This window comes from Lissotriton vulgaris, chromosome 2_1 (assembly GCF_964263255.1).
Source record: "Lissotriton vulgaris chromosome 2_1, aLisVul1.2, whole genome shotgun sequence".
In the NCBI taxonomy this organism is placed as follows: Eukaryota; Metazoa; Chordata; class Amphibia; order Caudata; family Salamandridae; genus Lissotriton; species Lissotriton vulgaris.
The window spans coordinates 1,974,261,858-1,975,292,435 of NC_141687.1; the positions used below are offsets into that span (position 1 = coordinate 1,974,261,858).

The following is a 1,030,578-nucleotide window of genomic DNA, read 5'->3' on the forward strand; positions in this document are numbered from 1 at the left end:
ATTGGAAATTGAATCCTTCTTCCTGCCTCGCTACACTCCAGCTGCCTGAACGTCCACTCGAAGCCGCCAATGCATTGAGCGCTCTCGGAGACCGTCAGTGCTAATGAGCGGCGTGTCCCCCGGGGAGCAGAGCTGAGGTAAGGAGCCTGCACATCCGCACCGCCCCCTTTTGTAGTTTAAAACGGCCCGTCAGTGAACTCTCAGAACCGTGCCCCTCGGTCCAATTCTTTAGTGACAGGGCACTCATCTGGTAACTTACTTTAGACTTTAGTCTCATTCTTTTCACAGACACTTACTTACTTTGCTGTTTGCGGAATACGTAGTACACGCTCTTAACGGCGACGAATGGTTGTTTACTTGCTGCTCCATGGCAGTTACTCCCGCGGGGCAAGGCTCGTGAGTGACGGTTTTCCATTATTGCCAAGATACCGAGTCCTCGCAGCAACCGGCGCGTGGCTGACGCTGCTCTGTGCTCTCTTCTCTCGAAGGAATAGTCCACGTGCTGACAGTGGCAGCCCTTTGACTGCAGCTAGTAAAGAAGCACTGTCTGACGGACGTACCGACGACGCTGCTTGCGGAGTGCAGCGCAAAAATTACCTATTTTCGCATTCAGTAAAACCGAATGCATTTGATGCAACCCCCCTGGATACGCCATGTTAAATGGAGTTAGCATTGAAAACCAAACCTCCTCCGCCTCTAACCAAGTGTTAAATCATTGCAGTGAAGAAGAAAAAACACAAACAAAAAACAATATTTTACAAGATGAAATAACTATCTCACGTCTGTGCAATAGGGTGACCAACTGTCATGGGTGCAAATTCAGGACAGTGAGTGTAAAAATTCAGGACACAAATTCAGGACAGGGGGTCAAAATTCAGGACAAATCTTCGGGACAAAAGATAGGTTTTACAGACATTAAAGGAGGTCGCGCAATGGTATATAAGTAATCCCATTTATATCCAAACATATTAATTCATTTGCAAACCTATCCATTGTGTATCCTTCCAGCCATCATTTCACTCATCCATCCCTCCATACACATTTTCCCTCATCCATCCATCCACCTTTTCACCCTATCCATCCATCCACTCTTCCATCCATTTACCCTTCCATCCATTTACTCTTTCACCCATCCAGCTATCTTTCACTTACTCATCCATCCAATCACTCATCTTTTCACCCATTCACCTTTTCAGTCATCCACCCATCCTCCCTTCCTCTCTCCATTGACTCTTTAGCTTAGCCATCCTTCCTTCCATCCATCCATCCATCCACCCATCCTTCTACTCATCCACTCATGAATCCATCCATTGACCCTATCACTCATCCATCGTTTCACTCATCCATCGACCCATTCACTCACCGATCATCCACCCTTTCACTCATCCACCGGCGTAGCTAGGGGGGGGCGGAGGGGGCGGTCCGCCCCAGGCGGCACTCTTTTAGGGGCGGCTACCGCGCAGCACTGGTGGTCCGTCCGTTAGAGGGCACAGCAAGGAAGGCCTCCTGCACGCGACCTGAGACCCAGGCTGCCCAGGGCAGCGAGGTCAGGCCTGCCTGGCGCCAAGCGTCGCGGTATAGCTGCCCTCCGCAGCCCCTCTAGGGGCAGGTTCAGGCGGCGGCAGGCAAACGAGATCGACGCCTGGGTGAATGCAAAGAGCACTGTTTGCCATCCCAGTGCAAATATGCACTTTATGTGTGTAATTTATGTCTTAAAAGCCGTTTGCGGTCCAGCAGCAGGTCGTGCATATCTTTTTTCAGGAAGCATTACTACTTCCTCGACTCCGCTGATAGTCATACGACGTAGATGCCTCCTACTGCTTTTTTTTAGCATCCACCCTTGAGAATACCGGAGAGATCATCGAAGCCCCTCCAAGAGGTGGGTGTGACGTGGGCCCTGGCTTTCGTTGATGTGACGTGGAAGCGTTCATTAGCATCCAGCCCTGCATGGGTGTCCATATTTAATATGCCTATCAGTATGACGTACTACAGCCGGCTCCTCCACAGCCGCGGACACCACCAGAGTCTTCCTAAGTGGATGCACGTATGTACGATCGTTCTGCGCAGAAGATACAGTCCATTCATTTAACTCATCACAAAAATCTTAAATGGTGCGCTGAAATGCGTTAATTAATTACCCTCAGCATCCGTGAGTGAAGATTGGTCATATCAGATTGTAACATATACAGGCGGGAAGCTTTATGGAATGTGACCCAAAAGACAGAGTTGTCAGGCCTCATGTGTGCAGTTGAGGTAACCTAACTCTTTTTTTTCCTTTGATAGCTTTTGTTTATTTCTCTGCATTTATGAATATTTTGGTATTAAATTCACTTTGCCAGTGTGTTCTTAGTTTTCCTGAGAGCATGGGGGCCTCATGGGTACTTTAGCCTTTGATAGCTGTTGTTTATTCCTCTGCATTTAAGTTTATTTTGGTATTCTATTCATTTTGACAGTGTTTTTTGTTTTCATATTCAAATACTTGTATGTGTTTTTGTACTTATGTTTGGTCATTTCACACTGTAGGGTGGGATAGATCACGGGGGGCAGAGCTCACAGATGCAAATAGTATAATGAAATATGCAAGTCATTTTTAATAATTTGAGTGGTGGATATGTTAGTCAATTATTTGGATTAAGAAGGATACCTAAGGGGTAGAAGAGGTAAAAAGGTTTGCATTTATATTGCGCTTGCTACCCCTGTTGAGGTGTTAATGTGCTTTTTTGGTGAGTAGCATGCTACTCCGGAACCCATAAAGGATTAGTGGTGAACTAGTATAGTGAAATTGGAAATTTATTTGAGTAGTGGACATGTTAGTCTGTTATTTGGATTGAAAAAGGATAGTGGAGGGAGAAGGGAAGTATTTTGAATGTATTTTTGTTTTGTTGTTTTGTTGTTGCTTACTTCATTACAAGTGGTTATTCCCCAGTAATTAGGGCCAACGTCCAGATCTTGCTGCTTACTGCACCTAAATGCCATCTTCCGGGTTTCCCCTGATAGATATCAGTAGGTTTGTCCTGAAAGCATTTATGAAAGGAACATGGGTTTCATTCCAAAACTCAAAAGTCCAATAAGTGTGGTTCCAGGAGCTACCGCACATAGCAGAATTTAATGCAAACTTGTAAGGAAGGCAAAGACAAACTTATCTTGGGAAATTTTTCAGACAGCATAACATTGACATTTCTCGAAACTTTAGCAGCATAAACAGGATTTCAAAAATTCTAACTTCATGTAGGGCTGATATGTGGTATGCACTCTTTTTGTGTTGTAATTGTTCACGCAGCTCTCTGATGGATGTCACAGGCAGTTTTAGGCAGTCCCCAGATAGATCATGCAGTGTGTGTGTTTTCCTTTGTACTGCCGGTCACCGGTGTATTTAACTGTGTAGTCTTAGACTGTGTCATTTATGTGCATATAACTTGCATGATAGAGGTAACTATTAGCAGCGATACAACGCGTCTCTCTGACCTTTTTCAAGTGCTCGCCGTCTTTTTTCCCCAGCAAGGGGGGCGGCAATCTGAGGGATAGCCCCGGGCGCCACAAGCTCTAGCTACGCCTCTGCACTCATCCATCCATCCTTTTGCCCATTATTCATCTATTCACCTTTTCAAACATCCATTCAACAATCCATCCATCCAGTCATCCGTCCATCCCTTCAATTACTCACTCGCCAACCTTTTTCATATTAATTATGAGCTGAGCCTTTGTCTGCAGAGTTCCAGGCAGAAGAGACACATCAAAAATGTCACCCTTGCTGTAGATCCTAAAGCAAGGGGTGGGGTGGCGGAGGGTTCACTATGCCCTTGCACATAGGCAATCTGAAAAAGTGGAAGTCATGCATGATGCACAGTGCCAGGATGTGAGGTGACTGTGACATGGTGTTGTTCTCAGGGCTTTAAGCGGGATGAAAAAGGGGGCGGGGGGGCCTCTCTCAAAAAGAGGTTTTCGATGTAATTAAGGTCGGAGCTTAAAACACCTAAGCTAAAAATCTGTTTTTAGCATAGTGTGCCACCGGACTGGTATTTTGCCTCTTCTGTCATTGTATCCAGATAAATAACAAGTAACGTTACACCTATAACAAGCCAGACGAATTGCTTTGTCAGTGGTTGTTAGATGCTTAAAATAAAAATGCAGCAACCATGGCTATCTTGAATATAATATTGAAACTGCACGTTTCTAAAATGATGAGCCTGAAAGAACTCTAGCCCAGGCCCCTTCTTTTCAACTTGTTTCACCAGCTTCTTTGAATCAACTGGATTCTGTAGCAGCATTTGCGTGTTTGCACATTTCTTCCAAAATGTGCTGCCCTAGACCGATGCAGGATGAGGCCCACCCCATGCAGTGACACTCTTAACGGCCCATTGTCATTCTGTATGTGGCAATCATCAGCCCCATACAGAATGACAATGGGAGAGGTAGGGCTGCTCTTGTGCTCGAGGATGAGTGCAAAGCGGCCCCATCAGAGGGCAGAGGCTTCTCACAGGGGAGCAGTGCTGCTTCTCCCTGTGATGGCCAAAATTACGGACAAAAGGCGTCTGTAAAAAGGATCCTCACGGACAGGGGACGTGAGGTCCAATTTACGGACTGTCCGTGAAATTTACGGACGGTTGGTCACCCTACTGTGCAATGATTACCACTAACGTTATTGAACAGTCAAAAGGCCAAAAAACATTTAAGGTCAGATTTACTAAGAATTTACACCGAGTTTGTATCACAAAAATGATGCAACCCAGCACCAATGGTTGATTTGGGCTTCTACTTTCCAGGGCCAAGCTTTATTTGGTGTGGAAATGAGCCCTAAACAGCCCAGTCAAGTGCCACATAACAGGCGTTAGACTAATGCAATTCAGTGTGTTAGTTTGCATCATCACACTGAAATGCAAAGTCAAGCATTTCTGCTAGCGCCTCCTCAGCTAAAGTAAAGCAAAGTAGCACTATTGCTGCCTTGCATTGATGTGTATCAATATGGAGTCCCATGGGTGTCACATGGGAATTTTCATGCAAACACCCATGGGACACAAAGCCCTAGCTCCTAAAAATGTTAGGCAGGGCTTGTGCCAAAAACCATCTTTTCAAGGTAAGAGTTAAAGAGGGGAAATGTCTTCGAGAAGTTAGGTGGGATGTTGACGCCATAGGAGAACGTGTCGCGACTTTAGAGGAGCATGATCTGGCTAGAGAGGACGACTTGCACCAACTTCAGAAAGAGATGATTCGGCTAAAAAAACACAATTTAGATCTCCAGGCACATGCGGAAGACTTGGAGAACCGCTCCAGACGCAATAACAATACAGATATGGGTGGTTCCGTGGAGGGAAGAGGGGGATGACCTTTGTGCTTACATTAGTGCCCTGTTCCAGCAGATCCTCGGAGATGAAGAAAGTCAGGAGATCCAAATAGACCGGGTTCATCGGGTGGGACTGCCATGAGGTGCTAAGGCTCCCCCTCCAGACATACGTGTCTGCGTGCATGACTTCCAACTCAAGGAGCGGATCCTCCGCAAAGCCAGAGACCTTCTTCCGGTGCAATTCCGAGGTCATTACCCGGCTCTCTACCAGGACTTGGCTGCTTCCACACTCGTCAAACGTAGAGAGTTTAAGCCTATTACTAGTCATCTCCGAGAACAGGGCATCCCTTACTCTTGGGGTTATCCATTCCGCCTCATCTTCAAATTCAACTGCAAACTCCTGCAGATCCACACCCTAGAAGACGCCTATACTATCCTGGGTCTGGAGCGGCCCCCTGCTCTGCCTGAGAATGTGCACCCTCTTCCCCGACAACGCCGTTGCTCATCAGAGTTGTGTCCCTAAGGAGATAGGTCTATATACGTGGTTGAGGCTAGACCTTATTTAAATATAAAATATACAAAGAAGTTTTACAAGCTTCTCTTTTCACTTGCGTGTGTGCGGAGGAATTACCGAGTTTACGGGCAAACAAAGCATTAACAAGGTATGCTTTCACTTGCGCCCCGTTTTAATGTTTCATACATGAGGGACCCTTTCCAGCTAGGTATTTATTCACACAACTTTGTAAACGTTTCTTGCAGGAAACTGGTTGATGGGTACACTTTCCCCGATATTTAGCCGCTAGACGGCAAACTGAAGGTCAGTGCTTTTCCATTACTTATCATGACGCCGCAGATCCTAGACAGGCTGCGACACGTTAGATTTACACATACTCTGACTTTTTTTGATCAGATTGCCCAAAACACTACGATTGAATCCCTCGGTGCCCCAGAACTGACCAGCACACCACCACCTCCCTACAGAAGAGCCTGGTATGTACAGATTCCTTACTTTTAATGAGCAATACACGTGACTAAGAAGATTAGAGGCTATCACAAGTTCAAGACATTAAATCGCTTTTCTCCTTTGCATCTTAACAGATACAAAGATTAAAAGCCCTGATGAGAGACCAGGGACATTCGTCCTGGCCTTGAAATACGTCAGCAGTTTTTTTGGTGGAATACAATTGTATTAGTAAAGACAACTAGGACTCATGAGTACAGTGAATATTGAATTACTGTCATTTATTTGACAATATTCCCCATGCACTAGATTTTTCTCATTCATTGATTGTTTATGTTATGTATGTAGTTATGTTTTTGGTGTAATGTATTTATTTCTTTGTATGATGTTTGATGTTGGCACAATTGTTCAAATATTGTTTAATTTTCTATGTACAAAAGTGTAAAATATTTCAATGTACAGTGTTTTTTTTTTCTGTTGTTTAAAGCATGAGTAGTTTTTGATGAAGTACAAAATAATTGGCAATAAATAAAGTTGCCAGGTTTGGTTTAATAAATATTTTTCCATCCCTTGAAAGGCTTTCGCTTGAAGTAAGTGTGGTTTAGGCATCTTTGTATATTTTATATTTAAATAAAGTTGCTCATCAGAGTGGCAGCGAGCGGGAGATCCCCGCCTAGCTCCAAACCGAATACGCTGCTATAAAGCTCGAGAGAGAGGCAGCCCTTTCGTCGGTATCACAGGTAACCAACAACACTGAAGTTCCTTGATTCACACAGATTTGGCATCCTTTTGGGTTCAGTTAATGGCGCTTGAGGGAGGGAACAGTCCGAAAGTGAACAGTAACACCGCTTTCTGACAACAGGGAGATTGCTTTGTATACTATGGTTCGGACTGGGAGTGTGCCTCGCCCCCTTGAACATCTGACCATTGAGACAAACTATTGTCATACTTTTCGATTTCTTGTTTTTGCTATTTTGCTTTGCTGTTTTTTCCCACTAATGGGTTGGGGTTTTTGGGGATTATTTTGGGGGCTCCGCATCAGTTCATGGGCAAGAATGGCGCCTACCTGGATTACATGCGATGACCTTCTCTATTCATGCCCCTATGGAGATTGGGCCAGCATGCAGCCTTTCTCCCCCTGTCGATCGTAATGGGTGAGGATTTAAAAATTGTGAGCTTGAATGTACGGACATTACATATCTGGGCATCCGGCTGACCTCGTCCATCACTAGGACAGTCGCCCTCAATTACGCACTGTTGATGGAACAAACCATCAAGGCACTATCCGCCTGGGCACGTCTTAAACATGACTGTACTTCCATGTATCCTATACCTATTTCAGATGCTCTCTGCGAGCCCACCGCCAGGCGTCCTTTGGAAGTTACAAGGGCTCCTTAATAAGTTCTTGTGGGATAATAAAAAACTGCATCTCGCGTCAGTGCCGGTCACCTCCTCAAAGGAGAAGGGAGGGCTTGGCTTCCTGCTTGTGGGTGCTTATCACCAAGCGTCCTGTCTCCGCTACATCATCGAATGGAATAGGCCTCTGTCCAGCAAACACTGGAACTTTATGGATCAGACGGTGGCCGGACGTAACATAGGGGGCGAGCTGTGGCTTCCACGCAAACGCAGAGCATGGGGTTTATATTCTTCTCCAGTTACCTCCCTGACCCTCAAGGCGTGGGACCAACTAGCGCGTCAGAAAGGGTGGACCTCGTTTCCCTCTCTATGTCCCATATTGTAGATAACCCCGACTTTCAATCAGGTTGCGCGTCCCTGGCGTTTCATTGGTGGAGGGAGGGGGGTTACAAAAGGGTAGGCTCCCTTTTTGATCTTAACGGTCTGATTCCCTTTCCTCAGCTGCGTTTCACTACTCGCAGGTCACCCATTGGGTCACACGATCTGAGAACTTTGCTTGAATGTCCAGCCCTATGACAACCTTTGAAAAATGTCTGATACGTCAAAAAGATGATCGTAAACTCATATCTGAACTCTATTCTATGATCACTACACACCCTAAGAAACATCGCACAAAGGCACAAGTTTGATGGGAGACTGAGTTGGGGAGGCCCCTAACACATAAGGAATGGGAACACATGTTTTACCGTACGCACCATACTGCTTCCAGTACAGGGGGTGCACAGTTGGCGTATAAAGTGGACCATTACTGGTATTACACCCAAGAGCTCATTAAGTCTAGGACAAATCCAAGTCAGACCTCTGCTGGCAGGGGTGTGGCCTCACAGGTACCCTAGTGCACTTGCTGTGGCACTGTCCGAAACTTTTTTTTTCTGTTGTTTTACAGTTTTAAAAGTGGTATCTTAGCCACTGTGCTAAGAGCTTTAAATGAGGTTTGAATTACCTCGAGCATGTGGATGTTTGTCTGCTGAGGGGTTTACCAGGGATTTTAACCTCTTTGGTTATCCCTAACCCAGGAGACCCCGATAGCAGCTCCTACCAGGTGGCCATTTTTGTATGCTGAATGAGTCCTCTTCAGATGCATATATATTTGTCCTGCATTGGCATGCAGATTATTATATCAGCATATTGATTAACACATGATTAGCAATATCATGGAGCATGAAAGTATCTCCCACCATCTGATGGATAGAACCCTCACACATAACAATTTTAACACCACAAGACAATCTCAAAAGCATGTGGTCCATTGCTGTTTATGTGTGGAGTTTTCTAATTCCCTCAATCCTCATATACTTGAATCCCTTCACCGTATCAAAATGGCAAATCACACACACACCAATAACCCTAATAGCACTCAATATAGTGCCTAAAAATACACTACCAATATTGCTAAGCCACCTACCTATAGCAGAAAATCCCTTTACAACCGCTTCCCAAGCATCTGTTGCTTTCAACTCTTTCAACTCTGTTGCCACTCCTGTGATATTTTTCACATACCCTCTAAATCTCCTTACTCTTTTAAGGGATAAAAACACAGCATTGCTGCTCCTCACTTTTTCACTACTAAAATGCCTAAAGAAAGCTGGTTCTGTAAAACCATAGCCCAAATTGCTATTAGCTTAGTGTCAATAGTTAGCAAAACTCCAGCTGTGCTCGTTGACAGTTTGTTGATTAACGTGGAAAGCTTTCTAATCTTTAAAACATTTACAACCACACATATAGAAGTAATCATTACACCAAAACTGCCTCACATTATTTGTAAAGCACTACTACGCTTAGTTCTACCAGGGAAACCAACCGCTTGATCCAGATTGTTCACGGGATAAACCTTAGGGAAAACTAAAGCTTAGTACCAGGTACCTGCCCAATTAGCAGGTAACCTGAACTAAGCATGCTGTCCACCCACCTAATAAACTCCAGGAATAAAGGGATTCATCCCTGTGAGTACTTGATTTGTATCACCCAGAATCTCAAACTTGTGAGCACACTGACTCACTCCCATAAATTGAACAGTCAGAACCTTATATTCTCTTCTATAGACACTAAACTTGTCTTGATGTTGCCAAAACAAATTCAGTTTAGGATAAACACTCATTGCCATATACTTCCTCCACTCCTTCCAAAGCCCCTTTATTATATACATCCCTTCCATGGTTCTATGACGAATTACAGCTCTCCTATCCCCAACTTATCAAAGCATTTCTTCTATATAGGACTCATTGCACATGTCAAGTTGTGTTTGTGAGTTTGCGCAGTGTCAAGCTTAGCTGGTGACTTAAAGAAAACCCAAACTATCTTCATCTCTTTCGCATTTGCATGGGTATTGAAGTGATTCTACATGGGCACCTCTGACAGGACAAATACATCATTTGAGAAGTAATACTCAAAGTGACCCAGTTGATACAGAAGACCAAGGAGAATATTACAGGTGATTTCACATGGAATGGGAATGTGATGGCACCTTATGCCTCCAACACAGATGTGGGCAAATCGGTACACACGTCCTTAGCATCCATAATATTGATATATTTATAAAGCAGTTTATAAAACACACATTGGAAGAAAAATTTCCTTCCGAAGCATTCTTGTGCCAAATTTGCAAGTCAAAACTATTTCTATCTTCTGCGGAGGAAGCCATGGTAGTGGGCTTGCGCTTGACCTAATAGGACCAGTATCGACAGGGGAACTTAAATCTATTAATAAAGCAGTCATGAAAATAATAACAACAATCAACACTATAGCCACAACTACTCTTCATTGGTTCAATAAAAGCATAACCCTTCTTTATCTACCGTCCTTAAAGGAAAAACAGCTGGAAGCAAAAATTATTACTACTTGTTGCCTCAATTTGCGCAAATATGTAAAACTGTTTCCGTTGTCAAACAGTACAGTTGTGTTGATGAGTCATCCCTAACCCTGCTCCGTTCTCATAATCAATGACAACCCTACTCTTCTTCAGGAACCTAAGCCCTAGGAAATCTTCAGATGTAAGAAAAAGATCAGTTCGTAGATACTGTAAAGAATAGAGGTAGTCCAAATAAATTAAAAATAGAATTTATTTAGTGCAGGAATAAATGACCCACTGGTCACGAAGAAAGCTTTCAATGAATGCCACAACTGTTTCTCTTAGAACCAATACTACACGTCACATTCTGAATATAGCATCTATATGACATGACAAAATCTAACTTCTATAACAGAAATAAAGGTAAGACTCTAGTACCACATGTATCCTTTTACAAAACAAAAAACAAAAATAAAACTAAATATCTAAAATGTAATCCTCAAATTTCTTCGGAATTTTAGAAACCCTTTTTTGTAACGCAGTATTTCTCTGAATAGACAATCCACTCAGCTCCTCTTCATTGGAAGCCGAAACATTGGATTCTATTACAGGACCGGAGGCGAGGATTATGCTTCTCTTTCTTATATTTGCCACTCACAGCAGCCAATGAAAAACGTTTTGTATGCAAATAAAAACTACATTTCCCATGATGCTTGTACATACATCACATCCTGTATAGCCCCATAAGAGCTTCTGCATCCTGTGTCTCCTCCTCTTTCTTTGCTGCTCACGCAGACAGTTAAGTGCTCACAGCATTATGATATGATTAATGTCTTGGTTGACTGACGGATTTTCTTTGAGGTTACTGCCAGTAGTTTTGCGCTCATTGCATGCTGTATTAAATGCCTTGCGTTTAGATCGCTTGATGTTGAAATGCTTTGCGCTTATATCGCGCTATGTTTCATGCTTGTGGCGTGATTGTGGTTTATGGGAGCTGGTAGCGCACGTGTTACGTGCAGCCGTGTATCTTAACGAACGGCGCTCCCTAAGTTCAAGACTGTTTGCAGCGCGCTGGATATATCACAGTATCTAGGTTGTCCTCAATTTACAAAGGGTCCTAGGAGTATGTTTGGTGATTTACGCTGCATTTCCATGCTTTCTTGTGTTAGCGCTCGCGGGCGCCATGGGTTGTTTTTACCGCCTAGGAGGGCGGAGCGGCTCCCGCTGGGAGCAGCGTACTCCGTGGACGCTTTTGTTTGTGACCGGTTCGGTCTCCCTGGCCAGGCGTTTGTTCCCCAATGGCCTGCGGGCATTGCTGCGTTCTTGCGGGGGCTGTGTGCGGCGCCCGGGTGTGGCGCCTCCCCCTGCAGCGGAGTCTGTCGCCTTATCTGTCGGTCCACCTTACCGCTCAATCTCCGCAGAGCTTCATGGCTCGCTTCGATAAAGCAGGCGCGCGTCGCCTCCTTGCCACGTCCTGGGACTGTGGGTACGGTGATGTATCCTCTACGCGGGTGGCCCCTCTTTTTCAGGCGCTCTGTACTCCCGCTGATGAGCACATGCCGCTCCTTCCCGGCCGGGGTCTTCAGATTTCATCAGCTTCGTGTGGATCGGTCTACACGTGGCCTCGGGGCAAGGCTGCCGCCTTTGATCTCCATGGTGCAGGGTTCGATCCCAGGTGCCCCGAGTCGTGTCCATTTATCATTAATGTTGTAATTTGTGTTTTCTCACGATTTAAGTTTACTATTCTCCTGGGACATGTTTTACTGTTTATACTGGATGGCAGTATGCGCTTGGCAACTTTCAGATGGCTCCTGCGGGAGTGGTGAGGTCGCTCTGCTTATGCCGGCGAGATTAATCCTCATGAGAGGCCTAGACAGCCGCAAACTGAATCAGACGCTCCTTCTGGAGCTGGAATTCGGCGCTAGAGTGCGCCATGATGAATTGGGTGAATGTGTTTGTGTCTTGATTTGTTGCTCCTTGATTACATTCCAACAATGCTGTTTTACAGAGTGCGCCATGAGGAATTGGGTGTATGTGTTTGTGTCTTGATTTGTTGCTCCTTGAGTACATTCCAACGATGCTGTTTTGCGTAAGTTTCCGGTCACTTCCATAGGGTTGTTTGAATTATTGCGCGGTCACGCGCTTTCTCCGCCAAAGGCTTCCCTAGTAGCTGAGTGCGGTTATGGAGTCATAACGCTCCGGTGTGCGTAACCCATTTGGGCACAATTTGGGCTTACTTTGGGCACATTGGCCTACGCACGTCGCAGTCGTCCCTTGTTTGTTTTGTTTGAGGTCTCAGTGCCTCCTGCTTACCTGGGCAGATTCCTGGTAGCCGCCAGGCTTTAACAATAGGCTGGCCCTCGGAGTGCGCACACGCTCCTGGTATTTTACAAAGACTCCCGACGCCCTCTGGGCTGGTATAATGACTACAGCTTTGCTGAGGAGCCGATGCATTATTCATTTCTCTGTTTTAGTGTGCACAGGGTTGGCTCCCCCTCGACTCCTCCATTGCACTGTGCCTTGCACTTTCATATGTATAGAATACAGATGTCCCTTGAGGATGAGGTTGGAAAATATGTATGTATATATCTATATTGCTATATTGGAGGATGACAACTACTGATAGGAGCGCAAGAGCCTCCTGAACTGATTATGTTGACACCCAGGTTCTTCCCGTTCTTGTGTGGTCAACAGGGCCTCATGTATGACGTTACCTAACTCGGGGTGACAGGGCTTGATTGACGCCCATTTTGTTCTGCTACCACAAATCCTTCAGCATGCGTTCGTTTTTGTCTATTTACTTATTATTTTTTACGTTGTTAGTTATTGTCTTTATTTCGTTTCCTCCTTTTTCCTAGTCGTCTCAGAAAGGGATTCCCAAATTTCACAGGCTGCAAATCAATGTCGTAGCCAGCCACGCTCGGTGATAGGCGTCGGTATGACGCCTTTGCGCCGGATCGCCCGAGAGGTGCAAAGCCTTCGTAAGGTTGGGCACCAGGACACCAGAGGCCTCTATGGGACAGATTTATTATCGTTGAGTGTATAAAGGGTAGCGTTCAGGAGAGGGTCTGGTTCTCTCCTTCCCTACAAGGGCAGTTGTTCCGATGGTAGTACCAATGGTTGATGCGAGGGATAGGCTTCCCTCCTCAGTTCCCCATTAACGTCCGAGTACCGTGTTGTTTTATCTCTCAGGTTAATTGGATACATAGAGGCATGGTTGTTTTATCTCAATCCTATGCGACTCAGTGGTTTATCCCCACTTTACGATGCGAGGATGACTTTCCGATGGTATTAGTACGAGAGTTTCCCTTGGGTGGATGCCTCGGTGGTGGTGTGTTGGGCACCGTCACTCAAACAGTTTTTCCGAACCCTCCAGTTATTCGGGCTCTTTGTCGTGCACGCCTCTGGAGGCTTACTGTTCAGCATGCACAATATCTCGACTGCGAGTACGATCAGCGGATATGGGCATATAGGTCATCTTCATAGTGGGCTAATTCCAGAACTCAGGCATTCTGCCGACGATTTCACATTTAGATTGTTGTGGTATACCTCCTTAGCCTACATGGCAGTAAAGGTTTGTTCCATCTGGTTTCCTGGTTTTTCGGACGACTGGTCACATCGTTCGTGCAGGGCGGACTCCATTTTGGATTCCCAATGCCCCCTGGGTCGGCAGAGGACGGCTCGTTCTCCTGCCTTTTCTTGCAATTTTTTACATTGTCTACTGTAGTGACACTCAGGTAAATCTAGGCAGATGCCTTATGGTTCACCAGAGAGCTACGGCCCGCAGATTCATCGTTGCCGTTTATTAGGCGCGGGTCCGGGTTGACACATGGCAATGTGGTAGGAACTTTTTTCCTGGGTGTATGTATGCCGACTTTGCTTTATTGCGACCAAGTTTCTGGTATCTACAATACTTTCTTGGTTCTCAAACGCGTTCTTTTCGTATTTCTGGGACCTTTCATTCCCTACAGAGGTTTCGGCGATAGAGGGTCGCTTGTGGATATGTACGCCATTTGGCGGCTTTGTGAGGACTGATTTCTTCTGGTGAATTAGTTACCAAATAATGTACGGGGACTTTAGTCCTTATAACGTCCATTTGGCCGTTTTCCTGCGGCTCTTCTCGGTTCAGGGCAGGTTGCTGAACTTGCGTCGGGTTTTTCTTTCGAATTCTTTTGGTGGCATAAGTTTCCAAACGGGACATTAAATATTGTCAGGCTGTGCTACAAAGCATCCCACCTTCGGGGGTTCATATGGCGAGGCAAGCCCGCGTTTTACAGGTATACTATGTACTATAAGAAATTGCCCTGTCAGCAAGGTCTGAACTGCATGTGGTCAGGGCCTTGTCACACGACTTTGCACTTTATGGGTGTTTCTTCACATGCCTCATGGCTTACAACGATGATTCTCGGAATTATCATCTGATTTTTTCGACTATATGTTCATATGATTGTTGATGATTATTATCATTTTCTATGTGAGTACGAGGCTATTACAGCCGATGGTTGAGGGCCTTTGGCCGGAATGGGTGTTTGAACCAATGGTGATACGCAGTTTGCTCAAGTACAATATTTATCATTCTTGTTTGGATAATTCCCATTGTTGTGCAAGTTTTACCTTTTCTGATGAAGTTTCTCAGACTCTATTTAAAAAGTATATTATGTACCGGTGGGAAATTTAAGACTGTAGTTGTGTTGCTAAGCGTTGAACTAGCATAATCCGAAGCCTCCGGTCCTGTAATAGAATCAAAAATTAGCTAGCATTCGCGCCAAGAATTTTCGATTCTATTAAGGACACGGAGGCGAGGATTATCCCACCCGGTTTATTACAGTGGTAATAATTACCCACCCGCATGTACTTGATATTCTGTATCAGCAGAAGTTACGGGTTTTTCCTGTCTCATTCCTTTCAGCTTCCAGTAAAGAAGAAGGAGCAGGTGTTCTTCTGGCTTAAAGACGTGATCCTTCCAGTTGACGATGGTTCGCCATGTGAAGGATGTTAATTGAGACTCATATCCCGTGGAAAGGACTGGATTTAGTAATGTTTGTTCTCCATGTTGAAGGATGTTCATTGAGACTCATATTCCGTACAATGGACTGGATTTATTTATGTGTGGACTGTATATGTTCGAGCAAAGAAAGAGGAGGAGACACAGGATGCAGCAGCTCTTATGGGGCTATACAGGATGTGATGTATGTACAAGCATCATGGGAAATGTAGTTTTTATTTGCATACAAAACGTTTTTCATTGGCTGCTGTGAGTGGCAAATATAAGAAAGAGAAGCATAATCCTCGCCTCCGTGTCCTTAATAGAATCGAAAATTCTTGGCGCGAATGCTAGCTAATTTTTGATTCCTCATGACACAAATCATGTGTGACCAAATCATCAGAGTTATGTTCATCAGAGTTATGTTCTTTTGCTTGACCCAAATCATTCCAAATATAACACCATCTTCATCTTTAGCAAAAAATGTTCTTGCCCTGGTTTGAGAACCACAACAGAACTTTTGCTCCACCAACCCCTCTCATTAAGGAACACAGCAGATTCAGTCACTTTTTCTACTCTAAAAGGATTGGTAAATTTAGATAAACCTTTACGACTCATGGTGGGTTTAATGATACGCACCCATTCGCCAACTTTGATGGCTTTATCTTTAGATTTATGAGAAACATCATGATATGTTTTTCCTGAATTACGTGATTCAAGAATATTTTCCCTTGCTTCCTTAATAACACTTCTCATATTTACATCTACAATTTTTTTTAATTCAGGTCTCAAAACAGATTTTGCTTGTCTGCCTCTCATAAGTAAATATGGAGAAACACCCGTAGAAGTATTTGGAGTTATATGATAGCTCCACAGTTTTTCTTTCAAAAATTCAAATACATCTAAATTGCTTTCCAAAGCTGCTTGGATTCCCTCCTTGATAAATCTATTGGCCCTTTCTACTTGACCATTGGCCCTTGGACAATATAAAGGAGTGGTTTCTGATTGAATACCACATTTCTCCAAAAATGTTTTCATTTTGTACGAAACAAATTGCACACCATTGTCTGATAAAATGAGACTAGGTGCACCTTCTATCCTGGAAATGTTGTCCAAAAACTCAATAACCACATCAGTCACAGGATGTTCAATAAAAGTGTAGTAAATCCATTTAGAAAAATTGTCAATGACAACAATAGAAAATCTCTTTTCCCTACCTAAACACTCATAGGGACCTGAAAACTCAATGGAAATTTTTTCCCAAGGTTTTACAGCACCTTCCCGAAGAGATAAAGGTTGAGTCGAAACTTTCCAATGTTTGTCAGCTTTCACACAAACAGAGCAGTTGTCAACCATTCTTTCAATACCAGCATCCATACCTGACCACCAATAATGAATTTTAAGAATTTTCTTAGTACCTGAAATCCCTGGATGACCAGAATGAGCTAACTTAATAAGTTTGTTTCTCAAACCCTCAGGAGGTACAAATACATTTTGACGCAGAAGAATACCATCTTCAATACTAAGCTCATCAGCAAGTTGAGCAAAACTTTTCAAGTGATCCTCTAAATTTTTAATGGGAGGCCATCCTTTCACAACAAACTGCTTAACCCTATTAAGAAATAAATCCTTATCCATAGCTTCAATCCATTCTTTCTCTGAAACAACAGACTTAAAAGAGTCAACAGCATCAACCAAAGCTACAACACATTCATATTGATCAATGATGTCATTATTACACTCCTCAAAAGGTGGAAGTCTTGATAAACAGTCAGCAGTGAAATTTTTTCCACCAGGAATATGTTGCATTTCAAAATTGTATTCTAGTAATCTGGCAATTAACCTTTCAAGCAACCACACCCAGACTATTCTTATAGCCCATCACTAAGCGTCTAAACTGGCGCTGTTTGCCGCCACAGGTAAAACTGGTCCACTGGGAACTCAGTCCGTCCAAATTGTCGGCAAAAAAAACTTTGAAAATGTCAAGTGTGGTTTTAAAACGTTTCCGCACGAGACTATCAACTAAAGCAGAGCCGTGCGTATTCTGTACTGCACAGGTATGGCAATGCGAGTTCAAATGCCGGTAATCCCATACCAAACGATATGAGCTGTCCGGGTTGGTCACAGTAAAAAGAGGCTTATTCATTGGTGACACACAAGTTTCAATCACTCCTTGATATTCCAATTGTTCAAGGATTTCCGCGACGGAAGCCTTAGCTTCCCGTCGGATGGGATATTGAGGTTGAGGCTGTGGCACAGACCGTAAAGGAGTCTCGTGGTGTGGAGAAAATGTATCCCAACCACATTGTGCCTTTCTGCCCTCTGCATCACCACATCATCACTCAGCGCTACCCCAGCATCACTCAGCACCACCACATTATCACTCAGTACCACCATATTATCACTCAGCACCACCACAGCACCACTCAGCACCACCACAGCATCACTCAGCACCACCACAGCATCACTCAGCACCACCACAGCACCACTCAGCACCACTACAGCACCACTCAGTGCCACCACAGCATCACTCAGCACCACCACAGCATCACTCAGCACCACCAGATTATCACTCAGCACCACCATAGCACCACTCAGCACCACCACAGCATCACTCAGCGCCACCACAGCATCACTCAGCGCCACCACATTATCACTCAGCACAACCACAGCACCACTCAGCACCACCACAGCATCACTCAGCACCACCACAGCATCACTCAGCACCACCACAGCATCACTCAGCACCACCACAGCACCACTCAGCGCCACCACAGCATCACTCAGCACCATCACAGCACCACTCAGCACCACCACATTATCACACAGCACCACCACAGCACCACTCAGCACCACCACAGCATAATTCAGCACCACCACAGCTTAATTCAGCACCACCACAGCACCACTCAGCACCACCCCAGCATCACTCAGCACCATTCCAGTATCACTCAGCACCACCACAGCATCACTCAGCATCACCACAGCACCACTCAGCACCACCCCAGCATCACTCAGCACCATCCCAGTATCAGCATCACTCAGCACCACCCCAGCATCAATCTGAGCAACCATTCAACAACAACTGGTTCAAATATGTTCTCTCAATGTTTCAAGCTTTATAACAAATGTCACAAAAAGATGGTAATATTTCACTTCTATTCTTGGATTTTCATCACAATAAAATACACTGAACATAATCTTCACAAAAGTTATTTACAAAAGTTTAAGATATTGCCATTATAAATTAAAATCACTTTTATTTAAGTATTAATTATTTAAAAAAATTAAAAGCCATTGTAATTTGTAATATCAATACATCTAAGTCACGTAAATACAAAACATGTTGCATTACAATTGCTATAGGTGTCACATTTACGAAAGTTATAACTATTGGCATTATAAATGACAAAGCTATTAATTTAGCTATTTTCAAAACCAACACATAAATTTAAAAAAATGTCATTTACAAGACCAATAGCTCAAACTTTCCTAATGCGAGACCTTTTGCATTACAAATGCTTGTTTTTATATCTGTCAGTGCTTCCTGTTGAGGTTTAATTTTCGTGACAGGCGTCTCATTGCCTACTTGTAACTATTCTCTGACCCTGCTTCAAGGGTCAGAGCAGGGTCAGAGAATAGTTGCAAGTAGGCAACGAGGCGCCAGGAAGCACTTACAGGCTTACAGCAGCAGGTGCCCAAGTTGAAGTTAATTTCTTTGTAACCCTTTTGTAAAAGGTTACAAAAAATTTGCTTTAACTTTTGCACCTGCCGCTGTAACCCTGTAAGTGCTTGGCTGAAAATTCGTCCCGCTGATTCGCGGATTTTACCGCGATTTCGTGAGATTCGCGGATCGCGAAATCGCGGAAAATCCGCAAATTCCGCGAGCTGAACAAATTTTCAGCCCATGCTTACTGAGAAGTTTGACCAGCTGGAAGCGGTATTTCCTAACACGACTCCGGTGAAAAACACAGGATTCTGACTATTAGCATGCCTACGGACTTGACCCCAGAAATTGGTGACTGAGTCTTGAAGTAAGATCTTTGCAGCAGTTTATGTGAGGTGCTTCGGCACGCCGTCCATGACTGTCCTTCCGACGGTCATTAAACGTGTTCAGGATGAGCACGGACCTGAGGCTGCGGTTGAATTGGGTATGCGCCTGTGCGGCTCCTTTGACGTAGTTTCCGATCTCATTTGAAATAATGAATTAAAGTCACACAAAAGTGCCTAAAACGTACTAAAGTTTATATTATACCAGTGTTGAAAATGCTTCTCCAAAACATAAAGTCTCAAATGTGAAAAAATAAAGACGCACAGAATGCTCCAAAATCAATTAAGTGTGCACATCACTGAAACTGCGCTGTACTTCTGAAAAGATGAAACTGAATGCTCATAAATCAATTAAGTGTGCGCATCACTGAAGCTGCGCTGTACTTCTGAAATAATTATTGACTTTCGAAATTTCAATAAATAATCAATTAAGCGTGCGCATCACTGATTATGCGCTAGGGGCGTGGCTTGACCGCCGACGGGAATGGCGGCGTGAACTCAGAGCTCCGCGCCTGATCCCCTTATTATCCTGATATCAGTGCGGCGAACCGCGTGAAAAGGGTCGACGACACATAGGAGGGAACCGGGACCGCAGTGGCGCTGTCTGGCGCAAACAAAACACCCCGTAAACTGCTGGGCGAAAGAATGAGAACGGAGAGACCTTTGGCCGACACAGAGGCAAAATGGAGCCCATGAGCTGATCGGACTCCAGAGGGCGGCGACCCGTACGAGTAAGTGGGGCTCTGGCAAGACTCGGCAGGGGAGAGCGCGCACGCCGCACGGTGCAGGAGTGCGAGCGGTGCAGAGAGGCGAGAGAGTGGAGTGACCCACCCGAACCCGACTCAGGTGGCGGGAGAGCGAAAAAGCGGTTAGCGACGAGGGGAGAGGCGAGGGGAGAGGAGAGGAGGCCTGCGAGGAGCCCGAGGACGGAGCCCTGTGGTGGGCGGAGGAGACGGAGCAGCATTGCTGAATGGGAGACGGAGCCTGAGAACAGCAAGCCGCTCAGCGGTAGGATTATCGCCTAACACGAGTGCAGAAGACGGTGGGGTGTACCAGCACTGCACGGAGGCCGCTAGCACTGGGCGGGGAGGACCGCCAGCCAGGAGGCCATTGATATCCCACGGCAAGGGGCAGAAGGACACGCGAACTAGGCCTCGGCATAAACTACTCGCACTGCGACCAGTGAACTGGGGAACTGGAGCACCGCTCGCTGATGATCCCCTTTTGGTAGAAGGACACCCGAGACCTAAGTTGGAGGGGGCATATCGGCGAGTGCTGTGTGCAGTTTTGTGACACCCCCAGGCGCCAGTGGAGTGCTGTAAACGCGAGAAAGGGGCCCCAGAATAACCGGAAGGGCGAGTTAGAGACCAGGTCAGGAAGGAGGGAGATTGGAGGCACTGGAGGACCTCAGATACGCTGGCCTTGAGGAGTCTCTTGTCCCCCAGGCGGCTTCCCTGCGCAGAGAGTAGACCCGCTGATGAGGACAGTGGAGTGAGCAGCTGGAGGAACGGCCTGTCGCAAATCAGCAACGGCAACCACTCCATGTCGAGGATGTGGTGTAAATCCAGCCGAAACAGGCCATGTAGCTCCTGGAATGGACAAAGGACCTAACCTCGGTGCCGTCAAGGAGCGGGGTAGGGTGCCATGAAACCAAACTCGGTGCTGCCAAGCATCAATCGAAACCTCCTTTGTCCTATACGGAGCATATTCTTGTGGCACAGCAGTGGGAGTGTACGTGTCGAACACAGTAGTATTAACACTCACAGCCGGGAAGGTCACCCAAGAGTAAAAAATCTTGTACGGGTAAGCCACCTGTGCACTCACCACCATAATCATGGCCATGCAATCCACGGGGAAATGATAATTCTGCAAGTGATTACGCACCGCAATGCGACTATGTTGCTGAATGTCCACTGCGGCCATAGTGTCACAGTAAAGAGAAAGGTACAACAAAAAGTACGTAGCACAACTGGGTAGTAATTCAAGGAAACCGTTTAGTAAGAATCAAGCTTGAAAGGACTTATATTAATATAGGTAGGTTTGTCCGACACCACTGTTTTCCGGAAACAACAGTGAAGGGTGTTAAGGAATGATATAAGTACTACTCGAGTGTCATGTAATAAGACCACCAATGGTTGGGCGCCATGTCGCCGGGATTTCTGCCCCTATACAGAACTGTGCATAGAGACTTAGAACCTCAGTGAATTAGGTTGTGCCAAAACTCACCTTAGTATCCAAAATCCCCTACCAGACTAGCAATCAGTGTCTCATTGGTACTTACACAACCCCAATGATTTAGACAACCCAGAACATGGACTTAGAACACCTCAGGAAACGTGGAACACATGAACACTCTTTCGTTATACTAATATATCAATCCAGAACGAGGAGTCAATGAGGACACGTGCAAGTTTGAAATGTTTATTTCTAATGCAGCGTTATCAAACACAGTATCTTAGCTAATACAAGCAGATCATAACATAAAGATCAAGGTTATAATCATAGTTACTATTCCATAAAATACAAAGGGTGAAAGCTTTTTAAAGTGCTAAAGGAAGCAGGTCTAAATAGAACCTCAGTTTACCCTCCCTAGCTAGTATATTATATTATATCTACAGAAGGTCTCTTTGGGTTTAAAAGGGCGGGCCCATACCTTTATGTTCAGTGGAAATTGATCACATCATCTCCTACACCAACACTCTGTATATGGATATTCATCAAGTGTGTCTCTTGTCTTGTGCAGTGCAATATCATTCGCGCCTAAAACCAAAGTTGGCCACAGCTGCAACATTATTATGTCTACTCTGTGCGCTGATCAATCCAAACAATAAACGCTGTGTTGAGATAACCTTGAAGGCCTCGGAACTCACTGTACAGACATAGCTTACCAAGCAAGACTGATATTATAAGCAAACATGTTATTCTCGTGTAAAGCAAAATACCTAACTAGGTGAAAAGCATTAATAACAAAATGTGTTGTGTGCAGAGGCAGCAGGAAAGGAAAAATGGCGTTTAAAACTCTAACTAACACATGCCAACTTAACACAGTGCAAAGGTGAAACCAATACATAAGACAAGCCATTCAAGTCTATGCACTGTATTTATAAGGGATTGCATTTCTCTGGCAGCATACTGTAAGTCAAAACAAAGTGCATATACAATTACAATTCAAACTGTTTACAAACTCCATTACTACTGTAAAGTATTTATTGCTTACCTGTGCCAGGCTTGCTTGGTTCTAGAAAATAAAATAACTAAAGGAATATTTTTTATACAAAACCAGTTGGTCGGAAGTTCAGTCTGAGTGTGTGAATTCATTTGCTGACTGAGTGTGTACAAAAAATGCTCAACACTGTACTCTGATACTGCCTTACTGGTCGACCATTCAACCACAAATAGAGAGTGAGGTGCTATCTAACTTTACCTCTGCCTACCTTTGGGGTTCCACTAGACTCTGTTCACACTATACCTCACTTTGGCATAGTATATACAGAGCCAGCCTCCTACAACGCCCATCTCTAGCTCTTAGCTGTGTCAGTGTCTGTGCTCCTAATTCAAACCTCGAGCCCATAAAATCCTTAACCGGACCTCAGAACGGACATTTTGGGACGTGACCCTGTATGGGTTTTCATGGCCTTGTAAATATGGCCCCCTTTCACGCATTACTCTACGTGAAAGGAGCGTTCCATGAGTGTTCCTGTGGCTGTTCCCATGCAGAATCCATGGAACCTGACGCATTCCCAGATTTACAATATTTCGTAAACCAGCAGGAAGGCTTTCTGTGCTACTGTGCGCCAAAATATTGTAAATGAGGCTCTAGTATTCTAGAGGGGCCCCTTCTGTCTTCAGATGGAAGTGGAATGCTGGCAAGGGAGCCAAATACATGGATTGTATCAGGGAAAAGGAAATTCTAAGCATAGGAAAAAAAGGAGAGAGAAAGGGGTACGCAAAGCAAGGGAGAGACAGAAATGCAACGAAGAAAAAAATAAGGAGGTGATTAAAAAGAAAAAAGCAGAGGAAGAAAAAATATGGGAATGATGGGAAAGGGAAAAGGAAAGAAGGATGTCCTTGAGCTTTTCAAGGGTAGGTCAAGCTCAGCAGATTAAAAGCCTTACTTTTTCTTGATTATTCAGAACCCCCTGGAACTTACTTCACTTTTAGAGAGAGAGTTCTTTATGAGATTGTGCTATAAAATAAAACATTTGGACATTCATTAAAAAATAATAATCTTAGGAGGAGATCAAAACCTCAGCCCAAACGCTCACCTCGTGGACAATTCCAGGTAATTATTGTGGCCCCATTTGGCTCATTTCAAGGCATGTTTACTAGCCCCTAGCACCAATTTAACGGGACTTATTTTAAAGCTCTGGTGGTTCTGCTTGCTGGCCCATATTTACATATACATTCATACAACATTTATTAGCAAATTTCTTAAAATACTAAAACACGTAAGACAGTTGCGCTCAACACGGTACACAGGCAATGAAAATAATAAACAATACAATGTGTAGTCATAAAAGTGGCTGTGGGAAGGGTTTATACATAGATAGGGAGTTCAGATCAAAACTATAGTGCAGGGGTGCCAATGTTGGCGCACAGCTGCTGCTTGTGCACCGGTGCAAGGGAGAGCACAATGATACACAATGTCCTTCAGATGTATTTTATTAACAATTCTTTATTAATTTATTTCTGTTGTTTATCACTTACGAGTCGTAGGGCACCCTTGCTAAAACGGAACATTTTCTCTTTGCCAGAATCTCACCTGCTTGTCTGGGGACACACGCTGCCGCTTGGGATACCCTGCTGGTCTCCTCCGCCGCCGCTGCACGTTACCATCGGTGCACCGCCGCAGAGAGGGGAGACCACAACCCCCAGCGTTCCCTGCGGGCGACCACGCCCACCACTCGTTTTGGCGCCAGGAGGCGCATTTAAACATTGACAGGGCTACAGAGGAGCGGGCACCCTTGCTAAAACTGAACATTTTCTCTTTGCCAGAATCTCACCTGCTTGTCTGGGGACACATGCTGCCGCTTGGGATACCCTGCTGGTCTCCTCCACCGCCGCTGCACGTTACCATCGGTGCACGGCTGCCGAGAGGGGAGACCACAACCCCCAGCGATCCCTGCGGGCGACCACGCCCACCACTCGTTTTGGCGCCAGGAGGCGCATTTAAACATTGACAGGGTTCCCGCGTCGCGGGACGCGTGCTGGACCGCGCCGGGCTAAGCCCGGGCAAAGGGCGGGCCCTCTGAGGCCCTCAGAGGACGAAGAGGTCGGGTCAGGTGTACCCCCATAACAACTTCTTTTCTTCATCAAGTAGGGCTTTTTGACTTTGTTTTTGCTTACCATTTTTGTATTGGTACTATATCAGAAGGCTACTAGCCTTGTACAATACTGTGCCGTGTCTATTGGGCCCCTGTAACATTCGTCCCAACTAATAATATCTATCATAGTATGTCTACCAGATGTAGTAGAAGCAAGACAGCTGCGGGAGGGGCATCTGTGATTGGACCAATAGATGATTTCATAACAAGGATCAACGATGCAATTGAACTCAGCATCTCACTCCTTGAGCGTAGGGTCTCGCGTGATCTAGAAATTGCCAAACGTTCTTCTCTTGGGAGCATTAAATCAGCAAGAACTCCAGTCAGCTCCAAAAACTTACAGACAAGTTGTACTCGTGAAACCCGAGCTGACCTTCACACCCTACCCAATGAGATTAACCTATCGGCATCCAATCCCCTAATTGACTCTGATTTGAGGAGCGAACTAGAAAGGACACCAGACCTAAATATAGATTCCACACCAGAATTAATAGTGGAAAACAATGAGACAAATTTAAGAGTCAGGCAAGAGGGTGCTATTCGAAAGCAAACAAAACAAACGATCCAATCTGTTCCCTCTGCCGCTAGAAAACGTAATGCACCAAAAGGACAACACAGGAAAGGCATAACCAAGCATCTAAATGCTAATGGAATACATCCACCTATAGAGACACTAAGTGAAGACACTCAGGGGATCCCCCATGTGCACATGGACAAGCCTGATGCAACCACAGCAAACGACCAATTAGTTGAAAGATTTGGCGACCTTTTAAGCATCTTTATGTCGCCAATCGAATCTAGGCTTGCCCGCATTGAAAAACAGCTAGAAGAACTAATTCAAATCGGGTCTTTTTAAACATGCACCTTTTTCCTAATGATAAGAGACTTTTGAAAACGCTATACAGTCAGTTGAAAGTGAATTAAGTTTTACAACTGACTAAGCAAGATTGATGAGATAACTTACTCACCTGGAAGGCTTATTCCTTTAAATAAGCTTCCATGTACTACTTACAAATTTGGAGTAGTCACCCTTTCATACTCTTATTTCCCCTATTGAAATGAATTTGGGTAATCAAATGACAGGTCACTAAATAGTGACTTATTGTGCTGGAACTAAATGGACTGTAAATGAAAAATGTGTGCCTAATATGAAACGTTTTTTATAAATATGCATTAATGTTGTGCTTTATATTACAGTTTTTTGCGCACCTGGAAATACTAGGTTGCAGCAACCGTACTTCACGGTAATTCTTTTATATGCTTATTTTTCACATATATCCACTGGTTGGACGTGCCTTAGCGAGCACGGACCACCAGGGATTTTTTACGTCACTGGTCCTGAAGAAAGCTGCATGAATATAAAGAGACAGCTGAAACATGTCGACCTACCATTGAAGGGATATAAGTGGTCAATAATATTACCACCCCTAATATCCCACACAGTGTTTTTAACAATATTGGTTGACCGCTGAATAAAATAGATTTTGGGTACAACTAATATTTTTTAATTCACCTTCACTTGCACTCATTCACATACACCAAGTCCAATTCACAACAACCTGCTCCACTGTAAATCAGGCGTCGAAGCACACTGGAGGGACATTCGGTTCCTCCAGTGGGAAGCCCGTGATGAAGCATGTCACCACTAGGGTGAGTGAGGGTTCTTCTTAACAATTCATTTTTTGTTTCTGGTGTATGTGTTTTCACGTTTTTCCTTTTGTCTGGTTCCAATATCGGTTTATCACTAGGAGGTGGAAGAATTTCTTGTCCTATGGGTTGTCTGACTCTATTTATATGTCTACGGGTCCAATAAGTCACTCCTTAGTTATTTTTTGTGTTTTTTTTGTTTTTTTGTGTTTTTTTTGTAGAAGAACTAACAGCCCATAATTAAAAAGCTCTTAGTGCTGCTCCAAAAACCAATCCAGGCTTGAAGACAAGTACTAGTAAACCTATACCCTCTCAACCGAAGGTTATCTTAGTTCCAGACATTGTGGCAAAACCAAAACCCACCATCCCTATAAGTAAAGAAACTGTCACAAATAAATCTGTACCAACTAGTAGTTCTACTCCTAGCACTGATATGAACACTCATATCACAAACACGCAGACAGGGAAGACACACATAACATCCCAAAGTGGAAGAAAGACACCTAATCAAACTAGTGACACGATGCCAACTTTTCAAAGGCCCCGGATGCCTCATGAACAGCCTTATAACTCAAGGCAGATTCCTCCACGCATTACTCTGCCACCTGAGTGCGAGGCCTACGTGTTGGTTTTGGTTAATGTCCCAAAACTTAGGTAGGATCAAGATGAAACCTCCTCCTCATTGAAAAATAAGACCTTACACTGGTTGATAGCCAACTGCAATTTCCCAATGGAATGCTCAGGAGAAATTATTCATACCCAGAGAGTAGGATGGATAGGTCCTTTGAAGAAAAAGTTTGAGGGGGACTGTATAACTGTTAATTTTAAGAACCCGCAATGGGCCGAAAAAACATTGGCTAGGGCCCCACCCCCTCTACTTGAGAATTCAATACCACCCTTCTCCCTCTGCGCTATTTTTATAGACATCTGATCACAACCCAATCCGACTACTCCTTTCCATGGTCAATATCTGGCATCTGAAAGTAACTCCCCTTTCTTTCACCAGAACCCTAAATTCACCTACCCGAATGGTCCAGCACAATGGCATCAAGGCCAAATTCACTCACATTCGTTAACTCATCCTTACTTGTCCTCAATCCCGCACTATGAGCACAGAGATATTCGATGGCGTCAAGTTGCTGCGGCATCAGCCAATTCTTATAGTATTCCGACCCATAATAGATTTAGTGCACTGTCTGGTTTGGACTTTAATGACTGACTGCATCATGTCCAGTCCAATGGGGCAAATGTACATACAACAAATACGGGAGAACCACTAATTTGTCACACCTCACACACACTGGAGAAAGACATAACACTTATTCCTGGTAAACATACTTCTACAGTTTTCTTGCAAAGTTGGACGGGTGATCTGGCTATTCCATCACCAGTCCCTCCCAATCCTAGGACAACGGATAACTCAATGAAGACAGCAATTCCTCCTAGTCCTAATTTACCTAGTTCTCAAGTACATTTTACGTTTTGGAACATTGCCGGCCTGTTTGCTAAACAGACAAACCCTAACTTCCTGAATCAGGTTAATCTGAGTAACATCATCTGCCTCCAGGAAACTTGGGCTATTGATCCAATACACATAATGGGATATAAGACTTTTTCTTCTGCAGCCAAAAAATCATCTTCTGGGAGATGTAGTGGTGGTTTAGTCACCTATATTGCAAAAACTCTACATAGTGAGGACATCCTCCCCCTAAAATTGGAAGAGAACTATCAGTTAATTGTCCTAAAGAGTACTAAACAAAAGATATATGCAATAGTTAATTTTTACAATAATCTGAATATAGTTGACCTGATCAACCTTCTTTCAGAGATTTCCCTAGCCCTTCAAGATCTACGAGCACAGTACATCAAGAAGTCATGTACAGTACACTCGATTGAAGGTGAAAAAATGAATGAGATTGTGACAGAATTGGAACTGGGTTTCGCCAATGAGTTAAAGACCTCCCCAGTAGCCTTTTCGCCAACATTCAATGGCAGGGGTTTAATGAGCCTGATAGACTATGTACTGATTTCATCCTGTAAAGGCCCAAACATCGAACTATTTGAAGTCATTAAAAATCCATTGAGCGACCACTTTCCAAATACTATCGCTTTACGCGAATCAAAATCTCAAAAAAACCCCGATATAATGAATATCTTAGACCAGCAAGAGCTCGAAATAGGATCCTTGAATGGTTACACATTAAAATGGGGAAATATTGATAAAGTAGCTGCAACCGCAAAAATAGTTAGGCAAAGTCAGACAGACATAATAAACTGTCTCGACTATAGGACAAAACCTAGAGAAGTTCTGAATAGCTTTAACATCATTTCTCAAAGCATAAAGAAAGAACTCACTAGATCACACAAACAAAAAAGTCAGGCGAAAAAAGGCTGGTTTAGTCCGGCTTGCACAAAAGCATATTCGAAATTAAAGGAAGCCCTAAGTACGGGAAAGAGAGATAGAGGGGAGGTTATCAGATTAAGAAAAGAATATGCCTTAGCTTTAAAAACTAGAAAACAAGAGCTAAAAGCGGACCTATGGGAGCGTCTTAGTAGAAGTTCAGAATTAAAAGACATCGCAACTTTCTGGCAAGTAATTAGATCTCCTTTTTTAACAGACAGAGATGATCTACCAACCATTGATGTTGCAATTAGCGATCGTGAATGGGTGAATTATTTCTCTGAAGTTTTTAGTGATGGGAATATACGGGGTATGGACTACATAGATCCCCTGACCCAAGTCACCTACCCAATAACATTGCAGTTTTCACATGACGAGGTACAAAAAGCACTAAAATCCTCGAAATTAGGCAAAGCCCCAGGCCCAGATGGGGTCCCAGTGGACATTTTTAAACACGAAGTAGATCTTTGGTCCCCGTTACTGACAAACGTCCTCAACGCCACTATAGAAGAGGGCTTAATAGAATCTTGGAAAACGTCGATACTGGTCCCTATATTCAAAAAAGGGGACCGAAAAAGCCCATCTTGTTATAGACCTATCTCGCTCCTGGATTCGCTCGGGAAGATGGCAGGTTGGATTCTTCTCGACCGACTCCAGGAGTGGACAACTAGTCAGAACATCATCTCGGCAATACAATACGGGTTCCGAGAGGGGCTAGGTACAGTAGATCAAGCGCTAAACCTGTCTTTACTGGCAGGAAAATACGTGGAGGCCAAGGGGACTGCGCTGCATATGGTGTACGTTGATTTATCTGCAGCGTTCGACTGTGTAGTACATTCGAGGCTGTGGAAAATCATTTTAACAATGGGTGTCGACCCCCCGATTGTAGATTTCCTTCGGGAACTATACATTGGAACAACAGGAAGAGTGAGATTTGGGACTAAAGGACAACTCACGGATAGTTTTAGGGTGGAAAAAGGGGATCAGACAGGGATGTGTGCTGGCCCCCTTTCTATTCACCCTGTATACAAATGGGCTAGAGGCCGCAATGCTACAAGGAAGTAAAGATCTCCCCTCAATTGGTCGTCGGCAGATACCAGCCCTGTCATATGCAGACAACGCGGTTATCCTAGCAAGAACTCCTGTTGAGCTGCAGCGAGCACTAGATAGATACTGTGCCTTCATGTCGAGTCTAAACCTGACCCTGAATGTAAAAAAAACATACACTATGCATGCGGGGAACAAAACTGCAAAGGCTAGAAGCTTGTTTGTAAAAGGAGAGGTACTGGACAGAACTGCAACATACCCATATTTGGGAATTGTAATTGATGAAAAATGTAAGTGGAAGGCAGTGAAACTGGCCTTCCTAAGAGCAACTACAACACTAAAATCATTTGCACAAAGACTGGGCCAGAGACCACCATTGGAACTACTAAAAATATACAATGCCAAATGTGTTAGTACTGCCACGTATGGGGCTGGGATATGGGGTCTTGTGAATGTGGATGAATTGCAAAAAATAGAAAACTCTTTTGTGAGATACTTACTTGGTGTACCGAAGAGTTCTTCCACATATGCCTGTCATTTAGAGTTGGGCATAGACTACATATCTGACACCATAAAACCCAACCAGTAATGCTGTGGCGCCGAATTTGGGTAACTGAACAATGTCATCTAACAAGATTAATTATACAAGACATTCTGACACTTGATCATTGTAGAAAGATAAAATGGTTAACATACGTTAAAGCTTTATTAACAGACTTAGGGTATGAAAATTGTTTTGCAGAACCGCTAATGCTAACTGAGATCTCTAAGGCGGATTTAAAAAAAGCATGCCTGGCACATTTAGGTCAGGTACGCCTGCTAAGAGAGATAGAGAAACCGTCTGTTCAACAGGGCTTATTAGCTCAGACTGTGTTTTCCATTGAACATTATTTGATGTACAGATTAACTCAATATGAAAAATTGTTGCTGACACGTTTTAGACTTAATATGTTTCACTTAATGGTCTCTTTTCCCACTCAAAACGATTGGTCATCAAAATCAATCCCATGCCCTTGTGATTCTGTTTCGATACAATCGACCATACACACAACTCTATTCTGTAACTTTTATACAATACCACGAAGGTGCTGGTTATTGCCCATATTGAAAAACTGGGGCTTGCGCCAATGCCGTCCAACATATCTGGCGCTTCAGTACCTCGAAGATGAAAAAATAGCAAAAGCGATGGTGCGGCGTTTTTTAAAATTCTGTATCCGTCATCGTTCAAATCTTTGATAAAGATGAATCTTCCTGTTTGTTAAATCAAGGACTGATGAAGATACTGTAAAAACTGCATGTTATGGTCATTATTTTATGAATTGAGATTTTTATATAAACTGTTTTTACTGTATAGTAATAACTATATTTTAAACTCTAACTAATTTTTAAATCGTGAAAAGTGTATAAAATGTATTTCATGAACTTTTATGGTATTTCTACAACTATGAAAAACCGAATAAAGTTGGTTTTGATTTGATTTGAGTCGTAGGCTACATCTGAAGGATATTTTGTATCACAATGACGATGCTTTGTATGGAATGATTGTTTGTGAGAATTTTGCTGAACTTCTGCCTAACACGAGATACCTTTGGTCAATTTTAGGGTGCTGGACAGACTAAGACCATCGTACCATTGTGTTCAAGGCATTATGTGTTTGGTGTAACATTTCAAGCATGATTATAATAAAACCCAGGGATTAATAGCTATATATAAATACATTTATAGGATACCACTAGCGTTCCAAAAGATCCTGACACAGAGAAGAACAGGGAAAAACAAAGGAGCCTCGTGGAATGATACATCCTGCCTTTCGTGTTATCATAAGAGTTGCTTGTGGGATGTCTAGGTGAATATGTTCCTTATCTCTAAAGATGGGTCTCCAGCATCGATTTTATTTATAGGTCCACATTTTACTTAAATATTCATCTACATCAAACTAGCTAACCAATGTTAAAACACATGGACCATATTATGCTGTTTCGTGGATTCTTTAGTACAGACTGTTGAGCTAATTCGTCCATATTCTCTGAACTGCGGTGATCTCACTTTCCAGCACTGTCCTGCTCGATAGTGAGCACTTATAAACATTTAACACAAGAATAGACCAATTGGAAAAAAATCTGGCCATGGAGGGTTGTATGTGAATCTTCAAAACATCCCTGGACAATGGCCCTCATATGTAAGTATTTAGTTCACCTTTAGCATTGGAATGTTTACAGTTGTACAGGCTATCTGAAATAAGCATTTGCAATGCAATCGGTCTCGCCTTTGGGACCTTATATGTATTTAGCTATGCAGCACATTAGCCTCGGTGCTGATTCATCTACTGTTCTTTAACATGGAGGGAAAGTCAGCACCAAACTGCATGACATGCCAGGTATGGGAACACATAGAGAGAAATATAGCCTTTCAGCAGGAAATGGTATAGTCCAAAGCTCTGTTTTTTATAACATATAATCAGGGCCTTCGGTGGCCATATCACTGAAAATACAAGTTTAAAAAAAATATTATTGTCTAAGGATGCTCATAAAAGACAATTTCTATGGACTGAAATCTAGAGAATGCTAAAGTGATTCTGGTATTTTACTGACCTTTGCTGGTCGTTTTCTATTAAGAAAGTTAAATAGAAGCAGTTGCCAGAAAAGCAATTCTGATATTTTACTGACTTGTACTGGTTTTTTTCTACCAAGACAGTTAAATAGAGGCAGTTGAACAAGCAGAAAGCAATTCTGGTATTTTACTGACCTCTAGCAAGCCCATTATCGCAGTTTTAGCGGCAGTTTCTTGCCGCTAAAACTGCGATAATTTTAACGAGGTCCTTGCTAATATGCCCCTGTGTTCTGTAAGTGCATTATTTTCCAAATATTGGTTGTACTACTAAATATCAACACCCAGAATATTGTATTACAAGAATATCGAGGACTGAGTATCGAAAGGTAAATACATATAGGGAAGTAAAATTTACTATTCCTAACTCAACTACATACCTTGAATATATATATATATATATATATATATATATATATATATATATATATATATATATATATATATATATATATATATATATATATATTGTATAGGTACATAAAGTAAGGTATAGAAAATCTATACTTGATATTATGGATTCAATATTCTCTACCACTGATTTTTTTGTAAACCAACTTTATTCTTATTTTCCCTCATTTGAGGTATCACACTTCCTTCATACGTGATGGTCAGGCATACATTGCTTAATATGCATTCAGCAGTCTTGTATCTAATTCGCAGTCCTCCCAGCACCGAACTAATCCTCAACGCCCGCTTCTTCATGAGTGTTGTCCGTTCAGTGTAAATGTCTATGCCGTTCCACCCTTCAATTCTATCCTGGACGTCAAGTCCATCTTGCACTAGGCTTGTTCATAGTCATATTCTTCCTCACACCTTATAAAGCAACTAACAAAAAATGACAACGCCCCCATCCCTCCTGCCCCCATAGGTCCACCTCCCTCCCCCATCAGACATGTCGCTCCCCTCCCTTATCCCCTATGTCACACAGCATGCACTCCTGCCGTCCAATTCGAAGCATTTTGTCAGTGATCAAGGTTCCAACTAGGGGGTTGCTCTCAGAACAATCACCTCGCCTATCATCCGTCCCACCCACAGTACAGAGGTAATGTTCCAGTGCAGGAGGAGAAGTTCCCCTTTTCAGAAGGTCAGTCATCGTCGTCAGTCGGATTCTTGAGCAGGTCCACCATCGCTACCCAGGCCCTAGCCGCTTCCAGCAATTTGTCGTTATTGGTTCTCTGAGCCATTTGTAATCGGAAGATCCCCTCACAATCCGCCCACTTTATACATTCCCTCAGCCATCACGCTATATTAGGTATAGTTACCGCTTTCTAGTGGCTAGTAATCTCTCTTTTAGCTAGGACTGATCTTAAGTCTATGAATTTACTGGTTAGCTTATTACCGGCAATGTGGGGAAACCAGTGTAGCATACAAACACCTGGGGTCAGCTGTATATCCCTATCCGTTACCTCTTTCAACCTGGTCACGACCTCCCCCCAAAACCTGTATAACAGTGGACATTCCCAGAGCATGTGAAGAAATGCGGCATTTTCCAGTTTGCACCTCGGACAGGCTGTATGGGATCCAAAAAACTCATTAATTTTGAGAGGAGTTAGGTACGCTCGATGGAACACGTAAAATTGTATTAGTTGAAATCTCGCGTTCCGGGAACATTTACATGCCCGTTCAAGAAACATCTCCCCGGCTTTTCTTCTATAGGTGTCCCCAGATGCGCTTCCCATTTAATGCGCAGCCCCTTTAAAGGAGTTCTGGACCCCTGCATAATTCTCTTATATAGACAGGGGACCGCCTTGACCTTCCCCGCTGAAGTGACCACGTACTGACTGGAGAGAAAGGTCTGTGGCTCCTCTACCCCTTTCTTCCAGTGTTTACGGATGGCTGCCGTCAATGCCGCATGCAAGAGAAAGTCTTGTCTGGGTATTTCGTATCTTTCCATGAGATCTTGAAAGGGTATGAGGATACCATCTTCGTAGAGGTCCCTGATATTGGAGATCCCCAGGTCTTCCCAGCCTCGCAACCTTTGCCAATCCCCTCCATGTGGTAACACCTCACAGAGCCATAATGGGATCTCAGGTGCGTAAGAGGGCCCCACCTTAGTTCTCCCATTGGCACGATTCCAACATTGACGCACCACCCACAAATCCCTCGGCACCTCTCTTTCACGTAACGGCAGCTGGAGGAGAGTCCGAGCAAGCTGGCAAAGGCCCAGGTCCATATCCCGCTGGTTTTCTCTGCCCTCAGCTTCCCCGCCATCCACCTCACGTACCATTGAAATTGAGCCGCGTGATAATATGCTTCAAAATCAGGAGCTGCTAACCCTCCCTCCTGCCTAGGGCGCATCATAGTATTCAGCGCCACTCTACACCTCCCTGAGCCCCACAAAAAACCTGTAGCCATGGAATTTAGATGGGCAAAGTATTTTCCAGGGACCCAAAGCGGCAGCGCTCCAAAATAGTAAAGTAGGCGAGCAGGGTTACCATCTTTAGTAACACCACTCTCCCTGCTACTGACAAAGGCAGGGTACCCCCGAAATCAAAATTACTCCTGGTAGTTCTCAATGCACGTACCACGCTGCCATCGAATAAGTCAGAAGGCTCATGATGAATTCTGACTCCTAAATAAGGCAAGAAGCTGCTTTCCCATCTCATATCCAGTCCAGCTGGCGGGTCAGCTCTACCCCATGTACTGGGAAAAGGCACGTCTTGTTCCAGTTAACTTTGAGCCCCGCCATTCGCCCCAGTCTAGCCAGCAATTCTTGGGCGCCCTGCAACTCCTCACCAGCATTGGCGAGGAACATTAAAAGGTTGTCTGTATATAAAGCAATGTAGTGTGTCTGACCCATCCCGTCTAATCCCCTGTAACACCGCCCCGACCGGGCATTAACAGCCAATGGTTCTATGGCCAGGGAGAACAGGAGGGGAGACAGTGGGCATCCCTGTCTCGTCCCCTTGCCCCCATTGCAGGCTTCAGAAATCATGCCCCCCGTTTGAACCCTGGCTGTCGAGCGGCTATACAGAATCTTCGTCCAGGCCACAAACCCCTCTCACAAGCCAAACGCCCTCAAGACCCTTAACAGATATGGCCATTGAAGACTATTGAAGGCCTTTTCAATGTCAATCGATAGTACGCACGCCTCTTCCCCCTCATCCCCCGAGCCATGTATCAGTTGGCACAGCCTTCGTATATTAATGGCCATGTTTCGAGAAGGAATAAACCCAGCCTGGTCCTCGTGCACAAGTGTTGCCATGTGAGCCATCAGCCTACTGTCCAGAACATTACTCAAGATCTTATAATTGAGGTTAAGCATCGCGAGAGGGCGATAGGCTGTGTGAACCCACGCTGGCTTGTCCGGCTTAATGAGGGGTACAATCACTGCTTCCCTTGTTGAGCTAGGTAGGTAGCCATCTTGCTTTAATCTATTGTATAGTGTTAACAGCGGAGGGGCCAACAGGTCCACATTCGTGACATAGAACTCAGCCGGTAACCCATCAGTGCCCGGGGTTTTGTTCTTGGCCATGCGCTTTATGGCTCCCCTGATCTCTCCCAACTCCACTGGCCGACCCAAACACTCTGCATCCTCCGCCTCAATCTGTGGGAGTTTAATGTCTAGAAACCCCCCTCCTCCAGAATTCCCGGATCTAGCCTACTTTGATCTAGTGTAGTGTAGTATTCCAGAAATTGTGTGTAGATAGCCTGTTGTCCATAGTATACTGCGCCATCCTCACCGCGCAGTTCTACAATCGGTGTCCCTCTGCACGCTGCGTTGGCCAGCCAAGCTAATAGTGCCCCAGATTAATCCCTCTCAGCGTGTGCCCTTGCCGCATATGCCCTGTGGTCGTGACACCTAAGTCGCTCCACTTGTGCCGCTATCTCTTCTCTAGCCACCAGAAGTTCCTCTTGCTTATCCGCCCGTCCTGGTCTTTCATTTTCCATATCCCTGAGCCTTTGTTCCACCTCTGTACATCACTCAGTAAGGTTTTACGTACTCCTACTGCTTCCCCAGTACAACGTCCTCTTATCACGACTTTAAATGCGTCCCACTCATTATGTAGACTAGTGGACGTGTTGGTGTTGTGCTGAAAGTAGTCCTCAATAGCATTACCTATGGTGGTTCTGAAGACCTGGTCTTCCAGTGTTTCCGGGCGGAGACGCCAGCTAGGGATAGTGGACCGAACTTGAACCCAGTTCAAGGACACCAGTAACGGGTTGTGATCAGACGTCGGCTTTGCTAAGTACTCACTCATCGTGACCTTCATATGCACATCAGGGCAGCAAAGGATAGCATCCAACCGGACGTGCAACTCATGCATAGCTGAAAAATAAGTAGTCCTGGTCTCCCGGGTGACAGGCCCGCCAAGTGTCAGTCATTCCCCAGTGTCTTTACCAGTCCCGTCGGGCTTCAGCAATCCTATGAGTGGGAGCGTCAGGGAGCGGAGGATGAGAGCGGTCCAGGTCTATGTCAGTAAGGCAATTGAAATCTCCCCCCAGGAGTATTGGGCCCATCAGTACCAGTGCCAATTTCTGCGATAACTGCGTCAAGAAAGCAGGTTGTTCAATATTAGGAGCATAGGTGCTTCCTAATGTAACATCCCGGTCATCAAGCCGCCCTGCTACTACCGTGAATCGGCCTTCGGTGTCAATAATCTGCCTAACACATTAAAATGGCACCCCCGCTCGCACCCACACCAAGGTCCCTTTTGCATAGGCCGAATATGTGGTGTGAAATACCTGCCCTCTCCAACGAAGCTGTAGCACTGCCCCTTCTGTCTTCGTCAAGTGGGTTTCTTCAGCAATCACCTCAGTGCAGCACTGTTGGACCTGTACACCGCTAGTCACAAATGCGGGCTGCATCACCCCAACGTGGACGATGTCCCGCTCACCGCCATTTTGAGTCCAGCCAGTCACCGCCGGCTGGACAGGAATCAAGTACTCCGGTAAAGTGTTTCCACTCCCAGACAATAACGCATTCAGGCAGTGACAGTCCCGGGGTACTCACTGTCTGCAGCCGCTGATCTCTCCGTCTGGTGTCAGCACTGCTGTGCGGGCCGCAATTTTGAGTCACAGTCAGGCAGCTCTCCTAGTGGTCAAATCCTGAGGCCCCAGTCGCAGCTCCAAGGGCGCCCACCAATGATGGGCCGGCCCCTCAGGCGAGTCAGGTACTGAACCCAGACCGACAGAAGTTGGGCGTAATGAAAGTCTCAGGGCCACCCGGTTCACTCTGCTACTCAGTGCCCTCCATTACCTCCAGCACAGCTCTTCTCTCCGATCCTGGGACACCACGTTGGAAGTAGCTTGCAGCCTCCTCCTCAGTTCACGATGCACTGGTCAACGTAGGCTCCGCCGCTGGGCCGCCACTGACCACCACGACAGCGGGGGAGGGGGTGGGGGTAAAACGGCCCGCTGCACCGCAGATGCACCTAGCCTGTCAAAGGCCCTCACGGCTCGCAGCAACTTCCTAAACAAGCCGCAGTCGCCAACTTGGATCACCACAGTCGGCCTCGTCCTCGGGCCGCGAAATCAGCCCTATCTGCACTCTCTGCCCCGCTTCTGGCATCAAGGGAACTCCCAGCAGGGCACCAAGCAGAACCACAAAGTATGGGCGGTTAGGGGCCCCCCCAGTGTGAGCTCCCCTTCCTTCTACATCGCGTCAAGCCATGCCCCTATTCTGTACCATTGATATTCAGGTTGCGATATTCAGAGTGCATGCATGTTCTATGTGAAGGAATATATGGGTTTCTTACATATTAAAGCACACGCAATTAACTTTCTGCAATCCAACATTAAATCCTGTCAACTAGATGGGATTTAATGTAGAGGGGAGTACATTTGTAAGGGAGGCTGGCTCGCAGCTTTGTGTATTTTCTAAACTGTTCAAGCTTTGTGAAATGCAAAGCTTATGAGGTTCTTTTCTTTGGAAAAAAATAGGCTGGCCTCATCTCCGAGCCCTCCCTTTTTCACCTCTTACCTCAGGTAATGTATGTCCAGCCTCCACTCTCAATATTTTTTGCTGGTGGATGTCCTAACTATTCTGTATCAGGAAATTATGACACATGGAAGGCCTGAAAAGATGAACCTTACCTCATGTAAAAGTAGGAAACTTTATTTGCTTCATAAAGTGTGGAGTTTCCTAATTCCACCCACATTTGTAATTGAGTTTTTGATTTAACTTAGCACTAATTTGAAATACCTTTACAGAGAGCTTGGAACATATCCATTAAGAATATTTTGGGAAATTATTTGTGCATTTTAAATATTTTAGAGCTGCAACAATGGTGAAAGAATTTAGATGTCAGTTTACAAGGGATGTTGGGAAGGCCTCACAATGATTTTTTTAAAAACTTTATTTAGTAGTTTAGTATAGCAATTTGAAAATAGTCATGTGTGGTAGCTGTCATTGAAATACAATTATGGTAGATGATATGGAGAGTCATACGATAGAGCAATAATGAACAAATGTAACAACAAATAGAGTATACACATTAGCAGAGCCAGATAAAAATACAAACTCGAGGACCTCACCCGCCATCTACAAAGCAATCTGTACCCCGCCAGAGCAAGATCGATGGATAGCCCCACCCTGCCATCTAGAATCAAACAACACATTACAACACAGAGCCAGAAACCATTTGTGGTAAGATGACATATAGGAATGAATTCAGCCAGAAAGATTGCAGTTAAATTACCCAACCCTGTAGGGACAAAGCCCCATTCCAGCTGGGAGTCAGTGGCCCGTCCAGATGTTTCCACATAGGACCTGTAAGGACCCCAGATATCCTTTGGGCGGGAAGAGCCAGGTAACGTGTTTCAATATATTTTTCTATTGACATTATAATAGGCCAGACTGTTCAACCAGTCTTGCAAAGTGGGTGCTGACCTACGGCCCCAGTGAATAGCAATTTCCCTCTTGGCAAGCAGTAGGCTGAGAGATGTAAACCTCCGGATTTTTTTAGGGAAATTAACTACATACCCCAGTAGGGCCACTTCAGGTGTGGGGATGAGGGACAGTTCGGTCATGTCGCCCAGTGTAGTAAGGACCCCCCTCCCAGTATGACTGTAGTTTTGGGCAAGTCCAAGTGAGGTGAGAGAAGTCTGCATGTGGAGCATTGCATTTACAGCAATTATGAGGTCTGGAAGGGTCCAACCTGTGGACCTTGTCGGGAGTAATGTACATTCTGCGAAGGAACTTGAAGTGTAGCAGCTTATGCCTGCTGTTGAGGGAAACTTCCTTAGTCACCTTGCAACATCTAGCCCATTGGTCGTCAGTGATGGAACGACCGAGGTCTTCTTCCCAAAGCCTGTGGACCTTATCATCGTTAATTGGGGTCAACGCCGTGCATGCCTTGTATAATTTAGAAGCCCTCACAATGAATTTCACTATAAGGTTGGGCCAGAGATGAATCATTCAATTACATTTGATCAAAAGCACCAGTTAGAACTGCATGGAATTGAAGCAGACTCCGACATTGGAATATACCCCACATAGTTACAGGCAGGTTGTTCAAAAGGTGTTGTACAAAAGGAGACCTTTGTTAGACATCAACCGGCAAGACAGGACATTGTATATCGGGCGCAGTCGTCCCTATTTGAGGTGGACTCTGCCGACCTCCTCAGAGACATCAAACTCCCAGTCTTCTCATAGGACGACCGGAGTTATTTGAACAGCGACATAACTAATGACGAGATCGCACAGGCAATCAGGGCTTTCAAACTGGGTAAAGCGATGGGGCCTAATGGATTTCCCATTGAGCTCTATAAATTGCGTCCAGACAAGCTTGCCCCGCATCTGCGGGCTATGTTCGAGGAGAGTAGGAGAGTGGGGGAGCTACCACCTGACCAGCGGCTGGCCTCGATAGTGGTCATCCCCAAGTAAGTAAAACCTAGAGATAGATGCGCCTCTTATCGACCCATCTCTCTGATCAATGCAGAACCAAAACTCCTCACCAAACTTCCATCCGCCCACCTGTTGCGAGTGATTGGTGCCCTAGTACACCTGGATCAATCAGGCTTTATGCCCCACCGCAACACTGCTCTAAATCTGAGACAAGTGCATGGGGTGATAGAGCGGGACGACACTGTCCAAGAGGATGCTGTAATCTTGTCTTTGGATGCCTCCATGGCATTTGATACTATTAAATGGTACTACCACTTTGCAGTACTTTTCAAATTGGGGTTTGGGCCACAGTTTATATCATGGGTCAGTCTCCTCTATTCCGCTCCTCTTGCGCAGGTGATAGTCAACAATAAACGGCCCGAATCCTTTACTCTGAGTCGAGGTACTAGGCAGGCGTGCCTGTTGTCGCCCCTGCTCTTTGGCCTGTCCTTAAAGCGTCTGGATGCCTGGATCTGGTGTGATCTGTCCACACGTGGACTGCATTGGTCAGTGGAGTGGGAGGACCGCCTCTCGCTCTACGCAAACGACATTCTCCTTTACTTGGCCTCCCCCAAGAAGTCCCTCCGATGTGTTTTAGACATCTTCATATTCGGTCGATTTTCAGGCTAATCTATCAATTGGAATAAATCACTCCTTTACATCCTGTCTGGTGGGACTCCGTCTCTCCCCAGGCATTGTCCGATACAGGTGGTGTCCGACAGTTTCCGATACTTGGGGATTTTTGTCACTGCCGACCCCGGGCTCCGCTATGAGAGAAATCTGCTCCCACCCATACAGTGCCTGCATCGTGATGTTGCCAACTGGAGGGCGTTCCCTCTCTCGCTGCTCGGTCGAGCCGCTATCTTTAAGATGATGTCCTTTCCCTGCTTTCTCTATGCCCTACAAAACTATCCCGTCCCAGTTCCAGTGCGATATTTTAAAAAGATCAAAGACCTACAGAGGCAGTTGCTATGGGATGGGAGACCAAGAATAGCATTTCACAAACTAACCCTCAATTGGTATGACAGCATTAGCCTCCCAACATAAATAAATATTACTGGGCAGCTCACCTTGCTGCCATCAACCATGGTACTTACCGGACGCCTTGGATAGATGGCTGCTGCCAGTTGGGACGCACAACAGAGCCCTCTATGCTAATCCCAAGAAACTTCCCTTGACTGGGCCAACCTCCCACTCAGTCCAAGTATGGCACGCAGTCATCAAAAGTTTAGGGTGGGACCTTAAACTGACGATTGCGAACCCCTAGTGGGATTCGTATCAACTGGGTAGTCTACACTCCTCCAAAGGTTTTGATTAGTGAGACATCATTGGTATCTCTTGGGTGGGCGACCTCTGGGTGAAGGGTGACATGCTCAGTTTTGGCCAGTTGCAACAACAGTCCGAGCTCGCAGACTCGGAGTTCTTTTGCTACCTACAGATCTGTCATGCACTGACCACTGCCATTAACAGAGACTCTCCCCTCCCCAACTCCTCCCCCCTAGAGGACAGGCTACCTCTGCAGAAAGCTATCTCATTAACCTACAAAAAGCTTGTCAAGAACACACCAGATCCCCTGGTTAAATTATACGGGTCGTGGGAGAGGGTTGGCCTCTTACTAGACGACGAGGGGTGGAGAGAGGAGGTGGCCTACCCCAGGGAGGTTGCGATCTCTGCACGTCTCCATCTGGTACAATTGAAAATTCTCCACAGGACTTACATCTCTGGACCACAGCTGGTCCGCATGGGAAGTGGGGAAAACATGGACTGCAGACGACAGTGTGGACAGATTGCCACCTTTATGCACATTCTTTGGGAATGTGAACAAATTCAGAGACATTGGAGGGGAATACATATGGTCATGAGTGAGGTCCTTCATAAGACCATCCGCCCAGAGGCTAAGAGATGTTTACTCAATGTGTGGGAGCCCACTGACTTGGTGGGGGCGAAAAGGTTGTGGGTCACACTGGGTGCCGCCGTTCCTATGCTGAGCATAGTTGAGACATTACTAAACTATGGGGAGGGCTAGCAGCCTCTACTATTGCCGCGTGGAAGCGAAAGCTTGATTGGTGCATGTTTAGGGAGAAAACTGTTCATGTGGCAAGAGGGTGTTCCCAAAAATGGTCCCGAGTGTGGACCAAGTGGAACTCATACAGGGGAGATATTTGTGTCACACCTACTGCCCCCCTGACAGTGAATCTTTGTCTTCTTGAGTACTCGACCAGATTTACGTGCTGTTTCCCTTAATTGCTGTGTATCCCAAATGAAATGTCATAATTTATTATGCCATATTTTCCATTACATGTGATTTTCCGATTGGAAGGAATGATAAAGGATAGATGACTGTGTGAGCCCGGATGGGTCCATTTGATGGCTGTGGCCTAGTTGAGGACACTAGTTCTATCTTCAGTTAAAGGAGAGTAGATGGACAGGCAGCAGCACAGCCTCCAGGGTGCTGAGTGGTGGTTTCATGCTTTGCATCTAAAATCCTGCTCTGTGATAGATAGCATCCTTCTTTGATGCTACCTACATGGTACCTTCCATTCGGATGTGACAGAGTTCTCCACATCTAGATTTGTGGACAGTCTTCTCTCTTTGACATGCAATAGACTCCTTGCATAATCTTTATGGTGGTATCCTCTATGTGGCTAGCATTGCTTGTAAAAGCATACACGTTTCTGAGTGGTGAATATACAAAGCATGGAAGCCTGCAGTGTGTACTAGAAATCGAATATATTTACTTTCAGAGCGATTGTTTGACATTGCTACAAGTGCAGATAAAAGTTAAGCTTCATGTTGTGAAACTGAAAAGAGGCTGCCTTACATTTCAATCTGCACTAGAATGTCAAATCACCTCCTTAATAGAACTTTGACTTCTCAGCAAGTAGGCTGTACTTTCTAGCAACTATACAAGCAAATGTAGACATTGCTGATATGCAATACAAGAGAATGTGTCAGTACTTTACTCTCATCAAGAGTATAAAGAAACAAATGACAAGGGGTGAGAGGTCAATTGTAATACAAATGCTCTCAGCCTCACTTGCCCTGATTATGGTTTCCACAGTTTGGTTCAAAGAGATGAATACTCAGAATGTTGATCCTGGCAAGATTATCTATATATGACACTATATCTTAAAGATACCTAGTCTGTTATAGTAGCCCTTTGTGACCTGGCAAGCTATATTGGGTCGTTTCAGATTCCCAATGCTGCTAGTTAGGGTATTAGAAATCCTCTAAAGCAAGCACATTAACATAAAAAACTATCTGGTTCCTGCAAACAAAATAAAGATCTCAAGAGCAGATACATTATTTCATTAGGCTGCATTTAAGTTCAAGCAAGTGTAGGCTGGAACATTGTCAGTCAGATGGAAGTCATACCTGACTTCTGATGACGCTGCCCTAGCACAATAGACTAATCAAAGCGCTATGCCATTTTGCAACCTGGAGTTTCCTCCTGATTCAACATTGCTTTTGAATGACTTTTACGTAGTGACAACTACTTATGTACCAAGAATTGGAAAGGTCCTGATGTTGCTGTCTCAACAACACTATGTCTCAATGTCCTCTACTGTAGTGCAATCTTTTCACACAATAAATTCTTGTTTGACACAGCATTTGTGAAAGCTGGGAAATAGTTCAGCCAATGCCCATTGAATTCTTAGCCTCTAAGTTAATACTGTGAACTAGTGGTGGTACGAGCATTCACATCAGCTTTTCACACACAATCCTGTGGCATCCCTCTGGGAACCAATAAATCTACATCTGATTCCTTAAACATACAGTTTTGGATTGCAATTGTCTTAATCAAGCTCTATACTTTGAATCTTGTTGTAATTTGCTTACTATATGGTCATACTGTAATTTGTGTGTGGGAGGGCATTGTAGTTATTTATTGTTCTGTAAGTTAGAATTCTAACCCTCACTTGAACGGTTAAGGGGTCTTATCCGCTCACCCTTCCGCATCACAACCCTATCATCAATTTCTTCATACCATCATGTTTACACTAGGTAGTGCGCCCATTCTTTCTGAAGACTTAAAAACCCCACCTGTTGTGTATGGATTCGACTTATACTTGGTGCACCCCCAGTCATCATTCACAAAATACAGTTCATCCAAAATGCAACTGCAAGACTTTTTCTCCACCTTCACCCAAGAGAACACATGACTTCAGTCTTCCTATCAATCAACTTGCTACTTATAGCAAGTAGGGAAATACTCAATGCCCTTTGCATTATCGACAGAGCCTTCAAGGAGAAAGACCGCTATACCTACAAGCTACATTCAAGCAATACAAACAAAACAAGACACTGTTCTTCAGGATTGCCCCACCTATCATCATACCACCTTATAAGAAATCCATCACAGGCACTGCTTTTTCAGTACTATATACCAAGCTCTGGAACCTACTACCAGCCAGAATCCAGAAGCATCCAAGAATGTGATTAGACATACAGCAGTTAACAGGTTCCCACGTTTCTCATTTCTTATTGATATATAATTATTGTCTTTTGCCTAAGGAGCCTGACTCGATTTCTTCTACCTCAGCGCCCCGTCTTATCCCTGGACTATCCCCCAACTCCCTTAGTTGACTAGCTTCTATATTTCATTCAAGCACCCCAAATCTTTTCCCATTTGTGTGGGCAGCCTCTACTCTGGTATATTGTCTGTTCTGCCCGCTGGAATCAATCCAGGACATTTTTCCAATCTCCGATCCTTGGAACCTCCCCCGCTCCGCATGCTTGGGCAATATTCCTCTTTGCCACTGTACCTGCCAAGTTAAGCCATATTTTAGTGTATTTGAGCCAGACAATTTCCCCCATCACTCCTAGGATAGGCCACCTCGCGTCGACCGGGACTTGTACCCCCACCACTGTCGCCATCACTTGGGCTATACTACTCCAATATAGTAGAATCTTGGGACAGGACCATAGGTTATGGAAAAACGTACCCGTCTCGACGCACTCTCAAGCACACTTCTCTGAGCAACTGCAGCCCATGCGATACTGCACTGTCCTTGGGGCATATGATCTAAGCAGTACCCGGAGCTGGCTCAGCCTAAACCGCACCCTTATAGCAATTTCCCTAGGGTTCTGTATGGCATCCGCCGAATATCATCCTCCAAAAGTCCCACATCCGTTTCCCATGCCGCCCTTAGGGAGCCCATACAGTGTGGCGAGTTGATCATTAGCTTCCTATATGTTAAGAAGATAGCTTTATCTATTTTTGGGTCGAGTAAAAGTCTGTCTTCCAATGGAGTGTATTCCGGGAGTGGTTCCCCTCCAACACATGATATTTGAGGGCATGTCGCAATTGTAGGTGCCTGAGGTATCCCCCGTCCCCATCTGGTACTTTGTCTGGAGAATAGCAAAATCAATAATTTTTCCACCTCTCCAAACGTCTTTCAGTAGTTCTCTCACTCTGAGTCCCCATTTGTGAAAGCCTCGCAGATGTCCAACTTCACCTAACAAGTCTTCCTTCCACAGTGGGGTCTGCTCTGTAAGTCTGGCATCCCACTCATTCTGTTGCTTTCTTCCAGACATTCACTACTGTCTGTGTGTGCGTTGGGAGCGACTTGTTGCATTTTCTGCTATATAGTTCAGTCCGATAGCTGCCTGTGCTCATTGCTAGACAGTCAACCCGGTACACAGGTTCCTTGGTCAGAGAATATACCCAGCCATTAATGTTTATAAGGTGTGATCCCCAGTAACAGATAGTCACGTTCAATTCAATTCAATTCAATAGAGACTTTATTTCGGTTATATTTCAAACCATAAAAGTACACATATAAAATACATTGAACAATTCATATTTAAAATCACAATTACAAAAGTACATATTATGCGTATTTCATTAATGAGTAAGTGGGCGAAATCAACAATAAAGTGCTATTATTCAACATTAAAGTGCTATTATTCAACAATAAAGTGCTATTATTACTGGATTTACAGCATGATACAAGGTCTTTACATAGATAAACTCATCGTCCTTCAGAGGTTTTGCTTCACAGATCCAGGCACTTTCTCAGTTTGACAGTTAATTTTAAAAATTCTAGGACTTGAAGGAAGCTGTCACTGTGCAAAAGCTGTAAGTACATGAGTGCTGGTCTTATTTGATTAAAATGTTTTTTTTTTAAAAGAGCAACAAGGTAACGTATGCGTGGATATTCATAAAACCTACATAAAAATATAAAATGCAGTATTTCCTGTGGAGACTTCCCGTCGCAGCCACAGGGAGCAGCAGTTTTATTAAAAATATCAGACTTGGGTCTTATTAAAAGATGAAGAAAGATATTAAACCTGAACCTTGTCAGCAGAAATTTCTCATGAGAAGTGAAAGTGCATGTTAAATATAATTCCATGGTGTCACAAGTTTTTAACATAACATATTTCCTAATATTAGGTTTCATGAGTTCCTCCCCTTCTCTTTGGGCCCTCCTGTTCATATGAAAAGCCCGCTTAATTGCTGCCACATCTCCCTTTACAATCCCACAGGGGTTTTCAAACAGATTCAAGCATCCAAGCCTCAGAAAACAAGATTTCAGGTATTTTAGCCAGGGCACGCACATTGAATTGTCCTGAGACACATGGTCTTTCACAATCAGATGGGTTAGCGGAATGTCTTGATTTAGCCACAATTTTACCCAGCATGTCAGTGGTCTCAGCGCAAATATATCAGATAGGTACTGAGTCCCCAATTCTTCATGTACTGCTAAGTTCGACGTTTTAAATTTTTTTTTCAGTAACCTGTAGCTGTTCACCACTTACATAGCCCCATAGCTCACTGCCTTATACTGCGGTCGCTATCGATTTGGCGTTATACAGTTTCATCATTGCAGCATTTGGCTTCTTCCCCAATTTTGTAGCAAAATTAAAAATAGAGGCATTTACCCGTGTCATTTCCCCTTTCTTTCTTGCTACATGAGGGCCCCAGCTGAGCTTTGTGTCAAATAAGACACCAAGATATGAAAATGTTTGAGTAATGGGGATCAGGGCATCATCAAGTTTAAAAATAAAATTATTTTTCGGTTGTTGGCCAACATGCATTATATAAGATTTAGAAATGTTGACCAATAGGTCTCTATTTGTCATAAAGATATTAAAAGCATTCAGAAGTACCTGGAGACCCTTTTCCGTTCTAGAGATTAAAACTGCATCATCTATGTATAAAAGTACAGGAATACCCCGCCTTCCAACTCTAGGGCAGTCTGATTTTACCTCTTGAAGTGCAGCATCTAAGTCATTAATATAAAAATTAAAAAGAAATGTCACCATGATGCAACCTTGACACACTCCCTTTTTAATGTTAAAATTACCAGTGGTTTCCCCATTTGTTGAGTACCTAACATTGCACTGTGTTTTTGTGCAAGTCCACCAGAAAATCCACGATTCCTGTGTCCACACCTTTCTCCCGCATGGTCTGCCACAGCCTTCCCCTGTTAACACAGTTGAAGGCCGATGACAGATCCATGAAGGCAAGGTGGACGGCTCCCTTCTGCACAACAGTATATTTACTCAATATAAGGAAGAGGTTGAGGCACTGGGTTATGGTGGAACGACCACTACAGAAGCCATATTGGGAGATGGACATGATGTTATTGTCAGACGTCCATCTTGATATGCGCTGCAGTAAGATCCTCCCCATAATTTTAACCATGGAGTCTATCAATGAGATTGGACGATAACAGAGGGGGCTGCCCTTGTCACCTTTCTTAAATACAGGGACAATTTTTGATAAACCCCAGGACAAGGACAGCCCACTATAGCAGCTGCATTAAATACAGCAACCAAAATGGGTGCCCCAAATTCTGGGTCTGATTTATAAAGATCCGGTGGAATTCCATCTGGTCCAGGGGCCTTCCTTGCTGTAAGTCCATCTATGGCATCCATTACCTCACTTGTATCAAATTTAAGTGTGCCTCCCCTTACATAAGGTAAAACATTGTCTATTACAGGGTCCGCTGAGTGATACAATTTTTTTAAATGAAGTTCCCACTCCTCCTTAGTTATGCAACAATCTAATCCATCACCCGGGTCGTCTACCAGGAACGGTCTTTTAACTAAGGCACAAAATTTAGTACTACAGTTTAAGGTGGAGGGGTCAAGTATTTCATCCCAAGCCTCTTTTCTTAAAAACTCCTTGCGGGATGCAATAACAGACTTGTATTCTTTCCTACACAGTTTTGCCCCCTCCTGATTTCTCGGGGTGACTGACAGAGCTAACCTGAGATTACGTGCAGCTTTAGTACAATCGTGGTTAAACCATCTAGGGCCCCCTTTCGCCACATTCTTTGCGGGGGCCGTCATGAGTTCTGACACCTTCTCCGACAAGTTTTGATAGGCAATGAGGACCTGCCTGGGATCTCCCCCCTCATGGGTACATTTCTTAATATCCTCAGTACATTTATCCACAATATTTTTTATAAAGAAGATCAGGGGTAACCATTGACCATTTGAGTCGCCGCCTCCCATCTGTTGTGCACAGCCTCCCTGAGCTACAGTTCTGATTTCCCTTCTTAGCCCAAGGTCCCTTCAGACGAATTATTAGAGGGTTATGGTCACTGAATTCACTCTGCACAATACTGAACGAATCCAGAAAAGTCTGCATCGTCAGTGAGACTAACATATGATCAATAAAAGTGCCCCTGCCATGCCCTTTGAAAGTAGGAATATCAAAACATTTTGATGGGTCCCTGAGTGTCATAGCCAGTGAGAGGTCAAAGTTGTTCATTAAATCATTACAAAGTTCCCCATCCACTGTATGTTCTATGTGAATACCTCCCATGCGCTCACAACACAAGTCTGTTAGGCATTTTTTCAGTGGATCACCGCAAGGATGCACATTAAAATCTCCCATGATCAAAAGATTATGACCAAAATCCTTCATGGAAGTAGAAATAAAAGAGTTCAATAACAATATTTGATTAGAGCCTGCACTATCATTGGTGGCATTATAAAAATTCACCAGACCAGCCCGACAGTTTTTTCCATTTAAGACTAAGCCCATCACTCCGGAATACTGTGATTCAATTCTATGCTAGTCACATTCCTAATTGGAAACAACCCAACCAGCAAACTACTTTCGATAGGCAGGTAAGGTAAGGAGGGCTAACCTATGGTTCACCAAGGTATTATATAGTTATGTAATTTCATATATAACATTTTTGTCTCACACTAATACTGATACCATAATACTCAGCGGTCGGCAGCCAACTTTAACTTACACCTCTGAATTCCACTTAGGACATATGTGCTACAATGGTTGTACTTCACCATTACTGTGCAACCAATAAACCAGCCATCACTAAACTAACCGCTATGGAGTAACTAAAAAAGATCTGTCACACTACGGGTCAATCAGAGGACTTTAATTTAGTCCACAACTGCAGTTTCCAAATATCTACACACTATGGCCGCTTCTTTGCATCTCACAATGACACTCAGACATGGGATGATAGTAACAATGCACATCCCAGCAGATCTCGCCTCTTCTTTCCCCTCCAACAATGGCAGCTCAGGCCCACTATATCCACACATTTCTGATTATACAATGTAGTTAAGTAACCAGCTAAGCAAACTACAATCATATGAAATAACATCAAGGGATATGCCAGCATACTGAAAAACCCTAAATTGGACATTTGTGTATCTTACACCACATAATTCGCCTCTATGGTATGCGCAGCATTCATAACATGCATGATAACTGCACCTTTGTGGTCATCATGCACAACATAGAAACATTTCCTACATAGGATCAAAAAACAAAGACAACACCCTTCCAACCACACAACACTCTACATGATGTAGCATGCTGCCCATGTACATAAGCACCTCAGTGCCACACACTGGAGTAGTAAGAGCTATACAAATGCTGCATTACAATACAATACAATATTTATCATTTGTGCTTCACAAAGATTTTTTTTGTTCCTATTAAAATATTGTATTTCCATCACACTTCAGAATTATAAAACAAAGTGTGATTCATTTGTGCTTTCACAACTTCTGATATAGGTTGAAATTTCTGTATAGTTCATTTACGGGTATTTACATGTTTTTGTGTATGAAACTGGCATCCTACAATCTTTCTTTTCCCACTTCCTGTAAATAGGGCTACTGGAATTATGTGATTCTGCTGTGTGGTCCCCATAATTATGAATTTGGTGCACAATCCATGATATGCTGCATAATCTTCAGGTTTTAACAAAAAATGTATCTAGCTCAAACAGATCAAAAGTTACTAAAATGCTGCAACATGTGCTGTTGCGCAGTAGGAAGTCCTTTGCAAATGCTGACTGGTCATCCTTCTGTTAGCTGCTGGCTGAGCCTATCCACCCTCACATTAAAGAATCCCACCAGATGGTTCACGATCAGGGAGATGTGCTGACACTCCAGCCAACTACAGAGGCAGAGAGCATCTTGGCATAAGATCCCACTCCACCCTGCTTGTTGAAGTACCACATGGCAGTCGTGTTGTCCCTGCGAAGCAGTGACTGCCTCCTCTTATGGATGACAGGAAGGCCTTCAGTGCCAGATGGATGGTCCACAACTCCAACAGATTGATATGGAGCCGGGTTTCCACCAGAGGCTAGAACTCTCTGATCTCTACCTCCCCCAAGTGACCTCCAAAACCCAGCCGTGATTTATCAGCCACCATCAGAAATTCTTGATGGGGAAGGGAAAGGGGTCTGATGCTGGTCCAATTGTGGTCGAGCAGCCACCACTGCCAATCATTGTGCACTCACATCCAAAATCTGGAGAGGGACTCAGAGGTTGCCTTCCTGCTGCACCCAAGAGGGGTTCTGATTCCACAGGTCTCCTTAACAGCCTTAATCTGCTGTGGCATTGCCGATGGCCTGGGGAACTCAGGGCGCATTGGGTCAACTTCAGAATCTGCTCCTCAATGAAAGATCGGGAGCAAGATCGATTGGCACCTTTACACTCTTGTGGCTTCTCTTTTGATAGCGAGTGGTAGGACGGGTTGAATCCCACTTCACTTTCTTATGCCTCCGCCCTCCGCTTGGACTTACCGGAAGACTTCAATTGCAAAGAGGACTTGTCGTGTGAGTGGCCTCTGGAGCGGGAGTGCATGAGTGCCCTCGACTTGGAGTAAGAGTGTGACTTTTGCAAGAATGTGATTTCTTCTTGTGTTAAGCAACATATCGCTTTGCTATCCCGGATCTCCTTCAGGTGCATGAGGGCATTCAAATTGAACCCATGTATTCTTAGCGCCGGAATGCCAAATTGAGAATTAATATGTTTTACAAAATACTATGATATAACATGCCATACCAGATCATTATTGTAGAACAAAATCAAGGAAGTGGCCATAGACTCTAGAAAGAAAAGTCACACAGTTGCTAGAGGTCACCAAACAACTGGAAGACAAAGTGGAAGACACAGAAAGCATGTTGAGACACAACCACATAAGTAGTAGTGGGTCGTAGAAGGGGCGGAGGGACTCAACCCTAAGCAACTAATTATCACATGGTTACAATACTGGGTTCCAGCAGAAGATATTTCCCAATGTTTTATGGATCCCTTGTGCTGGAACATCCTCGCGGGGCTCCACCCAGACCTCCTCAACTACAGAGACTCAGACACCATCATCAGGGTGGCCAGGCAGATAGTGACAATTTACCAGGAATCAAAATCATGATGTTCCCTGGCTACACCCTACAAGTTAAGCATCAACGTAAGTCGTATGCAGAGGCAAACAAAAATTTCACGGCCTACAGCTGAAATATACTGTGTTATTCCCTGCGAACCCCAGAGTGATCCACCAGGGAAAAGAATATTTTTCTCGGCACACCAGATATGCCCTGAGAATAGGAGTGACGACTCCAGAGCCCGAAGAGTGGACGGGATGAACCCACACTACAGTCAGCCCACTGGGAGTAGCAGTGATCGGGAAGAACAATAGCCCAGATGTAAGCAGGCCCAACAGGCTGCTCCAGAGAAGCAAAGTGTGTCTGCGGTGGAGGAGGAGTCGACAGATGAGTCAGACCCCTGGCTCACTGGTGACCGGTGACACCTAATAGTGTGAGGTGGATGTGGTAAGGGTTTATTGGGGAGCAAGTAACTATTTGTAGAAGAGAACAACATTTTAATCTGGGCTTTTGTTTTCAAACTTTCCTCACATGGAGTACAACTGGCTTAATTGATAAGATTAAATGTGGGGTAGTGATTCGATACACCAAACACATCTCCCCAAATGCCTTTCATGTACAAGGAACCCACTTATAGGGCACCAACTTCCAGTTCTTGGATAGATACTGTTACTCTAGAGCAGAGGTCTTCAAACTTTTGGATGCCGAGACCGCTCTGTCAACATTTTCAGGCGTAAGGACCCCCTCCTGACAAAAATTTCTAAACCTGTAGGCAGGGCTACTGGAATTATGAGGCAGATGAGGACCAAATTACATGACAGGCTTGACTAAATTGTGTAACACCATGGAAAGATTTCACCCCATCAGTACCAGTTTATAACCAAAATACAGCAATTAACATCAGAAAGATTTTGAAGGGCCTTCCACTCCGCAGGAATATGTGCTGCCACATGAAAAGCTCACCTGGCCCTGGCCGGGAGCAACAGGGCTCCCTTAAAACACTGGCGGTCTTGTGCGGAGTTAAGCAGTTTACCCATGCTGCTTTCCTCTCACGCCGTCCCTTCCATCCCTCTCTCCTCTATTCTCCCAACCCGGATCCCTCTCTCACTTTGGAGGCCATTTTCTCTCACCCCTTTTTACAACTTCTGAACTCTCCCCATTCGACCTCTCACATAACCTTTAATCACCTCTTGCCATTCTGTCTTTTTACTGCCCTCATCTCGAACAGTCTCTCACATTTATGTCATGGCCTCTCAAGTCCCGTCACTTCCGGTGCCCCTCAGCACTTCTCATTCACCTCAAGTCTCTCAATTCAAATTTTCGTCTATTTGTATCTTACACCTCTCTAGTCTCCCATTCATCTTTCACATCTCCCCTTTGTTCTTCCACACCTTCTTGAACCATCATCCCTCTCCTCTGTTACCTCAGCACCAGTGCCTAATTTGAGCAGGTGGTTTCCGGTGCTCCGCACTGGCACCTAATTGTGCACACTGGCACTATGACAGTCTTCCACATGGTGGCTCTGTCTGTGTAATTTTGAGATGAGCAGAACAGCTGTTTATTAATTTAATATACATTAAAAACAATAAACTCCTGACACCCATGCAATTCGTATAGCTTTGGGGGCTTGAAATAGTCTGAATAGTCGCACTTGTACAAGTGTTATGGTTGTTAGCTGCACAGGTATTGTCATTGGCTGCGCAGGCAAGGCAATGGGTGGGTGGTTAAAGTTGCAGTGGCCTACTGGTGAGGGCCCTGGCACATTTTATTACAAATTAATCACTGCTCAGCACCCACCCCAGTACTCCCTCTCTTCCCCCATCACTGCTGTCCCTCACTCATGTCGCATCAAATTATTTTTTTAGATCACAGATCATATCTCAGCTATCTTCTCTCACAGTTTAACCGTAGCCCTCACCTTTCGCTCACACATACTTCTTGCATGTCTGCACTTCCGTTCAGCACTTCACAATTCTCCTCATCCCTGACCTCTTCAATTGGAAAGGGGCGACCACTCGGTCCCCCCGAACGTATGGTTGGGTGCCCCGATCCCCCCCCGGGAAACCATTTTGGGCGGGGGGCGTGGCTCGGCTGGTATGCCCGAAGCGGCGTAGCCGGGGCGCGCCTTTTCCCGCCCAAGAGGGGTTGTCCTAGACACCTACACCGAAGACCACGCCCAGTAGGCGTACCGGAGGAGGGTACACGCCCTCCCGCAGAAGAATAAAAGAGCGGGAATCCGAAGAAGCGTCCTCTTGTTCCTGTACTCTGAAGGCTGCACCCACTCGTTGCTCGTGAGCCCTCGACGGAACAAGCAGCAATTTTGAGAACTTGTAATCTTGTTGTTTCTCTTTCAGTTATTTGGAGTTCGAAGAGTCCAGGACCTCGTTGATCGACTAAGAGCAGAATACTCGAAACCATGGCTGGCAAGAAAGCGGGAAAGGGTTCCGAGACGGATAAGGTCTTACGCCTATTGTCGAACCGGATGGCTTGCATGGACCGAAAACTCGGACAAGTCCAATCGATCGATAGAGGTTTGGCGGAGGTCAAAAAACAGCTGGCTGCACTGAGCAACCCGGGTCATCCTAAGAAGGTAATAGGCCCGGCCTTGCTGGGAGTCGTCCCCGAGGGTAGAGGGAAACGGGTCAAGAAGAGGGCGGTTTTGGGGGAGGTCCCGGTTCCGGAGGTACCCCCAGTCGCCCCCCTCATGCCGGCAGACAACCCGGTACCAAACCCAGATATAGGTCAGCCGATCCCGGTTGTGATTACTCCCGCTAATGATGAGGAAATGCCTCCCGAATTGTCCATCCAGTTGGCAGCATGGCTCAAGAAAAAGGCAGGGGGCGCAGTGGCCCCTGGAGACCCGGCCGAAGAGGCCAGAATACTAATCGAGCAATTGCGGCAGTCGAGAGATGTCGCAAAGGCGAATGTTCCTCTTGTTCCCCCACAGGTGGCACCGGTAGGACCTGCAGTTGGTCACGAGAAGACGGCGGGAACAACGGCCGAACCGGGTAAGCTCGCATTGCCAATGGCGGGGGAGGGTTCAATACCCTCGAGGCGGGAGAAGGTGGCACAGCACATCCCTATGACCACGAAAGAGTTAATATGGGGAGACAAATATGTTAACATGTTTTCATTATTAACTGACCATCGCGAGATGGAATATGCTAAAACCCAGAAGGATTTGTGGCACCCGAGCGTCTGGCGCGCCAAGATGGCGGAATTTAGGGTGGATGAGACAGTAACGAACTGGGTTAAGGCCTTTTCTATATTTACTGCAGTTATGGGGGAACGTAAACCCGAAGTGATGACTGAGTTGACTTGCTATCAAAATCGTATTATGGATTTTTATTCAATGTATGAGGGGGAGGAATGGAAAGGTTATGACATGAAATTCCAGAAAGCGAAAGAATATGATGCTACTTTGACTTGGGATTGCCTGGACTCGGTGTCATGGCACAAGCAGCTCCTGCCAGGGGCGGCAGGTACGTCCTCGCCAGGCGGGAGCGGGTCAGGGGTCGTCCGCCAAAAGCCCGCGGTGCCCTTTCGAGCGGGCGCAGGTGGGGATTACCAGCCTAAGACCGGCGGGAATGGCGGCAAGCGTGGGGTCTGTTGGGGCTTCAATCGAGGCAACTGTAACAGACCGCAGGGAACATGTAGGTTCAAGCATGTGTGTGCGGGCTGTGGGAATTCCTCACACCCAGAAAGTTCATGTAGATCTAAAAATAGCGGGACGGGAGGAAAAGGAGGGTCTAAGCAGGAGTGAGGTAGAACGTTGTGACCGATTGCCTACACCCGTTGATCTCATGGCTATGACTCCTTGGTTGAACAAATACCCTGATCATGTATCCGCTGGGGTGTTGAGGAAGGGATTCTTACATGGCTTCCACATCCCGGCGGGGGATTTTCGGGGGGACTCCTTTTGTAGAAACCAGTTATCGGTACAGCACAACCCAAGCGTGGCAGAGAAGAAAATAGCAAAAGAAGTCAGCTTAGGGCGAGAGGCAGGGCCTTTTCATCGCCCGCCGGTGGCGGAGTTCATCTGTTCCCCATTGGGGGTTGTCCCGAAGAAAGACCCAGGGGAGTTTAGACTTATTCATAACCTATCTGCTCCAAGGGGTTCCTCGGTGAACGAGGCTATTGACCCAGAAGTTTGTTCAGTGCGGTACACATCGTTCGATGATGCCGTGGCCATGTTAAATCGCCTGGGCCCCGGGGCGCTGATGGCGAAATCAGATATCGAATCGGCGTTCCGGTTGCTCCCGGTACACCCACAGGATCAGCGCTTGCTAGGTTTTGCATTTCAAGGGAGTTATTACATGGATAAATGCATGCCTATGGGTTGCTCCATTTCTTGTGCCTATTTTGAAATGTTCAGCTGTTTTTTAGAGTGGGCATTCACCGAGGCCACAGGGCATAAGCATGTTATGCACTATCTTGATAACTTCCTGTTCTTGGGAGTAGCCGGCGATACGAACTGTGCGCAGGCGCTGCACGACTTCTGCATCCTCATGAGGGAGTTTGGAGTCCCATTGGCACCAGGTAAGACGGTTGGACCATCTACTTCACTGGAGTTTCTGGGAATTGAGCTCGATTCTGTGGAGGGATGTTTCCGTTTACCGATGGAAAAGGTGGCCAAATTTAGGGCTTCCTTGACGCAATGCCTGGGCAAGGAGAAAGTGACCCTGCACCAGTTACAACAAACAGTGGGTCAGCTTAACTTTGCTTTGAGGGTGATACCCTTTGCTTTGAGGGTGATACCCTCAAAGCAAAGTTAAGCCCCTTCTCACGCTCTATTGCACAAGCTATGGTTGGTCTCAAAGAGGGGCGCCACCGTACGAGACTATCGGCAGAGGTTCGCCAGGATATGCGCATTTGGTTGGCATTTCTGGCGGACTTCAACGGTCGAGTCGTGTGGAACAAGCCGCCAGCGTCCTCAGACGAACTAGGTCTGTGGACTGACTCAGCGGGGAGCATGGGATTTGGCGTCATCTTAGGTAATCGATGGTCGGCGCAAACATTGCCGACGTGGTGGCACTCCAGCGGTCTCACAGGTAACATTGGGTTCTTGGAGTTATTCCCCATTTGGGTTGCTCTGATGGCATGGCCTGACGACTTCAGTGGTGTTTTGGTCTGATAATATGACTGTTGTCGAATGCATTAACCAACAGGCAGCACGCTGCAAATGGATCTTGAGATTGTTGAAAGAAGTTGTGCTGCTTTGCATGAGACTGAATGTACAGTTCAGGGCGAAACATGTGCCAGGCGCACTGAATCATGCAGCTGATGCACTCTCTCGTTCACATATGCAGGCGTTCAGGGGTTATCTACCTACAGCGGACCTAGTGGCGGCACCATTCCCCGAAGCACTATGGCGAATCGGTGCCCCGGATTACAAGACCTTGTGGCAGCAAGCTTAGCCCCCAGGACAAGGAAGGCATACGAAGGAGCGTTTCGTTCCTATTGCACATTTTTGGGTCCCACAGGGAGTCAGAGCTGGGGTCAGGAGGAATCCTTCCTGGGGTTCCTGGTAGCGCTGCACAGAGAAGGCCGATCAGCGGCAACGGCCAGTAGGCATAGGGCGGCCATTTCATTCATGGCGCAGGTGCATGGCATAAAAGACCCAACGGGTTCCTTTTTGGTTAAGAAGGCCCTTCGCGGCTGGCAGCGCCTCGAGGGTCGCAGGCAAGATGCGAGGCACCCGATTGGCTTACACAGGTTGTCTCTACTTGTAGCGAAACTAGACGAGACGTGCTCCTCCCATTTCGAAGCAGTTCTGTTCCGGGCAGCTTTCGCATTAGCATTCCATGGGGCTATGCGGGTGAGCGAACTGGTCGCAAGAAATAAGAAAGACGTTGAGGGAGGCTTGTGCAGGGATCACATCCAAATTAGGGGTGATTCGATGGTGGTCTCGATAGCCAGGTCCAAGACCGACCAGGGGGCTATGGGAAATAGTGTTGTTGTGCAGCGCGCGTGAGGGTCCCCCACGTGCCCGATAAAGTGTATAGAGGAATACTTGGCACTAAGGGCGGCTACATGGGGGGGGTTTGCTAAGGCACAAGGATGGCACCCCACTGACGAGGTTTCAGTTCCAGAGGGTGCTAGCACTGACAATCGCTGCAGCTGGCATGGACCCGTGCGATTTTGGGACCCACTCCGTTAGGATAGGGGCTGCTACTGAGGCTACAGCCAGGGGTCAGAGTGCGGAGGAAGTGAAGCAGTTGGGACGATGGTCCTTGAATTGTTTCAAAAGGTATGTGCGATTGCACATGTTGTAAAGATCAATTGACATGCACTCACGCTTCTTGTCTTTTGTTTGAATTACAGTTTCGCGAGCCTGTCACGCGGGGCGGAATTTGCAGTCGACCCAGCACCAGGAGACCAGCGGTCAAGGATCACCGTCTGGAGTGAGAGTGTATGGATCGTGGGCCACTCATATGTGAGGCGCGCCGGGGACGTATTCAAAGCAGGTGACGTGAATCACGCAGCTGGGGAATACGGGTACAGAGTGGCCTTCCATGGGAAGGGCGGGCTCTGTTTTGACCGATTCGAATCATTTTTTGAGGGTCTCTTAGGGCGGCAAAGGTCACCGCCATCTGTAGTCATAGTACACCTGGGGGGGCAATGACTTGGTGACACGGGGTAGACGAGTGTTGTTGGAACAAATTTTGTCTGCTGTTAGCTGGTTGGCTAAAAGAATCCCGGGGTGCACAATTGCCTGGTCCCACATGATTCCCAGGAAGGTATGGCGGGGGGGCCTTTCGGTGTCAGCACTGAACCATTCGGTGAAAAGGGTTAACAATAAAATTGGTAAATAGTTTCGCTCTTCGCAGTTGCATAGCATTCCTCACGGGTGTATTCGGGGTGATCTCATGTATCTGAATGATGGGGTTCACCTGTCCAGGGAGGGGAATGATTTACTCATAGGAGACTTCATAGCATGGCTAAGGGGTTTGAGGAAGCATGACCTTTAGGAGGAGTAGGGGGGGCCGGATAGTCGGTCAACTATCCGGCCTGAGGCGGTAAGGTCATGATCGGTGAGCAGTAATTTCAAGGTCCCTAGAGGGGGGCGCCACCCAGAATGGATGGGAGCGCCCGGGGGGAGGCGGCCATTGGCCCCTCCCACGGGGAGGCGGCACCCACTAAGGATGGGTCGCCTAGGGGGAGACGGCCATAGGCCCCTCCCAGGGGGGAGGCGGCTAGATGCCCCTCCAACTAATTTCCCGGGGGCCGGATATCTGCGACGGCGGATAGAGAGTGTGGGGATGGGGGGGAGTCCACGCTGTCCTTCCTACAGATACCTCACACGGGAACTCGGACGACCTTTAAGATGGCGTCGAGTCGAAAGGGGGCCCCCACCACGACAAGGGAAGTTACAGTTGGCAACGAGGGTAGAGTCCTCTGCGCATGCGCCACTCACACCGTGAGGGCGAGAGTTTTGGTAGTAGGGATCTGACACCGGTTAAGACCTTGCCGTTGGCCCTTAATGCTAGGATGTACAATTTTAATTTAGAATGGATGCATTTGCAGGATGTTAGACTCGGCTAGGAAACCTTTGTATTAGAGATCTGTTAAGGTTAGCCAAAGAACATGTCTTCATCGAAATGTAATAAAAGTAAAATTGTACATAATTATGAAACTTTTATTTAATGTTTTAAATTTAGTTTCATATTTTAATAAATACGGCCGGGAGGGTGACTCCCTCCCGCCTTCCAAAAGTTCAAACCTGTGTCCGACTTCTACCATCCTTGGGGATTGTGTTGGGAGGGGGTGGCGGGCATCCCAGCCATATGGAAAGGGGCGACCACTCGGTCCCCCCGAACGTATGGTTGGGCGCCCCGATCCCCCGGGAAACCATTTTGGGCGGGGGGCGTGGCTCGGCTGGTATGCCCGAAGCTGCGTAGCCGGGGCGCGCCTTTTCCCGCCCAAGAGGGGTTGTCCTAGACACCTACACCGAAGACCACACCCAGTAGGCGTACCAGAGGAGGGTACACGCCCTCCCGCAGAAGAATAAATAGAGCGGGAATCCGAAGAAGCGTCCTCTTGTTCCTGTGCTCTGAAGGCTGCACCCACTCGTTGCTCGTGAGCCCTCGACGGAACAAGCAGCAATTTTGACCCACCCACCAGCCCCTTATGGCAATGTTTGTTTTAAATAAAGTTTTGCTGAGATAGGCCTTTTTTCCTTTGTAGAAAAGTAAAGGAATGTTAAGATAAGGATGTGACTTCTGCCTGTAGGATAATGTTTTTCTTGGTAGGAGTGAGCAGTCGATGACACATCGAGGCGATGTCAGAATTTTTTCCTTCCTTAGTAGGTAAACAACTGTCGTATTTATTTTGGTTGGGTGGTAAGGTCATGATCGGTGAGCAGTAATTTCAAGGTCCCTAGAGGGGGGCGCCACCCAGAATTGGCCCCTCCCACGGGGAGGCGGCACCCACTAAAAATGGGCCGCCTAGGGGGAGACGGCCAAAGCCCCTCCCAGGGGGGAGGCGGCTAGATGCCCCTCCTACTAATTTCCCGGGGGCCGGATATCCACGACGGCGGATAGAGAGTGTGGGGATGGGGGGGGAGTCCACGCTGTCCTTCCTACAGATACCTCACACGGGAACTCGGACGACCTTTAAGATGGCGTCGAGTCGAAAGGGGGCCCCCACCACGACAAGGGAAATCGCAGTTGGCAACGAGGGTAGAGTCCTCTGCGCATGCGCCACTCACTCCGTGAGGGCGAGAGTTTTGGTAGTAGGGATCTGACACCGGTTAAGACCTTGCCGTTGGACCTTAATGCTAGGATGTACAATTTTAATTTAGAATGGATGCATTTGCAGGATGTTAGACTCGGCTAGGAAACCTTTGTATTAGAGATCTGTTAAGGTTAGCCAAAGAACATGTCTTCATCGAAATGTAATAAAAGTAAAATTGTACATAATTATGAAACTTTTATTTAATGTTTTAAATTTTGTTTAATATTTTAATAAATACGGCCGGGAGGGTGACTCCCTCCCGCCTTCCAAAAGTTCAAACCTGTGTCCGACTTCTACCATCCTTGGGGATTGTGTTGGGAGGGGGTGGCGGGCATCCCGGCCATACAAATTCTCTCTCTCCCTTGCTGTCCTCTCTCATACTCTTATCTCTCCTCACTGAGCATACGGGTCGGACCTGCATGCTCCTCTCGCCCTGTGCCTTCTCTGCTTATTGTTCCCTAATTCAGGAAGGTATGGCTTGACTGTCTCGCTGTTTTGGTGCAGGCCGCGCAGTTATGGAACTTGCACCCTCCTTAACTTCGCTCCACCAAGAATCTATTATCTTTTAGGAAGATATAAAAACCTGGCTCTATGCTCTGTAGGTTACCCCATTCGACTGGTTCTTCTTTTCTTTCTGTGTGTTTCTCATTTGCCTTCAGGCAGCAGTTGGTAGTAGCCCTAGGACACCTTTTGGTAACAGTAGCACACTACAAATGTAAATAATAATAATAATAATAGGCAGAAGCAGGGGAGCCACTAGACCTGAACTTCAGGGGTGGAGGCGAACACTCCCAGCCAGCCCTAGTACTGGTCGCACACAGTGCAACAGTCTTTTTAGGTCCCCCCGTTTCCTCCTTCTTTATAAATTCCCTCAATACCACTCACCATCAATGCACCTCATCTCTCTATAGCACCTTTCTGTCAAACATTAATTTTTTTTATAGCGATACTCATAGTTTACTCACACTCAGTTCTGTGATGTACATGTTCTTTGTAGCAGGCATATTAACCATCTGCACTGTGTGGGGGACAAGTGTGCCCCTGTGAGTGCACGGTGAGTGATGCAACAGTGTGAGAGTAGGGAAAGAGGAGTGACTCTAGGGTGAGTGAGGTGACCAGATGAATCTGGGTGCGGATGTAAGTGCATAGTGGGACAAATTAATGTATGGTTAGTGATGGGCTTGTTTGAGTGAGTTGCAGATTGAGCAGTAATGGGGACAGGTGAGTGAAGTGTCACATGAGTGCGTAGTGTGCTTGTGTGACTGCAGGGTGAGGTATAGGGTGAACAGCGCAAGTGCATTGTCAGTGCAGAGAGATCACTGTGAGTGCAGGGTGAGCGGGTGAATGGTATGAGTACATGGTGATCAGTGTGAGTGCATTGTGGTCACTGTGAGTGCAGGATGAGCGTGAAAGTGAAGAGCGAGAATGAAGGGTGAGTTGTCTGAATGCAGGGTGCATTACCAGACACCTGAAGTAACTCAGCATGATATTGACAGCGGCGTAGGGTTTCAGTTATAAGTTAAACTATTGCTATCATGGCATTAATCAGGGATCGAGGGTGGAGGAAATAAATAATATGCTGATCCTGCAACAAACTTCCAGTGCTATGGTTAGGTTTGCCAGCTCATTATTTTGATGGTCCAGACAGTACAAAAATAAACAGTCACCTAAAGCTGTGTTTTCAGCACTTATCTGTGCATACTTAAAACAGCAAATATAAATAGAAAGCACTTTTAATTGTGTTCTAAGGCTGCCTCAATGATCCATGACTGATAATTAAAGAGAATAAAGACAGACAATTCACATAACGAATGCTTACATACTTTTTTATTTATAACACTATTTAGTGTCAAGAGCAGGCTCTTTAAACAACACACGGCAGGCATTTCTCTTTTGGCAACCCTACTTTATATTCCTTTTCATGAAATGCATTCTCACACTACAGCAGTACATGTAAAATACAAGTGTAAGGAATAGGCAGAGAGGGGGCCAGGGGGAACAGGAACCAGAAAAAAACACTAAGCCTCAGTAGCCAGTTTACAAAGGCATGTAAATGTGCAAATGGTCTTTAAAGACCTGTGAAAAACACGGGCGTGCAGGAGATAAGACTCCAGACACTGCCCAGCCGAGCCCACAGCAGCTCGAGTTGCACTGCAGCAGCCCGGGCTGAGACACACGACGGGGCAGGAGGGGGGCTGAAGCCCTTGTAGTCCTATGGGCCTGAGCAGAAGTGTGACTGGGAATGCGTGACCTCCTTTGTATCACTCCACGGCCCACCTGGGGGTAGTGCGCCACAGTTTGAAGACCCCTGCTCTAGAGTCTTTTACTCTGGGCTCATATCCTCCTCCAGCGGGGTACCAATACTTCTTTTGGGTTAAAAACCACACACAATGAAAGCCAGGTGCTATATTTAGTGCCTGGGAAGCTAAAAGGACGAAACTGGACGTTAGCACTAACAGACAACATACAATTGCTGACCACAAATCTCACCACATCCCGTCGGACAAACTCTTTATTGACAGAGACTTCAATGTAGTTAAGAGCCAACAGCTAGAAACCAAGGGCCAGATGTACAACCATGACAATTTCTGACTCGCAAATTGCGCTCGATTGCGAGTCGCAAAATACCATGTACAAAAGTGTCTGAGACACTGTTTGCGATTCCTAATGGGGTTGCAAATTGCATGCCTCATCAATATTCATGAGGCACTCGCAATTTGGAACCCCGTTGGGAATGGCTGGCCCTCCCAGGGATGGTGGTCTGCTGGGCTCAGAAGACCTCAATTTCTGGGACTGCTTTTAAATAAAGCAATTTTTTTTAATGCATCCTGATTTCTTTAAAGGAAAACCGAATGGATTTTTTTAGAAAAATTAAACATTTTTGTTTCATTTTTTAAGGGCAGGTAGTGGTCCTTGGGACCACTGCCTGCCCCTAAAAAATATTTTCCCCTGCATTTTCAAAGGGGAAGGGGTGCCCTGGGGACCCATTCCCTTTTGCAAGTGCATTAGCACCCTCTAGAAGAGGGTGGTAAACTGTAAGTGTTTTGCTACCGCAATTGCGGTTGCAAAACATTCTAACATGGCATATGGGGTCGCGATTAGGAAGGGAACGCCCCTTTCTAATAGCAAGTCACAAAACACTATTTTGCGACTCGCAAATGATTTGCGACTCGCAAAATAGTGTTAGTACATGGCCGGCAGGATTTTTGCATGTGCAACCAGGTCGCAAACCCTTTTGGGCATGCAAAAATGGGTCGTACATCTGGCCCCTGGTATCTTAGGAACACCACAACACCACAAAGTTGACTGCATTGTTCTAACTGCTTGGGAATAACCATTGTGTGGCGTGCCTTGCGCCCAAAAACATAAACACGTCTTTTTCTGTAGCACACACAACTCTCTCTCTAAAATCAACCACAACTTTATGCCCACTGCCAACATTAAGGATATAGCTGGGTCTGGGATACTCCCTCGAGGAATATCTGCTCACCCACCTGTGATTCTCCATCTGAACCACCAGAGCTACCAAAACAGAAGTAACTGGCACCTTAGTGCATGGTGGCTTGTAGAAAATGACTTCACTGATTCAAGGCTAATTCATTGACTACATTTGTATTAATGTAGGTTCTGTCGTATCAGCCTAGGCTCTCTTTGAAGGGTTTAAACAGTTGTTTTAGGTAGAGCCTTGTTTCATGTCAAGTGGGAGGTTAACATAGAGGTGCTTGAGGCTAAGGTGCTTGAGCTGGCGAAACAGACCCAGTCCATCACAGAAGCAAAATTGATTAGGCAGTTTGGGATCACCCAATCACAGCTGAGACACTTGGCCTTTATACAGCCTGACACCTCTGGATAGCCACTCAGAGCTGTATATATGACAAGGGAGATAAGTCATGGAAGATGCTGTACAAGTTGGTCACTCAAAAAATGTCAACCAGAATAGTTCCCAACCTTTGAATCACACACAGATATACAGTCTCGAAAGGGTACCGAAGAACAAGTTGCGTACCTTCGGTAACGCCTTACCTGGCTGAAACTATATCTATAAAGTAGACGCTAAGAGATATTCGGTCCTCAGCGTTCTGTGGTACATATTTACAAGAATTCATTTACTTTGCAGTGGTAAGTTTGTTTCCACGTTAAATGGTGCAAATGTACCAACAATGGTAACCTCTTGACCAATCATTGTTCGGTCTTCTTTTTTATCGACAGCAGTGAAAATTGCCATAAGAATTCGTCATTTATCTAAAGTGCAACTATAAATAAACGGATTCAACAATTGGTAAGAATCATACAGGTTTAAGACTAATAGAATTAAGTCTAGCCCTCATGTAATGCCAACTAAATGCTTTCATCTATCCCCTTTACCAGTGTTAAAATCCCTACGACTCGCTGGTACAATCTAACTGCAGAATTGTGTGTTTGAATCAGCAAATAGCGTATATACTTAAACTAATTTAGGTAAGCAAAAGAGGCTCTACATACCTAATCACTAAATAAAGAGGATATGTATAGATTCGCCTAATATATCCTGAATATCATTATTTTAATCACCACAGATTAAAAACTTGCTGTAAATACAAAGCGACTGCACCTACCTGATAATTAATAAATATATCTTCATTTCATCTAAGGGAAGAAGGGATTGATTAGCCTTTCCTATGTCCCCCTTCTTGTCAGTTATGTTCATAAGAAGTCAAGAAAGCCTTCAGTGGTCTGTCATTGATAATGAGTACAGATAGTCCCCTTTGTGAACATAATTGAGAACGGGGACCTATTCCATGTCCTGTTCTGTCCAACGACTATGACACTGCTCAAATATAAATTATTTAGGTTGTACCTTGTGCAGTTAGAATTATTAACTGCATAAGTAGGGAAGAAATGTTTTGGTAAGCACAGCCTCGGGCTAAGCCCCTAGTATAAATATTGATACATTGATGATAGGAGTGTTAATACTCCTCTGTGTGTTTTTAACTCAATTTGTGTATATTTTTCAGATTTTAAATGTGGCTCCTGAGGAAGGCGTTCTTGTCCAAACGCCGAAACGCGCGTCGATGACTATTTCTGCCACTCTTTTATGAAATTCTGTACAATTGTGTTACAAAAATAATCTCTTTATATTGAATTTATTGGTTTTTTTAATTTGTTGTAATGTTTTTGTATTTTTTCGAAATTTCTAATGTTTTTACTCTACATGTGTATATTTACAAATAAATTCAATTTTGTATTTTTTAATTGGGGTCTGTGCTTCCTACATGTTGTTTCTCCCTGGCTTTACTATTTACTTGTTAGCTGTTATTACATTGTGAAACTATATCTAGCCACAGATTCTTTACCTTTAGAATTTCTCAGGCATCAGACTGGATCTGGAAGATTTTTTGTGAGCAGAACCATTGTGCACGATAAATTGCGTCAATCAACTCCACGTTATTGGTGGCGTCCGTGCAAGAAATGATGTTGCAGTATCTACATAGGTGCCACCCAGGTGCGCTGACGTCAGTTACTTATCACAACTTTGCACACCAGAAGCACAGAGCCAGGAAGAACACTGACCATTGGTGTGTCAAAACTAGGGCCCTGATAGGGGTCATCCTTTTCCCTACAAATCTATTTGCAGAGCGGGGAGGATGGGTGGGTTGGTAAATTTTTTGTGGCTAGATATAGTCGCGATCAGATAAGCCATTAACAAAGGTAAATAACTTGTTCATCTGATAGAGACTTCTAGCCGCAGATTCCTTACCTTTTGAATAGATACCCAAGCAATACTACCCCCGGAGGAGGGTCTGCAAACTAATTTTAAACAAGAAAATCCTGCAGAACCGAATGGGAAAGTGCCCATCCCTGTAAGCCTGACTGTCAATATTGTATTGCTTAGTGAATCTGTACAGGAAAGCCCACATTGCTGCATGGCAGATATCTATGACCAGAACTCCGTGTGCTAATGCAGTGGTGGCCACTTTAGATCTGGTGGAATGAGTCCGCAAACTTTCAGGAGACTGTTTCTTGGCTAGTGCATAGCAGATTTTGATGCAGAGCAGCCCATCTGGAGATGGTCCGTTTCTGCACTGCCCATCCTTTCTTTGTATAGCGAATGAAGAGTTGGCCATCCACCAGAAACGGTCGTGTGTGGTCAGTGTGGAATGACAACGCTCTCTTTGGGTCTAGACGGTGGAGTCACTCTTCTTCTTCAGACGGATGAGGTGGAGCGTAAAAGGTAGGCAAGGTGATAGATTGACCTACATGACAAGGGGAGACCACTTTTGGTAGAAACGAGGCCTAGGAGGTAAGGTTGCTTAGAAGAGCAGGACGCAGCTCACTTACTCTGCGGGCAAATGTAATTGCCACAGGAAGGCTTTTTTCAAGGTGAGAAGCCAGGGGGAGGGGGGGAAAGAGAGGGTGTAAAGTGTCAAAGGGGGCAAACATAAAAAAATTCAAAACCAAATTAAGGTCCCACTGAGGCATAATGAATGATGAAGGAGGGAAGAGATGAGTAAGACTTTTGAGGACCCGATGTACAATAGGGGACTTAAACAAAGATGGTTGATCAAACAACTGCAAAAAGGTGGAAATGGCAGATAGATAGCCCTTCATAGTGCCCAGAGCGGAGCCCTGCTGGGCAAGAGATAGAACGAAAAGCAGAACTTCAGGAAGAAGGGCAGAATGGAGATCAACTGATTCTGCACACAATGCCACAATTTCTTTCCTACCGCAGGTGTACACCATCGTAGTTCAAGGAAACCTAGCTGCCAAGATGACATTACAGACTTCGGGAAGAAGGTGAAAAGCTGTTATCTGTTGTGGCTCAATTTCCACTGAAGTGGCAGAGAGTGGACAAGTTCGAGTGGGGAACCCTCCCCTGCTGCTGCGACAGAAAATCTTCCTGAAGTGGCAGCCTGATTGGAGAATCAATGGCCATGCTAGGTAGCTCTCTGTGCATAGTCCAGAGCTACAAGGATAACATAAGCCCAGTAGTTCTTGATCTTGTTGAGAACTCTGGGTAGTAGTGGTATGGGCGGAAAGGCGTACAGGAGACGTGCCATCCACTCAAGACAAAAAGCATCTCTGAGCGAGTGCCGCCTTGGAAACACCGGCGCACAAAACTACTGTCATTGCGTATTCTTGGCGGAGGTAGACAGATCTGACCAAGGCTCTCTGAAAGAGACCCTGCACCACCTCTAAGTGGAGATGCCATTCGTGATCTGCTAGGCATCTTTGGCTGAGTTCGTCCTCTCAGGCGTTCATACAACACGCTTGGTGTTGACCCATCAGGGATATGCTCTGCTATTCCAGCCTTGTCCAGAGATGCAGAGCCTCTTAACAAAGGGTTCATGACTCAATCCTGCCTCATTTGTTGCAGTACCATATGGCGATGGTGTTGTCTGTGAACACTAGTACCAGCCATACCCTGATGAAGGGCAGACAAGCTATCAATGCCAGTTGAATGGCACGGATATCCAGCAGTTTGATTTGGAGTCTGGATTCTGCTGGAGACCAGAGTCCTCTGATCTCCACCTCTCCTAGATGGCCGCTCCATCCCAGTCCCAGAAGTGACACATCTGTCACAACTGTGAGATCAGATTGAGGGAGATACAGGGATCTGCCTCTAACCCAATCGCAGTTCGTTAGCCACCACTCCAGATCGTTCGCAGTTCCCTCATATATCTGTCCCAGGTCACTGGAACTTCTGGTCCCACTGCAGAGCCCGGACATGCAATCTGGCATGTGTCACTAGCAGGATGCAGGAAGCCATGAGGCCCAGCAGCCTTAGAGTCAGTCTCACTGAAGCCCAGGATAGAGGCTGAAATATCTGTATCATAGCCTGAATATCCTGAACTCGCTGCTCAGGAAGATCAGTCCAAAACTGCAGTGTCCAGAACAGCTACAATCTAAGGGAGAACCTGAGAGGGAGTCAGGTGTGACTTTGGCATGTTGGTAGTGAACCCCAGTGAGTGCAGAAAGTTCACTGTAGTTTGGAGGTGGGAGATGACAGCCTGGGGCAAGTCAGCCTTTAGCAGCCAGTCATCAAGGTAGGGAAAGATTGTCACCCATGACCTTCGCAGATGAGCTGCAACCACCGCCATCATCTTGGTGAACACCCGAGGCGCTCTGGTAAGGCCAAAAGGCAGCACAGTGAACTGAAAGTGCTTGTGGCTTCCGTAAACCTCAGATAGCACCGGTGGGCAGGCAGGACGGGAATATATAAATAAGCGTCCTGCAAGTCCAGCGCTACCATCTAGTCTGCTGTGTCCAGGGTAGAGAAGACCTGAGCTAACATGAGCATTTTGAATTTCTACTTTTTGAGGAAGGGTTTGAGAGTTTGGCGATAGAGGATAGGGTGAAGGACCTTGTCCTTTTTTGGAACCAGAAAGTAGTGGATTTACAACCACAGTTTACTTCTGTCACCAAAACCCTCTCTATGGCTCCTTTGGCCAAGAGAGCCACTACCTCCTCGCGGAGAAGGAATCCTTCATCAGCTGATCATGAGATGGTGGCATGGTGAGGGTTAGCCTTGAAGAGGAGGGAGTAGCCCACTCAGACAATCTGCAAAACCACCTGTCCGATGTTATGGACTGCCAGTGGGGCAGGTGATGGCGAATGCTGCCACCAACTGGGTGCCCATAGTGGTGAAGGGGAAGACTAGGAGGGTATGGAAGCCGTTGCAGTAAGAGGAGTGGCAGACTGACCAGACTGCTGGCCACCTCACCCATGAGTTCTGTGAGTACCGCGCCCTCAGCTATGCAGAGGTATGTGAGCCTGCGAAGCGCGGTGGCTGGGTAAGAATTGGTGTGACTGGAAGCCCCTTCTGTAGCCATGAAAGAAGCGCAAGACAGATTGAGGTGGATATGGGGCAGCAGAGAGGCTTAGACAATTGACCTTAGCACGAGTATCCTCAAAGTGCTTGAGCGCCAAATCTGCCTTGTCTCCGAAGAGACAGGTGCCATCAAAGGGCATGTACATAAGAGCAGCTTGGACATGCCCTGCAAAGCCAGTCGTCCTCAGGCAGGTGTGGCGCTTAAGGTCACTGTCGTGGAAACTGCTCTGACTAGCAAGTCGGTCGTTTTAGTGCCAGAGAACAGGGTTTTTGTATTCAGGAAGAAGTGGCGCTCAGCCTATTGACGTCAGTGTGTGTATGATTAGAACAAATTAGTATGGTGCTAACTGGGAAGGAGAAACCCTAATAACCCCTTGATTTGTGCAGGGGGACCCTACAACATGACATATAATAACAATCCAGTGCGCACACACAGTTATTAGAACAGGCAATGCAAATGTAAATAGGAAGCCATTGGTGCAAAATCGAACCTGTGTTGACGTCCTGGTGGCTTGATTGATGTGGAGCCACCAGGACATCAACACTGCGCATCATTGAAGTGGAATAGGTAGACACAACACTCGTGTCTTTCCTAGATTGGCGCTTTTCAAACTGCGATATTTCCTTATTAGGATCATTAATACATGGGAGGATTGTGTCCCATGTTGTGATTGTACTGGCGTGATCTTACTTAGTGGCATCGCTTTTGAAGACCTCTTTGGTTTTCCAGATACTTAAGTCAACAGAGTAACGTGGTTGTAGGCTTGGAATTATCACCAACTTCACATTTACGCCATCTGTGGCCTTACCTGACAGCCACCTGAATTTTAGTGTTTCACTACTTGCTGTTTTGATTGACTTGTGCCCTACCAGGTTGGAATTATCACCGGTTCAGAGACTACACTGAGTTTGGAACTCTCCATTCAGCCCAGAAGAGTCAGAGACCACTGTATCTCTGACAAAACACTTGTTGGTTTGCTGCTTTGTGTAACAACCAATTAAAAGAAACCAAGATATCTACATTGGATTTTGCACCAATTGCTTCCTATTTACATTTGCATTGCTTGTTCTAATAACTGTACGTGTGCACGGGACTGTTATTATATAGCAAGTCGGTTGTGGCGAGTCCGCATTGAATAGTGAAGTTTGCGGCATCTCTCCAGTTGGTGACAGCTTGTGAGACTACAGTCCGGGCTTCCTCCGGGACCTGTAGCAGCACTTGCGCAACTGTATCCCACAAAGTGTGGGATTAACTGCTGAAAAGGCATGCAGTGTTCACAGACCGCAATGCCAGAGTGGCGGAAGAAAGCATCTTCTTCCCAAATGAGTCCAGCCTCTTGGATTGCCTATCTGGGGGAGCGGTAGGGAAAGCTCCTTTGCAGGTGGAGGCTTGGTCCGCCAAGTTTGGGTCCCCAGGTGCAGGGCGAAGGCAGCGGGCATTCATCCTATTCACAAGAGCCCCTGTGCAGGTTTGGGCCAAGTACCCAACAGGACGTCAGTGAGAGCGTTGTTGAATGGAAGTAAGGGTTCAGACGTGTAGACTCCAGGTTGCAGCACCTCCGTCAAGAGGTTAGTCTTGACGGCCACTGTGGGTAGCTGAAGGTCAAGGCCCTCATCTTCCCTTTGCACCACCACCGTGTAGGAAGCTTCCTCCTCTGAAGCTACGTTAGGGGGAGAAAGTAGACCAGCATCTTTAGATGTATCCAGGCCGCTAGGCGCACTCAGGTCCTCATACTGGTGCACACTCTTCCTCATAGGACTGATATTCAGAAGGATCCAATGACCCCTCCTAGTCTTCCCTGCTCGAGACCTAGCCGATGAAAATAAGGCTAAGACTCCGAACTAGGAGGCAAAGCTCCTGTCGGAAAAGCCGGGAGCATAGGTATTGGGACCGGAGCCAGGGATGGTCAAGATGGCACAACCGGTGTCGGTCCGGATCCAAGAATGGATCTCTGGGGCCCAACTGGAGCCAGGGCTTAAGCTGCGCAGCATGTCGACAGGGTCAGACTGCCCAAATATTAGGTGCATGGCCTCATAGAACTCTGTGAGTTGGGCGGTGGTCGCTCCTGCCTTCATAAATTCAGGGAGGTGAGGATTCGGACCAGGTGCAGGTTCCAGGGAAAGAGGCCTAGAATGGCAAAGCTCCCTCATCTCATTGGCTGACAGACGAGGAGAAGTCAAAGATTGCTTTGACTTCTTGCTCTTCTTTGTGTGCCTCCTGTCTGAGTGTCCTGAGAACTTTTAACAGAACAAGGAGGACTTTGGGCTCTGCCAACGATCCCGGGACCAACCCCTTGACTGAGATCTTGACTTCCGTAGACTCACATGGCGGGCCGCTAGCCACTTCATGGACCGCTCCCTCAAATTCTTTGGGGCCATGGAGTGGTTATCAGAGCATGACCTTGGTGTTGTGGGTGTGCGAGAGACACAAACGACAAATGACTGACATCGGTTGGTGACAGTCGCCGCAGGGCTTACAACCCAACTTGCACGAAGACATCCTCGACACACCAGGAGGTAAACCTAAAAAATAGTCTATATAACTAAAAAACACTCCCCTTCCATTTTACCTCTGAATCTCGGAACCTGAAGGACCCTTCTAATAGGAATGGTGCATTCTTTAAAAAATTTTTTTATATATATATATATTTATTTGAGCAAGTTCGAAAAATATACAACATACAATTTATAGGTAGAAAAGGTATAAATACTTAAAAGTTATACATTGTATCCTTCATTACATTACAAAGTCACATTGCATACTTAGTCATAATTTAAGTCTTGGTTAATCAGGTAGATAGAGTATGGCGGAGTAAGATTGTAGCATACATACAGATAAATAACGAATTCACATATCAAGTTATTTTGGCAGCTTACAGATTTCTTTTGTATTCATACCAGGCTGAGACAGGAGCCCATATCTGAGCCCCAAGAAGTCTAGATTTTTTTCCCCTGGTTTTATAGATGGAAGTCTCCTGTTGATATATTCCCAAAAATCTGCTTAACTAACATTTGAAAAGTAGGAGCATCTGCCTCTTTCCAACGAGCTGTTAAGATAATTCGAAGTACCGCTGTACCCAGAAATACGGATGTTGCTTCCTCCTTACTGTATCCAAGAGTGTCATCATAGCCCAGAACATGGTGTCGACGATGCTCCTAATCATGCCCAAAGATTTCTGCCCAAAATTCAGAGATCTTTCTTTTAATTACTTCTAATTTAGAGCAGTCGGCCAGCATATGTATAAGATTAGCTGGGTCAAGAGCACATCTTGGACGTTGATCGTTTGGCCTTTTACCCCAGGTAAACAGTTTTGCTGGGGTATTATAAAGATCATATATTGTTTTATAAATTTGGGCCTTTAGGTTAGAGGCTAAAAACAGTTTAGAGGATAACATCAAGGACATGTCAACATCAGTATTTGGGTTATCTAATTTTATAGCCCAACACCTTTCAACCCGTTCTAAATCGTCAGGATGGTTATTCATCAGAAGTTCATAAATATTTCCTATCCTGGTGGACCGCTTAGTTATTAATTCTAAAAAAGGGATGTCTTTTAAATCTATTTTAGGTACAAGTTGTCTAATGATCGTACAAACTTGTATATATTTCAAATAGTCAGTAAGGGGCTTCATGAATTTTTCCCGTAGTTCTTCAAAGGATGGTATAATATCTTGTCCAAGGAAATCACCTACTTTCACGATCCCCAAGCTCTCCCATTTCCTAGAAATACTGTCGTTTAGTTGAATCGGTAAAATTGAGCTGTGCCAGAGAGGAGTGTGTTTAGTATACTTTGGTATTTTCAGATGTTTGCTAGTGTGTTTCCAGATTTTCCATGCATCAATAATGGTCTTAAATTTAGTCTTTTTAAAATACGAGGGTTCAACTTGCCTTAAAAGCAGTCCTATGGCTTTGTCCCCTAATAGCAGTTCATATATTGAAGGTATAGTATGGCCTGGTAAAGTGCTTGCAGTTGAATTAGTATCAAAAAGAGGGGCCATTTGTTGAAGGAGAGTTGCCCATAAATAGAATGTCAAATTAGGTATAGCTAGCCCTCCTCTTTGCTGTGGTAATGTTCGTTTTGGCAAGGCCCTCCTGATTTTACCATAATTCCACATGAATTTCGACATGCAGGAATCAAGGATATTAATAATACCATCCTCAACCAAGAATGGAATTGCTCAGAAAAAGTACAATATTTTCAGAAAAATGTTCATTTTGAGATAGTTGCCTCTGCCAATAATTGACAGGTGAAGATTGTTAACTCTGTTAAGATCATTTTTTGATTTTCTTAATGAATGGATTGTAATTAAGTTGATTGATTTCATTTACTTTAGGGGAGATGGATACACATAGATATACCGCGTTATTAACTCTATATGTACTTTCAAAGATTGTATTTTCGGTACATATGACCATTGTCTTGTCTCTATTCAGGGAATAGCCTGAATAGGAGCCAAAGGATCGGGAAATTAATTCAATCTCCTGGATAGCCTCTGTGGGGTTAGGTGCTAATACCGCCACGTCATCGGCATAAGCCAGTATTTTGGTATAGAAGCTGCCAACTTTCACAGGCTCAATTACAGGGGAAGTAAGCAGTTTTAGAATAAGTGGGTTGATATAGAGAGCGAATAAGATAGGGGAGCACGGGCATCCCTGCCTTGTGCCCCTCTGGATGTTAATGACCTCCGATTCGCTGCCCCCAACGGTAAGCTTAGTCTTCGGGTCAACATATAATGCTTTGATGGATTTTACAAAAGCCGGTCCGAAATTATTCAATTCCAGCACTTCCCATAGGAACCACCAAGAGACCCGATCAAAGGCCTTCTCGCCGTCCAGCAGGATCATCGACATCCGGCCCCCTGATACTCCCATGATGTCAAAAAGGGAGATGGATCTACGGGTTGTGGTCTTTGGTACCCTTACCGGGGATGAAGCCATGCTGCCACGGGTAGACCAGCTGTTCGATAACCCTGCTTGAGCCGGTTGGCAAGGATTTTGGCATAAAGCTTCGAATCGAAATTAATAAGTGAGATGGGTCGATATGAGGAAGGTAGCTCAGAAGGCTTACCTTTTTTAGGAAAAATTGCTATATTTGTATATTTCCATGATTCAGGTGGAATACCAGGCCATTGCACGTCGAGAAATAAATCTAGTAAATAAGGTATAATCTGCTTTCCAAGTACTTTATAAAGATCAAGAGGGATTTTATCCGGACCTGCGGCCTTTCCAGTAGCAAGTTCTAACAATGCTAATTCGAGCTCAGTAGTTGAAATCTCTTTATCCAGGTCGTCCCTAGTCAAATCATCGATAGTCTTACCTAAATTTGTCTCCGAAAGCCAGTTATTTAAAAAATCTTTTGTATCGGATAATGATAATTGATCTTCATTTTGATATAGCTTCTGATAGTAGCTTTGGAAAGCCCCTGCAATGCCTACTGAGGACGTGTGTTTGTGCCCCTCTTATTCAATAGATTGTACAGCATTATGTGTTTGTTTCCGGCGTGTTCGGAGAGCAAGATGTTTACCCACATTTTCCCCATTTTCATATACTTTTTTCCGATTTGCCTGAAAAATCTCAGCTGCTCTTTGGGTCAGACCACTATTAATTTCTGCTTTCAGAACTAAAATCTTACATAGAGTATTCTGACAATCGACTCCAAGGTAGATCTGGATAGCATGTTGTTGCTCTAGGTTTATTAGTTCTGAGTTTAGTTGTTCGTTCAATTTATCCTGATCTTTTTTCCGTTTGGCCACAAAGGCGATAGTCTTCCCCCCTTCGGGCGGCCTTGAAACAGTCCCAGACCAGTAGCCTTGGGGCACTATACTGATTGCAGTCAAAGAATTCTTGTGTCCAGAGCTTTATGTATGTTATATATTCTTTATTCACTAGGAGCTTACGATCGAATGACCATTGAGAATATGGCCTATTGTAGTTGGAGATATCAAGGGTGATTATAAGGGCATTATGGTCTGATATAGATTTAGGGGATTTAATCATTACAGAGTTTAGGGCAATATCAGTTGTTGACATTATATAGTCGATCCGGACGTACTTGTTATGTGGATAGGAGAAGTATGTATAGCCAGGATCTTTATTATTTTTCAGGGCCCAGATGTCAATTAAATTATGACTGTCCTTAAGTTGCCTTACAGCCCTATAAACTTTGGGTTTGCGTCCGTTATATGCCGGATGTATTTGCCGACTCTGTGTGCACCCTAATGTTATATTGAAGTCTCCACAGATAACCAATGGTCTTGTCCAAGAGGCTAACTCAAGTTCTAGGTCATAAAATATCTGTGGGTCATCCAGGTTCGAACCGTAAACCGAACATATAGTGGTGCCAAGGTTAAGCTGTATTATAACCCACCTACCGTGGGGATCCGCTAGTTTTCTAATAGGTTTACCAAGGAAAATTTTTGCTAAAATAGCAACACCTCATGTCTTAGATGTTTGTGTTGTTAAATCGAGAATGTTATACCCAGATATTCTTAACAGTTCTTTATCCCCCACTGGGATATGGGTCTCCTGTAGGCAGAGGACGTCATATGAGCCTTGACGTATTATTTGATGGAATTGTGCCCTCTTCCCCCTATCATTAAGACCCGCCACATTCCAACAACAAAGTTTTAATTTCCCCATGATAAACATTGAATACTCAAACCGATCATAGTACTACATAGCGATAAATTATTGAATAGGTATGCACACGTTTTTAATTTTTCACTTTGCCTTACAATTAGTTGAACCTCCTTTACTACTTTATCTGTTAATCCATTAAATATCTTAGTTGTATATTTTATCTTGCTCTTTTTATATTTTTGCCAGCCCACCCCCTCCCTCCCTAGTGAGGACTTCCCCCCCACATACCCCACCCCCCTTACACCCCAAAAAAAAAGAGCAATAAGACTCTGAGAGAGTCTGTGGTGATGGACTAGTGCTACCTGACACGCATGGTGCATTCTTGTGGTAAATCTGAGGGACCCTTACGATTATATCTACTTTGCCCCCCTCTGGTTCGCGCAGACTTTCTTCCTGGGTATGGGCAATGTCGGACTAATCATAACATCCCTCTCCTGTTTTGTTGCATATATAAAAACCCACAGTTGATGGACAAAATGCAGAACAACGTCATACATTCACCCCAGTACAGAGATCTGGGCCTACATCCATCGTTTTTTGCACTCCACACCACCCCAGTTCAGACATGGCCATATGCAAATCAGTCTGACCCTGTGCCTCATGGGAACAGTCCAGCCCGAACTGCCAAGCCATGTCTTCCTTGGACCGGAAACAAGCTTCCGAGGACCGGTTTCTGGCATTCCAGCCGTCTTCAGCCCGGCTTGCTTGAATCCAGTGGTGTGGAGTGCATGGGACTCAAGTCTGGGCATACCCATCCCACTCGGGGTGACAAATGCTAAAACCACAGTTGATGGACAGAATGCAGAACAATGTCATACATTCACCCCAGTACAGAGATCTGGACCTAAATCCATCGTTTTTTTTGCACTCCACACCACCCCAGTTCAGACATGGCCATATGCAAATCAGTCTGACCCTGTGCCTCATGGGAACAGTCCAGCCCGAACTGCCAAGCCATGCCTTTCCTGGACTGGAAACAAGCTTCCGAGGACCGGTTTCTGGCATTCCAGCCGTCTTCAGCCTGGCTTGCTTGAATCCAGTGGTGTGGAGAGCATGGGACTCATGTCTGAGCAACGTTAGGCCCAGATCTCTGTACTGGGGTGAATGTATGACATTGTTCTACATTCTGTCCATCAACTGTGGTTTTTGCATTTGTCACCCCGAGTGGGATGGGTATGCTCAGACGTCAGTCCCATGCACTCCACACCACTGACTTCGGGACGCCACTCGGATTGGGACTGCGGATTACGAGTACCCTACTACAGGTGCTCTGTGGTTATTGCCACGAACACTGAGCTACACTGCGGACTGGTGGCGGTTACGTCTATACAACCCCTCCACCTTGGAGATCAACATTGCGGGAATCGAAGGGACTTTCCTGATTGAAACCACTAGAATTTCTGTGGAAGAAAGATTCAACTTTAAACATCACTTGATCGTGACCTTGACTCTAGTCTTTGCGCACTTCGAATATGACCTTAAGATACCAGTTGGAATAACGTAAGATCGCCCTGTGTGGGCATCATCTTCACAAGTCTAAAGGTTATGTGATTCTGACCCGCAATTGGTCGTCGCCACTGATCCTTACCTCTTTGATTAAAATTGATGTCAGCTCAAACTACATTAACTCGCCCTGATGAAGTTCCTAAAAGGCAAATGGAACGGAACGCGTTGGCTGTGCCTATGTCTGATGAATACTATTGAATAAAGAAGAAGATACTTTAATACATTATTTCTACTGACTCTAATTGTGTGCACCTTCCGTTTCTTCTTTGTATATCAGAAAGAAAAGAACTGACATCAGCACGCCTGGGTGGCACCTATATAGGTAGCCTGATGTCATTTCCGGTGCGGACGACAAACGTGGAGCTAATCGAACACCCACCGGCGCGCAGGGGGTACTGCTCATGAAAAATCTTCTGGAAACAGTCTGGCACCTGGGAAAATTCAAAAGGTAAGAAATCGGCAGCTAGAAATCTCTATCAGATTTCCTTTGCAGACTACTACAAATCACTAACAGCTAGATTCATCAAAGACCCGTTTTGCGAGTCTTTAATAGCGATTCATAAGGAATCGCTATTAAGGACTTGCAAAACGGGATTCATGTAGGAATTGCAAAAAATATTGCGATTCCTACATTTTCCTTATTTGCGATTAGCCTAAAGGCCCATAGGAATGAATGGGGAGTATTCCTTATTTGCGATTAGCAATTAGCTAATCGCAAATAAGATATCGATTTCAAGGGTGCCAGGGGTGTCCAAAGGACACCCTGTAGCACCCCTGAAATGCAAATTTACACAGGTGTTGCGCACACATATGTCCAAAGGACATGTGTGTGTGTAACATGCAACAGAGAAAAATGCACTAAAGTGCTTTTTTCTAATTTTTCGCTATTTACCACGAAGTCAGACTTCGTGGTAAATAGCGACCAAATTTGCGAATTCGCAATTTCAAATTGGTTAATGAATTGCATTTAAGGAATCGCTAATAGAGATTCCTTAAATCCAATTCCTCGCAAATATGCGATTTCGCAAATAGAGATTTTTGCATTTGGGATGATGAATCCCAAATGCAAAAATTGCACTCGCAAAGGGCCAGATTCTCAGAATCTGGCCCTTTGGGAGCGCAATTTAGCTTGATGAATCGGGCTGTATATGGTTTGTTCTCTCCAATGGAGGTCAAACGGCTCCTAATCGCAGACCTCCCAGTTAAGTCGCTCAGTTCACCCGACCAAGAGGAATTAGACCTACACATCATTATAGAGAAAATTTCTGAGACGAGGCAAGAAAAGCTAGCTACCAAAGTCCACCCACCAAAATGTTTCTTTTTATTTTTTATTTTTTGTCCTCATATATGCCACCAGTAGATATTAGCTCTAAATGGGCGTACTCCAGGCCACTGACACAAACCAACCTTTACTGCCTTTAAGTTTGTGGATAGCCGATTGAGATTGCCCAGAGGTAAGGTCGTTTCCAGTCCTACTCCCTCTCGCGATGTTACTTGCCACATAGGGAGGACAGGACCACTTAACCTCTGGCATAATCATTGGACTTTTGTTGTTATTTCTCACACCATGTTTTTAAGGCAGACCAAAGCTTTACAGACTTTACTCCTCCACACATCATATCTAGTCTACTCCCCGCCATGATATTTCTGAGACAGTCCACAAATTTTGGAGGGTGTTCCGATTTCCACTCTTTACAGATCTCCCTCCTGGCGATGACAACCACATAGAAGATAAACTGTGATATACAACTGTTTATATCATAATCAGATGGAAAACCAAAGAAAACTAGTCTGGGAGTGCATATAATTGGTGATAACAGTACCTCTTCCAGGAATCCACACACCTGTCTCCAGTAGCTACCTATTTCAGGGCATCGGACGAACATATGACCATCATCTGCTGCTGGAAGCTTACATCTTGGACATGAGTACTGTACTGTTGAAATTTTTGAAAGTTTCGCCGGAGTCCAATAAGCCCTATATGCTGTAAACAGGTGGTTTCTTCTCAAGTTCGATGGTTTAATAATTTTTTGAGAAAGTATGAAAGAATCTGTCCAGACTTTTAGTATATCACCTGAAATCTGTACTGTAGAAGTATCCCATAACTTGATTATTTCAGCCTCTAGGTTATCTTTGCTTCCCACTAAAATTCTATACCACTCAGCTACCTCGCCCTTCCATCCCTTCTCCCTACTTATTGATTCAAACGGAGGACTCTCTTCTTCTGTATTCCAGTTCTGACTTCCCCACACAGCAGACAGCTGGTAAAACTTAAATCTTGAGATAGTACCTTCCGTTAAGCTTGATAGGGTTTCCCAACTTAATAGTGTCGAGCCATTACGAACGTCCCCCCATTTCATAAGGCCAGCTTTCCTCAACGGGAGAGCTAGTTGATCCATTAAGCATTCCGGAGTGCCGGGGGAATCCCAAATTGGGGCTTGAGAGGGGTAATAAGGGATGCCTAAGATTTTTCGTATCAATTGCCAGTTGTCTAGGGCTGTCCGTAGGAGCTTTAAACACATTTTTTTAAAAAACTTCTGGTCTCCAAACTTGAAAAGAAAGAAGTCTGAACTATATGAAAGGTCTAGTAGCATAGCCTGAAAGAGTCTGCCATGTGAGGTAGAGTCCAACTTATTAGCTAAGAGTCTGAAGTTTTTAAACTGAAAGGCATAGCAATAAAGAAGTAGATCCGGGAGTGCCAACCCACCAAGTTTTAGTCCCCTTCTCAACTTCTTCCAGGCTATTCTGGGAGACTTAGTAGCCCAAATAAAAGAACCAATCCTCCCTTGCAGATTAGAAATATATATTTTTTTAAAGATCAAAGGAATAGAATTAAATAAAAAGGTGACCTTTGGCAAGATTATCATTTTGACTAGGTTCACCCTACCATAGATGTTTAAAGGTAGAGTGTTCCATCTAGTCAAGAGCTTTCTAACTTCCTTTACAACTATTAACCAACTGGTTTTAGGAGTTTCTTCCAAATTGTGGGTGAGATGGATCCCCAAATATCTAATTTTAGATTTTGCTTCTGGGATAGGGACAGGATTATTCCAGCTCATTATGTCCGTTTTGTCTCTGTTGATGCTGTACCCCGATATTGTACCAAAATCTTCGGCCAATTGAAATAGTCTTAGTATTGCCTCCTCTGGATTAGACGTATAAAGGAGGAGGTCGTCGGCATAAAGAGCTGTCTTAAGCACTAGGTCTCCTATTATGAATGGTTTAATTTCTGGGTCCTGTCTCAGGGAACAAACAAAAGGCTCAATATAGATATCAAATAAGAGGGGAGATAGGGGACACCCCTGCCTTGTTCCTCTGGAGATATTCAGCCATTCAGACAGACTGCCGTTAACCAACATTTTTGCCCTAAGACCCCTATACAAAGTTTCAATTCCTTTAATAAAAATCTCTGGAAAACCGAATTTTGTCATTGACTTCCATAAGAAGAGCCAGTTTACTTGATCAAACGCCTTAGCAGCGTCTATCGCTACGATAGTAAGCGGTGCCTTTTTAGGTCTCGGCATCGAGACCTATTGTTATGGAGTTCGCTCTGAAGGGACCTAGAGCTGTGAACACGCCGACCAGGGTCCGTGAACGCGCACACACACAGGCAGGCATGGCCGTGCACACACAGACACACACAGAAACAGACACACGCACACACGCACACACACACCCCATCCCTCTCTGCCCACTCCCTCTCTGCCGCCCCCCCTCTACCCACACTCACCGGGCTCTATCCCTCCGCAGTTGGTCAGTCATGGCAGCAGGCAGACTCGTGTCTTCTCCGGCGATCCTTCAGCTGATGTGCACGCCCACGCTGCGTCACGTGCGCGCCCACCACGCTGTTTTCACGTTTGTTGATCCTCAGCTTGTTATATACTTTGGCTATGGACAATTAGACCACCGTTTTGCTCCGTCAATCATGTTTTCTTGGGCTGCGGTGTCTACAAGGCAAGGGGGCAGTGCACTGCACATGGATTTATCCTCGTCACGCCAATCGGTATTGTTTAATTTTATTTCTTTCGATCAGCATGTTTTTTTGTAATCTCTGGGAGAGCCGACGCTGGGACTTGAACCCCATTCCACAGTGTCAAAGTCTGGACACTGTGCAGAGTGAGTGTGCAGAGTGCAGAGTAGTGAGTGCAGAGTAGTGAGTGTGCAGAGTAGTGAGTGTGCAGAGTAGTGAGTGTGTAGAGTAGTGAGTGTGTAGAGTAGTGAGTGCAGAGTAGTGAGTGCAGAGTGCAGAGTGAGTGTGCAGAGTGCAGATTAGTGAGTGCAGAGTAGTGAGTGTGCAGAGTAGTGAGTGTGCAGAGTAGTGAGTGTGTAGAGTAGTGAGTGTGTAGAGTAGTGAGTGCAGGGTAGTGAGTGCAGAGTAGTGAGTGCAGAGTAGTGAGTGCAGAGTAGTGAGTGCAGAGTAGTGAGTGCAGAGTAGTGAGTGCAGAGTGCAGAGTAGTGAGTGCAGAGTAGTGAGTGCAGAGTAGTGAGTGCAGAGTAGTGAGTGCAGAGTGCATGCAGAGTAGTGAGTGCAGAGTAGTGAGTGCAGAGTAGTGAGTGCAGAGTAGTGAGTGCAGAGTAGTGAGTGCAGAGTGCAGAGTAGTGAGTGCAGAGTGCAGAGTAGTGAGTGCAGAGTGGAGAGTAGTGAGTGCAGAGTGGAGAGTAGTGAGTGCAGAGTGCAGAGTAGCGAGTGCAGAGTAGCGAGTGCAGAGTAGTGAGTGCAGAGTAGTGAGTGCAGAGTAGTGAGTGCAGAGTGCAGAGTAGTGAGTGCAGAGTAGTGAATGCAGAGTGCAGAGTAGTGAGTGCAGAGTAGTGAGTGCAGAGTGCAGAGTAGTGAGTGCAGAGTGCAGAATAGTGAGTGCAGAATAGTGAGTGCAGAATAGTGAGTGCCTAGTAGTGAGTGCCTAGTAGTGAGTGCCTAGTAGTGAGTGCAGAGTAGTGAGTGCAGAGTAGTGAGTGCAGAGTAGTGAGTGCAGGGTGCAGAGTAGTGAGTGCAGGGTGCAGAGTAGTGAGTGCAGAGTGCAGAGTAGTGAGTGCAGAGTGCAGAGTAGTGAGTGCAGAGTAGTGAGTGCAGAGTAGGTAGTGAGTGCAGAGTAGTGAGTGCAGAGTAGTGAGTGCAGAGTAGTGAGTGCAGAGTAGTGAGTGCAGAGTGCAGAGTAGTGAGTGCAGAGTGCAGAGTAGTGAGTGCAGAGTAGTGAGTGCAGAGTGCAGAGTAGTGAGTGCAGAGTGCAGAATAGTGAGTGCAGAATAGTGAGTGCAGAATAGTGAGTGCCTAGTAGTGAGTGCCTAGTAGTGAGTGCCTAGTAGTGAGTGCAGAGTAGTGAGTGCAGAGTAGTGAGTGCAGAGTAGTGAGTGCAGAGTGCAGAGTAGTGAGTGCAGGGTGCAGAGTAGTGAGTGCAGAGTGCAGAGTAGTGAGTGCAGAGTGCAGAGTAGTGAGTGCAGAGTAGTGAGTGCAGAGTAGGTAGTGAGTGCAGAGTAGTGAGTGCAGAGTAGTGAGTGCAGAGTGCAGAGTAGTGAGTGCAGAGTAGTGAGTGCAGAGTGCAGAGTAGTGAGTGCAGGGTGCAGAGTAGTGAGTGCAAAGTGCAGAGTAGTGAGTGCAGAGTGCAGAGTAGTGAGTGCAGAGTGCAGAGTAGTGAGTGCAGAGTGCAGAGTAGTGAGTGCAGAGTAGTGAGTGCAGAGTAGTGAGTGCAGAGTGCAGAGTAGTGAGTGCAGAGTAGTGAGTGCAGAGTGCAGAGTAGTGAGTGCAGAGTAGAGAGTGCAGAGGAGAGAGTGCAGAGTGCAGAGTAGTGAGTGCAGAGTAGTGAGTGCAGAGTGCAGAGTAGTGAGTGCAGAGTGCAGAGTAGTGAGTGCAGAGTGCAGAGTAGTGAGTGCAGAGTGCAGAGTAGTGAGTGCAGAGTAGTGAGTGCAGAGTAGTGAGTGCAGAGTAGTGAGTGCAGAGTGCAAATTTGGGCCCACAGGAAAAACAAGAACAAAGGGTTTTTGAGGGTGGCTTGCTTTTGGAGTATTACTAGTAGGGAAATGGATGCTTATCTACAGAAATGGATGCAGAGTAGTGAGTGCAGAGTGCAGAGTGCAGAGTAGTGAGTGCAGAGTGCAGAGTAGTGAGTGCAGAGTGCAGAGTAGTGAGTGCAGAGTAGTGAGTGCAGAGTAGTGAGTGCAGAGTGCAGAGTAGTGAGTGCAGAGTGCAGAGTAGTGAGTGCAGAGTGCAAAGTAGTGAGTGCAGAGTGCAAAGTAGTGAGTGCAGAGTAGTGAGTGCAGAGTAGTGAGTGCAGAGTAGTGAGTGCAGAGTAGTGAGTGCAGAGTGCATGCAGAGTAGTGAGTGCAGAGTAGTGAGTGCAGAGTAGTGAGTGCAGAGTAGTGAGTGCAGAGTGCAGAGTAGTGAGTGCAGAGTGCAGAGTAGTGAGTGCAGAGTGGAGAGTAGTGAGTGCAGAGTGGAGAGTAGTGAGTGCAGAGTGCAGAGTAGCGAGTGCAGAGTAGTGAGTGCAGAGTAGTGAGTGCAGAGTAGTGAGTGCAGAGTAGTGAGTGCAGAGTAGTGAATGCAGAGTGCAGAGTAGTGAGTGCAGAGTAGTGAGTGCAGAGTAGTGAGTGCAGAGTGCAGAATAGTGAGTGCAGAATAGTGAGTGCAGAATAGTGAGTGCCTAGTAGTGAGTGCCTAGTAGTGAGTGCCTAGTAGTGAGTGCCTAGTAGTGAGTGCAGAGTAGTGAGTGCAGAGTAGTGAGTGCAGAGTAGTGAGTGCAGAGTAGTGAGTGCAGGGTGCAGAGTAGTGAGTGCAGGGTGCAGAGTAGTGAGTGCAGAGTGCAGAGTAGTGAGTGCAGAGTGCAGAGTAGTGAGTGCAGAGTAGTGAGTGTGCAGAGTAGTGAGTGTGCAGAGTAGTGAGTGTGTAGAGTAGTGAGTGTGTAGAGTAGTGAGTGCAGAGTAGTGAGTGCAGAGTGCAGAGTGAGTGTGCAGAGTGCAGATTAGTGAGTGCAGAGTAGTGAGTGTGCAGAGTAGTGAGTGTGCAGAGTAGTGAGTGTGTAGAGTAGTGAGTGTGTAGGGTAGTGAGTGCAGAGTAGTGAGTGCAGAGTAGTGAGTGCAGAGTAGTGAGTGCAGAGTAGTGAGTGCAGAGTGCAGAGTAGTGAGTGCAGAGTAGTGAGTGCAGAGTAGTGAGTGCAGAGTAGTGAGTGCAGAGTGCATGCAGAGTAGTGAGTGCAGAGTAGTGAGTGCAGAGTAGTGAGTGCAGAGTAGTGAGTGCAGAGTGCAGAGTAGTGAGTGCAGAGTGCAGAGTAGTGAGTGCAGAGTGGAGAGTAGTGAGTGCAGAGTGGAGAGTAGTGAGTGCAGAGTGCAGAGTAGCGAGTGCAGAGTAGCGAGTGCAGAGTAGTGAGTGCAGAGTAGTGAGTGCAGAGTGCAGAGTAGTGAGTGCAGAGTAGTGAATGCAGAGTGCAGAGTAGTGAGTGCAGAGTAGTGAGTGCAGAGTGCAGAGTAGTGAGTGCAGAGTGCAGAATAGTGAGTGCAGAATAGTGAGTGCAGAATAGTGAGTGCCTAGTAGTGAGTGCCTAGTAGTGAGTGCCTAGTAGTGAGTGCAGAGTAGTGAGTGCAGAGTAGTGAGTGCAGAGTAGTGAGTGCAGGGTGCAGAGTAGTGAGTGCAGGGTGCAGAGTAGTGAGTGCAGAGTGCAGAGTAGTGAGTGCAGAGTGCAGAGTAGTGAGTGCAGAGTAGTGAGTGCAGAGTAGGTAGTGAGTGCAGAGTAGTGAGTGCAGAGTAGTGAGTGCAGAGTAGTGAGTGCAGAGTAGTGAGTGCAGAGTGCAGAGTAGTGAGTGCAGAGTGCAGAGTAGTGAGTGCAGAGTGCAGAGTAGTGAGTGCAGAGTGCAGAGTGCAGAGTAGTGAGTGCAGAGTGCAGAATAGTGAGTGCAGAATAGTGAGTGCAGAATAGTGAGTGCCTAGTAGTGAGTGCCTAGTAGTGAGTGCCTAGTAGTGAGTGCAGAGTAGTGAGTGCAGAGTAGTGAGTGCAGAGTAGTGAGTGCAGAGTAGTGAGTGCAGAGTGCAGAGTAGTGAGTGCAGGGTGCAGAGTAGTGAGTGCAGAGTGCAGAGTAGTGAGTGCAGAGTGCAGAGTAGTGAGTGCAGAGTAGTGAGTGCAGAGTAGGTAGTGAGTGCAGAGTAGTGAGTGCAGAGTAGTGAGTGCAGAGTGCAGAGTAGTGAGTGCAGAGTAGTGAGTGCAGAGTGCAGAGTAGTGAGTGCAGGGTGCAGAGTAGTGAGTGCAAAGTGCAGAGTAGTGAGTGCAGAGTGCAGAGTAGTGAGTGCAGAGTGCAGAGTAGTGAGTGCAGAGTGCAGAGTAGTGAGTGCAGAGTAGTGAGTGCAGAGTAGTGAGTGCAGAGTAGTGAGTGCAGAGTGCAGAGTAGTGAGTGCAGAGTAGTGAGTGCAGAGTGCAGAGTAGTGAGTGCAGAGTAGAGAGTGCAGAGGAGAGAGTGCAGAGTGCAGAGTAGTGAGTGCAGAGTAGTGAGTGCAGAGTGCAGAGTAGTGAGTGCAGAGTGCAGAGTAGTGAGTGCAGAGTGCAGAGTAGTGAGTGCAGAGTGCAGAGTAGTGAGTGCAGAGTAGTGAGTGCAGAGTAGTGAGTGCAGAGTAGTGAGTGCAGAGTAGTGAGTGCAGAGTGCAAATTTGGGCCCACAGGAAAAACAAGAACAAAGGGTTTTTGAGGGTGGCTTCCTTTTGGAGTATTACTAGTAGGGAAATGGATGCTTATCTACAGAAATGGATGCAGAGTAGTGAGTGCAGAGTGCAGAGTGCAGAGTAGTGAGTGCAGAGTGCAGAGTAGTGAGTGCAGAGTGCAGAGTAGTGAGTGCAGAGTAGTGAGTGCAGAGTAGTGAGTGCAGAGTGCAGAGTAGTGAGTGCAGAGTGCAGAGTAGTGAGTGCAGAGTGCAAAGTAGTGAGTGCAGAGTGCAAAGTAGTGAGTGCAGAGTAGTGAGTGCAGAGTAGTGAGTGCAGAGTAGTGAGTGCAGAGTAGTGAGTGCAGAGTGCATGCAGAGTAGTGAGTGCAGAGTAGTGAGTGCAGAGTAGTGAGTGCAGAGTAGTGAGTGCAGAGTGCAGAGTAGTGAGTGCAGAGTGCAGAGTAGTGAGTGCAGAGTGGAGAGTAGTGAGTGCAGAGTGGAGAGTAGTGAGTGCAGAGTGCAGAGTAGCGAGTGCAGAGTAGTGAGTGCAGAGTAGTGAGTGCAGAGTAGTGAGTGCAGAGTAGTGAGTGCAGAGTAGTGAATGCAGAGTGCAGAGTAGTGAGTGCAGAGTAGTGAGTGCAGAGTGCAGAGTAGTGAGTGCAGAGTGCAGAATAGTGAGTGCAGAATAGTGAGTGCAGAATAGTGAGTGCCTAGTAGTGAGTGCCTAGTAGTGAGTGCCTAGTAGTGAGTGCCTAGTAGTGAGTGCAGAGTAGTGAGTGAGAGTAGTGAGTGCAGAGTAGTGAGTGCAGGGTGCAGAGTAGTGAGTGCAGGGTGCAGAGTAGTGAGTGCAGAGTGCAGAGTAGTGAGTGCAGAGTGCAGAGTAGTGAGTGCAGAGTAGTGAGTGCAGAGTAGGTAGTGAGTGCAGAGTAGTGAGTGCAGAGTAGTGAGTGCAGAGTAGTGAGTGCAGAGTAGTGAGTGCAGAGTAGTGAATGCAGAGTAGTGAGTGCAGAGTGCAGAGTAGTGAGTGCAGAGTGCAGAGTAGTGAGTGCAGAGTAGTGAGTGCAGAGTGCAGAGTAGTGAGTGCAGAGTGCAGAATAGTGAGTGCAGAATAGTGAGTGCAGAATAGTGAGTGCCTAGTAGTGAGTGCCTAGTAGTGAGTGCCTAGTAGTGAGTGCCTAGTAGTGAGTGCCTAGTAGTGAGTGCAGAGTAGTGAGTGCAGAGTAGTGAGTGCAGAGTAGTGAGTGCAGAGTAGTGAGTGCAGAGTAGTGAGTGCAGAGTGCAGAGTAGTGAGTGCAGAGTGCAGAGTAGTGAGTGCAGAGTGCAGAGTAGTGAGTGCAGAGTAGTGAGTGCAGAGTAGGTAGTGAGTGCAGAGTAGTGAGTGCAGAGTAGTGAGTGCAGAGTGCAGAGTAGTGAGTGCAGGGTGCAGAGTAGTGAGTGCAGAGTGCAGAGTAGTGAGTGCAGAGTGCAGAGTAGTGAGTGCAGAGTGCAGAGTAGTGAGTGCAGAGTGCAGAGTAGTGAGTGCAGAGTAGTGAGTGCAGAGTAGTGAGTGCAGAGTAGTGAGTGCAGAGTAGTGAGTGCAGAGTGCAGAGTAGTGAGTGCAGAGTAGAGAGTGCAGAGTGCAGAGTAGTGAGTGCAGAGTAGAGAGTGCAGAGGAGAGAGTGCAGAGTGCAGAGTAGTGAGTGCAGAGTAGTGAGTGCAGAGTGCAGAGTAGTGAGTGCAGAGTGCAGAGTAGTGAGTGCAGAGTGCAGAGTAGTGAGTGCAGAGTGCAGAGTAGTGAGTGCAGAGTAGTGAGTGCAGAGTAGGTAGTGAGTGCAGAGTAGTGAGTGCAGAGTAGTGAGTGCAGAGTGCAGAGTAGTGAGTGCAGGGTGCAGAGTAGTGAGTGCAAAGTGCAGAGTAGTGAGTGCAGAGTGCAGAGTAGTGAGTGCAGAGTGCAGAGTAGTGAGTGCAGAGTGCAGAGTAGTGAGTGCAGAGTAGTGAGTGCAGAGTAGTGAGTGCAGAGTGCAGAGTAGTGAGTGCAGAGTAGAGAGTGCAGAGTGCAGAGTAGTGAGTGCAGAGTAGAGAGTGCAGAGGAGAGAGTGCAGAGTGCAGAGTAGTGAGTGCAGAGTAGTGAGTGCAGAGTGCAGAGTAGTGAGTGCAGAGTGCAGAGTAGTGAGTGCAGAGTGCAGAGTAGTGAGTGCAGAGTGCAGAGTAGTGAGTGCAGAGTAGTGAGTGCAGAGTGCAGAGTAGTGAGTGCAGAGTGCAGAGTAGTGAGTGCAGAGTGCAGAGTAGTGAGTGCAGAGTAGTGAGTGCAGAGTAGTGAGTGCAGAGTGCAGAGTAGTGAGTGCAGAGTGCAGAGTAGTGAGTGCAGAGTGCAGAGTAGTGAGTGCAGAGTAGTGAGTGCAGAGTAGTGAGTGCAGAGTAGTGAGTGCAGAGTGCAAAGTAGTGAGTGCAGAGTGCAAATTTGGGCCCACAGGAAAAACAAGAACAAAGGGTTTTTGAGGGTGGCTTGCTTTTGGAGTATTACTAGTAGGGAAATGGATGTTTATCTACAGAAATGGATGCAGAGTAGTGAGTGCAGAGTGCAGAGTAGTGAGTGCAGAGTGCAGAGTAGTGAGTGCAGAGTAGTGAGTGCAGAGTAGTGAGTGCAGAGTAGTGAGTGCAGAGTGCAGAGTAGTGAGTGCAGAGTGCAAAGTAGTGAGTGCAGAGTGCAAAGTAGTGAGTGCAGAGTAGTGAGTGCAGAGTAGTGAGTGCAGAGTAGTGAGTGCAGAGTAGTGAGTGCAGAGTAGTGAGTGCAAAGTAGTGAGTGCAGAGTAGTGAGTGCAAAGTAGTGAGTGCAAAGTAGTGAGTGCAGAGTAGTGAGTGCAGAGTGCAGAGTGCAGAGTAGTGAGTGCAGAGTAGTGAGTGCAGAGTAGTGAGTGCAGAGTGCAGAGTAGTGAGTGCAGAGTAGTGAGTGCAGAGTAGTGAGTGCAGAGAGTGCAGAGTAGTGAGTGCAGAGTGCAAAGTAGTGAGTGCAAAGTAGTGAGTGCAGAGTAGTGAGTGCAGAGTAGTGAGTGCAGATTAGTGAGTGCAGAGTGCAGATTAGTGAGTGCAGAGTGCAGAGTAGTGAGTGCAGAGTGCAGAGTAGTGAGTGCAGAGTGCAAAGTAGTGAGTGCAGAGAGTGCAGAGTAGTGAGTGCAGAGTAGTGAGTGCAGAGTAGTGAGTGCAGAGTAGTGAGTGCAGAGAGTGCAGAGTAGTGAGTGCAGGGTGCAGAGTAGTGAGTGCAGAGTGCAGAGTAGTGAGTGCAGAGTGCAGAGTAGTGAGTGCAGAGTAGTGAGTGCAGAGTAGTGAGTGCAGAGTAGTGAGTGCAGAGTAGTGAGTGCAGAGTAGTGAGTGCAGAGTGCAGAGTAGTGAGTGCAGAGTGCAAAGTAGTGATTGCAGAGTGCAAAGTAGTGAGTGCAGAGTGCAAAGTAGTGAGTGCAGAGTGCAAAGTAGTGAGTGCAGAGTGCAGAGTAGTGAGTGCAGAGTGCAGAGTAGTGAGTGCAGAGTAGTGAGTGCAGAGTAGTGAGTGCAGAGTAGTGAGTGCAGAGTGCAGAGTAGTGAGTGCAGAGTGCAGAGTAGTGAGTGCAGAGTGCAGAATAGTGAGTGCAGAGTGCAGAGTAGTGAGTGCAGAGTAGTGAGTGCAGAGTAGTGAGTGCAGAGTAGTGAGTGCAGAGTGCAGAGTAGTGAGTGCAGAGTGCAAAGTAGTGAGTGCAGAGTGCAGAGTAGTGAGTGCAGAGTAGTGAGTGCAGAGTAGTGAGTGCAGAGTAGTGAGTGCAGAGTAGTGAGTGCAGAGAGTGCAGAGTAGTGAGTGCAGAGTGCAAAGTAGTGAGTGCAAAGTAGTGAGTGCAGAGTAGTGAGTGCAGAGTAGTGAGTGCAGAGTAGTGAGTGCAGAGTAGTGAGTGCAGAGTAGTGAGTGCAGAGTGCAGAGTAGTGAGTGCAGAGTGCAGAGTAGTGAGTGCAGAGTGCAGAGTAGTGAGTGCAGAGTGCAGAGTAGTGAGTGCAGAGTGCAGAGTAGTGAGTGCAGAGTGCAGAGTAGTGAGTGCAGAGTGCAGAGTAGTGAGTGCAGAGTAGTGAGTGCAGAGTAGTGAGTGCAGAGTAGTGAGTGCAGAGTAGTGAGTGCAGAGTAGTGAGTGCAGAGTGCAGAGTAGTGAGTGCAGAGTGCAAAGTAGTGAGTGCAGAGTGCAGAGTAGTGAGTGCAGAGTAGTGAGTGCAGAGAGTGCAGAGTAGTGAGTGCAGAGTGCAAAGTAGTGAGTGCAAAGTAGTGAGTGCAGAGTAGTGAGTGCAGAGTAGTGAGTGCAGAGTAGTGAGTGCAGAGTGCAGAGTAGTGAGTGCAGAGTGCAGAGTAGTGAGTGCAGAGTGCAGAGTAGTGAGTGCAGAGAGTGCAGAGTAGTGAGTGCAGAGTAGTGAGTGCAGAGTAGTGAGTGCAGAGTAGTGAGTGCAGAGTGTGCAGAGTAGTGAGTGCAGGGTGCAGAGTAGTGAGTGCAGGGTGCAGAGTAGTGAGTGCAGAGTGCAGAGTAGTGAGTGCAGAGTGCAGAGTAGTGAGTGCAGAGTAGTGAGTGCAGAGTAGTGAGTGCAGAGTAGTGAGTGCAGAGTGCAGAGTAGTGAGTGCAGAGTGCAAAGTAGTGAGTGCAGAGTGCAAAGTAGTGAGTGCAGAGTGCAAAGTAGTGAGTGCAGAGTGCAGAGTAGTGAGTGCAGAGTGCAGAGTAGTGAGTGCAGAGTGCAGAGTAGTGAGTGCAGAGTAGTGAGTGCAGAGTAGTGAGTGCAGAGTGCAGAGTAGTGAGTGCAGAGTGCAGAGTAGTGAGTGCAGAGTGCAGAGTAGTGAGTGCAGAGTGCAGAATAGTGAGTGCAGAGTAGTGAGTGCAGAGTAGTGAGTGCAGAGTAGTGAGTGCAGAGTAGTGAGTGCAGAGTGCAGAGTAGTGAGTGCAGAGTGCAAAGTAGTGAGTGCAGAGTGCAAAGTAGTGAGTGCAGAGTAGTGAGTGCAGAGTAGTGAGTGCAGAGTAGTGAGTGCAGAGTAGTGAGTGCAGAGTAGTGAGTGCAAAGTAGTGAGTGCAGAGTGCAGAGTAGTGAGTGCAGAATAGTGAGTGCAGAGTGCAGAGTAGTAAGTGCAGAGTAGTGAGTGCAGAGTAGTGAGTGCAGAGTAGTGAGTGCAGAGTGCAGAGTAGTGAGTGCAGAGTAGTGAGTGCAGAGTGCAGAGTAGTGAGTGCAGAGTGCATAGTAGTGAGTGCAGAGTAGTGAGTGCAGAGTAGTGAGTGCAGAGTAGTGAGTGCAGAGTGCAGAGTAGTGAGTGCAGAGTGCAGAGTAGTGAGTGCAGAGTGCAGAGTAGTGAGTGCAGAGTAGTGAGTGCAGAGTAGTGAGTGCAGAGTAGTGAGTGCAGAGTAGTGAGTGCAGAGTGCAGAGTAGTGAGTGCAGAGTGCAGAGTAGTGAGTGCAGAGTGCAGAGTAGTGAGTGCAGAGTGCAGAGTAGTGAGTGCAGAGTAGTGAGTGCAGAGTAGCGAGTGCAAAGTAGTGAGTGCAAAGTGAAGAGTAGTGAGTAGTGAGTGCAGAGTAGTGAGTGCAAAGTAGTGAGTGCAAAGTGAAGAGTAGTGAGTAGTGAGTGCAGAGTAGTGAGTGCAAAGTAGTGAGTGCAAAGTGAAGAGTAGTGAGTAGTGAGTGCAGAGTAGTGAGTGCAAAGTAGTGAGTGCAAAGTGAAGAGTAGTGAGTAGTGAGTGAAGAGTAGTGAGTGCAAAGTAGTGAGTGCAGAGTAGTGAGTGCAAAGTAGTGAGTGCAGAGTGCAGAGTAGTGAGTGCAGAGTGCAGAGTAGTGAGTGCAGAATGCAGAGTTGTGAGCGCAGAGTTGTGAGCGCAGAGTTGTGAGCGCAGAGTTGTGAGCGCAGAATGCAGAGTTGCGAGCGCAGAGTTGTGAGCGCAGAATGCAGAGTTGCGAGCGCAGAGTTGTGAGCTCAGAATGCAGAGTTGCGAGCGCAGAGTTGTGAGCTCAGAATGCAGAGTTGCGAGCGCAGAGTTGTGAGCGCAGAATGCAGAGTTGCGAGCGCAGAGTTGTGAGCGCAGAATGCAGAGTTGTGAGTGCAGAGGAGTGAGCGCAGAGTTGTGAGCGCAGAGTTGTGAGCGCAGAGTTGTGAGCGCAGAGTTGTGAGCGCAGAGTTGTGAGCGCAGAGTTGTGAGCTCAGAATGCAGAGTTGCGAGCGCAGAGTTGTGAGCTCAGAATGCAGAGTTGCGAGCGCAGAGTTGTGAGCACAGAATGCAGAGTTGCGAGCGCAGAGTTGTGAGCGCAGAATGCAGAGTTGCGAGCGCAGAGGAGTGAGCGCAGAATGCAGAGTTGTGAGCGCAGAGTTGTGAGCGCAGAGTTGTGAGCTCAGAATGCAGAGTTGCGAGCGCAGAGTTGTGAGCTCAGAATGCAGAGTTGCGAGCGCAGAGTTGTGAGCGCAGAATGCAGAGTTGCGAGCGCAGAGGAGTGAGCGCAGAATGCAGAGTTGTGAGCGCAGAGGAGTGAGCTCAGAGTTGTGAGCGCAGAGTTGTGAGCGCAGAGTTGTGAGCGCAGAGTTGTGAGCGCAGAGTTGTGAGCGCAGAATGCAGAGTTGCGAGCGCAGAGTTGTGAGCGCAGAATGCAGAGTTGCGAGCGCAGAGTTGTGAGCGCAGAATGCAGAGTTGCGAGCGCAGAGCGCAGAGTTGTGAGCGCAGAATGCAGAGTTGCGAGCGCAGAATGCAGAGTTGCGAGCGCAGAGTTGTGAGCGCAGAATGCAGAGTTGCGAGCGCAGAGGAGTCAGCGCAGAATGCAGAGTTGTGAGCGCAGAGGAGTGAGCGCAGAGTTGTGAGCGCAGAGTTGTGAGCGCAGAGTTGTGAGCGCAGAGTTGTGAGCGCAGAATGCAGAGTTGCGAGCGCAGAGTTGTGAGCGCAGAATGCAGAGTTGCGTGCGCAGAGTTGTGAGCGCAGAATGCAGAGTTGCGAGCGCAGAGTTGTGAGCGCAGAATGCAGAGTTGTGAGCGCAGAGGAGTGAGCGCAGAATGCAGAGTTGTGAGCGCAGAGGAGTGAGCGCAGAATGCAGAGTGAGTGTGCAGAGCAGTAAGTGCAGGTGCAGAGCGGTGTGTGCTGTTGAGTGCAGAGCGCTGTGTGCTGTTGAGTGCAGAGCGCTGTGTATTGGCAATGTAAATGACAATGTCATTTCTTTATGATTTAAAGAAAAAAAAAGAAATGTCATGAGCAATGCCAATAGCTCTTCCTTTAATGATGCCGAGACCATTGCATTGTAAATGCTTGTTTTCAATTGCAGTGTCTATCGCTCCGATGACTTGAAATGTCAGCTCATTCAATTGGCGGCCTGGTATAAACCCCCTCTGGTCTGGGTGGATAATAGACTTGATTATTTTAGCTAGCCTGGATGCCAAAATACCAGAGTACATTTTGAATCCAAATTTAGAAGCGAAATCGGTCGATATGACTCTATATTTTTCGGGTCTTTATTTGGTTTAACTATCAGAGAGATTGTGGCATCTGACCAGGAGGATGGGATTTGCTCTCCCTGAATAAATATTTTATTAAAGAGTCTCTGTAGTGGGACTAAAATTTCTTCCTAATATCTTTATAAACCTCTGTCGGGAGTCCGTCAGGGCCAGAGGCCTTATTTCTAGCCATCTTTTTCAGGTGTGACCTAACCTCTCCCTCTGTAATCTCAGTGACTAAAAAAGCTTTGTCTGAGTCACTCAACTGTGGCAGCTCTCTCGAAGCCCACCAATTAACCAGTTCTTCCACCCCCGATTATTCTTCTCCTGATATAGTTCTTCATAAAAGGTTCTAGCCTCTCTTTTGATCTCTATGTCTTCTGTTAAAGGCAATCCAGTGTCACACTGTGTTAAAGAATTTATTTTATTTCTGCTCCTCTCTGTCCTAGCCTTCCAGGCTAACAGGGAACCACATTTCTCACCATATTCGAAATTACGAAGCTTACTCACTTCCCACTTATCTTTGATTATTTTTTCGGCTCTAGCTCTGAAGTCTGTTTGTAATTCTAATATTTCCTTTTCAAGACCCGGAATGCTGGCTCTATCTTTAGAAGCAGCGAGTTGAAGTTGCTGTTCCTTTATTTTGATTAAGTTGAGCTCTTGAGTATCTCTTTCTTTTTTAAGCTTCCTATTTAAAATCATGTGAGAGCCATAAATTCCTCTTAGGTAAGGCTTAAATGTGTCCCATATGATTTGATCTGAAGCTGTGTTCTCATTAAACATAAAGAATTCCAATAGACTTTTCTTAATTTGTTTCTAATCTCGTCGTTTAACAGGATGGTCCTATCAAGTGTCCACCTATATTCTGAGGGACTGTTTTTAAAAGTTATTTTTAACTCGACCACGGAGTGATCTGACAGACCAACCGGGATGTAAGAAATTGAAGCAATATTAGCTTAAAGAGATTGATCTAACAAGAAAAGTCTATTCTTGAGAACTGGCTATATTTTTTGCTATAAAAGGAATACTCTCTAAGATTGCCGTGTTTGACTCTCCATGCATCTTGTAGTGTATAATCTTTCATGATATTTTTTAAGGCTAGATGGGATTTTTTGGGGGGATTATATTTAGCTTTAGAGGTGCGGTCCAGTTGTGGGTCCAGTAAGAGGTTAAAGTCGCCTCCTAATATGACTGGAACTGTATGTTGTAGCATATATTTTTCTAGCTTATGGAGGAAACAAGCATTATCTTCATTAGGACCATAATATACCCCGCACAAAAGTTTAGTGCCGCCAATTGAAACAACTGCAGCCAGCCATCTTCCTGACTGATCTGTACCCCAGTCATGAATCCTAATCCCTTTATTAGCACGCACTACCATAGTTACCCCTCTGGTAACACCAGTTTGTTTAGAGCAAAAAAATTCCTGAACCCAGTTATATCTTACAAATATTTTTCTACACTCTCCGCTTCCAGATGAGTTTCCTGCAAAAGATATATAGAAGCTTCAGAGTTTTTCAGGAACTCACAAACATTTTGTTGTTTCTTCCGGCTCCCCAAGCCATTCAAGTTCAATGATGAAGGAGGAGGAACATGGCGGCGGCAGGCTACCGGCTGCTGCGAGGCTCCGCACCCGAAAACACCCTGAAACGATGAATTCGACTGGTCTTTTCATTCTACAACTTAAGGATGATGGTGTCTAAATAAACGGTGAGGACAGATGGTTACCTTTTAACAATAGTATCATATGCGCTATTGAATTTTCTCCCGTTTTGTTGTCTTGGAGGTTGGAGCCACGGAGGTGAACACGAGGGCGCTAGGACCCTAGGACCCTGCGGGAATGCATGAGAGTCGATACGCGACAGAGGCAGAGACAGGGCGGCTGTGTCGAATCTCGAGCGGCGAGATCAGCGAGTTGCAGAAGCAGGTCCGCGGTGGCAGTCGGCCTGCGGCGGGAAAAACGGCAATAGAGGGCTCCGAGTAAGCTGTGGAAATCTGTGGTCACGTTCAAGGGAGGCGCTCCTTTTTTGAGCAAGAGCTTCAATATGCCGGGAGACTTGCACAGCGCTTAATAGCGGTAAGGTGGCATTTGGAGGGGAGGACTGCATGGAGGCAGACAAACATAAAACAATTTGTCAAAGCGATTGTGACAGTACAATCAGAGATATTAAGGCTGGCGGTGACATAGAGGGGGCTGCTTCAGCTGATTATTCTATAAAGCAGGACATTTCAGTAAAAGAAAAGTCGGGAGAAGTAAGGAGCAGATATCAGCTAAGGTCAAAACAAGACCTGAGGAAACAAGGGGTTTGGAATTCCACTGATACTGTTGAGAAAGGGGGTCCGACACCCATCTCTCCCTATAAACAAAATAGGAAGGGTGGGGCCAGAAGGGGTAGGTCAGCTAAGGTGATAAAACAAATACAAGCGCCTAGAGGAACTCCTTCGCTTAAAAGTTACTTTAAAATCATGGAGCAGGCAGTGAACTCCAAGGAGGACGTTACAAAAAAGGCAGAGGTTAATACAGGCTCTAAAGTAGCCGAAGTAGCCGAAGCAGATGAAGATACCAGGTCTGATAAAGCACCCACTCCCTCACTTCATTCTATACTACCCTTGAGCAACAAGTACGCTGTATTAGATTTAACTCCCAGCGAGGAGGGATCAGAAGTAGTAGCACAGATCAGCCCAAGGCAGAATTTGGACTCAGGTGCAGAAGCTTCATTGAATGTAGTACAAACCCTCCCTCCTCCACCAGTAAAACCTGTAACTTCAAACTCTGTTGTAATTTCCCCCCCTTTGACCACACTAAACGGTAATACCAAATTTCAATCTCTGCACTGTCAGAGACTTCCAAAGGAAACTCTTAAGATATAGAAGCCATCAAAGCACAGAATCGGACTCTAACAATGGATCTGGAAAGGTTGGAAACGCAGAGTCGGCGCAATAATCTTAGGATCCTCAAAATTCCTGAAGGAGTAGAAGTGGAGGATATAAAGGGGTTTGTGTGTAGACTACTTCGTGAAGATATTTTAAAGGATCGACCGGACATTGACTTGGAAGCTGAGATTCAGCGAGTGCACAGAGATCCATTCAGGTTGCACCCTGATCGCAAAGCACCTAGGAAGATTTTGCTGTACTTCCAAACATACAGCGTTAAAGAGTTGATCCTTAGCAGATGTTTGGCACGCACCTCTCTGCATTTTGGTGCCAACCCCTGCCAAATAAGATCGGATATAGGGGGCAAAACCGCTCAAAGGCAATGGGAGCTTGTCTCTAGGATGCCAGATTTACGTTCAATGGGGGCTCAGGTACAAATGAAGTTCCCAGCTTTGCTCAAAATAATGTGGAACAATAAGATGTATACTTGTCATTTCCCAGAAGAAGTTGATGATTTACTAGTTAAAATGAGAGAGTAGTTAACTTTTCACCAATTCTTCGCGGAATTGTGTCTCTAGAGATAAATAAAATAAAAATAAAAATAAAAAAATAGGATATAAAAAAAAAGGGGGGGAGCTCCACCTTATCGAGAAATACCTACTAGAAAAAGAAAAAAAAAAAGGAAAGAGGGAATTATATAAGGAATAGTAACTAATAACTGATAAAGATAAAGAGGGAATCTTCAGGAAAAAAAAAAAAAAAAAACATAGGAGAAAAGACCAATGTTTAGTTACACGTAGCGGGTGTGTTGAGGGTGTAGGGCCTCTTAAAGGCGTATCCACGCCAAACAGGAGGGTTGGGTTCCTCGGGGGTGGGTGGGGAGGGTTCACAGGGAGGAAAGGAAAAAACAGATAAAAATGTCCTCATTCGCCATAAATCATTATCTTTTTAAGCTTGAATGTAACCACAGGCCACCATCGGTTACAGGTTTAGGGGTAGTTACATCACCAAAATGTGTCTTGAAGGGCCCCACTGAGGAAGAGTCAGATTACCTTCCTTTGGACGATCAAATGGCAAAAAACGCAAAGGAAGGTTATAGAGCTTCTCTTGGAGAGATATTGACAGCTGTCTGGGAGAAGAAGGCTGCATTAGAACATAAGATAGACACTATAGCGTTGGACATTACAATGCTAAGAGCATATATCAGAAAAGTCTCAGAGAGAGCTGGGTTGGTGAAACAGATGACAACTTGTCATGTAAAAATAAGTTGCACAACTGAAGGAGCTCTCAGTGAAGGCTGAAGACGTGAAGTGATGTTCTTCAAAAACAATACTCATTTGGTGGTAATTCCGGAAAAGGCAGCTGGACTGTCCTTTCAACTTCACCTGGAGATGTTTCATCTGAACATGCTTCAAACCAAGTAGCTCTCCAAGATGTTTTCTGTCAAGAGGGCACATAGGGTGCCAATGCCACATTATGAACCAGGAAACAGACACTGCATTTTAAACTACAGAGACAGGTGAGATGTTACAGGTGCAACTGCTTTGAGACCCTACATTCTTTGAGAACATGCACAATACTAGTCATTCCCACAAATGGTGAGGCCAGAATATCTAACTTTTGACACCATTAAAAAGAAATTTGAGAAAAGAAATTCAGGGGCATATGTACATGCCCCTATCACCACCAGAATGTCACATTTATCGACATTACAGTGGCGATAGGGGCTTTGCCTTATTCACAAGGCAGCGTTAAGCCACTTTATGTGGCTTTACGCCACCTTGTGAATAAGGCACCCTTTCACACTCTACTTGGCCTAAAAGAGGTTGACAATGAGTGTTGCGGTGGGCATTCGGCCGCAACACTCATTGAATTTGACGTTGCCCCATATTTACAAGGGAGGCGTAAATATTGGGCAGTACCAAAATTAAGACCAAGGAAAACCTTGGGGTTGATTATGATGTTGGTGGGACCGACAACGATATGCCGTCGGTGCAGGTCCCACTGACATCTCTGACCACGGTCAGACTGCCGCATTAGAAGCAGGTGGGTTCGACTGTGTTGGCCTAGGGACTGACTGACAGCATCCGATGGGAGGAGGAGCCCTTCAGATGGGCGGTCTGATCGTATTTCTCACAATGGAGGCGGTGCCTTCTCAGGCGCCACCATGGGGATTACGATCCACCTTTCTTTCCGCCAACCATTTTACGTTGGTGATTTTTGTAGACCCATGGCGCAAGAGTGAGGGGTACAGTGGAGGATAGTTCCTGTCTATATGACGAATTACAAACTGCAGACTAGACCAAGTGTTAGGGCAAGTTAAGAGAGGTATAGAGAGACGAGCTTCCATGAGTGTAACGTAATGTGAATGGTATGGGTGACCAAGTTAACTAGGAATTGGTGTTTAATATGCTTCACAGGCACATAATAGATTTGGTATTTCCCCAGGAGAAAAATTACACAATTGGCCATATTGTAAATAGGGAAAAATACAAAACATGTGTATGTATGATTTACAACCAGAAGTGTAGCCATGCTGCAAAAAAGCAAAATCATCTACTGTGGAAAATATCTGGGTAGACCGACAGGGGGGGGGATCTATGACATGACAACGCGTTATTTTACAACGCAGACCGTTACAACGCAGTTTTTACAACGCAGGTACCATTACAATGCATGCCATTACAACGCATGTCATTACATAGCAGATACTATTACAACGCATGCCATTACATCGTAAGTATAGGTAAGTATATCTTTTTTAAAAAAATGTAATAAAGTTAATTAAATTAATTTAAAATAATAAATATGATTTGAAAATTTTAAATACATTAATTATTTTAATTTAATTATAGTAATTTAATTAATATTAAAATTTTAATTAATTTAATATATTCAATATAATATAATTATTGAAATATAATATAATTAAATATAATAAATTTATAAATAGAAAATAATATAATGTAATTTATTACAATAAAAATAATTTAAATAAAATTAAAATAATACTTAATATAATTTAATTTAATATAATTAAAGAAATTTAATTAATTTAAAAATTGAAAATAATATTATTTAATTATAATAAATAAAATAAATAAAAAAAGTAATTAATTTAATTTAATTAAAGTAATGTAATTCAATTAATTTATTAATTGTAAATATTGTAATTAATGTAATTAAATTTAATTAAATTAATTAAATTAATTTAATTTATTTTAAGTCGTAATACCCCTGTACCCCAAACCTAATAATACCCCTGTACCCCAAAAACCAAACCCAGCCCTAAAACATAAAAATACCCCTAAACCCCCAAAACCAAACCCAGCCTTAAAACCTAAAAATACCCCTATACCCCAAAAACCAAACCTAGCCCTAAAACCTAAAAATACCCCTGTACCCCAAAAACCACCCCCAGCCCTAAAACCTAAAATACCCCTGTACCCCAAAAACCAACCCCAGCCCTAAAACCTAAAAATACCCCTGTACCCCAAAAACCAAACCCAGCCCTAAAACCTAAAAATACCCCTGTACCCCAAAAACCAAACCTAGCCCTAAAACCTAAAAATACCCCTGTACCCCAAAAACCAAACCCAGCCTTAAAACCTAAAAATACCCCTGTACCCAAAAACCAAACCAAGCCCTAAAACCTAAAAATACCCCTGTACCCCAAAAACCAAACCTAGCCCTAAAACCTAAAAATACCCCTGTACCCCAAAAACCAAACCCAGCCCTAAAACCTAAAAATACCCCTTTACCCCAAAAACCAAACCCAGCCCTAAAACCTAAAAATACCCCTGTACCCCAAAAACCAAACCCAGCCCTAAAACCTAAAAATACCCCAAAATTACTTAAATTAATATATTAATATTTTATTTTATTTTTAATATTAATTACATTAATAAAATAATGTAAAATAAAATTAAATAAAAATAATATACTTACCTATACTTACGATGTAATGGCATGCGTTGTAATAGTATCTGCTATGTAATGACATGCGTTGTAATGGCATGCATTGTAATGGTATTTGCATTGTAAAAGTTGCGATGTAACGGTGCAATACAACAGGGGGGTATTGCAGTAACAAATGGACCTGGGATGGAGAACAGATGAATCTATTTGGTGTGTTTGGCTACAAAATAGTACTCTGGAACAATAAAGTTCCAGACTGTTGCACTTGTACCAAAGTGTGTAGTAATCAGAGGCAATATGAATTTTGCATAATGAAAAGACCTGTATTAATTACCGGGCAGGGCTTTGATATGCCCTGATCCAATTCAACTGCATAGCTATGTAAACATCATGGGTCTAATAGAAATGTGAAGGGTGAAGCAATGCCGGGCTAAACTCTGTGGGGGCCGCTAGGCAGTCGAAATTTCGGGCCCCCCTGGCAAAATATCTCCTAATACATTTTTTATTTTACCAACCAAAAATTTTAATAAACCAATTTTATTACACAAAATTATACATAAACAATTATTAATGTAATTAAATATTTTATTTTAATAAACCAACAAAAGTTTAAATATTCACTTTCCTCAATTTGTTTGTGGTGAAACCTTTCAGGTTATCTTGGAAGCCTACCTTTTGCAAGACGTCATATTCAGGGGCCATAATGGCAAGTGAGTTCAGTCGTTCTTGTGTCATTGAAGATCGATGACAACTTTTCAGTAGTTTTAACTTCAAAAAGGTTGGTTCACCAGTTGCTGGCAGAAGATTAGGTTTTAAGAGTTAAACTGTTATGTGAATCTGATGCAGTGTGACTGGTTTATGTACTTTAAGTTGTTAATGAGTACATTACATTAATACAGTATTTTCTTTATAGAGTCTTTAATGTATAGTTTACGTTTCTTTGAGTTGATACGTTTTTTCTATTTATTTGAAACAATTTAAGAAAGCTTGGTTGCAATTTTCTGTTGAGATCAAATTAATATTATTTTGATCCTTTGCCGCGGGCTTATAAAAGGAGTGTGGCTCTAAGCCGGTGCCTACTTTGCCTATTTGGTCAATTTGATCGTGGCGGGAGGGGTAGAGGGGTAGAGTACCCAATGGAGGACCAGTATTTGTATTATTCTGCATCACACTTTACACTGTTTAGTATAGATTATTTCCTAGTGTCCCAGATTATTATTAAAAAACCTTTATTCATCGTTTTTTAATAAAAAAACAGACCTCAACAATAAAAACCAATAGCTCCTGTTTCATGTCATACTACATTAAAATCATGGTTCAGGGGCATTAAATCATTTTCATTCCTGAAATCAGACGAAAAACTATTTTACAATTGTTGCATGGTCACGACGTTCGCCTAGGGTGTCTGCCTATCTATGCACTTCTCAATTCCTTTAGTCTACAGGAAGGGGGAGTTGGCGGTCCTCCAAGGCCATCTCCCATGTCCTGCAGTTTCTGTTTCCCCCAACCCAATCCCCTCCCGAGGACCTCACAGGCTGAGGTCCTAGGGTCTGGTGCATGGGTGTCCGCAGAAATGTTTCCAGGGGGGGCACATTTTTAACTTAATCACCATCCTCGGACATGATTGAGCACAAGTATTAAACACATTAAAAAAATCTAATAAGACAATGAGCTTAAATAAACAAAAAAAACAGGGGGAAGAGAAAAATCTTGTGAGGCGCCACAGCAGACGAATTGGCAACTATAATGAAACAGGGAAAAACTAAAAATGGCTGGAAAAAAAGACAAAAATTCTAAATCAGGTTGTAGTGGTTCTAAAGAGATCCACATCAGCAAACTTTTCAATAATGGTACAGTCGACGATTGTCTGAAATCTACCTCTCCCCTGCCTCGTACCCGATCTTGGATGTGATGCCTGTTACATTTAACACTCAGCATTCCCTCTCCATGACACTCAAGTTATCCAAATGGTTCCGCTTCTCTTATATCTACCTCTCCTATCCAAGCACTGCCTTTCACCTTTCATCTTTCTCTCCAGCATTAACTTTATTCACTGATTCTGCCCCCTTCATGTCCACCTCTCCCCTCCATGCCAACTCTTCCTGTTTTATCTCTCTCTCACCTCTTATCTCCATTTGCTGTTTCAGCCCCTGCAGCTTCCGCTTCCTCCTACATGCGCTGCTATTCACCACTCTTCCCCCCGGCCTCTTACCTTGCTTCACCTCTTGTGCCAGGGCGCAATACAGGCCTCTGCAGCACAGATGGGCCCACAACACTTCAGAGGGCCCACAATCCATCAGGGGCTTTCCATTCAGCCCAGGGCCAATGAAAATCTGTGAGATGTGGGAGACTCAGGGGCCCATTATCACATTCTGCCGAGAGGGACCCCATCATTTTGAGTTACACAATTGCTCTTATGTAAGTTACATCATTTTCTCCTCTTCCACCATCTCACTCTCCCCAAGCCGGTTACATTTTTTTCTTTTGCATATAATTGGTTTTGCCAAACCAACATTCTTCCCTTCTTTCATTGATTCTGCCATTACATACACATCAATCCTTCCCCATCTCCCTTTCCTTAAGCGTCTTGTTCTATATAGCTGTTTTGCCCCTTATGTTCAGCTCTCTGCTGTACTCTGTAATCTCCCCAGCTCTTACCTTCTTTTGTTTGTCTAACCCCTTTTAGATGTGCATCCCCCTCAAAACTTCTATTAAAACCTAAAAAGAACACCAAACCTCTTTAGATGTACCCAGGAACAAAGGGAATTAAGATTTCAGGAGTAATCAAACATGATGCCGGGGAGTAGTGCTACCTTTTCAGATGTGCAAAACAAGGAATGGTGTGTGGTTTGATGGGTTAAATAGCTAGGGTGTATCTCAAACGGGTCTCTGCACTCACCTCAGGGTGGTAAGGATGGATGTGGGGTCAGCCCTCCTTCCCTCCTACCAACTCAATGTTGTCATCTCTACTATTCTTTTACAGACCCAATTGTTCAACTTTGTTTCATGTAAATTACATGAAAATAAAAAACAGTAAGCGATTATACTCGACTGCAGTTTCTATTTATGTTTCACTCGTTTCATGTTACGTTTGGATGCACATGCTTGCTTGTAAAATAAAATTTTTAAAATAATAATAACCACCTCTCTCTTTGTTTTCTGCTCTTCAGCCCCTTTCCCTTCTTTGCAAGTGAGCAGAGACCTTTGGTACAAAAACATGAAATGGAAGGTGCACACAATTAGAGTCCAAAAGAAAGTGATGTATTAAATATCTTCTTCTTTATTAAACAGTATTCATCTGATATAGGCACAGCCAACGCGTTTCGTTCCATTTGCCATTACGGAACTTCGTCAGGGCGAATCAGTTCAATTTGAAGCTGTCAACCTTATCGGACAGAACCTTGTGGATCAAAGAAGTAGATGACACTCGTTGGTCACAGTCACATGACATGACTTAGGAAATTTTCTATTGTCCTTGCGATCTTATTCTCCGGGAAAGGCGTATTGTGAAGGTATCGAAGACACCAGTCTGCAGTGTAGCACGGTGTCCGTGGCAATAACCACCGAGCACCTGTAGTCGGGTGGTCGGATTCGGTAGTCTTGTTTTCTGCGGCGTCCCGAGGTGACCTCGGGACGCCGCAGAAAACAAGACTACCGAATCCGACCACAAGGACAATAGAAAATTTCCCCTGGGAGCTAATAGACTTCCCGGTGGGCATGAGTACAACTTTAAAATATCATCGGATTGAGAACCTGACATCTGCTATACTCGGAAAACAATTGAACATAACCTCGGGATACCAACTGGGTTGACTCACTTGCACCTAGTGTGAACATCGCCTCATAAGATATGAAGGTCATGTGACTGTGACCAACGAGTGTCATCTACTTCTTTGATCCACAAGGTTCTGTCCGATAAGGTTGACAGCTTCAAATTGAACTGATTCGCCCTGACGAAGTTCCGTAATGGCAAATGGAACGAAACGCGTTGGCTGTGCCTATATCAGATGAATACTGTTTAATAAAGAAGAAGATATTTAATACATCACTTTCTTTTGGACTCTAATTGTGTGCACCTTCCATTTCATGTTTTTGTATCTCTGATTTATACACCTATTGGTAGCAGGTGTAGGAAGAAGTTTGCACCATCCATAATTTAGAACAATATGATCCGAAGTGCTTGACCTGGTCTGCTGCCTTGGTCTTTTAGAGACCTTTGGTATGTGAGGTCACTCTGTTTAGGTCGAGCCTAGAGCAGGGCATGCGCTGCTGCTCGACTTTTTTTAGTAAAAGGCTTTTCAAAGTGCTACCCACAAGCTTTTCCTGGCCTAAACCTTGCGTGCATGTGCGCGTGAACGCGCGCAGGCGCCATCTGCCTTTCTTATCTCATTAAGCCTTGTTCCAATGGCTCCTCTGCTCGCACTCCCCCTCCCTTCTCCCCTTCCCTCCTCGTCAGCTTTATTCAGCTCCTCTGCTTGCACTACTCCTGTCCTTCTCCGCCCCACCCTTCTCGTCACCTCTGCTTGCACTACCTCCTCTCTAACCCCTCCTTTCTCACCAGGCCCTTCCCGTCAGATTTTTAGATCTTGCATACAGTTCTCTCATACATCGGTCCTCATGGAACTGCTGACTTTTTTGTGCTCAAACCTTCCCAGCTATATGGTAGGAAGTGTTCCTCGCTTATAGCTCTTTACAGCACTGATGTACTTCTTTGTCTGAATAATCTCAGACGTAAAGTGGAACACCGTTCCGTTCCTTGCCCAAAAGTTAACTCCATTTAAGTTTCTGGAGCTGGGACTCTGCCTCGGATTCCCACTTGTCATTTTTCTTCCATACCTGCCCTTCCCTTCTCCACTTCCTATTTCCGTTTTTCTCCTCTCCCTCCCCATTGGCCTCGCAAGCTCACCTTTACTTACAAAATTCCCACATTCCTTTCATTCCACCTCTTTTCCCGACCTGCCTAGCTTTAATTTCCAGTAGATATTGCTCTAAAAACTGAGGAGCCTGCTAGGGGTCACTCACTCCACCTCCAGCCAGTGGTTCACGTCCTCCCTGGGCTCGTTTTCTCTCTGTGTCAGCCTGGGTCGCTCCCTCCCTCCAGTCTCCTTCCCCGTTGTCCCGCCGTGCTCCCCCCCCCCCCCTTTCTGAATTAAGGGAAATTCAAGGCATGAGCAAGGCACACGCACAAGTCTGTGATGACAAGCGAGTGTGAAACTTTGGTGGAGATTAATTTAAAAACTGAACGGAGATTGGGTGGGGGGAGGGGTGGGTTTATTTACTGAACTGACGTGAAACCGAGGTCGGTTATGGGCGACTTGCTGTATGTCATTGACAGCGCCACGGCCGCCTTGATTGTTGAACAAAACAGGTGGGAGCCGTAGGAATCATGTCACCTCAAACTGTCCGCCACGGTTTGACCTGAAGGTGAAAAGATGACATATGCCACACAGAGGAGTCGTTCGCGATTTGTATTGTCAGACTAAAAAGGAGCGTAAACACGCAACGATTTCTCCTTCTCCTAAGCAGCCGGTGCTTCCTGAAGTTTCTGCATACTAGTCTTGGCAAGGTGAACAGGCAACATGGACAGATTCCGCTCTGCAGGAATGCGCCATACTTACTTGTTAAAATGTGATTTTCTTTTAATACACATCAGGCCTAAGCAGTAGTTCTTTGTATAGGGGTCTGTAAAAACTGCTGACCGACCTGGTGCTGCTAGACGATCCTCATGCTCTGCCTTGCACCCTTCTCCCCTCTGCCTTGTACCCTTCATGCCCTCCCCCTTGCACCCTTCTCCACCTCCGCCTTGCACCCTTTTCTACCATGCACCGTTCTCCCTTCTGCCTTGCACCCTTCTCCCGTCTACCTTGCACCATTCTCCCCTCTGCCTAGCACCCTTCTCCCCTCTGCCTTGCACCCTTCTCCCCTCTCCCTTGCAACATTCTCCCCTCTGCCTTGCTCCCTTCTCCCCTCTGCCTTGCTCCCTTCTCCCCTCTGCCTTGCTCCCTTCTCCCCTCTGCCTTGCACCCTTCTCCCCTCTGCCTTGCACCCTTCTCCCCTCTGCCATGCACCCTTCTCCTCCCTGCCTTGCACCCTTCTCCTCTCTGCCCTGCACCCTTCTCCCCCTCCCCCTTGCACCCTTCTCCCCTCTGCCTTGCACCATTCTCCCCTCTGCCTTGCACCCATCTCCCCTCTGCCTTGCACCCATCTCCCCTCTGCCTTGCACCCATCTCCCCTCTGCCTTGCACCCTTCTCCCCTCTGCCTTGAACCCTTCTCCCCCTCCGCCTTGCACCCTTCTCTACCTTGCACATTTCTCCCCACTGCCTTGCACCCTTCTCACCCTCTGCCTTGCACCCTTCTTGCCCCCCCTTGCACTCTTCTCAACTCTGCCTTACACCCTTCTTGCCCTCCCCCTTGCACCCCTCTCCCCCTTTCACCCTTCGCCCCCTCCCCCTTGCACCCTTCTCCACCTTGCACCTTTTTCCCTCTGCCTTGCACCCTTTTCCCCTCTGCCTTGCACCCTTCTCCCCTCTGCCTTCCACCCTTCTCCCCTCTGCCTTGCACCCTTCTCCCCTCACCTTGCACCCTTCTCCCCTCTGCCTTGCACCCTTCTACCCATCCCCCATGCACCCTTCTCCCCCTCTGACTTGCAACCTTCTCTACCTTGCACCCTTCTCCGCTCCGCTTTGCATCCTTCTCGCCCTCTGCCTTGCACCCTTCTCCCCCTCTGCCTTACACCCTTCTCCCCCTCTGCCTTACACCCTTCTCCCCCTCCGCCTTGCACCCTTCTCCACCTTGAACCCATATCCCCCTTTGCCTTGCACCTTCCTTCCCCTCCCCCTTGCACCCTTCTCCCCTCTGCCTTGCACCATTCTTTCCCTCCCCGTTGCTCCCTTCTCACCCTCCCCCTTGTACCCTTCTACACCTACGCCTTGCACCCTTTTCTACCTTGCACCATTCTCCCCTCTACCTTGCACCCATCTCCCCTCTGCCTTGCACCCTTCTCCCCTCTGCCTTGAACCCTTCTCCCCCTCCGCCTTGCACCCTTCTCTACCTTACACCCTTCTCCCCTCTGCCTTGCACCCTTCTCGCCCTCCCTCTTGCACCCTTCTCTACCTTACACCCTTCTCCCCTCTGCCTTACACCCTTCTTGCCCTCCCCCTTGCACCCCTCTCCCCCTCCCACTTGCACCCTTCTCCACCTCCGCCTTGCACCCTTCTCCACCTTGAACCCATATCCCCCTTTGCCTTGCACCCTCCTCCCCTTCCCCCTTGCACCCTTCTCCACTCTGCCTTGCACCCTTCTTGCCCTCCCCTTGCACCCTTCTCACCCTCCCCCTTGCACCCTTCTCCCCTACCCCTTGTACCCTTCTCCACCTACGCCTTTCACCCTTTTCTATCTTGCACCATTCACCCCTCTACCTTGCACCATTCTCCCCTCTGCCTTGCACCCATCTCCCCTCTGCCTTGCACCCTTCTCCCCTCTGCCTTGAACCCTTCTCCCCCTCCGCCTTGAACCCTTCTCTACCTTGCACCCTTCTCCCCACTGCCTTGCACCCTTCTCACCCTCTGCCTTGCACCCTTCTTGCCCCCCCTTGCACTCTTCTCCCCTCTGCCTTACACCCTTCTTGCCCTCCCCCTTGCACCCCTCACCCCCTTTCACCCTTCGCCCCCTCCCCCTTGCACCCTTCTCCACCTCCGCCTTGCACCCTTCTCCACCTCCACCTTGCACCTTTTTTCCTCTACCTTGCACCCTTCTCCCCTCTGCCTTCCACCCTTCTCCCCTCTGCCTTGCACCCTTCTCCCCTCTGCCTTGCACCCTTCTACCCATCCCCCATGCACCCTTCTCCCCCTCTGACTTGTAACCTTCTCTACCTTGCACCCTTCTCCGCTCCGCCTTGCATCCTTCTCGCCCTCTGCCTTGCACCCTTCTCCCCCTCTGCCTTACACCCTTCTCCCCCTCTGCCTTACACCCTTCTCCCGCTCCGCCTTGCACCCTTCGCCACCTTGAACCCATATCCCCCTTTGCCTTGCACCTTTCTCCCCCTCCCCATTGCACCCTTCTCCACCTTACACCCTTCTCCCCTCTGCCTTGCACCCTTCTCGCCCTCCCTCTTGCACCTTTCTCTACCTAACAGCCTTCTCTCCTCTGCCTTACAAACTTCTTGCCCTCCCCCTTGCACCCCTCTCCCCCTCCCCTTGCACCCTTCGCCCCCTCCCCCTTGCACCCTTCTCCACCTCCACTTGCACCTTTTTCCCTCTGCCTTGCACCCTATTCCCCTCTGCCTTGCACCCTTCTCCCCCTCTGCCTTACACCCTTCTCCCCCTTCGCCTTGCACCCTTCTCCACCTTGAATCCATATCCCCCTTTGCCTTGCACCCTCCTCCCCCTCCCCCTTGCACCCTGCTCCCCTCTGCCTTGCACCCTTCTTTCCCTCCCCGTTGCACCCTTCTCACCCTCCCCCTGGCACCCTTCTCTCCTACCCCTTGTACCCTTCTCCACCTACGCCTTGCACCCTTTTCTACCTTGCACCATTCTCCCCTCTACCTTGCACCATTCTCCCCTCTGCCTTGCACCCATCTCCCCTCTGCCTTGCATCATTTTCTACCTTGTACCATTCTCCCCTCTGCCTTGCACCCTTCTCCCGTCTGCCTTCCACCCTTCTCCCGTCTACCTTGCACCATTCTACCCTCTGCCTTGCACCCTTCTCCCCTCTGCCTTGCACCCTTCTCCCCTCTGCCTTGCACCCTTCTCCCCTCTGCCTTGCTCCGTTCTCCCCTCTGCCTTGCTCCCTTCTCCCCACTGCCTTGCTCCCTTCTCCTCTCTGCCTTGCACCCTTCTCCCCTCTGCCTTGCACCCTTCTCCTCCCTGCCTTGCACCCTTCTCCTCCCTGCCTTGCACCCTTCTCCTCTCTGCCTTGCACCCTTCTCCCCCTCCCACCCTTCTCCCCTTCCACCTAGCACCCTTCTCCCCCTTGGCCTCGCACCCTTCTCCCCCTCTGCCTCGCACTCTTCTCCCTCTCTGCCTTGCACCCTTCTACCCCTCCGTCTTGCACCCTTCTCCCCCTCCGCCTTGCACCCTTCTCCCCCTCTGCCTTACACCCTTCTCCCCTCCACCATGCACCCTTCTCCACCATGAACCCATATCCCCCTTTGCCTTGCACCCTCCTCCCCCTACCCCTTGCACCCTTCTCCCCTCTGCCTTGCACCCTTCTTGCCCTCCCTGTCCCCTACCCCTTGTACCCTTCTCCACCTACGCCTTGCACCCTTTTCTACCTTGCACCATTCTCCCCTCTACCTTGCACCATTCTCCCCTCTGCCTTGCACCCTTCTCCCCTCTGCCTTGTACCCTTCTCCCCTCTGCCTTGAACCCACCTCACCCTCCGCCTTGCACCCTTCTCTACCTTGCACCCTTCTCCCCTCTGCCTTGCATCCTTCTCGCCCTCTGCCTTGCACCCTTCTCGCCCTCTGCCATGCACCCTTCTCGTCCTCTGCCTTGCACCCTTCTTGCCCTCCCCCTTGCACTCATATCCCCTCTGCCTTACACCCTTCTTGCCCTCCCCTTGCACCCCTCTCCCCCTCCCCCTTGCACCATTCGCCCCCTCCCCCTTGCACCTTTCTCCACCTCCGCCTTGCACCCTTCCCCACCTCCGCCTTGTACCCTTTTCCCCTCTGCCTTGCACCCTTTTCCCCTCTGCCTTGCACCCTTCTCCCCTCTGCCTTGCACCCGTCCCCTCTCTGCCTTGCACCCTTCTACCCATCCCCCATGCACCCTTCTCCCCCTCTGACTTGCACCCTTCTCTACCATGCACCCTTCTCCCCTCCGCCTTGCATCCTTCTTGCCCTCTGCCTTGCACCCTTCTCGGCCTTCCCCTTGCACCCTTCACGGCCCCCCCCGGCACTCTTCACCCCCTCCACCTTGTACCCTTCTCTGCCTCCGCCTTGCACCCATTTCTACCTTGCACCCTTCTCCCCTCTGCCTTGTACCCTTCATGCCCTCCCCCTTGCACCCTTCTCCACCTCCGCCTTGCACCCTTTTCTACCATGCACCGTTCTCCCTTCTGCCTTGCACCCTTCTCCCGTCTACCTTGCACCATTCTCCCCTCTGCCTAGCACCCTTCTCCCCTCTGCCTTGCACCCTTCTCCCCTCTGCCTTGCACCATTCTCCCCTCTGCCTTGCTCCCTTCTCCCCTCTGCCTTGCTCCCTTCTCCCCTCTGCCTTGCTCCCTTCTCCCCTCTGCCTTGCACCCTTCTCCCCTCTGCCATGCACCCTTCTCCTCCCTGCCTTGCACCCTTCTCCTCTCTGCCCTGCACCCTTTTCCCCCTCCCCCTTGCACCCTTCTCCCCTCTGCCTTGCACCATTCTCCCCTCTGCCTTGCACCCATCTCCCCTCTGCCTTGCACCCATCTCCCCTCTGCCTTGCACCCATCTCCCCTCTGCCTTGCACCCTTCTCCCCTCTGCCTTGAACCCTTCTCCCCCTCCGCCTTGCACCCTTCTCTACCTTGCACATTTCTCCCCACTGCCTTGCACCCTTCTCACCCTCTGCCTTGCACCCTTCTTGCCCCCCCTTGCACTCTTCTCAACTCTGCCTTACACCCTTCTTGCCCTCCCCCTTGCACCCCTCTCCCCCTTTCACCCTTCGCCCCCTCCCCCTTGCACCCTTCTCCACCTTGCACCTTTTTCCCTCTGCCTTGCACCCTTTTCCCCTCTGCCTTGCACCCTTCTCCCCTCTGCCTTCCACCCTTCTCCCCTCTGCCTTGCACCCTTCTCCCCTCTGCCTTGCACCCTTCTCCCCTCTGCCTTGCACCCTTCTACCCATCCCCCATGCACCCTTCTCCCCCTCTGACTTGCAACCTTCTCTACCTTGCACCCTTCTCCGCTCCGCTTTGCATCCTTCTCGCCCTCTGCCTTGCACCCTTCTCCCCCTCTGCCTTACACCCTTCTCCCCCTCTGCCTTACACCCTTCTCCCCCTCCGCCTTGCACCCTTCTCCACCTTGAACCCATATCCCCCTTTGCCTTGCACCTTCCTTCCCCTCCCCCTTGCACCCTTCTCCCCTCTGCCTTGCACCATTCTTTCCCTCCCCGTTGCTCCCTTCTCACCCTCCCCCTTGTACCCTTCTACACCTACGCCTTGCACCCTTTTCTACCTTGCACCATTCTCCCCTCTACCTTGCACCCATCTCCCCTCTGCCTTGCACCCTTCTCCCCTCTGCCTTGAACCCTTCTCCCCCTCCGCCTTGCACCCTTCTCTACCTTACACCCTTCTCCCCTCTGCCTTGCACCCTTCTCGCCCTCCCTCTTGCACCCTTCTCTACCTTACACCCTTCTCCCCTCTGCCTTACACCCTTCTTGCCCTCCCCCTTGCACCCCTCTCCCCCTCCCACTTGCACCCTTCTCCACCTCCGCCTTGCACCCTTCTCCACCTTGAACCCATATCCCCCTTTGCCTTGCACCCTCCTCCCCTTCCCCCTTGCACCCTTCTCCACTCTGCCTTGCACCCTTCTTGCCCTCCCCTTGCACCCTTCTCACCCTCCCCCTTGCACCCTTCTCCCCTACCCCTTGTACCCTTCTCCACCTACGCCTTTCACCCTTTTCTATCTTGCACCATTCACCCCTCTACCTTGCACCATTCTCCCCTCTGCCTTGCACCCATCTCCCCTCTGCCTTGCACCCTTCTCCCCTCTGCCTTGAACCCTTCACCCCCTCCGCCTTGAACCCTTCTCTACCTTGCACCCTTCTCCCCACTGCCTTGCACCCTTCTCACCCTCTGCCTTGCACCCTTCTTGCCCCCCCTTGCACTCTTCTCCCCTCTGCCTTACACCCTTCTTGCCCTCCCCCTTGCACCCCTCACCCCCTTTCACCCTTCGCCCCCTCCCCCTTGCACCCTTCTCCACCTCCGCCTTGCACCCTTCTCCACCTCCACCTTGCACCTTTTTCCCTCTACCTTGCACCCTTCTCCCCTCTGCCTTCCACCCTTCTCCCCTCTGCCTTGCACCCTTCTCCCCTCTGCCTTGCACCCTTCTACCCATCCCCCATGCACCCTTCTCCCCCTCTGACTTGTAACCTTCTCTACCTTGCACCCTTCTCCGCTCCGCCTTGCATCCTTCTCGCCCTCTGCCTTGCACCCTTCTCCCCCTCTGCCTTACACCCTTCTCCCCCTCTGCCTTACACCCTTCTCCCGCTCCGCCTTGCACCCTTCGCCACCTTGAACCCATATCCCCCTTTGCCTTGCACCTTTCTCCCCCTCCCCATTGCACCCTTCTCTACCTTACACCCTTCTCCCCTCTGCCTTGCACCCTTCTCGCCCTCCCTCTTGCACCTTTCTCTACCTAACAGCCTTCTCCCCTCTGCCTTACAAACTTCTTGCCCTCCCCCTTGCACCCCTCTCCCCCTCCCCTTGCACCCTTCTCCCCCTCCCCCTTGCACCCTTCTCCACCTCCACTTGCACCTTTTTCCCTCCGCCTTGCACCCTATTCCCCTCTGCCTTGCACCCTTCTCCCCCTTCGCCTTGCACCCTTCTCCACCTTGAATCCATATCCCCCTTTGCCTTGCACCCTCCTCCCCCTCCCCCTTGCACCCTGCTCCCCTCTGCCTTGCACCCTTCTTTCCCTCCCCGTTGCACCCTTCTCACCCTCCCCCTGGCACCCATCTCTCCTACCCCTTGTACCCTTCTCCACCTACGCCTTGCACCCTTTTCTACCTTGCACCATTCTCCCCTCTACCTTGCACCATTCTCCCCTCTGCCTTGCACCCATCTCCCCTCTGCCTTGCATCATTTTCTACCTTGTACCATTCTCCCCTCTGCCTTGCACCCTTCTCCCGTCTGCCTTCCACCCTTCTCCCGTCTACCTTGCACCATTCTACCCTCTGCCTTGCACCCTTCTCCCCTCTGCCTTGCACCCTTCTCCCCTCTGCCTTGCACCCTTCTCCCCTCTGCCTTGCTCCGTTCTCCCCTCTGCCTTGCTCCCTTCTCCCCACTGCCTTGCTCCCTTCTCCCCTCTGCCTTGCACCCTTCTCCCCTCTGCCTTGCACCCTTCTCCTCCCTGCCTTGCACCCTTCTCCTCCCTGCCTTGCACCCTTCTTGTTAGACGGACCGGGAGGGTCGGCCGAGGATAAGGGGAGAGGTCTCCGGGGAGAGCCGTCTCCAGCGATCGTACAGACAAGTAACTTCCCCCCCACAGACGGACACCACACAAGGGTAAAGTTCAACGAGACTTTATAGGCAATTCTTTAAGGTTACGATGGAATGGTACAAGGAGGTCTGGACTCAGGGGTCCCCTCGGTTCTGGTCTCTGGCTTGGGAAAAGGGTAGCGGGACAGTCTTGTTACCAAAAGATGAAACTAGCTCTCAATCCTCGAGCTCGGCGTTCTAGATGATCGGGCCGCGGCGGAGCCAGCAGGTCCCGAGATGGACGAAGGAAACGACGGTCCGCGGCGGAGCCAGCAGGTCCCGATGAAGATGGTGAATGCAAACGGTCCGCGGCCACGCCAGCAGGTCCCGACGACGATGAAGGATATGAAGGTTACGAAGGTTGCGGCAGCGCCAGCAGGCAAGACGATGGTGCACGAGACAGAGCTATGGCAGCGCCAGTAGTCCGTCAAGGATGAGTTCTTCTCTGCGTCTCTCGACTCCAAGATACAACTGCCTTCCTGCTCTGGAGCTGCCCCAGTTATAGGGCTGGTGCCCTTTGATGTCCGGACCCTCGCACTTGGAGGTCGGGAGGTCCGGGATGAGGGAGTCCAGACACCCAGCAGGGGGGTGGAGCCAGCGCCTGGGGAGGCGATGGGCGAGCGGCACCTGGCGGGGGAGAGCCATCGACACCTCTTTCCCCCAGTGACTTGCCAAGTAGCCCGCTCACCTCCTGGGTGGATGGTGGTGCCGGGATGCCTGAGACCTGGCCAGGCCCAGGGTTGAGGTCGATCTGGGGCCAGGCGGCCTCGTGGTGGAGTGTCCAAGATGGCGCCCAGGATGGGCGCGCAGGCCGGCAGTGGATCAGGCCCACGAGGTCGACATGTTCGAGGATAGGGGTCCCGGAGGGGACGGAGGACGTGTAATGGTGGTGTGTGGTACCTGCGTGACCGGGCTCGGGCCTGGTCGGGCCGGGGGAGAGTGGCCCTTCATGTGGCCTGTCCAACATGCGTCCCCCCCAGCTGAAGGCGGGGAGAGTTACCCATCCTCTTGGGGACTCTCCTCGTCGAGGCGGAAGAACCGGGACAGGCCATCCGCGTTGGCGTGATCTGGCCCAGGCCGATGTTCAACTGTGAAGTCCATCCCTTGGAGGGAGATGGACCAACGTAGTAACTTCGGGTTTTCTCCCCGCATCTGCATCAGCCACTGCAGGGGTCGGTGGTCGGTCTGCACCCGAAAGTGTGTGCCAAAGAGGTAGGGCCGGAGTTTCTTGAGGGCCCATACCACGGCGAAGGCCTCCCTCTCAATGGTGCTCCAGCGTTGTTCTCGTGGTAGGAGTCGCCTGCTGATGAAGGCCACTGGCTGATCAAGGCCTTCGGTGTTCACTTGAGACAGGACTGCCCCGATGCCATGGTCGGAGGCATCCGTCTGGACGACGAACTCCCGGCTGTAGTCGGGGGCCTGGAGCACAGGGGCGGAACACATGGCGGCTTTCAATTGTTCGAATGCTGTTTGACACTCTGGGGTCCAGTTGACTGCCTTGGGTTGATTTTTTGACGTGAGTTCCGTGAGGGGACCCACTATAGTACCATAGTCTTTCACGAACCTTCGGTAGTAGCCCGTGAGGCCCAGGAAGGCTCGTACCTCGGTCTGGGTGATGGGGGTTGCCAGGACTGGATGGCGGCAATTTTGAGCTGCAGAGGGGCCACCAGGCCGCTTCCCACCTGGTGTCCGAGGTAGGTTACAGACCCTTGACCAATTTGACATTTGCTGGCCTTGATCGTGAGGCCAGCTCGCTGAAGGGCTTGTAGCACGGCTCGGAGGTGGTGGAGGTGCTCGGTCCAGTGGTGGCTGTATACAGCGATGTCATCTAGGTAGGCGGCGCTGAACCCTTCGAGCCCCGCCAGGACTTGATTGACGAGCCGCTGAAAGGTTGCTGGGGCATTCTTCATGCCAAAGGGCATGACCTTGAAATGGTAATGGCCATCGGGGGTGGAAAAGGCAGAACGTTCTTGGGCCCGGGGTGTGAGGCCGATTTGCCAGTAGCCCGCCGTCAGGTCGAAAATACTGAGGTAGCGGGCAGCTCCCATGCGGTCGATTAGTTCATCTGCCCGGGGGATGGGATGTGCGTCTGTTCTGGTGACCGCATTTAAGCCCCGGTAGTCGACGCAGAACCGGAGTTCCGGCGTGGTGCCAGGGGCGGCTGCTTTGGGGACCAGTACTACAGGACTGGCCCAGGGGCTATCTGAGGGCTCGATGACCCCGAGCGTGAGCATTCTTGCTACCTCTTCCTGGATGCAGGCCCGTACCCGATCTGGCACGCGGTAGGCCCGGTGGCGGATAGGGGGGCTGTCCCCTGTGTCCACATCGTGCACACACCAGGAAGTGACACCTGGGGCGAGGGAGAACAGGCTGGCGAACTGTGACAGGAGGACTCAACACTCCTGGTGTTGCTCTCGGGTGAGGGCCTCCGAGAGTCGGACCCCATCCACGGAGCCGTCTTTCTCCTGAGTCCGTAGGAGGTCAGGGAGGGGCTCGGAGTCCTCTTCAGCCCCATTGTCTGTGGCCATCAGGAGGCTGAGTTCTGAACGCACAAAGTGGGGTTTCAGTCTGTTAGCGTGGAGGACCCGGAGGGGGTTCCGGGGAGATTCCATGTCGATGAGATAGGTGGCAGGGCCCTTGCGCTCGACTACTTTGAAGGGCCCTGTCCACTTGTCTTGCAGGGCGCAGGGTTCGGTGGGGGACATCACCCATACCTGTTGCCCAGGTTCAAATTCGATGGAGGAGGCATTCCGGTCATACCACTTTTTCATGTCCTCTTGACTGGCCTCTAGGTTGGCTTTTGCCAGCTCTCTGAACCGCCGGGTCTGGTTGCGGAGGGTTAGGAGGTATCGGAAAACATCTGGTGGGTTCTTTAGAGGGGGCATCTCCCAGCCTTCCTTGACTAGGCTGAGCGGCCCCCGCACTGGGTGACCATATAGTAGTTCAAACGGGCTGAAGCCCAGGGACTTCTGGGGAACCTCTCGATAGGCGAAGAGGAGGCACGGCAGCAGCACGTCCCACTGGCGACGGAGGGGCTCTTCCAACCCCCCGATCATCCCTTTGAGTGTGCGGTTGAACCGCTCAACGAGTCCGTTTCCTTGAGGGTGATAGGGGGTCGTGAATCGGTAGGTAACCCCGCACTGTTGCCAGAGGGACTTCATATATTTAGAGATAAAGTTCGTGCCTCTGTCGCTGACGACTTCTCGGGGGAAGCCCACACGGGAGAAGATCCCCAACAGAGCCCGGCCGACTACCGGGGCTGTCACAGTTCGCAGGGGAACAGCCTCGGGGTAGCGGGTGGCGTGGTCCACTAGCACCAGGATGAATCGATGGCCTTGTTTGGTGCGCGGGTCCAGGGGTCCCACGATGTCTATCCCGACCCTCTCGAACGGGGTGGTGACCACGGGAAAAGGTTGCAGGGGGGCTTTTAGTTTGCGGCCGCTCTTTCCACTGGCTTGGCACGTGGGGCAAGATCGGCAATGCTGGTGTACATCGTTCCTCATTTTGGGCCAGAAGAAGTGGGTCACCAGACGACTATAGGTTTTATCTTGACCCAGGTGTCCCGCCAGGGGGACATCGTGGGCCAGGTTTAGCAGAAAGTCTCTAAAACGGAGGGGCACCACCAGCACTCGGCTAGCCCCCAGCTCCGCGATTCTTTGCTCACTGTACAGCAGTTCATTGTCCCAGTAGACCCAGTGCGTTCCGGAGGTATCCCCTGCACTTTGGGCGAGCGCTTGTTGGCGGAGTCCCTCGAGGGAGGGACAGGTCTTCTGTTCTTGGCGAAATTGTTCTTGCGTGGGCCCCCCCTCTTGAGGCCACTGGTCGATGTTAGCGAGGTCTGGAGGTTGAGCTGGTTCTGGGGGGACGTCACGGTCGGTGGTTTCGGCTGGGGCGACCGGAGGCGGTGGCGCCGGCCATTCGGGTTCCGCTGGGCGGGGGTTGGCACGGGCGGCCATGGACCGGGTGGTGACGCACGCCCAGTCCGGGACGCCTAACATCCCCAGGTGTTCTCTTCGTTCTACGGCTGCCCACGGAGAGCTTTCAAGGTCATTCCCCAGGAGGCAGTCTACGGGGGCATCGTCTCGGACCGTTACCTTTAACATGCCGGAGACCCCTCCCCATTCGAAGGGGACGCAGGCCATCCGACACAGACTTTCCGAGTTATCGGCTGAACGTACAGGGCAGAGAATGTTCGGTAGATATTGTTCTGGGGTCACCAGGTGACAGCGGACGGCTGTTACACTGGCCCCAGTGTCACGAAGGGCTTCGGCCCGGCGTCCATTGATGCTCACCCATTGGCTGTACTTCTGGGTGTTAGCGGGTAGGGGGACCCGCGGAACCATGTCTCTCCCCCCTAAGCAGGCTAGAGCCATGGCGGCTGGCTCCCATTCTTGGTGTTCCTGTTCATATTCCTCCTGTTCCTCTGAGATCTGTTCCTCCCCCAGAGCAGCAGCGGCTACTTGGCGGGGTCTTGGGCTCTGGTACTGGGGGCAGTTTGGGTCGTTTGCATAGTGTCCGATTCGTTGGCATCGATGGCACGTAACATTGGCTCGATATCCCGGTCGCGCCGGGGTGCTGCCCCGGTTGGCCGGGGGGGTGGTGCTGGTAGCGGGGGCGACCGGAACGTTGTCTCTTCCGCGTCCTTGGCCTCCTCCTCCTCCTCGGGGACGGTGTTGACCACTGTTGTTCCGGTTTTGTTCGTAGGACCCATTTCGACCCACTCTGGTGATTTCCCACCGGTCAGCTTCGGCTGCGAGCTGCCGGGGATCCGTTAACTTGCTGTCGAGGAGGTGCTGGCGGAGTTCAATGAAGCAATTGTTCGACAGATGCTCCCAGACCATAAGATTGAACAGTTGTTCGTAGGTTGTGACCTTGCTTCCTTTGATCCAGCCTTCGAAGGCTCGGCTAAAGTAGTTTACATAGTCCACCCAAGTTGTACCCGGGATGCGGGTGCAGTCTCGGAACCTCTGACGGTACATCTCGGGTGTGAGGCCATAGCGGGTGAGGAGTGCAGCTTTCATATGGTCATAGGAGGTCATCTGGTGGTCCGGGAGTTGCAGCAGGGCGTCGCGGCCCTCATTGAGGAATCTCCCCCATAGACCGGCTCCCCAATCGCTTCTATCGATCCGGTGTGCAGTCATAGCGATTTCATAGGCCTTAAACCATTGCTGGATGTCGTCCTCTCGGAAGTACTCTCGGACGACATCCTTGGGGATGTGTACCTTTTTCTCTGTTGCCCCTGGGGTGTGGGGTTGCTCGGACACCCCTACTTCTTTATTCTGCTTGCGTAGGTCGATCTCCGCTAGTTTCCGCTCATGCTCATATGCCAGTTTCTTTTCCTCGAGCTCCCTTTGTCTCTGTTTCTCCTCTCTTTCTTCTCGGAGACGCAGGTGCTCTAAGTTGATTTTTTGTTCGGCCAATTTAAGTTCAATGTCCATTTTGAGCCGGGCCATTTCCAGCTCGTGTAGTCGGGTTTTCTCTCGTTCCTGGATCTCGTCTTGCGAGAGACCCGTTCTTCGCTCCTCAGGGGCCGTGGTGGTTTTTGCTGCGATGCTTTGATCCGAGGTTCCGGCAGCCCCGGTTTCTGCCCAAGATTCTAGGGCCTGCTTAAAATCGTCTTTGGTACTTAGTCCGGTGGTAGCGATACCTAGTTCGATGCAGAACTGTTTTAGTTCACGATGGCTGTACTCGTCCAATTTCTCCATCTGGAATTTCTCCGTTGATCCGCTTTCTTTAGTTGACATCGTGATTCGCCGTGGGGTGAGCTACTCTCTGTACGGTTATGCGGTGATTCGGATCGCGCCGCTGGCCACCAATGTTAGACGGACCGGGAGGGTCGGCCGAGGATAAGGGGAGAGGTCTCCGGGGAGAGCCGTCTCCAGCGATCGTACAGACAAGTAACTTCCCCCCCACAGACGGACACCACACAAGGGTAAAGTTCAACGAGACTTTATAGGCAATTCTTTAAGGTTACGATGGAATGGTACAAGGAGGTCTGGACTCAGGGGTCCCCTCGGTTCTGGTCTCTGGCTTGGGAAAAGGGTAGCGGGACAGTCTTGTTACCAAAAGATGAAACTAGCTCTCAATCCTCGAGCTCGGCGTTCTAGATGATCGGGCCGCGGCGGAGCCAGCAGGTCCCGAGATGGACGAAGGAAACGACGGTCCGCGGCGGAGCCAGCAGGTCCCGATGAAGATGGTGAATGCAAACGGTCCGCGGCCACGCCAGCAGGTCCCGACGACGATGAAGGATATGAAGGTTACGAAGGTTGCGGCAGCGCCAGCAGGCAAGACGATGGTGCACGAGACAGAGCTATGGCAGCGCCAGTAGTCCGTCAAGGATGAGTTCTTCTCTGCGTCTCTCGACTCCAAGATACAACTGCCTTCCTGCTCTGGAGCTGCCCCAGTTATAGGGCTGGTGCCCTTTGATGTCCGGACCCTCGCACTTGGAGGTCGGGAGGTCCGGGATGAGGGAGTCCAGACACCCAGCAGGGGGGTGGAGCCAGCGCCCGGGGAGGCGATGGGCGAGCGGCACCTGGCGGGGGAGAGCCATCGACACCTCTTTCCCCCAGTGACTTGCCAAGTAGCCCGCTCACCTCCTGGGTGGATGGTGGTGCCGGGATGCCTGAGACCTGGCCAGGCCCAGGGTTGAGGTCGATCTGGGGCCAGGCGGCCTCGTGGTGGAGTGTCCAAGATGGCGCCCAGGATGGGCGCGCAGGCCGGCAGTGGATCAGGCCCACGAGGTCGACATGTTCGAGGATAGGGGTCCCGGAGGGGACGGAGGACGTGTAATGGTGGTGTGTGGTACCTGCGTGACCGGGCTCGGGCCTGGTCGGGCCGGGGGAGAGTGGCCCTTCATGTGGCCTGTCCAACACTTCTCCTCTCTGCCTTGCACCCTTCTCCCCCTCCCACCCTTCTCCCCTTCCACCTAGCACCCTTCTCCCCCTTGGCCTCGCACCCTTCTCCCCCTCTGCCTCGCACTCTTCTCCCTCTCTGCCTTGCACCCTTCTACCCCTCCGTCTTGCACCCTTCTCCCCCTCCGCCTTGCACCCTTCTCCCCCTCTGCCTTACACCCTTCTCCCCTCCACCATGCACCCTTCTCCACCTTGAACCCATATCCCCCTTTGCCTTGCACCCTCCTCCCCCTACCCCTTGCACCCTTCTCCCCTCTGCCTTGCACCCTTCTTGCCCTCCCTGTCCCCTACCCCTTGTACCCTTCTCCACCTACGCCTTGCACCCTTTTCTACCTTGCACCATTCTCCCCTCTACCTTGCACCATTCTCCCCTCTGCCTTGCACCCTTCTCCCCTCTGCCTTGCACCCTTCTCCCCTCTGCCTTGAACCCACCTCACCCTCCGCCTTGCACCCTTCTCTACCTTGCACCCTTCTCCCCTCTGCCTTGCATCCTTCTCGCCCTCTGCCTTGCACCCTTCTCGCCCTCTGCCATGCACCCTTCTCGTCCTCTGCCTTGCACCCTTCTTGCCCTCCCCCTTGCACTCATATCCCCTCTGCCTTACACCCTTCTTGCCCTCCCCTTGCACCCCTCTCCCCCTCCCCCTTGCACCATTCGCCCCCTCCCCCTTGCACCCTTCTCCACCTCCGCCTTGCACCCTTCCCCACCTCCGCCTTGTACCCTTTTCCCCTCTGCCTTGCACCCTTTTCCCCTCTGCCTTGCACCCTTCTCCCCTCTGCCTTGCACCCGTCCCCTCTCTGCCTTGCACCCTTCTACCCATCCCCCATGCACCCTTCTCCCCCTCTGACTTGCACCCTTCTCTACCATGCACCCTTCTCCCCTCCGCCTTGCATCCTTCTTGCCCTCTGCCTTGCACCCTTCTCGGCCTTCCCCTTGCACCCTTCACGGCCCCCCCCGGCACTCTTCACCCCCTCCACCTTGTACCCTTCTCTGCCTCCGCCTTGCACCCATTTCTACCTTGCACCATTCTCCCCTCTGCCTTGCACCCTTCTACCCTCTGCCTTGCACCCTTCTCCCCTCTGCCTTGCACCCGTCCCCTCTCTGCCTTGCACCCTTCTACCCATCCCCCATGCACCCTTCTCCCCCTCTGACTTGCACCCTTCTCTACCTTGCACCCTTCTCCCCTCCGCCTTGCATCCTTCTTGCCCTCTGCCTTGCACCCTTCTTGCCCTCTGCCTTGCACTCTTCTCGGCCTTCCCCTTGCACCCTTCACGGCCCCCCCGGCTCTCTTCACCCCCTCCACCTTGTACCCTTCTCTGCCTCCGCCTTGCACCCATTTCTACCTTGCACCATTCTCCCCTCTGCCTTGCACCCTTCTACCCTCTGCCTTGCACTCTTCTCCCCTACGCCTTGCATCCAAGCATTGTCATAGCCAATAGGTCTCGCCTTTGGGACCTTATAAGTGTTTAGCCATGCAACAGTTGATGTTGTTGCACCAAAGATATTGTGCTGCATAACTTAATACTAACTAAATACTAAAATGCTACAGCCTTTGTGCAGTGATGACCCTCACAGCAGTGCAGTATCCAGCCTTGAGTTCCCACAAAAAGAGACACACATAGGTGTGAGAAGTCTGCACTGAAGTGTGAACAAGGAGGGCAAAATCTTGGCCTCACCTGAAGGGCTCCTCTCTGCAGCTCCACCCCTCTTACCACCAATCATCTACTAAAGGGCAGTGCTTCAGGAAGTCTAATCAGCAGCCATCTGCTAACAAAGTGTTTACTGAACTTGTAAAGGGAGTCCTTTTACCATCCCCACACTCGCACCAGGAATTTGCATTGCCTGCCCTCCAGCCAATGGCAGGTATTATACTTTCGGTCTGGGAAGCTGCCTCAACTTCCATCGGGTGCAGGTACAAGCCAGAGACATTCAAATGGATCCCAACCCGCTCTGCTTTACAATTAATACTGGGAGCCACACCTGAAGATGAACACCAGTAGATATTAATTCCATCATTTTCGCGATCTCTTTTTCAATCTGTACATCATTTCACATGTATATTATCACGCTGCTATGATCTTTGGTATACCGCTTCCTCCGAAAGCAGCCTCAAGCTTATGATATTTCTCAACATATGCGTCCAGTTAATATTTTTCACTTTAACCTTGATCTGACAAATTGAACTGGCTAGATCAGTAGTTTAGCAGTAGCATAGCAGCAGGCAGATTGATTTTACCAAATTCTAGTGCCTATCAAAATACCTACTAAAGCACAATCTTCACAAGTAAATAATGTTGTTTCTTTCTACATTCTTGCATCCTCCAACTACATGCTGTCACAAGTTTTCTCTACATTTCTTGAATCAGACATTAAAACTGTCCTTAATTAAAACTTCTGTTTGTCGCCTCTCCTATTTTCTTCTCTCTTTCAAATATCCCTGTATTCCCTTCCATCCTCTGCATGCCTCCTGTGTCTGAGTACAACTTAACCTGACACATGCATGTTTGCCTATTCTCTTTTATTGTATTTCTGCAAACTGACCACATCTCATTTACAAGATCACTATCGCTCCTTCTTCTAATACCTAATCTTCTCCAACTCATCTATTCATCCCACCTACCATGTGTGCGAGTTCACACACCCCTACCAATGATTGCAACTAACCATTTACTATTAATTTATTCCACCATTGAATGTTTTTCATGAACACATAAGACTAATTCCAATAAGTAAGAGTAACCAATCACACTGGACTAGCCATTAACCTTGGGTTTCAGACCAGTGTGCTGCCCAGCATAAAGCGCTTCAATGCCTTGTCAGGGGTAGTAAGCGCTATATAAATGCAATTACAATTACAAAACGGTCCAGTCTACTGTAAGGTTCATGGACCAGGGGTGCAGCACGAGAATACCTTACTACCTGGATTCCTTTCAAATATCCACACAATTAAGGTTTGTTATAGTCATTATAGGCGCAGTCATATTAGGAGTTGTTCTCTGTTTTTGGGGAGGTGGGGGTCTTAGGAACGACTGTCTTTTTACAAAAGTGTTGAGCACTCGATCATTCCAGGTGACATAAATTGTGGCTGACATCCTGTCTTGCCAACTGTCATCTAGAAATATCCTGCCTTCCCCCTGGGGGACATCTCCTCACCATCTGCCCGAGTCCCTTCCTCATGACTGCCCTTGTCCAGAATCGTATTTCACTCATAGACTGTGATATCACTGAGCCAGCTAAACTTTTGACATCCCACTTTCCTTCCCCGGGTTAGCACTTCCTTCTATAGTTATGTGTCTTAACTCCCCCTTAGAGAATATAGTGTACAGTGGTATTGTTAACTTTCTAGCTTCTTAGATCTATAGTACAGGGCTCACATCCAGTTCTCCGGCACCTGTGGGCAGTGAACCACCATCCTACCTTCCAACTAGGGGAAGAGAGAAGTGTCTTCCCGGGCTTTCCTATTATCAACGTAAATAAAAACCAAGTGTTACAATAACGCATTAATAATACAAAACACGAGAACCAATCACAGATACTTTGGGTGGGGCGATCTGGTGGGTCCTACAGTTCAATTAAACACACGGAAGATACCAGAAGTCTGTATTCGTTGGGACCTATGTAGTATCCCAATGTGGATGATGAGACCAACAAGGTTAATCCAAAAGAAAAATATAAGTTTGGAAAAGGCCAGGAGAGAGGATACAGAATATAGAAATAGAGAATGTACCCATCAGCCCACTCATTAGTGGAACTTCGTCATCTGGGTTTTTTGTTTGTAAAAAGGTGTCCAATTTGCCCTTCCTCAGGGCAAACCTGAGGCTAGCAGAACTTGGACCCAATGGTTGAGCCTTCAACCGAGCAGGATGACAGAGTATAGGCTAGAGGGGCAAAGTTGCAGTGCTCAAAATTTGTGAATAAAGAAAAGGAAAGAAACAAAATCCAAGTGGTTAAAAATACCTATCTTGATGTCATAAGAAAACTTTATTAGGTCTGTCCATCAAGGTGGTATGGTTAAAAGCAGAGTGAAAAAATAGCATGCAAGGAATTGCTATTCACCATGAGTGTTATTTGGTCAACATGTTTCAGCCTTTATAGGCTTTCGTCAGGACCTATGATACACTACTGCAACACTTACTTATTGTGCTGTGATTGAAAATCTACAAACCATATCCAATTCTCAATGAAAATTGGTGTATCTTCTCCTGTATGTGTATTAAGGAAACAAAAAAAGAAAAGGTTAAAGTGTCCTTGACAATTTTCATGCACCTTACTTGGTTAGTTATAGCATAATATTATCACATTCAACTCACCCTATTTGATGGGAGGAAAAACCTCACCTCACCTGGCGACTGCTCAGGATAAAGGAGGCCACGCACTACAAAAATAGAGCACCAGTTTCAGTTCATCTTAAAATTCATCTTTAAGTTCAGACTTGTCAGTCCAAGAAGTATTTAGACAGTGATACAAAGAAGGCAGTCCAAAGGGCCATGGATAAAGATGACACTCTAGAATGGGGGGTAGAGTTAACCCATCCTATGGTAATCATCAGCTCCGTTTACTAGGGGTTGGTAAAAGCAGCAAATTAAATGCATGCTGGAAGCTATGAGTATTACCATCTCAGAAGAGTACAAATCTCATATTGTTAAGTTGTTATTAGTAAGTCTTTTGCTAGTTGAAACAGAAGATCAATTGAGAAGGATGGTTATATCTCTGAAAACTAGGGGCAAGAGAAATGCTGCCTTACAATTTTCTCTAGAACGTGAGAAATAGTGTTTCTAAAAGCAGCCTGCCCACACATCATACAGCCCACAGCGCGCTCTTACCTCTCCGTCGTTGCCTCGGTTTCAGAACTGAGCCGAGGGGGAGGTAGAGACGCTGTGTCGTACTAGGGATTTTGTGTAGAAGCTGCGGACCTCAGAGAGAGCTGTGGAAAGCTACTCTGTGATTGGCTCTTTCCCTTCTGTGAAAGTCACCCAATCATTGCGAGACTGTAGAATTCACCAAGGACGACCACAACTCAGGGTGGTGAATTGAAAAGAACCGTTTATTTCAAGGTACAAACTTCCGTGACCTCAGCCACAGCCTCTCGAACTGCTGTCACCTCAGAGTGTCCCCGGCGCTCGCCTTGGAACGCTGGTCGCGGTGACATTCTAAGTGATGTCACCGCGAGCAGCACCATCACACGCAGAGCCGCCGGGGGAGGCAGAAGAGGGAGATACCACACATCCCCCTTCCCTGCAGAAATAGAAAACATTAGATAGAACATGAGCAGGAAACAGTAATAGGGAAAAACTTACATTAGGCAGACTGGCAATGGTTACATCATTACATATTGGTCGAAATGCCTGGGAGGTCTGATCACTCTCCTGTTGGGCCTGTGGCCAGGGTGAGGGACACCCGACGGCCTCCTGATGGCGAAACCGCTATCCAGCCTTGGACCACTCTCCCCCCCCCCTTGCACCTTCAGGGACTTCTACCGGAGGGTGGTACTTTACAACTCTCCCTAGGTTCCATATTTTCCCTTCTTGGGTTTTGACTGCATTCTTGAAAAGTTTTATGATTTTAGTGGGATTGCTGTACTCCGACCAGCTTGCCTTCCCTGTGGGAGCTTTGATTTTGATATTGTCACCTACTTTGAAACCAACCTCCCGTGTGGCCTTGCGTTGGTCGTAACCTTCTTTCCTCACCCTCATGGCTTGTTCATGTTTCCTCAGACTGTCCTTCTCTTTGGTTCGGTCCGACCACCCCTTGTGCCATTCCATCCACCCCGGGGTAAGCTTAGTGTTGCGCGGAGCAATTCGAACGGGGTGACGCCCGTCGTCTGATGCGGCGTGAACCTGTAGGCTTCCAGACGCCTCCACACTTCTTCTTTCCAACTTATGCTACTGGCTTTGGCCAGCTGGATGCTCTCCTTGATGGTTTTGTTAAAGCGTTCGACCATGCCATTGTTTTCTGGGTGGTACAATGCGCATCGCTTGTGTCTGATGCCTCTTTCTTCTAAGAAGTCCTCCATCTCTTTTGAGCATAGTTGCACTCCGTTGTCAGTGAGGATGTTGCTGGGGAGCCCCTCACGGACAAATACCTCCTGCAAGAATCCGATGACGGTCTTCGTCGTGACTTCACTGATGAGTTTTATCTCCGGCCACCGAGAATACAGATCCACAAGCACCAAGATGTAAGGTGTCCGCAGTTCCCCAGACATCGGGCCCACGATGTCTAAAGCCAACTCGTCCCATGGTCCTGAAGGGGGAGGCCTACACACCATGGGTGGTGTCTGTTGCTTCAGGACCTTGTCGCTATTGCAGCACGGGATGCACTCCCTGATTCTCCTTTCAGTGACCAGGTCCATGTTCGGCCACCAGTAGCTCTCCCTGAGTCTTTGCTTGGTTTTGGTGATACCTAAGTGCCCTTCGTGAGCTATCTCGACCAGGTTGTCTCTCACAGTAGCTGGTGGCACGAGCCTTGTTCCCCTGAACAGGCATCCGTCAACAATGGTTAACTCGTCCTTTACGGCCTGGAAGGGCCGCAGGTCTTCATCACGTTTGTCACCGTGCTTCCATCCATCCCTCACTCTTCTGCAGACTTCCTCCATAATCTTGTCCTCTTCCTGTGCCTTTCTCCACGTTTCTTCACCCAACGCCTTCTGGATGGTGCAGACATTCTCAACCATGAATCCTTCTTCATCTTCATCTGTTCTTTCTCGCATTTCACTTGCTTCTACACCACTGACGAGTCTGGACAGGCAGTCAGCTGCGAGGTTTTGTGTTCCTGGGACATACTCGACATTGAATGTGTACTCCTGGAGACTGACCACCCAACGCCTTATCCTAATGGAGATGGCATCCAAACCCTTCTTGCTGAACACTTCTACCAGCGGTTTGTGGTCGGTTCGGAGGGTGAACTGCGTACCCCACAGGAAGTCTCTGAATTTACCTACTGCCCAGGATACCGCCAATGCCTCTTTTTCGATGACTGAGTAGTTGTTCTCAGATTTTTGGAGTGACCTTGAGGCGACGGCTACGGTTTCTTCTCCTTCCACGCCTTTCTGGGTGAGGACAGCTCCCAATCCTTTTGCGCTTGCATCGGTGGTGAGGATCGTTGCCCGGCCGGGCAGGTAAGACTTCAAACTAGGGGCTTCTGCAAGAGCTCTCCTTACATCCTCGAACTCGCTCTGGCATTCCTGGCTCCATTTGAATTCGCTTTCTTTTTTTAGCAATAGCCTGATGGCGTAAGTCCTGCCTGCCAAGTTTCTAATGAACTTTCCATAGAACTCCAACATCCCCATGAATGATTTGATCTCGTCTTTGCTTTTGGGGGGTGACAGATTCACAATGGTGTTTTGCAGTTCGGCCTTGGGACGTATGCCTTCTGTTGTTATCTTGTGACCCAGGAAATCCAACTCAGCACAGCTAAAAACACATTTGTTCTTCTTTACGGTAAGACCTTGGGACAAAAACCTCCTCAGCACACATCTCAGTCTCTCATCATGCTCAACTTGGTTCTTAGCGAAAACCAGCACGTCATCCTGGTAACACATGACGCCAGGGATGCCTTTCAGGATGTTGCCCATGATTCTTTGGAATACGGCAGCCGCCGAGACTAGGCCGAAAGGCATCCTTTTGAACTTGTAAGCGCCCATGGGTGTCACAAACGCAGTGAGTTCCTGAGACTCCTCGTGAAGTTTTATCTGGAAATAGGCCGAGGTGAGATCGAGGGTGGAAAACACCTTGGCACCCTCTAGCATGCTCATCATTTGGGCGATGTTCGGCAAGGGGTATCGGTCAACGACGACCTCTTTATTGAGTGCCCTCAAATCAATGCAGAGCCGGACTGACCCATCCTTCTTCTTCACTGCCACGATGGGCGCCAACCATTCGGTCGCTTCCACGGGTTCGATGACTCCAGCCTTGCACAGTTTCTCCAGTTCGGTTCTGACCTCCTCCTGAATGGCTATGGGGAGTCTTCTGACTTTTGCTACAACGGGCTTGGCGTCTGCCTTCAATTTTATTTTGTGACAGTAGTTCTTCAAACACCCAAGCCCTTCCCTGAACACCTCTTCAAATTCTTTAGTGATGTCAGACTCACATTCTTGTATCTCCTGTATCAACATCTGGGGATTGCTGTTGGGATTGAGATACACTCCCAAACCCTTCTGAGCATGCCACCCCAAAATGTTGTCTCCTACGGTGGACACATATACTTTAGACACAGTAGACCTGTTTCTGTACTCAATTTTACTCAGAAAGTATCCTTTCATGGAGATGGGGCGCCCCGCATACCCTCCTGGCCTCAGGTCTAACCTCTTCAGAATTATCTTTCCTTTGGACACACGTGAGAACTCCTTGGCATTGATAATTGTTATTCTAGAACAGGAGTCAAACAATGCATCTAGGTCAACCTCCCCTACTCTTATGGTGTCTTTAGGACTATCGACTTGGTCTTCATCAACCTGTGCTGTAACTTCTGTACACAAGGGGTTTCTGGGACCAGGCGCCTTCAACTCTTGTACTTGCACAACAAACTCGTCGCACACCACATTCGTTCTGTCTCTACTCTGTCTACTGGCCCCCTGCCCACTCTTGCAATATTGCTTGAAATGGCCTTTCTGACCACACTTGTTACATGTGAACCTGAGGGCGGGACACTCCTTGTCGTTGGCTAGGTGCCCTTGTTTTCCACACCTGTAGCAGGTACCTTTGTATGACCCTCCCGGCCTGCTTTCCTTCTGCTCCTTGCCCACAGCCTTCTGACCCTTAACTACAGACACAGTCTCGCATTCGGACACCACCTCACTGACATTGACCTTGTCATCGTTCTTCTTCTCCCCTGCATCTTGCTTAATCTCCTTGACGCACTGTAACATGTGCTCTACCTGCTTGGCTATGATGAGAACTTCTCTCAACGGCGGGTCATCTTTAAGCCATAGCTCCTCACGCACTCGCTCCATCCTGCAGGTCAAGACAAACTGGTCCCTAATTCTCTCCTCGCTTGCTCCCCCAAACTTGCACGTTGCAGCTAACTTCCTCAACTCAGACACAAAATCTTCTATAGACTCAATCAATCAATCAATCAATCAAAGACATTTATAGAGCGCACTACCTACCCATAGGGTCTCAAGGCGCTTGGGTGGGGGTGGGGGGCGCTACTGCTCGAACAGCCAGGTCTTGAGCTTCTTCCTGAAGGAGAGGTGGTCTTGGGTCAGGCGTAGGTCGGCCGGGAGGGAGTTCCAGGTCTTGGCGGCCAGGTAGGAGAAGGACCTTCCTCCTGTCGTGGCTCTGCGGATGCGTGGGACGGCGGCGAGGGCGTGGCTGGCAGATCGGAGGTGGCGTTTGGGAGCGTAGAAGTTGATGCGGTTGTTGAGGTAGCTCGGGCCTTGATCGTGGAGAGCTTTGTGAGCGTGGGTAAGGAGGCGGAAGGTGATTCTCTTGTTGACCGGGAGCCAGTGCAGGTCTCTTAGGTGTCCGGAGATGTGGCTGTGTCGTGGGACGTCGAGGATGAGTCTGGCTGAGGCGTTCTGGATGCGCTGGAGTCTTTTCTGGATCTTGGCGGTGGTTCCGGCGTAGAGTGCGTTGCCGTAGTCCAGTCGGCTGGTGACGAGGGCCTGGGTGACGGTCTTCCTGGTCTCCGTGGGGATCCACCAGAAGATCTTCCGAAGCATGCGCAAGATGTTGAAGCACGACGAGGAGACGGCGTTGACTTGCCTGGTCATGGAGAGGGAGGAGTCCAGGATGAAGCCCAGGTTGCGTGCGTGGTTCGTCGGTTTGGGTGCGGTGCCCAGGGCTGGGGGCCACCAGGAGTCGTCCCAGGCGGAGGGCGAGGAGCCCAGGATGAGAACCTCCGTCTTATCTGAGTTCAGCTTCAGGCGGCTCGTCGTCATCCACTCGGCTACCTCTTTCATCCCTTCGTGCAGGTTGGCTCTGGCGGCGGCGGGGTCGTTGGTCAGGGAGAGGATCAGCTGGGTGTCGTCGGCGTAGGAGATTATGTTGAGGTTGTGTTGGCGTGCGATGGCCGCGAGGGGGCTCATGTAGACGTTGAAGAGAGTAGGGCTCAGCGAGGAACCTTGAGGGACGCCGCAGATTACTTCGGTGGCCTCTGACTTGTACGGTGGTAGGCGGACTCTCTGTGTTCTTCCGTCGATGAAGGAGACGATCCATTCCAGTGCCTTCTCCTGGATTCCGACGTTGCTGAGGCGCTGCACTAGGGTGCGGTGGCAGACCGTGTCGAAAGCCGCGGAGAGGTCTAGGAGGATGAGGGCCGCTGTTTCTCCGTTGTCCATCAGGGCTTGGATGTCGTCGGTGGCGGCGATGAGGGCGGTCTCGGTGCTGTGGTTGGCACGGAATCCGGACTGCGATGGGTCAAGGGATCCATTCGTCTCGAGGAAGGCGGACAGCTGTTTGTTGACGGTCTTCTCGATGACTTTGGCTGGGAACGGGAGTAGAGAGATGGGGCGGTAATCCTTGAGTTCGGTGGGGTCTGCTGTAGGTTTCTTGAATAGAGCGCTGAGTTCGGCGTGCTTCCAGCTCTCGGGGAAGGTGGCGGTGTCGAATGAGGAGTTGATGATGTCCCGCAGGTGGGGTGCGATGACAGCGTCGGCTTTGTTGAAGACGTGGTGAGGGCAGGGGTCGGTCGGAGATCCGGAGTGGACGGAGTTCATCATGTGGACAGTGTCTTCGGTGTTGACCGGGGTCCAGGCGCGGAGGGTGGAGGTGGGTGGCGTTGCTGCGGTCGTGGCGTGCGTCGGTTGGGTGCTGAAGCTGTTGTGTATGTCCGCGATCTCCCCCTCCTTTTGTGCCCTCTTACCAAAATGGTACCTCTCCATAATAGTGCTGGTCTTGGGGAGGTAGTGCAAATCTAACTTCTTTAGACTAACTTCAAATTCATTCAGACCCCTTGCCTCCTGTGCCCCTAAATCCGGGAGATGGTCTAGGACTTCCTCTCCCTCTGCGCCCAAGTAATAGGCCAGCAACGCAACCTTCCTTTCTAGACCTAAGTTGGGCCCACACACAGTAGCGTAATTTAGGAACACTTTTTTCCATTTTTTCCACAGGATGGTGGGATCACCTGGGTTGGTTAAGAAGAAGGGTGGAGGGGTCACACTTTGCATGCTTAATACACAATAAACAGAGGGAAACTTTTATTCTTTAAACATGCACCTACCCTCCGAGTAACTAGCTGCGTTCAGTGAGAACCTGAAATCTGAGCCAAATAAACGTGACTACAGAAAGGAGTGAACTACCAGTGAGAACCTTTATACAGGAGAGGAAATGCCTAACCAACCCTGCGCAGCTTTTACTTCCTAACACATACACACAGAAAGATAAAATCTGCCCCTCGAAAATTCAATACTTTGATATCAATGTTTTGAGACAGTGATGCTTTCTTAGTGCAGTCTGTCAGGACAGTACTCCAATCAACATAGTCTCATTGCTGTGCTCTCAATAGTGCCACCACCTGATGTTTTTCCACTTTCCACGCTGCGCTGCCAGTTGCCCCACAGTCATACAGGCATGAGGCTAGGATTATTCTGACATAGAAACGCTGTCCTGCTGCGCTTGTAAGCTCCTTTCTCCTTCCACGTCGCACTCCCAGAGGCCTCTGGGTGTTCCACACACGTTCTTTGCAGCAGCCTAAACGCCTTCCACTTCCTCGCAGCGCTGGCAAATTCACGTCAAACAACAGCCCAAAACGCTTTGCTTCAGGAGAGCACTTCAGCTCCTCTACTTCTCACTCCTTGCGCTGCCCTGTGTGAACTTCCCTTATCTGGACGCCAATTGCCACACACCCTTATCGCAGGGGCTCTGAGCAGGGAGGATACATCAAGGGAGGCCAGGCTTTACTCGCCGCTGTGGCGACAACACGCAACGCTGCCCTGTTGTTGATAAGAGGAGCGCGCGGTGAAAGTCTCAAATGCAGGGCTGGGAACTAAGCGCCTGGCTCTCGCTTAGAGTCACAGCTCCGGTGGCGCTATAATTGGCCGCTGGCAGGGGCCGACAAGAACCGGAAGGTTTCCTCACCTTGTTAGCTGTCAATGTCAAGGTTCGCCACACACAACGTGGGCGGAAGGTCTGGGGTCAGCGCGCTGGGACACAAACAGCAGTACCTCACCTCCAGGGTGTCAGTTAGGAGGAGACTTTGCACGTTCGTCCCCAGGCACCTACGATTCCTCTGCCTTCCTTCAAGTCGACGACGCGTCCCCTTGTTGAGCTGCTCCTTACATCTGTCAGCCCTTAGCGTTGCAGTCAGTTACAAGGTGACTCGTCTACTTCTCAGTCGGCCGGCTGTGTTTACTCGAGTCAGCTGCTGCCGTTCCGATTTTCTTCCGGCGGCCGTATTCTTCTGGGCGTGTTGAGGTCACAGGCTTTAACCCTCGTCGCCAGTGTAGAATTCACCAAGGACGACCAGAACTCAGGGTGGTGAATTGAAAAGAACCGTTTATTTCAAGGTACAAACTTCCGTGACCTCAGCCACAGCCTCTCGAACTGCTGTCGCCTCAGAGTGTCCCCGGCGCTCGCCTTGGAACGCTGGTCGCGGTGACATTCTAAGTGATGTCACCGCGAGCAGCACCATCACACGCAGAGCCGCCGGGGGAGGCAGAAGAGGGAGATACCACAGAGACGTTCTCGCTTATATGAAGCTTCGCTCAAAACCGGAAGTTGTAGTTACTCCGCAAGCTCGCGGGCGGCTTTAGAGGCCTCTGTTTATGGTACCGGAGAAGCTGATAGGTTGGTCAAAAACCGGAAACGGAAATGAAACCACCGTGTATGTTTACCATTATATTTCGAGCCTCACAGACAGTGAGAAGTTTTACGCGTGCTTTAATCAGGCACGAGATGCAAGGTTACTCCGTACACAGCTGATACTTTACTTATTTGAAAGGGAGTCCTTGTGTGTTAAACTCTCGGGACTACTATATTAGCGTGATTTGTCACATCCTTAAAGACAACACACCTAAGTTTCTTTAAAGGCCAGAGGTGGTATTATGTTATATGAAATGAAGCAAGGTATTCACAAATATTGATAGATTAGCAGTGTCCTATTTATAAAACCATGACATACTGCATAGATAACCATGTTGGAAAAGCACAATGTCCGCACTGTGAGGTAGAGACATTACATAATTCACAGGCCAGCATGTCTCCTGGCAAGCCAGAGGTCTACCTGGAAATAGACAGATGGTGAACCCAGCAAAATACATATGTCAGGGGACCATCCTAGAGACAGCACAACTAAGTTTCTTTGAAAGCATGAGGTGGTGTTGTGTTCTCTAAAACAAAGCTAGGTGATCACAAATATTAATAGGCTAGCAGTGTCTTTTCTATAAAACCATGACGTAACGCTTAGACAGTCATGTGGGAAAAGCATAATGTCCGCACTGTGAGGTAGAGACATTGCATGATTCATAGTCCAGCATGTTACCTGGCAAGAGAAAAAACCTCCATAGAGATGGACAGATGGTAAACCCAGCAATATACATATGTCAGGGGGCCACCCAATCCGATTTGAAGATGATCTCTAGGCCTATGGTCGTGTGTGCTAGTCAGATAGTATATACTGGTCAGATAGTCCAACATCTTGGATATCGGGAAGGATTTATAACTGCAACCACGGGATGTCGTCATTAAGTCCTTCTATGTCACTTTTCAGTTTGAACACCCACCTCTGTTCTTTTCTTAGTAGGAACAGTGAGATATCAGTGACATGTACAGGTATATATGGTTGTTCCAAGACTAACCATTCTAAATCATCTGCATGATGTTTCTCAGTGAGAAAATGAGAAGTGAGCCGGGTCGCTTGCTTATTGCGCCTGATGGTGCTCTTATGCTCTTGTATGCGTAGTTTGATTTTTCTCGTTGTCATTCCTATATATCTCAAGCCACATGGGCAGGTGATCAGATAAATGACTTTCTCACTGTTGCAGTTCGTATGGCGTTTTAGCAGCCAAGGTCGGGTAGTACCTATGTCAACTGATAGGATCTTTTTTGTTTGTGGGCACACCAAGCAATTCCCGCACGGGTGATGTCCTTGTACAGGAGGGAGATTCCATAAAGTGTATGTGGAATCTGCCATGATGTGTCGAGGTCTGGTGTGGACCAACTCGTCCCTCAAATTTGTACCTCTCTTGAACGAAAACAGTGGCAAAGGGATGTTCTCACCAGAGCTGTTAAGAATTTTCCATTTCTGTCTAATTATTTTCTGGATCTTAGAAGAGGAGGTGTTGAAGGTAGTAACGCACACCATTCTGTTAAGAGGTGGTTTTTCAACTGGAGGTTCCAAAAGTTCCTCACGATGGTTGTTCGCAGCTCGTTTTAAAGATTTGCTGACTAAAAAGCCAGGGTAACGGCGAGTTTTTAATTTGGTTGAAAGATCTTTTGCTTGAGAATGAAAATCTGAAGTCTCCGAGCAATTCCTCCGGACCCTCAGGAACTGACCAAATGGGAGGTTCTCTCGAAGGGAACGTGGGTGGTGGCTGTCAAATCTCAACAAAGAATTGCGTGCCATGGGTTTGCGGTATAGGGAACTGGCTAGGTGACCTTCTTGAGGGAAGATTAAGAGGTCAAGGAATGGAAGTTCAGTTCTACTATACTCTAAGGTAAACTTTAGATAGGGATTTTGGCTGTTCAACCAGCTCTGAAAAGACAGTAGAGATTGTTCATCTCCGCGCCATACCACTTTCTTAATATATGGTTTGAGTGGCCACCCGCCCTCATCCATAATTGTGCAACTTTGTATGTTATACTGTGCTTTTGATTTAACGCTTGTGCCCCTTTGCTCATAAAGAGTACTGGGGATTATTTTAGAAATAAACACATATTCACATATTCACATAATGTCCTTTCATTTGATATTACAGGATTGTATGTGGTAAAACAGCTCTCTTAACACGACCTCTTAAGTTAAGCCTTTAGGCTGCTTAGTCCATGCTACCCCTAGGATAGCTTGTCCAATAAGGTTGATTTACAACCAGACACCATAAGGGATTGTTTGGACTGATACAAGGTGGTTCTAGAATTGGAAACATCATATATAAGGCCAACTTCTCACAAGGACCAAGTGATAAACAAAAATAAAATTTTGTGAAAAAGAACTGGAGTACCTGATAGAAGGAGTGAGCAGGGACCACGACCAACTGTTTGGGAAGCTGTCCCGGAAGGTGCCGGAGGCTACCAAGAGGGGCATCTGGGTGCGCATCAAGGCCAAGATGAACGCGGTGGGAGTCGTGCACCGGTCCATCGATGACTTAAAGAAGAGGTGGTACGACCTCAGAGGCCGTGCCAAGGAGAGGATAGCAGAGAGACTGGGGGAGACAAGGTCCACGGGAGGGGGACACCCCACAGTCCCTAAAAACACACCCATGGAGGACCTAGTGGAGGACACCAATCACCCTGAAGCCTGCGTGGGCGTCGCTCAACTGGATACCTCTCGCGCCATACACCAATCTCAAGGTAAGAGCCATGCTACTGCGACCCCATACCCTAACAATGCCATGCCCCCAGTGCAATCCATATTTGAAACCACAGTATTCCAGTCCCTGTTCCTCACAAACGCCCAAATGCATTGTGGAACCTGTAGTGTGTAAATGTGCCCTGATAGCCACACACAGCCAGATTAGTCAAGTAACACAGAACCCTAAAGCCAGTCGCACATGTTACTTACCTTCGGTAACGATATATCTGTAAGAAACAGTAGTTAGTAGTAGATTCCTTACCTTAGAATATCCCCAGGCATCAGACTGGATCCGGAAAATTTTCGGGATGACGTCGTCGGAGTACTTAGACGTCGCCCTCGCGCGCTGACGTCAGTTCTTATACACAGCTTTTCCGCGCCAGAAATGCAGAGCCATTATAAAAACTAACACTGGTGCCATGAAACTAGGGCCCTGAAAGGGGATGACCTTAACCCCTTCGATGCTCATGACGAGCTGAGCTCGTCAGGACCACACCCACTAACATTATGGCCCAGCACAGCAGAGAAATATGTGCAGCATCCAGGTGGTTTACCCTAGATATCGGTTCCCAGAACGGGGAGGATGTGTGGGGAGGTGAGGAATCTAATACCTACTACTGTTTCTTACAGATATATCGTTACTGAAGGTAACTTGTGCATCTGAAAGAAACAGGTTAGTATTAGATTCCTTACCTTAGAATAGATACCCCAGCAATACCAACCCCGGTGGTGGGTCTGCGAACCAATAATCACACCAGAAAGCCCTGGAGAACGGAACGGCCAAAAAAGCCATCTCTCCAGACTTTGCTGTCCAGGCAGTAGTGTCATGCGAACGTGTGCAGCGAGGCCCATGTAGCTGCCGGACATATGTCCTCCAAGGGGACTCCCCGACTCAGGGCAGTACTAGCCGCTGTGGCCCGAGTGGAATGGGCACGCAGCCACACAGGAGGCTCCTTTTTAGCCAGAGAATAACAAGCCTTGATGCACAAGACGACCCATCGAGAAATGGTTTGTTTGTGCACCGCCCGACCTTTCTTAGCGCCCACGTAATCAACAAAGAGCTGGTCATCCACCCGGAACTGGCGTGTGCGATCCAGATAGTATGAGAGCGCACGTTTTGGGTCCAGACGGTGGAGCCTCTCTTCCTCTTTCGAGGGATGCAGAGGCGGAAAGAAGGTGGGCAAGGTGATGGACTGCCCGATGTGGAAGGCTGTGACTACCTTGGGCAGGAAAGAGGGTCGCGTCCGCAACACAACTTTGTCCGGATGGACAGAAAAAAAAGGGGGTTGTGAAGACAGGGCCTGGAGCTCACTCACCCTCCTGGCAGAGTTGATGGCAACCAGGAATGCAGTCTTAAGGGTAAGAAGACGAAAAGGACAGTTATGAAGTGGCTCGAAGGAAGCGCACATCAGATAAGTCAGAACAAGGTTCAAGTCCCACTGAGGGCTCACGAAAGGAACAGGGGGGAACATATGAGTGATGCCCTTCAAGAACCTATTTACAACCGGGGACTCTAACAAAGAGGACTGATCAGGAAGCCTTAAGAAGGCGGAAATGGCAGAGAGGTAGCCCTTGATAGTGCCCAGAGCAGAGCCCTGCTGGGCAAGAGGAAGAAGAAAGAGGAGAACCTCAGAAAGAGGGGCAGAGAGTGTATCCACAGCCTTTGCTGTGCACCATGCCCCAAATTTGTTCCACTGGCAGGGGTATACCGATTTTGTGCAGGGACGCCTGGCTGCTAGAATAACATCACAGACTTCAGGAGGCAAGTCAAATGGCCTCAACTGTCGCCGCTCAATCTCCACGCATGGAGGTGGAGACTGGACAGGTTCGGGTGGAGGACCGTCTCCTGCTGCTGCGACAGAAGGTCCTCCTGAAGAGGCAGACGAATCGGGGGATAGACTGACATGCTGAGTAGCTCGGGATACCAGTATCTTCGTGCGCAGTCCGGAGCCACAAGGATGACTTGGGCCCGGTCGTGCCTGATCTTCTTCAGCACTCTGGGCAGAAGTGGTATAGGTGGAAAGGCGTACAACAGATCGCAACTCGACTCGCGACGAAAAGCGTCTCAGAGCGAGTGCCACCTTGGAAATTCCAATGTGCAGAACTGATGCCATTGCGCGTTCTCTTCTGTGGCGAATAGATCTAACCAAGGCTCTCCCCACTGCTGAAAGAGACCTTGCGCCACGTCCTAGTTCAGACACCATTCGTGATCCATCATGCACCGACGGCTGAGTTTGTCCGCCCTGGCGTTCAGGGAACCTGCCAGGTGTTGAACCACAAGGGTCATGCCCTGATGTTCCAGCCACTGCCAGAGGTGCAGAGCCTCCTGGCATAGGGTCCACGACCCCAACCCGCCCTGTTTGCTGGAGTACCACATGGCAGTGGTGTTGTCCATGAACCCCTGCACTACATTCCCCAGACAGAGGGGAGGAATGCCTTCAGTGCAATTCGGATCGCCCGCAGCTCCAGAAGGTTGATGTGGAGCTGGGACTCAGCCGGAGACCAGAGGCCTCTGATCTCCGCCTCTCCCATGTGGCCTCCCCCCAGCCCTTGAGGGATGCGTCCGTCACAACTACGTGCTCCGGTTGGGGTAGGGAGGGGTAGGGAGAGGGATCTGCTGCTGACCCAATCGCGGTCCGCGAGCCACCACTGCAACTGTCTTGCAGTGCCCTCCGAGATCAAGACATGGCCGGACAAGTTGCCCTGATGCTGGGCCCACTGAAACTTCAGGTCCCACTGCAGAGCCCGCATTCGCCACCTGGCGTGATGCACCAAAAGGATGCAGGAGGCCATCAACCCCAGAAGCCGCAGCATCAACCTGACCGAGACTCGGGATAACGGCTGAAAGATCGGAATCAGAGCCTGAATATCCCGAACCAGCTGTTTGGGAGGATAAACCCGAAAATGAGCCGAGTCTAGAACCGCTCCGATAAGGAGGAGCTTCTGAGAGGGTCAAAAGGTGCGACTTTGGCACATTGATGGAGAACCCCAGCAGGTGCAGGAGGTTGGCCGTAGTCTGGAGGTGGTTGACAACTGCCTGGGGCGAGCCCGCCTTCAACAACCAGTCGTCGAGGTAGGGGACGACTGAAACCCCTAACCTGCGCAGATGAGCTGCGACCACCGCCATCACTTTCGTGAACACCCATGGGCGCTGGTAAGGCCAAAGGGGAGCACGGTAAACTGAAAGTGCTTGTGGCCTACCGTGAACCGCAGGTAGCGCCGGTGTGCCGGCAGGACAGGGATGCGAAAATAAGCGTCCTGCAAGTCCAAAGCTACCATCCAGTCTCCTAGGTCCAAGGCAGCTAAGACCTGAGCCAGTGTCAGCATCTTGAACTTCTCCTTCCGGAGGAAGCCGTTGGCGTTCCGCAGGTCCAAGATAGGGCGTAGGCCCCCCTTGCCCTTCTTGGGAACCAGAAAGTAGTGGGAGTAACAACCACACCCTACTTCTGGCCCAGGAACGCGCTCGATGGCCCCCTTGCCCAAGAGGGCCGTAACTTCCTCTTGCAGAAGTTGCAAGTGATCCACCGACACGCGGTGGTACAGCAGTGGCATGGCTGGAGGGGTCGCCTCGAAGGGGAGGGAGTAGCCCCTACGGACGATTTGCAGCACCCACATGTCCAATGTGATGGTGCGCCAGTGGAGGAGGTGATGGCGAAACCTGCCCCCACTGGCGTCAAATGGGCGGGGGTAGACGTGGACTGGCCGCGCCGTTGTCCCCTGTTACCTCCGCGATGGTAACCACTTCTGCCGCTGCGCTGAATGTTAGTCTGTGGCCAATGGCTGGCAGGACGTGTGGGGGCGCCCCTTCCGTGGCCACGAAAAGACCGCTGGGCAGAAGATTGCTAGCGCGGGGCTGACAGGCCCAAGGACTTGGCCTTAGCCCTGGAGTCCTTAAAGCGTTCCAGCGCACTATTTGCCTTGCCACCGAAGAGGTGGCTGCCATTGAACGGCATGTCCATAAGAGTGTTCTGGAGAACGGCCGAGAAGTTGGTGAACCACCACAGATGTGGAAATCGCTCTTCCCAGCGAGTCCATGGTATCCAGTCCACATCGTATTGAATACCGCGCTGCGTCTCTTCCCTCCGCGAGGGCTTGAGCGAGCTTCACCCGGGCTCCCTCCGGGCACTTAGGCAGTTCTTCCGCTACGGTATCCCACAGAGAGTGGGTGTAACGGCCCAAGAGGCACGCGGTATTGACCGACCGCAATCCCAAACTAAGGGAGGAGAACATCTTGCCGAATTGTTCATACCTCTTGGATTCCCGATCTGGTGGTGCAGTCGGGAATGCGGATTGTGAAGTAGCGGCTGTGATAACCAGGCTCTCGGGTGGGGTGGGTGGACAAGAAACTAGGGTCGCCCGGAGCAGGGCGGTGGCGCCTAGCGACGTTCCTATATACAGGTGGACCTGTAGCGGGCCTGGACCAGTTGCCCAACCGGACATCCGTGAGAGCCTCATTAAACAGCAGTAGAGGCTCTGGGGAGCTTACCTGCCGTTTAAGGACCTCTGTGAGGATGTTAGACCTCACCTTTGCAACGGGGAGCTCAAGAGCCAAGGCCTTGGCCACCCTCGTCAGCACCACACTATAAGCAGCCCCCTCCTCCATAGCCACGGTAGGAGGGGAGAAAAACCAGTGTCTGGGGAGGTATCCAGGCCACTGGTTTCCCCTAGTTCCTGTGTCCAGTCCTGAAATGACTGGCACTCACGTGCCAGAGGGTCCTCAGACACCCCCCCAGTCTCCCTCGTCGTCCATGTCCTGAAATTCAGGGGTAAAGGATGGACCCAGATCATCTAAGAATTCCTCTTCGGACGGCGCCGAATGCCGTGTCGAGCGACGCCGCTCCGATGCTGGATCCGGACCGAGGGGTGGACCAGGGACCGTGTCGTGCGGGGACGACGCCGGGGATGACACCCTAGGGGCCGACGCCGGCGGGGTCATAAGGTCGACCAGCGGCGACCCGGAACCGGATCCAGCGGGACCTTGCGGCGCCGGGACCGAAGTCGCCGACGGTGCCGGGGCCGAAGCACCCGACGGCGGCGGGGCCGAAGCACCTGGGCCGCTTGGGCTCCCAGTCGGGCCGCTTGGCCCGAAGGCGCTGCGGAACCCGACTGAGGAGAGCGCGATCTCATGGCTCTGAGGAAGGCTTCGATCTCCTCCGGCGTCGCATTATGCCCAGGGACCGGCGGGTATGGAGCAGGCCGCGACGTCTGCGGCTCCGGCGGAGCCGCGTGGGCGGTGTCACCTGAACCACCGGCCGCATCGCACGAGCGTCGAGGGGGAGTCAGAAGAGCGATTTCGCCTCTTCGACTTCTTGTGCCTCTCACCTGAAGACTTGGAGCCCGACGAGTGGTGTCGACTCGCTGAGCTGTGATGACTCCGGCCCCGCGACCTCCTTCCGGACCTGGACCTGGACCTCGAACGGCGCGGGGCCGACTGCCGGAGCTCGAGGCGTTTACGGGACCGCTCACGCCTAGCCTTCGAAGTCAAGGCCCGACAGTCGGGGCACGACTTGTCATCATGGTTAGGCCCCAGGCAATGTAGGCACCGGCGATGGGGGTCGGTAACCGACATCAGTCGGTTGCAGTCGGCACAGGGCTTGAACCCGGGCATCCCTACCGGCACTGATGGAGTCGTATGACTCAAAACGGATCCAAAAAGGATCGAAAAATCTTAGTCAAAAAGTGACTAAAGGGTACCACTTTCTCCGGACCTGCTCTTGCTGGCGCAGGAAAGAGAAGAACTGATGTCAACGCACGAGGGCGGCGTCTAAGTACTCAGACAACGTCATCCCGGCGCCAACGACGCCGATGACTGACGCGGAGCCGCAGACGACGCCTACCGACGCGCAGGGGTACTGCTACGCAAAATTTTCCGGATCCAGTCTGACGCCTAGGGATATTCTAAGGTAAGGAATCTAATACTAACCTGTTTCTTTCAGATAGGGAATGCAGACATCAAGCAATAGCGAGCCTGCATGCATGTTGCTACACCCCAGGTGCCTGAATCATATCATTAATCATGCACTCATCCACATCGCAGGTGCTGCGGATGCTGACACGTCTGACAGTGAGATACTCCACATTGTGGAGACACCTGAAGAGACGGAGTGGGAGAGCCAGCCTGCACCTGCACCTGCAAAAAGACCCAAGGCCACGCCTGCAGCTACAGGTGGAGCACAACCTCATCTCTCGGCGCGTATGGCAGTAGAGCAGACCCCACCCCCACCCCCACCCAGGAGGCAGACACAACGCACACCAAGTGTGCGGGCCCACGCCAGCAGCAGGTTAAGGCAGCAGCGCTCCGTGCCCACCACAGCAGACATGGAGCAACAAGCACACAATGTGGGCCTGGGCATTGAGGCTCAGATGCTTGCTGTGCCCCGTAAACAGGCGCAGCACATGGCAGCAATGCAGCTATATAAAACAGCACACAACATTAGTTTCCTCACAGAGAGAGTGCAGGAACTGACCACTGCGGTGAAGGAGAGCAACCAGATGATGGTAGCGCAGTAGGATATCACCCGCAGACGCCACAGGCAGCGGCTCACACAGCTGTCAGCCTAAGTTCAAGTTCAAGTTCGGTCATTTGTATAGCGCACTACTCACCCGGAGGGTCTCAAGGCGCTAGGGAAGGGTTCGTTATTTGTCGAATAGCCAGGTTTTAAGTTCCTTTCTGAAGGAGATGTGGTTCTGAGTAAGGCGGATGTGGGTGGGGAGTGAGTTCCAGGTCTTGGCAGCCAGGAAGGAGAAGGATCTGCCCCCCATGGTGGACTTCCGGATGCGCGGGACTGCGGCGAGGGCATGATTGGACGATCTTAGTTGGCGGGTGGGTTTGTAGAAGGACAGTTGAGTGTTGAGGCATTCGGGTCCTAGATTGTAGAGGGCCTTGTGTGCGTGGGTGAGAAGGCGGAAAGTAATTCTTTTGTTGACGGGAAGCCAGTGGAGGTCTTTCAAATGTCCGGTGATGTGATCTTGGCGAGGGATGTCTAATATGAGTCTCGCTGACGCGTTTTGGATGCGCTGGAGCTTTTTCTGTAATTTGGCTGGAATTCCGGCGTATAGTGTGTTGCCATAATCCAGTCGACTCGTGACCAGTGCGTGGGTGACAGATCTTTTTGAGAATGCGAAGTACGTTGAAGCAGGAGGACGAGACTGCGTTGACTTGTCTGGACATCGAGAGAGAGGAGTCTAGGATGAAGCCAAGATTACGTGCATGGTCTGTGGGTGTGGGTGCTGTGCCCAGAGCGGAAGGCCACCAAGAGTCGTCCCAAGCTGAGGGGGAAGATCCTAGGATGAGTACCTCTGTTTTGTCTGAGTTGAGTTTTAGGCGGCTAAGTTTCATCCATTCGGCTACTTCTTTCATGCCTTCATGAAGATTGGTTTTGGCGGTGTTGGGGTCTTTGGTGAGGGAAAGGATTAACTGGGTGTCGTCGGCGTAGGAGATGATGTTGAGGTTGTGTTGGCGCGCGATGGAGGCGAGAGGACTCATGTAGACGTTGAAGAGGGTGGGACTGAGTGATGATCCTTGAGGTACGCCGCAGATGACTTCGGTGGCCTCTGAGCAGAATGGGGGAAGTCAGACTCTTTGCGTTCTCCCAGCGAGGAATGAGATGATCCAGTCCAAGGCTTTTCCTTGTATGCCGATGTTGTTGAGGCGATGTATAAGGGTGCTGTGGCAGACTGTGTCGAAAGCGGCGGATAGGTCGAGTAGGATGAGGGCCACTGTTGCTCCGTTGTCCAGGAGTGTTCGGATGTCGTCGGTCGCTGCAATGAGGGCGGTTTCGGTGCTGTGTTTGGCTCGAAACCCGGATTGAGTTGGATCAAGGGAGTTGTTTGATTCGAGGAAGGTGGCGAGCTGGCTGTTGACGGCTTTCTTGATGACTTTGGCCGGGAATGGGAGGAGGGATATGGGTCGGTAGTTTTTAAGTTCAGAGGGGTCTGCTGTGGGTTTCTTCAGAAGGGAGCTGAGTTCGGCGTGTTTCAAGCTTTCTGGAAAGGTGGCAGAGTTGAATGAGCAGTTGATGACATCACGGAGATGGGGTGCGTTATGGAGTCGGCTTTGTTGAAGATGTGGTGTGGGCAGGGGTCGGTAGGCGAGCCAGAGTGGATTGAGTTCATAAGGCGAGTGGTGTCTACAGTGGTGATTGGGTTCCAGGCGCTGAGGTTGTTAGTTGTCGGAGTAGGATCTGAGGGGGGTGGGGAGGGTTGATCGCTGGGAGTATTTTCGAAGCGGTTGTGGATGTCGGCAATTTTGTTGTAGAAGAAGGAGGATAACGCATCGCAGAGGTCTTGGGAGGGGGTGATGTCGTTAGATGCTGCGGTGGGGTTGGTGAATTCTTTGACGATGTTGAAGAGTTCCTTGCTGTTGTGAGTGTTGTTGAAACGATCCTTGAATGCTGATTTCTTGGTGGATCGAATCAGTTGGTGGTGTTTGCGGGTGGCTGTCTTGAGGGAGGCCATGTTGTCGGAGGTTGGGTTTTTTCTCCATATCTTCTCCAGGGTGCGGCATAGCTTCTTGGATTTTTTAAGTTCATCATTGAACCAGGGGGCCTTTTTGCTGGCTGATTTCATCTGGTGCTTTTTCAGGGGTGCTAATTCGTCAGCACTGTGGGTAATCCATTGCCTGAGATTGGTGGCCGCTTGGTTTGGGTCCATTGAGAGGGTGGGAGGGTTTTGGTTGAGTGATGAGAGGAGTTGGTCGGAGGTGATTTTGTTCCAGTTTCTCCGAGGAATAGGTTGTGGACGGTTGTGGGTCAGGGTGGTTTTGTAGCTGAAGTGAACACAGCTGTGATCCGTCCAGTGGAGAGCTGTGGTGCGATCGAAGGAGATGTGCTTGCTGGAGGTGAAGATAGGGTCGAGCGTGTTGTGGTAAATAAAATTACCGGGACTATTTTTCTATAAATTAAATGACATTAAGGATAGCTCAATAAAATGAGGCAGAGTCCGTGATATCCGAGTCATACGGGCTTTAATTAAGTGGCTCGAGACACTGGACATCAGGTTCCATCACCACTAAGGTTCAGGAAGGGATATTCAACATTTTATTAACATCACACATTATATATAGTAAAACAGTATAATTGAAATGAATACAGTAGGCGTAACAAGTGAAAAAGAGAGTGATAAGAACACATGGGCGTAAAAGAGGGCGTGTACAGGGGCGTACACGGAGGTGTGTGCTGGAAACGTCACAGAAGTGTCATAGGTGGGTGGATGCATAGAGAGATTCTGCAGGGTCAGCAGAAACCTTTAACATGGGTGCGTGCGCAACTGAGCATGACGTGGTATTGACGTGTAACTGGGGAGAGCTGGGGGCTTGACTTTTAGCACTAGTAGAGGAGTCTTGGTGTCTGGGATGTCAGAACGACCTGCACCTATAGCATATCTGGTATCTTATGTTTGGAGGATGTGTTGTCTGAAGTAAAAGGTCTCTCGCGCAGAGGCCTTTCAATACTGAATGCTAGTGGGTGCATACGTGTCTTGGTGCAATGCGCGGGGGCCATGGGCCTACCATGGTAACGGGTTCGGTAAATCACTTGCAAGGAGACAGGAAGACCGGGCCCTTTGCTCTACAGGCAGGAATATGTTTACCTATTTCACTAGACTGGAATGTGTTTTTGCGGAGGCTGAGCAGATAACTGTAGGCAAAATACCGTCTTGGCAGGCAGGCCAGGCCGAGCCGGGCACCGCTCGCTGGGCAGGAAGTAAGGTAGAGGTCAGGGATGCATACCTAAACTGTAGCTTTCAGAGACAGAAGAGGCTCGGAGCCTCAATTAAGGGCCTGGCTCGACTGAGCCAGAAAAACGTGGAAAACGTGTGCTTCGCGTTATTTAAAAGTGCACCATGTAAATGCATTGGAAACGTGGGCCCTAATGCGGAATTGGTACTTTATACATGAAGGGCTCACTAACTGACATGCTAACATTAGACGGAAATGCATTTGCATTATCATGGCGGACACGGGAAGGGAATTACATGACATACATGGGACACGGGTACATGGATAGGGTGCGAGTGGGGGTCACGCTGACTACCTAAAAATTTCTATTACCTCAGTGTGTCCGGCTGTGTGGGTGGGGGTGTCAACGAGTTGTTTGAGTCAGAGGTTGGCCAGGTTGTCCAGAAGGGTGGTGGTGTTGCTGTCGTGTTTGTTTTCCAGGTGGTAATTGAGGTCTCCTAAAAGAATGTAGTTCTCGGAGGCGAGGGCATGTGGGCTGACGAAATCCGTGATGTCATCGCTGAATCGAGTGCGGGTACCTGGAGGCCTGTAGATGAGGGTGCCTCTAAGTGTGGTCCTGGGGTCGGTGTGGATCTGGAAGTGGAGATGTTCGGCGGTTGCAAGATTATCGTCGGAGCTGGTCGTGATTTTGATGGTGTTCCTATGGATGATGGCGATGCCTCCTCCTGTTTGATTGATGCGGTCTTTTCGGATAATCTTGTAAGCGTCCGGTATGGCTATGGCGATGTCGGGTGCGGAAAAGGTGTTCATCCATGTTTCTGTGAGGAAAGCGATGTCCGGTGACGCAGTGTCGAGTAGGTCCCAGAGTTCAGTAGCGTGTCTATGGACCGAGCGGGTGTTAAGCAAGATGCACTTCCGGTGGTTAGTGTCGGATCTGTGTGTGGAGGAAGTGGGTTTGGTGAGGGTCCTGAAGCAGTTGAACTTGCAGGAGAGGCAGGCGAATGGGCCGTGAGTACGTCCTGGAGTAGCTTCGCAGCATAAAGGTGTACGTCCGGGGTTGAGGGCGAGGAGAGTAGCGGCATCATATGTGAATCTGGAGGGTTGGGAGCGGCAGGGACCAGGGGGTCTGGCGCCGGGCGCGGTCCAGGCGCGGACGGGCGTAGACGGGATTACCTTTGGCGCACTTTCGGCGCGACCGCTGCGCGTGAACGCTGCGCGCATTTGCATCTGTCATATGTGGATAGTGGAAGGGGAGGGGCGAGGGAGGGTCAGCTGGGAAGGCGGGAGCGGGGTGGAGTCTTGGGCAGGGCGACACAACAACAATATCAACAACAAAATGGCTGGCAGCGCGAAACGGAGCAAGCAGCCAAAGTAATGCAAAATGTGCAGAAAACACAAAATGAAATGGCAGTCAAGGCAACACAGCGACGGCACAATGATACAAGCAGCTAATTAGCAGGCGAGGTGGTTCAGCGCTATATGGCACAGAAATTAAAACGATCCTGCTATGTGAGTAAAATGAATAAACAGCGATGTATTCAACTAAAGCGGTCCTACAATGCGAGTTAAATACATAAATAGTAGCGATGTATTCAATTAAAGCGGTCCTGCAATGCGAGTTAAATACATAAATAGCAGCGATGTATTCAAGCAGCTGAGGAGTGCAACATACCAGGCTGTGAGGGGAGGCAGGTCGGGGAGCAGCGTGGAGGAGCGACCGCGTCTGTGGTAAACAGGACGGTCACAGCGCGATCTTCACAACGCGGGCCTGATAGTATTAGTGGGAGGGAGGGTCAGCTGGGAAGGCGGGAGCGGGGTGGAGACTCGGGCAGGGCGACACAACAACAATATCAACAACAAAATGGCCGGCAGCGCGAAACGGAGCAATCAGCCAAAGTAATGCAAAATGTGCAGAAAACACAAAATGAAATGGCAGTCAAGGCAACACAGCGACGGCACAATGATACAAGCAGCTAATTAGCAGGCGAGGTGGTTCAACGCTATATGGCACAGAAATTAAAACGATCCTGCTATGTGAGTAAAATAAATAAATAACAGCGATGTATTCAATTAAAGCGGTCCTGCAATGCGAGTTAAATACATAAATAGCAGCGATGTGCTCAATTAAAGCGGTCCTGCAATGAGAGTTAAATTAATAAATAGCAGCAATGTATTCAATTGAAGCGGTCCTGCAATGCGAGTTAAATACATAAATAGCAGCGATGTATTCAATTAAAGCGGTCCTGCAATGCGAGTTAAATACATAAATAGCAGCGATGTGTTCAATTAAAGCGGTCCTGCAATGAGAGTTAAATTAATAAATAGCAGCGATGAGTTCAAGCAGCTGAGGAGTGCAACAATACCAGGCTGTGTGGGGAGGCAGGTCGGGGAGCAGCGTGGAGGAGCGACCGTGTCTGTGGTAAACAGGACAGTCACAGCGCGATCTTCACAACGCGGGCCTGATAGTATTAGTGGGAGGGAGGGTCAGCTGGGAAGGCGGGAGCGGGGTGGAGACTCGGGCAGGGCGACACAACAACAATATCAACAAAAAAATGGCCGGCAGCGCTAAACGGAGCAAGCAGCCAAAGTAATGCAAAATGTGCAGAAAACACAAAATGAAATGGCAGTCAAGCAACACAGCGACGGCACAATGATACAAGCAGCTAATTAGCAGGCGAGGTGGTTCAGCGCTATATGGCTGATTGGGAACGCCACTTCCCAGCTCTCGCGCAGATCATTGGCCATGCAAATCCAGATGGTCCAATGCTGGTCTGACATTGCAAGGGCCCTGGAGCAGGTCACCAACGCTGTGGAGCACCAACAGGCGGCAGGCCACAGCAATGCCAGGGGGGGGGATGATGCCAGTGAAGGGACATCTAGCCTCAGTAGCCTGTCTGTGCCAGTGCAAACAGAAAGGCGGCGCAGTGCCCGGGCCAACACTGCATCCCGACATGACCTGCCTAACGTGGAGGGTGAGAGGCGACAGGGTGCGTCCGGCAGGAGGCGCTAGTAACTTAACATTTCCAGCAGTGCAGTGGAGAGGTAACCATGGACGCCAGCTCAGGTGAAATGAGCTTGGATTTCTGAAAACAGTACCCCAATTTATTGCTGATGAAAGCACATCGAGACCTTGTGAATTAGGCAAGAGCTTTATTTTTTAAAACAAATCTTCCTCATGTCAATCATTGTGGCTTGCATGAGTGCAGTGTTGTGTAAGGGGTATGGATGCACTAGAAATAGTTCTGTGTGCTGTGCGCGCGGCGCCTGTGACCTTCAGCAGGATTCTCCCCGTGTGCATGATGCACATGTGCAGGTGGCAGGTCACCCCCCTCCGACTCACTACCAGACACCTCAACAGGTATCCTCCGCTTGGTGGCAATATTGTGCAGCATGGCGCACATGGCAACGATGCAGCAGCAGATCTCGGGCCGGTATTTGAGGGCCCCACCAGTCTTGTGGAGGATGCGGAATCTGCTCTTTAACATGCCAAATGTTCACTCTATCACATTTCTGTTGTGTATATGCACACCATTGTACCTCCGTTCCTGTGGTGTTGCTGGGTTGAGGTATGGGGTGAAGAGGTATTCATGGAGGGCGTAGGCGCCGTCACCTGAAGGGAGGAGCGGAGGGTCTGTGCCTGTTATGCGCGGCAACATGGTCTTAACATTCTGTTTGTGGGCATGTGTACTTACCTAGGAGATGTCCCTCACCAAATTTACCCCTGACCAAGCGGGTGTGTATGCCGCTGTGCCTGAAGATAAATGAATTATGCGTGCTCCCTGGGTATTGTGCCACAATGTCTGTGATGATGGTTTTCGAATTGCAGACCACCTGAATGTTGAGGGAGTGATATGACTTGCGGTTCCGGTACATGCATTCGGTCTCTGCGGGTGGACAGATGTGTATGCAGTCAATGCAGCCAATTACATGGGGGAAATGGGCCGTTTGATAGAAGTCCTATTTGGTTTGCATTAAGTGCTGTTGGGTTGTTGGGAAGGTGATGTGGTGATGGATCTGGCTCAGCATAGTGTCCAGGAAGCTCTGTAGGCAGTGTGAAAGTGTACTCTGGGATACACCCCCTGCAAATGCGACTATCCCCTGGAAGCTTCCGGAGGCCAGGAGGTGCAGGCAGCACAGGACCTGGACATGGGTGGGCATGACATTGGTCCTCCGTGTTGGGTGCTGCATCAAGAGCTCTAGGTCTCTGATGAGCTTCAGGATTATAGCCCCATTGAGCCTGTATTTGGAGAAGATCTCATCTTCAGTGTGGCCCAGTAGTGTAATCCGCAGCCGGAAGATTCATTCATGGATCCTGCGTCTGTTCTGTGCTGTAGCCTCAGCCGCCTTGCCACGATGTAGAGACCTGCCATTGTGACTTTCCTCATGCTCCTCATGCGTCTCCTTAAGTGTGTTTGATTTAGCCAACACCTGTTTGTGATTTCAGATTTATTTTATTTTTTTGCCACTTTGACTTCATGGTTACCACCTGGTTTGGCTTCTCCTTAAATTGCGACTCGTAAATAGCAAAACATTGTGTTTTCGCTATTTGCGAGTTTTGATGCATGCGGGTAGCGATTTGTTTGCGAATTCGGAATGAAATTCGCAGATTATGTGGCGATTTGGTATTAAGTAATCGCAGTGGGGGTTTCTATGGGTTTAGAGATTCTTTGTTTTGCGATTTCGCAAAATATTGCTTTTCCACTTCATGCATTGCCGAAGGTGATTTCGCTATCGCAAATGCTGTTTCGCAGCTATTGCAATCGCAATTTCGCTTGATGCATCTATGCCAAAGTTTCATATAATCAATCAACGTTCAGTCTAATTTACTTAATATCTTGCTCACGATTCTAGTCCACTTACATTTTACATTTGTGTATCTCAGTCTCTTTGGATTCCCCTCAACCTGATGTGAATGTCTGACCTGGATGTGAATGTCAGATGTCATATTAAGGTCTGTACAGAAGTTGAAGAGCTTGACAAAATAAATGCTACTATTTGTAGCAAATATGGGTGAAACAAATTGCTGCTGTTCTTACACCCCTGACATTGGACCCACAGCTATGAGATTCATGACCAAAGTGTGAGGGGTCCCAGCCATATACACTGGAGAATATATCCCTACAGCCCTTATGGCTGCTGCCTGTACATGCAATCAGTGAAAACCAGGTAGCACAATAAAAACATTAATCATCGTGGAAGCAATTTGGTTGACTTTCTAAATAAAATACTGTAACACCCACTGATTAGGGTGTGTTGGAACATCGTATGAATAATGCATTATCGATTGTCCACAATTGTTTTTCATATAGTGTGCTTGTTGCTAAATGTTTTCTACAACGAATACTGATTATTATTATACAGCAAAGGAGAATTTCAAACACCTTTACTCTTTTCAGAATATTATCACATTACTGAAATCTTGTCTTATCAACATCTCTACACTGCCACCCTTTGAATAATAAAATTAAATTAGAAATTCAGAATTAAGAGCTAATATTTCTCCACTAAAACACATGTTAAGTACAGTCGATTCATTACATAGATATTTTGAATATGCTCAAAATCAGACTGGATTTGCCAAATACATCTAGTAAATGATGGGCATATCTCAGGCTATTTGACTGCATGCTTTTATTGAACTTGTTTTCTGTTCCCTTATGCTCCCTCCCACTTCAAATACATTAGTCAGAAACAATTAATGCAATATCTGATAAAGTTACGGCTAGTCTGTTTTTTCCGTTGACATAGCGGTTTACTCTTCTGGTTAGTTACACTTAACCCAACCAACAAATATATTTTGGTCTCTTCAGTCTTTGCAGCCTTTTCCCTTACTGTCTTTTATACTCTTCGTGCGACTGATACATTTCCATTTGTGCGCCACATATCAGATTTAATATAATGTAACACAATACAGATAAAGAGTTTTAGAAAAATATAGAGTTTTAAACTTTAATGTAACATCTGGCCAGATGATTAAAACATCTATGTTCAGAATTGAAGCAACTGGTATGCATTTAAAAATGAGTCCGTCAGAGAAAATCACTTTCAAAATTTTCTTTATTTTTTATTTTTATATTTTTTTTTACAAAATGTTCAGATACAAATTATTTGAAACCAGTGTATGACTTACCACTCCCTTCGGCAGTGTTTTTCCCAACAAACGTATTATTCTAGGTGGACAGTGTTGTAGCACGCAATAAGAGTGGCCATCATATTTAATAAATCCACTCTGAGCTGACAATTGGTTAAAATGATAATCGGCCAAAGACTGGCGTAGCCCAGAATGATAATTACATGGGGAACAGGTAGACTGACAATCATTAACAACTGTCAACAAAGGGCTGTGTTTACTGCCGACAAGATCTCCACTGATCCTGCCCTATTACATTATGATTTTGATTGAGTAGGATGATAGCATTCAGTCCTTAGAAAGGAATACAATCATATACAGATAAGTGACAAACGTGGAGTACAGGAAAAATCTGTAAATGTTCATAGAACCTGTATTACTTCTCCCGCTACAGTTATCTACCTTATTTACAGCTCAGCCTCCTGTTATGGAGTCAAATCCACAATATGGGGGCGGGAAGGAACGGTGGGTACTGTAATAAAGGGATGCAGTTCCAGCACCTATGGGAATATAGTTTATCTGTTGGGAGACATGTTGTGAAGTCCCCTACCTTTTCTTGATAGAACTTAGTTTTGCACTATTCAATAATCCACCTCTAGCCAGGACCAAATGCACTGTGACACACTCCGTGAACAAGAGTTCACTCATTTATAGAGCACCCCCTGCCTCTATGGTGAAGCTGAAAAGTAGAGTCCAAATTTGTGGTCAAGAAACAGCACTGAGCATGATGCAGTACAATAACATCATTAACAACATTTGACAACCGTTTTACTGCTCTGGTATCTTATGGATCAATTGCGAAATAAATCACAACTGTAAGATATACACACTATATTAAAAATGCACCAAAAAGTGACCAGGAATTTATCAGGGGCAAAATAGAGCAATTATGGTTTCCCTAAAGTGCGACTCTCTCAACTTGTGTGAAGGTCCTCGTGGAATTTGACCATCCTGTGACTCCGTGGAATTCTATGCAAGCAATGATGAAGTGCGTTTGTGCATCGTGTGCACAAACTATACAAAAAAGCATCATAGGATCCACTGGTACCAAACGGTATACAGCTTGTATTAGTGAAACCAAACAATGAGTCAAGAAACATCCTCATGTATGGAAACAGTGAAACATTCGATACATCAGCATTGCAATACCATCCTACCACTGAATTTCTCAGTCTGGATGCATGAGGTGATATTCTGGATAAGAAATGCACAGATACAGTCATCAATGGTGAATGTTCATGAATGAGCTCCATTGGCTTCAGGTATAAATTTGATTAGTAGTCAATGTGTATCCTATCAGAAATCACAGTAGATGTATGTGTATGTTGTGAACAATAACACTGTATTTCCTAAGCTGTCCTAATGTCAATACTGCAAAAGAAATGGGGCTACAACATCAAAGGGAATTTTGGCAGGAGAAGGGAGTGCCTTGCATTGCGAATATACTTAACTACTGTTGTCATAAAAATCAACCACACAATTGTACAAAAAAGATACGATTTGAAATATAAAACTGCACTTTTTGTCCTATTGTTACACTAAACAGTCCAGTTTGAATCGAAGAAGACGGTATCTGTAGAAATAGTACACAACTTCGGGTACTGTAGTTGCTGATGGACCACCATGTTTAGAGGAGCACACCAACAGAGGTAAGGATGACAAGAAACACATGCAAAATCAAAATGGTATGGATGAGAGTTTGTACAAGTGGGGATTAGCCCACCAACAACACTGATTTGTAAGGGTTTCACAGCATTTCACACCCCAATGACGCAAATTTCTCTAAGATCTTGAAAGACAAACTAATCGAATTAGCATGGTCAATATAGGAGCCATGTAGTGCAAGCATTGACCTGCGCACTGCTGGTAATATCGTAATTACTGCAACTCTCCTGAATTTCACTAACTAAGACTCGTTGCAGGATTTGTAGCTGCATACATTGAAATGGCAGAGGGTTGATGACAAGATAACATGAAAACATTGCAGCCACAGCTTCCAGCTCCTGATCCATTTTTATGAAATTCCGATCTCTTCATCTGAAAGAATTAACTAAAATCCTTCCCATAAAGTCGACCTTTGCATATCCCCAATGGGGTGATGATAGAAGCAGTCTTCAGTAAGAACGAGCAAGTCAAATCGGAAATCTGTTTGATAGTGATTCAATTCAAATAGGATATAAAATAAATAAATAAACATATTCATGAACCAACACAGTATATAAATTAATTTGCAGAGCTCCGTTCAAAGTTGTTAAAAATCAGAGTTTGGAAGAGATCTCCCAGAGTTAAGTTAGAGGCCACTTCTTCATTGTTCTTTCTCTGAAAGCACTGCTTGCTGTTTGCTAAGAGTTCATAGGAGTTAAAACACATGAGCTCACTGAGGAATCCTCACACATTCAATGCTTCAGAGTGAGATCAGTCCCTTTGGTTTTTAGCAAAATTAGCCAAAACGGATGCGAAAGGTGGAAATCTCCATTGGCTCCAAGTACAGAATGGGTATGCTGCCGTTAGACAATGGTGCCAGCGGGTACATCAGAGTCAGGGAGGTGGGCTGCATCGAAACCACATCTAGGGACTGGAACAGACTTGCGATGTTAAGCTGTGCAAAAAAAGAATAAAAAACTCAAATACGTATGTCAAAAGAAAAGTCTACAGATTAATGTTTCAAGAAAAAAAACATTTCAACTCCTCAGACCACTTTAGTACTTGGAAACTAAAACCATGAATCAATTAAAGTGGAAGCATCATATGCTGCAATATTTTTTTTAACCATTTTTCTGGTAATGTTCCTCTGGCAAGTAGTTTTTTAAAATGGCACCACATTGCGCTCACCAATTGGTATTTGTTAGACGGACCGGGAGGGTCGGCCGAGGATAAGGGGAGAGGTCTCCGGGGAGAGCCGTCTCCAGCGATCGTACAGACAAGTAACTTCCCCCCCACAGACGGACACCACACCAGGATAAGGTTCAACGATACTTTATAAGCAATTCTTTAAGTACGGTAAAATGATACAAGGAGGTCTGGACTCAGGGGTCCCCTCGATTCTGGTCTCTGGATTGGGAAAAGGGTAGCGGGACAGTCTTGTTACCAATAGATGAAAATAGCTCTCAATCCTCGAGCTCGGCGTTCTAGATGATCGGGCCGCGGCGGAGCCAGCAGGTCCCGAGATGGATGAAGGAAGCGACGGTCCGCGGCGGAGCCAGCAGGTCCCGATGAAGATGGTAGTTACAAACGGTCCGCGGCCACGCCAGCAGGTCCCGACGACGATGAAGGTTACGAAGGTTGCGGCAGCGCCAGCAGGCAGGACGATGGTTCGCAAGGCAGGGCTACGGCAGCGCCAGTAGTCCGTCAAGGATGAGTTCTTCACTGCGTCTCTCGACTCCAGGATACAACTGCCTTCCTGCTCTGGAGCAGCCCCAGTTATAGGGCTGGTGCCCTTTGATGTCCGGACCCTCGCACTTGGAGGTCGGGGGGTCCGGGATGAAGGAGTCCAGACACCCAGCAGGGGGGTGGAGCCAGCGCCCGGGGAGGTTGTGGGCGAGCGGCACCTGGCGGGGGAGAGCCATCGACACCTCTTTCTCCCATTGACCTGCCAAGTAGTCCGCTCACCTCCTGGGTGGATGGTGGTGCCGGGATGTCTGAGGCCTGGCCAGGCCCAGGGTTGGGGTCGATCGGGGGCCACGCGGCCTCGTGGCGGAGTGTCCAAGATGGCGCCCAGGCTGGGCGCGCGGGCCAGTAGTGGATCGGGCCCACGAGGTCGATATGTTCAGAGGCAAGGGTCCCGGAGGGGACGGAAAACGTGAAGTGGTGGTGTGTGACACTTGAGGGACCGGGCTCGGGCCTGGTCGGGCAGAGGGGGAGCGGCCCTTCACGTGGCCTGTCCAACATGCGTCCCCCCCAGCTGAAGGCGGGGAGAGTCACCCATCCTCTTGGGGACTCTCCTCGTCGAGGCGGAAAAAACGGGACAGGCCATCCGCGTTGGCGTGATCTGGCCCAGGCCGGTGTTCAACAGTGAAGTCCATCCCTTGTAGGGAGATGGACCAACGTAGTAGTTTTGGGTTCTCCCCCCGCATCTGCATCAGCCACTGCAGGGGTCGATGGTCGGTCTGCACCCGGAAGTGTGTGCCAAAGAGGTAGGGCCGGAGCTTTTTGAGGGCCCATACCACGGCGAAGGCCTCTCTATCGATGGTGCTCCAGCGTTGTTCTCGATGTAGGAGTCGCCTGCTGATGAAGGCCACTGGCTGATCAAGGCCTTCGGTGTTCAATTGAGACAGGACCGCCCCAATGCCGTGGTCGGAGGCATCCGTCTGGACGACGAATTCCCGGCTGTAGTCGGGGGCCTGGAGCACAGGGGCGGAGCACATGGCGGCCTTCAGTTGTTCGAAGGCTGTTTGACAATCTGGGGTCCAGTTGACCTTCTTGGGTTGATTTTTGGACGTGAGCTCTGTGAGGGGCCCCACTATGGTACCATAGTCTTTCACGAACCGTCTGTAATAGCCCGTGAGTCCCAGAAAGGCGCGTACCTCGGTCTGGGTGATGGGGGGCTGCCAGGACTGGATGGCGGCAATCTTGAGCTGCAGAGGGGCCACCAGGCCGCTTCCCACCTGGTGTCCGAGGTAGGTTACGGACCCCTGACCAATTTGGCATTTGCTGGCCTTGATCGTGAGGCCAGCTCGCTGAAGGGCCTGTAGCACCGCTCGGAGGTGGTGGAGGTGGTCGGACCAATGGTGGCTGTACACAGCGATGTCGTCTAGGTAGGCGGCGCTGAATCCTTCGAGCCCGGCCAAGACCTGATTGACGAGCCGCTGAAATGTTGCTGGGGCATTCTTCATGCCGAAGGGCATGACCTTGAAATGATAATGGCCATCAGGAGTGGAAAATGCAGATCGCTCTTGGGCCCGGGGTGTGAGGCCGATCTGCCAGTAGCCCGCCGTCAGGTCGAAAATACTGAGGTAGCGGGCAGCTCCCATGCGGTCAATTAGCTCGTCTGCGCGGGGGATGGGGTGTGCGTCCGTTCTGGTGACCGCATTCAAGCCCCGGTAGTCGACGCAGAACCGGAGTTCCGGTGTGGTGCCGGGAGTGGCTGCTTTGGGGACCAGTACTACTGGGCTGGCCCAGGGGCTGTCTGAGGGCTCAATGACCCCGAGTGTGAGCATTTTGCTTACTTCTTCCTGGATGCAGGCCCGTACCCGATCTGGTACGCGGTAGGCCCGGTGGCGGATAGGGGGGCTGTCCCCCGTGTCCACGTCGTGCACACACCAGGAAGTGACACCTGGGGTGAGGGAAAACAGGCCGGCGAACTGCAACAGAAGGTCTCGACATTCTCGGCGTTGTTCCAGGGTGAGGGCCTCCGAGAGTCGGACCCCATCCACGGAGCCATCTTTCTCCCGAGTCCGTAGGAGGTCAGGGAGGGGTTCGGAGTCTTCTTCGGCTCCATTGTCTGTGGCCATCAGGAGGCTGAGTTCTGAACGCACAAAGTGGGGTTTCAGCCTATTAGCGTGGAGGACTCGGAGGGGGTTCCGTGAAGATTCCATGTCGATGAGATAGGTGACAGGACCCTTGCGCTCGACTACTTTGAAGGGCCCCGTCCACTTGTCTTGCAGGGCGCAGGGTTCGGTGGGGGACATCACCCATACCTGTTGTCCAGGTTCAAATTCGATGGAGGAGGCATTTTGGTCATACCACTTTTTCATGTCCTCTTGACTGGCCTCCAAGTTTGCTTTGGCCAGCTCTCTGAACCGGCGGGTCTGGTTGCGGAGGGTTAGGAGGTATTTGAAGACATCTGGAGGGTTCTTTAGAGGGGGCATTTCCCAGCCTTCCTTGACTAGACTGAGAGGCCCCCGTACGGGATGTCCATACAACAGTTCAAACGGGCTGAAGCCGAGGGACTTCTGGGGGACCTCTCGATATGCGAAGAGGAGGCACGGCAGCAGCACATCCCACTGGCGACGGAGGGGCTCTTCCAACCCCCCAATCATCCCTTTGAGCGTGCGGTTGAACCGCTCAACGAGTCCGTTTCCTTGAGGGTGATAGGGGGTCGTGAATCGGTAGGTGACCCCACACTGTTGCCAGAGGGACTTCATATATTTGGAAATAAAGTTCGTGCCTCTGTCGCTGACGACTTCTCGGGGGAAGCCCACACGGGAGAAGATCCCCATCAGGGCCCGGCCGACTACCGGGGCTGTCACAGTTCGCAGGGGAACAGCCTCGGGGTAGCGGGTGGCGTGGTCCACCAGTACCAGGATGAACCGATGTCCTTGTTTTGTACGGGGGTCCAGGGGCCCCACAATGTCTATCCCGACCCTCTCGAACGGGGTGGTGACCACGGGAAATGGTTGCAGGGGGGCTTTTAGTTTGCGGCCGCTCTTTCCACTGGCTTGGCACGTGGGGCAAGATCGGCAATGCTGGAGTACATCATTCCTCATTTTGGGCCAGAAGAAGTGGGTCACTAGGCGGCTGTAGGTTTTATCCTGACCCAGGTGTCCAGCCAGGGGGACATCGTGGGCCAGGTTTAGCAAGAAGTCTCTAAAACGGAGGGGCACCACTAGCACTCGGCTGGCCCCCAGCTCCGCGATCCTTTGTTCACTGTATAGCAGATCATTGTCCCAGTAGATCCAATGCGTTCCGGAGGTATCCCCTGCGCTCTGGGCGAGGGCTTGTTGGCGGAGTCCCTCGAGGGAGGGACAGGTCTTTTGCTCTTGGCGAAACTGCTCCTGTGTGGGCCCCCCCTCTTGATGCCACTGGTCGAGGCCAGCGAGGTCCGGAGGTTGAGCTGGTTCTGGGGGGACGGCACGGTCGGTGTCTTCGACTGGGGCGACCGGGGGAGGAGGCGCCGGCCATTCGGGTTCCTCTGGTCGGGGATTGGCACGGGCGGCCATGGACCGGGTGGTGACGCACGCCCAGTCCGGGATGCCTAACATCCCCAGGTGTTCTCTTCGTTCTACGGCTGCCCACGGAGAGCTTTCAAGGTCATTTCCCAGGAGGCAGTCTACGGGGGCATCATCTCGGACCGTCACTTTCAACATGCCGGAGACCCCTCCCCATTCGAAAGGGACGCAGGCCATCCGACACAGACTTTCCGAGTTATCGGCTGAACGGACAGGGCAGAGGATGTTTGGTATGAACTGTTCTGGGGTCACCAGGTGACAGCGGACAGCTGTTACACTGGCCCCGGTGTCACGGAGGGCTTCGGCCTGGCGTCCATTGATGCTCACCCATTGGCTGTACTTCCGGGTGTTAGCGGGTAGGGGGACCCGCGGGACCATGTCTTTCCCCCCTAAGCATGCTAAAGCCATGGCGGCTGGCTCCCATTCTTGATGCTCTTGCTCATATTCTTCCTGCTCCTCGGAGATCTGTTCTTCCCCCAGGGCAGCAGCGGCCACTTGGCGGGGTCTTGGGCTCTGGTACTGTGGGCAATTTGGGTCGTTTGCATAGTGGCCGACTCGTTGGCATCGGTGACACGTGACATTGGCTCTGTATCCCGGTCGCGCCGGGGTGCTGCCCCGGTTGGCCGGGGGGGTGGTGCTGGTAGCGGGGGCGACCGGGGCGTTGTCTCTTCCTCGCCCTTGGCCCCCTCCTCCTCCTCGGGGACGGTGCTGACCGTTGTTGTTCCGGTTCTGTTCATAGGGTCCATTTCGGCCCACTCTGGTGATTTCCCACCGGTCAGCCTCGGCTGCGAGCTGCCGTGGATCAGTCAATTTGCTGTCGAGGAGGTGCTGCCGGAGCTCAATGAAGCAATTGTTTGATAGATGCTCCCACACCATGAGATTGAAGAGTTGTTCGTAAGTTGTGACATTGCTTCCTTTGATCCAGCCCTCGAAGGCTCGGCTAAAATAGTTCACGTAGTCCACCCAAGTTGTACCCGGGATGCGGGTGCAGTCTCGGAACCTCTGACGGTACATCTCGGGTGTGAGCCCATAGCGGGTGAGGAGGGCAGCTTTCATGTGGTCATAGGAGGTCATCTGATGGTCCGGGAGCTGTAGCAGGGCATCGCGGCCCTCATTGAGGAATCTCCCCCATAGACCGGCTCCCCAGTCGCTTCGATCGATCCGGTGGGCGGTCATAGCGATTTCGTAGGCCTTGAACCATTGCTGGATGTCGTCCTCTCGGAAGTATTCTCGAACGACATCCTTGGGGATGTGTACCTTTTTCTCTGTTGCCCCTGGGTTGCGGGGTTGCTCGGGCACCCCTAATTCTTTGTTCTGCTTGCGTAAGTCTATCTCAGCTAATTTGCGCTCGTGTTCATATGCCAGTCTCTTTTCCTCGAGCTCCCTTTGTCTCTGTTTTTCCTCTCTTTCTTCTCGGAGACGCAGGTGCTCTAAGCTCAGTTTTTGTTCGGCCAACTTAAGTTCAACATCCATTTTGAGCCGGGCCATTTCTAGTTCATGTAGTCGTGTTCTTTCTCGTTCCTGGATCTCGTCTTGCGAGAGACCCGTTCTTCGCTCCTCGGGGGCCGTGGTGTTTTTTTCTACTGCTGCGATGTTTTGGTCGATGGTTCCAACGGCCCCGGTTTCTGCCCAGGACTCTAGGGCATGCTTGAAATCGTCTTTGGTACTTAGACCGGTGGTAGCGATACCTAGTTCGATGCAGAATTGTTTTAGTTCACGATGGCTGTACTCGTCCAATTTCTCCATCTGAAATTTCTCGGTGGATCCACTTTCTTTGGTTGTCATCGTGATTTCGTCGTGGGGTGAGCTACTCTCTGTACGATTATGCGGTGATTCGGATCGCGCCGCTGGCCACCAATGTTAGACGGACCGGGAGGGTCGGCCGAGGATAAGGGGAGAGGTCTCCGGGGAGAGCCGTCTCCAGCGATCGTACAGACAAGTAACTTCCCCCCCACAGACGGACACCACACCAGGATAAGGTTCAACGATACTTTATAAGCAATTCTTTAAGTACGGTAAAATGATACAAGGAGGTCTGGACTCAGGGGTCCCCTCGATTCTGGTCTCTGGATTGGGAAAAGGGTAGCGGGACAGTCTTGTTACCAATAGATGAAAATAGCTCTCAATCCTCGAGCTCGGCGTTCTAGATGATCGGGCCGCGGCGGAGCCAGCAGGTCCCGAGATGGATGAAGGAAGCGACGGTCCGCGGCGGAGCCAGCAGGTCCCGATGAAGATGGTAGTTACAAACGGTCCGCGGCCGTGCCAGCAGGTCCCGACGACGATGAAGGTTACGAAGGTTGCGGCAGCGCCAGCAGGCAGGACGATGGTTCGCAAGGCAGGGCTACGGCAGCGCCAGTAGTCCGTCAAGGATGAGTTCTTCACTGCGTCTCTCGACTCCAGGATACAACTGCCTTCCTGCTCTGGAGCTGCCCCAGTTATAGGGCTGGTGCCCTTTGATGTCCGGACCCTCGCACTTGGAGGTCGGGGGGTCCGGGATGAAGGAGTCCAGACACCCAGCAGGGGGGTGGAGCCAGCGCCCGGGGAGGTTGTGGGCGAGCGGCACCTGGCGGGGGAGAGCCATCGACACCTCTTTCTCCCATTGACCTGCCAAGTAGTCCGCTCACCTCCTGGGTGGATGGTGGTGCCGGGATGTCTGAGGCCTGGCCAGGCCCAGGGTTGGGGTCGATCGGGGGCCACGCGGCCTCGTGGCGGAGTGTCCAAGATGGCGCCCAGGCTGGGCGCGCGGGCCAGTAGTGGATCGGGCCCACGAGGTCGATATGTTCAGAGGCAAGGGTCCCGGAGGGGACGGAAAACGTGAAGTGGTGGTGTGTGACACTTGAGGGACCGGGCTCGGGCCTGGTCGGGCAGAGGGGGAGCGGCCCTTCACGTGGCCTGTCCAACAGTATTCGTTCAAATATGAAAGGAAAATATATTTGTTAATTATTATACAAATGTGCAGAGTGTAGGGTGTGGGAGAGAAAGACCATGCAGGTAGTGAAAAGAAGGAAATAGGAATAGCCTTTATATCTTCCCATTGTTTTAGTTCTCATGCTTCAGATTTTTGGGGTCCCCAATGGTGTCTTAGAAATTAACACATGCATTTTATGTTTCATACTGATGAAGAAGGGAAGCAACTGGGGAAGGTAATACTGCCCAGTAAAAATGTACTTTATATATTAAATGTTATGCAGAACAATAATTACAAGTACCCTTTTGAAGAGTGATGTTGCAGGGACATGATTCGCAAGCTTTCTTATTCGAATGTGTCAAGCATGATGCAGGCAAAATAATATTGATATTGGAAATCTAGTACAGCAACTTAAATGATCACACAGACATGAGGTACCATAGTGTTACGATTACCTGCCCTTGGCTTGTGGTGCAGTTAAAACCTAAATTCTTGGCTTCGAGACCACAGTCAAATCCTTTCCGGTGTAAAATCAGTGCAGTCTCTGATGATGGTAGCCTGTCTTCCTAATAAATGGGAGAGAAAGGGATTTGTTAAGAGGAAAGTAGATACAAGCACTATTTAGCCAAGCTCATCAGTAGACCCCACTTCAAGTTTTGACTTTGAAAACTAATGTTGTGTTCGATTAAAGTTTTACAGTGATGTTGTTTGTGTGTTTAGTTTTAGTTTACTGGAGCGTAACATCGTACATATAATATGAAGCCAACGGAAAAGCAGATTCTCTCAAAAATGGTAGGCTCATACATACATTCCATTTAAATATAAACTGAGTAAGTGGAATAACAAGGTACTAAGCTTAGTTATTTATTTTTTGAAATGTTTTTATTGGCATTTTCATATTACAAAATACAGATTGTGTTAAGATACAAGTAATTTGACTTCATTTCGTGCATAATACATCATTGGATATTGCGATATTCGCATTACGTAGACATCTATAATGTCTTTACTCAGGTCTTACGCTGAACAAATCTTACGCAGAACTGGGATAAGGTTCATTGGAATCCAGGGTACATATATCGGATGGGGTGTCAGGGTTGGTGCGCATCACGCTGGTTGGTATGTCTGAGTGCTGCTAGGGGGAGGGGGAGTTAGTTGATCCAGCCCTTATGTCTTGTCTTTGAGTCCTGTGAGGTTCGTGGTGATAATGTTATGTTATGTTAGTTGCATTTATAGAGTGCACGGTTTCCCTGGGGTGTCCAGGCGCTAGCACTGATTGCTGGGGGGAAAAGACTGTATGCTACTGCGAAAAGAGCCAGGTCTTGAACTCCCTCCTAAAGGAGAGGAGATTCGGGGCACTCCTCAGATGAAAGGGAAGCTCGTTCCAGGCTCTGGAGGCACAGTTAATAAAACTCCTCTCTCCCAAGTTGACTCTTTTAAATGGGGGGACTTGAACATATTCAGCTCCAGTGAAGCGTAGCGTTCTTCCTGGGACATACCATAGGAATTTACGCCTCAGAAAGTCAGGTCCTGCTCTATTGATGGCCTTAAACACTGTACAAAGGGCCTTGAAGCAAACTCTGTTTCACCGGGAGCCAGTGAAGTTGCCTTAGCTCCTTTTTCACAGAAACAAATTTAGGAGTTCCTGAAAGCACTCTTGCCGCTGCATTTTGGGCTAGTTGTAGCTGATTAATGTGCGTTTTTGAGCGTTGAGATAAAGGCCATTGCAGTAATCCAAACGCGACATTATAAGAGCCGTAATCATAGTCTTGAGGCTGTTTTCAGACAGGAAGAACTTAATCTTCCTCATAATCCTTAAGACTAGAAAGCAGGCTGAGGACACCCTGCTTATTTGGTCACTCATGATGAGCTTATTTTCCAGCAGTACCCTGAGGTTTTTTGCTTTCCTCGTGGGGAGGGGGGAGGAATACACCAAGATCTTCTGGCCACCAGTCCGGTGTCCACACGTGGATTATTGATTATTGGCAAACATTATGACCTCGGTCTTGGTGGAGTTCAGTTTTAGGCAATTAGATGCCACCCAGTGTGAGATGGCCCCCATACAATCATGGAAACATGCCTCAGTTTCTGTTTCCCTCTCTTCCATCAATGATAGTACTATTTGGGTATCATCAGCGTATGAGGTGAGTTGGAAACCAAATTATCTGATGACACCAGCCAGGGGTGCCACGTAAATATTGAAAAGAGTTGGGCTTAGACACGAGCCCTGTGACACCCCGCAGGGAAGGGAGGAGGGTTTGGAGCTGTTACCATCCAGATCCACAGTTTGTGACCTGCTGGTTAAAAAAAGACTGCAACAGTTTCCAAGCTAGCCCTTTTACTCCTATATCTGATAGACGGTCTATCAACACTTTGTGGTGGACCGTGCCGAATGTCGTTGACAGGTCCAACAAAATCAGCACGGCATTGCCACCTCCATCCAAGGCCTCTCTAATTTCCTCTGTTGATTTGAGTAATGCGGATTCCGTGTTCTGTTCTGCTCTAAACCGTATTGTGAAGGATCAAGAGAGTTGTTAAGCTGCAGAAACACGCTCAGTTGGATATTCATGGCTTTTTCCAGAATTTTAGCCGGGAAAGGGAGCCGTGAGATGGTCCTGTAACTGTAAGGATCTTTTGCATCCAGGGTCTGTTTTTTCAATAGTCGGAGAACAGAGACCTTTTTCCAGGATTTGGGAAAAATGCCAGACCCCAGAATAGCATTCAGCAGGGGTGTGAGTGCTGTTCCAATAATTTCAGGAATTTGCTTTAAAATCCGTACTGGACAGGGATCTGTGGGGGCTCCAGACCGAATAGAGTTCAGGAGTTTAATTGTTTCTGGGGTTTCAAGGGATTTAAATTGTGCAAACACCAAAGGAGGGCAGGGGCAGTCGAGACTATGCACCTTAGGGTGATCATGTGCCCTGTTGTCTATTTGTGAGAACGAGAAAAAAAATATTTCAACTTTTTTTTGGAAGAAATCTGCTAAATCGTCACAGAGTTCAGAGTTGTTCTGACTCTTAGAGACATTAGGGGTGGACAGTTTTCTAAGGGTTTAAAAAAGTTCCTTCGAGTTTGATTTGGCCAGTGCTTTTTGTGTGTTGAAGTATTTTTTTGGGGCTTCTGACGAGTTGTTTAAAGATGATAATACTAAGCTTGTACTTTTCCTTGTCTGGCTCTGTGTACTTTTTTCGCCATTCCCGTTCCAATTGCTTACAGGCCAATTTTTGGGCGCGGAGTTCCTCAGAGTACCAGGATGCTGAAGGTTGAGCTCGTTTGGGGATCCACTTTTTTTCCGGCGCTAGAAAGTTGCAAGTTTTACCTAACCATTGAGTGTAAGCTAATGTGGCCTCATCCACTCCCAAGGAGAGAGGGCGCATTGAGTGCTTCAGGGTTTCTCCAAATTTCTCAATATCCACACTTCCCCAGACCCTGAATACAATCTCCTGGGTTAGCTTGGAATAGGCCTGATGTCCCCTGTGTCTACTTAGTTCAAATTGTATGGCATAGTGATCGGACTAGGGGAGAGGGACAACTGAGGTGTAAACCAGATCATTATTGTTAGAAAAGATTCCGTCCAAGGTGTGGCCTTTTTCATGGGTAGGGGCTGTCACCAGTTGCTTGAAATCCCCTCCGCAATAATTTGCTCCAAGCGAGCAGTATCTGGGTCATGAGGGGCCTCTAGATAGAAGTTAAAATCTCCCTGAGTCGTATAGGAGTCTTGGCAAAGCCCTTCCTCCAGTAAGGAGCCAACTGAGTCCAAAAATCCGTTCTTAGGGTCAGAGGACGGTAGAGCAATATACCTTTGAGAGTTCTATAATGCACCGAATGAAAGCTGAAGGCTAAGGCCTCGCAGGAAGAGTTGGAGGCAGTGTGAAACCTGGGTTTTAATGAGTCATGATCAAAAAATTTCTAACCCACCCCCCCCTTTTATGTGGCTTATCAAGAATGTAACAGTTAAAACCAGATGGTGAGGCTTTCACAAGATCAGGTCCTGAGGCACTATCGGTCCAGGACTCCGTAACAAAAGCCAATTTTGTATCTAGTTCCTCCAATAGGAGCGCGCCTTCTGCGCGGTGTTTAATTAATGATCTGGCATTAAAAAGAATACATTTTAAAGGTCCTGCTTCAACTATATTAGCTTTTGTAGCTGATCTGCCAACTGGGCCTATGGCTGGTAGGTCTAGGACATGGGGTAGATAAAGGCTACAGTTAGGGCAAGTGCTTACCATATATTTAGCATCAGCCTTTATCAAGATAGGAGTGCATCTACGTGTCCCACTGCTGGGATTCAGCCTGCATAGCTCATCTTTGGAATAGCTCAATCTGTCTGTGGTAAAAGGGCCAGAGGGACTGGCCCTGAGCCCGGATCGAGCGCGACAGGCTTGCCTTAGGCGCCCATCCGCTGCGCGTCCGTGTCAGCATGTGGCCTAAATAGCGTCTCGTCCGACCACTAGACCGCTAACCCTAAAGATGGCGGGCCGCCGGCTCGGTCCTCTTCCCTCCCCTTCTTTCCCCTGTGCAAATTAGCAAATTTTAGCAGCAGTCAAGTGCAGGCAAGTAAACACCGTAATAATAAAAAGCGTTTCTAAAATAAGTTTTAAAATTGTGCAAAGTCAGCGGTTGCAGCAAGTATTAGTAGCAGGCAGGAGAGCAAGTTTATAGCAGCAGGCAGGTGAGCACAGGTAAAATACGTAAAAAAAATAATTTAAAAGCACTAATCTTAACAATAGCAGGTCATCTCCTGGTGAGCATTGTACACAGCTCTGCCCAGGCAACCAGCGCTGCGCTGCGCGTCCGCATGTGGCCTAAATAGCCTCTTGTACGACCACTAGACCGCTAACCCTAAAGATCAGGTACAATGCTCGCAGGTCATCTCCTGGTGAGCATTGTACACATAATAATGAGCAACGTTACGTATTTGCTACAAGAGGAGAGTTGGAGTGTGTGCTTTCGGCCGGGGCTTGTGAGTGTGGGTGCACTGGGGTATGTGGGGAACCAACAGGGTTATCGCGTGTTGGTGTCTGTTTGAATTGGTGTAGTAATAAGGTCCATTCCATAGAGATGGGGTGCTTACGTATCTCCTTCACCTCCTCCTCCCTTAATGTGTCTTCCTCCGCCGTCACCCATTTGTGTACTGCTCCCACCCATGCCGCAATCGAGGGACCTGTGGGGGATCACCAGTGCAGAGCTATACTTATTTTAGCCAGCAAAATTGCCAGTGAGATAAAGCGGAGTGAGACTGTGTTGCTTCTGTTTCCAGAAGATACCTAATGCACAGGCTTCCCAGGTGTTCAGGTGTGAAAGCCCCGTGAGATCTCTGAGTGTGCTGTGAACATTGTTCCAATACGGCTGTAGTGTGGGGCAACTCCAGAACGTGTGGTAGAAATCTGCTTCCTGTGATCGGCATCTGGGGCGGAGGAACTGGGTGTCTGGGTAGAATCTTTGAAGGCGTGCTGGCGTTTGATATGCCCTGTGTAGGATATAGAATTGTATATTTTTAAAACATGCATTTCTGGACACCTTCTTGGGGTATTCGAGGGCCATCTCCTACTCTTTTTCGTGTATTTGGCGCCCTAGTTCCTCCTCCCAAGTGGCTCGCAGGGCCTCCAGGGGACTGTTTGGGAGCTCCCAAATGGATTTATAGAGCAATGTGGTCAGGAGTCGCTCCACTCCCATGTGTATGATCGTGTGGATGACTGGGTGAGTTGTTGGCTCTCCCGTCAATAGGTCATGGTGTGATTGATAGCTTTCTATGAGTTGCCGGTGAAGTAGAAACTGGCCAGTGGGAGTTCATAGTCATCCATAAGCTGGTGGTATTGTCTAAGCTGACTGTCCTCAAACAGAGACTCTATTTTGGTTAGGCCGTGGTCTGTCCATGTGTGAAGCATGTTAGTTGTGTAAAATTTCTCTTGTTTGGCCAGCCGACTAGAGGCAGCAGGGGGGAGTACGGAGGTGTCCCTGCCGACATACGGTATATCTGTTGCATGCATTTGCGCGCCATCGCTACTTGTATGGGGTATGTAAGCCTCGGTTTAGTGGCAGGTAGTAGTAGTAGGCGGCGGAGTTCTGGGATGGGTACCTGGCCGGTCGCTGTGTATGTCTCACCTATATGTCTGCCTGCCATCCAGTAGGACAGCCACTGTAATTGTGCTGCCGGGAAGTACGATTCGAAGGACGGCGCGCCTAGTTCTCCCTGTGTGGTGGGTAGTTGTAGTTTAGCTAGTGCTATCTACGTCTACTTGTTCCCCATATGAGCGAGCTGAGGAGCGAGTCTAAGTCCCAAAAGAAAGCTCTGGGTGGGATTACCGGCAGATTCGAGAAGTGGTACAGTAGGCGCAGGACTATTATCATTTTGGCCGATCAGGGCTAGCCGTAGGTTATTCCAGAATCCGACCACTGATCTGATTCCGGCAGTGCTCGGCGGTGGTTACCTTCAAATATGTCGGCCGGGGTGTGGTAGAGCGGGATCCTGAGGTATCGGGGGCCTCAATACTCCAGGTCACTTTCTGGTCACCCAGCCATACATCACGAGGGGGGAGGTTCGGGTGTAGTGGGTAAACTGTGGATTTGTCCCAGTTTACTCTGAGCCCGGAGGCTTCTGCGAATTCAGACAGTGTTGTCCAAATGGGTGTTAGGTCTGCAGTAATGTCCTGTATATATATATATATATATATATATATATATATATATATATATATATATATATAGTCGTCGGCGTACATGGAGACACTTGGGGCCCGATGTAGGTGGCAAATACCGGTCGGAAACGGCCAAAATCGGCCGTTTCCGACCGGTATTTGGCACTTTGAGATGTAGGGGGCCAGTATTTACCTATTCGGTATATTTACCGAATCTGTAAATTTACAGAATCTGTAAAATACCGAATCGGTATTTTTACCGATTCGGTATCTTCCAGATGTAGGTGGGACTCTTCTGAGTCCCACAGGCCTTTCAGATTCGGTATTTTAACACCCAATCCAATTGGGTGTTAAAATACCGAATCCAGGTGTGCATGCACACCCATGCCATGTGACAGACAGACATGCCCTTAGGGCATGTCTGTGTGCCACATGGCACACAAGCCAGTATTGGGGGTGCTAGAGGGTGTCAAAGTGACACCCCCTGCACCCTTGCAGAAATCGGTAATTACCGAATCGGTAAATACCGATTCGGTAATGCCCATTGATTCCTATGGGCTTTAATGCCCATAGGAATCAATGGGCATTACCGATTCGGTATTTACCGAATCGGTAAATACCGATTCCTTCCGATTCGGTAATTTTTAAAATAAAATTACCTACATCTGCCCTTCTCTTTTTTACCACTTCTTAAATACCAATTCGGTATGAATCGGTATTTAAGAAGTGGTATAAAAGATTTACCTACATTGGGCCCTAAGTGTGGTATCCGCTATGGGAATGACCCAGTGTACCCCCTCCCACCGCAGCCGTATAACTACGGGTTCTACAGCGAGGGCAAAGAGTAGAGGCGAAAGCGGGCAGCCCTGTCTCGTGCCTCTCTGCACCTCGAATTCTGGTGATATGTATCGCCCCATGTGAATGCAAGAGGTTAGTTTGGTGTACAGGAGTTGTGTGTATGCTAAGAGGATGGGACCGAATCCTGCTTGTTTTAGGACCAACAACAGGTATTGCCCTGTGAGGGTATCGAAGGCCTTCTTGAGGTCTAGGATGGGACAGGCTGCTCTGGGGAACGTGGCACCCACTTGATCTTGGATATGGAAGAAGCGGCATATATTTTGGGGCATGTTTCGGCCCGGAACGAAACCACATTGAAACCACATTGATCTGGGTGAACCAGGGGTCGTAGGATTTGTTTATACCTGTCCGCTAATAACTTCCCTAGTATCTTACAGTCGGCGGACAGAAGCGTGATGGGATAGTAGGAGGCTGTTGGACAGGCCACATGAAGGGCTGCTCTCCCCCGGCCCAAACCGGCCCGAGCCCGGTCACACAGGTACCACACACCACCCTTGCACGTCCTCCGTCCCCTCAGGGACCCCTGCCTTCGAACATATCGACCTCGTGGGCCCGCTCCACTGCTGGCCCGCGCGCCCATCCTGGGCGCCATCTTGGACACTCCACCACGAGGCCGCCTGGCCCCCGATCGACCTCAACCCTGGGCCTGGCCAGGCCTCAGACATCCCGGCACCACCATCCACCCAGGAGGTGAGCGGGCTACTTGGCAAGTCAATGGGAGAAAGAGGTGTCGATGGCTCTCCCCGCCAAGTGCCGCTCGCCCATCGCCTCCCCGGGCGCTGGCCCCACCCCCCTGCTGGGTGTCTGGACTCCCCCATCCCGGACCTCCCGACCTCCAAGTGCGAGGGTCCGGACATCAAAGAACACCAGCCCTATAACTGGGGCAGCTCCAGAGCAGGAAGGCAGTTGTATCTTGGAGTCGAGAGACGTAAAGAAGAACTCATCCTTGACGGACTACTGGCGCTGCCGTAGCTCTGCCTTGTGCACCATCGCCCTGCCTGCTGGGGCTGCCGCAACCTTCGTAACCTTCGTAATCCTTCATCGTCGTCGGGACCTGCTGGCGTGGCCGCGGACCGTTTGCAACCATCATCTTCATCGGGACCTGCTGGCTCCGCCGCGGACCGTCGCTTCCTTCGTCCATCTCGGGACCTGCTGGCTCCGCCGCGGCCCGATCATCTAGAACGCCGAGCTCGAGGATTGAGAGCTATTTCCATCTTTTGGTAACCAAGACTGTCCCGCTACCCTTTCCCCAAACCAGAGACCAGAATCGAGGGGACCCCTGAGTCCAGACCTCCTTGTACCATTTTATCGTACTTTAAGAATCGCCTATAAAATCTCGTTGAACCTTGCCCTTGTGTGGTGTCCGTCTGTGGGGGGGAAGTTACTTGTCTGTACGGTCACTGGAGTCGGCTCTCCCTGGAGACCGCTCCCCTTATCCTCGGCCGACCCTCCCGGTCCGTCCAACATTGGTGGCCAGCGGCGCGATCCGAATCACCGCATAATCGTACAGACAGTAGCTCACCCCACGACGAAATCAAGATGACAACTAAAGAAAGCGGATCCACCGAGAAATTCCAGATGGAGAAATTGGACGAGTACAACCATCGTGAACTAAAACAATTCTGCATCGAACTAGGTATCGCTACCACCGGACTAAGTACCAAAGACGATTTCAAGCATGCCCTAGAGTCTTGGGCAGAGACCGGGGTCGCCGGAACCCCCGATCGAAGCATCGCAGCAAAAACCACCATGGCTCCTGAAGAGCAAAGAACGGGTCTCTCGCAAGACGAGATCCAGGAACGAGAAAAAACCCGACTACACGAGCTAGAAATGGCTCGGCTCAAAATGGACGTTGAACTTAAGTTGGCCGAACAGAAAATAAATTTAGAGCACCTGCGTCTCCGAGAAGAAAGAGAGGAGAAACAGAGACAAAGGGAGCTCGAGGAAAAGAAACTGGCATATGAACACGAGCGACGACTAGCTGAGATTGATTTACGCAAGCAGAATAAAGAAATAGGGGTGCTCGAGCAACCCCACACCCCAGGGACAACGGAGAAAAAGGTACACATCCCCAAGGATGTCGTTCGAGAATACTTCCGAGAGGACGACATCCAGCAATGGTTTAAAGCCTACGAAATCGCTATGACTGCACACCGGATCGATAGAAACGACTGGGGAGCCGGCCTATGGGGGAGATTCCTCAATGAGGGCCGCGACACCCTGCTACAGCTCCCGGACCACCAGATGACCTCCTATGACCATATGAAAGCTGCCCTCCTCACCCGCTATGGCCTCACACCCGAAATGTACCGTCAGAGGTTCCGAGACTGCACCCGCATCCCGGGTACAACTTGGGTGGACTATGTAACCTACTTTAGCCGAGCCTTCGAGGGCTGGATCAAAGGAAGCAAGGTTACAACCTACGAACAACTGTTCAATCTCATGGTATGGGAGCACCTATCGAACAATTGTTTTATTGAACTCCGCCAGCACCTCCTCGACAGCAAGTTAACCGATCCCCGGCAGCTCGCAGCCGAAGCTGACCGATGGGAAATCACCAGAGTGGGCCGGAATGGGTCCTACGAACAGAACCGGAACAACAATGGTCAGCACCGTCCCCGAGGAGGAGGAGGAGGCCAAGGACGCGGAAGAGACAACGCTCCGGTCGCCCCCGCGGTCAGCACCACCCCCCCGGCCAACCGGGGCAGCGCCCCGGCGCGACCGGGATACCGAGCCAATGTTACGTGCCATCGATGCCAACGAGTCGGCCACTATGCCAACGATCCAAATTGCCCACAGTACCAGAGCCCAAGACCCCGCCAGGTGGCTGCTGCTGCCCTGGGGGAAGAACAGATCTCCGAGGAGCAAGAAGAATATGAGCAAGAGCATCAGGAATGGGAGCCAGCCGCCATGGCTCTAGCCTGCTTAGGGGGGAAAGACATGGTCCCGCGGGTCCCCCTACCCGCTAACACCCAGAAGTACAGCCAATGGGTGAGCATCAATGGACGCCGGGCTGAAGCCCTTCGTGACACTGGGGCCAGTGTAACAGCCGTCCGCTGTCACCTGGTGACCCCGGAACAGTATCTACCGAACATTCTCTGCCCTGTACGTTCAGCCGATAACTCGGAAAGTCTGTGTCGGATGGCCTGCGTCCCTTTCGAATGGGGGGGGGTCTCCGGCATGTTGAAAGTCACGGTCCGAGACGATGCCCCCGTAGACTGCCTCCTGGGGAATGACCTTGAAAGCTCCCCGTGGGCCGCCGTAGAACGAAGAGAACACCTGGGGATGTTAGGCGTCCCGGGCTGGGCGTGCGTCACCACCCGGTCCATGGCCGCCCGTGCCAGCCCCCGCCCAGAGGAACCCGAATGGCCGGCGCCACCGCCTCCGGTCGCCCCAGCCGAAACCACCGACCGTGACGTCCCCCCAGAACAAGCTCAACCTCCAGACCTCACTAACCTCGACCAGTGGCCTCAAGAGGGGGGGCCCACGCAAGAACAATTTCGCCAAGAACAGAAGACCTGTCCCTCCCTCGAGGGACTCCGCCAGCAAGCGCTCGCCCAAGGCGCAGGGGATACCTCCGGCACTCACTGGGTCTACTGGGACAATGACCTGCTGTACAGTGAGCAAAGAATCGCGGAGCTGGGGGCCAGCCGAGTACTGGTGGTGCCGCTCCGTTTTAGAGACTTTCTGCTAAACCTGGCCCACGATGTCCCCCTGGCGGGACACCTGGGTCAAGATAAAACCTACAGTCGTCTGGTGACCCACTTCTTCTGGCCCAAAATGAGGAACGATGTACACCAGCATTGCCGATCTTGCCCCACGTGCCAAGCCAGTGGAAAGAGCGGCCGCAAACTAAAAGCCCCCATGCAACCTTTTCCCGTGGTCACCACCCCGTTCGAGAGGGTCGGGATAGACATCGTGGGGCCCCTGGACCCGCGCACAAAACAAGGTCATCGGTTCATCCTGGTGCTAGTGGACCACGCCACCCGCTACCCCGAGGCTGTTCCCCTGCGAACTGTGACAGCCCCGGTAGTCGGCCGGGCTCTAATGGGGATCTTCTCCCGTGTGGGCTTCCCCCGAGAAGTCGTCAGCGACAGAGGCACGAACTTTATTTCTAAATATATGAAGTCCCTCTGGCAACAGTGCGGGGTTACCTATCGATTCACGACCCCCTATCACCCTCAAGGAAACGGACTCGTTGAGCGGTTCAACCGCACGCTCAAAGGGATGATCGGGGGGTTGGAAGAACCCCTCCGTCGCCAGTGGGATGTACTGCTGCCGTGCCTCCTCTTCGCATATCGAGAGGTTCCCCAGAAGTCCCTGGGCTTCAGCCCGTTTGAACTGCTATATGGACATCCAGTGCGGGGGCCGCTCAGCCTAGTCAAAGAGGGCTGGGAGATGCCCCCTCTAAAGAACCCACCAGATGTTTTCCGGTACCTCCTAACACTCCGCAACCAGACCCGGCGGTTCAGAGAACTGGCAAAAGCCAACCTAGAGGCCAGTCAAGAGGACATGAAAAAGTGGTATGACCGGAATGCCTCCTCCATCGAATTTGAACCTGGGCAACAGGTATGGGTGATGTCCCCCACCGAACCCTGCGCCCTGCAAGACAAGTGGACGGGGCCCTTCAAAGTAGTCGAGCGCAAGGGTTCTGCCACCTATCATCGACATGGAATCTTCCCGGAACCCCCTCCGGGTCCTCCACGCTAACAGACTGAAACCCCACTTTGTGCGCTCCGAACTCGGCCTCCTGATGGCCACCGACAATGGGGTTGAAGAAGACTCCGAGCCCCTCCCTGACCTCCTACGGACTCAGGAGAAAGACGGCTCCGTGGATGGGGTCCGACTCTCGGAGGCCCTCACCCGAGAGCAACACCAGGAGTGTCGAGTCCTCCTGTCACAGTTCGCCAACCTGTTCTCCCTCACCCCAGGGGTCACTTCCTGGTGTGTGCACGATGTGGACACGGGGGACAGCCCCCCTATCCGCCACCGGGCCTACCGCGTGCCAGATCGGGTACGGGCCTGCATCCGGGAAGAGGTAGCCAAAATGCTCACACTCGGGGTCATCGAGCCCTCAGACAGCCCCTGGGCCAGTCCTGTAGTACTGGTCCCCAAAGCGGCCGCCCCTGGCACCCCACCGGAACTCCGGTTCTGCGTCGACTACCGGGGCTTGAATGCGGTCACCAGAACAGACGCACATCCCATCCCCCGGGCGGATGAACTAATCGACCGCATGGGAGCTGCCCGCTACCTCAGCATTTTCGACCTGACGGCGGGCTACTGGCAAATCGGACTCACACCCCGGGCCCAAGAACGTTCTGCCTTTTCCACCCCCGATGGGCATTACCATTTCAAGGTCATGCCCTTCGGCATGAAAAATGCCCCAGCAACATTTCAGCGGCTCGTCAATCAGGTCCTGGCGGGGCTCGAAGGGTTCAGTGCCGCCTACCTAGACGACATCGCTGTATACAGCCACCATTGGTCCGAGCACCTCCACCACCTCCGAGCAGTGCTACAAGCCCTTCAGCGAGCTGGCCTCACGATCAAGGCCAGCAAATGTCAAATTGGGCAAGGATCTGTGACCTACCTCGGACACCAGGTGGGAAGCGGCCGGGTGGCCCCTCTGCAGCTCAAAATTGCCGCCATCCAGTCCTGGCAGCCACCCATCACCCAGACCGAGGTACGAGCCTTCCTGGGCCTCACGGGCTATTACCGAAGGTTCGTGAAAGACTATGGTACTATCGTGGGGCCCCTCACAGAACTCACGTCAAAAAATCAACCCAAAAAAGTCAACTGGACCCCGGAGTGCCAAACAGCATTCGAACAATTGAAAGCCGCCATGTGTTCCGCCCCAGTGCTCCAGGCCCCCGACTACAACCGGGAGTTCGTCGTCCAGACGGATGCCTCCGACCATGGCATTGGGGCAGTCCTGTCTCAAGTGAACACCGAAGGCCTTGATCAGCCAGTGGCCTTCATCAGCAGGCGCCTCCTACCACGGGAACAACGATGGAGCACCATAGAGAGGGAGGCCTTCGCTGTGGTATGGGCCCTCAAGAAGCTCCGGCCCTACCTCTTTGGCACACACTTTCGGGTGCAGACCGATCACCGACCCCTGCAGTGGCTGATGCAGATGCGGGGGGAAAACCCGAAGTTACTACGTTGGTCCATCTCCCTACAAGGGATGGACTTCACAGTTGAACACCGGCCTGGGCCGGATCACGCCAACGCAGATGGCCTGTCCCGGTTCTTCCGCCTCGACGAGGAGAGTCCCCAAGAGGATGGGTAACTCTCCCCGCCTTCAGCTGGGGGGGACGCATGTTGGACAGGCCACATGAAGGGCTGCTCTCCCCCGGCCCAAACCGGCCCGAGCCCGGTCACACAGGTACCACACACCACCCTTGCACGTCCTCCGTCCCCTCAGGGACCCCTGCCTTCGAACATATCGACCTCGTGGGCCCGCTCCACTGCTGGCCCGCGCGCCCATCCTGGGCGCCATCTTGGACACTCCACCACGAGGCCGCCTGGCCCCCGATCGACCTCAACCCTGGGCCTGGCCAGGCCTCAGACATCCCGGCACCACCATCCACCCAGGAGGTGAGCGGGCTACTTGGCAAGTCAATGGGAGAAAGAGGTGTCGATGGCTCTCCCCGCCAAGTGCCGCTCGCCCATCGCCTCCCCGGGCGCTGGCCCCACCCCCCTGCTGGGTGTCTGGACTCCCCCATCCCGGACCTCCCGACCTCCAAGTGGGAGGGTCCGGACATCAAAGAACACCAGCCCTATAACTGGGGCAGCTCCAGAGCAGGAAGGCAGTTGTATCTTGGAGTCGAGAGACGTAAAGAAGAACTCATCCTTGACGGACTACTGGCGCTGCCGTAGCTCTGCCTTGTGCACCATCGCCCTGCCTGCTGGGGCTGCCGCAACCTTCGTAACCTTCGTAATCCTTCATCGTCGTCGGGACCTGCTGGCGTGGCCGCGGACCGTTTGCAACCATCATCTTCATCGGGACCTGCTGGCTCCGCCGCGGACCGTCGCTTCCTTCGTCCATCTCGGGACCTGCTGGCTCCGCCGCGGCCCGATCATCTAGAACGCCGAGCTCGAGGATTGAGAGCTATTTCCATCTTTTGGTAACCAAGACTGTCCCGCTACCCTTTCCCCAAACCAGAGACCAGAATCGAGGGGACCCCTGAGTCCAAACCTCCTTGTACCATTTTATCGTACTTTAAGAATCGCCTATAAAATCTCGTTGAACCTTGCCCTTGTGTGGTGTCCGTCTGTGGGGGGGAAGTTACTTGTCTGTACGGTCACTGGAGTCGGCTCTCCCTGGAGACCGCTCCCCTTATCCTCGGCCGACCCTCCCGGTCCGTCCAACAGAGGCCATCAGTTGTGGGTCGCGATTTGGTTTCAGGAAGGTTACAATAACTGATTCCCGGAGGGATCTTGGTAGTTCTCTTTTCTCTAGTGCTGTCGCGAACATCGTCACCAGGCGGGGGACGAACAGGGGGGAGAAGGTTGTGTAGTATTCCAGGGGGATGCCATCTAGCCCCGGAGCTTTGTTGCGAGCCAGTGCATGTAGTGCGTGGGTGACATCGGCGGAGTGTATCTTTGCATCTAGTGCAGTTCTCTCTGCCTTCGTGATTTTGGGGATCGTCAACGGGTCAAGAAAATGGTCAAGTATTTCCTGCCCTATCGGTGTTGGGCTACGGTAAACCTGAGAGTGGATTAGTGGAACGCCAAGAGGATTTCCGCCTGGGACAACACCAAATGTCCGAAGGGGTCTAGCACTTCAGTAATGGGTTTCACATCTGTGTCTTGTTTGGCTAGCCATGCCTATAAGGTACCCGTTTTATCCCGCTCCTTATGCATCCGGGTTGCATACGCCCTGAAGTTGCTCCGATGGAGGCCGGTGCTGGCGGCTAGGTACTTTGTCTTTGCTTTTGCTACTTGTACCACTGCCTCCTCAGATGCGTCGTCTCATTTAGTTAGGGCGGCTAGCTGTGCTTCGGCTTTGGTTAGTGCTTGCTCCAGTGTCCGTTTTAATGCTACTATTTGTTTAATACATTCTCCCCGGGTTACTACTTTGAATGTGTCCCATTCTACTAACGGAGATGTCGCCGTACCTGCGTTGTGTGTGAAGTATTCCGGTATGCTTTGCCCCTGTTCGTGTTTAAAGACTTGGTCCGTCAGGCAGTCCCGTGACAGTAGCCAAGTGGGAACTGGAGGGGGGGGGACGGTCTCCAGTTTAACTGCAGGATGTGGGCGTCGTGGTCAGAAATAACCCGGCGGAGGTAGTCCGTGTGTTGAATTATGGTTATCAGCGGCGCTGAGCACAAAAATCTATCTAACCGGACCCACAGGTTATGTAGTATGAAGTGGAATGAGTACAGTAGAGTCTGTGGATGATGCATTCTCCATGCATCTGTGAGTGCCCATTGTCTGACCCAGGCCTTAAACCGTTCTGTTGGTTTGTAGGCTGGAAAGTGTGTGGGTGGGGGGTGGGACCGATCTATGGGAAGGTTTAGTGTGCAATTATAATGTCCCCCTAATATCAATGGTATGGAAGTGAATTGGGCCAAAACACCTGTGAGGCAGTTCCAGAACCTGCCTTGCATATATACTGCCCAAAAGTACTGATTGCCCATCTAAGAGACCTTCCAGTAGGGCATACCTCCCCTCCTTGTCTACCACTCTTCTCAGTTCCTGGAATGGGGCCCCTATCCGAACCAAAATCAGCGCCCAGTGTGCGTATGCAGAGTATGACGTGGCACATAGAGTTCTGCGCCATTTGGCCTGCAATTTTCCTATTTGCGATGTGGTCAGATGCGTCTCTAGCAAGAGCGCGATCTGTGCGTTCTGGTATTTTGTATATGAATATACAGCGTAACGTTTGCTCGGTGTATGGAGGCACCTAGTGTTCAGCGTTAAGATACTGATGTCTGTGTTCTGCATTGTGGAGAAGTGTGGCTCAATGGTTAGAGCAGCAGACCCTGATGCAGAGGTCTGGCCCGGACCAGGGTTCAATTCCCGCCTCAGGCGGGTCTTGGGCTAAATTTCCCCGGACCTGACAATTCTCGCCTCGGTGCCTATTCTAATCATGGGTCCCACACTGCAACTCTGGGCAATAGCTTGCTTAATCTCCACAACGGCCCCAACAGTGCCAGGATGCTTGGCCTCACCTTGGGGGGCCCAGGAGTGGGCACTTCACATGTTAAGGCCAGGAGGAGTTCCAGAGCGGTATGTGTACAGCGCCGTGATACCCCTTGGGGTGATTGTGCGCTATATAAGCACTACAACATTGTCAGCCATTTAATGTTGTCCGTACGTGCTAATGTGGCGAGTATCAGCTTGAGCATTGTGCCAGACGATTCCTTAACAGCGTGATAAACGTGTGTGAAATGCGATGTCGCCCATTCGCGTGATGCGGTTACCCTAATATGTGAAGGTCCATAACGGGAAGGGACTGGGGCAATGAACTGTAAACTGGAGTTGGTAAACAGTCCCAATATCAAGGACCTATCGTCGGTGACTATACGTCCAAAGCTACTCTCATAGAAGAGGAGAGTGTAACAATATGATGTGGGGGTTGCAGTGCGTGTATGCGAGGCTGTTCGCCGACCGGGCATTTGCAGGATCATTGGTCGTCGACTGAATTGTTCTTGATCATACCTGCGCAGCGTGCGCTTAAAGGGTGAGTCTTGGTTGCACAGGCTGTTGAGGGGCTACCAGTCAGGTCACCTTATGCAGAGAGGGTTTCAGTTTGTCCGTCCAACATGGCATCAGCCGTCTGGAGGGTAACCAAGGGGGGTGTAATTGAGTCCGCTACAGAAAGCGTCCGTCACTGTTATCTTCTCCTTCTGAAGAAAAGAGGTGTGGGGCTCGATCTGTGTCGTCTGAGGGTGGAGAGGTCTGTAGTTCCGTCACTGCTCTAGAACCTTTCGTCGCTCCTTCATGATTTGCTCCAGGTCTGGAGATTCCTGGGTATGGGTCTCAGTCACCCTGTCTTTACCGCTGCCTTGCTGCTTCGAGTTACGTCTTCTGGTGCGTGGTGACTTGAACCTTGGGCCGCGTGTGGTCTCTGCCCTAGGTTGTTGTGCACAGTGCTGAACCGCCCATTCGTGTGCCTCTTCGGCGTTTGCAAATAAGATGGAGGAACCGTTATAAATACCTTCGAGGCGGGCAGGGAAGAGCAGGGAATATAGTATGTTGTTCGCCTGCAGTCGTCGTTTCACTTCCAGGAAGGATGATCTTTGTTGCTGCACCGCCCGTGCGTAATCAGGGAATATCATTACCTGTTTATTTTCTACCTGCAAGGGACCAGATTGTCTAGCGGCACAAAGCACCATGTTGCGGTCTCGGAACTGCAGGGATTTCGCCAGCATTGGTCTTGAGCGGTTCCTGGTGGGGGGGCGGGGGGGTTGGGAGCTTGCGGGCTGGGACCCTGTGAGCACGTTCTATGGAGAAGAATGCTGTCCGATGAACCGTGGGAGTGAAAGATTTCACTCATGCTTCCATGTGTTCTACCGGGTTCGCGCCTTCGATTCCTTCTGGAAGTCCCAGCACGCAGATATTACAGCGTCTCTAGCGCCCTTCCAAATCATCCACATGCTCTTCCATGGTGGTCAGGCGGCTCAGGACTGTTTGGAGTGTCGTCTGGTGTGCCTTGACAGAGGGTTGCAGGTCATGTTGGCACTTATTTAGGCTTTAGTCTGCTACAGCTTTTTGCCCATGTCTGGGTATTTGGCATGTTCTCAGGCTCAGTCTCTGGCACAGTCGTATGCTGCGAGGTTCTCAGCATCCCCATTGTGTTGTCTGGGAGAGTCCCTCACACAGTGATCGTTGCTGGTGGCTGTGGAGTATGTGTCAGAGTCCCCGCTTATTGGGTGCCCCGATGTCGGTTGTGGTGGTTTCGCTGGTCACAAGGGGCGTGCTGGGCAAGGAAATAAGGATGCACCGGCTCAGTGGGAGGGGCGGGGGGGGGGGGAGAAGCCCCGTTCCGATTGCCCATGCGGCTGGCCCACTTCCTTGTGGTTTTGTAAGATTTCGGGTGTTGCTCACTGTGCGCGTTGCCCTGGGAAGAATTTCAGGCAAGGATCGTAAGTGTTCCAGCAGCCAAGTCAAGCTCCTCACCAGGGATAAAGGGTACAGACTGATTCAGGTGTTTAAATTGGTACAAGCAGCAGTAGTGGGGGGTCGCTCTTACATCGCACTTTGACCTGGGGGGTCCGCCGCTCACCTCTTCTTTGTCGTCGCAGTGTGCTCACGGAGGGCTTAGAGTCTTGTCTTCAGTCTCGTCGTTCGCTGCGACCCTCGGATGCCATTTAGAGGTCAGGCGGCACCGGCAGAGTGCATTTCCTCGGTTTGCGACTGGGCCGGGCTTGGGAACTGTCCACCCACCCCATAATCGCTGATTGCAAGGCTGGCACCCCCGGCACCACTCGGTTGCACTCCGAGCCTGGGCCGTCTTCTGGATCAGGTCCGCAGCGGTAAAAATGGCAGGCTGCCTCTGGTCTCCGCCATCGCCGGCGTCCATGGAAATGGAAATGGATGTGAATTTGTAGAGCGCGAATTGCTGCCCGGGGGCGTCCAAGCGCTAGAAAATAACAAAGGCGATCTCGTGGGGTGGCTAGCTGGGAATTAGTAGGGAAGGTTGAAAAGAAATGTTTTTAACTGCTTGCGGAATGAAGAGAGGTTGGGGTTGGCTCTAAGATGCAAGGGAATAGCATTCCAGGTCTTTGATGCATTGTAGGCGAACGTCCTGCCGCCAGACCTGGTCTTTTTTACTCTTGGGGGCATAGCCATGAAGGTCTGGCTAGAGCGGAGGTTTCTACTGGGTAGGTAATGGGTGACTAAGTCACGGGTAATCATGGGACCTGTATCCCAGAAGGCCTGATGGGCAATGCACATGGCCTTGAAGAGGATTCTCTGGCGTACTGGCAGCCAATGAAGGCTGACCAGACCGGCCCTCACTGATTGTCTGCGAGGAAGCTCGAGCAGTGAGCGGGCCGCACAGTTCTGCACTGTCTGGAGTCTGCGTAAGGTGTAGTCTGGAGCGCTGAGGTATAACACGTTGTTAAAGTCAAGGCGAGACTGTATCAGACCCTGTATGGCTACCTGCTTGGCTTCCATGGGTAGGAGAGGCAGGATTTTCTTTAGCATCCTAAGGAGGCCAAAGCAGGTAGCAGAAAGTTTTGTAGCTTGAGTATTAAATGAGAGGGATCTGTCCAGCCATACCCCAAGGCTCTTGATGTTGTCCTTTGGTGCTGGAGGGGGCCTAGACAGGGGGGCCATAAATAGTTGAAGTGGGGGTCGGAGGGGCCCAGGAGCATCAGCTCCGTTTTGTCCCCATTCAGTTTGAGGGATGATGAGGACATCCAACTCTTTACTTCTTTTAGGCACTCTCTAAGTCCGCCTGACGCAGGCGTGTTGGCTTCCTGCGTCAGTGAGACCACCAGCTGCATGTCGTCCGCATAAGAAATAATCTTAATCCCAAATGGGCGGACGACGTCAGCCAGTGGACTCATATAGATGTTGAAAAGTGCGGGGCTTAAAGAGGAGCCCTGAGGGACTCCGCACCTTAATGGTCTACTGGTGGACACGGACTCACCGTCGAAAACTCGAAAGGATCTGTCCTCCAGGAAGGATTTGAACCAGAGCCAGGCTTTGTCCTTGATTCCGGCGCTAGACAGACGGTACAGCAAGGTGTCGTGGCTGACCGTGTCAAATGCTGCGCTGAGATCAAGGAGGATCACTGCCACCGATCCTCCTTGATCCAGGATTTTTCTGGATTCCTCAATGACCATAAGGAGGGCTGCCTCGGTCCCGTGTTTGGGTCTGAAGCCCGTCTGGGTGGGGTCTAACAATTGGTAGTCTTCTAGGAAATTTACCAGTTGGAGATTAATGTATCTTTCCAGAATTTTACTCACCCACGGGAGAAGGGAGATGGGCCGGTAGTTGCTGAGATCTAACGGGTCCAGATTAGGCTTTTTTAACAAAGAACGGACCATGGCCCGTTTTCAGACTGGAGGGACAGTGCCGGAAATGATAGATGCGTTCAAGACATCCCTGATAGTTGGCAGTGTGATCTGGGATGCTGACATTATGATGTCCGGCGGAGCTGGATCATCAGGGGAACCGGATTTTACTTTCCGAGCTATGGATTCCAGAGTTGCAAGATCCAGGAGAGGGAAGTGAGCCAGAGTAGGTTGAGACTGAAGGGAGGGAGTTGCTATGACTTTATTGGTCCATCTTCTGTCCCCTTTCACAGTCTTGGGACGGATGTCAGCTATACACGATGTCAAGTTGTCTTTTCACCGCTTCCGCCCCCACCCACCTGGCCGTCTGTCTTGCGGCTCACGCCTCTGGTATGCACCCCTTGGCTCAACCCGATCGCATAGGGGCTAATGTTCAGTGCAGACAGGTGCCATCTTGCCGCTGGGAGTCGTGGTTCCTAAAATTGCGATTTTCGTAGAGAATCTGCCCAATTGCTGGGTTACTGGTTCCCGGCTTGATGTTTCTTATAGTCCAACATCAGGGTGTTGGCTCAGCGCCCAGATTCGACGTAGGGAAGTGGGCAATATGCTAGCCCTATCGCGGAGCCTCAGAAGGACATATCTGCCATCGCAGCCTGCTTGGACAGAATATGGAAATTTTGAATTTGTTCTTCGTCACTGGCACCAGGTTTCATACATGAAGTCAAAACAAATGGGAAACAAGCATTGGCATAGCCAATAGGTCTCGCCTTTGGGACCTTATCAGTGTTTAGTCATGCAATAGTTGATGTTGTTGCACCAAGTAGATTGTGCTGGATAACTACACACTTACAAGGTCCCAAAGGTGAGACAAATAAAACGTTATTTTTGAAAGCTGTGCGCACTGTTTTCATAGCATCGAGCAGCCGGTGGTAAACAAAGCACAAGTTACTACTTGTGTAACGATATATCTGTAAGAGACATTAGTTAGTGATAGATTCCTTACCTTAGAATATCCCCAGGCGTCAGACTGAATCCGGAAATTTTTGCGTAGCAGTACCCTTGCGCGTCGGTAGGCGTCGTCTGCGGCTCCGTGTCCGTCGTGGGCGCCATGATGACGTCGTCGGAGTACTTAGACGCCGCCTCCGCGTGCTGACGTCAGTTCTTAGACACAGCTTTTCCGCGCCAAAAACGCAGAGCCATGTCAAAAACCGACACTGGTGCCATTGAAACTAGGGCCCTGAAATGGGATGACCGTAACCCTAGATATCGGTTCGCAAAACGGGGAGGATGGGTGGGTCAGTAAGGAATCTATCACTAACTAATGTCTCTTACAGATATATCGTTACACAAGTAGTAACTTGTGCATCTGAAAGAGACACGTTAGTGATAGATTCCTTACCTTAGAATAGATACCCCAGCAATACCAACCCCGGTGGTGGGTCTGCAAACCAATAATCACACCAGAAAGTCCTGGAGGACGGAACGGCCAAAGAAGCCATCCCTCCGGCCTTGGCTGTCCAGGCAGTAGTGTCTTGCGAACGTGTGCAGCGAGGCCCACGTAGCTGCCTGACAAATGTCCTGCAAGGGGACTCCTCGGCCCAGGGCAGTAGTAGTCGCCGTGGCCCGAGTGGAATGGGCCCTCAGCCCAACAGGAGGTTCCTTTTTAGCCAAAGAGTAGCACGCTTGGATGCACAACACGATTCACCGAGAGATGGTCCGTTTGTGCACCGCCCGTCCTTTCTTAGCGCCCACGTAACCAACAAAGAGTTTGTCATCCACCGGAACTGGCGTGTGCGATCCAGATAGTATGAGAGCGCGCATTTTGGGTCCAGACGGTGGAGCCTCTCTTCCTCTTTCGAGGGATGCGGAGGGGGAAAGAAGGTGGGCAAGGTGATGGACTGCCCGATGTGGAAGGCTGTGATTACCTTAAGCAGGAAAGAGGGTTTTGTCCGCAACACAACCTTGTCCGGATGGACAGAAAGGAAAGGAGGTTTAGAGGATAGAGCCTGGAGCTCACTCACTCTCCTGGCAGAGGTGATGGCAACCAGGAAAGCAGTCTTCAGAGTAAGAAGGCGGATAGGACCGTTGTGAAGTGGCTCAAAGGGAGCGCACATCAGAAAAGTAAGAACCAGGTTCAAGTCCCACTGAGGCATCACGAAGGGAACAGGTGGAAACGTGTGTGTGATGCCTTTCAGAAAACGATTTACAAAAGGGGACTTGAACAAAGATGGTTGATCAGGCAGCCTTAGGAAGGCTGAAAGGGCAGAAAGGTAGCCCTTGATGGTGCCCAGAGCAGAGCCCTGCTGGGCAAGAGAAAGAAGGTAGAGAAGAACCTCAGAAAGAGGGTCATAGAGAGGATCCACAGCCTTTGCTGTGCACCATGCCACAAATCTGTTCCACCTGCAGGCGTATACCGAATTTGTGGAGGGACGCCTGGCTGCCAGAATGATATTACAGACTTCAGGAGGCAAGTCAAATGGCCTCAACTGTCGCCGCTCAATCTACAAGCATGGAGGTGGAGACTGGACAGGTTCGGGTGGAGGACCGTCCCCTGTTGCTGCGACAGAAGGTCCTCCTGAAGAGGCAGACGAACCGGGGGATCGACTGACATACTGAGTAGCTCGGGATACCAGTACCTTTGTGCCCAGTCCGGAGCCACAAGGATGACTTGGGCCCGGTCGCGTTTGATCTTCTTCAACACTCTGGGCAGAAGTGGTATAGTCGGAAAGGCGTACAACAGACCGCAACACCACTCGCGATGAAAACCGTCCCCGAGCGAGTGCCGCCTTGGAAATTCCAACGTGCAAAACTGATGACATTGCGCGCTCCCTTCTGTGGCGAATAGATCTAACCAAGGCTCTCCCCACTGCTGAAAGAGGCCTTGCGCCATGTCCGAGTTCAGACGCCATTCGTGATCCATCATGCACCGACGGCTTAGTTCGTCCGCCCTGGCGTTCAGAGAACCTGCCAGGTGTTGAACCACCAGGGTCACGCCCTGATGTTCCACTGCCAGAGGCGCAGAGCCTCCTGGCATAGGGTCCACGCCCCCACCCCACCCGGTTTGTTGCAGTACCACATGGCGGTGGTGTTGTTCGTGAACACTTGCAATACACTCCCTCGGACAGAGGAGAGGAATGCCTTCAGTGCAAGACGAATAGCCCGCAGCTCCAGAGGGTTGATATGGAGCCGGGACTCCGCCGGAGACCAGAGACCTCTGATCTCCGCCTCTCCCATGTGGCCTCCCCAGCCCTGGAGGGACGCGTCCGTCACAACTACGTGCTCCGGTTGGGGAATGGAGAGGGATCTGCCGCTGACCCAATCGCGGTCCGTGAGCCACCACTGCAGCTGTCTCGCAGTGCCCTCTGAGATCAGGACATGGTAGGACCTGTTGCCCTGATGTTGGGCCCACTGGAACTTCAGGTCCCACTGCAGAGCCCGCATCCACCAATGGGCGTGATGCACCAGAAGGATGCAGGAAGCCATCAGCCCCAGAAGCCGCAGCGTCAACCTGACCGAGACTCGGGATAAAAAGGCTGAAAGATCGGAATCAGAGCCTGAATATCCCGAACCCGCTGCTCGGGGGGATAAACCCGAAACTGCGCCGAGTAGAGAACTGCTCCGATGAAGAGGAGCTTTTGAGAAGGACACAGGTGTGACTTCGGCACGTTGATGGAGAACCCCAGCAGGTGCAGGAGATCCGCCGTCGTCTGGAGGTGGCTGACGACTGTCTGGGGCGAGCCCGCCTTCAACAACCAGTCGTCAAGGTAGGGGAAGACTGAAAACCCTAACCTGCGCAGATGAGCTGCGACCACCGCCATCACTTTCGTGAACACCCGTGGGGCGCTTGTAAGGCCGAAGGGGAGCACGGTAAACTGAAAGTGCTCGTGGCCTACCGTGAACCGCAGGTAGTGCCGGTGGGCCGGCAGGACTGGGATGTGGAAATAAGCATCCTGCAAGTCTAACGCTACCATCCAGTCTCCTGGGTCCAGGGCAGCTAAGACCTGAGCCAGTGTCAGCATTTTGAACTTCTACTTCCGGAGGAAGCCGTTGACGTTCCGTAGGTCCAAGATAGGGCGTAGGCCCCATTTGCCCTTCTTGGGTACCAGAAAGTAGTGGGAGTAGCAACCACACCCTACTTCTGTCCCAGGAACTCGCTCGATGGCCCCCTTGGCCAAGAGGGCCGTAACTTCCTCTCGGAGAAGTGCCAAGTGATCCCCCGACACGCGGTGGTACTGCGGTGGCATGGCTGGAGGGGTCGTCTCGAAGGGGAGGGAGTAGCCTCTTCGGACGATTTGCAGCACCCACCTGTCCGATGTGACAGCGCGCCAGTGGGAGTGGTGATGGCGAACCCTGCCCCCCACTGGCGTCTCATGGGCCTAGGAGGGTTTTGAGGCGGATGCTGCGGGGGAAGGTGTGGACTGACCTTGCCGTTGTCCCCCACCGCCTCCACGGCGATTTCCACGGCCGCCACCGCGTTGTATGTTAGTCTGCGGTGCGTGGCTGGCAGCACATGTGGGGGTGCCCTTTCCTTGGCCACGATTGGCCACGAAAGGAGCGAAAGGCACCCGTTTGCTGGCGCGGTGCCGAGAGGCCCAAGGACTTGGCCGTAGCCCTGGAGTCCTTAAAGCTCTCAAGCGCATGGTCTGCCTTGTCGTCAAAAAGGTGACGGCCATCAAACGGCATGTCCATGAGAGTATTCTGGACATCCGTTGAAAAGTTGGCGGACCTCAACCAGGCGTGGCGACGAATCGCCACCGTCGTTGTCATCGCTCTGCCCAGTGTGTCGCTGGTATCCAGCCCACACCGGATGGAGAAACGTGCCGCATCTCGACCCTCCGCAAGGGCTTGGGCAAGTTTAGCCTTGACCTCCGCCGGGCATTGCGGCAGCACGTCCGCGACCGTGTCCCACAGGGAGGGGGTGTAATGGCCCAAGAGGCATGCGGTGTTGGAAGACCGCAGTCCCAAACTAAGGGAGGGGAATATTTTCTTTCCATAATTCTCATACCTCTTGGATTCCCGATCAGGCGGAGCCGACGGGAATGCGGTCTGGGAATTAGAGGACTGGATGACCAGGCTCTCGAGGGTGGGGTGGGGTTGACAGGAAACAAGCGTTGCCCGGGGCCGGGCGGTGGCGTCTGGCCACGTTCCTATCTACAGGCTGGCCTGTAGCGGGCCTGGACCAAATGCCCAAAAGAACGTCTGTCAAGGCCTCATTAAACGGCAGCAGAGGCTCTGTTGAGCTTGACTGCGGTTTAAGGACCTCAGTGAGGAGGTTAGTCCTCACAGCTGCGATGGGGAGCTCAAGGCCCAAGGCCTTGACTGCCCGCGTCAACACCACACTGAAGGTTGCCACCTCCTCCGTAGCCACGGTAGGGTGGGAGACAAAACCAGTGACCGGCAAAGTGTCCAGACCACTGGCATCCCCAAGTCCACCTGTCCAGTCCTCCTGGGACTGACACTCACATGTCAGAGGGTCACCTCCCAATACTCCTCTTCACCCATCTCCTGATAATCCGGGTTGTCAAAGGACGGGGCCGGATCATTGAAGTAAAACTCCCCAACGCCGGAACCTGGTCGAGGGAGGTATTGGGGACGGCGCCGCCCGAGGACGACACCAGAGGTGACACCTGTGGAACCGGCGACGATCCGGATCCAGAAGCGGATCCAGTGGGGCCCTGCGGCGCCAGGCCCGAAGGCACTGGCGGCGTCGGGCCGAAGCACCCGACTTGCTAGAGCCCCCAGACGCAGAACCCGTCTGAGGAGAGAGGGACCTCATGGCCATGAGGAAACGCTTGATCTCCTCCGGCGTCGCTTGCTGCCCAGGGACTGGAGGGTATGGGGCAGGTTGTGATGCCCGCGACTCTGACGGAGCTGCGTGGGCGGTGTCACCCAAACCCCCGGCCGCATCGCGCGAGCGTCGGGGGGAGTCGGAAGAGCAATGACGCTATGATGGCTCCGCCCCCGCGACCTCCGTCCAGACCGGGACCTCTCACGGCGCGGGCCGACTGCCGGAGCTCGAGCCGCTTGTGGGACCGCTCCAGCTCCCGCCTAGCCTTCGAGGTTAAGGCCCGACAGACGGGGCAGGTCTTGTCGTCATGATCGACGCCGAGACAGTGGAGGCACCGACGGTGAGGGTCAGTGACCGACATAGGTCAGTCGCAGTCCCCACAAGGCTTAAAACCTGGCATCCCTATCAGCACCGATCTGAGTCGAAGACTCGAGAAATGATCAAAAAGATCTCAAAAAAGTTAGTCAAAAAGTGACTAAGGTACCACTTTTTCCGGATCTGCACTACTGGCGCGGAAAAAAGAAGAACTGACGTCAGCACGCGGAGGCGGCGTCTAAGTACTCCGACGACGTCATCACGGCGCCCACAACGCCGACGACGGACGCGGAGCCGCAGACGACGCCTACCGACGCGCAAGGGTACTGCTACGCAAACATTTCCGGATCCAGTCTGACGCCTGGGGATATTCTAAGGTAAGGAATCTATCAATAACGTGCCTCTTTCAGATCCTAAGATTTTCTAACTAAAGGTAAAGCAGAAATACCATTTCTGACAATAACTTACACTTCACTGCAGGACTCAAGTTTTCTCGTGGCCTGACGTGGCCTCTTTAATTATTCACCCCGGTCCTCGCGTGCACAAAGGGCAGCTTCTACAATATCTAGGTCCCAGGAATCTGTGGCACTGAAGCCAGAGAATGGCTGGGTGTTTATACTGTGACTAGGTAACTATGCCTTGGGCAAAGCTACACGCTTCACAGGGCAGAAAAAAAGCAGATTTAGGAAAATATTTGTTCTAGCTCATGAACAGCACTCAGTTAGATACACTGACACTGCACGAGCAGTGGATTTAACTGGAATTGAGCAATTTTAACTTTCAAGGTAAGGAGATAGATATGACCTAACAGTCAGAGCTAACTACCTTTGACCTGGGAACAGTAGTGTTGTATCAACAACTTGTGGGTGTGTGGCCAATGGTCGTGCTGTGGTAGCCTCACCTGTGCCTGCAGATTAGCGGTGGTCACTGTGGGTGCGTGGCCAATGGTCGTGCTGTGGAAGCCTCACCTGCTGGGTGCGTGGCCAATGGTTGTGCTATGGTAGCCTCAGTTCTGCGGGCAAACGGTGGTGGCCTCTGCTGCAGCACAGGCATTCTTATATCTTTGGGTCTGGAATAGTCTGAATTGTCACACTTGGAGGCGTGTGGTGGCTACTAGTTGTGTTGGTACTGTCATTGGCAGCGCTGGCAGGGGCAGTGGGTGGTGCAAGCTGCAGTGGGGTTCTGACAAGAGCCCTGGCATATTTCTTTTTATCTTAACAAATTAAGCACTGCAGTCCCCGTGCAAGTAGCTTCATGTTGAACCTTCCCCGTCCGCGGCCTGGCACCCAGCACCAAATACGACCTCCAGGCCAGGCTGCAGCTGGTGTTGGCATCTGCTGCCCCCTGCTCCACAGACCCACCTGTGTGACTCGAACACCCAGGTCAAGTTTGGAAAATAAATATTAGGTGAGGCTACCACAGCACGACCATTGGTCACGCACCCACAGGGACCACAGCTGATCTGCAGGCACAGGTGAGGCTACCACAGCACGACCATTGGCCACGCACCAAATAGGTGAGGCTACCACAGCACGACCATTGGCCACGCACCAAGCAGGTAAGGCTACCACAGCATGACCAGCGGCGATGCACCCGCAGGGGCCACCACTGATCTGCAAGCACTGGTGAGGCTACCACAGCGTGACCAGGGTCTACGCACCCTCAGGGGCCACCGCTGATCTCCCGGCAGACAGAGCACCTGGCCCAGCCCAGAGGGGCGTGTATCTACGGCGTGGACCCAGGCATAGCCTTCTGAGGCCGAGCAGTGCCAGACACCCACACTCAGAGCTGTGACCACCGACAGCGAAGAGGCCACATGTGTCAAAGAAAGACACCACCTGGAAGTACACACATGCATTCCTCCACACGGCTGGTTGGTGGCCGCTGAGGGAGGTTTGTAGCCATCGCCCCAAGGGTGATGTGTGGCCGCCAACAGGGCTCCGAAATTCAGGAAATGGTTCCGCAGAGGCAATTTCTCAGATTCTCTTTGGTTATCTCCTCAGCTCTTCATCCTAAGACACATCACATGTTGTGGTGCGGGTACTTCGGTGTTACATGGTCAAACTTCCGCATTGCATGTCTCTGGCCTCGACGTACTGCCACTCCCAGAACACCGGCACAGCCAACTGCTGGCACTGGAAATAAACTGCAGCCAATAGTAGGGATGCAAATATCTGAGCTGGCAAAGCACTTCATGCAGAGCTGCCAGGGTTCATGGTCCTGGCTACTGAGGCGGACAAGGCGTGTCCTTTGGTAACAGGAGAAGGGCCATTAGATAAGAAAGCTCAGGGACAAATTAAGCACCACAAAGTCCAGCCACGTGGCCACAGGCAGCAGCCCAAACATGCACACGTGATTTAGAGGCGAATCCTGCCATGGTAGGGCGAGCTGGATGGCAGGAAGCAGAGACTACGCGTCGGCAATGGCAGTGAGCGGGCAAATGATGGGCCACTGGTGTGACCTGAGGGGCAGGAGGCATTCATCTGGAGTGGACCATGGGTAGGGCTTCAAGTGGCCCGGGTCCCTTCGGGCCTCAGGCCCGCTATTAATTAAAAACAAATATTGAAACAAGTTTGTATCAGGCCCTATATTCATGTCTGTAAGTTTCGGAAAAAATACCCAAGAATTTCGTAATAGTGAATGTAAAAACATTAGGGTGACCCAGGTCAGCAGCTTAGCTTCTGTTTATATTTCATGCTTTGCTCTATCTTGCATTCCCCGTGATTGTTGGCTTTTTCGTTGTGTTTCTGTGAGTGTGATGTTCAGTACACACCCCTGCACAGGGCATACTTTGAACTGGGTCCCGTCCAGATGTTTCTGTCGGCCTCGATTGAGAGCTCTGGAGTCGAGGCTTAAGGCAATGTGACTCTCACATCACCTGCCACTGGGTCAGAAAGGTTTTCAAATAACGTGCCCATCCAAACCCTGGCCTCTCTGCAGAGTGCTCAGAGCAGTTCTCATGTATTCCAGTTACAATTGTGATTCTGTGCAAAATATTGACAAAGCAAAGAATTAGAAAATGCAGAGCTTGTAGGGGCGTGGGTGCCTTGTGTGTCTAGGGGTGGTGAGCGAAAGGAGACACTGACAAGAGGGTGCTGAAGAGGGGAGTGATGAGGCCAACACGGGGCAGATGTGGAGAGAAAATGGCGGACATGTCTAACAAAGTGACTATGACGTGAGTGATTGAGACTACACCTTCCACGGGCTCAGTGCAGTTTATTAAGTCTCATCATTTCAGAAATAAAACAGTCTCAATATTATTTAAAACAAATATTGTCATTTCTCTTAAACTGCTAACAAGCATTGGCAAAGCTGGCTGCAATAACAGATAGAGCAGGGGGCACCGAACCACTGGTCAGGTGGCACACCAGGAAATCCCAGACACTTGGCTAGATTAAAGCCACGCCCTAATCACTTAGGCCACACCCCCATTTTAGAGACCCCCACTTTTTTCATCTTGCTTGGTCATGTCTGGTGAGGGGAGCCGGGCAGTGTCTCTTGAGCTGGAAGTTGACAGCAAGTGGCGCAAATGATGGATCAGAGGGAGTGACCTGGAGGGGCGGGTGCCCCCCATAAGGAGGGGGTCCCGGCATGAGTGGCTAAATGCCCTCACCTCAGGAGAACCGCTGGGGTCACAGTTCAATCCCAGCCTGATAAACGCTTCCAGCCTTTATTGAATAGCGCTTCGAGGTTCTCAATTTATTATTCTGCTGGCCGCTTCCTGAAAAAGCATTTTGTCAATTTCCCATTCAGGCCGTTATAGTCTGAGGAGGGCTGCCCCCAGCTCCCCCATCCAGAAGAGGCCGTTATCACATCTGCCGCATCCCCGCGCCGAGTGTCTTCAAAAGAATAATTTAATCTGCTCATGCAAACATCTCCGGTGCAGATTGGCTATTCAACAATGCAAAAATAAGAGCGCGCCTTGCTCCCTCGGAATCTTCCTAACTTGCTGCTTTTCCCAACAATCATGTGATTTACTTTTGAAAAAAACATATTTCCATAAATGGAAGATAACTAATTTGCGCCAGGAAACGTTCAAATAAAAGGCAGGCGGGTCTATGGTGATGAGTGGGGCGCATGCAGATGAGATGTGTTTCACCTGCTTTCAACCGTTTTGGAACGCTGGCCAAGCGAGCGGTCATGCTGTACAATGATGAGCGGCTATCCTGCAGCAATGAAAACACAGACAAAGCCAGTAGCTAAATCTACAACAATCTCCAATGTGAGACAGTCTCTCTGATGAACAAAGTCTAATCTTCCCCGAGCCTCACCCCGCCCGCACTTGTAAGCCGAATAAGCAAATGCGTTTTTTCTCAATTAAAAAACTCACATACATGTACAAACAAGCGCGCGTGCCTCGCACTAAAGGAAAAAAAAAAAGACGAAGAGAGGAGGAGGCAGCAGGGGGAGGGGAGAGAGGAGGGGGGCTGCACCTGTTTCCCTTGCAGGAGCGATCAAAACAATCTGTTTGTAATTAACAGATGGTTTAAAAGCTCGCTCCCGCAAGGGAATCGCCAAACGTGCACGCATTGCCATTGAAAGCAATACAATACGTGCACGTTTTTGGCAGCAAAATGGAATTGATGAATAAAGGTCTTTATCCTATGCAACGCATGCATGCTGCATAGGCGAGACCTAAAAAGATATCAGATATATCAAAAACTCAGGTGGGAAGGGGGTTGGACGAAAGGAACATGTGGGAGTTCTGTTATCCATCAGAAAGCATGTTACAGAAGATGAGAAATATTTTATTGTGAATATTTGCTTCTGCAGATTCCTTAATTAAACCCCCTTAAACTTCAAAAGTGCAGGGTCAAGACACGTTCACTCATCAAGAAGGAAGGGCAACTCTTCCAAAATAAGAATGTTATCTTTTCTTTGGACGTAATGAAATAATGCTCAGAAAGCGGATAGGCAGATGACCAAATAACTACATTACATATGTTCTGATTCGAAACATCGTGTGAAAGAGCAGAGGTAGCTGCAGGACATCTTGTAGAACGGGCCATGCAGCTCCCAGGTGGTGGAATGCTGTCCAAATCTTACCTTTAAGAAGTCGGATGTTCATTGTGGTGGATGTGAATCCACTACAAGCAATAAGTACACTAACATATCAGGGTAATTAAAGATTTAAGGTAGAAAGCTCCAAGAAAAAAGTAAAACGTCAATGAATAGTCACAGTCGCCTGGGACCTTGGTAACATTTCAGGCTGACTGCGATGGAGAACAGGTTGGATACACCACGCAGGTTCTCCTAGTTGAAATCCTCCAGTGGGGCAAGATGGCAGGCAGTATTTGCCAAAGTTCACTTAAAGCCATTTAGCCATTGGCCAAAGTCCAGCTGAAACTGTGGGTTTTGGTGGAAAAAGATAGGAGCATAAGAAATTAAAATTTTGCAGCCACCGAAGTCCTTGTGTCCGGTATATACTTTTCGTGAGATGCACTTAAGGGCAAGGACTCACTGCATCAGAGGCTACCACAGGGACCATGCTTCTGGCCAGCTGGGCCCGTCAGGAATAGGCATCTTGCAGCTTTTTGTGTCCCTATAGACACACAGGAGGTTAGCCAACTGACCCTTATAGTCCACTTCTTTATCCAAGATACTAGTGGGAACAGGTCTTCACACAAGTCTCAAACACCAGATACAGTCCCACTCCGTTCTACTGCATGTCCGGAGAGTGTTCTTATGTACTGTGAGTGAGGTGCCACGTTTGTAGGCTTTACTGGCCAGTGGGTGGGGGACTTCTGAACACTCCCTAACCAATTCGGAAAAAGTTCTTAAGTGCAATTCTTACCACGTTTGCAGCACATCCTGTTTGCCTTAATACAAACTATCCCTCAGTTAACTATTCTAAGTTAAATCCAAGATGCCTTTATGCCCTTCAAGGTGGCTTATGAGCTGACCAGAGGTGTGTTTAGGGAAATGAGCAGGCCTCTCCTACTCAGCTACTTCGAACTGGTTCTGGAACCAGCTCACCCTCCCACTGGGTTTAAGCTCAACTGAATATAGAGAACCCAGGGGACAAAAGGCCTCTCTTCCTCCGGTTTACCTTCACACTTAACTATGAATGAGCAGGCTTCATCCTGGTACCCAATAGAATGCCTGAATCCTGCCCAGATGTCCTTCCTGAGTTGATAAGTATCACCTTCCCCACTTCCTGGTCTTCCTGCCAAAAGGCCTATGACCTTATTTTTGCTCTGGGAACAGTTTCATATGTAATTAAGAAGCAGCACAGATAGGCAAGCTGCTGGTAGGCTAATGCTAATTAGCCAAATGAACATTCAGACAATCAAAGTTTAACTTTTTAAAAGTCACTTTTCTTGAATATTCATTAAAGATCCAACTTCATCACTGAATTCGATAGTAATGAACATTGAAAATTGTGTTTGGATTATTCTGGTAGCTTGCCCCAAACCAGAGATAGCAGAGATGTTTTTTTCAAAGGACAGTAACAGCCCTTTACAGTGAAAATAGCTTTTCACTAAAGGACCAAAGGTCCTGACGAAAAGGAGAATGGAACACTGTTGCCTTCTTCTGAAAGCACCCAGATCGCCCAGGCAGCAGTGGTTAACAGAGCTTCTCCTTCTCTCGGAAGCCCAGGGCATTTGTCTGCTACCGACATCAACCCTGTTGACCAGGAACCAAGGTCAGATGTGTCAACCGAAGCCAGCATCTCTTCGATTGCATGCGTGGCTCCTAAATGCTTTGAATTTAAGGATTTGACCATTGCGCAAGAATGTAAAGACATTATCACCAGAACTCGTGCAGACAGCACCAACAAGACGTACAGACGAAAATGAAACGGTTCTGCCTTTAGTGTCTGCACAGCAAAGTACATCTGTACCTCTTTGCTCTAGAACAAATCCTACCGTACTCACTGTCTTTGGCTAAATCTGGGCTGGTATACTCTCCAATTAAGGGTCATCTTGCTGCTATCTTTAAATATAGACGCTCCCCAAAACGTCCATCTCTCTGCTCTATCAGAGTTGTACAACAATTCATGAAAGGCCTTTTTCGTACTAATCCACCTGCTCAAGCCCCACCCCCTGAGTCGCACTTAAATGTAGCCCTATCTCAATTGATGATGCAACTCTTTGAGCTCATCCATAGGGCCGGACATCAAGTACCTGATGTGGAAAGTAGCTCTCTTGCTCCCACTAACATCAACTAGCAGGGTTAGCAAAATACAAGCTTTCACCATAAAACATCCTTTCCTTCGTTTTACAGATAAAATGGGTATCTTCAGGTTGAATCCCAAATTGATCCTAAAGGTTCCTTCGCAGTTCCACTTAAACAAACCTGTCATTCTTAGGACTTTCTTCCCAGATCCTTCTACGCCTGCGGAACATACACTACACACTCTAGACATCAAGAGGGGTCTTAAATTATACCTGCAAAAGACTAAGTCTATCTGCAAGGCAATTGTTTGTAGCTTTTGGACAAGGCTGTCAGGGCACTGTGGTTTCTAAAGCTACCATTGCAAAATGGATAGCAGCCACAATTCAGTTTTACCATGATAAGGCAGGCAACACTTTGTCAAGGACAGTGAAAGCACACTCCACAGGAGTAGTCTCTACAGCAGCTGCCATGTTGGCTGGGGTTCCACTGGAAAAAAATCTGCAAAGCTGCGACGTGGAAAACGAAGCATACGTTCACGCAGCACTACTGCCCAGAGTCGTCACAGCGTGCTAATGCAGCCGTGGGACAGTCAGTACTCTTTAATTAGAGGATTTCTTTTCTGTTGTCAGTATTTATCTGCATTTTAAAATATATCTTTATTGGTTATAAAAGTCGATGTACTTGTTTAAGCTGATAATAGAGATGTTTATTTAACATATCAACGCCTTTATATGCATTTATTTTTACACCAACACTTTCACAAGACAATCCTTTTGTGAATATATATATTGAAATATTATTGGCACTACCCGCCATCCACTAAGGGTCTTTACTTATTTTACATTACTGCTTGCTATTCTGATTCAAACTTGATAAGAAATAAGTTACTTACCCGTAACTGCAGTTATCCAGTATTGAAATTTTTCTTAGATTCACATGCAACCCACCCTTCTCCCCTGAGAGGCTTCCCTTATACTCCAGTATTACTAGCCACACTTTTGCTGGAAAACCGGAGGGATTCAGCTCTCTTGGGAAGGTTCTAGAGGGTGGTGGTTACTGATTAGTTGTATTTAAGTTTGCTCCTTTTTTTAGAAAAGGAGTTAGATAGGCTATTAAATGCATTGTTGCCTCCAGGACAGCCTACGGAAGTTCTTTAATTACTGCTTTATTTATATTACTGTGGGACTCCCATTTCGACGAGGAATAATTAAAGCATGTGAATCTATGAAAGATACCACAATACTGCATAACTGATTGTACTACCATGAGTGTCCCAAGTACAAAAATGACAGCAGTCCTGCCATTGTAGACAGCAGAAGCAGTGCAAACTGCTCCAACTTCACATTCCCCCCCCCACCATGTGTGGCACAGTCAAAGCACTATTTTTAGGGCTCGCACTGCGACGCAATCGAGAAGCAATTGTCGCTGTGGAGCCCTATAGTAATCAGTTTGGCTTTCAAGGACTAACAAGACTTGGGACAAGAGACTGGCAGGCGCACGCAGCCTGCCGGAATCGGATCAGGTCGCGCGCGCAAACACGTGCTCCGATTCCGGCAGGCTGTTCACAACACATGCACACGCAGGCAGGCACACACAACACACACACACACACAGACAGACGCACAACACACACACACACACAGATGCACGCGCACACAGACAGACGCACGCGCACACACACAGACGCACACACGTACACATTTGCCCCCCCCCCCCCTCCCCCCCCCCCCCAATCACCGGGCTCTCTTCACCCGGGCCCCCTCCTGGGACCCGGGACTTCAGATGCCGCACTCCGCTTTGGCGCCAGGGCTCGGAGCGCACATGCGCGGGTAGCACCCACCCTCTCACTTTCAGCCTGGGCTACTTTCGGTTTCGCTGGCTGTCTTCTGTGTTGCTGTTTGGAAATCCACGCACCCGCATCATACGCAGGAATCCGCAGCAGTCCGTGAAATTTAGCCCTTCAGATGATGACACAACCCCCCCAACCAGAGAGGAGGAAAACAGAGACGGTCCCGTTCAAGGCCTGGTTGCCCGCTGAATCGTAGCGGTGAGGCTAGGGGGAAATACTGCTGCTCCGAAACTACTGCTGCGGCGGACAAAGGAAAGTGCTGTGGTAGAGACGGCTAGAACCTCCCCCCACCGAGATGACATCCCAGTGAGGTGGCGCCCGACCAGCACAGGCCACGACATAGCTGGCATGGTGTGGCCATCAGATGAGTGGGTTGAGGAGGGGTGGCGTCCAGCTGAAGACCTTAGGCCGTGGGCAGAGGCAAATGCACCCGGCGGCCCACAGCGCCACCCCGCACAGGGAAAGCGTCTGTAGACACCTGAGAGCCGTATGCAAGTCATCAGTGAGCGCTTGTTTTATGTGTGTTTGGGGGGTGCATGTGTGGGTGTATTATGTTATGTTATGTTATGTTATTGTTATTTGTTGTGCGCACAGCTACTCCAGCTAAGGAGCGTCCTGGCGCATTGACAAGGAAAGACATAACACAACAGGAACTAACAGAAGACTAGAGGGGGCAACTAAAACAGAAAGGTTTTTATGGCTTTCCGGAAAGCCGTGAGGTCCTCCAGCAGGCGAATTTCAACCGGAAGAGAGTTCCAAGTTGTTGCAGCTTTAACGCTGAAGGAACGTCCCCCCACACGGCAAAGCCTGTATCTGGGAACTACAGCAAAGGTCTAGCCTTGGGAACGGAGGGTGCGTGTAGGGACATAGAAAGAAAGAAAGCTGGACATAATTTCAGGGCCTATACCTCTCAAAATCTTAAAGGTCAGACAGAGGACCTTGAAGAGGATACGCTTCCTCACTGGAAGCCAGTGTAAGGAGCGAAGGACACTTGACACCGAGCAAAATCTGGGCAGGCCGACAATCGCTCTGGCCGCAGCATTTTGTACCCGTTGCAGGCGGGTAAGCTCAGCCTGATTGGCCCCGACCAGGAGAGAGCTAGCGTAATACAGGCGAGAGATGACAGTGGCCTGGATTACCAGCTTACACACATCTACATATGAGTGGTTAAGTTAATATATGAAAGGTTAAGTACATTAAAAATGTAAATTGTATGACCTTTATATATACTTAGCTGCGAAGTAAAAGCTCATGAAAAGTTTTGTCTCCCATTGTAATTGCAGGAAAACTCACCAGCTATGTATAGACTGTAGATGTATTGCCTGTGATGTAAAGTTAGGCACCGGAGAACCATTCTACTTTAAAAAGGGGCGGGCTTCATACCGGCTGCACCCGGCCACGTGACCAAATCGACAGCTCATTGGCTCGGCGTGAACTCGCAACATACATTCTAAAACTCGAACAGCTGTGCTTCCTGTTCACGATCAAGTCAAACAAAAACACTAATCCCAATGGTAAACTAGGGACCCACTCATATTGGAAAGCTCCGTGCGGCGTGCCCACCCTAAAACATCAGCAGCTCCAAGGCGCTCTGGTCTGTGCAAAAAAAAACTAAAACCAAGTACCTCAAGCCCTTTACTATACATATATGTTACCTATGTCTGTTTTCACCAGATCGAGCATGGGGTAGTCATACTGCCTTAGACGGGAGTTTCCTTACAGTAAGGCTGGTCTTTCGTCCATCTAATTCCCATTTGAGACTCAGACTGCATCACAGATGTGTGCAGACAAAGCTCTGAGTGCCAGTCCGCTGTTTATGACTCCTTTGGCAGGGAGAGATTCCTTACAGGTTTGTACAACAATGGCCTCCGCTCGATAAAACCAATCATTATGTTTAATTGCTTGACTTAGCTATAGCCCTCAGGGGCCAAAGCAATTCCGCAGACCAGGTCTTACACCCAGTGCTTTAAATGGGAAAAAATAAGTGCAGGTACTCTTAAATTGATTGATTGATAGCAAGTGGGTGGGGCTAGGGGCGGGACTAAAGACAAGACATATAAGAGACTTCTAGTATGTGGCCGAATATTTATATATTCTTCAATGCGCACTCACATAAACATCAATGCTCACACAAGCATTCCAAGAATGTCCTTTAAAATACCCGCCTAGTGCCTTGATTCTCTCCCTCTTTCACTCACTTTTCTCTCTCACACACACACAAACATGCGCACACAAGCAGGCAAACACCCAGACAGAAACAGACACTCACACAAAAGACTCAGTTGGGATAAAGGCCATTTTACACTCTTATCTCTTTCTTAATTGCTGCAGTCAGCGGGAAGCCTGGATTCGAGTGTGTGCACAAATGCACACCATGGTGTGAATGTGATTGACAGCGCAGGGCCTGTATGGACCCTGCTCTGTCAAACACAGCTTGGGGTTGAACACCGGACATTATGCAGATGAGCCCTGTAACTGCGTCAGCCCCGTGCCTGAGGTGCATCATAAGAGGTGTGTGAATAATAACTGCCGGCAGCCCCGTGCTGAGGTGCATTTTCAGAGCTGTGTGAATAATAACTGCGTCAGCCCCGTGCTCAGGTGCATCATCAGAGCTGTGTGAATAATAACAGCTGTGAGCCCGTGTCTGAGGTGCATCGTCAGAGCTGTGTGAATAATAACTGCGTCAGCCCCGTGCGAGAGGTGCATCATCAGAGCTGTGTGAATAATAACAGCTGTGAGCAACAGCATACTCTTGCACCCACTCTCACTGCTCACCAATTCAAAGTTTGCTAAATAAATTTATGCAACACATTGTCATACACAATGCCAATAACTCAAACTTTTAATGCTGCGAGACCTATTGCATTGTAAATGCTTGTTAATTTAAGACAGTCACCCCAAAGGTAGGCCTCATGAGCCTAGGAGGCAGGGTCCATTATATTAAAGGTGAGAACATACAAGTGCTAGCCTATAGATCCCTATAGTAGTCTCTTTCCATTAAGCGCCACTATAAAATGGGCTGGCAACCAGGCACCCCTGAGGTTGCCAGCTCCATTATGGTCCCACTGTAAATAGTCATGCTTGGTATCAAACAACTTGTCTCATCAAACCTGTCATATTTCACATGCTGGATTTGATGGGACATGCACCCAGGTGGCTACCTTAGAGGTTGCCCACCTGGTTGCCCTAGCCCTCCCTGTATCCTGGCTGACAGCTTGCGGCAGATGCCGCCAAGACCAGAATCTGACTCCCTGCCAGGAGGCGTAAACACTCTCAGGAGTCAGAAACAAAGGACTGGCTGAAAGGAGGTGACACTTCCCTTCCTGACAGGATGGCTAGTGTTGTGGCACATCAAGACAGTGAGCATCAAAGCTTACACTGCCTCCGTTATGCATTCAGGCTGCCTCCCAAAGGAGGAAATAGTCATATCCCTGCCCCCAGGCACATTTGCTCATGGGCAGGCGGGAAAATCATGGAGTCAGAAGGTGAAGATTAGAAGATTAGCCACACTCCTAGGGTGGGCTACCTGGCCTGTACTGCTAAGGAAGGTTTCTGCCATTTTTTTTCAAAGTGGTAGAATACAGGGTTCTAGGTAACACAGGTGGCACCCCACCGCCCAACCTCCCCCCTTGGTGTAATCACCTCAGGGGCGGATTAGCTGCTGGGGCTAGTAGCCCGCCGGCTACTTGCACCCGCAGTGCCTAATTCTAGGATTTAAGGGGCACCTCTGGCACCAGAACTTCCGATCTTATTTGACTTGCAACCAAGGACAAAGAAGAGACCTAAGGGTGCAACTTAGGACCTGCACAAAATCAATGCGCAGTACTCTGCTCCTGCGACAACCACCCTGCAACTGCCTGATTGTGAATCATCCAGGACCAAAGACCGGTTCTTATTACTTTAATCTGGACAAAGTGACCTTGTGTAACTAGTGGAACTTAGAGGTCAAATAATTAAAACCACTCCCACCCAACACATTTGATAATGTTGAATGGATTAACCTCTCAGACTAGGAGTGAAACAAGCCCCCTCCTTACATTCATATGCACAAAGGGGGCAGAGGAATGCTGAAGAGCATCATTTTAGGGGAGGAAGGAACCTGACTGTCCTTTGGTGGCTTTAGAATGAAATACTCAACTGAGATTAAAATTAGGGGTAGGTTTCTATCTCCTCTAGCATCCTCAGGCACACCGATGAGGACCTAGAACTGGAGGGAGGCATGCGAGGGGATGCAGTGTACAGGTGAGATGCTGCACTGGACATACTGTGCAGTTCTGAAACAGATGGTGATTATGTGCATTGGGATGGGTGACAGGTGCAGGTGACAGCAGGGGGAGAGTCATGTACAAACAGAGAGATCAACAGGAAAAGTGTGGGGATGAGACGTGGCTTAAGGGCTACAGCTGCCGCTTTTAGAACCGGGGAACTGGGTTGGATTCCGGTGTCGGTTCAACATCCTGTGATTCTGGGCAAGTCACTTAACGTTCTTATACCTAAAACAAAATGAACGTGACCATGTATAATGTAAGTGTTGTTCTTGTAAAGTGCTCCAATTCCGTTCGAGTTCTGGCTATATAGAACACTGTGAAAAACAAGTTAACATCCCGTGAAAACGGACTAAAACACAGAATAAGTATAACGTACTGGCAGCATATAGCTGGGAAAAACAGTTCAATTATTTGCCTTCAGAACTATACATGCAAAAAAGACACACTGCATATGTGATATTGGTACTTAGAAGATGGGATGTCTAAAAGCATCTACCATAAGTGCTTGTGCTACTGATCATCTTTTGTTGGCGGCTCAAACAGCAACAAATGAATTTTCACAGGCTGGAATTCAAATTTTTTTTTCATTAGCGATCAGATGTTGAAACGCCGGTTCTCATTGAACCCACCCGAATGTTACTTAGAAGTTGCCTTCGTAAGCGTGGGGAATAATCCGCTCCAGCTCTAGGATAACGATAAAATACAACTATAATCAATTTTAGGAACGCGCCTACCCCTCAACTCCTAATCATCTGCTTCACCCATGTTGACAATGATTATGCACGCTGCACACTGTGTTTCATTGCGGCAGATGACTCCTCCGGCCAAACTGGAGTAAATGTGTTCTCTGGCTCTTTGTGTGTCCTTGTCGCAGTGAATTGTTGTGGATACTTTAAGGCAGCTGCAAATGCTTACCTGGGCTGGAGCTGCAAGGGTCCAGGATTAAGAAGAGAGCCCCAAAACCATTCAAATTTACTGGAGGGAGAACTAGCTTTGGTGGGAGGTGACTCTGAAGGATCAGACTCTGGAGTCAGGGCTTCACCCGGTGTGGGGCAGGAAAGTGCTGGTTCACTTTCCTGGTCTGTGTTTTTTTAGAGGTTTGCAGGTGTGATTTGTACGGGTGTTTAGGTTTTGTTGCCGGCGGGTCCAGGTAGCGTCCGGCAACAAAACCTAGAGACCGGGGGAGGGGGGGAGAGGTGCCGAGCAGATTCCCTGCTGCTGCTCTGGAACAAATGAGGCTGGGGAGGAGCGCAGAAGGGGAGACCGATGTTAGTGAGTGAGAGAGTAAAGTTGCAGCTATTCTCTTGTCTCTACCTCCTTCATGTTCAGTGTCAAAAGGGTGTGGGAGGGTTCTCAGCATCGGCTCTCCACGTGTATTTATTGTTAATAAAAATGAACATAAATGCTGTGGGGGAGGGGCATTGAAGCGAGGCGCGTGTGACGGCAAGGATATAAACGAAAAGGGAGTCGGAGAAGGGAGGGGGTAGGGGAGGGCATTCAGGCGCGCGATCAAAGAAGCCAAATGCCAGCTGTGCACGTCACACGTGCTCTTGTGCGCATGATAGCAAGCTGGTGACCGCTTTGGTAGCACTTTTAAAAGTGCGATCAAAGAAGCCAAATGCCAGCGGTGCATGTCACGCACGCTCTTGTGTGCGTGATAGCAAGCTCGTGGTCGTTTTGGTAGCACTTTTAAAAGCAGCTACTAAATGTCTCTGTCAGACCAGCGTATGCGCTGGATCAGGCAGAGACCTAAAAAGGAACCCCTTTGTGGGGCAAAGTCAATTCAAAACTCCCTTGGACTAGTGGCACTAGTCCTCTGCAAGTGAAGCATTCTCCCGGAACTAAAGAATCACTTGCCATTGGACTCAACGAAGGATCACCCAAAAGTAAATGACCCAGTGCACTGTGGGAAACATAGTTCTGACCTACAGCAAGTTTCAGGTGGCTACTGTTTTCCTCCAAACACCTCACTCTTCACTCGCACGTTAGCACGGTAGTTTCTTCTTGTTTTTTTGCGTTGCGTATTATTCGCAAGATTTCACGTTTTTTCTCTCTCTCAGCCCTTAAACTTATTGTCATGGCGATGGTTCTCTCTCGCCTTGACTATGGTAACGCATTGTACAATGGCATTCCCAGTTACGCCCTCCGCAGGCTCCAGCTAGTGCAGAACCAAGCTGCCCTCTTGGTTCTTAGTTTACCCAGATCCCAGCACATTACCCCGTCTCTTTGTTCCTTACATTGGCTCCCTATAAAAGAAAGAGCCCTGTTCAAGCTTGGTTGCCTGACTTTCCAGGCCCTTGCCGAGACAGCTCCAGTCTTTATCAAATCTAACATTCACCGTTATAGTCCTAGTAGGCAATTACGCTCTTCTTCCCTATCTCTTTTAGTGGTACCCCGATTTAAGAAAAGCAGGACAGGAGGCTGTAAGTTTTCTGTTCTTGCCCCGTCCTTTTGGAACTCCCTACACCTCCCCATTTGAACATCTGCATCTTACATGGAGTTTCGTGGGAGACTGAAAACTTTTCTGTTCTCACAGGCCTTCTCACCTTAATCCAACTCTGCCCCTGCTCTTGAAGTTGAATTGACCCCACAGCGCCATGAAACCGCCAGGTAAACATGCGCTATACAAATATTTTTAAATTCAAATTCAAATTCAAACACCACAACGTTGAAATAACTCCAAGTTCAGCTTGCAGGTGCCAAGGCTTGTTGGTGGCCAGTCCGGCTACCACTACCTTTGTTAGACGGTGTGCCTCGAGGGAATCACACAGCATCTTCAACTTGTTAAATCAGTGGCCCAGTTGTCGACTTTCTACATTCATTTTCTCACTAGCACCATCTGAGCGGTAAAACTAGCCCCCCTGTGGTTCCTGCTTCAGCACCAGGGCGAGCCAGGACAACTCTGCACCTCTGAGCCAGGTAAAATTCCACTGACTGTTGTGGCCTTGTCCTGGGACCCGCATAACCTTAACCCCCAGTGGGTTCCACACAACTCGACCTACAAGTGACTGATTGCCAGTAGTGCGTTTTCCTCCCCATTGACTGCAATGTTAAAGTTTTGCAGTAGTGAATTCACTGATTTATGGATTTATTCTTTCTTCTGAAATCCAAAACCCTTGTTATATTCATCCAATTGTATTCGTTTAGGTGTCTACATTTATATAAAAATCTGCTTTATTTTTATAAATTGGTGTCAGATTATTTTTCGAGTTGTGTCAATTACATATCGTATATGTTAGTACTCCGAAATGCTTAACACATGTTCCTCTACTAAAGCCTGAGTGCTCTGTGCCACTCTACCAGGACCGAGTGAATCCAAAGGGCCTATTTTGGGGTATTGTGAGAGTATTGCATAGTGAAGCCTAACCAGTCTCACTGCACAATACTCCACTCCTACATTGGTGTTACAGTGGTGGGATCCTGAACTTGTGTTTTGTGATACCACTTGGTCATAAGTGATTTTTGCATAAGAAATCAATTATTGACATTAGACCCAAAACATTTTTTTTTCGATTTCTTTGATAAATGTTTAATTGGAATTTTTTGGGACCTGTGTAGACCCCCATTCCAAAGTAAAGTAAAAGACTTAGAACGTTTTAAAAAGTTCCCAACTTTCAAGTAAAAGGTTAGGCACAATGAAGGCTGACAAGAATCTCGAACTGTCTGTCATTCCAGTTCTGAAGATCAATGATCTAAGAGTTTTGTGCAAAGCTAGAGGCATTAGCAATCAATCACACATTTGTAAAGTGCTCACTGTCACTCCTGGGCGTATCTGCTCGCTGTGCCTTTGTCGAAGAGCCATGTCTTGAGTCTCTTTCTGAAGTCTGCCAGCGAGTGAGCTGTATGGAGCTGAAGGGACGGTTGTTCAAAGTCTTGGTACTGATGTAGGAGAAGAGGATTGCAGGTGTCTGAAGGATAAGTGAAAGCTCAGTTGATGGAGACAGGTCCTAGGTTGTGGAGGGCTTTGTAGGTGTGAGTGAGGATCTTGAACGGGCCTCTCTTCTGGATGGGAAACCAGTGAAGGTCTCAAAGGTTGGGGGTGGGATGTGGGGTTGTTTGGGGAGGTCCAAGATGAGTCTGGCTGCTGTCTTCTATATGATAGTGGGAGGGATGAGAGAGGGCAGTGGTATTGCGAGATGAGAGTGGGTAGTGGGAGTGTGAGAGAGAGATGAGGGGAAGTGGGTATGTAGGTGAGAGATGGCAGTGTCTAAGTGGGACAAACAGACTAAGTTTCCTTAGTGCCACTCATACAATGCAGCGGAGAGGGTATACATGCTGAAAAGGTAGTGGATTACTGGCTTTTGAACAAGTACATAAAAATGCCTGTTTAAGAATATAATTAAAAGACAAATTAATGTTTACATAAAAGCACATTGCCAAAACATTAGGCCATTTCATTTAAAAAATACACATTTGTTTCTTGTTTTACCCCTGTTTAAAACAGCAGCAGATAGGTAACAGTTTACTGTACTGCGCAGGTTAAAAGTAAGGATTGCTAATTAATCACAAGCATAGGCAATGCCAATAAGTCTCACCAAAAGGAGATCTACTGGCTTTGTCAATGGGATGGGGTTGGTGCACGAAGATCACCTGAGTCATGGTTGGCAGTAGTGTACTCTCAGTGGAGGCAGTGAAGAACTCAAGATGAAGAAGGAAGGGCAGCCGGAAACAGAGCAGGGCTTTGAGGGAAACAGACATGAAAGGTTTCCGAGGAAGGCATGCAATGAAGGTCGCCACGGGTGCAGCGAGGTTGGCAGCGGAACCCCGGACTCCTGTGTAGCCTTCATAGTCGGGCAGGGCACAGAGGAGAGCATGTAATGAAGGTTGCAACGAAGGACGTCCGTGCAGCAAGGATGACAGCGGAACCTCGAACTGCGGTGCAGCCTTCCTAGTTGGGCAGTATGCTGAGGTCTGTGAGTGGCTCGTTTGCCTCAGACAGAGAGGAGAAGCTGCAGTCAGGGCAGAGGGAGGAGACACCAAAAGTGCCAGACATGTTAAAAGACAAACTTAGTGCGAGATACTGGCACTACAAGAGGGTCTTGTAAGCGGAGTGGAGGAAAGGTGTTCAACGAGGGATAGCCACAGTAAAACAGTAGATTTTGTGGAGGACACATGGCAGTAAGCAGCAGCATCGATGTCCGCAGAGTTACAAACCTGTTTTAAGCAGTCTTTACTGTTTAGTTCAACATGTGTTTGAAATTGAAAGCGTCCACAACACCACCGAACAAAGGGAAGTTTATAATCAGACTATGTGATGTTAGACTCCCATGCCAGTGTTCGCCATTTGAGTGATGTCATGCCCCACCTCGCCGTGCACAAGGGCAGTGGTAGCAGTCTGGGCAGTTCATTTTATAACAGCTGGTGGGTTACTTAAATGCATTGTAAGAGCAAAAGTAAAACTAGAGATTTAATTATACAGCATTTTGTATAAGGACCGAAAGCCAGTCTCTGAAAACAAGTTATTCGTTGTGGGACAGCTTCCTCGTGAGGTACTGTGACAGGGTTTTTTCCTTTTTTACTACCCTATTACGCATACATGATCTGGCACACTGCGTGTTGTTGTAACATCGCTGCGGACATTTCCGGAGCTGTTGTGTTTTGTCAGATGTGAATATCTGACTACAAAAGTAGTAGAGCACAACGCCTAAAGTATAAAAAGTATTAAAAAAACATATAACAAGCATTGGCTGCACGGCCGTGAAAGCGAACGTTATCGCAGGGACGAGTTCTGTGGTGGGGAGGGGCAGAGGGAGGTGCTCGGGAGAGCGCTGTAAGGCTTTATGAGCCATGACTGAGGAATGACAGATGGCGGCTGCACGCGTGTAACCGCAAGCTTGAGGCCAGGAAAAGCCTCTGGTAGCACTTTAAAAACCCACTAACTAAATGTCTTGCAGAGTTGCGCATGCGCTGGCTCAGGCGAGACCCAGAAAAGGAGTTCTCAAAAGGCCCCCAAAGTTCTTTACAGGAGGGTGGGCCCAGACACTTTTCACAGTCCAAAGGTAGGGGTTATCAGGGTAAGAATGAGGACTCTACAAAAGCTTCTGGGATATGCCATGACTGTCATCAGCCTGGACATAAAAGAGAAGATACAGCATGTTCCAAAAAGATCCCAGTAGTGGACAGTCCAAAGAATTGGCTAGCACAGGAGTGGGGGGAGGAGGGGAGTTGAAAGTGTGCTCTGGAGAAGCCAGAGGTTACACAGAGGCTACTTTAGTTTTCCCAGGTGGGGTGGATATTGAAGCTCTGACTATCTTACCTCCAGGCATGGAGAGGTAGAGACAAAGGTCACAGATCAATGGGACTGAAGTAGAGGATCTGACAGGATATAGGTGTCAGTGTCACTATGGTGGCAGCTAGATTAGTTTCCCCAGACCAAATGATACCTGGTGTTGTCAGCATTGGTTACCTGGTGTTAGTCACCAGGTAACTAATGCTGACAATGAGACTAAGCTCCATTCAATGGCCTTCGTTAGTTTAGAATGGGGAGGAGTTACTGGCCCAAAGAAGGTGGCGTGTCCCCTGCCATCCCAGTAGAGTGCCTGTTGGGAAATGACCTGTAAATTTCTGCTTGGACAAAAGTGGAAAAAAAGGCTTATGCAGACATGCTCGGTCTGCCTTATGACACCAACAGCACAGGCAGCACAACAGGGAGTCGTGGCAGTTTGGCTCCTAAAATAATAGCACAAACTTCCCAGCAGAAGACAAAAGGGCAGGAAGTCTGTTAAGTCAGCTTCAAAGAGGTCACATGACCAGAGGTCATAAGTGCAGAGGGACCCTCGAGACAGGACCTTTGCCAAGGGCAGAAATCATGCCCAACTCTTGAAGACCTTAGGCAGCAACTTACAAGGCAAGACGAGGGAGATGTCGAAGGTACGCAGAGGGTCTACTGGAAGATGGGCTGTTGTACACTGAGGGCAGGGACCCTAAACCAGGTGCAGTCAGGAGAGTGGTGGTCCTCCAAGAGCACAGAGAGTTCATTCTGACCTTTGCACATGGTCCCTAGCTGGACATCTGGGACAAACCAAAACCTGGGACATGTTGGTTGCCCATTATTATTGGCCCCAGATGTCTGAAAAAGTGAAGGAGTTGTGTCCCTCCTGATTAAACGATCAGGCCAGTGGCAGGACAGGGCAACAGTCACAGGATTCCTTTAATTTAACTTCCAGTGGTTGGGACTCAGTTTGAGAGGATAGGGAGTGACACTGGCGGCCCCCTTGACTCTCAAACTGACTGCTGGGAGCAGATATATTCTAGTAGTAGTGGACCATGCTACTAGGTACTCAAAGGCAATTCCTTGCAGGACTGTCACTGTCCCTGTAGTGGCAAAAACCCTACTTGGTGTTCTTATCAGAGTGAGGTTTCTTAAAGAAGTGGTATCTGATAGAGGGACCAATTGCATGTCTGCATTCCTAAAAGCAATGAATGTAGTGTGAGCTTTAGGCTTACACATTCACTACCCCCTACTACTCCCAGTCAAATTGTTTAGTTGAGAGATTCAACAGTACCATGAAGGGCAGGCACGATAATGGGACTGCCTGAAAAACTCAGAAGGAGATGGGTTTATCCTGTAACGTTGCCTCTTGTTTGCATACTTAAAGGTGCCACCGAAGAAATAAGTTACTTACCAGTACACTGTGGTTCTTCAGCATTAATATCTTTCAAAGATTTACATGATTGAATCTTCCCTGATGTCATGGTGGGAATGCCAAGGTAACAGTAATAAAAGCAGTGCTAATACATAAGTATTAGGAGTCACATTGAGGACAATAGACATTGTTAGCCAACTCACATTGTTTTAATGCAACTAAACTTCAACCAATTAGAGTAGACACTCCGAAGCACTCATCCCCTGCAGAGCCACCATACCTCAGATTTCGAGTTGGAGTGTAAATTAAGGAAAGAAGAGGTATAAAAGTGGTGTGCCTTAATGGGGAGGAGTGAGGGCTGTCTGTGAAACTCTGAAATATATTAATACTGGAGAACCAGTGTACATGTTAGTAACCTGTTTCACCTCCAGTATTGTATCTTTCATAGATGTATATGCTTGAATCAGACTAGTAAGCAGTGCTAAGGTAAACAAGCACTGGCATTGCCAATAGGTCTTGCCTTTGGGACCTTACTCGTGTTAGCCATGCAGCAGATTAGTACACACTCAAACCTTTCGCAAGGGAAATGCGGTTTTTAATAGCACCTAACCCAGCCTATTATATGTTTTTTCTAAATTGACATCCCAGTTCCGATTGGTATGGTATCGAATGTCCGGCCACTATCCATCTATTTGATGGATGATACGGACAAGTTTAATAATAAAAGCCCATTAAATGCAACTCAGTTAAGTTGAGCACGACAGACTCCAGGGTATATAGCACATTCATCAATGTTTCTTTGAAGAATACAAATTCACACAATTGGCTTTCTGTGACTTAGATATTGTTGTCGGAACTCATGTGATACTCAATGAGCTATTTTTCTCAGACTTAACACACTTGTTAAAAAAAACACAGCTAATTAACCCACTGTTAATTATATTTTTAAGATGTGTGATGTGCTGCAAGTACATCTGTGTTTTGAACGGTAGAAAGGGTCCAACGTATTGCATAACGAACACTGCTCGATGGGCTATCTACCCAGTTGAAGTCAGATCTGAGTGAAATGTGTAATTGCGTGTAACATGAGATATGTGTGGTGTGCAGAAAATGTCTCTTTTTGACAATGAACAGATAGTTTCCTTCTGTGAAGAGCTATGCTCCACAACAAAGACATTTTGTGAGGTCTGATCACAATATACTAACTCACACATTCACTACTACGGTTTTACTTTTGTATTTTTACCCTTTAATAAACAATGCTTGTGGGTGACACTGGGGTTCATACTTGTGACTCTGTCCGGGCAAAAGACCACCTTTTTCAGGGTACCTAACAGGCAACACACTGCATGCTATGGAAGCAACCCTTCCCGCAAGGGCGGGAGAATATGCCAAAAATGGCAGGCAGCGGGCGGCTGCTCCTGTTTTATAATCTCTTTAGTGGCAGGGGAGCGGGGGCTGTGTGATAACACTGGAGAAGAGAGGTGTACCTGTATTAATAGTCAGGGTGTGTTTGGAGCGAATGACAGGACCCCTTTCAGTACCATACATGACGTAGGCATGCACACACTGTCTGGTTCCCATGGAGACGCCCTGAAGCTCAAGCTGCTACTTCCATTGAGCCAAGGCGGGAGAAAACGGAGACAAAAAACAGAAAAAGCCAATTGCTTTGTAGAGAGGATGTGGCATAACAGAGATGCCGACTTTGGACATGGGGAACTGGGTTCAAATCTTGGCGCCGCATCTTCTCGTGCCTACAAAAAACAAGTGTTTATTTTTGGCATGGTGTATTTTACATCAAATTAACCTAAAAATAATGTAAGCACATATTGTTTTTAGCTCCTTTATCAAATCCCTGTGCCAACCAAAAGTCCCCGACTAGGCTCAAATCCGCACAGACAGTTTCAGGCTGTGATACTCAGACGGGAGAAGGGGTCATCACGCACAGTGTGAGGCGGAAGCAAGCGATGGCCAACAAAAACAATCACTTAGTGAAATCGCCTTGGCTGAAACAAGCACCCAAATTGATAGCAATGGACAAATAGAAAGCCAGCATTTCGGAATGGCACAGAAAGAACCAATGGCAATACATGGGCATGCTTACAGCCCATAGATTAAATACAGCATTTCTTGCAGACAGCGCAAGCTCTGCCTAAGCTCGACCTAAAAATAGCTGTGGGTAAGGCAAACCATCCCACTATGAAAGAAAAAACATACGCCAAGATTAACCTCACTAGTATGAATGCAACATATGAAAACTTAACAAGCATTACATGACATAATCACAATATATTTATGCGAAAAAACATCATGAACATACTATATATAAACATAACAGAAAAGTTGTGTACCTTACTAAAACAGGCGACGTAACACCGCCTGCCGAACTGCGACATCCGCTTTTTAAAGGAATCCAGATGATAATGTTTTGTGAAGGTGTGGGCATGAGCCCACGTCACCGCCCTGCAGATGTCTGGCAACAATCCGCCTGCAAACAGGGCTGAAGTAGCAGCATCTTTTCTATTAGAATGTTCGGTTGCTTTTTCAGTCAATGATCTTTCTGCTTTCAAATTAAAAAAATGTGATAAAGCAGGCCCCTTTCCCGGAGGATCAAACAACATCAGGAATTGATTAGATTTCCTGAATATTTTGGTTATATCTAGGTAGAACTTGAGAAAGCTTCTGACATCTAGAGAGTGTAAGGACCTCTCTGCTGTGGATGACGGTTAACTGACGAATGTTGGTAACACAATAGGTGCATTTAGATGAAACGAAGTTGACACTTTCGGAATGAACTTAAAGTTAGTTCATAATATCACCATCAATGAATGAATCTCACTTATCCTCCTGGCAGAAGTAAGTGTTAACAGGAAAACCATTTCCATAAAACATATTTCATGTCTGCTTTATGAATTGGTTTGAAATGACTTATCGTGATCTGAGACAAGAGACAAGACTCTGTTGAGCTGTTGCACCACAGGGAGAGACTTCACAGGAGGGTGAACTCTAAAAAAGGCCTCTCATGAACTCATTAGCTTGTTGGACTACAACGAGAGCTCCCCGTTCGCCTCTGAAATCTGGAAAAAGCAGCCAGATGGACCTTTTTCGAGGAGTGTGCAAATACTGATTCCGCTAGATGCAGCTGATAAGGGAGTATCCGCTTAAAGAAAATTAATATAGATTACACAGCATGAATGAAAACCTTTTCAATTTTCTAGCATATGTTTTACTTATGGTTTCAGCACAAGAGAGCTGTCGAGTTGACTTGCAATCTTCTAGCAAGTTTAGCGTCCCAAACTCATTGGCGTGAGGAGCCAGGCTGATAAGCTGAGCGAAAGTATCAGTGGATAGACTACCTGAACCTTGTACATGGAGAGAACATCCTCTGTCGGCTGGAATTAAATATATGGACACTCTGATACTAAAAGAATCTCTGTGAACCAGTACTGCCTTGGCCACACTAGAGCTATCAGAATGAGGAGGCACGGTTCCTGCTTAATTTTGCGGTTACATTCAAAGACAGTTTGGTAGCAACGGGATACAAGATGACATCATTCTCAACATTGACTTGTATGTAGGGACAGATGTGAACTTTCTTCTAGAGAGAAAAGCTGTTTTTGTCTAGAGGCGGTGGATTCTCTCTGCCGTTGGAAAAGCCTTGGAAATGGTTGTATCAAGAATTGCCCATAGAAAGACTGCCAACCTGGATGGAGTTAGGGGTGATTTTTTCTCTGTTCAGCTTGGGGTCTAGAGTCCTGAATAGCCTCGAACAGGCCCAAGTAGATTATATTGCCAAGGAAAATGTGGGAACCTTTATGAGCCAGTTGTCCAGGTATGGAAAAACTTGGTACCCGCTTCTCCTCAAGAAGGCCTTCACTGGGGTCATGCATTTCGTGGAGACCCTGTGAGCCGAGCGTAGCCCAAAAGGAAGCATTTTGAATTGGTAATGTCACTCTGCCACCTCCAACAGTACAAATTTGTGCTACTTTACGTGTATGGCGATATGAAAGTAAACATCTAGAAGATCCACTGATGTAATGTAATCCTTTGTATTAAAGATGTGTAGAATATCTTGTAAGGATAGCATTCGGAAAGGTTGTTTCTTGATGTATTTGTTTAGAGTCTCAAATCCACCACCTATCTCAATTTTCCTCGATTTCGTTTTGATGAGGAAGAAGCTGGGGTAGAATCCTGTGTTGCATTAAAACAAAAGAACCCCATCTCTTGGTGAGAAGCAAACGAATCTCCTGCTTCAGCAGAGGCAGATGACGATGACATTTTCTGCGAGGTGGAAAATTAGGAGTCAAACACACATTTGACGGAAAAGATTTCCAAATTAGTGTTGAGGCGGGACTGAAGTGACCGGCGCTTGAGAACGAACCATCATTGGAGCGTGGAGGTGTCCTGTGATTGTCCTCCAGTCAGAGGATGTCCTCATGAGGGTGGTCGACTGTACGATGACGCTGCTGCTGTTCTGTATGGCTGTTGAGATAAATATTGCGACCCGTACCCTTTTGAGAATATGGTTGGTACCTATTCTGTTGGTAAGGTGCTCTGGACATAAACTGCTGTGTACTTCAGCCTCTGCAAAAAGGTTAGATACGTCACTGCTGCAATTTGCCCTGAGATTGTGCAGTGTCCGTGCCTGATTTTAAGGATTACAAGGTGTCATTCAGATGCTTACCAAAAAGATCTTCACCATCAATTCGCATGTCAAGAATCTTTGCCTGTAATTCTGGGTGAAACAAAGTGGTCTTTAGCCAACTTCGGCGAAGTAGGACAGTGGCCCCCGCCGTGTGACAGAACGCTATGGAGGAGTTATCCATGGCAACATCAATAATTTCTGAGAACGTTTCTCACCCTCGAGAAGACTCTTCCTTTTTTTAGCCTCTCAGAGATCTATCAATATTGCTCACAAATCAGAATATATCAGATGGTCATATCTTCTCAATATGTACAGATCATTGGGTGCTCTAATAGATGTTGCCACCATAGAAGAGAAGCGTCTGCCCATATTGTCCAATTGTCTACCTTCCTTAACTGGAGCTGCAGAAAGAGGAGTGGAGAGGTTCTTAGAGCATCGTTGGGCTGCCTGTATAATGACGGAGTCAGGGCGAGGCTGACCGATGAGGCATGTGGTGTGTTGTCTGGCACTTTATACTTCTTGTCCAATTTAGGGACAACAGCTGCCACTGAAGCTGGGGTCTTCATGAGCTTCAACCCCTCCTGCCATATACAACACTAATGAAATGGATCATACAAAACGTTGAGCCGCATCCTTGAAGTCATAAAAGAAGCACTCAGTTTGTTTGACTGGGAGAGGTAAGTAGAAGATGGTAAAGACAAAGCAGATAATGCACCATATAATCATCCCATTCTGGGTGATCACCTGCTGACCCAGAAGGAATCTCACCTTCTTCTGGTTGTTGATCCCCATTACTATCCACAAACTTATTTCATATTGTAATGGGAGCTATTGTTCTTCCTTCCTTATTCCTTCCTTATTCTGTATACAGACCACACCCCTACAGTGGGCTACCTGGTCTGAAACATTTCTGCCATTTTTAAAAGTGGCAGAATAGACGGTACTGGGTAGACAAGGTGGCACACGCTCTGGATGTGGTCCCCTCATGGGCGAATTAGCCGCTGGGATTAGTAGTCCATTGCCTACTTGCACCCACATACCTAACACCCCATAATCTAGGAATTAAGGGGCACCCCCGGCACCTGTACCTCAGATCTGGTTTGACTTCCAACCAAGGTCAAAAAAGTTACCAGAGTCTGCGACTTCAGGACCTGCACAAAACAAAGGCATGAAATTCCGCACCCGATTAAACTACCCTGCAACTGCACTGCTGTCACTCGTTTGAGACCAAACATCGGTTTCCCCACACAGAGGGATGCCTTTGAGAGCCAAAGGCAACTCTAGAACTCCCTTGGACTAGTGGAACTAGTCCCCTGCAGTCCGCAGGTGAAACACGCTCCTGGAACCAAAGAATCAATGGTCATCGGGCCCGCCAAGGGATTGCCCAAAAGTAAATGGTCCAGTGAATTTTATGAAACATAGACCTGACCTCCAGCAAGTTTCCGGTGGATGTTTTCCCCCCCAGACTCCAGGACGTCGAAATGACTCCAAGCTCAGCTTGCCACTGCCAAGGCTTGCTGGTGGCCATTCCGGCTAAGGCTAGCTTTGTTCGACGCTGTGCCTTGAGGGAATCCCACTGTGTCTTCAATTCGACCCCACAGTGGCCCCATTGTCGACGTTTTGCATCCATTTCCTCACACGCACCATCTGGGTGGTAAAACCAACTCCCCCACATCTCCTGCTTCCTTACCAGGAACAGCCAGAACAACTCTGCAACCGGGCCCTATGAGGAAGGTAAAATTCCACTGAGTGTTGTGGCCTGGTCTTGGGGCCCACATCACCATAACCCCCAGTGGCTTCCACACAACATGGCCTGCAATTGACCGATTGCCACTAGTACTTTTTTTCCATTAACCACAATGTTAAAGTTTTGCAGTAGGGAATTGCATCGATTTATTTTTCCTTCTAAAATCCATAACTTTTGTTATAATTGTCCGATTGCCTTTTTGGTGTTTACATGTGTATAACACTCTGCTTTATTTTTATACATTGGTGTTGGAGTTCTTTCAAGTCATGTCAATTATTTATTGTTCATGTTAGTGCTCTCAAATATGTTCCTCTTGTAAAGCTTGAATGCTCTGTGGAACTCTACCAGAATTGAGCTAGGGTTTTATTAGTGTGAATCCAAAAGACCTATTTTAGGTTACTGGGAGAGTATTGCATAGTGAAGCCTAACCAGCAAAACTGCATAATACTCCACTTTCCAATGCAAAGATTATACAAATGATGTTGTGGGGCAACAAAGAATGGAAAAGGAAAGGTAAAGGTAACGGGGAAGAGGGAGAGTAGTTGGAGATATTCTCTTCAGCTTGAGGTCATGGTGGTCAACTTCTTGATACAAATCTGCATCTCCATGTGCGATAAAAATCATAGTAGCTTTACTGTGCTGATCACAATGTATTTGGCTACTGAGTTCACTTCTATTTCCCCCAAATACTTGGGAAGAGCATCTCAATCTTTAGGGATAAATGTCATAGCAGCTTTGACTTTGCTGATCACAGCAGTTTCAATAGTGGTCTCTGCTGTCTAGGAATGAGCAAACACTGCAAGAAACATTTCCAGCTTTGATGCTGAGAGGACAACCTGGAGACTGTGAAGGGTTTGGAGAGTGAGAGGGTACTTGCTGTGACTGTGCTCTATTGTTTAGGCAGACAGACCAGCACTGGGGATAGAGAGGGGAAACCAGTAGTTAAACTGGGTTTTCAGGGGCGTGTAATCCCCTTGGTAGCCATACCTCTGGGCTGGTGAACTCTGCACGACGAGAGAGGGGTTCTGCCATCTTGAATGGAGGATTCTGGGATAGCCAGATGGCACATTTTACAGTAAGCGGTCATCAGGAGGGAGGCAACATAGTAGCCCATTGGCTATTGAAATGGTCCTACCCTGAGGGCATTTTCTGGGCATAGAAAAAGGAACCACTGGCACTCAGATATTGTTGGACTGGAAAAGAAAACTGAAGAAGGACTGCCCTACTGCAATATGGAGCCGGCAAAGACAAGCTGCACTAATGAAGGCTGCACCCGCTGAATCTGGTGTCTAGCAAAGGAGAAGGGACTGTGCCTGCTGTGTCCTCCTTGTGGAGAAGTCATTCCCTGAGCCCAGTCAAAGCAGGTGACCTCAAGGGTCAGTTGCTGACCTCCTGTTAGTAGCACAGGGCCATAACAGCTGAAGAAGCCTGCTGGGTCGAGTTGTTATCCCAGGTTTCAGAATCACCACTGTGCAGAACCAGGACTGGAACATAAAAAGTTGACCCCGTGTTTGCTGGACTATGGTGAGCAGTCAGAGTGCAGCTTGGTCGCCCAGAAGGCAATGTTCCAACAAAAGAAGGGAAAAGAAGGGAACTGCTGTACAGGGTGACTAATAGCCCAGTTGCAATTGGACTTCTGCCAAGCTTGAGAGAACTTCCAGGGACAATGACTCCTGTGGCCAGGATCGCCTCACCAAGCCCTTGGACTAAAAAGTAGTCAGAGGGAGAACCCAGTCGACCGCAGCATCACTCCATAGAAGTCATGGAAGGAGCCCCAGACGCTGTAAGTGGACAGAACACTGCCTTTCTTTCCGAGGTAATGGTTTTTAAGGACCTCGCTGTTCCCCCTGACTGGCTCCCTGCCAGAGTTGGTCGCCAAAAAAAAATCGCTAAGTGACCATAATCCAACTGCCCAAATTTTTTCTTCAAAAAGTGTCAAATTTGGTTAATTTGCCAATGCTTGTTCACTATTACGTAAAAGTGCTTATTTACTCTACCTTAAAAAATCTGTATCTCCGGAAACCTCTGGGAAATATTTTTCATTTTGGCGTCTAAAAATAGATAAAATTCTGCCTTATTTTTATAAATTGTGGTCTGATTTTTATTTTTAAACAAATTTTATTTGTCTAGTTTTACATATATTTCAGGGCTCTTCACTCCAGATATCTCTGCACACATCAAACATACATTGATAATGACTTTGACTTTTATAGATATTAGCGAACCACATTATAACAAATCCCCCCCAACTACCCCCCTCCCCAGATTGCGCCCATGCCACATAAACGTGTACATCACGTAACATCACACCCGGGGATCCTGTTTCCTCCCAGCCGTCCCACCCCCGCCACCGCCACCACCACCCAAGAAAGTGCATGTGAATTAGTCAGGCAAGGGTGCCTCTATGTCCTGTGGCAGGTCCAATTCTAGATCCCGGTAGTCTGCCCACCGCTTCCATATCTAGAAGTGTTTGCGGGGGCACCCCCTGGCAAGGAAAACGGGTTGTTCTAGCCCCATACAAAAATCTAGCCCATTTTTCCATGCAGCCACCGATAGGGCCCTAGGTGCCTCCCAGACCCTGGCGATATCTCTTTTTGCTAATGTGAGGCCCAGTAGTAAGAGGTGGCGTTTGTAAATTTAAATTGTTGTCTTATTTTTACTGTCACAGTTATTTCTTCTTTAATTGCTTTAGTACTATTTAAATACTTTACACTTGTTCCTTTGTGTAAGCCTGATGGCTCAGAGCCATCAGCTGCCCAAGGTTAGGATAGAGGATTAACAAACAAAACCTACTGGTCCCAAGGGGGTTGGTAAGTGTATTACACAGCGAGGTTGCACAACCACCACCTATAATACACCCCATTACCCCACAGTCACTAGAAACCAACTTATCTGTTTTTCCAACATCTTTATCTTCCCTGGACTACAGTCAGCCATATCTTCAGCTCCACTCACTGTGAGTTATTTCTGAGGGAGTTTATATATTCTTAACATCTGGCCCGGACGACATTTCAAACTGCCAGTTAAAGAGAAGAGATCGCTCTTCAACACCTGGTTAGCCTGTGGTCAGAGAACGGATGACCCACACAGTGCATTTATTGGCTTTATCCATCACAAAGGCTTTGTTGAGGGTCTTCCCATATCTATAATAGAGCCAAGGCTGGAGATGTATGGTTATTTCTCGAGGTGACATGTGTAAATTGCAATTATTTCATAAAATGGTGTATATAAATTGCTGTAAATCCACAATGTGATTTTTTAGAACTGTTGTTATTTTACATGGTGGTCTTTATGAATTGTATCTATTGAACAATATGGTGTGTAGGAATTACAGTTACTACCAAAGGTGATGTGTACGAATTGTTGTTCCAGAAGGTGGTCTTTATAACTGTAGATGAATTGTAGGTATTTTAGAGGACAGTTTATTTCAATTACCCGTATTACAAATAATTCACAGGACGGTGTGTCTTAAGATTTGCAATTTAACCATGTTCATGTTAATCTTACCTCAGCTTGAAGAGTCCTCATGCTGAGAATGTGGAAATCGCATGGAAGGAGGGTGGAGAGGGGGAGGAAAGCTTTCAGAGCCGGGGCACTCTCTTTTTCATTGGTTACAGGCATCACCATTGCCTCATGGTTCAGGTGCATGGAGGTCATATGACTGAGCAGAGAGGGATGACTGACCGAGCGTTTATTCTCAACCTAGAACACAGCCAAAAACACAACGTCAGAGCAACAAGCCATGTGCGGCAGGTCTACAGTTGCATTATTTTGTACAGAGGATTAGTAAAACATAGCATGCTTCCAGATAGCCACATAATAAAAGTGGCTCACCATAGACAACTACTAGGTACGCTATTATACAACTACACCTTTTAATCACCACTAAAAGGAGCTAAAACTAGCCAGAGCACAATGGAAGCATTACCTCTTCGTTGCTCTTCTTGCTGATGGAAAAGACCAGTCCCCTAAATGCAGAGACTAGTTTGGAAAGAAAACTAGATGGCTGGTGATGCTGGGATTACAGAGCAGGTAATGATAAGAGTTGGGAAATGGGTTGACAAAATTGAGTTAAACAGATGTCGCCAGAGGAATGGAGGGGGATGGAAAACGCACATGTAATGATGGAATGTGAGGGATGGTAGAAGGATGAAAAAAGTAATGATTATGAGATGAAAATGGAAAAACAGCCAAAGCAAAATCACATAAACACACCATGATCTACTCCCATCAAGAAGCACAATACCATATTATAGAGGTTAAGACTCAGCCGGTGTCTTGCACGAACAATGATACTTTTTAATGATCTAGGTAGAACATTTTGCAAATACACGTTGTTAGAAGGTATACAATATGCCAGAGCCAATACACTTACACAGGATGAGAATGAACTAAAAGAATCACAATGGAAGATATAAATGATATGGGCTTGAGTTTTCAATTAAAGTGCTTGAATCTATTTTTTTTTCGTTTTATTACATTTTTAATTGAGCCGAGCTTTCAGAAAAGACATTCCATGTTAGCACAATTACATCAATCAATAAAAAAGAAAAGAAAATGGGGGCCCTAAACACCCAATAAAAACTCATTAACATGTCCCATTTCACAGCTTATTAAGCACATTTCAAGAAGTTTTTAAAACCTTGACATAGAATCTTAAACGAAACAGAATTACTCTCATCGTGCCTCCATTCAACATTCAACAAGATATTTCCAAATCCGAGAGAATTTTTTTAGTTGCCCCCACTCGCTTAGTATCAGTTTCTTCGAATTTTTTTGTACGAATCATTTTGTTTAACCATTTCTCAAACACAGCTTTTTCTTGCTATTTCAATGTTGGTTGCTCGTTCTTTAATGAAGTGCTTGAATCTATGAAGATGAAGAAAAAGTTACTTACCTGTGCTACAGTGTTGCACCATTGGCTTCTTTTCACAGATCTCCGCATTTTCTTCTTCGAACTCTCAATACGGTATTCAGTGTTAACATAGCAGTATTTCAATATAGCAATTGACATTGAAAACACATTGATAAACATTTATAGACTACAGTTAAAACATTCACCTTATTATATGACTAGAAGTCCAACCAACTAGAGGTGGTCATGGTTTCAACCTTCCTAAGATGCCCTAACTACCACAATTTCATACTTTGTTGGAGCAGGCCCAGTATATACTCAGGAGGCGATTTACTCCTGGATTGACCTAGAGGCTGCTGGCTGCATAAAGTATGTCAAGATTGACCCTCCATCCCAATATGATCCATTTGTGTATACTCTAGAATTCTTGACTTACATTGAACACTTTATGCTGTTTCAGGGAAACACATGTATGAATGTCAATTCTGTTTCTATAGCACAAACCTAGCTAAAAAGCAGTGGAGCACTGTATATGGCTGAAGATAAGCATAAAGTCAACAGGTAAGAGAGGATGATGTTGGAGCTTGGTTAAGGATGGGACGAGTAATGTAGTGGTTTTAAAGAGGTGAGCCTTCAACTCCTTCACAAATTGAAGCAGAGTTGGGGTGGTCCTGATATGTACAGGGATGTTTTTTACACTTCTTAATCTGTAGTCTGGTGGTTTGCTGGCATATGGGTGTTATTGTTATTGTTATTGTTATTTTAATTTTATACCGCGCCTAATCACCTGCAGGCCTCTAAGCGCCCGGAAAGATGGAATAGGACAATAACACAACAGGTCAGAACAAAAGATCGCATTGGATTAAGCCATGCTCAGGCTTCTCCTGAACAGTAGCGTTTTCAGGCTCTTTCGAAATTTTAAGGGGTTTCCTTCCTCACGTAGCCCTCCAGGCAAGTTGTTCCACAGCTGGGGAACCAATACCGAGAAGGCTCTGCCTCCCTTCGTCACTAGCCTGTACCGAGAGCAAGTCAACAACTGCAGGTCCGAGGACCGAAGTGATCTCGTCGGGCAGTACAGTTGTAGGCGCTCCTTGATATAGGCCGGAGCCTTACCGTAGATGACCTTATGGGCTATACACAGACTCTTGAATTCCACTCTCTCTTTTATTGGAAGCCAATGTAGGTTTTGTAGTAGAGGAGTGGCTCTAGACCTCCTAGGGAGTCTAAAAATCAGTCGGGCAGCATCATTCATTAGAATCTGAAGCCTATTAGTAAGGGTTTTCGGTAGGCCAAGATAGAGGGCATTCCCATAGTCAATTCTGGAAATGATAGTGGCAGTTACTATTGAGCGCATCATGGGCTCTGAAAGGATAGGGGATAACTTCCGCAGTTGCCGGATGATATTAGTACAGCTGCCTACCACCGACGCGATCTGAGGCGCCATCGATAGGTCAGCGTCCAACCGAATCCCCAAGCTTTTTACAGCCAGGCTTGGTTTTGGGGCCGGGCCCAACTCCATGGGCCAGTAGAGGTCACTCCAAGGTGAGAGGGTGGATGGTATAACCAAGATCTCAGTTTTGTCAGGATTGACTTTTAAAAGGTTATCTGTCATCCATCGTACCGTGAACCTCAGGATGTTCTGGGATTGGAGTTGTGCGGCCGAGGTGTCATTTATACTTAGCAGCATGGGTGTGCCAAGAATGACAAGAAATGGCGAGCTTGTCAGCACCATAAGCATGGGTCCTCTTTGTCATAGCTTTATAAATGACACAGCTAGATTTGACGATGGTATGGGCCAGCAAGGGGAGACAATGTAGTACAAAGGGTACGCTTGGGTCCACTTACAATGCCAGGACAGACCTGGCCAGTTGTTGCTATATGCAAACTGAACCCAAACAGAATCAAATACAGTTCTGGTTAGCAAGAAAGACCAATCAGTTAGAAGGGAGCAGCCTATCAGTAAGGAGCAAATCCTGCGAAGTGCCGGACCTTGGATGCCGGCTTCGGGCACAGTTGAATGAGGATTGGGTAGGAGATGGCGTAGAAGTTTGCGGAGAGATCCAGTATGATGAGGGCTGCAGTGTCATCCAGATATCGTCCATGGTGGTGATAGGGCAGTCTCTGTAATGTGATGGGGCCTGAATCTGGAATTGGTCGTGTCCAGGAAGTGGTTGTCCGTGATGTGGGTGGCTAGGCGCTTATCATCTTTTTGATTACCTTTGTCTAGAGGGTAGAAAGGAGATGGGCCAGTAATTGACTAGCTTCTCCAGGTCTGCTGATTGTTTCTTGGGGGCAGAGGGGAAGGGGGACTGTGGGTTGTTTCCAGGTGCTTGGGTAGGTGGCTGTGATGATTTATTCAGTCAAGATTAAGGTGAAGGCTGCATTGAAGGGGTCCAGTCCTTTGATGAGGACGTAGTAAGGGCAGGGGTCCGAGATTGCTTCGGAGCGTATATGGCTGTTGTGGTTTCTTGAATGGTGATGTTGGGCACGGGATCAGGTTGGCCTTCTGGGTGCTGGTAGAGATGGGCACGAGTACTGGGAAGTTGGAAGGGTCTGGTTAGATCTTGCAGTTTTTGTAGATGCTAGTGATCATGTTGCTGAAGAATAGGGACAGCTAGCTGCAGAGATCCTGAGAGGGGAACTATTGGAGGAGCTTGGGACTGGAGAGCTAAAGTCTTTCACTAAGGCAAAGATTTCCTTGGTTTTGTTGGTGCTGCTTTTAATGCGGTTGGTGAGCACAAGGCGATGGGGGCTCTGATTTGCTGATTGTCTGAGGAAAAATTTATAAGTGATCTTATCGGTGTTGTTTTGTAACAGAGGCAGCCAACAAAGAAACTTGTGTGAGTGGGAAAGCTGAGGTTATTATAGTAATATAGGCAGCTGAGGTGGAAGTTGTTACTGTCCCAGCAGTCAGGGTTGTAGAACGCATGATAGTAACTGCCCCTAAAGGAGATGTCACTACATATGCAGGCATAGAAGTTTCAGTCTTTGTCAATGGTGGTTCTCAGAAATTGGGTTTTGGATTGGTAAAGGTATGCACCTAACCCAGGCAGAACCCACCACTTTAGTGAGGCCAAGTAAGTTACACATCAAAGATAACCTGTGCTCAACCCCGGTAGCTTGGCACAGAGCAGGCAGGCTTATCCACAGAGGCATTGTTTAAAGCGTTTGCACAACACACTCACACCAGTGATACAATAGAGCCACCACAAAATAGACTCCACACATGATTGTATACATATAGTATATTGTACAAAACGTTAGGAATATTAAAAACTGTGCAGATTATGCAAATCCTGAATTAGTACGCATTACCCTGATAAGGCAAGATCTTCCATGACATACCTTATGGTATCAGGGCATGAAAATACAACATACGAACACATGGATCATAACTGCTGGGCATATTATGCCAATGTTGACAATGCATGTGCAGAAATTACTAAGAGGTTACTCACTATCCTAATAATGCAGCATCAAGAACAATATGGATTATTTCACCTGTGAATGAAATGCAGTAGTTACATCCCTCGATCATCATCACAGTTGGCAATACAGGCAAGGATCGCAAAAGATTTCCTATCCGAACCGATGGTGCAGCACATCTGCACTCTTATTAGGAACAATATGGTAGTTAGGGATCTCATAATAAGAATTGTATTCTACAGCGAAACTAAGGCACAGGAAATTCTGCGCACATAATCATTGTTATACGGTAATGCAGGCCCTACACAAGGAACTTCCCAGAGGCTTCCTCCGTATACTAATATGGAAAACTGATGCCCCTACTTCCGGGACTATGGCAATTTAAAAAGAGGCAAGATCAAAAACTGCCCCCAACATTGAGTAGGGAAATGCTGGAGAAGGAGCGGAGCTGCCGGCGAACATACGGTAGAGCTCCAGGATTGCCGAACTAATCAAAGTATTTAGGAAACATCTCCCACTTTGCGGAGGCGAGCCAGTGTCCTCAAGGTAGGAGTGCTGGTTCCCTGCATGCGCTTGGGACAAGAGCAGAATCAGTCTGCACACGTCGCTGATGCCGGTTGGGGATTGCTCGCAGGAAGGCAGGAGCGATACTCCTCCCACCCTCGGCTATCCTAGGCACGCTACTGTATTGCTCACGGTGACGAACAGTGGGTCTCCCTGCAGCTTTAGCGCAGCACCTCCGACACTCAGCTCTCGGGAATGCCGATGTCGGAAAAGAGCGCTTTCCTCCGTTCACAATACTGAGTTTCAAGAAGCACTTGGTTGGCAACAAAGAGCGTCGTCGGTTGTTTGTTTGGCAAGGGTCCTCTCACGGCATGAAGAGTGAATACTTGATTGAAGGCGCGGTGATGCAAGTCGGACTGCGTGACCAGGGAGGCACTCCCTTTCTCGGTGTCCAGGGAGGCACTCCCTTTCTCGGATACCAGTACCACCCAATGTAGCATGGGCCAATTCGCAGCACGCTGGCCCCCCGGCACTCGGGCAGCGCTGGCGTTTTTAGGTCTTGCCTGAGCCAGCGCATGCGCCGCAAGACATTTAGTGTGTGGGCTTTAAAAGTCCAACAAAAGCTTTTTGGCAGCTCTATGCCAGCCTGCTTTCACTTTTGCCATCACGCGCGCGCACCACTCGCGCCCTTTTTTTTCTCATGCGCTGCTCTGCGAGACATTTAGTGTGTGAGCCTTAAAAGTCCTACCACAGCTTTTTGGCTGGCATAGAGCGTGTGGTAACGCGCACATTGACGAGCAGAGGCGCCAACTGGCTTTCCTCTCTCGTCATGGTTTGCGCACATTGCACGCTCTATGCCAGCCTGCTTTCACTTTTGCCATCGCCCGTGCATGCACTACTGGCGTCCTTTTTTTCCTGTTAGCTGGCGCCCACAACTCCCAGGCGTCACTTTTTATCGCAGCACAGCCAATGCTTGTTGTGTTTTGTCTTTCGGTCATGACGACGTTGGTGCTTTCAGATCGCTTATGGCAGTTCCGTAAAATAGATATTTGGCTAGTTAGATGCCCTCTCCAGAAAGCTGCGCCTTTCTAAGGTGTACTTTAAGCGGACATATAGCAGGTGTTTCGTTTTCTGTGACATTCTGTTGCATTAGGTTTAAATAATATCATACGGCGCCTTCCGCTGCTCACGACCTGTTGGTGGTGATGTTACTTTATTGTTCATTCAGCGGTGGCTGATAGCTGCTTGCGGCCTCTGGATGCCGTGTGGAAGGCGCCACAGAACAGGTTCATCGTGTTCAACAGGTTTATGGCTTGCCTACCACACAGCATTGGGACCAGCACGTTGGAGGCGATCTGTTGAAATTGCGTGCCTGCTAAGGACAGGAGAAGACGTAAACCTTATTTTGGAGTTGGGTGGCGGAGATAGACTTTTTGCTGAAGCCTTCCTTCTAATCGGTGAATCGTACTCCATTCCTCCATTTTAAATCCTTGGATCAAGTTACCGTACTTCGCTAGCTTGTAGGTGCAGAATGAACGGTGAATAGCTCACTGAGCACTCCAGGAATAGGGCCTTTGTTCCACCAGCAGAAATGGGGGAAAATACCAACCCACCTGGCCTTCATTCAGGAAGACGATAAAACATAGCTCAGCAACCAGCAGACTCTAACATGATCTTGGACTCTCAAACAAACACCACTGACAAATCTGTCAGGATGTAGATAGATCTACTGAATCCAGTCCACAAGCCGCACCAAACGGCCACCTTTGCCTTATAGCAGCAAGGACTCCCAGAGGATTCTTCCAGAGACCTCTGAGCTACCTGATTCTCCACACCGAGACGATTGAAAGGAACAACATGACGTACTCTTTGTCCCATCTCGCGAGGCTCTGGCTCATTAGCACGCCTGCTGACAGCAACAGGTTCAACATTACTGTGTGACAGAATCTCAAGCAACCCCTCAGACATATAACATACTCCAAGCACACCTTCCTGCCAAACATCCGGGTCCCCTGCCGGCAGCGGTGCGCTGCACAAATGTTGGATAGCTGTCGCAGCCGCTTGGAATTCAGTTGTCATGAAGTATTTCTTTTACATAATAATCTCGCAAGGACTGTTAGCAAAGAATAATACTTACCTAATTGTGTGCACACACTCAAACTACCTGATCTTTTTAATGGCTCTCAGTGGTACTTCGGGCATTATCCCTGGAGGATGAAAGGCGGAGTCAGCCTGCTGAGATTTGAGTTTTTGACTCTTGATGATCTTGTCACATGCACTCAGGTCGAACAGTGGCGCTACGAGGCAGACGTGGCTGACAACACTTGCTAGATACTGGCATTGAAAATGCCTGCAATTTGGTGTGGGTGGGTGGGCCAACATGGAGAGGCCAAGGTATGCCCAGGTGCTGCCCTTGTGCCCCTTTTAACACCTGATCTTCGCCGAGCACTTTGCTTTTATCGTGGGGTTCAAACCAGTAGTCGAAGTGAGCGGGATCGGCAGGGCACGGCGTGCCACTACTTCTTTTATTAAAACGATTCCGTTCCCCTACTTTTTCTTTTCAAAATTGTGTCCCCAGGATGGCAGAATTAGCAAAGGCATTTAGATAAGGCTTGGCTTGCTTTCGTGGATGTTCGGGGACGGGCGGTACGAGCAGAGAAGGAAAAGGACTCTGCCCAGACTCTGCACAGACAATGTCTACTTCTGCTCTGCGCTGCGCTGCCAGCTGCTCTCCTCCTCCCTTTTTCTTCCTCCTATTCCGTCTCTTTCTGTCTAGCTCCACACTTACTGAAAACCATGACTTGAAGAAATGGTTCACAACCTCTTTCCTTCTTTCATTTATTTGCTTCCCTGTGAAATGGATCCCAAAAAGCAAAAAACACTTGCTAGCCCTTTTTCTGACATTTTTCTATTCCAAAGTGCAGCCTTGGGACAGTGAGAAATAAAAGGTTTAAAATATGAAAAATAAATACATAACAAAATAAAGCAAGACAGAGTGCTTGCAAAGTGACCAGATTGATTTTATTCATACCTAAACACATTAGCGCCACTTTACAGAGTTTGTAGTGAAGAGCCACTTTTGTTTTCCTGTCTCACTTTGAACAGCATTGTTTTCCTCGGGTGGGGAAGTATACCAATCCTGAAAGTACTGCAATACCTGGTTGATGGGTGGATTGGAAAAAAAAATGTGTACCATGGCTCTGTGTTTATGGATGTTGTCTTTTTATACCATACTGCTTACGTTTTGTAAGGATATAGGCAATGGAAATTGAAAGGGTCCTTTCTGAGCCCTGTAGTCATGTCCTTAACTTTTCAGGTAAAAGCACTCACTGATTTCTAATTAATGAGTGAGAAATCGTTAAGGTGACCACATTGTTTCTGCTTAGATTTCACATGCTTTACTTAATTTTGAATCCCCTATGAGTGTTCGCTTTTTCCGGGATGTTGTTACTTTTATTTAGGCAGCATATTACTCTTGTCTAGAGCATAATTTGAATTGAGCCACTTCCAGGTGTTTATAGTGGGCACAATTTAGTTGTAGCTGAAGGCAGTGCGAGTTTCTTTTCAGTGGGGCAGTACGGTGTTCAGTGGGGGAGAGGATGTGGCGCTTTGATCAGAGCTGCCAAATTTGAAACTGACTAACCGGGTTCAAGCCTTCATGACCAGTCCACCAGACCACTCTACTGAGGGAGCATATTCCCATGCTAGACCTTAAAAGGCCCCACTAGACTTTAGAAGCCTTGGTATCTTAGCACCAGCAGGTGAACCCTAGCAGTGGCAGGTATGTATTAACCTAGAAGGACTGTCCATCACAATCAATACTGACGTTCATCTCCAGTCTTGCGGGCAGGCCTACGAAGCAGCACACCCTAAAGCAACAGTGATCCAGTCACTGTGACTCTTTCACTGAGGTCACAGGAACCGTGAGCAGATTAGAGTGGTGCAAACGGTGTGACCGCACCGGGCACCTATTTCGGGTGGGGGCATAGTGCTTGCAAGTATACATCCATACTGGCACTGGAGAGCAGGCGAATGGCCAGCAAGCGGCACAGTAGCTGGCAGTCACGGCACTCCAAGTCCAGGCAAGGCCTGATGACCACCCACTCAGATATCTGTAGCAAGGAAAGCCTGGAGGTCATAAATGCTAAACACCTGAAACAAGCATTTACAATGCAATAGTTCTCGCATTTGTGAGAGTTTATGCTATAGGCATTGTAAATGACAATGCCTTTTATTTATTTGTTTGAAAAATCAACACATTAATAAAAGGCATTGTAATCTACAATGCCAATAGCTCAAACTCTAGTAAATGCAAGACCTATTGCTTGGCAAATGCTTTTTTTTTAGTAGTAGTATATCTTTATTCGATTTATACATAGAAAAATCATACAGCACATCAATATACAATGAAATGTCCCACTCATCTAGTTTTCAGAGTAGAATTGTACTATAAGACACAAGATAATTAAATCATGTTACTTGGTCACAGTTCAGGTTTTTCTTTTTTTTAAAACTTTATTGAAATTTAACATAGGCATGTTAATGCATACAGTTCAGCAGTGTCATCAATGTATTACAGAGGATTTAAGATACATTCACAGGTACAATAGCAGCTTGGCAATATTGTGATTGCCTCGGAGATTCACAGCAAATTACAGATCTTATATGAAAGCTGAGGAAGTTATACAGAGGCAAGTAGAATCATAACAGTAATCATATATATGGAATTCCATGAGTCCCCAACCTAGGTGTCTGTCACCTGTGTAGGTGTGCGCACCGGGCTACACATGTGAGCGTGGTTATCAGAGGTATTGTCTGCTAAACCATGTAAATAAGTAACCATTGGCTCCCAAATATCATGTGGCCTGCTAGCGCCCGGCATAATATTCCAAAATTCTGTTAGTTGTGTCTGGCAGTATGCCGTATCAGTAGGCCAAAGTGTGAGCATCAGTGCTGGTCTTCACCCCCGAGCATTGCCGCTCTGCGTCTGGCCAAGACCAGTAGCATTGCCACAGGGCACCTGCAGGCATCGGGCACCTCCTTGACATAGCCAAGTAGGCAGAGAATGGGTATGGTGTAAGGGCAGTTGATACAATAGCCCCAATGAACAAGTTACTTACCTTCGGTAACAATATATCTGTAGGAAACATAGGTTAGTTATAGATTCTGTGGCAGGACCGGAGGCTCAGATTATGCTTTTCTTTCTCCGCCATTTATTAAAACACAAAACGCACAGCAGCCAAGAAAAGCTCTTATTGGAACATCATCATCGGTTTCAATAAAAGGAAGAAAAAACATCAAATAAAATCAACATAGTGCAAATGTCCCAAACTTTAACTTCAAGTCCCAGCACTCCAACTTGTAAGGGTCCGAGGGTAGTCCTTTCACAGTGTCCATTATCCTTATATAAGCAGTCCCCTCTCTCCGTTCTTCCTCTTTCTTCGCTGCTCCCGCAGCCAGTTAAGTGTTTTCTCTTTGCTCTTGGGTTATTGTGGTGTTTACCTCACTTTTGTTTTTTTTTCTTGATTGCTCTTTCGGGATCTGTGTAAGCGTTGTGGCTGTTTTTCTCCACAGAGTCCCGAATACGTCCCGGGGGCGGGTTTTCCGCACCTTTCGCGACCTTTTTCCCATTGTGGTTCCGCGGCGTGTATCAGCCGCTGGAGGGCACTGCAGCGTCTCGTTGGTCTTCGCGCGGTTTTCTCTTCAGAGGAGCCACGCTGAGGAATCCAACGGACGCGGAGCCTTGCCCTCGTGCCCCCTCAGTGACGCTCGGTGAAGCCGGGTCTGTAGCCCCATTTCAGTGATTCTGTCACTCTTACGCCCTGTTGAGGGTCTGTATTGCGGTTTTACCGCGTTGCTGCCTGGTGGTGCCGGTGTGAGCACTCCTTAGCCCCTGGTGTAGTAGCGCGCTGTGGAGGGCAGACCTGGTGCCTTGTGGTGGGTCGGCGCGCTTTGTGGGTTCCAAGTTCGCCCTAATTGCGATCAGTTTTTGCCGCCCAAAAGCTGTACGGTCCTCCGGGCTGTTGGAATACCTTTGTACCCCCCTAGTGTCTGGGGCTGTATTGTGGAGACCGTTGGGAGTCTCTGAGTCTGGTGGTGGTCGCCTATCTGGGTAGCTCTCATTATGGAGGATGAATACTATGAGGAGCCCCATTCCTACCTGAATGACGAGGAGTTCTATCAGGCGGTTGATAGTTCTATCTATAGGTGTGTGACTGAGGTAGATGGCCCTATGGAAGACCGCCTTTCGGCTCGTATTGTCGAGGAGTGCGCCAAGTTGGCACGCGCTGATCTTCCAGGTCCTTCGGGGGAGGGTCCTCCAGCACCGAAGAAGCCTTGCAAAGAAGGGCCGTCGGAGCGTGCCCATGGGGTGGACAAGGGCGCCTTTGAGCGTCTTCGGGACGCTTTCTTGGCAAAGGCGACCGCGCCCCCCACGGAGCAGCCCGCCGCCCCGGTCCCGGTGGCGCCTTCGGAGGTTGCACCTTCTTCCACGGATAGGGATTCCCCAGATACCGACGACGACGACGAGTCGGAGCGTTCCTGGCGTCCTTCGAGCTCGGTCGCGGAGTTGCCTCGGGATAGCTCTGGCATGCTGGACCCGGATGAAATTATTCATCCGCGGTCAGCGGCTTGGGCCCCGGGCGACAAAGTGGCCAAGTTCGTGGCGAGCAGGCCTCGCAAACCTCTGGAGAGAGAGGCCAGAGGGTGTCTGAGGGGGGAATGCCCTAGACCATCGTTGGAGGGCAAGGTAGCCATGACTCCTGACCTGGATGCCAAGATGGCGACATTTCTGGCCAAGTTCATGAAGGACCCGCGCAAGGGCATTGACCGTTCTTGGCGGTCCTGCCAGGATAAGTTGTTAGACGCGGTGGGTCCAATGACGAAAATCTTTGATATGGCGGAGGAAGCGAAGGTCACGGGTGCGTCCATTGACCCTGAGGTGCTGTCTAATTGGGCACAACGGGTGATCATTTTCCTGGGCAACGCCAACTGCGCCCTTTCCACAGAGCGCCGTCGGTCCTTTCTAATCAAGTTGGACCCGAAACTTGGAGATCTGGCCTCTTCGGAGGCGGGGGCTGTGGCCCAAGGGGGGTCTCTTTGGCGAGCCTTTCATTTAGGAATTGGGAAAATTCGTCTCTACCTTTACCTCGCTGGACAAAGCCCAATCCAGCATCAAGCGTGTTTTCCATCAGCGTTTTTCCTCCGGGGCTGGTCGCAGCAGGGGCCGTGCGACCGGCCGTGCAGGGCAAAGTGCCGGCAACAGAAGGCAAGGCTCCGGACGAGGGCAGTATAATACCTCTGCCAACTATACAAACTTCTACCCCACCAGAGGACAACGTTTTGGAGGTCGCGGATTCAAGAAAGGAGCAGGAAACAACTCCAATTCCGGTGAGTGTACTTCCTGCAGACCAAGTTTGTGTTGGCGGCCGTTTAGCGGCCTTCTGGGGGGAGTGGGCACGCCTCACCGCGGACGCGTGGGTGTTACAAACCGTCCGCGGTTTCCATATAGAATTCTACGACCAGCCCTTTCAGGTGAGTGCCCCTTCTCCGATGGTGTTCTCGGAGGCCGATGCGTTGTTGATAGACGAGGAGGTCGCGGACTTGCTCCGCAAGGGGGCCGTTCGTCGTTCAACTCGGCATCCCTCAGGGTTCATCAGCAATCTATTTCTTGTGGACAAGCCAGGCGGCGGACGTCGCCCAGTCATCAACCTCAAGGAGTTCAATGGGTGGCTGGTGTATCGCCACTTCAAGATGGAGGGCATCCATCTGTTGCGCGACATTCTTCTGTCGCAGGACTGGTTGGTGCGGTTGGATTTGAAGGACACTTATCTGGTGGTTCCCATTCATCCCCCGCACCGTCGTTTCCTGCAGTTTCTCTGGAAGGGTCAGGTGTTCGAGTTCATGGCCCTTCCTTTCGGTCTGTCTTCCGCTCCGTGGTGCTTCACGAAAGTCCTGCACCCGGTGATAGAATTCTTGCGCGGTCAGGGCGTCCGGCTCATCGTCTACTTGGACGACATTTTGCTGCTGGACCAATGTCCTCTGAAGCTGCGCGAGCACCTGCAGATGGCGGTGTCGCTTTTACAAAGCTTGGGGGTTTGTCATAAATGAGTCCAAGTCTGTTCTGGTTCCCTCTCAACGGATAGAGTTCCTGGGTTTCGTCATAGACTCTGTCGAGTCCGTCCTCAGTCTTCCGGCCCGCAAGTTGTCGAAGATCCGTCATGTGTTGCGGCAGACTGTGGGGAGGTCCCACACCTCGCTGAGGCAGATTGCCAGAGTAGTGGGCCTCTTGTCCTCTTCCATCCAGGCAATTTTTCCAGGGCCGCTGCATTACAGAGCCCTTCAGCGCCTCAAAGCCTTTCATTTGCGCAGAGGTTTGTCTTACGATCAGTTGGTTCCTCTCTCGGAGGAGGTGAAGGAGGAGATGACGTGGTGGCTTTCTCACATGGAAGCCTGGAATGGTCGGGCGATCTTTGGGTCGGTCCCGGATTTAGTGATCGAGTCCGATGCCAGCAGGGCCGGTTGGGGCGCTCGCTGCGGAGAATTTTCCACAGGCGGCGCCTGGTCGCCGGAGGAGCAGAAGTTGCATATCAACTGTCTGGAGCTCTTGGCAGGGTCCTTTGCGGTTCGGTGCTGGACCAAGGACACAGTGCAGTCGTGTGTCCTTTTGAAGATGGACAACGTCTCAGCCGTTCGGTATGTGAACCATCTGGGAGGTTCATGGTCCTGTGCGCTAGCGAATCTAGCGAAGGAGTTTTGGGCCTATTGCCTGGACAATCATGTGTCGGTGCAGGCAGAGTACCTGCCGGGCCAGTCCAATCAGGTAGCGGACTGGCATTCCAGGTATCTACGAGATTTTAGTCAATGGAAGCTGGATGTATCGGTTTTTCGATGGCTGAACGACCTCTGGGGTCCTTTTTCGATCGACCTCTTTGCCTAACGGTTGGATCATCAACTTCCGAGGTTCTTCAGCTGGAGGCCGGATCCGGTGGCGGAAGCCACGGACGCGTTTCTTCAGGACTGGAGTCGGGAGTCGCCTTATGCGTTCCCTCCCTTCTCCATGGTAACGAGAACGGCGGCTCAGCTGCGCCGGCAGAAAGGGGAGCTGGTCCTAGTGACTCCATTCTGGAGGTCGCAAGTGTGGTTTCCAGTTCTACTGGAACTTTCCTGGGATTTTCCAATCCTACTCCCCCAGTTTCCTCACCTGCTTTTCAGTCCAGATCAGGAGCCTCATCACCTCCTCGTGCAGGGTTCTGTCCACCTCATGGTATGGAGGCTTTCAGGGGACGCTGGTCGCTCCCAGGCCTTTCGCGACCGGCTGAAGGACTCTTGTCCAAAGCCTGGGCTCCCAGTACGTCGAAACGCTACAAGTCCGCTTGGGCTAAGTGGGTACGTTGGTGTCTTCGACATGACCTGGATCCCTTGGTCGCAGGAGTCGTTCCCATCCTGAACTTCCTAACGGAATTGGCTACGGCGGGTTTGGCGTATCGCACTATCAATGCCATGCGTTCAGCGATTTCTGCTGCGCTCCTGCCGGTGAACGGTTCCCCAGTGGGAGACCCTCCTTTTGTGTGCAGGCTCTTGCGAGGTGTCCGGTTGGCCTTGCCGCTGGAACCTCGTTACTCCGTCCTCTGGGACGTAAATGTGGTTTTGAATTTGTTTCTCTCCTGACAGGCCAATAGATATTTGTCTTTGAAGGAGCTTTCGGCCAAATTGGCCATGCTGTTATGCTTGGTGTCGTGTCGCAGAGTGTCAGATGTTCGAGCTCTGGATGTGTCTGCACGGGTGTTTTCGCCTGAGGGCGTCACCTTTACGGTTGGCCGCCGTACAAAGTCTGGCTCCAGAACCATTACATATCCTGCTTTTGTGGATGTCCCAAAATTATGTGTTGTGAACTGTTTGAAACCGTATGAGGACATGACTTGGGATCTTCGCCTTCCGGGTGAACGTCAGTTGTTGATTGCCTTGCGAAAGCCACACCATGCAGTCTCTTCCCCCACAATTGCCAGGTGGGTGCGCTGGGTCATGCAGGAAGCAGGCATCGATACTAAACGTTTTGGGGCACATTCTGCCAGAGGGGCCATGGCCTCCAAGGCGTTTGCAGTAGGTGCACGTTTGGAGGACTTGATGCGTGCAGCGGATTGGTCTTCAGAGTCCACTTTTAAGAAGTTTTACTTCAAACCAGTGGTGGACATTGCCCGGTTGGTGGTGAGTAAGCTTTAAACTAGCATAATCTGAGCCTCCGGTCCTGCCATAGAATCGAAATTTGCCTAGCTAGTGTGACGGTAAGTTTCAATTCTATTAAGGACACGGAGGCGAGGATTATCCCACCCAGATCGTCCGCGTGTGACGTCCCGCCCGTATGCCAGTAAGTACGTAGGTTTCCAGTTGATGCTGTTCATTTCATGCCTGCTGATGTCCGTGTTGTATTGCTGACATGCATCTGGTTGTACAACTCTCACGCAGTTGTGTTTTGTCACTAGGTAATGATGGTGCCAAGCAGGACCAGTAAAGATGTTGCGTAATTCGCGAAGAAAGAGGAAGAAAGAAGAGAGGGGACTGCTTATATAAGGATAATGGACACTGTGAAAGGACTACCCTCGGATCCTTACAAGTTGGAGTGCTGGGACTTGAAGTTAAAGTCTGGGACATTTGCACTATGTTGATTTTATTTGATGTTTTTTCTTCCTTTTATTGAAAGCGATGATGATGTTGCAATAAGAGCTTTTCTTGGCTGCTGTGCGTTTTGTGTTTTAATAAATGGCGGAGAAAGAAAAGCATAATCCTCGCCTCCGTGTCCTTAATAGAATTGAAACTTATCGTCACACTAGCTAGGCAAATTTCGATTCCTTACCTTAGAATCACCCCCAGGCGTCAGACTGTATCTGGAAACATTTTCATCAGCAGTACCCCTGTGCGTTGAAAGGTGGAGTTGATCGGCTCCACGTTCGTCGTTGGCGTCGTGGTCTTCGGGATGACGTTGCAGTAGCTACTTAGATGCAGCCCTCGCGTGCGGACGTCATTTCTGCACACTACTTTCCACGCCAGAAGCACAGAGCCATGCAAGATACCGACCACTGGTGCACAAAACTAGGGCCCTGAAAGAAGTCCTTAATGCTAGAAGTGGGTTCGCAGAACGGAGAGGATGGGTGGGCCGGTAAGGAATCTATAACTAACCTATGTTTCTAACAGATATATTGTCACCGAAGGTAAGTAACTTGTTCATATGAAAGAAACCAAGGCTCTCCCCACTGTTGAAAGAGACCTTGCACCACCTCCTAGTGAAGACGCCATTCAAAATCCATCATGGACCTGCGGCTGAGCTTGTACGCCCTGGCGTACAGTGAACCTGCCAGGTGTTGAACCACCAGGAATATGCCCTGATGTTCCAGCCATGTCCAGAGACATAGAGTCCACAACCGCACCCTGCCTTGTTTGTTGCAGTACCACATGTGGGTGGTGTTGTCCGTGAACACCTGCACTACTCTTCCCCGGACAGAGGGAAGGAATGCTTTTTGTGCAAGACAGATCACCCAAAGCTCCATAAGGTTGATGTTGAGCTTGGACTCCGCCGGAGACCAGAGACCTCAAATCTCTGCCTCTCCCATGTGGCTGCACAAGGGATGCGTCTGTCACCACTGTGTGTGCTGGTTGGGGAAGAGAGAGGGATCTGCCGTTGACCCAATCCTGGTTCGTGAGCCACCACTCCAATTGTCGTGCAGTGCCCTCCGAGATCTAGACGCAATCGGACAGATTTCCCTGATGCTGCGCCCACTGGAACTTCAGGTCCCACTGCATAGCCCGCATATGCCACCTGGCATGATCGATCAGCAGGATGCAGGAGGCCATGAGGCCCATAAGCCTAAGGGTCATCCTGACTGAAACCCGGAAAAGAGGCTGAAAGATTTGAAACATAGCCTGAATATCCCAGACTCGCTGTTTGGGAAACTGCGTTGTGTCCAGACCTGCTCTGATGAACTGGTGCTTTTGAGAGGAGGTCAGGTGTGACTTCCGTCATGTTGATGGAGAACCCCAAAGAGTCTGGAGGTGGGAGATGACTGCCTGGGGCGAGCCCGCCTTTAACAACCAGTTGTCGAGATCGGGGAAGACTGGAACCCCTGATCTGCGCAGATGAGCTGCAACCACCGCCATCACTTTCGTGAACACCCAAGGGGCGCTGGTAAGGCCAAAGGGGAGCACGGTAAACTGAAAGTGCTCATGGCCTACCTTGAACCGCAGGTATCGCCGGTAGGACGGGGGTGTGAAAATAAGCGTCCTGCAAGTCCAAAACTACCATCTAGTCACCAGGGTCGAGGCAGACAAGATCTGAGCCAGGGTCAACATATTGAACTCCTCTTTCCGGAGGAAGCGGTTGACATCCCTGAGATCCAAGATAGGACTCAGACCCTTGTCCTTCTTAGGCACCAGAAAGTAGTAGGAATAGCAACAACGACCTACTTCTGGAGCAGGAACGCCCTCGATGGCTCCCTTGGCCAAGAGCGCCGTACTTTCCTGTTGGAGAAGGGCAATGTGATCCTCCGACATGCCATGGTACTGGGATGGCATGGCTGGAGGGATAGTCTTGAAGGGGGGGAGTAGCCCCTTTGGACTACCTGCAAAACCCACCTGTTCGACGTGACAGTGCACCAGTGGAGGAGGTGATGGCAGATCCTGCCACCCACTGGCATTTGATGGGCCTGAAAGGTCGGACTAGGAGGGTTTGGAGGCTGCTGCCGAGGGGTGGTGGTGGACTGGCCCACCTGCTGGCCCCTAGAATCACGTCGGTGGTTCCCATGTCCCCGGCCGAGCTGAGGTTGAACAGCTTGCGCTGGCCTGTATCTCTGAAAGGAACGTGTTGATGCACCCCTTCCGTGGTTACGAAAGGGGCGAAAGGCAGACCGTGCAGGGTGCATGGTGGAGAGTCCCAAGGACTTGGCAGTAGCCTGAGAGAAGCACTGTAGCGCACTGTCTACCTTGTCCCCGAACAGGCGACGGCCATCAAAGGGGATGTCCATCAAAGTGTTCTGGACATCCCCAGAAAAGCCAGTCGTTCTCAAACAGGCATGACGGCGAAGCGCCACCGACGATGAAATGGTCCTACCCAGTGACTCAGCAGTGTCCAGTCCACAGCAGATGGTAAACTTTGCTGCGTCTCTCCCCTCTGCAATAACACAGAAGAGTACGGCCCGGGCCTCCTCTGGACACTGAGGCTGAGTGGGAATAACGGCCCAACAGGCAAGCAGTGTTTACCAACCGCAGCCCTAAGCTGGAGGAAGAAAACCACTTCTTCCCAAGCTGATCCAGCTTCTTAAATTCCCTGTCCGGTGGTGCATTAGGGAATGCGCTTGGGGACATTGAAGCTTGGACCACCAAGCTCTCGGGGAGGGGATGTTGGGAGAGGAAAGTGGGTTCGCCCGGGGCCAGGTGGTGGTGTCGGGCAACCATCCTATCCACAGGAGCCCCTGCAACAGGTGCCCAAAAGGATGTCTGTGAGGGCTTCATTAAACTGCAGCAGGGGCTCTGAAGAGGTGCCGGCAGAAGCACCTCTGTCCGGATGTTAGTCCTGACTGCCACAGTAGGTGGCTCGAGGTTTCTGCTTTTGGCATTGGCGGTTGTTCAACTGTGGGATTAGATATAAATTGAGGTGGTTCAATTGCCTTAGATCATTATTTTATTGTTATACTTAACATAGAGTGTTTAGTGGGACTGTTTTGCTAGCTATTTGTTGGTATACTTGCACCTTATTGACTCTGTTTTTCTTTCTTACTTTCCTATTTCTTTTAATTGATATTTGGGCCACTGTGAGTATTACTTGGGTTGCACACTACTTTGAGAAACAAACTAAACCATTATGGAAGGCTTACAGACCTTCGGTTTCTTCGATGAGGAATTTTCCTCACTAATGGGTCAGGTCATGGGTAATGGAGGTCCTAACCAGACACATCAACTGGATAACAGTAAATGGCAGAATTTATTAAATATGAAGAAAAAGCACAAACGCATAGAATCGCATGCATTCTATATGTTTGAATACCTCAAAGTGGGGGTTATCCCGTCAGGTTTGAGAGTTCGCAATGCTCCAGCCCTGTTTGTTGAAATCAGAAAGTTCCTGGAGCGGTGGTCCTTGATTTCGAACCACTGCTCCAGGGACTGGATGATGTTGATAATTGAAACTGCGAAGGAAATTATGACAGCTTTGATGCAGGAAATGCTTGAGTTGGAGGATAAACTTAAGACATCTGAGGCAGTAGAAGAGGCAAAGACCAGATTAGAAAAAACTCAAACAGAAATGAAAGACTTTGAGACTTATCTGACTAACAAAAAAACTGAAAAACTAAGAAAAGATATTAAATGGTTCACTAAAGAAAATGCCTACCCCTACCTTAATGCCAACTATTATCAGGATGGAGGACAGAATAGTTATGCACCAAATTATTAACAACTATCATCATAGAAGGTTTACTAATTTCTCAGACACTGGATCCTCGGAGTCGGTGGGCGATAACTATCAAGACCCTGGGAATGGACAATACAACTCTAGACCCTTTAGAGGTAGACCAACACAACGGCCCTTCCATGGATGGGGTTTTTTACCACGGGGCCAATACAGGGGAAGGAATGTCCGTTGACAACAAGACCGAGGGGGGCAACATCAGATGGGCCCTCAACCTCAACAATATGTAAAGACTCGCAACCAACAATATTGGTGGTAGATACCTTTTCTACGCCTGTCAAGCATAATAGGGAGGAGGCTTTGCCCATTTTTAACCTATCAACCACGACTCTTAACTCAGAAGATACATCCATGTTGAGTCGTGGTCTGTCGTTTGTGCCATGTACCCAATTGAATAAATTTAACTTACATGAAGATTTATTCGCATTTTTCAGGAAAGTCAGGCTTAACTTTTTTTACGGATCGACCACCTCTAGAGGACAATGATAATTTGTCACACTGCAAACCCCCATCCACGTTCTCACCTACGTTGGATATGGTAGGACTTGAAGTCAAAATTTTCGAGCAAAATGTGCTGCAAGATGTTGCTCGTATTACTAAAAATCCATATAAACCACAATTTAATTTGTCAAAAACAGAAAACATGGCTCTGGAAAGAATTAGGAACGACACCAACCTAGTAATTAAACCTTGTGACAAGGGTGGGGGCATTGCTATTTTTAATAAGAACCAATATGACCAGAAGATGCTGGAAATGTAATCCGTTACAGAACACTATAGACCAGCACAATCTAGAGAAATTACTAGACTAAATGGACAGATCCAAGAGATGACCCAGGCTGCCCTGTTGGAAGGCTATATTTGCGAGGATGAATATGAATTTTTGAATAAAACTTGTCCTATCACCTCTGCTTTATATGGCCTTCCCAAAACACATAAATGTGAGACAAATCCTCCCATGCGGCCAATCATATCCATGATTGGTTCCTGTACCGAGCCCCTCTCCAAATATGTAGGTTCCTTCCTATGCCCGTTGACACACAAGTATACATCCTTCATACGTGACACAGGAGATATTATCAACAAGATAGAGGGGATCTCCTTTAATCCTGAGACTGACACCTTGGTAACGCTTGACAATGAGGCATTATACACCAATATTCCTCAATGTCTGGCGTTCCACTCGGTTGCAGCTCTCTTAGAGAGGTTTCCAGACAACAGACCGGACACATTTATTTTACAGTGTCTTGAGGTTGTCCTTTTGAACAACTTCTTCGAATTTAATGGCTCCCTCTATAAACAAATAAAAGGTACATTGATGGGGGCATCTTGTGCCCCTAGTGTGGCTAATACATTCATGGGGGAGTGGGAACTACAGAACTTTTACAATGAAGCGGCCCCATTTTTTTAAAATGTGTCTCTATGGAGACGCTTTATTGATGATATTTTTTTTATTTGGAGAGGGCCGACTGAGATGTTACATGAATTCATTCTTTGGCTTAATGCCAGCAATCCCAACCTTAAGTTTACAGCTAACTGGGATCACTCGAGGGTGGAAATTTTGTACATCACCATTGATGGTACAAGTGGCCATCTGAAAGTGAGCCTATATAGAAAGCCTACAGCAAAAAACACCATTCTACAATTTGGAAGTTACCACCCGAATTGCCAAAGAGAGTCAATCCCCTTTGGGGAATTTTCACGCATTCGGCGTAATTGTACAGATATGGCATCTTTTCATGAACATGGAGACGCCCTAAAAGAAAGATTACTCAGTAGAGCCTATCCACATCGGCTCATACGCCATGCTTACAAGAGAGCAAAATATTACAATTGGGAGGCGTTACTACAAGGCTCTAAACGTGCACCTCAAAATCTAATCACTTGTGTGATTAATCATTCAACTTTTAATTTTAAAATTAAGAATGTGATTAACAAAAATTGGAGGATACTCAATACAGATGAAGATATGCACCCCATACCAACCCCTTTGGTGGCCTATTGTAGAAATAAGAACCTCAGGGACCTGTTGGGTCACACACGGAATATCAAGAGACCGTATTCTGGCACTCAAAGGTCTGTCACTGGTTTACCTATCATTCTGGGCAACCATAGATGTGGCTCGTGTCACGCTTGTGAGGCAGCTTTAGGTTCAGATACAGTTAACTATAACAATATGGAAATCAAAGTACAACATCTTACGAACTGCAGAAGTAGTAACATTGTCTACATTCTTTTTTGCCCTTGTGGTCTTGCGTATGTGGGGAAACAGGCCGCGAATTCTGTTTGCGTTTCAGTGAACATAAATAAGCAATCAGAACCAAGAGAATAGCGACCCCCTTAGTACAACATTTTTTAGAATTTAACCACAACGAAACAGATTTGAAATGGTCTATATTAGAAAAAGTACAATTCAGGATGGGTAAATCAAATGAGATAACAAGCAGGAAACGGGAGACCTTTTGGGTGTTCCATCTGAATTGTGTCCGTAAAGGTTTAAATGAGGAGATTGCCTGGTATGTGACCAAATGACTACTCCCTCTAATGTGTTTCTCTGTACTTATCTGTAAAAGGGATCTTGTAACTATTGTCAGATATGCTTGCATGTAGGTTAGATGTAGGTACCTCACTAGGTATCATGATAGGGCGATGATACCTAGTGAGGATGTACTATATAGAAATAGGATTATATCTTATCACGCCATGAAAAAGATATTTAACTATAGAAATGTCATTCTGGAATATGAGATGTCTACTTTCTGGATGCCTATTATATGAATCCGAGGTTTCTTGGTGACATATTTAATATTGTTGGGAACAATTATTTCCATTACTGCTCAGTTTGTTCAATAGAACTATTGTGATAACTATTGTTGAATAGCCAGATGCGATCGAGGTAGAACATAATAATTTTTTCCTAAATTGGGGGTATTAGGAAGAAATCCTTATATTGTAATCACGGCTTTTTTATGGTTACATCAATATCTGTTGAATTTATGGTAATCGAGGAGTAAACTTTCTAGCTTCCTCCTTCCTTCCGGCTACAGTATTTGGTTTAAATGTATCCCGTTTGAATAATACCCACATGCACGATTGACCATTCTGTCATGGCGCTGACGGGGAACTCAGTTCACGAGTTCTAGTTATGTGAGAACATCTTGTTTCCCACGTGACCCAAGTACTTCCTCTTTGTCCGCATTCGTGCAGGATTTATCGTTCAAAGATAGCAGCGAAGCGAGTCCTGTTTTTATTTCTACCTCTGAAACGGGCTGAATAGGTAGTGCTGCAAAACATCGCGTGAACTGCAGTCACGGAAGGGTTATTTGGGATTTAACAAACACAGTTACCGTGGATGATAACTTCGCTACGTGTCTTGAGGGCGGCCGACACGATGGACCCGAATATCATTGAATAAGGTGAGGAAATGTTGGGCTAGTGGCTGAGGGCTACTCTTTGAGTAAGGCCGGCATCGGTGTAAGAGAGTTAGCATGTTACACTGTAGAAACACCGGTATTTGTAGCAAGGGGTAACACGCATTGACCCTCTCACTGGCTACGGGGTTTTAGACCTATACAGGGCCAGTTAACAGATTAGCATTCTGTCGAGTAATTACTCACAAACACTCTGTTTAGTGATAGATCCGCTTAGCGGTTGGTCCTTAAATCGGAATAGAAATATGGGAAATGTATATTTAATCCCGTTCATATTTTAGTGCATTGTCCGACCAGTGTTCAGACACAAAAAAGCGGAGAGGGACTGGCTTTAGGGTGCAACCCCTTCTGACATATAGAGGACCAAATACTGATCGGCTGTTATTACCATACTAGACTCTAATGACAAGACCTGCTTTGGGTGACTCCTTTTTAAAGGGAAGTTTTTTTAATGTGGATGCGAAAGATTAGATCAATCCTTATAAGTATAGGGCCCCTTACTTTGTTTGCACGGAGTTATATAATGAGAGCTACATAGTTTGTTCCTCTATTATATTTTACTTTTTGACAGGCTGGGATCCTGTTCTATAAAGGCGTCCATTATATCTTATGTAAAAGAAAAAGACAGGAATATATAAGTAGAAGACGATCGGAGGTACCTGCTCTAACAAAAAAGTGAGTATAATTATCTGAGGTAACAAAATCCTTTATTGATATTGTAGATCAAGGAGTGTTCATCATGGTAATCAGGGGCTCCGTGCTTATTCCTTATAGCTTCATGGGAAGTACGCCTCAGTCCAAAACATCTAAGGATATTACCTCTCAGCGAGAAGAGAAGCTCATCCTATAATCAGCCGGTAAGATGCCCCCTCTCCCTATAGGTTGCTTTAGTTATGTTAATCATATGAGATCTAGCATTTTAGTCAATTACTGTATTTCTCATTTTAGATACCCTATAAAGGGTTCTCTTGGCTATCAGACTCGATCCTGCTTCATATATTGTTACAGCTTGAAAAGAAAGAATCATGTATAACGAAAGTTCTTCTCCTTGTAGCATGTAAGTTTAAAAAAAACTAAAATTACAGGGAGATGACAAAATGATTTAGGAGTTGCTAAGTGTAGGCAGACAGTGGGGTCCTAATAGGTTTTTCTCAGGTGATGGTGATGGTGTTTCGCATTCCTGATTTTCCAAAAAAAACCTCAATCATGCAATGTTTTCTCTTAATCATGTAAGGTTTTCTCTTCTTCTCTTTTTCTTTTGGCCTATCAATCTCTTCTCTTTACTTTGTTTCTGTAGTTGACTATAAGATATGTGCCGTGACACACTCAAGGGGGTTCTAGGAAATTTATGAGATACATCAATCCTCCTTGTGGTATACAACTATGTAAATATAGCAAGTGATGTAAGGAATATGCTACTTACCAGTATGCATATGTTGTTGGCATAGAGGGCTGCAGAGTGGTACATTATGAATAGATCGCCATCTGGTGTTGGGCTCGGATGATTGCACTTGTTTTTCTGTTGGAGAAGTCTTTTGTAGTCACGAGGCTGGTGACTCCTCCCTTGGGTGATAGTGCGCATGGGCATCGGCTCCATCCTTAGATTGTTTTGCCATAGTAGGGTTAGATGGGGTAGTATGATAGAATACAGAACGAGTTGCCCATGTAAGTGTATCTAAATAAGATAATGTTGGAACAGACACAGGTTTCTGGGGAGGTAGGGAGGGCATGTACCACTCTGCAGCCCTCTAAGCCAAGAACAGATGCATACTGGCAAGTAGCATATTCAGTTAGAGGCATATGGGCTGCAGATGGTACATTATGAATAGATTACACAGCAGTTACCTCCCTAGCGGTGGTCACCAGTGTCTCTTGCAACAGTTTGAAATAAAGCTTTTAATACAGCCTGGCCCACATTTGCTTGCTTAGTGTTTCGTGAAGGTATGCGGTGTAGACCAAGTTGCTGCTTTGCATATGTCATCCAGGGGAATGTTCCCTAAGAATGCCATAGATGCCCCTAGTTTGCGTGTAGAATGAGCTCTAGGGGGAACAGTTAGTGTTCTTTTTGCCTTTATGTAACATATCTGTATACATTTTACAATCCACCTGGCAATACCTGCTTTAGAGATAGGGTTGCCTTTATGTGTTAGGGAAAACGCTACAAATAGTTGTTTGGTTTTTCAGAAAGTTTGTGTTCTTTCTATGTAATATAATATTGCCCTTTTGACATCTAGTGTATGTAGGGCCCTCTCTGCTACGTCTGTGGCTTTGGAAAAAAGACTGGTAGTTCCACTGGCTGATTGATGTGGAATGCTGAAATTACTTTAGGCAAGAACTTTGGGTTTGTTCTAAGAACCACTTTATTCTGGTGTAACTGTAGAAATGGTTCTTGTATTGTTAATGCCTGTAACTCACTCACTCTCCTGAAGGAGGTAATGGCTATAAGGAAGGCCACCTTCCATGTAAGAAATTGTTTTTCACACCTATGCATAGGTTCAAAAGGTGGCCCCATTAGTCTGGTGAGTAGGAGTCTTGGTGGAATAACTCTTTTGAGGCCTTCCATGAAAGCCTTAATTGCGGGTACCCTAAACAGGGATAGATGTAGCCTGTTTTGCAGGTATGCTGCTATAGCTGCAAGATGTACTCTAATGGAGGTGTAAGCAAGGTTACATTGCTGTAAGTGTAGTAAGTAGCAAATAATATGTTGTGTAGATGCGTTCAGAGGGTTGATGTTGTTACTGTTACAGTATACAGCAAATCTTTTCCACTTTGCTGCATAGAAGGCTCTGGTGGTGGGACGTTTTGCTTGCTTAATAATTTCCATACAGTTTGGAGGTAAATTTAAGTATCCAAATTCTAAGACTTCAGGAGCCAGATCGCAAGGTTCAGTTGTTTGGGATCTGGGTGCATTATTTCTCCATGGTTCTGTGTAAGGTGCATGGGTGAGATTCTTAGTTTTTGGTGTGGCACCTGTGAGAGTTGTAGGAGCCTGGTGAACCACGGCTGCCGTGCCCACGTGGGTGCTACCAGTATCATGGCCAATGAATGGTGTTGCAGTTTTCGAACCACTAATGGAATTAGTGGGAGAGGGGGAAAAGCGTATGCAAATTTGTTGGACCTATTTATCCATAATGCATTGCCGTGCGACAGGTGGTGTGGGTACCTGGATGCGAAGCTTTGGCATTTTGCGTTCTGATGAGTGGCAAAGAGATCTATCTCCAGTTGTCCCCATCTTTGGAAGAATGACTGCTGTATTTGGTTGTGCAGTTTCCATTCGTGTATTTGTTCTGACTCTCTGCTTAAGATGTCTGCTATCTGATTTTTAACTCCTGGAAGGTGTTCGGCTAACAGACCGGATGTTTTGAGGAATGGCCCATCTCCAAAATTCCTGCGCTACTTTGGATAGTTGGAGAGAGTGTGTCCCCCCTGTTTTTGAATATAATACATCGCTGTCATGTTGTCTGTTCTGACCAGGACTGCTTTGTTGAGAATATGCATTTGAAAAGCTTTTAATGCTAGAAACACTGCTAGTAGTTCTAGATGGTTTATGTGCAGTTGTTTGTGCTGTACACTCCATCTCCCTTGTACTGTGTATCTCTCCATCTGAGCTCCCCATCCAGTGAGCGATGCATCCGCTGTTAATTCCACTTGTGGAATTGGTTCTAGGAACGACCGCCCTTTGGAAATGTTTGTTGTATTCCACCACTTCAGAGAGCGATGCGTGCGGTCGTCTACCAACACCAGATCTGTAATCTGACCTTGAGCCCGATTCCACTGTGTTGCTAGACATTCTTGAAGCGGACGCATTTGTATTCTGGCATATGGGATTAACAGTATGCAAGAGGACATTATCCCTAATAACTGCATGAACCCTCGAGCTGTTAATGAGTGTTGCAGTTGAAATCTTTGAATTAGGGTGAGCATTGTCTGAATCCGGACTGTATTGGGGTATACTATGGCTTTTTCTGTATTTATAGTAGCCCCTAGATATTGTTGAACCTTGTTTGGTTGCAGGTGGAATTTTGTGTAGTTCACCAGAAACCCTGGCTGGTGCAGCAGTTGAATTGTCTTTTGTGTGTTTTGAAGACATTCCTCTTGTGACATGGCCTTTATTAGCCAGTCGCCCAAGTAAGGGAAGACATGTATTTGCTGTCGTCTTAGGTGTGCTGCAACCACTGCTAGGAATTTTGTGAACACCCTTGGTGCTGTTGTGACTCCAAACGGAAGGACCGTGAACTGATAATGTCGTCCTTCTATTACAAACCCGAGGTATTTTCTGTGAGCTTTGTGAATTGGGATATGAAAGTAGGCGTCTTTTAGATCCAGTGTAGAAAGAAAGTCCCCTTTCTTCAGTAAAGGAAGTACCTTTTGGAGCGTGATCATGTGGAAATGTTCCGAATTTATGTATGCATTGAGAGGTCTGCGGTCTAGTATAGGCCTTAGAGATCCGTCTTTTTTGGGAATTAGAAAGTATAGAGAGTATACTCCTGTTCCTTGTTGATGTTGTGGAACCTCCTCTATCGCCTGCTTTTGTAGCAGTGATAGTACTTCCTGTTTTAATAATGTCAGATGATCTTGACTCATTGGACGCTGTCTGGGGGGATGTTTGGTGGGGTAGCAGTGAGTTCTAGGCAATAACCATGTTGGATAATTTGTCTCACCCACCTGTCTGATGTGATGTTTTCCCAGACAGGTAGGAACTGTGATAGGCGTCCCCCGACCGGTGTTGCATGGTCTGGGGGGAACTGTATGAAGTCACTGTTTTGGGGTAGGAGAGTTGCGGTTGTTGTGTTTCCGCGACCTCTACCCTTGTTGTTGTTACCTCTGTAACTGCCTCTAGAATTACCTTTAGGTGATGTTGGTGTAAAAGAGGTTGATTGCTGGCTTGTGCCTGTATTCTTTGATCCACCTCTGTAGGTGGACCTACGAAAGTAACCTCTCTGAGATGGCTGTTGCAATGCTCCCATTGACTTAGCCGTCTCTGTGTCCTTTTTCATTTTCTCTAACGCCTCATCTGTGCTTGAGCCGAAGAGGGTTTTCCCATCAAAAGGCTGGTTCAATAAAGAAGTTTGTACCTCCTGTTTGAACCCTGAGTCCCTGAGCCATGCATGTCTTCTTAACATGATACTGGTGTTTATAGATTGTGCCGCAGTGTCTGCTGCATCTAAAGCACACTTAATGGAAGTGTTGGTTATTATCTTCCCTTCTTGTATCAGCTGATCTGCCCTTTGTTGATGTTCCTTAGGGAGATGTGTAATGAGTTTCTCTAACTCATCATAATGAGCTCTATCATAGCATGCAAGTAGCGCTTGAGTATTTGCTATGCGCCAGCTGTTTGCTGCTTGGGATGCTACTCTCTTGCCAGAGGCAAATATTAACTTGGACTCCTTGTCAGGAGGAGGAGCTTCTCCTGATAGTGAGTTTGCTCTCTTACGAGCATTTGACACTACTAACGAGTCCAGAGGTATTTGGCACTTAATAAATACTGGGTCTTTTGGGGCAGCCTTATACTTTTTGTCAATTCTTGGGTTTAACACCCTAGCCCTTACAGGATCTTTAAATATGTCTGATATGTGAGTGAGGAGACCCTTAAACATTGGTAGGGTCCTTGAAGATTTCTGTGCAGCAGGTAGTGTTTCTAAAAGGAAATCTTCTATCTTAGGTTCCGCATGTATATCTACCTTGTGGTATTTGCTGCCCTATTAATCAATTGTGAAAAACCCGAATTATCATCAGGGGGAGAGGGCCATTATCATTATCTGGCACTGCATCATAATGTTCCCATGGGTCGTGTCTTCTGCGATAGTATTGTTATCATCCCCAGGAAGGTCCCCATCCCCTGTGTCACTTTCTACATCTGTTTGAGGTGTAGATGGGCGTGGTGTAAAAGGTCGAGGGATAGCTGGCAGAGTATGAGGAAGAGGAGAAGAGGGTGTGTCCATAGGCTGTGGAGAAAGGGGAGGAGTTGTATTTGTCCCCATTGTTCTCTTCTTAGGAGGAGGAGCTTTCTCCTCCAACGGTTGAGTCTTCCTCTTTTTAGGTGATTTTGTCCCCACCTTGCCAGTTTGTGGATCAATGAAGAAAATGTCTTTTGTTTTGGATCTGTCTCTTGCTCCTGTGTCGGTACCGAAGCCTTTAGGTCCAATAGGTGCTTTTGCTTCTGTGTCTCGGTGTTATGTGTTTTCGGCACCGAGAATTTGCTAGAGTTCGATTTTTTCGGTATCGAGGGAGTCTTCGACGTCAAAGCATGTTTCAGTTTCGACATGGAATGTTTCGACTTCAAGCTCTCTTTGGTATGGAGCTTCGGTGTCGATGTCGACCATTTATCGGATCCGACATGGTGGGAGACCGAGTGTTTCGGTTTCGTTGCCGAGCCAGAAGGCGGGGCGTCGGAAACTTTTTTCGGTTGTCTGACCGGGCTCGAAGGCGGGGTCGACACCAATCGGGGTCAGTTTTTTGGCAAAGGGACGTCGTCACTCACGGTTTGATGAACGTCGACTTCTTCGACATCAGACTCGTCCGCTTCTGACCCTGACCGGTCCTCATCTTCTTCCTCCTCTGAGTGTTCGACCTCGAACAGTTCTGGGATTGCATCTGACTCCATCCTCGACATCTCGTGTCTTCGGGCTCAACGGTTTCTAATCGTTGACTTGGAGGATAAAGCCGCGCAGGCTTCATAATCCCTGGATTAGTGGTCAGGTGACAAACAGAGGTTGTACACCTCGTGTAGGTCCTTGTGTGGGAATTTAGCACCACACGTTGGACATTTCTTGAATGGAGTCCTATCCATGGACTCCGGGCTGGACTACGTCGAAATAGGCCTCCCGTCCCGTCGACGTAGAGTTGGAAATCTTCGGTGTTGATGTCGAAGCGCATCGAAATGGGAATGAACTCGTGCTCGATAAACAATACCGTCGAATTGGAAAAGGAATACGCGCCGAAATATAACTTTTTCTCGAAGTCAATCCGGAGCGCTTCGAACCTCATCCGAACCCGATGGCGGAAAAAAACAATCTAAGGATGGAGCCGATGCCCATGTGCACTATCACCCAAGGGAGGAGTCACCAGCCTCGTGACTACAAAAGACTTCTCCAACAGAAAAACAAGTGCAATCATCCGATCCCAACACCAGATGGCGATCTATTCATAATGTACCATCTGCAGCCCATATGCCTCGATCATATACATGTTCTTCAGTCACACAAGAAGGTCTATGTTGGGTAGATAAAGTTGGATGTACTTAGTTCTTTTCGCTTTTTAATAAGTACATCTTTGGCGACATATATTTTATATATTTATAGGTCCCCTGGGAAGTGAATGGTCTTATCTGGAAAGTTCCTGAGGAAGGTGGCATTTGCCACCGAAACGCGCGTCGACCTAGTGCGGAATGTCATGCTTGGCATTTGAGATTTATCTATTGGCAGAGATTTTCTTTGTCATTTAGATCACGTCCGTGTACAGATTTTGTTTGAGTGAATTTAGTGAGAGTGAGGTTGTAATAGTATGATTGTTGTGAGTGTTGTGTATCCAGGGGTATATATTCTTTGTGGATTGTCATTTTTCTAAAATATTGTGTTTCTTATATTGTATATATTGTATTGGATCAATTGCACTTTTCTGATGGAGATTTTTCTATGAGGTATTCACATATAGAAATTATAAAATAATGTGAAAAAGAAATGTAAAGCAATACTTTTTTGGTATATGCAAAAGATAAAATGAGTTGTTTATAAAAAAGAATGATAAATTAAAAAAAATAAATTTATAAAAAGAAATATTCTTGTGAAATAGTACGAACTGCTTGTGGTTGTCACTAATGTACTTTAAAAATGGATTATAAAGAAATGGAAGCATGTCATTATTGAATTACTTCGGCCAATGAGGGAAAACCTATATTTCTGGGCTCGAGGTTTGGGGCCTCGGCCGCCCTACGTAACACCACTATGTAAGACTCTCCCTCCTCCGTGGCCACGGTAGGAGGAGGCAACATGCCAAGGTCTGGTGAGGTGACCAGACCACTGGCATCGCCCAGTTCCTCTCTCCAGTACTGGTAGTACTCCAAATGGTCAGTTAAAGGGTCACAAGACCCCTCCCCTCCCAGTCTGTCTCACCCACCTTTGGCTGCCAAACTGGCTGAAAATGTCCAGGGTTGAATACCGTCACAAAAGAACCCATCTGCGCCGGATCCGGTGTCAGCCGACGCAGGTCCTGCTCCATATCCACATTGGGGTGGAAGCCAGGGTCGACGCCGCTGGAGGTCCAGGCGGCGTTGGCTGTGGACGTGGTGCCAGTGGAAACAGATCAGGTGGAGGTGTAATAAGGACGACTGGCACCGATCCGGATCCAGGTCTGGATCCAAGGGGGCCCTGCGGTGTAGAGGCCGGAGCCTCTGGCATCGAAGGCCTATGGGCCCCAGCCGAGTCCGCCGGGCCTGAAGGCACGCCGGCAGAGTCGGGCTGCCCAAAGATGGCATGCATCGCTTTGTAAAATTGACGAAGCTGGTCAGGGTGGAGTCGACCCTGAAGGCTCCGCACACGGATTAACAGGAGGGGCACCACCAGCACCCTTTGTCGCATCGGCCGACAGAAAGTCGAAGAGCAACAATGTTTATTCAACTTACCTGTACCTGCTGCGCTAAGACTTAGACTAGGAGTGATGATTGCTCCGCATCAGTCCCTCGACCTCTCACGCGACCGGGACCTCAAACGACCCGGAGCAGACTGCCAGGCGTCGAGTAGCTTTCGGGACCACTACCGCAAAGACTTTGGGGCCATGGTTCGGCAGTTGGAGCACGACTTGGGGTCATGGTGGCGCTCCAGGCAGTAGAGGCACATGCAGTGCGAATCCGTAACTGACATAAGTCAGGTACAGGAACCGCAGGCCTTGAAACCGGGCATCCCTTGTGCACCAGGAGTCTATGTTAGACTCAAAAACGAAGTCGCAAAAATTTCAGTCATAAAAGTGACTGGGGGTACCGCTCTCTCTGGATCTGCGTTTACTGGCGCGGAAAAAGAAAGACCGGACGTCATTGCACGAGGGCGGCGTGCAAGTAGCTACCACGTCGTCATCCCGCCGATCACGACTCCAACGATGAACGTGGAGCCGACCGACGCTACCTTTTGACGCGCAGGGGTACTGCTGCCGAAAAAGTTTCCGGATCCAGTCTGACCCCTGGGGTTAATTCTAAGTTAAGGAATCTACAATTAACTGTTTCTTTCAAATGGTCGCGCACACTTCTTGCCAGTAGGATGCCATTGTGGGGCAGGACCACGCTAAATGTATAAAAGATCCATCAGGCGAGACATAGCGCGAGTCTGTAATGAAGGGCTGCGCTGTAGTTAGAGCAGAGAGGCAGATCTTGCTCCGGCCATGTCTTTGATTATCCTGAGTCCCTGGGTGAACAGAGACAACTGACAAGTCCCTAGAATCCCATTGGAGGTAGTCCTTAGTTACTTGCTTGCAGGCAGAGGTGAGCAAGCAGCAGTTATTGGGAACAGTCAGGCCCACCAAAGTGGCAATCCTCCTAGCTCAGTAGCCTTTACTCCAGCAGAGCTTCTTGCAGGTTCAGTAGTGTACTACTAAAGTGGGGTCGGAGCCCCTGTACTTTTACTCCTAAAGTCTTTGCTCTGGGAGAACTTCAAACAACTTGTAGAAGTGCACAAAATCCCCATGCCCTATCTATGGGAGGGGGAAGCAGAGACAGCATTGTGAAAGGCAGGCACAGCCTTATTCAGGTGCAAGTGACAACTCCTCCCACCACTCTAAATTCTGACCAGGCCTATTCGAGCCAACTATGAGTGACCCAGGAAAGGCAGAACACACCTCAATCTCCTTGTGCCTGTATAATGCACAGCCCCTGCTCCTGTCAGTCAAAACCAGATGTTGAATACCCAACCAGGCAGGGCACAAAGAGTAATAAACATACAGAAACGCCCACTTCTAAAGTGGCATTTCTAAAATAGTAATAAATAAATCCGCTTTCAGCAAAAAGCAGGATTTATTGCTACTAATAAAAACATGCCAAACATGGCCACACCACCCCTTTCATATTAGAAATTACCACTGAAACCCATATTGGGCAACCCTCAATGCAGTCTCAAAGCAGTGAGAATCCAAATAGGTTGTTTGTCACTACCAGGACAAGCCACACAATAAAGGCACATCCTACTTTTTACCTACACAGCACTCTACCCATGGGGCTACCTAGAGCTTACCTTAGGGGTGATCTATATGCAGTAAAAGGGGCGTTTCAGATATGGCAAACACTTTAAATGACTTTAAATGACATGTCACTGCTGCAGTAAACTGCACACAGGCCCTGCTATGGCAGATGCCTGAAACAGGTTTGAAAAGCTACTTCTGTGGGGGTGCAATAAGCGCTGCAGGCCCACTAGTAGCATTTCATTTACAGACCCTGGGTATAAGGGATACCACTGTGCAAGGGACTTACAGGTAAATTAAGTATGCCAAACAGGTATAAACCAATCATATCAAGTTTACAAGAGAGAGCACAGGAGATGTACCACTGATCAGCAGTGGTAAAGTGCCCAGTGACATAAAACCAATCAAAACAAGTCAGACAAAATACAGGTAGAAGGCAAAAAGTTCTGAAATAACACTGCGAAAAGAGCAAGGTCCAACGGTGGTGTTTTTGTCAATGACTGGTATTCAAAGCATTTAACGGCGCCTTTGTCAACTCTGGTATTTTGAACATCGACTGAGTCTTTGTTGATTGAAGAGCTTTCGACAAGGATGATTTTGTCAACAGTGGAATCGTCTGCGATGGTGCAGCAAGTGACAATGGGTGCTTTGCTGGATCTTGCCTATTTCAGGAGCAAACTTACTCGTTGATAGTGAGGTATTTGTCAATAGTGGTATCTTGTCAACTGTGTCATCATCAACAGTTTCGTTGGTGATGGACAGTATGCCAAACTCGTGAATGATGAGACACCATTTTTTGTTCTTTTTTTTTAACTTTCTCTTCGATGGTGAACCTCCTGACTACGTAGGTGAGACATCAACGTGACCAGAAGTCTGTCCTTTTAAGATAGACACAGAAGGTCTCTTGGTGGGAGTTACACAGAGCTCAGAGAGTAGCTTAGTCTTTTGGTGTAGGTCATTCTAATTTGGACTTTGAAGTTTTAAAACACTTTTCTCACAAGATGCATCTTGATGACTCAGCTTTTTGAAGCTGCAGAATCCTACCCTCAATGTCCTTTAGGGTGTTGATGCTAAAATTAATATTGAGTGAGGGTCGTTAGTGTATAATGTCTGGGCCACACACACCTCTTGAGGCCCGAAACTAATCCTTGAATATGTGGAATCAACCATGGTCCCAGCCTGAAAATGCACAAAATGCACCACAGATACCTAGGACATTTTGGACTGAACCCTTCCTGCTCACTGGCATGAAGAGTGTGCGTCAAACGATCAGCAACAGAGTAGCTGAGTTAGAGCTCAGAGGACTCCCTGTTGCCCAATACCAAGCAGTAGAAAATCTGACAGATGGAGCTCCGGAGTAGGTTTGGATCTCCTATCCCCTTCCCCTCATTGGCTGGACTTCGGGGCATATAATGAGAGAGTGTGGCTAAATGTGGCCTACGAGTGGTTAGAAAAGTTTTTTTCAATGTTAACTGCTGTACAGAAAATATGAGTGTGTGAAATTTGTACAACTTGTTCCGCAAAATTCCATAAAATGTGGGCAAAATTACACAAAATGCTAATTTGTCATTTAATGCAATATTTTAGCATGAAATGTGTCATTGTGTCAATTTTTGATGTGAGGGCACATTGCATGGCAAAAAACAAAGTGTAAAAAAAAGAAAGCACAGCTAATAACAGCTGCTCACGTTTCGTTGTTCCCATGCGTTCAATGTAAATTCTTAACACAAATGGTGCATTTGCGTTAAATTTTTTACCACAAATATACATAAAATTCCCAGAATTACACAAATTATGCCAGCGTAATATACATTTCATACTGACCTAACTGAAATACCCCCATGTCAACAATGACTATTGAGGGTTCCCAACCTGACATCCAGGGATAAAACTGAAAATATATGGATTCATACTTCTTTCAAATTAAAACCCATTACGAGGTGGAGATTAAAAATCCAAAATTAAGCAAAGGTTATTTATAAAGTGCCCCAGTAGATCCAAATCCCACTAGCTTGACATTTCACTTAGACCACCTTGAGCAAATATTGCTGCACCAAATTATGCCAAGATTCATCATAAAAATAAATGCAAACTGACTGTTCAAACCATGCACATTCAGACATCCAGTACACATTACTTCACTTCATTCCTGAAGGAGAATTGACCATATGTGAAACAAATTTTACAAGCAGAATCATGCTGTGATAACCAAACACAGAAGGTATTTTAGGGTTATCGTTCATAAGGCTGACTGCGCTCAACGAAGGACGTGTTAGTTTAAGTTGTGGAATGGATTACCTTATTGATTCTATAACTTGCCAGGTATTTGGGGAAACATGCTCTGACTGCTGTTTCAGTAAAGACCTTTCAGAGACGTCAGTGGCAAACACTCTAGAAGAACTTTCTAGCTCATACTTATTTTGTCCTTACCGCTAGTAATTCATCTGAGAAATGATAACGTTTATAGAAACTCCCCTGGCCTATACTGTGCTGTTGGTGGTCGAATTTGGCCATTCCTACTCAGGAGAATATTGGTATACTTTCTTGTGTGTTAATTTTGTATGAGAGGTAGCATTTTTACCATCCTACAAGCATTATGCATGCCTGTTTGCTTTTCTGTCCTGGAAGCACAACTGCTATACTTTCAGGATTATTACATAGGCTCCTTAATCACGTCACTGTAGAAGCACCCTAGTATTCCTTTCTGTTGCATTTACTTATGAATGTCATAGTCCATTATTGATACTGGTTAGTAGTGCAGGTAAACTGGTAAATGAATGTGCCAAGATCTGGTAGCTCTTTGCCCGACTTGCGTACATTCTCCAGTTCTACCTTAGTCAATGATATAGTGCACAGTGAACATCACACTGTTAAATATGACATATCAAATATAACTTTGTTTTGACTCCATAAGCATGTGTTACTTACTTTTGTATGGTTTCTTTTAACAGGTATTATCTAATCTCAGAACACTTCCTGTAACGTATGTAAGACGAGCTAAAATTGCTGCCTAAAATAAGAGAAAATATTCTGGCACTTCTGAGTTAGAACTTGTCTTCCTAACAACAATGCACTGAATTGAGCAACAAATGAAAGCTTTTTCATAATAACCAAACAACTTAATTTCATAGTAACCTAACAAGGGACTTGCACTAGACTGCTTGCTTTTTTTCTAGGTAAAGTCACATTACTTGAGTGTAGACTGCTTTTACTATTGCGATTTGCTTTGCATTTACATCAATTACTATGTTAAGTACCTATTTTAATATGCCTACTTACATTTGTAACTGTACTCCGTTTCTCCAGAAGGATACGGAACCTGCTGCAGGCTCGTTTATTGTCCTTTAGCCCTTGACCAAGACCACGATTATCATCCTGCATTAGCCGACGATCAAGTATGACTTCAAGTTGACCTAAGAAAAGTTAAGACTGAATTAACTGGAGACTGTTTTTGCAATATTGTGTTTGTATTCCATGAAATAAGCCAATCCTACCGCATTAGTTAGGCAATATGCTAGATAAGATAGAAAGACAGTAAAAATGATAGCAGTACTTCTACTTTCTTACCGCTACTCAGACTTGACACACCCAGGGCCTGAGCTGTAAGGAGTGTCAGTCTTGACTGTTCATCCTGGATGTACGCCATAGCCGGCATGGGATAGAAATTAGCCTGGAGAGGTAACTTTTTTAAATATTTCCGAGCCTGAACCTACAAACAGAAACAATGAATACATTTAGGAACTTGCTGGAAAAGTGTTATTATCAATGGTGATTGCTTTAGCTACTGTTGGATGCCTGGTAATGGAATGACCAAAGGAGACCATGAGATCATGGTGAGTGAAGAGTGGACATAGCATCCACAAGAACAGCAAAATACTTTTATTTAAAAAAAATAAGAGCCTCTCGATATCGGGTGCATCACACATTAGTGGGTAAGACCATAAGAATACAAGTTAAACAAGAGCCACTTCTAGCTATTGTAAGGATCACATGTAGTTTTGTGCTTTCTTGGGCCTACAATTCCACATAGGAGCTGCGATTACCCAGCTGCACTAGAGCTCCTTTTACCACTCGCTGTGAATACACAACTGGCAACACTTGCATTTGATAACAGATTTATACAAACAAATGTAAAACATATTTAAACTACTGTCGGACACCCACAAGTACACCTTGCATGCTGTATATAAGGCACCTAAGGCTAGTGAACCTGGATCGCAACTGGTTTCCTTAAATTTCATGCTATGTAGATAAGGAGAGGTGTGTAGCTGGCTGACCCTGGGGGAGGGGAGGGATAGAGTTTTTCGTTTATAAATTTGAATATGTTTCAGATACTGTTCTTTCGGATCCCACTGTATCAGGAGAGGTACATTAAATGGCATCTGATATTCACTGATCCTTTATAAATAGAACTGTATAGAAATGTTCTTGATCTATATGTTGGGACGGATTGTTGGTATAGATGTGATAATTATGACCGTTGCATATTGTGATGGTTTTTGGAAGAACATGCAACAAAAAAAAAAAAAGAGCTGGTGAACCTGGAAGATATGAGCGGGCAAGATGACCAAGAAAGTGGGGAGGTGCCCGGAAAGAGATCAAGTGCCTGTGGAATCAGTTATTTCATAAAGTCAAGGATAGCCGGATTAACTGTGCAAGAGTAGCCCCTAACGTATGGAAAGAGAAAGGAGGAGGTGGGAGAGGGAAAGGAAGCGGCGGAAGGAGAAGAGTGCAACAAAACAAATGTAAGGCAAGGGAGAAGACATAGGAGAGAAGAGGAGCGAAACAGAAAAAGGAAGGGGCAAGGAGAAGTCACACTAAGAGAGATGGGGTGGGGAAGGGTGTGGTGTGTATAATGAAAAGCCTCCAGTTGGCCTGTTGTCCAATTTCAGTGGCAGTGCTACGCATTCTGAAGCAGCTGGCCATTATGTACACTATCCTGTGTGCATCTGTCCAAGCCTGCTCATCATTCTCACAGTCCGCATCTGTCCAAGCCTGCTCATCACTCTCACAGTTCGCAGGCACTCAGCAATATGCCGGGTGCCCTGGCACACAATATGCCCAAACACAGTGGGGCCCTGAGAACGGCCCTCTCAATGGAGACCCAAGTGGGTTGCTCTGTGTGAGCAACTAAAAAGAGTACAAGTTGTGAGTGGTGATGTGCAAGGTAGTAGAGATGCATATTAAGTAATAGCAGTCCCCTTCACTCTGGTATCTGCATAAAATAATGCTGGTTTAACTCATGGTCTCCTGTCAGCCCAAATTAAGAGTTTGGTGCGTTTGTTGAGTGCACAAAGGGTATTTTTGGGTATACTAAAAGGTAACATGCCAAAAACATAGTTTAACCTTGGGCCGTCACCATTTTCAGCATCTGTACCTGGCCCCACAAAGATATGTGAAGTTCGGACCATCTTAGGAAGACTGTGGCAGTTTTAGTAATAAGGAGATACAGGTTGTTTGATACCATGTTGACAGGTCCTCTATTAACCATGGTGCCTAAGTACCTGAGTTTGGAAGCTTTCCAAGTGAACTCGTAGTCAGTAGGGACATAATGTTTCAGACAATTTATTAGCTAACATGAGTACACTGAAAACGAATCAGTGATGGAGATCAGTGAGGGGACTAAGACATTCAGGTCTCTAAGAGTAATCAGTATATCCTCTGCATATAGCAGAATCATAACCAGCCCTGCCTTTGTGGCAATGCCCGTAATACATTGCTCTTGCTGTATAGCCTCTGCCAGTGACTCCAGGGTAATGAGAAACAGGAGAGGTGAAAACATCCATCTCAAAAATTAAGGACATGTCGCTTCCACAGTCTGTTTGGGTGATAGGATTTGAATACAGCCATTTCACCTTAGCCAGAAAGTCTGAGCCTATCTCCACCCGTTACATGATATGGAGTCCCCCAGTCTACTTGCCAATGGACCTTGATTGGAAAGTATAGTTCCCAGTGGAAATGAGTGAAGTCTTGTACTGCATCTGAGTTTCTCCCAACTACTAAAGTAATCCCAAACAGCTCTGCTTTGCCAAGCCTGTAGAGGCAATGCTCAAACAGAGTAGCCTGATTATTCCATAGAAATTCAATAGTATTGGTGGGATTGGAAAATCAGTGCAAATAATGAATACACATAAGACGATGTCAATGTACTGTCATCAATAACCCAAATCTAGTTTTTGATTCTTACTTTGGAATGGCAGCTAGATTTCCAAACAAATACTGCATTACTTCAGCCCATTAAACCTCACTATAATCACAAGGTTTCCTACAAGGAGGTTATTTGCCCCTTCCCCATGAACATGCAAATTATCACAATTGGTAAAGTGGGATTTTCTTCTTTGGGGAGTCATAGTAAAATAACATTGATCCTTTCGATATAGGCAGATCAAATATTTTACATTGCGTGAAAGAAAGACAGAAAAGCAGGTAAGGATGGAAAAAATACTTGTAATGTATTCCTAGCTCTTCACTATTGGTATTCACTTTGAATTCAAGAAAGTTACAACATCTCCAGGCTTGAGCAACATCCTACAACACAGTTTCCACGTTTTTCCCATTGTTTTCCATTTAAAATCAAATAAACTGAAAACATGGACAAAAGAAGGCATCTTTACTGTTTCCTTCTTTTGGACATTTTATCTGTTTATTTGATTTGAAATGGAAAACTTACTTATTAAACTATAAATTTCAGCGAGAATCAATGAAAATGAAGACACCCTGACTGCATAATGATGAAGTAAGGTAGGTTTGTTCCTGCGACCACCACATCCAAAGCTCTTCATCACAAACTCGGCTCCAAATACACTTAAAACTAAAGGTCGCAATAATTCTATGATACAGAACAAGGAAGTAAGGCTCCACAGTCTTAAAGGTGCAGAAAATAGCGTGTGAACAGCGCACACAGTAGTACCCAACAAACCTAAATCCGGAACATAACTATTTGAGAAAAGCAAAGCAGTTATACAATTACACAGTAAAAACATGAATATAAAGTGGAAAAGAAAACAACAAAAAAAGATATGACACAAATAAAAAGAAATCCCTTTATAGCAATGAACAACCCAATTTGAGGACTTTTACTAGATTGGAGAATTTTGTAATGAATAATATTAATTTCTGTTTCATGCAGTTTTCAAAAATCCACTTTGAATGAAAAGGAATATCATACCCGGAAATAATTCGGTAGAACAAAGAAATGGTTTACTATTCACCTTGGGGACAAGTGGAAGGAAATATCTGATCATACTGAAACAACATACTACTTTTCGTCTGTGCTACTTTAATCCCAATTCGAAAGAGAAACTCCCGGCATAGCCCCGATGTTCAACGTAACTGCACAGGTGCTGAGGTCGGAGGAGTAAATTCCCCATATCACCTCCGCTTTTCAAATGTTGATTCCAACAAACCCCTAAAATAGGATTGTGACATCAATAGTGTTCAAGTGTTCAAATCTATAGCAACTCAATGGTCAGTCATTGAGAATGCTAGTGTAGCCCCTTTCAAACACAGTAACTTGACAATGGTACAACAATAACATATCACTAAATTTGTTAGAATTATTGCTACGCATTTTCAGAAGAGAGTTTATTTAAATAAAGAAAACAAGGGTGCTTTGAATGCAATATAAAATAAATGAATCTCAAACCGAAGAGGAGCTGCGCTTCCTAGGTCCCAAAAAGAGTTTTGGCTCTGTCCCTTCAACTCTAAAACTGCCCATTTTGTTTTAGCTGATTTCTTCTCTTCCATCCCTCCGCTATCCTTCTCAATCCAAATAACTGATTAATATCAACCAGTCAAATTACTTTCATATTTCACTTTACTAATTCACCACTAATCCTCTACTCGCCAAGAAAGTGCTTCAACACCCCGGGGTAACAAGCGCTAGATAAATGCAAGCCTTTTTCCCCTCTTCTATCCCCCGCTATCCTTCTATAAATAACTGATTAATATACACCACTCAAATTACTTTCACAATTCACTATACTAATTCACCACTAATTCTTATGTGTTCCGGAGTAACGTGCTACTCGGCAAGAAAGTGCTGCAACACCCCATTAGGGGTAACAAGCGCTATATAAATGCTAACTTTTTTCCCTCTTCTATCCCTCCGCTATCCTCTCAATCCAAATAAATGACTAACCTATCCACCACTCAAATTACTTTAATATTTCACTATACTAACACTAATCCTTTATGGGGGGTCCGGAGTAGCGTGCTACTCACTGAAAAAGCGCTTTGACGCCTCGTCAGGGGTTGTAAGCGCAATATAAATGCAATTACAATAAAATAACATAACATACAATTAAAAAAAAATTTTCTTTCTCGTTTTGGGTGCCTTGTTTTATATTGCTGTGTACACCCATCACCAGAGTAGTCTCGCTCCAGCCAACTGGTTCACTGGGTTTTGCAAATTATTTTAATTTTGTTGTGCTCCCTCCTTTAATGTTCTGTTACCCTATTATGTTAATTACTACCTTAGCACTGCCATTTTGTTATCCTCTTTTTCCTGGGCTCATGTCTCCTAGGGTCTTTCTGTGCTCTCAATCGTGAAGATGGGCTGCTCTTGGTTCTCCGTCGTTGACGTCTCTGAGGTACACAATGGATAGGCAGGTGTCGTTGCAAAGAGGGGGAGTAGGCTCTGCACCCTCTGTTCTAAACTAGGTGATTTTGGACAGGCTTTTTCAATTCAGTTGTTTTCACTTTAAAAAGGATCATTTATTTTTCTTTTATTTGCCATTCATCATCACATTCTCATATATGGTACCCTATTTCCGGAGTTGCTCGGTTCTGTGGTGTCAGTTATTTGACAGGTCAAGTTTATACCTAATTTAAATTTCCTTGGGCTCCTCTTCTTCTGTTAAACTATTTTATCAACCAAGATATTACATGCCCGGTTTATATTGCTATCCTCTTTTTTCAGCCACTCCCGCTCTCGTGCAGGTCTGTGCTCTTGGGGGTGGTTGAGGTGGGCTGGCATTGGTTTTCTCTCCTGCCAATTAAAATGTGCTTCAGTTACAAATGTAAATCCATAACGGTGGCGTGACAAAGGTGCTCTTTTTCATTTTCTATTTACCTGTTCTTTAAAGTAATTCATTATTTGGCAGTGGTAGTTAGTTATTCTCTTTTTTTTCTTAACCGGCTCCCTCCCGTTGGTCTTTTTTTCACTCCTCAAAGAGGAAGGGAGCCAGCTCTGGGCTCTCTTCTGAGCCACAACCACAAATGATGTGCCTCTGTGACAAAAGAGATGGGAAGAGTATTTCCCCGCTGCACTAAAGGCCAACCCACTTCCTTGGGCTGCTCCATTTATCTTCTGTTAGCTTGTTATTTTACTTACTTAAGTAATTACTTTGCAGTTTTAGTTTTTAATCGTTTTTAGGTTTCGCCTGGCGTTAGCTGCGCAGGCGAAAACTTTTGGGAAGCAGTTCCGGCGATTTTTTCGCTCTCCGCCCCTTTGTGAACGTCATTGCGGCGGTGGGCGGTGGTTTATTATTTTTAAAAAAAATGTTTTTTTTGGGTCATTCCTCCAGGCCGACCGCCGCCGGAAGAAGTCCTGGTGAGTGCTCCCCTCCCCTCCCGCTGTCCGTGTGCCCGTTCCCGCCCCCCCTCTCGCTGTCCGTGTGCCCGTTCCCGCCCCCTCCCCGCCTCCCGCTGCCCGTGTGCCCGTTCCCGCTCCTCCCCCGCCTCCCGCCCAATGCCAGAAGGAAATGCAGCAGCCTGGTCGAACTAGAGACTGACACGAGAGGCGCCCAGAGACATGAGTGTGGGCAAAAGTGAGTTTGCAAACTAGGAGGCAGGCGCGCAGCTTCATGTTTGAGTTAGTTTACATACCGAAAAAAGGGGTTTACAGGACGAAGGCACGGGGCCAGAAGTTAGAACAGGGTGCGAGCCGGCCGTAGAAACGGAGACCTGACCCGGTGCTCCCAGGGAGGGGGTGAGTTGCGTGTGAAGCTGCGGAAGATTGTACTACTGTAGTCCGAGTGGTCGGGCCAGAAGTTAGAACAGGGTGCGAGCCGGCCGCAGAAACGGAGACCTGACCCGGTGCTCCCGGGGAGGGGAATGAGTTGCGTGTGAAGCTGCGGAAGATTGTACTACTGTAGTCAGAGTGGTTGATGTTGGGTTTTTGAATGAAACTGTGCTGTGGGGAGCTGCGGGAGGAGGCGCGATATGACATTCACAGATTCGAATTAGGGAAGCTGCAAAAATACTTGCTTGGCGTGAGAATTGCATAGAAGGTGGATCTGAAATACTGTTTGACGAATTCATGTGTAGCACTTGAAGGAGGGGAGGTGCATTGCTGCAAACTGGAGGATATTAGGTGTGGAGGTGCACATGAGGATGTGGAGAAACTGAAGAATGAGTGATCAATGGATCCGGAAGAAGGCGTGAGGTACATACGTACCTACATTCTATGGCTAAAGGATGCGGGATGTAACTGTGTGTGTGTGCTTGCTTCTGGGTTTATTTATATATGTATGCACTGCCGGCTCCTCCCCCCCTCTTCCCTGGCCGAGACAGAGAAGGCTTCCTCCAGTCCCAGCAGTGTCAGTGTCACCCTCCGGGATTGCCCGCCCGCCCCGCTCTCACCGGTCGCCGATGCCTCTAGGCTCTCTGTGCCACACTCTGTGCACCGGTTCCAGTGCGAGCGTTAGGCCGCCATTTTGTGAGCTCTCGCCCTCGCCGTAAACTGGAGCGTCCTATTCTTCAGCCACGGGGGCGAGGTGATGGTGGCCGCTACCCCAAGCCCCTGGCTGAGCTGCCGGGGAGGACGCCTATCTTCTGGCCCGGGGTGGTGCAGGGCCCGCCCTGGAGGGACGCCAGACTCACCTGCTCCCACCATGAGTATCTTCAGCTATGCAACACCTGGAGCCTGGGTACAGTGTGTGTCTGCGTGATGTGACTGTCTGTGTGTGTTTGCTTCTGTGTTTATTTATATCTGTATGCACCAGTGACCCTTTGTGGACCGGCAGCATTGTGTGTGTGTGTGTGTGGTATAGTTATGCGTTGTGTGTGTTTTTTTAGGTTTGTGAGACGGTTCATTTTTCTCTGTGTGTGATGTATATGTGAGTGCCGGTGCCCTCCTGCCTGGGAGGGTGTGCATGTATGTGGCCTTTGTGGTGCCTCTGTGTGTTGTATTCATGTGCCTGGTGATGTTTCTTTGTATGTTCATGTGTGGGGTGTGTTTCCGTCTGTGTCGGCATGAGTGCCTCTGTATGATGTGTCTGGTGTGCCTTTGTGAATATATTTCCACGTATGTGTGTGGGGAATCTAGGTTGCAAACCCTGCCTTGTTAGGAGTGATTCAAGAAATATGTTCAAAAAGAGAGCATGAGTGTGGGAGATAGACGATTGGGTGAGACTGGCTCAAATGTTAAATTTGGCCTTAGCAGGTTCAATTGGGAAGACCATGAGGACAAGTCTGTGTGTGGTTAGGGGGTGCACTCCGAGGAGGTGCAGATTGAAAGTGACGGGGGTGGAGGGGCCGAGTATACACCTGTGCAGCGTCGGACTGGGACATAAACTAAACGGTGCCACAAAATAAAAGTCACTGCCATTATTGGATTAGATGGATACAATTTGGCACATGTTTGCAAACTGGATCAGTTGTTAACTTGTTAAAATTTACCGAAAAAGAATTCTACAATGTATAGGATGTTTGAGCTTGTAGCGAGCAACGTTTTTTTCATTATTAGGGAAATCAACAGTAAAAAACAGCAGACCACAAAGGAGGCCCTCAAACAGCCCAAAAACCGGTCCACGCACAGACCCGCCCATCGGGCAGTGCCCGTTTGCACTACTGGCCACCCAGGGTCTGCATGACGAGCGAAGAAGGAAGGCTCAACAAGGGGTGCATAGGGGCGAGGTGTACACCGGGTAGGCGAAGAGAGGGCACGGCCAGTGTGAAGGGGCGACTGTGGCGTGGGCAGAGGTGGGCGTGTGGTGAGGGGCAGTGGGTGTCCGGGGCATAGATGCTAGCGCACCGGCTGACCTGGACTGAGGGAAGCAACGGGTGAGCTCTAGGAGTTGGTGGGGGCCTCGAATGACCCATTCGTAAATAAGGAGAGTTCCCAGGGTAAGGGTGTGTGTGTGTCTCTGTGGCTTTGTGTGTCTGGCTCTGTGTGTGTGTGTGTGGCTCTGTGTGTGTGGCTCTGTGTGTGGGTGTGGTGCAAATGCAATAGGTCTCGTATTTGCGAAAGATTAAGCTATTGGGATTGTAAATGACAATGCCATTTATTTATCTGTTTTCAAAACCAACACATAAATAAACAATTTGTCATTTACAATGCCAATAGCTCTAACTTTTCCGAAGGCGAGACCGTTGCATTATAAATGCTTGTTGCTAGTGCTATTCCCTCCTATATGTCTTTATTCCCTCTCGAAATTGGAGGTGGGGTGGCTTTGGGTGTCCTCCTCTGCCACAGCCTCCCCCAATTTGCCTTTGTTACAAAATGTATGGGCAGGTGAGACCGTGCTAGCAAAATGCCCAAGTCAAGCCTATGTGCGCCCATTCAGGCTCAAATGTGTCCTTTCACGCATCCAGACTGGCCAGAGATATTTGGAAGCAACATATTATCGTTAATAAAAATAGAATACAAGACCTTCAGCCACTTGTCGAAGCCATGTTAACATCAAAAACTCTCACATGGCTTTCATTTTTGAGCTGCATTAGGTAAATTACACATTCTAAGATTCCTCCCAGGCCACAGATGTCCTGGGTGCACTCTGGATTTATTACTGTGCAGTCCGACTATATATAGAGGGGCAGTCTAGAGAACTTGATGAACCCAATCTTATGGATGTCTGGATTATTTCAGAAACTTGGGTCACTGTGTTCTATTTGTACCATGAAGGAAGGTGTGCCCACCGGATATAAAAGGCCATAGAAAAACAGGCATTCGTTTGTAGAACAGGCAACTATGCTAACTGCAGTTGGTTTATAGAACTGCTATTCTCTATGTATCATGAAGCGATGTTATGTTATGTTATAAAATGTATGCATGGCTGCCCCAGCCAAGGGGCATCCCGAGCTATGCACAGACAGAAGATAGGTGACCGGGCCGAAGAACGCCACAACCAATTATTTAGAGAACAACTTAGTTTTTATGGCCTTGCGGAAGGCAGCATGATTTTGAATGCTTCTGATGTTCACCGGAAGGGAGTTCCAGTGTTTGGGGGCTAAAGTTCGGAAAGAGCGACCTCCGGCTGTGGCTCTCTTAACCTGCGAATGACAGCCAGATGTTGGCAGAAAGAGCACCGGAGACGAGTGGGCGTATAAGGCATAAGAAGGTCTGCAAGGACTTCAGGGTTTTGAGCATAAAGGATATAGTGGGCAATGCACAGTGCTTTAAAAAGAACAAGCTTCTCCACTGGGAGCCAATGAAGTCTATTAACCACTTCGATGCTTGTGACAAGGTCAACTCGTCATGGGTGTTACCTGCGCTGTGCGTTTGACGAGTTGACCTTGTCACATAACAAGGGATTTTTAAAATTGCAGCACAGCACGGGAATTGCTGTAGCAATGATGCGGTTAATGAACTCCGAGGTGTGACAGGTCCTGGAGAGCCCAAACAGTAGTCGGACGGCTGCATTCTGTATTCTTTGGAGGCGCTGTGTCTCTGCTCTGTTAACTCCAAGAACAGAGCACTAGCGTAATCCAGCCTAGATAGTATGGTGGCCTGGATGATAACCTGCTGAGTGTTAGCTTCAAAGAAGGCCAACAAAGGTTTAAGACCACGAAGGAGCCAAAGCAGACTTTAGCCACTGCTTTGGTTTGGGGCTAGAAGGAGAGCGCTGAGTCCATCCAGACGCCCAGATTTTTTACTGTCTGTTTAGGTGCAGGTGAGGAGCCAAAGGCGGAAGGCCACCATTGCTCATTCCACAGATGAGTGTTTTTCCCCACCAGCAGGATTTCCAATTTGGTGGCGTTTAGTTGGAGGCAGTTCGATTTCATCCAGTCCGTGACTGCTGTGAAGTCCTCTTTGAACTTAGAGGCATCCTGTGCGGGGTTGTCGGATAGGGCAATCACTAACTGTGTGTCGTCCGCATAGGAGACCACAGTCAATCCTCTATCCTTTGCCACAGCTGCCAAAGGTCGAATGTAGATGTTAAAAAGGGTCGCGCTCAGGGCAGAGCGATGTATGTTATGTTAGCAGGAATTTCTAAAGCGCATGGTCACCAGGAGGTTTCATGGCGCTGATCTTGGGCAGTGTCAGGACGGAGGCAGATTACGTGTGGGCTTGCTCTAATAGCCAGGTCTTAAGCGCCTTTCTGAACCCCAGCAAGTTGTCACACATCCCGATTGCTAATGGTAGGGAGTTCTAGAATTTAGGGGCAAGATAGGAGAACCTAGACCATGGCATTTGAGCTTAAAGGCAGGGGTAGTCAGTAGCTGGAGATGGGCTGACAGCAGATTGCGGAGTGGAGCATGCCTTACTATCAAGCAGCTGATGAATTTGAAGCTCCTGCCGTGCAGGGCCTTAAAAGTTACACACCCCGTCTTGAAAGCTACACGTTGGGCAATAGGTAGCCAGTGAAGTTTGGATAGCAAGGGTCTGGCAGATTGCCATCTAGGTGGTTTGTGGATTAATCTTGCAGCCTGGTTCTGTACCATTTGGAGGCATTTGAGTAAGAATAGTGGTAGGCCAAGGTAGATAGAGTTAGAGAAGTCGACACGAGAATGTACCAGGGCTATCACAACCTGATTGAGGACTGAGTGGGTCAGCAGGTGGACAATCTTCCTGATTTTGCGTTGTTGGTGAAAACAGGTCGAGACCACTGCCCCTACTTGTTCTCTGAGCGAGAGATCAGCATTTTTAATGACCCCAAGGCTTTTCACATAGGGGGAGGGAGTTGAAGGGGGTCCTAATTACACTGGCCAGTAGTGTGGGCCCCAGGAGATCTCGCTCTTCCCTGGCAAGAATAGTTCGGTCTAGCCTGGGTTGAGTTTAAGATGGTTAAGGTCCATCCAGCGCTGGAGGTGCAGCGTAGAGGCTTGAAATTCATGGACAGAGTCTGGAGAGTCGTCCAAGGTGAAGAAGAGCTGAAGATCGTCAGCATAGTTGAAGGTTACCTTCCTGTTTTTTTAAGGAGGGGATCAAGGGCAGAAGGTAGAGATTAAACAAAAGTGGAGATAGGGATGAGCCCTGTGGGACCCCGCAGGTGGTGGCGATCTTAGGGGCAGTAAAAGGGGCAAGTCGTACTGCTTGTGTTCGACCATCTAGAAAGGACTTGATCCAATTGTAGGCGGAACCCCGTATCCCAGCCTGCTCGACATGGTCCATTAGAATTTAATGGTCAACTGTGTAGAATGCGGCCGACAGGTCCAAGAGCACCAAGGTCTGAGAGGCGCCCTTATCTGCGTTTGCTCTCAAGGTGTCTAGTACCGCAAGAATTACTGACTCAGTAGAATGAGCAGGCCGAAAGCCAGCTTGGTGCGGCTCTAGGTGTTCTGACTGTTCGATAAAATTAGATAGACACCTAGCAACATGATCCTCTAGGATCTTGGCCAGGAAGGGGAGGAGAGAAATGGGCTGGTAATTAGAAAGATTCAAGGGGTCAACCCCCGTATTCTTTAATAGAGGGACAACTATTGTGTTCTTAAAGGCATTAGTGACCTTACCCTGCCTAAGAGACTCATTTAGGAAGGGTAGCACGCTATGTGGTAGGACGGAGAAGGCGCCCCTCAGGATGTGAGGGGCGGGCAACAATCGTTGTGGGAGCCAGAATTGACGCGGGTCAGTAAGTCTGATGGAGTCTGAGGGCATGTGACAGGGAAATGATCCATGGTAGATGTGTTATATATATATATATATTTTTAAAATATATTTATTCATTTTATCAAAATAGACAGAACAAAGCACAGCACATTACATAGGCACGTAACTAAGAATTACAGTTCATAACAACCAGAAAAATAACAAAGGGAAAAAAAACAATCATGTCATAAAAATTCATAACAACCAAAAATAGCACGAAAAAAAACCCAATCATATCATAACAATTACATTCCATCTTATCCTTCCTGTGCGCGGGTTTCCCTTTATGCCTACTCCCACTTTATATAAATAACAAAAGAGAGTGCCAGTACTGATAAGCTTAACTTAGAGGTGAGAGTAATCCTCCACAGACAGAAAATCAAATTCTAGAAAGGGAATGCTTCTTAATCGCAATTTTATTACATAAGAAAATTCAACAATGTTTTATAAAAGTCATTTTTACATTTGAGGGAAAAGAATTTTTAGGAAAAAGTCAAAACTGAGAACGGACACATACAAGTACAATCACCTGGGATGAACCACCATTCAAAACTGCAATCATATCACATTCACCACACATTCAACACATACAGACTTAGCTCAAAGATACCATATATACATTATATACAGGGGAAAAAAATATATGTACAGCTGGAACTGCCTTCATTAAACAAAACCATTCACAATTGATTAGAAGATAGTACAATACCAAAGAATTTTCCAATTTCAAACAGTCTTTGCAAAATGAATGAAAATAGGTAATGTACAACAAATGGCAAAGAGTCTATACAGGGACGTGGCTCTTAAATCAAAATGGCAGACCAGCAAAGAGATGGGCCTACGCGTTTTGAATCCCCTTTAGTTCTTTGGAGATTCTCATCAGGGCCTCAGGCAGCTGAACAGAAGAAAGGAAAAACATATTTCTTTTTTAGAAAAGCAACAAAGAAGTGGCCAAATAAAACAACAGGTTAACACATTTGTAATTAGCTGATGTAGAAGCTACAGGAAGATCTCCTATCATAATCTATAAACTCAGTGACAACCCAGCCAGGACAACCTATTAGGTGGACCAGAAAGTTGGAATTGCAAAAGAATGGAGTTTTGGACTCAGTGTATAAACTATTATTATTATTTCTGAATTTGTAAAGCGCCTGGTTACACTGTCAGTGTGTCCCCGCGCTGTCAGAAGAGTCAGTTGCTCCGTCAGTAAGAGCCAGACGGGCTAATCTTTAGGAAAGAGGAATGTTTTGAGTTTCCTGCGGAAAATGAGCTCCGATGTTTCCACTCTTAAGCTCAGGGGGAGAGAGTTCCATTTATGTGCCGCCATAGTACGAAAGGATCTACCTCCCATTCTGGCTTTCTTGTGTCTGGGGACAGCGAGAAGGCCTGCTCCTAGTGAGCGGAGTTGACGGGCGGGCGTATAGGGGCAGAGCAGGTTCCGAAGGAAGGCCGGGCCCTTGCCATGTACGATCCTGTGACCAATACATAGGACCTTGAAGTCGATCCTTTCATTGATCGGAAGCCAATGCAATGTTTGTAGGGATTTTTTTGAGGAGGCTCTTCTGGGCAGCCGGAGGACCAGGCGAGCGGCAGCATTCTGGATTGTCTGCAGTCGCCGCCGACTCGTGGCGTTGGCGCCTAGATACAGGGCATTGCCGTAGTCCAATCTTGACGTGACAAGAGCGTGGACCAGGGTCTTCCTTGAGGATTCTGGGAGCAGGTCGATGGTTTTGCGGAGTTTCCGTAAAATCGAAAAGCACGTACCAGCTACCCGTCTGGTGTGGTAGTCGTAGTCTAGCTTTGAGTCCACCCAAACTCCAAGATTCTTGACCTTATCACTGGGGGTAGGGAGGGGCCCCAAGGTCTGCGGCCACCAGGCAGATGACCAAACTGGGGGGGGTTTCCCTACAATCAGCACCTCAGTCTTGTCGCCGTTAAGACGGAGGCAGTTCTTCGCCATCCATCCCGCCATCTCCTGGAGGCATGCTGAAAAGTTCGCAGCAGCTTGTTCAGCAGGTTGGGTAAGGGCGACCACCAGCTGGGTGTCGTCCGCGTATGTCACTACTTCCACCCCATAGCGTTCCGCAGTAGTGGCCACGGGGGTGACATATAAATTGAAAAGTGTTGGACTGAGGCTTGATCCCTGCGGCACTCCTTGACCAAGGTCAAAGGCGTCTGATCGAGCTCCTCCTTGCTGCACCGAGAAGCTACGGTTGGTAAGAAAAGATTCCAGCCATAACCAGGCCATGCCTATCACTCCTCCTTTCTTCAGACACTGTAGCAACGTATGATGTGCCACAGTGTCGAAAGCTGCGCTGAGGTCCAAGAGCACTAGTGCCGCCACATGCCCGGCGTCCACGTGCTTCCTCAGTGCCTCAGTCGAAAAAAGGAGGGCTGATTCTGTGGAATGGCGAGCCCGGACGCCCGATTGATTAGTATGCAGGAGGCCTCTGGACTCTATGTGTGCTGAGAGTTGTTGGTTAACCAGCTTTTCCGCCAGTTTAGAGAAGAAGGGTAGAAGCGAAATGGGGCGAAGGTTGCTTAGTTGGGACGCACTGATGTGGGGTTTTTTCTTGAGAGGTAATACGACTGCCTGTTTCCACCCGTGAGGGACCTTGCCAGTGTTGAAAGAGGTAGACAATATATGGCCAACATAAGGTGCCAGAAGACTCATGGCACTGGCCAGGAATTTGGCAGGGGCAGGATCGTGAGGGGAACCTGATTTAATTCCTTTAGCCGTGGCTATCAGGAGGTCCTCCGTCGGAACCTGGAATACTGTGAGGCAGTCTTCGATCTTTGCCTCCCAAGTCGCTTCTTCCTGAGGAGGAAGAAGGTTGGAGCCAGTTCTGGCATCATCAGGGAAACTGGTGTAAATGTCGCGTACTTTTTTATAAAAAAATTCCGCAATGGCGTTGCAAGATTGTGCTGAGGTGTCGGCCTGCTCTGAAGAGGGGGGAGGTGTAGTGATCTCTTTATAGATCCTAAAGAGTTCCTTGGATGAGCAGTCAGCGCTATCTATGCGATCAGCGTAGAAGGTCGCTTTGGTTTTCCTGATTTGGAGGTGGTATTCTTTTAAACTAGCTTTGTACACCTCTCTTGCCTCTGGTGAGTAGTTCCTTCTCCAGACGCGTTCGAGCCTCTTACAGGCTGCCTTGGTTTCTCTAAGAGCTGTGCTGAACCAAGGTGCAGTTTTAGTTTGTCGCTCCGGGCCCTTATTGGCCCAGGGGGCAGTGATGTCCAGGGCTTTAGTGATGTTTCCGTCTAAGGCCGTGCAAGCCCTGTCAACATCTACTCCTAGGTCTATGGGGGAGCCGTTCGATAAGAAGTAATGTCCAAAAGAGTCTACATCAGTGGACTGCTGGAGATGTGGACTCTAAGCTACAGCCGCACTGCTTGGCTAGAAAAACTGATGGCCAGTTCAAAAAAGAACTTACCACTAACGTTGTTGCAATGGAATCTCCGTGGTAATCCGGGCAGGGAGGGTGTGGTGAACAAAGGGGGGATAAATCTGTGAACAGATGGCGGTACTCCCATTAGTCAAAAACGGAGATTAGACATTGACAGTATAAAATAGGGTTTTACGCCCTATTGGGTTCTCTTACCACTCCAAGAAGAAGAATGTGTCCGAGCGGAACAAGAACTAGATGGGTTACGTCAATAATGGAGCAAGCACGGGGGCCGGATGCTTTTCAGCGTCGTGTATTATGTATTGCAGGTTCCAGGTCCTGTTATAAAAAGAGACACGGAGGTTAGAGGACAATAATGCGGAGGGATTTTTGTACAGGAAGACTGGAAGGGAAAGTGGGTGGCATCACCTGTCTGACGCGGAGTAGAAACCTGTCTCAGTCAGGCATCTCGGTGATAGTGGCAGAGTCAGCACAAGTCGGTGCAAGTCGCGTGAGCTGTGTGAACAAAAGCACACAGCAAGAACTAATTACGGAGGGAAATGAATGGCAGCATGATTAATTAGCTGTAATCAGCTTTGCCAACGCAAGTACGGGGCACGGGGGGCCAATACCAGTCTCTTACCGAATAAAGGGTTTTCTCCAGACACTCCAAACGATCGGCGTCCCCGCGTGCACTAATCCCTCGCGCATGCGTGTTGTCTACCGCGCGGGATTAGCATTTTATAGGAATTTCTGACTGTGTCATGTGGGGATGGGCGAATGGGAGGATCTCTACGTGCAAGTAGCGCAGTAGCGCCTCTATGCAGCGGAGTCTGCAGCCTTTCTCCAGTGTGATGCAGGCATGTGGGGGTTGTTTATAAAAACGGGGGTTATATAAACTGGGACCCCTAGGTGATGCAGGCATATGGGGCTTTTTTTATATATAAGCCGGGATGTGTTGGTTGCGCAGCAGCGCCCCAAATCAGCAGAGACTGTAGCATTTCTCCGGTGTGATATAGGCATGTAAGGGTTATTTTTTTTAAAAATATATATAAACTAAGACCCCTAGGTGAAGCAGGCATATATAAACTGGGACCCCTGTGTTGGAACGGGAACTGGAACTGATGACAACGTCACAGAAATTTATAATGTGAAAATTTCTGAGAGTTCATTCAAACCTGTTACTGCCGTGCATAGAGGCGCTACTGCGCTACTTGCACGTAGAGATCCTCCCATTCGCCCATCCCCACATGACACAGTCAGAAATTCCTATAAAATGCTAATCCCGCGCGGTAGGCAACACGCATGCGCGAGGGATGGAGAAAACCCTTTATTCGGTAAGAGACTGGTATTTGCCCCCCGTGCCCCGTACTTGCGTACGCGACTTGCACCGACTTGTGCTGACTCTGCCACTATCACCGAGATGCCTGACTGAGACAGGTTTCTACTCCGCGTCAGACAGGTGATGCCACCCACTTTCCCTTCCAGTCTTCCTGTACAAAAATCCCTCCGCATTATTGTCCTCTAACCTCCGTGTCTCTTGTTATAACAGGACCTGGAGCCTGCAATACATAATACACGACGCTGAAAAGCATCCGGCCCCCGTGCTTGCTCCATTATTGACGTAACCCATCTAGTTCTTGTTCCGCTCGGACACATTCTTCTTCTTGGAGTGGTAAGAGAACCCAATAGGGCGTAAAACCCTATTTTATACTGTCAATGTCTAATCTCCGTTTTTGACTAATGGGAGTACCGCCATCTGTTCACAGATTTATCCCCCCTTTGTTCACCACACCCTCCCTGCCCGGATTACCACGGAGATTCCATTGCAACAACGTTAGTGGTAAGTTCTTTTTTGAACTGGCCATCAGTTTTTCTAGCCAACCAGTGTGGCTGTAGCTTAGAGTCCACATCTCCAGCAGTCCACTGATGTAGTTTATACACTGAGTCCAAAACTCCATTCTTTTGCAATTCCAACTTTCTGGTCCACCTAATAGGTTGTCCTGGCTGGGTTGTCACTGAGTTTAGAGATTATGATAGGAGATCTTCCTGTAGCTTCTACATCAGCTAATTACAAATGTGTTAACCTGTTGTTTTATTTGCCACTTCTTTGTTGCTTTTCTAAAAAAGAAATATGTTTTTCCTTTCTTCTGTTCAGCTGCCTGAGACCCTGATGAGAATCTCCAAAGAACTAAAGGGGATTCGAAACGCGTAGGCCCATCTCTTCGCTGGTCTGCCATTTTGATTTAAGAGCCACGTCCCTGTATAGACTCTTTGCCATTTGTTGTACATTACCTATTTTCATTCATTTTGCAAAGACTGTTTGAAATTGGAAAATTCTTTGGTATTGTGCTATCTTCTAATCAATTGTGAATGGTTTTGTTTAATGAAGGCAGTTCCAGTTGTACATATATTTTTTTCCCCTGTAGATAATGTATATATGGTATCTTTGAGCTAAGTCTGTATGTGTTGAATGTGTGGCGAATGTGATATGATTGCAGTTTTGAATGGTGGTTCATCCCAGGTGATTGTACTTGTATGTGTCCGTTCTCAGTTTTGACTTTTTCCTAAAAATTCTTTTCCCTCAAATGTAAAAATGACTTCTATAAAACATTGTTGAATTTTCTTATATAATAAAATTGCGATTAAGAAGCATTCCCTTTCTAGAATTTGATTTTCTGTCTGTGGAGGATTACTCTCACCTCTAAGTTAAGCTTATCAGTACTGGCACTCTCTTTTGTTATTTATGTTATAGGCTCAGCCTTGCTGATTAGAGCCAACCCTATTCTGTTCTTACGTACTCCCACTTTAGGTATATGGCTAATTAATTATTAGAAAAGAGGAAAACGGAAGGAGCAAACAAAGAAATAGCCAAAATGAAAAAAAAAAAGGGGGGGGGGAGCCATACTAACGCCTCTCCCCCCCTCCACCCCCCCCATCAGCCCTTCTTTCCACGCCTTGATTGGCTCCCAGATCCTCCTCCCAAGTTCCCTCTTTGTCCTGCCTCGTCTTGCATATATTCCTTTTTCCAAGTTATAGACAGCAAGGAGCATGGCCAACCATTGCTGCATTGTTGGGGGAGTTTTATCAAGCCACATCCTTGCTATTGCCAATCTAAAAACAGCCATGGCCACAAATAGAAATTCGCCATCGATATCATTTGAAATTGTGCTGACTCCTAACATAATCAGGGGAGGGGAAGAGTAGTTACCACCCCTAGCGAGTTAGTTAGAAATCCTTCAACCGCTTTGATAAGCATTTGGAGCTGAGGACAGGTGGAGAAAATATGAATGCTGTCCGCCTCCAGAGCATCACATCTTGGGCATGTTATCCCAGAGGTTCCCCCCACTGTGCTATTTTTGCCGGGGTAAAGTATAAAGAGAACAAATTCTTATAGTGCAGTGATTGGAGTGGGGCCGAACAGAGTATCGTACGCCCCAGGTCAAGTGAATCCTGGAAGAGCCCTGGATCGGTCTCCAGCTTATTAGCCCATTTGTCTCCATGTTTCCCCATATCATCTACTTTATATGCTGCCAGGTCAGCATACAGCCTACGAATCGAACATTCACCTCCCCTTTCAAGTGCCTCCATTTTATTGTTACTAGCAAACTAGCATCTCCCCCTTTCTTATTACCCAGATAACTACGCACCTGGAGATACTTAAAAAAAAACTCCTCCTATCTAAGTGATACCTAGCCTCCAACTCTGCGAATTGCTGCACCCCCACCTCTGATCCCAGCAAATCCCCTATTTTCTGTATCCCTGCACTATCCCATTCAGCCATGATAGTATCAGCGAAAATCGCTGGGGGCATAGATCTATTTTTATAGAGCCAGGTATATCTGTTAAATCTACCTAAGCCAAATTTCCTTGTGAATGCGGACCAAATCCGATATGCCGCTCGAATAGTCTTAAACCTTGTCCTTGGGGGCGTGGCCAAGATGGCAGGCTGAGAGGACGCACCATCCGTGAGCTCCCGTAATCCTGGGCCCTTGAACCGCTGAAATTCGCTGATCTCCCCCCAATTGCACGGGGATCAGCGCCAGAAGCGAGGGGCACACGGCGGAGCGGCTCGGAGCACCGAGTGACCCAGTGGTTGTGGCGGCGGGGGCCCCGGAGTGAGCCCGGGAGGAGCGCCGTTCAAGCGCTGAGGAAGCCGGAGCCGCGAACGCCGTGGCCGTGAAGGGGCAAATTTGGAGGCACACAGACCATCTGGGGGTGACAAGCGAATCCTGCCCGCCCCCCCACTGAGACCCGGAGAGGCGTACAACGCTCCTGAGTTTCAGGGCTGCTTCTGCCGCATGGGGTTCCGTGTGGAGTCGCCGCGCAGAGCCGGAGGCCAGGCCTATCAGTCGACCTGAAGCTGTGTGACTTCCCCCGCTCCCCCGGAGACCAGCACAGGAGAGAGGAGGGTGAGTGGACGGCCGCCTCGGGGTGGCTCCGCACACCGCAGTCTGGGCCGGTGACAGCAGCGGCCGGGTGCACAGAGGCTGAGGTGACGGGTCGGCGTGGGATCGCCACGCAAGCCCGGGGATACAACCGGAAATAGGCCTCTGATTGTGCGTACTCCCAACGGCCTGCAGACGCTCGGCGCCGGGGGTGGGGGAACCATTAATGACCCTCCGGCGCTGCGAGGAAGCTGGTGGACTACCATAGCAGGCACCAGAAAGAGCGAGACTTGCGGGGGCCCGAGGAAGGGCCGCAACATTGCGGCGGCAGAGCCACACGACCTGGGATACCCCCCGCTCCTTGGCCAGGGGGGTCGTGGTTCCGCAGCGGTCCCGGCTCATTGACGAGAGCCTAGCATCCCGGTGGGGGCGAGGCAGTTGGATCAGCGGAAGGAGCCACACCGCCAAGCTCAGGAGTCGCGTGGCGAGCCGCCAACACCTCGGACACTCCGGTGTGCTGTCGTGGCGAGCCCTGACCGCCGGGGTCACGCTGTCCTGACTCTTGACACACTATTGTGGTGGTGGGCGCAGGGGATTGATCTCGACCGACCCCTCGGACTGAGGCTCTAGGTGTGTCCCGGGGGCCGGCACGCAGAGACAGAGCTAGCTGCGACACCCGCTGGTGTGGGATGGGACCAAGTCCTGCGGGGAGCTTCGCCAGTCGGTCAGTGGAAACCTTGACATGGTGCCGGGTCGCACAGTTCCCGCCCGAAAGCCACGCCATTGGGTGCGCCTCTCCACACCTATGATGTCCGGTAACAGAGGGAGCAAGAAGGGAGACCGTACGTTGCCCGAGATGCTGAGCAGGGGTACCCCAAGACAAGACAGACAGCAGCAGACGCCGGGCCCCTCAAGTGGCTCCCGGGGGGGCAGAAGGAGGGGAACCCCCGGTGACCAGATCCTTCCTTGAATCGCTATTTAGTTCCCTCAGGGAGGATTTTCAAACGCTAAAGCAAGAGGTGGCCGGAGAGGTTCGAGAGGTGTGGAGAGAAGTAGACTCCCTTGGCGAACGAGTGGCTACTGTGGAGGACGCCGGCCACTCTCGTGACGAAGAGATAGCGCAGTTACAACAAGAGGTGTTGAGACTACAGGACCAGCAAATTGATCTCCAAGCGCACAATGAGGATCTCGAGAATAGGTCTCGGCGCAATAACATCCGGGTCCTGGGGATTCCATCTAAAGAAGAGGGCAGTGATGTCGCTGGATACCTGAGGGACTTGTTCAGGGAGATACTGGGCGAATCGGAAGACTTCCTTATAAGAATTGACAGAGCGCACAGGGTTGGCCTGCCGTGCCGGGCCTCGACGCCGCCCCCTGATATCTTGGCCTTCCTACCAGACTTTCCATTGAAGGAACGGATTCTTCGTGAGGCACGGAAGCAAGAATCCCTACGCTTCAGGGGGCATCAGGTGCCCCTTTTTCAGGACTTGTCAGCAAGCACGTTGCAAAAGCGCAAAGCATTTAAAATAGCTACGGATTTTTTTGAGGGAACACGACACGCAGTACTCCTGGGGCCATCCCTTCAGACTCATCTTTCGGTGGAACGGGACTCTGCACCAACGCCGGTCCCTGCAGGACACCTGTGGAGTGCTGGGGATCACTGCGTCGGACGAGGATGCACCTACACCCCGCTGCCGACGGAGCACTAGAGACGGTTGGCAGATGCTCCAGGGGCGGCGATCCCCTTCTACGCCCATACGACCAGACTCACCCACCATCAGAGCGGAGATGGACAATGCGGTGCAAGAGGTGACCAGAGAAACAGCGTCTGGTGATGTGGCCTTTACGGCCTGAGTGCACTCCGGGGGGAGATCAACATGGCTTCTTCTCTAATGCAGGTTCGAGGGTTCCGGGGAGGGGGGGAGGGGAGCGGTGCGGGGGAGTGTTGTGGCTGGACATCCACTTGAATAACTTTCCAGGGACCTGTCCACTTGGGACTGGACTTGGACAATGGGGTTTTTTGAACAGTTGACCGAGGGGGTGGGAATGGAGGGGGGGGAAGTTGGGGAAGTTTTGGTTTGGGAGGGGGTGATGGGAGGCGGGTTGTTTGCAAGTGGGGAAAGTTGGGGGGGGAGAGTTGGGGGGAGTTGGGAAGGGGGGGAGGGTCGTCCAGTGCACTGTGTGGTTACTAGATATTTTGACGATATTTACACATCTTAGTTTGCCCGGACAGGGAAGCTGCGCGAACACCTACATTTTCTTCTTTGCCTTGCTGCCTATGGTTACGTTCTGGGCGCTCATACACTCCGCTGTATCCAAGCGGGGACTTCACGCCTTTCTTCACATCTTTTTCTATGCCTCCTGACACTTTTAAGGTTGTGACCCTGAATGTCAGGGGTTTGAATAACCCTGTCAAACGGCGGGCAGTGCTTTCTCTCCTGGAGAATACTCGCGCGGACATATGTTTCCTCCAGGAGACGCACCTGCTGCCACAAGACACACATAGACTGCGTTCCCATAAATTCCCATCCCGTCACAATTCTTCTCTTCCTGCACCACTACGACAGCGGGGGTAGCGATACTGGTGGCCAGACACTTTAAGGGGGAAATCCTCCACAAGCTTACTGAACAGAAAGGCAGACTGTTGGCATACCGGTTTAGGATTGGGGGTCTAACTTTTACGATCGGGTCCATGTATAGCCCTAATGAACGGCAGGAACGCTTCCTGCAATTGGCGGTTGAGGATATTACTGCCTCGCAAGATGGGCATATTATTCTCGGGGGAGATTTTAACATGGTTTTCGATTCGGCTACGGACAGGTCGGCGCAGCGCTTCCCGCAGGTCGGGGAGTTCTCCGCCAGCTGTAAGGCAAGGTTAGAGGAAATAGACCTCCTTGATCTTTGGCGACAAATGCACCCTACGGACAGAGATTATTCATATTATTCCCACGCACATAAGACGTATGCAAGGCTTGACCACCTTTTGGTCACGTCTCCGGTGCAAGCGCTGGTCTCAGGGTCAGATATGGGAGTGTTGTCTCTATCGGATCACGCCCCGGTCGATGCTACGTTGTGTCTGCCTCCGGCAGCTCATCCCCCCAGAACATGGCGCCTCCGCGACACATTGAGGACGCGATCCGGGAATATCTGATCCACAACGACAACTCTGACACTGCTCGGGCCACACAGTGGGCGGCCTTGAAAGCAGTCCTCCGAGGGGAATTTTTGGCAATCTCATCAGCTGAAAATAAAGAGCGACAGGCCAAAAGGGAAGAACACACCGATAGAGTCCGCAAGTTAGAACAGATACACCGCAGGACAAGGGCCCCCAGAATTTGGCGGCAGCTCAAGGAAGCGAGAAAGCTTCTGGCGGCCCTGGACTTGGACCGAGCGGAGTACGCTGCACTCCGGCTGCACCATACCTTCTACACAGGGGGGGAACCGTTGTGGCAAGTTGCTGGCCAACAGGCTTCGGGTGACGCGTCAGAGTCAGCTGGTGAAGGAGATCTCTGGCCCTGCGGGGACGGTAGAGGCGGAAGATGCTCACATTGCAACCGTATTCCGTGGGTTTTACGCGGATCTCTACACTAGTGAGCCTCCGGATGAGACGGCCATGGCCTCTTATCTGGACTCGGTCACCTTGCCCTCTCTGGATCCCCTGCAGGCGGAGCACTTAAATCGGGATATCAGGATAGAGGAGGTGATTTTTGCCATCGCCAGGCTTAAACATGGCAAAGCGCCAGGCCCGGATGGATACACCACGCTCTTTTACAAAACGTTTTGCACCTCGCTGTCCCCTATCCTTACTCGTCTTTTCAACTCGTTTGCCGAACCGGGGGCCATTCCGCCTGATCTTTTACGGGCCTCCATTACGGTTATCCCCAAACCAGGGAAGGACCCGAAGCACTGCGGATCTTACAGACCGATATCTCTCCTGAATGTAGATTTAAAATTATACACAGGGATCCTAGCCGCCCGATTAGGCCCTCTCTTGCACGGTCTTATTGATCCTGATGAGGCTGGTTTTGTCCCGGGGAGGCAGACGGTTGACAACACGAAACGGATCGTCCACTTGCTGGAAAAGGCCTCCCGGATTCCGGGGGAAAGAATGATGCTGGCGGTGGACGCGGAGAAAGCGTTCGACCGGGTGCATTGGCCTTACCTGGAGCGAGTTCTGGTGAAGGCGGGCATAGGTGATAAGTCCCGCTCCATGGTCCTTAACTGCTACAAACGGCCGTCTGCTGTGGTTCGTGTGAACGGGTATAACTGTAGGGACTTTAACATCGAAAGAGGCACTAGGCAGGGATGCCTGCTCTCGCCTTTGCTCTTCGCGCATTATATGGAGCCGTTCGCCCAGCGGATCCGCGACAATCCGGCGGTGACGGGGGTGCGGATGGGAGGTTTCACACACGCTATAAGCCTCTATGCTGACGATGTCATCTTATTGCTTGACGAGCCCCAGACGGCCCTGACGGCCTGCATCGAGGAGCTGGCCTCCTTTGGCGCGGTCGCAGGGTTTAAAATGAACATGGGAAAGTCAGTGGCTCTAGATATTTCCCTTGAGCCGGCTACCAGGACCCACCTACAGAACCGATTCCCCATGCTTTGGTCATCAGAGGCGGTACCCTATCTGGGGATTCAGATAGCCCCTACTTTACCGGCCATGGTAACGGCCAACTACACGGTCCTGGGTACGAAAATCAGGGAGGAACTGGGCCGCTGGAGCCGTGGCACTTTCTCCTGGTAGGGCAGGATAGCCCGCATCAAAATGACGGTCCTTCCTCAGGTGCTTTACTTGTTCCGGGCCCTACCGCTCCAACCGCCGGTCGGATGGATCCCGCAACTACAGACGGACGTCTCGCGCTTTGTCTGGCAGGGGAAAAAGCCTAGAATGCGCAGAGCCCTCTCACTGTTGGCCCCTGAAGCGGGAGGTTTGGGAATACCTGATTTCAGTAAATATTTCCAGGCAGCGCAGTTGCGTTATCTAGTGGAATGGAGTAGGTGGGAGTCTGATAAACACTGGCTCTTCCAGGATCAGGCGGTGGCGGGCAGACCCTTGCAGGAAAACCCATTTCTGCGCCGGATTCACCGGCCCAAAAATTTGTACTCCTCCTTGGTCACGAGAGTGCCCCTGCGGGTCTGGGATGCCACTAGCATTACGCACGGCCTCACCTCCTTCCCATCGCCGCTCACACCATTGGTGGACAACCCAGACTTTACCCCGGGAATGGAAAAAGGGGCATTTACACACTGGAGGCAGGCGGGGTGTAGAGCCTTGTGTCACATGTATGGCCCAGAGGGGGTTGTTCCCTTCCCGCAGTTTAGCCAGGAGTTTTCACTCCCTGAGACCGAGAGGCACCGCTATATGCAGGCTCGCCACTGGGCTCTTCAACCACAGGTGAGAGAGACGGCCGACAGGCACTTTCTACCATACGATTGATGGCTATTGTCGCGCACGTCGGACGCGAAATTGATCTCGGATCTCTATAGGTTACTACAACCGCCTTCAACAGACCTCTATAACCCGGGGAGAGAACGGTGGGAGCGGGAGCTGGGATGGACTCTGAGCCCTAAGGAATGGGAACACATATCCTATAGAGCAAGGCATTCAGCATACCACATGGGTCTTACTGACACACTGACTAAGGTTTCCACCTATTGGTACTACACACCGGAGCGGGTTCACGAATTTGACCGCAGCAAGGAGGACACATGTTGGCGAGGGTGCGGGCACCGGGGTACACTTCTACACATTCTATGGGATTACCCACATCTGGAAACCTATTGGAAGGAAGTTGATTCTCATTTTGGCATTGAACTACCACGCTTCCCCGCATACACCTTGCTGGGGCTCCCAAACGGACTGATGTACACCCCCTCAAATCCCGTAGGGGAAGGCAGATAGCCATTGCACTGGGTTCAGCAGTCCAAAACATCCTGATACATTGGCGCACTACCACGATACCCTCTATCACGGGCTGGCTCCATAGATTGTGGCACGTGTTGGGCATGGAGAAATTGTCGCTCACGATGGCGGGGGATGTAGCGCAATTTACTGAACTTTGGCAACCATTTCATTCCTTATTGCTCATAGAATTTAGGGAACTTACCTGTCCCAAATACCTCCGCCTCATGCGGCTTACGAGCCCAGCAGCACCAGCTCCGTGAATTGAAGGGAGACTCACTTCCCCTGTGGGAGGTGGCTTTGGTATACACTTTGGATAGGGTCTGTGCACTGGACGAAGGGTGGGGGGGAAGGGGGCCCGGGACAGGGGAGTTGGGAAGTTGGGGTTCTGGGGGGGGGTGTTTACAATGGAAAAAGTCATCTCATACTGGGACATGCATGCTAAGTGCTGCTGTGATGGACTTACACACACGAACTGCACCTGATAGTTTTTCGCCAGGGATGAGCTCTGCCCACCCTCACAATACGCTCCATGATGGTGTATGTTTGTCCTTGGATGTTGTGCTGAATAAAATACTTTAAACCTAAACCCTGTCCTTTTAAAATAAGCATAGTCTGTACAGCGTAAGAAGCAATTTCCCGTTGCTGAGCCCAGAATCGCTGCATAGACTTCAGTGGATGCTGCTGTTATTCTAGGGTCCGCCCCCTCCCTCCCCCCCTCCCACCAAGCCCTGCATAAACTGTAAAGCTGCTGCCCAGTAGTAGAGTCTGAAATCAAGTGCCCCCCAGCCACCCGCTGTCTTGGTAAAGTCATGAACCTATACGCCCTCCTGGTTTTCCCGTGCGCCCATATAAACCTATTCAAAAGTGCCTCTAATTTACTAAACCAGATACCCTCAAAAACAAGTGGGATTGCCCTGAAGAAATATAGAAACTTTGGCAGAATCAGCATTTTAATAACCTTTGTGCACCCTACCAGAGAGAGATGCAGATTGTTCATTCTCCCCAAATCCGAGCTCACCTTAGCCATAAGAGGTACTATCTTTTTCTCCACAACTGTATAGAGATCCGCAGAGATCTCAACTCCTAAATAAACTGCAGAGCTAACAACCCTATTATCGCAGCACCCCACAAAAGTGTTCTTAACAATTTGAGTCTTACTGCTGTTTAATTTAAACCCTGAGACTTTGCCAAATGATCATGCCTCTTCCTCTATATGTTGGATTGCTAGTACAGGGTTGGGAGTAACTATTGCCACATCATCGGCATATGCCAGAACTTTGAACTGCCTATCATTTAACTCTACCGGTGGTATACTGGGATTCCCTTCCAGCTTGCGCAGCAAGGGGTCCATATATAGTGCAAAAAGCAGAGGTGAGGATGGGCATCCCTGTCTAGTCCCTCTCTTTATATGTATTGGTGCCGAAAAACCTTTGTCAACTCTAATTCGAGCAGTCGGTTCCCTATATAGAGCTTGAACAGCTTGTATATAGCCCTCTCCTAGCCCATACCACCTCATCACTTCCCACAGATAATCCCAGGAGACCCGATCAAAAGCCTTCTCTGCATCTAAAAATAGGGCGGCCATAGGGTCCCCTGGGACCTCGGTGGCATCAAAAAGGGTGATGACTTGTCTAATATGCTGGGTTGTACCTTTCCCTGGTATAAACCCGTGTTGGGCTGTGCTGACCAAGCCCTCAATTATTCTGGCCAGCCTCTTTGCTAACACCTTAGAATAAAGCTTTGCATCCAAATTCATCAGGGTAATAGGTCTTTAGGACCCCGGCATTTTTTAAGATTTGCCTTTTTTTAGAATAACGACAACCTCCGCTCCCCCCCATGATTGGGTTATTGATTGCCCATCCTGTGCCTGCTTGAACGTATTTAATAAATCTGCCGCCAGCTCCTTCAGAAATGTTTTGTAAAATTCCACGGGTATCTGGTCTGGGCCTGCCGCTTTAGCTACCGGAAGGTCCCCCAATGCTGATTTCACTTCTTCCAGCGTAATCGGGGCCTCCAGCGTCAGTTGATCAGCCTCCAGGAGATCTGGTGCTAGATTATGCTGTAGATACTCCTTGATCTCCCTCTCGCCGCCTCCCCTAATTTTGCCATAAAGTTCGGCATAAAACTCTCTGAACACCTCCCTCACCCCCTCTGCCCCCTCTGCCACTATGCCTCGACCATCAAGAATACCCTTAATCTCACCTGCTGCAGCTTGCTGCCTAGTCCGAACTGCAAATATGTGCCCAACCTCCTCGCTGAATTCAAAGGATTGTTCCTTTTTAGCCAAATATTGTGCCGCTGCCTTACCTGCAATACCCTCTACTGCATCAGATTTAAGCGCTGCAATTTTTAGTAAATGTTGATCTATAGCCATCCCTTGCTGGATGAATCCCCCCAGAGTCTCCTCCTCCCTTACTAACTTCCTTACCAGCTCTTCCACTCTACTCCTCTCAGATTTCTGCTTGTGTATTGAGTAACTAAGTGTTTCTCCTCTAACCCCTGCCTTGAATGCGTCCCAAGCGTTTCCTACTGATGTGCTCCCCCTATTAATAATCCCAAAATTTCTAATCCACTTATTCATACAATTAGTGTACCCTTCATCTGCAAGCAGTGTTTTTTCAAACGTCCAAATGGATTGTTTAGCGCCTCCCACCACTAAGTTAACTGCTAAAATCAGAGGATTATAATCAGACATAAGGCGAGGCAGTTTTTCAATTTGGGATTTAACCACCAAGGAATTAAATATTAGAAAATAGTCTAGTCTGACCAGAATCTTATGTGGCGCTGAGAAAAAAGTACTCCCATCTTTTTGTGGATTCAATTTGGGCCATAAATCTACTAACACATTGTGTTGTGCCATGTCTGATACAAGTCAAGTCAAGTCAGAGAATTTGATACTGCTCGATGCACTCTTTTCTTTCTGCCCGTATATACTCCCCCCTTTTGAATCTCAGAATATATATCCGGGTCATCTTCTGTGGAACCATACACTGACACCAGAGTAAATTTTTCTCCCCTGAATATTGATTCTACAATGACCCAGCTCCCCCAAATATCCTCAGCCTTTCTAGTAACTACGCAATCTTTATCTTTGGCCAAAATGGCTACCCCCCCTTGTTTTGGATCCTTGCTTAGTGTGAGCTAGCAATGTGAATCCCAACTGTCCAAGAAGAAACCCCTTCCCTCCCTCAACATGCGTCTCTTGCAAACATACAAAATCCAGCTTCTTTGTTCTGAGTAGTGCAGCAATCCTAAGTCTTTTCTGCGCATCATTTAGCCCACAAACATTAATTGTGGCAATGCAACATGTCATTAAAAAACATCAAATGGTTGTTCTCCTAATTCCACCGGATAATCATAAGAAGAGAAACTCTGTGAACTGTGCTGTATGTACATGTGCATGTGCTGTGCGTGTCCTGCTCGCCCACCCCACACCCCTTGCTTCCCCAACTCCCCCCTCCCTTGGTCCTCCCTCCCCCCCTACAGGCAACTAGGTCAGGCATGACCTATGTATGGCCGCTTGGAGTGCAGCTGCCGCGTCCCACTCCCACCCTGTTCTGTAACTATCATCCTAAGAAAGTGAACCCCTTCCTACCACCCCCTGTGTCTCTGAGGATACCCATACTGCCAGAGCGCCCCCTCAGTGGGGTCCTTCCCTGTACCCCAGTACTTCAATCATGTACTCCTTTGCTTTTATCTCTGAGTAAAACATTTGTATCTGTCCCTTGGTAATCACTTGTAGTTTAGCTGGGTACAGCAAGTATGCTTCTGACCCAAACGCCTGTATCGGGTCTATGAGCCGCCTCAACCTCCATCTACGCTCCACAGTAACATGACAAAAGTCAGGCCTTGCAAAAAATGAAACATTGTCGAAAGAGCGCTTCGCCTCTGGCTTTGCCTTCTCTAAAATCAGTTGTCTTAACAAGAAATTGCCAATGTATACGAGGATTGCTCTAGGTTTTTCATTCTTAGAACCAGCTCCCCCTCTCTTGACTATGAAAGGGAATTGATGCGCCCTCTGAACTTCTATGTCCCATTGCCATGAGGATAACTCTGGAAAAGCGCCCCTCAGCAAGTTCACCAGAAAGAGTCTAGCATCCTCCCCTTCAAGCCCTTCCGCAACCCCCAAAAGTCTGACATTGTTGCGCCTCTGAAGATTTTCGTAATCCTCCAGTTTCCACTGCACGTCCTCTGTAACTTTCTGCTGTTCTTGTTTAAACGTGTGGAAACTATTAAAGTCATCCTCCAGTTTGCCAGTTCTTTCTTCCACCTGCGTTACCCTCTCAGCGACCTCCTCACACATTTTGTTCATCTTCCTCACTGTGTTCTGAATTTTCCTCGTGCCTTGTTCTGCCCTTCGACTTTCCACCCTAGCTTCATTCTGCGTAGATTTAAGGGTGTTAAATAGTAACTCTAAGGAGACCGGTTGCGGTGATTCCTGAGCTATCGCCTGGGCACCTGGCGGAAGTAAGGCCTCCCCTGGACCCTGGTATGTCTGCGAGGTAGCTGAATAGTCCCAAAGTAAATTCTTTTAGGGGTCTATGGGGCTGCCCTGTGGGTATGACCTCCTCCTGGTTCTCCTTTTTTTCTGGGTGCTTTTCGGGGCACTGGAGCTGCTCTCTGTATCAATGTCAGTGCCAGTGGACTTCCCTGTACCTGCATCATCCGACTCCCAGGATTCTAAGCCCTCCTCTACAGAAAAAAATCGATCCGGCGAGATGCCTCCTCAGGCTGCCCTCCCGTGCTGACCTGGCACCTCTTGTAGTAAGGCGTCCAATGTCTGGTTACTCCCCCAGGTGCCCAGGTTTTTTTCCCCCTCTTCTATAGGCATCTCACCTCGTGGGTCGCCTTCCCTTATGCCACAACTCTGATATTTCCCATTCACAATGTTGCCATTTTCCACTGCAGCCTGGTCAGGGGCGGCTGTACTCACAGTTCCCTGTGTCTACCTCTGCTCCTTCGAGGTGGACTCCACTGCCGAGGTCCCTGCTAAGGCCCTTGCTGCTACCTCCGCTCCGACTGCTGGAGTGAGCTCCTTCGTTAGCTCTCGATCTGGTTGCTTAGCAACCAGCGTGCTGGCGTCCTCGTGAACGTGCTCTTCTGCCGGGAGCTTCCCGCTGCTCTGATCATCGGTGTCCGTCTCTGCTACATTCTCCGCGGTAAGCACCCCAGTCCTGATCCCGAAGCTTTCTTCCACTGTTGGCTGCCTGTAAGTACCTTCCTTTGATTTCAGTTTAATCAGCATGTGGCGGGAGAGAGCGCTATCTCGTGGTGCCCCCGGGGTCGGGGCTAAAGCACTTCCAGTGCGATCTTCCGTTACTTTTTTCCCCAGAGTTCTTTTAGATGAGTTGGTTAAGTTAGTCTTCAAAGCACCGGTCCCGCTTTTTCCGCCATCTTTCCCTTGTCCTTTCCGCTGACATCCTTTAGAGCGGGTAAATCCTTCTGCTCCGATCCCTTGATCGTGCAAGGCGGCATCTTTGCAGCGAGCCTATGAGCCAGCGTGAGGATACCTGAGACTTTCTTTTGCACCCGCGCTAGTATCCTATCAATATACCAGCCGGTATATCGACTCCAAAGATGGCTGGTTTGACCAGTGCTTAGCGGATCCTTGATATATAGTCCAGGGCTTTGCACGTAGAACCATTTGGTGGGGTCCCTTTCCGTCTATTTCAGCATCAGACAGGAGGTGGAGCGGGATGAGACTACACACTACCACCCGTCAGCGGCCATCTTGCCCCAACCAGTCCATTGCTGAAACAGACTCTGATGAATCTGCTTCCATGGTAGATGTGTTAGTTGTCAGGTTGTATCCCTATTTCTCCTAGCTGCTAAGTTAATGCTGTCTTAGTCATCGACCCACCTAAAACACGCGTTTCTCTTCTTTAGCATTTATTTGGAATGACACCTTTTTATGGGTGATTTTAATGCATATATTGACAATCCTCATTCTGACTGTAATACCACTAGGACTATTAATCCTAGCAATCTTCATCTTCCTGTATGGATCATAGAGCCAAGTCCCAATCAGGGCATTACCATTGCTCTCACTTTTAATCTGCTTAATTCACTTGAGAACTTAGTATTTCACCACTGGTCTGCACTCAACATTTTTCATACATACAAATTCCCAACCTGTACATGTAAGGCTATGGCTGACATGCACAGAGTAAACTAGTTGGGACTGGTGGTCGCATAGCTCCACAGCAGTCAGTAGATAAACCAAAGACTACTCTATTTTGAGCAGAGGGCATACCCTAGAACTGGATGATGTAGATCTAGTTTAAACTAAGGCAATCCCCAGGTCCCCTTATGAATACTCCTGCTCTGGTTTTTACCAATGCTGGCTGCTTTGAAAACACAAACCAGGAAAGCTGAACAAGCCTGGGGTAAAACATATTCTTTAGAAAATTGTGTGCTTTGCTGACATACTTTAAAAACTTGCAAAACCGCTCCAAAAATAGCCAGTTTTCTCCAGTGGTCTGGAGATAACTGGTCCATCTTTCCTCAATTGATCTTTTCTCGCTTTAATCTTCTAATTGTTACTCAGTTAAGACATTACCTGACCACCTTAAACCAGGCTCTTCACTTGGGGCCAGATGTACGTAGCTTTTGTTTGGTTGCAAAAGTCCAATTTGCAGAATCTGACTGTGACAGCAAAAATACTTTTCTGTATGTACAAACCACAAATTGTGATTCTGTAACATGTTACTGTATTGTAATTCAGGTTTGCAACCAAAGTCAGAATTGGTATTTGAAAGCGGCATGTTTAGGGGCCCATTCCAAATACTGATTTGCATTAGTTTAAATTAATGTTTTGGGACCAAATTCCGGTCACAAAACATTAATCTTTCACAACATACTTTAAGGAGGTGGTAAGCCATTTGCAAACAGGAAGAGGTTCCCTTGCTGACAAAAACAAAACACAAAAACTGCCTACTCTTAAAATATGAAATTTGCAGTTTTCATTTTTGTATAAACGCATCCGTTTTTTTTATCAAGGAGAATTGGTTGCATTTAAAAAAAAATATTATTCAAAAGCAGTCACAGACAATGTGGTCTGCTAACCTCAGCAGGTCACTATCCCTCTCATAACTGATTCCTAGTGGGTCGCAAGTTGAGACATACCTCATTAATATTCATGAGGTAGGTCAATTTGAGACCCACTACGAATCAGCAATTTGCGAACCGACCAATTAGTACATGGGTCCGGCTCCGGGTCCACATCAGGATGGAGGCCGGGGTCGATGCCCGCCGGGGGTCCGACCGGCATCGAATGCGGTAGCGTTGCCGGAGGAAGCGGCGCTGGTGGAGGTATAATAAGGTCAACCGTCGATGATCCGGATCCAGGCCTGGATCCAAGGGGGGCCTCCTCACTGTCCAACTAGTCAGTCAGAGGGCCACCTGACTGACCAGTCACCTGATCCCTCCCGGTCCTCCTCATCCTCTGGGTGCCAATCTGGCCTAAAAAGAACCCCAGGAGTGAACAGGGGCACAAAAACCCTTCTTGGCGCCAGATCCGGCGTTGGGTCCACATCAGGATGGAGGCCAGGGTCAACGCCGGCTGGCATCAAATGCAGTAGCAGTGTCTGAGGAAGAGGCGCTGGGGGAGGCGTAATAAGGTCAACCGGCGCCGATCCGGATGTAGGCCTGGATCCTGCGCCGCGGGCGGAGAAGGCCTAGGCCCCCGCAACCGAGTCTACGGGGCCGAAGGCGTGCCGGCGTGTTCTGGCTGCCCGAAGATGACGTGCACCGCCTCGTAAAACTAACGAAGCTGGGCAGGAGTCGCTCCATGTCCCAGAAATGGAGGGAAACTCAGAGTCGACTCTTGAGGCTCCGCACCCGGAGATGTGGGAGGGGCCCCGCCCGCATTCCACCTCGCGTCAGCCGAATGACAGAAAGAAGTTGAAGAGCGACGATACTTCTTCAACTTTTTTTGTGCTTTGACTTACCTGACCCAGAATGCAAAGACTTAGAAGAATGGTGCTGGCTCCGCGACCAGTTCCTCGACCTCCCTCGTGGGCTGGAATGGCACAGAGCCGACTGCCGATGCTCAAGAAGCTTTTGATTCAGAAAAGGGGGTGGTGATGAACAGAGTGTCTGAATTAAGCAGACCACTCTTACCCAGTCCAAAGATCAGGGCTTGATCCATCACCGTTTTTAGCTCACTGCACCATCCCAGCTCAGAACTTGGCTATATGCAAATTAGTCTGACCCTGGCCCAGTGCATCATGGGAATAGGGCAGACCAAACTACCAAGCCAGTTCTTATACTGGGAAGGAAACAAGCTACCCGTGACCGGTTTATGGCATTTCAGCCGTCTTCGGCCCGGCTTGCTTGAATCCTGATGGTGCAATGAGCTAGGGACTCACATCTGAGTATACCCTTCCACGCTTATGGTGGACAAAAATGATTCAGAAAAGGGGGTGGTGATGAACAGAGTGTCTGAATTAAGCAGACCACTCTTACCCAGTCGAAAGATCAGGGCTTGATCCATCCCCGTTTTTTAGCTCACTGCACCATCCCAGCTCAGAACTTGGCTATATGCAAATTAGTCTGACCCTGGCCCAGTGCATCATGGGAACAGGGCAGACCAAACTACCAAGCCAATTCTTATACTGGGAAGGAAACAAGCTACCGGGGACCGGTTTCTGGCATTTCAGCCGCCTTCGGCCCGGCTTGCTTGAATCCTGATGGTGCAATGAGCTAGGGACTCACATCTGAGTATACCCTTCCACGCTTATGGTGGACAAAAATGATTCAGAAAAGGGGGTGGTGATGAACAGAGTGTCTGAATTAGGCAGACCACTCTTACCCAGTCCAAAGATCAGGGCTTGATCCATCACCGTTTTTTAGCTCACTGCACCATCCCAGCTCAGAACTTGGCTATATGCAAATTAGTCTGACCCTGGCCCAGTGCATCATGGGAACAGGGCAGACCAAACTACCAAGCCAATTCTTATACTGGGAAGGAAACAAGCTAACGGGGACCGGTTTCTGGCATTTCAGCCGTCTTCACCCCGGCTTGCTTGAATCCTGATGGTGCAATGAGCTAGGGACTAACATCTGAGTATACCCTTCCACGCTTATGGTGGACAAAAATGATTCAGAAAAGGGGGTGGAGATGGACAGAGTGCGCAGAGGTACTTACCTGTGCCCTTTTTCCATACCTATTTAATGCTTGATATTAGCTCATGTTCAGGCTCATCTACATCTGCGGTCTCCAATTTTTTATTGTATGAAGATGACATCCAGATTCTCCTCTTAATAGATGGGGCAGAGGGTCTGGAAACCTCTGCTAAAACATGCTTGAGGACATTCAAAAGTGGATGGGTGCACACTGGCTCAGACTTTAAAGCCAGTAAAGTATGGTCGTGAACAAAAACCATACCTTTGGTCTCGAGATTGCACACCAACATTGGCCCCTAATCTGCCCAGTTCACAATCTGGGCTTAGTTTTTGGAGATTATCTTCAGTTGCCTTTGAAAATCAGCTGGGTTACCACTCTTCCATAATAAAATCTTGACAAAATTCTATCTTGTCGCACCAAAGAAGGAAAAACACTGTAGTTGCTGCAATCACTGGATCTCAGCTGAATTTTGAACACCCTTAATGGGTGCTGCCAAAGGCCTCCTTAAATGCATACAGGTAATCTAGAGTCCAGGTGCTGAGTTAGTATCCAGTTCTAAATCCTGTGAAGTTTCGCAATTACATAGGCAAATGTGACAACATGAGAATCTCAGTAATCCAAACTGGACAGAATGATTGCTCTGACCAGGGAAATATGACTCGTGTTGGCAAGTAACAAGCGATGTTTCTGGCCAATCAATGTAGATATTAACAGTCTTCACAACATCTGTTATGTTACTTGTGAAACAGATAACTGTCAAATACAGGCGCCTATATTTTTACTTATACACGTGTCAGTTAGCATTTTAGAGCCCACTATTGACATTTCTTCCAGCTTTATGCATAGTACATCTGTTCTCCAAAATCAACAAGTAAATACACAAGCAGGGCCAAAAATGCACTTCCTCGTGCCCCTCTCACCTACCCCAGTAGTTGGATTTCAAGACTAAGCTGCTGGAATTCAGATGCAGTCCTCTGATTACACCAACATGTTTACATTAACATGTACACACTATACCAAAGGGAGCGCACCATGCTGTACTATTGTCTTCCTGCTGGGATTTTGATGGAAGCAATGGAGAAGCTCTATTGCCAGCAGTGATGGACATAAAAACTCAAGCGCTGTGTGGAAGAAAGGTAATTTCCTGTGAGACGGATGAACCTGGATCCTAGGGAGCAGATTTTCCAGTGTCAGCCCTGCTGGCTCTCCATCCTGAATATGGTGTGTGTGAGCTGAATTGGGGCCAATACGTGAAGTAAACCTGATGCAGCCTTTGCAGCGGCAAGGTGAGAAGGAAGAGAGAAGGCCTTCCAGAACAGAGCAGCTACACTCTGTGACCTGGCCCCAGAGGGGACTGGCCACAGAGTAATGGTGGAGCATGAAAAAGCAGTCGGTAACGAGACAGGAAATTCCAGATTTTTTCAACCTCATATATAGCAACTGTCGGATGTAGTGGTAGAAGACATGAAGAGATATGAGAAGTGAGCTGTTTAAGGGATAGAAAGGCAATGGGGGCACTATAGATGATAATGAATAAGCCCGACTTGCAGATATCAAAAAGATATGACTCCCTGAGGTGACATTGTTATTGCCATCAGACTAAAACTTCCATCACATTGTTTTCCAAAGGAAAATCTCCTAGGAGGCAACGGAGCCTTCATTAGATGTGAAGCTCTTCGAGAGTTACAATTTCAATCAATCAATCAGCGATTTGTTAAAGCGCGACTATTAACCCACAAGGGTCTCAAGGCGCTAGTGGTAGGGGGAGAGGTGCAGCTTCCATTCCATCAAGGAGGGGGTCTGCCTGAGGTTTCTTGTGAAGATGGGGAGCGATTTTGTCTGTCTGAGGTGGAGTGGAAGGGCGCTCCATGCTTTGGTCGCGAGGAAGGAGAAGAAGCAGCCTCCCGATCTGGTCTTTCTGGTGTGGGGGTAGGAGAGCTGGGCTGATTTAGGGTCTTTTGGGGTGCGTGGAATTTAAGTCAGCTGTTCAGGTATGCTGTTCCGGTGCCGTGAAGGGCCTTGTGTGCATGGGTGAGTATCTTGAAAGTGATTCTCGCCTCAATGGGGAGCCAGTGGAGTGTGCGCAGGTGCTGGGAGATGTGGCAGTGTTTTGGCAGGGTTAGTACTAGCCTTGCGGAGGCGTTCCTGATGTTCTGTAGCCTGCGGGTGAGGTGAATGACGGTCTTTCGGTGTTCGAGGGGGATCCATTTGAAGGTCTTATGAAAGAGGCGGAGGGTGGGGTAGCAGGAAGACGAGGCAGAGTTGATTTGGAGGTCCATTTTGAGCTTAAAGTCCAGGATGATTCCCAGGTTGCCTGCGTGGTCCGTGGGGGTTGGCGGGTTTCAGAGGGAGGGGGGCCACCAGGTGTTGCTCCAGGCGTCGGGGTTTAAACCCATGATGACTACTTCTATTTTGTTGGTGTTTAGTTGTAGGCAGCTGTTTTTCATCCATTTGATGACGGCTTCCATGCCTTTCTCTTAATTTGTGTCTGGCGGTGTTGGACTCGTTGGATAGGGAGAGGATGAGTTGGGTGTCGTCTGCGTATAACACGATGTTGAGTCCGTAGGTTCTGACGATGGGGGCGAGTAGAGCCAGGTAGACATTAAAGAGAGTCGGGCTGAGGGAGGAGCCCTGGGGGACTCGGTAGGTGTAGGGTCCGAGTGGAAAGGGGGGAGTCTGACCCGATTCGTCCTGCCACAGAGGAAGAAGCGGATCCAGTCGAGGGCCTTGTTCTGGATTCCTGCGTCATAGAGTCTGAGTATTAGGGTGCTGTGGGAGACTGTGTTGAATACTGCTGAGAGATCGAGGAGGATGAGGGCTAGGGTTTCTCCTTTGTCCAGTAGGGTGCAGACGATGTCTGTTGCGGCGAGGAGGGCGGTTTGCATGCTGTGGTTTTTTCTGAAGCCATACTGAGGAGGAGTCGAGTATGTTGTGTTCTTCAATGAATGTGGCGAGTTGGCTGTTGATGGCTTTCTCGATGACTTTCGCTGGATAAGGGAGCAGGGAGATGGGTCTGTAGTTTTTGAGATCGGTGGGGTCCGCCAAGGGTTTCCTTAGAGGAGAGGGTTGACCTCAGCATGTTTCCAGTCGTCGGGGAATGAGGTGGTCGCCAGGGAGGGGTTGAAGGTGTGGCGGAGCATGGGTGCAATGGTGTTGGCGGCTCTGTTGAAGATGTGATAGGGGCAGGGGTCCATGGGGGCCACTCAGTGGATTGACTTCATGGTCTTCAGTGTGTCTTCAGTGGTGAGGGCTGTCCAGTTGTCAATCGCTGATTTCCGGGCATCGGGGGTGGTTGGTGAGGGTTCAGTGTGTTGGTTGTCTCCGTCGAAGCTGTCATAGATGCTCTTGATTTTGTGGTGGAAAAAGGTGGTCAGTTTGTCGCAGAGGTCTTGTGAGGGAGGGATGTCGGTAGACTTACTGGTGGGTTTCGCAAAATTTTTTCAAGTGAGTTAGCACGCTGACAGGTGAGCCTTTGAGAGGGAGGAATATTCCTTATTAAACAACATTTTCATGGAAAGAGTAGACAGGCTAAGAAGGAGTTTATTGGAACTTTGTAGTCACCAGGATTCAGAATGTTACAAGCACTGCAGTTGTAAGTGTGATTGTGTACGCATATCACTCACTCGATTGACAAGAGAAGCAGCACTGGTATTTATGTGTGGGACATATCATTATCCCAGTTTACCTTCCAGCCTGTACCCTCCACAGTTTAGTTATAACAATAAGCTTTTCCTTGTTACTTTCATTATAGATGCTGACACCAATCCGTTGGTCTGTACCTTCGTCCTGTGGAAACACACCCACAAGTAAGAACTCATGACAAATAAGTACTTGTGAATGGACATGGAACAACTGGAGCACATACAATTTGCATCTCAAGGGCTCCCTATCTCAACAGCTCTTCTCTGTAGTGTAGTGACTTTCAAACATAGATTTCTACCTCTGCCAAAGAGAAGATCTAATGACTGTCTGAATGTATACAGTATTTCAATAGCGCAAACCTAGCCGAAAGGCAGCAGAGCACTACACATGGTCAAAAGCAAGTTTAAGCTAGATATAAATAGAAGAGGAAGCTGAGTAGTGGATAGTTAATGCATTGTAATCTAGTGTTTAAAAAGGTGAGCCTTCAGCTCTTTCCTAAACTGGAGCAGCTTTGGGACAGTTCTGTTAGGATCTGCAATATGAGGTGGCCTGGCTGTGGGTATGCTGAGAACCATCGGAGATGGAGAGCCTGTCTGAAGGATAAGTAGGAATGCTGTTTGTGATGTGTGGCAACTTCACCTTCTAACTTTAGTCAGGCTGTTTTTAAACTGCGCCAATTGAATTTTTCCTGATCTTTACACCTTCGCACTTGCACTGACCTGCTACATTGTCCCTGGTCCGTCATGGCGTGTGCCGATTGTACGGAGGGACACACAGGCAGCCAAACCACTTCCGCCTGCTCGACCAGAAGTTCAGTCAGCTCTCTAGCCACACGCCATTAGCCTCTACCTATTTTAATCGGGGCACGGCGCGGACGCACGCGGCGTGCGCGCAAAAGGCAAGTCCGTCTGTGCCCATCCACGCCTGATCGCTGCAAGCTGCCACAAGTCTTGTATTTTCTTTTCTTCTTGGGTTTAAAACTCTCAATATTTCAACTTCTGTCTGGGTATTTATAAATACCAGCAACTAAAATGGTAAGGCTAATGTACTCTAGTATAGAATTAAGGGGCCTAAATAAACCACACCTCAGACTACCTGAAACAATAAAGCTGAGAATAAATAGAATCCCAGGTATATTTTGCTCATCAGGACCCTCTTTAATAAATGGGGCGCAAACAACTCAAAATGCAAATTTTTGTAAAACCCCTAATGCATTAAGTGCTATCTATTTTAATGCACGCTCCATTCCGAAGCATTCAATGATGATATGGAGCCTTATTGACATGGAGTCTCCTGATATCTGTTTTGTCACAGAGACCTGGCTACACGACCATGCTTGTACTGACGTACAGAATGCCTTTCCACCATAATATAATGTAACCAGAGTGGACAGGAAAGAGACAAGAGGAGGAGGGTTACTTATAGCCGCCACCCACGGTCCAACAATCACCCCCCTAGAAACAATTAGCACTAGCCTCCTGAAATTATGTATTTTTAGGATTGAAGGTCTAGTTGGCGGCACATGGAGGGGAGCTTTAATATATCGACCCCCGACCCCAAAAAACGATTTCCTAGACATATTGCTAGAGATAATCGCCCCAAAAATATTGACATCTGATTCCTTCTTCCTAATTGGGGATTTTAATTATCAGGGTGAAGCTCTGTTGAAGCCGGATATGGATCAATTGATCACCAATATGAATATGCTTGGATTATCACAACTGATAACAGGTCCCACACATGATGCAGGCCATACGCTCGATCTCCTTTTTTCATTTCAAATTAGTTTGATATGAATGTTGCATCCCCATCCCGCTATTATGGTCTGATCATTATTTCATAAAGTTCATCGTTCCTGTCAAGAAGATGAAAGATGATCCTAAAAGGGAACCTCTGTGGCGAAGATCTAGGCGCAAAATTACTCCATCTTTATTCTCTAAACATTTCAGTCTGTCACAGTCTAGCCAGAAGGGAAACATAAATCTTGCGACAGCTGCCTTTGAAGAGGCCATTACGGTGGCATTAGATAAAATAGCCCCCTTCTCTAAAGTAAAAGTTAAACCGAGGATCCCTCCCTGGTTCACGGAACAGCTAAAGATTGTAAAGCTTTTATGTAGAGGTACGGAACGAAAATGGAGAAAGAGCAAAGAAAAGGCCAACCACAAAATATACAAAAAAATCCACCTCGGTTACATGGAGAACATTAAGCGGGCCAAGAAACTTTCTTCTAAATCGAATAGTCAAGGCAGAAAACTCCTGTAGGGAGCTTTATAGAATTTTAAAATAATTCACCTCCCTTTCCACTCAACCACAAACCCCTAACTCTCAAGACTAGACCAATTCCCTATCGAAGTTTTTCGAAGATACAATTTCTATCATTCACTGTTCTTTTCCGCCTCAAAATGTAAATGATGACCTCCTGAAAGATGTGTCTAACTCACTTTTTGACCTCCCGTACATCCTGTAAAAATTTGGAAGTTGTAGCATTGAGTCAGTTGTAGCAGCTATGCAGAAAATAAAATCTGGTTCTTCCACCAATTCTGTGCCTCCTAAATTCTTTCCAAAGATTGCACCGGTAGTAATGGAAATTCTAACAAGCCTATTTAATAAACCGCTATCGGAAGCAGAATTTCCAATTGTATGGAAAGCGGCAAGGGTTGGGCCCATCATGAAAAAACATACAGCCGATCCTAAACGTTGTCTACACTATAGGCCTATCTCTTTGCTTCTGGTGTTTGGGAAAATTATGGAGTCATTAGTAAACAAACAACTTGTCTCCCACTTAGAAAATCATGGGCTACTGGATCCCTCACAGTCCGGTTTCAGGGCGGGCCATAGTACTGAGACAGCATTGGTGGAAGTAATTGACAATATTAGATTGTCTCTGGATAAGGGCAAGCCAATAATTCAGGTTCTGTTGGACCTATCCGCGGCCTTTGACACCATCTCCCACAGTATTCTATTACATCTGCTCTGGGAGATTGGTGTCAGGGGGCACGCTTTAAAATGGTTCCAGAGCTATCTAACCGACCGTGTTACAATGCTCCAGGTCGGAAATTCTGTGTCAAGCAGCAGGCCGGTTAAGATGGGAGTGCCACAGGGCTCCATTTTGAGTCAGACTCTTTTTAACTTGTACTTGACCCCTTTGGCCGGATTGATAAGATCATATGGCTTTGATGTTGTGTCATACGCAGATCTTGGTCACCCTGGGCCCAGATGCATCAGAAACTAAACAGGGTTTTTAAAACTGTATGTCTCACATCGCCAGGTGGAAGAGTTCAAATCATCTCCAACTTAATGAAGGTAAGTCTGAGATCATGCTCTTTGGCAAAGCTGCTGAGCATTGGTCTCATGACTGGTGGAGGTTGAACCTTGGCTCATGCCCCATACCCAAATCAACGGTGCGAAACTTAGGCTTCTATATGGACAGCCAGCTGTCTTTGAAAAATCAGATTAGCCATATAGTTGGCTCATGTTTCGGAGTGATGCGCCAACGTCGGAAGGTTTTCAAATGGCTCCCTATGGAGGCCAGGAAACCACTAGTCCAGGGCCTGATAATAAACCGCCTGGATTATGGAAAGACCTTGTTGTCATCGATAAATGAATGCCATCTAACTAAACTCCAAATCATGCAGAATACAGAGGCGAGATTGATTCAGAACCTTCCGCCTAGATCCTCGTCTGCACCCTGCCTGAGATCTTTACACTGGCTCCCTGTCAGACAGAGAGTACAATTTAAGACCCTGTGCCTGACGCATAAGGAAAATGCTACTTACCAGTATGCATCTGTTCTTGGCATGCAGAGCTGCAGAGTTACACACTGTGCATAGATCGCCACCTAGTGTTGGGCCCGGATGTCTGCAGTTTGTTGTAGTCCTGAAAAGTTATTTGGAAGTCACGAGATAGGTGACTCGAGTAGCATTTTCCGTTCGAGGCATATGAGCTGCAGAGAACACACTGTGCATAGATTGTAAGCACTACCCACTCCTAACGGCGACCCCCCTTATCTGTTGCAGTAGTTTGAAATAATGTTTTGATAACAAACAGCCTGTCCCACATTAGCTTGTTGTTTGGTTTGCATATCTACACAATAGTGTTTTGTGAATGTGTGCGGTGTAGAGCGTGTAGCTGCTCTGCAGATGTCATCTAGGGGAATGTTCCCTAAAAATGCCATTGAAGCACCTATTTTCCTTGTAGAATGGGCTTTAGGAGGAACAGATAACGTACCTTTAGCTTTGTGGTAACAAATCTGTATGCATTTGACAATCAATCTAGCTATCCCAGATTTTGAAATGGGATTACCATTGTGTGGTGGTGAGAAAGATATAAAAAGTTGTTTTGTCTTACGAAAGGGTGTGTTTTCTCGATGTAGTATAGCAATGCTCTTTTGACATCTAGGGTATGAAGAGCTCTTTCTGCTACTGTTTGTGGCTGCGAGAAGAAAACGGGCAGTTCCACAGATTGATTGAGGTGGAAGGGAGAAATTACTTTGGGTAGGAATTTTGGATTAGTACGTAGAACAACCTTATTATGATGTATTTGCAAAAAGGGTTCTTGAATGGTTAGTGCTGTAGTTCACTAACTCTTCGCAGAGAAGTAATAGCTACTAAGAACGCAACCTTCCATGTTAAAAATTGTAGTTCACATTTATGTAATGGTTGGAAGGGAATTCCCAGTAGCTGTGTAAGAACAATGTTTAGATTCCACACAGGTGAAGGTGGCACTCTGGGAGGAATTATCCTTTTGAGACCTTCCACAAAGGCCTTAATATCAGGCACTCTGAACAGAGATAGATGCGGTCTGTTTTGCAGATATGCTACTATTGCAGCAAGATGCCGTCTAATAGACGTGTAGGCTAAGTTACATCTTTGGAGGTGCAGTAAGTATCCTATGATGTGTTGAACAGACACATCTAAAGGATTAATATTATTGTTTTGACAATATATTACGAATCATTTCCACTTGGCTGCATAACATACTCTAGTGGTTGGGCGTCTAGCTTCTTTTATGACATTCATGCAGTCTGGAGGATGGTTCAGATATCCAAATTCTAAGACCTCAGGAGCCAAATCGCTAGGTTGAGCTGAGCTGGGTCCTGGTGCCTGATCTCTCCATGGTTCTGTGTTAAAAGGTGTGGAGACAGGTATAATTTTTGGTGCGGTACCACAGACAGATGTAGCAGTGTTGTGTACCACGGCTGTCTGGCCCACGTTGGAGCAACTAGGATGAGGGTTAGAGAATGCTCCTGTCGTTTGCGCACTACTAGTGGCATGAGTTTTAGAGGTGGAAAAGCGTATGCAAATCTGTTTGACCAGTTCATCCATATCGCATTGCCTTTGGACAGTGGGTGTGGATATCTGGCGAGGAAGCTTGGGCATTTGGCGTTTTCGTGAGTGGCAAAGAGGTCTATCTGAGGTTGTCCCCACATCTGAAAGAATGGTCAAAGAACTTGCCTATGAAGTTCCCACTCGTGGGTCTGTTGTGTCTGAGGACTTAACACATCTGCTATGGTGTTTTGTACTCCTGGAACATGTTGGCTAGAAGGAATATGTTTTGAGGTATAGCCCAGCTCCATAGGTCCTGAGCTAGTCAGGAAAGTTGCAGGGAGTGTGTTCCGCCCTGTTTCTGAATGTTGTATATGGCTGTCATGTTGTCTGTGCGGACTAAAACAGCTTTGTTTGATACTTGTTTTTGGAAAGCTTTCAGTGCTAGGAATATAGCTAGTAACTCCAGGTGATTGATATTGAGTAACTTTCGTTGTGGTGACCACCTGCCTTGAATGGTGAGTTGCAGCAGGTGGGCTCCCCAGCCGGAGAGCGATGCATCCGCTGTCAAGACTATTTGGGGAACTGGCTCTAGGAACGGTCGCCCTTTGGAAAGGTTTTTGGTGTTCCACAACTGCAGAGAGCGATGAGTCAGACCGTCTACCAACAGTAGGTCTGTTAATTGACCTTGAACCTGGTTCCATTGACGTGATAGGCACTCTTGTAGAGGACGCATTTGAAGTCTTGCATAGGGTGCTATGAAAATGCAAGAGGCCATCATCCCTATGAGTTGCATGAACACTCGTGCTGAAAGGGAGTGTTGTGGCTGAAACTTTGTGAGAAGAGTTTGCATGCTGGCTATCCTTATTGGAGTGGATAAGCTAGCGCTGTTGAGGTGTTTATTGTAGCACCAAGGTACTGTTGTACTTTGGATGGTTGCAGATGAGACTTGGTGTGGTTGATTGTGAACCCCAAGCTGTGGAGCAGTTAGATTGTGGCGTAAGTGTGTTCCACACACTGGTTGTTTGAGCTGGCTTTTATGAGCCAGTCGTCGAGGTACGGGAAGACATTTATGTGCTGTCTTCGTAAATGTGCTGCCACTACTGCTAGGCACTTGGTGAATACTCTTGGTGCTGTTGTGACTCCGAATGGGAGTACTTTGAATTGATAGTGCTGCCTGTCTATTACAAATCTGAGATACTTCCTGTGAGCCTTGTGAAAGGGAATGTGGAAGTATGGGTCCTTGAGATCTAGAGTTGCAAGGAGGTTGTTTGGTAACAGGAGAGGAAGGACTTGTGCGAGTGTGACCATGTGAAAATGGTCTGACTGTATGTATATGTTTAGCGGTCTGAGGTCCAGAATAGGCCTTAGAGAGCCGTCCTTTTTAAGGATAAAAAAATATAGGGAGTAAACCCCTTTCTTTTGTTGGTGGAGAGGAACTGATTCTATTGCACTTTTTTCTAGCAGAGACATTACTTCTTGCTTTAACAGTGACATTGGACGCTGTTTGGGTGGTATGTTTGGGGTAGGGGTAGATGTTAGTTCTAGACAGTAACCTTACTTAATAATTTGTCACACCCACCAATCTGATGTGATGTTGATCCAGGCAGGAAGGAATTGCTGCAGTCTTCCCCCCACAGGAGTGTAATGTTGGGGGGAAGGGGAGGAAAGTCATTGGGTAGGGGTGGAGGCAGAGCGGGAGTTGTTGGTTTTGCCTCTGCCTTTGTTGTTGTTACCCCTGTAACCCACTCTCTGGTAACCCTTAGTGTATGTGAATTGGCTAGAGGTTTTGTAGGAAGTGGAGGGGCTTTCAGAGGAGTAGCCTCTTGTGTTGCCTCTGTATGATGAGCGACGAAAAGAATGTCTGAGAGCTTGCAGCTGCAAGGCTCCCATAGATTTTGCTGTGTCGGTGTCTTTTTTAAATTTTTTCTGAAGACACATCAACATTAGGGCCAAATAAATGTGTCTCATCAAATGGCTGATTGAGGATGGAATTTTGTACCTCAGGTTTAAAACCTGAAATACATAGCCAGGCATGTCACCGCAAAAGGGTACTGGTATTGTTTGCCCTTGAGGCAGTATCTGCAGCATCTAGGGCACAACAAATGGAAGTATTAGTAATATTTTTACCTACCTGTATGAATTCATTGGCCCTATTTTTATATTTGTCTGGTAGATGCTGCATTATGGACTCCAGTTCTTCATAATGTGCCCTGTCATATCATGCCAACAATGCTTGGGTATTGGCAATGAACAAATGTTAGCTGCCTGTGATGCTGTTTGTTTACCGGAGGCGTCAAGGAGTTTAGATTCTTTATCTGGTGGTGAAGCCTCACCTGATGTTTATGAATTAGCACGTTTACGTGCATTAGACACTACTAAAGAATCTAGTGGTGCTGGACCTTTAATGTAAATAGGGTTTGTAGGGGCAGCTTTATATTTTTTCTCAATGCAAGGGTTGAGGACCCGAGCCCTGACAGAATCTTTAAAAACCTCTGTTGCGTGCTTAATGACGCCTTTAGGCATTAGCAAAATGGCAGTAGACATTTGAGTGTTATTAAAAGTGTCTAAAAAGAAATCTTCCTCCACAGCATCAGTGAGCATGTCAACCACATGGTACTGGGCAACTCTTTGGACTAGTAGGTTAAAACCTATATTGTCCTCTGGTGGGGAAGGTCTGGAAGGATATACATGGTCTTGTGGGAGGTAAGGTACATCAGGGGTGTTATAATAATCCCAAGGATTAGGTGACTGAGGGGGACTATTGGTCCCTGCTGGGTCATGTGCACCCCCACCGGTGTCATCAGAGTCTGTTTCCACATCATCGTCTGGATTAGTGGATGGTGTAGGCGAATGATGTGGTGGAGGAGGTGTAGGAGGAGGAACATTATGGGGAGGTGGTGGAGAAGAGACCCTTAATGGAGAGGTTGAAATGTCTCTCTTCTTTGAAGGAGGAGGAGGAGGAGGTGCTGGCATTTCTAGTGGTCTCTTCTTGGAGCTAAGAGCTAGTTGGCCAGTCTTAGGATCCTTTACAAGAGGTTTTTGATGAGGATCTGGTGTAAAAAGTTCTTCTGTATAGGGCAGATTCTTTGACGTTGAAGTTTTCGGTTCCGGAGGTTTTTTCGGCACCGAGTCGGTAGCTTGTCTAGGTCTTTTGGTTTAGAAGTGTGACCTTTTGAAATGTATTTTACCGGAACATGTTTTTTCGGTTTCTTTTTAAAAAAATTTTTTGTCCTCATATATGCCACCAGAATTCGTATGCTCTAGATGGGTCTCGCTGTTGCCTCTTATACTGATATTTTCGAGTCCGCCCTGGAGACAGTATCATAGCAAACAGGGATGTCCCAGAGGTAGGTTGTTGTCCTTATCCTACTCCCCCTACCCTATGTTGGGAGCCCTAAACCAGGGGGAGGACAGGGCCGACACAACCTCTGGCATAATCATCGGACCATTTACTTGTTTAACCAGACCACCAGTTTAGACCAGACATTCTCAGTATTCTCATTACGTCCAACCATGTCCATCTTGCATACTTCCATTATATATTTTAAACATACTGCAAATCTGGGGGGAACTGTTGACTTCCACTCCATGCAAATTTGTCTCCTAGTAATGACTACTACATAGAAAATAAACTGAGTATCAAAACTATTAATGTTATAGTCTTTCAATAAACCAAAGAAAACAAATCTAGGTGAACATATAATAGTTGTTGACAATACCTCGCCTAAAAAAATCAATTATCGCTCTCCAGTAATCCTGAATTGCTGGACAGTCCAAAAAAATATGGATATCGTCAGTTGCACTGTGGTTACATCGGGGACAGTAATAATTATTTTGTGTTATCTTGTGCAATTTGGCCGGGGTCCAATATACTCTATAAGCTGTGAATAGATGGTTACGTCTTAAATTGGCTGGTTTAATTAACCTCTGGGAAAGGGAAAAGGAATCGGACCATATTTTGCTAACTTCTTCGGGAAGTTCAGCTATACTATTTTCCCATAATTTTATCACCTCCAAGTATAGTTTGTTCTCCTCTTCCTTGATTATCGACTTATACCAAAACGATACTTCTTTTATCCATTTCCCCCCTCTACAAACTGCATCAAGAATAGCTGGGTCTTTTTCCCGCTGCAGATTCTGACTTGACCACCAAGCTGATAATTGATAATATTTGAACCTAGTCAGGTGTCCGTTTGTGAGTTGTGTTAAAGAGTTCCAATCCATAAGGCCTGAATCTACCCATAGATCTCCCCACTTTTGTAGTCCAGCTATTTTCAAGGGTTGTGAAAGCTGATCTTGGAGACATAGGGGCGTACCCGGGGAATCCCAGATTGGAGTGTGTGTATGGTAGTAAGGAATATTAAACACCTTCCGGATAAACCTCCAGTTTTTAAGTGCAGTCTGGAGTATCTCAAGACGAATTTTTAAAAATAAAATTCTGGTCTCCGAACTTGAATAAAAAGTAATCATGGTCATAAGGTAAATCATTTAATAAAGCCTGAAACAAGCGGCCCTGTGATGATTGAACCTAGTCAGGTGTCTGTTTGTGAGTTGTGTTAAAGAGTTTCAATCCATAAGGCCTGAATCTACCCATAGATCTCCCCACTTTTGTAGTCCAGCTATTTTCAAGGGTTGTGAAAGCTGATCTTGGAGACATAGGGGCGTACCCGGGGAATCCCAGATTGGAGTGTGTGTATGGTAGTAAGGAATATTAAACACCTTCCGGATAAACCCCCAGTTTTTAAGTGCAGTCTGAAGTATCTTAAGACGAATTTTTTAAAAAAAATTCTGGTCTCCGAACTTGAATAAAAAGTAATCATGGTCATAAGGTAAATCATTTAATAAAGCTTGAAACAAGCGGCCCTGTGATGATGCGTCTAACGTATTCGCAAGTAGCCTAAAGTTTTTAAAATGAAATGCATGACAGTATGATAGTAGGTCTGGAAGGGCTAAACCTCCAATTTTTAAACCCCTTCTCAATTTTTTCCATGCTATTCTAGATGACTTACATGCCCATATGAATGATCCAATCTTACCCTGTAAAATATTGATATCTTTTGAAGAAAATGATAAAGGGATGCAGTTATTAAAATAACTATTCTTCCCAAATTTACTTTTTTATATAAGGTTAACACGGCCATAAATATTTAGAGGCAGGTTCCCCCATCTTGTTAGAGTTTTATTTATGTCTTTGACCACAGTCTGCCAACTAAATGATGATATGTTCTTTAGCGCTTGAGTTAAATAAATTCCCAAGTATCGCATTTTATGTTTTACACCCTGTATGTGTATGTTATTATTCCAGCCCATAATCTCCGTTTTCTCCTTATTAATCTGATAGCCCGACAATTTTCCGAATTCTTCCGATAGAGAAAATAGCCTGGGTATTGCCACTGAGTGATTAGAGGTATACAAGAGGAGGTCATCTGCATACAAAGCAGTTTTTAATGACATATTACCAATCTTAAAAGGTTGAATTATATTGTCATCTCTAATTCCGCAAACAAAAGGCTCCATGTAAACATCAAATAAAAGAGGGGATAAAGGGCAACCCTGTCTAGTACCTCGGGATATGTCAAACCAATCAGATAGTATTCCGTTAACTAAAACTTTTGCCTTTGGGTTGTAATATGATGATTTAACCGCCTTAATGAAAGTTAGGGGGAACCCAAATGCCGACATTGTAGCCCATAAATACTTCCAGTTGACCTGATCAAAGGCCTTAGCCGCATCTATCGCAACCAAGGCCAACGGGAGGTTTTTATCGTTGGCATAATCTATGGTCCCTATTACTTGGAATGTTAATTCGTTTAGCTGTCTCCCTGGAATAAAACCTCTTTGATCAGGGTGGATTATAGATTTTATAATCTTCGATAGTCTGGTAGCTAAAATTCCGGAATAGATCTTCATATCCGTATTTAACAGTGAAATTGGTCTGTACGACTCTATTCTCTTTGGATCTTTATTAAGTTTTACTATGAGCGTTATAGTAGCTTCTGCCCAAGAAGGGGGAACAGAGTAACCATGAATTAGTAAGAGGTTAAAAAGTGCCCTGAGTGTAGGTAATAGCTGATCTTTATTGTCCATATAAATCTCTACGGGCAACCCATCTGAACCTGCAGCTTTTCCCCGTTTCATTCTCTTCAATTGGTTTAGTATTTCCCCTTCTGTAATCTCACTTTCCAGGTATATCTTATCCAGTTCAGACATTTGAAGTAAATTTTTAGATAACAACCAAGTTTCTAAGTCATCCCCCTAGGGGTCTTTATCTTCCGTGTAGAGGCTTCTCATAAAGGACCTCGCTTCCTCTCTAATCTCTGCATCGGTCTCTATCAAGTCTCCTGTCTGCCTTTGTAATAGGGTTTTAATATTGTTCCTCGTTCTCTCTTCTCTAGATTTCCAAGCTAAGAGGGCTCCACATTTTTCTCCGTATTCAAATTTTTTTAATCTACTGGTCTCCCACTTTTCTTTAAGAATTTTCTCATCCGAGATTTTAAGCTGAAATTGTAATTCAGTGAGTTCCTTCTCTATCAAATGAACTCTACTGGAGTTAGTTAAGATTGCGTTTTGTAGCTCAAGATCCTTTCTTATTATTGCCGCCAGGTCTTCCCTTCTTTTTGCTTTCATACTCCTTCTCTTATAAGTCATTAAAGAGCCTAAGACTCCTCTCAGAAAGGCCTTATATGCCTCCCAAACTACCTGGGGGTAGAGGTACCTGAATTTATTGTGAAAAATTCTACAGTTTTATCTTTAACTTCTATTTTTACTTGATTATCTAATAAGAGTGATCTCTCCAGGGTCCATCTTGTTTTTAAAGGAGTTAAGTTCAATACAATTACCATTTCCAGAACTGCATGATCTGACATCCCTGTCGGTGTAAAGGAAAGGTAATTGATGTCTGTGAGAAAGTGCTGATCAACTAAAAAGTGGTCAATCCTAGAATAATTCTTATATTTCTTGCTGTAATAAGTAAACCCTAGTGAGGTTCTATATTTTTTTTCTCCATACATCTAAGAGACTGAAGTCCTTCATTATAGCATCTAGGGTAGCGAGTGATTTCGAGGGGGCGTGATATTTAGCTTTAGAGGTTCTATCTAGCTTTTGGTCAAAGACCAGATTAAAGTCGCCTCCCAAGATTACTGGGCCGGTTGACCCTAATAAGGCTATCTCTAGCTTAGATAGTGGGCCCGGGTTATCATCATTCGGACCATAGTACGCTGCCAGTGTGTACGGGATGTTTTGAATATATATTACTGCTACCAACCATCTTCCTGATTGATCTGTCTCGTATTTTTTCAGACTTATCCCTCTATTCGCTCGGATTATGATGGAGACTCCCCTTGTAGTACCAGATTGCCTGGAACAAATTATTTCCTGGACCCACCTTAAATTCTTAAAGAGAGAACTGCAGATATCTGGCTCTAAATGGGTTTCTTGTAACATTATAAGATGTGCATCTGAATTTTTTAAGAATTCACAAATTCTATTCTGTTTCGTTTTTTCCCCCAGGCCATTAATATTCCATGACAGGACTTTAAGCTTATATGGATTACTCATAAGCCTACTATCTTCTCGTACCCATCCATAGCTATGTACAAAATATGTTCATCTATATATGAGGATTTTTTTTTTTTTTATCTTTTTCCCTTTGCTCCCTCCACCCCGTGAACACCCTCCCCCCTGAGGAACCCCCCCGACATACCAGACGATGGCTTTTCACTCGCTATAACATACATTTACTTTTCACTCGCTATAACATATTTGATTTAGTCAGGGGACTCACCTAGGTGCTCCGAAAGGCGAAGCCATCGTCTGTTTTTTCGGTTTCTGGTGTTTCTTTGGTTCCGAAGCGTGTGAATCGGGGCCTTTAGGTGGTTTTTTACTCGCCTCCGAGTGAGGTTTAGGCATGGATGAGCCGCTGACAGTCTTCGGTGCCGTGTGCTTATGTGTCGGAGCAGCGATCGGCGTGGTTGAGGAAGATGGCTTCTTCTTTGGTGTGGTATCGGATCGGCACCGGGAATAGGCTGGCTCGAGCCAGAGCCGCCTGAAGGCTTAATAGGCTTCTTTTTACGGGCCCGAAGACAGGGCGTGGGAAGCAGTCTCTCGGTGTGCACCTGGGCCCGAAGGTGAAGGTGTGACCGAAGCCTTTTTTGAGTGTGTTGAGGAAGGGTTGTGGTCGATGGTCTTACTTACAATCTGTTGAGCTGGAGTGATGTTCTCGACGTCTGAGTCTTTGGCATCAGAGGAGCTGGAACTTTCTTAGGCGTGCTTGTGCTCTGGCACGTCAACGCCCTTTCCAAAGATATTGTCGGGGATCGAAGCCGACGAGCGAGTCATTGTTCTTCCAGCTCGTCGGTCCCGAATCGTCTTCTTGGAGCGGAAAGAGGCACAAGCGGTACAGTCTTTGGCCTTGTGCTCCGATGAGAGGCAAAGGTTGCACACCTCATGTAGATCGGTGTGGGGAAACTTCGACCCACATTGAGGACACTTCTTGAATGGCGTCCTTTCCATGAGCCAGAAGATGAGGCCTAGGTAGTCCCGAAGGCCTTTGTCGAAGACCGGAATCGAAGACTTCGAAGTGGTGAAGAATCGCGGTGATGTGGAGCTTGTTCGAAACAATACCGTCGAACTGGGTGAGGATTGCGCGCCGAAGGAAATTCGGTTCCAAACCGGAGCGCAGGAAACACATCCAAACCCGATGGCGGAAAAAAGCAATCTAAAGATGGAGCCAATGCCCACGCGCAATGTGGTCCAAAGGAGGAGTCACCTATCTCGTGACTTCCAAAGAACTTTTCAGGACAAGAACAAACTGCAAACATCCGGGCCCAACACTAGGTGGCGATCTATGCACAGTGTGTAATCTGCAGCTATTATGCCTCGAACAAACATGTGCGGGAAAGGCCCCAGTTATTGGTCCAAAAAACTACGATGGTACCAGCCGGTTAGATTGCTTAGATCAAGTAACGAGTCCCTTCTTACGCCACCTTAGAATATGGAAGGCAAGATATGGAGGAAGGTCTTTTTCCAATCTTGCCCCTGCACTCTGGAACAAACTCCCTCTTCACCTACGCACCATCTCAGATCACAACTGTTTTCGAAAGAAATTGAAATCTTGGCTATTTGATAAATAAGCAAGTATCTTATCGGAGCCGTCTGCAGGCGCCATGAGACTTCCAAGTGATATGTGCGCCATACACATGTCCCTGATTTGATTTGATATTTGATTTGTAAAAGATGCAGCTGGTTTTGACAATGGTGTGGGCTATCAAAGGGAACCATTGGAGTTCCATCAGGGTGGGTGTGATGTGATAATATTACTTTGAGACCTAGATGAGACGTGCTGCGGGGTGTATGATGCCCATAAAAGGTACAAGTTGGAGTCTGGGAAGCCATAGAGTAGGGCATTACCAACATCCAGACAGTACAATGGATGAAAAGATGTTCTGAAGTCGCCTTCTGGAAGAAACAGTTTGCCTTTCTTTAGAAGTGAGAGCTGGTACCAGGCAGTCTTTGTTTTTTGATAATGTGTTCCTTGGGGGAGAGGTTGGTGTCCAGGGTGAATCCAAGTAATTTGGTTGGAGCTGAGGTTCGAAGCAAGGAAGGTTCATGCCATTGAGCCAGGTATGTACTGTACCTCGTTTGTTGTTCTTGGCAAATAACTAATTCTGTCTTGGTTGGGTTAGGTTTCAGGTAGGCACTAGGCATCCAGGTCTTGATGTACAACTAGTGTTTGAGGCGTTTGGTGTTTGAAGAAGGGGAGACTTTCAAGTAAGAGGTATGTCTTATCTGCATGTTGGTGAATCTTGATGCTGTTATCAGAGAGTAGAGCACCAAGTAGCTCCATATTAAGGTTAAAGATGGCAGGAGACAGTATGGAACCGTAGGGGATTTCAATTAGAGGTACTCAAAAACCCAATGAAGAAGGATGTCCCTTTTTAATTTTCCCAAGACTCATGCCTTCAGGCTGTGGTGGTTACCACATATTGAAGCCCAGAGCCCTTCCTGCTCCTTCATTTACCCAATGGGCCTAAATAGGTTGAATCATGTTGAACCAATGAACCTCTTTAAACAAATTTGTTAAATCTGAAGCTTTGCTTATGAAAAAAAAAAATCAATTTGTCTGTTTTTTCCCAGGGAGACCTTTACAAAAAGCTTGGGTAAACATGGTCATACAATGAGCAAAATATTGCTTTGTTTAAATTTTTGCATATTTTAAGCCAACGCACCGAAGGAATAAATATTGGACATAGGAGAATATTAAAGTGTCTTTGCCACTCGTTTCCATGAGAAACACAGATCTCTAAAGAAAATGTGCACTCACCCAAAGACCTTACCTGAAAGCCATTGAGGTCTGTGAAGAAAGTGTCTCCGCTCTTTATGTCTGTGGTTAGACGCATTGCAAATTCCTTATTCACATGATCTCGGATATCAATCAGAGAAGAAATGTCCAAAGAAAGGCCCTCTAGTCCTGTGACGAAAGAGGCAAATACATTTCTAAGATTAACACAAATAAACAGAAATTAAGTAGTATTCCGCAGTATTTTTCCCTAGAACAATTTAAAGGTATCAAATAATATTAAATTGAGGGAAGCAAATGCATTCTAGGTTTTAATTTTGTATTTGGCCCGCCATATTTTGTGAGCGCAAGAGAGCTAAGCATTTTTTGTTCTACCCACACCCTGTGAAGCCAACATCTTTTTACCTCATACCAAAGGGAAAATGTTACTTACCCTGTAAGCATCTATTTGTAGCGTGCGGTGCTGTAGATTCACATGCTGTGCATGCTCCCACCATCTAGTGTTGGGCTGGGATGGTTGTAACTTGCTTTTGTTTTTAGGAGTTGGAATAACAAGACCCGTTGTGACTCCTCTCACAGTCCACAATCAATACGGACATAGGTTCCGCCTCAGATTGTTTTCCGCTGAGGGAGTGAGTAGCAGAAGTACAGTGAAGTGTCAAAGGCAAGTATAATATGCACTGCTGTACAATGTAAAAGTTACATATCTGTGATTACTGCCTTGCCTCGGAGAAGACACTAGAAGCATGTGAATCTACAGCACTACATGCTACAAACAGATGCTTAAAGGATAAATACAATTTTCTGTTCACAGAATGTTTGATGATTATATATATATATATATATATATATATATATATATATATATATATAAATAAAGTGAACAAATTTGGTGTTGACTTTGGTCAACTTTGCAGATGTCGACTATTTGGGTGTTACCCAGGAAAGCCACTGTGGCACTCTTTTTGTGTGTGGTGTGTGTGTTGGGGGGCAGGTAGAGCGTGCGCATTAACTTGGTGCAGGATGTTTGCATGTACTGAAACATTCATCTCACAATGCCTGCTTTAGAGATGGGCAATATTTGCAGGGATTAACATAGTGCACAAAAAGTTGGTTTGTTTTACAAAAGCACTTGGTCCTGTCAATATAATACATGAGTGCCCTTTCAACATTTAAAGTGAGACAGTCTTTTTCTGAAGCAGAGTCTGGCTGCGGGTAGACAAGTTGTAACTCAATGGTCTGATTAATGTGGATAGGTGAGGCTACTTTGGGGAGAAATTTGAGATTGTTCTTAAAGATCACCCTGTCCTTATGGACATGGATGAAAGGTTCGAGAATTGTGAGAGTTTGGGGCTCACTAATGTGCCTAAGCAAACTTTTTGTTGCTATCAGGAAAGCTACCTTCTCTGCTAGAAACTGCTAGTTAAGGAGGTGAAGGGGTTCAAAGACAGGACCCATGAGCCATGTGAGGAGTACACTGTAATGTAATGTAATGTATGTGGTCTTGTAAAGCGCACTGCTGCCCTGAGGCGTCGTGGCGCTGTAGACCGCTGGGGAACCCGTCCTGGCTATCCCTGTGAGATGGTCCCTACTGGGTATCTCCAAGGTGAAACCAGGCATCCCCGGCGAATGTGGGGGGCCGTTGTAGAGATGAGGCAAGCTAATGCCCAGAGTTGCCGAGTGTGATCCCTGGTTAGAGTAGGCACCGAGGCGAGAATTATCGAGTCCGCTGACCCTGGTCCACGACCCTGCCGCGTCGGGAATTGAACCCTGGTCCCGGGCCGTTCTCTGCTTCCGGGTCTGCCGCCTCTAACCAGTGAGCCACACCACTCCACACTGAGGTTCTACAAAGGGGATGGAGGTATTTGAGGGAGGATACTCTCTTATGACCCTCCGTGAAGGCCTTTACAGGGATTTTGAAGAGGGAGAAATATTCCCTACTTTGTATATATGCTGCATCTGCACCAAATCTAGGTGTAAAGACAGGTATATTAGACCTGTCTTTTTGCAATTATGAAAGGTAGTAAATAATGTATTGTACTGAGACATGTAAGGTGTTTATCTCCTCAGAGATGCAATAGTGGATAAATCTCTTCCACATGGCCGCGTAGACTGTGTGTGTGGTGGTTTCCACACCTCACGCAGCATAAGTATACAATCCTCAGGGACGCTGAGATAACCAAAATGAACAACCTCTCGCTAGGTTGATCAGCCTGGGGTCTAAGTTGACCCTGAAGCTGAGCAAAAAGGTAGGCGTGAGTCGCAACTTCATCCAGAAGCACTGAGTGCCAGGCTGCCTAGCCAGGTTGGGGGGTCACTAGTATGAGGGTCAAAGACACCTGTGTCAGCATCCCCAGCACATATGGGATGAGTGGGAGAGGATGAAAAGCATAGGCAATTATTCCTGATTAATTTATCCATAGTGCATTCCCCATGGACTGTGGGTACCTGGAGGCCAAATGTGGGCATTTTGCTTTTGCAAGGGTGGCAAACAGGTGGATGGTCAGGGTGGCCCAATGATGGATGTATCTGTGCAGGACTTTGGGGTTCAAGTCCCACTCATGGACTTTTTGAGTCCTTCTGAGCAGGTCTGCAAAGGAGCTGTCAAGCCCTGGAAACTGCTATGCTAGGAAGTGTGTCGGAGGCTGGCTCTATATATACTATACCAAAGTAGGATATAGTGTGCACAGAGTCCAGTGGATCCCCAGAGGCTGAAGTAGATAATACTAATGCTCTCCTTTGTGGTATTGTGGGTGCGCAGTTAGGCTTATCGGAGGGCAGAGCTAAGCATTTGTGTACACACACAGGCAAGAAATGATTACACACACACTCAACGACTAAATCCGAGACTAATGGTTTATAAAAATATTACTTTTTGTAGGTTTATTTCTTAGAACCAAAGATACTTTGTTGCAGTAAAATACGTATTGCAATATCACAGTTTTTCAATGTAAAAAGTGGACACTGCATTTTTCAATCAGTATAATGTTATCCTGAGGGAGGAAACACAATCAGCAATATGCAAGTAGGTGAACGATTTACAATATTGAGCTTTTGGATGAAGAATCAATACCAGGCAAGGTTCAGGTAAGTGACCTCACTGTACCACCACTGGGTGCAGAGGTCAAACTCTGGTTTGGGTGCCAATATTATCAAATGGAGAAAGGAAGCAATCAAAGTGATGCTACTTGCAGACAAGTAGCACGGTTTTGTAACCCAGTCTCCAGGTTTAAAGGCAAGCACAGCAGGGACCGCAAGGCAGAACCTAACTTACACCCTCTATAGCACAGGGGCGGACGGTTGCAGAGTGCCAACACAATGTCGTGTGCCCAGGGCAAGCCAATTGGGAATCTCAAACTTGGAAAAAGTCTGCAGGCTCAGGCCAGGGTACTGGAAGAAAGAATCCTATAGCTGCACAGGTAAGTTGGAATGTGCTGGAGCGTCAAGACACCTTTGGTTGATCTGCCCAGGGACTTCAGTGCAGAGGTGTCGGAAAACAGCTTACCTGTTGTGCTGAGGCTGCAGGCATTGACGTGGAGTCAGGCAGAGTTCAACCCACAGTGGAGTCTTGCTCTGAGTCACTGGGGAACCTTTGCTGGACAGGTGGGCCACTTGAACTCGCCCTGTGGGCGGCAGATGCAGAGGTGGTCGGTTTTGCGATTCCGCAGGCAGAGAGCTTTGCCTTTTAAGTTGATTTTATTCTGGACAGGTCTGCTGTCCACAGGAGATTAGGAGGCTTTTTTAGAGGCAGGCAGTCCTCCCACGGTTCTGGAGGTCACTGGACTGCTGGATTAATCGATCTTTTTTAGCAGGGTCTTTGAGGGCTGCAGACAGGCCAGTAGGGCTGAGGCCAAAACATTTAATGTCTGTAGTCTTTGCTGCTGAACAGCTCTTCTTTGTCCTTTTCTTTGTAGGTTGTCAGTAATTTGAAGAACAGGGTTCAAGGGTGACCCTAAATTTTAGTTTTTGTGGCGTTTCATGGACCAGAATGTAGTAGACAATGGGCTATTTACCTTTAAGGTGACTACACCGTTTGTATGTACACTCCCTTTGGGGAGGGGGCATACGCCTAACCCTACTAGCTAGAATCCTTCAAAACAATATGGAAGATTCTCAGAGGAGGGGATTACTTTAGCTCAGGTGGTCCTGACAGAGGGAACTGCAAATGCTACTTACCAGTATGCATCTGTTCTTGGCATGTAGGGCTGCTGACATTCATATCTGTGCATAGATCGCCGCCTATTGTTGTCCTGGAAGAGTCTTCGAAGTATCACGAGATAGGTGGCTCCTCCCCTGGACTACAGTGCGCATGGGCATCGCCTCCATCCCCAGATTGTTTTTAGCCATTGGCAGAGAAGGAGTGAACTATGTGAGTGATGACCATGCTATGAGCATATATATGTATATGAATACTGCAGCTGCTACAGGCGCCGGGGAGGAGGGCGGGCGATATGAATGTCAGCAGCCCTACATGCCAAGAACAGATGCATACTGGTAAGTAGCATTTGCAGTTCGAGGCATGTGGGCTGCTGAATTCCTATCTGTGCATAGAATACATAGCAGTCCTCCTCTTATTGGCGGCCGCCCGTGCCAGCTGCAGCAGTTTGAAAAAGTGTTCTGAGAACAGCCTGACCAACAGCTGCCTGCTGTTTAGAGTGCACGTCTACACAGTAATGTTTAGTGAAAGTGTGTGTGGTAGACCATGTGGCTGCTCTACAAATATCCTCTAAGGGAATGTTCCCAAGGAAAGCCATAGAGGCCCCCAACTTCCTGGTGGAGTGGGCTCTTGGTGGAATAGTGAGAGTGCGTTTAGCCTTAGCGTAACAGATCTGAATACATTTCACGATCCACCTAGCGATACCAGCTTTGGAAATAGCATTACCCTTGTGGTGTGAGGCAAATGCAACGAAAAGTTGCTTGGTCTTTCGAAAATCCTTTGTCCTGTCAATGTAGTACATTAAGGCTCTTTTAACATCAAGGGTGTGGAGCATCCGCTCCGCCAGCGACTCAGGGTTTTGAAAAAACACTGGCAACTCAATTGTCTGGTTTATGTGGAATTGAGATACAACCTTGGGTAGAAATTTAGGGTTAGTGCGGAGCACCACCCTGTTAGCATGTACTTGGAAAAATGGTTCTTGGATGGTGAGTGCCTGCAACTCACTAACCCTCCGTAGCGATGTAATTGCTACTAAGAAAGCCACCTTCCAAGTTAGAAACTGAAGCTCACAGGAGTGCAGTGGCTCAAAAGGAGGACCCATCAGCCTTGTAAGAACCACATTGAGGTTCCATTCAGGTGCTGGTGGTGTCCGTGGTGGAATGACCCTTTTGAGTCCTTCCAGTAATGCCTTGATAGCAGGGACCTTGAAAAGTGAAAGGTGTTGCCTATTCAGGAGGTATGCGGCCATCGCAGACAGGTGAATACGGATGGAAGAATACGCCAAATTGCATTGGTACAGATGGAACAGGTAACAAATGATGTTCTGAATGGAAGCATCCAGCGGGTCAATGTCGTGGTTTACACAGTAAACGACAAACCACTTCCATTTAGCCGCATAACATGCTCTAGTAGTGGGCTTCCTTGCCTCCCGAATGATGTCCATGCAATCGGGGGGAAGATTGAGGTAGCCAAACTCTAAGACCTCAGGAGCCAGATCGCCAGGTTGAGCTGTTGCGGATCTGGGTGCTGAATGTCGCCATGGCTCTGCGTCAGAAGGCTGGGTGTGAGGTGAAGCCTTTGATGCGGTACCAGGGAAATTCCAGAAACGTGGTGTACCATGGTTGGCGAGCCCACGTTGGAGCAACCAGGATGAGAGTCATCGAGTGCTGCCTGAGCTTGCGTGCCACCAGCGGTATCAGAGGCGCTGGGGGAAAAGCGTACGCAAATCTGCCTGACCAGTTCATCCATATCGCATTGCCCTGCGATTGCGGGTGTGGGAACCTGGCGGCGAAGCTTTGGCATTTTGCGTTCTCCCTTGTGGCGAACAGGTCTATCTCTGGATGACCCCACCTTTGGAAGTACGGTTGGAGTACTGATGGATGTAACTCCCACTCGTGCATTTGGTGGCTGTGCCTGCTGAGCAGGTCCGCCATCTGATTGTCTTTGCCTGGGAAATGTTCTGCCATCAGGAAAATGTTCCTCTGAATGGCCCACTTCCACATGCTCTGAGCCAGATGAGACAGCTACGGAGAGTGTGTGCCCCCCTGTTTCTGAATGTAGTACATGGCCGTCATGTTGTCCGTCCGGATCAACACGACCTTGTTGCACAGATGTACTTTGAATGCCTTTAAGGCCATGAAGATCGCCATCAGTTCCAAGACGTTGATGTGCATCTTCCTTTGCTGTAGTGTCCATAGTCCCTGCACAGTGTAGTGGAGTACATGCGCTCCCCATCCCAGGAGAGAAGCGTCCGTCGTCAGGATAATCTGTGGCACAGGCTCCTGGAACGGTCGGCCCTTGCAAAGGTTTTGTGGATTCCATCAATGCAGAGAGTTGTACGCCCGACCGCTCACCAACACTAGGTCTGTTAGTTGCCCGTGAGCCTGAGTCCACTGACGTGCTAGGCACTCCTGAAGCGGACGCATATGTAACCTCGCGTGCGGGACAATGGAGATGCAGGAGGCCATCATGCCTATCAACTGCATGAACACTTTCGCTGGAAGCGAGTGCTGAGGTCTGAATCGTTGGATCAGCGTCTGAATACTGGCGACCCTCACTGAATTTGGCTGCGCAGTGGCTGCCAGAGTGTTTATTGTCGCGCCCAGATACTGCCGTATGTGGGCGGGCTGGAGATGGGATTTTGGGTAATTCAGTGAGAATCCCAGATCGTGCAGGAGATGAATGGTGCGGGACACGTGGTCGGCGCACTGTTGTTCCGACTGTGCTTGAATGAGCCAGTCGTCCAGATAGGGGTAGACGTGGATGTTTTGACGTCTTAGATGTGCCGCCACAGTCGCCAGGCACTTTGTAAAGACCCTGGGCGCTGTGGTGACCCCGAAAGGCAGAACCCTGAACTGGTAGTGCTGGTCTTGAATTGTGAACCTGAGGTACTTCCTGTGTGAAGGATGCAGGGGAATGTGAAAGTATGCATCCTTGAGATCCAGAGTAGCCAGGAAGTCCCCCTGCCGAAGCAGAGGGAGAACCTGCTGCAACGTAAGCATATGGAAGTGTTCTGACAGAATGTACCAGTTGAGGGGCCTGAGGTCCAGGATGGGCCTGAGGGATCCGTCCTTTTTGGGGATTAGAAAGTACAGAGAGTAAACTCCTGTTCCCCTTTCTTGCAGTGGCACGAGCTCTATTGCCCCTTTTTGCAGCATGACTGTGACCTCCTGCTGCAACAATTGCAAGTGCTCGCCGGACATAGGACGGTTTTTTGGAGGTATGTTTGGCGGAGTGGAAGTAAGTTCCAGACAGTAACCGTACTGGATAGGAGATTTGACCCACCTGTCCGTGGTGATGGATTTCCACGCGGGCAGGAACTGCTGAAGTCTCCCCCCGACCGGTGTTGTGTGGTCGGGGGGCAGTGACAAGGCATCATTGTTTGTTGGTGGTGGAGGACCTGGAGCTGTTGTTTCCACGTCCCCTGCCTTTGACGTTGTTGCCCCTGTAACCACCTCTACCCTTGTTGGTGTATGAGGTCTGGGTATTGCTTTTGTAGTATTGCGTGGATTGCGATGCCTGACCTCTTGAGGTGCCTCTGTTATTGGAGCGGCGAAAGGAACCACCCCGAAACTGTTGGGACTGGAGAGCCCCCATAGACTTGGCAGTGTCCGTGTCTTTTTTCATTTTCTCAAGGGTTGCATCCACTTCAGGGCCAAACAGGTGGTCTGGATTAACTGTTTGATTTAAGATGGTTGTCTGAACGTCTGGTTTGAACCCTGATATCCTAAGCCAGGCATGCCTACGCAGTAACACGCTAGTGTTTATAGCCCTGGAGGCGGTATCAGCCACGTCCAGTGCACACTTAATGGAAGCATTAGTGATTTGCTTCCCCTCCTGAATTAACATTTCTGCTGCCTCCTTGTACTGATCAGGTAAGTGCTGTAGAAGTGTTTCTAGGGTGTCATAATGTGCCCTATTGTAGCGTGCGAGTAGGGCCTGCGTGTTTGAAATGCGCCAAATATTAGCTGCCTGCGCAGCAATACGCTTTCCTGAGGCTTCAAAGATTTTTGATTCTTTGTCTGGGGGAGGAGCATCACCCGTGGTCTGCGAGTTCGCCCGCTTGCGTGCGTTGGATACAACCAAAGAATCCAGTGGCAAGTGTCCCTTGATGTACGTTGGATCAGTGGGCGCTGCCTTGTATTTTTTGTCAATCCGAGGATTGATGACTCGCGCCCGAGTGGGCTCCCTGAAGACCTCCGGCGCGTGCTTTAGCACTCCCTTGAGCATGGGCAATGTCTTGACTGACTTTTCAGCCACAGTGTCAAACAGAAAGTCGACATCCACTGGATCCGCATGGAGGTCGACATCATGATTGGCCGCAGCCCTCTCAATTAGGGCGTTGAAGGCTGCAGAGTCCTCTGTTGGAGAAGTTTTTGCAGCAAAGAGCTGCGGCTCAGGGCCTGACTGAGGGTCTTCAGGGTCGCCTCCAGCAGACCATGGCTCATTGACCTCCTCTGGATCCGAGTACGCTGGATAATTGTACTCATCCTCTTCATCCATATCACCTTCCCCAGCGTTGGAATGAGTTGGTGAGAGTCCCAGATTCCGTGGGGATGCAGGCTCGATAGGGACAGAAGTACCCGCAGAGTCCAACTTCTTTTTGAGTGGAATACGATAATGTTCCAACACTGGTTCCGGGGTAATTTTCCTCTTCAGGAGAGAGAGTTTGCCCGTGTTGGCGTCGATGACAACCTCTCGACGCTCCTCGTCCGGGAGTGGCTGGAGCAGAGGCTTCGGCACTACCAAGGACGCTTTAGGCGTCGACAGCATCTTCGATGGCGCCCCGAGCCCGTGCTTTGGAGCGAAAGCCTTCGGTGTCGTCTTCGGCGGCAGCGTGTAACGAATTGGCGTCTGCGCCTTTGTCGGTTTCTGTGGAGGCTTCGGCACCACATCCTTCGGTCCGGGAGCCAAGGTGTCCTTCCGAATACGTTGAAGGGACTCTGTGACCTTTTTGGTCAAGGACGGTGAGGGCTGGACCGGCTCAAGCGATTCCCCCGAGTCCGGAGTCGGGTTGGCGATCAAAGGCACGGTCTTCGGAGCCGACACATCTCCACCCTTGGCCTTGTCGACCGGGATCGGCGCAGCCAGAGTTTCGGGGTCGTCTTGACGAGTCTTCGAGGCTCTCTTCGGGTCGTCGACCTTCTTCGGCGCCGACGCGGCCGCGTCGGTTGTGTTCGCCTTCGGCTTCGACACCGGGGTCTTCGGGTCGGCCATCTTAGCACGGCTCTTGATGTCGGCGGCCATTTTGGACGTCTTAGGCGCTGAGGCCTTTGGAGCCTTTAGTTTCACCAGTGCGAGTTTCACTTTCGGTTTCGACACCGTTGGTGTGGACCCTGATGGTTTCACTTTCGGTTTCTGTACCGGGAGTGGCGCATCACAAATGTCCGTGGCCGGGCCCGTAGGCGGGGCCGTGGGACGAGTAGTAAGGTCTTGGGGGACACCCCCGCGCCGCACGGCCACCAGCTGCTGCGTGTGCCCCAGTGCCTGCCTTCTGCCTCAGCGCCGGCCTCGCTGCCGCCTTGAGCGCTCCCCTTTGGTTTTCGCCGGTTTTTTGACCGAAATTTGTGCTTGTTTTCTTTGTATGCCGTATGATCGTTTGTTAACTGTTTTGCCTCCGTTTTGACCTGCATTGTTGCCTGTATTTTTGTACCGTTTCTTCTTCGTGTTTTTGCCCTCCATTTGTGCATTTGTGCTTGTCTCCTTCCTGTTTGCCCGCCTACCTCGCCGCCCCCCGCTCTCCCTCCACGATCCCGCTTCCCGCCACCGCCATTAGCCCTGCCCCTTTTCTCTTCTGTTCCCTCCCCGCTCCCGCCTCCCAGCTGCTCCGCCCACCCGCGCACTTGGCCTTTAAATGGCGACCGTGCGACGCAGGTGAGTGTGACCCACTTGTGGGACACCCCCGCGCCGCACGGCCACCAGCTGCTGCGTGTGCCCCAGTGCCTGCCTTCTGCCTCAGCGCCGGCCTCGCTGCCGCCTTGAGCGCTCCCCTTTGGTTTTCGCCATTTTTTTGACCGAAATTTGTGCTTGTTTTCTTTGTATGCCGTATGATCGTTTGTTAACTGTTTTGCCTCCGTTTTGACCTGCATTGTTGCCTGTATTTTTGTACCGTTTCTTCTTCGTGTTTTTTCCCTCCATTTGTGCATTTGTGCTTGTCTCCTTCCTGTTTGCCCGCCTACCTCGCCGCCCCCGCTCTCCCTCCCCGCTCCCGCTTCCCGCCACCGCCATTAGCCCCGCCCCTTTTCTCTTCTGTTCCCTCCCCGCTCCCGCCTCCCAGCTGCTCCGCCCACCCGCGCACTTCGCCTTTAAATGACGACCGTGCGAACGCGCAGCGGGCGCGCCGATTGTGCGCCGAAGGCGCGCCAAAGGTAAGCCCGTATGCGCCCGTCCGCGACCGGACCGCGTCCAGCGCCAGGACCCCTGGCCCCCGAAGACCCCGACCGACCCGCCTGACTTACTCCGCCGCCACCCTCACCGCACTCAACACCGGCCGACTCCCAGAATGCCACCATGCCACTCCACGACGTACCCACGGACCTTTCAGCTGCCACGCCTGCAAGTTCTCCTGCATCCGGACCAGCCTCGCACCAGCACCCGCCAAGTCGAACACCAGCAGCACCCACCTCAAGTGCATCCTGCTCAACACCCGCTCCGTCCACAGACACGCCATCGAACTCTGGAACCTTCTAGACGCCACAGCCCCTGACGTTGCCTTCCTCACGGAGACCTGGATGAACGCCTCTTCAGCTCCCGACATCGCCATCGCTATCCCAGAGGGCTACAAGATCGTCCGGAGGGACCGAAACGCCAACCAGATGGGAGGAGGCATCGCCATCATCCACAGGAACACCATCCGTCTCACGACCAGCACCGACAACACCCTGACCAGCGCCGAACACCTGCATTTCCAGATCCACACCAACCCGAACACCACCCTCAGAGGCACCCTGATCTACCGACCCCCTGGACCACGCACACAATTCAGTGAGGACATCGCCGACTTAGTCAGCCCGCACGCCCTCCCCTCCGCTGACTACATCCTCCTGGGAGACCTCAACTTCCATCTAGAGAACAACAACGACCGCAACACCAGCACCCTGCTCGACAACCTCGCCAATCTTGGACTCAAGCAACTGGTGTCCACCCCCACCCACCTCGCCGGACACACACTCGACGCAGTCTTCTCTTCCAGCACAGACATCGACTTCAGCCACGCCACAGAGCTTCATTGGACGGACCACAGCTGCGTCCACTTCACCTTCAAGAGAACGATGACCCACCAACACCAGCAACAGGCCGCCCACAGAAGCTGGAACAAGATCACAGCAGACCAGCTCGCCACCTCCCTGAGCCAGCACCCTCCTGCCAGCTCAGCGAACCCCAGCCAGGCCGCCGACAACCTCACGAAGTGGATCAGCAACTGCGCGGACGAACTCGCCCCACTGAGGACCCCGCCTAGCAGACCCCGGCAGCAAGAAGGCTCCATGGTTCACCGACGAACTCAAGAGCTCCAAGAAGAACTGCCGAGCCCTCGAGAAAGTCTGGAGAAAGGAACCAACACCGGACAACAGGACCTCCTTCAAACTTGCCACCCGGAAACACCACCAGCTGATCCGCGCCGCCAAGAAAACAGCATTCAAGGACCGGTTGGACAACAACGCACACAACTGCAAGGAACTCTTCAACATCGTGAAAGAGCTTTCCAACCCCAGCGCAGGAAACAACGACATCACCCCATCGCAAGACCTCTGCAACTCCCTCGCTTCATACTTCCACAACAAGATCGCGGACATACACAACAGCTTCTACAACCAACCAACGCACACCATGACCGAACAACCACCCCCCACCACCACCACCCTCCACGCCTGGACCCCGATCAGCACCGAAGACACCATCCGCACGATGAACTCCATCCACTCCGGATCACCGACCGACCCCTGCCCTCACCACGTCTTCAACAAGGCCGACGCGGTCATCGCACCCCACCTGCGAGACATCATCAACACATCCTTCAACACCACCATCTTCCCTGAGAGCTGGAAACACGCCGAACTCAGCGCTCTACTCAAGAAACCAACAGCGGACCCCACCGACCTCAAGAACTACCGCCCCATCTCGCTCCTCCCGTTTCCAGCAAAAGTCATCGAGAAGACCGTCAACAAGCAGATGGCCGCCTTCCTCGAGTCGAACGGATCCCTCGACCCCTCACAGTCCGGCTTCCGAGCCAATCACAGCACCGAGACCGCCCTCATCGCCGCCACCGATGACATCCGAGCCCTGATGGACAATGGAGAAACAGCGGCCCTCATCCTCCTAGACCTCTCCGCGGCATTCGACACGGTCTGCCACCGCACCCTAGTACGGCGCCTCAGCAACATCGGAATCCAGGACAAGGCGCTGGAATGGATCATCTCCTTCCTCGACGGAAGAACACAGAGAGTCCGCCTACCACCGTACAAGTCAGAGGCCTCCGAAGTCATCTGCGGCGTCCCTCAAGGATCATCTCTGAGCCCCACCCTCTTCAACGTCTACATGAGCCCCCTCGCGGCCATCGTACGCAAACACAACCTCAGCATAATCTCCTACGCCGACGACACCCAGCTGATCCTCTCCCTGACCAACGACCCCACCGCCGCCAGAGCCAACCTGCACGAAGGGATGAAAGAGGTAGCCGAGTGGATGACGACCAGCCGCCTGAAACTGAACTCGGACAAGACAGAGGTCCTCATCCTGGGCCCCTCACCCTCCGCCTGGGACGACTCCTGGTGGCCTCCCGCCCTGGGCACCGCACCCAAACCGACAGACCATGCACGCAACCTGGGCTTCATCCTGGACTCCTCCCTCTCCATGACCAGGCAAGTCAACAACGTCTCCTCGGCGTGCTTCAACATCCTACGCATGCTACGGAAGATCTTCTGGTGGATCCCCACCGAGACCAGGAAGACCGTCACCCAGGCCCTCGTCACCAGCCGACTGGACTAAGGCAACGCCCTCTACGCCGGTACCACCGCCAAGCTCCAGAAGAGACTCCAGCGGATCCAGAACGCCTCAGCCAGACTCATCCTCGACATCCCACGAACCAGCCACATCTCCGGACATCTGAGAGACCTTCACTGGCTCCCCGTCAACAAAAGAATCACCTTCCGCCTCCTCACCCACGCACACAAAGCTTTACACGACCAAGGCCCGAGCTACCTCAACAGCCGAGTCAACTTCTACGCTCCCAAACGCCACCTCCGATCAGCCAACCACGCCCTCGCCGCCGTCCCCCGCATCCGAAGAGCGACTACAGGAGGAAGGTCCTTCTCCTACCTGGCCGCCAAGACCTGGAACTCCCTCCCTCCCGACCTGCGCCTGACCCAAGACCACCTCTCCTTCAGGAAGAAGCTGAAGACCTGGCTGTTCGAGCAGTAGCGCCCACCCCCCCCCCCCCCCCCCCCCCAGCTGCCTTGAGATCTTACGGGTATGTAGCGCGCTTTATAAGTGTCATTGATTGATTGATTGATTGGGTAAGGCCCGAAGGCGATCCCTCGACCTGGGCCGTATAATGGGGATTGACCCCTGAGTCAGTCTGAGGATGCTCCTCCTCCGAGCTATCCTCCACGGTGGCAATGGCCCCGTCGTCGTCCCCTACCTCACCGACGACTTCTTCAAATTCCTCGTCCCCCGCGTCGTAGTTGTCATCCTCCGACGCCGGGCTGGAGTCCGAAACTTGTAAGACGGTGTCGTCATCAACGTCTTCCTCAAAGATGTTGTCCGGCGGGGGTGCCGATAACTGGGCCTGGAGCCTAGCGGCTCTACGAAGCTTGAGAGTTTTCTTGCACCGGAACTTGGAGCAGGCCATACACCTGGCCTCATCGTGGTCCGGCGACAAACATTTGTTGCACACGGGGTGCACGTCGAGGTGTGAATATTTTGAGGTGCACACCGGGCACCTCTTAAACGGAGTTCGTTCCATGATGAGTAGTCTGGAGCGTCGTGTAGGCCCGTCCGCGCCGACAGCACGCGGAAGGGCAGCAAGTGTTCGGAGCCGATGAATAAACCAACCCGAACGAATGACAATACCGACGCAAATCCTAAAGACCTTTTGGTCTCAAGTTAGAAAAGTTAAACAACTATCGATTCCGACAGAGGGAACCGAAACACATCCGAACCCAATGGCGGAAAAAAACAATCTGGGGATGGAGGCGATGCCCATGCGCACTGTAGTCCAGGGGAGGAGCCACCTATCTCGTGATACTTCGAAGACTCTTCCAGGACAACACTAGGTGGCGATCTATGCACAGATATGAATTCAGCAGCCCACATGCCTCGAACACATCTCTTCTGCTTACTAATTTTTCCACCAACCTTTTCATGAAAATTGGGGCTAGGTCACGGGTGCGGGCATCCCCACTATCTGGAGAGGCCCTGGTCAACATAACAAACGACGGGAAGCCTTTTGAGGCTCACCACCTTTCAATGCTGTTCCTGCTTGTAAAGCACCTCCACCCAGAACAGGCTTTGTTTCTGACCCACGAGAGCAAGAGGCTCCCACCTCAGGGGGTCAGAAACATGTCTAGAGGTAGCAGGCTGGTGCAGATCAGTCAGGCACACATTAGTAGGTTGGTAGGTTTTCAGGGGGCTTCTGAGATGCCCTCTGAGTGCACTTCTTAGTATATCAAACACCAAACCAAACATCTTGGAATCCAGTGAAGCCATCATGGAGCTGTGGAACACATAACGACAAGCGCCCAGCCCATGTACTCAGTATAGTTTCACTGTGCACTTATGTCTAAGAACAGACTTGGACACTATAGTGGCACAGCTCTTCATGCAGTTATGCACTCACATGAGGTATATTGCAAGCTGCCTTAGGGCTGACTAACCTATGCTCTTGCAGTGCTGGCAGGTTTGGTACACAGGGATGTGTGCCAGGTCGCCTCTTCACTTTTTTCTTCACCAAACCATGCAGACTGCAGTGGCAGTATGTCTGTGTTTAGTGAGGGGTCTCTTAGCATGGCACAATACATGCTGCAGCCCTTAGAGACCCACTCTGGTGACAAGGCCCTTGGTACCACTGGTACCTTTTACAAGAGACTTCTATTTGAGCCAATTGTGGAAACAATGGTACAGTTCTGGAGAAATAATACTGGTACTGGGAACCTGATTAGCAAGGACCCAGTACTCTACAGTTAAAGTTGCATCACAAGCCAGGCAAAATGTGGGGGGTGCTGCAAGAGAAACCCACTGTCCTACAAGTGGAACTAGTCCCAGACTGCCAAATGCCAACTCTCCTGAACAAGTGCACACTGATGTGGGATGTGACTCCCCCTGCTTCTGAATATAATACACGGTGTTAGGTTGTCTGTTTTATGAGAACTGTTTTCCCACCAGGTTAGCTTGAAGAAATCTTTAAGCGCTAGAGGGAGCATGAGAAGTTCCAGGCAGCTCCTGTGGCAGCCCTGTTATTGAGGGGCTAGGTGCCTTGGACAGTCATGTACTTGACATGCACTCCCAGCCAGACTAAGGTGTAAGTGGTAATGGTCACCTGCAGAAGGGTTTTGAGGAAAGACCTGCCAAACAAAAAGTTATTGCTGTTTCACTAATGCAGGTAGTGGTGAGTATGCAGCTTTACCAACAGTAGATCCTCCCAGTGACCATGTGCCTGTGACCATTGCCTCACAAGGCCCTCCTGAAGCAGGTGCATTTGCAGTCTGACCTGCTGCACTATAGTAATACATAAAGCCATCATCCCCAACAGTTAGTTTCATTACAGTCCTTACCTTTCGAGGATGTCCTGTCTTAAAAAAAGAAGAAGCAACTATTGGAATTCCACATCCTTTGCTTATTAAGGTATGCTTTTCTCTGTGACAGTGTTTAAAATAGAGCCTTGGAAAGGCTGGACTTGCAGGAGTTGGAGGTGGGGCTTTTTGGTTAACCCTGGAATGTGGAGTAGGGACATCGCCATCGGAATGTGTGCTATGCATTGTTACCTGCTGCAGCTCGATTAGCCAGTCGTCTAAATGCAGAAATAACGTTTCTGTGCAGATGTGTGGTCACCACCACTTGGCACTTTGTAGGGCCATGTCCCATTGGTAGAGCAGTGGGATGATGTCCTGCAGGGTGGTCATGTCGAGGTGCTCAAACAGATGTAATGGTTCAGCGGCCTGTGGTCTTGGATCAGCCAGAGGGAACTCTCCTTTTGTTGGAATCAGAAAGAAGAGGGAGTACCCTCCTTTAACATGTTGTTGTGGAGGCACCAGCTCTATGGCACTCTTCACAAGGAGTGCCTGATCTACTTGTTCCAAGATTCCAGGGAGGATGTAGGGTGGTGTGCTGCGGAACTTGAGGCAGTAACCCTGCATTACTCTTACAAGCACCCACTAATTGGAGGTGATCTCTTCTGAACAAGAGAGGTAATTCTCCTCGAAAGTGATAGATGGTATTGAGGGCGAAGGGGATACAAGTCATTGTATGGAGGTAGAGGCACTCCTGTTGGAGCCAACTTTAATTTTCCCATGGTTGATGCTTCTCTATCCGCTTTTGCTGTAACCCTTGTCTGTTTGAGAATCCTGAAAGGACTGCTGATAGCGCGGATAGCCTTGGCTTGACTGGGTGCGGTGGGCTTAGCTCCTACTCTGGACTGCCATTTTAGAAAGGTGGCTTTCGAAGTAGGGACTTTCGGGTGGTGGCTTGAAGAGAACTCATGGACCTGGCTACCTCAATACCTTCTTCAATTCTTTCTAACATCTCAACCACCTGTGGGCCGAAGAGATTCACCCTATCAAATGGAAGATTGAGAAGATGCTGCATTACTTCTGGCTTGAAACTGAAATGCAGAGTCATACATGACGCAGTAAAAGGATACTTGTGTTGAAGCCTAGAGAAGTGGCTAGAACACAGAGGATATTCACATTCTAAATGACCTTCCCTTTGGCCATGAGCTCTTGTGCTTTTTTCGGCGAGTTTCTGGATTGTATATCAACCGCTCCTCCATTTCTTACCAGTAACATCTATCAAAACAGGATAGAGGACCCAGGAGTTGGTGATGAGCCAATGGGTAGCAGCCATATGGTTACCAACAGCTTCAATGTGATTGCTGTCCTTGTCTGCCGGGGAGGCAGAGGGGAAATCAGTTTTAGCTTGTGCTGAGACTCACTTCAGAGCTGTATGCACAAAGAGTGAGTCTTATGGGACCGGGCCATGGATGCAATGCGAGTCAGTAGGCGAGGTCTTGAATTTTTTGTCTGCATTTGGAGTGATGACATGTTGCTTATGGTGAGGCTTGCTTCAGTGCTCTATAGACAAAAAAAGGAAGTCGGGGGACCTGGCCATGGATGCAGAGCAGATCAGCGGGTAAGGCCTTTAACTTTTTTGTCGATCCTTGAAATGAAGATGGAGCCTTTACAAGTCTTTAACCCCTTCTACGCTGATGACGAGCTGGGCTCGTCATGGCGTAGCCCGCTCGCACGCTGATGACGAGCCCAGCTCGTCACGTAACATGCGGTTTTAAAAAACTCAGCGTACGAGCGGAATTCCGCCCGCACGCATGCGGTTAAGGTTGCCTGGGGCAGTATTCAATATGCCCGTTATCATGGATAAAAAAAGCACCGTCCTTTCAGTTTTAGTCATCCTCATTTTGAAGGACATGCATTCCAAGTTGTGCTATTAGGTAGTCCTCTGAATACTCAGGCAGGCAGTAGTGTCAGCAGGCTGAGAAGGTTTGGCAGGGTAGGACTAAATGTCTTGTTTGTCTGTAGGGTCCACTGCATCGTCTCTCCAATGGTCCTTTGCCTCCCTGGATGCTACAGGCTCATCATAAGTGGCTCGTAGGGTCTGCCTTGGTCTAAATATGTATGGCCTAACCTTTCTGGGACTCAATAGAAGGTAATGGAAGAGGTGGTGGAGGAGGAGAGGACCTTGAAGTAGAAGGTTGGAGCAGTTGGTTTATCTCCCTCTCCATATGCTTTTTGAGGAGTGGAGGCCTGGGTGACTCAAAAGCTATCCTCTCTTCAAGCATGAACCTGCGCTTCTTAGAAATGTATGCGAGTGTATATAGAGGCTTGCCTGGAGGTCCACTGCTTTGCACCTTTGGCAGCTTCAGAAGGGTGGTGCCAAAATTTGTCATTGAAGGCGCTTTTAGCACAGGCATGGGATCTGCTTATGGCATCGACCTCAGCTTTGAAGGAGGATGCCATCCAGTATGGCTTGACACACTTGAGTAGAGGCTTGGTGAGTGCTGAAAGCTACTCGAGGGGTTGACTAGAAGCCAGAGCCGGATCTGAAGGTCTCTTGGCTTGATATCAGACTCCCTCTGAAGTGGTGCTGTGCCTCAGTCTGGGCGCGCTTTTCGGATCGAAGTTTTGTTACCTGGCCCTTGAGCACAGTTGGTGGACCTACAGACCAAAGCGTAGTCTTGGTCTGTGGCCAGAAGCTTTTGAATCCAGAGGCTCAACTTTGTTGTGCTCTCTCCTGGTGATGGATTAAACCCAGATCAGTTGACTGGGATTGAGTGTATGATTTGCTCAAACGCTCCGTCCATCATCCCCTTTTGTATTGCTTTGTTCGCCCTAAGTTGGCAGGGTATGCTCAAACGTGAGTCCCTTGCTCACTTTGCCACTGGATTCAAGATAGCCTGGCTGATGAGGATTATGAATCCGAAACCGGTCCCAGGATGCTTGCTTCCGGGCCAGGGAAGACATGGCTTGGCAGTTCGGGCTGGACTGTTCCCATGAGGCACAGGGTCAGACTGATTTGCATATGGCCATGTCTGAACTGTATGGCAGAGTGAGCTAAAGAATGGTGATGGATTAAACCCATATCAGTTGACTGGGGGTGAGTGTTTTATTTGCTCAAACGCTCCGTCCATCATCCCCTTTTTTATCGCTCAGTTCCAAAGGGTGGCCATCCAGTTTCGAGTACTACATATCTTCCATCTGGATCTATACAGGTTTCGTATCCATATTGCGGCTCCTCTAACATTAGCCAAAACAACAGTGGCGTTGATTTGCACCCTCCATTTATGTGGTACCTTTTGGCCTTCCACTGCACTTAAATGGGCCTCTTGCAAGGATATGTGCACGCCTCGACGCTGTACCTGTGCTGTACCATGATATTGTTTCATCTGTGATGCCAGCCCTTTGACGTTCCAATGGTGTTCCACTGCTGCGACTGCGCTGCATTAGCGCTGGGTTATTTTAAGCTGACCTCGTTTTTTATTTGTGTTACTGTTTGTTTTATTTACCCCTGGTTTTAGACTTGCTGCTTCTAGCTAGCGCCCCGCTCCCCTCACCGCATTTAAAAAGTGCACCTCGGTGCCTCAAATCACCACCACTTTGGTGGGTCCGGGTTCCTGGGTTCCTTTCTGGGCGCCATCTTGGCTTGGGGATTGTTGTTCGGCGACGGCAGCCATTTTGGACCGGTCGCGCGCGCCAAGGGCTCATTGGAGAGCCTATTTAAGGCGGTTCTTCGTGAGGTAGCATTCCTCACCATCTACCACTCTGCTGCGACTGCGCTGCATTAGCGCTGGGTTATTTTAAGCTGACCTCGTTTTTTATTTGTGTTACTGTTTGTTTTATTTACCCCTGGTTTTAGACTTGCTGCTTCTAGCTAGCGCCCCGCTCCCCTCACCGGATTTAAAAAGTGCACCTCGGTGCCTCAAATCACCACCACTTTGGTGGGTCCGGGTTCCTGGGTTCCTTTCTGGGCGCCATCTTGGCTTGGGGATTGTTGTTCGGCGACGGCAGCCATTTTGGACCGGTCGCGCGCGCCAAGGGCTCATTGGAGAGCCTATTTAAAGTCGCTCCCCACGCGCAGCGGGACGCGCAGGTGGACGCCTTTCGCTTAGCCTGAGTCGTGCCGGAGTCCTGCCCGTCTGCGCCCGTCAGCGTCCCGGAGGCGGCAGGGCGGCGTAGGACTGTGGGCCAGGCGTGGGCGAAGATGATCCACTATACTTCGGCGATGCTCCGCGCCTTGCGCACTATCTCTTGTCAGTGCCGCTCAGTTTTCCCTGGACGATACAAGGGTAAACGACGCTGTCCGGCCTGCGGCTGGTCGCCTACGTGGTCGCTATGTAGCGCCCCTAGGGCCACCGAGGTGCCTGTGAAGCATCTCTGTCTGCTGCTTAATACAAGGTCAGTAGGAAGACATGCGCTGCACATCTACGATCTATTGGTCAGGGATAATCCTCTTTGTCTACTCCTGACCGAAACCTGGTTGGGAGAGGCGTCCAATCCGGATATTTTTTCTGCAATCCCACCTACTTATAACATCTTTCGCCAAGACAGAGCGAAGGGCAGGGGAGGCGGTGTCGCGGTGGTGGTTAGGAAAGACATCTCTTGTTCGGTTCTTCCCGTGAACCCCATTGGGGGCTCTGAATCCCTTGCTTTCACGCTAAGACTGTCTCCAGGCCAAGCGCTCAAGGGTCTGTTGGTTTACAGGCCTCCTGGCCCGGTGGGCACCTTTTGGGATGACCTACAGACAGCCATCTCGGAGCTGGCGTTGTCTGCACAGCACTGTTTGCTGGCAGGCGACTTCAATTTTCATCTTGATGTCACGGACGATCTGGATGGGGCAAGACTGCTGGATATTACATCTCCGCTCGGCCTGACACCGTTTGTGTCGGGGCCTACACATGAGAAAGGGCATACCCTTGATCAAGTGTTTTCCTCTGTCCCCATTGTCGACATTGAAACATGGCCTGTGCTCTGGTCTGATCATAGGCTGATCGGGTTCTATGTGTTAGAGAATGGGCGGTTCGACACCTGCGCCCCCATGGTACCCAGATTGGCCTCGAGAGCGTTGCATAGTGTGACGCCTGCTATGCTTGAGCAGGCGCTCACGGAACATCCCTGCTCTCTCTCGGGGGATCCGGAAAGAGACACGGAGGCCCTGCAGCTATGGCTGACAGAGATTAGATGACCTTGCCCCCAAGGTAACCCCCCCGGTCCTCGGCGAAACGGCAATCTGCGCCTTGGTTTACAGAGGCGCTACATGTGGCTCGTAGCCAATGTAAGGTCGCTGAGCGGGCCTGGCGCCATCAATATGATGGGGAGGCCAAACTCGCTTATAGGGCGGCGGTGAAGGCCTATCATCGTGATGTTCTTGGTGCCAAGCGGGAATACCTTGCCAGGAGGATCGAGGCATCGGCAAACTCTTGTAAGGAGATCTTCACGATTGTGAAGGAGTTCACGTCTCCTACGTCCTATTCATCTCCGCCGGTATTACCTGATGTGTGGGCGCGTGATCTTGCCACTTTTTTTACTGACAAGATTAAGGCTATTCAGGCCTCCTTCTCGGAAAGCACGGAGGAGGGTTGCTGTGATCTCGGGGTAGGACCTGGGACATCGGCCATGCCTATGGCTATCCTGGAGGACTTTCCACCTGTCTCCAGTGACATGTCCCGGACCTTGTTGGCCAGTCTTAAATCTGGCTCCCCACTGGACCCCTGCCCCGCCAAATTCTTGGCTGGAATGGCGGCAGTGGTGAATCCCCTGGTCAACCCGATCCTCAATGCTTCCTTGAGTGCGGGGAGTGTCCCATGTGCCTGGAAAAGGGCAATGGTGATCCCCCTCCTGAAAAAGCCTGGTCTTGATGCCGAGGCCCTGGCCAATTACAGGCCAATCTCTCTTCTCCCGGCTTTGGCCAAGATCACCGAAAAACATGTTCATGGCGTCTTGTCGAACTTCCTGGAGGCTAACAATCTGCTCCATCCATCCCAATCCGGTTTCCGTCCGAACTTCAGCACGGAAACAGCGTTGGTGGAGGTCTCTGAGATCATCAGGGAGACCTTGGATGGGGGTGGCAAGGCCATGCTAGTCATGTTGGACCTGTCGGCGGCCTTCGACACCGTTCCCCATAAGGCGCTGCTTGCCAGGCTCTATGACATCGGCCTAAGGGGGACGGTGCTCAGATGGTTTACATCTTTCCTGGAGGGCCGCCGCCAGACGGTCTGGGTTTCCCAGAGCTCCGCCGAGATGCCGCCATTGGGTGTTGGGGTTCCACAGGGCTCGGTCTTGAGCCCGACATTATTTAACATCTTTATGTCCCCTCTGGCGGCCGAGGTGGAGGCTTACGGAGCCCAGATCGTGTCCTATGCCGATGACACACAACTCCTCTTCACATGTGAAAAAGATCAGACATTTGACGGAGAGAGAATCCGGGACTGCCTGGACAGGGTCTTCAGCTGGTTTCAGCAAAACTGTCTGAAGGCCAACTCCAGCAAGTCGGAGGTTTTGTTTTTCGGCTGTGCCTTCGATCCCGAGTGGCGGCAGTGGTGGCCGGCCGCCATGTGTCCTCCGGCACAATCATCCTTGGTTGCCAAGAACTTGGGTGTTAAGCTTGACAATAAACTCTCTCTGAAAACGCACATCCTTGGCCTGTCCGGCACCTGTTTCGGCATCCTCAGAATGCTCCGCAAGTTTCTACCCCTTCTGTCTGAGGAGCACAGACGGATTACGGTGCAGGCGCTCATCGGATCCAGGCTAGACTACGCTAACGCCCTTTTCTTAGGCCTCCCGGATTATTTGGTTCAGCGTCTGCAGGTGGCACAGAACTCGGCAGCCCGCGCAATCTTTGGTCTGCATAGACGAGCACGGGCTTCGGTGTTGCTGCAGACGCTCCACTGGCTTCCTATCCGGAAGCGGATTGTCTTTAAATCCTTGACGCTGGTGCACAAGGCTCTGTTTGGCTCAGGCGAAGGATACCTGAAGAAAAGAATAACTTTCTATCGCCCAGCTCGTTCATTGTGTTCAGAATCCCTGTTCACTCCGGTGGTCCCACGCGTGAGGAAGGCCCGTATTGGGGGGCGTTCTTTTAGCCTTAAGGCCTCCCAGCTGTGGAATGCGCTTCCATTGGCACTCCGCAGCACTCCCAACCTGCTTCAATTCAGGAAGAATTTGAAGACTTGGCTTTTTAATCATTCTGTTTAGGAGGGTTTTCTTTCCGTCTTTTTTTTCTCTGGGGTTCTGTCTTATTTGTTATGTTGATTTGACACTGTAAGTTGCCTGTGGAAAGCGCCGGGACACTCTTTTAGAGTAGCTGTGCGCTATAAAAATGCACTGTAACATAACATAACATAACATATAGATATTTGCCTTTCTACTGCGTTACTTGCTGATGAGACATTTTGTGTCGTGGGTTAAGATTTTAGCGCTCTGAGTATTACTTAGAGTGGTGTGGAGGGCAGTTGGATAGGAGTACTCAGTAATGTGGGTACACAAGTGCTTGAGTGGGAATCCAAACTTGAATAGTTTCCCAGTCACAAACTCCAGGTCAGACGCCAATGGGCGAGCCAACCAATCAACCTTGCACCCCAGAGCCGGTATGCTCCATAAACTGCAAACACGAAGTGTCAAACTAATAACGTGGCTTACGCCCAGAAGAGGGTGGCCATGCAATCTCATCTTCTGACGCAGTGATGGCTGCTCATGTAGCCCAATTTATATTGTTGGGGTTAGTGAAAACAAAGGGGAGGGTAATACAGAGGCAGCCCCAAAGGCCATCTTATCTGCTCCAGTCGGCAGCTATCATGCTGGGCTCCCTAGTAGATTTTCGATGTGCTCCTATCAGCTGGTAACTCTTTCAGTCAGGTCTTTCAGGGCTTGGGCATAATCCTTAGCTTGTGGGTTCAAAACTTTAATGAATTCCTCTATGGCCCGTGTTCATGTCCGCAATTTGCGCTGATCGTCACACATCAGCTTTAAGTCTATATCCAGTGAATCTATTTTTGTTTCTATTACAGTGTATGTGTTCTCTATAGGGGCTAGTATGCAGTCCATCTTATCTGACCAGATTCTTAACTAAGTTTCCTACTGCGAGGGTCAGGCAGTCGAGGAGAGGAGTACCGGGGAAGAATCAATGTCTGACATGGGTGGCAAGATCCGGACTTGGATGGTTTGATTTAAGAGGAGGTTTCGGTCTGCCCATCTTCTCCCTCCTGGTGTGGATATGTGGTTGCTAGACTCCGGAGAGAAGGTCCAGTGACTCCAACCCAGGCTTTTTGGCAACCCTTATAGCGGGAAACTTGCGTTCCCCGGTGGGTTGGCACAAGCCGCTTGGGTTGGCACAGAACGGCCATTGTTTTGCAGTAATTTTTCGCTCTCTTCAGCTAATAGGAGGTTGTATGACGATCCATCGTAATTAATCGCATCGCGGTAATTTACATCGCCGTCACTACATCGCAATTGCAATCACATCGGCCATTTTAGCATCGCACGATGTTGCAACGCAAATGCGGCCATGCAATAGGATCGCGTGTCACATCGGCGACCTTACATCGCGCGACATGACAACGCGATGGTTTAGGCCGCACATTCAAATTCATTATAGGCAATGGGTTGATTCAGGGGGTGGGGGGTAAGCCCTGCTGCTAAGAGCTAATACTGTCCTATTACAATGATAGCAGTCCTACTGAGAAGTGATAACACTGCCCCGCTGAAAGTGTGAAAATCGTGCTGCTAAGAGCGGATACAAAGTGCTAGGACTATCCCACTGAAAGTGTGACAATCCTGCTGCTAAGAGCTAATACTGTCCTATCACAATGATAGCAGTTCTACTGAGAAGTACTGGCACTGTCCCACTGAAAACATGGAAGCCCTGCTGCTAAGAGACTGTCCCATTTCTATGATCGCAGTCTTCCCGAGAAGTGCCAGCACTGCCCCACTGAAACCATGGCTGCTCTGCAAAGACATCACATGGTGTTATGGATCCCTTCCATGTATAGGAGTGTCACTGCTGAGAAATGTGCCCTTATAGAGAGTCAAGTGCTGTGCTGCCCACACTGCCCCATTAAATATACGACACAACAGTGCAGGAACGGTCTGGATCAAAGGACAGAGTCTTGGTGATTAAAATCGACATTTCCCAAGTAAAGTGCTGGCATTGGTGTGTTGTGTTCCAGCAAAGTGTGGGTGCGGTCACATTACCAGTGCAGAGGACTTCCTGCGAAGCAGTGACACTGCCCCAAACACAGCATAGCAGTCCTGCTGGGATCACGTGGTGCTCGCCTGTGAAAGGCATATGAACCATCCCTGCTGAGATCACTAGTACTGTCCCAATGAAAAAATAGCAGGTCTGCTGGAAAGGGGGTGGGGGAGGGCTACTGACAAATTAAACAGACAGAAAGGATGAGTAATGTGTTTCTGCTGTCCCGTTAGATGTATAGCACTCGCGCAGAGGGGCACAGCAGCCCTTCGGAGAGGTACAGACATTGACCCCACAAATGTAAAGAAGACCTTCTGAAAGGTGCTGTGACTCATACAAAGGACTCCTGTCCTGCTTCGAAGCGCTAGTTCTGTCCCTGCTGCGACCTGCCAACACTGTGGTAATATAGGCACATCTGTCTCACCTAGGCTGGCAGCCCTGAGTCAGAGCCTCTGACCCATCAAGAGACGGATCTGCAGGGGCAGCGCCTGACTGCACCTGCCCTGCTTCGATGCGCTAGTTCTGTTCCTGCTGCGACCTACCACTGCTGTGGTAGTATATGCACATCTGTCTCACGTAGGCTGGCAGCTCTGTCCCATCAAGAGACGGGTCTACAGGGGCAGCGCCTGACTGCACCTGCCCTTCGAAGCGGTAGTGATGATAACTCTCCTGCTGCGACCTACCACTGCTGTGGTAGTATATGCACATCTGTCTCACGTAGGCTGGCAGCTCTGTCCCATCAAGAGACGGGTCTGCAGGGGCAGCGCCTGACTGCACCTGCCCTGCTTCGAAGCGCTAGTGATCATAACTCTCGTGTTTAATAATGCAATTGCAGCTGTGTCCCATCAAGAGACGGATCTGCAGGGGCAGCGCCTGAATGCACCTGCCCTGCTTCGAAGCGCTAGTTCTGTTCCTGCTGCGACCTACCACTGCTGTGGTAATACATGCACATCTGTCTCACGTAGGCTGGCAGCTCTGCCCCATCAAGAGACGGGTCTGCAGGGGCAGCGCCTGACTGCACCTGCCCTTCGAAGCGGTAGTGATGATAACTCTCGTGTTTAATAATGCAATTTAGCTTAGCTTCAATTTACTGAAATGAACTTAATTGCCACATGTTGTTGCAGTTACACATTGCAATATCAGATCAGCTTGCCATTCCGATAAAATAAACTGCGATGTAAAGTTTCTTAAATAAACAAATTCTGCTCGCATATGCGCTCCTTAAAGATCACAATTCCCGATTCACGATGTATCCCGATTCACGATGTAATTGTTAACGATGTATAAGGAAATGCGATGCACTTGCATGCGTCCTGATGACATGCGATGTGATGTCGTCTACGATGTAACAGCCGCGATGCATTGTCAGCGCGATGCGATATATCCGTTGTAAGCGGTGCTTCCCCTAATAGGAGCAGTTTGGGGTCTTTCATGCAGAGCCTCCTAATGCTCCTCAGACTCGCTGGCCAGCCACCTACAGGTAGTGAGTACCTCAAAAATGCCGGCCGTTCAGCAGGTTTCACCCAGCAAGGCGGAATGGGTTATTCTATTCAGTTTAAGTGCCCAGCCTGCACAGGCCCAGCTAAGGGCGAGGAAGTAGCCCAGTCCAAACACTTTCAAGGCCTTACTGCCCCTGGAGCCATCTCTGTTATGGGCTCTAGGCCAGCACTCTAGGCCAGCACACTGTCGCTCTTGGTCTGTCCAGGCCTGCTGTAGTGTCCTCTGCTTACTGGTCCTCCCAGTCCATCTTGTTGCAGCTCCTTGTGTCTGTGTGCCGCTGTTGGGGCGGCTGTCCTGCTCAGTGGAACCTGCAGCCACCAAGTGATTAGACTGTTTGTGGGTGCTGCCCAGGGACACCGCCGTACAAGCGCAGGCTGAAGCATGGGTTCTGTTGCATGCCTCGAGGAGGTTATTGGTTTCTTCACAGGCTCCTCCAGTTGAGAAGAGGGAGGAGGGTTGAGAGCTGGTTTCGGCCATCTGCAAGATTACACGTTGGATTACTCTGGATTTTCAGGACTGGTTGCGGGATCGATTCTGCGTCCACCAACTTTGGAGGATGGTCACGCCCCCTCTTCTTCCTCAATATTGAGAGGATCTTGTTTCACAAAGATGTAAGGGGTCTTAGGTGAGAGTTGTTGCTGCATCGTACGATGCGCCCAGCATCTCTCTCTCTCTATGGTATTGGTGTGTCTAGTTGCACTGAAAGACTAGGCAGAAGTCACAGGAGGCAACGTCGTGGTCAGGGGGAGAACAAAACGTGCATACACCATGCCGGTCTTTATGTGTACGACACAATCAAATAGTCTTGGCTATTTAGAAAATACACCTTCACATTCTGGCACTCGTAGGTTCACTTCTCCTTTTAAAGAATTATTGAAAAATTGCAGAAATACCAAGTGCTATTTTGGCCTAGGTAGGAAGCCAGGACTGGGCCACATTATCATACATGAGATGGGGTCATTTGAAAGCTATGCTGACCTGTATGAAGACAAGAGGCAGCTAAACAAACCAGACGTTGAGAATGACGACAGGCAGTCAAATGTATGCTTCTGTAACAAAAACAAATAAATATCCGATTGACAGGCTTAGTTACAGCCTAACTGGTAAGGGCAGTAATTGGGTGCCATTGTTTCATGTGAATGAAAGAGAAATGCCTACAAAAATAAATTACTTTTTAAACTCTAGAGGTAGAATTGATTCCTACTGCTCAAATGGTTCGTTTCTGACAAGCTAAAGCGGAGGATAAAGAGAATGATTGGTGAAACAGGTTTATCTTATTGACTGCATAAGACAGGTTTCTTATATCATGTAAAAATGTGACCCCTACCTTTAAGAGAACAAATGAAAAAATACTGAAGACGCTTGTTGTTTACACATGATAGAAAGCTGGATATAGAATACAATTGATTTGAATTCTGATTTTTTTTTCTTCAACAGAACAGTATTCATACAAAATAATGTGAAAATATAAGATTGTATGATGGGGACATATTTTGTTGTGAACCTCTGTTTCAGCCATCTATTATCATCTCATTTTTATCAATCCTGACACACCATCTTGTGTTTACCAGTGCCAACAAACTGGAGTAGAGTGTCTTCATCAGAAAAGAGTGTCTTATTTTCATTCTAGTGGAGTGTGGTTTCGATCTCCAAAGCACTACATAGCTCTGCAGGGTGTATGTGCAATGCAAGTTTTTGCACAGATCTGTTTAACATCATTGATACTGTTTACATTACGCACAACTTTGAAGTTCTCTGACTTTTTCTTGTCAAATACCACTCACCTTTTCTATTGTGCTGTTACAAAATGGATGCCAAAATCCCTATTAAGTAACAACCCAATTGCACAAGGATTCTTTTGTTCGGCTTTTCCGCTTGCAACTAAGTAGTTAACAAAAGCAACTACTGATCTTTATTTGGCAGGTGCATACTGTACTTATTAAATGGAAGTCATCTACCTACTACAGCCAAGGGAACCAATGAAGGTTACTCGAAAGATCTTAATGTGGGAGGTTGGATGTACCATGTTACAACGCATACTATTACACCTACCTACCGTTACAACGCGACCATTACAACGCATACCATTACAACGCATAGCGCTTTGAGGTGCTGGATAGTGGTAAGTATAATTTACTATTCTAACTCCAGTCCCCGTGGACCCTAGGGAAGGTGTTGGATAGTAAATTATACTTATTCCCTATCCTAGAGCGCCCCCCAGCGCAATGCGTTGTAATGGTATGCGTTGTAAAAGTCGCGTTGTAATGGTAGTGCGGAGTAAAAGATGCGTTGTAACGGGTGTATACCGGGAGGTTGGGAAACGAATTACTGCTATCAGAAGGTGCAAACCAAAGTAAGTGAAACTATGGCAAAGAGTTTCACATCGACTACCAATCAAGGCACTGCCTCAAGCACACAACCCACCTGTCCCATCACACCTTAAGCCTGTCTCTTCAGGTCTACAGCAATGTCTCTAAAGTTTAAGCACAAATCAGCCACTCAGGGGGAATCAGTCGCCCCTTCTTACCAGCATCAAAACTACAGATAATGAGATGTGTGTAGCGCCTGAAGGCTTTTGAAAATATTCTTGTGCTATGTGAGCCGGCTTAACAGTTCTCATGAATTATACCTTATTGAGTTTTGTGTCCAAAAATCCTTTAAGATGGCAATGATCACACCACTATTAAAAACAATCCAACCATGAGGGAATCCAGCCTTAACAAACTATTGGCACCCTTAGACCTGCATTAGATCCAGGGTATCATCTATTCTGGCTCAGTGTAGCACATAAACACTTCTAATGGACATTATTCACAACTTTGTTAACTTGGCTGATGCAGGAGACCTGGGTGTGCCGGATCTAACTCTGACACAGTGGATTATCATTTGTATATCTACTGTCTCACCGAAATTGCCTGGGTAAAAGGTTCCTTGATGTCTGGTTCATATCATTCTTCTCTGAAGGTTCAAATGTGGGGGAGGAAGGCGCGGGGGGGAGGGAGGAGGCAGTGGAGGGCTTTTTGTATCCACTAATAAATCCCTTGTGTGCGCAGACCCAATTTTGGTCTCTTCATGGCTTGTTTAATCATGTATCAGTTAAATGCATGCTAGTCTCAGATTGTGATCAGGGAGGATCTGTCAACAACACAATAACAAAGAGGGGTGCTTGCCAGATCGATCACCATAGAGACATGGACCAAGGGACAGATGACTGCAGATGAATAACACAAAAGAAGGCACTGTGTTCTTCAGGATTCATGAAATAAACGCCCCCCAGGAGGATACGAAAGGTTGATGTACTGGAGCCTAGAATTGATGTACTGGCGCCTAGACTACGGCAAGTATATCTAGAAGCCATGGAGACGGGTGAATTACCGCCAACATTACGTGAAGCCACCATTATCACCCTCCTGAAGCCTCAAAAGGATCCAACCAAGACGGATTCCTACCGCCCTCTCTCCCTTATCAACCTAGACGCAAAGATATATGCAAAACTAATAGCGAACAGGTTACAACCCATGCTACCGCAAATTGCACTAACGGACCAGTCGGGTTTTATACCAGGCCGCTCCACTGCCCATAACCTGCGCACCATCTTTGGGATACTCCATTATTTGGCACACCATGTACAGGCCGTGGCAGGCCTACTCGACGCCACTAAAGCGTTTGACTCTTTGGAGTGGAAGTTCCTCTTTACTTTGTTTTCTCGCATGGGATTCAGCCCTCTCCTCATTAAGCAAATTTAAGTCCTCTACACAGACCCGTCCGCCAGAGTCTGGGTGAATGGCCAGATGTCTCCACCCTCCCCCACAACAAGAGGTACACGACAGGGGTGCCCGCTCTCTACCCTTCTGTTTGCCATCGCCACTGAGCCGCTAGCGGCGAGGCTTCGACAACATCATGCAGACAAAAGTATAGTCTTCACCACTAGGGCTATTCTCGATGTATGCAGATGATATCACCATCTACCTGACCAGTCCCCGTGAAAATTTTGTTAACCTTATGCGGGAATTCATTAGATATGGCGGGCTGACAGGAGTTCAAATAAACTGGGCCAAATCGACTAAGTTGCCATTTACCGACGAAACCACGCCATTTGCCTCGGAATTCCTGATACAATGGGTGGACAGTGAGGTGCGCTGTTTGGGCATTCATATCAGCAGGACGATGCAGGAACTCTGGACGGCTAATTATGGCAGGGTTATGGACTGGCTGGAAATCAAGATAGCGAGATGGAGAGGTCTACCCCTATCCTTGACGGGACGCATAGCCATAGTCAAAATGGTAATCCTCCCCAAATTCCTTTATTTGTTTGTGAACATCCCCATGCCGCTAAATCAGTATTTTTTCAAGCGCCTACGCACCTCTATTTTGGATCTGGTTTGGGCTGGCAAGCAACCTCGTGTTTCTTGGAAGGTTCTGACCCTGCCTTTTACGCAGGGTGGCCTAGGCGCTCCGGACTTTGAGCTCTACGCATATAGTTCTCAGGCCCAATTTTTGCATTTTTGCCCACACCCCACTCCCTTTCAGCCCCATATGGCAATTGAAATTGACAGGATTGTGCCCCTTCCACTCAATACAGCCATGTACCAGTCCTACAAACGCCCTAGAAACGAAATTGACACAGTTGAAAGCGTTCGCTGGGCTTGGGGAAATATCGCCAAAAGAGCACATCAGGAGGTACTGTATGCCCCATCCATGCCGTTGAGCGGCAATCCATTGATTACCCCACTACTGGACAAGGCTGTATCGCTAAGGGCAAATACACACAAGTTGCACAAAGACAGTGACCTTTATCCAGCTGGAGAATTTTTAACAATACAAGACATGTGCAACTTACAAACCCCCCACTGCCTCGGACATGTTACTTTATTATCAGCTGAGAGCTGCATGCAAAGCCACATACCAGATCTTCCCATGTGAGCCCCCCATGGTACATGCACTGGAAAACATTCTGTCTAACCCCTCGCCTCGCAAGCACATCACACGCATCTACAGCACAACACAGAGGGAATCCCCAATTATCCGCACTACTTCCCGGGAGGCATGGGAGGCAGAGGCAGAACTAACTATCACAGAGGAGCAATGGCTGTATTGCTGTACCCAGCTTGAATACCTGTCACCCAACTACCGGCTAAGGCTTATACATTTTAATTATCTACACCACTTATATCATACTCCGACACAAATACACCGTATGGGTCTCAGGGAGGATACGGGATGCTGGTGCTGCGGTGCGCCAGAAGCCACATTTACACATATGGCCTGGCTTTGCCCTTCTGTGGCACGTTATTGGCAGAATGACTTTCTACACATTAGGAATATCATAGGGACACCGCTGGAGGGCTCGATCATGCTTGCCATGTTGGGATATGTATGAGATGTCCCTGTGGCGAGCTGCAGACTTACTGCAATGCTGCTGCTGATGGCCAAGAGGCAGGTGGCCATTCACTGGAGAAAGTAAAGACCACCGAAGGTGGCGGATTGGATAAAGGCAGTCACATACCAACTGGAAACGTTCTGGGAACAGATGCCGAATAGATCCAGACCGGCTGACATTTGGGCCCCATTTACAGAATGGTTACACTTGGGGGGGTGTCGATCATCAATCCGAATAGAGACAGAAGATGGTCAGAGACTGGTAAATTCCTACGTCAGAGCGGTCACACTGAGATAGAATAGGCACCCAATGATGGTCCCTTCGGGCCAAAGGAAGGCATTTCCGCACATTAGATGGTGACATGTCTGCACTCTGAGAAGACAAGGCGGGCGGGATTAGTGGGTTATTATTAGGTTTTAAGTTCACATTTGTATAACTTTACTCTGACGCAATGTTGATATGCCGTAAATTGTGCTGTTTAAACACTACAGATTGCTTAAAAGTGTTATGATATCTGCACCTGGGGAGGATATAGAACTGTAAACATAGAATACTTGTTGAATGATGGCCACCGGCCCCCGGGTTGTAGGCACAAGGCAGTGTTCATCTTGAATTGACAATAAAACTTTAAAAAAAAAAAAGGAGGATACGAAAGAGAGCTACTGACTGGTTTATTCCAAATCATTGTTTCTGCCAAGAAGGTTGAGAGACAGAATACTTTTTTTTGATGAAACATTGCCCATTGTATCTCAAGTGGAATTTGTTGTTTCATCTGTTTCCACAAAAAAAAAATTTAACTGATTATTACTTTGGTGATGGAACAGTCATTATATGAGTTCATATTACCTGCCGCCTAAACAAAGGCAATGTCATGTAACTTGGCATCGCTAAAAGTACATCCATAAGCTGCAAATAATGCATATCAGCTGGCATACAGTTTTTAAAAAGTGTGACTGCTATTTTAGAAACTTGTAATACACTGCATTGGCTTCCTGAAAAGCTGGAGTGAAGTACAAATGTCTGCACAGTGCAGACAAATGATAGCTCCAATGTACTTTCAACTAACAGTTAAGTCATTCGTTTTCCTCAGGTACTTAAAGTTCAGTGAAGGGAAGAAAACAAGTTACTTACCTGTAACTTCAGTTATCCAGTATTGGTATCTTTCATAGATTCACATGCCTGAATCATTCCCCGTCGTAGAGGCGGGAGTCCCACGGTAAATAAAAAAGCAGTGCCAAAAGCACTTTGCAGTAGTAGGCCCTAGAAAAAAGGCCTGAGGCCTATATTATAGTAGCCTATCTACCTCATTATGCTAAAAGACCCAAAGTCTTTGCTCCAACCAATCAGCTCACAGCACCCTCTAGAACCTTCCCTGCAGAGCCAGCTCTCCTCAGATTTTCGTAGCACAAGTGGGAACAAGTATCCCAAACTTAGAGAACTGACTCTCCGGGGAGGAGGGTGGGTTGCATGTGAATCTATGAAAGATACCAATACTGGATAACTGAAGTTACAGGTAAGTAACTTGTTTTCTTATCCAGTATTGGGGTATCTTTCATAGATTCACATGCCTGAATCAGAATAGCAAGCAGTAAGCCAGGCAAAGTCGGTTGCGGATGGTGGGAGACTTATTGCAGTGCACCCCCATGAATGTATCGTCAACAACCAACAAACGCTTAGAGATTGAACCATTACTACATCATGTTCAAGTTCAACATTGACATTACGCATTTTCTTTCTGGAAAGAAATCTTAGGCATCATACAACAAAAACACAACATGTTAAATGCTTTCATATATATATATAAATACAATCTAATAAATGCATATACTTTATATGAAATAAGTGAACATCAGTACCTGAACATACTCCTTATGGAAACAGGTGACGTAAAACAGCTTGACCTACTGCCGCATCATCCTGATTTGCTGATTGTAGGCAGTAGTGTCTTGTAAACGTGTGGACATTCTTCCATGTCGCAGCACGGCAAATGTTCTCAAGCGTCACTCCTGCAAATAAAGCCGCAGACGCTGCTACAGCTCTTGTGGAGTGAGATCGAACAGACCTTGTCAATGGTCGATTAGCCTTGACGTGGCAGAATTGAATCGCGGATGCGATCCATCTTGAAATTGTGGCTTTAGTGACCGCTTTCCCCAAAGTATTTTGACCATAAGCCACAAACAGTTGATCTGATCTTCTCAAAGTCTTGGTTCTCTGAAGATAGAATTTTAAGCATCGCTTGATGTCTAAAGAATGTAATGTCTTTTCAGCCGGGGTTGACGGGTTTGGAAAGAAAACTTTCAGCTTGACAGGTTCATTTAAATGAAACTGGGAAGGCACTTTCGGTATGAATGTTGGATTTGTTCGTAAAGTGACATAGTCCTGGGAGAAATGCAAAAAGGGCTCCTTTATAGTGAAAGCTTGAACTTCTCCCACTCTTCTTGCGGAAGTCAGCGCCAATAATAAAGCAACCTTCCATGTTAAGAACTTTAGGTCGGCTCTATGGATAGGCTCGAACGGATGTTTCATCAGTTGTGATAGAACCGTGTTGAGCTCCCATTCCGGTGGTGAGGGCTTGACTGGTGGATAAGCCCGGAACAGACCTCTCATAAATTGCTTGATTAGCGATGAAGAGCAGAGTGACTGAGAATTGGTCCTCTTTCTGTACCTGGATAAGGCCGCTAAGTGGACCTTTATTGATGAAAAAGAAAGGCCAGATTGCGCTAAGTGTAACAAATAGGGCAATATCTTTTCTGCCGGTGCCTCTATAGGGTGCAAAGCACTAGAGATGCACTGTGAGAAGTTGGCCCGATATGCAGCGTTCGCTATTCTAGCGACCGCTATGTATCGTTCCAAACGACCCTTATGGTGATTGGTTGTAAGTCAACCTATAGACCAGCTATCCTAGTAGCGTGGATACGAGCAGTCTAAGGCTAAAGACTCGAGAGGGCGTGTTAAGCCAGCTGTTATACCACATATACCCCTTGAACACCCAGTGAAAGGACACCACACAAGTGTTATGAAAATAAACAGTATATTTATTAAGAATCACAACAGCCCTGTACTCTTTATGAGGACAGGGTACTAAGCACAAACCAAATCTCTTAGGAAAATACTTCAAGTGCACAATTAAAAAATAAGTGCCCGAGGGCACGGAAAGTTTAGTGGTCTCGGGCGGACCCGATAAGGCAAGTCGGAAGCGAGGGACTCGGGACCCTAGAGTAAAGAGGCTATGCAGGCACCGAAATGCCGAGTTACCTAGCCACGAGGGCTGCGGCTGCACAAGTCTTACAGGCGTCGGGGTCTTCGCTGACGAGCCAGGAGCCGGAAGAAAAAGGAGTTGCTGGCCGGCGACCAGTGATGAATAGTTTGTAGAGATCCAAGCCTGGATCAGAGATTGATGATACCTGAAAGCAGAGGGGACCAAGTTCGTACTACTAGCCAGTAGTCAGAGGGTACCAGGAAGGAACCGGTTGGCCGTCACCTCGACCAGGTGAGTGGGCGACGCTAGGCTCTGCAGTCTCACGGACCAGGAGGCGTTGTCGGCGACCACGGTGGAGGTGCGAGCTGTCCCACGAAGGATGATGCTGTCGGCGTCGCTGGGCCCAGGATGGGGCAACAAGCCTTGGCAGATCTCAGGGCCACGCGGTGGGCCTAAGATGGCGTCTTGAGTGGACCAGGAGGGTCCGGGGTGCTCCTCTCGGAAAAGGGAGCAAGGGCCGGTCTGGGGCAACCAGACCAGCAGTGTTGGTTGTCGGATGTCGTCAAGGAAGGGCACAAGCCAGCGGCTAGTGACCAGACGACGTGCTGAGCAGCGAGCAGAAGGGCCCCACGCAGATCGTGGAGATGCGGGGAGACTGCACTTCGGTGCTGGAGCGGCTCAGGGTCGGGGCTTCTCGGACCCCAGAGCACTCACCAGAGAATTACTTCGATGGTCGTGCTGGTTAAGAAAGCGTGCAGGTTTTGATGATGGCCGGTCCCTCGAGGTCTCGTCGCACCCACAGATCACAGCTGAGCTGATGACGTGGGTAGAGGTCAGAGGTGCCAGGGAAGCCGGTTCTCGTCGAGCTGGGCCGTCGGATCCTTGAGGAAGGACTTGCAGCAAACCGCAGAGTTCTTAGATGGTGCCCGCTGATGCAGGGTGACTACTCCTTAGTCACAAGGGAGAAATCTTGAGAAGAGTCTCGAAGTCCTTTCGTAGAAAGTATTCTTGATTCAAAGATGATCTAATTTGGAAGGGTCCCCGCTCCGGCCTTTATTCTAAAGAAAGGGGTGGGTACATGACTAGGTCCTGCCCTAAGGGTGGGACCAGGAAGGGGGGTAGTTACACCCCTCTCCCCTGCCGGGCTTTCCCCAGGCCAGGGCTGGAGCCCCTAGAACTGGTTCTGACCGGCAGATGCGTAGTGAGCACCGGGGTGCCACTCCGCAGTCACCTTCTCGCAAAAGCCCTACCTACCCAGAATACACAAACCCTGTCTGGGACGGTGCGAACACCGCCCTTGACAGGAAACCCTTTGTCCAAGCGCTCCTCGCTGGAAGGACTCCCAGCAGCAGGAGGTCAGACTCGTGTCTGTGGTGGCAGCATCCATTTTGTGGAGCTGAGGCTTTAGTTAACTTTAACCGGGGTTCACAGTTACGTACATGTGGTGTCCCTCTAGAAGGGCGGAATGCTAACCTCGTCGCCAGAATTGGTGAGAGGGCAGCATCCCGATTCGTATGACACCTTACTCGACATGCCTTGATAACGCGACACCGAAGTTACCGATATGGTACGCGTTATCATGGAACAGCCATTGGGTCTTGGTTCCGCAAGCTGCAACCGGGCTCGGCTCGGGCCAGAACACAGTTCACACGAGCCCACGCACTCTCCCTTCAGGATTGTCAAGGCCTGCCATAGGAGTGACTGATAGGAACTCGGGTGTCCATTGTATGGTTAGATATAGGGCTACTATATCTAAAGCAAAGGGTGATTACACGACTTCGCCCCAGCTGTCATGCAGCCAGTTGTGTCAAATTTAGGAGGCCAGCCAGGGGTGGCATAATACATGCTGCAGCCCCTGGCGGCCCTGGGTACACCTATGCCCTGAGTTATAGGGTCTGATAAGGTGGCCCAGTACCAATTGGTAAATGCACCTAGGGTACATCTCGTAATTTAGAAAGAGAACAGCCAGGCTGTGGGTCTGATTAGCAGGCCCACAGCCAGAGAAAGTCGTAAACCAGTGAAACAAAAGCAAAAAATCTGGGTGATCATAGGATTGCAGACCCTACTCTCCTACATGACCCCCCCCAAACGTCGGAACAATAAGCTAACCTTGACCAGGTGAGTCTTCTTGTTCTAAGTGGAAATATCTGGAGAGCCCATCGGCATTGCCATGATCAGTACCAGGTCTATGTTCCACTGTAAAGTCCATCCCCTGTAGGGAAATGGACCACCTAAGCAGTTTGGGGTTTTCACCCTTCATCTGATTTAGCCACAAGAGGGGCTTATGGTCGGTCTGAATCTTGAAGTGAGTGCCAAACAAGTATGGCCTCAGCTTCTTCAGGGCCCAAACCACAGCAAAGGCCTCCCTCTCAATAGCTGACCAATTCTTCTCTCTAGGGGTCAGCCTCCTGCTTATAAAAGCAATGGGCTGGTCTTGACCATCAAAATTCAGTTGAGAAAGAACAGCTCCCACACCCAACTCAGAAGCATCTGTTTGGACAATGAATGGTTTGGAGTAGTCCGGACTCTTGAGGATAGGCGCCGTGCACATGGCCTGCTTTAGGTCATCGAATGCTTTTTGACAGCTCGCTGTCCACTGAACCTTTTTTGGCATTTTCTTGCTTGTCAGTTCGTTTAATGGTGTCACGATGGAACCATAGTTCCTGACAAACTTCCGGTAGTATCCAGTCAGGCCCAAGAAAGCTCGAACCTGAGTCTGGGTGGTTGGAGGAGCCCAGTCCCTGATTGACTGTATTTTGCTCTCCAGTGGCTGAACCTGGCCTCCACCTACAAGGTGGCCCAGGTATACAACCTGTGTCTGCCCTATCTGGCACTTGGTGGCCTTGATAGTGAGGCCTGCTGCTTGCAGAGCCTCTAACACTTTCCGCAGGTGGACCAGGTGATCCTCCCAGGTGGAGCTAAAGACAGCAATATCGTCAAGATACGCCGCACAGAAGTCATCCAGCCCAGTAAGGACTTGATTCACCAACCTTTGGAAGGTGGCAGGTGCATTTTTCAGACCAAAGGGCATCACCACGAACTGATAATGCCCACCAGGGGTTGAAAATGCGGTTTTAGGCTTGGCGTCCTCAGCTAACCTGATTTGCCAATACCCAGCTGTCAGGTCAAACGTACTTAAGTAGTTGGCTGAAGCCAATCTATCGATAAGCTCGTCTGCCCTTGGTATTGGGTGGGCGTCAGTCTTAGTGACTGCATTGAGACCCCTGTAGTCTACGCAGAACCTCATCTCTTTCTTACCGCCCTGGGTGTGAGGTTTCGGCACTAGAACTACGGGACTAGCCCAAGGGCTATCCGAGGGTTCAATGACTCCCAGCTCCAACATTTTCTGCACTTCACTCTTGATGCAGTCTCTAACGTGATCAGGCTGCCGGTAGATTTTACTCTTGACGGGCAGGCTGTCACCAGTGTTAACCTCATGGGTGCACCAATTGGTCTGACTGGGTGTTAGAGAGAACATATGTCTGAACGACTGAAGAACCTGTTTACAGTCGTTCTGTTGATGTTCGGAGAGGCTGCCACAAAAGACAACACCATCTACCGATCCATCGTCAGGATTCTGAGTGAGCAGGTCGGGGAGAGGGTCACTCTCCTCCTCCTGCCCCTCATCTAGGGCCATGAGCAAACTCATGTCCTTCCTGTCGACATATGCCTTGAGCCTGTTGACATGAAGCACCCTGTGGGGGCTCCGGGGAGTTCCCAGGTCGACCAGGTAGGTGACCTCTCCCTTCTTCTCCAGGATGGTGTAGGGCCCGGACCATTTGTCCTTGAGTGCTGCTGAGGCCACTGGCTCCAACACCCACACCTTCTGTCCGGGCTGGTAAACAGTCAAGACAGCCTTTTGGTCATGCCAAGCTTTTTGGAGTTCTTGGCTGGCCTTAAGGTTTTCAGATGCCTTCTCCATGTATTCAGCCATCCGCGAGCGGAGGCCAAGCACATAGTCCACTATGTTGGCTGCAGGCTTTTTGAGAGGTCTCTCCCATCCTTCCTTCACCAAACACAGGGGTCCTCTTACAGGATGTCCGTACAAAAGTTCAAAAGGGCTGTAGCCAACCCCCTTCTGTGGGACTTCTCTGTAGGCGAACAAGAGGCAGGGGATCAGGACGTCCCATCTACGCCGAAGCTTTTCCGGTAGTCCATGAATCATCCCTTTCAGGGTCCTGTTGAATCTCTCAACAAGCCCATTGCATTGTGGGTGATAGGGTGTAGTGAACTTGTAGTTGACACCACATTCCTTCCACATAGCAGTTAAGTAGCTCGACATAAAGTTTGCACCTCTGTCGGAGACGACCTCCTTAGGGAAGCCCACTCTGGAGAATACTCCAACTAGGGCTCTTGCCACAACAGGTGCTGTAGTGGTCCTAAGGGGAATAGCTTCAGGATACCTGGTGGCATGATCCACTACCACCAGTATAAACTTGTGCCCTGATGCTGTTGGTGGTTCCATGGGACCGACGATGTCGATCCCCACCCGTTCAAAGGGCACCCCCACCACAGGCATTGGTATAAGGGGGGCCTTTGTCGTGCCACCTGACTTACCACTGGCTTGGCAAGTGACACAGGAGCGGCAAAACTCCTTGGTATCTTCGTTCATATGAGGCCAGTGAAAGTGTGAGACAAGCCTGTCCCACGTCTTCGTCTGGCCTAAGTGACCTGCTAAGGGAATCTCGTGGGCCAAGGTAAGAAGGAAACCACGCTGAGACAAGGGTACAACCAGCCTCCTGGTCATGCCAGGCTTGGGGTCTCTTGACTCAGTGTACAGGAGTCCATCTTCCCAGTATACCTTGTGGGTACCTGTGGCGTTCCCAGCAGCCTGCTGTCTGAGGGGTTCAAGAGAAGGGCAGTCTAACTGGTCCTTCCCCAGGTCTTCCCTTGAGGGTCCCCCTGAACCCAATAATTCAACTTGATCAAGTTCGAACTCTCTAGGCTCAGTTTCCCTCAATTCCTGTAGGTCAGCCTCCTCTGAGACTTGATCCACGACCTGGGGCAAGGGGGAAGGCGCAGCCTTAACCCTACCGCTCTTTTTCTTGGGAGGTGTCTGGTCCGTTGTTCCAGGATCCAGCACCTGTTCAGTGGGGCATTTTCTGACCTGTGACCTGGTCACAGCGAACACATGTGCTGGCAAGCCTAACATTTCCATGTGAGTCCGGTGCTCCACTTCTGACCATTGTGATGACTCCAAATCATTGCCCAACAAACAATCCACTGGGAGGTCTGAACTAACTACAACCTTCTTTTGGCCAGTTACCCCTCCCCAGGAGAAAGCTACAATTGCCATTCTGTGATTGGTAGTGACATTGCTTGCATTGGTCACCAGGAATTCCGTACCTGGCATGATTTGTCCAGGGTCCACAAAGTTAGGTGTCACCATGGTGACACTGGCACAAGTGTCCCTATAGGCCTGAGCCATTTTTCCATTTATGAAAGGCGTCTGTCTGTATTTGCCCAAAGTATTGGGACTTGCGTCAGGGGACACGTCCACGTCCCCTGTACTGACAAGGACAGCCTGAGTGAGTGTGCCAACTAAGTTGTCACGCCCCTCAGAACCCAGGGTTAACCCTACTAAACCCTTGGGAGGCGCACTACCACTGCTGGCTGTACTAGGGGGCACAGGTGCCTTAGGGGCTGCAGTGGCAGGAGTCTGTCCTCCTCCTTTCTTGGTGCACTCACTAAACCAGTGAGATTTACTTTTGCAGTACTGGCACCATCTTTTGGATTGGCCTTCTTTCTTCTTTTGGGGAGCCTGACCCCCACCCTCTTTGGGTTGTTGGGGACCTGTCGAAGACTTCTGGTCATTTTGTTCCCCCTTAGAATCTTTACCCTTCTGGTCTGCTTTCTTCTGACCACCTTGATTCTGGCCCTGGTTCTGTTTAACTCTCGTTCGAACCCATCTGTCTGCCTTCTTTCCCAATTCTTGGGGAGAGGTCAGATCCGAGTCGACAAGATGCTGATGCAACAACTGGTTCTGACAATTGTTTAAAATTTGTTCTCTCATCATCAAATTATACAATCCCTTGTAATCAGTAACCTTACTGCCCAGCAACCAGCCCTCAAAAGCCTTAGTGGCACAATCGACAAAGTCAGACCAATCTTGAGACTGCGTTTTCTGGGTATCCCTGAACAGCACCCTGTACTGCTCAGTGGTTAGGCCGAACCCTTCAACGAGTGTATTTTTCAAGACTTGGTAATCGTTAGCATCCTCCACCCTTGTGGTGAGGAGCTTGTCTCTTCCTTTTCCCTCAAAGGAGAGCCACAAGATAGCTGCCCACTGACTCTGGGGAACCCCCTGCACAGTGCAGGCCCTCTCCAAAGCAGTAATCCATTTGTGGATGTCGTCCCCTTGTTTAAAGGGGGGCACTATCTTACCAAGGTGTTTCGTATCAAAACTCCTTTCCCTATTGCTAGGTACATTGCTGCCACCAGTGGGGACTACCCCACTCAACTGTTGCTCTCTAGCAAAGGCGAGCTTTTCTTTGGCCAGGGCAAGTTCTTCCCTTTCGATCCTCAGATTAGCTGCCCTTTCTTTAGCTTCGTACACTCTCCTCTGAGGGGACGTCATCCCTCTTTGAGAAGAGTTGTGAGAGCCATTGGTTTGAAGGGATCTGCCAGAGTCTCTCGACAGAGATCGGGCTCGTCCATTCCCAATGTTAAGCTGACCTGACAGTAGCGCTGGGGGTCCCCCAGTACCACTATCATGTTTGCTTAAGTTGGACCGGGTTAGTCTGACGACTTCTGCCTGTCCCTTATCTGCCTCATCCCCAGAGGGATCCTCATCCTCATCATCCTCCACATCTTCGTTCTCAGTTGCGAGGTGGATGAGGTCAGGATCGTCTCTGGTTCCCTCGAGGGGAGGCATGTCTCTTTCTGGATTAGAAGAGCTGGGAAGGGTCTCAGCTTTTCTGGCATCATAAGTCTCCAAGAGACCAATCAGAAAGGACGTGGTGGGGTTAGACCCCTGCTTGATCTTCCTGGAGTGACACACTTGTCTTAACTCCTTGAAGCTCAGCACAGTATATCTCGAAGGGATGACCTGTGGAGGGTCAACTGACACAAGGGGAGACTCAGAGTTTCCTCCTTTGTCCGACATACTGTTTCTAGTGTGGTGTAAGTGATGCACCTACCTACACTATGTGTTTACCTACTATTCCCTTGCTAAGAGTTGCAGCCAAGGTGTGCTAAGCCTTGAGGAGCTACAACAGCTGGTTCAGTAGAACTCAGAGTATTCTAAGCTTTAGTTATATGTACTAACAGTACTTATGTGATCTTTCAACAAGATATTCTTAGGATACGTGTGGTAAAACAACAGCAAGCTCAAATCCCAACCGCTGCTCACCAATGTGAGAAGTTGGCCCGATATGCAGCGTTCGCTATTCTAGCGACCGCTATGTATCGTTCCAAACGACCCTTATGGTGATTGGTTGTAAGTCAACCTATAGACCAGCTATCCTAGTAGCGTGGATACGAGCAGTCTAAGGCTAAAGACTCGAGAGGGCGTGTTAAGCCAGCTGTTATACCACATATACCCCTTGAACACCCAGTGAAAGGACACCACACAAGTGTTATGAAAATAAACAGTATATTTATTAAGAATCACAACAGCCCTGTACTCTTTATGAGGACAGGGTACTAAGCACAAACCAAATCTCTTAGGAAAATACTTCAAGTGCACAATTAAAAAACAAGTGCCCGAGGGCACGGAAAGTTTAGTGGTCTCGGGCGGACCCGATAAGGCAAGTCGGAAGCGAGGGACTCGGGACCCTAGAGTAAAGAGGCTATGCAGGCACCGAAATGCCGAGTTACCTAGCCACGAGGGCTGCGGCTGCACAAGTCTTACAGGCGTCGGGGTCTTCGCTGACGAGCCAGGAGCCGGAAGAAAAAGGAGTTGCTGGCCGGCGACCAGTGATGAATAGTTCGTAGAGATCCAAGCCTGGATCAGAGATTGATGATACCTGAAAGCAGAGGGGACCAAGTTCGTACTACTAGCCAGTAGTCAGAGGGTACCAGGAAGGAACCGGTTGGCCGTCACCTCGACCAGGTGAGTGGGCGACGCTAGGCTCTGCAGTCTCACGGACCAGGAGGCGTTGTCGGCGACCACGGTGGAGGTGCGAGCTGTCCCACGAAGGATGATGCTGTCGGCGTCGCTGGGCCCAGAATGGGGCAACAAGCCTTGGCAGATCTCAGGGCCACGCGGTGGGCCTAAGATGGCGTCTTGAGTGGACCAGGAGGGTCCGGGGTGCTCCTCTCGGAAAAGGGAGCAAGGGCCGGTCTGGGGCAACCAGACCAGCAGTGTTGGTTGTCGGATGTCGTCAAGGAAGGGCACAAGCCAGCGGCTAGTGACCAGCCGACGTGCTGAGCAGCGAGCAGAAGGGCCCCACGCAGATCGTGGAGATGCGGGGAGACTGCACTTCGGTGCTGGAGCGGCTCAGGGTCTGGGCTTCTCGGACCCCAGAGCACTCACCAGAGAATTACTTCGATGGTCGTGCTGGTTAAGAAAGCGTGCAGGTTTTGATGATGGCCGGTCCCTCGAGGTCTCGTCGCACCCACAGATCACAGCTGAGCTGATGACGTGGGTAGAGGTCAGAGGTGCCAGGGAAGCCGGTTCTCGTCGAGCTGGGCCGTCGGATCCTTGAGGAAGGACTTGCAGCAAACCGCAGAGTTCTTAGATGGTGCCCGCTGATGCAGGGTGACTACTCCTTAGTCACAAGGGAGAAATCTTGAGAAGAGTCTCGAAGTCCTTTCGTAGAAAGTATTCTTGATTCAAAGATGATCTAATTTGGAAGGGTCCCCGCTCCGGCCTTTATTCTAAAGAAAGGGGTGGGTACATGACTAGGTCCTGCCCTAAGGGTGGGACCAGGAAGGGGGGTAGTTACACCCCTCTCCCCTGCCGGGCTTTCCCCAGGCCAGGGCTGGCGCCCCTGGAACTGGTTCTGACCGGCAGATGCGTAGTGAGCACCGGGGTGCCACTCCGCAGTCACCTTCTCGCAAAAGCCCTACCTACCCAGAATACACAAACCCTGTCTGGGACGGTGCGAACACCGCCCTTGACAGGAAACCCTTTGTCCAAGCGCTCCTCGCTGGAAGGACTCCCAGCAGCAGGAGGTCAGACTCGTGTCTGTGGTGGCAGCATCCATTTTGTGGAGCTGAGGCTTTAGTTAACTTTAACCGGGGTTCACAGTTACGTACATGTCGTGTCCCTCTAGAAGGGCGGAATGCTAACCTCGTCGCCAGAATTGGTGAGAGGGCAGCATCCCGATTCGTATGACACCTTACTCGACATGCCTTGATAACGCGACACCGAAGTTACCGATATGGTACGCGTTATCATGGAACAGCCATTGGGTCTTGGTTCCGCAAGCTGCAACCGGGCTCGGCTCGGGCCACAACACAGTTCACACGAGCCCACGCACTCTGCCTTCAGGATTGTCAAGGCCTGCCATAGGAGTGACTGATAGGAACTCGGGTGTCCATTGTATGGTTAGATATAGGGCTACTATATCTAAAGCAAAGGGTGATTACACGACTTCGACCCAGCTGTCATGCAGCCAGTTGTGTCAAATTTAGGAGGCCAGCCAGGGGTGGCATAATACATGCTGCAGCCCCTGGCGGCCCTGGGTACACCTATGCCCTGAGTTATAGGGTCTGATAAGGTGGCCCAGTACCAATTGGTAAATGCACCTAGGGTACATCTCGTAATTTAGAAAGAGAACAGCCAGGCTGTGGGTCTGATTAGCAGGCCCACAGCCAGAGAAAGTCGTAAACCAGTGAAACAAAAGCAAAAAATCTGGGTGATCATAGGATTGCAGACCCTACTCTCCTACATGCACCATGCGCAAAAACGCTTCCACTTGAGACGATAAGTCTTTAATGTACTCTGGGCTCTTGCCTTCTCTAGAATGTCCCGGCATTCCTGAGGAATTTGAAGATGCTCAAATTCTAAGAAGTTAGGAGCCATGCGTGCAATTTCAGTGATTGAGGATCTGGGTGAAGTACTTGACCCTCGTTGCGTGATAGTAGCTTCGGAACTACCCGCAGCTTGATCGGTGGCTCCTGAGAAAGTAGCATGAGTTCCTGAAACCAATACTGGCGAGGCCACTTGGGAGCAATGAGGAGAAGGCGACAACTCTCCACTTTCATTTTGCGCACCACTCGTGGAATCAGAGGGATCGGAGGAAAAGCGTATGCATATGTCCCTGACCATCGCATCGAAAGGGCATTCCCCCTTGACCCCTGTTGAGGATATCTGCTGGCGTAGTACTGGCATTTCTTGTTCTGTTGGGTCGCAAATAGGTCCAACCTGGGTTTGCCCCATCTCTGAAACACATAGTTCAACTGGCCGTTGTCCAGTTCCCACTCGTGGCACTCTGACAAAGTTCTGCTCAGTTTGTCTGCCAAGGTGTTGTAGAGGCCTCTGACATGCTCCACTTTGAGGGTTATGTTGTGAACTGTTAACCATTTCCATAGCTCTTGGGCTTGTTTGGATAGTGTTGCCGATCTCGTTCCTCCCTGCTTGTTGATATAAAACATGCTTGTGGTGTTGTCCGTTCTGACTAAGACCGAGGATCCCACTATCCTGGGGAGGAACGCTTGAAGAGACAGACAAATGGCTTTCAGCTCTAGGCTGTTGATGTGGCATCTCTTGTCTTGCTGAGACCATCTTCCCTGCACTTGCAGTTCCTGGAGGTGACCACCCCAACCCTCCATGGACGCATCCGTTGTAAGAATAAAATCCGGAGGATTCTGCAAGAATGAAAGCCCCTGCTCCAGATTGCTGATCTGAGACCACCATTGGAGTGCGTGCACCATCCTGTTGGTGACTGTGATGGTGTCCTCGAATGAACCTGTCGCTTGATGCCATTGACAGTTTAGCTCCTCTTGCAGTGGTCGCATCTTTAGACGCACCAATGGAATGAGGTTGATAGCTGAAGAACACATCCCCAGAAGTGATGCATATAGGCGAACTGAAAGTGACTTTCTTCTTGCCAGTTTTCTGGCTAACGCCTGCAGACGGAGTTGTCTCTCTCGAGACAAGGATGCCTTGCATTCCACCGTGTCCAGGCAAGCTCCTAGGAACAACAGGCTTTGTTCCGGATGCATCTGAGACTTGGTTTTGTTGATTGTGAGGCCTAGCGATGCGAAGAGATTGCAGCATGCCGTAATGTCGGCTCTCACTTTGGCTTCTGATGGACCTTTGACTAGCCAGTCGTCCAAATACGGGAAGACCTGCACTTTTGCTGCCCGAAGAGCTGCTGCCACAGGGGCCAGGCACTTCGTGAAAATCCTTGGGGCCGACTTGAGGCCGAATGGGAGAACTTTGAATTGATAATGGGCGCCTGCCACAGTGAAACGGAGGTACTTCCGATGGTTTGGGTGGATTGGGATGTGGAAGTATGCGTCTTCCATGTCCAAGGAGGCCATGTAATCTCCCTCGTTGAGGCAACTGAGAATGTCCGAGAGGGTGACCATTCGAAATCCCTGCTTCTTGAGATATTTGTTCAGATTGCGCAGGTCTAGGATCGGTCGCCATTCCCCTGTTTTCTTTTTTATGAGGAAAAAACGGGAATAGAAACCTGTCCCTCTCTGATGGATTGGAACCTTCTCTACTGCGTTCTTGAGTAGCATAGCTTGAACCTCCTTGAACAATAAGTGAAGACGAGGGGGAGGGGGGGCCCTGGGCGGAGTTGGTGGAGGTTTGGTGATGAACTCTAGGGTGTGACCATGTTGGATCAAGTCTAACACCCACCGATCCGATGTTATATTCTGCCATTGTTGTTGAAAAGCAGATATTTTCACGCCCACGGGAAGGTAAGGGGTTGGAGGTGGCGCCCAATTGCTCTCACTGTTTCTTGTGACTGTCTCGTCCTTGGTTGTTTGCGCGCCTTCTTCCTCCTTGACGAGAGAAACCAGCCGATCCAGATTGTCTGTAAGAAGACTGGTAGTTTTGACGGTATTGTGGTTGATACTGTCTGCCTTGTTGGTAATAACTTCCTCTGGAAGAATAACCTCGTCCTCTAGCTCCTCTGAACGAACCTCTTTAATATTGTAAGGATCCTAGCGACTTTGCGGTATCCGTGTCAGTTTTAATCATCTGGAGAGCCTCATCGACATGTTTTCCAAAGAGAGACTCTCCGTCATAAGCCATGTCCAGTATTTTCAACTGAACCTCCGGACGAAACGTAGTGGCTTTTAACCACCCTTGACGTCTCAGGACAGCTGCCCCAGCCAACTGCCTGAAGTTCGTATTCGCCATATCTAGAGCGCAGTCGATGGATTCTTCCGCTGCCCGCTCTCCTTCCATTAAAACTTTCCTGGCTTCTTGCCTTGAGTCCTCTGGCAATAGCTCTATGAATCTCCGACCACATTTGGCGATCGTAGCGTCCAATAATCGCCATTGAATTTGCTATCCTGATGGATGCTGCAGCCATAGTGGAAAACTTCTTCCCAATAAGGTCTAATCGTCGCCCCTCTTTATCTGGTGGAGTAGAAATAGGGGTAGCTGGGTTCTTTGACCTTTGCTGCGCCGCTTGAGAGATTACCGAATCCGGGCGTGGATGGCCAATAAGACACGCCGGACTAGAAAGCGGAGCACGATATTTCTTTTCTATTCTGGGTAACACAGCAGGCACAGATGCAGGGTTTTTCATTATCTTTATGCCTTCCTTCCAAATAAAATCAATCATGGGAATGGCTCTAGATATCTTCCTTGTTTCCTCTTTAAAGTCATGGAGAAAACACTCCGTTTGCTCCACTGTAACCGGGAGCTTAAACCTGGTTGATGCCCTCTGCATCAGGTTGTGAAAACCACCTACATCTTCAGGCGGTGAATCTGAAGGTTGTGGAGTCGGAGGGGACGGCATGGGTATAACATATTCATCCCATGGGTCCGATGAAGGAATGTTAGGCAACTCTCCATCTTCTACCTCCTCTTCTGATGATGAATCCAGAGTTTGTGGAGGCAAGACCGGTTGCGGAGTTTCCACAATTGGAGAAACCGGTGGCTGTTGCCGAGGAGGAGCTACCATGTTAGACGGACCGGGAGGGTCGGCCGAGATTACGGGGAGAGGTCTCCAGGGAGAGCCGTCTCCAACGACTGTACAGATAAGTAACTTCCCCCCCCACAGACGGACACCACACAAGATTGAAGGTTAACGAGACTTTATAGGCAATTCTTAGGTTACGTTGATATGATACAAGGAGGTCTGGACTCAGGGGTCCCCTCGGTTCTGATCTCTGGTTGAGGAAAAAGGGGTAGCGGGACAGTCTTAGTTGCCAATGAGTTAAATAGCTCTCAATCCTCGAGCTCGGTGTGTTTGCTGATCGGGCCGTGGAGGAGCCAAGCCGGTCCCGAGATGGACGAAGGATGATCGACGGGCCGTGGAGAAGCCAAGCAGGTCCCGGGATGGATGACGGATGGTCGACGGGCCGTGGAGAAGCCAAGCAGGTCCCGATGCAGATGACGGTTACAACGGTCCGCGGCCTCGCCAGCAGATCCGGACGACGATGAAGGATGAAGGTTACGACGGCTGTGGCAGCGCCAACAGGCAGGACGATGGTGCACAGGACAGAGCTACGGCAGCGCCAGTAGTCCGTCCAGGGTGAGTTCCTCTTTACGTCTCTCGACTCCAAGATACAACTGCCTTCCTGCTCTGGAGCTGCCCCAGTTATAGGGCTGGCGGGCTTTGATGTCCGGACCCTCGCACTTGGAGGTCGGGAGGTCCGGGATGAGGGAGTCCAGACACCCAGCGGGGGGGTGGAGCCAGCGCCCGGGGAGGCGATGGGCGAGCGGCACTGGCCGGGGGAGAGCCATCGACACCTCTTTCTCCCATTGACCTGCCAAGTAGCTCGCTCACCTCCTGGGTGGAGGGTGGTGCCGGAATGTCTGAGGCCGGGCTAGGCCCAGGGTTGAGGTCGATCGGGGGCCAGGCGGCCTCGTGATGAAGTGTCCAAGATGGCGGCCCAGGCTGAGCGCATGGGTCGGCAGTGGATCGGGCCCATGAGGTGATCATGTTCGAGGGCAGGTGTCCCTGAGGGGACGTAGGACGTACAATGGTGGTGTGTGGTGCTTGTATGACTGGGCTCGGGCCTGGTCGAGCCGGGGGAGAGCGGCCCGTCATGTGGCCTGTCCAACATGCGTCCCCCCCAGCTGAAGGCGGGGAGAGTTACCCATCCTCTTGGGGACTCTCTTCGTCGAGGCGGAAAAACCGGGACAGGCCATCCGCGTTGGCGTGGTCGGACCCAGGCCGGTGTTCAACCGTGAAGTCCATACCTTGCAAGGAGATGGACCAGCGTAGCAGTTTTGGGTTTTCCCCCCGCATATGTATCAACCACTGCAGGGGTCGGTGGTCAGTCTGTACCCGAAAGTGGGTGCCAAAAAGGTAGGGCCGGAGCTTCTTGAGGGCCCATACCACAGCGAAGGCTTCCCTTTCTATGGTGCTCCAGCGTTGTTCCCGGGGTAGGAGTCTCCGGCTGATGAAGGCCACCGGTTGATCAAGGCCTTCGGTGTTCACTTGGGACAGGACTGCCCCAATGCCCTGGTCGGAGGCGTCCGTCTGGACGATGAACTCCCGGCTGTAGTCTGGGGCCTGGAGCACAGGAGCGGAACACATGGCGGCCCTTAACTGTTCGAATGCCGCTTGACACTCTGGGGTCCAATTCACTTTCTTGGGCTGATTTTTTTATGTGAGTTCGGTGAGAGGCCCCACGATGGTACCATAGTCTTTCACGAACCTTCGGTAGTAGCCCGTGAGGCCCAGGAAGGCTCGCACCTCAGTTTGAGTGATAGGGGGTTGCCAGTTCTGGATGGCGGCAATCTTCAGCTGTAGAGGGGCCACTAGGCCGCTTCCCACCTGGTGTCCGAGGTAGGTCACCGACCCTTGTCCAATTTGACATTTGCTGGCCTTGATCGTGAGGCCAGCTCGCTGAAGGGCTTGTAGTACTGCTTGGAGGTGGTGGAGGTGCTCGGTCCAATGGTGGCTGTACACAGCGATGTCGTCCAGGTAGGCGGCGCTGAACTCTTCGAGCCCCGCCAGGACCTGGTTGACGAGCCGTTGGAAAGTCGCTGGGGCATTTTTCATGCCGAAGGGCATGACCTTAAAATGATAGTGGCCATCGGGGGTGGAGAAGGCAGAACGTTCTTGTGCTCGGGATGTGAGGCCGATCTGCCAATAACCTGCCGTCAGGTCGAAGATGCTGAGGTAGCGGGCAGCGCCCATTCGGTCGACCAGTTCATCTGCCCGGGGGATGGGGTGTGCGTCCGTTCTGGTGACGTCATTCAGGCCCCGGTAGTCGACACAGAACCGGAGTTCTGGTGTGGTTCCGGGGGCGGCCGCTTTGGGGACCAGTACGACCGGGCTGGCCCATGGACTGTCTGAGGGCTCGATGACCCCGAGCGTGAGCATCTTAGCTACTTCCGCCTGGATGCAGGCCCGTACCCGATCAGGTACGCGGTAGGCCCGGTGGCGGATAGGAGGGTTGTCTCCGGTGTCCACATCGTGCACACACCAGGAAGTGACACCTGGGGTGAGGGAGAACAGACTGGCAAATCGTGATAGGAGGGCTTGGCACTCGTGGCGTTGTTCTCTGGTGAGGGACTCCGAGAGTCGGACCCCATCCACGGAGCCGTCTTGCTCCTGGGTCCGCAAGAGGTCAGGGAGAGGTTCGGAGTCGTCTTCAACCCCATTGTCTGTGGCCATCAAGAGACTGAGTTCTGTTCGCGCAAAGTGGGGTTTCAGTCTGTTGGTGTGGAGGACTCGGAGCGGATTCCGGGCGGACTCCATATCGATCAGATAGGTGGCAGGACCCTTGCGCTCGATTACCTTGAAGGGTCCCGTCCATTTGTCTTGGAGAGCGCACGGTTCTGTGGGGGACATTACCCAGACCTGTTGCCCCGGCTCGAATTCAATAGATGAGGCGTTCTGGTCATACCATTTCTTCATGTCCTCTTGACTTGTCTCTAGGTTGGCTTTTGCTAGGTCTCTGAACCTTCGGGACTGGTTGCGGAGGGTGAGGAGGTACCGGAAGACATCGGGCGGACTCTTGGCCGGAGGCATCTCCCAGCCTTCTTTGATCAGGCTGAGTGGCCCCCGTACTGGGTGCCCATAGAGCAGCTCGAATGGGCTGAAGCCTAGGGACTTCTGTGGGACCTCCCGGTAGGCGAAGAGGAGGCACGGCAGCAGCACATCCCACTGGCGACGGAGGGGCTCTTCCAATCCCCCGATCATCCCTTTTAGCGTGCGATTGAACCGCTCAACAAGTCCGTTTCCTTGGGGGTGATAGGGGGTCGTGAAGCGGTAGGTGACCCCACACTGTTGCCAGAGGGACTTCATATATTTGGAAATAAAGTTTGTGCCTCTGTCACTGACGACTTCTCGGGGGAACCCCACACGGGAGAAGATCCCCATCAGGGCCCGGCCGACCACTGGGGCTGTCACGGTCCGGAGAGGAATAGCCTCAGGGTAGCGGGTGGCGTGGTCCACTAGTACCAGGATGAAGCGATGGCCTTGTCTTGTACGTGGGTCTAGGGGTCCCACAATGTCTATTCCGACCCTCTCAAATGGGGTCGTGACTACTGGAAAGGGTTGCAGGGGGGCCTTTAATTTGCGGCCGCTCTTCCCACTGGCTTGGCACGTGGGGCAAGATCGGCAATGCTGGTGCACATCGTTTCTCATTTTTGGCCAGAAGAAGTGGGTCACTAGGCGGCTGTAGGTTTTATCTTGTCCCAGGTGCCCTGCCAGGGGGACATCGTGGGCCAGATTTAGCAGGAAGTCTCTAAAGCGGAGGGGCACCACTAGTACTCGGTTGGCCCCTAGCTCGGCGATTCGTTGCTCGCTGTACAATAGGTCATTGTCCCAGTAGACCCAATGAGTTCCGGAGGTATCCCCTGCGCTTTGGGCGAGCGCTTGTTGTCGGAGTCCCTCAAGGGAGGGACAAGTCTCCTGCTCCTGACGAAATTGTTCTTGTGTGGGTCCCCCTTCTTGAGCCCACTGGTCAAGATTAGCAAGGTCGGAAGGTTGGGCAAGTTCGAGGGGGATACCATGGTCGGGGGTCTCGGCGGGGGCGACCGGGGGCGGTGGCGCCGGCCATTCTGGTTCTTCGGGGTGAGTGTTGGCACGGGCGGCCATGGACCGGGTGGTGACGCACGCCCAGTCTGGGACGCCCAACATCCCCAAGTGTTCTTTTCGCTCCACGGCTGCCCACGGGGAGCTTTCCAGGTCATTTCCGAGGAGGCAGTCCACGGGGGCGTCGTCTCGGACCGTTACCTTCAGCATGCCGGAGACCCCTCCCCACTCAAAGGGGACGCAGGCCATCCGACACAGACTCTCTGAGTTGTCGGCGGATCGTACAGGGCAGAGAATGTTCGGTAGATATTGTTCTGGGGTCACCAGATGACAGCGGACGGCTGTCACACTGGCCCCGGTGTCTCGAAGGGCTTCGGCCCGTTGTCCATTGATGCTCACCCATTGGCTGTACTTCTGGGTGTTAGCGGGTAGGGGGACCCGCGGGACCATGTCTCTTCCCCCTAAGCACGCGAGAGTCATGGCTGCTGGCTCCCACTCTTGATACTCTTGCTCGTCTGTTTCTTGTTCCTCGGAGATCTGTTCTTCCCCTAGTGCCGCGGCGGCCACCTGGCGGGGTCTTGGACTCTGATACTGCGGGCAGCTTGGGTCGTTTGCATAGTGGCCGACTCGTTGGCATCGGTGACATGTAACATTGGCTCTGTATCCCGGTCGCGCCGGGGTGCTGCCCCGGTTGGCCGGGGGGGTGGTGCTGGTAGTGGGGGCGGCCGGAGTGTTGTCTCTTCCTCGTCCTTGGCCCCCTCCTCCTCCTCTGGGTCGGGGGTGACCATTGTTGTTCCTGTTCTGCTCGTAGGACCCATTCCGGCCCACTCTGGTGATCTCCCACCGGTCAGCTTCGGCTGCGAGCTGCCGGGGATCGGTTAACTTGCTGTCGAGGAGGTGTTGGCGTAGTTCAATGAAGCAATTGTTGGACAGATGCTCCCATACCATCAGATTGAACAGCTGCTCGTAGGTCGTGACGTTGTTCCCTCTGATCCAGCCTTCGAAGGCTCTGCTAAAGTACGTTACATAGTCCACCCAAGTTGTACCTGGAATGCGTGTGCAGTCTCGGAACCGCTGACGGTACATCTCGGGCGTGAGGCCATAGCGGGTGAGGAGGGCCGCTTTCATATGGTCGTAGGAGGTCATCTGGTGGTCTGGGAGCTGTAACAGAGTATCGCGGCCCTCATTAAGGAATTTGCCCCATAGGCCGGCTCCCCAGTCGGCTCTATCGATCCGGTGCGCAGTCATCGCGATTTCATAGGCCTTAAACCATTGCTGGATGTCGTCTTCTCGAAAATATTCTCGGACCACATCCTTGGGGATGTGCACTTTTTTCTCCGTGGTCCCTGGGGTGGACGGTCGGTCAGGCACCCCTAACTCTTTATTCTGTTTGCGCAGGTTGATCTCGGCTAGGTTCCGCTCGTGCTCGTACGTTAGTCTTTTTTCCTCGAGCTCCCTTTGCCTCTGTTTCTCCTCTCTTTCTTCTCGGAGGCGAAGGTGCTCTAAGTTTATTTTTTGCTCGGCCAATTTGAGTTCTATGTCCATCTTGAGTCGGGCCATTTCGAGTTCGTGTAGTCGGGCTTTTTCTCTTTCTTGGATCTCGTCTTGCGAGAGACTGGTTCTTTGCCCCTCAGGGCCCGTGCTGGTATTTTTCGCGGTGCTTTGCTCAGGGGCTTCGACATCCCCGGTCTCTGCCCAAGATTCTAGGGCATGCTTGAAATCGTCCTTGGTACTTAGTCCGGTGGTAGCGATACCTAGTTCGATGCAGAACTGCTTTAGTTCACGATGGCTGTATTCCTCGAGTTTTTCCATTTGGAACTTCTCAGTTGATCCGCTCTCTTTAGTTGACATTGTTGTTCGTTGTGGGGTGAGCTACTCTCTGTACGTTATGCGGTGATTCGGATCGCGCCGCTGGCCACCAATGTTAGACGGACCGGGAGGGTCGGCCGAGATTACGGGGAGAGGTCTCCAGGGAGAGCCGTCTCCAACGACTGTACAGATAAGTAACTTCCCCCCCCACAGACGGACACCACACAAGATTGAAGGTTAACGAGACTTTATAGGCAATTCTTAGGTTACGTTGATATGATACAAGGAGGTCTGGACTCAGGGGTCCCCTCGGTTCTGATCTCTGGTTGAGGAAAAAGGGGTAGCGGGACAGTCTTAGTTGCCAATGAGTTAAATAGCTCTCAATCCTCGAGCTCGGTGTGTTTGCTGATCGGGCCGTGGAGGAGCCAAGCCGGTCCCGAGATGGACGAAGGATGATCGACGGGCCGTGGAGAAGCCAAGCAGGTCCCGGGATGGATGACGGATGGTCGACGGGCCGTGGAGAAGCCAAGCAGGTCCCGATGCAGATGACGGTTACAACGGTCCGCGGCCTCGCCAGCAGATCCGGACGACGATGAAGGATGAAGGTTACGACGGCTGTGGCAGCGCCAACAGGCAGGACGATGGTGCACAGGACAGAGCTACGGCAGCGCCAGTAGTCCGTCCAGGGTGAGTTCCTCTTTACGTCTCTCGACTCCAAGATACAACTGCCTTCCTGCTCTGGAGCTGCCCCAGTTATAGGGCTGGCGGGCTTTGATGTCCGGACCCTCGCACTTGGAGGTCGGGAGGTCCGGGATGAGGGAGTCCAGACACCCAGCGGGGGGGTGGAGCCAGCGCCCGGGGAGGCGATGGGCGAGCGGCACTGGCCGGGGGAGAGCCATCGACACCTCTTTCTCCCATTGACCTGCCAAGTAGCTCGCTCACCTCCTGGGTGGAGGGTGGTGCCGGAATGTCTGAGGCCGGGCTAGGCCCAGGGTTGAGGTCGATCGGGGGCCAGGCGGCCTCGTGATGAAGTGTCCAAGATGGCGGCCCAGGCTGAGCGCATGGGTCGGCAGTGGATCGGGCCCATGAGGTGATCATGTTCGAGGGCAGGTGTCCCTGAGGGGACGTAGGACGTACAATGGTGGTGTGTGGTGCTTGTATGACTGGGCTCGGGCCTGGTCGAGCCGGGGGAGAGCGGCCCGTCATGTGGCCTGTCCAACATACCGTTTCAGATTGAGGTACTTGCGGAGGAAAACGCTGTTTGTAATCCGCCAGCATAGCCTGTAAATCCTGTATCAAATTAGGCGGCAACTGAGTGACTTCCGGGACTCTAGGCCTTCTCTGATGATCCAATGAATGAGGCACTATGATATCCCCTTGGTAATAGTGCTCAGCGTATGAATCCTCCTCATCATCATCTTGGCACTTGATGACAAGCTCGGATGGATGACGTGCCACACCAAAAGCACCCTCATCATCATCATCTTCATAGTCATCTTCTTCATCATCCGCATAGGTTTCCAGAAGATGAGAAGGCATAAGTGGAGATATGTATGAACCTTGTTGCCTCTTAAAAGACACTAGTTGAAAGATTTTTGTCGCTATTGGCGTACAAAAGGCCTGATTCCCAGTGGCAGGTCTTAATAAAGCTGGTTCCATCGACCTTGATGACCCCGGAGACCAAGGCGCATCCACTTGTTGAAAAGATGTCGTCGTCGACGGATTTATCGTCGACGAGATCGACGACGAGGGCATCGTCGACGATAGACTTGCCGTCGACGGGGCTGTCGTCGACGGGCTTGACGTCGACGGGACAATCGTCGATGGACTCGTCGTCGATGGAGCCACCGTCGACGGGACGGTTGTCGACGGGGTAACCAATGACGGGCTCGTCGTCGAAGGGATAGACGTCAATGCTTTCTTCGTCGACGAGGCAGTCATCAACGGCGGCGTCGCCGACTTCGTCGACGGGCTCTTCTTAGATGACGAGTTTTTTGATGATGACGGCGTCTTCGTCGACGAGTCGTCCACGAGAGTTCTTTTTGTCACGATACTAATTTTAGTAGACACAATAGGTGTAGTGATAGACGTAGTGGATATCATATCCATAGAAGAAGAGGTTGAAGTGGAGACAGTGGTAACTGGAGAGGAGACAGTAGAAGTCTTACTCACTGTTTTCTTTGCCGGATCGTTGGTGGCTGAGGCTCCAGAGACAGAATGTTTGGATCTCTGTGAAGAGCCTGAAGTAGAGTGGGAGGTCTTAACCTGCTTTCTCCCCTCACTTATCTTATCCTCTTGAGACCTCGCCCTCTTGCTAGAGGTAGAGGCTCTGTCATCATCATCCTTGGAAGAGGATTTAAGCCACAAAAGGACTCTGGCCTCCCTATCCCTTAAGGTCTTGGCAGGGAAGGTAACACAGATCTTACAGGTTTTTGCCTCATGCTTGGGATACAGGCAATAAATGCAGTCCTTGTGTAAGTCATCCACATGGACCCTCTTCTTCTCGCATGTTCTGCAGGGTCTGAACAAGGCCTTCTTGTCAGACATCTTGAAGCTCTTGAAGAAAAAACTGAGTCAAGACTCAGGGAGACTCCCTTCCACACGACGTGCGGTGAAAATCTGAGGAGAGCTGGCTCTGCAGGGAAGGTTCTAGAGGGTGCTGTGAGCTGATTGGTTGGAGCAAAGACTTTGGGTCTTTTAGCATAATGAGGTAGATAGGCTACTATAATATAGGCCTCAGGCCTTTTTTCTAGGGCCTACTACTGCAAAGTGCTTTTGGCACTGCTTTTTTATTTACCGTGGGACTCCCGCCTCGACGACGGGGAATGATTCAGGCATGTGAATCTATGAAAGATACCCCAATACTGGATAAGGGAACTCATACGGCTAGTTTCCTTTAGTAGAAAGTACCAGGTTGGACTGTCAACTGAAACAACAGATACTGCACTAAGACGTTGATGAGAACCTGTCCTCCATACAAGGAATGAACTAGGACTAGCATGACAGGGCCTAATGAGGACAGGAATCATAATGTGTGACATAAGTATAGTTTCAATTCAGCTTTCATTTCTGAAACACTAGCCACAGAACTTTAACCAAGAGAATTTTGGGTAAATATCAAACAATTTTCATAACCAGTGTATGTATATGTAGTTTCTTGGTTTTAGTGCTGTTCATGTCATCCACTGCTCCTCCAGTGGAACACTGTGGAGATGATGTAATATGGAATATTAGTCTCTGGATACCACAGTTGGGGAAGGGTTAAGCGCCTTGCTGGCTGCTCCTGTACTACTACTGTATTACTGATCTTGTAACCAACTTGAATAAATCTTCTTAAACCATATCTACCAGCGTAGACCAGATTACTACAATTTTATGGTGACGAGGATAGGATTTGAACCCACGCGTGTTTACATTTCAAGACCTTCAATTTCAAGTCTGGAGTACCTACTCTCAACCTCAAGCATCTTCTGAAACAACAGCTGGGTTTATTCAACTACTGGCACATATCAGCCCCACCAGTGACCTCCCACCGGTTGCCCTCAACGCAAAAGTGCCAGTACCAGTCTCTACGCAGCTCAAGTCTCTGCCTGCTGTTCCCACAGCATCTCAAAAGGTCTGTTCTTACTGTCCCTACAGAGTCTGTTTTAAGCTACAACTCATGGCTTTTCTGTAGCTGCATTTACTCTAACTGGATTTCATCTGGCTACTACAACAATCCACTTCAAGGATTCTGTGCATACTGAGTCTTCCAGTAAAGTAAGCCTTTTCTTTCACTTAATTGACGCTTGAGTACTGCCTGCATTGAAACAAAGTTTCCCTACATCGAGCTGCGCACAGTGAGCCTGCAAGTGCTGTAAGCCACTTCAGTTTTTATTACGCTGTTGCTTACAACCTGTTCCTGTGTTCTCATTTGGGACGTGCCTGCACTGTGTGTTAGTATGCTCCTGGTACCCACACTTCGAGACACGTACTGTCCTCAAAGGTTTTCTCCCTACATAGTGGCTCTTACACACAGCGTCTTGCACTGAGACTCACTTGATTCTCCTCTAACATATTCTCATGGACTTAACTATCGCTATCATGAGATCCAGCGTGAGTCCCCTCTGGCTGTGGTTGGGAGTTTAGCTACAAGTGTGAGGTGGTGCTTGTGGCTCTTACGAACAAATGCGGGCAATGTCATGTAAAACAAGTTTTTTTCTTTAGTTTTGGTCTACCCTAAGACCTGATGCCTGCGCACTTTTCCAACCGCCGTTTTGAATTTAAAAAGAATGAAATTTGCACGCGCTCATCTATCTCAGTCCTGGAGTCGGAGTCTTCCTGTGACACACTCTTCTCCTCTGCTAGGGGAGGTCTTTGTGAGTTTGGAGCATGGTCATGCTGTGTGCCACCCGGCATGGCATGACCCAACGTTCCGCCATTTTTATATTGGCAAGGTTTGCTGTTTTGCCAACCACGCTCATTTAGAATCAACGTCCGTACACAGGTCTATGAGGTACTTCAAGTTAAGAGGAGAAGACACTGTGGGTATTGTTCAATTTATTTTTTTTGCTGCAAAAACGGTTCCAGTTGTCTGTGTTTAGTTTCTATGAGGCATTCTGTGTGTGTTTATTTGTTCAAAACGGAAAAGTTCACCTTTGTTTAATGCAGCGTTAGTATGTTTTACCAATTATCCCTGTATTCGGATGGATCATCTTTCAGAGGCCATGATGCTGTTTCGGGACACTGGTGGTGAGGAGAGCACCCATGAGGCACAGTGTCAGACTGATTTGCATATGGCCATGTCTGAACTGGGGTGGCGGAGTGAGCTAAAGAACGGTGATGGATTAAACCCAGATCAGTTGACTGGGGGTGAGTGTTTGTATTGTCAACGCTCCGTCCATCACCCCCTTTAGTTTTTCTTTGTTCGCCCCAAGTTGGCAGAGTATGCTCAGACGAGAGTCCCTTGCCTACTTTGCCACTGGATTCAAGCAAGCCCGGCTGAAGACGGCAGGAATGCCAGAAACCGGTCATGGGAAGCTTGATTCCGGTCCAGTGAAAACATGGCTTGGCAGTTCGGGCTGGACTGTTTCCCATGAGGCACAGGGTCAGACTGATTTGCATATGGCCATGTCTGAACTGGGGTGGCGGAGTGAGCTAAAGAACGGTGATGGATTAAACCCAGATCAGTTGACTGGGGGTGAGTGTTTGTATTGTCAAAGCTCCGTCCATCACCCCCCTTTAGTTTTTCACTGGTGGTGAGTGGCATTATTTACACTCATGGACATAAAAAATACATGTTCAGTATTAATATGCCAATTTTGAAGGTCTAATTTATTACAGTTTACAGTGATTGATTCCATTTACAGTTTACACTGTTTCAACCTCCTGTTTTGTGGTTAACTCTACGTTTTCTAAAACTGCTCAGTGACTTTCAATAGTGTGACAAGTCAAGATATAGAACCTCTTAGGTTGTTTTTTTTCCCATTTCAAGTGAGTAGTGTTTATCTCTTTTTAGCAAGAGTTTTAGTCCTTTCACACAGTGCACAAACTGTACCTCAACATGAGGTGTCTCACAGGGGTTTTAGACCCGTCATTACCGTGCACATTGTCCTCACCTTCACACGAGGTGTCTTGCGAGGGTTTTAGTCCTATTACTTTTGTGCACAACACCGACCTCTCCAAGAGGTATGTTTCTTTAATTACAGTGCACACCTTCATCTTATGGCTCACATGTTGCTAGGATTTTTGTTCCGCATTAACAGTGCACATTGTCTCTTAACCTCTCCGCGAGGTGTGTTGACCTCCCAGTGAGGTGTGTTTGTTGGGTCTTCCCATCATCCTGTGCATAACATATCACCTCCAGTCGAGGTGCGTCCTTACATGGACAGGTCACTACATGCTTTATACCTTCACTACAGTGCACATTCTTACCTTACTTAAGGTGTCTAGTGTGGGTTGTTTGTTTTATTCTACAGTGCACAATAATTTGATTTTTTTGCTGTTGCCTCTGCACATTCATATTGTTACCCACATGGATGTATAGTTTTGGTTCTTGTCCATTAACTATAGTGCATTGGTTCACGTTAGACTGGGCGTTTGTGTCTCAACTCTGTTTTCCTTGTTATGGTCTACACTGTAGCCCAGTACTTTTCTATTTTGTTTTTAACTCAAATGTTTGAATAATAATGGAGAAGAATGAGTTTTATAATGTATTTCTCTTCTTCTCTGTCATCTTTTATTCTCCTGTTGTGGATTGCTCTCTCGCATACTTACCAGGCCAGTTGGTGTACAGAGAGTACTCATTGATGGTTTTGCTTCTTTATTTCTTTTTCTCATTTATAGAAAAGAGGACGGGAAACAGGTTCTGTTTATCTGTTTCTTTAAGATTTTTGGTTGTTTTCTTTCTCTCTACCATTGCTTTGCTACTCTCTAGTACTGTCCTCTGTATTTCGTTCTTCTAGTTTCTACATCTGATTCTATATTTCTCTTTTCTGTTTTCCTTCAGGAAGAAAGGAGGATATGTAGTATCTTGGTTTTAGGGCTGTTCATGTCATCCACTGCTCCTCCAGTGGAACACTACGAAGATGATGTAATATGGAATGTTAGTCTCTGGATACCACAGTTGGAGAAGGGCTGAGCGCCCTGCTGGCTGCTCCTGGTGGGGCTCTACTACTACTGTATTACTGATCTTGTAACTAACTTGAATAAATCTTCTTAAACCATATCTACCTGCGTGGATCAGATTACTAAAGTATCTGTGGGTGTTTGCATAGCACAAACCAAGCGCAGAAGCAACAGACCGCTGAACAAAAGGGTGAAACCCACAGGTGCACTACTTGGAAATTACTGTGAGATAGGATAAAGGAGGTTTGCTTTTGTGAGGTCTTATAATAAAATGACCAGAACCATTCCCTTTATCAATTATACTTGGAAATACAGCATGCTTAGGTATTTCAAAGAAAATAAAGGAGTAAAAGCATTCTATGACAAATAGAAAAGCCTAAGATGCTCATTTTCATCATGGTTGCTTAGTATGAGAGGAAAAAGTCTGAATTGGTTAAATTTGAAAGTTGGATAAAGAAGTTTGATAAAGGAGAAAAAAGATGCAACATGAGGTGTGAGCTGAATGGAAAAGGATGACGGTAGACGGTATTCCAATACTTAATAGCACTCTAAATGTACTCTTACCTGCCACATTGTACAGTCGCATCACTTGCTGCACATGTTGATAATAGCAAGCCACTTCCGAGAAAAAGGGACCCTCCGTCACTCGCACCACAGGGGGGTCTTTTGGGGAGTATAACTAAAAGTAAACAGAAACACAGCACTTGAAGCACACATGAAGAGATTCAGATTGTCTGAATGCTTTCCTAAGAATAACAATTTATTCATGGAAGAGATCACAGACAAATGGCACTTTGGAAAAAAACACTAAACAGGCACATCTCTACTTTGAAGACCTGTTGTGTATGCACACACACTTTCTATACACAAGTACACTACACACACATATGTATGTATATATATATATGTATATATATATATATATATATATTTAAACAGACTCCTGGCAGTACACTAGCTCGTAAATCAGCAAGACACCAGAGCCGGGGCCCAAATGTTCGTTCAGTGCAGATATTTTATTGGCACACGGAAAACCCAACGCGTTTCAAAGCTTTCGCTTCTTGCTCACGTGAGTGTCTTGCTGATTTACGAGCTAGTGTACTGCCAGGAGTCTGTTTAAATACTTTGGGAGGTGGCGATCCCGCCGGGAGCCTGCTGAGGCGAGAGGCGAGAGCAACGCTAATCGAGTGTGTGTTCATATATATATATATATGTATATATATATATATATATATATATATATATATATATATATATATATATACATACATACACATATACACTGAAAAAACGAAGGTTAAAGGTTAAGTGATGTTATAGTTAGGTGAAAATGTCAGTGACAACGTGCCATTTTCAACAAAAAAAAACAAAATCACTCAAATTCACACCAGATCCCTAAGGTACCTATAACTCACTCCTCCGCCATGCACAGTTTTGTCATCATTGATGCTGCAGCACTATCTGTAGGGTAGAATTGAGCATTGCTCGTATGCTAATATAGCAAAGTGGAAGCTGATATAAGGGGAAACAAATATCCGTTTTTGACATGGAGCCAATATATGGCAAAACTCTTGGCAATTTTGCTCATAAGTTTCCGAAAACGTGATCAAATTAATAAAACCTGATATATGGCATTAATGTTTATCAAGAGCAATGGCAGTGGGTTTTTTCCAGTATAGATGGGAGAACTCGCATGAGCCAATATATGGCTAAATAATGAAGTTTCTCAACATCGAGCGGGCAATGGCAAAACGAATGGGGCCAAAAGGAACTTTTCCTGTTAACAATTGTAAATAATAAGCATGATAAACGATGATATTTTACATGTTTCCAGAACAGAAAATGCTTTTATCATGAAATGAATGTACATGCATTTTTACTATTCAAATATGGCGGGTCCTTTTGAAGGAATGAAATGTCCGTCTTTGATTACAATGCCCCGGAAATCATGTGATTTGTTTTGAACGTTGAATTGTTTGTATAAAAAAATGCCGTAGTCATGGCATGCTTGTGAAACATATGATGAAGGCGCTTGCCGAAACACGTCATGTTTTGCTAACGGAATAAAAACAGATGGAATAAACCCCCCGAGAGTGACTATTTTTTCTATTATCAACAGAAAATGAGAAATAATTGATTTCGCGGTTTCACCTCCGCGAAAAAGGCACCTGTTCGAGAGTGTGCCAAGTAGATGCGTGGTGGTGGTGGTGGAAGTGTGCGTGTGAAGATGGTGTGGGATGTGAAGATGGTGTGGGAATGAGGTAGTCATCCCATTCTCGATGTTGATCCCCGAGTTTCCCCTCTCCCTCGTCATCATCTGTAGTCGCTGGATCTTGTTGAGGAACTGATGTTGGTGATTTCTGTAGAGGCTCCAACTGTAAATCTTGAACCCTCTTGGGGGTAGATGAGATAGATCGTGGGCAATGGCCCAATGTAGACTGTTCGAAAGGCGCAGATGCTGGTGGAAATCTCTTCCTATAGCCCGCCAACATGAATTGCAGGTCTGTTAACAGCGATGATGGCATGCAGACTACCTCCTCCTGATAGTCACAATGGTATTCCTGCTGAGGAATATAATACTGATACTCTCCATACTCTTTGTCAAGATCATCTCCCTGGCACTTAATGTACAATTGTGATGGGCTATTCACGTAACGAAAAGGACCATCATCCTCATCACCTTCCTCATAATCTTGCTCTTCCAACAGATGAGATGGCAACAGAAGTGTAACCTTTCTGGGTGAGGTAACTTCTGGTGTAATCTGCCTCATTCTAGGTTTTTCTCTCCTTTACGGTGTTTTTTACTTTGTTAACGGTACTGCTGACACAACCACCGTTGGTGACGTGGATAATCGGAAGCAATTCAGAAACCGCAATCTACGGTGTCATTGCCGTAGATGTGATGGTTACCGTCATCGGTGCCGTTGTTTTCGCTGTTGTCGACCTCTTCGTAGTCGCCGACAGCATTGATGTAGTCGTCGACAGCATAATCAATGGCGAAGAACCCAAAGATTCCACTGACGATGAAGCCATCTGCACTAGTGTTGATGATGGTGCGGTATTTGCCTTCTTCTTAGAAGTTGAAGACAGGTGATTAGCCAGAAACTGGTCCCAAGATGCTTGTTTCCGATCCAGGGAAGACATGGCTTGGCAGTTCAGGCTGGACTGTTCCCATGGGGCACAGGGTCAGACTGATTTGCCTATGGCCATGTCTGAACTGGGGTGGCGGAGTGAGCTAAAGAATGATGATGGATTAAACCCAGATCAGTTGACTGGGGGTGAGTGCTTGCAATGTTCAACACTACGTCCATCATCCCCTTTGGTTTTGCTTTATGCAACAAGTAAATCACACTAAAAATGAAGCACATTAACTCCTCAGAGACTCCTGTTAAAATCACAAAGCACACAGAATCAACCAGTCATATATAGACACTCCGTTCTCTTACCCAAAAGTAACTAAAGGACGGGTCATTCAATCTGTAAAGGAAACAACACAATGTATAAAGTTATGAACATGTGGTTCCCAGTATGGAATACACTCGAAAATCGCCTCGCAGAGCAAAGCACTTACTTAGACTTCATACAGGACCGCCCGACACCTCCTTTGATGTGGCCAAGCTGCCTCCATGCCGAGACAATTAAAACTAGTGTATCAACAGGATTATGTCAGCAGGGTGGTAAATATAAATATAATTCCCAATATATAAAAAACGATGTCCATAAATGTTCTTATAAACTTAATGGCCATTCTGGCTTAATATAACCTCCGTCACGGACCATCCGAATAAAGGTCCAAATTGTGACTGTCTTTTATGTCTATGCTGTATACATCTTAAAACAGGGTGCGTATTCATTACTAATGAGATTTCACCTAGAAAAGGATTACAAAAAAAAGTTATCAACAACTGCCTTATCGCAAACTAAATAAGGACTATTCCAAGGAAAGCCAAGGTGCAACTAGAGTCACCAATGTATACAAAAGAATTAGAAAGAATTTAAAAGCAGGTCCAGACCTTGTTAGAGCCTCATGGTTCTCCATAACGTCACACCCAACCAGGTAATGACGCCTCTACGTGATCACAATAAGTATCCCAAATAGAAGGGGAATTTCCCTGAACAACTGTCATTACAAATTACTGTAATATGTCAACCAAAAGTAGATGTATAAAAACATCAATCAAGTGCTGCATCTTAATGCAGAAGAGAAGTTTAAATACACACATAATCCAGCATACCATGCTAGAATATTCCTTTGTAATGTGGCCAATGTATGCTCCTGGTTGCCAACATCCACCTCCAACTCTGAATCTGCACCGACAACCTAGCGGTGGCCTTCAGTGGTGAATAGGAATAAGCTGACGAAGCTTCCATTAGATGGTAAAAAGGCCAGATTTGCTGTCTTTGATGCGAATATCAATATACCAGAGCTATGGTAAACAATGTGGAAGTCAATCGATGCCAATGGACTCGCTGTTGAGGGTTCGTGGTACACGTAGGAACCTTGTTGATGGAATTATCAATGTGTTGTCATAAACAGGCTCTTCTTAGCCACCAATGGAATGGCCTTTTGCGGAATGCTTAATTTTTTCTCTTTTGAAGAAGAGGCTGTTGAGAATCACTGCTTGTTTATCGTCCATGGCATGGTCCTCTTTCACAACAATTTAGGCAGGAGTACTGGCAGGAGGTTTTCAGAAGCGGATTTTAACACCTTGTTATACTTTCCCTTTTTTCCCCGTGATGTTACAGATGAAGGCTTAGTTTTGTCTTTCAATGAGGCAGATACAGGTGCTTCAGTAGTGAACTTCAGTTGAGGGACTGCCACATGCTTCCGTTTCTGCACCACCGTGGGAGGTGAGATGCTGTAAGGACCACATTTTATGGAATCATTTTCAGATGAGGAGGCCTCACCTTCAAAAGGGGTAAAAGTCTTTTAATCAAGATAAGGCCAGCATATTCTCCCTGTTATGTAGAGTTTTAAAAGGGAAAATCCTGCAGATGTCACAATAACATGGTCTGTTGGACAGATAAACACAATTAATGCATTGAGCAGATAATCTCAAGTTTTCTTTTTGTCCACAGTCTGAGCTCAATTTAAAGAAAGAATTTGTTTTCCCTGCTGAAGTAGTGGTGGCTGAAGTCCAAGAAAGACTAAGTAGAATGCCATGTGGTCACATTTAGACCTTGGCAGGAACACAACCATTTTACATGGCCACGTTTGACATCTTTTCTTGAACGTTTGTCACACTTTTACTTGCATGCTTGTACGGAAAATGTTTCATGAAATGACTTTGCTTACATTTACCCATCTTCATGGGCACATTATAAGAGCCTTGAACATTCTGTACCAAAGCTAAAAGGATGTTGTTTATTATTGTTCGGTCTGCAGCAGCTTTGTCAGGGTAGAATCAATAATTGGCAGCCTTACTTGAACTTTGGCATAGTAACATGGGTGATGTTTATTACATAAACAACATCACGCTCTTGTTTAGTTAGAGGAGCATTTCACTGGCACTGTGAGGTCACCCCATGCCAAACTTCCAGCCCAGCTGATTCCCGTTTACGTTCTGCGAAGGATGATGCCCAGCTCTCCACCAAGATGGGCTCCCTGATGACACTCACCGACAGGTAACAGGGGAACTAGATAGCCCAAAGATTGCGCTTGGTAGGAGTACAAACTATAACAGTAGTTATATGCAAGCATATATTCTCTGTAACAGCTAAATGGTTGAATTGTTTATCTTCTTCACCATTCTTGTATTGCTGATCACACTATCCTGTTTCCTTCTATTGATCACTAAAGCACACTTTTTTAACCCAAGATTCATAATGCTAAAGTAAATATTAAAACGTCATGTTGTATATTTTTTGTGTATCTCTTTGGGCGTGCATGAGTCACTACATGAAATGGTTCTAGATATGTTTCAACGATTTCCTTGGGGAGTCAGGATTGCCATGTTCTGAGGGTGCACACTCCATTTTTACCTTGTCAGGTTAAGGGTACAGATTGTGCACTGTGAGCTAGCATGACTAAGACCAACATATCCTAATGGTATGCAGAGAATTAGTCTTGCACAGTTTTGAAATGTATGTTTTACAGAGAAAGTATAAGCCGTACAACAAGAAGTCCAAAGTCACTAAAAGTTAAGTTTAAGTTAGTAAAGACCAGAGCCCTTTCCAAGGGCGCCCTCACACACAAAATGCTATAGAAATAAGAGCTATGGTGGCCTCTGGTGGAAGTTAAAGTTCAGCACTTCCACCTCACTGGCTGAAGTTTGGGTTGTTTCAAATGAGAGGGCAGTACTACTTAACAAACAGTGTTATTGAGACTATGGCAATTTTAACACTAATTATAGCTATTTGAAAACTACCAGGGATTCCAACCCTATGATGAGGAATTATAAAAAAATGTGAAAGTATGAAAGATCCAATGCTGAAGAACTATTTTTATTGCTCAACATTTATTTTTACTGGCATGAGACAATCACGCACACTTTCACATTCACACAAAAGCACATATTAATATGCTAGTCTGCCAATTAAATTACAAAATGATGAAACCACCAATAAATAAATGATTTTAGTTATTTAAAGGGTTCTGGTTTGCTTGTTGTACTAAATATAGGACCCAAAAGAAAATGTTTTGATAAGTTAAAAATTATTGATCTATTATATATTACAAATTAAGAGGTGAACTAATTGAAAAGAGTATCTTGAAAAGTAGGGTGATCAACATGAAGTGATACTATATGTGAAAGCCCAATTGCTCTCTGATAAACCAACCGATTAGAAAAAATAACCTGCTTACCTTGGCATCACCATCAGGTAAGAACAAGTAAGCCCCACTTTTGTCCTTAGATGTCCGGGTTCCATATATCAGAAACTCCATTTTGACTTTCTGCTCCTGTTCTTCGCCCACTCTTTTGATACTCTGCAAAACACAAAACACTTTGTGACTTAAACAATCTCACTTAAAAGGCATGCAGAAGAACCTCTCAAAGCAAGCTAAGACCAAAGGCTTATAAGGACCATGACAAGGTGGAAACAAATAATATCCGCTCCTCTTTAGTTAAAAATAATTATTTGTGTAATTCCTGGTTAGGAGGCTATTTAAGGTACTGTGCTTTTAGCACACAGCATGTCAAAACACCAGGGTGCCTTGGTACATGTAACACCCAACATAGTTGGGCCAGAACCTTTCTTTAATCAAAGGAGCATCTACCTGAATTCCATAGGAAACTGATTCAGCTGTGGAAGTAAATGAGTTTACACATTTGTCCTGTAGCCAGGGGAACATTCCTCTTCTCATCTCTCTTCTTTAGTAGATGCAGTTTATTTTATGGGCCTGTGAAAAGGATGACTGTCCCATGATGTAGCATGCGATTTGACACAACACAATGCGGTTTAAATTGTGATTACAAATGCGGCAATACAGACCAGTACGTTTCTGAATATGTGATGGCAGAACTTACAACAACAAAGGTAATTTTCTGTTGCTTTACACTTTATAGGTAGATTTAAGGAAGACGTGTCTGAAAACAATACTTCATAGATTAGGAATTCATTCAGCTAAGTTAGCATTATGGGTTTGCAAGGACTAACTTTTTAAGTGTTTGATTAGATTAATTAAAACATCCATTTAATTAGTTGTTCAACTCTTAATAAAAAATTGTGAATTGATAATTTAATTAGTTAACATGTTGCGTTTTATGGATTTTGTTTCTGAATAAATAATTTAAAATTTAACTGGAGTTTATATAGGGCATTTAATTTAAAATTAACTCGGGTATGTGGAGCAGAAAAGAAAAGTTTATTTTTTCCAGAAAGCGCAGCTCAAGTTTGAGGCTCTGTACACTGGATAGAAAGTTGCACCCGAGGTCTGGTTGAAACTAGGTTACAATTATTAGTGTGTGATGAAAAAGTGTGTTATATGGACATTTGATTGGGATATTTTTCTCGAACTGGAATGGGGGCAAAGGAGCCAGTCATATGTTACCATCCTATCTACTTAACAACAATGGAAAATGTGCCTTCCAACATTCTGCAGAATGGCTATTCATCAACCGAAAAGGGAAATGATACACTCACACTCACTCACAAACAGTTTCCTATCCCACACTTGTGTTTGATAGTCATGCCTATTGTTCTAAAAATGAATATTTGTGAAGTAGAAGCATTCCGTACTTCTCCCTATAAAACTAAAAAACTCAATCTGTGCACTTTTGTCCTGTTCTGTCACTCCACCACCCACCAAAAACAAACGAGTTGCTAAAAAGAGGACCACATCTCATGCGCTCCTGATCACACCAAAGATATTTTAACATTGTAAAAGAACCTCAAGCAGCCAATCAAAACATGATCAAATGAAAACTAACGTTGGTAGTGCAGAAAGAGTGAGAAGAATACATTTAAATGCACAAGGCACTGAATCTTTGTAGAGCCAGCAGGTCTCAGTGCATGCTGGTCAGTCTCTTGGATTTCCCTGCTGTGTGGCAGTCTCTGGGTCCGCTTTCCCCCCAATAAGTCGAACAATCTAACTAGGAGTCATCTACCAATATCAGAATGCCTTTTTCAAATTTGAATGAAAACTAAAATATCCCCCCGCCAGCTACGACAAACAATACCCTCTATAAACAACTTCTTTTGGACGGTGAATGGCAAACATTTCTACTACACAAAGATTCGACATAAGTACATCCCTTAGCTCACCTTAGTGTTTGTGCACATAACCCACACCTTAGTTAACGGGGGTCAAATTAAAATATTCAACATTACACATACCTATGCTGTCATCTTTATAGTTCATAGTGCTGTCAGATCAATACACCGGAAGGCTTCCCTAAATTCAACTACTTAGCAAATACTACAGCAAAATGTCCAAGCATCAAAATGAGTCACTGGAATACCCACATGTGAATCTTATCATCAGCTGTTAAATCCCACGCTATTATCAACAGAATTTGGTCATGCATGCAAGATGTTCAAGAGGTAGAAGTTTCTTACCTTCATGAGCCCTGTGATGCCGGAAAACCACACCTGGAAATACTGGTTCTCAAGCATTATGTCGTCTGTGTTTGACTCAAACACTTTGACAGGAAATGCCTCATGCTTTTTGACCGTCAGATCTCTCCCATGAAGATAGACTCGCACAGTGGATTTGAGAGTTGTGTGACTGTCGAATGATTTGTACAGCTGGAAGATGCTCAGCCCGAGTGCAGGTAGGCGGGCTGTAAAGGACACCTGAGGATAGACAGTGGACTTTTAACGGTGAATGGCAATAATAATATTTTATAAACCAAACCATTTAGTCATTTTTGATTTTCAAACATATATGGATACAAATCATTTCCCTTTTGATGAGTTTTTGTTAACAATTACCTACAACCATTGGCCAGCAAGGAAAAGTTGGCAAGGTAGGCAATTCCCTTGGTTTATTAGACTTTATGCATTTATAAAAAATAGTAACTACTATTCCCTCCGCCCCTCTATTCCTTATACCCAAGATACCACTCACAGTTGACAATCCTAGTTTGTCAGCTAGTGAACCCCCACATATTATTTGAGTACTGTAGATCATAGGAGTAATCATACAATTTTGCACTGCCTGCCCACCTTAGTTGGCCTCCTTGCTAGATCATCCTGGTCCATATCTTTTAATCTGCTCTAGTGGTTGTTAGTTTGAGCACTTTCAAGTGCTTGGAGCAAGTTAGTTCTCAGAAAGGAAAATTAAAAACGGCTCCAAATGTTCCCAAAACTGGCCTGGGTTTGTTGTATCATGGTAATCTTTTCCATTATCAAGACGTCCCACAGCAAATAAGGCCAAGAGCAGTGTTCAAGGTTTGTGTTTTTACCCCAAAGGCAACAGTAGCACATTTTGCGACACCGAGGGCCAAGGCATATGTTTACCTCTGCAGTAACAGAAGAGTTTGTGAGGGAGACCAAGAGTCATACAGGCCAAGAATCAAGGGTTGTGTGTCCAAAATGTTCTCCAAGTCATCTAGGACTCCTTTACAGTATTTGGTCACCTTAGACACGGTAGAACAGAGCGCCTGTGACTCCATAGTTTCTTCACCATAGTTCTGATTTGTTGAGGTCCTATGTGTGCACTATTTCTGGGGTGTAGTATCAGTAGGAAATAATTTGAGGAGCTCTTCACGTGTGTGAAGTGTGTTGACAAGTTCTTTGGCATATGGGGAAACTGAGCTACTGGTGTCAATTATGCTCAGGGCAACTTCAGCAGCTGTCTTTCGCTCTTTTTGTAGAAGCGGAGTCACCCCTCCCCACTGCAGACCTCAGGAGCTTATCTTCGAGTGTGTGTTCTTTCCTGTTTTTTGACATTGCCATATGTAACCTCAATATTTTGCTACTCCGGTTCCCTTCCTTGGTTTTGTGAACCGCCAAAGTGCAAGAGCCACCTGGGCACAAACTTAACTGCTTCCGTTGTCCCTTTGGCAATAAACTGGAATCAGAGGTCAACGACTTGGCTCACCCCCGCTATGCCACCAGCATAGGGGTATCAGGACCCACGAGAGGCCTAATGCAATTGTTCAAATGCTTCAGGCAGTGGGAGACGGCAAAGGCCCTGTCAGCATCAGGAGGAGCCTAGGCCTCCTACCACTGCTGTGCACCAGTCCTCCACCTACACGCACTGGGAGGGTCAAAGGGCTTCTCGGCTTGGGTCCCCCAGCAGGAGTGAAGAAGGGCCAGGTCCAACCCTGATGGCAATCAATACACTAATAAGCAAGGACCCCACCCCAACCACATTATTTTGCTTGAAACTGATTGGAGGCCCTGTCTATGACTGGAATAGTGTTCCCCAACCATCTTCTTTTAGCTATTCCTGGAAGCTGTTCATGCCAACATCTTTTTTCCCTGATGCAAACTAATGATGCGAGGGTCAGTGGCTCTAAGAGCAGTCTCCCTCCTCTGCTTGCAACACCACTCACACACTACAGTTTGTCACTCAAGTTACTGCACACTCTAAGTAGTTGCTCCAAATCACCTTCCCGCTTCCATCCATTTTGATGCAATTCACAACTTTCCATAATATGCTATTATTATCAAAGGACATCTACCATTTTTTTGGATCAGTCACACAGGGCAATAGCATTTTGCAGCCTCACAAACACATGCTCTGAACACTCTCCTTCACTTGGCTAGGGTTCCACTTTTACCCAACATCAAAACAGCCTAGACAAGCAATCCATCTGTAAATTCTTCCAGTTTTCATGTAACCTTGCTGCAAGCCGAACTCTTCACAGAACCTGTTACATGTTGTGGATTGGATCAACAGAACTTAATAATAATGGAATTGTGTCTTCTTATATCATCAGTAAATACTGGTTTGGCTAGCTCACAGTACCGCATTTAAACTCTGAAACCTCGAGAGTTGTAGATGTTGTCAGCAACCTCGAACATGACCACTTTTATTCCCATTGAATTTGTGGAAACAGAGCTAACCCTTTCATTTGTCACTTTTGCATGCCCAAGGTTTCACAAAAAGAAGAGCCAATAATACATTTTCAAACGTTTATTGAAAATATCTAATCCTTGTAAGTAAAACATGAACTGAGATTATTAGACAGATGAGCATTATTAGTGGTAAAAAATAAAAATAGTTCAACCTTGTCGATTATTCCTAATACAACTCCTATCTATCACTAATGCCCCTACACTAGCGTGAGCATGGTGGGAGTATCCTTCTGCCGGACCCACTTGGAAAGATCTAAACCCATACCTTGGTGTAATGTATCAGGAAGCCGGCCTCAGTGTATTACTCCATCATTAGTGTGCAAGCCTACTTACATCTGCCTGCACAGCTGTCTTCTTTCTTAGAACAAATATTGGGGACTGCAGAGCTGCATCTCATTCACAGGTCTCTGCAGCTTCCATGATAAATCTGGTGTGAAGTGCCTCTCCTCGAATCCAAAACAGACACTTTTTAAATACTAAAACACTTATCTTATTCTGTCAGAGACACAGAAAAACATCTTTACTTAGTCTGGATTAAAGAGTCGTCTCCTATGAGAACAATATAAAGTAAGGACATCACCTTCTAGTATGTGCCCCTGAAACTAACAGTACAGACTATAGAACAACAATAAAAACCATAATAAATGGGTGCGTGGCATTTTATTGTGTTAGTTAAAAACATATTCAAACTAACATCTTGGAAAGATGCTACTATAAAAAGAAAAACTAAAATGAAAACAAAATGCAATCCCTATAATAACCCTATAAAATCCCTTTGAACTTTTCATATATATGCTTTTGTTGATCTTTAAATATTTTTAAATACTAGTTCTGTAGCTGATATTACTATTGATTTGCGCAGTAATCACTTGAGGGGGTTGTTTTTAAACTTAGGCTTTCGGTGTGCACCTGATTGCTGCAGCTTCATTGTAACCAACTGAGCGGAGGGAACTGCTGCCTTACTTCCGCTGACTACTCTGGTGGAGTTGGTCAGCAGTTTAGTGCTGAGTTCTCTCTTTCAAGAACGCCTATACATGAATATGGGGACATGGGCATGCAGCAGACACGCGCAGCCGGTTTGCCATTGATGCATTGCAGGCAAGCTCAACAGTGCCTTGTGCCAAAACCCCTGGCAGTTTTTCCCCAGGTGAGACCACTAGTAGCACTTACTCGAAAGAGCAGCTTTAAGTTGGAGCAGTAATGTTATGCCATGCCCTTACGCTACAGAGTTCAATTAACTCTATCATACGTATAACTGTAGGTGCACCTCATGTGGTTTTAAGGTCACTCCATTGGTTTCACCTTTTCACATTGCTACCACCCAGTCTAGTAAACTTGAAGAAACTCCACCTGGAAAATCCTGCCTAAAGAGTTTTCTGATTAATGCTCGTTCACTTATTAAAAATAAAGTTAAGATTGAGGAATTCATTGTAACTCATGACCCTGATTGGGTATTAATCATGGAAACATGACCTAATGAGTTGTCCAGTCCCAACCTGGTGGACGCTATCCCACCTGGCTTTACCATCCTTATGCAAACTAGGATGGGTTGAGTGGGAGGGGGCTGGCTATCATTTGTAAATCCACCTGCACCTGTCTCATTAAGCCAGTGCAGAACTTGACTTTGTGAAGCATTACGGTTCTTTATTAAGATCAACTCCATTTGTTAGCTTACTGGGATTCGGGATTATAGGCACCCTGGACCTAGGTCCTACTTTGTATCAGAGGCCCTGATTTAGATCTTAGAGGATGGGTTACCTCGTCACATGGGTGATGGATATCCTGTCCGCCAAAACAGAAATCCCAAAGGATATAATGGGATTTATATTTCGGCAAACGGGATATCCATCACCATTTTGACGGAGTAACCGTCCGCCAAGATCTAAATCAGGACCAGAGTTTTTACATCTTGTAGAACCTCATTTAGGTAAGCATAGTATTACCTTTATGGGAGAGTTTAACTTTCATTTGGAGGATGAGAGGTGTAGAGATTTACTGGAGTTTAGAGATGTGATGTTAAGTTGTGGATTTTCACAATTGGTCAATGACCCCACAGATAGGGCAAGCCAAACATTGTATGGTATTTTTTCCAAAGACGCTACTCTTAGGATTCTTACAGCGCTGCCAATAATCTGGTGTGCCCATTACGTTGTCTTTTTCATGCTGGATGGACTTCAACACCAAAGGAATTCTAAATGCCTTTGTAATAAAATCTCTAAAAGGAATTGGAAGGGACTTTCGGAAGATACTCTATCTCAGGCCCTGAAGGAATGTTGTTGGACAAACCATGACGATGAAGATTTAGTGGCAGCTGAATTTTCATCCTGGCTTTCTCAAATGTCAAATTACCCCCATGAAGGAGAAGTACACTCGCATAAAGTTGCCAACTTCCCATGGATTTCTGAGACGCTCAGATTGTTAAGACAGGCTCGTCAGCATCAAGAAAGGACATGGTAAACATGTTATGATCTGCAGGGGAAAGACCAATATTGGACCTTCATGAAAGAATACAAAGCAGCCATTCAAGAATAGAAAGCTTGCTTCTGCACTAACTCACTTTAGTCAGCCAAGTCCGCAAGGGAGCTCTTTAAACTGATCAATTTGCTCTCTGTGCTTACTATACCCACCAGTATATAAGGTACTCAAGAATTCTAGTCTTGCAAGCTTTTTCCAAACCAAACTTTTGAATATATATAGGGAACTTGACTCCCTTAATGCATGCGCCTGTATATCTACTCGCAGGTGAAAAGTAGCTTATTAGAGTCTACAGAATCTGGTGACAACCAGATAATGGGCCTTTCTAGTTTCTCTTGCTTGACTCATGAGCAAGTGAAGCTTTATCTTCTTAGTACAAAGTCAGGCTCTCCCCCTGACCATGCCCCCCTAGGGTTCTACAGCTGGTACCTAAGACAGTTGCTCTTCATCTTGCAACTACCATTAATAAAGTAATTAGCTCTAGAATTTACCCTCAACTGTGGAAAAGAGATGCTGTTAAGTCTCTTCTATAAAAAAAAAAACGAACTTAGATACACTAAACCTGAAAAACTATAGGCGCATCTCACTACTGCCTACTCAGTCAAACGTTTGGAGAAGCACCTCAACTTACAATTGGTGGCATATTTGGAGGCACATGAATTGTTAGATTACTCTCAATTTGGGTTTCTGAACCAAATATGGGACATAAACTACTTTGGTTTCAGCTGTTGATAATATCAGTTCTGTTGTTGAAGCACGGCAGGCTGCGGCATTGATTCTCTTGGATCCATCCTCAGCTTTCGATGCCATTTCTCCTGCCCTGCTTGCTAATTGGCTGCGGAATCGGGGACTTTCATGATCAGCATTAGATCTTTTAACACCCTTTCCGAAGGATAGGTCACAGGCTGTTGTTATGAATCAATTTAGTTCTGATCCACTGCCATGAGTAATGCCTCAGGGTGCCTCCCTGTGCCTGACTCTTTTTATACTCTCAGTCTCCCTACAGGATCTATCCTATGCCAATGTCACTCAAATAATCATGTTCATCACTAAGGATATGGAGGCCATTGCTGCCAATTTTAAGAAATGTATGCAGACAGCAGCTATCTGGATGGATAGCAACTATTGTAGACTGAATGGGGACCAGGTTGATTTTTGGTAACCAACCCTTCCATTTAGAATATTTCCTAGTGGTCAGACATACTAGAGGCATTTCCCATTTCGGCATACGCCGCCAAAAATCTCGGCGGTACTAGCGGATAATAAGCGCTCATTTGACCCTCAGGTCAATCGTACTGTATCCACTTGTTTTTGGATTATTAGGACTTTGAGGAAGGTGCCCCCTTTTATCCCTCTGAACGCACACAAACAGGTAGTTCTTGTCTTGATTTCTTCTAGGCTAGACTAGAAGAAATGAAAGACTGAAATGTACTTTATTTAGGGATCAATCAATCAATAATAGTTAAGCTCCAGCTGGTACGGAATATTGCAGCAAGATTGATACTAGAAATACCTAAACATCAATCAGTCTCGACAGAGGACTCCGAATTGCATTGGCTAGCGGTGCACAAACGAATTACCTTTAAGGCTTTATGCATTGTTCATAAGGCGGTGCAAAATACCGATTCAGATGACTGACAACGATGTTCTAGAGATATATCCCCTTTAGACAGCTTTGGTCTGCACCTTACAATCTTGTAGTTGTTCCTAAATTCAGGGAGACTAGGGGGAGGTAGAGCTTTTTTTGTGTCACCTGCAAAATTGTGGAAGTCTCTCCCATGTGCTATCAGTGATTTGCAGGAACACAATAGCTTTCGGAAAGCGTTGAAGACCTTTTAATTAACCGCTAGCAAATCTCCTATCAAATAAATGTTTTTTTTATTTCTGTCTTTTCCTTCGGAGCTCTCATTCTTTTAGCATATTGACATCTTGTGATAGATGTGCGCTCTTATGAATGTCAATTCACTTACACATTTATGTCATTTAACCTCCCCTGTGGTCGGAAAGATAGAACTATCTAAAAAATAGCAATAGCACCAAGTTTGTATAAAAAGCCTTGCATTTCATATAAACACTTTAGTAACATAAGCAGACTCAAAGCAAGAGGGAACCCACACATATCAAATCGAAAGAAGCCTGAACAAAATATTCAAGTAACGAAGATAGTCATAAACAGCCCATCCAGCAGATTCCGAAGGTAACAGTCCCATGGTGCAGCATCAGAAGAGTGCCCAGAAGCCAGGATACCTAAAGTCGAAGGAATCTGGTGAAGGCAACTTATAGTGGGGATCTTGCAGAAAAGGAAGAAGCCTCATTTGACAATATAGATGATGTGACTGCCAATGACGCACAAGCAGGTTTAAATCAGGAGACGACGACAATTCCGTAACAAGGCATACATCGAGTTCACACTTGAATGAGCACCATAGACATCGAAATAAAGACTGCAGTCCCTGAAAACCATGCCGGCCAGAAGGACAGAGACCTGTGTTAATTCAGTTCTAAGAGCAGGGATTGTCCAAAATTCTGTATCATGCATTCACAACAGATAAGGACATTGGTTAGTTCCACTTCAAGATAGTCTTGTTGTGGGACATCTATCTTGGAGCAACAAAAACAGAACCAATACACCTACAAGGAGCAATAATAAAATTGGAATGCCTCCAAAAACACTTCAAAACAAGGAGTGGAGAAAGGACGGAAATTACTCCAAGTACAGTCCGAAACGCAGAAACCAGTCCAGATCCAATTACACAAAAAAGTGTGCCACTACAGCAGTCTTAGATGCATTAAAAATACAGTGTACAAGCTCACCGAAATGCTGGGGCAATTGAAGTTGCAAAAGAGACTGCACCACTGTCAAGGAATGTGGTACTTGGAGATCAAAAGTTTCTCGGGCAGATGTAAGAGCCACATCTTTTTGAAACCGCAAGGCATTCAGTCTACTTAACCTTTCAAAGCATATTTTATCTACAAGGACCTTGGCCATGTTAGACCTGGCATCTTTTGACAGGTTTCCCCTTTCTTTTTTCTTTCTGACCTCCTGGTTTTGACTCTTTGCTGGACCATAGCCTGTTCTTGCCTGGACTCCGCTAGGCGGACTGCGGATTGGTGTGCTTTGCTGCACGGAGCAGTTTCTTTCCACGACTTGCCGGACCCGCTTCGCGGGTCCCGCTTCGAGTGTTAGACTGAGGAGGCTGTTTGCTTGTACCTGTTGGGAGGAGCGTGGGTGAGGCGTTGGGACCAGCGGGGCTGCAAGCTGTTGGGCAGGGACTCCAGCGACCAGGAGCCCCTGCGCGCCCAACCTGCTACACCTGGGCTGCTCACTCCGCTGGCCACGCCCCCCCCTGCCTATCAGCCAACGAACAAGCAGCATTAGTGTATTTGGACCCCCAGCGTCGTCGCTACGCGGGAGCGCGCCGGGAGAAGTGTGAGGTTTAACGGTTACCCTGTTAACCTCACACATGTTTTCAGGCAGTCTGAAAACCCCGGCCGGTCATCAGGGAAGGCAACAAGAACATGCTCCCATTACAATAGCCCCTCAACAGTCTGCAAATAGTGTAGCAAACTCAGTCCCTCCACAAGCCGCTAATGCGGCGGCTTCGCAACAATTGCAAAGGCCTAAACCTGCACCGACTAAGTCTCTTAACCCCAACATGCCGATTCCTCCTTCAGGCCCTGCCCTACCGGCACAGTCAGTAGATAGAACCACACCATCTCCTTTAATGAACCCTCCCTCAAGACCACGAAGGCCTATCCTACCCCCAGAGACTAATGATTTCACCGTAGTCATGGCGGGTGTCCCCCCACTCGAGAAAGGTGAAATTGAGGATTTCTGTGCCCTGAAAAGTAGGGTAATTAAGTGGCTGAACATAAATAGACCCCTCCCGACACACTTCAATAATGAAATCATAATGGTAAGAAGGGTGCCATGGGTGGGGAGAACACACAAATCTATTATAGGGGACTGCATATTGGTAAGTTTCAGGGACTCAGGTACGGTGGCTTATATATGCCAAGGGAAGAATAGATCCAGGGAATCCACCATCCAAACCCTTCGTGTGTCTTTCTTTTTTCCCATTACTCCAGTCCCATTGCAGCCGCCCCAAATAAATGAAAACTGGGAGAGGGTTGGCAGGAGGGTGAGACGCCAGACCTTTAACCCCAGGCCACTATTTGGCCGCCCTGAACCACCCTTTCACACCTACAACCGATTTAATTGCCTGAATGGCCTTGAGGGGGTGGATTGACAAACAGATAACGTCCCCCAGGGCTGCATGGAAAAGGGTGCCTGGGCAGAGGTGTTGGAGGACCAAAGTCATCAGGCTCAGCAATCCTTACCGAGCAGTGTGGGGAATCCTCTGGTAGTTGAGCCGGAGGCTATAACCATAGAATGCACAAGAGGGGGACATGGGCAGGCAGCGCAAGGGTCAACACAGCAGATGCCAACAAGGCCCCAGGGGGGTTTAGAACAGAGGGGAGGGGGAGAGGGAGTGAGACTCATTTCCTGGAATGTAGCAGGCAAATTTAATAATAAGGAATGGGTTGATTTTATCAAAAGATTTCATGTCATATGCCTACAGGAGACATGGGCCATGGTGAATAACTATCACCTACAAGGGTACAAGTGCTTTTTTGTTCCCGCCAGAAAACCCAGATCTGGAAGAGCAATGGGCAGTTTGTCCATCTACGTAGATTTGGACCTCCCAGGCACCTGGTCTTCCCCAGGATCCTCAATAGACTGTCCGAGTGGACCGAAGAGAATAACACCTTCTCGGACACTCAATATGGTTTTAGGACAGGGAGGTCCACTAGTGACCAATGCCTGAACCTTTATATGCTGACTGCCAAATATACACTGGCCAGTGACGAAGCCATTTATATGGGATTCATGGACCTGGCAGCAGCTTTCGATCACGTCAATAGAGAAAAGCTGTGGGATATGATGTCAAGCATGGGGATTGAGAGTGGTCTAATTACAATATTAAGGGAATTGCACAGTGACACCACGGCCAGGTTCGATTTAATAGGGAGGGAGGACTGTCTGACTCTTTCCCATGTAAGAGCGGAGTCAGACAAGGTTGCATTCTTGCCCCTTTTTTGTTCTCCCTTTATATTAATAACCTGGAGCAGTTTCTTTTGGGTTTAAAGGCAGACACTCCAAGGCTCGGACCGCGTCATATTCCTGTCCTGCTTTATGCAGATGACGCGGTCTTGCTAGCACGCACACCCCAAAGTTTACAAATCCTGATAGACGGGTTTGTGAGGTTCATGAGTACCCTGGATTTATCAGTCAACTTGGGTAAATCGTATGTGCTTCTGGCTGGCAAAAAACCTTCCTCTAAATTCATTTATACAATAGGCACTCATATTTTAGAGGAAGTTAAAACGTTCTCCTACCTCGGTGTAACCTTTGACGGTGCTCTGCAGTTTAACTCCCTGGTGGCGGAACGATGTAGCAAAATGATTGCCTCTAATGGGGCAATAGCTGGTTATGGCAGGAGGGTGGGTAGATGGAGTCCAGAACAGGTGATGAATCTGTATGGCTCCGTATCATGCTCCAAAGTAATTTATGGGGCAGAAGTATGGGGCTTTGTGAACACTAGTAAGATTCAACAAGAAGAAAACAAATATTTGAAATCTATCCTGAGGGCACCACCTAGTACCGCTGGAATCATAGCTCATAGGGAGCTGGGGAGGCCGTACTTGGATGACCTGTTAAAACTCAGGCCAATTGTGGCCTGGCTACAAATATGGGCTAACCCAGACGCGCATCTAAGCAGAGAAATCTTACTGGACTGCTTGGATAGGACTCATTGGATGCGCATCCCCTGGCTGAAATATGTAAGAAATACCCTTGAAGACCTAGGCTTTGGATACCTCTTCACGAACCCCACAACTGTTTCAGCCCAGCACAAGAAACAAGTAGGGGAAATTTTCCTAGAGCGGAAAACCCAATATAGAGCTGAGGCTGAAGGAGCTAAAAAGACTGTGAGGGCTTACAATCTAGTGAAGAGTGTGGAGGGTATGGAGCCCTATCTGTTTCTTACAAAAACAACAAGTGATGGACTGAATGTGGATCAATGTCACACACTCCCCCAGTCAAAAGATCTGGGCCCAAATCCATCGTTTTTTTGCACTCCACACCACCCTGGGTTAGACAATGGCGATATGCAAATCAGCTCTGACCCTGTTGCCCCATGGGAACAGTCCAGTCCGAACTACAAAAGCCATGTCCTTCCCAGAACGGAATCAAGCATCCGAGGACCGGACCGGTTTCGAGGTAACACCTCTCATCAGCCCGGCTAGCTTGACTCCAGTGGTGTGGAGTGCCTGGGACCCACGTCTGGGCATCCCCAGCGCACTTAGGGCGGCAATTGCAAAAACAAAAAGTGATGGACTGAATGTGGATCAATGTCACACACTCCCCCAGTCAAAAGATCTGGGCCCAAATCCATCGTTTTTTTGCACTCCACACCACCCTGGGTTAGACAATGGCGATATGCAAATCAGCTCTGACCCTGTTGCCCCATGGGAACAGTCCAGTCCGAACTACAAAAGCCATGTCCTTCCCAGAACGGAATCAAGCATCCGAGGACCGGACCGGTTTCGAGGTAACACCTCTCATCAGCCCGGCTAGCTTGACTCCAGTGGTGTGGAGTGCCTGGGACCCACGTCTGGGCATCCCCAGCGCACTTAGGGCAGCAATTGCAAAAACAACAAGTGATGGACTGAATGTGGATCAATGTCACACACTCCCCCAGTCAAAAGATCTGGGCCCAAATCCATCGTTTTTTTGCACTCCACACCACCCTGGGTTAGACAATGGCGATATGCAAATCAGCTCTGACCCTGTTGCCCCATGGGAACAGTCCAGTCCGAACTACAAAAGCCATGTCCTTCCCAGAACGGAATCAAGCATCCGAGGACCGGACCGGTTTCGAGGTAACACCTCTCATCAGCCCGGCTAGCTTGACTCCAGTGGTGTGGAGTGCCTGGGACCCACGTCTGGGCATCCCCAGCGCACTTAGGGCGGCAATTGCAAAAACAACAAGTGATGGACTGAATGTGGATCAATGTCACACACTCCCCCAGTCAAAAGATCTGGGCCCAAATCCATCGTTTTTTTGCACTCCACACCACCCTGGGTTAGACAATGGCGATATGCAAATCAGCTCTGACCCTGTTGCCCCATGGGAACAGTCCAGTCCGAACTACAAAAGCCATGTCCTTCCCAGAACGGAATCAAGCATCCGCGGACCGTACCGGTTTCGAGGTAACACCTCTCATCAGCCCGGCTAGCTTGACTCCAGTGGTGTGGAGTGCCTGGGACCCACGTCTGGGCATCCCCAGCGCACTTAGGGCGGCAATTGCAAAAACAACAAGTGATGGACTGAATGTGGATCAATGTCACACACTCCCCCAGTCAAAAGATCTGGGCCCAAATCCATCGTTTTTTTGCACTCCACACCACCCTGGGTTAGACAATGGCGATATGCAAATCAGCTCTGACCCTGTGCCCCATGGGAACAGTCCAGTCCGAACTACAAAAGCCATGTCCTTCCCAGAACGGAATCAAGCATCCGAGGACCGGACCGGTTTCGAGGTAACACCTCTCATCAGCCCGGCTAGCTTGACTCCAGTGGTGTGGAGTGCCTGGGACCCACGTCTGGGCATCCCCAGCGCACTTAGGGCGGCAATTGCAAAAACAACAAGTGATGGACTGAATGTGGATCAATGTCACACACTCCCCCAGTCAAAAGATCTGGGCCCAAATCCATCGTTTTTTTGCACTCCACACCACCCTGGGTTAGACAATGGCGATATGCAAATCAGCTCTGACCCTGTTGCCCCATGGGAACAGTCCAGTCCGAACTACAAAAGCCATGTTACCTCGAAACCGGTCCGGTCCTCGGATGCTTGATTCCGTTCTGGGAAGGACATGGCTTTTGTAGTTCGGACTGGACTGTTCCCATGGGGCACAGGGTCAGAGCTGATTTGCATATCGCCATTGTCTAACCCAGGGTGGTGTGGAGTGCAAAAAAACGATGGATTAGGACCCAGATCTTTTGACTGGGTTGAATGTGTGACATTGATCCTCATTCGGTCCATCACCTGTTGTTTTTGCAAACTCGCTATAAGTGTACTGGGGATGCCCAGACGTGGGTCCCAGGCACTCCACACCACTGGAGTCAAGCTAGCCGGGCTGATGAGAGGTGTTACCTCGAAACCGGTCCGGTCCTCGGATGCTTGATTCCGTTCTGGGAAGGACATGGCTTTTGTAGTTCGGACTGGACTGTTCCCATGGGGCACAGGGTCAGAGCTGATTTGCATATCGCCATTGTCTAACCCAGGGTGGTGTGGAGTGCAAAAAAACGATGGATTAGGACCCAGATCTTTTGACTGGGTTGAATGTGTGACATTGATCCTCATTCGGTCCATCACCTGTTGTTTTTGCAAACTCGCTATAAGTGTACTGGGGATGCCCAGACGTGGGTCCCAGGCACTCCACACCACTGGAGTCAAGCTAGCCGGGCTGATGAGAGGTGTTACCTCGAAACCGGTCCGGTCCTCGGATGCTTGATTCCGTTCTGGGAAGGACATGGCTTTTGTAGTTCGGACTGGACTGTTCCCATGGGGCACAGGGTCAGAGCTGATTTGCATATCGCCATTGTCTAACCCAGGGTGGTGTGGAGTGCAAAAAAACGATGGATTAGGACCCAGATCTTTTGACTGGGTTGAATGTGTGACATTGATCCTCATTCGGTCCATCACCTGTTGTTTTTGCAAACTCGCTATAAGTGTACTGGGGATGCCCAGACGTGGGTCCCAGGCACTCCACACCACTGGAGTCAAGCTAGCTGGGCTGATGAGAGGTGTTACCTCGAAACCGGTCCGGTCCTCGGATGCTTGATTCCGTTCTGGGAAGGACATGGCTTTTGTAGTTCGGACTGGACTGTTCCCATGGGGCACAGGGTCAGAGCTGATTTGCATATCGCCATTGTCTAACCCAGGGTGGTGTGGAGTGCAAAAAAACGATGGATTAGGACCCAGATCTTTTGACTGGGTTGAATGTGTGATATTGATCCTCATTCGGTCCATCACCTGTTGTTTTTGCAAACTCGCTATAAGTGTACTGGGGATGCCCAGACGTGGGTCCCAGGCACTCCACACCACTGGAGTCAAGCTAGCCGGGCTGATGAGAGGTGTTACCTCGAAACCGGTCCGGTCCTCGGATGCTTGATTCCGTTCTGGGAAGGACATGGCTTTTGTAGTTCGGACTGGACTGTTCCCATGGGGCACAGGGTCAGAGCTGATTTGCATATCACCATTGTCTAACCCAGGGTGGTGTGGAGTGCAAAAAAACGATGGATTAGGACCCAGATCTTTTGACTGGGTTGAATGTGTGACATTGATCCTCATTCGGTCCATCACCTGTTGTTTTTGCAAACTCGCTATAAGTGTACTGGGGATGCCCAGACGTGGGTCCCAGGCACTCCACACCACTGGAGTCAAGCTAGCCGGGCTGATGAGAGGTGTTACCTCGAAACCGGTCCGGTCCTCGGATGCTTGATTCCGTTCTGGGAAGGACATGGCTTTTGTAGTTCGGACTGGACTGTTCCCATGGGGCACAGGGTCAGAGCTGATTTGCATATCGCCATTGTCTAACCCAGGGTGGTGTGGAGTGCAAAAAAACGATGGATTAGGACCCAGATCTTTTGACTGGGTTGAATGTGTGACATTGATCCTCATTCGGTCCATCACCTGTTGTTTTTGCAAACTCGCTATAAGTGTACTGGGGATGCCCAGACGTGGGTCCCAGGCACTCCACACCACTGGAGTCAAGCTAGCCGGGCTGATGAGAGGTGTTACCTCGAAACCGGTCCGGTCCTCGGATGCTTGATTCCGTTCTGGGAAGGACATGGCTTTTGTAGTTCGGACTGGACTGTTCCCATGGGGCACAGGGTCAGAGCTGATTTGCATATCGCCATTGTCTAACCCAGGGTGGTGTGGAGTGCAAAAAAACGATGGATTAGGACCCAGATCTTTTGACTGGGTTGAATGTGTGACATTGATCCTCATTCGGTCCATCACCTGTTGTTTTTGCAAACTCGCTATAAGTGTACTGGGGATGCCCAGACGTGGGTCCCAGGCACTCCACACCACTGGAGTCAAGCTAGCCGGGCTGATGAGAGGTGTTACCTCGAAACCGGTCCGGTCCTCGGATGCTTGATTCCGTTCTGGGAAGGACATGGCTTTTGTAGTTCGGACTGGACTGTTCCCATGGGGCACAGGGTCAGAGCTGATTTGCATATCGCCATTGTCTAACCCAGGGTGGTGTGGAGTGCAAAAAAACGATGGATTAGGACCCAGATCTTTTGACTGGGTTGAATGTGTGACATTGATCCTCATTCGGTCCATCACCTGTTGTTTTTGCAAACTCGCTATAAGTGTACTGGGGATGCCCAGACGTGGGTCCCAGGCACTCCACACCACTGGAGTCAAGCTAGCCGGGCTGATGAGAGGTGTTACCTCGAAACCGGTCCGGTCCTCGGATGCTTGATTCCGTTCTGGGAAGGACATGGCTTTTGTAGTTCGGACTGGACTGTTCCCATGGGGCACAGGGTCAGAGCTGATTTGCATATCGCCATTGTCTAACCCAGGGTGGTGTGGAGTGCAAAAAAACGATGGATTAGGACCCAGATCTTTTGACTGGGTTGAATGTGTGACATTGATCCTCATTCGGTCCATCACCTGTTGTTTTTGCAAACTCGCTATAAGTGTACTGGGGATGCCCAGACGTGGGTCCCAGGCACTCCACACCACTGGAGTCAAGCTAGCCGGGCTGATGAGAGGTGTTACCTCGAAACCGGTCCGGTCCTCGGATGCTTGATTCCGTTCTGGGAAGGACATGGCTTTTGTAGTTCGGACTGGACTGTTCCCATGGGGCACAGGGTCAGAGCTGATTTGCATATCGCCATTGTCTAACCCAGGGTGGTGTGGAGTGCAAAAAAACGATGGATTAGGACCCAGATCTTTTGACTGGGTTGAATGTGTGACATTGATCCTCATTCGGTCCATCACCTGTTGTTTTTGCAAACTCGCTATAAGTGTACTGGGGATGCCCAGACGTGGGTCCCAGGCACTCCACACCACTGGAGTCAAGCTAGCCGGGCTGATGAGAGGTGTTACCTCGAAACCGGTCCGGTCCTCGGATGCTTGATTCCGTTCTGGGAAGGACATGGCTTTTGTAGTTCGGACTGGACTGTTCCCATGGGGCACAGGGTCAGAGCTGATTTGCATATCGCCATTGTCTAACCCAGGGTGGTGTGGAGTGCAAAAAAACGATGGATTAGGACCCAGATCTTTTGACTGGGTTGAATGTGTGACATTGATCCTCATTCGGTCCATCACCTGTTGTTTTTGCAAACTCGCTATAAGTGTACTGGGGATGCCCAGACGTGGGTCCCAGGCACTCCACACCACTGGAGTCAAGCTAGCCGGGCTGATGAGAGGTGTTACCTCGAAACCGGTCCGGTCCTCGGATGCTTGATTCCGTTCTGGGAAGGACATGGCTTTTGTAGTTCGGACTGGACTGTTCCCATGGGGCACAGGGTCAGAGCTGATTTGCATATCGCCATTGTCTAACCCAGGGTGGTGTGGAGTGCAAAAAAACGATGGATTAGGACCCAGATCTTTTGACTGGGTTGAATGTGTGACATTGATCCTCATTCGGTCCATCACCTGTTGTTTTTGCAAACTCGCTATAAGTGTACTGGGGATGCCCAGACGTGGGTCCCAGGCACTCCACACCACTGGAGTCAAGCTAGCCGGGCTGATGAGAGGTGTTACCTCGAAACCGGTCTGGTCCTCGGATGCTTGATTCCGTTCTGGGAATAACATGGCTTTTGTAGTTCGGACTGGACTGTTCCCATGGGGCACAGGGTCAGAGCTGATTTGCATATCGCCATTGTCTAACCCAGGGTGGTGTGGAGTGCAAAAAAACGATGGATTAGGACCCAGATCTTTTGACTGGGTTGAATGTGTGACATTGATCCTCATTCGGTCCATCACCTGTTGTTTTTGCAAACTCGCTATAAGTGTACTGGGGATGCCCAGACGTGGGTCCCAGGCACTCCACACCACTGGAGTCAAGCTAGCCGGGATGATGAGAGGTGTTACCTCGAAACCGGTCCGGTCCTCGGATGCTTGATTCCGTTCTGGGAAGGACATGGCTTTTGTAGTTCGGACTGGACTGTTCCCATGGGGCACAGGGTCAGAGCTGATTTGCATATCGCCATTGTCTAACCCAGGGTGGTGTGGAGTGCAAAAAAACGATGGATTAGGACCCAGATCTTTTGACTGGGTTGAATGTGTGACATTGATCCTCATTCGGTCCAACACCTGTTGTTTTTGCAAACTCGCTATAAGTGTACTGGGGATGCCCAGACGTGGGTCCCAGGCACTCCACACCACTGGAGTCAAGCTAGCCGGGCTGATGAGAGGTGTTACCTCGAAACCGGTCCGGTCCTCGGATGCTTGATTCCGTTCTGGGAAGGACATGGCTTTTGTAGTTCGGACTGGACTGTTCCCATGGGGCACAGGGTCAGAGCTGATTTGCATATCGCCATTGTCTAACCCAGGGTGGTGTGGAGTGCAAAAAAACGATGGATTAGGACCCAGATCTTTTGACTGGGTTGAATGTGTGACATTGATCCTCATTCGGTCCATCACCTGTTGTTTTTGCAAACTCGCTATAAGTGTACTGGGGATGCCCAGACGTGGGTCCCAGGCACTCCACACCACTGGAGTCAAGCTAGCCGGGCTGATGAGAGGTGTTACCTCGAAACCGGTCCGGTCCTCGGATGCTTGATTCCGTTCTGGGAAGGACATGGCTTTTGTAGTTCGGACTGGACTGTTCCCATGGGGCACAGGGTCAGAGCTGATTTGCATATCGCCATTGTCTAACCCAGGGTGGTGTGGAGTGCAAAAAAACTATGGATTAGGACCCAGATCTTTTGACTGGGTTGAATGTGTGACATTGATCCTCATTCGGTCCATCACCTGTTGTTTTTGCAAACTCGCTATAAGTGTACTGGGGATGCCCAGACGTGGGTCCCAGGCACTCCACACCACTGGAGTCAAGCTAGCCGGGCTGATGAGAGGTGTTACCTCGAAACCGGTCCGGTCCTCGGATGCTTGATTCCGTTCTGGGAAGGACATGGCTTTTGTAGTTCGGACTGGACTGTTCCCATGGGGCACAGGGTCAGAGCTGATTTGCATATCGCCATTGTCTAACCCAGGGTGGTGTGGAGTGCAAAAAACGATGGATTAGGACCCAGATCTTTTGACTGGGTTGAATGTGTGACATTGATCCTCATTCGGTCCATCACCTGTTGTTTTTGCAAACTCGCTATCTGTTTCTTATGCATAATGCACAGGATAGATTTCTTATGTGCAGTTTTAGACTGAACCTACTTCCTTTTTTGTTGGCCTCCCCAGCAGGTTTTACCACGTCACTTGAGCAGAAGGGACCCTGCGGCTGCGACAATAGGTCTCCGCAGGACTCCCTTCATTTTGTTTTGCTTTGTCCCTACTTCTCTATGCCCAGGCGGAGATTTCTTGTAAAAATTCTTAAAAAAGCCCAATTGGTACACGCCAGGGATGCATTAGCCTTTCTGCAAAAAGCCTCGGATCCGCTAACCTTGTGTTGTGTTATGAATTTCATCAAGGTTGCGGTCAGATTACGGACAACGAGGGGAGAGGAATGAAAGACTGTGGATTTTCTATTTTAAAATTAATGGCTTAGGATATTGTCATTTATATTTGTATTGGCACAAGGATCTTGTTTAAATGTTTAATGACTTTTTATCTATGTATATATACATGTGCTTTTATGGTGTTTTTTAATCACCGAATAAAGATTCTTGAATTGAATTGACTCTGTTTTTGCTGGTTTAGTGTATCTACACACTTTCTCACTGCTGTTCAGTGTTAAAGTGTGAGTGCTTCTGTTGTAAATTGTATGATGGATTGGTGGTTCCATGATTGGCATATCGCATTTACTAGTAAGTCCCTAGTAAAGTGCACTGAAAGTGCCTGGGCCTATAAATCAAATACTGCTAGTTGGCCTGCAGCACAGATTATGCCACACTGTAAAGGGTTCTTACACATGCCACTGCAGTGTCTGCGCGCAGTTTCTAACTGCTATGTCGTCCTGGCAAGTGCATCCACTTGCCAGGGCCAAATCCTCCCTTTTCTTACATGTAAGTCAACCCTAAGGTAGGTCTATGGTATCCCTGTCGGTACGGTGCTGTACGAGATACTTACCTTCGGTAACGATGTATCTGTTAGAGACGATTCTAGCTTCAGATTCCGTAACGTAGAAATATTCCCAGGCGTGAGACTGGATCCGGAACTGCCCAGCATCCCTGCACGCCGGGGGGAGGCTCTTGGGGGCAGGGGTGGGGACGTGTGCTGAATCACGCGACTCCGCCCTGACGTTGTCCGCATACGTGACGTCAACGGGGTCACATAAGCTTCACCCCGGCGCGCCTAAGTCAGTTTTCTTTGGAGAACTTTTCCGCGACACAACGCGGAGCCATCGGAAAAAACTGACAGTATTGGAACGGTATAGGAACAGTGTGCGAAAGAGCAGGTACATAAAAAAGGAATGGGGAGGAACAACACCATAAGGGGCAGTGCCAGACACTGCAGCACCTAAGGGCAGGGAAAAGAATAAGAACAGAGCACCTTCCTGAACAGCAACCCTGCCAGTACAGAAATGGTCCCCCCTAGAGACAAAGAACATATGAAAAAATATCCCGACAACATGTAGCAGGACTACAACCCCAATCAATAACAACGGAGGGGAACCAGTCCGGGGCAAACAGAGAACGATAAACCACAGAACAGCCCCAGTGCAGAATGTGACATCCCTATAGGAACAAGGGCAGAGGCCCGGCCAAAGATCCCAACTCAGAGGGCAGCAGAGAAGCATAGGGGCCAGAACCCCTAGCACTGAAAGGGGGAGAGGTGGGGAGGGGGAGTTGAAGGTAGCCCCAACCTGGAGCAACCAGAGCAGAAGGGCACAGAAGCACCTATAAACCTAGCCCCCAATGACCAAAGGGAGGAATCAGCACAAATAACAGGACAACATTCTGCCAAAAAAGAGCGAAAGAAGGCACTCACAGAAGCCATAGCCACCCACAGGGAGGCGAGTGCAGAAGACCAGGCCAAATGCCCTCGCAGAATGGGGAGGAAGAGCAGGTCGTGAAGGAATCTGCGGCTAGAATCGTCTCTACCAGATACATTGTTACCGAAGGTAAGTAACTCTTACATCTTATAGTGACTACTAGCCGCAGATTCCTTAACGTAGAATAGATACCCTAGCCATACCCAAGGGGGAGGAGAGTCTGCGAGAGGACCCCACCAGCCTGGACATAATAGAGAATCCCACAAGGGACGAGGCCAACGGACAGGGAAAGAACCATGTCCCCCCAGGCAAGGGGAACCCCTGCATCCAGAAGACCCACAACCTCAGAGGGGATGTTGGAAGACAAGAAGCAGCAGGAGAAACGAGGGCAAGGCAAAAGGAGGCCAAAGCGCCAGACACCCATGCAGGGTATTAAGAATTTCCACCAGGAGCCCTAAGGCCCAAGCAAGGAAGAGGAGCACATAGGAAGAAGAACAGCCTAGAGACTCCAAGGAAAAGAGGTAGAGTGAAGGCAAGCCCCCCTCCATCCCCTCCCCCCCAACCGGGAACACCCAGTGAAAAGGGCAGCCGGAAGGCAATGGACAAGACAGAATGGTGCCTTCGGCAATAAGGCAGGGAGGGGCAGATGGGGAGCCCGTGGTCGCCCAGGGGAAACCGCCCAACACCCCGCAGGGACAGACAGCGCCCGAGGAGGAACAAGAAACTTAAAAAAACTGCAGAACCACCGCAACCCCAGGGATGAGAGGGAGAACTGAAGACAAGACCCACTGGAAGAGGACCGAACATAACATGGCCTTAAGCAACGGACAAATCCTGAAAATTGTCCTGCCAAGTGCCAGGAGGCACAGATATGCAGAACAACAGAAGGGCTGCACCACAGGCACAGCCCGCTACAGACACACTTATTGACGTGTCTCTACCATAGGTATTAAAAATAACGCCAAAGCCCTCCTAACTTCCTTCCTCCCAACCGTTCCCAATCAGTAACGCTAGGCGACTTCACATCCCCCCCTCTCCAACTTCCCTTGCGGTGTTCCTCAGGGATCCTCGCTGAGTCCGACCTTATTTAACATATATGTGTCCAACTTGGTGAGGGTCATCAAGTCTCATTAATTTACAAAGGGCAAAAATAGTGTATATAATATCCAAATATTCGTAGGGTTCTCTAGTCCATGCTCTAAGGGTGAGATACAACCCTTGCCGACAGTTGTAGCTATAGACAAACTAAGTTTGTCTATTTCAACAATTACAAAATTCTCCACCTGAGCAATACTAGGGAAATGTATAAGAATCAATCTACCAAACAATACTCTTCAATTCAATAACAGTAGATAACAGTGCAAGTATTTTCCAATAAGTCTTCTTTATTTCTTCATATTCTTTCAGTCACTCAGTACTATTCTTCCATATTTTCATAATATATTGTTCATAGCCTTTGCCTTACTTTAGATATAGTTATTAGCAGTGAATGTAATGCCCTAAAGATATTAACATCACATAATGAAATAGTAATTAAAAGAGCAGATAAAGGGGGGAACATAGTGATCTTGGATAAAAAATACTATGAAAATGAAATATTAGAACAACTGGGGAATGAGAACTTTTATAGGAAACTTCCTAATAACCCGATATTCAGGATCACTAATGTGATCAATGATCAACTTAAACTCTGGAACTCTACAGGATTGTTAAATGAGGATGAATACAAATATCTAACAGTGGATAGACCTAATTGTCTATGTCTATACTGCCTATTTAAAATTCATAAAAATGCCACTAGACCACCAGGTAGACCAATAGTGTCGGGGTGGGAGGACCAACTGAAAACATTTCCGAATTTGTAGATACATACCTCCAACCATATGTAGCTAATCTGCCCTCTACAATACAAGATACCAAACATATTTTAAATATCATCAAAGATATATCTTGGGAAGAAACCATGATTATGGTTACAATAGACGTTGTTGCCCTATATACCAATATTCCTCATGAATTGGATTTAGAGGCCTTGCAATACTATTTATATAAGAGACCGGTGGAATTACTGGATCACTCTAACATGCTGATAGATATGGTTAGGATTATTCTAGAACACAATGTCTTTATGTTTAAAACAGATTGGTATCAACAAATATGTGGTTCGGCAATGGGCTCCAGATTTGCACCGTCCTTTGCTTGTCTCTTCATGGGATGGTTTGAGGCGGTGCATATCTGGGGCCGACCAGGGGCAGAAAGGCAGGAATACATAATGTATTATGGATGATACATTGATGATTGTCTCCTGATATGGACAGGAGGAGTAGAGAAATTGAGAGAATTCTTTGACTTTTTAAACAACAATACTCATAACATAAAATTTACTATGAATTACAGTGCGAAATCTCTGTTTTTTCTAGATGTGGAATTATTTGTAGAAGGGGACAGACTGAAGAGTAAAATGCACAGAAAGGAAACCTCATGTAATTCATTGTTACATGCTGAAAGTGCCCACCCGAAAACTCAAACAAATGCCATTCCTTATGGCGAGTTTTATAGAGCACGGAGAAACTGTTCAAATGAGACCGACTTTGCGGATGCAATAAAAGACATGGAGAAGATTTCTGACTAGAGGTTATGACCAGAAAGTCCTTTTAAAAGCTAAAAATCGAGCTAAGAAGTTTAAGAGGTTAGACACATTAAAACCGCAAAATAAGGAATCTAATAAAGTTGTACCTGTGAAACTAGTAACGGGATACCATCCGTGGTCACACAAAATATATGGCATCCTTAAACGACACTGGCATCTACTAACATCTAATGTGCAACTACAGAGATTTATTCCGAAATACCCAAGAATAGCCTACAGGAAAGGTAAAACATTGGGGAATATTACTAGCCCTAGTACTCCTTAGGGACAATAAAGCTAGACAGACTTGGTTACACACACATAACATGGGTTCATTTAAGTGACATAACTGCAGTATGTGTAGAATGGCAATCAAGGAGAAAAAAGATTATGCATATAATGGATCAATAACATATAATATAAGACAGCATATTGATTGTACAAATAAATATGTAGTCTATATAATAGTGTGTAAATGCCAAAAGATTTACGTAGGTAGCACAATTTGAAGCATGAAAGATCGGATTGCAGAACATTATTGAGCTTTTAAAAATATGGATCAGCGATACCCTATAGGATTACATGCAGCAAACTGCCCTATTAAAAGTTTTTCATTTCATGGATTAGAGAGCATTCCCCAGAGTGTGAGAGGGGGTAATAGAGAACTTAAAGTAAAACAAGCGGAAGTGCGTTGGATTATTAGATTACGGGCAGTAGAGCAGGGGATAAATATCGATGATGAAATGCAGTACTTTCTTGGATGAAAAATGTAAATTTTTTAAAATTGCTGAGACTGATATAATATGGAGACATGTGCTTGATCCATTTAATCTGCAGTATAGCCACTTGTCAAGATATTGTATTGTTATTCTTTCAGAATTATGAATATCTCAAATTGATGACCGGTTGTAACTATAAGGACATGGGATGATATATACATGTTTAGAGAATACAGTGACTGTTAAGATTTATTTGTGTTAGAATGTTTAGTTAGGATTTTGATTTATGTAAATATGGAGATTTTAAATAAAGGTTTAGAATGCAACTAGTAATCACTAGAGGCAATTCCCAATATAAATGTGTCTGATTATCTACTAGGCTATTCTGAATTTTAGTGATATTAACAGGAATATATAATGGAGCACCCCTATTAGATCAATTAAGATTAGCACCCCTATTAGATCAATTAAGATTAGTACACTAAAATCTTGGCAGTTATAAATTAGAAAATGGGTACTAGCGTATTAGAATTTATAGTACTGATTATTACGATTATCTTCGCTAATACCTTTTAGCCTAGGTAAGATGAAGATATATGTTTCTTAAGCTAGTATATAAGATTAATAAAAATAATGTATCTTAACTTTATAATATAAAAGGCAAGCGCTATCTAGAAGAATATAGGTTCTAAAAAGATTGATTATTGCAACTAACACGTCAAGATACCTCTATTTTACTATCGTTAGACATAGTGTTAAGAAGGCGCCCGTGATTTCCAATATTTTTAGCCTAGTGACCTAAACCACAGATAGGATTGCGAATATGCAAATAGATCGAATTAGGAATACGCATACAAAATATACGTTAATGGAAATTCGGAAAGTAGTTATCACTTTATTCCCTTTACTTTTAAGTCAGTAACCTCTAATTAATATACAAAAAAGAATCAGAGCAAATACGAGCCTAGTCCTACCTTGCTGTTGTAGCATAGTCTCGTATAAATAGCCCTCTCCAAGATGGCAACGATGCTAGACGCCGTTACCGAAAAGACTTCCACATGCCGAGATTATAAACCTTTTACCAGGTGAGAATTTAACGTCGAACTTCTAAAATAAGGCTTGATAAGATGCAAGAGTAGTTTCTTAATATTAATTTGACTCTTGTTCTTTAGATATAAGGAAAAGCCGCTACCTTTTAAATTTTGTATTGGAAATCTGTTCATAGCGGAGGTATATTTTTTTGCTTTTACGATTGTTTGCATAGATAGAAGCTACTTATTTAAAGAGTCTTATGTATTTTCTACAAGTATATAAAGGAGGAGTCGTTTTTTAATCAATTTCGTCCTTTAGATATAGTTATAGGTTACTATCTGAAAGAAGTGGTAGTGCCCGTTTTGAGGGCCATCATGATTAGAGGAGGTACCTTTAATTTCCGGGTTTATAATTGAAGACTCAAATTTGATCGTACTAATATTAGGACAAATGTTCAGTTCAATATATATCAGAAACAGGAAGAACCTCGAGTATACTACCATATAGATTCACCCTATTAACTATAACCTCAACGATGACGTAAGGAAGCGCTCATGTAGATGGCTACTACTTAAAGCTGTGTTACACTAGACGAGTTACTGGCAACTTTGTAGCTTAAAGATAGTACCATCAACTATGAAGCTACCTGAATAATAACAATTTTCTATTTTTAATATTATTCTTATGATGCACTCATGTAATAAGCGACTATTTAGAGATGTGGTACTCACGATGATTTACTGGCACTCATGCAGTTTAAAGATGGCCATTATTCTTATGATGCACTCATGTAATAAGCGACTATTTAGAGATGTGGTACTCACGATGATTTACTGGCAATCATGTAGTTTAAAGATGGCCATATTAACTTTTAAGCCACCTGTAGGACAACTATTTTCATTACTCAATATATATTCTTATATGAGTTTTTACTTGTCATTATAGGACGCGATCGTTGGTTGTATATTTGCACTACCGTTCGGATACAAACTGACATTGGAAGGACAGAAGTTTGGATGAATTAGGTATTGAATTTCATCTTTGAGTGAAAATTATTAAATATGGTCATTGTTGGAATACGAACTAAAAGAGATGGATAGTTATAATTTTACCGTAATAGTATACTGTTATCTAGCAATAGAACATTGTCCCAAAAGTATAAAAGGAGTGAGTAATTAATGAATTTTTATCAGGTAATATATAAAAAATCTTACAACTAAATTGAACTTATATATTTCCTTAGGATTCAAAGTATTTTATCACCTTTTGGTTTCGCCAATCTACAGATCATAGATATAAGCCGGTAAGTCTAGCATTAATTCAAGTATGGTACAAATAGATGCCTAGTAATCAGACAGAGACATTTAGTATCTGTTTTTCAACTTTTCTCTGGCACAACAAACTGGTGTTCTTAAAAATAAATATACAACTGTGTACTTTTTACTCGAACTGGTCTTAGATCTTCCTGAATAGATAAGAAGAAATACTGTACAAGCTTCAATTTTAGTAAATCTGAGCCAAAAGAAATGTACAAACTTCAATTTTGGTAATTTTTGAGCTAATTGAAATGTTAGATGTTTTTGTTGGTACTATTTGGATAATTGGGATTTCACTGAGTTTAGTGATTGTCCTCTATCACCTGCTATACATATCCGTTAACATCGTTCAGGATATGTAATAACTGTTTCATAATATAAAGAGCTTTATAGTAATCAAAGGTATGTTTAATTTGTTTTTAGCCCTGACGAAGTCCTTATGCTGTAAAGCAGGACGAAACACGTGTTGGCAAGGCAAAGGCTATGAACAATATATTATGAAAATATGGAAGAATAGTACTGAGTGACTGAAAGAATATGAAGAAATAAAGAAGACTTATTGGAAAATACTTGCACTGTTATCTACTGTTATTGAATTGAAGAGTATTGTTTGGTGGATTGTTTCTTATACATTTCCCTAGTTTTGCTCAGGTGGAGAATTTTGTAATCATCAAGTCTCATGGCATGCATCTGACTACATACGCCGACGACACACAAGTAATAGAGACCCACAATAATGGAGAAAAAGTTGCGGCAAATTTCCAAACTGGAATGCTCACAATAAGCACATGGATGGCATACAATTGCCTCAAACTAAACTCTGAAAAAACAGAGGTGATGATCTTTGGCAACTTCTCTCCCAGCTGGTCTCCATCCTGGTGGCCAGCAGAGTTGGGCCCAACCCCGTCCCCCGTAACAAAAGTCAGAGAGGTATCATCTATGACGATAAATTATCATTTTTTCAACACGCCAACAACGTTGTCTCCTCTACATTTTACACCATCAAAATGGTAAAGAAACTCCTGCCCTACTTTCCTTCAAATGCCGGGAGAATTCTCATGAGCACACTAGTCATGTCCAGGGTAGACTATTGTAATGCCATTTTCCTCAATGCCCAGGAAAGAGTCCTAAACAAACGGCAAATGGTCCAAAACGCAGCCTCAAGGATCCTGACCAACACTCCCATATTCAAACCTACATCAAATCTAATACGTCAGCTCCACTGAATGCCCATCAGAAGCCGAACAAAGTTCAAGACCCTGTGTATCGCCTATAAGGCAGTAAACAACACAGGACCTGAATTCCTAAACAAAGCCCCTATAAGCCTACCATACCCCTACGCTCATCAGCAGCAAACCTGATAAATGTCCCAGAACAAAAAAATCTTCCTGGGGCGACAAACACGTCAGAATACAGACACTTCCAGCTCAGGCAGTTAGAGCAGTGATGGAGACAACCGAACCAGATATAGGGGAAGAGGATGGGCAAGGGGCTACATGCGCCCTTACCATCAAGGTCCCAGACTGGAGATGGATGGCCTCCCATGTATCCTCCAATGGGCCCCCCTCAATTCTTTGCCAATGATTACCCGCCTTTTTTAGAGAGAGGCCAGGGGAGAGGGAGAGGCAGTTGGAGAACTCAGAGGGTGCAGTGGGAGGATATGAACCAGAGAGTAACTCGTAGTTTGGCCTGGGGAGGTGAAGCGAGCACCAGCAGGAAACACACTTAGTAATGAACCTGAGTAGTAAGATACTGACATCCACTCAAGAGAGGGTGTTGTCCAAAGGCTTAGGCTTTGTCCCCACAAACCAACTTGACTTTTTTAAACTAAAATGTGAATTGGATGGTTTCTTTCGGAGTGTACGTTTAAAAGGTTTTTTTGAAGGTAAAGAAAAGACTGAGAAAGAAGATGATACAGGATTTAGGAACAAGTCCACATTTGTTCCGTCCTTGGGACAGTTGCCTCCAGAAGTACAAGTGTTTGAACAGTCCATCCTTAGGGAGGTAGATCTCCTAGCATCACAAAAGACTGAGAAACCGTTTTTCAACTTGTCTAAAGAAGAGACTAAAGCTCTTGAGGAATTAAGAGAAGACATGTCGATGATTATAAAACCTGCCGACAAAGGCGGTGCCATTGTGATTTTAGATCAGAGCACTTATAATGAGGAATGTTTGCGCCTATTGGGGGAGAGAAGGAATTATGAAATTCTCGATTCTGACCCTACAGAGGAACTAAGGACACAGATTGCGTCATTGGTGGAAGAAGCTATAACCAATGATTGGATCAGTCAAAAAGAGGCTCTATTTCTGTGTAATCAACATCAGATAGTCCCTTACTTTTATATACTTCCCAAAGTGCACAGTAAAGTATTTCTGGGTAAAAACTCGACCTTACTACCAGTCATGGGCCACTATTCATGTGGCTTTTGTAGGGCGTGTCCTCTTTCCATCAATGGCAAAAATGTAGACATTGGTTTGAGCCGTCGTTGTGAATTGAGGAGACATACCACATTCAATACAGAAAAGGTCATCTATTTACTTAAATGTCCGGTGGAAAAAGCTATAACCAATGATTGGATCAGTCAAAAAGAGGCTCTATTTCTGTGTAATCAACATCAGATAGTCCCTTACTTTTATATACTTCCCAAAGTGCACAGAAAAGTATTTCTGGGTAAAAACTCGACCTTACTACCAGTCATGGGCCACTATTCATGTGGCTTTTGTAGGGCGTGTCCTCTTTCCATCAATGGCAAAAATGTAGACATTGGTTTGAGCCGTCGTTGTGAATTGAGGAGACATACCACATTCAATACAGAAAAGGTCATCTATTTACTTAAATGTCCGGTGGAAAAAGCTATAACCAATGATTGGATCAGTCAAAAAGAGACTCTATTTCTGTGTAATCAACATCAGATAGTCCCTTACTTTTATATACTTCCCAAAGTGCACAGAAAAGTATTTCTGGGTAAAAACTCGACCTTACTACCAGTCATGGGCCACTATTCATGTGGCTTTTGTAGGGCGTGTCCTCTTTCCATCAATGGCAAAAATGTAGACATTGGTTTGAGCCGTCCTTGTGAATTGAGGAGACATACCACATGCAATACAGAAAAGGTCATCTATTTACTTAAATGTCCGTCCAACATGCAATATGTTGGTATGACAACTCGGAAAGTTAAGACCCGCATTCTCAAACATATGAGCACAATACGTTGCGGGAAAACGAACACCAAGATGACGTCACATTTTCAAGAATGCAGACACTGTGAACTGGACCTAAGATGGACAGTATTGGACAAACCCTTCATCCCACCGGACATTAATAATGTGGCTGACTTCCTTCTAATACGGGAACAACGTTGGATTGAGAGGTTGAAGAGCAGTCTGCATGGTTTAAATGACTGTATTCCCTGGTTCCAACTACATGGCATACAGGAAGATAATGTGGCCTAGGAAATCGGATTAGGCGAATATGTGTATTTGCCTTTAGCCTTTACTCATTAAAAGATGGAGTGTTAGGGCCCGGTGACGTTTGGTACTACTAAACCCTCTGATCCCCTATACAATTCCCCAGTGACATAAAAAAAGTACTTGGTTATCACTGTTTTGCAGAAGTTCACTATCTAAGCATATTTAGGGCTTTGGAATCAACACTATCGATATGCACCTGAATTGTGTTGGTTTCTCCTTGAAATTTGTCCACAGTGTGTAAGAGTATCGACAATATTGAAAATATAATTTGGACGTTACATACTGATGAAGTTTGTTTCCCGGATGGGGACGTGAACAATGTGTTAAGTTTTAATGAGAGATCGTGAATCTGTGCATGAAAGGCTGTATCGGTTCACATTATGGAAGAACTCCCGATAATAAGGAAACACTGGATTTCTTTATTATTATTTCTAGTAACAAAATAAAATCGGACGATTTTTGGTACAGTAGGGAGAAAATATAAGCAGATTCTGTACCCGTGGAGAATGGCTCGGAAGAATGAGTGGAGCCTTCCAATATGGCGGGGGTTTACGAGGTCGTACACAGTTCATATTTTTAGTCCTGTCTCTGTTTCTAAAACTCCAACTGAGAGCGTGTTTGTTGCCATGTGACCGGAACTAAACGAGATTGAGTACACTACATAATGGCGGTCCTGGCATGTAACCGGCATCGTCGGAGGACTGAAGTGAGGGCAGGGTTCCTGGTGACTCTTGTGACTAGTAAGTTTGGAGGGCTGTTGCGAGGAGATATAGCTATCTGTAGCACAATAGTATATACAAGTGAACGCTTGACCTCTACTTAGATGGTTGCATTATTTTCGCTCCTGTGCGCTTTTTCCGCCCCATGTGTAACTACTTGGTTTGGGACTGAAAAGGGATTATTGGCTGAAGCTCTAGAGGTGGAGAGTCATGGATGGCAAAAAAACGCCTTTTTTACGTTTTGGCCAGAATTACCATAGAGATGGGAAAATAAATGCACAGACTGTTTAACCATAAGACGGTCAGATTATACATGTTCTGTGAGCTGAGGAGTAGAACCACTTACATTGAGAAACATACATAATGGAGGGTGCTCTGGGGGATCAAAAGAATTAAGAACAATTACACAATGAGCGGACATGTTTTTATTCCTACAGTGTGACGGTGAGAGCACAGTCCCACTAAGTCCCGGGTTCAGAGAAATTCTTATGAACTCGTGTGAGTATATAACAAACACATTATGAATATATGAGAATTATGATATTTACAAGAAAGTAATGTTGTGTAATAATGATAAATAAGATTTGGGCTTAGTTTTGAGAGTGTGGCGTTCCTGATTCTGTTGGACAAATGGCCCTATCACTTTATGTACTAGTGGGTGGTTTTTAATTGAGAGTTTGGCTGTTGTTTCTTTTTGGATTAAAATAGTAGGTGAAAGATGTATGTCTTAAACTTTAGAGAAGGAATATATTGAGAGAGGGGTATTGGAACCAGAAAGGTTCTATCTGATTTCATAACATTGTTTCCTCTCTTTTTCTTTATCTCTCTTCTCCTTTACATCTTGTAGGAAGCTGTTCCCTCTCAGAATTTCTGGAGAGTACCAGATGAATGGGATAGTACCCACAGACCATACAGATAAAGGTAAAAACACCCAATTTGGGTGAGGACCTTTGATTAGGGACCAACACCCTAATGAAAGCCAGCGCAACCCGTGTGGGGGCATAATATTGGCAGAAACATGTTGGTATTTGCAGTGGGGCTATAGGGACGGTCACTTTCCCTGTATACCCCAATACATATTTTTAATCCTACCAGGAGTCCATAGACAGAATAAAAGAATTTGGGGCAGATGTATCAAGATTCCATTTAGCGAATCCTAAATAGCGATTTTTTGCGAATCGCTATTTAGAATTCGCTAAATGGAATGTATGTACAAATTAGCTATTTTTTAGCGATTCCTTAATATTCCATATTTGCGAATTCGCATTTTGCGAATTCGCAAATAAGGAATAATTTCCAATGCATTCCTAGGTATGATTGTGAAGTAATTCTCAAATTGCGAATTCGCAATTTGCTAATCGCAATTTGAGAATTATTTCAAGGGTGCAGGGGTGTCTCAAAGACACCCTGCTGCACCCCTGAAATGTACATGTGTGTGGATATGGCGCACATACATGCCCTATGGGCATGTGTTTGCGTCACATGCCACCTTAACAAATGACAATTTGTGCTTTTTTAAAAGAATTCGCAAATTACCATCAACAACAAGTTGGTGGTAATTTGCGATTTCTTAACCAAAATTCGCAAATTGAAATTGCTACATACATATCATTTAAGGAATCGCAAATATTGCGATTCCTTAACTGCTATGGCAAAATAACAAATCGCAATTTTTTGCGATTCCTTAAATTGCGATTTTTTAATACATTCCAAAACATGCTAAAATGCCTTTTGCGAGTCGCAAAGGCCGAAATTCTGCGAATTTCGGCATTTGTGAGTCGCAAAAGGCATGATACATCTGCCCCTTTATGTTGACCCTTAGGTTGTTTTAAGTCAAAGTACTGCACAGTTTGGTCCCGTTATAGAGGGGATTAGACATCCCTTCTTTCATTTCAGTTGTTTCACGTTGTTTACGTGTTGTGTGTGCACTACCACGTTTTTTCTTTCTTTCTCTACCCTCACCACTGTTCATCAAAAAAAGACTGCGCTCCATCCAGAGTGTTGGTCTGCACCTGGATGTATTATGCGGCCCAATGATGAAGCATGATACTGCAAAGTGTGTGAGGGCAGTATTAAGACGTTTGTTGTCTTCCCTTGTTCTGTCCCAGGTTCAAGTAGATATGATGTTTACTGTTCCTATGTGGATTACTATATGATCTATAGTTCCAGCCTGTCTTTGATACTGTATAGATAGGACCACGTTTTTTAGTACTTCTCTGTTGAGTGAGTTAATATTGATAGTGAGGGAGCCAGGGAAGGCTCAGTCCCTTGTCTGTTCCGGTGTGGTTTTCAGCGAAAGAAGATTCACAGTCACTACCGCCAGATTATGGAACACACTTCCCCTTCACATCAAAAACGCCCCCGCTCTCCTTGCCTTCCGTAAACAACTAAAAACTTGGTTATTCAACCTATAACTGACCAGCTCCGACTCTGTCCTATCCTCTCCCGTCCACAGAACCGAGACACCCAAGGGTATTTGGGCGCTTTATACATTGCATAAATAAATAAAACAGTACGAACGGTGCAGCAGGACAAGTCCGACACCAGCCGAACACAGATGCCAGGAGTGCAAAGAGGGCCCCGGATACACCCAAAGGAGAAGTCCGCACACACAGCCCTAACAACAAAAGAAGCAGAGCTATGGCACAAGGACGCAAACAGCAGGCTAGGCCAGGCTAGCAACGCAGCAACCCTGGAAAAGGACAGCTCGGGCGCAACCTCAGCCACTCCAAAAACCCTCAGCAAGAGGAACGAGAGCAGAGGCCTGAAGGCGACCACACCTCCCCAGCATATAACAAAGCTATATAATAGCTACCAGAACCCCACATAGGGCGTGTTACGTCCCAATACATGGGAACCCTCTTAGGAAAATCTTTCCGCAGCAGAGGAAAAACAGAAAAGACCTGCGGAGAACCCGCAGACGGCTTGCCAATCAGCCAAGAAGAACAACAGAAGGCCTAATCTCAGGGCCAACATGGCTTAGCAAAGCCAAAATCACAATCCAAAAAGGAGGGCCCGACCAGCAGCCAACAGCACCACAGTCCTAAACAAAGGACTTGGATGCACAGTAATCACACAGAACACACACACAAGGGCGACCCGCTCCAACAGAAGAACACCTCCCAAAATCCAATTCAACTCGCAGGTCACTGAGGGGGAGAAGGAGAAGGAGGAGTAGGAGGAGGAGGAGGAAGAGGAGGAAGAGGAGGACGAAGCCCCGCCAAGAACCTCTGAATGGCCGAGTCCGCAGGGGCGTGGAACAAAAGTGCACCATCAAAAGGAAGATCCACCAGCCATTCCCAAACGTTCTCTGGGAAACACACTGTCCCGAAGCCAGGCATGGCGACGAAGTGCAACCGAAGAAGCCATGGCACGACCAAGCACCTCCGAGATGTCCAAAGCGGAGAGAAGAATAAACGCCCCAGCTCCCGGCCATCCAACACGTGGTGCCACAGATCAACACAGGCACCCTCCTGAGAAGCGGCAGTCATAAGGGACCCCCCCCCGAGTCCCACAAGGCAGAAGTGGCCCTAGTCAAAACGCACAGAGTGTTAAGGGGCCTCAGAGTCGCACTATTAGAGACAAACATATTGCGCCCCCAGGAGTCAAGCCAGCGGGCCTCCCGCGACGGAGGAGGCAACAACGGTGGCAGAGAGGGTAAGGCATTCTACAAAAGGGGACTCCTGGTAGAAGGGTGGAGGGAAAGACACACAGGATCATGCGACGCCGGATGGTGGCAGTGCAAAAGGTATCGGGCGTCCCCAAATCCCCAGAAGAGAAGAATGGAGCGAACCCTCGAAAGGATGCAGCAGCTCCCGACCACCAGAACCCTGATGGAGTACCTCCAGAAGATGATCTGTGGGGAAATGGGCAGCTGAATCACCAATGCACAAGATCCCCACAGCTATGGAAACTGCGTGAGCAAAAGCAGCACCCACCTCTGTAAAGCCCCGCGGTGGAGAAAGCAGCTCATCAGTTGGGGACGGCTGCAAGCTAAGGCTTCCATCCCCCAAGCCAACCGGAGAAAGGAAGTGCCAGGTCCGGACAGGAAGAAGAGGGACCGAGGAGTGGGGGACCTGCGGCGGCTCCGGCGAAGACTGCAGCTGCGGTGACGGTGATGAGCCATCCTTAGATGACGCCGGGGAAAAAGCCACGATGCTGCGGCGGTCCGTCTCCGGCGAGGACGAAACCAGCAAACGCCGGACCTCTGGAGAAGAGGAGGCGTCCGAGGACAAATCAACGACCTAAGGCGGCCTGGTGCCATGGAGTCCGCAATCTGAGGCAGGACATCATCGTCCGGGGGAGACGCCGGAACGACCTCCGCCACAGCGCATGGCACAGGAGACTGGGGCTGGGCTGGAGCTGGGGCGGCGAGGGAACGGTGCCGGAAAGGCGCCGACCCGACCTCCGACGAGGCAGCTGCCTGCGTGGAGGGGTGAGAGGGACCTGGGGAGGGGCGAGGGGTCCCCCGCCAGACGCGGCCCATGACATGACGAGATGGGCCCTCCGCCAACTCCTGTGGCGACGCCAGGGCCAGCAGCCCCCGGCGACCAAGCGGCGTCACCTCGGACGAGGCCACCGCCTGTCCCGAGGGCCGAGTGGGACTCGGGGATGCGACCCAAGCCTCGGCAACCTCCCACGACACCACAGGGACTCCCACAGGAGTTTGCAGCGAAGCAGAAGCGCCGTGGTCCAAAGTGTACCCTGTGGCCGGAGCCACAGGGGACGCTGCGGAGGGCCCCGCACACGGCAAGGGATCTGCAGACGTCCCTGGAGGGGGAAGGAGGAGGGGAAGAAGCCAGCGAGGCCTACATAACTGCAGCATATGTCTCCATCTGGGCTCTAGACGCCCCCACACCGGGAAACGGCGGATAGGGGGAAGACACTCGGGCCGCACCACCCGCAGAGAGCCCACACCCCCAACAGGCCGTGAACCAGCCCTCGGGGACAAACTGCAACACTTACTGACAGGTGAGTGACGCTCCTGCTGCCTGGTGGAAGGCCGATGTCGAAGACTGAGGTGGCAACTCCTGAAACCCTCTGCAGGGGGCGGACGTGGTGACGAGGCTGACCTGGAAATGGGGGCGGAAAGAAGTTTCATCTGGCGCTCCCGCCGGGACTTTGGTTTCATCTGCTGGCACGACTCACAATCAGTAGAGTTGTGGTGTTCCCCCAAACACCAAATGCAGATGGGGTGAGGGTCAGTCGCCGACATGTGGCGCGCACAAGACGAGCATGTCTTAAAGCCCGAAGGCATTCGCACACTGTTCTCACACACACGCAACCAGCGTTAAAGGCTAAAAGGCCCAAAACAGGCCAGAGCATGGGTCAGATCCGCGTTGCACGCGGAAAAGGAAAACACTGACGTAGGCGCGATGCAGTGGGGCTTATGTGGCCTCGATGACGTCACTTATGCGACAACGTCAGGTCTCAGAAAATACTCAGTCAAAAAGTGACTAAGATCTGCTCTTGCTGGCGCGGAAAAAGAAAGAATTGATGTCAGCGCGCGCGGGCGTGTCTAAGTAGCTCCAGCGACGTCACCTCGGCGCCAACGACGCACGCAGAGCCGCACGAAGACGCCTACAGAGGCGCAGGGGTACTGCTGACGAAAACATTCCGGATCCAGTCTGACACCTGGGGGTAATTCTAAGATAAGGAATCTATCACTACATGTTTCTTTCAGATCTGTTACGTCTCTGTTTTTTCTTGCTGAAGGAAGGTCTTGGTAACGCTCTCAAGCCTTGGACATACTTGAAGCTGAAGGATACAGATTATGTCTTATCTCATTGAAATAAGAATGTATGGTGTGCTTATGTGTAATCTTCGTTGGCACAATATTGTGGGAGTGTGTGTTTATCTACGGCGCAATATTGTGTGAGTGTGTAATTATCTTTGGCGCCATATGGTGTGAGTGCAGTTCTGATTTATTCTAATCATTCTAAAAACCCTCTTTTATCGTAACCCAATACAGAAGTTTATGCATGATATATGTCATTGATTATTTGTGTTCTTATTGATGTCTTTTACTACTGCTGTAGGAGCTGGTCTTCATACTCATTCCTAGCTTTGGGACAGATGTCCCAGATTGTTCTGTGACCCAGAGTTTGCTGGTCCGGTGAGGACTGGCCCTTATCGAAGGAATGCGCTTATTTCCCGGGCTCTAGACGCAACTGCAGATGGCCACTGTGGGAGCGCAGGGAGCACGGGGCTGGGTACAGGAATTCGGTGGGAGGCAGGGTGCTTGCTGGAAATTTCCATGAGCAGAGAGCCTCTCATATTATCAAAGAGCAGTGGAGCAGAGTTGTCAGTTGATTTTGGAGAGTTGGAGAGATCAGATGGTTTCTGGAACGGTTGGAATTACATCATCAGTTTGTCAGTTAATTAATTGGTCTCCGGAATGGAAGAATGTTAAACAGCCAGACTTGGGAGCAGTTTGAAGTTATTTGCTCTATCCAGAGGTTGGAAGTCAGCAGTAGTGGCTGTCAGGATGTCATCTTGAACTGGTGAAGATGAAGAGATTGGAGAAGGTTTGAGTGGCCTGAAGGTTCAGCAGATTTGATGAGGCATAGCGGTGCAGACATGTACCAGTGAATGCAGAGCAGAGTCCTGGAAGAAGCGAAGCAAGAGAGAGAGAGAGAGAGAGAGAGAGAGGGACCAGCTCAGCTGCTGAGGCCAGAATGCATAAGATCATGGTGAGGTGTTCTTAGATCATTTGCATTATATAATCATTCACTCCTTTTTGCTTTCTAGGTTATGTTTAGGTTGACCCTTGCACTAATAATCCTGCATTCTATATATAGATAAACTGTTATTGCTATAATGTCTTCTTTGTCTTGTCATTTTATCATCATCTAATAAAAAGACCCCAATGATTAGAGATTACCATTGCATATTGTTTCTTTGGACAGGATTATCCTTTCTTTTTAGCCAGGTGCTGACGTATAGAAGGATGGGCGATTCCCTTCTTGCAGGTAACTGATGACGGAAGGAAATGTTTGTTTTGGATAGGAAATAACTTACAATGGGTTTAATTAGCACTAATGGTTTCTGTTTGGGAAGGTCAGGCCCCTATTTCATGTGTTAGGGAAATTGGCTTTCATCAGATACCCAAATGGTAGATGTCCAAGAGATCACCAATAGTGATTGGCGTTTATGAGATCACCAATAGTGATTGGTGTTAATGAGATCACCAATAGTGATTGGTGTTAATGAGATCACCAATAGTGATTAGTGTTAATGAGATCACCAATAGTGATTGGTGTTCATGAGATCACCAATAGTGATTGGTGTTAATGAGATCACCAATAGTGATTGGTGTTAGTGAGATCACCAATAGTGATTGGTGTTAATGAGATCCCCAATAGTGATTGGTGTTCGTGAGATCACCAATAGTGATTCGTGTTAATGAGATCATCCGTGGTCGGGTGTTATGAATCCAGTTCTATGAGGTAATTATAGGATATAGTGTGAAATTCCCTAGACTTTAGTGGTATCTTTTTTTGTCTATTGTCATTTTCCCCATTCTCAGGTAGGTATTCTAGGTATTGTGCTCTATAGGGTCTGAGGAGGGTGGTCGTACGTGGCGGCTGGGTGTGCTATAATTGATAAGCTGAAAACTTGGTCTGAAAATCTGGTCGCTACATTTGGCGTCACAAACAGTTTCGGGCGGAGAAGTTGCGAAGGGTGGAGTGTAAGGAGATTGTATTACTTCTTGGCCCCTGACTCACAGGATTGAAGGGTGGAAGTGTGTAAGGAAACCAATTACATCTTGGTGTTGTGATAGTTGTAAAGTTGAAAAGGTGGACTGTATTTTAGTTACTTGTGTTGTAAACATCTTGGTCTTGTGACAGTTGTAAAAAGTGTTTTGTATAAAGAGGCTTGTACATAGCTTGCTGCATTGCTTGTGCTCTATTGAGTGTGAAATGTATTCTGTATAAAGAGGCTTGTGAATAGCTTGTTATATTAGGTAGGAAGGGGCTGGATCTCTTTCAAGTGTTTGGTGAAAATGCATTCAAAATGCGCTCAATTATTATGTGAAATGTGGGAGGTAAATGCTTGGTATTCCCATGAGTTTACAGACTCGGGAGAAAAGCGTTTTCAAGCTAACAGATAGAGAGATAACATCTTGGACAGAGGGAGCAGTGTTCATTTTAATATGATGCTTAATATGCATCTACAATTGTGTGAGGATATACCTTTGAAAACAGGATTACATGTGTGTGATTCAGAGGTCAGAAATGTTACAAATAAACCAGTTAGACTGCAAGGTACACAGGTGGTTAAATAAGCATTCAGTGGAGGAGCTTCAATTAAGCATTCAGTGGAGGAGCTTCAATTGGCACGGAATGTGCAGAGAAATAAATCCAACCCAACAGTGCATGATAAACTGTGCTTTATAAATAAAATAAATAAATAAAATAAATAAATAAAATAAAATAAATAAATAAAAATAAAATCATAAATCATACGTTCTTATATAGCGCCTTTCACCGTAAGGTCTCAAGGCGCTTGCTTTGGGAACCCGTCCTGGCCTTTCCCTGCAAGATTACCCCTACTGGGCATCCCCAAGGTGAAGACCAGGCATCCCATTGCGGTGGGGCCGTAGTGGAGATTAAGCAAGCTATTGCCCAGAGTTGCAGAGTGTGAACCCACGATTCGAGTAGGCACCGAGGCGAGAATTATCGAGTCCGTGGACATTTTGAGCTCAAGGCCCTGCCGCGTGGGGGATTGAACCCTGGTCCCGGTCCGGGTCTGACCTCTGCATCAGGGACTGCCTCCTCTAACCGGTGAGCCACACTTCTCCACAAGGAAAGGAACATTTACCCATGTGACTTTAAAAGTGTACAGCAGTGGGCTGTGTATGACTGGTCCCAAGATTCAAAAATATTCTGTGATTTTACCCAGAAGCAAGCAGCCCCTTTTTGCTTAAATTCGAATGCTAGCTGTTTATGGGAAATTGCATTAGTCATAAATTGGCCCACTTAGACAGGGAAAGTTGTCTGCGCAGAACAAAACAGAACTGAACAGAAACAGATTTGGTAACTTTAATGACAAGAATAAAATGTTTGCGCAAATGTGAAAATTCCTGGTTCATATCTATAATTGAATACTGTGAAAGTAAAATGTATATCTTTTTCCCTTTTTAAATTAATGCTGTCTCAAATATCATTACAAGAAGTATCATGTGATTTTTCATGTGGCTAAATGTTTTTGCCTTTCAGCTATCAACAGTTCTAGAGTGTTTAGCTTGCTTTAAATTAGTCGTTCATAAAGCTGTAGAAATGTTTTGTCTTTTAGCCGTTAATAATGTTAGAGTGCTTAGCCTGCTTTAAATTCGTTTTTCATAAGGCTGTAGACAAATTATAGTTTTGAATTTGCTTAAACTAGTTAGACATAACTGTGGAGTGTTTAAACATGAAATGCAGGGTTTGGCTGGAGTTGAAAAGAGGTTAGGTCTGTTTCTTGTCTAAGACGACAAAATATAAAAGTTGCACGGGGTTTCATTTAAGAAGGAAAAACTTCACAGCAGTGAACAGCTAGAAGCGAACTTGTCTTTTAACCTTGAAAAGATAGCACAGCCTGGCTCAGAGGATTTTGTGAAGGCAGGGCCCCAGAGCCAGTACAGGAGCAGAGCCATCGCTGTTTGCTATGTTTGGCGAGCACCCAATTATTTCCGCAGAAAATCTGTGTAAGGGAGGGGTAATTCCACTCCTCCGGTTAGAAAGCTTCCTTCAATTGGAAGCATATGGAGGCTTGCAAAGGTGCCCCCTCCCTATGACGAGGTAGGCAGGGCAGATAGAAATTGGCAGGCGCTTCGCTCTTGGAATGTGAGTTCTTCGAAGGGAGGGGTTGCAAGGCAGAGAGAAGTCTGTCTGTTTGTTGAAACTGAGCCAGCCCTGGGACGCGGACATTTCTGTAAGGGAGGGTCTGCTAGCTAGGAGTGAGAAAGGAGTGAAGCTGGCTACCCCAGCCCTTCTGGCTGTGCAAGAAAAAATTAGATTTTGCCCAAATAAAATTAGAGAACATAATGTAGGTAGGATTTCTAAACTATTCCCTGGATTTAGAAGAGAGCTTTGCAAACTAAAAGACTTCTAGAGAGGTGATGGAAAAATGTGTGCCTTTGAATTAAAGTTTTTTGCAAGATGAGTGATACTTGTTTATCGTTTCAGGTCGCTGGGACGTGGTGACGAGGTACGAGTGTCGCCCACTGTGTGTATGGCCCCACCCCCTCCCCCCTTAACCCCCCTCCAATCCTGGAGTCAGACCAGACGGCGGAAGGTGGTGTCCTATGGCTGATGGCGGACGGGAGATGATGATCTATGGATGACCAGATCCTATGGGATTCTTCCTTGTTAAGGAGATACAGATGAAGATGGATGTTTGGAGGGTCGTGACCCTCACAGATGAACTGCCCTTTCCAAGTGGAGAGGGAATCCACAGACTGTGCTCCTTTACGTTTTCACACAGGAAAATGAGTTTATGGACATGGACTTCAACTGGATAAGAGAAGTGTCATATAGCTAATTCTTTTCTATATACTGTGTTAAGTTAGCATGAGCCTATTAAATGTTTAAACGCCATTTTTCCTTTTTGCTTCATTTTGCACACAACACATAATTGTTGTTTTAGCTTTCAACCCAGAAGAGCTTTGTGATTTACTTGATAAATAATATGTTATTGCTCTGATATCAGTTTTGCTCGGTACACTGTCTGTACAGTGAGTGCTGAAGGCTCCAAGGATAACTCTACACAGTATTGCTGTGAGGTCTGATCTTCGCACGTCCATAGACATAACACACATGCTGCTGCCAAACTCTGGCTCTAGGCGGGTTTTATATTGTTGTGCTGAACAAACACATAACACACTTGATGGTGCTTCGCATGCAGAGAGCTGGTGGAAGATGATGTGATCCTCTGCCACTGAGATTTTGAGGTATGGGCCCGCCCTGCTAAAACTCAAATGAGACCTTCATAGATATAAAATACTATGCTAAATAGGGAGGGTGAGAAATAGGTATTGTTAATTCCTATTCATAACAGCATCTTAGTATGCTGTCACCATTCGCCTTTTATGGACTAGTGACTATGCTGATAACTTTGTTGCTTATAATATGTTTGCTTGTATTATATAAGATACTGCGTTTGAGAAACCTGCATTAGTAAATAAATATTTCAAATACGCACTTGTCCTCATTTACTCCACGTTCTGGTTTGAAATGATTATATAGCGAAAGAGTGTTCATGTGTTCCACGATTCCTGAGGTAATATAAGTTCATGTTCTGGTTTGTCTAAGTATTGGGAGTTTGTTATGACCAATGAGACACTGTAGCTAGCTCGGTAAGGGGATTTTGGGTACTGAGGTGAGTTTTGAGCCATCCTAATTCACCGAGGTTCCAGGTCTCTATGCACAGTTCTGTGAGAGAACGGAATTCCCGCTACATGGCGCCCATACGTTGTTGGCCTTATATCATGACACTCGAGTAGTATATCATTCAATCCTTAACCCCTTCACTGCCGTTTCCGGAAAACGGTGGTGTCGATAAAACCTACCTATTTTTGAAATAGGTCTTTTCAAGCTTGATTCTTACTAAAACGGTTTCCTTGAATTACTACCCAGTTGTGCTACAAAGTTTCCTTTGTTTTTCAACATTCCTGTGCTGTCATGGCCCAAGCCGTGGACATACCGCAGCATAGTTGCATTGCGGTGCGAGATCATTTGCGGAATTACAATGTACCTTTGGAAGGCTTGGCTGTGATAATGGTGGTGAGTGCGGATGCTGCTTACCCTTACGAACTGTTTTATTCATGGGTGACATTTCCGGAGGTGGACGCTAATACTCGTGTGTTCCACACATACACTTCCACGGCTGTATCTAATGAGTATACACCGTACAGGGCACAGGAAGATCCTATTGACGTTTTGCAGCATCAAGTTTGGTTTGGTGGCGCCCTACCCCATTCTTTGAACGCTCCAAGGTTAGGTCCTTTGTTCATTCCAGGCGCTAGTTGGCCTGTTTTGCCTGGATTTACTCCTCATCCTTTACACGGCAATTGTAACGTGGCTGAACTTCGACGACTACATGTAGCCGCAATTGCTGTGATTAGAGCCTTAGTGCATTACATGGGCCGTAATCTTCCGGGTGGAGCCCCGGGAGGTGCGGCGCTTCCGGCCGGACAGGGTGGTTTGAAACTCAGTCCCGTCATGGTCAATGCCGTAATGGGCAAGAAGCCCCAGGATAAGGATGATTTTCCTTTCTGGCTTGCCGAGAAATTTGACCAGCTGGAAGCTGTATTTCCTAATACGTCTCCTGGTGAAAAACACCGGATTCTTACGCTTAGTTTGCTGAAAGATTTGGCCCCTGAGCTCGTTGACTGTGAGACCTGGGGTAAGACTTTTGCAGCGGTCTATGCAAGGTGCTACGGCACCCCATCTATGTTAGTGCTGTCTACGGTCCTTAAACGTGTTCAAGATGATCACGGACCGGAGTCTGCGGTTGAGTTGGGCATGGCCTGTGTGGCACCTTTGATGTGGTTTGCGATCTCATCCTTGCTAATTTCAAGGGGATGCAGTGAACTTTCAGGTTGCTAACACGTTGGCGGCGCTTCCCGATGCCGAGAAACCCCGACAGTTAGCGAAAATTATATAGCAATAGTAAGGGACTTAAGCCTTTTTCTGTTAAGGAGAAAAAGCAGCCCCAACGACAAGCTTCGAAAACGGAAGTTCAGCCCAGTCCAAAAAACAAACTTGGCCTAAAAAAAAGAAACAGGGTAAGCAACAGCAACAACAACAAACACAGGTTTCTCGTCCTGCGTCTCCGTTGCCTGCGCAGTCGGAACGTGTTTATGACTTGCGCGATCGCGCAATGATTAAATCTCCTGATCGATTTCAGGCTTCTGACCAACGCTCTCCTCGGTCCTTTCAGGACTCATCGGCTCCGAATACCGGTGGTGGAGGGTGGCCAGCAAGGACGTGACCAGCCCCGCCCGAAAAACGGTGCAGAAAGGCAGGAAGGCTCGACGCCTAAGAGACCGCAGTTTGCCAAGAAGAAAGTCGCAGCCTTAACAGCGCATCGATATGCCACAGATAGTGAGAATGCGATTCGGAATCTGACGTGGGCTCTGACCTTGCTGGACAGCGCGGCGGAGATTACCATAGTGAGAGAGGCCCTGCGTCCACTACTGAAGGTGACAGCGACTGATACTTATGTTGTGATTGAAACAGCTGATACAAGAGTTGCTCCCCCTGATAGACTTTTTGAAATTGTCCTGTTAATAGAGGGTGACATACAACGAACCATAAAAGGGGTATTTTGGGAAAATCTTTCATCTACATATGACATTTTGCTTTCGGAGGCTGACTGGCCCCCACCTTTTGTTCTCGCAGCTCCGCGAGGGGAGGAGGTAATCCTCCCCAGTTTCGCGAACACAGTCTCGAAAGAGGATGCGCTGCATTTTGCAGAAGAGTGGGCTCTGGCTCTAGCGCCGGCTGTGTACCGCAATCAATGTGGTTGGGATAAATTGTCCCCATGCCACGAGATTCCTTTACCGTCTCAGCCACAACCTCAACCTCAATATCCTATACGGCGTGAAGCTAAAGCTTCCATCGCGGCTATCCTTGAACAATTGGAATATCAAGGTGTAATTGAAACATATGTGTCACCGATGAATAACCCTCTTTTTACTGTAAACAAGCCAGACGGTTCATATCGTTTGGTATTGGATTACCGGCATTTAAACTCGCATTGCCGTAACTGTGCAGTACAGAATACTCACGGCTCTGCCCTAGTGAATAGTCTTATGCTTAAGCGGTTTAAAACCACGCTTGACATTTCCAATGGTTTTTATGCCCATCGATTGGATGGTCTAAGTTCCCAATGGACCTCCTTTACTTGCGGCGGTGTCCAAAAACAATTTCGGCGTTTGCCTATGGGCTATAAGAATAGTCCTGGGATTTTTACTGCCCGCATAGTCTCTCTTTTGGAGAGAATCGACCCGGATGCTTGTCCGTATGTGGATGACATATATCTCACAGACGACAAACTTTGGGAGCATCTGTGTCTAGTCAGCAGGATTATTTGTACCATTGCAAACTTGGGTTACAAATTCAACTTTGCAAAATCGCACATTGCAGAGTACATAGTGTTGTTTCTAGGCTACGAGCTCAACAATGAGGGAAAGGGATTGGCTCCTCACTTCCTGGAGAAATGCGCACAACTGCGCGCTCCGATAACACTGAAAAAATTACAATCTTTACTGGGCTTCTTGAATTTCGGGAGAACATACATTCCGGAATATGCCCAGCGTATCAAGCCTTTGTATGCTTTGATACAACCATCTTTTTCCAAATCTTGCTGGCTGCCTGAGCATTCAGCTATTCTGCAGTCATTGCAGGCTGATCTGCTCGCTTCTAAATTCTTACTGACTCGTGATAACCAGACCAACCTGGTGATAAGAATGATCCCTGGGATGGTGGGTTTCACGTACCTGACTTTTAATGAAGGAGACACAGTACCTATTGCTTACAAGTCATACTTGTACACTTCGGCTGAGTTGCGCTTTTCCACTGTGCAGAAGGTTTTGACGGCTGTACAGATGGCAATTCTTAAAGAACGTGCCCTGTCACAGGGAAAGCGCATGTTGGTTGTTACCCCGTGTTCTGCCTTGGAGGCGGTCACGAAAGCCAGTGTACCGAATTCGAAAGCTTTGCACCCACGGTGGATTCCATGGGCTGCTTCCTTGACATCCCAAGATGTCACGTTTATTTTTGACGCCTCATTATGGTCGCAGGAGTACTTACAGTATGAATTAGTTCATCCGGCTCCTTTAGCAATGCGACCCTTGGAGGATTTCCATTGCATCATTTACACTGATGGTTCGGCGCAGGTTGCGCATGGCTTTAAACATGCCTACGTTTCCGCATGCGCCATTGTGGTCGGAGTTCAAGTCCAGTGTCGTGCACACGCAGACACTAGGGGACTGCACTGCACAATTAGCAGAGCTTTGTGCGCTGATGCTTGCATTGGAGTACGGTGATCCTAGTGTGACAACACTTATCGTAAGTGATTCTTACTACTGTGTCCAGTCTTACAATGAAAACTTGTTCTTTTGGATTCAGAATGACTTTCGTGATTCCAAGGGTAGCACAATAAAACATAAAATGATCTGGGTCCGAGTGGCTGAGCTTGAAGAGCAGTTGCCACTTGTGTTTGTGATTCATACTCTCGGCCATCAGCGTGTTGGAGTTCACGCTGTCGGTAACTCGCTTGCTGATGAAGCGGCGAAATCTGCAGTATCAAAATATTTAGTTGCAGCAGTTACACGGTCCAAAAGTAAAATAGATGCTGACATCTTGGCGGCTGTAGCTGCCACTGAGAAGGGAGGTAATATCCTGCCGGGTTCCCTTCGAAGTACACATACCACTCAAGTCCCGATAAGGTTCCTTATGTGAAAATTCCTGATGTTGGGGAACGGTTGATTCCCAACTCGGATCGCAGGGCTACTTTGATTACAGCGGCGCATGAAGGTGTGGCGTCTGCGCATGCGGGCTTCTCGGCCACTGTAACTCAGCTACAACAAAGGTTCTGGTGGCGGGGACTGTACAAACAGACGTGCGAATATGTCCTTCAATGTGACATTTGCTGCAGATTAAGCCTTCGACTGCTGCGCGTCCGCCTCAGACTCAGTTGTACATATCAAATAAACCACTGGGTTGTGTTTATTTAGATCACTGCGGTCCTTTTTCTTCTGATACTGCGTATAAGTACATCTTAGTAGCAGTTGATTCATGCACACGCTTTGTGTGGGTATGGCCCCATCGCAGCGCTGATTCACGGACTGTCATAAGAGATTTGCGTGTCTTTGTAGGGATTTTTGCCTGTGGTACCTTCCATTCGGATCAGGGTCCGGCTTTCGCCTCTAAGGCGTATAAGGATGCTATGATTTTGTTGGGGGTCAAAGTCAAGTTTTCGTCTCCATACAGACCTGAGGGTAATAGTGTAGTGGAGCGAATGAACCGTGACTTAAAGCAATCTTTGACAGCACGAGTTATAGGCACTGGCAGAAACTGGATGGCCCCTCTCAATGGCGTGCAGCGTGCTCTAAATAATCTCCCTAGAAGGTCTCTGGGTGGGCGGACCCCGTACGAAATGATCTTTGGTATCAAGAAGTATGTCCCTAACCTCGACGGTCTAGACTGCGTGGCCCATGCCACGGCCTTTGACGTGGATGAACATTGCAGTGTTTTACAGCATCTACAAAAGACCAGAGACAGTCTTGCAAAGGAACATTTGCCCTCCACATCGGATGATGCGTTGCAGATCCCGGTAGTTGGCTGGCTACCCAAAGTTGGAGAACTGGTTCGAGAGAAGATCGATAACAAGAAAGAGTTTGGTCCTTCCTATCGAGCACCGGTTCCCGTTCTTGGAGTGGAGGGCACAAGAACAGTCATTTTACCACCACTTCCAGGTCTTAAGGAAAACAGGTTTATTTCAATTGACAATGTCAAGATACACAGGGTGGCCTATTCTTCGTAGCATGACACCAGCAGTTTCCGGTCCTTCGATTGTGAGAAATTCTGTTTTGGCCACTACTTCTAATGCTGAGCCAGAAGTGGCCCTCAAGATGCCTGCTGTTTCCAATCCTTTACTAAATATTTTCCCCATTAATAACATGGATGACCTAGATTACGCCTATCCTGCTGATTTATCGATGCCTGATTTATAAACACGTTTGGTCACAGAATCCAGGTTCTCCTTTGACTGTTTCAGTGACTTCGAATAAACCCTCGTGTTGTGCGATTTATGCCTCTTTATTTAAAAAACATGTTTTGATTACCCCCTGGACATATATTTGGCCGGTACTTTTTTCAATTTACCTTTTTATGTCAATTGGTTTTGTGTTTTATTTTTTCCGTCTCGTCGATGGACACTATGTCGAGGAGAGAACATGCATTCGACATCTTAATGGAACTTTGGCCCCCTTTTCCTCATCACATTCAGCACACGGACTGAAAAGAGACTTGAATTTTGTTAACATCACTGCTTGGCCGGTTCTTGATGGGATTGTGTGGGATGCAGTTAAATTTCAAATCCATGGCCCTACTGAAGTAGGTAATGTCCCTAATGTACTCAGAGTGAACATGGGGGATGTGGTGAAACAAAACATACGTTCTGATGATTGGGATATTCAGGCCGTAGAATCATTATTCTCTGATTTGAAATATTATGCTGCCTTTGATGCTGAAGATTTATATCTAGAATCTGCTAATTATAGTGATTTATTTTGCTTTCAACATTTTAGTAACCATTTTCTGCATAAAACGAGTTCCAGAAGGGGTACTGTAAATTACACACAGTGATAACATTGCCCAGCACCATTACAAGGCAGCTCCAGTACATTTTTGAAGAAGTACACTTATTTTACCGACTTCAATCAATCAAGTCCTGAGTCCTTTTATTTTAAGATGACACAGAAGTCCATGTCCAAGGTTAGACTTACCGATACTAAATTGTTGTATTTAAAGTCCTTTTTAGACAAATTTGCTGTAGAGGGCTACGAGCTATGGAAGGAAACCATTGACCTTAAATCGGTTTGGGGTTCTAAAAGTTGGCAGGTACAAGGCACTGAGGCTTTGCACCGTGCATGTCTCATCCCAAATCATATGTTGTTTTTAAATTCTACTATTTCCCAGACAACATGCTTTGGATTGGCTACTTCAAAAAAGTTGAATACCCCTACTATTCCTGATTTGGAAGAATATTCCGGTTGGAATAATTTCACACAGTTTTCCATTCTAGATCTGCAAACATTATTGCATAATTCATCCTTTAATGTATCCAGTTTGGATCCGAAGGGTTGGCTGATGTGGCACAGAAGCTCTGATTCTTGCCAACGTCGCTTTCTGGGTTTAACTGAAGGTTTTACGCAAGTCAGGCCTGATCCCCGTTTTGATACGGATCATACTGTCACCACTTACTCCGTAGGCAAATTATGTCAGAATTGGCTACAACATTCTACATTAACTGCAGTTAAACTACATCTATCCCAGTTAACTGACAATGTCGATTTAAATGAATTCATAAAGGGCCTGGCTAGTGGTAGATCTAAACGGTGGATTTATGCTGTTTACAATGAAATCTGGAAACTTTCGCGAATTGAGGCTGCTAAGCGCCTGAGGGCTATTGATCAAGCTAATTTGGAAAAGGTGCTTGCAATTGTCGATAACAGTATTAACATGCTTTCTTCCCGCATCTACACGTTGAATAATATTGTATCTTCTGTGGTTGATATTGTAAATGATGAAGTGTCTGTGTTATACCATGGTCAAAATCAATTGCGTTCTGTAATGCAATTTGCGTGGACCCTGCAGACACTTAAGGCAGGTAGAGTGCCCTGGAATTACATGGACGTGCCCTAATTTGACTGACAAACAGCGCATGCTTTCAATGCATGACGCATCCTTTTCCATGTTACATATTGAGAGGTTGGAATCTTTACCGTTCTCTGTAGCTGAGGCCACTGCAGCAACGTGGCTTATCCACGGATTAATCACATTACCATTTGCCTTGTACAAGTTTACTAATTGTATGAGATATATTGCGATAGGGAGATATGAACCATTAGGTAGCTCATTCCTCCATGAGGCGTGGTCTCTTCCATTCACATATAGGTGCCTGAAAGACGAGAAAGAAGTGAATCTTAATGGGGAAGAATGCACAGAGTCCCCTGACCATTCGTTGATATGCAGGCACATCCAGTTACATGGTTCTTGTAATCAGGAACGGCCTAATTTAGCCTGTGTTTTGAAAGGAACTCAATTTCCCACAATCGTTCCCACATTCACATTACTGGCAAATGGTAGTTATTTACTGTTGAATAACGAAGAGTGTTGTGGTTTAATTAAAGGTATCGCTTATGTGGTAACTGTATCAGAACGTGTTGTCTGATGCAAAAACGTTCTGTATCCCCCTACGCATGGGAATTCAGATGTTTCCATCTGGCCGCGCATCCCAACCTTGAAAGCAGAGTTAAATGGTGTGAGTAGAATAAGAGCCCTTTTGTCTCAAAAAGAGGTGGCCCTGAGTTCGGCCCGAGAAACATTCGTCCTTCACATAGCTAACACGCGCACAGAGGTGCAGGCGCTTTTAAATACTGATCTGCCGTTACATTTTAGCGAGCTGGTTCATCAAATCTTTAATGGCTCCTCCACTTCTGGCCTGGCTCACTTTTTAAAATTAGTTAGCAGTGGTCTCGTGACTTCATTCGAGAAAATATTAGGAGTCATCCCTGCCTTCTTTCATTCTATATTTTCAAGTCTGTTTGGTGGCTTTCCTGTTTTACTGGCATTGGCTGCAGGCCAATATTAAACATGGATGCCCATCCTGCGTTAGAAGCCGCAGAGCCCCTCCTACAGCTGTTTCGCAACCGGATGCTTGATTACTATGGCACCCTGCCGCTTGCGACTTTAAGCACGACATTTGGATTATCGTTTCGATTTTCCTATTTCACATGTATCCAGCCTGTGTTTCATTGCCTGAGCTGCGATTTCGAATGGGCCCTTGATTTGTGTCTCTGCTTGACGGTGTCTCCTGTCGATTTTAATCATCTGATGAGCCCCGTAGTTGCTCACGAGTTGGTTTGTTCTGGCGAAAGGATTATGGCCTTAGCAGCGATGCATGGACTAATGGGTCATTGGGACATACTCGCAGCGGCGCATGAGTTCTTGGCACAGAGCTTTCTTGAAAACCCACCGAGTTGTCCTCTGATGATGCTAGAGGATCCAGTGCTGGAGGAGCACGTATGTTCTTTTCCACTACTTAATTGGATGGCTGAACTGTTTTCGGATGATGACAGTGATTTCATGTTGGAGGCTGTTGCTGCATATTTTGCATATTCGGTCCTATCCTGAGATGCCTTGGAGACTTTTATTATTTAGGCACGTACCTGTTGGTATTTTTGATGGTGCCTTTTTCTTACAAACATTTCTTTTTTATACGCCCCAGGCCTGTTGACTACAACTAAAGGGGCCTAGTGTTGAAAAGTTTAGACCATTTCATTTGGCCACTGTAGGCTATCATATCTGCTTTTGGAAATTTGCTTAGCTGATTATTTTTAGCTCATTATTATTGAACTCTGCCTTCATGTTATGCTCCTGTTCTGGTCTTACCTTGCCTTGATTTTTGACCGTGCTCGGATCATTGGGGGGGTGTCATATAGCTAATTCTTTTCTATATACTGTGTTAAGTTAGCATGAGCTTATTAAATGTTTAAACGCCATTTTTCCTTTTTGCTTTATTTTGCACACGACACATAAGTGTTGTTTTAGCTTTCAACCCAGAAGAGCTTCGTGATTCACTTGAGAAATAATAGGTTATTGCTCCGATATCAGTTTTGCTCGGTACACTGTCTGCACAGTGAGTGCTGAAGGCTCCAAGGATAACTTGACACACAGTTGTTGTGAGGTCTGATCTTTGCACCTCCATAGACATAACACACATGCTGCTGCCAAACTCTGGCTCTAGGCCGGTTTTATATTGTTGTGCTGAACACACACATAACACACTTGATGGTGCTTCGCATGCAGAGAGCTGGTGGAAGATGATGTGATCCTCTGCCACTGAGATTTTGAGGTATGGGCCCGCCCTGCTGAAACCCAAATGAGACCTTCATAGATATAAAATACTATGCTAAATAGGGAGGGTGAGAAATAGGTATTGTTAATTCCTATTCATAACAGCATCTTAGTATGCTGTCACAATTCGCCTTTTATGCACTAGTGACTATGCTGATAACTTTGTTGCTTATAATATGTTTGCTTGTATTATATAAGATACTGCGTTTTAGAACCCTGCATTAGTAAATAAATATTTCAAATATGCACGTGTCCTCATTTACTCCACGTTCTGGTTTGAAATGATTATATAGCGAAAGAGTGTTCATGTGTTCCACGATTCCTGAGGTAATACAAGTTCATGTTCTGGTTTGTCTAAGCATTGGGAGTTTGTTATGACCAATGAGACACTGTAGCTAGCTCGGTAAGGGGATTTTGGATAATGAGGTGAGGTTTGAGCCATCCTAATTCACCGAGGTTCCAGGTCTCTATGCACAGTTCTGTGAGAGAATGGAATTCCCGCTACAGAAGGCTTGGTTTTGTTTTATTTTTTCTCCTTGTTCACAGAAGAGAACTTTCTTTTTAATAGAGACATTTGGTTCGCAACTAAAGTAAAATCTTTTTAGGCTACAGACTAAACTTTAGACTCTACAGTTGGCTGCCTTGGCAGTTCACTTATTAGTTTCATCATTAGAGGTTCAGTGCTACAAATATCCGGATTTTCTTTTTTTTTTTTTTTTAGCTTTAAGTGATAGTCTTTACTTGCTTTATAGTGTCCATGATATCACTTGCCATATTCCCTGATCATGCAGTGAAGATCTAAAAGGAACCATCAATCAATTGGTTATGATAATGTTTGCTATGTAGCCATTTTATCACACAGGTGGTCTGCAATGTAATTTGGCCTTATTGTCATGGTTTTTTAGTTTTTCCTGCATTCTTATGTCTTTCACTTTTCCATGTTTTGTTTTCAATTGGATATTTCAATGACATTATGCTGATTATTTTGTTTTGATGCCACTCTTGCAGTTTCCAGATACAGGCCCCCAATGATATTTTTCTTTTCCAGTCCTGTTATTTGGATGAATGATCTGCTATAATTCCAATTTTGCAGTTAAAAGATGCAGTGCCTCATTAATAGTTGAACCTTTGGTTCAATGATTTTCTTTTTTGATATATGTGAATGACAATGCTCGAGGGAGATGGGGTACAATGTAGTGATTTGATGCCCCATGATGACTATCAATTACCATCATGATGTCCTGATGCTATGTTATCCTAGCATTGATATATATTGGCTTTGCATTTATCTATTCCTCATCTGTTCTATGCCTTTATTGTTTCTTTGGTAGGACAGTCTTGCCAAAGAATAGAAGCTATGGGATGTTGAGGCGCAATGTTGTGAGTGATGGTGCACACATGTGCTCCATAGTAGATATTGAGGGATTCGGTGCATACTGTTCTTTAGGTTAGGTGAATTATGACTGCTGCCTATTGCCTTTGGCGTGGTCTACTATCACTCTGTTTTCTGAGTCTGAGTCTTTTAGTTTAGCTGCTTCAGTTGTAGGGATTTCTGGACTGACAATTTATAGTGTTGGGACTCTCACTACATTGGTTTATCTTCTAGATAGATATGTTCACCACACCTAGAGAGTTTTCTCTGATTTCTTGCTTGATATGCATAGTGCTACACCAGCTATTTTGTAGAAATGGGGTTGTTCTTATTTTCCTACTATTACACTGTTGCTTTGGTCAATGGACCCTTGATAAGGACAGTGGGATTAGCTCCTCGGGTGGTTACCTGATGCTTTGATTTGTCTTGGGTGGTGTATCTCTTAGCTATGTTGTTGTTTTTTTATGTATATTTGGTCTTTTGGATATGTTCTGTCCCTGTTATATCATTTTGAGTCCATTCAGTCCCATATTGATCAGTTGCATGAGTTGACCTGGGTAGTCAAGCGTAATTTGGATCAAGGGTGGTTTAATTGGCTTTTTGGGTGGTTGCCTGATTTACATTTCCCCCGCCCAATTCTGGGTGCTGTCCTTTAGATGTTTTGTTTTTGGTTGTTGTTTGTTGTTATGTTTGGGTTTTTTTTCACTTCTGCCCACAAGTTGTGTTGAGGTTTGTTAGTTGTGATTGTGTAACTTTTTCCTACCTTCGATGTTAGTGGACATGGTCAAGGGTGGAATGAAGCGACAGGGTATTTTGTACCATTTGGACTGGTGGTGACCATTGTCCACCACCATCTCAGTATATGATGATTGGTCCTTCATTTCTGACTTTATTCTACCTATTTGCAGGGTTTGCCTATTGGCTTTGACATGATTCTATATTTCTACCTATTTGCAGAGTTTGCCTATTGGCTTTGACATGATTCTATGTTTCTACCTATTTGCAGGGTTTGCCTATTGGCTTTGGAATGATTCTATGTCTCTTTTGCCTCTTTTCGTGCCTAGAGGCCTAAACTAGAGAGCAGCCATCTTTTCTTCCTGCCTCAGTTGTCTGAGACACTTGTAGGGTAGGGGTAATGTTTAGTTTTAGCTTGTTATTCACTAGTTGGAAACCGGTGAGGCCCGGCCCTTATCGAAGGAATCTGCTTATTTCCCGGGCTCTAGACGCAACTGCAGATGGCCACTGTGGGAGCGCGGGGCTTAGTACAGGAATTCGGTCGGAGGCAGGGTGCATGCTGGAAATTTCCATGAGCAGAGAGCCTCCCATATTATCAAAGATCAGTGGAGCAGAGTTGTCAGTTGGTTTTGGAGAGTTGGAGAAGTCAGTTGGTTTTGGAGAGTTGGAGAGATCAGATGGTTTCTGGAACGGTTGGAATTACATCATCAGTTTGTCAGTTAATTAAATGGTCTCCAGAATGGAAGAATGTTAAACAGCCAGACTTGGGAGCAGTTTGAAGTTATTTGCTCTGTCCAGAGGTTGGAAGTCAGCAGTAGTGGCTGTCAGGATGTCATCTTGAACTGGTGCAGATGAAGAGATTGGAGAGGGTTTGAGTGGCCTGAAGGTGCAGCAGATTTGATGAGGCATAGCGGTGCAGACGTGTACCAGTGATTGCAGAGCAGAGACCTGGAAGAAGCGAAGCAAGAGAGAGAGAGAGGGACCAGCTCAGCTGCTGAGGCCAGAATGCATAAGATCATGATGAGGTGTTCTTAGATAATTTGCATCATATAATCATTCACTCCTTTTTGCTTTCTAGGTTATGTTTAGGTTCCCTCTTGCACTAATAATCCTTCATTCTATATATAGATATACTGTTATTGCTATAATGTCTTCTTTGTCTTGTCATTTTATCATCATCTAATAAAGAGACCCCAATGATTAGAGATTAGAGAATACCATTGCAATCAAACTGTTTTGTGAATATGTTACCATATTAAGACTCTACCCAGTATGTGTGTTTTGTCATATTTGTTGTATGTCCAGTAATGCTCTAAGAGGGATCCCCCTCACACATGTGAAGCACCTTAGCGAGTGCTACACATTTTTCAAAATTACACAATCACTTAAAATTAAGTAATTTGCACCTACACACTTTGGTCCTAAGAAAAGCCAGTTTTAATCATAAAGGCCTGGCTAAAACATTTAGACCACACTTGGATGTAGGAAACCATAAGTAACACTCCTATAACATCCAACAGCCTTTTTTAAGGCTAACAGTGACCCAGTTATTGAAATATAATTTACCCTCGGGTACTGGGATCCCTGTATAGCTTTTAAATTTTCACCTTCACATCACTACACTGCACACTCAGAAACATACCTGCTCCGCTGTATTCAGGCGCGAAGCACACCCGGGACACACTCGGCGTCACTGGGTGGGCCCGATGATGAAGAATGCCATCAACCAGGTTGGTGGGTCAGGGCTTCATGAACAAACAAAAGGGTTTGTACCCTGTCTTACAGTCTTGAGTCTATGTAAATTCACAAATAGACTAGTCCTTTTTTATCTCACATATAAAACCCCGGGGATACGGACTAGCTACCTAGTCCTCTCTCTCTCTTTTGATAGTGATATAATTCATTAAAAAAACATGCTAAATTAGCCATAGAGGCATTACAAACTCTATGAAGAGTAATCTCTCGGCAAAAAACTAGTGACCCAAGGAAGACCCAAAATCGCCAAGACTAACTAAGAAGCCTCTTTGTTCTCTTGTATGCACCTGTTCTGAAAAGAGGGGAACCAGGCTTTGTGCCAAAAATTGTGCACCCATCCGCTCATATGTGCCTACGACATGATGTGAAATTAAATGTGGAAATCAGAAGAGAAACACCACCATAAGTAAGCCAAACCGCAGATGGAGTTGTAGCCTTTTCTAAATTTTCGATATTAGGCATGGCGTAAGTGGCTTCCTTTTAAGCCATTATTTTCTGCATGCATGTTGAAGTATAAGGCATAAACCACTCAGTTGCATTTAAATAATTTCATGGCACTTTATTGGATTTCAGACCGCAAAGTCCAACTTAATTGCAAAATCAATCTCAATTGACTCTGGCTATATTCAAGTATAGACATGTCATTTAATATGATATCAAATGCAGAAGAAAAAACATTATTTCATAAAAAAATACAAGCTGACAATGTGGTCATCCCACTATCGACAACAGCCACAGCTTTTTCCAAATTCTCTCTATCAATTTGTCTCACACGTTCAGCAGCTTTTTGTTGACAAATTTACCAGATTACATTATAACTGGGATTATAAAACCAAGAGCAGGGAGCTCTTGGACCCAAAAGAAAATCCTGCAAATCCATATTATCTGAAAGGAGGGATAAGTGGTTTTTAACTGCTGATAATTTTGAATGTTCTAACCACTGCTGTCACAGTTTACCAACATCATTCGTAGCGATAACCCCAAAGTGTAGTGACTAAGCATACCAGGGTTAAGGCCTTGTTTGTCATAAATACTTTGGATGATTCCAAAAACTATCATTACAACCACTATTCAACTGGCCATAATATCGATTCTTCTGAAACAGAAATTAAAGAACTGTACGTGCCATTCTGCACCATTTCATTAATCGCTTTCTGTGAAATTCACAAACTGTTGCCAGTTATGAAACTGTGCCCCAGAGGGAATTCTGGGAGTAATACAATGTTTAACAATGCAAAACCCAAAACATGTAGCCTGTTGTACGGTCTTGTTTAAAAAGATAATTTGCAGAGAGGTCAGACATGCTCTTAATAATATTTGTGTTCCTTGTGAGGACATAAGAACCAATAAAACAATCACAAAACAATAAATATTCAAAAATATTCAAAACACTGGTATACATAGAAAAAAGTTTTATCTTTTGAAATTTATCAAGGGTACTACACAGTTATACAAGCAATGTAACAAGAGGAAAATAAAAACAATTGTATAATCCTTCAATGTCACTATTGTAAACACTTCTTCTCATTGTACATTATTTTTCAGAAGAGAGTGTGAGTGTCGACGTTTCGGTCTCTACTAGTACTAATCAGACTGCAGACTGCCGAATTTTTGCTGCGATTCAAAACTTAACAGAATAAACTCCTTCAATTGAGAAGTAGCTGGGGACTGGAAATTTAATTACACTGTCCAAAAAGCACCAGAGTTTATTTACCTGTGTCTTTTGACGATTATTCACTTTAAACAAAAGTTACAGAATGACGATCGATTTGACATATATGTATCAATTGTATTATATAATTCTTGAATCTTTGGAAACACCATTCAGGGGTCAACTGTTAAATTTATGATAGTCCTGAAGATGGTCTCGTGAACAAATGCATAGAGACCAAAACGTCGACACTCACACTCTCTTCTGGAAAATAATGTACAATGAGAAGAAGTGTTTACAATAGTGACATTGAAGGATTGTACAATTATATTTATTTTCCTCTTGTTACATTGTTTGTATAACTGTGTAGTCCCCTTGATAAATTTCAAAAGATAAAACTTTTTTCTATATATACCCATGTTTTGAATATTTTTTGAATATTTATTGTTTTGTGATTGGTTCATTGGTTCTTATGTCCTCACAAGGAACAAACATATTTCTTAGATAAAAGACATTTGAATAATATCTCTCTGGCGAGTTTATCAATAATTCTTGCAGTTAAAAATATATATCAAAAGCAATATAACAGAGTATTCTAAATAAATCCCTTGAAGGCGCTTTTTACACGTTCATTTGATTTGCCCAAGCCCTCAAGGGTAGATTGGGTTTCCCATTATATTCAAATGCTCTAAATAAAGCATCAGTGCCCTAGACCTGGCAATCACATGTTTCCTAACAGACTTCAGCTCAGTATTAACTATCCAAAACTCATAACCCTGTAGTGAGTCATGAAATGAATGAATATGAATAAATTAACTTTGTTTGCTTGAGCATGCTTTTCATTGGTGGGGAAGGCTTAAGCTGCTAAAAAAATAAAACTGGGTCTTTACTAACATGACTGGCAAAATAAGGAAACTTTTTCAAATATGTATTCGGACTACGCACAGGTGGTGTCAAGCAGTGTCCCCACTGTGTATAATTTGACACAGCAATGGATTACTAGTTCTCGGTAAAAAGTGATGGGCGTAATAATGATAACAATACATTTCACCACAATTTGCAGAATTCAAATACAAAACCTCATTTTCAAATACGGTGTATGATTGTAATTGATAGCATAGCATATTAGCAACAGTCACAACATCCCATTTGTCTGAAATGGAACCTGGGGTAATGTCGTCCATACCCACTTTAAGTACATAAGGAATCTGAAATGTTTCTGTGGGACCAAAAATATCAAAGGGATCTTTATCCCATATAATACCATCATGGATAGGAGATGCAGTAATTTTCACAAGGGACAAGTCTCTCCGGACTTTATGTGATGAAATATGGGCAGTGAGTACCCCAGCCACCAGTTCCAGAGCAGTACTATCAGAGAGGTAGTGTCCATTCAACAATAGAAGAAAGACCAAAACAAATCCAATCCAAAGGACAAGAAGAAATAGTGAAAGAAAAATCCAAAATAGGATCAAGGGGGAATCAGGTATGTCTGTTTCAACCAAAGTAATAGTCCATATACACCACACAAGAAAAATCATCAAGTTTGTAAAAATAATCAAGTTTGCAAAAATAACCAGTCTGAAAAAAACAGGGACTTCGTTATGAGAAGGAGAGCAGGTAGACACCACCAAAGGCCGTTGATAATTCAGCAGAAGTAGAAAACATCAGAAACACATCCTGTGTTTTTATTATCAACGTGTATGATCGAAAGTTCAGCATCTGAAGACCCTTGCCGGGGAGTAGCACGATTAGGACGACTCATTGCCATGTAGTGATTTCCTAGGGAGAGGTGACAAGGAACTACCCAGATACCGTTGTGGCCTACTATGGAGAACCGGCCACATGGTGTAACTTGATCAAATCTAAGCTTGTCGTTTTTGTTTAGAACTAGGAGTTCTTCTGTTATACTATCGAATTTCCCTCTAGATGATAGGGGGTAGAATAATGCAGAGCAACACCTACAGCACCCATAGTGTCCCGGCATGCCTTAGAGGCGAAAGCTGGACCCTGGTCCAAGTGGAATGCTGCGGCTGCATATGTACCAATAAAGACTTGCAAATCTTTAATAACAGTTAGAGCGTCAGCTGATTGCTGTAGCCCCACCAATAGAAATCAAGCACAAGAATCAACAGCCACTAAGATATATTTGTAAGCGCCATCCTTAGGGAGTGGTCTGCAATGATCTAAATAGACACAATATAATGGCTTATTGGAAACTAAAGGTTGTGTCTGCTGAGGGCATGCAATGGTGGAAACTTTTATTTGTTGACAAATGTCACTGCAAATTACACATTTTCTTGTCTGTTGATAAAGACCTTGTCACCAGTATTGCTTCTGTAACAAAGAAACAGTAGTCGACACACATGGTCAGACACCAAACTCTCATGGGCTGCGATTATTAATTCTAACCTGCGGTCCTGGTTGGGTAGCACTCGATCACCCACCTCAGGAATAAAGGTAAAACAGAACATTTTGAGGGCTCAATAGATAGGAGTCCCTAGCTGAATAGCCTTTAGGTAAAGGGTCACCACTAGCCAAGGCAGTGACCACAGCCATAATGCCATCATCTATTCTCATATGTGAACGAGTAATCACGGACACAAATACAATCTGAAAAGCCGCCCGGCAACTTCATCAGCCAATGAATTCCCTCCAATGTGTATACCAACACGTTAATGACTCAATGTGTGGATCACATGAGTCAGTGTCAATGGCAAAGCATCTTTCAGAGCCGCCACTTTCTCCCAATGAAGCTTATGCTTAATAGTAGTGTGGTGGGGTATACAGCAAGGAGATTTTTAAGTTTACCAGAGAAATAGGGCGCACACCTGTATGTCCGCAAAGTGGAGAGTACTGTGAAATAGCTAGTATAGGCAAAAGGGCAAGCGGTAATCTCACACAACCGCTCAAGGTTGGACCAAGGAGATCCACACAAATAACAATAAAACAGCAATGCCCCTGCACTATACAAAGTTAGAACATTTTAGTAATGTTATTGTAAGGATATCATCAGTTTGTATACATCCATGGCAAACGGCACCGGGAACCTCAAGAGGGAGCATAGCACGAATAAGGTGTACCCGCCTTCAAGTAAGCAGAGCGTCACTTTGTACTTTACAAGATACCTTTCGACTCCTCCCGGTTACAACGCACATCACTATTGAGCAAGATCCTTCAACTACGCAGACAGCGTGTTCATGGATCTTTGTTTCACCCAGAAACTAAACAAACCGAAGCAGCGCCCTAAAAACGGACATATCCAGCACGATTGTCACATGTTCTTGACGAGGCCCTGAAGATTCGCAGTGCGTTCCCTGCGATGAAACACGTGTTGGCAAAACTAAAGGAACAATAAACAGACACTTAACACCAAGAACAGAACGTCTTTTTTGAACTTTTATACCTCAACTTGGATGATTGATTCTCTTAAAGTCACTCCGAAAGTGTGGATGTATACAAACTGATGATATCCTTACAATAACATTACTAAAATGTTCTAACTTTGTATAGTGCAGGGGCATTGCTGTTTTATTGTTATGCTTAATAGTACTTCCTTTAGAATCTCTGAATCCATTCAAACGCCATTGAGGTAAATTATTGTTAAAGGCCTTATGCGGTAAAAGAAATCACATGCTATAAGTGTAGGGAATTCTGAATCCGTGTTCTGCAAAGCCGGAACCAAAGCTTTCAGTTCAGCCAGCTGAGTTGTACAGTCTCGCAAAGTTTCTGTATATGTTCCTTGTGCCTGGAAAACTCCATCCTTCATGACACCCTTAACTTCAGTATACAATAAAGATGGACGTAGGGGGCCCTTTTCCACTCTAGCAGGAGTGGGAGGTCCAGCATAAATGGAGGCCTCAGTGAAAGTTTTCAAAAGTCGAGTTATACTGTTCCTGGAGGAATGGCATAGCTCGACTTTTGAAAACCCTTACCTGCAGCACACGGATCTGAGCACTTGTACTTTATACCGACCGCCGGCTGGGCGGATCTACCAGTATAGATTACAAAAGCATATTCATCTAGATGCAAAATTTCACTAGACCTGGGGCATTCATGTTCATTATTCCTGTGCTCTCAAATTAGGGTCAAAAATACATTCTACATCAGCAGCTGTCAAGAAAGAGGCCGACTGGATCCATCTCTGATGAAAGGCTTTCGCATTGGGAACGCTGGCCTTGGTGACAGCCACTAGAGCCGGGACAGGAGATACCACAATTATAAGTCTCCCCTGTGGACGTTCCTTTAATACAGTCACTTGAACTACAGACAAAATGTTTTGTTTTGACGCAAAACACATTTCCGCATTGGAACAGAAATGCGATTTATAACAATCCTGCACTGTTTCTCCTTCATTAAATAAAACATATGTGCATCCACTGGAACCTGCAATTATGCATCTCACCAAATTACTAGAGTTAAAACATGTATGTAAATGTTTAGACCCAAGCATGTCTGCTTGTATATTCCAGAGAATACAAAAATGTTCAGCAGTCCAATTTTTATCAGAAAATTCAGGACAAATTAAATCATAAACTGTCTTACCCGTTGTGCATAATCTGGTATGCACGTTCTACCAATATTCATAAATCCCCAAAACAATCAAAGCTTTTCTAAGCTAATTGGTGGTTGCAATTGAGCCTGTTCCTCTAAGAAATATGGTGCCAAACTGTTGCTTTCATTTGATAATTCCTATACTAAAAATAGGACATGGGGAAAGGCAACTTTAGAATTCTGAAAATAAATTGATAGCCATGTTCAGTACATCCCAGGTTAATAAGATCCATCCTGGCCAAATGCACGTGTAAATCCTTGTTCGTGACGTAAATGTCATCAATGTAAGACAATGCTTCAGAGTCAATTTCTTGTAAAATTTACAACACACAGGCACCAAACAGACCTAAACTGTTCACGAAATAGGAGCAGCGTAGTATTAACCCTCAGCTCTCACCAGGGAGGGAATTTCTTCTTTTATTTGTCCTGAAGAAAGTCCTGGACCAATATTTGGCCATATATTGGGCTGAAACATGTCGGCACTAGGGTCAAAGGACCATTAGTATTCAATTACCCCTTTATATGCTTTTATATTCAATATCCCAGACATTTCCAAGAATAAAGGGATACCGAGAATTGTCTGAGGATTTTTAATCTTTAAGACCCCCTGGCCACATCTCGTAAGAGCTCCCTGAAAGCTGGTCGAGCCCACCCTGACCTTTAGGAGCCTGGGTGACCCGATGATGAAGCAGGACACCACTATGGTGTGTGAGGGTAATATAAACAAAAGGAATCTTTTCCTTTCCCACAACCTAGTGGGTAATAACTAGGATGCTTCATTATTAAACTTCCCATTCCTAACCAGGAAAGGGGTACCTTTTATGATTTAGTGTCTACCACTGAAGGACGTACTCCCATCAGAGATTTCCTCTCTGCCCTTACGACACAGGAGAAGTTTATCTCCTCTTGTTGTCATAGTGCTTCCGCAGTTATGTGAAGTGTCCTACAGGCAAAAGCAAGCTGTCTTCTCCCTTGCTTACTTGGGCTAAAACAAATAATAGGCCATGCACACTCGCTTCCACTGTCAATATCAAATAGTTTCAGCAAGTTGGCATTGGAACGTCCTATTTTATTTCTTGAAAACCTTTGTCTTAACAGCCCATTCCCTTACATGAATTCCTTCCCTTTCCTCAACATCTTCTTCAATGATTAAGCTTTCTTGCACAGTTTTCTGAAAACTTACAGTAGTTCTCTACGGGACGCATGAAGGATCTTAAAGGTCCTTAATTGTTGAAGCAGGCCCCAATCAATCAAACCAAGTAACTCTCACACCCCTTTTGAGACTGTATGGCCCAAATATTTTCTTTTCCTCAGAGTTAGGACCACTTATTTCAAGACCAAGGGCACCTTAGCCAGAACTTGGTTAAGTTCTTCTGTTTCTCCAAACACCCAGATCGTTCTAGAAGGAAGAAAAAACTTCTTTGGTCCTTAATTTTTTTGCAAATCCTTCTTTGAAAAACAAATGCAGCTGAGACCAAGCCAAAAGGCGACTGAGAAAAATGAAAACTATCCATCGCATTAATAAATGCCGAAAGTCTCTTTGATTTGTTATTGTGTAGAGTTAAGGTCTAATTAGGTGAAAAGCTTCACACCATTGAGTAATAATACCATTTTAGTGATATTTTGCAAAGCGAAGTGGTCCATAAAATCCACCTCCGACAATCTTAGTTAATCGCATAGCCCGTTTTAATTTTATGTATGTTAGTCACTTACCTGTAACAACTTTTAAATTCAATTTTGGAAGAAGATATTTCAAAATTGAACATTTTTACTCCCACTTTTACTTTGACCTAATATACGTTTCCTCACATCATTCACTTCACTATGGCTCTTTGTGTCCAAATAAACTATCTCTTTCAAGCATTTATCCAATTCCTACATTATTTTCGTTACTGGTATAGCCTGCTGTAGGTTAGGGCTCTTGCAGCCCAGAGTGTGTTCTACATTTGTTCGTTGTTGCACTTTATGCCAGCGGAACTTTGATTAACGTTTTCTGTCATATCACCCAAATCACACTTAACAACCAGCTTCCTTAACATAGAAACAAACCAGTCTATGTTCTAATATCCACTTCTGGTTGGGTATAAATTATACGTCTTTGCAATGCCAGGTTCACAGATTCCCCAAACTGTTTATTTTGTTTTGCTTCCATGTATTGGCCTTTGCGTAAACATCCATTGGGAAATTTCCAAACCTGTGCTGTCCTTCCTTATCCAAAGCATTCACCTTTTCCTATTGGTGTGGAGGTGTAAACCAACTAAAGTCACTAAGCAGTTCTCCAAAATGTCCATACGTTATCTCATTTAATTGGTATTGGTCATGGATTTATTGAAAATATGGTGGAGCTAGACCGGCTTATATTGCAGAATTACTGTTGACCACTTCGAAAATGACAGTTCATAAATTGTCTCCAGTATGTTGCCATTAGTATTTCCATATATTACTTTGTGGCACTTAAATTGGAATGGCTAAGTTGAAGTGCAAAAATAACAATTGATGGACAGAATGCAGAACAATGTCATACATTCACCCCAGTACAGAGATCTGGGCCTAAATCCATCATTTGTTTGTACTTCACACCACCCCAGTTCAGACATGACCATATGCAAATCAGCCTTGACTCTGTGCCTTATGGGAACAGTCCAGCCCGAACTGCCAAGCCATGTCTTTCCTGGACCGGAATCAAGCATCCTAGGACCGGTTTCTGGCTATCAGCCGTCTTCAGCCAGGATAGCTTGACTCCAGTGGTGTCGAGAGCATGGGACTCAAGTCTGAGCATACCCATCCCACTCGGGGTGACAAATGCAAAAACAACAATTGATGGACAGAATGCAGAACAATGTACAGAGATCTGGGCCTAAATCCATCGTTTTTTTGTATTAAGTCGAAGTGAACAAAAATCTTTATGTTGATTCCTGCTGGAGAGATCACTTGCTCAGAATATGTTCACATTTCACTTTGTTAGTCTGTCTAAGGCTCGCCAGAATAGAATGGAGAGGTTGAGTCAAGCTCTCTTACACACACAGAGGGCCGTACTGCACTGACAATGAAGAAAACTGCATCGCCGCAGGAGCATGCACACGCTATCCAATAAATTATCATAGCAGTTTCAATGTAGCCCAGAAATTCCAACTCACTGGACTAACAGGTGTGAATCCTCTCTGTTAACAGGTGGTTCTGACTAGCATGTTCTGCTGGTAACTAAAATACTGTGCCAATGGAAAATTAGTCGTCACTTCTGGCACAAAATGATGCAGCTAATGTTTCAAAGGTTTATTAATGCTTCCCACCATGCAGATACTGTGTGCTTGATGGCAGGCAACCATGTCAGTTGCTTCGAAATGTCGAGTTCATTACTAGGCATACCGCAGCCAGATGATTCTTCTGTCTGCTTGAGCTGTCAGACAACTTCAGGTTCCATGATGTCCCCCACTCGGACATTCCATTACCTCACAACATACACATCGACCCTAAAACAAAGTAGCCATAACACAATCCAGTCATGGACAGATAGTGGACAGAAATGGTAGCTAATACAACAAGGAGAGAGCCCAAAGTCTGGATGCGAGTTGTGACTGAATCCCACAAGTCCCAAACATTGGACTCACCAAGGTAAGGAAAAATGTTACTTACCTATAACTGTAGTTCCCCAATATTGGCATCTTTCATAAATTCACATGCTTGAATCATTCTCAGTTGTCGAAGTGGGAGTCACAGGGTACAACTAGAAAGCAGTACAATGTTATTAGAATTCTATTCACATCATTTAAAAGAACTAAACGTCCTCCATTCACGCTGCAGCACCCTCATAACCACTGCCCTTAGAGCTTACCATTCCTCAGATTTACCAGCACAAGTGTGAATAATAAAGGTGATTGAATGAGTGAGCCATGAAGGGGAGGAGGGGAGGTCACATGTGAATCTATGAAAGTTGTTAATACTGGAGAACTACAGTTGCAGGTAAGCAACATGTTTTCCTTTTCCAGTGTTGGAACTTTCGTCCATACACATACTTGAATCAGAGTAGTAACCAGTAAAACTAGAGACATACAATTGCTTGTTACTGCGGATAATGGGCGAAGAATAGTAAAATGAGGCTAACCATGTTGAAAAAGATGCCTTAACAGCTTGCTCAACCACAGCATCATATTGGACTTTAGAGTCCCAGTACTAATCCTGAGTAAATGTGTATCTATTCGTACACGCTGCTGCTTTACAAATGCACTAATACACACCAGCAAACAAGGCTGTAGATCTGGAAACACATCTGGTACAAAACTACCCTTTAGGGGTCTTTCTGCTTTAATATAGCAGATTACTACGGCTGCAAATATCCATTGTGCTATACTTAGTTTTGCCAGAACAAAATCCTTAGGAGGAGTGGCATATGAAACTAGCAGTTGATCGGCCTTTCTGAACTTTCTGGTCCTAAGAATATACAATTTAAGGTATCTTTTAACATCAAGAGTATGCATTATTTTTTCGCGACTTCTTAAAGGTTTTGAAAAAATAAATCTTTAAGATAACTGGTTCCTTTGAATGTAAAACAAATAGATCCTCTCTGAACTGCACATATGGTTCTTTGATGGTGAATGCTTTTATTTCGTAAACTCTTCTAGGCGCAGTTAGTGCCATTAGTAATGACAGTTTCCAGGACAGATACTTCAGATTGGCTTTGTATATGGGCTCAAACACCCTCTTCATTAATTGTGAGAGAAATGTATTCAGTTGCCGACGCGCTAAAGGATGTTTCAAAGGAGGGTAAGTCATAAAGAGCTCTTTTAAGAATTCTTTGACAAGTCTATTTGACTATAGAGATGTTTTTTGTTAAGATCTAAAATGAGACCAAGACTAAACGATGTGTGCGAAAGGCCTGCTTATGACAGATGTAAAATGTAAGGCAATATTTGCTCTGGCTACAGAGAAATTGGATGAGTAATTATCTAAGCATCATGAAAAGAAACATTTCAATTTGAACTTGTACGTTTTATTAGTTATCTTTGCTCTAGTGTTAGCTAAGATTTGTTTACAATCTCCTGGGAGGCATAAATAGGAAAATGTATTGTGTTCTTGAGCCAAGTCTCAATGTTTAAGAATTTCAGATCCTGTTGACGTATTTGGCTGCTATGTAGGGGAAGAAGGTTGCGGATAGGTGTGATGTTGCTCTCATTACTTGTTATGTATCTTTAAGTTGTTGGAACTTCCTTCTCCTTGTATTCTAATCTCATGTGAGATTCTAGGATTGGAAGGTACCAGGAGTGAGTTTAAGTTTGATCCTGTGGCTGAGGTTTTAATTAAAGCCTTCTCTTCATCTAAACCTGTTCCTGATTTATTGATTCATTTAAGTAGAAGACACTACATTCTTTGGCGACGATCGGGTGAACCCTGAAATACACCTCAACACAGGAAGAGAAAAACGACTTTCCTGCTCCTCCAGATTTAAAAAGGAAAGGAAGCGAAGTCTTCCCAGCGGCGGTATATCTAGAAACATGCGGTGAGGAGTTTGGTGGGTGGAGATATAACTAAAAATATTAATATTTAGACATCGGACTTTATTAACGTTTCTCTCGCGCTGTCTAACTCATGCGCGTTGATGATTTGAAAAGTAAACAATTGACACGCGCTTGCAGCTGACTCGCGGTAATTGACTCTCGCGGAGTCTGATTCATGCGCCTTGATTCGAAGAGAAAAGAAAAGTAAACAATTGCCATGCGCTAGCAGCTGACTCGCGCTGAGTTCTTCACACACCCTTGAAAGAAAGCAGACGCGTGAACTGTCACGTGAGCATATTGAAGAAGAACGCTTGGGATAATTATTTGTTCTACTTCAGAATTAAGATACTTCGCTCTAAAATGGAATGAAAACATTTAACATTGTTCTGTTTCAGAATAAAAAGAAAACAATCCTGCGCTCTGAAATAGAATAAAAACGAAGGAATTAAGGTCTGCTGTTTTGTCATAAAGCTTTTCTCTAGTTCATTATTTCAACACTAGCAAGAATAAATTCTATTATTTGTAAGCGTATAAGCAAGATTACCAGTCTACAAAGAGAAGGATTTTGAGGTCAGCAAAAAAAAAAAAAAGAATAATAATAATTAAATTAAAAGAAAAGAATATTAAAAAAAAGGAGATAAAATGCAGAATGTTACACAACCCGCTTTCTTTTTAAATACCCCAGGAGAACCAAATATAAAATGGAAGAAGTGGAAGAAAATTTTTGCAAACTTGCAAACTATGTGGAACTAATCTAAGTGCAGAAAGGAAGCTTGCTCTTCTTCTTCATTGCTTAGGGGGGGAAGGCCAAGACGTCTTAGAACATCTTCCTGATTTATCTGCTGGAGAACAACGTAATTTGAATGAGTATGAAATTGCTATTGCACAACTTGATAAACATTATCTCCCGAGAGTCAGTACCATTATGGAACGTTATCATTTTGGACTAAGGGAACAGAAAAAGGATGAGACAGTGGAGGAATATGTTTCTTCATTGAGGAAATTAGCATCTTCATGCAATTTTGGTCTGACTCTGGATGAACGAATAAGAGATCAATTCGTACTTAGGTGTGCACATGATGAGATAAGGAAAGAACTCTGGTTAAAAGATGAACCACCTCTTGAGGAAGTTTTGGGAATAGCAAAACAAGTAGAACATATGACAAAGTGTGTTGGAGAGTTAAGAAAAGAAAAAGAAAAAGGATCTCTTAATGAAAAAAAGGAAGAAACAAAGATTGAAGAAGTTGTTTGTCAAGTGATGAAAAATGAAAAAAATGATAAACAAAACTTTGATAAGGAGAATACAGGATCTAATTTTACAAGTCAGAATTCATTTACTAGTGTAAATGGCAAATTTGCCTGTTTTAGATGTGGACAGATAGGTCATCTAGCAAATTCACCAATGTGTCCAGCTTTGAGAATTACATGCAACTCTTGTGGAAAAAAGGGTCACTATGCTAAATTTTGTAGAACAAGAATATTTAAGCCTGACATGAGTAAAAAAAGATGGAGTCAGTCACAGCCACAAGTTAGAACCATTACGTTTGAAATAAATTGTGAAGTGACTGATCATCCTACACATTTGGTAAAAGTGGAAAATGTGATGATTAATTTTAAATTTGATTCGTGCTCTCGCGTTACATTGATTGATGAAGAGTTGTTTAAAACACACTTTGTTGGGAAAGTAAAACTGATGAGATCTGATTTAAGACCACTTGGATATGGTGATAAACCAATTAAGATGCTTGGTTGTTTTATGGCTGAGATTGAACTTGGGAATAGAATAATTGTAGGAAAGATCTATGTTGCAAAGAAAGGTGATACTTTATTGGGTTGGGTACATCAGGGGCAACTAGGTGTGACTTTAAATCCAAATGCAAATCCCCAAGTTCAAATTCAACAGGTGAATATGAATGAAATAAAAGAGAATGAAATAGACTTGGGTAGAGATTTAGCAAGTAAATTTCCCAATGTGTTCAAGGAAGGTTTGGGTTGCTTGAAAGGTAATAAACATCATATTAGATTAAAGGAGAATGCTGTACCGGTTGTAGCAAAAGTAAGAAGGATACCTTTAATGGAGCAGGAAAAAGTGAAGGATGAAATAGACAAGTTATTGAAGAATGGTGTGATTGAGCAGGTAGAGTCTACTGAATGGTTGGCACCTGTAGTTGTTGTTAAGAAACCAACTGGTGAGATTAGGCTTTGTATTGATCTCAGATCATTAAATAAAGAGGTGGTAGTTGACAAGTTTCCTCTACCAAAAATTGATGAAATGGTGAGTACATTGGAGGGAGCAAGGTTTTTCACCACTCTGGATCTTGCTTCAGCGTACCATCAGGTTGTGTTAGATGAATCCTCTCAAGACCTAACGGCATTTATCACTCCCATGGGTACATATAGATATAAGAGAATGCCTTTTGGTCTTGTGTCTGCAGCTTCTGTATTTCAAAGGATAATGGCAAAAATTCTGAAAGGGTTATCTGGAGTGAGGTGTTATCAAGATGATTTACTGATTTATGGGAACAGTGTTCAAGAACATTATATGCGTATGTGTGCAGTTTTGAAACGTTTGGAAGATGCAGGCATGACACTTAAGAAAAGTAAGTGTAAGTTTGGAGTAAAAGAAGTAAATTACTTGGGTCATAGAATAACTGGCCAAGGGATTTTTCCGAATAAAGAACTTGTAGATACCATTAACAAGGTAAAGGAACCAGCGAATAAGGAGGAATTAATTTCCTTTCTTGGCATGGTGGAGTTTTATGGCAAATTTATTTGTAATTTTGCAGATAAAACTCAATCTTTGAGAAGGTTGACGTCAAGAAGTGTTGAGTATAAGTGGACAGATGAGTGTAAAAAGGAATTTGACGGTATTAAGAGTGAGTTGAATAAAGCACCCTCTCTTCAAGCATTTGTGCCAGGTTTACCTACAATTTTATTTACAGATGCGAGTGAAAAAGGACTTGGTGCTGTTCTGGTTCAGAGGAGGAATGGCAAGGATTTTTAATTTGTTGTTCTTCAAGGTGTTTAAGGGGTTTCGAATTCAATTATTCTGTAATAGAAAAAGAATCTCTTGCAATATATTGGGCATTGAGAAAATTGAAAAATTTAATTTGGGGCACGAAGGTACTAATTTATTCAGATCATAAACCTTTGAAAGAGATTTTTGATAAAAAAGGCCTGGATGCTATTTCCTCGAGAATCAGGAGATGGATTGTCTCTTTACAGGAATTTAACTTTGTTGTTGATTATATTCCGGGAATTTCAAACAAATCAGCAGATTGTTTGTCAAGAATGGTGAGTAAGGAAAATTTTGACGAAGAAGATGGTTTTGGTGTGTCTGAGGATTCCTTAAGTGTTTGTGAGATAACAGAAGGAGCTGTTGAAGAGAAAGAATGGAGAGAAGAGTTGGAAAAAGATGATGAAATTAAAAAAGTTATGCTTTCTCTAAGTAATAACTCTCGCTTAGACAAACCTTGGGTGTTAGTTTCTGATGAGCTATCAATGAATTCTGGATTTTTAACTCGTGGAACAAAGCTAGTTCCACCTTTGGGCATTAGAAAGAAGTTATTGTCTCATGCACATTCAGGACATCTTGGTATTGTCAAAACTAAAGAGATTTTACGCATGCAGTTTTGGTGGCCGGGAATGGATCTAGAGATTGAGAGACTGGTGAGAGATTGTCCTGAGTGCTGTGCTAGTGATAAAATATTGAAGACGAAACAGATGCCTATGGTGAAGAGACTTCTACCAAAACATCCTTGGGACGAATTGGCAATAGACATAGTTGGTCCTTTATCAGGTGTTAGTGATACGCCTTATCTTTTGGTATTAATGGATTTGTATTCTAGGTGGATTGAGGTATGTGCTGTTAGGGAGATTACTTCGGAGGAGGTAATCAAGTTTCTTGATGCAATTTTTAAGAAGGAGAGTTTTCCAAATAGTCTTCTTTCAGATAATGGCCCTCAATTTTGTTCAAGGCAATTTGAGGAGTATTTGAGTAAGTGTGGAATATTACATAAGAGATGTTCATTATATCATCCTGAAATGAATGGTGCAGTTGAGAGAGTCAATAAAACATTGAAAGAGGCTACACAGCTAGCTAGATCATCAGGATTAAATTGGAAAATTATTCTACAAGAAAGAATTAATGCCTACCGTTTTGCACCTCATTCAACAAATGGGAGATCACCTTTTGAATTCCTTAAAGGGAGGGCTCCCAACACTTGGTTGTGTCCTGGGTGGATGAATCTCAACAAAGGTTTAGTGGATAATGGAATTGGCGAGTGGCGTTGGAAGGAAGAAAGAAAACTAGATGAAAGAAAGCAGTATTTTGATAAGAGAAAGTGTGTGGTTGCTCAGAAGATCTTTGTGGGTGATTTTGTTCGGATAAAACCTCCTGTTGGTTGCAGAACCTGGTCAAAGTATACCAATGTGAGAGCTGTGGTGAAAGTTTTTAAGAATGCAATTAAAACAGAGGATGGAAGAATATGGAATAAGAGTAGAGTAGTTGTAATTAAGTCAAAATTTCCTTCTCAGGAAGTTTCGGGGGGAAGAGTAGGGTTTCATCATCCAGTTTTCAATGGTGTTAATTTATCTTCTTCTTCCCTTAGGAGTCAAAGAGTACGTAGGCCTCCTATTTATTTGAGGGATTATTCTCTATAAGTCTTTTCTTGATTTTCTGTTTATCTGCGAAATTATTCATTAATTGTTCTTTTCTCTATCTGTACTTTTCTTATAATTCATTGCTCAATATCTTTTCTTTAAGAAGGGAGATGTGTGATGTTGCTCTCATTACTTGTTATGTATCTTTAAGTTGTTGGAACTTCCTTCTCCTTGTATTCTAATCTCATGTGAGATTCTAGGATTGGAAGGTTCCAGGAGTGAGTTTATGTTTGATCCTGTGGCTGAGGTTTTAATTAAAGCCTTCTCTTCATCTAAACCTGTTCCTGATTTATTGATTCATTTAAGTAGAAGACACTACAATAGGCTTCAGTTGTATACGTTGTTTCTCTGATAGAATTAGCTCAGTGAACCAAAACTGTCTTGGCCATCTTGGAGCTACTAGTTTGATCTTGCATGGTTCACGCTTCATTTCGCTTAGGACTTTCAAATAAATGGGTATTAAGGAGAAAGAAGAAAGTAAAGATTCCTGACCATGCTATTGAAAATCGATTTCTCCATGACTCTGCATGTTGATGACAACTTGCATAGAATTGGCTTTTACGATTCTCTATTGTTGCAAATAGATCGAGCATCGGCTTCCCTCACCGAGTGAAAATGCTGTTGAGAACATTTGGTTCAGATCCCAATCTTGGAAGTCCTTTGTCATTCTGATCACAGTGTCCGTCCAGAAATTGTGTGAGTCACAGACATGTTCTGCTTTTATGTTGATATGATGTTTTAACAACCATTCACAAATCCTCTGAGCTTTCAGTGACAATAGGCGAGATCTTGTGCCTCCTAGTTTGTGTATATAATGCATAGTATTGTCTGTGGATACCAGGACTGACAAGCCTCCTATCCTTGGAAAAAAAGCGTGGAGGCTCAGAGTTACAGCTCTTTATTCTAGGAGGTTTAGGTGGAGTCTACAGTCCTGGGTAGCTCATTTTCCACTGACCTCCAAGTCCTACAAATGAGGTTCCCAAACATCTAGAGAAGCATCCGTTATCAGAACTGCGGTATTTGCGATGGGAATGTTAGACCTGATGAAAGAATTAGTTCTTGAATACACCATGGAAGAACAGCTTTCCTTCTCATATTGTTATAAATTATAAATTATATAATCGAAGGAACCTTCAGTGTGTAACCTTTGTTTGTCTTTTGCATAGGTGCAAAAAGAAAGCAAATAAATACAGGATGACATTATCCCCAACATGTGATTTGAATAGGCGTACTGAAGCTGACTGTCTATTAAGCAACCTGCTTGCTGGATGTAAAAGTTCAAAGAGCCTTTCCCATGTCAGATAAGCTTTGACTGCCATTGTGCCTAAAATGACACTTAGAAATGTTGAATGGTCAGAGGGAAGAATTGTGCTCATTGACTGCCTGAAAAGTTGTACACAAGCTATGGTTGATATCTTGGCTGTCCAACAGGAAGTGGCCTTTCCCAGCCAATCATTGAGGTAAGGGAAGACCTGGGGACTTTTCTACCTTAAAAAAGCTGCCACTGGTCTGCTCAGGGACGGCTTTACTTCAAGGACACTGTGCTTTTTGCCAGTGTGCTTAGTTTGTGGCCCTTGTTTCCTCTGAAGCTTGTTTGGAATAGGCTGCTGACAATGGAGGTCTCTATAGGTACTGTGGGTATTTTTAGGGTAAGCTTGTTGATGGTACTGATAAGGCTGGTGTCAATAGGATTGAAACCTTCCTCTAAAAGAGAAGCTCCCGCTGTCTCTCTCTCCCCTGGAATGGGCTGACAGCTCTGCTGCAAAAAGCCAAGACCATTGATGACATAGTGTCAGCATTAATCGACTGGAGTGCATCATCAAATTGTTTACCAAAGAGAGCCTGACGGTCAGATAGCATGTCCAAGATTTTACTTAGGATTTCGGGCCTGAAGGATGTGGATTTTAGCCATCCCAGTCTCCGGAGCACAGTTGCCCCAGCCAATTGTCAAAAACTTGTGGATGCTATGTTCAAATCACAGTCAATTATCCCTGATGCTGCTCACACTCCTTTCTAAAGAATATTCTTTGCCTCCAATTTCTTGTCTTCTATTAGTCAGGTATAGTGGTGCATGTTGTGAACAGGTTCCTGGAGTGACGCAGGGCAGCTTACATCACCACTGAGTATGCCTTAGGATGTCCTATCAGATAAGCAGGTGAGTCATCAGGGACCTTATATTACTTGTCCAGCAGAAAGATGACAGCTGAACTGTTTCTCGAATTATCCTGACTGATACCCTCATGCCAACTAAAATCAATTATTGGTATAACTTTGACAGACTTTCTGGCAGGTTCCTTGAAATCATACAGAAAGTAGTCTGTTGTCTGACTGGAATAGGTAAGTTGAATCTCTTTGTAGCCCTTTCCAAGAGCCTGTGGAACCTAACATTATCATCTGCTGGTGAATTAGCTGGATGTGGAGCAGCTGGTCAAAAGACAGAGGCCAGATAGCAATCCCATTCCATTATTATCAGGAACTTCACCTTCTTCTCTGTCATCCTCAGATGAAGTATGTTTGCCGACCAGTGACAAAACAGCTTTTGAGTGTGGTGTTTGTGACTTTGGGCTTGAAAATTATGGAGGGTTATGAGTACAAGGAGTTGGAGGTCAAACAGTCCGAGACAGCAGATGCTTAGAAGGTTCTGTTGGTGATGCAGGTTTTATACGCTCTGCGAATCTTCAGTAGTAACATGCCAATATAAATCTTAAGTTCTTTTACCAGAGCTCTTGGAACCTGCATCATTTCCTATCAGTATTGAACTTCCTGTTCATACTCTTCAAAGTACAGACTAGTGGGGCCTGACTTTGCGAGCTTCTCGGCTGAGTAGAAAAATATTTGCACTAAACATATTCATCATCCTGATCTTGGAATTTGATATGGAGGTCCATTGGACTATAGGCCAGGTCAAAAGGACCGTCATCATCTGAGTCCTGATCATTCAGTAAGTGGCTTGGAGAAAAAGGTGACAACTTACTAGGTGATGTGTGCTTAGGCATGAAGCGAATTGCATGCCTTTTTTCAGATATTAGGGTAATTTCTTCTCATCGACAGTGCTGTTGGCAGGTTCTTTATTGGCAATGTGATCGTTGTTGGAAAAGTTGACAGGAGGGCTGACGATGGTGAAGTGAACATTGTCGAAGTACTTGCTGTGACGATATTGTCGTCGACGCTGCGATCACAACTGCTATCGCCATTGATATGAGCAATGTTGTTTTCATTCATTCAAAGAACTTTATTTCGGTTTGTTTTAACCATCAAAGCACATAAAAATACATAAGCAATTTTAAAACAATTCATTGGTAATTATATGTGCTAAAATGCATCGTCTAAAATTCAGAGGGGAGAAGACAATAAGTTAAGACTATAAAACTTTAAATTATTTTCAAAAGTAAAAAAAATTATGATAGCGTTTGATAATTTTCGAGTCTCTACAAATGTATACATGTGTGCCATCCTTAAGTAAGCAGTTTCCTTCTAATAGTCCACATAGAACACAAAAACTTGGTTACAGCAAACACTATCGCTGGATTTGTATCAGACTTCAAAATCCTGAAGAAGGCTAGATCATTCCTGATGCCCAGGTTATTGCACAGCTGTATTATCCACTTTCTCTGTATGAGTGAGTAGGCTGGACAAAAGAGGGTGACATGGAAAATTGTTTTGTCTTCTGTTGTACAGCCAGGGCATAGGTGTATAGGACCCCCCGTCCACCTATCAGTCATAGAATAGAGGGGCAGTGTTCCAAATCTAAACTGTAAGTACAGCTTCTTCGCTAGAGTAGGTTGGATTACGTCTATTACTTGTTCAAAGCTGTAGAGTGACTTATGATTCAGGAAGACGCCAGTCAGGCTCGTAGGTGTGACTGAGCAGAATGTCTTCCTGAGATTAAAGTCCTTTATAGTGTTGGACAGTATTTTCTTAGAAATAGCTGAACAGGACTCCTCAGGCTTTGAGCATAAGTTTTCGTGTCCGATCAAAGCGAAGGACTGCCTTACAAAACGCAGCCATGAATTTCTACCTGCTCCTGGGGAAGCCAGCACCACCTTTAATTCCTCCTTGTAGCTTTCCAGCTCAGGGGTGCTCCACAGCCTCCTCCAATATAGTAGTGGGCGTGAGGCAATGGCATCAGCGATAGGGCTAATATTCAAATCCAGCCTGAGTGGAACAAGTGGGGTATTTCTGGGCAAAGTTAAGATTTGCCTAGTAAAATTATTTTCTGTAGTGGTTAACTCGGTAGAAGGGACGTGCCCCCAAAGATCCGCCCCATAAAGGGAAGATGACCTTGCTTGAACTTTAAACATTTCGAGTGGGGCACTAACAATTTTATAAGCACCATTTTTTGGGACTTTTAAGATCCCCCCAGTTGTCTGAATTAATTTTAAGTTAGCCTTGGTCATTTGTGCGCCCCAGCCCATTATATCGTTTAGGGTTAAGCCTAAATAGTCAAAGGCTGGGACTCTTTCTAGTGGTCTACCTTCCATCATAGAATGGGGACAATTAGTGGTATTGGCGTTAAATACCACATACTTAGTCTTATCAATGTTGACTACCAGGTTTCTTTGGTTACAAAATTTAGTGAACGGATTTAAAACCCTCTGCATACCCATGGGGGATTTTGAAAGCAGCAAGGTATCGTCTACAAACATTAATGCGGGAAATCTCTGAGAGGCCAATTTCGGGGAATCAATATCCTTAATGGATAGTAGATCTTCTATAAGCCCGTTGAGAAAGAGGGAAAAGAGGGTTGGGGCAAGCACACAGCCCTGCTTGACCCCCTTCTCAACCGGAAAGGGCCCAGTTAGTTGACCGTACTTTCCAAAACGTACTCTGGCAAAAGTGCCATCGTGGAGGAGTTTAAATTTGTAGCATAGGTATGGTGGTACCCTCATGGATAGTAGAAAAGACCAAAGTTGGTTTCGAGCCACCAAATCGAATGCTGACTGTAAGTCCACGAACGTTAAGTATAAGCTTCCCCGGTCCCGAACAACGTGCTTCCAGTAAAGGACCTGGAGCCGAAATAGTTGGTCAGTTGTGGACGTTTTGGCCCTGAACCCTGCCTGGAGGGGGGTCAAAATTTTGTTATCATTGACCCAGTCCAGTAAGCGTTGTAAGAGTAGCCTTGCATAGATTTTTTGACTTACATCGATAAGGCTAATCGGCCTATACTTTGATGATTCGAGCGGAGAGCCCTTCTTGTAAATGGGTATTATCTCCACCCCCAACCAAGTGCCTGGGAGAGGGAGGCCCTGCAAGATTGCATTGTATAGTAGTAATAGATAAGGGGCCCAAACTACTGGTTCCTCTTTAAAGAGGTTGCCTGGAATCCTATCTAACCCAGGCACTTTGTTGGGTTGCACTGCGGTATGGACCTCATCCAAAGTAAAAGGCGGTGTAGACCAATTGGGATCCATGACCAGCAGGGTTGAAGGGGCTGCACTTTTTAAAATTGGGGGGATGAAGTAGAGCTCTTTAAAATACAGAGACCAGGAAGGACTCTTCGGGAATATTTGGATCAATCGAGGTCCTGCCTTCTGGTTTCCCGGTATGGACGAGATTCCAAAAGGTCCGTGTATCTTTAGCTTCGAGTGCAGATCTGATGGCGAGCCATCGTTCTTCTTCCCACTCTGTTTTTGCGTTAAAAATCATTAGCTTGTATGCGCGCCTGGCTTCAGACACTGCGACCGGCGTACCTTGTTTCAGTGCCCTAAGCAGTGCGTGCCTCAAGTCTCTACAACCCTTATTAAACCAGGGGTGTCTGGTAGCCTGAATCTTGGGTTTAATGGGCACTATTTTATAAAAGGAGTTCGCCAATAGTGCGATAAGTTCCTCGTGTAATTCTGACAGGAGCCTTTGCGCACGGTTTCCAGATGGGAGAGCCATAATAGAATTTGCCCTTTCTAGCAGAGGTATTAAGCTCAGATACAATTTGCCCATATCTTCATTAGACTTCTTCATGTTAGCCCATCGGATTCTCCTCCCACCTTGGTTTATTATAAGGTCGCTGTTTTCATAGGTTTCATTACCCTCGGTGATCAGATTGAAATTCATCTCAATTGACAGGGGGTTGTGGTCACTTTCCGTTCGGCTAAGATTATGGAAGTTGAGGATCTTAGACGAAAGGGGCGTGCTAATCCTAAAATAATCAATTACAGAAGTGCGCCCCATTCCACTATAGGTTGAATGCCCTGGGCTATGCCCGTGGAATCGCCCGTTACATGCTCTTATAGAAAAGGAATAGGTGATGGAAGTTAAGGAATATGCTACTTACCAGTATGCATCTGTTCTTGGCATGTAGGGCTGCGGACATTCATATCTGTGCATAGATCGCCGCCTACTGTTGGGTCCGGATGATTGCACATTGTTGTCCTGGAAGAGTCTTCGAAGTATCACGAGATAGGTGGCTCCTCCCCTGGACTACAGTGCGCATGGGCATCCTCTCCATCCTCAGATTGTTTTTCGCCATTGTGGCAGAGATGGAGTATGATACAGTAAGTGATGTCCATGCTTGAGATTAATTCTGAGTGCTACAGCTGCGACAGGCAGCGGGGAGGAGGGCGGGCGATATGAATGTCAGCAGCCCTACATGCCAAGAACAGATGCATACTGGTAAGTAGCATATTCCGTTCGAGGCATGTGGGCTGCTGAATTCATATCTGTGCATAGAATAAATTGCAGTATCTCCCCCATAGCGGTGGTTGCCCGTGCCAGCTGCAGCAGTCTGAAAAAGAGTCCTGAGCGCCTGTCCTACAGTAGCTTGCTGTTTGGAGTGTACATCCACGCAGTAGTGTTTGGTAAATGTATGTATGGTGGACCATGTGGCTGCTCTACATATATCCTCTAGAGGAATGTTACCTAGGAAAGCCATGGATGCCCCTAACTTGCGTGTGAAATGCGCTCTTGGGGGAACTGTTAATGTGCGTTTAGCTTTTTGATAACAGATCTGTATGCACTTAACAATCCATCTGGCTATACCTGATTTGGAAATGGGGTTGCATTTGAGCTGTGGAGAAAAGGCAACAAACAGCTGCTTAGTCTTTCTGAAATCCTTTGTCCTGTGTATGTAATACAGGAGAGCTCTTTTAACATCTAGTGTGTGCAGAGCTCGGTCTGCCACTGAATCTGGATTTGGGAAGAATACTGTCAGTTCTATCGTTTGGTTAATGTGGAACTGTGATACCACCTTAGGCATAGATTTAGGGTTGGTACTTAGTACTACCCTATTAGCATAAATCTGTATGAAAGGCTCGTGAATAGTTAGGGCTTGAAGCTCACTAACTCTTCTTAGCGATGTGATCGCTATTAGAAAGGCCACTTTCCATGTCAGAAATTGTATCTCACAAGAGTGTAGAGGTTCAAAAGGTGGTCTCCCATCAGTCTGGTCAGAACTACGTTCAGATTCCAGACAGGTGAAGGCGGGTGTCTGGGAGGAATCACTCGTTTGAGTCCCTCCATAAAAGCCTTAATGGCTGGCACTCTGAAAAGGGAAAGGTGCTGCCTGTTCTGAAGATAAGCTGACATTGCAGCTAAATGTATCCTTATGGAACTATATGCCAGATTGATGCATCCAGCGGATTTATGTCATTATTGGTACAATAAATGACAAATCGCTTCCATTTTGCCGCATAGCATGCCCTGGTTGAAGGTTTTCTTGCCTCCTTGATAATATTCATACAGTAAGGGGGCAGGTTCAGGTAGCCAAACTCTGTGACCTCAGGAGCCATATTGCAAGGCTCAACTGTTGCGGATCTGGGTGCTGAATGTCTCCATGGCTCTGAGTGAGGAGACTGGGCGTGAGTCGCAGTCGTTGATGAGGCACCACGGAAAGTTCTAGGAACATGGTGTACCATGCCTGCCTTGCCCATGTTGGAGCAACTAGGATGAGTGTCATTGAGTGCTGTCGCAGTTTGCGTGCCACTATCGGTATTAGCGGTGCCGGAGGAAAAGCGTACGCAAATCTGCCTGACCAGTTCATCCATATCGCAGTGCCCTCAGACTGCGGGTGTGGGAACCTGGCGGCGAAGGTTTGGCATTTTGCGTTTTCCTTTGTGGCGAACAGGTCTATCTCTGGATGACCCCACTGCTGGAAACACGGGTGTAGCACTGAGGGATGTATTTCCCACTCGTGCATGTGATGGCTGTGCCTGCTGAGCAGATCCGCCATCTGGTTGTCCTTGCCTGGGAGGTGTTCCGCCATGAGGAACATGTTTCTTTGAATGGCCCACTTCCACATGCTCGGAGCTAGGTGTGACAACTGTGGAGAGTGTGTCCCTCCCTGCTTTTGGATGTTGTACATGGCAGTCATGTTGTCCGTCCGGATCAGCACTACTTTGTTGCACAAATGCACTTTGAACGCCTTCATTGCCATGAAGATTGCCATCAGTTCCAGCAGGTTGATGTGCATCTTCTTTTGCTGCGTCGTCCATAGTCCCTGCACTGTGTAATGGAGGACATGCGCTCTCCAGCCCTGGATAGATGCGTCTGTCGTCAGCACTATTTGTGGTACAGGCTCCTGGAACGGTCGTCCCCTGCAAAGGTTTTGTGTGTTCCACCAATGCAGAGAGTTGTATGCACGACCGGTCACCAACACTAGGTCTTTTAACTGTCCTTGAGCCTGGTTCCACTATCGTGCTAAGCACTCCTGAAGCGGACGCATGTGTAGTCTCGCGTGAGGGACTATAAAGATGCAAGAGGCCATCATACCTATCAGCTGCATAAACACTTGCGCTGGGAGCGAGTGCTGGGGTTTGAATCTTTGAATCAGCAATTGCATGCTGTTGATTTTCGCTGAGTTTGGCTTTGCTTTTGCTGCCAGAGTGTCCAATGTTGCTCCTAGGTACTGTTGGACATGTGCGGGTTGAAGATGAGACTTTGGATAATTCAGTGAACAAGCATTTGCAATGCAATAGGTCTCGCATTAGGAAAGTTTGAGCTATTGGTATTGTAAATGACACATTTTTTATTTATGTGTTGGTTTTGAAAATAGCGAAATTAATAGCTTTGTCATTTACAATGCCAATAGTTATAACTTTCGCAAATGTGACACCTATAGCATTTGTAATGCAATATATGTTGTAGTTACGTGACTTGCATGTATAGGTATTACAAACAATGGCTTTTATTTTTTAAAATAATTAATACTTAAGTAAAAGTTAATGTTATTATCAGGACAAAGGTGAAGTGGGGGGCTAGACTTCCTAGAGTGTAAGGTAAAAATGAGGTAACAGTGTTTGAGGACGTATGAAAGTGAATAAAAAGCGAGAGAGAATGCAAGAGAACACGAGCTTACTAAGAGAAGTTAATCATGATGGGTTAATCAAGGATTGGGGGGCTTGTAAGCTCCATTCAGAGGAGAACCGGTTAGAGGCAAAATAATGTACCTGTAACGAGCAAGAAAAAACCGGGCTGAAAAACATTGGAACAACAATGCGTAGTGAGATAAAAGCAGAAGCTATTGATGTCTCACTTACTGGTGCCCAAAGGAATAAATCATCCCCGTGCAGTACGTAATTACTAAATAGCCGCCTAAGTTGCTCTGCTACATACGTTCTAGAAATACATAAAAACAAGGACCCAACATGTGTAATACTAAACAGTCTACTGATTACCAAAAATATAGCGGGTGGACAATGCAACTGCTCGGTTGTCGAGATAGAAATATCTGTGGGCGGTGAAATGACATTGGATTCAAAACATCCTGAGTCTCCCAAAATTCTGTGTCCGTGCCGGGGCAGAGAGCCGTTTGCGTGATTTGTCGGCCGGTTAATTGCAGTGAGAGCAGCGGCGCGTGTACGTAGTCTCACGGTGGATGCGAGAACTAGCAGTGAAGGAAGTCTGCTCGGCCTGACTGCTGCATCCCTATGGAAGGGAATGTGCATGGATAAGATACATTTAAACTTACCAGATGATTCTATGTCATGAGACACAACAACATGCTCCGGAACCGGCTTTCATTTTCCAAATGATAGTTTTCAAGTGTCAATGGGTTGGAAACATACTGAAACTACCGCTCCCAGAATACATGCAGCTAAGTTCCAAATGCCTTGGAGTCATCTGGTAACCTTAAATGTCTCCATACACCTACAGGTACATATACAAGTGACCCACACGGCTCCTTCTACAGTACACCATGAGGTCTCAATAACTTCCACAGTTCCATGAGTACACACCCCAGTTAGCCTTCAAGGACCCTCTCAGCTCACTGTACTGAGGCATTCAGGTTCGTAGCCCCCTCATCCCATTATTACAACCCCCGGACTCCCTACCCACTTCCCCTCCACCCTTACCTCGTGCTTGTTCACAGCGGCTTCCAGCTCGCGACCCACGGGCTGACAGAAAGAACTCTACGCAGCCTCGGACATGCCCTCCAGAAACTGATAGGGTATCAGGCAAGCTTCCGGCTTTACCATTGGAGCATTGTGCTGCCTTTCAACTTCATTGCGATGGCTCCCTTCGGCTGATGCAACTGCGGGAAAAGAACGACTACACGTGACATTAGCCACCCATGCCTGAATGCGCGCTTCCACCCATTGGCTGATGATAAATTGAAGACGCCCATTGCTAGCGTGGTTGCGTTCTCTGTCATGTGTATATTGAAGGTTTCAGTTTCTTTATATTGTTGCTTAGCTGTACGCACATGCGTGGTCGTTGGCCTTGCTAAAAAGACTCGTAAATTGAGACTTAAATGTGCTGCATTTTGGTGTTGGGGCTATAAATGAGAGCCAGAGACGAGAACAAATATGAAACAAGGGGTGCGTTGGGGACGCGGTGTCCGCTTCCACTCGGTTTCGGCGCATGGCTGTTGGGTGCCATTTGAATTATGCAACCCAGGCCAGGCGATGTGGCGGAGATACGGGGAGTCACGACAAAAGAGCCAGGTGAGTGGGGGGTGGCTGCGTGCATGTGTGTGTGCGCGCGTGTGTGTGTGTATATATATATATATATATATATATATATATATATATATATATATGCAGTGTGTGTCTGTGTGCGCATGCGTGAGTGAGGCTGTGAATCTGAGGCATGGGATCTGCACGGCGCCGTGCGCGCCCTCGAGGGCAAATCTCTGAGACAGCAGAGGCTTGTGCATGTACGCTGTCTCATATTCCCCCGAACACGCCGACAAAAGGTCCTTCGCTACGCTCGACCTAAAAACCTAGACTGTGTAGGAGGTGAATTGTGCGGGACATGGGGCTGGCACATTGCTGGGCTGACTTTGCTTGGATAAGCCAGTCGTCTAGATAAGGATAGACGTGAATGTTTTGTCTCCGAAGGTGCGCAGCTACTGTCGCCAAGCCCTTGGTAAACACTCTGGGGGCTGTTGTGACCCCGAAAGGCAGGACCTTCAACTGGTAATGCTGGTCTTGTATGGTGAACCTGAGATATTTCCTGTGTCCTGGGTGTATTGGAATGTGGAAATATGCGTCCTTCAGGTCTAGTGTTGCTAGGAAATCTCCCAGACTGAGCAATGGTAGAATGTGTTGCAAAGTGAGCATGTGAAAATTTTCTGACAAGATGTATTGGTTCAGGGGTCTGAGGTCTAGTATGGGCCTGAGAGACCCGTCCTTTTTTGGGATTAAGAAGTACAGCGAGTACACCCTTGTACCCTGTTGTTCTAAAGGAACTAGTTCTATGGCCCCTTTTTGCAGCATGCAGATGACCTCTTGCTGCAATAATTGCGTGTGCTCTGCGGACATAGGACGGTGCCTTGGGGGTATGTTGGGTGGAGTGGAGGTCAGTTCTAGATGATAGCCGTATTGGATAAGTTGTCTCACCCACCTGTCTGTGGTAATACCTTCCCAGACTGGCAGGAACTATTGAAGTCTTCCCCCGACCGGTGTTACATGGTCTAGGGGCAGTGACAAGACGTCACTGTTTAGTGTTGGTGGAGGATCTGGCGTTATTATTTCCACCTCCTCTGCCTTTGGTGCTGTTGCCATGGTATCCACCCCTATTGTTCTTGTTATAGGTGGTCTGTGTGCCTCCTTTGTTGTATTGGTCTTGCTGTGATACCGGACCTCTAGAGGTTCCTCTGTTACTGGGGCGACAAAAGGAACCTCCCCTGAACTGTTGTGACTGGATGGCTCCCATGGATTTGGCTGTCTCAGTGTCTTTCTTTATTTTTTCTAAGATTGTGTCCACATCAGGACCAAATAAATAATCAGGGTTAACAGGCTGATTTAGTAATGTGGTTTGAATCTCAAGCTTGAATCCAGAGCTGCGTAACCAGGCATGCCTTCTGAGCATCACACTTATATTGATGGCCCTAGCTGCTGTGTCTGCTGCATCTAGCGCACATTTAATGGATGCATTTGATATCAGTTTCCCCTCCTGTATCAGCATTTCTGCTATTTCCTTATAAACATCAGGTAAGTGTTGCAGTAGCTGCTCTAATGTGTCGTAATGAGCCCTATCATATCTGGATAATAGGGCCTGTGTATTTGAAATTCTCCAAATATTTGCTGCTTGAGCCGCTACTCATTTTCCAGAAGCTTCCAATATTTTGGATTCTTTGTCCGGAGGTGGAGCATCACCACTTGTCTGAGAGTTTGCTCTTTTGCGAGCATTTGACACTATTAAGGAGTCCAATGGCAGCTGGCCCTTGATATACGTAGGGTCTACAGGCGCAGGCCGGTATTTCCTGTCAATTCTTGGGTTCACAACCCTTGCCCTTGTGGTTTCTTTGAAAATGTCACCAGCGTGTTTAAGGACACCCTTCAGCATAGGCTATGTCTTTAATGATTTTTCTGAAGTTGAGAAAGTGTCAAACAAAAAGTCTTCCTCTATTGTGTCAGCATGCATTTCTACATCGTGATTATTTGCTGCCCTTTCAATTAACGCATTAAACGCAGCTGTATCTTCAGTTGGCGAGGTTTTGACCGTATAGGATTGAGTGTCAGGCGTGGTGTGTGGCTCACCCGGGTCAACAGGGTCAGTCCAGGGTTGAGACTCCTCTTGATCTGTGTCAATAGGATAATTAAATTCCTCCTCATTGTAGCCTTCCCCTACATCCTCATTAGTACATGTGGGTGAATAGGTATAGTCCTGTCCATAGGACTCCACAGGCTCAAAAAGAACAGGTGAGGTGGAAGAGTCCCTTTTCTTTTTGAGTGGGATTTTATATGACTCTATAGGATTTTCTGGAACGATCTTTCTTTTATAAATAGTGAGTCTGCCAGAATCCGAGTCGATGAACAGTTTCGACTGGTTATTATAGGAGGGTGCTTGGAACACAATGCCCTCTTCTATGGGCTGAGTCCTTTTAACTACTGACACCTTTTTGGCCGTTTCGATGCTTTGTTGTGTCTCGAACGCCTTAGGTCGTGCGATCGGGGGCAGTCCGAATTTAATCAGTGGCGTAAGCATTGGAGACGGACTGACCTTTTTGAGGGTGGCGCCGTATTCGATCCGACCGACTTAGTATTATCACCAGTTTGTTTCTGGCCAAGCATCGACTCAAGCTCTTGGTGCGCAGCAGGCACGCTTTTTTGCTTTGACTTGACGTGCTCTTTCGAAGCGATCTTGGTCTTTGACTCGAAGGCCTTGACTACCAGTGGTTTGGAGGCTGGAAGCTTCGGATCGAGAGTTTTGTGAGACTTGAGTCCCTTGTTAGTGTCGCCATCTTTTGACGTCGACGTCGATGGCGTCAGTCCGACGTGCTTGACCTTAGTCACAGGCTTCGGCGCCCCGATCTTCGGGCCGACACCCCTTTGTGACCCCGAAGGGTCGATGACACTCCTCACTTTGATTGGATCCGATGAATCCGAAGTCGTCGATCCGAGGACTGTCTTTAGCAATTTTAGTTTCGATTTTGATTCTGTCTGTTTCGGTTTCGATTTCACCATCGACTGTGGTTGATCAACCGATGGCTCTTTAGAAGTATTCTTAGCCGGGCCTTGACGCGGGGCTATAGAATGTTGTTGAAGATCTTGGCTAAGGCCTTCCAGTGATGCCTCGACCTGAGCCTTTGAAAGTACAGTGTCATCATCCACCCCCGCAACTGCGGTTGGGCCTTGCTCATCGCTCGAGTCGTCATCGACGGCTCCGATGGCCTGTGCGTCGTCCCCTACTTCGACGACGTCTTCATCATTGACGTAGTGTTTTTCTTCGTCTTCATCATAGCTAGAGTTCTGCTCCGAAGCAGGATCCGATTGTTGTTCAGGATCCTCCTCAGACGCCCTTGTCGTCTTCTGCCTCAAAGATGTTCTCCGGGTCGGGCGCTGTTTTCTGCGCCGACTGTCTCGCGGAGCGTCGAAGCCGAAGTGTCTTCTTTGACCTGAACCGAGAACAGGCCATGCAGCTGGCCTCGTCGTGGTCCGGAGATAGGCATTTATTGTACACCGGGTGCACATCGATGTGAGGGTATTTAGAGTTGCAAACGGGGCTTCGTTTGAACGGGCTCCGTTCCATCGTCGATCGTTGATGGTGCCTTTGGTGTCGAAAAAGGCAAACGGCCTTCGACGTCCAGCTAGAAGAACTGGAACAAGAACGCGGCACCGAACGAAAAGACAATACCGACGCCCTGAAGGCCTTTTGGCCTTGTAAAACAGTTTTTATATCGATTCCGAACTTGAGCTAAGAAAGTATATCTGAATCCAATGGCGGAAAAAAACAATCTGAGGATGGAGAGGATGCCCATGCGCACTGTAGTCCAGGGGAGGAGCCACCTATCTCGTGATACTTCGAAGACTCTTCCAGGACAACAATGTGCAATCATCCGGACCCAACACTAGGCGGCAATCTATGCACAGATATGAATTCAGCAGCCCACATGCCTCGAACCTGGAGTACCAGGGCTGACCATTGTTTTACTGGATATATGTTCGGGTAAGGGATTGACCATATTTCACCCTCTTCTGTTGAGATCCGAGTTACTCCAGTGAGTGGTTCATAGTGGCCATTGAAGTCACCACCGATCATCAACGCGACATCTCCCGGAAGGGAGTGAAGAAGAGTGGTCAAAGAGTCTAAAGTCTGGGAGGTGCCTCCCGGTCCTGCTGGCCTCGAGTAGATATTAATGAGTGCCAGTTTAGGTGTTTTGAGAAGTAACAGTAGAATACATATCAGATCGGGTCCCTTCGTAGCTGGTTCCATATAAGTGACCTAACCCAGTCTATGTATGGGATTAAGAGCCCATGTTTCCTGGAATAAACATATCCCGTGAAGGTCTACAAAGGCACACCAATCAGGAATATCTAGATTGGCGGCAAGACCTGCTACGTTCCAGGATAAAATTTTTAGGGTTGTATTTTGATTCGATTTTTAAGATGGCGGGTTGCCACAGTTAACCAGGCTATTCGAGCCACCAGGTACCTTCATAGATCCATGTTGTGCTGGAGCGGATTGTAAGAGCGGACTTTGGGCAGATGGTGCAGTGGTAGGTACAGTAGTATAGGCTATTGAAGGAGTTACCACTGTTCCTCTCAACGAAGCTTCCCTATCAAAGGGGAATACTTCGCTGGATGAAGACAGATCAATAAAGCCTTCTACTCCCTTCTGCCCTGCTCTCCCATGAACTAATGGAGTTAGCTGGCTAATGGCTTGGCCTGACCTCCTTTCTAAGTCCACCCCATTTCCTAAGACTATACTATTCTGGACTGGGCTTTGGGACACATACCGTCAGTCACAGTCCCCCAGTCTTGACAGGGCATCGAATCTATTGAACAACATGATGTTCCCCAGAGGGCATGGGTTCAGCGCTTCTCCCAATAGGAATGTTTCTCTTGGAATAGAATGCTGGGGTCCATAAAAATAGGACAGGGGCAGTGTGAGAATTCCGGGCAACAAATCGTTTTGGGGCCAGTTGCAGATAAATTCAACACACCTCCAGTCTCTAAAATTGATTATAACACAGTCCCCCACCATAGATTTATTCACTCTCCTGGCAAACAAAATTTCTGCTCGTATATGTGTTGGCAGTGCTCGCTTCTCATTGAGCCAGAAGGTGCGCTTATTTTTAATATCTGTGTATGTCTCCCTTTTCCCCTGGGCCAATGGGGGGACCCCTGCCAAAACTACCAAATAGGGCGCTGATTCAGGTGGAAGGTTAATAGTAGGCAGGGTAACAACACTATGAACTTGGGACGTCACAGGAAATTTTTGTTTTATAGCTGCAGGTCTACTAGCGGCTGCTTGGTGTGGTCTATCCCTTAGAGCTGTGTTTTCACCCCCTGGCAAATTAGAAATCTGAGTAATGTCAGTAGACAAGGTGGGGGCTATTAGAATAGAGGCAGTGCAACTGTTTAATACTACAACATCGTTGGAATCAGCTGACGTTTGTCCTGTGGTTTTTGTCTGCCTACAAGTTGGATCACAATTCCTCGTTCCCACCTGCTTTTGGACTGATGCGAGTGAAAGTTCGAGACAAACCAGTCTATTCTTGATTGAGTCCAGTCGGGCGGAAATTGGGTTACATAGTTTTTTTAACGGTGCTTTCCAGTTTTTTCCAAAACGAAGGGCCCAGGTCAGGTTGTACATCTCCCCCCACGGTAGAATTATGCCTGCTATGTCCCTCTGTAGGATTTAGTGTTAGATGTGCAGGACTGAGAGGAGGGTCTAGCAGCTAAATCTTCATTGGGCACAAACGTTTTGCCAGTTTTAGCTTTTTTCCCCCCTGCGAGTGTTTGTGCCCCAGTTTGCTTTCTTTTGGCTGTTACTCCCGCATCCCGCTGGGATGTTTTTGCGTGTGAGGCCGAGTGGGTTTTGATATTAGGAGAAGGGATTCTTTTTACAGCATTGTGAGCGTCCGTCCCATTGGGGGAGTTCAAACTTGTTTCGAGGGTGACAGCTGGCTGTAACAGGGGGCTTCTCTCCACAACTCCCGAGTGAGGCAGTGTGTCCTGGGACTCAACCAGATGATAGATTGGTGATCTGACCCTCGCTAGGCTTCCCATGAAGATCTTTTATCAAATGGGGTTTCCAAGGAGAGTCTCTGCTCAGTGAGTTCGATATCCTTGGCCAGTGCTGATGTTACCCTGACCAAAAAATTGTCCAGGGTACCCATTAGTGACCCTCCGGTAGACTTCCTAACATTCAATTCCTTCGGGTAGTGCGGTTGACATGTTTACTACATGAAACCTGTCTCTTATAATCCTCTGTGACAGGATTAATGCACAGACAAACAGTAGAGGATTACATGAACCTTTTTACGCTGTAGCTGATGTAAGGGGGGGTGTCCCATCCCGTCCTTGACCGGTCTTGAACGGGCTTAAACGGGCCCGCCCTTGGCCCGGCGCGTCCCGCGAATGTTGTTTTTATCGATGGGACTTTCATCATCGATTTATCTGTCAAGGGCTTTTCTGTTGTCAATGGTTCAGTTGATAGTGCTGACCACACTCTCAGAACCCCATTCAGAGGGACACGGGGCCAACGGGGGTTACTGAGCCCAAATATGGGGGTAGAAGCCTTGTACTCCCAACGTCCCAAGGCTCAACCCACTATGGATCCTGAGCAACTGGGCAAAGTGCCCCTTCAGCACTTAACTCTTAGAGCTACGCCTCAAGCGCCCAGGGACACCGGGGGAGATCTTGTGGCCTTTTAAGAACTAATGGGAGTCTGACCCTTCCCTCCCTGTCGTACTAGGCACACTCTTGGTTTGGAAAAGGGTCCCAGGATGCCTGACTCCAACATGGCCAACAATGGTGACTTCTTCCCCTTTGCTGAACTTTTAGTTACTCAACCTTTCCAGGACTGTGCCTCACCTCAAGAGAACTTCTAGAATTCTTTCGGATCATGGCGCCCGCCCCTGCACTACTCCGACAATCCCGGAGTACACATGACCTCTTTCCTGACCTCGGAGTCCGAGCATTATGTCTTACGCCCGGTGGAGCTGCTCTGTTCAGCTAATGAGGAGATTGGACTTGGTTCACCCTTTGACCGTTACCTGCCCAGCCGGACCTTGGGCACAGTTTCTCTCCTTCTCCCTGTCTCGCTCACCCTCCCCCTCATCGTATTTCAGCCGTTCTGCTGTTGCCTGGTCTCCTTTCTATTCACCTGTCTGAGTGATACCCATTGGAGCTTCCTTGAGAGCTATAGGGGAGACTGTCCTGGATGACCTCCCTGACCGTCGGTCTTTCGGCTGACTTACCTCTGTCTCTTATACCGTCTTCCCCCTCATCCTCTCCCTTCTCACTCCCCCTCTCCCCATTCCCTCTCTACTGGTCTCTCCTTATCTCCAGCTGTTTTACCCGCACTAGCAGGATTTTAGTGATGGAGTCTCTCAGCAAGCCCCCTTCGAAGACTCTGAAGCTGCAGTGTCTGTCTCCGGTAAGTCTTACACAAATGGCCTAGGAGGACTCTGGCCGGTTGTCCTCTAGTTCTTTCACACGCCGACCTCCAGTGCCTGGTGCTCGGGGGTTCTTGATGGTTATCTGATGCAGGGTTATTTCTACGGTTCCTCCAGCAGATGGAGGGAGTACGACAATTCTGGTACTGGTCGTCAATAGCTTTCAGGCCTGCTAGGATCACCATAGCGGACTCTCTCTTCCATTGCTGATCCCAAACAGACCATGCTTCTTGCTTGGTCCCAGTGGCCCCCTCTGGCATACGGGGTCATCATACTTTCTCTGCGCACACGCTCCGGCCCTCCTGATACAGCTGCAATCTTCACAGTAGCCCCACCTGGCATACAGGGTCACCAACTTGTGAATGGGCAATGCCATGTTCAGTGCAGCAAAGGTCAAACCTCACTTTATGGTGGCCCTCATCTGGCACACGGGTGACGTCGACTTCTACATGCACTTGGGCAATAACCGGATAATTGAAGCAGCCAACTCCTTATACCTCGCTTCAAGAATCCAATTGCCAGGATCCCTCCAATAAATATCGCTCCATCCAACGCTCTCCTCTTCCTCACAGAGCACAAGGGTCTTGGCAAGCAGGCAGGAGCTGCTGCTGCTTCAGACACCAGGGCAGGTGGTCTTGGATTCCCTGGGTGATATCCCCTCATCCAGCTTGGAGACTAGTAGGCCTTGGCCCTGATCCCTGGTCAGAGGCTTAAGTCTTGCAGAGCTTCTCCTCCTCACACAGTCTTGATTGGCTGCTTGACAGCTGACAATATTTAGGGCCTCAAGCTCTCCTTCTTATAGTCCATTTTCAGACACCAAATGTGATTAGGAGTCTGAGACTTTGAAGTTAATGTTGGGGGTCTGCTTCCATTTGAAGTACCCTTTTCTCTATTCTCTCTTACTACAGAGAACAGTCTGTCACAGCAGGAGTGGCTTCAAAGTAGATAGCCCCACAACGCAGCCCATGGGAGTGACCAGAGGTTCACACTTCAATGTTAGCCACAATGATCTGAGTATCAAAATGTTACCCATGCCCTCAGCCCTACTCTCTATAATTCTCTGCTTAGCTCCATCTCCTTCCTAAGATGTGCCCACTCCCCTTCCCAGTGACTATCTTAAATTAAAGAGCACCAATTGAAGTGTACTGGAGAGCCCGGCTCTCCCTTGTTCCAGTGTGTCCCACCCAGCTAACAGGAATACAGCAATAGAGAAATATGTCTGGGGGACAGAGGATTCCTCTCCCTCCTCTCCAAATTTTCTCTATTCAGCCCGGGGTCTTCCAAAAAGGAGCCCAGAGTATTCGATGTACACATACATGTACACTATATGTTATGCATATAGTATACACGCACTGCACAGCACTACATCCTTCGAGTATTTTATCATTCACAGACACATATACACGTAGAGAATGCACATAGCATGCACGTACTGCCCAGTACTGCATTATCCCTGTGTTGTACCATTCAAAGATACGCATACACCCAGTGCATGCATATAAATGGCATACACACCTCACTGCACTACACCCCAAACTGTAGGCCATGGGTGAGTAAAGCACACAGCAGCGCAACTTTAAATGAATGAGCCTGTGGACTACACTCCAGTGACACAGGTAAAGAGGCCCATTTCACTTCTACTGATCTATACACAGTATGCTGCCTCCACCATGCTTCTGCTGCTTAACTTTTGGTAAAGGAGGTAGCCTTTCATCACTACGACGGTAGAGCTTTAGACCCCGCACCTGGTATGAAAAGCCCGCAATCTGTGTGAGACAAGCCTATGTCACGGAGCATACCCATGGTCTGTTCGCCAATGACAACAAAAAAAAGCATTAAAGATCCAGACATCAGTACAAGTGGGGTATTTAGGGCAGGGGTTGCACACACATTACCATGTGAGGGGCTTTTCCATCCCAACAGACTGTTTACTAAATTTGAGGGATACCTTATCTGAGGGAGTTGAAGGTACACAGCTTAGCTTACTCTTAGAAGAAATATAATTTTTTATGCGCTTTTAAGAGAGCTCCGATGACTGACATTACTCATCAGACAGCCTGTGATTGATCATTTTTTATACCTTCTTGGGAGGCCTTGTTCCTTCCGATGTCTGGGTAGACGACCTTCTGATCTGTCCCTGTTGAAAGGTTTTCTGGTAGATTCTGAGTTACTCTTACTGTCAACTCCAGAAACTCAGGTTTCCTTGGCTTTTAGTTCTTGAATCCAAATCAATAATCTACCTTCTCTGTCTTTTAAAGTTTCTGATGCAAAGGTGCAACAGATTTTGCAGTCCTTTGCCTTGTGAGAAGGGTGTAGGCAGTAGATGAAGTCTTTGTAAGGGTCTTTAGAATGGCACAGTATCTTTACAAAGGTGCTACAAGGCCTGAAGAGCCATTTTTTAGAAATTTCTGGCATGGAGGGCAGTCAGATTTGAGCCCGTTAGGGCTGAAGAATTGTTATAAAGAATATTGAGAAAAGTTGAAAAACAGCACTTCTTCTGAAGCAGGCTAAGCAGACCTCATGGACATTCCCATCACATGACTTGCCATTGAACACCTAAGGTACTTTAGGGTATAAAGGGAGTGGTCATCAGGTGCTGCTGCACGATTGGCTGAAGTTTAGTTCTTTTTAAATCACGTGAATAGGATACTAAATAGGATGTTTTTAGCCCACAAAGGCCGTGTAGAACAATGTATTGTTTTCTATCTGTACCATGGGACTTCCACCTCGACAACTGAGAATGATTCAAGCATGTGACCCCCATGAAAGATCCAATTCTGGAGAAACTGGTTTCTGAGAGGAATCTCTGGTTCACCGTGGTAGTTCGATATATGTGCAAAAACTAGTAGGAGAAGCATAGGGCAGGAAGGCATATATAGAGCATGAGGGGGTGGGGACATGAAAGGCTTAAAAGCCTGGAGGATTGTGAGCCACAGAAGGCCAAACGTGTAAGAGAAGCACAGGAATGCACTAGCAGCAAGGAAGGTATAAGCAATACGGGTGCAAAGGCATGGATGGTACGAATAGAAGACACCACATAAATATGTGAAAACATACTTGGGACACATAAGTTACTACGGTCTGCAACAACAGAACCTCAGGGTACACCCAATGTATACCCTTCACCGACAGTTGAGGCCAAGCAGGGAAACATTCTAGAACTTTGTATGTTGTGAACCTGTATGATGACCAACTAGCATCATCTCTGGCTCCGGGGAAATCACACCTCCCAATTTACATTCACAGAAGGCACAGGTTTTTCTTCCACAGCCAAGGCTTTGTGGTAGAATGTTGTTAACAGTAATCCCGACTGATTCCAGGGCCATTTGAATGGTCACTCTAGCCCTAACCAGTGAGCCACTGACTATAGGTGTGCGTATTATGGGCACTCGAGTCAACCAAAAAATCTTGATTGCAAGTAGCCCTTTCCAAGATTCAATCCCTTGAAACATGGTACCCCTAAGATGATGTCTTTGTGAGTGCGAAGTGTGCCTTCAGTAACTGATGCCCAGTTGTTTGGTCTCAATACTGGACCTGCCAATGCCAAACACAGGTATCTGCCCACCACGAGACCCACAATAATCTTGGTAATCGGACAGCAAGACCCTATCAGTACTGGCCTTTGGCCCTCTAAATAATCTCTATTCAATTCAGGTCCACAGGTTTTTGTTCGTACTGTTTTTAGGATGATTTTCCACATACACTCAAACCCACTGAGTGTCGAAGCTTGCACCAGAGCTACAAGGGAGCTAAGATAAAGGGGTAACTCATCAAGGGAAATTTAAAACAATACCCTTTAATATTTACATGTTCACAGGGCACATACTATTTGAAATTGCATTATAAAAGCTGTCAATGTGTTTGGGATCAGATCGTGCCCCAAACAGTTCTGGGGCACATTGGTTACTGTGTACCTCTTTATCTTACTTGTCAATCTAACTAGAGTTGAATAGTGCCTGAGGAACACAAAATAATGCAGAAAAGGAGCCCAGAGTGGTACTATGCATGTCATGTGCAGTGAGAAGCTGCTGAAGGGCATGTGGGTAGAAAAGGCACGTTGCTATGGGCATGGAGGAATGCAACAAGAAAGCAGAAGACCAAGAAGTGTGGCACAGACTGGGAGGCCAAGGCAGCACAGGCAGTGAAGACACAGGTGGGTAACATGATTGTGAACAGAGACAATTCGAGAGGAAGAGGAAGTAACTACAGGGCAGCACTGTGGAGTAGCTTGGGTGGAATGGTGGTCTAGGTGGCGGTGGCACAAGCAGGAGCACTGTGGGGCACAACCAGCTGTTGCATTGTGGAATACGGTAGAGATGGTCGGGAGAGGTAGATGGGGGCTGCCAAGGTGCTCAGTTCTGGAAATCTCATCTGGAGCGCTGCATTCTCCTAGTATGCTTTTTTAACATTAAGCATGCAGGGAGCCAACTCTAGGATGATAAATACATTGGGATGTAAATTTAATGGCTTCTCACCAACTTTTTAAACATGGTTTTGGAAATGTGTTTTACAATCGAGCCTTTACTATTTTGGAGGTGTTCATGGCGGAATCTCTTATGTCTTTCCCTTAATGCTCACCCCAGTATTACACACAGACCACCTCTCCTGCTTCTACAGCCCCTTTAAATGAAGGAGGATTCATTATTCGTCCAAATTGTGCCATGCATCATCATGAAATGAGGGGTACTGCATTGCTCACCTGGTAAATGTCCGGCACCATGTCGGTGGCAGAGTTCCACTGGGCACTAAGCTGGACAGCTAGGGGCTGGCCCTCTTCAGAAATAACTCGCACTCTAGGTGTATTAACTAGGAATGAAACCACGCAGAGACGTGTCTGCTCCACAGGATTGAAAACCACCACATACCTGAAACAGAAAAATAGCAGTACAAAATGAAAACCGTCCGTTCTGAACTGGCCATGCCTATTCACACTGTGAACCAGGTACAAAGGCTACCTTTATTATTTTATCTCAGGCCAAGGAAATAAGAAATACTTCTCTGGGAAATTTACAACTTATAAGTATTATAACCCCATCAAAATAACATTTGCCTAATCAAATTAATTTACTTTGGGACAAAAGATAAATATACTAAAGTTACATTTAGTGTCTCAGTTACGCCCAAGTTCATAGGCTAAATCTTATTATCGACCTTTTTTGTACCATGGCACCATCAGCAGGACTGGAGGCTGCCTCAATGCTGTCAATCCTTTCCTACACCTGGTACTATGCACATATATGCCTGTACTCGCCTATTTGCTATACAAAACGTAAGTTTATTAGTGTGCTTATGCTAGTTGATGACTGACAGATCACAGAGGGTTCTGGTAACATAGAGCCTATAGAAAAAGTCACACTAAAAGTAAATGTATTCTACTCCTATGTCCTGCCTGTGTTCAATTCCTAAACGTGGTCTTACACTGCAATAGCATAGTAGAAAACGAGGAGGGTTAAAAGCATAATTGAGCAGCCAACAACGTAATCGAATAGGTTTTTAGAACATCTTAGTTGAATTGTGCCTTGCCTCACGATGAAGTATCAAGGGTGGAGTGCTTGCATACTGCATGTGGAGTTGCCCTGCACATTTCTATGACCGTAAAATTACTGGAAGAGGCACCTACATCTCCTTAGCCATGGCGAAAAATCCACTGACATTAGAAAATCAATCTGTGGCAATGGGACATGAAGAATATAATGAGTCTCATAATAGCATTTTGAAGCAGCTGTTTGTATCTATGCCACTGCTTGAAATGCAGAGTTTATCAGTGGAAGGCACATCCCTGAGTCTGTCCAGATAGAAACAAAAGGCACACACACTATCAATGTGTAATACATTCTGAGCCAAAGAAGAGAGTGGACATTTTTGGGAGATAAAGGTCTCAAACATTTTATTCAACACCTTCATGAGTAACAAGCATTGGAAATGCAACCGGTCTAGGATTAGTTTGAGTTAGAGCTATTGGCATTGTAAATGGCAATGCCTTGTCCCTGTGTTATAGAATAAATGTATGTGGTGTGTAGTGGAATTATGTGGGTTGTATTGCATTCGTTGTGGTATTGTGTGGTGTGTAGTGGATTTGTGCAGTGGAGTTATGTGGTATGGTGTGCTGTGGAAATATGTGGTTAGTAATAATGTGGTATTATCTGGAGTGGAATTGTGTGCTATGGAGTGTAAATATGTGGAATGTTATGCAGTATAGGTTAAATATGTGGTGTACTGTTGAATTTTGTGGCGTGCTGTGTGAATTGTATATATGTGGTGTGTAGTGTAATTGTTTAGATGAGTTTATTTAGGTGGTTTGATGCTGAATTATGTGATGTGTCTTGGAAATGCGTGGATTTGAATTTGGGGCGTGGATCTGTGTGGATAGCTTTGCATTTTTGGTGAAAATAAACATATAGGTAGAAGCTTTGCTTTAGATCTGTGTCAATGGGTGTTTATAAAATGAAAAACTGATGTAAATAAGTGGAGACCTTGTGGGGCTTCTTGTTATTGTTTTTATGGGCAGGACAGAGTAGCGATAGAGGCAAAAGGTGTCACCTACCAGAGGAGAGAAGGTGGTTTAATGCGAAATGCCTAATGAAACCTAATTTCAACTTTCATCCCTCGTCTACACAAGATTTAAAGGTCTGTATCGGATGACACAATAGAGTTGCTTCCTTACACATCCTGTCACTGTACTTGGGAAGCTCTGTCCCAACTGTGCCAGTGTATCTTTTCAGAGATTATGCTTCAAAATACTGCCCAGGACCCTGCACAAAACCAAGAACGCATATATGTTTCTATTTATTAATTCTACTACACATATCAGGAGCTGTCGCAGTAGAGGGAGGCCTGTGTGCAGAGGCTGCAGTCAACAATGGAGGGTCCACAAGGTGTTGAACCACAATGGACTTGGGCTCTGGAGGGCTGGAGTACCTTGATGGTACCATTGGTCCACTTCAACTCGGGAATGGAGCGTTGAGTGCAGTGGTGGCTTCAGGCGTCCGGGTTTGGCAGTTCCAGAGTCCTTAGGGTCCTTTCTATAGAGTTTCTGCAGGATGCAGGGAACAGTTCCGCTGGTCAGCGAGAGGTCTTGGTTCTTTAGTAATGGCAGATAGTTCTCCCAGTTCTTGGAGTCCCAACAGTTGCAGGACGAGACGTCTTTGGTGCAGTTTCGACCGGGAACAACAGACAGGTCGACAGGGCTGGGGCTAAGTCACTTGATCTCTTCAGTCTTCTACTTTTGCGGCTCTTCAGTGTCCTTCTTCTTCGTAGGTCATCAGGATCTGTTTCTCTGGTATAAGGGGCACCCTTAAATACTGGATTTAAGGGCTTTAGGTGAGTGTAGTTTAGTAAGCAATGGGCTACTGACCCTTGGGGTTACTGCGTCCTCCTATAAGACCACTTCCTGTTGGAAGTGAGCATAACCCTGTCCCAGAATGTCTAAATATGCCATCACAAAGATGGCTACTTCTGAAAAATCGTGTCCACATCAGTTTAGCCAATCTTAGGGGTAGCACGCCTACCTGACTGGCTAATTTTGCAGCTTATCAAGGTGCCAAAGCGGCTCTGGACAAGTGGGTCAGCTTTATCTCCTGTCAGGGGAGCCAGAGTCATATTTCAAAGGTGACAGCACTTTGAAGCTCGCCGGCCTAGTAAGGCTAATCAGCAAGTCATCCTGTAGGAGGGGGTGTTACACCCTCTTACCAGACAGGCTTTTGTTCTGGGCCTCCTGTGAGCAGTGGCTCTCACTATAGGAGGTCCGAACAGTGTCTTGGGTGGCAGGCCGGCAGAAACCAGCCAAGGAGCACTCCTGAGGCTGGTAGGTTTTCGGGGGACACCTCTAAGGTGTCCTCTGGGCGCATGTATTGACAAATCTATCATTGGAATAAGGGTGGGATTACCAATATGAGATGTTTGATACCAAACATCCCTGTCTTCAGTGAAGCCATCATGTAGCTGTGGAACCTGTTTTCACCAGTGTCCAGCACAGGTTTTAAAATGGCTTCCCTGGTCACATGTACTGGAAGTAGTAGGACTGACCAGCACTGGGGCCATAGGGCGGTCAGGCCTGCTGTAGAAGTGACTTTCAAATATTACATGCAGTGTTAGGGGACATGGCACACAGGTATGTGTGACATGTTGTGTTTTCACTTTTGTCTGCATTAAGACCCGCAGCCTGCAATAGCAGCCTTGCATGTGCTTGGTGAGGGGTCCCGTGCGGAGGCAAAATCCATGCTACTGCCCTTAAGGACCCTCGTTAGTTCATCAGGCCATGTGAAAGAGATCTGGCACTGAGGACCTGGTTAGCAGGAAGCCAGTGCACTTCCAGTCGAAATCACATCAGTTAACATCAGTTACCAGGCAAAAAGTGGGGGTTGACCATGTCAAAAAGGGCTACTTTCCATCATCCAGTATAGCTGCCTGTATGTAAAAGCTGGCCTGTCCCAATATCAGTGAAAGAAGAAGAATGGTTTGTTGGAATCACAAACTTTTACAGACAATTAATAGAGGATTTATCAGCAAGCATTCAGGCTATCATAAGACCAAACCATAAAGGGGTACAATTACATTTTGAACAGGCCTTTTAGAGATTATAGACAGAGTTCCATTTTGAGACACCCTTACCTCATATTGACATTTGTAGACAAAACAGTTGCCTCTTCATTTGTCAAGGAAGCAGCCGTGTCTAAGAGAAATGTGCAAACTCAAGAACTACATTCTGTGGACTATTTCTCCAGGAGACTCTTAGAAATAAAGAGAAACTATACTATGTATGCTAGACAACCGTTGGCTAAACAGAAGGTTTTTTCCCACTGGAGGCATTACCTGGAGGAGCACATTACAAAATTACAGTATGGGCTGATAACAAGAACCTAATTTACCTTTCATCCATGAAATGTGTAAATAAGAGGCATCAATGATGGATATTATTGTTGTCTAGATTTAACTACTTAACCACCTATTGACCTGGCAATTAAATGGCAATGCAGTTGCTTTCTCACGTCAGACCAAAGACATAGAAGTTCCAGTTTTGTCACAAAACCTCTTCTCAGCTATGAACAATAAGTAATGAAGTTGTGCCATGACTCTCCTGCAGCAGGACACCCAAAGTTACAGAAAAGTCAAGAGATTATGAGTAGCAACACTTAAAGCAATCAGTTCACCTACATGCGCAGCAGTGTTCAGTATTTTCACAAAGCTAAGCCTCATATAGCCTACCAATGGAACTACTACAAGCATTACTTACTCCTACACAGTACTGAAATATGAGAACTATGATTTTTATAGTAGATGTACCACTCACAAATGGGTATACCTACTAAGCAGACACACGGGTATACCCACTAAGATGTTAAATTTCATTGTACTCAGTGAGGTACCAATAGCACTAGATTAGTAGGATCTTTTGTGCCTTTCTGCTCTTTTCATGGAATACTAGATTGCACAAAAGAGTTTTTTTTGCACATACCCATTTCCTGGGTAGACTTTGCCACTTGTATTTAAGCCTCTTTCAGCATGAAGCAGACACCTGACAATGTGTTGCGTAGAGGCTGAGGTTTTCTCCTTCACTAGAGTTCACACTCATTACCCATCCTTACAACTTTGTTATTTCCTCCCTCCTTCTCTTAGTTTAAGTTTCCCTTTTGGGAAACCGCCATTGCGATGGGTAAGCCGTTCATTCTCTGTCTGCCTGTTACAATTGGCGTACTTTATTCATTATACTCTGTAGTTGTTTGGTAGCAGTCTCCAGACTGCATCACATGAGACAAATTCTCCTAGAGGGCGATTCAGGTCTTCATTATTTCCTAACCTTTACCTGTTTTCCCCCAGGTTACTCTGTTGGGTCTATCCAGTTTAACCAAATACCAGGAAGCTCTCAAAACTCAACATTCCTTCACCAAACCTGCTTTGGCAGTGCAGAGGAAAAAATGGCCATAGGACCTGGCGAGCAGTAAGGCCTTAAGCCCAATCCGAAATGAAGTACTAAATCCTGAATTTGGTTCTATTAATCCTTACAAAAAAGGCCAATTCCTGTTGAACATAGCCAGTCTTGAAGTCTTGTAGACCCTTGCAAGATTGTGTACCCATTATGAACATTCAGTGGGATTCGCAGACCTGACACCGGGTCTGCAAACTGCTTGGGATGCCCAACACGGATCCAAGATCTCTGATGGTTTGTGGACATTGTGTCTCATGCTGTGACACCACAAACCCAACTCTTGAGGTCCACTTACTCACAGCAAAATGTGCAATTTTTAATTATTTTGACATTGCAACATTGCATGCTGTTGGGCCCCCTATATCTAAACCAGAGGGTTAAGGTATGCTCCCCCTATCCTCATATGATTCCTTAAATATTGCTTTTCAGGAGGTGTTGACTCAGTCCGCGCACTCGGGAGGATGGTCGAAAGCTGTCAACTGTAGTTGTGGCCAGTCAATCAAACAGCCTAGGGTCCAATATTAGGCTTTGGATTAGTGGACTGAAACTGAAAAGCTCCTTTATCCAATCAGATTTCAGTATATTTTTTGAAACCTTGATTCATGGATGGTCCAGAAACTCAGGTTCGCGGATAATCCACTGACTAACTGTCCAGGTATTTCTAACATGATTGACACCGTGGCTCAATTGGAGGTTTACCAAAATCACTTTTCTAATGTATAGTTCTCCAAAACAACTAAGTGGATTTACACAAATCCAAACAAAGGCACATTCTTAATTAAAGGTCTAGTTTCATGCCAGGTTGGTGCAATTCCATTCAGCTGTTTTTTCTATATCTGCGTGCAAAGAATACTATGGGAGTTAAAATGAAAATGTCACCTTTTAGACCCCTCTCCCCTTTTTGTGTCCCTTGCAGAAAGAACTTTATTTTTAATGTTTTGTGCAGATTTGCAAAACAGTGCTAAAGTTATCAATAACATAAAAAAACTGTTTTTCAATGGAAAGTCAAACCTAAAGATAACTACAGAGGAACTATTGTCCTATAGATATAAAAATTGCTCCAGGATCCCTTGCGTGATCAGGGAACTTCAATGTTTGTAATTAATAATGACGATCTCTGGAGGAGAACTGGTGACTCCCAGGGTAGACTTCCTGGCAGATACAAGAATTGGGACCTGGAGTTCTGGCCTTGTGGCACACAGTGAAGGGGCCAGAGCAGGGAACACTAATAGAAGAGAAATAAATAAAATAAAATAAACACTGGTGCAGGGCAACCTAGCGAGGAAGAAAATAAGTTTCTTACCTGTAACTACAGCCATGCAGTTTGGGTATCTTTCATAGATTCAAATGCCTGAATCATTCCCCTTAGTCGAGATGGAAGTCCCACGGTAATACAAAGTAGTTTTTAGGTCTCGCACTGCAAAGCGAGTCTATTGTCGGCGGTTCTGCTTACAAGGACTAAAAGAGGAGACAAGAGACTGGCACGCGCCACCTGACGGAATCGGATCAGGTTGCGCGCACGCTCACCATCTCCTGTCTCCATTTTAGCTCCATGTAATCAGATACACACGCACGCACACACAGAGACACACACACGCACACACATACACGCACACATAGAGACACCCGCCCCCCCTCCGCCGCCGCACGCGCGCACACACACACGTACAGAGACACCCCCCTCCTCCCTACAACTAATCCCCATTCACCTCATCGGCGCCATCGAACTTCTTCAGCCTCCGCGGGGCTCTCCCCCGGGCATGGGAGCCCCGCGTCTCCACTGCTTCTATGGCCAGGCACTCCGTGGGCGCGAGCTTCAGAAAACGGAAGTCCCGCCCCACGACCGGTTTCGGTTTCAGGAATGCACGCGCACGTCTTGTTTTTATTTTTAATGGCACCGTCTTCTCCGCAGTTCAGGCACAGTGCCCGCTTCTGCTGGTCTGCTGGACAGGGGTGAAGGCTTTCGCTATGCTGCCCTCGTTCTATCCCTACTACCACCGGGAATGCCGAGATGAGACCCGGCTCACCTCTTCGATCTGTGGCACAGGCGGGGGTGGAAGCTCTGGTCTCGCTGCCCCATGTCCACGTGTCAATCGTCCTTTGCAGCCCGCCTTCGAAAAAAGGTGCAAAAGTGAAGCCCGCTGCTCCTGCAGCCCTCACTGATGCCGCTCCTTGTCCCGCTGATCCTCACGGAGGGTCGGATTCCGGCTGCCATCCTCCACCTGAAGTCGGGTAGGTCACCACAGCATTCTTTGCCTCAGGTCCAGGGAGGGGGTGCTGGGGGTGTGGTGCCGGTAGCCTTAGCAGCGGGAAATTAAAAATGATTTGCGGGTTCGCGACCCCCTGTATTCTGGGGCAGAGTCCGGCTTTAGGACCGTGGGATTCGAGCCCGTCCTGTTGCAGCCCCCCCGGAGTTCAGCAGCTCAAAATGGTGGAACCACAAATCCCATTTCTACAGCGCTGGCCGGACAACCCATCGCCGCCTTGGCAGCAGTGGTTGGATTTTGGTTGAAGAACTATAAACTAACATCAATTTGGTCCCTATTTAAATAATGCACAGTTTTGTCTCTGGAAACATATGAGGGGGTGCGTATGCTTTTGCCACTGTGGTACGTCTTCTGTGTCTCACTGTTTCTTGGGCCAGTTTGTGTCACTGTCCTATTGTTAATGTTAATGCCTCTTTCTCTATGCCCCCAGCATTGGTGCTCTCTGCCAGCACAAATGACAGTTTATAACAATACGTGTTATGTAAATAGCGCCTAACACCTCAAGCGAAGTAAATCCATTACTCAGAACGATGTACCGACCTGTGGAGACGGAAAGGACGAGTTGCCATTTCCAGCATTAAATCTCTTAGACTGCAGGTATCACCAAATACCAGCACCAACGAGGGGGTAACCCACGAGCTTTTACGTGTCTTCCCTGTATTGCTCGCCTTTTGCACACATGGTGTCACTCAGTACCACTATGGGGTTTGCACGCCCTGCTTTTGTGCTGCACTGTGGAGAGAGCCAATCTGACAAATCTTCAGGGCAATTCAAGTATGCCTGTGACTTGGGGGGGCGCTAGAGGGCGCCGAGCAAGATGGCCACACATATGTGAGGCTCTGCTGCGACCGTTAAAAATCTGCATTAAAATCCTGCATATCCCAGCTTTCCAATGCCCTGGCTCGGTGGCAAATAATAGCGAAGGAGACTGAGCACAAGGAAAGGCGCTTTCCCTGAACCGGGAGGACTGTGTGAGCCGCTTTCTGTGGGGCGGTGTTTGGCGCCGGAGCGGAGGACGGACTGAAGCGGCCCTGATATCGGCACCCGGCGGAAGCTTGCAGGCCTGGCGACTTCTACCCTGCTCGTCGTTCCTCCTAGCGGTGAGGGGCGGCCCGTGCTGCAGGCGGCGAGGACATCGGGAGCGAGCGGAGACAGCCTGTGGAGTGGGGCGGGGAACTACGTGAGCCCGGGGCTGCGGAGCCGGCGTCGGGCCGCACTGGGCCGCGCCGCGCGAGCTGTGGCTGGAGGGGACGGGAGGGGACAGGTACACAGTGCCGTGCAGGGGCTGGGCACGGCTTGCCGCTAGCTACGGCAGTCATTGGAGAAAGTGGCCTGGTGCTGGTTCTGCCCTCTGAGAGGTTGACGCTGACGGTCTACACGTGGAACGGACCACGTAGGTGACGGGCGGTGGTCTGGTGGTGTACTGCTCCCACGCGCCTTGGGCACTGCTGGTGACTGCGCCGAGAAGGACATCGACGGCGCTTGACCCACAGACTGCGGAGCCTGGGCTGGGCTGCGGAATCACAGAGAGCCATGGGCAGGCCGGAAAGAAACCAGCCGAAAATTACATTTGAAATGAGGAAAACTGCACCATCTTCCTCGCAAGGGCCTACAGACTCGGACCCGGCTGGAGCGGTTGGGGGCACCCCAAATCTAGAAGCCACACTGGTAGCAATGCAAAAGACGCTACAGTCCATTGAAGGCACCATGGAGGTGGTTAACCACAGGTTGGACCACATGGCGTCGCAATTCGACCGTCAAAATGAACGAATGGGCGAAGTGGAGCAGAGGGTGTCCGCCACGGAAGATGGATTGACCACAGTGACGACCAAGGCATTCAACATGGAGAGAGTCTTGTCGGTGATACAGGCGAAGAATGAGGAATTGGAAGGGAGGTCGAGGCGCAATAATATACGCGTCACGGGCCTACCGGAATCCACGAATGTAGGTCGAATGGAGGACTTCATGGAGCGTCTGCTGGTGGACATCTTTGGTTCCGACCAACTGTCAAGAGTCTTCATCGTGGAGCGGGCTCATCGATCTCTGGCGAAACGGCCGGTGCCTGGGGCGCAGCCGCGTCCTATCATCGCCCGCATTCTCAACTATCGCAACAGGGATGTCATATTGCGTCTTGCGAGGGAGAAGGGCACTATTGAATATCAGGGGAACAAACTTGAATTTTATCCTGATTTCACCGTGGCAGTGCAAACGGCGCGCAAGGAATTCACGGCGGTGAAGCAGCTGCTTCGCGCCGAAAACATACCGTACGCCATGTTGTATCCAGCGCGTCTTTGTATTGGCCTCCCGGCGGACAACAAGATCTTCGCCTCCCCTAAAGCGGCCATGGATTACGCGAAGAAACAAAAAAAATGCAAGAGAGACTCGAATGTGCGACAGGATGAAGAGGAGGTCCTGCAAGATGAGGTGGCTTAGGGACTTCATTTCTGGCTGCTATCCAATTAGACATATCCGAGCGCTGTGGAGTGGGCTACCGCCCGGATTCAAACTGATGTCCTCGCCGATTACGATCCTTCCCTTGCAATATGTGGAGCAACATTTGATTTATGGCACTGACCACCTGCGGGAACTGGATTTTACTGTGTAACTATTGCTCGAACGTTGATTTTCCTGCAGGGGTATTTCCCAGTCCTTGGATCCTGCGGGCTATGAGTATCTCTGAGGGCCTACACGGTAATGATCGAGGCGCGGACATGCGCCATTGCCATAAACTGTTTGACCATGATATACTCTATGTACAATGGGAGGTATCTTGAGGCGCAACAGGATTGTTGATGAATCTGAGGTTATATATTGAGTGCCTTTTCTTGCTCTGATTCTTATTGCTGGGAAGCCGGGGCTGGGGGAGTTGGGATACTCTATTAATCTGCACGGTCTGCACTCTCGTTGGTTTTCTGGCGGGAGTTGTGTGCCACTGCGCCCCCTCGTATGGGAGAACCCCACACTCTTTCATGTGCACTGTTGGGATTGTTGGGGGGGGGATGGGGGACAGCTTTGGCAGGTTGGGGATGCTGAAGTGGGAGGCGGGGGGACGGAGAGTTTCTAGAGTTCTGGGGAAGGGTTGTCGGGGTTCCTGATCTATGGTGGGAGGAGTGGGAGGTTTGTACGGAGGTTGCAGCACTGCTGGTTGATGCACTGTTTGGATTACGAGATGCTACTACATAACATTTGGTCACTACTATGTTGTATGAAATGTACCCTTGGCAGCCCTTTGGGATGGTACTTTGGTTTTTGGGACATATTTCAACATTGGATGCATGGATAGGGGAGGTAAACTTACTTGTGTTACTTGGAATGTCAGAGGGTTGAATCGCCCACAAAAAACTAGACAAATGCTGGCGTTCCTGAACAGGCATGGAGCTCAAGTGGTGTTTCTTCAGGAAACGCATCTTAGGGGAAGGGCGGCAGACATTGTGGGTGAGCAATGGGCGGGTGTTAGACTAGCAACCACTTATTCCTCCTATGCACGAGGTGTGATGATCGTGATCAAAAAAAATGTGTAGTTTGTCATTCAGCACCAAGAGATTGATGAGGATGGTCGGTATATTATAGCACATGGTAATCTATGCGGCACTACCTTTAAAAGGGGGCTTAGTGATTGCGCGCTGAAATTTCCTTTCACCCTCTGAGGCGGAAGCCGGAGGTTCTATTGCACTTTCCTTTACCTGCTTTGCCAGCAGACTTACGCTCAAGGTAAAAAAGCATTTTTGAATTGTTCTACTAGTGACTTGTGTTATTATCCTGCGCTTGATTTTAATAAGCGTTTGAACTAGGATTCGACTTCTCCTACCTCCCTCTACCGCCTGGGCCGCTCTCAGCTGAGTGTTGACGCTGAGAGTAGGTCCCGGGGAGGCGAGGGTGTGACAGCGGCCATCTTGGGTGTGGGTCCGCCCTCACGCGCTCTAGCTGCCTTTAAAAGGGGGCTTAGTGATTGCGCGCTGAAATTTCCTTTCACTCTCTGAGGCGGAAGCCGGAGGTTCTATCGCACTTTCCTTTACCTGCTTTGCCAGCAGACTTACGCTCGAGGTAAAAAAGCATTTTAGAATTGTTCTACTAGTGACTTGTGTTATTATCCTGCGCTTGATTTTAATAAGCGTTTGAACTAGGATTCAACTTCTCCTACCTCCCTCTACCGCCTGGGCCGCTCTCAGCTGAGTGTTGACGCTGAGAGTCGGCCCAGGGAGGAGAGGGTGTGACAGCGGCCATCTGGGTGTGGGTCCGCCCTCACGCGCTCTAGCTGCCTATAATAAGGGACGGGCTCCTCCGCGTAGCGGACGCGTTTGCGGACGCGCCGGATGCCCGCCGGAGTCACGCCAGAGTCCAGCCCGTCTGCGCCCGTCCGCGCTGAGGACGGGCTGCAGGTCGGGCTGGACCCAGCTTCTACTCCTTCCCCTCCTGTTAAGATAAAAGGACTATACTCCAGGTCTGAAATCCTTGCATTAAGACCTACATCCCAGCCCTGCCCTCACCCCTATTCTCCTGAAGGGATCTTGCACTCTCACAGATGCTGGGCCTGTTCGGCCTTCTTTGTATTTTCCAGTACTGTCGCTGTAAGTTCACATCTCCCGCCTACACAGCCTGATTCGCCCCGGAGATCTGGCTTCCTAATTAATGCTCGTTCGCTTATTAAGCATAATGTCGCTTTTCACGATTTTGTTGATAACAGAAAGCCGGACTGGGTGTTCATTACGGAGACCTGGGCTTCAGATACTTCAGGACACGATCTGCTCATGGCCATTCCTGACGGCTACTCTCTTTATAGGCAGGATAGACCCTTGCGCAGAGGAGGAGGCATCGCCATTCTTCTTAAATCTTCCTTTCTCTGTGTGATTAAACCATTATCGATTCCTCCAGATCGCTTCGAATCACTTTACTTCTGTATCACTCTTTCTCCATCGGTCTCCTTTACTGGGATTCTGGTTTATAGACCCCCAGGTTCTAGGGCCAGTTTCCCTTCAGAACTATTGACTATCCTGGAACCCTACTTCGGAAAAGCGGCCTTCACCATCTTGGGTGATTTTCATTTTCACCTAGATGAGATCAACTCAAAGGACACAATCTCACTAGTCGAATCGCTAGGAGCATGTGACCTCGCCCAGATTGTAAATAGCCCCACCCACAAGGCTGGGCATATACTGGACGGGGTATTTTCTAACGATGACAGGCTTTCTACTGGCCCCCCGTTACCACAGGTCTGGACAGATCACTTCGCCGTCCCATTGGAACTGTCTGTTCCTGTCCCCTGTTCTGCTAACTTGACAACCTCCCCATTCACCCTTAGGAGAAACTTTAGGAATATCTCGGATGAAGTTCTCGTCCCTCTGGTTTCCACCCCTGAATCTTTAGCTTCTAAAGACGCAGCTGAGGCAGCCCAAGTTCTGACGGACTCCATTTCTAATGCAGTGGAACAACTTGCCCCCTCATCTCTGCGCTATGTAGCTCGCCGAAAGCCTACGGCACCTTGGTTTTCCGATCAGCTTAGACTTCTGAGACAAGGATGTAGGAGCAGTGAGAGAAATTGGAGGAAATCTTGTGACTCTAATGATCGAGAGGCTCACAAGTCTGCGCTACGGGCATATAAACGGAGAGTGGTAATAGAGAAGCAGGAATACTTCTCCAATCTTACCAGCTCTCTCTCCTCTTCTAGGGAGCTCTTTAAAATTGCCGACACCCTATGCTCCCTGCAACTCCCTGACCCCGTAGTTAGCTCGCAAGAACTGTGCAATAACATCTCTGACTTTTTTCATAATAAAATTCTCGACACACATGTCTCTCTGGAAGCCCATTGCCTTGCTCTTGATCAAAGCATCCCACCTCTCATATCCAGTCTCGATTCTTTAGGCAAAGATCCCTCCCGCCTATTCATGGAATTTCCATCTTTATCCCTGGAACGACTGAATCTACTTCTCGACAGGACCAAATCGGCCTCCCCCCTTGATCCTCTACCTCTGAAAAAACTGAAAGAGTGTAGAAATAGCCTTCTTCCCCCTATGCTTGAGGTTATGAACAAGGCTATTACCCAGGGTTCTTTCCCCCCTGTGTGGAAGAAGGCAATTGTGAAACCTCTTCTTAAGAAACCCTCCCTCGATCCGGCCCTTTTGAAAAACTTTAGGTCGATCTCCCTTCTTCCAGCTCCTGCTAAGATGCTTGAGGCGCATCTGAATTTTCATCTGTCCTCCTTCCTCGATTCATCTGAATACCTTGATAACACGCAACATGGTTTCAGAAAACACCACAGCACAGTGTCCGCTCTCACTTGTGTGGTCCAGATACCAGATATGAAATTGTATTACTTATGTGCTCAGGCGCACTTTGCCACCTACTGGCTTTCAGCCCCTCCGTATACCCCACACGTGGCGCTTGAAGCCAGTGCAGTTCTGCCGAATCCGCTAAGGGCCATGATAGTTAATACTCATTCGGTGTTCGAGAAGAAAGAGGTGGATACGGTACGAACCACCGCCAATGCTTGGCGGGAGCTGGGTAGGCGGGCGTATAAGTTGCCGTTGTATGCCCCAGATATGCCACTGCTGTATCACTCGGAGATCTCGGTGTCAGGTGAAATTGGGGGTCTGCAGGTCCTACAGGGTGCCGGACTCCATACCATGGGGAATCTTTACCCCGGGGCCTCATTCCTCTCCTTACAGGCCATGATGGACAGATCCACCAACGCAGTTATGTCCACCTTTGTCTATGTCAGGCTCAGGGCTGCAATACATTCCTTGTATCCTACTTACCCAGGGGAACCACCGGCACTCGGTGCCCTGCAATTGCTCTATACTACTACGAATAGGGCCAAGTTACTCTCTAGACTATACCGCGCTGCACAGGAGGACGAGGGGGGAGGCGCAGTGCTGGCTAAGGCCAGATGGGAAAAGTGCCTTCCAGAGCCACTGTCTGACGAAGAGTGGAATGTATGTTGCTCTATGACTGGGGGGTATGCGGCGAATGGTAACTTTCGTCTCCTTCATTACAAATTTGTGCATCAGTGGTACTATACCCCCGTGCAACTGCTCCGTTACGGTCTCCGCGCCACTGCACAATGCGTTCGTTGTGGTGAGGATGATGCTGACTTTGTGCACCTAGCCTGGGGATGTGCAAGAGTGTATGCCTTTTGGGGGGCCGTGACTGCTGCACTAACTGCCATGACGTTGACTGAGGTTGTGTTGGATATACGCTTGTGTTTGCTGGGAATAGCCTCTGGACTGCCGGCGAATGTGTGACGTTTGATTATATTGGAGTTACAGCTTGCTAAACGGAGGGTGGCTATGGCATGGGGGGGCAGAAGGGCGCCCGACGTGCAACTGTGGTTGAAGGATATGGCATATTGCAGGGATCAACTGACCTGTTACTATGAGGACTTGCCAACGGCATCACGACCAGCGGACATATGGACCCCATACACAATGTATATGTTATCCCTGGCTGATGATAACAGCACTGGTAATGAGAGTGGGGGACCGTCGGCGGGTGGGGGAGGGTCTATGTGATTTCCGGTATATGCAACCTTACTGTGATAGACTCTGATATATATTACCTGAACCCTTGCATGCGGAAGGCCCTTCAGAGCATGTCTGTTACACTGGGTCAGCAATCCCTTTGACAACCAATAGTTACTGACACGTGCAGGGTCTCACAGCCAAGGGCTACGCAACATGTTTGTATGTTATTATGCTTTTCGGCAAGTTGAATGTTGCTTCACAACTCTGAGATCTTACTGTGACCAGGAACCGGGACAGTTTGGGTGGGGGGTTGGGGGAGGGCTTTGTTGGGTGTTACTCAAAAAATCATAAAATGAGACCATCTCTGATATATGCATTATGGCGACAGGACATGATTTATGTCTGACAGGTTCGTGATTGATGGCCTTTACGTTGTATCAAATGGTATTACCACATGTCGTGAGATGAGTGCTCTGCACTATTTGATACTGTACAGTTTGCAGCCGGCCCTGACATCGGGTTGTAGGCACACTGCTGTGTATATGTTTTACTTGCAATAAAGGTCTCGCAAAAAAAAAAAAAGTATGCCTGTGACTTCATTGTGCAGCTTTGTGGGCTTGTTTATTTTGTTGCAGTTTTATATTGCCTTAACTCGACCCGAAGGTATTCGAGCGCCTTACATGAGTACCAGTTTCATTACACAAGGACACATTTGTTGTAGGAACGGGAGATTTAGTGATTTGGCCAGAATCACAGGATGTTGACAACGCCGAGACTCGAACCATATTACTTAGTTCCAAATTCCGCAGCTCTGGTTGATACGCCACATACTCTCCCTTTATTGGCCTCATGTGGATTCCATCAGTAGTTAATATAAATCGATGCGTGGTCAAACATAGGGTCTCACAGACTACAAGGCAGATGAACCCGTTTTTCCAGACAAATGTCTTGCCTCAGTGTACCCATGTGTGATATCCTGTCTTTCTCAGCAGATCCAAATGTGATCTCTTCCTCTTTTACATTCAAAGAGCCTAGGCTTGTGCTTTATTAGGCAAAGGGTCAATGCCACGTTCTTGCAAAGTACGCGCTCTTTCCACTTACTTGATATGCATGGTGTCCCTTTGTAGTGCAAATGTTTGAACGTCTGCGTGTGTATATCTGCCTGCATCATGGCAATTGCATCCGTGAAAAGCATTTGCCAGAATGCTCTTCAATCTCTTCCACTTTTTGGTATTTGAGCTGTCTCTTAAGTGCTTCTGCGTTACGTACTGTTTTATAGGTGCCTGGAAAACAAGACTCCTCCTTTGAATGTGTGTCACAGATGCTTGCCTGTCTTGTCCTGTTTCTTGTGTGTGAAGAGACAAAACAGGGCCTCACATTTTGGAACGGGAGATTTAGTGATTTGGCCAGAATCACAGGACGTTGACACAACGCCGAGACTCGAACGATATTACTTAGTTCCAAATTCCGCAGCTCTGGTTGATACGCCACATACTCTCCCTTTATTGGCCCCATGTGGATTCCATCAGTAGTTAATGTAAATCGATCCATGGTCAAACATAGGGCCTCACAGACTACAAGGCAGATGAACCAGTTTTTCCAGACAAATGTCTCGCCTCAGTGTACCCGTGTGTGATATCCTGTCTTTCTCAGCAGATCCAAATGTGACCCCTCCCTCTTTTGCATTCAAATAGCCTACGCTTGTGCTTTATTAGGCAAAGGGTCAATGCCACGTTTTTGCAAAGTACGCGCTCTTTCCACTTACTTGATATGCATGATGTCCCTTTGTAGTGCAAATGTTTGAACGTCTGCGTGTGTATATCTGCCTGCATCATGGCAATTGCATCTGTGAAAAGCATTTGCCAAAATGCTCTTCAATCTCTTCCACTTTATGGGGTTTGAGCTGTCTCTTAAGTGCTTCTGCGCTACGTACTGTTTTATAGGTGCCTGGAAAACACGACTCCTCCTTTGAATGTGTGTCACAGATGCTTGCCTGTCTTGTCCTGTTTCTTGTGTGTGAAGAGACAAAACAGGGCCTCACATTTTGGAACGGGAGATTTAGTGATTTGGCTAGAATCACAGGACGTTGACAACGCCGAGACTCGAACCATATTACTTAGTTCCAAATTCCGCAACTCTGGTTGATACGCCACATACTCTCCCTTTATTGGCCCCATGTGGATTCCAAGAGAGAAAACAGGGCCTCACATGATTGATGGCCCCACAAGCTGCAGAAGGAAATGATTCACCACAAGCCTGTAACTGAAGAATTTGCAACAGCTGATTAGAAGCCACTTGCGAAGGATATTCCGTTTCACCTGCATATATTTCGAATACTACTCTCTGCAGGGTGGGAATGTGTTTTATGGAGCACGAGAAAAGTACACTAGTGTAGAGCTTTGAAAGTGTCAATTTAAGACGACCTGTATATTGTACGCCCCAGGTCTGATACTGATCTTACTGTAAAACAAACAGCATCGACGAAGGACAAGCGAAAACAGCAAGAAGCAAGTTACCAGTTAACTGGAAGGTAAGGGAAACAAGCATTTGCAATGCAATAGGTCTCGCATTTACGTGAGTTTGAGCTATTGACGTTGCAAATAACAACGCCTTTTATTTTTGTTTTCGTTTTTAAAACGTAAATAAAAGGCATTGTCATTTACAATGCCAATAGTTTAAACTTGTGTAAATGCGAGACCTATTGCATTGCAAATGCTTGTTAAATAATGCCACAGGTTATAATGGCCCTGAGCTGTGTGATATATAGCCTATCCATGTCCTTTTTAAAAAAGGACCACATATTTAAGGCAGCCAATCAGCTGCCAGCACCCTCTAGAACTCTCCTTAGCAGAGGCAGTTTCCCTCAGATGATCCCAGCACAAGTGAGAAGTGGGTATGTTATTGAATAACAAGGAAATAGCCTTCAAGGGGAGGAGGGTGGGTGCATGTAACTCTATGAAAGATACCAATACTGGATAACAAGCTACAGTTAAGTAACTTTTTTTTCTTATCCAGTATTGGGGTATCTTTCATAGATTTACATGCCTGCATCAGAGTAGCAAGAAGTCACATCCAATTTTATCTTGTCTGTTGTGGATGGTGGGTGACTTCTAACACGTAGTGAAACCCAAACATTCGAGGTAACGCTTAAGTTACTACTTGTGAAACGATATATCTGTAAGAGACATTAGTTAGTGATAGATTCCTTACCTTAGAATATCCCGAGGCGTCGGTAGGTGGAGTTGCGCGGCTCCGCATCCTTAGACGGCGTCGTAGGCGCCTCAATGACGTCACAGAGACTACTTAGGCGCCACCCTTGCGGGTGACGTCAGTTCTGTACACGACTTTCCGCGCCAGGAACTTAGAGCCATGCAAGAAACTGACCACTGGTGCCATGAAACTAGAGACCTGACAGGGATGACCTTAACCCTAGAAATCAGTTCGCAGAACGGGGGAGGTTGGGTGGGGCGGTAAGGAATCTATCACTAACTAAAGTCTCTTACAGATAGATCGTTACACGGGTAGTAACTTGTGCATCTGAAAGAGACACGTTAGTGATAGATTCCTTACCTTAGAATAGATACCCCAGCAATACCAACCCCGGTGGTGGGTCTGCGAACAAGATTACACCAGAAAGTCAAGGAGAACAGAACGGCCAAAGAAGCCATCTCTCCAGACTTGACTGTCAAGGCAATAATGCTTGGTAAAAGTGTGCAGCAAGGCCAACGTAGCTCCCTGACAAATGTCCTGCAAGGGAATGCCGTGTCCCAATGCAGTAGTGGCTGCGGTTGCCCTGGTAGAGTGGGCACGCAGCCCCAAAGGAGGCTCCTTCTTAGCCAACGAGTAGCATGCTTTGATGCACAGAACGACTCACCGAGAGATGGTTCGTTTTTGCACGGCCCAACCTTTTTTGGCACCCACGTAGCTAACAAAGAGCTGGTCATCCACCCAGAACTGTTGTGTGCGCTTCAGATAGAACAAGAGCACACATTCTGGGTCCAAATGGTGGAGCCTCTCTTCCTCCTTTGAAGGAGGTGGAAAGAAAGTAGGCAATGTGATGGTCTGCCCAACGTGGAAGGGTGTGACAACCTTTGGCAAGAAAGAAGGACGGGTCCTTAAAACCACCGTTTCCGGATGAACAGAAAGGAAAGGAGGTTTAGAAGAAAGAGCCTGGAGCTCACTCACTCTTCTGGCAGAGGTGATAGCTACCAGGAAACCCGTCTTTAGAGTGAGAAGACATAAGGGACCGTTATGAAGAGGCTCAAAGGGAGCGCATATCAAATAGGTCAAGACAAGATTTAAGTCCCATTGAGGCATTATGAAACGCACGGGAGGAAACGTGTGTGTAATGCCCTTGAGGAAGCGATTAACAACCGGGGACTTAAAAAGAGAAGGTTGATCTGGAAGCCATAGAGAGGCGGAGATGGCCGAACGATAACCTTTGATAGCAGAACCCTGCTGTGCCAAAGAGAGAAGGAACAGAAGTACCTCAGAAAGAGGGGCTGAAAAGGGATCCACAGCCTTTGCTGTGCACCACGCCACAAATGTGTTCCACCTGCAGGAGTATACCGTCTTAGTGGAGGGACTCCTGGCTGCCAGAATGACATCACAGACCTCGGGAGGAAGGTCGAAAGCTGTCAACTGTCGCCGCTCAATCTACACGCATGGAGGTGAAGGCTGGACAGGTTCGGGTGGAGGACTGTCCTCTGCGACAGAAGATCCTCCCAAAGAGGCAGTCGGATCGGAGGATCAATCGCCATGCTGAGTAGCTCGGGATACCAGAATCTTCGTGCCCAATCCGGAGCCACAAGAATGACTTCGGCCCGGTCGCGCCAAATCTTCTTCAGCACTCTAGGCAGAAGTGGCAGTGGCGGAAAGGCGTACAACAGACCGCAGCTCCACTCGCGACGAAAAGCGTCGCCGATCGAGTGCCACCTTGGAAATTCCAACACGCAAACTAATGACATTGCGCGTTCTCTTCGGTGGTGAATAGATCTAACCAAGGCTCTCCCCACTGCAGAAAGAGACCTTGCGCCACGTCCGAGTTCAGACGCCATTCGTGATCCATCATGCACCGGCAGCTGAGTTTGTCCGCCCTGGCGTTCAGAGAACCTGCCAGGTGTTAAACCGCCAAGGTAATGCCTTGATGTTCCAGGAATGTCTAGAGGCGCAGAGCCTCCAGACATAGGATTCGTGAGCCACCACTGCAATTGTCGTGCAGTGCCCTCCGAGATCTGGACATGATCGGACAGGTTGCCCTAATGCTGTGCCCACTGGAACTTCAGGTCCCACTGTAGAGCCCGTATATGCCATCTGGCATGTTGCACTAGAAGGATGCAGGAGGCCATGAGGCCCAGGAGCCGGAGGGTCATTCTGACTGAAACCCGGGATAGAGGCTGAAAGATCAGAATCATAGCCTGAATATCCTGAACTCGCTGCTCTGGAGGATAAACCCAAAACTGCATCGAATACAGAACCTCTACGATGAAGGGGAGCTTCTGAGAGGGGCTCAGGTGCGACTTCGGCACGCTGATGGAGAACCCCAGCAAATGCAGGAGGTCGGCCGTAGTCTGGAGGTAGGAGACGGCTGCATGGGGCGAGCCCGCCTTCAACAACCAGTCGTCGAGACAGGGGTAGACTGGAACCCCTGATCTGCACAGATGAGCTGCGACCACCGCCATCACTTTCGTGAAACTCCCGAGGGGTACTGGTAAGGCCGAAGGGGAGCACGGCAAACTGAAAGTGCTCTTGGCCTACCGTGAACCGCAGGTAACGCCGGTGGGCCGGCAGGGGAGGAAGATGAAAATATGTGTCCTAAAAGTCCAACGCTACCATCCAGTCTCCAGGGTCGAGGGCAGCCCAAGACCTGAGCCAGCGTCAACATCTTGAACTTCTCCTTCCGGAGGAAGCGATTGACGTTCCTGAGGTCCATGATGGGGCGCAAGCCCCCTTTCTCCTTCTTGGGGACCAGAGAGTAGAGGGAATAACAACCATGTCCTACTTCTGGCCAAGGTACACGCACGATGGCCCCCTTGGTCAAGAGGGCTGTGACTTCCTGTTAGAGAAGCGCAAAGTGATCCCGACATGTGGTGGAACTGAGGTGGCATGGCTGTGGGGGGGGGGGGAGGGGGGAGCAGACTCGAAGGGGAGGGAGTAGCCCCTTAGGACTATTTGCAGCACCCATCTGTCTGAAGTGACAGAACGCCAGTGGGGGAGGTGATGGCGAATCCTGCCGCCCACCGTTGTGGGGTGCACCCCAAAGTTCGGACTAAGAAGGCTTGGAGGCAGATGCTGTGAGGGTGTACTGACCCACACGCTGGCCCCCAGTCCCGCCGCGGCGGGAACCACGTCCACGGCCTCGCTGAGGTTGGTTCTGCGCAGGCTTTTGGCTGAACTAACATTTTGGGGCGCCCCTACCGTGGCTACGAAAGGAGTGAAAAGCAGACGTGGCCGGGCGCCTGGTGGAAAGACCCAAAGACTTGGCCGTACCCCGGGAGCCCTTGAAACGCTCCAGTACACTATCTGCCTTATCGCCAAACAGGCGGGTACCATCAAAAGGCATGTCTTTAAGGGAACTCTGAACATCCCCTGAAAACCCCATGGACCGTAAGCAGACATGGCGACGGAGGGCCACTGTGGTGGAAATTGTCCTACCCAGTGAGTACACGGTGTCCAGTCCACACCAGATGGAGAACTTTGCTGCATGTTTCCCTTCAGCCACAGCTTGGTAAAGCATTGCCCGAACTTCCTCCGGACACTGAGGCAGCATCTGCGCAACTGTGTCCCACACAACGTGAGAGAAACAGCACTAAGAGGCATGCCATGTTCACTGACAGCAGCCGTAAGCTGGCAGGGGGAAACTGTTTCTTGCCAAACTGTTCCAGATTCTTAGATTCCTTATCCAGCAGGGTGGTAGGGAATGCGCTTTGGGAGGTGGAGGCTTGGATGACCAGGCTCTCCAGAGTTGGGTGGGTCGTTAAAAAGGCAAGGTCACCCGGGGCCGGGCGTTGACGCCTGGCCACGTTCTTATCCACGGGGACCCCGGTGGCTGGCCTCAACCAGGTGCCCATCAACACATCAGTTAACGCCTCATTGAACAGTAGCAGAGGCTCCATAGAGCTTGCTGCCGGCTGAAGGAATTCAGTGAGGAGGTTAGTTTTCAGAGTTACCATAGGCAGGTCGAGGTCAAGGGCCTCAGCTGCTCTATGGAGCACTACAGTGTATGTATGTAGCGCTCTCTTCCATGGACACAGCAGGAGGAGAAAGGAAACCAGGCCCAGAGGAGAGGTCAAGGCCACCTGCATCCTCTGACTCTTCCGCCCACTCCTGTTCTGACTCGCACTGCCATGCAAGAGGGTCTTCAGACTCCTCCCAGTCATCCCCCTCCTCCACTGCCCGAGGCACAGGCTGCAGGGGAGGGACAGGGGAATTAAAATGGTCCAATGGCACCGGGAACGGTGCCGACCCGGCTCCATAACCCAGTTAGGGTCGCAACCTGGAGCAAATTGTCCGGAAACCCGGGAAAGGGTGGAGGTGGAACAAACGGAACCCATTGCGGTGCGGGGAATGGAGTCGCAGGAGGTGCCGGGGCCTGAGCCGCCAGCGGAGGACCCTGCGGCGCCAGAGCCGGCAGCAAGTGCAAGCCCCCAGGTGGGACCGCGGAACTGAAGGCGCACCAGCAGGAGCCCGAGACCTGAAGAGACAGTCCATGGCCGCAAGAAAATCTTGCAACTGGGCCGGAGTCACCGACGGACCCGGATAAGGTGGGTATGCCACGGGACTCACTGGCTCCAATGGAGCCGTGGGGGAGGTACCCTCCGCCCCCCGTCCGCGTCCGGAGACCGAGGGGGGGACGTCGGAGAGCGTAAGTGCTTCTTCGCATTCTTCTTATGACGTCTCTTACCAGACTCCGAGTGTGAAGACATGGACCCCGAGGAGCGCTGATGATGGCTCCGCGGTCGGTCCCTCGAGCGACCCCTAGACCTCGAACGGCGCAGAGATGACTGCCGGGCCTCCAGCAGCTTACGGAACCCCTCCCGCAACGCCTTTGGAACCATGGAAAGTCAGTTGGAACATGACCGGTAGTCATGGTCGCACTCCAGACAGTAGAGACAGACGCCATGGGGGTCAGCCACCACCATCGTACGGCGACAGGCCCCGCAGGATTTAAACCAGGCATCCCTACGTGGCACCAGGAGTCAAAGACTCAAAAACAAACTGAGACAAAAGTCTCTACAAGCATTTGCAATGCAATAGGTCTAGCATTTAGGAGAGTTTGAGCTATTGACAATGCAAATCACAATGCTTTTTATTTTTAAAACATAAATAAAAGGCATTGTCATTTATAATGCCAATAGCTTAAACTTGCATAAATGCGAGACCTATTGCATTGCAAATGCTTGTTCATGTGGGCGTTAGGTGCAGTCTAATATTACATACCTGTTAACAATATTTAATAAGCAATAATGAATACCATAAAATCAATGTACAGAAAGAGAACACAAGTAATCAGCTATCAATAGAGACCGCCCTATCCCATGGAATACTTCTTTGTTTAAGGGGTTCTCTTCCTGCTCCCAGAAAATGTCCTCTGTGAAACATTAGACGGACACCGCATCCAACCTGATGGGGGGGGGGAGGGGTGGGCGATCAAGATCCAGCTCTCATGGAGGTTAGAGAAGGAGCTACCTGCCCGTCAATCAAACAACGAATGGGAGGAGTTTTACCAGCTGCACCCACAGAGTTAGCGTCAGCTCATCGCAATACGTATTCAGATTGGTGTGTGACTGCTTTAAATCGACGCATGCCAGGCAACGCGTTCACTCAATCCCCATGAAGCATTTTGCAATAGTGCTTTGGAAAAATGCATCCAATAGTTATTCCAACCCTGCTGTCCTAAACTGAAAGAAGGGTGATACAAATGAGGGTTAAGGAGGTAAATAGGAGATGAAGGGAAAATAGATGAAATTATAGTTGATATGAGAAGACGAAAAAAAAAATAAAGGCCACGCTCAGCCCCACTGTGTTTCCCGATGAGGTTTCTGTTTTTCTGCCGCCAGACTCTCACCCTGCACTCGCACCAGCTTTGTCCTTTCCCTCGCTCACTATCGCCGTCTCCCCTTCGCTCCACCATTAGCTCTGTCCTGTCTTCAATACTGTATTAGCTCCGCCCCTTAATCACTTTCGGACGTACTGTCCATTACACTCCAGCACTAGCACGGTCTCTCCATCCAGGAATACCTCTGCCCTTTCTTCACTCTAGCACAAAGCTCTCTCCCTTCCCTCATGCCCTAGCTGAGTCCCTCCAGCGCTCTGTCCTTTCACTCCTGCTGTAGCTCTGTCCCTTTACCCCAGGGCTACCTCTGTCTCCTCTTCACTCCTGCAGTGTTGTTGTCCCTTCGTCACTCCAGCACAAAATATCTGTTCCTTCATCTGTCTCTTTACTCCAGTAATACGTCTGTCCCTTCGCTCCTGCACTCCTACATTCGCTTGAACACTAGATCAGCTCTTCCTTCGCTACCGCACACTGACCTTGGCCTGCTGTGATCTTCCATCCTTGTCTCCTGTGGGTGTCTGCGGGGGTTCTCCTCAACCCACCTCTGTCCATGGTTTACACATCGCATGCCCGGAGCAGATGCTCGCTCATGAGATGAGTTGGGACATTTGCTGTGTCTCAGAGGTGTGGACTGAGCCCATACCATGTTGGCTTGCACGTGATCACTTGTGGACAAGGAGAGAGACAGACCCCTTGCTTCACAATCTTTCGTATGACTCAGACATCCTGACCAGTGGTGGAGCTCACCTGGTCGGCGGCCACATTGGTGGGCGTTGCTCAGAAGGGTCAGAGGTCAAGAACTAAGGAATCCAACACATAGCCTCCTCATCATGTGAGTTAGTGCGCTTTGGTGTTAGGTCATATGTAAAACGAAGGCATTGTTAGCGTATGCCCCCTGACACGTTCTAAATCCCAGCTCGGTTCGGGTTTCCCGATTCTGCTAAGATTTTGTAGGCATTTTATAAATCAGAAAAAATACGCACGCCACGTTTAAGGAACTAGTTTTAGGGAGCTTCCTTGTACATAAAACCAAACATGTCGTGAAGCAGACTCACAAAAAAAAAAAGTTTTAGAACTTCGCTCATGTAAGTTCCCACCCACGATTTGGGTTAAACTTCTGATTTGTCAGAAATCCACACTGCTTCCAAAAGCGCACCTGGGTGGCTCTGGAAGTCACATGTTCCGACCGCCACCATACATGCACCCCCTGCAGGTGTGTCCATGTAACTGAAGCCCCACAGGGAACCCTCTCATGCAGCGGTTTTTGTTCCTGCCTCTTTATGACAGGTCTGTGACAGGGCCCGTCATGGCGGCTTTTCACCCGAGCCCCTCTTTAGTGCGCCTTTCACCGTGGCGGACAATGCTCTGGGAGCTGTTAATCCGGGCCCAGGATGTTGGAGGACAAGGGAGCAATGCGACGTATAGACTCGTAACATGAAACCCGGGGTCTGACCCGAGAAAATACAGAGAATTATATTTCTTTCCTGACTTGCAGAAAAGTGGGGATCTTTCAAGCGGGAAAAAATGAAAACAAGTAAAATAAGCAGCTTCTCTGTGGTGCAGCCCGTGGGTTAAGAGCCACCCGGCCTCTACCGCGTCACTTCGCGTTGCCAACCTTCTCGGTTCTGTGCATTGCCTCTGGTTCGCTGCTGTCCCGTGGCCACGCACGCGTAGTCTCATCTTCCCGGATTCCTGTGCACGCTCTTAGCAGCAGTGGCGGTCTCTGTGAGTGCGACAGACTCCCTCCCGCCCCTGGAAAGAGGCTGCCCGAGGAAATTACCTGCCGAGAGGGGCTGCCAAGTGACACCCGGGCAGCGCCAAGGTCTTTGCTCCTTCCACAGCCCGAGTGAGTGGGCGGCAAGTAGCTGAAGCCTTGAGCACAGGTTTGGGTCTGTAGGGTGGATCCTTTCTGGTGTCAGACCCGGTAGTAATTAAAACGAGTAAAATGCGGGCCGTGGAGCCGAGGGGGGAAGGAAAGTGAAAGTAACGGCATGAGGCTTGCAAGGGAGACAGGCGATGGGCACAGCACATGACTGATCCGATCCGACCTGCAGTCTGCGCGTGCCCATCTCCTGTCTCCTTTGCAAACCCTTGAAAGCATAGTCGCCGACTGTAGGTCTCGCTGGCGATAGCGCTTCGCACTGCGTCGCCAGGTGCGATACCTAAAAAGTGACTAGGGTACATGCTCTAACCAGATCTACGCTTGCTGGGGCGGAAAAAGAACTGTCATCAGCAAGCATGGGTGGCGCCTAAGTAGTCTCTGTGATGTCATCTCGGCACCTACAACGCCGGCGACAGACACGGAGCTGCACAACGCCACCTACCAACGCACAGGGGTACTGCTGATGAAAAACTTTCCAGGTCCAGTCTGACGCCTGGGGATATTCTAAGGTAAGGAATCTATCAATGTCTCTCTTTCCGATATGAAAGACACTTGAGGACTATACTAGTGCCTAGTGTTGTAAATATTAATGCACAGAATATACTCTTAAAAGGGTAAATTATCACATATATTAGCATTTCCATATACAAAGCATTAGTAAGAGGCAAGGAAAAACAGCGTAGCTTATAGTACATCTTACCTAGTTATGTTTTATATCTTCCAATACATGTCTGTATTTGAAATCACCATATGAACAAAAGACTCTTTCCAAGGGTTAGAAAGAGACTTACCTTAATGGAAGAGATGGCGAAACACTGCCTGGCCAACTGCTGCATCTGCATCCTGTGCGGATTCCAGGCAGTAGTGCTGCATCAAGGTATGAGTGGTCCTCCAGGTTGCAGCACAACAGGACTTTTCCAGAGTCACTCCAGGGGGCCACTGACGTAGCAACAGCTCCGGTGGAGTGAACTTTCGCTGTCCTTTTCAATGGTTTGTTAGATTTCACATGGCAGAATTGTATTGCAGCAGATATCCATCTTGCGATACTGGCTTTTGTTACTGCAGTCTCTTCTCTGCCTTGGCCATAGGCAACTAATAGCTGATCAGTTTTTCGAATGTCCTTCGTTCCCCGAAGGTAGAACTGAAGGCAAGGCTTGACATCCAGCGTATGCACCGTTTGCTCTGGACCATAGAATCACCAGCACTTTGAGGTGGAATGGTGACAGCACCTTGGGAATGAATGTGGGATTAGTCCTTTAAATATGAAGAAAAGTTGTTTAATGGTAACACTTGGATCTCGCTTACCCTTCTAGCTGAGGTGTCAGCTGAGGTGACAGCCAGCAGAGGAGCGACTTTCCATGTGAAGAATTTAATCTCAGCTGTATGAATGGATTCGAATGGTCTTTTCATGAGTTTTGCAAGGACCATGTTGAGGGTCTATTCCGACGGTGGTGGAGGAAAGGTACAGAACAGTCCTTTCATAAATTGTTTAATCAGGCTTCAGGCATAAAGAGAAGTGTCACTAGAAGCTCTTCTATAGCGTAAGATGGAAGCCAGATGCACCTTAACTGAGGCGAAATCCAAACCAGATTTAGCCAGAAAGGAGATATGGTCAAATCTGTTGCAGGGATACTTGAAATGGATGTAGGCACCAAAAAAACAACCTTTTCCATTTCAGTTGGTACATCTTGTTGGTGCTTTCTGCTCTAGATTTAGAGAGGATGTCTCTACACTCCTGCAAAATGCTCATGTCTCTAAGTTCCAAGAATTCAGGAGCCAAGCATGCAAGTGCAGAGACTCTGGATTTGGATGGTGCACTTGACCATTGTACCTGGTCAGGAGAAGATGAAGTAGCTGCTGACATATGGGTCTGGCCTCTAAAAGATGAAGACAGTGGCGTCAACTGAATCCTGACCACCGATGATGGGATGCCGGTCGTCTACGGCATTGTTGTAATCCATGTTACCTTCAACAGTGTTGTTGTCGACGGTGTCGTCGTCAACGGTATCACTGTTGGCGATGTTGTTAACGGTATTGCTATCGACTGTGTGGTCGACGGTGTTAGCGTTGATGACAGTAAGGATGTTGATGGTATGGTCGTCAATGGTATCTTCGTCGCCTTCGCTAACAAAGCCTTCGTCAATGGCACAGATGGGGTAGACGTAGACGATAATGGAGGCAACGATGCTCTCGTCAACAGGATGGGCCCGGAGATGGCCACTGTTGTCATCGTCCCTGCCGTCACGGGGCCAAAGACGTAACAGTGTAACTTGTGGTCATCGAAGGTCTAATGACTGTCGTCAACTGTGACGTCGTCGATGGCATTTGTTTGGTTCTGAATTTCCCAGGATCTGATGAGGAGGTTCTATGGTGCTTCTATTCTTTTCTCACTGGAGTAGAGGAGACTGTAGATGAAGGTTCAGAGGAGACTTTAGTATGTTTCTCCTGTTTTGAGCTCCTGCTCTCTGGGGAGGGTTTGAGGTGTTTCCTGCCGTCTCCAGACACTTTCTCCTCAGATCTGGCTCGCTTGTGAGGCCTGAATGAACCATCAGTGTCTTCTTCAAAGATTTTCGATGCTTAGTGACTGTAGCCATAAAAGCAGCCTCCCCTCTCTATCTCTTAGTGTTTTTTGAAGAGAAAGTGTGACTAATTTTGCACTGCTTTGTGAGGATCATCGACATGGACCCTCTTCTTGCCACAGGTCATGCAGGCATGGAAGCGTCCTTTCTTATCAGACATGATGAAAAAATAAAATTGGGAAAAATCCTAGAAGTTAGAAGAAGAAAACTGAGTAGAACTCAGGGAAACGGCCTTCACAAACTACGTGTGTTGAAAATCTGAGGGAAACTGCCTCTGCTAAGGATAGTTCTAGAGGGTGCTGACAGCTGATTGCTGAATTAATGTTAGATCCTTTTTTTTTGAAGGACAGGGATAGGCTATGTATGACATGGCTTAGTGCCATAAAAGCCTATGGCATTATTTAAATACTGCTTGATTATGTTACCGTGGGACTCCCATCCAGACGACAGGAAATAATTCAGGCATGTGAATCTATGAAAGATAACCCAATACTGGACACCCAGAACTGTTTGTGGCAGTGTAGAAAGCACCAAAGCCAAATCTCTTACCCTTATCTTAGTAGTGAAGGATTCCAGTTAGGGACCTAACAAACAATTTTGGAATGACAGCAAGTTGGCAAACACATTCTCTTGCTCTGTTTAAATAATTACTTTTGGATCAGCATGAGCTGGGTGTGTGCATTTGGAATAGCCTGAAAGGCACGACATGAACCGACCTTTTAATAAAACTGTACAGCTAGCCTGTATAAATAAGAAGCAGTGACGGTGGACCACAGCCACTGATAGAGCGCTAAAGCATTTCTGCGTCACACAGAGGAGGAAACCCCCAAAGCACCCTTGTCGCTGTCGAGGATCGGATTAGGCAATAAATAGGACATGGTTCAAATACTCATATTTGAAAAAGTTCTTCTGAGACGTGTCATTTACCAACTAGACTGTCAGCAGGATGGGTGAGCAAAGTAAGATCAGTTGGTTAGGGCACATTGCACCTTAGGTGCTTTTTTGAATGGAACCTGCATAACATTGAAACATTGACATAGCTTTTTGTTAAAGTGCTCTACAATATGGGTCCTTGCTCATTGACCTGGAAGCCTTCCCTCTTATTTTCCTCTTTCACTGCACTTGAGTGGGATTCAACCGCTGTGATGGGAAGGCAATAACATGATGAGCCTCTTCTGGCAGTGACTATCTGAAGAGTGTCGACTGGATAAAGCTATGTCGATTCCTAGGTGTATCCCTCCACTGAGTCACTGGAGTAGTTGAGCCATGCTCTCCTGAATTGTACTCTGGCAGAGAAGATGGGCCAATCCCTTGCTTTCATGTACAAGTAACAGTCGTGGAAAAGAGCAGCCTCGTACCTATTGTAGAGCCTGGAGATCCTACTGCCAAAGTCTGATGAAGGGTGTCCACTGCTAAGTAGCTAAAGTCTGTTTGCTCACAAAATCTTTGCCTCAACTCAACAGTGCAACAGAATATCTGAAGCAGACTCCTCATCTTCAGGGTGGTGGGAGTTGATTAAAATAATTAGAACTGAAGCAATTTTCTCATTTAATATTTTTCCTTGGATTCCTGCTTCCAGGTAAAGTAAACTAATGCGGTTCTTCAAGGTTTTCGCTTCTTTATCTTACCATTGGTATGCTTCAGTTGTAGTGCCTAGAGTTCCCTCCTCTGTCTGCACACTGTGGAAAGCAGCACCCCACGTTCAACATTTCCTCCTCTCCCGGTTGACACCTGGAATCTTCTTGTCAAGGTACCTGGTAGGCCCTGCACACCTGTGATGCAAGCTGAGAAGCCCTGATTGCTCAGCTCCAGCCTTTATGTGGATTGCAGAAGCTAGGAGGGCTGTGATCTTAAAATGAGAACCCTGCTTTTGCTGCTGCAACGCTTAACTATTGTGATTCGTGCAACATGGGTGGCACAAACTGTGCAGGCACTGAGTGAATGATCTGCAGAACAGAAGCTGGATCTGTGCTCCCATCCTCGGGAGAACTACAGTCATCTTCAATCTTAGCCTTCAAAATCCTCATAACTCTCCATCTGCTCGTCACACTTCCAAAAACATGTTCTAATTGTGCAAAATACAAACATGATACAAATGATATCAATAATTCTAGTCCCCATCTTATTATTTCCTGAATTTGTAATTGGGTAATGATCCAGAGGTTAGATAGCTTGCTGTGATGATGGGCTCCACTTCGGGAAAGTTGATTTCATCCATATATTCACCAGCTCATACCCACATATCCATTCATGGACATAAAAATCCACTTCTTCTGCCTTCAATTAATTCAAATTCAAATTCAAACATCCACAGAACAATCTATCCAACTCCTCCATATAACCACTTACCTACTCATCCATCCACACCCTCATCAACCTATTCACTTATCACACATACACATCTTTCTCCACATACACACATACAACCCATACACACCTACCTACCCAACTACTATCATTAGAGTCACAAACTATGTGTACTACACCATTCACACAGCCACAGAATCGTCCATCAATAAATAAGTGTACACAACATTTCAGCCATCCTCAATACTTCTCCTTTCCACCAACCTGGACAACCATCAATTCCTGCACTCTCGTAACCATGTACTGACTCCCCTACTCTGGAAATAAAAGTAGCAAGTTCTTCAGTCCTAATAAAAAAATGGATGCATAGGTAACCCACTGGTAAGTTAGTAATTGTTTTAAAATAAAGCTATGGATTGTAAACCTATAAACACCCCTATTAAATTCATATTATTTTGGGCAAAAATATAGTTCCATCCTGAAGGGATGATCTACTGTCAGGGATTACATTTATGTACATGCCTCTGGTCCTGCAATATACCGCCAAACTCAGAAATAGCTTTAGAAGTCTCACAAGATGGAAAGGTATCTTTACCTGGGAGAAGAGTCTAGCTTAATCACTGTTCTTTCTGGCAAGGAGTCCTGATTTAATCTTGTGTAATCCTGTTAAAAATATAAAAAAAGCTATGCTCAGAATTGGTCAATATAAAAATGTAAAAATTCAGTCACTGCAATCTGTGCTTGGATATACCAAAGACCAGAGATGAGGTAATTCATAAAGGTTCCAACCACTTACAAATTACGACAAAAGGTGATTTTGACATCATCATATTTGACTTGTTTTCCCCCTTTAAAGGAATGGAAAAAAAGGTTACTCACTCTGTATTTATCTGTTCATAGCTGTAGTGCGGTCACTTTGTCTATACCCTTGGAGCAGTGGTGACACCGACAGGGTGTATCTTGAATTGATAGCGATGGCCACTACCATGAAGCGGATATAGCGCCGGTGGGCGGGATGGATGGGGACGTGGGCGTCCTAAAGGTCTAATGCTGCCATGTAATTGCCTTGTGTACGCAAAGGGATGACAACCGGTAGTGTTAACAGATGGAAATGTGCAGAGACTGAGGTCCATGATGGGCCTGACGAAGCTGGCATTCTTGGGGATGAGGAAGTAATGAGACTACACCCCCTGGCCCCACTGGTCAGGGGGTACTGGCTCTATGGCCCCTTTTTGGAGGAGCGTCTGTACCTTTTCCTGCCGAAGGTTGAGATGGTCACTGTTGAGGGTGTGACTGGGGTGAGATGTGGGGGGCAGGTGTGAGAAGTTCTAGGCAGTACCCATGGTGAACCACCACTAAAATGTCTGTTGTGATTTCCTGCCTTTGGGGAAGGAAATCGTGCAGTTTCCCCTCAACAGGTATTGTTTGACCGGGGCAAGGAGGAAGAGAGATGAGGAGTCAATGTTCTGCGGTGGAGGCCCCTTGACTGGAACCTTCCCTGCCCCTGCCCCTGCTCCTGTTATTGTTGGTGTATTCTAGTGCCGCCTGATGATGGTATGGCTGCTGCTGCTTTTGGTATGATGGGGTAGGGGCTGTAGAAGCAGTTTTGCTGGGAAAATGCTTGTATTTTTCCTACCCATGATGTTACTACCTTGGCTTCAACGGGCTTCTTAAAGGTATGGGGGAAACAGGAGATATGACATGTGTATGGTCGCTCTTTATGGACTTCAATATTACAAAGGGATTTATTTATTATAATACAATGAATTAGGCATTGGGTTTAAAGGTTATGTTTGAGCAGTTAATATGCGACATGATAAATGTATCCGGCCTGGTGGCCATTGTGTACTTATAGGCAGTAAAATGTGTTATGAAAAGAAAAGTAGTGCTTCATTGTGCCCCATGAGAGAAGTGAATAGATCCCTCTGGTGAGTGTGGAGGCTGTGGGGGGAGAAGGTGGAGGTGATGAAGGAAGTGGATCATAGACAAGATTGCTGGTGTCCCAATCCTTGTTGTTTTTAGGTATGGGAGTTGGAGGAGGTTCAAAATCCAATTGTTCCACAAAAGTTAGTTTCCTCTTCCCAGGCAAAGACTTTAAAAGTGTTGTTGGAGAGAGCTTTGTTGAGAGTTTTTCCATTTAGAGATGGTTAGTCATTTTTGCCTTGCTACCAACTCTTCCTCTTGCATTGAATCTTTGAAGCCAGCGCTGATGGAATCCTTAGTGCAGATGGTAGCTATGGTGCCGATGGCAACCTCAGAGTTGACAGTGGTCCCAGGCCTGAGGTTGGCCTTGATGCCAGCATTAAAGGTGTTTTCAACTCTACAGGTCTTTGAGGTTTATGGCAGATGTTGGGGCTTGCTGGAAGAGGATGGTTGATGCCCAGAGTCCGGAACAATGTCTGCTCCGAAGCCTTTGATTGGTGTCAACCAGAGCCCAAAGGCAGCGGAGGACCTGAAGGCTGTGTGGTGGTCAGAGGCCTAGATGCCAGACCCCATCAGGAGTGGTGCTCGGCCTCGGTCTAAAGCTTACTCAAAGGCCTGGTGTGTGTGTGTGTGTCCCCAATACGCAGAACCCTGGCAGATGTCTTCGTTCAAAGGCTGGAGATTGTCAAGGTGAGGGGAGTATCTGGTTCTTCTTCCTCCTGGTCTGAGTCGGAGGAAAAAACACACCTGTGGGTTGGGCGATGGCTGATGGGGCATTATACCCGAAGGTATGCAGAACATGTGCATCTACAACACATACAATGAACATACTATTTCTTCATCTCTTCACGGCTTACCATCTTCTTTAGTCTTCACCCCAAAAACATTTTCCTTGCAGCTCACTTCTTATCAATGTACCACCCTCCCACTACATTCCCTCTGTCCCATACATGTTTTACTATACAAAGAATGTAAAAAGTTTTCTTATGGTATTTCATATATTTCCGTCCCATTCGGTTCATTGCTGATCATAAAATGCACAGACACCCTTTGGGGGAAAAGTACTGCTATATAAAAAAAAGTATACAAAATAATAAAAAAGCAAGTAATAAGAGTGACTCATCTGCAAGTACTAGTTTAACATTTCAAAGAGAAAATATTTGAAAAGGTGTAAAATAAAAGCGGTAGTACCAGACAACTGACTAATTAAACCAGCAATCCCAGAATTAATGCCTAGACAAAATATAAACATTGGTTTTTTTGAAAAGAAGGGCTGCACTTAAAATCCTAATCTTAATTTGGTAGCAGTAATGCCTTTGAAGATGTACACCAGTAGTTTGTTTCTCGGCTGCCCAAAAGCAGAAAAAATAAACTTTGTTAGGCTAGTATCCTTGAAATTATGTTTCAATAAACAACATTGGTGCATTGCACGTGTAAGGGGCTACTAATGTTGATGGGGGTTTCAATACAGGTTGCATGATAAAAGCTAATTCAAAAGTCAAGGCATTACCAGGCCAATAAGAACAGGGGTAAAGTACAGCTGCCCAGGTGTCAGGCTCATAATTATGAACATGTCACAGGACAGCTCTGTTACATGTCTCTTTTGGGCAAGGCAGAGAGTGCCAAATACTCCACTGCCATTGGGAAAAACTGAGGGATACTAAATAATTCCTGTGCTATTGAAACCACATCAAGGAGAAGTAAATGTTATTTGTAATCCAAAAATCTTCACTGAAGTCCAAAAAGTAGAATAATGCTGTCTGCATGCAGGGATACTGTAACACTTAATTTCCAAAAATAAACAGCACATGTACTTATACGGGGAGAAAAGCTGTTATGTTCCAAATGAATGTATAATTTCCAGTCTGTAGAAACGAGTTTTTTTAAATTATTTCGGTCTTATAAGCATGATACCTGAAAAAAGGAATACCTGAAACTCTCCAAAAGGCTGTTTATGACTTAACCCACAAACCTTGAAGGCACCGGGGATCTTTGTGTCTGTGTGGGGGTCCTCCCTGAGGCCAATAATTATTTATTTACATTTTCCTTTCCTGGGGCGGCCCATTGGCCCCTAAGAGGGGGTGTGAGCCTCCCCCCACAGGAAAGGGAAACAAAGGTGGCTATTTCTTTTGTACCGTACTGCCATGGGTGCCCCCACCCATGGCAGTACGGTCAGCCAACTTCAGCCACTGATTAGTTGTTGCGTCATTCACATTTTACTTCCACCCAGCGCACCATACATCACGGGGCAATGGGTAAGCCCATTGGAGCTACTGATCAGTTATTAAAGCCATTCATGTTGTGCTCTGGCCATAGTTTTTAGAAGGCCACTGCGGGAGGGCAGACACATTGCCCTCTGCTGTGGTGGGTGGAAGCAAAATGTGCATGGCTGAATAACTGTTCAGTGGCTGAAATGGATTCGACCTTGCCCCATGATATATGCCATGTAGGATAGATTTACCACATGAACAGCACAATAACTGATAAATGCCTAAATTTTGCTCACCCATTTCCCGATGCTATATACTGCACCGAGAGGAAGAAAATAGTGAATAACACATTGCCCTATTCTGTGGTGGGCGGATGCAGAGGAGCACATGATGCAAATAGCTAACTTCATTGTGAGTCACCCGCGTTGTGCTCTTTCACACAGAGCAAGTCTCACAAAGTTGTTTCTCTTGGCGTCGGTGTCAAATTTGCCATAATGTGCTTTTGTCTTATTAGGTGTGTTGCAACTGGAACTATTTATTTTCTTTCTTTTTATCTTAGCTTTTTGGAGACGTTCTTGGCAGGATAATTGTAGAAGTTCTTTGGGTCAGGTAAGTTCTAGTTTTGAGACTATTGTTATGATCCCACTTCAATACACTATCAGAGCATTACATTACATTCTTTCATCTCATGGTACACAGACAATCCCCTTCATATCCCACTCCTACCCTACACAATCTATTCGTATTACGAGTACCTCTGCGTTTTACGTAGACCAGAAAGTTTTCGTTAGAAAGCAGAGATGGCGACTAGTTGCATCAGTGCTTTGAGGGTTTAACTCAAATAACGGAAGAGAGCTCTGAGGCTGGGTCGGATACTCAGGCAGCACCAGAGCGAGATGATCAGGGAGCAGAATTTGGGAGTGATTTTGCAGTTGGGGTTCCTTCCAAATAGGACTCTCTTCCATTAAATCAAAGGAATATGGTCATGATAGTCGTGATGTCCCGTCACAAGCACAAACTGTGCAGCAGGAAGCTAATGACAGGGTAGACCAATGCAGAGTGCAGACAAGTACTGCGCCAAGCTTGTTTGGCAGACTCCTAATTTAGTTAAGCCAGTAAATCCCCCATTCACTGGAGATGCTGGATGTAAGGTCAATATATGTTTTTGCCTATTGACTACTTCCATCTTTTTCTAGATGCAGACTTCTTCGATTAAATTGTGTACCAAGCAAATTTGCGTGCTGAACAGTTTGAGGGAGCTTGGATTGCACTTAAGGACAGTATGTGTCACAAGCGTTAGGCCGAGCGGGGAAGCATATTTATAAAGACAAAGCAGAAAATTCTAGGTAGTAGAAATTTTGTGGATTACCACAAATTCTGGAAGTGTCAGTCAGAAATGTGAGTACCGTGATTCTAATCATTAAGGGAAAGTTTGAAATTTGAATGGCATTGTGGATAAGGGAATGGGATCAATCCACGTTACACCACCCTACACACCTCCATTTTAAAAACAGGAGTCTATCGATGACTGAAGTCAAAATTTATAGCTGCTGGTTTTGGCAAAGTATAATAGAATCAAAAAAGTTAATACTGATAACAGTGCCAGATTACTGAACAGGCGCCTTAGTGGTAGTTAGCCACATCAAGCCACCTTCCTTTTGATGGTCCATTCACACGTCGTTCATGCACGCCACAGAAAGCCATTAACACACAACAATCACATCAACAAACCACCAGCATTGAAGGGCCCTTCACATTCATACCCTAACCGGACTGAAACCCCAGTCCCACTACCACTCAACTAATCATCAGCCAACTGATTATACAAACACACCTCTAGCAAACCAATACACACGTTCTGCCAGCCAACGGCCACAATTCTGCCAGCCAACTGCCACATATTTGGCCAGCCAACTGCCACATATTTGGCCAGCCAACAGGCACACATTCGGCCAGCCAACAGGCACACATTCGGCCAGCCAACAGGCACACATTCGGCCAGCCAACAGGCACACATTCGGCCAGCCAACAGGCACACATTCGGCCAGCCAACAGGCACACATTCAGCCAGCCGCTACACTTCCGGTCAGCCAACCGCCACACATTCGGTCAGCAAACCGTCACACATTTCACCAGCCACAAGCACAAAGTCCACCAGCTAACAGCCACACAATCACCACTACATACCGCTAGCCACTATTGGGTAATGGGCCTTGACCATAGTTTCCCTTCGCCCATGAAAATCTGCCTTCTACATACATGAGATACCAATGAAAACAACCCTAGGCTAAGGTTGGACTATCTGTTTAGATCTATCTCACCCAGAGTCCAAATACAGCGAGGGTGCATCATGCATCTTTAGTAATCCCTCATTGAGGAAGCCTGATTAGGCTCAGAAAAGCATTTCTTTCATGTGCCTTCAGGGCACTAACTGCACTAAATCCAACTCTTTCCAGTGTGTAGCAGTACGTTGTAGATGGCTGAGGATGCACCTGGGGCTCATTACTCAGAAAGTGTGAACAAATGTTCCTGTGAGAATTGGGCTACATCTACTGGGACAGGCTGTACGAAGTTGCCCAAAGAACTCTTCTAGAAAGTTTACAGGTGGTGGTCAGGGTACTCAATCAAAACATGATGCATGTCTTGTCCACCTTTATGTACAGAACATTGACTGGAATGATCCAATAATACAGCAAACAGAATATCAACCATTTTCTGAAAGAGGATAAAGGTGGCAATAACATGTGACTTGCGGTTGGTACAGTGATCTGTATGTTACTCCTACCATGACCATCTACCTTCTAACCTATACGAGACCTCGAAGAAAGCAAACCTAGGCTAAGCTTTGACTTCCTGTTCATGTCTTTCCCACCAGGAGACCTAATGATGCAAGGGTGCCATGTGCACCTTTACTAACTCCTCCCTGTGGCCGAATGCTTATATTTAGAAAGGCTGGTCTTTCATGCGCTTTCAGCACACTCACAGCATTAAATTCAATTTCTTCCTGTGTGTGGAAATTAGTGGAAGTTTCGGAGAGTGCAGGTGGGCCCATTCCTTGAACAGTGTCAGCGAATATACCTTTGAAAATGGGGCGGAACATTCTAGGCAGACTCAACTAAAGTGCTTATACGGCATTTCTGGAAAGGATAAGGGTCTTAAGATTTGGTGGACGGGGTACTCAGTCAAAACATGTGCTGTCCACTGATATGTGCATTGCACTGACTGAAATGCATTTGTAATATGGTGGACAGAACTTCCACTGTTTTTTTGGATGGAGGATGAAGATGGCAATCAGTCAATAGCAAAACTAATGTGTGCCTCTTTACTAGAGTCAGCAAAGACACAATGGCTCAAATCTAATTTAAAAACAAAAATCTTGGATTAGTGTCCTTCTTCCAAAATTAGGTGGAAGGATTTAAAAACCTAAACATCTACTTTGTAATGGCCCATCGTATCCATGAACAGTCATTTGTGGTAGATAGTAACTCACAGTCTATGTGCACCACTTCAGGCAGTTTCCCAGAACTTCACTTTTGTGTGGCCCAAAGTGAACCAAACTGGAAACCAGTCTGAAATGGGCACTGAGGATAGTAATTTCTACTCTCCTGCCTCTTTCTTTGCTGAGCACAAACTCTGCATCAGCGATAATGGCGACTGTTTTGCTATGCTGCAGGAATGCAGTCTGCAGTGTGCTGATCCTGCAGCCTTGCAGCGTCCTCTACAACGGACTAAGTAGTAGCTACTGCTTCTACAGCAGCATGGCTTTCAATAACAGCCAACAGAAAGTCAAGGAAAGACATCAGTCTTTCTGAAGACAGAATACACATTGATGTTGCCAGCTGAATCAGGTAAGTAGCTAACTTCCTGTACCATGTACAAGTTTTATTACGTGCATTGTCATTTATATCCTCTCCATCCATGTACTGATTTTAATCCACGTGGGCTTGTGGCCTTCTGCCAACTGTCCGTCCCCAAACTGAAATGGGAGAAGTGCTCTCATTGTGAAGGGTAATGAGCTCAGAGACGTCCAATATGCCTGAGAATTTGACAACAGGCAGTTCATTCTAATGCATTGATCTGGCCTTTTTGGAGCTACCTAAAAAAAGCTCCTGCTGGACTCTTGAAGTGCTTTCTAATCGTACCCTGTGGTGGCTCGCATAGGGCATACTGCGGGGCGGCGAGGCGGGGTGGGGGAGAGGCAGGAAACTCGGACCTTTGACGGAATGGAGGGAAGTTATAATTACTTTCCTCCGTACCGTCGTATGACAGAGTTTACTACCTCCCACCCTCCCCTGCCCCTGCCCCGCCCTGCCATACAGCCCGCAGCACGCCCTATGTGAGACACCACTGATCGTACTGCAAGCCGCAGTGCCAGCTTTGGACATTTAACTAAACAGCTGGACTCCTGTCTAGAAGTTATCTTCACAAAGATTTGGCCAAGCTCCATGTTATCACTAACTTCTATGGAGGGCAAACCTGTAGGATTTATTGTGATGTCCTTCACTTTATATACTCTCTAGATGTACGCATAACCAGTAGAGCGGTTGCACAACATCTATATCTTGATGCTGTAACAGGCTCTTTCATTTGGTACGTTCATTCTGAACAGCAGTCGCCCCTTGTACAAGATCAAGGACGTGTTGTCTGCTATATTCTTTCCAGTAATATTAATCTCTGGAAACTCGGCAGACAAATGTTCCACTAACGGTCAAATGTTGAACAACAATTTTGAACAATGGTCTGATTGGTCCTGGGACAATGCAGCAAAATTGTCATTGAAATAGAGCATATGCTGCAAAATCAAAAATCCGTCTCTGCTTGTTACCAATTCCAAACTGGGTGTTGCCCGAAATATATAAGTAGACCAGTAGGAATGTGCGGTTTGTTTATGAACTATTCCCATGTTAGGCCCAGAAATAAACAACAGAAATAGGAGTCTACATGTGCCCTTGAGTGAGGCAGTATTTGGGCCCACACTCGGTAGCCACCCAGGGAAACCTACCAAACCCAGAAATTTCTAAAATCTAGACATCCAGGGTAATTATGGTGGTGTACTTTGAGTGGGTCCTATAATGTTTTCCTACCCACAATGACTTGCAATATTCCAATCTACATTAAAATTGAGCATTTTACTTGCAACTATGTGGGGGAACAATAAACATCTGTTATTCAATGTCAAGATGCCCCAAAGGGTGAAACTCCACTTTAAAAATACAAATCCTATTTTAGTATATGGCATGGTATTTGGTTCCTGTGGAAACCGAGCTTGTCAACATCTTCATTTTATTCCAGACATGGCTTGATCAGGAATGGCATACATAACAGTTCATATGTTCAAATCAACTATCTAGGAGGGCCACACACTGGTTAATAGTTTATCAGTGATCTAGGCAACTAGTCTGGTGGATTTAGCTCTCGGTTCCAACAGAACATAGCCATTCGGACACTGAGACATTAATGTGGTCCTGAATTTCCATCTGGGTAGGCTATCGAATAAATATGTGTCTAGAAAATAACTTTTGGCAAAACTGGTCTTTGGTGTTTTGCTGCAGGGTATTGGATATGAGGGTCTTAGACCTCTCTGAAAGGATAATCACCCCAGATAGCGTTTCTTTCACAATCCACAGAAGGACAAAGGCCAACTCTAGAATGATCTCTTCAAATTTCCCTATTTTTTAAAATTATTCGTTGTCAAATCTATTCTGGCTTAAGAGGGCATGACTAAGGAACTATGCAATACAAGAATTGGCCAGTTGATAATTTCCACTAAGAAACTGTTCAAGGTGGACTGAATGATAGGCCCATTAGATCATGAAGGAGGTGGGGAACGACATCTAAGTCTTTGGAAAGGGGCTAAGGCCTCCAAAGCATTTTAACTTGGTAACCACATAGAAGATAAATTAAGAACAACAAACTGGTCATTAGAGTCTTAATTCATGTCAGTCCAAGCAAGGGATTGTCCCCCTAGCAGTAAGTCAGCTTGATTGTCACCCTAACAGTAAGTCAGCTTAAAACATACATTATACTCGCTCTGGTCCTGGGAGCAATAATACTACTTACCCAGTATGCATCTGTTCTTGGCATGTAGGGCTGTAGAATCATATGCTTTGCATAGATCGCCATCTAGTATTTGGTCCGGATGTTTGCACTTTGTTCTTCTTCAAAGGAGGCTTTCCAGTCACGAGGTAGGTGACTCCTCCTTTCGGTGACAGTGCCTAGGGGCATCAATTCCATTGTTAGATTGTTTTCCAACAGAGGGTGATAATAGAGTTAGTAAGAGTAGTACAAAGGAGATGTCCATTGATGCATGTATCCAAGTAAGATGTTACTGCAACAGGTATAGGTATCTGGGGAGGCGGACAGGCACATAAGATTCTACAGCTCTACATGCCAAGAACAGTTACAGACTGGGTAAGTAGCATTTTCCATTCAAGGCATATGAGCTGTAGATCATATGCTATGCATAGACTACATAGCAGTAATCTCCCAAAGCAGTGGCTAACCTGTAGATGTTGCAGTGGTCTGAAATAGTGCACGTAAGACTGCTTGCCCTACTCTTACTTGCTGTGCTGCAAACACATCAATAGAATAGTGTTTTGTGAATGTGTGAGGTGTAGACCATGTTGCAACTTTACATATATCATCTATGGGTATATTTCCCAAGAAAGCCATAGAAGCCCCCAGTTTGCGTGTGGAGTGTTAATGTCCGTTTAGCCTTTGCATAGCATATTTGAATGCATTTGACTATCCACCTTGCACTGATTTTGATATGGGGTTGCCTTTGTTTGGGGCAGCAAAAACTGATTTATGTTACGGAAAGGTTTTGTCCTTTCAATGTAATAGAGCAATGCTCTTTTTACATCCAATGTGTGTAGTGCACGTTCTGCCATTGAATCTGGTAGAGGGAAGAACACGGGTTAACTCAACAGATTGACTGAAAAGCACAAATGACTTTAGGAAGGAATTTAGGATTAGTGCTAAAAAACACTTTATTTTGGTGCATTTGTAAAAAGGGTTCTTTTATAGTCAATGCCTGACGTTCACAACTTTTCTGAGTGATGTGATGGCAACTAAGAAAGCAACTTTCCATGTGAGAACTTGCAGCTCACATCTGTGTAATGGTTCAAAGGGTAGCCCCATTAGTCTGGTGAGAACAATGTTGAGATTCCACTCTGGAGCAGGTGGGCGTCTCGGTGGAATAACTCTTTTGAGTCCCTCCATAAACGCTTTAATGACAGGTACTCTAAAAAGAGATAGATGCCGTCTATTTTGGAGGTATGCAGCTATAGCAGCTACATGTAAACGTATGGACGTGTATGCTAAATTGGCATGTTGTAAATGTAACAAATAGCATATAACGCTTTGGACAGAAGCATCAAGCGGGTTGATGTTGTTGTTATTACAGTAAATCACAAACAGCTTCCACTTTGCTGCATAGCATACTCTAGTGGTAGGACGTCTAGCTTCTTTGATAATATTCATGCAGTCTGGCGGTAGATTAAGATAGCCATACTCTAGGACATCAGGTGCCAGATTGCCAGATTGAGTTGACTGTGGTTTGGGTGTCTTATGTCTCCATGGCTCTGTGTGAGGAGACTGGGTGTAAGATGTAGTTTTTGATGAGGAACTACTGAGAGTTCCAATAGGGTTGTGAACCATGGTTGAAGTGCCCATGTGGGAGCAACTAGGATGAGTGTCAGGTACTCTGGTTTGAGTTTCTGAACCACTCATGGAATGAGAAGGAGAGGCGGAAAAGCATAAGCAAATATCCCTGACCAGATCATGCATATTGCAGTGCCTTTGGACAATGGGTGTGGATACCTGGATGCGAAGTTTGGGCATTTTTCGTTTAGGTGAGTGACAAACAGGTCTGTGTCTGGGGAAGTTCCACGTATTGAAAGAATGGTAGGAGAACTTGAGGGTGTAGTTCCCATTCTTGGATTTGCTGTGTCTGAAGACTTAGCAGCTCTGCAATCTGGTTCTTTACTCCAGGGAGGTGGTCTGCAAGGAGATACATTTTGTGATGAATGGTCCATCTCCAGATGTCCTGGGCTAGGTGGGACAGTTGGAGGGAGTGGTCCCGTCCTGTTTTTGAATGTAGTATATGGCTGTCAAGTTGTCTGTACGAATTAGCACAGTCTTGTGTACTAGCTGAGCTTGAAAAGCTTTCAAAGCCAGAAAAATTGCTAACAGTTCTAGAGGATTTATATCAAGCTTCACAACCCTTGAATTGTGTGACATTGGAGATGCGCTCCCTAACCTGTCAGTAATGCGACTGCTGTCAATGCTATCTGTGGAACCGGGTCACTGAAGGGCAGCCCTTTCAAAAGGTTTTGTGTGCTCCACCACGGCAGAGAGTGATGGGTGCAGACGTCTACCAACACTAGATCTGATAATTGACATTGAGCCTGGTACCACTGACGTGCTAAGCATTCCTGTAGGCGGCGCATCTGAAGTCTTGCATACAAACTATGAAAATGCAAGACGCCATCATTCCCAGTAACTGCATGAACAGTCAAGCTGGTAAGGAGTGTTGAGGCTGGAACTGAGGCATCAGGTTTTGAATGTTCCTGACTCTGGCGGGGGCTGGGTATGCTGGGACTTTTCATGTGTCTACAGTAGCTCCTAGATAGTCTTGATAGTTGGAGATGGGATTTGGTCTGATTTACTGTGAATCCTAGTTGCACAGTTTTTTGTGTGTGGTGTAGACAGCTGTTGTGCGAGCTGTCCTTTATGAGCCAGTCGTCTAAGTATGGGAACAAATTCCTTTCTGTGTTATTTAAATGCTTAGTGACCTACTGGTCCTCTATTTGGTATGTTAACCTGCTAGCTAAACAAACCAATTGTAATGGTACTTATTATTACACCACACTAGAAATAGTTTTCATTCTCTCCACATTTTATTTTCCATTGTTAAAAACATACATATAAAATTCATAACCGGATACTTCATATCCTCGATATACATTGGAGCATTCCCTAATCTAATACAAAATAAATCCTATTCTTATTCTTGCTCAAAAACATAAACACAGAATTAAAAAACAAAGATATTTGGCATATATTATTAAAACATCATAGAATATGTTACAACAATTAGTCCTTATGTCGACGCGTTTCGGTGCGTTGAGATCTTTACAGCACCTTCCTCAGGACAGACTTAGGTTTGAAGTGTTGTGTTTCTTTTTTTATTGCTTGTATTATGAATATTCCCTCTTCTTATCTTTGGGGGTTGTCCAACTTCTACGTCACACTTTTGTTAATATTTAAAAACAGGAGAATAACTGATTTCGTGTCTAGCTTCTTAGATGCGTCTTTCAGTTTACGCACGGTCATATGATTACTGGGCGCCCTCTGTCTTCTGGCACTTGTTTTTACCGAACGGGAGAGAGGAGGTGTTGACGGCTTGGAGGGGCATTTCAAAGGTACTGGGATAAAAACAAGTGCCAGAAGACAGAGGGCGCCCAGTAATCAAACCTTAAATGATGACCTGCTAAAACGACATACACAGGGATCTAAGGAATCTACCCACCAGATGATACCGATGAGATCATATGACCGTGCGCAAACTGAAAGACGCATCTAAGAAGCTAGACACGAAATCAGTTATTCTCCTGTTTTTAAATATTAACAAAAGTGTGACGTAGAAGTTGGACAACCCCCAAAGATAAGAAGAGGGAATATTCATAATACAAGCAATAAAAAAAAGAAACACAACACTTCAAACCTAAGTCTGTCCTGAGGAAGGTACTGTAAAGATCTCAACGCACCGAAACGCGTCGACATAAGGACTAATTGTTGTAACATATTCTATGATGTTTTAATAATATATGCCAAATATCTTTGGTTTTTAATTCTGTGTTTATGTTTTTGAGCAAGAATAAGAATAGGATTTATTTTGTATTAGATTAGGGAATGCTCCAATGTATATCGAGGATATGAAGTATCCGGTTATGAATTTTATATGTATGTTTTTAACAATGGAAAATAAAATGTGGAGAGAATGAAAACTATTTCTAGTGTGGTGTAATAATAAGTACCATTACAATTGGTTTGTTTAGCTAGCAGGTTAACATACCAAATAGAGGACCAGTAGGTCACTAAGCATTTAAATAACACAGAAAGGAATTTGTTTTTTGTGATTGTCTAGATACCCAGTCCTTTCTGGTTTCTTGGGAAACTCTCTTCTTTGAAGAGAGTCTAAGTATGGGAAGACATAAACATGTCGTCTTTTCAAATGGGCTGCGACTACTGCCAAGCATTATGTGAAAACCCTGGGAGCGGTTGTTACTCCGAATGGAAGGATTTTGAATTGATAATGTTGGCCTGCTACCACAAACCTGAGGTATTTGCGGGTAGCAGTGTGTATTGGAATATGAAAGTAAGCCTCTTTTAAATCTAGAGTTGATAGAAAGTCTCCTTGCTGAAGGAGAGGAAGCACTTTTTGGAATGTTACCATATGAAAATGGTCTGACTGTATGCATAGGTTTAGTTCTCTGAGGTCCAATATAGGCCTCAGAGAGATGTCCTTTTTGGGAATTAGGAAGTATAGGGAGTACACTCCTGTTCCTTTGTATTGTAAAGGGACTGGCTCTATTGCACCCTTTTGCAACAAAGAAAGAACCTCTTGATTTAAACTGGTGAGATGTTCTTGTGACAAGAGGTGTGAATTTGGAGGAATATCCGGGGGAGTGCTTGTAAGTTCCAGGCAATAACCAGATTGGATAATTTGTAGAACCCATTTATCTGATGTAATCGTATTCCAAATGGTAGAAATTGTGAGAGGCGTCCCCTGACAGCGTTGGAATGATCGGGGGTATGGTAAATAAGTTACTGCTTGTTGTTTGCTTGGGAGTTGCGTGTTGAATTACCTCGGCCTCTTCCCTTGCCGGTGTTTATTCTATACCCTCCTCTAAAATAACCTCTTAAAGAGGGCGATTGATTATTGCCCTTGTAAGAGGAGGAGGGAGTCTCTGTAGATACATTTTTGGAGCCACCCTATAGAAGGAGCGACGAAAGGAACCCCTGTTAGGTGATTGTTGGGCCCCCAAGAACTTAGCAACTTCAGTATCTTTTTTCGATTTTTTCCAGTGATACATCGACAGCTGGGCCACATAGATGTTCTTTATCAAAAGGTTGATTAAGATTAGAGGCTTGCACTTCAGGCTTTAACTCTGAAATCCTTAGCTTAGCATGTCTACGGAGTAGTTCACTAGTGTTTATTGACCGAGCTGCTGTATCTTCCTGATCTAACAAACACCCGATAGTGGTATTAGTTATTAATTTACCTTCTAGAATGAGGTCACTGGCTATAGCCTTATGTTCATCAGGTAGATATTCAATGATCTTTTCCAGTTCGACACAATTAGCTCTATCATACTTTGCCAACAATACTAGGGCATTGGCAATGTGCCAATTATTAGCTGCTTGTGAGGCTATCCTTTTTCCAAAAGCATCTAATAATTTAGACTCATTATCAGGAGGAGGGGGTGTCCCCTGTTTGAGAGTTCGCTCTCTTACGAGCATTGGAAAAGACTAAAGAGTCTATGGGTAACTGGCCTTTGATATACACAGGATCATTAGGTGCAGCTTTGTATTTTTTTCTCTACCCTGGGAGTGCTGATTTAAGCTCTTCCAGGGTCTAAAGATATCCTCAGTGTGTCTGAGCATTGCCTTTAACATTAGCAATGCTTGTGTAGCCCTTTGAGATGAACTCAGTGTCTCTAACAAAAAATCCCTGTGTAAACATTGTAAATGTAAATGTAAATGTAAACTGATACTTGTATAGCGCACTACTCACCCGCAAGGGTCTCAAGGTGCTTGTACGAATACCGCTGTGGAGCCCATCCTGGCTTTCCCTGTGAGGCGTCCAGTCCTGGGCACCCCCAAGGTGGAGGCCAGGCATCCTTAGCATTGTGGGGGCCGTTGTGCAGATTAAGCAAGCTATTGCCCAGAGTTGCAGAGTGGGACTCCATGACTGGAATAGGCACTGAGGCGAGAATTATCGGGTCCGTGGAATTTTTGAGCTCAAGACCCGCCGAGGTGGGAATTGAACCCTGGTCCCGGGCTAGACCTCTGCATCAGGGTCTGCCGCTCTAATCATTGAGCCACACTTCTCCAAACATTACTTATGAAGCTCTACTCCATGATATTGCGTGGCCCCATTAAGGAGCTCAATCTACCCAATGGTGTCCTCTGGGGGCGAAGGTCTTGATGGATATAGGTCAGGGTAATTATTTGGTTGAGGGGCATTATAATGATCCCATGGATCACGATCCTGTGGTGCATCTTGTGGTGCATACTCGTCCATGTCCCCATCGTCATACATGGTGTCTTGTGGGTCAGGTGATGGTGGTGTAGGGGAATATGTAGGTGTAATCAGTAAATTTGGATCAGTGAGTGAAGAAGGTGGGATATATGGTAGAGGGGGGTTAGTGTCCACATTTCTCTTCTTCAGATGCATGTGGTAGTCTTCTGCTAGGCCCATTTTCTGTTTCTTTGGAAGTTTGGTATGAATACGTCCAATTTCTGGGTTAGTAATGATCTCCTTCTGTTTCGGATCCTACAGTGGATTATCGGTCCAAGGCTCTTTAGTTGCAGTGCTTTCTTTTGATGTCGGTTTTGGCGTCAACAATTTCAGCTCCAAGAGTTTCAGTCCAAAGGTTTCGACTCTGAAGGTTTCGGCTCCGAAGGTTTAGGTTTATGCAACAGTCGTACGAAAATAAGAAGGTGTTTTGCCTTCGACGCCAAAGGTTTTGGGTCGGCACCGGCATGGGTAGAGCCCGAGCCGGAAGGCTGTTTATGTTTCAGCGCTGAGCCCGAAGGCAGGGCGCTCAAAACCATTTCTCAGTGTCAACCTTGGCCTGAAGGCAGAGGAGGAACCGAAGCCTTTTATAAAGGAGATGGTAGGGGAAGGAAGTCTCTTTACTCACGATCTGTTGTCCTGGTATGAGGTCTTTGGCATCAGAGTCGGCTTCGGACACGGAGTTGTGTTGTTCTTCAATTTCAGCTTCCTGCACTTGCATTTCTTCTTGTTTGGACTCGTCTTTGAGGAAGTCTGGCGCTGAGCCGCTTTGTTGGTACATTTTGTGACATGGAGCCCGACGATCACGGAGGCTCATTGTGTTCTGGGGATAGGCAAATGTTGCACACCTAGTGCAAGTCGGTGCGCGGAAACTTAGAGCGACACCCGGGGCTTAACTTGAACGGAGTCTGTTCCATCAGCTGGTACTGATCCGGGCGTGGGTAGGCCCAACGGCTTTCCATGAATGTTCCGATCAAAGGTTTTAGAGCGTAAACGACACGTGGAGAATGGGAACACAATCAATAACAATACTGTCGAGGGTAGTGGATTGCTGTACGAAGGGGGTCCAAAGAAACGGTGCCGAAACAGAGCGCATAAAATCACATCTGAACCCGATGGCGGAAAAAACAATCTAACAATAGAGTTGATGCCCATATGCACTATCACCGAAAGGAGGAGTCACCTACCTCGTGACTGGAAAGAATTCTTCGAAGAAAAACAAAGTGCAAACATCCGGACCCAACACTAGATGGCGATCTATGCAAAGCATATGATCTACAGCTCATATGCCTCGAACACCATATTTCCTAGTTACTGTCAAGAGGTGTTCTTCTCTTGAATGAAACATGTGGAGGATCCGGATATTCTGACTAGACACAATGTTTGTGTTTTGGCTCAATTTAGTTCCAAATGTTTTACTGTTTAGTGTCTGATGCTTTGCACCGGGCTGCAGGAAAAATAAACAAAGAGAGTAATACACAATCCTCACCTGTGCGTCCTTATCAGAATTAAACTTTCCTTTATAAAACCTAGTAAAATTGAAAATGGTGAGCAAAGATTAAAAGAGAAGTTGGAAAACTTCAAACATGCTAAGACATCAAATGGAGTGTACAAAATCATATACTAGAATTTATATGCTGTAAGTTGTTTGGAAAAGCTTCATAAACACAATATTAAAACAAGAAAAATAAATTGGAGCAACAAAAAAGTCAACTTGAAGAAAAAGACTAAAATATGCAACATCCTGGAAATACTGAGAGATCCTCTCAGTATTAGCTGTATGTTGGACTTGGCCCTTTTTGCAGGGTCATCCCCGAACTTATTGCCTTCCTCCTGTATTTTGTTTCACCTGTTTTTGTTGGTTTTAGGACTCTAGCACCGATCAGCAGTGGTCAAGTGCCCAAAGTGCATATGGTCTCCCTACTGTAAATTGATGTATGGATTAGTCACTCCATAATTGGCTGGTTTGGTTTACTTGTCAGACCCTAGTACAGAGCACTGAGTGTGCCCAGGGCTTGTAAATCAAATGCTGCTAGTGGGCTTGCAGCACTGGTTGTGCCACCCACAGAAGAAGCCTGTAAAGTGTGTCTCAGGTCTGTCATTGCAGAGCCTGTGTACTGCCATGTAGAATGGGCACATGCCCCCACTTGCAAGTCCCTAAACCTTCCCTTTTCTTCATATCAGGCACCTTAATCGTAGGCCCAAGGGCAGGGTGCATTGTAAGTGTAAGGTAGGACAAGCCCTGATGTGTGTGGCATGTTACAGCCATTTTTGTTTTTCACTATTGCAAGGCTACCTATTCCCCATAGGCCAGAATGGGAAGTTAGATTATTACATCTTATAAACCTAACAGATTCAGGGAACTAGGTAGAAATTTGAGTTTAGTGTGCCTGAATTCAGAATGATAAAATACATCTTTTAGTGAAGTTGGTTTTAACATTCTGCGTTTGAAAATACCACTTTTAGAAAGTAGGTATTTTCTTGTCCTACTATCCAAGCCTGCCTCTGCTAGGTTTTGTATTCCTTATCTGGAGTTTGAGTGACAGGGGCTGGGGGATTCCAGGAGACAGGGTGAGTCAGCCCAGTGCTGAATAGAGAGATCTGCATCTAGATGGGAGGGAGGAGTTGCACCTGGGACCTGAATAGGGCTGTGCCGTCCCTCAACAATGCTGGCTCCACCTCCTGTGGTGCGTCTGATGTCTCTGCCCTACACTGTGAAAGGAAAGGAGTCATGTAAACAGAGTGCTCCAGGACTGACCAAGATGGGTTTGGACTAGGCAAAGGCCTCTCTGCCTTCAGAAAACAAAGAAAAACTGTGTATAACAGATGGGACCCAAACCCCAGAATTTTAGATCACTTTTGGACAACAAGAAGAAACCTTTGCTGGAGCTGAAGTGCTGCTTGGGGATTGGCCTGCAGTGGTTGCCTGACTGCCAAAGAAAGGAGAGAGAAACTTTGTGTGTACTTTCAACAACTTGAGAAACGAGCTTGCCTCCTGCTGAAGTCTCAGGGACAACAGACTTCACCCACCAGCTCCCCAAGAGTGTTTTTGAAGTGCCTGCAGTTGTGCTGGACTTTTTTGAGGAACTGCGCATTGCAAGGAGCTGGAAGCGCGACTCACGAGCAAGAAGCGGGAGCTGAACTGCCGCTGCACAACACGAGAGCGCCTCACATCGCCGGAGAAGAGGATCGACGTCGCAGCAGATGCCGCCGCAGAGAAGAACCGACGCATCGCTGTCCCCTACGCAGCAGTAGGGAACCGACGCATCACCGTTCTTGCGTGTAAGGAACCAACGCATCACCTGCCCTGCAACACTTTCGTTGTATTGCATTACACATTTTCAGGTAGATTGACTAAAAGCGTCGCATTTGAACATCTAAAGAGAACTAAGCTAATTCTACCATTTTAAGTACAGTATTATGGATTTTTGTCGTTTGTGGCCTTGTGTTAAATCTATATAAAAGATACTTATTTTAAATATAAAACTTGTGTAGTGTCCATCTGTAGTGTTGTCACTGAGTTACTGTATGTGTTCACAAATGCTTTACACACTGCCTCTGAGATAAGCCTGTCTGCTAGTGCCAAGCTACCAAGGGGGCGAGCAGGGGTTATTTTAGGAGTGTACCCCCTTACACTGACAAGACGCAAGCGTCCCTATTTATCACAGGTACCTACCTATGCCAACTAGAGACTCCCAAATCTAACACTGTAAAAAAAGAAATGAGCCTGTGATGCATCTGTGAGCACAAGGCATGCCAGGAGGCTGCTGGCTGCGTAAAGTAACAGCACAATTTTTAAACTTTCCGTACTTTTAGCTGATCAGACTATATTTCCTTTCATGTATTTTTTCGAGCTAAAAATTTGGGATCTCCCTTTTTAAGGCACATCTGAGATTTCATTTTGAAATGTTCTCATAATACAGAATCTGTTATTAGTAAACCTTTGATAAAAAATATGTAATATATGTAAGCAGAATGTTACCTGGTTTAACAGTAATTAATTGTAGTTATCACAGCAGAGTTTTGATTTTCAACAAAGATGGTATGAATGGAGATACTGGTGGACACAGTAGACAAAATAAGATACAACCCACAAAACAAAGTCATTGGAAGATATTACTGCTCTCAATGGAGGATTCTGTAAATGTTTATGTACTTTTGGCAACCAGTAAATGTTTGGTGGTGGTGAGTGTACATTTCCCTGTTCTTTTTCCAATTGTTTCATTATTTTTTGCAAACTCTACAAGTTCTTGAATTAGTTTTGTTCAATTTATGTGGTGGCTCCCTCTAACATTCTAGTACAACATTTTGATTCTGTTGGAAGTATTCTTCTGTTCACTGTGTATACTATTCTTCAGTTATTATTTTTCTTCATTTTAATGATCAATCTAGGATAGACTCAATTGCTGAATCTTATCACATGATGGTCTATTTTTACTGCTCCTTTGTGTGATTTAATTGACTTCTTTCCTAAGTCTTTGAGTACCAGGAATTAAAAAACTCTGATGCATGTTTTTTCAATTGGATACTTCATTAACTTTTAGTTTGAATGGAAGCTTCAACTCTCTACATTAATCAGTTTGGCTTCTTGGTCTAAAAACGAAATATTCCATGATTTCATACAAACATATTTTAGTCTCAAAGAGATGGATATTAGTTTGGGGAATAAAAGATCATCCTTATTGTAGCACTTTCAAGTGGATGTTGGTACTAGCGTTAATCAAAGATTAACCGTTTGATGGCACCCTCAAACTTAATTGACTGTCTAGTGAGGCAAATGCTCTCTAGTCCCTGGGTAAGGTGGTGGAAAAAAATCATTCTTTGGGAGGCGAGTCAAGTTTAAGGAGGCTATAGCACACCCTGATGCTGAAATCCAGTTAATCTCAAAATGTAATTGATCAAATCTCTCGGAATATTTTCAGGCAATCAAACTACGGGGTGTTTGTGAACACTGAGAACTTGCAGCCAATTAAAATGTATTTTTTGCTTTTAAAATGGTTGCCAACATTAATGAACTTCTGACGGATGTATACATAATGGAGCATGGGCAATGGCTACTTACATGTTTGCCAACAGATTTGTAATATGCACCAAACTTATATGGGTTACAAATGGCAGTTTGCAAAACAAGTCTGTAAAATTTAGTGCACTTAGCGTTTTTTCATTTTTTTGTGCAGCAATTTTTTACTGGGACTCTTTTGAAATCTAAATAACACCTTGTTAGCGAGACATCTGAGAATTCTGCTCTCACATAAGAAATAATCAGTAGAACTGGCAGACTCCAAATCTGAATTCTATGTCATAACTTGAGGCGAGGATTATGCCTTCTTTCTCCACTTTATTGCATAGCAGCGAAGACAACCACCAAAAACTACACTTCCCATGAAACACAGGGAAGAGGAATCAAACAAAAAACTACATGGCAACAGCCAATCACAAGTCCCAAATACAATGTACAATAGGGGCCAAGGAAGCCCAACATAGTCCATCTACTGTGTTCTCGCCTCCTCTTTCTTCTCTGCTACGCAGCAAGATAAGTACTCTTCAGTTTCCTGAACTGTCTGGTGCTCTGATTTTGTGCATTTGCGATTAGCGTGGTTTCCTTGATGATATTTACACTGCTAGCATTGTTTCCTTGGTGATATTTATATTGCTGCTTGGAATGTTTTGCTGTTGTCAGCTCTATTTTACACCTTAAACTGCTTATATTGGTTGCCTGTTGTCATCGCTACTCTATTTGGGTTGCTTTTGTGGGCTTCTTGGCGGTGACCGCTCCGGTGTTTGTTTCGCGGGTTGGGCCCGTTACGCCCAGTAAAGCTTTAGTTTTTCTCTGTGACCCTCAGTGTCTGTGTTTGCTCCTCCCGCGGCAGGGGCTGCGCTGCGGGGAGGCAAGCCGCTGGTACGGTCGTGGCTGTACCTACACGGCTGTGTTGCTGGTTGGCGCCCGTCCTCCCGCCGCCAGAGGGTGCGGGAGCTTTGGCGAGAGTTGCGCGACGTTGAGACTCTCTTCAGGGAGTTTCAAACGTCGCGCCTCTGTCTAAACAGCAGGCCCCTGGTCTGAGGTTGTACGCCAGGAGGTTGTAAAGCGGCGAGGAAGAAATATTTACAAAACGCCTCGCTGCTCTCTGGTTTTCTAAGCTCTCCCTAGCACCCAGTCAGTTTTGACGAGAGAGAGAGACAGTATTCCACTGCGGTGGGTAAACGCCTCGTGATAAGAGGTCTTGTATTAATTAGCGCTGCAGCTAGGGACTCCACCCAGACCAGTTCACCCTTCTCCAAGGGGGTAATTCTGAAATTTCTGTACGAGCATTTAGTTCCTCGGGCATGCACCCGGTAATTGGTGGTTTTTACCGCTTTTAAAACGTTCAGGTTGCCAACCAACCTATTGAGGCCTCGGTGTTGGGCCCTGCGGCAGTTACCTCTCTATAATTTAGAGCCTCCTGGTATGGAGTATTACGAGGATTGCAATGAAGAGGAGGAAGTGGACCAGGCCATGTCCCCGTTAGAGGATAGGCTTTCCTGGCAAATTCAGCAGGCTTTTGCCCAACTGTCCAAAAACTGCCCCCCCCTAACCCAGGTCACTTCCATTAGTACAGCTCAGGATGCAATGGGTTCCCCGCCACCTAAAAGGTCCTGTGAGGCAGGGGTGGACATTGACGCTTTTGACCGCCTTAGACAGGCTTTCATCACCAGTCGTCCTGTGCCCCTTCCTTGGGTACCTGGCCCCAGTACCTCCTGCCCCGGCCCCGGTACCGGTACCGGTACCAGATCCAGCACCTACCATGGCAGTTCCAGTCCCTCAGGCCCTCCCTGGTACCTCCCAGGATCCCCCGAATACCTCGGACATGTTGGATTCAAATGCCATTGTGCACCCGAGATCCTCTGAGTGGTCACCAGGCGATAAGGTCGCGGCCTATGTGGCCACCCATATCCATCATCCACTAGAAAAAAAGGCACATAATTGTCTAAGGCCGGAATGTCCTCGCCCCTTCCTGGATGGTAAGGTAGCTCTTACGCCCGAGATAGATCCCCGTTTGGGTACTTTCCTCCAGAAGTTTATAGAGGACCCCAAGAAGGGCATAGATAGACCCTGGAGGGCCTGCCAGGATAAATTCCTGGACGCCCTGGTCCCGATTACGAAAATTCTCGACATGGTGGAGGAGGCTAAGGAGTCAGGGTCCATCATTTCTCCAGAGACCTTGTCCGGCTGGGCTCAACGAGTGATCATATTTATGGGCAACGCTAACTGTGCCCTCGCCACAGAACGCCGCCGGTCCCTTCTTATCAAAATCGATCCGAAGCTCGGGGACCTGGCAGATTCTGAGGCAGGCCGAGTCTCACAGGGTGGACTGTTTGGAGAGCCCTTTGTTAAGGAGCTGGGCAAATTTGTGAACTGCTTCACTTCTCTGGGCCAGGATCAGTCGACCATCAAGAAGGTGTTTCCTGTGTTTTTTGCGGGGCCGGCCGAGGAAGGGGCCGCTCGGCCGGTCGTCAGCAACGCCAGACCAATCAGAAGGGCTCCGGACAATACCAGGATCAGTCCAGATTTGGCAACTTTTACCTCACCTGAGGAAAAAGGGGTAAAGGCAGAGGGTACCGTGGAGGGACCACAACTTCTTGCCCAGGTGAGAGTTCTCCCTTCTTCCCTCAAGAAATAGGAGGGCGGTTGGCAGGGTGTTTTCAGGCGTGGTTAACTGTTACTCGAGATGCTTGGGTCCTGCAGACAGTCAGGGGTTTTCATATAGAATTCGAAGGGACCCTGGTGCAGAGGTTTCCCCTGCGGCCCATTAAATTTTCAGCACAGGATACCATCCTAGTGGACGAAGAGGTTGGTTCTCTTCTCAAGAAGGGCGCTATCACCCTTACTTCCCGACATCCCGAAGGGTTTTTGAGCAACATCTTTTTGGTCGACAAGACAGACGGTGGCAAGAGGCCGGTGATAAACCTAAGCGAGTTCAATCAATGGCTGGTTTACCACCATTTCAAGATGGAGGGGATCCACCTCCTCTGAGATGTACTTTGTCCTCTCGACTGGATTTTTTCGTCTGGACCTCAAGGACGCGTACTTGGAGGTGCCGATTTTTCCTCCCCACCGCAGATTCGTACAATTCCTGTGGAACGGCGGTACCTACAAGATCACCTCTCGTCCCTTCGGCCTTTCTTCGGCCCTTTGGTGTTTCACCAAGGTGCTCAGGTCAGCAGTGGAGTGTCTGCGGGGCAGGGGTGGCAAGATGATCTTTATCTAGATGACCTTCTCTTGATGGGGTCTTACACCCAGCGTCTCTTGCATTACCTTCCGATGGTGGAATCACTTCTCCAGGATCTGGAGTTTGTAATCAATGATAAGAAATCGCTGTTACAGCCTGTTCAGGTCATTACATTCTTGGTATTCGTGATAGACTCCACCGAATCCACACTCATCCTTCTGGGCAGGAAAGTAACCAAGATTCGGCACGAGCTGCGACAGGTTCTGGCAAAGCCGCTCATTTCCCTTCGGCAGCTGGCTCGGGTGGTAGGCCTTTTGTCCGCCTCCATCCAAGCCCTCTTCCCGGGCCCCTCCATTACAGAACCTTGCAACGTCTGAAAGGTTTTTTCCTACGGAAAGGGTATCCGTATTCTCACAAGGTTCCCTAGTCCGACGAGGCCCGGTCCGAGATCCAGTGGTGGTTGGACCACATGGAGGCCTGGAACGGAAGGGCAATTTTTGGTTCCGCTCCAGATATGGTCATAGAATCGGACGCCAGTAGGCTCGGCAGGGGTGCCAGGTGCAGAGACCTTTCTACGGGAGGGTTGTGGTATCCCGAAGAACAGAGTTACACATAAACTGTTTGGAACTTCTGGTGGGGTCATTCACAGTATGTTGCTGGACGAAAGATTCAGTGCAGTTATTTGTAGTCCTGAAAATGGACAATGTCTCAGCGGTCCGTTATGTCAATCACCTGAGGGGGGACCAGTTCGAAGGCCTATTTCGGACTTGGGGCAAGTTTTTGGCAGTATTGCCTTGATCATCAGGTGTCTGCAACGCCGGAATACCTTCCGGGCCCGGACAATCTGGAAGCCGATTTCCATTCCCGCCATTTCAAAGATTCCAGTCTTTGGCGCCTGGATCCTTCAGTTTTTGCGAGGTTGAACGCCCTTTGGGGTTCTTTTTCAGTGCACCTGTTTGCATCCAGACTGAATTACCAGGTTCCCCAGTTTTTCAGTTGGCGTCCAGACCCCCTAGTGGCGGCAACGGATGCGTTCCTCCAGGATTGGAGCCTAGAGCTGAGCTACGCGTTCCCACCGTTTGCGATGATAACAAGGGTGTCTGCCCAGGTCCGTTGACAGTTGGCAGATTTGATCATCGTCACTCCCCTGTGGAGGTCTCAAGTATGGTTTCCAGTTCTTCTGGAACTTTCTTGGCATTTTCCAATCCTACTCCCCCATTTTCAGAACCTTCTCTCAGCTCCAGACGGGTCTCTGCATCCTCTAGTGTCCACAAATTCTCTGAGACTTATGGCTTGGCGGATTTCAGGTGTAGATGGGAAGCCCCTGGCCTTTCGCGAGAGGCTGAGAGCTTTATCTCTAAGGCGTGGGCAGACAGCACTTTCAAAAGATACCGGTCTGCATGGGGCAGAAGGACACGTTGGTGTGTGCAACGGGGTTTTGATCCCTTGGTCGCGGATATGGTCCATGTTGTGAACTTCTTGTCCCAGTTGGCCTCGGAGGGTTTGGCTTTTTTTTTAAATATCTTTATTAATCCGCATTATCTTTCACAGTAGTACATCAATTTAAATCACAAGGAATTTACTTGTCCCGTAACGTGTAATACATTAAAGGATAAATGAGAAAAATAAAGGAATGCAGTTTTCCAAATATACAAAACAATATAAACTCTTACAGTAACCCTAAGCCCCCCACCCACAACTGTCCCTCGCACTCAGTTCTGCTATATCCGTTCACTCTATACATGCCTCGGCTACATACATTTAGTACGTAATCATCTCATTTTTCGCCACTCATTCGGAGGGTTTGGCTTATAGGTCTATCAATACCTTTAGATCGGCCATTTTTTCGGGCCATGTCCCGGTTGAGGGATCTCCAGTGGGTGAACACCCTTTGACCTGCATTCTGTTGCGCGGCATTCAATTGTCTTTGCCGCCGGAACCCTGTTGTTCTGCTCCTGGAGGAGATCCCTCCCCGTAACACAGTAAGTAAGATGAGTTTTATGAGTTTTATCTATGTATTATATCTGTGCATGCTGTATGCTTTCAGTTCTGTTGGTAAAGAATGTTTTCTCTCTACCATTTTCTTGTCCCCAGGCTCGGATTCTCACAAGCAAGATTCCTGAAGAGTAAGGGGAAGTTTGGCTACGCGCTCAGAAAGAGGAGGAGCGAACACAGTAGATCGACTATGTTGGGCTTCCTTGGCCCCTATTGGACATTGTATTTGGGACTTGTGATTGGCTGTTGCTATGTAGTTTTTTGTTTTACTCCTCTTCCCTGTGTATTTTGGTGGTTGTCTTCACTGCTATGCAATAAAGTGGAGAAAGAAGGCATAATCCTTGCCTCCGAGTCCTTAATAGAATTGAAACTTTCCGTTACGTTAGCTAGGAAATTTTTCATTGAAAACATTATTTTTCCAAGGAAAGGTGTAAACATGTTTTTTTCCTATGGAGTGTTGTGTCATTTAATTACAAAGAGGATAATGTCTTCCCAGTAATATAGGTATCCATGTAGAAATAATAATATATGTATAGCATTGTGAGACTGAATGCTGTCTAACAAACCTATAATCACTTGGAGAGTTGATGAGTTTATTACAATAGGTTTTTCCAGAGTGGAAAAACAGCATGTTTCTCAACACTGTTAAAAAAGGATTGTTTCTAATCTACAAGAAAACAGTAAGGTCAGAAGGATGTTTTGTTTAATTGAGAAACTTAGAAAGAGCCATAGACAACAATTTCCTTTACAGACCTACAGAATATATCATCACTTGTGACCGCCCTACACAATCTTCCAACTGAGCCCTGACATGCAACGTGATTCTTAAAGCACTTTGATCACTAAACATTCAACTTAGGGACACAAAAAGTTAATTTTGGAAGGTAAGCGCTCAGTCTTGATTCCAAAAATTAAGAATGGCAGAATTGTACCCCCACAACCTCAAATTTGGGGGCATCAACAGACTCCTTCATCAGTCACAAATTTACTCCTGATAAGGACAGTAGTAAGAACAATATGGGAATGGGGATGAACAAGTTCAAATTTGATGAAAATTTGGATGGAATGGATCCCATCCTGAACCAAAATGTTGGTTCCTGGCGAAAAAAGTAAATGTGCAAATGCATATTTGTCTCCGATTTCCAGGTGAAGAATATCCCACCTGGTTCACCTTAGGCAGGTGTACATTTTACATATGTGCATCTCCAGAAACATAGGAATGTTGCAGATTTCCACTGCACTGCAGGGAATCTTAGTGTATATGTGCAAACTCTGAAATTAGCTCAAAACTTAAGAGTAATCCTTCGAAAGCAAATTTCTGGCTTTGTCTCATATGGCTTTGAGAATCATACACAATCAGAACACAGAATGAAAGACAAATACTCAATCTCAAAGCAAATGGTCCATGGGCCTACAATGGGTTGGATAAACAGCTTTCCAAGCTAGACAACATCACAACACCTAAAGAAAACTTTAGCCATCTCAAAGTATAAAAACCACCAACAGATATTTAATCGGCCTTCAAAAAGAGTAAATTTGACCTGGTCTGCTTCAATCTACAAAAAATGAACACTTTTTATATTTACTGAAAAGGAACAGGAAGCAAGAAAAAGGAAAAGTAGCAAGTTTTTATTACCGTGGTAAGAAATGGAACAGATAAATCATAGTGGTACGTCTCCTTATCGCTGAGAACGAGGTAGTGTGCTGCATTAATAATAACTCGCTTTAGATTCATCAGAGAATGGAGTAACCTGCGGATTGAAAGAAAAGATGAAAGTAGTTACAGAATGAAGGAGATGGAGAATTGTTAAGAGACAGATGGAATGAAAAGTCACAAGGAGAGGAAGATGGGAGTAGGGGCAAAGACAAACAGCTACAAATCTACATTTATAGGGACTCAATTGCATCTTGTCCATGGTCTCTGTCTTTCAATCTGCTGGTACTGTGCAATGTAGTTGCTGGAGTAGAAACTTTGTACTAACATAACAGCTTTAAGACAAACCATGCACATACATTCTGATGGACCTCATACTCAACTATTTCTCTAGCTCCAAGGTTGCCAGGGTAGTATATAGGATAAGACAGATTTCCACAGAGTAGGAGTAATAGACCTAAAAACAACTTTATTTCACTCCAGGTATTTTCTCCTGTTTTCTTGTAGGCTTACTCCACGTCGAGGTGAGGCGAAAAGAGAAGGAGACGAAAAGAAGCATAAGCAGCCACTGAATTAACCAAACGCATCTCTTAAGGTAATTTGGCTATATTTTAGTTCACCTCATGCAAGAACACTCAGAGCATACTGCTTGCAGAATGGGTGTGAAGGAAGCACTTGTTGTCACCCAGAATATCTCTTGGACAGGAATATGCCTGGTAGAATGTCATAGATATATTTTGGCTCTAATGGAATGTGTTCAGACATTCAAAGACAACATATGAACATAATAACAATGAAGATGCAGAAGGCAATCCATTTTGTGATTGTGTCTTTGATATATTATTCCTGCTTCTGTATCACCTTACCTAACAAAAAGATGGGTAGCAGAATGGTTCTGTTCAAATACTATAAAAGACAATATCTGACATCAAGATGTGAAATTCTTCCTTAGCAGATGGAGTGCGAGGGTATGGGTAGAAGATTGGGTGATAAATGCCCCAGATTATTTTAATTTCTGCCTGCACAGCTTGCTAGCTTTTAAACTGAGACGGCACGGGATAGAGGAGGTGCTTGTAGAATCCTACCTTGAAAGATTGAAAAGCCATGGCCAATTAGGAAGACTGACATTTGGGAGATACGGTCTAGATGGAATTTGATGATTTAGCCAGGGCTGCTCCTGCATCATTTTACAGTGACAAATAGTCCACTGAGAGGTTAAAGAGACTCTTCTAGTCAAACAGCAAGCCAAACACCATGTCTCGAGCCTCTACTTATAATTTTAAAGATTTCAATTATACTTGCTACTGTCAAGTGGAACTGGTATTCATAGGCTGCGCGTCACTGTCTTTTGACACAAATCTATAAACTGTAGCCGGACACATCAGTGTTAACCTGTCCCTATGAGACCAGAAGTTAAAGTTGTTTGGCTGGTTTGAGCCTCTGTAGGTAGAGAGCTACTATCTTCTGAGTGTGAATTATTACCACCACTGAGCTGACAAATCTCAGAACCAATGAAGCAAGCTCTATATTGGAGTAAAGAGATTTGAAAATAGCTCCATCAGGTAGTGGAGTCTTCCACAATTCTGGCACCTGCCTCCAGATCTGTTGCTACATGTGGATTACCAGTTTGCCACAAGAGCATAAATGTAAATGGAGAGAACTTTGAGTGCTTTTGCCAGCACTGGAAAGTTGGATTTTAGCCCTGTGACTGATCGTCAACAGTCTTATCAGTGCAACCACAGCTTCTTGAGAGGAGGTGGATTACTGTAAGGGTCAACAAACTGCCAGGTTGGAAGGCTTGTTAAAGAGACAGGACTGCAAAGTGATACTGGAATTGACACCAAGACTAGGGTAGAATTTGCTATGACAGGTAGGTCTGGTACAACAGTGTAGGGTATCCCTATTTTCTTTGGTCTTGAGCGGCACCCTCAGATTAGCACTTCCTGTAGGAATCAATAGCACTGTTGGGACAACATGAAGTGGAAACAAAAGCTTTCCCTAAGCTTGAGAACAGGCTAAATCCCTGACCTCAGTGTGGCACTAAATATGCTCAGAAAGCAATCCGACATACAAATAGATGACAACTTGGTTATCCCACTCCAGGACTGAGCCAGAATCAGGGACTACATTTGAAAATAACAGTACTAAAGTGTGTGTTTCCCCCTGAGTTCCTGCACTGACTTCAAGAGATGGAACACCAGGAGGCGGCAAGGATTTCACAGGAAGCAGAGGTGGCCACAAGAGTGTGAAGACACTCATTTTCTTGCAGGAGACCGAGTGTCTCAATCAACACCATGTAAAGCTATTTTGGTGTTCACTGATGTTCTTGGATTATCCCTGGCTTCAACCAAGCATTACTGAGGATAGAGGACATTGCCAGCGTGATTAGTGTGGAATAAGGAACAAACAAAGGAACCAGTGCCAGAAGCATTAGTCCCTGCAGTCAATGCAGATGTCAGGAGACTAACCATATTTGCTGGGACAGAAACTCATGCTAAAATGACTTGACGGGGGGGCCAAGAATAATGTGGATGCGTATCAAAATGTGGACTTCAGAATGGTACTTAAGGCACACAGGAAAGAACATGTCAACCTAGGGAAGATATTAAGCTGGCTAAGTCAACTTTTGTTCTCTGACTGGGTGTGGTCAAAGTGTTTGGGTAATCACTTCGGAGTCTTAGGGACTATCAATGTAGTTGGGTAGAGGAAATTGCTTGCTTCCTAGATTGGTACTAGTAAATTTCTGTCCCGAGGTATCAGTGAGAATCAAGAGACCCACTGTTGCTTCAAGAGTCTAGAGATGCAGAAATTAAAATGGGATTACAAACGTGCGAGACTAAGTGAATGGGTGTGAAATAGGTGTAACCGTATGGCAGAACCAATTAAGATAAAATGTTGTTCTCATCCAGGGACTACTCATCAATCGACATAATCTATGAATAATCCCCACCCATGTGCGGGATCCCGTAGCATATAAAAAATACATATATACCTATATATGTACATATGGGAAAACATATACATGCAGCCTAGAATGTTTTCAACATGGCAAAAATGCTGAAATTACATAGGTTTGCATTGCAAGAACAATACCCTCCTAACCCATAAAGAAAAGAGGAAGAAGTGAGAAATTGTCATACAACAATGCTTCATTGCCTTAAGGAAAGCTTGTAATTGCAGGCAGTTGCCTGTAGACTGCATAGCAGACAAATGAAACAAAGAAAAAAACGGACACCTTGCCTTTAAGGCTTTCAAGGGTTAGGGTACTGTGCCTTTAAGACCTGCAGGAGACCCCCTGCTCCCATGATGCACCACAGGTGACAGTTAAGTCAGTTCTTTTGTCTGGCTCCTTCAGTGAGGATCCTGGAGTTTGAGCTCTTCAGTTTTTTGACTGAAAGTGATTTATTTGATATTCTCTCAGAAAATTCGACAGATTCTGACTCCTAGAGGCATATTCTACTGGCTTTTTGTTTTTTTCCAATTTTTTCCACCTAGAATGCCTGATTTATTTCGGAAATGTCCTTCTGGAGGCAAAAAAATGGCACTGTCGGACCCACACTGTGTGTATTGTGTGTCTTCCAACTTCACACAACCCTGACCAGTGTTATCACTGCCAAAAGTTTTCCAAAAGGACTCTCCACGACAGAGAACGCATCAAGCTTCATGCCCAGCTGGAGAAGGACAGAAGCCATCATGAAGACTTCAGAGCGCCTCCTTCAAGTAAGCAACACCGAAAACGACGTCGTTCCACCTCCCCGAGTCCAGGAAGAAGAAGGTGATGGAATGTTCGCCGTCGAAATCGAGATCACCATCAAAGAGGCCAAGGCACACTTTAGCGTCGAGGGAGAAGTCATCGTCTCGACGTCGAGACACTCCGCCGCATGCCAGTAAATCGGTGTTGAGGCACAGTACTTAGGGCTCGAAGGCTGTGGGTCCAGAGAGAACTGAGAAAGCCCGGCCGACGTTGAGGCTTCCATCGACGTCGAGGCACTCTCCCCCATCTTCGAGGGGGGTGGCGTCGAGAGACACAACGGCAAAGACCATGCCGCGAGTGGACATATCAACGTCAAGAGCGTTGTCGAGGTCCCATCATTCGACGTTGAGTAGATCGACGCCAGCACGACGTAATGGGAGGTCAAGGTCCCCCCAGCGCAGTCGACAGACTGCGTCAAGGTCCCCACATTGCTGTAGGTGATCGACGTCGAGACCAACGTCGATGACAAGACGGCGTTCCCACAGCAGATCGCCGTGCACATCGACGCCGAAGGTGACGCAGACCTCATCGACGTTGAGAGAAAAAATTGCAGGGGCCACTGAGGAGGCCCAGCGCAGGTCAACGTCGAGATCTCGATCGACGTCAAGAGCGCAGTCATCATCTCCATGGCTGCATATTGTGCAGATTTCTTCAGAGAGATCTCCTAGAGCTGGCGGGAAGAGGGCCTACGGTCAGTCGCCTCGATGGCTGCAGGGTGTCGGAACAGGTGACCGCAGAAGTCCGGGCTCGGACTACTCTCGGACATACTCACCTTCCAGAACCTCTCCTGATAGAAGTGCTCCTGCAAAGCCTTCCAAATCCCCCCCCCCACAGTACAAGGTCACCATCCTCACACCGATCACGGTAAAGGGGTCATCACAGCTCGCACCAGAACGTCCACACAAGAGGAGAGGCAGAAGATCATCCACCTGGTCTTCTTCCACATGGTCTTCCATTCTGGACTATTCGCCCACCTTTTCATTGACTCCACCATCAAGGGTTACTCCCATCAATGACATCGGGACTTTCTCGGACGTACTGGGTAGAAGAGCAAATAAGCTGAATATCACCTTGCATACTCCTGTGATCCCTACATCAATTATTTTTGAGACATTCCACCATCGTACAGCCCCCAGACCGTTGCTGCAGTATAAGGCTCGATCCGAAGATCCGTTGTTTCTTAGGTCTGATCCCCCAGCTGACTCCGTCATTGTGGTGGCTGCCATGAAAGAACACTCCACATCATCGTCAGCTTCATTTCCTCCAGGAAAGGACAGTAAGCAAATGGACTCTTATGGCAGGGAAATGTGCAATACTTCTGCATCATCTATGAAGATTGCAAGTGCCTCAGCCCTTCTCGGGCGATATGGCAGATCTCTTTGGGACTCCATGGCAAGGTTCACCGACAAGCTCCCCAAAGAAGATCGGCAGGACTTCCATGAGATCCTGCAGGACGGTGGTCTAGTAGCCACCCAAGTCATCAGCGGACGACTCCGATCTGTTCGGGCTCAAATCCGCCCCCGGGTGTTCTCCAAGTGCATGGCGGTGGGGGCTGCCTTCCTCCGCAGGCGGAAAATCTTTGTCTATCCCTACCTAGACGACTGGTTCCTAAAAAGTTCCACACCTGCACTACTCCAGAGCCATCTCTCGTACTGTCCCAATCTGCTGTACTCCCTGGGGTTGCAAGTCAACTACAAGAAGTCAGTCCTCAACCCCACACAACAGATACATTATCTGGGCCCTTCCCTGGACTCCGCAAGTGCAAGCGGGTGTCTTTTCAATGCTGATCAAGTACTGCACTTTTCTCAGCTCTACACATCCTACAGCAAGGCAGGTGGCATCACTGCTGGGATCGATGGCCTCATGCATGTACATTGTGCCCAATGCAAGACTTCACATGCGGCCTCTGCAACACTCCCTCGAAGATCAATGGACACAGAGGTCAGGCTGTTGGGAAGATCATGTCTCTCTCCCTCAGGCTGCCAGAGACTCCATCAAATGGTGGATGAAGCGCTCACACCTTCTACAAGGGGTCCCTTTTCATCAGGTTCCTCCGATCCAGACAGTGGTTACAGATGCCTCCCTGCAGGGTTGGGGAGCTCACATGGACCAGCTTCAGGTACAAGGTCTCTGGTCCGAGACAGACAGTAGTTATCACCTTAACTTCTTGCAATGAAGGGCAGTCCATCTTGCTCTCTAGTATTTGTACCCGTCCCTACAGTCCAGCTCCATTCAGATTCAGACAGACAACACAACAACAATGTACTATCTGAACAAGCAGGGAGGCACCAGGTCACGGGTCCTGTCTCTGGAGGCCCAGACCATATGCAAGTGGCTTCTGGCGAGGAGTCTCACGATCGTAGCCGTTCATCTTCCAGTAACCTTGAACGTGGCGGGAGATGTTCTCAGTAGAGACTTCGTAGAAGCGCACGACTCAACCACTAAGTCGCTCAGGACACCTTTCGGCAATGGGGAGTACCAGACATCGAACTGTTCGCAGACGCAGCAAATACAAAATGCCCCGTCTTCACGTCCAGATTTCCTCAGCAAGGATCATGGGGGAATGCACTTCTGATCAGCTGGTCGCAGACATTGCTGTATACTTTTCTGCCACTCCCTCTGATCGAGGCGGTTTTCTGCCACTCCCTCTGATCGAGGCGGTCATACAGAAGTTTTACAGGACCAACACCAGAATGATCCTGATAGCACCAGAGTGGCCGCGCCAGTGGTGGTATCTGGATATCCTGCAGCTGTCAGAAGCTCCACATCAGAAGCTGCCCTGCCGCCCGGACTTGCTGACCAAGAACGAGGGGAGATTATTTCATCCCAACCTCCCATCTCTGCGATTGACTGCATGGCTCTTGAAGTCATCCAGGACGGACACCTAGACCTCTCTGCCGACTGTATGCACATTCTCAGGGAAGCAAAGAGATTCTCCATCAGAAAGTCTTATGCTCTCAAGTGGAAGATATTTTACCTGTGGTGTATGGACAACGCTTTTGATCCGACCAAGGGTCAAGAGCAAGTGATCCTGCCCTACCTGCTATACTTGGCAAAGTCAGGCCTGAAATACCCCTCCATCAGGGTCCACCTGGCTGCCATTACAGCTTACAGAAAGTCTCCTACCCAGACTTCATTCTTCCAAATGCCAGTGGTCACGGGCTTTCTAGAGGGACTCCACCAGTGAGATCCCCTTCTCCACCTTGGGAACTTAACATTGTCCTTACTAAACTGATGGCTGCTCCTTTCGAGCCTATTCACAAGGCGTCTTTGCAGCATTTGACCTGGAAGGCAGCGTTTTTAGACACCATCACTTCCGCTCGCAGGGTGAGTGAGATTCAGGCGCTGTGTTGCAAGGAACCGTACACTATGTCATGCCAATATAGTGCTGCAGCGTACACATCCGAGCTTCCTTTCTAAGGTGGTCTCGGATTTTCACATCAATCAAGTGATTACTCTGCCCACTTTCTTTCCTCAACCATCCACTCCCCTGGAGAGATCATTGCACTCTTTAGATCTCCGGAGAGTATTGAAGTTTTACCTGGCCAAAACTCTTACGCTTAGGAAATCTGACCGGCTCTTTATCAACTACGGTTCCACGAACACAGGTCTAGCTGCATCTAAAAGATCTATTTCTCGATGTATCGTCTCTTGTATAGCTCTATCATACCAGTTAGCTAAAAAGACCTTACAAGGCAGACCTAAAGCACACTTTACCAGAGGGAAAGCTTCTACCACAGCTCTCCTTCGCAACGTTCCTATGTCTGAAATCTGCAAGGCAGCTACATGGCGATCAGTGCATACCTTTACACGCCATTACTGTCTAGATTCTGATGCTCAAGCCGATGCCCAGGTTGGGCAGGCTTCTTTAAAGAAATTTGTTTGCATGATTGCAATTTGAATATGATGTGTTTTCATGCTCTGTATACTCTATTGCTTGTCCGCGAGACTTTGGGTATGGGCTTGCTACTCTATTCATAGATTAGGACTAGTGATGAGAAGGAATAGTTACTTACCTGTAATCCTAGTTCTCATCCAGGGATATACTCATTAAAGTCATAAGCGACCCTCCCTCCTCCCCGTACAAGCAATATTGAAGTTGCTTTTGTTAATTGCATGTCTACTCAGGTGTCTGTACATAGTACACCATCAAAAAGAACTGACCTAACTGTCACCTGTGGTGCATCATGGGAGAAGGGGGTCTCCTGCAGGTCTTAAAGGCAGGGTACCCTAACCCTTGAAAGCCTTAAGAGCAAGGTGTACGTTTTTTCTTTCTGTCATTGCTCTGCTACGCAGCCTACAGGCAACTGCCTGCAATTACAAGCTTTCCTTAAGGCAATAAAGCATTGTTGTATGACAATTCATCACTGCTTCCTCTTTTCCTTATGGGTTAGGAGGGTATTGTTCTTGCAATGCAAACCTATGTCATTTCGGCATTTTTGCCATGTTGGAAACATTCTAGGCTGCATGTATATGTTTTCACATATGTACATATATAGATATAGATGTATTTTCTATATGCTCCGGGATCCCGCACATGGGTGGGGATTATTCATAGATTATGACTTTGATGAGTATACCCCTGGATGAGAACTAGGATTACAGGTAAGTAACTAATCCTTATTGACCATGGTAGGTGTCAATACCTCATGCATGTATTACTGTATCTCTTGTACATTGACAAATTAGCATCAGCGACTATCCAATTGTCTTTTTCACCCTTCCTCGCCCTTTCCCTCACTTCCATTCTTTTTCAAAGTCTTCCCCTGCCATTTTTCCCATTTACCCCCCATCTCAACTCGCCACCTCTTAACCCACAGCTGACATATCAAAAGCATGTTAGGTGAGAAAGAAATATTTAGACAGGTAGCTTGAATCGAGGAACAGCAGACTGGAAGATACACAACAGTCATGACAGTGCAGATCCATCTGTGACCATTTTCTTGTTTTTTTCTTATCAAACATACATTGGTTGTTCTACAATTTAACACTCAAGCCTTTGTTTACCAAAATTGCATTACTTATCTTTTACACCTTTGCTTACAGGTTATTTTGAGCATTTTATATTCAATAACTTATACTTTTCACTATTTGTTTGCTTACAGTACAGCGACTGGATGAGAAGAATGAAAGTGTTACTTTCCTGTAAATGTGGTTCTGCAGCAATGTTACCTTTCATTGCTTCACATGCTTGAATTATTTCCCGATGTCAACCGGGGAGCCCTCGGTAGTCAATGCTGTATTTCAATTCAGCAATTGGCATGGAAAACAAATAGATGAACATTCATATAATACAGTTAGCTTATCTGACTCATATGACATTAGGTCCAGCCAATCAGGTGGGGGAGCTCAGGGTTCCAACCATACTGAGAGGCTCTAGCTGCCAGATTTGCATACATTGTGATCAAGTGTGCAGTAGCCTCAAATGGGGAGGAGGATCGTTGCCAGTGAACCTTTGAAAGATACCAATGCTGAAGAGTTTTAGTTACAGGTAAGTTTAGTTTTCTTCTGCAGCACTAGATCTTTCAAAGATTCACATGCTTGTATTAAGATTACGAAAGCAGCATCTCATTTGTAACACAGGAGGAAAGGAGGCTAACCTTAACAAAAAAAGTCTGCACAGGACCGCCTGACCTACTGCTGTTATGACTGGACATCTAGACAATAATGCCTGGCAAAGGAGAGGGTTCGAAGTCCAAGTTGCCGTTCTTCAATTGTCCTGTAAAAGGACTTCAGCAAAGAGTGCAGCTATTGCCACAATGTCCCTAGTCAAATGTGCTCCGACCTTGTATACTAAAAGAAGGTGGGCTTGGACATGGTGGTATGAGATGCATGACATACTCCATCAAGATATGCCCTGTTTTGACTAAGGGAAGCTTTCATTTGTATTACCATATGAAACAACTGGGCAGTGTTTCAGAAGTCTTTTGCCAATGAAGATTTTTAAATTTCTCTAGTGAATTTCAACATCTGTAGGGTGCTCAGGACTTGTTGCAGTACTACAACCACTTTTTGCCCGGAAGGTGCAATTTTGACTGAAGGGTACTGGATTCCTGATAACCAGTCCCCAGTACCAGTGTTACTTCCCTAAAAAATTTCTATTGCTTACCCCAATGAGGAAAACATTTAGGACCCTCTATAAGCCCCTAGTAAATGGTAACCTTGATACCCTGGGCTTGAGGTATTAAAGAGGGTCCCTAAGGGCAGCAGCACTAATTGTGCCACCCTAAGGGACTCCTCACCAAGCATATGCACGGCTGCCATTGCAGGCTGCGTATCTTGGTGCAGACAAAAGTGAAAACACATCACAACATCCCTGTGTGCCAGGTCCCCTAAAATAGCATGCAATGTGTGTAAGTCCCCCCTACAGCAGGCCTGACAGCCCTAAGGTAGGAAGCTGAATATTACATGCGCGTCAGTCCTATTACTGGCAGTGCAAGTGCTCAGGGAAGCCATTTTAAAACACCTGCTGGACACTGGGATGTTTGGTGTTTTGTGATAGGTAATTTTAATGTCTCCTCAATACGTTTTGGGCCCTTGCTTGTGGTGGGTACTTGACCCACCCACACGAGTGAGGTACCATTTTTATCGGGAGACCCGACGGGACTCTGGGTGGTAGGAAATTTATGGATCCATGCAGACGCCTGAACTTTACCACACAGAAGATTTTTTCAGCTACCTTTGAGGTTTGAAGGGGATTCGATAGGAAAACATTGGGGGGCCCACACAAGTCATACCTCGCTGTACTCCCCCGGGTGTCTAGTTTTCCAGAAATGTGTGGGTTTGTTAGGTTTCCCAAGATGGACGCCAAGCCCAGGGCCAAAAATCCAGGTGACCCTCTATCAAAACATTGTGATAGGTAATTCTGATGTCTCCTCAATACATTTTGGGCCCTTCCAGTCGAGGGTACTTGACCCACCCACGAGAATGAAGTACCATTTTTATCGGGAGACCTGGGGTAACGCTGGGTGGTAGGAAATTTGGGGATCCACGCATATTCGGGAACTATCCATCAGAGAAATGTGAGGATTTTATTTTTACAAAGTTTGAGGTTTGCAAAGGATTCTGGCTAACAGAACCTGGTGAGAGACAGACAAGTTATCCCATCCTGGATTACCTGGGTGTATAGTTTTTAAAAATGTATAGGTTGTCTAGGTTTCGCTAGGTGCTGGCAGAGCTAGGGTTCAAAATCTACAGCTAGAAACTTTGCCAAAAAAGGGTGCGTTTTTACTGTGAAAATGTGGTGCGTCCATGTTGCGTTTTGGGCCGTTTTTTGTCCCGGGCACTAGGCCTACACACACAAGTGAGGTACCATTTTCCTAGGAAGACTTTGGGGAATGCGCAGTGGGGGAATTCTGTGGATCCAAGCAGATCTGGGAACTTTCCATCACAGAAATGTGAGTAAAATATGTTTTTAGTAAACTAAGTTTGAGGTTTGCAAGGGATTCTGGGTTACAGAACCTGGTGAGAGGCACACAAATCACCCCATCCTGGATTTCCATTGGCGTCTAGTTTTAAAAAATGCACAAGTTTGCTAGGTTTCCCTATGTCCCGGCTGCGCTAGGGTCCAAAATCCACAGGTAGACACATTGCTAAATACAAGTCTGTGCTTAGTGGGCTTTCTTCCACCTGGGGGAGGGTGGGGTGCAGGGGGGGGGGGGAATTGGGGGTGGGGTGGAATTGAAGGAAGGGGTTCCCGGGTATGCCCTGAAAGGGGGCAAAAAGACTGTGGCTATTTGCTTGCGGGTGGGGGCATTGGGGTGAGGCCCCACGCATAGGAAAAGCCAGCGTAAACGCCGGCGCCAAGTGGGCGCTCTGAAATCCCCTGGATGGGGGGGCAGATCAGGGGATACTGCCCCCATCTGCCTCCAGGGGGAGGGGTTGGGGGGGGAGAACATAAAGTCTTTTGCCTTCTTTGGGGGGTAGGGTGCAGGCATTGGGATACCCGTTCTAGGCAGCCCCCACCCCTGGCCTATAAAATAAGCATTGGAATAGCCAATAGGTCTCGCCTTTGGGAACATATAAGTGGTTAGCCATGCAGCACGGTGGAAGGCACGTTGCAAAGGTTGACTGGTCCCATTTCTGTTGCTTTTTGCTGTAGTTAGGTGTTAAACTAATGAGATATAAACGTTGTCCACAGTACTAAACTGAATTAAAATGACAAAATGAAGGAGCAATACTATTCCTCATACTTTGCCTTTTCTCACTTCATAATTTAGTCAGCTTTACCACATAATTTGGTACTCCCCTGCCACATAATCACAGTACCCGGTCTTTAACTTGTTAGCTAAAACATTTTATGGGAGTGCTGATGCAAAATTCACCATTTTATAATCATATGTCAATAATCGGTGGGGGGTGTACATCCAAAATCCATGTACAGCATCAGGCTTTATTTGCGCTGTATAAAAGTATTAAATATTTAATGAGTAATCCTTCAGAACCCTGTAAGCCAATATATGCAGAAATTGAGCTAGAAGCAACAAAATGAACACCATTGTTTTAAACAAAATGTTCTTTTAGTCACTATCACTTTCAAACGTTATCAACTACCAGAGACTGCAATGGTACTGGACTTCTTCACCTACCCTTGAAAGTACAGTTTCGCCTCCAGTCAAAAAGGCTGCATCCCAAACTGAGGGAAAATAAACCCGAGGTGCTGGACAATGTGTGGGGGTGCAACTAACCCTGCTTCCACCACTTTCACCGAATCTTAGTTTTCAGCAACAGTACTAAGCATGCCGGGACATGAAGGCTTCAAATGTATATTGGGAATAATACTAGGGGAGGACAAAACATGCGTAAATCTGTGTGGCGGAATAACGCACAATTACCAAAAAACACTGCGAGATTGCGCAGAATTACTCGAGAAGAGTAGTTCTGGATTTAGTGCTATTTTCCTAGGACAACAATGCCCCTCACATCCAAAATGTACGGAAGAATGCATTTTTCACTTAGAAATAGCGGTAAATGCAATAGACCATGAACAGCAATGGTCACTAGCGCTCGCTAAATGTGCAATTGCAGTAGGATTTTCCCCCAACTTAATACCAGCATTTAGAGCTTGTTTCTTAGTGCAAAATACATCCTTGCATCTAAAATAGACACGAGGATGCATTTTGCCCTAAGGAAATAGCACTACATGCAACAGAACACAAACATCAGTCGTTAAATGTGCTGTTCGGTTAGATTTTTTTGCTCCAAATTACTATTAATTATGGGAGTGGACATAGTTGAGTTACTATCTGTAATAGTGTGCCAAAGAGTAGCGCAGAACTACTGAATTTACTCTGATTACTCTGGGGTCATTACAATTACTCTCAGGCCTAGGTAATAGAAGCCTACCACAGCATGTTCAGTACTGTTGGCTACAACATCCCGTCTGGCTAAAATTCATAAAAGTCATCCTCATGAAATCAGGTTTGCTGACAGCTGAGCGGACATCACGCAGAAGGGACATGATTTCTTTTCCCGGCTAAGCCCATTACGATCTAACATAGTAGGGAAGCTTGCTTCATGAAAGATTTTGAGTTGATGAATGGCTCAGCCTATTTTGAGAGGCAAATGCTTTAAAGGAATCCTTGGATGGAGTTTTCCTTATCGTGATGTATCAACAGTAAGAAGAGGTGGCCCAAAGCAAGTAAACTATGTCACATGGCGGAAAGTGAGATGACATTAAAGCAGCACATTAACACTGCCAAATCATGGCATAGTATAGTGTCTACGTCCTGTCGGCGTTTTCCTATACTAAGCATTATATACAAATAGTCAATGTTAATATTCTTTCTGCATTCCGACAATGAGGAAATAACACAATTAGCAAAAACATTAGGGTAATCTTCATTTCCTTAAACTAAAGAGAGGAATCAAACACATATGTCTGTCTGAGTGCAATAACTAAGTGATAAAAAATAGCATAGTGCACGTGTTGCTGACAGAATGTGTTCCTGCTTTAAGCACAGAATACAAAAAGAGCATAGCTTATGTTTGAAATGACTCCTTCAACTAAACACATAATTGCAGATAATGCAGTATGTGAAGCCATTTATACAGGATACTAATAGTGTACATAACAAATCAAACAAAATATTACCATCTATGTGTTGTGCTTTGTCAATGCTGCATTGCCACTCACACATTCCCAAATATATATGCAGAACTTCTCACCTCAACACCAACTTTAGCAGCAGACAGTGCTTGGATATGTTTGCAGCTAACCTTTGTGCCAGGAGACGAGGTACAGTTTCGTTGTGTTGCATCAGATGAAAATAGTCCCCGTTTCACCTCATATTAAGGTGGTGCTCCCTACAAATGCTTCTTCATCGAAGCTTCTCCTGCACTTTTTCCCGCACTAAGATAAAATGGAGCGAGCGCAAGGACTCACACCACCTACCATAACTGCAGAGCGCGTGCTGTGTGGAGTGGGGGATAGAACAACACCTGGGGAAGCCAAGGGTAGGAGCACACTGAGTTTTCCCCCACTCATCTTCTCTCTGGAGGCCTCTTCTGGCATTGATGCAGAAGGTGTTGAGGGGCAGCGGCGTGGTTGTGGTCCAGATTGGCAGCGTGAGGCTGAGGCATGCTGGGGATTGCCAATGACGGGTCCAATTTGTTCAACCAGCGTCCGACCAGCTTTGAAGACAGCTCGTTTTTGAGTAATGTGGCGCATAACTCTGATAAACATCTGTTCTCAATTCCAGACCTCACCGTACGATTATAGAGCACGCGCAGCATCGAGGGGTTTCACTCGCAGTCATTTGTTTTTTTGTTTATTTTTACGTGATAATGATGAGGGTAATTATCTGTGCGCAGTGCAGAATTATCTGTTTCAAGAGTGGATCTCCGCAGACATCGCTTTCACAACAAGACCGACGGACAACTTACTAGACGAGCAAGCGAGTGCCACAGCGAGCGATCTGTTTTCAATTATCGCTCCCCTGTCGGAGAACGATAATAGAAAACAAATGTGGCCTGTGCGGGTAACCACCACCAATAGTCCATGGGCGGAGCAAAAGCGGGACATGCACCTGCCTTTGTCTAATTGCGTGCTGTCTTTCTTAGAAAGACGTAAGCAAAGCCCATTAGCCTAGGAAAAAAACAAAAGCACACGCACAAGTGTGTGGTGAGCTTTCTAAAGCCCATTACTAAAAGTCAAGCAAGCAGCGCATGCGCTGCTCTCGGATCCACCTAAAAATAATCCCTGGCGTCTAGGGTGCCTTATACCCTCCCCCCCGGGGTGTGGGGCGGGCGGATTGGGGGCTACAGCCCCATCGCCGCCGGGGAGCGTGGGTGCAGGGGGGGCAGAAAGACTGTCTGTGCCAAAAATGTATGGGAGGAGCAAAGGCCCTTGCCCAAGGGGTCGCTCCTCCTTCCTGGTGCTAGAGGGTGGATCCCTGCTAGGGGATCGCCCTCCTGGGGTGATCCCCAAGCAGGGATCCACTAGGGAAGGGTACCATTGGAAAGGGGAGTTTCACCCCTTTCCAAAGATACCTCTCCCATGTGTTTCTGTGCTTGGGGGCTGAGATAGCCCCACAATCACTGAAACTGTGAAACTGACACTAAATTTCAGTTTAGTTTTTGTTGCAATGACAATAGTGCCCCATGCGTGTGATCGTCATTGCAAGGAAAATCTAAAATAGGCCTCAGGAGGTTGGGGAAGCTCTTTCCCACCTCCTGAGGCAAGAAAAAGGGAAATTCCTCTGCTGCCTGCAGCAGAGGGGTTTTCGGAGTCTGTACTCATGATGGAATGGTTCCATCATGAGCACAGGAACACTGGTACTCATGATGGAACCATTCCGTCATGAGCACCCAAAGGGTTAATGTCACGGTGGTTGCCGGCTAGCAGGGAATTCAGTCCAAATTTCTCATATCTTTCTAATCACTTTGGCCAATTAGAGATACTGCCCAGGGCCAAATCCCTAACCACCTGAGCTTCCTCAAAAGTGATTAATCTGTCCTCAAGATACACGCCCAATCAATCAATCAATCAATCAATCAAAATATTTATAAAGCGCACTACATACCTGCTAGGGTTTCAAGGCGCTGAGGGGGAGGGAAAGGGGGGTGCTACTACTAGTCGAAGAGCCAGGTCTTGAGGAGTCTTCTGAAGGTGAGGAGGTCTACGACAGTAGGTTGGTGGGGAGAGTGTTCTAGGTCTTGGCGGTAGGAGAAGGATCTGCCACCGGACGTCTTTCGTTGGATATGGGGGACGACGGCGAGGGCGAGGCTTGCAGAGCAGTCGGGTTGGGGTGTAGAAGCGGAGTCTGCTGTTCAGGTAGGCAGGTCCGGTGTTGTGGAGAGCCTTGTTTGTGTGGGTGAGGAGCTTGAAAGCTCCCCCAGTGTTCGACATCCTCCCTCTCTCCACCTTGTCATAGTTAGATCATGGCTGACTTGTTACAAAATGGTTGTAGCCAAGAGATCTGTCATGATTTGCTGAACACAGGCTTCTCAATACTCTGAATTGCTGTCTCCCATATTCCTTGTTTTCTTGATTAAACATCCACACAATAATCCTTTGTGAAAGTGTGTGGATTTATCCAAGTTGCAGCTTTGCAAATGTCATCAAGAGGGATATTTTCCAAAAATGCCATGGTTGCTCCTTTTTCTTGCTGAATGACCTCTTGGAACATTTGTTAGTGTCCTTTAGCTTTTGCATAACAGATTTGGATGCATTTACCAATCTAACTTGCTATACCTGCTTTGGATATAGCATTTCCTTTAGTTGGATTTTAAAAAAGAGCAATGAGTTTGGTTTTTCAGACGGGATTAGTACGTAGTACATAAGAGCCCTTTTAACACCTTGGCTGCTATGGCTTTTCTCCTCCTGTGCTGGAAAGCTTTGATCCCCATTGTTCATGACGAGCTCAGCTCGTCATAAGCACAGCTCCAGTGTGCCTCATGACGAGCTGAGCTCGTCATGAGCATCAAAGGGGTTAACATCTAGTGTATTTAATGCACGTTCTGCAACACTTTCTGGTTTTGGAAAGAAAACTGAGGACTCCAAGGTTTGGTTTAAATGAAAAGGAGAAATCAGCTTTGGGGAAAATGTTGGGTTAGTGCTTGCACGTACTTTGACTGAGAACATTTACAAGTAAGGCTCTTCGATTGTGAGTGCATGTATTTCGCTGACCCTTCGCAAGGATGTTATTGCTACAAGGAAAGCCACTTTCCATGTTAAGAATTGTAGTTGGCAAATATGCAGTGGATCAAATCGTGGCCCCATAAGTCGTGTTAAGACAATGTTCAAATTCCACACTGGTATTGGAGGTGTACGTAGTGGAATGACTATTGTTTCCGGTTTTGCAAATATGATGCAATAACCCCTAAATGTAGGTGTTTTGAGGTTTATGCTAACTGTGACTTTTGTAAGTGTAACAAGTAACAAATTAGTTGTTGTTCCGTTGGGGAACATGGGCTTATGTATTGTACAGTAATGCACAAAACGTTTCCATGCTGCTGCATAGCACTCCTTTGTGGTAGGTCTTCCGGTCTCCCCCTCGAACCTGCTCCTGTGAAATACCGGTGTGTCCTGCAGCCGGCAACCTCAAAAACCCGAAGACCTGCCTGTCAGTGTCTCCTGCTCTTCCCCCTACTCTTCATATTGTGGGTCAAGTGAAAGTGGAGGAGGTGGTGAATTTGATGGTGTAATAATCAAATTAGGATTAGGAGGAGAGGGAGGTGGAATGTAAGGGAGAGAAGGGTTAGTACCCATGTCCTTTTTCCCAAGGGTCAGTGCCTTGTGTTATATCCTGCTCTTGGTTCCCATCCTCATCCCCATACTCTTCATACTGTGGGTCAAGTGAAAGTGGAGGAGGTGGTGAATTTGATGGTGCAATAATCAAATTAGGATTAGAAGGGGGAGAGGGAGGTGGAATGGAAGGGAGTGAAGGGTTAGTACCCATGTCCTTTTGTGTAGGAGAGTCCTCTGAGATATCAATCTTGCATTCTTTTGGAAGAGTGGCATGAAAAGAACCTGTTACAGGGTTAAGACAAGTTTTTTCTGTTTCGGATCCAAATGTGGTTCATCAGACCGAGGCTCTTTGGACGAAGTGTCCTTTTCTTTATGTGTCGATTTCGGCGTCAAAGGTTCCGGTTCTGAACCTTTGGGCGTCGAATGTTTGGGACTTGAGTCTTTGTGCTTGGTAGTTTCGGCTACGAGCATTTCGGTGCTGAAGATTTCGGCTCTGATCTTTTGGGTGTGGGAGGTTTCGACTCTGAGCCTTTAGGGGGGGAGAATTTCGGCCCGGTGTCAAAGGTGCAGCCTTTGGTCCCGGTGGTGTGGTGACCGGTAGATGCTTTGACTTCTGTTTAGGTACCGAAGGTGTTGATTCGGCACCAGAATGGGGCTGGCTTGAGGCCGAGCCAGAAGGCTTCTGTTTATGTTCCTTAGCTGGGCTGGAGGGCTGGGCATATGAAACTCCTGTCGGTGCTGACCAGAGCCCGAAGGCGAAAGGGGTACCGGAGCCTTTGTCTTATGTTAACTGGGCACAGGGGAATCTGTACTCACCATTGACCCGGAGTGAAGTGCTGTTCTTCTTCCATGTCGGAATCTGTTTCGGACACGGAGACCTGTTCTTCTTCCTCGGCTCCTTCAGCTGAATGTTGGATATCGGAATCTTCTCTGAAGATGTCCGGTACGGAGTCGGTATGATATTGCATCTCGTGGCATCGAGCCCGATCAGGAATTGTCTTTTTCGATCGGAAAAATTGACACGCGTCACAGTCTTTTTCTTTGTGTTCGAGGATAAGCAGAGGTTGCAGACCTCATGCAAGTCGGAGCGTAGAAACTTAGCACGACACCCGGGACATAGTTTAAATGGAGTCCGTTCCATCGACTTCTAGCACGATCTGCACGGGTGGGCCCAACTGCCTGTCTCAAGTTTCTTGATCGAAGGTTTTCTCAGTTGAAACGGTGCGCGTCGAATGGGGAACCACAAATCGATGACAATACCATTGAGGGTAGTGGATTGCGCGTCGAAGGAGTTTGAAAACGATACCGAACCGGAGTGCAGCAATACACAGATGAACCCGATGGCGGAAAAAAACAATCTAAGGATGGAGTAGATGCCCATGCGCACTATCACTGAAAGGAGGAGTCACCCACCTCGTGACTGGAAAGACTTCTTCGAAGAAAAAGAAAGTGCAAACATCCAGACCCAACACTAGATGGTGGACTATGCTAAAGCATATGATCTACAGCTCATATGCCTCAAACAGAGTATTATCAAAGGAAAAAAGGTGGTCCTTGGATGGATACTTCTAACTGCAGATCCCTAACCTTGTGAACAGATACCAAACAGTACCCTCCCAGGTGGTGGGTTTGTGGAATGACTTAAACAAAGAAAGTCTTGCAAGACAAACAGGCAAAGTGGACCTCCTGCCGTACTTGACTATCAAGATAGTAGTGCTTCATGAATGTTTGCACTGATGCTCATGAAGTGGCCTGACAGATGCCCAAGACAGATCAACTTTGCGCCAATGCCACGGAGGCAGCTTTGGCATTGGTGGAGTGAGTCCTTAAGCCCTCTGTAGGCTGCTTCTAAGCCAGTGCATAACAGGTCTACATGCAGAGGACTATTCATCTACAGATCATTCTTTTCTGCACTGCTTTGCCCCTGCAAACTCCATCAATAGCAGATCGTTCATTCGGTTGTTTTTGGAATGATCAACACAGACACCTAAGGCTCTCTTGTGATCCAAGCAATATATATTCTCTTTCTTCTTGGATGGATGAGGAGGAGCAAAGACTGTAAGAAGGGCGATAAACTACCTGATGTCAAGACCTTTGGTAGGAAGTATTCCATCAATAACAATCTTAAATATCTGGATCCCATCCTCTCCCATCAAGCATGGCTCTCCTACCGAGAGGGGGGGAAATCACTCTAAACCGTTCTAGATGGCAGGGTGGGAAACAGCAATCCAAAACCAGTCAGTCAGTCATTTAGATTAACACTAAACCAGACAATCTTACAGAAATTATACAAGAATTAAAGGTTCGGGGTATTTCATTGACTTTAATGTTTATTTAACCTCAAAGCTCGTCAGCTGCATAGCAATGGTGCAGCTGAAAGTAACTATCTAAGCGTCATCCGCTTTTCTTAAAGAGGTCAGCCTTCAGTTAAAGTCATGTTCGAATACACTCCACATTCAGACTAAATGTGGGAAAAGATCTGTACAGCATAACCGCACAACCTGTTAATGGCCTTTTCTGTACAACTATAGTGATACACTGTACTTTGTGAAGCTATCTTTTAAGTGATGCAGAGAGTACAGGTTAATTAGTGAAACAGAGATATACCTGGGATTGCTTTTTAGATCAAGGCTAAAAGCCAAGCAAAACCTCTAATCTATTGATTTGAAAGGTGTTAATTTCTCCATTAAACCACATCACCCAAACATTAACTTACAATCACTTATGGTAAACGCGAAGGCCACCAATTAAAGTGAGCGTACCTAGTTTTTGTGTCTAGTATGTCTCGAGACGCTATGTTGAAATCCCTCTTTGAATAGTGCAGAGTGGATACGCGAAGGGTAAATCATAGGCAGTACCACTGGAATAATGGGATTCTATTGCCATGCCTTTTTCCTCACATAATGCATCTCTTGCATAATTAGTCAGTTTCAACAAAGAAGACCTGGTTGTAGCTCAAGCAGATCAAAAAGAAAAGACAAAAACACATGTGGTGATGCACCATGGCAAACACTTTGCCAGGGGTACCTGGTCCGTTTTCAGTTGATTGCTGCGGGTGTTAAACTGGTATTTATACAATGAAATTGTGGCCGAATTAGAATGAAGGTATCTTAAATTGACAACATAGTGAACCAATACTGTCGCAGAGTGTCTCATAAGTAGTCTTTTCTTGTAGTGTAATTCAGACAACCCGGCAACATACCTTGGGCTTATATTGCCACATAATTTCAGTGGTCCTCAGTGGAAAGTTGTATGTAATTTCTTGCATACCACGCATGCGCTTTAAGGGCATGTCCAAGGAAGAGGTTTAGAATGTTTCATGCTGAGGCAGTACTTCGGATGCCTTAATTTTATGCACACCATCCCAGAGAGCTGACACACAGCATGTCAACACCTTGCTACCTGTAATAGCAGGAAACTACTGTGTTATCAGCAAAAGAGCTTTACGAAATGTGGGGTGGCATTGTCCTGAGTGCCAAGCCTTTATTGCCTATGCCAAAGTCACCGTTTACAGAAGGGACAGGAAATGGTGGAGAACAAAGTGGCAAGTGTAAGATTAATTCAGACGTCCAGGACAAGCGCAGCTCAGTGAAAGAACAAACAGTCACATAGAATTCTCAAAATACAACATTCCAGGCCAGTGGCGCGAGGACCGCACCAAAGAACATAAAAACCAATAACATGACTGCCATCCAATAGACACAACATAACAAGAAGATCAAAACCGGTAAGGTAAGCCCCACAATTCCCTTTAATCACAGAGAGACAATTAGGAATGCAAATGGATATATAGCTAAACCATTCACATCAAAAACAATTAACCCGTTTTCTTCTACATTAAAACCACTGTAAACTGAGTGGCACGCCGACTCATGTTGACTGACCAAGGCTACTGGAAATATGAGAGTTGAAGGCTGCTTTCCAAATAATTATGGTTTTACCACATAATCCATCATCTTCTAGGTTTTATTCTAACTCAACCTAATTAATATTTTCTTTAAATGATGCTTCCAGTGTTGCTGCGCAGTGTTACATTTCAGTTGCTCGTTGCTGTATTTAGACATTAGCCCTCTTGGACTAATGCTAATGAAGTGAAACATTTGCCCTGGAAGTGTTAACATTGTGAAAAATCAAAAAATAGTCAAGGTATAAAAACACAAAATGTGCAGCATACATTTCGCTGTTCTCACTGCATAATACTGCCTTCCCCTACAATAGAATTCCATTGATTCTGTGCATTATCTACGACCAACTGCACCAGTTACAACTGGCTCTACAAAGTAACTCTGGGCTCCATGAGTTGCATGTAGACTGTTCAGAAAAGGGGTGGTGATGAACAGAGTGTCTGAATTAAGCAGACCACTCTTACCCAGTCCAAAGATCAGGGCTTGATCCATCACCGTTATTTATCTCACTGCCCCATCCCAGCTCAGAACCTGGCTATATGCAAATTAGTCTGTCCCTGGCCCAGTGCATCATGGGAACAGGGCAGAGCAAACTACCAAGCCAATTCTTCACCAGAAAGGAGACAAGCTACCGGGGACCGGTTTCTGGCATTTCAGCCTCTTCGGCCCGGCTTGCTTGAATCCTGATGGAGCAGTGAGAAAGGGACTCATGTCTGAGTATACCCTGCCACACCTATAGTGGCCAAAAACGATTCAGAAAAGGGGTGGTGATGAACAGAGTGTCTGAATTAAGCATACCACTCTTACCCAGTCCAAAGATCAGGGCTTGATCCATCACCGTTATTTATCTCACTGCCCCATCCCAGCTCAGAACCTGGCTATATGCAAATTAGTCTGTCCCTGGCCCAGTGCATCATGGGAACAGGGCAGACCAAACTACCAAGCCAATTCTTCACCAGAAAGGAGACAAGCTACCGGGGACCGGTTTCTGGCATTTCAGCCTCTTCGGCCCGGCTTGCTTGAATCCTGATGGAGCAGTGAGAAAGGGACTCATGTCTGAGTATACCCTGCCACACCTATAGTGGCCAAAAACGATTCAGAAAAGGGGTGGTGATGAACAGAGTGTCTGAATTAAGAAGACCACTCTTACCCAGTCCAAAGATCAGGGCTTGATCCATCACCGTTATTTATCTCACTGCCCCATCCCAGCTCAGAACCTGGCTATATGCAAATTAGTCTGTCCCTGGCCCAGTGCATCATGGGAACAGGGCAGACCAAACTACCAAGCCAATTCTTCACCAGAAAGGAGACAAGCTACCGGGGACCGGTTTCTGGCATTTCAGCCTCTTCGGCCCGGCTTGCTTGAATCCTGATGGAGCAGTGAGAAAGGGACTCATGTCTGAGTATACCCTGCCACACCGGGCCGAAGACGGCTGTAATGCCAGAAACCGGTCCCCGGGAGCTTGTTTCCTTCCCAGTGTAAGAATTGGCTTTTGTAGTTTGGTTTGCCCTGTTCCCATAATGCACTGGGACAGGAACAGACTAATTTGCATACAGCCGGGTTCTGAAACTGGGATGGTGCAGTGAGCTAAAAAACGGTGTTGGATCTAGCCCTGATCTCTTGACTGGGTGAGAGCTTTCTGCTTAATTCAGAGACTCTGTCCCTCACCACCCCTTGTTGTAAATATTTTTGTCCACCCTAAGCGTGGAAGGGTATTCTCAGATGTGAGACCCTTGCTCATTGCACCATCAGGATTCAAGCAAACCGGGCCGAAGACGGCTGCAATGCCAGAAACCGGTCCCCGGGAGCTTGTTTCCTTCCCAGTGTAAGAATTGGCTTTTGTAGTTTGGTTTGCCCTGTTCCCATCATGCACTGGGACAGGAACAGACTAATTTGCATACAGCCGGGTTCTGAAACTGGGATGGTGCAGTGAGCTAAAAAACGGTGTTGGATCTAGCCCTGATCTCTTGACTGGGTGAGAGCTTTCTGCTTAATTCAGAGACTCTGTCCCTCACCACCCCTTGTTGTAAATATTTTTGTCCACCCTAAGCGTGGAAGGGTATTCTCAGATGTGAGACCCTTGCTCATTGCACCATCAGGATTCAAGCAAACCGGGCCGAAGACGGCTGTAATGCCAGAAACCGGTCCCCAGGAGCTTGTTTCCTTCCCAGTGTAAGAATTGGCTTGTGTAGTTTGGTTTGCCCTGTTCCCATCATGCACTGGGACAGGAACAGACTAATTTGCATACAGCCGGGTTCTGAAACTGGGATGGTGCAGTGAGCTAAAAAACGGTGTTGGATCTAGCCCTGATCTCTTGACTGGGTGAGAGCTTTCTGCTTAATTCAGAGACTCTGTCCCTCACCACCCCTTGTTGTAAATATGCATGTAGACTGTTAGCACAGCCCTTTAATGCCTTCTCCGGGGTAGTGTTATGTAAATCTACAACTGAAAACCATAACTGAAAGGATCAAGGTGAATGGGCAGCAAATGCGAGGCTGTACATTTATGAGGCATAGGTCAGACATGTGGAAACCTGGCTGGACACAATGTCAACTGACAGATCCAATAGCAGCCCTTCTGGGGGAAAGAAAGGAATGCTCACACCTCGTTCAGACATCTTCCACCAGTCCATCGCCCCTGTTTGGTATTCTCAAATAAGAAAGCCTGCCATACATACAGGGAACCTAAACAGGGATGCCAAAGGAGTATTATTGAAGGAGGTTCTATTCGCAGCAATGTTCCATGTGGCAAGTGTACCCACTGTAAGAATGTCTTGAAATCAGACAGAATAGAGCTTAATGGCATTTCTCATTGGATGAACGACCATGTGAATTGTAGAACATCAAATATAGTATATCTGTTAATTTGTCCTTGTCAAAAGGGATATACAGGAGAAACAGGTCGTGAAATGCGCCTACGCCTGACTGAACACAGATGGGCTCTAAAAAACGGAAAAAGAATGCACCACTTGTGGAACATTGGATTTCCGCAAACCATAGAGAGGATGAGCTGAAATGGTTCATTTTAGAAAAAATAAAAACCTCAATGAGGGGTGGGAACATGGAGAAAAAACGTAAACAATGTGAATAATTCTTTATGTCTAAATTTAGAACATATACCCATGGTTTGAACAGCAGGGAGGATTGGGAAATGATGATTAGATGAAAGATTAGGCTAAGAACAACTGCAATGGATTACTATATTGATTATAAAAAATGTGTTTGTGTATTTGTTAAAGTGTACAACGAATAAGAATAATGCTTTCATCATGTAACAACATATTTATAATAATGATTATGACCATGTATAAGGCAAATGAATATACCGTATATTAGAAGTATGTTCTAAGTCATAATAATGCTTTGGAAAAATTGCGTTTATATATCAAGAAATGTACTAGAATTCTGAAGACATTGAATGTATAAATGTATAAAGATTATATAGACTGAACTAGACTAAATGTAATCAACTAGTGTGGAGATTTATACATTTGATCTAATCGTTAAAGATGGCCAACTCTTATGCGGTTTATGAGATAGTATTGCAGCTATAGTGATTGTTAAAATACTAAGATGGCCGAAATGTGTGAAGATATGGTAAATTAACAGTAGCTATGATTATATTGCTGAAAATCACCTTACCGCTAAAGAAATATTAGTAGTACTGTCATCGGATGAGATTTATGTATAAACTTTGGAGAAATATGAACAATGAATGTATTCTTGAAAATGATCCGTTTCCTGTTTCATAACAGTATAACAATCGTAGTAAAGATTATAGTTACATAATAAGTGTGGCCGTAAATTGTAACTAAATGAATTATTAAATAGGACCTTCAACTAGAAGAATAATATAGTCAACATTGCCACATATATAAATAATTTAAACATCAGTATTGATAAAAACTACAAATATGGCCGCTAGTTTCAAGAAAACGGGCCGTGGCTGTATATAATAAAATGTTGTCGATAAATAAATGAAGACTATATTTGGGCGAATGTTCAGCGCCTTTTATATACTTGGGAAAAAGAGTTAAATATACAAAATGTGAGTTCTATGCGCCTATCGAATACGCGATTAGGACAATACTGTGAGGGTCTCCGATTAGCGTAACAGGAACTACAAAGATGGCACGAGTTTTGACCATTAGAGAAATCTACAATGTAAACATCGCAAGACTAATGCAGGACACTTAACGGTGTTTAAATGAGAAGTATATACCCCATAAAAAACTACAAACATGGCGGATATATCATAATTAAATGAATTAGGGTACTAATTGAAGCCCATTATACAATTAACGAACGGTAACATGAGTATAAATAGGGGCGCCCGAAACAGCGTATTTACATTTTCACAAACGACATCCCCACGGACCTAAAGAAGACTGATCTTGCCCTTTACGCAGATGATGTTGCAGTCATCTCTCAATTCTTCAGCGACAAAGAAGTGGCTAAGAACCTGGAGACATCGCTCTGCAGACTCTCCGAATGGTACAGCGACTGGCAGATCACCTTGAACACAGGCAAAACTACTGCAACATTATTTACCAGGAAGCAGAACAGGAAACACCCACAGATCCTCCTCAATGGGGACGAGGTCAAATGGGAAAACAGCAGCTCCTACCTGGGGGTGACTCTGGACTCTAAACTCAGCTGGAGAAACCACATAGAGAAGACCTGCCAGAAAGCAGCATCCAAACTGGCTGCATTATACCCACTCCTGAAGACTAAGTCGATGCCCATGCAGAGCAAGGTACGAGTAATCACTGCAATAATTCGACCAACTATGACATACGCTTCACCAGTTTGGAGTGGCTGCCGCCCACATCTTCGGAAGGACCTACAAAAACTACAGAGTTACGGATTGCAGCAGGTGCTCCCATGTTCACACGAACAGTAGACCTCCACAAAGACCTAGGCATCGAGATGCTGGACGACCATCTCCTCAAACTCAACAGGACGTTCTACAATGGACTGGATCAAAAAGAAAACCCACTGATCAGGAAACTTGCAGATATCTCTACAAACCCATTTGACCGCTACCCGCGTCCCATTGAAGCGCTAACCCTGCGAACCTGAAACAACAATGCAGCATCCAAAAACTCACTACTGTCTGAAGGCAAACGCCGGCAGATACGCAAAACTCACCGCTGCCCTGATGGCATAATAGCCTCGGCAAGCACCTAAAACCCGCTTACTGCCCGATGGCATTATAGCCGCGGCAGGCATCCAAACCTCAACACTAACAGAAGGTTCCAGACGGACAAAGACGAGACTCTCTGAGGAAACATGCTGACAATTCTGCAAACACTACTGACCGCTACCCGCGGCCCATCACTGAGCTGACCATGTGATACAACCTCAACTGTGACAAAGCGTCACACACCAATAAGACAACCTAAACAGCTACTACAAAATTCCAAACGAATATGAAGTAATGAGGTTATTGCCTCGGTATCCAAAAACTCACCACTGTCAGAAGGTATCTGACAGGAGAAGACAAGAATCAGCGGTAGCGTATTTACACTGCGGCAGCCGGCTGAGAAGATCGGGACCCTGGTGTTTCACTAGATTATAGGTAAGGGACTTCTCGGGAAGGTCTATTGAAGTAGCGAAAATGCTGAGCAGAGGCAGTAAGTTAGAATACAACCGAGAAGTAGATTATCTTGAGGTTGTAGAGATGAATAGGTTAAATGTTACAACAACCTGTTACCATGTCCTAGTTTGTTTTCTAAATATGGGTTTAAAAATCAGGACAAAAGAAAACTTTATCATCTTGCCTCCGTTATGCCTAAATTAAAATTGACATCTGAGGGATAGAGACAGGGAGGTGGCTCCGCTTATATTTATATTTTAAAAAAAAGGAAATCAATAGGGTTGTGGAAAGAAGTACAGACTTTTGGACCCATGGAACATATAGCTGTGGTTACAATTTAAGAACTATCTATGGATCTAGAGACAGATCAGAGACCTAGATACAACTTAATAGTTTTCCAATGTGAGTAGTCTAATCAAGCTCACAATTGCTTATATTTGAGATAAACTATATCTAGAACACCAGAAATATGTAGGCGCTCTTAATTAAATGTTTTTTTTTATTATTATAGGCACGCATACCTAATGAAATAAAAAGGGTGATATACGAAGGCTAACTGTTTAAATAGCCTTAACGTAATGGAAACACTGAGGAACAAAAGGAAAAAGAAAAAAACCTAAACTGATGATTTAATGACGTTTTTTTTCCGATCAAGTAAGCTCTTGTTTGAAGCAATTCAAAATTAAGGCTCTCCGTTATATATACAGTGAACATTTAAATGAAACCTTGCTCCTGTTACTTTGTGTTATCCCCCAGACATAGAGGAAGTCTCGATTAAGGAGCATAAAATCAGACGTATTTAATAGATTGAAGGCTCGACCTCAGAAGAGTGGAAAGACTAAATAAACACTCAATGTAAGATTTTGTTATGAGTATCAACCTGGATCAGTATAGCCCCCTAAATTTAGAAATCAGTAGATATAATGGATACTAATTGTGTGTATTTATTTCTAGAAAGAAGACGATGTTTTAAATCTGTTCTGTCCTGAAGAAGGTGTTTTATACAAAGACACCAAAACGCGTCGACATAAGGACTTTTTATTGTTGTATTAACTGTAATTTGTGTATAATGAATGTATTGTGTTTATTGACCAGTGCCGGCTGTCCAGTTATCTGATTTCCTGTGGGAGGGGTAGGTGCAGAGAAGCCTGCCTGCAGCGACCTTTGAGGACCTCCTCACTCGCTGCTGGCCCCACCTGGACAGCTCGTGAGGCTTCCATGAGGAAACAGCAAGGTTCCCAGGAAGTCCCTTGCGTGGAACCATTACTGAACGACACTTTCACAGGTCGTATACTGGTGTCCTCCTAATTTAGAGGATCCGAGCAATTTTATGAGCACATAGGTCCTGATGAATCGCCCTTAGGGCGTGAAACATGTCGACCGTTTTTTTCACTATAAGGGTTGAATAAGGGTTGGTCTCATTGTTTACCACCCCTTAATACCCCTGTAACTTTTAATCAAAGCAGTGAGCCTGACTATTAAAATAATCACCAACAGGACTCTACTGATTTTTTTTAACTTCACCACCATGCTCACGATTGCACTCCCTTAGGCCCCTCACACACACACACCCGCTGGCCCAGAATAGAAGATCTCCGCCAAAGTGCAGCTCCCTTCGCTGCCCGACGGGCATTGCACCGCCAGCCTGCCGAAGGAGCAGGATACCGATGATGACGCTGGACGGTCATCGGCTGGGACTACAGTTGTGGTCCTGCCGGTAGCCTGTGTGAGGTATCCTTACATTCTGGAAAAAGGGTCTACATCATGCACTCTAGACCCTCACACCACCCCTTGTCTAATTGAGTGAGAGAGATTACTGGCTGAGCTAAGGTTTCTAGCTCTCCTTGGGGAACTCTGTACACCGATTGTTGCTTATTGACCAATATAAACAAAAGATTACACTAGTACAAACAGCATTGGCAACTAATGCGTTTAACTGACTCTTAAAAAAAGAGGACTTTTTATCATTATGTTTTTATAAAATAAAAATCAAGAATAGTACATATATCTACGTGTGGCTACATTATATAAATGGTCTTTTATTAACAGGGATGGTTATTGAATTATGTTATTTGAATATATTGAACTGAGTACACAGAAAGGAAACTTTTTTTGTCTAGTGCTTGCATTACCCGGTCCTTTCTGGGTGTTTTGGGAAACTCTCTCTTTTTTGAGACTAAAATAGGACAAGTCTCCCAGCCTTCTTGTGAAGCATTCAGTGCCTATTACCGTTGCCACAAATCTTTTGATGGATCCTTGGCCCTAAAGAGCCCGAACTTTCATTTTTAGGATAGACAAGTGCTCCTCTAGAAGTCGCGGAGGTGTGGGTGGCAAATGAGGAGTGCTGGAACGGAAAGGTAGGATAAATCCATCCCGAACATTTTGAAGTAACCATCTGGCTGATTTGATGATATGCCACCTGTAGAGGCAATAACTTATTCAGCCTCCAACAGGAGGACAATGTGCCACCAAGAACAAACTAAAGGGGTTTGAGAGGGTCTGCAGGGAGAGTGGGAAGACAAAGTAATGCATGGCCAAGAGGGCCTTGATGCTGTTGGCCAGATCCCCAACCTCTACCTCCAAAGGATTAGGAGGTCTGTTGTTGTGAAGGCATGTCTTGGGTTTGCCTCTGCTGGATGGCCCTTTAGAAGCCTGTGTAAGGATGGTACTGTAGGAGAAACTGGTGCACATACACTGAAAGGGGCCCCACTGTGGCACTACTTTCAATGAAGTGCTTTAGGGCTGAACTAGATTTCCCCCCATAGAGACGGATGCCATCAAATGGTAAATCCATCAGTGATACCTGGACATCAGAGGAAAAAGCCTGTAGATCTCATCTAGATGTGGTGAAACATCACCACGCTGGTAACAACTGCCATACACAAAACAATAATTGGTATCCAGCCCCGATTTGATGACACTTTGCAGCATCTTGCCTGTGCCCCGTTGTTTGTGGGGCACAACCTCCACCACACGCTTCTGTAGGAAGATGCTGACTTCTTTTTGAAGTGTATGGATGGTTATGGCGAAATGGTCGGAGGAGGTCTGGTGAATCAGAGCATAACCTGTTATGTTCCAGAGTTAGACTCATGTAGCAAGACAGCTTTATACTTACATTGTCCCAGACAAAAAAGTTTTCAGCTGTGACCTTTTGCTCACATGTTTATGCACGACAATGATGGATTAGTTTCTCGGAAACAACTTTGTTTGTTTATAAATCCATCTTCGCACAACATTGTTACAATGCCCTGAACATCATGTTCTAGGCCTTTCTACTCACTAGGGACAAAAGTTGTCCTATTTCATCCACGGGGCAACAGCACTATCCACATATCCATAACATCACTGATCTAACTCTTACATCGCGAAGGCTGCTTTTGTTATTATAAATAATAGGCATCCCAATAGATTGGTAGAGGTGGCACTTCTGCTGACACCGAAGGTCCCTGCCTGCTGAGAAATCACCACGCATCAGTCTGACACTCCATGAGGGGTGTCCAACTCAGGACCAATACGGGGTCCTTCACTCCCTCCCATTAGGTAATGGGGTTGGATCGTCCCTATGGGATTCTTGGCTCCACACCTACACACTCCCTAGATACACTCAGAGTAGGGTTTGCATCATATGAGTACGGTAGATTACCATATTGCACATATACCTGCATATATTCATTGCTTCTGCACCATGGTAGAAATGTATCTACTGGTTACTCTTGGTGCTTGTAATCTCCTTTACTGGCTTCTGTCTCCTAATCATTGCAGCACACATTTTATGCAAGAATAACGTTGCTTCAATAAATATTATTGAAAACATCCCATTGTGTATTCTCTGTATATTTCTCTGAAAACAAGTGAGTACGAGTGACTGAGTGAAAATGTTCTGTACTGTTTCCACGATTCCTGAGAAATCAGGGTTGTCCTGTTCAGTGGTTGCCAGAAACTGTTCACTCCTTTGTAAATTAGGGGAGTGTGCAGTGGCACTGTGACCTAGCTGGTGTATAGGGCAACATATCCTGCGTAGGTGTCCGGAATAAGTCTTGACACCAAGACCTCAGTTTATGTTGTCCAAACAATATGCAGATCCTACAGATTAGTAAGAACTACACAACATGGTGCCCAACGTTGGTTAGGCACCTATTTAATGGTCAAATTGGAGTAGTTCAGTCATGCTTTCTCAGAGACCCCTAGTCACATGTTCACCAGCGACGTACGTGGTGGGAAGGGAAACATATCAGACTCAACTGAGTGGGTATATCCTATGTATTGGCTGTAGGTTTAACAAGCTTGAAGGATTAAAAAATATTCCCGGATTGTACAAACCAAATACTGATAAATTCATTTTCTTGAACAAAACGTTCATTTTCCAACAATGACCAAACAAGCCGACGGCAGTGGAGTACAAGAAGATGCTCTAAATATTTCAGAAAATTGCAGACAGGCAGTTACTGTGAAACTAGTACAACATGGCCTTCCGGCAACGTGTGGTGAAGTTACCATCTTGGTTGAGGCACATGCAGCATTCAGTACAGAGGTATTCTACTCTTGGATCACATTACAAGCTGCAGATGCACGCACCGAATTGTTTCATTCTTACATTGAAGATGTTATACCAGAAGAATACTTTCCATACGTGGACATAGAAGTCCTGTTAACTTACCAAGAGCACATAAATTGGTTTAAAGGCGTCCTCCCCCACACCATAGAAAACATGAGACTTGGTCCGCTCAGTAAATAAGGAGCGACCGCAGTCTTAGCTTTGTATACACCACATCCCGAAATCCACAGGTTAGGAGCAGCAGCAATGCGGCACTATGTGAAGATCTAGTAAACATTTACAGAAATCTTACACAATATATTATGCAAACACTTATAGTTCAATCTGTGAGGGCTGCTCATGCTGCACAACATCAATTGGCTACCACAGGTATCAGCCCTCAAATGCTGAATGCCGTAATGGGAAGAATTCCCACCAATCAGGAACAAGTACCATTTTGGATAGCACAAAAAATAGCACAGCTTGAAGCATTTTTTTCCCATACGGGCCCACGGGAAAAACATAGAAATGTATTTAACTAGTTGCTTGCCGATGGGAATGGCTTCCCCGATAGAAAATTGTGCCACTTGGGCTACAGTCTTTGCTGCCGTTTACACCCGTACTCAAGGTACCCCTTCAGTAGAAGGTAATACCAGATGTTGAGAAACAAATACAGAATGAATATGGGTCAGAACCTGCCCTGGACGAAGGGATGAAACTATTAGGCAATTCTGCCCAGGTTTCTGTTAAGCAACATAAAAGGGGAGGCAGCCGCGATGGCTATACGCCAACGCCTAAGGGAACTCTCTCCTAAACAACAGGAGAGAGAGTTACCTAAGATTATTACAGAACGCACGCTTCCCTGGGAAGGGAAAATCTATGACAAGTGGTTAAGGGTAATTCTGAAAAGGATGACTAAGCAAGCACCCGATTCTTCTAAATAGAAATGGGAGAATAAACATAAAAATAATAAGCAAAATAAACAATCAATGAGTGGGTATCCTCAATAGGAGCACACTAAAAAGAAATATAATTTCCGAAACCGTTATAACATTAGAAAGCCTGACAGATATCAGGATAATGATACAAGTTCCTGTCCTTCCTTTCAGGATCAATCTGAAAAACGCTCAGAGAGGAGGACAGTCGGAGCAAAGATCAGAAACTAAGCCGAAAAAGGATACACTTCACACTTTGGACTACATCATCAAAGAAGAAGATAAAAAGAAACCAACGAAACCTCAATTTAAGAATAAAAAAGTAGCAGGGATTAGGAGCAGAGATGCCTGGATTACTGAGGACACTGCTTCTGAACGGGGAATGGGCAGTGATGATGCTGGACAGCCCAGCAGAGGTCACAATAGCTCGCCAGAACATGGAGTTTCTGGAAGTAAAAACGCTGAGTGAGTATATCAAGGTGGAAACACCTGATACAACAGTGAGTGTTTCACATTGTTTATACACATTAACTCTTCAGATAGAAGGGGACATACAAAGGGAAGTGAAGGGCTTCTTTTGGGTGGACCCGACACAAGGTAATAACATTCTTTTGGCTGAAAAAGATTGGCCACCTGAGATTGTAATAGACTGCCCAATGGGGGAGGAAGTAATTTTACCTGGCTTGTCCGACTGCGTAGCAGAAACAGTTAATAATGGATACGCACTCTAGTAGGCGTCTGCTCTAGAGCCTGCTCTATACCACAATCATATTGGGTGAGATGATGAGTCCCCTCATCACGAGATCCCATTAAAAACTATCCCTCTGCTGCAGACACAATACTCAATTAAATATGAAACAAAGAAACAAGTCAGAGAGATCTTAGATCAACTTGAGTACCAGGGTGGTATAGAGACTTACAACTTGTCTATGACTAATCCTTTGCTCTCCATAATAAAAATTACAAGTCATATTATTTAGTCTTAGATTACAGACATTTGAATGTATTTACACGCACATTTGCAGTACAGAATGCACACAGTGCTGCACTGATGAATAATATCGTACGGTAGAAATACAAAACAAGACAAGAGATCTCAGAGGGGGCATGGCCAACGACATGGCCGGCTGAGACGTGCTCCTCTGTAGCTCCAGGCGAGCTGCGCATGAGCCGACGTCCAACGACTGCCCTAAAGCCCCGATTTGGCGTCCGAAATTGAAGCCCATCATAGCCGGGAAGTGGTGCAACATGGCGCCGAAGTCGGCACGCGCCCGGACACTCGGTTTAAGATGGCGGCGAGGCCCTGAGCTGAGGAGGTAAGCCCAGAGTGGAGAGGGCTACCGCGCAGTGGAAGAAGGAGGCGGCCGGACTCACTGACCGGAGCCCAGCGCCCAGCAGTACGCATTTCGGGGCGCGGATGGGTAGGGCCTCGGCAACAGAACAAGCGCATCCGCCGAAGCAAGGTGCTTCGGAGACAAGGAGACCCGCAGCGCACGCCGGAGTCCGGCCCTGGGAAGGAGCAGAGGACGCTTCAGGGCCCCGGAGACTGGCAAGAGGGGCGCGACGCAGCAGAGCCTGCCCGCACCAAAAAGGCCCACAGCACCCGGCACTACCTGGCCCGGGACGGCGGAGCGGACAGTCGGGGCCTCCTTAAGAAGCCCCGGGGGCACAGAGCAGAGAGAGGGGCCAGAGACGGCGAGGCCCGGCCTTGGAGCCTGCGAGAGGGGGATAGCGCGGCGGAGTAAAGCGGCCTGTGCCCCGGCCCCTGCCTGATAGAAACACAATGCCGGAGACGAGGGGGGGGGCCCCATTGATGGTGACGGAGGGCCTGCGCGCCGGAACCTGGAGCAGGATGGCGAGACACGATACACCATGGACTCGGTCTTCTGCCGCGCTGGGTGAGGGGCCCGAGAAGTCTGGAAGGAAGCAGGCCGGAGATAAGGGAGGTCAGTCGGCGGAGGCCTGGACGAGCAATAAATAGCCGGGAACCTAGGGACTGTGAACCGAGAGGCTCTCCCTGCCATCTACTACCTCACCCACTCGCCGGCTCCCAGCTCATGCGGAGGAGACTGTGCATACCTGGCGGGGTGGGACTGCAGCCAGAGCCGGACAGGTGACCGGAACGCTTTCCCCCGGCCAAGCGGTGACATCGGGTGGAGCACAGACCGGCAGTGAGGCCCACACTGGGGGAGAAAAGGGGTCAAGTCCACGTGGAGTCTGACCCGAAGAGTGAGCGGGTGAACCCTACTCCCCTCCCCCCCCCCCTCCCCCCACCCAGAGAAGAGGAGGAGAAGTGCAAGTGGGGGGGCCAGCATCGCGTGTGGGCTCTCGGGGACGTCCGAAATGGGGAAAAAAGAAACGACCACCAGGACTCCTAGGCAGGGGACCTTGGACCGATACACCACGACCCAGCCCCAGGCGGAGGCAGTATCCTCCGGCCCACAATCGGACACCGAGCTCCTGATGGGGGCGATCCAAGCATCCAGGGCAGATATACAAGAGTCCCATGAAGCATTGTAGGTTAAGATCGGAGAGGTGGGCTCAGAAGTCACACTACTAAGGCAGGACTTCCGTAATTTGACGGAGAGGGTGACCACAGCGGAGACAAGACTAGGCGAGGCTGAGGACTCCCTCACTATCCTTCGGAAAGACATGGCGGAACTCCAGGCCTCTCATCGCCAACTACTATGGAAGGTGGACAACGCGGAAAATAGGGCCTGCCGCAACAACCTACGCTTTGTGGGCTTTCAAGAAGGTATCGAAGGGGCTGACATGGTGACCCGCCTGCACACCTGGCTGCAGAAGACCTTCCCGAAGACACAGTTCTCCAATTGCTTTGTGATCGAACGCGCACACAGGGCGCTGTTGGTAAAGCCGCCGGAGGGAGCGAGGCCGAGGCCGGTCATTGCACGCTTCCAAAACTTTGCAGATCGGGATCTGATTCTGCGGGAAGCCAGAAAGCTGAGGGAGATCCGACTAGAGAACACACACATAATGATATTCCCAGACTATAGCCAGGAGGTGCAAAAACAAAGTCACTCCTTTGACCTGGTGAAAGCAAAATTGAGAGACTTGCGTATCCAGTATATGTTGCTCTTCCCGGCGAAACTGAAAGTGATCTACAAGGAAAGGACACACTTTTTTGCTCACCCGAAGGATGCATGGCAATGGCTGGAGGAACGTCCTCCGGAGAGCAGAGGCTGAGAGGAGTGGGGCGGTAGACCGAAGACCCAGAGACAGAAGAGACCAAGAGGTAGAGGAAGAATGCAGACAACGCCATATCCCACCCATACCGCGTCTGGACGACGGAGGAGGAACTCGGCATCACCCGGAGGGAGTGCCACGGCGGGATCTAGGTTCCGCTGCTTGGAGAGAAATGCCCGCTCTGAAGGAGAGGAGGGATCTAGGTTCCGCTGCTTGGAGAGAAATGCCCGCTCTGAAGGAGAGGAGGACACCAGGGGGCGCTCCTCCGGAGAGTAAGAGGAGGAGGCGCAGTCTATGCATCCCCCCTAGTAGCAGCAATCCGAGAGATGGAGCAAGATGCGTCTGGACTGGCGGAGGACCCGCGAAATGATAACCAGGACTCACACTCTTGAACGGAGGCTGATAAGGAAGAAGAGATTCCAGCTCATCGCCGGGGAGCACGTAAGTTGATTCACCCCCTTTACCTATTGTTTTACGCATTATTATTCTGACTTTGTAGGTTGATCTGGTGGGACTGTTCTACATGCCCACTATATAGACTGCAAGTGTAGGTTGGAGGGGGGGGGAACTGTGGGTGGGCGAAAGACCTTCTCAGCTGACAGTCCTATATTCTGTTTCTGTGGAAGATGGGACTGAAGGGGGAGGGAGGTGTGGAGGGGTGTGAGGGGGGAATTGTTCTTGTTCTCATTTTGTGGAAGTTGACGGGCTGAGTCAGGAGGGGGTTGGGAGAAAGGTGGTGGGGGCAGGGAGGGGCAGTGAGCGAGACATGTCAGAAAGGTCACACACGCCGGCGTCCAGGACGCTCCACTATCAATGCGCTTGAGCACCACATACCGAGAGTTATGGCAGGATGTCGGGTAGACACAGGCACTGCAGGATCTGGAGGGGCTCTCGATACTAACATGGAACGTGAATGGTCTAGGCAGTAAGATCAAACTGGGTCTAGTGAACGCATATGTCAAAAGGGCGGGCCCCAACATTATCCTGTTACAAGAAACACACCTCCAGGGCAACAATTGTGGTTTTCTGGCTAGAGGGCAATACAAAGTTCTAGCACACGCGGGCTTTACTAAAGGCTCGAGAGGGGTGGCAATACTGATCAGGAAGAACCAACCATTCTGGGTGGCGCGGGTTTGGACAGACCCACAGGGGACATACGTGGGGGTGAGGGGCAAATGGAAGAGAAAGGAGTATACGATTGTGTCGGCCTATGCCCCTCCCAAACTGCAGGCAGCTATACTGAAAGGGGTCACTGAGGACCTCTTTAATTCATCCGATACTATACAGGTGCTGGGGTGGGGGGGGGAGGATTTCAATGATGCGGTGATCCCGACGCTAGACAGAACAGGAGACAGGACCAGGGACCAGACCCCGAACTTCCTCTCTAACATGATCAATACTCTAGGGCTAACGGATGTATGGAGATGGTTACACCCAGAGGACAAGGCCTATTCCTTTTTCTCGAGCGCCCATAGGGTCTACTCTAGACTAGATTATATTTTCCTTGCCAGACACGCCATAACGAAAGATGATTCAGCTGAGTACAAAGCCAGGGGGATCTCGGATCACTCCCCGCTCTTGGTGAAGGTGGGGAGAAGGAAGGAACAAAGGGGGGGGGTCTTGGAGACTGTCAGCCTGGGACTTGCAAAACCCGGCCGTACTGAAGGGTCTCCGGGCTGATGTAAAAGTCTACATAGCCGAGAACAAGGGTTCGGTCTCGTCCAAAGTGGTCTTCTGGGAGGCCTTTAAGGTGGTCAAGAGAGACAGGGCGCAGAATAGGCTGGTGGAAGAGACCCGGAAGGTCCAGAGAGAACTCGAGACACTGGAAGCCCGAATATTGGAACTAGAAAGGGAATATCAGGGTAGTAAAGACACGGGGACCCTTCGTAAACTGACGGATACTCAATGTCAGTATAGAGACCTGGTAACGGGGAAGACAAAACGCAGGCGTTGGCGACGCTGCATCGCTTGTAAGATGTTGGGGACAAATTGGGAAAACTGCTGGTATGGTTGAGTAGAAAGGAGAGAGATGCCCGATGGCTAGAACGGGTTCGAGACACCCAAGGGAACCTAATGGGGTCAGATGTTCAGATTGCAGAGGCTTTTGCTACACATTATCAATTATTTTATGAGGCACGAGACCTAGGAACGCAGGAAGATGCCCTGAAATATATGGAGCACTTAGAGCACCCAGTGCTGGCCGCCACGGACTTCGACGACCTAGAGGCTCCCATCACGCTGGATGAAGTTAAGAAGGATCTAGCTAAACTGCGTACGGGGAAGTCCCTGGGCCCGAATGGGTTCCCGGCAGAGTTTTTTAAGCGAATGGCAGACCTTTTGGCTCACCACCTACTGGGACTTTTTGAGGGGTGGTACAGACAGGGGAACTTCCTCCAGATCTCCGCATGGCCACGATAATCCCGATATATAAGGAAGGTAAACCTTCGGATGACTGCTCGTCCTATCGCCCTATCTCCCTTTTGAATATTGAAGTGAAATTATTGGCGACTGTGCTTGCGCTCTGATTACGGAGGGTAATCTGGATCAAACCGGGTTCCTCCTGGGTAGGGCCACTAGATTTAATCTCCGACTGACCCACAACTGGCTACAGGAGGTAGGCAAGAGACAGGATCCTCACTGGTTCTTTTCGCTAGACTCTGAAAAGGCGTTCGATGCGGTCCACTGGCTCTTTTTGTAGGGAGTCCTGGTGCGGCTAGGCTTTGGTCCAAAATTCCGGCAGTGGGTACAACTGCTATATACAGACCCTAGAGCCAAGGTTAAGGTGAACGGGATTATATCCTGGGACTTTCCAGTGAGGCGGGGAACCAGGCAGGGATGCCCCCTGTCCCCCTTGCTTTTCACGCTGACGATCGAGGTGCTTGTGGCAGCAGTCCGGCAAGATACGCATGTTAGACCCGGCCTCGTGGCGTGGTCCTCCCTGACCCGTAGCAACACCCTTCCGAGCTTACCCTGAGTCCCCCAGCCTAACCGACCCTTCCCTCCATGTTACCCATGGCCATTCCCGGACTACCCCGTCCAGGCCTCTATCTTCCCGGCCCGTAGGCCCTGTGCGCCCACTTCCCGGCACCTAAGATGGCCGCCGAACCAGCGCGGCCTAGGCCAAGAGGCACCACCCTGGCTGGAGAACCGAGCACCCCCCTTGAGTGAGAGAGGAAGAAGCAGTATCGTTCACACCTCCAATCTCTCCTCGAGAAGTGGGTTTCGATCGCCTCTCCGGCCACCCGGAGGGCTGGCCACACGCCTGCTGTGTGTCTGGGACTCCTCCCGAACCTGACATGAATGGATCAAAGAGCCGAGTGGCAGGAAACCCCAACAAGCGGCTCCCAGGAGCTAAGACCCCTGCAGACCAGAACTCCTGAGATCAAAGGGGAACAGCCCTATAACTGGGGATGCTCCGGGACTATCGAGAGATTCGATTCTGGAACAACGAGAGCCCTGCTGACGTGGTCGCGGCTCGATTGGCAGAGAAGGACTTCTGCTGGAAACCACCTGAGCCCTGCTGAGTGACTCGCGGCTCTCCTACAACCTTGGAACACCTGAGCCCTGCTGAGTGACTCGCGGCTCCCCTGCAACTTTGGAACACCTGAGCCCTGCTGAGTGACTCGCGGCTCCCCTGAAGATCGTAAGACCTCCGACATTCTTCTTGAAGCCCTGCTGAGTGACTCGCGGCTCCCTGATCCTCCTGGTCCGGCTGGACCCTGAAAGATCGCCCTTATCCCCCGGCTCGAAGATTGAGAGCTGTGCGTCGGATATGCAACAATATTGACACTGATCCTATAAGACTGTCCCGCTACCCCTACCCTGACCGAGACTCTTTGAGCTCTTGCTCTGCTTGTATTACTTGCGTCCTCTGATCATAAAGATCCCTTAAATCACGAGATAAAGGAACGTTCACAAGAAGCTAAGGTGTGGTGTCTCTTTGTCGTGTGGTGCATGTGTGGTGTGTACGATCCTAGATTCGAGACTCTCCCCCTGAGAAGTCTCCCGCCAGCGCTCGTCTTCGTACCTAGGGACGTGGGTCCCAGGGTGGTCAGGTACACTCCCTGCCCTCCCTTGAGGTCGCCTTCTAACATTGGTGGCAAGCGACGGGATACGAGCCGCAATTTAGAGATCGTACAGTACACGACTAACGCGCTACCGAGCAAAGACAACAGAAGAAACCACCATGAGTATCATTGAAGCTGACGCAAGTACGGCATTCCGTGTAGAACAACTGGAGGACTACACACACAAAGAACTAAAAGAATTCTGCAAAGAACTGGGAATCGCTACCACTGGCCTAAACACAAAAGAAGACATACAGAAAGCATTAAAAGCCTGGGTGGAGTCCAGAGCATCCCGCACAGAAGGAGCGGCGGCGCAGCCAGACAGACCTAGACTCCCCCAAACAGAAAGCGGCAGCAGCCCGGTACGAAGCACTGTACCAGACGGGGATCTATCCCCAGAAGCGCTCGCAGATCGAGAAAGAAGTCGCCACCCTGAGCTCGAGATGGCAAAACTAAAAATCGAAGGCAAAATAAAACTAGCAGAAAAGAAACTTGCGATCGAGCAAATGAAGGTACAAGGAGAACTCCAGCGGGAGCATGAAGGAAGGAGACTTCAGCTGAAACACGAGCGAAGCTTGAAGGAGCTCTAACTCAAGGCGAGGAACGACAAGAACCGGCCCCTGGGGAACCGAGTGACCGCCTCCCCGGCCGAGCCGAAGGTCCCCAAGGATGTGGTCAAAAAATATTACAAAAATTACGACATTCAGCAATGGTTCAAGGCCTACGAAGTTGCCATGACCTCCCACGAGTCCCACAGAAAGATTGTGGGGTCGATTCCTAAGCGAGGGGAGAGACACCCTGCTCGATCTACCGTCCTTCCTGCAGACGTCCTACAGCCACATGAAGGAGGCCCCCCTGACGAGATACGGCCTCACCCCAGAAATGTACCGTCAGCGGTTCCGGGACTGCAAAAAGATTCCTGGCACCACCTGGGTAGAGTATGTGAACTTTTTTAGCAGAGCCTTCGACGGGTGGGTCAAGGGCAGCAAGTGACCACCATGGAAGAATTAACTGACCTCATGTTGTGGGAACATCTGTCCACGAACTGTTTTGTGGAACTACGCCAGCATCTGCTCCACTATTTCTATTTCTATTTAGGGGGTTTTGTAAAGCGCTTGGTGACGCACAACGGCGTGTCCCCGCGCTAAGGAGCAACTCTTACTGGAACCTATAGAGGCGGCATACCTTACTGGGCAAATAGTGCAGTTTTAAGTTTGGCTCTGAAAATTGATTCAGATGGCTCTAATCTCAGTGCCATGGGAAGTTTGTTCCATCTTGAGGCTGCGAGGTACCTAAAAGATCTTCCGCCCATTCGAGCTCTAGACACCTTGGGAACGACCAGGAGTCCAGAGCCAGAGGATCTCAACGAGCGGGACGGCTCATAAGTAGTCAGAAGTCCCTGCAGTGGAAGAGGGGATCTCCCATTGATGATCCGATGGCACGTACATAGAGCTTTAAATTCTACCCTGCTTCTGACCGGAAGCCAATGCAGAGATCGGAGGGCCGCGGCCGATGCAGCTCTTCTGGGTAGTTTAAGCACTAAGCGGGCAGCGGCATTCTGTAGGACCTGTAGGCGGTTGAAGTTCTTCTCCAAAGTCCCTAAATAGAGAAGATTGCCATAGTCCATCTTTGATGTGACTAGTGCATGCACCAGGGTTTGACGGGCTTTCACGGGTAAAAATTTCAAAGTCTTCCTGAGGCTTTTAAGGGTCCCAAAACATGATCCAACCACCTGATTGATCTGGGGGCCAAAGGTGAGATCAGTGTCAAACCAGATGCCCAGATTCTTTGCTTTCTGGCACGGAGAGGGTGTTGGACCTAGGCAGGATGGCCACCATGCCGACGTCCACGCTGATTGGCAGCCCCCCACGACCAGCACCTCAGTCTTGCCTCCGTTGAGCTTGAGGCAGTTGGCGGACATCCAGGCAGCTAGATCTTGCATGCAAGCTCTGAAGATGTCCGCCGAGAGACTGGGTGCACGCGACAGGGAGATCACCAACTGCGTGTCGTCGGCATAAGACACCAAGCGGAGGCCGTGACTCTCTACTAAGGTGGCGATAGGAGCGACATAAAGATTGAAAAGTGTTGGACTCAGGGACGAGCCCTGCGGCACCCCCTGGTCCAAAGAAATTCGCTCAGAGTAGTGGTCGCCCTGCCTCACTTGGAAGCCTCGGCCAGTGAGAAATGAATAAATCCATTTCAACGCTGCTCCTCTCACCCCTCCTTTGTTCAGACACTGTAGCAAGATGGAATGTGCTACAGTGTTGAATGCAGCGCTGAGATCTAATAGGATTAGAGCCATGGTTTGTCCCTCGTCTGCACCCTGTCTGAGGGATTCGGTGGCCCTAAGAAGGGCAGATTCCGTAGAATGACGGGGCCGAAACCCGAATTGGGTAGGGTGAAGAATGTTGCCTTCCTCCACATGCTTCATAAGCTGTTTGTTTACCACCTTCTCCGCTACCTTAGAAAAATAAGGCAGCAGAGAGATGGGGCGTAGGTTGTCTAGCTTCTCGAAGCTAATGTTGGGCTTCTTGCGGAGGGGAAGCACCACAGCCTGTTTCCAGTCCTCAGGTATAGAGCTCGATCGGAAAGAGACATCCAGCACGTGCCTGATATAGGGTTCAAGGGTCTCCAGACTGTCACTCAACCTTTTTGGGGATGCAGGGTCCCGGGGGGAACCGGATTTAACAGATCTGCAGATTTTAACTAACTCTGCCTGTGAGGGGGTGGTGAAGTTGAGAAGCAGATGTAGATCGTCTTCCATCTCTGCTAGGTCTGCAGGCTCTTCCGCTGCAGGAGGGATTTCGGGAAAAGCAGAATAAATTTTGGACACTTTATCTCCGAAGTAGCTAGCAATGCGGTTGCAAGCTGCTACTGAGTAATCATCCTCTTGAGTGGAGGTTTTAGGAGTGGTCAAGGATTTATATATGCTGAACAGTTCCCTGGCAGAGTTCTCTGCCCCCTGAATTCTGTCTGCATAATATGTGGCTTTCTCTATCCGGATTTTATTATGATAGGTGCGCCTCTTAATGAGATAGGCCTCTTTCGACCGATCGTCGTAAGCCACTCTCCATTGTCTCTCTGCTCGTTTGCATTCCCTTTTGGCGCAGCGCAACGCATCGCTAAACCAGGGAGCAGTTCTATGTCTGTGGACATCTTTTGTTGGCCGGCCTAATGGGGCTGTGCAGTCCAGAGCAGCAGTGATGCGGTCATTAAGTAATTTGCTGGCCGTTGCCACATCATTGCCTCCTGGGGGCCCACCCTCGATGAGAGCTTTGTTGAACTCTGGCAAGGAAAAACATGCCCACCTGCGACGGGGGTAATTGAGAGGGGCAGGAGCAGTTACTTTATGCTTAGGCAGGTGTATAACAAATGGGACATAAAAGTGATCTGTCCAGGGTAGGGGTTCTGGGGAGGCCACCAGGACATCCTCCCAATTGGCAAATATAGGATCTAACAGATGCCCACGGTTATGTGTTGGGAGATGCCCCTTGAGCTCTAGCTGTAGGGTGTGAAGTTCTTCCCGGAACTCCATCGCTCCTTTGTCTTGCGGATCTTCCAGATGTGTGTTTAAGTCACCCAGCAGCAGAAACTTGTCTCTTCTTATTGCTGTTTCAGTGACACACTCTAGAAGGTTGCCTTTAAATCTAGCCATGGGTCCAGGTTGGCGATAGACAAGCAGACCTTTTATAGTCATGCTTCCGTCAATTGTTATGGTGAAAGAGCCCGCCTCACAGTTTGCCAAACTAATTGGCTCTAGTTTGCAAGCCCAATGTCGTTTAAAGGCGATCGCAATTCCGCCTCCTCTGCCTATCGGTCTGTCCAGGCGCACCATCTGATAATCCTCTGGTAAGGCCTGTACGATATCTGGCTCGGAGTTGGTGTCGAGCCAGGTTTCTGTGATGAACAGCAGATCAGGGTGTTTATCGATGAGGAGATCATAAACATCATGTTTATGACAGCTCAGCGATCTGACATTGATGAGGCCACAAGACAGTAAAAGGTTGCAACTCTTGTTGTCTACTGTCGCTGTGCTGAAGCGGAATTGGCAGTGCCGACACCCTTCGTTCTCCCCTACTCTAACACTATGGAGCCCAGAGGTGCAAATATTTGTAGCACAGCGTAGTAGTATGCTCCTGCTCCAGGTGAGTCTGCCGGCCGGGCCAGGGGTTGAGGCCCTGGGCCGTGTCCGGTCGCGGACGGGCGCAGACGGGCTTGGCTTAGGCGCGGCTTCGGCGCGCATCCGGCGCGCCCGCTGCGCCAGCCCGCTGCGCCGTCTGGCCGGGATGCACATTATATGGTGTGTGAGGAGGGTGGGAGGGCGGCGCGAGTAGAGCGCACCCCCAGCCCTACCTAAGATGGCGCCCGCCGCCGCCAACCGCAATATACAAAAGACGGCTGGGCGAGGCAGGGATAGGAAAATTCAGCGTGAGAGAGAGGTGTCAGTGTGCCTGTAAAATTCCCCAATTAAAACTTGAATTTAGAACCCCCAAGTGCAATTTGTAAAAACGCGGTATTATCAGCTTAAAAAACACACTTTAGACAGTTAAATATGCCAGCAATTGATTCCAGATGAAAGCGCTCGCAGCCCTAGTGCCTCTCGCTAGGGAGAGCTCAAAAACGGGCAGCGAGGAAGTCCAGTAGCAGCTCTAAATAGCCTGGGAGGGCGGGAGGGTGGCGCGAGTAGAGCGCACCCCCAGCCCTACCTAAGATGGCGCCCGCCGCCGCCAACCGCAATATACAAAAGACGGCTGGGCGAGGCAGGGATAGGAAAATTCAGCGTGAGAGAGAGGTGTCAGTGTGCCTGTAAAATTCCCCAATTAAAACTTGAATTTAGAACCCCCAAGTGCAATTTGTAAAAACGCGGTATTATCAGCTTAAAAAACACACTTTAGACAGTTAAATATGCCAGCAATTGATTCCAGATGAAAGCGCTCGCAGCCCTAGTGCCTCTCGCTAGGGAGAGCTCAAAAACGGGCAGCGAGGAAGTCCAGTAGCAGCTCTAAATAGCCTGGGAGGGCGGGAGGGCGGCGCGAGTAGAGCGCACCCCCAGCCCTACCTAAGATGGCGCCCGCCGCCGCCAACCGCAATATACAAAAGACGGCAGGGCGAGGCAGGGATAGGAAAATTCAGCGTGAGAGAGAGGTGTCAGTGTGCCTGTAAAATTCCCCAATTAAAACTTGAATTTAGAACCCCCAAGTGCAATTTGTAAAAACGCGGTATTATCAGCTTAAAAAACACACTTTAGACAGTTAAATATGCCAGCAATTGATTCCAGATGAAAGCGCTCGCAGCCCTAGTGCCTCTCGCTAGGGAGAGCTCAAAAACGGGCACGCAGACCCGAAGAAACTGGCCGTCGAGGCGGATCGCTGGGTGAACACCCGGGTCTCCCGGGGCCCCATAGGGGATTATCCCCGCACCAATCAAGGGCCACCCCGCCAGAGAGGAGGGGGAAACCAAGGAGGACCCAGGGATGCCCAGTCTGGTCCCCAGCGTAGCCCCCCGGGAAATGCACAGACTAGTTTCCCCGCACCTCCACCCGCCACTGCCGGTCCCCCGGGTAGGCCGCACCGAGTGACCATCACTTGTTTTAGATGTCAGAAGGCCGGTCACTACGCCAGTGATCCCCTGTGCCCCATGGCCCCACGTATCCCTACCACCACTCCCCCGGCTAGGCAGATAGCGAATGTAGTTCTAGGGGAAGAGTTTGAGGACACCGAGGAATGGGAACCTGCTGCCATGGCCCTAGTATCCCTGGGAGATAGAGAGATGGTCCCCGGGAACACCCTGCCCCCCAACACCAAGAAGTACCGCCAGACAGTGATAGTGAACGGCCACCGAGTGGAGGCCCTCCGTGACACCGTAGCCAGCATCACCGGTGTCCTTAGCCATTTAGTGCGAGAAGACCAGATCCTCCCAATGTCCTGTGCCCTGTGATTTCAGCAGATAACTGAGAGCTTGTGTAAGGTAGCCCTGATACCATTTGAATGGGAAGGAGTAGCAGGCAAATTAAAAGTAGCGGTACGGACCTCCCAACCTGTGGACGGCCTCCTGGGGAACGACCTGGAAAGTTCTCCATGGAAGCAGGTCGAGTGCCGAACCCACCTCGGGATGATGTGTCTTCCCGAGTGGGTGTGCGCCACCACCCGATCTATGGCAGCCCGACTGGCCCCCGACAGAGAAATCGAGGACGACAACGCCAGCCTTCCCCCTGTGGATGGCGACCGGGCCGATCCAGCATAGGCCTCCGACCTCTCCCCACGAGGAGAGGATGTCGCTAACTACGAAGCCATACACCCAGACCCGGCACAGATCACTGAGCTGGGTGATCTGCCCGAATTGGTGCAGTGGCGCCAATAGGGGGGCCCCTCCCGAGAGGAGTTCTGCCGGGAACAAGCTACCTGTCCGTCCCTGATCGGGCCCCGGCAACAGGCCGAAGCCCAGGCGGCAGGCTGGCTGTACTGGGAAAATGACCTCCTGTACAGCGAACAAAAGTCAGCGGAGCTAGGGTCAGCTCGGGTGCTGGTGGTACCCCTACGCTTCCGCAACTTCCTCTTGGGCTTGGCCCAAGATGTACCCCTCGCAGACCACTTGGGCCAAGACAAGACGTATAGCCGCCTGGTCACGCACTTCTATTGGCCCAAGATGAAAACGAACGTAGAAGCCCACTGCAAGTCCTGTCCCACGTGCCAGGCTAGTGGAAAAAGCGGAGGGAAGCGCAAGGCTCCCCTCCAACCATTCCCCGTCGTCAGTACCCCCTTTGAGCGGGTCGGAATTGACATTGTGGGGCCGCTGGACCCCAAGACATCTCAAGGTCATCGTTTCATCCTCGTGCTAATGGACCATGCCACTCGATACCCAGAAGTCATCCCCCTACGCACCGTCACGGCCCCCATGGTGGGCCGGGCGCTGATGGGAATCTTTTCCCATGTAGGATTTCCCCGAGAGGTCGTGAGCGACCGCGGGACGAACTTTATCTCCCGGTACATGACCTCCCTTTGGCAGCAATGTGGAGTGTCCTATTGGTTAACCACTCCGTACCACCATCAAGGAAATGGCCTAGTAGAGTGGTTCAACCGCACTCTAAAGGGGATGATCATGGGCCTAGAGGAGCCCCTCCGGCATAAGTGGGACGTCCTGCTCCCCTGCCTCTTGTTCGCCTACCGGGAAGTCCCCCAGAAATCCTTGGGGTTCAGCCTGATCGAATTACTGTACGGACACCCTGTCCGGGGGGCCCCTCAGCCTGGTCCGAGAGGGTTGGGAGACGGCACCCCGCGACCTTCCTCAGGAGGTGTTCCTGTACATTTTGACCCTCCGAAATCAGACTAGGAAGTTCCGAGAACTGGCAGAGGCCAACCTGGAGGCGAGCCAGGAAGAAATGAAGCGCTGGTACAACCAGAATGCCACTCTGGTCGAGTTCCAGCCGAGCCAGCAGGTATGGGTCATGGCCCCAGTAAAACCTTGCGCCCTTCAAGATAAGTGGACGGGACCCTTCAAGGGGATTGAGCGGAAAAGCCAAGTCACATACTTGGTGGACGTCCAGTCCCCCCGGAACCCCCTGCGGGTCCTGCACGTGACCCGCCTCAAGCCTCACTTCGTGCAGACGGAGTTGAGCCTGCTACTGGCCACAGATGACGGGGCGGAAGAGGAAACGGAGCCTCTCCCTGACCTCCTGAGCACCAAAGAGAAGGATGGCTCTGTGGAAGGAGTGAACCTCTCTTCCTCCCTCACTCCCCAGCAATGCGAAGACTACCGCCAGCTCTTGGGGCAGTTCTCAGACCTGTTCTCTCTCGTCCCCAAGGTCACCGACTGGTGTGTCCACGACGTGGACACCGGAGACAGCCCGCCGGTGCGATACAGAGCCTACTGAGTCCCCGATCGAGTCCGGTCCTACATCCAGGCCGAAGATGTTGTCCTTGGGGGTGGTCGAACCCTCAGACATCCCCTGGGCCAGCCCAGTGGTGCTGGTCCCGAAAGCTGCGGCCCCTGGTGTCGCCCCTGAACTGAGGTCCTGCGTGGACTACTGGGGGCTCAATGCAGTCACCCGAGCCGACGCTCACCCCATTCCCCGCGCAGATGAGCTTATTGACCGCCTCGGGTCGGCTCATTTCCTCAGCACCTTTGATTTGACCTGCGGATACTGGCAAATTGCGCTCACAGAGGGAGCCAAGGAGCGGTCCGCCTTCTCCACCCCGGACGGACATTATCCCTTTCGCGTGATGCCCTTCGGGATGAAAAATGCCCCGGCCACTTTTCAGAGACTGGTAAACAAAGTCCTGGCCAGGCTGGAAGAGTTCAGTGCCGCATATCTGGAGGATATCGCGGTTTTCAGTTCAGAATGGAGCGAGCACCTCCGGCACCTCCGGGGAGTGTTAATGGCCCTGCGCCAGGCAGGCCTCACAGTGAAAGCCAGCAAGTGCCAGATCGGGCAAGGATCGGTGGTCTACCTGGGGCACCAGGTCGGAAGTGGGCATGTCGCCCCTCTGCAGCCTAAAATCGACGCCATCCAAGCCTGGGAACCACCCACCACCCAAACAGAGGTCCGAGCCTTTCTAGGCCTCACCGGCTACTACCGGAGGTACATCCGAGGGTACGGCAGCCTCGTAGGTCTCCTCACAGAGCTAACGTCCAAAAAGCAGCCCCAGAAAGTGCAGTGGACTCCTGCCTGCCAAGAGGCGTTCGACGCCCTCAAGAGACCCATGTGTACTGCACCCGTGCTACGAGCCCCTGACTACTCAAAAGAGTTTGTGGTACAGACGGATGCTTCGGAACACGGCATTGGGGTCGTACTATCCCAACTGAATGAGGAAGGTCTAGACCAGCCCGTAGCCTTCATTAGCCGGAGGCTGCTCCCCAGAGAACAGAGGTGGAGCACCATCGAACGAGAAGCGTTCGCCGTAGTCTGGGCCCTCAAAAAGCTACGGCCCTACTTGTTTGGAACCCATTTCCGCGTCCAGACGGATCATCGACCATTGCGGTGGTTGATGCAGATGCGGGGTGAGAACCCCAAACTGCTGCGATGGTTGATCTCCCTCCAGGGGATGGATTTCACGGTAGAGCACCACCCTGGTACCGACCACGCCAACGCTGACGGCCTCTCCAGATTCTTCCGCCTCAGCGAGGAGAACCCCCAAGAGGATGGGTAGTTCTCCCCGACTTTCAGCTGGGAGGGACGCATGTTAGACCCGGCCTCGTGGCGTGGCCCTCCCTGACCCGTAGCAACACCCTTCCAAGCTTACCCCACAACAAAACCCTGAGTCCCCCAGCCTAACCGACCCTTCCCTCCATGCTACCCATGACCATTCCCGGACTTCCCCGTCCAGGCCTCTATCTTCCCGGCCCGTAGTACCTGTGCGCCCACTTCCCGGCACCTAAGATGGCCGCCGAACCAGCGCGGCCTAGGCCAAGAGGCGCCACCCTGGCTGGAGAACCGAGCACCCCCCTTGAGTGAGAGAGGAAGAAGCAGTATCGTTCACACCTCCGATCTCTCCTCGAGAAGTGGGTTTCGATCGCCCCTCCAGCCACCCGGAGGGCTGGCTCCACGCCTACTGTGTGTCTGGGACTCCTCCCGAACCTGACATGAATGGATCAAAGAGCCGAGTGGCAGGAAACCCCAACAAGCGGCTCCCAGGTGCTAAGACCCCTGCAGACCAGAACTCCGGAGATCAAAGGGGAACAGCCCTATAACTGGGGATGCTCCGGGACTATCGTGAGATTCGATTCTGGAACAACGAGAGCCCTGCTGACGTGGTCGCGGCTCGATTGGCAGAGAAGGACTTCTGCTGGAAACCACCTGAGCCCTGCTGAGTGACTCGCGGCTCCCCTGCAACTTTGGAACACCTGAGCCCTGCTGAGTGACTCGCGGCTCCCCTGAAGATCGTAAGACCTCCAACATTCTTCTTGAAGCCCTGCTGAGTGACTCGCGGCTCCCTGATCCTCCTGGTCCGGCTGGACCCTGAAAGATCGCCCGTATCCCCCGGCTCGAGGATTGAGAGCTGTGCGTCGGATACGCAACAATATTGACACCGATCCTATAAGACTGTCCCGCTACCCCTACCCTGACCGAGACTCTTTGAGCTCTTGCTCTGCTTGTATTACTTGCTTCCTCTGATCATAAAGATCCCTTAAATCACGAGATAAAGAAAGGTTCTCAAGAAGCTACGGTGTGGTGTCTTTGTCGTGTGGTGTGTACGATCCTAGATTCGAGACTCTCCCCCTGAGAAGTCTCCCGTCAGCGCTCGTCTTCGTACCTAGGGAGATGGGTCCCAGGGTGGTCAGGTACACTCCCTGCCCTCCCCTGAGGTCGCCTTCTAACAACGGACATTAGAGGTTTTCAGCTAGGGCCACTAGATACCACGGAGGAAAAAATATCCCTCTACGCGGATGATGTCCTCCTATACATAACGCACCCAGAAACGACGATACCGGTGCTCTTCTCAGAGCAGGAAAGATACGGAGCCCACGCAGGATACAGGATCAACTGGCATAAGTCAGTTCTATACGATCCCCGGGGTCAGGAACAATGGACGAACCTCCCAGAAAGGTTACAGACGACTGCTGAGGGCTTTACCTACCTTGGAGTGTATGTGACGATCGACAGGGGTCGCTCTTACGACAAGAATATCAGACGGATAGTGCTTAATTTTATAGAAGACTCGAACAGATGGCGGCTCCTACCTCTCACACTCTTAGGTCGTGCGGCCATGTTTAAAATGATGACGCTGCCCAAGCTCCTATATGCATTCCAAAACGAATATTACCCTCTTCCCCAAAGGGTGTTCACGGAAACAAATGCGGAATTGCGCATTTTTCTTTGGCTAGGCAAGTAAACTCGAGTAGCACTGATGACCCTGCAGAGACACCAATACAGTGGAGGGATCTCACTTCCCAACATCAAGGCCTATTATTGGGCAGAACACCTGGTGGCCATCAACGACTGGTTCCACGCCCCGGCCACGCACCCCACGTATGCACTAGAGAGGTACTCAATGGGCACCCGCCCTTACAATGACTATTTATATGGGGGCAAAGGGAGGGGGAGACTGCTGCCTGCCACTAGACTTACATTGATGATTTGGAACCGAGCAACTAAGACCACAGGCTGGGAGAAGAGACCCACCAGACAAACACCCCTGTCACACTGTACCTGGCTGCAGGAACTGAATAAATTGAAGTGGTTCAAGAGGTGGGTTGACATAGGGATCTCAACGCTAGGAGAAGTGACTGCAAAGGGGGAACTGAAGTCATTCCTAGCTTTGAGGGCAGACTTCGGCCTGCTCCACACACAATACTTTAAATATGCACAACTGAGACATGCTTGGCGGGCGGAGGAGATCCTGGAGGGCACACTCCCTGAATATGCACCTGTGGAGGGCCGCCTTCTACAAGGACAAATACTGGAGAGGGCGGTATCGCTAACACATAAGACTCTTATGAATAACATGCCCGATGACCTGGGCACCCTTAGAAGTAAGTGGGAGAGGGATGTAGGCGAAATGGGCACGGTAGACTGGGATACTGTGCTCATGCATCCATGGGAAGTAGCTATTAAATCCCGGTTGAGGCTCATTCAATTCAATGTCCTCCATAGGACCTATTTTGATAGGGTGCGCCTACACAAAATGGGAAAGGCAGGCGATACGAACTGTCTAAGATGCGGACGAGAGGGGGGACTTCTACCACACAATATGGTCCTGTCCGATGATCCAGGTCTACTGGGTGGAGATTCTGAGAGAACTGGGAGAGGTGTGGAAACTTCCCTGCCAATACACCCTAAACTAGTCCTGCTGGGTATGACCAACTATGTGGATCTCGCACACCCGCAACTGATCTTCCTGGTCCTGGCGGTAGCCAAGAGGGACGTGGCAAGGAAATGGGGGGTGGGCATGACACCACAGATGGAGGAGTGGCGGAGAGGTCTGGATCTCTATATGGCAGCCGAAAGGGTCACGTATAAGGCACGGGGTTACCCCAAGAAATTTGGCAGAGTCTGGAGCAAATGGAGGAAATACCATGGCCTTGATGGGGGACTGTGAGATTGGACACTGGGGAAAGGCGTGTCCACAGACAATAGTGCACCGAAAGGCAACCTAATATGGCACTACTGACTTGGGCCCAGACAGCGCTAGTGAAATGGTCTGCAATGAATAACAATATACTGATTTTAATGGTGAGGCTAGGTGGGTGGGGGGGATGGAGGGCGGGGTGTGTTAACCTATGATGACATGACTGTATTGTTGTTACATGATAAAATGCAAAGAAAAATATATAAAAAAAAAAAAAAGGCTGGACATCTCAAATGTTTTTTCTGCCAGAACATAGCTCCTTGAAGTAGATATTTGACCGCATTTTTAGCACTAAGGTCTCAGGGTCAATTTTGTCATTTACCTCAAGGGTATAAGAATAGCCTGGGCTGTATTCAGCCAGAGTAACAGAGTTACTTCAAAGTATTGATGAGGAGGCAGTGTCCTATGAAGATGATATTTATCTGTCGGACAATGAATTAATGGAACACCTGGCAAGAGTAAATAACATAATAGTGGGGTTTGCTTACCTGGGCTACAAATTCAATAAAAAAAATCTAAAATAGTCCACCTCAGTGTCCTGTTTCTGGGATATGAATTATCAAGTGAAGGCAAAAGCCTGGCGACCCATTTTTTAGAAAAATTTGCATTGCTCCAACCTCCAACAACTCTGAAGGGACTACAATCCATTTTGGGATTTTTACATTTTGGCAGAACTAACATTCTGAATTATGCAGAAAGGGTAAAAACATTCTACGACTTAATTAGACCCGACTTTCAGTGCAACACTGGACATATGAAAATACTGATATTTTACTTTAAGTACAAGCTGACATGGTAGCTTCCAGACATGTATACACACGTGTCAACACAACTAACCCAGTGATCCGAAAAGTCACTGAACCAACTGGGTATACCTACATCAATTTCAATGAAGGAGATACCTATAGCATACAAATCACATTTGTACATGAACAATAAAATGCCCAGTCTTATAATGAATAGCTTTACTATTGAGGCCAAAATGGGTTTAGAGATTCGAAGTGTTGTACATTCAAGTACGAGATGCCTTGGGAACAAGTGGCAAAGACGAAAGAAGGCGTACTGCGTTTATTAAATTGTTTTTCATTTTAATTGCTAAACTGAAATATTGCGATGTTAACACTGACTAACCTGTTTCCTGCCATATTTAGAGGGAATAATTGAAGCATGGGAATCTATGGAGGATACAATGATGCAAAAGGTATGTTTTTGTTTATTAATTCCACTTTTTAGCTATGCCTAATTAACCCACTACTGAAATATCCATGAACTATTTACCTATATGTTCATTTACAACTTTAATGCATTACTGTGACCACCTGAGGAACAACAATTAGACTATTGACTGTGCTACAAAGACATTCACAGATTCTTCAGATACAGTCAGTTTCTGTGAAAATAGATGACACTTTTTTGTGTCACACCCAACTTAGACCATAGTTTGCTTTTATCCACTTTATTCCTCAGTGATAAAGTAGAATTTAAAGGCCCTCTGTGTTTCCTGAGCTACTAAAAAGGTAAGATAGCAGGTTTCTGAAGTTTCTAACCGACTCTGGGACTATTAAATCGGGTACAAAGGTTGAAGCTCTTTAAAACTATATGGAACATGTTTAAATAATCTAGGGCTTCAGATTCACTTGACCGTAGTCTAATTTTATAGAGTGAAATGTTTTCCTTCATTCTTTCTGCCCGAGACATGCAAGGCAGACAGACATCTTGTGGTAAGTGCATACCTCGTTTGGAGTATATTGAGGGAATCTTGAATGAGTGGTATTATTGAAGGGTGCACACTCCAGGCAGATATATTCTACATAAAAAGTAGATATAGTAGTCAGGTAAACATTTAAGCTCTGCTGATGGAAGAGTTGTAGTTTCAAATTAGCTCTTTAATGAGTATAGTTTCTGTACATACCTCACCCCGTAATCGACTACTACTGCTTCCTTAGCAGTGCCAGTAATGGCATCATGGTGCTGGAACAGACCAAGGTTGCGACGTGCATCAGTTAACAATGAATAATCAGACAGCGGATATTTGCTTTCCATGCCAGCATGTCGAGCATGATTGATAGCCAAGCTGTACAGGATCTCTGCTCCCCTATGACAAACATAAAAAAATACAATAAATCTTTATGTTACATTGCACTGTCCAATCCACTGAGAGTGATCACATACTAGAGCAAGTTCACCGGCGCTATGCATTGATTAATATTTACAATGAGTACCCTATCTTTTACTGCCACTACTGTAGTCTTGAAGTAAGGGAAGGCAGCGTGTGTGAAACAGATGCTTATACAATTACAATTTTTAGTAGCTCAATTTGATATGCAGGCTCAGTATGAAATATTTGGGGCACTCATGCAAGATTAGATTTACAATTCCTCATTCAGAATTTCTTGGATTTGTTAAGCCAACCGGCACTCTTCCAGATACGAGTTTATCACTGTTTAGCCACAATACTTCATCTCAATGTATTTAATGTTTCCATTGCATAAAATACAGTATGTTATAAAAGCAGGTGTTTGGCATTTCTAGTGACTGCACGACGAGTGTTTGGTCATCATATTTCTTTAAGGTTTTTGTTTATTTGAAGCTTCCTCTTGCCTATCTTCCAATAGAAATGGAATGTGTTTCATCATTGTGCAAGCAGCGTTTCTCTTACAAAGCGTCAGGGGAAGTGTAATCTGAGCCTACTACCTTCAATCACCGTCTCTGCGGCGTACAAACAATGATCAGGGTTGCGAAACTCCGATAATGGGCCAATACACGCGAATCTAAAGTAGTCCCACGTATTGAGGAAGGTCTTCAGCAATTTTTCTTACGGTTGCAGAGAAGGCAGATGTTTTGTCCTGACCATTTATCGAGTTAACAGTCATACTGAAGGAAACTTTGTTTACCATAATTAAGAATACAGCCCCTGAGGAAGGAACCTGCGTTCCGAAATGCATTGGGCCAGAGATTAAATATGGTTCAGTAGTTATGATGCAATGATTGTAGAAGAATTTAAGTTTCAATGGGAGAATGTGTATTAGTAAAAATAATATGGACAATTATTGCAAGTAATGAAATAGCATATGAATGTTATGCATATGAAAAATATGCATGTGAAAAAGCTAAAAAATTATGTTATGAAACAAAAAGTAAATATCAGTATACTACAAACTGATACTATTGTATAACGAGTATAATTTGAAAATAATCAATATTTGAAATATTGTGAACGTTGTGTTCATTAGGTACAGAGCACACTAGAGCAGGTTGATCCTGTTCAGGGTTTGAATAGGTACACACATGTGGAGCCAACACATGTTTATAGTGTAGCACCCTTGTCTAAATAGGTTTAATATACAGTAAGCGTGAAGTTAAAAAAGAGTGCGCCTCTCACCCCATTGTGGGTATACTTGTTAAATGCTGGTGGAAGCTGCACATTCTGATTACCAATAGCTTTTTTTGCGGGTGATCATTAGCTGCAAACGGTGCGTACAGCATTCAGTATGGCTTTTGTTAAGAGGGCAGTGTTCTTTGATCATTTACATACTTTAAACAGTCTCCAGGCTTATCGGAAAATTATTAAATTTGTAATGGATTCAAATAAATGTGATTTAACTAGACAACTGCACATTCTGTGAATTAAATATAAATTCAGCGGATTAAAATAGGCCAAATAACATCCTCCTACCTGAGGTGCGATTCCAGCACTCTGTCCAGACTCTTGTAGAAAGGTCTGGAAGTGAAGTAGCCAGTCCAGTAGTGATCCTCACGGTCAGCATAGGAGAAGAAATCTCCACTAACTACAGGGAAGTCAGGTGGTCTTGAGCCTGGTGTGATCCCCATCTTCTTGTAGATTGTATCAAAGTAATCAGAAAGTGTACCAAATTGGGCCTTTGTGAAATACATGAAATGTTAGCTTTTGAACCAAAGGGGATGGTAGAGCAATGTTAAACACATACTACAAACACATTTACAATTACAAGAGACATGCTTCCAGTTGTTGCCCCCGTTATACTAGTAATATTTATTTTCAATTACTTGTACTATAATGATTATGTAACAAAAAGGCCAGCACCTTCTCAATCTGACAACCATTGCATTGTTTACCCCAAATAGGTCAGGTAGATTACATTGTCCTTTTGAAACATTCTAAAATATTACAAAGGGCAATTTTTTATCGTAACAATGGATGTGATTCCATTTACCACTGTAATCCCTACTTTAAAATCATTACAATTAGTCAATGACTTATGTTAAAAGCAAATGCAAGTGAAGCTGTAACAATACTCATGTACATCTAAAGCACCAGGCATGAATGTTAAATAGCAAAGGCAATACTCATTTCTTCATTAAGAAATAGCACGTTATAGATCCAATGTTTTCTACGTTGGCAAAGATAAGTAAACACAAATGTACAAAAAAACATAGACAGTCTGTGTTTTCAAAAGTCATCCAATCTAAAAAATTCCTATTTTTTTAAGGGTTTTAATGCCTTGCACGGATTCAAAAGATTCCTTAGAAAAAGGTCCAGTAAAAAAGCATCCATTCCATTTCAACTGTGCTAACCCAAAAAAGGCACATTCGTATTGCATCCATTTTTAAAGCTTGCATTCTAAAATGTCTTTTCGCTTTAAGTAAAATACATTCCCCGAGACCCCTCCCACACCTAATCCTCAATAATTCCACGCCAAGCACTAGAGCTATAACCCACCCATTCTATGGGTAATTATCTGCCTAGAGCTTCACTGGAAATAGAGGTGAAGGCATGGTACATTCCTGAAAGAGAAGAAGGAATATGTTACTTACCACTATGCATCTATTCTTGGCATGTAGGGCTGCTGACATTCATATCTGTGCATAGATCGCCACACTGTTGTGTCCGGATGATTGCACCTTGTTGTCCTGGAAGAGTCTTCGAAGTATCACGAGATAGGTGACTCCTCCCCTGGACTACAGTGCGCATGGGCATCTTCTTCATTCTCAGATTGTTTTTCGCCATTGTGGCAGAGATGGAGTACAGCAAAATAAGAGATGGCCATACAAAAGATAATATTGAAAGATAGAATACTGCAGCTGCAACAGGCACCGGGGTGGAGGGTGGGTGATATGAATGTCAGCAGCCCTCCATGCCAAGAACAGATGCATACTGGTAAGTAGCATATTCCGTTCGAGGCATGTGGGCTGCTGAATTCATATCTGTGCATAGACTGTAGCGGTGGTCATCTGTACCAGCTGCAGCAGTCTGAAAGAGGGTTTTAAGGACAGCCTGGCCTACAGCAGCTTGCTGCTTTGATTGCATGTCTACACAATAGTGTTTAGTGAAAGTGTGTACGGTAGACCATGTTGCTGCCCTACATATGTCTTCAAGGGGAATATTCCCTAAGAAAGCCATGGATGCCCCCATTTTGCGCGTAGAGTGGGAACTGGGGGAACTGTTAGAGTGTGTTTAGCTTTTTGATAGCATATCTGAATGCATTTAACTATCCATCTGGCTATTCCTGATTTTGAGATGGGATTACCTTTATGTTGTGGTGAAAAAGCAACAAACAGTTGCTTTGTTTTTCGAAATGATTTAGTCCTGTCAACGTAATATAGCAGAGCTCTCCTTACATCTAGTGTGTGTAGGGCCCTTTCTGCTACTGACTGTGGGTTGTGGAAGAAAATTGGCAATTCTATTGATTGATTGATAAGGAAAGTGGAGATGACTTTTGGCATAAACTTAGGGTTTGTCCTAAGTACTACCCTATTTGGATGTACTTGCAGGAAGGGTTCTTGAATTGTTAGCGCTTGAAGCTCACTTACTCGCCTGAGGGAGGTAATGGCAATCAAGAATGCCACCTTTCATGTTAGAAATCCATGTTAGAAATTACAATTCACATGAGTGGAGTGGTTCGAAGGGAGGACCCATAAGTCTGGTAAGTAACAAATTTAAGTTCCAGACTGGTGAAGGTGGGTGTTTTGGAGGGATTATCCTTTTAAGATCCTCAATAAAAGCCTTTATTGGTGGTACCCTAAATAGGGAAAGGTGTTGCCTATTTTGGAGATATGCTGCAATAGCAGCAAGATGTAGCTTTAGATGAAGAGTATGCTAAATTGCATCTTTGAAGATGCAAGAGGTAACAGATGATGTTTTGGATGGAAGCATCCAATGGATTGATTTGGTTATTATTGCAATAGATTACAAATCTTTTCCATTTAGCTGCATAGCATGCTCTAGTAGTTGGCCTTCTTGCCTCCTTGATAATGTGCATGCAATCAGGAGGTAAGTTAACCACTTGGCTGCTAGGCGTTTCCCCCCCCCCCCTGTGCTGGAAATTGCCATTTTAGTGGCACCATGACGAGCTCAGCTCGTCATCAGCACACGACACCCGTGGGTGATGACGAGCTGAGCTAGTCATCAGCATCAAAGGGGTTAAGGTATCCGAACTCTAAGACCTCAGGAGCGAGATCGCTAGGTTCATCTGATTGGGATCTGGATGTTGGATTTCTCCATGGTTCAGAGTTAAAAGATGGGGCGAGAGGCGCAGTTTTTGATGGGGAACTACTGTGAGTTCCAGGAGCGTTGTGTACCATGGCTGTCTTGCCCATGTGGGAGTAAATCTGCCTGACCAGTTCATCCATATCGCATTGCTCTGTGACAATGGATGTGGGAACCTGGCGGCAAAGTACTGGCATTTTGAGTTTTCGTTTGTGGCAAACAGATCTATTTCTTGGTGCCCCCATTTCTGGAATAATGGTTGGAGAACTTGGGGGTGAATCTCCCATTCGTGTAGTTGTTGGCTGTGTCTGCTTAACAGATCCGCTACTTGGTTGTCTTTCCCTGGCAGGTGTTCTGCTAGGAGAAAAATGTTTCTTGGAATTGTCCACCTCCATATGCTCTGTGCTAAGTGGGACAGCTGTGGAGAGTGTGTCCCTTCTTGTTTCTGGATGTAGTACATGGCTGTCATGTTGTCCGTCCGGATCAACACGGCCTTGTTGTACAAGTATTTTTGGAATTCTTTTAGTGCCAGAAATATTGCTAGAAACTCTAAGTGGTTGATATGCAGTTTCTTTTGTTTTACTGTCCAAAGCCCTTGGACTGTGTATTGGAGTAAGTGGGCTCCCCAGCCTGTATGTGATGGTCTGCTGTTAGTACTAGTTGTGGAACGGCTCTTGGAACAGTCGCCCCTTGGAAAGGTTTTGTGGGTTCCACCACTGCAGAGAGTTGTAAGCGCGACTGTCTACCAACACTAGGTCCTTCAGTTGTCCTTGAGCTTGGTTCCACTGCCGTGCTAGGCATTCTTGCAGTGGACACATTTGAAGTCAGGCATGAGGGACAATGAATATGCAGGAGGCCTTCATGCCTATGAGATGCATGAACACTCGAGCTGGCAAAGAGTCTTGTGGCTGAAATTTTTGAATGAGAGTTTGCATGTTGGCTATCCTGGCTGAATTTGGGTATACCTTTGCTACTGAGGTGTCTACTGTAGCTCCCAGATATTGCTGTTTGTGGGAGGGTTGTAGATGCGATTTTGGGTAGTTTATGGAAAACCCCAGGCTCTGTAGCAGCTGGAGTGTCTGAGATGTATGGCGTGCACACTGCGTGTAAAAGTTTGCTTTTATGAGCCAATCGTCCAGGTATGGAAACACGTGGAAGTGTTGCCTTCTGAGGTGGGAAGCTACCACTGCTAGACATTTTGGGAATACTCTCGGGGCTGTGGTTACCCCGAAGTGGAGAACCTTGAACTGAAAATGTTGACCTTCTATTGTGAACCTGAGGTATTTCCTGTGAGCTGGATGTATAGGTATGTGAAAATATGCGTCCTTGAGGTCTAATGTTGCTAGGTAGTCGCCTTGCTGGAGTAACGGGAGTACTTAGTGTAGAGTGACCATGTGGAAGTGCTCCAAGAGTATGTATTGGTTTAGCGGTCTAAGGTCCAATATTGGTCTGCGGGACCCGTCCTTTTTGCGGATAAGGAAGTATAGCTAGTATACTCCTGTCCCTTGGTGTTGAATAGGGACTGGCTCTATGGCCCCCTTTTCTAGCATGGATTTCACCTCTTGTTGTAACAGAGTGATGTGTTCCTTGGACATAGAACGGTGTTTGGGTTGTATGTTGGGTGGAGTAGAAGTGAGTTCCAGGCAATAACCATACTGGATAATTTGTCTCACCCACCTGTCTGTGGTAATTGCGTTCCAGACTGGTAGGAATTGTTTGACTCTGTCTCCGACTGGTGTTAGATGGTCTGGAGGGAGTGTGATGAAGTCACTGTTTGGTGGCAGTGGAGGCTCTGGTGTTATTGCCGCCACGTCCTCTGCCCTAGTTATTATTTCCCCTATAACCTCCCCTGTTAGAGCCTTTGTTAAAGGAACTTTGGGTGTTGCTTTTATATGTAGAGGAAGTTTGTGAAGTGTTGCCTCGTGCGGTGCCTCTGTAGGAGGAGCGACGAAAGGAGCCTCTGTGTTGTTGAAACTGCAGTGCGCCCATAGATTTCGCAGTATCGGTATCTTTTTTCATTGTATCCAAAATGGGGTCTACTGCAGGGCCAAACAGGAAGTCTTGATTAACTGGTTGGTTGAGGATGGTGGATTGCACCTCATTCTTAAAACCAGAGATGCGTAGCCACGCTTGTCTGCGCAGTAAGACGCTGGTATTAATGGATCTGGCTGCTGTGTCGGCTGTGTCAAGCGCACATTTAATGGAGGCATTGGTAATAACTTGCCTTCTTGAATGAGGTCATTAGCTTGAGCCTTGTAAGGTTCTGGCAGGTGTTGAATTAAACCCTCAAGCTGGTCATAGTGTGCTCTATCGTAGCGAGCTAGTAGAGCCTGTGTGTTTGCGATTCTGCATGAATTAGAGGCCTGTGAGGCTACTCTCTTGCCTGAGGCTTCCAATAATTTAGACTCCTTATCAGGAGGTGGAGCATCTCCTGTAGTTTGCTCTTTTACGAGCGTTTGCTACTACCAGTGAGTCTAGAGGCAACTGACCTTTAATATAGGCAGGGTCTGTAGGGGCCGCTTTATATTTTTTTCAATCCTGGGATTGAGTACACGTGCTCTGGCTGGATCTTTAAATATATCAGGTGCGTGTTTTAGTACCCCTTTTAGCATAGGAAGTGTCCTGACATTTTTCTCAGAGGTAGGAAATGTGTCGAATAGAAAATCTTCTTCTACTGGGTCAGTGTGCATGTCGACCTTGTGGTATTTTGCTGCCCTATCTAGCAGCTGGTTAAAGACAATGGTGTCGTCGGTAGGCGACGGCTTTGTCGGGTATGGGGAGGCATCAGGGATGGGCTGTGTGCCATATGGATCATTCTGATCCTCCCATGTGTCATCTTGTGGATGTGGATCCTCTGGTTGATTAAAGTCATCTTGAGGATCTTTCCCCATGTTATCCTCATCATTATAGTCAGAATGTATAGGAGAGTAGGGCACAAAAGGTATATTGGGATAGAAAGGAGGAGTAAAGGGCCTAGAGGGAGAAGTCCCGAAGTCCTTTTTCTTTGGAGGAACAGGGGAAGGAGTGTCTGTGTCCAGTGGTCTCTTCTTTCGATAATAAACTGTAACCTTGCCAGTCTCAGGGTTTATATACAGTTTAGATTGTTCCTCTGATTCCGGATCGGGATGGAAGAGTTCTTCCTCCACAGTCCGTGGCTTTGGCGCCGATATTTTTGGCTTACTGACGTGTTTTAGACTTTTTGGCTCGAGGGCCTTCGGTTGTGAAGTCTTTTTCGGCTCGACCGTTGCTTTGGGGTCGGTAACCTTTTTTGGTCCTACGATTTTTGTTGGTTTAGCCGTCTTTTGCGGCTTGTTGTCTGTCTTTGGGTCGGCTCCCTGTTTGGGATCGACTGGAGCTTTTGGATCGAAACACTTTTTATGCTCGACAGCTTTCTTAGGCTCAATGTCTTTTGTCGACTCGATGACTTTTTACGGATCGACAGGTTTTGTAGTGTGATCCTGTTTTTGTGGTTCTCCACTCTTTTTAGGATCAACGGCCTTCTTTGGGTCGTGTGTTCCCTTTGGATCGACGACCTGCTTTGGTTCGAGGCTTTTCTTCGGCTCGACGGCCTTCAGCTCGATAACCTTTTTGGGTTGAGCGACCTTTTTTGGTTCGACCACCTTCTTCGGGTCAGTGACTTTTGGCTCGACACCTTTCTTCGGTTCGACGACCTTTGGCTCTACGGCCTTCTTCGGTTCGACGACCTGACCTTTGGTTCGACGACCCTCTTGGGTTTGACGACCTTCTTGGGGAGAACGTTACTTGGCCCTGGGCTATCGGAAGGCTTTGTTTTTGGCTTCGGAGCCGAGCCAGAAGGCGGGGCTTCTGAAGGAGCTTGTCGATCTCAGCTAAGGCCTTTTGGCGATGCTTCCACCATAGCCTTCAGTTTCGGGACAAGCGGCGTTGGGGGATGTGTACTCACGATTTGCCCAAGTGGGATCTCGTCATCGGAGTCCGACTGGTCCTCGACGGTGACGATCTCTAGATCCGAGTCCGCTGCCTCTGGTAGGTCGTGTTCATCATCGAAGATGTTCTCCGGTTCTGGTGCTGGTTGCTGCATCTCTTGCCTAGCGGCCCGTCGAATCCGGATGGTTTTCTTCTAACGGAATTGGGCACAAGCTGGGCAATTTCCTTCGTTGTGCTCTGGTGACAAGCACTTGTTGCATACTGTATGTTTGTCAGAATGCGGGAATTTGGAGTGGCATTGTGGGCACCTTTTGAACGGACTGCTTTCCATCGACAGCAGTCCCACGTGGCATCGAAAGGCCCTACGGCCCGCGTCGACGGCCGGATCAAGATGGAAAGTTTGGTCGAGTCAAGAAGTACCGAGCGAGAACAATACCGTTGAATTTGAAGGCCTTTTGGCCTTTTAAAGAAGTTTAGTTTCGGTTCCCAAGTTAGAGTAGAGGAATAACATCCGAACCCAATGGTGGAAAAAAACAATCTGAGGATGGAGAAGATGCCCATGCGCACTGTAGTCCAGGGGAGGAGTCACCTATCTCGTGATACTTGAAGACTCTTCCAGGACAACAAGGTGCAATCATCCGGACCCAACACTAGGCGGCGATCTATGCACACATATGAATTCAGCAGCCCACATGCCTTGAACATTCATTTAAAAAAAAAATCTAAGTGAGAAAGGAGGGAACAATAAGTCTGGTTTAGGGAACAAAATGAATTCCCTTAAAAGTTATCACATTTCTAGTACCCGGCAATGCTTCCCAGACTTTTTAGAACCACGATTCAATTTTTAGAACAACACAGATTTTAATGAGTGGGGGACTAATACATCCTCAGTAGACCACCCCCCTACTCTTCACACTGCAATACCACTCCATACCAATACGCCTATTCTGTATGTAAAAAATCTCTCTCTCTCTCTCTCTCTCTCTCTCTCTCTCTCTCTCTCGGAAACCTGCCAAGATAAGCATCATATTTTTGGAGTGTACTATATTTTACGGACATTCTTCAGAATATGGAAGTAGACACATTAATTTGTCTTTGCAGTCATTACTTTGTTTTACGCAATTAGCACAAGTAACATGCTGCTGTCTCACTCAGCAGTATAAACAATATTTAGTAACCATTACCTGAACATGCAGCTCCGGGTGAGAGTTCATGTAGTCAAAGAGTCTCTGATAGTTTAAAAACTGGGCATCCCATTCCTGAGCTTTATCATAACGGAAATCATCACCCAGTGGCACTAGCACAACCTTACTGCGGTACAACTTTGACTTCTTGCGGTACTGATCCAACAAAATGTTTGCCCTATAACAAATGGAAAATAAATTGGAGAGCAGTCAAAAGACACAGTTTTGGGACACAAAAACAACGTCAGAGGGGCTTGTTAAGGAGCACAACATTTCAATAGATAAACTTTCAAAATTAGACACAGAAGATAAAACAAGTGACAGTGGGCTACCTAATCGGCTTTGAAACATGGGGGTTTGACACAGGTACCATTAAAACACGTTTGGGAATTCAAATTTTAAACGACCACCACTAGCTCTTTCTGCACCTACAATGATGGGTCGCTTCACGAGCAAGTTAAGTGCTCCAAGGAACAAACTGCTTCAAAGCACATCTATTGCTTTAATGCAATCAAGTTTCCTTCGTTCAACAAATGCCATGGAGACTCATCATTAATAGAAGCTTCTTTATTTTGGATGAGTTTATTTACCATATATAGTATGTTGTTTCAAAACCAAAGGAAGACCAAAGAAACAGTATGCAACTTAAAAGTTAAACTTCCTTCCGTCTCCAAGAGCTTTTCTGTCAGTTAATGAATCAACCAACTGCTCCAAACTGCCTTTGGCTGGCGGTACTATGCAAAAAAAAAAAGGAACCTAGTACTAGCTGGAATCCAGCTAACCTATAGACTCAGCTGCGTTGATTTGGTTTACCTTCCACTTGTCACAAAAAAAAAAGTGGTTGGTACGGCTAACAGCCTTCAAAAATAAATGTCTACTACCTTCTTGCCACAGTAAAACAGAGCAAATAGGTAACTAGTCTGCTCCTCTTTTTATTGTTTGTTTAAATCTGTTTTTATTAATTTTTAAAAAGATAACATGTATCACACAAAGTTGACCATACAGTGAACCATTTGTCTACATTAAAGATACATTACAGTTGATTGGCTGCTTATGTCAGATATACATTTGATGATGTGGTAGGCACAGCTACGAGCTGAATCTCGGCAGATTGTGCATGTTCCGCAAGAATAACAGCCATCATACATTCGACGCAGTTCCATTTACGTTTTCTGCAGAGTCTTTGCAGATCATACAGTTCGGGCAAGTGTACAGATGTTATAAACAGAAGAAAACAACCAACAAAAGTTCAAAACTAGCAACAGCAGCATGCATCGATTTTCAGGTGTGTATTTTGTACCCTGCCTCTCCCCCCCTTCTGTCCCCCCCGATCTCATCCTCTCGGGTCTACCTCCCCGTCCACCCCCGTGTCGTAGCGCACCTTAGTTGTTAGATGGTATGCACACTCCTACTTGTCATTGCTGCTACTTGCTATCAGGTTACTCCACTCCCCCTATCAGGGGTCTCCTCCACTCCCCTGTTGTCCCTCTGGGTCGTCCCCCTCGATGTGTATCAGGGCATGAAGTAGTCCCTCCCATTGCATTGCTATAGATGTCTTCCGTAGCCCCAACGTTTTCCTCCGGCAGGATGGCAATTCCTTCTGCTTTGGCCCACGCTAAAAGTGAGTACCTCCATGCCCGTATGTGTGGTGGGTCTCGTGCCTTCCATTTCTTGGTTAGGAGCCGCTTGGCTACCGCCAAACCTAGGTCTAGGAAGCGAGAGGAGATGTTTGTGGTCGGAGACCTGCAGAACTGGTGTAATAATGCAAATGCTACTTACCAGTATGCATCTGTTCTTGGCATGTAGGGCTGCTGACATTCATATCTGTGCATAGATCGCCGCCTAGTGTTGGGTCCGGATGATTGCACATTGTTGTCCTGGAAGAGTCTTCGAAGTATCAAGAGATAGGTGGCTCCTCCCCTGGACTACAGTGCGCATGGGCATCGCCTCCATCCCCAGATTGTTTTTAGCCATTGGCAGAGATGGAGTGAAGTATGTGAGTGATGACCATGCTGTGAGCATATACATATATGAAGGCTGCAGCTGCTACAGGCGCCGGGGAGGAGGGTGGGCGATATGAATGTCAGCAGCCCTACATGCCAAGAACAGATGCATACTGGTAAGTAGCATTTGCAGTTCGAGGCATGTGGGCTGCTGAATTCATATCTGTGCATAGAATACATAGCAGTCCCTCCATTAGCGGCGGCCGCCCGTGCCAGCTGCAGCAGTCTGAAAAAGCGTTTTGAGAACAGCCTGACCAACAGCTGCCTGCTGTTTGGAGTGCACGTCTACACAGTAATGTTTAGTGAAAGTATGTGTGGTAGACCATGTGGCTGCCCTACAAATATCTTCTAAGGGAATGTTACCTAGGAAAGCCATAGAGGCCCCCAACTTCCTGGTGGAGTGGGCTCTTGGTGGGATAGTGAGAGTGTGTTTAGCTTTAGCGTAACAGATTTGAATGCATTTCACGATCCACCTAGCGATCCCAGCTTTGGAGATAGCGTTTCCCTTGTGGTGTGAGGCAAAAGCAACGAAAAGCTGCTTGGTTTTGCGAAAATCTTTTGTCCTGTCCACGTAGTACATCAAGGCTCTTTTAACGTCAAGGGTGTGGAGCATTCGCTCCGCCAGCGTCTCTGGGTTTTGGAAAAACACCGGCAACTCAATTGTCTGGTTCATATGGAATTGAGATACAACCTTGGGTAAGAATTTAGGGTTATTGCGGAGAACGACCCTGTTAGCATGGACTTGGAAGAAAGGTTCTTGGATGGTGAGCGCCTGCAACTCGCTAACCCTCCGTAGCGATGTAATTGCTACTAAGAAAGCAACCTTCCAAGTCAGAAACTGAAGCTCACAAGAGTGCAGTGGCTCAAAGGGAGGAACCATCAGCCTTGTAAGAACCACATTGAGGTTCCATTCTGGAGCTGGTGGGGTCCTTGGTGGAATGACTCTTGAGTCCTTCCAGAAAAGCCTTGATAGCAGGGACCTTAAAAAGGGACAGGTGTTGCCTATTCTGGAGGTATGCTGCTATAGCAGACAGGTGAATGCGGATGGAAGAGTACGCCAAATTGCATTGATACAGGTGGAAAAAGTAACAAATGATGTTTTGAATGGAAGCATCTAGCGGGTCAATATGGTGGTTAACACAGTAAATGACAAACCTCTTCCATTTAGCCGCATAACACGCTCTAGTAGTGGGCTTTCTAGCCTCCCGAATGATGTCCATGCAATCGGGGGGAAGATTGAGGTAGCCAAACTCTAGGACTTCAGGAGCCAGATCGCCAGGTTGAGCTGTTGCGGATCAGGGTGCTAAATGTCGCCATGGCTCTGCGTCAGAAGGCTGGGAGTGAGATGAAGCCTTTGATGCGGTACCACGGACAGTTCCAGAAACGTGGTGTACCATGGTTGGCGAGCCCACGTTGGAGCAACCAGGATGAGAGTCATCGAGTGCTGCCTGAGCTTGCGTGCCACCAGCGGTATCAGAGGTGCTGGGGGAAAAGCGTATGCAAATCTGCCTGACCAGTTCATCCACATCGCATTGCCCTGTGATTGCGGGTGTGGGAACCTGGCGGCGAAGCTTCGGCATTTTGCGTTCTCCTTTGTGGCGAACAGGTCTATCTCTGGATGACCCCCCTTTTGGAAGTACGGTTGCAGTACTGATGGATGTATCTCCCACTCGTGCATCTGATGGCTGTGCCTGCTGAGCAGGTCCGCCATCTGGTTGTCCTTGCCCGGGAGATGCTCTGCCATGAGGAAGATGTTCCTCTGAATGGCCCACTTCCACATGCTCTGAGCCAGATGAGACAGCTGCGGAGAGTGTGTGCCCCCCTGTTTCGGAATGTAGTACATGGCTGTCATGTTGTCCGTCCGGATCAACACGACCTTGTTGCACAGATGTACTTTGAACGCCTTCAAGGCCATGAAGATTGCCATCAGTTCCAACACATTGATGTGCATCTTCCTTTGCTGTGGTGTCCAGAGTCCCTGCACTGTGTAGTGGAGTACATGCGCTCCCCATCCCTGGAGAGAGGCGTCCGTTGTCAGGATAATCTGTGGCACAGGCTCCTGGAACGGTCGGCCCTTGCAAAGGTTTTGTGGATTCCACCAATGCAGAGAGTTGTACGCCCGACCGCTCACCAACACTAGGTCTGTTAGTTGCCCATGAGCCTGAGTCCACTGACGTGCTAGGCACTCCTGAAGCGGACGCATATGTAGTCTCGCGTGCGGGACAATGGAGATGCAGGAGGCCATCATGCCTATCAACTGCATGAACACTTTCGCTGGAAGCGAGTGCTGGGGCCTGAATCGTTGGATCAGCGTTTGGATACTGGCGATTCTCACTGAATTTGGCTGCGCAGTGGCCGCCAGAGTGTTTATTGTCGCGCCCAGATACTGCCGTACATGGGCGGGCTGGAGATGGGATTTTGGGTAGTTCAGAGAGAATCCCAGATCGTGCAGGAGATGAATGGTGCGGGACACGTGTTCGGAGCACTGCTGTTCTGTTTTTGCCTGAATGAGCCAGTCGTCCAGATAAGGATATACGTGGACGTTTTGGCGTCGTAGATGCGCCGCCACAGTTGCCAGGCACTTTGTAAATACCCTTGGCGCCGTGGTGACCCCGAACGGCAGAACCCTGAACTGGTCTTGAATCGTAAATCTGAGATACTTCCTGTGGGAAGGATGCAGGGGGATATGAAAATATGCATCTTTTAGATCCAGCGTAGCCAGGAAGTCCCCCTGTTGAAGCAGAGGGAGTACCTGCTGTAACGTGAGCATATGGAAGTGCTCCGAGAGAATGTACCAGTTGAGGGGCCTGAGGTCCAGGATGGGCCTGAGGGATCCGTCCTTTTTGGGGATTAGAAAATACAGGGAGTAAACCCCTGTTCCCCTTTCTTGCAATGGAACGAGCTCTATTGCCCCTTTTTGCAGCATGACTTGAACTTCCTGCTGCAACAAGTGCAAGTGCTCGCCGGACATAGGACGGCTCCTCGGGGGTATGTTTGGTGGAGTGGAAGTAAGTTCGACAGTAACCGTACTGGATAAGAGACTTGACCCACCTGTCCGTGGTGATGGATTTCCACGCGGGCAGGAACTGCTGGAGTCTCCCCCCGGCCGGTGCTGTATGGTCGGGGGGCAGTGACAAGACGTCACTGCTTGTTGGCGGTGGTGGACCTGGAGCTGTTGTTTCCACGTCCCCTGCCCTTGACGTTGTTGCCTCTGTAGCCACCTCTACCTTTGTTGGTGTATGAGGTTTGGGTGTTACTTTTATAATACTGTGTGGACTGCGATGCCTGACCCCTTGAGGTGCCTCTGGAATTGGAGCGGCAAAAGGAACCACTCCGAAACTGCTGAGACTGGAGGGCCCCCATAGACTTGGCAGTGTCTGTATCTTTTTTCATTTTTTCCAGTGTCGCATCCACCTCTGGGCCGAACAGGTGGTCAGGATTAACTGTTTGGTTCAGGATTGTTGTTTGTATATCCGGTTTGAACCCTGATATCCTAAGCCAAGCATGCCTTCTAAGCAACACGCTAGTGTTGATGGCCCTGGAGGCTGTATCAGCCACGTCCAGCGCACATTTGATGGAAGCGTTTGTGATGAGCTTTCCCTCCTGAATTAACATTTCTCCTGCCTCCTTGTACTGGTCAGGCAAGTGTTGCAGTAGTGATTCCAAGGTGTCATAATGAGCCCTATCGTAGCGTGCAAGTAGGGCCTGTGTGTTTGAGATTCGCCAAATATTAGCTGCCTGTGCAGCAATCCGTTTCCCTGAGGCCTCAAATATTTTAGACTCTTTGTCTGGGGGAGGAGCGTCACCGGTGATCTGAGAGTTCGCCCTCTTCCGAGCGTTGGATACAACCAACGAGTCCAGTGGCAAGTGTCCCTTGATGTATGTTGGATCCGAGGGCGCTGCCTTATATTTCTTATCAATGCGAGGGTTAATGGCACGCGCCCGGGTGGGCTCTTTGAAGACCTCCGTTGCGTGCTTCAGCACTCCCTTGAGCATTGGCAGTGTCTTGACTGACTTTTCAGCCACTGAGAAGGTGTCAAACAAAAAGTCCACATCCACAGGGTCTGAGTGCAGCTCGACATCATGGTTAGCTGCAGCTCTCTCAATCAAAGCGTTGAAGGCTGCCGAGTCCTCCGTCGGTGAAGTTTTGGCCGCAAAAAGCTGCGGTTCCTGGCCCGACTGCGGGTCCTCTGGGTCGCCTCCGGCAGACCAAGGTTCATGCTCCTCCTCCGGATCCGAGTACGCCGGATAGTTGTACTCGACGTCCTCATCGTCAGCATCCCCTGCATTGGAACGCGTTGGCGAGTGTTCTAAGGCTCGTGGAGACATAGGCTCTATCGGGGCCGAAGTCCCCTCAGAGTCCCTCTTATTCTTGAGAGGAATCCGAAAATGTTCTAACACCGGCTCCGTGGTGATTTTCCTTTTGAGGAGAGACAGTTTCCCAGTATTGGCGTCGATGATGACCTCCCGACGCTCTTCATCTGCAAGTGGCTGGAGCCGAGGCTTCGACACCACTAACGCCGCTTTGGGCGTTGATACCTCCTTTGAGGGCCCGCCTGCCCCATGCGTCGGAGCGAAAGCCTTCGGCGTCGACTTCGGCGGCAGGGTAAAGCGGATAGGCGTTTGCGCCTTCGCGGGCTTAGGTGTGTGCTTCGGCGCCACATCTCCTGGTTCGGGAACCACAGTGTCCTTCCGAAGCCGCTGCAGGGATTCTGCGACCTTCTTGGTTAAGGCTGGAGAGGGCTTGACTGGCTCGAGCGATCTTCCTGAGTCGGGAGTCGGCTCGGCGAAAGGCACCTTCTTCGGAGCCGACACCTCACGTTCTTTATCCCCGAGGGCCGGCGCCGGCGGAGTCTGGGCCGCGGCGTCGCCCTGGCGCTTCTTCGGAGCCGTCTTCGAGTCATCGACCACGACCATCCTCGGCGCCGACGCAGCCGCGTCGGTCGACTTCGCCTTCGGCGTCGACCCTGAGGGCTTTGGGTCGGCCATTTTGGCGTGGCTCTTCAAGTCGGCCATTTTGAATTGTTTGGAAGTTGACGCCTCCAGAGCCTTCTGCACCAGCGCAACTTTCACTTTCGGTTTCGAAACCGGGGGAGTGGATCCCGATGGCTTCACTTTCGTTTTTGTTAACGGGAGTGGCGCCTCAGAAATGTCCGTGACCGGGCCCGGAGGCGGGGCTGTTGGACTAGTAACGAGGTCTTGGGTAAGGCCCGAAGGCGATCCCTCGACCTGGGCCGCATGAAGGGGGTTGACCCCTGAGTCTGTTTGGGGATGCTCTTCCTCCGAGCTATCCCCCACGGTGGCAATGGCCCTATCGTCGTCCCCTACCTCGTCGCCGGCTTCGTCAAAGTCCTCATCACCCGCGTCGTAGGCATCCCCCTCGGACGCGGGACTAGAGTCCGAAACCTGTATGGCGTGGTCGTCTTCAACAAATTCCTCGAAGATGTTGTCTGGTGGGGGCGCCGGGGTAGCCGATAACTGGGCCTGGAGTCTAGCGGCCCGACGAATCTTGAGAGTTTTCTTACACCGGAACTTCGAACATGCCATACATCTGGCTTCGTCATGGTCCGGTGACAAACATTTGTTGCACACAGGGTGCACATCGAGGTGTGAATACTTGGAGGTGCACACCGGGCACCTCTTGAACGGAGTTCGTTCCATAGCTGGAGCATAGAGTAGGCCCGTCCGCGCCGAGAGCACGCGGATGGGTAGCAAGAGTTCGGAGCTGAGAGACAGACAAGACACCCGAACGTAACGATACCGACGCTCAGCCTAAAGACCTTTTGGTCTCGAGTAGAAAAGTTTAACAACTATCGATTCCGACAGAGGGAACCGAAACACATCCGAACCCAATGGCGGAAAAAAACAATCTGGGGATGGAGGCGATGCCCATGCGCACTGTAGTCCAGGGGAGGAGCCACCTATCTCGTGATACTTCGAAGACTCTTCCAGGACAACAATGTGCAATCATCCGGACCCAACACTAGGCGGCGATCTATGCACAGATATGAATTCAGCAGCCCACATGCCTCGAACATATACAGGCCATTCAAAGGGTATGTCTCGGCCTGTACAGGTGTGTAGTGCTGCGCCTACAGCTTGCCAATAGGTGTGTAGCTTGTGACAGCTCCATAGTATGTGTACCATTCTAACCCCCTCCTCCGTGCACCAAGGGCATAACACATCTTTGAGGTGAAAGTATCTGTTTATCTTTTCGAGTGTGAGGTATTCTCTGTGGACTATAAATAGCTGTATGTGTCGAAATCTCAAGTTCCTAGGAATTCGCATTGGAATTTTTAGTATCCTTTCCCATTCCCTGTCCTCTAACGGCCGTTCCAGGCGCAGCGGGCGGCGCAGCGGGCGGCGCAGCGGGTCTAGAGTTATCGCTGCGTGTGATCGAAGGGATGCTGCAAACTAGCGGATCAACTATCTACCACGTCCCATAACATGGAGGTACTGGATGGTAAGGTGCATGGCTTGGTTCCTCTTGCATTTCTCCCCATCTAGAGGACAATGTCGCGATGAGTGAACAGTGCCTTAGAAATTGTCCCGGCGGCAGCTTCACCTCGTCGACCAGGGACTCATATGGTAAGAGAATGCCGTCTCGGTACAGGTCTCCCAATGTCTTTATGTCAGCTTCGTGCCAGTCCGTAAGTTCAAGAGGTGTAAGCACCACAGGCTCGCTGGGGGAGCCCACTAGCGGTATGGCCGGCGCATAGGGGACCAGTGTTTTGGTGAGATGCAGGCGGCGACGGTAGCACCTATAAGCCACCGCCAGGAGGTGAAGGGTACGCACTGAGGCTTTAGAGGCTGGGTGGAAAAGTTTGGGCATATAGTCTAGAGAGAGGGGAGCGGAGGTTGTGGTGTCTTCACGACCTCTGGCAGCTAGCCAGCGGGCTATCCACTGCAGCTGTGTAGCCAAATAGTAGTGCTCGAAACATGGCACAGTTTGTCCCCCTTGATCGGTAGGCAAGTATAGCTCTGCTAGCGCCAACCTGTGACTCGCATTGTCCAGAGGAAGTCCCGGAGCAGCTTAGTGAGTGTGGCGAAGAAGGCCGCTGGGATATAGAGGGGCAGATTAGCAAAGTACAACAGGAGTCGAGGAAGGATTACCATCTTGGATAGTGCCACCCTGTAAGTGACTTTCTCCAAAAGTTCACTTTGATTTGATGGCTGTTCCAGGTTACTGTCAAAGAGGTCTGCTGGTTATATATGGTATAGCTGGATGCCGAGATAGCGGAAAGTGTCCGCATTCCACTGCACCCTCGTGCCCTCTAAAATATAGCCCGGATCCTGCGTGTCTCACCCAAATGGGTAGAGGCAGGACTTGTTGGCATTCACTCGGAGGCCGAGAGAGCAGCGAAGTCACGCAGTGTGTGCTCTAGTTGGTCGGGTAGGTTTCCCACATCTCTCACAAATACTAGGAGGTCGTCCGCGTATAGCGACACCTGATGTGTTGCATCTCCTAGAGGTATGTCATCATCTAGCGTCGCACGCATAGCTGCAGCCCGGGGTTCAATTGCTAATGCGAACAGGAGAGGCGGTAGCGGGCACCCCTGTCTAGTACCCCTGCGTATAGGAATGGCGTCAGAGATGTATGGTCCCAACCGCACTCTAACTGTAGGGTTTTTGTATAGTAGGTCGACCATCTAGAGGAAACCTCAACCTAGGTCGTACCGTAGAAGCACTGCTGCCATGTAGCTCCACTCCTAGCAGTCGAAGGCCTTCTCAAGGTCGAGCACCAGGCATCCCACCCTAGACCATTCCTTCACCCCGTCCGCGGCCACTCTAAAGAATCTCCGTAGAGTCAACGATGTGCTACGCTTGGGCACAAATACATTCTGGTCAGTGTGGACCAGTTCAGGGACAACCAGCGCCAACCGCTCCGCTAGCACTTTGGCGAGTATTTTATAATCCACATTTAAGAGTGCCAGTGGTCTATAGGACCCTAAGCTTTCAGGTCTGGGTCTGGTTTTAACAGAGACACCAGGCAGGCCTTTGCATCGACATGGGTAATGTGTGTTCTCCAGGGTCGTGTAGTATAGGGCATGCAGATGCTGCGTTAGAGGCTCTCGGTAGGACTTGTAATATTCAGCGTTTTCCTGGAGGCCATCGACCCTATTTCTTCGCCTATTAGCTCTAGATTGAATGCCTCTTTAAGCGCTCCTGAGGCTGTGGGTAATTGAACAGGTTCTAGGAACCTCTCTAGGTCAGGGCTGGAGCAGCGTAGTTTGGATTGGTACAACAGTGAGTAGTGATCCCACATTACTTTATGCATTTCCCTCGGTGTGTACACTAGAGTTCCCTCTGGTGTGCGTATGGCCCCAATTGGAGTATGTCTACCTTCAAGTCAGTAGCCAGGCTAGTAGGCGACCTGCCCTATCCGCTTTGGCATGGGTGCGGGCTGTGTGAGCAGTGTAGATGTGGCACATTAGCTTTTCTATGAGTTCCACATGTTGTGTCCTAAGGCCTTCTAGCTGGCCGGGCTGTCTACCCCCACCTTCTCCCTCCAACTCATACTGTAGAAGCTGTGATTCGAGGCGGTTGAGCGACAAAGACAGTTGCTTGCATATGTTCCATGTGGCACAGATTGGGTGCGTGTACTAGTGGTGTTGTGGTATGGCCACCGGCTTAGTTCCAGTGTGCGCGATGCACCATCTATCTAGTCATCAAAGGTATCTTATAGGACCAATAGGGTGTTGGCTCAGTTGTTTGGGTCGAGTGTGAGCTTGCCCTCCAATATTATGTGTGCTGCGGTTAATGGCAGATGTATTGTTACCACATCAATACAGTGTGGAGTGCGTGTTGTATTTAACCTAGTGGACCCAGTTCCTCACATTCCAGCTAGCAACATCAAAGATGTCAACAAACATAGTTCTACTTGCATGAGCTGCTTATGCCATCGCCTACCACGTCAGTCACTCTTCATATGATACCATCAGCAGTTTGTGAGGTAATCGTTGACAAGTTGAAACTCTTCGAATATCTCAGTTGACGGAGACGAGGATCCACTGGCTACCAGCGCTTCCTGCGCGTAGAAGACCAGTCTTTCTGTGGGTTGAGTAGTTACGAGAGTCGTGACCGCTGTCAGCGCGGCTTGTCTTTCCTTCGTTTTCTCCGGACTCTGTGCCGCAGCCATCGGTTTTGCGTTCCTTGGGGGTCCTCGCTTTCGACGCCTCCTGTGTTGTCTGCTCGTGAGTTGTCTCCTTCTGGGGCTGAAGGCAGCACGCCTGTCCACAACCCCGACTCTTCCAGCCAGTCCCACGCGTCTTCCGGGGACTCAAAGAAGCAAGTCCCTTCTTTCGTGACCACTCTCAATCCGGCTGGGAACAACAACAAATATGGTAACTCCAGAGATCTGAGTTAGCGTTTCAACGCCTTATAGTTGCTCCTGCGTCTCTGCACTAAGGCAGTGTAATCTGGGAAGAGCATAACCTGATTGCTGCTCACTTTGAGGCCAGTCATCTTGCACGTTTCATGAAGTACAGCGTCTCTGTACCTGTAGTTTAGCAATTTGAAAATGAACGGTCGAGGCCTGGCTCCTGGCTGAGGAATCTGTGCCGGCATGCGGTGGGCTAAATCGACCACAAATTGCATTGACAGTGTTCCTTGGGGTAAGAGATCGTGCAGCCACTTTTCCGAGAATTGTTCCAGGTTTCTCCCTTCTTCTGGCAGACCCACTACGCGAACTTTGTTGCGGCGGGAGCGTCCTTCTGCATCTTCTGCTCTGTCTTCGAGTTCGTGAACGCGGTCTATCATATCTTGCAGTGCAGCTGCGTGGCTTCGCGTTATAGGCTGGAGTTCACTCAGGTGTTTGGTCTTGTGCAGCGACTTTGTCAGCCAACTTGCTGTGATGTGCGTGGAGTAAGGTGAAGTCCGAGGTGACTTTGTCTATCCGGGTCTCTAGGGATGTCCTTGTGTGATTCAGCGTGGTCCCGATCTTTTCCACTGCTGCAAGTACTGAGTCCATTTAGGCCTCAAGGGTTGTGGTCGTTGTCTCTATCCCACCTCCTGCATTCATACTGGCGGCGTCCAAACAGGTCATGCGTAGAGGCTCCTGCTGGAGTTTGGCTCTCAACCGTCCCATTACCAGCTGCTGCGCCATGGGCATTCGTGGTTAGTTGCCAGATAAGTCAGCACGTTGTCAATCGGCACAGCCACTAGGCGGCAAGGTCTAAGCTATGCGCTCCGCCGGCGGCCACCGGTGTGAGTACCGCCTCCACAGGTCATAGCGGTCCACGTGCGCAGAAGGGGGGAAGACTGCAGCGCTCACGTCTACACAGTGTTCCCACCCCTTATCTGTCCGGCCGTGCAGGGTTGGATCAGCTCTCAGAGTCAGGTTGAAGGGGTTGCGAGAGTCCCTGCAGCTATCTCACCCATCCACTCTTGTTCTCTTAGGCTATTCAGCTATGCCTCCTCAGGCACTGCCGACGTGATGGTCGCAGCCTGCTCACAGGTATACAGCGCAGCTCCTCCTGCAGTGTTGCTGGGTCGCATTGATGAAGTACGGTGGGACGCTTCAACCTGGGCCTGCTCCAGCCACTACCACGAATCGCCGACACCCACATGGTGACCTAGATCCAGCTTCACCTTGCAGTGGTCTTCGTGGTTCCTCCGCCTCGCAGCTACACACCCCTCGTCACAGCTGGGTCACTCCAGGAGTCGCAGTGCGCTGGGGACCGCGTCATTCAGGCTCGGCGGAGCGCCCAGTGTGTATATAGTATCCATAATGTTGTAGGGCCTGCCTGCCTCTTCCTTCAGCGTGGGCAACCCTGCCTTACAGGTTGACAGCTCCACGCGGCTCCAGTTTACGGGCCCCAAGGCAGCACCACCGTCACAATTAGCATTCCGGGAGACAGGGGGTTGGAGCCAGGAGAGTTGATTAGGCGCTGCTGTGTCCCCAGTGGTAATCTTCGTGCAGTGTTAGTGCCTTGGTCATGTGGGTCCTGCAAGTGCCATATTGTCTCGCCAGCATCAGCCTAGTTCTCTTCAGGTCGGCCGCAGTGAGTACCGCCCGCACATCTACTATCGCCTCCTCACCGGTATTTCATGTGCTTCCTTCTCAGGTGAGACCAGGTCCAGTTACCCGTTCACTACGGGCCTCTCCAGCTCCCCCGTGGCAATCTAGGCCCAGGCTCCCCAGATTCACCACTCCTCCTCTGGCCGCACTACTGCAATGGTGGCTGTATATCAAAAGTTCCCAATGGGGTCAGTGGTGATGTCTGTCCCGGTCCTTCGTGTTCCTGCACACCTCAGGGGCCCAGCTCAGTCACCTTTCGTGCCGCTTACCCCTTCTCATATGGCTGTTCCTTGATCAGGCGCTTTCACCGTGCAGCCCCCAGTTCCCGGGTTCTTATAGGAGTCCGCACGGCGCTGTCTGTCGATGTAAGGTCTACTCCGCTGACCACAGTCATGTTACTCGGCGCCTCGTGGGGTCTTGTACGGTTTCTGGGCCGCCCTCTCGTTGCTCACCGCAGATCTTTGGTGGATTCCCACCACTCAGCCACTGACACCACGTAGCCCACAGCACATGGGCCCCTATGTGGCGTGTCTGCGGCGTTTGTTGTCTCAGACTGCAGGGGGGTGTGGGCGGAGGCGCACGGCAGTCACTGCCGCATCTGTGTGCTTGGGCACTCCGGCACGGGGGGCTTGCCACAATTCTTTTCCGCTGTCACCCCTCTTCATTTGCCTCATACTTTTGTCTGCCACAGCTCGTCAGCGATCGCAGCACGGCTCCGGTCCTCCGATTTTGCGAGAACGCTTCCACCTACCAATCACTCCATTTTCCGATACGCTGTGATTACAGGGCAGACTCTCCACCGCTGGCGGCCATCTTCTTGCACAAAATATCTGCGCACGGCCGCACGGTTAGCAGGGCAGCGCGCTTGTCTCCTGCACCGACGCGCTTCCGGTGGGTCAAACCGCTTGGTTCAAGGCTTCTCAGATGCAGCGCGCCTTCCGACGCCTGGTCCTGGTCATCAGTGTCTTAGATGGCACTCACAGGATAATTATAACGGATAAGAGGGGATTGATGGACGGAGCATTAGAGGTTTGCGTCCACCATATTCGCTGGCTAGTCACGGCCCCCAGTCTGCTCCTCTTTTTATAACGCCTTTTAGTTATACACTGCAGCAACTCATGAATGACTTCTCGTTTAATGGGGTAGGCACCACACAGATCATCCCTTCTGTGACAGTTATATGCCAAAGATCATCATGGCTCCAACTGCATGGGGCTAGTACTTAATCATAGTTTTTAAATTCCCTAATATTAATAACAACACATCTTGAACCAGTCATGCTGCAGTTGAACATTAAAGAGGAATTTTCACAAGCTGCCCATTTAAATGACTGTAGTTTTTCCTAATAGAGGTACTGTTAGCACAGGAGGAAGGAGTTGCTTTGTTGCAACTTTGGATCTTCATTCTAGGTAGGTTTCACACACATTGAATCATTCACCACCATAATGCTGGAAATCCTCTGAATATTATATACACATTGTTTTTAAAAACAGTAACCAATCCACATCATTCATGTTGTTTAAGTTTCTGGCACTTAAGATCAGCTTACGGAAACCAATACACATTTACCCAAAAAGAATAAAGGGTTGGTAGAATGAAATATGAACTATTCTAATGCTGCAAACCTCTAGTTACGCTACATCGGCACCTCCAGATTGGTATGTTCCATCATTAATTCCCATGCTTTCGAACAAAAATAAATCAGTGTTCATCTAGGAAAGTGGGGTGAAGAGGGAGGCTGCAATGAAAATTTGTCAACACAGACTGTCCTCTCTTGCCTCTCAGCTAGGCACATGCAAAGGTGCGCAGAATAGTTGCTTTGCATTCGTTTTTGTTTTTTATTGATGGATGCCCCAGAGGCCAAAAATATTTAAATGGGGACACTAAATCCTTAAATACGGTCAAAATCAAATCTCTTTGTATAAAATAGCAGCTAAGCTTGTTTTGTTAGGAGGCAATTTGACTAAACTTTTTTAACTCTAAGTTTTAACACAGAGTCTCCTGCAGCATGGAGACATTCAATATACTTACCGCCCCTACTTATAAAAGCCTTGGCATAGCCAGATGAAATCCTTAGTTTTCCTCCTATTTCTCTGATGCCTTATCTGGCAAAAATGTTAGAGAGGCTGATTAACCTACAACTATCTGAGCTCTTGACAAAATATAAGCTGCTGGATCCTTCCCAATCTGGATCCAGGGCAGCACATAGCACAGAAACCAATGTTTTTGCTGCCACAGATTCCATCAGGCTTATGTTGAAAGAGGGCAGACCTGTTGCCCGAAACCTTTAAGCTCTATCTGTGGTGTGTCATATAATCTCTCTTGACACTATGATTAAAAAAGTGCATGAGATAGGCTTCTCTTTGAAGGACGCCCGATAGCTTCAGTCTTTTCCCATGTACACACATAACGTAGTCAGTTTTCTTCATTCATTTCCAACTCCGTTGCTGTTATCTGTGGTGTCCCGAGGGAGCATCTCTTAGTCCAACACTATTTAACATGATTCCCCTAGCTGGAATTGTCAGAGAACGTAGTTTCAAATCTATTGAATGGTGATGACAACCAACCAATCTCTATTGCATACAACACAGAAACAACTTGACAAAAATTTGTATAATGTTTAAACAATGTGGCCAATTAGATGAGGAAAAGCTGTCAAGTTAAATGGGTATAAGACCAAGATTATCCTTTTTGGTAAAGCCAATTCTATCTGGTCTAACAACTGGTGACCAAACAATCTAGGATCTGCTCCTAGGCTGAAAAAAGTTGTTCGGAATGTAGGCATCATTACTGATGTCTGCAGGATTTTCAATCTCCCGCAAAGAACAGCATCAAGCGCCACTTTAAAGTTGCTTCATTGGCTACTTGTGCATTAGCGTGCTATTTTCAAATTGTAATGGCACGTACATAAGCCCTCCACCTTTCGAGTTCTGCATATTTTCAGAGTTATTTGGAATTTTACAGATCCTAGGGCTCTGAGATTTGCCAAGCAGGCTCTTCTGCATACTTGGTGCAGTCACCCTACTAAAACTGGAGGCCGCCCCTTCTCTCTCCTGATGTCCCAGCACTGGAATGCACTTCCTCAGAATATCAGACTAACATCCAGTTTCTCTTAAATCCAAGAAGCTCTTAAAAATGTGGATGTTCTAACTTCTTGGTAAGAGTCCTTATTCTGTGTTCCCACTGTGACTTGCTCGGTCCTCTGCATAAGGATACACCTTTCGGGATGAGTTGGACATGTTACAAGGCCAATTAAGATACCATAAGGTGGGCAATGCACTTTGTCGTGCCACAGTAGGATTTTGGAGGGAACCTGGCACAGTAATTGTTGTACTTGATGTGCAAATGTAACCTTTCATCCTGAAGAAGGATATTTATTATCAACTAGCTTTAACTAGTAGGATGCAGAACACTGTGCAAAAAATGAGAACAAACTTGATTTAAGAATAGAGGAGCTGAGAAAGTATGTTGTATTCTTGAGCCAAACACAGGATCTGTGTAATGCTAGCCCAAACTGGCTTGGTGAAGATTGAAGAGTATGGAGACCGACTGAGGTAAAAGATTTGGTTGTGTAAAAACAGGGCTGTAGCAACCAATACTTGGATTTCGTCAGGAAACAGTATATTAAAAGCCACCTCAGCTGGCTTGAGCAATGCTTTAACTACAGCAAAATAAACGTTTATCTGTTCATCCACTGGCTTTAGCTTATGCTTTTCCTTCCCCATCTGGTAGTTTTTTGTTAGCATAGCAGGAGTCAATGTCACTAGAAATTCCAATGTGCTTCTTTTTTTAAAATAGATGTTATTGGACATTTAGCACTTTGGTATTACGATTGAGCAATCCAACGTGATTTGTGTGCCTCAATTTCTAGGCTCACCCAAAGGGACAGCCGTATTGGATTGGAGAAAAGTGGATATTCTGTAAACCGCTGTCCTCCTGAGGAGCCTTAAGGGAGAGTTAACTGTCCAGAAACCTCTGAATGGGCCAACAGGTGTTATCCCTTAACAGTGCACAATCATATCTCTGGGCATTCTTCAGGACTGAACAGCCCTTCTCGGAACTATGTTTCCAAAGGAATTCCTACTAAATAAATAGATAGAATTGCCAGGACCTATTTGTAATCTTCGTATTTGAAATTCTACTATGGAGCCTCGCAAAAAGAGAAAACAGGAACATAAATGCAAACCTGGACTATGTCAATGCATCAGATATCTCTAAACTGGTAGTTCCATTCACCACCTAACTCCATACCACACATGAAGCAACAACACTGCAAACTGTGGTACTCGGAGCTTTGTGACACTCACGTAACTACCTGTGCCCTAATAATACACATAACAGGATGACACAGCGCCGGGCCGAACACATGCAATATGATACACACTCTGCATGGGAAAAGTATTGCTAAGAATATAAGGTTTTTTTTAAGATATCAGCAGTATTGGATAAGTATTAAGATGCCTCTAAATCATTGTTTAGAAGTTGGGTGGTCACAGTCATGACACTCCTTTGAACCGGTTGAGGAGCTTTAATACACCCTATAGTTGCCCCCTGCTTTTTTTTTTAATGCAACCATAAAAAATATGTTGAGGCAGAGATGGGTGGCCATTAGGTAAGTTGATTTGTGGTCAGTGATATTATACAGCAGCCCAAAAAAAAGGTGCAGATAATGGAGGAAAACCCTTTCTATGCATCCGCTTTTACAGATCTGTTACAAGTACCTAAATATTTCAGATTGAGTTGGACAACCACTGTACAGCAGCACTTCCCATTTGTCTGGGTCTGATGTACAGACTATTGTGTAATTAAAAGTATAGTCGGTAATCTTTAAAATGAACTCAGTCAAATACCTCAATATTTAGAGTACATGTTTCACTTATTTTTGTTGGACCTACGGAAGTCTCTGCAATTAAAGGTATCCAGTCTCCATTTTGCCTAGCAGAATCAACAAAATATGGAAATGTTTCTATGAAGGCCGCTTCCATGATGGTCATCGTTGTGTCGTGCTCAGCATGGGGCAAAGGCTAGAATGCACAGCTGGGGCATCAATGTATGCCACCTTGGGTGGTGTTTACAAACTCGTTCTAGTCTTTTAAAAGGGGATTTTAGAAGGGGGTCTTAATTAAAATATGGAAAATTTGTGTTATAAACAAAATTATGGCATTCAGTATGATCTATGAGTATGGTGAGTTAGGCACACCCTTATTTTCCTCAAAATATTTTTCAAGTCTGGCTGTAATAATACGCTCTTCACACACTTAACTAATTAGTGTAAATTGTGGTGTACTGGTCAGAAATGAGGCTGCCTACCCCAGTATTAAGAATGAATGTAGCAAGTGTACAATGTCAATTGTTGCCTGCTGGCCGCACAGCAACTGAATACAACCAACTGCCTTGAACAAATTCTACTTCATGCTATTTGCAATAACACAATATTTAGAATCTATTACAAATTCCTTTATTAATTGAACGCTTTCAAGTATGAAAAATATCTGCAATTTGTTCAAGGCAGTTGGACGTATACAAATGCTGTGCGGCCAGGCAACAAGTGACATTGTACACTTACTACATACATTTTTCAGTATGATCTTCCAGATTTAATATTTCATGCGTAATTATTTATGGACAAGGGAGTGATTTATTGTAGTCCTGTGTTAAACTGATTTTGTATTAGATTTTCGGTGGTAGTATTAAGTTATCCTTCTGGGAAGGAAGCTGGCCCTTGCCAACCTCACACAATGTTTTAGTTGGTTTAGCACAGGCACAACCTGTTTGAAAATAATTTGTAACAGTTGTGCACTGTGGGTGGTGAATTTTAACAGGCCTTGGTATCTGCCATAAAGAAAGTCATTTTATCTTTTCGTTCAGTTCACTCTTGTCGGTACCCAGATAGTAAATCCAAAGCTGTTCCCTATATAGTAATCTTTGGTTTATGTTCAAAGGGTGTGTGGAATTTGCGCTTTACTTTTTTAGCCGACAGACTTTTTGTCGCCTACGCTGTAGCGCTGAATTAAAGCTGCACTTAGAGGTGACAAAATCCTCATGGGAAGGGGAACAGGGGCACAGAAAAACAACAGCAATCACCGTTGGGCAAACACCGGTGTCACGAGTGTGTTGACGTTTACCCCCGGGTAAGATGTCTGCAAATTTGTACAAAGTATCATTGTAATTTATATTTTCTATGACAGTCCAGTTCTTCTGGTGCATGACGATATTCTTTAAAGAATGCCACCGATAGGGTTATCCGTGTTGCTAATCCTATATTAGATTTATGTTCCAATATTCTACTTTATATTTTCCTGATTGTCATTCCCACGTATCAGTCTTCAAAGGCATTTCAATGGTTGGGCATCTTTGCCACTATTACAAATGGTTAACATTAATTGTCCCATGGTGTTTTCAAGCCTAAATTCAGGATTATGGTTGGTTCGGTCTTCTTACACATGCTGCAAATTCCCACAAGGAAAACAGCCAACTGCTTTAGGAAGTCCACATAGTTTTTTGCTGGTAGTTCACAAAAGACTTTCCTAGGCACATATGTACCACCCTGTCTTTTATGCTTTGTGCTCTCGTAAATGCAGACAGAGGTTATTGTAGTTTTCAGCAAAACAAGCTATGGGTGGTTTTTGAGGTAACTTTTTCCAAGGTTGAATACGTGGTTATGCAAGTCAGGTGGTCATTTGGGGTTCTCACATCATTCCAAAAGGCGCTCTCTTATTTTTTCTATAATTTTAGCCTTCTTTTATACTGCTGAGCTAACCTCAATTCAAACTTTATGTTTCTCCTCTTCTCCACTTGATCATCATATGATACAAGATCTAAACAGTTCCTAAGGATCCTTAGGTACTGACCTACTGAGATATTTTCCCTTACTGCCAGTGGATAGCGACTCAAAACATAGAAAAGAATAACAGTTAGTTGGTTTCATGAAAACCATTGTTGTACGTTTCCCATCCATTGATAGTTTGTACTTGCTGACAGCACTAATGAACCTCCTTCCAATTAGCCATTCCAAAAATGAGTCTGCCTCGATGTCATGCCCATCCAATATAAATAAGTATGTCACCTATGTGACTTTTCCATTCTTTGATTTGATATGGGAAATTACTGGACTTCTGATAAATGGTGGTATGTTCAAAATGATGTACATATAGATGCGCTAGACAGGAGCGCAGGCAGAGCCCATGCAAATTCATCCTATTTGTAAATAATAATCAAGTCTCAAAGTGTAAAAAAAGAAAATGTGAAGACTAGTATAGTGCGTTCTATGATGCACTACCTTGGGTTTGTAATAAGGTAGGGTTGTGTAGTGGGTCAAAAAGACTTGGTGATAGAGGGATTGAGTCTACTCATATCATCAGTAAATGTTGGTTTGGCTAGCCCACAGTACCATGTCTAAACTCTTAAACCTCCACAGTTGTAGATGTTGTTGGTAACATCGAACATGACCACTCTGATTCCCAAGGAAGTTGTGGAAACAAATCTAACCCTTTCATTCGTCACTTTAGCATGACCAGCCCGACGCTGCTCAACGTCTACATGGCCGCCCTCGCACAAGTGGCCCGCCAACACGACCTCAACATCATCTCCTACGCCGATGACACCCAGCTCACCCTCTCCCTCATCAAGGACCCGCACACCGCCAAAACCAACCTCCACGAGGGAATGAAGGCCGTCGCTGACTGGATGAGGAACAGCCATCTGAAGCTAAACTCAGACAAGACGGAGGTACTCATCCTCGGATCCACCCGCTCAGCCTGGGACAACTGCTGGTGGCCGACCACACTGGGAACAGCACCAACACCCACCGACCATGCACACAACCTATGATTCATCCTCGACTCCTCCCTCTCCATGTCTAAACAGGTCAACCCCGTCTCCTCCTCCTGCTACAACACCCTCCGCATGCTCTGCAGGATCTACAAGTGGACCCGAACGAAACAAGAAAAACGGTGACACAGGCCCTCGTCAGCAGCAGACTGGACTACAGCAACGCACTCTACGCAGGAATCCCAGCCAAACACATACGACAACGACAACGCATCCAAAACGCCTCCGCCCGACTGATCATCAACGTCCCCCGCCGCAGCCACATCACCCCCCACCTGAGAGACCTACACTGGCTCCCCGTCGACAAGAGGATCGCCTTCAAGCTCCTCATCCATGCACACAAAGCACTCCACAACGCCAGACCAGCCTACCTGAACAGCAGACTCAGCTTCTACACTCCCACCCGCCAGCTCCGCTCCGCCAGCCTCACCCTCGCTGTTGTCCCCTGCATCCAACGAACAACCTCCGGCGGCAGATCCTTCTCCTACCTCGCCACCAAGACCTGGAACACCTTCCCTGCCCATGTACGGCAGACCCAAGACCTACTCGCCTTCAGAAGACTCCTCAAGACCTGGCTCTTCGAGCAGTAGCGGCACCCCCCTCCCCTCAGCGCCTTGAGACCCTCACGGGTAAGTAGCGCGCTTTACAAGTACTCTGATTGATTGACCAAAGTTTTCACAAAGAAAAGAAACAATAATGCATTTACACATTTTATTGAAAAAATCTAATCCTTGTAAATAAAACAAGAACTGAGATTATTAAACATTTAAGATACATTGTTATTATAAGCATTATCAGAATGGTGAAAAACACAAACAATTCAACCATGTTAATTGTTCCTAATGTTACTCCTATCGATCAATAATACTCCTGCTCCAACGAGGGCATGATGGAACAATCCAAATGAACAGATCCCTTGATAAAGCAGTATTCTCGAAAAGTGGGTGGTTAAGTGGCGCAATTTTACATTTGATTGAATAAAATCATTCTCAAGATTGACAGAGTAGCCAAACTGCCACCTAGTTGTGGGGGGTGCTTCTATCCGAGATAGGGACAAGTGAGTCTTCCTCTGTGGCCCTGACTGAAATTGAAACATAACTGAGGAATGGTTGTGAGAATGTTTCTCCCACCCTTCAGTCAATGTACACCCGCAATTCTTAGGAGAGCAGTGTTTACAATGTGACAGCAGTATTGGGGAGCTTCTAATACTGTGATGGAAGGTTTAGATACAAGCGCATGTTCGAATTTTGATACAGTTGTGCATTCACTTTGCCCAGTAAACCCAATTTAAACTTAAAACCCAGAAAATACGCCTATGGTAAGTCTAAATCACATTAGAAGGGCAAAAGATTTCACAAAACTGGCACAAACACTAACTTATGAAAGAAGTTAATTTTGGCAGTTGGTCCCTAAATCTAACAGCAGGCCTGACGGTGCAGAACCCCCACCCCTCTGCCAAGGCGTTCCTGAGTCAAGAGCATTTAGGCTGAAAAACTACATATATAGTCTAAAGGTGAAGTTGCAGTGTGCCAGGAAGTGGCTTTTGATGATCAGTGCATGGCCTTACTGGCGATAGTACACAGACAGTCTATTTGGTTTCCATCTTCCTCAGGCCCTCAGTTTATAGGGGTTTCTTGGGTTTGCCTATACCTTAGCCCTCTGCCACTGTCATATCTAGTGATACTAGAATCTAACTACACAGAATCTGCAGGCATAGAGCCCCCATCTCAGAGCATATAGTGAGTCGCAAAGCTTCCACAGAGCAGAGAAGATCATCTCTCCATTCCCTAACTGGTGGTCTTCAAAACAATTGCCAGTGAATGGGGCTTGGAATCAGCACTATGACTAAGATCAACTCAGGATCTATAGCATCCCAAAGACTATTCCTGCTCCACCAAGTGTAAAGAGTTGGAGGCAATCAGTTAGGCCCTCATAATCTTTAACCAAATTCCTGGGTGGTTCACTCTCTTTATCAGCAGGCTGTAGGCCCTCAAAGGATCTTCCGGTAGACTCTTGTCCACTTCAGTTTTATCTTCTGTTAGTCCGATCATTTCAAAGCTTACATTTGAATGTGCAGATGTTGAGTAGGCAGGGTTGCAACAGCTGAAGTGGCTTTCTCTGGACAAGCTCCAGGCATTCTCAAAATTAGAGTTATAATAGCTGCTGTTCTTGCTTTAGGGCTGCTTGTAAAATGAGAGATGTGGTTCCTTGGAATTGAGAGGCTTCAATGGATCTAAAGTTCCTTAAAAACGTTTTCCACTTATTTTCCAACCAACTGCACACTGGATTTCCACTTGGGTTTGGGTGTTTCCACACCCTGTGTTCAGTGGGCATTTATCAGGGGGTTTCAAGAGCCCTGAAGTGCCCTGTACTTCACAGATTAGCTGGGGAATAGGCTGCTTAGGGGATTCTCAATGAACGAACTAGTGTTGCCATCCCTCTGTCCTCTTCCAAATTCCGTCTAATCTGCAATGTTTTCAGTCTCCTAGAACCTTTATTAAATTCCTAACTTTGAAGGTTTTCTTCTTATTTGTATTACATTATCATCCGACTTGGGGGCCTTCATGTTCAGGTATTTTCTGCCACTACCTGCTGGGGGGGAGGGCGTAGTGATGTCACCTCTCCCCAGCTCCTATTCATAGGAAGAGTCACTCTGAGACCTTCTGGATGTACCTAGAGCAGTAGATATAGATTGTCTTGTCAAGCAAAATCTAGGCAGTGTAATAGTTTGTGTGTAAACATTTCATTCTTTTGCAATTGGAAGGAAGAGGCTACCTTAACTTTTAAAAGGAGAATTAGGACTATCTCCCTTGCTGTGTTATCCTTATGGGCTGTGCAAGGGGAATCTAAAAGAGGATTTTCTTGGACTGACACCAAAGGTTCATGTAGCTCAGCTATATGTCACTTCTAAGTAGGTGTTCACTTTCAACTGAATCCTAAATTATTGGAGACATAACATCTCTGCTATATAGGATATGGGTTTCCACCTCCTTCATCCCAGTACGATTTTCTCAAGAGATTTATTGTCGTTTCTGCTTTAAACTGGATGTTTTGTAGTGGTTTTAGGGTACCTTTGATTTCTTGATTGTGTGCCTCAGGATCATATGGAAACAAGGGTGTTTGGGTAGATACTCATTTTTATAAGGATTTAAGCAAAGAAACGGAAATAATGTCCAGATTTCTTAGCGGTATGGTCTTTACTCCAAGTATCCCTTCCTTATCCCACTACTTGAGTTCGCCCTCCCTCTCTGGGTTGCCATCTGCTTCAATTATGAGGACGCTTCATCAAGTAAGAGTTAGGGGACAGCATCCAGACTTACAGAACTTCACTTAGAGGAAAGAGGAATTTGCCAAGGAGGCAGTTTTGTTTGGTTTAGCTAGGATCGCAAAGTAAATATGAATGGACCTTATTTGGGATGAGGAGAGATCCAGGGTAATGAACATTACTGGCAAAAAATAATGTAATTAGAAATTATCTCCCACAATCGGAATTTACTAAGAAGAAAAATAAATGCAGACATTCAAATATTCAAAGAAAAAGTCTGAAGCCAAAATAAATATAACTAAACATTATTATCAATAACATTAATAAGCATATTAAGGATAGTAATATAGGTTTTGTGTAGCCACACCAGGACACTTACTAGGAAATAATGTTATACCTTCTCATGCAGAGATGTACCTAATGGTGTACAAGAAGAAAGAAAAATAGCTTCACACTGGAAGAGGATAACTTGTGGGTTAGACTGATCAATTTACTTTAAATGAAAAAAAGAAAAGAAATGTGAATATTTATGTTAACTGTGCAATCTAATATTGAAAAGAGAGGTGGAGTGTTAAGTAGTAAGGCGTTTAAACAACAGCACATTACTAACCTTTCAGCCACGTTCGCTTCAGTAATGGCTCTAGGTGGCACCTTCCAAGGACAGTTTATCCTGCCACCAGGGAGGCGCCTAAAGTCAAATTGACAGCAGATCTTGGGGTCAGGTCCACAAGTATGGGGCACATCATAACTGTAAAAGGGCATCATATGGCAGAAGATGTCTGTGCTCTTGTGAGGATCTAGGAAGGAAAACACAATACAATTATTAGTGATGATATCTCTTTTTACTTTATAGTGGTTTACAATCTGGTACACTATAAGCAGAAAAGCCACATATAAGCTTGAACATATCCAAGTAGGAACTCAATAATGGGGGAGAGACTACCCTCAAAAAGTAACAGCACTGCTGCTTACTATGAAAATTATTTTCTTACAACATGGTTTTATCGTCTTTAGTGCATGGATTTTATTAGATCTATCAGCCGGGATTGATACTTTTGACCAAGCGTTGTATTGCAGTGCCTTGAGGCAGCAGGGTCACTGGCTTAGCAATGGCTTGGTTTAACCTTTAGCCTCTGGTCAGACTTAATCAATGCATCTTTCTAGCTTCACTGATCTAGATCTACCTCTGGACTGTGAGCACCCCACAGCAAAGCATTCTTACAGAATGTATTTAATCTTTACTTTTACTCTTGGCCAAGCTCATCCATTCTAGATTGGTCATCTCCCATACGTAAGTGGATAACGCTCGAGGGTGATCCCTTGTCAGGTCCTAATTTTCAGCAGTGTATGAGGGACATCTGTGTGTGGATGGACAGCAACTGACTAAAGCTGAATGAAGAAAATCCAAAAGGAGGTGATGGAAGTGGTAAGTGGCAGAATAGGTCTCTGGCAGGATTCCTACTAGCCCATATAGATGGAATCTCCAGCTGTGCCGGTCAGGTTAATTCGAAGCTTAGGTATTCAAATTGACTCCAGTCTATCTCTATATGGATTTCTGTCTTGGTATTCTAATGTTCTCATCATATGAATATATTCAGAGGAAAATTATTGTTTTGGCAAAAGCTTGCCATTTCTGCCACCACTGGCTCACAGATGAATTACTCAAACACTCTATATCTGGATTTGCCTGGTGACATGTTTCCAGGTTATTCAAAATGAGGCCATGCTCACAATTTTCTGAAATCCTGGCTTCCAATAAAGGAAAGCACAGTTTAAAAAACCTATGCTGTCCACAGAGTATTACATATTCTCTGTTCTTGCTGCCAAACAATTTAAGAGGAACCTCATCCTTCGTTTTCACAGACCTTGAAGACTTTTCTATTTAGTACAATCTTTCAGCCACCCGGTCTAGTTGTCGGTGTCATACACATTCTATCCTGTAATGAGTGGCTTCCCAGCGCCAAACGGCCACAGATGAATAAGCAATTTAAAAAGTTCCTAATTTAACACAGTTCTATTTTACGAAACTCTTTGGGGTGAATATTTTTATTAAGTTTTACACACAAATCAAGCAGCAACTCGTCAGAGGAGTGGGATTCTTGGCAATCGTACACACAGCAAAATAATTTATAGGCCTAGTGAGCAAACAGAGATGCAATAATAGTTCAGCTGCCAGAAAGATCAGGCCCAGCTAAGATAAACAGGAAATCACATAAGCAAATAGTGTGCCCACAATCAATAAGCAATACTCACCCGTTGCACAAACTACAACAGTGCACTGTAACATACACCTAAAGGGCGAATGGAAGGCAAAACAGGGAAGCAGTAAGAGTCACTCCGCCCCCCAGAGCCATCTGCTCCGAGGGAGCAACATCAACATCCGAATCCGAAGATCCAATTCTCAAAATTTGCCCAGATGAAAGCACTCGGCCGTCATGGCCCACCAGCGGACACACCAGCAATATGGCATACCAGGCAGGCAGGCAGGACTGGCACCTTTCGCATTCACCTAGCCTATTCCCAACGGATTGTCTACCACTTACAATCTGACCAATGCGTCAATTCCAGTGCCCAGCAATAAACATCTGGATCTCGGGGTAGGAGGGGGGGGGTGGGTGGCACAGGGGGGTGACTTCAAACTCATGGTCAACTGCCAGCGGGCAGGGATTAAATCCAGATCCAGAAATTTGTCAGCGACCTTCCTAGCCGTTGAGCGGGGATAAAGACCCACCATTATATTCTAATAAACTTCAACCCATTTTAGCATCAGACACCTCCATTTGATAGAGTGGCAGAAATAGATATTTTACACAATTGTGTGCAGTAGTGTGGCTCACTGGTTAGAGGCGGCAGACCCGAGAGCAGAGGACGGCCCGGGACCAGGGTTCGATTCCCGACGCGGCAGGTTTCTGGACCAGGGTCAGCGGACTCGATAATTCTCTCGCCTCGGTGCCCACTCTGATCAGCGATCACACTCGGCAACTCTGGGCATAAGCTTGCCTCATCTGCACTAACGGCCCCACCAGACCGCCGGGGATGCCTGGTCTCACCCTGGAGATACCCATTAAGGGACCATCTCTCAGGGAAGCCAGGAAGGGTTTCGCAGCGGTCGAAGCGCGGAGATACTCCTCCGGGAGTCTATCCTAGCGCTATATAAACCCACAATTAATTAATTAATTAATTAGTTTTATAAACATGCACTAGCTATGGTTACACCCACCCACTTTAGCAAACTAAATGTGAAGGCACTACATTCTTCCAGTGCTTTACTGAAGACTGCACAAAAAGATGCCAATAATATACCCCCCTGCCATCTTTATAATGGTTTCCTATACTGAAGAATCCTTAGGCTAAAAATGCTAATACCGTTCTTAAATATTAAACAGATGTATTCCCGGAGACTTGTACAATGTGAATTTATTTCTTAAGATGTTGAATGCTTCTGGAAAAGGAATTTACTCAGAATAGATATTTAATCGAGATATTATACCTCTTGATTTTCCACTCATATGCATCTCAGTTTCCTCTCAAGGCAAGAAGGACTTATTACTTTTGACATCCCTCCAAAATACTAGGAGGTTTCAAAAGATCAAGAACAAAATCATATTATTTCTCTACTAAACTGTTTGGTCTGCTAGGTAATTATAACAACACGAAACATTAATATTTACTTATGTATTTTAGATCATTACATAAGTACGAGAATGAATGTTTTGCACAAGTACATGTGAACTACTGGGAAACATTAGCAATACACTGCTATAAAGGATTTCATTATTCTGTGGTGTACCCTTGTAAAAAAACAAACAAAAAAGCTAATTACTATCCACAGGGAACCCTCATCCTTTGCCTCCCCCTTCCCCCCACAGATATCCTTCTCTTTTTTCGTCGCCCCCAGTCACCATCACCCAATCCAATTCTAGTCACTGTCCATGCTGGCAACGATCTCCCTGTAAGCCTTAGTTAAAGTTGCCATTGCATCTCTTTACATGTGTGTGACTTAATTTTCTGTTCAACACTACAAATCACAGGAATGACCATTCATTAAGTATTCTCTTAACTCAAAATATCTGTCTGCAGTCCGGTGAACCCATCAAACGCCATGGACAGACAATACAAAGGCATTCCTTTCTTAATTCGGGAGCAGACAATCCCATTAATCAAACCTCTCTATGATATATCTTGATCTTTTACTGGGGCATTTTAAAAATCATCTTTTATCTGTTATAAAAGTACTCATCCCAAGCAAAAACACAAGTCAAATCAATTAAGCCATGTAATAACACACGTTAGCATCTCTTTTGCTCTTAGCCTCCGAATCACTAAAAATTGCTGCAGATGAAGGTAAGACAGCAGCCTTGACCCTGCTGGACCTTAGTGCTGCCTCTGATACAGTCTACCATGACCTTTTCCTTAAACGACTGTGGGGCTTTGAAGTTAGGGGTACCCTGGATCGGATCACAGATTTTCTCCAAGACCAGTCCTTTCAAGTCTTCCAATGGCCTTTCACATCAGAGATCCAATCCCTGTTGCAAGGGGTTCCACAGGGCTCAGCACCAAGTCCAACTTCGTTTAATGCATACATGCGCCCACTAGCAGATGTAACTAATCATGAGGTGAAGCTAGTAACCTATGCCAATGATACTCAGCTGATTATTACTAAGGAACAGAAAGAAGCAGAGACCGCTCCTAAGCTCAGAGCACGTCTAGTAGATCTGGCCAACTGGATGAAATGAAGTTGTTTGCACTTAAATGCAGGAAAAACAACATTTTGGTAGTAGGTAAACAAACTTCTATCTGGTCCCATGCTTGGTGGCTGTAGTAATCACTCCAAGCTGGTTGATATATTTCAGGAGTCTTTATTGTAGATCAATAGTACATCAGTAATACAGCCCCACCAGGAGCAGCCAGCAAGGCGATCATCGCTTCTCCAACTGTGGTTTCCAGAGACCAACATTCCATATATCATCTCCACAGTGTTCCACTGGTGGAGCAGTGGATGACATTAACCGCACTATAACAAAGATACTAAATATCCTCCTTTCCTCCAGAAGAAAAACAGAACAGAGAAATATAGAATCAGATGTAGAAACCCGAAGAACAAAATAGAGGGGAAAGTACAGGGGAAAAACAGGGCAGAGGTAGAGAGAAAGGAAACGAACAAGAAACTTGAAGAAATAGATAAACATAACCTGCTTCCCATCCTCCTTTCTATAAATGAGAAAAGAAAAGAAAGAATAGAAAGCGAAACCATCAATGACTACCGTCTGCACACCCACTGGCCAGGTAAGAATGCAAAAAGGCAGCCCAAATGAAGGGGAAACAAGATGACAGAGAAGAAGAAAAATACAAAGGATTACTCACACTTCTCTATCATGAAAAGAAGACTAAAAAATAAAGAACAGCACTGGGCTATAGTGTTGACAACGAAACAAAGCGTAAAATTAAGAGTGAAAACAAACGCCCAGTGTAACGTAAACCATGCACTATGGTAATGGGACTGGAACCCAAACCATACACCTAGTGAGGGTAACAATACGCTAGTGCAATGGCAGCTTCATATGGAGGTGAAACATTGTGCACTATTACAATCAGAAAACAACCCCACTGTAAAACGTAAACGTGCACTAAGTAAAGAGGATTAAAAAAAAGTGTGGAATGTACACACTGTGGTTTCCAGAGACCAACATTCCATATTAAATCAGAGACCAACATTCCATATTAAATCATCTCTACAGTGTTTCACTGGTGGAGCAGTGGATGACATGAACAGCACTATAACCAAGATACTACAGTGGCCTCCTGAATTAAGACTGACTCTGGTCCATAAGCCTAAGATGAAAAAAACTAGGGGTGTGGTTTGATACTACACTGTATTTTGATGAATAAATCTCAGCCCTGGCCGGCACTTGCTTTGGCATGTTGAAGACTCTGCATGCAATCCTAGATTTGCTACCACAGACAGCAAAATTAAAACATCATTCAGGCGGTGATTGTTTCCAGCTTTGATTATTGCAATGTTCTATATCTTGAAGCTACAAAAGACTGAATGAGAATGTTGTAGAGAGTACAGAACACCGCAGCCCGTATGTTACTTAACATCCTGAGATGCTTCACTTTAGGGGCAGCTCTTGTAGAACCACACTGGCTCCCTGTACAGGACAGAGTGACTTTCAAAGCCCTATGCTTCTGCCATAGAATTTTAAATGAGAAGGCCCTAGCTACCTATTTCCTTTGATTACACCTTATAGGCCTATTAGAGGTCTTCGTTCTTCAGGTACTATAAGGCTTATCATCCTAAAAATGCAAAGAGCATGGTTGGTAGGAATATTTATTTTTGTATGTGTGAGCAGACTGACCTGGACAGAGGTAAACAAATAGGTGTTACCCTAGCATTGATGATCGCCAAAAGGAATACAGCACGATTATGGCAGGCAGTCTCCGAAGAAGGATATGGACTGGTGCATGGTGGCGAAGAAAGTGGTCTATACTAACTTGGGATGACCCAAAACTAGGAGAAGATGTGGAATAAATGGAACAAATTAAGAGGTAACCCATGTATTGTCCCCAATGCCACAGAGGAGGTGGGAGGAAGCAACTGAAAACATGGATTGAGGGGGAGAAAAAGATGTGGCATCTTGCGGGTAAAATAAGATTGTTAAGAATCCTAAAAATGTGACTAGGAGAGGTGAAACTATATTATTCTGTAACCATGGTGATGATGAATGTCTTGTTTTCAAAATAAAAAGAATAACTAAAATAAAAATCTTGTTTTTTTAGGATATCCCTGACCATTTAACGGTGTTGCAGCTGGTGGAGTTTTTTTGCTTACTGACGAGGAGGAAGAATTCTTAGCGCGGGGACACTCCGTTGGAGTAACCAGGCGCTTTATAAACTTCGAATCTAATATAAACTAATAGAGGAAACACTTGACAAAGGCAAAGAAATGGCTACAAATTTGAATGTACTTTGCTTAAATTCTTGAAGGATACCAAATTAGCTTGGAGTGGTCACGTTGCTCTCTGTAAAATGATAATAAAAAAAACAATAAAGACTTGAAAAGGGCTCTAACATCTCTAAAGACATCTTAGGCTAATTAACACACTAACATCTGAATTTGGGAAAATTACACAAATCAATAGGAAACTTCACTCTGAGATCGTGACCATCCACAATCAATGTCAACCAGTCCTGTTGATTCATCTTTGACTTATAATTAAATGTATACTTAATATGCCAGATGCTATTCTCACATGACATTTGCCTAGCTATAGTGAGGAAATCACTATGACCAGCTCTTTGTTCAGAACTCTGATTAAGGTTCCCTTGATTTTAGGAGCAGTTGTCAATACCCTGGAAGTTGGAAGTACTTGTTTGTTCCATGAAAAATACCTACCTCAGATGGATCGCTATTCCTATCGGCTATCTATGAATTTCTCAATTGACATTTATGTCAAAACTGGTGGAAAAAATTATTATCAGGCAGCTCCAGGACGCTGCTGAGGCATACACTGATTGGGGCAGTGTCAGTATATTGGCTCTACTGAACAAACTTACTGCTGTGACATAGTTGAACATTAGCTTCTCCTTACCAGGTTTCAAACTGTTGAGAGCAAAGGCTTAGCTTTAAAATAACTTGAATTTCATATATATAATATAAGCCTCGTCTTTTAATAACCCTCTCTCGAATGTCCATACCCAATCCAGGCCTCTAGTGGCTGCAGTGTTTAATGTAAGAATCAGAGGATTATGATGGTAGATTATCCGTGGAAGTCTTTCAATTTTAAGTGTCAATAGCAACGAGCTCGAGGCGAAGAAGTAATCCAATCTCGCACATACTTTGTGTGGGGCCGAGTAAAAAGTAAACCCATGATCACTAGACTTTAATTTCCCCCATACATCTAAAATAGCATTATTCCTGGCGAGATTACATATTGCACGACAGACTCTTTTTTTCCTACCCTGATATCCACCGCTAAGACCTCCGCCGCCTGCCCCGTTAATATTAAAATCTCCGGCCAATATGATAGTAGGGGACCAGGTGGCTAGCTCCAAATCCAAGAAATCAAAAATATCCGGGTCATGTTCTGTCGAACCATATATACTACCTAGGGTAATCCACTCTTTATCAATTTTGCATTCTATAAGCACTCATCTACCCCATTGATACTCAAGCTTTCTCCTTACTTTGATATCCCTCCGTTTAGACAAAATTGCAACTCCTCTGTTTCTAGCCCCCTGTTTTGAGTATGCAAGTACTTGATATCTCAGCTGGTCTAGCAAGTATCCCCTTGCTGCCTCTATATGGGTCTCCTGTAGGCACACTAGATCCACATTCAGAGATCTTAAGAATGTAGCCACCCGCTGCCTCTTACTACGGTCATTCAGCCCACAGACATTTATCGTAATAATTTGAGTACACATTAATGCACATCCGGTAATTGTCCCAACCAATCTTCCATGACGATCGTAGTAACAATTGCCAACTGATGATTATATACCGTATGAATTAATCATCTACTAGACTTAAACTGCAGGGTTCTGGCATTGTCGCTTTTTAAACATATATTTGATCCCCTTTTCTGCTTTGATGGAGTCCTGTATCTAAACATTTTTATGTATGTTGATGGCACTCAGATCCTGCTAGATGCATCTAGATTACAGCAAGTGACTTGACTTATCTTCACAATGCTCAGACAAAAAAGTTTATACAAATTGTTGTTGCTTTAAATAGGCAGGATCAAGGAACCCCTGGCGTGATCTAAATTCACAAAGAATTCACATGAATTACAAAACCCTAGAACGTGTAGGCAATTCAAATGGATTGGGCCAAATAGATTTTCTTAGCTTCAAGCTTTCTTTTGCCTGTAACTTTCACGCTCATGGGTCCTAATTTCGGCAACGTCATCAATCAAGGAAGAAAATTGTAGAGGTAAGTCATTGTAAGGCTTTGTGCTTTTTCTTGGACCACACTATTTCTATTCGTGAGAAACCTGCTGGATCATCTGACATTCAGTAAGATTTGAAGATTTAAATATTGCATTGGATAGCTAGTTTTTTTTAAATTACTCTTGTGTTAGTCAATCTGTGATTCAGAAAAGCAACCAGGAATTAATGAATTCAAAAGAAAGTCAAACAACCAACACATGTCTAAAGGGACAATTAAATTAGCTATGTGATACAACTGTTAAATTCTTGGAATAAAAATCAATAAATACTATATTGAGTATGTCCACGGTTGTTGTGTAATTTAAACATAAATAATAATAATTATGTGTTGTGTATGGATGATTGACTTTAGCATTTGAGGTGATACGTATAACAAAATGTATCTATGAATGCAACTGATAAATTGCCTGTCAATGTGAAAATCATTTGCCTTTTTGAAATATTTGACTGATAATATGAGAAGTAAAAAGCAATTTGAAAAGCTCGGGTGTGAAATTTATACCTGCGTGAGTCCCCACCAAATATAACATTTATTGTTATACTGGAATTCCATCTAAATATTACTGTTGTTCATTAAGGAAATTGATACCCCAATGTGTTAGAGCAACATCAGGGCCACTGGTATTTTTATACTCTGAAAGTCCACTTTAAGTCTCATCAATGCAATGGTCTGGTGTAAACCTTCAACACAATTACAATGGGCTAGTGTCCCTTACCCCACGACTGCCTCCACATGAACTCCAGGGTCTTCGTAGCTGCAAAGTGCTTCTTGATAGAGTAATGAATTCTCTGTATAATCATGTTGGTTAAGTTGGAGCGCTTGAGCAGGTAGGGCATAGTGGAGCTGTGCCCAAAGGGATCTACAGCCCAACCTGACCGTGGAGTGACACCTGAGGAGAACATGAACAAATACTTTAAGCTCACAAATATTTACTGTTTGTCTAATGTCATGGATGCTCAAAAAATAATAAACAGATACATCAAAGACTTAGGAGATAAATTCTCATGCAGTTTGAAGTTTGTCTCAGTTGGGTCCCAATGTTAACTCTGTGACTCTGACGGAGTCCCCACCTGCCAAATTAACAGATTTCTGCTGGCTCAGCGGACATTTGTGGCACGATCAGGAACCGCAGTTTTGACTATTCCTGTCGATGCATTGCAATTTGATAGACGGCTAGACGGCTTCGTCCACATGACAGAGCCATACTTTAGACTTTTTATTTTTATTGGGATTTTCTTTTTGAAGAGAAAATAAACAAAAAATAAATGTCCCCCTCGCCATGTGAGTTTACTCCTTACAAACACAGGTTGTTCCTGGTGGTGACAGGCAATGAAAATCAGCTGCATGTTTGCTAATCAAAAATAGGCGGGTGTACATACAGCCAAACCTCCCTTGGCCCTTACTTCGTCGGGCCGCCGTAAGGGTTTTACCATAGCAGAGACGGAGTAGACTCCGCCATCGTCAAACTATGGTCTGCCCAAATTTAAATTGGTTGGGCAGGCCATTCCCTCTCGGCAAAGATATAAATCAGGCCTAAAGTCAAAAAGAGGAAACAGATTAATTGCACTAAATTCTAGGGTAAAAAAAGGCCCAAAAAGAAAATAAATTGGCAATCAGACTGTACCATTTAGGATGAGATAGGAGGGGGTACATGGCACTGTAGGGGGGGAGGAAGTAGTAAGTCGAAGTTGCATCTGTGGCACTAGCCAGAGATGGCATGAGCACCAATCCCTTCTATGGAGAAGCAAAGACAGGGAATATGGCTAGAGAAGGGCCTTGTTATCCTTAAGGTTATTATTTATTCACTCAAAACACTACAAAAACTGATAACAGATTTGCAGGGATTAATTAGATCCTGCAATGATGTGTGTGCCTGCAAAGGCACAGTTCAGAATTTTAGTTCTTAAATCAACAATTATATATATTTAGTAATATCAAAAAATTAAGAGAAAAAATATTCCTGAAAGCAGTATCTTATCAAGAACTTGATTGTACTTAATCGGTATGTTATATGACATACGTAGGGCAGTTTTGGATCTTCCATTCCATATGAAGACATTTTATTTAATAATTGTTCTATCAGTGCAGCAATCAGCTAGGATTCTCTATTTAGTAATGCAATGTATGGACACAAACTCTTGAACTTGCTTAATTTTACCTCCATATAAAATAAGTGTATTTTGTGAATTGGTAGGAACATGCTAAATAGCAAATTGCCAAAGTAGTCTCAGAAGCAGTTTCTTAAGGAAATTAATCTTGAAGTCTTTTTGCTCAATTTAACTTGCAACAATTTTTGGCGCTTTTGGAAAAGCAACACTTTTTGCCATCTCCTCCTTGGTATGGATGCCGCTATTGCTGCCTATACGGCCAATCTGGCATATGCACCTAATGGCACCCTAATCTTGTCTTTTTCTACAAGAGTGCATGTGTTTTTTTTCTGGACCTCATCAAAAAGTTGTGACTGCTTCCTATGACATGGTTAGTATTTAGTGCAACCCACACAGCAATGCAAAAAAGCATAAGAAAAATGTAGAAAAATGATGAATGTTACTGGAGAATATTTGGGGTGTTGTAAACCTTTTTACATTAGCACAAGGAATGAATTTGCTTACTGAGCTCCACTTCTGATTGCAAATAACTTTGTTGTTCTAACATGGACTATGCACATAACTGTCACACAGCACCAAATGCCCATATTCATTTTGAAAAGCGAGGCCTTAAAATAGAACATTGAGCTCCATACAAAAACAGGAGAAGCGGCTCTTTTAATATTGTGCATGAAATCTACTTGTATTTTATAATAAAGCAGATCAATTGTGTCTGAATGTGCACATTTCGACTTTATTTTTAACCGAACATCATAAAGGAATATTATAAAATTCTTTATTATAGCTTGTTTCAAGCAGATCATTTCATTACAACGGTACTTGACAAATTGTGTTTTTAAATTACATCACTACCACACCGAACGAACTAGAACTATTAATCCACATTTGTAATTGTTAAATCCTGAAAACCACCTCAGGAAATATTTCAGGGTTGCTTGAGAACTGTGCAAAGCTAGAGGCTATCTAATGATGGTGCGCCAGCATACGATAGCCCCATATTAACAAGCATTTGCAATGCAATAGGTATCGCATTACTGAAAGTTTGACCTGTTGGTACAAATGCTTGCTTTTATCGGCACAAGGAGACTAAGTGATTTGCCCAGAATCACAGGATGCTTAAACCTCCCACCAGACCCGAACCTGGTTCTCCAGCTTCAGTCTTGTAGGGAACCGAAATATGTTGATTTGGGCTACTTATAGAGTTGCCATTTGGTAGCAGCCTCGTTCACTCTGTAGCAAGGCAGAGGTCAGACAGACAATGGCTGGCAAAATACTGTAAATACGAAAAAGAATTGTGTTCCAAGCAGGCGAGCCGTGCTATTGCAAAGCCTGGGTTGAAGCACCACCCTGCGATTCATTGGCAAATTGCAACATCAGTTCAACTTGACTCGTGTACATGTCAATTTTAGTTACAAATCGCTTTATACCACTTCGAAGCACGAGCCGGGGAAGGCAAAGCCGATGGGGGCCCAGGACAAAAGTCACCTAGATAGCAGCAGCTACCCACCCCATGAAGACTGTTATATTTATTAGGTAATTATCCCAAGGCATAAGACAGACAAAGGTTAGCGGAAGGTTTCACAAAAACTTTTCCCATCCCTTACAAAAGAACTAAGGGTGCTGGGAAAGCCGGAATATGAAGTCAATAAGAGACAACCCAAGGGCGGCAAGACAGAAGGTGGAAAAAGAAGTTCAGCTGGGGAGGGTAGCTGGTCGTTCGCTTCCCCAAGCTGGGGGATCTCCTCTGGGTTTGGTGCCTAAAAAGGAGGCAGACAAGTTCAGGTCAATACATCATCTGTTGCACCCCCACAGGGACTACATCAACGACTGGCTGGAGCAAGGGAGTTGCTCAGTAGCATACATATCTGTGGATGACGCAGTACACCTAATAAGCCAAGCAGGGAGGGGGGCCCTGTTGGCAAAAACAGACATAGAATCTGCCTTCCGCCTTTTGTCAGTACACCCAGATGGCTACCACTTGTTAGGTTTTCAGCTTGACGGCCAATAATACTATGGCAAATACCTGCCAATGGGTTGCTCCATATCCAGTGCACACCTCGAGGCCTTTAGCAGACTCTTGGAGCGGGAGCTGGGAACACGTGCCCCAGAGGGGGGACCGGTCCACTACTTGGATGACTTCCTTTTCATTGGCGGAGCAGGCACAGGGGAATGCACAAATCCCCTTCACAGTTTCATAGACCTGTCTCGGGAGATGGAAGTGCGGCTAGCTCAGGACAAGACAGAGGGAAATTGTGCTTCCTAGGGATAGAGCTGGACTCGGTGGCCGGGACATGCAAACTGTGACCCGAGAATGTGGCGGGGCTAAAGCAGATCATTGGCAGGTTGGGGCAACAGAAAAAGGCGAGGCTAGTCAAAGTGCAAAAGCTGCTGGGGAAATTGAATTTCGCCACAAGAGTAGTCCCCGTGGGGTGCGCCTTCGGCAGACGCGTAGCTTGGATGACTAGGGGCAAGACACAGAAACCAATTTCCTGACCAATTTTGACGGCACCCTCATGTGACGTGAGCCATGGGTGTAGGCTAACCAACCTGAGCTTTACAGGGACTCGGCCAGAGGTTGCGGCATCGGGCCATCCCAGGTAAAACATGGACGGCAGGGGCTTGGACGGCAAGCTGGCAAAAGGCAGGGGTCACCGCCAACATCTCCCTACTGGAGTTATTCTCCATTGTGGTAGCACTTCACATTTGGTCCCAACGGCTGGCCAACAGACAGATAATTCTATGGACTGACAACCATGCAGTAGTGCAGGCAATCAACACATGAACAGCAAAATGTCCGGCAGTGGTCAATCTGCTGTGGAAATTAGTTGACTTTGAGTCAAAAGTAAACATTGCGCTTAGGGCACGACACATCCCAGGGATAGACAACTTAATTGCGTATGCAATTTCTCATTTTCAGTGGGGCAGTTTCCGAGAGCTCGCCCCGGACGGGGACTGAGGGATGACCCCAGAGCCGAAGGAGGCATGGGTGGGCAACGGTTAAAGATGATGCTGGACAACGCACTGGCCCCTAAGACAGAGCACCGATACCATAAGTGCTGGGTGACGTTTGCCAACATAACAGGGGTCACGGGGCAAGCTGGCAGGGCAAGAAGAGGTCTTAAGATTCTTGGCATGGGGATTCTTGACTGGAAAAACGAAATCCTGGGCCCAGGCCCACCTTAACACCGCAGCATACTACACAAAGATGGCAGCGGGTCGGATCCGACAAAGTCTTTCCGATGTAGAACGGCATTGAGAGGATGGGGCAGATTGCAACAAACAAAGAGGGGTAGTAGGCAGCCCATTCACTTTGGAATACTACAGCAAATGATAGGGTCACTGGAGGAAGTATGCACAGCAGAACTGGAGGCCACATTCTTTAGGGCAGCGTTTCGCTGGCGTTCTTTGGGGCATACAGGCTCAGCGAGTTGGTGGCCCCCACTATAGACAACCCAGGAGTAGCCTGCATATGCAGAGCCTACGTAGAACTAAGGGAGGGACACATAAATATCCTCCTACGGCGTTCGTAAACAGACCAGGCAGGCAGAGGAAAGTGGACCAGGATAAATTGCATCAACGACAAGTCATGCTGTCCAATGTGCTTAGTTCAAAGATACATGCAATGAGGGAAACACAAACAGGAGCCGCTGCTAACGCAGGGAAACGTGTCATAGTTGAGCCAGTTCCAATTCATAGCAGTGATGAAGAAGGCGCTAGATCAGGTAGGAATCCCGGCTAGGGCGTTCTGGTCCCACTCTTTTCAAATTGGGGCAGCCACCACATCTGCAGGGCTAGGTTTGGCCCTATCCCCTTGACCAGATCAAGAGGATAGGGCGATGGGCATCCGGCGCGTTTAAACGTTACATACACCCAACGAAGTACTGAGTCCTGTTTCTCCCCCTCTCCCACCATTTAGGTCCGGCCAAGCGGCGCAAGAAGGTCTGGATCATGGGTACTCACAAACTTTCTCTCGGGCCGAATTTACAGTGTAGTTTGTGGCCGAGGGCCGCACTGGTGGAGGCGGGGTCAGTGGGAGAGGGGCTAGAGAAAAAAGAACTGTGACCATGAGGTTGAACACAGGCCACTGCAGCGGACGCCTTCGTCCACTGAGCCACCAGACCCAGCATACACACACCTCTCTCTCTCTCCCTCTGTCTGTTTCCCTCTGTCTCCCCCTCCTCCCTCTGTCTGCCTCCCTCTGTCTGTCTCCATCCCTTCCTCTGTCTCTCTCCCTCCCTCTGTGTGTCTCTCTCCCTCCCTCTGGGTGTCTCTCTCCCTCCCTCTGGGTGTCTCTCTCCCTCCCTCTGGGTGTCTCTCTCCCTCCCTCTGGGTGTCTCTCTCCCTCCCTCTGGGTGTCTCTCTCCCTCCCTCTGTGTCTCTCTCCCTCCCTCTGTGTGTGTCTCCCTCCCTCTGTGTGTGTCTCCCTCCCTCTGTGTGTGTCTCCCTCCCTCTGTGTGTGTCTCCCTCCCTCTGTGTGTGTCTCCCTCCCTCTGTGTGTCTCCCTCCCTCTGTCTCTCCCTCCCTCTGTCGCCTGTCTCTCTCTCTTTCTCTCCCTCTCCCTGTCTCCCTCTCTCTGTCACTGCCTGTCTGTCTGTCTCTGTCTCTACCTCTCTTTGTCTCTATCTCTGTCTGTCTCTGCTTCTATCTATCTCTGTCCGTGTCTGTCTCAATCTGTCCCTGCCTCTATCTCTGTCTCTCTCTCCCTCTGTCTCCCTCTCTGTCTCTCTCTCTCTCTCTCTCTCTCTCATTGTCTCTATCGCTGTCTGTCTCTACCTCTATCTGTCTCTGCCTCCATCTGTCCCTGTCTCTGACCCTATCTAGCTCTGTCTGTCCCTGTCTGTATCTGTCCCTGTCTGTATCTGTCCCTGTCTGTATCTGTCCCTGTCTGTATCTGTCTCTGCCTCTATCTGTCTCTGTCTCTATATGTCTTTATCTGTCTTGATCTGTCTCACCTCACCCGGCTCTCACTCCCTGCTGCCCTCCCACCTCACCGGGCTTTCACTCCCTGCTGCCCTCCCACCTCACCCGGGCTCTCACTCCCTGCTACTTCATTGGGCAGAGTCCACAGAAGTGAGGCTATGGTCGTGTAATTCATTCTAGGTAAAGTAGTACAGAGTGATGAGCAACACTGTTAGGTCTGAGAATTGGGAACAGCTGAAGTGAGCAGGAGGGGACACTAATTGTATGTGTGCACACATGGTGTACGTGTGCACACATGATGGAAAGCGTCGGGTGGTGGTGTGCAGTGTCCATCTTTCCATGTTGGACCTGTGCAGAGGGTAGTGTTCATGTGCAGGCTACCGCTCTGTATGCACAAGTGCAGGGCGGTATACAAAGTCAGGATGATGGTTTGTTGAATGTATTACAACCTGGGTGTACATGGTTCTAACTGCCGAGCATAGACAGCTGTGATATTGTTGGGGTGACTAGTGTTTAGTGTGCAATGAGTCTGGAAATCAGTATGACATATCAGGTATGCACACAGAGTGCAAGCCCCCACCTACTTCGCAGAACCAGTTGCAGGTGCCTCTCGTTAGAATTTTATTATGCACATATACACACTGTGTGCGAAATTCTTAAAGTTTGCAGGGAGTGACTGGGTGATACATGCTAATGGAGTTGGTGTCCCTCATGCAGGAGGTTAGTGTGTACCATGGCATGTCATATTGCACATGCGGCGCGCAGCCCCTCACCTAGCTCGTAGGACCTGTCGCAGGGGTGCAGAGGGCGGCTGAGGTTGTGCATGCCACTGGTGATAGTGCTCAGTTTGCAGGAGGTTAGTGTGCAGGAAGCCACGTGTGCACACGCCGCACGCAGCCCCTTATTCAGCTCGCATGACTTGTTGCAGAGTGTGCAGTGGGCGGCTGGGGTGGTGCATGCCGCTGGTGTAAGTGCCACGTGTGCAGGAGGCAGTGTGGTGCCCACAGCACGTGCTGCCCCTGCTCTGGATCATGGGTCACTCCTACATAACAACGGTGGGCGGCGGCCAGACGCGAGTTCAGCAGAATCAGGCTTCGGGACACTGAAGTAATTTGGCTGGGGCGATCGGGATGTAATGGGACCAACTGCTCCCTGCAGTGTCTGAAGCTATGGGGCAAGGTGGCAGACCGGATGTGGTGGTGGTCCACCTTGGAGGAAACGACCTGGCAGCAATAGGAAGGAGGGGCCTCCTGGAAAAAACACAAGGAGGCCTCTCAACCATGGTAAGACAGGTGCGCCCAGCGAAGTGATTTTTTCAGAAATAATAGTTCACAGAGCATGGAGAGGGGCCTTGGATCTGGGGGCGGTGGAGAAGTCCAGACATAAACTGAATATCACCACAGCAAAAATATGTAGGGTCAACGGCTGAGGTTTAGTAAGACAGTAACCTCATCAATCTGAGATTCCCTGGTTATCACCTGGAGGACGGGGTGCACCTGACGGGGTGGGGATGGATATGTTCCTGCTAAACATCGTGGGGGTGCTAGAGCAAATGGGTTTCTCATAAAGAAGGAAGGAGAGAAGGGGAACTCCCTGCGATCGTGAAACCGTAGGTAGTGCAGCGGAAAAAACCCAGGAAAGATAAACAAAAGAGAGAAACATTATTAGAGATAGATGGAAGGCTCAAACAGTGTCGCCTCACGGCAGGGACACTGAGGGAGCGAAATGTGGCAGAATAGATTAAATGCTCACACAGTGTCCTTGGGATGCCACACAGCAGGGGGCCTGATGAGCAAGCGAACAGTCAACAAGGGGTCCAGGGCAAGCAATATGGCACTTGCAGCCCGGGCAGGTCCTGACAGGCACCCATCAAATTCGGTAGCAAGTTGAAGCCTGGAACTGCAGACACAGTGGCACACAGCCACAGACAGAGTAGATGTGATGCTCCCACAGGGCCCTAGGGATACCTCATGGCAGGGGTACTGAGGGAGCGAAATGTGGCAGAATAGATCAAAATGCTCACAGTGGGTCCTTGGGATGCCACACAGCAGGGGGCCTGAAATCCAGGTGACGGGCCAACAAGGGGTGCAGGGCAAGCGGAACGGCACTTAAAACCCAGGCAGGTCCTGACAGGCACCCCCCAAATTTGGTTGTAAGTTGAAGCCTAGAACCGCAGATACAGAGGCCCGGACGACCCCCCCCCCCCCAATAGACTGAGCTCGAATAACAACAAGAAATGTACAAAGATAATTGCAAAGACAATAAAACTATGCGATAATGCAAATGCTACTTACCAGTATGCATCTGTTCTTGGCATGTAGGGCTGCTGACATTCATATCTGTGCATAGTCCGCCACCTAGTGTTGGGTCCGGATGATTGCACATTGTTGTCCTGGAAGAGTCTTCGAAGTATCACGAGATAGGTGGCTCCTCCCCTGGACTACAGTGCGCATGGGCATCGCCTCCATCCCCAGATTGTTTTTAGCCATTGGCAGAGATGGAGTGAAGAAAGTGAGTGATGACCATGCTATGAGCATATGTGTATATGAATAAATACTGCAGCTGCTACAGGCGCCGGGGAGGAGGGTGGGCGATATGAATGTCAGCAGCCCTACATGCCAAGAACAGATGCATACTGGTAAGTAGCATTTGCAGTTCGAGGCATGTGGGCTGCTGAATTCATATCTGTGCATAGAATACATAGCAGTCCCTCCATTAACGGCGGCCGCCCGTGCCAGCTGCAGCAGTTTGAAAAAGCGTTTTTAGAACAGCCTGACCAACAGCTGCCTGCTGTTTGGAATGCACGTCTACACAGTAGTGCTTAGTGAAGGTATGTGTGGTAGACCATGTGGCTGCTCTACAGATGTCTTCTAAGGGAATGTTACCTAGGAAGGCCATAGAGGCCCCCAACTTCCTAGTGGAGTGGGCCCTTGGTGGGATAGTGAGAGTGCGCTTAGCTTTAGCATAACAGATCTGAATGCACTTTACTATCCATCTAGCAATCCCCGCTTTGGAGATTGCATTTCCCTTGTGTTGTGTGGCAAAAGCAACAAAGAGTTGTTTGGTTTTGTGGAAATCTTTTGTCCTGTCCACATAGTACATCAAGGCCCTTTTCACATCAAGAGTGTGGAGCATACGCTCCGCCAGCGTCTCTGGGTTTTGGAAAAACACCGGCAATTCAATTGTTTGGTTCATGTGGAACTGTGAGACTACTTTGGGTAAGAATTTAGGGTTAGTGCGGAGCACCACCCTGTTAGCATGTACCTGGAAGAAAGGTTCTTGGATGGTGAGCGCCTGCAGCTCGCTTACCCTCCGTAGCGATGTAATTGCTACTAAGAACGCAACCTTCCAAGTCAAAAACTGGAGCTCACAAGAGTGCAGTGGCTCAAAGGGAGGACCCATCAGCCTTGTAAGAACCACATTGAGGTTCCATTCTGGAGCTGGTGGAGTCCTTGGTGGAATGACCCTTTTGAGTCCTTCCAGAAAGGCCTTGATAGCAGGGACCTTAAAGAGTGACAGGTGCTGCCTATTCTGGAGGTATGCTGCCATAGCAGACAGGTGAATGCGGATGGAAGAGTACGCTAGATTACATCGATACAGGTGAAAGAGGTAACATATGATGTTCTGAATGGAAGCATCTAGCGGGTCAATGCTGTGGTCCACACAGTAGATGACAAACCTCTTCCATTTAGCCGCATAACAAGCTCTAGTAGTGGGCTTCCTTGCCTCCCGAATGATGTCCATGCAATCGGGAGGAAGATTGAGGTAGCCAAACTCTAGGACTTCAGGAGCCAGATCGCCAGGTTGAGCTGTTGCGGATCTGGGTGCTGAATGTCGCCATGGCTCTGCGTCAGAAGGCTGGGAGTGAGATGAAGCCTTTGATGCGGTACCACGGAGAGTTCCAGAAACGTGGTGTACCATGGTTGGCGAGCCCACGTTGGAGCAACCAGGATGAGCGTCATCGAGTGTTGCCTGAGCTTGCGTGCCACCAGCGGTATCAGAGGTGCTGGGGGAAAAGCGTACGCAAATCTGCCTGACCAGTTCATCCACATCGCATTGCCCTGTGATTGGGGGTGTGGGAATCTGGCGGCGAAGCTTTGGCATTTTGCGTTCTCCTTTGTGGCGAACAGGTCTATCTCTGGATGACCCCACCTTTGGAAGTACGGTTGGAGTACTGATGGATGTATCTCCCACTCGTGCATCTGATGGCTGGGCCTGCTGAGCAGATCCGCCATTTGATTGTCCTTGCCCGGGAGATGCTCTGCCATGAGGAAGATGTTCCTCTGAATGGCCCACTTCCACATGCTCTGAGCCAGATGAGACAGCTGTGGAGAGTGTGTACCTCCCTGCTTCTGGATGTAGTACATGGCCGTCATGTTGTCCGTCCGGATCAACACGACCTTGTTGCACAGATGTACTTTGAACGCCTTTAAGGCCATGAAGATTGCCATCAGTTCCAACACATTGATGTGCATCTTCCTTTGCTGAAGTGTCCATAGTCCCTGCACAGTGTAGTGGAGTACATGCGCTCCCCATCCCTGGAGAGAGGCGTCCGTCGTCAGGATGATCTGTGGGACAGGCTCTTGGAATGGTCGGCCCTTGCAAAGGTTTTGTGGATTCCACCAATGCAGAGAGTTGTACGCCCGACCGCTCACCAACACTAGGTCTGTCAGTTGCCCATGAGCCTGAGTCCACTGACGTGCTAGGCACTCCTGAAGCGGACGCATATGTAGTCTCGCGTGCGGGACAATGGAGATGCAGGAGGCCATCATGCCTATCAACTGCATGAACACCTTCGCTGGAAGCGAGTGTTGGGGTCTGAATCGTTGGATCAGCGCCTGGATACTGGCGATTCTCACTGAACTCGGCTGCGCAGTGGCTGCCAGAGTGTTGATTGTCGCGCCCAGATACTGTCGCACGTGGGCGGGCTGGAGATGGGACTTTGGGTAGTTCAGAGAGAATCCCAGATCGTGCAGGAGGTGAATGGTGCGTGACACGTGGTCTACGCACTGCTGTTCCGACTTTGCCTGAATAAGCCAGTCGTCTAGGTATGGAAAGACATGGACGTGCTGGCGACGGAGATGCGCCGCCACAGTCGCTAGGCACTTTGTAAATACTCTCGGTGCCGTGGTGACCCCGAACGGCAGGACTCTGAACTGGTAATGCTGGTCTAAGATCTTGAATCTGAGATACTTTCTGTGGGAAGGATGCAGGGGAATATGAAAATAGGCATCCTTCAGATCCAGCGTGGCTAGGAAGTCCCCCTGTTGAAGCAGGGGAAGCACCTGCTGCAATGTGAGCATATGGAAGTGCTCCGAGTTGATGTACCAGTTCAGGGGCCTGAGGTCCAGGATCGGCCTGAGTGATCCGTCCTTTTTGGGGATCAGAAAATACAGGGAGTAAACCCCCGTTCCCCGTTCTTGCAATGGAACGAGCTCTATTGCCCCTTTTTGCAGCATGACCAGAACTTCTTGCTGCAACAAGGTCAAGTGCTCGTCGGACATAGCACGGCTTCTTGGCGGTATGTCCGGTGGAATGGACGTAAGTTCTAGACAGTACCCGTACTGGATAAGAGACCTCACCCACCTGTCCGTGGTGATGGATCTCCACGCCGGCAGGAACTGCTGGAGTCTCCCCCCGACAGGTGTCGTGTGATCGGGGGGAAGTGACAAGACGTCACTGCTTGTTGGTGGTGGTGGACCTGGATGCATTGTTTCCACGTCCCCTGCCTTTGATATTGTTGCCTCTGTAGCCACCCCTGCCCTTGTTGTTGTTATACGAGGACTGGGTGTTACCCTTGTAGTATTGTGTGGATTGGGATGCCTGTCCCCTCGAGGTGCCTCTTGAATTGGAGCGGCGAAAGGAACTACCCCGAAACTGCTGACTTTGCAAAGCCCCCATAGATTTGGCAGTTTCAGTATCATTTTTCATCTTTTCTAGGGAGGCATCCACCTCAGGGCCGAACAGATGGTCAGGATTCACTGTTTGCCCCAATATTGTGGTTTGTATGTCGGGTTTGAACCCCGAAATTCGAAGCCAGGCATGACGTCTAAGTAACACACTTGTATTGATAGCCCTGGAGGCAGTGTCTGCCACATCTAGGGCACATTTGATGGATGCATTTGTAATGAGTTTACCCTCCTGAATGAGCATCTCCCCCGCCTCCTTATATTGGTCAGGCAAGTGTTGTAGGATGGCCTCTAATGTGTCATAATGGGCCCTATCATAACGTGCAAGCAGGGCTTGAGTGTTAGAGATCCTCCAGATGTTCGCTGCCTGTGCAGCAATGCGTTTGCCTGATGCCTCAAAGATCTTGGACTCTTTGTCCGGGGGAGGAGCGTCACCAGTAGTCTGCGAATTCGCCCTCTTTCGAGCGTTGGAAACCACCAGGGAGTCCAATGGCAAGTGTCCCTTAATATACGTGGGATCCGTGGGCGCCGCTTTATATTTCCTGTCGATGCGAGGATTGACCACCCGCGCCCGGGTGGGCTCCTTGAATACCTCCTGTGCATGCTTCAGCACCCCTTTAAGCATCGGTAGTGTTTTGACTTGTTTTTCGGCTACCGAGAAGGTGTCGACTAAGAAGTCCGCATCCACGGGGTCTGAGTGCAGTTCGACGTCATGGTTCGCCGCAGCTCTCTCTATCAATGCATTGAATGCCGCCGAGTCCTCTGTCGGGGACGTCTTTGCGGCGAAAAGTTGAGTGTCCTGCCCCGACTGCGGGTCGTCTGTGTCGCCTCCTGCTGTCCAGGGCACCTGCTCCTCTTCCGGATCCGAGTACGCAGGATAGTTGTACTCTGCCTCTTCCTCGTCCACATCAGGCACGGGGGAACGGGCCGGCGAGTGTTCCAGGGCTTGTGGAGACAAAGGTTCCATCAGAGCCGAAGAGTCCGCAGAGTACCTTTTGTTCTTGAGTGGAATCCTAAAAGGTTCCAAGGCCGGCTCCGACGTAATCTTTCGTTTGAGGAGCGACAATTTTCCGGTGTTGGCGTCGATGATCACCTCACGACGTTCCTCCACCGCAAGCGGCTGGAGCCGAAGCTTCGACACCACCAAGGCAGCCTTCGGCGTCAATACTTCCTGAGAGTGTCCGCTCTGCTTAGGCGCGAAGGCCTTCGGCGCCGACTTGGGAGGAAGGGTAAAACGAATGGGCGTTTGTTCCTTGGCAGGCTTCGGCGTGGGCCTAGGCACTACAGTGTCCTGGCTGGGAACCACAGTAGACTGTTGGATCCGCCTTAAGGATTCTCCCACCTTCTTTGTAAGGGATGCCGAGGGCTGAACCGTCTCGAGCGACTCCTCGTCTCCGAGAGCCCGGTCGACGGTAGGCCTCTTCTTCGGTGCCGACGCCCCATGGCCTGGCGCACCGTCGGCGTGACGCTTCTTCGAAGCCGTCTTCGGGTCCGCGACCCCTTTCGGTGCCGACGCAGCCGCGTCGGATGCCTTCACCTTCGGCGCCGACCCAGAGGGCTTCGGGTCGGCCATCTTGGCGCGGCTCTTCTGGTCGGCCATTTTGGCGTGGCTCTTCAAGTCGGCCATTTTGGGTTTCGTGGAAGTTGACGCCTCCAGAACCTTCTTCACCAACGCCACTTTCGGTTTCGGTTTCGCATCCGAGGGTGCGAGACCAGTTGGCTTCACTTTCTGTTTCTTCTTAGAAATGTCCGTGACCGGGCCCGGAGGCGGGGACGTAGGACTCATAGTTAGATCTTGGGTAAGGCCCGAAGGCGATCCCTCGACCTGGGCCGTATGATGGGGAGTAACCCCAGAGTCTGTTTGGGGATGCTCTTCCTCCGAGCTATCACCCATCGTGGCACAAGCCAGATCGTCGTCCCCTACCTCGTCGGAGGCTTCGTCGCAGGCCTCCTCATCCGCGTCGTAGGTCTCTTCCTCGGACGCGGGGCCAGGGTCCGACCCTTGTACGTCGTCTTCTCCCTCGACCGATTCCTGGAAGATGTCATCGGGTGGGGGTGCCGAAGCCGACAATTGAGCCTGGAGCCGATTAGCCCGGCGAATCTTTAAAGTCTTCTTACTTCTAAATTTCGAACACGCCATGCAGGTGTCTTCACGGTGATCCGGTGACAAGCATGTATTGCACACGGGGTGCACGTCGAGGTGCGAATATTTAGAATGACACAGCGGACACTTCTTGAATGGAGTCCGCTCCATAGTAAAGGGTGTAGTGTAGGCCCGTCCGCGTCGAAAGCACGTGGAAGGGCAGTAAGAGATAGGAGCTGAGAGTCAGTAAGAAACCCGAACGCAACTATACCGACGCCCAGCCTAAAGACCTTTTGGTCTGAAGTAAAAAGTAGAACAACTATCGGTTCCGACAGAGGGAACCGAAACACATCCGAACCCAATGGCGGAAAAAAACAATCTGGGGATGGAGGCGATGCCCATGCGCACTGTAGTCCAGGGGAGGAGCCACCTATCTCGTGATACTTCGAAGACTCTTCCAGGACAACAATGTGCAATCATCCGGACCCAACACTAGGTGGCGGACTATGCACAGATATGAATTCAGCAGCCCACATGCCTCGAACCATGGATGTTTATGAATGACCATCAAAATTGCGAAATGTACAACCATGTTATGTTTGAATAAACTGTTATCTTTTAAGGCATCAAAGCATGTTGTCAGTGGTATAATTTAAAGGGTAAAATGGATGCAGTTAAAGTTGAGGGAGGGGGGAGGATTACTCGTCTCCTGGGTGGGGTTGAAGCCCGGGTCGGGGAAGACGAAGCCGGAACCGATGGGGGCCTGGGACAAGCAGAACCTGGAGGTGGAAAGCCCTGTCCCCCTGTTGCAAAGCCCATGAAAAAGGGGCAACCAGGATTGGTCGCCCCAGGGTAGGCCACCGCACCCCCAATCCGGGGACGAGCTGGTGATAGGGGGGGGGTTTAAATAATGGCACAGTGCCCGGATTATTCACATAAACCACCCCCCCTGAAGAACGAACCCACCCACACCGAAAGGACATGGGAGTCACAGCCACGAGGGTAGAGGTGGAGTGGAAGAAACCCAGAAAAGATATATAAAAGAGAGAACAATTACTAGAGATAGATGGAAGGCTCACACAGTGTACTAGGGGTGCCTCACGACTGGGGCACTTAGTGATCTAAGGACGGCACACAGCCACAGACAGAGTATATGTGATGCTCCCACAGGGTCCTTGGGATGCCTCACGGCAGAAATACTGAGGGAGCGAAATGTCAGGACGCTGCCTCAAGCAAAATAGATGAAATTCTTACACAGGGACCTTGGGATGCCACGATGCAGGGGACCTGAGGAGCAGGCAAGGGGCCAACAGGGGTCCAGGGTAAGCGGAACGCCCGGGCAGGTCCTGACGGACACCCACCAAATTCGGTAGCAAGTTGAAGACTGAAACTGCAGACACAGAGGCCCTGACGATAGGGGCCCCCGCAAATAGACAGGAATGCACAAAGATAATTGCAAAGACAATGAAAGAATGTGATAACATGGATGTTTATGAATGACCATTCAAATTGCGAAATGTACAACCATGTTATGTTTGAATAAACTGCGACCTTTTAAGGCCCCAAAGCACGTTGTCGGTGTAATTTAAAGGGTAAAATGGATGCAGTTAAAGTTGAGGGAGGGGAGGAGGATTCGTCTCCTAGGAGAGGTTTGCCATTTCTAAGCTTTGTGTATCCAACCTGTTAACCGACCTGGAAAGTATTTATTGGTTTTGCCAGTGTTAAAGAAATAACAGAAATTAATTCATTTCATTCTGAGTATTGGGAACTTTTTCAATTGCTCTTTAGTAGAGTCGTTCTTCCAGCATAAATGCTTGAAGTGTAGACGTTTGGTCATCTTCTGTGGTATAGAACGTTTAGAAGAACAGAATCTGATTTTGAAACCAGATTTGACAATACTCAGCACCGAACTGTTACTTGTTATTTTCTGTGATGAGTGAAAATGATTGGTAACATTACTTCGCACCGGAGTAGTGACCAAAATTGCTTCACTCACAGTTGCAGTAGCTTGTTGAGAACCCAGTTTCTTTTGAAAATTCTTTTTAAAACATCGTATTGAATGTTGCTGTTCTCATCGCTATAATTTAACCTTTCCCATAATCTTTTAACTGGACATTTTCAGGATTTTCTTTTCCAATTCCACTGATTTGAGGGTCTCTGACTCATTTCTCATTCACTGGAGCTCATCATCTGCATGTAGGTCAAACAAAGATTCTCCAGTAAAATACATGGGCAATTTGTTTTTTATTAAGCTTGAGAACACAGAGTGGCACATCTAAGCCAAGAACCGTGCCCGACCAACACATTCTGACAAATATCTCTTGCTGTCAAATCTGCTGACTCCTTGTACACACTGAAAGCATGATCAGAAGTAATCATGCCAATATGAAGAATCAGGTTCTCGAACTCTGTTCTGTCTACGGCAAAGGAGTTGAAATGCTTTTTTGCTGCAGACACCGCTGTGTAATAAGGTGCCGGATTTTCTCTCAGAAAGAGAGGGTCCTATTCTGGAGCTCTACACTTTTTTTCTTATTTGCAGTCGACAGGTGTAATAGAAGAATGCCTCAGGAAAATGTGTGCAGTTGGTTCGATTAGACCTAGAACCAGTGCCATGCTTCTTACTTGAACCATTGGAAGTAATGCTTCGGAGATCACAGATGTTTCAGTGGCAGGAGTCACAGTCTCTATGTTCTGCTTCCGAGCTGCTTTGATTGCAGTCTTCTTAAAAGCTCCCACATCATCCACTGGGGAGATTCTAAGAGGTGGAGAGACCAGAGACCCGACAAACAGGCGAAATCTGTATCAGAAGAAGATGAAGAACTTCTTCTTGGGGGGCTTATGGATATGTGTCCGGATAGTCTTGGAAAAATTTGTGAAGAATAACACTTCAGGCGATATAGAGGGGGAAAAAAGTAATTCCTATAACAAAGATTTACAGGAATGTAAAGAAGACATTAAATGATGTTGAGTGAAGCCAAAACACCCACAAACAAATCACAGATTTCCAGCCAAAAAACATGTAAAAAGGTAACAGTGTCCAGGGATTCTTCTCTGCAAAGCCTGAAAAACGAACTCCCTCGTATGTACTGCATAATGGGAAGGCTCTATGGCTCAGGAATTCTTAAATGTGCAACGTCTTAATCTGGGCAGGCTTGTGGCTGCATGTTTACTAATTTTGGGTTTTAAAAAAGTTAGTAGTTCAGTAGTGTTTTCACCCAAAGATAAAATAAAAGGGAGAGGTAGGACAAGCTTTTGTCTCATACAGGGATTCTCTTTATCCTGGTATTCTTTTTCTAACAGTAATCAGGGATCAAGATTATGTGATAATCTTATGGATATCAATGAGAATCCCATGGAAGAGAACCTTAGAGTTCTGCGTGCCAATGTATGATTTTAAAAATGTACAGGGAATGGCATGGTTATCCCGGCCAGTTACAATGTAGAAGGATGGGCTGGTTGAGTTTAGCATATAAAAACAGCGGAAAGCAAGATAGCTAAGGATAGCCTTTGATTCCATTTTCACAAAGAAGTGTTTGCAAATGTAAAGTGAGACAAGATGAAGGTTAGATGTGTGTTTCTGATGTGCAGACTGATGTCAGGGTATTAACTTCCTTGGGTGGCTAGAAAGGCGATGTTTATGGGGGAGTGCCCTTTAAACGTCGAACCACCTTAATCAACATGTTATTTTGGGTTACTTACCTATATTCTTTTCTAGCCACTGATGCCCTTCTATCATCTGATCAATGATGGCGAAATAATGTGTATTGGCTTCATCAGGCATTACCCATCCACCAGTTGCCATCTCAAGCTGGCCATTCGCCACTAACCTTCAAATTAAGAAATAATTAATTAAATATTACCATTGAAATGATCAAATAAATAGCAAAAATGTGAAATTAAAGTACAATATTTATGTTGAAACAGATATAGAAATGCTACGCCATCATTACTGAACACTGTTCGGACAACTAGAGATGTAAAACACCTCTTCACTCTGCTACAATAAGTACTTGAAACCAAACTGCCAATGTCTGATACTTCTGTTCACTCCATTACATATGGCAATAAACAATGTTTTAGCTTAATGAATCCTGGCTATAAAGTAATGTGCGAGGGAGAAAGAAAAAACAAACGGTGTACCCCCATCATTACAACAAGAGTCATTACCACGCAGACACAATAATTCAATGGGAGGCAGTACAACACAGGTAAGCTTTCCTACATTAACAGTTTTCCTACATTAAGCATCACTTACCATGGGACATTATAAAGCAGGAAAGTACTGGTAGGCAGGGATATGTATATATGTGTCAAGCAATCAATCTGAGAACCAATTTAGGATGCATCATATGTGCACACGGTAGTGTCAGTATGTGGTATTCAGTTGATTTTAAACATGCTTATAGGGTTATTTGTTTATGCCCATAAACATGTGACACTTTATGAACCAAGGCAACGCATCTGGGTAAACAGGATGCTCTTTGATGATGTGAAAGTGAGTTCTCAAAATAAAGGTGGTTCAGAGGAGTAGGTCCACTCGGGCTCAACTGTGATTTGCAAGACAATAGGCTGAATGTGTCCCAAAGTGAAAATTGCATTATAAATAACGCTATGAAAATTATTTTGGCATCAGTTTCATTGTGTTGCAGAATATAAGATATCAAGATGACAATAAATTCAACATTTAAAAAAATGGTTGACGCCTGAAATTCCAAAGTGAATTAGGAATCACCATGACAACTGCTCAGATATAAGACTGATTTCTGGAGTCTTTCTTAGGTATCCATGGATCAGTCACTATTTAAATGTTTTCCAACATTAGGGGTAACCTTCTACCCCTGACCACTGGCACTGCGAGTTGCTTTTTGCAGCATATTTTCATTACTGTCTTCATTACTGAATCACTTTCTTAACCATCTTTTGTTCACTCCATTTTATCATCACTCTTATATTCAAAAACATTCCACTCCGCATGAAAGAAAGTCCGATGTTTGTGACTGCGTAGCTTAGCAAAAAAAAAAAGAAATTAAAAAAAAGCAGCAGGCACCTTCACCATTCAGTTAGCCCATCACCCAAGAAGACAAGTTCCTACTCAACATGCGCAGGTCCATGTATTGGAATGCATGATGGGTACTGAGGCATGGGTGGGGCCCCGGAAGATGAGCTGTTGCAAATAACTTTGACAGTCGGTGTCCAGATCTCAAGTCTGTGTTATTTAGGACAAAGTAAATGGAAATCCATTCCGATTGCAACATTATGCACATTCCGGTGCTGCATAGTAAGTGACATATCAGTCAAAAGGAAGAGTTTGTGGAAAATGTGAGAATGTGTGCGGTGTGGCCGGCTGCGCACTCTGCAGTGACTGCACTGGCCGAATGAACCACAGCCACACACACGAGTCTCACAGGGGCACTTCACCCCATTACCATCTGCATTATTGATGCCATGGATTGCAGCACCATGTGAAAGGGAAGACTATGGGTACCCTGCTGTAATATCATAAATAATTCCCTGCATGAGGGCAGTCCTTGTTGGAGTGGACCAAGAGTGGGGCACATTCATTAGTCATGGAATATTCATCAAAGCTGAATGTGAATGCAGGAGAAAAACGTTATGTTTCATTTATTTCATTCATTACTTCACAAAGGCCATGGGGATCTTTGCACAGAGCCCGTCTGGCCCCACTTGTAAGAAGATGAAGTGCTCCTGATAAGAGTCACAGAGAGGGAACGTGTTTTGCTGGATGAATGATCGGGTCATTGGGGCGCTGGGGTGTAATGGCTCATGCCTGGCAGATAGAACGGATGGGCTCTGTTTCTTCCACATGTATCATTGATTCAAGGCTCAATACAAGTTGGTATTGTGCACAGATATAATGCACGGAGTTGTGCATTATCAGCCTCAAACTTCACGATGACTGAATGAATGAATGACTGGATTCTTGTATTGCGCAAACTATGCCCAGTGGGCGTCAAGGCGCCTAAAACAAATACAGAAGCTTACATCCTACTAAGTCCTATTCTATCATAAGTAGGCCTTCTTAAAGAAGTAGGTTTTTAGAGCCTTTTTAAAAGACTCGATGGAGGGGAGAATTTTTATTTCCGTGGGGATGGAGTTCCACAGCCGCGGAGCAACCACGGAGAAGGCTCTGGCTCCCCATCTGGCAAGTTTAACACGGGGGACCACCAGTTGACAGAGTCCCGCAGAGCGAAGGCTTCTTGTGGGGACGTAACGAAGAAGGGAACCAATAGCACTGGCAGGACCATCCATCAATGCTCTGTGAGTCAGGCAGAGAATTTTGAAGGCGATTCTGTGCTGCACCGGAAGCCAATGAAGCTCCTTCCTGGCTAAAGTGGCAGAAGAGGCTTTAGGGAGATCCAGAACAAAACGCGCTGCAGCGTTCTGAAGAATCTGCAGACGGTGTATCAGACCCTTGTTGGTTTCCATGTACAGGGAGTTGCAATAATCCAGCCTCGAACCTACCAGGGCGACTGCAACCTGTTTACGCGCCTGGGGGGAGAGGTACCCACGGATTTTATTGAGTACCCGGATCACACCACAGCAAGTGGCCACGGTCCTGTTGACTTGCAGGGACATAGAGAGCGAGGTATCAAATATCACCCCAAGATTTCTGGCAGATAGGGAGGGAGTGGGGCAGATGCCAAGAGAAGAAGGCCACCACTCACTCGACCATAGATTTGGGTTCTTCCCAAAGATCAACACCTCAGTTTTTTCGCCATTTAGTTTAAGGGAGTTTATAGTCATCCAGTCTGCCACACACTGCATGCATACCCTGGACTCAGTTAATGTGCTGACTAGCGGGCACCCCTCTCGCCCACCCTTCGTACACAGGAACACCAACCCAGTGCAGGTGAGTAAACATGGATCCAGCATGCAAATATCGATGTCAAGTCACCCATAACAAAAAGGGGTCTACCATGCAAGGCATGATTGTGGGGCACTCTATCACTAACACGTGAACGCAATATCCTGTTTTCATTGAAAGAAATCTAGAGCAACTGGACCACATTGCATGTCAAGACAACTTTTAGACTGACAATCAAGTGCTGAGCAGATAAACTCCAACTTGAGTAGCAGACCTCTTGCAATGACCTGCGGTGATGGTTGGCAGTGGTGTGTGCCATTTTTGTTCACTGGGTATCATTTGAAGGAGGAGCTACGTTCCATTTTGCTCGCTTGGCCTTGACCACTAAGATGAGGCAATTCTAAAGTGGTCTATACCAATATTTCAGATGGCGTCTAACAATGGCCATGACGTCAACTGACCTAAGCCCTGCCGCTGGAGCACCCTCCTGGTGCAGTAGCACATGCTCACTGGCCATACCTATTGTTGGTCATCTGTACCAACCCCCACTCCCACCGAACCATATCTCATCTCCTCATGACCTCTTGGTAGAGGCAACCACCACAAAAGGTACAGTTTGGGGCAATCCTCAACCAAAAGGTGCCATTTTTTATTGACTGCCTGAATAGATTTCAGTGAGGGTTCTATACAGAAGTTGAACACAGTAGAGTGGCATGGAGTGCAGTGGTGCTGAGTAGATTAGAGTGGCGGAGAGTGCAGTCTTGCAAAGCAGAAATTCTTAGAAAGCAGTGGTGTAGAGTGCACTGCCGCAGACTGCAGTGGTGGAGAGTAGAGTGTTGCAGAGTAGATTGTTGAGAGAGCAGTGGCATACATGGCAGTGGTGCAAAGCAGAATACAGTGGAGTAGAGTGCAGTGACAAGCACAATGTATAGCAGTGGCATAGACTAGAGTGTTGCAGAGTAGAGTGTAGTGGTGCACAGTATCTGGCAAAGAGTGCACTGGTTTTGAGTAAAGTGTTGTAGAGTACATTGGTTAGAGTGCAGTGGTCTAGAGTAGATTGGCATAAAGCACAGTGTCATACAGTGCCACAGTATAGAGTGGAGTGGTATAGAGTGCAGCGGCATAGAGTAGATTGTTTCAGAGCAGAGTGGAGTGGTGCAGGGTAGAGTGGAGTGGCAAAGGGGAATGGCAAAGAGTAGTGGTGCATAGTGTAGTGAACTAAACTGGAGTGGTGTAGAGAGTAGTGGCGTAGAGTGCAGTGGTGCACAGTAGATTAGAATGGCATAAAGTGGCGTAGAGTAGGGTGGTGCACAGTACAGTGGCAAATATTGTAGTGTTGCAGAGTAGAGTGTCAGAGTGCAATGGCACAGAGTAGATTGGTGCAGAGAAAAGAGGCATAAAGTGGAGTGGCGCAGAGTGGAGTGGTGCAGAGTGAAGTGGTGCAGAGCGGAGAGGAGCAGAGCGGAGAGGCGCAGAGTGGAGTGGGGTGGCTTAGACTTGAGTGCTGTAGAGTGCAGTGGCATGGAGTACAGTGGTGTGTAGTAGATTAGAGTGGTGCAGTGATATCGAGTGCAGTGGGAGAGTGCAGTGGCGGAGAGTGATGTATTGCAGAGCAGAGTATCGTAGAGTGCAGTGGTGAAGAGGGCAGTGGCTGAGAGCATAGAGTGCAGTGGCGTAGAGTGCAATGGCACAGAGTAGAGTGCTATAGAGTGCAGTGGTACAGAGTGCAGTGGTACAGAGTAGATTAGAGAGGCATAGAGTGCAGTGGTGTAGAGTGGAGTGGCTTAGAGTAGAGTGCCATAGAGTGCAGGGGTACAGAGTAGATTAGAGAGGCATAGAGTGGATTGGCATAGAGTGGAGTGGCTCAGAATGGAATGGTGCAAGGTAAAGTTCAGTGGCGCAGAGTGGAATGATGCAGAGTAGAGTGGTGTAGAGTGTAGTTACGTAGAGAGCATTGGCAAAGCGAGGCGAACAGAAGATTGGTGCAGAGTAAACTGCAGTGGCATAGAGTACAGTGGCTTAGAGTACAGTGGCAGAAGGTGCAAAATAGGCTGTCGTAGAGAGTAGTGGTGTATAGCAGAGTAGTGAGGAGTGCAGTGGAGTAGATTGGTTCAGAGTAAAGAGCAGTGGCGTAGAATACAGTGGTGCAGAGCAGAACAAAGTGCCATAGAGTGTAGTGACACAGAGTACAATAGTGTAGAGTGCAGTGGCATAAATTGTTGTAGAGTATAGTGGTGTAGAGTGCAGTGGTGCAGAGCTGTGCTTCATTTGCAAAAAATAAGTGCCAGGGGCCGTCGTCAAGAGGCCACTACATATTGCTCCATCTAGTGACTCTGCCAGCACTGCCAATGGCAGACTCAACAGAACTATTAACCATCACACTACTACAAGTGTGACTATTCAGACTATTTCAGGCCCCTAAGGCTGTTAGAATGGCTTGGGCCGAAGGTATTAATCATTTTTAATATGATTATTTGAATAATAAACTGTTGTGCTCGTCTCTAAATTAGACTGACAGTGCCACCATGCTGCAGACTGTCATAAGTGCCGGTGTTGACAAAAGTGCTGGTGACAAGCACTGGAAACCACCGGCTCACATTAAGCAGTGGTGCAGAGTATTTTGGGGCAGAGTGCATTGTTTTTTAGTAAAGTGGTGTAGAGTGCACTGGCATACAGTGCTTTGGCATAGAGTGTGGTGGTTGCAGTCAATGATGGACACCTTATACCAAGGTCATAATTATGCCAAAGACTGGTACTATTATGCCAGAGATAACCACCACTAAGTCTGGGAGTGCTGCCAATATACCATGGGAGGAGGCCCTACTGCCAATAATGGCCACATTTTATTAAGCAAGTAGCTATGTGTGCTTGTGCTTTGTATATTGAACATGGCTCCAACTACAGCTGAAACTGACCAATGTAGATTTAATGTAGTAATTCATTCATCCAGCCACTCCACAATATGCCATGGGTGGCCAGTGGATTCCAAGAACATTATAATGACATGGCTGATTTCCATTACCAACATGCAATAATACTAACCACGCCCTTATTTACAGCCCTTCCTTTGCAGCGAATCAGATCCTAAAGAAAGGTACGTTTAGGATACGTGTACAAAGATACTATTTGAATGTCTATACATTGCGTGTTTGTGGCACATATGGTTTGGATGTTGCTTGCAGAGTTCTTCAGGGGGAAGGCTTTTTGGGTAAAATAGACTGATGAGTACTTTGTTTCAATCACTGTACAACAGTTAAGGTACCATGACCTCCGCAGAGCAGCAGAGAGGAATGACAACCCCCGTAAGGATTGAGGAACGCTGGTAACAACTGCACCCATATGCGTTTTCACTATTTGTATGCTCTTCCAGGTGACCATACCTTCCTGGGAGTAAACCACCTAGTTATTCCTGCCGAAAGGTGTACACATAGCCATTAACCTACAGTTACAAACACTTTGCAGAGTAGGTTTAAGTTGCATAAGAAAGGGGTAGTCCTGAAGAAAGACAGCAGATTGACGCAGGAACCACTGAACCATGTTGATTATTATGAACTAGCTGAGAGGATAGATAGTAACACATATCCGGTTCTGTAGACACAATCGCAATGGACCGCACACCGCTAGCCCCTCCTCCGGATCGCCCCTAGGGACTCTGATACATAGGGTTCTTGAGTGGCTCAACAAGTACCTACTTGCACCCACTGGGATGAACCACTCAAGAACTCCATCTACCAGAGTCCCGAGGGGCGATCCGGAGGAGGGGCTAGCAGTGTGCGGTCCATTGCGAATGTTTCTACAAATTGGCTCCCTTGAGCTTTGAGCTGACGAGCTCCTGGACGACACACCTGCGTGCCGGTTCGGGCATCGAGGCCTTTGACGGTTGCTTGGCGGCCTTCTCTTCCACCCCTAACTATTTTCTCTACTGATGAGGGAAGTTATCCCGAAACCCGAGCCATGTCTCGGGCTATATCCAAAAACCCGGGACATGTATCGGGTCTGGAGATCATCAGTTCAACAAGTACCTACTTGCACCCACTGGGATGAACCACTCAAGAACTCCATCTACCAGAGTCCCGAGGGGCGATCCGGAGGAAGGGCTAGCGGTAGGCGGTCCATTGCGATTGTTTCTACAAATTGGGTCTCTTAAGCTTTAGCTGACGAGCTCCTAGACGACGCACCTGCGTGCCGGTTCGGGCATCGAGGCCTTTGACGGTTGCTTGGCGGCCTTCTCTTCCACCCATAACTATTTTCTCTACTGATGAGGGAAGTTATCCCGAAACCCGAGCCATGTCTCGGGCGATATCTAAAAACCCGGGACATGTATCGGGTCTAGAGATCATCAGTTCGACAAGTACCTACTTGCACCCACTGGGGTGTACCACTCAGGAACTCCATGTACCAGAGTCCCGAAGGGCGATCCGGAGGAGGGGCTAGCGGTGTGCGGTCAATTGCGATTGTTTCTACAAATTGGCTCCCTTGAGCTTTGAGCTGACAAGCTCCTAGACGACACACCTGCGTGCCGGTTCGGGCATCGAGGCCTTTGACGGTTGCTTGGCGGCCTTCTCTTCCACCCCTAACTATTTTCTCTACTGATGAGGGAAGATATCCAAAAACCCGGGACATGTATCGGGTCTAGAGATCATTAGTTCAACCAGTACCTACTTGCACCCACTGGGGTGAACCACTCAAGAACTCCATGTACCAGAGCCCCCAGGGGCGATCCGGAGGAGGGGCTAGCGGTGTGCGGTCCATTGCGATTGTTTCTACATATCCTGTTCTGATCTTGTGGGAAGTGGAAGTAAGAATACATTTGAGATCTAAACGTATAATTTGAGATCTAGGATGGATAATTTTAGTCCCTATACTGCGGAGGAAGAGACGATCATGTACCCTAGTGCAGACGATGTGAATTTCCCGTCTTCCATACAGAGACAGATAATCCTTCAATTGGTCACACTAGAAGTTTTTTTTTTTTAAATAACCTTCGGACGCACAGAGCTTCTCCCACGCTTTGAGATTCTATATATGTTTTTAACTAGGTGGTAGTCATCATGCACAACACAATAATGCCATTCTGTGAAACTGAAAGCAAACAGCATTACGGGCCTACTGCATTTAGTTTGAGCAGTGTTGGAGGGCATAGGTCAGCTCCCCCAAGCACCGATATTGGGGAAGAAGTACCATTTGAAAGGGCACTATGTCCCCATTCTAACAGTATGTCCTTCTAGCGGATTTGCACAGGAGGATGATATTCAAGCAGGGACACACTGGACACCTGGGGTTAGGGTGTGTGTGAGACTTGGAGGAGCACCATGGGTAAGTGTCAGGGCCGGACTAAGAACCAAAACCGGCCCGGCAAAGTGCTCGGCCCTGTAACAAAAACGGCCCCCAGGGGCCCAAAACCAGCCCCTACCCTTGCGGCGCACCGGGGGACTGCCCGGTGCTCGCAACGGCCAGTCCGGGCCTGGTAAGTGTTCCTCCCCGCAAAAAGAATTGAGTTTCTACTCTCCCACCCTCGGGAGGGTGGTTGAGGATTTAATCCCGAACTGTCACACCAGAACAGGGAACATTTTGGGTTTAAAAAGATTAGGGTAGATGGCCCATGTTGTCAACGGCCCATGTCCCCACTGTAACCAGCCCAACAGTCTCTACCCCCCACTGGTGAGCCGACTTGAGGGGTTATCACCAATCTGCCCTCCCTGTGGGAGAGGGGAAGGGGATAAAGCCCAACAGGTTCTTTTTTTTAATATGCAAAGGAATGGATGGGATTGGTCAAACCAAACAAACCTCGGTATTGAGCCCCTAAACGGCCAACAGTCCTTCTGTCCCAATGGGTGACAGGGCAGAAAGCCCATAGACCCAAGGAATATTAAAAAAAAAATATATATATATATATATATATATATATATATATATATATATATATATTCACTGAAAAAAACATAGGTTTCACACTCGTTACAGCTAGGAATTAGCATTTAAAAAACCTTTAAAATTCAATGAAAAAAACATAGGTTTCACACCAGTTATAGTTAGCTGAACAGTTTACTCATACAAAACCATTGAAATTTCCACGTTATAGTTAGTTGGACTCACTATAACACGCGCGCCCGCAATCCACTGCTGATGATGTCACATATTACATCATTCATGACATGGTCAGTGACATCACTGATGACCTCACTGATGACATCTCAAATGACATCACTGATTACATCATCAAGTGAATGTGTGTTCCTGTAAAGTTAAAATGTGTCTAACATATTGAAGAATGAGTGTATGTAGGAGTGTCTGGATGAAGGATTTAGTAGGTGCGTGACTGACTGTATGAGTGAGTGATTAAATGTGTCTTACTGAATGCATTGGTTAGTGACTAAACTGTCTGAATGTGTGCATCAGTATGTCTGTTGTTGTGTAAGCTGCTGCATGTGTTGATCAGTAGCTATATGAGCAGCTATATGGGTTATTGATTGGTTGTCTAAGTATTTGAATGTGAGGGTGAGTGTGTGGGTGGCTGTGAGGTGTGTGACTCTGTGCATAGATGCGTGACAAGTTGATTCACTAGGTATATGGGTTCAAGAGTGCATATAGAAACAGCTTTATGGGCGGTTGACTGTGTGCATGGGTGTGTTGCTGAGTGAATGGATATCTCAGTGCTACATGTCCATGTAAGTACATATATAAAACACAGTGCATGTGAGAGTTGGCATATATAAATGACTAAACATCAGAGCCTGTGATTGCGTAAGTGACTGTATGGATCAATGTGTACTTGTATTAGTGATTGTAAAAGAGAGTAAGTATGTGTTAGTATATGTTTGAATAAGTAAGGTTTAGTGTGTATAAGTTTGTAGTTGAGGAAATGGGAGTGTGATTGATTCTTTGCATAACTGACTAGGTGTTTGAGTAATTTTGTGGATGAGTGTCAGCATGTAAGTGTCTGTATAGGTGTATGAGTGGATATGATAGTGTTGTATTGATGAGTGTCTGTATGTATGAGTGATTGTTTGGGTGAATGAGTGGATGTGTGTGTAGACCTAGGAATCAGTGAGTGCGTATGTAGTTACTGGTATTGATGTGTCAATGATTACAGGAATAGTAGTGATGTCATTTGAGATGTCATCAGTGATGTCACTGACCATGTCATGAATGATGTAATATGTGACATCATCAGCAATGGATTGCGGGCGCGCGAGTTAGAGTGAGTCCAACTTACTATAGCGTGGCTAACTATAACTGGTGTGAAACCTATAGTTTTTTCAGTGAATTTCAAAGGTTTTTTTAAATGCTAATTCCTAGCTATAACGAGTGTGAAACCTATGTTTTTTTCAGTGAATTTCAAAGGTTTTTTTAAATGCTAATTCCTAGCTATAACGAGTGTGAAGCCTATGGTTTTTTCAGTGAATTTCAAAGGTTTTTTAATAGTCAGACTGTTCAGGTTGATTCTTTCATGTCGAGCATTGGAGAACCATCGCTGCCGTTCCCAGCCCTAAATTTGTTCTTTTTTTTGCTCCTGTTGAGCAGTTTCCCATTCCCTGTTTTTGTTTTTGTTCTAAAAAAAGGAAAAAATAAGAAAAAAAAGTTCTTTTCAGAACTACCTCCAATTCTCATTAAAGAGCTATGTTCTTAAAAAAATTAAAAAGAGTAAGTGAAGTGGAGTGCATTGATAAAGGAGAGGAAAATGAGTAAGAAAGCACAGAAAGGGACGAGAGGAGAAGGGGAGTGAAGTAGGAGGACTGAAAGAAGGTGAGTGTGGGAAGCAGAGTGAGGAGAAGGAGAGTGAACACGGGGAATGTGGATATGCGAAGAAAATGTAGTAAAGGAACGGGGGTGTGGAAGGGTAAGAAAATAGCAGTGATGTTTTGGAAAGAGTGGAGATACAGACTGGATAAAGACAAGTAAGTGTGAGACCAGATAAGTAAGGGAGTGAAGAAACAGAGAAAATGAAAGAAAAAATAAGAGTAGAAGACTGAAGGCCTCATTTTTGCACCTGCCTCACAGCAGGCGTAACACTGACGCAGGTCCTTTAACATGGCCTGGCCCGATGTGAAAGGATGCATTGCTGGAGTTGTGTCACTTTTGTAACACACTCCAGCAATGCATCACTTTTGCGCTTACAGATACGTCTGAAATACTGACGTATCTGTAAGTACTGGCGACATAATGCGTCATAAATTAAATATGACGCATGAGTAGAAGACTGAAGGCCTCATTTATGAGGCCATGCGTCACTTATACGCCACCAGTACGTCACTGTTTGTGACGCACCTGTGCTGTAAAAAAATGCTCCTTGTTCAGTCATATTTACAAAGTGACGCATCTAGGTAGATGCGTCACTTTGTAAACCCCTGCGCCACATTATACCTACGTCAGGTGTAAGGTATGCAAAAGGGGCGTATTGACGCAAGAAAGGGTCATAGAGGTGACGAAGTGAAATCTATGAGATTTCACTGCGTCACTTTTAGGACGCCGTTGTGTCAAAATCGGATGTATGACGTTATATCGCAAACTTTTACAACGCACACCGTTACAACGCAATTTTTACAACGCAGATTCATTTACAATGAATGCCTTTACAACGCATGACATTACATAGCAGATGCTATTACAACGCATGCCATTACAACGTAAGTATATTATTATTTTTTTAAATGTAATTAATTAAAATTTAATTAATTTAATAAAGTAAATTATTTTAAAATAATTAATTTGTACATATACATATATATATATATATATATATATATATATATATATATATATATTTAAAAAAATTGTTTAGGTATTTAAAAATAAAAATCTAACTCCAAGGGAGTGTAATAGTAGGGTAAGTGCTGGATAGTGTAGGGTAAAAAATTACTTTAAGTTTATTTTTAAAAGAACTATTATTAATAAAGAACTATTATTTATAAATAATAACATTATTAAAATTAATTTTTTTTAATTAATTTAAATTATTTATTTAAAAACTGAACCCTAAAAATACCTGTTCCCCAAAACCCTAAAAATACGCCTGTACCCCAAATCCAAACCCAACCCTGAACCCTAATACCCCTGTACCCCAAAACCCAAACCCAGCCCTGAACCCTAAAAATACCCCTGTACCCCAAAACCCAAACCCAGCCTGAACACTAAAAATACCCCTGTACCCCAAAACCCAAACCCAACCCTGAACCCTAAAAATACCCCTGTACCCCAAAACCCAAACCCAGCCCTGCACCCTTAAAATACCCCTGTACCCCAAATCCCAAACCCAGCCCTGAACCCTAAAAATACCCCTGTACCCCAAAACCCAAACCCAACCCTGAACCCTAAAAATACCCCTGTACCCCAAAACCCAAACCCAACCCCAACCCTGAACCCTAAAAATACCCCTGTACCCCAAAACCCAAACCCAGCCCTGAACCCTAAAAATACCCCTGTACCCCAAAACCCAAACCCAGCCCGGAACCCTAAAAATATCCCTGTTCCCCAAAACCCAAACCCAGCCCTGAACCCTAAAAATACCCCTGTACCCCAAAACCCAAACCCAGCCCTGAACCCTAAAAATACCCCTGTACCCCAAAACCCAAACCTGAACCCTAAAAATGCCCCTGTACCCCAAAACCCAAACCTAGCCTTGAACCCTAAAAACACGCCAGTACCCCATAGCCCAAACTATATATATATAAAATTACTTTAATTATTTATTTAAATTATTTTTAATATTTTTGTAATAAAACAAAGGTTAAATAAAATGATATACTTACCTATACTTACGTTGTAATGGCATGCGCTGTAATAGCATCTGATATGTAATGTCATGCGTTGTAAAGGCATTCGCTGTAAAGGATCCTGCGTTGTAATGGTGTGCATTGAAACAGTATGCGTTGTAAAAGTTGCGTTGTAACGGTTGCTCACCGTCAAAATCTTGCACCTGTCTCACAGCAGGCGTAAGACTGATGCAGGCCCTTTCACATGGGACTTGCCCCATGCGAAAGGATGCATTGCTGGAGTTGTGTCACTTTTGTGACACACTCCAGCAATGCATCACTTTTGCGCTTACAGATACGTCTGAAATACTGACGTATCTGTAAGTACTTGCGACATAATGCGTCATATATTAAATAGGACGCATGAGTAGAAGACTGAAAGCCTTATTTATGAGGCCATACGTCACATTCACGCCACCGGTGCGTCACTTTTTGTGACGCACCGGTGTTGTAAAAAATGCACCTTATTGAATCATATTTACAAAGTGACGCATCTAGGTAGATGCGTCACTTTCTAAATCCCTGCGCCACATTATACCTACGTCAGGTGTAATGTATACAAAAGGGGTGTATTGACGCAAGAAAGGGTCGTAGAGGTGACGCAGTGAAATCTGAGAGATATCACTACGTCACTTTTATGACGCTGTTGCGTCCAAATCTTGCGCCTGCTTAACAGCAGCCGTAAGACTGACGCAGGCCCTTACACATAGGACTGGCCCCATGTGAAAGGATGCATTCCTGGAGTTGCATCATTTTTGTGACACACTCCAGCAATGCATCACTTTCCTCTAAACACTCAACATTATTTTTTTACACTGTTTTTCCCCGTGGTGCTCTCCGGGTGCGCGTACCGGAGAGCGTACTGGGAGCGCCGCCAGCACTTACCCCGCGAATAAAAAAAAAAACATTTTTAGCCCTTCAAGGTCCTTCTAGGCGCCCCTCAGAAAACCTAGGGGGTCAGGGGGTGTCTACTCTGCCCCCTTTTAATTATATCCCCCTTTCTTTTTTCACCTCTTGTGTCTCGATTCTACCGAGACACAAGATGGCGGACTCTCCGGACTGTTTAGAATGTTGACAGACACACGACAGCCAATCAGCTTTCCGCTCGCGCACTCCCGTAGCGCGCCGGGTGCACTCCCCGGTACGCGCACCGGTGAGCGCCCGCAGCTCGCCTATAGATATATATGTGTTTTAGAAGTTCATTTTCGTAAAAACCACTGAAGCAATTTTCACCAAACATAGCAAAGGCACATCTGCTAAACCAGTCCCTACAATTTTGCCAAGTTTGGCGTAATTCCGTTCAGCGGTTCGGGCTGTAGACTTGTCAGACCGTCCTATGGAAATTAACATGGAGAAAACATGTTTTGGGACCCTCCTTTTTTCTCAGCCCCCACTTCACGAATCCCCCCCGAAACTTTCAGGGAAGGAGCAGAGCGGCCCCATCCATCCGTACAGTCATCCATCCACTCTTTAACCATCCATCTATTCACTCATCCATCCAGCCATTCGTTCATTCATTCACTTACTCATCCATCCACCCAGTCACTTATCCTTCCACCCATTCACCCTTTCAGTCATTCATCCTCCCTTTCTCTCTCCATCCCCCTTTCACTTATCCATCCATCCATCCATCATCCACCCATCCATCCATCCATCCATCCATCTACTCATCAATCTACTCATCCATTCATTTATTCCATCCATTGATCCTATTACTCATGAATGAATGAATAGAGGTCTTGTAATGCATTGACTTAGCCCAAAGGGCATCAAGGCGCAGGAGACAGACAGATAGAGTCTCAGAAACAGACAAACAGTCTCAGAAAAGCAGAAAAACATCAAATCAGTAGGCCTGGGAAAAGAGCCAGGTCTTTCAAAGTTAGTGGAAAATCCCCCGTGAGGGTTGCCTGGATAGTTCAGGGGGGAGAGAATTCCAAAGTTTGGGGGCCAAGGTGGAAAAGGCTCTCCCCCCCACTTCGCTCTTTTAAATCTGGTGACAGAGAGCAGATTTCTAGACGCCGAGCGGAGAGTTCTACTAGGAATGTAGGGGCTAATAAGGGACCTAATACCTTCAGAACCTGATCCAAAAACTGCCCTATGGGCCATGCAGATAAGCTTGAAAGAGATCCTGGCCTGTATTGGTAGCCAGTGGAGATCTTTCCTGGCCTGAGTTGCAGATGCAAGCCTAGGAAGGTTCAAGACCATCCTGGCTGCGGCGTTTTGGACCATCTGGAGGCGATGGAGAGACTTCTTATTAATGCCGCCATAGAGCGCATTACAGTAGTCAAGCCTGGAGGAGACTAGGGCAACTGTTGACTGTTTGCGGGCATCAGGCGACAGATATGGGGCAATCTTTTTCAGCGTCCGGATGATGGCACAGCAGGTGGACACTGTTCTGTTGACCTGGAGGTCAAAAGAGAGTGCCGGATCTATACACCCAAATTCCTTGCCGAGTGGGTCGGTGGGGACAATCCCCCAAGGAGGAGGGCCACCAATCCCCAGACCACATATCTTGACTTTCTCCAAAAATCAAGACCTCTGTCTTTTCTCCATTTAGTTTTAGATAGTTCCGTACCATCCATTGCATGACTGCCTCCATGCAAGCTCGGAACTTGAGGGCAGAATCTTTTGTTGACTGAGTAGTGGAGACAATAATCTGGGTATCGTCGGCGTATGACAATACCTGGTAGCCAAAAGATCGTACCACTTTGGCAAGTGGGGTTACATAGATGTTAAATAAAATCGGGCTCAGGGCAGAGCTCTGCGGAACCCCACATTGCACAGACTGAGAGGGGGACATAAAGTTACCCAACTTTACTTTCTGCTTGCTCTGATGGAGGAAGGAGGATAGAAGATTAAGGGCACTGCCTCCCACCCCTATCCCCTTCAGCCTGTCAACCAGGATTGAAGGGGACAGGGTATCGAAGGCTGCCGTAAGATAGAGCAGCACCAACAGCGTGGTCTGTCCTCTGTCGACCTCAGATCGGATGTTATTGACCACAACTGTGAGGGCAGACTCGGTACTGTGGGCAGCACAAAACCCATGTTGGGAGATATCCAACAGGTTCGCACTCTCCAAGTAGGAGGTCAGATGGCGATTAAGATGGGCCTCAAGTATCTTGGCCGGGGCTGGAAGCAATAATGTGGGCCGGACGTTTTTCCAGACTTCAGGATAGAAAGAGGCCTTTTTCATGAAGAGGCTTGACCACTGCAGTTTTCCAAGATACGGGGAAAATCCCCTCGGAGATAGCATATTCATGACCTCTAGAAGAGGAGGAAGGACAGCCTCTCTACAAACCTTCAAAATTTTTAGAGGACAAGGGTCCAGGGGCGAGCATGACTTAGTGGCATCTAGAAGGCGATTTAGTTCTTCCAGGTTCAAAGAAGGAAAGCTTGTAAAACCGGGACTGGAACCAAATTTGGAAGCCTCATCTTCGGCGGGAGAAGGGGAGGAAGGCAAGGATGCGCAATTAGTGTCAGTTCCAAATTAAGGATTGTAAGGGAGTTGTAGATATCCGCAATTTTAGAGTGAAAAAAGCTTGCGATGTTATCGCAGAGCTCCTGTGTCTCAACAACAGAGTTAGCAGCTTCCGGTGTCGACAGAGTGTCGATATTTTTAAAGAGCTCTCTCGATGATTTTAGCAAGGCAGTGATGTTGCTAAAATAGTTCTTTTTTTCGTATTCCCTCAGTGCCAATTTGTGTTGAGTTTTCCCAGGGGAGTCGGGACGTGCATACCAGGATCTTTCTTTTTGTCTGCACTTCTGCCGCAAAACCCTTAGACGGTCCGAGTACCAAGGCGACGAGGGACTCTTCCTGGCTGAGTAATGTTTTATAGGTGGCGCTAGGGTGTCCATCGCGTTAGATAAGGCGTTGGACAAACCAATTGCAGCGTCATTGGGGTCTAACAAGGAGAGGGAGCTGACGGCCGTCATAAATGGGGCGAGGGAAATGTTAGAGACCTCTGTTAATGTTAATCAGCATTTATTGAGCGTTCGTACGCCCGGAGGCTTCATGGCGCTGTAGGAAGGAACAAGGCGCGACAGTCAATTAGTGGAGATGAAGCAGCTCAGTGATGTGCCTGAGAGAAGAGCCAGGTCTTCAGGGAATGTCTAAAGCTGAGGATATTATCACTCAGTTTTAGGTGAAGGGGAAGAGAGTTCCAGAAGGCAGCTGCAAGGTGGTCAAAGCAGCTGCCTCCGAGACGCTTCCTCTTAAACGGAGGAACAGTCAGAAGGGATTTGTGGGTGGACCGGAGGTTGCGGGAAGGGCTGTATCTTTTAAATAAGTCTCTAATGAATAGGGGGCCAATATCATGTAAAGACTTGAATAGGATGCACCCGGCTTTGAAGGCCACGCGTTGCTCAACCGGCAGCCAGTGTAGCTGTTTCAGGCCAAGTCTGACTGATTGCCTCCTAGGGATGTTCAAAAGAAGTCTGGCTGCCTGGTTCTGAACCAGCTGGAGGCGTTTAAGCTCTCCAGTTTGGAGCCCAAGGTAGAGACTGTTGGAAAAGTCCAATCTGGACAGGACCAGGGAGATGACTATCTGAGTGAGGGCAGCTAAGGAGAAGAAACAGGCAATTTTTTAAATTTTCTTCAACTGAAAAAAGCTGGAAGACACAACAGCTCCAACCTGTTTTTTTAGGGAGAGATCCTCGCTGATAAAGATGCCTAGGCTCTTGACCGAGGATGACTTAGATGGGGGAGCGCCCATGCAGGAGGGCCAGAAGCTGGGATTCCAACTGAGTGTACTCTGTCCAGGCAAGACCAGTTCGGTCTTGCCTGGGTTAAGTTTTAAATGATTGCAGCTCATCCAACTCAGAATGTGGGACATGGTCCTCTCTATTCTTTCTTCTGGTTTCCCATACATTCTTATTCACTTGATTGGGGGCAGAGGAAGTAATGTTGAGATGGAGAGGTACTGCACGATGGTCCGACCAGGATAGAGGAATCAAAGTTCCCGTCACCAGTCTGGTGTCATTCGAGAAAATGCCATAGAGCGTGTGCCCAGCAAGATGTGTAGGGCCTTCAACCAATTGGCTCAGCCCACAGGCAGCCAAGCCCTCCACCAAAGACATTGTGTCTCTGCCATCTACCACCTCCCGATGGAAGTTAAAATCGCCAAGAAAGGTTAGGTTCGGCCTATTAATGAAGGGCTCTAACAATTTAAGTATTTCATGTGAGAAAGTGGCCCTGGGGCCAGGGGGCCTATAGCAAAGAATGCCTGAAAAGGAGGCTGTGGGGACAAGCTGTATGGAAAAATATAATGAATCAAAATTATCTTGGGGGGACGAGAGGGGGTCAGTGCGACATATAAAGCAGTCTCTACATAAGATTCCCAGCCCTCCACCCCTGTGCCCGATTCGGTCCATTCTAATCAGGTCATAACCATCCGGAATGGCATCAACCAATTCTGGACCAGAGGAATCCGAACTCCAAGTCTCAGTTATGAAGACCCAGGGGGGCTTCCTCTGTGATACAAAATCGTTGAATGCTACATTGTTTTTGACCAGTGACCTGGCATTAATAAGAAAGCCTGCCTCCTTGACAGGGTTATCTGAGACCTTAGCTACCTCCAGACTAGCCCGGTACTTTCTAGGATGTCGCGTGCGAGCTGGTCTGGGTGCATTACAACCACAGTTGTTGAATGATATATCATCAGGAGTAAGAGTATGATGGCATGGCCTAGGAGGAGGTCTAAGAGCTAGCAAGAAGGAGAGTGTAAAGAACTCACGCTCAGCAGAAAGAGGGCAGCGAGGCCCCACCAGCCTGGCCTGTGGCGCGTTCTCAGCGGACGGGCGCAGACGGGCTGGACTCAGGCGCGACTCCGGCGCAGATACGGCGCATCCGCTGATCACGTGCGCTACGCGGAGACATGCCCGTCCCCTTTTATACTGTAAACTAGACTGCGCAATGCGCTTCCTCCCACCCAAGATGGCCGCTACGAAAATTAGCCCGCCCGGGACCGAAGGACTCAGCGCCTGACTCGGCTGAGACTGGCCCAGAGTGCGGGGAAATGCGGGGGAATGGGATTACAATTAAAAATGCTTATTATTCAAGCGAAAGTGCAAGGTGAGTAAAAACACAACACAGCAACCTCCCGGCTTCCGCCTCAGGAGGGAAATACACTCATCCATCCATCCGTTCCTCATCCATCCACCCTTTCACTTCTTCACTCATCTATTCATCCTTTTGTCCATCTACCCCTTTCACTCATCCATCCATACATTCACCATTTCACTTATCAACTCAATCCATCCATCCATCCTTTCACTCATCTATCCACCCATTGACTCGCCCATCATCTAAGCTTTCACTCATCCATCCATCCTTTCATACACCCATCCACCCTTTTACCCATCCATCTACCCATACATCCACCCATTTACCTTTTCCCTCATCCATACTTCCACTCATCCATCCATCCTTTCTTTTACCTATCCATTCACCCTTTCATTCATCCATTCAGTCATCCATTCAGCCATTCACACATTCCTTCACTTATTTACTCACCCACCTTTTCACATTATGAGCTGAGCCTTTGTCTACAGAGTTGCAGACAGAAGAGGCCCATGAAGAACTTCACCCTCGCTGTAGTTCCTAAAGCAAGAGGTGGGGGAAAGTGCACTATGCCCCTGCACATAGGCAGTCTGAAAACGTAGAAGTCATGAGTCACACATGATGCACAGTGCCAGGATGCGAGGTGACTGTGACATGGTGTTGTTTTCCAGGGCTTGAAGTGGTGTAAAAAAAACTGGGGGGTCTCTTCAAAGGGGTTGTTCGATGTAATTAAGGGCGTAGTTTAAAACACCCAGGCTAAAAATCAGCGCTAGCGTAGTGTTCCGCCCGACTGGTATTATGTTGTTTCTGTCATTGCATCCAGATATATAATACAGCAAGTATCATTACACCAACACAAACCAGGACTATTGGCTTTGTCAATGGTTGTTAGTTGCTTAAAATAAAAAAAAAGCAGCAACCATGGCTTTGTTGGATATATTTTGAAAATACTTCAGTTAAAAAATGATGAGACAGTGAAAGAACGATAACCCGTTCTTTTTAACTTATTATACAGGCTTCTTTATATAAACTGTTTTCTTAGGTTGCTAAAGTTGTAGCATTAGCGTTTTGCCTTTTATTTTACAGAACGCCCTGCTGTACACCGAGTCATGAGGAGGCCGCCACATGATTTACCAGCCCAGACTGCCCCATTGACATTCTGTATGTGGCAATCATCAGCCCCATACAGAATGACAATGGGCGGGGAGGGGCTGCTCTTTTGCTCAAGGAGGTGCGCGAGGCGCCCCATCAGGAAGGTGAGGCCTCTCACAGGGGAGCAGTGCTGCTCCCTGTGATGGCCAAAATTACGGACAAAAGGAGTCCGTAAAAGGTTTCCTCACGGACAATGGACGTGAGGTCCAAATTACGGACTGTCCGTGAAATTTACGGACGGTTGGTCACCCTAGTTGGCAGCCATCTTGGGACCAATATACATGATAGCACCTCATTAAAAAGCATTGCAGTTAATAGAAGGTTTTAGGACTTTAGTTACATTATAAATCATTTGTTGATGGTACCATACTCATTTTAGGAATTGTGGTGTGTTCTAAGGTGATTTTACCATGTGAAAAAGCCTTCTGCTGGGATATCATGAATCATGTTTGAAAGAAAACTATTATCTCCTGGATTTCCCACAGTGGTTTGGAAGGGGATCTAGAAGCTAAACTGAAAGCATATTTTCTGTAAATTCACATTATCTTTCTCAGTCATGTGAGAATGAAGTCTGACATTCTCATTAAAAATGTACATCCAACAAGGACAGAGACTGTCAGTTGATTCCTTTGTGTTCTCCTGCAGCTTCCCAGAGTGTTCTAAAGAACAACTAGAGCGCTAACATTCCTACTTATTACAAAGGAATGGCACACCTGAAGCCATCTTGATTGGAATAAAGTGGTAACTCTTAAAAACATTTAATTTAAAAAGGAACAAAATGAAGGGGTATATTTTGCCATAGAAAGTATGATTAGTGCTGCAGAAAGAAAAATTAGGGCACATTGAGTGACTTCTCAAATCCTCTACTATTTCATAAAAAAATTCTGACATGCAGTCTCCCAAGATGGCCACCAGAGACAAAAGAGCCCAAATGTAGCCCAAAGATCACCCAGATGTAGCCCACTTATAGCCCAATGACAGAATGTCCCAGAGTATTCTAAAGAACAACTAGAGCGCTAACAGTCTTACTTAGGACAAAGGTATGGCACACCAGAAGCCATCTTGATTGGAATGAAGTGGTAAGCCTGAAAACATTTAATTTGAAACAGAATAAAATGAGGGGGTTCATTTTGCCATAGAAAGTATGATTAGTGCTTCAGAAAGAAACATTAGGGCACATTTTGAGTGACTTCTCAAATCCTCTTCTATTTCATAAAAAAATTCTGACATGCAGACTGAAACACGCACTTTCAATACCAGCAGCAGACTTCCCTGGTGAGAAGTAGCTTTACTACAGTGATCTTATAAGCAACTAGCGTGCTAACATTCTGAATTTATGGCAAATGTGTGTCACATCTGAATGCCTTCTTGATGGAATCAAAGTAGAAAATTGAAAGTATTTACTACTGAGGAGACTATAGTAAATGAGGAAATTAGGAAGCTTCATAACAAATAAGTCTCCCAAGATGGCCACCAGAGACGAAAGAGCCCTTAATGTAGCACAAATATCCCCCAGATGTAGCCCAAGTATAGCCCAATGACAGAATGTCCCAGAGTGTTCTAAAGAACAACTAGAGCGCTCACAGTCTTACTTATGACAAAAGTATGGCACACCTGAAGTCATCTTGATTGGAATAAAGTGGTAACACTTAAAACATTTAATTTGCAAAGGAAAAAAATGAGGGGGTTCATTTTGCCATAGAAATTATGATTAGTGTTGAAGAAAGAAAAATTAGGGCACATTTTGACTTCTCAAATCTTCTTTTATTTCATTAAAGAAAATCTGACATGCAGACTGAAATATGCACTTTGAATACCAGCAGCAGACTTCCCTGGTGAGCAGTAGCTTTACAACAGAGATCTAATGAGCAACTAGGGTACTAACATTCAGAATTTATGGCAAATGTGTGATACATCTGAATGCCTTCTTGATGGAACCAAAGTAAACAAGCATTGAAAATGCAATAGATCTCGCCCTCGTTTAAGTTAAAGCTATTCTGTTTGTAATGAGGTGGCTTTTTAGCTTTGCTTTTATTAGTGTTTTTCAAACTTTCAGGTAAATACCATGCATATGTATGCATATATGTATATGTATGCATGCATTTATATAGATATGCAGATTATATATGTATGTATATATGTATATATATATACACACATACCTATATATAAATGCATATGCATACATATATGTGTGTGTGTAGAGAGAGTTAGAGGTGTAAAGGTAGAGAGGTAGAGGTAGAGAGAGAGAGAAGTAGAGAGGTAGAGAGTAGAGAGTGAGTAATAGAGAGTAGAGAGTGAGTAGTAGAGAGTAGTAGAGAGCAGTAGAGAGAGTAGTAGAGAGCAGTAGAGAGAGTAGCAGAGAGTGAGTAGTAGAGTAGCAGAGAGTGAGTAGTAGAGTAGCAGAGAGTGAGTAGTAGAGTAGCAGAGTGAGTAGTAGAGAGTAGTAGAGAGTGAGTAGAAGAGAGAGAGAATAGTAGAGTAGTAGAGAGTGAGTAGTAGAGTGAGTAGTAGAGAGTGAGTAGTAGAGAGTGAGTAGTAGAGTGAGAAGCAGAGTAAGTAGTAGAGAGTAGAGAGTGAGTAGTAGAGAGTAGTAGATAGTGAGTAGTAGCGAGTGAGTAGTAGAGAGAGAGTAGTACAGTAGTAGAGAATGAGTAGTAGAGAGTAGTGGATAATATTCCAAAGTTTGGCACAGCACCACTTGCACAACAAGTCCAATCAAATCATATCACTTAGACTCCTTATTGAAGCGCTGAATCTTGGTGTATATTCAAATGCCTTTATTTTCCTTAAGTTTATGTACCACAGCCAGCCGACGCGTTTCGTTCTGTACAACCGAACTTCTTCAGGGCGTTCTTATTTCCTTTAAGTTATGTCGTATCCTGTATCATATAACTAGATATTTCTTTCAAATGTTAGATGAGTCGTAAGTACATTCTTATTCAAAGTGACTAGGTATCAATTTTACCCACACAATTCGGGTAGACTTGAGTAATTTATAGCATCCTCAAAGTCAGTCTTTCAAAAATTCCAAAGTATAGGACATGATAATCCATCCAAATGTTTCTCAAGAAAAGTCATTTTCAATCGTTCGGAATATCGGCTTTTGGTCAGATATGACCCACGGACACGGTTTATGACTTTTCTTGAGAAACATTTGGATTTGAATTATGTCCTATACTTTGGAATTTTTGAAAGACTGACTTTGAGGATGCTATAAATGACTCAAGTCCATGGATGCTGCTGGGAACGCCCCCAGCAACACCCATTGCACGCCCCTTTAACGCAGGACACTGCGTTAAAGGGACTGATATTTATCAGGCAGGATTACGCCACAAAAAGTGGCTTAGTCCCGCCTGATAAATATCACTCTTCCGCGCCACCGGAACGTCACAAAAAGTGACGTTCCGGAGGCGCAAGGGGCTCGTAAATAAGGCCCCATAGGTTTCACAGTTGTTATAGTTAGGAATTAGCATTTAAAAAACCTTTGAAATTCACTGAAAAAAACATAGGTTTCACACCAGTTACAGTTAGCTGGACATTTTACTCATACAAAACCATTGAAATTCCTCGTTATAGTTAGTTGTACTAACTATAACTCGCGCACCCGCAATCCACTGCTGATGATGTCACATATTACATCATTCATGACATGGTCAGTGACATCACTGATGACATCCAGTGAATGTGGTTTGCTTTGCTATTAAAATATGTATTATAAATACACTACTTTGCATTGAAGAATGAGTGGATATAAAAATATAAATGTGTGGATGGTGGATTTAGTAACAGTGTCATTGATTGTTTCCTTGACTAATTTGTAGAGTCTCACTATATATAATGTATAGTTACTAAACTGTGTGAAAGTCTTTATTGCTTTGTCTTAAATGCTATGTTAAAGACTATATTTGTTATTGGTTTCTTAACTGAGTATTTGTATGGGTAAATGAATGTCTATCTGGTTTGGTGGGGGGTGTGTGATTGCCAAACAATGTGTGAATAGTTCATTCAGTAGGTATATGAGGTTAAGACTACATGTTATAACACTTGTTTCAGTGAGTGTATATGTTTATGTGTGTGGTGGTGATGAAATATTTCTCTCAATGGTACATCTCCATTAAACTTGAAAATAAAAAGGCAGTGTATGTGATAGTTATATCTAATTAAGTGTGCCTAAGACTTAGTGATTGTATGAGTCACTATATGGATAACTGTATACTTGTAATAGTGATTTTATAACACACTAAGTGTGAGTTACTATCTATATAAATAGATGAAGTGGTGTTTGTATAAGTGTGTAGGTGAGTAAATGTAAGTATATTCAATTGTTTACATAAGTCAGAAGGATGTCTTTATATGTGAATACAATGTGTGCTGGTGTGCAATGTTGAAATAGGCGTATACGTATATTTGATAGTGTTCTGTTGATTATTCACTGCATATAACACTGAATCTATAGGTAAGTAATTAGATGTGTGTATAGTTCTATGAATAACTGAGTGGGTGTTTAGAAATTTCTATTGGTGGTCAATGGTTTCAAATATGGCACTTTCTATTTTACAGTGAGTGATGAAAGATTATACTAGTGTGTGATGAGGTGTATTTGATTGTCACATGGATGATGTCATCAGTGATGTCATCAGTGAAGTCATCAGTGATGTCACTGACCATGTCATGAATAATGTAATATGTGACATCAGCAGTGGATTGCGGGTGCACGAGTTATAGTTAGTACAACTAACTATAACGAGGAATTTCAGTGAAAATATATATATATATATATATATATATATATATATATATATATATATATATATATATATATATATATATATACATACATATATATACATATATATATACACATACATACATATATACATACTCAAAACCAATGCTGACCTCTTTAGAAATCAGCGAGACACATGCTCCGGGCTCACATGAAGGGTTTATTTGTCAAACATGAAGTCGCTTCCTGAAGTCAGTGAAACACCTTGGCAGACGCGTTTCTGGCCTCACTGGCCGTCATCAGTGCCAGTCCCACACGAAAACAAAATTACAAGGGCTCCAGAGACCACTCCATTATCAGCAGTCCCTTGGCTCCTCCTCCTCCAGGTGAATGTAATAACAGCGTTGCACCTCCCAGGAGCACTGCCTGATGGAACCTGCAGTACACGAGGTCCCGTATACCACAGTATGGGACAACAGACTCACTTTCGTGCCCCCAATTGCTTGGGGCTTCCTGCACTCCACCGCAGGGGTCCTGGGCATCTTATTCCGGCCATTACCTTCACATGAGCCCTTGTCAGGCAGCGCAATGCCGTCCCCTCTCTCCCCTTCGCGCAAATACACATCAGCTGGTTAGTACCTCTGCTAGGGGGGGCGCCGCGGTGTGCTTCTCACACTACACCACAGTTTTGCTGATCACACTGAGCTCCATAACGAGAGGGCGTGCCCCTTGCCGGTATCAGCAGAGACCCGGCTTACACATACAAAACCAATGCTGACCTGTTTAGAAATCAGCAAGACACATGCTCCGGGCTCACATGAAGGGTTTATTTGGCAAACATGCAGTCGCTTCCTGAAGTCAGTGAAACACCTTGGCAGACGCGTTTCTGGCCACACTGGCCGTCATCAGTGCCAGTCCCACACGAAAACAAAATTGCAAGGGCTCCAGAGACCACTCCATTATCAGCAGTCCCTTGGCTCCTCCTCCTCCTCCTCCTCCTCCTCCTCCTCCTCGGCAACAGACGGTCCAGGGTCCAATTAGGCTCCCACACCTCCAATTTCTACGAAAATGATAAAGGTGTCCCACAGGGATCTATTCTGAGCCCGACCCTTTTTAACGTTTATGTTTCCCCCTTGGCGAAGATCATCAGAGAACATGGTTTTGGAACCATATCCTATGCTGACGATACCCAAATCCTCGCAACTATTAACCAAAACCCTGATAACGGCGTGGTTCTGCCGTAAAGCTACGCACCTCCTGCAAAGAGCGCCATGCCTGCCCGAAGAGAACTGCAGGTGGAGTCACGGTAACGTACAAAGGGCAGTGCGGTAAACGCCAAAGACTGACTTTGGTAATGGACCACAGTGAGCTTTGAAAATGGGCTCACAGTGGCACAATGGACCTTTTGTGTTTAACTTGGATTCATAAAAACATTGCCTTGCAGCCTGGAAATCATTAGAGACTACAAAGACCAGGAGTCTTAGCAGCCATTGGGGGCGTGTTAAAAACGGAGAAATCAAGGGTGAATGGTTTCCATTAGCTGCAAGGATAAAGACTCACGGCGCACCTGTGATAAAGCTCGAAGATCGAGCGAAACATGTTAGGACTGCCGGAAAGAAGAGAGCATTCACAATAAAAATACAAAGGCTCCGCTGTTGGTGTGCGGCTTACTTTCTTTCGTTGAGGAAGATGTTGGGTGATATGTAACGGCGTGGTTCTGCCGTAAAGCTACGCACCTCCTGCAAAGAGCGCCATGCCTGCCCGAAGAGAACTGCAGGTGGAGTCACGGTAACGTACAAAGGGCAGTGCGGTGAGCGCCAAAGACTGACTTTGGTAATGGACCACAGTGAGCTTTGAAAATGGGCTCAGTGGCACAATGGACCTTTTGTGTTCAAGTTGGATTCATAAAAACATTGCCTTGCAGCCTGGAAATCATTAGAGACTACAAAGACCAGGAGTCTTAGCAGCCATTGGGGGCGTGCTAAAAACGGAGAAATCAAGGGTGAATGGTTTCCATCAGCTGCAAGGATAAAGACTCACGGCGCACCTGTGATAAAGCTCGAAGGTCGAGCGAAACATGTTAGGACTGCCGGAAAGAAGAGAGCATTCACAATAAAAATACAAAGGCTCCGCTGTTGGTGTGCGGCTTACTTTCTTTCGTTGAGGAAGATGTTGGGTGATATGTAACGGCGTGGTTCTGCCGTAAAGCTACGCACCTCCTGCAAAGAGAGCCATGCCTGCCCGAAGAGAACTGCAGGTGGAGTCACGGTAACGTACAAAGGGCAGTGCGGTGAACGCCAAAGACTGACTTTGGTAATGGACCACAGTGAGCTTTGAAAATGGGCTCACAGTGGCACAATGGACCTTTTGTGTTCAAGTTGGATTCATAAAAACATTGCCTTGCAGCCTGGAAATCATTAGAGACTACAAAGACCAGGAGTCTTAGCAGCCATTGGGGGCGTGTTAAAAACGGAGAAATCAAGGGTGAATGGTTTCCATCAGCTGCAAGGATAAAGACTCACGGCGCACCTGTGATAAAGCTCGAAGGTCGAGCGAAACATGTTAGGACTGCCGGAAAGAAGAGAGCATTCACAATAAAAATACAAAGGCTCCGCTGTTGGTGTGCGGCTTACTTTCTTTCGTTGAGGAAGATGTTGGGTGATATATATATATACATATATATATATATATATATATATATACACATATATATACACATACATATATACATACTCAAAACCAATGCTGACCTCTTTAGAAATCAGCGAGACACATGCTCCGGGCTCACATGAAGGGTTTATTTGTCAAACATGCAGTCGCTTCCTGAAGTCAGTGAAACACCTTGGCAGACGCGTTTCTGGCCACACTGGCCGTCATCAGTGCCAGTCCCACACAAAAACAAAATTACAAGGGCTCCAGAGACCACTCCATTATCAGCAGTCCCTTGGCTCCTCCTCCTCCAGGTGAATGTAATAACAGCGTTGCACCTCCCAGGAGCACTTCCTGATGGAACCTGCAGTCCACGAGGTCCCGTATACCACAGTATGGGACAACTGACTCACTTTCGTGCCCCCAATTGCTTGGGGCTTCCTGCACTCCACCGCAGGGGTCCTGGGCATCTTATTCCGGCCATTACCTTCACATGAGCCCTTGTCAGGCAGCGCAATGCCGTCTCCTCTCTCCCCTTCGCGCAAATACACATCAGCTGGTTAGTACCTCTGCTAGGGGGGGCGCCGCGGTGTGCTTCTCACACTCCACCACAGTTTTGCTGATCACACGGAGCTCCATAACGAGAGGGCGTGCCCCTTGCCGGTATCAGCAGAGACCCGGCTTACACGTACAAAACCAATGCTGACCTGTTTAGAAATCAGCGAGACACATGCTCCGGGCTCACATGAAGGGTTTATTTGGCAAACATGCAGTCGCTTCCTGAAGTCAGTGAAACACCTTGGCAGACGCGTTTCTGGCCACACTGGCCGTCATCAGTGCCAGTCCCACACGAAAACAAAATTGCAAGGGCTCCAGAGACCACTCCATTATCAGCAGTCCCTTGGCTCCTCCTCCTCCTCCTCCTCCTCGGCAACAGACGGTCCAGGGTCCAATTAGGCTCCCACACCTCAAATTTCTACGAAAATGATAAAGGTGTCCCACAGGGATCTATTCTGAGCCCGACCCTTTTTAACGTTTATGTTTCCCCCTTGGCGAAGATCATCAGAGAACATGGTTTTGGAACCATATCCTATGCTGACGATACCCAAATCCTCGTAACTATTAACCAAAACCCTGATAACGGCGTGGTTCTGCCGTAAAGCTACGCACCTCCTGCAAAGAGCGCCATGCCTGCCCGAAGAGAACTGCAGGTGGAGTCACGGTAACGTACAAAGGGCAGTGCGGTGAACGCCAAAGACTGACTTTGGTAATGGACCACAGTGAGCTTTGAAAATGGGCTCACAGTGGCACAATGGACCTTTTGTGTTCAAGTTGGATTCATAAAAACATTGCCTTGCAGCCTGGAAATCATTAGAGACTACAAAGACCAGGAGTCTTAGCAGCCATTGGGGGCGTGTTAAAAACGGAGAAACCAAGGGTGAATGGTTTCCATCAGCTGCAAGGATAAAGACTCACGGCGCACCTGTGATAAAGCTCGAAGGTCGAGCGAAACATGTTAGGACTGCCGGAAAGAAGAGAGCAATCACAATAAAAATACAAAGGCTCCGCTGTTGGTGTGCGGCTTACTTTCTTTTGTTGAGGAAGATGTTGGGTGATATATATATATATACATATATATATATACATACATATACATATATATACACATACATACATATATACATACTCAAAACCAATGCTGACCTCTTTAGAAATCAGCAAGACACATGCTCCGGGCTCACATGAAGGGTTTATTTGTCAAACATGCAGTCGCTTCCTGAAGTCAGTGAAACACCTTGGCAGACGCGTTTCTGGCCACACTGGCCGTCATCAGTGCCAGTCCCACACGAAAAAAAAATTACAAGGGCTCCAGAGACCACTCCATTATCAGCAGTCCCTTGGCTCCTCCTCCTCCTCCTCCTCCTCCTCCTCCTCCTCCTCCTCGGCAACAGACGGTCCAGGGTCCAATTAGGCTCCCACACCTCCAATTTCTACGAAAATGATAAAGGTGTCCCACAGGGATCTATTCTGAGCCCGACCCTTTTTAACGTTTATGTTTCCCCCTTGGCGAAGATCATCAGAGAACATGGTTTTGGAACCATATCTTATGCTGACGATACCCAAATCCTCGTAACTATTAACCAAAACCCTGATAACGGCGTGGTTCTGCCGTAAAGCTACGCACCTCCTGCAAAGAGCGCCATGCCTGCCCGTAGAGAACTGCAGGTGGAGTCACGGTAACGTACAAAGGGCAGTGCGCTAAACGCCGAAGACTGACTTTGGTAATGGACCACAGTGAGCTTTGAAAATGGGCTCACAGTGGCACAATGGACCTTTTGTGTTCAAGTTGGATTCATAAAAACATTGCCTTGCAGCCTGGAAATCATTAGAGACTACAAAGACCAGGAGTCTTAGCAGCCATTGGGGGCGTGTTAAAAACGGAGAAATCAAGGGTGAATGGTTTCCATCAGCTGCAAGGATAAAGACTCACGGCGCACCTGTGATAAAGCTCGAAGGTCGAGCGAAACATGTTAGGACTGCCGGAAAGAAGAGAGCATTCACAATAAAAATACAAAGGCTCCGCTGTTGGTGTGCGGCTTACTTTCTTTCGTTGAGGAAGATGTTGGGTGATATGTAACGGCGTGGTTCTGCCGTAAAGCTACGCACCTCCTGCAAAGAGCGCCATGCCTGCCCGAAGAGAACTGCAGGTGGAGTCACGGTAACGTACAAAGGGCAGTGCGGTGAGCGCCAAAGACTGACTTTGGTAATGGACCACAGTGAGCTTTGAAAATGGGCTCACAGTGGCACAATGGACCTTTTGTGTTCAAGTTGGATTCATAAAAACATTGCCTTGCAGCCTGGAAATCATTAGAGACTACAAAGACCAGGAGTCTTAGCAGCCATTGGGGGCGTGCTAAAAACGGAGAAATCAAGGGTGAATGGTTTCCATCAGCTGCAAGGATAAAGACTCACGGCGCACCTGTGATAAAGCTCGAAGGTCGAGCGAAACATGTTAGGACTGCCGGAAAGAAGAGAGCATTCACAATAAAAATGCAAAGGCTCCGCTGTTGGTGTGCGGCTTACTTTCTTTCGTTGAGGAAGATGTTGGGTGATATGTAACGGCGTGGTTCTGCCGTAAAGCTACGCACCTCCTGCAAAGAGAGCCATGCCTGCCCGAAGAGAACTGCAGGTGGAGTCACGGTAACGTACAAAGGGCAGTGCGGTGAACGCCAAAGACTGACTTTGGTAATGGACCACAGTGAGCTTTGAAAATGGGCTCACAGTGGCACAATGGACCTTTTGTGTTCAAGTTGGATTCATAAAAACATTGCCTTGCAGCCTGGAAATCATTAGAGACTACAAAGACCAGGAGTCTTAGCAGCCATTGGGGGCGTGTTAAAAACGGAGAAATCAAGGGTGAATGGTTTCCATCAGCTGCAAGGATAAAGACTCACGGCGCACCTATGATAAAGCTCAAAGGTCGAGCGAAACATGTTAGGACTGCCGGAAAGAAGAGAGCATTCACAATAAAAATACAAAGGCTCCGCTGTTGGTGTGCGGCTTACTTTCTTTCGTTGAGGAAGATGTTGGGTGATATATATATATATACATATATATATATATATATATATATACACACATATATATACACATACATACATATATACATACTCAAAACCAATGCTGACCTCTTTAGAAATCAGCGAGACACATGCTCCGGGCTCACATGAAGGGTTTATTTGTCAAACATGCAGTCGCTTCCTGAAGTCAGTGAAACACCTTGGCAGACGCGTTTCTGGCCACACTGGCCGTCATCAGTGCCAGTCCCACACAAAAACAAAATTACAAGGGCTCCAGAGACCACTCCATTATCAGCAGTCCCTTGGCTCCTCCTCCTCCAGGTGAATGTAATAACAGCGTTGCACCTCCCAGGAGCACTTCCTGATGGAACCTGCAGTCCACGAGGTCCCGTATACCACAGTATGGGACAACTGACTCACTTTCGTGCCCCCAATTGCTTGGGGCTTCCTGCACTCCACCGCAGGGGTCCTGGGCATCTTATTCCGGCCATTACCTTCACATGAGCCCTTGTCAGGCAGCGCAATGCCGTCTCCTCTCTCCCCTTCGCGCAAATACACATCAGCTGGTTAGTACCTCTGCTAGGGGGGGCGCCGCGGTGTGCTTCTCACACTCCACCACAGTTTTGCTGATCACACGGAGCTCCATAACGAGAGGGCGTGCCCCTTGCCGGTATCAGCAGAGACCCGGCTTACACATACAAAACCAATGCTGACCTGTTTAGAAATCAGCGAGACACATGCTCCGGGCTCACATGAAGGGTTTATTTGGCAAACATGCAGTCGCTTCCTGAAGTCAGTGAAACACCTTGGCAGACGCGTTTCTGGCCACACTGGCCGTCATCAGTGCCAGTCCCACACGAAAACAAAATTGCAAGGGCTCCAGAGACCACTCCATTATCAGCAGTCCCTTGGCTCCTCCTCCTCCTCCTCCTCCTCCTCCTCCTCCTCCTCGGCAACAGACGGTCCAGGGTCCAATTAGGCTCCCACACCTCCAATTTCTATGAAAATGATAAAGGTGTCCCACAGGGATCTATTCTGAGCCCGACCCTTTTTAACGTTTATGTTTCCCCCTTGGCGAAGATCATCAGAGAACATGGTTTTGGAACCATATCCTATGCTGACGATACCCAAATCCTCGTAACTATTAACCAAAACCCTGATGACATAAAAAGTAGGTTCAGAAACTGTATGATCAGTATACCGGAATGGATGACCAGAAACTATCTCATGATGAACGCGGGAAAGACTGAAGTCATGCTATTCGACAAAGCTGACCAAATCTGGTCATCAGACTGGTGGCCAGACTCCCTCGGTCCCTGCCCAGCCCCCAATCCCTTTGTCAGGAATCTTGGAGTAATACTGGACGACAAGTTGATCATGTCTGAACATATCAGGAAAACAGTAGGAAATAGCTATGGCCAGATGCGAAGTCTGAGGAAGATCTTTAAATGGATCCCACTCTCAGCGCGCATGCCCCTGGTCCAGGACTGATTGTAAATAGGATGGATTATGGAAATGCCCTTTTTTCAGCCATCAACCTAACACTACTGAATCGACTGCAGGTCCTCCAAAACACTGCTGCTAGGCTAGTACTAGATCTACCCCCGCGTACCCCTTCAGCAGCCAGCCTCAGGACTCTGCACTGGCTCCCCATACATACACGCATAAAGTTCAAACTTTGCTGCCTGGTCCATAAGGCCGTAAATGGCCATGGACCTGTTTATCTCGAACAGAAGCTCAAGGCCCATGTCCCAAGCAGGACGCTACGCTATTCCAGCAAAGCCCTTCTCTCCGTTCCCAGAGTCCGAACAGTTAGAAACGGAGACAGAGCTTTCAGTAAAACTGCCCCAGAAGCATGGAACTCCCTCCCTATTCAGTTGAGGTTAGAGCCCGATCACATGAAATTTCGAAAACAACTAAAAACCTGGCTCTTCTAGCCAGCTGAGCCTTCCTAACTCCTGGATCAGTTGGTCATAAGGATTCTGCTACCTGCCAGCGCTCTAAGACCTTCGGGTGATTTATGCGCGATATAAATGAAATAAAATGGAAATGGAAGGTGAGTGTAATAACAGCGTTGCACCTCCCAGGAGCACTGCCTGATGGAACTTGCAGTCCACGAGGTCCCGTACACCACAGTATGGGACAACAGACTCACTTTCGTGCCAATTGCTTGGCGCTTCCTGCACTCCACCGCAGGGGTCCTGGGCATCTTATTCCGGCCATTACCTTCACATGAGCCCTTGTCAGGCAGCGCAATGCCGCCTCCTCTCTCCCCTTCGCGCAAATACACAACAGCTGGTTAGTACCTCTGCTAGGGGGGGGCGCCACGGTGTGCTTCTCACACTCCACCACAGTTTTGCTGATCGCAAGGAGCTCCAGAACGAGAGGGCATATATATATATATATCAATATATATATATACACATTGCAATATCTTGCACATACCCCACGTAGTTTTCTACTGGTTGATGATGTTCACCGAATAATGAAATCAGGAATTTATTCCGTAATAATTGTATAGAATTTTAGACTCCTTATTTTAATAGTCAATTTCTATTTTTATATTGCATTCTGTACATATATGATGCCTGTTTTTATCAATTGACATTAGATATATATTTATATATGTGCTTTTGATATTATATGGGTCATATGTATATATATATTTTTCTAATGGTTATATTTATATATTTATTTATATTCATTTTGAAACATTTCAAAGGTGACAATATGATACTATGAAAACATCAACTTGAATTATGACTATAAACCATGGATATAGTTTGTGCATTCTATGCTGTAGCGAGTTATCTTACTGCATTCAGGCGGTAATTATGCAAAATACATATGCTAAATTGTTGGATGAGGCCTTGCAAACTACAAGTCCCAGCATGCATACCTGACCAGTATTTCCTTTCTGTTTATTTTGTCACATGGAGAGGGTGAAAGCATCACATTTTGAAAAAATGGTATAAAAACCAAAAGTGGACTATATGTTTGTACATTGAGAAAGAAAACTACGGTTTTCGAAACGCGTCTGACATAGAATTGAAAAATAAAAGACCTGCATTCCACGTTCTTCAGGTGTCTGTGGTTCATCCTTTGGCAGGGCGCCGGCTGGGTCGTGCAGAGAGGATTGAAGGCTTCCATATATATATATATATATATATATATATATATATATGTATACATATATATATATATATATAAAATTATATGAGTTTAGACAGGACCATTCGGGCATCAAGCCCACCCCTCTCCCTAGGGCATAGAGCATCCCCATGACAAGGGAAATGAAGTTTGGATTCGTTTTAACATGGGGTCCAGCAGAGAAGGGTCTAAATCCTAATTTTGTCTTACTTGCTGTGGTGAATGTTTGCACTATTTGGGCATGTGGTCAACATGCAACAAGGAAATCCTAAGAGCAGTGACGCCTCCTCCTTGTGAGCGGAGGAGCGTTGCCCCACAAGCTCTAGGGCGGAAAAATAAAATGGTAATGACATTTATTTATTACCATTCTTTTTCCAGCAACCTTTCCCGAAATACGTGTCAGGATGTTGTTGGGTCATTGCTGCAGAGTGGCAGCAGTAGGGAGCTGTGCGCTAAAGTTTGAAATGCACATGTATCTTTTGCCAGCGTCTTGCGACGGCCAGCCAAACCTGCGCATTTTAAGCTTCTCTAACCTACACTTCTTAGACTGCTGGGTTAGAAAAAGCTCAGGCATCAGTGCTCTAGTGAGACTACTCCCTTTAATCCTGGAACTTCTTTCTTGTTGTGAGAGCAGCGCCATGATTGGATAGTTCAGTTTCCTCGGTCCTGAGCTTCGGAAGACAACGAGGTAGGACGATGTCGTGCTGCAAGGCAAGAAGGCATGTCTATATCATTTTGTGTCCGCACGACCACTCTCGGTAAATGCCAGCTGCCACTGCCTGACAGTTCAGGGAATTTCTGAAAGCTAGAGACCAAGAGGAATCCAGTGTGGTGTGACCTGCATGGATCGCAGAGTGTTTTCTGGACCATCAATACAGTATTTACCCAAACATACTGACCTGACGAGAAAACGGATAATTGCCATTACTTTCACTGAACAAATTAAGTATCCCCCACTAAATGCCCATGTAACAGTTCCATATCTCAGGAAAGTCCGCCATACACCACAATGAGACATTCTTTGCCTACATGGGATGCCTACCTGCTGCTGGGGAAGACCACGAAATGCAAAGAATAAACAAAAATAAACAATTGTTTCAGGGATTATCACCAGATGGTAAAGATGCCCAGTTGGCATCTTATGGGCATTCCTGGCATCTGTCGCCAAAATGTATCAGAAAGGGTTGGCCACCAAATGCCAGAGATTCAGATCATGTCTAGGATAGTCGCCATATGCCAGGGATGACGTTAGATTAATACGTATTAATCTAGTTATCCAGATTTAGTATATTTTATACATTCACATTTTTTTATTGTTCCCAGATGTCAGGCTGGTATCCCCAGTGACTTTAAATAGCAGTAAACAGCGTTAAAGTAGCCATAGGCCTCAAGGAGTAGTACATCTACCTCGTTTGCAACTACCCAAACATCAGCCAATGAGGGGAAATGGTGTTCTCTCCCACTCCCCTTAAGAGGAACTAAAATTTCATCTGACAAGTTGGAGTAGTACGTATGGGAGAAGTGAGCCCCTGACCTGAGAGGAATGAGGGTAATGTATATATATGAAAGATATTAATGCTGGAGAACTGGAGTTACAGTAAGTAACTAATTCTCCAGCATTGTATCTTATATATATATATATATTCCTGTGCTTGAAACAGTACTGCAGTCAGTGCATGAATAAATCAAGCATGTGGCTCACCTTTATTGAAACAGGTAGCCTAAAACTACCTGTTGCACTGCAGTCGGCCTCTGCAGGCAATAGTGCTTGTTGAGTATGTGCCTGCTCTTATACATGACTGCATGACAAATATCTTGAAAAGGTACTCCAGCATAAAGTGTAGCTGTGGTCATTATACTTCTGGTGGAATCATCCTCACTCTACCCAGGAGTGGACGATTCACCTAGTAGTGGCAGAGGTGATGCAGGCTGAGAGTTAAAGTTCTATGCCCTGCTTGAACAGTGGGCGGCCAGCGAGTGCAAAAGAATTTTCTGCTAACAGTGTTTGATTAGGCAAAAAGGAACAAAGGATAACAGGTTAATTCAAATAAAAGTTGTTAGGGACTTCAGGCAAGAACTTCATAGGATGACTGTGTTGTAAATGAATCTAGGACCCTAGTGTAATTTTCCCGATTCATGCCCTTATATAGGTATAAATTACCCGATCCTTATATAGGCATAGAAATCATTACCATACTTGGACTCAGCGATTACAGGCCTAATACAGCATGGCTACTTCCACTAAGTTCCAAGAATCAACAACTATTTCTTAGAAAAACCAGCCTTCAGCAGCTAGGGACTTCCCCTCGCCTGAATACTAATTTATCTAGAAATGCATGGAGCTTTCAAAGAACTGAGTCTATGAGTGACGTTATTAAGTCCAATCATACGTCAAACTCGGCACCTTCAAAGTATAAATATGCCTACATTTGCCCAGACAAACACACAGTGGTTTGGAGCAGATCGACTAACTACTTGCCTGACGTCCTGCAGCAGAAAGTGCCGAAGGAAGCAGACCCTCCAGCTGACGCACTGAGAGACGCTGTCTTTTCTCCTGCCGGGAAATCCAGCTGCAGTGTTTCCAGGCTACCCTTGCGGGTTGCTGGAAAATAGAGTCCTGAGAAAGAGATACTAGACCTCCTTCATTCTAAACCAAGGTACAGAGCTGATTAGACCCTTCGAGAATTCTTGGATAGATTCTTGGCAAAATATACAAAACTTAAGCTACACCTCACTTACTTCTTCCCTTGTACTAGACTTAGGTTAGGTACACCGGGGTAGGCGTATTTTAGAAGCACTAGTTGAGTACTTTTAGTTATTATTTTATCACTGTATGTATTTTATATATTTTAGGTATTTTATGGCTTAGAAACCATATCATGCTTTTACAGTACTACTTTATAATACTTATCGTATTATTTACCTTGTACTTTATAACCAGTATTACCATTGTAGCAGTACATTTCTTATGCTTGAGAAAGAAGACTGTTCAATAAATACTTTTTATTGAAAACGCCCGTCTCTCTATTTTCTCCACACCTCTGGTGAAACGAAGCATGCATGATTGACTGAGTAAAATAGTTATCTATTGTTTCCGCGACTCTAGAGATTGATTTCTTATTCTTGGGAAACAAAAGTTGTCATGTTTATGCGGTTGTTAGAAACTAATCCCTTCTTGTTTATTCGAGAAAGTTTCTAGTGACCTCTGAGCTAGCTGGCACTCACAATTACGTTTAATATATACAATAGAGACCTAGTCGACCTCAGTCCTACGTCTAATCTATAGTATATGTTATTCTAATGAGCAGAGCCTATTGGGAATATAGGAACTACACTACATGGTGCCCAATGTGTGGTAAGGCGATAATTTAACATTAGATACTAGAGTAAGTCAGTCGTGCTTTTCACACAGACCCCTTTTTCCCGTAAAATACTCCAATAGACGTCTGGAGTGGGTAAAATGATAATATCCGCCAAAACTGAGTAGGACGAAAAATCCTATGTATTAGTTTTTGATTTGTTCAACATTGAAGGATACAGTGATCCAAAATATTGTGCACCTAACCTTTGTTTCCTTGAAACTTGTTCTGCAAACTTTTCAGTCAGCAAAATAATGAATAGTGACTAAGAATTAGCTGCAGCAGCAGCACAAGCAGTTTTAGATGACAAATCTCCAACAGAATGACCCGGATGTTATAAGCATCCCGGTAAATGTAAGGAAAACTATAACTTACAAACTCATAAATAATGGAGTATCATCGAGAGGTGGTAAAGTAATCTTTGTTATAGAGGCACATGAATATCGGCAAACAGAGGTATTCTATTCATGGATTCTGTTTCCTACAGCAAATCCGGTAACACACGAGTTCCACTACTCCAAAGTAGAGGAACCTCCAGCGGAATACGTTCCTTTCGAGGACGTTGAAATTCCATTAACTTACCAAGAGCATCAGCTCTAGTTTAAAGGCGCCCTACAACATCAAAATCACATTACCATGCTCGGTCCACTAGGTAGACAAGGAGCTACATGGCCGGTACTAGCCAGCTATACACCACATCCTAACATAGAAAATATGACAGGTCGAGAACTATTAGCTCAGCTGAAACAGTTAAATAAAATACATAGACAATTGTTTCAATATGTCATGCAGACCTTAACAGTCCAACCTACTGTAAGGATTCCACAGCTAACCCCTCACCAGGGGAACACAAACAAAATCACACCACAGACTATACAATCAGTCATTGGTAAATTGCCTGCCAAAAGGGAACACATTCAGTTTTGGTTAGCACAAAAAATTACTCAGAGAGAGGCAGTATTTCCTGATAGTACACCTCATGAGAAACACAGAATTCTGACAATCTGTTTACCAATGGGGATAGCACCACATGTGGAGGACTGTGACACTTGGGGCACAGTCTTTGCTTCAATCTACACAAAAACACATGGTGTTCCGTCTATGGCAGTAATACCAGACGTTCTGAGACAGATTAAAAATGAATACGGGGCAGAACCTGCTTTAAATCTTGGTATGAAGTTACTAAAAGATTTCAAACAGGTCTCGGCTATACTATTAGCAAACATTAAAGGTGAAGCAGCATCAGTGGCAATCCACCAAAAACTAAAAGAAACAGATTTAACAGACCAACCTTATGAGCTTGCAAGAGTTATTGAAAAATCATATGAAGAACTAGGTAGAGATAGTTTGGGTGGGAAACCGGTAAAACCCCAACTAACTGAAAATCCTGATAGGAAGATCTCCCCAACAGGGAGGTAGGTCTCCCCAACGGGAGCCCTCTGAAAAGAGGTATAACCTTAGGAATAGGGATACTTTGAGAAAACCTGATAGATATCAACATACTGATACACGTTCCTCTCGTACCTTTCAGACTTTCTCGCAGAAATCCGAAAGAAGAGGACAAGCAGAACAGAAAGAGGAACGCGGGAAGTCAAAAGAAGAACAGCACGTTCCAAAAAATAAGAAAACTTAATTCACCAAGAAGAAGGTAGCAAGCGTAAAGTCAAGATCAGACATGACGAGGATCTTGAGGACACAACTCAAAAACGGGTAGTGGGCTCAGACAATGCTAGACAGCGCAGCAGAAGTCACCATAGCTCGCAAGATCCTGATGGATCATCTGGAGACAGTGGACTTGAATAAATGCATTCAAGTTGAAACTGCCAACACCAAGGTTAGTGTACCCCACAAGTTATATGAAGTAACACTCAGGATGGAGGGGGGGCATACCTAGAAAAATAAAAGCACTCTTTTGGGAGAAGCTTTCTAAGGGTTATGACATTCTTCTAGCTGAACAAGATTGGCCACCTGAATTTATCAGGGAGTGCCCACATGGTGAAGAGATAATTATGCCAGCCTTCTCAAATCATATTCCTATTCATAATAAATACACCTATGCCAGAAAATGGGCTGTGGCCCAGGCTCCAGCACTATATAAAAATCATGTGGGATGGGATGAGGACTCTCCTCACCATAAAATCCAGTTAAAAAAATCAACCTACTGAACAGAGGCAGTATCCAGTAAAACCGGAAGCTAAAAAACGGGTCAGGAAGATTTTAAATCAACTTGTATATCAAGAGGTGATTGAAACATGCACCTCGTCAATGAACAATCCTTTGTTTCCTGTCTCCAAACCAGACAATTCATATTGTCTAGTTTTGGATTAAAGACATTTAAACTCCTGTGGCAAAACATTTGCAGTACAAAATGCACACAGTGCAACATTGATGAATAACATAGGGCACAAAAAACATAAAATGACATTAGACATTTCAAATGGTTTCTTCTGTCACAACATTGCACCAGAAAGCAGACATCTGACCGCTTTCTCAAACATGGGGACACAGCTACAATTTTGCCGTCTCCCCCAGGAAATCAAGAATAGTCTAGGGTTATTTTCAGGCAGAGTAACAGAGTTACTACAAATGTACGATGAAGAGGCATTATCATATGTCGATGACATCTATCTTACAGACGATGATTTGGACGTGCACTTGAAAAGAGTGAACATCATAATACTTGGGTTTGCTTCGGAAGGGTACAAATTCAATTTTAAGAAATCACGAATTGCCCACCACAGGGTCCTATTCTTGGGATACGAACTTTCAAGTAAAGGCAAAAGCCTGGCAGCAAACTTTCTAGAGAAATGTGCACTGCTCCAGCCTCCAAAGACGCTGAAAAACTTAGTCAATTCTAGGTTTCCTGAATTTTGGAAGAACTTCTGTTCTAAACTACGGAGAAAGGATTAAACCTCTCTACGAACTTATCAAACCTGATTTCAAACCAACTAATTGGACTCAAATACATACAGAAATTTTGCGTTTAGTGCAAACAGACATGTTAGCAACACAGTTAGAGACACGCGACAATGTGCGCAACCTTGTGATCCAAATCATCCCAGGAACATGCGGATTCACATACCTAACATTTAATCAAAGGTGAAAGGGTACCAATAGCTTACAAATCACACTTGTACACACAAGCTGAAGTAAAATTTACTTCTACAGAAAAAATTCTGACAGCGGTTTAAACTGCAGTAGCAAAGGAGAGAACCCTAGCACAGGGTAAACGCATAATGATCGTTGCACCTGTACCTGCTTTAGAAGCAGTGACGAAAGCGAGCATTCCGAATGCTAAAGCTTTACATCGAGATGGATACAATGGGTTAACTCTCTTGCTGCAACAGACTGAATACGCCTTTGACCCCTATTTGAAGACACAAGAATTCCTAAAATATGAACACGAATGTCCTCTGCCAACAGAGATTCTGCCTCTGGAACATTACGGATGTATAATCTATACAGACGGATCAGCACAACCCGCAATTGGGGGTAAACAAGCCTATAGTGCTGCGTGCGCGATTGTTAAAGGTCGCTGGCGCGAAGGTAAATTCAGACCTATGGTCACAAAAACTCAATCACTCAGAGACTGTACAGCTCAGCAAGCTGAACTACAGGCTTTCAAGATGGCGCTTGAAAATACCGATCGCAAATTCCCCACACTCATAGTGTGAGATTCGTATAGCTGCGTCAGGAATTACAATGAATGTCTGCAGACATGGGTACAAAATAGTTTCAAAAATAGAAAAGGTGGCACAATCAAGCATAAAATGCTTTGGGAACAAGTAGTTCTTTTACAGAAAGAACTACAAAAGACTCACGTGATCCATACACTGAGTCATCAGCGTGATGGCGTTCACGTTGCAGGGAATTCATTGGCTGACAAGGCAGCTGAAGGCAGCTGTGCAAACGGCTTCCGTAGCTACAATCAATCGTCCTAAAACAACCATAGATGGCGAAACAGTGCGCCTCAATGAGAGGCAACTGTGCAGCATTACCGCTAAATTATCCACTCGGAAACACATACATAATTGATGAAAACTCCTTTCCTTTTTCTCGAATCCCTGGAGTGGGGGTCAGAGCAATTCCAAACAGGAACCGGAGAGCTGCTTTGGTACACGAAGCACATATAGGAAAGGGTCTGACACATCAAGGGATCTTAAAATCTCTACTAGAATTAGAAGAGATGTACTGGTGGCCAGGAATGAGGGTTCAAGTCTACGAATTTGGAATTAATTGCGATGTCTGTTACAGAGATCACAGCTTTGAAGACCACCAGATACCTGACTACAGAGTAGCTAGCCCAGTTCAGATTGTCAGGCCCTACATTGCGGCACCTACCTACATGTCACGAAAAACTACAATTCCCATGATCCTCATGGGTGGGACGTATTTCACTAGCAGACGCGCTGTCCTCTAGGCGCGTAATTTCCGTGCTTCCGGGTTGCTGGTTGGTGGCATCGGGAATCCTGCAAGGTGAGGAGTCTGGGGATTTCTGCTTCGGGTATTTTCCCTGACGAATTCCACCGACCGGTAAGACTTGGCGGAACACGGAGGTAGATTCAACGTCGTGTTACCGTTCTGCTTATTGGCTTTCTATATTCCGGGGATCAGGACTCTTCATATTGCCCTATCCTTGCGCCAAGTAAAAAGACAGGGACTGTGTTCACCGGAGCGAGGGTGGTGGTCTCAACCACATGCTGACGGTTGTCTGAAGTAACTTGGAACTGTTGTTTACCGGAGCGAGAGTGGTGGTCTCAACCATACGCTGCTGGTTCCTTGGATAATATTTGGAAATGTATCACCAGAGCGAAAGTGGTGGTCTCAACCACACGCTGCCGGTTCTTTGATTTAAGACAGGAACTGTCTCAACCACACGCTACCGGTATTTACATTAGGTTGTGCTTGCAGAGTCCTTGAGCGAAGCGGAACAAAGGGGTGGTCGCAACCTTGTGTTACCGTTTTATGGATTATAATTTGCTTCTGCATGGATAATGGTGGAGTGAATCCGGGGTGGTATACACCTCTCAACTTGCCTACTTTATTGCTGTCTCCTACATTTCTTTTAGGGAAGTAACTGTACTCCTTTATTTACATGAAGCAAGTGCCTTATTGTGTAGAGACTTCTATGAGTCTAGTGGTAGGTGGTATTTTAACAGTCAGTAGATACCATCTTTACATAACCAGTTTATGCATTTAAGATACTCATGTGATGTTTTCTGCTTTATAGGGATTGGATATATGTTTCTTATGTTGGTTTGAAAACAGACAAGGGGTCTTTCCAAAGAGTACAGGTATATAGAACTAGCGAGAATTCATGAGAGTAGATATGGTTGTGAACCCTGTTATATTGTTTGCTGTTTTCTTTGTCGTTTCATTTCCTTTTCCCAGCTGTCCCTTTCCCTACCTTTTTCCCTCGCCTGATAGCTCGAACACCTTGTATAAACTTGTCAGGGTGTTGGTGACGTCAGGAGGTAGACCATTATCTTTGGCATTCGGATCCTTCGGAGCGAGCCCTGACACAGATACCATTGTTAGACAGCATTAGACTATCTACACGCAGACGTCACCATGGACGAATGCGGTCCCATAACTACTAGGACAAGACTTATTTGGATTTGGCCCCAGCGCTCGGCTGACGCCAGAACTGTCATAAAAGATTTGCAAGTCTTTATCGGCACATACGCAATCGGCACGCTACATTCTGACCAGGGTCCCGCGTTTAGCTCTCGGGCTTACAAGGAGGCCATGGTCAGCTTGGGCGTTGCATTGCAGTATTCTAGTCCCTTCCAACCGGAGGGTAATGCGGTAGTGGAAGGATAAAACCGTGACATAAAGCAATCTATAACATATAAGGTATTAGGTTCAGGTGACGGGTGGGTCAAACATCTAATAAGTGTCCAACGTAGTCTTAACAATCTGCCAAGAAATTCTCTGGGTGGAATCACTCCATATGAATTACTATTTGGTACTAGAATGATAATCGAAGACCTCGATTGTCAAACTTCAGTGGTGGAACAAAAACCCTTTGATGTCAAAGATAGTTTGGCTGTTTTACAGGACTAAAATGAAACAAGAAGAAGTCTGAGTAACACGATACAGAAGCCAACGACCACTGAAGAAAAACCACCTGTCCCAGCTAGACCTATCTGGATTCCAAAGATTGGGGCTCTAGTCAGGGAAAAGATCGCGATAAAGAAGGAATTTGGGCCTTCTTACAGAAAAGCGGTGCCTGTCTTAGCAATCCAAGGAACAAGATCAGTAGTACTTGCTGGTAAAAGGGAGAACAGAGTTGTGTCTATCGACATGGTCAAACCACAACATGTGGCCAATAATAAGTAGTAGGCCCAGTGGACTCCTAAGATGTAGCAGAAGACCAAATCTTGCTACTATCCAAGAGGTTCAAACTGAAAGACTTATCACCTTTGATAAACCTGCAGTAAGAAAAGAAGGACTATGTAACAAAGCCATGCAACTCGTGCCTCTTGAGACTCATATAACAGTTCGCCAAGAAACACCTGTCTACAATGATGTAGCCTCTGACTATACCAATATAACAAAGGAAGAAGCAACTCCAAAGAATAATAACAATCCTGATGCAATTCCAACAATTGACAGAACTGCTTCTGGCTATTTTATCAACTTTGATACATTTTCTGAGGATCCCAGTGAACCTGAAGATACGCCAGCAAATAAAACTCTCAAAGAAAAAATAACAGAACTCTTTCATCAACTTGAAAAAACCTATCTGGTTTCACCATGGATTGAATTTTGGATTGTGTTAGGTGTACTTTTCCTCCTGCTCTGGCTCATTCTGGTTTTAAGCTTATGAAAAATGATAGATGGAAAATACAGTACAATTGACACAGCAAGTCAGAAAATCAACTTGGTCCTGAGACCTCACAAATCACCCCATCGTGAAAAAAGAGACCTCCTTTATCAGTGAACATCACAGCCGTTCCAATACCTGGTGGTATAGCTTGGGACAGAACTGATTATAACATCTATGGCCCGGTGGAGCTGCTGAAGATCCCACACCAGTTCAAGGTTTCTTTGAGTGACTTTGCATCACCCAGCACATTTTCTGATGATTAGGACTTTGAGACTATTAATAATATGATGTGAGATTTAGAAATGTCTGCAAAATTTACAGAACATGAGTACTTAAAAGGTTCAGACTATGAACAAATGAATTGTTTTAATCACTATGGTCACCATTATTTGTATAAATCTGCAAGCCCTAGGAATGTTTTAACTTATAATCAATGGGAACATTGTCCAACGCCGCCAAAAGGCAGCCCAAAAACATTTTATGAAAAGTTTCCGTACTTCTCAGGATTTAATGTTACAAATCCAGAAACGTTTTATTTAAAAAATATGAATAAGCCCGTAGTAAGCTACTGGTTTTGGGGTCTATGAGGGGGACTAACTGTGCTATGAGTGATTGCGTTATCAAATTGGAACTGCGTATTATTGCTGCTTGTTTTATGATTTCATTGTATTTCTTTCTGATTGCTCCATGCCAATGTTACAGCCATTCAGGAACCCTTTCTGTGTCTATTATTCTTGATTGTGATTACTTAGTGAATTGACTGCCCTGATTTTCTTCAATAAAAACAACCACAAAAAAATAATGTGAATAAGAAAGGAATGAAAACAATGTTGACCAATACTAAACAAATGTATGCTCTTAACTTTTATGCTCAGCTGTCTACATTAGGTTTTGACTTTTGGAAAAACAACATCGAGGCAAAAACTGTCTGGGGCACAAAAGACTGCCAGGTGCAAGGTTTAGAAGCCCTGTTCAGAGCCTGCATTATACCAGAGCAAATAATGTTTTTAAATGACACTGTTCAACAAATTTCTTGTCTTGGCCTGTGTGAGAAGTTGGCCTGATATGCAGTGCTCACTATTCTAGTGATCACTATGTATCAGTCCAAACGGCCCTTATTGATGATTGGTTGTAAGTCAACCTTATAGACCAGCTATCCTAGTAGCATGGACAAGGGCAGTCTTTAGGCTAAACTCTAGAGGGCGTGTTAAGCCAGCTGTTATACCATCACATATACCCCTTGAACACCAAGTGAAAGGACACCACACAAGTTGTTATGAAAATAAAAGGATATTTATTTATAACACAACAACCCTGGACTCTTTATGAGGACAGGGTGCTAAGCACAATACAAAACTCTTAAAGAAATACTGAAAGTCGCACAATTTACACAAATGCCCGAGGGGCACGAAAAACCATATATACTACAAAAGTGGAATGCGAATTACTAGCAGGTAAGTAACTATTCTCAGAGGCTTTAGAACCGCTGGGCCTACAATGCTGAACCCTTAGATTAGAAGCAGGAGGCCTAGGGACGTCGTGTGCAGAGTGGAAACTTTCACGTGCAATGCGGGACAAAGTCTATGGAGGCTAGTAAATGCAAAGTTAGTGTTCTCGGGCGAACCCGACTAGGTAGGTCAAAAACAAAAGTGGATCTAGACACTTAGAGAGTGGTTCTACGCTGGAGCACCGTGGTACTCGGTTTACCTAGCCCAGGGGCTGCGGCTGCATAGGTTTCAAGTGTCGTCGGGAATCCTCGTTGACGAACCAGGAGCCTGAAGTGGAAGTTGCTGGCAGGCGACCAGTGAAGATGTTCCGGGCTGATCCAAGGATGGATCAGTGAAGAAGGATACCTGTAAGCAGAGGGGACGAGTTCTGAATCACTAGCCAGTGATTAGGTGGGCACCAGGATGGCACCGGTCGAGGTCACTCAGCCAGGTGAAGAGGTGACACTGGATTCTGCTGCTGCACGGACCAGGGCGCTGATGTCGACCAGGCTGGAGGTCTGCGAGCTGTCCCACGTCGGATGTCTGCTGCTGGCGATGCTGGATCCGTTGAAGGAGGCAACAAGCCTTCGCTAAGGCAAGCCCACGTGGCGACACAAAATGGCGTCAGGAGTGGACCAGGAGGGTCAGAGGAAGTTCCCTTTCAAGAGGAAACAAGGGCCAGTCTAGAGGAGCTACACCAGCGGTGAAACAAACGTAGGACGTCGTCTGGAGGGTCACTAGCCAACGGGCAAGTGACCGGACAAGGTGGCAAGCAACGCAGAAGCAAAAGGGCCCCACGCAGATCTGGTGGATGCTGGGGGGGCTGGACTTCGGTGCTCGTGCTGCTAGGGGTTGGGGCTTCTCTTACCCCAGTGCACCCACTCGAGGGTCCCTCGGCGGTCGTGCTGGATCAGTGTCGTGCTGGTTCTGATGATAGCCGGGTCCTCTGGTCTCGTCTCACCCACGGTTCTCAGCTATGCTGTAGAGGCAGGTTGAGGTCAGAGAGGGCAGGGAGTCCGGGTCTCGTCGTGCTGGTCGGTCTGGTTCCGGAGGAAGGACGTGCAGCAAACCGCAAGATACTTAGTTGGTGCCTGCTGATGCAGGGTGGCTACTCCTTAGTCACAAGGGAGAAATCTTGAGAAGAAGTCGAGAGTTACTTTCGTCTTAAGTAGTTTCAGGATTCAAAGATGATCTAATCTGAAAGGGTCCCCGCTCCTACCTTTATTCTAAAGAAAGCGGCTGGTACGCGACAAGGTCCTGCCCATGGGTGGGACCAGGAAGGGGGGTGGTTACACCCCTCTCCCTTTGTCCGGACTTTCCCCAGCTCAGGGGCTGGTGTGCCCCTGGAACTGGTTCAAGCCGGCATATGCACAGTGAGCACCGGGGTGCCACTTGCAGTCACCTTCCTTTGAGCCCTGCCTACCTGGGATACACAAAACCCTGTCTGGGATGGTGCTAGCACCGCCCCTGACAGGAAACCCTTTGTCCAAGCTCCCCTCGCTGGAAGGACTCCCAGCTGCAGGAGGTCAGACTTGTGTCTGTGGTGGCAGCATCCATTTTGTGATGCTGAGGCTCTAGTTAACTTTAACCGGGGTTCACAGTTACACACATGTCGTGTCCCTCTAGAAGGGTGGAATGCTAACCCCGTCGCCAGAATTGGCGAGGGGTTAGTATTCCAATTCGTATGACACCTTACTCGACATGTTTTGATAAAGCGATACCAGAGTTGGCAAATAACCGCGAGGATTATAATGCACTTAAGAGTATATGGTATGCGTTATCATGGAACAGCTATTAGGACTTGGTTCCGCAAGCTGCAAACGGGCTCAGCTCATGCCAGAGCACCATCTCACATAATTCCAAGAACTCTGCCTTCAGGATTGTTAAGGCTTGCCATAGGAGTGACTGATAGGAATACATGTGTCCATTTTAGGGTTAGATATAGGAATACTATATCTAAAGCAAAGGGTGATTACACCACCTTGCCCCAGCTGTCGTGCAGCCAGTTGTGTCAGATTTAGATGGCCAGCCAGGGGTGGCATACTACATGCTGCAGCCCCTGGGTACACATATGCCCTGGGTACAGGGACTGATAAGGTGGCCCAGTACCAATTGGTATATGCACCCAAGGTACACGTGTCAATTTAGTGAGAGAACAGCTAGGCTGTGGGTCTGATTAGCAGGCCCACAGCCAGGTAAGTCGTAAACCAGTGAAGCAAAAACCAAAAATCTGGGGTGATCATAGGATTGCAGACCCTACTCTCCTACATCCTGGTTAAGAGAAAAGATTTAAATAAACCGTCTATACCTAAACCCACATCTGAGAATAACGATACAACAGAAAAAGAGGTAGAAGTACCATATATTTTAAAACACAACAGAACCAATCCTGATAGGAAACAAGCACTGGCGTTGCCATTAGGTCTTGCAGTAGGAAAGTTGGAGCTATTACAATTGCAAATAACAATGCCTTTTATTTTTGTTTTCATTTTAAAAACATAAAGGGCTTTGTCATTTACAAAACCAATAGCTCCAACTTTCCTACTGCGAGACCTATTGTGCACTGCACAGTGTGGGTGAAAGTGGCACTGCGTGGGTGTGAGTGGCTTTGAGTGAGTGGCGTTGCGTGGGTGAGTGGCGTTGGATGTGTGAGTGTTGTTGCGTGGGTGAGTGGCGTTGCGTGGGTGAGTGGCGTTGCGTGGGTGAGTGGCGTTGCGTGGGTGAGTGGCATTAAGTGGGTGAGTGGCGTTACGTGGGTGAGTGTGGCGTTGCGTGGGTGAGTGTGGCATTGCGTGTGTGATAGTGGGCTTGCGTGGGTGTGAGTGGCGTTGTGTGTCTGAAAGTGGTGCTGTGTGGGTAAAAGTGGCACTGCGTGGGTGTGAGTGGCGTTGCGTGTGTGAGTGGCGTTGCGTGTGTGAGTGGCGTTGCGTGTGTGAGTGAGTGGCGTTGCGTGTGTGAGTGAGTGGCGTTGCGTGTGTGTGCGTGGCGTTGCGTGTGTGTGCGAGTGGCGTTGCGTGTGTGAGTGGTGTTGCGTGTGTGAGTGGCGTTGCGTGTGTGAGTGGCGTTGCGTGTGTGAGTGGCGTTGCGTGTGTGAGTGGCGTTGCGTGTGTGAGTGGCGTTGCGTGTGTGAGTGGCGTTGCGTGTGTGAGTGGCGTTGCGTGTGTGAGTGGCGTTGCGTGTGAGTGGCGTTGCGTGTGAGTGGCGTTGCGTGTGAGTGGCGTTGCGTGTGAGTGGCGTTGCGTGTGGGTGGCGTTGCGTGTGGGTGGCGTTGCGTGAGTGAGTTGCATTGCGTGTGTGAGTGGTGTTGCGTGTGTGTGGTGTTGCGTGTGTGTGCATCAGCTAAGCCAACCAAATGTAAATATTCTGCGTGCAGTGGAGCGCGAAGGGCAGCACGAAGAGCAGCACGAGTCTCTAATGTAAAATAAATACGCTGTGAGTAGTGAAGCGTGAAGGAGCCCTCGAGCCTTCAAACTGAAAGGGAAAAGGCACGAGGATCAAAAATCGACGAATATCTCAGGCTGGAAACACATTATATGAAATGCTGCTGCTGCAAGTTAAATATAAAAAGTGTTTAGGGAGTCACGGCTGCGACGAATATCTCAGGCTGGAAACACATTATATGAAATGCTGCTGCTGCTAATTAAATATAAATAAAAAGTGTTTAGGGAGTCACGGCTGCCGAGAGTAACAAGGCAGTGCTGGGAGGGGGGCTGCGCACCAACTGAAGTGCTCTGGTTGCACGGCCTGCGGCCGTGTGAAGTGATAAGCCTTTGAAGTATGTCACGGCGCCTGAGGGGAGAGCAGAGAGAAGAGAAGGCGACATGCTGTGACGGAGGTGTGAGAGGTCTGGCAGGGAACAGATGGCCTGGCCGTGAAGCAGGGGGGCGGGGCAGCGCTGGGGAAGCCTGTGGGAGGGTGATTGATGCATTTGATGTGGGGAGGGAGGAGAGCCTTTTGCGAGCCTTGTACTGGAGAAATGCTGCCTGGTGCACCTTTTATTACTACATGTAGAATGTTTCAGGGGCTTATTTCGATCTTGTCCTCATGCTATTACTAGGTGTTTAGTGTACAACTCCACCGGCGAGGGAGTGCTTTCTTTGCAGTGCATTGCTATTAGTAGGAGCATCACATTTTTGGCAAGAAACTCTTCGGCTTCTTATCCTTTTACACCCAACACACAGCCTATTTGAAGTAGAGTCTAAAAAAGCATTTTAAATGTACTAAAGATTTATCAAGTCCCACTCTTAAAAAACATCTTTTTGTTGTGTATAAAATAGAAGACAAAAGATCCAGCACTATTTAATTTAAAAATGAGATCTGACTAGCAATACAGTGGGCATAGATTTCTTCATCAAACTCGAAGTAGATATTATGTTTATTTTCCTGTCCTAGCATTTAATTGTTAAAAAGGGCTCTATGAGATGAGGTAGTTGTCAGAATTATTATGGCGTCAACAAAACCTTTCGGTATGGTTTTTAATGTGTTTCATGATCTCTAAATATTTCACTAATGCGATATTGTTACATTGTTGTTGGTAGTAAGGTATTGTTACGTTCCTCACTCGTGTTCATGCTAGTATACATTTCAGAGCCACTAAAGAAAATAATTTTCTCAGTGATGCATTCGAAATTTGGACATCTTCGTTTTTATTAGTTCATTGGTTTGCTGTCCGTTTTTAGTTATGTAAGGCTTCGTTTTGCCCGTGCTGTTGCATTAAATGCTCACAAAACCTTCAATTATTTTCAGTTAGCGCCATTGTGATATTTCTAGGTCTTTCAGGAGACTGCAGTCTTTGGGGAGGCGTGAAGCCTTTGCTGCCGTGAAAGATATTTTATTTTTCAGCCCTTTGTGCTGGAGAAATGCTGCCGATGCGCGTGTCTGGCAGGGAACAGATGGCCTGGCCGTGAAGCAGGGGGCGGGGCAGCGCTGGGGAAGCCTGTGGGAGGGTGATTGCAGTTTTTTTTTTAGTTATGTAAGGCTTCGTTTTGCCCGTGCTGTTGCATTAAATGCTCACAAAACCTTCAATTATTTTCAGTTAGCGCCATTGTGATATAGCCTGTGGGAGGGTGATTGCAGTTTTTTTAGTTATGTAAGGCTTCGTTTTGCCCGTGCTGTTGGGGGGCAGCGCTGGGGAAGCCTGTGGGAGGGTGATTGACATAGAAAGTCATGTATAGTGACAGAGAGAGCGAGACACGGACAGTAAGACAAGGACAGGCATAGATAGGTATGTAAGCATAGACGGGGATAGGTGAGGTGATGGGAAAAGGCAAAAGGAGGAGTGCTGCTACGGGCTGGGGAGGGGGAGGAGAAATGAAAGGAAAGGCTGTGTTTGCGGGGAGAGAGAGGGGAGGTGTGGTGTGGGAGGAGTGCTGCTACGGCAAGGCTATGTTTGCGGGGAGAGAGGGGAGGTGCTGGTGTGGGAGGTGCTGGTGTGGGAGTAGTGCTGCTACGGCAAGGCTGTGTTTGCGGGGAGAGAGAGGGGAGGTGCTGGTGTGGGAGGAGTGCTGCTAGGGGAGGAAAAGCCCTGGCCGTGAATGCGCGTGCATGTTTGCTCACGTGATTCACGTGAACTGCAAGAAAACCGCGGGGCTGAAAGCCCTTGGTTTGAAGAGGATTTTACCGACTTGAATTCTCGCTCTGCTCAATGCGCAAGCGCATTGATAGGTCGCGAGACCTAAAAATGGTTAATCTGGCCAACAGACACTAATAACTGTCATGATAGATTCTATGTCAGGACTGGAGGCTTCAGATTATGCTTTTCACATTCTTCGCTGTTTATTACATAAAGCACACAGCAGCCAAAAATGCAATAACACAAGCCCTACCTCAGAACAAAGGATACAGGCTAGAAACAGTAGTGACAAATTTGTTTATAAACAACAAGTCCCATGACAACCATTAGGATAGTCCGTAGCATAGTCCTTTCTTAGTGTTCATAGTCCCTAGATAAGACGTCCCTCCTATGACCACTTCCTCTTTCTTCGCTGCTTCGCAGCCAGTTAAGTGGTTTCTTTATTCTCTCCTCACTGTGCTTGTACATTGTGGGGTTGTTGTGGACTTATTTGGGGCAGTTTTGTTAATGTAATTGAAGATTGTACTGTGCTCTGTATTTTTCCTTTTCAGAGCCCCGTATTGCCGTGGGAGCACTCATTGCTCTTACGCGGTGATTTCCCTGGTTGTTTGCGGTCTCCTCCGGCCGCTAGGGGAGCCAGAGCATCTCGTTCTCCTCGGCGCGGTTTTCTCTTCAGGGAGACAGCGCGGAGGGGAAAGTTCCGGCGCTGTGCTTCCCCACTGCCTCACCTTCTACGCTTGGAGCTCCCGAGTCGGTATTTGCCCCATTACTTGATAAAAACGCCCGTGTGGGGTCCGTACACCGGTTCTGACCGCATTTCCGCCTGCGGGCATATCTTTTCGGCACCTTTGTTTTTCCTGTAAATTGTACTTCCATTGCTAGCGCGCAGAGAGGCAGCTCCGGCCTGGTCTGTGGAGGGCCTGCGCGCTAAGGGTTGGGTGCCCCCTACATTCCGGTGCTACCGGGCCACAATCTTAGCAGCTTTGACCTGCTCCCAAATAGGTGCACAGGCTACTGCCTGCCCTCCTGCTCTTCTGTGTTGCCCCCTCCTTCCCTGTCAGGGGTGCAGTGACTGTGGGCATACATCTTAATAATGTTGAACCAGGAGGAATATTACGAAAAGCAGGAGTCACAGGGGTATCTAACTGATGACAAGTTTTATAGTGCAGTAGATAGTTCAATTTACCACTGCGTGCAAGAGATTGTAGGGCCTATGGAGGAGCGACTCTCTGCACGCATTACCCAGGAGTGCGAGAGGGTGACCCAAGCACATTTGGGGATCTCTAGTACTATGCCAGCGCAAGGAGGGAGTGAACCCCCGTCCCCTAAGAAAGCTTGCAAGGAAGGGTTGTCTAATGTGGCGCAGGGTGTGGACAGGGACGCCTTTGAGCGTTTGCGTGACGCAGTCCTGGTCAAGGCGACTGAACCCACCCCTGCGCCTCCACTAGCGCAGGGCCCCTCAGGGCCCACGGGGACGATCCCCTCGTCCTCGGGCGGGGCTTCCCTGGTAGACACTGATGATGAGGACGGGTCGGTGCGTTCTTGGCGGCCTTCGGGCTCTGCCGCCAAGCTACTCCCAAGATAGTTCGGGTATGCTGGACTGGATGAAATCATGCAGCCTCCTGGACCCCTGGGGAGAAGGTGGCGAAGTTCGTCGCAGGTCGCCTCCGCAAGCCCCTCGAGAAGGAAGCAAGAAGCTGTCTGCGCGGGGAATGCCCTAGGCCTACGTTGGAGGGCAAAGTGGCCCTGACTCCCGAACTAGACCCTAAAATGGCCACTTTTTTGGCGAAGTTAGTTAAAGCAGGGGCAGTGGCCCAGGGTGGCCTTTTGGGCGACCCTTTTATCAAAGAATTAGGGAAGTATGTCTCGACCTTTACGTCCCTGGATAGGGCACAAACGAGCATTAAGAAGGTTTTCCAACAGCGTTTCTCCAGGGGGGCGGTCGCGGTGGGGGCCGCGTGACCGGCCGTGGTGGTCAGCAAGCGACCAACAGAAACCAGGGCTCCGGACGAGGCCAGTACAACGCCTCGGCAAATTATAACACCTTCTATCCTACCAGAGGCCAGCGCTTCAGAGGTCGTGGCAGCTTCAAGAACTCCGCCGGCAACAACTCAAACGGTGAGTGGCATATCGGCGGACCAGGTCCGCGTTGGGGGGCGTTTAGCCTTGTTTCCAGAGGCCTGGGCCGCGATCACGTCGGACGCATGGGTCTTACAGACAGTCCGACCAGCCCCGTCAGGACAGGCCGCCGCACCCTATTGCTTTCTCTCAAGCAGATGCTCGTCTAGTCGACCAAGAGGTCTCCGACTTACTTCGCAAGGGCGACATTTGTCGATCGGCACAGCACCCTGCGGGGTGTCTGAGCAATCTTTTTTTGGTGGACAAGGCGGATGGGGGGGGAAGCGTCCGGTAATCAACCTCAAAGAATTCAACGGTTGGTTGGTTTACCGGCACTTCAAGATGGACGGAATCCATCTTTTACGGGACGTGCTGCTTCTGAACGACTGGATGGTCCGGTTGGACCTCAAGGATGCGTACTTGGTGGTGCCTATTCACCCTCCTGATCGCCGTTTATTACAATTCAGATGGGGGGACCAGGTTTTCGAGTTTACCGCCCTTCCATTCGGGCTTTCTTCAGCACCGTGGTGTTTCACCAAATTGCTACATCCGGCCGTGGAGCTCTTGCGGGGTCAAGAGGTGCGAATGATCTTCTATTTAGACGACATTCTGTTGATGGCTCAGTGCCCCGAGAGGTTGAACCCTCAGCTGCAGCTCTAGGGGCTTGGGTTCGTGGTCAACAGCGAGAAGTCGATTCTCACCCCTTCTCAGTCAGTAGTCTTCCTCGACTTTACCGTGGATTCATTGAAGTGCTCCCTGAGCCTTCCGTACAGGAAACTGGGGAAAATTCGCCACACTTTGCGCCAGACGATCGAGATCACACACGTCTCTGCGCCAGATTGCGCGGGTGGTAGGACTGTTGTCTTCCTCCATCCAGGCGATCTTCCCGGGGTCCCTTCATTACCGGGCCCTTCAGCGTCTCAAAGCGCACCTCCTCCGTCGAGGTCTGACATACGATAAGGTGGTCCCTCTGTCGGCCGAGGTGAAGGAGGAAATGGCATGGTGGCTCACCCACATGGAGGCCTGGAACGGCCGAGCGATTTTTGGGCCAGTCCCGGACTTGGTTATAGAGTCCGACGCCAGCAGGGCAGGTTGGGGCGCCCGCTGTGGCAATTTTTCCACATGCGGCGCCTGGTCGTCCGAGTAACAGGGTCTGCATATCAACTGCTTAGAACTGCTGGCGGGGTCCTTCGCAGTCCGCTGTTGGACCAAGGACACTGTTCGCTCATGCGTCCTGCTCCGGATGGACAACATCTCTGCGGTTCGTTACGTGAACCATTTGGGCGGACCTCGTTCCAAAGCCCTAGCGGATCTGGCAAAGGAGTTTTGAGACTACTGCCTGGCACATCGGGTGTCGGTAACCGCGGAATACCTGCCGGGTCAGGACAATGAAGTGATGGACTGGCACTCCTGACACTTGCGGGACTCCAGTCAGTGGAAGCTGGACCCGCAGGTTTTCAGATGGCTGGGCACCCTTTGGGGCCCGTTCTCGGTGGACCTCTTTGCGTCCCGCCTGGACCATCAGCTCCCACGTTTCTTCAGCTGGAGGCCGGACCAGCTGGCGGAGGCCAAGGATGCCTTTCTGCAAGACTGGAGTCAGGAGAGGTCGTACGCTTTTCCCCCCATTTTCAATGGTGGTGAGGGCGGCGGCCCACCTTCGCCGCCAGCAGGCGGATGTGGTCATGGTGACTCCCTGGTGGAGATCTCAAGTCTGGTTTCCGGTTCTTCTGGAACTTTCTTGGGATTCTCCAATCCTACTCCCCTGGTTTCCACGTCTTCTTCTCAACGCGGACGGGGATCCACATCATCTGATCACGCAGAGCTCTCTCCGCCTCATGACATGGAGGCTTTCGGGCGACGCTGGTCGCTCCCTGGCCTTTCGAGACCAGCTGAGAGTTTCCTCTCAAAGGCCTGGGCCGATAGTACGACCAAGCGATGTTGCTCCGCCTGGAATACATGGTCCCGTTGGTGTTTTCGACGGGGCCTGGATCCCGTGGTCACAGGCGTCGTTCCGGTGTTAAATTTCTTATCGGAATCAGCTTTGGCTGGCCTCGCCTACCAGACTATCAACGTGATGCGTTCAGCGATTTCGGCCGGCCACCAACCGGTGGCGAGCGTGCCTTTTGTCTGTCGGCTTTTATGGGGAATTAGCCTCTCTTTGCCACCGGAACTGCGTTACTCTGTTCTTTGGGATGTCAATCTAGTCCTGAATCTTTTCTTGTCATGGCCGCAAAACAGGTACCTATCTTTGAAAGAGCTTTCAGCGAAGTTGGCAATGCTTTTGTGCCTGGTAATTTATAGACAGGTGTCGAACGTCCGTGCGTTGGATGTCTCGGCGAGGGTCTTCTCCCTGGAGGGAGTTATCTTCACGTTAGGCCGACGCACTAAATGTGCCTCGAGGACAATCTCCTATCCGTATTTTGCGGACGCCACTAAGTTGTGTGTGGTTCAATGTTTAAAGGCCTATGAGGACTTGACTCTGGAGCTTCGCCCACCGGGCGAACGACAGTTGCTTATTGCGCTGCGGAAGCCGCACAAGGCTATCTCATCTCCCACCATTGCAAGATGGGTACGGTGGATCATGCAGGAAGCTGGTATTGATACCAAACAGTTCGGTGCCCACTCGGCGAGAGGGGCCATGGCTTTAAAAGCGTTCTCATTGGGAGCCAGGTTAGAGGACTTGATGCGTGCTGCAGATTGGTCCTCAGATTCCACCTTCAAGCGGTTTCATTTTAAGCCGGTGGTGGATATTGCACATTTGGTGATGAGTAAGCTTTAAACTAGCATAATCTGAAGCCTCTGGTCCTGACATAGAATCGAAATTTGCCTAGCAGTTTGTACCCATAAGTTTCAATTCCATTAATGACACGGAGGCGAGGACTATCCCTCCATGGTCACCTGTGGAGACGAACCCGCCCGTACTGCAGTAAGTACTCAGGTTTTCCAGTTTCTGTGGCTAAAGATTTTACACTGTGGAACTGGTGTTATTTGCATGCTCAAGAAGTGGTTGGCCGATCGCCGCTGATGCTGTCGTGTTTTTCTCCTAGGAAACTATGGCGTCAAACAGGACCAGTGACCTCATGGCGTGACTCGCGCGAAGAAAGAGGACGTGGTCATAGGAGGGACGTCTTACCTAGGGACTATGGACACTAAGAAAGGACTATGTTATGGACTATCCTAATGGTTGTCATGGGACTTGTAGTTTATGAACAAATTTGTCATTACTGTTTATAGCCCGTATCCTTTGTTCTGAGGTAGGGCTTGTGTTATTGCTTTTTTGGCTGCTGTGTGCTTTATGTAACAAACAGCGAAGAATGGGAAAAGCATAATCCTCGCCTCCGTGTCCTTAAAAGAATTGAAACTTACCGTTACAAACTGCTAGGCAAATTTCGATTCCTGAACAAAACACAGGGATTCAAAATGAACAGGCCAGATCAAAGATATTTCCAGAGACTACATCAAGGGACAGTAACAACATACAGTGTAGGAAAACTATGCCTTGAGTGGCTACAGACATCCACACTTCCAGAAATCAAACAACGCACAAGTTACTACTTGTGTAACGATATATCTGTAAGAGACATTAGTTAGTGATAGATTCCTTACCTTAGAATATCCCCAGGCGTCAGACTGGATCCGGAAACTTTTGCGTAGCAATACCCCTGCGCGTCGGTAGGCGTCGTCTGTGGCTCCGCGTCCGTCGTCGGCGTCGTTAGCGCCGGAATGACGTCGTCGGAGTACTTAGACGCCGCCCATGCGCGCTGAAGTCAGTTCTGAAACACAGCTTTTCCGCGCCAGATTCGCAGAGCCATGATAGAACCAACACTGGTGCCATGAAACTAGGGCCCTAAAAGGGGATGACCTGAACCCTAGATATCGGTTCGCAGAACGGGGAGGATGGGTGGGTCGGTAAGGAATCTATCACTAACTAATGTCTCTTACAGATATATCGTTACACAAGTAGTAACTTGTGCATCTGAAAGATACACGTTAGTGATAGATTCCTTACCTTAGAATAGATACCCCAGCAATACCAACCCCGGTGGTGGGTCTGCGAACCAATATCACACCAGAAAGTCCTGGAGGACGGAACGGCCAAAGTAGCCATCCCTCCGGACTTGACAGTCCAGGCAGTAGTGTCTTGCGAACGTGTGCAGCGAGGCCCACGTAGCTGCCTGACAAATGCCCTGTAAGGGGACTCCTCGGCCCAAGGCAGATGTTGTTGCCGTGGCTCGAGTGGAATGAGCCCGCAATCCAGCAGGGGACTCCTTTTTGGCCATGGAGTAACATGCCTGAATACACAAGATGATCCACCGCGAAATGGTCCTCTTGTGTACCGCCTTTCCCTTCATCACGCCCACGTAACCAACAAAGAGTTGGTCATCCATCCAGAACTGGCGTGTGCGATTTAGGAAATAGGAGAGCGCACGTTTTGGGTCCAGACGGTGGAGCCTCTCTTCCTCTTTCGAGGGATGCAGAGGCGGAAAGAAGGTGGGCAAGGTAATGGACTGCCCGATGTGGAAGGCTGTGACAACCTTGGGCAGAAAGGAAGGTCGTGTATGCAACACCACCTTGCCGGATGAACAGATAAGAAAGGTGGAGTATTAGAAAGAGCCTGGAGCTCACTCACTCTCCTGGCAGAGGTGATGGCAACCAGGAAAGCAGTCTTCAGGGTAAGAAGACGGAGAGGACAGTTATGGAGCGGCTCAAAGGGAGCACACATTAGATAAGTGAGTACAAGATTCAAGTCCCACTGGGGCATCACGAAGGGAACAGGAGGGAACATATATGTGATGCCCTTCAGAAATCTATTTACAATGGGGGACTTGAATAAGGAAGGCTGATCAGGTAGCCGTAAGAAGGCGGAAAGAGCAGAGAGGTACCCCTTAAGAGTGCCCAGAGCAGAGCCCTGCTGGGCAAGGGAAAGAAGGAACAGTAGAACTTCAGAAAGGGGTGCAGAGAGAGGGTCCACAGCCTTTGCTGTGCACCATGCCACAAATCTGTTCCACCTGCAGGCGCATACCGACTTTGTGGAGGGACACCTGGCTGCCAGAATGATATTACAGACTTCGGGAGGCAAGTCAATTGGCCTCAACTGCCGCCGCTCAATCTCCAAGCTTGTAGGTGGAGACTGGACAGGTTCGGGTGTAGGACCGTCCCCTGCTGCTGCGACAGAAGGTCCTCCCGAAGAGGCAGACGAATCGGGGGAACGACTGACATACTGAGTAGCTCGAGATACCAGTATCTTCGTGCCCAGTCCGGAGCCACAAGGATAACCTGGGCCCGGTCGCGCCTGATCTTCTTCAGCACTCTGGGCAGAAGTGGTATAGGCGGAAAGGCATACAATAGACCGCAACTCCACGTGCGACCAAAAGCGCCTCCGAGCGAGTGCCGCCTTGGAAATTCCAACACGCAGAACTGATGACATTGCACGTTCTCTTCTGTGGCGAATAGATCTAACCAAGGCTCTCCCCATTGCTGAAAGAGGCCTTGCGCCACATCCTAGTTCAGACGCCATTCGTGATCTATCATGCACCGACGGCTGAGTTTGTCCGCCCTGGCATTCAGAGAGCCTGCCAGGTGTTGAACCACCAGGGTCACGCCCTGATGTTCCAGCCACTGCCAGAGGCGCAGAGCCTCCTGGCAAAGGGTCCACGACCCCACCCCGCCTTGTTTGTTGCAGTACCACATGGTGGTGGTGTTGTCCGTGAACACCTGCACTACACACCCCCGGACAGAGGGGAGGAACGCCTTCAGTGCTAGACGAATCGCCCGCAGCTCCAAAAGGTTGATATGGAGCCGGGACTTCGCCGGAGACCAGAGGCCTCTGATCTCCTCCTCTCGCATGTGGCCTCCCCCGCCCTGGAGGGACGCGTCCGTCACAACCACGTGCTCCGGGTGGGGTAAGGAGAGGGATCTGCCACTGACCCAGTCGCAGTCCGTGAGCCACCACTGCAGTGGTCTCGCAGTGCCCTCCGAGATCAAGACATGATCGGACAGGTTGCCCAGATACTGGGCCCACTGGAACTTCAGGTCCCACTGCAGACCCCGCATCCGCCACCTGGCGTGATGCACCAGAAGGATGCAGGAGGCCATCAGCCCCAGAAGCCGCAGCGTCAACCTGACCGAGACTCGGGATAACGGCTGAAAGATGGGAATCAGAGCCTGTATATCCCGAACTTGCTGTTCGGGAGGGTAAACCCGAAACTGCGCCGAGTCGAGAACCACTCCGATGAAGAGGAGCTTCTGAGAGGGACACAGGTGCGACTTCGGCACATTGATGGAGAACCCCAGCAAATGCAGGAGGTCGGCCGTAGTCTGGAGGTGGCTGACGACTGTCTGGGGCGAGCCCGCCTTCAACAACCAGTCGTCTAGGTAGGGGAAGACTGACACCCCTAACCTGCGCAGATGAGCTGCGACCACCGCCATCACCTTCGTGAACACCCGTGGGGCGCTGGTAAGGCCGAAGGGGAGCACGGTAAACTGAAAGTCCTCTTGGCCTACCGTGAACCGCAGGTAACGCCGGTGGGCCGGCAAGACGGGGATGTGGAAATAAGCGTCCTGCAAGTCCAACGCTACCAGCCAGTCTTCCGGGTCCAGGGCAGCCAGGACCTGAGCCAAAGTCAGCATCTTGAACTTCTCCTTCCGGAGGAAGCCGTTGACGTTCCGCAGGTCCAAGATAGGGCGTAGGCCCCCTTTGCCCTTCTTGGGTACCAGAAAGTAGTGGGAGTAACATCCACACCCTACTTCTGGCCCAGGAACGCGCTCGATGGCCCCCTTGGCCAAGAGGGCCGTGACTTCCTCTTGCAGAAGTTGCAAGTGATCCCCCGACACGCGGTGGCATGGATGGAGGGGTCGCCTCGAAGGGGAGGGAGTAGCCCCAGCGCCAGTGGGAGAGGTGATGGCGAACCCTGCCTCCCACAGGCGTCACATGGGCCTGAAAACTAGGACTAGGAAGGTTTTGAGGCGGGTGCTGTGGAGGGAGGTGTGGACTGGCCTTGCCGTTGTCCCCGACCGCCGCCACAGCGGTTTCCACGGCCGCCACCGCGCTGTTGAACATTTTGCGGCGCATGGCTGGCAGCATGTGTGGGGGGCGCCCCTTCCGTGGCCACGAAAGGAGCGAAAGGCACCCGTTTGGTGGGGCCGAGAGGCCCATGGACTTGGCCGTAGCTCTGGAGTCCTTAAAACGTTCCAGCGCATGGTCTGCCTTGTTGCCGAAGAGGCAACGGCATGTCCAGAAGTGTGGCCTGGACATCGGCGGAAAAGTTGGCGGACCTCAACCAGGCGTGGCGGCGAACCGCCACCGTCGTTGCCATCGCCCTGCCCAGTGAGTCCCTTGTATCCAACCCACACCGGATGGAATAACGCGCTGCATCTCGTCCCTCCGCAAGGGTTTAGGCGAGTTTAGCCCGGACCTCCTCCGGACATTGTGGCAGCACGTCCGCAACCACCTCCCACAGAGTGTGGGTGTAGCGGCCCAAGAGACAGGCGGTATTAACAGACCACAGCCCTAAGCTTACAGACGAGAACCCCTTCTTCCAGAACTGTTCGTATCTCTTGGATTCCCTGTCGGGCGGGGCCGACGGGAATGCGGTCTGGGAATTGGAGGCCTGGATGACCAGGCTCTCGGGGGTGGGGTGGGTGAACAAAAAGCATGGGTCGCCCGGGGCCGGGCGATAGCGTCTGGCCACGTTCCTTACCACAGGAGGGCCTGTGGCGGGCTTGGACCAAGTGCCCACAAGAACGTCACACAAGCCTCATTGAACGGCAGCAGAGGCTCGCTGGAGCTTGACTGCAGTTTGAGGACCTCAGTGAGGAGGTTAGCCCTCACGGCCGTGACGGAGAGCTCAAGGTTTAAGGCCTTGGCTGCCTTCGCCAACACTACACTATATCTAAACCCCTCCTCCGAAGCCACAGTCGGAGGGGAGACAAATCCAGTGTCTGGCGATGTGTCAATACCACTGGCCTCCCCAAGCTCATATGTCCAGTCCTGTTGAGACTGGCACTCCTGTGCCAGAGGGTCCTCAGACCCCTCCCAATCTTCCTCGTCACCCGTCTCCTGTAAAACAGGATGAGTAGACAGGGCCTCCTCATGGGGACAAAAATAACCAAGGTCGACGGAATCGGCGCCAGAGTCGGACCGCAGGAAACATTGGGGACGGTGTCCACAGTGGGCGCCGGGGTCGACACCCGTGGGGCCGGCGCCGGTGAGGTTGTGAGGTCAACCGGCGACGACCCGGATCCGGAACCGGATCCAGTGAGGTCCTGCGGCGCCGAGACCGAAGTCGCCGGCGGCGCCGGGGCCAAAGCACCCGACGGCGTCGGGCCGAAGCACCCGACCCGCTAGGTCCTCCAGTCGGGACTGTTGGGCCCGGAGGCGCCCCGGGACCCGACTGGGGAGGGAGGGACCTCATGGCCATGAGGTATCGCTCGATCTCCTCCGGCGTCGCGCCGTGCCCAGGGACCCGAAGGTGTGGAGCAGGCGGCGACGCTTGCGACTCCGGCAGAGCCGCTTGGGCGGTGTCGCCCGAGCCCCCGGCCGCATCGTGCGAGCGTCGGGGTGGGTGGGAGGAACGATGACGTCGCTCTGACATCTCATGCCTCTTACCTGAGGACTTGGATCCAGACGACCGGTGTCCACTCCCGGAGCTGCGATGACTCCGACCCCGCGACCTGTCCCTCGACCTCCCGTGGGACCGGGACCTGAAGCGGCGCGGGGCCGACTGCCGGAGCTAGAGCCGCTTGCGGGACCGCTCCCGCCTAGCCTTCGACGTCAGGGCCTGGCAGTCGGAGCAGGTGCGGTCGTCGTGATCGAGGCCTAAGCACTTCAGGCACCGGCGACGGGGGTCCGTAACCGACAGTCGGTCGCACTTCGATCAGGGTTTGAACCCGGGCATCCCTACCGGCACCGATAGAGTCGAAGACTCGAAGAAAGAAATGATCAAAAAAAGATCAAAAGTTTAGTCAAAAAATAACTAGGGGTAGAGCTTCTCCGGATCTGCGCTAGCTGGCGTGGAAAAAAAAAAAGAACTGACGTCAGCGCGCATGGGCGGAGTCTGAGTACTCCGACTACGTCATTCCAGCGCTAACGACGCCGACGACGGACGCGGAGCCGCAGACGACACCTACCGACGCGTAGGGGTATTGCTACTCAAAAGTTTCCCGATCCAGTCTGATGCCTGGGGATATTCTAAGGTTAGGAATCTATCACCAACGTGCCTCTTTCAAGATACTTATCTTTACTTAAAGAAAGCAATGATTTGCAAGATTTCTTAATGGGGCTTTGCAAACCACGGCAAAAACGTTTCATATACGTCGGTATATATACGCTGCGTACAACGATGCTTGGAAAATAACGCAAATGGAAACTGCAGAAAGAATACGAGAAATTGATCGTATTCATTTAGAGAAAGCTCTCTCTGTAGTGGACAATGGGTTAACGACTCCGTCCTCCAGAATATATTCTTTGTACAGCATTGTATCCTCTGCAATTGACATAATAGAGCAGGACTTGCTAATGTTACAACATGGCCAGTCTCAATTACGTTCTATAATGCAGTTAGGTTGGACATTGCAAAATCTTCGTTCAGGCTATGTGCCCTGGCGTCTAATAGTCACAACGTCATTGTTTGCTGTATTTAACCTTACAGATAAACAAATCTCTTTGGAACAAAGAGGAGCAGACTATATGGTGCTGAGCCTTGAAAGATTACCATTGACAGTTTCTGAGAAGCCTGTCATTGAATGGATAATACATGGCACCATTACGATACCAGTGACGATTTTCCAATTTCGGTATTGTCTACAGCATATACCAGCGGGCCTGTATGAAAGGTTGGGTAAAGAATACATTAAGTCTACCTGGACTTTTCCTTACACACACAAATGTTGGAATAAAGGAAAGGAAGTAATCCTTAGTGGTAAAAATTGTAAGAATTCACTAAGTGGTACACTTTTGTGCCAAGGTATTAATTTACACGGAGCCAGCAAAGGATCTGCAAATAACCTCTCTTGCCACCTGCACAGTGATGGAACCAATTTTCAGGCAGCTATCCAATGGCAGCTACGTTATGCTCATCCAGGGTCACTTGTTGTATGCAAGTATTGTATCCAAAGAGCAAGATAGACAGTGGGACGGTATTATGGCCTTCACTGAATATCTCTTCTATACGAATTGATACTTTAAGCAGAATGAAAGTCATTCTTTTGCAAAAGACTGTGCCACTGACCTCGTCTAAAGAAACGTATGATCTGCAAGTTGCAAGGACTTCTGCAGAGATACATGCATTATTATCAACAAACTGCCCAGTACATTTCGCAGAAATGTTAAGTCAAATCTTAAACATGTCTGATACCAGTGGCATCGCACATGTATTTAAGACGATTTTTTCGGGACTGTTAACACCATTTGAAGCAGTCCTCTGCATTTTTCCAAATTTCGTGCAAACGGTGTTCGGCGGCCTGCCTCTCATCATGGGACTCGTAGCAGGAATTCTATTTTTATTCCTTCGGCTCCGATATGGCAAGTCTGGTCACCAGCGATACCCAGAATACCATGGAACAATGCCTCCTTGCCATGAGGTACCGTGAGAGGATTACACAGATTCTTGGCTTGGCTCGTTTAAGAGATCTGAACACAACTGGTTTCTATCGTTCAGACCAATCTGGCAAGATTGCATCTTACCTGTTCTACGATGCCTGCTTTGCGGAGAGGAATGCGTGTTGGACATTTGTCTTACACTTCCATCAGTCCTGCCATCGGATGTCGACAACTTGCTATGTCTGGTAACGACTCATGCATCGTGTTGTCCCCAACGGCTACCAATCCTGATGACAGCATTCATTGAGATCTCACCAGTAAGTCTAACTGAGGGTGAGATACGAGGATCAACAGGCACACGGGTACCATCTGATATGAACATTGCTAAAGCGGCACTTGGCGCTGACGGCAATAATTCTCATCTGTGCACATTTAATCTACTTGATGAAATAATTCCACTTTCACCAACTGTGTTAGATGATTTCTTTGCCAGCCTAGATGATCTAATATTTTCTCCTGACACCGAGAATAACTCTTGATTCATGCACACAGCGTTCCCTGAACTCTGAAATTCGGCCTTCCCGTTTTTAAAACAAAGACTTCTAACTTTGGAACTCTATTTTTCTCAAACGATTGCATTTTTTTTTCTCTCCCAAAAACATTGAACTTTTTGGCACAGACTAATCTGCTTAAAGTAGAACTATTCTTAGAGAACAAGAAATTCTTTTTGAACACTTCCTAGAGGAAATATTTGGCCTTGTCCTCAATACTATAAACATTGATAGGTAATGTTATGAAATGGTCTCAACCTTTTTTTCTGTATTTAAGAGCCATTTTTCATAAATATAATTACATGGTACATTCAGTTTGCATTTCGGATATGATACTTTATGCTTAGAATGACAACATTTTCCTAAAATTCGTACAGTAGAAATGCTCAAATTTTTATGTACAACCATTTCAAGTGCATTTCATGTATTTTGGGGTGGGATTGTAAACACATGCCTTAGATATGTTCAGTGCTTTTACATTTTTTTTAAAATCTTTTTATTGAAAGAAGCAGCTCCTTAACATGGCACATCAGCTAGCAGTGGAAATTTATTGACAAGCATTGACACAATCAACCATAGTCCTACTAAGAAAATCAATCCTGCCAGCCACGGCCATCCCTCCCACCCAGGGTCGTCCCAGTGCTTTTACATTTAGTTATTGAACTTAAGATCGTGGAGTGGGTGTTGTAAATGAATCTAGGACCCTAGTGTAATTTTCCCCGATTCATGCCCTTATATAGGTATAAATTACCCGATCCTTATATAGGCATAGAAATCATTACCATACTTGGACTGAGCTTATACAGCCCAAATACGGCATGGCTACTTCCACTAAGTTCCAAGAATCAACAACGATTTCTTAGAAAAACCCGGCTCCAGCAGCTAGGGACTTCCCCTCACCTGAATACTAATTTATCTAGGAAATCATGGAGTTTTCAAAGAACTGAGTCTTTGAGTGACGTTATTAAGTCCAATCATACGTCAAACTCGGCACCTTCAAAGTATAAATATGCCTACATTTGCCCAGACAAAGACACGGTGGTTTGGAACAGATCGACTAACTACTTGCCCGACGCCCTGCAGCAGCAAGTGCCGAAAGAAGCCGAACCTCCAGCTGACACACTGAGAGACGCTGTCTTTTCTCCTGCCGAGAAATCCAGCTCAAGTGTTTCCAGGCTACCCTTGCGGGTTGCTGGGAAATCGAGTCCTGAGAAAGAGATACAAGACATCCTTCGTTCTAAACCAAGGTATGAAGCTGATAAGACCCTTCGAGAATTCTTGGATAGATTCTTGGCAAAGAATACAAAACTTAAGCCCCACTTACTTCTTCCCTTGTACTAGACTTAGGTTAGGTACAGAGGGGTAGGCGTATTTTAGAAGCACCAGTTGAGTACTTTTAGTTATTATTTTATCACTGTATGTATTTTATGTATTTTATGGCTTAGAAACCATATCATGCTTTTATAGTACTACTTTATAATACTTATCGTATTATATACCTTGTACTTTATAACCAGTATTACGATTGTAGCAGTACATTTCTTATGCTTGAGAAAGAAGACTGTTCAATAAATACTTTTTATTGAAAACGCCCCTCTCTCTATTTTCCCAGCACCTCTGGTGAAACGAAGCATGCACGATTGACTGAGTAAAATAGTTATCTATTGTTTCCGCGACTCTAGTGATTGATTTCTTATTCTTGGGAAAAAAAGCTGTCATGTTTATGCAGTTTTAAGAAACTAATCCCTTCTTGTTTATACTAGAAAGTTTCTAGTGACCTCTGAGCTAGCTGGCACTCACAATTAAGTTTAATATATACGATAGAGACCTAGTCGACCTCAGTCCTAAGTCTAATCTATAGTATATGTTATTCTAATGCGCAGAGCCTATTGGGAATATAGGAACTACACTACAACTGTGTTTGGTTAACAAAAAAAGGCTCTCTTATGGTAAATGCTTCTAACTCCCTTCCCCTCCTTACTCATGTGAAAGCAAGCAAGTATTATCTTCAAGATAAATTTCAAATGTGCTCTATGAGTCAGTTTGAAACAAGGCAGCATGATTTGACTCAGTACAGTGTTCAACTCTGGACTGGGAAGCACCATAAAAAGCCCTAAAGACACCTTTAATGACTTTTTTAGGATTATTTATGGGGAAAGTGTACTTTTCTAAGACTTGAGATACATGCAAGATGGACTTCAATTGAGGAGCATTCAAGGCCAGGTCCAGCCCTGGATGTGGCCACAAAGACAAGGGCTGAATTAAATCCCCTGTCTTTGCACCATGTGCAGAAAAGATTCCATTTGGTGCTGTAGGTTTTTGTAGTTGCTGGTGTGCATGACTGTGGCAGAATGTCCCTGCAGTCTGCTGGAATGTCCAAATGGCAGATTTCTAAATATTCAGGTACCAGTCTGTCTGGCTTAGAGAGTGGAGGTTGCAGTGGGGTTTCTCTCCATTGTGTCTTGAGGAGCCCGGGGTGAATATTCACCAGGATTGCTTGATATCGACACTGCCTCAGGAGATTACTGTATCAGTACTGAAAAGGGTATACTGGGGCAATGAGGCCCATTGAACAGTAATCCACCTTTGCCTGCATTTGCTCACTGCAGATAGGGGAAATGGAGGAAAGACAAGTACAAAGGGTTTAGACCATGTCATCCAAAAGGCGCTGCCCTTGGCCTCTTGTTGCCACAACTGGCGTCTGTTGGGGTTTGTTAAGTTGCAAGGTAACTAACAAGTCTATTGTAGGCCTGCCTCATTTGTGGGCGATATAATCCACTTGGTCCTGTTCGAGCTCCCATTTGTGGGAGTCTGCAAAAGCATGGTCGAGTGCACCTCCTTGACATCCAGATAGATGTTCAAATAAAATGTCCACTTTGCTGGAGATGGCCAAGTCTCACAGAATCTGCACCTCTTGTAATAGAGAATGGGCCTTCGGTCATCTTTGTTTTGGGTTGCAATACTACTGCAAGGGTGTATTTTTAGTTATAATGAGCACGGTTCACTCTACTAACATCTGCAACAACGACTGTAGACCCAGCCTTACGGCCTATTGCTCCACGATGTTGATGTTGGCGTGGATGCTTTCTTCACCTCTGACCAGAGACCTCAGGTTGACAATTTCTGCATGTGGGCTCATCAGTCTTCCATTGACAATTCAATTATCATTAATATCCTTTCCATCAAAGGTTGAAATGGAACAGCCTCTCTTAGGTTTGATTGAAACCTCCACCGCTGTAATGGCTGTTTGAGCCTTCTTGTAACCGGACCTCTGCATAGCACATGACCCAGTTCATATTTTCCCTTAATGGCCCATTTCCTCCAGTATGGGTCTCATCCAGGATCCGCCAAAGGATATCTGATCGATTCTGGGTGACATCAGGCACAAGAGTGACTTGTATAATCTAACAGAGTCCATTTGATTGGAGCAAAATGTTTGCCATTGCTTACAGTGCTTATAGTTTGACCATTCATTCTATTGAAGGAAGAGCTTTACCTATCCATGTGTCAAGGATTGCTTCTAAGAACCAGAGTCTTGACTCCGGGTCTCCAAAGGATTTTTCAATATTCAGCGCCAGACCTACCCCGAGGAACAAACTGACAAAGGCCACTGTAGACGTTCTTGACTCATCCTTTGATAGAGCTTTAAGAGCAAGTTATCCAAATATAAATATAACTGGTGCCCTTGTCTTCTCAGGAATACAGTTAACGTGCCAGGCAATTTGCAAAAATATCTGATGTAGATTTGAGACCCAAGGAGATCTCTTTGAATTTGTAGTGTTGCCCCACCACTGAAGAGTGGACTTATTTCCGGTGGTCCTGCTGTATGGGGATGTGAAAATATGCATCATGAAGATCCACACAGGTTAAGAATTCTCCTTCCTGCCTGCCTGAGGTTACCATTCGAAGGGACTACTTTGACAGAAACGTTTTCAGCTCACTGAGGTCTAGGATTGCCCTCTATTGTGACAGATACTCCTGTTGCAATTCCGGCAAGTTTTGATAATGTTTCCTGGGTGAATAAGCTGAAGGTGTCTGTATAAACGTGAGGGTAGGTCCCAAATGTATTGTGTAAAGCCCCCAGTGGTGCATTGCTGTGGACTCACAATGGGGGCAAAAACGAAGATTCCACCCCAACTGGATGGGCAACATGGAAGAGTTAGGCTTACTTCTGATTGCCCTGGGTGTGAGGCTGGGATGCTTTATCTTCGACTCCTATTGGCTGAATAACCCTGATCATATCCTGCTTGCTTGTATATATTTAAACAAGACCGCCCTTAACCTCCGTACTGGGTGAAAGCCCCTACTGTATATTTGAGCTTCTGAAGCCACAAAAGTAGTTTATCCAGGGCATGTTTACTGCAAGGTCCCCAGGGAATGGGCCATGCCGGTCAGTTTTTATATTTTGTACAACACTGTTCACATATTTCCTAAAAAATGTTTGCCTATCAAAGGGCCTTTCCAAATCTTGAATTGAACTTCTGTGCCCGAAGGCTGAGAGCGAAGCCCTCTTAGTCTTCTGAACAGCACAGCACCGGCCAGTTGACGGAAGACGGTGTTTGACATGTGCTTACATGCGTCTAGACGGCGACTGAAGCATTGGCTCTTTCCTTAGCTATGGCCGTGCCATGGCTTCCTCTTTAACTTCTGGATTTCAACTTATCCCTATATATTTTTTGTAATATCTTTAATTCGTTTTTTGCAAGAAGAACAAACATCATATTTGATAGCTGAACAAAAAGGTCTAATGTTCACCCCATCTCCTTAAGCGTAGGTGGAACAGGTAGGGATGGAGAAGGGGTATCCAACACTAAAGAACATGGTGGCATCACTGATACACATGGCGGTAGTGGTGGCATGGGTGGTCCAGGTGATGCTCTAGCTGGAGGCGGTTATCGTAAGCTGTAGAGGCAACACTTTGGAAAAGTGTGCATCATTTGAAAGCAACAGACACTTAAGTAACCTGAGGTTTTTTATAGTAGCATCGAGAATCATAAGATAGCATCTGACTTCAAGGAGGATATTCGTCTGCGGGTTAGGAAGGATGGTATTCATATTTTTTATATTTCTCCTACTCATAAGCTTTCGCTTGAAATTTTAACATGTAGCACACATCCATTTGCGCCGGGCTATACATTGCATCAGAAATATGAACATGATTGTGGATGTCTGCCTCAATCTCGGAACCTAAGTAGGCAAGTGAGCAGTCACTTTCAGTGAAGAATGCATTAAGGCACTGGAAGTGGAATTTCCGCCGCCTTTGACAGGTAAGTTGATGAGGTTGGTATTGCTACTGAGGATGAAAAAGGCTCTGCTGCTGACAGGGTTGTCGTTGTTGACAAAGGCTTGATGGTTATCTGTGGTGCAGTCGTCAAGGAGTATCTGGTGTCTGATGGTGCAGTCACTGATGTGCACAGATGCTTCTCCCTGCAGTTTTTGTTACACAAATTCCTCCCCGGTTGGTTTTCTGATGGTACGTACATATTAACCAATGTCACGGACAACCGTATCACCTCTTTTTATTCTTTTTATTCTGTGAGAACTCCCAGTACATATCATTTGTTTAAAGCGGGATCCCTCGCCCCAGAGATATTAACACACACTGGGCACTGACGAATATAAACAGTCAGTGAATTGGCAATCATGACTCAAGACGTTTGTTGCACAGTGGGCACTACAACCAACAGGGTATAAACATTGAGACAGTTCTAGCCCATTTCAAGATGGCCGCGCCACGTGGTGGGCGGAGTTGCGTCTCCCTCCGGCTACTTCCTGTTCGGCGCACAGATCTAGCGCGAGGACCGTCGGAGGGACTCGGCAACAGTAAGAGTTCGATGGAGTTTGAATGTGTGTGTGACCGAGGGACTTTGTCCACGTTCTGAGTGGCATGCATGGACATTGACAACTCGTCCTAGCAAAAATAGGGACTAAGACACTACCGCGAGCCATGTGATTGTTTTATCTAAATGCCTATCGAAACAAAACAGCTGTGCATTTTAATCGGGGGTTTCAGTTAACAACACAGTCCCTGCCGTATATGCTTCAAGATAGATCTCTGAACTCTGTAGAATCATGCTTGAGTTACCCAGATGGCAGGTTTTCGAGCCATTCACTAACTAGCGCAGTGTGTTGCAATGCTATGGAGTGGGGATAGCATAGTTTTCACTAACAACCTCCTACCAGTCTTTCATTTGCTATTTAGTACGTGATGCTCCAATTCATGCTCTGTCTGTTTTATACACGTATAGGTGGCTGTGACAATTTCCAGCCATTTTTGGGACACGTGAAAATTTGGCACGGTGTCTTACAGAGCGGTGCCGGTACACGCGGACTTAGCACCCTCAAGGTAAATATGCCTTAACTGTGTGCCGATATGTGCTGCATCGGGTATGCCCCCATTTGGAGGGGCATGAACGGCGGTTTTAGCGTTTTTGTTTTATTCTTTCACACAGGTCCAGATTCTTCTGAAAAGACTTAGAATAGATAACCCCTCTTATGCCCTGATGAAATCGCTGAAACTTGGAGCGATGAAACATGTCGGCTTGAGGATATAAATCATTATGGTATACAAGTAACCATTTTTAACTGGTGAGGCTTGCCGCAACAGAATAAAAAACGAAAAGCAAGCAAAGTCCTGCTACACATAATCTTTTTGTGGTTGGTTAGGGGTCTGTTTGTTTGTTTATGTACACAACATTTTGGTGTCATTGTTTATACGTTTGTCACTATTTGTGTCTTCACCACTATTCTCACGTTTGCACGATTACTTTATCTAGTGCACTTTTGTCTTTTCATATAGAGAGCGTGGCCAATGATGAGAAGTGGGTATATCGGCAATTGCTAACCGGGAACCCCCTCGGGTTGTTCTACCGTGAGGTTCTCTCTATTTTTCACACCTTTTCTTGGGTGAATTGTATATGGTCCTGTGTGATTTTATATTAAATTAGTACGCATCTTGACCTAAGGATTAATGTTATTAGACACATCCTGGGAAGTGATACTGATAATCAGTCCCTGTCTCTTGGTCATGTATATGGATGCGGTTGCATATAGGTGAGGCCTCAATTGTTTAAATACTGTATGAGTGGGGGGCTGCCTTACCTATTACCTTCCCCCTCTACCCCTTGAGATTGTTGCTATTAGAAAGGAGCCACAAGAGGTGCTTTAGAGCTGTAATAATGTGCCACTTCTGTTCTGAACAGCAAAGGTGTTTCAATGCCATGCTGATGGTGGATTGCATGTTGTAACAATAACAATAACAATAAAAGCAAACCTGTGCCTGAGGTTAACATAGAATTGTCACTATTGGACACATCACATAATTGCTGGTTAGGGAATGCACAAGTGTGTTGTATGTCCCAATCAGACATGTGCAGTGGGCTGCAGCAGAGCACGACAACTAAATCTGATGGGCGGAGCAAAAAAGCAAGCACTGTATTGCATTGTACAAAACTGAGATCATGATATAGCAACTCAATGCAATGAAGCACACCAGGCAAACCTACACCATGCACTTGTGCAACTAAAAGAGTTTCATAGCTATACATATAGAAGCATGTCCTTTTGCAAGACCACAGTGCACAACAGTACTTTACAACACATGTAACACAGCATACAAGTCGCAACAATAAATATATATTTCAGTATTTAGTACCACCAACACAACTGAATACACTTAATTCACTGACAAAGCATTCTCATGAAACGAACACAGTCCTAAACGCTTTTAAAGATGGCAACATATTGCTCTCTAACAGCAAGATGTAACTATTCAAAATACCTAAATGGTGAAAACGAATAGAGAATAAGCACCATTAAGAGGGTATTAGTTTACTCAAAATTAACACACTAATCATAACACCCTTCCATATTCCCTTTCTGAACACTTACTCCGAAAAGACTCATCAATAGGATGATACGGTTAACTGGCATCTCTTTCCCTCCAAGATTAAAAAAACAACTTCAACTTCTCACTACACTTGGACATGAACACAACTCACAAGCTCACTCAATGCACTGGATGGACTCACATGGCACAGACTCAACTACTAAGAAACTACTTTCATGTTGGCTAACAACTATACTGAAGCAGATAGCTACCAGGCACGTACCTTATACTACTAAGAAACTACTTTCATGTTGGCTAACAACTATACTGAAGCAGATAGCTACCAGGCACGTACCTTATACAATACACTACCACTAAGCTACACTGCGGAACACACTCCCCAACACACAACTCTTTCACAACCTACGTTTCCAAATCAGAAACCAGTAGTATAAAATCCAGAACAATATGTAAATGCATGTTACAGTACACAGTGCAAAGAGACAATACGAATGACAGATGTGCACTAGAGAAATAGCATGTAACTGTAGCAAAGCAAAACTCCAGGATGGATATCTGTGCAGTAAAGAAACCCTATGCGTCTCTGTTTAATTCGTACATTATCCTGTTGCTATAAGTCTGGACGTTTGCTCCAAATTAACTTGACATCAAGGATAATCTATCCGAGCCAAACATATGAACACGGAACCTAAAATATAAGGATGTTGTGCAGGTTTCATCCAGAGCTAGCATCTTACACATTCATTACATGCTCCAATGAACAGATCTTGAGGAAACAACAAAGTAGAATTGACACACTAAACTAGTCACGAAATAGACAACAAACTATTGAGGCTTTGCAACTAACTATGGCAAAAAATGAACAGCCTACACAGAAGGCAAAATACACTGGTAAATGAGTCATGAGTGCAAGGGACCCTCGGGGGTTACATTTTGCAGGTATTCACCAGAGAAGGTGCTTATATTCCTGTGGAATATAAGGACAAACACAGACAACACATGTAGTTAATGGGTTGGTAATGCAGCAGTTCGGACAAAAGAAAAGAAATGATTAAATACCTGCGTACTGCAGCCCTCTTCTGGGAGTTAATGTTATCCCACCACTTGGAGAAAAAAGAGATCTCTGACCATATGAACTTCCGCCGTGGATCCTCTTGTAGTTTTACCACCATGTTGTTTAAAATATGCTGGGTCTGGTCATAGTAATATTTATCAAATGTCTTTATCCAGCCTAAAATGCAGAACCAAATTAAAAGTTGAATCTCTCACACCAACTACTCACTCCAGAAGAATGCATGTGAATAAAAAAAACTCAACTGTAGAACAGAAATTGGAGGGCATAGAGATTGGTGGGCAAACATATTACAAACTATTACTTACTTATGTGGAGAAGGAAAGGCTATATTATGCCAAGATATCGCTTAACATGAAATTTGACTGGATGAGTCATGATTAACAGGTTTATCAATTCTCTTCTTTTCAATTCAAATGTATTGTTATTACTTTTTGGTAAAGACAATTATCTAGCTTGGATTATGTCCAAAAAGAAAATGGTGGCCGCATAATAATTGAGGAAATTCTTATTTTTACCATGGTGTCTAACATGGGCCATCAGTGGAAGTCCCATTTAGTAGAAAGATACAGTAATTCCTAGCTATTTTGTAGCTAACATAACATTATCTAAAGCCAAAAATACTTAACACAACCATATGCAAGACCTTATTTCCACTTACCCAGAGCTCCCACAAACCTGGGTAATAGGTAGGTATCTACTAAAGCTAATCCTCTGCCTCAGTGGGTCTTCCTCCAACACTGATTAAGAAACTCGAGGCTGGGGTACGTATCAGATATTTTCATCTGTACTGCTTCGCTGTTTGCTTCACAAATACCCTTCAGATTGCATAGAAGACTAGACTGGATGACATTTTACAGTTCTACTCGTTAAGTTCTTGTTCTGTGTTCTTGGTCTCTACTTTTAGGATTCATTTCCTCTCCCTCAGGTCTGTTATTCCAAAGAGAATTGCCGATCTACCTGTGGATCTCCTTTCACTCTGCCTATATGGGACGATCCTCTGCATTCAACCTCACAACTTTATGGTCCAACATTGCAACAAAATAAGTCTGATGATCTCCCTCAATTCTATAGGTACTAGGACGCTAATTTTTCTTTCTCGAAGATCTATAATTACACTTGATCAAATTGCTAAGGGCTTGCTGTGTACACTTTTGACAGCAGGGGATCAGATTTCACAAAAAACAACTGTTCTTTATCTTTTTTTCTTAACCAGGTGAGAACTTATTTTTAAATATTCCAATGGCATTGAGCAAACAGTGTGACACTGGGCATTTGAGGTGGCATGAGAATAGGCAGAATATAGAGCGTGTCTGGTATTTATGGTTTGCCTAAAATTTCAAAGGGAGGTGCGCATGCAGCCCAGAGGGGCCATCCTCCCAGGAGACTGCAGCCTGAATCTTGCCTGTTGTACCCTGTTTCCCAACTGGTCTTCTTCCTACTTTTGCTGTGCCTGGGCGGAGTACTAAGATTACAGGCACCAGGAGACACTGCACAAGGGTCCAAGGTGTGTGCAAACCAGTGCCGATAGGTGAAGACTAGCTACACCCTGCAGCACGGGACATCCCTGGGCCAAGAACAGGCACATCTGCAACTGGACGAGTGCCCTCCAGGTAATCTGGCCCCATAAACAAGTATCATGGGCAAGAGAAAAGCTCAAGTGGCCCTGCTATCATGTTGCTCCCACCTACAACTAGTATTGACAAAATTTAGCATGGGGCTGTGGGGATTATCTCCACAGATATCACCTTAACTGAGAGGAGACTGTTGGGTGCACGCCTCCCTCTGAACCTTGACGGCACCCCACCAATACCGCTACACTAGCTGATCCCCATAGACCGATTGATAGCCAAGTACAAACCAACAGTTTATCTTACGCGTCCTAACGCTGCATGGGTGTTCCCTAAGAGATGTCTGCGGTCCACCAGAGTTGCTTAACGGTCTAGACGTCACCCCTCTTTCAAAACAACTTCCAGTTCGGTCAGCCCTCCACAGCATTCCCTGTATTGGAGCATGCCAGCTCGTACCTGGAGAGGGCTACGCAGAATCCATCATGGGCAAAGGATTTAATGGAGTATTGTCTTAGGAAAATTAAAGATATTGTGAGATCGGACCTTTCTCCATATATTGGCACGCTGGGCAGCTATTGGAGAGGAGATCGAGAACATCAAGCAACTGAAGAGTCATGCACTCCTAACTTCTAACTAAGCCCATAATGGCGTCCATGACAATATTTCTAATACTCTGACCAGACTGGCCCTAGATGGATCAGCTGCCACCCATCATGTGATTCAGCCAGCCCAGTACATCAATATTCCCAAATTCCCTGGTGGTCAGACTGAAGAAGTCTGTCCCTAAAAGAGAGGGGGCTACATTGAATCACAAGGGTGAAAGGGCGGGGAAACCCTCGTCCTAGACAAAGGACTAAAAGAGTGGAGAAGTGTGGCTCAATGGTTAGAGCGGCAAACCCTGATGTAGAGGTCTGGCCCGAGACCAGGGTTCTATTCCCGCCTCGGCGGGTCTTGGGCTCAATTTCCTTGGACCTGATAATTCTCGCTCGGTGCCTAATCTAATCATGGGTCCCACGCTGCAACTCTGGGCAATAGCTTACTTAATCTCCACAACTGTCCAACAGCGCTAGGATACCTGGCTTTCACCCTGGGGGTGCCAAGGAGTGGGCAAATCACAGGGAGAGGCCAGCGGTATGCTTACAGCGCCTTGATGCCACGTCTGGGGTGATACGTGCGCTATACAATTACATTATAAATCCTTCCAGAAACACCCTGTGATAGACCTCCCACCTGCATCTTGCCCTTATGTGGCAATCTTAACAGGTGTGCCCCTGGTTGCATGTGGACCAAAGGGAGGGACAAGAAGACCTTACTAACAAATACCTGAATTTGCTAAACCAGCATTGGAATTTCCCTCCTTCCATGGCTATTGACATTTTACTAATACGCAGTGTGGTGCTGGATGGGGCCATGCCTGGTGGACTCACATGGTGATTGCATCGTTAATAATTTCAGGACACAGTCAATAGTGCCAATGTCGAATATTCAGCCTCCCTAAGGTCCTTAGAAGAGAATCCTTGATCCATTTGTTACAGCTAGGGGATTTCTATAAACCCAATCACGTTATAGTGTCTTCCCATTGCACATAAAAGTCTCACACTCAGCAAGCCATCCAGGTGGTTTTAATGATCGCGCTAGCCATACAGGCGCATTCAGAATTCATATTTCAAATCGATTGGATGCTTTGGGGGAGGGGGTGACAACAAAGGGGCGACTGATTCAGTACCAACAGGGTTGCACCCATAATGGTAACAGGACACAGGATCAGAGGGGCTCTTACTAAAATGGTAGGAAGTTAGGTCCATAGGGGCATTGCTGACACAGTGCAGGAGCTGCAAGTGTCCCTCATGACCTCACGCTGCTGTAGCCAGGGTCCCTTTTTTTGAGTCACAGACCATTGCTGAGGAAAACGAGCCTCTGGGGATGGTACAAAATAGTCCATTAAGGAATCACAAGGCCCAGGAAGCATTGGGAACAATGGGAACAGACTAGAAGTGTGTTCTTTGTGCATGAAATCATAACTACTGTAATGCCTACAGTCCAGGGGCCACAGGCATTTGTGCATCCACTGTAAGCATAGCCCAAGTATCCTCTTCTGCAGATAGGGATAAATTACCCTTATAGGAAGCTATCTCATTTTGGTAAAGTATATACAGAGCCATAGTGTGCACAGAGTCCAGTGAAACTCCAAAGGTAGGCAGAGGTCAATGTACATAGCCCCTTACTCTTTACTTGTGGTAGTGTGGGCAAGCAGTAAGGCTTTACCAGAGGGTAATGTTAAGCATTTGTTGAACACACTCAGGAAACAGATGATATCACACACTCAAAGACTGAACTCAGACCAATTTGTTTGTATCAAAACTATTATTAAGTAATTTTATTTTTTACAACCAAACCAAACCTAGTGCAGGTAAGTGAAATAGCACTTTGCAAAATCTTATGCAATGATTTACGGTTGAATGCAGGTTCAAATGCAATTGGTTGAATTACAGGCAAGTCAATATTTCGAAATTACTTTTCAGTTACTTTACAGATTACTAAGTACGTTACTTTTTGAATTACTTTTCAGATTAATTTTGCTAATCAGTGTGATAAGCCTAGATATCACACTGAGACAAAAGGTAAGCAATTACATTGTAGTACATATACAGGTTTTAGGTTTCGCCTAGCAGTGCGCATGCGCTGCTCTGCGAGACATTGTAAGGGCTTCAAAAAGCTCACCACACACACGCTCGTGTGTGTGACTTCTTGCTTGCGGTTACCCGCACAGCGCCATATGTTTTGAATTATCGTGCCCAGACACGGGCGCAATAATTCAAAACACATGGCTCGCTGTGGCCTGCGCGCACGCGCACCACTCTCGTGCTTTTTTATTTTAATTAGCTGACACGACCATACTTGTTTTGTGCTTCGTGTACTCGTGGTGCCTTTTAGGGGTTGTTGTGTTGGCTTCGCCTCGTCATTTCCAGTTTCCATTCTGCAGCGCCCAAGCTGCTTATCTTGCGGGGGACGTGCCAGGGATGATATGTCGTTTTCTGGTTGGTTTGTCGTTTGCTGCAGATGGTGCTGCTAGCTCTGTCTGGGAAGGGAATTTCCAACTCTGTGTATTCCCGACTCGACGAATCGTTCAGGGGCGGTGCTCACGGCTGCTGGTTTTAGAACAGATACGGTGTAGGTGTAACCTGCTTTACCTGTTAAAAAAGTGTGTGCGCACGCTCATCCACACTTGATGCTACAACCATACGCCGCGGTACTCAGTGGTTGAAATAGAATCCTAGAGGTGTAGGTACTTACGGCCCGAGGGTACCTGTAGTCTATGAAAAGTGCCAGTATTTCCCATTGACAGTGTTGAACCCCCGCTGAGATGTGCAGGTATGGCAGGGAAGGGCGAGTAGTCCGTGCTTGCCCTCTTAAAGCACCGACATGGTACAGATATTTATGTGGAGTAGCTGAGTTTAAACGTTTATACGGTGCTTGTCTGGAATAATATGTTCGCATAGGCTCCCACACATTATTAGCAACTTGTGTTATGCGTGGAAAACTACTCTACCCTATCCCATTGTTCTTGAATCTACCAGAAAGGGCTGGGTTTATGGGCAACATTTTTTAAAAGGCTATATTGATTAGTGGTGGAATGTGAAAGAAGGGCACCTTAAAATACAGGAGCTCAGGATAAGCACTTTGCAAACAAGCATTGGTAATGCATCGGTTAAGTCTGTGTTATGAATAAGAAACCTTGGAATTCAGTGACAGCTTATTAACCATTTGAATACTTAACTTCTCTACAACATAGCTGAAAAACATTGGCAAAGCAGATAGATCGACCTAAACACTTATAAGGTCCCAATGGCGAGACCTGTTGTTTATGCCAATGCTTGTTCAATGTTCCATACAAACCAACTCCACACTTTATTTTCAAGGAAAAAGCATTCAATGTATTCCTATGAAGAAAAATTAAGTTAACGGTTTGCAGGTAAGTACTTATTTGTGGGAATTGGCATTCTGGGTTTAGAACCAGGGTTCCCCCAGGGTCGAGGATGCACTCTCAAAGCACCCTCAGCGGGACCAGGGAGGTGGGTGCAGAGTGCTGAGGCCCAAGGTTATCCAGGGGGAGTGGCGGAGGGGGAGGTAGGGGGGTGGGAGGTAGGGGGACTCCGGCTGGTGGCTGTTCACAAGCAGGCCACAAGATTTTGGGAGCAAAGCTCCTGATGTTAGACTCAGGGAAAAGGGGGATCAGAGTTAACACACAAGGTGCACTCTCAGGGGCAGCACAGGGGCGGCTCGGTGCAGGGTACTGTTATGGCGTCAGCCAGTTTTGGATTTTGACTGCAGGCTCTGCCCAGAAAGACTTCAAGGAGGAACCAAGAGCTGGGCAGATACGTTTGATGGCTTGGGGACATAGGTGCACCTCGGTTTCTGATCTCCAGGTTGCAGTGCTGCTGGATGCAGGGGTGTCTTTTGAGGTCAGATTTCACCTTACCGGGCCACTCGGGGTTGGGGGAGCTTCCATGCAGAGGCTGCAGGCGAAGTCTGGGAGTCCTGGAGAGGTCAACCCACATTGGACTCTGGAGCGCTCGGGACCTCTCTGGGACCAGTGGGCCATCCGGATTTGGGCCATAGGCTTCAGGTGCAGTGGTGGTTCCAGGCATCGGGTTTCTTTGTCCACAGCAGGCTCAGAGTCTGTCTTGGGAGTTTCTTTTGAACAGAGCTGCTGTTCACAGGAGATCCGGTCTTTGTTGAAGGCAGTCAGTCCTCCCAGGAGTTCTGGAGGTAGCTGGCTTGTGGACAAGTCGACTTTTGGCACAGAATCCCTGGATACTGCAGATAGGCCGGTACGGCTGTGGCCAAGTCAGTTCTTCTCTGCAGTCTCCTATGCTGGGAGTCTTATTTCGTCCTTCTTCTTCGTAGTTTACAGGAATCTGTCTTCTTGGTTGAGGGCTGCCGCCTAAATACTGTATTCGAGATCAGTAGCCAATGGGTTACTGACCCACGTCTCCTTCATCCACACCACCGAACCCCACTGGACCGAAGACAGATGCGTCCACTTCACCTCAGGAAACCCACCACACACCATCGCACCCAACAGATGCCACGCCGCTGCTGGGGCAAGCTCAATACCATAGAGCCACCCAATATTCCCACAGGGACTGGGTATATTCAGTAACAAAGTACAAATGTCCCTAAAGGAATTATTTTTACTATCTTGTAGTTTTGAAAATTACGTCACAATCGTGAACATCACTAAACAAGTAGGAGAAGGTACTTGAAATTAAACCAAATACCCCGATGTATCAAAACATTATATATTTATTTGTATTTTTATAAAACGTTTTTCAATTCCATACACAATCTTTGGCAACCATCACAAAGCTGATAATTTGGATTCTCATTAACAGCAATGCTAAAATACTTTTTGCTTAAATAATGTATAATTAGATCACCATTACAGATGACAATTCATCAGACTATTTCATCTAGTACATCAACTCATAAATCAGATGAATGCGCAAAACGGTGCTAGGTGTCGACGTTTCGGTCCCTCGTTGGTCTAGACGATCCGTAGGACCATCCTCAGGACGATGTATGTAATTGATGATATGCACAAATCTCTTGATACGGGTCAATGCTGCCTACTCATCCTCCTGAACCTATCGGCAGCCGACGACACCGGTGACCACAAACTACTCATTAAGGCACTTCAAGAAAGGGTTGAAGCGGAAGAGGTGGTATTATAATGGTTCACATCTTTTCTACAGAACCGCACCCAAAGAATAAAAATCCCAAACTTCACATCAGACTTACTCCCCATTAGCAGGGGTGTCCTCCAAGGATCAGTACTCTAGCCACAACTCTTCAACATCTATATGGAACCCCTTACCACCATACTAAAAAACAACAACATTCCCTTCCACCTCAATACAGACGATACCCAGATCTATCTGGAAACCTCCTCCATGGAAGACATTCAGAGACTGAACGACATTCTAAGTGAAGTCCAATACTGGTTAACACGCAACCACTTGAAACTTAACTAAGACAATGCGGAATTTCGCCTCATCTCCAATAAGGAGAAGAAACCCCAATTCACAGAATGGCTAAAAGCTATTGATGCTTTCAACTACTACCCCACCTTAGCCGAATCTGTAAAATCTCTGGGAATCACTCTGGACCCTAAATTAGACATGAGCCAACACATCAAGTACACAGCAAAGAGCACCTTCCTAAACCTTAAACTACTCAATAAAAATAAAACCCCTCATCCCTCCGAATGACCTCAAACTAGCCACTCAATCCCAGATGCTGTCCAGACTGAACTACGGGAATGCAACCCTCACAGGATCAGCAAAATCTCACCGTGCTCCGCTCAGAACAACTCTGAACACAGCAGCCAGAATGGTCAGCGGAGTAAAGAAATATGAAGATATCTTGCCAGCACTCAGAGAGCTCGAATGGCTCCCAAAAGAAATGTGTACCAACTTCAGAACTGCCAGCCTCATGCACAAAGCGCTGCACACATTGAAACCCGCATACCTGGCCTCCAAACTCCAGAAGGCCGGTCAGTCAAGAAGCCTAAGGAGTACTAACACTCTACTCCTTATCCCTCCGAAAACTCGCAAACAAAAAAATAGCATCTCACTCCTTTGCAGGAAATGCGCCCAGAATCCGGAACTCCATACCAGTCCATATCAGGGCCAACCCCTCTTACTTAATTTTCAACAGGCAGCTCAAAGACCTTCTACTCAATCGACTTCTCCTGAATGGATAGTTACAGTCCAATCGCCGGAGCCTGCCCACAACTGCACACAGACACTTTGACATTAAGCCCTCTACATCACTCGCCTCTTGCCTACCTTCTCTATCCCCCCTCCCTGATCCAATCTCGTCACGAGTCGTTGTGCTTTTGCGACGACCCTACATGAAGCGACACGAGACACTGTACAGACTACTGTGATAACGCATCTTACGAATGACATTGTGCTCTCTATGACAAGAATATGCGATGCGGCATGAGTCACTGTACATATTACTGTGTTAATGTATCATACGATTGATAAGGCTGTAAAGCGCTCTGATACCTTCAGGTCTGGCTAGCGCTATATAACTCTTAATTAACTAAATGAATAAAGAAATGAATAAAATAGAGCCAGTGTACTGTTCTAGATAAGCACATTTTAGCACAGTAGCAGGCAGCTGACATCCGTGCAGGTAACAGCAGTGGGATTCCGAGGGAAAATTAATTATTTATTTAATTTTTCCTTTGCATCGTCCCTTGGAATCCCCCCTTACAATCCCCCACCACTGTTACCGGCACAACCTCGCTGAAAGCAGTAACCAAAGGCAAGGGTAGACACTTAGGGGGTTTGGTAATCTGGGTAAGCACTGTTCTCCCTTACAAGGTCCAAGAAATACAGTATCCTCCCCGGATATCTTGTGTGTTACGCTAATCTTCCCTTCCTTCTCAGCATACATCTATAATGTCTACATAAAGTCAGGAAGAAACTACAGTGAGTCTCCAACCATTGAGCTACTAAATTGGCACTGGAAGTTCATAGGAGGAGACTTTAACTGCCAAATCGAACCCCTGGAAAATAGAGCAGTAGCACTCACCCAGGATGAAGACTGTCTGGTCTTTTCCTAAATTGGCAATTTCACAGATTCAAAGATGGTCCCTACAGGCTGTATAAATAATGTCCTAACAATGAATCAAGGCTTACGAGCCGGGAATGGTAGGATAAGGAAGGGAAGGGTAGCACACATTTTGGTTGGCCACCGCATTTACAGGTACCACATTTGAGGTGCTTTTTTGTGGTCTATCACGGTCAATTAACCAGAGCACCACCAGTAGGGTAGCTGGAACTGTTCTTTTAGGTCCTGATGAATTGCAGCTAAATCATCCTGACACATAGGCAAGAAACATGTCGACCACATAAAGTTGAGCGCGAGATCCTGACGCATTATATCAGGAGTGCGCCACATTTTTAGCCAGGTTGGAAGCCATATTCATTAAAATTATTCTGTTTGGATTTCCATTTTCTGTTTAAACCTTTGCACGGTCCATTGACCCTCACTTAGCACATTTACACCTTTAGGTCCCTCAAACCCAGGGCACCAAACAGCAAGGAATAAAAGATCTCCGCCAAAGAGCCCATCAGAGGGAGCCCGCCAGGTATTGCATCGCCGATCTGATGAGTAGCAAGCCCTATGATGAAGCATGACACCCAGCTGGCTGGGTGTGTGAGGGCCCTAATTCCGTAAGGAGGGATCCCCCTTTTCCTCCACCATTAAGGGATAGTATCCCCTTCTTGGCAGACCTTGCGCCCCCTGTCCTGTTAGGAACTGCATACCTTCTTCTGTTTTGACTTTGATTGGGCATGTATTCTGGTCCTAGACAAAGCCCTTTGTCCCCCATTTGGTTTAATAAGCACACATTTAACCGCATCTCTGGCACCAGTCTTTCATTTACATATTGGTGGGCAAAAGAGCCTCGCCTTTTGTAATGGACATGGCAGTATTAACCACGAATGATAGTTACCATAACGCTCTGGTCCTTGACATAGAGCTCCCTGAAGGCAGTGAGAGGGTAACTGTTGATGATCCTTTAATCGCAGGTTGCAAATCTCGATCAACATGCATAGAGTGATTTGGTCCACCTTGGAAAATCCACAAGAACTAATTGGAGAAGCTTACAATTTAGTCGCCTGCAGTATTGTGGAGCTCCTCACACTTGAGGACACAGAACAGGGGCCCATTTACATAGAGTTAGTATCATCAATAATAAACTCTACGTAAGATTAAATAAATGTTTTTATGTGGCAACCAGGAGGACATTCAGGAGGATGACCCGCCAGTCCTGGTGTATTAAAGCTTGTTAAGTGGCAAGGTCTTCTCATGTCTGCTGTCCACCAAAAAGATAGCAGGGCAATAACAAGTCAGACGCGAGGCATATAAGAAATCCATGAAAACTGCTAAACAAGAGTGGGAAAAGGGAAAGTAGGAAGACCTGTTGGACGCAGAAACCAGCGTGCCTTTTGGAATTTGGTCTCATCAGGTAACAAGGAGGGATTTTGTCCGATCGAGAATAATGTCCCAGCGGCAGACTGGGTTGCCCACTTCTCCAGTCTCTATGCTGCAAAGGGAGCTGGCAGTATTACCCCAATCAGTCAGGAGGTTAGCAATTCAGCTGAGGGAGTTTAAGGAAGCAACACTCGAAAGAACTTACCAATTTCGCTTACAGTAGAACGTACCAACTTTCCTAACAGAAGTTAGATCTGCAAGCACTAATATAGTCCCAAAAAAGCCCCTGGGCTCGACATAATTCAGGGGGACCTGAATCTGGTAGAGATTGAGATTTGGAGCACTTATTTCGAATCATTATTCAATTATATTATGTTCTTTAAGTCTTTAAATTTCAACATATTTGTGGGACAATGGTGGCCCTGGGAGGTTGCCAACTTTACGTTGTATTCGTTGACCTGTGATCAGTGTTTGACCAGGTGCCCAGGCCAATGTTATGACCATCATATTATAGTTACGTAGTCACAACTATGCCCAAGTCTGTTGTGGACAATTGGGTGAGTTCAAGTTCAAAAGACCTTTATTCGAATTTGATAAAATTCATAAAAGTACCGAACACAGCAAAAACACGCATATACATATAATACAAAACAATTATATAAATAACATTCCATAATAACAAAGTAGTTCATACAGTGATTGAGCAGTAAATTTAATTATCTTATAAAGTTTTTACAGTAGTATCATTATGACTGATTCTGATTTCAGGGACTTTCCATTGTCTTGCGTGCACGTATGGCTAGTCTTAAAAAAGTGCTGGTGCAAAAGGTCAGTTCATCAGTGTCCAAGGTAAGCAGCAACATATAGGATTCCTGAAGTGTGAGAGGTCTAAGTTTTCTAAAATATGGGGTTAAAAGCCATTTGATATATCTCACATAAAATTTGCAGAAAAACAGAAAGTGCAAATCATCTTGAGTGCTTATATCATCGCAAGGGCAGGGGGTAAGATCTGTACAATGTCGGTACCCCAAAGGAAAAGACAGCAAAAATTTCACAGTTCCTGCCCTTAGACGAAATAATAAAGATCGCTCCCAGTTTGACATGGGAAGTGAGAGGTAGGGCGGCATAATTTGCATACAGAGACCATTTCCTATGTATTTCTTAACCCTTGATTTCTGAGATTCTCTTCCAAACCGTTCATTGCGATAAAGTGCATAAAGTGCCTTTTGGACCTCGAATTTATTGGGTGAGTTGACAGAACCATTCTCTGTTAGCAGAGAGGTAAGACAGGGAGGGTCCTAATACCAACTCTTTCCACACTACATGGTAACAATTTAATATCCGTCTTGACTCAACGTGAAGGAGATGCTATTAGTGTGACTAACATTAAGGCTCTTGCTTAAATGTTTGCGGATTAGATTTTATTACTATCAAAATCACCTATGGGGATACCGGTGTTATTACACCGCTTTGAGAACTTTAGTACCTTGAGGGGCCTAGAAATAAATGTGACTAAAACCAAAGACATGGTCTTAAATCCCTGCCATTCCACCAGACCTAACCCCAAGCTTCTGAGCGTCCCCTGGAACATGTACACACCTTTGACTATCTTGGGCTGCCCTTACAGAACAGCTAGACTGGTAGTGCCACTTTGATAAGTGAAGGCTTAAATTGACGCACAAAAGAAATGGGGCTCTGACAAGAACTTTGTACAGATTACATTTCTATCCAATCTATCCAGCGATCCAAATCTATAAACAGCAGACTTTAGGAGCAGCTCTCGATGGTGTGGAGCTATGGGGTCATTAGGGTATGGCCAAACTGCTAGCTGTGAAGAACTGCTTTTTACGTCTTCTGACGGGTCAACCAACCAGCACACTGGCCAATCTCTAAGGAGGTGGGAGTCAGACCAAGAATCCTGGCGCTAGCTCCAGGATGCTCTGTTTGAGCGATTGTGCGCTTTACAAGTACAGCTTTCATTAATCAATTAATTAATTCATACAAACAATAATGTACAATTACGTGAATTGGCACAGCTACATTTTCAGTCACCTCTGAAATATTAGGGGTTTGTAAATGTAATGATTTGGCACACTGCAAGAAACATAAATAAATGCTGGCTATGGCAGGTGGTTTAGACCTTTTTAACAAACAGGAACATGTCTACAGAAATGTGGAACTCTCAAACTATTACTTTCGCATGCTTCAGAGGCCCCTTCTCTATTTCTTTCTCCTTGCCATCTGATGTTGTACAGTACAGCAACATTTGCTCTCCATTGGTCATTTGGTAACCTTGCATTAGCTTGCAGTAACACACAAATGGCTCTAATAATATTGACAAGAACCTGTTTGAAGAGTCTGGACAAGATTTCCTAACAGTTTGCACTGGGCTTATGTTGCAAAAGTGATGCAAATCCAGCACAAAGTGGTGGGATTTATTTGCCAAAGCAAACCGAACTTTGTTTTGAAAAGTTGACTAGGTAGCTTTATGCCCTACTTGCATCAAGGGGACTGATCATACCTGGGACATGGGCATTGTCATGCAACCCCCAGGGGTTTTGAGGCAAATCACATTTTACTAACATTGGTAAAAGGGCATTTGCAGGAAATAATGATGTCTCTTTGTGGCAGGCATAACAGTAAAGCATGTGTGTTGCACTGTACAGTTTAACACACATACGTTTCAAAATGCTTTATTCGGTTTGTATAGGTACAACCATATAGCAACATTCATGAATACAATTGAAGTCACTTTTATAAAGAATGATGAAACTTGCTAAAACAATTACATTAATGCAGCCAATCAAGATAAAATCTGAAAGAGAAAATAATCACTAAATATTGCGTCAGTTTAAACATTTGGTGTAAGGCATGCCAAGTGGAATAATACTAAACAAGAGGCCTATACAGGGCGAAAAGTGCAGTAATGTATGCAAAATAAGCAAAGATTGAACATAGCATTTAGCAGCAATTTAGCAAATTAATGCAAAACATATCACATTAATATACCATAGGATAATCACTTGTATATAGCAGCCGTTTTAAACGTTTGATACAGCATGCAAATAGATGGTACTAAACAAGAGACCTATACTAGGCCTAAAGTGCAATAATATGTGTAAAGTATGCAAAAAGGGGACGTTTGTATTTAGCAGCAATTTTTAAAGTGTAGTGCAAAACTTGCTAAGTGAGGTAGTACCAGTCGGAAAGAGGCCTAGACTGAGCATAAAGTGCAGTAGTGTGTGCAAAATATGCAAGGGTAACTAAAGTGCAATGTCTACAACATCTCTTACGTATTTTAGCAGCAATTGTATACAAATCGAAGAAAGGCCTGAACTGGGCATAAAGTGCAATAGTATGTGCAAAAATATGCAAGGATAACTAAAGTGCATTGTCTATAAAGTCTGTTACATATTTATCAGCAATTATATACGAGAAGTTTAAAAAGGTATAAGTCCAGAGGGGTACAGAGCCAAAGGAACAATCGATACGGGGTCTAAAATCATGGTAATAACCAAAGTTCACGTATAAGAGAAATGCAAAAGGTTTGACAGTAGCTCACAATTGATCAATAGGTGTCTTTTCCAACGGAAATCATATGATAATTGATTTCCTGTGCCTGATACATTTAAGAACATAGGTGGCTACACGGTAACATATATTAGGGGACGACAGGTCAAACAATAGTTGCATTGCAGCTCTTATATCACACGTACTGTATTCTAAAAATAGTTGTTTTAGATAAAACTTTCTAAAACCAGTATAAAAGTTGCAAAATAGTAAAAAGTGGCAGATACTCTGTTTCGATTTCCCATCGCATGGGCACGGGCAAGACCCCGGCTTCTTTATAGTAGGGAAGGCCACCAAGTGGTGGACTATACCCAGCCTCAGGAGTGCCAAAACGAAACGATGGGAGTTAATACTGACGAATGTAAGGTATGATGGGAATCCTGTATTTAAATTGTATTCCAGGTACAGTTTAAAAGTACTTTGTGTAGCATACCCCTTCATTCTAATCCCTTCAGCATGATCCATGTAGGTGGTTTTAAGGTCACGCTTCGTTAAAACTGATTCTGTTGGGGTATCTTTAAAAATATCCTGACCAAAAAGGGAATTATACCAGTGAAAAATGTGTTTTAGCCAGGGGATTTTTAAGTGCTGGTCCAATTTAATACAGTCTAAAATTAATTCCTGGGTAAACTTGGTTTCATCTTTGGCCCAGATGGATCGCCAGAGGGAGAGGGGACGTAGTGCAATCAAATCTGTGGCATGGTGTATGCCCAACTCCCTATGGATAATTTCGTTGGAGGCTGAAGCAGGAAGACATAATAAGCGTTTAAGGTACTTATTTTCTTCCTGCTGGATGGAGAGGGCGATCTGCGAATTATATCCCCATATCCCTGCTCCGTAGAGGGCAGAGGACATGCACCTGGAGTTATAGATGGAAATCATCTCCCTTATTCTACGCCCCCCTAGTTTGGAAGCGAATCTGAAGATGCAGTTTGTATTTCTGATCATCTTCATGCCTATACAAGATTGCTCGTTTGCCCATCTCCCGTCCCCTGAGAAAGTAATGCCTAAGTAACAAAAATGTTGCACAGACTCAAGTTTATCCCCATCAAGGAAGAATGACTTACTTTTCTTTAGTTTCTTCCCGCAGGTCATAGTCATAGTCTTACCCTTATTAATTTTGAGCATTCTGCCTTTAATAAAAACATTAAATTTGTCAATTAACTTTTGGAGCCCATTCGCGGTCCTGGAAATCAGGACCGCGTCGTCCGCGTATAAGAGGACGGGTGTTTGCCATTTATCATAGGGGCATCAGCATAGGACTCTTGCAGGGACTGATCGACCTGGTTTATAAAAAGGGAGAACAGCAAGGGTGCGAGAACGCACCCTTGCCTAATCCCTCTACCTATTTTAAAAAAGGGGGTGCACTCTCCATTTGGTCCAAATCTAACTTTGCTTGATAAGCTACTGTACATTCTGGCCAACAAATGAATGATTTCGGGGGGTGCGCCCATAGCAAGTAATGTTGGCCAGAGCAGTGTGTGTTCCACTAGATCGAACGCAGAGCTTAGATCGGCAAAACACATGAACAAATGCCCTTCCTTTGCTCTTGTGTACTTGCCGATGATAAGCTCAAGGTTCACACACTGCTCCATGGTTCCTATGCCCCTGCGGAACCCGTACTGAATGGGTGATAGGACATTATTGTCCTCAACCCAGGACTCTAATCTTCCCAGAAGCACGCGACTCAGTATTTTTAGTGACGAGTCCAAAAGAGAAATTGGGCGATAATTACGTGCTTCAGCCCTTGAACCTTTTTTGAAAAGTGGCACCAAAATGGATTGACCCCATGAGGTAGGTAGTTCATTCTCAATAGCAGCATTGAAATAGCGTGTTAAAATAGGCGCCCATAGGTCAATCTTGGATTTTAAAAAGTCCACAGGGACCCCATCTGGGCCCGGGGCTTTCCCCCCCTTGCTTTTCTCTATAGCATCCTGCACCTCATTTAAAGATACTGTAAACAATAATTTCTCCCATTTAAAATTAATTGGCGTTCCAGTTAAAACATTAGGATCTGAGGCCAAAGTACAATTGAAGGAACAATCAGAGTTAAAAATCCCAGTGAAGTGTATAATCCAGTCTTGACAGCTGACATGCGAAGTAAGTTCGGGGATGTTCTCATTCTTTAAGAACGGACTGTTTACAGTGTCCCAGAAGAGTTTGTGGTCTTTTGTTTCCGCCGCCTGATCTAATTTAACCCATGCCTCGTCCTGTAGTTCTTTCTTCCGAGCGGCTAGTGCGATTTTGTAGTTGTAACGCTCTTCCCTTATCTTACAGGGGTCTCTCGGTTTTGTATCTAGCGAGGTTTTTAGCCTTTTTAGTGACTGGGCACAGTTATCATCAAACCACGCTGTCTTAACTTTTCTTGGCTCCCGTGATTTGCGTGTCAGTGATTTCTCAACAGTTTGTGTGATAATTAGAAATTTAGACAGCAAGGTTTCTGGGCATGGTGTTGGGGATAAACAGTACTCCACTTCTCCGTAGCAATTAATAATTACATTGGTGACAATTTTGGTAGGGTCAACTTTTGTCCATTTCACCCTCATCCCATTTGGCCTTCCTACGGAGATGTCCTGAATAGGTTGGCCGTAAGAGTTCCTTTTTGACGCCCAGCCCAGTAATTCGACAGATACACTGTTGTGGTCACTGACCGTTTGTTCAATTACCCACACATTTATATACGTTGCAGAGCTGGAAACGATAATATGGTCTATAAATGATTGGCTGTTCCTTCCATGGAATGTCGGGCATCTAACATTGTTAGCATTCGTATTGCATTCAAGAAGTTCCAGATCATATTTGGCCAGTAGGTTATTCAAGGCACTTCCTAGGATGTTGTGTGGGAAGTGATTGAAAACGCTGGTAGTTTCCCTTCCAGAGTATTCCTCCCTGTGGCCACAAGCCCCCTTAAGTGCATAAGAGCACGTTTTGATATTAAAATCTCCGGCCCACAAGATTACAGCTGGTTTAGAGGAGCTTGATAACATTGCATCAATAGCCTGCTCGATGTCAGAGATGAACAGCCCCTGGCTGTGGCTGGCGATGTTATTGTAAAAGTTCACGATTATTAAATCTTTAGGTCCATTATGGGCCATGCGCAAAACGGATGCGTAATCTCCCAAGACTACATGGTTACTGACCCAAAACTCAGTCAATGTTGTAGATAGCAGGGTCACTAACCCCCCCTTGGCGCGGCCAGCCTGCGAAGCCACAGCCAGCACGCTGAAGGAGGAATATCCCTCGACATGTACTTCAGCTCTGTCCCACGTTTCTTGAAGGCATATGATGTCATAGCCTTGCTTAAGAAAGTCATCCCATACGGGTGTGTTTACCTTGGAAGCTAGGCCCGCTACATTCCACGTGATAACCCTCAGTGAACTTTCCCTGGATACATGGGGTGGAATAATTTCTGTTGTGGCTGTCGATGACATTTGATCGCCTGGGTGGTTTACAACAGTACAGGTGCTGTTAACTATCGTTGACATGTTGTTAGGGCTGATTGTAGGGTTCTCTATGGAGGGTTCATTTGCAGGAGGGATTTCAGGCGGGCAGGTGCGGGTGGTGTTGACTATCGTGGTTGAATTATTTAGATTTAGAGCAGAAGTGTCTATATGGATTTCACTTTCTCCAGTAGATGTATCCGGGAGTCAATCATTTTCATCAAGAGAGTTGAACATCTGGAATCTGTTTGATGTTGGAACAGCGAATTGTCCAAAGATGTTACTTCCAGACCCGGTTGTATTGTGGTAATTAAGATAGTTGGGGTTAGGCATTCTGTACAATTCCATAGGTGGTTGTGGAACATGCTGATTATTAAATACATGAGTGGTCGGAGGGTACAAAGGATGGGAAGGATACCCGGCTAATTGTACAGGTGCCTGCTGTGCAGATGGATAAGGTGTATTAGTTGCTCTAGGATGTTTGAAATTCTGCACGGGAGTCTTAAACCCCACCAGGTTTCTATAAAAATAATCCAAAGGAAACAGGGTTGTATTGTATTCATTGTCAGAGGGGATGGGTGCGTTCAAGATGGAGTCTCGTGCCCATTCAGTGGTTTTGTAATTTATGATTACGCAGTCCCCGTTTATTTCCTTTTTACTTGGACCCACCCATCCTACCCTTTGAGTTGAAATAATCTGGCCTGCACCACTTAAGGGGAAGCCACAATTATGGACCAGCCAGTGTAAAATTTTATTTTTAAGAGTTTCACTGTTTTCAAATTGGGAGGGTTTGAGTTTTGGTACGTTAGCAAGGATTGCTACCAGAGGCCTGCTTTCTGGTGGGAGATTGATCACGGCGGGGATGATATTGTTATAGTAGCTACGCGCCGGTGGGTTCCTGCTTGCTGGGGTATAGTCCTTGGGCACCTCCCCGGTTGCTCTGTGAGAGGTGGAAGGAGATGGGCCGTTATGGGCGTTACTTTGTAAAGTTACGGTTTTACCGGTAGGTGCTGGTGGATTCGTATTACTCACTGGTGGAGCCTGCGGTTTAGGTGCAGTATGGGCAGATGTTTTAGCCTTATTCCTAGTTTTTTTTTTTTTTTATCAATCAGCCTTATTCCTAGTTGATACATTTGGGATGGGTAGGGTGGTTTGTGTAGTTTGTGGGCCTAGGTGTTCAAGGATGTCTAATTTGGCTAGGCCCAATTTTTCCAGGTTTTCCACCTTTTTACCTATTTGCTCAAGTTTGTCGTTTAGGGGAGCAATAAGGTGCTTCATAGCATCCGTGATTTGGACCAGTATAGACTCCATATTAACTACAGGTCCTGTATTAGGCACCAATTGTGCAATTCCATTAGATTGTTCTATGGGGGTGTTGGTAAGATGGTCTTCTTTCTTTTGCCCTTTGGTTTCGTACATCCCCTAAAAGGAGCCTGTGGTTTCCTAATGTGAGTGCGTCTGGTTCTGCGATGGGCGGTGCCCTGGTTGGTTGTACTACTGTCGCTGCTATTGTTGGCTAGATCTATTGTATGCATAGTATCTGCGTTGTCGCAGGTAATCAATGATGCACTAGGCGCAGCACTAGGGCCCGGTTCCTCGGGTGGTGAAGCATCGATCTGTAAGTTAGGAGTTAGGGATAGGCGACTGTCCCTATCTTGGAGTATTGTGGGAGATGTGGGAAGGTCTTCTGTGGGTGGAGGCACAGTTCCAGGGAGACCTGTGTAAGATTGCATCAGAATGGAATCGTTTGATAATGCTGTCATGTTGATATTATATACAGTGCTATCAACAGGTTGTGGTGTGCGGTGAATTAGACAGGCACTAGGTGGTAGAGACAATCGTCTCTCAGTGTTTTCGATGGCATTTGCTACCACTACAATTGTCTGTTGAAGCATGCGATCAATAGCAGTTAACGTTGGTAACGGTGTCTTGGTTTGGGCAGTGGTCCTTGCAACGGAGCGTGTGTTAATAGGCGTTTTTTTAACCATGTTCTTGGTGGTGGGTTTAGATGCAGTTGGAGCCATTAGCAATGTATATTAATCACAAAACGTAGTACCTTGATGGTCACTGCGAAATTGGCCAGGGGGTAGAGCCCAGCCCAGTCTCCTCAGGCCTCTGAGGGCCACAGAGGGCCCGCCCTTTGCCCGGGCTTAGCCCCGGGCACGGCCCCGCGCGCGGTCCCGCGATGCGGTGAAAACCGGCCCCTTAAGCGGCGCCTCCGGGCGCCAAGCCTCTACGCGACTCCCGCTCGCGTCGCGGAGGCTGCTGGGACTTGAAGTCTCTACTCCCCCTGCTCGGCTGCAGGCCCGATGGTGAAGGGCTGCAGCGGGGGGAGGAGACAACAGGCAGCTGGCGCGATGGAGGAGGCACTGGGTCCCCGTGCTGTTTGGCTGGGAGGTCTCCTGGGTCCCTGGACGTTGCGAGGCAAGCTGGTGGAAGGTCCGTCGAGCAGGTAGGCTCGCTCACTGAAACGCTGTGGCCGACACCCGCTCCTCTGTAAAACCGGCCCCTTAAGCGGCGCCTCCGGGCGCCAAGCCTCTACGCGACTCCCGCTCGCGTCGCGGAGGCTGCTGGGACTTGAAGTCTCTACTCCCCCTGCTCGGCTGCAGGCCCGATGGTGAAGGGCTGCAGCGGGGGGAGGAGACAACAGGCAGCTGGCGCGATGGAGGAGGCACTGGGTCCCCGTGCTGTTTGGCTGGGAGGTCTCCTGGGTCCCTGGACGTTGCGAGGCAAGCTGGTGGAAGGTCCGTCGAGCAGGTAGGCTCGCTCACTGAAACGCTGTGGCCGACACACATACAAAGTGAGAAAAGTATTAAAGAATAGTTTTTGGACTAGAAGGGTGCCATTCCAGTGCAAATCCCGTGCATGACAGACTGCACATACACTCACACACTTTGATAATACTGCTTGGGTGAATGGATTGGCAAATGTCAGCATAAGGGTGCCAGGGATGGGGCAGAGAACAGAAGCATGACATCTTAGTAGATATGATGTTGTTTTTCTGTAACCCTTGACGCAATGCAGCACAGTAACTTTCGTTGCTGCGCTGCTTTCCGCTATAACTTAGTAAATCTGTCCCTGTGTCTTAACCCAAGCAGCAAAGGGTGGTTCTGCTAGTCAAAAACCAGCTCCTACATTTTAAATATCAGTGTTAGTTCATAATAGATTAGTCTCCGCAGTGTAGGGATAACCAGGTTTCGAAATGGGATTTCCCTTAAAAGGGTAGGGATTCACTGAATATAATAATACGACAATGAGAACTGTGCAACTGTCATTTAAAGTTGAAACTGGCTGATCCTTTATAAAGCATTTTAACACGTATTTTTATTGGGGATATGGACTGGAAATGAAAAAGCCCACAATGAATACAACCCAGTGTTTTGTTTCCTCCACGCATACCGAGCTTTAGTAAAACTTATTTTTCTCCCTGAAAAGGTTCCTTTAAGCAAAATTAACAAGCTCAAAGTTACAATGATGTGTGTAATACAATCACACATATGTGTTTATTTTACAGTGTAGGGCTGTCCTCTTTCCTGGAGCCCTTAATTCTAAAATAAATTAATGGAAGCAGCAGTTGCTTTGGCTTCAAAAGATATTCTGGGACTCCTGAAGTGCCATAATAATAATAATAATAATAATAAAACATTTATTGAGCGCATGGCTGCACAACTGTGTATCCCCGCTCTAAATGCTGAAAACTCTCATCCGAAGGTTATGTCGGAGGGAACAGGGGCCGGAGTTATTGAGGAAAAAGGTGGGTTTTTAAATTCGCTCTGAAAAGAGTTTCAGAGGGTTCCATTCTTAAATGAATTGGAAGAGCGTTCCAGAGTTTCGCTCCTAGATAACAAAAGGATCGGCCACCGATTTTTGCTTTTTGAACGCGGGGCAGTTTGAAGAGGGACATTCCTGAAGACCTCAAATGGCGAATAGGACGATGAATGGTCATGAGGCTTTTTAGATATGAGGGGCCTTTGTTGTGGGCTATCCTGTGGACATGGCAGAGACTCTTGAATTTTATTCTTTCCCTTACGGGAAGCCAGTGCAGCTTGGACAGTGCTGTCTTGGCCGAGGTTCTTTTCGAAAGGCCTAGTACCAATCGGGCGGCTGCATTCTGTACACATTGCAGCTGGTGTAGGAGTTTTTGGTTAATGCCTAGCAGAAGGGCATTCCCGTAGTCCAGATGAGGTGTGACAAGAGCATGAACGATGGTTTTCCTGGCTGTAATCGGTATTAGGTCGATGATTTTCCTAAGAATTCTTAGTGTGCCGATGCATTTGCCAATGATCTTGTGGACTTGGGATTTACCTGAAAGGTCAGAGTCGATCATGATCCCGAGGTTTTTGACTTTCTCGACCGGTTGAGGGCATTCACCAAGCAATGTGGGCCACCATGCTTGGGACCAAAGGGAGGTTTTATTACCTATGACTAACACCTCAGTTTTGTCACCATTCAGCCGGAGGCAGTTACTGTCCATCCATCCGGCGACCGCAGTCATGCACTCCGAGAAATTAGAAGCATTCTTATCAGTATCCGGGGTAAGCTTAAACATGAGCTGCGTATCATCGGCATAGCTCACTATGCCCACACCAAAATTCTCTATGATTTGAGCCAGGGGTTCCATATAGATGTTGAACAAAGTAGGGCTCAGACTAGAGCCCTGTGGAACCCCATAGCTCACGATCCGAGAGGATGATTTGAAAGGCGGGCAATGGAGCTGGAAGGTTCTGTTGGTGAGGAATGATTTAATCCACTCCAGCGCGTCATCTTTTACTCCAATGTCAGAAAGCCGGGACAACAGCGTGGCATGTAGCACCGTATCGAAAGCGGCGCTTAAGTCTAGCATGACCAACGCTGCGGTTTCACCCTCGTCCGCCATCTTGCGGATAAATTCACACAACTTAAAACAAAAGGAAGCTTTCATGCCTAACATGCCTTTGTCAACTTGTGGCTGTCGTTGGCAAATTATACCTTTTGTAGTCTTAGTCCTAGGCGCTCATTCACTCCCAGAGATAGTCTGGGCGATAAAAGAAGCAAGGCTGTACTTGCACACAGCCTAGAGGGAATATAGCAGTCCTGACTGAGAGTTAACAATTGGGCTGAAAAAGAGGTTGGGATGCTGGAATGCAAACACCTATTGCTGGCTGGTATAGGCTTTGCCTGTGACCATATGGAGTACGACACTAGCAAGGGCTTGACCATAAATGGTTCAAGGCAATACTTGGTGTAGGGAAAAAGGTGGATGCCTCTGCACCTTAAATTAGAAACTACCACTGCTGCACACTTTATGAAGACCCCTGGATCGGTGGTATCCCCAAATGGGAACACTTTGAAGTTGTAATGATGAACACTTACAGCAGAGTGGAGATAGCGCAGGTGGCGGGACTGGTAGGAATGTGAAAGTAGACATTCTTCAGATCTAACAGTGACATGAAATCGCCTTCTTAGAGAAGAGGTATTATATCCTGCAGGGTTGTCTTGTTGTGACAGGATGTTTTGGTTGAGGGGGCCCCATGTCCAAGATTGGCTTGAGAGAGCAGTCCTTCCTGGGAATGAGTTAGTATAGAGAGTAGACGTCCTTATCCCAGTGGTGATGGGGCACTCTTTCTATAGCCCCTTTGTGGAGAAGTGCCTGGACACCTTCATCTAGAAGGCTCCGCTGAGGGGCTGTGTGAGTATCTGTGGCAAACCACCGCAAGTAACCACTGATCCAATATGATTATTTTTTTTTCCAGTGGTAGAGGAAATGCTGCAGTCTCCCCCGACAGGTAAAGTGTTACCCCAAGAGGGGAGGGGATTATCGAGGGGAGGGGATTAGCAGAGGGAATGAAGCAGGCCAAGTCAGTGCTTAGTGGTGGAGTGGGAATCAGAGTTAACTGTACTTACTACCTTGGGTGTAACCTTCAGTTGACAACCATTAGTCCTGGAAGTTGGTGAAGCCTCATCTTCTGCCCTCCCTTCTTCCTCAGCATTTGAGAAGCTGGAGGAGAATGCCTCTGGGGTAGGTGGCAGGTGCTGCAGAATACTGGAAGGACGGTGGCTTCACCTTCCTTGGTGCCAAAGGGTCTTGTTCAACGAAGATGTCAAGCATGTCAGCGATGACTGTGATGGATTTCACGGTGCACCCAACGCCTCTCCCTCTGTTACAGTAGGGTTTTTTCAACAGGAAGACAAGGCTAGCTACACATGAGGCGTTGTCATTGTCCACGGAAGGGCAGAGGCTACAAGCCTACTAATGGTCCGACCACGGGTACTTGGAACCTTGGGCAGTACCAGCAGGGCATCAATTCCATTACCCTGTGAGGATCTGCATTCTCTAGTGCTGAAGGTTGATGGAAAAGGGCCCATGGCCCCTGGCATTCAGGGATTCGATATTTAGGCATTGGTCTCAAAAGGGTGATGGCAAAGGAAAGGCAGAGACAAAGGGTTTTCAAACTCTGGATGTTGAGGATTTACCGCGTGAACCCTAGAAAAGCTTGGGAGAAAATGTCAAGTCTTGCAGTTCTGTCAGTAATATTGAAACCCGATGGCAGAAAACAAAAATCGAACATGTAGTCGGTGTCCATGCGCATTGCCCACTAAGGGTGAAGCAACAGTGTATCCAGTGACTCAAAGCCTTCTCTGAACAAAAACAACTTGCAAACGTCCGGGCTGACCACTATATGGAAAGAGTGAGCATAGCATGCAAATCTATATCAACAGCTACTACAAACGTGTTTTTGTAGTAATTGATCAAGGCATGTGCTACACAAATACTCAAAGTAACATAAATAAGAAATATTCCTACATTTTTGCCACATGTTTTATTTGATGCCATCTATGATTCGATATTTTAAGTGTTTGTTTCATACAATAATAGAAGGGCAAGACAGATCTAATTTTGACCTGAAGTAATGTTGGACTAGGACTTCACATTTTTTAGATTAGTGCATGTTTCACTTACCAGGGTCATTGTGTGAATGAGGAACCACAAACACCTGCAGAGGTTCAGTGTCCCACTCATTGGGGTCATAAGTAATGTCAAATCCTTGCTTCCACACACCACCATCGACATTGTCAAACGGCACCTCCGAGTATACATCCAGCATCTGTGAGATAAGAAACATGCAAGAAGAAAGTAGGATTTCGGGTGAGAGATCAAGCCTCGCAAATAAATAAGGTCAGTGTGAGGAACACTAAAACTGGAGGCGAAAAGAGATTGAAAGCTGGCATATTGTCTCCAGCCCCTTCACATCGCTTTACGCTCAGAGATGGCAGCTTCAGGAGTTCAGAACGTTTGCGTCAAATAGTGATAAGGAGAACAGATGTACACTGGAGAAATCGGACTTTGGCAATAGGTGGAAACTTCTGCCGACTGATGGGTGGGCTATAGATATTTGACAGGAGACATTAATTGCAGAAGCGGCACTGGCGAGTGGTGGAGAAAGCGTCAGAGGCCTGACACGAATAGGTGGAATCCTTATGCACATCAGGACCCACCCCGCTGATATGTGGCTCCATACACCAAATTACTATTACAGCTGACTTAATGAAGAAAAAGGCCACACGTAGATGATGTGGTGTGTGTAAGCGTCTGGCACCAGTGGGTCTCCCTGTGACCCAATGGTGTTTATAATGTTTTGATGTTTATGATCAACGGTTAGGAAGAGAGGCCCAAAGACACATTCACCATTAACTTAAAAAAATGCTTTTCATCAACAATTGATTATTTTGGCTTGCGTGGAACCACAGAAATTCTAAGGTATTAACAAGCCCTTTTAGATATCCATTAGTTTCTAAACAAATAAATAAAAAAGGTTGAAATCAGCAGAAAGTAAGCTTACATGCACACACTTCTTTTAAGAAACCTTTTTTTCTTTCACTATAGAGCAGTTATGTTTTAAAAGTAGGCTTTGGCTTCAGGTTCACCCAGACTTTAGTCTTTAAGACCTCTGGACGCACCTCTTTCCACTAAAACAGTAGTGAACATTTCAGATTAAACGTGAGTCTCATTATACCGCCCTTTGAAATCAAGGTATCCGACCTTAAAGAGTTAGAACATGTTCAGGATTCTTCTAAATTGAAATATTTGCCGATTAGAGAATGTCTGTGAAATAATGGCAGCTTCGAGAATGGTGTATCTGATAAAAACATTACATACATTGAGGAAAATTAAATTTTAGGTCATGTTATGTTCCCTAGCGCGTACCCCACCGACTCCATGTACCAGCTTAAAGTGCATGTAACTTCCCTCCTGTGCCAGCTATGAAGATGCAAATACATTTGCGTCCAACGTTAACTTGTCCTCTTTCAGATCCACCCTGAATGGATTATGTAGTCCGTTCCTAAGTATGCTATGCCACCGTCTTTTTGTAGTACACTTTACGTGTTTTCCTGCTCCAGCAGAGTAGGCCCTGAATTTCTGCCATCGAACCTCTTTTGTGGCTCCTGACTCTGGCAGCCTCTGCCCAGGCTACCTCTGTACCCGTGAACTCTGACTTACTTTCAGCGCGGCCCCTCGCGCTCAGCTCAGCCTGCTTTCTGCCAAGACTGACTATAACCTTCGAGTTATCTGTTCCGCTCCCCGAGAATACATTCCTGCCTACTAGATCCTGTAAACATCCTCCCCAGCTGCAGAGCCAAAGGGCCGACCTGTCTCAATGCAAGTAATTCATAGCCTCTGTTACCATGCTTCCATGGAAGGCCCCGTGCCCCCACGCTTCTCATGTAGACACTTAGGCGCTCATACACGCATCCACAGTTAGCATAGAATAGTTTCTGCCCTAGAGACCTTTCCGTCCAGATAGTATAGTTCCTAAACATCAGATATCAGATATGATAGAAGTACAAGTTGATCTGACATGCCAGACTTCTGTCTCTTTCCGTCAGTGTAAATGTCAAGTCCCCTGCACCCCGTCAATCACACGTCATGCAGCTGCGCGCGCATCCAAGTTTCCAAATTCTGCTGACATCGCAACAATTCTGTTAGCACCACCCCTTGGTGCCACCCACTTGCGTCACCTATCAGTGACGTTTCTAGCACACACCTCTGGTTCACACCTAGTTCACGCCTCTTGATTACGTATTAGTATCACGTGTATACTGTTATCTTGTCTTCTCTCAGCTGTTACGCCTCTTGCATTATTCTTTATGATATGAATTAAGTATATAAGCTATGTATTGTTAATAAACGGGAGCGCTCTATCCCTTCTGACACCCCTGTGGTGGTCAGAACATGATATCCTGATCAGACCATTCCTTTATGAGGAATAAAACCCTTAGAAACTCTAACACCACGGACTCTGTCTTTTTTCATTCTGATTGAGTTATTATTGATTAAGTACTTACCTGCATAGAAATTAAGAGAGTAAATTAATTATTTACGTCATTTTGGCGCCCGAATAGGGACCCCTCCCCCACCTCACGCGCCGGTTGGTGCGTTGCAGGCTATGTCCCCTGCCATCAGTTAGAAGGAACCTACGCGTACTGGCAGGATTTCCTGCATCTCCCTCTGACTCAGGGAGGTGACGAAGACTGCGATCAGTGCCCAGACGAGGCGGTGAGGAGTGCGGAGGATCCCGACCAGAGCCTAGCCGAAAGAAGCAAGGTCCGAGGTGTCAAGAGGCCCACCAGGTTTCCGAAGTTTTCCGAAGTTTTCCGAAATTTTCCGAAGTTCTCCGAAGTTTTCCGAAGTACCGAGTCGAGTCCAGTCGAAGTTTTCCGAGGCCTTCTGTTTCCGTGCTTCCCGGTGAGTACCATTGCTGGGTCGTATCTAGACGGGTTTGGGTACGCAAGTCCGGTCTGCACTGTTTTTAGGCAGTGTATCTGTACTGTTTAGCAGTATATCTAGTATTCCGAATTTCTGCACTGTTACACCAGTGTATCTGTACTGTTGAGCAGTACATCCAGTATAGGGGGGTAGTCATCTATGTTTAAATGTCTTCTTATGTGATTGATGTTGTGGTATGAATGTGACTGTTTAAACGTGTATTATTGTGTTTCTCGTATAACCTAGTTGTCAAGAGTATTAAGGAATAAGGATTGAGCATTCAGTAATAAGTAAGCAAAATGCCGTTTTTTTAACAAGTTAAAGCAGATAGGAACTAGGAAAGGGATACTGGAGGAAGAAATTCCTATTCCCCCTAGGGACACTCCAGGTAATTTTATGTGCCAGAAGCATGGCATAGACGCCATATTATATCTCGATTTATGGGCCGATTACACCAAACACCTAGACGAAAGACACAGATGGCCTGTCACCGGAACATGGGATGCCGAGTGCATCATGAGGGTAGAAGAAGCATTATGGAAAAAGAAAGCTAGACAATCTCAGAAGGACGCCATAGAATTTTGGCGTAAGGAATCACGTAAGCGTGCTGACAAAGCACTCCGTAGAGAAGACAGACTTAAAGAATCAGAGAAAGACCAAGAAAACGAATTAGTTACTGAAGGGATCCGAGTAAAGACAGAACAAATAGACCGTGCCCGAAATAACCTTGTAAACGGTATGTATCTTGCAGCAGATGGCACATCTGAAGCCCTATCAGAAATACCAAAAAACTTACCGACACCATTAGTTCCGACTAAAGTAAGGCATAAAACTACTAAAGACATATTCCTAAATTCATATTTAGAGGATGTAGTACCAGCTTACACCAATCTGCCTGTTCGTGCCCTGCCTACTGACAGGGATGGGGGTGGCATTACGCCCCCAGATCATGTTCCGCCGGTACCGCGACAGACCTCCCCTGTTCCGCCAGCTCCGCCACTTCCCGCACTCAAGACTGACCTACCGAAACAAGTCCTCCCTGATCTTACTAAACGACAAATTCAAGTTCAGATACAGACTCCGCGGAGAGATAATGCCCAAGCATCCGCCTCAGGAGGTGCGACTGCGGGTCCTCAGACCCCGCCACCGACACACAGATTGCATTTAAGGGACACGCAGAATCCTTTCCAGTCTCCCCACTCGACGCGTCTTGACGCATTCAAAGAAAAGATGTCAGTTTGCAGATATGATCCAGTACCCGGAAGAAACGATCTAATGATATTAGCATCCCTACGGTTAAGATCTGCCACTGATAGCTTGCTATGCTATGTAGGAATGAAGGAACGTCTCGACAGACTATATGAGTTTATACAGACAGGGAAAGACCCTGACAGTGTCAAAGATGCCATGCATAAACAGAAAGTTGACATTCAAGCACAGATATTACGATTTTTCATAAATTGTGTAATAAGAGAACGAGACAGGCCCGAGACAGATCAAAGTGAATTAGACGCATTAAACAAGTGGGGTCAAAATATAGCCGATGGAAAACATGATAAGGGGACTTGCATAGCCAGTATGTCCCAGAAAATTAGAAAGGCAGTATTAATTGCACACCAGGAAGGGAATGATAAAGCTTCCTCCGAGGAGGAAGAAGAACATGAAGCACCAGGAAGGTCTACAGATACTATAGCGTATGTAGGTAAGGGAAACTACCTTAGGAAAGGTATTCGTCCGGAAAGCAAGAGAGTTTTTCTCTCTGCTTTAACAAACCCGAATTCTTCTGAACATCAGTTCCAGGAAACTGATAAAAGGCTTCGAGACCGAGTGGGGTACCATGTACTCAATTCTATGGATGAACAGGAACTAGCCCGGTCAGCCGAGTTATGGGCCGAAAACCCAGACATATATAATGATGATACGTTAGTGCAGACATTCTTGAACCTTTCCCCAGAAGAGCAGAAAATAGCGGGTGTATACATGATTCAGCACCTCCTCATCAAGTTCAGAAACAACCATTCTGATCCAGGTCCCTTACACGAAACATTAGAAGCACTACTCATGGATAGATGGAGAGGTTTCAGTACCAAGTTAATACAAATAATTCTAGAACAACGACGTAAGTATAACACCTTCATAAGCTCTGAATATGTTCCCCCGCCGCCTCCAGAGAGGAAAACGTATTACATGCAATGCGGTAGTGGCATTGAAAGTCAGAATCCCTTACGAGAAGTACACCCAGTTATGGGTACGGATAACGTCCTGAAACGTGTGTATGTTCACACACCACTGACTAAGTTAGAACTGTTAGAAATGAAGAAATTAGTTCCGTGTCATGATAAAGACCCTGCAGGTTTTCACAGAGAGCTCAAAGACATGTTACTGATGGGAGATTACACGTATGATGATATTATGAAAATGTTAAAAGTACTGTTGCCCACGGGCATTTACGAGAAATTAAAGGAAAAAGATTGGGAGGTGGGAGAGTCTAAGATAGCATGGGCAGAAATAGAAGACGAAGAAAGTAAACGGATCCCAGGGTTAGGCCTTGGGGATAGGACTAAAGCATTACCAGGTTTGATAGTACAGGTTTTGCCAAGATTATTGACAACTAGAAAGGAAGATTGGGACGCAATCTCGTCCTGTAAACAAAAACAAGATGAAGATACTAGTGACTTCTATTCCAGATTCGAGAAATGTTTCATTATAAATAGTGGCCTACAACCTAGTAGCGAGTCATATCCACACCTTTTTGTATCAAAATTAGTAGAGAATTCCCTACCGTTAGTTAAAAATAGAGTGTACAAAGTTGAAAGTACTTGGCAGGCAAATACGCCATCACAGATGTTACAAATGTTACAATATCACCAGAACAGAATTAGGGAAGAACAAGATCAGGAACAGAAACGTATGAAAGACACGAAAATGAAAATGTTAGTAGCTCAGACGGTCCCAGCCGACGGCCAGAGAAAAGGTGGGGCCCAGACAAGTCACAATACAGCTCCCGTTAAAGGGACATGTAATTATTGTAAACAGCCAGGTCATTACGTACATGAATGCCCAGTCCTGAAACATAACATCTCAACAGGTAAAACTAAAGAAAGACCGCATCCGCCTAGACAAGATCAGATCCAGCAACAGACTTCACAAAATGTACAGCCAATACAGAATACACAGCATATGCATGCTCCACCTCACACAGCACAGACAGTAGCAGTACCACAGCCACAGCCCATTGCCGCGACTCAGCAAGTCTCACAACAGATGTACCAGTATGCCCAATCTGCATATCCAGATTACCCCCGATACACATGAAACAGCCTAGGGAGGGAAGGTGGTTTGCCTCTTATTGAAATTCCTGTAGATCAAGAAGGTCCTTATGTACATAGTCACGTATTGGGAAAAGACAGAAAGTTTTTAATTGACACAGGGGCAAGTCGCACTACAATCAGTCACAATGAAGTCCCAGGGGCACCCCTCTCAGGCTCACAGAATGTATCCCTTGGTTTTTCAGGACAGCCTATTGTAAATGAAGTATCGGAACCAGTACCATTAGCTGTGGGTCCATTATCCCGAGTTACAGATTTGTTACTTACGAAATCATGTCCAGAAAATCTGTTAGGAATTAAAACACTGAAGGCTCTAGGAGCTATAATATGCTGTTCCCCGGAGGGAGTCAGACTCTTTCTACGGGATTTCAAGGGTCATTATGTTTTACGTGATTTTGATGTCAGATTGAAAAATGTACCAGATCACTTATGGGCAAAAGGCCCAGCTGATGTAGGTTGTATGCATATCACTCCATATCGTGTTACACTCAAGACAGGAGTTGTCCTACCCAGAATCAGACAATACAAGTTACCACCCGATGCTGTAGTGGCTTTACTGAAAATCATTGAAGAGCTTATTGCCCAGGGGGTGGTCGTCGAGACCGACTCCAATATCTGTAATTCACCCATCATTCCAATTCTTAAACGTACAGACCGCAATGCACCGCCAGTATATCGGCTGGTGATTGATCTTCGAGAACTGAACAAGTGCATCGTACCACAGTACCCTGTGGTTCCCGATATCTCCTCCCTATTGACTGCTATTGATTCAGAAGCAACGTTCTTTACTGTAATTGACCTCAAGAACGCTTTCTTCAGTGTACCTATTGATCCGGAGAGCCAATATCTCTTCGGATTCAGTTTAAATGGACGAAGTTTCAAATTTTCCCGCGCACCTCAAGGATTCACAGAAAGCCCCAGCATCTATAGTCAAGCACTGAAAAGACAACTAGATTGTATTCAATTGCCAGTTAATACCGCTTTACTGCAATACGTCGATGATCTACTGATCACCGCACGAAGTGAGCCCGAATGTGAACAAGCATCATTGACAGTTTTACATTTCCTGGCCGACAAGGGACACAAGGTGTCTCCTTCGAAGCTACAATTCTGTGTTCAGCAAGTTGTGTACTTGGGTCACTTGCTGTCCAAAGTGGGGAGACAGCTCACTCCCGATCGCATTCAGTTAATTGTAAATATGCCGCGACCCCAGACACAAAAGGAAGTGCGGGCCTCTATAGGCCTCACCTCATACTGCAGACAATGGATTCCTCAATATGCATTTCTAGCTAAACCACTCATCCAGTTAACGACACAGGAGGCAGCAACTTCGCCTGCCCTCCCTTGGACTCAGGAACATACACAAGCCTTTGAGGAATTAAAGAAAGCTTTATGCCAAGCACCAGTTTTGGCGACACCATGTTACAGCAAACCGTTTACACTTTTTGTTACAGAACGTGACGGTACAGCATTGTCTGTCCTCACTCAAGATCAAGCAGGTTCACATAAGCCTTGCGCTTATTTTTCAAGTACATTGGATTCAGTAGCTCAGGCACTCCCTGCGTGCTTAAAGTCAGTAGCAGCAACAGCGTTAGCAATCAGACAAAGCGATTCAATTGTTCTAGGTCATCAGTTAACAGTACAAGTCCCACATTCTGTAGAGGTTCTTTTAAACAGAACCCAAACTCAACACTTGACTATAGCACGACTGACAGGTTACGAATTGACACTATTCCAGCCACACATAGAAATCAGACGCTGCAGTATCCTGAACCCAGCAACACTGTTACCTACAGATATGACAGATCCAGTTCCGCATGATTGCATAGAGATCATTAATGCAGTAACGAAGCCCCGACGAGACTTAACAGATGTCCCATTGACAAATCCAGACCTGACACTTTATGTGGATGGTTCATGTATGAGAACAAGTACAGGAGAGTTAGTGGCCGCGTATGCAGTGACCACTGAAACTGAAGTTAAAGAAACACATCGTATTGATACACGGTCTGCTCAAGCGGCAGAGCTCATCGCTCTGACCCGAGCCTGTATTCTAGCCAAGAACAGAAATGTCAACATATACACAGATTCCCGTTATGCGTTCGGAGTCGTACACGACTTCGGCATGCTGTGGCAAGAACGAGGTTTTCTGACCTCTCATGGTACCAAAATCCAACATGGTCCTCTTATTCAAGCACTGTTAGAAGCAATACATCTGCCTTCAGCCATATCCGTCATGAAGTGTAAAGCACATACTAAAGTCACAGATTCTGTTTCCCAGGGTAACGACCTGGCAGATCAGACAGCAAAACATACAGCACTGACCGACACTCAGATAACTGATACGACAATGACAACAGATCCGACAAACTGTATGACAGTCAGGGATCCCACACTAGATGTTATCGACATTCAGACACATGCTACTGCAGAAGAAATAAAGAAATGGATCGAACTAGGAGGGATCCAGACAGATCAAGGTTGGATGACGAAGGGAAAATCCACATGGTTTCTCCCTGACTCTATGGTTCAAGTCATGATAAATACAGCACATAGCCCAGCACACCTAGGAGAGAAAGCGATGTTAGACAGTTTACGAAATCTCTGGAACAATAAACACTTACGAGCAGCCGCAAAACAGAAAGTGCGTACTTGCATGATCTGTTGTCAGTTCAATCCAGGTAAAAGCGTCCCTGTAGAGCAAGGTGGATTTCATCCTCCCGATCACCCTTTTGAAGTCCTCCAGATGGATTATATCCAGATGGACCGTTGTCGAGGATTTAAATATGTTCTCGTAGTTGTCTGTGCTCTGTCCCGCTGGACCGAAGCATACCCAGTCCCAGATTACACTGCTCCGACCACTGCCAAGCAGCTGGTTCGTGAATTTTTCCCACGATACGGCCTGCCTCGTGTCGTGTACTCAGATAATGGTCAGCCATTCTCATCTGCCTTAATGAAAGAAGTTTCTTTATTACTGGGATACCAGTGGAAGTTCCATTGTGTCCGACATCCAGAAGCCGCAGGCCTTGTTGAAAGGCATAACCAGACACTAAAGATCCGCCTTGCCAAAATATGTCAGGAGAAAGGGGTCGACTGGATAGTCGCCCTGCCAGTGGCACTATTCTACATGAGAATGGTCGCCCATTCGAGATCAGGGCTATCCCCGTACGAGGTGGTCTTTGGCAGACCACCGAATATGTGGGGGACGCCCATTCCAAAAAAGATTACTGATGTTGATTCTAACATGTTGACAGATTACCTTGCCTCCTTGATGTCTGCACTCCAATCATGTCGTTCACAGGTTGCCGCAGCTTTCCCCGACAACACTGATGTAAAGCCACACGACGTCCGTCCTGGTGATACGGTACTCGTCCGAAATTTCGACAGGAAAAGTCCGCTGGAGCCCCGCTGGAAGTCCCCGAAGACCGTACTTCTAACAACAAGGACCGCAGTGAAACTGGAAGGAAGAAAGGGGTGGGTCCACACCAGTCATATAAAAAAATTTTCTGGACTGAAACCGGAGCAAGACTCGTCCACCCCCACCAAAGACTGTCAAACAAAAAGACTTTACGGAATCTGAACGAGAAAAAACTCCTCAAGAAAATTATCGCATGAAATTACGATCTAGCAAGTCAGACAGTTTAATTGTTTAAGTCCTCCCCTAGGTGAATCGGTTAAATAGTTTCTGACATGTATCCCCTAGATCGAGATAGAGAGAGAGAGAGAGAGGCAAAGAAACGTACATATTGTAAATCACTTCGTAGTCACTGCATAGTGACACTATTAATCATGTTTATTCTTAGTATTCTAATTATTGTTGTCAGCATCCTATTGCCTATCTATTACCCTATTTTCAAGCGTGAACAATCTGCTTACAATGTATCTGCTGAACACACTTTTAGTGAGTTACCTCCACACGAGCTTTCCTATAGACTTGCGCTGCGCAACAACACATTCATTAGTATGTTACATCATTCTCATCAAACTAACAATGCTACAAATTGCTGGATATGTGGCCGACTCCCTCCCTACCAGAATTACAAGGGAGCCCTGCCCCTCTTTCCATATCCGTTCACTCACAATGGCTCCTGCGGAGCATGGTTTAAAATAATTAATTCTTTAGATCCCGACATTGCTGTTTTCAATGGGGGCTGGGTTTGGGGAAATCTGAACTTGGTCCTGCTCGACGTCTGTTACCCAGATAAGGAGGGACTCCCCACCAGAATAGGAACTGATCTAGAAAATGAAGTATATGGATTAGGTAATTATACAATTAGCCTTATGATTCTCACTGTTGAGTCCGAAGCTGCACCAGTTCTACCCATTATGTCAGTATTGCCAGTCACTGGTGAATTATGCATCAAAAAGAAAGGGTCAGCACACTTAGGTCATAGTAAATGCACTACTGTGGTCGAATTCAGTGATCATGGAAAGTCGTCTTTTAAAGCTATTAGTCACTCTTACTTTGTTTGTGGTCATACCGCATACATACGTCTACCTCCAGATTGGGATGGTACCTGTTACATTGCATTCCTTCTGCCACCTGTTTTTCTAGCTCCTCCTGATTACCATAGAAATACCAATCTAGTAAAGAATAGACCCAGAAGAGACATCCCACTTGTCGACTACACAGAAACGGCATGGGAACAGTACACCGACTTTAATAAAGGATTCTTTTTCTTTTTAGGACCTGTCCAGAATAGTAAATTAATACGCAGATTAACTAGAACACTTGAAGCAGTAGTGAATGAAACTGCCTCCGCCTTAGGTAACTTAACAGAAGAGCAGTCCGCCATGCGGGTTGTTGTCCTTCAGAACCGTCTTGTTATTGACGTCATCTTGGCAGATAGAGGTGGAGCCTGTAAGGTCATCGGGTCAAGTTGCTGTGTTTTCATACCACAAAACGTACCATCTGTATATCAAGCTATCACCCGTCTTCATAAAATTGCAAATCAGATACATCAGAATCCAGGCACCTGGACTTGGTCCGGTTGGTTCTGGACAACGTTAACAGCTTGGGGATGGAAGATCCTATCGTTCCTAGGCATTGGCCTAGTCCTAGTATTCAGTTGCTGCCTGTGCCTGCAGTGTGGGCCAGCGATTTGTGGACTGTGTGCCACGTCATGTATTGAACACTCCAGTTTTCTCTCAAAACATAATCGAAAGAAAGAAGAACAAATGATGTTACAAGAACAAACTGATCGATTCATGAGGATCGATATTTCATGAAGGGTCCGTAGGGAACAAGGAGGGAATGAGGAAAATTAAATTTTAGGTCATGTTATGTTCCCTAGCGCGTACCCCACCGACTCCATGTACCAGCTTAAAGTGCATGTAACTTCCCTCCTGTGCCAGCTATGAAGATGCAAATACATTTGCGTCCAACGTTAACTTGTCCTCTTTCAGATCCACCCTGAATGGATTATGTAGTCCGTTCCTAAGTATGCTATGCCACCGTCTTTTTGTAGTACACTTTACGTGTTTTCCTGCTCCAGCAGAGTAGGCCCTGAATTTCTGCCATCGAACCTCTTTTGTGGCTCCTGACTCTGGCAGCCTCTGCCCAGGCTACCTCTGTACCCGTGAACTCTGACTTACTTTCAGCGCGGCCCCTCGCGCTCAGCTCAGCCTGCTTTCTGCCAAGACTGACTATAACCTTCGAGTTATCTGTTCCGCTCCCCGAGAATACATTCCTGCCTACTAGATCCTGTAAACATCCTCCCCAGCTGCAGAGCCAAAGGGCCGACCTGTCTCAATGCAAGTAATTCATAGCCTCTGTTACCATGCTTCCATGGAAGGCCCCGTGCCCCCACGCTTCTCATGTAGACACTTAGGCGCTCATACACGCATCCACAGTTAGCATAGAATAGTTTCTGCCCTAGAGACCTTTCCGTCCAGATAGTATAGTTCCTAAACATCAGATATCAGATATGATAGAAGTACAAGTTGATCTGACATGCCAGACTTCTGTCTCTTTCCGTCAGTGTAAATGTCAAGTCCCCTGCACCCCGTCAATCACACGTCATGCAGCTGCGCGCGCATCCAAGTTTCCAAATTCTGCTGACATCGCAACAATTCTGTTAGCACCACCCCTTGGTGCCACCCACTTGCGTCACCTATCAGTGACGTTTCTAGCACACACCTCTGGTTCACACCTAGTTCACGCCTCTTGATTACGTATTAGTATCACGTGTATACTGTTATCTTGTCTTCTCTCAGCTGTTACGCCTCTTGCATTATTCTTTATGATATGAATTAAGTATATAAGCTATGTATTGTTAATAAACGGGAGCGCTCTATCCCTTCTGACACCCCTGTGGTGGTCAGAACATGATATCCTGATCAGACCATTCCTTTATGAGGAATAAAACCCTTAGAAACTCTAACACCACGGACTCTGTCTTTTTTCATTCTGATTGAGTTATTATTGATTAAGTACTTACCTGCATAGAAATTAAGAGAGTAAATTAATTATTTACGTCAACATGGCTAACCAAGACATGATAATAAAAATGAATTATTTTTGCTATCAGATCACAAATTAGCATTTCAAGTTTTGACTTTCTTGCTGTAAGCAAAAGACTTTTCCCAGTCCATGAACTTAAAATAGGAAGAAAATATGGTCGAAACCGTCACCTATTTCATTGCATAAATATAACACTTCAATAGCATGAAGAAATCCTTACAAAATATTGCATACTACATTACACCCATTGTAAAGAGTGTTTAGTAACCTCAAAATCACTTAAAAAATATTGCTGATTTCTGAAGGAGATGGTGGATTATATGGAGTATCATGCAAATTCACAGGACTACTTAAAGAACTACACCCACTAAACAAGTGAATTTCTGTAGCCTTGTTAACAATAGTCTATAGGAGAGCAGTGATGCAAGGTCCTCACTGGAAAGGCCACAAGGCGTGATGCAAATTTTTAAATGTGGAATAAAAATGACAGGCGGAAAGGGGTTGGAGGATATCACACATATGTAAATATCTGCGGGACATTAACAGCTAAAGGAAGCAAGTCGGTTTCAATAGAGGAAAAAGTAGGAGGGTGTTCGTAGAAAGAGAAACATAGGCCTCAAATATTGAGAAGGGTAGCAAAAATCAGTAACTAAAATCTAAAAGTTCTATGACATACAAGGCAAAAATTGTACATTGAGCACTACAGTATTGCATCAGAGAGGAAGGTAGTAAAGGAGAGACAGCAAGTCCTTTTCTCCACTCAGTTGTTTACAGGTGCACTCATATGCTTCTTTGGAGAGACTACTTTGCAGTTCTGAGCTATACCAAAGATCTTCAATATTAGAGTGCCCTAAAACACCCAAAACAAAATAATTTGGTTTGCCAAGGAAAGGTCCTAAAGTCATGTTGATTTTAAGTGCTGGGTGTCTGTCTTTGCTAATGGTAACCTTTATTTTAACTCTTACAAAATGAGCCAGCATCACATGAGTGCCTGCCTGCGACACCTTTTACCCGTATTACATAAGGATTACCAATACCAGGCTTGAGTAACTTTAATTTTAATATTACCTGCACATCTGCCTTAACTCCTTTGTCTCCTACTGCAAACTGACAGTCTTGTGGGGATATGGAAAGGAAACTGGGTCTTGTATCCAGAGGCATAACCCAGGAGCCATTGGGAATGTGGTATGGAAGCACTGCTGGTTGGCCATCGGCATTGGCAGTCAGCTCAAGTACAGAGTCCTTTATGTGGCTGATGATCTCATGGTTTTCTTCCAGAAGCTGCTCCAGCTGCTCAATCCGGTTCTGCAACACTGAAATCTGGCTCTGCAAAGAATTGGTAGATAAATAAAATCCCCAGAAAAAAATCTGAAATCTAACAAGGAAAACAAAGTTAGGACAAATTACTTGGAAAAATTAGGTTTTCATTTCTGTAGTAGACCTTTATATTGTTTGGAAGCTTCCCATATGCAGCGAGTACTAGATGTGCTCTACTCTTCACGCTCCGTCCACATTCTTTCTTAGGAGCAGCTATCACTATCTGGCACTGTTTGGGTCAAGGGGGGGTGGCCTATTCTGCTGCAATCCGGGCTCTGGTTTGTTGGGGCCTAGCACCCACCTAGCCAATCCCTCTGAACAAGATCAAGCCCCGCCTCTTTGGCAGTGACTGGCCAGCGTCCTCCTCTAGCAGTGTGGAGTCCAACAAGATGCTTCTTCCAAGGGCAAGCGTGACCCATCAGTCAGAGAAATACTTACCAGCTCCACATCGGCACCGACTAAGGACTTGGCGGGCAGCTCCCAAACAACCACACATTCCAACTTAGCAGGGTCCCAAGATGAAGATCATGCCCAAGTGACTCTGGACACTTCGATGCTCAGATGAACACCTCATGTTGGCGCCGCAGGGACTTTCTACTCCAATCTCCCTCAACAGTCGCAGCCATACAAAACACAGTTACTGTATCTTCAGTCAAGGTCAAGTTACAATAGCTTCACTCTGGGAAGCTCTGAAATTAGTGGTACGAGGGGAATTCATTGCTATCCCCGCTTCAGAAAATCACTTCTAAAAGGAGAAACAAAGGGCCCTTGAGTTAAGAGTATTGGAACTTAAGGCAATACACAAAAGCACTGGTGCTCCACAGATCAGAAAAGAACTGGAACAAACACACTTACTCCTTAAAAGTCTAGATTTAGAAGCTAAGATCTATTCCGAGACTGTTCGGGTGATCTGCCCCACCGCGGCCACAGAGGTTCGTTCGACCCACAGATTGCTGATGCCTTTCAACATTTCTATTAACGTCTCTGTACAATTTCTGCTGGGACTCCAGATGATCCTTCGGATTATCTCGTAGCCTGTCCCCCCACCCCTCTCCCTTCTTAGGCAGCTGCAACCCTAGACAAGCCCATACGAATTGAAGAGGTGGTACAGGCCATCTCTGGCCTTAAACTTCTGAAATCCCCAGTGCCCCATGGCTTCCGTTCTAAATTTCATAAAATCTTTTTTCATAAATTGGCCCCACTCCTTACACGTCTTTGTCATTCTTTTGCCTATACAGGTTCCCTTACTGACTCATAGCTCGAAGTTTCCATCTCAGTCATTCGCAAGCCAGGTAAAGACCCAGCCCTCTGTGGGTCTTATGAACTCATTTCACTATTAAACATCAATGCTAAACTCTTTACTAGCATATCGACTCAACCCTTACATGCCAGGCCTGATTTCCCCCGATCAGGCTGGTTTTATACCTACAGCCAACACGGGGATTACACTAGATGCATTTTCAATCTACTTGATAAGGTGTCAAGGACTAAAAGGGAGGCTCTTCATCTATCTATTGACATGGAGAAGGCGTTCGGCAAAGTACATTGGCGTTAGCTTTTCAAGACTTTGGCTTTGGGGGTCTATTTCGCTGATGGGTCAAAAGCATCTACAGCTCACCTAGGGCAGGGGGTGTGTGTCATTGGGCCCTTATCCTCGCCATTACCTGTGTGCCATATACATGGAATTCCTCGCCTAACACATACAGTCTCGTACTGACATCACAGGTGTACGGTTTGGTGGTGCCAGCATCTCATCAGCCTGCAGGGAACAGCATCTCATCAAACGGTATGCAGACAATGCAATCCTGGCTATCTCTGGCCCACTCACTTCTATTCCTGCCCTGGTTACAGAACTCCAGAACTTTGGATCATTCTCTGGCTTTAAGGTCAATATGCAAAAGTCACAAATCCTGACTTGATCTGTCCTTCACATTTGTTACAGGCCCACTTTCCAGTCGAATGGGCCACTGATTTTATTACCTATCTAGGAATTGAGCTGGCCCACTTTATCCATCAAACTATCATGATCAATTAGGATTCTCTGGCTAAGCAAATTAGAACGGATATCCACAAATGGGAACACCTAGGCCTCTTGGTTCAGTAGACTTGCAGCCATAAAAAAGGACCGTTATTACCACGCATTCTCTATCTCTTCCAGGCATTACCTTTTACCCCACCTAAGCAAGCTCTCAATTCACTTCAGTTAGCTATCAATGCATTTGTCTGGGGAGGGAAGAAAGCCTGTCTCCAAAAAACCCGGTTACATCAGCCCACACAAGAAGGCGGTCTTGCGGGGCCTTCTTTACTGCAGTATTATCAAGCCTCACAGTTACGCTTTCTAGTAGAAAGGATCAGCCCGCTTACTGAGAAGCAGTAGTGCTTCATGGATCAGTCAGTGGCGGGCTCCCATATTTGGAAAGAACTATGAATTCTCCAAAGACATTGGGCATGGGGATTATACTACTCTCCTGTCACTAGCTCCATCCTTCGTGTGTGGAAGGTAGTGCCACTTAGAGCGCAACTGACAACCTTCCATTCCCCAAAGACACCTATTTTTCCCAACCTTGAATTCACCACAGGACACCAAGATGACCGATTCCATCCCCGGATTAACCGAGGCTGTAAACAAGTTGGCTGCTTCCCTCAAGAAATAATATGCTTTAACCAAGTGAAATTACATTACGGCGTATCCAATACCTTCAGGTTCGCCATTGGGTGCTGCAACTCTCAATTCGGCCCCATGCATTAAGGTGCTTGACCTCTTTCAGAAAAGGTTAATAACTAAGAATAATGATAGGCCGCCCATCACTGAGCGGTAGATCATCCTTAGTGGAGAGGAAGCTCACCCTCTCTCGGCAGGGCACAGGAGGTGGGAAGACGAGATTGTCTAATCCTTTTCAGAAAAAGGCTTGCCAGACTTTTACTATAAAGCCTGACAAACTGTACACAATATGACCAGTACGGAAACAGCATTTAAGATTGCGCCATATTGGTATAGGACTAGAGCACGACTTGCTTCCTGGAACCGTGAAATCCTCTAAAGAATACTGGAGAGGCTGTGCAGCAGTGAGCTTCATCTTTTATGGCATTGCCCTAAATTCAACCGCTTCTGGGATCAGGTGTTGATGATGTTGGCAAGGCATTTGACACCTCCATACCTAGATTTCCTGCCTACACAATTCTAGGTATCCCTAATGGCCAGACATTCCCTCTCCATTCCAGTCGGGGGAACACATTCCATGAAGGAATGAAGGCAGTCGCCGACTGGATGAAGATCAGTCGTCTGAAGCTGAACTCGGACAAGACGGAGGTTCTCATCCTCGGCTCCAACCCTTCAGCCTGGGACGACTCCTGGTGGTCGACGGCACTGGGGGCAGCCCCGACACCCACCGACCACGCACGCAACCTGGGAATCATCCTCGGCTCAACGCTCTCAATGACCAAGCAAGTCAACGCCGTCTCCACCTCCTGCTTCAACACCCTCCGCATGATCTATAGATGGATCCCGACAGATACAAGAAAGACAGTCACCCAGGCCCTCGTCAGCAGCAGACTCGACTACGGAAACGCCCTCTACGCGGGAGACCCGACCAAGCTCATCAAACTACTACAACGCATCCAAAACACCTCGGCACGACTGATCCTCGACGTACCATGCCACGGCCACATCACCCCCCACCTGAGAAACCTGCACTGGCTCCCCGTCAACAAGAGGATATCCTTCAAGCTCCTCACCCACGCACACAAGGCACTCCACAATACCGACCCAGCCTACCTCAACAGACGGCTCTCCTTCTACATCCCCAACCGCCAGCTACACTCTGCCGACCTCTCACTCGCAACCGTCCCGCGCATCTGAAGAACAACCACCGGTGGGAGATCCTTCTCCCACCTCGCCGCAAAGACATGGAACACCCTCCCACTGAGCCTATGACAGACCCTCAACCTGCTGACCTTCAGGAGGATACTCAAGACCTGGCTGTTCGATCAGTAGCCCCCCTCACCCCAGCGCCTTGAGACCCTCTCAGGTATGTAGTGCGCTTTACAAATGATTGATTGATTCACATGGCACCAGCTCTCGGAGCGGCACATCAGGTGATCCTGGCTCATGCGGCACTGATAGGAGACCCCTGCATACATATGACTTGGCTCCATAAACTCTGGTTTACACTTGAGATGGAGAAGATCTCACTAACAGTTGATCAAAGATTGGAAGAATGGGCTCCCTTCATCCGTCTATTATCTACGGAGTTTAACAAATTGACTTGTCCCTTCTATCTGAAGCTACTTCGGTTGCTATGGACCACAGCCTCTTCTTCAATTGTTATCTAACCCTCTCTCATGTCCAGGGTTATAGCTTCTTTTACCCAGTGACATTAGCTCCAAAGACTTCTTACCTTCGATAACTTATCAATACTTCATGAATTATTGGGAGGTGTGGAGGGTGTTTGTTTTGTCTGCTTATTCTGTTTTTTCTATCTCTCGCTTTTTCACTGCCAGCCCCAGGGCTGTAGGCAAAAGTCTATATATACTCTTGTAACTCATTTCCACATGCTGCAGGCCCACAGGGTTGTAGGCGCTTAGCTGTGTTTTTTTTTATTATTGCTTTAATAAAAAAATAACTGATCTATAAAACTCCTATTATAACCTTCAGAGCTTTGATTTGCTTTCTTGTAACACAATCAACAAATTCTCATCCATTCTTATATTTAATCCAAGTCCTTCAAATTCTTGGAGGCCAAGCTCCTAAAGACTCTTCGATTCCAATGTGCCTGACGGGGCAGATGCTCCTTTGGCTACCTGTCCGAGAGTTACTGAAACACCTCACCTTGGATCTCCATCACTCTCCATCTGCACGCTTAAAAAGCGGGAAACATGGTTCTTTAAAACCAATTATTTTCTTGGCCACAACATATGTTATAGCACTAGGACGCCCTTCGCAGGCATAGCTGGTGCGCTTTTTAAAACTTATTTTATTCAATGCTGCCAGCTGGCACTTGCACAATGGAAGCCGTTTCTGACAGATGGCTTCTGTTTTACAAAGGTTTATTAACTGCCACAGACGTCTGTAAACAGTCATTGCTTTGAGACCACAATTGCGGTCACAAAGCATTGTTTTCCATCACAAAACCTACCAAATCGTACTGCACATACATTGTGAGGGTGGACACCCTTTGGTACATTGGGCCTTAAATGTCTTCCCTGCTGTAGACAAGAAAGAAAGTGACAAAAGTCTGATGACGAATTTTAAGAGATCAATTTACCCTAGTAGCCAAACAGTTGTCCAGGTAGGATATTACATATCATTGGCAACACATTGGCAACACATGTTCCATCGCCGCATAAAAATAATCCACATATACAATCTATGGTCCCCTTACCCTAGGGAAGTTTCCTCCAGTTTGTCGCCGAGCAGGATCATGCTGTACTCGATCTAGCATCAGGTACAAGGAGAAAACAGCCACACAGAAGATGGCGGCTCCACACACAGTCACCTGCTTCTTCAGTTTCATCCCTGGGAATCGGAAGAACCGACCTGCAACATAAGTGAGGAACGGATTTCAAATTTGAACAGTGAGGAAATTCAATAAATTTCAGTGTACAATGAATGGTTCGTTTTTACCAGTCCATCATATTGTCGTTAAATTGGGTGTAACCAAAATGGTGCTTTCATGGATACATTTTACCAAGCCAAAGTGATTGTATCCTAGAGAGAGCTCCCAGCACGCGGTCTACGCATGGGTTACACAAGCATCGCAGTATATCTGTTTTAGCATCTATTTTAAAGGATTAGCCAGACAACAGAGCAATCCTATACGGGTCTGGAGCGAATGTGTTCCTGTCTTCAACTATAAGGCAGCTAAGTATTAGATTAAACTACACAGGAACTCTGCCCTAGCCCAAGAACGCACAGTTTTTTTTTTAACATATTATGTGTGTCATTTCACCATTATCTCCATATTTATTTTTTTCGCCTCCACTTCTAATGCTTGTTCAAAAGAAGCAGACAGTTTCAGTAGAAACAAATACCTATGGAGAGTTACAAGTGAAATAACTTTTCTGTGGTACGTCAAAAACTACCTTTGTGCTACCACAGACGAACCCAGGCCCACAGAACATGTGACAAAGGGTTCATTCAGCTGGAGGGTCTCAGATGGCTTGTTAAAGTGTACAAAGCAGGCAGTGCTCAGAGTCCAATGCTATAAGGAACACACATACACTTGCCCTTTTGGAATTCCCAAGTTAAAATACACAATTGTAACATTCTTTAGATAATGTGTTTGTATTGACAATACTAGAGTGCAAGCAAGCAAGTAGGAACAGGAGCATGCATACATTAGACTAAGTATGGATGAAAAGATGTAGACTACGGGAAACCGACAAATGGCAAAGGAAGAGGAAGAAAGAAGGACCTTTCCTGTCCTAAGCTTCAAGACCGCTTATCCACTGCACAGCTTTATCACGAGATAGGAATTTCGATTTTAAACTGGGTGCTGCGTGCACAGTCCAGTGTTTGTGTTCGAGGAAAACTTTACATTCTAAACAGAACTTTCAGGCAGTGGGACTTTAGCTCTCAGATTTCAAGCACACTTACTCCTAAGGTGGTTTTGGGTTTCAGTGTTCCTTTCGGGATGCTATTCCTGGACGTGGTGATTGCTTAAAGCACTATTACATATCCTACTGCATTTTAAAATGTATGCTCCAACTCAATGTAGCTGTATTGTTAACAAACATTTACTACAAAGTGTATATCAATAATATCCACGTATAATTCAGTTAAAATCGTTTGTATTGCCTTTACTTCTATAAGGGTTAAAGGTAATGCAACTATAAGCATTTTAATAATAACAATTGAAACTTTGAGCAACCGCCTTATGTTACCTAAATGTTTGAAAGACAGTTGGAAGAGAACTCTCAGGAAATGTTATGGGCTGTAGGATGTATGGAAATAAAGTGCAATTCCATTTCTAACCAGGTTGTCCCAAGGAATGAAACATATATCCACATGCTTAACAGTTTGTAGAAAAGAAAAACGTACATTAACAACAGTTAGAATATAAAAAAGTACTAGAGGCAGTTGCCACCTTCACGAACAAGAAGAGTTGATTTTTCCACCACTGAGACCATTATCGTAGTTTCAGGTTCTCCTATTATTGGACACACTCCAGATAAAATCTGTGTCCCAAAGAGAAAAACAAAATCATGTTTAAATTATTATTACATTGGAAAATCAAGTTTCTTAATGTGCGTCTATGACTTATCGTTATTTCGTCAATGCCTGGTGTGGTCAATATCATTTGCCTCCTCAGCAGACCCTCAACGGACATGCAGAGGGAATACTATTTGTGCCAATCTGTCGTGTCCCAGTTAACGTAATCCAATGCTAAGACCTTCTAGGACAGAAAGGATATTTTTAGCCCTTGCATCAAGTGCCAAGAACTATTAGGCACTAGGCTTGGAGACGAGAACAGCTGCATTAGATTGCATTGCAAAAACGAACAGATTGACAGGCTCCCTCTACAGTTAATGCCAGTGGATAATCATACATTAGGAAACGCAAGGCAAATATTTAATTCAACTTAACAATGAGTACAAATACCGAGTCGTGGAAGTATTGAGTAGTGCATCTTGCAGCAAGGACTTCTCATTTCTCCATCCGCCATAATACATATAGAGACGTCAAACAGAAGGCGATTACTGCAGAGAAGCCGAAGGGCACCTTTTTTGTGTCACACAGATCAACAGTCACAAAAAGACTGGGTTTTCCATTCCCTTGCCATCAAGATCAGCCTCATTTTATTTTCACGTAAATTAATGCTCCAATCGCAGGGGGATGCATCAGTATACTCTGCTGTAAAAGCAAACAATCTGAGCATCAATAAATCTTTACTGAAAACCCCAAAGTAGACGGCTGGACAGTGCTCCAAACTGAATGTCGTTAGAGCTGGAAGCAATCATGGAGAACTATCACCGTTTTATATTTTTTAATAATAAAGCTCAGACACTCTATCCAAAAGGAGAGATATCCATCTGGCTGGTACTTTAGCACGACATAAACCACGTGCAAGCCTTAATCTACAAAGGTAAAACTATCAAAGGAATATAATTATAAAAAAGAAAGAACATAAATATTCTTTCTTTACGTTCCAACCCACGAAATAATCTAAATGGCAGTGTTCGGAGCTAAACTCCTAAAGACACTAATTGCCATGGTTGGCTGAGAGCTCAGAAGTTGAAATGCACCTTGACACTCACACAGATGCTTTCTCCACTACCTTCGACTTCTTAAACAATGTAAGGGACATGCAATCTTCAGGACGACCCCATAGGTTAAACATTCTGAATCAGGGCCACAGCCAAATGACACTTCCTAGAGATCGCTATCCAACTCCCAATAGCTGACATATTAAGTCTTATTGCACAAACACACTTATATACTTTTTAACTCGATGAATGTACGAGTTAGATAGTACCTTTTTATATTTTATCCCTCTTTCTTAACCACAAATGTATTTGTCCACCAGTTTGCTCACCTGGAATGCAAGAATCAAGGTTAGGCTGAGGCATTCAAAAACAAGCAATGGCATAGCCAATAGGTCTCGCTTTTGGGACCTTATGTGTTTATCCTGAAGTTTTGGCTATGTTGTAGAGCATTGTGGCTGATATGCATTATGTTTAAAAGTTATAATAAAAAGTGTTAAGCATAACTAAGACGACATCATATATAACTCAAGAACCCAATTAAAAAAATATTTTAATATAAAAATGTCTTATTTTTTTGTACGTATGTGGCACAGCTGTATTATGTGGAGTGTATTTGTTGTATTGAATAGAATGTAATTATGACGTGTATTTTTGTTGTACTAAGTAGTATTACATTACGTGTATTTATTTTGCATTGATTAGAGTGTAATTATGTGGTGTGTAATTATGTGGTACCGAGCGGTATTTTGTGGCGTGTATTTATGTTGCATTGAGTAGAGTTTAATTACGTGGCGTGTAATTATGTGGTACTGTGTTGTGTTATGTGGAGTGTATTTATATTGTATTCAGTAGAGTGTAATTATGTGGGCCAGCAGAGATAAGTCAAGTGTGATCGCGAGTGAGCTCCCGCCATAACCAAACAGTGAAAAAAGTAGCCCCCTGTGGCATCTCCCTCTTCTGCCTCCCCCGGCGGCTCTGCGTGTGATGGTGCTGCTCGCGGTGACATCACTTAGAATGTCACCGCGACCAGCGTTCCAAGGCGAGCGCCGGGGACACTCTGAGGCGTGAGCATTTCGAGAGGCTGTGGCTGAGGTCGCAGGTGTTTGTACTTGATTTAATAAACGCTTCTGTTCATCACATGACGGCTCCGACTGTCATTTGAAGGCGTTACTACACTGGCGACGAGGATTAACCTTTCTGCGACCTCAACACGCTGGTGAGAAACAGCTGACTCGAGTCAAGCAGCCGGCTGACTGGAAGAGTTTCGAGTTGCTGTGTAAACTAAGACGACAGCGCAGAGAGCTCACCGAGTAAGAGACAGCCCAGGGAAGAAGGAGAGGCAAGGAAGGAACAGTGCCTGGAAAAGTACATGTAGGAGCGACTACGGGTCGGTGTTTACTCTTCATCTCACAACCACCTCTCCGAAGTAAGGTAACGCGTGTCTGTCACCCTTGCGCGCATATTAGGATCTTCCCGAATGCTCCGTGTGGCGAGAAAATCTTAGCGGCGGACTTAAGAGTATGTGAGACGTCCCATGATATCCGAGCCTGGCTAGCTAATGAATATAGCGCCACCTGGGTCGTGAAGGAAGGCGGGAGCGAGGCGCACGATTTCCACATCCACCTCAGGATTTGTTTGGTGGTTAGCCTCCAGCTGTCATTTCTCTTTGAGGAACTGTACCTTAACGTATGAACCTACTGCCAAGTATAGCGGAGAGGAGGTTTTGTTGGTTGCTTAAGCATAGGAGAGGCAAGCATTTCACCTGGAGAGGGCACGCTCAGCGCAACGCAACGTGCGAAGGGACCTGGTGCATAGGTAGCTGCCTAGTGAGTTTGAGTCATCATCGGCGAGGTTAGAGGCTCCAGCAACACAGACTGGCGAGAGACCTGTGTGCTACTACCCCGCCGTCTGGGAAGTCTCTACTGTTTTGGGAAGCCTACGCAGCGAGGCGAGCGTACGTGTGGCAGCTTCTCTGTCAACTCAGACAGCGTGTGTAATCCAGCACGGCAGGCGAGGCGAATAATTACCACACGAGATTGACGCACTGCATGCTGTTTGACAGAGAGTTTAATAGGCTTCATCAAGAACTGTTGGTGGTTTCAGCGCTGGGCAGTGGGTGTATATGAAGAAGTTTATTGCCACCTTTTGAATCCCACTTTTGGAACTGTGCTGGCAGTAAGAGTAATAACCTCGTGTCTTCACACCCTGAACAAGTAGTGACTTGTTTATTTTTCTTTCAACAGCAAGTCACGTGCTGAGTACTCTCAGTCCAATGGTGCAAGGGCCGTGCAAGAGAATATATACTAATTGTGTTTATGTACTGCTGTTTTGATATCTTCACTGCCAGTTCAATGTCCCTTTCACCAATTCATGTGAACGAAGACTCACGGGTACCTCTGTAGCCTGTTTAGTAGCCAATTGTACGTTCAGTATCCTTTGATTCAGAGGGTTGCATTGCCATAGTAAGAATAGTGGCCCTTAGCAGTGTTTCCAGGCATACTTTCTTGGTACAGGCTAATAGTGTTCTTCAAAACTCTTTAAGTCTTACAGGGGGTTTGTGCAGGCTTCCAGGTTGTAAGCTCATACTGAGACCGTTGTGGATTGAAACATGCAAAGTGTAACCCCTCCACCTTTTTTCTTAACCAACCCAGGTGACCCCACCATCCTATGGAAAAAATGGAAGAAAGTGTTTTTAAATTACGCTACTGTGTGTGGGCCTAACCTAGGGTTAGAAAGGAAAGTTGCTTTGTTGGCTTATTACCTAGGCGCAGAAGGGGAGGAAGTTCTAGACCATCTCCCGGACTTAGAGGCACAGGAGGCAAGAGGTCTGAATGAGTTTGAAGTTAGCCTAAAGAAGTTAGATTTACACTACCTCCCTAAGACAAGCACAATCATGGAGAGGTACCACTTTGGGAAGAGAGCACAGAAGGAAGGAGAGTCTATAGAAGATTTTGTGTCTGAGTTGAGGAAATTAGCCGCCACGTGCAAGTTTGGTGGAGCGAGTGAGGAGAGAATTAGGGACCAGTTTGTCCTGACTTGCAGGATGGAGCGGGTGCGTGAAGAGCTATGGCTTAAGGATGACCCGCCGTTGAGAGAGGTCCTCATCATAGCCAAGTAGGTAGAGCACATGTTGCAGTGCGTCAAGGAGATTAAGCAAGATGTAGGGGAGAAGAAGAACGATGACAAGACTAATGTCAGTGAGGTGGTGTCCGAATGCGAGACTGTGTCTGTAGTCAAAGGTCAGAAGGTAGTGGGCAGAGAACAGAAGGAAGGCAGGCCAGGAGGATCATTCAAAGGTACCTGCTACAGGTGTGGCAAGCAAGGGCACCTAGCCAACGACAAGGACAAGGAGTGTCCCGCCCTCAGATTCACATGTAACAAGTGTGGTAAGAAAGGCCATTTCAAGCAATATTGCAAGAGCGGGCAGGGGGCCGGTAGACAGAGTAGAGACAGAACGAATGTGGTGTGCGATGAGATTGTTGTGCAAGTACAAGAGTTGAAGGCGCCTGGTCCCAGAAACCCCACCTGTGCGGAAATTACAGCACAAGTTGATGAAGATCAAGTCATTAGTCCTAAAGACACCATAAGAGTAGGGGAGGTTGACCTAGAAGCATTGTTTGACTCCTGTTCTAGAATAACAATTATCAATGCCAAGGAGTTCTCACGGGTGTCTAAGGGAAAGATAATCTTGAAGAGGTTAGACCTAAGGCCAGGAGGGTATGCAGGGCGCCCCATCTCCATGAAAGGTTACTTTCTGAGTAAAATTGAGTACAGGAATAGGACTACTGTGTCTAAAGTATATGTATCCACTGTAGGAGACAACATTTTGGGGTGGCGAGCTCAGAAGGGTTTGGGTGTGTATCTCAATCCCAACAGCAATCCCCAGATTTTGATACAGGAGATACGAGAATGTAAGACTGACATCACTAAAGGTTTGAAGAGGTGTTTAGGGAAGGGCTTGGATGCTTGAAGAACTACTGTCACAAAATAAAATTGAAGGTGAACGCCAAGCCCGTTGTGGCAAAGGTTAGAAGACTCCCCATAGCCATTCAGGAGGAGGTCAGATCCGAATTGGAGAAACTGTGTAAGGCTGGAGTCATCGAACCGGTGGAAGCGACTGAATGGTTGGCGCCCATTGTGGCAGCCAAGAAGAAGGATGGGTCAGTCCGGCTCTGCATTGATTTGAGGGCACTCAATAAGGAGGTCGTTGTTGACCGATATCCCTTGCCGAACATCACCCAAATGATGAGCATGCTAGAGGGTGCCAAGGTGTTTTCCACCCTCGATCTCACCTCGGCCTATTTCCAGATAAAACTCCACGAAGAGTCTCAGGAACTCACTGCTTTTGTGACACCCATGGGCGCTTACAAGTTTAAAAGGATGCCTTTCGGTTTGGTCTCGGCGGCTGCCGTGTTCCAAAGAGTCATGGGCAACATCCTGAAAGGCATCCCAGGCGTCATGTGTTACCAGGATGACGCGCTTGTTTTCGCAAGGAACCAAGTTGAGCATGATGAGAGACTAAGATGTGTGTTGAGGAGGTTTTTGTCCCAAGGCCTTACCGTAAAGAAGAACAAATGTGTATTTAGCTGTGCTGAGTTGGATTTCCTGGGTCACAAGATAACGATGGAAGGCATACGTCCCAAGGCCGAACTGCAGAACACCATTGTGAATCTGTCACCCCCCATAAGCAAAGACGAGATCAAATCATTCATGGGGATGTTGGAGTTCTATGGAAAGTTCATAAGGAACTTGGCAGGCAGGACTTACGCCATCAGGCTACTGCTAAAAAAGGAAAACGAATTCAAATGGAGACAGGAATGCCAGAGTGAGTTCGAGGATGTAAAGAGAGCACTTGCAGAAGCCCCCAGTTTGAAGTCATACCTGCCCAACCGGGCAACGATCCTCACCACTGATGCAAGTGCAAAAGGGTTGGGAGCTGTCCTCACCCAGAAAGGCGTGGAAGGAGAAGAAACCGTAGCCTTTGCCTCAAGGTCGCTCCAGAAGTCGGAGAACAACTACTCAGTCATCGAAAAAGAGGCATTGGCGGTATCATGGGCTGTAGGAAAATTCAGAGACTTCCTGTGGGGTACGCAGTTCACCCTCCGAACCGACCACAAACCGTTGGTAGAAGTGTTCAGCAAAAAAGGTTTGGATGCCATCTCCAGCAGGATAAGGCGTTGGGTGGTCAGTCTCCAGGAGTACACATTCAACGTTGAGTACGTCCCGGGAACGCAAAACCTTGCAGCTGACTGCCTATCCAGACTCGTCAGTGGCGTAGAAGCAAGAGAAAAGCAAGAAAAAATGGATGAAGAAGAAGAGGGATACATGGTTGAGAATGTCTACACCATCCAGAAGGCGTTGGGTGAAGAAACGTGGAGAAAGGCACAGGAAGAGGACAAGATAATGGAGGAAATTTGCAGAAGAGTGAGGGATGGATGGAAGCACGGCGACAAACGAGATGAAGACCTACGGCCTTTCCAGGCTGTCAAGGATGAGTTAACCATCGTTGACGGATTCCTGTTCAGGGGAACAAGGCTCGTGCCACCAGCAACTGTGAGAGACAACCTGGTCGAGATAGCTCACGAAGGGCACTTGGGTATCACCAAGACCAAGCAAAGACTCAGGGAGAGCTATTGGTGGCCGAACATGGACCTGGTCACCGAAAGGAGAATCAGGGAGTGCATCCCGTGCAGCAATAGCGACAAGGTCCTGAAGCAACAGACACCACCCATGGTGTGTAGGCCGCCCCCGTCAGGACCATGGGACGAGTTGGCTTTAGACATCGTGGGCCCAATGTCTGGGGAACTGCGGACGCCTTACATCTTGGTGCTCGTGGATTTGTATTCTCGGTGGCCAGAGATAAAACTCGTCAGTGAAGTCACGACAAAGACTGTCATCGGATTCTTACAGGAGGTGTTTATCCGAGAGGGGCTCCCCAGCAACATCCTCACTGACAATGGAGTGCAACTATGCTCGAAAGAGATGGAAGACTTCCTAGAAGAAAGCGGCATCAGACACAAGCGATGCGCATTATACCACCCAGAGACCAATGGCATGGTCGAACGCTTTAACAAAACCCTCAAGGAGAGCATCCAGCTGGCCAAAGCCAGTGGCATAAGTTGGAAAGAAGAGGTGTGGAGGCGTTTGGAAGCATACAGGTTTACGCCGCATCAGACAACGGGCGTCACCCCGTTCGAATTGCTCCGCGCAAGGACACCCAACACTAAGCTTACCCTGGGGTGGATGGAATGGCACAAGGGGTGGACAGTCCGAACCAAAGAAAAGGATAGTCTGAGGAAACATGAACAAGCCATGAAGGTGAGGAAAGAAGGTTACGACCAACGCAAGGCCACACAGGAAGTTGAGTTCCAAGTAGGTGACAACATCAAAATCAAAGCTCCCACAGGGAAGGCAAGGTGGTCAGAGTACAGCAGTCCCACAAAAATCACAAGACTTTTCAAGAATGCAGTCAAAACTCAAGAAGGGAAAATATGGAACCTAGGGAGAGTTGTAAAGTACCACCCTCCAGTAGAAGTCCCAGAAAGTGCAAGGGAGGGGGAGAGTGGTCCTAGGCTGGATAGTGGTTTCACCATCAGGAGGTCGTCAGATGACTCTCACCCAGGCCACAGGCCCAACAGGAGAGTGACCAGACCCCCCCAGGCACTTTGACCAATATGTAATGATGTAACCATTGTCATTCCGCCTAATGTAAGTTTTCCCTATTTCTGCTTTCTGCACATTATTTTATCTAATGTTTTATGTCTGCAGGGAAGGGGGATGTGTGGTATCTCCCTCTTCTGCCTCCCCCGGCGGCTCTGCGTGTGATGGTGCTGCTCGCGGTGACATCACTTAGAATGTCACCGCGACCAGCGTTCCAAGGCGAGCGCCGGGGACACTCTGAGGCGTGAGCATTTCGAGAGGCTGTGGCTGAGGTCGCAGGTGTTTGTACTTGATTTAATAAACGCTCCTGTTCATCACATGACGGCTCCGACTGTCATTTGAAGGCGTTACTACACCTCCCTATTGTCGCATCCTGCCGCCGGGAGGGGCTTTGCCAATTGTTGAGGAGGAGACCTCACGCAGTATGCTAATGAGGACAGCATGAACCCAGCAAACAAACTCCCTTCAAACCAGAAATCTCTGATGAAGTCACCACAACAACCTGCTAATGGGTGCCTCCTGCTATGCCTGCGACTACTCAGAGCTCAACGTACACAGCAGGTCAACACTATATATTTTAGTCAAGAGTATTTTGTTCCCACTGTTGCCCTCGAATCACCAAGTTGGTGGGGGATTGTAGGAAATTCTGTAAATTAAAAGCAAAGAGTGCACTTTACCGGCCCTTCACCACAAATTCCGTACATATCAACAAAAGATTTAATTTCTTAATACTGTGCAAGATGTAGGGAAAGCAGGCAATGCATAAAATCAGTATAATAAAAAATTCTCTGCAACTAAAGGCTTAAAAAGTATCTAGTGCCACTCCCTTTGGCCATTCACTGTAATAACGGAGTCAGGTGTGGAGCTACCAACTGGTAGCACAAAAAGAAAACTGAAAGCACTTGAGGTGCCATCTGTTGAGGTCCATCCTGTACATTAAGACATGTGGGTGGGTGATTCATGAGACTTTTACAGACAAGTACAAAGAGAAATAGAGAAAGATTGAGAAAAGCTGAAAAATACAAAAAAGGCCATCTTGCATCTTTCCTGGGACCATGTGTGTGACGTGGGCGTGCAATTACGGCAACTTCTTAAACACATTGCTCTGGCGCAGCTAGTAGGCGCAGTGGTGCCAAACACTTTTAAACAGGATTGTGGCAAATCAAAATAATGAAAATAGTGTTCAAATAAAAAATGTGATCATTATTTTTTAACACTCACTCCATGATATTGCACGTTCACTGTGCGGTGTAATACACTCCACTTTGTTATAAAAAACGCAGAGCTTTATTGAATTTTAAACGTTGTGTGTGCTTACAAAACTCCCCTGAGCCTTTGTTTTTATTTAAATATTATTAATAGGGTGTATGCTAAGTAAGAACCAGCATGCATTTTATATGTAATTAGTTTCACTACGGTCTAGGCGAAAAAAAATCCCAGAGCATTTTTTTATTTTAAATTATTTTCAACATGGTGAATAGTTAAATAGAAACTTTGAACATTATTTTGTACTTCATTATTTTTGAGATCTTTCACCTCTCATATACAAGCACCCGGTTGTGTGCCAGTAGGAAAGTTTGCCCTATTTTCACTACTCTTAGGAAACAAACATCTGTTATCACCTGGAGCTGTACCTTATCTGCATGTTCTCAAAACAAAGTAGAAATGTGGGTCGCTTTAGCACTAAGTATGCCCTGAAAGTCAAAATGAACACACCAGTCCATACATCTTGAATCGTTGCAGTCAGTTATCCGGAGGCTGTTTATCTAATGCTCGCAGGGACCTCTGCTGCGTCTCCACAGTGTAAATCATTATAACATCGAACTGTAGAAAAGGTGAGCGAGGTGGCACAGTCTTTTAGATGACTTACTAGCTGGTTCTTCAGACGGACCAACAAAAGTAAATATTTACGATAATGCAAAGCATGCTTTCTACTTTTTGGTGTATGTTTTTGTTCGTTTAACTATATTGTCAGTTTTTTTTATACCAGCGCAAACTTTTTTCTTAAAGAAAACGGAGAAGCAATTGAACCCGTTCACACCACCATAGACTTCTTGTGATAGTAAAGTTGTGGAGAAAGACAATTTCCGTGGTATTTTTCTGTCCCAGCTGCAAAGTTACTGGTAATCTTTACTGGTAATCTTTAGCAGGAGCGTAAAGCCACAAATACGGTTTTATTAGCGAGCCTGCTCTTGTCTGTGATCTGCTCCACTGGCACGGCTTAGATTGAAGTGGAGTTATTAATGAGGTAGTCAACTGATAAGTGCGAAAGAGAAGGTCAGCTGCATCTGTCGCTGCAAACTGTGTAAATGAGGTAACAGTTTCTATCTGGCTACTTTTACACTGGAAACAGTTTTTAAATTGTTTGTAAAATAAAGAAGGATGTGTGTGCAAAAAATTAGAGAACGAATTAGAAAGGAATGAAGGGACGTCAAAGATACAAGATTGTTCAAAAGCGTAGTGCTGAAGCCTCATCATTTCTCTGTCAGGGATGCCACCGGCCTGGCATTTTACGCACATTCATAAAGTTTAAATTAATGTGGATCATTTCCACTACAGCGCCCAGAGTTTTCCACTTGAAGTAGCGCCCTCTGGCTAATCTGCCCTTGGAGGATACATTTCAGATGTTATAACTTGCACGACAATCAGAACACATTCTATGTCAGTCCACGGAGGCTCAGATTATGCTTCTCTTCACTTTACTGACAAATACAGCAGCCAATAAAAACTTTAAACTTGCATGACCCCGGAAGGACAACCCCCTCCAACAGTCTGCACCAATCACTGCCAAGTCCAAAATACAATTGTCCATGTTTAACCATACGACCTCCTCTTTCTTTGCTGCTGCAGCAGCGAGTTAAGGGCCCTTTACGTTACTACTTTGTTGTGGTTATTTGATATAATGGCGGTGGTTATTAACGGTGCGTGAGGGTGTCTTTGGACTTAATTGGTTATTGTTCCCTTTGTATTGTTTATGCCCCGCGCATTTATTTGGTGTAGCCTTTGCTGGCGCGAGTCGTCGGGGCGCATGACTGAGCGGTAGGGGGCTGTGGAGCAGGAGGAGACAGACGCGAGTCTCTCGCGCTCAGGAGGCATTCAAGTTCAGCCCCCCACACGCGACGCGCATGCGCGAGGAGCCGACTTTCACTTTTGCATTACCGGCTCCTCGCACATCGCGCGTCTTTGACTGCATAAATCCTGGTCTCAGTGAACGCTTACCGGAGCGTGTCCGGATCAGAGCCAGGCTCTAGGGGAGTTTTTGCATGCATATAGGGGTCTCCTTCCACCTTGATATGGCCTCGCAGAGTGTTAGACATTAGGAGTTGCAGTGTGTGTGTGTGTGTGTGTGTGTGTGTGTGTGTGTGTGTGTGTGTGTGTGTGTGTGTGTGCGCTAGAGGTACCCCTGGGCGGCTCCCCCCTGTAGAAGTTCCTCCACACCTCCCTGCTTTAGAGCTATGGCGTACTACGCCGAGGAGGACAACCAATGGGTAGAATACAACGAATATGAAGAGTATGAGCCACAAGAGGAACAGTTGGAGGAAAATTTGGTGGAGGTCCTGGATACCCATGTTCAAGGGTCGGTTAATAAAGCACTGATCAAGGCTCTCAAGCCTTTTACTAAACCCCTTCAGAAATATGGCAAGAGAAAGTTTAAGTCAGCCCGTAAGGGTGATACCTCTACTCACTCCTCGGCCCAGGTGTTGGCACAGATGGCCAGGAATGTCATGAAGGATCATGGCTCAATGGCGAACGATACGTCTGGGGATTCTTCCCCGACCCCCCTGACACCTCTGATTCAGAGGTGGAATCGGTGACTTCCAGAAAGAAATCTAAGAAGGTGAAACACACCGCTTACAAAGCAGATGATGAAAGTCAAGTACCAAAGAACCTTCTCTTTGATCCGAATAGTATTGTGCATCCTAGGTCCACAGAATGGGTGCCGTGTCCGGAAGTGGCGCATTATGTAGGTAACAACCTGCAATATGGTTTCGAAAGTGGAGTGAAAGCCACACTGAGGTCTGAATGACCCAGACCATTCTTGACAGGAAAGGTAGCGGATACGCCGGACTTGGATCCCACAATGGCGGCATTTATGAGGAAGTTTGCAAAGGATCCTAAAAAGGGGCTGGATAGAGCATGGCGGGCTTGTCAGGACAAAATGTTGGATGTCGCTGGACCCCTCACGAAGATTCTAGATGCCGCAGTTAAGGCGAAGGATAAAAATGTACCACTGGATGTGTCAGACGTCCTGGAATGGGCACAACGTGCCATGTGCTTCTTGGGGAATGCGAATGTGGCCCTGTCTACGGAGCGGAGACGCTCTTTTCTTATGAGAATAGATTACCAACTAGCGGAAATGGCTCCTTCCGAACCAGGTTCCCTGGCTAATGGTATGGGGACAAATTTGTAAAGGAAATGGGCAAGTACGTTGCCACCTTCTCCGCGCTGGACAAGGCGCAATCAAACATCAAGAGAGTGTTCCACACTGGTGTTTTTGATAGGGCCGGACGCCCATGAGGTAGAGGGTCCGGCCGAGGTTATGCACAGACCTCGCATGGAGCAGATCAACTAGGCAGAGGCAACCAGCGCTCCAATTTCTACCCCTCCCGCAATAGAGGAGGTCAAGGCAAAGGGCAGAGAGGAACCTATCGTGGACAGCAGAATAATTCAGGAGACAACTCCTATTCAGGTACGACTTCTATGTCAGTCAGAACATATGGTGGGAGGCAGACTGTCTCTTTTTCTCCACAGGTGGCGAGTGCTCACAAACGACCCTTGGGTGCAGGGATTTCACATAGAGTTCTATGACTCCCCAGTGCAGCGGCAGGTGCCAAATCCCCTTCATTTTTCCCAAACAGAGCGGAGTTTCATCGACGCAGAGATATGCTCCTTGCTCCAGAAGGGAGCGATTGTGGAATCCACCCCACACGATCTAGGCTTCATAAGCACCGTCTTTGTGGTCCCCAAAAAAGACCAAGGGTATCGTCTGGTGTTGAACCTCAGAGAATTCAATGGCTGGGTTGTGTATCGGCACTTCAAAATGGAAGGCATACACCTCCTGCACGACATCCTCCTGGAACAGGATTGGATGGTACGTCTGAACTTAAAAGACGCCTACCCGGCAGTGTCCATTTATCCCCCACATCGACGGTTCCTACAATTTCAGTGGCGCAACCGGTGGTTCGAGTTTTCCGCCATGCCCTTTGGGCTGCCATCCGCCCCATGGTGTTTCACCAAGTTGATGAAACCCATTGTACAGAGGTTGAGAGAAAGGGGCGTACGCCTCATTATTTACCTCAATGACGTACTGATTTTAGGACAGTCGCCGGAGATGGTGTCACTCCATCTGTCATGGACGATCCAACTCCTTCAGGACTTGGGCTTCTTCCTGAATTTACAGAAGTCCATCTTGAGACCTGCTCAAGTGATGGAGTTCCTGGGGTTCCAGGTCTACACAGTGAAAGCTCAGTTGCTCTTGCCTCTCAAGAAGAGAGAGTGGCGATCAGGAAGGAATTGAGGAGAGCGCTTGTCTCTCCGACAATCTCCTTGAGGACTTTGGCACGCCTGGTAGGGCTGCTAGCCTTTTCTTTCAGGCGCTTTTTCCGGGCCCTTTACATTACAGGGCCCTGCAACGGTTGAAGGCGTTGCACTTGCGCAAGGGTCTGACTTATGCCCAGCAGGTTTCCCTTTCGGCAGAGGCTCGTACGGAGATGAACTGGTGGTTAGAGCATATGGATGCTTGGAATGGCAGAGCCATTTTCGCAGCCACCCCGGAGGTGGTGATAGAGTCGGATGCCAGCCGCTGGGGCTGGGGAGCCCGTTGCGGCTCGGTGGAGACGGGGCGTCGTTGGTCCCGCGAAGAGCTGAGTCTCCACATCAATTGCCTGGAACTCCTGGCGGGTTCTTTTGCGATTCGCACTCTGTCTCCTCAGAAAGTTTCATGCTGTATTCTCCTACGCATGGACAACGTGTCCGCAGTACGGTATATAAATCGCCTAGGAGGCACCAGGTCTCGTCTCCTGGCGGAGATAGCCAAGGATTTTTGGCATTATTGCCTGGCCCATCAAATTTCAGTGATGGCGGAGCATATACCGGGGTCTGCCAACGTGACAGCGGATTGGAACTCTCGGTATTTGAGGGATGCCAGCGATTGGAGGTTGCATCCCAGGATTTTCGGGGCATTGGACCACAAATGGGGCCCGTGTGTGATGGATCTGTTTGCCTCTCGGCTCAACAGGCAGTTGCCCCAGTTTTACAGCTGGCGTCCGGATCCCTTGGCGATCAGCTCAGACGCCTTTCTTCAGTCATGGACGACGGGCATTCTATATGCGTTTCCTCCATTTATCATGATCCCGAGGGTTCTGGCTCAAGTTCGGAGGCAGAAGGCGGAGATGGTCTTGATCTCCCCATGTTGGAAAGCACAAGCGTGGTTCCCGGTCGCAATGAGTCTCACCTGTGCATCGCCGGTGCGGATCTCATCGTTTACGGACCTTCTTACGGACCCGGTGGGTCTTCGCCACCCGTTGGTCCTTCAGGATCAGTTGTCCCGCATGGCATGGAGACTTTCCGGCGCTGTTGGCAAGTGCCGGGAGTTTCACAGGACACTCTTTTTCTTATCAGAGGCATGGGCACCTTCCACCCACAAGCGTTATGAGTCAGCTTGGAGACGATGGGTTGGTTGATGTAACGAACGGCAGGGAGATCCGATGGGATCCGATATCACTGTGATAGTGAATTTCTTGTCTGAATTGGCTGGGTCAGGAATGGCTTAAGGATCGGTGAATAATTTCCGGTCAGCTATTTCGGCGGGACATCCGCATGTTGAGGGCAAACCTGTTGGGGAACACCCCCTGGTGTGTAAGGTAGTCAGGGGTATCCGTTTAGTGAATCCCCCTCAACCCAAGTATACTGAGCTTTGGGACGTTTCAGTGGTCTTGTGTTTTTTAGCGGCTTGGCCGGCTAATGAGGGTCTGTCTCGGAAACAGCTCTCAGCAAAACTTACGATTTTGCTCTGTTTAATCTCATGCAGGCGAGTGTCGGATATTCGAGCCTTTGATTTGTCAGGTAGAGTATTCACTCCCACGGGAGTTTCTTTTACGATCTCTAAGCGTACAAAAACACATACAAAATGCATTGCTTATCCTGCATTTCCTGATCACAGTAAATTATGTGTAGTTAAATGTCTGAAAGTATATGAGGATTGTACTAGAGAATTTAGGACTGATTTTGGTCAATTGTTGATTTCATTGCAGAGACCTTTCCGCCCGGTCGCCAGTGCGACTCTGGCCAGGTGGGTTACCTGGTTATTGAGTCTGGCCGGTATTGATACCTCTAAATTTGGGGCTCATTCTGTGAGGGGGGCTATGGCCTCAAAATCTTTTGGTGCCGGTTCCCGGCTTCAGGATATCATGACTGCGGCAGATTGGTCATCTGACTCCACCTTTAAGACGTTTTATCATAAATCTATTGTGGATGTGGCCTCGGTGGTGGTGGAGAAACTTTAAACTAGCATAATCTGAGCCTCCGTGGACTGACATAGAATGAAAAAATTGTCTAGCAGACGCGACAAAGAATTTTCAATTCTATTAAGGACATGGAGGCGAGGATTATCCCACCCAGGCTTGCAGAACTGTATTTTCTTGCATTATTATATGATTATGTAAAGTATTGTACCCACCCGAATGATTGTTATGGCTTGACTGTATTTCCAAGTTTGGGAATGGCCATTACGACATATATTCTTGTTTCAGGTGATCAGCACAAGCAGACTTGAGATGAACAGCCTATGATCTGGGACTATGTGCAGTTGTGCCGGACGTGACTTCCTCGGCGATGGATGCGATAGTTGCCACGTTGGCCTCCGGTCTTGTTGGACTGATGGTGTATTCGCAAAGAAAGAGGAGGTCGTATGGTTAAACATGGACAATTATATGTTGGACTTGGCAGTGATTGGTGCAGACTGTTGGAGGGGGTTGTCCTTCCGGGGTCATGCCAGTTTAAAGTTTTTATTGGCTAATGTATTTGTCAGTAAAGTGAAGAGAAGCATAATCATCGCCTCTGTGTCCTTAATAGAATTGAAAATTCTTTGTCGCGTCTGCTAGACAATTTTTCATCCTTGTCGCGGCTAATTTTGGTTTATGGCTTTGTGCCCAGGGAGTATTGGAACAGAAGACTTCCTGAAGCATCATAATGCGATATCCCTCAGTTCAATGCCCGGATGGGGACTGCTGGAGTGCACACAAGGACCACCTGGAGGACACAGTTCACGACAAGGGCTACTCTTATTAAACAGCTCCAGCCGGATGTGCGTGCACTGGGCTTTCATTCCTGACTGGCGCCATCAGGCATGCTGCGGGCGTAAACGGGCCAACAACCCCCGTGGCTCAGTTTGTAAGGCTGTGTTGTAGGTCTTGTTTATTTCAGTATGGTCAGAGTTACTCACTTGTCATTGGCCTCCCCCAGTGACGTGTAATTGGAATGCTGTGAGCTATTTAGGTGACGTAGCCGGTGCAGCTGACGGGGAGAGACATCTGTTCGGCTCTGCGCAGCCACTCTCTCTTTCTGTCCCCACAAGCTCGTATTAATAAAAGTAGATTTAATTCAGGAAAGGTTTCTCTTGTAACTTATTATAATTTGACAAAACAGGCTGGTATGGCGGTGCTGCCCCAGACACAGCTGCTGAGCTGCAGGTACCACACGGCAATGAGAAGTGTCTGCTTTGCGATAGCGCAAGAAGCCCGACGCCGAGCGTTCTGACAAGGAAATCGTGGACTCCTTGTAGGAGAACCCGGGAGGATAGTTTACTTTAACTTTATTTAGGTCTCATGAATGTTTATAACAGATCGTTCCAACACACTGAACGAAACAAGTACAAGCTCGCGCTGCAGCCGTGAGAGTAAACTATGAATCTCGCGCCTCTTGGGGGAAAAAAAAACATTGGCCGCACGGCAGCAAAGCCACGCGGCCGTGACGAGATCTGTAATAAACAAGCATTTGCAATGCAATAGGTCTCGCATCAGGAAAGTTTGAGCTATTGGTATTGTAAAAGACAAATTTTTTATTTATATGTTGGTTTTGAAAATAGTGAAATTAATAGCTTTCTCATTTACAATGCCAATAGTTTTAACTTTCAAAAATGTGACACCTATAGCATTTGTAATGCAATATGTGTTGTATTTACGTGACTTAGATGTATTGATATTACAAATAACAATGGCTTTTATTTGTTTTAATAATTAATACTTAAATAAAAGTTGTTGTAATTTATAATGGCAATAGTTTACACTTTTGTGAAGATTATATTCAATGTATTTTATTGTGACGAAAATCCAAGAACAGAAGTGAAATATTAACACCTTTTTGTGACATTTGTAATAAAGTTTGAAACATTGAGAGAACATATTTGAACCAGTTGTTGTTGAATGGTTGCACAGATTGATGCTGTGACGTTCAGTGATGCTGTGGCGTTCAGTGATGCTGTGGTAACGCATAGTGCTGTGGTGATGCCGAGGGATGTTGTGGTGCCCCCGAGTCACGCTAAGGCGATAGATAGAGTGAGGGCGATAGAGTTAGATAGATAGATAGATAGATAGATAGATAGATAGATAGATAGATAGATAGATAGATAGATAGATGCTTAGTGACAGGTCAAAAAGTGTACTAGCGATCTCTGTGTTTTTGTAAAGCGCTCAAACGCCGTTGGGTAATGTCCGCGCTATATACAAACAAGCTCTCAGCATTGCGTGGCGGGGGAGCGGATTCCTTTGAAGTCTGATGGGGGGGTGCGGGGGGGAGCGGATTCCTTTGAAGTGTGATGGCGAGGCTGAGACAAATGGTGTGCGATGTGGCTGGCGATGTGCACGCGCCTGGCACGTATTGGGCACTGTTTAAGTCCAACAAGCATATAACAAACAACATTGATGACAACTGTTTTAAAATATATGTAGAGCAGGAAAACAACAGATTGAATAACCATGCCTGAGGTAAAAGAGGTTTCAACATACAAGCACTCCTGTAGGAGACAACAGAATAGGACTCCGGCTAGGGCCCCGCTACTTCAGTGCAAACTGCATTCTGGTCAGTGTAGTCTTACCCATCAAATTATATACAATGCAGACTCACTGGTGTTGTACTCGTGCAGCTCATCAACTAGCACGATGAGCTCCTTGATGGCCACTGCACGTTGTTTGTGCCAACCAGCCCACCACCTGCTTCCAGCATGGCTGCAGGGCGTTGGAGGGGGGTAGGGAGGCGGGCACCGTGACCGCGGTGGTTGCAGTGGCAGTCATTTCAACCAAGGAGAAAAAACTGCAAATTTGACATCAAATCAGCAGTCTGCACATAAAAGAAGCGCTGCCGCTGCTCAACAAAAGGCTTTGCTATTTTGAAGAAAGTCTGCGGAAGTCATTTACCCCAGAAGGGCCTCGGTTTCCATTTCAGATGAAAAGCTTCCACTTTTTTTGGAAAGCTTAAATTTTCATTACCAAACTAGTGGCCATTCAGGCGCTGCGCCCTACAGATAAATACACTGTCTTTAGTTGTGAATTTCAGGGTGCAGTGGTGTCTCCTTTCTCCGAACACTTTTCCAAACCACTTTGAACCGAGAGCCCGACCGGTGCCCGGGTGGAACCCTAAAATAAATGTGTGCGTCGCTGAATAGGTTTACCTGCCAGAGGTTGAGTTGTGTGCATGCATGATTGCGCATTTGCTGGTGGATGTGCTTGTGTTTGTTTCAGCATGCTTGCTTGTATACTGGTGTGCACCTTTTGTGTTTGAGCGTGTGTTTTGTGTATGTGTGGTAGTGTGTGCATGTGTAAGTGTTGGCTTCTACTATGTTGAGCACGTGGCAGTCAGTGGGGGCGTTTTTGCCTGTTTCTGACTTTTAAAGTTATTTGCATGGCAGCCCGTGAGGGGCACCATGCTGATTTTAAAAAACATAAATAATGGACAAATAGCGTTAGTCTCGCTACAGGAGGACAGAATAATACAGAACATACAAAACAAGCATCTGTGGGAATACGCAGCCTGTAATGTATGGAGTCTGCTACATTCACATCACAAGCTCACCAGAAGCCCCTCCATTGAATGACAAAGGACACAGAACATACAAAACAAGCATCTGTAGGAATAAGCAGCCTGTAATGTACAGGTATGGTAATGCAGATTATGCCGGGATCTATACTATTCATTTCAGCTATCAGCCCTTCAAAGCCCACATGCATGTCCACGCATGTTCAGAACGAGTCCAGGACGTATCTAGACCATGCTCGTGGCTGATGGAGAGATCTGAAGCGAGTTCAGACTTCGCTTTGGTTTCACACACATTTCAAGCCCCATGGGCAAGGTTTGGTCAATGAACACACAACTGCACTGAGCCAACAGAAGGGAGGCACTCCTGATGGCAGAAAAGATCCGAAGTATTAAGGGCATTCCAAGACTATCCGGAGGGCGCCAGTGCACAGCTGAAAAGCCTGCACCTGAGGGGGCAAGAAGAGGCCCGCGCCCTTCGAGGGACGGAGGGGAATGTGCACGAGATACCAGAACAGCAGTAAGCCTACACAGATCAAGCCGGAATGACCTGCAAGCAAGGCTGCGACCCTTACACGACTTGGCCCAGGGCTCCGTTTCTTCCAGGTAAAGGCACCGCCATGAAGCCGTGCCCGGCTCGAGCGCTGGCACTACCTGGCAGCAAAGAGCAGCATTCCTGGTGGTAGAGAGGTTGCGCAGCCGGTGATGTACACAGGGTCGGGGAGAGAGAAAACAAGCAGCGGCATGCGCCCCTCTCCCATTAACCCGCTTACCCCTCGTCCTGCTGGTTTTTGCTGGCGTTTATGTTTGATCCCTCTGCCAATTAATCGACGGCGGCCCCGCCAGAAGGGGCGGCGGTGTTATTTGCATAACTGACCATTTCTGTCATGGTGGCCGAGGTGGGAAGGAGCCACGGGCCCCGGTCAATCGCGAATGGGGTAAAAGCAGAAGGAGCTGCGGTGTCCACGCGTCTGAGATGGGTAAATGCGTTGGTCGGGTCCTGTAGGGGGAAGGTGGGTAGCAGGGGGGGGGGAAGTCTCGGTGAGCTCGTGTGTGTGTGTGTGTGTGTGTATGTGTGCAGCGGCGGGGGGGTCTCTGTATGTGTGCGTGTGTGGGTCTCTGTGTGTGCGCTCGTGTCACAGGCGGAGGTGTGGCTGTGTGTGTTGGAGCTTCCCAGGACACAGGAGATGTGGCACACGCGTGCGCGGCCCGCTCCGATCCGATTCTTGAAGATGCGTGTGGCCATCTCTTGTCTCCTGGGAAGCTGAGCCGGTGACTATAGGTCTCTGGCGAGACAGCGCTTTCGCGCTGTAATCGCCACGAGACCTAAAAAAAACGCACACCTCGCGTGGCAGCAGGGGCAGGGGGCATGCGAGATTCCCTTTCGGGAGCGTGACCATATGGCCCCATCATATGACGCGCGCGCTCCCGAAAGGAAATCGCCAAGATGTGCAAGTGCGTGCAACGTGTGCAATTCTTTACTGAAAAAGCTCTGCCCATGGCATTAGGTCCCCTCCTATGCAACAAATGCGCATTACGTAGGACGAGACCTAAAAAGGCTATAAGGACAAGCAATTCAGATGAGAATTGCACTTTCAAAACTACAACACCACAGTGATTTTGTGGAGGAGAGAAAATATGTGACCCAGAAGCTAAAATACAGAGTTACTGTGGAGGAGAGAAAATATGTGACCCAGAAGCTAAAATACAGAGTGTGGATTCTGGAGACAGGAAATAAAATCTTGCTCTCCCAATGTGACCATTTTACATGATTACATGCAAGCTATGCGACCTCCTTTTGTTTCAGTTTCTATCTCAGACAACTGGGAAGGATATAGACAAACCTCACACAGCAATTAATTGCGATTTTTTTTTTCTTTAACTGAAAATTCATGTATGTAAGAAGAAAAAATGCATTGATTGCTTCACAATACACAATTACAATTTATTTAAAAGGTGAGCAATAAGGCAGCACCAACATACCCAGGATAAACTAAGAAATTTAGCTTTTGTGGTCCGGTGGCTGATAAAACGTAAGGAGTAGTTTCTGTCCTGTAACTCCAGTTCTGTAGTAGGGGTATCTCTGTTATAGTCATAATCTAGTGAATAGTCCCGCCCATGTGCGTGGACCCCGGAGCAATCAAAAATAATCTCTTAAAGTGTCGAAAAAATGCAGAACTGCACAGACACTTAAGAGAGAATTTAAAGACAGGTAATGCAGCCTATAACCAGGCTACACTGTCCAGTACTTCAACTAGAAATTCCACCAAAAATCCACAAACAGCAAAGCCTGTCCAGATTTCCCTTGCCTTAGCAGCAAAAACCCTCTGGAATGATAGAGAGGAAGACATGAACAGACAAGCCCCATAGGCTGCCATTATGTGGCTCAAAACAGGATACTGTGCCTTTAAGAGAACTTTCCAGAACTTCACAGTATCCCAGAATGCACTGCAGGTCCCTTTTACATTCAGTTCTTTTTTGAAGGCGTAACACGCCAGACCTGTAGCATTTCTTACAGAGATACCCCTACTACAGAACTGGAGTTACAGGACAGAAACTACTCCTTCTGTAGTAGGGGATCTCTGTGTATAGTCATAATCTAGTGAATAGAATGGCAAGCCCATCCCCACACCAAAGCGGCGGTGGAGAAAAGAAATCAACACCACTATTGTGCAAACAAATTCCGCAGCGAAGCATGTCCAACCTGAGCATCTGCCCTGGCATCAGAGTCCAGACAGTAATGCTTAGCAAAGGTATGAACAGACTTCCAAGTGGCGGCCTTGCATATTTCTGCAATAGGAACATTACGGAGCAAAGCCGCCGTGGAAGCTTTGCCCCTGGTGGAATGAGCCTTAGGTTTACCTCCTAAGGTCTTATTAGCTTTTTTTTTTTTTTTTTTTTTGGTGTTCAACCGTTTAGTACAAGCTTTCACATTGCACACAGCTATATCACCTACAACCCGGGGGCCGGAAGCAGTCAAGGAATGGCAACAAGTGAGCGTGAGATGTGAGGACACAGCCATGGATCCGACAACCCGGGGGTCCGGTGGCGTTCAGTAGTGGCATACCAAGCATATAGTGCACAAATCGTAAGGCAAAGTGAGCCCATCTGGACGGTTGAACCTTTTTTGTCAAGAATGAATGCAGGACACATGTCTATCGGATGTGTACATTTTCCCAAAAAGAAATACCAAATAAACAATAAGTGAACAATTGCAACATAACATAATGATTCAGAAGGTGTCACATTAGTCATCGTCCGTAATGGTATCAGCTATCAATCCTATATCCGAGATATGGCTAGTAAAGAAATGAGGCCCATTGTCCAGGGTCGATGCCAACCGTGGCCACTCAGGGCCGCACATCCATTCAGCATTGCAAACACGCACGCATGCGGGGCATTCCGTGGTAACAGGTCGCCCATCTAGAAAAGAAAGGTAGGAAGAAGAAGGGGGAGGGGGGAGAGGGGCGGACATACCCTGTACACGTCATCCAAAGTCCAGTCGAGGCCACATCCCCAAGGTCTTATTAGCTTTCTGGTAACACAGTTGTATTGTTTTATAGTATTGTGCTCGCAGATTAGAAGCTCTAAAGACCTGTTTATTCAATAAAAGGGCCAGGTCTAAATATACATCAGGATCACCCAATTTGAAAGCCCAATTAGATTCCGTTTTCTCAATGTCATCCTGAATTCTTTCCACTAAGCAGTTATAAACAATCTTAATCTTCTTACAACCTCTTGTTAATATCTGCATCAGGGGAAAGTCAATTGTTGACGACACTCTAGGTCTTAAAGCCGCAATAGTGCGAGATATTTGACCATATAGGAGTCAATGGCTCCTAGAGATACCAAATCTTTCTTGCAATATCTCAAACCCCAATATCTTATTATCCTCCAAGATATCTCCCAAGGTGTTAATTCCCAAACTTTTCCAAACCTGGAAGTTTCTGTCTGTTCTCAATTGGGGAAAAATGTTGGAGTTAGACAAAAGTAAGTAAGGGTTTACTTTAGGGATATTAAAAAATCTCAACATCGATTTCCAAACTAGCCAAGCAGCGGATAGAGTCTTTAAACGTGCTTTTTTGTAAAATCGTCGTTCAGACTCACAAAGCAAAAGACTGGGTGCCTTATCACCCAGTAACATTCTAAAAATCGGTGGCAGGTCCTGTCCATCTTGAGCCTCGAACCTGTTGTCGAATTCCGGCTGAACCAGAATAGATATTTGGATCAAAAAGACAAGTCCAATGATGTAATCTTAGGTTCGGAAGGCCCAGCCCTCCTTTTTCCTAGCAAGGGACATAAGATTAGTAGATCGTCTTATCCTGCCATATTGCCATACAAATCTTATAAAGGTGGATTCTATATTTTTTATAATTTTTTCCTCTATTATGAGTGGGATGGAGCGAAACAGATACAGCACTTTAGGGAACATTAACATTTTTAGGGCGTTCACCCTTCCTATTAAGGAAAGATGCAGCACATCTATTCTCTTGAGTTCTTTTTCTATATCTTTTATAAGAGGGAGGTAGTTCTCCTGAACTATTTTCTCCACCGAGGCATTGATCTTGACCCCTAAATACGTGGCAGAATCCACAAAGCGGTAATCGGATTTACCAATATTCTTAGAACAGATGATCTGTGTTTTGGTTTCATTTAGTAAATAGCCCGATTTTGTGCCAAAGATTTTAGTCATCTGTCCCAAGATAGGTAGAGCCTGTTGTGGATTGGTAGTAATCACAGCAAGATCATCGGCATAGGCCAGAATTTTATTAGAGTAGCCATTGCAAATCACCGGGGCTATCTCTGTGCTAGCCAATATCTTCTGAATGAGGGGGTCAATGTCATGGGCAAAAAGAATCGTGGAGCATGGACAGCCCTGGCGTGTCCCTCTCTTGATGTTAATTACCCCAGATTTTTTGCCCATGACCGTTACCCTTGCTACAGGGTCGACGTACATTGCCCTGAGAGCTCCAATAATTTTGGGGCCGAAACCTCTCCCAGCCAAAACTTCCCAGAGATAGCTCCAGGCGACGCGGTCAAATGCCTTTTCTGCGTCGAACAGGATCCCGCCCCCCCCCCCCCCCCCCCGCAGCAGCCTGGGCGTCAAACAATGCTATTGCCCTATTTATACGGTCCGTAGTGCCACGGCCAGGGACAAACCCATGCTGCCACGGAGAAACGAGTCCGCCAATGACCCTGCTCAATCTCTTAGCCAAAATTTTTGAGTACAGTTTAGTATCTGAGTTTATTAAGGATATAGGGCGATATGAACCTGGTTTTTCCTTCGGTTTCCCTTTCTTATGGAAAATTATAATATTAGTTTCGTTCCATGACTTTGGAACCACCCCCGAATATAAAACCCCATTAAAGAGTGGTAGAATTTCTGCTTCGATAGCCGTATAAACTTCAAGGGGAATCCCATCTGGGCCTGAGGCCTTACCCGAGGCTAATTCCCACAGAGCTTCTTTAACCTCTTTAAATGATATATCTTGTTCTAGTCTTCTTTAGTTAAATCATCCAGTCGGGGTCCCTCATCGGTTCATTCCTCCCCAGTTTTATTCCCTGGAATTTCATAATCATATAGCTTTTGATAAAAGCTCTCAAAAACTCTGGTTATTTCTTTGATTTCTGTATAGTCTATCCCATTTTCTTCGATACGAGTAATTACGTTCTTAGCCTTTACTTGCCTTAGCCGAAGGGCAGGGCTCTCCCTGCTTGCTCCCCGGTTTCATATCTCATTGCCCTAGCGGTTTGATATTCCCCTATAGCTTTGTGCGTTACCTCCTTTTGGAGTGCTGCTTTAACTGCTAAAAGTCTGTTTAGACTTTCTTCACTCTCCCCTCCCATGGCTATATCCCTTATGTGCTGTTCTTCCACTGTACAGAGTTTCACCAATAAGGCATCCACCTGTTCTCGGTCTTCCCTTCTAAGCCTTGCTGAGCAGCTAATGGTCTCTCCCCTCAGGGCCGCCTTAAATGTTTCCCAAACCATGTTCCGGGATGTGCTGTATCTGTTTGCTGCAAAGAAATCAGTAGTCCATTTTTTAAGATGATCCGTAAATCTTTTATCAGTAAGTAATTTCTTCTCAAAGGACCAAGGATTCCTCTTCCTTTCCAAACCTCCAGAATCATAAGATAATATTAGAGGATTGTGATCTGAAACTAATCTGGGGAGTTTTGTAATTCGAACCTTTAATAGGGCAGATGAAGAAATAAAGAAATAATCCAATTTAGTAAATCTCTGTGCAGGATTAGAAAAATATGTATAACCATTATTAAGAGGTAGTTTGCTTCCCCAAACGTCAAGCAAGCCATGAGAGCACATAAGGGATTGTATAGATCGAAACACCTTTGGTTTCCGCCCAGTATACGATTTTGAATTACCCAAGTCGGCCGAGATATTGAAATCCCCTGTTACTATTAAAGGGACTGGCCACCCAACTAATTCTACTTCAAGGAAGTCAAATATTTCGGGATCATCCTGGTTTGACCCATAGATCACACAAAGTGTAAAGCCCAGTTCAAGTTCAACTATTGCCCAAGGCTTTCTTTGCCTTTCCCAATGATGTTCGGATTAGAATTGCGACTCCGCGAATAGTACAAGTCTGGGTCGAGCAGGCAACGAATTCAAAGCCACTTAAAAGAAGTAGGTGCCGTTTTACCCATGGAAGATGCGTCTCCTGTATACATAGGATATCAATCCTCTCATGCTTCACTAGATAGGCCAATCTCTGCCTTTTCTTCCAGTCATTCAGACCCCCCACTTTAACAGTACAGATTTTAATGTTTGTCATTGTTTTGAGCTAAAATACCATAAAATTGAATCTTTGTTAGCTTGTTTTTCATCATACTGTTACCTTGTCCTATACTGTACCCCCTCCCTTTTTTCCCATTTTGCCCCACACCCCACCCGCCTCCCTCCCCCACCCATCCACCCAGTACAACCCCTCCCCACTTGAACCACCTCAACCCCTCCCCCTGCTCCCTACTCTGAGAGGCGCTCAGACCTAGTCTGTGCGTATGATGGAACGCGGTGGCAGCTGTGAGGATCACAATATCCTTCAGGAAAAGAAAAACCTATTCAAAAGATGAGCCCAAAAAACGAAAACAGGAAAGCCCCACATAACTCAAAAAGTGTGTAGATCAGACAATGACCCCGGACTATCCTGCCACTCCTCAATTTTATCTACCCTCCCTCAACCCTCTGACTTGCCCTGTAAATTCAATCTAGCAACCCAAAGAGTCTAAATATTCTTTAGCCTTAATTTCTGAGGAGAAGAAGAAAGTTTTTCCGCTGTTAATCACTTTTAGTTAGGCCGGGTTTATCAGGAAGGCCTGTAAGTTTTTGTCCTGGAAGGGTTTTATCATTTCTCTTAACCGCCAGCGTCTCTCCACAGTAATATGGCAATAGTCCAGCCTGACAAAAAATGAGACCCCTTCGCTACTCCGTTTGGCGTTTGGCCTTGCCAGATCCGATATGGCTTGTCTCAAAATGAAATTTCCAAAGAAGATCAACACCGCTCTTGGCTTGTCCCCCTCCTTGGTATTTCTTCTCAATTTAAAGGGGGTGCGATGGACTCTTTGCACCTCATTTGACCAATTCCATCCATTCAACTCAGGAAATGCTTGACTAAAGAGTTTAATTATGTACCCCCTAATGTCGGACCATTCAGCCCCTTCCGGAATTCCAAGGAGTCTAAGATTATTCCTACGCTGCATATTTTCCATTGCCTCGAGCTTCCAATGAATGTCAGCCATTTGCGCACTTTGCAAATTGACTTTGGATACAGCCTCTGCAACTTCAGACTCCGTCGAGACAATCCGGTCTTCTAAATTTGCAACTCTGTCACCAGTATTTGAGCAAGCCTTAGACAATTTCCTAACTACAACCTGCATCTTTTTCATGGCTACATGGGCTTTTTGATTGTCTTTCCGGGTTTCTTCTCTGTGGGCAATCATTTCTTGATGTATAGTCTCTAAGAGTGACATCTGAGCAGATTCCAACCCGGGGCTACCCTGCAGAGGCATATCCGAAGAATGATCCCAGCTTAGCTCTTGCTGGTTAGCATGTGAACCCTTGCTCACTGTTCCAGACATTTTTAAAGCAGTAGATGGTTGTTCAAGCTCAGGGCCACTCTCAGAATTACTCTCCGAGTCTAAATAGGAAGAGTCTAGTTCAGCATCCTCATCGTTAGACCATTCAACATTGTCAGAGGCCGTAAAAAAAGCCTCGCTAGGGGCACTTTCCTTCCCATCACTAGTCCCAGCACCAATAGCCATCATGTCATCACTCAATAGATCTTCTTCGCCCAAGGTTTCCAGACTAATAGTCTTCAAAGCAGCTCCCAAACTAACATCGAGTGTAGCCTTTACAGAGACCTGGGGGTCGCTTGCTTGTGGTTTCTCTGAGATATACTCAATATGCCCAACAATATGTTTGAATTGTGACTCAGGGGCACCTCCTCTGTATTTAATATCAGGCTGATAGTTCCGGAGCCCCCACAATTCGCAGCTGCGTCTTCCCCTATTTGATAATTAATTCCCAGTAATGTGGTGGCTTCTGTTTCGACTGTTAGTCTGCTGCTGCTGCTGCTGCGCTTGCTTTTTCTTGGAACGCTCCACTGGCGGTGTCTGACCCCCGGTACACTCGGCTCTGTCTTTCTCGAGCTGTGGCTGTTGCTTCTTTCTCACCGTCGTGGATTTTAACGCCGGATTAACTTTGGGTGCCATTTCTTTTCGGACCTTGCGCCGCTTCCAGACCATGCAGCTGGTTCTATTTCATTCCCCAAACTGCTCTCCAAACAATTGTCGCCTCCAGCCAGCCTCCGTACTGAATCCCGGACTGAGCCTCCAGGCAGCCTCTGAGCTCTTCGGCCTCGCGGGCTTCCGACCTCTGCTCCGCCTTCCAGCCGTGTCAGAACAGATCCACCGGGATTGCAAGAAGGCGAGAACTTATGCGAGATCCCGTAACAGCTGTGCAGCCGACCCGCGGCAGGAAAACGCCGTTTGCATTATTTCGGGGTCGCCAATTAAACGTGATAAGTAAGTTTTGTTTTCCGATTTCCGATTTCCATTTGCAGTTTTAGGGAGTTTTAGGGTATTAGCGGCATTGGCAGAGCTCTAATAGGGCAGCAAGTCCCGGTCCAGTGTCGTGTCTGATACTACTGGGCTCCAAACGCCGACATCCTCACAGCGCGTCCGCTTCAGCCGCTACTAAGCGGCCGCCATCTTCCTCCCGTTCTAGGGCAGTTGTACCAATTATATGCAAACACAAGTCAGCTATTTATCCAAAACTATGAAACTGACAAATGGCTGATAGTTTCCTATAGAAAAGATAGAAATCATAAAGACAACAGTAGATCAAGCAGTGGTCAGTCTCTAAGCACAGATCACATGTCTATCTGCGTTCAACTTTGAAAGCACTACAAATATCTGTATGAAGTGTATTGAAATCAAGTAATTAGCCCCTCTATTTTGAAAAGATATTCAAAATAGAGGGGCTAATTACTAGATTAGTCTGGTTGGATCATGACCTCTCCTCGAAGGGACATATATTGAGGTGGACAAAATCTGCAATTTTCCATTTTAATAGACTAAACATATTAAGATAGGCAAGCCTTGAAGAATGACATTTCGGTGACAACGCTGCCGAACTTGGACTACTCAGGGTACTATATAGACTATCCAGATTACACAATGGCATGTTTGCAAAAGGTGCAAAACCGTTATGACCATTCTCAAGCAGGAACCAAGATATCATATTAACCCTCAACTGACAGGTCTGTCCTGGATCCCTAAGTCACCAAATTTAAAGTTATAGGAGATAACTCCTGGCTCACATGGTAGTACATCATAAAAGGGACTAGATATTGATTAGACTGCTTACCGTGGGGTAAAAGCAGAAGTACTCTTGAATCAGAGTGCTTCTTATATATCATTGTAACCGCAGAAGCAGAAGGTGGGAGGAAGTTGACATTCATTCAGTGTAAGAGGGACCACACTAAGAAACGTGGTGCTATATAATGTTGAAGATCTCAATTAGCAACCTAAGTCTAGGAAAACTCGGAAACCCATCTTTTCAAATCACACCACCAGGTGACTATTGAGTGAAACTGGTCTTCTGATGAGACTGTCCGGATTAAATCCAAGCACTGCAAGGTAACCCTTGAATAAAGATTGTACGGCAGTATAAAATACCTCATCTAATGACATATGACCAGTTTCAAGTGTCCACTGAAAGATATTGCAGCACTCTATATCATGAGTGAGTCTTTAAATTATAGCTTGTTTGATACACTGAGCAAAAGTGTTCTACTACAACTCACTGAAGAAATATCTGATAAAGGTCTCAGTGTACCTTGCGCGTATAGTTTATGCGCTCCAGTCGGGTGGTGGGCTCAAGGGAGACTATTGTGTCCACTCCTTGCGTCTTCTGTGTGTGTGCGCTGCTCACATCCACCCGGATGGATGTGAGCAGCGCACACACACAGATAAACTATACGCGCAAGGTACACTGAGACTTTTCTCAAAAGGAAACAGGTTAATTCCCTATTTTCTTACCACTTTTTTTGAGAGTCATGTCATGGACGCTCGAAGTCCTTCTCCCATATTTGCGGCAGTTGGGTGAGCGGCTCATCCGTTAGTTCTCAATAGGAAGCACTGAATACTATGTAATGATTTTTCTAAGTAACCTAGTGGACCACACAGAAAACAACAATTCCACCACCATGACAGCAAGGTGTTGGAAGCTAGGGGAACTGTACTAAACCCTGCCTGAAGGTCACAGACTAGCCACTCAGCACTCTGGAGTCAAGAGTTATCAGACTCAGTTGCCACCTGATTTGCAGACAAATGCAAATATTTTAATCTTCAGACCGGAATATACATCCAGAGGAAATCGTGACCTCCTGAATAGAAGCAATATCTTACTGCTGTTATCATCCATTCCCAACCTAGCCAGTCTAAGCTCAATCGATCGCTAGTCAATAGAGTTCATCCGCTCTGAAACCCCCTCTGGGGCGAAGGCACCAAGACATCCTGGAGGTCACCCACAATCGCCCAGAAAGTTCTCGAATAAAGCCTCGTCTTTAAGAACTGTGGGATAAATAATATCCCCTATCGAGCACTAGAGCTTTCGCCAGCCCAGAGCAAAAGATCAGCAGGATCGAACAACCCCAACTGCTAATTTCTTAAAGAAGACATGGGGCACTCACCAAGGAAGATGAGGGTCCCACCATATATACACAGGCGTCTTCAAAGGTATATCGACTCACATTACTCGGACAAATAATCTTAAGTGGCTCTCCAGAACAATAAATAGTCAACCTCGCAGCCAATAACAGGACATGGAAAAAGCTGCAGCTGCTAAGAACTGTGTTCATGGAACTTTAACGGCTCCGGCAGCAAAATTCCAGAACAGGACTTTTCCCATTACATTAAATCCTTCGATATCATTCTGATGCAGGAAACCTGGCTGGCAGAACCACATCATCTGCAGGAATGCAAGTGTTTCTTTACGCCGGTAGTTAAGGGGGCAAAACATGGCCAAGTACACGGCGACATGACAACTTACGTATCGTTAGCCTGCACAGCCTCAGCATACCCATTACACTCTGCCTCATCGGATATCAACGAAGTCAAAATCGTCACCTGTCTCCAAAACAGGCAACTGATATAATAATCATCAATGCCTACATCCAACTAAAAAAGCTATGCTAAAGCTGTGCGACAGCTGGTAGAACACCACGTGGTATATATAAGCGAGGGAGAAACTGCGAACATTGTCCTCACAGGGGATCTGAACCTGCATCTGCTGGGCTCCTCATGGGACGAATCTGTTACAGCCCAATCTTCCCTCTGGGATTTACCTGCGCAAGACGGAAGCTCTCATGGCCGTATGACCAGACTAGGCCTATGCCTCTTGGACGATCTAGAGCACCTCAATCTAAGGGCTCTCAATGGCAGGTTCCAGGAAGATAACCCATAGGTGGCTCCTTTTATTCCTCTTTTATAAGCACAAACACAGACTATACCTTTGTCACCCTTTCAATGTTTCAACAGGTTGTCTAATTACGCCTAAGAAAGGAAGGCCCATGGTCCTCAAGAAATATCTCCACTAACAACTGCGCCTGTATTTAGCCATTCAACGTAGCTACCCGATTCCATCTTCACAGTTGATTATAAGAAGATTAAATGGTCGATTAGGATGGCGGGCGGACTCTGTCCGTCCGCCATCCTGTCTGGGGCAAGGACCGTCCGCCACAAGGGCGGAGCTTCCGTGCCCCGAATTAGGATGCATCCGCCACAGTGGCGGGTGGGGAAACATCCTTTACAACGTAACTTTTACCACGTAGTTCTTTTACATCGCAACTTTTACAACGCAAACCATTACAACGCATTGCGCTGGGGGGCGCTCTAGGATAGGGAATAGATTTAATTTATTATCCAGCACCTTCCCTACTATCCATGGGGACTGGAGTTGGAATAGTAAATTAAACTATTCACTATCCAGCACCCCTCAACACTATGCGTTGTAAAGGCATGCGTTGTAAAAGTTGCGATGTAAAAGCATGCGATGTAAAAGCATGCGTTGTGATGTCATACATCCTGGCAGGTGCATCCCGCATTTTTAACATTGCGGCGGACGGTGCTTGAAGCACCGCCCGCCGCAATGCTAAAAATGCATGTTGTTCGTTTCCAAGCACAACATGACAGGCACCACGCGGTGCCTCCATGTTGTACTTGGAAACGCAAGGGGGTACCATAGGTACCCCCCATGTGCACCTCCCTCCCCCCGTTCACCCTGGGGGCCCGCAACTGACCCCCAAAGCAAAGACTGTATGCCCCATAGCCCATCCTAATATGGGTGGCGGTGTCTGATAGACACCGCCACCATATTAGAGCTTTTCCGCCACGGTCGCAAGCCGATCAGGGCGGAAAAGCGACGGGGGCTGCTTCTGTCCGCCGCGGTCCCCCCGCCATTGTAATATGGCGGGGGAAATTGGTTGCGGACGGGCACAGATGGCGGACGGATCGCCAACGCCTGCATGGCGGTGGCGATCCATCCGCTATCCTAATCGACTCCTAAGTTTGCAATATCAACGATAGGGTATCTGTCAGAGTCAACAACGATGCTTCTACAAGCACAAATAGGTACAACAAAGTATGCAATAGGAAGGTGGGAGTGATTCACTAGCATTTTGGAGGAAACATTTGTTGTGCCACTCAAAGCAAAAACCCCAACGAGGTGGGGAGCATCCCATAATCCAATGGATCAAACTAAAGCAAGTCAAAAGAACCGTACACAACACCCTAAGGTTCCTTTGACACAAAATGTGGGTAAAGTTGTTAGCAGATTTTAAACACAATGATAGTACCCAAATCTGGGGGACAATCAATAAGTTAACATGTCCATCACATGAGGGAGTTACGCCTCACATATCAAAAGACACCTGGGCAGTGTATCTAGGGGACCATTTTAACCATCATCGTGCTGCACACGCCACAGGCAAGGAAACCAGTAAGCTACCAATGGACTCCCTTTCTAACATCTCTTTAAAGAAAGGCAGTCCTACAGCCCCTTCCCCTAAACCGTCAACTGCACCACAGCACTCCTATAGGTCACCCCAAACAAACTCAATTAGATAGCAAATCAGAAAGGGCAGGAAAGAAGGGGCCGAGGGACCAAACGGCATCCCCAGGAATTCTAGGCAGAAGCATTAGAACTATTCTTCTCTAAAATCAGACTTTGTGGCACAATCCCAGCCTCTTGGAGAGGCTCGATACTCTCTCCAATATATAAAAGCGGGTATAAGACCTTGGCAAAAAACTATTGTTTAGTTGTTCTTATTGACATGGAGCCAAAATACTTTGCAAGGACACCGCTAGAGGAACTCTTGTCCTGGGCAACTGAGAATACAATAATACCACTCAATCAAACTGGTTTCTAAAAATCTCCGCACAACAACTAGCATCTTGGCCATGTCACTTCTCATTGACATGGCAAAAGCCTCAAAACAATCTCTTCACTTCTGCTTAATTGATTTCAGGGCAACTTTCAACCATGTGGATTGGTGCAGGCCCTGGAGTAAGCTGGCAAGCTAAACTTCTGCCAAAATTAACATACGGCAGCTGGCTCCAGAGACATAGGGGTGTTAAAATACTGGACTACGCCCTAATCAAAGCGTACAGAATTATCTTCAGCCTGCCAAAGCACACCTCGCCAGAACTGGTCAGGCTAGAGTTTGGACTGCAAAAGCAGTCCTTGGCCAGGCAAGGAAGTGTCATAATCTGCTGGGGCAAAATCTGAAAGGCTGCTCCCGTCCCTCTGAACCACTGTTTATGGGAACAGCTACAACAGGCACTTCGCCTGCCAGAACCTATCAAGAATCCCTGATCAAGATCAGGCTGACCGAGCTATGGGAAGCTTCTATCAGCCACACTACCTTTTAAAAAAATAATCTGTATGGATTCAACAAAGCTCCTCTTGCTAGTGGAAGATAAGGCTGTGTTCTCAAGCAGAGCCCATGATTGGCCGTCATTGAATAGTTACAATGCACGTGCTCCCCAAAAATACTTTACCCTGGGATACTCCAGAACCACCAGGGAGCAATTCTTGATACACCATTTGCGGCTATTGCCGTGTGCATCACACCTTCCCCACTGGCAGAGGGAGGCCACAACAACAGCCTGCAGCCTGTCTGGCACAGACACAGAAGACCTGCCACATTTCTTATGAACCTGTAAAGAGCTGTTGGAGGAAAGGAGACACTTGATTATGGCTCACTTCAACCAAAGAGATCCGCACGAGACAGGCTGTGTTGGCCTGCTTCGCGCCTGAGGATCCACAGCTGAACTGTCGATTAGTAACATTTCTTGCACTGGTGAGCAAGAAAATTCCAAAAGACGACATCAAGGTACTCTACGATTCTTCCCGAACCTCAAGAGATGGCTGGCAAAAACTACATCTGCTACGGGCTTGTTTATCACGGCTAAACCATGCCTTGTGGTCGGAAATTGCCACCCATGCACCTGACTCTAAGCATTGCCGTACTCTGCATACTGCGCTTCTTCACTGGGAACTAGTGTCTGGCCATCCCTGACATTTTCTCCACGCTAGGATCACAGGCAAGAGCCCTGCATGTGACTAATCCACGCCTTGAGGTCTGAACCCGTCATCCTTACACCTGACACTTTCTGCATGGCAGCACTCCTGCACTGAGAACCAGACTTGTCCATCCTGACACTTCCCTACCGTTGAATCACAGACAACGGCTGTGCACTTGGCACTTTTAGTTCTCATGCACTTTACAGTTGGCACTTTCTGAATTTGGTCAAGTCTGGTTGTTCAGAGACTTAGCACTTTAAAAAAAAAACAATAGACATTCTAAGCACTTCCAAGTGGCACTCGATCTTGCATTTGGTCTAGAGAAAGGAGCTTGGTTGTTAATTGTCAATGCTGCTGTTTGAACCTTACCCAGGCAATTACAAATCTGTATGACGATTAATTCTTTTTAGCCAGTTCTTGCCCTTAAGGATCTACTTTAATCTATGCACGTGAGTATTACATTTTATTGCATGTCTTTATGGTTTTATTGACTGTTTTACTATATTGTAATGGCTTTCAGTAACTATGCAAATAAAATAAACTTAAAACTTGAAACTAGTGAACCGCACTGGTGACTATGGTGTATGGAGAAGCGGGCGGCTACTGAAATGAAATAGGGTACAATAGAGAGACAACCCTAACTCCACCATTGAAATGCACCGAGTACAAGGAGTGCCTGCATTAATTCCCTACTGAAATGTGGGTCCTAACATTGATCATTACCAATGAAGCAGAAAATTAATGAACAACTGATAGTTAAAATAAAGGCGAGGAAATTCTGAAAAGGCAGTCAAAATGTTAGGGTTATGGTATGCATGAAAGGTAGCTGTGACCAGTACACACAGTTACAGCAGGATATTACAGCAATTACCCCAGTAAGGGTCCCCTCGTCTGTTCCTGAAGTGCTCGGACCTCCTGGATCTCTCCACTTTGCTAACAGAGATGAAGCCGTCCCAAAGACTGAAGTGTTCTGCTGCTCCCTTGTCACTTCACAGGGCAGAAAAGATTCCAATGGTGTCCAAATGATTTTTCTTTAAAAAAAAAAATTTTTTTAAAAAGTATAAAATACGTTTCAAATTTGAAAGTAGGTCTTTCTATTAAGATGCAGAGTTAACACATAAATTACACAAATAAACAATCATTGGCATAGCCAATAGGTCTCGCATTTGGGACCTTATAAGTGTGTAGCCCTGCAACAGTTGGTGTTGTTGCACCAAGGATATTCTGCTGCATAACTAAATACTTATAGGGTCCAAAAAGCGAGACCTATTGGCTATGCCAATGCTTGTTTGTTTTTTGTTGCTGTTTTGTTTAAGTTGCAAGATCTACAATAGCTGGACATGGTTTTTGTTAACAGTTCTTTGCATCAAACAAACTTGTTTTCATTGCTCTGAATGTAGTTTCCATTCTGGTTGCAGGAAGCAGTCATTCCTGTCAGTGTGAGGCTGCCTAGCTGTGCGCATGCGCCGAACTTTGCAAATGATGAAAAAGCCTGGTGCAAGTGCAATTTACAAGTGTGGAGTGAGTGAGCCCCAGGCAGCCTGACTCACTCACAGAGGAATTCATGCACTGCACCTGCATACTCAGCATGGTTTAAGGAAACTCGACCGACTCCCTCCCAGGCATCAAACACATATTTACCAAGAAACTCTGAGAAGAGCCTGCCTGCTGCACTGACGGCTGGTGGCGTGTGTGCCTGGTGAAAGCGTGCACTGACGGCTGGTGGTGTGTGTGCCGGGGATAGCGTGCACGGACGGCTGGTGGTGTGTGTGCCCGGGGAAAGCGTGCACGGACGGCTGGTGGTGTGTGTGCCCGGTAAAAGCGTGCACTGACGGCTGGTGGTGTGTGTGCCCGGTGAAAGCGTGCACTGACGGCTGGTGGAGTGTGTGCCTGGTGGAAGCGTGCATTGACGGCTAGTGATGTGTGTACCTGGTGGAAGCGTGCACTGACGGCTGGTGGTGTGTGTGCCTGGTGGAAGCATGCACTTAAGGCTGGTGGTGTGTGTGCCTGGTGAAAGCGTGCACGGACGGCTGTTGTGGTGTGTGCCCGGTGAAAGCGTGCACCGACGGCTGGTGGTGTGTATGTACCTGGTGAAAGTGTGCACTGACGGCTGGTGGTGTGTGCCTGGTGGAAGCATGCACCGACGGCTGGTAGTGTGTAACGGCTGGTTGGGTGTGTGCCTGGTGAAAATGTGCACTGACGGATGGTGGTGTGTGTGCCTGGTGGAAGCGTGCACTGACGGCTGGTGGTGTGTGTGCCCGGTGAAAGTGTGCACTGACAGCTGGTGGTGTGTGTGTCCGGTGTAAGCATGCACTGACAGCTGCTGGTGTGTGCCCGGTAAAAGCGTGCACTGACGTCTGGTGGTGTGAGTGCCTGGTGCAAGCGTGCAGTGACGGCTGGTGGTGTGTGTGCCCGGTGGAAGCGTGCACTGACGTCTGGTGGTGTGTGTGCCTGGTGGAAGCGTGCATTGATGGCTGCTGGTGTGTGTGCCTGGTGGAAGCGTTCACCGACGGCTGGTAGTGTCTGACGGCTGGTAGTGTGTGTGCCAGGTGGAAGAGTGCACTGACGGCTGGTGGTGTGTGTGCCCGGTGAAAGCGTGCACTGACGGCTGGTGGTGTGTGTGTCCGGTAAAAGCATGCACTGACAGCTGCTGGTGTGTGTGCCAGGTGGAAGCGTGCACCGACGGCCGGTAGTGTCTGACGGCGGGTAGTGTGTGTGCCTGGTAAAAGTGTGAACTGACGGCTGGTGGTGTGTGTGCCTGGTGGAAGCGTGCACTGACGGCTGTTTGTGTGTGTGCCTGGTGGAAGCGTGCACTGACAGCTGGTAGTGTGTGTGCCTGGTGGAAGCGTGCACTGACGGCTGGTGGTGTGTGTGTGCTTGATGGAAGCGTGCACTGATGGCTGGTGGTGTGTGTGCCTGGTGGAAGCGTGCACCGACGGCTGGTGGTGTGTGTACCTGGTGGAAGCTTGCACTGACGGCTGGTGGTGTGTGTGCCTGGTGGAAGCGTGCACTGACGGCTGGTGGTGTGTGTGCCTGGTGGAAGCATGCACTGACGGCTGGTGGTGTGTGTGCCTGGTGGAAGCGTGCACTGACGGCTGGTGGTGTGTGTACCTGGTAGAAGCATGCACTGACGGCTGGTGGTGTGTGTGCCTGGTGGAAGCGTGCACTGACTGCTGGTAGTGTGTGTTCCTAGTGGAAGCTTGCACTGACGGCTGGTGGTGTGTGTGCCTGGTGGAAGCGTGCACTGACGGCTGGTGGTGTGTGTACCTGGTGGAAGCGTGCACTGACGGCTGGTGGTGCGTGTGCCTGGTGGAAGCGTGCACTGACGGCTGGTAGTGTGTGTTCCTAGTGGAAGCTTGCACTGACGGCTGGTGGTGTGTGTACCTGGTGGAAGCGTGCACTGACGGCTGGTGGTGTGTGTGCCTGGTGGAAGCAGGAGCATTCACAGTGATAGAAGACACAAATGAAACTGACGAAGAGGGAGGGTGAGAAGGGGGGGGGGAGTGATAGCAGAGGAGCAGTATTCACAGCAAGAAGACACAAATGAAGCTGACCAGGAGGGAGGGAGAAAAGGGAGGGGGTAGTGCAAGCAAAGGAGCCCGATTACAGCAATAAAAAAACACAGATGGCAGCTGTGCACGAGCTAGTGAAGCTGTAGCTGGAGGGTCCCGGAGACCAACCCAACAGGATACAGATGGTCAGGCGGAGAAGAAGAAAATGAGCTCCGGGAATCAGAAACACCACAGAAGCCAGGTGCCCCTGCACCCGCAGCCACAGGACCACTGGAGGAGCCCCCGGGACAACAAGGCCTGAGCCTGTGAAGGAAGAGAGAACAGGCACTGGCAGGACAAGGGAACATGGCAGAGCAAAGGCTGAAAACGAGCCCCGACGAACACCAAGTCCCGAGAGGCGACCAGAGAAGACACATCCTAGGTCACCATCAAACCCGATCCCCTGAAGAACCACCAAGGTCCTCAAGAAAACAGGCCGAGCATAAAAGACACTCCGGCCGCATGGAACACGAGGTCAAGCAGAGAAGGACGAAGGAAAACCCCTGCCGCATGAAGAAGAGCCACAAGAGGCGCCAGGATCTGCAGGAAGACCCAGGGCGAGGGCCTGAGGCCGGAGGGACGGATGCAAAACAGGAAACACAGAACAAGCATTTACAATGCAATGGTTTTGCCTTTGTTAAAGTTAGAGCTATTGGCATTGCTCTTGACACTCTGAAGCTCCACTCTGCACTCTGAAGCTCCACTCTGAAGCTCCACTCTGAAGCTCCACTCTGAAGCTGCACTCTGAAGCTGCACTCTGAAGCTGCACTCTGAAGCTGCACTCTGAAGCTGCACTCTGAAGCTGCACTCTGAAGCTGCACTCTGAAGCTGCACTCTGAAGCTGCACTCTGAATCTCCACTCTGCACTCTGAATCTCCACTCTGCACTCTGAATCTCCACTCTGCACTCTAAAGCTCCACTCTGAATCTCCACTCTGCACTCTAAAGCTCCACTCTGAATCTCCACTCTGCACTCTAAAGCTCCACTCTGAATCTCCACTCTGCACTCTAAAGCTCCACTCTGAATCTCCACTCTGCACTCTGAAGCTCCACTCTGAATCTCCACTCTGCACTCTGAAGCTCCACTCTGCACTCTGAAGCTCCACTCTGCACTCTGAATCTCCACTCTGCACTCTGAATCTCCACTCTGCACTCTGAATCTCCACTCTGCACTCTGAATCTCCACTCTGCACTCTGAATCTCCACTCTGCACTCTGAATCTCCACTCTGCACTCTGAAGCTCCACTCTGAATCTCCACTCTGCACTCTGAATCTCCACTCTGCACTCTGAATCTCCACTCTGCACTCTGAAGCTCCACTCTGCACTCTGAAGCTCCACTCTGCACTCTGAAGCTCCACTCTGCACTCTGAAGCTCCACTCTGCACTCTGAAGCTCCACTCTGCACTCTGAAGCTCCACTCTGCACTCTGAAGCTCCACTCTGCACTCTGAAGCTCCACTCTGCACTCTGAATCTCAACTCTGAAGCTCCACTCTCCACTCTGAAGCTCCACTCTCCACTCTGAAGCTCCACTCTGAAGCTCCACTCTGAAGCTCCACTCTGCACTCTGAATCTCAACTCTGAAGCTCCACTCTCCACTCTGAAGCTCCACTCTGAAGCTCCACTCTGCACTCTGAAGCTCCACTCTGAAGCTCCACTCTGAAGCTCCACTCTGAAGCTCCACTCTGAAGCTCCACTCTGAAGCTCCACTCTGAAGCTCCACTCTGAAGCTCCACTCTGAAGCTCCACTCTGAAGCTCCACTCTGAAGCTCCACTCTGAAGCTCCACTCTGAAGCTCCACTCTGAAGCTCCACTTTGAAGCTCCACTTTGAAGCTCCACTCTGAATCTGCACTCTGAAGCTCCACTCTGCACTCTGAAGCTGCACTCTGAATCTGAACTCTGAAGCTCCACTCTGAATCTGCACTCTGCACTCTGAATCTGCACTCTGCACTCTGAATCTCCACTCTGCACTCTGAATCTCCACTCTGCACTCTGAATCTCCACTCTGCACTCTGAATCTCCACTCTGCACTCTGAATCTCCACTCTGCACTCTGAAGCTCCACTCTGCACTCTGAAGCTCCACTCTGCACTCTGAAGCTCCACTCTGCACTCTGAAGCTCCACTCTGAAGCTCCACTCTGCACTCTGAAGCTCCACTCTGCACTCTGAAGCTCCACTCTGCACTCTGAAGCTCCACTCTGCACTCTGAAGCTCCACTCTGCACTCTGAAGCTCCACTCTGCACTCTGAATCTCAACTCTGAAGCTCCACTCTCCACTCTGAAGCTCCACTCTGCACTCTGAATCTCAACTCTGAAGCTCCACTCTCCACTCTGAAGCTCCACTCTCCACTCTGAAGCTCCACTCTCCACTCTGAAGCTCAACTCTGAAGCTCCACTCTCCACTCTGAAGCTCCACTCTGAAGCTCCACTCTGAAGCTCCACTCTGAAGCTCCACTCTGAAGCTCCACTCTGAAGCTCCACTCTGCACTCTGAAGCTCCACTCTGCACTCTGAAGCTCCACTCTGAAGCTCCGCTCTGCACTCTGAAGCTCCACTCTGCACTCTGAAGCTCCACTCTGAAGCTCCACTCTGCACTCTGAAGCTCCACTCTGAAGCTCCACTCTGCACTCTGAAGCTCCACTCTGCACTCTGAAGCTCCACTCTGCACTCTGAAGCTCCACTCTGCACTCTGAATCTCAACTCTGAAGCTCCACTCTCCACTCTGAAGCTCCACTCTGCACTCTGAATCTCAACTCTGAAGCTCCACTCTCCACTCTGAAGCTCCACTCTGAATCTCAACTCTGAAGCTCCACTCTCCACTCTGAAGCTCCACTCTGAAGCTCCACTCTGAAGCTCCACTCTGAAGCTCTACTCTGCACTCTGAAGCTCCACTCTGAAGCTCCGCTCTGAAGCTCCGCTCTGAAGCTCCGCTCTGAAGCTCCGCTCTGAAGCTCCGCTCTGAAGCTCCGCTCTGAAGCTCCGCTCTGCACTCTGAAGCTCCGCTCTGAAGCTCCGCTCTGCACTCTGAAGCTCCGCTCTGAAGCTCCACTCTAAAGCTCCACTCTAAAGCTCCACTCTAAAGCTCCACTCTAAAGCTCCACTCTAAAGCTCCACTCTAAAGCTCCACTCTAAAGCTCCACTCTGCACTCTAAAGCTCCACTCTAAAGCTCCACTCTGCACTCTAAAGCTCCACTCTGCACTCTGAAGCTCCACTCTGAAGCTCCACTCTGAAGCTCCACTCTGAAGCTCCACTCTGAAGCTCCACTCTGAAGCTCCACTCTGAAGCTCCACTCTGAAGCTCCACTCTGAAGCTCCACTCTGAAGCTCCACTCTGAAGCTCCACTCTGAAGCTCCACTCTGAAGCTCCACTCTGAAGCTCCACTCTGAAGCTCCACTCTGAAGCTCCACTCTGAAGCTCCACTCTGAAGCTCCACTCTGAAGCTCCACTCTGAAGCTCCACTCTGAAGCTCCACTCTGAAGCTCCACTCTGAAGCTCCACTCTGAAGCTCTACTCTGAAGCTCCACTTTGAAGCTCCACTTTGAAGCTCCACTCTGCACTCTGAAGCTCCACTCTGAATCTGAACTCTGAAGCTCCACTCTGAATCTGCACTCTGAAGCTCCACTCTGCACTCTGAAGCTGCACTCTGAATCTGCACTCTGAAGCTCCACTCTGCACTCTGAAGCTGCACTCTGAATCTGAACTCTGAAGCTCCACTCTGAATCTCCACTCTGCACTCTGAATCTCCACTCTGCACTCTGAAGCTCCACTCTGCACTCTGAAGCTCCACTCTGCACTCTGAAGCTCCACTCTGCACTCTGAAGCTCCACTCTGCACTCTGAAGCTCCACTCTGCACTCTGAAGCTCCACTCTGAACTCTGAAGCTCCACTCTGAATCTCCACTCTGCACTCTGAAGCTCCACTCTGAATCTCCACTCTGCACTCTGAAGCTCCACTCTGAATCTCCACTCTGCACTCTGAATCTCCACTCTGCACTCTGAAGCTCCACTCTGAATCTCCACTCTGCACTCTGAATCTCCACTCTGCACTCTGAAGCTCCACTCTGCACTCTGAAGCTCCACTCTGCACTCTGAAGCTCCACTCTGCACTCTGAAGCTCCACTCTGAATCTCCACTCTGCACTCTGAATCTCCACTCTGCACTCTGAAGCTCCACTCTGCACTCTGAAGCTCCACTCTGAATCTCCACTCTGCACTCTGAATCTCCACTCTGCACTCTGAAGCTCCACTCTGAATCTCCACTCTGCACTCTGAAGCTCCACTCTGAATCTCCACTCTGCACTCTGAATCTCCACTCTGCACTCTGAAGCTCCACTCTGAATCTCCACTCTGCACTCTGAATCTCCACTCTGCACTCTGAAGCTCCACTCTGCACTCTGAAGCTCCACTCTGCACTCTGAAGCTCCACTCTGCACTCTGAAGCTCCACTCTGAATCTCCACTCTGCACTCTGAATCTCCACTCTGCACTCTGAAGCTCCACTCTGCACTCTGAAGCTCCACTCTGCACTCTGAAGCTCCACTCTGCACTCTGAAGCTCCACTCTGCACTCTGAATCTCAACTCTGAAGCTCCACTCTGAAGCTCCACTCTGAAGCTCCACTCTGAAGCTCCACTCTGAAGCTCCACTCTGAAGCTCCACTCTGAAGCTCCACTCTGCACTCTGAAGCTCCACTCTGAAGCTCCACTCTGAAGCTCCACTCTGAAGCTCCACTCTGAAGCTCCACTCTGAAGCTCCACTCTGAAGCTCCACTCTGCACTCTGAAGCTCCACTCTGAAGCTCCACTCTGCACTCTGAAGCTCCACTCTGCACTCTGAAGCTCCACTCTGCACTCTGAATCTCAACTCTGAAGCTCCACTCTCCACTCTGAATCTCCACTCTGAAGCTCCACTCTCCACTCTGAAGCTCCACTCTGAAGCTCCACTCTGAAGCTCCACTCTGAAGCTCCACTCTGAAGCTCCACTCTGAAGCTCCACTCTGAAGCTCCACTCTGAAGCTCCACTCTGAAGCTCCACTCTGAAGCTCCACTCTGAAGCTCTACTCTGAAGCTCTACTCTGAAGCTCCGCTCTGAAGCTCCGCTCTGAAGCTCCGCTCTGCACTCTGAAGCTCCACTCTGAAGCTCCGCTCTGAAGCTCCGCTCTGCACTCTGAAGCTCCACTCTGAAGCTCCACTCTGAAGCTCCACTCTGCACTCTGAAGCTCCACTCTGAAGCTCCACTCTGCACTCTGAAGCTCCACTCTGAAGCTCCACTCTGCACTCTGAAGCTCCACTCTGAAGCTCCACTCTGCACTCTGAAGCTCCACTCTGAAGCTCCACTCTGCACTCTGAAGCTCCACTCTGCACTCTGAAGCTCCACTCTGCACTCTGAAGCTCCACTCTGAAGCTCCACTCTCCACTCTGAAGCTCCACTCTCCACTCTGAATCTCAACTCTGAAGCTCCACTCTCCACTCTGAAGCTCCACTCTGAAGCTCCACTCTGAAGCTCTACTCTGCACTCTGAAGCTCCACTCTGAAGCTCCACTCTGCACTCTGAAGCTCCACTCTGAAGCTCCACTCTGAAGCTCCACTCTGAAGCTCCACTCTGAAGCTCCACTCTGAAGCTCCACTCTGAAGCTCCACTCTGAAGCTCCACTCTGAAGCTCCACTCTGAAGCTCCACTCTGAAGCTCCACTCTGCACTCTGGAATCTGGAATCTGAATCTCCTTTCTGCACTCTGAATCTCCACTCTGCACTCTGCACACGCAATTTTGGGTGGGCGACAGGTAAAACACCAAGGCTGTCTAACCTTGATTCCACCTCATATCTCTTTCATGAACCACCATACATGTCCTGCCCATTTATTTCACTCATGCATGGGTTTTTTTAATCCCTGCTTTCTCCCTTTGTCAGCGTTTTACCGTCATTTTCTTTATCAGTCTTCACCCCGTTTCTCTCTCTTATTTTGGATGGAGGCTGGTGTTAAAACAATAATAAGTGCGGGTTTTCAAATACGAGCGCTGGTGGACCCCTGCAACCAGCTCAGCTGCTCAAAGTAAGCACGGTATAATCTTCATGCCTCCTACTTTCCCTGCAGCCAACCATCTCCTCGGATGACGGGCTGCCGGCGATACCTCCCTGCAGCTTGGTTTGACCTTCATGCCCTTTCCCGGCGGTTGCCCTCAATCCTGGACCAGATTCGGGGGCGTTCCCGAGAAGAGGCTTTCGGCTGACGTGGCCAAAAGCCAAAGAATCTCGGGAACGCCCCCGTGTCTCCTCCGGCATTGACGGACAGGCCCCTCGTCCAATGGCTAGGCTCCATTTATGGAGCCAGCCAATGAATGACGAGGGCCGACCCAAACCCACACTACAGTTCTCATTAGGTTTTTGCCTCCGCAAAAAGATGCGCAGAGCGCATCTTTTCGCGAGGCAAAACCTAAAAAAGCAGCAACTGGGAAGCGGAGATAGACCTCCCCGTGACCCACGGCTCATCAAAAGACGCCAGGCAGAACCAGCGAAGGACGGCTTAAAGGGCCAAAACTCGGAAGGGAACGGGCCGAACCCAGGAGCAGACCCAGAGGAGAGCTAGGACGGGCTGAAGCCGCCAGACACCCCAGCTCCAGAACAGAATGGAGTGGGCCCCAGACCAGAGCACCCCGACAGGAACTCAGCAGAAGAATTACATGGCAAGCAAACAGGACACCCTCTCCAGCAGAGCCATCTCCGGGGACAGGAGACAGGAACCGGAGTCAGCAGAACCCCGATTCCGGAGGAACCTGCACAAAGACAACCCCGTATCCATAACTTACAGTACCCAGCCATCAGAAACGTCCCGCCGCCACCGAGGAAGAAAATGCCGAAGATGATCACCCATCGTCAGGGAACTATCCAGACCGAAGTGAAAGGGACCCAGCTGGGCAGGGCCCCCAGGCATGGAGGCAGTGAGCCAGGGTGAAAAACTGGCCAAAACCGCTCCCACCGGAAAGACGCAGGGGACACTCACATCGGGGAAGACTGAGAGGCCCCAGTGCAAGGACCCTAGAAAGGCAGGGCACCCCAGAAAGGCAGGGCACCCCAGAAAGGCAGGGCACCCCACACAAGAAAAGGCATGCAGAGGCACCAAGGCAGCCAGAAAGAAAGAGGACACCCAGCCACCCCGAACAGCCGCCGCCAAATCCATGAAACACTGCACCAAGGAGGGCGCAAAGAAGAAGCAGAGAACAGGCCAGTCCCCAGCGCCTCGGCAGCAGCCAAGCAGGACAGCAGATCCACCAAGCAGCATGGCCAGGACAGAGTCCAACAAGACAACAGGAGGAAAGGGGCGACCCCTACAATAAGCAAAGCTGCTGGAGGTAGCGAAGGACCCGCAGCACTGTAGTGAAATCCCACTGATGCAAAAGAGGGCGCAGATACACCTGAAACTATTCAGGACCAACACATCGCAGAAGAAATGCGTAGGGCTGAGGGAAAGAGACCACACACTGCAGGATCTGCAGTGTGACATAGTAACTGGAAGCTTACTACATAGAGGGATTCTAGAATAGTAGTGGCAGGCAGTTGGAGTGGATCTACTGTTGCGAAGAGATGTACCAGCTTTCTCCCGAATAAAGGCTTTACAACACAACTTTATGGTGTTATCTACCTTCATTACAATTGGTGACGATTGATAGTGAGAATATGGAGCGAGCAGAGTAAAGCTTTCAAGAGTTACAAAATCCTTGAGCAATTTGGGAGACCCAACTGATCTCATGCTTATCTTGGGTCTGTCAAAAGGCAATACAGTGCATTTATCACCAGATTTGTCATTTGCAATAGTGCGAAAGGTTGAAATACCAGAGGTTTTGGGTAAGGTGGAGACGTTATCAGAACGCTCAGTGCCAGCCCTTTGAAACAAAGCAACTCATCTCACGTTCCAAATTTGCATATTGTCTACCTTCAACCAGTTGTGGCCAACCTGAATGACCATAAAGGTACTACAAAATTTAGAAAGGCCAGCTTTAAAACCACCTGGTTCTACTTTCACTAGGTCACCAACCTTGAAGAAAACTGAGCTGGAAGGTACTACAGTATCTTTGGGATTACCAAAATTCTCCAAAAGGTCACAGTTTCGAGGAGGGCACCCTACCCCTCATCATCTCAAAAGGAGTCTTACCGGTGGATGCATTGGGTGTGGTGTGATACTCGCCAGAGCATGTCTTTAACTGCACTCTGCACATTCTGCCCAGGTCTGAAGGATAACTCCATGGTTTCCTTAACTAACCTGTTTATCCTCTCAACCTGGATGTTACTTTGTGGGTTGTACAAGGAAGTGTGAATGTGTTTAACACCAACGTGACTTAAAAAGGACTGTATGTCAGAAGAAGTGAATTGCTTGCCATGGTCGGTAACAAGTTTAAGAGGGACACCCTCCCTTCTAAAAATGTCTTCCAACATGGCAATGGGGGATCTGAAGCTAATGTTGCTCATACAAATTACCTCAAACCAACGTGACTTGGCATCAACCAAGACCGCTGCAAAGCGTTGATTTTCAGAAAGAAATGAGAATGGACCAATGAAATCCAGGCTGAGCTTTTCCCAAACAGAATCGGCTTCAACCATGTGAAAAGGGAAATCCTTGGCAACTCCTCCCCCCAATGTCAACCTTTTCTCAGTGTTTTTGCAAGGAAGGCATTTCTCAACCCAGTCTTTGACATCAGAGTCCATTTTGGGCAACCAAAAAGGTTATTTTACCCTCTTTGAAGTAAATGTTAGGCCCATATGACCCTCATGTGCCAAGGTAATGAGTCGGGCCTCAACGTGACAGGGGGAATGAATTGCTTACCTCTAAGAATGATGCCATCAGAATTTTACAATAAGGTCTGACATTGTAAGGATAAACATTTTCCCTCAATACACTTGGTTAATCATTTTGTGAAGAGTAAGGAGTTCTACGTCCTTGGCAGAAGCATCCAGCCACTCCCATTTAGAAATGGCACTATGTGCCGCAGACTGAATTTCTTAAATGCTTGCAACTACCTTCTCTGTAGTAACCTCACCATCATGACACATTTTATCTGGCAGTCTCGATAGACAATCTGCAACCTTGTTTTTCCAACCAGATACATACTCAGTCGAAAAATCACACTTGTGTAACTTAACAGCCAACCTGGCAAGGCGGGCAGAGCAATTGTCATAAACACAAGGTGCAAACACTTTTAAAAGAGGTTTATGATCGGTCCTCAAAATGACCCTGGATCCTCAAATGAAAGAGCGAAAGTGGGAAGTGGCCCAAAATGCCGCCAACACTTCCCACTCAATTACAGAATACTTTCTCTCGGTCGAAGAGAGGGATCAGGAAGGAAAGGCTACAGTATTTTCTTCCCGATCCCTCTCTTCCACTGGAGACTTCATCACGTCATCATGTAGCGTGATCTTGCTTAGCAGCCATCTTTGATTTTTTCTTTGGGTTATTTGTCTCCTAGCAACCCACCGATTGTCGGATTTTCATCGCGGACATCCAAGAAGTTGAGTTTTCTACAAACTAAAGTTATTTTAAGGACTTCAGCAGAAATTTTGAGAAAGCTTCCGATATCTCCATACAACACGATATTTGATTATTTTTACAGATTTCCGCGGTGATATGCACACCACATATCTTATTTACTACTCTCCACTTCCATTATAAATATTGTTGCGCACGGTGATGTGCACACCTAGTGCATATTTACTTTAACTTTTAACTATACCAAATATTTACTTTGGTTTCATGCTGTATTAAGTGTTAATTTTACTTGCTAAATAGTCACCTGGGTCCTGAAGAATCGCTAGTTAACCTTACAGTAGCGAGAAACATGTTGACCAGACTATAATAAATTCTAGATGATAGCTGGAAACATTACTTTCCATCACTCTCCTCTAGAAAATCGCTTTTAACTAAAGCAGTGGCCCTTCTGAATAAACAATTCCCGGTACCACTAGCTTTATTTTAACTCACTACCCCACGTCTACCCTTTAGTTCTGGCCCCATACCCGCACTTCATCCATACGGCTGTTGGAAAAAGATCTCCGCCAAAGAGCCCCTCTATGAGGTGTTGCCCGTTGGGTATTGCACCGCCGACCCAACGAGGAGCAGGCCCAAATGATGAAGCATGACACCTGAAAGGGTGTGCGAGCGCATTAAATCCAACAAAATGGATTCCCAGGGTTACCTTTCCGTCACCCTGCCTTAATCATCCGCATCACAGACTGTACCATTCCCTCCTCCTTCTCTAGGAACAGCACGGCAATCTTTGTGAAGACGTATCCTTTGGGCACGTCGTGACTGGACCTTCTACTCTCTTAAAGTAGTAATAGCCCAATACTCCTCCTCTTTGATACCAAAAGAATTTAAAAAGAAGTGTAAATTTGGGATGAAATGTGTTTCCTACCTAGGACATGAAGTGGGTGGTGATGGCATTTCTCCAAAAAACAAAACTAATTGCAGCTATCAGCAATGCACCTATACCCAAAACAAAGGGTGATGTAAGATCCTTTCTTGGCTTAGCTGAATTTTATTCAAAGTATGTACAAAATGTTGCCATCAAAACTTACAACCTTAGACAACTTCTTAAAATTAGACAAGAATTGCACTGGGACACAGAACTTCAAAAAGACTTTGATCAAATAAGACATGATTTAGTCTCAGCTTTCCAATTACAAGCTTTCAACAACCTTTCCCACAGCAGCATCACTACTGATGCTAGTGACAAGGGACTTGGCGCAGTCCTGTCTCAAGTTAATGAAGGTGATGTAGAAGTAACAATTGCCTTTGTATCTCGTTCTTTATCTCCTGCTGAGGAGAAATTCTTTGTAATAGAGAAGGAGATGCTGGCTACTGTTTGAGCCATGGAGAAATTCTGAAAGTTTATTTGGGGTACAAGATTTACTCTACAAACTGATCACAAGCCCTTACTCAAAATATTGACACTAGAAGGCATACTGAAGGCTACACCCAGACTGGCTAGGATGAGTTTCAAGCTATTAGAGTTCACTTACGATGTTGAATACTTACCTGGAAAAATGAACCCAGTAGCTCATTATCTGAGCAGATCCCCATTACCGCTACAAGATAATGTATGTGCTCACTGGGATGATTTTAATGTAGGCATTGTTCATGACTTTGTTGATGATTTTACAAATGCCATTTCCAAAAAAGAATGGGATACTGAATATGCGCAGGATAAAACCTTGAGTGATGCTGCTAAATACGTTGTAAATGGTTGGCCTAACAAACGTGATTTACAGAGTGGCATTGGAGCAATGTGCAAAATCAAAGAGGAATTATCCATTGACAATGGTAACTACTTATGCAGGGGCGAAAGAGTCATTGTGCCATTGAAATTACTCTCCAGGATCTTAGCAATCAACTATGAAGGCCATCTAGGGATTGTAAAACTTAAAAACAAAATAAAGATTTTCTACTATTGGCCAGGGATTGATAGGGACATTGAAAGTTATATCAGGCAGTGTTCCATTTGCAAAAACTCTGACAAAGTCCAACACATTTAGACCTTCTCTTGACACTAGACATATCCCGGACCATCCCTGGGAAGACCTAAGTATAGATTGGCTAGGTCCTAATGAGGGCGATATAGGTAATATGAAGCATATCCTTGTCATCATCGATAACTACTCGAAGTGGCCTGAAATTGAAATTACTGACAAACATGATTCCAAAGAAGTCCCAGCCTCCTCAACTGGGAGGGCCGGGAACATCAAGGAAAAAATCCCACTGTCCCTGCCCAGCAGGGAAGAGGAAAACCATGCCAACCAGCACAGAAGCTCAAGCGACCCACTTCGCCAACTCGGAGCCATATGCATCGCCAGAGGAAGGCAAAGGACCCTCAATATCGCAGGACCCAAACAGGAACCAGCCGCCCACAGGAGCCGCTGGACGAGGAAGGGACATCCCAGAAGGCACTGGCCTGATCCCCGAGCACCAGACAGAGAAGCCTCAATCAAGCCGGGGCCAGCAACATCTGCAGGCAGGAGTGGCAGTCAACTCCCCCCCCCCTCCCACCCCCCCCCCCCCCCGCCCCATCCCCCACCCCACGGAGCCCATGCGACCAGGGCACCCCAAGGGGACCGGAGACCGAGCAGCAGAGGAGGAGGACACCAGAATGTCCCCAACCTCATGCGACCTAGTGGCAGAAAACCACGCAGGGTAAGAGAACCGTAGGAAAGGGAAAACCAACAAAAAATAGGTACAAACCCGTCCTACTAGGGAAGATTGCAACATGGGAAGAGGCAGCCACGGCAGCCCGACATGGAAACAGCCACAGCAGGACTACCCAACACCGCCGCAGATTCGTGATTGTTATTTGTGAAACAGTATCTGTAATTCTCAACCAGTGCACAGCGCTCCGATGCCCTCAAGTCCTGGTTTGTTCGTTCATGAGTTGAGTAGTATAACAAATATGTGTAGAGATTGCACATTTTGGGGTGCAAACCTGAACTGGAGGCACATTGTGCTGCTGGAGACGCACACTGATCAGGTAGGTAGGTACCTGTAAGTCAGGAAGGTTACAGAGTATGTTTGCCGCAGAGAAAATAGTGCCACCGAGTATGCCTTGTAATGACGTACTCATGTTATAATGCCACTTTTAAAAAATTGGACCAAAGTGTGCACCAGCGTGTTCAGCACAGGATACCCTCCCGGGTGATAGTGCGCTCTACCAATCTGCATAACATAACTCATGTGAATTATGTGCGTGAGATGAAGGAAGATGGTGCTGAATAGGATGTATAGTAGTTGGTTACATCAAGTGCAGGCCGATTTATTGGTGTGCATTGGCTGGAGACAGGTAGTGTTACTGTGAATGTCCGATCAGATATCTTTAAAATTGGAAGGTTGATGCATGTATGTTGACATGGACACAAACTCCTGTTAGGTGTGCTCAAGGGCTTAAAGTAAAGTGCGCTGCTGGAGTTATTTGGTAATCACGTAACATAGGAGATGGTAGCTCACATGTTGTGTGCAGACGCCCACAGTAGTGATAGTCCACTGTAAAGCAAGATTCTGAACTGAAGGCAAAGGGCGATATTGCAGTATTAAGGTGCATGGAGCTCTCAGGGGAGCATGGTTTTGGAAACCCGTATGAAACGGGCAATGCTGTGTATGCCTGGTTGTAGAGTACCTCGGGGAGTGGAGTCTCATGGTACATTTCCTGGGGAGAATACAGAGCAAAGACGTGCCTCTTCAACAAGTGTTTCTGGCTTGGAGACAGCTAGTAAACTTGTTTGGTGGTGACGGTTGTCAGGGGCGGCCTGGGACATTACCCCCTGGTTGTAGATTATGACTGTTTGTTTGATCCAGAATGTATCTATGCTGAAAAAAGGCAAATTACATTGGGCTCTTTGAAGAAGAGGATTTTGCGGTGCTGCCGGGCTCGCATTATGGGCCATATGTAAGTAGCTTAATACCGGTCGGTAACAGCCGAAAATCGGTAAATTTGCCATTACCGACCGGTATTTAGCTTTTTCTAACGTAGGTAGCTGTATTTAAGGATTCGGTAATTTAAGGAATCGGTAAATTACCGAATCCTTAAATCCTATGTAGGGAGCACTCAAGTGAGTGCATTTTTGATTTAAGGATTCGTTATTTACCACCAACTACAAGTTGGTGGTAAATATCGAAAACCTTTAAAAAAGCAGTTTTGTGATTTTTTTAAAGTGCCATGTGGCAGACATACATGCTCTTAGGGCATGTATGTGTGCCACATGTGCACACAAGCATGTTTCAGGGGTGCAACAGGGTGTCACTGTGACACCCTGCCACCCTTGAATATGTTCCCCCTATTACCGATTCGGTATTTACCGAATCGGTAATAGTGAATGGCTTCCCATTCATTCCTATGGGTCTTCAGGCCCATAGGAATGAATGGGAATTACCGAATCGGTAAATACCGAATATTACTGAGTCGGTAAAATGTACCGAATTTTTACCTACATACTATTTGCCATTTCTTCAATACCGAATCGGTAAAATTCGCTATTTAAGAATCGGTAAATAGAGATTACCTACAATGGCCCTATCAGCCTGATTCATCAACAACCCGTTTTGCGAGTCTATAATAGCGATTCATAAGGAATCGCTATTACAGGCTCGCAAAACGGGATTCATGTAGGAATCGCAAAAAAATATGCGATTCCTACATATTCCTTATTTGCGATTAGCAAATTGCTAATCACAAATAAGGAATAACTCCCCATTCATTCCTATGGGCCAAAAGGCCCATAGGAATGAATGGGGAGTATTCCTTATTTGCGATTAGCAATTTGCTAATCGCAAATAAGATAGCGATTTAAATGGTGCCAGGGGTGTCCAAAGGTCACCCTGTAGCACCCCTTAAATGCAAATTGAAACAGGTGTTGCGCACACACATGTCCAAAGGACATGTGTGTGTGCGCAACATGCAACTTAGAAAAATGCTTTTAAAAGCATTTTTCTAAGTTTTCGCTATTTACCACGAGGTTTGACCTTGCGGTAAATAGCGGGCTGCAATTGCGAATTCGCTATTTAAAATTGGATGATGAATAGCATTTAAGGAATCTCAAATAGAGATTCCTTAAATGTAATTCCACGCAAAATAGCGAAATCGCTATTACCGATTTTTGCATTTGGGATGATGAATCCCAAATGCAAAAATCACACTCGCAAAGGGCCAGATTCTCAGAATCTGGCCCTTATCGAGCGCAAATCAGCGTGATGAATCAGGCTGTATATCTCTTAAATAGATCATTAAATAAGGGTTGTGAAATAATGGCAAATGGTAATCTTACAATATATCTGGATGTCAGCTATCCCAAAGCTAAAGTTAGCAATTCATACAGCTCTTTTACACTGAGTAGAGCCCATCCTCCAATGATTCATTTTAGAGCTTCAAATAACAGATGGTAGGCTACAGATGCTTGCTAAAGCGGTATGTAACCTAGGTACAACCAAATCACTACGTGCCCACTGGTTCATGATGGAAAGTGTTGAATCCTGCAAATGAATTGAATAGAATGCTCGTGTCACTAAAGACGCAATGAGGCAGCCCTGTACCTTTATTTAACTCTCGATATTTAAGTAGCTGAACACTAGATTCGTGTTACTGAAAACGAAAGCTACCCTTGGCAAGGCCCAGCATCGGCTGGCAGCTCACTCTGTTTCCTCCCGATACCGTAGTGTTCTGTCTGGACAAATGCTGCAGACACTGTACAGTGTGTTGGTTAGGTGAACACGTATTACGGATAATGTACGGTGTGCCTGTGAGGTAGACACGTTTTGTAAACGCGTCTATCTGGAGATTGGGTTCTATAGGGCTCGTAGGTCATTGTGCTACTCCCGGGCATGAACACAATCTAGGTATAGCTGATAAGCGGTCCCTTTTCATATGTGACACCTTCAGCAGTCCTGATACTCTCCGAGACTCGTTCCTTCTCCTTTAACACCGTAGGAATGCACTAAACATCTCCGTATGAATGTGCTGTTGTGTAAAAAGCTGGGTCCTGCTAGCTGACGGTGTCACATGTAAGAAGGGCTACTATTTTGGCAGCTAAGACGGCAAAACCCGTTGTAACGCCTCTCTCTGTAACTGAGGCAGGGATGCTGAAGGAGATGTAAAGAGCGATTAACATTTTACGGGGTTCTCCTGATCCTGGACGTACTTTGTCTCACTAAAGGGTGTGTTTGCGAGCTGGAAACAGAGGGTGATACTGGGAAGGGACGTCCAGCTGTTTCACGATCACCTACCTCCTGGGGTGCTGGCAGATCGAGCCCTGTCGCTCTATGCCTGGCTCGAAGACACGTCCGTATAGAATATGCATGTGTGCACAAGGTGACCATCTCTCAGCTACTTACAACGCCCATCCGCAAAATAAACCTAAGTCCGTTGCCGGCTACTGATCTTATAAAATCAGACACTGAACAATGTTAGTACTTCCGGGTCACATGACAGCCAATAGCAGGGCTAAACATAATCTGGAATGGTCTGGAAGTATTAGGGTCTCGTACAGTGTAAGGTGACCTAAGATTGGAGCATTAGCGGTCCCTAGCCAATCCCACTTCGCTGCTAAGAAATACGAAGTGCTCATTGGTCGTGGAATCTGCACATGTCTCTGGCGTGTACAAACACTGTACCAGCTGTCATCTGCTTGTTGACGACACCGGCGGGTTAGATTTACGAGTGACAGAGTACGGTGGCGTATCTTGGGAGGGGTTTAAGGGTGAGGTGTTCGGGGTGTGACCCCCACCCCAATAAATGCTTTGTTTGCTTCGTAGTTGAGTCTGGGGGGCCGAGACGGGTCTCCGTGTGTGGATTGCTCATCCGTAGCAAATAAAAAAGATAAACAAGCTTCTGCAATGCAGTAGGTCTCGTATTTACGCGAGTTGGAGCTACTGGCATTGAAACCAGAACATAAATAAGAGGCTTAATCATGTTTTGGTTTCTAAAACATAAATAAAAGGCATTGCTTAATTGTCAATGCCAATAGCTTACTTAAACTCTTGCAAATGCGAGCTCTGTTGCATTACAAATGCTTGTTTTAAAGTGGGTGGTGTGGGGGGTGGGTGCAAAAGGTAGGAGAAGGAGCACAGACGGTGAGGGTGTGGGGAAGCGAAAATAATGGCATGGTGGGGGAAGGGGCAGGGAGGGCATAGGGAAGCAAACGATAGAGCAATGTGACGGACAGGGAGAGAAAAACAAATGAACCAGAGCAATGTTAAGTTGAGGGTGAAAACACACCCTTTACAGGTATTCTGAGCTGAGGAGCAAAGTGCAGTGAACTGCCACTTTGAAACTGGAGAACTGCTCAGTAAAGCGCTCCAACACTGTTGTGATTGCCTTGTGTCCCTTCCAGGACACCGTACTACTGTTGCCTACGTCACCAGCTGTCACCTCTGGAATGTTGACAGATGACAGCTGGTGGCAGGCTTTGAAGGTTGTACGCTCTGCTTCTCGGAGCGCGTGTTGCTGCATATTACAATAAAGGATCTTTGATACACTGTAGTGTGCTCGTGCTGTTGATTCTTGCTTACTGTGCACATGCTCATGATTCTATCTTGTGGGCTCATGCACAGGCATGTGCACAGAATGTATTTGTATTGTATTTGTATTCCTTTGAATGTGGAGTCGCTCTCTGTAGCCAGGAGTCCGTTGTACTTGGTCAGTTGCTACTTGGACTCCTGGCTGATGAGACGCTCCTCCTGTGTTTGGAAACCTGATTATTAAACCAGCTTTGGATTACATCCTTTCTTGGATTTATTGATCTCTACATATTGGCGACGATCGGGATTTGTTTCCATCACCGTTTCACCCACGCAAAGGATTTTTTGACGAATTTGCGTCAAAATCTGAACTCAGCTAACGATCTCTAATCGACCTGTTTCTTGCATCCTGCTTCAATTACAGGCGGATCTTTGGTTTATTGTCCTTTGGACTGTTTGGGCCACATTGATTTTTCAGAGGAGGAGCGGATTTTAGTTTATTTCTTGGACATTTGCCTGAGACAAGTGTTGACGTTTTACTGAGACGCTTAACATTTTTCGGAGGCTTGGATTTTCGTTTGGAACTTCCTTTGGTCAGCGGATTTGCCGTGGGGCTTAAATGTAAACTTGCCTCGGTTTACGTTTCAAATTACGCGCTTACCGGTTGTCTGGAACTCCGGCATCGCGTCCTGGAACTCGCTTGCTGCCTTCGTCTGGAACGCTGAAAACGCGTGGAATCCGGGAGCCACGTCTTCGACGCTGCGCCCTGACGTCACGTCGCACGCTGGACGCTGCGCAAGGCCGCCATCTTGGTAAAGTCTGAGGGTTCGCACTCGTCGATCGACTCGCCTCTCGTGCAGTGCAATCGGCAGACAGTTTAAGCGGCAAGTAAGGAAAGCGGCAAGCTGTTCAAGCGAAGGGCACAGACAGGTCAAGGGACAGACAGCTGATACGTCGGACTGCGTCTACCAGTCTGAACAACATTTCAAGCTTGATCGCTACGTGTGTACCGGCGATACACACGCCTTGACATCACTTATAATTGTAACAGTAACTATAATTGGTGCTTTTGGTGTAATTTGTTTTTTTAGGTTTTATTGTTTTCCCTTATGTTATAAGTTTTACTCATCTTCTCATTTGTTTAATATTTGTACCATGGCTTCTGTTAGGGAGGTCACTCAACCCCCTCCTTTCCTCGAAAAACCTGGAAAACCTGTGTTATTATGGTCAGAGTGGTTTGGCCTGTTTGAGAATCACATTTTAGCAATTGATGCTTCTGACTATTCTCCCCCTAGGAAATTTGCTCTTCTTTTTGGCAGCCTTGGGTTGGCTGCACAACGCATTTTTAAGAGCCTTGTTCCCATTCCTCCTCCAGCTACTGCTGGTTCAGGTGATAATGAATGGAATATCTATATAGAGGCTATTGCCAGATTAAAGAAGCAATTTGAGGAATCTCCTAATATCATGCTGGAGAGACACAATTTCTATAAAAGAAAGCAAAAGGAGGATGAAAAAATTGACGAATATATTTCAGCATTGAGGGTGTTAGCTATCACCTGTGATTTTGGTCCTTTGCTGGACAATTATATTCGTGACCAGTTTGTATTCAATTGTTCTTCTACCAAGGTGAAGGAAAGAATTCTTAGCTGTAAGAATCCTTCACTGTCTGAAGTTATTGATCTTAGCCTTAGTATTGAAAGATCTGTAACTTCTACTAAAGCCATGGCTCTAGATACTGTCACTAAGGTTAACTTCATTTCAGAGGATATGTCTGACGATGGCCTATATGCCATTTCTAGTAATGAATCTAAAGAAAAGTGGCAGAATAAATCTAGTGGTAATGCAAATAAACAAAATTTTTGTTTTAGGTGCGGGTCTAAATTCCACATTGGGAATTTCAAAGGGTGTCCCGCCACAAACAAACGGTGTGTTGGGTGTAAAAGAATGGGGCATTTCCAAAAGGTGTGCAGATTCCAAAAGAAACCTGTCAAAGTGAACTATGTAGATATGGATGAATGTAATGACACCTTTGATAATCTAATGTTAATGGTGGAATGTGATGATTCTGAACCTATTAAAGGACCTTTGTGTGAAGCCATAATTGACAACATCAAATTACAGGTAATGGCTGATTCTGGAGCTCCCATTACTATACTCAGGGACTCCACATTTTTTGATAAATGGGGACAGGAGGTGAAATTAAGTCAGTCTGATGTTAATTCAAAAGCTTTCGGTGAGAAAGATATTGACATGTTGGGCTTTTTCTTAACGAGTGTGGAGGTCCTGGGTAGGTCCATTATCACTAAAGTCTACGTGGCTGTTAAAGGAAAGGATATCGTAGGTTGGAAAGACCTCGCTAAAATGGGTTTATACCTTGTTCCAGGGGATGAAAACCCAATTAAAGTACGTGACTTTCCTATCTGTTTTATTGAGGATGCAAAAATTAACAGAGCTGATTTGCTTAGTGAATTTAAGAATGTATTTAGTAATAAGATTGGCTTGGTGACTGGCGCAGAACACAAGATTAGACTCATTCCGGGGGCATCCCCTGTTTTCCACAAGGTTCGTCCCGTTCCCCTTAGTGTCAGGGCGGAGCTTAAAAAGATGCTTGAGGATCTGGTTAAAGACAAAATCATAGAACCTTCTGATTCCTCTCAATGGGTTGCGCCCATCGTCGTAGCACGTAAGAAAAATAATGAGATTAGGCTATGTGCGGACCTCAGGGGTCTCAATAAAAACATTAAAATTGACTGCCATCCTCTTCCAAAAATCCAAGAGCTGTTGGCAAATCTAGGCGGGGCTAGATGGTTTTCATTGTTGGACTTGAAATCCGCCTATCACCAGATTCCCTTGTCTAAGGATTCTCAGGAGTTGACAACCTTTGTGACCCCATTTGGTGCTTTCAAGTTTCTGAGGCTCCCATTCGGGTTGGCTTCAGCAGCTAGCGTTTTCCAAAGGTTAATGGACTCGTTGTTTGGGGATCTGGTGGGGGTTCAAGCATACTTGGATGACATTTTGATTTTTGCAAAAACTATGGAGGAACATAATGTTCTACTTAAAAAGGTTTTGTCCATTCTTGGCAGTAGAGGTATGACAGTCAGGGAAGACAAATGTAAGTTTGGAGTGTCTGAGTTAGAGTATTTAGGACATTCAATTTCGAATTCTGGCATTAGACCGAAATTTTCTGTAGTTAGGGCTTTAGCAGAAGCTAAACCCCCGACTGATAAGGATGCTCTACGTTCATTTCTAGGCCTAGCTGAGTACTATGCCAGATTTGTGGAAGGGTACGCTCAAGTGGTGGAGCCTCTGAGATTGCTTCTTAAGAAAGGTCAAAAGTTTGTTTGGTCAAAAGATTTGGATGACACTTTTACTAAGGTTAAGGATCTAATTGTCTCGGCTCGTTCCCTTCAGGCGTTCAGGGATGATTCCATGTGCATTATTGCTGTAGATGCGAGTATGAAGGGTCTTGGAGCGGTGCTTTGCCAGCAGGTGGAGGGCAAGGAACACACGGTAGCGTTTGCCTCTAGGTCTTTGAAGGAGTTTGAAAAGCACTACAGCACGATTGAAAGGGAGGCGTTAGCCTGTGTGTGGGCTGCTCAAAAGTTTAAAATGTACATCTGGGGCCGCAAATTCGTTATTTTGTCTGATCACAAACCTCTTTCATTTATTTTTAGCAAAGTTTCAGGTACCAATAGTCTTTCCCCTAGGTTGACCAGATTGGTTTCTAAACTACAGGAGTTCAATTTCGAAGTAAGACACATCTCTGGGGGTAAGAACTTCAGAGCAGATTGCTTGTCCAGGATGTTAATGGACAAAGATGATGAGGATGATTTAATTGAGGAAGATGTGGAATGTGTCTCTATGGTGGATGCTATTGAGGAATGGAACTCAGTCATTGCGGAAAAGGATTGGTTGGAAGCCAGTGAGATGGATGGTGTTTTATCTCAGGCTTTGGAGTTTTCAGCCAAGACTTGGCCGGAGGTTAGGAATCTCTCTGGGGATCTTAAGAATTTTGCTCAGGTAGCAGAGGAACTCTCTGTCAAAGATGGAGTTTTGTTAAGAGGTGATAAGTTTGTTCCGCCCAGTGGGCTAAGGAACACTATTATTAAGTTGGCCCACGAAGGTCACCTTGGCGTGACCAAGACTTGTATGAGGATCAAAGCCCATTATTGGTGGCCGGGTATTGATGCACAGGTTAGGGCTACTGTGGACAGTTGCGAGGAATGTTTATTGTCTGATAAACATTGGAAGACTCATCAGGCCCCTTTGCAGCCTACTCAATTGCCAGGGGTGGCCTGGGAGAAAGTCGCTTTGGATTTCTCCGGTCCATATAAAGTTCTTCCTGAAGGGAAGAGGTACCTTATTTTAGCAATTGATTACTTTTCAAAATGGATGTACTATAGGTTTGTTGAGGCTCCGGATTCAGTTAATACCATTGCTTTCCTGGAAAGATTGTTCTTGTTGGAAGGGGCTCCTCGAACCTTAGTAACGGACAATGGAACCCATTTTGTCTCTGACAGGATGTGTAAATTTTTGAAAACACATGATGTGAAGCAATTAAAGGTGGCGCTTTACTCACCCTCATCTAATGGCCTGGTTGAACGTGGCAATAAAGTTTTGAAAGAGGGAATTCAGACGGCCATAGCAGCTGGGGTGGATGTTTTCAAATTCTTGGAGAGGAAGATCTGGAATTATAATGTCTCACCTCATTGCACGACGCAAATGTCTCCTTTTCAGTTGTTGCGTGGAAGGGATTTCCATTCTCCTTTATTTCCTGCTTGGTTAAGGAAGGGGGAGGGCTCGCAATTTTCCCCTGTTAGGGATAATGTGGAATTTTCTGTCAAGCAGAAACAGGCAGTGATGAAGGAAAATTTTGACAAATCTAAATGTGTAAAGGACATTCAAATGTTGGTGGGGGATTGGGTTATGATCAAGAAGCCCTATAAGGTTGCAAAAGGTTTGTCTATGTTCTCAAGTCCGGTACAAATCATTAAAGTCAGTAAAAATGCAGTCTTTTTGGGGGACAAGGGTTGGTGGAACGTGAGACAATTGGCAAGGTTGACTGCAGATCAAGCGGCCCTCATTTCTAGGAGGAAAAGTCTATCTACGCAGGAGGGTTGCGATTGGTCTCATTGGCTTCAACCTAATGTAATTCAAGCTAGCTTTGCTTTGCCTTCTACTGCTCCTATTTCATCTAATGTTGCTTCCCCTGCGGTTGTTTCCCCGGCAGTCCCCTCTTGCAGTCGCAGTGGCCGCATTAGAAGACCCCCTGCAAGATATAATGAGTTTATTTCTTTTTAATTGATTAATTAATTCTCTTTTCTGTATTTGTATAAAGGGGAAGGTGATGTAGTGTGCTCGTGCTGTTGATTCTTGCTTACTGTGCACATGCTCATGATTCTATCTTGTGGGCTCATGCACAGGCATGTGCACAGAATGTATTTGTATTGTATTTGTATTCCTTTGAATGTGGAGTCGCTCTCTGTAGCCAGGAGTCCGTTGTACTTGGTCAGTTGCTACTTGGACTCCTGGCTGATGAGACGCTCCTCCTGTGTTTGGAAACCTGATTATTAAACCAGCTTTGGATTACATCCTTTCTTGGATTTATTGATCTCTACATACACTTTACGATGTCAACGGAATATTCTTAACAAAGTTGGCGACGAGGCACCAACACTCGAACCCACGAAAAACAGCATCAGGAAAAAAAATAAAAAAAGACTTCAAAGCGGATACAAGAGTTGTATATGCTGATTGAACAAGCATTTGCAATACAAATTGGTCTCGCATTTGTGAGATTTAAAGGTGTTTGTGTTGTAAATGACAGCGTTTAACCTACTAAAGAAATGAAATCAATCAATCAAGACATTTGTAGAGCTGGGATCAGCTGGGTGTCGTCAGCGTAGGAGATGATGTTGAGGTTGTGTTGGCGTGCGATGGCCGCGAGGGGGCTCATGTAGACGTTGAAGAGGGTGGAGCTCAGCGAGGATCCTTGAGGGACGCCGCAGATGACTTCGGTGGCCTCTGACTTGTACGGTGGTAGACGGACTCTCTGTGTTCTTCCGTCGAGGAAGGAGATGATCCATTCCAGTGCCTTCTCCTGGATTCCGACGTTGCTGAGGCGCTGCACTAGGGTGCGGTGGCAGACAGTGTTGAATGCCGCGGAGAGGTCTAGGAGGATGAGGGCCGCTGTTTCTCCGTTGTCCATCAGGGCTCGTATGTCATCGGTGGCAGCGATGAGGGCGGTCTCGGTGCTGTGGTTGGCTCGGAAGCCAGACTGTGAGCGGTCGAGGGATCCATTCGTCTCGAGGAAGGCGGCCAGCTGTTTGTTGACGGTCTTCTCGATGACTTTGGCTGGAAACGGGAGGAGCGAGATGGGGCGGTAATTCTTGAGTTCGGTGGGGTCCGCTGTAGGTTTCTTGATTAGGGGGCGCTGAGTTCGGCGTGCTTCCAGCTCTCCGGGAATTTGGCGGTGTCGAAGGAGGTGTTGATGATGTCCCGCAGGTGGGGTGCGATGACAGCGTCGGCCTTGTTGAAGACGTGGTGAGGGCAGGGGTCGGTCGGAGATCCGGAGTGGATGGAGTTCATGCGGACGGTGTCTTCGGTGCTGATCGGAGTCCAGGCGCGGAGGGTGGTGGTGGGGGGCGGTGGTTCGGTTGTGGCGTACGTCGGTTGAGTGCTGAAGCTGTTGTGTATGTCCGCGATCTTGTTGTGGAAGTAGAAGGCGAGGGAGTTGCAGAGGTCTTGCGATGGGGGGATGTCGTTGTTTCCGGCGTTGGGGTTGGAGAGCTCTTTCATGATGTTGAAGAGTTCCTTGCAGTTGTGTGCGTTGTTGTCCAGCCGGTCCTTGAATGCAGTTTTCTTGGTGGCGTGGATCAGTTGGTGGTGCTTCCGGGTGGCAAGCTTGAGGGTGGTCATGTTGTCCGGTGTTGGTTCCCTTCTCCAGGCTTTCTCGAGGGCTCGGCAGTTCTTCTTGGAGCTCTTGAGTTCGTCGGTGAACCATGGGGCCTTCTTGCTGCCGGGTCTGCTGGGCGGGGTCCTCAGTGGGGCGAGTTCGTCCGCGCAGTTGCTGATCCACTTCGTGAGGTTGTCGGCGGCCTGGCTGGGGTTCGCTGAGCTGGCGGGAGGGTGCTGGGTCAGGGAAGCGGCGAGCTGGTCGGCTGTGATCTTGTTCCAGCTTCTTCGAGCAACCTGTTGCTGGTGGTGGTGGATCGTCGTTCTTTTGAAGGTGAAGTGGACGCAGCTGTGGTCCGTCCAGTGGAGTCCGGTGGCGTGGCTGAAGGCGATGTCTTTGCTGGATGAGAAGACGGTGTCGAGTGTGTGTCCGGCGAGGTGGGTGGGGGTGGACACCAGCTGCTTGAGACCGAGGTTGGCGAGGTTGTCGAGCAGGGTGATGGTGTTGCGGTCGTTGTTGTTGAGGATGTAGTCAGCGGAGGGGAGGGCATGCGGGCTGATGAAGTCGGCGATGTCCTCGCTGAATTGTGTGCGTGGTCCCGGGGTCGGTAGATCAGGGTGCCTCTGAGGGTGGTTTTGGGGTCCGTGTGGATCTGGAAGTGCAGGTGTTCGGCGGTTGTCAGGGTGTCGTCGGTGTTGGTCTTGATGCGGATGGTGTCCCTGTAGATGATGGCGATGCCTTCTCCAGTCTGGTTGTCGCTGTCTCTTCGGGTGATCTTGTAGCCCTCTGGGATGGCGATGGCGATGTCGGGCGCTGAGGAGTCGTTCATCCAGGTTTCCGTGAGGAAGGCGACGTCAGGAGCTGTGGTGTCGAGGAGGTTCCAGAGTTCGATGGCGTGTCTGTGGACGGAGCGGGTGTTGAGGAGGATGCACTTCAGGTGGTTGCTGCTGGTGTTCGGCTTGGCGGGTGCTGGTGCGGGGCAGGTCCGGATGCAGGTGAACTTGCAGGCGTTGCAGCTGAAGGCTCCGTGGGTGCATCTCGGGGTGGCTCCGTGGCAGTCCGGGAGTCGGCCGGTGTTGAGTGCGTTGAGGGTGGCGGCGTCGTACGTCCGGCGGGTGGGCTGGGGTCTGCGAGGGCCAGGGGTGCAGGCACTGGGCGCGGACCAGGCGCGGACGGGCGCAGACGGGCTTACCTTTGGCGCGCCTTCGGCGCACAATCGGCGCGCCCGCTGCGCGTGACCGCTGCGCGTTCGCACGGTCGCCATATATGGCGAGGTGCGAGGGAGGGCGGAGCAGCTGGGAGGCGGGAGCGGGGAGGGCACAGAAAGAAAAGGGGGCGTGGTTAGCGACGGAGGCGGGAAGCGGGGAGCGGGGAGGGAGGAGACCGGGGGGAGAGTAAACAGGGGGACAGGCAACGGTTTCCAGTACGCTGGCCACAACAGATGGACTAAATGTGTTATTCGCAATATATGAGCGCTGTGCTATTTAACTTCTAATGTCCTGCTATGGAAGCAGCGTACTACAACGCACTATGAACTAACTGACACAGGTAATGAGGCGCAACCAGTTGCCTCTTACAGGCGGAAATTATAAGATTTTGGAGAGGTGACCCTGCCTTAGAGCACGTCCTGTTACCTTCCCCCAGCAGCAGAATCCGCATGTCCTGCTTTATGGCTCCGGTTTGCCCTCCATTTCCAGCAAGCCCAGGAGCTGAACTCCAGAGCTGCCAAGGTTTCAGATTGCTATGTGTGACATTTTCATAGTTCCAGTGTAATTATGACACTTTCACTCGAGCAAAATCAAACAATGAAGACGAGCAAAGCATACAAATATTAGGAATTACTCCCCTCTGAGCAACAAAAAAACTCTAAGGATATCTTAAAACTGCAAAGCACCAGAAATGGATAGACACTAACGAGAGATAGACTGCTTGGCTGCAGTGCTCAGCAACAGAGGGCAGGCACGCACAGCAGCCGCTCAGAAGATGATCTCAGCCACACCATGCAGATTGTGTGATATTGTTATGTGTGACACTTTGAAAAGAATTAGACGGCCCACAATAGCGTTTTTTTGGAAGTTTCATTTATGTCATAACTTATTCTTTTAACTAGCCTTTCTTATAACCCATAGGCTGCAGTGCACAACAGAACGCTTTTGACAATAGCTTTCACCAATAGAATCAGTCAAAACTATTGGAGCGGGACTGGCATCAACCAATACTTCTGTTCGTTTGTCCGTATCAAAGTAGGCCAGGGTGGCTTTTTCCAATAGTGCGTCTTTGATTCCTTGGAACGCTTCCTCTTCCTTGGTTCCCCACCGCCAAAGTGCTTCTGTTTTGGTCAGCGCACGTAGCGGTTCACTCCAGGTGGCCATACCAGGTATGAACCGGCCACAATAAGTGGCCATACCTAGAAAGCTCCGGATTTCCGTCGGGGATTTTGGTGCGGGCGTGTCTTTGATGGCTCTCGATTTTCTGGGATCCACTTGTATGCCATCTTGACTGAAGACGTATCCAAAGCATTCGATTGTTGGCTGAAAGAATTTGCACTTCTCTCTGTGGAGTGTCGCCCCGTGAGCACTTAGTCGTTTCAAAGTGTCTCGGAGGTGTTTGTGGTGTTCCACTGCTGTCTTGGAATGTATCAGGATGTCATTGCTGACATTGATGACGCCCGGTGAGCCGGAGAGCAGTTCTCTGATGGTGTTCTGGAACACCTCGGCTGCAGATGATATGCCAAAATTGAGCCTTTTGTAGCGCCGAAGTCTTAGATGCGTGCTGAAGGTGGTAATGAAACGACTCTCCTCTGCCAGGGGAAGTTGATGGTAGCCTGCATTTAAGTCAATTTTGGAGAACCATTTTGAGCCATTGACGTCTGCAATGATATCGTCCATGGTGGGTGTCAAGGGGCGCTCCCTTTTGATAGCCTTGTTAGGGAGGCGCATGTCGATACATAGACGGATCGCTCCGGGTTGTCGAGGCTTTTCAACTATTACCATCGGGGACACCCTGGCTTTCTAGTTTCTCTAATTCTTTCTCCACTATTGGTCTCAGATGAAAAGGGATACAACGGTGTCGTAATGCAATGGGGGTGATTGTCTTGTCAATATGTAGCCTCACAGGCTCACACTTGATGCAGCCTAGGCCCCTGAAGAGTTCAGGGAACTGATCCAGCAGTTTATCAACCTGATGGGTTCGGATCCGATTGGCAAAAGCCATGAGTTTCAAATCTTCAGCTGTGTGGCTGCCCAGTAGTGTGTCAGCTTCCCTGTCGATTATGTGGATGGTCGCAATCACCTCCAGGTCATCAGCTTTGTACAGTACTGTGATCTTCCCTTTGAGGGGAAGTGGAGTGTCTGCTCCATACGCGAAAATACGAGTTTTTGAGGGAACCACCGGCGGGCGAGGGCGCAACTTTTTGAACTGGGGTATGTGAGAAGTTGGCCTGATATATAATGTTCACTATTCTAGTGAGCACTTTGTATCAGTCCGAACAACCCTTATGGTGATTGGTTGTAAGTCAACCTTATAGACCAGCTATCCTAGTAGCGTGGATACGAGCAGTCTTCGGGCTAAACTCTAGAGGGCGTGTTAAGCCAGCTGTTATACCATCACATATACCCCTTGAACACCAAGTGAAAGGACACCACACAAGTGTTATGAAAATAAACAGTGTATTTATTTATATCACAACTGCCCTGTACTCTTTATGAGGACAGGGTACTAAGCACACAACAAAACTCTTATAAAAATACTTCAAGTTGCACAATTTACACAGATGCCCGAGGGGCAAGAAAAACCATATACTATGGAAGTGGAATGCGAAATTACTAGCAGGTAAGTACTGTACTAATAGGCTTTGGAATCGCTAGGACTACGTTACTGAACCTTCAGATTACTAGTAGGAGGCCTAGGGAACTCGGGTGCAGAGTGTGCACTCTCACGCGGGATGCGGGACAAAGTCTATGGGAGCTAGTAAAGGCAAAGTTAGTGTTCTCGGGCGAACCCGATAAGGTAGATCGAAAACGACAGTGGATCCTGACCCTTGGATAGTGAGGCTATGCTGGGGCACCGAAATGCCGAGTTTACCTAGCCCAGGGGCTGCAGCTGCATAGGTCTCAAAAGACGTCGGGAATCCTCGTAGACGAACCAGGAGCCTGAAGAAAGAAGTTGCTGGCAGGCAACCCGTGAAGATTGTTCGAGTGATCCAAGCCTGGATCGAAGATGGATGACACCTGAAAGCAGAGGGGACCAAGTTTGTGACTACTAGCCAGTAGTCAGGTGGCACCAGGAGGGCACCAGATGGTAGTCACCTCAACTAGGTGAGTGGGCGACGCTGTGCTCTGCAGATCTCACAGACCAGGAGGCGTTGTCGGCGACCAGGATGGAGGTGCGAGCTGTCCCACGATGGATGATGCTGTCGACGTCGCTGGACCGAGGATTAGGGCAACAAGTCTTGGCAAATTCAAGCCCACGCGGTGGACCTAAAATGGCGTCTGGAGTGGACCAGGAGGATCCGGGGTGCTCCTCTTCTGGAAGGGAGCAAGGGCCAGTCTGTAGCAACCAGACCAGCAGCGGTGATGTCGTCGGGCGTCGTTAAGAAGCGATACCAGAGATAGCATTTAACCGCGAGGATTATAATGCACTTAAGAGTATATGGTATGCGTTATCATGGAACAGCTATTAGGACTTGGTTCCGCAAGCCGCAAACGGGCTCAGCTCATGCCAGAGCACCATTTCACACGATTCCAAGCACTCTGCCTTCAGGATTGTCAAGGCCTGCCATAGGAGTGACTGATAGGAATCTGTGTGTACATTTTTAGGGTGAGATATAGGTATACTATATCTAAAGCAAAGGGTGATTACACCACCTTGCCCCAGCTGTCGTGCAGCCAGTGTAGTATCGGGTTCCCAAGGCCTACATGCTCCGTAGATAACCCACTTACACTGAAAGAACTGTTGGCACGGAAACTGAAAAGTACAAAGAACAAGTTTATTAAGACCCCATGGGGTGGTGGTACATTCCTACAGCACCCTTCGGCAATAGAAGAAGTATCACACCGAACGTTGGTGTGATCCAGTCTTTTATACGATTTACAGGTAATAAAAAGATAGGCGGTACAAAGTTACAGAGCTTTATGTACATATATGGTCATTTTTGGAACACAGCCAACTCATGGGAGGGGTTACAACCCCACTGGTCACTTTGGCGGCACATTCCTGAGGGGTGACTGGTCAGTTGGAACTGCGCATGAGTGGGCTTGACCGTGGCTAAAAATAGCCTGTTGCTGGGCAGAGTCAAGTGGTCAGTTGCACGGACAACGGACTAAAGGGCATGCTGACCACGAGGCCGCTCATTCTCTAAAATGGCCGCCGCAATTCACAAAATGGCGTTTCCAGGTATAGTCAAGTTAAGGGGAAAAACGTGTAGCACAGCTAAGCGCTAACTCAGCCATCGTCAAATTACGACAGACGACCCTTTTAGCGTTTAGCTGAAGCTACCTCATAGTGGACATAATCAGGATGTTCATCTTCAATATCAATTAGCATTATTTGAGCTACTTCTTTATGAAGCATCATTTTGTTTTGAGTAAGAGCCCGTCTTGATGGTATACAAGCCGATAAACACATGGAACATAAAGCTGGGCCACATTGTATACATAAACATACAAGAAACAGTATCCCAACAATGATACATAAAATCGTTAGCAGTTTCCAACCCCAAGTGGTAAGCATTGACCAGAACCACCCTGAAAGAGTCCAAGTTCCATTGTCCGGGTGTATTTCAGCTGCTATTTTGTGCAATTTAGAAATGGCATCATAAACGGATGGCGAATTATCAGGTACGTATACACAGCAGCTACTTCCGATGATTCTACATCCCCCCCCCGATCAGCTAGAACCACATCTAGAACCATTCTGTTCTGAAGTGTAACAATCCTAGAAATCTGAAGTTCTTCGGTAATATTTCCTAATGCAATAGCAGTATCATTGGCTACAGCCTCAACAACACGGGTCAGTCGTCGTATTTTCCTACTATTCAAAGCAGCCCCCACAAAGGAGAACAGCCCCAGATTAAAGTCCACATATTGCTGCAGTGCGGTATCCGTCTGGTCGATATCGTCCAGAACAACAGTACGTTTAACACGGTTTAACACGAAATCGTGGTAAAGTACATAGTCATTATGATACATTGGTGGGGCAATAAATACAGGAGGCAATACAAAGGATACATAGCAAGTGCCTAACCATCCCAACGGAAGCTGATGATAGCCCTTAGTTCCACAGATAAAATAAGTATTACGAGATGCCACAAACGATATGCCATTCGGGCTGTCAAACGTAAGTGTAGTATTGCATTCACTTTTCCCAACCGGGATTGTACCTTTATTACGTATGCACAAATCAGCTTTAGTTGCAATAACATTAATAACATGCGAACTGGATACATTGATGTTCCTTTGGTTGCTGTAAATACGGGGTGCAGATGCATTGTCGGGGCGGTATTCCTCCCATTCAAATCGAGTACCCTCAGCTCGTGGGTACCCATCCCGGTCATGGTAGCAAATTTTATTCAAACGGAAAAGCACCCCCCCTTTGGTTGGCCATCGCAAAGTGAATAGAAGAGTGTACCAGGCATTGCAGGACCCATTATGTGAAAACGGGAGTGGAATGAGTGGAGTGCCCCCTTTCTTCTGATGACCAGGCAACATCCCACACACCCAACAATTGGAAGTATTTGTCATGTTATGAGTATGATGCAGGATCTGAATAAAGCTATTGTTCAAATAGGTCTGCCGGTGCCGTTCTTCATGGTAGGGCAAGGTGAAGTGAAAATGTTCAGATGGAGCCGGGGTAGTCGGCAGCAAATGTTCACGTGCAGGCACCACGAGTTCAACTACCCAAGCTATCACTGCTATTACCACAATTGTCAAGACAAAAAGGATGGCACCAAGTATTCTTTTGTCTCGTGATGCAGAAGACGCCATAGTTCAAAGAGTTCTCAATGTCTCAAATAGTTCAAAAAGTTCACAAAGTCTCAAATGTACATATATATATATATACCTAAAAAAGAAAAATACGGTGCTGAGCTCCGAGGTAGCCGTTGTTTTCTTCTCCGGGGTCAAGACGGGTGTCGCTACTCTTGGCAGAACTGATCCCCCCCCCTTGAGATTCCCGGTTTCCGTTTCACAAACCCCAGAGCGGTAACCAACCAGTCTCGAAAACCAAAAAAAATTCTTCTCCTTATCGTGGCCGCAGATCGTAATGCTGTCGTCCAGAAACAGTGTGGTCCGGGAAGGCTCCCTCGACTTCGGCCGATGTCACAGCTGGGCTCTTTTCTTTTTCCAGAATCTCCTTGTAGTCAGTCAGCACGGCAGGATTCACCAGGTCCGGAGAGACACGCCGGCAGTGAGTTGAGTGTATCCACCGCTTTCTGTTGGTCACTCGTACAGCTGTTCGAGTAGCCAAGAGGACCTGCTCGGGGCCACGCCACCTCGGTTCCAAGCTGTTCGCCCTCTCAAACGATCTGACCATAACGAAATCCCCAGGACGGAGATTATGAGCCTCTCCAGTAGAATTGTCAGGGAGCGCTTCTCGAACCTGTTGATGAATAGAAAGCAAATCATTTGTTAATCGTGCCAAATAGTCATTCATCATTATACAAGGCACATCATGTATCAATCGCGGCTTAGGCACTCCCCATATATTCATAGGCCTTCCAAACACCACTTCATATGGTGTGAGGCCAGTTCGAGAGTGGGGCACCTACCTGAGAGAGAGCAATGCTAACGGTAAAGCATCCGGCCACTTCAATGACGTAGATGCTACAATCTTAGCCAGTTTTAGTTTCAACGTGGCATTGTACCGTTCAACAAGACCTGCTGACTGAGGGTGGAACACAGCATGAAACTTCTGCTGGATCCCCAACCCCTTCAGCACATACTCCACAATTTTCCCAACAAAATGAGGCCCATTATCACTCCACAAAAATTTGCAAACTCCAAAGCGAGGAAAGTACTCCTTGAGCAACACCTTAGCTGTTGTTAAAGCTGTATTATCTTTCGTGGGGAAGGCCTCAACCCATTTGCTAAAAGCGCACACCACCACTAGAACATACTTAAGGTTATTGCAGCGCTCAAGCTGGATGTAATCCATTTGGAGTACCTCAAATGGTGCAGATGGTGGAACGAACCCTCCTTTCGGAGTATGGGTCCCTTTCGCAGGATTGTGCTGTAAACATATCAGACAGGTCTGCACTACTCTCTTGGCTGTATTGGCGATCTCGGGATGCTCCCAAACTCGTGATAACAATCGAGTGATCGCAAGAGCTCCCACATGTGCTAATCCGTGTGTCATCTGAACCATCGCTTGTAAGTAAGCTGCAGGCAATTTCCATTTCTCCATGTCTTTGCTTCTCCAACAGCCCTCATCATCCAGCACCCCATCTACTGCCCATGCCGCAAGTTCTGCTTCAGTCGCTGATTTTTGGATATCTAGTATCTCCGCTCTAGCATCGTACCATCGCTCAGCTTGTGATTTTGTTACATACATGGGGGAGTCAGTTCGGGACATAGCTGTTTGTCTCGCTATGCTGTCTCCAAAAGCATTCCCTTGACCCACTTTATCAGTGATCTTTTTATGGGCACTACATTTAATAATCGCTACTTTCTTTGGACAAAGCAACGCGATTAGGAGATCACGCACCAATTCTCCGTGCATAATGTGTACTCCATGAGAAGTTAAAAACCCATGTTCTCTCCAGAGTAGCCCGAAGTCATGTGCTACTCCGAAGGCGTACCGGCTGTCTGTGTATATGTTCACACATAGGCCAGCACTCAATTCGCAGGCTCTCGTCAAAGCTATCAGCTCTGCTGCCTGAGCCGATTTTTGTGGTATTTGTGCTGTTTCTACCACTGTCTTAAGGGTCGTGATTGCATATGCTGCGGAAGTCATGCCATCTGGCAGCCTCAAACACGATCCATCAACCCACAGCTCCCCATCCACATCTGGAAGTGGCATATCCTGTAAGTCGATTTAGAAAAGGGGGTGGTGATGAACAGAGTGTCTGAGTTAAACAGACCACTCTTACCCAGTCCAAAGATCAGGGCTTGATCCATCACCGTTATTTATCTCACTGCCCCATCCCAGCTCAGAACATGGCTATATGCAAATCAGTCTGTCCCTGGCCCAGTGCATCATGGGAACAGGGCAGACTAAACTACCAAGCCAATTCTTCACCAGAAAGGAGACAAGCTACCGGGGACCGGTTTCTGGCATTTCAGCCTTCTTCGGCCCGGCTTGCTTGAATCCTGATGGAGCAGTGAGAAAGGGACTCATGTCTGAGTATACCCTGCCACACCTATAGTGGCCAAAAACGATTTAGAAAAGGGGGTGGTGATGAACAGAGTGTCTGAGTTAAACAGACCACTCTTACCCAGTCCAAAGATCAGGGCTTGATCCATCACCGTTATTTATCTCACTGCCCCATCCCAGCTCAGAACATGGCTATATGCAAATCAGTCTGTCCCTGGCCCAGTGCATCATGGGAACAGGGCAGACTAAACTACCAAGCCAATTCTTCACCAGAAAGGAGACAAGCTACCGGGGACCGGTTTCTGGCATTTCAGCCTTCTTCGGCCCGGCTTGCTTGAATCCTGATGGAGCAGTGAGAAAGGGACTCATGTCTGAGTATACCCTGCCACACCTATAGTGGCCAAAAACGATTTAGAAAAGGGGGTGGTGATGAACAGAGTGTCTGAGTTAAACAGACCACTCTTACCCAGTCCAAAGATCAGGGCTTGATCCATCACCGTTATTTATCTCACTGCCCCATCCCAGCTCAGAACATGGCTATATGCAAATCAGTCTGTCCCTGGCCCAGTGCATCATGGGAACAGGGCAGACTAAACTACCAAGCCAATTCTTCACCAGAAAGGAGACAAGCTACCGGGGACCGGTTTCTGGCATTTCAGCCTTCTTCGGCCCGGCTTGCTTGAATCCTGATGGAGCAGTGAGAAAGGGACTCATGTCTGAGTATACCCTGCCACACCTATAGTGGCCAAAAACGATTTAGAAAAGGGGGTGGTGATGAACAGAGTGTCTGAGTTAAACAGACCACTCTTACCCAGTCCAAAGATCAGGGCTTGATCCATCACCGTTATTTATCTCACTGCCCCATCCCAGCTCAGAACATGGCTATATGCAAATCAGTCTGTCCCTGGCCCAGTGCATCATGGGAACAGGGCAGACTAAACTACCAAGCCAATTCTTCACCAGAAAGGAGACAAGCTACCGGGGACCGGTTTCTGGCATTTCAGCCTTCTTCGGCCCGGCTTGCTTGAATCCTGATGGAGCAGTGAGAAAGGGACTCATGTCTGAGTATACCCTGCCACACCTATAGTGGCCAAAAACGATTTAGAAAAGGGGGTGGTGATGAACAGAGTGTCTGAGTTAAACAGACCACTCTTACCCAGTCCAAAGATCAGGGCTTGATCCATCACCGTTATTTATCTCACTGCCCCATCCCAGCTCAGAACATGGCTATATGCAAATCAGTCTGTCCCTGGCCCAGTGCATCATGGGAACAGGGCAGACTAAACTACCAAGCCAATTCTTCACCAGAAAGGAGACAAGCTACCGGGGACCGGTTTCTGGCATTTCAGCCTTCTTCGGCCCGGCTTGCTTGAATCCTGATGGAGCAGTGAGAAAGGGACTCATGTCTGAGTATACCCTGCCACACCTATAGTGGCCAAAAACGATTTAGAAAAGGGGGTGGTGATGAACAGAGTGTCTGAGTTAAACAGACCACTCTTACCCAGTCCAAAGATCAGGGCTTGATCCATCACCGTTATTTATCTCACTGCCCCATCCCAGCTCAGAACATGGCTATATGCAAATCAGTCTGTCCCTGGCCCAGTGCATCATGGGAACAGGGCAGACTAAACTACCAAGCCAATTCTTCACCAGAAAGGAGACAAGCTACCGGGGACCGGTTTCTGGCATTTCAGCCTTCTTCGGCCCGGCTTGCTTGAATCCTGATGGAGCAGTGAGAAAGGGACTCATGTCTGAGTATACCCTGCCACACCTATAGTGGCCAAAAACGATTTAGAAAAGGGGGTGGTGATGAACAGAGTGTCTGAGTTAAACAGACCACTCTTACCCAGTCCAAAGATCAGGGCTTGATCCATCACCGTTATTTATCTCACTGCCCCATCCCAGCTCAGAACATGGCTATATGCAAATCAGTCTGTCCCTGGCCCAGTGCATCATGGGAACAGGGCAGACTAAACTACCAAGCCAATTCTTCACCAGAAAGGAGACAAGCTACCGGGGACCGGTTTCTGGCATTTCAGCCTTCTTCGGCCCGGCTTGCTTGAATCCTGATGGAGCAGTGAGAAAGGGACTCATGTCTGAGTATACCCTGCCACACCTATAGTGGCCAAAAACGATTTAGAAAAGGGGGTGGTGATGAACAGAGTGTCTGAGTTAAACAGACCACTCTTACCCAGTCCAAAGATCAGGGCTTGATCCATCACCGTTATTTATCTCACTGCCCCATCCCAGCTCAGAACATGGCTATATGCAAATCAGTCTGTCCCTGGCCCAGTGCATCATGGGAACAGGGCAGACTAAACTACCAAGCCAATTCTTCACCAGAAAGGAGACAAGCTACCGGGGACCGGTTTCTGGCATTTCAGCCTTCTTCGGCCCGGCTTGCTTGAATCCTGATGGAGCAGTGAGAAAGGGACTCATGTCTGAGTATACCCTGCCACACCTATAGTGGCCAAAAACGATTTAGAAAAGGGGGTGGTGATGAACAGAGTGTCTGAGTTAAACAGACCACTCTTACCCAGTCCAAAGATCAGGGCTTGATCCATCACCGTTATTTATCTCACTGCCCCATCCCAGCTCAGAACATGGCTATATGCAAATCAGTCTGTCCCTGGCCCAGTGCATCATGGGAACAGGGCAGACTAAACTACCAAGCCAATTCTTCACCAGAAAGGAGACAAGCTACCGGGGACCGGTTTCTGGCATTTCAGCCTTCTTCGGCCCGGCTTGCTTGAATCCTGATGGAGCAGTGAGAAAGGGACTCATGTTGTTGTAAATATTTTTGTCCACCCTAAGCGTGGAAGGGTATTCTCAGATGTGAGACCCTTGCTCATTGCACCATCAGGATTCAAGCAAACCGGGCCGAAGACGGCTGTAATGCCAGAAACCGGTCCCCGGGAGCTTGTTTCCTTCCCAGTGTAAGAATTGGCTTTTGTAGTTTGGTTTGCCCTGTTCCCATCATGCACTGGGACAGGAACAGACTAATTTGCATACAGCCAGGTTCTGAAACTGGGATGGTGCAGTGAGCTAAAAAACGGTGTTGGATCTAGCCCTGATCTCTTGACTGGGTGAGAGATTTCTGCTTAATTCAGAGACTCTGTCCCTCACCACCCCTTGTTGTAAATATTTTTGTCCACCCTAAGCGTGGAAGGGTATTCTCAGATGTGAGACCCTTGCTCATTGCACCATCAGGATTCAAGCAAACCGGGCCGAAGACGGCTGTAATGCCAGAAACCGGTCCCCGGGAGCTTGTTTCCTTCCCAGTGTAAGAATTGGCTTTTGTAGTTTGGTTTGCCCTGTTCCCATCATGCACTGGGACAGGAACAGACTAATTTGCATACAGCCAGGTTCTGAAACTGGGATGGTGCAGTGAGCTAAAAAACGGTGTTGGATCTAGCCCTGATCTCTTGACTGGGTGAGAGATTTCTGCTTAATTCAGAGACTCTGTCCCTCACCACCCCTTGTTGTAAATATTTTTGTCCACCCTAAGCGTGGAAGGGTATTCTCAGATGTGAGACCCTTGCTCATTGCACCATCAGGATTCAAGCAAACCGGGCCGAAGACGGCTGTAATGCCAGAAACCGGTCCCCGGGAGCTTGTTTCCTTCCCAGTGTAAGAATTGGCTTTTGTAGTTTGGTTTGCCCTGTTCCCATCATGCACTGGGACAGGAACAGACTAATTTGCATACAGCCAGGTTCTGAAACTGGGATGGTGCAGTGAGCTAAAAAACGGTGTTGGATCTAGCCCTGATCTCTTGACTGGGTGAGAGATTTCTGCTTAATTCAGAGACTCTGTCCCTCACCACCCCTTGTTGTAAATATTTTTGTCCACCCTAAGCGTGGAAGGGTATTCTCAGATGTGAGACCCTTGCTCATTGCACCATCAGGATTCAAGCAAACCGGGCCGAAGACGGCTGTAATGCCAGAAACCGGTCCCCGGGAGCTTGTTTCCTTCCCAGTGTAAGAATTGGCTTTTGTAGTTTGGTTTGCCCTGTTCCCATCATGCACTGGGACAGGAACAGACTAATTTGCATACAGCCAGGTTCTGAAACTGGGATGGTGCAGTGAGCTAAAAAACGGTGTTGGATCTAGCCCTGATCTCTTGACTGGGTGAGAGATTTCTGCTTAATTCAGAGACTCTGTCCCTCACCACCCCTTGTTGTAAATATTTTTGTCCACCCTAAGCGTGGAAGGGTATTCTCAGATGTGAGACCCTTGCTCATTGCACCATCAGGATTCAAGCAAACCGGGCCGAAGACGGCTGTAATGCCAGAAACCGGTCCCCGGGAGCTTGTTTCCTTCCCAGTGTAAGAATTGGCTTTTGTAGTTTGGTTTGCCCTGTTCCCATCATGCACTGGGACAGGAACAGACTAATTTGCATACAGCCAGGTTCTGAAACTGGGATGGTGCAGTGAGCTAAAAAACGGTGTTGGATCTAGCCCTGATCTCTTGACTGGGTGAGAGATTTCTGCTTAATTCAGAGACTCTGTCCCTCACCACCCCTTGTTGTAAATATTTTTGTCCACCCTAAGCGTGGAAGGGTATTCTCAGATGTGAGACCCTTGCTCATTGCACCATCAGGATTCAAGCAAACCGGGCCGAAGACGGCTGTAATGCCAGAAACCGGTCCCCGGGAGCTTGTTTCCTTCCCAGTGTAAGAATTGGCTTTTGTAGTTTGGTTTGCCCTGTTCCCATCATGCACTGGGACAGGAACAGACTAATTTGCATACAGCCAGGTTCTGAAACTGGGATGGTGCAGTGAGCTAAAAAACGGTGTTGGATCTAGCCCTGATCTCTTGACTGGGTGAGAGATTTCTGCTTAATTCAGAGACTCTGTCCCTCACCACCCCTTGTTGTAAATATTTTTGTCCACCCTAAGCGTGGAAGGGTATTCTCAGATGTGAGACCCTTGCTCATTGCACCATCAGGATTCAAGCAAACCGGGCCGAAGACGGCTGTAATGCCAGAAACCGGTCCCCGGGAGCTTGTTTCCTTCCCAGTGTAAGAATTGGCTTTTGTAGTTTGGTTTGCCCTGTTCCCATCATGCACTGGGACAGGAACAGACTAATTTGCATACAGCCAGGTTCTGAAACTGGGATGGTGCAGTGAGCTAAAAAACGGTGTTGGATCTAGCCCTGATCTCTTGACTGGGTGAGAGATTTCTGCTTAATTCAGAGACTCTGTCCCTCACCACCCCTTGTTGTAAATATTTTTGTCCACCCTAAGCGTGGAAGGGTATTCTCAGATGTGAGACCCTTGCTCATTGCACCATCAGGATTCAAGCAAACCGGGCCGAAGACGGCTGTAATGCCAGAAACCGGTCCCCGGGAGCTTGTTTCCTTCCCAGTGTAAGAATTGGCTTTTGTAGTTTGGTTTGCCCTGTTCCCATCATGCACTGGGACAGGAACAGACTAATTTGCATACAGCCAGGTTCTGAAACTGGGATGGTGCAGTGAGCTAAAAAACGGTGTTGGATCTAGCCCTGATCTCTTGACTGGGTGAGAGATTTCTGCTTAATTCAGAGACTCTGTCCCTCACCACCCCTTGTTGTAAATATTTTTGTCCACCCTAAGCGTGGAAGGGTATTCTCAGATGTGAGACCCTTGCTCATTGCACCATCAGGATTCAAGCAAACCGGGCCGAAGACGGCTGTAATGCCAGAAACCGGTCCCCGGGAGCTTGTTTCCTTCCCAGTGTAAGAATTGGCTTTTGTAGTTTGGTTTGCCCTGTTCCCATCATGCACTGGGACAGGAACAGACTAATTTGCATACAGCCAGGTTCTGAAACTGGGATGGTGCAGTGAGCTAAAAAACGGTGTTGGATCTAGCCCTGATCTCTTGACTGGGTGAGAGATTTCTGCTTAATTCAGAGACTCTGTCCCTCACCACCCCTTGTTGTAAATATTTTTGTCCACCCTAAGCGTGGAAGGGTATTCTCAGATGTGAGACCCTTGCTCATTGCACCATCAGGATTCAAGCAAACCGGGCCGAAGACGGCTGTAATGCCAGAAACCGGTCCCCGGGAGCTTGTTTCCTTCCCAGTGTAAGAATTGGCTTTTGTAGTTTGGTTTGCCCTGTTCCCATCATGCACTGGGACAGGAACAGACTAATTTGCATACAGCCAGGTTCTGAAACTGGGATGGTGCAGTGAGCTAAAAAACGGTGTTGGATCTAGCCCTGATCTCTTGACTGGGTGAGAGATTTCTGCTTAATTCAGAGACTCTGTCCCTCACCACCCCTTGTTGTAAATATTTTTGTCCACCCTAAGCGTGGAAGGGTATTCTCAGATGTGAGACCCTTGCTCATTGCACCATCAGGATTCAAGCAAACCGGGCCGAAGACGGCTGTAATGCCAGAAACCGGTCCCCGGGAGCTTGTTTCCTTCCCAGTGTAAGAATTGGCTTTTGTAGTTTGGTTTGCCCTGTTCCCATCATGCACTGGGACAGGAACAGACTAATTTGCATACAGCCAGGTTCTGAAACTGGGATGGTGCAGTGAGCTAAAAAACGGTGTTGGATCTAGCCCTGATCTCTTGACTGGGTGAGAGATTTCTGCTTAATTCAGAGACTCTGTCCCTCACCACCCCTTGTTGTAAATATCCTGTAAGTCGACACGACCCTTTGTCTGTTCCTCGGTCAGGAAAACACAGTCATGATGTTTTTCTTCCTGACCCTCCTCAACAGGATAGGGCAATAAAGTGGCAGGGTTCAGGGTAGCGCATCTTTTCAGTTTGATATGTGGCGCCAGAAGTGTAAGCTCATATCCTGTCAAACGTGCACTCGTGAGATACTGGGTTTTCGTCTGATTCAACAGGGCATCAACTGCATGGGGAACTAACACCAACAATTTGTGCGATAAAACTATTCCCTCACTCTGTCGTATAGCTACCGCTGTTGCTGCAACTGCTCGAAAACACCCAGGTAACCCTCGTGCTACAGGGTCAAGAACCGCCGAAAAGTATGCGCATGGCCTTTGTTTGTCCCCGTGTGCTTGCACTAACACTGATAACGCGCACCCATCTTTCTCGTGTACGTACAATGTGAAAATCTTTGAATAGTCTGGTGTACCTAACACAGGTGCAGAGCAAAGGGCCTGTCTCAATTGTTCGAAAGCATTTTGACATTCATCTGTCCATTCAAGGGGCATAGGTGTAGTTTTGGACAGCAACGCCAACAACGGTTTGATAATATGTGAAAACCCCATGATCCACTGTCTACAAAAGGACGTTAATCCTATGAAGGCACGTACATCTCTCTGTGTGCGGGGGACTGGTGTATCTAAAATCGCCTGAATTCGATCTGATGTTAATGCACGCCCCTCCTTAGACAAAAGATGACCAAGGTAGGTCACCTTGGGTCTACAATATTGGAGCTTTTTCTTCGAAACTTTATGATTGTTCTCAGCCAAAAAGGAAAGTAAAGCAAGCGTACTCTCCTCGCATTGAGCATAAGTGTCAGCAGCTAACAAAAGATCATCGACATACTGAATAAGGGCAACTCCAGATTGCAATTGAAAAGAATCAAGCTGTCTCTTTAGAGCCTGGCTGTAGATACTCGGACTCTCAGTGTAACCTTGAGGAACACGACAAAATCTATACGATTTATTATTTAACGTAAAACCAAATAAGTATCTGCTATCGGGATGGATGGGAATGGAAAAGAACGCATTTTTCAAGTTGATGACACTAAAGGTCGTCGCTGTTGGGGGGACCAATGTAAGCAATGTCGTGATATCAGACACCACCGGATATTGGGGAATGACAATTTTGTTAATTTCTCTCAAATCAATAATAAATCGATAGACCTTGTCGTCAGTATCTTTCTTAAGGATTGGTAGAATAGGGCTATTGCAAACATTATAGGGGACTTCCTCCACTACCCCTGCAATGATCAGATCTTGAACAATGTATGTCAGAGCAATTTCACCTTCCCTGGAGATCTTATACTGTGGTACACGTGGCAAAAGCACTCCCTCCTTTACAGTAATGCGAATAGGTGGAATAAGCATCTGTCCCACATCCGTATCTGAGGTTGCCCATAACGTGTGAGGGAGAGAAGCTAATGCTTCACATTCTTGTATAGTACAAAACCTGTCGGAATCGGGATAATTATCATTCAAAATGACTCGCACTCCCTCCGGAGCGCACCGTATCGTTGCTCGAAAATATTTGAGCAAATCAATGCCCAGAATATTATCCGGGGTATAAGGTGACAGTAAAAATTGACCCAAACTGAAAAATGTAACAAGACAAAGTGCAAGAGGCTTCGATAATGGGCTAGGAGTGGGTGTGCCATCAAACCCTATACATGTTATCATGCCGCCAGACAGGGGAGCCCTCGGAACCAAGTTTTTAGACAAAGCGCTACGAGTAGCTCCTGTGTCGACTAGAAACTGATCAGTAGAACCCAAAATGCCCGCTGATACATATGGACCACTCTGATCTACTGGCACTTCAACTGATTCCGTACCCCATCCTACGCAATCCTATGCATGAACATAATCCTGATGTTCCACATTCTCACCTTCTGATATCTGATACTGGTTCCGTCTATCAAAAGTATTACGCTCATCCTGGCCACGGCCCCTCTCTTCAACCCTACTACGATCACCTCCACTGCCTCTCGCCCCCGAATAACTTCCCCTCGACCGTCCATCTCCACGACCACGCTGGCTACGCTGCTCACGAAGTACCGGACAATCATCAGCCCAATGCCCAAACTCCTTACAATAGGCACATTGATCCTCCGCTATATCCGTACGCACGTACGACGCATTACCCCCTCCTCGTCTGCCCCTATCATTCCCTCTAGATTGCGTTCCACGAACCTGTGCCACCATCACCTTCGTTTTCAACTCCTTCGCTTTCTTATCTATACTTTCTTTAGCCTCCAATTCCTGCCGCTCATAATACTGAGCCATAGTTAACAAAGATGCAGGGGTCGCCGTGGCCCAGGAACTTTCACTCGATTTTAATCTCTTTGCAATCTCCGGTAGGAGATTAGCCACGTACTTATCTACAAACAAATGCCTACCCGTGTCGTCCATTAACGATTGACCACTGTAGTCATGAAAAGCCTCTTCGAAGCGTGTAAAGAAATCTGAAACCGTTTCATCTGACTTTTGTTTGCACAAAGCTAACATGGTCCAATCTATCTTTTTAGAAGGAACAAGCGTTTTCAGTTTAGTTAAGATAGCCGCTGGAAGGTCTAAAATCAAATCACATGGCTTACATGCAGGCTCCTTGTTTAAGTCTGCTTCATTTATTTCTTTCCACGTTCCCCCAAGTATTGTTTCATCATTATTTTTACGAATTAATCTCCACATGTCAGGCGGACGAATTAACCCAAAGAACAAATCTATATCAACAAGAGTCATGACACAGGACGAAATAGCCCCTTCCACCCCTTCATAAAATGCCGCTGGATTTTTCCGAAGATCAGGCAAAGAATTCTTAAGTGCCATAACATCTGCTCTATTCCAAGGCGTATACACCCAATTGTATATAAAATACCCCTTCGCATCCTTCGACATCTTATCTTCGTCTGTACCCTCCCCCTTAGGGGGAACATACAGAGGTGCGGCTTCACGCATAGGCATAACATGCACGTTAGAAATCTTATCTGAACCCCGGAGAGAACACTCCTTAGACTGTTCAGTGGACCCCGGCACGGACTCCTTATTCTTTTTCCGCTCGTCCCGCAATCTGGAAGTCTCATCCCGCAGCTGGATCAGTTGCTTGAAAAACGTATCAACATCTGCAAGAACAAATATACCTTTATCTAAATTCTCATGATGAACCGATACAGCCTTAGGTTCTAATGTATCCGAATATTTACGGAATGCGGTAATAACTTCGTCAGCCAAAGTAGACAGAAAACACATCAATTCCTGTTCCGTCCAGTTACCCCTCTCAGCAATAACTTCAGCCACAGTTACAAAATTTGTATTCAATTTACGGGCCCAACTACGCAAATCCGCAGCTTTTTCTGCAGATAACCTGACACTCGACTTGCTCCCTTTTCCCGACTTATCCTGTCCGTCATCATCCGAATCCACAGTCGGAGCCGTAGGTGGAACGTACGGAGGCGGCGATCGATCTAGTAATGAAAAATCATCAATTTCATTAGTAAGGACAGGATAAAGCGGTCGACGAATAGGGAATTGACCAGTCGTTTGCAATTTACGTTCCCGTTCCTCCCTCTCTCTCTTTTCCTGAGCTTCCTTTTCCTCAAGCTGTAAAGCCTTATCTCGAGCAGCCTTGCGCTGCTCTTTGTCCGCCAAGGCAACCTCACGTTTCATTCGTTCACGCACCGCTTTCTCCCACATTCGCACACAATCAAACATGTTCTGTCTAGACGTACGTTGAAACAAACACTGCTCCACAAATTGAATCTTTCGCAAATCGAACGACCCATGTAGTGGCCATTGCAATTCAGGATCAGTTTTTGTATATTTATGCCATAATTTGCTATACATTATAGGGGGAAGGCCAAATTTTATGTACATTTCACGATTCGGAGTTCCTTCTGGGGGAGCCGGCAGTGATTCCGCTAACCTAATTGTGGTACCATTTCCAAGACAGCACATCCCTCGGAGTGTGCTTAAAACAGGCATGTTCGAAAAGTATCACGAAAGCGTGATACCGTATAAACTGGCACTTACAATACTTCACACAAATGTGCCGCTCAGAGGAAAAAAAACAAAATTAGAGAAACATCTCTACATGCCTGCCTATGTGAAGTGCACTACACATATAATTCAAAGATCACAAAAGTCACAAAGTCACAAATGTTAGCTAACTCAAATCATAGACACAAGTCATAGAACTTCGGCAAGCGTCCGAGGACTACCTTACCGATCACAAATCATAGAGCTTCAGTAAGCGTCCGCAGACTACCTTACCGATCACAAATCTTACCCAAATCTCAAAGGTCCAGATTCCAACTGCCAAGGTCTTTAATCGAATCAGCCAAACAGCACTTATCCAGCAACGCAGACGATCAAGAACTCAGTCAGAGACCGGCGCCACCTGGAAGGTCAGATCGGAAGGAAGGGAAGAAACACCGTGGGTGCCAAGACTCGGGTCACTCGGTGGCAGCGTACGCGTCCATGTCGAGTTTCCAAACCTTCGTCACGACCTCTCCTTTGGGCATCCGAGTCGCCGATGAGTCCCTTCGTGGTCGCCAATTTGTAGTATCGGGTTCCCAAGGCCTACATGCTCCGTAGATAACCCACTTACACTGAAAGAACTGTTGGCACGGAAACTGAAAAGTACAAAGAACAAGTTTATTAAGACCCCATGGGGTGGTGGTACATTCCTACAGCACCCTTCGGCAATGCAAGAAGTATCACACTGAACGTTGGTGTGATCCAGTCTTTTATACGATTTACAGGTAATAAAAAGATAGGCGGTACAAAGTTACAGAGCTTTATGTACATATATGGTCATTTTTGGAACACAGCCAACTCATGGGAGGGGTTACAACCCCACTGGTCAGTTTGGCGGCACATTCCTGAGGGGTGACTAGTCAGTTGGAACTGCGCATGAGCGGGCTTGACCGTGGCTAAAAATAGCCTGTTGCTGGGCAGAGTCGAGTGGTCAGTTGCACAGACAACGGACTAAAGGGCATGCTGACCACGAGGCCGCTCATTCTCTAAAATGGCCGCTGCAATTCACAAAATGGCGTTTCCAGGTATAGTCAAGTTAAGGGGAAAAACGTGTAGCACAGCTAAGCGCTAACTCAGCCATCGTCAAATTACGACACCAGTTGTGTCAGATTTAGATGGCCATCCAGGGGTGGCATAATACATGCTTCAGCCCCTGGTAGGCCCTGGGTACACCTATGCCCTGAGTTACAGGGTCTGATAAGGTGGCCCAGTACCAATTGGAAATGTACCTAAGGTACATGGAATCCATTTTAGAGAGAGAGCAGTAGGCCTGGGGTCCTGATTGGCAGGGTCCCATGCCAACTAAGTCGGAAAACCAGCAAAACACCAGGCAAAAAGTTGGGGGCAACCATAGTCAGGTATCCACCTTCCTACAGGGTAAACCCATGACATTTACCGTGGCCCCGGTGTCAATCACCGCCTTGACTTCATTGCCTCCCAACTGGACGATACACGTAGGTTGTGGTCGTCTACGTCGTTTCAATTCCCGTGCGAACGAGATTACATGTACCTCCTCATCTTCTGAGTCTGATGATTCATCTACCTGCCGGTAGGAATGTCCCCGGACTGCGATATGCTCCTCCCGGAGGGGGTTGGTCACTCACAACAGACAGTTGCCTCACCGCCTTGGACATCGACTGAGGTCTCCTTGGAGTTTTTTGCATAATTGCGTCTCCGACATACTGACGCAAAATGATTTGGAATCCCACAGTGTGTGCATATCTTCCCTTGGGCTGGACAGTCTTTTGCAGCATGAGGTTCATGCCCACAGTATCCATACTTCTTTCCGGGACTTCTTCTTCGGGTTTCCCTAGAGTAGCGACCTCGTGTCGGCGTTCTCACTGCATCTGCTCGTTCTGTCTTCACAGCTTCAAGTTTTCCTGGAGGCTTGTTCAGTGCTTGGACCATCGCTGTGGCTCTGACAGCTGAGAGCTCATGAGACCTCGCTAGGATTAAGATGTCTTCTAGCGTAATCCCTGGCTTCCTCAGGATGAGTCCTCGCAACGTCTTGTCTCTACACCCTTGGATGATTTGCCTTCGTATAGCTTTGGGTTGGTCTTCGTCAGTGCAGTTCCCTTACTCGGGCATATAATCTGTCCATGGATTCACCCTCGTGTTGTCGCGCTTGACCCAACTTGAATACCTCAAAGTCTTGGTTCAATTGCGGGTCAAAATGACCATTGAGTGCCCTCACCGCTGCGTCGCAGTCTCCCGCAGATGCCGTGTCAGGCAAGTGTTTAAATAGCTTGAAGATTTCATCCCCTGCATAGTGGAGGAGTAGGGACCTCTTGATAGTGTTGTCAGTCTCTCTTGATACCACAAAGTAGTTTTCCAGCCGCTCTAGCCATGTCTTCCATCGGGGAGACGCAGTGGATGGGTCTGTCAGTTCACTGAATGGGGGTAGAACCCCCAATGCGGCATGCTGAAACGGGATGTGAATCGGAATCGCGGGTGCGTCTTGATCCCCCATGACTGCTGATTAATTTTGTGGCGTTTGTCTTTAACAATGCTTGTTTGTTAAGGTTGCCCCTCTGCTGTTGTCCTGAATGAGTTTATTATGTTGTATAGTATCTGTCCCTGATTGTTGAAACTCCTCAAAAGCGTTGCTGTTCGCGTGATATTAATGGTTCTCTGTGGCTTATTTAAATTTCAGCTACCAATGCTTGTTTTGCTGTGCCCCTGTAATTTTATTTTGTTTTACAGGCCTCGGTGCCGTCCCGGCTCCTCCACACGTGAATTGCGTGTCAACACTATGCCTCAGATAGGCCTCCTTTTATTATGTGCATGCGCGCCAGGCCTCGCGTTGTCAAAAACGGCATCAGAGCAGCGCCTTGCTTCCTCACCCTGATCGTGCCGTCTAACTTTCTCCCCCACCGGTCTACCCTCACAGCTCCTGCTTTATGCTGCTTACAGGCGGGGTTTCCAAATCAGGCAGTCCTCCTCATGGCCTCCCGGCATTAGTCTCGTCACCACACCGCTTCTCTCATGGGCCGTCTCAGTCAGGCCCCGGTGAGTTCCTTCAGTTTTCTCTTTTATATATATATTTTCAGTTGTTAGGGTGACCGCATCAGTTTCTTGCGATCCCACCCTCAGTCGCCAGTGTTGAATCGGAGGTCAGCACCTCTGATAGCAGATAAAAGCGAGGGGAATGGCACAAAAATGGGCGTGAGGTGATGGGGTGAAACAAAGGGCACACGGACACCAGGTCAGGGTCGGGAGTGCTGCCCCCTTGCGGGCCGCCTCCTTTTATTCTCTCCCCGCAGCCCAATCCTGGCCTGCGGATGTCAGGATGGGTGAGGGGTGACGTGTCACAAACAACTAAAGCGGGGACATTACAAGGAGAAACGTGTGAAAGCAATTTTATGTTAATAAAGAGCATGAGAGTCATACGCTAGTAAGCAAAAGTTCACTGGAAACGCTTTGGAACCTAAAAAGGAAGGGTGTAAAAGAAATTCTGAGGGGAGCCGATTTCAGGACGTTACGGGGCTGTCAACGGTCAGCTGTGCGAGCGTCACTGAGGCAGCGCTCCCCACAGGTGACAGGTCTAAACGCGCTTACGTCACGCGCAGGCGGCCATCTTAGAGAATTGGGATGCTCTGTACAACGAACAACGGACGCTGCTGCAAGTATCGATTTGCACAGCAGTGAATGGCATAAAAAGAATCCTTTCCATTGAAGAAATAAGATACAAATAAAAATAAAAAACTGTCAAACAGCGAACAAATACATGGAAAACATTTACAGTGGAAGTTTACACAAGGTAAAAAAATAAATAAAGAAAACACGGTGAAAAATCAAATTGAGTCGAAGAATGTGGAAGTGATATGAGTTAGTATACTCCTCACAGTCAACCAGTGTCACCTGTAGAAGTAAAAGGAAGTGTACAAATAAAAATAAAAAAAAATAAAAAAATAAAGGAGGAAGAATATAAGAGAAAAGACTAAAGTGAAAGATAATAAGAAAAAAAAAGAAAGCGGTATAAGAAAAATGGCTTCAGGGTATCCATGGAACCTAACTCCATCACAAGCATTCCTCCCAAGGAAAGGTGAACCAGAAGTAAAGTGGGAGGAATGAAGGGAGTATTTTTTGAACTATATATCAAAATTTGAAGATGATGAAGAATTTAAAGCAGAGAAGAAGTACAAAATACTATTACATAGTCTAGGAGCAGGAGGAATTAAAGTATACAAGAGCATTAACCAAAAGACTAGAGGAGAAGGAGAAAAGGATGTGTTTGAGAACGCAATAGATGACCTGAACACCTACTACAAGCCTACGGTGTGCGTGGGGGTGGATAGGTACAAGTTTTCCATAGAAAACAATGAAAAGAGGAATCAATCGACGACTTTGTGTCAGCATTGAAAAATCTGGCAATAAACTGCAGCTTCGGAGATTTACATGATAAGTTCATTAGGGACCAGATTGTAATGCAAGGGTAACCACTGGCCACAGCCCTTTTGAACTGATGCGGGGCAGGACTCCCTTGTGCAAGGATAATGTAGGATGGGTCAAGGCAGCTAAAAGAGTAATCTGGTCATCGGATCAGGTCAAGGATAAATTGAAGACGGCACAAGCTAGCTGTAAAGAAAGGTATGATGTGAAACAAGGTTGCAGACCAGTCAAGCTTGAGGTTGGAGACACTGTAAGGGTGAAGAGAAGTGGACATATTAGCAAAGTCATTATTAGATACACAGAGCTGCATATAGTACGTGAGGTGTATTATAATTCAGCCTTGCTCAGCGATGGCAAAGTGTGGCACTTCTCAGCCCTGTCTCAGTGCAAAAACACAACGGAGAATCCTAACAACATGATGCAAGAACATACACAGGGTTCTAGGAGAGCATTTACCGGATGGTCAGATGAGGAGACGGATGGTGAACCCTAAGGTTCAAACACTACTGGGCCTTCCACTAGTGAGCTTGCTGGTACCTCTCCTAGTCGCAGTGAGCGGTGTAGGTCAGGTGCAGGTAGCCCCCCACACCCGCTACCAGGCCTCTAATCAAGCCACCAGCAGGACAGGAAGGAGGTTATTGCCACCTGGTAAATTGTCAGATTATGTGTGTGAGTAGCCTTGCAATGTAAACATTCCGTTTTGACCCTGGTTACCAGCTTTACTATATATGTATATTCAGTCTCCTTCCAGGTTATCTCCCTCTATGTCTCTCTCTTTCTCTATTTCTCTCCTTTTCTCCAAGTTTTCTTTCTTCCTCAGGGAGGAGGATGTGTTGTGATTGCCTTGTGTCCCTTCCAGGACACCGTACTACTGTTACCTACGTCACCAGCTGTCACCTCTGGAATGTTGAGAGATGACAGCTGGTGGCAGGCTTTGAAAGTTGTACGCACCGCTTCTCGGAGCTCGTGTTGGTGCATATTACAATAAAGGATCTTTGATACACCTACGATGTCCACGGAATATTCTTAACAAATACCTTCTGGTCGGGTTCTCGCTTGCGAGAGAAGGTGTCCAGAGAGACATTTGCAGCTAAAGAGTTTCTTTTTTGGATTCATTTCACAGAGGAACAAATCCAATAAAGAGGGTAAGAGCCCTTTGTTGAAGTCATGGTTTTTAGCAAGTGAGCGGAAGAGCAAACCTAAAGCATATTAATGTTTAACATAGATGTTCGTTCAGAAAATAAACATGCCAGACTAGCGGAATTTACATCGCGCACCTTTGACCTCCCTAATCGTTGAGGTGCCCCATTCTGCCTCCCATGGCCCCTGAAGAGTTCTCTGTTTGCTACAAGTTAAAGAAGCCGGTGGTCACAACTGCGCATGAGAGATCCTCCTGCAGTAAACTCATGAAAGAAAATAGTGGTTACAGACTAAAGAAGACGTACCGTGTAACAACCAAAGTAAAAGGGCCAGTCCTCATGGGAGGTTACAAATGAAGACAAGGCGTTACTAAGGAGGGACTAACAAGCATAATAACAAATCAGAAGCCAGTATTTTTGAAGGACAATGACACAAGCCAATGACAAATATGGGCATAGAGTGTACCTGGCTTCAAGTATATACTCCAATACAGCATGGCTCGCAGAGCAGCGCATGGGCTGCCCAGGTTCGACCTAAAAACAAGCGCCTTTGATTCAACACCAGCTTCCTTGCCTGTCCAAATTGTATGATCCTAGGCAAATAGTTTATTTGCGTAGGATTATACAGAGCGTCCTTTATCTTCATTATTACATGTGAGCATACTTTTAAATACTTGAGTTCAGGACTTGCACTGCACAAGCACCTGTTTCATTCATTAGACTGTCATGTTGCTCTACCTATAATAAGAAACTAGGCCACATTTAGGGGTTACACAACCACTGTTTGTTTAGTTGAGTAATTTGAGATTCACACCCCCTAAATCTCGCTAACTAAGTTATGCTCCAGCTATAATTCTGGATAGGTGACTGGAGGAAAAGGTAGAGGTTCACAGGTGACAAAAGTTAATTTTTGGTGGGAAACCTGTCTCAGAGTCCCAGACACAGACAGTCATCCCACGACTGAAAGCAGGCCATACTCCTTGTAATTCTGCGCATGTTTCTGAAGATCAAGCCTGTATGGTGACTGACCTATGGGGCTCGGCTTGGGCTTATGTACTATATGACATTTTAACATTATGTATTCCATCGGTTATTTTTATATAGTGCAGACTTTACACCAAGGTGTCAGAGTGCCTTACAATTGAACCAGTTACATTAGATAGGGACTTTAAAGTACATGAATTATATAAAAGAAACAAAATATGTAAACTCTAAACTCCCATAAGAATGGTAGTAGGTATTTGTTAGAAATGGGGATCTCTGGTTGGCTAAGGCTTGCACCAAAGTGTGTAAAAATAGGGGTACCCCTGAAGTAAGTTCTTAAGTCAGGGAAAAGCATCTAGTGTGTAAGTATAACCATTTAGGAACAATAAAAATAAGAGTAGACCTAAATATCTACAGTAAATATCATGTACATGCAATCCAAAGCAATAATATCAAAAATATTGTTTTATTTTTTTCTGTTAAATAGATAGATATAAATTTATAGATGAATAAAAAACATTGAGATAAAACAGTTCAATCCTCTGTTGATCATGATTAATTCGAACAATCCTATTGCTGATTTTTTTAAACTAAAGAAATTGATAGTTTAACAATAAATAAGATGTATGCAGTGTTTAACTTAAATATATAGAAGGACAAATACTCTAGCATTCAAGGTACTTTAAATACATGTAAACATAGTCATGTCATTTATACAGAGGACAGTTATATTTTTTATGGCTCATGGAAATCTGTATCCGAGGATACAGATTTCCATAAGGCTTGCACCAAAGCCAGGCAGAGACCACCACCCTAGTCAGGGAAAGGGAGTTACATGCCAAAGATAACCCCTGCTCACCCCCTTGGTAGCTTGGCACGAGCAGTCAGGCTTATCCCGGTGGCGATGTGTAAAGCATTTGCGCAACACACAAAGCAACAACACACTAGGCACACCACAAAAGGAACTCCACACAAGGTTATATATAAAAATAGCCTTTGTATTATCATAAAACACATTAGATGGTAATCACACAATATACACTGTGCCAAGTGGTACTGGGTAATATTTACAGGGGATTGTTTACACATGACAGGGCCACGGGGCAAGTGTCAGAATCATCACTTTGTAAAAATAGTAAAGTAAGAACATCTCATAAACGTAGACCACAACCAATAATACTGGCAAACACTATACACAGCATCATCCTGTAACATAAATCATATCACATCAGACGAGAAATATTCTGCGCCAACCTCATACGCCTTAACATAGTAGACCATAATCTCCTAAACATAACTTGCATTAGGAAATACTCTTACTAACATAAACCGCAGTAGGGAATAAATCATACATTAACCACAGTAGAAGATAAAAATAAAACATAACACAGTATGTAAAATCTCATAGTCATAAACACAGCTAGAAGCATAAATCAGGGTGCATAAAACATACTATATAAGTTACATTTCCTAGCACCTATATAAATCACATTAGGGCCTGGCGCCCTACAAACCTAATAGTACCCCTGGCCAACCTGCCATCTCGAAGGGGCTCAAATGCCCTAGGTCCAAAAGTGTCAGGGCGCACTGCCAATGCAGAGACAGTCAAGGGTGTGCACTTTGCGCAGGCCTAAAAGTAGAAGCTGGCACTAAGTGCTGCTCAGCTGTGAAAGGAGAGTACTGGGGCAGGAGAGTGCATCTCACTCCCAGCGTAGAGGACATGTCCCCAAATAACTAATAACCTAAACGGTGCAGCTGCCCATTACTTGCTGGACAGCTGGAAATAGAAAAATGAGGCATGGGTTCTCAGTGGCCCTTAAAGTAAATATGCCCCTTCGTTGGAGCCACACTGGGCTCTGAAACAATATGCAAAACGTTGGAGCCACACAGGGGCTCTAAAAATAAATAATGCCCCTGAAACGTGGAGCGCACTGGCACTTGAAATAAAGCCACCCACAATGGAGCCACATGGGGCTCTGAAATAAGTTAAAATGAGGCATCACACGGGGAAAGAACAAGGGCCCCTTTAAACAATTATGGTCACGTTGGAGCGGCCCATTGACAGACGGGGCTGCTCTGACTCGGGGGCCCACTCTGGCACCGAAAACAATACATACTCCCTCATAGCGCGGGAGAAAAATGCGGCCATTCCCCCCCCCTCAGCCCTCACCCACCGGGCTATGCCGGGGGCTCTTCTCATTGGGTTCGGCGGGGGCAGGCACCTGCAATGTGCCTTGCGCTCCCTCCGCGGGAAACAGGCTGCGGTGCTTGCGGGGCTCCCTCCATTCATGGGAGCCCCGCGTCACCAGGCGCCACGCTTCATCCAGACCCCCGCCTCAGGACCGGGACTTTAGATAGGGAGCTCACAAGGCCTAAGGACGCCTCCTCTTCTGGGACTCCCCACAGCTCATGGGAGCCCCGCAACTCTCGTGCCTCTTCCAGCCCAGCTGCCGGCCCTGCCCAGGTCACAGGCAGACTTGCCTGATTTCCGGGCGGCCGCGGCTGGGCAGACTTGGCAGCAACTTCTCTGGGCCCAATGAGGGGTAGGCTCCCTCTTTACTAAAAATAAAGGCAAAGTCGCGGGGTGGGCACCCGCGCTTTAATTAGAAGGACATCGAAGACGCCGGGTGGGCACCTACAAGGCATGATATGAATGCGAGTTAGGCACCCGCTAGGGAACAATAAAATTCTGCGATGTGGGGGGAATCCCAACGCCGAGGATTCCCTCCAGGGTGATCGTAGTTCTCCTCCTCAGCTGCAGGGAGCACAGCTCCAGGGAAAGTGCTTTCAGGAAAATAAAAGCAAAGCGCTCACAGGGAACTAGAGGTCAAAGCACAAAGTCCTCCTCAGATCCAAGAAAAAGCCAAAGGTCCCAAAGAAAAGTCCTTGAAGTATCCAGGGGCAATGCAGGGCCCAGGGAGGCAAGCCCTCATGGCAGCCACCCCTGGGCCCCAGCAGCACCACACCCCGCAGCGTCAGGAACAAAAGCAGAACAACATCATGGGGTCACAGCCCCTTCTTTTATACACACGTTTCCTTTGTCTAAAAGTGTAGGGCATGGAAAAACCAGATACAACTGGTTCAGGGGAGCTATGGAGCACTTTGTTTTGCTCAGCTCCTCTCTTCTTTTCACAGGACAAGCCATGGACATAAGACGCAACACAGGAGGTGGAGCCAGCATTGTGGAGGGAAGGCACAGTCCTATTCAGGTCTCCCTATTCACCACTAGGCAGACTCATCTTGGCTCCTGGAGCCACCCACATCATTCAGCACCTGTCACTCACAAGCCAGACATGTAATTCACATCATGCAGGCAGACACACAGCACACAGAAATGCCAACTTCTAAAAGTGGCATTTCTAAAATAACCACAATACCTTTGTGCATACTATTGCGCAGCATTTATTCACACGAGTTCGCACATACTAAACTCAACCCTGCACTCCCCTCATACCAGGAATTACCATGGACACACATATCCCCCATGCATTCCTATGGGAGGGCAGGCAACTCTCACCACACGCACTCAGAGAGCGCACGCACTTTACACTTGGCCATAGTGCTAAAGTGAGCAGAGACCTAAAATCACTACCACCATGTTGGAGCTTAAGGCAAACATTTTAGGGGTGAACCTGCCAAAAAAGACCAAGTCCAACAGTATTTATGTCTACTACAGATACTAGTGGTTAGAGTTACATATATACAAGTTGCAAATTCACTCAGTATTACATTTTAACCCACCGCAATGGATTCACATTGAACGATTGCTACTCCCGGGATGCAAGGGACTTGACCTTTTCTATGGAGACATGACTTCCAGCCCGCCTGTTGCATCCTCTGCTGTGTGCCACTCACAAGGCCTGGAAGCGTGCCCATTATCGAATCAGGGTTGACCCACAACTACATGACGAAGCACCTTTGTGGGGCAATGACGGTCTGCGCATTGGTGGTTGTACCCTCTGTTGGACCCATTGGAGAGAGGCAGGAATATGTACCTTGGAGCAAACTCTGCTTGCTGGTGACCTAAAACCGTTCGCCAAGCTGAGGGAGGAGTTAGGACTCCACCCACGGCAAACCTGGTGTTACATGCAATTGCAGCAATGCCTGAGGCGCTGTTTGTGTCCTCTCCCCTGGTCCTTCCAGTCCTGTCCTCTGGTGACCTATCTGAATGTGTGGGGACGCCATAGGGGAGTGATGTCAGGACTGTACGGAGGGCTCTCAAGCAACCTTTTCTCATAACATCTCTTAGGTAATCTTCGTGCCAAATGGCAAACTCGCTCACAGACCTCCTACGAGGATGAAGACTGGGCAGAGATCCTGGAAGCTCTGGTCAAGGGCACACGAGAGGCCTGCTTGAAGTTCTGTCTTTTCAAAACACTCCATGATTGGCATTGGTCCCTGACAAAATTGAACAGAGCAGAACTCCTCCCCCAAGCAAATTGCTGGCGGTTCGCAAATACCCACTGCGGCATAGCTCACATCATTAGCGAGTGCTCTTCGATTCAACCCTTCTGGTCGCATATTGGAACAGTCCTGGGTGCGTCCATGCCATTGCAACTCCCTCTCACCCTCTCCGTCATCCTCCTCCATGATATAGGGGATTCTCTGGACCTTTCCCACCCGCAGCGCTGCCTCCTCCACATAGCCCTGGCTACAGCTAAGATATGTATCCTGCGCCTTTGGAGGTCACCTATATCCCTACCCTAGGAAGACTGGACGGTGGCAATTATCCAGGCTGCTACACACGAGCATGTAATTTATAACTTACAGGCCCAGGCTGAGGTTTTTACGCAGATATAGGCACCTTTCCTCAGGGACGAGGCACTACCGGGTGTCCTGCCCCAGGACGTATATCTGTTTGAATCGCGCAACCGACCCTCGCTGTGTCTCCGGGCTGCTGCCACCTCTCTCCCTGCTCTCACTACCTGTGCACAATGACTCCCCCTGCTCTGCCCCACCTTGCTTCTTTTTCCTCTTCCAGTTTCACCCCACCTCCTACCCCCCTCATGGCTTCCCTTCTTATCATTTTCCCTTTCTTCTTTCTCCCCCTTCCCACCCCTCTCCATTCTTCCCCCTGCATTCCTTCTGCCTCTCTCCTTAGCCTCTCCCACATCATTTCCCTCCCCACCACACATCCCCCTATCCAACCCCCCCTTACCCACCCCTCTCACACTCTACCAGACACGCAGGCTTACAGGTCTGTAGGACACTCTCTCTCCTTAAGGGTAACCAACACTGCCACCCATTCCCCCATTTTTCAGAAGCCCCCCTCCTCTTAGAAGAGGGCATGGGTAATACTTGAACTGATAATGGGGGCTCTCCTCCCCCTTCTTTTGGCCCATACCTTCCTCCAGCCCTGCTGTCTGCAACACTCAGACCCTGGACGCACAATCCTGCCCCACCACTCCTCTCTTCAGGGAATGGCTCCCTGATCCCCTCCACCCCCCACTCGAAGACCCTTGGCCCATTGGCCTCTCAACACATATGCCCCCTGATGGACAGGCCGCTACTGGAGGGATCGGTTATTCCTGGATATCAGTTTAACTTGAACTTTGCTTACCGGCTGTATTGACAGGCTTTTTGGCCCTATTTGGGAGTGATAAAGACTTTAATCTTGCTCACATCTAGGATATGTATTCCTAGCTTGTGTTGGCCCTTTTAAGCCCTTTCTTCCAGACCTAGAAGAGGCCATCTATTGCCTATTGGCTTTGGCCTGTCATTATTGTTTATAGTAGAGGTTGGATCCTGTGGTCCTGACTTTATATTACACATTGGTATGGTTTATGTAGGTACTCTGACAGAGCTAAGGGTTATTTCATCCTTCTCAGGCCTACAAGGCCCAGAACTAGAGAGACTCCATTTTGATGGAGCTGAGAGGCTTCAGGGGGAAAGGTAATGTTTATAGTTAAGGCTGTTGACTGCTAGGGGAAAACCAGTCAGGACTGCTTCTTATCGGAAGAATGTGTTTGTCTCTTGGGCCCAGACGTAACAAGCAGCTGGCCACTGCGGTTGCGCAAAGAGCTCTGGAGCTAGCACAGGAATTCGGTGGGAGGCAGCCCTCTGTTGGAAATTTCCATGAGGGGAGAGGAATCCATATTAGCGAATAGCAGGAGAGGAGGAGTGGTCAGTTCAGTTTGGTTCTTGCAGAGGAGAGAGTAGGATGCCTGCTGGAGCTGCAGAATGCAGTGCAGTTCTGGAATGGAGAAAGAAGGCAGATGATTGCTGAAGCTGAAGAGAGAGCAGTGACTATCAGCTGGGACTGCCAGTTTGTCAGAGAGCATCAAAGCAGATGGAGGAGCTAAGGCTGTCAGCTGGAGCAATTGAACCAGAGGCGTGTAGCTGTGGTGACGGAGGGAGAGACAGAGAGAGCCCTGATCCCACCAGAGTCAGAGAGAAATCTTCCTTCTAATAGGTGAGGTAGTCTAAACTAGTCCCCTTTACACTTACACCTTAATCTTGTCCTTATTCCCTAGGCTATTGTATGTCTAATCCTTTTCTTTCAGCGGTGTGTTAAAAGTTCCTGTTACCCCGCAGATAACCTTGTACTGTATGTCTAATCCTTTTCTTTTAGCGGTGTGTTAAAGTTCCTGTTAGTTATAGAGACCCCGCAGATCTGTGTATGTGTATTTTATCATTGTTATAATAAAAAGATACCCCAGTTCTAAGTGAACTAGTGTGTATGTGTTGTTTTTATGATAGAGAGCGTTTTTACTCCTGCAAACAGAGTGTCTCCTATTTCAGAGCACAGGTAACCTTTTCTTCTAGTCAGATGTTACAGCCAGAACAGATGCTGCCCCTGATCCGGTAAGTCTGAACAAGTAGGGAGAGAGAGGAACCCTTGAGCTAGGGAATTGTTGACACTAAGTAATTTGGCCATCCCATAATATTATTGTAGTAGCAAACCCTTAGTGAATAGTGAGAGAGACTTCCCAACATAGAGAGACAGAGAGCTAAAGGTATTCATAGGAAAGTGGTTGTCATTGGTAAGTGGCGTTAGTGAGAGCACTGATTGTGGTCAGTGTGTATACCCACAGGATTGTGGCTTGTGTAAAAAGAACAGTCTCACGGGACTCTAAAGATAGAGAACAGTCTTACGGGACTCTAAAGATAGAGAACAGTCTTACGGGACTCTAAAGATAGAGAACAGTCTTACGGGACTCTAAAGATAGAGAACAGTCTTACGGGACTCTAAAGATAGAGAACAGTCTTATGGGACTCTAAAGATAGATGGGCTTGAGTGAGCACTGAGGGTAGTCAGTGTGTAGATCTGCCGGATTGCAGATCAGATTGTAAGTGAGTGAGCACCAGGTAGGAGACTGGTGTGTGGTTCCGCTGGATTGTGGACACAATAGAAAGAGAGTGAGCACTGAGGCTGCAGCTCAGTGTGTATGGCACGCCAGATTGCGTGTCGAGTGAGCACTGAGGGAGATCAGTGTGTAAGAGTACATAATCAGAACTGCCCCAGGGTAGATTAGTCTGGACCCATGTGGTCGCGAGACTATGAGGTATGAGTGTGGTGTAGGGCATGGATGTCCTTAGTAATCAGTGAGTATTCTTAGTATCCCTATAGATTTAGTGGTGTTTCTGATGATATGAGCTTGTATATTGCGAGTTCCCCATCCTCAGGTAGGTACCCAGGTGCCGGGATAGATGGTCCTGAGGAGGGAGGTGGTTACGTTCCGGCTGGGTTGGAGGGGCTCTCAGGAGCTGATCCCATCTGGTCCAAAAATCCAGTCGTTACACCGGCATACCCCCTGCCCCTGTTTTAGTGAACTGCACTGCATCGCATTGCATTGTTCAGTACTGCTACACTTTGATTTCATACGATGTTAATGTTGTATGCCCTTGTTTCACTTGATACAAAATTATAACACAAAAAAAATAAATAATACATTTTAAGAAAAGTTGAAGCGATTAGCGTTGGAAACATATTTGTTACATATTTACGCAACATGATCTTCTCGCCATTGCTAGGGTTCTAGCGGGGCTCACTCATTCAGGTCTTCACAGTGCTGTTGCACTCACAGGCTGTGATCTTGGGCCTGGAGGGATCCCCGAGCTGGCGATAGCTGTAGGAGTAGAAGGCTGGATTGTGGTGGACAGAGACGGCATGCTGGATCCCAGGGCTGTTCTTGAGCTCGTGCTGGGCTCTAGCTGTGGGAAGGAGGGTAGCTTGCCTCTTTAGGGCATGAAGGCTCCATAGCTGGTGTAGGGGAGTTCGTAAATGGAGGAAAGGTAGTCATTGGGTTGGTACCGTGGGAGAGAGACTGGGGTAGTGGGGGCCGGCCAGACTGCGGTGCGCTACTTGACGGTGTTGATGGGTCAGATGTTGTCCATGCCTTTGAGACTGGTTTAGTCAGAGGACAACCATTGGGGAGATCACTTTCTGCATGATACCAACACAATCAAGGGCAGAGCTTTCAGTAGGATGGAAAATAAACAGTTGGAGTTGTCTCTAAAAAGGGTGTGGCCTATGCAATTAAGGAGGTAGTTTATTCACTTTAACTAGATTTCTGTATTTCTCATAGTATGCCACCAGACCAGTATTTTGGTTCCTTTCTAAGCTTTCTGTTATTGCTTCATCCAGATTTATAACACACCATTTGACATGCATCTAGAACAGAGGTCTTCAATCTGTAGGGCGCGACCCCCAGGGGACCGTGGAGTCCTAGGAAGGGGGGTCGTTTCAGCCCAAGTTAATTGAGTCTCCTGTGCTGTGAAAGGAAAGGCCAGGCAGACAGGTAAAACAATCCTTCATGCCAGGGTGCCTGCTTGCCTGAATAAGATACAAATGAGTGAGTTAATCTGCAAATGGAAAGGGCGCTTGGGAGCAGTTCTGGCTTTAATTACTCGAATAACTCCAAGCATTGTGATGGCAAAGATTTGTGGGTTTTTTTTAGTGGTAGTACGAAGAGTTATCAACTGGGCTGTGAAGGGCATGTTTTTAATCCTAATTGCATTAACACAGCGCTTAGCACCCATGAGAAGTAATACAAAAAAAAATATTGCCATCATTATTGTCTGGTATTAATAAAAACCCCATTTTGGAAGCTCCATTTTATCCTAAAACTATTTGCACAGTTTGTAATAGTCTATCTTATAATGTGTGTATACAATAATGACTTACACATTCACAGTGCTTTCTGTCATAGGCTGTGACCTCATAGCACTAAAAATACACAAGTCACTATTCTCCACGGCACCAACCAAATTTAATTCTGTGGCTCTCTGGTAACGCACAGACCTCTGAAGTGCATTAACCCTTTCGCTGCTAGGCCTTTTCCACCCCATTTTCTAAGCCTTTTTTTGGCTTTTTGGGGTAGTTCGCGCTTAGACCCCTGTAACCTTTTGACCACATAAGGAATCCACACCAAATTTGCGTCTTTTTCTTCCAACATCATGGGGATTTTAAAGGTACCCAGGGTTTGTTGATTCCCCTGGAGGGGACCACGAAATTAGCCAAAATACAGCTAAATGTTCTTTTTTTTGTGGAAAAAACAAACTGCTGCAGATGAAAGTGTCTGTTTTTATTCTTGCAAATGGTATCAATAAAAGTTTGGTGGTGCAGAAATCATCATCTTCCCAGCTACCAGGGACTGACATTTTATACACAGTTTTGCCATTTTACTGGGACATGGCCTATTTTTCCTATGTTTTGTGCTTTCAACCTCCTTCCAGTTAATGGTAGAAATGAGTATGAAAGCAATAATGAATCCTGGAAAGCTATACATTTCACAAAAGTAGAAAACATTCTGAATTCAGCAAGGGGTCATTTGTGTGGATCATTTAAAGTTTTTTTTAATAGAAACTAACAGTTGAAAATAGGAACATTTTAAAATGAGTGAAAAAACAGGTGCCTTCTGGTTGTGGAGATATATATGACTTGTAATTACACCATGAACCAGAGGAACCTAGAGCCCATAACTGAGCAGTGTCTTGCAATGTTTTTTTTATTGCGTACCAGATATATAGCAATTCATTTGGGAAAATATAAACAGTGAAAAATCACCTATGTGTTTCTGAAATTGGAAAAAAATATAGAGTTTAGAAAAAGTAGCTATTTGCTTAACTCCGAAATTGTGGGTACCTATACTAGCATGTGAATTATAGGACATTTTTCAAAGTGACTTCTTTTTTACACATTATCTTACATTTAGAAGGCAGAAATGCATCGAAAGTCAATAGGTAATAAGAGTTGCTCTACAATTCCGTGTTCCCCTAAGCCTTCCAATAAAAATGGTACCTCACTTGTGTGGGTAGGCCTAGTGCCCGCGACAGAAAGTGGCCCAAAACGCAACGCGGACTCTCCACATTTATACAGTGAAAACAGACCCTTTTTTTGCAAAGTGCCTAGCTGTGGATTTTGAATCCACAGCAACCTAATCGTTATTAAAAACTAGACACCCAGAGTGTTAGACCTGGCACCATTGGCGTGGGTCTCCCTTCCATTTTTCGTTTCTGTCTCCTCTCTGTTTGCTGGTGTTAGATGCCCTGGGTGCTGTGCCACTGCCATTCAGTGCCACAGCTCGAATGCTTCCTATTGTAAATTGACTGTGTGAATTGGTATAATCCTAATTGAACAAGGAACATGATAGGAAAGTTGAATTTAGTATGCCTGAGCTCCAAATATGAAAGTGCATCTTTTAGTGATGATTATTTTTATCTTCTGTGTTTAAAACTACCAATTTTGGGAAGTAGGTATTCTCTGGCCTAAGCCTTCCCCTGTATTCTGCTGTTGTGTATTGGCGGTCTGGTTTTGGAGGGTAAGGGCTGGCTGAGACCGACCTGGATTAAATGGAAAGATCTGAAGTTGGAGTATGGGGAGGGGTGACCCTTTGATCTGAGCAGGGCTGTGCCTGGCAAGGTGCATGATGGCTTCACCTCCCACTGTGCGTCTGTAGTGACCGTGTTTTTGGCTCTATTTCTGAGTGATAGTGACTTTAAGCTTGCTACATCCTAGATCCTTATTCTTAGCTTGTTTTGGTCCTTTTAGGCCTCTTTTCAGACCTAGAAGCATAAACTAGAGGATAGCTGCTTTATATGATGATAGATCCCTTATTTTTGACTCTAATCCATCTATTGCCTATTGGCTTTGACATAATTATGTGTCCTTTCATCATCCTACCTATAGTAGAGGGTGGATCCTGTAGTCCAGACTTTATATTACATATTGGTATGGTTTGTGTATGTATTATGATAGAGTTAAGTCATTTTCGGGCCTACAAGGCCCAGAACTAGAGAGACTCCATTTTGCTTCCTGTCCCTGCAGACTGAGATGCTTGCAGGGTAAAGGTGATGTTTTAGTTATGAGGTGTTGTTCACTTGGAGAGAACCGGCCTGGGCCGGCCCTTATCAGTAGACTGTACTATTCTTTGTGTCGAAGACACCACAAAAGTCCGGCCGGCTGGGTGTGTGTCCTTGACGCGGAGTGGTGCAGGGATCTGATGGGCGGCAGGCTGATGACTGGAACTTTCCATGAGGAGAGAGCATTCCATATTAGTGAAGTGCAGAAGAGGCGGAGCAGTCAGTTGGTGTTTGGAGCTGAAGAGAAAAGTCAGTGAGTTGGTGTTTGGAACAGAGAGAAGTCAGTCAGTTCTTGGAGAGAGAGAGAAGTCAGTTGGTGTTTGGAGCTGAAGAGAACAGTCAGTGAGTTGGTGTTTGGAACAGAGAGAGAGAACAGTCAGTTGGTTGCTGGAGTTGTCAGAAGCAGTTGTGAGCAGATGGTGTTTGGTGCTGGAGAGAGAAGGCAGATGATGTTTGGAGCTGAAGAAAGCAGTCAGAAGCAGTTACTTATCAGAAGGAGTTGTGATCAGCTGGAGTCTGGAGTGATGCCTTTTGGAAGAGACTGAAGTTATATCGTGGATTAGTCTGTGGGAGCAGCTGGAGTGAGTTGGACATTGGAGCTGGGATAATCAGACAGAGTGAAGAAGCTAGTGGAGTGAACGGTTATCAGAGCGGCAGAAACTATATCCTTAGACTGAAGCGGAAAGGTGAAGACAGTTCGTGGGGGAGAGGAATCCAGTGCAGAGTGATCAGCGCAGATGCGTGTCCAAGAGTGCAGGGGAGAATCTGAGACGAGCCAAGGCACAGACGAGAGAGGAACCCAGATGACAGCTAGAGCAAGACTTCATACTAATCAGGTGATATCTGTCCTGTTATATTAGTGCCCACTTAAACATTAATCTTGTCTTTTATTTCCTAGGCTAGATTCCCCTACTGTATTGCTAATCCTTTTTCTTTCAGCGGTGTGCAGTATAATCCATTCCCTCTTTAGCTATCTACAGTCCCTGGATGTGTTATAGTAATAAAGCTTTCCATTATAATAAAGAGACCCCGCAGATCTGTGTATGTGTCTATTCCCCTTTTACTTTTCAGGCTATGTGTTATAGTGCAGTATTATATTGTTGATATTGTTAGTGAATAAAGGAACCCCAGTTCTTAATGAACAGCTGTGCAGATGTTGTTATTACAATAAAGTTAACCTTTCTTCTAGTCAGATGCTGTTATGTGAACGGATGCGACTCCCGTCCAGGTAAATGGTAACTGAATAATGAGGGGGAGAGGAGAGCTTGTGTTTGATAATACCTTTCGCACAGTGTGATTTGGCCATTCTTGTGTACCACATAAAATATAACAATTACATCCCAAGTAGGTATTAGATGTATGAGAGAAACTTCCCAACAGAGAGAGAGAGAGCTGAAGGTATTCATAGGAAAGTGATTGTCGTTGTGTAGCGGCGTTAATGAGAGCACCGGGGGGGAAACGGTGTGTAGTGAGATCGCCTCTAGGGAAAGCGGCGTTAATGAGAGCATTGACTGTAGTCGATGTGTATACCCACAGGATTGTGGCTTGTGTAATAGTGAGAGCACTGGGTGGATACAGTGCCTATACCCACAGGATTGTGGCTTGTGTAATAGTGAGAGCACTGGGTGGATACAGTGCCTATACCCACAAGATTGTGGCTTGTGTAATAGTGAGAGCACTGGGTGGATACAGTGCTTATACCCACAAGATTGTGGCTTGAGCGAGCGCTGGGTGTAGCCAGTGTGTAATGGTAAGTTATTGGAACTGCCCCCTTCACTATGAGACGGAGGGTAGCATAGTCTGAGTCTGAGTTGCCGCGAGACTATAAGGTATGAGTGTGGTGTAGGGCATGGGCGTCCTTAGTAATCAGTGAGTATTCCTAGTAATCCCCATAGATTTAGTGGTGTTTCTGATGATATGAGCTTGTATATTGCTAATTCCCCATCCTTAGGTAGGAACACAGATAACTGTTGTAAATAGGTCCTAAGGAGGGAGGTGGTTGCGTTTCGGCTGGGTTGGTGGTGTCTTGGTGAGCTGATTCTATCTGGTCCGAAAATCTGGTCGTTACATCTGGCGTCACGAACCGCTTCGAATAAAGTGGTGAGGTGTGGTCCCTGACCTATGGGCTTGAACAGTTGGAGTATAAGGAGATTGCAGTACATCATGGCATTTGACTTATGTAATGTAGAAGAAATGCTTTTCATCTTGGTGTTTGAACTGACAGGATTGAAGGGTAACAGTACGTGAGGGAGCCAATTACATCTTGGTGTTGATGCAGTTGTACATATGTGTATGAAAAATGCTTGTAAATTGCCTATTACATGGCTTGCTGCATTTGCTTATGCTGTGAAATGTGAAATGTATTGAGTGTAATATGACTTGTTGAGCTCCTTGTAAGTAGCTCCTTGTAAATATGGCTTGTGAATAGCATGCCATTATTATGACTTGCTGAGTTCCTTGTGAATAGCTCCTTGTAAATATGCCTTGTGAATAGCATGTCATCATTGTGACTTGTTGAGTTCTTTGTGAATAGCGCCTTGTGAATATGACTTGTAGCGCCTTGTGAATATGGCTTGTGAATAGCGCCTTGTGAATATGGCTTGTGAATAGCGCCTTGTGAATATGGCTTGTGAATAGCGCCTTGTGAATATGGCTTGTACATAGCATGTTATCATTACGTTAGGCAGGAGGGAGCTGGATCTCTTTCAAGTGCTTGGAGAAAATATTTTGAAGATGTGCGCACGTGTTATATGAAAACGTGGAGAGATAAGTTCTTGACTTTCCCATGTATCTGCAGACATTGGGGAACGATAGTGTTTGAGCTGCCAAAGGGTTAATATCTTAGATTGAGACGGCAGTATTTATTTAAATATGCTGTTTAACATGCATTGTTACAAGAGCGGACGCTAAAAGTCAGTGACTGTTTGGATTAATGATGGTTTGATTTGATTTTTTAATTAATTGCAGGGTTCGCCTATGTACTTTGACAGCTAGCTGACGGAAGGGTAACATCTTGCACGGAGAAAAAAAAGCAGTGTTCATTTAACATACTGTTTGAAATGCGTCCACGAGTTTGTGTGGGTTTGCCTCTGAACACGTGATTTAATGTGTCTGACTCGGAGGTCAGAGTGTTATAAATCAACCAGTCGGACTGCGAGGGGGTGTTTTAAAATGAGTCAGCTGAGCATGGACCGGACGGTGCACAGAGATATACAACTCAGTGTTTTAGAATTAGTGTTCACCGGTTGTGGAAATAAAACAGACCCATCATAGACTGTGCTCTAATCAGTGAAATGCAACCGTGTGTTTTAAAAAAAAATGTTCTGTAGTGTATTTTGCACATGTAGATAATATAATTAATTATTTCCCTAAAGCAAGCTGCCCTTTTTGTTTAAAGTTCAAATGCAAATGATTCTGTATTTTGCGCTGATTTGAAGCAGACCAGCGTGAGAGTAAACCCACTCAGTTAGGAAAAAGGCTATCTGCAAAAAATAAATCTGACCCTTTCAATAATTAGAACAGAAAAGCTTGCGCACCTAATTATGAATTCTTGGTTATGCTGTGCAAAATTACATGTATAACTTTTTTCCCCCCCTTGTTTGCATTGATGGTGTCCCAAATGTTATTTTCGTGATTTTCTATGTTGCTGCATGTAATGTTATTTTAATGTTTTCCTTTTCAGCAAGTAACAGTACATTATGATATATAGTTTGTCTTAGATTCTACAGAATTATTTGGCTTCTTACTTGAGAATGCTAGCATGTGTCTAGGTTACAAAAAATTTCTTTATTAATTAGTGCTTTTAGGATGCTTTTTACCATGTCTAATTTGCTTAAATTAGTTAGAAATAATGGTGCAGTGTTTCGAATTAAAGGCAGGATTTCTTTGAAGCCTGAGAACGGGTATGTTTCAAGTTAGAAAGAATTCGTTTTTTGACCTTGGCTGATATGATAGCTCAGCCAGGCTCTCAGGAGCTTTTTGAAGGAGGGGCTCTTTTTGCAGCGAGGCAGACTTGTCCTTGCCTTGTTTTTTTTATTTTTGGCAAATATTCAGCAGTTCTCCACTTACAGAGTTTTGAAAGGGTGGAGGTGCCCCGTGGGTGAGAGCAGAGACACCCAGTTTGTTATTCTTGGCTATGATTCAGTTCTTTCTGCAGAGAAATGTTTATATAAGGGGGGGTCAAGTTGCTCTTCCTTACAGTCGGCCCAGAAAGCTTCATTGACTTCAGATAAGGGATGTTTGCAAATGAATAGTTTTCCCCTCAGTAATGTACACAGAATAATTGGCAGACGCTTGGCCCTTGGAGTAAGATAAATACAGTCGGCACAGAAAGCTTCCCTGACTAGAGATATGGGATGCTTGCAAATGAATAGTTTTCCTTTCAGTAATGTAAACAGAATAATTGACTGGAGCTTCGCTCTTGCAATGTATTCAGCATTGGCAGCGACTCAATTTTAGATCGCAGAGAACTGCAGAGAAAGATGGGGCTGCGAGGCAGAGAGCAGCCCGTCTCCTGATTGTTATGGTTGGAGCTGATTCAAAACTCTGAGCGCGGACATCTTTCTGGAGGGAGGGGCTGTTTCTCAAAGGATTGAGAGGTAGTTAGCCGCCCCAGCCCTTCTGGCTGTGTATGAAAAAATTAGATTTTGCCCAAACAAATTTAAAGAATATGGTATGGATAGAATGTTTAAATCATTCCTTGGATTTAGAAGAGTTCTTTTCATGAATTAGGAGGTTTCTTACAGAAATGAAAAGCAATTGGGGTGCTTTTTGAATGGAAAATTTGTTTTTGCAAGATTGATGATGCTTGTTTTTCGTTTCAAATGGATGTTTTTTGTGGGGGCCCTGTATGAGTGTGTATTTTTCTTATTTTGGAGTGGTGTGTTTTATTATTTTTGGATGAGTGCCCCCCCCCAAAAACCCCCGAGCCTGGACCCAGACCGGAAGCTGACGTGCCTGGACCTGATGACTTACGACCAGATTGGAGGGCGTGCTTCCTTGGCAAAGGATACAGATGAAGATGGAGGATCGTGGCGTATACGAATGAACTATTTTCCTAAGGAGAAACCAACTATGGATTAGAACTTTTTATATTGACTGAACTTTTACAGTTGGCTGCCTCAGCAGTCAGGATAAAACCACATATCCTAAACAAAAAAAAATGTTTCTTGACAAAGCCAATAGTCCTATTTTTGAAAAAAAAATATTAATTGACTTTTGCAAGTGATGATCTAAAAGAACCCATTTTTATTTGGTTATAATTATGTTTCCTGCAACAAAAACCTGAAATGTAATTCCTTGGCCTGCATTCTTGAGTCTTGCATTTTTTCCCATGTTTCTATTTCAGATGGACATTATGCCACTTTTGCAGTTACTACAAACAGGCCCCAATTCAAAATTTCTCAGTCCTGTTCACGGTCTTGATTTTCCAGTTTAAAAGATGCAGTGCCACATTCATGATTTGGCCTTTAGTTCAATGATTCCTTTTCATATATGCAAATAATGTTGTTTGGAAATCATAGGGTGCAATATATAATTAGTAAGCTGCTTTAATAATCTGATGCCCTGTGATACATGATATTTTGATTTTAGTATGCTACGCTATTTCATTATTGACACAGATTGACTTTACACTTGTTTATCTTTCACCTATTTTATAGTTTTCCTGTTTTCTGTAAAACAGTTTTGCCAATGAAAATAAAGCAGTTGTTCCACAGATTGATACAGAGGGATTAGGTGCAAACTGTTTCCTGAGTTAGATGACTTATGACCTTTGCCTATTGCCTTTGGCATGATCTCCTACTACTCAGTTTTCCAAGTTTAAGTCTATGATTTAACTATTTTAGCTATAGGGATTTCTGGACAGACTTTTTATGTCTGAATTATCTTGTCGAAGAATATATACACCACACTTAGATAACTTTCTTTGATTTATTGCTTGATATGCATAGTTCTACACCAGCTATTTTGTAGAGATGGGGTTGTCTTTGTTTCCCAATTATTACACTTTCACTTTGATCCATCAACTCTTAATTAGAGCAGTGGGATTAATTCCAAGGGTGGTCACCTTAGTCTTTAAGTTGTCCTGGGAGGTGAGTCTTTTAGTCAGGTTATGTCCTACATCTATTAGTAATAGTTGCCCAGACTTTGAGGACCCTTTGTTATGTTTATTTGTCAGATTTTACCAAATCCTTTCTTAAGTTGACTGAAGTAGGTAGGCCTCATTTAGGCCCTTTGTTGTTTTTATTCCACAGACATGTCCCCACATCAATAGATTTCATGAGTTATCACTAGAAGTTGAGGCACATTTAGTTCAAGGGTGCTTTGGTTAGTTTCTGTTGTTAAGCACAAGGGTACCAGAAATTAGGAGCGAAAAGATAGGTGGATAGTATGGATCACAGTCACTCTAATTCAGTGGGATCACAGTCACTCTATTTGAGTAGGAAAGCCCTCACACACCGACCTGGTCAGTGTCATGCTTCATCATCGGGCCCCACCGAAGAGACCGAGTGTCTCTTCGGTGTGCTGCGACGCCAGAAAGACTGCGGAGCTGGTCGTGTGGGGAGGACGTGTTGTGAAAATTATAAATTTAAAAGTGACTTACAGGGTATCAAAAAAACTTTAATGAGTGATCCCTAAAGCACGTGTATGTGGTATATGTGTCTGAATTTAAGAGCCAAGGTTGTTAGGATTTTGTTTAAATTCAGCTAAATACCACGAGTTTAAAATAATCAGTCAACATGTTTCTGCCTTTAATGTGGTATATATTCACCATGGCATTCTTCAGGACTAAAACCCCGGCGGTATGGACACTCTAATAGTCCACCCTAACCTGGGGACGTGAAAGTGAAAAAGGAAAAGGTGAAAAAGTGCTTAAAAAGTTAGGAGAGCAAATTGCTCAATCCAAAAAACCCCCAAATTCAGGGGTGTATCAGCACCTGCAAGAGAAGATATACAAACAAACAGATATAGACATACATACAGTTAGTATATACCAGCGTAGACTTATCATAGTGCTCCTAAAATGGTGGCAAACCTATGTGTGCACACAGTAACTGATAGCTTATGCACCATCCAAGTAGCCCTTGGGAGTATCTATACTTGCTAGGAGGTGGAGTGCTAGAAGTGGTTAAAAACTACTATTGTAGTGAGGGAAAATAAAAACGCGATGTGAATTCTCCATGAGGAGGGATCAATTGACCAAATGGTCGGTGACCCCCATAAGATGGTGAATATGGAGAACATCTCACTTTAAAATTGGGCGCTACTTGCACCATGGGTCTCGGGAGGGGGGTTGGAGCGCGCTTGGCACATCCTAAGAAAGGAAGGAGTTAAATGTCAGCATAACCCATACAGCACACAGGCACTTAGCTTATATTGATCGTAATGGTCGTTCCGTTGTGGATGCAGACTCACGCCCTCAGCGCTCAGAACCCGCTTGTCAACCTGCAAGAACCCTCTGAACCGGACCCCGACGATGGGGAGCGGGGCCGGTGAATGGGTATAAGAGCGCTTTGTTTTCGTTTGCGCGCTCGATTCCGGGTTGGGCGTGCCTTGCTCAAAGCGAGGCTTGGGGCGCACACGCCCACTTGGGCGGAGCGCGCTTAGGTTCAAACCGAGGCTTGGATTGGGAAGCCTGTCGTTGCGCTGCGTTTGAAGTTGGTTTTTGACGCTAGTGGTTGTTAAGGTAACCGAGGGCCAATTGATGTTTATGGCAAATGGATTGAGAGATAGAGTCTCTTGATTGGCGAGTTATCTTCTATATTACAGGAAATTGGTACTGAAAAAAACCTGCGAGTACATAGATGATATCAGAGCAACCTAATTATGGGGGTTATACCACTGCTGAAATGCATAGAAAGGGACAGAGTGCACATATTGTCAGAAAGAACTTTTGCTGGCAAAAAATAATGTTTTGGCATGATGTTGAAGGGCGCAGAGAATTTTATGAAAAACATGTCGGATAAGGCATGTTTGGATCAGATCAATTCTGTGTCAGGTTTAACAGCTACAAGAAGTTTATGGAGTTCATGATAGGACTGTGTTCCAGGGGATATCGTCGTTGAGACCATTGGTATTTGTCCCCAGACGGTACACCCAGCGCTGTTCTTTTTCGAACAGTCTTTTTTGTATATTCCTTGTGCCATCGATTGCTTCAATGACAGTCCACCTCATGTCATTGGTGGTATGATTGTTGTCTAGGAAATGGCGGCTCAACTTTGTTGTTATTTTCTTGCACCTTATGTTACTCCGGTGCTCGCAGATCCGTTGCTTCACCTTTCTTACAGCAGTCTCTCAAACATCATGAAAAAGAGTATAAACAAACACTGGAGTATTGTAAAAACCTTTAAAAAGGACTGGGAAAAACCCCTTTTTTCTTTTAAAAAGGGACGCAGTCTGAGAGATTCGCTGGTTCACACTCGCCCTAAAGAGAAACCACAGGATCTAACACCATCAGTGACAACGTCATGGGGACTACCTAAAATCACCGGGCACTACCCCTGCTCGGACTGTAGTGTCTGCCACTTAACACAACCAACAAAAACTCTGGTATTGGAAGAAGGGAAAGTGTGGACGCAACGTGACCATACTAATTGCAATTCATGCAATGTGATCTATTTGATCACTTGTTCCTGCAACCTTCGGTACGTGGGCATGACCACCAGAAAGGTGAAGCAACGGATCTGCGAGCACCGGAGTAACATAAGGTGCAAGAAAATAACAACAAAGTTGAGCCGCCATTTCCTAGACAACAATCATACCACCAATGACATGAGGTGGACTGTCATTGAAGCAATCGATGGCACAAGGAATATACAAAAAAGACTGTTCGAAAAAGAACAGCGCTGGGTGTACCGTCTGGGGACAAATACCAATGGTCTCAACGACGATATCCCCTGGAACACAGTCCTATCATGAACTCCATAAACTTCTTGTAGCTGTTAAACCTGACACAGAATTGATCTGATCCAAACATGCCTTATCCGGCATGTTTTTCATAAAATTCTCTGCGCCCTTCAACATCATGCCAAAACATTATTTTTTGCCAGCAAAAGTTCTTTCTGACAATATGTGCACTCTGTCCCTTTCTATGCATTTCAGCAGTGGTATAACCCCCATAATTAGGTTGCTCTGATATCATCTATGTACTCGCAGGTTTTTTTCAGTACCAATTTCCTGTAATATAGAAGATAACTCGCCAATCAAGAGACTCTATCTCTCAATCCATTTGCCATAAACATCAATTGGCCCTCGGTTACCTTAACAACCACTAGCGTCAAAAACCACCTTCAAACGCAGCGCAACGACAGGCTTCCCAATCCAAGCCTCGGTTTGAACCTAAGCGCGCTCCGCCCAAGTGGGCGTGTGCGCCCCAAGCCTCGCTTTGAGCAAGGCACGCCCAACCCGGAATCGAGCGCGCAAACGAAAACAAAGCGCTCTTATACCCATTCACCGGCCCCGCTCCCCATCGTCGGGGTCCGGTTCAGAGGGTTCTTGCAGGTTGACAAGCGGGTTCTGAGCGCTGAGGGCGTGAGTCTGCATCCACAACGGAACGACCATTACGATCAATATAAGCTAAGTGCCTGTGTGCTGTATGGGTTATGTTGACATTTAACTCCTTCCTTTCTTAGGATGTGCCAAGCGCGCTCCAACCCCCCTCCCGAGACCCATGGTGCAAGTAGCGCCCAATTTTAAAGTGAGATGTTCTCCATATTCACCATCTTATGGGGGTCACCGACCATTTGGTCAATTGATCCCTCCTCATGGAGAATTCACATCGCGTTTTTATTTTCCCTCACTACAATAGTAGTTTTTAACCACTTCTAGCACTCCACCTCCTAGCAAGTATAGATACTCCCAAGGGCTACTTGGATGGTGCATAAGCTATCAGTTACTGTGTGCACACATAGGTTTGCCACCATTTTAGGAGCACTATGATAAGTCTACGCTGGTATATACTAACTGTATGTATGTCTATATCTGTTTGTTTGTATATCTTCTCTTGCAGGTGCTGATACACCCCTGAATTTGGGTTTTTTTTTTGATTGAGCAATTTGCTCTCCTAACTTTTTAAGCACTTTTTCACCTTTTCCTTTTTCACTTTCACGTCCCCAGGTTAGGGTGGACTATTAGAGTGTCCATACCGCCGGGGTTTTAGTCCTGAAGAATGCCATGGTGAATATATACCACATTAAAGGCAGAAACATGTTGACTGATTATTTTAAACTCGTGGTATTTAGCTGAATTTAAACAAAATCCTAACAACCTTGGCTCTTAAATTCAGACACATATACCACATACACGTGCTTTAGGGATCACTCATTAAAGTTTTTTTGATACCCTGTAAGTCACTTTTAAATTTATAATTTTCACAACACGTCCTCCCCACACGACCAGCTCCGCAGTCTTTCTGGCGTCGCAGCACACCGAAGAGACACTCGGTCTCTTCGGTGGGGCCCGATGATGAAGCATGACACTGACCAGGTCGGTGTGTGAGGGCTTTCCTACTCAAATAGAGTGACTGTGATCCCACTGAATTAGAGTGACTGTGATCCATACTATCCACCTATCTTTTCGCTCCTAATTTCTGGTACCCTTGTGCTTAACCAGACTAGACCTCTCTTCTTTTGTTGTTTGACATTTAACCGGGGATTAAGAGAGTGTCCCTGACTCTCCCTACCTCTCTTCTTGTTGATATATAGTTTCTGTTGTTATCAGATCAATCTTAGTTACATTTCAACATTCAGGTCAAGGGTGCTTTGATTCATTTTCAATTGGTTGTCTGAATTACATTCCCTACATCAAGTTTTAGGTGATATTTTCCTTAATTGTCATTCATTTTAGGGAGTCTTTTTGTTTTTGATTTTGTTGATAGAATATGTTGATGTTTGTTTGTTTGTTTGTTGTTGTTTACGGATGTTAGCAAATTAAAGTCAAGGGTGGAGTGTAGTGACCGTGTTTTTGGCTCTATTTCTGAGTGATGGTGACTTTAAGCTTGCTACCATCCTAGATCCTTATTCTTAGCTTGTTTTTGTCCTTTTAGGCCTCTTTCCAGACCTAGAAGCATTAACTAGAGGATAGCTGCTTTATATGATGATAGATCCCTTATTCTTGACTCGAATCCATCTATTGCCTATTGGCTTTGACATAATTATGTGTCCTTTCATCATCCTACCTATAGTAGAGGGTGGATTCTGTAGTCCTGACTTTATATTACATATTGGTATGGTTTGTGTATGTATTATGATAGAGTTAAGTCCTTTTCAGGCCTACAAGGCCCAGAACTAGAGAGACTCCATTTTGCTTCCTGTCCGTGAAGACTGAGATGCTTGCAGGGTAAAGGGGATGTTTTAGTTATGAGGTGTTGTTCACTTGGAGAGAACCGGCCTGGGCCGGCCCTTATCAGTAGACTGTATTATTCTTTGTGTCGAAGACACCACAAAAGGCCGGCCGGCTGGGTGTGTGTCCTTGACGCGGAGTGGTGCAGGGATCTGATGGGCGGCAGGCTGATGACTGGAACTTTCTATGAGGAGAGAGCATTCCATATTAGTGAAGTGCAGAAGAGGCGGAGCAGTCAGTTGGTGTTTGGAGTTGAAGAGAACAGTCAGTGAGTTGGTGTTTGGAACAGAGAGAAGTCAGTTGGTTCTTGGAGAGAGAGAGAAGTCAGTTGGCGTTTGGAGCTGAAGAGAACAGTCAGTGAGTTGGTGTTTGGAACAGAGAGAGAGAACAGTCAGTTGGTTGCTGGAGTTGTCAGAAGCAGTTGTGAGCAGATGGTGTTTGGAGCTGGAGAGAGAAGGCAGATGATGTTTGGAGCTGAAGAATGCAGTCATAAGCAGTTACTTATCAGAAGGAGTTGTGATCAGCTGGAGTCTGGAGTGATGCCTTTTGGAAGAGACTGAAGTTATATCGTGGATTAGTCTGTGGGAGCAGCTGGAGTGAGTTGGACATTGGAGCTGGGATAATCAGACAGAGTGAAGAAGCTAGTGGAGCGAACGGTTATCAGAGCGGCAGAAACTATATCATTAGACCGAAGCGGAAAGGTGAAGACAGTTTGTGGGGGAGAGGAATCCAGTGCAGAGTGATCAGCGCAGATGCGTGTCCAAGAGTGCAGGGGAGAATCTGAGACGAGCCAAGGCACACACGAGAGAGGAACCCAGATGACAGCTAGAGCAAGACTTCATACTAATCAGGTGATATCTGTCCTGCTATATTAGTGCCCACTTAAACATTAATCTTGTCTTTTATTTCCTAGGCTGGATTCCCCTACTGTATTGCTAATCCTTTTTCTTTCAGCGGTGTGCAGTATAATCCATTCGCTCTTTAGCTATCTACAGTCCCTGGATGTGTTATAGTAATAAAGCTTTCCATTATAATAAAGAGACCCCGCAGATCTGTGTATGTGTCTATTCCCCTTTTACATTTCAGGCTATGTGTTATAGTGCAGTATTATATTGTTGATATTGTTAGTGAATAAAGGAACCCCAGTTCTTAATGAACAGCTGTGCAGATGTTGTTATTACAATACAGTTAACCTTTCTTCTAGTCAGATGCTGTTATGTGAACGGATGCGACTCCCGTCCAGGTAAATGGTAACTGAATATGAGGGGGAGAGGAGAGCTTGTGTTTGATAATACCTTTCGAACAGTGTGATTTGGCCATTCTTGTGTACCACATAAAATATAACAAATACATTCCCAGTAGGTATTAGATGTATGAGAGAAACTTCCCAACAGAGAGAGAGAGAGCTGAAGGTATTCATAGGAAAGTGATCGTCGGTGTGTAGCGGCGTTAATGAGAGCACCGGGGGGGGGAAACGGTGTGTAGTGAGATCGCCTCTAGGGAAAGCGCCGTTAATGAGAGCATTGACTGTAGTCGATGTGTATACCCACAGGATTGTGACTTGTGTAATAGTGAGAGCACTGGGTGGATACAGTGCCTATACCCACAGGATTGTGGCTTGTGTAATAGTGAGAGCACTGGGGGATACAGTGCCTATACCCACAAGATTGTGGCTTGTTTAATAGTGAGAGCACTGGGTGGATACAGTACTTATACCCACAAGATTGTGGCTTGAGCGAGCACTGGGTGTAGCCAGTGTGTAATGGTAAGTTATTTGAACTGCCCCCTTCACTATGAGTAGGAGGGTAGCATAGTCTGGGTCTGAGTTGCCGCGAGACTATAAGGTATGAGTGTGGTGTAGGGCATGGACGTCCTTAGTAATCAGTGAGTATTCCTAGTAATCCCCATAGATTTAGTGGTGTTTCTGATGATATGAGCTTGTATATTTCTAATTCCCCATCCTTAGGTAGGAACACAGATACCTGTTGTAAATAGGTCCTAAGGAGGGAGGTGGTTGCGTTTCGGCTGGGTTGGTGGTGTCTTGGTGAGCTCATTCTATCTGGTCCGAAAATCCGGTCGTTACTGCGTCTGAAGACTGACCCCCTCTCCCTGAAAGGCAGGATGAGCAGCGTAAATAAAGTGCTCCAGGATGACACCAAACTGGTTCTGGTTGGGTTTAGTGATTTGTGACTTTTCTGAGAACAAAGACTTTTGGGGTATAAAGATCTGTGCTGAAACCCCAGCATGGTGTGTTACTTCTGGATGTCAAGACGAACCTCTGTCCGTGTAACTAGAGGGAAATGACTGAAACTTTCATCCATCTTGCTGAAGCAACTACCCAAGGGCTTGAATTTAGCTTCCCTCCTGCTGAAGTCTCAGGGTCACCCATCAGCCGTCTAGATTCCTATTTTGAGAGGGAGTCTACTCGCAGGTGAGGCCTCTGTTGAAAATTCCAGAGGGTTCTACTGCATGGAACACAAGCTGAAAGTCATTGCAATCGCTATTGTGGGCCTCCGCAGCTGAGAAGCGGTGCCGCTGAGTGACTGCATTGCTGCGCTATGAGAATCATCGCTATCGCTAGTGTGTGCCGCTGCAGCTGAGGAGCTGTGCTGCTGAGTGCCAGCATTTGCTGTGCTACCAGAATCATCGCTATCGCTAGTGTGGGCCGCTGCAGCTGAAGAGCTGTGCCGCTGAGTGCCCGCATCTGCTGTGCTACGAGGATCATTGCAATCGCTATTGTGGGCCGCTGCGGCTGAGGAACTGTGCCGCTGAGTGCCTGCCTTTGCCATCCTACGGGTATAATCGTAATCACTATTGTGGGCCGCTGCAGCTGAGGAGCTGTGCCACTGAGTGCCCGCATTTGCCAACCTACGAGAATCATTGCTATTGCTATTGTGGGCCACTGCAGCTGAGGAGCTGTGCCGCTGAGTGCCCGCACTAGTCACCACTTAGAGGATCTTGTTATCACCGGCGTGTGCCGCTGGGTGCCCGCCTTTAAGTCCAATCCCAGGATTATCATGAGTGCATGCCATGGACCGCTACAGCTGGGAGCTGTGGCAGTTGTGAGTCCACCTGTCATCACCGTGGCTTCCTTCTGAGGCTGTGTGCCGTGCCCCTTGAAATCTCAGGTATATTGTGCATCGCCAGGTCGCGTGTACCCTGGCCTTGAACTAAGTTTGTTCCACACGCTTTGGAGTCCTCTATTGCTTTTGAAGTGAGTCTGTAATTATGTGCATTGTGGTTTCTTGATCACTTTTGAGCCATATGTTAAGCCTATATAAAGATACCTATTTTTCTATAGCTACTTTAGTGGTGTCCCTTTGTAGTGTCTTCACTGCGTTATTGTGTATGGTCATAAATGCTGCACACACTACCTCTGAGATAGGCCTGTCTGCTCGTGCTACGTTACCACAGGGTTGAGCAGGGGTTATCAAACGGTGTAGCCCCCTTACTCTGACTTAGGAAGAAGGATACCTATTTGGACCTCGGCGCCTGCCGCTGCCAACTAGAGATCCCCATTTCTAACATTGGCGGTCAGCGGTGAGGATCAGGACTTGGATTTATGATCCACATACAATAACTGGTGTACGCTACTAGTGAGTGTAGGCCTAGGCGCAACCACATACGGTTTGATTTTGTTCTATTGTTCATTGTAATTGCCAGTTATGTCTACAATGGGTAGGCCAACGTCTAATGCTTCGGAGGATCTCATCTTTGAGGAAGACAGGTTAGAAGCCTACGCTGCCAAACAGCTAAAGTCTTTTTGCAAGTGATTCACCATCCCTGCTGCAGGTCTCTCTTGGAAGGAGGAGTATCAGAAGGCCCTTAAGGCCTGGTTAGATGCGAGATAGTCTGCTAGGAATGAGGGAGAGAATGCTGGATGGCAGCAGAATGACAAAGTGGATTTAGTGGGAGGTAAAGCACTTTCCAATCCAGGTACTAGTGTGTGCTCAAAGGGCCTCTCTCCAGAAGAGATGGGCGACAGGGAGAGAGATAGGAGGCATAGTTTGGAGATGGCCAAATTGGAAGGTCAGAAGGACCTAGAGAGTAAAAAGTTGGATATTGAGAATAACAGGTTGGCATTCAAACTTGAGAAAATGAAACTAGAGCATCAGAGAGTATTGAGGGAGTTGGAGATCACGGCTAAGAGTTTAGAGGTTTTCCCCAATGGTGGCAGCATACCTTTAGTACCTACCGAGAGTAGAGTTTACATACCCAAGGATTTCATCAAGGATTTTCATAAGAGTGGGGATATTGGGCAATGGTTTGCCGCATATGGGATAGCCATGGTGTCCCACCGGGTCCCTGAGAAGAATTATGGAGCAGGGTTGTGGGGACGCTTTGTGAGTGATGGGAGGGATACCCTGTTGGACCTGTCTGAAGAGAGCAGGATGGTGTATGCCCTTGATGATGTGATATGGTTTGACCCCAGAAATGTACAGGCAGAGATTTAGAACCTGTAAGAAGTTAGAGGGTACCACTTGGGTTGAATATGTGTTTTTTTTGCAGAGCAATGGATTGCTGGGTAAAGGGTAGCAAAGTGGAAACTTTTGAGCAACTGTATGATTTGTTTACATGGGAGCATTTATCTAGTAACTGTTTTCTAGAGCTGCGCCAGCACCTTGTTGATAGCAAGCTAACTAACCCTAGGGCCCCAAAGTAATTCCCCAGGGAACCAAGGAGTGGTGTCCCAGCCTCCCCCTGAGAAGAAGCCAGTGCCCCCGACAGGTAGGCCTGTTCAGAGGGGGCCTCTTACTTGCTTTAAGTGTGGTCAAGTGGGCCACCGGTATTATGATCCCCAGTGTCCCCAGAGGGACTCCAATGGACCACCCTGTGCACCCCCCTGCCAGATTGCCAGTGTAGCCTTGGGAGGGGAGGAGATGGGTGCCCAAGGTGGGTGGGATACCGGATAATTGCCCCTTGTCTCGCTAGGAGACTTCAAGAAGGTCCCTAACCCTACACTGCCTGCTAACACTAAGACGTACAGGCAGTGTTTGACCATCAATGGCCATAGGGTGGAGGCTCTGAGGGACACAGGAGCTAGTGTGACTGCTGTCAGCTCCCGTTTGGTGTCCAAAGAGCAGGTTGTCCCCCATGCATTCTGCCCAGTAGTTTCAGCAGACAACTCTGAGAGCCAGTGTGAGGTGGATCAAGTTCCCTTTGAGTGGGGTGGAGGGTCTCAGGAACACTTCAAGTAGCTGTGAGGCCAGTCATGCCGGTAGACTGTCAGTTGGGCAATGATTTAGAGAACTCCCTTTGGGCTACAGTGGAGAGGAAATCTAGCTTGGAAATGTTGGGCCTGCCTGAGTGGGCATGCACGACCACTCGGTCCATGGCAGCCATTCAGGATGTTCAGAAGGACAGGGAGCCTGAAAGTATGGTCCAGGCCGCTGCGTAAAGAGAAGGGGTAGGGGGCGCGGGAAACCGGCCCTATGGTTCCCACGGTCGAGGAGGGAGCAGACCTTGAGGGGGATGCCTTGGAGCCTACAGTGGAACAAGTCGCCAAACTGGGGGATATGCCTGAGCTGACCCATTGGCAGAAGGAAGGGGGTCCACCAGGGAGGAATTTTGTGAGCAGCAGAGAACATGCCCTTCTCTTGAGGGGCTGCGGCGACAGGCTGCAGCCCAGGCAGCAGGTGATCAGTCAGGGTCACATCTGATCTATTGGGACAGCGAGCCTAAGGTTGCTGAGCCTGGGTCAGTCTGTGCGCTGGTGGTACCCCAGTGCTTCAGAGCCTTCCTAAGGGGGTTGGCTCATGATGTGCTATTGGCCGGACATCTGGGGCAGACCAAGACCTTTGAGAGGCTGGTCACCCACTTTCATTGGCCCCAGATGAGCAAGAGCTCAGACGCTCACTGCAGGACATGTGAAACTTGCCAGGCAAGTAGGAAGAGAGAGGGGAAGATCAAGGACCCACTCCAGCCCTCTCCAGTTGTCAGTACCCCATTAGAGAGAGTTGGCACTGACATTGTGGGGCCCCTGGACCCCAAGACAGCCATGGGCAACAGGTTCATCCTGGTCTTGGTGGACCATGCCACTCGGTACCCGGAAGCCATCCCACTCAGGACAGAGACCGCCCCTGTGGAGGAACGTGCACTGAGGGGGCTTTTCTCCCGTGTGGGGTTCCCTAGAGAGGTGGTGTCTGATAGGGGTACTAATTTCATTACCAAATATATGAAGTCCCTGTGGGAGGAGTGTGGGGTAACTTACAAGTTCATGACTCCTTACCAACCCAAGGTAATGGGCTGGTTGAGAGATTCAACCAAACCCGTAAGGCATGATTATGGGCCTAGAGTAGCTCATGAGGCGTAAGTGGGGGACGTCTCTTGCCATGCCTGCTGTTTGCTTACCGTGAGGTGCCACAGAAGTCCTTAGGGTTCAGTCCCTTTAAACTGCTCTATGGTCACCTGGTAAGAGGACCTCTGAGTCTGGTCAAGGAAGTTTGGGAGCAATCTCCCAGGAAACTGCCCCAGGGTGTGTTTTTTGCATGCTGGCCTTCAGGAACCAGACTCGGCGTTTCAGAAAACTTGCTGAGGCAAATCTGGAAGCCAGCCAGGAAGAAATTAAACGCTGGCATGATCAGAATGCCACTCGGATTGGGTTTCAGCCTGGTTAAAAGGTTTGGGTCATGTCCCCAGTGGAGCCCTGTGCGCTCCAGGATAAGTGGACCTACCCCTTTGAGGTGGTGAAGCGCAAGAGTCCTGTTACCTACATGGTGGACTTGCGGTCTCCCAGGAACCCCTTGCAGGTCCTGCATGTTAACCGCCTGAAGCCCGACTTTGAGAGGTCTGAAGTGGGCATGTTTCTGGCAACAGATGCTGGAATGGAGGAGGAGAGTGAGCCTCTTCTGGACCTCCTGTGTGCAGAGGAACACGATGGGTCATTGGAGGGTGTGGTCCTCTCCACCACACTGACCCCTGAGCAGCAGAGCGATTGTCACCAACTGTTTGGGCAATTCAGTGATCTGTTCTCCCTGGTTCCTACTGTCACTGATTGGTGCGTCCATGACATAGACACTGGGGACAGTCCTCCTGTCAAGCACAAGGCTTACCGAGTGACTGACCGGATCATTTCATACCTTAAGGAGGAGGTCTCCTAAATGTTTGCTTAAGGGGTGATTGAGTCCTTTAGCAGCCCTTGGTTCAGCCCAGTGGCCCTGGTTCCAAAAGCTGCAGCGGCTGATGCCACCCCAGAACTTCGGTTCTGCGTGGACTACCGAGGTCTCAATTCCGTCACGAAGACAGACGCGCACCCCATCCCAAGAGCTGATGAGCTCATAGATCGGCTAGGGGCTGCACAGTACCTCGGTACGTTTGATTTGACATCTGGGTATTGGCAGATCGCCTTGACTGATGGGGCAAAGGAGAGGTCAGCATTCTCCACACTAGATGGGCACTACCAGTTATGAGTGATGCCTTTTGGGATGAAGAATGCCCCTGTCACCTTTCAGAGGTTGGTAAAAAGGGTGTTGGCTGGGCTGGAAGATTTCAGTGCGCCTACCTGGATGACATTGCAGTGTTTAGTTCCTCATGGGAGGACCACCTGCGCTACCTCTGGGAAGTGTTGATGACACTGCGAAAGGCAGGCCTCACAATCAAGGCAAGAAAGGGCCAGATTGGGCAGGGTTCTGTGGTGTACTTAGGACACCTGGTGGGGAACGGCCAGGTGGCGCTCCTACACCCCAAGATTGAAGCCATCCTGGCTTGGAAGCCCCCAAAGACCCAGACTCAGGTGAAAGCCTTTTTAGGTCTCACGTGCTATTACAGGAGGTTTGTCAAGGGGTATGGCAACATTGTTGCACCCTTGACTGAGCTGACTTCTAAGAAGCAGCCAAAGAGTGTGAACTGGACTGACACCTGTCAGAAAGCTTTTGACGCCCTGAAGACTACCATGTGCTTGGCACCGGTACTTCAGGCGCCAAAGTTTTCAAAATAATTTGGCGTCCAGACAGACGCTTCTGAGCATGGTGTGGGGGCCGCTCTGTCACAGATCAATGAGGAGGGCCTAGATCAACCTGTAGCCTTCATTAGTAGGAAGTTACTTCCACTGGAACAGAGGTGGGGTGCAATTGAGCGTGAGGCATTCGCTGTAGTCTGGGCACTGAAGAAGCTGAGACCATACCTGTTTGGGACTCACTTCCAGGTTCAGACAGACCACAGGCCACTCTGATGGTTGATGCAGATGAGGGGAGAGAATCCAAAGTTGTTGCGGTGGTCCATTTCCCTACAGGGTATGGACTTTACAGTGGAACACCGCCCTGGTACAGAACATGCAAATGCTGATGGTCTGTCCAGATTTTTCTGCCTTAGTCATGAGAACTTCCAAGTGGGTGAGTATTCCTCCCCACATTTTATCTGGAGGGGATGCGTGTTAGACCTGGCACCATTGGCGTAGATCTACCTTCCATTTTCCGTTTCTGTCTCCTCTGTGTTCGCTGGTGTTAGATGCTCTGGGCGCTGTGCCACTGCCACAGCGTGAATGCTCCCTATTGTAAATCGACTGTATGAATTGTTATAATCCTAATTGACCCAAGGAACATGATAGGAAAGTCGAATTTAGTATACCTGAGCTCCAAATATGAAAGTGCATTTTTTAGTGACAATTATTTTCACTTTCTGTGTTTAAAACTACCACTTTGGGAAGTAGGTATTCTCTGGCCTAGGCCTTCCTGTGTGCTCTGCTGTTATGTTTATTGGCTGTCTGGTTTTGGAGGGTCAGGGCAGGCTGAGAACGACCTGGATTAAATGGAGAGATCTAAAGTTGGAGTATAGGGAGGGGTGACCCTTTGATCTGAGCAGGGCTGTGCCTGGCAAGGTGAATGCTGGCTCCACCTCCCACTGTGCGTCTGAGGACTGACCCCCTCTCCCTGAAAGGCAGGATGAGCATCGTAAATAAAGTGCTCCAGGACGACACCAAACTGGTTCTGGCTGGGTTTAGTGATTTGTGACTTTTCTGAGAACAAAGACTTTAGGGGTATAAGGATCTGTGCTGAAACCCGAGCACGGTGTGTTACTTCTGGATGTCAAGACGAACCTCTGTCTGTGTAACTAGAGGGAAAGGACTTTGAACTTTCATCCATCTTGCTGAAGCAACTACCCAAGGGCCTCAGGGACACTAGACTTCCCCCATCATCTGTCCGGATTCCTATTTTGAGAGAGATTCTACTTGCAGGTGAGGCCTATGTTGAGAATTCCAGAGCCTCTGGTTCTACTGCAGGGAACGTGAGCTGAAAGTCATCGCAATCGTAATCGTATTGTCCACTGCCGCTGAGGAGCTGTGCCGCTGAGTGCCCGCATTTGCTGTGCTACGAGAATCATCCCTATCGCTAGTGTGGGCCACTGCAGCTGAAGTGCTGTGCCGCTGAGTGCCCGCATTTGCTGTGCTACGAGAATCATCGCTATCGCTATTGTGGGCCACCGCAGCTGAAGAGCTGTGCCGCTGAGTGCCCGCATTTGCTGTGCTACGAGAATTATCGATATCGCTAGTGTGGGCCGCTGCAGCTGAAGAGCTGTGCCGCTAAGTGCCCGTGTCTGCTGTGCCACGAGGAACATCGCAATCGCTATTGTGGGCCGCTGCAGCTGAGGAGCTGTGCCCCTGAGTGCCTGCATTTGCCATCCTACGAGAATCATCGCTATCGCTATTGTGGGCCGCTGCAGCTGAGGAGCTGTGCCACTGAGTGCCCGCAATAATCACCACTTCGGGGATCTTGTATTCACCTGCGCGGGCCGCTGGATGCCCGCCTTTAAGTCCTGTCCCAGGATTATCATGAGTGCACACCATGGACCGCTCCAGCTGGGAGCTGGGGAAACATCACTTACAACGCAACTTTTACAACGACATACCATTACAACGGAACTTTTACAACGCAAAAACTTTTTACAGCGCATGTATTTACAACGCATGTTTTTACAACGCAGGTACCTTTACAACGCATACCATTACAACGTAAGTATTGGTAAGTATATAATTATATTTTAAATGTTATATGTTTGGGGTAAAGGGGCATTTTTAGGGTTCAGGGTCAGTTTTGGGTTTTTGGGTAAAGGGGTATTTTTGGGGTTCAGGGTCAGTTTTTAGTTTTTGGGTAAAGGGGTATTTTTGGGGTTCAGGGTCAGTTTTTAGTTTTTGGGTAAAGGGGTATTTTTAGGGTTCAGGGTCAGTTTTTAGATTTTGGGTAAAGGGGTATTTTTGGGGTTCAGGGTCAGTTTTTAGTTTTTGGGTAAAGGGGTATTTTTGGGGTTCAGGGTCAGTTTTTAGCTTTTGGGTAAAGGGGTATTTTTGGGGTTCAGGGTCAGTTTTTAGTTTTTGGGTAAAGGGGTATTTTTGGGGTTCAGGGTCAGTTTTGGGTTTTTGGGTAAAGGGGTATTTTTGGGGTTCAGGGTCAGTTTTTAGTTTTTGGGTAAAGGGGTATTTTTGGGGTTCAGGGTCAGTTTTAGGTTTTTGGGTAAAGGGGTATTTTTGGGGTTCAGGGTCAGTTTTGGGTTTTTGGGTAAAGGGGTATTTTTGGGGTTCAGGGTCAGTTTTGGGTTTTTGGGGTACAGGGGTACAGGGTAAAAATAAATTAAAATTAAATGTAAATTAAATTACATTAAATTATATTTTTTTAAATTAATTTACGATTATAAAATTAATATATATTTACCAATACTTACGTTGTAATGGTATGCGTTGTAAAGGTACCTGCGTTGTAAAAACATTCGTTGTAAATACATGCGTTTTAAAAGGTTTTGCGTTGTAAAAAATGCGATTTAAAAGCATGCGTTGTAATAACATGCGTTGTATCATCATATATCCGGGAGCTGTGGCCGTTGTGAGTCCGCCTGTAATCACCGCGGCTTCCTTGTGAGGCTGTGTGCCGTGCCCCTTGAAATCTCAGGTACATTGTGCATCGCCAGGTCGCGTGGACCCTGGCCATGAACTAAGTTTGTTCCACACGCTTTTGAGTCCTCTATTGCTTTTGAAGTGAATCTGTAATCATGTGCATTGTGGTTTTTTGATCGCTTTTGAGCCTTATGTTAAGCCTATATAAATAGACTTATTTTCTTATAGCTATTAATTCTATTCTATTAAAATTATTTATTACGCGCACTATCACCAGCGGTTTCTTGGCGCTCATTGACATATAGCGTTGATCAAGGGTGAGGGATTAATCATAGGCAGCTTGAAAGAGCAGGGTTTTTAGAAGTGTACGAAAACAGTCGTACATTGGACAGAGACGGAGAGAGGAAGGTAGGGCGTTTCAGGTGGAGGGAGCCAGGACGGAAAAGCTCAGACCTCCGTGCTTTTTTCTTTTGAATCTTGGGACCTCAAGGAGGTTTAGTGATGCTGAGCGAAGGGCTCTGGGAGGAATGTGACGGGACAAGGCCGAAGAGATGAACCTGGGAGCTGCGTCCGATAGGGCCTTGAAGGTAGTGCATGCCAGTTTGAAGGTGCAGCGTTTGGAAACAGGGAGCCAATGCAGGCTGCGGAGGAGGGGAGTGACGTGCTGGTGTTTGGGCTGGCAGAAAATCAGGCGAGCAGCCTGATTCTGCACCAGCTGAAGTCGGTGGAGGTGACATGCAGGAATTCCTGCGTACAGAATATTGGCGTAATCAAGCCTGGAGGTGATGAGCGCAATGACAACCTGGGTCAGGGCCTCTTTAGTAAGAAACCTGCTGATCTTGCGGATCCGCCTGAGGTGGAAGAAACAGGCAGAGGTAACCGCGTTGATATGTGGTCTCAATGAAAGATCTTCGGAAATGATCACCCCCAGGCTTTTGACTGAGCTCACAGGAGTGGGTGCAGTCTCCAAAGATGTAGGCCAGAAGGTGGTATTCCATGGGTGATTGGGGCCGCCCACCAAGACGAGCTCAGTCTTGGTGGGGTCCAGCTTTAGGTGGCTGTGGTACATCCACTCTGCAATGGTCAGCATGGTAGACTGAAAATTAATTCGGGAGGAAGGGAAGGAGAACCTTAGCTCTACCTTGTGTGGTGTCCCTTTGTAGTGTCCTCACTGCGTTATTGTGTATGGTCATAAATGCTTCACACATTGCCTCTGAGATAGGCCTGTCTGCTCATGCTACTTTACCACAGGGTTGAGATGGGGTTATCAAAGGGTGTATCCCCCTTACTCTGACTTAGGAAGATGGATCCCTATTTGGACCTCGGCGCCAGCTGCTGCAAACTAGACATCCCCATTTCTAACACAGAGGAATATAGGATGGGGTGAATTGAGTGGCTCTCACCAGGTTCTGTTACCCAGAATCCCTGGCAAACTTCAAACTTTGTAAAAAAAAACATTTTCCTCGGAATCTGCATGAATCCAAAAAATTCCTCCCATTCCGGCATTCCCTAAAGTCTTCCGTGAAAAATGGTACCTCACTTGTGTGGGTCGGCCTAGTGCCTGCAACAGGAAACAGACCAAATCCCAATGTGAACACACCACATTTTTACAGTGAAAACTGATCTTTTTTTTGCAAAGTGAATAGCTGGAGATTTTGAACCCTAGCTCTGCCGGCACCTGGGTAAACCTGGTAAACCTATACATTATTGTAATCTAGACACCCAGGGGAATCCAGGATGGGGTGACTTGTCTGGCTATCACCAGGTTCTGTTATCAAGAATCCCTTGCAAACCTCAAACTTTGTCAAAAAAACACGTTTTCCTAACATTTCTGTAATGGAAAGTTCTGGAATCTCCCTGGAACTACAAAATTCCACTCACCCACAGCCCCCGAAGTCTTCCGATAAAAATGCTGCCTCACTTGTGTGGGTAGGCCTAGTGCCTGCAACAGGAAATGGCCCAAAATGCAATGTGGATACACCACATTTTTACAGTGAAAACTGACCCTTTTTTGCAAATTGCCTAGCTGTGGATTTTGAACCTTAGCTCTACCTGCACCTAGGGAACCTAGCAAACCTATACATTTTTTAAAACTAGACACCCAGAGGAAACCAGGAGGGATGTTACCCAGAATCCTATGCAAACCTTAACCTCTGTAAAAATAAATATATTTTCCCAACATTTCTGTGATGGAAAGTTCTAGAATCTGTGTGGATTCACACAATTCCACCCACCCAGCATTCTCCAAAGTCTTCTGACAAAAATGGTACCTTACTTGCGTGGGTGGGCCAAGGGTCTGAGGCAGGGAAGAGCCCAACACGTATTGCGGAGACATCACAATTACTTATCACAAAACAACCAGGGATTCTGGGTAGGAAAACGCTGGGGGTGTCCACACAAGCCAAACCTCCCCGGTCTCCTCCGGGTGTCTAGTTTTCAGAAATGTGTGGGCTTTGTATTTTCTCAAGAAGGCCGGCGAGCCCGGGGCCAAAAAGCCGGGTGACCCCCCGTTGCAAAAACAGGTTGTTTTGTGATAGGTAATTTTGATGTCTCCTCAATACGTTTTGGGCCCATGCCTGTCGCAGGTACTTGGTCCACCCACGTGAGTGAGGTACCATTTTTATCGGGAGACCTGGGGGAACACTGGGTGGTAGAAAATTTGTGTCAGCCCGGTAATCCCACAACTTTCGCACACAGAAATTTGAGAAATAAGTATTCTTTTCAGCTAAATTTGAGGTTTGCAGAATATAATGAATATGAAAACTTTGAGGGGGGAGGGGTTCACGCAAGCCATCCCTCGCTGGACTCCCCTAGGTGTACAATTTTCAGAAATGTGTGGGTTTGGTTTTTTCCCTATATGGCCGTTGAGCCGGTGCCAAAAACCCAGATGACCCCCCCTTGCAAAACCAGGTTGTTTTGTGATAGTTCATTTTGATGTCTCCTCAATACGTTTTTGGCCATTGCGTGTCGCAGGTACTTGGCCCACCCACATGAGTCAGGTACCTTTTTATTCGCAGACCTGGGGGGAATGCTGGATAGTAGGAAAATTGTGGTTTATCTGATGCCAGAATATTATGACACAGTAATGCAAGAAAAATGCTTGACTATGGTCACATTTTCAGGTTTGCATGCCATTGTGAGTAAAAAAACTTGTTGGGATCCATGCGAGGCGCACCATCCAGCACTCCCCATTTTATGGCGTTTACAGAAATATCTAAAGTTGGTCAATTTTCCCTAGAGACAGACTACACCTTTGCACAGAAAGACAAATGAGACAAATATGACTGCCTATCCATCTGTTCCTCAAGTACACACACATACTGGTTGGATTTGGCACAAGGGTGAGTGAAAGGTTCAAAATGTATATCTTATTAACAAGAGATTTCACAAAAAGGAAATGCACTGTTAATAATTAAAAGCTTAAAAACCTGAACCAATGACTCACAGCTCGTGAGCTGTAAAGCCACGTCAAGGCTCCAACCTCTTTACAGGCCATTCACACATCTTTCCTACTTGACACACACTTTCACACCTTCAGCTGCTCCCCCAGCACATTACAACACTCACAACAACAGACAATGTGGAGACAATGTACACCCTGGTAGAAAAAGGCAGAAAAGAGAAATATTACTTCAAAACGAACAATTCCTTATGTACTCATACATACTGGTTGGATTTGGCACAAGGGTGAGTGAAGGTTCAGAGCATAACATTCTATTAAGAGATTTCACATAAAGGGAATGCACTGTTAATAATTAAAAGGTTAAAACTCTGACCCAATGACTCACAGCTTGTGAGCTGTATAGCCACGGCAAGGCACCAACCTCTTTACAGGCCATTCACACACCTTTCATACGTGACACAGCAATCACACCGGCTGGTGTGTGCAGTGACATTTGGCTAGCAGAGTGTGTAATGACAAGCAGCTAGACACTACTCAAACACCGCCTGGCAAGCGCCAGCCCATGCACACTACCATCCAAGCCCCAATCCACGCACACTGCCAGCCAAGCGCTAGCCCATGCACACCACCAGCTAAGGGCCATCCTACGCACACCGCCAGCCAAGTGCCAGTCCACGCACACCGCCAGCCAAGCGCCAGTCCACGCACACTGCCAGCCAAGCACCAGTCCATGCACACCACCAGCCAAGCGCGGGTCCACGCACGCTATCAGCCAAGCGCCAACCCATGCACACCGCCAGCCAAGCGCCAGTCCACGCACACTGCCAGCCAAGCGCCAGCCCATGCACACCACCAGCTAAGCGCCATCCTACGCACACCACCAGCCAAGTGCCAGTCCACGCACACCACCAGCCAAGCACCAGTCCACGCACACTGCCAGCTAAGCACCAGTCCATGCACACCACCAGCCAAGCGCCAGTCCACGCACACTGTCAAATTTATTTTTAACAAGAAAGAAAACACAAACCAATTGGAACTAGATGCAAAACTATAACTACAAACACAAAAGCGGCAACTAAAGACATCATTCTTATGCCAATCGTGAAACTGAACAACAAATAAAAAAACATAGAGACTAGGCAGTACACTATTAGACTCACGGTTGCTCCCAAAATCTCTTTTGAGTGTGATACAATCTGAAGCATGTGGGCACACACAGCCCATGATTAGAAGGACAATCAGCAAAGTGCACATGACTCTCCTTCCACATACCTCTTCGCAAGCAGACTTTACATCTCTTAAACGGATTGTTTTTTTTGGACATAGCCACATCCTCCACTACTCCACATCCTCCACTACTCCAACTCTAGGAACACTTGCCTGTTCCACTACATCAAGGCTGCCTATCACAAAAGTCATCTTTGATGCTGGAGAACATTCCTTGAACACAACAAAAGCATTAAAAGTTGCTAAATTGGAAAGATGGATGGCCAACTTCTTATACCAAATGTAAGCCTTAAGAATAGCAGTGTAAGGTTCAAACCTATGATCTACTCTATCAACACCACCCATGTGCTTATTGTAGTCTATAATGCGTACAGGTTTGCGCACTTCAGTAACTTGACCCCAAACAGCCACAGGTGAAGTGCTTTCATCATGGACGGTAGTCAGCATGTTCACATCCTTCCTGTCCACAAATTTCACAGCTAGCAGTTCATCACTATGCAAGGCACTGCACTGTCCCCTCTGAAGCGTTTTACAAACAATCTCTTGTGGGTAAACTTTACGATTAGAGCGGATTGTGCCACAAGCAAGAGTGTCCACTTTCAACAAATCCTTAAACAATTGCACAGCAGTGTAGAAGTTATCTAGGTACAAGTGGTGACCTTTGTTAAAAAGTCCTCTAGCAAGTTCCGACACAATTTTCGCTGAAACTACTAAAGTGGACGGACAACCAGGAGGACAATAGTGGAATCCCTACCAGTGTATATCCAGAAATTATAGACATATCCTGTCCTACTCTCAGACAACATATACAGCTTAATTCCATATTGTGCCCTCTTGCTAGGAATGTACTGTCTAAAAACTAAGCGACCCCTGAACAGGACCAAAGGCTCATCATTAGCTATTTCTTTCCCTGGAGTATAAAACTCTGAAAATCGATCTACAAAGTGATCAAGAACAGGCAGAATCTTAAAAAGACAGTCCTATAGTGGCAAGGCCGAAGCATTATCAACAAAATGCAGCATCCGAACCAGAACTAAATACCGATCAGGACTCATAATTGAAGGAAATATGTCTGTTGCGATCAATGGACTGGTAGACCAATATGAAGCCATGGACAGCTTCCTTATTAAGACCATCAAAAAAGTCAAACCCAAAAACGTATTCATTTCATCCAGATTTGTGGAAGTCCACCCTGTAGCTCTAGAGTAGGGCCTAAGTCTGTCACTGTTGTCCATCAAATACTGTTCAGCATACAAAATAGTCTGCTCAACAATCTCAGCCAAAAAGACATCATCCATAAACAACTGAAAAAACTGCATAGGCAAAATCTTTTCACTATTCACTCTACACCCTGCATCACCACTAAAGGCCGGGGAACACCGGCTGCACCATGTTTGGATCAACCCAGAGTCCAGCACTTCCAATGGAAATCCCTGCAGCTCCAGTCTGCAATCCCAATGCCTCTTGCTGCACCATCAACACATCAGTGTCCTCCTCTAAAACAGGCACTGAGAGTAGCTTCATCTGCACTAAGAGTAGCTTCATCCTCAGATAATTTCTCATGGGCAGAAAACTCACTGCCAGAATCTTACACTTCCTCCTCTCTCCCGCAGACGCACTGTCAATCTCATAATCATGGTCAAATGAAGATTCAAAGAGCATACCAACCACCTTCTGAGCATTAATTTTGCAGCTAGCCATAATCCTTACTAACAAAGGTAATTTGTCAAACAAGTCAACAACAACAAACACTTTATAGAATAAGTAATAAACAAAATGTGGCTTTATCACAAAGACCTATATACTCCAAAACTATGCCACTCACTTATCATTAGCAGATAGACTCACCGCCACCTACTCTGCACAGACACAGCAAGGACCTACAATATCCCACTAAAAAAGAAAAAGAAAAGAAAATTACACATAAGACTATGCAAAAGACATCGCAAAGAATTTCATGCTCAAAACACAAATTAAATATGCTGCTGTTATGACACCACTTACAAAAAAATCACTCATGCATGACAATAATACTCATCTAGAGGGGAACCTTTTTGGAAACCGTGAGTGGGGCAGGTGGCTGAAAGAAGGAGGGGACCTTGCAATAAGATACTTGCCTTTAAACTGACAGGCATATGTGAGGTGCGAAGCATTCCATAACGCTCATCCCGCTTCTTGTTTTTGCCACAGATACCGACCATTTGGCGGTTCACAGCGTCCCACTACTGAGTTAGGGGACGGTACACGTCAAGCAGTCTTCCACGGGGGCCGGGTAGGCTTGCCAGAGAAGTCCACCTGGTAATACAATTTTTCACTCAATATACGGTCACTTGCCAGTTCGCACCGGACTCGGAGCCACTCGCTGAGATATTTTATGTACAAATGTAATGTGTGTGTTTTATGTTTTACCAACCGCTACAGGTACAATAAGGGAAGATTCAGAAAGGTGCATGCTATACGCTGACCCACAAAAACCCTGAAGAAATCACTGAAACGTAAGATAAAGTGATGAAACATGTCGGTTGACTTTTAATAGAGTGAGCTAACAGCACAGAATAAAGTCAGGAGTTGCCAGTTAGCCTTACTCTTTTTAATGTGGTATATTTGTTTTTCACTATTCTGGGCACGGATATATCACAGCGGGTTCTAGCACATACAACACTTGATGGCTGTCTGATCTATATGCACTTTCTTTATTTTTGTTTTTCTCCCATTTCTTTTGGGGTTGGCAGTAGCCGATGATGAGAAGTGAGGAATCAGGCGAGTACCAGTCTGATAGAATCCTCCCCTTGGTGTTGCTTCCGTGAGGCACTGTCAACCTTCCCTCCCCCTTTTTTCACGTTTGGAAGACAGGGGACATATGTAGCAGGGTGGTGGAGCTATTAGACACACACATATAGGCAACATTGCCTTACTCAAATTTGCAACGGAGTGCATAACTGTGTGGACAGAAGGTATACACTTCCTCTGCCACAAGACAAATTCCTTGCAGCCATAGAGCCTACTAGGGGCAGGCCATTGTTGTGTAAGAGTACATAAAATGTCCGCCAAAGGGGAGCGACCCTTGGCCAAGGGGCAGCTCCCTAATTTCATTATTAATAGGAAAAGAATTAACTAAAATAAAAAAAATCCCTGGTGTCTAGTGGGCATCCCTGCTGCACGATCGTGTGATTATGCTGCATGAATGCTCAAAGAGACATCGGAGGAAAGGAAAACCCTTTCCTTTCCCCTGATGACTCTTGGATTACAAAATTCCCCCCTCCCTGAGGAGAAACTCACCTTCTTCTCCTGGACACGCTTCCAGCTCGTCCAGTTTCATCTAATGATGTTGGCGTGCAATGCGTGCTGACGTCATTAGATGACGTGGAGGAGCGGCGGGGATAAAGGGGGGCCAGCGGAAGGGTTTCCGCTGTCCTCCCAGGTGGGGGCAGCATGAAGGGCAGCGCTCAGGGGGAGCCCAGTGCTTCCCCCATGGGTGGGTACTAGGACGGCTGGGAGTGAGGTGCCAGGTTTTTAAAGACCCGGTGGTGCCAGGGGATCACACCCGAAGACCTCTAGGTTCTCCCTGTTCTGGACTTACAGAAACACAGAGTCTTCTAGTTGAAGTCAGGGATCGAGTTTTATTGGCTGCAACCAAGTAACATGTGTCCTAGAAGTACGGCAGCACGGGCCGTAAGTTCTCAGGAGACTGTTCGTTTTTACAGAACCAGACTTCTCCTTATATACACAAATAACAGCTGCAGGCAAGAATTCTTAAGTTTACGATATGGCAATACAAATATTTCCACAATAATACAAAGAGCGAAGTCATGCTGGTCAGCACATATTTCAGATTCCAGTTAGTGATGGATTACTCCGCCAGATCCAGAACTCCCATCAGATATCGATGAAATGCCAATAAGGTCGAGCACCCTCCCATCATAAACGGGTCATAAACAAGAATCATGGACAGGTGTGTGTGTGTATGGGAAAACAGGGCCTGTATGCAGTGAAGGGTTTATGACATGTTGTGCCTTGATGATATCTAGCTCGGCCACTGGGTGAGGAGTTGCCCAAACAGGCTTGGCTGGAGGCAGTGGAGTCAGCTCGGCCAGGTCATGGGGAAGTCAGCTACGGTGGACGTGTCCTTTCAGATCAAAACTCGGCCTTAATCAATTGATTATATGAGGGCAAGTCATAAGATGGATGCCGTTCACAAAATGGCGTCTGAGGGTTCGAGACGGAAACCACGATTTAAGGGTGTCAGCATCACTCGATCGTGACGCAAATGCATAGGGATGATGTCCTAATCATTACCGGTCCGTCGATACCAAATTCGTCATGTTACGACGACATTTGTGACACGAGTGTGCGGACCCCGAGGCTGGTGAAACGAAAGGATCCAGAATTGCAGTACCACAGACCCTCCTTTTGCCCTCATATAAGGCAATAACTCTAATCTGAATCCAGATCTGTATTGACAAATTCGTGGAGATGCTGTTGGAGCATCATTTTGTTGCTCAGTTCGTCCCTCGGTACAGGCTTCCTTACACATGAAGTGGCGCAGAGGCCACATATTGAAGGAGCGCACTGCACAAACAGGCAGAACATAAACAGAACGGCTAAGATCATACCAATGAAGATCAGAGTTTTCCATCCCCAGGCAGAGATCAGTTCCCAGAACCACCCTAGCAGAGACCAATCCCCTTTCTCCATGTGAAGAGAATCAGAGATTTTGTGTAGTTTGGAGATGGCCTGGTACACTGTCGGAGCATTATCGGGGATGAAAATGCAGCAACTAGATTGGATCACTCTACACACACCACCACGGTCTGCAAGGATGACATCTAGGGCAACCCTGTTCTGAAGGGTCATAAGTCGATCCGACTGAAGCTCTGCTGTCAGGTTGCTAAGGGCACCGGCCGTTTCAGTCACAGCGGACTCAACTATCCTCGTTAATTGTCGAATGTTCCTGCTGTTCACCATAGGCCCCCAAAATGGCAGAGAACCCTTTGCGAAGTCTCCAAATTCTTGACCCGCAGTGTCGTCTTGACTCACGACACCCCTAACTGTCCTTGTCCGATGGTAATCTGCCCCGGCCGTGTAGGTGGGTGGCAGCAGAAACGAGATGAAGCATGTGCCCGAGAAGTCGGCAGGCAACCAAGTGTATGCCTTGTCGTGGCAGATGAAGTATGTACCCTTTGCCGACAAGAATGGAGGGGAAGTTCGGGAAGCAAACACGTATGTTTCCATGCATATGCTCTTCCCCAACTGTACTTCGGGATCCCTGCCAATACCTTGCAGACATAAGTGACCACGGTGGGGTACTACCCAGACTGAGGATGATTACTTTGATTTCTGGCTCTCGCTTAATGAAATCCCATACTTGGTGACGTTCCACCTACTGTATGGGGTAAACTCATCTTTGGGAGTGGCTCTGATCGTGTCAATATCTCTACTCATGTTCTTGATTCCTGCTATTAGTGCCTTGTTGTTTGAGTGCTCCCCCCGAACGTATGGTTCAAGGGAAAACAGGAACATGGTCTGGAAAGCCCACAAAGAACTGTAATAACTGAAGGGCAGGACGAAGTAAGGGATACCCTTATTGGTTGTGTGCGGCATGAGTCCACATATCCAACAGTTCGTGTTGTTCATAACAGATTGGTGCTGGTGTAGGAGTAGGACAAATGAATTATTTACAAATTCGAGTCTTCTGGCAGACTCGTGTTCAGGTAGGGGATGGAAGGAGTGTGTGGAAATGGTAGGAGAAGGTGTGAGCGGAGTGTGGTATATGAATGGAACTCGAAAGATAGATAGAGCATAGCCAGTTAAAAACATTATTATACTACACAACATTGAGATGCTCAACACTAGAAAACGTCTCTTTGCCACTATAGTGCATATTTTCTTTTCAAAATTCATACGTCTAACAGGTCTCTCCACCCTCGGAAACTCCATCCTCTGGTTGCTGCCCGCGGTGGGAGGTTGCTTCTGCCAAGATGTGCGCTCCGTCCAGTCCGGGGCGATTCCCTCAGACTGACCAGAACCGTTGACCTAGGCGTCCCCGACTGCACTCCTCAGACTTCAACCGCGGCCTTAGCAGCAGAACCGGATGGCGGTTCGAAAATCAAAAATGAGCTAGTTCCCTGGGCGAGAGAGCTGTGGAATCAAAAATAGTTCATGGGAAAAGGGAAGATCGCACTAGTTCGAGTATGTCAGTTCTTGGGTCTTGACCTTAGATTATATCGTTCTTTTCCAGGCACGGTGTAATCTTCAAACAGTGTTTCAGGTTTTGTAGTGTCCAACTGCAGCGATCCTTGCAGAATGCAATCGCTCTCTTTGTTGGTACCAGTTCCTTTTAGTCGTGCATCGCTGAAGGGGACAAAACGTGGTACAGATTCAGTCTCGGAGTCAGCGACTCCTTGCTGGACCCATCGGTCGTATGGAAGGGGCAACGGGACCCTTTTGCAATGGGCGCCGTGCACCCAATGTTTCTTGCCGTGGACACGTACTGCAAAGCAGGTCGACAGCAAAACCTGGAAAGGTCCGGTCCAGCGAGGCTCCTCGTTCTTCACTCGTCTGAAGTTGCGAATCAGGATCCAAGAGCCAGGTTCGATAGCATGGCCTGGATCGTCAGATGCCGGTGGAGAGGAGCTGTGGACCTGTTGATGTAAAGCATGCAGTTTAGTCGTCAAGTCGTGCAGGTAATTAAACAGTGCAGGGTACTCTATCTCACTGAGCTTTCTAGGCCTCGGTACTCCCCATATATTTGCGGGGCGCCCGAACACGATCTCGTGTGGGCTAAGTCCCAGTCGAGAATGGACAATCATCCTGGTAGACAGGAGTGCTAAAGGCAGGGCGTCTGGCCACTTGAGACCTGTGCTAGCTTGGATCTTGGCCAGTTTCAATTTAAGCGTGCCATTATAGCACTCTACCAATCCTGCCGATTAGGGGTGGTTTGCAGCATGGAACTTCTGGCGGATGCCTAGACACTCACACACTCTCTTCATCACTCGTCCCACGAATTCACTTCCGTTATCACTCCAGACAATCCTAGGCATGCCAAATCTAGGGAAGAATTCTCTAACGAGGGCTTTGGCAGTTGACAAGGCAGTGTTGTCCTTAAGGGGGTACGCTTCTACCCATCTAGAGAAGGCGCAAACAACAACAAGTACATATTTCAGGTTGTTGCACCTCTCCATGTGGATGAAATTGAGCTGCAAGACCTCGAACGGATACGTTGGAGGTGCAAAGTGACCAGCTGGGGTTGGGGTTCCTCTACCGGGATTGTGCTTTAAACATACCATGCAGTTTCTGGCCAAATTCTCTGCACATTTCGGGATACCACTATTCTGCCATACTGGGGCCAACAGCTTACATATTCCTTTCACACTGACGTGTGCCATTCCATGGGCCATTGTCACCACTGCGAGAACATAAGCGCCCGGTAACAACCATCGCTGGTGTTCTGACAGTTCGACCCAACAACCATTCGCGTCTAATCTACCCTTGCTTTCTCTCCATTCATTCACCTCTTTCTCAGTCGCGTCAGCTTGTATAGATTTCACGCTTTCGATGGTGTCCTCACACATACCCACATCAGGGGTCCATCTAGCAGGACCTACAACATACATCCGACTCATTGTGTTCCTTGCAGTCTCTTTCGCGACCTCGTCGGCAAATGCATTCCCTCGACCAACATCATCTTGGATCTTTCTATGCGCGCTACACTTCACGATTGCAACCTATAGGGGCAAGGTCAGTGACTCGAGAAGGTCGTGTACTAGCTGTCCGTGTTGAATCTTTGCACCATACGACGTCAGGAACCCACGTTCACGCCACAATCTTCCAAAACTGTGGGCTACGCCAAAGGCGTACTGACTATCAGTGTACACATTCACTCGTCTTCCTTTCGCCAACACGCACGCTCTTGTGAGTGCGACTAACTCTGCTGCTTGTGCGGAATTGTGGGGGACGCGAGCTGTCTCTACAATCGTGTGTAATGTTGTCACGGCATATGCTGCAGTCGTATCACCATTCGGCAACTTGAAACATGAACCATCAACCCATAAATTATCATTACATTCAGGGAGAGGAGTGTCCTGCAAATCTACTCTCCCTTTTGTCTCTTCTTCTGTCCTAAAACAGCAATCATGTTTGTCGACCTCATCTGTCTCTGCTGGAATGGGTAATAATGTAGCAGGGTTGAGTGTATCACACCTCTTTATGTGAATGTGACTTGCTAACAGGGTCAATTCATAGCTGGACAGTCGAGCACTAGTTAGATGCTGTGTCTTTGTCCTGTTTAGTAAAATATCTACTGCATGTGGGACCATAACGGTCAGAGTATTATTCATGACCAACCCAGCGGACTGTCGAATACAGACAGCCGCTGCGGCAGTGGCCCTCAAGCAACTCGGTAATGCCTTAGCTACGGGATCTAGAGTCGCGGAGAAATATGCAAATGGGCGTTGTTTGTCCCCAAAGTGCTGCGTCAAGACTGATAATGCGCAACCTTCCTTCTCGTGGACGTATAATGTAAACGGCTTGCTGTAGTCGGGGTTGCCCAATACAGGAGCCGAACATAATGCCTCACGCAACTCATGGAAACTCGCCTGACAATCTTCAGACCAAGGCAAAGGATTGGGTGTGTCCTTACGCATTAATGCCAGCAAAGGTTTGGCCAACAGTGAGAAGTTCGGTATCCATTGTCTACAATACGATGTAATGCCCAAGAAGGCACGCACTTCTCTTTGTGTCCTTGGGGCACTCAGTTCTGCAATTGCCTGTATTCTTTCTGGGGTCAGTCTCCTTCCCTCCTTCGATAAGATGTGACCTAAGTAGGTTACTTCTTGTCGGCAAAATTGTAGTTTGGAAAGCGAGACTTTGTGCTTCATGTTGCATAAATGATGCAACAACGACAACGTGGCTTGCTTGCAGATTTCTTCAGTATCTGCAGCGATCAGTAGATCGTCTACATACTGGATTAGAGTCGCGCCACCAGGTAGAACAATCGTGTCTAGTTGTGTTTTCAGGGCTTGACTGAATATTGATGGGCTCTCACAGTAGCCTTGAGGAGCGCGTTTAAAGCGGAAGCTTCGTCCTCCTAAATTGAAGCCGAAGATATCTCTGCTCTCCTCGGCAATCGGGATGCTGAAGAAAGCATTCTTCAGGTCAATCACCGAAAACCAACTGGCTGAGGCTGGAACCATTGTCAATAAGGCAGTGATGTCGGGAACGACAGGAAACTGCGGTACAACGATCTTATTCACTTCCCTTAGATCGATCACAAATCGGTACACAGGGGGCTGTGAAGGATCGGTACGTTTTAAGACAGGCAAAACCGGACTGTTACAAATGTTGCCTGCAGTTTCTTCGATGACATCTTTCGCAATCAGATCATAGACGATCGCTAACAAAGCCTTTTCACATTCGTTTGATATTCGATATTGGGGAATACGTGGCAACCTAACATTAGCTTTTAATGTTATAACATACGGTGCTATCTCTAAATGACCGACATCATTAGAACCATTCGCCCAAAGTACATCTGGAAGAGATGACAACTCAGTCGGAATTCTTTCTCTTGACAAATACATCGGGGAAATCACTTTCTTACCAAGCGTAAGTTGCACTCCCGAAGGAGAACAGTACAAGGTCGCATATAGTCTCTTCAGTAAATCCAAGCCTAACAAATTTTCACCACAACCTGTGGTAAGAATGAGGGGTGCTTCTAATTTGCATGGGCCAACAGAAAGGGGCATGGGGCTGGAGATCGGGTTCCTAACGGGGGCGCCAGAAAAACCTACTGAAACATTCATTTCGCCAGACAGAGGTGCGCCAGGAAGTTTTGAGTGCATAATCGAACTTTTTGTAGCACCAGTATCCAGCAGAAATGGCTCTGACACTCCGGATGTAATCACCTCAACGTAAGGTCCATTCTGGTCTACTGGAACTGAAACAACTCCCTCTCTTTGTCCATGGCTGTCCTAGCAACTATTACCCTCATTCTCGTTTTCTGCGTAATAGTCATCAGCATAGTACTGAGCTGTCCTGGAAGATGTATTATTCTGTTGGTCAAAGCTATTCATGGAATTTTGAGGAGGAAAAGAAGTGGTGTTCTGGGAGAAATTTCCACGGCCCCTACCTCTAGGAACCTGTTGAACACCTCTACCTCTTGCACCGGAAACACCACTTAAGCGTCGCGCAAGAGCTTGACAATTACTTTTGAAATGACCCTCTTCTTTGCAATAGGCACATTGATTCGGGCCATACGGAGAACGCTGATGGGAAAACTCGTTCCCTTGCGCGTTTCTTGAATACTGCTGTGGCTGTTGATAATTGTGCTGACTAGCCGTGCGAGGCGGATAGGCTTGCTGGAGAAGAACTTTAGTTTTTAACTCTTTAGTTTTCTTCTCTGTCTTATCTAGCTCGTCTTTGCGCCTATTTTCATAGTACTGGGCTGTGGCTAAAATCTGTGCTGACGTGGAGACAGCCCAAGCACTCTCTGAATCTTTCAATTTATTGCACAGTTCGGGAAGCAGATTATGTACAAATTTGTCTACAAACAATCTTTGACCACTCTCGGTAGCCATGTCCTGACCACTATGATCAGTGAAAGTCTCCTCAAATCTCGTGAAAAAGTCGGACACATTCTCATCTTTCTTCTGTTTGCATGCGGATAGCTTGTCCCAATTTACACGCAATTTAGGCATTAACGTTTTCATGTACGCAATAATCCTACCAGGAAGTTCTGCTATTAAAGGCTCGGGTTTAGAACCACCAACTTGTCTAGCGTCAGTAGCGGTAATATTAGCCCATGAATCACCTAGTTCTTGATCATGATCTGCATGACGAATTTTACTCCATAAAGGATGCGGAACAACATTCCCAAACAACATGTCTATGTCTGCTAAATTCATTATACATGAGCTGGCAGTTTGTGATAACTCCTTGTAATACCCTGCGGGATTTTTACGCGGATCGGGTAATGTCTGTTTGAGTGCTAGAACTTCAGATCTTTTCCAGGGGACATGTACCCATACTCGCTGGAAATGCGGTGGAACAGGCGGTTGTGCATTCGTATCACCTTCCCTCCATACTGGAGGAACCTCTCTCATGGGGTACTGTCGCGCCTTTTTCCTATCTGACACATCATCTTCATACAATGATCTCGAAACGTTTCCCTTACTCCTGTAAGATAACAATACATCTATGGCTTTTTCGACATCGGAACCTACAATCATACCCTTATAAAACCTAGAACGCATACGAAATAACTCATTCATCTTGCGTTTGGGATCGTTTGTCTCCAAATCGTCACAAAGATATACACACATCTCCTCAAAGACATATCTTTGAGTGGGCGCATCCCATTGACTGAAAACTTCCATAACAGACTGAACATCATATTTAGCAGTGTCAGTAACCCATTTGCGTGCTAACTCATTTAGTACTTCTCTTTCCTTGTAATCAGGCAGTTGACTACGCAACTGTCTACGTTCTGTTTTAGGGGTCGTTTTGAGCGACCCGAAGAAAGGTGATAATAGACCAGTGACAGTACTTGTCACTCTCTGTCTGACAGAAGGAGAAGCTTGCGGCGAGGCAGATGCGCCAGAAAAGACAGGCTGATGTAAAAAGGAAATCGAGGCAACAGCAGAGGAAGTTGAAGCAGTAGCACACGTAGTATCATAGTGAATAGTCGGAGCGGTAGGCAAAGTCGTAGAAGCAGATGGAGTGTGGAGCAAAGGCAGCGGCCCTTGAGAAGGCTGCGCCGGAGAAGTAGGAACCAGCTGAAGAGAAGCTGGTGCTTGTGCAAGAGCTGCTTTTCGTGCGCCAGGACGCGGTATGACAATACGTCTCGGGGGTCCCACAACACTCGATGTATATGGCGGTGGTGAATTCAATAAATGGGACATTAACGGATCTTTCTCTGATGTTCCGTTTGAGCCTTGTCCCTCATGTGGTAACATCGGGTAGCATTTATCTATTGCTAGTTTCTTGCTTCTGAGCATTTGTTCACTTTCCTGCTCTTCCTCATTATCCCTGTACGCGATGGCAGCTTGTACCATCGACATACCTCTTTTGTTTTTCTTCGCTAGTTTCATTTCTTTCTGTTTGGCTTCTTTGCGGCATAAGCGAAAAGAGTCAAACATCGCCGGCCGGGCTTTCTTCTTGAACAATTTGACCTCGAGGTTGTCTAATATTTCTGAGTCAAAACTACCATGTTGGGGCCATTTTAAAACACCATCCTTGCGGGTGTATTTTATCCATACCTCATTATACGTGATAGGACCTACTCCGTGCTTTATATATAACTCATATGTTGGAGTTCCAATCGGAGGAACCGGACACGAATCCTCTAATCGGGAGTCCTTACTACAACCAAGACAAAACAAGTTTCCAAGTCTGCTAAGACCAGGCATCTTTGCTCACTAGTCTAGCTTCAAACTTCAAGGGATTATCTAATTATGATATTTTTGTGAATACACGAATCCCTCGGTTTTGGTGCTTGCAAGTGCCAATATACAAACCGTATCTCTGGGATACCAAACTAAGAACCAAACTAAGAATCAAACTAAGAACCAAACTAAGAACTGGGAGACGCTCCACTTATACTTAACTGAGTATTGAAGATCGGTGACGTCACTAGAAGACTCGTCTATCGTTTCGCTCTACCAAGGATCACTGGGTCCAAAACAGGGCGATAGTCAGGGCAGCAGTCCTTCGTAGCCGTCGGGACGTGGGGAACCTCGCAGCAAAGACCTTCGGAACCACGTCCACATGCAGGGGTCGCTAAAGTGGCTGGCCGTCCTCCGGAATTTTCAGGCGAAGCTCCTCACAAACATCTGGCTTGGACCGTCACCGCTTGATATCGCCTCGAGTTGGGCGCCAACTGAGGTGCTGGGTTTTTAGAGACCCGGTGGTGCCAGGGGATCACACCCGAAGACCTCTAGGTTCTCCCTGTTCTGGACTTACAGAAACACAGAGTCTTCTAGTTGAAGTCAGGGATCGAGTTTTATTGGCTGCAACCAAGTAACATGTGTCCTAGAAGTACAGCAGCACGGGCCGTAAGTTCTCAGGAGACTGTTCGTTTTTACAGAACCAGACTTCTCCTTATATACACAAATAACAGCTGCAGGCAAGAATTCTTAAGTTTACGATATGGCAATACAAATATTTCCACAATAATACAAAGAGCGAAGTCATGCTGGTCAGCACATATTTCAGATGTCCAGTTAGTGATGGATTACTCCGCCAGATCCAGAACTCCCATCAGATATCGATGAAATGCCAATAAGGTCGAGCACCCTCCCATCATAAACGGGTCATAAACAAGAATCATGGACAGGTGTGTGTGTGTATGGGAAAACAGGGTCTGTATGCAGTGAAGGGTTTATGACATGTTGTGCCTTGATGATATCTGGCTCGGCCACTGGGTGAGGAGTTGCCCAAACAGGCTTGGCTGGAGGCAGTGGAGTCAGCTCGGCCAGGTCATGGGGAAGTCAGCTACGGTGGACGTGTCCTTTCAGATCAAAACTCGGCCTTAATCAATTGATTATATGAGGGCAAGTCATAAGATGGATGCCGTTCACAAAATGGCGTCTGAGGGTTCGAGACGGAAACCACGATTTAAGGGTGTCAGCATCACTCGATCGTGACGCAAATGCATAGGGATGATGTCCTAATCATTACCGGTCCGTCGATACCAAATTCGTCATGTTACAACGACATTTGTGACACGAGTGTGCGGACCCCGAGGCTGGTGAAACGAAAGGGTCAAGAATTGCAGTACCACAGGAGCCATCCTGAGCACACACACACCGTGTCTCAGGATGGCTCCTGGCAGTCCTGAGCATGGAAGGGGTTAACTAATAGAGATTTACTAATGTGCAACGTTTTAAAATGTATTTTTCGTTTAAGTTACCCATTATTTTATATGTTGCTACCTGATGGGGAAAGACATAAAAAACAAACAAAATATTTTGGGGCTGATTTATGATTGGCTTGCACCGCTGGAGCATCACTTTTTTTGAACATCTGGCGGCATAAGCATCTCAATAATATCTAGGAGGCAACACAAAGTCACCCTGCATTGATTTGCATGACCTCATAGACATGAAGTAAGACAAAGCAGCGCAAGCCACTGGGTTGTCTTACTCTGTCAAGTAGGCGTCCCATGGGCATTGAGGTGGGTGTTCCCATGCAACACCCATGGACTTTGACGCTGCCCCAGATTTACCTGTAAACCATGTAAACCTGGGGCTGCAACAAAACCTTACGTCTCCGCACAGCAGGCATAATGAGAAGAAATGTTTTCATTTCTCCTCTTCTTTTTCTCTTTCCATGTGTGCTGCATTCTGCAGCTCACATAGAAAGTGAAAAACCCCTCTCAGGATTGTTTTTGTGCAGGAAGGTGTCCCCTCCTTCACTAAAACAATCTTGCCTACATTGGTGTTAGGCAGCAATTTGTGTGCCAAGGCTGTGAGGAAGGACAGGAATGAACCATATTTCATAAATAAGGTGCATTCCTGCCCTTTCACATTGACGTAGGACAGCACAGCAAGAAGACTTGTGGCGCTGCCCAATGCCAATTCTCTCATAAATGAGGCCCTTGGTTTTTAGCCACACCTTTGACCACACCCCGACACTTATTGACCTTTGGTTTGATAAACACTGTTTAATATTATTTCCCCACTGTAAAAATTATTTGCTATGGGAATTGGGGGTGTTTATGGTTGTTGGTAGTTGTCAATGATCAGGAGTACCAAGTTCTAGACATTTTGGCCAGAAGGGGGGTCCTTACGCCTAAAGAAGTTTGACAGGGGGGGTCTCTGCATCAAAAAGTTTGAAGTCCTCTGATCAAGAACCAGTCAGGGCTATTGGCTTGCTTTGTCAGTGGTTGGTAGCTGTTTAAGATAACTGAGTAGCAATGATTTAGTTGTATATCTTATTGCAAATGTTTCCATTCTGAAATTGTAAGACTATGAATTAAACATTATTCGGGCCTGTGAAAGCAGCAGTGATTTTCAGAATATCTCAATTACTCCCATTATTGTTATGTATGACATGTGAACCTCAACACAATAGAGATACTACAAGGGGTGTTTCGCTATAAGGACCCCATGAGTGTAGTGAAAGTGGTCATGGCCGTGACATAGGGGGAAAAAGTAATAAAAGGGGCTGGGATGGGACCTCGTGGTCTACGGCCAGCCCGGCCGTAGACCCCAGGCGTTGCAGACAGGTAGGAGCTCAGCTTCACAGCTTCGGGTTGGGGATCAAATTATCAGTGGATATCTCCCGATAACCCAGCCATCCACTCACAACAACGTTGGATTGTACCGCGGACTTCTACTGGACCCAGAATATTTGATTTGGATTCGCCTACCTGAGTTGATGCGCTCCCCTGTCTCTGACTCGACGCCCACGGCGCCCAGCATCCTCGAGGCAATTACGTTCGTTGGATCGCCCTGCACACTCTCCCTTGGATGAGGCCCATGCTCCCTGCTCTGGAGTTCGTCAAGCCTGCAGTTCCAGCACCGGCTTTTTTTCGATGACAATGGTGCTCGTGATATCGCCACTCTGATGGATACACTCGAGGCTCTCGTTCTTTACTCGTCCCGTGTTGATTCTCAGTCTCCTCTGACGCCTGTGACGACGATCTGCCTGCTAACCGGACTCAGTTGCTCACTGAGAGTGATGCAATCACCGTTGGATGGATTCCTGCTCGTTAGCTTCCTGCCCTGGGAGGCTTTGGCGTGGTGAATCTGGCTGTGAGTGGTGCAGCACTGGTGGGGGGTGCGGCGTGTCCGAAAAACTATTGCTAGTTCTTGCTGTGAGTTGGTGGCATTGTCGGATGCGGATGCAGACTTTTGATGATTGCTGAAAGTTCCTCGGGATGATAGGCGGGGACGACGGATCGGCTCCCTCCTATGCTCTGCATCCCATCGAGGCTTGGAGACACTGGGCTCTGTGATGCCTTTGTGCCATATTGGTATTTATTGGGATGGAGTTTCTGTGATGCCACTGACGTAAATAATTAATTTACTCTCTTAATTTCTATGCAGGTAAGTACTTAATCAATAATAACTCAATCAGAATGAAAAAAGACAGAGTCCGTGGTGTTAGAGTTTCTAAAGGTTTTATTCCTCATAAAGGAATGGTCTTGATCAGGATATCATGTTCTGACCACCACAGGGGTGTCAGAAGGGATAGAGCGCTATATTTTATTGACAGTACATAGCTTATATACTTAATTCATATCATAGAGAATAATGCAAGAGGCGTAACAGCTGAGAGAAGACAAGATAACAGTATACACGTGATACTAATACGTAATCAAGAGGCGTGAACTAGGCGTGAACCAGAGGTGTGTGCTAGAAACGTCACTGATAGGTGACGCAAGTGGGTGGCACCAAGGGGTGGTGCTAACAGAATTGTTGCGATGTCAGCAGAAATCGGAAGCTTGGATGCGCGCGCAGCTGCATGACGTGTGATTGACGGGGTGCAGGGGACTAGACATTTACACTGACGGAAAGAGACAGAAGTCTGGCATGTCAGATCAACTTGTACTTCTATCATATCTGATATCTGATGTTTAGGAACTATACTATCTGGGCGAAAAGGTCTCTAGGGCAGAAGCTATTCTATGCTAACTGTGGATGCGTGTATAAGCGCCTAAGTGTCTACATGTGAAGCGTGGCGCACGGGGCCTTCCGTGGAAGCATGGCAACAGAGGCTATGAATTACTTGCATTGAGACAGGTCGGCCCTTTGGCTCTGCAGCTGGGGAGGATGTTTACAGGATCTAGTAGGCAGGAATGTATTCTCGGGGAGCGGAACAGATAACTCGAAGGTTATAGTCAGTCTTGGCAGAAAGCAGGCTTGAGCTGAGCGCGAGGGGCCGCGCTGAAAGTAAGTCAGAGTTCACGGGTACAGAGGTAGCCTGGGCAGAGGCTGCCAGAGTCAGGAGCCACAAAAGAGGTTCGATGGCAGAAATTCAGGGCCTACTCTGCTAGAGCAGGAAAACATGTAAAGTGTACTACAAAAAGACGGTGGCATAGCATACTTAGGAACGGACTATATAATCCATTCAGGGTGGATCTGAAAGAGGACAAGTTGACGGTGGACGCAAATGTATTTGCGTCTTCATAGCTGGCACAGGAGGGAAGTTACATGCACTTTAAGCTGGTACATGGAGTCGGTGGGGTACGCGCTAGGGAACATAACATGACCAAAAATTCAATTTTCCTCATTCCCTCCTTGTTCCCTACGGACCCTTCATGAAATATCGATCCTCATGAATCTATCAGTCTGTTCTTGCAACATCATTTGTTCTTCTTTCCTTCGATTACGTTTTGAGAGAAAACTGGAGTGTTCAATACAAGAAGTGGCACACAGTCCACAAATCGCTGGCCCACACTGCAGGCACAGGCAGCAACTGAATACTAGGACTAGGCCAATGCCTAGGAAGGATAGGATCTTCCATCCCCAAGCTGTTAACGTTGTCCAGAACCAACCGGACCAAGTCCAGGTGCCTGGATTCTGATGTATCTGATTTGCAATTTTATGAAGACGGGTGATAGCTTGATATACAGATGGTGCGTTTTGTGGTATGAAAACACAGCAACTTGACCCGATGACCTTACAGGCTCCACCTCTATCGGCCAAGATGACGTCAATTACAAGACGATTCTGAAGGACAACAACCCGCATGGCGGACTGCTCTTCTGTTAGGTTACCTAAGGCGGAGGCAGTTTCATTCACTACTGCTTCAAGTGTTCTAGTTAGTCTGCGTATTAATTTACTATTCTGGACAGGGCCTAAAAAGAAAAAGAATCCTTTATTAAAATCGGTGTACTGTTCCCATGCCGTTTCTGTGTAGTCGACAAGTGGGATATCTCTTCTGGGTCTATTCTTTACTAGATTGGTATTTCTATGGTAATCAGGAGGAGCTAGAAAAACAGGTGGCAGAAGGAATGCAATGTAACAGGTACCATCCCAATCTGGAGGTAGACGAATGTATGCGGTATGACCACAAACAAAGTAAGAGTGACTGATAGCTTTAAAAGACGATTTTCCATGATCACTGAATTCGACCACAGTAGTGCATTTACTATGACCTAAGTGTACTGAACCTTTCTTCTTGATACATAATTCACCAGTGACTGGCAGTACTGACATAATGGGTAGAACTGGTGTGGCTTCGGATTCGACAGTGAGAATCATAAGGCTAATTGTATAATTACCTAATCCATATACTTCATTTTCTAGATCAGTTCCTATTCTAGTGGGGAGTCCCTCCTTATCTGGGTAACAGACGTCTAGTAGGACTAAGTTCAGATTTCCCCAAACCCAGCCCCCATCGAAAACAGCAATATCAGGATCTACAGAATTAATTATTTTAAACCATGCTCCGCAGGAGCCATTGTGAGTGAACGGGTACGGAAAGAGAGGCAGAGCTCCCTTGTAATTCTGGTAGGGAGGGAGTCGGCCACATATCCAGCAATTTGTAGCATTGTTAGTTTGATGAGAATGATGTAACATACTAATGAATGTGTTGTTGCGCAGCGCAAGTCTGTAGGAAAGCTCGTGAGGAGGTAACTCACTAAAAGTGTGTTCAGCAGATACATTGTAAGCAGATTGTTCACGCTTGAAAATAGGGTAATAGATAGGCAATAGGATGCTAGTAATGATAATTAAAACACTGAGAATAAACATGATTATTAGTGTCACTATGCAGTGACTACGAAGTGATTTACAATATGTACGTTTCTTTGCTTCTCTCTCTCTATCTCGATCTAGGGGATACATGTCAGAAACTATTTAACCGATTCACCTAGGGGAGGACTTAAACAATTAAACTGTCTGACTTGCTAGATCGTAATTTCATGCGATAGTTTTCTTGAGGAGTTTTTTCTCGTTCAGATTCTGTAAAGTCTTTCTGTTCGACACAGTCTTTGGTGGGGGTGGACGAGTCTCGGTCACGTTTCAGTCCAGAAATTTTTTTTATATGACTCGTATGGACCCACCCCTTTCTTCCTTTGATTTTAACGGCCGTCCTTGTTGTAAGCAGTACGGTCTTCGGAGACTTCCAGCGGGGCTCCAGCGGACTTTTTCTGTCGAAGTTTCGGACGAGTACCGTATCACCAGGACGGACGTCGTGTGGCTTTACATCAGTGTTGTCAGGGAAGGCTGCGGCAACCTGTGAACGACATGATTGGAGTGCAGACATCAAGGAGGCAAGGTAATCTGTCAACATGTTAGAATCAACATCAGTAATCTTTTTTGGAATGGGCGTCCCCCACATATTCGGTGGTCTTCCAAAGACCACCTCGTACGGAGATAGCCCTGATCTCGAATGGGCGACCATTCTCATGTAGAATAGTGCCACTGGCAGGGCGACTATCCAGTCGACCCCTTTCTCCTGACATATTTTGGCATGGCGGATCTTTAGTGTCTGGTTATGCCTCTCAACAAGGCCTGCGGCTTCTGGATGTCGGACACAATGGAACTTCCACTGGTATCCCAGTAATAAAGAAACTTCTTTCATTAAGGCAGATGAGAATGGCTGACCGTTATCTGAGTACACGACACGAGGCAGGCCGTATCGTGGGAAGAATTCACGAACCAACTGCTTGGCAGTGGTCGGAGCAGTGTAATCTGAGACTGGGTATGCTTCGGTCCAGCGGGACAGAGCACAGACAACTACGAGAACATATTTAAATCCTCGACAACGGTCCATCTGGATATAATCCATCTGGAGGACTTCAAAAGGGTGATCAGGAGGATGAAATCCACCTTGCTCTACAGGGACGCTTTTACCTGGATTGAACTGACAACAGATCATGCAAGTACGCACTTTCTGTTTTGCGGCTGCTCGTAAGTGTTTATTGTTCCAGAGATTTTGCAAACTGTCTAGCATTGCTTTCTCTCCTAGATGTGCAGGACTATGTGCTGTATTTATCATGACTTGAACCATAGAGTCAGGGAGAAACCATGTAGATTTTCCCTTCGTCATCCAACCTTGATCTGTCTGGATCCCTCCTAGTTCAATCCATTTCTTTATTTCTTCTGGAGTAGCATGTGTCTGAATGTCAATAACATCTAGTGTGGGATCCCTGACTGTCATACAGTTTGTCGGATCTGTTGTCTTTGTCGTATCATTTGTCTGAGTGTGAGTCAGTGCTGTATGTTTTGCTGTCTGATCTGCCAGGTCGTTACCCTGGGAAACAGAATCTGTGACTTTAGTATGTGCTTTACACTTCATGACGGATATGGCTGAAGGCAGATGTATTGCTTCTAACAGTGCTTGAATGAGAGGACCGTGTTGTATCTTGGCACCATGAGAGGTCAAAAAACCTCGTTCTTGCCACAGCATGCCGAAGTCGTGTACGACTCCGAACGCATAACGGGAATCTGTGTATATGTTGACATTTCTGTTCTTGGCTAGAATACAGGCTCGGGTCAGAGCGATGAGCTCTGCCGCTTGAGCAGACAGTGTATCAATACGATGTGTTTCTTTAACTTCGGTTTCAGTGGTCACTGCATACGCGGCCACTAACTCTCCTGTACTTGTTCTCATGCATGAACCATCTACGTAAAGTGTCAGGTCTGGGTTTGTCAATGGAATATCTGTTAAATCTCGTCGGGGCTTTGTTACTGCATTAATGATCTCTATGCAATCATGCGGAGCTGGATCTGTCATAACTGTAGGTAACAGTGTTGCTGGGTTCAGGATACTGCAGCGTCTGATTTCTATGTGTGGCTGGAATAATGTCAACTCGTAACCTGTCAGTCGGGCTATAGTCAAGTGTTGAGTCTGGGTTCTGTTTAACAGAACCTCTACAGAATGTGGGACTTGTACTGTTAACTGATGACCTAGAACAATTGAATCGCTTTGTCTGATTGCTAACGCTGTTGCTGCTACTGACTTTAAGCACACAGGGAGTGCCTGGGCTACTGAATCCAATGTACTTGAAAAATAAGCGCAAGGCTTATGTGAACCTGCTTGATCTTGAGTGAGGACAGACAATGCTGTACCATCACGTTCTGTAACAAAAATTGTAAACGGTTTGCTGTAACATGGTGTCGCTAAAACTGGTGCTTGGCATAAAGTTTTCTTTAATTCCTCAAAGGCTTGTGTGTGTTCCTGAGTCCAAGGGAGGGCAATCGAAGTTGCTACCTCCTGCGTTGTTAACTGGATGAGTGGTTTAGCTAGAAATGCATATTGAGGAATCCATTGTCTGCAGTACGAGGTGAGGCCTATGAAGGCCCGCACTTCCTTTTGTGTCTGGGGTCGTGGCATATTTACAATTAACTGAATGCGATCGGGAGTGAGCTGTCTCCCCTCTTTGGACAGCAAGTGACCCAAGTACACAACTTGCTGAACACAGAATTGTAGCTTCGAAGGAGACACCTTGTGTCCTTTGTCGGCCAGGAAATGTAAAACTGTTAACGATGCTTGTTCACATTCGGGCTCACTTCGTGCGGTGATCAGCAGATCATCGACGTATTGCAGTAAAGCGGTATTAACTGGCATTTGAATACAATCTAGTTGTCTTTTCAGTGCTTGACTATAGATGCTGGGGCTTTCTGTAAATCCTTGAGGTGCGCGGGAAAATTTGAAACTTCGTCCATTTAAACTGAATCCGAAGAGATATTGGCTCTCCGGATCAATAGGTACACTGAAGAAAGCGTTCTTGAGATCAATTACAGTAAAGAACGTTGCTTCTGAATCAATAGCAGTCAATAGGGAGGAGATATCGGGGACCACAGGATACTGTGGTACAATGCATTTGTTCAGCTCTCGAAGATCAATCACCAGCCGATATACTGGCGGTGCATTGCGGTCTGTACGTTTAAGAATTGGGATGATGGGTGAATTACAGATATTGGAGTCGGTCTCTACGACCACCCCCTGGGTAATAAGCTCTTCAATGATTTTCAGTAAAGCCACTACAGCATCGGGTGGTAACTTGTATTGTCTGATTCTGGGTAGGACAACTCCTGTCTTGAGTGTAACACGATATGGAGTGATATGCATACAACCTACATCAGCTGGGCCTTTTGCCCATAAGTGATCTGGTACATTTTTCAATCTGACATCAAAATCACGTAAAACATAATGACCCTTGAAATCCCGTAGAAAGAGTCTGACTCCCTCCGGGGAACAGCATATTATAGCTCCTAGAGCCTTCAGTGTTTTAATTCCTAACAGATTTTCTGGACATGATTTCGTAAGTAACAAATCTGTAACTCGGGATAATGGACCCACAGCTAATGGTACTGGTTCCGATACTTCATTTACAATAGGCTGTCCTGAAAAACCAAGGGAAACATTCTGTGAGCCTGAGAGGGGTGCCCCTGGGACTTCATTGTGACTGATTGTAGTGCGACTTGCCCCTGTGTCAATTAAAAACTTTCTGTCTTTTCCCAATACGTGACTGTGTACATAAGGACCTTCTTGATCTACAGGAATTTCAATAAGAGGCAAACCACCTTCCCTCTCTAGGCTGTTTCATGTGTATCGGGGGTAATCTGGATAAGCAGATTGGGCATACTGGTACATCTGTTGTGAGACTTGCTGAGTCGCGGCAATGGGCTGTGGCTGCGGTACTGCTACTGTCTGTGTTGGGTGGGGTGGAGCATGCATAGGCTGTGTATTCTGCATTGGCTGTTCGTTCTGTGAGGTCTGTTGATGACCATGTTCATGTCTAGGCGGATGCGGTCTTTCTTTAGTTTTACCTGTCGCGATGTTGTGTTTCAGGACTGGACATTCATGTACGTAATGACCTGGCTGCTTGCAATAATTACATGTCCCTTTAACGGGAGCTGCAGAATGATTAGTCTGGGCCCCACCTTTTCTTTGACCGTCGGCTGGGACTGTCTGAGCTACTAGCATTTTCATTTTCGTGTCTTTCATACGTTTCTGTTCCTGATCTTGTTCTTCCCTAATTCTGTTCTGGTGATATTGTAACATTTGTAACATCTGGGATGGCGTATTTGCCTGCCAAGTACTTTCAACTTTGTACACTCTATTTTTGACTAATGGTAGGGAATTCTCTACTAATTTTGATACAAAAAGGTGTGGATATGACTCGCTACTAGGTTGTAGGCCACTATTTATAATGAAACATTTCTCGAATCTGGAATAGAAGTCACTAGTATCTTCATCTTGTTTCTGTTTACAGGACGAGATTGCGTCCCAATCTTCCTTTCTAGTTGTCAATAATCTTGGCAAAACCTGTACTATCAAACCTGGTAATGCTTTAGTCTTATCCCCAAGGCCTACCCCTGGGATTCGTTTGCTTTCTTCGTCTTCTATTTCTGCCCATGCTATCTTAGACTCTCCCACTTCCCAATCCTTTTCCTTTAATTTCTCATAAATGCCCGTGGGCAACAGTACTTTTAACATTTTCATAATATCATCATACGTGTAATCTCCCATCAGTAACATGTCTTTTAGCTCTCTGTGAAAACCTGCAGGGTCTTTATCATGACACGGGACTAATTTCTTCATTTCTAACAGTTCTAACTTAGTCAGTGGTGTGTGAACATACACACGTTTCAGGACGTTATCCGTACCCATAACTGGGTGTACTTCTCGTAAGGGGTTCTGACTTTCAATGCCACTACCGCATTGCATGTGATACGTTTTCCTTTCTGGAGGCGGCGGGGGAACATATTCAGAGTTTATGAAGGTGTTATACTTACGTCGTTGTTCTAGAATTATTTGTATTAATTTGGTACTGAAACCTCTCCATCTATCCATGAGTAGTGCTTCTAATGTTTCGTGTAAGGGACCTGGATCGGAATGATGGTTTCTGAACTTGATAAGGAGGTGCTGAATCATGTATACACCTGCTATTTTCTGCTCTTCCGGGGAAAGGTTCAAGAAAGTCTGTACTAATGTATCCTCATTATATATGTCTGGGTTTTCGGCCCATAACACGGCTGACCGGGCTAGTTCCTGTTCATCCATAGAATTGAGTACATGGTACCCCATTCGGTCTCGAAGCCTTTTATCAGTTTCCTGGAACTGATGTTCAGAAGAATTCGGATTTGTTAAAGCAGAGAAAAGAACTCTCTTGCTTTCCGGACGAATACCTTTCCTAAGGTAGTTTCCCTTACCTACATACGCTATAGTATCTGTAGACCTTCCTGGTGCTTCATGTTCTTCTTCCTCCTCGGAGGAAGCTTTATCATTTTCTTCCCGATGTGCAGTTAATACTGCCTTTCTAATTTTCTGGGACATACTGGCTATGCAAGCCCCCCTATCATGTTTTCCTTCGGCTATATTTTGACCCCACTTGGTTAGTCCGTCTAATTCACTTTGATCTGTCTCGGGCCTGTCTCGTTCTCTTATTAGACAATTTATGAAAAATCGTAATATCTGGGCTTGAATGTCAACTTTCTGTTTATGCATGGCATCTTTGACACTGTCAGGGTCTTTCCCTGTCTGTATAAACTCATATAGTCTGTCGAGACGTTCCTTCATTCCTACATAGCATAGCAAGCTATCGGTGGCAGATCTTAATCGTAGTGATGCTAATATCATTAGATCGTTTTTTCCGGGGACTGGATCATATCTGCAAACTGACATGTTTTCTTTTAATGCGTCAAGACGCGGCAAATGGGGAGACTGTACTGAGTGGGGAGACTGAAAAGGATTCTGTGTGTCCCTTAAATTGAATCTGTGTATCAATGGCGGGGTCTGAGGACCCGCAGTCGCACCTCCTGAGGCGGATGCTTGGGCATTATCTCTCCGTGGAGTCTGTATCTGAACTTGAATTTGTCGTTTAGTAGGATCAGGTAGGACTTGTTTCGGTAGGTCAGTCTTGAGTGCGGGAAGTGGCGGAGCTGGCGGAACAGGGGAGGTCTGTCGCGGTACCGGCGGAACATGATCTGGGGGCGTAGTGCCACCCCCATCCCTGTCAGTAGGCAGGGCACGAACAGGCAGATTGGTGTAAGCTGGTGCTACATCCTCTAAATATGAATTTAGGAATATGTCTTTAGTAGTTTTATGCATTACTTTAGTTGGAACTAATGGTGTCGGTAAGTTTTTCGGTATTTCTGATAGGGTTTCAGATGTGCCATCTGCTGCAAGATACATACCGTTTACAAGATTATTTCGGGCACGGTCTATTTGTTCTGTTTTTACTCGGATCCCTTCAGTAACTAATTCGTTTTCTTGGTCTTTCTCTGATTCTTTAAGTCTGTCTTCTCTACGGAGTGCTTTGTCAGCACGCTTACGTGATTCCTTACGTCAAAATTCTATGGCGTCTTTCTGAGATTGTCTAGCTTTCTTTTTCCATAATGCTTCTTCTACCCTCATGATGCACTCGGCATCCCATGTTCCGGTGACAGGCCATCTGTGTCTTTCGTCTAGGTGTTTGGTGTAATCGGCCCATAAATCTAGATATAATATGGCATCTATGCCATGCTTGTTGTACATAAAATTGCCGGGAGTGTCCCTAGGGGGAATAGGAATTTCTTCCTCCAGTATCCCTTTCCTAGTTCCTATCTGCTTTAACTTGTTGAAAAACGGCATTTTGCTTACTTATTACTGAATGCTCAATCCTTATTCCTTAATACTCTTGACAGCTAGGTTATACGAGAAACACAATAATACACGTTTAAACAGTCACATTCATACCACAACATTAATCACATAAGGACATTGAAGACATAGATGACTACCCCCCTATACTGGATGTACTGCTCAACAGTACAGATACACTGGTGTAACAGTGCAGAAATTCGGAATACTAGATATACTGCTAAACAGTACAGATACACTGCCTAAAAACAGTGCAGACCGGACTTGCGTACCCATACCCGTCTAGATACGACCCAGCAATGGTACTCACCGGGAAGCACGGAAACAGAAGGCCTCGGAAAACTCGACTGGACTCGACTCGGAACTTCGGAAAACTTCGGAAAATTTCGGAAAACTTCGGAAAACTTCGGAAAACTTCGGAAACCTGGTGGGCCTCTTGACACCTCGGACCTTGCTTCTTTCGGCTAGGCTCTGGTCGGGATCCTCCGCACTCCTCACCGCCTCGTCTGGGCACTGATCGCAGTCTTCGTCACCTCCGTGGGTCAGAGGGAGATGCAGGAAATCCTGCCAGTACGCGTTTGTTCCATCTAACTGATGACAGGGGACATAGCTTGCAACGCACCAACCGGCGCGTGAGGTGGGGGAGGGGTCCCTATTCGGGCGCCAAAATGACGTAAATAATTAATTTACTCTCTTAATTTCTATGCAGGTAAGTACTTAATCAATAATAACTCAATCAGAATGAAAAAAGACAGAGTCCGTGGTGTTAGAGTTTCTAAAGGTTTTATTCCTCATAAAGGAATGGTCTTGATCAGGATATCATGTTCTGACCACCACAGGGGTGTCAGAAGGGATAGAGCGCTATATTTTATTGACAGTACATAGCTTATATACTTAATTCATATCATAGAGAATAATGCAAGAGGCGTAACAGCTGAGAGAAGACAAGATAACAGTATACACGTGATACTAATACGTAATCAAGAGGCGTGAACTAGGCGTGAACCAGAGGTGTGTGCTAGAAACGTCACTGATAGATGACGCAAGTGGGTGGCACCAAGGGGTGGTGCTAACAGAATTGTTGCGATGTCAGCAGAAATCGGAAGCTTGGATGCGCGCGCAGCTGCATGACGTGTGATTGACGGGGTGCAGGGGACTAGACATTTACACTGACGGAAAGAGACAGAAGTCTGGCATGTCAGATCAACTTGTACTTCTATCATATCTGATATCTGATGTTTAGGAACTATACTATCTGGGCGAAAAGGTCTCTAGGGCAGAAGCTATTCTATGCTAACTGTGGATGCGTGTATAAGCGCCTAAGTGTCTACATGTGAAGCGTGGCGCACGGGGCCTTCCGTGGAAGCATGGCAACAGAGGCTATGAATTACTTGCATTGAGACAGGTCGGCCCTTTGGCTCTGCAGCTGGGGAGGATGTTTACAGGATCTAGTAGGCAGGAATGTATTCTCGGGGAGCGGAACAGATAACTCGAAGGTTATAGTCAGTCTTGGCAGAAAGCAGGCTTGAGCTGAGCGCGAGGGGCCGCGCTGAAAGTAAGTCAGAGTTCACGGGTACAGAGGTAGCCTGGGCAGAGGCTGCCAGAGTCAGGAGCCACAAAAGAGGTTTGATGGCAGAAATTCAGGGCCTACTCTGCTAGAGCAGGAAAACATGTAAAGTGTACTACAAAAAGACGGTGGCATAGCATACTTAGGAACGGACTATATAATCCATTCAGGGTGGATCTGAAAGAGGACAAGTTGACGGTGGACGCAAATGTATTTGCGTCTTCATAGCTGGCACAGGAGGGAAGTTACATGCACTTTAAGCTGGTACATGGAGTCGGTGGGGTACGCGCTAGGGAACATAACATGACCAAAAATTCAATTTTCCTCACCACTAAACCGGTGATGTCCGTCTGGTAGTACATCTCCCGGTATCTGCTTAAGGCTCGCCTGCTCCCTCCAGTCCCTGCTCTCTTTTGGCTCCATAAACCCGCGGTTCTCATTTTGGGCTGATTGATGGCTCCCGTCATCCCGGTCATCGCTGTGGCCATCTTGGGATCTCCTCTTTAGATCACTTGCTCATCTCCCCAATCCACCATCTTGCGGTGTCCCTGCTGCCTGGGTGGACTATTTCTCTGCATGCACTCCATCGTCTAAGACGCTATTTTTTCCAGCAACTTCCATCGATGCTCAAATGTTACGTAATCAGTCTCCTGGTTTCCCCACGGTCATGATTTGTTTTTGTTTTTGAGAACTGAGATGCTATTTTTGCCAGCAACTTCCATCGATGCTCAAATGTTTATTACTGATACGTAATCAGTCTCCTGGTTTCCTCACGGTCCTGATTTGTTTTAGTTTTTGAGAACTGGTACAGGGGTCAACCTGGCACTTTCTACCCCTCTCATTGCTAACCTCTGTTTGCTCCCTCGAGGACTTTTGTTGGAGCCCAAATGAATCTTAGGCCGCTCACCTTCACTGTGTTTTATTTTCCCCAGCTTACTATCTTCCCATTGCTGTAATAACCCCTTTTTCCTCTTCTATACCCTATTTCTTTCAGTCTTCTAGGAATCAATCTGCACCAGATCAGATCTATCTTCTACGGCTAACTAATAGAACTCTCTTATCTTGCCTTAGCCTGGAGCTCCACCTTGTTGCCTAACTATGTACACCCTATATAACTTATTTCCTCTAGCCTTCTGTCTAGACCTTCCTATATGTTTCTTTTACTTCATTTAAGATAGCCTATCAACATTTACCTGTTGGTCTGCAGAAATACTAGAATAGCATGCGGATATTGTCTCTACAATTTTTCATATCCTGTTGACAACCTAATAACCTACCTTCACCTTCAAAATAACGTTGCTCTATTCTTTCCGTTCCGGATCTGCAAGTTTTTATTGCTCTGTCCCAGACCATCTAGACTACTTTATCTTGCACTCCTGTGGAGTCCATACTACTACTTCTACCCTCTTTTTATCTTGACGGTCCTCATAACTGCAGCTGAGTAAGAATGATGGTGATATTCGACTCCTTTGACTCGTTTTCCCTGACTCTTTATGTGGCTGCCCTCTAGGATTGTCTGTGTGTTTCTCCTCATGGCTCAGATTGGGTTTGGGGCTGGTTCCCAGCGTTTCAAACTTTGTAATTTGTAATTTGTAATTTGTCTATACCTACACTGTATTACGTTATTTTATGCACTTTATTAATTCTTCGTTGCGATTTGTTGTCATTTCATCACTGTCTGAGTCTGCTTCGGCTAAACGCGACCTGACCTCCCGCTTCCTCCTTTCACAGTCTTGTTTTGTGGTTTATATTGTCTAACCTGTTTGCTCCTACTTTCTCTCCCTATACTCCTAATCATGCCTCCCCTCTCGCTTCCCCCCACTATCTCAGCTTCACCCATCTCTAAACTCGGCACTAACTCTTGGCCTATCCTCTATCCCTCCCATCTCTCCAAACATGGTAAGAAAAACTTCAAGCACAAACTTCTCTGTCTCCACCCAGAAACCTTATTTGCTGATCACCATAATAACCTTAACTCTTCCATAATCACCAACTACATCTTCTTTACCAAACACACTTCTAAATCGAAAAGCCTTTTTCTCCAACACCTCCCTATCACTAATTCCTGCAATATCCCATACGGTCTGAAACTTTCCACCACTCCCTCCCCTTCCTTTCCTGGGAGAAATTGATATCTCCATCTTCAAATCTGGAAACATTATCATCCAAGCTTCTGAAACCACCTCCACAAATTTGAATACCACTTCATCTCTCTATCCCAATCCCTCACACAATCCTTGTACCCTTCCCTCTCACCCCTTCAACCTCTAGACCCAAATACCCCCATCTTGTCCCTGGCCCCCCTGTCTCCTCTCTTGGACTTACCCCAACTCTCAGTTCTTCTATCTCCTATTGTCTCTCCTACTCCCCTATCTCTTCCCCCTGACTCACCCTCTTCCTCTTTTACACCCAACATTGTTACCCTTTCCCAACAGCATTTGAACTCCCCTGCCTCCATCACTTTTAAAAATAATGATCTCTTCCCCTCCTTCCACCTTTATCCCCTCTCACCATTTCACACTCCTCTTCCCCAATCAAGCAGATTATTCTCAATCACTACTTACCACCCTTGCCCTCAACATTATAACTTGTTACAACACCCTTATCTCCTACAACACCCTAATATCTCTTAGTCCCCTATTGTCTCCCAGTCCTCCAATGTACTTGTCCCCCTTTCATCTCCCTCAACATGTGACTCCCCCACCCCCCCTCATGATTCCCCTAAACTGCCTAATTCCCCTGATACCCGCACGCCTACTCAGGCTCCCTCTCTAACCCCGAATTCCCGATGCTTGGCTACACCCAACCCTCCTTTTGATCACCTCTTGAATAATCCCCCCTCATCCTCCACCCTATTCAACGCCTCAGCGACTCCTCCAGCCTCACCTACTTACCCCCTTATATCCCCCCATTCTAACAATTCTCTCTCTCTATTCTCCTCCCTCCCTCTGACTCCCACTGCCACACTACCTCACCCTCTGATGCTCTTCATCTTCTCCCCCCTCGCTTAACCGTCTCACACACCTCCCCAACAGCTCCATATTATCCTCCACCGATACCCCCCTTTCCCTCTCCCTTGTTCCCTCTAACAATACACAATACACTAGGTACACCAACCCTTACTGGCTTTCCACCTCATTCACCTATCTGGCCTCCTAAATTGAATGCCACTCCTACGTCCACCTCCTGTATACCCCTACCCCCAAAAATGTTCCTCCCCCTCATTATAATTCCCCCCTCCCTCCTCCAGGCTTTTCCCCCTTCCTGCCCCGGCTATCCCCCCCTTGATAACTCTAACTCTACCAATCTCCTTAAAATAACTAATGCACTTTACTCCTCTATTCCTACTCAATCACTCCTTGAAGTTAAACTTCTCCTTTCATCCCTCGTTTTAGAACTCTCCTCACTCAGAAACGATTTTCTCACTCCTTTTAAAAGCTCATCCCTCAGATCTTGACCACACATCAACCGCCTCACAATGCACCTTACCGTCGCACATTGACACTCATCTCAATCTACCCACAAACAGACCACCTATTGTTGTTACCATCACTGACACTCCTCCCCTCCCCTGTAACTACGCTACCCGATCCAAACACACTGAACCCTCCTTAAGCATCCCACCCTGTGTACTGTCTTATCCTTAAGAAAAGACGCGGAGCCTGGAGTTTCTTAAGGATCGTCTTTATTCTCGCGCCTCTGCCTTCAATCTGCCTTGCCCTGCCCATTTCCTGTTCTTCCCCCGCCCCTTCCCGTCCTGCCTGCCCTGTCTCAACATAGGGCCAGGCAAGCACGATGCGACACCTCCCCCTTTTGTACAAACAGTCTTACTGTCTCTTAGAGTTCTTCAATGAGACGGACTGGTCGTTTGATGTGTCTTCGTGGACGGCTGGGCTGTTCTGGTCTTGGTGCCTGGCGATATCCAGCATCTTCAGGACTAGCTGAGCTGAAGTGATCTCGATCACTGTTCTCACTCTGACTCAGGGAGTCAGCACTGAAGTCATGAGTTGGGGTTTCGTTACACTCGGTGGGTGTGCACCTTTTGAAATGTGATATGTTCCGAGTTATTAGTTTATGGTCTGCTTCTGCTGTGACCATGGTCGCTCGCAAGGGGTGATCAAGGTATCGACTGTCAGCCTTTGTCGTGCGATCCCGTCTGACCATCACCCAGTCTCCTTCTTGAATGTCCGCATGTTTTGTATGTCTCGTTTTGTCAGCGTAGGTTTTCATCTTTAGCTTCTTGTCGTGATCTAGTTTGACCAACGTGGCATGGTTCGTGGTCACTGTTCGAGATTGTGAGATGTTGTTCAGGGCTGGTAGCCGGGTGCGAGGAACTCGTCCTAGCATTAGGGTGGCCGGGCATTGATTTGTGGTACTGTATGGTGTGATGCGATACGCCCGCAGTACTTCATTTAAAACCTGTTGTATGTCACGATGAGCGAGTTCAGCCTGTTGGATTGCCTTCTTGAGTGTCCCCATAAATTGCTCTACCATGCCATGGGCTTGGGGCCATAGCGGTGTTATCTTCCTGGGTTTGAAATATAGATGCTTTGCAAATTCGGCAAACTCGTGGCCATTGAATGGTGGCCCATTGTCTGATTTTACTCCTAAGGGGATGCCCCAGGCTGCGAAAGTCTCGTCAAGAATGGGGATTACCGCTGTTGCTTTGGTGGAGGACACTTGGTGCGCGATGGGAAACCGCGAATATTCGTCCATGATGATGACAATGTACTTGCCCGATTTTAGAGGGCCGAAGAAGTCAATGGGTACTTGTTGCCATACTCCGTCCGGTAGTTCCGACATCTGCAGTGGGGCTGGCGGTTCATCAAAACTCACTAATTGGCACGAGATGCAGTCCTTAAGTGTGTTTTTCACCATCTGGTCCAGTAATGGGAACCAGACACGTTCCCTGAGCGTTTTCTTGGTGGCAACTATGCCTCTGTTATGTTATGTTATGTTATTTTATTAAGTCACTTATAGAGCGCGCTAACACTGATTAGTTTCTTGGCGCTAAAATTGACAGTAACACAACCCAAGGTGGAGGAGAAGGTGGATTAAAAAGCTTGTCTAAAGAGCCAGGTCTTCAGAGCTTTCCGAAAAGGTAGAAGGTCTTGGTAAGATCGGATCTCCAGGGGAAAGGTGTTCCATAGACAGGGGGCAAGGGTTGCAAATCTACGTCCACCAGAGCGTTTGAGTTTAAAGGGGGGGGTCTGGAGCAGGGCTAGATGGAGTGAGCGGAGGTTACGGGAGGGGACGTGTCTGGTGATCAGTTGATTGATAAATTTAGGGCTTTTGCCATGTAATGACTTGAAGACCATACAGCCTGCTTTAAAATAGCAGCGTTGTATGACTGGAAGCCAATGCAGCTTGATGAGAAGAGGAGTCGCAGCCTGCCATCTAGGTTGCTTTAGAATCAGCCTAGCAGCGTAGTTCTGCACCATCTGTGACCTTCGTGAGCCAGGTTGATGATTCCTTGTCGTAATTTCTGTGGGATTACTATCCTCCCCCCTCGCAGCAGTAGACCATCAGTGCTGATCGATAGCTCCTCCTGAATGTGTTTGAATGTCACAAGTTCTTGAGCAATATGACTGTTGTTTCGAGAGGCGTCCTGTAGGTGTCTCCATGAGTTGGTCCGTATGCGATCCATGACATCTTGAAAGATGGAGTCTTGCAAGATGCCTCTCGGATAGCCTCCAGTGGAACGGTCGGAGGACACGCGTTATCAATGACGAAATGGATATACTTCTCCGCCAGGGAGCTCTTCTCCTTGGTGTCTGGACGGGGGTGTCGGGACATGTAGTCTGCTGGATTCTCTGACTTTCCAGGCTTGTGGATGATGGTGTAAACATAGTCTTGGAGGCGCAGTCCCCACCTCTCAATGTGTGGGGGCATTTTGACACTAGGATTTCCAAATATTGTGACGAGGGCTTGGTAGTCTGTAATGAGGGTAAAATGTTTCCCATATACAAAGAGGTGAAAGTGTTCGCAGGCCCATACGACAGCGAGACTCTCCTTCTCAGGCTGTGAATATGCCCTCTCAGCGTCAGTGAGACTGCGACTGGCATAGGCAACTATATGCCGTTGATCAGAGTCCTCATGGTATTGTGCGAGGATCGCGCCCAGTCCCACTGGGATAGCACCAACAGTCACTTCAGTCTTTCGCCTGGTGTCAAAGTATGCGAGGTTGATGGCTGAACTTACGGCCTTCTTGATCTTGTTGAATGCTTGATCACAGGTCGGTGTCCACAGGAATGGTTGGCCTTGACGTGTGAGTTCTCTGAGTGGGTAAAAAATGGTGGCATAGTCTTTGATGTATCGTGCGCACTAGCTTGCCATCCCTAGGAATGATCGGAGGTCACTGACGTCTTGTGGTTGTAGAGTATCTGCAAGGGCCGACACTTTTTCTGGGACAGGTTTCATGCCGTCCTTGGAGAAAATATGACCCTAAAATTTTAGGTTTGATTTGTGAAATTCCCTTTTGTCGGGATTCAGGGTAAGGTTGGCATTTAGCAGTGCGTGACAAACTCTGTCTAGGGCAGTGTCATGTTCAGTCTGATTGTTTCCAAATACCAAGATATCATCGCTGTAGTTGAAAGCATTCGGGATGCCTTGAATCACTTGCTGAATGGCTTCTTGGAATATCTCGGCGGCCGAGGATGTCCCAAAATTAAGGTGTTTGTAACGGAAAAGTCCTTGATGAGTCATGAAGGTTGTGATCTAACGTGACTTCTCATGTAGTTCCAATTGATGGTATCCCTTGTTGAGATCCAGTTTTGAGAAAACAGTCGCCCCATTGAGGCGGGCGATTATATCACTAATGTGAGGTCCTGGATGCCTCTCTCTCTCAATGGCCGTGTTGGGCGCGCGCATGTCCACACACAAGCGCACCTTGTTGTCTTGCCCCTTTTTGGGTACTACCACCACCGGCGATACCCAGGGTATGGGGCCTGAGGAGCATTCAATCTTATCTGTCCTTAACAGTTCCTGTAGTTCATCATCTACCGCATGTTATAAGTGAAATGGTACCTTCCTGTGGTGTTGCGCCATGGGTGTTACTTGCTCATCAATGTGCAACGTGACTTTGAATTGGTTGAGCTTCCCTAGGCCTTTGAAGAGGTTCGGAAACTTACTGACGATATCAGGGGCGTCTTCTATAATATAGAGAAGGTCTACGAGTTTGAGCTGCTCTGCTGTTGGCAGACTGAGGAGGCAATCTGCTGCATCGGGACCTTCGACTACATGAACGTATGCTTCGATTTGTCGATCTTTGTAAGTCAGTGTCGTGCTAAACCGGCCCAGACATGGAAGTGGTTTCCTGGTCATCCATGTGTAGACTCGGACTGCTGCTGGTTCTAGTTTTGGTTTGGGTTTCATGCTTTGATATTTAAGAGTACATATGTAGTTTAAGGACGCTCCTGAGTCTAGCACGAATTCTGCTGGGTGGTTTCCAATTCTGATGTCTAGTTTGGGGTACTTCTTTAGGCGGTCTGGGTCTGACACCATGCATATATATTCGTCACTGTCTTGTGACACAGGTGAGTGTGGCGATGACTCTCTGAACGTTGATCTTCTGGACTTGTACGAGCTGGCTGAACGATCACTCGATCTTGACGAGCTGTCGGACCGTCCTTCTCTCCCTTTTATCGCTCGAGCATGGTGGCGCGTGGTCGGTCGCGACAGGGTTGTCTATCGCTCCGCCTGTCGTGTTTGGCAGGCCACTTCAAAATGATTGTCTCTTCCACAGTGGTGGCATTGTTGACCAATGGCGGGGCACTGCCCCGAGTGAGGGTATTCTTGGCCGCACCGGTAACATCTTGACGCAGGTCTGCTACTTCTATTATGTCGCGGCTCATGACGTGATGACGTTCCATGGCGCGATGACGTCCCTATGGAGGTCTGCGTGGATTTTCTTGACTTGTGGTGGTCCGAGCGACGTTTAGTGTCGGTGCGGGCTTGCATCCTGCAAACCTGTTCTTTCTTTTCAGGCTTGGTGGCTTCCATTTTTTTCGCGTGATCCTCCGCTTGATCCTTTATCCGTGTCATCTCTTCTATTTCTTCCAACATATAGTGTTTCTTTAGCAGACGCTGACGTAGAGATTCGGATTGCCAGCCTTCAATTATGCGTAGTCGCAACGCATCTTCCGTGTTGAAGTTGTCGAATTCACAGTGTAGGGCTAGGCGCCTGATGCGCACAATGAAATCACCCATGGATTCATCCTTTTCTTGTGACGCCAAGTTGAACGTGTAACGCTCATAGTCCAAATTGCGTTTATGCAGGAACTTCCGGTCCAGGGCCCCTTTTACTTCATCATATGAGGCGGCATTGGCAGCGGGCAGTTCCTTGATAATTTGTGCAATGTCTTTCCCAACTAAATTTCGCAGCGCTATTAATTTTTGCTTGGGATCTTGCGTTTGGGACCCAGTTATAAAGTCTTCGAAATCCTCCGCCCAGCTCTTCCATTTAGGTCCCATGCTATTTCCGGAGGTCAGCTCCAGTGGGTCTGGCGGGCGTAGGTAGGATATTCCCATGAACACTTGAGGCAACTGTGGGAGATGAGCTGCTGCTCCAGTGCTTGAGGTCCCGGGTTATCAGGCTGGGTGGTCATCTTGAGCACGTTTGTTAACTACTTTAATCAATCGTTACTTGAATCCGGAGTTTCTCTCACTTGTTGGGTCTTGCCTGACCTCAAAATGGCCGCCACCAAAAATCCAATGAGGGTCTATGGCCAATGCCTGACTTTAAGATGGCCGCCGCTCAGGACAGATTCTCCATTCACACTGTGTTTCAAATTAGTCCTTTTCTCTCTTTTATAGGGTTTCTGAGCTCAATATTCTTGGTCGCATGGTATTCAGGCACACCCCTTGCTCACTCAGTGTCACTTACGAGGGGGGGCTCCCGGTCTCTTCCAGTCGCTCTCGCGCCTTCCGCGCGCGTTGTCGAGGCTCACTCGCTTCTGGGTGCCGTCTGGACCTCCACGCTGACCTTGTGGACTTGGGCTGCACTCAGTTGGCAGCGCTCCTGCTGGACAGCATTTGGGCGACGCGCAGGCTTCCTCCGCGATTTTGGCGCTCCTTCGCGCTTTACGTCGCGGTGCTGTCGGCTCCTTGGTCTTTGGCCGTGTTCTCACGGCGGGGCGTGGTTGATTTGGGTGATGGACAATCCCACCCTCGTCGCCAGTGTACTGTCTTACCCCTTAAGAAAAGACGCGGAGCCAGGAGTTTCTTAAGGCACGTCTTTATTCTCGCGCCTCTGCCTTCAATCTGCCTTGCCCTGCCCATTTCCTGTTCTTCCCCCGCCCCTTCCCGTCCTGCCTGCCCTGTCTCAACATTGGGCCAGGCAAGCATGATGCGACACCCTGCAATACCAACACGACCTCCCCTACTCAACATGATACTTGCCCTATAACCCCAGGAGCTAACTTTTCTAGGAACTCCCCTGTCTCTCCCTCTTCAGCCCTGCCCACTACCCCCCTATCTGTCAATCTTCTATCCCAGTTCTTTTAGGAACAAACAGACTCCCCCCTCACCCGACATCACCTAGACCTCCCCAACTACTTAGACCTATCCCCCCTGACCCCCCACCCCATTACCTGTCCCCTCTCCCCTCTGCTGCATGTTGATAAACTGCAGATCCGCCTCCTGCCACGCAACTGAGATTGCGGACACAATTCTGAGTGAAAACATAGACATCGCATTCCTAACTGAAACTTGGCTCACCACCCACTCCACTCCTATGCTCGACTTGCTCATCACACCAGGCTACTCTATCACTAAGAAAGATAGAATCGATCAAATAGAAGGAGGCCTTACCCTTATCTTTAAAGATGAATTCGACATCTCACTTGTCCAGCTCCAAGACCCCATGTCCTTTAAATACCTTTGTGCCGACCTCTCCTTTCCTGGCTTTCCCACCATTTGGCTGCACTCCATTCACCACCCCCCTGGAAATTGTCTCTCCTTTAACGAATAGATGACCGATCCTATTATTCAAGCATCGCTCTCCCACTCCAAGAATCTCTTCCTTGGTGATTACAACATCCACTGGAACAAAATTGATGACCCTGCTGTCATCCTATTTAAAGAAACCTTAGACATCACTGACCTGACCCAACTCTGCCATGCCCCTACCCACACCAAAGGTGCCACCCTCGATGCTATTTTGACGAGCAAGGATCTGGCCTCTCTCTCTAATATACTTCCTGTAGACTGGTCTGATCACCACCTTATCCTCTTCACCTTGAATAGCCCCATTACTCGCCCCGCCCCTATTAGCACTTTACCTATGAAACCCACTCGCAACCTTCACCTTATTCCACCTGGCGAATTGGAATCCACAATTAAAACTTGCTTACTTCTCCCCCCTCCCTCTCATAGCACCAACAACCTCACTGACCATTACAATAATTCTATTCTTGGTGCCCTCAACCTAATTGCCCCAATTAAACTCAAAAAACAAAAAACATCCCTCCTGGTTCAATGCCGAACTCAATAATGAAAGACGGGCCCTCAGACAATCAGAACGTGCTTGGAGGAGTCATCCCTCCTCTGACAACTTGGCTCTCCTGAGAACCACCAGAGCCCATCACAAAAAACATATCTTCAACGAAAAGGCCTCCTTTCTCCGGTCACAACTTGACCAGGCCAGAAACAGCCCCAGAGAACTGTTTAACATTGTTAAAAAACAAACTTCCTCTGGCCCTCCTAAATTAGCAGCCTCTGTGGAAAGATGTGAAGAAATTGCCAGCTTCTTTTCGAATAAAGTCAACAACATCAAATTATCTTTCTCTTCCCCTCCTCTCTCTCTTCAACCTCCCCTCAACCAACACTCCCTCCCGAACATTCCTAATTCACTTTTGTCCTCCTCTCCCCCACATCTCGACCCATCTCAACCCCTCCCTGCTCTCCCCCGTCTTGACTCATCCCGGACGGATCTCCTTTCTACAAACAAGGCCCCATGGGGCGAATTTAGTCCAATATCAGAAACCACTATCATCAACATCATTTCTAAACTCAAACCATCCTCTCACTTCAAAGATCCTCTCCCTGCCCATTTAGTTCAAGATCTCAAATACATCATTGCCCCATTATGGACCGATATCATCAACTCCTCACTTTCCATTGGCTGTGTTCCTGCCTCCCTTCAGCTAAGTCAAATCTCCCCCATTCTTAAAAAAGCCCACCGCTGACCCTAATGACCTGAACAATCTACGCCCTATCTCGAACCTTCCCTTCCTCTCTAAAGCCCTTGAAAAATGTGTCCTGTCTCAATTAGATAACCATATCATCTCCTTCAATCTCCTTGACGTTTTCCAATCTGGCTTTAGAAAGGGATGCAGCACCGAAACTACTATGCTAAATATTACAGATGACATTCATCGCTCTTTAGACAAAGGCGAATCCTCACTACTAATCCTCCTTGATCTCTCAGTTGCTTTCGATACTGTCCACCATCCCACCCTTCTTAACACCCTCAAAGATCGCTTTGGCTTTGAAGGCACTGTACTCAAATGGTTCTCCTCGTTCTTCCAAAATAGATCACAACAAATTAAGCTCAGTCATTGCCTCTCCAAACCTCAACCTGTCTCACTCGGTGTCCCTCAAGGGTCTATCCTCTCACCAACCCTATTCGATCTTTTTATGGAACCACTCACCCTCATTCTCAAAGAAGCCAAAATCAGTTACCACCTCTATACCGACGATACTCAACTATACTTCAGGATCAAATCCCACAATGACATCCTTCACATCAATCACACGGTGATTAAAGCCCAAACATGGTTCCATCTTAATCATCACAAACTTAATCCTAAAAAAAACGAAATCATCCTTTTCACTCCCAAAAACAATTCCCTTCCCATTCAACTCTGGATCAATGATATCAAAGCACTTAATTGCTCCCTCTCCACCACTAACTCTGTCAAATCCCTAGGTATCAGCATCGATCATAATCTTAATCTCATCCCCCACATTAAAAATACAGCCAAAAGTGCTCTTTTCACCCTTCACCACCTCAAAAAAATAAAACCCCTCATTCCAGCTGATGATTTGAAAATCGTTGTCCAATCTCTTGTCCTTTCCAGGATGGACTATGGTAACTCCACTCTTGCTGGCACCCCTTAGCTCCGATTAAATCTGTTCTAGACCTAGCTGCCAGACTTATTTCTGACTGTAAAAAATTTGACCATATCTCTCCTGTCCTCAAAAACCTAAACTGGCTCCCAATTGAAGGTCAATCCACCAACAAGATTGCTTGCATCACGCACAAAGCTCTTCACCAAAACACCGCCTTTTACCTTTCAAGCAAACTACAAAAGGCAGGGTGCTCCAGGTCCCTGAGGAGCATTAACTCCCTTGTCCTTATCTCTCCTAGACTAAAATGTAAAAAGACCCAATCACGTTCTCTGGTAATGCTCCTACGATTTGGAATTCACTCCCCAAAGATCTTCGCTGCAAACCCTTTTACCCACTCTTCAAAAAAAGACTCAAAGTACCCCTCCTCAATAAATATTGGGGTCTTAATGTTACTGACTTTGACCCTTCTCATTACCTCTCTGCTCTGATTCGCTCTTTTTACCCAACCCCTCTCTCCCTTTCCACTCACTCTCCCTCACTCCCCCCTTCTCTCTCTCTAATTTCAACTCCCCTTGTCCCTTCTACTATCCCTCTGTTCCTTTGCCCCTTCACTCATTTAACGCAATGTTTTTATCTTTTTTGAATTTTTCTGCTCATTGTCAATTGTATATTGTATCTTAACATGTTAATTTACCATGTAAAGCGCTCTGATACTCTTGGGTCCAGCAGCGCTATATAAAACCTTTTAAATAAATAAAAATAAATAAGTGAGCAACTACATTGTCAGACTAACCATGTGTTCTTACCTTGAATCCGCCAGGGTGAGTTTCGTAGAAACGTTATGGACCAACTTTCCAGTACCCTACCTTAGAGTAGTTCAGTTTCCTAGGTTTTCCTATTGTGGTTGCATTTTTTTACTGACTCCAAACTCTGGTATACACTCTTTATAGTAAGTATTGAAACAAAGTTTTTACAACAGACAATGAATACCAACAATAATTTTGCTAATTGTCCATATTCTCAAAACAATGTTCATTCCTTGATCGGTATGCTTGAAACAGGATCTTTTCCAAAAATTGTTCTTTAATGTTTTTTTATCAAATACTGTTGCAAATTGCCATCTCTTTCTTGCGATGGGCGCCTTTGTAAAAAAAAATTAAATATGCACGTAACTTTCTTGTTGTCGTCTTGTCTTTTTCTCCAGAATGAAAAAAACCGGCAACCAGGAACGTTGAAGAAAACTACTGACATCAATTGCAGGTAGGCAGTCTGTAATGTCCCTGGATACCGCTTCATGATACACGACGGAAGGTTAAGCGCCTTCTAGAACTGGGTGTGGCCTTAAATAGCCTGGCCACACCCAATATGGCCACCACTTCGCTACGCGTTCTTTGCGTAATGCAGCGTGGTCAAGGGTTGTTCTCAACTGCAGCGCTCAGACACTGATGCACGCTGCACCTTATCAGCTTTTTTTTGATCAGCAAATGTTCAGAGCGAAGTCCGCGCTCCACTCCCAAACTGAGCTTCCCTCCCGAACACAAACCGTGCTCTTCCACTGAGTCTCGAGCCTGTACCCCAAATACACATGCAAGTCTATGCTCTCCTACCGAGCCTCAGATATGTTATCACGCATATTGAAAGTAAAATCATGTCATTGATTCAGAACACCAAAAACACATACTTCAAAGGTCGTGGTGATGGAGCAAGGTGGAGAAACAAAATTTTGTGTACCCCTTGTAAAATCACACTTCCATAATCATAATTTGAACTAATTGAATGACGTGTGAAACTAACCAACTTAGAATAAAATTTGCACCTACACAGACATCCGTGGGAAACTAATTATGCTTATGTTGCAATCATAATTAACTAATTTTGTGATTCTGTCATGTCTTAAATTAATAAGCAGCTTTGAGATAATGGAATGCGGCATAAATGTGCTTTTGTTTACGTATTTTGTGGCAAAACATGAGGAAAATTGAGTACATTATGCTTAAATGTGGCTATTTTGCTAGGTAACTACTAATAGGGAAAACCATACAAAGGGGGAAGGTAAACAGAAAGGCTAAAATTCTTAAATTAACGTTCATTTGTGTTTGTTTCTATGATAGTTCCCATTCTAGCCTGTGAGGCCTAGTGAAAAGATGGCTGACTTGTTTAACTGCGAATAAAATATGAACTGAGCATGCGCAAGCCCAAGTCCGAGTTCGAATGCGAGCTGCTTGTGCCTGGAGCAAATGCAGTTCAAGGACGATGTGGCCTGGAAGTATAGATGGCTGCCAAGATGATGAGCACAATAGGTTACTGAACGTGAGAAAACTATGCAAAGTTGCAAGTGGAGGATGTGACTAGGCTAAAGACTTTCTTAAACAAAAGGACCCTTTAAAATTTAGCTGACATAACGGAATCAAATGTTAAAATAATGAGATGATGCTCGTCAACCCCAAATTGTCCAATAGAACTTGAAATTAGGTTGAAAGTTACTTTTTTAGATAGATAGAAGGTATAAAAAGTGCTGATTTTACTGAAGAAAAAACTTCTTTTTGATTTCCTCGAGAGATGCTGTCGGAATGCTGATGTTCCTGGGATGTAAGACTTTGAATAATTTTCTATTTCTTCTGAATGAGATCTGAACCTTAGGTGAGGTTATTAGTCAGGGAAGTTAGGGAAGTAGGAGAAAATGAATTTGGGAACTATCTGTCTTTCACTAATACTTGCATTTCTAAATTAAAATAAAATGTCTATTTCTGAATTTCTGAAATAAATGAAATTAATTGTCCGAAATAAATTCGTATTCCTTTAATTGTTGTTTTTGAATAAAGAAAATGAAGTGAATAACTCTTTAGACATGCTGAATTTGCTCTTAATAGAAATTAGAAAAATGGAGAATTAAGCTGGTCTTGAGTTTACCTACGCCTAATTTTTTACAAGCAGATCTGTCAACCTTAGTGGTGGCGTGTCTAAATAAAATGTTTTATTAAATGAAAACCATGGTAAGCTCATTTAAACTGCAGGTGTAAATAGTACAAATATCCAGTTTTAGTTTAGACACTCCACTATGATACAGTAGCTCTCCTTTGAATTTCACTGATCCATGAATTATTTTGTGAGTGACTCGCGGTGTCATGGGCCCCACTGTCAAGTATATGTATGATGTTGTACTTAAGGGAAAGGTGTTATGGTATTAGAAATTATTTCCATGAGTCAATGGTGCATCAGTTATTAGCTTGGTAGCTGAGCATTGGTTGCTATAGAATTAGCTAGGATTATGTACAAAGTGATATGTAGGGTTTATGTACAGAATTATGACTAACATCTGTTGAGTTTGTATTACGTTATATGTAGTCCTGAAAAGGCTTCCAAGGGTTGTGGGAAGCTGGGTACTCTGTCTGCAGGCAGAGGAAGTGTGGCATGTGAAGTCGCACATCGCATAGTCAGTTTCAAAGGGTAGTATTGTCATATACTACAGTGGTATTTGCGCATATCACAAGTGGTGTCGTCGCACATCACAAGTTTAGGGGCCTTAGGCGTGGAAGGATAAATGTATAGCGAATGACAGTCTTTGAAATTTTAGCTCTTTTAAAAACGTATCGCTGGGAGAGTAGTAGGACTTAACCCGAGTTTGGAAGAAGGGTAAAGCGGGTGTGCTACTTTACTAACGAAAGAGAAATTCTGTGGTAGGGTAGAGGTAAGTGCTACCTACTGGAAATACAGAATTATTGTCTGAATGAATAGGGATTTTCCATGTGAATGTGTGTAAATGAAATAGCAATATGTGTTCTTGTGAAACTCTGGATTAGACTCTAAGGAGCATTGAGGTCTCTGTATGTGTCTTATTCCTAGAGAAACGGGTTCGTTATTGTTTGACAGAAGGGTAAGGTGGAGGGTTGTGCTACTTTATCGGCGAATCTAAATTTCTGTAGTAGTTATACAGAATACTTGAACGATTGAAAATCTATCACTTTGTTTTAGCGAAACAGACAAATGGAGTTGTTTTGTGTAAGTTACTAACTGATTCAGTTGTATATCTTGTAAATACGGCTTCTCGATAAACCTTGTAAAGGAGGGGTCAGTCGGCGCTGCAGAAGCCGGAGCGCTGGTGACATCAAAAGTGTCGCTCTGGGATTGGTTCTCGTGACCAAGACAGAGTAAGGGCTGATTGGTACATCATGAAAAGCAGCAAAGCTATTGGTTAAGCACTAAGGAGACAGATCTTGTTCTAATTGGTACGCTAGTGTAAACCGCGCTGTGATAGGTTGGTGTTATGGAACAGCAATAAGGAAGTGCGCCATCTTTTGAAAGACAGGGAATTTACAGAAAAAAATGGATTACTATTACGAAAAGGAAAAGAAGAAACCTTCATGATTTAAGAAATTGAAAAATGTGTTTGTGAAGGATAAGGCGATAGTAACAAGAGAGGGAAAATTATTTCCTCCGCCAAAAACGCCTGCTTCCTATATGTTGTATGATATATTGTACTACAATGTTCCATGTGTGGTTGGGCTATGTCATCTGTGATGTATTGGGGTTCTGTCTTGAAGCTCACTGTGGAGTGCAGCAGTGACAGTTTAACCAGCTGCGTCTGGTAAGGGGTTTCTGGGTTTCTCCTTGGAATAAATCTTACTTAAGAAAAACATCGATCAGCGGGAGACCCTGATGCAGAGGTCTAGCCCGGGACCATGGTTCAATTCCCCGCCTCGGCGGGTCTTGGGCTCAAAATTCCACGGACCTGATAATTCTCGCCTCGGTGCCTATTCCAATCATGGAGTCCCACTCTGGGCAATAGCTTGCTTAATCTCCACAACGGCCCCCACAACGCTAAGGATGCCTGGCCTCCACCTTGGGGGTGCCCAGGAGTGGACGCCTCACAGGGAAAGCCAGGATGGGTTCCACAGTGGTATTCGTACAAGCGCCTTGAGACCCTTGCGGGTGAGTAGTGCGCTATACAAGTATCAATTTACATTACATATTCATTACAACATTTTGGCGATGAGGGTGGGATGGAACAGTTTTTGGATTCTGTTGGGGTGAAAACTTCTTGTTGTGCATTGTACAACCCACAAGGTAATGGCTTGGTAGAGCGCCTGAATAGGATGGTGAAGGGCACCATGCAGTTAGCATACAATTCTCGTTTGAATGTTGTAGATTCAGTTACTGAGATGTTGTGGGCATATAGGACAACTGTTAATAGTAGTCTAAGTGTGAGTCCTTTTGAGATGATGCGTGGTAGGGTAGCAGGGACGAAATTGCTTCCAGCTTGGATGCGTTTTAGTACGGTCACAAAAAAAGTAGAAAACTCATTGTCAGATGGGAAAACAGAGAGGATATTCATCAATGTTGGTGATTGGGTTAAGGTCAAACCTGGCCTTAACACTAATTTTCTGAACAAGTTCAGAGGTCCGTTTAAGGTGAAGGCAGTTGGTGGAAATTGGCTAAAGTTGATGAATGGACAGACGTGGAATTTAAGGAGAGTGGCGTTGTATCAAAGAAAAAATGGAAAGTGTAAGATGGATTTGCAGATGGAGGATGGAAGTGAAGGAGTGTCGCCTTGGATGATGATGGCTGATGGTGAATTTATGAGTACAGATGACAGAGGAAGTTACAGAAGGGATATGTCTGATGAGGTTGTGAGAGGAAGTGGTGATGGAAGAGGGGGAGATGGATTGTTGACTTCTTCTCGTGTTTTGAGACAAGTGGGAGAAAGAAGAGCTCCTGAATATCTTAGAGATTATGTTGTTGCTGCTTGGAACATTTTTAATGTTCTTGTGGGATATTCTGTAGAAGTTTATTTATATGCTCATTTCCTTTCTTTTGTTTTTTTCTTTTCTTTGTTTTTCTCTATTTTATTTTAGTGTAAGGTGGGAGATATGTTAGATTGTACTAGAATGTTCCATGTGTGGTTGGGCTATGTCATCTGTGATGCATTGGGGTTCTATCTTGAAGCTCATTGTGGAGTGCAGCAGTGACAGTTTAACCAGCTGCGTCTGGTAAGGGGTTTCTGGGTTTCTCCTTGGAATAAATCTTACTTAAGATAAACATCGATCCTGGTATTTATTACAGCATTGTCAAAATATGGTTACCATACTTGTGTTTGGCTAGAGAATTGGGTAAGGTATACCAGAAATGATGGTGTGCTAGCTTTTCTGGAAGGAGGATCTTTTGATGTGGCAGTTTTGAGAAATTAGAGGGAAAAGATGATGAATCTTGACCCAAGACCTAGACCGACTCAGTTTGAGGCTTTAGTTGAATGGGAGGATGAGATGCATGAATTAGAAAGGGAAAGAATATCAGACAGAGAGGTAGATTTCATAATCTATGGGGAGAGACACATGAGAGTAGAATGCGCAGATGGAGAAATGCAGACATGTGTGATGGCATGTATCCAGTTAGACTAGTGGATGAATATGAAGGGCGGAAATGTACAGAGAAGAAGAAAAATGTGGAAACAGGTTATGGTGATAGTGAATCAGAGGATGCTGTACTGTAAGAGATATTAAATAGGAGACCACCCCCCATATCAACCAGGCTCTTTATGGACTATACCTAATGGTCCACCAGTAGAAAGTAGAATTAATGAAACCCTAAGGTAAATTTCAAATTTTAGAGATGTACCAGAAAGAGTAGAAGTGAGATGTAACCCAAATACCTCAATGACAAAAACAAGACTTACTGGTACCCCCAAACAGAATGATGACAGAGGAAGTGTAAGTAGAGTAGAAAAACGAGTTGAGGAACAAACTAGTACTTCTGAGTATATACGATCTACAAATGAATTGACAGAAAGGATACAAGAGCTTACGAAAAATATAGAAGCGGTTACAGTTCCAGTAACGATAGGACCTGTAACTCCAGTGTTTGAGAACCAAGGAATAAAAGAGCCAAATTTAACAATCCCTTTACAGCAAAGCTTGCAAAAAGTAAAAGAAAATATTTATCCAGACTTGTCAGAAATCAGACAGGCAAGTAATGTAAATCCGCCTGACTTGACTTGACTCTGTTTAATCAGAGTTCATCCTATAAAGATGCAATCGGAGCAGAATCAGATTCTGCTACACCTGAAAAGAGTACTGAGAAAATTGTATTGTATATGGATTTGTAAAGCGCGATTGCTGCCCAAGGGCGTCCAAGCGCTGAGTAAGTAGACAGAGATGGGCGGTGCAGAAGAGATTAGAACTCGGTGGATTTAGCAAACAGTAGGGTTTTCAGCTGTTTGCGGAATGAGAGCAGGTTCGAGTTGGACCGGAGTTGTAGAGGAAGTGCATTCCACAACTTCGAGGTGTTCAGGGAGAACATCCTGCCTCCGGCCCTAGCTCTCCTTACTCTGGGTACCACTGCCAGGAAAGCCTCCGTGGAGCGAAGGTTTCTACTTGGGTGGTAAGGAATGACTAGATTGTCATTGATTGCTGGGCCTGTCTTCCAGAAGGCCCGATGGGCAATACATAGTGCCTTAAATGCCACTCTCTGCCTTACTGGTAACCAATGTAGACTTTTTAGTCCGGGTCTGGCTGACTGAGTGCGTGGGATCTGTAGCAGGGTACGGGCTGCACAGTTCTGTACCACCTGCAACTTCCGAAGAGTAATCTCAGGGGCCCCCACATATAGGGCGTTGTTCGAATCTAGACGGGACTGGATCAGGCCTTATACTGCCACTATTTTGGATTCCAATGGTAGAAGGGGGAGAACCTTCCTCAGTGTTCTTAGTAGGCCAAAACATGTGGCGGACAACTTAGTGGCCTGGGTGGAGAAAGAGAGACTTTTGTTCAGCCATACTCCTAGGCTCTTTACACTTTCCTTAGGGGTGGGAGGGGTGCCCAGACAGGGGGGCCATAAGGAAATGAAAGGCACTGGTGAGGCTGGGCCCAGGAGCATGAGCTCAGTTTTATCTCCATTTAGTTTTAGGGAGGAGGTAGTCATCCACTCCTTGACATCCTCTAAACATTTCAGCAGGCCTTCCGGAGTTAGCCTGTTGCTCTCTTGTGCCAGAGAAACCGCTAGCTGGGTATCGTCGGCATACGATATGATTTTGATGCCGTGCGGTTCGACGACCCCAGCGAGTGGTTTCATGTATACGTTGAACAACGCAGGGCTCAAGGAGGAGCCCTGCGGCACTCCACAGCTTAGTGATTTGCTGGATGACACTGTTTCCCCGTCAAAGATCTGAAAAGATCTATTGGTCAGGAAGGAGTCGAACCACCTCAATGCGTTGCCTGATACTCCGATGTTATATAGACGGTTCAGCAAGGTGGCATAGCTGACCGTATCGAAGGCTGCGCTCAAATCAAGGAGGATCACTGCCACTGATCCTCCTTGATCTACAGCTAACAAGGCGGTTTCAGTACCGTGCTTCGGTCTGAAGCCTGTCTGGGACGTATCCAGTAGTAAGTTGTTCTCAAGGAATTGGACTAACTGGGCATTTATGTACTTCTCCAGGACCTTGCTTGCCCAGGGGAGCAGTGAGATGGGGCGGTAACTGGAGTGGTCGTCTGGATCCAGGTTGTTTTTTTTTAGCAGCGCCCGCATAGACTTAACAAAAACCCCGATAGGTCCGTCCGAACAAGAATTAAGTGATTGGCTTAAAACTTTGAAATTAAAAGAGAATGAACCCAAAGTATTAGACATCACAAGATTAAAGGTCGATATGGAAGAATTAATTATTGGAACAATTGGAACAGACAGATTAAAAGCCTATCAAGATGACAAACTGATGTTCATGTGTAAAAGTACTACTTGGAAAACAAGATCTGCCCTAAGTGTGATACTGTGGGGGCTAATATAGAACCCATGCTATTTTCCTGCCCGCTATTGAACGATTTTTGGCTAAATGTGGATAAAGTTTTGAAACTTAAATTGGTAAAGTCACCATTACTTTCAGCTTTAACTGTACTCTTAGATATACATAGCACTATTCTACCTCAACAGGCCTTAATTACTATTTTGATATCCTGTGCTAAACTTACGATAGCTCGTGCTTGGATATCTTCACAGCCACCACATATTATGCAATGGTGGTCTTTGGTAAATGAAAAACACAACATGGAAGCGGGAATAGCACGAAATAGGGGCACTAGGTCTGTGATTAAATTTGAGAAAATTTGGGGCAACTTTATTTAAAATTGTTTATGGACTAGATCTTTATGTAAAATGGTATGAATATTTTGCTAAGCATTGGATTTTTTTTAATTAAATTCTTCTTTTTTCTGTGTGTAATTATATCCATTCTGTATATATCTATGTATTGATATTAATGGTGCTTCTGTACTATTTTCTTTTCTTTTTGCTGACAATAAAAAAGAATTAAAAAAAAAAGGAAAACAAGATCTGTACATGATCAGCTGGAATGATGTGCCAGTGAATTAAATGTAGATTTCACAACATTTAAAACATTGCAGAAGACGTATATAATAGACTTTTCAGAAAAAGACATTGAAAATATGAATACAGCTTGAAGAATAACTCAAAAAAAAGAATTAATTGTGCGGCTAAGAAAATGGGAAGATGTGAATAAGTGGAGAGTGAAATGGGCAAAGAAGAAAGAAGAGGCTAGTGATAAATCTACATTAGCATTCCCAGTCAGAGAAAAGGAAACAACAGTAAATGAATTTCTTATGAGAGAAATACCGGGAGAAGGATATGTGCATGTTCCGTCTAGTAGACAGGACATATTATCATTTACGAAGGATTTTCCCAGATTGAGAGAGAAACCAGTAGAGTGGTAGCGACAGGTAGATCGATTTGTAAAAGTTTAAAAAGTACTATGGGTTGATCTGGATGGATTATTTGACATAGTAGTGCCAGCAGACTTGTGCACTGAATGTAAAATATCTGTAAATTGGCCGAGGGAAGAGTATCCTCGAGACAAAATAACAGGTGCCCCGTCACCTGAAGGAATGAGAAAATACGAACAAGTGATAGTGTTTTTGAAGAATAAAATTCGGCCAAAAGAAACAGATTGGGTTAAAATAGTCAGAACTACACAGGAACCAAAAGAATCCGTACATTCATTTCATGAAAGATTGTTGTTAGTATTTAAACTGTACAGTGGATATGAAGAGTTGAGTGAAAAAGACATGAGTCATTTTATATATCAATTCGTATATGGATTAAGGCCGGGAATCGGAGACATGATCAGGCATAATATGATAGAATGGCAGTCAGGATCTGTGGATGATGTTTTGAGAAAAGCCAAATATCGTAGTGAAGAAATGTATGCCAAACAAAAGAAGTTAAAAGAGAAAGCTTTGTGGGCGCAAGTGAAAGTGGCTAAACACCAAGTAGCACAATTGGAGAATAAAAATACAGAGTCAAAGAAAATTTAATGGAAATTTTAACAAAATGAAACTGGTAGGGAATATAGAAGAGCTTAAGAAAAAGCTCCCTTGTCATAATTGTGGTAGAATAGGGCATTGGAGAAAAGAATGTAAGTATCCACCAAGAGTTAATCCCGAAAATACATCATTGAATCCACAGGTGCAGCCTGAGGTAATTCAACAGCAACCGCAACAGCAGCAGATAGTTAATCAGCAAAGTCAGGTGCCACAACCCCCACTTCCACACAGTGTAAATCAACAGAGATACAGTGCAGAGACAGGATTCAGCGGAGTCGAGCAGGTAAACAGATCACCTAGAGTGAATGTGAGTCCCCAGTATTGGTTGCAAGAAGAGGGTAGAAGTGAGTCGGATGAAAGTTTCTGATGGTGCCTGAGAGAGGGAGAAGAGTGTGTGCTTGGAGCCACTCTTGAGGTAGATCAGTCTGGACCATTTGTAAACGGAAAAGTGAATGATGTAGAAATAACTTTCCTGGTGGACACTGGTGCTACCCGTTCTACTGTTAGGTCAGTAGAAGTCTAAAATCTTCCTCTCTCGGGAGGTGTAGCTAATAGACAGATTCAAACATCTTTAACACAACCAGTTGAAGTGTAAATTGGAAATTTTAAAGACATGCACCAATTTGTGGTGTGTGATAGTAGCCCCGTAAATCTGTTAGGATGAGACATTTTGTGTAAAATGAACTGTGCCATATACTGTTCACCGGATGGCATAGAATCGAAATTTGCCTAGCAGTGTAATGGTAAGTTTCAATTCTATTAAGGAGACTGAGGTGAGGATTATGCTTTTGTACCTTCTCCGCTGTTTTATTCACAAAAGTCACAGCAGCCAAAAAACATATACAAATAACAACAGCCCTATCCCAGAACAAGGGTATGGGCAAACAAATGAGAAAATCTTTGTCCATCAACTACAACTCCCATGGATATCATCAGGTAGTCCTCAACATAGTCCTTTCTCAGTATCCACTGCGGCTAGATAGGACGTCCCCTTCATGACCACTTCCTCTTTCTTCGTGCGAGGCACTCAATGTTCTTATTGGTCCTGCTTGGCGCCATCATTACCTATAAAAGATATCACAGCGTCAGCAGTGAAAGGGAAAATCCAGCAATGTACCATACGCATAAAACGCACTATGCACAGCTGTCACAACCACAGATCTGGAAAACCTAAGTATTTACTGTCGTACGGGTGGGAAAAAAACTCCTCAGGAAGTCTGGGAGGGATAATCCTCGCCTCCGTGTCCTTAATAGAATTGAAACTTACTGTTACACTGCTAGGCAAATTTCGATTCTATGTCAGGACCGGAGGCTTCAGATTATGTTAGTTCAAAGCTTACTCACCACCAAATGAGCAATATCAATCACCGGTTTGAAATAAAACCTTTTAAAGGTGGAGTCCGAAGACCAATCTGCAGCTCCCATCAGATCCTCCAATCTGGCACCTAAAGATAAAGCCTTCGAGGCCATGGCCCCTCTAGCCGAATGAGCACCGAACTGTTTTGTGTCAATGCCTGCTTCCTGCATTACCCATCTTACCCATCTGGCGACGGTGGGAGAAGAGACGGCCTTGTGCGGCTTACGCAGCGCGATTAGCAGCTGTCGTTCGCCCGGAGGACGAAGTTCCAAGGTCAATTCCTCATAAGCTTTTAAACACCGTACCACGCACAACTTGGGAGTGTCCACGAAGTATGGGTAGGAAATCGTCCTTGAAGCACACTTCGTGCGACGCCCCAACGTGAAAATCACCCCATCCGGGCAAAAAACCCTCGCCGCGACATCCAAAGCGCGCACATCTGACACTCGCCCGCATGAAACCAGACATAGAAGCATAGCCAACTTTGCTGAAAGCTCTTTCAAGGATAGATACTTATTCGGAGGCCATGACAAAAAAAGATTGATAACCAGGTTACCATCCCAAAGAACCGAATAACGCGGCTCTGGAGGCAGGGAAAGTCGAACCCCCCGCAGGAGGCGACACACAAAGGGATGCTCTCCAAGCGGTACTCCAGCGACCGGTTGATGGCCCGCCAAAATTGCCGACCACATCGCATTGATAGTGCGGTAGGCCAGGCCAGCAAATGCTGACTCCGCCAAGTAATTTAACGCAGGAACGACGCCTGCGACCACGGGATCCAGGTCCCGTCGAAGACACCAACGTGACCTTCTATTCCAAGCAGAGCGATAACGTTTCGTCGTGCTGTCTGCCCAGGCCTTCAAGAGGAAGCTCTCAGCTGGTCTCGAAAGGCCCGGGAGCGACCAACGTCGCCCGAAAGCCTCCACACCATGAGGTGAAGCAAGCTCTGAGTGAGCAGGTGATGGAGTTCCCCATCCGCGCTTAGAAGAAGCCGCGGAAACCGGGAGAGTAGGATTGAAGAATCCCAAGAAAGTTCGAGAAGAACTGGAAACCAGACTTGCGACCTCCACCATGGAGTTATCAAGACCACGTCCGCTTGTTGGTGGCGAAGATGGGCCGCCGCCCTCAGGATTATTGAGAACGGGGGGAAACCGTAAGACTTCTCCCCGCTCCAATCTTGGAGAAAAGCGTCCGTGGCTTCCGCCGTGGGATCCGGCCTCCAGTTGAAGAAACGAGGAAGCTGGAAATCCAGGCGGGACGCAAAAAGGTCCACCGAGAACAGGCCCCAGGTGCTGCTCAGCCACCTGAACACTCATGGGTCCAGTTTCCACTGGCTGGAGTCTCACAGGTGTCGAGAGTGCCAGTCCGCCACCTGATTGTCCTGACCCGGTAAATATTCCGCCGTCACTGAAACCTGATGTTCCAGGCAGTAATTCTAAAAATCTTTCGCCAAATCCGAAAGAGCCTTGGAACGAGGCACCCCTAAATGATTGACGTAGCGTACAGCCGAGATGTTGTCCATGCGAAGCAAAACGCAGGACCGAACCGTGTCCTTGGTCCAGCCGCGAACCGCGAAGGACCCGGCCAGCAGTTCCAGGCAGTTTATATGAAGTTCCTGTTCCCCGGATGATCAAGCGCCGCCGGTGGAAAACTCTCCACAGCGGGCGCCCCAACCTGGTCGGCTGGCGTCGGACTCTATCACCAGGCCGGGGACAGGACCTAAAATCGCTCGGCCATTCCAGGCTTCCATATGTGTCAGCCACCAGTTCATCTCTTCTCTGACCTCTTGGGACAGGGGAACCACCTGATCATAGGACAGACCGCGACAAAGGTGATGTGCCTTGAGGCGCTGCAGGGCGTGGTAATTGCAGGGGCCCCGGAAAGATTGCCTGGATGAGTAGACCTACCACCTGGGCAATCTGACGGAGGGAGGTATGCGACCGAGAGATCGTTTGTCGTAGGATGTGGCAAATCTTCCCTGGTTTCTTGGAGGGAAGGCTCAGGGTGCATCGCACCGAATCCACGGTAAACCCGAGGAACACCACTGACTGAGATGGGACCAGAACAGATTTTCCGCTGTTGATAATGAACCCCAGATCCTGGAGTAGGGATATTGTCTGGCGAAGTTGAATGTCCAATTGTACCGGGCACTGCGCCATCAACAGGTTGTCGTCCAGATAGACTATCATCCGGATACCTTCACTCCGCAAAAATTCCACCACCGGCCGGAGGAGCTTGATGAAGCACCAAGGGGCAGAGAAAAGACCGAATGGAAGGGCGGTAAATTAGAACACTTGACCTCTCCACCGGAACTGCAGGAAACGGCGGTGAGGTGGGTGAATTGGGACCACCAAATAAGCGTCTTTGAGGTCCAACGGTACCATCCAATCGTTGGGAAGCAAAACATCTCGTAAAAGATGGATACCTTCCATCTTGAAGTGCCGGTAGATCAACCATCCATTGAACTCTTTGAGGTTGATTACCGGTCGCTTCCCCCCATCCGTTTTGTCCACCAGGAACAAGTTGCTCAGAAACCCCGCCGGTTGTTGAACCGGGCGGCAAATGGTGCCCTTGCGAAGCAGGTCTAAAACCTCTTTGTCGATCAAGAGGGCGTCCGCACAAGAGAAAACTGGCGGGGCTGATCGTAAAACTCTACTTGAAAACTCCTTATGGTCTGTAAAACCCATGCGTCTGCCGTGATAGCGGCCCAGGCATCTGGAAACAAAGCCAACCGTCCCCCCACCCGGACTTGGTCCGTAGGTATAACACTCACCGTTGGAGGCGTTGCCTGCAGCATTCTTGAAGCCACCTCGCCCACGGAAACGTTGTCCTTTGATGGGGTAGAAGGTGTTGTAGTTCTGTGACGAGGTATATTGTCCTCTTCCGGGGCCTTGATTTCTGTTGGTCGCCTGTTGACCACCACGGCCGGTCGCGCGGCCCCCTCCGCGACCGCCCCCCCTGGAGAAACGTTGATGGAATACCTACTTAATACTCGACTGGGCCCTATCCAGGGACGTAAAGGTATTAACAAACTTCCCCAGTTCTTTTATGAAGGGCTCTCCAAAGAGGCCGCCCTGGGCCACAGCCCCCGCCTCAGAAGAGGCCAGATCCCCCAGCTTAGGATCTAATTTAATTAAGAGGGATCTCCTTCGCTCTGTCGACAGAGCGCAGGTCGCATTCCCCAGGAACACCACTACTCTTTGCGCCCAGTTGGAGAGGACCTCCAGAGAAATGGCGTCCTGGACTCCTTGGCCTCCTCCGCCATGTCCAAGATCTTGGTAATGGGACCTATGGCGTCCAAGAGCTTATCTTGGCACGATCGCCATGAGCGGTCACTGCCCTTTCGTGGATCCTTGACAAATTTCGCCAAAAACGTGGCCATCTTGGGATCTAACTCCGGGGTCTGAGCAACCTTCCCTTCCAACGTGGGTCTGGGGCACTCCCCGCGCAAGCAACTCCTCGCCTCCTTTTCCAAGGGCGTGCAGAGGCGGCCAGCGAAAAACTTCGCCACCTTCTCCCCAGGGGTCCAGGCCGCGGACCGTGGATGCATTATCTCATCTGGGTCCAGCATACCCGAATCGTCCCGTAGAAGTTCGGCGGCAGAGCTCGAAGGCCGCCAAGAACGCTCCGACCCATCCTCATCGTCATCTGTGTCCACCGGGGAGGTCGGTACAGGAGACAAAGGAGCTGACTCTGCGGAGCCTGAAGGGCCCGGAGCCGGTGAGGACGCAGGGGCAGGATCCGTTGCCTTGGCCAGGAATGCATCGCGCAACCTCTCAAAGGCGTCCTTGTCCACGCCTCGTGTCCCACTCGACGCCCCTCCTTACAGGGTCTCTTAGGGGATGGGGGTAGTCCCCGTAGGTGTTGTTGGACCAGCAGAAGCCCCTAAGTGTGCCTGAGTCACCCTCTTGCACTCCTGGATAATGTGTGCAGAGAGGCGCTCTTCCATAGGGCCTACGATCTCAGTGACGCATCTGTAAATCAAGCTATCCACAGCTTGGTAGAACTCGTCATCGTTAAGGTAGCCCTGCGACTCCTCTTCCTCGTAGTACTCCTCCCCCATTTTCACCCGGCACTAGTGCAAGATCCAACGTAGGAATCCAAGGGGTCTCGAGTCCACAGGGATGTTGGCTATAGCCAGAGCAGAAATTTTGGGGCAGAGCGAAACTGCCAGCATGTAGTGCCCAGTGGAACCGGGAATAATGGGGGCACTCACCCCACTAGCGCGCAGGCCCTCCCAACAGGACCGGGCCTTCGTCACCTCCCCGCGCGCTAGGTCCAATGATAGGAAGCAATCGGCTCAGAGTGCCTTCATACGCCCGGAGACGGCAACACGGTCAGGCCGCAATACAGACCCCCACCGGGGCGTTTGAAACAATTGTGGGGCAATACAGACTCGAATTCGAGCGTCTGAGTGAGGTGACAGGGAAAGGCTCCGCAGAAACGGTCTCCTCAGCGCAATTCCCTGACGGAAACCGCACCGAGGAGAACGAGACACACCAGCACCCCCTAGCGGCCTGAGGCGGCCGAATAACGGGTAAAGTAGCGTAGGAACGTAAAAAAGTTCCCGCGACCAGAAAGGGCTCTATAAGGGAAAACGGAGCACTAAAGTAAACCCCACAATAATGAATACACGAAGAACGACAAATTTAAATCCATAAAACCCCAACCAATGAAGGAAAATGAGGAGAGAGGAATAAAAACCACTTAACTGGCTGCGAAGCAGCGAAGAAAGAGGGAGTGGTCATGAAGGGGACATCCTATCTAGCCGCAGTGGATACTGAGAAAGGACTATGTTGAGGACTACCTGATGATATCCATGGGAGTTGTAGTTGTTGGACAAAAATTTCTCATTTGTTTGCCCATACCCTTGTTCTGGGATAGGGCTGTTGTTATTTGTATATATTTTTTGGCTGCTGTGACTTTTGTGAATAAAACAGCGGAGAAGGTACAAAAGCATAATCTGAAGCCTCCGGTCCTGACATAGAATTGCAAACCCCAGATGAAGATAGTCTGTACAAAATGACCATGCTTAGGATTGAGGCAGAACAAAATAAATTGTTTCTCGTGTTTGATCGAGAGAAGATACTGGACAAATTGAAAAAGGTAGTGACAGAAAAGGTGTGGGATTTCACAGGAGGAGATATTGGGTTGTTGAAAGATGTAGATCCTGTAAAAGTCATTATAAAAGAAGGTGAGAGATACCCGAACATTCCTCAGTATAAAATGACGGCAGAAATAATTGAAGGAATAACTCCAGTGATAAACAAAATGATTGAGCAAGGAATATTGAGAGAAATAGAGAGTAGTCCTTGTAATTCACAGATAATGGGATTGAAAAAGCAAAACGGAACATTTAGGATTGTACAAGACCTTAGAAAGGTAAATAAAATAGTTGTCCCATGTTGTCCGATTGTACCAAATCCAGCAGTGATTCTATAACATATTCCTCATGATGCAGAATGGTACACTGTGATCGATCTGTGTAATGCGTTCTTTACAGTTCATTACACCTAGAAAGCCTGCCAATTTTTGCGTTCAGATTCGGAAATTGTATTTTTGCATTGTGCCGATTTCCTCAAGGGTATACTGAAAGTCCATTGATTTTTAATCAGTTGCTAAAGAAATCATTAGAAAGTTTGAGCATGCCTGGAGAGTCTGTATTGGTTCAATGTATCGATGATCTCCTAGTGGCATCGGAGACAAAAGATGCATGTGTAACAGATACCATTGCATTGTTGAATCATTTGGCTGAAGAGGGACATAAAGTATCTCTGTCAAAATTACAATCTTGTCAGAGGGAAGTGCAATACTTAGGTCAGAAGATTGCCAAAGGAATTAGACAAGTCACTGCAGAAAGGATTAAAATGATACAAGGAATGCAGCCACCGAAAACCAAAATACAAGTGAGGGTGTTTCTGGGAATGGTGGGTTACTGTAGACAGTGGATTAGTGGTCCCAATGAGGTTACATGACTTCTGCATGATCGCCAATACGGAATGCAGAGTTTGTGAGAATGTTGATAAATGCGATTCAGTTGCCTGATAAGATCTCTGGTGCAAAATGTGCAGCTCACAAAAAGGGGGATGACTACATCACCCGAGGTAACAGGTATGCAGACTTAATTGCCAAATACTGTGCTAAAAATCTTGCATCTATCAATCAGGACAGGGAGAAAGAGCATGTTTCAAGTCCTTTAATGCTAACAACTGTAGTTGAAACTTGGCAGGAATTGAGGCAAATGCAGGAAGAAGCTTATGAAAGAAGAGAAAAATGTTTGGTTAAAAGCAGGATGCAGACAAAGAGAGGAAGATGAAATCTGGGTTTACAAAGATGAAAGACCTGTAATGCCCGATAGCATGATCTCAAATATGGCCCGAATGTACCATGGTCAAGCTCATATTGGGAGAGATGCCATGCTTCGTTTATTCAGACAGGCGTCGTACAATCCCAAGTACAGGATGATAGCTGAGAGTTTGTGCCAGAGATGCCTTGTGTTCCAATAGTTCAATCCGAACAGAAGAACAATTGTGAGTTTGGGAAACATAGGACGGGAGGGAGGTCATTTACACAAATGCAATCGCATTTTATTGAGCTTCCGCCATGTAACAGACTCAGATATGTTTTGGTGATCATCTGTTTATTCTCCCGATGGGTGGAGGCTTTCCCCACAAGGAGGAATGATGGGCTAACTGTTGCAAAGTTACTTCTACGTGAAATCATCCCTAGATTCGGTTTCCCAGTGACGATCGAACCTGATCGTGGCCCACATTTTCAAAATGAACTCATACAAATGGTATATGAAGCACTGGAAATTCTTCAGAGACTGCACTGTGCTTACAGACCTGACGCTTCAGAAGTGGTTGAGCAAGTAAATGGAACAATTAAGAACAGGATTGCAAAAATTTGCTTAGCAACAGGACTAAAGATGCCCGATGCCTTGCCACTTGTTTTGATGACCTTAAGAAGCATACCTGACAGGAAAACTGGACTGAGTCCACATGAGATCTTAATGGGTAGGGTGATGAGACAAGCATTTGTGCCAGTTGATAAATTGTTAACAATTAATGATTACATCATACTGGATTACTGCAAAAACCTGTCTGACGTGGTAACTTCTGTGTTCCATCAGGTGGTAACTGAATCAAACACAAAAGAGAAAAGTCCAGCTCATGATCTAGTTCCTGGAGACTGGGTATGCATAAAAGTACACCGCAGAAGAAACTGCTTGGTACCTCGTTGGCAGAGACTAAGACAAATCATTTTGGTTAGCACCACTGCAGTTAAATGTGCCGGAGTAAAAAGATGGATGCATGCAAGCCATACAATCTGTGTGCCTGAACCTGAAAATCGAAACGAAGAAGGTGAAGGCACAACTGATTCTGAATCTGAAGGTGAACCAGAGAGAAGTCCAGGTACTGAAGGTCGACAGGAACGTCGATATCTGGAAGTATCAGATACTAGTTCTGCGTCTAAAGGAGAAGGAGAAAGAGAAATTCTTGAAGTACTGAATTCTGAAGATCAATCTAAAGATCGAGAATTGGTAAAGACTGACACCAGTATGGACACTGAGCAAAGTGAAAATAAAACTGGTGAGCAAGAAATTCTGAAGAACAGTCTGAAAACTCTGGAAGCAGTAACTGGAAAAGAAGGAAAAAGTCATGATAAGAATGAGATTCCAAGTACCAGCTATGGAGATGTTCCTAACAGAGTGAACAAACTGATAAAAGAGAAAACTGACTCTGAGAAAGAGAAAGACGTTGTAAAGTTCATCATAAATAAAACTGTCGAAGACACTGAAAGTGAGACTGACGACAGTGCAGATGAAACTTCATTGAGAAAGAGTCAGAGAAAATGGGCTTGGAGAGTGGAACATAACACCACGGAGCCTGAGACAAAAATATTTTGTAAAGGAGATAATTGGCCTAAAGGAAATGATGGACTGAGATTCAAACTGGTTAACAAAGAAAGAAAACAAGAAGAGCAGATTAATGAAATAACCAGTCAAAGAGAGACATTGGGGAAAGAAAATAGAAGTTGTCCAAAGGCCAAAAAGAGTGAGAAGACCAAATCAGAAGTACAAATTACCTGAATGGACATATATTGTTTTACCTCCAATTGAAGAGGTAAACAGCAGTCAGGAAAATTTGAATTGCCCAAAGATAAATGGGAAAAGTGAGTAAAGGATTGAATTACAAAGAAAGTGGTAATTGACCAAAGAAATAAGGTAAAGGTAAAACCTGAAATCCTGATAAAAAGGGAGGACATGGTAAGTGAAAAGTAAATGCTTGTAGGTGACACAAAGTCGAAGAACATTTTGTTAGAAAAGAAAAAGCTTGCAGGTGACACAAGGTCGAAGAAAACCTGTTAGAAAAATTTACTGTGTTGACATTTTTTTTAAAAAAAGGTTAATATCTGAGTATGTTAGGACAATGGATCCTAGCGACTGTTATGAGGGGGTGAAATATCATCATCTTCCACTTACATACGGAGTTACATGTAGTGTGATTGCAAGCCTTTTTATCAAACAGGTAAACTGGAATACCATTATTCTAATTCAGATGAAGTTTTTGCAAAATTAAAAATTGATTATGTACTGAATAAGAAAAAGCCTGCCACAGTTATGGGAGAATATTTTTTAGAAATAGATGAATTGAGCCATGATTATCTGTTTCAAAATTATCCGACATGTAAAATGGGAGTGGAAGAAAATACATTTTTAGATATGGTTGAGGAAAGGCGAATTGCTTATAAGCGAAAAGAAAAGGTAAAGCATGGGAAATCAAAATATTGGACATTCAATGACGAGAATCTTGATGAAAGAAATGTGAATGTAGCAATAAATATAGACACTCCATTGTTAGGGAAATTTTGTATTAGGAGAGACAACACTGTGAATGACAATTATTTAGTGGGAGCAAGTCAATCTAAAGACACTTATAGAATTCTAGGGGGTTGGGGATTTAAAGGGGGAAATGATCCAGTTTTTCCTGGTATTTACTTAATTTGTGGAAACAAGGCTTATTATTATTATAGATTACCTGACCACTGGTATGGGACTTGCTACATGGGTTTGGTCTTTCCTAAAATCTTTCATGTAGATAGAGGTACTAATGACATCCATGAAATAGGTAAACCTTTAAGTCGTAGAAAAAGGGAGAGTGTTATAGAAATAATAGGTGATATTTTTGGAGCACTGATACCAGCAGTGGGAATATATTTCTATGCAAATCGAATTCGAAGATTGTCAACGATAGTAGATCGTTTGTCAACAGACACAGCAGGTGGATTCTTAATGGTAAACACTGAAATGATTGCTATGAGCACTATGGTAATGCAAAATCATCTTGCTCTTGATATAATATTAGCAAAAGAAGGAGGAGTTTGTGGAATTTTGAAGGTACAGCATTGCTGCACCTACATTCCAGATAAAAGTCAAAACATTGAAAAGTACATTACAAATATAACATGGTTGCATAGAGAAATTGAACCACTGGAGGTTGATGGTATTCTTGAACGACTTGAAAGAAGTTTTACAGCAGTTAAACATTGGTTTCAAGAAATAGGTAGTTCGATTATAGGTAAAATACTAATTCCAGTAACAGTAATAGTATTAGTGGTTTTAATGATGAGATTATGTTGCATATATAGAAAGAGACGAAATGTTAGAAAGTCATTAAAGAGGATGATCCAAGAGAAACGAGAAAGAGAAAGAGAAAAAGGTGATATAGAAATGGAGGAACTCCAAGAAAAAGTCTTTAAAGAGACCAGAGAAAAAGACACTAGAGTATAAATCTATACTAATCTGAAGAATTTGAAACATGTTTTGTTAAATTTTTGGGAAAAATGTGGGAGATATTTGGTGATAAATCACCAAAGGGGGGAGTTGATGGAGCAAGGTGGAGAATCAAAATGTTGTGTACCCCTTGTAAAATCACACTTCCATAATCATAATTTGAAGTAATTGAATGACGTGTGAAACTAACCAACTTAAAATAAAATTTGCACCTACACAGACATACGTGGGAAACTAATTATGCTTATGTTGCAATCATAATTAACTAATTTTGTGATTCTGTCATGTCTTAAATTAATAAGCCAAGAAACAAATTGGGTCTGGCGTGAAGCACAGTAAGGCTGCGCCCAATCAAGAAATCAACAAAACCATTTGCTAGTACTGTGCGATAAATGGCTACAAATTACATTTGAAGAGCTCTTAATTGCTCTATCAAGCTGACCACTTTTTCAGTCAATGAAAGTTTTAAACAAGAAGCTTCCAAGAGATATTTGTTTATTAAATTTGACTTTCAATTTTAACTATTTATTTAAATAAAAAATTGTCCAATCAGAACTTGAATTTAAGTTGAAAGTTACTTTTTTAGATAGATAAAGCGAGCGAAAAAGGTATAAAAAGTGCTGATTTTACTATTTCTTCTGAATGAGATCTGAATCTTAGGTGAGGTTATAAGTCAGGGAAGTTAGGGAAGTAGGAGAAAAATGAATTTGGGAACTATCTGTCTTTTACTAATACTTGCATTTCTAAATAAAAATAAAATGTCTATTTCGAATTTCTTACATAAATGAAATTAATTTTCCGAAATAAACTCTTATTCCTTCAATTGTCGCTTTTGAATAAAGAAAATAAATAAAGTGAATAACTCTTTAGACATGCTGAATTTGCTCTTAATAGAAATTAGATAAATGGAGAATTAAGCTGGTCTTGAGTTTTCCTACGCCTAATTTTTTACAAGCAGAGCCGTCAACCTTAGTGGTGGCGTGTCTAAATAAAATGTTTTATTAAATAAAAACCTTGGTAAGTTCATTTAAACTGCAGGTGTAAATAGTATAAATAACTGCCTTACAATCTAGAGGATTCTATGTATCCCTGGCACTGCCTTACAATCTAGGGGGATGAATGGCATTCATGACATACATGGTGTATGCGTCATTCTGAATTGCAAGCCCGCATACCCAACAAACTGGCGACAAGTAGGTACTTGCCTGCACAAGACAGGTCTCTTGCCCTTTGGTGTCCTACATGCTTTGCTACCACTGGTGGCCAGTGGAGCATTTTTCTTCCTGCTCTGGCAGCGCTGATACGGCCTGTTCTGGCCGCAGAGCTCTCTTCATGCTGCTCCAACGCTGTTGTCACACCGCTCCTGCCGCAGGGTGTTTCCTGCTGCTTCGATGCCTTTGCTGGGGCTCTCCGATGCTGTTCTCCCCCCTGCTCCAGCTGCAGGGTGTTTCCTGCTGCTCCGCTGCCTGTGCTGGGGCTAGGGTCTACAGCAAGGCTTATCCTCACCAGTACCAACCTGCTCCTGTTCCAGCTGTGCTTTGTGACACAGTGTACTGGGATGTGCTGGGAAGGAGCTGTGTTCCTTTGTGTTGCTCCCCTGTCCTACCGGCTGCAGCATCTCTGAGGCTGTACCCCTCACCATTATCATAAACTAGGGGCTAGCTATAATCCCTAGGCCCTGCTAGTGTGTGTATTTGCTGTTCCTGAGAGAGCACCTTTGCCACTTCCGTGGCTCATCCTCTTATTTTTCATTTTTAAAGTTTTGTATAGCGCTAGCTAGACCTGTAGGTATCAGAGCGCGTCACATACATATTGTGCAAAACCAAAGGGCCTTACATTACCTAGAAGGCTGACAGTAAGTAAGCAAACCACGGATAAAGAATACAGCATGAACAATAAATAACTGTGCAACCGAGGGGGAGAGAAAAAAAAGAAAACAAGGTGATTAGCATAGTCCGTTCCCCAACAATCCTTGAATGGGAGTCACCTCGGGATATTGAGGTCTAGGTTAGTTGACGTTGTTCAGGAAAGTATTTGTTAAGGAGATGGAGTTTGAGGTCCCTTTTGAAACAGGAGAAGGAGGGGTGGCATCTGAGGACTCCATGGAGAGCGTTCCATATCCTGGTAGCGTTACCAGAAAACAATCGTTATTGGGTGGTTTTCTTTTTCATTTTTGGCGGAATGAGAAGGAGTGAGTTGAAGCTTCCCAGTGTTCTGGCTTGGCCTGCTCTTACAAGTTTGTTGTTCAGGTAGTTGGGGGCCCAAGAGTGGAGGGCTGTGTGTGTGATTCAGGCCAGCTTGTAAATACATCTCCCTTCCATGGGAAGCCATTTGAGGGAGTTGAGAGCTGGAGTGATGTGATCAAATCTTTTTACTCCAGATACAAGTCGAGCGGCCATGTTGACCATTGCCCTTAGAGGTGCTAGGTGAGCTTTTGGAGTCCCCGTAAGGATGGCGTTCCCGTAGTCGATTTTAGGGAGAGCCAGGGATTCAACTAATGTCTTGAGGTCATCATGGGTTAGAAAAGGTTTTAATGTCTTGAGGTGTTTTAGAGAGAAAAGAGCACTTTTTGCAGAGTTTTTGATGTGGTCCTCCATTGACAGGTTCTTGTCAAGGGTGATGCCTAGAGACTTAACTGAGTCGGATAGAACGAGGGGGTAGTTTAGGGCAACCAGATTCTTGAGCCACTCTTGGATAGGACAATGGTTGCTTTTTGGAGAGAATAAGATCAGTTCCGTTTTATCTGGGTTGAGCTTTAAGTGATTGAGGTTGAACCAAGTTTGGATCTCCGTTAGAGTGGTATTGAGGTGTTGGATGTCATCGGGGGACTTGATTTTGAAATAGATTTGGGTGTCATCCGCGTAAAGGTGGTAACTCACTCCAGCTTTTTTCAAGATGATTGTGAGGGGCTCCATGAAGAGATTGAAGAGGGGCGGGGAGAGGATTGAGCCTTGTGGTACCCCAAGTGTGTCTTTTGTTGGCTTCGAGAGATTTGATTTTAATTTGTTCCGAGCGATCCTGGAGGAAAGAGGTGAACCATTTGAGTACAGTACCATTTATTCCGGAGTGCTTTGACAAGGTCTCTAGAAGAGCTGGATGATTAACTGTGTCGAATGCCGCAGATAGGTCAATAAGGATGAGTAGGCAGGCATCACCATCATCTAAGGCTTTGCGAATGTCGTCCGAGACGTTGAGTATGGCTGTTTCAGTGCTATAGCCTTTCCTGAATCCCGATTGAAAGGTGTCAAGGAGGGTTGAACTCAGAAATGTGTTTATTGAGTTGGTGGAGAACACATGACTCCAATGTTTTTGCAAGGAATAGGAGGTTTGAGATAGGCCTGAGGTTGTTCAGATCATTAGGGTTGGCCTCTGGATTCTTGAGAATGGGTGGGATTTGTCCTAGTTGAAGGGAGTCTGGGACACAGCCTAAGGTGAGAGAGGCTTGATGATTTTTGTCCAGAAAGGTAAAATGGTGTGGTTGAGTTCTTTTATGATTGTGGAAGGGAGGGGGTCCATGGGGTGGGAGGAACGTTTTAGATTAAAAATGATCTTGAAGACTTCGTTTTCTACGATTAGCTCAAAGTCGGACCAGTGCGCATTGTTTTTTAGCTGGAGGCCGGTCTGATTGTCCTTATACATAACTCTTTCTGCATTGTTAGGGAAAGTAGAAGGGGGGGCAGGTTATGAGGGAAGGAGTGTTTGCGGTTTGTATGAAGGATTGATCAATTTTAGAGACTTTATTAGTGAAGAAGGTGGCAATTTCTTCACATCGCTCATTTGTGGCTTCGATATCTTGAGGGGGGGTGCCGTTAGTTTGGCTTTTGACAATGCTGAAGAGTTCTCTCGGTCTGTTTTTCACCTGATCTAGTTGGCCGTGGAAAAAGGACGCCTTTCACTGAAAATGTGTTTTTTGTATGCCTGCCGAGCAGATCTAAGTTGTGTTAGGTGTAAGGTCGAGGGGTTAAGCCTCCAAGCCCTTTCCGTTTGTCTGAGTTGGCGCCGTTCATCCTTTAGCTCCACGTTAAACCAGGGTTTCGATTTGTTTTGCCTCAGTTGTTTGAGTTTGAGTGGAGCTACTTGGTCTAAAACCTCTGTCATTTTTGAGTTAAAGTGTGTAGTGAGGTCCTCAGCCGTCCATGATGAGGGATGGAGTTGGAGATGGGGATAAATCATGGATTCAAGTTCGGATAAAGGGATTTTTTGATGTTTCTGGTCAAGAGTTTGCTTTGAGGTCATCCTCCATGTGGGACATATTTCTATACCAGCCAGATTCAGGCCATCCTGGTGAGTCACAAGTGCCTGCTTCTACAGCGGAGAAGTGTGGCTCAATGATTAGAGCGGCAGACCCTGAGGCAGAGGTCTAGCCCGGGACCAGGGTTCAATTCCCCGCCTCGCCGGGTCTTGGGCTAAAAAATTACACGGACCAGATAATTCTCGCCTCGGTGCCTATTCCAATCATGGAGTCCCACTCTGCAACTCTGGGCAATAGCTTGCTTAATCTCCACAACGGCCCCCACAACGCTAAGGATGCCTGGCCTCCACCTTGGGGGTGCCCAGGAGTGGACGCCTCACAGGGAAAGCCAGGATGGGTTCCACAGCGGTATTCGCACAAGCGCCTTGAGACCCTTGCGGGTGAGTAGTGCGCTATACAAGTATCAATATACATTTACAGCACCTTTCTTAGGTTCTCTCCTAGGGCAAGCCTACCACGCACATGTGATACTGGACCCTGCCTCTTCATGCAAGTCTGTCTTTGTCGGAGGTCCAGCACCCCTGGGATATACGTATAATGGTATAGAAGTGTGCCCATGGGTACCTGGCGCCAGCTCCTGCCTTGCCACAACTTCTTTCTTCCCACTGCTACACCTGAGCTTGAGGGCAGATTTCACCAAAGGTCATTGGTTTACACTCAGCACTGCGTGTGCCAGCCTGCTGTTATCATCATCATGGCCCCGGTGCCTGCCTTAGAACTATTTGTGGTGGTTGGGCCCCCTTCCGCTCATGCGGCGAGATGGAAAGACTGGGTATAGAGACTGGGGACCTATTTTGAGATGGATAGCCCTGGAAAATGACCAACAGCATCCTGTGCTCCTGTATTTGGGAGGGGTGGCCATCCACTAACTGGGGAAGTCTATTGTTGAGGCTGGCCCTCCCTTCGCCTACACTATGCTAAAACAAGCTTTGACCGTTCGCTTTGAGCCCCTCGCTAATCCTATGAAAGATTTCTGCTGCGTGAGGCACTTCAGCTACCTGAGGAATCAGTTCATACTTTTAATGCTTGCCTAAAAGTCTTGGTCAACACCTGCACCTTGCCTGATGCCAATGACGAAATTTGTCACCAATTCATCCAGGGCTGTTCTTCCCTTAAACTCCGATAGAATATCCTCCACATTCCATGGTTGACCATGGCCGACATGCTGACAACGGGGAGCTCCGAAAAACTTTCCAAAGTGCACACCACACGTATGGAACATCAGGTTAAGACAAAACCCGTTAATGTGGTCAATACAGAGAAGAAGAAGTCACTGACCAGGTCCAACTTTACTCCCAAGACGTGTTACGGATGCAGCGGGTCATATTCACGCCAAGGACCCTGCCCTGTTCATGTAAAATGGTGTTCAGCGTGCAACAAACCTAACTATTTTGCTAAGCCAAACCGTTCATCCATGCTAAAGAAAGGGCCGAAGCCCAAAGCAATCCATGCCATGCAGTCCACTGTTATGCATAGAAGATGAAGAGGACATGGATGAAGATGACCCATAAGGAGCTGTGGATGCCATCCATGCACTTCTACCTAGTGGATACCCACAGAAGTGCATTCCCAAGAGGAACATTCGCCTCTCTCCTTTCAACCGGTGTTACGAACCACCTCCTCCCAAGTATTCGCCTATGGATTTTCCACACCACTCCACTAGCCGGAGTTTTCACTGCCAAAATTGCACACGGTATTCGTAACAAAAGGAGACTCAGTAATGCTGTTGAGCTCCCGTATGGTAGAGTGTCTTCAACTTGTCACTTTTGCCTTCAGCGTCCATTTAGGAAGTGTGGATGACCTGGTAGCTTAATTTGCATTTCTCTTCAAAGACATAGCATGTCTCAAGGACCATCTGATACATCTACACATCGATGAATCCATCCAACTTGTCCTACTAAAGAATCGCTGGGTGGAATTCCACCTACGTCCCAAAGTCGAAGCGAAGTTGTGGAAGTTGAAACAACAGACCTCATTGAGAAGGTGGATGGCGCGATGTATTGGGTGTCCCCAGTCGTGGTGGCACAAAAGCCCAAACACAAAATCCTACTGAATACTTATCCAGACATGCCAGGCCCGCCACTGTGGAGACAGAGTCGGATGCCAAAGAGGTGGAGAAATAAATTTGGCTGGTGGTAGAAGGATCCAGGCTGCTTCCCATCTCCCTTGTGGACATTGTTAAAGCCACTACCGGTGTTAAATGCCTTCAACTGGCTGTCTCTGCCATAAGATCTAGGCAATGGCACACCCTCCTTCGAAAGGCCTCCCACTGTAGCCAGAAAGCGAGACTGACCCTTACATCTCTTCACATTATTCACCTGCAGATATCCGTTTCTCCGGAAGGTGGCTTAAACAGAGGTCCTCCTGAAAACCACGCAACAACAGGCGGTTGACCTCGCTCATTCAGCTCATCAGGGGATCTTCAGGACAAAGTCCAAGCTGCAATTCAAAGTATGTTTCCCAGATATGGATGATCTAGTGTAACGTACTGCTCAGCAGACCTCTCTCTTTCTCTCTCTCTTTTTTCGTTGTTCTCTCATCTCACCAGGCTATTTGATGATAACTTTGCCATGTGCCACTCTCACTGTGTAGTATACCAGTACTATTGCAATATTTTATTGTTTGGTAAATTATGGTGTCTGAGTAAAGGTGGAATGTTATGTATGACATATGAGCCACCACACAGTGCAAACCTATGAGGGGGTTTCACTACACAGACCCCATGAATTTAATGAAAGTGGTCACAGCCGTGCCGTAGGGGGAAAAAGTAATAAATGGGGCCAAGACGGGACCTCTTGGTCTTCGGCCAGCCTGAGAGCAACTACAAGGCGTATTCGTCATTCTTTATTGCAAGCCCGCATACCCAACAATTACACTCTACATGTACCCTTTTTAGTTCCACAGCTATTCCATCTGCATATCTTAAACCTCATCTCTTTCCTCTTTGCACTCTCTTTTCAGTCTCTTCTGAATGCACTTCCTCGCATCTCTTTCATTTCACCCCCACATCAAAAAACACAGTGCACTCAATCACATGCAAGCATTGCATTTTCCTGTACTTTCAACTTGTCAATATTCTGAAAATTGTGTACCTAATTCACACACATTTGCACAGAATACCATTTAGAAATGGAATACATGACCATTGCTCTATGCGCTCTGCAGAGAGGCTAATGATTGGATGACTGTGTATTCCAAACACCTTTTTTACCCTTGCTCTGCCTTCATCCTCCGCTTCAGAGCTCTCTATCCTGGCTTGTTATAAACACCCGGAGTCAACTCAGTTCCCAATATGCAGTATGCTTTTTTGTTACACAAACAAAATGCAGTATCACTATGTCCTAGAAATAGCTAAAACTCGTAAAGAAAGCAAAATGTATTAAAACATGAAACAGAAACATAAACTGAATAGCTGATATGGGTTGGCTTAATGTTTTTACATTTATTGTTTAGTAATAAATCAATGTTTTTCCAGTAAAATTAAGGACATAAATATAGGGCCCAAAAGGGATCCGTTTCAAGGTCCGTTTTTAATTCCTGGTCTGAAAGTCATAGAGACCTGGCCCACTTAAAGACTGACTGGGGGAACTTAAGAAGCAGGGGTGTAGCACAGACCCCTACGGTATTGAGGAATAAATGTCTATGAGATATGGGAGATTAGGGAGCTCATGATTACCATGTATAGGAGGGCCCCATCTTTTTGCATAGCGGCATGGAGCAGAAGAACAAGTTTAAACAGAAACATTGAGTCTAATATTCCTCCATCAGGTCTTTCCAGTTTCTATAAAAAAAAAAAGATGTATTATACACCCTCCTTTCTTTTGCGGTTTCTGTAATGAAAAGCTGAAAGAAAATAATTGGAAATATATTTACATTTAATAGTCGGGTATTATAATGATATTTTCAGCACTCTTGTCTAAAAATGGGTACAACATGAATGATTTCTATTTGATTCTGTTTTCTGATTTATGAAGGAAAATTATGTAAGTGATTGTTGTATTTCAGTGACATTTTGGCGACCGAAAAATAGTCTTCAGTCTTAAACATTTGTTTAAGGAGGAACTGTGAATTTTAGTGCAAAAGAATCTTGCAAAGAGCACACATTATAAAGTAGACTGAGAAATTCTACACCGAACATATGAGGGACAGGTGTGCATGCGCAGACTTCTCTTGTTAGCACTAAAATGTGTTAAGGAGAGATAGATTGGGAAGCGAAAATAAAAGATACAATACGACGGTGACTAGATTCATGAGAGCGGTTAGTTAAACAGTACAAGTGAAAGTATTTAAGGCCTTTGTAGAAATCCAAAATTAGGAATGCCTACTCAGCATCTCGCACATGGATCTAGTTAGTGAACTCAAGGCCACTCCTCCCTTACAAGCGTAGACTTGAGATGGAGAGCAGATATTATCTTATGTCTACCTTTATCAATTCTCACCTGTAAAAGATCATTACGACAAGTATTTCTTGATAAAGACATGTTAACCTGCTAGGTCGAAAAACGTGAGAATACATGCTGCATCATAAAAGCATGCAGAGTGTTCTAAAATGAGGATAGGAAAATGTAAACAAAAAGAGATACAATGAGAACTACACATGAGCGTATTTACGTGATATGAGAAAATAAAATATTGTTAACATAGAGAGTTTTAGAGCGTGCGAAGAAGGTATTCGATGACCGGTGAGAGTTCCAGACCGGTGTGTGTGTAACAAACAGCCGGGGTGCGGTTGTCCAAAGGTCGGGATAGTACGGTTGAAAGTGTCCGTGTGCGTAGGAGCAGGGGGACCGGTGAAAACAAACCGGAAACAGGATAAACAGGACAGTCGAAGTGCGGTAGTCCCAGAGGGCTGGTAAACGGGCGGGTAGGTCCGTATAAAGAGGAACCTGGAGGTGCCGGTTCTGCTTCGTTGCTCGTCAATGCGCTGTTTATCCTGTTTCCGGTTGTTTTCACCAGTCCCCCTGCTCCTATGCACACGGACGCTTTCGCCCATACTATCCCGACCTTTGGACAACCGCACCCCCAGCTGTTTGTTACACACACACCGGTCTGGAACTCTCACCGGTCATCGAATACCTTCTTCACGCGCTCTAAGCCCTGAAGAGTCACAGGCATTGACCTGTTGACGAAACACGTGTCGGCTGGCGTTTTTTGCTTTCCCCAAGAAACATAAAGATCCCTTAAGAAAATAACCACCGGTGTCGACTGCATCATTGTTACATACTGTTACAACCCTGTGCGGAACCATATAAATATGTAAGTTTGGCTCTTGGCTGATATTGCAGGCTTCTTTGTTTCAGAGGTATTATTTTTCCTATGTCCATTAAAAATAAAATTGTGGCCAATTAGAGAAACACATTTCTAAAATAGAACTAGACCATATGTTGAGGAAAATTCTCCCAGGTGGAGCATAGATTATATTTATATGTTCAATTTAAAAAACAAAGATTACAGCTTAGTTATAGTTAGGAAAACTTTTTTCCCTATATAGGCCAAGCTTAAACTACACAAACATAAAAAATCTAAAGTCATACTTATAACTTTCATTTACAATTTATCCACCACCTTCAAATTATTATAAGTAGTGCACCTCGTTACACACTCTTTTCAGCACGGTAACGCGACTAGACTAACTATAACTCACCCCTCTACCATGCCCATGAAGTGTTCTTACAAATAATGATAATCCACTGTACAACACTACACTGCACAGGACTCTGCCACTCTACTGCATGACACTGCACTTGACAACACTGAACTGTACAACACTCTACTCAACTGAACTCCACTCTATGCCACAACATACTACATCACTCTGCTACACTCTATACACAGTCCATTTCACAACACTCCAGTCGACCACACTCCACTAGATAACACTTTACTCCACTGCACGCTACGTCACTCAACTCGACTTCACCCTATTCCACTCCACAACACTCCACTCTACGACACTAGTTTCTACAAAACTCTCCTTAATCTATTCTGCACTACACTCTACTTTATGACAATCCACACTTTTGAATCTTTTTTTTTAAACCATTAACATACAGTGAAAAAAACAAAGATTATGGATAATTTATAGTTAGAAATAACTTATGTATTCTTCTTATACAAACCCAATCTAAAATATACAAACATTAAAAATTATAAAGATATAATTTTAACGTCAATTAAATATATATAATTTATGTATTAGTATAAGTTGTGCACCTCCAAATCCAGTTGTCACCTCACTTGTCACACTACAGTAATTATAACTCATGCATTTTCAAAGCACTGGTTATGGCATTGCATACTACATCCCTTATAGCATGTGAAATAATAGCATTAATAACAACACTTACAACTTCTTAAATGACATAATTTGTCACAACACAGTGCATGGTAAATGGCGAGTTACAGTGTGTGTTGTCTGGTCAGGGAGGTGTCAAGAGTGTGTAGCAAGGTGTGCTTTATATAATAATTTGAAGGTCGCGATATATTGTAAATGATAGTTATTACTATTATTTTTAGAATATTTAAGGTTTGTGTAGTTTAATCTTGGCTTGCATATGGAGAATTATTCCTAGATATAACTAAGCTTTAACCTTTGATTTTTCTTTTCATTTATTTGACTTCAATTTTTTAAAAATGTGTTTCAAATCATAGAGTCCATTTTTACGTGTGGAGAGTTGTTATATGGAGTTTTGTACAGTACAATGGAGGAGAGTGTTTTAAAGTCATAGAGTGGAGTGTGGTAGTTTGGAATAGAGTGGAGTAGATTGTAGTGGCATATCATACAGAGTAGTAAAATGTTATATAGTGTGGTGCTATGGTGTATCATATAGTGGGCTCAAGTATCGTATACTGGAGCAGTGAGTTGTAGAGTGGACTGGTGTGTTGAGCAGTCAAGCAGGGTGTCGTAGAATGTTAGAGTAGGGAAGATTGTTTTAGAGTGCAATAGTGTGAAGTAAAGTGTCATAGAATGGAGTATTGTCAAGTGTCATATAGTGTGGTTCAGTGGTGTACAGTGGATGGGCGTAGGGTGGAGTGGAGTGGCATAGAGTGGCCTAGAGTGTAGTACAGTGTTGTAAAGTGGAGTTGCAGACAATGGAGTACAGTTTCAAACAGTGAAATGGCATAGAACGGAGTATGGTACCCTGACATAGAATAAAGTTTACTTCTTGTTTATCAGCTTATATCGAGGACAACCACCTACTGGCCTCTCACCAAGCGGGCTTTCGTCCGGCCCACTCGACTGAGTCTGTGGTCCTCTCCGTCCTGAACGAGCTGAAGACCAAGGCAGATTCCAACTATCCCCAAGCCCTGGTGCTCCTTGATCTGTCCGCTGCTTTTGACACGGTCGACCATTCCATTCTTCTCGACCGTGTCAGAGCAGCGGGCATTCGGGGGGCTGCTTTCACCTGGCTAGCCTCATTCCTTCAAGGCCGGACGCAGGCGGTCCAACTCTCGGGTTTTACCACCCCTGCCCGCTTGGTGCCCTGCGGGGTCCCCCGAGGTTCTTCCCTTTCCCCTCTTCTCTTTAATCTTTACATCCACCCCCTCATTGTTTCTTTGCTTAATATGGAGGTTTCCGTATTTAATTATGCGGATGATCTCCAGTTGGTTTTCGATCTCTCTTACGTCCCAGACTCTCTCCTCAAATTTCAAACCACACTTATTTTTATTTCTGATTGGATGAATCAAAATCACCTTAAACTTAACCCGGACGGAGCTGGTCCTGACTGGTGGCTCTATCAGCCCCTGGACCACTGCCTTTTGGCCCCCCACCCTTGGTTCTCCCCCGGTTCCTTCCATCTCAGTTAAAACCTTGGGACTCAAAATCAGCCAGGACCTCTCTATGCATCCTCAGATTAGCTCTGTTGTCTCATCCTGCTTCCTATCCCTCAGAATTATTCGTAAGATCTCCCGTTTTTTTCCCTTGATGCCCTCAAACTTATTGTCCTGGCAATGATCCTCTCCCGACTGGACTACGGGAACTGTTTGTACGTGGGCATTCCTGCCTACGAACTGCGGCGCCTTCAGTCCATCCAGAACCAGGCCGCCCGCCTCATCCACCGTCTTCCCAAGTTCCATCATATCACCCCTTTACTTAAGTCCCTCCACTGGCTCCCCATCCTACACAGAACTCTCTTTAAGATGGGATGCACAGTGTTTATGGCTCGCGCCTGCATGGCCCCAGCTTCCAAAAACTCCATGATCACCCCCTACCTCCCCTGCCGCAACCTCCATTCTTCAACCCAGGCACTCCTCAGTGTCCCCTGCTTTCGAAAGTCTAGAATGGGTGGCACTAGGTTCTCCATTCTCGCCCCCGCGTCTGGAACAGCCTCCCATTGACCATCAGGTCTATTACTGACTACCAGCACTTTCGTAAAGCACTCAAAACCCACCTGTTTGCCAAAGCCTTTTGCCTATTGTAACTTCCTGGTGCTCCCTCCTTTCCCTCTCCCTCTCCCTGCTTGTCAATCCCTCAGCGCCAGGAAACCGCTTGGTATCAGAGCGCTTACAAATCCTTTCAACTTTCAACTAAAGTGGAGTATAGTGGAGTGCAGTGGCATACAAAGAGTTGTGTATAGTGTTGTATACTAGCCTAGTGTTCGTAGAGTCGCATAGAGTGGAGCAGAGTGCTGTAAATTGGCATACACTATAGTACAGGGGTACAGACAGAAGTAAAGTGTTGCAGAGTGGCATATAGTGTAGTAGAGGGTTGTAGAGTGGAGTTGCATAGAGTAGAACAATGTGCCAAACAGTGGAGCTGCGCAGAGTGGATTGTTGTATAGCAGTATAGAGTGATGTAAAGTCTTGTAGAGTCAAGTGAAGTGAAGGAATGTAATGTGGAGTGAAGTACAACAGAGTGTATTGGTGAGTTGTAGAGTGGCATGAAGTGGAGTCGGGTGGAGTAGCATAGGTAGTAAACTGTTATAAATTGGAGATGTGTCTCGTACAAGAGAGTGGAGTGTTGTGTCATATATAAAAGTGTTGAATAGTGGAATAAAGTGTTGTACGATGGAGTGAACAGGCATAGAGTGGAGTATAGAGTTGGGCAGGGGAGTATACTGGGATAGAATGGAGTAGAATGTTGTAGAGTGCCATAAAGTGTGGTAGACTTTTGTAGAGTGCAGTTACAAAGAGTAGAGGAGAGTGTTATAGAGTGGAGCGTCGCATAGAGGAGTGGCGTACACTGTAGTGGAGAAGAGTGGTTTACCGTAGAGTAGCGTACAGTGAAATACTCTACAATGGAGTGGCATGCACTGAAGTGGCATAGATTAAAGTAGCGTACAGTGGAGTGGCAGAAAGTGGGATAGCATAGAGTAGAGTGGCGTATAGTAGAATAGCATATAGTGGAGTAGCATACAGTGGAGCAGCGTAGACTCGGGTGGTGTGCAGTGGAGTGGCATGGAGTGTATAGCAAACAGTGGTGTAGCGTACAGTGCAGTGACGTACAGTGAAGTGATATAGAATGGAGTGATGTATTGTGGAGTGGGATATAATTTAATATCATACAGTGGAGTGGGGTAGAGTGGAATACCATGCAGTAGAGTGGCAAAGATTGAAGTTGGGTTCAGTGTAACGGCATAGAGTGGATTAACGTAGAGTGGAGTGGCGTACAGATGAGGGATGTAGAGTGGAATAGCATATAGTGGGGTGGCGTCTTAACAAGTGTTTGCAGCTAGAGGACTTGTTTGCCGCACTACCTTGTGTACCAATAACCATAAGCTTCAGTAGTTGTTGCCCACTTCTGATGACCAGCAACCAGATTGTCATTAGTTAGATACATATAAACACCTTCAAGAGACAACAAAACAGAATACACTCATAACGTTTAAAGTAACAACTATCAATAGGAAGAGAATCCAAGCGATCTGTCTGGTTGATTCTGTGATTCTTTAATTAGCTGCTGCTTTATCAATAACAAACAGATACAGTCAACGCATTTCACCCAGTTACAGGCTTCCTCAGGGCAAAGTCCTGTGTCTAGCTAGAAATGGACGTGAGTTCTTAGCCACGAATAGTATATCAGCATTCCAAAAAGGCTTATAGCCACAGAAGGATAGAAATTCCACAATATCTGGCACATTCAAAAACAAGGTTGTATTCCACTGTTGGGGGAAACAACCTCACTCCATATAGCACTGTGTTCGGCTGTGAGTCGTGTGGCCACCAGTGTTCAACGTATTACATATGGTAACGGTGTATGCCTTTACAGTGTAAAAGCGTTGAGTGTATTGGGGAACAGTGGAGTTGCAAACAGTGGAATAGCGTATAGTGGAGTTGCGTAGGATTTATGTGAAATTTAGCAGCAATGTAGATTATGGTGTGAAGAGTAACGCATAACACCGAATTGCGCTGCCTTGTGTTTCTCCATATTTACCAATCAATGCATGATGGCCTTCTGTTGCTTTGTAAATCTGACTTAAGAATTATGCTGCCCTTACAAAACCAAGGCTGACACAAGAGAACTGCAATACAGCTAGGCCTTAGTTATATTTTGGGCCATGGTATACCACTGTAACTTTGAAGTATACCGTGCTGAAGCTAGTATATCATTGGGTGATGGCTGTTTTTAGAGAATGAAAAGGCAGCCATATTATTTTACTATACTTTAGCTATGTTCATTGAAAGGGCCTTAGATATCGGTAATTCAATCAATCAAGGTACTTGTAAAGTGCACCCGTGAGGGTCTCAAGGCGCTTGGGAAGGAGGGGAGCTGCTACTGATCAAAGAGCCAGGTTTTGAGGAGTCTTCTGAAGGCCAGTAGGTCTTGGGTCTGCCGTAGGTTGGCGGGGAGGGTGTTCCAGGTCTTGGCGTAGAGGTAGGAGAAGGACCTGCCACCGGCGGTTGTTCTTCGGATGCGGGGGACTGTGGCGAGGGTGAGGCCAGCGGAGCGGAACTGGCAGGTGGGGGTGTAGAAGCTGAGTTATCTGTTGAGGTATGCTGGGCCGGTGTTGTAGAGAGCTTTGTGTGTGTGGATGAGGAGCTTGAAGGTTACCCTCTTGTTGACGGGGAGCCAGTGCAGGTCTCTCAGGTAGGGTGTGATGTGGCAGTGGCGGGGGATGTCGAGGATCAGACGGGCCGAGGCGTTCTGGATGCGTTGCTGTCATCTCAGGAGTTCGGCCGATGTTCCTGCCTACGGAAACGGGTGTTTCCGTAGTCCAGCCTGCTGGTGACGAGGGCCTGGGTGACTGTTTTTCTCGTTTCGGTGAGGATCCACTTGAAGATCCTGCGGAGCATTCGGAGGGTGTTGAAGCAGGATGAGGAGACGGCGTTGACCTGCTTAGTCATGGAAAGGGTGGAGTCGAGGATAACCCCTAGGTTGCGTGCGTGGTCGGTGGGTGTCGGGGCTGTTCCTAGCATTGTTGGCCACCAGGAGTAGTCCCAGGCTGAGGGGGTGGAGCCAAGGATGAGGGCTTCTGTCTTGTCCGAGTTCAGCTTCAGTCGGCTGATCTTCACCCATTCGGCGACGGTCTTCATTCCGTTGTGGAAGTTGGTTTTGGCGGTGTGAGGGTCTTTGGTGAGGGAGAAGATCAGCTGGGAGTCGTCGGCGTAGGAAATGATGTTGAGGTCGTGCTGTCGGGCGATGCAGGCGAGGGGCGCCAGGTATATGTTAAACAGTCAATTGATCTTGAGAAGGGAATCCCCCCTCTCACACATAGATACACTTTAGGGCGTGTAGACACATAGCCTGCTCCACACACCCACTAGTCTTAATTGCACACACCTTTTTATCAGTCCTGAAGAAAGCCAGCATATTGATAAGGCACTGGCTGAAACATGTTGACACTCTAAAGGACGTGGGAGGTCGTAACTCGCCTCTAACGTCCCACAGCCTTATTTTTAACCGCTGACGGAGGCCCAGGTAATAAAGTGTCTTTACCCTCTGGGTACTGGGACCCCCGCCAAGCCATTTTAAACTCACTAACTTAACACCCTTCACCGCACACACAGTGACATAGGTTGGTGGGTGAGGGCTTTTTAAGGACACCCAGCAGGTGCCACCACCCCTTGACAAAACAAAACTGAGTCACTATGATCTTTAAAATATAAAAATCATGTCAACCCCATTCTTAGCTAGTCTCTTTTTGATTAATTGACATATAAACCGGGGATCTGGACTAGCTATTTGGTCCTCTCTCTCCCTCTTGATACACGTACGTAGTAGATGTTAAACAGTGTCAGGCTAAGGGAAGAGCCCTGGGGTACGCCGCAGATGATCTCGGTGGTATTGGAATGGAAGGGGGGGAGGCAGACGCTCTGTTCTGCCGGAAAGGAAGGATGTGGTCCAGTCCAGGATCTTCCCTTGGATTCCGGCGTCATGTAGGTAATTAGTAGGTCCTTACCGATTATCGTTTTATAAAAGTGGTAATAGATTGGAAAATGTATTTTTTTTAAACGTATTTGTAAATCGATTTACGGCCATGTACTGCAGAAGTTTCACAAAAGTTTGCGAAATCCAGCAAGAGTTCATCAGTGATAGATTTCACTATGTTTAAATACCTTATAACTTAAAAAATACTTATCTTTCCTAACTGTAGAACACAAAAAACATCACATTTGCATCACAATGTATAATCCTGCTAAACTTCATTTAAATCCGTTCAGCCATTTTTGCGCTACATCAAATACAGTAATTTATGGAAAACAAATTGGATTGAAAAACTCTTTTGGGGCCCCCCTTTTATCTTTGCTCCCCCTTAATGATTCACCACAAACATTTACATCATCTCAAAATGTAGAAAATGCTATAGGACTGGAAAGCTTTGTGGAGATTCTTTAAACGTGCGGAAAGTTACTGGGGAGCTAATATCTGAGGGATTCCTATCCCTAGGAATACTAACTATAACTAGTGGCAATTAGATTTAATGTGATTTCTTTCTTTTTATCTATTATATTTACGTATTTGCTTATTAGTTTGCATAATCATGTGACCATAATATGTCTGTTAGTTGTTCATGTAGCAATTCTGAAACTTTACAACTTTTACATATGTAGTGTAGTTTATTTTTTAGACTTTCTTGCTACGTTTAGTAGGATTGTGCTACATGTGAAGCCAAAAGTGAACGAAAGATAATCGTTAGTGTTATAAAAATTGAGATCATCATGCTTTTTCCTAATGGCCAATCATCATGTCCTTCAAATAGTAGTTGTGTAGCTTACTGCCAGGTCACTTTCACATTGTGTTGCACAGGGTACATACGGAAAATGTGTTTTGTTTGGCTTTTTTGCAACAGTTTTATTTTGTGAGCCAGAGAACATGCAAAGAAAACATATTTAGATTAAGATGTATTCTATTTGTTATGTATTTGTTTATATGTTTCCATAAAGGGGTCTTTCAGTTGTTTGTGAAGTAAATCTGAAACTTTATATTGCAGTCTAGTTTATTTTTTAACACAAAAAGAAGTAACAGGACCTTATTAGCTGTTCACACAAGGAACTGAGAAACCTAAGTGCTCAGTTTGCAGAAACATACTAACACAAATACAAAATGGTATGGTGCATTCACCAGCAGTAAACTGCATTCCGTTAAAAGGCAGTCGTTAGACTGGGTTACAGGGTGGGATCATGATTTTTTTAAATATCTTTGTTTAATGATGTATTATTAAGCCAAAAGTATGTTGTCATAATATAGCCTTATAGCCCGCCGTAGAGGGCTATACTGGCTATTACAGGCCCTCTCCAGCGTTAAAGGCCCCGAGCCGAAGGCGAGGGCCTTTAACAAGGGAGAGGGACTTTAATAGCGGTATAGCCCATCTACGAAGGGCTATAAGGCTATTAGAACATTCTGTCACTAGAGGACAGAATGTTCTAACAAAAAAAACAAAGCCTTTTGGAAGCGTGAGGGGATTGGAATCCCCTCAGGCTCCCTGAAGCCTTTGTTCACAGCCAGAGCTGTGAACAAAGAAACATTTCAATGTTGGAACTCCAGGCTTATACCAGCCATTATAAGCCCAGAGCACTCCATTGTTTTCAAAGGAGCTCCCAACATTCCAAAGTTCTAATATAAATGCTTTGGAGGATTGGGGCAGGATTCAAGTGCCGTTTTTTTTTTTTTTTGCCGTTGAATATAATGCGCTTATAATATGGTGAAATCAAAAAAACAAGGACATTTAGGTTCAAAGGGATATTTTACCGACCAGCCACAGTTCCAATTCCCAATTTATACAATAGCTCAAACCAACTGAACTGGGGGTCTAATCGATATAAAGCCATCACATGCTTTTCAGGTTACTAGCAACAGAATTAGAAGAGTGAAAATAACAGGAATTTTAAAGGAACCAAAAAACATTGAGCTGAACTTGGATTCCCATCAATAATCAGAGTGATCAATCTTATAATCTAGTTATCCACCCATATGGATCATATGTCTCCTGATCATGGAGACAGACTTTCAACATAGGGATTCACTTTGTGTTATGTATTTTAGTATGTATTTTATATGGATGTTTAAAAATTTTTGTAATGTATTTTTATTATTTTTAAATATATGCATTAAATGTTTAGAAATTAGTAATTTTTTTAAAGTACATTTTGCGTTTTAGTATCAGAGCGGGTTGTGGGTTTATAGGGGAATAGGGTGGGAAGTAATTTAATTATAATTAATTATTAATTTGTATTTATTTATCGTTAATGATACTTCATTTATTGTTAATTACTAATTGGTAATTGGTTTTTATGAGCTGATTCATTTATAATTATATTAATTATATTTTTTTATTTGTTGTTACTGTTAATTTATTGTCAATTTATTAATTGGTAATTCATTTTTATTAATTGATTAATTGACAATTACAGTAAATATTAATTTAATTTTATTGGTATTTATTTTTAATTTTTTAGTTAATTCATTTTCAATATGTTATTTATTTTACAAACATTATTTAATTAATAAGTATGTTAATTTAACCCCTACACTATCCTACATTTTCTACACTGTTACATTTACTGGAGTGGGAATAGTAATTTTTACCCCTATGTTATCCAACACTTTCCCTACTGTTGCACTCCCTGAAGTGGGAATAGTGATTTTAACCCCTGGGCTACCCAACAATTTCCCTACTGTTGCACTTACTGGAGTGGGAATAGTAATTTTTACCCCTACGCTATCCAACACTTTCCCTACTGTTGCACTCACTGGGGTGGGAATATACATTTTTACCCCTACTCTATCCAACATTTTCCCTACTATTGCACTGTTTAGAGTGGGAATAGTAATTTTATTGCCTCCACTATCTAATATTTTTTGTATTATTTCAGTTCATGTAGTATATAATTAATATTAATAAGATAAAAAATAATTTGTTTGTTTAAATATGTTATATATATTTATTTAATTTGTATTTATATTATTGTTTTATGTGTATAGATGTTTTTATAATTTATGTGATATATTTAAAAAAAATTATAAGTTATTAAAATAATTAAAATATTTTAGTAAGTATATATATTATATATTAAATGTATGTTTCCTTTATTTGTACATTATATATGTATTACTTATAATTTGTAAACATTTTAAAATATTGTGACTGTTTATTTTAATTATTTGTATTATTTACTTTATTTTGCATTATTTTTTTAACTTAAATAAAAAACAATATTTTTAACAACGATATTTTCGACATCAATATTTTATTTCTGATATTTTTGTGCTTACCATAATGTAGATAGGATGTCGATAATCTTGACTTCGATATTCTTGTGTCGATATTTCTGTAGGTCAATATTCTCACCTTCGATATTGCCTGAGTGATTTGATTAAAGAGGCATGAGGTGGATTCAAGAATGTCCATATGGGGTGCTGACATTTAATAGCACCAACCTCTGGCTTCTGAGTAGAGCTTTGGGAAACAACATTCATTCATTTTACAAATTAAGCACTGGATTAGGGCAATGTTGCCTACCTAGAAACACTAGCAAAATATCTTCAGTTAGCAGAAAATGCTGCAGCTCACCTGGTAGAAGGCAGCTCGAGATTTCATATAACCAACAATTTGAGATCGCTCCATTGGTTACCCGTTTGAAGCAGAGACCTGTTCAAATTTAGGAGCATTGTTCATTAAGCCATTTACCACATCTCCGTAACTATTGTAGCCTCCAAATTTGAAATATCCGACCTACAAGAAGCCTAAGAGCTGCAGGCCAGTTCTTACTGCCAATACCTAAAGCCAGACTCTCTATGTTTTGCTATAGTATATTTTTCATTATCTAGAGTGTGAAATTCTCTACCACTGATATCTCTGTGCAGAAGCCTGTCCCATTCTGTTTAGGAACATTTTCATTAATTCAGGGAGTGACCAGAGTGGTAGCTCCAGTGTATATGGCTCATTCTTACCCCACTTTGCTTTGTATATTCTCCAGAATTGTGACATTGTGTTTTCTAGTTGGGGGTACCTTACTGGGTAACTCTTGCTTAGCAATTGCATCACTATTTCATCAGGCTACTCAGTAATTCCTTGTCTATATCTTTTTCCTCTCCTATCCAGGCTGCCACAAAATGGAGTTGTGCTGCCTGGTTATGTGCGTCTAAGTCCAACACATGCAACCCACCTTCTTTGTATGTATATACTAAATGTCTCAATTTTTACTGAGCTTCTTTTCGTTCCCTAGACTGACTGGACACAACCAATCTCAATAGTTTGAGACTTATTCTAGGTATTGGGAACAAGCTGCACTGAAACAAATATAAGCATCTGGGTAAAACTGTAATTTTGGTTATCGCTGCTCTCCCTGTCACCAATAATGGAAGTGACACTTAGAAATATAAGGATTTGTTAATGTCTCAATTAATTTGTCAGTATTTATTTCATGCGATTTACTTTCTAGATTCGTTGCCATAATCCCCACGTACCTGAATGCTTCTAATTCCCAAGGTATTTTGGTATGAAGCAAGCTATCTTTTGGTATGCCCACTAAAACTCGCAAAGGGTTTAACAGAGATTTCTGTTTATTTTTAGATTGCCTACAAATTTTCCTATGATTTTCACAAGTAGTGGCATTGATTATGTGGGCCTCATTAATCTGGCTAAGAAATTATCCGCATAAAGTGATACTATACACCTGCTATTACATATTGCTATTTCCCAATTACTCAGTGAGTATTGTAGTTGGCAAGCCAATGGTTCCAGTGATAAGGCAAATAATTAAGGTGACTATAGGCATCCTGGTCCTGTGCTCCTTCCAGCTCCCATTCTATCAACATTATCACACTAGATGTATCCTTGCTATCTGTTTTATGTATAGTAATTGTTGCATTGAAAGCAACCTGAGGATCCAAGTGCTGATGAGTTCAAATCCAGTTTATTCATATAAAAAGGTAAACAGACTGTAACGTTCCAGTGGTGGCTGCTCCAAGCTCCACTAGGTAAATGAATGGAGTGTGGAACACTGACCAAAAGATGCAAAAAGAACCTGAATTAAACATTCTACAATCAAAGAAACAACACCAAGAATTAGTTTATCTCACAACTCTCCTTTATGAAAACAAAAGCATAACCATCCCATCCACGTCACCATATTTATGTTGCATTATAAGCGAGAGGCGGATTCAAGCACTGATGAGTTCAAACTAAGGGGCCCATTAGGATGGCGTTCGGAAAACCACCCCATCCGCCATGGTAGCAGGAATAAACCACCAGCCTGTACCACTGAAAAACCGGCGGTGCAATTAGGATCAACCGCCCAAAAAATCAGATCGCGGCGGAATGAGGCAGCGAAAAACTGCCCGGGCGGAGAAGGCTGAAATCCGTCCAAGGTGTTCGGATTCGCAGCGGAAAATCACCAAACCGGTGCCAAAACAGCAGAGACACCGCACGGAAAATTAGGACATCCCCGATGTGACTGCGGTATATTCCGTTGTTTCCGACCACTGCAGTCGCAAACAGTGATGAATGGGAGAGCCGACAGACGAGCTGTAGCACAGCAACCGCTGTGGACGCTCCATGACAAATATGATGGTCGACAGAAAAAACACACAACAAGGCCACAAAGTGCACACAGCAAACTAGCTATGCCCTCAAACCCACAGAACACATCCCAATAACACAACCACATGGCAACTACAAAAATACAAATCCCAGGACAACCCATACATTACACCTGACAACAATACCCCATGTGGACACACCCACATAGCGGAGTATAAAACCAACCCCTTACCTGACCGGAATCCTGTGCAATACTCCACAACTGAAGGGCCCAACATCAGAGCACAAAGGAGAGGCAAATCAACACACCACCACTACTCACAATACACACACCACCACCACCACCACCACTTCAACACCTGTACCTCTAACCCCTCTGCACCTCACACACCATACACATCCCCTCCTTACACACTTGCACCTCTAACCCCTTTGCACATCACACACCATGGCACCACAGAAAATGCCCAAATTCACAGAGTTGATAGTCATGCTAGATGAGATAATCAGAGTAGAACCACAACTGTTTTGTAACCTGGTCCAACAGACACCATTAGCCACAAGAAATCAAATGTGGGTAAGGATAGTGGACAAGGTCATGCAGTAGGGATCACCCCTCAGACAGAAAATCATGAAGCGGTGGCATGACCTGAAGAGTGTTGTCAAAAAGAAGAGGAGCAAGAACCCTGATTTGGCTCAGAGGACTGGGTGTGGCCCTCCCATTCCACCAAGAACATTCACTGCATAGGAGGAGAAGGTGCTTGCCATACTGCATCCAGAGAGTCTCACAGGAATAGCAGGGGGAGTGCAGGCTGGTAAGTACAAACAAATGTAGACTATTAACCAGCTATGTACTGTCCAGCATAACTACAAAGCTACATCTCAGAGGCACGCGTATTTACATATGCGCCACAATATCCAACACATGTCCCACAGATGTAACATTCACTCCATCTGAATCGCCCCAAAGGTAGACAACATTTATAGGGTTGTATGTGTCCAGGCAAACAGCACTAAAACTCCCACCATGCCCTCCTGTCCCACCCCTGAGCAGGATGGAGCACTCCCCCACCCAGAAGCAGTTGGAAGCCATTGTATCCCCACAAACAAACTTACTGGTAGATAGCCATCTTACCTGGGAGGGCTGGGGGTCGGGTGCCTGCTCTACTACTCCCACCATGCCCCCTTGTTCTCCAGCTAATAAAGATGGAACACTCCCTTCCACCCAGATGCATGTGGCAGCCATTGCATTGTACACTTAAAAATAACAGGTAATTAGCCATATTCCCTGGGAGGGCTGTCTGGGGGTGGGAGGCCTGCACAACTACTCCCTCCATGCCACCTGTCCCACCCCTGAGCAGGATGGAGCACTCTCCCACCCAGAAGCAGTTGGATGTCATTGTATCACCACAAACAAACTTACAGGTAGGTAGCCATCTTGCCTGGGAGGGCTGTCTGGGGGGTGGGATGACTGCACTACTACTTCCACCATGCCCCCCTTGTTCCCCAGCTCATCAAGATGGAGCACTCCCTCCCACCCAGATGCATGTGGCAGCCATTGATTTATACACTTTCAAATAACAGCACTCCACACCCACCCAGAAGCAGTTGGAATCCATTGTATCACTACAAACAAACTTAAAGGTAGGTACCATCTTTACAGGGAGAGGCATTAGGGATGGAGGCCTGCACTACTACTCCCACCATGCTCCCTGTCCCACCCCTGAGCAGGATGGAGCACTCCACACCCACCCAAAAGCAGTGGAAGCCATTGTATCACTAAAAACAAACTTACAGCCATCTTCACAGGGAGGAGGCTTTGGGGGTGGGAAGACTGCACCACTACTCCCACCATGCCCCCTTGTTCTCCAGCTCATCAAGATGGAGAACTCCCTACCAACCAGATACATGTGTCAATCATTGCACTGTCAACTTGAAACTAACAGGTAGGTAGACATATTATGCTTTCTTGTCCCACCCCTGAGCAGGATGGAAGCCTCCACCACACACACAGATGTGTCACAAATCCAAGGCAAATGTGAAAACATAACAGGTAATTAGCCAGTACATGCACCCAGCCATTCCTCTCAAAAAGCATGGTGCCATATGACAACACCAGTCTTGTCATTGAAAAAATATGCACACCGAGCCTATTGCCACTCACAGTGTGAAGACATCTAAGCAAAAGAAACTGTCACAGCAACCAAAGTGTGACACACCAATTCACATGTAGAAGAAAGTCTATGCACAATCATGCACAGCACTGAATGCCATGTATAAGTGCCATGGGGCAAGAGTAGCAAGGACCACATGAAAACAAAGAAATCATGGTTGGTGGTACAAATTCAGATATGCACATGACATGACAAAGGTATGCATGAGATGACAATGGCTAGTTCATGCTCAGATGTAACATCTGCCAGGGCAGAGTAATCAATAAAGAGGCTTCGGGGTGCGTGGCTTGGACGCCGATGGCGATGGTCGCCTGAGAGGTCGGCTCCGAGACTGAGCCCGAATTTATCCTGAATTCCGAGGGTTTTGGGGCGCCCGACCCCCACAAATCGAAGATCAAGTTGAGGCCGACTTGGTGAGGCACCTGAGTGTACCCGAAAATCGACTGTTCTGGTCAAAAAAGCTAAGTTGCGGAGGAAGCGAGCGGAGCTCAAGATGGCGCCCAGACCTTCTCGATAGACTTGCCGAGACCCACGGCCGGGAAGAGTCTGCCAGCTCTGCACGCGCCTTCTCCACGTCTCATTTCTCAGAAAGACGACCATCCACCCGGCGACCTGGGAGTGTCCGGACACCGCAGACACCCCCGGAAGATTGATAGTCGATTTTTCGGCGCCGGAGGGTCCCCGGCGGCTGAAGGTCTTGGCTAGATTAGCGGAGCCACCCGAGACGGTCAGCTGTACTCCGCTGAGATCCTGTAATCACCTGGCCCCAAGGAACTTTATAGGCGACACTACGACTTGGCCCTGCTTGAGTCCCGGCTGTATTGGTGACCGCGATCCGAGTCCTCACTTGGACCGACGGGCCTACATCGATTGGCGGTGATCGCCCCCACCTCCCCCTGGGTGGTCTCCGGGGACTCAGCGGTGGTTCGTCCCGAGAGATCGGAATAGTGGCAGAACTCTGCGCCACTGCGTTGGGGACGATCGAAGAACCGCTCACCGGACGAGCAACAGCCGACGCCCATTATTGGTGGGTCGCCTGCCGAGCTTTATACTGCAGGGCTCGTCCGCCATGGGCAAACCAAGAGGACCTAAGGGGACCACCCCGGCCGCCTCGGACACGGAGGCGCCGGATAAGGACGATCGAAATGACCCGGAGAGTTCTGGAGGCCCTCACCTACAGCAACAATTCGATAAGATCCTGGAGGCGATCGCAGATACGCGATCGGCCCTACAACGAGACATCGCCCAGGTTGCGACGAGTTTGGGCCTCCTCAGGGCGGACCATGGTAAGCTCTCGGACAGAGTCAAAGAGGTGGAGAGCTCAGTGAAGGTCCTGGAGCCGGCGCAGAAGACTCTGGCCGCTGCGATGAAGGATGCCCTGACCCGGATTGGTGACTTGGAACGACGGGCGGAGGACGCTGAAGGGCGTAATAGGAGGAACAATATTCGCGTAGTGGGCCTACCGGAGAAAATCGAGAATGGTGACATGGTGGCCTATCTAGAATCATGGCTCCGAACTGTGGTGGCGCCGGAGGGTTTGTCCTCCTTCTATACTCTGGAGCGTGCACACAGAGTACCGGCCAGACCTCCTCAACAAGGCCGCTCCCCGCGCCCGGTGGTGGCGCGTTTATTGCATTTCCGAGACAGAGATCTACTCCTCAATGCCGCCAGACATAACGGCCCATACCAGGTGGAGAACAGCCAAGTGAACATTTTTCCGGACTATACCTATGAGACCCAACGTAAGCGGACCTCCTTCCTAGCGGTCAAACGTGAACTGTGGAGCGAGGGTATACAATACTCTCTCCTCTTTCCTGCGAGACTCCGCATCATCCTTGATGATACGACCCAATTTTTTGAAACCCCGGAGGACGTCTGCGCTTGGCTTGAACTGTACAGGGCTGGCAAAGATGGCGTCAGATCCTCCTTCCAGGCGACGTCGGAGCCCAGACAACAACGGCGATCCAAAAGACTTCGGAGCCGCCGCGGTAAGCCGGGCAAGCCCTCGACGGTAGAGACTTTGGCTGAACGGCGAGGAGTATTGGAAATGGTTTCCAACTTATCTTGCTCCCAGGGCGGCCCCATCGTCGAAGAATCAGAACCTGGCGGAGAGGGGGCTCACTCGGACACTGAGGACTCGGAGACGGATAGTGTTAATTTACCAGTGGTCACTCCGGACTCGGCTGAGGGCATGCTGGATGGGCAGGGATGAACTCGGGTGAGCTGACTCCATTTGGGCGGGGGACTGTCGCGGGAGGGGTGGAGGTTGTAGGAGTTGCTGCTGGACCATGAACCACCGATGGGGTTGGGGGGCCTTGCTCTGCCTAATACTTGTGATTTGGTGCTCGGTCTAGTCTCGGTAGCCCGAGACTCGGTGGCCCGTTGCTGGCGCCCGGCCCGCATTCGGCCCTTAAGGCACACCTGTGGTGGCTACAGCAGGATTAGTTGGGGGAAGAGAGTTTACAGAGGGTACAGTTTGGATGGGTACTGGATGGTGCTATTTGGGTCCTATTCTGGGGTGGGTGGGAGGGGGTTTGTTTCGAGGGGAAGTTTTATTGTTGTTGGGGGGGGATGGCCGCCATCGGTGTTGGATTGAATATTGAATGTTCCATGTCTGAGCGCTGTTGGGGGAACCTGGATGCGGCAATTTGGGACAATGGCTGAGATCACTAATGTAAAATGCGTCACTTGGAATGTGTGGGGCCTTCACACTATGTCCAGACGGCACAAAATTCATGCTTATGTGGTACGTAGAGGGGTGCAAATAGCGTTGCTGCAGGAGACACATCTTACTAAGGCGGAAGGGGCGGCGCTACAGCGTAGATGAAGAAGACAGGTTTACTACACTACATACTCAGCTTATGTGAGAGGGGTGCTGATCTGGATAAGAGCTGGGATACCCTTACAGGTTTCCAAATCTGTGGTGGATCCGGAGGGTTGATACGTGGCTATCTCTGGCACACTGGGGGGTAGGGCACTGAATATTTGTTGCATTTATGCGCCTAACGTGGACCAGCTCGCCTTCCTATCCGGGTTATCGGGCTCCTTGGCCCACTTCCTGTCGGGGACCCTCCTGCTGGGAGGAGATTTAAACTCGGTGGTGGATGTCGACATCGATCGTTCACACCCTCCCCTTCCGGACTCCCCGGTCCGACGAGTAGCTAAAGGCAGGAAGGAATGGCAGGCTCAATGGGGGTTGACAGATATTTGGCATGCGCAGCACCCCTATACTAGAGATTATTCATACTTTTCTGGCATGCACGAATTACATGTGAGACTGGATGGGTTTCTGGGGTCGACCGAATTGGTGTCCGCGACTGTGCGATCTGAATATTTGGCTAGGACCATCTCGGATCACAACCCCCTATTAGTGGATTTCAGCTGGTTTCCCGGGGTCCCCAGCGTCCCTACTTGGAAACTGCGCCCGAGATATTAGAGGATATAGTCTTCAAGGCGGACCTAGAGGATAAAATCACTGACTATTTTGCGACCAATGGGGGCACTGCTGGGTCGAGGGCCTCGGAATGGGATGCTTTCAAGGTGGTGATCAGGGGCTACTGTATATCCAAGAAAGTGGGAATGCGTTGTGTCATCCTCGATGACCTAGCCAACGCGGACCGGAAGCTCCGCGAGTTGGAACTTCGCCTCCCCGGCCACCCAGAACTTCAGGAACGTACTGCTGCAGCGAGAGAGGGGGTGGCGGCGGAGGTCGAACGGTTGCGATGTTTCGATTATAAGGCCTATGTCACCAGATCACTCACGGAAGGGGACAAGTCGGGCGCGCTCTTAGCTTGGTTGGCCAATCCCACGCGCCGGACCTCCCCGACGGTGTCCATGCGCACCGCGGAGGGCCTTGAGGTGCATACCCAACCGGAGATACTTGATTGCTGCTTGCGATACTATGAACGGCTATACCGTAGTAGACTGACCCGTGATCCTACCCTGATCGACGATTACTTACAATCCTTAGAGATTCCCGCACTGGAACCTGACATAGCGAAGGCCCTGGGCACCGATATAGAACTTGGGGAAAACCGTAGCGCCATAAAAGGGATGGCGAGAAACAAGACCCCGGGTCTCGATGGGCTCCCGGTCGAATTCTACTCCACCTACGTGGATCTATTGGCACCCCGGCTAGTGGTAGTCTACAAGGAAGCGAAACGCTTGGGATGCCTCCCCGGCTCGATGTGTGAAGCATTGGTAGTTCCCCTCCTCAAACCTGATAGGGAGTTTGCTGACCCGGCGTCCTATCGACCGTTATCAATGCTAACGGTCGACTATAAGATTCTAAGCAGCATATTGGCATTGAGGCTGCTGGGGCACATGCGTTCCTTGGTGCATGACGACCAGGCAGGATTTATCCCTAGACGTAATACAACCATGAATATTCGTCGCTTATTTCGTCTGCTAAAGGAACCACACACGGAGGCCCTGTGCCCCTTGGTCCTTTCGGTTGACCTGGAAAAGGCCTTTGACAGCCTGGAATGGGAATATTTGCGTAGGGTACTACTGCGTTTCGGTCTGGGAGAGGGATTTGTCAGATGGACCATGGTACTCTATGCCTCGGCGTCGGCCAGGGTGAGGGCGGGCCCGCTGGTCTCTCAACAATACCCAGTGGAACGAGGCACGAGACAGGGATGCTCGTTATCCCCTCTGCTCTTCGCGCTCGCGGTGGAACCACTAGCGTTATCGGTCCGGACCGGAGCTTATTTCGGCGGACTGAGGACCTTATCTGGACAGCAATACATCTCTCTGTATGCCGATGATCTGCTGCTCTTTCTTGAGGACTCAGGTACTGCTCTGGATGGGGCTGAAGAGGCTCTCACGACCTTCGGGGAGATCTCGGGCCTTAGGGTGAATTGGGCTAAGACTTGCCTATTTCCGGTTCGGAAGAGAGCGCCCAGACCCGACACCACTAGAGAGATTAGATGGGAACCTAGCTGCCTCAAATATCTGGGGGTATACGTATACCATGATCCCGCCGATCTTCTGGACGGCAATATAGCCCGCTGTATTCGCACGCTGCGAGGCAGCATGGATTTCTGGGCCACCCTGCCGCTTTCGGTGGCTGGGCGTATAGCACTGTTGAAAATGGTGGCACTACCCCGGCTGATATATTATTTTAGAGCGCTCCCGATTTGGGTTCCGCCGGCCACCTTCCGGCTCCTGAGATCCATGGTGGTGGGGTTCCTCTGGGGGTCAGGCCGACGAAGGGTGGCACTCAGGACCCTGATGAGACCAAAATCGGAGGGCGGCCTAGCGGTGCCGGATTTTGAGAAATACTATTTAGCGGCTCAGTTGCAGACCTTCACCCAGGAGATAGCGAGAGAGTTCCGAGGTCCGGAAGATGGGAGAGGCAGGGGAATGCCCAGACACGTTCTTTCCTATGCTGCGTTACACCAGCGCTTAGCTCTGCAAGACCTTACGCTCGAGGAACAGACTATACGGCTGTGCTGGAATCGCGCCCACGCCCGGGGGGAGCTGAAACTCCCCTATGCCCCGGAGATTCCACTGGGAATGTTAACGGCCTTACCGCACGGTGGAGACTGGTAGCGCTTAAGGCATTGGGAAGATGCAGGGTTGCAGTTGGTGGGAGATCTTTATGAAGATGGGGTGTTACTGCCCTTCCAGGAAATTCTGGACCGTTTTGACGTTCCCCGAGGTGACTTCTTCCTTCATACAGCTATAATTAGGGCAATTCAGACGCACTGGAAGAGGGGTATGGAGGAGCCACCAACCTCATCGGCATGCCAATATGTTATGATGTCCTCGGGGACGGTCAAGGCAGTCACGTGTTTATATAACAGATTAATTAATGAGGGTCTGCCCCGCTTGCCGTACTGCGGAACCGCTGGGAAGCCGACATAGGGAAAGATATACCGGAAACGACGTGGGCACAACTGATGCGTCGAGCCTGGAAAGGCACGCGCCACGCCCGGTTTCAATCGGTTCATTTTTACATACTTCACAGGCCTACCTGACTCCGGCGAAAATCCAACAATACTTCGCCGCAGACACGGCGGCTTGTCCCAGATGCCGAGCACCCGCGGCAGACCTCATTCACATGCTGTGGTCCTGCCCAGCGCTGTCCTCCTACTGGCTCCTGATAGAGGACACCCTCAATGGGGTCACTGGGAGAGCCTTGACTTTCGACGCGGCGGTGGCAATCCTACATTGGTACCCTCATACCCCTAAAAATAAAATCTCAAGTAAATTTATCGACCTAGGGCTTATTCTTGCTAAAAGGGAGATAACCAGACATTGGAAGGCAAGAGTTGGTCCAACGGGAGCTAAATGGCACAACGAACTCCTGAAATGGGCCACAGGGGAGAGCACCTTGCGCTACCAGCTGGCGAGGCGACAACAGAATGAGAGGGCGCTGGAAGCTGCATTGGAATGGGAGACGCTAGTGCAGGCCCTACGAGATCACAGCGCTTCCAGCGATTCCGAGAGTGATGACGCAGCACAACCTGAGTCCCGTTAGGTGTCCATAACACAGCTCTCTACGCAGTTACTTCAGGTTTCTTCCCATAAGCTCTTTTCACACATACAACGCACTGATGGCGGAGCTGGGCGGGGGAGGGGTTGGGTGGAGTGGGTGTTGGGGGGGTTTGTTCTTTTAGGATGATTTAGAAAAGCAGATGAAGGTCGCTCGTTTATCCGGATCAGCCTCAGCAATATACCGGATCCCCATATGCGATTTGATAGCAAACGCCGCCCGACTCTCGGGTTGTGGGCTGAATGGCTGTGTATACAAGGGGTTTCCTCACGGGGGATCGGTTGTTTTTCTTTTCCACTGAAGCTATATCGCTGATCTGTCATGTAACTTTGGCTAATTCCTGCAATAAAAATATATTTACAAAAAAAAAATCAATAAAGAGGCTTCATAGAAATTCTTGGTTGCGCTAGTCCCTAGATGGCAACATGTCCCTGTAATCACATAATATGCACGTGGCTCATGGTATGTTTTGACATCTCACACCATGGACAAGTAATGAATGAACCTCACCATCATGTCAGGAGGCACAGTAATGCACATACAAACTATGTGATGATTAGTCAACTGTGTGGTGTACAAACAGTGAATAATACACAGCTAACACAAAGCTTGCGGGGTGCTCTACAATGACCATTGCCCATCGGACTCGACGGTGACCAAGAACTGACTGCCGAGGACAACACCAGCCTCCCCCCCTTATTCCCCCCGGACATGGACTCTCGGATGTTAAGTCCCGGGATTCTTTGGAGGCAGGAGTTCGAAGATGGCCCACAGGGTGTGCCAGGACCCCATCGTCCTCCCCATCAGATCTGCTGCAACACCAACCTCTTTGCAGACTCCAGCTGTTACCGCCTGCGCGTCCTCCACCATTACCACCCCTACCACCACCAGTGCTGCCTGCAACACTCTCCCTGTCCCAGAGGATGACAACCCCACACCACCAACTGGGGAGGGTATGGAGAGGATGCGGGTGCCCAAAGTGGTGAGGCAACAGGTCCAGGGCAGCAGGCAGGTGGGAGGGGCAGGGTCAGTAACAGACAACCAGAGCCTGGGACCAGAGCCCTGGGCAACATAAACAGAGTACTTGGGGCCTATGAACGGGCCCAGGGATGAACAGGCCAGTCAGAAAAAGATTCCCGCGAGCTCCTCCTACTGATGAGGTCCATGAACACCCAGTTGGGCCAAATTGTGGACCTCTTGGGCCAGCTAGTGGCGGTACTGAGGGACAGGCCCGTGCCACAAACAACATCTCCACCTCCCACTGGTGGTCCGCAGGATGACAGTTCAACATCTTCCCCTGCGGCCACAGAGAGGGGTGAGTCCTTAGACCCAACTGGCCCAACAGCAGAGGCCCCCCCTGCCAAGGGACGAAGGGGCCATCCCAAGAAATCCCTGGGAGTATCCCGTGGCAAAGCACCTGCCAAACATCAGTCACAGAGCCAGCCATGATAGCAACACTCTTCACTACTGCATTGACTTTTTGGACTGTCATTCCCCACATTGCCTTGTGAATGGCATCTGTCTGTTGGACTGGATCACCACATCCATGTGGTGACTACTCGATTCTCTCATTTACCATAACTATCAACTCACTGCTAATCACCTCGATCTAAATGTTCACCCCCTCACATGTCACCATTGTAAATAAATACTCCTTACACACATGCCGCTGTTTCTGCTCCATGTTTATTCCAAGATGTGCAGTCTTCACCATGATTACAATGTACGAGGAACATTGAATGTATGTAGGCAAGGAGAGGCTGAAGGGACCTAGGAAAACACAACAGAACGGAAAGTCACTTGTCTGGGTGTGGCATCACACATATCACACAATACTTACCATCAAGCCAATCCATGATGCTCACATCACAATGAGCAACAGAGCCAACATACACATCCTGTAGATTTACCAAACTACCCTGTCCCTGAAACATTGTCAGCCACCACTGAGTCAACAACCGGCTGCAATCACAAAGCTCACATAAACCCTGAAAACAACAGCAACATCATCAGACAATGAGTAGATTATACATCGTCCCTCACCTTCAAGTGAAGTAGCGGTTGATGAGCTGTTGACGCAGGTCAAAACCTTTCTCCTCTCCACTATCCTCGTCACTGGACATTGGTTGGTTTGCCGGCGGGGGCCTTGGCGGCTCATCAGCATCCAGAAGCAGGGGGATCTCCTTGCAAATGGCTAGGTTGTGGAGCATGCAGCATGCCACCACAATCTGACACACACTCCAGCGCGAGTACATCAGTGCACCTACGGTCTTGTCTAGGTAGCAAAATCGTGACTTCAGGAGACCAAAAGTCTACTCCACCACATGGCGTGTCCTCCCATGGGCATCATTGTAGCGGACTTCAGCTGGTGTCCTGGGATTCCGCAGTGGGTTCAGCAACCAAGGACGGTTGGGATATGCAGAGTCACCTAGGTGTGAGAAACACAGAGAAACCTTGTAATGTTACTGTAGCAGAGCACAGCATGTCACACACACAGCACGCTATTTGACTATTCATACTCAACCACAATCCATGCACGCTCAGGAAGCAGATTAGCCGTCAGCTGTGGTACAATGCTGTTACGCATGATGTATATGTCATGGGCTGAGCCTGGAAATTTGGCACATATGTGCGAGATGATTATATTCGCCTGGCACACCACTTGTACATTTATGGAGTGGAAATGTTTACGATTCCTATAGAGGTGCTACGTGCCTGTGGTGTAACATGCCCAACATGTGTGCAATCAATGGCACCAACAACATGGGGGATGTGTCCAAGGGCATAAAAATCTCCCTTCACAGCCGCCAATTCACCCCCCCTGGGGAAATGTATATATCTGTCCTTGTAGATCATCATAGCGGACAGGACATCATGCAGCACCATGCTGAAAATAGGTTGCGACATCCCACCTGCGCTTGACACTGTGTGCTGGAATGATCTAGTGGCAAAAAAATACAGGGCCGCCATCAACCTAGACGTGGGGGTGAAAGCAGTTGGATATGTTTTGCCTGCTGCTTGCCTGCTCGCCGCTTTGCTGCATTTGCACATTTATTATTTATAACTGTAGTTTGTACTCGGTTTGCGCGTTTGACCCTAGCGCTCCGCTGTGCTCCCCCCTCCGCCTCCATTTTGTTTGTTGTTGTCGTCCTCGTGAACCCGCCCCGCCTCCCAGCTGAGCCGCCCTCGCCCCTCCCCCTCCACTTTCCATATATGACAGTTGCTCCCGCGCGCAGCGTTCACGTGCAGCGACCGCGCCCAATCCGCGCCAAAGGTAAGCCCGTCTACGCCCGTCCGCGCCTGGACCGCGCCCAGCGCCAGACCCCCTGGCCCTCGCACCGCCCAGCCCTCCCGCATCACCTACGATGCCACCACCCTCCTAGCCCTTAACCCCAGTCGCTCCCCCATCTGCGTCCAAGCCGCTCCTGGACACACCCATGGACCTTTCTCATGCTACCCCTACAGATTCACCGGCACCGTCAACATCTCCACTACGATCACACCTCAGATTCCCGACCCCAACCACCTACAATGCATCCTGCTCAACACCCGATCGGTCCACAGGCACGCCATTGACCTATGGAATCTACTAGACACCATCTCTCCGGACGTCGCCTTCCTTACAGAAACATGGATGAACGCCTCCTCCGCCCCAGACATCACCATTGCCATTCCAGATGATTATAAGATCATACGCAAGGACCGTACCGGCCACACAGGAGGAGGAATCGCTATCGTCCATAAGAAATCCATCCACATCTCAACCAGCTCTGACACCAATCTCGCCAACTCTGAACACCTTCACTTCCAGATCCACATCGACCCCAAAACCACACTCAGAGACACCCTCCTCTACAGGCCACCAGGACCCCGCGCACAATTTAGTGAGGACATCACGGACTTCATCACCCCACACGCCCTCCCCTCCAAAGATTACATCCTTCTGGGAGACCTCAACTTTCACCTTGAAAAGAACAACGACCGCAACTCCACCACCCTTCTGGACAACCTCGCCAACCTCGGACTTAAACAACTGGTCACTTCCCCCACCCACATCGCAGGTCACACTCTCGACCCTATCTTCACCTCCAGCAATCATGTCTCCTTCAGCCACACTACGGCTCTCCTCTGGACTGACCACAGCTGCGTTCACTTTACCTACAACAAGCCCAAACCCAACAACCAACGTCAACCAACTCTGCAAAGAAACTGGAACAAAATCACCATCGACCAGATCTCCTCATCGCTTCTTCTAAACCCCCCAGCCCACTCCTCAAACCCCGACCAAGCCGCCACCAACCTCACCCTATGGCTTTCCAACAGCGCCGACATCCTAGCACCACTGAAAAAACGACAAAGCAAACTTGGCAGCAAGAAGGCATCATGGTTCAACGATGATCTTAAGAAATCCAAGAAACTCTGCCGCTCCCTTGAGAAGGCCTGGAAAAAAGACCCAACCACCAGCACCAAGGACACCTTCAAAAACGCCACCCGCATACACCACCAACTGATCCGAAAAGCCAAGAAAACCGCCTTCAAGGAACGACTAGATAACAACGCCCATAACAGCAAGGAACTTTTCAACATCGTCAAGGAATTTACCAATCCCTCGGCCAACTCTAACGACATCACCCCCTCTCAAGCTCTCTGCGACTTCCTAGCCTCATTCTTCCACAACAAAATTGCAGACATCCACAACAGCTTCGACAACCAACCCGAAGACCAACCCACCCTACCATCTGCTGAACCTCCACCCCCCTTGAACATCCTTAATGACTGGAACCCAATCTCCACTGAGGACACCATCCGCCTGATGAACTCCATCCACTCAGGATCCCACACAGACCCATGCCCTCACCACATCTTCAACAAAGCAGACTCCATCATAGCACCGCACCTCCGAGACGTCATCAACTGCTCCTTCAAATCCGCCACCTTCCCGGAAAGCTGGAAACACGCTGAACTCAGCGCCCTTCTGAAGAAACCCACAGCGGACCCCACCGAACTAAAAAATTACCGCCCCATCTCGCTCCTTCCATTCCCGGCCAAAGTCATCGAGAAAGCTGTCAACAACCAGCTCGCCGCCTTCCTCGAAGCCAACAAATCCCTTGACTCCTCACAGTCCGGCTTCCGAGCAAAACACAGCACCGAGACCGCCCTCATCGCAGCAACAGACAACATTCGAACTCTATTAGACAATTTAGACACAGTCGCCCTCATCCTCCTTGACCTCTCCGCAGCCTTCGACACAGTCTGCCATAGCACCCTTCAACAGCGCCTCAGAAACATCGGAATCCAAGGAAAAGCACTGGAATGGATCACCTCATTCCTCACCGGAAGAACCCAGAGAGTCCGCCTTCCACCATTCAAGTCAGTGGCCACTGAAGTCATCTGCGGCGTACCACAAGGATCCTCACTCAGCCCCACCCTTTTCAACGTATACATGAGCCCCCTCGCGGCCATTGCCCACCAACACAACCTCAACATCATCTCCTACGCGGATGACACTCAACTGATCCTATCACTCACCAATGACCCTAGCACCGCCAAAACGAACCTACACGAAGGAATGAAAGAAGTAGCCGAATGGATGAAACACAGCCGTCTGAAACTGAACTCAGATAAAACAGAAGTCCTCATCCTAGGTACCGCCCCCTCCGCATGGGACGACTCTTGGTGGCCTGAAGCCCTTGGAAAAGCACCCATCCCGACAGACCATGCACGGAACCTGGGCCTCATCCTGGATTCCTCACTTTCAATGAACAGACAAGTCAGCGCCGTCTCCTCATCCTGCTTCAACATTCTTCGCATGCTCAAAAAAACATTTCGTTGGATCCCCACAGAAACTAGGAAAACGGTCACCCACGCTCTGGTCACGAGCCGACTGGACTATGGAAACACCCTCTACGCCGGGACTACCGCTAAACTCCAGAAAAAACTCCAACGAATCCAAAACGCCTCAGCCAGGCTCATACTAGACATCCCGCGTAAAGAACATATCTCTGGCCACCTGAAAAACCTCCACTGGCTTCCCGTCAATAAGAGGATCACTTTCCGGCTCCTTACCCACGCACACAAAGCACTCTACGAAATCGGACCAGAATGCCTCAACACACGACTGTCCTTCTACGCCCCCTCCCGCCAGCTTTGATCTTCAAACCAAGCCCTTGCCACTGTACCTCGCATCAACAAGACCACTATGGGAGGTAGATCCTTCTCCTACCTGGCAGCTAAAACCTGGAACTCACTTCCCACCTACCTTCGCCTTACCCAGAACCACCTAGCATTCAGAAAGCAACTTAAAACGTGGATATTTGACAAGTGATTCCCCACCCCTCCTTAAACGCCTTGAGACCCTCTGGGTATGTAGTGCGCTATATAAATTCTCTGACTTGACTTGACTTGACATATGTTCTTCGAGGCTGCAGGTGGGGCTCCACCACATCACATTACTTTTGTAGGGTGGCTCTATCCAGACGGAATTTCCGGAGGACCTCCTCATTCTCCATGTCTGCCAGCACTGTGAAGGGACAATGCAGATTTGGTCTCCTACTAGTTGAGATCAAAGTGGACATATGTCAATGCAATACAACATGAGATGTGTACAACATCTTACCTTTTGACTGACACAACGCCAGCAATGACTGTCATCACATTTGAGTTACAGACCAGCTTACATATAGGGACACTTCAGCCACACTACTCGTACACTTGTTCCCTTTCACACAGCAAGTACCTTAGAAACAACATCTGACTATGAAAATGCACAAAGGGATATGGCCTCCTCTAGCATGAGCAGGCCTGGGAGTATTTCATACAGCATATGTGTGAAACTGTAACACTACTGTTTCATACCTAGCTGATGTACCTGCTGTACCTGCGTAAGTTGAACATTGCACGCATCAACAACACAATGACTACAGGCTGTGCGTAAACAACAAGTGTGTGCATGAGCCAAGAAAAGTAGATCGTTAAATCTGCACATTGTACATTAAGACATACATCACTGTGATTTGCCCTGCTCTTACACACATTGACATGTGTACACATTGGAGAATCCATCACAACACTGTTCTGTGTACATGCCCATCAATATCACAAGTGACATGTGAGGGAGTACATGTCAATGTCCAAAATCCCATACACAAACATGGCATATGTAGTCAGCCTAGGGTAAATGTTACATTGTCATTGTGTGCACAATGTTGTGACATTAATCATGTGGCCACTGTGCACTGTTTATGGCCATTAACACAGCCTGATGTGTCCATAGGTGCTGTCACAGTGCTCAGACACCCAAATCGTGGCAGCTACCGACTGGCACCAGCGGTGTGTCACCACCAATCCCCAAAAAGCAAGTGCGGTAGTGATAGCCATATACACATGCTCAAATGGCGGTTGGCATACTCCACCAGCCAACTCGTGGTCATTCATGTTAATGTATGGTGCCCAAATCACGGTAGCTACCGCCTGGCACAAGAGGTGTGTCACCGTTATGGACCATGCCGTTACAGCCAATGGGAACCACAATCGCGGTAGCACAGTGCAAGATTTGAAAATCGCGGTAGGCGTGCTCCGCCACCACAGAGCCGGTCATTGGCTGCAATCGAAAGATGCACCACCGCGGTAGCACCTGCCTGGCACCTGCGGTGTGTCACCGCCATGGACCATGCCCTCACAGCCAATGGGGACCGCAATCGCGGTAGCCAAATGCAAGATTTGAACATCGCGGTAGGCGTGCTCTGCCACCACGGACCCGGACATTGGCTACAATTGAAAGATGCACCACCGTTGTAGTGCCCGCCTAGCCCCTGTGGTGTGTCATCACCATGGACCATGCCCTTACAGCCAATGGGAACCACAGTAGCAAAATGCAAGACTTCAAAATTGCGGTAGGCGTGCTCCGCCACCGCGAGCCGGGCATTGGATGCATTTGAAAAAGGCTGACTTGGAACACCAATTGCAGCAGCTCAGAACCACTGAAAGGACCCCAGGGGGCCATATATGTGTGGGAAAGAGCCCCACATGTCCATCGCTCACAGATCATGCTGCCTGCCATCCCTCACCACCAACTGCAGCAGCTGCTGCTACTGTCTCCAGACACTGCTGCCTGCCACGCCTCACCGCCAAGTGCTGCTGTCTCCTGGCCACAGTGATGTTGAGGACTGAGAAGATCCGTGGCAGTCCCTTCACCAGCGAGGAGCTGGAGGTCCTGGTGGACGAGTTGCTCACACAGTATGCAAGACTATATGGTGCTCCAAATGTTGTGGTACATGTTCCAGAGTGGGAGTGAGAGTGCAGTGTGGGGCACACATGAAGTTGATCTACTGCGGTATGTGCCTGAGAATGTGGGGTTGTGTCATGCAGTACCTACCATGGTGTGTCCTGGTGAAAGGGGTGTATAACCTATTTCACACATCTCCCTTTCTGCACATCAAGATTGGAGGTACAAGTATTGTCTTGTCAGCCATACAGTTATGCAGCAAGTTGGTAATGCAGGAGTCAGGACAGTGATTACTTGTGTGAATGGCTGTGTGGGTCCCTGATGCCCTCACAAGCACATCTTTGGACTTAGCCGGGGTTTACGTACAGAGGCTAGTGATGGGATTATGTCTGGCTCCTAATTGTACATCATCTCCAGTTCAGCAATATCCTCAGGACTTCATTACCCAAGCGTGACACTATAGGTGGGCATTCACCTATGACCCAGCAGATTGCTGTACTATTGTGCGTAGCACCCTCCATTTCCACAAGCATATGTACTGACTAGCATGTGTAGGCACTATTTCCGCTCTCAATTTGTTCCTTCATGTACATTTCTGATGCCCCACATTGGACCTCAGTGTGAGCCCACCTGGCCTGTACAGTCACCGCCCAATCTGACAAGGCCACATCACACAATGTACAGTGTGACAAGTGTGTTCTTTGCAGAACTCTCCATCAATGTGTCATCTCTGCCCTGTAGATTGCACATGACAGGTCTTTGTGAGGAGGGTGTGGGTTTGTAAAATCATGTCCCTCAATGTAACATCCATGACACAGTGAGCCAAGGACATTGAGGGCTGCGAAGTGTTGGACACAGTGAGTCTTCCCCCAAACATATATTGATATGTAATGTATGTCTTGCTCAACCTAAACATGGACAGTAGATGTGGACAGACTACACAGAGCTTTATGTGCTGGCATTGTGCATGTGTATGAGATGGGCAGGTACTGTGACCACCCTCATACCTGCATGCATGTCCATGTGATTCTCGCATGCTAAAGTACTATGTGAGATGCTATATTGTATCTGTGTATTTGGGGTGAGTTAGTATCATGCTCTTGTACTGACAGATATTGTTACATAAAACTGTTTCACTGATTTACCTCCTCTCATCTCCCATGCCTGGAGCTCAAAGTCCACCAGCCTAAGGCTGTGTGGAGGGCCATTGCATGCAAGGTGCGGGCTCTGGATGTCTCCAACCAATGGCACAACCACTGTCACAAGAGGTGGGATGACATCTATCAGCTCAGCAAGAACGTGGCAGAGATGACACTGGGACTGCTCCCCCGGACTGGCAGGTTGGCGCGGCGGAGCATGTCATCACTAATGGCCCACATCTTGGCCGTGACACAGCCTGAGCTCGATGCACGTTTGAAGGAGCATCAGCAGCAAGCTAGGGGTGAGTAGTCTTGGAAGGGTGACTTTGGCTGTGAGTGGCTGCATGTGTTAACAGCCTGGGCAAACGCTAGGCTATGTGATGTTGGTAGTGTGATGCAGTGGCTTGTAAGTGGCCTCTGTGTTGGGTGCAGCTGTCATGCATTGGCCCTACCTGTACTTCCTAAAGTTATCGGAGTAATGGGCATTGACATTTCATTCAGAGTCGTGGGCTTCAGGTATCGTCTGCATTGGGTTAGTCTGGGTAATCCCATGTAAAAGCACGTCAGTGTGCATAATCTGCGTGTGCTTTCATCAATGCGTGCATTGACTGACCTCAGAATGGTGATGCTTAGACATCTGACACCAATGTGCAACAATAGTTGTGCACCAAAGTACAACATGGTGGATGGCATATGCTCATGGCCATTGTGGACTGTTACGTTGTAGTCTGTATCTGTGTTGACCCCTTCTGCTCCATCCGGATATGACAGTGGCAACATGTGGTGGGGTACATCTTTGCCCCCATGAGGGCCCTAGGTGTGCTCAGAGCTATTTGTGTATCTGGTTGAATGCAGCCACCTGTAGGATATTGTGCTGTGTGGTTATCTTGTTGACACACAAGATTTGTGTTAAAAATTGAGGTCGCACAATGTTATTGCACAGGGTGGTGTGCAACATGGAGATTTCATCAACTTTAGTGATGCTAGCTTGCATATGAATGTTTTGCTGATGCCTATGAACTGACCCTACATCTCTCTCTCTCTCTCTCTCTCTCTCTCTCTCTCTCTCTCTCTCATGCAGCATCTACCATGGGCACGGAAGGAAAAGGGACGGACCCCAGTGGTGAGGCATAAAGCACAACTGCCGCACACGAGCACAGTGACACAGATGTGACCAGCGCCTCGGAGGGGGACAGGAGTCTGCTTGAGGAATTAGAGCCAGAGACGCAGAGCTCATCGTCATCGGACGCCAGCGGTGATGCTTCTATGTTCGTGGGCCCAGGGAAAGAGGACTCTGCCTCCTCTTCCACCACACAGCGTACACTGTCAACCCTCCCAGCTACTTCCACTGTTACTGCCAGTGTTCGCACCAGTAAGAAGGGAAGAGTAACCTTCACCCCAGGCACCGGTGTTCCTGCCCCTTTCCCCCTGCTGCCATGAGTTCTGAGTCTGTGGACCTTTTGTGCCAGGTGTGTGTGGGTCAGACATCTCTCATCAATGCCTTTGTAGACCACAAAGACAAGTTGGCACAGGTGGTTGCTTTCATGGAGGGCATTCATTCAGACGTGGGTTGGCTACACCGGTCTTTCCAGTCTTTGTTCTCTGCAGTGACGGCAGCCATTCAACTGGCACAATCTTAGAGTCCAGCTCCAGTCCCTTTGTCCACCCCCCCTGCCAGTGGCCACATCTGACGAGAGTTACCACACTCCACAGACCTCAAGGGCAAGATACAGCACACACAGCACACAGCAACAGCAGCCCAAGCGGTCCATGGCGCTGACACCATCCCCACAGAAAACTAAAGCCACCCTAGAGCGCAAAGACAAAAGCCCATCAGGTGACACCAAGAGCCACAAAGCCAAAAAGCAGGCCTCAGGGTCACATGCCTCAGAGGCATCCCCAGCCCAGGACTCTCCTGTCCCAAAAGCATCTCGCAAAGACAAGAAGACAGTTTCCGTGCCCACTGAGAAGGTGGTGCCTGCTAAGAGTACACATAAAATGAGCTCCAAGGCAGATTTACCCGTGACCTTAACTCCCATCGAAAGTCATGTGAAGCAGGGAAAGGAGGGCACTGTAGGGGGTACACCTGGTACACAGGGGATGGAGGGGCAAAGGCAAGGCCAGGCCAAGGGTCCTGCTGGTTCCAGCATGTCACCAGAGGGAGGGCCACTGTCTGCACCTGATGCAGCTTTGGTGGTGAATGCACCTGTTGTGTCCACATCACTTCCCATTAATCCCAAGAGAAAGATGCCATTTAGAGTCCCCAAGAAGTGGAAAGGCACTGCTACACAATCTCCCACCCACACTGTGTCTCACGGCAGCATGACTCTACCTCCACGTGCCACTACACCACCTGGTCCAAGCAGACCTCCGGCTTCCAAGGCCACTGATGCCTCTACCTCAGCTGGGACTCTCTCTCCCCGGTCCAATGGTCCAACTGTCCCCGACACACAGCCACCTCCCAGTCAGCCCAGTCAGCCCAACAGCCAAGTCTGAGTGGAAGTCCCCCTCACACCTGTCTCACCCATAGCGGTGCCTGTACTGTCCACTGTTACCCTCCTGACTGTGTTGCTGACCATGGCAGGGTACAGTCACACATATTCCCTGTGCAGCTTCTCATGTATTTACTCTGCACCTTGGACTGGGCACTGGCCTTGTTGTTCCCTGCTATTTGTCCCTTGCCTGTGCAGGATCTCATGTTACCACTCTGAACATTAGACTGGCCACTGGCCTTGATGTGTGCCCCTTACCTGTGTAGCTTCTCATGGACATATTCTGCACCTTGGACTGGGCACTGGCCTTGTTGTTCCCTGCTGTTTGCCCCTTACCTGTGCAGCTTCTCATGGACATACTCTGCACCTTGAACTGGCCAATGGCCTTGTTGTTTCCTGCTGCTTGCCCCTTACCTGTGCAGGATCTCATGTACCTCAACTGCACTTTGTTCTGGCCACTGGCCTTGTTGTTCACTGATGTTTACCCTTGCCTGTGCTGGATCTCATGTACCTCAACTGCACTTTGTCCTGGCCACTGGCCTTGTTGTTCCCTGCTGTTTGCCCCTTACCTGTGCAGCTTCTCATGGACATACTCTGCACCTTGAACTGGCCACTGGCCTTGTTGTTTCCTGCTGCTTGCCCCTTACCTGTGCAGGATCTCATGTACCTCAACTGCACTTTGTTTTGGCCACTGGCCTTGTTGTTCACTGATGTTTACCCTTGCCTGTGCTGGATCTCATGTACCTCAACTGCACTTTGCCCTGGCCACTGGCCTTGCTCTTGTCTACTTTTGGTGCCTATCTGTGTCATATGTGAATAAAAACAGTGCCACTTCAACATTGCCAATGGCTTGTTTCCTCGGATCATGTTTTATACACTTTGAGGTTCCAGACTTGTGCATCTGTGAGTGTTGGGTTAGCTGTATGTGTGTTTGTTGAAGTACTGCTTAACTTCCTGGGTGTGGTGTTGTTTGTGTGCTGTTTTGATTGTTGTTGTGGGCGTTCATGGTGTGTCACTCATATCTGTGTGGAACACAAATGTTTGTTGTGCACACACTGCTTGGTGTGCATGAAAGTGCTGTGAGTGTATGTTGCCTTGTCCTTGCCTGGTGTGCATCCCCTGACGTCCTGCTGTGTTTGCAATGTGATTCATTGGCACATGCATCTATTGTTTGTTTGATGTGGCTTTGTGCAGTGTCTGGTGTGTGTTTTGTCTCTTGCAGTTGACAGATGCTCTGTGTGTGGTGTTCTATTTGCATGTCAGTGTGTGTTTGGTTGGTGTGGTGTGTTTCATTCAGATGTGTGTTGCCAGTGTGGTGTGCCTTACTTGTGTGTCTGTCACATAAACGTAGGTCTATTCTAGTTCCTGTGCTTGTGTTAGGTGCGTCCTTGGTGTTTTCTCCTCTCATGTTTGGGCTGTCCCTTGTCATTCTTCTGCATGTGCAGGCATGTGGTACACTGTGACACCATGTTGACTTGATGGGTGGTGTGGTATGTCTGTCTGTGTGTCATTGTAGGCTCATTGCTCCCAGTTTGTATCCATGATTGTTTTGTGATGGTGCACTTCTTATCTGTGTTGTGGTATGTTGTCTGTGCATTGTTCCTGACTGATGAGGTTGTGCCCTCCTGTTCTGTCTGTGCTCCCATTGCCTTTCCACATTTTTGCTGCATAGGTAATGTCTGGTCTTGTTGAGGTTCTGTGTGTGTTTTTGTTGAGTTATGTGTTTGACTGTTGTTTTGTGCAATCATTGGTTCAGGCATCTGTGCGTGTGTGTGTGTGATGTTTGTGGATACCCCCTCCCCACGGAGTATGATTGTTTGTCAGTGTATTGAGTGGACGTTATTGGCTCCCTTCTGTGTGTTTGACACAGGTGTTGTGTGCTGCTGGTGTGATGGGGGGGTTGTATGTGTGAAGGATTCTACTTGTGTTTGGTAGTCTTGAAGTGTTGCAACGAGCCCTGTGTGTTGTGCTGCTGACATACTCCTGTCAAGTAGTTGGATACAGATGTGTGGCTGTTTACTGTTTGACTTCATACCCTTGCTTTCACCCCTGTGCCGATACATTGGTTCGCCGGGACGCCTCTTTGTTGGGGCAGCTGTTGCGCTTTACCAAATCCCTAACATTAACATGAGTTGCCTTGCTGTCTCCCTGAGTTGTTGCATTGAGGTGACTGTGGTTAGACTTCCCTCACTGTGCCAGCCATGTGTGATTTGATGGGCTGAGGGTGTTGTTATATGTTCCTTGTCTTGCTTGTGATGTACACATGCTTGGTGGTTAACTCCTTGGCCTTCCTTTTGTGTGCACCTCACTTTAGCTTTATTATATGTTGTCCTCCATTGGTACTGGCATGTGGTCTGTGTATGTGGCTGAGGTGTCAGTGTGGGGTATGTCTGTGTGACTTGGCAGGCTGTGTGTCCATTTGAGTGATTGTTCATTATCTGTGTGTGTTTTTATTTTGTGCTTGTACTCAGTTTACTTGCCATGAGTGTGGTGTTTTTGTGGTGTGTGTGTTGCCCTGGCCCTGTGCTTCTGTGCTGTGTGTTCCTCTGCAGCCACACCTGCTGTGGATGTCTCCCTAGTTGTTTGGTGTGTGGTGCAGAGTGTGGGTTCACTTGGCTGGTTATTGTGCATGGGGGAGCACAGGAGGGGCACATGGCATGTCCCTTCATTTTGGGGGGGCCTGGTGTGTGGACGGTGGAGGTGTGGCCCTGTGTTATTTGTGCACTGCCCATGCCTGGCCCTGCCTACTGCAATGTGCGCATGTTTTCATGCGGCTTCACCGCTGGGGTGACGTGACCGGAACATTGCTGTGATTTCGCTGTAGATGGGTGACCCACATGTGGAGGGGGGATTTTGTATCTAGTAGGACATGTGTGGATGTGTTCCTGTCCCCACCAGGGTGTCTGGTGTGGACAGGAACCCCATATCAGCCCAGGAGTTGTGTGTTGTGGTTGTGTGCGGGACTGTGTGTTTGCGTACCTGCGGCTTTGTCCGTGAAGGTCCATGAGTTGCTGGTAATGTACCAGGTACATCACCGGGTAGACGTGTAGAGCTGCATCCATTGCGATCGGGACCGGGTGAAACGGTCCGGGACTCTGGTTTTGCACTCCACTGTCGTGCTTCCGCCGTCTCTGGTTGGGCGGTTTCTCTACTGCGGAGCGACTGGATGTTTGGTGCATCCTGATTTGTATAGTGGACGGGACGTCATTTCGCACAGAGGTGAGTCTCCATTGGCTCCCACCACCGCGGTGGCGGGTGCACTTTGATGGCGGTTATCGTTGCACCGCGGCGGACGAAAAATGGGCTGTGTTTGCCCATAGAAATGTGGCGGGCGTGAGGACCGCTGCTGGCATGTGGAAAAAAACATTTTCCACCACGGCCAGCACCGCGGTGGTGCCTCCTCCCGCCATCATAATAGAACCCTACGTTTATTTTATAAAAAGGTGAAAAACATTCAACATGACTGTTGTGACACCAGGTAACTGAATAGATTGTGGAACATGAATTCAACATTCTCCCTTTATGAAGACAAAAACATAACCACCCCACAACTTAATTCTAAAAGCAGAAGAAATTAATACCACCCTCTAAGGTAATACTTAGTCTTTCAAATGTCTGCATGGATAATTATGTCCCTTAACCATACCACAAAGGGAGGAATTTGCAACATGTGAATTTACAGGTTTAACATCATTTCTTGTGTCCACATTTATTTTCGAAGTAGATGTACCTTCAATTTATTTTCCATTACCAAACAACTAACTGTCCTCAGAGGAGCAGTGCAGAGCGCCGCCATTCGGAGACCTCAGAGGAGTAGAGCAGAGCGGAGCCACCGCCGTCGGTCTCCGCCATTCGGAGCGCTCGGAGGAGGAGCAGAGCGGTGCGGAGAGCTGCGTGAGAGTGGCAGCAGCGTTTGGTGTGTGGAGTCATTTAGAGGAGCGCTCAGAGGAGGCAGAGCAGACCGGAGGAGAAGTTACTACAGTGCTGGTGCTGTGTGAGAGGTGTCGGGTAACCGGAGGGGGGATCACAGGGGGATCACAGGGGGTAAGTCGGTCCGCGGAAAAGTCAGCGGGGTGAGCTGTGTTATGCAGCTACCCCCTAACCACTTTCAACCCGCCTTGCCTATCCCCCACCCCTCATTCCCAACCTAGCACCCCACCTAGCACCCTAGGAGCACCAAGGAGCACGAGTAATTGCCATTTAGCTGTTTGTCGCTTTGACTCTTTTGATGTAGTGAATTGTAACTGTCTCAAGCCGTGCAACTTTCATATTTTGCCAACGCTTGCTCTCTCAAGTGGAAAGAAAAGAGTCTTGGGAGAGGAGAAGTGCGGAGGCAGAAGATTTGTTGGTGATTTGTTGGTGATTGCGGAGTCGTTGAGCGGTGGGGGAAGACAGAACGAAAGGTAGGGGACGGGCGGTTAAGCTCAGCGAGAACAAGGATGAGGTCTGGCCGCGAGCTGGGGGCCCTGCCAAAGCCAATACAAAGACAGGCGACCGAGGAGGCCATAGTTGCTTCACCTCAACTGGAACTGCGCAAGGAAAATGGAGAAAATTAGGAAAATGTCGAAAATGTGGAAAACAGCAGTGCCAGTGCTGTTTTAGAAGGGAATATGTGTGAGCCAGCCGATGAAGTGGCTTTATCTACAACTTCTGGGCGGGACTGTATGAAGTCGCCATATACAGCGCAGCCATCTATAAAGAGCTACTTCTTTAAGTACCATTAAAGACAATCTGACAAACATAAAAGAAATATCACTGAAAACAAAGGGGCATATTACCAACAACTAGCGATAATTATCGCTATGTTGGCTTAGCGGCAATATTTTTATCCTCGAGCTGCGGCGATTTTTATCACTTAGGAACCTTGCTATTATCAAGGTTTATCTCCTAAGCGATATAAATCGGCCGAAATGCATGAATATCGCTGAAAAGTCAGCGATATTCATGCATTACCGAGCTAATGCTCTTAGCCATGTTATCCACCTACCATTGGATAACATGGCTAAGAACTGCTCAGGGGCAGGTGTTAGCTTTTGGAGATATTCGTGCTTAGCACGAATATCTCCAAAAGTTGGTAATAGGAGATAGCGATGTTAGCGACTGTTTCCAGTCGCTAACATCTTGGCACGCCCACTTTGCATGTCATTAGTGATAAATTTCACTGACATGCAGAGTGGGGCCCAAGATGGTCGCTATCTCCTACTAGCTGTCGCTAACTGGTGTTAGCGACAGCTAGGTAATAGGGAGATAATTTGATCTCCGCTTTCTTGGCTTTTAAAGCCAAAAAAGCGGAGATACACCCCCTTGATAATATGCCCCAAAGAGTTTAGTGGGATTGTTAGTGATTTTGCATTGACCTCTCTATTATCGTAACCTCTATGTGAGAAAGGAGAAAAGATTGGTTATTCTGGTGATTTGACTCACTCTAAGCTGTCTGAAAAATTTAATGTTGTAGCAGGTGGTCAGGATAGGAGTATAATTGATGAAAAGGCTGTAGAGGAGAATGTGTTGCCAGTATCACACCTGCCATTATTAGTAGTTGGGCAGTTACGGACTCAGGTGCAAATTCACGCTTGTGTCCCTACTGCCGATCAGGTAGAGTTACAGCTGGTTGATGATCTTCAGATTACCAGCCAGGCGGTGGGTTATAAAACTCCAGACGGGTGTGGTAAAGGGTTGGGTGTAGTGTGTGATACGTCTTCTTGTAGGGTACAGAATGTAAGCAAAGATGTTGTTGTGTTAGATTTTGGAGTTGGAGTTGGAAATCCAAACTACAAGGATGAGTCTAGTGAGCCAATATTAGTTTCAGAGGACTTGCTTCCTTGTCCAAATAGCCGACTGGATAATAGTGGTAATGCCAGTTTATTTAACCTGGACCATTCAAGGATAATTATGGAGAATAGTTTTACCATCAATAAATCATTATTAGTTCCAGGTGTGGGCAGCACTGAGAAGATTATTAATACACATGACCAATGCAGCTTAGATTTAAACGGCCAGTTCAACCCGGCTTATATATCTTTATTAACTAAACTTGAGAGGAATTTTCAGGCCAGATCAGGTGATCTAGATAATAGTGTTGCTAGTCCTGAGCGGGGTTTATAGGATTGTCTCTTACACACCATGGGCTCAATCACTAATGCGCTTAATTTTCATTCAGACAAATTAGATGTTCAGGTAGATATCCTAAACACACTAGCATCTCATGTAGTGGGTATTGACCCATCCTGTATTTGAGGCGTTTGAGTAGTTTTTCATGGTTGACCTTATCGAAGGCTGAGGATAGATCAAGGAGGATTAAAAGGCAAGTTTTGCCTTGGTCTAGGTCTTGGAGGGCTTCATCCATGATGTGGAGCATAGTCGTTTCAGTGCTGTGTCCTGGCCTGAATCCAGATTGGAAGTTGTCAAGTAGGTGGAAGTTGTTGATGTGCTGACTTAGTTGCTGTTGAACAGACTTCTCCAATACTTTGTCTAGTAGAGGGATATTAGAGATAGGTCTGAAATTGTCTGGGGAGGCTAGATCCAGTGATGTTTTTTTCAAAATGGGGAGGACTTGGCCGGCCTTCAGAGGGTATGGAATCGAGCCCTGCTGGAGAGAGGCGTTGATTATTGCAGTCCAGTAAGGAACAATGGATTGGGAGGCGGCAGCGAGACAGTTGGCTGGAAGAGGGTGATTAAAGTGATTATTTGGGTTTAAGGTAGAGAGGATTTTGGAGATGGAGCCTTCGTTATAGTATTTAAAGTCAGTCCAGCAGGCTTAGTTTTTAGGTGAGGTCAAGGGAGGTGGAGTGGAAACGGGGGGTCGATCTGGAAGGGGTGGAGAGTAGGTGGCTGTACTGAGTTCAATTCCTAATGCCGAGATTTTATCAGCGAAGAAGGAGGATAATTCCTCTGATGATATTAGAGATTTGGGTGATTCTTTTGGTGTTTTAGCCAATTTATTAGATTGGTGTTTGATCAGTTCAAAGAGCTTGCGGGTCTGTTCTTGGCGTTCCCCAGTTTCGATCTGAAATATGCTTTCTTGGAATTGTAGGCGTTTCTCGCCTGGCGGAGAAGTTTTAGATGCATAGCAGAGGGGTCTTGTCTCCAGATTCTTTCAGATTGCTGTAAGGATCGCCTCTCCGTGTTAAGGGAGCCAGTGAACCAAGGGTTTCTGTCTTTGATTTGTGTTCTTTTCAGTTTTAGAGGGGCAAGGTAATCAAGAATGTTTGAAATGGACGACTAGTAATGTTCATTGAGGTCACTGACCATGGTAATATGCACGGGGGTAGGTAAGATTTGCAGCGAGCCTCTAGTTTCACAAGGTCGAGGTTTTTAGTTTCTCTGGTCCACATATGGGAATGACTGGTTGCGGTGTCTTTGTCTTGTGGGACCCAGGTAAAATGAAGGAGATGGAGTGGTGGTCAGACCAGTCACATGGGTCTATGGAGATAAGTTTCACAGAGGATTTCTTGGAAATGATCCAGTCAAGGATGGCCCCTTTTGAGTGGGTTGGCAGAGAGCAGGCTTGAGTCAGGGCTTGGTCAGTTAGGAGGTCTTTGATGGCGTTGACGTAGGGATCTTTAGTGTCATTCCAGTGTAGGTTGAAATCACCCAGGAAAACCTCTGTGACATTGGAGGAAATCTTAGTTGTGATGATTTCCAAGAGGTGATCAGTGAAAGAATTGTTAGAACCTTGGGGGAGGTAAAAAAAATGTGCAGATTGCAGAGGTGTAATGAATTGCTGCAAATGGAGAGTGCAAGGTATTCGCATGAGGTGGTGGAGTCCGCCAAGAGTTCTGTGACAACGAGGGAGGATCGGTAGATGAAGGCAGTGCCTCCTCCTTTCCTGTTGGAATGTCTGTCCAGTCTGGCGATGTTGTAGTTGGGAGGGACTAATAAGTCTAGGTAAGGGGAAGAATATTCATTGAGCCAAGATTCTGTAAGTATAGCTAGGTCTAGGTTTTTATTCAGGATAAGGTCAGCAATATCAGCGGCATGCTTGACTGCTGACCGGCAGTTGCAAATTTGCAGGCTGGAGGTGTTTGTCGGGTCTTGCGAGGGAGAGTTGCTACCATCCTGCACTGCCAAAAGATTCTGTCCTGACATTAATGACGAGCAGACGCAAGGAGCTTGTTTACCGACTGATCCTGGCCGGTCACGGCACTTTTGCCAACTACATTGGTTCCTTTCTATTCACTTTGGACCATAGTTCATTCCACCGTGGAGTGACTACACAAAGATTTGTCTTACTTGGCCGAGACAAGGTGCTTACCAAACGCAAAGTTAAATTAATTGAAGCGCTCAAGTAATTTGATATCACTAGTGGCACCAATTCATTGATTGGTTGGACCACTTTCTTCGCTCAACATAAGTAAAGAGCTCTCTGCCTGTTCTATAAAATAGACGAGCTGACGGAAGCATACCATATCACTGGTGACTCTCATCCCGTGGATCATTCACCGTCTTGTTTAATGTACAGATTTATTGTGCCTTGAAGAAGTCCTTTTGTAAGGACAGAATGTGTCAGCTGTTTTTTGATCGCCTTGATCGTGTTTCAATCCTGTATCAAAATAAAAGAAGAACTTTCAAGAATATATTTGTGGACACAGATTTAATTCTTTCTCCTTGTCTGGGTCTTTGGTGGTGCATCTTTGCTTTTGTTTAAACTGTGATATTTCTGTATTGGAATTGCATTGTGACAATCAGTGCTTTACAGTGTGCACACAGATTTCTGAGTAGTTCCAGAGTACACACATATGTCATAGGGATAGTGGGTCAGGTGCTGTGGCCTATAGGGTTCCACTGTCTAGCTTCACTTTCACTGCCAAAAGATAAGCTTGAAGCAGTTGCCACACGTCCACTGGCTGAGAAGCCGGCGGCTACAGTTGCGCATATGTGTTGATTGTGGTGTTACAAAATGTCATGCTCTGTAGCCATGCAGCAAGGTTGGGGGGACGTGAGCAGGACCAATGGACAGTAATTTCCCGCTTAGCAAACAGTAGCGCTATGGCAACAACGCGGTGTCTAGATTTAGGCAGATCGTGAACATAGCCCAATAATGCTAATAGAGGCAATGGCGCAATCTCAATCTCCACCATCCGGGATATTTCCCTAAAAATTGATCTCCAGTAATCCTCGATTGGAGGGCAGGTCCGTGTGCAAAATCGGCCCCTGGGGAGCGACACCGCGGGCACGCGTGCGGACGATTAGGTTCCATATGATGCATTTACTAGGGGTCATATACGCCCTCCATAGGAATTTAAAATGCAGCAGTATATTATTCGGAGAGACCCAGCATATCTGTACACAACATCGCCCCCACTACATATCAGTTAATGGATACTCAAGATCGCTCTCCCAAGCTGCCTGCACTTTCGCATTGTGGCATGGTAGCAATACCGCCGCTGCCTTGCACATCTGGGACACTAAGTGACTCCCTCCCTCCCCCCTTTATAACCCCAGTTAAAAGAGCGAAGTCAAGGGGCTTCAATGGATAACTATCCATGCACACTCGCAGCGCCCTCTTCAGTCTCAGTAACACAAAGTGGTTCATCGTAGTGGCGGAGAGGAGGCGGGGTCATCAGTGCGAGAAAAAATGTACCCACCCGGAAGCAAGTTACCAAACGTGGTCATCTGGAACTTGGCCATTGTACGCTTGACCAGGGTCTCCTCCAGAATGGGAATCCAGCCATTCCCTGCCAGTGGTAGCGCTGGGGAGTATAACACATGAGCTCCAGTCAGACACTGTAGCTTGTGCCAGGCCCAGCTAGTTGTGGACACCGTCTGGAAATCCTGTGGGTACCTGGGGAACCCCTGGGCAGCAGGGTGTTAAGCGCAGCATGAAGGACCAGATCTGCTTCAGGTCTATGGTACGGGATCTGAAGATCCGTGCAGTACCATTGTTGCAAAAATCTCACCTGCGCCACCAAATATTAAAGCTATAGGTTAGGCACGCCATACCCACCCCTCTAGTACAGGAGTGTTAAGGTGTCCCGGCCAATGAGGGCACGCTTACCTCCTCATACCACCCGTAATAACAGCGTTTGTAAATTAGTGAAGAAGCTATTGTAAAGCGAAATGATGATATTTAAAAAGAAATACAGAAATTTGTGCAAAAACCACCATTTTAATTATAGCTATCCTGCCAGCCTTTTACAGGGGTAATTGCAACCAACGTTCAATGTTGCGCTCCAGCTTCTCTACTGCTGGACCATAGTTCAGTTGCAGAATGCGGTCCTTGTCCCTATGGATATGAATTTCTAAATATTTCAGAGTCATCGCACCATGTCAAAGGGTATTCTACCCGCCTTGCGCAGGCTGCCTCCATCAATTGCAGCACCTCTGCCTTTTCCCAGTTGATATGCAAGCCCAACTTGGTGCCATATCTCGTCACTTCCTGGACTAATGGGGTTAGGTTATCATCTGGGTGCCGTACATATAAAATAATATCGTCAGCATAGAGAGTAAGTAACAAGGGTCCGGTGTTAAACTGCAATCCCCTGTGGCTGTGCCTGTCCAACAAGTGGTGCACCAGTGGGTCCAGCGCTAAAACAAATAGCAGTGGAGACAGGGGGCATCCCGGTTGCATTCCCCGCGTAAGAGGAAACGCCTTGGTCAGTGTACCATTTAGACAAATACGAGCCAGAGGCAGCATGTACAACAGCCGAACAACCGCCTAGAACCGTTCCGGCATCCTCAGTCGCCGCATAGTAGCAAACACAAAGGGCCAATCAAGTGAATCGAATGCTTTCTCAGCGTCAAGGAGGACAGCGACTGCTGGGACCGACGGCGAAATCCTGTTCAGCGTAGCAAACAGGGTATGAGTGTTCAGGGCAGTGCACTTCTGTGGGATAAAACCTGATTGTGCTGGGGGGATCATTTTCTCTACTATTGAAGCAAGCCTTGTTGCTAACACCTTGGCCAGAATTGTGTTGTCAAAGTTCAGGAGCAAGAGAGGCCAGTAGGAGCCACACCTCAGCACATCCTTACCAGGCTTAGGCAGCAGGATACTGACAGCTTCCCTCAAGGTAGGTTGGAAACACACTAATTCCAATGGCCTCCTGATACATATCAATAAGATGTGGCACAATCAGGTCCCTGTATTTCTTATAAAAACCACCTGTAAAGCTGTCTAGCCCATGTGCTTTAGATCTATCAAGCGCATTCATAGCATCAGTGATCTCATCTTCCGAAAAAGGTTCGGGCAGGAATTCTTGGTGGGCTTTTTCCAATCATACAAGTGAAACCTAATCAAGGTAGTCACTGTGAGCAGTGTGGTGGTCAGCAGTTCCGGAGGTGTTCAAAGTGATATAGTACTTAAGTACTTCTCTCAGCACCCCCACGTTACCCGTGATCCACTTGTCGCTGTACCTGCGGAGTTCGGTTACGTAGGTGGGCCTGAGGGTTTGACGCATCAGTCTAGCCAGTGTCCTACCAGGTCGGTCACCCTCCCATACCTCTGAGCAACTGCATATTTATCCTGAAAATACGCTTCACGTTCCCCAGCCTCATGAAATTCTGCCAAGAGTACCGCACGCCTGCGCAGGTTGGGAGGATCCACGGCACCTGCCCCATGGTCAAGTTCCGTAAGTCGTGTCTTTATGTCCGCAAGCATGTGTCGCAGCACTCTAAGCACCCCAGAATTCTTGGAAATGAACACCCACCTAGCATAGGCCTTAAAGGCCTCACATAGGGTGGCCTTAGAGTCCAGTGACCCAGTGTTGATTTTAAAATATTCCACTATCGCTTACCCAAGTTCAGATGCAAAAACAGGATCCCTTAAGGTCTTGTCTGGGAAACGCCATGCATGTTCCACCCTAGGAATAAGCAAACACACCTTCACCAGAGAATGGTTCGATAAAGTACGCGGGAGATGCACCACCTCTTCGATCCACACTGCCACCCAAATTGACAAACACCAGTAGTCCAACCGCGTCCAGGTATTACGAGGCACAGAGTAATGTGTGTAGCCCTCATAGTCTGCGCAGTGATGTCTCCATACATCCACCAATCCAAGCTGTTCGATAGTGTCCAGTACAACACGCCACGCCTTAGATTTAGTGGCCAACGTCTGTGCCATGCTGTCTCTACCCAGGTCGAGTAACAAATTAAAATCCCCACCCATATAAGCACAATCTGCACCCATGTGTATAATATATGACAGTGGACTGCCTCAAAAAATTTGGGGTCATCTATATTCGGGGCATAGTTGTTAATAAATAGTACTGAATGATCAAGCATGGTGCCCTTACCCATAAATAGCAACCCCCAACATCACGACAGACTTCCTTCTCCCAAGACCGCACCCTTTTGTGTATCAGCACTGCAACCCCTCTAGCATACGTGCTATATCCAATAAAATGTTTATGCGACCCCCACCCCAATGCAAGTGGTGTTGTAACATTAGGCGCAAGGTGAGTCTCTTGTAGAAACGCAACGTCCACACAAAGGTAAGTATTACGTCATGGTGGTGATAGAGCGAGCAGGTCACCCAGCTAGGAAATTTTTACTACTACTCACCTGGACCCAATGATTTCATAAAACCGCACACCTTAACATTACTTAGGTAACTCACGCTCTACTATCAGTATAACTTGAGATTTTTATACTACTAATTCCTATATCTATAACGTAGCAATGTAGATACTAGGAACCTAAACACGTTGGATCAGGGAGTTGAGTTATAAATTAGGCACTCAAGAACATTTATAACATTTGAATAATTAAATAACCACAGACTCTGGGTAGGTTCAAAAGTTTATCTGATCATCTTCATCATCATATGTCATGAGCATAAAGTTAAAACATATTAGGCTATCTGTAATCAAAATCATAACCAACGTATAGCTATGCAAGAGATAGAGTATGCTAAGTATTTAAGTACTTTTAACTAAAGGGAAGGTAAGAACAAGGAACATGCTATATTTAGACAACAATCTTTTGCAAATTGATTAAAGGAGGGTAAAGAAAGGGAACATACTAAACCCAAAGACTTTCGCAATTCAGATGGCAGTTTAAAGAAAAACTTATTGCAATTCGAAATTTTAATTTAGCTCAATACTATAGGGAAGGTAAGATTTGGAACCTACTATTAAAGTCAGCTTATCTCCAAAAAGGGAGGGTGAGAAAAGGAACATATACTATATAGAATTGATTTAGCTTTGACTAAAGGTGGGGTGAAAAAATGGAACATGCTAATAGTCAATAATACATGAATATCTTATTTACCAAGGGACAAGAAAGATAAGGAACATATGCAATTAAGCTTTGCAATTATTCGAGAATGTCAAAAATGCAATTTTTAGAAAGGCAATCACCCACACAGACTTTATATTTACCTAGGATAGAGTGAAGACCAACCCTGGCCACGGGTCAGTTGGAAAAGACGGGAACAACCCTCAAGGACTTAGGTGACAGTAGGCGAGCAGGTACAGCTCATGGACAATCAGGACAGGATAACCCCAAATTTGGATCAGGACCAGGTTCACCAAAGGTTACGACCAACACCCGCAGCTTCGGTTGCAACGCCTGTGCTACTCCCTCTCTGCAAGGAATCTGCCAAAACCCCGATTGGGTTCTTGAACCTCCCAGCAAAGTGCTTCGCCAGCACTTTCAATTCTGCAAAATCCCGAATGGGTTTCTCGAACCTCCAAACAAAGTGCTTTGCAACGCTCTGATTTCAGTCACCTATAGAGTGCGCTGGGTCAGTGACAGGTCAGCTATTCGGACAAGTCGGACAATTTCTCTAGCTAAACCTAAGCTAGTTATACTGTTTTTCGGGTCAGTGTACCACCCCCAATGTTGCAAGTGTAAGGATCCCCAATTTTGATTGGACAAAGGAGGAGGTCAGGTCATCACACCACCTATTGTCTAAACTTTCACAGGCTTAATATTCAATTTCTGTACCCGCCCCTTAAATTCCAGGTTCTCATGACATATTCTTTTCAGTTAACAATGGTGAATATAACAGTAAATGCATTTGTTTCAATTACTGTAGAGTGCAGCTTCTTCTAGCTGGGTTGAAGTTCAGGATCTCTTCAGTCAATCAGCTCCTTGGCGGGATTTCAAAGGTCATCTGCTCTGGAGACTTGTGGATCTCGCGCAGACGCAGTTTCATTCAAAATGTACAGTGTTATAAGGAGGGCCAAGTCTTCGTAGTGTACATGAAATGGAAAAGAAACAGTTTTAAAACATAGAAAAAATGATTTCACTGTATACCATGAATTTCCATACTACACCCATTACTTTATATTAACTATAGCATTACGATTATCCAGAACGAACAGCTTAGCAAAAGCGGCAATGCAAGCTTTAAGCATGTGAGAACACAAAGCAGCCATCTTAGCTTCATTGCAGATGTGTAATTATTTTCCCACCAAGACATTGAATACGTCACGTCACATGGGTATGACCGATGCATGCGCAGTCTAAATTCCCCCGTACCAGCGGCCATTTTTAGTTTTGCAAGCGTATTAATGTTAATAGACACATAAGCAAGCTTCACTCGGTCGCCCAAATGTCGTACAAGGGGCAGATTAGTAAGACAAAACACGTTGATTACGTAGTTAGGCTTATTCGAGGTTCAAGAATACAAGCAAGTCGCTTAACGTGCGAATCCTTGCTCCATCAGCGGCACATGAGTCTACACTGTTGTCAAGTTAGACAGTGACGCAGAACTGGCCGTTGAACTATAACATTGCACCTTCGCTCCATTATGAAGCAGGCGCGGTACGTCTAGCTAGCAGTAAACAAGTCAGTACTGGCACCGGAATCCGGTATGTCCTGGGTGTGTTGCGGTGACAGCGTGCCCCTCTTCCTAGCGGCGCGTGAGTAACTCTGATAGAACTCTTGGACCTCGTGAGGGGAATCAAACACTCAGGATTGACCATCTATGTCCACCTTCAGCTGTGTTGGGTACAACATCCCATATCTTAGCCCCATCTTTCGTAGGGCTGCCTTTACACCAGCGTATTTCCTGTGTGGGTCCTGGACCATAGCAGTGAAATCCAGGTATAGGGATATATTTGAGCCCAGCCACTCCAACTGAACTTTTTCACATGCCAATCGTAGGGCTGTATCCCTATCCCAAAAATGCGGTGAGCCTGCTCAACCATAAAGGTGGCAGTGAAAGATTCACTTCCAAGCATGTCCGTTAAGAGTGTTTCCACTAAGTGGTCCCGACCCCCGGTGCTGGTGGATTCCGGCACCCCCATAATGCTAATGTTGTTCCTCCGCCCACAAGCTTACAAATCTTTGTTCTTCTTGATCAATCAATCAGGTGTATTTGTAAAGCGCGCTACTCACCCGTTAGGGTCTCAAGGCGCTGGGAGGGGAGGGATCCGCTACTGCTCGAATAGCCAGGTCTTGAGTTGTTTCCTGAAGGAGAGATGGTCCTGGGTCAGTCGTAGGTGGATGGGGAGGGAGTTCCATGTCTTGGTCGCCAGGTAGGAGAAGGATCTTCCTCCGGCGGTGGTTCTGCGAATACGTGGGACGGTGGCGAGGGCGAGGCAGGTCGAGCGGAGCTGGCGGTGGGTGTGTAGAATGTGAGGCAGTTGTTGAGGTACTTGGGGCCCAAGTCATGGAGAGCCTTGTGTGCGAAGGTGAGTCTGAACGTGATTCTCTTGTTGACGGGGAGCCAGTGCAGGTCTCTCAGGTGGGCAGAAATGTGGTTGTGGCGGGGGATGTCCAGGATGAGTTGTGCGGAGGCGTTCTGTATGCGCTGGAGTCTTTTCTGTAGTTTGGCTGTGGTTCTCGCATAGAGGGCCTGGGTGACCGTCTTCCTGGTGTCGGTGGGGATCCATCGGAAGATCTTCAGGAGCATGCGCAGGGTGTTGAAGCAGGATGACGAGACGGCATTGACTTGTTTGGTCATTGTGAGGGAGGAGTCCAGGATGAAACCCAGGTTACGTTGTAGTGTAGTACCGATATTCCCAATAGGCTCTGCGCATTGGAATAACATAAACAGCAGTGTAGACGTAGGACTGAGGTCATCTAGGTCTCTACTAACTATATTAGACTTAATTAGTTTTGCCAGCTAGCTCAGAGGTCACTAGAAACTTTCTCGAATGTTCAGGAAAGGGTTAACCGTCCTGATTTAGACAAGAAGGGATTAGTTTCTGACAACTGCATAAACATGACAACTTTGCTCCCTCAGAATAAAGAGTGTATCTCTAGAGTCGTGTGAAAACAATAGACAGCTATTTCACTCAGTTAATCGTGCATGCTTAATTTCACAAGAGTGCAGAGAAATAGAGAGATGGGCGTTTTCAATAAAAGGTGTTATTTTATTGAGCAGTCTTCTTTCTCATGCAAGAGAAATGAATTGCCACAATTGCAATACTTATTAAAAAGTAAAGTGCGTACAGTAAAAGTAGTATTATGAAATAATACTGTAAAAGCATTGATATGGTTTCTTAGCCATATGAGACTTTAAAATGGATAAAATATATACATACATAAAAACAATGACTAACGAACTCAACTGGTGCTTCTAAGATACGCCTACCCGGTGTACCTGACCTAAGCCTAATACGTGGGAGTAAGTAAGTTGTAGTTTTAAGTTAAGTAAGGTTTTTGCCAAGTATCGGAATCAAGAATTCTCTCTAAGGTTTTAATCAGCTCCGTACCTTGGTTATAGAATGTAGGAGGTCTTGTATCTCGCTTCTCAGGACTCGATCTCCCAGCAACCCGCGAGGGGGACTTGGGAACACCGGAGCTGGATTTTCTCGGCTGGAGAAAACGACAGCGTCTCTCTCAGTGCGTCGAAGGGAGGGGCGTTTTTCTTTGGCACTGGCAACAGCTGGGCTCTCGGACAAGTAGAACGTCGCTCTGCTCCCCACCACCGTGTGTATACCTGAAAGGTGCCGGGTTTGACGTAAGGTTGGACATAAGACGTCACTAAGAACTAACAGTTCTTTCTGGACTCCAGGAGTTCTTGTGCAAATCAAAACAAAAGCAGGGGGAATTCCCGGGCTGCTGGAGGCTTGGTTTGTTTAAAGAACGCGTTGTGCTTTCTAGGAGTCTATGGGAGTAGCCTTGCCATGCTTTGGACTGCATGGGCTATTACTAAATATGGATATGATTCTTATGCCTTTATAAGGATACTATTTATTATAACCACATAAGGGCATGAATCGGGAATATCGAATTAGGGTCCTAGATAGAAATACAACTCCCACTCCATGTATTAATGTCCATCATTACAAAAAAATAAGCAATATTACACATACGTTGCATGTGTGTTTTCCAACCCACCCCAAAATACATAATTGCATTTGAAATGGTGTATGGTTTATACACAAAAATGAGTATTGGTACTGTACGTTTTTTCAAACAAGGTTATCATTCAGTTAAATGCATAAATATCAGCTGAACGAATTGCGAAAATTACACATGAATTGGCTCTGTATACAGAAGAGAAGGTCGAGACCATTTCATCACATATTTATACGATAATGTACATGTGCTAGAGGCTGAGGTAAAATATTGTCTCTGGTGTCTCTAAAAATAGAAGCTCTGTTCTATAAGAATAGTACTACTTTAAGCAAAGTACCATGTGGCGGAAAAAATTGTAAATATTTTTGATTTGAAAGAAATATAATTTCGCTTTCAGGAGAAAAAATAGTTCCAAATGTTTTCAGTTGCTTTGTTTAACAGAACTGAAGGCCAAATTCAGAGTTCAGGGAACGCTGTGTGCTTGCTGTTTTTAAAAGTTATTCTCGTTGTTCAGGGGAGAACATCATATCAGACAGGCTTGTAAAAAATTGGTCTACAACATCAGGTGAAAGTTCGACCAAGTTTGAAAATACTGTAAATGTGCAGTTCTGTGCGTGATTGCTATCATCGAAATTTGGATCAGCAATGCTCACAGAAGGTTGTACCTGTTTGGTGCTGCTTTCCTCTTGTACTTCACCGCCACCTACTCGTAATGGTGACGTCTCAACGAATGCTGTCATCAGAATAGGTAGCCGCTGGGGACAACACGTTGCATGAGTCATTACTGGACAAAGCAAAGTATCGATATCCATTGGGACTGCTGATGGTAGTGTAAGACAGATGTCCAACACGCATTCTTCTCTGCATAGCAGACATCGAAGCACAGGTAAGATGCAATCCTGCTAGATTGGTCTGAATGAAAGAAACCAAGTTGTACTCAGATCTCTTAGGACCTTAGTGATACGGTCTCGGTAGCGTATTACTAGGATCGTTTCTTCCATCATTGCTGGAGTCTTGTCTGTGAATTGGCTTGCCATATTGGAGCAGAAGGAACAAAAAAATGTAATTCCTGCTACGAGTCCCAAAATTAAAGGTAGGCCGCCAAAGACAGAATGGACAAAATTCAGGAAGATGCCCAGAACTGTTTCAAATGGTGTTAACAGTCCCGAAAAAATTGTCTTAAATACATGTGCGATGCCACTGGTATCAGACATGTTTAAAATTTGGCTTAACATTTCTACGAAATGCACGGGGCAATTTGTTGATAAAAGGGTATGTATATCTGATGTTGTCCTTGCAACTTGCAGATCATACGTTTCTTTGGATGAGGTCAGCGGCACAGAAGTCTGTAAAAGAATAGACTTCATTCCGCTTAAAGTATCAATTTGAATAGAAGAGATATTCACATAAGGCCATATTGCCGCCGCCATGTCTGGATTGCCGTTTGGATACAATACTTGCATACAGCAAACGACCCTGGAAGTAATGGTTACGAGATAGCATTCTCCTGGCACCATTCCACAACAGCTGGGGTCAGTTATTAAAACGTAGCTACCGTTAGAAAGTTGTCTGAAGAATGGTTCTATCTTAGTTGCAGGAGTGCCTTGCAGGTGACATGAAAGGTTAGTTGAAGACCCTTCGCAGGCTCCATGCAAGTTAATACCTTGACACAGAAGTGTACCGCTTAGTGATTTTTTACAATTATTACCACTAAGGAATACCTCATTTTTCCCTTCACTATAACATGTGTGTGTGTAAGGTAAATCCCAGGTTGATTTGATGTATCCTTTACCCAACCTTTCATACTGGCCTGCTGTTATATATTCTTGGCAATATTTAAACTGGAAAGTTGTTATTGGAATTTTAATTGTTCCGTGTATTATCCATTCAATGACAGGTCTCTCTGACATTGTCAATGGTAATCTCTCAAGTTTTTCAATGCTCAGAATCGTATAGTCTGCTCCTTTTTGTGCCAAACTGATTTGTTTATCAGTAAGGTTAAAGATAGAAACTTGAATGTTGATTAGACGCCATGGCAAGTAGCCTGAACGTAGGTTTTGCAACGTTCAGCCTAGCTGTACAATAGAACGCAATTGGGACTGACCATGTTGTAACATTAGCAAGTCTTGCTCTATTATATCAAAGGCAGATGATACAATACTGTCCAATGAATATATTCTGGAAGACAGAGTCGTTAACCCATTGTCCACTACAGAAAGTGATTTTTCCAGATTTATATGATCAATTTCTCGTATTTTTTCTGCTGTTTCAATTTGCATTACTTTCCAAGCTTCGTTGTATGCAGCGTATATACCTGCCCCTATGAAACGATTTTGACGCTGTTTGAGAGGTCCCATTATGAAATCTCGCAAGTCAGCACCTTATTTAAGTAAAGTCAAGTGTTGCTTAATTTCAGCCAGTGTGGATTTCTGTAGCCACTCAAGGCATAATTTCCCTACACTGTATGTTGTAACTATCCCTGGATGTTGTCTCTGGGAATATCTTGGGTCTGGCCTGGTCAGTTTGAACCCCTGTCTTTTGTTCAGGAATCTATCTTGACAGTTATTTGTGTCTGTGGGCCAGATCAACCATTTTTTCCAATCAGGATTTGTTCTGTTTTGGTGAAAATATGGGATACGTCTATTTCCACATCCGTAGTACTATTACTATCAGGTATGGGCTTCAGAAATAGACGGTTTGTTTAAGTCTTTTATCTTAGCTAAACCAAGACAGGTAGTTTGTTGAATGGTATCATTCAGGAATATTATTTGTTCTGGGATCATGCAGGCTCTAAATAATGATTCTAGACCTTGTACCTGCCAGTCTTTTCTTCCCCAGATGGTCTTTGTTTCAATGTAATTTTTCCAAAATTCAAAACCAAATGTAGACATTTTGTCATAAAACTTTTCAGAATAAATCAATTTAGTATTTGTCAACATTGTTTTCATTCCTGTCTTATTTAACATTTTAAAATAAAACGTTTCTGGATCACTGTTGTTAAACCCTGAGAAGTATGGAAATTTCTCATAAAATGTTTTCGAACTTCTTTTTGGTGGAGTTGGACAATGTTCCCATTGATTATAAGTAAAAACATGTCTAGGTTGTCCAGATTTATGCAAATAGTGATGACCTTAGTGATTGTAACAGTATAATTCTTGTCAGGTCCCCAAACAACAGACTCACCAGTTCAGTAACTCGCAGAGTAAACAACAATGGAGTTATGATAGAAGCTTTAACAAGGTTACATAAGCTACACTGGACTCAGGGCAGATTGCAACATGGCGGCCATTTGTTCCCTAGAAGGAATTTGGTCGGTGCTCTAGCATTGCAGGATAATCGGGCTGATGCAGGTGAGACGCGCGTGGAACTGCGCACTTCACCTGAACTTCTGGAGCAGTAAGACGTGTTCCTGTCGGGGCGAGTAGTTTAGGGAGTAATGCTTCGCGAGTCCATTTGAAGAATCCTTGTCGAAGAATATTAGCTGATTGAGAGACAAGTAAGACTGTTCCAAGTTTTTCATGTCAGAAAATCAGTTGTTAAATTACTGCGCACGCTCCTGAGGAGTTCTGTCTCTGTTTAGTGCATGCGCAGTTTTCTAGTTGAATTCCGAAACGTCGAAGAGTAGTTTCTAGAGCCAGCACAAGTCGTTGGCTGTTGCAGTTCACGAAGAGTGAATAGTTTTGGGTAAAATTAACGAAGCTGAGTTCCAGCGCAACTACGGGTCAGAAGTAGTCTAGGAAGATACTAGGCTGGTACAAATAATAATAATAATAGAAAGAGAACTTCCACAAGACATACATTAAGTAAAGTTGTATGAGCTGAGTGACAAGAATAGTTCTTCAGCGTTAAGTGACTTCGCAGTGAAGTAACTGTTGAGCACAATAGAATAAAGACTTAAGTTTTTACTATACATCAAAAAGCAGTTCTTGGATATGATAGGTGAGGACCCTGAAGAAAGAAATAATAAGAGTTAACCCAAGAAAGAATTAAACAAGGAATAGACACAATAATAAGGTTAGTTATTTTACAGCCAAGAAGAGATAAAAGAAAAGAAGAAGAATAGAGTAGTGAAAGAAGAGGAGCAAAGGCACACCAGCAGATGGGTAGGTCCAGTATATAGGAGATAATATAGAGAGAGATAGAGAAGGAGAGGACAGGTTGAGCATTAATGTAATATTTATTTTACAGCAACGCTAGCCAGAAGAAAAGAAGATACAGAAGCTTCAACAAGAAGAAAGAAGAAGTCCACATAGGTGTGCAGTCTCTTCTCTGTCCAATTCCCCTTTCCCCTTGGGGATCTACTGGCTACTCATTCTATATTGTGCGTGGCTGGGGAGTCCTGTGGCGGAATTATGAGCCTGCGTCGTTCTACTCCTGTGTCGATTGCTGGCAGTGGAGAACAGCTGGCTCTGACAATTCTTCATAATTTGATGAACCCTGTAAATAATCATGTTCAGTAAATTTGGCTGACATTACTAAATCTGACATCATATTATTAATATTTTCAAAGTCCCAATCATCAGAAAAAGAACTTGGTATCACAAAATCACTTAAGGAAACCTTAAACTGGTGTGGATGCTTCAAGAGCTCAATCAAGCCATACATTTCATAGTCAGTTCTGTCCCATGCTATACTCCCAGGTATTGGATTGGCTGTGATGTTGACTGATGATAGTTCTCTTTTCTCGATGTGAGAGGATTTGTGAGACTTTGGGACCAAGTTGATGTTCTGACTTGCTGTGTCCATTGTACTATATTTTCCATAAATGAATTTACCCAAGCATAAAACCATGATGAGCCAAAGCAGGAGGAAAAGTACACTTAACACAGTCCAAAATTCAATCCATGGTGAAATCAGATATGTCTCTTTCAGTCGGTGAAAAAGCTTGGTTATTTTTTCTTTGAAAGTTTTTGTTGCTGGCTTGTCTCCATGTTCACTTGGATCATCGGAAAAGTCATCAAAGTTGATAAAATAGCCAGATGCAGTTCTGTCAATTGGTGGGATTGCTTCCGGATTTCCATTGATCTTTGCATTTTCTTCCCTAAGCAAGCGCATAGATGCCTGCGATGTGGGCGATTTGCGCTATATAAATACATGTACGTTTACGTTTACGTTTTGTTACATTTGTACAGTCTGAGGCTACACCGTTGTAGATAGGTATATCATCAGGAATTGTTGTAATCTGGGTTTCAAGAGGCACAAGTTCCATAGCTTTGTTGCATAGTCCTTTTTTATTTACTGAAGGTTTATCAAATGTGATTAGTCTCTCAGTTTGAACCTCTTGGATTGTAGCAAAGTTTGGTCTTCTGCTATTTCTTGGTAATCCACTGGGCCTGCTATTTATTATCGGCCACATGTCTGTGGTTTCACCAGGTCGATGGGAACAATTCTGTTTTCCTTTTTACCAGCAAGGGGCGGTAGTACTACTGATCTTGTTCCGCTGACAGCTAAGACAGGTACTGCTTTTCTGTAAGAAGGCCCAAATTCCTTCTTCACCGCGATCTTTTCTCTGACCAGATCCCCAATCTTTGGGATCCAGACAGGTCTTGCTGGGACAGGTGGTTCTTCAGTGGTTGTTGGCTTAAACTTTATGTTACTTAGACTCTTGTTTCATTCAAGTCCTGTAAAACAGCCAAACGATCTTTGATATCAAAAGTGTTTTCTTCTACCTCTGAAGTTTGACGATCCAGATCCTGGATAATCATTCTAGTACCAAACAAAAGCTCATACGGACTGATACCTCCTAGAGAATTTCTTGGAATGTTATTAAGACTACGTTGGACACTTATTAGATGTTTGACCCACCCATCACCCGAACCTAATACCCTCGCTGTTATAGATTGCTTTATGTCACGGTTTTTTCTTTCCACTACCGCATTTCCCTCAGGATGGAAGGGAGAAGAGTACCGTAATGCAATGCCCATGCTGGTCATGGCCTCTTTGTAAGCTCGAGAGCTAAACGCACGACCCTGGTCAGAATGTAGCATGCCAATTGCGTATATGCCGATAAAGACTCGCAAATCTTTTATAAGATTTCTGGCGTCAGCCGAGCGCTGGGGCCACATCCTTAAGTGAATTCAGTCTTAATAATTATGGGGACGCATTTCTCTGGCTGGATTTCTGCGTATAGATCGCCTGATGCTTTCTAATAAAGGTGTCCTGGCAATAGTCTGGTCCGGTTCACAACTGCAATCTCTGTTGAAGTCTGGACAATCCATTGCAAATTTTGAAATTTGCAAGCTCATTCCCGGTAACGAGTATTCTGATTGTAACTCTATTAGAGATTTCAAGATCCCTCTGTGCCTCGGACCCAGTCCCATGTGTGCGTCTTCAATCAAGAAAACTCTCCGGTTCGTGTTTGGAATTACTCTATCCCCCACTCCAGGGATTTGAGCAAAAGGAACGGAGTTTGCATCAATTATGTATGTATTACTTAGTGGATAGTTGAGAGGTAATGCTGCATAATCACCTTTTAACAACGCTTTTACCGCCAGCATGGTTTCTCCATCTATGTGTTTTTTTGAACACTTTTTTGTGGCTACGGAAGCTGGTTGAACCGCTGCCACTGTGGCTCTGTTAGCCAATGAATTCCCTGCAACGTGAACGCCATCACGTTGATGGCTCAGTGTATGTTTCCCGTGAGTCTTTTGTAGTTCTTTCTGCAAAAGAACTACTTGTTCCCAAAGCGTTTTATGCTTTATTGTGGCACCTGTGTCACCTGTCTCATCTCTTGTTTAACCGTTTTTGCTCCATGGCTGCATGTCACTGTTGTATGACTTGACGCAGTAATGCGAATCACACACTATTAGTGGGGGGAATTCGCGATCGGCATTTTCAAGCGCCATCTTTAAAGATCTTATTTCAGCTCGCTGAGCTGAACAGTTTCTGAGTGATTCAGTTTTGGTAATCATCAGTTTGAATTTACCAGAGCACCAGCGACCTTTAACAATCGCGCACGCTGCATTGTAGGATTTTTTCTCTACATCGTAATGATGTGCAAATCTGTCCATATAGATTACACAGGTATATTGTTCGAGAGGCAGAATTTTGATTGGCAGAGGATATTCTTGTTCGTATTCTAGATAGGCATGAGCGAATTTTGCGGATCTCGCGTTCGCGAATTTTGCGGATTTGCGGATTCGCAATCCGCAAAATCCGCGAATTCCCGCGAATTTGCGGTTTTTTTTTTTTTTGTGTTCGCCCGTGTTTCTGCCAGTTCGCGAGGGTTTTGTACACTTTCGCAAATTGCGAACTTACCTGTCGGGTCGCAAGTTTCGCGAACTTGTTGTTTCTACGTGTCCAGCCTGTTTGGGACACTCTTCTTCATCACTGCCACTCTCTGTCACCACTGCCACTCTCTGACTACTCATGCCACCCTCTGGCCCACCCATGCCACCCTCTGTTTCATCACCACACCCTCTGGTTGTCCAGTGTACATTATTTTCGGCAAAGCAAAGCACACCTTCCCTGCCTCAAGTGACCTGAATTAATTTGGGGCTGATTAATGTGTCACAGAATATTTTTTTAGCTGGCACCTGCTTCCTTAGTGCGCCCTGATTAGTGATCTTTTGCACTTGCTAAGTGCTTTCATTGTTGCAAAATTAGTTATAACACCTGCCCTGCCCCAACTGACAATAATGAATTAGGGGCTGATTAATGGATTTTAACTTCCAGCCTGGCTCCTGCTTGTCTCCCTTAGCTGTAATTCAGGACCTTTGTGGCATATGTGTAACTATTCTGAGGTTCAGAGCAGGGTCACATAATAGTTTCAACTGGCAACTGAACTCTGGAGGGGCCCATCAGGAAGCACTACAGGAAATGGCTACTAATGATGAGCCTGAACTTTTGAACCTGGTAAGTAGTTACTTTCAGTTTTGCTAAAATCGTATTTCTGCAATTTTGCACTTATTCGCGGGGCGCGAACTCACGCGAACTCACGCGAACAGTGCGAGCAGTGCGAGCAAAATCCGCTGCTCGCGGATTTGCGGATTTTGCGGGAGATTCGCAAATTTCGCGGATTGCGGATTTCCCGAAAATCCGTACAATCCGCAAGCGAAATGGATTTTCCGCCCATGCTTAATTCTAGATCATCTAGTATTTTCATTTTCAGGTCAAAATAGTATTTCACGTCTTCTGCAGCAAGAGAATTTTCCCATTGTATCCATTTTGGATCTAATGCCACTGCATTCAGATTTTGTGGACTTGTTAATGCCTCAGTCTAGTCTAGTCTAGTCTGGAAATTTGTATTGCGCAGAACATATCACATCCCGTGAGGTAGTCTCATGGCGCATGCCTCAAGAGCCTCAAGAGCTGATTCTGCTGTATAAACAGTTATTCTCTTGCCTTGGGCTAGGGCTCATTCTCATGCTACAGCAGTTTGAACCGCTGTCAGAATTTTTTCTGTAGAACTGAATTTTATTTCAGCTTGAGTGTACAAATGTGATTTGTAAGCTATAGGTACCGTTTCTCCCTCATTAGAGGTCAGGTACGTGAATCCGCATCTTCCTGGGATGATTTGGATTACAAGGTTACGTTCATTTGCGCATGTTTGCAGTTTGGTTTTAGTTAACATGTATGTCTGTAATGATCTCAAAATTTCTGTGTATTTGAGTCCAATGTATTGGTTTGAAATCAGGTTTTATTAATTCATAGAGAGGTTTAACCCTCTCTGCATAATTTAGAATGTATGTTTTACCGAAATTCAGGAAGCCTAGTATTGATTGTAAATTTTTCAGCGTTTTTGGTGCTTGGAGTACTGCACACTTCTCTAGGAAGTTGTCTGCCAGGCTTTTGCCTTCACTTGATAATTCATATCCTAAAAATAGGACTGTTAGATGGGAAATTCTTGACTTTTTAAAGTTGAATTTGTAACCCTCTGAAGCGAACCTAAGAATTATGGTGTTCACTCTTTTTAAGTGAGCTCCAGGTCATCGTCTGTAAGATAGATGTCATCGACATATGATAATGCCTCATCATCATATATTTGTAGTAATTCTGTTACCCTTGCTGAGAATAATCCTGGGCTATTCTTGAATCCCTGGGGGAGTCGGCAACATTGTTTTTGCGTCCAGATTATTGAGAAAGCAGTCAAATACCTGCTTTCAGGTGCAATGTTTTGACAGAAGATATCTAATGTTGTTTATTGTTTGCGCACAATGTTGTTCATTAGTGCTGCACTGTGAGAGTTTTGTACTGCAAAAGTTTTGCAGCAGGAGTTTAAATGTCTGTAGTCCAAAACTAGGCGATATGAATCGTCTGGCTTGGAGACAGGAAACAAAGGATTGTTCATTTATGAGGTGCATGTTTCAATCACCCCCTGATATTCAAGTTGATCTAAGATCTCCCTGACTTGCTTTTTAGCTTCTTGTTTAACTGGGTACTGCCTTTGTGCAGTAGGTTGATTTTTTAACTGGATTTTGTGGTGAGGAGAGTCCTCATCCCATCCTACATGATTTTTATATAATGCAGGGGCTTGGGCCACTGCCCATTTTCTTGCGAATGTGTATTTTCTATGAATTGGAATATGATTTGAGAAGGCAGGCATAATCATTTCTTTGCCATGAGGGCACTCCCTAACAAACTCTGGTGGCCAGTCTTTTTCAGCTAACAGGATGTCATAGCCTTTAGAAAGATTATCCCAAAAGAGACCTTTTATTTTCCTAGTTTTATCTCCCTCTATACGTAATGTTATTTCATATAGTTTATGGGGCACGCTAACTCGTGTGTCTGCAGTTTCCACCTGAATGTATTCATTTGTGTCCACTGTCTCCAGAAGATTCATCAGGATCTTGCGAGCTATGGTCACTTCTGCTGCGCTGTCTAGCATTGTCTGGGCCCACTCTCCGTTTTTCAGTTGTGTCCTCAGAATCCTCAGCATGTTTAATTTTAATACTTGCTACCTCCTTTCTGGGAAATTGTGATTTTTTACTTTGATGAGCAGGTTCTTTGTCTTTGGACTTGACGTGCTCTTCCTTGTCTTCTGACCGTCCTCTTCTTTCCGATTTCTGTGAGAAAGTCTGAAAAGAGCGAGAGGGACGTGTATCAATATCTTGATATCTATCAGGTTTTCTCAATCCGTTGAGGAGACCTTCCTCTGGACTGGAATCGATTTTCCTTGGGAGTGGATTGTTTATTACCATTCCAACTCTTTTTTGGAGTATTTAGATTATTTTTAATAAATGTTTTTTCAGGATTTTCAGTTAATTGGGGTTTTATTGGTTTCCCACCCAAACTATCTCTTCCTAGTTCTTCATAGGATTTTTCTATGATTCTGGCAAGTTCAAATGGTTGGTCTGTTATATCTGTCTCCTTCAATTTCTGGCGGATTGCCACACATGCTGCTTCTCCTTTTATGTTGGCTAATAATACAGCCGAGACCTGCTTAAAGTCTTTCAGTAATTTCATACCCAGAGTTAAAGCGGGTTCTGGACCGTATTCATTCTGAATTTGTCGTAGTACATCTGGTATGACCGCCATAGACGCCATAGTTTTTGTGTAGATGGAAGCGAAGACTGTGCCCCAAGTGTCACAGTCCTCCACATGTGGTGCAACCCCCATTGGGAGGCAGATAGTCAGTCTGTGTTTTTCATGAGGTGCAGTATTAGGAAATACTGCCTCTATTTGAGTTATTTTTTGCGCTAACCAGAATGGAATTTGTTCCCGTTTTATGGGTGTTTTACCAAGACCTGATTGTATGTTCTGTGGTGTAATTTTGTTTGTATTCCCCTGATGAGGGATCAGCTGTGGGATGCTAATTGTTGGCTGGACTATTGAAGTCCGCATGACATATTGGACCAATTGTCTATGTATTTTAATTAAAAGTTTTAGCTGAGCTAAAAGTTCCCGGTCCGACATTTTATCAATGTCTGGGTGTGGTGTGTAGCTGGCTAGAACCGGCCACGTGGCTACTGGTCTACCTAGTAGACCGTGCCTGGTGATGTGATTTTGATGTTTTAGGGCGCCTTAAAATCAGAGCAGGTGCTCTTGGTAAGTTAGTGGGATTTCAACGTCCTCGAAAGGAGTGTATACATCCGGAGGTTCCTCTATTTTGTAATAGTGGAAATCTTTTGTCACAGCGTGTGCTGCTGGAAAATGTATCCATGAATAGAATACCTCTGTCTGCCGATACTCATGTGCCTCTATCATGAATATGACCGTACCACCTCTTGGTGATAGTCCATTTTCTATAAGTTTAAGAGTTATAGTTTTTCTTATATTGACCGGAATTATTATAGCATTCGGGTCATCTTGCTGGAGACTTGTGTCTTCCGTTAAGAGTCAAGCTGCTAATGCTTCTCTCTCTCTCCTTCACTATCCGTCATTTTACTGAAAGAAAGTTTTTTGTTGCAGATCAAGTTTCAAGGAAACAAAGATTAGGTGCACAATATTTTGGAATACTGTATCCTTCACCGTTGACTAAACCAAAAACTAATACATCAGATTCTCATCCTACTAAATTCCGGCGGATATTAACTTTTCACCCACTCCAGACATCTATTGGAGTTTTTACGGGAGAAAGGGGTCTGTGTGAAAAGCACGACTGAGTTACTCTAGTGTCTTGCGTTAGATTATCGCCTTACCAAACGTTGGGCGCCATGTAGTGTAGTTCCTATATTCCCAATAGGCTCTGCGCATTGGAATAACATAAACAGCAGTGTAGACGTAGGACTGAGGTCATCTAGGTATCTACTGACTATGTTAGACTTAATTAGTTTTGCCAGCTAGCTCTGAGGTCACTAGAAACTTTCTCGAATGTTCAGGAAAGGGTTAACTGTCCTGATTTAGACAAGAAGGGATTCGTTTCTGACAACGGCATAAACATGACAACTTTGCTCCCTCAGAATAAAGAGTGTATCTCTAGAGTCGTGTGAAAACAATAGACAGCTATTTCACTCAGTCAATCGTGCATGCTTAATTTCACAAGAGTGCAGAGAAATAGAGAGACAGGCGTTTTCAATAAAAGGTTTATTTTATTGAGCAGTCTTCTTTCTCATGCAAGAGAGAAATGAATTGCCACAATTGCAATACTTATTATAAAGTAAAGTGCGTACAGTAAAAGTAGTATTATGAAATAATACTGTAAAAGCATTGATATGGTTTCTTAGCCATATGATACTTAAAAATGGATAAAATATATACATAAATAAAAACATTGAGTAACGAACTCAACTGGTGCTTCTAAAATACGCCAACCTCGGTGTACCTGACCTAAGCCTAATACTTGGGAAGGAGTAAGTAAGTTGCAGTTTTAAGTTAAGTTAGGTTTTTGCCAAGTATCGGAATCAAGAATTCTCTCTAAGGTTTTAATCAGCTCCGTACCTTGGTTATAGAATGTAGGAGGTCTTGTATCTCACTTCTCAGGACTCGATCTCCCAGCAACCCGCAAGGGTGACTTGGGAACACCAGAGCTGGATTTTCTCGGCTGGAGAAAAAGACAGCGTCTCTCTCAGTGCGTCGAAGGGAGGGGCGTTATTCTTTGGCTCTGGCAACAGCTGGGCTCTCGGACAAGTAGAACATCGCTCTGCTCCCCACCACTGTGTGTTTGCTTAGGGCAAAGTTGGTACATTTATACCTGAAAGGTGCCAGGTTTGACGTAAGGTTGGACATAAGACGTCACTAAAAACTAACAGTTCTTTCTGGACTCCAGGAGTTCTTGTGCAAATCAAAACAAAAGCAGGGGGAATTCCCGGGCTGCTGGAGGCTTGGTTTGTTTAAAGAACGCGTTGCGCTTTCCAGGAGTCTATGGGAGCAACCTTGCCGTGCTTTGGACTGCATGGGCTATTACTAAATATGGATATGATTCTTGTGCCTTTATAAGGATACTATTTATTATAACCACATAAGGGCATGAATCGGGAATATCGAATTAGGATCCTAGATAGAAATACAACAACGTGCGTGGTCCGTCAGCTTGGGGGCGGTACCCAGGGCAGGGGGCCACCAGGAGTCATCCCATGTGGAGGGGGATGATCCCAGGATGAGGACTTCTGTCTTGTCTGAGTTCAGTTTCAGGCGGCTGGACTTCATCCATTCTGCGACGTCTTTCATTCCTTCCTGGAGGCTGGCTCTGGCGGTGGCGGGGTCTTGGTGAGGGAGAGGATCAGCTGGGTGTCGTCAGCGTAGGAAATTATGTTGAGGTTGTGTTGGCGTGTGATGGCTGCTAGGGGGCTCATGTAGACGTTGAAGAGGGTGGGGCTGAGCGAGGATCCCTTGGGTACGCCGCAGATGACTTCGGTGGCTGCGGAACGGGGGGAGGCGGAATCTCTGTGTTCTTCCGGTGAGGAACGAGACGATCTACTCCAGTGCCTTCCCTTGGATTCCGGTGTTGCTGAGGCGCTGTATTAGTGTGCGGTGGCATACTGTATCGAACTCTGCTGAGAGATCCAGGAGGATGAGGGCAACTGTTTCCCCATTGTCAAGCAGGGATCTGAGAATGGGGAAACAGCTGATGGTGGCTGCGATGGGGGCGGTCTTGGTGCTGTGGTTAGCTCAGAAAACGGACTGTGAGGGGTCGAGGGATCCGTTTGTCTCAAGGAAGGCGGCGAGTTGTTTTTTGACGGTCTTCTTGATGACTTTGGCAGGAAAAGGGAGGAGCGAGATGAGGCGGAAGTTCTTGAGGTCCGTGGGCTCCGCGGTGGGTTTCTTCAGGAGGGCGCTGAGCTCAGCATGTTTCCAGTTCTCCGGCAAGGTGGCGAAGGAGGTGTTGATGATGTCCCGAGTTGGGGTGCGATGATGGAGTCGGCCTTGTTGAAGACGTGGTGCGGGCAGGGGTCGGTTGGGGATCCGGAGTGGATGGTGTTCATCGCGCGGGTGATGTCTTCAGTGCTGACCGGTGTCCAGTTGCACAGGGTGGTGGTGGGGGGCACTGGTTCAGTGGTTGGGTGCGTGGTCTGTGCGGCAAAGCTGTTGTGTATGTCGGCGATTTTGCGGTGGAAGAACGAGGCGAGTGAGTCACAGAGGTCTTGCGATGGTGTGATGTCGTTGTTGCAGGCGCTGGGGTTCGAGAGCTCTTTGACGATGCTGAAGAGTTCCTTGCAGTTGTGGGTGTTGTTGTCCAATCGTTCTTTGAATGTTGCCCTTTTGGTGGTGCGGATCAGCTGGTGGTGTATGCGGGTGGCATTCTTGAGGGCTGTCATGTTTTCTGTAGTCTGGTTGTGGCACCAGGCTTCCTCGAGGGTGCGGCAATTTTTCTTGGAGGTTTTGAGTTCGTTGGTGAACCACGAGGCTTTCTTGTTGCCGGTCTGCTGGGAGGGTTCTTCAGTGGTGCGAGGTCATCGGCGCAGTTAGTGAGCCACTGTGTGAAGTTGCGGGCTGCTTCGTTGGGGTCCGTTGTGCTGGTGGGAGGGTTCTGGCTGAGGGAGGTGGTGAGCTGGTCGGCGGTGATCTTGCTCCAGCTCCTGCGGGGAACCTGTTGCGGGTGGTGGTGGGTCGTGGTTCTCCAGAAGTCGAAGTGGATGCAGCTGTGATCAGTCCAGTGTAGTCCGGTGGAGTGGCTGAAGGAGATGTGCTTGCTGGCGGAGAAGACGGGGTCAAGCGTGTGGCCGGCGTAGTGGGTGGGGGTGTTCACCAGTTGCTTGAGTCCGAGGTTGGAGAGGTTGTCCAGCAGGGCGGCGGTGTTGCTGTCATTGCTGTTCTTCAGGTGGAAGTTGAGGTCCCCTAGGAGATGTAGTCTGAGGAGGTGAGGGGTTGCGGGCTGATGAAGTCTGCGATGGCTTCGCTGAATTGTGTGCGTAGTCCCGGGGGTCTGTAGCTGAGAGTACCTCTGAGGGTGGTCTTGGGGTCGATGTGTATCTGGAAGTGAAGGTGCTCGGCGGCGGTGAGGGCGTCTTCGGAGTTGGTCGTGATGCGGCTGGTGTTTCTGTGGACGATGGCGATGCCTCCTCCGGTTTGGTTGATGCGGTCCCTCCGGGTGATCTTGTAGCCTTCCAGGATGGCTATGGCGATGGCGGGGGCTGAGGAAGCATTCATCCAGGTTTCTGTGAGGAAGGCGACGTCTGGTGATGTTGTGTCGAGGAGGTTCCAGAGTTCGACGGCGTGTCTGTGGACGGAGCGGGTGTTGAGCAGGATGCACTTGAGGTGATTGTTGCTGGTGCTTGGCCTTGCGGGTGCGGTGCAGGTCCGGAGGCAGGTGAGCTTGCAGGTTTGGCAGGTGAAGGGTCCGTGGGTGCGTTTCGGGGTGGCTCGGTAGCAGGCGGGGTCCCGGCCGGCATTGAGTGCGTAGAGGGTGGCGGCATCGTAGGTCCGACGTGAGGGCTGGTATCGTCGAGGTCCAGGGGTCTTGGCGCTGTGCTCAGTACAGGCGCGGACAAGCGCAGACGGGCTTGCCTTAGGCGCGCCTTCGGCGCGCCAGCGGTGTGCGTCCGCTGCGCAGTCGCTGCGTGGTCTGCATAAGAGTGCTGACGGCAGGGAGGAGCAGCTGGGTGGCGGGTGCGGGGCGGCGAATGGGAAAGCAGGGGCGTCCGGGAGGCAGGGCCGCAGGGAGCAGCGGTGGGAAAAACGAGCAGCAATGAGGCAGCGGGCAACCAGGGAGAGCAAGCGGCAGCGGCGTGGGGGCTACCTAACCTGTAGACAGGGTCAGAGGTCACCCCAGATTTGAGGAGCCTTTCCATCCTTTCGAGCTTCTTGGTTGTGTGGGCAGTGCCATCCTCCAAATCAGAGATTCAACCCTCTGTCAACCTCTTGTCAAGGGCATCAAAGTGGGTATCCAGGGCTCTGAACCCAGCCTGCAGCTCTGCCAACAAGCCATCAGTCCCCGTCGGGTCAACTGCGGGCGTCCTATCACTCTGTGCCATGGTGGGCTGCTGCGCTGATGTGCCGGGACCAGGAGGTTTAAAAGGTAGGGTGCTTTGCTTGGGGTCCTTGAGCTCAATACCTCACTTCGTGGATTTGCCGCAAACTCCTTATGGACCGGAGTCCCCATGTCTAATGCCCAGCACACAGCGTGGGGTGAATCCCCCTAATGGTAGGTTAAGCGCAGTTAGGCCTTCGCACGGCGGCAGGAACCAACAGTCGGCCGTGGGCAGCAAGAAGAATGGTGCTGGGATTATGCACCAGCAGCTAGCACAGAGTACGCCCAAATCACACCCAAGATCCTCCAGGGCCACGGCGAAACATCAGAGGGAAGCAGCGCCCAACATGGGCCAGGAGTGTTCAATCCCCCAAATCCAAGCAGCCGCTAGTAGTGAAGGCGACAGCACGGTGCAGCCGGCCTGTAAGAGGGATCCTGCCCCCTTATGCCAACGTACCCGGGACAGGCCTCATCTTCAGTCGGCCCCACTCAACAGCAGGGCCCAGGTCAACATGGGAAGGAGGGAGCAGCTACACAAGTGGGGGCCCCCAGCACCGCAAAGGCAACGTGGACCGGGCACCAAGCCAAGAACGGATGCGGCCGCAGGGGATAGGGGCTACTATGGGAGGCCCTGTACTTGTTCCCCTGTTGCCGCGGGGCTTCTGGGGAGTGCCAGAGCCCCCAGCAAAGATAGTGTCAGCCTTCACCCCCCAACGCACCGCTCACGTGTAGTAGGCACAATTCAGCAGCCGCTCCTCACAGTCTTCGGGTCCGTACTCTGGTGAGCTTTCCACCGAGGCCCCGGCTTCCCTCGTGGCAGCAGGCAGCGCTGGAGCCCTATCCAGGGCGATCAGTGCAGATTTGCGCCGCGACCACCAGCAGCCCCGCGCATCCACCATCTGGCACACTGGTGCCCCACAAACCTCACACAGCATTGAAGAGTTTCAGGAGCGCCATTAAACTGCCATGACAACAGAACTACGGGAGGGCAGTGGCGGAGCTCCAAGCCTACGCGGCCATCACGGTTGACGGCTGGTCCACGCCCCTGGTCACATAAATGTTGGTGTGGATTGACCTATCTTTATACAAAGTATTGTTTTGAAAATACCCCACCAAGTAACTTTCCAATCCTCTAAATGCAAATGTGCTAATGTCAGGAGGTGACAACTGTAAAAGACTTCGCTCTTTCAGATACCATTTATGAGTCTCTATGGTGATGGGTGATCCCGACCCCATAGTGACTTCTACCTTCACATCACCAATTCTTATATTACAAACGGAATACCCTCCTTTGCCAAGTATTTCTGTACACTTTACCATTTTGAAGGACAATATCACCCTTGCCAAAATTTCCCTTAGCTTAATATTTTCTCTTATCAATATGTTGTTATTGATTGACTAATACAACATTTTGAGCATTCTTGCAAGCCCTAGCAAAATGTCCAACCTTCAATTAAGTCTTTCCTACTGCAGGTCGCACACTAGAATTAGCTGGATTACTTCTAGCAAAATGTCCAACCTTCAATTAAGTCTTTCCTACTGCAGGTCGCACACTAGAATGAG

The 1,030,578-nt window shown here is 46.9% G+C and overlaps 1 protein-coding gene across 3 annotated transcripts; it reads right to left on the reverse strand.

The window, feature by feature from the left end:
* Positions 1–151,710: 151,710 nt before the first annotated feature.
* MAN2A2 (mannosidase alpha class 2A member 2) lies at positions 151,711–820,147 on the reverse strand. Of its 3 annotated transcripts, XM_086958182.1 has the most exons (24): positions 819,941–820,105; positions 801,517–801,676; positions 765,029–765,183; positions 759,399–759,656; positions 745,734–745,878; positions 721,185–721,356; positions 647,620–647,747; positions 629,616–629,789; positions 620,561–620,747; positions 595,833–596,010; positions 587,953–588,155; positions 586,189–586,371; positions 532,506–532,620; positions 504,826–504,893; positions 473,458–473,623; positions 379,602–379,838; positions 377,407–377,529; positions 371,166–371,280; positions 310,010–310,143; positions 255,774–255,915; positions 255,486–255,619; positions 218,885–219,079; positions 162,052–162,162; positions 151,711–154,400 (listed from the first exon to the last, which is right to left on the reverse strand). In XM_086958182.1, the coding sequence occupies exons 3-24, from the start codon at positions 765,158–765,160 to the stop codon at positions 154,242–154,244; spliced, it is 3,459 nt and encodes a 1,152-aa protein (XP_086814308.1). In that variant the 5' UTR covers positions 765,161–765,183; positions 801,517–801,676; positions 819,941–820,105; the 3' UTR covers positions 151,711–154,241. The 3 variants fall into 3 exon arrangements, with proteins under 3 accessions (XP_086814308.1, XP_086814309.1, XP_086814307.1); XM_086958183.1 differs by lacking the exon at positions 801,517–801,676 and having other exon boundaries at positions 819,941–820,147; XM_086958181.1 differs by lacking the exons at positions 801,517–801,676; positions 819,941–820,105 and adding an exon at positions 766,733–766,859.
* Positions 820,148–1,030,578: the final 210,431 nt, after the last annotated feature.

What these genes read in the sequence shown, in the direction of transcription:
- MAN2A2 (XM_086958181.1), bottom strand. Translation starts at nt 766,775, where the DNA reads ATGGTCTCAGTGGTGGAAAAATCAACTCTTCTTGTTCGTGAAG. An exon ending in CTGGAGGAAACTTCCCTAGG is followed by an intron (nt 759,657 to 765,028) that starts GTAAGGGGACCA and finishes AATTCTTTGCAG; the next exon opens with AGCCAGATTTCAGTGTTGCA. An exon ending in CTGTTCCATTTCTTACCACG is followed by an intron (nt 504,894 to 532,505) that starts GTAATAAAAACT and finishes TATTTTTAACAG; the next exon opens with GATTACACAAGATTAAATCA.